Source organism: Nyctereutes procyonoides, unplaced genomic scaffold, assembly GCF_905146905.1.
Source record: "Nyctereutes procyonoides isolate TBG_1078 unplaced genomic scaffold, NYPRO_anot_genome, whole genome shotgun sequence".
NCBI lineage: Eukaryota > Metazoa > Chordata > Mammalia > Carnivora > Canidae > Nyctereutes > Nyctereutes procyonoides.
The window spans coordinates 81330067-82483499 of NW_026575140.1; the positions used below are offsets into that span (position 1 = coordinate 81330067).

General features: G+C 46.1%; 8 protein-coding genes and 1 long non-coding RNA gene across 23 annotated transcripts; 5 read left to right on the forward strand and 4 right to left on the reverse strand.

Moving 5' to 3' along the window:
- Nucleotides 1-11505: 11505 nt before the first annotated feature.
- Nucleotides 11506-25097, reverse strand: RPUSD4 (RNA pseudouridine synthase D4). 4 transcript variants are annotated; one of them, XR_008662000.1, is made up of 8 exons: nt 24906-25097; nt 24366-24531; nt 21388-21589; nt 16835-16928; nt 16614-16758; nt 14956-15053; nt 13920-14398; nt 11506-11745 (listed from the first exon to the last, which is right to left on the reverse strand). XR_008662000.1 is itself a non-coding variant. In XM_055307022.1 (7 exons), the coding sequence occupies exons 1-7, from the start codon at nt 25095-25097 to the stop codon at nt 14159-14161; spliced, it is 1137 nt and encodes a 378-aa protein (XP_055162997.1). In that variant the 3' UTR covers nt 11799-14158. The 4 variants fall into 4 exon arrangements, 2 of the variants coding, with proteins under 2 accessions (XP_055162998.1, XP_055162997.1); XR_008662001.1 differs by having other exon boundaries at nt 11506-11748; XM_055307022.1 differs by lacking the exon at nt 11506-11745 and having other exon boundaries at nt 11799-14398.
- Nucleotides 25098-25233: 136 nt separating this feature from the next.
- On the forward strand, nt 25234-71605 carry FAM118B (family with sequence similarity 118 member B). 2 transcript variants are annotated; one of them, XM_055306500.1, is made up of 8 exons: nt 25234-25297; nt 47152-47244; nt 51570-51822; nt 60248-60475; nt 63222-63350; nt 64972-65257; nt 70766-70825; nt 71079-71605. In XM_055306500.1, the coding sequence occupies exons 2-8, from the start codon at nt 47159-47161 to the stop codon at nt 71090-71092; spliced, it is 1056 nt and encodes a 351-aa protein (XP_055162475.1). In that variant the 5' UTR covers nt 25234-25297; nt 47152-47158; the 3' UTR covers nt 71093-71605. The 2 variants fall into 2 exon arrangements, with proteins under 2 accessions (XP_055162475.1, XP_055162476.1); XM_055306501.1 differs by having other exon boundaries at nt 70769-70825.
- Nucleotides 71606-71853: 248 nt separating this feature from the next.
- SRPRA (SRP receptor subunit alpha) lies at nt 71854-77603 on the reverse strand. Its single transcript, XM_055306498.1, has 14 exons — nt 77379-77603; nt 76754-76837; nt 76324-76487; nt 76004-76164; nt 75603-75762; nt 75345-75498; nt 75041-75132; nt 74822-74940; nt 74595-74681; nt 74132-74304; nt 73818-74031; nt 73257-73420; nt 73071-73169; nt 71854-72931 (listed from the first exon to the last, which is right to left on the reverse strand). The coding sequence occupies exons 1-14, from the start codon at nt 77493-77495 to the stop codon at nt 72803-72805; spliced, it is 1917 nt and encodes a 638-aa protein (XP_055162473.1). The 5' UTR covers nt 77496-77603; the 3' UTR covers nt 71854-72802.
- Nucleotides 77604-77895: 292 nt separating this feature from the next.
- FOXRED1 (FAD dependent oxidoreductase domain containing 1) lies at nt 77896-85528 on the forward strand. 2 transcript variants are annotated; one of them, XM_055305155.1, is made up of 11 exons: nt 77896-78012; nt 80215-80435; nt 81339-81449; nt 81725-81843; nt 82918-83012; nt 83281-83382; nt 83715-83791; nt 83976-84136; nt 84252-84381; nt 84567-84671; nt 84880-85528. In XM_055305155.1, exons 1-11 carry the CDS (start codon nt 77928-77930, stop codon nt 85132-85134), a joined length of 1461 nt encoding a protein of 486 aa, XP_055161130.1. In that variant the 5' UTR covers nt 77896-77927; the 3' UTR covers nt 85135-85528. The 2 variants fall into 2 exon arrangements, with proteins under 2 accessions (XP_055161130.1, XP_055161129.1); XM_055305154.1 differs by having other exon boundaries at nt 77901-78318.
- Nucleotides 85529-88713: 3185 nt separating this feature from the next.
- Nucleotides 88714-111543, forward strand: TIRAP (TIR domain containing adaptor protein). Of its 4 annotated transcripts, XR_008661854.1 has the most exons (5): nt 88770-89140; nt 100322-100480; nt 102341-102937; nt 103527-103652; nt 111352-111543. XR_008661854.1 is itself a non-coding variant. In XM_055305158.1 (4 exons), exons 2-4 carry the CDS (start codon nt 100414-100416, stop codon nt 103544-103546), a joined length of 684 nt encoding a protein of 227 aa, XP_055161133.1. In that variant the 5' UTR covers nt 88714-88730; nt 100322-100413; the 3' UTR covers nt 103547-103992. The 4 variants fall into 4 exon arrangements, 3 of the variants coding, with proteins under 3 accessions (XP_055161133.1, XP_055161131.1, XP_055161132.1); XM_055305158.1 differs by lacking the exons at nt 88770-89140; nt 111352-111543 and adding an exon at nt 88714-88730 and having other exon boundaries at nt 103527-103992; XM_055305156.1 differs by lacking the exon at nt 111352-111543 and having other exon boundaries at nt 103527-103992.
- On the reverse strand, nt 97601-100012 carry LOC129496816 (uncharacterized). Its single transcript, XR_008661855.1, has 2 exons — nt 99107-100012; nt 97601-99022 (listed from the first exon to the last, which is right to left on the reverse strand). It is a non-coding gene; the product is annotated as an uncharacterized LOC129496816 (long non-coding RNA).
- A 1781-nt stretch (nt 111544-113324) lies between the features above and the next one.
- On the forward strand, nt 113325-152928 carry DCPS (decapping enzyme, scavenger). Its single transcript, XM_055305913.1, has 6 exons — nt 113325-113548; nt 115018-115192; nt 139001-139146; nt 144712-144825; nt 150154-150264; nt 152516-152928. The coding sequence occupies exons 1-6, from the start codon at nt 113357-113359 to the stop codon at nt 152780-152782; spliced, it is 1005 nt and encodes a 334-aa protein (XP_055161888.1). The 5' UTR covers nt 113325-113356; the 3' UTR covers nt 152783-152928.
- Nucleotides 152929-160195: 7267 nt separating this feature from the next.
- On the forward strand, nt 160196-192389 carry ST3GAL4 (ST3 beta-galactoside alpha-2,3-sialyltransferase 4). Of its 6 annotated transcripts, none has more exons than XM_055305545.1 (11): nt 160196-160323; nt 183968-184043; nt 184322-184430; nt 184827-184907; nt 185514-185611; nt 185848-185908; nt 186428-186523; nt 186619-186808; nt 187486-187629; nt 191285-191428; nt 191718-192389. In XM_055305545.1, the coding sequence occupies exons 2-11, from the start codon at nt 184028-184030 to the stop codon at nt 191802-191804; spliced, it is 1026 nt and encodes a 341-aa protein (XP_055161520.1). In that variant the 5' UTR covers nt 160196-160323; nt 183968-184027; the 3' UTR covers nt 191805-192389. The 6 variants fall into 6 exon arrangements, with proteins under 6 accessions (XP_055161520.1, XP_055161521.1, XP_055161516.1 ...); XM_055305546.1 differs by having other exon boundaries at nt 184346-184430; XM_055305541.1 differs by lacking the exon at nt 160196-160323 and adding an exon at nt 164807-165206.
- Nucleotides 192390-201955: 9566 nt separating this feature from the next.
- On the reverse strand, nt 201956-746961 carry KIRREL3 (kirre like nephrin family adhesion molecule 3). Of its 2 annotated transcripts, XM_055304774.1 has the most exons (18): nt 746869-746961; nt 743900-744287; nt 325238-325315; nt 294810-294959; nt 289716-289865; nt 244660-244817; nt 234022-234172; nt 227924-228029; nt 222236-222384; nt 220891-221018; nt 219555-219681; nt 215690-215790; nt 213554-213752; nt 211978-212013; nt 208272-208379; nt 206280-206389; nt 203273-203359; nt 201956-202435 (listed from the first exon to the last, which is right to left on the reverse strand). In XM_055304774.1, exons 2-18 carry the CDS (start codon nt 743952-743954, stop codon nt 201989-201991), a joined length of 2340 nt encoding a protein of 779 aa, XP_055160749.1. In that variant the 5' UTR covers nt 743955-744287; nt 746869-746961; the 3' UTR covers nt 201956-201988. The 2 variants fall into 2 exon arrangements, with proteins under 2 accessions (XP_055160749.1, XP_055160751.1); XM_055304776.1 differs by lacking the exon at nt 211978-212013.
- Between the last annotated feature and the right edge of the window lie 406472 nt (nt 746962-1153433).

Here is a 1153433-nt window from a genome sequence, read left to right on the forward strand (position 1 = left end):
GCTCCGGGGGACCCGGAGGCTGAGGGAGGACAGGACGTGGACCAAGCTGCCACCCAGAGGATGGAAGGGCAGTAACACAAAGGACAGAGACCCAGGAGAGGGAAATGGGGCAGCAAGAGGCGGAGAGTGAGCCTCAGGGGGGAGGCCCCAGGTGTAAAGAGAAAGAAGGTACTACAGAGACAAAATAGCAGAGGATGGACACACACCTTTGCTGAGAGAGGGACAGACCGAGGAAGAGAGGGGGAGAGAGACCCCACAGAAGTAGGGCAGGGACAGAGCAACGGGGAGGGCAGCACCGGAGCCCCGAGCCTGGCTCTGCCCTGAGACTTGCCGACTGGGCCCCAGGGAGGGGGGGCTCCGGGCAGACTGTGCGCCCCTCCGGAGACGCCTCCCCTCCGTGTTTCCCACGGGAAGCCTCGAGCAGCTTCCAGCCGCCCCATCTGCTCTGTGAGGCTCCAGGTGCAGACGGAGGAGACCCCCCGGGAAAGGCCGGCTGGGCCCCCGGGTGTGGGAGCAGCCCACCCAAAGGCGGCCTCTAGGAATCAGGGCGAGAGCTCCTGGAAGTACCGGGACCCTGACCCTGCCTGTCACACAGACCCTTCCAGGCTCCTTCCAGGTGCACCTGGGACACAGCGGGGCTGACCGGGGACCTCGGATCCAAGAAGGGCATCATCGAGGGGCCTCAGCACCCCCACCCCGGGCTCCCACAGTGCTGACCCACGGCAGCCCCTGCCCCACCCACCACCAAGGCTTCCCTGGATCTGTCCCCTTGGCTCCCCCATCTACAGCTTGGAGACCCAGCTAGGGGACCCCGCCTGCCAGGCCCAAGCTTCCTCCCCAGCCCTGCCCCTTCCTGCCCCAGGCTCTGCACTCAGGCTGCACCAAACTGCCCGCAGACCCAGCTCTAAACCTGCCCTCTGTCCTCCAGATGCCCTTTCCCACCCTCCACCTGGCGACCCCGCTGCCCAGCCTGCACCTGCACCTGCTCGTGGGCTCCTAACCCCCCGTATGCATCGCCCACACAGTCAGGAATGTGGACTGGGCACGAGGCTGCAGCATGGTGTGTGCATCCAACAGTGCCCAGCGGAGCCCAGGCGCAGTGGGTGTCAGGTGGATGGATGTGGGGGGATGACTGGTTATAAGTCACCCTGGGAACTGGTTGCCACCTCACCTTTGGGTTTCCAGCTGGATGGAAGCCCTTGGGTGCAGGGCCTGTATCTCACCCTCCTCATGCCTCTGTCTGGCTTCAGACGCCTGTGGACTGGAAGAGGAGTAGACCCAGGGACCCACCTGAATTCAGGGCATTCACCCAGAGCTCACAGGTGCCAGCGAGGTTCCAGGTTCCACCTGGGGCTTCACCCCTTTCCAGGAACAGCAAGGTCAGAGATGCTCCCCGCCTTCCCAGGACCCCAAACCCCAGCCACTGAGCCCCTCCAGGTTGATCTTGGGACAGGCCAGAGGAGAGGGTGGAATTGGAGAGCTGGTCACGAGGGCACTGGTCCATGGAAAACTCTGAGGCAGTTCACGGAGGCAGAGAACAGTTCAGATGCACATTTCCTGCTGAGCCAGTGCCCGCATTTCCCCCACATGCCAGCAGGTCCAGAGAGAGGCTGTGTGCAGCTGCTGCCCAGGGTGCCTTTGGAAAGAGCTGGGCCGATGCCCCGGGCCCAGCACCTCGGTCCCCAGAAGCTTGAGGTCAATGATTGGGGAGTCAGGCCAGAAGGCCCAGGAGGACTCAGGGCCTGGGCAGGTCTGGCCCGAGGCTTTTCTGCTCCTCTCTGGTGGGGCTCAGCTCCCACAGAGGCTCAGATGCTCCTGGGACAGGCCTATGTGGGGTTCTGGGGGTCACCAAGGGGGCCAACCAAAAGAACACCTCCCATTGGTTTGCACACTTCCTAACTGGCCTCCAGCACCTGGCAGGCTGGTCAGCATCTGCCCAGCAGAAAACCGAGAGGGCAGGACAGGGGAGGGCAGACACTGAGCCAACGTCAAGATAGTCACTGTCATCAGGTTCACCTTGAAGCCCGTCCCTGTCCTTATCCCCCCCAGGACAAGCTCTCCAGAGCAGCCTAGTACCTGGCCCTGAGCAGATGCCATGCAAGTTCAGGGAGAGATAGTGTGCTGAGTCCGGGTGTGAGGAGGCAGGACAAAGACAGAGCCCCCTGACAGGAAGCAGCCCGTGACCAGCTGGTGAGGTGCACACAAAGGCTGCTGTGTCCCCAGCTGCCCCCTCCCCCCAGCAGGCCCTGGACCCTACCCTGCCAGGCCCGTCTTTCCCAGGTGTTCTGAGCTGCCTGGCCTTGTCAACAATTGCTAGGACAGGATACCAGCACTGACAGCTCTTATTCATGCTGCAGAGGTGAGGACAGCTTAATTCCCTGACCCAGACACAGGGCTGCTTGCCAATAGGTGTGGGGCCACCGCTGACCCCTGCCCTTCCCTCCTGAACGGTGGGCACAGGAACAAAGCCTCTGGTGTCCCTCATGCCCCAGGGCTCCCCCCTCTGCTCTCCCTCCTCCTCTGCCTCCGCTTACCCTCTCCCTGCACCAAATAGCAGGCACTGGTAGCAGCTAAATTGCCCAGGGATGAGTGATGTTGGGCGCTGGGCTCGGGAGGATTGGGGGGGGAGAAAGCAAGCTCAACACAGCAACCTCGACCCTCCCCCCACCCTGAGGTTGGGACAGAGAAAGGGCGTGGAGGGTTCCCTTAGCCCTGGTGTGCTGGGCTTTTTGCCGTAGGGTCAGGAGCCAAAGAGCCCTGGCTTCCTGTGAGCACCTTCAGGCCACCCCACGCTCCTCAGGGAATCCAGGGTTGACCTTGCGGCCCGGGCACTGGTGGGTTGTCTGCCGTGTTCTCTCCCTGCGTTTTGTCTCTAGCAGAATCTTCGGTGGACAACCCCATTAGGGGACACCTGCATTCTTCCCTGACCTCAGGAGCAGCTCCCGAGCTGCTCTGGAGGCTCCTCATATTGGTTCCTGGGACTCTGACCACTCAGGTGTTGCCTGGTGGCTCCCAAATCAAGGCCTCCCCACGTCCAGCCTGGACTTCCAACGTCTGTCCTGCCTCCTGCTCACTTCCTACTTCTCTCTAAACTGTAGTAAGGATGGCACAGTTGGGACACCTGGGTGGCTCCATGGTTGAGCATCTGCCTTTGGCTCAGGACATGATCCTGGTCTTGGGATCGAGTCCCACATCGAGCTCCCCACAGGGAACCTGCTTCTCCCTCTGCCTGTGTCTCTGCCTCTCTCTGTGTCTCTCATGAATAAATAAATAAAATATTAAAAAAAAAAAAGGATGGCACAGTTGAGGCTCTTGTCACACACACACACACACACACACACACACACACACACACCCCAACCCGGGGACTCTAAGAAAACATACAAATGGCCCAAAGAGCCCACCATGAGACCTGCTTCCTCTCCAGAACCACCACTGGAAATCTAAGGCTGCATCTGAAGTCGGGCAGCAATGAGAGGTAAGAAGGTGGGCCCAGGTCTCAGCCCCTCACTTCTGGGCCACAGGCAAGTTGCTTCCCTTGAATTCCTAGTCTCTAAAGTACCTACTTGGGGGAGCCATTCTGAGGATTTGGTAAGATCACATAGAATACATGGCACGGTTGGCTGAGGCCTCTAAGTGCTCGGGATAAGCCAGTGGCCGTGGCTCTACCTGGAATGGCTGGAGTGATCACTCACCACCCAGGAGAATGGCGGATGCCACCATCCTTCCAGAAGGCTCTGTCTCCAAAGACAGGTAAGACTCCTCAGTTGGATCCAAATACTGAGTTACTGAGGCACCTGGGTGGCTCAGTGGTTGAGTGTCTGCCTTTGGCTGAGGTCATGATCCCGGGTTCCTGGGATCAAGTCCCACATCAGGCTCCCCGCAGGGAGCCTGCTTCTCCCTCTGCCTATGTCTCTGCCTCTCTCTGTGTGTGTCTCATTAATAAATACATAAAAATCTAAAAACAAAAAACAAGTAGGTTTCTGGAACTCCTAAAAGAAGAAAAGAAAGAAGGATAAGCCTTCGGTCCAATCATCGGCCCTCTCCCTTGCTTTCTTTCCCTCTTTGGCTTTTCTTCCCTAGGCCAGAGAAGTCAGGGGATAGGGGAAGTCTGGTGTATAACTCCAGAAACACACACACACACACACACACACACACACACACACACACACACAGGGAAACTTCTGGAAAATTCTGTAACTTTAGACAGGAAAAAGGCCAGACTCCAGGGCTGGGCCAGGATGGGCTGGCAGCCTTTCAGGCCTGCCTGGAGGAGGCCCTGGCTTGTGTGTCTGTGTGTGTGCGTGTGTGTGTGTGTGCATGCACGCGTGTGTGTGTGTGTGCATGCATGCGTGCATGTGACTCGGAGTTGCTCAAAGAGCTCAAGGGGGGCCGGTGGCTCTCTCCTCCTGCCTGTCCTCCTCCTTCCTCCCTGTTCCTCTCCTCTCCCTTCCCCCTAGGGGGGGCGGGAACCCTCAGGAGTCCCTGAGCTACCTGCAGTGCAAGCCCACCACACTGTGACCCCAGAGGCCCCGCCAGCGCTGGGACTCCCAGGACTCAGGCAAATGCCCTTCTCGGAATTTGTTGCCTGGGGTCATCGCCACAGGCTCCGTAGAATCAACCACAGCCCAAGCGGGTGGGTTGAGCCCCCATCCTAGGTGTCCCCGCGGTGCCTCTTGTCCCCCCAGAGAGGGCATGCGAGCAGGCCCAGGGCACAGCGTGGAAGGCAGGCCACGGGGCCACATGCAGGCCGCAGGTGCAGGACAAGGGGTGTGGAGCAGCCCAGGGGCCCGGGCACAGACCTGGTGGCCCCAGAGACAAGGGACAGATGAAAGGGGCAACAAGACAAGCTGGTGTCTTCCAGTCTTCCCGCAGAAGCCTGAGATGGGAGAGGAGATTGTCTCCAGCAGGCCAACCCCCGCCCTCACCTCCTGCTCCCTGCCTGACCTCAGGGCTCACATCAAAGCGGGAGCCTCTTCCCCTCGCCCTCCTCCCTGAAGGGGTCCAGGCTGCCCTGCTGGGGCCCTGGGCACTGCTGATGGACAGGCCCTAATCTTAGCTCCCAGAATGCTGAAGGAAGGCTTGGGGCACACACCCCCACCGTCAGAGCTGGCCTTTGCTGGCTTTCTGTGCGGGGAGGCTGCCCCCCAACCCAGTGGCCCGCCGCCCACTCCCCACCCCCCTGCAGTTCTCCCTGGGCAGGCTGGGCTGGGCAAAGGGGGTGCCCCGTCGGCTCTGATGCTACAGCTCACAGGCCCACAGGTGCCAGCAGAAGGCACAGGGCAGAGCCAGGGGCTTGGGGACCCCGAATCAGGGTCAGAGAGGCAGTGGAGGAAGAAGGGGTGAGGCCCCTTCTGGAGGAGCTTATCACCCAGGAGGAACAGAGGAGGGAGGAGCTCGCATGATATATGAGCCTTAAAGCACATTATGGTAGCACAAGTTGCCAAACTCATTACCTCCCTTTTCCCTCCTCCCTTATTTATTAAATGATATTTCATCAACCTGTTTTTATTAGTCAGAATCATACTTAACTATCAGTCGATGCTTGTGATCAAAGAGATTGAGACTGTTTACTGCTTTGAGCCAGAATAAAATCAGCCAAGGCCCCAGAACTCTTGACGTGTCAGCGAGGCTATGTGACCACAACGTGGGTGAATGCGTGTTACCATTAGGCATTTTGGTGGCTGAGGACAGCTTGATGATACGTTGTTCTACATTTCTGTAACCATCCTGTAGTGCTCTTACAACTGGGTGTTTATGAATCTATTTCAAATTCACCAGGGGAGCCTAAACCCATGGTCTCCCTCTACTATCTCTCTCTACCGGAGAACAGAAAACTCCAGATTTTCTACTTTAAAAAAAAGCAGGGGACCGAGATTTACAAGATTGGGGTAACCAAAGCCAGTGTTCTCAGAAGGTTAAAGACAGCAAAAGTCTTCTAGAGGATGCTTGATTCTTGATTAAAACCTGTTCCTACTTTCAGAGTTAGCGCCGCTCGTGAGGAAGAAAGTCTGGGAGACTGTTCCCATCTGGTGGCCAAGTCAGAAACTGCAGTTATTGCTTTGCTCACATTAATACTGTAATAAAACTAAATTGTAACCTGTGAAATTATCAATATTCGACCCAGCACAACTTTCAAAAATGGAAATTGACCTCAACAGTTCCATGGGGGGAAAGAATAATCTTTCCAATAAACGGTGCTGGGGCAATGGGCTGCTGCCCCCATGCAAAATTGGACACCCTCCTTATATCATATATAAAAATTAACTTAAAATGGATCACAGACCTAAATGCAAGAGTTAAACTAGAAAAATATTAGAAGAAAACTGAATTTAAATTTTAAAAAGAAAGAAAAAAGTAAAAAAAATTAAAAAAGAAAGAAAACTATTAGAAGAAAATATAGGAGGAAGTTTCCATGACTTTGGACTAGACAATGTTTTCTTATATATAAAACCGAAATTACACCCAACAAAAGGAAAAATGAATTGGACTACATTTAAAAAAACTTCTGTGCTGCAGACGATGTATTCAAGAAAGTGAAAAGACAACAGAAGGCAAGTAGATACTTACAGTAATATATCTGATCAGAGATTGATATCCAGAATATACAAAGAACTCTTACAACTTAATAAAAAAGGACAACCTGATTTTTGAATGGGCAACATGTTGGAATAGATATTTCTTCAAACAAAATATATAAATGGCTGATAAACACAGGAGAAAATGCTCAGTACCATTAGCCATCATCAAAACGCAAATCAAAACCACAACGATAAAGCCAACATATGAAAACAACCTAAGTGTCTAAGGGTAGATGAATAGATACAGAAAATGTAGTGCATATAGGCAGTGGGATATTACCCAGCCATTAAAAAAAGAGAGAGAGAATCTTGCCATTTGCAACAACATGGTTGGATGTTCGGGGTATTATGCTAAGAAAACGAGTCAGACAGAAAAAGGCAAACACTGTATGATGTCACTTATTTGTGGACTCCAAAACAAAGCAAAATAGCTCATAGATACAGAGAACAGACTGGTGGTTGCCAGAGGCCAGGGTTGGGGGTGGGCGAAATAGGTGAAGGGGGCCAAAAGATACCAAACTTTCAGTGATAAAATAAGTAAGGCCTAGGGGTGTCATGTACAGCATGGTGACTGTAGTGAATGAAACCATGTTGCATATTTAAAAGTTGCTAAGAGGGATCCCTGGGTGGCGCAGTGGTTTGGCGCCTGCCTTTGGCCCAGGGCGTGATCCTGGAGACCCGGGATCGAATCCCATGTCCGGCTCCCGGTGCATGGAGCCTGCTTCTCCCTCTGCCTGTGTCTCTGCTTCTCCCTCTGTCTGTGTCTCTGCCTCTCTCTCTCTCTCTCTGTGTGACTACCATAAATAAATAAAAATTAAAAAATAAATAAATAAAAGTTGCTAAGAGAGGAGATTTTATTTAATTTTTTAAAAGATTTTATTTATTTGAGAGACAGAGAATACAAGCAGGCAGAGAGAGAGGAAGTAGCAGGCTCCACACTGAGCAAGGAGCCCCACACGGGGCTCGATCCCAGGACCCCGGGATCATGACCTGAGCTGAAGGCAGAGGCTCAACCCGTGACCCACCCAGATGTCCCAAACCATGGAATATTATTCATCAATAAAAAGAAATGATGTACTGATGTATGTTATAACATGGATGAGCCTTGAAAACATTGGTGAGTGGAAAGACACAAAAGATTACAAATCACCTGATTTTACTTATAGGAAGTATCCAAAATAGGCAAAGCTATAGAGACAGAAAATAAATTAGCAGTTGGTATGGCTGGGAATGAGTGGAAATGAGGAGTGACTGCTAAATGGGTATAAGGTTTCTTTTTGTAGAATGAATATTCTATTGGGACTTAATCAAGATAAGAAGCTTCTGCACAGCAAAAGAAACAGTCAGCCAAACTAAAAGACAACCTACAGAATGGGAGAAGATATTTGCAAATGACTTATCAGATAAAAGGCTAGTATCCAAGCTCTATAAAGAGCTCTATTAAACTCAACACCCAAGAAACAAAAAATCCAGTCATGAAACGGGCAGAAGACATGAAAAGATATTTCTCCAAAGAAGACATAGACATGGCCAACAAGCACGTGAGAAAATGCTCCACAACACTTGCCATCAGGGAAATACAAATCAAGACCACAATGAGATACCACCTCACACCAGTGAGAATGGGGAACATTAACAAGACAGGAAATAACAAACAAATGTTGGAGAGGATGTGGAGAAAGGGGAACCCTCTTGCATTGTTGGTGGGAATGTGAACTGGTGCAGCCTCTCTGGGAAACTGTGTGGAGGTTCCTCAAAGAGTTAAAAATAGAACTAAAAAAAAAAATTAAAAAATAAAAATAAAAATAGAACTACCCTATGACCCCGCAATTGCACTACTGGGTATTTACCCAAAGATACTGATGTAGTGAAATAGCAGGACACCTGCACCCCAGTGTTCATAGCAGCAATGTCCACAACAGCCAAACTCTGGAAGAAGCCACAATGTCCTTCAACAGATGAATGGGTAAAGAAGACGTGGTCTATAGATACAATGGAATATTACTCAGCCATTAGAAGCCATTTGCTTCGACGTGGGTGGAACTGGAGGGTATTATGCTGAGTGAAGTAAGTCAATTGGAGAAGGACAATCATCATATGGTCTCACTCATATGTGGAATATAAGAAATAGTGAAAGGGATTATAAAGAAAAGGAAGTGAACTGAATGGGAAAAATTAGGGAGACAAACCATGAGAGAATCCTAACTCTGGGAAACAAAGGGTTGCGGGAGGGGAGGTAGGTGGGGGGATGGGGTGACTGGGTGACAGACACTGAGGGGGGCACTTGATGGGATGAGCATTGCGTGTCATACTATATGTTGGCAAATTGAACTTCAATAAAAACAAATGAAAAAAAAGAAAATATTCTAAAATTAGGTTAGATGGTTGTCCAATTCTGTAACTATAAAACCATTGAATTATACACTTTAAATGGATGAAGTGTATAGTATGTGAACTTTTATCTCAAAAGAGATGTTTTTCAAATGGCAAATTTAATCTGTCTACTAATATATTACATTAATTGGGCTCTTACAATACGTCAGGAATTTAATACAAATTCATTTAATCCTTAAAATAACTAATTCAAGTACTATTATTATACCCATTTTGCAGGTGAGTGAACTGAGGCTCAGGTTAAGTTAAATAAATTACTCACTCACTGTCATAGCAAATGAATAGCAGAGTCAGAATTTGAACCCAAAGCCCATCTGGCTCTAGAGCCTGAGAACTACACCCCCAACCACTCCTACAGCTGCCTCTGGTTGGTGGTACTTCTGGAGGGTTTAGAGGTGTCGGGCTTGGGGGCTAGAGACACTAATTTGAAGGACTTGGTGCCTGCCCACAAGAAGGTCACAGATGGAAAGAGGCAGATACAATTAGAAGAAACGATTAAGATGCTCTGTAGTAAGTGCTCAATGATGAAGACAGGCAGAGGCTCAATTGGTGCTTTGGGAACACCAGGGTAATGACCATCCTCTACTCCTCCCTCTGTGGATGAGTGAAAGTATAAAGCGCTTACATGGGATTGGGAGGGCCACCCCAAAACCTGTTCCTTCCCTCTCTTGCCCACTCACCTCATCTAATTGGTCAAAGAGACTCCCTGGGTCATCCTAGATTCAACCTCTACCCCATATTTGATAAGTTCTACCCACTGGACTTTTTAAAAATTTTCATTTATTTATTCAAGAGAGACACACAGAGGCAGGCAGAGACACAGGCAGAGGGAGAAGCAGGTTCCCTACAGGGAGGCCCGATGCGGAACTCGATCCCAGGACCCTAGGATCATGCTCTGAGCAGACGCTCAACCACTGAGCCACGCAGGCATCCCCTAACCACTGGACTTCTGAGCTGCATTTTAAACCTGTCCCAGCTCATCTGGACTATTGCATGGGCCCCTCACCAGTCTCCCTTCTCTATGTCTGTCTCTGCACAAAACATTCTGCACATGCCCATTGAGGAGTCCCAGACAGTGAGCTGGGTACAGGCAAATAACGCCCTAGGGGTGAGAGTGGGAATTAGTCTGGGGGGCCCAGAGGGTTGTTAAAGAGGTGGTATGAATAACATGGGGCTTCTGACTTGTGCATATGGACATGCCGATGGGGGCTAGAAGGCATGGCTTACAGGTGCTTTTAGGATGTGGCTGGGTGCGAGTCACTGACTGCGTCTACACAGCGAGCGCAAAAGCCCATGGAAGAAGAGCTTCCCCTTACTGCGTGCTCACTCCTGATTAAGATCGGCCCTCACCGCTGTGGACTGTAGCAGATAGGACTGTGCTGAGTGGGATGCGAGGGAGGAAGTGAACAGAAATATCTCAAGGTCGCTTGCCTGAAGGACCCTGAGGCCCCAGCGGATGGGGGCATCTGTATAGACAGCCACCAAGGCTGTCACTCATTGGTGGGCAGGAAGGCAGGAAGGTGAAGGGATGGGAAGGGAGCTGGGGGTGGAGAGAGGAAACTGAATGTTGCAAGGAATTTGTTGGCCTTTGTCTCTGGTCTCTGGGAGGAAGCTTTGTTATTCATGATGGGTCCCCCATCATGGGGGACCATGGTGGTTGGTAGTAACAAGTGACTCCGTGACCTCCCTGGTAGTTTCAGGAAGGGAGCTGGCCTTGCCAAACTATCAACCATGTGATTGGAGGGTGAGGCTTTGAGACCGAGAGGGGAACTAGATTGAGTTCAATCATCTGGCCAGCGATTGATCATGCCGAAGGGATGAGCCCCAACAAAAACTCCACATGGAAGCTTAAGTGACCTTCCTGGTTGGTAATGCACGTCCATGTGTGAAGAGTGTGCTGTGTCCTGACTTCTCAGGTAGGGGACAGTAGCTTTAAGTTTGGGGCCTTTCCAGACCTCACCCTTTCTTCTTGGCTGGTCCTGAATCACATGCTTTCATTGCTATTAATAAAACAGCCAGTGTAGCACTTTCCTGAGCTCTGGGGGTCAATCCAGTGAATTACTGAGCCTGAGGAGGAGACCGGGCAACCCTGAATTCGTAGCTACTCGGCAATGGGGTTCAGGAAATGCTACCCCAAAATATGGCACCTTGGCACACTGAATATTTTAAGTTGAAGAAGTTTGAGAAAATGTCAGAAACAGGAAGGTCACTTTGATCCCTTCATCCCCATTCTTCTTCCCTGGAACAGGTCATACCCTCCACTGAGAGGAGCTCTCTCTACACCAAAGGAAAGGAGAATCCCCTTTGTCCAAAGACAATGAGACGCCAAGAAGAATCCCAACAAACAGGCTTTGCTAAGTTTCCCTCAGGGTACAGTTACCTCACACTCCTTAACCTACCATACATATTCTGTGACTGTCCACTCCTCAATCACACCCGGCAGAAAAATATACAAGGCTGGGGCACCTGGGTGGCTTGGTCAGTTAAGCATCCAACTTTTTTTTTTCTTTTTTAAGATTTTATTTATTTATTCATGAGAGACACAGAGAGAGAGGCAGAGACACAGGCAGAGGGAGAAGCAGGCTCCCTGAGGGGAGCCCAATGTGGGACTTGATCCCAGGATCCAGGATCATGACCTGAGCCGAAGGCAGAGTCTCAACCACTGAGCCACCCAGGGGCCCCAGCATCCAACTCTTGATCTCAGCTCAGATCTTTGATCTCAGGGTCAGGAGTCCAAGCCCCGTGTTGAACTCCCTGCTGGGTGTGCAGCCTGCTGGAAAAAAAAAAAAAAAAAAAAAAGAGTACACATCTTCATTTCCTTACGAAGACCTCTCCCGTGCCACATAAAACTTACATCACACACATTTATATGTTTATCTCCTATTATTTTATCAGTTTAATTTTTAGACCCAGTCGGGGACTGGGGTTTGAAAGAGGGCTGCTACCTCTATGTCGACCTCAACTGGTATTTCTTGATTTTTTCCAGCTTATCTCTGAACTCAGACAAAGGACCCCTGCGGGCAAAGCATCCCCTGATGGGAACCAAGAATACTCCCACGCCCAAGCAGTGACAAATGTCCTGACACCAGCAAGACCCCACGTGACTGACCCCAAATGATCCACCTGACCCTTCACTGCCCACCTGCACGTACCCACTGACCTCTGTCCCATATTTTCCTTATATAAACCTGAAAGTATTTTCGGCACTTCAGAGAGACAGGCTTTGTGACGTCAGCCCCGTCTTCCCGGGTGAATTCCTGTCTTGTCTCCCCACCGCTCTCTGCCTTTGGGCTGAACCTGGTCTGAACCTGGAGCCAGGTGGTCTTGTATCCCTTGAACGCCAGTACAGATTGAGGAAAACATTCCTCCCTTAGACTGGTCAGAAGGGTGGGGGGTCGTCTGGAATGCCTGAGCTTGCAGCTGGTGTCTGGAGAGGAGTCTTGTGAAGCACTGTGCCCTAAGCTGTGTGTGTGACCTGTCCCCGGGCCATTAATGTTGGAATTACACTGCACCAAGCAGCACTTTCCATCCCACTGGGATAGAGTGCGCATCCCCGTGGCATGCTCTGCAAGAACGGATATAAGGTTTGTCTTTGTATATCCTACAAGGCACTCTAGCTAAAAGCAGCCCGGAAGCCGGAGAGCCTAGGGGGGCGGACTGAGGAAACTTCAGGGTGTGTTTTGCAGTGTCCCTGTCCTAGTTAAGAACCAGCCTGCCCTGCTCTGAGGGACCTGGGGAAGGTCTCAACACTCCCTCTGTGTTTGGTCTCTGGGGGGAACTATCCTATCCTAGTTGAAGGGAGGGAGTGAAGCTGATTCTCAGGAAGAGGTAGTGAGGTTAAAGAGGAAAACATGTCCTCAGAGGGGTTCTAGAGGGAAACAGGGCAGACTTGGTAACCTCCTGAGTTTGGGGACAGCTATTTTTTACACATTTTAGTGAGCAATGTACTTGGAGCTTTCATGTAAGTACAGCTACTAGCTGATCCACCTACAACGTGGGTTTGAACTGTGCAGGTCACTTATACATGGATTTATACATGGATTTTCTTCAATAAATATAGTAGAGTAAATGTGTTCTCTCTTCCTTACGATTCTTTTTAAAAGATTTTATTTGAGAGAGAAAGATACCCAGAGAGAGCACAAGTGGGGTGAAGGGGTACAAGGAGAGGGAGAAGCAGACTCCCTGCTGAGCAGAGAGCCCGATGCAGGACTTGAATCCAGGACCCCAGATCACGACCTGTGCCAAACAACTGAGCCACCCAGGGGCCCCCTTATGATTTTAATAACATTTTCTTTTCTCTAGCTGACTTTACTGTGAGAATACAGCACATAATATATATATAACATACAAAATACATGCTAATCAACTGCTCATGTCATTGGCAAGGCTTTCGGTTGACAGTAGGCTCTTGGTAGTTAAGTTCTGGGAGAGTCAAAAGTTATACAAGGACTTGTGACTATGCAGGGGGGTCGGTGCGCCCAACCCCCTCAATGCTGTTCAGGGCTCAACTCTATCTGGGTTTCCTGACTGAAAAAAGAGAAAAGCTGCTTCCGCAGAGCCACACCCAGCTAGAGCTAACAACTGCCCTCTGTGGACACTGTGCTCCCCACCAGGGCCTCACACCGGCCTGCCATTTACACATCTCCTTTGCTTGCTTATCGAACACCTCTTGGCAGGCGTCCGTGCTGCAGCTGGAGAGAATCCTGCTTCTAGATAGGGGTCCACAAAATCCAAGACTGAACAGGAGCAGAGAGGTTGGCTAATAGGTCCTGAGTGTCCATAAGGACAGTGACGTACTGCTTCTGAATCTCTCTAGCAGTTAGATAACCATCGTGCCTCTCCAACCATAGGAACCTTCCTGAAAGATCAAGAGCTTTATTGTTGGATATAAATGGTTCTGAGCACAGACTCTGTGCTGTAGCTTCTCCTTTTCCAATCACTGACCCCATCTGCCTGGTCCTCGGCTCCCTTCCATCTGGGCGAGGAGACTCTGAGGCAGGGATACTTCCCGCAGGCTCTTCCAGAGTGTGGCCAAAGTCTCAGCAAATGGAATTTAGTGTCCAGAAGCAGCTAGGTTTCTTCCACTTGCCACACCTGGGTCTTCTGGAGTCTGTGCCAAGTCAGAAGTGAGCAAAGTTCATTAAACAAAGGGAAGGATTCACGGCCAAACTGCCCAGAGGTCTTCATTGTGCTCTCAGATGTCCAGCTTCATCGTCCCCATTTTGATCCTGACTTGGCATCTGTAAGTCCAGGCGTCTCAGGGAGAGTACAAAGAAGCGAGGAAGCTTGCAAACCAAGCTGAGTTCCTCCTTCCTGGACCCCAGGGCTGGCAGGATCAGCTGGCGGGCGTGCAGGTGAAGGGGGAGGTGGCGGGCCTTCGTCTGTTGCAGCCCTAGCTTCTTGAGGGTACCAAGAGACAGCTTCTGTACAAAGACAAGACAAGCCAACAGTTCAGCCTGGAGCAGCACACAGGGTCAGAGGTCTTCCACTTAAAGGAATCAGCGCTAACTCCCCTGGAAGAACAGAGGTGGACAGCCTGCTGCAGGGACAGTTCCAGGAAGAGTTCAGAACCCAGGGAAGACAAAAACCACCACACCAAGGAAGCTCTTATCAGCCAGTTCTCTGGCCGTCCTAGAGGATGGGCTGTAACATCATGAGATAAAAAAGTTCCCACCATGGATCTTCGGCAATAGCAGCTGCTTGAAGCCTGCAGAAAGTCCCCCCTACCAACCCACCCACAGCCTCCTATCAAAATCTGAGGCTAAGGACTGACACGTAAGAGTTCTGCTAATAGATCCTGCAGCTCCATGAGAATAGTAGCTGTTTCTCTCTAATCTAGGTAACTAGTAGAGATAACTAGTAGAGTACCAGGTCTAAAGACAATCAGTACAGCCTTGTGGTGACTCGCTTCAGGGTTCCACAAGGGGAAAACATAAGTCACCCCCCTTATCTGTTGCACATTGGGTCAAAACAATATCACCTGGGGGGCCAGCTTATTCCAGTCTGAGTATTTGTGATCACCAAGGATTGGGCAATTCAATCCAAAAGACAGATGAACTCGAAGCTGATGTTTTATTCCTTTACAAAAAAAGAGAGAAAACTTCAGTAGCTACAGAAACCATACTGTGGGTCACATCTCATGGTCACATCTCATGGTCACATCACATGGTTTCTCACCATATTAAATTGAAGCATATTAAAACTGGCAAAGCCCCACCCTGCCATAAAGTATAAAGAATAACAGAACAGGATCCCTGGGTGGCGCAGCGGTTTGGCACCTGCCTTTGGCCCAGGGCACGATCCTGGAGACCCAGGATCGAATCCCACGTCGGGCTCCCGGTGCATGGAGCCTGCTTCTCCCTCTGCCTGTGTCTCTGCCTCTCTCTCTCTATCATAAATAAATAAAAATTAAAAAAAAAAAAAAAGAATAACAGAACAAACTGTAAGCTATGAGGAAATAAACATTCTACATGCTGTTGAGCCTGTAAGTTCTCCTCCCCCTCACAGTCCCCTTTGCACCACAGATAACCAGTATCATCAACTTGGTATCTCTCTCTGCTTTGTTTTTGTTTTTTTTTTTTAGAGAGAGAGCAACCACGTGTGCAAGAGAGCAGGGGTGGGGGGGAGGGCAGAGGGAGAAGGAGAGAGAGAATCCCACGCAGGCTCCACGCCCAGTGCAGAGCCTGGGGAGGCTCAATCTCACAACCCTGAGATCGTGACCTGAGTCAAAATCAAGAGTTGGATGCTTAACCAACTGGGTCATCCAGGTGCCCCTTGTTTTATTTTGTTCCTTGAATAACACTATTAAATTATGCTAAATAGTAGCGCTTTGCACATTTTTTCATTGTAGGAAAACATTCGTGACATAAAATTTCTCATCTTAACCATTTTTAACTGTGCAGTTCTGTGGCATTAGGTACCTTTACATTGTGTGCAACCAATGCCGCCACCCATCTCCAGAACTTTTTCATCCTCCCAAACTGAAACCCTGACCTAATTAAACAATCACTCCCCATTCCTTCCCCCTTCTACTTTGTCTTTGAATCTGAGTACTCTAGGTATTTCATAAATGGAATCATGAGATATTCGTCCTTCTGTGTTGGCTTCTTTCACCTGGCATAAAGTCCATCCATGTTGTGGAAGGTGTCAGAATTTCCTTCCTTTTCAAGACTGAATAATAAGTGTAGGCCACATTTTGTTTATCCATTCATCTGGTGATGGACGTTTGGGTTGGCTTCACCTTTTGGCTACTGTGAGTGACGCTGCCATGAACACTGGTGTACACGTATCTTTCTGATCCCTGCTTTCAATTCTCTTGGGTAGATACTCTTGAGGATTGCTAAATTATATGGTAATGCTATGTTTAATTTTTTGAGGAATCGCTTTGCAAATTTTTAAATAAATGTAAGCAGATTATTTAGATCTTTCTGCTACTCCCTATTTTTCAACAGTCATCCCTCTTGGAGTTCCCAGCCTCAGACTGGCACCAGAAGTACACTCTGCAACATGTCAGCTGCAATCCTAGCCCTCTCACAACACCAGCTGCTCAGAAGAAGGGCAGAACCCAGTACAAGGCCCTGGATGAAGCTCAGTGGCCCTGGGAGTCCGCCGTCCCACAGCAGAAAGGTGGCCCCTCACCGGTAATAGGCTGGAGCTCCACGAGGGCGGAGGACAGAGTGCTGCTCAGCACATGGTACTGAGTCACGGCAATATGTGCGTTCCAGTTGCTGCGTACTCTCACCATCTTCCCATTGTCCATGCGGTAGTCTGGAGACAGCGTCATCTGAAGCCAAAGAAATCAAGATATGGTTGAAAAGGAAGCGCAGAAAACCCAAGCCTCTGGGTGATGGCTCACTCACCTTGTAGTGCTGCTGCTGACCCTGCACCGCTTTCTCGGTGATCGGGATATCCACGACTCCTGCTGAGGGCACCGGGACGCGCACAGTGATGGCCCTGGGGACGACACACAGACCCTTGTCTAAGCCACAGGTGAGGGGGGATCACCTCAGATTCGGCTACTTAGAGGCTTTAACACTGGACCTTCTGCACTACTGTGCGCAGTTCTTAAGACTGGAACATCCCAAGTGATCTCCTGTCACAGTGCATAGCCTGAGAGCTGGGTGCTCATCTTATAAGCTTATCTTTTTTACTACTAAGGTAACGTATGCTAATTATAGAATATTTGGGGGAAAAAAACAGAAAAACTAAAATAATTATATTAATAATATGGTCTTTCATTTCAGCCTTTAAAAAATGAATATGTATAGTTTTTTTTTAATTTTTAAAAAAGATTTATTTATTTGGGAGGAGAGGGGCAAAGGAAGAGAGAGAAAACCCCAAGAAGATTCTGAGCTGAGTGTGGGGCTTGATCTCACAACCCTGAGATCACGACCTGAGCTGAAACCAAGAGTCAGGTGCTTTACCCAACTGCACCACCCAGGCAATCCCAAAATGAGTATGTATAGTCTAAAATGAAGTTAGGGTAATATGGTTTTATATCCTGTTTTTTTTTAATTAAAGATTTTATTTATTTATTCATGAGAGACAGAGAGAGAGAGAGTCAGAGACACAGGCAGAGGGAGAAGCAGGCTCCATGCAGGGAGCCCGATGCGGGACTCGATCCCGGGACCCCAGGACTGAAGGTAGACGCTCAACCACTGAGCCACCCAGGGATCCCCATGTATCCTGTTTCTTTTTATTTTTTATATCCTGTTTTTTAAAAGATGGTCAATTTCTGACTGCACATGAAACAAATGAACAAGGAAACGAATGAACAGGATGAAAAATTCACAGGACCACTCCTGCCCAATTTGCCAGGTAGACAAACAGAGGGAAACTCTGCTCAAAGTCACAGAAACGACCACCATAACTCAATAACCATTCCAAATCACTTTTGTTGGAAGTCACCTTTTGTCATGTCAGAGATGGGTAGAGAAGACCCTTTAGTCTGTCCTTAACGCTTATGCCTCTTCTAGGTCAATCACAAAGGAGTCCTCCTGAGTACCTGGTGGACTATCAGAGAATCACTGACCAAGGCATCAAAAGCCCACTCGTACATTTCCCACCCTAGACACCTCACTTCAGGTTGGTAGCAGTTTGGGCTACTATTTGATATATTTTCTCATACTTAAATTGAGTTTTAACTGCTAGCTCATTCTTCTGAATTGACATTACACTACTGCCCCAAAACATTTACCCACTACATTCTCCACACATATAAGGAGACATTGACTTAAGTGGGTACTAGTTCTATATAGATAAAGAGGACAAACATCCCCACTCTCAAGGAATTCAAAGTCTAGTAAGAATCAAACTGGGCAGGTGGCTCAGCGGTTTAGTGCCGCCTTCAGCCCAGGGCCTGATCCTGGAGACCCGAGATTGAGTCCCACGTCGGGCTCCCTGCATGGAGCCTGCTTCTCCTTCTGCCTGTGCCTCTGTCTCTCTCTGTGTGTCTCTCATGATTAAATAAATAAAATATTAAAAAAAAAGATTCAAACAAATAACTATAACAAGTCATTATCATAGTAAGTCAGTAAATGCTAATCAGTTGCCAACTATGGTCTACTTCTGACTTCTACCTCCTGCACCTGGTATTTAAGGCCATCATTAACTAGGCTACAATATACCTTTCCAGCATTATCTGTCACCATTCCCCACTCCAAACTAGACCGCATGACTTATTCTTTTGTGTACGCCATTCTCACAATCTGTAACAGTTCTCCAGCTCATCTATCAAATCCTATTCATTCATCAAGACACAATTAATGGATTTCAATTCCTCCAAGAAGCATGATGAGAATGGTTATCAATTCTAAACTTTCATAAACAATTCTCACAAATAATATAATGCTTTTTAAAAAGATTTATTTTAGAGAGAGCATGCATGTGGGGAGAGGGGCAGAGGGAGAGAGAGAGAAACAGAAACCCGAAGCAGACACCCTGCTGAGCACGGAGCCCAATAAGGGGCTTGATCCCAGGACCCTGAGCCCAAATCAAGAGTCAGACACTCGGAACGCCTGGGTGGCTCAGCGGTTGAGCATCTGCCTTTGGATCAGGGAGTGATCCCGGAGTTCCGGGATCGAGCCCCATATCAGGCTCCTTGCACGGAGCCTGCTTCTCCCTCTGCCTCTCTGTGTCTCTCATGAATAAATAAATAAAATCTTAAAAAAAAAAATGAATCAGATAACTGACTGAGCCACCCAGGCTCCCCACCACTTCTGACAGCCTTACATTTGGGTTACTTGCATACATAACATAGTCTCAATTTTCTGTCTTTCAGCTTTTACTAGAAGCTATGCACTGTGTTAAACACTTTACATGCATTGTCTCATTTAACTCTCTCCTAAACTACATTATTCTCATTTTTCATATGAAGACAAAGCTTAGAGAAGTTTAATTAATAACTTGCCTTAGGACCCATGCTGTAAATGGCACGGCTAACAGTTCTACAAGATTTTTTTTTAAGATTTTAATTAATTAATTAATTTATTTATTTATTTATTTATTTATTTATGGTAGACGGGGGGGGGGAACTCCAGGATCGCGCCCTGGGCCAAAGGCAGGCGCTAAACCGCTGAGCCACCCAGGGATCCTTAGTTCTACAAGATCTTATTGAACTCTTAGATATTATGCTAAATCTCTTCCACTATCTATAATCTCTTATTACGGTGCTCCTTACACATTTGATTCCACAGCAGAGTCATTTGTGGAGCTTTTAAAAAATAGAGATGCCCACACCCATCAGACTTAAGAATCAGGACCTCTGTAGGTGGGTCTCAGCATAGAGATTGTTTTGAAGGCTCCCAAGATCACAAAGTAGCTACAAAATCTATAATACAAAAAGTACTGACATCCAAAAGATAAAAAAGAATACTTACAAATCAAATAGAAAATAAAAAATAACTGGGCAAAAGAAATAAAGTTTGTTCACAAAAAGGGAAACTCAAAAAACACGAGCCAAATAAGCACGCAAACAAATAACATCACTAGTACACAGGGAAATAGAAAACAGTTTTTTTTACTCATCATAGTGGCAAACCTTCGAAAAAAACCCATGGGGTCAACTACTCTATTGGGAGGAAAACTTGGCCTACCTAATAGTAATTACTTCAAATATTAAATGTGTGAGGGGAGCCTGGGTGGGTCAGTCGGTTAAGTGTTCAGCTCAGGTCATGATGTTGGGGTCCTGAGATTGAGTCCCACATCAGGCTCCCCACAGGGAGCCTGCTTATCCCTCTGCCTGTGTCTCTGCCTCTCTCTGTGCCTCTCATGAATAAATAAATAAAATCTTAAAAAAAAAAAAAAGGGGAAACCATCACCACCACCAACAAAAAAACAAGTATTAAAAGTGTGTACTCTTTAACCTAGCAATTCCATCTTTAGGAATCTGTCTTAAAAGATATGATCACATATTCTTTGCAATAGACTGAAAAATGGGAAGTTAAATAAATAACCAACAATAAGAAAATTATGAGATAGCCATACAGCAGAATACTATAGAGCTCTAAATGTACATACAAGGGGCTCTTCAAGATATATTGTCCAAGTAAAAAGCAGCAAGATGGAAAGCAGTGCAAAATATCTTGCCATATAATAATTTACCTACACATGCCTATATGAATCTTAAAGTTTACATAAGAAAGTAGAATAGTGATTACCTCGAGTAAGGTTTCACTTTTGTTCATCTATCTTTCTTCTATTTAAAAAAAAAAATGGAGATACACCTATATGAACTAATATGGAAAAATCTCCAAGACACAGTTAATGGGGGGGAAGAAGTACAATGTAATACACATACACACACACACACTCTATACATGAGACCTGTACATAAATACATTGGGTAAGGACCAGAGGAATAAAACCCAAACCATCCCAATGGAAGGGACTAGAATGACAGAGCGGGTAGATTCTCCAAGTTTTTGGCTTTATTTTTGTTGTTTGACTATTTTACCACAGGAATGAAATGTGTACTATTTGTATAATTAATTTCATTAATTTTCATGTACAATCATAATTAGGAACCACTATTTTATCAGATTCCAATGTTCTTTTTTTTTTTTTTTTTTTTTTTAAGATTTTATGTATTTATTTGAGAGTGAGAGCAAGAGAGCACAAGCAGGGCATGGGGCAGAAGAGGGAGAAGCAGACTCACCACTGAGCAGGGAGCACGATGTGGGGCTCGATCCCAGGACTCCAGGATCATGACTAGAGCCAAAGGCTGACACTTAACTGAGTCACCTAGGTACTCCAATATTTTAAGCACTCAGTCTGTTTCCTATACTTTTCATAGGCCCACATGTCTTATCATGGTACCTTCTCTTTAATAGGAGGTCCTTCCATATGAATGGACAAATAGATAAAAGGATGCCTTCATTTACATCAACTGTACTACTAGCGATAGGCTTCATACCAGTACTTCTTTGCCACCTGACGGGTTCTAAACAACTCTTGGACTTGATGTGCCACTTCCTTCTCCCTGGCCAACACCATTACACCTGTAGTCTCCTTGTCCAGCCGGTGGCACAGATGCAAGGGCTCTGCCTTGTGGCCATGAAGCATCTTTGCCAGGATAGGCAATACATCACTGATGCAGAGCTGGACCCCAGGGCCACCTAAAAAGGGAAGAGCCAGAGGTTTTAGTGGCTAGTAAAAGATCCCACCAAAGAATTCTACCTGGAAAAAAAAAGTCAATTATTTTCAAGAGCCTTATTTCTGAAATGTGGTCCAGGAACTGGCAACATCAGTATGCCCAGGGAGCTTGCTGGAAAAGAATTTCAGGCCCCCAATCCATACTACTAAATCAAACTCTGTATTTTAACAAGATACTCAAGGGACTCACATGCCGATTAAAGTTTGAGAAGCACAGTCCCAGCATGTGGCTTTTTCCTCAGGCATACACCTACTTATTTATCTACTTGAATACTCATAATAAAACCAGCAATCAAAATAAGGAGATCTGATATTTTACTATATAAACGAAGGCTTGAAAATTTATCAAGGGGGCACCTGCGTGGCTCAGTGGTTGAGCCTTCGGCTCAGGCCTTGCTCTTGGGGTTCTGGGATCGAGTCCCGCATGAGGCTCCCTGCATAGAGCCTGCTTCTCCCTCTGTCTCTTCTCTGCCTCTCTCTGTCTTTCATGAATAAATAAATTCATAAAAAAAAAGGAAAGAAAATTTACCAAGTAAACGTGAATGATAAATACAAAACTGTGAGGTTCTCCTGAGGCATTACAGAAGAGCTAAGAAGATGGACTTTAGGTGAGATGTTCCAGTTCTATTCTATGCCTACTAGCTATTGACCCTGTATAGATTATTTAATCTTTCCAACTTGTTTTTCATCTATAAATTGTACATATCTAGATAATTGTCTCATGGGGAATGGAAAGAGAAGGATTAAGAGAGAAAAAGAAAACACACAGAACACTTGGCAATGTCTGACTTAACTCGTCTTTATGCTTTTCTCCATACCTCCCCAAAAAGCATTCTTTTAGCTCAGTTATGTCTTTTCCCCCAGCAAATCTCTCTCCCAAATACATTTTTTTTTTTTTAAATTTATGATAGTCACAGAGAGAGAGAGGCAGAGAGGCAGAGACACAGGCAGAGGGAGAAGCAGGCTCCATGCACCGGGAGCCCGACGTGGGACTCGATCCCGGGTCTCCAGGATCGCGCCCTGGGCCAAAGGCAGGCGCCAAACCTTTGCGCCACCCAGGGATCCCCCCAAATACATTTTTTTCTGTCAATCTTTCCTTCTCATTTAGCTGTTTTAGACAACTACATTCAACATTTATTCAGAAACACTTCAGCGTCCATTAAGCTCTGGGTATTGTGGGTGTCCTATGTGCACACTCACACATATCCTTTCTTAGTATCGTATCACGAATACATAATTTGTTACATATTTTTTTGGCCCTTAGATTTTACAACATGAATATCTTCTGTATTTTGCAATTTCTATGAACTCTTTAAAAGAAGTTATCTTCTATACAAGTTTAAATGTTTCTGTGTGCATGGATCCTGCATATGTTTTCAGTACTGGACACCTCTCTACAGGGCAGTTTAATTATTGCTTTAACTGAAATTCCACTTTTATAAGAGTTTTCATGTTGGTCTCTGTAATTGGAGTTTCTGCATGCTTAGGTGGTCCTTATCTGATCCTTTGATCCCTGCTCATGTACAGGATAAGATATGATTTCTCTCAAATTATTCCGTCTCCACTCATGGCTTGAGGTGGCTGACCAATTTATACTGCAGTTTTGGGCTTGTGGGTTGAGATTTTCTGATCTTTGTTCAATGAAGACAGACTATTTTCGTTGGTCTGGACTTAATTGATGAAATTAGAGTCTGGATCATGTGAAGAAAATTGTGCAATAAATCACCATGTTAAAAAAAGACACTTGATGAAGCAAATTCGGAGCCATTACATGAAAATACTATTATTTATAGAAGTTAATTAACTATCAGAGCACATTAGCCACAGAAGATTGATAGGCTGAAAACATAACAGTGTATTGATGCAATTTAGTGAAAGTGGGAAAATTGCAAATAAAGGCTAAAATATAGGGATCCCTGGGTGGTGCAGCGGTTTAGCACCTGCCTTTGGCCCAGGGCGCGATCCTGGAGACCTGGGATCGAATTCCACATCAGGCTCCCGATGCATGGAGCCTGCTTCTCCCTCTGCCTATGTCTCTGCCTCTCTCTCTCTCTCTCACTGTGTGCGTATCATAAATTAAAAAAAAAAAAAAAAGGCTAAAATATAGTGGTGTCATTGCTGGAAGGGGAAATAACAGGAAGCTTAATATATTAAATACCATATATTTTTTTCTTACAATCATTTCTTCTTTCCCAGCCTTTTTTTTTTTTTTTAAGATTTTATTTATTTATTCATGAGAGAGACAGAGAGGCGGAGACACAGGCAGAGGGAGAAGCAGGCTCCCTGCGGGGGAGCCTGATGAGGGACTCGATCCCAGGACCCTGAGATCATGACCTGAGCCAAAGGCAAATGCTCAACCATTAAGCCAACCAGAAGCCCCATTCTTTCCCAGTCTTGATGGAAAATAATATGAAGACAAGAACCACACATTTAGTATTTCTCTGTAAAAATCTCTGTAGAGGTCTGGACGCAGGGCACTCCATAAATCACTGCTGACTGTCAAATGTTTGGGAATGCAGAGACCGTCTTTCCTATCTCTGCGTCTTCAGTAGTGCCTTATATACAGCTCCACAAAAGCTTAATTCTTTTTTTTTTTTTCAAAAGCTTAATTCTTTTGGGCGCAAGGCTTCGAGGAGCCCCACAAGTGATGTGTCAGAGTTGTCCCTAGTTGTACTGAAAACAGAAGCAGCTCCCCCACCCCACGCCCGCACCAAACTCCTTTTCCCGCGTGGTCCTTACCATGCACAGGGAGACCGTAGGGTTTATTGATGACCACGAGATCCTCGTCTTGGTGCAGAACGCCGCGGCTCAGCGCCTTGGCAAGCACGTTGGGGTGGACTCGCTGCAGCTGCTGTGTGAACCGCACCAGTTCGTGCACTCTCCGCTGAAGAGGGCTAGTGGGCGCCTAGGGAGAGAGAAGGAGCCACAGGGAAAGGCTGCTGAGAACCTTCGAGAAGTCCGGGTGACAACTGGGGTGGGGGTTGGGGATGACTGCCTCTGCACGGGCCCGGCGCCTTCCCCGAATGCTTCGGGAGCAGCGGTGCCCGTCTCACCTGCCTCCACGCAGAGGGCAGGGCCGTGGCAGAAGCCGAAGACCCCACCCGCGGAAAGACGCAGCGCCGTCCTCATCCCTTCCGGTCCCCTCTTCCCCCCGTTCTCCCGCAGGTCTTCCACGTCCACCTAACACCTGCCGGAGGACCCTCCTACCCGCCCCCCACCCCCAGGCTGGGAACCAGTGAACGCAATGCCTCTTGGGAGTTGTGGTCCTTTCGGACTCACCAGCTGCTTCTTCGTCTTCTGTTCCTGTTTCTGGGCTCGAAGCTTCTCCGCTAATCGCTGGGCACTCAGGGTCCCAGGCGCAGCAGCGGCCGAACAAAATGGCTTTGAGACGAGAGTAAAGAGACCGCCGACACGCCGCCGCCCGCGGCATCGCAGCCAGAGGCCCGGCGCATTACACATGGGCGCCGCCATCTTCTCCAAAAGGGGCGGGGCGAGTCGAGACCACGTGCCTCAGAAGGGGGGCTGAAGGGAGAATGGAGTGGGCGGGGCCTGAGGATCACGTGGGGCGGGCGGGGGCGGGGCCGGGGCCAGTCACGTGGGGCGGTGCGCGCTGAGTGCGGCTGCGCCGGCCGGTAGCTGCAGCTGGAGCGGTGGCGTTTGGAGGAGCCTCGGTGAGTGTGTTGGGAAGCCGGGCTGGGGCTGGGAAATGCCGGTTCTCCCAACGCTTTAACGTTTTCGCGTCTCCTGGGATTCCGTTCTCGGAGAGCATTGCACTGGGAGCCGTTTGTCCCTCTGGGAGAAGATCGCGCTCAAAACCACGTCCCCGCCCCCGCGCCCCGTGGAAGCGATGCCCCATAAACGCTCGTCCCGGAGCCTTCCCGGGCGCCTGCCTCGTCCCTCTTGGCAATCCCATCCCTGGTGCCCGGCCAGGCCCCCGGGGGACGCGTCGTGTCGCCTCTCATTTCCTCGCCGTTCGACCTTCGGAGATGCCCGGATCTCTGTAGGCTCTCCACCCCTCACCTCCTCTTTGTTTCAGGTTGCAACCTGTGCTCTCCCGGGGGTGATGGGGAACCCTTCCGTTGAGCCAGCCCCCCCCCCCCCCAGCCCGTATCCCGACCTGCGGCGTACCTTGAGTTTCTTCTGTTCTGCCTCAAGAATGCATTATCTGGAGTCTCCTCTCTCCCTACGTTCTCCTTGCTCCTTCCAAAGAAAACACTGACAATACGGAGCGCGGACCTCCTCTCCCCTCCCCTCCCCTCCCCTCCGTCCTTCATTTTCCCCCTCCCTACTTTGCAACCACCCCAAACCCCCCCCCCTCCCTCTCTTACGAGGTGCAGTGTTGGAACTCGCACGCCCCAGTGCTAGCAGTTGCCCTGTGATTTCACCGAGGGGTGCCTGGAAGGATGAACCTCTGTTTGGGGTGATAATGTGAAAAACACCTTGGGACCTACCTGCCATTTGTTAAGGAACCTAACGGCGAGCTCGGAGGGGGTGTTCAGAAAACTAATGGACCTGTATCGACACTAGAGGACACAATTTTTTTTTTTTTTTAACACCGCGGAGGATGGAGGCTCCTTGAGTTCCAGCAGGTGGTGGGACTAGGTTTGCGTGTCACCCCTCCGAAAGGGATTGGCAGAAGGGAACCATGTTGGGCAGCAAATAAAGTTGAACAGGTGAAGTGGAGCTGACCGGTAGGAGACTTCCTAAGTTGGAGAAGGGTTTGAGCTAGATGTTGGAAGTCATGGGGAGTGTCTGAAGCTTCTTGAGCAGCAGAGAGGCTCCTTGAATTCTAGAAATGAATCTGGCAGTTACTGAACGCAGGGCAGATTGAAGAGGGCTTTGAGAGCCGGTGGATGAGCGGGGATGCTGCAGTCTAGGGGATCGGGAAGGAGGTGATGCTTCATCCAGTGGTCTTATCCCCTCCAACACTGTACCGTTCTTGGAGTCTGAATTGATTTTTTTTTTAAGATTTTATTTATTTATTCATGAGAGATACAGAGAGAAGCAGGCTCCATGCAGGGAGCCCCACGTGGGACTCCATCCTGGGACTCCAGGATCACGCCCTGGGCCAAAGGCAGGCGCCAAAGGCTGAGCCACCCGGGCGTCCCTGAGTCTGAGTTGATTTTGAGCACAGGTCAGGTTGTATCGTTGAAGCTGCTGTTGAAGTCTCAGTCCTCATTCCCTTGAGGATTCGCTCCTGGTTTCTTTGTATTCCCCACCCACCTCAGGCACAGAGTAAACTCACAAATACTCATTCCTTAGATGGCCGCAGTGCATCACAGAGATATGTTAGATGGATCTGAACATTTGAATTGTCTTCTTTCTGTCAGTTTTTGACCTGAAGAATGGAGGAAAAGTGTTTGTAATCCGCAGGGAGGAAGGCTTGTGTATGTTTCTGTAATAAGACAGGTGATCAGGATATAAATTTCGAAGAATCCTGAGGGAGGTTGGGAAACTATGTATCTTTTTTTTTTTTTCTGCAAATTCACAGATAAAATACAGATCTATAATACTTGAGAATTGTTACCTTTTAATGATATGCTACAGACCCAGGTTCTGATTTTACTAATTTCGCTTAGGTCCGGGAAGCCTCCTTTTCCAAGGCTCTGAAATGTGAATGTGAGGGTCTAAAATTATATTGTTAATTACAAACTTGTTTTAGGTATAGGACTTTTATGTTTTTTGTGTAAGGGCTTTTTTTCCCCCCTTACCTTGTGCTTAGTGGCATTCAAGAAATGACACCTGTTCTTGCAAAATTGGCGTTCTCTGTCAGGAAACAAGTGAAGAACAACTCAGATGTCAATGCTGGTGACACAGAGCTTGTGTTCTTGGGTTTCAGGGTAACCAAGGTACACATTATAGTGCCTAAGAATAAAAACACTGGTCACTTTTTTTCTGGAGAAGGATCTTTCAGGTTTTTCTTTTTGAAACTGTAAAATATTTGAAGGATTCAAAGGTTTTGTTTGCTTGTTATCAGTACAGCTTTAGTCAAAATGGGTACAGAAGTTACATCTTAATGTTTTTAGCATATGGTTATTTAAAGTAGTGTTGCTCTCTGTCTATACAAGAAGTTATGCAAATATGCTGTCTTTTGTTTTAATGTTAGGTTACCTCCTTCCTCTTCTCGTTCAATTGATTTTATTTTAGGCAGTTCATTTTTCTACTTCACCAATGTCACAGTCTCTTTTTGGTTGGGGACTGCTCTTGTCTGTACTGTTGTCTTAGTACAAGGAAGAAAATTCTATAGTGATGTCTAGTGGTATCTTCTTTCTTAGAGAGTACAAACATGACTTATTTACATAGATTTTGACAAGTCATAATGTGTTCCCCCAACATAACTATTTAAAGAAGTATCTGAAGATTTGTTTTTGAGGCTATTTCCTGATCTGTGCAAGAACACAGTCGCCTTTTTTTTTTTTTTTTAAATTTTTATTTATTTATGATAGTCACAGAGAGAGAGAGAGAGGCAGAGACACAGGCAGAGGGAGAAGCAGGCTCCATGCACCGGGAGCCCGATGTGGGATTCGATCCCGGGTCTCCAGGATCGCGCCCTGGGCCAAAGGCAGGCGCCAAACCGCTGCGCCACCCAGGGATCCCCACAGTCGCCTTTTTATTTCAAAAACATCGAGTGACTAATAAAAGAACTCGTTTAAATATCACAGAGTTAAGATTAATTAGCAGCATGAGGTTGGTTTCTGGCTTCTCAAACATTGATTTGCGGGTTGCAGATTAACCAACAATTCAGTTAAGAGCAGGAAGTACTTGGATACCCTTTTATGGTTTAGATCCAAGCAATTAGCAGGAGAGCCTTGGAGGTGTCCTGGGAAGTGCAGTTACTGGCAGCTGCAATCTTGGGGACTAGTCCCAGCTCAGCTGCTTGTGAACCTGAGCAAGTAATTTGGACTCAGTTTTTTGTCTTTTAAAACGAAGATCCTTATAGCTCCAAGCTTCTATTCTTTGAAGATTTTCTAGTGACACTTAAGAACTTTCTTAAGTGGAATTTATTTCAGATTTATCTTGCATACATTTAGCATAACCACAGAGAATCAGGATTCTGCTCTTGTCCCCAGAATTTAACCTTATGCCACTGAGCTAACATTTATTATTTGGAGGTCACCTTTATTGAGTAGTGTTGGAATGTACCATGAGAGGGAGTGCAGATAAAAGAAAAAATACTAGAAAACAGTGGTTTTCTAAAACATTGTGTTATATACCCATAATATGGGTGTTAGTTCTTTTTTCCATGTCAGCATTTTACTTTTTTTTAAGATTTATTTATTTATTTATGAGAGAGAGAGAGAGAGAGAGAGAGAGAGAGAGAGAGAGAGAGAGAGGCAGAGACACAGGAGGAGGGAGAAGCAGGCTCCATGCTGGGAGCCCGACGTGGGACTTGATCCCGGGTCTCCAGGATCACACCCTGGGCCAAAGGCAGGCACTAAACCGCTGAGCCACCCAGGGATCCCCCCATGTCCACATTTTAAAGAGATTCCAGGGGATCCCTGGGTGGCACAGCGGTTTGGCGCTTGCCTTTGGCCCAGGGCGCGATCCTGGAGACCTGGGATCGAATCCCACATCGGGCTCCCGGTGCATGGAGCCTGCTTCTCCCTCTGCCTGTGTCCCTGCCTCTCTCTCTCTCTCTCTCTCTCTCTCTCTCTGTGACTATCATAAATAAATAAAAAAATTTAAAAAAAATAAAGAGATTCCATTATACTAATTTCCCTCCTTATATTTTTATTTGGCTTTTGAGTGATGCTCAAGACAGGTCTGGCTTAAACCAGTACTTCTCAACTTTTTAATGTCATGGTACCTGTGGAAATAATTATTTCGTGGAGGAAAACTGGAGTCTGCCCACGGAAGACAGCTGGCCTGGTCACTGAGCTGAGCCCGGTCCCCACCTGACCCTTCAGTAGTCTGAGGAGATCCCTAGCCCGTCGCTTGTTTGACCATTTAGGAAAGTCAGTATTACACAATGAAGGTCTTTACCCAGGCTCTAACTATCCAAGGAATTGTATTGTTAACTGTGTTTGTTAAATCTGCCTCTAATTTATTTCTTTTTTATGTGCCTTTGTGGTCTTGGCTAGTTTGTGTTTGAAGAGCATACCTATCCTTACAGAGTGATCTTTCTAAAAGTTTGTGAAAAGTCCTTAACTGATGAAGAGATGGGAAATGCTTTTGTCACAGTGCTTTGACCTCATTAGATTATGGGCAATCTTGCTCTGCCTATTTAGAGAAGACAGAAAATTTCTTTAGTTTGTTTTCCGTTAAAAAAGTAATACAGAAAATATGTAAGATAGAGTAGGGAAAAAAGTCATTCATAACTATTCCCCAAATACTGTTGTTGATACCATGTTTTTCCTCAGTTCTTTTATCATGCATTTTTTTCTTCATTGTAAATTTCAAACATTTATAGAAGTAGAGAAGATAATGAACCCTAGATTTCCATCAGCCAGCTTCTACCAACCAACTTGGGGCCACTCTTGTTGTACACTGCACCCTGACCGCCCAGACGGTGTTGAACCATCTGTAAACACTTTAGTATGTGTCTGTAAAAGATAAGGACTGATTTTTAACAAAAACTGCAATGCCCTTATCACACCACTTTCTTAGTATCACTGAGCAAATAGTCGACAAATTTTCCAGTTGGTCTCTCTTTTTAAGTAGTTGATTTGTTTGAATCGAGACTCAAGAAAAGTCCACACATCATGAATGCTCTTTTAATTAGAAGAATAAAACTGTGGGCATTCAGAAGAGATGTGCCGCCTGTACCTGAGGATGCTTAGAGCACACCGGCTTAGAGCTTGCACTTTGGAGACAGAAAGGTGGTTTCAGAATCCTGGCTCTGCTATTTGCTAGCTGTGTAACCTTGTGCAAGTTGCTTAACCTCTCTCACTTTAGCTTCTTTGTCCTGTGAAATGTGGATCATATCTGCCTTAGGAATACTGTAAGGATTGAGTGAGTTAATGCAGGTTAAAGCACTCGTGTAGAACTTAGCACAGTTAAGTCTCAAAAAATATCAGGTATGTCTTGCATACTAGTATAGCATGAGGTTCATAGATTTGTTAAGTAAATCTTAAATAGAGTAAGAATCAAGAGGTAGGGAATTTAGTCTGATTCTGCTACTTAGGTGATTAACTTCGGTGTTTTGGACCTTAAATTTCTCACCCCAAAAAGCAGGTGTGGTAAACAATTAGATGATTTCTGAAATTCCAGTGTTCGCTAGAAATAAGGCAGCATGGTATTTTTAGAGCATGAGCTTTGAAAACACTGAGGTTTGCATCAGGCTTTGCCATTTATAAGCATTTGTTCTCAGCCTCTGTTTTTTCATATGTATCACAGAATTAATAATACCTAATAAGGTTGTTGCGGTGAGAGACAAGATCAATGTGTATGATGCCTATCATGTAGAAGGTACTCAACTTATTAGTCAGCATTTTGTGATTATAAGTTAAAATAAGATCATTGCATTACAGCATTTTCAAGACTGAAGAACTATATATTTTGAGGGCATTTATGTAAATGAAGATGAGCAAAGTATCTTAAGGGAAAAGGAATATTCATTGGAAGGGTGAACATGGAAAACCATGTTTCTAGAACATGAACATTGGAAAATTGAGGGACTATTCAACCATGTGGTTGGATAAAAGCCAGAGGATATCAGGATCCCTAGAGAAATGCAAGAAGGTATTTGCAACAGATAGTTGCTTAAGTTGAATAAACCTGTTTTCTGCATTTGAAAATTTGAACAACAGTAAGTGAAAGATGTGGATTGTTGTGTGTGTTTCATTTGGTGGTGATTGGAATATGCTGTAAGCATTTTACTCTAATGAGATTGTTAGGTGAATGAAAATAACTTCCACTAGCTATTAGGAGAGCTGCACTGTTAGCTGAGTCGGAAAACCAAATCACGCTTGAGTTTACTGATCCCCATGTTCTAGGCAGCATTTCCCCAACTTGCTTGACTATAAGAATTGCCTTCGTACTTTTTTTTAATTATTATTATTCATGAGAGACACAGAGGCAGAGACGTAGACAAGGGTGGAGCAGGCTCCATGCAGACAGCCCTATGTGGGACTCAATCCCAGAACCCCAGGATCACGCCCTGATCACACCCCCAGAGGCAGATGCTCAACCGCTGAGCCACCTCCATAGTACTTTTAAATCTACAGATCCCTCCTCTAGAAATTTTGATTCAGGAAAATGCTGAATTAAAGCTCAGGAGTCTCTTGCCCTCCCTCCTCCCTGCTCCATAAGACCTTGAGCTAAAAGTTCTTCTGTTTATGAGTAGACTAGAAGAAGGTTAAGGTTACTAAAGAATAGAGAGAGAAGGGCAGCACAGGTGGCTCAGCGGTTTAGTGCCGCCTTTGGCCCCGGGCGTGATCCTCAAGACCCGGGATCGAATCCCACGAATCCCACGTCAGGCTCCCTGCATGGAGCCTGGTCCTCCCTCTGCCTCTCTCTCTCTCATGAATAAATAAAATATTTTTTAAAAAATTGTATTAAAAAATATAGAGAAAAATGGCAGATTTTAAATATTGTTATTTTTTTCCCTTTTTGTTTTTATTAAAGTAATTCACATGTATGGTGTAAAACAGTGCTAAAAGAAGTGTGTGTGTGGGGGAGGGGAGCCAGTCCCTCCATTCTCCCCATCTCATGATCTCATTCTTTAGAGGCAGCCTCTGTTATTTTGCTCTTTCCTCAGGCATTATCTTCATATTTCTAAATCATTTGATATGTTATTTCTTGTTTTTTTTTCTCCCCCCAGTGTTTGGCCTATTGAGCTAGTTGATCTGTCTCCGCTCCACTCTTGTGTTTAGCTTGACCCTTGCCTGTTTTTTTTTTCCACATACCTACATACCGTTAATTTTTTCTCAGATGCTCCAACATAATTGCCACATTCTTATGAGTAACATTTCCCATAAGCTCACATGTGTCACTTGATGTTTCCAATCGAGAACTACCACCCAGGTATCATTCAGGAACTGCCCTTCACTCTCCTCCTGGGTTGTCATCCGTGTCCCATTTCTTGGCTTACATCTCTATTTCCTGAGAACTATCTGAATGCCCAGAAACTTGTCTGACCGTTTGGAATTGTTACAGAATTCTAGGTTGGAAATAATTTTCCCTCAGAATTTTGAAGGCATGGTTGTACCAGGTTACTGGTATGTGTAATTGCTCTGGAGACCTAGCAATCAAATCCTTTTTTATGAGACCTTGTTTCGTTAGTTTTATTTTTCTCTTTCCTCTCTTACTGGTGCTTTTAGAATATTCTGACCCTGGCGTTTTGGACTTTCTTAATGATGTACTATAGTATATGGGTTCTCAGTGGACCCTTTCTTTTCTTTTTTTAAAGATTTATTTATTCCTGAGACATGAGACACACAGAGAGAGAGGCAGAGAGAGAAGCAGGCTCCATGCCGGGAGCCTGATGCGGGACTCGATCCCGGATCTCCAGGATCACGCTCCGGGCCGAAGGCAGGCACTAAACCGCTGAGCCACCCGGGCTGCCCTCAGTGGACCCTTTCATTCTAACTAATGTCCTTCCATTCTGAGACATTTTCTTCTAGTTCTCTGATTTCTACCTCCCTCCCCTCTTTTCTTTCTCTCTGATCCTATTTCATAATACCCATACTTGTTATATGGATATGATAGCTTCAAAGAGGACCCATTGAAGTTTTTTATTTTTTTTTATTTTTATTTTTTTTATTATTATTATTTATTTATGATAGTCACAGAGAGAGAGAGAGAGAGAGAGAGAGGCAGAGACACAGGCAGAGGGAGAAGCAGGCTCCATGCACCGGGAGCCCAACGTGGGATTCGATCCCGGGTCTCCAGGATTGCACCCTGGGCCAAAGGCAGACGCCAAACCGCTGCGCCACCCAGGGATCCCCAAATTTTTTTTTTTTTTATTACCATTGAAGTTTTTTAGTTCTTACTCTCTGCATTAGAGCAACTTTACAATCTATTGCTGGAATGAATATCAACCCCCAAATAATGGCAAGCCCCTGCATGTAATGAGAACTTAAGTGCTTCCCCCTGCAGTTTGATAGATCCCATTAAGCCATGTCCACCGGGACTGGGAGGGTCTAGCCTTCCGCTCAGGTCCTCGTTGTTCCCATTCTCCCTGTATTTCCTCACTTCGCTCAGGCACTAGAAATAAATGTACTACTACTTTATTTTACTATGGACACATATACTGCTGCTCTTTTGATGAATCTATGAGCTATCCGAGTACTGTTGAAAGTTAATTTTACTAAGAGAAATGAAGGAAGAAAAGTTGAAAGGAAAACGAAAAGAGGAGCTTATACGTAATATGGAAAATTTACAGGGTAAAGACAGGGGCAAACTAACAAATACGGTTTTCTGAATTGATGCGCAGAAGCCAGCATGCTTGCACTTCTTTCAAGAGTTTCTTGAAAACTGCTTTTCTCCACGGAAACCAAAGTATCAACGGTCGTTATCACCAGGTGGGATTACAGGGTGGTTTTCGTTTGCTCTTTGTACTTTTCTGTACTTGACATATTTCTGCAGCGCCTCCTGGGGACCTTTCCTTCGCTAGTCAAGGAGGAGAGGTGCTTGCTTTCCTCTGATCAAGTGTCCATGTCCCCTGGGCTCCAGCCGCTCAGCCCTCTGTTCTGCTCCCTCCAGTTCCTCCCTCCGTCTTGCACTGACCTCCTTCGCTTTTTAACAAAGTATGTTTTTAGGTCTTCCTAACCTGCTTTTCTCTCACCTATTTCTTTCCTCAGTTATTTTTACTGACCACTTTTTAAAACTGATGCTACCCGTTCAGCAAAAGCAGTGCCTTTAAACCGGTTTCTTCTAATTTAGCCTGATCTTTCTAGCTGGTGGGGTGGCCTCTGTGACAGATCCGGCCTCTTTTTGTTTGTTTAGCTCTCAGATTCTTGGTTCAGGTCGAAATAATGCTTTCATCTCTCAGTTCATTTCCAGATCAAAGAGAATATTTTTCAGTTAATTTTTATTAGAAAAAAAGAAACAAATATCCTGTAAAGAACATCAAGCTAGATTAAGGTTACGAAGCTTAAACCACTTTCCTGAGTTGCCTTTCATCCATCATTCTCTTGCTCTTAAGGATTATTGAAATTGACTTACAAGTACATTCCTAAAGTATATGACCCTTCTTTCAAAATCAGTAAATACTTGTGTTGGTGCTTAAAACCGAGAAAGGGAAATAATCATCTATAACCCTGTGACCCAGAGATTATTTCTGCCAGTCAAAAACCTCACAACAGATGATAAGGAACAGATTGTTGAACTGTTTTTTGACCTTTAAGTTTGAAGTATGTCTGAAAGTACCTTTGGGTTGTGAAGGGCTGTATAATCTAGGTATCTCCTGGGTCTGAAACACAGGAGAGCCTGGAGCTAAAAATTGAGATATGGGAGTCATTAGCATTTAGTTGGTATTTTAAGTCATTGGAGTAACTGGAGGGGGAGGAGAAGAAATATGTAAAGTGATTGGACGGAGAGCCTAAAGCTATTTGTTTAGTACTCTTAGTTTTGGGGGGCTGGACAAAGGAAAAAGAGCTTCCCCTAGAGGGACAGGAGGAAAATCAGAAAAATACGATATCCAGAAGAGAACAGAGTTCAGTGTCCGATGCTTCCAAGACCTAAAGGACGGTAAATACTCATTATTTTACTTAATTTTGCCATGGTGGTATCTATCTCCCATAAAGCTTTTCTTGATCTTCCTTGAGCATAATAATTCATCCTTCCTGTACCTTGTATGTTAAACTTAGCATAAATGAGTTATAAATATTTGTTTACGGTTCTATTTCACCTTATTTCCCCTAAAAGGTGGAGACCCTTCACGGGTATGGCCCTTCAGGGTATGATCTTAGTCATCTTTGGTGAGACACTATTGCATTGTTTCTTCACAACATGTACTCCAGAGTCAGCTTCCAAATGTGTTAATAGCTAGTGTGTTAATAGCTGTGTGACCTGTAGCAAATTATTTAACATCTCTGTGCCTCAATTCCATTATCTATGATATATGTGGTGTGTGATGATAATAGTGGCTACTTCATAGAAGAATAAACACTTGTAAAGTGTAGACGACGGTGCCTAGATCATAGATACGATATAGTGTTTGTTGGACATGAAGTGGCGTGGTAATAGGAATATTGTTACTGTAGTACCTGGCCCTTAATGGTCATTTTTTTTCTTAATGGTCATTTGAATGTGAAAATTCAACAATTTGGGACTAATACAATCTCTACCATTTTGTCTTATTTTATTTTATTAAAGATTTATTTATTCATTCATTCATTCATTCATTCATGAGAGACACACACACACAGAGGCAGAGACACAGGCAGAGGGAGAAGCAGGCTCCATGCGGGGAGCCCAATGTGGGACTTGATCCCATTAACCCGGATTACAACCTGAGCCAAAGGCAGGTGCTCAACCACTGAGCCACCCAGGCATCCCCAATCCCTATCATTTTAAACTCTGTAATAAGCATGTACAGAATGTAGTCATGATCAGGCCTTAGGAAAACTATGGAATAGAAGTGGACAGAATTAAGTGTATATAGCTTTGTTTTATAAAACAAATCTATAGGCTTTTCACAAAAGCACTATGTAATCTTAGTTTCTTTTCATGTGGTGAAGGAGAAAACCAAAAGATGAAGATTTCCAAATCAGGTGAGAATTTTTATTTGTAGTGCTGAGTAGTATAAGCAAGTGGGTAGTGGGGATGAGTCCCAGAATGCATTTGCTTGGCATGAAAGATACAAGACTACAACTTTGCCCATTCATCTTGTTTTTACAGCTTATAAAAAGGTATCAGTTGATCTTTTAGACCTCAGATTTTTTTTTAAGATTTTATTTATTTATTCATGAGAGACACAGAGAGGTAGAGAGGCAGAGACATAGGCAGAGGGAGAAGCAGGCTCCCTGCGGGGATCCCCATGGGGGACTGGATCCTGGAACTCCAGGATCACACCCAGAGCCCAAGGCAGACGCTTAACCACTGAGCCACCCAGGTGTCCCTCTTAGACCTCAAATTAACTCATAATGGGTACATACTCATTGAGCAAGTATTTGAGCATCCACTGTGCTGTATAGATGCTTAACTATATAACAGAGATTGTGCTAGGGGCTGGGGATAGGATGCTAAATAAGACTGTACTTGTCCTAAAAGAGCTTTTATTCTTATGGGAGAGGCCATTCATTGCAAGTGTAAGAGATGCAGATAAGGAGCTGAAGTATAAATGGGGTTGAGGCGGATGGATAACCAGAGTCCTTAAGGTAAATGTGTAAGCTGAGGCTTCAAGGATGGCAGGGAGGCAGAAATACTTGTAGAATATACCACCCTAAGCCATGTTCTGTGTGTGAACCATTAAGGTGTGTGTGTCCTGTGTGGCTCTAGAGCCTGGTGAATGAGGGCTGGTGGATGGGATGTTATAAAAAGGACTGCAGGTGTCAGATCAAGCTGAGTCTTGCAGCCATGATGTGAGGATTTTAATTTTATTAACCACAGTGAGAAGCCATTGAGTGGTTTTAAACTGTGACTTAATCCAATTTGTGTTTTGAAATCTCTTTTGCCACTACATAAGCTTTTCTTCTTCTCTAGTCATGTGTAAAGAAAATAGATTTAATATATAAAATACAGAAACGGATTTCTTAGCCTGAAATACTGATGTGTTTGAGTCATTTGCCAGAAAGAGTTCTTGCCTTTAGAATCCACTCTAAGAATCAATTTACATCTTAGATGTCAGAAATCCGAGTTACAAAAATAAAATTTATATATATGAATGTTCAATTAATGTCAGAGGATAGTCTTATTAAAGCATTAAGTCTGAAATCTTTCTTTTGCCTGCTAGAATCAGATTACCATCACTCACTGTTACGATCATTGCCATATCTGAAAAATAATAGTCTGAATATTGATTTACTGTGCACACAATGTTCACAGGAATGTGGCTTTTCCCATATGTTCCATTTAAAAAAGAAATGGTTTTTCGTGGGTTTTGCTACATTAAAAGCATTTAATGGGGTATTTCTTTTTAAATGCTTTGTCTGTAATACAGGAAATTCTTTCTTGTAATTCTAATCAGGAGCAGCATTTTGCATTTGAGTGAGTTCATTCAGTCAATATCTGAATGTCTACCATGTGCCAGGTACAGTTCTAGGATCTTGGGATATATTGGGAACTAAACAAAGATTCCTGTCTGTGAAGAGCTTACTTTCACAGTGGGAGGAGAGAGATGACAAATAATAAATATAAATACTGTATTTATACTAATGATAAATATAATTAGTATGTTAGAGAGTGGTGTGGGCTTTGAAATAAAAAGTAAAGCAGTTAGGGGAGCCTGGTGGCTCAGTCGGTTGAGCAGATGGCTCTTGGTTTTGGCTCAGGTTGTGATCGCAGGGTTATGGGATTGAGCCCTGCATCAGGCTCTGTGCTCAGTGCAGAGTCCGCTTGCAATTCTTTCATTCTCCCTCTGCCTCTCCCCCTGCTTGTGCACTCGCCTTGAATGAATGATTGAATGAATGAATGATGTATCTGTCTTTAAAAAGTAGAGCAGTTAATGAATTAAGTGGAGAGGTTGCAGATTTTAGTAGGGTGGTTGGGGTAGCATGATTGAGAATATATGATTTGAGCAAAAACTTGAACCTTGGGAAGAGAATACCAGATTAGAAGAACCAAGCAACACAAAGAAAAGCTCCTAGGCCAGAGTATACCAAGCCTATTTGAGTACCAGGAAGGAGGCTAGTGTGTCCAGAGGGAGGGACAGAGTTTCTTGGCTTTCTAGGTACGAGTTTCTCAATTTCAAAAAAGTTCATAAGCCAAAATACGTAAAAAATAGGGCAAGAATTTCCATCCTGTGAATGTTCTGTAGATGGTAATTGATGAACACCTAGACTCATGTCTTGAATTAGGTAATTCCAAAGTAACACAAAATTTAAGTTTATTTCATAGAGCAGCTAAACATTCAAAAATCTTTTTTCTATGAATAAGAAATTATGTTGGAGCACATGCTCTTGAGACCTAGCATTTAGTAAAACTGAAATTTTACCATTCCAGGTTACAGATCTCCAGGTTGAAAGCCAAAACCTTTGTTTTATAGCAAAAGATGGCAAGGGTGCCAAATGTACTGGTCTCTAAGAGGAGCAGTGATAGTGTTGAGGATCGGGCTTGGTCGGGGGAAATTGCCCTTTACGAGCAGGGTTGGTTTACTTCCCTTCCTTATTTCTTTCAAGCTCAGTGGTTCGAAGTCTTCAACATTTTTAATTAGGTAGTCTGATTTTCTAGGGTTTTTGTTTTTTGTGGTTTGTTTTTGGTTTTTGTTTGGCTCTGTGAAGTTTTCCTTGTGTTTCTTAAGTTTCCAGTCTAAACATCACACTATATTCATAAAGTCCTAATCAGTGACAGTCTAGGAGAGTGTTGCATATCAGATGTATTACATTGGTGTTTGATTCAGTGTCCTTTGTTTCAGATGCACAGAGTACTTTATAAAGAACCGATTTATCCAGTGTGATCCCTGGAGTTATTCCAGCCATACTTGCCATAATCTTTTCCTATGTTTCTGAATTTTATTTTTCATAGAGTATCTTTTTATAGTTTCTTAAACTTCTTTCTCATTGGTTTCTTTCCCAGTTTGTCGTGGTTGTTTTTTATATTTGAGTCCTATCTGTGAATTGCTGTCCATTGTTTCTAGCCTAGTTTTCCACGAGATTGAAGTTCCTTAAGAAGCATGGGTCTTTGAGTTTCGGAAGCAGGACATTCTGCAGTTGAACTTTGAATGATACAATTTTGAACTGCATGGGTAAACTTATATGCAGTTTTTTTTTCAGCATGTAAGTATACTCTTTAATCCTCATCCCCTATTTTACCTCCTCCCCCCACCCCCCCCATCAGCTCCCCTCTGCATGCCATCAGTTCTCTATAGTTAAGAGTCTGTTGGGGTGGGGCACCTGGGTGACTCATTCAGTTAAGTGTCTGCCTTCCGCTCAGGTCGAGTCCCATCGTCCTGAGATCTAGCCCCACATTGGGCTCCTTGCTCAGCAGGGAGTCTGCTTCTCCCTTCCCCTCTGGCTGCCACTACCCCTGCTTGTGCTCTTTCTCTCTCTGTCAAATAAATAAAATCTTTAAAAAAATATGTAAGAATCTTGTGGGGTGCCTGCCTGGTTGGCTCAGTTGGTTAAGCATCTGGCTTTTGATCTCAGCTCAGGTCTTAATCTCAGGGTTGTAAGTTCAAGCCCCCAGCTGGACTCCACATTGGGCATGAAGCTTACTTTAAAAAAAAAAAAAAAGTTTGCCTCTTGGTTTGTCTCCCCCCCCCCCCTTGCTTCTTTGTTTTGTTTTTTAAATTCCACATACGGGGACACCTGGGTAGCTCAGTGGTTGAGCACCTGCCTGCCTTTGACTCAGATTATGATCCTGGGATCGAGTCCCACATCAGGCTCCCTGCAGGGAACCTGTTTCTCCCTCTGCCTATGTCTCTGCCTCTCTCTGAATAAATAAATAAAAATAAAAAAAATAAATGTAGTTTCTCTTGTGATTTTCTTAATTTTATTTTCTTTAGCTTTTATTAAAAGAATATAGTACATAATACATATAACATAACATATGTGTTAAAAAAAAAGAAAATATGTGTTAAGTAAGGCTTATGGTCAATTGGGGGGGAGTCAAAAGTTATATGTGACTTTTTGACCTCATGGAGGGGGTTGGTGCCCCTAACTCCCATGTTGTTCAAGGGTCAACTGTACTTTCTTCTCTGAAAAAATTGCAGGGCTTTTTCTCTTCTTCCAGATAGGACTACATGTGAATCACCCAAAATTTAGTAGTTTACCTTTTTTTTTTTTTTAACCTTCTTTTAAAGGAAATACTGTCACACCTTTAAGCCTCTAGTTCCATTTTTTTTTTTTTTTTAAGATTTATTTATTAGAGAAAGAGCTCAAGCAAGAGAGTGGTTGGGAGGTGCAGAGGGGGAGAGAGAATCCCAGGAGGACTCTCCGTGGAGTGCAGAGCCCAGTGCAAGGCTCAATCCCACGACCCCAAGAACTCTACTTGAGCTGAAATCAGGAGTCAGACATTTAACTGACTGAGCCATGCAGGCACCCCTCCATTGCCATTCTCTAAGTGGGAAGTTTAAGAACCTTACGTTTAGTAGACATTATAGCTGTTATAGGACAAGATTAAAAGAAATTGAATACACTCAAAGCAAGTTTGTTATGTCACTCATTGGGTATTCTGATAACTGAGTTTTTTGTGTTTTTTTCTTAAGATTTTATTTATTTATTAATGAAAGAGAGAGGCAGAGACATAGAGGGAGAAACAGGCTCCCTATAGGGAGCCTGATGCAGGGCTCTGACCTGAGCCAAAAATAGATGCCACCCAGGTGTCCCTGATAACTGAGTTTTAAGCATAATGAAGAACCTAAGATGATGTCTATTGCCTTATTTTTTTTAAGATAACTATGTACCTGAACATGAACTTGAAAGCAATGGATAAATTGGACTTGAGTGATTTCTTTTTATCTTAATCTTGAAGAACATTTTATTTTCCTTTTAGTTAACTCTAAGAATAGTTGTAAAACAAATTTGCTTTGTAACTTATATTCTGTCCTGGTTTTGCTGTTTAATGCTGTTGGATTCCATGACCACAATGTCTGGACCTCTGAGGTGTTTCACCTCAGATTGACCGTGAATTCACTTAATCACTGTTTACATTCAGGTACACTTAGGATCTTTAATCATAACATTTGCCAAGCTTTATGCTGTCAAAATATAACTTTTTCAAAATTGTCAAACTCAGTACTGTTTGAGTCAGAAATCGTCAAGAAAGTGAAAAGGGGTGGAAACTAGGATATTCTTAATAACATTTTTATTTTTGTTATGGCAGAAAAGTCTGCCCTTCTTTAAGCCTTGTCAAATTTTAATTTATAGATTCTCCATAGTGATGAGATCTTTTGGGATTGCCCAAATTTGGATGAATCTGCATTTGTATGTAGCAGTATTGTGTGTACTCTTTTGGCATGAAAAGTAAGCCCTTGACAGTATTGCCATACATAACCCACACTGTCTTCCGAGGAGGGATTTAGTTTTCAAGGACTCCCTAGAACATAAAATCGTGCCCTTGAAGATGTATTTAATCTCATTTTCAGTGAATACCCTGTGTCATTTGGGATGAAATTGTATGATTGTACTACTTGATACATGGAAGATATTAAAAAGTGTCCCTCCAAAAAAGAAAAAAAGAAAAGAAAAAAAAAGTGTCCCTCCTTAGCAACATGTGTCATTGTTTTCAGGGTATACCTTTCTCAGAAGCTTCACAGGAGGGAAAGCAGGGACAAAGAAAGGAAGTTATTCTTTGCATGGTAACATCATCTTTAGTCACCAACTTCTAATTCAAATGAAATCATAATGTGGATGTATTGCTATTCCTTCTTTTTTTTTTTTTTAAGATTTTATTTATTTGATAGACTGAGACAGAGCCATAGACAGAGAAGCAGCCTTCCTTTGGAGCATGATATGGGACTCAGTCCCGGGACTCTGGGATCACACTCTGAGCCGAAGGCAGACACTCAACCACCCAGGCATCCTGCTTTTCCTTCTTAAATCAGTTTTGTTCCTACACATTATGTGTTACTTTGGTTTTATAATTGAAAATAACTGCTATAAACAACATCTGAGCTCTTTAGCCCAAAATACTGATGTGGTTGATCTTAGGACTTGAATTAAAATACTTTCTAGAATCTGGGGTAAACTTCTCATTCTTTAAAGTCTTTCAGAAACCTATCTCTGATGAGGTCATTCATATACTTCTTGTATATGCATCAGTGTTTGCTAATAAAATATCGAGTAGTATCAATGTGGCATTTTACCAGTGACTACGTTACAGCTGATTTTCAGGAAGTAAGTGTGATGCTGATGTTATCTGACAGAAGATAGAGGATGTCAGGCGCATAAAATTAAGATGTAGAAGAGCAAACTGAGTTAACCAAAGGTAGAGGAAATGCGTCAAGTCTTGGGTACTCAGAGGAATCCAGCCCTAGCAACATGTAGATGTAATTCCTGTATATCAGTTTCATTTGTGTGTGTGTGTGTGTGTGTGTGTGTAGGAAGAAAATGGAAAATTTGATTTATACACTGATCAGAAAGGGTGCAGTCTACATTATAGAACTGAATTCATCAACTATCTGAGTAAAATATTTGGTTTGTTAATTGTCAACAAGTTTGTTGAGTTTGCTTTTGTAGTATTTATGCTGGATATCTCTTCCTTTCTCCCTCCCCCATAGCTGCTGAAAACCAGATGTGTTGGAATTAGTCCAAAAGCCACAACTAGAGGGATTTTTGGTTTCTTCCAAGTCAGAGGATGACTCTCTTTTTTCTTTAAAAAATGAAGTTAACCCTTTGATGTGTTTATGCCAGAGAAATAAGCCAGTCTTTATTCCAGTCACAGTCTTCCCCCCGCCCCCATGTTGGGTACATTATGATATCATTTTGGATTTTTTTTAAGATATTTATTTATTTATTTGGGGGAGAGAGAGCAAGAGCAAAAGAGAGCACAAGCAAGGGGGAGGGTGCAGAGGGAGACAGATGCAGACTCCCCGCTGAAGAGGGAGCACAACCCTGGGCTTGATCCCAGGACCTTGAGATCATGACCTGAGCCACAGGCAGATGCTTAACTGACTGAGCCACCCCATTATTTATTTATTTATTTATTTTTAATAGAATAGGGGAAAGCTTGCTGTAAATACAACTGATCTTTTAAGTCAAGAAAGGCCTCCTCGAGCTAGTCATTTGTAGATTTTTTATTTCCAGGCGAAAATGCCATCATCAGAACTTTTCTCCTTTTGATTTATTCCATCTACCCGTATCCAAAATGTATTATCCTGAGTTCCTTGTGACCTGCAGTTGTTTGAGCTGAACACCACATACTGGAAGCACAGGGTGACCTCACTCTTGATACTTGAGTGGGAAAAGGAACTCGATTTTGCTATCATTGCAGCACCAAGATGCCAGGAAAGCAAGAGCTACTGCAATTTGTTAATGTTTTCAGAGGCATAAGTTCTCTGGTTTATGTGGATTTAATTTCAGTCCTATAACCACCCCCTTCCCGCTTGTCCTTTTTTCGTGTTTCTTAATGGATTTTTCCCAGAATGCTTGCCTTGATTTTTTTCCCTTTCATTCACCAGATGGAAGCATTCTATTTCCTGCCAGGCTGACAAGTTTCAAAGTATAAGTGTCCTATCTTATATGCAGACTTGGGCCTTAAAAAAATTTAATGAGGCTGCTCTTACTTTTCTCAGAACTTACCAAATATCTGACTTTTATTGTGCTGAATTCTCTTGGTCTTGAGGGATTTTTTTTTTTTTTTTTTTTTGGTTACTTTAGCAGTAACTGTAGTAACAAAGACACTGCCACAGATAATTGCTTTTGTCTTCTTGTGGCAGAAAAGTTTTTCCCACCTCTGCTATTCCCACAGAGCAAGTCCCACCGAAATGAAAACTTCGAATAGTGATCACATGAAGAAATTAACGTGTGAACTAGTTGATGCTTGTTAGGAATTCTTTGTAAGATTTTCACAATCGGTGTGGAAGTTTTTTATAAGTAACTGCATGTTGTTTAGGGTAAACACTAAAGTGGATTTTTTTTTCTGAAACAGTACTCTAGAAGAAATAAGATATGGTTTATGCTTTGATGCCACTGGGGTGTATATATAAGATTGTAGCATATGAGGCATCCATTAGCCTGAAGGAAAGATGTTATCCTGTTACAAAACAGGATGTGTATATAATCAAATATAACGTGGTGATACTGAATTTCTTATTCAGTCCCTAAATAAGAGGACTCAAAACATTGCCGTAACAACTTGTTGAGAGTTGTTGGCCATATTTAATTCTCTCAAGTTATGTAGAATGAACAGACCTTCAGAATAGTTGACTCTGTTAAAAAAAAAAAAAGCAGCTTATTAGTTAGTATTCAGGTGTAGACATTAAGAATTTACCATCTGTTAGAATCCAGCAAAAGTGGTCTGTCATATTTTCCAGGAGTGATAGGATCAGTCTAGGTAGATTAGTGGTTGGTAGGGGGTATAGAGCAAATAGCACTTGTCGCCAGAAAAAGCTGTTTTATTCAGTTTCTGAATTTAGGTGAGTGCCATGATTACATCAGCAGAGTGCCTGGTCATGTAGCAGCTGTTAAGCATTGCACAGAATTATTTCAAGTGCATCTGTCTGGAATGTGGGATCTTTTTTTGATAGTTTTGGCCTACAGATTAAAACAAACAGAAAGGTGAGATGCCAATACCTGGAGAACATTTTTAGGTTGTAATAAATAGAATGGTTCAGACTATGGTCTTGGGAGGCAGACTGCCTTGGTTTGAATTATGGCACCCAGCCTTTTGGTCCTTCAGTTTTCTCTTCCCTAAAGTAGGGTATAATGGTATTTCACAAGGTTATAGGGATTACATGAGATAGTATTGTAAATCGGGTTTGGCATGTGGTAAACACTAAGAGTTTGTTAAAACTCTGGTTTAGTAGCTGAACCGAGCATTGAATTCTGAAGATGTCCATCTTCAAAACTTGGTGAACATTAAATTACTTCCCTTTATACTTAAAGATTAATCTTTCTTAATATGGAGTATTTTTTTCATGGGTGGGTGTAATTTGTTCAGATGATGGCTTTATAGAACCGTATTTAAGGAAAGAATAGAAGCATGCACGATTTTTATTGCATATTTTTAAAAACTATTCCCAAGCTCAGGGCTTGTCCCATATATGGTAGAAGTAACCACTCCTCTACCACGCCAATCTAGAGCATAAACTAGACTTTAGGAAATGACTTCACATAGATTAAAACTTAATGGAAATATTTTAATATTTTAATGGATTAACTCTTAGCAAACTGGAATGGTGTTGACTGTAATAAATAATGTATAGACTTAAATGAAAGGAGGATGGCAGATGGTATGCCTATGTTAAATATTCTACATTTAACAGAATAACTGGATTGCAGAAAAATTGTATTTCATTTGGGTGTTTCTTTTTTGCCTCATCATGAGAATTTCCTGAAGGTTCTTGAGATTCTGCCTCAATAATTTGGGTTTAGAGCCCAAGAGTATATACTGTCTTTAAAGCTAATTAATAGACCGTATCTTTAAGAACATGTATGTGTAACTGAAATCTCCATTGGTTATTAAGGCACAACTTACCGAGTTAAGTAATTCATGTGCCTTCTCTGAGCCCCAGCTTTCTCACCAACGGAATCAAAGATTTGACCAGGTAGATGGCCTACTTCCTAACTTTATGATTTTTGAGATTCCTGTTTTCCTAATGATAATGATATCAAAGAATTCCATTAGGTGTGAAGCAGTAATTGGGGTCAGGAACTGAACCTATTTACCAGAAAAATTATTTTCAGCAAACTTTAGAAGATGTTTGCATAAAGAAAAAATATGTCTAATAAAATTGTAAACCTGAATAATCAGTAGTGATTCAGTTATTTCTAAAGATTTATTTATTTAGAGAGAGGGGATGTGTGAGGCAAGGGGCAGAGGGAGAGAACCTCAAGCAGACTCCCTGCTGAGCATAGAGCCGGACTCAGGACTCAGTCCCATGACCCATGAGATCAAGACTCTGAGATCACAACCTGAGCTGAAAACAAGAGTCAGATGCTTAACCAACTGAGCCACCTAGGCAACCCCAGTTATTTTTAAACATTGATGATGAAACGATAATAAAACACCCACGACTCTGGTACTATATATTGTCTTTTGTTGTATATGTGCTATTTTCGAATTAATGATCCTTAGAGTTAGCAAGTTCGCTAAAATTTTGAGCAATTAAAACTTCTCATTGGGATTTTCATTCTAATCCATGTAATTCTTTTACTTTTGCTAGTTATCCCACCACCTGAACAAAACTGGCCATTTTTCATGGATCTTTGCTTGATAATACCTTTCCCATTTATCACAGTGTCTCCAAGTCCACTCTGTTCAGCTAGGGACACATGCCTCACTGCCTGTGAGGACATAGTTGTTCAGCAACAAGGAGTATCTAACAATCAGCAAATTAGTATTGATTGTTCTGTTCGTGACTAAGTGATTTCTTTAGCTGATAGTAAATGGTAATTGGGGGCTATTAGCACACTTATCCACGGATTGTTTTTATCCTCTAGGTCTTCCCAAGCCTGTATCAAGGGAGAATAGCAGGTGTCTCTTAGGCTCCACAAAGTGATAGCCAGTAATTGACATGAATTGACCTTGATTTTTGTTTTGTTTTGAGGAGAGGTGATAGGGGGTAGGGAGAACCTTCAGGAACAGAAACCGGATGACAGTATGGAGCACCGAAGTCATAATTTCAAGGTTAATGTCTTTGAGATGAATTTAATTCTTTAAGTTCGGCATGCTCATTAATTAATGAATCTCTGTTGAGCAGGGAATACCTCTAGAACACCTTTAGGGTATACAGCTCGTGAAAACTGTTTAACGTGTGTGCTATTTTGAATCGTATATATTACAGATCTAATTGTGGTCTGTGGTGTTTAATCTATTTTAGAAACTGGATGGCTTCTACAGGGAGCCAGGCCTCTGATATAGACAAGATTCTTGGATTCTTCAGTGATGGCGCACCCCCCACCAAAAAGCCCAGGTAAACAAGGGAAGGGAATCCGAGGAACATTTAGTAAATTACCATTAATGGTAGATGACAAAAAATAACAAACTTGCCCTACATCCCAGTTGTTTTTACAAATTAATATTGACCTTCATATAAAAATTGTTTTTATTTTGGATTTAATTTTTATTTTTATCAAGATCATAAATGTACATAATTTAAAAGTCAGTACTTCAAAGCTTATAATGCCTTGTCCCTCTCTGGAGATAATCACTCTCAACTTTTTTATCTGTTTCTTCTAATACCTGCATTCATATTTTAAATGCTGTGTATATACTGCTATTCTTTAGTTTTTTGGTTTTATCTATTTTCCAGTTAAGGAAGATTAGGATTAGGCTTGCTCTCCTGAAACCTCTCCCTACATATTGCCCCCACCACGTACACAGCAAATACTCTTCCCCCATGTGTTTTATATCCCAATTTTGGTTGTCAGTTATTTAGTAGTTACATATATGACTGTATGAATTGTATTTATAGCAGAGCCTAACAGTGTCTTGTTTATACTTTTTTGTCCATTTTTCCCTCCAAGTTATTAAAGATTATCTCTTTCCTTTTTTGTTGTTTTTTTGTTTTTTGTTTGCTTTGTTTTGTGTGTACCTGTCAGTTTCTTCACACTCTGGAACAGAAGAGTACCTCTCTTAGATATGCTAACACCCATCAGTAATGTACTAGTTGACTTCTTTGATGGACTTTTCCTTCCGGAGTGTCCTCTCCTGGACTCCTGTTCTCCAGGCCTGCTACATTGCTGACAGTTGCCACTTTCCTTTCCCATGACCCCAAACATTCCTTGTACATGTCTCCTGTGTCGGATCCTCTCTTTCCTGGATACTGTCTTGTCCTTTTTTGGTGTGGTTCTTCGTTTTGCTGAAAAACACTCTCAGTATGCTTCCTTAGTAAGGATTCACCAGAGAAGTGTTTTTGGAGACATTTGAAAATGTCCTTATCATATCTGTCCATTTATTTGATGATTTGGCTGAGTGTAGAATTGGGATAGGAAATCATTTTCCTTAGAGTTAGGAGATTATTGCTCATTCTCTGCTAGCAGCTAAGTGTTGCTGCCAGAATAGTGACTCTTCTGATTCCAAATCTTTTGTGTTATATGACCTTTGCTTTTCTCAGTGGAAGCTCATAAGAATAGTTATTTTATTCTTAGCAACCTAAAAATCTCACAGTTGGTATACCTTCGTATGAGTCTAGATTATCAGCCTAGATATCAGCCACCCTTCCAAGCTGGCTACTGATAATTCACTTTGGAAAATTTTTTTCTTATTTGATAATTTCCTTTATACTTTTTCTGTATTGTGCCTTTGTAGAACTCTTGGTATTCAGATGTTGGACCTTCTGCAGTAAGACTCTAGTTTTTCTTTTTTTGAGAGACAGAGTGTGTATGAGAGCACGAGGGGTTGGGGGGTGAGAGAGAGAGAGAATGTTAAGCAGGCTCCATACCCAGCACAGAGCCCAGTGCGGGGCTTGATCTGATGACCTTGAGATCATGACCTGATCCGAAATCAAAAGTCCAGGGCTTAACTGAGCCACCCAGGTGCCCCAAGACTCCAGTTTTCTTATATTTTTCTATTGCTTTTGTTTTTATCCTTCTACTTTCTCAAAGATTTTTTGTTTTCTTCCAGTCTAACATTTTTTATTATGTTCTTAATTTCCAAGAAATCTTTCTGTTTGCCCATCTGTTTTTTTATAGCATTCTGTTCATGTTTCACAGATGCCTCTTTTTTAAAAATCTGTACGAGAGTCCGTTTTCTTTTCCGTTTTGCTTTCCCGTATTGTCACTTGTTTCCTGCAGGTTCCTTTCTATCTGCTAGTTTGTTTAAGTGTATCTTTCACATTGGAGGCTTTGTTCAAATGTAAGGTGACCTTTCTTTGCTCATATTTAAGAGACTAAAGAGACAAGTTGGAAAATCTGTATATGCATCAAGGACTTGGTCACTGATGGGCTTCACTGTGGGTGTCAAGTATGGGCCAGATTCTGTAGCTGAGGAATCCCCACCTATCAGAATTTATGGGTCTTTTCTCTCATGCTGGCCATTTTCCCTAAAAGAAGATGATGAGGAGTAAGGTACAGGTATAAGGTTGACTGCCAAGATCTGAGAGTCTTCCTCTGGGAAAAGGAGCCAGGCGAGAGTCTTAATATTTCACATACTGGCTTTCATTTACCTGCGATTCCCAAGCTGTGCACAGTGTTCTCAAATACAGGACCCTGTGGTTCAACCTCTCTGGAAAGCAAGCCTCCAGTCTAGAGTTCTAACTGCTTCTTAAACGGCCATGCAACAATTCTGTGTTTTGGCCCCACCCCCACCTGCCCTTCCACCTTCAGATATATTTGAACATTCCCAAAGTTCTATAAAGGGAATCAGCTCTTACTCTACAACTCCTCTAAAATTTTGTTGACCTGTGCTGTCTGTTGTCATCCTTTCCTGTTCTGATTTTTATGAATTTATGCCTTCTAAAAAATTACTTAGTGGTTTTAGGAAGAATCAAAAGTGAAACACAACTGTTATTTTTTTCCTTTTTAACTGGAAATTTTAAATTAGGCACATTACACCTTAAGCCTATAATGGATGAGGCAAAAATGTCAAATAATACAGCACAGTCAAGTGAAAAGTAAAAACCATTATTCTCTTCAATCCCCAGAGTTAGCCACTATTTACAGTTCTTTTGAATCCTTTTAGAAATTTTCTGTGAGTATGTATTTCTGTGTGTGTTTCAGTATCTTGATTGCCTTGAACTGAAACTCATTTTCATCATTTGCTTCTAATATCTATTATCAGTTTTTTCCAGTAGACCAAAGTTTTGAGATAGGAACTTCATTTTATTCATAGAAACATCCTTAGTGCCTACCACAGTGTCTGGTACTTTTATAAGTTTTTCATATTTGTCAAGTGACTGAAGGCAGGAGTTGGAAGTAGGGAAGGCAGTTCTAAAGTTTGTTTCCCCAAAACAGGTTTTCCAAGGCTTAAAGTACACTTCTTATGTTATGCCAAAATCCAAATCCTTTTTCTCTGATTTTGACAAAAAAAATGAGAAAGGCAATATCTGAGAAAACACCTGCTATTAGCAAAAACTAAAGTGAGTAAACATGTCAAGCAGATTTTAACATGTTTCCAGATTGAGGTGGGGGTCGGGGGGAGGATGGAGAACTGAAACACAGAACTTGTGCCATTGCTCTCTCTCCAAGACAGAGCTCTGTGCTTGCCATGGGAAGAAAGGACTATGTTCTGCTTCTGGTCATAGCTGTTGAATAGTTATTTCTTTGTTTATTTAGGTAATGTGAAACACTATGTTTTCAGAATTCTGTTTTTCTCGTTTTTCTTCTTTCTTCTTTCTTCTTCTTCTTCTTTTTTTTTTTTTTTTTTGCCTTGAAGGTATCTAGAACAAAAAGTGAAATGTGTTCCCATATTTGATTGTCTCATTCTCAGTTTTAGTCATGTTCAGTTTTATCTTATTAGTGTTTACAAAATTTGGGCTTAACTTTGGCTTTCTTTCATCTCTTGTTTTATATCTCTCAAAATAGGAATTTTTAAAAAAGATTTTATTTATTTATTCATGAGAGACACAGGGGAGGGGGCAGAGACACAGAGGGAGAAGCAGGCTCCATGCAGGGAGCCTGACATGGGACTTGATCCTGGGTCTCCAGGATCACAGCCTGGGTCGAAGGCGGCGCTAAACCACTGAGCCACTCAGGCTGCCCTCAAAATAGGAACTCAATTTGTATGTATTTCTTTTCTCTCTGGAATCCATGCTTTTTGAAATTTAACATTGGTTTAAAATATAATTTAGTTAGTAGAACTCAGCTGGGCTGCAATTTAATTGGATCTTTTCCTACTATTAGTGGGTTTTCTTAGGTTGAGAGAACTTTGAGGGAGAAAATTGACTTTAAGATTGCCTTTAAGGATTCCTGATATAGGTTTTTCTGCAAGCCCTGGTACAATATTCTGGTCTTCTTTTTTATTTTTTTCTAAGATTTTTATTTATTTATCCATGGGAGACACAGAGAGAGGCAGAGACATAGGCAGAGGGAGCAGCAGGCCCCCTTTGGGGAGCCCGTTGTGGGACTTGATCCCAGGACCCCAGGCTCATACCCTGAGGCGAAGGCAGATGCTCAACCATTGAGCCACCCAACCATTCCAATATTCTGGTCATCTTGCAGGAGAGGTCTCAGAAACTGGTACTTGTCCTCTTTGCAATGATGAAAATGATAGCTGAAAACCATGATTTTCGACAGCCTTTCCATGTCCCTCTTATCTGTTGGATGTTCCTAATCCTCTTCATTTGGTTGACTTTATCAGGAAGCTGCTTCCAAGCTTAAAAACTAAGAAGCCTCGAGAACTTGTGCTGGTGATCGGAACAGGCATTAGTGCTGCGGTTGCACCTCAGGTTCCAGCCCTGAAATCCTGGAAGGGCTTAATTCAGGCCTTACTGGATGCTGCCATTGATTTTGATCTTCTAGAAGATGAGGAGAGCAGAAAGTTTCAGAAATGTCTCCATGAAGACAAGAACCTTGTCCATGTTGCCCATGACCTTATCCAGAAACTCTCACCTGTGAGTATCCTCCTGTGTATCCTGGCATTTGATATTTTCAGGGAAACCATGACACACATGCTGAATGTAGTAAGGTTGTTCATTTTGAGCTTATAGATTTTGGCGGGGTTGCTGGGAGAATCTTAAGCAGGCTCCACACACATGGGGCTTGATCTCACGACCCCGAGATCCTGACCCAAACCGAAATCAAGAGTTGGCTTAACTAGTTGAGCCAGCCAGGTACCCCTCTGGTTTACTGATTTGCATGCATAACATTTGGTTCTTCTGCAAAAGGTCTGCTTATGGACCCTGTTCAGGGTAGTTATCTTGATCCATTTGTGTATATGTGTGTGTCTGTCTTTCTGCGTGAGATGATGGTGTTAATGGTGTTGTTGAGGCCTTATATATACCAAAATGAGACCACTGTCCCATTATTTGTGTTTTTGAATTTACTTTTTCTATACTCATTACTATAAAAGTATTGTTCCTTGGCATTCATGTCTTTTTAGGGAACCCCAAAAAGATTGGAGGTAAATCTTATCATTTTTTAAATGAAGCAATACTTTGTTTTGTTTTGTTTTGTTTTTTGTTTCTAAAGATTTTATTTATTTATTCATGAGAAACACAAAGAGAGGGAGAGAGGCAGAGACATAGGCAGAGGGAAAAGCAGGCTCCATGCAGGGAGCCGGACGTGGGACTCAATCCCAGGACTCCAGGATTACGCCCTGAGCTGAAGGCGGCGCTAAACCACTGAGCCACCCGGGTGTCCCAACACTGGTTTTTTAATGTTCCTTTTAAAGGTGATCACTCAAAATATTTATAAGGAATTTTGTCTTGTTTATCAAACTTAGTTGGATACCAATTCATGAATGATAAGGGCCTTCTTGCATTGTCTTCAGATTGCCTTCAAAAATCAGAGTTCAGGGGATCCTGGGTGGCTCAGCGGTTTAGCGCCTGGAGCCTGCTTCTCCCTCTGCCTCTCTCTCTCTCTCTCTCTCTCTCTCTCTGTGTGTCTCTCTACGCCTATCATGAATAAATAAATAAAATCTTTAAAAAAAAATCAGAGTTCATTTAAGATATATTTAAAATAATAGAGTAGCCAGAGCATATTCTAAATCTTAATAAATTGTATATTTTTTGGAAAAAATATAACTTTTTATAAAGTAATTATCAGTTGGTTCCCACTCCCTCCTCCTAGGCCCTAGGACCTATAGGGAAAACGTGTCATTAAGAATTAGCATAAAAGAGAGCCACTTAAAAGTAATTTCCTCTTGGTTCATGATTCATTTCAGAAACTTAGTGCCTTTTACTTCCTCTTTTCATTTCTTTGTCCTTAGTTGTGATAAATTGTTACTAATCTAGAATATTGTAAATAATTAGTAGGATTTTCTTTTTTTTAAGATTTTATTTATTCCTGAGAGAGACAAAGAGAGTGGCAGAGACACAGGCAGAGGGAGAGGCAGACTCCTCACAGTGAGCCTGATGCAGGAATCAATCCTGGGACCCCAGGATCATGCCCTGAGCCAAAGGCAGATGCTCAACCACTGAGCCACCAAGGTGTCCCTAATTAGTAGACTTTAAAGAGGTCATGGGACCTCTGTCTCATACCGTATACAAAAATTAACTCAAAATGGTTTAAAGACCTAAATATAAGAGCTGAAACTATAAAACTTGTGGAAGAAAATAGATTTCAGTCTTCATGACTTTGGATCTGGCAGCAGTTTTTAAAAATATGACACCAAAAGCACAACTAGCAAAAGAAACAATAGATATACTTCACTTTACCAAACGTAAAAGCTGTTAGGTTCAAAGTACACTATAAGGAAAATGAAAAGACAGTTCCCCCAGAACAGGAGGAAATATTAGCAATTCATATACCTTCTAAGGGTGTAGTATCCAGAGACTATAAAGAACTGTTATAAATTAATAATAAAAAGACAATTCAGTTTTTAAATAGCAAAGGATTTGAATAGACATTGTTCTAAGTAAAGTGGCTAATGAACACATGAAAAGATGCTCCACTTCAGTAGTCATTAGAAAAATGTAAATCAAAACCACCAACTTCACATGCACTTAAATGGCTCGAGTCAAGAAAGTCAGATAGTTCAGTGTTGACAAGGATGTGGAGAAATTAAAACCCTCATACACTCCTAGGATTGTGATATGGTGCAGACAATGCAGAGCACAGTCTGGCAGTTCCTCAATTAAATATAGAGTTACCATCTTACCCAGGAGTTCCATTTCTAGATGTGCCCTAGAGAAATGAAAACATATGTCCACACAGAAACTTACAAACAAATATTGATAGCAGTATTCATAATAGGCATAAGGTGGAAATAAACCAGGTGTCCATCAACTATCAAGTGGATAAACAAAACATGGCATATTCATACAATGGAATACTACTTGCCAGTAAAAGGGAATTCAGTGCTGATAACGTGCTGTGATATGAAAGACCCTTAGTATAATGGAAGCCAGTCACAAAAGACCACATACTAGATGATTCCATTCATACACAATGTCCAGAAGAGGGAAATCTGTTAGCGACAAAGTACATTAGTAGTTGCCAAGGACTGGAGCATGGATGGAGGGCAGGGTGATATTTAAAGAGTACGTGGCTTCTTTTTGATATGATGAAATGTTCTAAAATTGACTGTGGTGACAGTTGCAGTATCTGAATCTATAAATAATCATTGAATTTACACTTCAAATAGGTGAATTATATGTTATGAGAATTTTATCTCAGTAGAGCTGTTAAAAATAAAAGGATGAAAAACATTTTAATCTAAACCCTAATCAGAAAGTGAGAGTGGCTATATGAATATATGATGCACTTGAGAACAAAGAGGAAAGAAAACTTTTTATGTCTTAAAAAAACACAAAATTGTTGTCATAATATATCCTCAGAAATATAATAATATATATTATGTAATAATTTCCTCAGAAAGTTAAAAATAGAACTCTGCTAAAACCCAGCAATTGCAATACTAGGTATTATCCAAAGGATACAAAAATAGTGATTCAGAGGGGCACATGCACCCCAGTGTTTATAGCAGTAATGTCCAAAATAGCCAAACTACAGAAAGAGCCCAGATGTCCATTGACAGATAAATAGATATATAAATATGTCTTCTTTATCCATTCCATTATATATATATATATATATATCCATTCCATTACATATGGAATATTAGCCATCAAAACAAATGAAATCTTGCCTTTTGCAACGATCTGAATAGAACTAGAAGGTATTATGCTTTTTATTTATTTGAAAGAGAAAGTGTGCATGCATGCGAGAGACCACAAGCCAGGGGGGAGGGTCCAAGGGAGAGGAAGGAGCAGACTCCCCAGTAAGCAGGGAAGCCCGATGCAGGGCTTGATCCCAGGACCCCAGGATTACGTGACCTGAGCCAAAGGGAGCTATGTAACCAACTGAGCCATCCAGGCGCCCCGGAACTTAGAGGGTATTATGCTAAGTGAAATAAGTCAGAGAAAGACAAATACCATATGATCTCACTCATAGGTAGAATCTAAGAAACAAAACAATCATAGAAGTGAAGGAGGAGTAAAATAAGATAAAAACAGAGAGGGAGGTAAACCCTAAGAGACTCTTAACTAGAGGAAACAAATTGAGGGTTGCTGGAAGGGAGGTGGGTGAAGGGATGAGATAACTGGGTGATGGGCATTAAGGAGGGCATGTGATGTAATGGGCACTGGGTGTTATATGCAACTGATGAATCACTAAGTTCTACCCTTGAAACTAATAAAACACTATATGTTAAGTAAATTGAATTTAAATAAATTTTTTACTTCTGATTTTGCATGAAAGCTCAACTTTTGTCATTGGCAATCATGGCAGCAGTCCTCAGTTGTTTTCCTCAAAATGGCAGACTCCACTTTGTTTTTGCAAAAATGCCTGAGAATGCCCAAATCTGAATAACTATAGTTTGTCTATCATTTGTTCAAATAAAAATAGTGTTTGATGAAAAAAGGTGCATTGTTGAGCTTACAATTCAATCACACAAGTATTTTGCCTGGAGACAACCATCATATTTCAGTCTGTGGCAGAAGTGCTTTGTGCATATTTTAAAAGGACATATGCTCAAGGGTCAAGATTCACTTAAAGATTTTTTACTAAAAATTTTATTTTTTTTTTATTTTTAAAGATTTTATTTATTTATTCATGGGAGACACAGAGAGAGGCAGAGACATAGACAGAGGGAGAACCAGGCTCCCTACAGGGAGCCTGATGAGGGACTTGATCCCAGGACCCCAGCATCACGACCTAAGGTGAAGTTAGATGCCTAACCACTGAGCCACCCAGGCACCCAAGGGTCAAGATTTAACATAATAATTTTTACTACTTCATTAAGGACATTCTTAAGTGAAACTGGACTTTTTTTTCTTTCTGTATGGTTTTGGTGGTGAAGAATGCAGTGATTTTGGGCACAGCTTGGTTTCACTGTCTTGATTCACACCAAGTCACCAGCAGTTTTTACCCGCCATTGCTTTTGTACCATCAGTGCACATATCAGCACAGTTTAAAAAACAAAAATTACCTTAACATTATTATGAAAACAATTTTACTTTGCAGATTCCTTAAAGAATCTTAGAGATCCACAAGGTCCACAGGCCACATTTTGTAAACCACTTTAATAGAGGGTATGTAAGAAAAAAAAATTACAGGCAAACCAAGGCTTTGAAATACACACACGTTTGGGAAAATTTGAACACTGAGTATTTGATATTAAGGAATTAATATGAGATACCTGGATGGCTCAGTCGGTTAAGCATCTGCCTTCTCATTATATAATCCCAGAGCCTGCTTCCCCCTTCTTCCTTGGCTGGTCCCCCTGCTTGTGCACACTCTCTCTGTCAAGTAAATAAAATCTTTTTGAAATAAAAATAAAAGGAACGCCCGGGTGGCTCAGCGGTTTGGCGCCTTCCTTCGCCCCAGAGCGTGATCCTGGAGTCCCCGGGATGGAGTCCTACATCGGGCTCCCTGCATGGAGCCTGCTTCTCCCTCTGCCTGTGTCTCTGCCTCTCCCTCCTCTCTCTCTCTCTGTCTCTCGTGAATGAATAGGTAAAATCTTTAAAAAATAAACAAATAGGAATTAGTATTACTGCTTTTTTCTTTTAGGTGTAATAGGTAGTATCGCAGTTAACGTTTTATTTATAAATTCTATTGAAGTAGGTGCAAGAAGTATGATGCATGGGAATTGCTTCAGAAAAAATCCGTTCAAGGGGAGAGGGTGGCAGGGGTGTGTTGGAGGGAAATTTAGGTTAAATAAGATTGGCCCTGTGTGATAATGACTGAAAATGGATGATGGGTATATACACGGTTTTATAGTCTTTTTACTTTTACATATGTTTAAAACTGTCCTTTTATTGTCATTTAAAGAATAAAACAGCAGTAATATGGCAGGGTTATTAATAGGCCTATCTACTGAGCCAGTTTCTTCTAGTAGGGGGATGACATTGTGCATTCAGTCCAGAGAACTTGGGGTCCAGAATCAGACTCTGCCATTTAAATGCACTACAACCCTGGGAAAATCACTTAAGTTCTCAGAATCTTTTTGCACTTGCAAAATTGGTCTAACACCACTTAACTCAGGTGAAGAAAAAGTGAGCTAATGTGTATAAAGTATTTGGCACGTAGTGCACTATAAATGTGAATAACAATGGTGGGAAAGAGGATTTTGTTTTTACTGTATCTGGGGTCAGAAAGAAGAGAGTTAAGAGTAGAAGGAAATGAAGTAGCATTGGATTCAGTTCACTGTTATAAACGAATAAGAAAATGTCCGTAAAATTGTGTGGGAGTTTGGCATTTCCTTTTGACTATGGAACCTCCTTGTTTGTTTTCATTCCTTTGTCTTTGCTTAGGCTACTGGTGGGAAATTTAGTTCTAGCGTCACATATTTCAGGAGAGAGATGTTCGTTTTAAGCCTGAGGAAATCTGCACAGTTACAACTCTCTGTGTTGATATGCAAGATGTAATAACTCGAAGAAATAGAAAAACTAGAATAAGTGACTTAAAACATTTATTCCCAGGCTTTTTAACCTTTTGTATTTCTTCCCTTAGAAGCAAGAAAATATTCCACACCCATGATTACCTGATTGTATACTCAGGTATTTTTATCTGTGTGTGTAATGATTAAACTGGTGCTGGGATATGGTGTTGTATAACTCTGTGTATGAATCAGAGTACAAAAGGAAGACATAAAACACAACAGGGAAGTTCTTAAAAATCACCATAGTTATTATTTAACTTTAAGCTTAGTTTTGCTTTTTTTGAATAGTTATTTATGCACATTACAGAAATGAAAATGATGAAAAAAGGTTTACATACATTGCAACCTCTCACTCCTGCCATATCTTTGTCTACTTCCTCTGCCATACTCACCCCTCTCCCATAGATCGCCACTCGTACTAGCTTTTTTTTTTTTTTAACAATTTCTTTGTATTTTTATTGGTCGTACTAGCTTTCTGAGTATCCTTTCAGTGTTCCTTTTTTTGCAAAACAAGCAAATAGGACTAGATTTATTCTATCTCAATACCTCTTCCATCCCCCATGTCAAGAGGTAGCATTCTAAACATACTGTTCGGCACCTTGTTTCTTTTACTTAAGAGTATATCATAGAGATCTTTCCATACCAGCCTCCTTTATGTTGGTTCTTGGCCATTTCAGTCTCCACACACAGATACATGGCTTGTTTCCAGTCTTTTACTACTACAGATAACAGAGCAGTGATAACCTTGTATATGTCATTTCATTTGTTTGTAGTGTGTCTGTGCGATATAGTCCCAGAAATGGGATTGCAAGACTGTAGGGTAAATGAGTTATTTTGGTAGACATTAAAGGGGCATCATATTTTTGATGATTCATGTATGTGGTAAAATTCAGTAAGTATAGTTGTAAATTTTTCACTATTTCTGATCATTCATTTTGATTGAATGAACATTTGGTTGCCTGTGGGCTGCTAATATGTCATGTAATTACTTAATGCCATTATATAATGAAAATGGACAAGTTAAACATGACGCACATTCTTAGCCACATAAATATGAGCTATGCCACCTATTTAGCACTAGAAGAGAATCTTTGAGCCCACTGACAACAAGGTATAATGAGAAGCCTGTCTAGTTGTAGATGTTGCATGGAATAGTGATTGACAGACCAGATAAACTCCAAGCTATGTCACCACCAAACAGAGGTACTGTTTCACCTCTGTGTTCTAGTTTTCCAGTGTTTAAATATTTACCTTTTTATTTTGTAGGTATAATTTAAAGACTGGGTAGGTTTATAAAATACTTGAAAATTAGGAAAGGAATTTGGCAAATGGAAGTATATCTTATGAATCTGCTTATGCAGTTCCATGGAAACAGGACTTTCTCTGGGCATTGTGCCATTAAGATAGGGGAACATCTTTGAGGAAAAACAGAAGGAGCTCAGTATCCACATGTCTGGCAACTAAGTGTGGTTACTTGGAGTTTGGGAAGTATTGGGAGCTTTATGAACTGATCCTTGCTCTGATACTACTTAATGGGGTAGTATTTGCAGGAACAAGATAGGGATCAGAAATTTTTTACAGCACATTACACAGTTAGGTTCCCACTTGAAAATCCTGTGTCCCTGGGGCCACTTTGTTTTCTAAGTTATAAAACCGTCTTCCTACCTGAGGTTTGTATTCTGTTTCCTCATTAGTCCTTGTGATATTTACGTACACTCAGAATGAAACTGGGAAAGCACTTACTCATAAACTATATGTAAAGAAGGAGGAAGTCTGTTTAGAGCTGATTAGTGTTTGGTATTTTTAAAAACAGATACAAAATGCAAATTTTGGATAACCTTTGTTATATGCAAGTATTTTTCCTAGCATACCTGTGAACAAACTCCTGAATTATGCTAGGGGGAAAAAACAGGCAGGGAGAAGGTAAGCTGTTTTTCCTAAATCTATCAACAACTATAAAATATACCCAGAATTAGAAAAAGAGACATTAAGCACATTTTAGAGCTAGCTGTCTTTTATTGGTTATTCCCTGGGTGAGGAAAATTTAGCAGAAAATATTGTCTTTTTATCTGAGGCCTAATTAGAGGGTAGTAGGTGCTGTGCTTTCCACCCCAGTTCTTTAGTCCTGGTAGTAACTCACATCTCCTGACCAAGGCCATTTTCTTCAACCTATAAACTTGCTTATTTGGAGATCTTATGCTTATTTGCATATGATGTAATAGTACTGATCACTTACTATGTGCTAGGCATTGTGCTAATAAGCACTTGGCCATGTTTCATTCTGTTTTTCTTATTGTAACTCTCTGAAGTAGACAATATTTTATCCTTATTTTAAGTACAAGTGTTCTTCAAAATTTTGCTATATTATTGTAATTAAAACAAAAGGCCTACCAAAACACATGGAATTAATTTTTCTCTCTCCAATCCCTCCCCAGCGAACTAGTAATGTTCGATCCACATTTTTCAAGGACTGTTTATATGAAGTATTTGATGACTTGGAGTCAAAGATGGAAGATTCTGGAAAACAGCTCCTTCAGTCAGTTCTCCACCTGATGGAAAATGGAGCCCTGGTATTAACTACAAATTTTGATAATCTCCTGGAACTGTACGCAGCAGATCAGGGAAAGCAACTTGAATCCCTTGACCTTACTGATGAGAAAAAGGTAAAAAGTAAAGGAATAATCTCTTTTTTAGGCTAGTGAGTTGTATCTTCATCAGAAAAACTGTTTTCTAGTTGGTATATTGTGCACTGCTGGTTTGTATGTTGAGGTAGAAAGGAAGATTCTTGTCCCTAGTTGGATTTTTAGTTTTGGTTTTTGAGATAAAATACAGTCAAATTCACAGCTCTTAAAAGTGTTCTGTGAGTTTTGACAATTTCACGAATGTCAGAGCAAAGTTACAGGCAGTCGTTTGAGCCATAAGATCTCCTTAAGATTTGCTAATATCAGATAAGTATAATACTGATTTAGGGTTCTTTCTTACGATATATTCTTCGTGGCCTCTATTGGAAATGTATGAAAACTATTATGTCTGAAGAGCAACTTTCAAGCCAAGTGATAGCTGGGTTGAAGTTAATTAATGTCCAGTAGAAACCTCAAGAGAGTTTTGTTTTGTTATTTTTAATATAGCCTACGCTATACGTAAGCCATTTACCATAATATTGAATTATAGCTGTTGATCTTTGTCAACTAACAACATAAGGCTTTTTTTATTAAAATGGTCATTTGAGTTTGTAATTTGAACTTTAGCACCAATAGGGGATTCTTATAGAAATACTAACCTGTATTTAATTGACGAAATACAGTGAAGCCATGAAAGGGAAAATATTTTCATTGCCATAAAAAGATGTCAGAGACAATGTTTGAAGAAGAAAAAAACAGGTTGTAAAATGCCACTAAGTCTTGTTTGTCCTGCTTTGCATTTTTGCAATTTTCCTTCTCCACTTTGTTTTCAAAGAAGCCTGCCTTTGTGTTCAACTTAGAGCCCAGATAAATAGAGTTTGGATAGAAAACTGATTTACTCACTGGCATTTATTGTCACAGTGCTGCCTCTGCCAGAGTAGTAGCTACAATACTGTTCTTGTGATTTTGCTGACCTTGAAATCAAATTTTAAAAAGAAATCAAATTTAAAGAAATGGTGCCGTGAAGACCTGTTATCTCTGGTTGGCATGTTTTCTACTTACTAATAAGCCCATGATTTGTATGGTAAGCTCCTTCTTCACATGTAAGTCTCAAGTATCACTTGTAAGAGGGCCTCTCTGACCTGCCCTCATATTTTTTGAAGGGACCTGTCCTTATTTTTTTGCCCATTTGTTTCATGGCACTTACTGTAACTTTCAGTTTTTATCTTGGTTTGTTTTCTCGCTGTTTATTTCATGGAAATAGCTACTCCATTTTCACAGATACAATGTCAGCCCTTCTTACCCTAACATCTAATATAGTACTTGCCATGTAGCAGGTGTTCAGTAAATACTTTTCTGAATCCATAGATGATTGAATGAAATTCAGAAATTAATGGCAGGACACAACTTCTGTGATGTTTCTGATATAATCTCCTAAGATTATGAGCAGCAATAGAAGCTAAGGGCCTTTTCAAAGTTAAGGGTATTTCTCAGACTCGTTCCTTTCTTTTGCATTTTTTTTTTTTAAGATTTTACTTATTTAAAAGCGCACAAGCAGGGGGAGCAGGAGGGAGAAGCAGGCTCCCTGCTGAACAAGGAGCCCCATGCAGGGCTCCATTCCAGGACCCTGGGATCATGACCTGAGCCAAAGGCAGATGCTTAATCCACTGAGCCAACCAGGGTCCCTCTTTAGCATTTTCATCCTGGAACCTCGATTTGCTTTGTAGTTTTAGTCCACAAGAGGGCGGTATTGAGCTCTTGTAGATAGAGCCATTGACAGATGGTTAGAATGGGACCTAGTAACTAACATTCAGCATCTCTGTGCCTCCTCACTATTTTTCCTAACCCATACCTCATTTCCTTAGAATGTCATGAGAATGAAATTATGGTTTCTCAATTCCTTGAGAAAATGGAATGGTGGCATCCAGGTGGCCGTTTTTCCTCATTGTCATCTAAATGATTGTTCTTCGTTGGTAGCCTTTTAGGTAACTCAGGGAACTGAAGTGATTCTTCTGTTGTTTATCAACTGCATAAACAACCACCCCAAAACTTTGGGGCTTCAAACATTTTATTTGCACGTGATAATGTGAATGAGCAATTTGAGCTAAGCTTAGAAGTGAGGTGGGGGTTCTGCTGTTTTTGTTCTTTACCCACATGGCTGTTGTCATCTGGCGACTAGACCAAGGCTCGGTGGTATCAGATGACCCTGCTTCCATGTCTGTTGGTGCAGGCAGTTGTCGAGGCCACACACCTCTAGCAAGCTAGCCAAGGCTACTTACGTGGTGCCAGATTCCAAAAGCAACAAAAGAGAAATGAGGGTCATGGCAGCATTTTTTTCAGGCTGTTGCTTGCATCCTGTTTGCTAATGCCCCATTGACTGAAGCAAGCCAATGGCCAAGCCTGGAGTAAGTGTGGAAAGGGACTACACAGGGCCTGGATACAGGGAGGCTTGATTCCTTGGGGATCGTTACTGAAACAGTCGTAGTCATGCGTAGCTGTCATGTTTGTCACCCATGGTAAGAGCCCTAGCATTTCCACAAATAATAACAAGTAATTTCTAGGTTTTTGATGGTTACTTTCAAAGAGAAATCACCAGACATGCTGCCATCAGTCCCAGCAGCTGTGCCTGGAATGGAAATTGAGTCCACACTGGGTTTTGCATTCTTGCCTTACAGAATCATAAAGAGTTATACCAGCGGCCTAGTCTGTCAAGCAGCCTCACGCTCGTGGGGAGCTTTAAGCAACCTCAGCCCTGCCAACTTGGTTGAGCTGTATTTGTCTTATACAGGTTCTAGAGTGGGCTCAGGAGAAGCGGAAGCTGAGTGTCTTACACATCCATGGGGTCTACACCAATCCTAGTGGCATTGTCCTCCATCCAGCAGGGTATCAGAATGTGCTCAGGAACACTGAAGTGATGGTGAGTGCTGCTGGTCTCCACAAAGCTTTCCCAGGAAACCTCTGAATATACAGTTGGTCTTCACGGGATAACATTTTCCCCATGAGTTAAAATTGGAAGTTGAAACATTCTTTCTGTGCTGCTTAGCTTGTGGTCCTGCATGCTAGCTTAGGAAATGTAGAACATTTCTTCAGGGGTCAAGCTGGAGGGTTCTTGGTTGACCCTCTGTCCTTGGAATCATCCTTGCATTATTATCCTTCATTGTTTGGCTTATGATAGTATTAAACCCCTCTGCCAGTAACAACATATGCACCTTTCTACTGACCAGTCACTCGTAGAACATACATTCTAAAGACACTGTATATGAATGGTAATGGGCTTATATTAAATTATCACACTTGTGGCTCAGTGCAAAAATATTTTTTTTAATTTTAGGCAGGATAAAAAAAACCTTTGTGAAAAAGTTTGTTGCTTTTTGGGGATACAAGTTTTAGGCTTGTTCATACGTGTGTGTAGAGTGCTCTCTAGCACCAGAAGCACACTCTAGCGTTCCCCAATATGTGGGGAAAATTCACTGGCCCCCAACTCTGAGAACAGCGTATACTGGCTGTTTTCAGGATGGGGCCACTTAGAATGATAGTATCTTTACATAGTGCAGCAAAAGAAAGACGGGAAAATGTGATACTCTCTAAAGCATACAGAACATTTTTTCACCTATACTTTCCCTGACGTGTGTTTTAATTGCATCTATTGTTGACATTGAGTGATTGATCCCTTAAGCAGAATAATTTTTTTTAAGGTTTTATTTATTTATTTGTTTGTTTGTTTGTTTGTTTATTTATTTAAGACACACAGAGAGAGAGAGGCAGAGACATAGGCAGAGGGAGGAGCAGGCTTCATGCAGGGAGCCCAATATGGGACTCCATCCCAGGACCTTGGGATCACGCCCTGGGCTGAAGGCAGACATTCAACTGCTGAGCCACCCAGGCGTCCCCCTGCCTTTTTTTTTTTTTTTTTTAAGATTTTATTTATTCATGAGAGAAATGGAGAGGCAGGCTTCTCACAGGGAGCCTGATCAGGCCCTGAGCCAAAGGCATACACTCAACCACTGAGCCACCCAGGCGTCCGAAGCAGAATCATTTCTAATGTTTTTATGTATATGTATACGTATATATAGGTACAGATACACACATACATATTGATGTAAGTATGTAGACTTTTTTTGGGGGGGGGCGGGCAAATTGTCTTCTCTGGTGATCTGTAGTTCAGTGTGTAAATCAAAAAGGGAAAATATGATCCAGAAAATGGAAAGAGTAGAATATATTGAAAACTTCTCAATACCTTCTGGTCTCTGGATCTGACAAACTGTATAGCCGGTAACCAGGCCTGCCCAGTGATAGCCTGAAGAGAGACCGGTAGAATGCAGGTAAAGATAAAATTTTAGACCAGTCATCAAGTTCTAGCAATAAAAAAATAGGTCTGACTCCTTCGTGGGATGAATATACCCTCTTAAATGGTGGTGGTTAATTGGTCATCACAGTCTGTTAAATGTTGTAGTTAAGACCTGCTGACTTTTCGGTTTCGGACATGCCTTATGTGTGTCTTCATGGAGTCATTAACATGTTATTTCTTTTCCTGCAAGAGAGAAATTCAGAAACTCTACGAAAACAAGTCGTTTCTTTTCCTGGGCTGCGGCTGGACTGTGGATGATACCACTTTCCAAGCCCTTTTTCTGGAGGCTGTGAAGCATAAATCTGACTTAGAACATTTCATGTTGGTTCGGAGAGGAGACGTGGATGAGTTCAAGAAGCTCCGAGAGAACATGCTGGACAAAGGAATTAAAGTTATCTCTTATGGAAATGAATATGCTGATCTCCCAGAATATTTCAAGCGCCTGACATGTGAGATCTCCACGCGGGGGAGATCAGGTAAGTTGCATCTTGAGACTGAGTGCAGTAGCTCTTCAGCCCTTTATGTATTTGTGATGTGGAATATAATCCCAACCATATTATGAAGGGAGGTCACGGTCAGGCTTCCGGTTAGACTAAAATGCCATTTGGATAATAGGAAAGAGGACAGAAGCATATTCCAGCAGTTCAGTATAGAAATAGGAAGAAGGAAAAAATATTCAGTCTCAATAATGATCAGTGAAATGCAATAAAAACTTAGATTTCAAAATCATAAAGAAGGATTACCCAGTTGTGGCTATAGCTGTGAGGAAATAAATATATTCATGTAGTGTTGATGGGAAGGTAAAGTTAGTACAGCTTTTCTGAAGCAGAAGTTTGGAATATGTTCAAAACTTGAAAATTTTCAAAGAAAACTTTTGACCCAGAAATCCCACTTGCTACAATTTATCTTAGAAATTTCTCCTAAGGAGATAGACAATTGCACAATTATACTACACAATTGCATAGAGATACAGGTGTGAGACTATAATGGCAAAAAATATGGAAGCAACCTGAAGTATTCACGTTAATGGGGATTCTGTAAGTATATCAGCATTTATTTAATTGATGAAACACAGTAAAGCCTTAAGATGCCCAAAAAGACATCAGAGACATAATATTGTGAGTAAAGAACATGAGGTTGTAAAATGCCACATAATCCATCCTACTTGTACAAAATTTTAGATGTATTCTGTTTTTGTGTGTGCACAGATAGACATTTCTCAAAAATATCTAGAATGACAAGTTAACTATGGTTATCTTTCTGTGATAGGATTTAAGGCATTTTTTTTAAAGTAATTTGTTTCTGTGCTAGCATTTTTTTTAATAATTTTTTTTTAAGATTTATTTATTTATTCAGAGAGAGAGAGACAGACAGAGACACAGGCAGAGGGAGAAGCAGGCTCCATGCAGGAGGCCCGATATGGGACTTGATCCCGGGTCTCCAGGATCACACCCCAGGCTGCAGGAGGCGCTAAACCACTGCGCCACCGGGGCTGCCCTGTGCTGGCATTCTTGACAGTAATTATGTATTATCTTTATAACTAGGAAAAAAATTAAATACTATTTGGAAACTGTTAAAGATAGGGACTCCTGGGTGGCTCAGAAGTTGAGTGTGTCTGCCTTTGGCTCTGGGCGTGACCCCAGTGTCCTGGGATCAAATCCCGTATCGGGTTCCCTGCAGGGAACCTGTTTCTCCCTCTGCCTGTGTGTCTCTGCCTCTCTCTCTCTGTCTCTCATGAATAAATATGTAAAATAATTTTAAAAAAAGAAAAGAAAAGAAACTGTTATAGATGTAGGGGGGATCCCTGGGTGGCGCAGCGGTTTGGCGCCTGCCTTTGGCCCAGGGCGCGATCCTGGAGACCTGGGATCGAATCCCACGTCGGGCTCCCAGCATGGAGCCTGCTTCTCCCTCTGCCTGTGTCTCTGCCTCTCTGTCTCTCTCTGTCTCTCTCTCTCTCTCTCTCTCTCTCTGTGACTATCATAAATAAATAAAAATTAAAAAATAAATTTAAAAAAAAGATAGATGTAGGGGTAACAGTCCCGTATCATTTTAGCTCCAGGTTCTAACAAAGCCAAAGTTCGGTTTATTAATTGTTCCAGGCAAGTTCCCAATAACCCTACAAAATGTAAAACTTGGTATCAGCTTAAATTGAAGAATGCTTTTTAAAACTTTGCTGTTGTGTAGTATATATTCTTAAAGGTTGTATGTTAATATGTATTTTTATTGTCAATCCGAATGCATTGTAGGGAGCTAATAAAGTACAGTAATTTAATACAGAGAGAACTTTTCCTAAACCTAGTATTATTCCCTGATTTCTTTTCTGAGTCAGGTTGCTTCAAGAGGAATTCTCCTGTAATGAGAAATTCCACAAACTCTATCAATGGCTGTGCTTTGATGGAACAAGATATGTAAAAGTCATCACCATAACTGAACACTAAAAACTATATCAGCCCTTTCTCCAGAAAACTTTAGAAATGCCCTTTTTAAAAATGTGTTTAATTCCAGTTAGTTAACTTACAGTGTAGTATTAGTTTCAGGTATACAGTATGATTCACAACTTCCATACAATATCAGGTGCTTATCACAACAAGTGCACTTCTTAATCCCCATCACCTATTTTCACTATCCCCTCACCTACCTCTCTTCTGGTAACCTGCTTGGTTCTCTGTAGTTAAGCATCTGTTTCCTGGGATGGCTGGGTGGCTCAGTGATCGGGCGTCTGCCTTCAACTCAGGTCATGATGCCGGGGTCCTGGGATCGAGTCCCAGATCAGGCTCCCTGCAGGAAGCCTGCTTCTCCCTCTCCTTGTGTCTCTGCCCCTCTCTGTGTGTCTCTTATGAATAGATAAAATCTTAAAGAATCTGTTTCTTCATTTGTTTCTCCCCCTTCACCTTTGTTCATTTATTTTGTTTCTTAAATTATACATATGAGTGAGATCATATGATATTTGTCCTTCTCTGACTTATTTCACTTAGCATTTATACTCTCTGGCTCTATCTATATCGTTGCAAATGGCCAGATTTCATTCTTTTTTATAGCTGAGTAATATTCCATTGTGTATATATATATATATATATATATATATATATATATATATATATATACCACCTCTTCTTTTTCCATTCATCATCTATTGATAGACATGTAGGCTGCTTCCATATCTTGGCTATTTAAATAACGCTCCTATAAACATAAGGGCATCCCTTTGAAGTAGTGTTTCCTATTCCTTGGGTAAATACCCAGCAGTCCAATTGCTGGACCATAAGGTAGTTCTGTTTTTAACTTTTTAAAAAACTTTTTAAAAAACTTTTAAAACTTTTTAAGGAACCTCCATACTGTTCTCCACAGTGGCTGCAGCAGTTTGCATTCCCACCAACAGTGCATGAGGATTCCTTTTTCTCCATATCCTCGCCAACACCTGTTACTTTTATAGTTGATTTTAGCCATTCTGATAGGTGTGAGGTAATAACCTCATTATAGTTGTGATTTGCATTTGCCTTAGAGTAAGTGATGAACATGTTTTCATTTACCTGAATGGCCATCTGAATGTTTTCTTTGGGGAAATACCTGTTCATGTCTTTTGCCCATTTTTTAACGGGATTGTTTTTTGGGTCTTGAGTTTTATTCTTTATATATTTTGGATACTAATCCTTCATCAGATATGCTGTTTGCAAGTATCTTCTTTGGTTGTCTTTCAGTTTTGCTGATTGTTCTCTTCACTGTGCAGAAGCCTTTTATTTTCAGGTAGACCCAATTATATATTGATTTTGCTTTTGTTTTCCTTTGTCTCAGGAAACACGTCTAGAAAAAAGTTGCTACGGACAATGTCAGAGAGGTTACTGCCTGGGTTCTTTTCTAAGATCTTTATGGTTTTTATAAAACCCTTTCAAAAAAAACCTTTGGGTTTATCTCTTCTGTGAAAACAATTTGCTGTTCTTTCTTGGAGATACATTTTTTGCTGTCCTACAGGATCTCAGATTCTTCTGTCAGCCCATGCTTAGGACTTGCAGTAGGCTATTCCATTATATATACTCTGTTTTCATTAAATAAGAGGTACCCTACCCAAGCTTTGCATATTTCTTTTGATCTGTGTTCTGAGATCTTCTACCCAAGAAAGTTGCAAAAATGAAAAATAACAAAATCCCCTCGGACAGCTGTTGCTGTTAAATGAATTCTTTTCTTGACCAAAAGCATCAGAAGTATTGTAGAGTGGCACACATTCTTTTATTAGTTTCACGGGCTTCCTCCCAAAACAGTTTTCCCCAGAGTTATCTCTATCTCAGTTGGGTATTCTGAATTTTTAAAAATGAAAGATTTTTCAGTATGGCCAAGGAGCTTTATTAAAATGGTCAGCAGAGTTTGTGATTTGAAATCTAGCAGAGCAGTTTTAGGTTAAAAAGCATTTTGAGACAAGTCAAGCTTATTCTCTGTCCTTGGTTATGATTTGAGTCTCTGTAGATACATACCGGTAAGAGGTAAGAAATCTTTTCCTCTTAAACACTGAACACTTGCTATGCTCCTGGCATTGTACAGTGTACTCGCCGTTAAATAGTGAAAGTTACTTGGATTCAAAAGATTCTGTAGGTTCTAGTACATTTATTTCAGAGAAATCAAATAATGGGGAAAGGAAAAGTAATTTTTATAATTCATTATCATAATATAAGCAGTTATTTTGGTGTATTTCCAGTTAATTTTCCCTATGCATTTTTCATAGATGTAAACAAATTTTAAGAAGTGTTACTTTATTCAGTGGTACATATGCATTTTCCCACATGGCTAGCCTTCATAACCACTATTTTTAATGACTGTTACAATCCAATGTGGATGTTAGTTTACCCAGTATTTCCCATTTAGGCAAGTCCTAATTTTTGTTTCGTTTTTCTATTGTAAGTACTGTTGCAATGAATTATATCATCATCCCTACAGTTTTTCCTTTTGCCAGTAATTTCCTTTGCATGGGTTCTCAGTGTAATTACTAGGTCAAAGGGCATGAATATTTTAGTGGTTGATAACAATTGCTAAAGTTCTTTCCAAGACGGGGGGGAATACCAATACCAATCTGTATGTACGAATGTGGCCTTTTATTTATTTATACTCTAATTGGTCATATTTCTGATTCCTGTTTTCCATGTGTTCAGTTTTAAAGTTTTTTTTTTTTTTTCCTATGCTATTACCTATCCCAGGGCTATCCAATAGAATTTTCTGCAGTGATAGAAATATTATATTATCTTCCCTGTCCAGTACCACAACCAAATGCCACATGTGGCTGTTGGACATTTGAAATGTGGTTAGTGGGGATCCCTGGGTGGCGCAGCGGTGTGGCGCCTGCCTTTGGCCCAGGGTGCGATCCTGGAGTCCCGGGATCGAGTCCCACGTTGGGCTCCCGGCATGGAGCCTGCTTCTCCCTCCTCCTGTGTCTCTGCCTCTCTCTCTATGTCTATCACAAATAAATAAAAATAAATCTTTAAAAAAAAAAAAAGAAAGAAATGTAGTTAGTGTGACTGAGGAACAGAATTTTTAACATAAAACTATTTAGCCACATGTGGCTAATGACACCGTGTTGGGTAGCTCAGATTTAACTCATTTTGTGTTGTGAGAGCATCTGCTACTTTCCACTCTTCTCCTTGGTTGACTTTGCCCACTTTATGTTTTTTGCATGCTGCTCCCTGTCTCCATCCCTGGATTTTTACCTAAATGTGGCCTTTAAGGTGAGTTAGGGACAGCAGGCACACTTGCCCATTTAATGTTTTATTTACAATGTTGGTGTGCTCAGGGACCATCCTGCTTCCTTGTTACTTAATATAATCCGAAGACTAACCCAGTTCTTTCTGCTCACCTCCTTATCTTCTTTTCTGTGATGTCTTCATTACTAAATAATGCCATCCTTTCTAGACCATGTCATTTCATTACCCTTTAGTTGGTTGGTTTTCTGTTGTTTTGTCTTTCTGGTCTAATATCCGATGCTGACTGTGCATTCTGTTTAGCAGGGATGGTGAGAGAAGGTCAGCTAAATGGCTCATCGGCGGCACACAGTGAGATACGAGGTATACTATTTCCTGTTCTACTGTCTGGGTCAGTTTCATTGGCAGAAAATGTTTTCCAGGGATTTGGTTAGGACCCTTGGAGAAGTGACTTACCTCCTGCCTGTTAGGATTCTGTGTTTTCCTATTGAGTCTATCACAAGATTCCTAGTATCTGTGATATCTTGTCTTCTGAATAGTTAAGATTGACTTAAATATCTGTAGCTTCAGATGTGTGTTTTGTGAGCCTTCATCTTACTCTCTTTTCTCTCCACAGACTGTAGAACATGAGAGGGCTAGAGAAATCATCACCATTAGACCAAGCTGTCAGGCCCGACTGTGGAGAATATTTAGCAAGTAAACTTACAAGAGCCCAACACAGCTCCATGGAAGTACCAAAACCCAGAGGCTGAAGGTTGGCGGTAGAGTTGGGGGTCGGGGGGTGTTCCAGCTCAATACTTCATGCCCACTGGTTCTTGATCTTCTGCGGCCTATTCCAGTTCAAGGATCCCCCAGTGACAACGGGACCCAGTGCAGCCCCCCCATCCCTGGGTTGGACATGCCTGTGTCCACACAACATATCAGTGTGACACCTCCACTATGGCTACAGCCCTGCATGAAGGACTTGGGAGCTAGATGCCGCGGGATCACCATGGCCCTTGTTGCTGTTTTGTACTCTATACTTGGTTTTTCAATTAAGCTTAATGGCTTTTTTAAAACATGACTTGAAGCTCTAGTTTTCTAGACCTTTTACAGTGTACAGTATTTTACATAACTGAGCTGTATTAAAAGCTTGTTCATTTACTTCCCAGGGCCCTGGCTCTACTTTTAGAGTCCCTTTAGAAAACTTGCAAAGGCACAAAATGAGCTTAATTTTCGTAACTCAATTTAAAAGTTCTCTTTCACACTGAAGTGGGTGATCTTACTCTCTGGACAAACATTATCAATTCCTGTTTTATTTCCCTTCTTACCATAAGGCCTAGAAGCATAGTTAGTGTGATGGGGGAATCTTACTTTTTGAATCGTATATAAAATAACTCTGAGACGTAAAAGGCAATTTACTTATGAAATTTATTTTCTTATATAAATTATGTATTTCTCTGGGCAGACAGCCTTCACCTTATTGCACTAATAGCACATCTGTAATACCAAGCTACAGGACAAGTCTTAACAAGAGGTTTGTATTCTTCAACGTAGCACTTGTCTACCAGGCACTGTAGAGAGGAGGAGGAAAAGCCAGGATCCACTCAGGTGAAGAGTGGGGTGGGGGAGAGGGGCAACTTGTATACCCTTTTGACAGTTGGTTCTCTCCCAGGAAAGGGAACATGCAAAGCTTACATCTGGATTCTGGGAGCAGGGAAGAGTTGGAAGGCTGAGAAGCCCAATGCAACACTGCAGCTCAGCTCCCTCTATTTTTGAGGGAAGCAGGAACTCCTTTTGTTCATTTCTAACAAATCACTCTGGCCTAGCTAATGCTTTGAGGAAATAGTGGGGATGGGGTCATCATCAGAATTAGCAGCAATTAGAACAGGCCATACACTGCCACAGTGTGATGGGTATCATCCTGGCCCCAGGGGCCTGAAAGCTGTGGATCCAAGGGATAACCCAGAGAGCTGGCTCTGGAAGTCTCGACTGCTCATTGTGCTCAGACATCCCTGTGACCGTGCGAATTAGCAAAGCTCTGGTGTTGGATCTTCCAACCGTTGGTCAAAGCTGTAATGAGATTGAGTGTGTAGGCAGAGAGAAGGGAATGCCTGAGTAGGAAGGACGACTGTCAGGGAAGGGGGTGATGGGCAGTGGACTATAACATGATTAGGCCCTCGCAGGTGGAGGCTGGGCTGCCAAGGACTAGGGCAGGGGGAGCTGCAGGCCCCTAGAGCTCCCCTCACTCTGCCTCTGTACTACACTGAAGAGAAGTCACTCATGTATTCTAAGCACATTCTTGATACAGGAAGAGGGGCTTTGGGGGAAGCAGTGATTTGGTTTTGGGCAAGAGCCATGTTAAGCCTTCATGAGGGCAGCCACCACAGCCTTGGCATTGAGGCTGCGTAGGTCACAGTAGGTCTGGCCAGTGCCCACAAAGACGATGGGTTTGCTCGTGATGTAGGTCATAGAAATAGCAGCTCCCACCTGAAGTGGAGAAAGGGGATACCCAATCAACTCAGAGCCACTTCTTTCCATCCCCTCAGTAACAGGCAGCCTTGGAGCCCGCCCCCCTGAGCAGGATGCCCCTCCCCATCTCATGCTGTCCTGTACCATCCATATTTACCTTGTCATCAATGGTATCAAATTTGGTAAGGACAATGCCATCAATGAGCCGAGGTGTTTGAGCCATAGAATGGTCAGCCAAGGCTCTGTTGAACTTGACCTGTAAGGGAGAAACATGGTGTAAGTACAAGAAGTACCCAGCTGCCCAAAGCTGAAGCTGGGAAAAGAACTAGGCCCTAGCCCTCACCAGCTGGTCCACGGCCTCATTGCCTACTAAGGCCTCCCCCACAAACAGCACCAAGTCGGGTGTGTTGACAGTAATGAGCTTAGCCAGGGCAGTCATCAGAGGGGCATTGTCTTGCATGCGGCCAGCTGTGTCCACCAGCACCACATCAAAGCCTTGGTTACGTGCTAGAGAGAAAAAAAGTGGTCAACTCAGAACTTCTAGACTGTCTTGCTCATCCCAGCTTTCTCTCAAGAAGTGGTAACCTGACTATATATTAAAAGCCTGTGTGTTTACTTTCTCGGGCTCCGGATCTGGTTATAAGGTAGTGTGAGCAAAAACCTGTTCTGTGCTTTGCGGTCAAGAACGTCCTGCCCACAGGATAAAAGAGATGTGTAACAGACTTTCTTGATTGGAATATATTAGTTTTGCCTGCAGTTAGCCACTCCTGATGGCAAGTTTTCCAGCCTGACTTGCTACTGAGCAGTAAGTTGGTAGGAGGGGAACCCTGATCCTCTAAGAATCCCAAGGAGGAAAGGGGTCCACAGCAGCCCCCCACCCCTGCCCCTGTCCTGTGCGCCGTACCAAAGGCAATCGCTTCCATGGCAATGCCTGCAGCGTCCTTGCCGTAGCCCTTTTCAAACAACTGCACCATAGTGCGGCCAGCGTGCTTCTCTGGGGGGTGTAGGGCACTCAGGCGCCGGGTGTGTGTGCGCAGCTGCTCCACAGCCCCAGCACGAAATGTGTCACAGGCAGCAATGAGGACACTGAAGCCATTCTCTAGCAGCCAGAAGGAAATCTGTGCAAAAGAGCAAGGAGATCAGTCCCTTAGAATGAGAATGGCTAAGACTTAGAGCATGAAAAAAAGGACGTCAGAGGTGGTGGGCAGCTGTACCGACCTTGGCAAGATTAGTAGACTTCCCCACTCCGTTAACACCACAGAAGGTGACAACATAAGGGCGCTGATGACGCTGGGCATCCATAATATCCCGGAGCATGTCTACACGACGCTGTGGCTGCAGAATCTGCACCAGGGACTCTTGCAGGGCTTGCTTTACTGTGGAAGTCACCGCTAAAAGGGGGCAGTGGATCTGTGAAACGCAAGGAATGTACCCCAAGAACACCCAACACCTAAAGGAACTAGGATCTGGAGGATACAAGGAATCCACACCACATGTGACACTGTTCCAAGCACTTTACAAGTGTTAACTCAATAACTTCAAGTCTAAATTAGACAGTAGATGTTTAGAGGTGAAGGAACTTGCCAAAAGCCACACACCTAGTAAAAACGGACATCAATGTGCTTAACCTCCTAGTACACATTATGCCTTGAGCATTTTCTGGTTTAGGGGGGATACTTACTGCTGAATGTCCCCATCACCTTCCCCTCCAGCTTGTTGGCCACAGATTCACAGAGCTGGACTGCAATGTCTGCTGCCACATTCTTAGCTGGAAAGACAGGGACAGGTGTGAGGGCCAGCCACGTCAACAGTAAACAACCCTATGGTACAGATGAGAACTCTGCGTGGTTCTACTCTCCACCACCCCTCGCCCATAAACCTTAAGTCCACCTATTCTTCAGAACTTACCAATGAGATGATCACGCATCTTATCCAGCACCGATTCCATGTCTTCACGACTCAAGCTCTTGGAACCCACAAGGCCCTTCAGCATCCCAAACATGCCACCCAGAGTTCCCTTGGTAGCACTGCAGGGACAGGAGATCACAGATCCATAGAAAAGGGCGGGAGTCCAGGCTCATCCCTCCTGGAGCCACACATACCACCTGCCACCTGAAGTTCCCCTACCTGGGTTTGGTGGCATTTTGTGCGGTCTCTTCATCATCTGAGCTGCTGCAGTCTAGATCCTGAAGCTGCCCCCCAGGCCCAGTCCCTCGAATCTGGAGGGTACAGGGAAAGGAACAAGATGGGATCGGGAACACTGAGGGCAGAGCAGCCTGGGATTTGCCATGTCCTCACTACTCTGTTATTCAGAAAACTCCAAACATAACCCACCCCCTTTGTTCATAGACACTAAAGGGCCTGCCCTCCTGGTCTCTACCTCCTCCCGTTTCTTAATAAAGGTAATCCTTACTGGCCCGTTTTCTCTTACCAAGTTGATGTCCTCAGGTGGGGCAGTGTCAGGGGCTCCGTTGGTGGTGGGAGCGCTATAATCCAAGACTTCCTTGTTAGCACAGCCACCCAGTGCCCACACCCGGGGTGCTTTCTTGCCCTTCTCCTTCGGAGCATCTGATTTCGTGGACTTGCTGTAAAGGGTTACAGCACCAAAGTTTATAAGTGAATTAGAAACATCCACCCAGGAGCCCCTTTGCTCCCAGTGATGTGAGATTCATGGTGAAAGAATGCTCACCTGGACTTCTCCAGACCTCTCCCATGCTTCTGAATGAACTCCTCCCGCTTCCTGCGTATTAGCTCCTCTTTGGAAAGTTCTACCCCATTCTCTGGCCCCGCTGGGAGACCTGACTTTTCAGCAGGAACTGCTTTGCCCGTAGCCAAAGGGCCATCAGAGCCTGTTAGGAGAAAACTCTCTGGTGAAAGATGACCAATTGGAACAATGGGCAAGAGTCTTCCAAGTCCTTGAGAGGAAGCTAGGAACAAACATGCTGGGGATCACGAGGACCGGGGGTGATAGGGTGATGGGCACTGAGCAGGGGAGATAAGCAATGACAGAGAGAAAGACAGGGAACAACTTCAGTCCTTACTGTCATTAACTTTTCATGCCCCTCTTATGTCCAAGGAGCTCAAACTCACTTTCCTTCTTGGCCCCCTTTTTTTTGCTGTTCTTTGATTTTTCCTTGGGCTTTTCACCCCGTGTCTCAATCATGGACCTCACAGGTTTCTTGGCCTTTTCAGAATCTTCGAATTTCTTCATGGTAGTGGGAGCACGGATCTTACTGCTCTCCTCTGCTTCGCTAGAGAAAAGAGAAAGAACCCTCACACCAAGAGGTCAGTCAGATCTAGAAGTGTGTTTCAGTACAACGTGCTACCCTGAACCACCCTGAACCACCCTCGGGAAAGAAGGGAGCTCATCAGGGCGCAGACATCGACTCTGCAGAGGGGAGGCCTCTCACCGAAGGAGCCGCAGGAAGTCATTCTGGAAATCAAAAGTGCCATTCAATAGACTTAAGGCACTTTGCTGTTGGATCTCTGTGCGGTACTTGTCTCGAAACAGCCGATGCACATCATCTATCAACTTGTCTACGTACGTCAGCGTTAGGATCTTCTGAAAACCGACCTGTTCAGGGAGTAACGGAGCCAACAGATCTGCTTACAAGCCAACTCAACCCAGGCCTGCAGAGGCCGGCTCCGTGGCCTGGCAGGTTTCCCTGACCTGAGGGGCAGCCAAGCTGGCGGCAGCGCCTTCCCTCCCTCTCCCCCTCCCCGGCTTCTCAGTTATTTCATCATATACACTGGGTGCCATTAATTAGGATTCTCTTAGCAATCAGAATTGTGTTCAAAGTGTGACCGTGACCGCGACGTCTCGGGAGTACCTCCACTTACCACAAACACCAGCTCGAACTGGTTGTCCAGTTTATACTTGAGTGTGAGCGCCTCATGGGTGAAGGAGTTGTTACCTCCCCTTTCCTGGAAGGAAGAGGAGGTCGCAGACACGTCCAGACCACCCAGAAACCCCAGGCTTGCGCCCTTCGGGGACTACCGGGACTACCCGTGGGAAGGAACCAGGCGCCCCCCGGCCCCGGCCCCGGCCCCGCCCGGCCCCCGCCCGGCCCCCGCCCGGCCCCCGCCCGGCCCGGAGGATGCTGGGTCCTTGCTCTCCAGCATCCATCCCATCAGGGAGAGGCGGAGGCACCAAGTCGGGGGGAGGGAAACAGGTCAGGGGGAAGGCAAGACACGTGCAAGCCAGGGGGGACGTAGTCCTAGCATCACATTGACCAGCCGCTGTTCACTTATCTACGGTTTTCAAAGGCGTTTTTCCACTATCCCACCCAGCCTCCGAAACAGCAGGTCAGGCCGCTGGGGGAACCGTGGGAAAGCCGAGGGGGCGCCGCGGGGACTCGGCCCGAGGGCGGGGGCGGGCAGCCGAGTCCCGGGGCGAGCCGGGCGCCCGCCGGGGGGCGCGGGGGGCGGGGGAGGTGGGGCCGGCGGACCCCGCGGGGAGCGATACCTGCAGCAGCACAGATCGAATCAACGCATTAACGGGCCCGGTGCAGGAGTCGCTCACGCCCTGGAAGCACCAGAGCACAAGCCCGCCCTTGGAGAAAATGGTGAAGAAGTCGAGCATGGCGGCAGCGGGGAAGAAGCCGGGGCCGGCGCCGGGAGCTCAGGCCGCGATCGCCGCCGCTTCCTGCTGCGCCAGGCGCGGGACACGTCACACCAGCGGCCCCGGAAACCGGCTCAGCCGCACTTCCGCTCCGCGCGGCCGGGTCCGCCCCGCCGCCGCCTCCGCCCCCGCCCCCGCCCCCGCCCCCGCCCGAGGGCGCGCAGTGCTGACGCCGTCGCCAGGCTCGCCAATGGCGGGTGGGGGCGGGTGGGGGCGGGCCTGCGCGGGGCGCCGCGAGCCGCCGCCTCTAGCGCGGGGGGCGGGGCCCGGGGCGCCGCTGGCCAATGGGCGCGCTCGTCGGAACGGCCCGGGGCGCGGAGCAGTGACGGCGGAGGGGGCGGGGCGCGGGGAACGGGCAGGGTCCGGGGTGGAGCGGCGGCGCGCGCAGAGGCCATGCTGAGGACGGCGTCGCGGCCGCGCTGGGGCCGGGCCCTGCTGGCCCGGGGGCTGGGCTCACGCCGCGGAGGCTCCGCTCCGGGTAGAGTTGAGGGCAGCGGAGGGTATCGCGGTTGTCGGGTGGGCGCGGTCGCCGGCTGTGCGGCCTTCGGGACTCAGGACCCGGCCCCCAGTGCAAGGACAGCGGGTCGGCCGGGAGAAGGGGCTGAGCTTGCCGCGCCGGGCTCGTGAGGCCCGAGCGCTGCACGGATGCCGAGGGCGCCTTCTCAGGCGACAGCTGCCACATCGCTGCAAGCCTCGACTTCACCACCGAAGAGCAGAGCCAGGCTGGGGGGTCGCAGCGGTAGACGTGCAGGAGGCCCCGCTCGCGGGCAGGGTGCGGTGCCAGGTGTGCGGCTGCGGGGGGCGGGGGGAGGGAAGAGCAGAGCGTGCACGTCGGTGCAGGTGCCCAGGGAGCTGTAGACTCCCGCTGGGCCCCGCAGCCAGCGTGATTGCAGGAGCGCAGGGGGCAGATGCGTTCAAGGAAGATGTGTGTCCCACGTCCTGAGGAACCCGAGCCAAAGCTTAAGAGAAGCATTGGTTTTGTGCAAGGCGCAAGCAGAAGCCGTGTAGTTGGTGTAGACATGGGGAAGGCAGCGTGGACGGGGGAGGTAAGCCCAGGTCGGAGAAACATGCGAGTCCGTGGAAAGACTTGGAGATGCGTGAGTTAGGCGTGAAAGACAAAAGGATTCGTTGATTCAGGGCGCTTGACGGCGCGCCAGGTTGCCAGGTTCTGTGCCGGGTCAGAGATCGAGTGGCCAAGAAAGCAGGCATAGCGCAGCGTGACGCAGTCGCAGATAAATTCGGAGTTGCAGATGCGCTGCGTGAGGCGATGAGATGGCGCGACAGGAGATTCGGACAGTGTAGCGGGGCAGGAAAGCCTTTCCTGAGAAAATGATAACTGAGCTGAAGGGGAAGGGAAGCAGGGCCTTAACAGCAAAGAAGTGCACCCAGTTTCATTTTTGTTTAAAGATTTTTAAAAGGGGGGATCCCTGGGTGGCGCAGCGGTTTGGCGCCTGCCTTTGGCCCAGGGCGCGATCCCGGAGACCGGGGATCGAGTCCCACATCGGGCTCCCGGTGCATGGAGCCTGCTTCTCCCTCTGCCTGTGTCTCTGCCTTTCTCTCTCTCTCTCTCTCTGTGTGTGTGTGTGACTATCATAAATAAATAAAAATTTAAAAAAAACAAAGATTTTTAAAAACTTATTTATTCATGAGAGAGAGAGAGAGAGAGAGAGAGAGAGGCAGAGACACAGGCAGAGGGAGAAGCAGGCTCCATGCAGGGAGCCCAGCGCGGGACTCGATCCCGATCCCGGGGCTCCAGGATCACACCCTGGGCTGAAGGCGGCGCTAAACCACTGGGCCACTGGACACAGTTTCAAAGCAGAGAGAACCCCCATGTCGATCCCCTGTGGTGGGAAGAAAGAAAGAAAGCGCCATCAAGGTGTCAGAGGGCTGGAGTGGGGGAGGAGGGAGAGAACAAGGTAAACAGGAGCCGGGCTGTGCAGTGTCTCACAGGCCATGTTAAAAGACTTTGGACTTTTATCCTTGGAGTAATGGTCACTGGAAGGTTTTAAGCAACCGAATATGTGATTAAATTAGTGCTTAGAAAATATTTTAGCTAACACGCAGAAGAGAGTTGGGTGGGCAAGAGGAGAATTTCTGGGAACAATTAGGAAGCTTTTGCATTAGTCTAGGGGAGAGCTTAGGGTGGTGGTAGCAGAGATGGGGGGAATGGGAGGACAGATTGGGGAGATATTTAGGAAGCAAAGACATCAAGACTTGATGATAAATAGGACATGAATGTAGCTTTGCTGGTGGCGATGGATACCCAGGATAAGATGCCCCTCGGAGTATCATGCTTTAGAGGGCACTGCAGCTTGGGGTGTGCCAGGACCCATTGGCCCAGGAGCCTGGGACCTCCAAGACAAGAGGACCATGCAGTTGAATCTGTGAGCCTGGGGCCCAGAGGAGAGAGCAGCCTGCACAGGAGGTAAACCTGCCTAAGTCCCCTCGCCTAGGGAGAGAGGATAGAGTGTTCATTTTAAGAAGCTGACTCTTGCATTGCTGGGCACACCACATGAGAAGGCAGAGAGCCTAATGGCACGCAGACCACATAGTGAAGCTGACCTTATGAGACAGGCCAGCTGTGGGCACAGCCTGCTCAGGGTCCACTTAGCCCATCCTCTAACCCCTTACCACCTGGAAAGAAAACGTATCGCCTTCTGACCATAACTGCGTCCCACAGACCAGAACGGAAAGGTGTCTGAGATTAAGAAGAAGATCCAGTCAGTCCTTCCTGGAGGAGCTTGGAATCCACTGTACGACACCAGCTACCTGCCCCCTGAACACTCGGATGTGGTGATTGTGGGGGGTGGGGTGATTGGCCTGTCTGTGGCCTATTGGCTGAAGAGGTTGGAGAAGCCACGAGGTGCCATTCGGGTGCTGGTGGTGGAACGGGACCACACGGTGAGGTCTGGGGGAGGGTGGCGTCGTGAGTGGGGCACTGACTCCGATCTTACTCAGGGGCAAGTGGAGTGGAGGGAGGAAAGACGTCAGTCTTTGGGGGTCCAAAGGGCAAAAACTGTACTTTGGGTCTTGTTGAGGAATAGTCCCAGGCTTTCCCTCCCATGAATTAGAGACTTTGTATGGTTTTTGCTCTTAAAAGCAAATTTCACCATGTTGGATCTTCTGGGCGCAAAGAGAGCCTGTATTCCAGCTGTCATGAACAGACAGCTCTCCCATCCCCCTTTTGGTTCTGTGACTTCTCAGGTTTTGCACTTCAATTGTTCCTATTCTTTTTGTTTTGTTTTGTTTTCAAAGATTTTATTCATCTATCTGATTGAGAAAGAGAGAGACAGCATAATAGGGGGGAGAGGGAGAGGGAGAAGCAGACTCCCCACTGAGCGGGGAGCCTGATGCGGGCTCGATCCCAGGACCCTAAGATCATGACCTGAGCCGAAGGCAGACACTTAACCAACTGAGCCACGCAGGCGCCCCTGTTGTTGTTCCTAGTCAAGCCACTGCCAGTTAACTATGAATCTTGCTAGTTTGGTCACATCCTTCCATTTTCCAGTTAGTAGATGAAATGTTAATCTCCTGCCCTTGAGCTTCCAGACCATTCCCATGTGTGCCACGTGCCCAGCCCTTTAGATGCCTGACTCTGCTCGGCCCATCTGCTAAGAAGGATCTTAGTGGTTACTGTCCTCTTTGGGTGCTGGTTGGCCTGCATGTGGGTTTATCTGCCTCTGCTCCTCTTAGATTTTAAGCCCGCAGGTAGTACTGTGCTCTACTTGTAGGTGCTTCTGCTACAGGAGGGTGCTCACACGGACGGGGTGCTGGCCCCCCTCAGCCTCTCTTGTCTTCCCACAGTACTCCCGGGCGTCCACCGTGCTTTCTGTGGGCGGCATTCGCCAGCAGTTCTCCGTGCCCGAGAACATCCAGCTTTCCCTCTTTTCCATTGAGTTTCTACGCAACATCAATGTACGTGCAAAGAGACTTGGGCGTGGGGGTGGGGACCATGCCTTTAGCCCAGAGAGAGGAGTAGCCCCCTGGCCAGGGGATCAGGGAGCAGAAGCAGTTCGGGCACCTAGGAGTGGGAACCTCTAGTTTTCCCCCACACTTCGGTGGTAGAACCCAGAGGGGAACTCCTCTAAGTCTTGGGAGGTGTTGGTGAAGAAGCCAGGAGAGCTCTCCCTCCATTCTTTAAATCAGCCTCTCTACAGAGCCTTTTTTTTTTTTTCTTTCTTTGCACACAGGAGTACCTGGCTGTAGTCGATGACCCTCCCCTGGACATCCAGTTCAACCCCTCAGGTTATCTCTTGCTGGCTTCAGAAAAGGGTGCCGCACTCATGGAGAGCAACGTGAAGGTGCAGAGGTGGGTACCTGGCACACTAGCAGGCTGCTCCTCACTCAGCTGCGTACACCCGGCAAGCTCCGATTCGAAGTTAGGAACTGGGATGGGCGAGTTGCTAAGACAGGTCCCTACTGTGTGGAAGCGCAGCCTGTCGGGAACCACAGACACATGCAGACCCCAGGACCCTGTGCCAGGTGCTATAACAGATGTAGACCAACACGCTGCTGTGGTGGTTCCCAGATTTGCCAGATCATAGGAACCACCTGGAAAATCCCACACCTAATAAGCCACAACCTCTAGGGAAGGGCCCGGGAATCTGCACATTTTTCCTGTGAGGGCCAGGTAGTCGGTATTTTAGGCTTTTGGGGGCATAGGGTCTCTGTTGCAGTCACCCGGCTCTGCAGTTGAAAGAAACGCAGCCATAGACAAAACATGGGCAAAAATATAAACGACCGAGTGTGACTCACATTAAAAAATGCAGGCAGCAGGCCGGTTTGGGCAGCCCCTCTCCTGAGTGAGTCTCACGATTGGTCAGGAGTGCACGTGTTCAACAGATAGACTTGCAAGTCTCACTGGGGACATCGGGTGATGTCTCAGATGCAGCGTTTATTCATTTAGCCACCAAATAGCCACCATTTTATATGTGGGTAAACTGAGGCACGGGCGTTTAGTGGTGGCTCTGGGATTCAACACAGGCAGTCTGCTTGCGAATGTGTCCTCTTAGGATCTGTGTTGCTGTCTTTGGGGGGTTGTTGTGCTGGTGGATGGGACTGTACTAGAAAGTGGGCAGGAAGGCCTTTCCAGGCACAAGTGGAGAAAGTGACTTGCACTGTCGTGAAAGGATGTGGAATAATCGGGATGACGGGGTTCAGCCTGGCCGAAGGGTTATGAGGGTGTAGGCAAGGAAAGAGGGGTCAGGTGAAGAGCCGTGGCTGGGAGGCTTGGTCTCCACCCACTCAGCAAGGAGGAAAACTTGGGGAGTTTGGGGCAGAGAAGTGACACGAATGAGGCAGAACCCCCACTTGTGGAGTGGGGTCTATACTTCTCCGTCTGCTCACTCCCCCTCTGACACACGTGCACACGCGTTTCTCTCAGGCAGGAAGGAGCCAAAGTTTGCCTGATGTCTCCTGAGCAGCTTCGGAACAAATTTCCCTGGATAAACACAGAGGGCGTGGCTTTGGCATCTTACGGTGAGGCCTGCTTGCAGAGGGGCTCAGGGTTCATGGGGCGCCTTGGGTTGGGAGTCTCAGCACCCTGTAGCCACACCAAGAAGCAGTGCTGCCCCCCTGCCCCCTGGGCCGTGCTAGCTCTGTGTCCTTCCACAGGATTTGACTCTGGTGCATCGGGCAGCAGGACTTCCCCTGGCTTACAAGCCCTAAAGAAGGGTCAGGGGCACAGGAAATCCAGTAGGAGGAGAGGGTCCTGACCCCGCCTCATGAGTCCTCTTGCTCGTCACAGGGATGGAGCACGAAGGTTGGTTTGACCCCTGGTCTCTCCTCCAGGGGCTTCGGCGGAAGGTCCAGTCCATGGGGGTCCTCTTCTGCCATGGAGAGGTGACACGTGAGTCCGAGGTCCCTTCTTTGCTCTGCTTCCCGGGGTGCTGGCGTAGATGGGGTCTTAGCTTCACTCACAAGCTAAGCAAGAGTTAGGGGGCGAGGGAGTTCTCCCCGGGGGCTGGGCATCCCGACTCCGGCTCCTAACTAGCCTTCTGCATGACTTACTCGTGCTGGAAGGTTTCAGCACCCTCCTGTCCTGCGTGTGGCCAGGTTCATCCTGCTCCCCGCCATCTCTGTGGGAAAGCCCCAGCCTTCCAACCTGCTCCCCTCATGAAACCCCTGCTATCCCAATCTTGTCCTCTTCGGGCCTCAGGAGTTCCTCTCTTTTTTCTGCAGGTTTTATCTCTTCATCCGACCACATGGAGACCAGGAGCGGGGAAGAGGTGACTTTGAAAAGGATCCATGAAGTCCATGTAAGTTCCCAGCCTCTGCGTCCTCCTTACCAAGTGGAGGGGCACAAAAGGCAACAGCTGTTACTTTGATCTTTTTCTACCTACTTCCAGTCTGGGTAAACTAAGGCTCAGGAAGAAATGCACTTGTCATGGTGCCCGGCGTATGGCCCGGGCCCTGCCTCCCCTCCCCCTCTGGTGCCTGCAGGTGAAGGTAGACCACAGCCTGGAGTACCAGCCCGTGGAATGTGCCATCGTGATCAACGCAGCGGGGGCCTGGTCTGGCCAGATCGCACAGCTGGCTGGTATCGGGAAGGGGCCACCGGGCACCCTGCAGGGCACCAAGCTACCTGTGGAGCCAAGGAAAAGGTGACTCCCCTCAGGGCAGCTGAGGAGGTTGGTGGGAGAAGGGAAGAGGCAGTGTAAGGGGTTGTTACTCGTGGTGGGAAGGGGAGGGGCTCTTCTAACCTGCTGGTCATGGTAGGTACGTGTACGTGTGGCACTGCCCCCAGGGACCCGGCCTGGAGACCCCATTCGTCGTAGATCCTAGTGGGGTCTATTTCCGCCGGGAAGGACTGGGCAACAACTATCTGGGCGGCTGTAGCCCCACCGAGGTAAGCTAGGTGGGGTTGGGGTGCTGGGCAGCAGACACAGGCCAGTCATCATTAAAGAGCCAGGCTATTTGGGGGGGCCAGCACTCCTGCTGATGTGCCAGCCCTACTGAGGGGAGTAATGGGGTCACTGGGGCCCACCCTCGTGTCCCAGGCAGAATAAGCCACGTCCCCACCTCTCACCGCAGGAGGAGGAACCAGACCCAGGGAACCTGGAAGTGGACCATGATTTCTTCCAGGACAAGGTGTGGCCCCCTTTGGCCCAGAGGGTACCGGCTTTTGAGACTCTGAAGGTAAGTGGGAGGCCGGTGAGCCTGAGCACCTCGGTCCCCTTGGAGAGCCTATCCGCTGTTATGCGCCCTCCACCTCACAGCTGCTAAGGACCCATCCCATCGACCCCTCAGCAGCTGGGAGGTCAGACTGTGTCTGACTCTTGGGCAGGAGCGAGGGCGGCATGTGCCGGCACCTTCCCGGGCACCCCAGCATCTTGTCCACCCGCAGGCTCGGAGCTCTTGGGCTGGCTATTACGACTACAACACCTTTGACCAGAATGGTGTGGTGGGTCCCCACCCACTAGTCATCAACATGTACTTTGCCACGGGCTTCAGTGGCCATGGACTCCAGCAGGCCCCTGCCGTGGGCCGAGCCGTGGCGGAGATGGTGCTTCAAGGCCACTTCCAGACTATCGACCTGAGCCCCTTTCTCTTCAGCCGCTTTTACTTGGGAGAGAGGGTCCAGGAGCACAATATCGTCTGAGCCGTAAGCTCTCAGATGGGCCCTGCTGCCCCATCCGTCAGCCTTGGCCCACATGCACATCTTCCTCACCGTGGCTTTCCCCAGCACCAAGCCAGGCTCTCCTGTCCCCGCACCCTGCTCATCCGGAGGCGGGCCAGGCAGGCAGACGACGGGCTTTGAGGCACTGCACCTGAGGCCCAGGCCAACAGAGTGATGGGTGAGACTGCACGACCCATCTCTGGCCGGGGTGGAGGCCACCCACCGAAGTAGTACAGCTGGACTACTAGTATACCTGACCATGTGACCGAGACCGGCTCCTTCCTAGTACCCAGGCAGGGAGCATTTGGGCAGCCTGGCCCGGATGTAGTGACTGTCTACCTTAGTCATCAACCAATAAATGTGATTACTCTTCCCATCCAGTCCTCCATCCCTTCTGCCTCACGTCATGGCACCTGCTTCTGAAGCACCCACTGGCCCTTGACACCAGGCTGGGAGGGGCACGGCTGCCTCGCGGGACCATTCTTAAGTCCTGGGTGGAGGCATCTTGTTTGCAGACTAATGCCTCCTCTTCCTGAGTTCCTGCGGGGGTTTGGCCATGGAGGGAAGGGAAGGGTTCATTCGTGTATGGACTGTTTTTTCAGCTCCAACCCTTGGCCGGGCCCAGGGCTACATGTTAGGGGAACCAGGCAAGGCATCCTGTAGGTCCTCACTTGAGTGTTCTTATCTCCCCCCTGCCCCTCTGCCCAGGTCAGATGGAGTGCAGGCCCTGGATGGCCGGGAATAAGTGATTCCAGGCTGTGGGGAAACCCAGTACAAATGCCCAGGACCAAGAGTCAGTGAGGTTCAAGGGACAGTAAGTGATTTGTCCGAGCAAGGTTGCGGGGTGAAGGAAGAGGAGTGCTAAGAAGCAGGGCAGGGCCGGGGGCTGAAGAGCCATCTGTGGAGCTTGGGGCGTATTCTGTGCGCTTTCAACAGGGAAGCGACACACTCCAATTTTCCTTTTAGAAAAATCACCCTGGGGATCCCTGGGTGGCGCAGCGGTTTGGCACCTGCCTTTGGCCCAGGGCGCGATCCTGGAGACCCGGGATCGAATCCCACATCAGGCTCCCGGTGCTTGGAGCCTGCTTCTCCCTCTGCCTGTGTCTCTGACTCTCTCTCTCTCTCTCTCTGAGTATCATAAATAAATAAAAATTAAAAAAAAAAAAAGAAAAATCACCCTAACTGCCTTGTGGAGACTAGATTATGATGTCAGGCCAGGAGGGCAGATGCGAGCCGTCGCTTCAGTCCACATGGCAGGGACAAGGGGGCCTGCACCGTCCTGGCAAGAAGCATGTGCGTCTAAGAAGTGACAGCAGTGATGAGAGACGGCCAAGTAAGACTCAGGTTTTTGGCTCAGACACTAGCTATACGTCTTGCCTTTCACAGAGTAAGGAACACCAGGGAGGAGCAGCGCGAGAGACAAGGTGTCTGGGACACGCTGAGTCAAAGGTGCCCACAGGACACCTGGAGGAGATGTCTAACCGGGAGTAGAACTTACTGTGCGGCCTCCCAGGAGGATATGGGCTGTTGAGAGATGGACACTGTGGAAGAGAATGGCATCGCCCCACAGCGGGAGAAGAGTAGGGGGCCGGGGACCAAGGGGGGAAGCTGCAGGACCCCTCTGACATTTAGGGGTTGAACCAAAGGAAAGGAAGCCTAAGAGGTGGCCAGAGAGGCAGGAGAAAAGCCAGGAGCGTGAGGAGTCACAAGAACCCAGAAGGAGGGGTCAGCAGTAGCCACACATGCATACAGGCTGGGCCAGTACCAAGTGTGTCAGTGGGGACCCCAGGGACAGCACTTCTGGAAGAAACCCCCCCGTGGGATTTGAGGTGACAGTTGTTGGGAAGAAGTGAGTGGGAGTAGAGACCTCTAGTAAAATGCTCATTCCCCCTCATAAGCGGTCTTGGGGGAGAAGAATGAAACAGAAAGCGGGCCTGACTGATAGTGGACGTGAGGGAGGAGGACGTGCGGGGCCCTGCGAGGTGAGGGAACTGGAGAAGCCCGTGGGTGTGGCCAAGAGCCAGGAACCACAAGGTGAGCAAGAGGAAGAGCCTCCGGTGCTGAAAGACAGGAAGGAACTTGCCAGGGGCCTGGGTAGGGACAACTGCGGTGAAGGCTGTGAGCTAGCCTTGTGGGCTGCCCTGTGTGCACCCCCCTCTGTGGGGCAGGAGGAGAGGGGCCTTCACCTGGCCGCTCACCCTGAATCTACCTCAAGACGACACAGGGGACTGAGGAGGAATGCATTCGGGAAGCCTCGGCACCTGCACGGGGCTTTCCTGAAGCTTGAGGGAGAGCGCTGTCAGGCCGTCTGCCTCCCCCAGGAGACTGAGCGTTGGAGTCCGGCCTCCTCCACCTCTGCCCCAGCAACAGGCTGCAGCCTGCTGCGCGTCCCTTACCGCGCCAGCCAGTGTCTACCTGAGTCCCTGGGGCCCGAAGCAGACCCCTGGCTTCGGAGACTTCTGGGGTCAGTGGGAAGGCCAACCCTCCTAGGCTCAAGTCCCAGCAACACAAGGTGCTACCGGAATTGTGACAAAGCTGGGAAGGGCTTAAGAAACGCTTCTTCAGAAGCTGCAGAAGTGAGCCTTTCCAAAAGAGGGGTGCTTGAGGAGCCCAGGTGCCCACGGTGGGCGGAGGAACAGCAGAGGTCGGGCACCAGCAGGGAAAGCAGGGGTGTGTTTGATGAGGGGTAAGAGAACCCTCGGACGTGCTAATTCATCTCCTCTACGCTCACGGCAACACTGGGAACCAGACACGGAACTTGACGTTGAATAAAGTGGACGTAGGCAGGCTCCGCGCTTCCCCAAGGCCGGAGGGCTAGTAAGTGATGAGCTCTGCGCGTGGACCCCAGCGGCCTCCCTCCAGAGCCTTCGAGCACCGCCTCAGACCACGCTGCCTCCCGGGATTCGTCCCTCCTTAGCTCTGCCCGCTGCTGAGAAAAGTATGAACTCTGAAAGGGAGAGCGTGAGCCCGCCCTCGGGCCTATGAACTCCCGCGCCCCAGGATGCTGGGGCACATCGTCCGGGTTTCCACACGGCTGGGCCCTGGAACACTGCTCAGGGCCGCTGCCGTTCCTTCTGTGGTGAAACAAGTTTGGGAAATGCCCCATGTATTCCCTCCACCCCCCACCCCGCCCGCAGCACGTCAAGGGGCTGCCTCTGGGCTGCGCGCCGGCTCAGGCCCTGATCTCGGGCCTGGCCTGGGACGGAGCCCTGCGTCCGTCCGTCCGTCCGTCCGTCCGTCCGTCCGGCTGCTGCTGCTCCCCCGGCCTCTGCCCCTCCCCCGGGCATGCTCACTCTCTCAAGTAAATGAATAAAATCTTCGAAGAAAAAAATCCTGCACTTGAGCCCCTGGACTCAAGCCGGACGAGCCAGCGACTCGCTCCTCGCTCCTCGCATTTGTCAGCAGCTCTGCCACCCGCGGAAGGGGCCCCGCTGGCGCCTGCGGGAGTCGCGGCTTCCCGCACCTGAGGCCGCCACCCCCCGCCGCGCGGCCTTTGGACGAGGTCAAGCTCGAGTTTTTTCTTTTCTCTCTTTTCTTCTTTCTTGGAGAGCGAGCGAGCCAGCGCGCGTGGAGCCAGTGTGAGCGCAGGGCCGCGGCGGGGCGCTCAGGACCCCGGGTCCGCCCCGACGTGCGCGGAATCCGGAGCGGGCGGCCGGCGCCTCCGCCTTAACCGGGGGACGGAGAGGGGCGCCCGGCTGGCCTCGCAGGGCGGCAGGAGGAGGGAAGGACTGCGGCCCGGGGCTGCTTCCCTCCCCGACCCGGGACGGCGCCCGGGCTGCAGGCCGTGCCCGGGAGGAGGGGCCGGGGGCCGGGCCGCCTCGCCGCTTCCGGAGGAGCCGGGGAGCCGGGCGGCCGCCAGCCGGGCCTGCGCGCCGACTTCCCCTCGCCGCGGCGGCCGCAGCGCGGGAGCCCGAGCCCGAGCCCGAGCCCGAGCCCGAGCCCGAGCCCCCGGCCGCCCAGCGGAGGGGTCGCCGCCGCCCACGCGCAGGTGGGCCCGGGCGGGGGCGGGGTGTCTGCGGTGGGGGGGCGGGGGCAAGGGGGTGCCGGCGGTGGGGAGGGCGGGGGGAGGGGTGCCCACGGGGCGGGGGGCGGGGGGCGGGGTGCCCGCGGTGGGGGGGCGGACCCCCAGGGACCGCGGCACCCTGCGCCCCGGCCGTGCCTGCCCCGGGCCTGGGGAGGACCGCCGCCTCTCTGTGGCCCCCGTACCTGGCTGCCGCTGCGCCCGGAACAGGGAAACTGGGCGAACTGGCTCTCCTAGCCGGCTGCCCGCCTGTGGGTCGCCGAGGAGCGCGTGCAGGGAGCCCCCGGCCCTCGGTGCGGCGGGAGAGCCGCGCCCGGTGCGCCCATGTTCCCCGGCGGTGTTTCTGCCGCAGCCTCCTCACATCCCTTGCGCTTCCTGCCCAGCGAGGGCAGGGCTGTGGTCGGGCTCCCGACCCAGGGAGGGGTGTCTGGGCTGGCGCCGAGCGGTGCCGGGGTGACAGCGCCGTCCTCCCCCCGCCCCCCGCCCCCTCCCCCCGGGACGGGTGAATCAGGAATCCCAACAGCCCTGGTAAGTCGCGGGGAGGCAGCCCCGAGAACTACCGGGCCTGAGGGCACCTAGAGCCACGAATGTGGCTGTCAGAGAAGGTCCCGTCTAGTTATTTCTTCTTTTACCCTGTAAAAAAAATCTTGAAATACGATCTGCGCTCAGAATTGCACAATCGTGAGTGTGCAGCTTACCCGGCTTTCACACAGTGAACGTTTTCTGTGCAACCCGCGTCCAGGGTCAATAAGACAGCACGGGCCCCCCAGCAGCCCTGTGTCCACTTCCAGTGATGGCGTTCATCTAAGGGGAACTGTTATCCTGGCTTCTCACATCAAAGTGTACTTGGTTTTGGACTTTTGATAATATGGGCTCCTGTACCTGCTTTTGGTGTCGGGTACTTCAGTCTCAGCCTGTGAGATGCAGCCATACTGCACTTAGCAGTGGCTCATTTATCTCAACTGACCTGTAGTTTTGCACTGTGCAATTTATTTCTACTTTCTGCTGGACACTTGGGTTGATGGACGTGGGCTGTTTCCAGTTTGGGTTTTTGTTTTTTTTTTAAACAGTACTGGGAGGATTCTTGTGGCTGTCTCTTGGTGGACATATGTAGCAGCTCTGTTGGGTATATTCCTAACAGTGGAATTGCTGGGTGTGTTTCGGTTCAGCTTTAGCATACTTTAGTGCCAAACGGCTTTCCAAAGTGGTTGTACGAGTTTACACTCCCACCAGCAGTGAGTTCCTATTCCTCAACATCCTTAACAATACTTGATATTGTCTTTTTTCATTGTAGCCATTCTGTTCAGTGTAGGCAGTGCTGTTGCACTGAGGTTTTAATTTGCATTTCTCTTATGACTAATGAATCCGCATCTTTTCGTGCCTATTGGACATTTGGGTATCATTTTTGCCAAGTGTTCTTCTGCCCATTTTTTTCAGTAGATTGTCTCTTTCTTACTGGTTTGCAATAGTTCTTAAATATTCTGGTTATGAAACATTTATTGGATATGCATTTTTGAAATCTCTTCTCAGGAGATTGCATTTTCACTCTTTTGAAGATGTCTTTTGAGGAACAAAAGTACAAAAGTTCTTCATTTTCATCTTGCCCAATTTATCTTTCCCCCCCTCCTCCTTGTATGGTTGTGTTTTTTATGATCAGTTGAAAAAAAACCTTTGCTTACCCCACGGGGTAGTGGGTGGGCATGAGTGAAGGTGGTCAGATCAGAAGGTACAAACTCCCATTATAAAGTAAAGAAATCCTGGAGATGTAACTCTACAGCATGGTGACTAGAGTGCAAAACTGTATTGCATATTTGAAGGTTGCTAACAGAGTGGATTTATTCTCATCACAAGAAAAAAATGTGTAACTGTGTAGTGATGGATGTTAGCTAGACTTACTGTGGTGATCATCTCAGCATATATATATATTTATCAGATGATTGTATTGTGCACCTGAAACTGTTATATGTCAATTACATCTCAATTTTAAATAATCAGAAGGTAAAGTCAGGAAGATAATCTCCTGTATTTTCCTCAAAAGCTTTATTGTGATTCTCACTTGTATCTACCATCCATTTGAAATTAAGTTTTTTGTATGGTGTGAGATATGGGCTAAGATTTATTTTTTTCCACAAGCCTATCAAAATTGATGCAGCACCATTTTCCCCAATGCATGGCAGTGTCAGCCTTGTCATAAATCAGGAGACTATGGATGGGAGTCTGTTTTGGATACCCTGTCCTTCTGTCCACCCTGTGTACTTGTGCGCCAATATATGATAGGTGTTGATTATTCTGGTGGTGGAAGCTCTCAGCATTGTTTTTCTTTAAAATCTTAAGGTTTTTTTTTTTTTTTAAATCTAACTATGCCTCCCAAAGCCCTTTAGAAATATATATAAAAAGGAAAAAATGTATAAAAAGTAGTCATTTTGTAAGCTCAATAGGGCACTAATGTAAAGGTTATGCAGAATTTGTAAACCATATCCATCCATAAAGTTACTGCTGACGCAATCTATAGTACATCCAGTGCTGTGTATCTACATCAGATCTACTGCAAAGTAAATACAAATTTGCATCCTTTTAGTTAAAATGAGCTTTAGTACCTATAGGATTCTGTTTCAGAACAAAGAGAATTTTTTTAAAAAGATTTATTTATTTGACAGAGCGAGTGAGGGAGAGAGCACAAGTAGGAGGAACGGCAGAGGGAGGAGAAGCAGACTCCCTGCTCAGCATCCCAGGCCCCTGGGATTTGAGGCTCCAATTCGAGGCTCCATCCCAGGCCCCTGGGATCACGACCTGATCCAAAGGCAGATGCTCAACCAACCACTGAGCCATCCAGGCGTCCCTATAATTAAATTTTTAAAAATAGGTGCTGTTATACACACACATGCACATGTATATACTTTCTGACATTTTTAAAGTCTTCAAGATTTACAAAATATAGTGTTGAAAGCATGTGTGCCAGCGAACATGATTTATTTTAATGCAGGTCATAAGACTTTAGTTAATCAACCAGAATTCGGTGACTGTTTTCTGCCTGCTAGAGTCCCATCTTAAATTTCACTTTATAGTAGAGTCAGTCATTTGGAATTTATCTCATAAATTCAATCCCAAGATTTACTGGGCTGCTTTCAATCATTTCACTGCTTATAAATGTTAAGTAACAATATAAATTGAGACTAGTGGCTCCTTGTTTCAAAGTTTCCTAGACAGCTCTTCAAAAACAGATTCTCAGGCCCCATTTCTGAAATACTGAATAAGGTTTTCCAGGAGTATCTCTCCCTCCCTCTCTCTCTCTCTATATATATATATATATATATACACACACACACATATATATATATATATCTACATATATATATATATATATATCTTTTGAGTATCTGTATTTTTTTAAAAGCTCTCTAGGTGATAATGATATGCAGCTTGGTTTGAGAACCACAGACATAACCCATTAGACCAATCTTTTAGGTACATCAGAATCCTGGGGTGCGTGTTTAAAAATCAATTTCCCAAGCTTTACCCAGAGATTTACTTTAGTAAATTTGGGAACGGGGCACGGGAACTGGCATTTTATTTATTTATTTATTTTTCTGGAACTGGCATTTTAAACCATAACTGCAGTTAGTCCCTTCCCTGTATTTGTTTTCTGGGCTGCAAAACAAATTACCACAAATGCAGCAGTATACACCAACACCTATTTATTATCTCATAGTTTCTGTGGGTCAAGGGCCCAGGCAAAGCTTAGCTGAGTCGTCTGCTGGGGTCTGACCTGGCCTCAGTCCAGGTATTAGCAGTGGCTACAGTGCCACTGGGGATCCAAATGGGGAAGAATCTACTACCAAGCTTCCATAGGTTGTTTCTGTTGGCAGAATTAATCTCCGTGTTTTCTTGCTGGCTGTCAGCTGGAGATCACTTCTCCTCTAGAGGTTACTTCTAGAGATCATGCAGCTTCTAGAGGCTGCGCAATTTCTTGACACTGACCCTCTCACAACACAACTGGCAAACTGTTCAAAGTCAGTAAATGAATCTCTTTCTAGTCTGCTAAGATGAATTTAAACACACACCCACGTTCATATGTCAGTATGACACAATATTCATATATATGCTATATTCACATGTACACATCTTTTTTTTTTAATACATTTTTATTTTAAGTAATCTCTACACCCAATGTGTGGCTCAAATTCAGGACTCCAAGTTCAAGAATCATACGTTCGGTTCAACCGACTGAGCCAGCCAGGCACTCCACATGTTCACATCTTACTAGTAAATAAATACACACAGTGTATGTATATATACATATAAATGCATATACACACATACACCTCCTGTATACAGTAATGTAACCAGGTGAGAGACATTCCATAATCTTTGCCATATTCAATTGGTTACAAGTTATGAGTCTGGCCCACACTTGCAGGTGCGAACATGGGGGGCCACCCTAGGGCTTGTCTACTAGTCTGCAGACCACTCTTAAAACACAGTATTGTATCTATCAAGTTATTAACAATTAAACTGAGCATTGTAAGTGACACTGCTCTGCAAGTCCTAACAATCCTGCCCAAGAAGTATTTTAGCAAATGTTTGAGAAGCAAACTTAACCTTCTTTTTTTTTAAGATTTATTTATTTTATTCAGAGAGAGAGAGAGAGAGAGAGAGAGAGAGTCAGAGACACAGGTAGAGGGAGAAGCAGGCTCCATGCAGGGAGCCCGATGTGGGACTCGATCCCGGGTCTCCAGGGTCACACCCCAGGCTGCAGGCGGCGCTAAACCACTGTGCCACTGGGGCTGCCCCAAACTTAACCTTTTTTTTTTTTTTTAAGATTTTTTATTTTATTCATTCATGAGAGACACAGAGTGAGAGAGAGAGAGAGAGAGAGAGAGAGAGAGAGAGAGAGAGAGGCAGAGACACAGGCAGAGGAGAACCAGGCTCCATGCAGGGAGCCCGATGCGGGACTCAATCCTGAGTCTCCAGGATCACGCCCCGGGCTGCAGGCTGCACGAAACCGCTGCACCACCGGAGCTGCCCCAAACTTAACCTTCTTAAAGTCAAAATCAAGTGTAAGGATAATTTATTGATCAAAGAAGTGAAAAACTATTTCAAACAATTTTTAAATCTTTAAAGAGACCAGCCTTTAGCACTCAGATTCAATGCTTCTTCAGTTCACTAGCATGACCTACAAAGATAGTTTAATAGTTTACTACTGCTTCTGTAACAAATCACCAAAGACATAGTGGCTTAATATGACATTTATTAGTTTACAGTTGTGGCAGTCAGAAGTCTAAAATGGATCAGTAGGGCTATGTTCCTTCTGAATGCTCTAAAGAATCAATGTACTTGCCTTTTCCAGCTTCTAGAGGCTGTCTGCATTCCCTGCTCATGGCCCCACAACCTCTGTTGTCACTTCTCTCACCTTGACCCTCCTGCCTTCCTCTTAAAAGGAGGATTACATTGAGCCCTCTCTGATAATCCAGGATATTCTTCATATCTCAAGATCCTTAATCCTGGGGATCCCTGGGTGGCTCAGTGGTTTAGCACCTGCTGTTGGTTCAGGGCATGATTCTGGAGTCCCAGGATCGAGTCCCACATCGGGCTCCCTGCATGGAACCTTCTTCTCCCTCTGCCTGTGTCTCTGCCTCTCTCTCTGTGTCTCTCATGAATAAGTAAATACAGTATTTGGGGGGGGGGGGGGAGAGATCCTTAATCTCATCTGCAAAATCTATTTTTGCCATGGAAGGTAGCATATACACTGGTTCTAAGGATTAGGATGTGGACATCTTTATGGGACTGTTATCTTGTCCACCACAGACAGTGATTCCAGCTTAACAGAAATGTAATATGAATTATATAAGATACTTATTCTAAAATTGTATGTCTTCATAGGTTTCAGTACTTTCCCTGTAAAATAGATGTTGGAGACCTGTTAGGTATTGGATAATACTTAATACACTTTGTTTTGTACAGTGAAACTTTGTAATATTTCCCTCAAATAATATATTCCTACATATAATACTGCAAAAGCATGCTAAAAAACATTAAAGGTATCATGCTGTTGCTTTTTTTTTAAAGATGCTTTTACTAGTTTTCTTTTTATTATTTTTTTAAAGATTATTTATTTATTTATTCATGAGAGACATAGAAGGAGAGAAAGGCAGAGACACAGGCAGAGGGAGAAGCAGGCTCGATGGAGGCAGCCCGACGTGGGACTCGATCCCAGGTCTCCAGGACCACACCCCGGGCTGAAGGCGGCGCCAAACGGCTGAGCCACCAGGGCTTCCCTTTTACTAGTTTTCTATCAAGCCTTTGTAATTATCTACAAAGTAGGTGTTTATGGGGGATCCCTGGGTGGCTCAGCAGTTTGGCGCCTGCCTTTGGCCCGGGGCGTCGGTCCTGGAGTCCCGGGATCGAGTCCCACATCGGGCTCCCTGCATGGAGCCTGCTTCTCCCTCCTCCTGTGTCTCTGCCTCTCTCTCGCTCTCTCATAAATAAATCTAAAAAAAAAAAAAAAAAAGTAGGTGTTTAGGTATATGTCATTTTACTTTATGAAGTTTTTAAAGATTTTATTTATTCATGAGAGACAGAGAGAGAGAGAGAGAGAGAGAGAGAGAGAGGCAGAGACACAGGCAGAGGGAGAAGCAGGCTCCATGCAGGGAGCCCAGTGTGGGACTTGACCCTGGATCCCGGGTTCACCCCCCACCCTGTCCCCGCCCTTGGCCAAAGGCAGAGGCTCCACTGCTGAGCCACCCAGGGATCCCTTTATGAAGTTTTTAAAAACATAAGGAAAAGGGACTAGACCTAAGGCCACACAACGAATCCAAGGCTAAACAGAACTAGTGATTAGACCTTCCATTTGGAGATTCAGGATCAGTCTTCTGTTTGACAACGACACGTCCTCCATCCCAGTATATGACTAGTACTAAATCTTGTAAAGGTTAAAGCATATTTGGTGTGATAGCTCATAGTTTCAAGTAGACAGTGTAGAGGGTTAATGGAATTTATCTGCCATCTTGCTCAATTATCCTATGTCAAAGATGCTGTTTTTTCCTGTATTTAAACTTTTCCATAGCATTAGTCACAAGGGCTTATACCAACACACTTATAGTGGGATATGCCTTCAGGCAACTGGATTGCTTCTTAACCAAGCGATGAAAAAGGCAATTACCAAAAACCAGCATCTATGTATGGCCAAATGGGCAAGTCACACCATAAAATGAGAAACTGAAACTTTTAACCTACATCTGTTAAGAGTATGATGTTAACTTCTAATCTTTAAACTACATTAAGAGTATCAAACGATTCTCCAGTTTGTAAGTCTGTCAAAGCCAAATAATGAATTTTGAAAATTAAAGCAAAATTGACAAAATATTTAAAAAATATAAAAACCCAGAAACATTATGTCTATTGCTGGGGGATAAGAAAGGACATCTCGAATGGCTGAAATGAAGATGCTAAGGGACAGCCACCCTAGACCTGGAAAAGGATTTCAAAATCGATGGTTATCGGGCACTGCCTTAACTTCAGCGTACCACTCAGGCTGTCTGAAACCCAAAGAATAGGAGGTGGGAAAAGAAACACATACATGCCAATGTTCCCTGTTTCATGTCCCCTTGGCTGGCCTAGCAGCCAACTGCTCTTCTCTTTCAAGTTGTCTCTGGATCCTGTGCCCACTGCACTTCTTCTTTCTGTCCCCTTGCTGCAGTGGTTTAAGTTCTTTTTTTTTTTTTTTTTTGAACTTTGATACAGTTTCATGAATCATCAGTAACACATCTGATTGTCACAGGCTTGGCATAAAGGTGTATAGCATTTAGCAGTGAGTAGAGAATCATCCTCAACATTAAATAACATTCTTTCAATTTGAAAATTTATGTTTTTCACAAAATAAGTTGTTTTCCTGTGAGTTCCTGCGGTCTGTTTTGACCTCTGTGGATAGGTCAGAGTGAGAAAGCAACTCTCTGCCCACTGCTCCAGCTCTGGAGCCAAGTCTTGACCAGCTTTTCATGTCAGGAATGTTACTGAAACACTGAGACTCCAACCTCAGAGGAGGGAGGGCTCTGCTCCACATAGTGTCCTCTCAGAAACCTAAGCTGAAAGAGACTCCACCAACAGGGACATCTTGGTCATTGTGGGAAGGAAACATAATTTGCCCACTGAAGAGATGCTTGGTCCTCTCATTTCCATATAAATTTAGAAGCAGTTTGACGATCCCCACCCCCCTACAAAAAAAAAAATTCCATAATTTGGATAACACTGATCTTAAGATTAGTTTGGGCAAAATTACAATTCTGAGTCTTCTAAACCATGAACATAATATATCCCTCCAATCTCTCAATTATTTAAAATACATACTAACCCATACTATTTTCTGAACATTATATGCCATGAATCATTAGCATTTTACATAACTTATGTTCACAATAAAGCTGCAAAGTCCTAGTTTTATTTTTTATTTTATTCATGAGAGACACAGAAAAAGAGAGGCAGAGACACCGGCAGAGAGAGAAGCAGGCTCCATGCAGGGAGCCCAATGTGGATCTCGATCCTGCAATACCAGGATCATGCCCTGGGCTGAAGGTAGGCCTTCAACCGCTGAGCCATCCAGGTGTCCTGAGAAGTCTAGTTTTATTTCCATTTCAAGGACAGAGAAGCCAAAACTTAGCAAGATTAAGTAGCTTACCAAAGAACACAGTTAAGAGGTGAGAATCCAGGCATTCTGCTGGTAGTCTGTAGACTTCATTATGTGACACTACCTCCCTGAGCTGATGGGTAAGGGAGAAGGGAAAGGAGGGAGAGAGGGGTGTTTCAATGGGCCGATGGATAGGTGGATGGAGGAACTATTTAGGGGAAGGTAGACTAGAAGAAAAGTCTCCCAAGGTTTCTTGCATGTGCTATTACCCAGCATCTGTCTATCTGGGTACATAATTATTTGTCCTCCAATTTCAGCATTGACACAGGAAGTCCTTGTTTGTTTGTGAAACTATTTCTCCTTCTACTTTGAAGGATAGTTTTGTTATCCTGGATAGAGTATTTGTGACTGGAGATTTTTTTCCCTCCCAGCTCTTTGAATATATCATGCCTTCTGGCTTGGAGAGTTTGTGCTAAAAATCTGTGACTAGACTTACGGGTTTTCCCTTGTAAGTAACCATCTCCTTTTGTCTTGCTGCTTTTAAGATTTTTTTTCCCCCTTATTACCATATTTTGCCAGTTTAATGATAATACGTTGTGGTGTGGATCAGCCTTTGTTGGGGGTTCTCCGAGTCTTGGATCTGGATATCTGTTTCCTTCCTCAGATTAGGGAAGTTTTCAGCTATTATTTCTTCAAATTTTCTGCCACCTTTTCTCTCTCTTCTCCTTCTGGGATCCCTAGAATACGAATGTTTATCGTGTGTTATTTGATGGAGTTACTGAGTTCCCTAAGTCTACCCTTGTTTTGCGTAATCCTTTTTTTGTTGTTGTTGTTCAGTTTGCTTACCTTCTGTTACTTTATCTTCTGTGTCAATAATTTGTTCCTTTGCTTCTTTCATCCTGTTGTTCATTGCATTCCTCCTGTTTCCAACCTCATTTATTGGCAACTCTCTTACCTCTCAACAATCCTGTCTTATCTGTGCCACATTGGTCTCCGTGAAGCCTTCGACTGCCATCTCAAGTCCACACAGCATCCTTACGAGTGGTCCTCTAAATTCTCATTTAGATTCTATCAGACAGGGATCCCTGGGTGGCGCAGCGGTTTAGCGCCTGCCTTTGGCCCAGGGCGCGATCCTGGAGACCCGGGATCGAATCCCACGTCGGGCTTCCGGTGCATGGAGCCTGCTTCTCCCTCTGCCTGTGTCTCTGCCAATCTCTCTCTCTGTGTGACTATCATAAATAAAAAAAAAAAAAAAAAATTAAAAAAAAATATATCATTTAAAAAAAAAAAAAGATTCTATCAGACATCCTTACTTCTGTTTTTCTTATTCTGGCCATGGCCTTATTTTGTCCTTTCTCTTGGTATAAATTCCTCTGTGTTTGCATTTTTGTCTGAGTCTCCGCCTCCTTCTCCGTTGTTAGAAAAAGCCAGTTGTTTCCTGCTCCTGAAAGCGACGGCCTCGTGAAGGAGGGGTCGTGTAGGGCCCGCGCGCGGCCTGGCTTCTCGTTAGTGTGTCTGGTGTGTGCGGGGTGCACCGTGCGGCTGCGTTTGGGCTGCCGCTCCCTTCACACCAGGCGTCTGCAGAGGCTCCGTGGCGAGTTTTAAGCAGGTGTGCTCTGGTTCGCTTGTTAGAGACCTGATGCTCCTTCCACGAGCGCTGAAGGCCGCGGGGCATCACGTCGGTAGACGCGGCGAGGGCAGGGGTTGGTGCAGGTGTTCTGGCGGAGGGGCCGCCGTGTGTGGGGGGCGGGCGGGGGGTTAGCGGGCCGCAGCCTGGCCCCGCGGAGCTGCCGGGGCTGCTGGCCCTGCCGCGGCCGGCCTCTGTTCCCGGACGGGAGTCTCCGCTCGGCGAACGCGGCCACGCCCCAGGCGCCCCTCGCACGCCCGCGTCCCGTCCTCTGCCCTCTCTCCGGGAGCAGCGCCGCGCCCGCGGGGCTCTACCGCAGCCGAGTGCTCCGGCCTTCAGGCCTCCGGGCGGGCCGCAAAACCTCGCAGACCCCCGCCCCCCTCACCTCCACAGCCCGGCGCTCTGGGGCCGGTTCTCCGCGCGCTGAGCCTCGGCACTTCCCGCCGACCTCGGTGTGGCCGCTTCTCCCCCTGCAGGTGCGGGGTGTGTCCTCCCGGCGATTCCCGGGGGGGGGGTCCTCGGGGCGGCTCCAGAGCCCCCTCGCCGTGTGCCCGCGCCGGCCGCGAGCCGGGACGCTGCTGCGCGGCCGCCATCTTCCCCGCCCTCCCGCCCCGGAAGTGCGCGTCCAGAGCTTCCGGCCGGCTGCCCCGCCCCCGAGCCCCAGGTGCGCCGGCCAGGTGCGGCGGCGGCGGCGGCGGCGGCGCGTCCCTAGCGCAGCGTCCCTCGCGCAGCTGCCCTCCCTCGCGGAGCTCCCAGACCTGCCGCCGTGGCAGAGGTGGGACGGGGTAGGGAGGGAGGCCGAGCCTCTGTCCGGCACCGGGAGAGAACATCTCGGGCCCACGCGCTGGGACAGAGTAAGTTAAGGACACCTTTTGTGATCCCCTCTCTCCGTCTCTTCCAGGATGGCTGTTCCCTAAGGTCAAGACTGAGCCCCCTCCCTTCTCTCGCTTTACCAATGCCTGGTCTCATGGGGTCAGTTTTGAGCCCAACACTATGGCATCGTCAACCTCCTTCCCAGCTCCTCGCTCCCGGTCCAGGAAGCCTGTGGGCAAGGTGGCTGGTGAGTGGAAGCCGACTCCTCCTCCCTCCGCTCTTGTTCGTGGCGATGGGCGAACTCCTCCGTGTTCCTGTGGGCCACGTGGCAGGGCTGCCCGGCCCTAACGCGGCAGGAGGTGCAGGAAGGCCGACGATGGTGGGCGCTGGCCTTGACCTCAGAGCCCAGGTGTTCGTGGTGAGCGAGGGGAGAGGCACGCACCAGAACCTTCAGTCCTTTGGGCCCACAGCTCTTCCATGTGCGCTCCGCTAATTTTCCCAACATGGAAACCTGGGTGCTGAGCACGTGGCATTATGTTTCTTGTCATCTAAGTCCTTCAGAACCATTCAGAGGAGGGAGCGAAGCAGAGTGAGAAAAATCAACCTCCAGAACACTGAACTCTGTGACCTTACCAAAAGCTGGGGAAGCTGAGGGATACCGTATACCAGACACTGCATTGTTTCAGTTATCCTTCAACAACATTTTTTTTTTTAAGATTTTATTCATTTGTTCATGACAGACACACAGAGAGAGGCAGAGACACAGGCAGAGAGAGAAGCAGGCTCCATGCAGAGAGCGCGATGCAGGACTCGATCCCAGGACCCCGGGATCACAAGCTGAGCGGAAGGCAGATGCTCAACCGCTGAGCCACCCAGCTGCCCCCTCAACAATTAAAATGAATCTGTTACAGATGAGGAAATGGAAGATATAGAGCTGCAGGCTGCAGGTTCACAATGAGATCTATGCCTGGCTCTAAAGTACAGGCTGAATCACTAGGCTCTCTGCTCTTCGGGAGCTCTGAGCAGTAACCCTCTTCCTTGCTTTTGTTTTATCATTCAGAAACAATCTGAGATTTCTCAGGGCCAAATAGATGCCAGTCCCTCTCCTCTTTCCCTCCCATAACGGGTAGCCTACCTTAATCTAAATCCACCTCCCCTCACTGCAGAAAGTGGGTTTGGGAACTGATTGATCCTTACCAGCTTAACACGGCTCTACTTACCAACTAGCAGATGGCTGGTTAGCACTAGCTGGAAGTTCTGGGCAGAATAAGCCTCTGGAATAGGGCAAAGACATCTTTCCTAATCAGGCTGGTGAAAGTCAGACTTATTTCCTTTCCTCTCCGCCCCCCCCCCCCAATATTGTTGTTATACCAAAGGTGTTTTGTTTATTTAATTATTGAAGTATAATTGACATACAACATTATATTAGTTTCAGGGGTACAATATAATGATTCATTCAGTATTTGTAAATATTGTGAAATGATCACCACAAGATTTAGTTAACATCCATTACTATAGATAAAGAACTTTTTTTTTCTTGTAGTGAGAACTTTTAAGGTTTCCTCTCTTGACAGCTTTGTAATATGGAATACAGTATTATTAACTATAGCCAGTATGCTTATATATTGCATTCTCATGACTCATAAAACAGCCAGAGTTTTTATGACTTCTGCAAACCTTTAAAGATAATGGAGCCTTTTTTTTTTTTTTTTAAAGATTTTTTTTTTTTAATTTTTTTATTTATTTATGATAGTCACAGAGAGAGAGAGAGAGAGAGAGAGGCAGAGACACAGGCAGAGGGAGAAGCAGGCTCCATGCACCGGGAGCCTGACGTGGGATTCGATCCCGGGTCTCCAGGATCGCGCCCTGGGCCAAAGGCAGGCGCCAAACCGCTGCGCTACCCAGGGATCCCGATAATGGAGCCTTTAAGGCAAGTCTTGAAGCATGTACAAAATAGCAGAGCAGCAGGTCTCTGAGAGAGTAAGGTGGCATGGTTTGCCAGTGTGGGGAGATGGGTGGGCCTGCCTGGGTGGGGTCCTCTGTGCAAGGCCATGAGGACGCAATCTGGTAAGAATACCCGGCCCAAGCAGTGTTTCTGTCTCCACAGACTGGTTCAGGCAGGTCCTGTCGAAGACCTCCAAGAAGCTGTCTGACTCTGCAGAAAGTACCTCCAGTGATGTTTCACAGCCCAGGTCCAAGGACAACCCCCCACCCCTGGGCCTCAGCTCAGCCGTGTCTCCCAACTCCCCATCAACACATGTGGGTGCCAGCAGCAGCAGCAGCAGTGGCAGTAGTGGCCGCTGGAGCAAGGACTATGATGTGTGTGTGTGCCACAGTGAGGAGGACCTGGTGGCTGCCCAGGAGCTGGTCTCCTACCTGGAGGGCAGCACGGCCAGCCTGCGCTGCTTCCTACAGCTTCGGGATTCGACCCCAGGCGGTGCCATCGTGTCCGAGCTGTGCCACGCACTGAGCAGCAGTCACTGCCGTGTACTGCTCATCACCCCGGGCTTCCTGCAGGACCCATGGTGCAAGTACCAGATGCTACAGGCCCTGAGTGAGGCCCCTGGGGCAGAGGGCCGCACCATCCCCCTGATGTCAGGCCTCACCAGAGCTGCCTACCCTGCTGAGCTCCGGTTCATGTACTTTGTGGACGGCCGGGGACCCGATGGTGGCTTTCACCAAGTCAAGGAAGCTGTCATGCGCTGTAAGCTATTGGGGAGGAAAGAGAAAGGAAAGGTGGCTCGGCCACAGCAGCTGATCTACTTTGGCTTTAGGGACACAGCCACTGTAGCCCAGTAGCTCAGAATGCAGGCTCTGGAAAAGGCTGTTACTTGTGGAAGTCATTTGACCCCTTTGTATGTGGATTTCCCCATTGGTAAAATGAGAATGATACTAAGTACCTAAATAAGTATATTCACTATACAAGTGATCAGATCAGGCCCTGCACCTGTAAAGTACTCATAACAGGCAAAGCCTTCCACATACCAAGTTCTCAATAAATATCAGCTGTTATCATTATAAGTATCACTAGTATTAGGTTTCTCTCACGGAAGTCAGGTTGATGTCCACCCAGAGCCAGGAAAATGCCAGGAGGGACACTGGCTCTTAGTAAGGCAAAATGGTGCAAAATAATAGAAAAGAATTATGTATCTGGGGGTGGGGGTGGGCATTACATTACAATCGGTTTGGAAGTAGAATAGATGAAAAGGTAGAAGAGGCAAGGCCTACTGGGGGAAATAGATGCTGGGATTTGGGAAGGGTGACAAGCCCTGTGATTCTGTTTGCTCTTTCAGATCTGCAGACCATCAGCTGACATTTCTTACATCACCACGGAACCCAGAAAGTTGGAGTGAAGCTGGAAATCGAGTTAGAGAGCTCAGGGCCCACAGGGTCTTGGATTCCAGCAGATGTGACGAGGTGTAAGGAAACAGAGTTTGTAGCACTTTATATGTGATCCTGGGGTCAGATTGCCCATCAGACACCCCTTACTGTGGGCTCCCCAGGAAGGTCATGGGGAAGCTGGGGACTCCCCCAGGAAGGTCATGGGGAAGCTGGGGACTCCCCCAGGAAGGCATGAGGAAACTGGGGACTCCCCAGGAAGGCCATGGGGAAGCCAGAAATTGTAGGTGGCAGGAGGTCCAGATACCAAGATGATCACCAGTGTTTTGCCTCTTGTCTAACTGGACACATGACGCCTGGCATGTACCTACATCTTCTTCCCCTAGAGTTGGCTGCTATAAAGATACATCCCCCCCTGAAGAGGTGACTCACCTGGTTCTTTCATGACCTAGAAGCCTACACTGCATGCTTCAGCAGGGATGGTTTCACCAGTTGCTTGGCATTAGGAGAAAGCAACAGGTACCAAGTCCTTCACACACTACTGCCCTTCTCTTTCCCGGTGACATTGTTCACTTCACAAGGCTACATGAAAGATGCACTCAGCACCGTACTGTATTTATTTCTATTCCGTGTGTATCACAGACCTAGAAAGCATCCTGAATTAGGATGTGGGCAGGGAGCAGGTGGGGTGAAGAAAAGGAAAAGCTCAGCCCCTAGCCCTGGGTCAGGAGCCACCCACCGATGCTTTGACTCACGGGGGCCCCATCAAATGTCTGACTAGAACTCGGGCTTCTACAAGCTTCTTTACCTCTGTACTAAGGGAGCTCAGCAGCTTTCTTCTGGCCAATGATTGTGTACCTTGTAGGACAAAGTTTCATTCGTCTGCTCTCAATAAGTCTGTTGTTGAACCGAAATGAACTTTTTCCCCAATCTGTAGTTGTATGCCTCTTCTCTCACTTCCCCCTGCCATGTTCCCTCCTTTCACAGAGACATCTATTTGAGATATAATTAACATATTAACATTAGTTTCAGGTGTAAAACATGAGTTGGCATTTGTATATATAATGAAAAAAATTTGAATTATGGATTATTTCATTACATACAAAAAAGTTATAATGTTCACTCATGTATCTTCCACGCAGCTTAAGAAGCAAAACCTTGCAATCCTGATGGTGCTGCCTTTGTGTGCCCTTAATCCCCTTCTCTCCCTTCTCTTCTGAGATTTAGCATTCTGAATTTTTAATTTTATCACTGATAGCTTTTCATTTATACATCCCTGACAACATGTTTATCTTTACATGGTTTTGTGCTGTATGTAAATGGCATTATAATGTTTGTATTCTACAAATTTTTCATTTACGACATAACAAGATTTATCGATGTGGATGTATATAACGCCAGGAAATTCACTTTTGTTCCAGTATGTAAACAGACCACTATTTAGCCACATTCTTTTTTTTTTTTTTTTTTTAAGATTATTTATGAGAGAGAGAAAGAGAAGCGGGCTCCATGCAGGGAGCCCCACATGGGACTGGATCCCGGGACTCCAGGATCACGCCCCCCGGCCAAAGGCAGGCGCTAAATTGCTGAGCGACCCAGGCATCCCCTTAGCCACATTCTTTTGCAAACGGACATTTAATTGTTTCCCATTTGTTGCTATCAAAGTGAATGAGCTTATGAATAATTTGTACATGTTTCCATGAATATTTTTGTACATGTTTCCATGAGCGAGATTTTCTAGGATTTAGCCTAGATGAGGAACAGCTGGGTAGTAAATACACATCTTCAGTTTGGGTAGAAAATACCAACTTTGTTTCCAAACTGGTTTTGTCAATTTATATTCCTACCATTTGTGTATAGGATTTCCCACTTTTTCATGTTCTAACACTTAATCATCAGATTGTAAAATGTTTGCTGATCTGGCGGGTGAAAACTGGTATCTATTGCCATATTCTTTTTTTCTTTTTAGCCTTTTTTTTTTTTTAATTTGTTTTTTTTTTTTTTTTTAAAGTGTCCTTTTTTTTTTTTTTTTTTTTTTTTATTTATTTACGATAGTCACAGAGAGAGAGAGAGAGGCAGAGACACAGGCAGAGGGAGAAGCAGGCTCCATGCACCGGGAGCCCGATGTGGGATTCGATCCCGGGCCTCCAGGATCGCGCCCTGGGCCAAAGGCAGGCGCCAAACCGCTGCGCCACCCAGGGATCCCTTTTTTTAATTTGTGATAGTCAGAGAGAGAGAGAGAGAGGCAGAGACACAGGCAGAGGGAGAAGCAGGCTCCATGCACCGGGAGCCCGATGTGGGATTCGATCCCGGGTCTCCAGGATCGCGCCCTGGGCCAAAGGCAGGCGCCAAACCGCTGCGCCACCCAGGGATCCCCTTTTTAGCCTTTTTTATGAAAAATTCTATGTATATCATATACCAAAGGGGAATAGAAAAATCTGATGAATTCCTTGTATACCCATCACCCAGCTTCAACAGTTACCAACTCAGCTTTGAAGCAAATCCCAGGCATTATTCCTGCGTATTAAAGCTATGTATGGGGGATCCCTGGGTGGTTCAGCAGTTTAGCGCCTGCCTTCCGCCCAGGGCGTGATCCTACAGTCCCGCATCGGGCTCCCTGCATGGAGCCTGCTTCTCCCTCTGCCTGTGTCTCTGCCTCTCTCTGTCTCTCATGAATAAATAAATAAAATCTTTAAAAAATAAAACTGAGTATGTTTTTAGGAGTCTTAAAAAAAAAATATATATATATATATACATATTTTTTAAAAAATAGAAAGCTTTATTTTTTTAATATAGAAGCTTTTACTTTTACCTCTTACTGTAACCTGTGCTTTTGTCTTATTTAGGAAATCCTTCCCCATTCCTATAATTTCTTCTGGAGTTATTTCCCATTTAGGTCTTTAACCCACCAGGATGTTTTGCTTGGGTTTGATTATGTTGTTGTTCTTGGTTTCTAAGTCAAAGGTCCAATTTGTTTTCCCATTTGAATTGCCATTCTTTACTAACTACTAGTCGTCCATCCTTTCCTCCCACCAGTTGTGATGTCACTGCTGCCATTATATTGTCACACGTGGGGGTCTCTTCTGTTTGTGTATCCTTGCATCAGTGACACGCTGGCTCACTTAACTATGGTTTTTAAGAAGTTTTAATGCCTATTAGTATTTTCATTGGTGTTAGATGAGAGATTAATTTGGGAAGAATTGGGTCTTTTATACTGAATCTTTCCATAAAAATGCTGTCTTCATTATTGATATCTTTACTTTTTTGTTTTTTATTTTTTTTTTAGATTTTATTTATTCGTGACAGAGAGAGAGAGATAGGCAGAGACACAGGCAGAGGGAGAAGTAGGCTCCGTGCAGGGAGCCTGCCGTGGGACTCAATCCCCGGTCTCCAGGATCACACCCCGGGCTGAAGGTGACGCTAAACCGTTGAGCCACCGGGGCTGCCCTATTGATATCTTTAAATGTAAAGTTTTATAATTAGTAACTTGTATTAGATATATTCCTTAGTACTTCATATTTTCTGTTGCCACTGTAAAAGGTACTTTTTTTTTTAATCTATTACTGGTAGAAAGGATCATAATTACTTTACATATTGATCTAATATTTAGCAACCTGCTGAATTACTTAAAAAACCACAGACTTTGTTGGGTTTCTATAAAGACAATCATATAATTTGCAAAACAAAACAAAAAACTTTAGTTCCTTGTCTTTTTTTGCTTCCTAGTACCACCAGCCAGTATGTTGAAAGTGACTATAGCTACTATCTTTGTTTCATTTATGCTTTTAAAGGGAATGCTTCCAAGTTTTCTCCATTAAATGTGATATTTGTTATCAATTTTTGGTTTGGCACAAATTTTCTTTAACAAGTTGTAAGTTTTCTGTTTCTGGTTAAGAGTTTTACTTATCATGCATGCATTTTAAATTTAGTCTACAATGTCCCCATCTACTGAGATGGTATGTTTTTCCCCCCTTTTAAATCAGTTAATATAATGAATAACATTCTTTTTTTTTTTTTGTTTAAAGATTATTTATTTGTGGGGAGGTGCAAGCACACAAAGAGGGAAAAGGAGGCTCCCCGCTGAGCAGGGACCTCCCTCCACCAAGGGGCTCTGTCTCAGGACCCCAAGATCATGACCTGAGCTGAAGGCACATGCTTAAACTACTGAGCCACCCAGGCGTCCCAATATTTGACTTCCTAATTTTTTTTAAGATTTTATTTATTTATTCATGAGAGACACAGAGAGAGAGAGGCAGAGACATAGGCAGAGGGAGAAGCAGGCTCCCTGCGAGGAGCCCAATGTGGGACTCAATCCCAGGACCCCAGGATCACGACCTGAGCCAAAGGCAGGTGCTCAACCACTGAGCAACCCAGGTGCCCCAGCAAATAACCTTAAATATCTTAGTCTCCTTTAGTGGGAGAGCTTTTGTTTTGTTTTTAATAGTTGGCCCTTTCGTTGAGGTTGTGGACCTTAGAGATCTTGGCCCTAAGGGAAATCCTCTCTTCTAATCCCTCACCTTGCACAAGCCCCAAGGGCTTGTCTCCCGTGCCTTAAACATCACATTGAAAATCCAAGGCTCTAGAAACAAGCAATCACTCTTAGAACTTAAGCTTCAGTGTCCACTTAACCATTCTATAGATTCATGCTCCCACATTTTTCATTTCTGAAAATTTAATTCAGAGAGCAGCAGTATAACCAAATGGATATTTTTAATTTTGCAGCCAGAATGTCAGGTGTTCTTAGCTGACCTGTTTTTAGAATATCTCATCTATCATAAGGCCTGAAATTTGGGAGAAGTTTTGAGATTCTTCAAGAAGACTGAAAGATTAATCCTTATTGACAGATGAAGTCTTGCCAGTAATAACCTAGTTATCTAACATAGTTAAACTTTCTGTGATCATAGTAATGATCCACATGTCTGTGCTGTCCAGTGTGATAGCCAGTCGCCATATGAGGCTATCAAGCATTTGAAACATGGCCACACGACCGAGGAACTGAATTTTTATTTTATCTAATTCTAAGTAATTCAAATGTAAATATCTCCATATAGCTAGTGGCTATTAGATGGGACAGTGCAGGGCCTTCTAATGTTTCCAAACAAATGGAACTAAAAAATGATCAACAGACAAATGCCTATGAGCCGAGTGAAGCCCTGTGGTGTTGCTGTAAAGGTCCGCTGCACTCTGCTGTCTGGTATTCTAATAGGTCCTCTTGGAGGCTGAGGCTTCCTAGGAGTTCGTCCTTTCCTTGAACCAGGACTTCTTACAACTGCAATTCTGACCTTACAAATATATTTTTTAAAATATTTTATTTATTCATGAGAGACACAGCGAGAGGCAGAGACACAGGCAGAGGGAGAAGCAGGCTCCATGCAGGGACTCCTGCAACGCGGATCTTGATCCTGGGACCTCAGGAACCTGGGCTGAAGTTAGGCGCTCAACCGCTTACCTAAATATTTAATTTTTTAAATTTTTTTATTTTTTTGAATTTTATAAATTATTTTTTATTGGTGTTCAATTTGCCAACATATAGAATAACACCCAGTGCTCATCCCATCAAGTGCCCCCCTCAGTGGCACCCAGTCACCGCCCCCCCCCCCGCCCACCTCCCCTTCCACCACCCCTAGTTCGTTTCCCAGGGTTAGGAGTCTTTCATGTTCTGTCTCCCTTCCTGATATTTCCCACTCATTTTTTCTCCTTTCCCCTTTATTCCCTTTCACTATTTTATGGTCAACTAATATTCAACAAAGGAGGAAAGACTATCCACTGGAAAAAAGACAGTCTCTTCAATAAATGGTGCTGGGAAAATTGGACATCCACATGCAGAAGAATGAAACTAGACCACTCTTGCACCATACACAAAGATAAACTCAAAATGGATGAAAGATCTTAATGTGAGACAAGATTCCATCAAAATCCTAGAGGAGAACACAGGCAACATCCTTTTTGAACTTGGCCACAGTAACTTGCAAGATTCATCCATGAAGGCAAGAGAAACAAAAGCAAAAATGAACTATTGGGACTTCATCAAGATAAGAAGCTTCTACACAGCAAAAGAAACAGTCAACAAAACTAAAAGACAACCTACAGAATGGGAGAAGATATTTGCAAATGACCTATCAGATAAAGGGCTAGTTTCCAAGATCTATAAAGAACTTATTAAACTCCACAGCAAAGAAACAAACAATCCAATCATGAAATGGGCAAAAGACAAGAGAAATCTCACAGAGGAAGACACAGACATGGCCAACGTGCACATGAGGAAATGCTCTGCATCACTGGCCATCAGGGAAATACAAATCAAAACCACAATGAGATACCACCTCACACCGGTGAGAATGGGGAAAATTAACAAGGCAGGAAACAACAAATGTTGGAGAGGATGTGGAGAAAGGGGAACCCTCCTGCACTGTTGGTGGGAATGTGAACGGGTGCAGCCACCCTGGAAAACTGTGTGGAGGTTCCTCAAAGAGTTAAAAATAGACCTGCCCTACGACCCAGCAATTGCACTGTTAGGGATTTACCCCAAAGATTCAGATGCAATGAAACGCCGGGACACCTGCACCCCGATGTTTCTAGCAGCAATGTCCACAATAGCCAAACTGTGGAAGGAGCCTCGGTGTCCATCGAAAGATGATGGATAAAGAAGATGTGGTTTATGTATACAGTGGGATATTACTCAGCCATTAGAAACGACAAATACCCACCATTTGCTTCGACGTGGACGGAACTGGAGGGTATTATCCTGAGTGAAATAAGTCAATCGGAGAAGGACAAACATTATATGGTCCTACATATTTTAATCACAATTATACCGGGGCAGCCTGGGTGGCTCAGCAGTTTAGCGCCGCCTTCGGCCCAGGGTGTGATCCAGGAGTCCCGCATCCTGCTCCCTGCATGGAGCCTACTTCTCCCTCTGCCTGTGTCTCTACCTCTCTCGCTCTGTGTGTCTCATGAGTAAATAAAATCTTTTAAAAAAAATAATCACAATTATAGCTGTGTTGGTGAATTTGCCACTAATGAATTAAATCTTTTTTTTTTAAATTAAATCTCTTAATTTCATTTTCTATTTATTCTTCGCTCACTACATTCCAGGCACAAGGGCCATTTTTGTTTCCAAAATGTGTTTAGTTCATTACTGCATTAGAGTCGTCAACATTCTGACATCTCTGTCTCAAATACATGTTCCCTGGTCTCTTCACAGGCTGGTTCCTTCTCATTGTTCAAATCTCAGTTCACTGTCACCTCCATGAGAAGCCACCCATGACCACCTTATCTCCTCCCTACCCCCAGGCTCTATCACATTGTCCTGTTTTACTCTATCACTCATTCATTATCTAAAATTATCCTATTTAGGGATCCCTGGATGGCTCAGCAGTTTAGCGCCTGCCTTGGGCCCAGGGCGTGATCCTGGAGACCCGGGATCGAGTCCCACATCAGGCTCCCTGCATGGGGCCTGCTTCTCCCTCTGCCTGCGTCTCTGCCTCTCTCTCTCTTGGTCTCTCATGAATAAATAAATAAATAAATAAATAAATAAATAAATAAATAAATAAATCTTTAAAAAAATAAAATTATCCTATTTGTTTACCTCATCTCTATTTGAATATGAATTCTATAAAAGTAGAGATTCCCCCTTGGCTTGTTCAGGATGGACAGTGTTTGACACAAAGAAAATGGAAGCCTAGAGACTAGAGTGACTTCCCCAAAGCTGCACAGCTGGTCAGTGTTGGGGCCAGACTTCATGGCTCCTAATCCTGGGCTCTTTTTGTTAAAACACAGATACTCTGCTTGAAGTACGCCTGGGTGGCTCAGTGGTTAAGCATCTTCCTTCGGCTCAAGTCGTGATCCCGGGGTCCTTGGATGGAGTCCCGCATCAGGCTCCCTCCGAGGGAACCTGCTTCTGCATCTACCTATGTCTCTGCCTCTCTGTGTCTTTCATGAATAAATAAAAATCTTTAAAAAAATGATACTCTGCTCAAATTCTCTTTCAGAGAGAGAAGAGAAAGAGAAAGGGCAAGAAGGGTGTGGGGATATGGGGAGGGGAGCAGGAAGCTGCTTAAGGCGTGGGGAAGGGGAGAGGAAAAAAGGGAAAGAGAATGCATACTTAGAAATTTCCATAAGAGCTATGCCTTGAATTTTGCTATAGCCATTCAACCACAAAAGACATTTGTTCTAGTCTTGCACATAGTTTATGACCTCCTACAGTATACTCTCAGAAGGTGGGGGATGTTATCCAGGACACTTGTGGACAAGCAGCATATGTTTTTGGCTGAAGATAATCATTCCAGATCCTAAGTCTCCCTACTAATCCTCTCTACTTCACAAAACCACTGCCCTTTTATCCAATTCATTCTATTTCTGGTAGAAAGAACCCAAAAAACAAATGGTCACTGACATACAGCACACTTTGTTATTGATGGACTGAAAATCGCAAAAATTGCCTCCTTCGATAGTTTTGTCTACCCAAACTCAAAGCTAACATGGGGAAAAAAACAGCACAATTTTTGACTGACTAAATTTGGAAAAATTGGTATCTGTCCAAAAACACCCGGGACTAGTTAGAAATAATAGCCACAAAAGAAATTATAAGTAAAAATCTTATGTGGCAAAAAAAAAAAATAAAGCACAGAAACTCTGACAGATGGTTCCTATTCAAGCTGCAAATCACATTTCTGTGCAGCACAGCAGACACAAGAACAAACTAGGTTAGCAGAGGAGACAGAAGCCTCCAGCCTGGAAGAAGAGGAGGTGATGGAAATGTATTCTGGGCCTCTACGCTTACCTTTCTTTTCAGCACTGAACACTATGAAGATTTCTGTGAAAATGGGTGAAAAATGGAAATGGTTTAATGACCCTCATAAAAAATCGACCAAGAAATAAGACTGGCTCAACAGATTGTTTCATAAACACTCCTTCCATGCTACCTAAGCAATGTGGGCATAATTCTCATTAAAATGTCAGTATTTGGGGATCCCTGGGTGGCTCGGTGGTTTGGTGCAAACTTCAGCCCAGGGCGTGATCCTGGGGTCCCGGGATCGAGTCCCGTGTCGGGCTCCCTGCATGGGGCCTGCTTCTCCTCTGTGTCTCTGTCTCTCTCTGTGTGTCTCATGAATAAATGGGTAAAATCTTTAAAATAAAATAAAATAAAATGTCAGTATTCAACCCAGGGTGTCAGGGGTCAAAGCATCCGCGTAGTCCAAGGGTGTTTCCCAGCTCCTGCTCCCCGGGGAGGCGGGGGTGGGGGTGGGGGGAGGGTGGTGCCCCCCCCCCCCCCTGCACTGCAGCATCGTTATCCGGCCTGGTTAGGGACTCGCTGTCTTCTTTTCTCTTCCCTCAGCACCAGTCTCAACTCAGACCCGGCAGCGCAAGGGGATACGGGGTAGCAGCTTGAATTAAGAAATGCTCCTCGCAGGGCAGCCCGGGTGGCTTAGCGCTGCCTTCAGCTCAGGGCGTGATCCTGGAGACCTGGGATCGAGTCCCACGTCGGACTGCTTGCATGGAGCCTGCTTCTCCCTCTGCTTCTCTTTCTCTGTGTATGTCTCTAATAAATAAAATATTTAAACAAAGAAAGGAAAAAAGAACGCTCCGCGCAGACAGGCCACAGAAACCCAGCGCTGGGACCATCTCCCCCGGAGCATGTCGGGAGTTGTAGTCCCCGCGCCCTGGCCGAGCGGGGCGGGGCCGCGGCTGGTGTTGGCGCATGTCGGGAGTTGTAGTCCCCGCGCCCTGGCCGGGCGGGGCCGCGGCTGGGGTTGGCGCAGGCGCACTGCTCCGGCCGGGCAGCATGGCGGACCTAGCCCCTCAACCCGGCAAGCGAAAGCGCGAACAGGACGCCGAGGAGGCGGCCACCGACCAAGAGCAAGCGGGCGTCGGGAATGGTACCTCCGCCCCGGTGCAGTTACCGTTCTCCGGCTTCAGAGTGGAAAAAGTGCTGAGGGAGTCCGCGAGGGACAAAATCCTTTTCCTGCACGGGAAGGTAGCCTCGGGCAGCCCGGGGCGGGTATGGAGGCCGCGGTGAGCCAATCGCCGCGCGGGCGGCGGGGTTTTTTTTTTTTGTTTTGATTTTTTTTTTTTTTTAACCGGAGCTCCACCGGATCTACCAATCACACTACGGGGAGGGTGGGGGGGGGTGGGTAGTACCGCTGGGCCGAGGACGGGGCCCACGGGAGACAAGTTTACCCGCAGCCTCTGGGCGGGAGCAGCCGGGGGGCAGGTCAACCTCCCCAAGTCCTCCTTGGCTACAGGTAACTCGCATTTGCACCGAGTGTTGCAGATTGAAGATCACGTGTGGAATTCTCCCAGCCACTCGTTATGGCTTCGTTTTCTTTTCTTTTCTTTTTTTTTTTTTTTAAAGATTTTATTTATTTATTCATGAGAGACACACAGAAGGAGGGAGAGGCAGAGACACAGGCAGAGGGAGAAGCAGGCTCCAGGCAGGGAGCCCGACGTGGGACTCGATCCTGGGACCTCGGGGTCACGCCCCGGGCTGAAGGCAGGTGCAAGCCGCTGAGCCTCCCGGGCTGCCCCGAGACGGTTTATTTAAATCGCAAATTCAGTGGCGCGCATCCTGCACTGAGCTAGGTGCTCGGGATGTAGACATGAAAGCTACCGTCCTTGATTTTCAGGAACGCCAGAGTACCTTCTGGCAGACAGATGCCTACAGCTGGCTCTAATACCCTGTGCTCGGCTCTATAGAAGGGGCCGGGGAGAGACTGGAGCCCGTCCTGGGAACTAGTGAGGAGGCCCAGCCACAGAGAGGTATTAGGGTTCCTGAGAACTAGCAGGAGCTCTCATTTTGGGAGGATCCCGGGAACCTGGGCCTAGGCGACCGTGCCTCAGTGTCGCTTGTTCTGTTTGGAAGGTTCCCTGGAGTTCTTAGACCCCCCACCTGTCTTCTATCAGTAACACCTGTTGATTTTAGCTATGAGAACTTGTGAGTTAGGAGTTACTGGGGATACCCAGATTCTAGTTTTATTTTCTTTTAAAGATTTTATTTATTTATTCATGAGAGACAGAGAGAGGCAGAGACACAGGCAGAGGGAGAAGCAGGCTCCATGCAGGGAGCCGGATGTGGGACTGGATCCCGGGTCTCCAGGATCACATCCTGGGCTGAAGGTGGCGCTAAACTGCTGCGTCACCTGGGCTGCCTACAGATTCTAGTTTTCTTTCTCTCTCTCTCTCTTTTTTTTTCTTTTTCAACACTGACTGTTCATGTGACCTCGGGCAAGTGACTTAATTTCTCTAGACATGTTTCTTCATCTGTGCAGTGGGGAGAATTTGGCAGAGGCCCTGCAGGCCCAACATAGAAGTAAGTGGAGAAGCTTTACATCTGAATGCTGCCCTGAGGATTTGGGTTAATGAAACGGCTGCTCTGGAAGAAGAAACAGCAGGCCCCATAGCTTCTGCCTCTGCTCCTGGGCTCACCGGTGGTGCCTCTGCCTGCAGGTGAATGAAGCCTCTGGAGATGGCGGTGGAGAGGATGCCATTGTGATCCTGGAGAAGACACCGTTTCAGGTGGAGCAGGTGGCTCAGCTCCTGATGGGTCGCCCCGAGCTCCACTTGCAGTTCTCCAATGATATCTACAGCACCTATCACCTGTTTCCTCCACGGCAGCTGAGTGGTGAGCGAGTGGTGGCTGGGGTGGCTTTCTGTGGGGAGGGGGGGGGGAAGTGAGGGGGTGTGGTGGTTCCTCTGCAAAACTGATTTGTACATTCTAGTGCAGTACTTCTCAGTGGAAGCAGGAGGGGATTTTGCACTCTGCCTCCCCAGGAGACATTTGGCAATCTCTGAAGACAGTTTTGGTTGTCAGAACTGGGGAGATGGGGGTGCTGCTGGTACCTAGAAGGTAGAGGCCAGGGATGCTCCTGAATATTGGGAAGGGAGTGTGATTCATGGTATAGAACAGTTTCATAGGGACGTCTGGGTGGCTCAGCGGTTGGGCGTCTGCCTTTGGCTCAGGGTGTGATCCAGCAGTCCTGGGATCGAGTCCCACATCGGGCTCCCTGTGTGGAGCCTGCTTCTCTCTCCTCTTTCTCTGCCTGTGTCTCTCCCTCTCCCTCTCTCTGTGTCTCTCATGAATAAGTAAATAAAATCTTAAAAAAAAAAAAAAAGTTTCATCTACTAACCGAATAATAATAGTAATGGTTGTCAACACTAAACTCTTAATATTGTGCTAGTTACCATTCTAAATATCTTACATGTATTATCGTATATAATACTCAGAGTAGCCTGATAGTGACAGCACTTTATAGGTCAGGGAACTGAAATTTTCAAAGGTTAAGTAACTTCTCCAAGATCACACAGCCAGTAGGTGGCAGAAAAACTAAGATCTTTCAGTGGACAGAGGACTCAATATGCTGCTGTGGGATGAGCGGTGTGTGGGGTGCTGCAAAGATCAATTACTCCCCTTGAAGGAACTCACTTTTAGTCTGGGAGACAGTGAGTGGGATCCAGGGGAATAGACTTGGGAAAGGCAGGAATTCATGGGCTAAAAGGCAGAGATTTGTTTTGGATTGCCAGGATTTTTTTTATTTATTAAGAAGAGAATGAATTTGGGGCACCTGAGTGGCTCGGTTAAATGTCTGCCTTTGGCTCAGGTCATGGTCTTGGGGTTCTGGGATCCAGCCTCAGTTCAGGCTCTCTGCTCAGCAGGGAGTCGGCTTCTCTCCCCTCCCTCCATGTTCTCTCTCACTCTCACTCTAGCTCTCTCTCAAGGAGGTAAATAAAATTTTAAAAAGAAGGGGAAGAATTTATTATTTCCTTTATTTTGTTTTAGCTTCCATGTCAAAAGCTAGGCGTGATATGCGCTTTTTCCCTTTAGGTGGTTAGGTTTAAAAGGCAGCTTTGTTGGAAGCATGAAGGAGACTGATTGAAGGTTCCATCCAAGTAGGAAATTTGGGGATCGACTTTGTAGCACGTGGCAGTTTTGTAATACCCTTCTATCTTTTTATCCTCCGGCATTTAAGAATAATTTGGCTTTACGGATACCCCGCCACAGTCTTTTTGATAGGTTTAATCTTTTCTGCACCCTCAAGAAAGGGTGCCGGTATTTGTTGTCCTTTGGAAGTATGTGTGAACACTTGATGTGGAACAAACTAACCTTTCACAACTGAAGGCAAAATAGCTGGGTCCTCCACTGAAAGCGAGCCAGATTGATTGGTTCTAGTTGATGGAAATGGACAGCTGTATTTACTTTCTCAGGCGCTGACATTTAAGCAAACGTAGCCCCCAACCCGGAGCAGCAGAAGGCACGACAGAAGGCTCTGTAGCCAAACACCATTCGGGGCTGCCCCCCAACCATTGGCTCCAGGGTCATTATTCTGTTGCCACCTCTTCCTCTCGCCTTTCCCAACGCCTCTATCCACGCTCCTCACCCTCAGCCAAAATACAGAGGGTTCTGCTACACAAACCCTGTGGAATTCACAGCCTTTCCTTTTCATTTTATTTTCCCACTACTTCTGTGATATTGCACACAAGTGGTGGTGGCCACTTGCCCTGGCTTTCTATTTTTGTCTTTTTTTTTTTCTAAGCTAAGCCCTGAAAGAGGCGGTCAGGTTATCCATTCATTCCAGTTCTTCCTTCCCACTCAGAACCCAAAATGTTTTCTGCTTTTTTTTTTTTTAAGATTTTATTTATTTATTCATGAGAGACACAGAGGCAGAGACACAGAGAGAAGCAGGCTCCCTGCAGGGAGCCCGATGTGGGACTCCATCCAGGGACCCTGGGTTCACACCCTGAGCCAAAGCAGATGCTCAACTGCTGAGCCACCCAGGTGCCCCTGTTTTCTGTTTTCTTTTTTTTTTTTTTTAAGATTTTATTTACTTATTCATAAGAGAGAGAGAGAGAGGGGCAGAGACACAGAGGGAGAAGCAGGCTTCTTGTGGGGAGCTCGATGTGGGTCTTGATCCTCAGACCCAGGGATCCAACGGACCCGAGTAAGCTGACGGCAGACACTCAACCACTGAGCCACCCAGGTGTCCCTGTTTTCTACCCTTTCCCCAGTACTGCCCTCCACCCCACCCCCAGGGAGCCTCAGATGTGAACTTATCCTTTCTGGGGCTCCCTGTCTTTGCAGAAGCATTAGTATACCTGCAGCACATTATACTTTTATTTTCTCTCGCCAAACTAGGCACAGTGATTGGAAGTCCTAAAAATTTGTTTCAGGGCTTAGCCCTGCTCTCTGTCTCTCTTTCTCTCTCTTTCTCTCTCTTTCTCGTATGGGCTATACACCCTGTCCCTGGATGATAGTCTAGATCAGGGGTTGGCAAACTTTTATTGTAAAGGGCCAGAGAGGAAATATTTGAAGCTTTATGAACCACATCAGTGGTCTGTTTCACATGATCTTTTTTCCTTTTTTTTTTTTTTTTTTTAACTGCTTTAGAAATGAAAATGCCAGTCTGAAAAAAGAAAGAAAGAAAGAGCCACTCTTAGTTTGCTGGATGCAGAAAAACAGGCCATGGAGCTCATCTTCTGGCCATTGTTCATTAACCCCTGTTTCAGATTCTCTCCCACTCAAAGTGTGGCCTGTGGACCAGCTGAATTGCTGTCACCCAGGAGCTTATTAGACACATGGATCTTCAGACCCCACTCCAGAAGTCAGAATTAGTGTCTACATTTTAGCAAAACCCCTAGGCGAGTCACATACACATCAGACTTTGAGAGGTGCTGGTCTTTAAATACCACCTGTATGCAGGGATGCCCATGTTTATTTCTGCATCCCCTGACGTCTCCAAGAACTCCAGGCTCAATGGAATAAGCACCTACCTGACCTCTTTGGAGGTCCTAGGTACCTCCTAGGTAAAATGTGAGGCTCAGACACCGTAATGTCTTTAAAAATACTTAGCACATCTTGGGATGCCTGGGTGGCTCAGCGGTTTGGCGCCTGCCTTTGGCCCAGGGTGTGATCCTGGAGTCCCAGGGTCGGGTCCCACATCGGGCTCCCTGCATGGAGCCTGCTTCTCCCTCTGCCTGTGTCTCTGCTTCTCTCTGTGACTCTCATGAATAAATAAAATCTTTTAAAAAAAATACTTAGTACATCTTGAATAGTAGCAGCTATAATTATTCTCATGTGCTGAGCCCTGTGCTGGGTCCTGCAGCTTGAGATGAATAAGACACCTGCTCTGCCTGCAGTCTTGTTTGGGGAGGGATACCCCACAAGTTACTATGAAAGAGAGAAGTAAACTCAGTAGGGTTTGGTCGCTGCCTGGATGTGTGGAACAGGGATCCTGGAAATTGGGAGCCATGTCTGACCCGTTTCCGTTCCCCAGCAACCCGACCTATGGTAGGTGCTCACTAAATGCTGCTGGAAAATGAACCCACAAACTGACTCGGCTGTTTTTCCTGTGGGCCAAGTGTTCCTCAGCCACAAGGTGGCGGCGTTGCCCAAGTATTCCTGTGGCCAGCTCCTTTGGCCTCTGCCAGAGCCACCTGGGCCCCACCTCTCCAGTCTTAAGAGTCCATCACGGGCTCTTAATGCTGCCTGGAGAGGCCTTAAGGCATGGTTCCTGCAGCCTCAGCCACCCCCCCCCCCAGCACCCTGTACAGTTTTTGAGTTTTCCTGCCGTCTCTGACTGTTCCTCCAGACGTCCTTCCCATAATACTGCTTGCTGACGGAAGGCCCCCTGCCCCCTGTTTCTGAGCCAACTGCTCTCCCGATTTCTTCCGGTTATCTCTCTACTCACTGGCAGATTTCTTCTCTTCCGGCCTGAAGGTTTTGCATTCTCCTCCTTTATCCCTCCTAAATTCTCAGCTGACCACAAGAGGCTGCCCTTTGAAGCCACTCATGGCCCCCCACCCTGTTGACACAATAGAGACGGCAGGGAGTTGGAGTCATACAGGCTTAGGTCTTGTCCTGGTGCTAATACTTATTGGTAGTGTCAAGCTGTTTCTGAGTTTCAGTTTAGTGTAGAGGTGAAAAGCAAGCCATCATCTGTGCTGGACTCTGGCTTTGCCATTGCACCAGCTGTAAAGACTTAGTAAGTTTTTGTATTCTTTTAACAGAGACAAAGTGCCTCCTACATATTCGGTGCTGTGTGAGGTAGGTATCGGTGAGTGTATTAGGTATTCGCTGTGTCTTGGAGTTGTAGTTGCAGGACAACGGCAGACACCAGACAAGGAAACAGATGAGCAGGAGAGGGGTGCTTGGGCTGGGGGTCCAGCAGGGCTCTCTGTGGAGGTGACACTCCAGCCAAGACCAGCACGATGAAAAGGAACCAGCTGTGCAAAGAGCTGGTGAGGGGCGGTAAAAGAATGTTTGTGGCTGAGGGAATAGCATGTGTCTTGGAGGAGGAAAGAGGAACAGAAAAGAGGCCCTTTTGTCGGGAGCTTGAGGGGGCAGTTGATGGCTGTGGTGTGTGAAACACATGTTGGGGAAGTTGCTTCGGTTATGTTGTTAAATTAGGTTAGTAAGTGAACATATTTTGGGACAGTTGCGAAACAAATGGCATAAGGAAATGTTTAAAGGGTGCCTGAGTGGCTCAGTCGGTTAAGCATCCGTCTCTTGATTTGAGCTCGGGTCATGATCTCAGGGTCATGGGATGGAGCCTCATGTTCGGCTCCATGCTGGGCATGGAGCCTGCTTAAGATTCTCTCTTTCCATTCCCTCCCCCCTACCCCGCAAAAAAGAAGTTTTAGCATCTGCCCACAGTGAGAGATACATCTTACATTGTGACCCAGTACATGTGAATAAACATACATGGGGAAAAAGGAAACAAAAGATTTACAAAATAACACTTACCTTTACTTTACCAGACACTGGTTAATATTTTCATCTTAATTCTAGTCTTGTCTGTTTCCTTTTATTTATTTATTATTTAAAGATTTTATTTATTTATTTATTCATGAGAGACACAGAGAGAGAGGCAGAGACACAGGCAGAGGGAGAAGCAGGCTCCCTGCAGGGAGTCCAATGTGGGACCCTGGGATGACACCCTGAGCTGAAGAGTGTGTATGCTCAACCACTGAGCCACCCAGGCATTCCTTGTCTGTTTCCTTTTAAATGCTGGTCTTAACTTCCTAAATTAATTTCATCATGACTGTCATGGGTTATGACCCATGGAAATAAGGTATATAAAACACTTAGCACGGTGACTGGCATATGATGTGTATCTGGTAAGTGTTAGTTATTTTTTATTATTGTGTTTTTCCCATTAAGATTGCATGAACCTTAAGTGGAACAGTATAGATAACATGGGAAAATGCCTAGCACTGACCATGGGTAGGTTTCCTTTCTTCCCCCTGTGGCATGTGGCAAAAGTGAGGGCTGAGTGGGCCAGATGGCTGGCATCTCATTGCTGCCTCAGCCATCCATGCAGGGCAGAGCCTGGATCATCTGCTTCTTCAGCTCTCACGCTCTCACGCCCGTGGCCCATCAATGGAGCCCTTTCATTAAGATCTCTGTTCTCTCTTACCTGGGGGAGGAGGGGGGAGGGATAGTAGAGAGAGGGGTGTGACTCAGAAATCCAGACCATGCCTAAAAAGGCCAATTGTTTTCCCCAATATAGAGCAGGGGTGTGGAATCTCAGGTTCAGAGGAGGAGAAGGCGTCTGTGTGTGAGTGAGGCCAGGGCAGGGAGTAGAGGGAAGCTGGGAATCACATCTTCTTTTGGTCGCAGAGAACTCCAGGTGCTTTAGCTACAGGTGTGGTTTTCCTCCGTGTTCCTTGCAGAAGCAAATCTGGGACCTCTGCAATTTTGAGTGAGGGCTTGCTTGGAAGGAGCATTTTAAAAGCTAGCCATTCCCATAGGAGTTTCCTCTGGTAGCATTGTTCACGATAGAAAGAACTAGAAACAATCTAGAAACTAGATATCAACTAACAATAGAATAGATAAGTAAATCAAAGTGTTTTTCTGCACCGGACTACTTCTTTCAGGCAGTGAAAATGAATGAGCCACAGCTACACATGTCAAGAATCTCACCATATTGAGCAGGAAAAGCAAGACACAAAATACAGAGTGTGGTTCCAATTAGATAAAGTTGAAAAACAAGCAGAACTAAACAATATACTACTTAGTGATGCATGCATAAATAATAAAATAAGATGAAAAAAGAAATGATTAATGCCTGATTCAGCACAGTGATTATCCCTGGCAGGGGCAGAGAGGATGTCAAAATTCTGGTAATGCTCTATTCCTTGGGCTGCATACTCTTTGCATGGGTGTTCTTTTGTTTTATTTTAGGTCTTTAAATGGTGCCTATTTTATATACGTGTGTGTATGTGTATAAAAGTATGTATACATGTGTATATACACACAAGTTTTACATTGTACAATGTATTTCCCAATTAAAAGTTAAGAAAAACCAGCAGGTCCTTAGAAGAGCTAAGAATATTCTCCCACTAAATTCTAGGGTCCTGCCTTCATTCTCAAATTTGGTTTCCAGTCACTCTGACTGAAAGTGATTAAAGCCTCCTTCCTTTGGGTTTTAGGCATTAGCCGACTTCTGTTTCTGCATACCACCTTTTGTCTGGTGTAGAGAAGTGGTGGGGCCTGACTCTTTTCTGTCCAGTGGACAAGGGAGCCTGTGCTGTCCTGGAGCACTCTCCAGCATGGTGCCAGCCCTGGCCGAATAGAGCAGTGTGGGGAGGCCCTCCAGCAACTGGAGACAAGGGCTCGGTACCAGGCTCTGTGGGCTCCACTCCAGCATATACTGGCACGAGCCCATCACCCTGTTCCCTGTGGGTGTCCTCAGCAGGCCTCCCATGGCAGCTGAGCTGAAGGGCAAGAGTTCTCTGAACATTGACCCATAGGAAAAGTCTTGCCAGACAGGTTACCTCCTGAGCAGGATGTTGAAGAGCTCTATCATCTCACATGAGAAATACCCTAGGATTGCTGCCAGTGGGTGACACCTGGGCAAGTCGTGGAATTGCTCTGAGACTCAGTTTCTCTGGATGAAAAATGAGGAATCAGATATCTGGCTAGCCCACCTCACTGGGCTTCGGTATCATATTAGAGGATAGAACCACAGTATCTCAGGTTTGAATGGAACTCTAGAGGTTTATTTAGTAATGTGATTCTTAACTAGAACTATTCATCATGAATGCTTACAAAGCTCTCTCGAATACAGAATCTGGACCTCCTGAATAGGTCTCTGTGATAGGGGTAGGCCATTTATCAAAGTCATACAGTCACATGGTCAAGTCATCAAATAGCACTGAAGGGCTTACATACATAGCCAGGAATAGGCTTTTGTATCACTCTGCCCCACCCTGGTCCTTCTTTCTAGAAACAACTACCATGAAGAAAATTTCTGGGGTTAGTGCTTCTGGTAGTTGCCTCCAGACCCTTAACTGATAAAGAAGATAATGCAGCTTGTTCTTGATTTGTCACATTTTGACCTTCTCAGTCCCCCACAGTGGAAATGGAAAGATTTAGCTCCTTTATATATTTCTCACCCTCCCTCCCCTTCCTTCCAATTTTTTATGTTTATATTATTATTTTTAGGGTTTTTAACAATTGCCTTTGGAATCCTAAATATACTTACCTTTAGGCCTTGATCCCTCTCCTTGAGGTGTTGTCACTCTCGGTTAAAAACATCCATCCGTGCCTCTAGCCTTCTCTTGCTTTACTGTCTCCTGACTTCTCTGTCAGCCATGCTTATATTTTACATTGTCACGGTATGTTCTGTTGCATGATTGTAATCAAGTCTTGTGTGCTTTGTCTGTAAATAGATTCTGAGCTGCTCACCAGTAAACAGCGTTTACATTATGGTGGCCATAGTAATGTGCACTACACACTCAAGCACACTGCTGGAATTCTAGTTCCTCTTCCACCTGCCCAGTGCATGACACCCCTGTGTCCCTGTAAGAAGGATGCATCTGATGTCTAAATCAAATGGATTTTCTGTTCTCACAGCCCAGCAGTTCCTCCAAGTCATGCTGCTTTTTTAATTTATTTCCTATTTGAATCATTATTTTATGTTTTTCCTTTTTCATAAAGTTTCTAGTTGCCTTTTTTTTTCTTTTTTTTTAACTGTAGTTAAAAGAATCCGGTGAGCCTTTACTCTGTTTTTGAAATTATCCAGCCACTTAGTTTGATAATTCATTACATGATAAGTCCTTCCTTCCTGGAAATATTGTTTCCAGAACACTCTTTCCTGCTGCTCCAATCTAGACAGCTGATTCTTTAGGCATGCTGCATGGCTCTTAAGACTTCCTGTCACAGTGTTTCTAGGTTAGATGCACTCTTTTCTGGATTTGATGTCTTTTTTTTCTCTTGTCTTGGTCTCTTATTTAGCTGAAATACAGTCTTAAGTACTTCCTCAGAAAGAACACATGAAAGGTAAACCTTGAATCCTTTATTGTGCCCTTGCTTTTGATTGATGGTTTGACTGAATACAGAATTTAAATTTCTTTCCCCTCAAAACATTTAAGGCACTGATCTCTTGACTTCAAGCATCTATCGTTGTTAACAAGACTTCTGATGCCAGTTTGATTTTCATTTTCTTACAGTTAACTTGGTTTTTCATCTTCATTGCCCGCCCCCCCCCCCCCCCCCTGCTTTGTTAGTTTCCTTCTCTGGAAGCTTATCTTGGTATGCTCTTTATCTCAGGTGAACAGAAATAGTGTAAGGCTGTGTTGAGGTTGGATTTTTTTTTCATTCATTGTACCTGGTACTTTTAGATCCTTTTGATTTATAGTCTTTTTTTTTTTGATTTATAGTCTTATGTCATTTATTCACTCTATACATTTTTTTCTGTCACTTCTTTGATAATTTCCTTTCCTCTTTTTTTCTTTATTTCCTCTAACTGGAAATGTTATTAGGTGTTCGTCTCCTAAAGTGCTCCTGTTCTCCTGCTTTTTCCATTTATGTCTTTTCTTTTTATAGTCCAGTAGATTGTCTTAACTTTATCTTCCAGACCTTTCCAGTGAAGGTTTTAACTTGGCAATCATATTTTTAATTTTCTTCCCTCTGATTTTCTATTTCATTTTCTCTGACACACTAATTAGAATTATTTTAAAAATTATCTCCTGACCCTTCCATGATCTCATTTCCTCTGAGATCTGGTTCTGGTTGTTTATTTTGGTCATTCTTTTTCAGGCTGCTGGTTTTCTTTTAACATCTGGTGAATGTTAGCTCATTTGTGTTTAAAAATGAAGAAGCAGGCTGATAATCTACTATACTTTGGTGGACTTTGTCCACTATCTATTTGTAGGTCTGTTTCCACAACGGGTTTCCTGGATGAGTAGCTGGCCCAATCCTGTGTGGATTGGGAGCGGGCCTTGTTGGCTGGCTGGCTGGCCCTGCCTAAGGGTGCAGCTTGACTGGCACACTGGAGACACCAGCACCCACTCTGGAGCACTCACGCTCTCATCCACTATAGTTTGTGGGCTGCTTGGGGTCTGGGATCAAGCCTGCGGTGTTGGGCTCCCTGCTCAGTAGGGAGCCTACTTCTCCCTCTCCCTCTGCCTTTCCTCTCACCTTTGTGTGCGAGTGTGCACTCACTCGTGTTCTCTCTCCCTCTCTCTCCTGCCCCTCTCTCCCTCAAATAAATAAAGTCTTTAAAAAAAGACCTTTGTGTAGATATGTTCGTATATATGTAAACTCTTTAAAGACCAGGATAGTAAATAACCAACTTTGTTAATTAGTGTTTATTTCAATGACTTACGAGTTATTTGAGAATTTATTCACGTGATGCTTGGATAGATATTTCTTAGGATGTTAACCTCATCCCCAAATAAAACAAAGGAGCAGATGATAAAATTAGCCTGGATTGGAGTCTCTGCCTCCTTCCTTCACAGCCCAAATGATCCTCATTGTGTGGGACCTGCCACTTCATCAAGTACTGCATCACACCCCCAAGTACTGGACCTCAACTCAGGTGAATTACATCTCTCTATGGAGACACACCTGGAAGATGCTAATAAAGAGCTCACAGCTGCAGAGGAGCGCACCCTGGGAGCTGGTGGGTTAGGGTGTGCAGAAGTGGCTCCTGCAACAGCTGGGGACATGGCAGCTCCTGGGATGGCTGGACTTGATGATGGCGGGGTGGGAAGTAGAAGGGGTTTCTGGGTGAGGGCAACACTGTGGACAGAGCTATAGGGTGGGCTCCCAGCATTAGCTGGGCTTTGAGATGGGGCAGGGGAAAAGGTGAGTGAGCCCACAGGAATCTACTCCTTTGGCGTCATCACTTGCGGCCACCTAAAATGGCTGATTTCTGTCGACTTTTCTCTCTGGTTGCTTCAGACGCCAGTGAGCCAAGCCCCTTCTGGGGTTTGGAGGGACAGTAGAATAACAACAAGCAGACATTTCAAGATGGAAAGGGTCCTAATACCTGGGTAAAATTCTCGGTCCAGAATCTGGGTTCTGTCTTTCTCTTGGTGGTCTGATTGGCTGGTGCGCTCCTTCCCTGCCAACTTAGCTCAGGGAACCCTTGCACCCTGCCTTCTCTGTGTCCCCATCTCCTCCCTTCAGCTGAGAGCAGAGGCCCTCTGTTCGGTTCTCCATTTAGACTCATGGCTTCCACGGAGCTCAGAGAAGCCATTGCATTCAGAAGGAAGAAGTGAATAGCTACTGAGATGTAATCACCACCCCAAGACGAGTGTTCTTGCTCCTTCTCTCTCTCCCCCTCTCCCCCTCTCCCTCCACTCCCTCCCTCCCTCCCTCCTTCCCTCCTTCCCAGATGGGGCAAGGTCCCAAGGCTCTGTGGCAGTCTTGAGGCTCAAGTCAGCAGAAAAGTCAGCTTACTCATGACCAGTGGGTGAAGCAGATTACCCACAGGATAGCTGGTTCCACTTCACTGCTTGGCTCCGGCTGTGCCTGCCAGCCTGTGGCAGCCTGGTTCTGTTGTCCTCTTCTGATCCAGACTTCTTAGTGAGTGATAGTCTAGAATCCTGGTAGTCCTGGGCCCCTTTCAGTGGGGGATGTGTCCTTTACCTTTGATCTCTCCTATCCGACCAGCACACACAGTATGGCCATGTCCTTGGATGTTGCACTGACGCCATGTACCTGTGCTCCTCTCTGAGTGAATAAGGAAATACCTTTAGACAGGATGTTGAGAGCAGGGCCGTGTTTTAGAATTCCTGAGTATTCAATCCAATAGCTTTTGTAGACTGGTCTGCTTAACTTCAGAATAGCTTCTTCCTGTGTGTGGGGACATGGGGGTCTCTCAGCTCTAAGGGCAGGACTGTGTGTCAGTGGCTCCCTTGTCTCATTTAGTACCAGTCCTCAGTCCTTCTGTTTGGATAGAACTCTGGGAAGTGCTGAAAGCCCCACAGCCATCGTATAGCACCATTTCCCATTCCTAAAGGACCCCCTCTGCTACCATGTGACCAAAGGCCATCCTAACAGCCCTGGAGCAGCATTCAGAGTCACCGATTTTGCTCCTGGGTCATCGGGTCATATGCCCCGTCCTCTCCCTCCCAGGCCTCGGAGAAGGAGGAAAGGAGCCTGTCAGATCCAGGGCCTGGCTAAAATCAGCATCTGCCTCTCCTCTGCCTCGAATAGCATCTCTGTGCTGTCATTGAGACAGGTAATTAGCGGTGTGAAGGTTTGCTCTGGAGTGGCCAAAGCTTCCAATAGGATCCTGACCACACCCTTCATCCCTGTTTATTTGTGATCTCGAGGTCTCTTCAGGCCTCCCCTTGAGTACTTCCAGCATCCCTGCGGTGCAGGACGTGACCGCCTCCTCTCCAGTCTCTGGCCTGCTCTCTGGCCACCATGATGCTGGGCTGAGGAGAGGGTCCCCTCATCAGGGGAGATCCCCAGGAGGAGGGAAGATAATACAAGTCCTCAGGAGACCCTGCAGCCTCCCTCCCTTGCCAGCCCTTCTGTCAGGGCCCTTTGACGGAGTGCCCTTCCAGTCTGGGTCACCTGCTCCGTCACCTGACTGGCTCTGCTTGGCCCTTGTGGAAGGTGGGGGGGGGCGGGCTTCACCCACAGATCATGCTTTGCTCTTGTTTCTCCCCGGCTGCTGTGATCCTACACATCTGGGTCAAATAAGTTGAAACTGGCTCATCATAATGAAAGGAGAGCAAAAGCCACAGACTGAGCCATAGAAATTACTTCATCGTGTAGAAGTCATCAGTAACGGCTGGAAAGCAGTCTTGTTTGAACATGTGTATGAGAAGGAGAGCAGACTGTCTGTGGTTTGCATTTTCATGTTTCATGTGCAACAGCGTTTTCCTGGGGATTTGGCTAAGCTAGCCTTGGCAGAGAGCAAGAAAGGCAGCTGCTCTTTCCCTCCACACAGCCCAGCCTCCACCTCTGAAAGCAGTTGGGCTTTCGTGTCTGGGTGGAGAACAGGGGGTGGGTCTATTTATTGGAGAGAGCCTTTCTGGAGACTCTTAAGGGTCTTAGGAGGCAGAACAGAGCTGTCCCAGCCAGAGGCATGCAGGCCTGCCCGCCTGAGCTGCAGAGAGAAGGAGTGTGTGTGGATGGGACCAGTGTTCATCTGGGATGCATCGGTATGACCGCTCCTGCTGCCAGAACATCCCTGCTGCCCCAAGCCCCACCAGGGCTGCAAGACCACTGCAAGGCCTCTCTCCCTGGGCCCCACCATGGGCATCCCTCCCAGAGAGCCAGCGCTGGCATCTTTGGTGGGGAGCGGTGGGAGGTGATACAACGTTCATAAATCGAAACGACCATTGTCCCCTGTTGTGAACGGGATCATCTTCGGTCCCCGCATGCCCCATCAGAGCCTGCTGCAGCCCAGCATCTGGCTGCCGTGGACCCCCAGAGCTGCGGAACACATGCCTCTGCCCCCCTCCCTCCCGGGGAAGCATGGCAGAGTGTGGTGCTGATCTGTGCAGGTCCTGGTGCAGACCTCCCAGGGTGCAGCCCCAGTCTCTCTGGCACCTTATTATGCCCGTTGGTTTTGCTGACAGCTGTTTACATGTCTTGGGAGAGCTTGGAACTAATCATGTTTCTCCTATCTGATAAGGCTGCTTTTTGGAGAGCCTGGCCGTAGTACAGGTTTCTCAGGGAAACGTCTGAAAGAATGGCCCTGTGGCATTGGGAAAGCAATATTGCGTAAAGGAGTCAGACTGCTCACGTTCAAATCTCAGTTCCACCCCTTACTAGTAATTTGCCCAAGGCAAACCTCTCTCTGGCCCATTTATTTATTTTAATTAAATTAATTAATTAATTTGAGACATAGAGAGGCAGAGACACAGGCAGTGGGAGAAGCAGGCTCCCTGTGGGGAGCCCGATGGAGGACTCGATCCCAGGACCCCGGGATCACACCCTGAACCAAAGGCAAACATTTAATCACTGAGCAACCCAGGTGTCCCTCTGGGGCTTAAGGAACAGTGTATTTTTCAGTTTTTAATGTATTTGCTACATAAGTGATCCATATTTTTATTGGAAAATGTAATAAATGTCCCCCAAAAACTAACTCAAAAGGTTACAGTTTATAACTCCACCACCCAGAGATAGCCTTTCAACTTCTTGGGCTATGTTCTGAATTTTTTAGACTTTGCGCTTATGTGTATGCAGTTGTGCGTGCATATGCTCTTTAAAAACTAAAGTGGCATAATCTACTGTTCTGTAACTCTATTGTTAGGGCCTGATATGTGTCAGGTGCTGTCTTAGGCATTGCACACACAGTATATAAAACAAAGTCTCCGCTCTCAAGGAGCTTACATCCAGTTGGAGGAGATGAACCATAAATAAACAAATAGGTCAGGTGGCAGGCGCCTGGGTGGCTCAGTTGGTTAAACGTCTGCCTTTGACTCAGGACCAATGTCAGGGTCCTGGAATCGAGTTGTACATTGGGCTCTCTGCTCAGCTGGGAGCCTGCTTCTCTCTCTTCCTCTGCCTGCTGCTCCCCCTGCTTGTTCTCTCTCTCTCTCTCTCTCTCTCTCTCTCTCTCTCTCAAATAAAATCTTGAAAGAAAAAAAAAAAGGTCAGGTGGCAATAAACGGGTAAGAAGAAAAAGAAAGCATTATACAATGTTGTTACAGCGTTCCTGACTGTATTGCCTATGCTCTACCTTTCCTCTTCATGACTTCTTTATTTTATAACTGAAACAAACTTTTCTTTTTCTTGTTAGTTCCTTTTGTTTTTTAGATTGCACATATAAATGAAATCATATAGTATTTGTCTTTATGTGACTATCTTGTTTCACTTAGCACAGTAACCTCCAGGTCCATCGGTGTTGTCGTAAGTGACAAGATTTCATTCTTTTTGAAGGCTGAGTAATACTCTATCATATGCACACACATGCATCCACACACACGTCTTCTGTATCCTTCATCTGTCAATGGACACTTGGGCTGCTTTCATCTGTTGGCTATTGTAAATGATGCTGCTCTAAACGGAGGGGTGCATATGTCTTTTTGAATTAATGTTTTCATTTTCTTTGAGTAAATACCCAGTAGTAGGGAGGTCAGTAGGGGGATAGGGTAACTGAGTGATGGCCATTAGGGAGGGCACATCATAAGATGAGCACTGGGTGTTATACAATGTTAGTAAATTGTATTTAAATAAAAAAATTTAAAACACAGTATTGGAATTACTGGGTCACATGCTATGGTGATAGATGGTGACTACACTTATCTTACGGAGCATTGAGTAATGTATAGAATTGTCAAATTGGTACGTTGTACACTGAAACTAATACATTGTCAACTATACTTCAGTGATACATTTTTTCTTTTCTTTTCTTTTTTTTTTTTTTTTTAAAGAGTTTATCTACTTGAGAGAGGAAAAGAGAGCACAAGCAGAGAGAAGGCAGAGGGAGAGGGAGAAACAGACTCCCCACTGCATGGGGAGCCTGACATGCAGCTCAGCCCCAGGATCCTGGGATCATGACCTGAGCTGAAGTCAGATGCTTAACTGACTGAGTCACCCAGGCACCTCTCAGTAATACTTTTTTTTTTTTTCTTTTTAAATCATTATAAGGGAGACAGAAGGACAGGGACATGGGCTTCCAGTAAAAAAGGGAACATTTTGCCCATCCGCTTCCTCTGAAACCTTCACTAAAAATGACATTAAAGAAATTACCTTACAAAAAATGATGCCATGGAGACTAGAGAAGGAAGAAGAGACAAGCCTAGGAAATGATGGGGGTGGTGTGGGAGGGATGGAGTGATTGACCCAGCAAATATGTAGGAAGGAAGCCTGAGCCAGTAGGTCCCATAAATCCTGTCCCACTTCACATAACTAGGAGCTGCTCCTCCCAGAGATCCAGCCTCTGGAGAGGTTCAGACAGGATCTAGAGAGGTTAGGTACGGTGAGTGGGGCTCAGGGTACTGAAATATAGAGGGTTAAGGAGAAATTTTCATATTCAGTGTTAAGATCACCCTATGCTCTCTCCTGCTGCCCGCCAGCTCCTTCTCCTCATCTCTCAGGATGCTGTCAACCAGGCTTACACCTCCATGTGTGAAATCGGAAGTCATGCATGGAGAATCTGACCAGCCCAGGAGAGAAGGCGAACTCTTGGGGATTCTGTCCTGAAGGGCATACATAGCCTGATCATCCTAAAATGAAGATCCAGGTGAACACACCTATGTCCACAGAGCTTCCTATTGGCTTTGCCCTCAAATGTGAGTGAGTGGACAGGCAAGGGTGAACAGACTTGAGTAAAGCACCACTGATCAAAGAAAGGAAGGAAAAGAACCTGGAAGAAACAAACTATGCAGGGAGAAGAAATTTGCAAAAATGGTCATTAACATCTGAGACAAATGATCTATCAAATGCATAAGAACAAGATGGCATCATTGAGGAATTTTTTTAAAGCTCTTAGGAATTGAATATGTATCAGAACTGAAAACTTCAACAGAAGATAAGAAAAAGTTGAAGAAAACTTCCTCAGAGGCAGAGCGGCAAGACATGAGATACAGAGACAGAAAAGGAGGAGAGAAAAGTGGAAGATGAATATCCCCACAGGTGTTCCAGAAAGACAGGGCAGGGGAAGCAGGAAAGAAAATGACCAAAGAAATAAAATTGTTTCCCAGGATTGAAGAACGTGGTGTTTAAGATTGAAAAGGTCCATTACCGGGGATCCCTGGGTGGCTAAATAAAATCATTAAAAAGAAAAGAAAAGGGATCCCTGGGTGGCCCAGTGGTTTGGCACCTGCCTTTGGCCCGGGGCGCGATCCTGGAGACCCAGGATCGAATCCCACGTCGGGCTCCCTGCATGGAGCCTGCTTCTCCCTCTGCCTGTGTCTCTGCCTCTCTCTGTGTGTGTGTGACTACCATGAATAAATAAATAAAATCTTTAAAAAAAAAAAAAAAAAGAAAAGGTCCATTACCCAGTTTGGGGGATGAGTAGAAACTACTCCAAGACCCATCAACATGACTGGGATATTGAGGACAATAAGAAAACAGGTCAATACGAAGGACTGCAGATCAGAATGACCAGACTTCTCAACAGTAGCATCGCAATCTAGAAGATTGTGGAGCTCTCAGGTTCTGAGGGTCATTGCTTTCCATTGTAGAATTCTTTTGCCTAACTCTTAATTACGTGTGACATTTTCAGATGATCTAGGTCTCTAAATGTATCTCCCTTGTACCATAGTTCTGGAAGCAGCTTGACTTTGTGCTTAAGTGTTGTGGTCTTTGATGTGTTGGTGGACCAGCGACAACAGCTACGTATGGGAACTTTTTTTTTTTTTTTTTAAGATTTTATTTATTCGTGAGAGAGAGAGAGGCAGAGACACAGGCAAAGGGAGAAGCAGACTCCATGCAAGGAACCCGACATGGGACTCCATCTCGGGTCTCCAGGATCAGAAGTCGATCCTGGGTCTCCCAAGATCAGGCCCTGGGCTGAAGGCGGTGCTAAACCGCTGAGCCACCTGGGCTGCCCGATCTGGGAACTTCTTAAAAAGGCATACTGGTGGGCCTGACCCCAGATGTCCTTCGTCAGATGGTTCTGATGCACCGTGAAGTTTGAGAACCACTGCTTTAGTAAAATATAAATGCAAACAGGAAAGAGGAAGCTAGTGGTCCCAGGAAGCAAAGTACCCAGCAGTCAGAGAGAGGGAGAGGCACTGCCAGGAAGGATGCTGGTACACAGAGCTCCAGAGCACATCTCTACCTGCTGGAGCAAGTCAGTTTTAACATTAAAAGGAAGTTTTTAAAAGGGCACCTGGGTGGCTCAGTCGGTTAATAATCTGCCTGTGGTACCAGGACCAGGATCCTACCAGGACCAGGAACAAGTCGTGCATCAGGCTAGCTGCTCAGCCGGGAGTCTGCTTCCTCTGGCCCTCCCTATTCTTGTGCTCTCTCTCTTTCTCAAATAAACAAATGAAATCTTAAACAATTAAAAAAAAATTTCTATAAACAGACATGGATGTGGGGGTGAATTAGTGACAAGTTTATAGAAAAGTGAGCAAATAAAAGAATAATTACTAACTCCATATACCAAAAATTATACTAAAAAGGAAAAATAGTATTCAGCACTGCACAGCATTTATGTCATTTCATGGTAGTGTTGACATTGAATACTGACTTATCCACAACTGTAAATATAGTTGTATTGTGAGGACAGGGGACAGGGGGTTGTATGTGTGTGCATGTGTATGCACCCTGGTTAAAAAGCTAAATCCTATCTTCCATAATGGGAAGTCCATAAGTAAAAGTGAAAAGTCAAGGGGGAACAAGATAGAAAAATATTTGTAATTTAGAACTGTGAAAGTACACAAGCAAAGAAATGGCAAGAAGAATTGAAAGTGGTCTATGGGGAAGAGCAGGAAACTTAAAAACCAAACTTCATATGACTCTAACCTATGTACCAGCACACCTTCAATTACAAATAAAAGCAAAGTTTGAAAAAGCATGGTAGGTGGGGAAGTTTTATAAGGAGTATCAGGGAAGTCGTTTTAATGGATAATTGTCCCTTGAGCAGTAGTAGCGGTTGGGGGTGCCGATCCCCCCTGCAGTTGAAAATCCACTCCCCCCCCCAAACTAACTCCCCACTAAAACTCCCACAGAACTTTACTACTCACCCCAAACTTAACCACTCATGCAGTTGAAAATCCACATATAACTTCCAACTCCCCTAAAACTTGATAGCCTACTGTTGACTGGAAGCCTTGCTGATACAACCAGTTGATTAACACATATTTTGTATGTTGTACATATTCTATGCTGTGTTCTTGAAGTATTGAAATAAGGAATCCCTGGGTGGCTCAGTGGTTGAGCTCTGCTTTGGCTCAGGGCGTGATCCCAGGGTCCAGGGATTGAGTCTTGCATCAGGCTCCCTGCAAGGAGCCTGCTTCTCCCTCTACCTGTGTCTCTGCCTCTCTCTGTGTGTGTCATGAATAAATTTTAAAAAAAACTTAAAAAAAAAATTTTTTTAAATAAGCTTAAAAGAAAATGTTATCAAGAAAGTCATAAGGGGGTGCCTGGGTGGCTCAGTGGGTTGAATGTCTGCCTTTGGCTCAGGTCATGATCCCAGAGCCCCAGGATTAAGCCCAACATCGAGCTCACTGCTCATTGGGGAGCCTGCTTCTCCCTCTGCCCTTCTCTCTGCCCATACTTGCGCTCTCTCTCTCGCTCTCAAATAAAATCTTAAAAAATTCTAAGGTAATATACATTTACAGTCACCTATTTTGTTTATTGAAAAAAATCGCATGTAAGTGAACCCATGCAGTTCAAATCCATGTTGTTCAAGGATCAGCTGTATTGTAAATATTACCAAGAGAGGTTTTTGAGGGGTTTGAAATTGTTCCATGCTGGGCTTTTTTTTTTTTTTTTTTTTTGAGATTTTATTTATTTAAGAGAAAGAAAAAGAGTGAGAGAATGAGCAGAGAGCAAGAGGAAGAGGGAGGAGCAGGTTCCCCACTGAGCAGGGAACTCAATGCAGGGCTGCATCCCACAACCTACACAGATCATGACCCTAGCCAATGGTGCCCCCCACACTCACACTTTTCTTTTAAAAGAATGCTAATAGGAGGGCAGGATTGGGGCATTCCTTGTTGTTTCTCTACTACAGGGAAAAACTGGGTGAGGAAGTGCCAGGGACTGCTCACTCTGGACAGGTGGCCCCCTTAAGTCAGTTTGCCAAGTGGAGGCTGGCAGAGGGCACCAGGAAGGTCATCAAGCTTCATGTGCTGACATACGAGGTTGGCACCATGGTACCACCGCTGAAGCCCAGTCCTGAGCCAGACTGAGCTGTGGGAGCGCCACAGTTTCTGTGTGAAACGGGGATCATCATGATACCCACCTCACCTTGGTTGTGAGGAGTGAATGAATTCATGTATAGCCCGGACATGGAACAGTACCTGGTTTGTCTGTTAGCATTTAGCTCTGAGGGTCCAAAGAACAGAAACATTTGTTTTTGTTTTGTTTTTCACTTTTGAAAAAAAATTTTTTTCAACCCTACTAAAAAGTTGTAAGAATGGTACAAATAACTCCCTTATAAAAGCCCTGTTGTTAACATTTTGCCACATTTGCCTTTTCTCTCTCCACACACATGTATCATATTTTGTTGCTAATGTTACTACTGAAAAGTAAGTTGCAGACATCATAACCCTTCCTTGCTAAGCACTTTAGTTTCTGTTTCCTAGGAACCAGAGTAAAGTGATCAGTTTTAGGAAATTTCACATTTATACAAAGTTTGTTTGTAATACAGAGACAGTTATGAAATTTTATCAATTGTTCCAATACCATCTTTCCAGCAGGACTCCCCTCTCGTGTCCAGGATCCAGTCCAGTCAATAGCGTTTTGTAATCCAGAGCAGTCCTTCTGTTTTTCTTTGTTTTCTCTCACTTCGACCTTTTTGCAGGGTTATAAAGCCACTTGTTTTATAGGATGTCCCTAGATTGGGCTTGGCTGGTACTTCCTCATGATCAGATTCAGACCATGCATTTTTGGCCAGAATACCACAGCACATCCCTCCGGAGGCTTGATGGCCGTGTGTCCCATTAGGAATGAGGTTAACTCAGGTCACCTGGTCCCTTCGTCATTAATAAGTAATCTCTGGGGAGAGATTTTTGAGACTGTGTGTGGATATCCTGTTCCCCAACATATTTTCACCTGGTTAATTGAGCATTTATTGGGCACTGACACTTGACCAGAATTCTCGTGAGGTTCACTTGCAAGTCAACATCTTGATTTGGCATTTAGATAGACACCAAAGTTTGCTTTTGCCTGCCAATGAGAAACAGCATTGGGAAACATATTGATTTTTATCAGAGATTTTTTTTTTTCAAAATTGGCTCAGAATTACCCTTCCTAGGCTTAAAGTCAGATTCATTTATCCAGTTGTTCAGTAAGTATTTGTTGGGTGCCTACTGAACAAGTGCTAAGCCAAGTGCTATTGCAGGTGCTGGGGATAAAATCATTTTAAAACCTTTTTTTTTTTTTTTTTTTTTTTTTTTTTTTTTAAGATTTTTACTTATTTGAGAGAGAGAGCGAGCATGAGTAGGGCGGTGAGGGCAGAGGGCAGAGCAGCTCCCTGCTCAGCAGTGCAAGGCTCAATCCCAGGACCCTGAGATCATGACCTGAGCTGAGCCACCCAGGCGCCCCTAAAAAACTTTTTAAGGAGAAACCCCTTTCTTCCCGGAAGGTACATTCTAATGGGGAAATCAGACATTAAATCTATATTATATTGTCAGGTAGTGAGGAATGAGGAAAGTGAGTTGGCAAGACAGCGAAGCAGTAAGGGGAGCTTCTCAGCTGGGCTTTTGGAGGTCAGGAGGTTGGTTCAGGTCAGACACTGCCTGGCAGTGGGAGCAGCTGATCTTAGGTCTTGAGATGGGATATGAATTAGTGGGAGTGGGAGGAGGTCCTTGGGGGCTTAGGCAGAGATATCAAGATTGGAGAGAGGGCTGGGGCAGGATCATAATGGGAAGCCAGGGAGTGGTCCAGGTTTGAGGGGGGCAGCCCCTCAGGAGGAATGGAAACCAGCCTTCACCCCTGATGCCAGCATGTAAGGCCGCCCTGCCCCTGCCCTGGGCTTCTGGTGCTGGTCTAACAGAGACCAGACCCCGAGGTGATACTAGCTTTGAGGGGGCCTAGAGTCCACCAGTGGGGCTTCTGCGTCCAGGCAGGAGTTTCTCAGAAAAGGAAGAAAGGCGGCAGGAAGTGAGCATTTGGAAACTATGTTTTTGTGTTTTCCCTGCCGCTGAGAGGGAGGGCAGGAAGGGGCTGGCCTGGGGAGGCCCCTGCTTCCCAGCACCCTGGGTGGCTAGGCAGTCTTTGACAAGCCTTGGCAGACAGGGGTGTGCTCGCAGGCCCGGCACTTTCTGATCTGGAACAGCCAGGGAGCCCCAGGCTGAGCCCAGGGCTGTGTGTTCTTTGCCAGCAGGTCAGGCTGTTCTCCAACTTGAGTGCTGCCTTTGTCCCAGGCCATCTCCCCCATACTGAGGGGGCCATCATTTAGAGCTTTACCAACCCCAGGCTACCAAAGTAACAGCAAACACAACAAAAGTAAGAGCTAGCACCTGAAGGGCACTTCTCTGTGTGTGATAGGGGGTGGGGGCACTCTCTGAAGGCTTCCCACCTACTGCTCACTGACTTCCTTTAACAAGGTCCTGGTCACACAGCTGCTAAGTGCAGATCTGAACTCAGGCTGACTGGCGCCAGAATCTCTGTTCTTCTCTGCCGAGCTATACTCAGATACAGGATTTATCTAGAGCCCACTGCAAGAGTCAGGGTGATGCCATTCACTCTGTTTGTGGCATTTTCTTGCCTCTTGGGATCTTGGTGTATTCGACCACTAGCCTGTCACCCAGGGCTCTTAGTGTTGAGAGTGAGGAGTGGGGATCTGTTTGCTGCTGCCCAGAGGGTTGCGAGGAGGCCTTTGTGCCTCCCTTTCTGGGTCAGATCCAGAGATTCCCAGGAAGTGGGGTGACACGGTGCCTCCAGTGGTCCAGATGACATGTTTTGTTTAATGTTGAGTACAATTCCATGGGGCAGATTTTATGACCACTCTTTAACAGATGAGGAAACTAGGACTTTAAGAAGTTCAGTAACGCGCCCAAGATCACACAGGAGGGGGAGAGCGTTGTGTCAGTTCGGATCCAAGAGCCTTCTTTGTGCCATGCAGCTTCGCCTCCCAGGGCTGATGCGCCAGGGCCTCTGATCCTCACCAGAAGTCGTGGGCTGGGTGTAGCACCTCTGGCCTTCTCTACCTGGCCGCTGGAGTAATATGGGGCTGGTACGCAGGTGTTAGAAGAGCACCAGCTTCAGGGTAAGGAGACCCCAGGTCCAGTGTTGCCTCTGCCACACCTCATGGCGTGATACTGAGTGAGTCCTGACTCCTGTGAACCCTCTCACTCCCCTGTGAAATGAGGATCCTAGTTACCTACATTCTTAGACCAAGTAGGAAAGTATAGGCTGGTGGTTCTTAGCTGGGCCTGCAGGTATGTGGTGGGTGTGGGAATTTCCTGGGCTGTTAAAATATGCCTGCTGGGCCTTCCTCAGGTTTTCCTGGGAGAGTGCTCTACATGGAGGGTAGAGGAGTCTGGGAGGACGTGGGTCTTTGAGAAACGTGTCAACTGATTTCAGAATACCGTTTTCCTTTCCTGCCCTTAACATCTACGTTGAAGCACTGCATATGAATGATAACAGTTGTAGCAGATGTTATTAAAAATTGGGAAAAGCATTTAACCAAAACCAGGTGGTGTTGGACCAGGACCCTAGCCTAGAGTCTGTTTGGGAAAACCTCAAGATTTCCTGCTGATGAAAACAGTGGTTCTCACCTGGGGGTGATTTTGTTCCCCAGGAGACACTTTGCAACGTCTGGAGACATTTTAGGTTGTCACAGCTGGAAAGAGGGTTTTACTAACGTCCCAGTAGAAGGCTGCAGTTCTGCTAAACATCCTGCAATGCGCAGGACGGCCCCTCCAACAAAGAAGTATCTGAGCCAAAATGTCGATGGTGCCAGGCTGAGACAGGCTGATTAAAAATAGCCAGCACTGACATAGTGTTTACTCTGTGTCAGACATTGTTCTAAGTGCTTCACAGGTATTAACTTGTTTAATCCTCCCAACTCTGGGACATAGGAGCTATTATTATCCTCAGTGGACAGATGGAGAAGTCGGGGCTTGTAAAGGTTAAATAACCGGGCCGGGGTCAGGGTCCCGAGGAAGGGATGGGCAGAGCCAGGACTCGAACCCAGACTGTCCCGCTCCGGAGTCTGTGCCTGCAACCACGGTCCTATGCCGTGCTTTGTAGGAGGGGAGGCCGCTTACCTTTCATTTTCAGCTTTGGGTCCCGAAAGCCACATACCAATAAATTTGCTGCGTGACAAGAGTCAGAAACCTTTTGTTTCTGTGCCAAGAACATAGAGGGGGAAGGATGAGGAGGGGCCCAATGACCCATCAGCGAAAACCCTGTGATTTCCAGATGCTGAGTGTGATTCACCTCATGAGCTGACCGGCATGAGGCTCCTCATGGGGTGACTATAACCTCTTAGCCTTTGGCTCCTTGGGGAATCAAAGACGGGGTCTCAGTCCCTGCTCTGTGCTGGGGACCAGCGTGTGACAGGCCTGTGCAGAGAGCACACCTAACCTTGCAGTCCTGTGCCGTGTTTGTCATCTGCAGATGTAAAGGCAACCGTGGTTTACCCGGCCACAGAGAAGCATCTACAGAAGTACCTGCGCCAGGACCTCCGCCTGGTCCAAGAGACGGGAAGTGATTACAAGAACATCACCTTACCCTACCTGGAGTCCCAGAGCCTCAGCATCCAGGTGACTGGCCCAGGGGCGCAGTCACAGGGTACCTCCCTGTGGGCAGTGTCTCTCTCTCTCGAGGCCCTGTCAGGGGCCATCGCCTTCCCATAGGTTTGGGGTCAGGCAGAGAGCCCAGTGGAAAGCCCTATCCTCCGGGGGATTTCATACCTCCTAGCATGGGGGTCAGCACACAAATGTGGAAGGAGCTGCATGAGATAGGAGAGGATGAGTGGCATAGGACGCTCTGGGCTGATGTGGTCACTCTTTTATCCAGGGTGGCCAGAGAAGGCTTCCGTGAGACGGGAATTGCTCCTTGTCTTGGGTGTGCCACTGAGGCTCTGTGGGACTCTCAGTGCAGCCTCTGGGCTTTTGAAGAACCTGTGTCTCCAGTTGCACTGAGACCGTCTCGGGAGGGCCGTGCCCTCAGCTGGGTCTGTGAATGGATCAGGACTGAAGCCAGAGTCACTCCCCTACCCTGCTCCAGACTTTTGTTCCTGGTTCCACCTCTGGGAATGTAGGCCCAGAGTAAAAACTTCATCCACTTGTTCCCCTTGCCGTTCGCTCCCCAGAGGGCAGGGTCCTGATGGCCTCGGCAACTCAGTGCAAGACCTCTTCTCCCAGGAGCTGATGTGAGGTTTGGCAGCATCTTCAGCCACTAGACCAGACACAAGGCCATTTAGCTCAGAGATCACGACTTCTCCCTGGGCCGAGGCCCAGTGCCAGCCTGAGCCTATGCCTGAAATTGGCCCCGAGTGAATGCTCAGCATTAAATATGATGGATGAGGCATTTCCTCACTTACTCACTGGCTCTCACCATCTCTGTCTCTCCGTCACTCCCTGTTCTCTTTGAGCATGTCTCACCCGCTTTCCCCAAGATGCCGGTCGTGGCAGTGGCGGGCACTCACATGCAAGGCACTTGTGGCCATTTCACCCTGGCCAGAAGAAGGGAGGGGTCCCGGGTGTGGGGTCCCTGCCAGGTCAGTTGTACCTGCGAGAAGCAGGGGCAGGGTGGTAGGCAGTCATGTGGGAGGCCCTGTGCACCAACAGCTCGCTTTCCCATGGTGGACCCCGGGCTGTTAGCTCCGGCCCTGCTGTGCTGTGTTGGCACCAACTCCTCTGGCTTACGCTGGCATGAGATTTTTATTTTATTTTATTTTATTTTATTTTATTTTATTTTATTTTATTATTTTATTTTATTATTTTATTTTATTTTATTTTATTTTATTTTATTATTTATTTATTTACTTATTTATTTTTATTTTTATTTTTATTTTTTTTTTAAGGCCCTGCACTTGCTCTGTCCTCTAAGTGGAAAGGAGATGTGTCTCCATCTTCCTAGATAGCTGCTGCCCTCCAGGGTCTTAGAGGAATCTCCTGGAATAAATGTTCTGTGGCACCAATTGCATACATGTGGGATCCAAACAAGGAAGCTCTTAAAGTTGGTGTGAGTTATATATGTCCTTCCTTTTATACACCACCGCCTAGTTCCTCTTGGAAAATAATACAATAGAATTCCACTACTCTACCAAGTTCTGTTTGACTCAAGCACCGGGTGGCATCGGGCCATGGCCCGGTGATGACAACAGGTGCTCTGCTGGAGGCTGCGGTGTTTTTTTCCTTGACTGTATCTAGGAAGTTTACAAGCACTTAGCTCAACTGACAACAGTCATTATTTTTATTGAACATCTACTCTGTACCAGGCTGTGTGCTAGGCTCTGGAGGGTCACCAAGGTAAACACTTGTAATGCCCCCGGAGTCTTGTAGGGAAAACAGACATGGAGTCTGACCAGTAAAATTTAATGGGATAAGTATTATCCCATGGTGGTTTGTATCCGAGGTTCCGTGGTGACCTGAAGGGAAGTGATCAGCTCAGACAGTGGGGACGTCACAGAGGAAGGGATCCTCCCATTGTGTTTTAAGGGACAAATAGAAGTTTGCGAGGGGGACAAGGCAGAGAACGGCGTTTCAAGCAAAGGGAAGAGCAAGTAGAGAGGCTCAGTGGGCTGGAGGATCGGCAGGAGACAAGAGGAGCAGGTGGGCAGAGGCCAGTGTGTGTGCCTTCAGGAGACCAGGAGCTCCCAAGCCTTGCTGATCATCAGGATTGCTTGGGAAGATCATTAAAAATACAAAGCACAGGGTCCTATTCCAGATCTACTGGATCAGAATGTTCAGGGAGTGGAGCTGGAAAATCTGTATTTTTTTTAAAAAAAAAATTCTGTTTCTAGTGATCATCAGATTTCGGAACCATTGCCATAGGCAATGAGCATCCCCTAAACGATTTTAAGCCTATGGTTTCCATGAGATTTAAAAGAATCGCTGGAGTCCGGTGAGCATGAGTATGGGAGCAGGAAGGCTCTAAAGGCTGGTGTGAGGTCTGTACCAAGGCTGAGGCAGTGTAGAGGGCTCCGGCAATGATTGGAGAACCAGGGCGTGGAGGTGGCAGATTTGGAGAGGCAAGCCAGGTGGCTCCAGGTCCAGCGTGGGCCGTGTGTGCATAGGTGGTAGGATCTTTAACCAGGATGGGGGCATGGACAATGCACAGGGTTAATGTGACAAACCATCCGTTCAGTTTGGGACTTGTGAGTGCTCACCAGGTGCCAGGGACTGTTCCAGCATTCTCTGTGCATCACCTTCTTGAATCATCTCTGCAGCTTTTTGGAGATGGGATTCACAGCCAGCAGTGTCACTCTGGCACCTGTGCTGTCAGCTGACCTTTCTGGTTCCTCAAATTTGAGGTGCTTGTAACTCCTCAGTAAATAATGTCATCAGACCTCTGGGTCCCGAGCATTAAAGACCCTCAAGCTCAAACTGTTGGTCTGTGAATCATCAGGTTGAAGTTTAGTGTCATCCCAGGATTCGGATTCTTACTCTGCTGTCTCAGAGCAGTGTGAGTGCCCCGCACTTCTGACCCCAGCCCCTTGTCTGGAAAGTGTGACTAGAGACCCCGTGGGGATTGAGATTGGTGCCACAGATCAGGGGGCACCAGAATGGTAGCTGCAATTGGGCACCCGTAGGTCTCATTCCAGGGACAGGGTTGGGGGAGTGCTGAGCTGAGACAGCTGGAGGTGTGGGCAGGTGAAGGGTGGCCAGGAGGAGAGCAGCTAGCAGGTGGGTGAGCAGAAAAGCAAAAGGAGAGTGGACAGGGAGTGAGATATCCCAGGGGAGGAGAGTTGCCAGTATCACCTACTGCAGGGAAGCCATGCCAGATGCATTCCAGAAGCCAGGACTGGCTGAGTCTCCCGGGCTGGCTTTCTGATGGGCTCTCTGCCCGTTACATGCGCCCCCACCCTGTGATTCATGTGAATTCTGTTCTCTGGTCCCCTCCCTTATCTGGGCTGCTGGCCTGGAGCTTCACATAGATTCACATCCCTCCCGCTCTCCCAGAGGCCTTCCCCATGTGGCTCAGAGTGTGGGCTCTGGGGCCATACTCTGGGTTGGAATTGGGTGGACTCTTGTGCTTGCTTTTTCCTTACGTGGGGACACCAGTGCATGTGAGTGGTAGTCCCTCTGAGGCCCTGAGGACCGGGCCTGGCCTGTGGTAGGGCTGCTGGCCACCACCACACCTTCGCCCCCCTCCTCTCTCGATGCTGCAGCCTCCAGCAGAGCGCCTGTGGTCATCATGGGGCCACAGCCTGACACCACCTCACATGGGGACTTTCCAAGCACCTTCCTCTGCTTTTTGGGGCCTACGCGGTGCTGGGTGCTGACAGTCATTTACACCCCACTCCACCCTAACATAGAGGTATTGTCAGCCCCTCTCAGAGGGGGATCCTGAGGCTCAGATAGAGTGTACCACTTCCCAGGGTGTCAACTGGTTAGTGAGGAGGTGTGAGAGAAACCAAGCTTTGGGGGCCCCAGAACAGGTTTGTTCTCCTATCTACTACCACACAGCTTTCCAGTCCAAGTGGGGGCTGCCTATCGGTGGGCAAGAGATAGCCGGGGCCCCAGGGTTCTCCAACGAGTATCATCAATCCCCTCATCCTTCCCCTTTACTTTTTTTTTTTTTTTTAATTTTATTTATTGATGAGAAACACAGAGAGGTGGAGATACCGGCAGAGGGAGAAACAGGTTCCCCACTGGGAGTCCAGTGCAGGACCCATCCCTGGACCCCGGGATCATGACCTGAGCAGAAGGCAGATGCTCAACCACTGAGCCACCCAGGCGTCCCTCCTTTTTACTTTTGAAGTACTTTGGGTCAGGTTCCTGCTGACTTTTTTTTCCTGCAGCACATTCCCAGTGAGCTTTCCAGTGGAAAAGGAAATGCCTCTGTGGGAGAGTCTCCACTTGCTGGGCTGGGCATTGCTGTGGTCCTTGTGCTGCTCAAGGAAGCCGCTGTTGGCTATCCTCCAATCCACTCCCAGTGGCACAGCCAGCCTTCTTGGGAAGGCTCCTCTCTTGTAGTGGGTGGGCCACATTGTGACTGACCTGTGGGCCTTACCAGGGGGTCTGGGAGCCCTAGGTAGTCCCTGGCAGGTACCCTCTGCTCCCTCCTCTCTCTCACAAAAGCACATTTGACCTTAGCCACGCTGGCTGAGAGCCGAGGATGTGGATTTGGGATGAGGTGTGCAGACTCCAGAGCAGCCCCTCCTGCCCCTGGCCTTCGCAGATACCCCTCGTGCCAGAACTTCTGGGAGCGGCCAAAGGACCCTCCACTGGCCTGGTTGTGTCGGTTGTCCATGCCCTGGCCTCCTGATCCACCCCTTCGGTGACCCGGGAGGCCCTTCCTGAGCACGAGCCCAGCAACTGCCCCGTCTCTGGCTCTCCAGCAGACTCTTCTCTCGGGTTTCAAGCTGAGAGTTGACTCAGAGTTCTGGGGAAGTGAAGAGAGGAGGTCTGTGGGTTTGAGCCCTGTGAGAAGAGGGCCTTTCTTATCTTAACCTCCCCGTGGCTTCTTCAGAGAGGCCAGCAGGACCCTAATTGTAAAAGGACATCCTTGGGATCTGCACAGAACTCAAGGAGGGGTTCTCTGAAGACTGTCAGCAGCTGATAAAAAGGTCTCAGGGGGTGGGGACTCGGCTGGAGGCCCTGGGTTGGCAGGAGAGGTGTGTATAATTGCCATCTCCTGGTCACACGGGGGCCGTGTCAGCATCAGAGGTACTGATCCCAGCACGAGCAGGAGTCCCACCCAGACGGATGGGAAGCCACACAGTAATGTCTGGGCCTTCCCTGCCTTGCTGGGTAGAAGGAACCCCCACCCTGCCCATCTTGGCCTGTGGTCCAGAATAAAGTGGGAAGGGGCTTCTGGAGATGCTACTGCTGAGTCCTGGGGACGGGGACGGGTATAGACCGGCCCTGTGAGGCCAGAGCAGTGTGTGTCCACAGGAAGGACCTGAAGAGCCTCCCTGACCCAGCTCAGGGGGCCCTGAGGGGATGGCTATGGTGGGAGAGGGGAAGTCTCTTCTGGATGCCCAAGAGCAGAGCAGTGGGGACAAGGCAGCCCGAGTGTAGAACCCCCCCCTCTCTGCCCCGAGCTGAGTGGCCCTTTGTGGCTTGGCCCAAGAGAGCTTTCCTAGCCCGGTCGGTGGTGTTTCCCTGGAAGTCATGAGCAGCTATGTGAACACTGTCTCTCCCCCCTCCTTCCAGTGGGTGTACAACATTCTCGATAAGAAGGCGGAAACCGACCGGATTGTTTTTGAGAACCCAGATCCCTCCGATGGCTTTGTCCTCATCCCCGATCTCAAGTGGAACCAACAGCAGGTAAGAGCTTCCGTGCTGGGGCTCTCTGTCGCCCTGTACTGGCTGCAGGCTACCCTGCCCTTCTTTCTCACGCTGGTCTCCGAGCAGGTTTTAATGAACCAACAGTGGAGGCCTGAGCTGTGCACAAACATTTACACCATAATGGGCCTGCTTAGAGTTCTTCCTGGCACTCCTTCCACCCAGGGGTAAAGCATGGGGTAATGTTTGCATCCAAGTGGCTTGGCCTCCATCCTCCCTTTGAGGAGCCCCTGGAGCCCTGAGGACAGTTTACATTCCTCCTATGCCCCTGGAGAACAGCAGATCTGGGCAGGCCCATGGTCTGAAGCACCGATAGGAGCCATGGCAGCCAACCCAAAGGGTCCCCCTCCACTGCCCGGGGCTAAGAGCAGTGTCCCAGTGGCCCAGGCTTCCACCTTAGCCTCTCAGCTCTGTTTTCTGGTCTCCATACTCCTCACCTCCACCCTCCTAAGGAGCAGGTTTCCAGCAGAGCTGACCTCCCTCACCCTCTCTCTGGTTCTCTGCAGCCGCCTCACCCCCCCCCCCCCCCGCCATCACAGTAGCCCACCACCAAAGCCATCGTGGACCACCACCTCTTTGGGTGGACTTTTGTACCGACAGTATCAGCAACAGGCAGAGCACTGTGTTGCGGGAAGTGCTGTTCACCACACACACCACCACCACCACCCCACCACCCCACAAACTCAGCCTGTGGTGGGCCAGGGGCCACCGTGAGGGATTGCTGGGTAGGGAGTGAAGAGTAGGGAAACTCTGTCTCCCAATTCAGATCTTTGAGTCATCCGAGCTTGAGTTTGCAGTGCTGCCCTGGGGTGGATCCTTCTGGTTCCTGAGCTCCTCACACAGAGGCATTGTTCTAGAGCCCGGCTTGTCGCCTCTCCATGCACACCTTCCCTCCTGCTTTCTCAGTCATGGCCTGCACTGGGCTCATCAGCAGTTGACTTGGTTTTGATTTGGTGATTTCTAGACCTACCATACCACTCCTTCATGAATGGGGGAGGGCCTATGAGGGCCTATGGTTTGGGGTAAAGGGACAGGATTTCAGCTCAGAGGCACACAGGCAAGTGAGTGCCAGCTGCCTCTTAAGAGAGGCTCCTGGGAGTTACTGAAGTTGCCTTAAGGGATGGTAGCGAATCCGAAGGGGGTTTTCAGAAGTTGTAGCACTGTGTGATGATTCGTTCGAGCCAGAGAAGAGCAAAGGAGGTGACTGGCCACTGGTACGGTGTTGTAGTGGAGGGAGGCTGCCAGAGTACCTGGTGTCCACTCCCACCACCCCCAGCCCTGCAGCTTATCCCCACCACAGGCCCGGATGGAGGAAGCCAGGCCTGGCTCTGGAGTTGTCAGGGAGCTGGGACAAGACCACAGAATAGGTGTGCTGGTGACAGGTCTGGGCGATGCCTTTGTGCAGCTCTGCAAACCCCCTGTCTGTCCCCTCGGGTCATGAGAGATGGTATATGAGGTAGGAACAACTTCTAGACAAAGACAAAGAGCTCGTGACTTGCAGGGGCAGTGGTCTAAGGGCCACGCAGGGACGAAAAAGATTGACCTGCTACACACTTGAGCCCACGGCACTGAGAACGAAAATGCATCGTCCTTTTGACCTTGTGCTGGCAGGCATCCTGCTTGGCCTACCAGTTGGACTGCCTTGTCTGTCCCCTTTAAGACAGAAAAGTCTTCAGGAACTGCACTGGGCTCCCAGCCACAGGGCTGGGGCGGCTGGCCCTCGGGGCTTGTGAATAGGCAGCTTAAATGTCAGCCTTCTTTTGATGGCCATACAGGTGCAATTGTTCTTAACCTTTGCTTAATTAGCGCGAGTCTCTTGGTGGTGCCATATTTCATTGTCTCAAATCCTTGGCTTGTGACAGAACACTGAAATCGACAGCTCCCTTAGAATTTGGCAGCGCAGCCAGCAGGCGAGACAGAGCGAGCCTGGACTTCTCTTCTTTTTCCTTATACCAGGAGAGTACTGAAGGAAGAAGTGCTCCGATGTTTGCTTTATTTAAGGAGCCTTCTTTGCCACGTGGGAGTCTCTTCCTGCTGCCCTTTTCCCCAAAGGTCTAACCGTATTGCCTCCCACCTGCTGGCCCAGGATTAAAGAGACTGTCTGTCCATATGTCCAGCTGTCTACCCATCTATCCGTTCCACATATATTTATCAAATGCCTAATGTCTACTAGAGAATCTTGCCTCCCTAGAGCTTATAATATCCTTTCCCCAGTTGTTTTAAAAAATCGCCTGTATGTTCTCTTTTAGTTGCTTTTTTAACTTTTTTTTTTTTTAATTATTTTTTTTTTAATTTTTATTTATTTATGATAGTCACAGAGAGAGAGAGGCAGAGACACAGGCAGAGGGAGAAGCAGGCTCCATGCACCGGAAGCCCGATGTGGGATTCGATCCCGGGTCTCCAGGATCGCGTCCTGGGCCAAAGGCAGGCGCCAAACCGCTGCGCCACCCAGGGATCCCTAACTTTTTTTTTTTAATTTAAAAGTCCAGTTAATACATGTGATGTAGTTTGAGAATGTAGGTGAGGTCCGAACCTACACTAAGAAAGAATTCTTGAGACATCTTTGATGCAAAAAAGATGGTTTTATTAAAGCAGGGGGTAGGACCCGTGGGCAGAAAGAGCTGCTGCCCCCGGGTTATGAGGAGCGGCTGATTATATACTTGGGAGTTGGAGGCAAGGAAAAAGGAAGGTTTTCAAAAGGACTTTCATATGCTAAAGGGGACCTACGAGACTGGAGGCCTTGCCCTTATCTAAGGTTCCTTTTCCCTCTAGCAAGGCATTAACATTAAGACAGTTGGGAACTTCCACCTGGAAGTTAGGTTATTGATAAGAATGCTTTTTTCTTGTAATTCACAAAGACATTTATAAACTGAGGGAGAATGCTGTTTTTCAGGACTTGCTCTCTGTACCTTAACCATTTGTTTTCCCTTCCCTCAGCTTTAGGGCAGCCCAGAGAGGCTGAGGAATGTCACCCATGTTCCACCTGAGGGTGGGGGGGTCGTGGGGGTGCTCTGTCCTCAGCTTGCCTTCTGCTCTCTCATCCCAGGCACGTGGTAAAAGTGCAGGTAGTACGAATAGCGCAGTGAGAGGACTTCTCTCATGCCACATTCCTCCGTCTCTCCTTCCAGGTATAGTCCTTGCACATTGTGTACATAGGTACATTTGTACATGTGTCTATGGACACGATGCGCCTTTCAGGTCACCTAAGGTATGTTCTTTGATCTGAAGTGCCCAGACCAAGAAACTCTTCCTTTGGGTCACTCCAGAGGTGGAGAGATGGCCAAGGCTCCAGCCACTCCCCATCTCCCCCCCCCCCCCCCCCCGCCAGGAATCTGTTAACTTTTATTCTGTGGGCCTGTTTGTGTTTGTTTGTTTTTTTTTTTTTTTAAGATTTTATTTATTTATTCATGAGAGACACACACACAGAGGTAGAGACACAGGCAGAGGGAGAAGCAGGCTCCATGCAGGATGTGGGACTCGATCCCGGGTCTCCAGGATCAGGCCCTGGGCTGAAGGTGGCACTAAACCGCTGAGCCACCTGGGCTGCCCTAGCCTGTCTTTTAAAAAGAGATTGGGAGTGCCTACCTAGCCTGCCCAGAGTGAGCAGTGGGCCACCTTCTCGGATACCAGTCTGAGACCCTTGCCAGCTCCTTGTCTAGCTTTCTTCAGACCATTTCTCTGAGCCGGGGGTCCTAGAACTGCCTGCAGAAAATCTGGATTGATGTTTGCTATCAAAGAATGGGTTTCCTTTCCCTCTCTCACCCAGCACCAGGCTTCATGCCTCATTCGAGGCCTGTGGAGCAGAGAAGTGTGATTTAATGTCATGTTTGTGATTTTTCAGCAGGCATCATTTAAAACAAATGCTACTATTACCTGAGAGCCTGTGACAGTGACACGTAAGAACAGCTGAAGATACCAACAGGCACAAAGACATCCCAAGTTCAAGCAGTTGTATTTCCTGCTTCTCCTCTGGCTCCGAGAGAGAGAGAGAGAGAGGAGAGAGAGAGAATGTCCCAGGCACAGGCCCTGAGAAGGGAGAGTATAGAAGGGCCTTCCGAGCAAAACCGAGCCTTAGTTAGGCACAGCTTAGCTGTTTGCTGGGAGGTTCCCACGGGGCTCATCTGTAGCAGGTCTGAGGCAGAGAGCCCAGACCGTTGGAACTCCGGCAGAGAAGCATGTCTATGGGATGAAGAGACTATGTTGGCATGAAGAGGCACAGTTGGACAACAGGCACCATATGGGAAACCTCCTTCTTGGTTTTCAAACTGAGCCCCTTGGGGATTTGGTTAGGCGACTCGTCCCCAGATTATCCCTGGGAGGAACGTAGCAGCTCAGGCTGCCCGGCCGAGTGCTGCGGGGTCCCCTCCAAGCCTTGCTCTGTGGAGCCCTGGTGTCTGGGGCCCGCCTTGCTCATGGATGTGTGATCATCAGCCAGGCCAAGGGTTTGAGTGAGCAGGGAGGGGTGGGAAGGTTTTCTGGGCAGAGGAAGAGTTCGTTTGCCTTCTGGCACAAGATCTTGTTGACTTTGGTTCTTTGCACTGTTGTAACCTCCAGATTTTCAGCCAGGCGCTGTTTTCAGGAAGGACGGCAGGAAGGGTGCTCTGTGGGTCCTGTGCTACGGGAAGAGAGAAAAAGATTTGGCACTCTGCTCTGCTCGGTCCCTCTTCACCCTTCAGGTCATTCTACACCCCTTCCCCTGCTCTGGACGCCCAACAAATCAAGTTACTTGCTCTCTCCTTCACATGCTCTATACTTTCTTTCCTCTGAGCCTTTGCTTTCACTGTTCCTTCTCCCTGAATGCCCTTTCTCTAAACACTGTCTCTCCTTTAAGACTTGGATCCCCTGCCTCCTCTTCCAGGAAGCCTGTGTGGATCACCCTCGCTAGTCTTTCCTTTCTTTTTTCTGTACTTTTATCACTTTAGGTCTTATAGTAGCTACTTACATACATGCTTTTAGCCCATTGACTCTTGTGGGGGGGAAGAGTTGTCCTTGGCCCTTACTTGAACCCTCTCCTCCCACCACCGCATCAGCTCTGTGAGTATATAAATATTCCCATATGATATTCTTTAGTAGGGAGAATAAATAAAAGTTCTGCCTTAGACTGTCCCACTCACCCCAAGCTTGTGGAGGCACCCATGGCCTGGGGGTCGGGCCTGCCGCGGGCTTCCCAGGATTGCCTGTGGCTGGCACTGTGGCAGGCCTGGCGGCAGGCGCTTCTTGGCTTCCATGAGGGATTGACTCCAGGATCGGCTGCCTCCACTGGCTCTGCCCGTCGCTGAGCATAGTTTACCCCTGCCAATCTCTGCACAGCTCGATGACCTGTACCTGATTGCCATCTGCCATCGCCGGGGCATCAGATCGCTTCGGGACCTTACTCCAGAGCACCTGCCGCTGCTCAGGAACATCCTCCGGGAGGGCCAGGTGAGTTGCCCTTGCCAAATCCACACAGAAGCCCAGAGCATTTCTTTTTTAAAAGATTTTACTTATCGGGATCCCTGGGTGGCGCAGCGGTTTAGCGCCTGCCTTTGGCTCAGGGCGCGATCCTGGAGACCCGGGATCGAATCCCACGTCGGGCTCCCGGTGCATGGAGCCTGCTTCTCCCTCTGCCTGTGTCTCTGCCTCTCTCTCTCTCTCTCTCTGTGACTATCATAAATAAATAAATAGAAGTTTAAAAAAAAAAAAAGATTTTACTTATTTATTCATGAGACAGAGAGAGAAGAGACACAGGCAGAGGGAGAAGCAGGCTCCATGTGGGGAGCCCGATGTGGGACTCGATCCTGGGACCTGGGGTCGTGACCTCAGCCGAAGGCAGATGCTGAGCCATGCAGGTGCCCAAGCCCAGGATTTCTAGTCCCATTCCAGTGTGTTCTCTGGCCACTTTCTTCACCCTTCGCAGAAGTCCCTCTGTGGGAGGGCTTCTCTCTGGATGCCCGTCCCAGGACCCCGCGGAGGTCCTTAGGTGGACTCACAAGGCCTTTGTCTCCTGGTGCTGCCCTTCCCTCCAGCTATAACTTCCAGCCGCCTTTCCTCCGCCTGGGTTCCTGCTTTGCCTCCCTGCCTTCCTCCTGCACGTTTCTTCAGGGGCCCCCTCCCCTCCCAGGATCCCCTGTGTCTGCTCATGTCAGCCACATTGCACCAGACGTGTTTCTCGGGCATTTGGGTCCCCGACTCCGATGTGTGTACACATGTACCTCCTTATCTGCCCCGAGGCCAGGGCCTGAGTTCTGTAGCCCCTGGCCTTCTGGGGTACCTTGTATGGGAATATTTGTTGAATCGCGTGAAGGAGGCGAGGAAAGAGAGTCTAGAATCTTGGGTTGTGGTCTTGGTTCTGACTGTCTGACCCTCACCACCCGAGTGACTCCGGGCAGGACTCATCATCTCACCTCCCTGGTGAGATGGGCCTCGGTATGTGGATGAGACGCTGCCAAATCCCATTCTGGGGGGCGGTTCTCAGCCGTTTGTCCGCTCAGACATTCAGCGTTGCTGCCCCCGTGCCAGGGCCCAGCAGTCACCAGGGTGCCCAGCCAGGAGCGAAGCTTGCGGCTCTGCAGCAAGAGTTGCTCCATGGCTCTGCTGCCGGCCTGGGGGAAGGGCTTTCCTGGACCTGCTCTTTGCTGACCTCTGGACCCCAGCTGCCGCACCACTGCGCCCTCCCCGGCCTTCTCCCTCCTGCCTGCCCGCATCACTGCCTCTGCGGCCCCCTGTCTCTTTTTGGAGTCCTTTGTTTCTCTCCTGAAACAGCCTCTGGATGGCGGAGTGGCGTCTTTCTCTCAGGGAGATGCTGGGCCTCCACTTCACCTGCCCTGGCAGCTGGGGCAGCCTCGCCCAGACAGGCCAGCAGCACTTATCTCCAGAAGGCCTTTGGGCACCCTGGCCCTGGCCTCACACACCCCAGGCAGAGTTCCAAGTGCAGGATGTAATTGTGGGGTGTATCTTGAACCCAGTGGGGCCCTCGACTTTTTCTCTTAGCCTCTGACCACCTCAGGGATTCGCTGGAGTCTCCTGTTAAAGCCAAGCCTCCGAGGCTCCTGAAGGGGAATTTGGTTGAAAAGCCATAGCCCTGAGCAGGGTGGGGGGGTGGATGGAGGGAGCCGGGGTCAGAGTCAATGCTTTCCTCTTCCCCCAGGGGTCCCTGAGACCTTCCCTGGGTCTTGAAGGGGCGGCCCTTCCCGTGTGCCCTGCCCACCCTGTCTCTCCCACCAAGCCTCGGCTCAGCCCCATCCCTGTCACCCTTGCTCCCCAGCTCCTCTCTGTTCTGTGCCAAGAGGGGGTATAATCCTCCCTCCCAGCTGCTTACTGACTGCGGTCTGCATCAGTCAGCCAGGGGGAGGATAGTCACTGTGGTCTTGGACACCTGGGGCCTGTCCTTAGTAGGCACGGGGACTTCTGGACTCCCAGCAGCGACTGTGGGAGGAGCTTCAGTGTTTTATCCAGGTTGGAGCTCGGAGCCTTAAGGGAAGCCACCGTTCCCATCATTTGGGAGAAAAGCCTCTGCTCAGCCTTTCTCACCTGCTTTTGTTGATGCCCCAGAACAGAGGGCAGGGACCTGTAGCAAACAGTGGGGAGGGAGCTGTCCAGAGGCCAATCAGGGATCGGGGCCAGAGCAGGGGCCTGGGGCTGCGGGCCTGTGGGCAGCTCAGTGACCCCTCCTGCCACTCCCCTTCCTCATCAGGAAGCCATTCTGCAGCGCTACCAGGTGAGGGGAGACCGCATCCGTGTGTACCTGCACTACCTGCCCTCCTACTACCACCTGCACGTGCACTTCACAGCCCTGGGCTTCGAGGCCCCGGGCTCAGGGGTGGAGCGGGCTCATCTGTTAGTGGATGTGATCGAGAACCTGGAGTGTGACCCGGAGCACTACCAGAGGCGCACCCTCACCTTTGCCCTCAGGGCTGATGACCGCCTGCTCAGGCTCCTGCAGGAGGCCCAGAAGAGCTGAGTCCACCCAGGGGTTGTCGGCAGAAGAACGCCCAGGTGTGGGATCGGCGGGGGACCTCGGGGGTTTTTACCACTAAGTGAGTTTTTTAAAAAACGTATTTTGTACTGGCTCCTTCCTAGTATGTGAATAAAGCCCTGGTCTCCTTCCGTGTGGACTGATGGCCCTGGCTGGGGGAGGCAGGTAGAGTGAGCAGAACGGGGTCGGAAGATCCTGAGAAAGGAGCCGCGTCTGGGGCGGTGGCCCCCGCTGACCTGGGAGCGGCCACGGGCTTTCCACAGATCCCAGTAAGCACCGTCCCTGGTGGTTTCCGTGTCCTGGGTCCCTCAGGATCTCTCTCTGCCTCCCGCCCTTCGTACTCTGCTCTCACGTCCTCCTTCCTCCTTCCCCTTTTCCGCATCTTCCTAATGGTTTTCAAGGCCCACGTGTCCAGGAGTTCCCCAAAAAACCAAAGGCAAAAACTTTCTGGAAGGAATGTATAGTTTTTGACAGTGCTTCCTCTTCCCGTCCCCAGAATTGCGGTCGCACCTCCCATGCATGAGTCAGCGCTGCCCCTTAACTTCTCGTTGACAAGAATGAAGGATTGCCGCCTGGAAGTGGGAGGCTTTTAGTAGGAATCAGATGATGCAAGCCCCCAAAAGCTTGCCTTTGCCTCTGGTATTTGGTCAGCAAGCCCCTGGCCTTGAGTTTGTTATCTGGGCAGGAAGACAACACAGACTCACACAGCAGCCAGAAAGACCAAATGCAAAACAGCCTGTCAACGAGGGCAAACTGATAGGGTCAGGGCAAACTGATAGGGTCGTGGGGACCGGAGCTCCAGGGGGCTGGGATTTGAGGTGTGACCAGCGACTCGGGGCCCTGTTCACAGACTCTGGAGACCAGGAAGGGGCTCCCAAGCATCTGAGGCTGGTAGCTTATGGGGGGGCGGTGACACCTACCCCTGCTCCGCCTGCACAGGGACACAGGTGCACACGCGAGGGCACGCAGTTGAGCAAATAAGGCCCCTGTTTCAGCACAGAGGACAGATCTGTCCCAAGGCTGGAGGGAGGCTGGTTTTGCTGGTTTGTCCCTTGGCCCCGCTGGGTCATGCTTCCTGGAGCCGGGGTGGGGGTGGGGGGGGTGGACAAGATGTTGGGTTCTGCTAAGTGATAAGAGGGAAGACGCTGAAGGCCAGGCCGGGGTGGCTCTTGGCTCTTCCTCTGCAATCCCGGGGATGGAGAGGGGACCAGGGGACAGACAGTTCAGAGTCAAAGGTTTATTAAGCAGCATGTTGTGGGCCAAGGACTGCCCTAGAGGCCGCTGGTGAACAATCCCTCCTCCGTAACCTGGAACCAGACCCTGGGAGTCCCTGAGCCGTTTGTAAAAGGGCTCGGGGATCATCCGTGAAGCGTCCTGCTGCGTAAAGGGAACACGTGATAGTCTTGCTTTACGGTAAACTTGGACTTACTGAGGGACTCTTAAGCTAGACAGTGCTTTAAATGTTGGGAAAACAAAGCTCCTACCCTCCGGGCTACTGGGGCAGCCAGCCAGGTGAACGTAGGAGTAAGAGGGCTGCACCGGGAGCTGGGAGCTACCTTGGGAACAGATATGTGGGAGAGGCTGGTGCAAACGGCTCCCTAGGAGGACAGAGGAATGGGCCTGTGGGGCCACGGCTGCCCAGCTCCTGTCCTGGGAGAAGGCCGGCTCCCGGAGAGCTGCCTGTCTGCCCCCAAGGGGGAGAAGCCAGGGGAGAAGCTGAAGGCAGCTCATTGCAACTCAAGGGCCTCTCCTCTAAGACCCAAGCTTTCTGACCACACCTGGCACTTCCTGTCAGTTCTGCGGAGTCTCCGTTCCCAGGGGCCACGTGCAGCTCCCTCCACCTCAGACCTCGTGGGCCTGCAGCAGGGGGCAGCAACTGCCCCCCAACCAGGGCTCTCCCCTCAAGTAAAGGGACCCCACTCAGTCCCAGGTCTCCTGGTTCGCGGTCCAGGGGATGCAGAGTGAGAGCTACCCCTCTCTGCCCGAGCTTTCTTCTTTTCTTTTTTTTTTTAAGTTTTTATTTATACATGACAGACACAGGCAGAGGAGAAGCAGGCTCCCTGCAGAGAGCCCAGTGTGGGATCCCTGGATCATGCCCTGAGCTGAAGGCCAATGCTCAACCGCTGAGCCACCCAGGCGTCCCTTCTTTTCTTTTTGTTTAAGATTTTTATTTATTTTAGGGGATCCCTGGGTGGCTCAGCAGTTGAGCGCCTGTCTTCGGCCCAGGGCGTGATCCTAGAGTCCCAGAATCGAGTCCCACATCGGGCTCCCTGCATGGAGCCTGCTTCTCCCTCTGCCTGTCTCCACCTCTCCCTCCTCTCTCTGTGTATCTCATGAATAAATAAGTAAAGTCTTTAAAAAAAATAGAAGACTTTTATTTATTTTAGAGAGATGAGAGCGAGGGCATAAGTGGAGCAGAGGGAGAGGGAGTGAGAATCCCAAGCTGACTCGGAGCTGAGCTCAGAGCCCAATGTGGCGGGGCTCGATCCCATGACCCTGAGATCACGACCTGAACCCAAACCGAGTTGGACGCTTAGCTGACTGTGCCACCCAGGAGCCCCTGCCCTAGCTTTCCTCTTCTTTTTTTTTTTTTTTTTTTTAATATTTTATTTATTTACTCAAGAGAGACACAGAAAAAGAGAGGCAGAGACACAGGCAGAGGGAGAAGCAGGCTCCATGCAGGGAGCCTGGCGTGGGACTCAATCCCAGGTCTCCAGGACTGCACCCTGGGCTGAAGGCAGCGCTAAACTGCTGAGCCACCAGGTCTGCCCCCTAACTTTCCTCTTGATGCCACTTTGCAGAACCCCATATCCTGTCTCCCCCGAGAAAGCTTCCTGAGCAAGATCCAGTGTCCCTTGACCCCACCTTAACCAGCAAGCAAAGGCCAGCACCTCTGGCAGCATGATCCATCTGTCCTGCATGCGCAAAGAACGCCTCTGTGTCGTTCCCACCCCTGCCCCCCTGCGTGTGTGATGTGTCCCTGCCCTGCTGGAGCAGTGGTACAGGTCACCCTTCCCAGAAAAATCCTGGACGCGGCCACAACTGGCTGTCAGCCCCCAGTACTTGGCCTACTATCTCCTCGGCGTGGCCTGAGAAGGAAGGAAGCATTTTGGAGGCATGACTGCTATTGTTCCTTGGCTCCTCTCATTTTGCCCAAAAGTTTCCTCATAGAGCAAAACTGCCGAGTGTCCTGGATTTGTCAACATTCCTTCCTGAAGCCGAGAAAACATTTTGGAACAACTAAGCTCCGCTCTGCAGTGTCTCTGTTGAACACAGATCCCGGTACTGAGAAATCAAGAAACATTTATGTACAAAGTAATATTTGAAACTGTTTCTTCTGTAATACTTCCACCTCCAAAACATTTTAGCCTGTCTCTTCCTGAATACACTGGTGTAGGCCTGCCAATTCTTCCTTCTCAGAAAGGGCAAAAATCTTCATTCCAAACATGTATATATAATGTTAAAATGTCCCTTTTTAAAGAAGATGGTAGTAATGGATCGTGATTGTTTTTAAAATATCCTCACTCGGCAAAATAAATGTTGGCAACCCTGTGTTTGTTCAAGTGCTATTACTAGTGAGACAGTATTAGCTTCTGAAATCTAATCTAACTTCAAACTTGAAGTTACCATGTTTTAACCATTTAAAGAATAAGCAGGGACTGAATCAGGTATTTTTTTTTTCTTTATTCTTATTTATTTATTCATGAGAGACAGAGAGGCAGAGACAGGCAGAGGGAGAAGCGCGCTCCCTGTGGGGAGCCCGATGCGGGACAGGATCCCGGGACCCCAGGATCACAACCTAAGCCGAAGGCAGAGGCTCAACCACTGAGCCACCCAGGGGTCCCAACTGAATCAGTTTAAAGTGTTTCTGAATTCAATACACAGGGTTTGCACATCTACCCTACTTTTTTTAATAAGGGAGAATCTGGAGCTTATGATTTAGTGAGGACCACAGGCATTAATTACGCAGTCATTACAAGAGCGGTGAACGCCTTCAGAAAAGCAGAGGGGGCTGTGAGACCTTAGGCAAAGCGAAGCCAGATTTCTAGGCTAAACTTGATAGCCGAATGGCCTACACAGGCAGAGGCCCGGCAGTTAGGGAGACCATGGCCCGGCACGCTGGGACCTCGAGCCAAGCTTCTAGTGTGAGCACACGTGCCCTGGTCAGGGGGTGCCTGGCTGGCTCGGTCAATTGAGTGTCTGCCTTTTGGCTCAGGTCCTGATCCTGGGATGGAGCCCCCATGTTTGGCTCTCTGCTTGGCAGAGAGACTGCTGCTCCCTCTCTGCCTGCTGCTCCCCCACGTGTGCTGTTAAAAAAATAAATAAAATCTTAAAACAAAAGAAGAAGAAGAAAACTGGCCAGTTTGTCCCTTAGGACTACGATGAAGAAATGAAGGTCAAGGCTAAGGGCAAGCATCCGAGAGGCAGTGTGTTCGGATGGCTCTGCCATAGACTCTGCACCATCCCCCAGGGAGGAGTGTGGGCACGTTGCATAACTGGCTCCCAAATTATGTATGAAAAGAGTGTCCACCATGAGGGGTTTGTGGGGATTAAAGAACATTTTGTGGACAGAGTAGAGACTGGGTAAATGGTAGCTATTTTTCTACTGTGAGAAGGACCAGAGGATGTAACCAGAGATATTTAGGCTAGATATTAAAAAGAACTTCCTCCTTAGAAGGGCCCTAAAATCATAGAGTATGCGGTGGAGGCACAACAACCCAGTGACTTTTGGGCAAAAAGCAAACCATAAACTATCTGTGGTTAATTGATTGTGGCCCTATGCAGAGGCAAGGGCTGCGCACAATGACTTGGGATCTCTTCCAGCGTAAAAGTTCCTGGAATGCCTTGACCTACGGGCAGGTTTCTAAGACTACAACAGTGATGTCCTCTGCTATTGAGAACCCTGGGAACAGCTCAGCTCTGTGCTCCGGCCATATAAATCTGATAAAAATAGAGGCTGAAATACCCTCCCAGAGTTGCTATTTTTAAAAGCATCTGAGATGCTGGATTGGGTTTATTTCCTCCTCACACGGCATCTTGCTGTTCCCTCCTCCTGGTGGGCAGGATGCTAATGTGGCACATGTGAGGGACAGGAGCCAGAAGCCTGTGAGGCACATTTGTTGAGCGGCTCCATGCCTCCTACCCACACCCACTGCCTGCCAAGGAGGAGCCTCCGGGGGCCAGGGCTTCCCCGGCCCGACATGCACCTGCCCCTGCCGTGCCCCTCGCTCCGCTGCCTCTTCCCTCTGCTCCTGAGGCCCCTCTGGTTGCCCCACTTCCTCCACAGTGGAGATGGAGCCAGAGAGGTAGACGGAGGCAGAGGACTAAGGAATGGAAACAGCATGGCTCAAAAGGGGCCGCAAACGCAGACCGCTACTTGTCAGGTCGTCTTGACCTGTCCTTGGCGCAGGAAGGGCAGTCCCAAGGAGCCAAATCCCAGCTGGCTCCATCGCATTGCCTCTTGCTTCTTGCTCAGCGACTTGGAGTGTCTTGTGAGGGTGCAAGGAGCTGGGTGGTGCTCTGATGTTTCCAGAGCCCCCACCTGGGATCAAAAGGCACCAGAACTGCGTCCCTCCTGCTCCACTGATGATACGGCTTCTAGGCAGCTAGCTAAGCATCTGGTTGTGTCATTAAGAAACCGAAGGGGAAAGATTATGAGTAAGCACATTGTGACCTAAGGGGAGGAGTCAGAATAACAGCTTCTGGGCACCCAGTGACCAGGCCTGGGATAAGCTGGGGGAGGGCTGGGGAAGGGGGGGCCCTGAATACTCCTATAGGCTAGAGAAGGGATGCCACTTGCATAACGTAACACACGCTTACACAGCACGCTGTACTCTCAGAGCAAGTTCCTGTCCACTACCTAATTTAATACCAACAATACCCTTTGACTAAACATAAGTCATTTCCACTTTTTTTTAGTAAGAAAACTAAAGCAATTTAGGGACAGAGATAGATTTGGAAGTCGGGTCTCCAGGAGTGAGAGTTAGTCCTTCAGTTCTACTCGCTGGCCGATTGAAGTTTACGTGGGTCACAGCAAGAAATGCAAACTGTGTTTAGACCTTGTTCCTCAAAGAGTTAGCAAAGTTGAGGATTCTCAGGTTAGCTCAGCCAGACTCACCTACGTGCTTTGACTCTCTTTGGGCCAGTTTTCCTGGCTGTTAGACACGGAGGATATTCCCATTTCCCCTTGACTTGCTCAGGGCAAGGACTTGGGTTACTGGATTCTTTCCACTTAGCTTAGTTCAGGCCTGGAGCTGGCACGAGGTAAGTATTTGTTGACTGAATGCTTGACAGACCAAGCCAAAGGCACCATTCAAACATAACTGAGTCAGGCATTGGTGGAATGCACGAAGAACCTCTGTGCGAGGTGTGATCGAGAATGGAACAGTCACCTGTGGAAGAACCCAGAGGCCGACTCTGTTCACCCAAGCCCTCCCACAGAGCCTCCGGAGGTATCTGTTCTCAGCAAATCAGCCCCCCAGTTTCATCTGAAGTGAACCTGGAGCTGGCACTCCTCTGAAGCCCCTGTGCACTTGCTGTTACTCACGCCTCACGCTTAGTCACATCCTGTCTTGCCTTACCCTTGAGCAGAAGTCCACTGTGAGCATCCCCTCCGAGGCTGCACGGTAAGCTTCCTGGAGACAGGCACTGGGTCTCAGCCTTTGCTCCAGCGGCTGGAGCCACGAGTCGCCCGCCGGAGGGAGGAGCCGCTCACCTACCAAGGAGAGGGCCCGGGGGGCCGTGGACTTCTCCACTACTGTTTCTGGGCCTGCGCACTTCCCAGGCTTGCTCCGGGGTGCCCGAGCCCAAGGAAGTAGGGTCTGGAGCCCGGCTGGGTCGCCCCTGGCGACAGGATGCCTGGCGCCTTCTCTAAGGAACAGAAACCGAGCAGCTTTCTCCAGGCCAAAGGTGTGCAGAAGAGGGGTGCCGAGGGTGCAGCCTGGGAGCTGCAGGTGCAGACGAGGGCCGAGCAAGGGCCCAGGAGGGGCCCGGGGAGGGCGGGGGCTCCCGGCGCCCCCTCTTCGGTGCCTCACTTGGCCGAGTGATGGAGGGACGCGCTCACCACGTGGGAGAGCCGAGAACCCTTTGTCGGGGCTCATTGTTCCCAGGAGAGTGTGCGGGGCTGCGCCGGCCCCTCCACCGTGGCTCCCGCGCCCGCCCCGCCCCCCCGCCCCCGCGGCCCCCTCCCCGCCCAGGCCCGCGGGCGTCGCCCCCACCCCGCCCCGCGCCGCAGCGCCCCAGCTCTTCCTCCTCCGCCTCCGCCGCCGCCGCCGCCGCCGCCTCCCCGCCCTTCCTCCGCCCGCTCCCCGGAGTCGGCGCCCCGGCCGTGTGCGCAAGCGTGTCCGGCCCCTTCCCCGCCCCCGCCCGGGCCCGGCCCCCGCCTCCCCGCAGGCGGCCTCGCCCGCTGCCAGGCCGGCCCGCGCCCGGGACAGGGACCGGCCGAGCCGCGCCGCCGCCGCCAGCCCGCGCGCCTAGCGGATCCAGCCGCGCGCCGGGCCCCGCCACGCCCCGCTCCACCCGCGGGGGTGAGTACGCGGCGGCCCACGGGCCCGGGGGGGGGGGCGGGCGGGAGGGAGGGGGGAGGAGGGCGCCGCGCCGACCGGTCCCTGGGCCCCGCGCCCCCCGCCCCGCGCGCCCCCCGCGCCCTCCCCGCCGCGCCCTCCCCGCCGCGCCCCCCGCGCCCTCCCCGCCGCGCCCCCCGCGCCCTCCCCGCCGCGCCCCCCGCGCCTTCCCCGCCGCGCCCTCCCCGCGCCCCCCGCGCCCTCCCCGCCGCGCCCCCCACGCCCTCCCCGCCGCGCCCTCCCCGCGCCCCCCGCGCCCTCCCCGCCGCGGCGACGGGCACGGGGCGGCCGGCACGTGGGCGCAGCGCGGGGCGGGCCGGGCTGGGGCGGCCGCAGCCCCGGACCCCTTTCTCCGGAGGGTTTTCGCGGGAAGCCGGTGCTCTGCCCTGCCGCGCAGCGAGCGCCCCGGGATGGTCCTCCTCCCCGAAAGTTTGTCGCCCCCTCCCTGCGCCCCGCGTGCGGACGCGTCCCCGCCCTCAGCATCCTCCCAGCGCCGGCGCCGGGCGCAGCCGCCCCGTGGAGTGCGGGGGTCCGCGGGGGGCGCGGGGGGCGCGGGCGCTGGCTGGAGGTGACAGGCTGCGCCGGGCACCCATGTGCGGGAGTCGCAAGGTCGCGGGGCAGGCCCGGGGTGCAGGACAGCGCCCCGCGTAGTGGGGGCCTCCGGGCCCAGGCCGTGCCTCCCAGCCGCCTGGGGGGCGGGCGAGGGGCGGGGGGCGGCTGTGCCCCGGTGCCCCGGTGCCCTTGCCCGCAGCCACCTCCTGCCCGCCCGGAGTCGCCATGTCTGCCAGGACTGCCCACTCGGCTCGCAGTCTCGGGGGGAAGCTGGGTCCGGGCGATCCGAGGCCGCTCTGTGGCGCCCACCGGGTCCCCCGGGGGCCCGGCTTAGGGGGCTCCCGCTGCAAGGCTGGGGGCGCTTCTAGGCCGCGTGCAGGGGCTCAGCCGTGCTGGCCCGACCTCACGGCCACCCACAGGCTGGTACCCCTCGCCGCCCGGGGAAGCCTGTGCTTCCCACGGCTGGAGGCCGGCGCGCGTGGAAGCCAAGTTGAGGCTGAGTTAGTCCCCGCGGAGCCCCGGGAGCCCTGGGAGCCGGCCTGCTGCGGGCTAGCTGGTCGCTCGGGCACGGGCCACTGTTCCCCCGCCTGCTGTCCCCCGCCTTACGGGGTGATTTCAAATAACCTTCATCTGCATTAAGTGCTTTGAAAGGTGCCTGCCCAGAGGAGGAGGCATGTAAGTGCTGCTGGTAATGTCTCTCCCACACTCTGACCCTTCAGAGCTGCCCCCTAAGCCCAGACAGGGTGCCCGGGAGGCACCAGCTACTGGGGAGCCTAGAACGTCACCTTGTGGGGTTTTGTTTTGCTTCTCTTTGCCGGAGCCGGTGGGCGCGCTGACCTTGCTCTGCTGGAGCGCTCCCTGGGACCCGTCGCTTGGCATCATTGCCCCGCGTGGGCAAGCTCCGCTGCCCGGTGGGCCCTGGGTTTCATCACGCAGTTGCAGGAGAGTCGGGGCCAGCTGCCCCCTCGTCTCCCCAGGCCACGCTGAGGCGGATAGGAGGGGAGCATAGCTGGAAGAGTTTGGGAAGGCAAAGTACGAGAATCGCCTGTCTGGACGCGGAGGGCATGTGTCACTCAGGACAACAGGGACCCCCGTTCCTGCGGGCCGAGGCCCAGGCTGTGGAAGCCCACCGTGCCTTCTGGGCTGTTTTCCCTTCTCTCCCTCACCACCTTCCCCACCCAGAGCAGTGACTCGCGCCCCACTCCTCAGAAACAGACTTGTTTGGCTCCTCCACCCTTCTAGCCCTCTTAGGATCCAGTTTGCTAGGTAGAACCAAGAATTCGATCCTTTCTGAAACTGTAACAAATCCTGGAACCCTTCACCAGCAGGAGCAGAGAAGTGGGACCCCCTCTCTCTGTTCCAGCTTAACCTGTGGTCATTCTGTGATTATCCCACCCTGGCCTAGCATCTGCCTTCCATTTTGGGACACCTCTCGGACCTTCCTGGGCACATTCTCTGGGTCTCACCTCGGAGCGGCTATCCCGTGGACCCATGAATTCCTCCTCTCAGAATGGCTCAAAGGCTCACACCTTCTGTCTCCGGGAAGGAGTCACTCTACCTTGGAAAAATACAAAATGGTTCCAGCCCACAGGGGAGGGAGAGCTCCAGCCTCCTGAAAGGGACCCTCCGAAGCCGTGTCACAGAGCTTTCCAGGGGCTGAGGGCCAGCTCTGCAGCTGGAGAGCAAGGCAGGCACCAGAACTCGGCTGAGCTCCCGAGCCCCGGGAGATGGAGCCTGGGCCCTGGACAGCAGGGCCATCGGGTAGCCAGGGGGGGACATCCAGGACTTGGCCCTGCGTGCCCACTCCTCAGCTGCCCTGTGGTTAGACGTCTCCCTCTGCAGCAGCTAGCTGGTGCTTCCCTCACCCCTGGCCCCCCCACCCTTCCTTCTCAGGGTCTGGGACCTTGACCTGAAACTTCTGGTTTCCTTGAGAAAATGACGAGGGTAGGCTTTTTGGAGGTTGTGGTCATTTGCTGACATCTGTCCTTTACTTCCTTCCCAGAGGTGCTCAGCCCTTTGGCCTGAGTGTTCTGAGGGCCCCTGGGTGGGCTGCTGGCCATCCCTGGCCTCAGATTCACCCCCGACCTCTGCTACATTCCCACCGTGTGTGTGTGTTTGTGTGACATCATTTATGCTAACAGATGCAGGAAGTGGTTGAATGTCGCTGCAAGTGGGAGCAGCGATGTGTTGATGCCTGGGACCCAGCCAGGTGCCACGGGGCTTCCGATTGGTGCCCCTGAGCCCAGCAGGGGCTGAGCTCTGCCACCGGGTTGCGTGGGGTAGGTTGCTTTTCAGGATGAGAGGGGCCAGCAGCATCCAGAACTGCAGGTTTTCTTCTAGTTTTGGCCCCTTGCCTGGGACCCGGAGACATACAGGCAGCTCCTGACACTGTTTCTGCCCACCCCACCGCTGCTGTCCTGTGTGCAGGAAGATAATGTGACGACTCTAGAATCTGAGGCCGTTGCTCCTGCCCAGCGGGGCGGAGGTGCTGCTGCTAGAGCTGAGGGGAGGTGCGGGCCACCCAGAGCCGCCAGCATCCACCTGGGCCTTGAGTGTGGCAAGGCCCAGCTGCAGAAGCCCAGAAGCAGGTGTCCCTGTGTGGTAGGACGGTGTCTTCCTCCTGCCTGGAGTTTCCCGCTGCAGCCCAACCAAGGGGGCCAGGCACTCCGGGGTCTGGCTTTCCCGGGTCTGGTGGAGAGGACAGGACCCGTTTGCAGCGCGCTGGGCCCGCACACTCTTGTTTCTGCCTTGGATCCAACCCTCCTCCAGGGTGTGGGTTCCAGGGGCTGCCGCAGTGCTCCTCGTGTCCTCTGCACCATCTGCCCTGTGTCCTCTGCCGGTGTGGCCTCCGTAAACACCTGTCCTTTTTTTTGTTTTGTTTTTAAGATTTTATTTATTTATTCATGAGAGACCCAGAGAGAGGCAGAGACACAGGCAGAGGGAGAAGCAGGCTCCATGCAGGGAGCCCGATGCGGAACTCGATCCCAGAACTCCAGGGTCACACCCTGGGCTGAAGGCGGTGCTAAACCGCTGAGCCACCGGGGCTGCCCAACACCTGTGCTTATAGTTTAAAAAAAAAAGATTTAGCAAATAACTCAAGCAAGCACCTACCCTTTGTCGGTTAAGCACATACTAAAAGCCTGGGCCCATAAGCATAACGAGAAAAAAAAAGAAAAGGTGTGCCTTACACGTTTGTATGGCTTCACATAAACCTCCCACACCCATTCATTCAGCCCATTTATTTTATTTTATTTTATTATTTTTTTTAAGATTTTATTTATTTATTCATGGGAGGCACAGAGAGAGACAGAGACACAGGCAGAGGGAGGAGCAGGCTCCCTGCAGGGAGCCTGATGCGCCACTGGATCCCAGGACCTTGGGATCAAGGCAGATGCTCAACCACTGAGCCCCCCAGGTGCCCCCGTTCAGCCCACTTATAAATGAGTACGTGGAGGCTCTGCACGTTGGAACTTTGGCCAAGGTCATAGCTCATCAACAGGGATGGTTTGGAAACCTGCCCTTCCTGGCTGCGCTCTTCACTGCTCCCCTAAGCTCTCTGCACCCCTCCTGGGCCTTGGGCCCCTGAAGAGGCTCAGAGGTGTGAAGGGTTTCTCAAGGCCACAGTGTGCTGGTGACAAGGCCAACCACAACCTCAGCCTCCTGGTTCCCAGCCCGGAGCCCTTGGCGCTGGCCGAGCCCCACACGTCGCCCTGCCCGTCGGGGCTCCCTTCCCCCAGGGTGCGGGTCAGCACTTTGCTGGGGAGCCCTCTGTGGTCCTGCAGGGCAGGGCAGGCCTGGCGGGCTCTCTGCTCCCGCCCCCTCCCTCCCCGCCCTGGCCCTCCCAGCCCCTCTGGCCCCCACCTCTCCCCGCTTTCCCCCCTGTAATTGCTTCCATCTGGCCCGCCTAGCCACCGGCTCCTAGTCCTTTGGAAATGCGGCTCCCTGGCAGCCGCCCACAGGAGGCCTTGTCCACCGACTGTGGCGACCCGTGGGGAAGGGGAGGGGCCCTACAGGCCCGAGCTGCCGGGGTCGGGCCTCCCCGGGTACCCGCTCTCGGGTCCTCCTGGACACACCCGGCCTGGCCTGGCTCCCGGGGCAGCTCTCCCCTGCTAGCCGGGAGCCTCCCTCCGCCTCGCCCACGGGCGCCCCTCCCACCCAGTATCCTTGGCCTCTTGCAGGTGACTCAGGTCTGGGTGAGGGAGACCTGGTTGGGAGGGACAGCGGGAGAGATGTGGGGTCCGGCGAGGGCACGCTCTGGGGACAGGAGCGAGCGAGGGCCCGGGAGCCCTGGACAGGTGAGAATGGGGCCTGCCTGTTGCCACGGTCCCGGGCATTGACTCGGCGGCGGAGCCATCCTTCTATTTTGTGTCGATAGAAAATAAAACCCCCACGTTCTCGTTCTCACAGTGCATTGGATGCTCCGTTGACTGCCTTGCCTGGGGCTCTCTGGAGGCTGGTGGGGAGGGTGCCGGCTGGAGAGTCCCCGGAACCTGCTTCTGCCCTTGGAGGGGGCACGTTCCTTATCCTGAAAGATGCTTCCACGTAGACCGGGTGACCTTGATGGGATGGTCTGAGGGGTACGTTCGTGGTGTGGAGCGGGTTTGAAAACTTTTAAGGTATTTTCTTCACTGAGATCTTAGGATTTTAGTGTGACCTCCAGGAACCTGCCTGTCTTGTTCGCTGCTATACTCTTCATGCCTAGAATGATTTATAGCAAATAACAAGTGCCCGGTAAATATTTGATAAATGGATGGAAGATGTAGCTTGGGTTCTTGTGTGTGTGTGTGTTCACTGTGTTCCCTGCTCTTCTTCCTCCTTTTCTGGGGCCACGGAAGAAAGCTGACCTTTTGACAGGTGAGCTGTTTGTCAGAGGAGGGCCTGGCTTGGCAGCCAACTGTCTCGCTTCCCCCACCCCACCCCGGGGCCTGTCAGGGCGCTGTCTGCCCCCCCCAGGAGGGCATACCCGTTTTCCCACCCACCCCGGACCCATTCCTTGCTCCCCTCTCCCCTCCTCAGCCCAGTCTTTGCGCAGCCTGGTCCTAATCTCCCCTCCAGTCCTGACATCTGTCCTCTCCTCCACTCGGGCCCAAGAGAGGTGTCCGCAGACCTGGACCCCACCCCAATGGTCTCTCAGGAGGAGGGGTTCGCCCTTATTCTTGTTTCAACCGAACTATTGCACTTTGCTTTCCCATATTGGGTTTCCACATAAAATTTCATTTCAAAGTAGGACAGAGGGTTTCCCGGCCTTAAAGAGTTTTATTTGAAAACCCCCATTCAGCCCCATTAAGACTTTTATTTTCCCAGTAGCATGCCCCCTGGGTTCTCACCTCCTCCTCTCTGCTCCGTCTGTCCCCCCACTATGGCTTGGGTGCCATTGGTCACCACCTGCCTAAGTTGTGAGTGTCCTCCCGCCTCCAAGCTGAGGCTCTGCTCTGGGAAGCCTGCCGGGCCACCCGGTGCACGGCCACGTCCTCCCACACGCCCCACTGCCCTCGGGTCCCCACTCCTGCCACCTGCCGGGAGGGGTGTGGGGGGAGAGGTGCCACGTTCGTCTCCTTTCTCAGCTGCCTGGCCTTGGGCCCCCGGTTTCCTCCCCCGAGGAGCTCAGGCTTCTGGACAGGAGGGCATTTCCAGGGACACCCCAGTGCGTGCTGTCCAGTACTCTGCACGCCGGCCGCTTGTCTTCTGTGAGGTGGGGCCCAGACACTGAGGAGTGTCAGACGGCTGGCCCAGCAGCCAGGGGCAGGCTGCCCGGCAGGAGTCAGCGCTGATGGCACCCTTTGTCTCCTCTCCGTCAGCTCCCAGGCCTGTGAGGCCTGTGACCTCGGGCAGGAGTCAGGTTGTTAACAGTTCTCCATCAGCACGCCTGTGAATTGGGCTGTGGCATCTTTACAGGTTTAGGAGGCACAAGTGAGGTAAACATTTGCAGGTTGGGAGAAGCCTCAAATGTCACCCTAGGGCAGGACCCAAGATTGTGGGTGTTCCGGGCACCTGGCACTACCCTGGCACCTGGCACCGCGCTGGCACACAATAGCCGCTCAGCAACTGTTGTTTTGGCAAATGAGGTTGCTGAGACTCAACAGGTAACCTGCTGCCTAAGGTCCCCAAGCGTCTCTCTGCACAGGCAGGTGACGGTCTCAGGAGTGACCCTGGGTCTCTCTGCCCCTCTGTCCAGCCCCTACCCCCATCTCATTCCTTCCTCTGGGGTCCTGACATCATCTAGGCCAGATGTACTCCAGGCCCCAAGGACGGGGACGGGGATGGGCGAGGCTGGAGCCCCGGGGTCATGGCAGGTAGAGGACCGGGTGGCCTAGGACACGCTCTGGAAATGTCCCCTGCCATCCTGCTTCTCCTGGACTGGCCCTGTCCTCCGAGGGGATTCGCTGGGGCCTGGGCCGTCGGGGGGGGGGGGGGGAGTGTGTCCTCCTTGGCTGTGTGGGCCCTGCTCCCCACACCACTGTCCCACTTCTCCACTTGGCGGCTCCTTGCTCCTTTTCTTCCTTTTCCTTGTTCTGATCGTTTTCTGCCTCCCTTTCTTCCCTCTACCTCCCTCTCCCTTCGCATCTGACACCGCTTCTTTCCCCTGGTATCATTGGGGGTCCCCCACTCCCCTTGCCTCAACTTCCAGGACGCGGCCTGCTCGGGAGCGCCTGCTGTTGCTGGTGGCGCCAGCATTGTGGGAGGGGGGGCGGGGACAGGTTCTTCAGCAGGGCTTGGTGAGGGACGGTGCCAGCCCAGAGTAAGCTCAGAGGAAACGTAAACTCCGCCGCCTGGGCCCTCACCCACCTCCCTGGACCTCGTCCTGGCCCGGAAGGTGGGAACTGTCCCGGAGCCAGAGGGTCTTTGAAGAAGGCCTGGCTGGTGGAGCTTGTCCGCCCTCTGCCCTCCCCGCCTCTCCCCGCCTCTCCCCGCCTCTCCCCGGAGCCCCCCCCCTTTCCCCAGAGGTACCTGCTGGGATGCAGGAGGCTGGCCTGAGCGGGAAGAGCCTCCGTCCAGAAACCTCCACGGCATGTCATGCTTGGGCCCGTGTGTGTGCGCGTGGGCATGCAGGCTGTGTGTGGACGAGTGTGCACACGGGTGTGCGTGGGCATGCATCCCTGTGTGGGCCAGAGCACGGTGGGCCCGTGTGGGTGTGTGTCCCCCCTCCCGGGCCTGTCACCGCGCGGGCGGGCTGCTAGCCCGGAGCTCTGCTGTCTGCGGTCTTTGTGCCTCTGCTTTCTTTGCACGGGGCTCTGTTCTGTCTTGGGGGCCAGCTGGTCCCCTGCTGTGGTCCCACGCCATGATGACTGATCTCTGGCCACCCATTTAGCCGCCCAGGGCCAGCGTTTGCCCCCCACCTCCCCAAATGGAGGCGTGGGGGGGCTTCCTGCCCAGCCTCTCCACTCTGCCAAGGCGGAGGGAATGGGGAACAGCTGCGTTGGCCGATTCCGGCTCCGTATGGATTTGGTTTGACAACAAAGCTCCCTCTGTGTTGTTCTCAGGCCCCTTACATAACCCGAGGGTGGGGAGTGGGGGGAGGCAGGCCGGAGGAGGTGGAGATGGGGACAGGGAGACACCAGGACAGGATGGCGCGAAGGGGACCGGGACCAGGGAGGGAGAGGGAGAGAGCGAGACGGTTGGGAAGGAGAGAGAGGAGGACCCTACAGTGTACTTCCTGCCCGCAGGACTGGGAAGGAGCCGATCTCTAGGTCTTGGGACTCTCGCCCAGCCCAGTTGGTGCCTTGTCTTCCTCTCCTGGAGCCCCACCCACCAGCCGGACCACTGAGGAGGGGCTGGGGCTCTGTGGGGCGCAAGGGTTTGGGGCTGGACCCGAGGGGCCACCCTGGCCCCACCCTGTGACTGAGCACTTTGCATAACGAAGGGAGTCATTCTCTTCCTTTGCTCTTGGGCCTCCATTCACTGCCCCAGGCCCCAGGCGGGCCCCAGGGCCCCTCTGATTTGCCCTGTTGGTGGAGACAGCCACCCTGTCCCCTGTCCCCTGTCAGGGTGCTCGAGGCCCCACCCAGCCTCCCTGGCCTGCCCAGCTCCAGACCCTCTGCCCACCCCAGCAGGGCTCCGTGGCCTCGCACTGCCCCCTCCCTCAGTTCTCTTCTCACCATCGCTATCCCTGCAGCTGTCCAAATAGAGTGAGAAGAAAATGTTCTCTTACCGGAACAGCTGGACTGACAGGCTGGGAAGGCCAGGTGAGCTGGCCAGGCTTGGGGGCGGGAGGTGCCCGGTCCTGGTTGCCCTGATCCTGCCAGCTCCCCAGCAGGAGAAGATGGACACCTGGCAGAGGGCAGGACTAGGGCCTCCATGACCGAGTGGTCCCCTGGGTTTTCTCAGGGCCTGTGTCCTCCCCGGGCCTCAGTTTCCCCAAGTCCTTTCCTGGCACCCAGGCTTCCTTGAGAAAAGCTTCTGGATTCTCCATCTGGCCCTAGGGGTAGTGCTTGTCCCCCGGATCATCAGGGCTGCGTCCTTCTAACCTGAAGCCCAGGAGGACTCCTCGGAGGGCCGGGGGAGGAGCTGCTGGCGATGCCCCAGATTTTCCTCATTCTGGCATTTGGCTTGACCGCTGGCACTGCCCTCGGTTAGACTTAGGGGCCTGCCCCAGAGGTATCCTGGAGGACCTGAGCCCTAGCTCTGCGGCCCGGCGTGGGCGAAGCCCAAACCTGCTGAACAAGCCCTGCATTCTGGAATCCTCAGTCCCCAGGCCCCGACCAGTCTGTGCCTCTTCCTCCCACCTCCTCCCCCAGGTCTGGGCGCTGAGATGATCCTGAAATCACTAATGCCTCAGGGCCAGGGACAAGGAGGCCTGCGTGGGTCCGGGGATGGCTGGGGAGGGCCCAGGATTTCTGGTCTGTGTGTGGGTGGACCAGGAGGACGGTCCCTCTCCCACCATTCAGGGTCAGGGTTAGGTGACCCTGCAAAGAGCCCAGGCCGGAAGGATGGTGAGTGAGGCTGTGAGGGCGCCGGGTGGGGAGATGCCCTCCACCAGGGCAGCTCTTAGGCCCTAGGCTGCCCCGGGGCACCCCCCAGCCCTGCTGGGGACATCCTTATGGGGCCACATGTCTCCCTCCTGTTTCCTTTCCTGCATCCCTGGCCCCAGTGCCCACCTCCCCAAATACCTCTGGGCATGACAGGAGTGGGGCTCCCTTGCCAGGAGCTGGGCTTGGCCCTGGGCCCAGGGCCAGGAGTCCAGGGTTGCTCTTCACCCAACTTTCAGAGGTAAGGAGGTCCCCAGAGGGCTGGCTCAGCCACTCCTCGCTCCTCTGGAAGCTCGTGCTCCCTGGCTGAGGGCTCCAGGGACCTGCAGCCTGACAAACAAACTGGGCTGGAGCGGGCAGGAGCTGAAGCCCCGGGGGCAGAGCCCGCAGCCGCAGGATGGGGGACGAGAGCACCCTGGCAGAGGGGGCCCAGCAGGCCCCAGAAGCCGTATGTTGGTGGGGGGAGCGGGCTGGGATGGGCTGGGATGGGCAGGGAAGGAGAAGGAATGAGGGGTGCGTGCCGCAGTGGTCACGCGTGTGCAGGGGTCACTGCGGTTAGTGCTGGGGCTGGGGGTGCCTGTGTTCCAGCGGAGGTGGGTGCGCTTCTGTAGGGATGCGTTGTAGGTTTCCGAAGCAGGAGGGTCTGAGTGGACTGGAGCAGGGTGGGCTTGGGAAGGGGTTCCCAGTCTTTCTGGTGCCTCCCGGGGCTGGGTTGGAGAGGTGGCTTGGCCGCACTTTTCCCCTGTGGGGGAGCCCCGGGGGCGCAGGCGGCCCTGGCTCATTCTGATGACCTGGGCAGCCAGCATTCCCACCTGCTGAGCTCTGGGCCCGCCCCAGGGACCCGTGCTTACGGGGGGGTGGGGGGGTGGGGGGGGAGTTCCAGGGGGTGGTCTCCACCTTCCCCAGCAGCACCTAGCATGCTCGCCAGCCCTCCCTTTACCCCAGAGTTATTAACCTTTGCTGGAAGGGTCGGTTCCCCGAGAGTCTTACTGATGTGAAACAGTCTTAAAAGGGCTCGGCCTGCTGGCTTCGCCCTTCCCAGGGGACAGGCCACCGCAGGAAATGGAGGCTCGCTTTTCTTCCTTCGTGGTTTCCTTGGTCTTCTAGAGTCCCACCGGGTGCTGGCCTGCCCGTCTCGCACACGCAGCCCTCCCTCTTTTCCTCATAACCCCACCTTTGGCACCTCTAACTCCCCTGTGCTCCTACTAGAAATTCGGGGGTGGGTCCTCCCCTGTTGACACCCCGAAACCTCCACGTTCCCAAACCACCGTGGCAGCTCGTGCAGCCAGGGGAGAGAGGGTCCCCTGCTGTCCCCAGCCATGCTGAGAGCCACCGTTCTGGGGCCAAAGCGGGAAATTTATTCACCTCCCTGGAGGCCCCGGGACTGAACATTGCCCCGTACTGTCCCTGCTTGGGGACTTTAGGAGGACCTGCCCTGGAGAGGAGGGGACGGCCCGCAGAGGGACCATCAGGAGATGAGTGAGGAGGGCTACTGCTTCTGGAGCTGCTATGGACAGGGGATGCTGCCCGGGGGCCGGGGCCCACGTCGATGCCTTTGGGATGGCTACCCCGCGAGAGTCCAGCAGGGCCCCAAGCACCTTCTCAAGGACATGATGTACTCAGAGAGAGAGAGAGAGAGAGAGGGCGGCTCCTCCAGTGAGGCCTGCTCCCCGTCTCCCACCCGAAGCTCCCCGTCTCCCAGCAGTGCACCTAGAGTCTGGCTAGCACGTGGGCCTGAGTTTACTGAGGGGTGGAGTCGGGGTGGCAGTGTCTGCCCTCCCCCCCCCCGCCCCCAAGCAGCTACATGTGTCCTGTGTGGCGTGTGCCACGGACCGGCAGCCAGGAGGAGAGGTGAGCACGGTTGTGGTTATAGCAGCAGGTGGGAGCTGCGGCTGTGAGCCCTTCCCTCCGCTGGGATGGGACAGACCTTGAGTGGGATGGGACAGACCTTGAGTGGGATGGGACAGACCTTGAGTGGGATGGGACAGACCTTGAGTGGAGCCGAGCTCCCACGCCCTGGAGCTCCCATTGCCAGGTGCCTGGTGTCAGCCTGTCCTGTCTTAGGACTTCAGGCTCTCAATCTCAGGATGGCTTTCGAGGCTCATACACTTCCCAGAACTTGCCCTTGTGACCTGCATGTCACGGATGAGGAATCTGAGGCACTGACAGATGTAGGACCTTGCCTGGGGATGCCCGGCCTGTGACTGCAGAGGCAGGCTCGGAAGTCAGGTTTGTGTCCAGCTCCTTTTCCTCCGCCTGCAGATGCTAAAGGTGCTTGGAGGTCTGGGGAGGGGTGGCTGGGGTTTTGGCTCAGACCAGCCCTCTGGGGAAATGAATAAGGAGGACATCATGAGGTTTCCTGGGTAATAGGGCATCTTCCAGCCTGGAGCCTTCTGGAGGCCACACCAGCTTTGCTGGCTTACGATAGCAGCTCACGTTGTGTGGTCCAATAGCCCCGAAGCCAGTAGTGATTAAGGTGGGTCAAAGGTGGTAACAGCCGCCTCTGCCTTCGTGGTTGGTTGGTGATAAGGGTATGCTTGTGAGCGCAGCACGTGTGTTTGGCAAGAAGCATGGCACTTGGTGGGTCGGCATGCTCCCTAGCCCACCCTGGTGCCTTGGGGGCTCAGGTCTTTGCAAAATAAGGGTCTGAGATGCTTTAACTTGATGAAACTTTCGGTCCACACTTGTTCCGGCCCCCACTTGTTCTGCTCATTGGCTCATTCATTTAGACATCTGTTCATTTTGGGGCACCCGGGTGGCTTGATGACTGAGCGTCTGCCTTTGGCTCAGGGCGTGGTCCCAGGGTCCTGGGATCGAGTCCCACATCGGGCTCCCTCTGCCTATGTCTCTGTCTCTCTCTGTGTGTCTCTCATGAATCAAAAAGTAAAAGGTCTTTAAAAAAAAGAAAAAAGACATCTGTCCATTTCAGTACCTGTCAATTACCTACCATGCCACAGTATTACATTTGGAGATACTGGGCGCCCTACAAAGTCCTTTCTTAGGGTGTCCAGATTCATGAGTACAGGAGATAGCGTGGTGTCACTGCTACAAAGGAAAGAAGATGGGGTAAGGGGGGGGTGGGTGGAGAGGGGACTCTCCTGGACTGGGTAGTCAGGACCCTGGGTTGGGGGGAGCATGGATGGGAGAGTGGCCAGGACAAGGGCAAGCCAGGGAGGGGGGTCCGGGCTTGTGACTCCAGATCCCACACCATTTACACTGGAGTCACCCCCTCCCCAGACAAGGGCTCCGATGTGAAACTGTTGGCACTGACCGCCCCCCCCCACCCCTTGGGGTCCTGCCTCATTCTCTGATGGGGGTCAGGGTGTGTGTGGGGGGCATGCAAGCTAGAATGCTTACCTCTGGGGGGAGGAGGGTGTGTTTGGGAAGCACTGGGGAGGCCCCGGGCCCTCCGGGACTTTGTCAGTTCAGCAGATAGGCATTCGTGCATCCTGTAAGGCTCGGTGTTTATTTCTTTTGATCTCAGAACCGACTAAAAAAAAAAAATACTATTTCTATTTATGTGTTTGAGAGAGAGAGAACAAGCGAACACGAGTGGGGGGCTGAAGGAGAGGGAGAAGCAGACTCCCCGCTGAGCAGGGAGCCCAACTCGGGGCTTGGTCCCAGGACCCTGAAATCACGGCTGAGCCAAAGGCAGTCGCCCAACTGACGGAGCCCCCCAGGAGCCCCCCAAAATTATTCGTAAATGATGTTTTGGTCCACCCCACCTTCCGGACAGCCGCAACCTTGGGGTTCTGCTTCAGCGCAGGAAGGAGGGGGCCAGGTACATCCTAGCCTTGCCAGGCTCCTTCCAGATGTCTGCTAACCAGGCCAAGGATAGGGCGGCGGGCTCCGCCTCCACCCTGCAGGGGGTGACCCCGCCTTAGTGGCACTAAGTGGCCAAGGCCGGAGGCTGGAGGCAGGGCGGCCGGTGAGGTGTGGGCTGGGGCCTGGCCGGGCAGCGGGCCCTGCTCGGCGCGGTGGGGGGCAGACGCAGAGCCTGGGGGCTCGGGCCAGTGTCACCCTGAGTTGTGCCGCACACTCGGAGCCCTGACACAGCCAGGACGCAGGGGACAGACGGGGCCAGAGTGGAATCTGGTCAGCTGTGGCCCGCCCGCAGCCAGCCCCTGGCTGAGCCCCTCGGGATGGAGCGGGAAGCGCGGCCTAGTGTCTCCTGCTTCCAGTCTGATGGCAGAGGCTGCCTGGCTCAGCGCTGTTCCACCTCAGTGCCATGGGAGCTGCATGGGCAAGCCCCTTGTGTAATTTTAGAATCTTAAAAAATGGGGGACGGGATCCCTGGGTGGCGCAGCGGTTTGGCGCCTGCCTTTGACCCAGGGTGCGATCCTGAAGACCCGGGATCAAATCCCACGTCGGGCTCCCAGTGCATGGAGCCTGCTTCTCCCTCTGCCTGTGTCTCTGCCTCTCTCTCTCTGTGTGTGTGTGACTATCATAAATAAATAAAAATTAAAAAAAAAATGGGGGACGCCTGGGGGCTCAGTGGTTGAGCATCTGCCTTCAGCCCGGGGCGTGACCCCTGGTCTGGGATCAAGTCCTGCATCGGGCTCCCTGCATGGAGCCTGCTTCTCCCTCTGCCTGTGTCTCTCCTTCTCTTTTCTGTGTCTCTCATGAATAAATAAATATATTTTTAAAAAATCTTTAAAAAAATGTTCAGTTGGGGCACCTGGCTGGCTTAGTTGGAGGAACATGCCAGTTTTGATCTCAGGGTTATGAGTTTAAGCCCCACATTGGGTGCATGAAGTTACTTGCAGGGAGCCCAATGTGGGACTCGAACCCGGGTCTCCAGGATCACTCCCTGGGCTGAAGATGGTGCTAAACTGCTGAGCCACCCAGGCTGCCCTTAAATAACATTTTAAAAGATGTTAAATTAACCACATTTTTTAAAAAGTAAAAAGTAAAAAAAAAAAGAGAGAGAGATGAAATACATTTTAATTATTTTATTTAATTATTTAATTTTATTTCTTAAATTTAATTTTATTTTTTTTAGATTTATTTTTATTTGTTTATTTATGATAGACATAAAGAGAGAGAGAGAGGCAGAGACACAGGCAGAGGGAGAAACAGGCTCCATGCCAGGAGCCCGATGTGGGACTCAATCCCGGGACTCCAGGATCACGCCCTGGGCCAAAGGCAGGTGCGAAACTGCTGAGCCACCCAGGGATCCCCTAATTTTATTTATTTTAATACATAATTTATTTTAAGCCGGTATGGCCAAAATATTATTTCAGTGCGTGATCCATATAAATAATTATTTTTTTTAAGATTATGTATTTATTTATTCATGAGAGACAGAGAGAGAGAGGCAGAAACACAGGCAGAGGGGGAGCAGGCTCCACGCAGGGAGCCTGATGTGGGACTCGATCCCGGATCTCTAGGATCACACCCCTGGCTGAAGGCAGTGCTAAACTGTGAGCCACCTGGGCTGCCCTATATAAATAATTCTTGATGTAATAGTTCACTTTTTTTTTTGGTACCAAGTCTTTGAAAATCTGGTGTATAAAAAAAAATAGAAAGAAAATCTGCTGTACATTTTCCACCTACAAGAAACGTCAGTGTGGACCAGCCACACGCACGGCAAGTACTCCATAGCCACTTGTGGCTGGCACCGCCAGGGCGACGGGGCAGGGCTGCTGGTGCTCACTATTTTCAGAAGAGGCATCTGGAGGCCGTATTGGTAGTGACCTGAGTTCAAGCCCCAACTCCAATAGTGCCTTTAGCTTTGGCCTCTTGGGGCCAAATTCGTCGACTCCTGGGTGGGATGTCTGAGGAGGGAAACCTGCCCCAGAACCCCTGCCTGGGAACCTGGAGCAGATCCACAGCCACAGCAGATTTTTCCTTTTCCTATCCCAGCTATGAGTCTGTACTGTTGATTCTTGACTCTGTCACACAGCTTCAGCCTTCTTCCCAAAAGAATGGAATTCCAAGCCTCTACCCTACCCGGGCAGACACCAGAAATATGATTTTCAAGTGGTTCGCTCTGGTGTCTTGTGACTGTCAGCTGATAAAGTGGATGATACAGTGTTTCTGTACAGGAGGCTGCAGTGCTGTGCCGATCGGGGTGTCTGCTGGGTGTGGGGGCAGCCTGTGGACCCCAAGGGTAGGGAACAGAGAACGTTCTGTGCTTCAGTGGGAAGCCTATCAAGCCCCTCTCCCTCCAAGCCTGGATGGCCAGACACATGGTCCCATCTGCCCACTCATGGGCCTGGAGGCAGTTGGCCAATTACTCAGCCCTCTGCTGTCTCACGTGAGCTGAGCCCAAGGCAGACCTCACTCCCCACTGGGCGTGCCGTGCACTGATAGGGAGAAGGCAAAGTCTGCAGGCTGTGTGTCTAGCCAGGGGTCGGGCAAGAGGGGATGGAGCGAGTAGAGGACTCACTGTTGCTGCCTCTTCCTCTCTTGCTCCAGTGACGTCCCTGTTGAATAGATCCATTTATTAACTTGGTGGATTTGTATTGAGAGCCTACTGTGTGCCAGGAACTATTCTAGACATTGGTGATAGAGCAGGGAACAAAAAGGGGAGGGCGATCAGAAATGTTGGGTGTGTAGGGAATTTTTGATGGCAGGTAATGAAGGTGAATAAAGAGATCAATGAAGAGACGCCAAGGCCCTGTCTCTGTCCTGTCCAAGGAGCCCAGGGAGGGTTTTTGATGATGTAGGTGACTGACCTGCTCTGGAGAATTGCAATTAGTTGGCCATCTGCACCCAAGAGCGATTGATTGAAGTAGATTATAGCCCTACATACCCCCAGTGGCCTGTGTCATCATCTTGCCTTACCTAGTGATTGTATTAGTCACATTAACTTCACAGTCCAGCTCGAGACCCCTCTGGAAAATGAGCAGAGGACTCTGAGCTGGGAGGAAACGCTGTGGGCTCGCTGCCACCACGGAGATTCACTCACCTTGACCCTAGATTCCTAAGGGGAAATGTGTGTAAGCAGGTGTAGTACAGTCCTGCTTTTAGGTTCAAAAGGGTAGTCACACGAGTTCAGGGCCCAGGAGGCCTGGCTTACTAGCTGAAGGATTTTAGTCCCGTGCCAGGGGTGTGATGCGATGGCAGGAAAGTGAGCACAGCCTTAGCCAGCATTCATGGAAGTCTGGTGTCCAGATGGAGGGCAGTACTAATCCTGTGGATACAGTTGCATGCATTGGAAGCATGCTGGAGAGCTTCCAGAGGAGCCCCAGGCTGTAGCTGCGGATAGAGACTGTGTCTCATGAGGAAGCTGCCTGAGAAGGAGCACGGGAGGCTGCTTGTAGCTGTTGTAAGCATTCGAGGGACTTTGATCTGATAAAGGGCTGACTTCCTTTGCTTGCTCCGACTAAGGGCAGCAGGTGGACAGTTCCAGCGATCTTGGAGTCTAGGGAGCCAGTCCTTCACAGGAGGCTGTTGAGGCAGCAGGGGGTGGGGGTCAACCTTGTGGGCTCTGGAGCTAAGCAGCCCGGGTCCCAGTCCTCGTCCTCACTAGCTCTACACCCCTGGGCAAATTGCTGGCCCTTCTCGCACACTGGGTCCCCGCCTCTACGTCGAAGGTCGTGATTGTGTTTAACTCGTAGGGTTGAGATCATACTTTGGCAGTCCTTAAAAGTGTCTAGCAGAGCAGTTCTCAGGCATTTGGTAATGTCTAGAGACAACTTGGTTGTCACACTGGGGACTGGGATTCCTACTGGCATCTAGTGGTAGAGGTCAAAGATGCTGCTAACATCCCATGGTGCATGGACAGCCCCTCACCACAGTGACTTATCTGGTCCCTAAAGCAGTGGCCATGGGGTGGGGACCCTCCTGGTATCCCACATGGTCATTGCACTGTACCTTTTAGTAATTAATAAGGGATGTAATATGTGTTTAATCTCATTTTACTGCTTGTGTGTTGTATGTTTACAAAACATCGGCTACCTTCCGAACTCTATAATAGAGTCTGAAAATATAAAGACGTCTCCCAGACCACAGAGGTCATAGTCTCAGGGACAAGATACAAAACACATAATAATATAATATAAAATTATATTATGTGATAAAGCATCTTGTGTAATCCAGGTACTCTGATGGACTCTTGGTATAAACAAGCCTCCAATTTCAGAGGTTAGAAGATAGTGGGCAAGACATGAAAAGCAGTAATTACATCATCTGAAATGATATTACCTGTTAAGTGCCAGAAGCAAGTTATAAATGATATTTTGTGGGAAGACAAACATCGGTTGCTTAGAAATGTCTGAAAAGACTTCATAGAGGGGGAGCCCTTTGAGCTGATGCTGGAGTGAGGTGGTTCTTGTGAATGGGTTGCGGGGGCTTGGGATATAAAACTTGCTGCAGAGGTGGGAAGAGGGGAGGGGGAAAGGCAGCTCTCGTGCCGTGCTTGGGAAGAGGGTAGGAGGTGCATCTCCAGTGCATGTGGCTCGAGGGTGAAGGGTCCCGATTGCTGCTAAGGAGCTTTGGCTTGTCATTTAAGGGATGGAGAGCAATTGAGGCAGGAGGGTGGTTTGATCCAAATTATTTTTTAGAAGCCTTCCATGTTGGCAGTTCCAAAGAAGGGGGTTAAATGAGGAAAGACTTTTGACAAAGAGACCAATTAGGAAGCAGGTAAATTGGGATGGGATCTAGACTTGGGGTGTCTCAAGAAGAGGAGATGGAGGACTATATTCTAAAGTGTTTCTGAGGCTCTCGACCATGTGGTCTTTGTGCTATGTCTGGGTTTTATTTTATTTTATTTTATTTTATTATTTATTTTATTTTATTTTATTTTATTTTAATTATTTTATATTTTAAAAAAACAGCTACACCTAGCATGGGGCTAAAACTCACAACCCCGAGATAAAGAGTTACATGCTCCTCCAAATGAGCCCGCCAGGCACCCCTCAGCCGAATTTTGTAAAGCCTTACATCCCCAGTGCCTCCCACAATGCAGAGCATTCAATAGGAGCTCAGTGAGCACTGGTTGGAATGAGGAAATAGGATAGAATCGGTCATATTTAGTAACTGTTTAGTAGGGAGGGTGTGAGGGAAGACAGATGTTGGAAGACTGAGTTTCTGATAATGTGGGGCCCAGGAGAGGGGAAATGGGAAGAAACATATCCAGTTGGGTACTTGTTAAATTTGAAGTTAATGATCATCCAGGTAGGGACTGCAGCAGGTAACAGGAAATAACTGAGATGGGCTCTGGGGAGGAATCCAAAGGTCTGAATCATCAGGGTGGGAGTGATGGACAGACCTCTGAAAATGAATGAACCCTGGCCAGGGAGAGCAGGGGTTCAAGGACAGATCTCCGGTGACCGGTGACCAACAGCACTTAGAGCGAGTGAGGAGGGATTGTCGTCGAGAGGTAGGAGGGAAGCAGGGCAGAGTCCTGACACAGAAGCCAAGAAGTGGGCATCCGCCGACAGTATCAGGCTTCAGAGTTGGAAGAGTGAAAAGAGACCTTCTGCAGGTTTGAAGGTGAGGAGGCCCCTGATGGCTTCCACAGGAGGAGGCATTTCTGCCTAAAACTCAGGGTGAGAACGGTGGGGGTGGGGGGCCGCGGGGGCGGCGGGGAGGAGCGAGTGGGCATCACCTGGATGCAGAAGTCTGACCACTGGCGGGAAGGGTTGAGATGCAGGGATGGCTGGGGGAGGCCGTAGAGGCCGAGAGGGGCCTTGTTTCCTTTGGGGAGGTCAGAGATTTAAGTACCTTTGTTGGAGAGGAGTGAAGGAGAGAGTGGGAAGAAACCGGGCAAAGGGGGATCACCGATCTGAGCAGTACTGGGGAGGCAGCGGACCTTGGTGCCCAGGTAGAGGGGTTGCGGGGAGCAAGAGGGGCGGCCGAGCCCGAGGCGGCAGGCAGGCAGCGCCAGTGTCTCCCTACAGAACTGAGGGACGGTGACCTCGATGACACGACTTGTTCGGGGTCTCTGAACCAATCAGAACGGGGCCTCTGCTCCCCCCTCATTGGTCTTCCCAGACCCCTTCTCAGGGCCGTTCAAGCATAACCCTGTGATGGGCCCCAGGGCACAGAGAACCTGGCATCACGCCGTGGCCTCCGGGGGACAGGCATTCTGTTCCTTGTGCTTCAGCAGGTACCTGCTGTGTCTATGCAGCGTGAAGCATGGATGAGTGTCCACGCAGCATGAGGCATGGTGGGCCCTGGTTCTTCACCTCCGTGCCCCCGGGCTGCCCTTCGGCGAGGTCTGGGGTGGTGCTCGCAGGCTCACTTCAGCAAGGGACACTGGTGTTTGGCAGGCTTCCTGCCTTGGGGTCAGCCTTGCCTGGTGCGTTGGGGGAGCTGGTCTCCCCGGCGGCTGGTGGCAGGCTGGGGCTGCTGCTTGCAGGATGTGAGTGGATCCGATCCCTGCTGTCTAGCCAGGTACTGTCCGGTGACTTTTCTCGCGCCCTTTTGCACCCGGAGGCCCGATCAGTGATGTGGGACGGCCAGCTGCTGGGAGAAGGCTGTCGGTGGGCCCCAGGGAGCAGCCACCCAAGAAGCCCGTGCCCCGGGAATGTCAGCGGCTGCTGAGCTATGGTCTTGGCCGGGCCCAGCCAGGGGAGGGGGGCAGGCTGATGTAATCCCCGCCCGGGTGTCTCAGAGCAGGCGCTAAGCCCAGGCAGTCTGCTTCCCACAAACCAGCACAGTTTGGGAACAGAGACCTGCCAGTGCAGGCTTTCTGGGGAAGAGGGCAGAGAGGGCTCCTTGCCTTGTTGCTCGGGATCTGGACTAGTGAGCTGCGTTCACCTCCCACCGCCAAGGGTCTCCAGCGCCCAGGTGAGGCCTGGAGGGTGGCCAACCGTGTGTCTTTCAGTTACCCTGGAGCTGGCTCTACGTGGCATTTTCCACCCTGGCCTTGTGGAAGGGAGGTAGGGGTGGTGGTTTCGGGTTTGGTTTTCACTTAGGAATGCCTGGGTCCTGCCTTGAACCAATTAAGTAAAAATCTTGGAGAAGGGACCCTAGGCATCTATGTATTTTGAAAGTCTGTATTCTGAAGGGCACCAGTGTTGTGACCCTGCTGGTACAAAGGGAACTGCCACGAAATGAAGGAAATCCTGGTCCCAAAGACTGAGAAAGAGTGGAGGGTAGGGGAGGGTGTGGCTCATAAAGTCAGCAGATGTTAGGGCTGGAAGGATCCTGGTGTGGAGCTTTGCAACACAATAATGCGGTCGAAGTCTAGCAGCGGGGCACCACCTGGGAGTTGGTAAGAATTCACGTCCACCCACACCCACTGAGTCAGAATGCACACATCAGAGTGTGAGCACCCTGCTCTGGCCATCATCCAGACATCTGCATTGTCATCCTCCTCAGAGATTCTGAACCCAGGCTGCAGGTTAGAATCACCTGAGGTGCTCGAACAAACTCCAGGGCTGGGCCGGTCACTTCAGGTCAGAATTCCTAGGTGTGCGACCCAGACGCTCTTAATTATTTGTTATTTTTTAAATGTTTTAGCACCCCAGGTGAGTCTCCTGTTCTGTCAAGGTCAAAAACATCCACTTGAACCCGTGTTTCATTCATCAGGCGATCCTATTCAAATGTAGATCCCAATTTTGTAGGTCTGGAGGGACCTGAAATTGTGTGTGTGTCTTTTTTTTAATATTTTATTTATTTATTAATTAGATACACACACACACACACACACACTCTCTCTCTCTCTCTCTCTCTCTCTCACACAGAGAGAGGAGGCAGAGACACAGGCAGAGGGAGAAGCAGGCTCCGTGCAGGGAGCCCGATGTGGGTGAGCCATCCGGGCCACCCTCTCTCTCTCTTTTTTAAGATTTATTTATCAATTTGAGGGGTGCCTGGGTGGCTCAGTTGGTTCACGATCCTGGATCATGATCCCAGAGTCCTGGGATTGAACCCCGTCTCCCTCTGCCCCTTCCCTCGCTTGTGCATGCTCTCTCTCTCTCTCAAATGGATAAATCTTTTTTTCTTTTAAGATTTTATTTATTTATTTGAAAGACAGTGAGCGTGCACAAGCGAGGGGAGGGGCAGAGGGAGACGCTCTCCAGCAGACTCCCCGCTGACTGCGGAGCCAACATCTCATGACCCTGAGATCATGACCTGAGCAGAAATCTGGAGTCAGACACTCAACTGACAAAGCCATTCAGGCGCCCTGAGATTATGCATTTCCTTTTTTTTTTTATTTAAAGATTTTTATTTATTTATTCATGAGAGATACAGAGAGAGGCAGAGGGAGAAGCAGGCTCCCTGTGAGGGGAGTGGGACTCGATCCCAGGACCCCGGGATCACACCTTGAGCTGAAGGCAGATGCTCAACCCCTGAGCCCCCAGGTGCCCCGAGATTATGTGTTTCTAATAAGGTGGCTAGTGATGCCCTTGGTGCTGATCTGATAAATATACTTGGGGCTGCAGATGCCTCTTAGGCTAACTTCCCAGTTTTACAACCAGAGAAACTGAGGGTCAGAGAGGGAGAAGTTGCCCCGAGGCAACCCAACATGCAGTCAGTACTTCCTGAGCAAGGGCTACGCCTGGGCAGGGTGCTGGCTAGCAGGGTGCTGGCTACCGGAGCAAGACCCACTTCACCGCCACCCTTACAGGGTTCGAATTCCAGTGGGGAAGGCGGAGAGAAAGCAAGCCAGTGAGTAAGCTCATTGCAGATGGGAAGTACTTTGTCCCATGCCAGGGTAAGGAACCACTTGGCAGTGGCTTAGGTAGGTAGGTACCGAAGAAGGCAGGTGAGCCACTTGGGGAAGAGTGGTCAGGGAAGTTACTAGAACCCTGACTTGCGTTGGCATCTTCTAACTACAAATCCAGAACTCTACTGGACAGGGTCACCCTCCATCCCTCCTGGGGCTTGGGGATGGGTACTCCTGACCCTCCTGAGGGCGGCTGGCTCTGGCCCCCACTCTTCGTCCTGCCCCCTCCACGACTCATTCTTTGGTGTTTGGGGACTCAGAGCAGAGCCTGAGGGCAGGACATGGACTCCCTAATAGGACAACGGTCAGGATAATTGATTTATGACTTGTAACAAAAACCAGCCCTCATCCTGATGCTGTCTCCTGGCCTGCAGAAATAATTTGAGGTTTTCCAGGTAGCCCTAGACAGCAGGAGCACTAGAGCTTCCCCACCTCTCCAAGTGAATCGCAGGAATCGCAGGGTGGCTGGTGACAGTACAGGTGCCTGTCCCCGACCCGCCCTGGCCGATTTAGCCATCCTGGGAAGGGCCCTGCAGTCGCTGGTTTCAGTAGGCGGCCCAGACTAGTTCCTCAGATCCAGGGGACTGGGGGACACTGGGCGAGGACCAAATGGCACCTCCTCACGTGGCCGTGCGAGCTGCCGACGTTGCTTCCCGGTGACTGCAGCGTGGCCCTGGCTGAGTCTGTGCGTAGGGGCCTCTTTGCTCCTGTGCATGGAGCAGCTGCCCCCCTTGCAGAGCCCCGTCCTTGCCCTGCCGGCTTTGGCCCTGCCCCAGAGCGGCTCCATCTCCTGTGACCAGCCAGACATCCCCCTCCCCGCGCTCCCATTCATACTCTTGGCTTCTCGGAGCTCCCCCACCCCCCCACCCCCCAGCGCTGGGATGATGAGAGCTTGGACGCTGCATTTAGTCAGGGTGTGCAAGGGCCGGAGGACTGTCCCGCGGCCCACCCTCACCCCGGTGCCTGAACTGAGTGGATCTGTTTGGCTGGAGTAGTGAGAGACTGAGGATGGAGGGGTGAGTGGGAGCCAGAACCAAGGGAATGGTTTGGATGCCAGAGAATGGGTAAACCTCAGCTGCATAAGATACAAGTCACAACCCTTGTACAGGTCACTTCCATGTAAAAGGTGGGTCGAGGTTCCCATCCGCCTCCTGGAGCTGGCCCTTCCCAGGTCCAGGTGAGGAAGGGGACAGAGAAAGCACACCAGGGAAGCTGGGGTAGCCTGGCCGGCCTTGGGGCCTCATCTTTGAGGAGTGGGACCTGGGGTCCCGTTCTGTGGCTTAGGCCCCTCCTGGACCCTTGATTCTGCTTTGAAGGGTTAGCGGGATGTCCGCTGTCCGGATGGCCACCCAGGAAGCAGCTCTGTGCTTTCTGGAGAAGGGAAGGCCAGCTGTGCGGGTGTCCTGCTCTAGTATCCAGGTAGGAGGTTTGCAGAGCTGCCCACACACCTACCATTCCTCCCTCCTAGGTGGCCCGAGGCAGCCGGGATGACAGCTCTCCCCAGGAACCCTGCTACCCTCTGAGAAACATGATCAGCAAGTCCCGTGAGTGTTGTCCAAGGGCTCCCCCACCCTGAAGGCTGGGCCCCCAGGAGCAGTCTTCAGCACCATCCTGGGACCCCCTGCGGGTTGTAGAGGGACAGACAGATAGCCAGGGGGCCCCCTCTTCATCTTGAAGGACAGTAGAATCCCAGGCCCAAGCCCCGTGCTGGAAAACTATGGCCAGGTGAGGGCCAGGGACTTGGGCTGCTTAAGTTGAAGGTTGCAGGGCCCCAAAACAGGGTAGGTGGACTGGGGCTGTACCTGCCTGTCTCTGCCTCTAGCTCCTCTGTGCATGCGCCCTGCAGGCTGGAAGCTCCTGGCCATGTTGGCTCTGGTCCTGGTCGTCATGGTGTGGTATTCCATCTCCCGAGAAGACAGGTACATTGAGCTGTGAGTCCAGCTTCCATGTCCTTCCACTGGTTCTTCTCAGGAATGGGCTCAGGCACGGAGTGTCATGGGGTGGCGGACCTAGTAGGGCCTGGAGGGTTCAGAGGGCCAGGGCGTGACCCCTCCCTTCAGCTGCTAGCATGAAATCCTTCCAGGAGGGTAGATAGTGGGTTGGGGGCCAGGGTCTGGGATGAGTCCCCAGGGCCCTCACCCAGGGAGCTCAGGAGAAAAGAGTTGGTGTCAGAGCGAACTTGGGTTGAGATGATTCTATCCAGCACATCACTCCCTGGGACCTTGGGACCACTGCCGTGGGGGTAGGTGGAGGCGGCCTGGGCCGCTGGCCCCTGGGCCTGAGAGGTCTGACCGAAGCTCCTCTCTCCTCTCCTTTTCTGTCTCTAGTTTTTATTTTCCCATCCCAGAGAAGAAGGAACCATGCTTCCAGGGTGAGGCAGAGAGAAAGGCCTCTAAGCTCTTTGGCAAGTGAGTACTTGAGGGTGAGGTGGGGCGGGGCACGGGGTGAGGTGGATGGTGCCACAGGGTGGGGGCCCCAGTGCTGGCTAGATGGAGGGGAACGTGCCAGTGGGCATGGGGAGGTGAGGGGAGGAGAGGCCTCTGAATCTCTATATCTGTATTATAATATAACCATTATATACAATATTATATAATGTGTAAGTATAAATTATATATGGAGTTGGAGGTTGCAGGGGCCCCAAATATTATATCTTATACATTATTTACACGTTGTATATGTAACATGTAATACATTATATTATGTGTGTTATGTATAATATATATAACCTTAGTCAGAGGCCTGACCTGCCCCTGATTCTGGCTTCCTCAAGATCAGTCCCTTTCGGGGCATCCGGGTGGCTCAGTGGTTGAGCACCTGTCTTTGGCTCAGGTCATAACCCCAGGGTCCTGAGATCGAGTCCCGCATCGGACTCCCCGCAGGGAGCCTGCCTCTCTCTCCGCCTGTGTCTCTGCCTCTTTCTCTCTCTCTCTGTCTCTCATGAATAAATAAAATCTTTTTAAAAAACAAAAAATTAATCCCTTTCTCATCCCCACCCTGCTTTCACCTCTGTGCAGCTACTCCCGAGATCAGCCCATCTTCCTGCAGCTGAAGGATTATTTCTGGGTCAAGACACCGTCTGCCTACGAGCTGCCCTATGGGACCAAGGGGAGCGGTAAGCCGTGTCGGGTTCGTGGGGGCGGTGGGCTCCCCTCGGCCACGCTGCTGCTTGTTCTTTGCTGCCTGCAGTCCCCGGGCCCACATTCAGGGCCGGGCTGATGCTGGGGTGGGGTGAGGGGTGGCGGGGCGAGGGGGCAGCGGGGGGCCCAGAGGAGCAGTGGAGGGCGAGTTGGCAGCCTTTGGCAAGCTCACTGGTTGTCATGGGCCCCTCCCCTGTGTGTCTTTTTGCAGAAGACCTGCTCCTCCGGGTTCTAGCCATCACCAGCTACTCCATTCCAGAGAGCATCCAGAGGTGAGGACACACTCCCTGCACGGAGTCTGAGCACCCCCTATTTCCTGCCCCCGTGCGACAGTCATGGGCTAGCACCTCCCAGCGGGCCCTCCTGCCTCTGGTCCCCTGTGGCCAATTTGACCCATCTTCCTAGCCTGCCCGTCTCCAGAGAGGCAGGGACACCAGTGTCCCCGGCAACTGAGCCCGGACATCCGGGTGCCATAGTAGGCAGGGTCTCGCCGTGGCAACAGGCAGGCCTGGCAGCAGGCTGGGTTGGGGGGGTGCTGGGAAATGGGGATCTCCCTCCTCCCCTCCTCTGTCTGCCGTGCTCTGCTCAGTCTTCTCTCCCGTCAAAGCCCAGGGCTGCGGAGTCAGCAGGACCGTAAGCAGGACTGCCTGGAGATGCTGGTCCATGGGGATCAGGGGCGAGGCGGCCAGGGAAGGAGTCCTGAGCCGGGCCCCAGGCAGACCCAGGGCGGGAGTTCAGTGCAGCTGGAGCAGGGCTCACGCCTGGGGCTGATCACCCTCTTCCCACGGCAGTCTCAAGTGTCGCCGCTGCGTGGTGGTGGGCAACGGGCATCGGCTGCGCAACAGCTCGCTGGGAGATGCCATCAACAAGTACGACGTGGTCATCAGGTCTGTAGGCCTGGCCCTCGTCCCTTCTGTTAGGGGGTGACTGTCGACGGGCCCGTGGGTCTCTGGGTGACGGGCATCCCCTCCCCACCTCCCAGACTGAACAACGCCCCCGTGGCTGGCTACGAGGGTGACGTGGGCTCGAAGACCACCATGCGTCTCTTCTACCCGGAGTCAGCCCACTTCAACCCCAAAGTGGAGAACAACCCAGACACACTCCTCGTCCTGGTGGCCTTCAAGGCAATGGACTTCCACTGGATTGAGACCATCCTGAGTGATAAGAAGAGGGTAAGTGAAATCCTGAGTGCCAAGAGGTTGGCAACGGGTCAAGGCTCAGCGGTGGGCCACCGCCTGTCTCAGGGCCTCACACTCCACAACGTCCGCCCCATGGTTCCAAAGAGCCCACGTGGGGAAGGTGTCAACTCCGTGTCCTGCGGGGCTTCTGAGAAGCCATCGCGGCAGCCAGGGCCTCAGAGTTTCCCGGAGGCAGGTGGCACCCCAAGCGTGAGGCTGCTGGGACAGGGAAACTGCCAGGATACAGGTTTGCCGGGGAGAAACCCGTGAGCAGAGCGCTGGTCAGGAGTCCTCTGCAGGTGGGCGTGGGGTAGGAGTCTGTCCTTCTAGGTGGTATCCACTCTTGGTTTTCAACCAGTCAAATGCTGACTGGTCCCATCTAGCATTTTGCCAAACGTAAGCACGCCCCTTCCACCTGTTCCGATATCTTTGGGAGGGGACCACATGCCGTGTCACCTGGCCTCCCCCTGAACAGGGCCCTCAAACCTCTCTCTCCTTGCTCCTCTCCTCTGGTGGCCTTTCCCCTCTGTGTGGCTGGCCCCCACCTCCCTCCCCTCTCACCCTCACATTCCTGAGGGCCTCTGCCGACGCGGGGACCCCCACCAGGCTGGACTTGAGAAACAGGCCTGCGCACACCCTCATGTCTCCCTTCCAAATCCTGTGCCCCACAGGTACGAAAGGGCTTCTGGAAGCAGCCTCCCCTCATCTGGGACGTCAACCCCAGGCAGGTTCGGATTCTCAACCCTTTCTTTATGGAGATTGCAGCTGACAAACTGCTGAGCCTGCCAATGAAACAGCCACGCAAGATTAAGCAGGTGCAGGTGATGGGCAGGGAAGCCTGAGGGCTGGGTGGGAAGTTTCTAGAGGCTTGGGAAGCCCTGGAAGACTGGAGAGGGAAGTAATGAAAGAGACCTCCCTTTGCATTTGAACAGCACCTGGGACTGCTTCCTGACCTCACCTTCCCTGTATTCAGTTTCCCTGGCTGCAGGAAGGGGGGGTGCACGCTTTTGAGACCCACTGGGCCTCTGCCCAGCAGGGAGGTGGTAGGGACGGGTCTTTATAAGGTTTAGGGTTAGAGGCTTTGGCAGGTCTGGTAAGGATTTATAAACCAGGGAGTTGCTGGGACAGTCTGTGGCCTTGACTTTAGAGCTACTGGAGTCTGTGCAGTTGCTCTTAGGTCACTGTGTCTGTGATCTTATCTTGGAACAGATTGGTCAGGATGAGTTGAGCTCAGTGTGTCTTGTGTGTCCTGGTTTGGTGCAATGTGTCAGTTTTGGAGAGTTGTGGTACAGTTTTGCAAGTTCTGGTTTTTGCACCTTCCCAAGGACAGCCACACATGTCTCAGGGGCCCCCAGAGAGGCCGTATGGGATAGTTGTCAGAGGTGACCAGTAAACATAGATAGGTCTCGGCTGTCCTGCTTAACTCTGGGGCCTTGTGCTAATTGGCCACTTGGAGCCTTGCCTTTCTTATCTATGTGGTGGGGATAGGGTCAGTACTGAACTTTTAAGGCCATTGTAGAATTTAAAAACATAATTATATAACATGCCTATCGTGGAGATTGGTACATAGTGGATACTCATTGTATTTGCCAAATTTTGCATCAATAATTTTATTCCTCACCGAGGATGCACTGTGATTCAGCTTCATAGGTTGAATGCCTCCTTTTGTGGCTGCTCAGTCCGGGGCCGCAGATTTGCACGCTTGGGGAGTAAGACAGGCACCTTGCCCTAAGGACACTCAATCTAGCAAAATAAACATACAGGTTGCAACACGGAGTGGTACAATGCCTTAGTGGAGAGTTGTTCCAGATGCTATAGGATCTGAGAGGAGGGGCCGACCTCTGTGTGGGGCTGGCTTGGACGCCCCCGCCCAGAGGAGGTGGTCATGGAGTTGGGTCTTTGAGGGGTCATGGGGCCCATCAGGCAGAGACTTGGGGAAGAGGTATTTCCTTTGGCAAGACCAGCCAGCTTCTCCAGCACTGAGTTTAGCGCAAGTGATGTTGAGGGGGCAGCCAGGAGGTGTTTTATGGCCCTGATGGGATGTGAGGCAAAGGGGAAAGTGCTGGAGTGGGGAGACAAGAGAAGGAACCAGAACCCAGCTTTTGGCGGTGGGAGGGGAAGAGGAAGGGATGCACTTGACGTAATAGTTTCCCATTGCTGCCTAACAGATCACCAGACTTGAGTGGTTTAAAGGAATACCTATTGATGGACTCATAGTTCTGGAGGTCGGAAGTCCCGCATGGCTTGGCTGCGTTCTTAATCTGGAGGCTGGGGGCTGGGGGTATTGGGGGCGAGGGGGACGTGCTTCCAGGATCTTTCTTGTCAAAGGCATTCAGTTCCTTGTGGTTCAAGCCAGCAGCGGCATGATAAATCTTGCTTGCACTTCACACCCCTGACTTCCTCCATTGCCGATCTCAAGCCCCAGATGCAAAAGCTCAGGTAATTAGGTCAAGCCCACCCGGATTATCTATCTTATGGCCAGTGGCATCTGTAGAGCGATAGAATGTAATGTAATACGTCTCAGATTTGTGGGTTCCACGTGCACTCAAGGGTCATGGGATCCCAATTATCTTCGGGATCTCCTGCTACATGATTTATTTTACAGGTGAAGTGGAGAGATTTATAGCAATTCTAGGTTTCCGGCTTAGACAGCTGGCTGGATGGTAATGTGCTTAAGGAACACAGGGGATACAGGGGGAGAGGAGAGTCTGGTACGTTTCAGGAGCCTGTGACCAGGCACAGTTGGCCAGTGGCCATGGAAATGTGGTTTGGCATATGTGAACTAGATAAGGTAATGTAGTGGTGATCAAAGCAACAGGTGAGGGGCGCCTGGGTGGCTCCGTGGTTGAGCATCTGCCTTTGGCTCAGGTCGTAACCCCAGGGTCCTGGGATCGAGTCCTGCATCCAGCTCCCTGCAGGGAGCCTGCTTCTTCCTCTGCCTGTGTCTCTGCTTCTCTCTCTGTGTCTCTCATGAATAAATAAATAAAATCTAAAGAACAAATAAATAAATAAAGCAGCAGGTGAAAGAGAAGGCCCAGGCAGGAAGGGACAGATGAAATGACAGGAGAGCTCAGAGGGGACCTGACAAGGGCCAGGGAGTGGGCAGCTGAAGTGATCGGGAAGGCAGTTGTGGGAGCTGACAAAGGCAAGATTTGTGAGGTTAGAGTACCAGGTTGCCTGTCCCGTGGATAAAGTAGGGATGGAGAAAGGAGTCCCCCTCCTCCTCCCTCCATAGTAGCCCATAAGGTGGGTGGGAAAAGTATTGCTGTCCCCACTTTACAGAAGGGGAGAGCCCGCCCTCATTAAAGAGGCACACAGTCCGTGCGAGAGCCCCAGGTTTTCTGAAAGAGGTAAGGTTTTCCAAAGCAGAGAGCAGGACCTTTCCATTCCCTGAGCAAAGAGTCCTAAGCCTCAGTTTCCCCATCTGTAAAATGGGGCCCATGATAGTGTCTGCCTCAAAAGTGTTTTTATGAAGACTGGATGCACTCATGTATTATAGGGAGTAAAATGTTTAACATAGTGTCAGGCACATAGGAAGTGCTCAAAGCTAATAGCTGATGATGAGTATTCCCATGGTCATGGTCATACTGATTGCCATCATCACGCCTAAAGACCCAAACCCTCCTTGAGATATGTTGGGCTATCCTATCCAGCCTGATAGCCGCGAACTACCTGTGGCTATTTAAATTTAAATTAATTAAATTAGGGTCGCCTGGGTGGCTCAGTGGTTGAGCCTTTGGCTCGATCATGATCTGGAGTCCTGGGATCAAGTCCCACGGTGGCGGGCTCCCTGCATGGAGCCTGCTTCTCCCTCTGCCTGTGTCTCTGCTTCTCTCTCTCTCTCTCTGTGACTCTCATGAATAAATAAATAAAATCTTTTAAAAAATAATAAATTAAGTATAAAATTAAATCAAGTAAAAGATTCCGGGGCGCCTGGGTGGCTCAGTCGGTTAAGCGCCTGCCTTCGGCTCAGGTCATGATCCCAGGGTCCTGGGCTCGAGCCCCACATTGGGGTGGGGGCGCAGACTGATGGCTAGAGCCCCCCCCCATCAGAAGAACGTGAAGTTCTTTTTTTTTTTTCTTTCTTTCTTTCTTTTTTTTTTTTTTTAGAACATGAGGTTCTTGACTGCTCCAATCTCCAGCATCCATTGGAGCATCCCTGCATCCCTGCTCAGTGGGGACTCTGCTTCTCTCTCTCCCTCCGCCTCTCCCCCAGCTCATGCTCACTCTCGCTCTCTCTCAAATAAATAAATAAAGTCATTTTTTTTTTAAGGAAAAGATTCAGTTCTAGTGCAGCCATGCCAGCCCCACTCACAAGCCCAGTAGCCACATGTGCCTCGTGACTGCTGTGCAGGGCAGCACGGATGAAGAACGTTTCCGTGAAAAAGAAAGTCTGTGGCAGAGCAGGCCTAGAAGGCGGTGAAGGGAGCAGGGCTCCCTCTCATACCTCTCGCACCCCTTGTCCCCCAGAAGCCCACCACGGGCCTGCTGGCCATCACGCTGGCTCTCCACCTCTGCGACCTGGTGCACATCGCCGGCTTTGGCTACCCGGACGCCCACAACAGGAAGCAGACCATTCACTACTATGAACAGATCACGCTCAAGTCCATGGCGGTAAGTGGCCCCCGCTTCCAAGCTGGGTGGGACGGAGGTGGGGGACCCTGGGTGAGTGAAAGTGGGGCCCCGAGGCGGCTCGTGAGGGGGTCACTCAGAGGGTCAGAACCAGAACCTAGCCCCCTGGACTCGTGGGCCTGAGTCCCCCTGGATCTGGCCACACAGGTTCTGGCTTCCTCCTGAGGGCCAGCACAGGGACGTGGGGGCTGTGGGGGGGCGCAGGGAGGCCTTCTAGGGCCGAGGAGGTCCCTGAGAGGCCCTCACTTTGCTTCCTTGGCTGTCTCCGCAGGGGTCAGGCCACAACGTCTCCCAGGAGGCCCTGGCCATCAAGCGGATGCTGGAGATCGGAGCAGTCAAGAACCTCACGTTCTTCTGACGGGGCAGGAGCTCTAGCAGTCAGTCTGCCCGCCCTGCCGCCTGAGCGACCAACCACAGCTGTTAGGGCGCCGGCGTGACCTGCTTGGATTCCCCCTCCCCGTGTGGAGAGGGGGCCTGGTACAGGCCGGGCCTGAGATGGGGCCGCGCCCCTGGCTGCTCTTGGGGCAGCCGGATCCAGTCAGGGTGGAGGCCCCGGGTGGCGGGAGGCCGTCCGAGGCGCAGGGTGTGTGGCTGAGGCACCCCTTCCCACCAGCCCTGGGAGCTTATTTAATGGGCTATTTAATTAAAAGGGTAGGAATGTGCCTCGGGCTGGTCCCATGGCATCCGGAAACGGGGGCATAGCACAGTGGTCTGCCCACTGTGGATAAAAACACACAAGTGCTTGGCCCACTAGAGCCTAGAGCCAGAGCAGGCCTCCCAGGAGGGCAGGGGCGTCTGGAGCGGGTGGGTGCCCTCCAGAGAAGGGCTGCTACCTCCCAGCGGGCATGGGAAGAGCATTGGGATGGGGTCCCATGGAGAATGGGACCTCATGTAGAAAAGAGGTTTGAAACCTAACATTAAACTATTTTTTCCTAAAACGGAAGCGGTTGTGATACCCTGTGTCCTTCAGGTTGGGGAGGACATGGAGGGGGCGAGGGGGTCCCCTGTCCCAGCACTAGGCAGGCCTGTTAAAGACCGGCAGTGTCTCTGGGATCCAGTGGGACCCAGAAGAGACCACGGTCATTCAGGAAATGATTACTGGGTACAGCGCTTGGTGCCAAGTCATTCATTGTCACCCCGTGTGGCAGGCAGGTGGTGTCAGACTGCTGGACACCCAGCCTGGCACTCTCCATCCTGGTTGACTCGCAGAGGTAGAGAGAGGCAGGAGCATGTCAGATGGAAATGGCAGCACTCTCTTCCCCTCTCCCTGTTCCTCCTCCTTCCCTCTCCAGTCTCTCTTTTCTAAAACCTCCTGCTGGGAGGTGTGTGTTTGAGGACAGGGGTGGAGTCAGACAATGGAAGCCAAGTTTCCTTTCTCAGATTAAGTGGGAATCATAAAATGGAGTTTACAGAAGGTCCTGCCAGTGGCCCAGGCTGCCAGGATTGGGATGGGCAGGGCTTGGGCAATGTCTGAGGGATCTGGCAAGGCCTATCCAGCCAGTTGCCGGGCCAGGGGACAAAATGCCATTTTCCCCGGGTCTCTAGAGTTGTGAGCGCCCTGCCATTTGCCTGTATCTCCCCGCTTTGTTCTCCATCTTCCCAGGCCGTGTTTAGCTGCCAACTGGGCATCTTGCCACGCCCACAGCTGTTCCCTTACATCTGGAGCCAGGAGGGAGAGCTGGAACTCCCCCCTAGAGAATGGGACTCACAGCTGTGTTCCTGGCTTTCTCGGAAAGAGTTGCAGCCTTGAGGTTTTGAGACAGTTAGACTGGGACAGGACAGATAAAGAGGGGCAGAGATGCGGGAGAAGCAGAGGAAGATGACACACTTCTGGACTGGGTATTGGAGCAGCCTTGAGAACACCCGACCTCATGCCACGGAACGGTCCTGAGGACCATCCCTGGGAATAGCGTTGCCTGCTCTCCCAGAAGCCTGGTGACATTACTTTGCTAGCTGCCCTCCCCTCGGGAGAGGGGGGATTCTGCAATAGGGCCCCAGCACCTGCAGCCCCTAGCCCTCTCTCCTCTACAGAGGCAAGCCTTGTCTCCCAGCCTTTGCGGGGAGACTTGCTGACTCCAAAGGGTGTGAATGTGTGCAGGGATCTTAGCTCTGCTTATCCGTGATGCTTCCCCAGCAGCTTCTCGTGAGGGTATGCAAGGGAGTGTCCATTTCCCCATCCAGGCCATTGAAAGTGGCTGTCAGCACATATGATCCAGCTGTCCTGGACTGGGGCCACCGCCTGTTACTGAACACGCCTCAGCTTGAGCCAGAATCCAGCACACAGGGATGGGTCAGACCCTCTCCCTAAACTCCGCACACATGGGTGTAGACACGAGAGCAGTCCACATTCTTGCTGGGCTGTGCCCCTGATGCCATAGGCAGGAGGTCTCCCGACGCATACTGATAAGAGTGCGCACGAGGGGAGGGCATGTACACCTAACCTGGCCGCTGCTCCCTTGGGTGAGCTCAGCTCTTGCCAGGGTGCTGCAACCCCAACGCAGGTTGCAGACTGAGTCAGTGCTGGCACAAGGTCAGAGCCGGGAGTGGAGCTTTGATGTGGAGCCACTGGCTGGAGCCCTCTGGTGTCCTGAGGAAGGGACCCTCACTCATCAGGAACGAACTGCCTCCCAGTGGCCTGGTGCTGATTAAACATGTCTCGAAAGTGAGGCAGGAGGGGAAGCAGGGAAGGGCGCGGGGAAGCCCCCGAGCGCGAGCGCAGGTCTACGCATCTGGGCTCTGCGCAGGGCGCGGCCCCCGCACTCCGCACGGCCCGGGGCCACTCATTTCTGCGGGTCTGCGCTCCACCTCCTCGGTTCACGGAGACGAGGGCGCCCAAGGGGCCACTTGCACCAGAGCAATCAGGGGGTGCCTTAAAAATGGGTTCCTGGGTCTCATCCAGGGCGCCGGGGGGCAGGCCCGGGAACCGCGGCTCCAGCAGCCTGGACGCCACGACGGGCTCCCGGCCGCCGCCCGCCCCGGGGTCCGCGCGCACAGCCCCGCCCGCTCCCCGAGCCCCGGCCCGCTCCCCGGAGGCGCACGCGCGGTCCTTCCCCAGCCCCGCCCGGCTCGCCCGGCTCGCCCCGCCCCCAGCGACCGGGGGGCGGGGCCAGCTCCGGGGGCGGGGCCTGCGGCGCGCATGCGTCCTGGGCGCGGGCCGTCAGGGAACCGGGTGGGGAGCGGCCGCCCCCTCCCGCTGCCCGCCCGCCGGCAGCGCCTCCCGGCCGAGGGCTCAGGGCCCGGGCACCGCCGCAAGGGGAGGCCGCGGCGGGCTGGGCGGGGAGCGGAGGGGCCGCGCCCTTCCTCCCGGGGTCGCTCAGCGCCCCCGCTGGGCCTCCTCCCCGCCCCCTGCGGTGCCTTCCCCCCCCCCCCCCCGCCCCGTGCAAAAGTGACTCGGGCTGCGGGGGCGGGGGGGGGCGAGCCCCTCCAGTGTGGACTCTGGGGGGTCCAGCCCTGCTCCACAGAGGGGGACACCGAGGCCCGGGGAGGGGAGGGACGCCCGGCTGGACCGCCTGGCTGGGCGAGACCCTTTACCTAGCTCAGGAGCACGTTTAAATAAATATCCTATATTCACATCACGTGGTGTTGCCTTGATTTCGGACACTTCGGGTTTTTATTTACACTTTTCTGAGGACAGAAGTACATCCAGTTGCTTTACCCCAGAGGCTGTCTAGCTTACGAGAAGTCTGAGCTTGGAAACAGCTGTGTCCTGGAGACCCCAAGGCGTGGGGCCCTGGCAGGGCCGCTGGGCTCGGGGAGGTCCCTGCCCGCGGTGTGACCAGCCAAGCTCACCTGGGCTCCTGCATCCGCAGAAGAGCCACTGTGCATGCCTCTCTCACAATGAGGTTCTAAAGATCTAATGGGAATACGGTTGTGAAAACACTGTGTAGACTGTAAAGGAGGATATAAATATTAGATTGGAAAGCTGCCTCGCATAATAGAAAACACGGGAAAGCATGGGAAGCAGGGAAGGTACACATCTGGAGGGCCAAATATTTGCCCAGGTATGGGGGGGGGGACATGGCTGGTTCCAGAAAAGTCTTTGTCTTCACATCACCCACAAAGTCGGAGAAGGTAAGACATTGGCGGAATGACTCACACGCAGGCTTTGACATAATCAAACAATGAACGATGAGTTCAAACTGCTCTCTGGCAGTGGTTTTCTAAATTGAAGTCAGATGCCTTGAGGGGTTTTTGGAGAAAAGTGGTTTCTTGGGCAACATGATCCATTCTGAGGGCATGCAGGAGGAGGTTCCTAAAACTAAGGTTGACAAGGACAATCTCAGCGTCGGGATGCTCTCCTCTAGACCCTCTGACCTTTCGATGCCTTAATTATAGCTTTGGAAAACTATGTGTTAGTGTTGAGCGTTCCCATGGTTCTGCACCCAGACATGGTTCCAGGAAATGTTTCCAACTTAAGAGTTTAAGGATGGATATATGTGCGTCTGTGGTGAGAGCCTGTTTTCCTGGCCAGGTCTTTCGCTGTGAGTTTACCGCTCGTGAGAGATTTGGGGGATCCCGTGCCTGAGAAATGAAACTTGAATCTCATTAGGTGTCAGATTTGGCGAGGGCGAGGGGACCCCGAATGTATCAGAAGGCTCCACTTCATGAAAAGGGATTACAGAGAGCTGGGAGCAGGTGGGAGAGAGCACAGTTCTGTCTGGGGGAGGGGGGTGACAAAAGTTTTTAGGGAAAAATGAACTTTTGGGGGTTGATTTCAGGTTCGTGGGGAGACCAACAATTTAAAGCCCACCCACCCCTCAACAGAGGCACAGTTTCTCTCAAGAATATTGCAAGACTGGGAGGGTGGAGTTGGGCGGAGGGAATGAGAGAAGGCTCAGATGTGGAAATCACCCTAAGGGAATAGAAGTTGGAATTACAGAACTAAGCTATTCCAGAACCATCTATTATTCTGAGGCTTCCTAAAACACTATTTACATACATCACCAACGTTAACACTTAAGGAGTATCATCTCTTGCTTGTTTCTCTCCTGAGGAAAAAAATTCGCAAAAGTAGAAATTAGAGTCTGAGATTTCACTCCAGTTCTGTTCTTTTTCTCTTGAGGATTTCTGTCCCACTGCTGTAGCCTCTCATGGCAGGAGAGCTAGAGAGACTTTTAAATTAAGTCAGAGAGGAGGGGCCCTGGGTGGCTCAGCGGTTGAGCGTCTATCTTTGGCTCAGGTCGTGATGCTGGGGTCCTGGGATCGAGTCCTCACAGGGAGCCTGCTTCTCCCTCTGCCTGTGTCTCTGTCTCTCTCTCGAATAGACAAATAAAATCTCTTAAAAAAGAAGAAGAAGAAGAAGAAGAAGAAGAAGAAGAAGAAGAAGAAGAAGAAGAAAGCCAGAGAGGAGGTTCTTCTCTGAAAATTCCTTCTTCATTCAGTATTTCTCCCAAGTGCACTGTCCATCAGTGTCATGAATACACTGCCTACTGGTCAGGCAGCAAGGTTCTGGCCCTTGAAATTCTTTACAAAGGGGGTGGAAGTGGTATCTTTTAATGTAATCCCCCTGACAATGTCTTTGTCTAATTGAGGGTGACCTTCAAGGGGATGAATCCCCATTTTCAGCTCCTATCCCAAAGAGCACTTTTCCCCTTGCATTATTGGTAACAGATTTCCCAGAAGCCCCCAGTGAACGAAGACCCGAATTCTCCCAAAGGAGACCTGTTTCCTGAGACTTCATTTATCTTGGCTTTGAACATTAATATTTTAGATGCATGGCACAGAGGACAGTTAAAAGGGAGCATTATTTGAATGGTCTCCCAGCACTCCAAAATATTTCCAAGGGCCATAGGTTAAGAAGTAATGGAAAAAGATGTCTTTGCATAGCTTGGGCTCCCTGATTAGCAAGCTAGGGGGGTGAGGATGTCCTAGCCCTGGGGGTGGGCTGAGTGGACTGTCCCAGAGAGGAACGCTGGGAACATAGAGTGGTACTGGGGACGTAGACCACAGTTCAACGATGTAGCTTGTGAATGGCGCGTGTTCACAGAAGGCCTTTCAAAGATGACGGCTGTGTAGGAGTGAAAAACCCTACAGGGCCCATAATAATGAAAGCTTTTAGTGTATATCCAAGACTGAGCCGGCAGAGGGGAGGGGGAGAGGGACCCAGGAGGAAGAGCAGTTAGAGAGAGATGGAACGGATGGTCCTCCTCTCCTTACACCAAAAATGTATTCATCCAGGGAAACAAATCTTTATTTTTAGAAAGATGACTGGCTTGAAATTGTCTCATTTTCCCCAGTTTATGACCTAGTTACAAAGACTGGAACATAACGGGTTGGGGAAAAGATGATTGGATCCTTACTGCGAAGGAGAAGTAACCATCTCATCTCAACCAGTGAGAGTGAGAGCTCTTTATCAGTGATTCTCAAAGACTGCTGGTAATTTTGAGCTTAAGCTGCAAATAAATGGCTGGTATACGGTTATACCTCCCCCAAACAACTTTAGATAAGAGGTGTCTAAAAGACTTGTAAAAGGGAAGTAAAATGTAGGATTTAGCTGAGATGTCATTAGTCTAGGTCTACAGGGTTCTTCCAAATAGGCACAGCAAGTGGTATTTTAGATTAGAAAAATCTCTATGCAGATTAAGATCGTTTTTTATTTAAGTTACTCGTACTTTTAATTTTAATAAAGAGTTGATTTTGTAGGGAAACTTTCCTATAGTAGAGCATACACTAATGGCAGGACGCCCCTTGGTCTTTTCCTTCTGGTGCCCTCATAAAGCGCACCCAGGCTACCTGGGCGGGGGGCTGATGCAACTCAGGCTGTGCTGGCTGGGGTTTCGGTTCAGATTCTGTAGTGGCACATGCCTGGCCCCAAGGCCCGCCTGCCTGTCCCGCAGGTGGTGAGAAGCGGAATTCCCGGTGGCTCCTTTGCTCCCCTACTGAGAAGCCTCCCAGGGGTTGCGGCCTCCTGTTTGTTTTCTATCCACCCCCTCCCCGCCCTCCTCTCCGCTCTGGAAGCTCAAAGGCCTGCTTGGAGTTGGAGGCCTGTTCCTTTGGAGCACTTGCTTCAATCAGCTTCCCCAGAACCGGATCCGCTGTGGCATTCTTGCTCGTGATGTGAGAGCTCTTCCTGTTCCATGAAAGCTGAGGGGGTCCTGGCAATGACCCCGGCTTTCCAGACTGATAGCGAGCCTGAGAATCAGAAACCAGGCTCCCGTCCAGGGACTTGGAGCCAATAACGAATTTGAAAGCTATCAAAAAACTGGACACTGGTCTTGGTGGGGGAGGCGGTGGGGGGCTGGCTGCACAGAATGGCTTTGTTTCCCAGGAGTGCAGTCTTTCCAGGTCGCCTGGGGACTCGAGGTGGAGGATGCCAGTCCCACCCGCCTTCCGCCTTCCTCACGGAGCTGTGCTCCCTCCTTGCTTAGCCTGTCCCCGAGTAGGGAGTAGCAGGTGGCCTTCACCTCCGGCCGTTTTCATCATGTTCTAGGATGGCAGCGGCCTTGATGGCAGTGCTTTGGACAGAAACATTTTATAGGGGAAACCGTGTGTGTATCAATGTCACGTTTGCCACTTGTCAACCCCGTGACCTTGGGCAAGTCTTTTGGCTTCTTGAAGCTGCATTCCCTGGTCTGTAAGGTGGTGATCCTTTGTGAAGGTTAAATAAGACTACACACATAAGGTGCTCATTTCAGCTAATATGAAATCGCCTACAGGAGACATCAGGCCTTCCCTCTGCCTCAAAACTTTTTCTAACCCCTCCCTTTACCAGCTTTTTTGTGCCTCCCACCCTTCCGAGAGAAGGAAATAGGGTTGGGGACAACCGAGGGGGGCACAGAGTGCGGCCTAGCCTCCTTCTAAAGGCCCCTCCAGGTGTTACAAGTCCCCCTTCCCGGCCATCTTCTCTTCCGCCAAGGCCTTAACTATGACCTCCTGGCTCTTCAGGGATTCTTTCCTGTACTCGTGCAGTGGACAGAGCTCCAGGGGTTGGGTCAAATCTCTGCTTGCTGCCACACCTGTCCGTATTCTTACCCAGATTATCAACCACCTGACAGGGAGATTCCATGGAAGAACAGATTTCTCACTTGTTCTTCTGGTGATGGCGTCATAATCCGAGATTCCAGAAAAGAATGGGCACCTTCACCCTATAATGAGAACTGTACGTGTGTGGTGCTGGGCCAGGGGGCAATGGAGGTGTGGCGAAGGTTAGGAGGTAGTTGTGCCACCCACCTCCAAGGTAGGGAAGGCTGGGAGGAATCAGGAGACTAATCTTGAGTCATCCTCTTCTTATACACCATGGTACCTTGCATCTGGTCTTAGATCCTTGTTCCTTGTTGGCAAAGGCAAAACACGTACCGGAACAAAGCAGCCTTATCAAGATTAAACTAGTGTGTACAGGAGCCAATATCCTGGCATCCACGTGTGACCTGAATGGTACTAGGAGCAGGAAGTGGACTGGGATGTACACTTAAATTTCTTAACAGTTTCTACTCTTTTGGGCATGGGGGCTGTAAAGAAAATTATTGAGGGAACTGGGGAATTTTGAAGTACTAGGAAATATGGTAGAAGCAGGACATTCCTCTGGGTGGAGGCGTCGTGAAGGTTACGTACAGAATCTGTGGTTGGGGGATCCCTGGGTGGCTCAGTGGTTTGGTGCCTGCCTTTGGCCCAGGGCATGATCCTGGAGTCCCGGGATCGAGTCCCATGTCGGGCTCCTTGCTTAGGGCCTGCCTTCTGCCTGTGTCTCTGCCTCTCTCTCTTTCTCTCTCTGTGTGCGTCTCTCATGAATCAGTATATGGAAAGAAGCACAGACTTTGAGGTCCGGGTTCATATGATGGCTAAGGATTACTGGGGAAGGCTGGACAAGAAGGACTCTAACCTAAGAGGAACTTCCAACCTTAGGGACACTTCGGGCTTTCCAAAGTTTCATTTGGATCCCACTCCTCAGCCAGCACTCTAACTGGCCCCTATCTATCCTCTCTGGTCTTCCATCACTACCTAGAGTCTTTCATTCAAACAAGGTCATTCTTACATTATTTGAGGCTCAGAGGGTTAGGGTATTCAGTGGCATAGGCTCTTTGAAGACAGCCTCCTGCCCTGAACCCCTAACAGAGGGAGCTTCCCTTGCAGAACATTGCTGAGAGAAAGAAAGGCCTGGGATGATCTCTCCAAAGCCCAGCATGACCACATTGCCTCTGAGCTGTTTTTGGCATGGGTCCTGCTTTTGCCCACCCTCTGGGTTGAGCCCGTCCGCGCGGGGAGAGGAGCCTGCCTGCAGGTGCTCTTGCCACCACAGCCAGAGCCATCACCTGCTGTCCTTATCTAGGAAAATTCAATCAGAGAACAGCAAAGAACCTCATGTTTCCAGAGCATAGTCTGAGCTCTTGGCTCCTTCCTGTGGCTCTGCAGGAACAAAAGAACAGAACGGATATGTTGGAGTAACGGCCCTAACATTTATTTTCAGGTGGTGAGTAGGCGGGGTGATGTGTAGATACACTTTCTCTCTTGCCGGTCAAGTCTTACTGAAGGCAGGCCCGTTGTTCCTTGCGTGGATCTAGGCCCCTGGAGATTCATCAGCTGAGGAGGCAAGTCTCATCACTTTAAAGACCTGACATCTAGTCAAACCCTACATGCCCCCAGGAAACACTCTCTGCAATGACTATTTGAAGAACCCTGGCCAGAGAAGCTCTCACACTTCTTATATTAATTCCGATTGTGCTGTAGGAGAGGAGGGCAGTACACGAAGCAGGGGAGGGTGGGGAGACTCTGAATCACACAGCCTGGCAAGGGGAGGAATGTTGGGTGAGGTTCCCCAAGGGCTCCCATGTTCCCTCCTGCCCCTCCCTCGCCCTCCCAGGACACCAGTCTAGGACTGGGCCAGTCCCACCTCAGAGCTCAAAGGCCTCAAGTCCAAGGACAGAACCGCAAGAGTATGGACACAAAACACCGAACAAATTGGGGGTGGGCTCACGGCCAGTGTGGTGGGAGAGATGCTCCAGGGCCATTGCTGGCTTCTCAGCATCCAGGGTTTGGGCTCTGTGCAGCAGGGGGCGCTGGGGCCCTGGGGTGGGGGTGTGCAAGGTGGGGGGCAGCTCAGTGCCGGGAAGCGCTTCACCCCCTTCTCCCCAGGGTGGTGGAGGAGCACAGGCACAGGGGTAGGGCAGTGGGCAGCAAGGGGTGGGGCTCATGGGGAGGCCGGAGAGTGGTCGGCAGTTTGATTAAAGCAGAGTGATAGCTGCCTCGAGCGCCGCCGGGAGGGGCCTCCGGGAAAGGGCTGGGCCCGGCAGGGCACAGGGCACCGAGCTGCAGCCTCCCACGGCCTCCCCACCCGCCGCCTCCCGCTCCCTGCGGCCGGGCCCAGGTTTGTGCTTGATCGGGGGCTTCGGAGCAGCGTGGCTGCAGAGGCTGCTTCGGGGGTCAGGGGGTCATCCACAAGGTGTCCACGGTCTCTGCAGAGCCGGAAAGTGGCCCGGGCCCCCCTGCACCCCTGTACCCCTGCATCCCTGCACCCCCTGCATCCCCTGCACCCCCTGCACCCCTGCTCTCCCTGCACCCTTGCACCCCCTGCACCCCTTCCCCGCCCCAGCCCTGGCGTGGGAGTCCTCAGACGTGAGTCTGCATCCGCCGCTGCAGGGGCCGGCTGGGGTCGGAGTTCTGGGAAGAGGACTGGGAGTGGTGGGACGAGGAGGCCGAGGCCTTGCTGGCCTTGTCGAACTGCACGTAGCCGTCCTGCTTGCCGCTGCTGCTCACGCTGCTGTCGCACTGCGTGTCCAGGAAGGAGCTGCTGTCGCTGAGGGAGCCCCTCTGGAACTCGCGCTCACACAGCTCGATGGACGAGCTGCCCATGCCCAGCACGAACCTCTGCCCGTAGTCGTAGAGGCGGCCCTGGCCGCTCAGGGTGCTGTAGATGTTGGTGAAGGACATGCCTGTGGGCACCCGTTGCTTGCCCCCCGCGGGCCGCAGGTCCGGCTGGCAGCTGCTCAGCGAGATGGTGGGCGTCGAGTGGTGCTCCTTGAAGGTGTTGACGCTGTAGTAGCCATTGGTGGGGTCCTGGGGGGGCCGGGGCGAGGGCAGTGCCACTGGTCACTGGCCGCGGGCGACCAGGGATGCAGGGGTGGGGATGGGGAGCAGGGGGTTGGTGGGGGTGTGCATGTCCCATGTCCTGGGGTCGGGGCGCTGCAGAGCCAGCTGAGAACCACCCTCCAAGTATTCTCTCTTTCGGTCCCAGACATGGATACTTAATTTAAAAACTCTTATTTGGGATCCCTGGGTGGCTCAGTGGTTTGGCGCCTGCCTTTGGCCCAGGGCGGGATCCTGGAGACCCGGGATCGAATCCCACATCGGGCTTCCGGTGCATGGAGCCTGCTTCTCCCTCTGCCTGTGTCTCTGCCTCTCTCTCTCTCTGTGACCATCATAAATAAATAAAAATTTAAAAAAAATTTTTAAAAAAATAAATAAAAATAAAAACTCTTATTTGGGGGACGCCTGGGTGGCTCAGTGGTTGAGCATCTGCCTTTGGGTCGTGATCCCCAGGTCCTGGGATCGAGTCCTGCATCAGGCTCCCTGCAGGAAGCCTTCTCCTCCCTCTGCCTGTGTCTCTGCCTTTCTCTCTCTCTCTGTGTCTCTCACGAATGAATAAATAAAATCTTAAAAAAGAAATAACCCCAACAACTCTTGTTTGTGGGGAAACTGTGAAAGAGGAGAAGCGGGGGACCTCAGCCTTAACTCTCTGGCCTCATCGGGCAGGGGGGCGGCCCACCTTGGCGAGAGAACAGACACCTGTCCCCAAGGTGACCTCTGGCCTCCCTGTTTGTGTTATTGTTTGCTTGGGTCTAGGGGTGGGGCAGGATTTCCCAGCTGTGATTTAGAACCTGGGGCTGCTCTTACCTTCAGGTTCTGGAACTCCTTCTCCTCTTCTTTGAGAACCTCTAGCTGCTTCAGTACTGAATCTTGCTGAAATTCACCCCGGTCCATCTACAACCCCCCCAAAACAGCTGCTCAGTGGACTGGAGGTGGGCTAAGCATCCACTTCCCCCACAGGAAAGATCGAGGAATGAACTCAAAAGAAGGCTCCCATCTGTGCCTCCCCTTCGCCGCCTCCTCTCACTGCCCGGCCCATGGAAGGCAGGTAAAGAAGGCAGGAGGAGATTCCCCATGTCTTCATCGCTGTTCCTGGACCCCCGTCCTGAGAGACTGGGAGAGACAGGAGGAGCAGAGGGGGTGGGTGGAGAAGGGGCAGTTTGCTAAGACCACACTTTCTTCCCCTGGGCTCGTGCATCACCTCCAGAGATCTCACTTGGATGATTTAATTCAAATTCATTGAGCATTTACTGAATTTCAGGTCAGGCGTAGGCACATTGAAGTGCACTAAGATATAGTGTGCACCACAGGGAGCTAGATCTGTAGATAAATAATTACAGAATCACTGGGCATAGGCCGGGGTCCTAGCAGGCAGCTCATCACCCAGTGCCAGGCTCAGTGAAGGTCTCAGGAGAGAATCACAGTGCACGACTGCCTATGAGATGCTGGCAACGTGGGCCACGCTGTTACTTACAGCCACGACTTAGACGTACTAAAAGTTACCTTCTTACCAGAGGCCAAAGGGCCTTGGGGCCAGGATCACTTCTAGCTTCTCTCTGGGTCCCCAGCACACCTGGCACAGCCCCTTGTATATCATGGTCATTGACCAAAATGCTTTTGGGGTGGAATCACATGTACCTGTATTTTTTTTTTTTACATGTACCTGTTTTGATTTGTCATGCCTAGCACAGTGCCTGAGAGACAGCAGAGCCGTCACAAATGTTATGTTGGAAAAAAACAAAAAACAAATGTTACGTTGGCTGGATGAATGAAGCGGCATAACTCTAAATCACTGAAAATTAAGACAGTTAGATGGAAGGTGGAAAATAAAGTATGCTTGGCACACAGTGGGCACATGAATCTGAATAGCCACACGCAGATGCTTCCCGGGTGTCACTTCTGCACCTGACATGGCTGGGACGGGCTCCCAACCGCTCTCTGAGCTGGGATGTTTCTTCTCCCTTGTGACTCACTTTCTTGGTCTCTCTCTGGAGCCTCATGGAATCAGCCAGAGGGCTTCCATTCTGTTTCACCAATGCTGCTTTTTTTTTTTTTTTTCATTTTCTGGTAAATGCTCTGGTTCTGCCTGGATTGGAGTGCTTTCCTAGCAGATTGAACTTCTAAGCCTGCCTCTCATCAATGTTGGGCCGTACAGGGGCCGGGATGGGAGTTGGGGGGTGGGGGGAGGGAGACTTAGTGGTGGGAGCTCTCAGCAGGTCCCTTTGCCAGGGTCCCCCTCCCTCCACCCAACCATACACCCCCTCTTCACTGACTACTGAGTGACTCCCACTCGTTCTCCAGGGTTTGGACTGGAGAGTGTGGAGACAGTCTGGGGGCAGTCAGAATGTCCCAGTGGGAGGGGATTCAAGGTCCTATTTGGGAGGAAGGACAGGCCAGGATACTTCCACACTGGCCTCGATGAAGTTTATCTACAGACACATCCATTTCTTCTTGGATCTAGGTTCTGGCTTCCACCCTTGTAAGATTAATTGCTCAACCGTGTCAGGCACTGCGTTTGGCCTTGGGGGAACAGACACGCACAGATTTGGGAACGTGCCCTGGTGGAACTCTGAGATAATTGGGGAGTGGACATGTAATCCAAGCGATGCACTAAAAAAGAGGCGCATGCAAAGCGTGTGAGGCGAGCAGGAAGCGTGTAGCTCTGCCAGCAGCAGTGGGGACAAGCACGGACGGGGAGGAAGTGACATTTGAGCTGATTCTCAGAGGAGAATGTGAAATTTAACGGGCAAAATCAACAGGCAGAGGTAACGGCCTGTGTGAAGCCTCGGAGGTATCAGAGATTTTTTTTTTTGGGGGGGGGGTGTCTGGAGGGCCGGGTGCATTCAGTAGGAAGACCGAGCTGGAGACGCCAGCAGCATCAAGCCAGGCCTGATGACATGCCTGGTGGTTGGACTTTAGTAGACACGGGGAGCCGCTGAGGGATTTTAAGGAGGACAATCACAGGATCCAATCTGTGTTCTAGAAGGACCCTTCTTGTGGGTCTCTGGAGGGTGGTTAAAAAAAAAAATAATAATAAGGAGGTGATTTCAGAGCAATACAGCGGCTAACATTTCTTGAGCACTTACTGTGTCCCGCGGGCTGCAGCCCTTATGGGTTTACTCACTGAGCCGTGGCCACGGCCCCGTGTGCTATGGCTTTCAGCCCCACTCCACGGGTGAGGAGACTGAGGCACATGCTCTTCACCCCCGTGCTTGCTGCTGGGACTCCAGGGTATTTTCGCCAGGACACAGCACACACTAGAGTTCTCTAGCGCGGCTTTCCAGGCTCCCGCTTGTACGCTGGGTGGATTACGGGCTAGTAACAGTAATCAGGAAAAGGAGGGGCAGGCTTGGGTTTGCTGCAGAAGTTATGAGCTTGCTTCTGGTAAGCGCTCCGGGTCCTGAAGAGGAACCAATGTGTCTTGCAGACTTTTAGGGGTGGGGTGGGCTTGGGGGAGGGGCAGGGCGCGCTGACTAGCTGTAATACGTGTGCACACAGAGCTCTGTGTTAAGTAACAACGTATTACGGCGCCTTATGCATCTGGCTTGTCTCTCTTCTGAACAGTCGGGTTCTTTGAAAGCTGGGGCCACATCTTAGACGGCCCTGAGTCCCCCCAAACACCACGTGCGATGTGGGACACAGACAGTGACTCTTTGTGGGCTCAGAGTGGGCGCCTGACCGATTATGGGGGAGGGCACATTCTGACCAAGGCCCTGCTTCTTGGGAGCATCCGGGCCACCCAGAGGCCTCCAGAACCAGGACCTTCGGGGCACACAGGTCGGGGAGGGGTGGGGAGAAGACGTGGCACTCTCACCATCAGCTGCTTGATGGTGGGGTGTTCCTCAGCCTCTCGACCAGAGGCTGGCTCCTTGTGGACGATCTCCACTCGGATGTCATTCTTGGCTGACACAACCCCTTTGAGATCTGGACATAAAATTGGAAAAGTGTAGATGACAGGTTCAGTCCTCATCCTCGGGCATCAGGGCCTGAGATGTGAAGCCCCCACCACCCCGGCCGCCCCCCAGGTTTACCCTCCAGCCCCTGAACTCAGTAGCTTCTGCCCCCACCCACCTCCCATCCCACCAGTAGAACACCTGTCTGGATGTGCTGTGGGCTGCTGGGGCTTCACCTCACTTTCTCTAGGGCCAAGTTACATCTACCTCAGCCTTTCACTGCTGCCGCCCTGGCTTGAGGGGCCATCCTCATCCATCCATCTCCCTTACAGAGCTACGTCCTTTTTATCCTCCTTCTAGAAGTCTTCCTTGGCCTGCTCTACCAGGCCTGCTCTTGTCTCTCCATTCAGAGAATCACAAATCTTACTGTTAGAAAGGGCCTCAAGGTCCCATGGTCAACCCACCCCTGCCCAAGGTCCCATGGTCAACCCTCACAGCCCTGACACGTGGTGGTCTAGCTCCTGTGTCAATGTTTCCATGGTGGCGACTTTACGACTTCTGGGGGAGGCAGCCAATTTAGAGTTAGGAAACTCTGTTAGAAAACTCTTGCTTGTGGGGCACTTGGGTGGCTCAGTCGGTTAAGCATCTGCCTTTGGCTCGGTTCATGATCCCAGGGTCCTGGGGTCGGGCTCCCTGCTCAGTGGGGGTCTGCTTCTCCCTCTCCCTCTGTCATTCCCTTCGCTTGTGCTCTCTGGCTCTATCTCTCTGCCACAAAATCGTAAAAAAAACCCAATTCTCACTAAAACATGCTCCTCTATAATTTCCATTGAGAGGGTGGTGGGGGAGCTTCTAAGTCCACCTCACTGCGGGCAGGCAAGAGAGCTGAGGCTGGAGAGGGGGAAACCTAGTGGGGACACCCAGATTTCTTCTGATACATCGAAGTGGTGGAGGGAGTAGGCCTCCTCTGACTATTCATATTGTGCCTTAGGATCATTAAATGCGGGTCGCCTGGGTGGCTCGGCGGTTGAGCCTCTGCCTTCAGCCCAGGGCATGATCCTGGAGTCCCGGGATCGAGTCCCACATCAGACTCCCCGCAGGGAGCCTGCTTCTCCCTCGGCCTATGTCTCTGCCTCTCTCTCTCTCTCTCTCTCTGTGTGTGTCTCTCATGAATAAATAAAATCTTTAAAAAAGAAAAAAAAAAGATCATTGAACGTTAGAACCAGCGGAGTCCTAAAAGTCCCATCATGCAATCCCTTACTATCACACACAGGGAAACTGAGGCCGGGAGAAGCTGTGGCCTGGCCAGTCTCACACGGTAAGGAAAGGTCAGGCCAGAAGCCGGTGCCCAGGGTTTGCCTCCGCTCAGGCACCCCGCGCGTCTGTCTTTCACACATAACGTCAGAGCTGTGCCCAGGACGGAACCTGGGCACACGCGACCCTTCAGGAGTGCACAACTCCAGAACTTCAATGCTAGTGACTCAAGACCTCTTCAAGTCTTCAGAAAGGGATTCCTTGAATGTTTTGTCCCCACTGTGTGTGGGTGACCTACTCTTCTGGTTAGACTGGTAGAAACTGGAGGGCAGGGACCAGACCCCCCTCTCCCCCCAACCCCCTCTCAGATTTCTCTCCGGTTCCATCCAGCCCGAGGAGTTCCATCCAAAGTGCTGGCTGGGGCCTCGTCAGATGGAGCTCAGTTTAGTCCAGTTCCACGTGGGCTGAGTGCCCACTAGGGGCCAGACACCACGCAGTGCTCTGCCCGTAGGAGATGCCAAGTCCCCATCCCTACCCCAGCAGCTCACAGCACTGTTAGGGGCCCCTGCTCATTGCCCCCTGCTTACTTGCTCTCCGGGGCAGTCTAAGCCTGGTTTTTTTCTCTGTCCCCCTCCCTGAGATCCCGGGTCTCCCTCCCGTACTTCTCTGGGAGCGGGCACAGCAGAAGGCCACAATGGTTGCCATAAGGACGAGGAAGGCCACGCCGGCTCCTACGGCCACCCCGATGATGACGGCCATCGGCACAGACTCTGCGGGAGAGAAGCAGGCACCGCCCATGAGAAACCCGGGACCCCGACTCTCCCTATCAGGGCTTTTACCCAGGTTCCCTGGGTGCGGCCCCTGCCAGGCTGGGGCCAGAGCACTGCACTCAGGCCCTCCTGGGGGGTACCGTGGGGTGGGACTCCCCCAGGTGGAGTCCAACAGGGGTCAGCTCCAGCGGGGCTCAGAATGGAGAAGGGGGTGGGAGGAAGTGGGGACAAGGGAGCAGTGGTGGGTGGAGACGGAGGCAAGCGCACACGGGGTGGGGAGGGCCAGGGAGGGCCACCCGGAGATGAGAAGCAGCGCGGGGGTGCCGCGTGACTCCCTTCTGTACTAAACCAGGAATTTGCATCATGTGGTGGCTGGACGGTAGAAAGCCCTGGATTTTACTACAGTCACTTCCCTCCTTTGCCTGGCTTGAGCTCTCCTCCTCTCCCTGTTCCCAGGTACAGAGGATGGACATGGACAACCAGCTTCTAGAGAGTTCTCAGGCCGAGGCAGCTTCTCCTCACCGGCCTGCTGGGCATCAGGGTCGTTGCTGCCAGTGGCCCAATTCTTAAATGCGCAGGTGGGCTGGTGGGGGGCAGGTGTTGGGATGGCAGCTCCCTCCAGCTCTCTAAGGAGAAATGCTCCCTTCCTTGGGCCCTTCACCCCTAGTCTTGCTCCTTCCCCTCCGGGGCCAGACCTCAGGGGATCCTGGTAGCCCTCCCTGAGAGAGGCCCAGAACTCTAGCTAGGCAAGTCCTCGCTCCCTGCAGAATTTCTGTAGCTGTTTAGTGCCCTGGCCTAGCAGAGCTGCTAATGGGGTGCGTATGTGTGTAGGGAGTGGTCTTCAGATGGTCCTGGCCCTTCTGTGGCTGCAGATGGGTTGGAGCACAGGGTTTGGAACCCTGAACTGTCCACTGGGAATAGAATTAGAAAACACAGGGACACCTGTGCCTGGATGGCTCAGTGGTTGAGCATCTGCTTTCAGCTCAGGGTGTGATCCTGGGGTTCTGCATCGGGGCTCCCCACAGGGAGCCTGCTTCTCCCTCTGTCTGTGTCTCTGCCTCTCTCTCTCTCTCTCTCTGTCTCTCTGAATAAATAAATAAGATCTTAAAAAAATAAAAAAGAAAGAAAATTTAGGGGCAGGGAGACCTAATGGTCTGCTGAGTCCGAGCCTCCTGTTTATAGATGGAAACAGTGAGGTCCAGAGAGGTCGCATGACTGGGTCAAGGACACACAGCTGCAGAAGGCCAGGGCCAACCCAGGCCTCCGTTTGCTTCCCAGCTCCATCTGCTGCATCACACAGCATCCTCCGAAGTTCACATGCTCTGGACAGCACAGACTCCAGCACGTTTTCTGAGCAACTTACTTCACCTCTCTTATCTCTAAAGCGGGATAATTATAGTGCCCACCTCAGGGGGTTGGGACAGGGTTCAGATGAGTGAATGCACGAAAAAGCCTTGGAATTGAGCCTGGCACCAGCCCTAGTCAAGGATTTGCTCCTGGTTCTGTCTGGGTAGAAGTGTAGCGGGCAGGTCAGAACCTTCAGGAAGAAGAAAATTCATTCTAGAGCTCTCTGCCCCCTAACCTGCCCTGTATTGTCAGTGTGGACGACTGCAGGGCGTCGGGGGATTTGCCTTGGGCTCAGGGTTAGTCTCTCATTGCTGTTATTTGCTTTAAAAGGAGGAAGAGAGGAAGAAACCCTCAAGCCCTGGCCCCTGGAGATGTAGCTGGGAGGTGGCATGGTTTTACCCTTCCGGGAGGAGCAGGTGCCTGGGGCCTGCAGTGTTGGTGGTTGTGCCACTACTTTATTTTTTTGTGCCATTACTTTCTTTCCACCCCAGGACGTGCACAGCAGTGCATTCATCGCCTGCCTGTTGTGGCCGAAACCGAGACCGCGGTAAGAATGGCAGGGGAGGGGACAGGAGAAGGCGGGTGCCGACAATACTCCGGGATTCAACATGGGGGTGTCCGGGTTGGTCTCCACAGTCAGGAGTGAGAAAGGGGACCTGACCTCAGTCAGACCTGTGAGCTTGCTTTGGTAAATAGGTGATTTCTGTCTTTAGGTTTTAATAGCTTTGGAAATTCATTGGTTCTATACTTTTGAACTTTATTCATTTGGGTTCGATTCAGTTCCTCCTTGATTCCTCCTAAGTCTCCTTGGGAAAATCCCGAGTCTCGTCTCAGCTGAGCTCAAAGCCAAAGGATGACCATGGAAGGTTCCATAAGCCCTCCAGGCCTCGATGTCCCTCCCGCCAAACTAGAGGGCCAGGCAGCAGTACCTAAGGTGACTTCTGACCCTGGCATCTCGGGAGGCCACATTTCCTTCAGTTAACAGCCGGCAGGGCACCGTCCTCTCTGGGGAACTGTCTCTGAGGGGGCGGGCCAGGCGCAGAGAGCGAGGGTCTGCTGGGGGCAGGGGGACCTCTGGGGTGGTGGTCCCTCTGCAGCCCGCCTGTGTGTCTTTCCTCCTTGCCTGGCTACCTGAGGCCTGGCCGAGGCCGCCTGTTCGGGCTGACCCTCTTGGCGGTTGCCTGGAGAGGGGCTGGAGGAGGGGGCTGCCCACCTGCCCGGCCTCCCCTCCTTCCAAGGAGGGGACCTGGGCACAAGGAGTCTCAGCCACGAAGGAAGGTCAGGGAGCTGTGGATGAGTGTGAAGACAGGTGACATGGAGATAGGAGGGTGACACCACCTCCGGCGCCAGGAGGGGCTGAGGGAGGACAGAGCAGGAGCTGATAACCCCGTGCACAGCCTCTAGGAGCTCTCTGGGCGGACTGCTGCTCTCAAGGTGCATGTCTGCCCAGGAATGGGGCTGTGGACCCCACAGGGGCTTGATGGAGGAACTGGCAGGCCCTAGCTCCTGCAGGGTCATTGGGGTAGAGGACCCCCCCCCCCAACCCTAATCTTCTTCATGGCCCTTGTCGGCCCCATGGAGTCTGGCTTGCAATGTCCTGATTCTCCTTCTGGGTTTCTGCTTAGAGAGTGGAGGCGATTGTCTCCTGTGGGGTCAAGTCAACCCTGGGAGCCTGGAGACCACCTTGCTGCCAGGTGCCTGGGGAGGGAGGCCCTGCCCAGTAGCCTCAGCCCCACGGGGGGCGGGGGGGGGGGCTGGATGATGACTCAGTGGGGAGCGGCAGGAGGCGGGGGAGGAGGCAGGAGAGTGGAAAGCATGGATTGGCATGGATGATGCAGGCCCAGGGGCTGGGCGCCCTGGCGTCCTGGGAAGCATGGCCAAGCTGGTGATGATGTTGAGAAGCGGGAGGGAAAGTCCGGGAGAGCCTGGAACCAGAGGGAGGCCAGGCCAGGGGCGAGCTGACCCCAGAGGGGAGGAGCCCAGGGATTCGAAGAGAAGGGATGAGGGAGGAGCAGAGGGGGAGGAGCAAGGAGCTCAGGGGCTGCAGAGGAGACAGGTCTCTGGGGTCTGTAGCCCCCACTGGCCGGGAAGCCCTCTCTCTGCTCTGGCTGCACTAAAGCCTGGAGGTGGGGGGAGGGCAGAGAAGTTAGTGGCCTCCAGCGGCCTCCCTACCCCTTTCAGGGTCCCTCCCCCACTAGCCCAGAGGTCCCTTCCTCCCAGCCCGGGGGAGTTCTCATGTCTCCTTCCGTACCTGCTTCCAGCCCGGCTCCCGACTTCATTTCCGAACCTGTTTGGAAATAAAGCAAGCGTCCACAGCCAGGGCCTGGCCGGCCAGGGTGGGGTGGGCCTGGGGCCGGCCACCTGGTGGGGATCGGGACGAGGGGCTCCCTCCTCTCTCATGTTTCCGGGACCACCCAACGGACCCAGGCTAGCTGAACTGAACTTGGCGTTCTTTCAGGCTGACTTAGAAGAGACCCCAGAGGGGCGGGGACCAGAGAGAGAAGTGAGGGCTTGGGACGGGGTGCGGGTTGTCTGGGGAGGTTGGGGTGAAAACACTAAAGGGAGGGCATGGGGGTGGGGTACTTGGGGGGGGAAGACATGGAGGACAGCAACGGGGAGGGGGTGCTGGGAGGGTTTAGGATGATGTGTGGATGATAGTATGCAAATTATGTGCAAAGCATTATGCAAAGCAGCACCTATTAGTGAAGACGTGTAGGGAGACACGGATCCACAGGGTAGCGCTGAGGACCCATGGGTCCAGCTGAGACCACCTGCTTGGCCCAGAATCTCTTGCCAGGCCCTGACAGTCTGTGGGTGAGCCTTCATCTTAGAGGGGAGGGACACTGCCAGGGCCGCCCTGTCTGCCATAGACTGAACCCCCCGGCAAAGGGGCAAGATCTGGAGCCCATTTCAGGACCACTGTGCTGCCGGCTGTCTGCCAAGCTTCTCCAAAACCACCCTGCTGGGGGCCCCTCGGAGGGCCCCATCGCATGGTCCACGTGAGACCTTCAGGTGGGTTCTTGAGTTCTCAGCATCTCTCTGAGCAGGAGCTGAGCCTTCTGTACCTGGGGTCTCGGCGGGGATGGGCCTTCCTCCCTCCTCCTCCTCCCTCTCGCCTGCCCAGCAGCTCTGAGCCCTCCTGCCCAGCACTGCCCTCTGGCTGGAGCCCCCTGCAGAGCACAATGCTCCATATGTCCTCTGTGCTCCCGGAGGAACTGCCTGTGATCTGAACCTGACCTCCCCATGCGCCAGGATTGGGGGCAGCTGAAGCGTTACCCCTTAGCTTGGCATGAGCACCGGCTGGGGGACTTTCAGGTAACCTGATTGGCCTGTGGTCTTAATGGGCTGGTCCACATTCCCCAACATATCTGTCCTGGTGTATCCCTGCAGGGACACCCCTCAATGGGCTGTGCACACACCCTTAAGGACGCTAGGGAAATGCCCAGTGCCCAGAATCCAGGGCCCTTAGAAGCTTCTGGAAGGCTCATCATGGCACTCAGCTTGCCTTGTTCTGTGGTCACCTTTTCCTGAAACACTGCCCTGGAGAACCACTACCTAGCATGTTTCTCTCTCTCTCCTTTCCTGGTGTGGGCTAAGGTCTTCACCTCGGGGGACCTGGACCCAAGAGGGCCACTTTCGGTGACCCGACCAAGGCTGCATAGCACGTCAGGAAGAGCGCCGTGACTTGTCCCCAGGCTCACACTGCCTATAACTTCAGCTGGGCTCTGTAGGCTCAGGAGCCTGGAAGACCTTGCCTGGGGCCCTGCCCTGGGCTGGGAGGGGGCCTGCTGGTCCCCTCATCCCCTGGTGGCCCTGGCGGCCCCCACCTTGCTCCTTGAGCCGGATGATCTCCGTGTCGGAGCCAAAACTGTTCCAAGCGGTGCAGTTGTAGATGGTCTGGAAGTCGGCCCGCACGATGTTGCTGATGCTCAGGGTGGAGATGACCCCCTCTTCGGTGCTGACTGTCTCCACCGTGTAGCGCCCCGATGTCCCCGACTCCAGCACATTCTCCTTCCAGGACCAGGCCTGTCCGAGATGCGCAGAGTTAGGAGCAGACCCTCCCACCAGGGCTGCCGTTCCAGGGCCGGTGCCGCCGGGCTCACACCCGGGCATGTGTGCACACGGGCACATGCACACATAACACACCACACCGCAAATGTGTGTGAACACAGTACACACAAACACACGTCACTACACGCGTACACACACCGCGCCAACACACACGCACACACTCATACCCATGTACGCACACACGAAGGAGGTGGGGCCGCCCCAGAGGGCATTTCCATCGACGGGAGGCCTCATGTGGCTCTGCCCTGGGACATTTTCCGGGAGAAGAGGGAACTCCGTGCCAGCGATCGGAGCCCTTCCCTCGGCTGGCCTTTTGCTGCCCTGGCAGGTGGAGTCACTGAGCCTAGTTTTGTTACGCTGCTCATTTGGACAAAGATATGTTCCAAGACTTCTATTTGTGACCATCTTAACCTGTCTTAGCTGGCAGCTTAATTTTTCTCAGGACCGTTTCACAATTCTCAGTGTGTAAGCCCCTGGCACATACACCCTGGCTCGTGGCGTTTGTGAGAATGCGTCAATCAGCGCAGGTAAATGCTTGGAGGTCACGGGTGAGGCGCCGGTGCTTTCTCAGACTTGGCACTGGGGACACTCTAGACTGGATCATTCCTGGTGGGGGGACTGCAGCGGGGGAGGGGGGCTGTCCTGTGCATCGTAGGACGTTTAGCAGCATCCCCAGCCCCCACCCACTGGATGCTGGTGGCACCCCTCCAGTTGTGACAACCTAAACCATCTCCAGACAATGCCAAGTGTGCCCTGGGGGCCAAAGTCTTCTGGGTTGAGAACCGCTGGCCAAGCATGGATCTCTATGAAGAGAAGGATGGTGTGCATATGCTCAAGAGGCAGTGGATTATTCTGCGATGGGCGTGGGTTACAGTTATAACTTAAAAAAAAATTAAAGGGCAAAGGGAACGGGAGAGGAGACATAGGTATTAGTTCTCTGTATGACTTCTTGCAGTTGGTATTTGAATTTTTTTCAGACCGTGAGTGAGCCGAATGCCTGAGAAAGTGTGTAACACGAGTAATGCCCTAACAGTATCGGAGTTTACAGGACAACAGCCTTAGCGTTTACAGCTTCAGCGGCCCAGCCCCCCGCACGCACACGCCCCTGTTGCTCAGTGTGCGCTCCCTACGCCCTCCCTGGCACCACCGCAAAGGCTCTGCGGAGTTTACCCCGGGGAAGTCTTCTATCAGAACACTTCTAGGCATCAGGAGCTACTAAAAATAGCATCTGACTCCTGCTAATGCTAGAAGTGCTCACCCTTCTCCGTTTCTGTGCCTGGGTTTCCCCTGGTTTCAGATGGACTTGGGTGCAGACTCTGGCTTTTACAAATGCAAATTCCTGGCTGGGCCAGAACTCTTCAGGTTGCCTTAGGGCAGCTCGGGGATGACTTTTGCAGAAGGGAGGGCAAACAGAATGATACTTTTGGTGGGGTGGGGGTGAGGGGAGAACCTTGGTAAGTGGGGCAGGGCTCTCCATGGGCATTAGGGCCCTGAGGGCCAATAGAGGACGATGACCCTGGGGGGCAAATAGAGGGGATTGCTGACCACATACCACAAACTCTGTTTAAGATTTTGCCAAAGACTGGCCTTGACCCCGGGAAAGGAAAGCAATCACTTGTCATTCCTTTCTGCTCCCCTCGCCTGTGTGGCCCTCTGCTCCTAGGCCGCAGAATCTGGCCGGAAGCATTACATTGGGGGCACAGCTGGACAGCAGAGCAGAGTTAAGACATTTGCAGACCAACCCCGGGAGCACATTGTCTTCACGATGCCTTTCCTACAGCTTCCCCCCCACCTCAGGACAGGAAGCTCAGAAGTGTGCCCCCAGCTTGGTCCCAAGCTGCGGGCTGTGCTGGCGGTGCCCCCGCCTCCCCTCCTGGCCCCAGAGCACTCACGATTCGGTCGGGGGGCGGCGTGCTCCGGATGAAGCACTTGATCTGGCCCTTCTCCCCGTGGAGGGCATGCTGGGTCTGGGTGCTGGAGATGATGGGGGGTCCTGTTGGGGAGATAGCATCACATCAGGGATTCAGGAAAGGCGGGCCCCGGGCTGGAACCTCTCCATCAAGGCAGTGGTTCTGCAAACATTAACTGGAGGCCGGTATGTGCAAGGTAACGTGCAAGGCAGGGGACTCAGAGATAAATTAAGTGTTCAGTCATAAACCTCTCAAGGGATGGCGAGTCAGAAAGCCCAGGGGACATAAATAACCGTCATAAAATGTGAGTGTCGGGACCGGGGAGCAGGACAGACGAAGTGCTAACGGACTTCGGAGGAGAGAGGATAATTCAGCCGGGTGGATGGGGGAAAGCTTTATGAAGCAGGTGGGAAACCTAAAAAGGGAGTAAGGGAAGTGTGGGAGACGGAGGGACCTAAGCAATGTTACCTCTCTAACTAGTATCCCCTCGGCCTCCGGCGGCGGAGTCCCATTCGAGCCAGTCTCCCCCGTGTCCAGGAGAGGGCGCGCTTGCCTAACGAACCGGAGAGGAGGGGCCCTAACGCTGCTGCTGCTTCTCCACCCAGGGAGGGGGTCACCCCGGGTAGGGGGGTGCACTGGGCATGGTCACAGCCTTCATCGCACATGTCTTAGGAGATCCTGCAGGTCACGGACTTGCCTGCCTCCACATTTGTACCCAGACGGCCCAGGTGTCGTGACCATGGCTGCAAAGCTGACCTGCACCTGACCATGATCCCATCCAGGGTGTGTGTGTGTGTGTGTGTGTGTGTGTGTGTGTGTGTGATGGGGAAGCAAGAGAAAGGCATGGTTATGGATGTTCTCCAGGAGCACCTGTCTCATCCACCTCGTCCCACAGCCTAGAGAGCCTACAGGGAGCCTGACGTCCAGAAGCCCCCCAAAGTCCAGAAGAGCAGAAGAGTGCTTCCCGTCCAGTTCTCCCTTTCATCTAACCTAGGGCCTTCCCACGCAATGCCCACCTGGCACAGAGAGGAGGAGGGAGGAGAGGTGGACTCAGCTGTTGGCTCAGCCAACTTCCTGGCTGGACTGGGTGCCTGAAGCAAGGGGTGTGGGGATCGAGGCCCCTCCCAATCCCTGAGGGTCTTGGGTGGGAGGAGGGAAAACAGAGGAGAAAGCTGGAGCAAGGGATGGGGAGGAGAGGCAAAATTATGCGGGGGAACAAAACAAAAATTGCTGCAAACATAATTGCTGTTTATTAGCCACCTTAATTAAAACAGATTTGCATTTCTATGAGTAGCTCTCTGCCAAGGGTGGGGGGGGGCGTACTGGGAGACTTTCAGGTGACTGTCGTTGCATTTAGGATGGCTGACAGCTTGGAGCTGGTGCGGCTGATGGGGGGACCCTTCAGGTAAGGGCTTCCACCGAGGCGGCGCCCAGCGTGGGCCCAGCGAGTCTCTCTCTTACATATTCTTGCTCCAAGAAGCCTTTGGCCCAAAGGCAGGAGGGCTTGATGTTTTAGGCACTCGGAGGGCACTTTGTTTTGCTGCCGGATGAAAGGGATGATACCGGCACACCTTTCCCTTTCCCCCCTCACTTCCCAGGAGCTAGGGATTCTCTGGGGGGCTTCTCGGGCGATTGGACAAATGCATAAGCATTTAAGGGCATCTTAGAAGGAAAGCCAAATCAGAATAAAGGTGGAGCTGGCCAAAACACAGGGTAGTATGGTTCATCTCCCCCTTCCTGCAGACCAAGGTCGGAGCCAAACCAGCGATGAGGACCTGTGCCAGTTTACTCCCCAAAAGGCAAGGGGCCGCTGTCACCCACCAGCTGGGGTGTGTTGTGGGGAGAAGCCCATCTCATTGTGGATCCTTTCATAATGTCCCGTCCCGTCAGCCCAGTCCAGACCCCTTCCCATAGATCTTCCCTCCACGTGTTCTCTAGAAAATTCCTCTTCTTGCTAGCTCTTGCTCCTCGGCATTAATCCATCCCCCTGCATCAGGGCAAGATGACCCCAGTTCAGCAGAAATACACACACCGGCTCCTTGCTTCATTCCAATCCCTCGGGCGTTTCTCTTCCTTGTGCCCTAGGGGAGCCTGTGCCCGGAGGATTGGAGGCAGAGGAGGGGGATTTAAACACCATCCTTGAGGAAGGGGGTGCAGATCCAACCCTGCGTGGCCGCCAGGGCCCAGGCTGGGGTGTCCCTTCCAGGAGAACTGTCCTTCTGAGGTCTGCATTCCCTCCTGGAGAGACCACGTTGAATCCCTGCTGGGAAATGCCTGAACGTCTAAAGTGACAATGGAACGTCAGCCCCTCCTTTATCTGCCTTGTTTTCCCCTAAAATGAGGATGTTCCTTTAAAAGCTTCAGGCTTGGGGGCCCCTGGAGACCACGCGTGAGTCTGGGGGTCCCCAGCCCCGCCCGTCACGGGCCAGCCCCCAGAGCAGACAGCGGGGAGGCCACCGCTCTCACCAGGGCCTGGCGCCTGGGCCCAGTGTCAGACACCAGAGCAGCAGGAAAAGGCTGCAGCCTGCGTTGCCATGGATATACGGAGGCGCGATCAGATGATGTTATTTTTAGCCTTGCAGTGCCAATTTATTGGTGGCGTCCTGGGGACACAAGGGGGAAAGCACAAGACTCCTGACTCAGGAGGGGAGTCTGCCCAGGACAGGTGGCCTGCAGGTGCCCCCGGAGTCCGAGTACACTCACCCTCCCTCTGGGGCTGCCAGACACTGGGGGAGGAGGAGAGGAAAAGAAATAGGTGGAGGGGGGCTGGCTGATGGGGAAGCCAGAGGGGGGCGGCCAAGGAAGCACCAAGCTGGCTTTAGTTTCCTAGCAAAGGGGGAGAAGAGACAAGGCTGCCTGTGGGCAGCTTCCTGGGTCCAGATGAAGCCGGGAGGGCAGATTTCTAGAACACAGCTCAGCAACTTCCCTCAGGGCCCTGATCTGGGGCCAGCACCCAGGGGCCCTACAAATGTGAGTCTGGGGCTCGGGTCCCGCTGGGGCTCAGAGCCTCGGGGCTTTGACCAGAGGCCGACTCGGTGGGACCAGGGCCCCAGAAGAGGGAACCCAAAAATCCAGGGGAGTGAGGATGTTTGGAAAGACCAGAGGGACTTGGCCTGAGCTTTTCTCGCTCTCTCCAACCAGCAGCTCTGTTTGCCCAGCAAGGCCCGAGTGCTTAGCTTGGCAGGGACATCAGATTTCCATCCTGGTGCCCCAGCCTTCTTGGGGTCTGACCCAGCTTCTCCGAGACTCGTCTACATGCCATCATCCGGGCCCATCTGACACTCTGTCCCCTAAATGACTCATCTGACCGTCATCTGTGCTCTTGGAGAGATCTGAAACCCTCTCCTGCTATAATGGTTTTATGGTAGGTGATAAGACACGTTCTCTGCCCTCAAGAGGACCCCGCTGAATGCTTGGTCTTGTGGAAATTGTGACAGGTCTCTCTGACTGAGCAGCTGTCACGCAATGGGACGGGGCCAACCAGGAGTCCCAGAGATGCTCCCTTAAATTCCCTCCAGGCCCACAGTCGAGGTCAGAGGGTAGATAAGGGATAGTTGGCTGCCTAGTGATCCTCTGACCCTTTCCTCTTGGCCAGCGCCCACTCTCAAGGCTGGGGCCCCTTAGCAGAGAAGGAGGAGGGTGACCCAAGTAGCGAGGTCCTTCCTCACCTCAGAGCTGGGCTTTGACACAGACTCCAAGAGGTGGACAGAACTACTGGATGGACCCAGGTGGGAGGTGGAAGCAAGGCCCAGGACCATGGACAGTCCCTTTGAGGCCAGGCCCGGGACCGAGGTGCCTCGGGCCGCTCTGCTCCCTCCCAGCCTCTCCGCATGAGTAGGGGGCTTACCATTGACTGTCAGGGTCACCTCTCGCTCCCCGGCTCCCACCCGGGGCACCACGGCTCGGCACACGTACTTCCCAGCATCTTCCTGGCGGACGGTTTTGAGGGTCAGGGTCTTTTCGTTGCTCAGCACCTGCGAGAATTGCAGAGGATCAGACACGGACAGCAGAGCTGGGCTCTGTCTCCCAGAACCGGGAGGGCTGAGAGGCAGGCCTGCGTCAGTAAGGACCAGGGGTGGGGTGGGAGGCCGTGTGCCCAGTGAGCTGTTGGCGGCGGGTCTGCAGCTACACACCAGCTGGCAGCCCTAAGGGCCTGGCCCCTGGGGGAGAGGGGTGTGTGGAAGGAGGCGGGTTCCCCCTGGCTGGGGCCCGGAGCCTGTCTCACGCAGGCAGGGCTGCCCACCAGCCCGAACCAGGCTGGCCCCACTGAACTTGTTGGAGACTGCCTGCATCTGTCTTTTCTGAGTCATTTTCAGGATCTTTTTGGGAAAGAGTTTGGGGTGATCCAAAGACTTTGGCATTAGCTAGCTCTGAGTTCAAAACCCGACTTGGGCGTTGACTACCTGTGTGGCCCTGGGCCGATACTGATCTGCTCTGATGCTCTTGCCTTATTTCTACGAAGGGGCAGTCCCACTCATAGGGTGGTGTCGTGTCTGGCACATAGTAGGCCACATAGAGGTCTGTCCTGCCTTGACCTCCCTCCTCGAGGGTCTCGCTCGTCCTCCTGAGGGGAAGGATATCTGCTAAACTTACACACACTAAAAAACACATATATTTTAAAAGAGGAACACAGGAAGGCCACGGAGCTTAACTCGAAATTGGAAGGATAACTTGACTATTTGGGGAAAGTAGAAATGCCTTTCTAGAGACTTTTTACTCCCTGCATATAGGTGACCACCTGTTCTTCTTCTTCTTTTTTTTTAAAGATTTTATTTATTTATTCATGAGAGACTCAGAGAGAAGCAGGCAGAGACATAGGCAGAGGGAGAAGCAGGCTCCCTGTGGGGGACCTGATGTGGGACTCGATCCCGGGACCCTGGGGTCATGCCCTGAGCCAAAGGCAGAGGCTCACCCCCTGAGCCACCCAGACACCCCGACCACCTGTTCTTCTTCTTCTTTTTTTTTCCCACGTGTTCTTCTTATAAGGTTTGTGATAGGGCAAAACTGCAATGCTTGAATGTGTTTAGGACTGAGGGGGTATCTGGGGTTCCCCCCCTCTTTCTGGGGTCCTTCCCCCTTCAGCTTATCCTGGAGGCTGATGCCCCCAGTTGAAGAATGAGGGGGGCCCCAGCAGGCTGCTCCCATGGTCTGAAGCCCCTGTGGGGTCTGCGTTGAGCACTTACCACGCCCGAGCCCCGCTTCATCCAGACGATGGTCAGGGATGGGTTGCCTGTCCAGGCACAGCTGAAGACAGCATCGGAGCCCAGATCCACGAGCAGGGATTGGGGCTCTGTGGTCATCCTGGGCCCAACTGTGAGAGCAGGAAGGGGAGACAGGGCTCTTGGTGGGCTGGGAGCTCTGGGAGAGGGGTCGGGGAGAAGGAAAGACCCCTGCCCCCAGCCTGGCCTCCCTCGGGCCCGCCCACGGGCAGCAGTAGCCCTAGCCAAAAGGGCTCTGGCCCCAGTTCTGTTGGGACCGCCCCCAGGGCTCTCCCACTTCCACGCCTATGTCCTGGTTCCAGGAAGCCCCCGCCCTAGCCTGCAGGCAGAGAGGACTCCCTCCTGCCCCTCAAATCCTGGGGGTTGGGATCTTCGCGTGTCTGCCTTCAGGTCAATGGCCCACCTCCCCCAGGCTTCAGCTTTGTGACCTGGGGTCAAGTTACCCTGTGCCCCTGGCATCCCTGAGCCCTCCCCTGCCCCCCCAGGGTCCTCCAGGGGGCTCTGAGATAAGGCCTGAAGGAAGCCCTGCCTCTCCCCATGCTCTCCCCTCGGCTCCAGGCCCCAGGGTTATCTGCTAAGTGTGGGTGAGCATCCTCTCCGCCCTCCCCGCGGCCTGTAACCAGAGCACCTGCCAACCAAGGCTTGGTCCCCAGAGTGGGTGCCAAGGTGGAATTTCAGGCAGAGTGACAGGAGGGCATGCAGACAGCCCTTTAGCTGCTCTCCAGGAGCAGAAGAATGTGAAAACCAGGGTCAGGAGGCCCGGATTAGTCCCCCAAAAAAGGGGAGTCCCAGCACTTTCTATTGAGGCCGCTGGGGGCGTGGGGAGGGCTCAGGCAGAAAGTGCTTCTAAAAATGTAACCCCGCAGCAGATGAGCTGATGCTCATTGCTTGAATGTATCCAACTGGCTAGTCAGTGATGGGCTGGTTCACCAGGGAGGGGGTGCAGTCCCTGCCGGCCGCCAGAGGGAGGTGTCCTCGGGTCCCTACTGGGAGGCCGCATCCCATTCTGGGCTCCGGAATCACTTGAACCTGGCCTCCGTTCTCTCTCTGCCACTTAGTGAGTGACCTTGGGCCTCCATCCCCTCATCTGAGGGATGGGTATAACAATTCCTGCCTCCCTGGGTTACACCAGGGTCGGGGTAAGCCGGAGACCCCCCATGAAGGAGCTGGTCTTGAAGCGGGCAGCGCTGTGAGCTGGTGAGGCATTGCCTTGTTGTGTGCAATAGCCCAGCAGGTTTCCTGCGCCCCGAGCACGGCACAGACACCCCAGGGCCGCCGGCCCGCGACGCACCCCGACGGCTGCACTCACAGTAGACGTCCACCGTGCGGCTGATATTGGTGCTGCCCAGGGCATTGGTCACCTCGCAGGAGACAGGCTCCGAGAAGTACGTGTAGTCCACGGCGGTGCGATAGACCTCTCCAGATGCTTCCTTGATGATCTGGCCCCGCTTGGCCCACCTGTAACACAGACCCCCCGCGCGCACGTGAGGCTGTGGACCAGAGGGTGCTTCTGCTTGGGAGCTGGGTACTCCCATCCCACAGGAAAGCGAGGCATTGTGGCATGGGTGGCACAGGGCAGCCCCCCCAGGGGTCCCTCAGTGCTGAGGGGGGGTGCATCGCCACAGAGGGTAACTTCCAGGACTAGGGGAACAGTCGGTGTTGGAGGCAGTGGGCTTTGGTCCGTGGGCCACCAGGCAAGGCAGTTCGTGGCACTGGACAAGCAGGTGATCCTGGAGAGAGAGGGTGGGCTACTCAGAAGGTCCGCCCATCTGACTGGCTGGGAAATGACTAACGCACCGTCGTCCCTGGACACTCGGCCATCCTGCCCTGGGCTCTGCTGAGGGCCCTGTCTATTGGGATCCACGCTGGAAGAGAAGGAGGCCGACTGAGGCCTAACGGCATGCACCCATATATGCGTGCATATCCATGTGTACGCGCGCGCACACACACACATATAGGCGCGCACATATATACAGAAACTTAACTTCAGACAAGGTGGGGAGTTGTGGGAGGGTCTCAGCCAGGGGGTTCCGATGGCCCTTCCTCCCACTGGGCCTGTCCTGACTTCTGCCCCCAGGGTGGCTCCCTTCATGGTGCCCTCTCTCGCCTCCCAGGGATGGCATTTGCTCTTTTTGCTCTTTTTTCCTGCCCAGCGTCTACCCTCCCACCCAGGCTTCACTCTTCGGAGGCTTCGGCTTCATCAGTCCTGGTTTAGTCAGAGAGGCCAGAAGACGGCCGCACGGACATCTCTCATCCGCCAATCGGTACCCCGAGAGGGGAGAGACTGAGGGGCCCTGGGCTCACCCGGGTCTTGGTCCCGGGGCGGTGATCACTACACTGGACCAGTGACCGGGTCACTGCTATCTATGAGGCAGTGCTGGGAGCCCCCAGGGACACGCGTGTGTGTGCGTGTGTGCGTGTGCGCCCATGTGTGTGCAGGGGTGGGGCCTTTCCTTACAGGTCCCCAGGGAGAGAGTTAACAACTTCCCCCGGTTTAACCCCATTGTGGACAACACTTGCTTTTTAAATTATGAAACTTCCAACCAGACTCCTATTCCAAGCCTATTTTGGGGCGTTTGTGCTTAGTGTCACCCCTTGACCGTGACACCTGGAACCGCAGCTTCCCTGCTGCCGCTGCCTTCGCCTCCCCTGCCTCTCCTTCCTGAGCCTTCGCTGGTACCGCAGAGGACCATCTCCTGCCTTCCCTCCCTGGGCTTCACGCTCAGGCCGGCCCGTCCGGCCCCGAGAGACGGCCGAGTCTTGGCATCACTTGGAGAGCCCGGGCTGGCACCATGCAGTTATTATCGTGAGTTAATATCACATAATTATTAAGAACATGATTAATAATAACAATTATAGTTTAACAACAGAGAAAACCATAGCTCCCTGAGAGCTTAAGGAGCTTCCCAACAAACCATTATGAGTTATTCATGAATCATTTCAATTTCTAACTTTAATTTAATGACCAGACTTAACCGTCAGGCGTAGCCCCTGCCTGAGGCAGATGAATTCAGTCCCAGACACACGGTTGGGGATCTGCGTCCAGCCTCTGCTCCTTCCGCCCTGGGGTCAGGTGGTGGGAGGCTGGGGTGTGGGCTGCAGGGGGCAGGACCTCGAGGAGGGTGGGCTGAGCCCCTTCCTGCTCCCAGGCCTGCTCCTGGCTCGGGGTAGGGAGGCTAGGGAGACGGGGCCAGCTGGGCCTCATGGGGCGTCCTCTTTTGTTCTGAGCTCCCGGAGAAGGTGGGGCCTCCTCCTCTTCTCTGGGCCCTTCCTGGTGTAGGCCACTGAGGATGGAGCTCCGTTGGCTCCCCACTGAGGACTTCAGGACAGTGGCTGGGGAGCCCAAGGATGGCTTTTGTCCCCGGCAGGGAGGCACTGTCTGAGCCTGGCCCATTGACAGTGGTTGCCCCTGGCCCCCCAGGCCCATCCTTAGAGGCGGAATGGGGCGCAAGAGGAATTCCTCTCCTCGGGGTGGGCAGGAGCTGGCTGTGGGGGCTGGGCCCTCTGGTACCTCATGGGGCCCAGGCCTTTGTGGGACATCCCAAAGGTCCCGGCTCTTATCTTGCTCAGCCTTTTTCGTCCCTTTCTTTATATTCTGCTCCCACACCAATAAAACCCTCTGCAGGGACCCCTTCCAGAAGCTCAGATGTCTCCTCCAAGCCGTGGGCCACGGGGTCAAGGGTGACCTGGAGCAAGGCCACTGTGTCAGCCTTTCCCTCTCCTCTCCCTTCTCTGGCCTGGCTTTTGCCTCCTACTGCTTCTAGCTGGACCCTGCAAGGCGCCCTCCCCCCAGCCCTGCCTCCCTCCGCACCTCGCCTCCCCCAGCCCCGTCTGAAAAGGAGTCAGATTAAGCTTTTCCTAATCAATGTCTAATTTGGCAGGAGCAAATGTAAGAGGATTAATTATTTATATCACAGAATCAAGAGGCCTGGCTATCACAGCTGACAGGCTGTCCTTAAACAGCCCGGTTTCACACTGGACACTGGTCCCACCCGGGACCTTCGGATGGGGGGGCTGGGGGTGCAGGGGAGCCTCTGAGGACAGTGGGGAGAAGCAGGAGGGGAGAGACCCACTTCCCGGTCCCCCGGGACCGGGTCTGCCTGCCTCGGGCTCCCGGGCCTGGGGTTGGGGGTGGGGGCAGCTGAAGGGACAAGGGGGGTCGCCCACACCTGTTCCTGCGCCCACCCGGGGCCTCTTTCTGGGTGCTGGGGTGGAGGAAGTAGGTCTCTAATTTCTGAGATCACAGCCTGGTGGTGGCACAGGAGGAAGCAATCAAGACGAATATGAAAGTAAAGAAACACAGGTCCCTGCAATCCTGTCAAAGTCAGTTGGGAAAAATCAATGTACTTATGTGAGGAGATTTGTTTAAAGCTTTTGCTCTCAGAGCCCAACACCACATCTAGAACCCCGGGGGGTGGGGGCTGCTGGCTGACTGAGCCCTCCCTCAAAGGCAGGGTGGTGAGGATGGTCGCAGGGGCCAGCCACGTCTTCTCTCCAGCACCCCTCCCTTCCTTTCTCTCCCAGATTTTCCTCGTGGCCATAAGGGCCCCCCCACCTCCACACAAAGTCTCTGGAGTCCCGAAGGGAGTGTGCTCCATGCTGAAGTGCTTCAGGGCCTTCGGCTACTCAGAGGGCCTCGAGGGGAGGGGGTGAGCAACAAGAGTGAACACCTGCAGGGGGGCCCCGCCCCTCCCCTGCACCCCAAGGCTGTCCCTCTGTAACCAGGGGCTGACCTGGGACCCCGGGGGAGATGCAGGGCCAGGGTGGAGGGGGAGGGAAACTTGCATGCTCTGTGCTTGTGTGTTTATTCATTAACTTTTAGTTAAAAAAAAAAACCCTCTGAAATTATAGAAAAATTGCAAGAATAGGCCAATTAACTAATGCCATACTCCCTTTACCTAGATTCATTAGTTCTTAATATACTGTCACATTTCTTTTTTTTTTTTTAAGATTTTATTTATTTATTTGAGAAAGAGAGAGAGATTGAGCCGTGGGGAAGGGCAGAGAGGGAGAAGCAGACTCCCCGACTGAGCCACCCAGGCCCCCCTATTGTCACATTTCCTTACGATGACCTCTCCATAAGGAGATTTGAACCTCACCATCACCATCATCACTGGTGTTCTGCTATTAGAGGGTGGTGCCTCTAGAAGGCAGGCCCAGGGGCACCTGAGTGGCTCAGCGGTTGAGCGAGTGTCTGCCTTCTGCTCAGCAAGTGATGGGGGTCCCGGGATCGAGTCTGCCATCGGGCTCTCCAGAGGGAGCCTGCTTCTCTGCCTGTGTCTCTGCCTCTCTCTCTGTGTCTCTCATGGGCAAATAAATAATAAATAATAAATAAATAAATAAATAAAAATAAATAAATAAATAAATAAATAAATAAATGGCAGGCCCAGCAGCCTGGCTGCTTGGGCATTAGCTCACCATCCTGGTCAGAAGGCAAGGGTGGGGTGGGGGACATTGCTGGGTCCCAGAGCATGGCCCTGCCCTCTGCCCAGCCCTCCCATAACCAGGCCCTCAGATGACCTGGAGCCTGGCAGCGAAGAGAAATCAAAGTTGTACCCTCTGGTCTTGGGTCCAGGAGGCATTCCTAGGGCGACTGTGAGGGTGCCTGTGGGGTGTGTCTGCTTGGGGGCCTGTGGGCGTCCAGGGCTCCCAGGGAAATGGGCATTCGAGGTATCTCTGGGCACGTGAGGCCCAGTGTTTAGGGACCGTAAGCAGATCTCTGTGGAGAGGAGCACAGGCATCGCAGGTGCAGGGCAGAAGCCCAGAAAAAGCGATTCTCTCTGGGTGGTTGTTTTGCATCTTTAGTCACTTCCAGATGGACGCCAGATCCCAGCCAAACCAGAGCTGCCCCCGGGACCCACAGGGCCACAGTGCCGTGCCCCTGCAGCGATCTTTCTCCTGCCTCCAGCCCGGGGACCGGTCACACTGGACAGGACAAATGGGTTTCCATCCTCTTTTCAAACAGCCTCGAGGATAAAGACCCCGCGCCTTTCCTGGGTGTTGCTTCCAGCGTGCCAGTGTGGTTCAATCATCTGCACCGCAGGGAGCTCCTCCTGCTGTCCTACCTGCATCTCTGGCTTCCTCTTTGGCCCATTTCCTCTCAGTGCGCCCTCTGGGCTGTGCTGCCTCTTGCCGTCCCGTCCTCCACTCCCACTGGCCGGCTGATGGTCTGGTCTGGGACCATTAGCCTCCCTGGCACCAGCGATGCTGCGGCGTAATAACCCATCTCGATGGCAGAGGCGACGCCCTGGGCTCCACCATCAAGTCTGGCTGGTGCAGAAGGACCGGCGTGTCAGGGCCCCAGGACTTGCACGAGGCCTAGGAGGCGGGTCTGCCTGTGAGCACCGCCCAGGACACTCCATCTCTTGAGATCTTGTGCGGCCGAAGGAGCCAGGCCACGTTAGGAGCAGCCCCACGCTGAGCTCCACGCTGAGGCCCGGATGTGGCTACACAAGAAAAGCCCCTTGCCTTCGAGAAGCTCCATCAACACAGAAAGACAAGTGTGTAAAAGTGGTGCTTTTATCAGTGTTGTGAGCAAGAGATGCGCCGGGGCCGTGGGTAGGGATGATCCTAGGCACCTGCTGGCCAGGGCCATCTGTCCCAGAAATCCCCCCCCTACACAGGTGAACGGTTTAGTGAGCACGTGGCTCACGGCTAGAACCTACGTTCTGAACTTCCTGCTTCTCCTGCTTTCTCTCTCTCTTTTGTCCCCCTGAGCCTCTCTGCCTCTTTTTAGCAAGAAGGGATAAACAGTGTCTCCGAACAGAGGCTATACCTACTGCTTCCACGGGAAGGGGGCACCACGGGCATGAAGGAAAGGGACGAGTCAGCCTGGCCAGGGATGGATGGGTGTGTGGGGGCAGGAGGATCCTGGGCACCCGCCATGGACCAGTCCGTGCGCTGCGTGCCCAGGATCACAGCTGACACCCTGTGTGATAGGCGGGAGTGGGGGGGGGGGTCCAGCAGCCAGGCTGTGCCTCGCCAGCGGGTCGCTCACCTGTACTGGGTGACAGCTGGGTTGGCCTTCGCAGAGCAGTGGAACGTGACCACGTTGTCCTCCAGCACCGGCTGCGGTTCCACGGACAGATTGACAAGCGGGGGATCTGCAGAGAGAAGAGATTCCTTTGCAGACTGGGGAGCCGTGTCCACGGTTTTGGGAAAGAAATGGGGCAGGAAGGTCCCCTTCGTGACATGGGGGAGGTGAAGGCAGAGATTCTATCACCAAGGCTGCTGAGAGCAGCACCACCCGGAGGCCCCCAGAAAGTTGGGGCCTCAGCAGTGGGCGCCCTTGCTCCCTGGAGATGCCTGCTTTGCTGCCCTGGTAGTGGGGTCAGGGCTCACCCCTGTGGGTCCAAGGCCAGGAGGCAGGGCTTCCCGGGCCCCCCGCTGCCCACCTGCCAGCCTGTAGAGAGCATAGGACGCTTCAGACAAGAGAGCTGGGCAGAGGGGTGCAGGCTGCGTGGGGCAGCGGGGACACTGATCCTTAAACACACATTTTTTTTGTCTGAAATATCTGTTTCATATCTGGTTGTGTAACGGTTCTGGTGCATCTGTTAACTTGAATGTGGCGTTTACACCCCTTCATCAGTCTGATTGTCTCTGCTGCGCCCTGACTGGTGTCACCCAGCCCTCAGCCCCCCAGGCTGGGGGCGTCTTCCCCCCCTCAATAGGATGAGAAGCCCAGCTCTGAAGTGCTAAACAGTAGGTAGGAGGTGGAGGAGACAGGAGGGGGGAAGAGGGGGAGAGGGGAGAGAATGAGGAAGGGGAGGAGAGGGAAAGGGGAGGGAGAGAGAGAGGGAGGGGGAGAGAAGGGGAGAGGGAGAAAGGGGGAGAGGGGGAAAGGGGGAGGGGGAGAGAGAAGGGGAGGAGGAGGAGGGAGAGAAAGGGGGAGAGAGAGAAAGGGAGGGGGAGAGAGAGGGCAGGGGAGAAGGGGGAGGGGGAGGAGAGGGAGGGAGGGAGACAGAGAAGGGGAGGAGGGAAGAGAGGGGGACTGGAGACAGAGACAGAGACAGAGACAGAAGGATGGGAGCAGGCGGAGGACACCTACGTGGAAGAGGGGCGGAGGATGAGAGACACAGAGAGATTGAGAAATGCAGAGGAAGAGAAAGAAGCAGAGAGAAGCAGGGAGCAGAGAGCTGGAGAGGGACACAGGGAGATGGACACAGACACAGAAACACACAGACAGAACGTGACAGGGCGTCGGGGACAGAGGCCAGGTGGGAGGGAGGACGAGAGAAGAGACACGGGGGAGAGACGCGAAGAGCTAGGAGGGTGGGTGTAGGCCAGAGCCCCTCTACCCCCGTCAGGGTGTGCAGGGCTGGCAGGTCGACCCGGGGCTGAGCCATGAGGCAGCTGGTCCCTGCCCCCAGCCAGGGTCCTGGGCTGCTCTCTGGGCGGTCCTCACCCGGGATCACAGCAAACCGCAGGACGTTCTAGGGGGTCCGTCCAGCCCATTTTCAGCAAAAGAGGAAGCCAGTTTCTCGGAGACCATGGAGACAAATGCTGACCTCTCCGGGGAGCATGCAAAGGGCACCACCGGGGAGCAGGACCCCTCCCGCCGGCCAGAGTCTCAGACCCTCAGAGAGTCACACGCAGAGTGTCCCCGGGGTGAACTCAGTCCAGCCCACCAGGAGTTGGGATCCTTGGCCCATTCGGCTCCTCTCAGCCCCGCTGGTGCTCAAGCTGGGTCCTGCCCTCCTGCAAGCTATGCAGCCGACATAGCTTGCACAGTGCCAGGGCCCAGGGCTGGGGCCAGGGAGGGGGCCCATGGGGCTGCGCCCCTATCTGCACACAGCTTGAAAGACATGGGGGAGAGAATTCTGGTTCCCGGGCAGCAGGTAGCTGACTGTTCTGAGGACCCTGATCTCCCCACATGCGCCCCCAGACCCTGATCTCCCCACATGCGCCCCCAGTGCCAGATGCCGACCACGATCCTGAGAGCATCTGCTACGGCAGCAGTGGAGAATTTTCATGGAGAATTACAAGGGAAGTGACAGGTATTGCAATGATCTCAGCCTTTGTTTTTAAAGCGTGATTCAAGCAGTGATGAGCATGGCAAGGAGCGGCCGCGAGAGCTCTCCTCCCGCCTCCCAGGAAACCTAAGACGCCCAGAACCCTGTAGCTTCTACCCAGCTCCTGCCCATCAGCTGCCCCCACCCCGGCTGTCCCCCCCCCCCCGCCGCTGAGGGCCACCAGCTTCCAGGGCCAGTACTGTCAGGAGTCCCAGCCCTCTTTTCTCTGCAGGGCCAGCTGGCTAACCTGGGCATCTGAGGGACCCTAGGGCTCTGACGGCACCACCCCTAGAGATGTGGAGACCCAGGGAGGAGCTTGCATCTTGCTGCCTTGGAGAAGCATGTCCCGAGGCATGGGGATTTGGTGAGTGCCATCTGGAGCCAAACGCATGGCTGGCTCATGTCCTCCCATCATGAAATTCAGTACTGAGAGGCGAGCTGGAGTCCCTCAATCCAACTCTTGCTCAAGGCGGTGATGGTGCCAGTTGGAGAGAATCTAGACTCCACCTGCCCCAGAGCGTGGGGGGGGGCAGCCCCAGGAGGCCCCACCCCACCTGGGTGTCCTTCATTGAATAATGAGTCTTGGGGAGCAGGGCGATGGAGCATATACCTTTTGGGGGACCCTTCCTGCTGCCCGCTCCCCTTCTCCATGGTCTGCCCGCCATTCTGAGTTCATCCTGTGCCTGCCCCTCTCCTACAGCTTCCTTACCTCTGCAAAATCCTTGGTACCCCACCTTTCTTGAAGGGCCCCAAGAGAATGGGTCCCTGGGAGGCTGGGAGGCTTGTACAACTGCCGGTCTCATCTGTACCTCCACCCCGGACCCCGAGGTGCCCGTGTCCCTCTGTCCACCCCCCTCCTCTGCATGAGCAGGATATGAATTTTCAGGAGTCTACCAAGCTCCTGGGGTATAAATAGTTTATGTCACATCCAACTATTAGACATGATTTTAATCCCACTTGTGATGTCGGCTGCATAGCTTGCAGGAGGGCAGCTTTGATGTAGCTGGTGGAACTGAGATCATATTGAACAGATGTTACAGCTGAGAGTCTGTTAGTGTTTCCATCAGCAACCTGCGTGTGTGTGTGTGCATGCGTGTATTTTCGGGGGGAGGTATTACATCTAGGAGGGGTGGAAGAGAGAGAAACTCCATGACTCAGTGATTTTATAGCACATTCATTTGAAACTTGGCAGCTGGATGCAGCGTCCAGATGTAGCAAGACTTTGGGGGTGTTAAGCTTTCTCTCCCATTACTCAATCTGGGGGCTTTGTCTTCCGTTGGGTAACATATAAAGACCAAGGGAAACAAACAACAAATGTGCTTTTGCTGAGTTTGGATGCTTCTTGGTTGACTGAGAAAATGAGCAGGTTTGCAAAGGCAGCTCCGATCCGGCCCGTGGTGTCCACAGTAAACAGTTGGACGCTTATTGAATGAACGAATGGATAAACGGAGGAGGAAGGAGTTGGGGGGAGGTGGGGGGCAGAGCGTGTGCTTTGACTTGGCAGGCACATGCAAACACCTTCCGGAGAGGAGACAAGGGCGGGAGAGGGCTCCCCTCTCAGGGCTGAAAGCGCTCACCTTGTGCCAGGTCCTGTGCTAGAAACGCACCCCCCCCCGCCGCCCTCGCCCCCTGCCCTGACGATTTAATGTAATTCTCGCAGCCAGCATATGAAGGAAGCACTGTCATTTCCACAGATGGGGGAACCAAGGCACAGAGGTTAATTCTGAGCCAGAATTCCAACCAGGAGGAATGCAGTGGCCTTAACCGCCTCCCTGTCCTGTCTCAGATGGGGCTGGCTGGGGTGACGGGCCCCCGGGGACTGAGCCTCTCTCTGGTCTCCTTCCTGATGCCTTCCTCCTCGTGTCCTTGGGAGGAGAGCCAGCCGGGGCGCAGGGACCTGGCAAGGCTGGAGTCCTCCTCTGAGGTGCACTCTCATCTGTGTGCCCTGGTGAATTGATCATCTCATTAGAGTGCATTAGAGGAGCGCCTTTTAATAGTTGGGCCGTCGTTTGGATGAGGACTTTCTTGTTGACAGGAGAGCTTCTCCTGGTGTGATGGATAACGGCCTGGAGGGGAGCGTGGCTGCTGCGGGGTCTCCCCTGCCGGGGCCCAGGCTGCTGCTGCTGCTGCGGGGGGCTCCTTTTGTGCAGGGGATTCCTAGCTGGTGTCTGGTGTTGGCCTCCTGCCCAGATTGGGGATCGGCGGGGGCGCTGGCAGTGGAGGCTTGGATGTCTTGTGTACCCACCCCCCCAGTCATTCCTCCCCGATTTGGCTTGTGTTTGGAGACAACTCTGCTCACGGTCAGTCGAAGGGCAAGAAGAAACTCCAGACATCATTTGGTCAAAGGACAAGGAACTGGCATCCCTGGAGTAAAGTGACAAGCCTGGGCTCGCACAGCCCATGGGTGGTGGAGCCTTTTTGGGTGCTGGACTGCTTGATCCCTAGAGCATCTCGCTTCCTCTCCGGAGCTGGACCTGCAGATGCTGCTCCGAAGAAGTGGGTGGGTGTGGACAGCCAGGCAGAGGGGTCCCCCTCAGGGCTGCCCTGTATTCACAGGGCCCTCAGGTGAGCACCTCCCTCCCATCACCCTGGTCCTCGGTCTGCAAGAACCTGCTGTTCTCCGCTCTCTCGTTAAATGAGGAACAGAAGAAGAAGCCTCCAGTTGGTGGCGATGAGGGAGTAGGAGTTACTAGCCGGTGACGATGGTACAGATGCAGCCTTCTCCCAAGAACTCCGCTGCTGTGTCGGGGTGTCTAGAGCCCGTCTCAGGGTTACAGCAGTGCCTTCTGCCTTCTGGAATTGTGGTAGCTGCCAGGATTGTAGTTAGAGTAGGGACTTCTGCTCGCTAGGCTCTCGAGATGGGCCCTGGAAACGCCAGGACAGCCCCTCGGACTCCAGCTCCCTGCAGAACCTCGTGGAAGGAACACAGAGCCTGGAAGCCTGGCGTGAACCAGGCTGGTGGGCAGCGTTTGCAAATAAATTTGATTTAAAAATGAATAGAATAAGAAGAAGGAAATGAATGCCAGCCTTCAGCTCTAGCCTGCCACCCCAGCAGCCCCCAGCCCGTGGTGGCATCATGCTCCCCGGCAGGAGCGGGATTTAAGAGGAGAGTCCACTTTTGGGTGCTGATACTTCAGACCTGAGCTAGTCCAGTACTGGGAGCAAGGCCACACTAGACCACCTTTTGGAGCACTTTTTTTTCGTTCTTTGGGGCTGACAAGCACTTTAAGGAGATTTTAGGAGGCTGTTAGGAATCTTTTTAGGTTTCTGGAATATGATGCTGGTGGAACTTTAATGCATCGTGGCTGTTGACATTGACTGTGGAAATGACACCTGCTGAGGGCCCGCTGTGCACGGGGTAGGAGAGGGCTTAGCAGTGTGGACTCTGGAAAGCTCGGCTGTCTTATATTGGACAGTTATGTGGACCTGGGCAAGCTGGCTGGCCTTTGTGTGCCTCAGTTTCCCCACATAGGGACTGCCTGTATACCTACGCAAATGGTTGTGGTGAAGCTGAAATAATCCGTAGCAGGTATGGGCTGACTTGTGACTACTCTCCTTCCCCTTCTTCTCTCCATGAACCCTCCCATGAGAGGCGCCCCTCTCCCCAGGTATCTACCCTCTGTAGGGCATGCGCCCCCCAAGCCTCCGGAGCCCTGAGCACCCTGCTGCCCCCAGTATCTCTGCTCTGGCTTTCTCTCCGGGGTGGGGGTGTGCCATGGGACCACACTGGCCAGGGACTGACTCTATTTATCGAGGTGGAAGATGTACGGGATACAAGTTTGGAAATGTGGCTTGAACGTGTCGTCGTCCAAAGATCCTCATGTTGTTGCTTCTTGTGGCAGTAAGAAGGACCAGACCTTTGGGTGCCCATAAATCCCAACCTGGCCAGTCCAGGGAGCTGTCGGACCCATTTCCTGTCTTCAGACACCTCGCAGGGAGGGAGCATGAGGAAGCTGTGGTGTGGCTCCGCTGAGCTGGTCGTCCGGGCCTGGCTTTTTCCACCTAAGCCGGGCTCCAGCAGGGAGGGCCAGGGGGTTCCTCTTGCCCTGGGCTGGCCAGGCTGGGCGGGCGAGTTAGTACTCACGCTGGATGTCGATGGTGACCGATGTCTCCTTCCCTCCGGGGATGGCTTTGTTGGTGGCTCGGCACACGATACTCTGGCCATTTTCCACATCGCCAGGGGAGATGAAGAGGGTGCTCACGATGCTCTCACGCTTGCCATCTCGAAGCAGGGTCTGGGGGAGCAGGGAGAGAAGGCCCCATGTCACTTGGCTGGGACAAGACGGGGGTTAGGGAAGACATGCCCCGGCCTCCGAGAAGAAGCCCTCAGCTCAGGACACCCAGGGGTGCAAGTCTCTGCGGGGCGGGGGTGGGGGGGAGTCTCTCGTGGTTCCCTCACCTGGCTGAGCCCTGGGCTGCAGCAGGAAAAAGGAACTAGAAGGTCTTCCATCATGTGGGAAAACCAGCCTGGACTTGTATGCCCCAGAGGGAATCCGGCTGCAGGTCTCTTCTGGTGTCTGGGGTAGCCTCTGGGTCTGCAGGCAGCACTGAGATGCGTGCAGCCCCGGGGTGCTGGGGCCCCCAAGGCAGCGAAGGGCTGGGGATGCAGGCAGAGTCAACGCTCTCTGACCCTGTATTGCTTTATCTATGGAAACCCTTCCAACTTTTCAAGTCATTTCACTTTCTGACCCCATTAGAGCCTTGACCAATTGTAGGCAGAAGATGCCATTATCTTCCATGTGACAGATGAGAAAACGGGCAAGACCAGGAGAGGCTACGAGCTCTACCAAAGCTACGCTTCAGGTTGGAGGTGGGTTAAGTAAGAGGGTCCTACAGTGGACTGAAGAGCGACCCCCCAAACTTCATGTCCTCTTGGAGTCTCACAGTGTCACCTGATCTGGAAACAGGGTCTTCAGAGGTCGGCTAAGTAATTAGGAAGGAGTTAGGGTTGGCCAGACAAGACCATCCTGGATTAGGGGGGAGGGCAGTTCTGATGACTGGTGTCTCTAGAGGAAGAGGGGAGGACACACAAAGGAACAAGGAAGAGAGGGTCATGTGAAGACAAGCAGAGCCGGGAGCGATGTGGCCACAAGCCAAGGGACTCTGGGAGCCACCAGAAGGTGGAGGCCACAAGGAAGGACTCTCCCTGGAGGGAGCACAGCCCAATGACACGTGGACTTCAGACTTTTTGGCCTCCACAAAGGAGGACAATACATTTTGGTTGTTTTAGGGACTGGTTGCATGACTTCCTTAGGGCTGCCCTAGGGAGCAAAGGCAAGTCTGAAAGCCTTTGGTTTCCTGCCTTCCATTCCTTCCATTTCCAGTGGGGCCCATGAGGCCACGCTGCAGCCAGGTCCCCATCGTTACTGTGCCCCTTGCAGCTACCTCCCAGTCATTTTGGCGCCCAGCATCCTGAGCTCACCAGTAAGGTAGGTGCTGGGGAGGGGTGTCGGGGGGGGGGGCACTTCCAAGATGGGACTGGACTTGCTCAATACTCAGAGGCTTTTGATCCTGGGAAGCTAGGAACACCCTCCAGAGAAGGGTGCTGGACGCTTGCTCAGAGCCAGATGAATAGACTTCACTCCTCAAAACCTCCCTTAAGATAGTACTGGTACTGTTCGCAGCAGACCCTGACAGGAGGGGAGCATTAGCTCTATTTAGCAGAAAAGAAAACTTAGTTCAAAGTGAGTCAGGAACTTGCCAGGCAGGGCTGGGATTTGCACTTGAGAATGGTGACCCCAGAGGCCGTGACCCTCCCACCACTGCTCCCTGAGAGCTAGACGGTGGTTAGTATGATCTTCACTTAAAGGCGGGAATAGTTTGAGGGATTAAGCAGACTTTTAAGTTCACTGAGCTACTTAGCAGTGCAAAAAAAATGAGACAGCAGGCCCCAAAATGGAGTCACTTATGTTAAGGGCCCCACCTCAGCAAACCAAGACCTGATACCTTGCCTCATGCAGTTGCAAACCTCAGTCCCCCCTTAATGGGGCATTTAAGGGGCCCACCTGGAAGCTCCTGGTCCACACGAGGTCATCCTTCTGTTCCCCCTAAGCGTGACCTTGCCTGAAACAAGGCAAGGTTCTTTGCCAATCATTTCCTTTTCACTCCCCATCTCTGCCTTTTATTTTATTTTATTTTATTTTATTTTATTTTATTTTTGAAGATTTTATTTATTTATTCATGAGACACACAGAGAGGCAGAGACACAGGCAGAGGGAGAAGCAGGCTCCATGCGGGGAGCCTGATCTGGGACTTGATCCCAGGACCCCGGTGTCACGACCTGGGCCAAAGGCAGATGCTCAACCGCTGAGCCACCCAGGTGTCCCTTGCCCCCAACCCCCCGTCTCTGCCTTTAAAAACCTTCCACTTTGTACACCTCCTTGGAGCTCCTTTCTACCTACTAGATGAGATGTCACCTGATTCATGAATCGTTTGATAAAGACAATTAGATCTCCAAATTTACTTAGTGGAATTTTTGTTGCTGAACAGCAGCAACATGTCAGCTGCTGGAACCCTCTCTCCAGGTCCTCAGTTCTGTGTGGTCCTCCTCATCCTGGGCCAAAGCCTGTGGCCTCCGGCACCAGGAGACTGTGACCTGTGCCTCTGTCTAGAACAAGCGCTCCCTGCTGCAGACAAAGCTAGAATCAGAGATGCCAGGGAGAGCCACAGGGCAGAGCAGTAGTCTGGACTATTTCTGCCGCATGTTCTAGAACCACCTGGGCCTGGGCGCGTTCCCACGGCACATTCTTTCCTGGGATGTGGGGTGGTGGCCTCAGCCAGGGGCAGAGGGGTCCTGGAGCGGGCTGGGTGGGGGGTAGTGATGTCAATCCCACCAAGCCAAGTGTCGGGGCTGGGCCATCAGTGGGATGAAGGTCTTCAGATCAGCCTCAGGGCCAGGAGCTCAAGTGAGGGCCAGCCACACAGAGGTGCTGGGTGGGTGGGTGGGTGGGTGGGGTGAGTGTGGTTTAGCCCCAAGCCCAGCTTGAGCAAAGGGACGGACAGCCTAGCACGGAAATGGTTCCAGAGTCTTCAGCAGACTTCATGTGTCTATAAATAGCCAAGCGCTAATAAGAACAATTTCCTGGATGGAAATAAGACCTGGGGTAGGGTGGAGGGAGGGGGAGGTGGGGAGGGAGGTCGGTATCGTATCCTTCTTCCTCACCCCCTTTTCTTTACTTTTACATTGTGCTAACAAGAACATTTACATTAAGTTTGACTCTGCCAGGAACCTCTCCAATTGATCTGCTCTCTGCCTGGTGGAGGGAGCAGGGCTGCCGGGTGCTGGCGGGAGCGGAGGGGGAGGCCCGAGCCCCTAATTAGGCCCTCTGACGGCTTCCCTTCCTCCCGGCGCCCAGGGTGCTCCTGCATCTCCGAATGATGATTAATGACATATTTACTGTGTCCAGGCATGTGCTTTTTCTGGGAAATAAAAATTCTGGTTCAAGTTGTTTGTTCCACCTAATTAGAGAAAAGGGAGATGTGTTCATTAGCGGCGGCCACAGCAGCTGGCTGCCCCCGGGGGAGGCTGAGCGTGTCACGGGGCACCAGCTCCCAGGGATCAGACCCCAGGCGCGTCCCCAAGGAGAGGCCCGTGGGCAGGGACGCCACCTAGGATGTGGGATGTTCCTGGGAGGGACCGGGAGGCGGGCCCACCGGCAGGTGCACAGCTGGGCCCCCGGTGGCCTGAGGCCTGTCTGCGCAGCGGCCGGCGGGCTTGGCCTCCGTCTTCTTCTCAGCATCGGTTTTCTTCTTTCCTCCATCCCTCCTCATCCTCTCTCCTCTTCTCCCTGGTCTTTCCTTCACTCCCGCCTCACAATCTCCCAGTGTCCCCGCCTCTCCTTTGGACCCTGTGGCCTTGAAGGGACAGGCCAGGTGGAACATTCCATCATTCGCTGGTTCTCGTCACAGCCCGCCTCCCCTCCTCTCCCAGCTCCTTCCCCGGGCTTCCCTCCCCTGAACTTGGCTCTAGGGACCCGCCTTGGGCCCCGGCCTCCCTGCTCCTGCTCCGGAAACCTTCATTAGCATGCAAATCAGCTCGGGGAGGGTACTGCGGTGTTCCCGGCAGCCACTCCGTCTGTGGGGCCACCACCTCCAGCACTTGGGGCCGCCCGGGCGCTGCCGATCCCGGTCCGAGTCGCCCAGCCCGGCTCACGTGACCCCAGGGCGGCTCCTGCGGCCCTCCCGGGGCCCAGCCCAGCTGTGCACTTGGAAACGGAGCAGCGGGCAGGTGCACGGGAGTGAGTGTCAGAGCACGAGGCTTCGTGGGTGGGCTTCCACCCCCTGCCTGTGAGTGTGTGTGTGTGTGTGCATGTGTGTGCATGTGTGTGTCCCAGGGCCTCCATCCGCTAGCAGCCCTAAGGAGCTTTCCAGAAGATCCCAGCGGCTGTGTGAGGCGTCTCCAAACCCCTGCCACCGGGCAGCTTCCTGTGTCCCCGGCCCACTGAGCCATCCCTGAGGGCGGGCACTGGGCATTCAGTTGGCAGTGGCCTGGGGGCAGGGCTGGGGGGACGGAGTGTCCCCGGAACGTGGTTGTCCAGTGCGGGTAGCCGTGGCCACTCTGCATTTCCCAGAGCCCGCAGGGCCTCGGCTGGGCAGTGGAGAGGCAGGCTTCACCCCAAGAGGCAGGAGGCCTGGTGATGCCTGCGTGGGACCCACAGGTGAAGGGGTGGAGCAGGGCGTGTTGTGTGGAGGTTGGAGGGGGTGCAGTGGGGGGTGCCCCCACCCCAGTGCTAAATCTGGGAAGCTCATTGATATGCAAATAGCCAAGCAAGCCCTCAAGTGAGGCCTGATTGCCTGGCAACAAGGCCTCCCTCATCTCCCTCCCTTCCTCACCTCCCCCACCTGTGGTCCTTTTTTTTTTTTTTTTAAATCTTCTCTCTGCTTCCCCTTTTTATAGCTGCCTGGGGGGATCTGTTAGGACCTGCTGTCACGTGGCTTGAATGGGGGCTGTAAGGGAAGGTGGAGAAGCCCAATGCCATTTGCCTCCGACTCCACATCCTTGGGACCCCAGAATTGTGCTCTGGGTGAGGTTGGGTGCCCTTCATAAAGAAAGCCAGGATGGGTAGTGGCTGCCATGCTGGGTAGAGACCTAGGCCCTAAGATAAACAGATGAGATGGGGTGGGTGCTGGGGTGACTCATGGGGAGAGAAGACCCAGTGGAAGAGCCTCGTGGAGGGAGCTGGACTCCAGGGAGGGCCTCTAGGGGGTGTTGCTCCAGAGTTCCCCCTAGCATATGGGCCCTAATGAGGCTCCTGGTCCCGGAGAGGGGTGGGCGGGTGGCCCCGGGACTAGCAGCTTCCTGAAGCTGGAAGGAGCAGAGAGGTAGGGTGGAGAGTCAGGGGCTTGGGGGTAGATACACACAGGACTGGGCGGGGTGGGGGGGGCAGTTCTGAGACTCAGCAACCTTCCTACCCGGCCCCGCCCTCATCTGGGTCAAGGCCTCATCCTGCCACCTGGCAGCTGTCGGGAAGTAGCAGGTGGCGTGATGCTGGCTCCCCCGAGATTTCTCTCTGGGTGGGGCCCATCCCTCCCCGCTCTTCCCTCACCTGCCTGCCTCCCCCACTTTGTGTATCTGCTGGCTTTCCAGGTGAATGCCATGTGATCTCCAGGCAGGTGCGGGGCCCAGGGAAGGTGGCCTGAGGCCGGGCGTTCAGGAAGAGAGGACTTGGACGAGAGGCCTTGCTGCCAGTTCCTGTACTCCCGCAGCCAGACACCCGTCGGGTCACATCACCCCCTGCCCCAAAAGCTCCGGTGGCAGCGTGTTTAAGGAGAGGTGCCACAGCCTGTGCTGGGGGGCAGGCCAGAGGGGCTTCTTTTTTCTGATTTTCCTCCCAGGGCAAGGGGCCTGAGGTCATCCTCCATCCTGCTAGCTCCCCCATCCCCTGCTGGCCACATGCTGGAACCCCGGGCTGCTGGATGACCTCTCTGGCGAGGGACCCTGGGATGGGTGAGGCAGGGCTCCCAGAGGAGGGACTAATGTTCCTGACTGGCGCTCGGACTTTCTGCCAGGTGCTTTCGGTCGGTGCATGGCTTCTTTTCACTCTCATGTGACCCAGACGGGTGTCGGTGCCTAACAGCACCTTGCTTCGCAGCTGGGGAAACTGAGGCAGAGAGATTTAGTTGCCTCAATATGTGATGGAGCCCTACAGTGACACTGACATTCCCATCTAGGGAAGGGGAGAGCAAGGTGGCCCCGGGGCCCATGAGGATCAAGTGAGGGCCGGGCAGAGATCCTGCCAGCCAGGCACTCTTCTCGTTCAAGCCTTACAGCCATCCTTCGAGGCAGGTGCTATTCTTGCTCCCACTGTACAGCTGGGGATGCTGAGGCACCACAAGGCTAGGCAGCTTGCTTGCTCACCACCACAGAGCTGGGAGGGGGTGGAGCCTGGATTCGAAGTGAGGCTGCCCAGCTCCCGGGGCCGGGGACTTAACCGGCACCGGCACCGTGTGACAAATACTGAGTGCCTCGGACCTCCGTGCCCCTCAGGGCTGCCCTGGCCCATCTTTCCTGCGGACACTGGGTGCTGCTTGACTGTGTGCACTTGTGTGCTCTGTCAACTTGTCTCTCTTTCTGTGTCCGTGTGTCAGAGGCTCATGGCCCCCGGCCCCTCCTCCTGCAAAGCTGGTCTGGGGCTGCTCTGCCTTCGGGACATCGGAAAAGCCTGTGTTCATTAATAATGGTCCTTGTAGTCCCCGATTAGGAGTGGCGAGGCTGAGCTCTGACGGCCCCTAGAGGGGGTTTCACCGAGCACTGTTGGATCATGCACCCTTTCCTGTGTGCTCCACGTCCTAATTTTATAGCTCGTCAGAGATGGCAGGTGCCTGTTATGGACAGAACTGGGTCCCCCAGAATTCATATGGTGAAGCCTCGACTCCCAGTGTGACTATATATGGATATAGGCCCTATTAAGGGCCTATTAAGGAGATAGGTAAGGTTAAATGGGTAGAGGCAAAGATGTCAGAGATCTGTCTCTCTTTGCACACACAGAGGAAAGGCCATGTGTGGACACAGAGAGAAGGTGCCCTCTGCCAGGAGGAGAAGTCTCACCAGGAACCGGCCCTGTGGGCACCCTGATCTTGGATTTCAGCCTCCAGAACTGGGGGAAATAGATGTCTGTGGTTTAAGCCACTGGTCTGTAGTATTTTCTTATGGCAGTGCAAGCCTACTAATACAGAATGTCTCATCCAACCCCTCTGTTTTACAGAAGAGGAAACGGAGGCTCAAAGAATGACTCTCCTGAGATTCAGAGGGCAGGCTCTGGAACCTCGGCCTGTCGCTGCCCAGGGTTGTCACACTGGTCATAGGCCTGCAGGAGGGTGAGCCGGGCTGGGTGGGGCAGAGGGTGAGCATGGCTGCCCTGCTCTGGTCTGCTGGCTGCAGCACCATTCCAGGCTCTCGGAGGGGCCTTCTCCACATGGATGAAGGCAATGTGCTGGACAAAGTGACCTCTGGGCAGGCTCAGCAGGGGGACTCTGACCTTTGTCTTCACTAGATTGGGGAGTGTTCCTCTGCAGGACACAAACTTTGGCAAGGGCCCCGGCTGGCCCAGCTTCTGGGAGGGACTGGATAGACGCCCAGTTAGGAAGGAACACCCTTTGCCTTCCTTTTCATCCTTGTCTGGATGATACTCCCTGTGCCATATTTTTGTACTTCATAATACAACAGGGTGGCTCCAGCCCAGGATGTGAGTGAGGTTATTTATTTCTCAATGGGCAGCTTTCCCTTGGGTGGACTTGTGCCGGAGGGAAGGCATTTGTCCGGGGTTCTGGCATCAGGCTCTGGGTGGGGGTCGAGAGGCCGGTGGGGCCTTGATCAGCAGCCTTGGGGCTGACTCCTTGGTAGGGCGGTCAGCTTTGGACAGGAAGGACACTCCCTCAGAGAAGCATCAGTCCTGCCTCATATCCTCCACTGGTGATGAAAGCCTTGCTTATCTTTTCAAGACCCAGGAAGACTGGACACCTGGGTGGCTCATTGGAGCAGTTAAGCGTCTGCCTTTGGCTCAGGGTGTGATCCTGGGATCCGGGATCAAGTTCCTCATCAAGTTCACATTGGGCTCCCTACGGGGAGCCTGCTTCTCCCTCTGCCTGTGTCTCTGCTTCTCTCTCTCTCTCTCTGCGTCGCTCATGAATAAATAAATAAATAAATCTTAAAAAAAAAAAGACCCAGGAAGAGGAGCTGGTAGTGGGGTGGGAGCAGGTCATCCATCTCTCCACTTTCTGAAGTCAAGGAGAGCCACAGCGACAGGAGAGCTGGGGTCCTGGAGGTCTGGACCTCCAGTTTCAGAGCCTGGGTGTGCTAGTTGGCCCTGGGGCCGCACACAACCTCTCAGCAGCTGCCCATCTGTCTGAAGCTGTGCTGAGAGGAACAGAGGAAGGAGCACAGCCCTGGGCACTGCAGGGCTGTCATTTGGGCCACTCACCAACTGAGAAGGGCAGTCACTTCTCTTTCAGGCCTTGGTTTTCTATCTGTAGATGAAGGGAATTGGACCGGCTGTCCTCCACCGTCCTGCTCATCTTTAAAGGCTCTGTGGTATATAAACGCTGTCTGGGACTCTATTTACAATTTCCTTGAATGAAGTTTGGTGGGGGCTGCTTTAATTTTTTTTTTTATTTATTTATGATAGTCACACAGAGAGAGAGAGAGAGAGGCAGAGACACAGGCCGAGGGATAAGCAGGCTCCATGCACCGGGAGCCCGACGTGGGATTCGATCCCAGGTCTCCAGGATCGCGCCCTGGGCCAAAGGCAGGCGCCAAACTGCTGCGCCACCCAGGGATCCCTGGGGGCTGCTTTAAAATACACCTGGGATTTTATTTTTATTCAGATGGGGTGAGGCCAGCAGATGATGAGATGACTGCCATGAAGAAGGTTTGTTTGTTACATGAAGTTACAAGTTACATGAAGGTAACTTGTTTGTTACAGTTCCCAAGAGGAGGGAGCTCTCTGGTCCACATAGGTCCCAGAGGTATGCTTCAGAGTTGGTCAGGAGGCAGAGAGAGCAAGGGGAAAACATGGAGCAAGCCTTTATTGTGGTTTGGGGGACAGAATGGACAAAGCAGGGTGAGCAGCTAAAGGTTTTAGGATTGGGTAGTTTGAATAATTTCCACAAGCTCTAGGCTGTAGGGCTGATCTCCAGTTATCCAGTATCTGGCCCTGAGCATTTAGGGTAAGAGCATAGCACCTGGGACTGCTAGCTTGATAAAAGGAGGCGGTGAGGGTCTGGATGCAGGATTGTTTGCATATCAAAGGCATGTTCACAGCACGCTGTTTGCTGTCTCTAGAAATTAGCTAAGCCTGGGAGTGGCAGTCCCTCACAGGCAAGGTTTTGAGATGTCAAAGCATCATAAAATATAGAAAAATAAAAACCTAACTAATACAGGGGTCAGTTCAGGGCATTTCTGGCTTATGGTACCTTGTGTGAATTACAGAAAGGCACCCTCGCCCGCGGGTACAGCAGGGTGCCAGCATGGTAAGGGATTATGGGATATTCCCTGATTCAGGCATCTTGGACTGGGAAAAACTAAACTGCCTTACCTGGTAGCCCTCAAAAATTGGCCAAGATTTAGCAAATAAAAATACAGGACATTCAGTTAAATTTGAATTTCAGATACACAGTGAATAATTTTCTAGTGTAAGTATGACACATAATTATGCCCCATGCAATATTTGAGATGTACTGAAATTCAAATTTAACTGGTTGTCCTGTATTTTTATCAGGCAACCTTAGGCCTTGGCCACTTCTGTCCCTGAATCTCCTCCTCCCACCTCTCTCTCTATTCTTAGGGTCTTTTTTTTTTTTTTTTTTTTTAAGATTTAATTATTTATTTGTCAGAGAGCAAAAGCGCACAACAGGGGGAGCTGCAGAGGGAGAGAGACAAGCAGGCTCCCCCGCTGATGTCGGACTCAGTCCCAGGACCCCGGGACCATGGCCTGAGCTGAAGCCAGACTCATAACGACTGAGCCATCCAGGCGCCCCTATCCGTAGGGTCTTGACCAAGCCCAGCAATTACCCCAGGAAGAGAGGAAGACAGTTTACACAGTCCGCAAGACAGAAAAGGTCAGGTAAATAGAAACATAGGTCGAGAGGGAAAAAGTGGCATGGGGCGAGGGAGAAAAAGAGACAAAGGAAGGTAACGCAGAGAGAGAGATAAGCACACTGAGAGCAGGAGGGGCAGAGGAGGGGAAAGCTGGCCCGCCCCGGCCCCGCCCCGGCCCCGCCCCTCCGCCTAAGCCCCGCCCATCTCCCCGGGGACCCCGCCCCTCCACATAAGGCCTCGCCCCTCCTCGCAGGCCCCGCCCATCCCCGTGCGGGCCCCGCCCGTCTCCGCCCCTCCCCGCAAGCCCCTCCCTTCCCCTCGCGGGCCCCGCCCCTCCGTCTAAGGCCCCACCCTTCTCCGCGCGCGGCCCCGCCCCTCCCTGCGGACCCCGCCCCTCTCCTCCCGCGGGCCCCTCCCCTCCCCCACAGGCCACGCCCTCCCCACTCCCCGCAGGCCCCTCCCCTCCCCCACAGGCCACGCCCTCCCCGCAGGCCCCGCCCCTCCCCGCGCGGGGCCCGCCCCTCCGCCAGAGGCCCAGCTCCTCTCCCCCCGCGGGCCCCTCCCCGCGGATCCCGCCCCTCTCCCCGCAGGCCCCGCCCCTCCCCCCGCAGGCCACGCCCTCCCATCGCCCCGCAGGCCCCGCCCCTCCCCGCGCGGCCCCTCCCCTCCCCCTGCCCCAGGCCTCACCTTGGAGTAGGTGGCCCCATTGATGACCTCTCCCTTCCGCAACCAGATGATGGAGGCCGCGGGCTTGGCGTTGTCTGCGTGGCAGGTGAGGTTGAGGGGGTCCCCCGCACGCAGGCTGATCACAGGCCCCCCCAGGATGACCGGGTCATCAGGTGGCACTGCAGGGGGGAGAGGAGTAGAGAGGTCAGACTCAGGGCGCTGCTTCCCTCCGGCAGGGCTGGCAGGCTGGGCTGGGTGGATTTTATGGAGCTGATGACAAACAATAATTATCGTACTTTAATAAAATGTATAATCCCCTTGTATTATAACAATAATAGCAACAACAGCAATAATCCCTGACATATGCACTGCATGTTTATTTGCAGCCGATGTTCATGCCATCATCTCATCTGACGCTCGTGCCGAGCCTGAGTGGGGACAGGGCAGGCATCATTAGCTCTGATTCACTGATCGGGAAGCAGAGCTCCGCTGCCAGATAATATCTCTACTTTCTTTTCTTTTAACTTCTCTCTCTTTTTTTAACAAAGCACAGTCACATCTGTGGTCTGATTTAATCCTTACAACAGTCTTGCAAGGTAAACGTTGTTATTATCCCAATTATACAGGTCCGGAAATTGAGGCTCAGCAGGATTATATGACTTGCTCAAGGTCGCTGGGAATGGGCGCCAGAGCCAAGGCCTCTGACACCTGCAGCTCCCGGCCAGCCCCTGCCCCTGCACGGCAGGTGATGGGATAGGTGACCCGGCCGGCCGGCAAGGCTGAGGCAGTGTTTCAGAGGGCCCTGCCACGCCGGCACCTCCTTAGCACTTGATTCTTCCAGAGGGACTCCAACTGCCTCATCCCAGAGTTGGAATGCATCTCTGCTGTCCACTTGTCCCACTGCGTTTCATAGCAGGGTGGCCGGAGGTGGGAGGTGCTGCCCCAGTCCCTGGCGGACACTCCATAAACATCTGCCAAGTCCATTGGAGTCATCCCTTTGATCCCCTTGATGACCCCGGGATATAGGGTGAGCACTTACAATGATAGAGGACCATTACTTGAAGGAGGGACCAGAGAAGTTTAATGACTGGCCTCAGCTCACAGAGCCTCTTCTGATGTTGGTGCTTAGGGTCACTTGGAGGGCCTCAGGTCTCTGCGGCTCCCTGGACAAACCGCAGAAGGGGACAGGCTCCCTGGAGACCACCTGAGAAGTTCCTGGTCTTCTCCCACTCCACTCCGCTCCGAGGGAGGGGCTGGCTCAGTCAGTTCTGGGGGCTCCGGGAGGGCTGAGCGGCATGTTTGCTCAGCAGATAGATGAAGCGGAAATTGGGTGATGGTGGGTTGGGGTCCTAGCACAAAAGGCCTTCTTTGCCCAGTTGCCAGAGAAAGCGCATGCTCCCGTCCGGGCCCTGTGCAAGAATCTGCCCTGTGGGATCCGGGAAGACAGGTGTAGCAGCTGCAGACCGCAGTGCCAGGCCAGGCCTGTCCCAGCAGGCCATGCCTTCCCGCCTCTGCCCACAACCTGCCTGGCTCCCCCCTCTTTTCAGGGCCTCCCCTCCTCTGCCAATCTCCTAGTGCGCCCGGGAAACTCCAGGAGGCCCTGGGGCCAGGTAAACACCCGAGCAGCACCCTTGCAGCTGCCCATTCCTTCCTTCCTGGCCCGGAGGGGGCCCGGTTTAGAACTACAGCCCAGTGAGTGCCAAGCCCCAAGTTTCTCTTTTCTGAGGAAAAACAAATGCTCAGCGCTTCCGAGATGCCATCAGCAGCCCCAGAAGGCCCCCGGGGGTCCTGGCCTGGAGAGGCAGTTGGCCTCATCCGACCCTGCCCTGTCTCCCCAGGGGGCTCTGGGCTCAGGCAGATGTTGGTTGTGGGCTGGACGGTGGGGGACAACCCCCCCAGCCCCCGCCCACCCCCAACTCCCTCATTAGTGCCAGAGGCCTCCTTGGTGCTGCTGTGGCCAGAGAGCACGAGGGAGGCTAATGAAGGCTTTCCACACACGGGGTGGGGGTGTGTGTGTGACAGTTGCTGATGAGGGGAATTTTCTCTCTCTGCAATGCTGGGCCCCTTCCAGCAGGGAGGGCCGGGGCTGGGGCTCCTGCCCCCTTTCTTCTGGGCTGGCAGCTCTCTCTCCCGGAGGTGTCCAGGATGGAGACACTCCGGCTGGACTTGAGAGAGCCAGAGAAGTTGGATAGAACCATTTGGAGCTCCAGGAGTAGAAGAAACACTTGGCCATCCTTGTCTCTGGGACTCCCCAGCGAGGGGCCAGGGGATGTGGTCCCGTGGCAAGTGCCCTAAGTCAGAAGGTGAATCCGGCAAGGCCATCCCACCTCCTGGTTTTGTTGCACCAGACACAAACTATGAAAGGACAACAGGAGATCTGGAAAGTTCCTTCTGGCCCTGATTATTTCTTGGGTCTGACGCAGGCAGTGGTTCTCAACCTGCCTGCATAGTACAATACTCTGGGGGAGATTTTAGAAATCCTGTTGGCAGGCCACACCCTGACCCACTCAATTCCAGTCTCTGGAGGTGGACCCCAAGCCTCAGGAGGATTCCAGTGCGTGACCGGGTTTGAGAACCAGCTACCCCTGGGCCTTTGCTCAGGCACGTAGCCCCCTGTGATCACGGTGCAGAGCCTGAGGAGGTCTTTCTAAAAACCAAATACGGTGAGGGGCCAGGCTTCCTTCTTGCTGTTCTAGTCCTGTGTTTTGGAATATTGGATTAGAGGGAGCGCAGAGGAGGGGAGAGGGGAGTGGGACGCTGCTTCACGAGTACCCGGGCGCGCACACACGCTCACACACACAAACATCCATCCTCAGAATGGGTCCTGATTATATCTTCCTAAATAAGTGGTTATCATGCGGTTATTCATGTAGCTATGCATTATTGATTGGCCTTCGCCTCGCTGCACACCAGATGGGGTAGGAGGGGGTGCGGATGGGGCCGGGGTGTGCGGGGTGGGAGTGGGTGAGGAGGGGGGATGTTTGGGGGCCATGAGGCTGAATAGAAATCACAGTAGCTCTTGGCAGCTGTAGCTCCGATGGAAGGGGGCGACTCATTACCTCTCCATTCAGACCGGGCCCAGGGCTGGGGCTGCTGGGTGTGGGGTGGGGGAAGGCGCGCGCAGCCCGAGCCTGGAGATGCATTATTCATACATCGCCCTCCCAGGATTGGTTATTATCCTGAACCACTATAGAGTTTGGTCTCCTAATTTTTAATCACAGGGAAGGTGGAAGCGTTAGCCTTTTGTGATTAATCCGGAGATAAAAATAGTTGACTGTTTTGGTGTTTGTGCTGGTTGTCAGTCAAGAAGAAACGCATTAACTGTTGGGTGGCTGAGGCCTGCGGAAGCCCCCCGGGAGAGCTGGGCCCCAGAGCTGGATATCCGGCCCGGAGGGGGGAGCGGCTCAGAGGGGGGCCGGCTCCAGGGCACTGCCCCACACCTGTAGGGGTGCTTGGTCCTCGCAGTTTGCTCGCCTGTCATCCAGGGTTCCAGCAGGCAGCAGGGGGGGCTCCCCTCTTGCAGACTGGGCCATACACGCGGGGGTGCCACGGGGGGCACCTGCCTCTCCCTGCCTGGGAGGGGGCCCTTGAGGACTTTTCTCTGAGCTCTGCTCCCGGGGGCGACTTGAGTGGCGAGGTATGCTAGGGAGACACTGCCAAGTTCTGCATCAACAGAGAAGGAAACTGAGGCCAGAGAGCGCAAGTGCTGCCCAACGTTATGGGGGAGGGAGGGCAACGAAGGATGGGGATGGGCTCGGGACGCACGTTCCACGTACTAAGGTTCTTCACACCCTCTTAGGAAATAGGAGATTCTGTGGCGAAAAGCTGCTGAGGTGCCACCTGGCCCCAGCTGTCTGTGAGAAGGGGTCCCGTGATGAGGAGCCCTTGAGCTTCTGGGGTGACCGGCTGGCTGGACCGCGGCTGGGCGGAGGGCAAAGTGGAGCGGGTTCAGAGGGTTTCTGCCCTTTTCTGGAATTGCTCACTGCCTCTGCCCAGTGGCTTTACTATGTCACACTGGTTTGACTCATTGGTCTTGGTCCACCCGGTTGGCCAACCTTGCCAGAGCAGGCTGGGAAAAGTCCCCGGGTGCCAGGCCGAGGGCGGCACCTCGAGAACGTCCTTCAAAATCCAGCTGGTCCCCCCCCCCCCGCCCCCGAGTGGGCCCCCCGCTGGGCTTCCAGGCCTCCTCGGGGGCTCTGTTAGCCCAGATGACTGGTTTCCACAGATGGCCGATGGGGCGCATCAGCCCACAAAGACCTGCAGTGGGGACATGGAGGGTCAGGCCGCCTGGTGGCCCCTGGGGGAGAGTGGGAGGCCAGCCAGGCCACCTTCCTGCCCCCAACGGCACGGAGAACGCCCCCCACAGACACTAAGGCCTTCGGAGGGGACTTCTGGGCCTCGTCACCTCACACAGCACATCCTCCACAAGCGCTCTATTAAAAACATGAATCCAGGGGATCCCTGGGTGGCCCAGCGGTTTAGCACCTGCCTTCGGCCTAGGGCGTGATCCCGGGGTCCCCAGATCGAGTCCCACATCGGGCTCCCTGCATGGAGCCTGCCTGTGTCTCTGCCTCTCTCTCTGTGTATCTCTCATGAATAAATTAATAAAATCTTAAAAAAAAAACCCCAAAACCTGAATCCAGTTGTGTGCCCACTAGGTTTCAAACCTGCCAGGGGCTCACTGTCTTCCTAGAACATAGTTGGGAGCCCTCTCTGCTGCCTACAAGCCCCTGTACCTCCAGCCCTGGCCTCATCCACCCCCTCACACACCGAACCCTACCCGCCTCACAAGCCACGCTCAGCCCCAACCCAGGCCTTGCCCTGCTTCTTCTCTGTCTGGACTCTCTAGTCCGTCTCCTTGTCCCTCTGGCTTCTTCCTGTCGTCGAGGGTGCAGCCGGCCTGGCCACCCTGTGGAACAGCCCCCCTCAGTGACTCCCTGCTAGCTCCCCACACTTTATTTTCTTTATCTCCTAGTTCGCTTGTTGTTTGTCTCCCCTTATTACAAAGGAGGCTTCCTGACACAAAGAAAGACCTTGTCTGTCTTGGTCACTGCAGTATTTCCGTGTCTGGATCAGTGCCTGGCGTAGAGTAGGAGCTGAAGAATTTGTTGAGTAAATAAACAGGAGATTGCGGGGTGGGAGGTCTGTCTGGGGGTCAGCAGTGTGTGTGTGTGTGTGTGTGTGTGTGGTGGGGGTGTTGGGGGGTGGCCAAGAGGGGGATCCTGCTAGCCCTCCCTTGGACAGCAGTGCAGAAACTCTGTGGTGTGGCTCCGGGGGGCTGGCTGCTGCCTGCCATTTCTGGAGAGGGGAGCCTGGGCTGGGAGGGCGTGGGGGTGGGAGCAGGGGCAGCTCTCAGCCAGTTTTCGAGGTAGCACCGTTCCTTCTGGTGGAGGAAGGAGCCCGGCCCAGTTTGTCTGGATCATAGGCTGGGGAGAAGGCTGCAGGCTACGCATGGTGACAGGTCAGAGATACTCGGCTGACAGCAGGAGGAGGGGTGCTGCTGCTGGAACTGCTCTTCCTTGTTTTTAGGCATCGGTGTTCAGCCCCAGGCCCTGGAGACCTGGATGGGGTGCAGAGTGGGCTTAGCTCATACCAGGAACATCAACACTGACCCCATAGAGGGAGGACCCCTGAGGCCTCTAGGCTGGTCTTAGCCAGCACATCCCTGTCTCTAGCTTCAGGCCTGCAGGCCAGCCAGCATCCAGCATTCCCTCCTTCCCTCCCTTCTTCCTGCAGGCCTTCATCCTTCCCTTCCTTTCACTCGGCCTCTTCCGAGTCACAACCCCAGCATACTGCGGTTGAGTGATAGCAAACATGACCTGCCCTCTTGGGGCCGACGGGGAGGTCTTTATCACTCAGGGCACGTGCCCAGGGTGGATCTGCAGCATCCACATCCCCTGGGAGCTTGTTTGCGAATGCAGACACTTGGGACCACCCGAATCAGAATCGGCATGGAAAAAATTTGTAGGTACATCAGGGTCTGAGGAGCCCTGCTCTAGGGGGCTCCTAGGAGAATCACAAACTGATGAGTGCTTTGAAGGAAAAGCTCACTGGACAATGAGAGCGCATAGGGGGCCTTTGTCCCTTTGTTGGTGCCCCGCTCCCTCCGTGACTGCCTGGGACTGAAGTGGGAGGGTGGACACTGCTCCCTGGAAACTGGGCTTGACCTCAGAGCCCAGCGTCAACATGTTCCACAGCAGTTTCCTTTGCCCAGGGCATTTCCTGAACTTGGGATGCTGCAGTTCTCGGTCCCCTCTGACCCAGCCTTCAAGACGCCACTGAGGGGTCACCCGGTCCCTGAGGAATCTTCTGCTTGAGCCTTGTGACTTTTGTCTATGAGGCTGAAGCATCCTGGGCAGCCTTTTGTCTCAGTAGCTAACCTAGTCTATGGGAGGGATCTGCAGATCACTTGTCCTCCCCTAGACTGCAGCCCCATCCATCCTGGATCCCATCACCTGGCACAACACCTGCCTCCCACGGGATCCCCGAGATATGTTTGCCGAGCTGCACCTGGCTTGAGTCAAGGCTGTGTCACAGCCTTGACAGGCTCAAGCTGTGTGATGGCGGGCAAGGTACCTAATCTGACAACCCTGGTCCTCTTGGCTTAGTGGGGTAATAAAGATACCTGCAGGATGATCACGACGATTACTTGAATGATATGAAGAATGCAGAGAGACAGAGTTTTGTAAAGGCTTATGCAAATATTGGTTATTGTGTCTAAGTTTTAAGAATAATATTTAGTTGGGGAGTTATGTGAAAGACACTGTGCCAAGGGCCCTCTTGTTTTATACTCACTATCCTTGAAGACAGCTACTATTGGGATCTTCATATTGTAGAGCAGGGAACAGGCTCAGAGAGGACAAATCACTTGGCCGAGGTAACACAGCAGGTAAATTCCGCAGTGGTACTGTTGGAATTTAGATCCTGGTTTGTTTGACCCCATAACATTATCCACTGGAGTCAGAGCAGCCCACAGACCTGCCCGTGAAGCTGCAGTAACCCTTCAGAACCCTTACCACCAACCCTCCTGCCCTCATTATGGTCCTGTAACCCCATGTTGATGCCGGATGGGCTCTGTCTCTGCCTGTGGGCTCCCCTTCCCAACCCAGTTTCAAAGGGCCCCAGAAGCACGGGCCCGGCTTGCAGTCGGTGCTCGAGAGAGGTCCCTTATAGGGGTGGATGAATGATTTCTGCTGTTTGCTCACTGCTTACTTCTGTCATTGTGCCCTGTTGTCAGGTTCTGGGCCCCGGGTAGCCTCAGCCTCCCCTGTCCTCACCCACGTGGATGTGCCACCTCATGGCCAAAGCTCAGAAGAACCACAGAATGTCCACACAGGACTGGGGGTGGGGCACGGGGTTTTTGCAGGAACTGCTTCTCAGAGCTGGTTCAACTTTCATTCAGAAAATCTGCATTGAGCGCCCACTAGGTGCTGCGCAGTGTGAGGCCCTGGGATACAGAGCTCCTCCCTGGTGGAGAGAAGACCACACACGAATGAATACGTGATATAATGTTGGGTTGATGGAATATGATGCTGGCAAGTACTAAGCAGAGAAACAGAGCGGGTGGGGACTAGCGAGATCCTCAGTCGGCCTCCAGAAATCTCTTCTGCTTTCTCCTGTCCTTCCTGGATGTTACTTTGTCTTTTTTCCAGCCCTAACTGTTGGTCTTGCCAACAAGGGTTTGCTCTTGCCTGGCCCATGCCTTTCTAAACTGTTTATGGAGAAGCAGATCGCTTTCCTGAGGATGCAACCGACCTCTGTGTGTGGATAAATCCCCAAGTGCTTGGTCCCCATTTTGGGGAAGGGCACCATCACTTAAATAGAGAAGCCAGAAATCTGTAGGTCTTTCTGGATTCTACTGTCCTTCATCGCGCATTGCTAACCGTCCTGGTGAATTCTCTGAGACAGCTTTCACATCCGTTTCTCCCTTTTCATTCCTGGCCTTCTTCCTGGCTCAGGCCCTCAGCATTTCTTGCTTGGATTAGAACTCTCAGCCCTTCTCCCCCATGCTCCAGCCACATGGTCCCGGAGTGACCTTTACAAATGTCTGGTCACCCATCCATTTGCCCATCCGTTACTTGCCATTTGCTGAATAGTGTTCCTTTGTTTAAAATAATTCGAAGCCCCCCCCCCACCCCTGCCATCTGGACAACGTCTGAACTTCTTGGCTCCTGCCAACCTCCCCAGGCTCATTTTTCACTCCTTTTTAGCTCAAATTCCTCTCGTGGATAAGAATGACCCTCAATTCTGGGAATAAGCCGCTCTTCCCCAATTGTCCCTCTCCCTTTGTTTGGTTAACTTGAAGGTCGAGCAGCTTGGGTTCAAATCCTGGGCTTTTGGTCCTGGGAGAGTTGTTTAGCCTCTCTGGGCCTCAGTTTCCTCATCTGTAACATAGGGAATTTAATAAAACCAGATTCACTGTGTAGTTTCCAGGACCAAGTGAGATGCAGTGCAGGAGAGCACTGTGTAAATGGTCCAACGTTGTATGGATGTAGTACGTTATTGGTTCTCCAAGCAGACGGGGCTCATTCCCTTGGAAAGATCATGGGCAAAGTGCCTGGGGCTTAGAAGTCTGGTGCCAGGCATGGGGTGAAGACGCTGCTGCCCCCCTGCCCCTGCCCAGGGTAATCCCACGCTGCTCTTCCTGGCTTGGCTTCTCCTCCCTCCTGTCCCCCCACATTCTGTGCCACTACTGTGAGTTGGCTACAAAGGCATGTATGAGCCCAGCCGACCCCAGGTGGGGCAGAGATGAGCCATCTCAGCTCATCTTGGCCAAGCTGCTGACTCGCTAAATCCGGAAATTTGGGGTGCTTTGTTACACAGCGGAAGAAACTGATATACCCAGTAGTTACCTACTGTTTGACCTGTTCCTGCAAGATTGTCCAAATCAGACCTCGTCTCTCCAGCTCCTTCTCTCATGCTCTAGTTGGACTGGTCCATTCACCTCTCTGCAAGGACAGCCTGCCCTGTTAGAACTACATGCTTTTGCTTGTGAAGTTCCCTCTGCTGGAAATGTCCTTATTCTGAATCTTAACTGGCTGGAATCCCAACCTCTTTCCAATCAGTTCAAAGGCTACCTTTGGCTTGTTAACACTTGGTCATTCTTTAAGCCTCAGGTTCTTGCCACCTCCTCTAGGAAGCCCCCTCTGGCTTATCCCCCCCACCCCCATCTCACACTGCCCTAAGGCCATATGCCACCTCCATGAGCCATGGCTGTTGACTGCCCCAATAGCTGTGAGGTCCTTGAGGCCAGTCCTGGTTAGGTTCTTTTTTTCCATCTTTGTGTTTAGTGTCCAGCCCATAGTGAGAGCTCGATCACTATTTGTTGACTGGTGCCTTGCCTGACCTGGCTGAGTTAGAAGCAAATTTCCCCCTCTTCACTAGTCTGCATTACATCTATCTGTGGACCTGTTTCAGGTTCTCTACCCCTCCAGAGCAGGACTCCTGATGCCTTGTGCATTTTCCCCACCACCGAGCACATTACCTTGGACAATAAGAAGACAATAAAAAATAACGAGTAATAGCTAATGCTGGTTGACAGAGGGCTTACAGTCCTTCCAGAACTTACAATACTTCTAGAGTCCTTCTGGTACAGCCTCACAACAACCTTGCATAAGGTAGATACACTCAATATGCATATTTTAGAAAAGTGGAAACTGAGGCACCAGCTCATCTCTGAAGTCCCCTGACTCCAGTGATCTGTAAAGGCTCAGGACACTGGGGAGCCTCTCCTATGGAGCTCCTGACCCGCAGGTGTAAGAAGGGAGGCAGGGTGCTGGGCTTGGCTCCTGGCTCCCAGTTCTTGGCTGCATGATTGGGGGGCAAATTGCTTAATTCTCTTTGCAAGATACTGTCTCTGTCGTAGATATCATAGTATCTACTTCACTGGGCCATCCTGCTGATTCAGTGAGTTAATACAAGCACTTTGTTTCATTATTTTTTTAAAGAAGTTCTTTTTTAAAAAAATATTTTATTTGTGTATTTGTGAGAGACACAGAGAAAGAGGCAGAGACACAGGGAGAGGGAGAAGCAGGCTCCCTGCAGGGAGCCCAATGTGGGACTTGATCCCAGGACCCCGGGATCACACCCTGAGCTGAAGGCAGAGGTTCAACTGCTGAGCCACCCAGGCGTCCCAAGCACTTTGTTTCAAAGCGTGGTGCTGTGGTAAGAACACAGGAGGTGCTAGCTCTCGATACCATTGTCTGTTCACTAACTGCGTGGAGACAGAGAGCAGCCTACTGCACGGGAAACAGCTTGTGTGAACCCCTTGTTCTATACTCGTTCTGTGCCCCGGCCTCAGCCTCCCTAGATGTCACACTCAGCACCTTGCCTCCCCATGAAACCACAGCCATGAGGAGGAGGTTAGAGACAGATGGGCTGGGCAGGGGATCCTGTAGGGAGGAGGGGGCTACTGTAGTGGGGTGAGGGCAGCGAAGACAGATGCCGGCAGGGGCCAAGTCAAACCACGTCACGTGTTTCCCCCTTCAAATTAGGAAGGGTGAGCCTTCTGTTTATTTCCAATTAAACCCGGTAAGAAGGTCTGAGCCATCTCATCAGTGTGGAGACGGATGTTTCATTAATACTGAGCAGAAAAATAAGTCCCAGGATGTATGCAGAGTGGAGGGAGGGTAGACTGGGGGGCAGGGAGAGGACAGCAGGCGGCAGGCTCCCTGCAAACAGAGACGTGTGCGTGTGTGTGTGCATGCGCGTGTCTGTCCACAGGAGTGCCTGGCACTGGGTGATGGTGGATGATGGGTGACCGGCAAGTGGACAGCTTGGGGTAGCCCTTCTGGTGGCCAGAGGGAGAAGCCACCAGGGAAAGGGTGTCCCATGAGAGCAGCAGCAGAAGGAACTGTGTGCAGTGCGTGGGACCACTGGGTACAGGCAGGGCGGGAGGGGAAGGCCAGCCTCGGGTGCGGGTATCCTCTGTGGGCCACCTGGCATGCGGGCTGTCCCCCAAGGAAGGGACCTGCTCTTTCTCCAGCTCCGCTCCTGTGTGGATGGGTGGCCCCGGGGCAACATGAGAGCCCTTTTCGGTGTGTCTGCGGGAAACATGGACACGTGGCTGCCTCGTGGTGTCTGGCAAAGCTCTCCGGCTAGTTCTGACCTTGACTTGATTTTGGGGTTCACCATGGCTGGGTCGGGGGGACAAACCTATCATGGTGACATGGGCTGTGCCATTTACATGTTTGATGGGGAAACTGGGGCCCAGTGGCCAACCCACTTGAGACCAGTTACACAACTGACAAGTGGGGGAACCAGGAATCCTGCGGAGGCCCCTGCGAGGCCAGCAGCCCACTCCTAACCTCAGTGCTGTGTGGCTGCTGATGAACGAGAACCCTCTTGTGTGCTTTTCGTTGCTTTTGCAGCCTCAAGGCAGCCATCCTGACCCAGCAGAAGGCTGGTGGGCCTCAGGAGTGTCCAAGTTGGTCCCATAAATAGAAAGCGGCCCTGATACGGTTGGTCTTGCTACGGCTCCCACCTGGCAAATCGACCTCCTCAAGGAGCTGTATGCCTTTCGCTAAGGACAGAAAGGAAGACAGGAGGAAGCCTTCCCTCCCAGCACCTGGAGCCTCAGAACAGAGGGGCGTGGGAGACAGGGTCACCTCATTAAGGGACTTACAAACTCAACATAAGAAATTCCAATAATTGGGACGCCTGGGTGGCTCAGTGGTTCAGCATCTGCCTTTGACTCAGGGCATGACCCTGGGGTCCTGGGATCGAGTCTCGCATCAGGGTCCCCCATGGGGAGCCTGCTTCTCCTTCTGCCTGTGTCTCTGCCTCTCTCTGTGTCTCTCATGAATAAATAAAATCTTAAACAAAAAAAGAAATTCCAATAATTGGCTTTTAAAATGAGAGATTCGGAGCGCCACTTTTGCATTATGACAGCGTGCATGTGTTCCTTGTCGCCCTTGGTAGGAGCAGCGAGAGGAAGGCTGGGGGAGGAGACGAGAAGTGACAGGGACCGAGAAGTCCGGTGGTGGTGGTGGGGGATGCAAATAGGGAAAGACAGGCAAAAAGCGAAAGAGACAGGGCCGAGATGTGCAAGCCACCTGCTTGGGGAAGAGATAAATGCGAGGGAAGAAAATACGCGGGCCTTGCTGCAGAGAGCCGTGAAGCCAGGGGCAGCGTGCCAAGTAAGGAGAAAAGCGAAGTGCTTTCTCTAGGCCTCTTGCCACAAAAATTCATTTCAGGGAATCCCAGAAAACCACTAAATGTACCTTTCAACTTTATGCAAATTTACCAAATCCACTCTTTGCCAGAATCCTAAGAGGGAAAAGTCAAAGTCTTTTTCTGATCTGAGCCTGTTTTTGAAAAGGCACCAGCCTCTAAATCTGAGAAAGGGCAACGCTTTTAGAATTCATTATAAAAGAGCGTTTTAATGCTCATCTATAGTTTAGCCTCATAGATATTTTTGAAATCTCCTATCTTTCTCATTTTTTTTTCCGCCGAGACCACATTTCTCCTCAGAAGTTGGTGAACGTCGCATTTCATTTTCTGTAGAGAGGGTCCATTTTATGGGTGAGTGTTCACAATCTTTCAGGATGCTGCCATGGAAGACGTAAAAAGTCTGTTGCCCCTGCAAATCCAGGGCATCGCTGGGAGAAATGCAGGTATGTGCAGCCTGTGGAGGGCTCGGGTGGGGTCGCTGCAGGTTGGGGTCTTGCAAGTCCACCCTGAGATAGAGATCTGAGGGAGCTTAGTGCCTCTCTGGACCACCGCCTGAGGGGAGTGAAGAGGCAAGGTTGGCCAGAGGGGCCATCCGAACGGCGGTGGTGGCACCGTGAAGGTCTCAGCAGATCATACAGGGCTGTGGCTCTGGACGGCCCTTAGGGTCATGCTATTCTAGGACATGGGGCTGGCCTTATACTCTGTGGGGGCCAGTCATTGGAAGGGGGCTTCCTCCCTGTCGCCACAGGTAATCCCTAGAGAGGGACTCAGCAGAGCCGGCCGTCTCTGACACTCCGACAACTAGGGAATGGGTCCTCCTGTCCTCCTGTCCTGAAGGAGGAAGAGGAATCTGGGGGGGGGGTACATCATGGCATCTGCTGCAAGGATGGTACTCCCAGGAGGCGGGGGGCATGGACCCTTCTGCAAGTGTCACCTTTTTCCCATCAATGTTGAGATGGGGGTATGGGTGGTTTGGGCACCCGGGTGGTCTGTATCAGAATGCAGCCCCTCAGGAGAAGAGCTTTGGTAGCTGGCAAGGAGGACATGAGGACCTCTACTACATGCTCTGGTTTACCAGGGCGGGGGGGGGACTTCCCATCTGACTGGTCATCCCCACGACCAGTGTTTGCTAGTGGTCAGGGCCACCCAAGCCCTGCATCTCCAGCCCCAGGGGAGCAGTGTGAGTGGGATAAAGAAAGAGCACAGTCTTTGCTCTCAGACAGAGCTGGGAACTGGGTTACGGGGTGACCTTGGACAAGTTTCCAAGCCTGCCTGAGCTCCGGTTTCCTCATTTGTAAGGTGGAGCTGTATTATTCTGCCATGAGAAAGAAGAAATCCTGGCATTTTTGACAGGATGAAACTTGGGTGAAATGAGAGGGTATTATGCCAAAGTGAAATAAGTCAGAGAAAGACAAATCCCATGATATAACTTATATGTATAATCTAAAAAAAGCCAAACTCAGGGGCGCCTGGGTAGCTCAGTCAGTTAAACGTCTACCTTCAACTCAGGTCTTGATCTCGGGGTCCTGATATCAGGTCCCACATTGGGCTCCATGCTCAGCGGGGAGTCTGCTTCTCCCTCTCCCTCTGCCCCTCATGCTCTCTCTCTCGCTCTTAATAAGTAAATAAAATCATAAATAAATAAATAAATAAATAAGTAAGTAAGTAAGTAAATAAGCCAAACTCAGAGACAGTAGAGTGATTGTCATCAGGGACGGGAGGTGGGGGAAATGGGGAGATATGCATCAAAGGGACACACTTCCAGTTATCAACAGGTTGAGGATCTCACAGACAGGGTGGAGATTATAACCAATAATCCCGTATTATATATTTGAATGGCGCTAAAGGAGAAGATCTTATGTATTCTCGCCACAAAAAGGAAAATGGTATTACGGGATCAGTTGGAGGTGTCAGCTAATGCAGTGGTAATAATCATTTCCTAATATACTAAATGCACCAAATCAATACATTGTACATGTCAAACACACACAACGTTCTGTCAATTACAGCTCAATAAAGCTGGGGAAGGAAAAGCTCAAGTCAGAGGCTAATGTGCGATCCAGAAGAAACAACACAGAGAGAGCCCCGGTGTCTCCTGCTGGCAGCAGCCTTGAGTGGCCTTATGAGATCTGCCCCGAAGGCCATGCGGGGCATGCAAGTTGTGACAGGGTGCAAAACTCGGGGGGTGGGGGGACTGGAATGGAGAAGGATGCTCCTCAGACTTTCTTAATGTTCTTACAAACATCCCACTTAAGAGCAGAAGTGGTTACAAACCTCCAGGATGCCGGCCACCGGGCCGGGTTCTGTCCCCAGAGTTAACTCGCTGTGTAGTTACACTCACATTCCTAGACGGTGGTGGTGGTGGTGGTGGGGGCTGCTCTCCCTTCCTGGGGTGCCTGTCCCTCCCCTTCTGACTCGTGGACACCTGTGAGACCTTCAGGTTTTGCAGAAGTGCCTCCTCTGGACTCCACTGGACAGTGGCTGAACGTCTGCAGGGCAGGGACCAGTCTTGCGTCTGCGTGTCCCACTGTCCTGCACGATGCCTCAGCCAGGGCTGTGCGGCGGAGCCTCCCCTCCATTCCTGCTGCATGGGATTTGGGGGTGGCTGGGTGGAGGAGCCGCGCTGGGGGTGACTTCCTGAGGGGCACAGCCCTGTCCTAATTCCCTTCTGTCTCCTGAGAGCTTGCACAGAGCTGCTGCTCAACAGATGAGCGCTGAATAAATGAGAGGAGAGTAAGAGAGATGCCTACGTGAGGGGGGTTACAGGCGGGAAAAACTATGGGGATGCCTTGAGGGGGGACAGATCTAGAAAACACTACTAAACACCATGGTGTATTGAGTACCTATTATGTTCCAGAAGGTCCCGAGTGGTCTTACCGGCCCTTCACATTGATCTCATGGGCCAGTTTGGGGAGGTACTACGATTTGGGGCTTGTAAGAACTTGGCTTGTTTGGAGATGTTATAGGCATTTGAATCACTGAGTTTGGGACCCATGACAGCCGGGGTCCCAGGGCTTTGCCGAGACCTCGGACAAGTCTCTTACCCTGTGTGTTCCCCACTGTCCACCTCCCATCACCCCTTTTTCTCTAGGCTGGCGATGCTTGGATCCTTACTCACCTCCCTTCTTTTTGCTGTCACTCCTCCCAGGCTCCCCCTCTCCTGTGATGAGCAACCGACTCGCGGGGCAAAGTGATTGTAAAAAGAGATGGGGCCGCAAGTGCGGCGAGTGTCCTGGAGCAGCCCGAGTCAGAATATCTGGGTTTCAGCTCGCTCCGCCTCACCGCCACGTGCAGTAGTCTGGAGGGGCAAGGGCTGCATGGATGGTCCGGGTGCAAGCAGGCTGCTCAGGAACAGCCCATCGGCTGCTCCGAGGCTGGAGGGGGTAAGGTCCTCACTGCTCCTCGGGGGTGAAATGTGTTGGATGAGCCAGTCGGCGCCCGCGATGGGCGTTACTGTTCGTGGCCAGAGGCGTGGATCATCCAAACCCCATATGTGATTGAAAATACCATTTGCGTTTGACTTTGGAGTGCATCGTGGGCCAGTGTGTGCTGGGGGACAAGGGGAGGGGCAGCTGTACTTTTCGAGCATGTTTATTTTAGACCCCGTTAGGGCTCATTTGCATTTACTGGACGTGATCCCTGGGAGAGGTTGGCAGGCCTTACTCCGCATGGAATGTTCCTCAGCCTGCGCTCGTTGGAGAGGCAGGCCGCTGGGCCCCGGAGGACTGATGGGTGGCCTTGGTGGGCATGCCATCAAGCCAGGGTGCTGGGCTGTGTTTGCAGTCAGACCCGGGGCTGCTCTCTCTGTGGCCTGGGGTCATCGAATTAGTTCTCTGAGCCCGTGTCTTTATCATGAAGCAGGAGACGTCGTACCACTTCCTCTGAATGGCTGGTGGGCTGATTCTGTGACACGGAATTCTATGCGCCCTTTCTTCTCTCTCCCCTGACCTCATCCCCCAGAGAGTGGCTCTGCCCTCTCCATCACCCGCCAGGTGGTAGTTTGCGGGTTTCATTTTTTTTTTTAAATTTTATTTATTTATTCAAAAGACACACACACACACACACACACACACACACACAGAGAGAGAGAGAGAGAGAGAGAGAGGCAGAGACACAGGCAAAGGGAGAAGCAGGCTCCATGCAGGGAGCCCGACGTGGGACTCGATCTTGGGTCCCCAGGATCATGCCCTGGGCCAAAGGCGGTGCTAAGCTGCTGAGCCACCCGGGCTGCCCAGGTTGGGGGTTTCCAAGAGGCTGGGCAAAGTCAGGAATAGTCCTTGTGGTCAGACGGGAAGACCTCTGGAGTCAGAGGTGGGGCAGGGATGGTCACTTGCTTTTTAGGAAGCAGGGGGTGCAGAAGGCTGAATAATTCACAGCCCACCTTCCCAGGGAGGGGATTTAGGTAGGAAGAGGGGTAGGGGATGCCTGGGTGGCTCAGCTGGTTGGGTGTCTGCCTTCGGCCCAGGTCATGATCCCAGGGGTGGTGGGATCGAGACCGGCATTGTGCTCTCTCCTCCGAGGGGAGCCTGCATCTCCCTCCCCCTCTGCCTGCCGCTCTGTCTCCTTGTGGTCTCTCTCTCTCAAATAAATACATAAAATCTAAAAAAAAAAAAAAAAAAAAAAAAAAACCATAGGAGGAGGGTGTGGTCTGTCACAGAATGGGGATGGGGCTCTTTAAAAAAATTCTTTTTTTTAGATTTTTATTTATTTATTCATGAGAGACACACACACACAGAGGCAGAGACACAGGCAGAGGGAGAAGTAGGCTCCTGCAGGGAGCCCCATGAGGGACTTGATCCCAGGACCCTGGGATCACTCCCTGAGGTGAAGGCAGATGCTCAACCCCTGAGCCATCTAGGCGCCCCAGGGAATGGGGCTAAGTGTGGGTGCATGAGGGCACTTTGACACTTCTCTCATTTCTCTACGGGAGAAAAGAAAGGCCTCTCTTCCTACAAGGCCGCTGAGGACTAATTCGAGGCCATAGGACTCTGGCTAAAGGCTGCCACGTGGTTTCCTGCTCAGCTCAGCTGTTGGGCTCCTGTGTTGTTTGGCTCTCCAGTCAAGGTCTGCGGCAGGTACGGAGGAGGCCGTATCAGGAGCACCTGCTTACATCCATCCCCTGGGGAGCCAAGGCCCAGGTGTCTCAGGTGGGCCGGGAGGAGGCTGTCAGGGTGCGAGGCCCTCAGAGCTGTTGGATCCCACCCACCTCCCTTACTTGACTGATAATAGGAGCCAGCCCAGAGAAGGTGAGTGATGCGCTCCGGGCAAAACAGCAAGTTGTTGCCTCTGGGTGTGCGGCGGCACAGATTTTTTTTTTTTTTTTTCAGAAAGGATGATTTCAGAATCCAGACTTTTAATTTCTTGTCTTCAATGAGCCAAATGGCCCTCCCTACTTGCTCGCCTGTTTCCACAGGACTTACCAAGTACAGGAACAGCTTACAGATGGATATCCAGTAGCAGAGGCCATGATACATGGAGAGAGGTCATTGGAAGGGGAGAATGGGCTCACGCTGCAGCAGGAGGGACTGAGGTTAGATGTCAGGGAAAACTGGCATTAGAGACACAGCCAGGGGAGAGATTTGGTCTCTTCATCCAAAATGCCCCCTGTACCCCACCTCCCCAGGTCAGGGATGAGTTGAGTGTGACGTGGAGACATGACCCTGAGGCAGGACGTGACCCTGAGGCAGGGAGACAGGCCTGATGGCTTCTCAAAGCCCATCTCAGCTCACGTCCACTTACACACTTGCTTATTAGTTTCCCTGCAGTTTCTTCCCTGCTCCCAATTAGCCTCTGTCCATCCAGTTCTCCAAGAGGTGTTTCTACTTGGTGGGGGGAGGAGGGGAGTACAGGGGCAGGACGCAGGGGAGGGCGAGCCTACACATTTCCCATCAGGCAACCCACCTCTGCTCCCAGCCCGGCTCTTGCTGTTGGAGGGGAAGCAACCACCAGGCAATTTCTACAGCTTCCCATCAAACTTTGATCAATTGGCTCTGAAAGGGCCTTTTCTTTACAAATGGTTTGTGCCTCCGACAGCCGTTAATGGTGGAACATCCAGATGCTGCAGGGGGCTCGGAGGTGGGTGCCTCATGCCTGGTGGGTGCCGTGAACGGGGCCAGATTTGGTCTTCTCACCTGCTCCGAAACCCCAGCTCCTCCCTGCCTTTGTGACGCTCGGGGCGGGGTGGGGGGAGATGTCAAGATGTGGCCCCAGAGCCTTGGCGGGGAGCCAGCGGCCTAGCACTAAGGGAGAGGCCTGCGGGCAGGAGAAGCGGCTGGTCTTCCAGGAGGGAAGGACCAGGGAGAGGCCGTGCGGGAATCAAGCTCCACCTGAAGTGGCGCATTCTGATGCTTCACCAAGTGACCTGAAGGGCGGTGGCCTGTGGGGTACTCTGGGTGGCTGGCAGGGGTGGCTGCTCGCACCCACTGCTGCACAGCATCTCCCCCTGGGTTAGGTACCCTGCACCTCGCTGTAACTCGGCAAGGTGGGCAAGGCTGCGGGGACCCCGGGAGCCCTCTTGGACTCCGAAGGGAAGAGCCCCTCAGCGATCAGAGCTGCCCAACCTCACCCATCGGGAGTTTGTGTGATGAGGTTGAGCTCGATAGTTTCCCCTCAGCACCCTGGTGCAGCCATGCACACCGTGCACTCACCCAGCCCCAGCTGGCCCCACGGAGACAATCAGCGGGCGTCACTCCTGACCCAGAGCTGGCCTGCTCCTATGGCTCCGCCCTCCAGCCCTGGGTCCTGGGACCTTGTGGGGTTCCCACACCTCTCCTCCAAATCCGGACCGGGTACAAAACGTAAGGGCGTGCCTCCTGCCGCCGGCCCCCCACTCAAACCTGCATCATGGAGATAGATAATAGTTGAATAAAAATTTCTAAAAAATATCCGAATGAATGCAGAAACATCCATGGTGAGCCAACTATCACGATTTTAAGTAAAGACAGGATTATGAAGCTGAGATCCATTTAAAATGATTTAAGGTGGGAACCCTGGGTGGTGCAGCGGTTTAGCGCCTGCCTTTGGCCCAGGGCGCGATCCTGGAGACCCGGGATCGAGTCCCACGTCAGGCTCCCGGTGCATGGAGCCTGCTTCTCCCTCTGCCTGTCTCTGCCTCTCTCTCTCTCTGTGTGACTATCATAAATAAATTAAAAAAAATTAAAAAAAATAAAATGATTTAAGGTGATCAGCTGGTGGAGGGAGGTGATCAAACATGGCAATTCGCTCAAGTGAAAATGAAATAAGCAGAGAGGGGAAGACTATATTATCGATGCCTTTGCTCCCATCGAAGCCGGGAAAGGAGAACGACCAGCTCTGTTGTAAATGAAGTATTGAGGCTGAAAATAATATTGCGTGTTTTAAGAAGCCGACTTTTCAATGTTTCATTATTTTTTTCAAGCGCTGGAATGTTCTAATGAGAAAATTAACGATTAAAAAAATGACGTAAGATCATGTATATTGGGGCCTGCATTTCTCCTCTGGCCTCAGGCTGCAGGCTGGCTCTGCTGCTGCTGTTACTAGTCCTGCCTCTATGTGGTAATTTGATATTTTATTCAGAAATTAAGGATTTCTTTGGCATTGATGCTGATTTTGGACACTTTTACATTAAAATATTATCTAGATCCCTGAGTTTTTTGATGTCCCCTTAAATTTTGTGCCTCCCCCCAACCTCTGTTCTGCTTCAACTGCTTCTCCAGAGAGGGAAGCTGCCCCGCTTTCCTGTCCCTGGTAGGGACAAAATGTAGGCTGGCCCCTCAGGCTCTTGGCACCCACCTGGGGCACGTTCAGGCCTAGAAATGTCCTAGGGAACGTGAGCACTGGAGTGGGAGCAGGCTGCCAAGGGAAGATAAATGGGCTCCAGAGGCCCTATGGATAGAGATGGGCAGCCATTCCCGAGGCCATTCATCAAGTTCTTGGTGCGATGACACACGTTAATCAGGCCAGGGGCCCCCTGGGATGACGGGGCAGGGAGAAGCCAGGTGAGCAGAGGCTCCTGCAGGCTCTGAGCTAGTGCCTAGAAGGGGCAAGGCTCAGCCAGGGTGGCCAGGCTGTGCACTGACCAATTCGGGGGTGGGGGAGTGCTGTACCCTTGGTTGGTCCCCCTTAGCTTCTGTCCTCCAGGCAGGACTCAGCTCTGCGCTCAGACCCTGGGCTGGGCTGGGGGCTGGGGGCTGGGAGGGGCTGCAGCAAGGCAGAAGGGAATGAAGCAGGTGGAGGGGGACAGCTCAGGGGTGGGCCTGCACACGGGCTCTTCTCTGTCCTCACAGCAGCTTCCCCCTGTCTGCAGAATGGAGCCCGACTTCAAGGCCCTCTGTCACCTGGCGCAGCTTCTCTTGCCCTCTGACCCACCAGAGGTCCTCCCCATGAACCCCTCCTCCTGCCTCCAGGGCCCCTCTGCCTTCCCTGGGTGACCCAGAGTGGTTCATCCTCCAGACCCAAGTTCTGCTTCATCCCCAAAGCCTCCCCTGACTGACCACGGCCCTCCCCATCCCACTTACTCTTGCTGGCCAAGTCTCCTTATGGGATCATCTCGTATGTTTGTAGGTCACCTCCCAGAGCAGACTCGGTTCTCCAAGGGCCTGCACCACTGCTTCTGTCTGGCCTTTCCTCCTCGGAGCCTGGCGGCAGTGCCTCAGCAATGAGGTGACCCTCTGCGTGCCCTCAGACCTGTGGTTCCCAAAGTTGAGGGGTGGGCGGGAGGCAGTCAGGACCACGGGGCAGGAGGGGAGCTCGGAGAGCACACCCGCTCCCCCCCAGAACCCGTGTGGGTGCCCTCTGTTCAGGACACTGGGGTTCTGCTAGCCCTGACCTCTCATCAGCTCAGGCCGGACATGCAGGTGTGCCCTTGACTAGTTCTGCCTCTCACACCCCATTTGCCGTGGCTCCCCCTGTGTAAACACGCACAGATCTCAACGCTCCTCCTCGCTGCTACCCGGCAGGTCACCACGACCAAAAACCTGGACTTGTCAGCAGCTTCTGAACCTGTTTCCTGCAATCATCCTTGCCCCACCCCTCCCCCTGGGAAGTCCTTTTCATAGCCGCCTCCTCTGCTCAAAGCTTCTGGTAGTTTCCTATCTGAACCAAGCAAAATCTGAAGCCCTTACTGTGGTCTGCAAGATCCGATAAGGTCTTGGCCCCTTGTTCCCTCTGACCTAATTTTCATCAGTCTCTCCTCTATTTACTCTGCACCAGCCACACAGACCTCTTTGCTGTTTCTGGAGAATTACACAAACACTCCTGCCCCAGGGCCTTTGCATGTCCTATGCTCCACATCTGGAATGTTCCTTCTCTCAATGTTTGCTTGGTTCACTCTCTCTCTGTCTCTTCGGATCTTTGGCTATATGGTACTTACTCAAAGAGGCCCTCCCCAGGTATGCAGATAAAACTGCACCTCCGCAGCACCCCTCTCCACCTCCTCACCTTGCTATGTGTTGCTTTATGGCACCCACAACATTATAGAATTATTTGTTTGTTGTCTGTCTCCTTCCCCTGGTGGAGGCTCTGTGAGAACAGTGACTTTTCCTGTTTTGTTCATTGTTGTATCCTTAATGCCTAGGACAGCAAAGGCGCATGGTAGGTGCTTAATATGAATGCTCCCCACTGCGTGGTGGGGGACAGAGTTCTTCCATCTGCAGAGGGGCCTCCATCCCAGCAGGACACGTGCAGCTCTCAGGCTCTGGTTGGAGGTCCCCTCTGCGCCCCATGGTCCCTACTTGGCATTAGGTGAGCACTTCACACTCCCAATAGCTTTTGCGTACAGGGTCTTATTCCAGCTGCTTGGCAATCCCTGAGGGCTCCCAGGGAGAAGCCTGAGTTGACCTGTGAGTTACGGGGAGAGCCTGGGTCAGAGGTCAGGCCTCCTGGGGGCCCTGCCCTGTTGGTCCAGTTCTCCAGGGTGGCCCTGTGGCCTGATTCATGGGTGCCCTGGTGGAGGCCATGCCCTGGCCAGCTCCCTGGAGGCTGCTGGGCACAACCCTCATCTCTCCAGTCCAGGCACAGTTCCAGTTGTGAGTCACTGCTTAGTCACTACTCTGGCTTATTTTACAATGAAGGGTGATGATAATAAAGGCCATTAATCACCGGGAATGATGGCTCACACTCGGGAGTTCTCCAGCCTGGTTCTGCTAAAGAGCTCAGGGTGCTTCCATTCACTTCCAACAGCCTTTCTGAATAGTGGGGACAACAACCAGGGATACGTGTTCCTATTTTCTAGCTGGAAACGGGGACGCAGATGGGTACAACGACTTGCCTTGCTGAAGGACTCAGCTTAAGTCAGGGGAGGGTCTAGGGCAACGGCGTGCCAGCAAACCAGCTCTCCAAAGCCAACACACCACCAAACAAAACCCTGATTGGAGTGTTCAGCAATTTCTATGGTGTGAACCCTCCCATGACGGCGAATTTCAAGCTACCAACGTGCCGCCAATGGCAGAGTCGGGACGGGAAAGCACCGTCGGCTCTCACGGGCGGCTCAGGCCACCTCCAGCCCACCACTGGCTCAGGGAGGCGGCTTCTGACTTCCCTCCAGAAGTTCACCGCCTGGGAAACATGTTGACCCGCAGCCCCCACCCCCACCCCTCGGATTTTCATAACAGCCCGTTTACATAGGCAGTTACTATGTCCAATCATCAGATGAGAAACCATGAACTGACTTGTTGGCGGTGGGCGGGGAGGGCTCTGCTCCCTTGCTGGGAACGCGCGGGGCCAGGGAAGGAGCGCTGGATGGGAACCCTGCCTGGCAGGTCCTCCAGTGGCTCCTCTGTCCTTGGACCCCTGAGCACACTGGACGGTGGCCGCTGAAGGTAAAACTGCCTGAGCCTGTGGCGACTGCGATGCTCATTCATCTGTCGCACCAGCTTTACTGAGAGCTGCCCTCTGTTGGGCCCATGCTAGGTGCTGGGTGCAGACAGCAAGGGCACCCGGACCCTGACCGCAGGCGACATAGAGTCCAGGTGGGGGAGGGCCCCACACAACGCAGGTGCTGCCATGGGGAGATGCAGGGTGCCTGGGAACCCAGGAGGGACCTGGGGAGCCCTGGCAAGGCTGAGGCCCGGGGAGCGCTCATGGGCCTCTGCAGCATGCGCGGCGGGCATTGAGGGACAGGAATCTGCTGCAGCGGAAGGTGAGAGATGGTCATGTGTGCCCAGCGTTGGGAGAAGAGGAGTGAGCAGAGGGCATGCGGGGGGTCACTGAGGCCAGGGAGGGCATGTGGGGGTGGGGGTCACTGAGGCTGGAGGCCGGAGTGCGCTAAGTCACAGACTTCCTGCCCAGGGCCTCTGGTTCTGCATCAGTGGGTCCCCAAGGCCTTTCCAGCTCTGATGCCCCGTGGCCCAATGTTCGGAGTGTGCTCAGTCCCCATGAGTGTGCCAGAATCCGAGAATCCCGAGTGCCAAGAGGCAGACGCCAGCCCGGCCGGAGTCAGTCAAAGCCACATTTGGATTCCGGATCTTGGCAAACTGACCTCCTGTTTGCTGGTCTTAAATCCCTGGCTCCCCAGAGCTCGGCAGGGTCAGGAAAGATGTCTGCTGCCCTTGCCCTGCCCTCCGGCCCCCAGACAGGGAGCAACTCCCCACGGGGCGGGGGTGGAGTGGGCTCAGAGGATGCCACACGTGGATTCTGGCCACAAGACACCAGCGCTGGGGTGGGGGGTGGGGAGCTGGCAGGCAGGCTGTGTGTCGGGGGGGTTGAGGAAGGGTAGGGGCTCCCACACGCAGATGGCTAACAAAGGGGCAGATGGGCCGAGGCCTCACACTGCTCTGGGCACCCTGGGGGGCAGCAGTACACTTCCAGTGCGTTGGCCAGCGGGGGCTGGACATGCACTTTGGAATCCCAAGCATTTGTGCAAGACGTGCACCGTCCTGCAGCCACCATCCTGCTGAGCTGGTTTTAGCTCCTTGACCTGCAGACACTGTGAGAGCTAATAAATGATCCCCGATATCGAAAGCCCTTGCGTGCGGGGTGATTTGTTACCCAGCAATAGATGACGGGAACAGATTTTGCAGAAATGGCCAGCCACTTCTCCAAGGGGCCTGTGCACCGACCACGGTGAGGCACCGTGCTGTTCGCAACAGGCTTTCCCGTACACCTTCCTCCTCCTCGTGACGGTAGCCATGAAGCCTGGCAGGGCAGGTATTCTGAATTCTTAGAGAAGAAGACCCTGAGGGTCAGAGAGGCACATGGGGGTAGGGCCTAGGAATCTGACTAGGAGTCCAGTGTCTTCTCTGCCATCGTGGCTCCTGGCCAGCTCACTTCTCAAGTCTTTGGCCAAGTTCAGAGGGAGGGGTGGGTTTGATGGAGGCAACAGGAGGGAGGACCTCTAAGGAGGTTGGGTAGAGTGATGATTCCTGGACAAGGAGGTTAAATCCAGGGTTGGTTACAAAGCATTGAGGCTGGCCCCGGGCTTTCTTTCTTTTTTTTTATTTAAATTCAATTAGCCAACATAGAGTACATCATTAGTCCTGGCTTTCTCTTTCACCAGGTCAGAACCCTGAACAGAAGCCCCCAGAAAAGCTGGGGTGACATGAAGACTCATGAAGAACAGGAAGACTCCATGCCAGGTGTGCTAGGCTGGGAGTCGGGGCTTGTGAAGCAGGGCTCGGCTGACTGGGACAGACACAGATCCTAAGTCCCAGAAACTTATCTCTGGCCCCCCAGGAGCTGGGGCCAGCCCCCCCCCCACCAGCCGCCCCAGTCTCAGTGCTATGATCATCTTGAAGGGCTTCTTGGAGGTCCAGGAGGGTGGGTGGGACCTGCTGGGGAGGGAACCAAGCCGTAGGGGGAGCTGGGGGTACTCAAGCGGGGGCAATGGCAGAGGAAAATGTGCTCCTGGATCCCTCTGAGAATCCTTTCAGACAGCAGGTCAAATACTCAGCCAGAGCAGCTGCATAAATTAGCATACTTCATATAGGGGAACGTACTTTGCATGTGCCTGGGCTTAAGGACTTGTTTGGGGGGCGTGTGTGTGTGTGTGTGTGTGTGTGTGTGTGCGCGCGCGCGCGTGCATGTGAGTGTGCGGGTCCCCTCCTCCCCACTTCCGTTGCCCGGCATCTCTGCTGGCTCCCTCAGAGCATGTAGCATGTCAAAGGGGTGCAGGGGGGTTGAAACAAATCATTTGGGTCTCCTTAGAGCCCGAGCCCGCAGCCACCAGACCGATCTCATGCTGGCACCCATGTTACCTTTCTTCGGGTGGACCCCTCTGATGGGGACGTTACCCGAGGGCACCTGTGCGAGTGCCCAGGGACAGGGCGGCTGCACCTGGGGTGCATCTCTTCTCCATGAGGGGCCTGCCGTGCTTGGGGGCGGGGAGGGGGGGCTCCTGCACTGGTGCTGGATGGGGGTCTAGTGAAGCTCCTCCTGCAGTTACCAGCACTTTCTGTGAGCCAAGCCTGGGGCTGAGCCCAGAAGGTTCCAGATGACTAAGCCTGTGGTCTCTGGCTCCCAGAGCCTGTAGACCCCTGTTGTGCACGCAGCCCTCCCCAACCCCCAGAGGCCTGCCGGTACCCGGGGCGGGTGTCTGGCTCACAGGCAAGTGTTTTCCCCATTTTACAGACGAGGAAGCTGAGGCTCAGAGAGTTCAGGCTACTTGCCCCAAATCTCTTAATCAGACCCAGTCTGGACCGGGCTGGTGAGCAGAAGGGGGCAGGAGGTGGGGTGGCCATCTGGCCCCCAAAAGCCCGAGGTGGGGGGAAGATAGGGACCACAAAGGGGAGTTCAGCTTCTTCCCCCAAATGATGTCACCAGCTGAGACAAAAAAGGAGAGAGTTGAGGGAAAAAATGCACATTTCCACACTCTGAGTTTCCCCCTCATTAATTTTAATCTAATTTGATCACAACATTCCTTGGTAAACATCAGCCTCCCTTAATAAGCCAGGCTCTTCCCCCCGACCCTGCAATTGTGTTCCTAATCAGCCAGTGTATCCGGAAAGGCTCACTGCTAATTGTCGCCAGGCCTTGTGCTATCCTGTGTGTCAGGTAAGGGATGGCAGCGAGAGATAATTATAATCAGATCTAATTAGTAATTATAACAGATCCCAACTAGAAATTGTTTTCAGTTAAATATTCCCAGAGAGGTGCTAATAGTCTCCGGGGCACGCTGAGTGCCACCGACACAGGGGGAAGGGGCTGGCCCGGCGCAGGCAACCTCGCACCCGTGATTTTCATCCCTCCGACCCTCTCGTGAGTTCGTGATTTCGGAGACTTTGAGAAAATGCATGGCTCAGGGGCCGGAGGTGGGTGGCTCTGGGGGGGCAGAGCCGGCGCTCAGGTCACCGGGCTCCTGCGGCCTGCACTCTCCCACCTGGGTCCCAGGTGGAGGTCTCTGTCTCGCATGGCCGCCCCCGGTTGGGCCTTCAGCAAACACCAATTATCAGAAAGGTTTGGGACCCTGAGGGATGGAAACTTCTGGATTACTAAAGAACCTGTGCATTCTTAGGCATCACGCATCACGGGATCTTTGCTGCTAGAATCATTGTTGAACTGAATGGGGTGCGAGTCCCGTGGCTGAGCACCCCTGGAGATGCCTCTCCGCCCCAGCTCTTCCCCTTTCCTGTCTCCAGCAAGGGCTTCATCAAACTGGGGTTGTCCCACTAGCCTAACCGGCACTTTCCTCCTTCAGACCCACGCTCCACGCACCTGCTGCTCTCTTCCAGGGCCATCTGGTCAGGAGACCAACTTAGGCAAACACCTACAATGGTTTCCACTGCTCCTAACCAAAGTTCAAGTCCTTTGACGGGGAGCTCCGCCTCCCATTACACTTCCTCAGCCACTCCATCACTTCCACTCACCCACTTCATCACTTCCTCAGTCACTCCCACTTCCTCAGCGACTCCATCACTTCCACTCATGCACTCTCCATCACTTCCTCATTCACTCTATCACTTCTACTTGTCTTCTCCATCACTTCCATTCATGTACTCCATCACTTCCTCACCCACTCTGTCACTTCCTCATCCACTTCATTACTTCACTTCCTCATCCACCCCATCACTTCCTTATCCACTACATCACTTCTAATCCTCTTCTCCATCATTTCCTTTTTTCTCTTTTTTTCCTTTTTTTTCTCTTTTTTCTTTTTTTCTCCATCATTTCCACTCATGCACTCCCTCACTTCCATTCACGCACTCTATCACTTCCTCACCCACTCCATCACTTCCCCATCTATTCCATCACCTCCACTTATCCATTCCTTCCTCACCTACTCCCATCATCCCTGAACCCTGGCTCTTCATTCAGAGTGTGCTGTTCTTTGATGTCTCTGTGCTTTTGCTTGTGCCATGATGACTATTTTTTCATCCTCCTTCTATTAAAATCTTACTGATTGTTTCAAGGAAGAGTTCAGGAACCACTTCCCTTGTGAAGTCTTCCCAGATTTTCTCAGTTGAAATGAACACTTTCTCTGTATTTTGCTTATGTATTCAAACATTTCTTTCATTCTGCCTCATATGACAGTTAAGTGGTTTATATGTTTTCTCTTTCCTGTGGCCACAAACTCCTAGAGGGTACAGATGATGCTTTGCTATTTCTGCATCTCCCCTTTGTACCTGACACTTCTACACCGAGTAGGAATTGAATACAGATTTGCTGAATAAAGGAGTGAATGAATTACTGAGAAGCTTCCACTCAGTGACTGCATTATGATATTAATGCTAGTTCTTCTGGGAAACCAACCTCTACATTTCCAGGTCCAAGCCTTTGAACCTTGGATGCTGTTGGGTTGTCGGAGTATGAAAAGATGGGATTTGGTGAGAAGATCCAGGAATGCTTGAGTCCCACTTAAACCAGCTTTCCCAAAGCCGCATATGGTTATTGAGCACTTGAAGTGAGGCTAGTGTGACTGAGGAGCTATATTTTTAGTTTTATTTGAACTTAATTAACTTGAAATTAAAATCAAAAACCATTGTGGCTGGCGGCTGCTGTATCAGACAGTGTAGCTCTAGAGGCTCCGCTGGGAGTCCTCAGAGACCCTATTATACAGGGAAGCATGAAAAACCTAGAACCAAAGACTATTTTGGGTCAAATGAGGCTGGCCACAAGGTATTCCAGAGACTCATATTAGCTTCAGTTGGAAAATGGGATATGTTTTTAATGCATTCTTATATTTTTCAGTGCTGACATGGGTATGATGTTGATCTGATAACTCTATTAACCAAAATACAAGATTAATGAGGGAAACGCCACTCCCCAACCATGTCGGGAAATGTGAGTGTAATTTTACTTAATTCACTGCCTGCTGAGCAAATTCTCCAGCTCCAGCCGGTCACAGGTCCTATTTATGTGCCACGCTCCGTGCAGAGTGTTTTTACACCAGGTGGTGAGTGTCAGGAGAGAGCTCAGGCATAAGTCCTGGGCTCCTTACAATAGAGCAGCCATTAGCAGGGAAGGAACATGTGTCCACTCATCTATGACAAATTGATGAATTTGTCCAAATTCCATTCATGCTTCAAACTTCACCTAAAACCTTCCTTCCAGCATGCCTTGGTGACTTTGTTGGCAGATTGGGTACTGCTGGCCTTCAGCCTCCCTTCCTGTCCTTGTCCTGCTTCCATTTCTGCTTTTGGGCCAGGTGCACACTGCGAGTTCCCTCAAGGCAGGTCCACAGCAGATTTCAATGGGAACAGCAGATTTCAATGTAATGCGAATGCACCGAGTGGCTGAGGGAGGATCAGTGAGCCACATCACACTGATGGGAGCTTCCAATCCATTATTGCCACACCAGGCAAATGGGCCTGATATTGCCAGGTCTTTGCAAGAGAAGCCAGAAATCTGAATTTTTAATACAAAACCCTTCAGAATCTTAAAATGTTGGCAACAAATTTCAAAAACTCTACAGATACTCTGGGAGCTAAGCAGACACGTCTGTGTGTGTGACCTGGCCTGCCTATTGACAGCTGCCTCTTGAGAAGCTGGGTTGAGGGATTCATGGCACCCCCGTCCACTCTATCAGTCCCTCGTTCTTTGGTAGACCCTAGGGTGCCCCTAGCACTCGACACACATTGTGGGAGCAACACGATTATAGGGAAAACACAGTCTCAAGCTGGTCTTGTGTGTGAGGCCTAGACGCCTGTCCCGGGAGTGCTGCCCATAGCTCCTCTAGCCCACCTGTCTGGGCAGATAAGATGGGCCAACTCCCCTGTCCAGTGGCAATCAGAAGAAGCCGGTGGACACACCTTGGAGTAAAGCAATTCAATTAAGCACGGGTTCACAGAGAGTGCTGAAATCCTCTCTCCAGAGAGCCATCTCCTGCGATGGATTTTTAAGACCAGCAGTTGGAGAATCACTCTGTCTCTCTCTCTTTTTTCCTTTTGGTACTGTGTCTGTAGTCAATAAATAAGTGAGAAATAAAGGATTTGAGAGAAAATAGGATGCAGTCAAAAGGTAAATTGTGAGCTTAAGAGCCCCGGAGAGACTGCCACAGACTTGAAAATGTTGCCTGGTTTGGCGCCCGCCTCCTCTGAGCCCAGATTCAGGCTCTCAGATTTGCATCTCAGGAAGGTAATCTTGAAAAGTGATTTCCCTCAGTTGCATTTCATTGGTGTAGAAACTAAACAGGCTGTTGCTTTACAGTAATAACATCAACATTTCACCCACCTTCGCCTTAATTATTTTTCTGTCTTGCCAATGGAAGCCGTTGAATAAGATTTATAGGTGGCAGGGAGGTGGGGTGAGCGGGTGTGTGGCTCAGATAATGGGCTGAGCTGATTTCCCCTCACTGGGTGTCACTGGTATAAAAACAAGAACTAAAAGCTTTGCAGCACTTAAGTAATAATAATGTCAGCGTTTCACCTGCCTTTCCCTTAATTATTTTTCTCTCTCACTCTTGCTACCTGAGCCTGTTTAGATAAGATTCTGCACAGATAAAAGCCAAGGGCCCTCATTCTCCTCCACAGATAAGCTGCTGCTTTTCTACCATTCTGTGTGACAAAGGGAGCTGTAGATGGCAGCAAGGCTTCCTCCCACATCTGCCTGGGGAGGTTTCAGAGCCCATGGACTCCAGATGGACGAAGGGCAATGGGAAAGGTGGGGAGGTGAGTGTGAAGGCAGGCGTGCTCACGAGGAGGACCACCCAGGTCTGGGAGGGAGGTGGGCACTAGAAGCTAGAAATAGAGGAGAGGCCATCGGAGCACACCTGTCCTCTCACCCCAGGTGCTCGTAGTCAGGGGAGAGGGGGTCTCATTAGACTGGGTGGGGGGACCTGATCACACATTCTCCTATGCAAGGCAGTGAAAAAAGCACCTAGTTTTGCTGCTAGTTAGCTGAGTGGCCTTGGGGAAGTAACACAGCCCTTCTGGGCCATAGTTTCCTAAAAATAAATAAGTTGGTCTATATTAGTTATTAAGCTTTGGGGAGAGTAGTGACTGACTCCTGTGAGAATGTGAAACATCACACAGAAATGCACATCTACATTCAGATGTTTGCATCCAAGTTTATGGGGCTGAAGGACACCACACCAGAAACCTTGGCACTGCTAGACATCTCTCTTTTTCTCTCACCTGCTGCCCACTACCTCCACTACCACCATTCTGGTCTGAGTCCCCTCGGCTTTCACCTGTATTACTGCAAGAGCTTCTTAACAGGTTCCCCTACCACCGCCCCAGTCCTCTTGTAGTTTGTACTCAATCCAGCAGTCATTAAAAATAGAGCTTGGGGGGATCCCTGGGTGGCGCAGCGGTTTGGCGCCTGCCTTTGGCCCAGGGCGCGATCCTGGAGACCCAGGATCGAATCCCACATCGGGCTTCCGGTGCATGGAGCCTGCTTCTCCCTCTGCCTGTGATCTCTGCTTCTCTCTCTCTCTGTGACTATCATAAATAAATAAAAATTAAAAAAATAGAGCTTGGATCATCCACTCCTCTATTTAACCCAACCTTCAGTGACTGCTTTTGCACTTAATATGAGGATTTTTTTTTATAAGAGTCATAGCTAACCCCTTCACCTCTTCAAATCTTCAAAAAGTTACCTTCTAGAGGCACCTGGGTGAGTTAATCAATTAAGCATCTGACTTTAGCTCAGGTCATGATCTCAGGATCCTGGGATTGAGCCCTGCATTGGGCTTCCTGCTCAGCAGGGAGTCTGCTTCTTCTTCTCCCTCTCCCTCTATCCTTCCCCATCCCCGCTCATGTGCACACATACAGTCTTTTTCAAATGAATAAATCAAATCTTTAAAAATAAGCCACCTTCTACATGGAAAACCTAAGTAGTAAATCAAGTAAAGAAATGATAAATACTATCAAATGTTTAAAAAAGATACAATATCAATCCTTCACAAAACGTTCCAGAATACAGAGAAGGAAGGAACACTTCCCAATTCATTCTATAAGACCAGTATTGCCCTGACACTAAAGCCAGACAAAGACATCACAAGAAAACTGCAGACCATTGTCCATTATGAATACAGATGAAAAACCCTCAACTGAAAATTAGCAAACTGAAGGCAGCAATATATGAAAAAGATTATACAACATGAAATTTATCCTGGAAATGCAAGCTTGGTTTGAAAACTGAAAATCAATTAATGTAATATACTACATCGATAGAATAAAGAGCAAAAACCACACGATCATCACAATAGATGCAGTAAGAGCATTTTATAAAACATAGTATCATTCATGGTAAAAGCTCTCAACAAAGTAGGAAGAGATGGAAACTTCCTCAACTTGATATAGAGCATCTATGTAAAATTTACAAATAGGATATCTTATGGTGAAAGAGGCTGGAAGTAAAGCCAGGATGTCTACTCTCACCACTTCTATTCAACTTTGTACTGGAAGTTCTAGTCATACCAACAAGGGGAAAAAGGGGTCAGATTGGAAAAAAAATAAAACTATTTTTACTCTCAGACAAGATAATCCTATATGCAGAAAATCTTAAGGAATTCACAAAAACTATTAAAATCTAAAACTGTGGCTATAGGAAGGTTACAGGATCCAAGCTCCATATATAAATATCAGTTGTGTTTCTATATATTAGCAATGGATTGTCTGAAAAAGAAATTAAGGAAACCATTTCATTCATAGTAGCATCACAAAGAGTAAAATACTTAGGAATAAATTTTTAAAAAGTACAGAGCATGCACTGAAAACTACAAAAATTATTGGGAAAAATTAATGATCTAAATAAATGGAGAGGCATCCCATGTTCATAGATTAGGGGATTCAATATTATTAACGTGGCAGTTCTCCTCAAATTGGTCTATAGCTTCAACCCAATTTGTATCAAAATTTCAGCAATCATTTTGATAAATTGATCCTAGGATTTAAATGGACATGCAAGGGAGTCAAATTAGCTACAATCATTTTGAAAAAGAGTAAGATTGGAGCAGTTACTTTTCCTGATTTCAAAACTTGCTATAAAGCTATAGTAATTAAGTCAGTATAGTACTGTCTTGTACATGTAGTACTGGCATGAAGAAGAGACTTATAGGTCAATGTATCAGAATTGAGAGTTCAGAAATAAGCCCTTACAGTTTTGGTCAGTTGATATTTGATGAAGATGTTAAGGCAATTCAGTGGAAGAAAGGAAAATTTTTTCATCAAATGATTCTGAGATATAACCGGATAGCTGTATGAGAAAATGATGAATTTAGGTCCTTATGCCACAAATAACACAGAAATTAATTTAAAATGAATCACAGACTAAATGTTAGAGCTAAAACTGTAGAACTTACAGAAGAAAATAAAGGAATAAATCTTTGTGCCCTTGATTAGACAAAGTTCTTAGATATCTTAAAGACTTGTTTATTTATTTAAGAGAGAGAGAGAGAGAGAGAGAGAGAGATTGCACAAATTGAGGGGCAGAAGGAGAGAGAGTCATAAGAAGCAGACTCCCTGCTGAGCAAGGAGCCTGACACACAGGGATCAATCTCATGACCCTGAGATCACAAGCTGAGCCAAAACTAAGAATGGCCACTTAATTGACTGTGCCACCCAGGTGCCCTGAGATATAATATCAAAAGCACAATTCAAATAGAACAAAAACCCTAGGAAATTAGCCTTGATTACGATTAAAGGTTTTTGTGCTTCAAAAGGCATCCTTAAGAAAATGAAGAAAGAAGCCACAAACCGGAAGAAAATATGTGCAAATTATATATCTGATAAAAGACTTGTACCCAGAAGATATAAAGAACTCTTCTAACGCAATAAGACAAATGATCCAATTTAAGAATGGGCAAAAGGTCTGGATAGACATTTCACTGAAGAAGATAAAAATTGATAATTATTGGGTACCTGGATGGCTCAGTCAGTTAAGCGTCCATCTCTTGGTTTTGGCTCAGGTGGTGATGTCAGGATCCTGGAACTGAGCCCCACATCAGGCTCCATGCTGGGTGTGGAGCCTGCTTAAGATTTTCTCTCTCCTTCTCCCACTGCCCTTCCCCTGCTTGTGCATGTGCTCTCTCTCTCAAACAAACAAACAAACAAACAAATAAATCATAAAGAAATTGATAATTATCATATCAAAGGATGCTCAACATAATTAGTTACTAGGAGAAGGCAATCAAAACCACAATGGGATACCACTCGAAACTCACTAGGATTACCATAATAGAACAGCCAAACAGTAACAGGTGTTGGTGAGGATATAGAGAGACTGGAACTCTCATAAATTGTCGGTGAGAATGGAATAAGATGACACAGCCACTTTGGAAAAGAGTTTGGCACTTTCTTAAAAAGTTAAGCATAACCTTTCTACATGAGCCAGTTGTTCCACTCCTAGGAATCTACCCATAAAAAATGGCGCCTGCATGGCTCAGTCAGTTAAGTGGCCGACTCTTGATTTTGGCTCAGATTATGATCTCAGGGTCATGAGACTTCAGAGTATGATCTCAGGGTTGTGAGAGAGCCCCCCTGTTGGGCTCCACGCTCAGCAGGAAATCTGCTTGAAGTTTCTCTCCCTCTGTCTGTTTCCCCAACCCCTCTCTTTCATAAAAAGAAAAAAATGAAAACATATACCCACACATAGACTTGTATATGAATGTTCATAGCAGCATTATTCATGACAGCCTGACGACTGGAACCATCCAAAGGTCCATCAAGTGATGAATGAGTAAGCAGAATGTTTATCAATAAAAAGCAAGAAAAGGAGATGAACTACTGATACCTGCTACCGCATAGGCAAATCTCAAAAGTACCATGCTGAGTGAAAGGAGCCAGACGGAAAGACCACATATTGTATGATTCTGTTCATATGAAATGTCCAGAAAAGGCAAATCCATAGAGACAGAAGGAGGATCAGGGCTTCCTAAGGACTGAGGGTGGAACAGGGATTGACAAGGGATCTTTTTCGGCTGATTGAAATGGCCCAAGATTGTGGTGGTCCCACAACTCCATAAATTTACTAACCATCAATGAGCCGTACACTCAAAATGGTTGGAGCTTAATGATATGTAAGTTACACCTCAAGAAAGCAGTTAAAAAACAAAGGGAAAGATGAAAAAAAGTTCACTTCTTCTGGGAGGTCTACCCTCATGGCTCAACTTGTCCTCTCCTTAAGAAACTCAACTCCATACTCTCTGCTCTACCACCTTCTAAGGGACGATTGCATCGTTGAAATGTTTATTGTTTATTGTCTAATTCCCTCTGCTGGAACACGTGTCCCACGAAGGCAGGAGGTTTTATTCTGTTAGTCTATCGGGCCACACGCTGATGGATATTCAACAGCACTTGGCACACAGAAAGTGCACAGATCTGTGCTGCAAAATGGAACCAAGGAAGGACCCTCGATTGGTGGATTCCTTCCAGCTCTGGTTCTCTAAATCAAGGTTAGGTTTCCATCCTCCACAGAACCGTTGCCCAGACCAACTTGGTATTTGGGGGCTGGGGCTGGAGGAGGGCCAGGGTTGTCCCAGGTGACCCTTCATTAGAGCCCCACTTTCTGTCTTATAGACGCGGAGAAGACTCATCTTTCTTTCCATGCGTTGTGTAGCCTGTAACATGTTTCTTTTCCTTTTCTTTTTTGATGGCGGTTGAGCCATCTGCAAAATGAGGTCCATCATCCTAGGGAATGTGTGTCGACAGAGAGGAAGTGAGCAGAGTGGAGAGGAAGTGATGCATTTGGGTGGGGCCACCCTACCAGCTCTTCCGGCGAGATGGCTGTGTGGCCATTGGCTTGCTCCTCTGTTTCTTGCCTCGTATCACTGCGGCTGCAATGATGCTCACAGCAGGCACTGGGTGATTTTTCAGCTGCTAACACAGTTCCTGACATATTTACATATGGAAAGTTCCCCCTTTCTATAAACATTTACAAACACCTTGATCAACTTGTGAAAATGTGACACTCTTTTGGAAGCCAGCCTTCTTGGGTTGTGGGGCTCAGCTACTTACTTTTGTGAAATGGGAGCACAGGTGTAGGCTTCTGGGCGCCTATGATGCTCCCACCTAGAAAAACCTCCTCTGCGCAGACAGAGTAATGTCGAGGCCCAGAGCAGTGGGCCAAGAAGTGCTGGGCAGTCCTCTGATAATGAGACTTAATGGGATAGAAAATGGATGTTGGGGGTCTAGGGGTCCCGGCTTCCAAGGTGCATTTGTGGAGGTCAGGGTGGCGGTGCCAGGAAGTCTTCACCTCCTCGCTGAGTCAGAGGGCCCTAGGACGGTCTGATGGCTCACACAGGGCTCCTGGAGTTCCACGGGGCTGGAAAGAGACCTGTGTCCCAGAGGTCCATGATCTTAAGGTGAGGAGTCAGGCGGCAGGAAGTTGGAGCCAGACTTGGAAGAGGGGAAGGGCATGGCTTAGCAGAAAGGGCAAGAATTTTGGAGCTGGAGAGACTGGTGTCCAGATTCTAGCCCTTTTTCTTTCTTGTTGCATGACCTTGGGCAAGTTAATTGGGCTCTTTGTGCGTGAGCTTTCTCATCTATGAAAGGAGATTTAGGGCCTGCCTGGCAGGGATGGTGAGAGACGGTGAGCAGGTGCCTACAGGCCTGTGGGTGGGCTACCCAGGCAGTGGGTCAGGGCTCCCGAAATGCCCCTTGCCGGCTGGACCTACTGGCTGGGTCTCATCCCAGCACGGCCCCCAAATCACAAAGCTCTGGCTGTCCCCGCCTCCTGAGGCAGCTGTGCTTCTTTGCTCTGCAGAGAAGTGCTGGCAGCCGGGCCTCTGCCCTCGCGGGTCCTCATGCCCTGGATAGCAGGGGTCTCCCTGGGGCTCCTGCCTCTGCCCGCGCCCCCCGGGACCTCCTTTCTGGGCCTGCTCCTGTGAGTCTGCTTTGGGCCTGCAACTGGGGCTCTAAACGCCCTGCTCAAAGTACACCCCTCCCTTGGCCCGTTGGCTGCCCGGGAAGGCTTTCATTTAGTGGTGTTTTCCTTTCTCATTTCATGCTGTAATGGAGATTCATTGCTAGTTTTAAATCCATAATTTGCCATGAAACCCTCGTCTCAGGCCCGGCTGAGGTCGGAGCGGAGACGTGGTGAGCTATTTTTACCCTCGGAGGTCTCCCTGGCCAGCTCAGCCGGGCCGGGTTTTCCCAGGGCCAGCTTGGGCCACAGTCCTGGTGTGACCCCCACGTTGTCCCGGAGCCAGGAGTCAGGAGGGAGGTGAGTCCTTCCCGGTGGGACCCGCTGGTCCTGGCCCCCCCTCTCCTTCACTGTGACTCTCTTCCCCCTTGCATTTCATTTTTCATTAGGAGGAATCAATAGCGAAGCGGGGCCTCACGCTGTGGCTATCATGCTCCACCTACTACATTCATTCCTGGGCCTGACACGCAGGGAGGGTCAATACTTCTGAGTTACCAAGATTTGTCCACTTCCCAACAGTGACAGATTCTCTTGACTGAGTGCCCTCGTGCCTTTCCATCATGATTCGGCCGTGCTCTGAATAGTGTGTGTGCATGTGTGCGTGCGCACCGGTGCATTTGTCCTTGAGGTAAGGTGTCTGTGTGTGGATAAGATTGATGCGTGAACAGGGAGGGAGCCTTGTTCTTGGCCGGCCGGGCTCCCTGGCGGAGGACTCCGGCACCTGGACAGAAGTGGGCTCTTGCCCGAGCTTTTTCAGGCATGCAGGGCTGTTGGAAGCCGTGCCCAAGCCAGAGGACGTGGCCCCGTGATGGCAGAGGAGCCGAGGGCCCTCTCAAGGCAGTCAACCCTGAAAGCTACAGGAAAGTGGCTCTAGCGTCCCAGGCAGCCCCAGAGCTGCTGGTTCCACACCGAATGGCCCACGGTGGATTCCAGAGGATCAAGGGCCTGGCTTGTGCACATCTCCATGGGCTGGGCTCCTGCTCCAGTTTGCTGGCCAGTGGAGGCTGCTCAGCATCTCCCAGGGTTAAATCGGTGGAAGAACAGATTCTCTTTGCTCCGGGGGGGCCAGGGATCAATGGGGCAAGTGTCCCTCTGACGCGACCCCCAAACCACCATCAGATGAAGGGGGATCACAGTCAAACCGTGGTGTGGATCTGCACGTCCTTCCCGGAGAGGTCAGGGTCCAGAGATGGTTACACACCATCATCCCGGGCCTCATGGCCAGGATCCCAGCCTGCCCTGGGGGAGAACTGGGGCAATGATGCACGTCTTTCCACCTCAGGTGATGGCCCTGTCCTGCTTAGACCCGGAGAAGTGCCAGTGCCCTGAGTGTGATGGTGGCACCGTTCAGGGGTGCGGGGCTGCCTGGGGAGCCCCAGTCATGTAGTGATGGGGTCCCTGAGGGGTCAGCAGAACCACATATGGGGTGGTGGGGGCTGGGAACAGCAGACCCAGTGGGATCCTGCAGAATCTCCCTGCCTTCGCTTGTGCTGGTGTTGAAAGTAAGAGATGCTGGCAGCTGGCAGGGGGCTGCTGGCCCTGGGTTGGCCATTTGGGATGCTGCGTCCAGCCCAGGGCAGCGTTGGGCATCAGGGGCACCCCACCAAGGATGCTTGATTAGGCCAGTTAGCTCCCTTCTCATTGGCTGAGTCTGGGTAGGGTAAGGCAGAGCTGAGTGTCCCTTGCAGCAGGTCTCCCCACTTCCTGCCTACAGGCCGAGAGGGGAGCACTGAGTTTGCCTCCATCCCTGACGGACCCGCAAACGCTCTGGAGCCTTGCAAGTATTTCTGACACTGAGGTTGAAACGAAGAACAGGGAGATGGCAGGCGGGGGTGGGGGCGTTCCTTTCCGTGGCAGATTAGAGAACCAGGGAGAATGCTGGGGTCGGGGGGGATGGCAGGGGGGAGGGCCTAGCTCTGAAGTCAGGGTACTCGACCCGGTGGCCACAGGGACCTCCAGAGAGACCCTCCATCCCTGCCCCCCCTGCCAGCCTCCACTTGCCGCCGACAACAGCCACGGGCAGCTACTCAGGGGGGCATATGGCTAACGACCCTCAATACAATCTAGTATAATTGTATTATAATATAATCTAGAAGGCAGAGACTATTAGTCACCTTATGGTAGCTCGATGCCCTGCGGCTCACCTTGTCACCTGCCCAAGCAGGTAAGCACCCGGTTAGATCAGGAGGGGAGTGCAGTGGTCCAAGAGACACGGAGGAGGGGACTCTGCTTCCGGCCCCCAGGGAAATGCTGGCCTGGGTCCCCCCCAGAAGGGCGGAATGGTGGGGCGGGGGGAGCAGGAAGGAGCTGGCTGCAGGGGTGGGGGCTGGGGGTGGGCCCGAGGCGCACAATAGCTCAGACGCCGTTGCCCATCTGGAACCGCAGGAGATAAAGATGCTTGCTTTGCTCCTCTCTCCCATCTCTGGTTTGTTTGCTGCCCCTATTTGGGGGTGATTGCAGGGTAATGAATGTGGCAGGAAGCAGGCACACAGCACAAATGAGATACGGCACCTACGACCAGGCCGGGGCCCAGGCAAAACACGCTTAATAAGGAGATAAGGAAATCAATTCTACTCGTCTTCCCAGGCGTGCGAGCCGGAGGGGCCTGCAGGGATCGCGTCTTTCTGCCTCGCGTGCTGGATGGCAAGGCTTCCCCAGGACACAGGCCTGAGCCTCCAGGAAGGAACAGTTGCTTGTTTTTTTTTTTTTTTTTTTTGAACAGTTGCTTGTTGGTGCTGCCTAGCGCGGCAAAAATAACAGTAATCACCATCACAGGAGGAACCCTAGTAACAGCCGGAGCGTCTATGCCTTGCTGCTTACCGGGCGCTGTTTTGAGAAATGTCCTACATCAACTGTCCTGCTAAATCCTCCCTATAAGCCTAAGAGGGCAGGTAGGACTGCTCCCCCATTTTACATATGAGGAAACTGAGGCAGAGCGGTTAGGTGACTTGTTCGTCCAGGGTCATGTGCTTGTAAAGTGACACAGCCAGGTGTCCAGGGGAGGCAGTCTGGCTTTCGGAGCCTAGGCTCTTACCCTGATGCCGTGTTGCCCCTCTAGACACAACATAGTATGGCACAATATGACCCAGCTGTCGCCTGTCCTTGGGGTTTTGCTGCAGCCCTGCTGCTACAGTTACGTGACGAGCCCTACTGAGCACCGAGCATGTGCCCACAGGCTGTTCTAGGCTGGGTGCCCGGAGCCCCATGGGGGAGACAGACACACAAAGGGTTACTTTCAGTATAAAGTGTTGTGTGTGACTGTGGTGTGGACGGAAGCCTAAGGGAGCAGAGTGGGACAGCCAGGCTATGTGGGGTTCAGGGAGGGCTTCCTGGAGGCGGTGATGTCCAAGATGAACCCCGACAGGGGAGCCAGTGGCAGCAGCGCACAGGAGGGAAGGCACGGAGTGTGGGCAGTGGAGGGAGCCGCAACCGGTGCTCGGGGCTGACAGAGCCTCAGAGGCTCTGGAGTACCCCCCGCCCTGGCCCAGTGTTTGCCTCGTGGACGTGCCTTCCAGGCCCCTGAAGAGCAGCGTGGTCTGTCCCTTCCCAACGGGGTAACTGCCACCGGGTTTCTTGCCGCCTGTTTCTGGGAGGGCCCTTTTATTTTTTAAATTTTATTTTATTTTATTATTTTTATTTTTATTTTTTTTTTGGGCGGGGAGCTTTTAAAGGCTCTCAGGCTGCGTGTCGGCTGGACGACCCAGGTTATCCACTGTCTCTCTCTGGACCCACCTACCCGGAGGGTGAGGGGATAGGGCACTGGGGGGGGTGCTTCCAGTACGGGGGATTCGGGGGGCCTGTGCCGCTCAGCTGCCCCGGAGAAGAGATGCAGGGTGGGGGCTCTGAAGACTCAAGGACCCATCCGGACCTTCTCTGTTTTCCCCCTCAGTGTCTGGAGCTTGACATCACTTTAAAGATGCTCTTTTTATTTGAATTGACTTCGTCTCCATCATTAAATAATTCATGTTGATTTAGAAAGCTTTGTTTCTAATGGGAGCCACCAGACAGCAGAGTTAATATTAGAACGGGCCGGGAGGACGAGGGAGATGGGAGGAAGACTAGGAGAACACCCTTTTTAATAATTAAGCCGCCATCCACCATCCTCCCTGCCTCCTTCGAGCCCCCTCACTCTGCTCTGCTTTCTCTGTTTCACAGCGATCATTACCACCCGATGTCCTACGAACCCACACAATGCACCTGTTTAATCTGTGGATTACTTATTGGTTCTCATTCTCTCCCCCCCCCCCCCCCTCTCTCTGCTAGAACACAAACTCCACCAGGGCAGGGCTGCTTTTCTCTTTTGCTGACCAATAAATCCCATATGACTGGGTCAGTGCTTGGCACCTAATCAGTGCCCAGGAAATATTTGTGGATCAAAACCTTGCCTCCCATTGCCTTCCTGTCCTGGGTCCTCTGACTCCTCGCTTCTCAAATTTTCAGGCAGCTAGAAAGATCAAATGCAGACTCATCCTTACGGTATTGTCAACCCTGGGGTTCCTGCAGGTGGGAGAAGGAGTTGTCTGCAAGTGCATGGGTGTGCGTGCACGTAGCTTTAGAGTGTGTGGCACTTTAGTGTTGGGGTGTGTGTGTGTTAGTTTGGGGCTCACAGCAATTCTGGGAGATTTGTATTTTTATTGTCCTCATTTTATAGATGAGGGATGAGAAACTTCATTCACTCACTCATTCATTCATTTATTAAAAAAAAAAAAACCTCCAACTATTATTAAGGACCTACCCTATCCTAAGTGCTGGTTATAGAGAGTTGGACCAGAGGCCCCGTGGGAGCGCTAAGGACGTGGCCCAAGGTCACACAGCGAGTAAGCTGCATGTAGGTGTCCTGCTTCCAGCCCGTGCTCTTCCGCCTACAGCGCAGCTCTGCACATGTCCGTGGGGGTCCTATGACGTCCAGCTAGGCTGAGTCCCTGCCTGGAAGCTGCATACAGAGGGCGGGCTCTGGGGTTAAGACATACAGCCAAGTCCAGAGTCCCAGGGCTGGGCAGGACTTTGAGAGGTCCTCAGAGTGGGATGGTGCACAAAACACTCCGTTCCCTTCTGGGCCTCAGTCACCCCCATGAATTCTGGTTTCAGTGGTGGTGCGAGGGGAGGGCATTTTCCTAAACTAGTTGGTGCCACAAGCTGGACTCCTTATTGCAGAAGTCGTGGCTTCCTGGGAGCCCGGCGGTTCTTAGGGACCATCTTACTTATCACCACGTTCATGCTACAGATGAGGAACTGAGGCCCTGAGAGGTTGAGCAACTGGGCCAAGATCACACAGCTGGTTAATGGCAGGACCATGACAGTGGCCTCCAAGCCTGCCGTTCTTGAGAAGTTCTGCAGGTGGAAAGATGCCTGTTTCGACCTGGCCGGAGTTAAGGTGTGGGCCTCCGTGCCGCAGAGGGAATGCAGCCTGCCCGTTAACCTGGGCCGGGGCTGCGGTGTCTTTGCCTGGCTCTGCCCCTTCCCCCTCTTCCTCTCCTGGTCCCCTAGCTCCCTCCCGCTGCCTCCCAGGATAGCAAATGCTCAGCTCCAAGTTGCTCCTTGCCTGATTGCATCCGAGAGCTGGAAATACAAGGCTAATTAATGTGTCTGTGACTCTAGGCTTGGCCGCTGGGCCTGGGTCCCCATGTCTTCCCTGGAGCACCAGGGGCCCTGTGAGCTGGCCCTCTGGCTTCTCCAAGCAGGCTGCTGGCGGATGCATATTTTAACAATGCACATCTGTTGGCTCTATAATCTCTCATATTTGCCCTCCTCACTTGGTGCTTTGATGGAAGACCCCCAGGGGTCTCCCTCTGTTCCAGGCAAAGTGTTTGCTTTGCAATTTTGCTGGAATACCATCTGATTCTGCTCTCATATCTTCTGCAGGTTCTAATCAGGCTCTTACTTTATTTAATTAAAAATCTATCTCAGGCAAATACAGACTAAATTAGGAAGCTCTCTCATTCCTGGAACACAGGGAAGGCAGCCCCCCTCCTTGGGGAGCTGGCTGGGACATATTCCCGGGCTGAGATGTCACAGCAAAGCAGATGGGGTCTTGGTCGGGAAGCTGGCTGGCCAGGGTAGAAACACACCCCCTTCCCTCCACTGGAACAGCCGCTGTGTCTATTCAGCACCGTGAGCAGACCAGAGCTCCCTTTCCAGAAGGCTGGGTCAGCTTTAGCACGTAGGGCCTCTCTCCAAAAGCAGTAGGTGGGGCTGTACACCGCAAAGAAACTCAGCCAGGCTGGGTGCTCAGGCAGAGAGGCATGCCCTGCTGGACCAGCCAAGGGGCAGGGGGGTTACCTACAGGGCCAGGTCAGGGATGGGACCTGCTGGACCAGCCAAGGGGCAGGGGGGTTACCTACAGGGCCAGCTCAGGGGTGGGGACCTGCTGGACCAGCTCAGGGGTGGATGTAGGGTGATCAGAACCGGTGGGAGGCAGACCCTGGGGCAGTTCTTTCTTGCCGGGGTTAGTTTGTTAGGAGGAGTGGAGGCAGTGAAGTCTTCAGGGAAGGCTGCTGGACAAATGTCTGCTGAGGCTCCCTTTCCAGCTCTCAGGAATCCAGCAGGCTATCCTGCCGGGGTCACCTGGAAACACCCTCTTCCTGCTCCTCAACTGCCTTCCAGACTTGTAAAACATGTTCCCCATGCAAACCAGTGCTGTGCCCAGGAGGCAGTGCCAGGTGCGGCCCCAGGAGAGGGAGACGGGGGAGTGAATGCCTTCGAGACGTGACCTAAGACCAAATTGAGTCTGTTCAGATCAGATGCTGAGGCCCCGCTCTCAGAAGCCTGGTCCTTAAGTCACCAGACAAAGGAGATGCTGCTGGCATTTAGGAACGCAGATGGCACTGGTTTGGGGCTGGAAAAGCTGGGGTCTATTTTGAGTAGTAATGAAGCCCTGAGTGGTTTTGCACTCTGAGTCTCAAGTTCCTCACCCGTAAAACATTTGGACTCGGTTATCTCCCCGAGATAGGAGAGAGGAGGGGGCTGTGCATGGTCGGGTGCCCCCCGGGGTGAAGCTCTGACACCAGGACAAGAATTGGAGGATGAGATGCGTTCCCACGTTGTTTAGGTCTTGCGTGAAGTCAGGAGTGGGGAGGGCTTAAGCCCTTCTGAATTTAGCATTCTTCGGTACCCTCTAGAAGGGGAACAGGGCGGGGGGCAGCGGAAGGCAGATTATTTTGAGGACGGGGAACTGAATAATCTCCGGAGGTGCACAAATCTGTCCCGCATGGCCCCACACTCAAGACTCAGAAACCATATGAGACCCTTCCCCCTCCATCTCCACACCAAACTCTAGGCCCATTCCCACTTTAGCCATCATCTCCGGAGGGATGAGGATGTCTGTCCCCTTTCACATCCCTGATTACTTTCCTGCAGGCCCTTCTGGACGGAGCCGTCCCAGCTCATTGACCCTGCCCAACCCGGGTTCCTTTCTCTTTCCTTCATCGCAGGCTAGACGGGAATCAGAGATTGAGGGGGGCTTCTGGGGACGGCCCCGAGCCCTGCCTGCTGTCTCAAGAAGCCAAGCTCCGGGCTTGGGAAGCGTCCTGGTCCTTGCTGCCATGCGGGGGGCAATCTGCCTGCGTGTGGCCGTGTAAATGTGAAGACAACCTGACATGCTCTTCAGTGTTTCATCGGGGAGCAGCCAGGTTAGGACACAGCACCCCAACTGCTGACCTGTGCTCAGAGCTTCATGGCAGCTGCTGAGAGGAGGGCAGTGTGAAGCCCGGGCTCCCCTCTCCCACGGCCTGGGCCCCTGTCCCACATGGGCTGGAGGAGCCTCAGGGTGACGCAGGAGCCCGACTCGGGAGACCCCTCCCCCCAGGCCCGGGCCCTTGGCATCTCAGAGCCTCAGTTTCTCATCTGGGGCAACAACCCCTGTCCCACTGTCTTGCATCAGCACAGCTGAGCCAACCTAAGTGGAAGTGTGTGGAGAGGTGCCGTTAGCGTATGCCCGTGTCTGCTGTGCTGCCCCGTGGGCGCGGCTTGCTGCCCAGGGGCTGGGTCCTCAGCAGCATCTGGACGAAGTCAGAAGGAGGCAGTCTGGGAGGTGGCCCGGCTCACTCCCCGGCTTCAGGCAGGTCTGCCTGAGTGAAGGAGCAGGGACCTCTCAGGCTGGGTGTCCCAGGGGCGCTGGGCTCCTAGGAAGCCAAGAGGATGAAGAAAGGCCGAGGGGGCAAAGGTCTGATTTGGCGTGAGGGCCCGAAATGAATTATCCCTGGGGGTGATTGAGGCAGTCAGTCCTCCGCCTGAGAGCTAAGGTTCCCAGGGAGCAGGGGAAGGAGCAGGTGCAGGGATGGTCCTGGGTGGTCCCAGGTGGTCCCTAGGGCCCTAGGGATGCTGAAGTTAGGCCTTCCTGGCACCGCACAGGAGAAAGAGCGACTCCAGGATGTGTCGTGGTCTTCTCTGTATCCCCATCACCTAGCACAGGGCCTGACAACCATCACGTGTGCAGAACATGCTTCCCGATTGAATAAATAAGCATTCGGAGCCCCCTTTAGCCACTGGGGTCAGATAGGCCCATAGGTCGGTTAGTGGTGACCTTCCAATTTCCAGGGCGGGAACTTTCCCTTTCTCTCTTTCCCCCTCTTGGTGGGGAAGGTGACACCGACCACCAGACCAGACGTGGACTCGGCCCAGCGGGGAGCTCTTCTGAGACTGAGCCCGTGGTGCTTCCCACAGCATCCTCACCCCTGCGTTTCAACGCTTCTTACCCAGGACGGTGAGGCGTGCGGGGCGAGACCGGATGGCGGCCTGGATGGCCTGGCACTCGTACACGGCATCATCCTGCAGCTCTGCCCGCAGGATCTTCAGGTGATGTTCCCCTGACAGGTGGTTCCCTACCACCAGGTACTGGGGGTAACCTGTGGAGACAGGAGGCGGGTCAGGGAGGGCTGGGGCCGCGGTGGAGGCATGCGTGCCCCACAGGCACCGTTGGGGGACCCTGGGCTGGGGCTGGTCTTGGAGGCTGGTCTGGCAGGCAGCCACTCGGGACCCTCACCTTCATGTAAGGAGCACAAAAAATGAGACCTTTCCCTGGGTATTGGGCAGTGTGTGTGTTTGTGTGTGCGTGCATGTGTGCGTGTGTGCATGCGTGTGTGTGCATTGAGGTTTAGGAATGTTGGAGTAGTTACTAGCAGAGAGAAAAAGAGAGCGCAGAGATGGAAATGCTAAGTGTGGGCAGACACAGCAGGGCCAGTACTCTGGCAGGCGGTGTGCTCAGCGCCGTGGTTTACCAAGCAGACATGCATTTTGATAAGGAGACACACAGAGGGACAGAGACCCAGGCTTCGATTCACAGTAGACAGAGTGAGAGACAGAGGGCGGAAAACAGAAATCTCTGGAAAAAAATCAAGAATGACTCTGGGGGGGAAGTTTTGTTTGGGATGGACAAGAAGTAGGAATCTAGGCCACCCTATCAGTGCCCGGGAACGTGTGGCCACTTGGAACCATAAACTGGGCCCTTTCCTGGTCACTGCTACTCCCCCCTCAGACCCCAGGGCCTGATTAAGCACTTAGGAGGCTTGCAGGACGCTTAGGAATATGGGGTCCCTTATACTACTGGTGATGAATAATGGATAAATAAAAATTTGAGAATGATAAATCATTAATCAGCTTTCCTGCTGCTGCGGAATGTGAATGCCAGCATAATTCGCGGCTGGCCAGGTTGGGCAGATCCTCTGTCCTGGGCCTCGGGCCCTAGACCCCCTTTAGTCTCTCCTGGAAGGATCTTTTTTCCATCGTCCCCTTACCTGAGCTCTGCCCGCCCCTCCCTCAGCTTCTTAAAGGGAACGTCCTCCGTGTTCTCTTTCCTTCTCTCCTCAGAGGCCCACCCACCCTCTGGCAGCTCCAAACTGCTCTTTCTAGAAGACCTTCACCAGGACAGTGTGAGTTCTCAGAAATGTGCCGCAGGAGAAGAGGGTTGGCCTATGTGGCCTTTTAAGGAGAAGACTAGAGCTTAAGCAAGTGAGAGAGAGAGAGAGAGAGAGAGAGAGAGAGAGAAACAGAGACAGAGGCACATGCACTAGCTTTCCAAATATTTCAGTCTCTAGGTGTGGGTTGGATGTGTTCAAGTAGCTCCAAGGACAGCGCTAGCACCACTGGATAGAACTAATATGGGGAAATACTTTAGAATATTCTTCATTTGAAATGTTCAACAAGGGGCGCCTGGGGGGCTTCAGTGGTTGAGCGTCTGCCTTTGGCTCAGGTCGTGATCCCAGGGTCCTGGGATCGAGTCCATCTCTCAGGAATAAATAAACAAAATCTTAAAAAAAAATGAAATATTCAACAAGCATCTGGGCTGCCAGAGGTGGTAGTGAGGTCCCCATGGGGAGCTGTATTTTTTTTTGGGGGGGAGCTGTATTCAAGCAGAGGTTGGTGAGCACCTGTCAGGGACACCGCGGAGGAGGTTTCTACCCTAGAAGGGATCTTGGAGCTCTAAGGTCCCTCCTATCCTAAGCTAAGGGTCTTGCAGAGCTCCCCTGGGGTCTTGCAGGGCTCCCCTGGGGTGAGCTGTGCAGGGGCCACTGGCACCATTCCTTGGCAGGGAGGGAGCCGTGATCCTTCCCAGGATGTGTTTTGGGGGCTTCCTGTGTGCTGAGCCCTTTGGGCGGGTGTCCTCGTGGCTGGCGTCGTCCCTGTCGTGCAATCAAAGGGCCCCGCCCTGCGCAGCTGTTCCGACCCCACCAGAGATGCTCACAAGGCCGTCAGCTGTCCCCCCCCAAGAGCGCCACCTCCCCTCCTGCCCGCCCTTCCTGCCCTCTGCTGGGCTTTGGGAAGAAGCCCAGGTAAGTTAAGCGGGCTCTCCCCAGGGCCAGGACAAGGGGCTGGAAACGGGTTCCAATCCAGCCCTCTCCCCGCTGCTGCCCTCAATGTAGCTGGCTCACCGCCCCCAGCCCTTCCGGCCCAGCCTCTGGATCCCGCTGTCCTTGATTAGTCCCTGGTCTCCTGCAGGCATCTTGGCTGGAGCTTGTGTTTTTGTTGTCTTGCAAGCTATCAGCAGCAGGATTTCGCTCTCATGAGCTGCTGAAAACATCAGTGATGGGTTTGTTTGTATTTGCCTAATTAGGCAACGAGCTGCAATGCTATCCCAAGGACTGGCAGGATCTTTGGAAAAAACACAAGCCCAGAAGCATCGATTCTGAGCGAGTTCTAGCTCCTTCCATGGTATCATTACTCTCTCGCTACGCCCAGGGGAGGCAACACTATTGCGAGTCTGGGTTCTACCGTCAGAGTGCATGGGTTCGAGGGCCAGGTCTATCGTGCCCTAGCTCTGCTGTCTTGGGGGAGGTACTTTAGCTTCTCCGAGCTTCAGTCCCCACCTCAGCAAAATGGGGATGATATCGGTACCACCACGAGTCAAGGCGAAGAGAAGTGGGATCATCCATATTAAGTGTGTGGCACGTAGTCTCTAAATGATGGTTCGAAGAAAAATGACAGGGAGATGGGACAGCCAGAAAGGTCCTGGCTTTTTTTTTTTTTAAGATTTTATTTATTTATCTGAGAGACAAAGAGAGAGAGTGAGTGAGAGGAGAGCAGTGCTCTCTAGAGAGCACAGGCAGGGTGAGGGACCCAGGGAGAGAAGCAGGTTCCCCGCTGATTAGGGAGCCAGCTGCGGGGCTCCATCCTGGGACTCTGGGACCATGATCTGAGCCGAAGGCAGACGCCCAACCGATGGAACTACCCAGGAGCCCCTAAAGGTCCCCGTCTTTAGAAGCAAGAACATGCAGGGTGCCAGGCTTTTTGGGTGTTAGGAGCCCACACATTGGGTTTAGATCAATTTTTTTCTTGATGGTGACTTTATTTGCCTGTCAAATAAAGCGTGGGGGTGGTGGTGGAAGGGGGGGTGGGAGGGAATCCTTCTTTTTCTCCCTGTGGATCATTATAGATTTAGGACATAATGTCTGAAACTCATTTGAGCTTCTTCGAAGAAGAGTGTTCTATCTATAGGAGGCCATGTGTTTATAAATCATGTCCTTTGAATGTGTGTTCCAGCTTTGGTGACCAGAAAGACGGTTAGGTCTTCCGTTAGGGCGTGATTCCTGGTCGACTGGGCACGGCCACACAGAAAAGGATGAAGTTAAATCAGAGGAGGGTGATAGAACTGTGGCACGATTCTGGACCTTGGTTCCCCCACCGGAAAACCTGTGACCAAGTGCCCTGTGAATATGTGTAGAATTGAATCGAGATCCATTCCTGTCCTTTCCTTGTCAGGCTAGGAAACAGTATTTATTGAGCGTGTGAGTTTCTGTCATTGTCGCCATGATGCTTTTTTTGGGGATAGGTGATCAAATATAGAAAAGATTTTACCAGGAATTTGAATTTATTGGCTTTGCAAGGAGACAGGCAACCTTCTTTGTATGAGTGGAGTCAGGTCAGAGAGGAAGTAGACCTCAGCTCATCAGAACCCCATTGTACCTCACTTAGCGGGACCCAATCCTGATCCCAGAGAGCCATGCATGGAATTGGATGCCAGAGGGTCAGTTCTCCATGTGGTGTTGAATGGCCGTGGTGACCTGGGGCTTCCTCTTGGCCATCAGCCCAAAAAGACCCCAGTCCTTGACCAAAGGCTGCATACCATTGACCAGGAGCCCGGAGTCCCTCCTTCGCCTGCAAGGATGCTGGTCCAAGCTTAGAGCCACGCGGAGCATGAGTGATTCTAGTTTGGGAAGGTGATAGCATTCCCCCAGTTTCTCTAGGGTAAGGAAGTTCAGAGCCCCTGAAATTGGCTGGTTCCCATAATACTTAAATTTTATGGCAGCACAGTATATTTTGGAGATATTATTGTGTATTTTATCCATGCTCAGTTGGGCTGCAGCACTCAAACCCGGTGATGCTATTGACCATGGCTATAATGTTTCAATATACATTTTTGACAAGACATAACTCACATTTTAAAATATTAATTTCCCAACCATCATGTTCCTGAGTGCACTTCGATTTTTATTTTCCTGCAGCTGTACACCATGAGAGAAGCAAAGCTACCTCTCAGTTGAATACATATATATTTTTTTCTCCTCCTCTACCCTCAGCCATTCCCCCCAAGGGCGGGGACACCCGGATCCCTTGTTCTGGATTTTCCAGGTTATGCTAAGCCTAGCAAGCAGTCACCTGCCTACCCTCCCCAGGGGAAAATAATACTTGATGGTGGGTGAGTAACCAGGATGGGTTGGGAAGACATCTGTATGAGCTTAAAGGTTGACATTCACAATGGTTAGCAGATGACGGGGACCTCAGATGCCAGCTCCAGGAGCGTACCAGGACATCTTTGCTCAATACCAGCCTGGGTGGGCTCAGCGAGGTTTGGACTTTAAGCGCTCCTTTTCTTCCCATCACAGGATAACCCCTAAAACCAACTGGGTGGGTTCCTTTGTGAGTGTTCAATTTATTTGGCTCCCTTTAAAGGATGGGAGCCGAGAAAAGCCGGGCTGTGACTTAAGCGGGGCATACTTTTTTTTTGGGGGGGGGGCATACATTTTGGACCAAGAAACAGGAACACTTTACTTCTAGGGATCTGACTTTACATGAATTGTGTTTGACTTGAGAATAGACCCTCCAGGGCAACATCGTTTAGGGTTACTGGAATTGACGGTTTACTTATAATTCATTAGCAGTAGTCAGAAGGGCTCTCAAGTCCTATGGGTCCTGGACCCAGAGCCTGCCCAAGCGGCCTCTGCCCCAGGGGGAATATACAGTGAAAGCTGGGAATTGAATCTCCGAATGCCTACGAAGATGGGGTTCCCTAGGAATCAGGCGGGAACTGGTCTGGGAACCCCCGGGCCTTCCCAAGGAGGTCTGGGGGTACTTACTTGAGAGGTCCCGGCCCACACCCAGAGCCAAGCCATCTTTGATCCACAGAACGAAGCCATCGTATTCAGGGATGGCGCACAGCAGAGTCACCGGCTGGCCCGACACCACGGCCTGGTCCTGGGGTTGCTGGCTGAAGGAGTATACTTGGCCTGGGAAGGAGACAAGCACAGCGGTCAGCTTCTGGCAGGCAGCAAGGCCTAGAGGACTCCTCCAGTTAAGAAGCAGGGCAGAGGCTGCCCCAGGGGATACTTCCCCACCCCCGGGCCTTACCTCCTGCCTGGGGCTCAGCAGTGGCTTCCTACCTGCCCCCCACTTCATTCCTGCTTTTAGCAGCTGGCTCACTGCCCTGCTCCTCAGGCCTCCCACGTGGGCACGCTGCCCTCCGGCCTCCTCCTGCCCCCAAAGGGGCCTTGCCCGCTGCGCTTGGGACGAGCTCTGACACTTTCCTTTCTGCAAACTCCAAGTCAATGCCACCTGCTTGCACCTACTCCCACAATGGGGCAGAGGCTGGAGACAGCCCTCTAGCTGTAAGCACCCTGTGAGGGTGTACCCCTCGAGAAGGTGAGGGGGCCGAGAGTAGGGCGGTTTGGTCAAAAACCCGAGAATCCAGGGAAAATATGGTTATTTCAGTGGTTCCCAGGATGGGCCTAGGGCCAGATTCCACAGGATGCGGGGTGGCACAGAGTGGCACAGTGTGCTGGCAGGAGCAGGGAGGCCTCTGAGCTCACCTGCTTTGTCCCTCTCTTCCCAGGCGGCCGACCCAGCTCTGGCTTCCCTCTCACCTAGGAGAACGTCACCAGCGTGACCCCAAGCTCTGCATCTAAGCTGCCACTTCACGTCTCATTACCCGAACACACCCACCAGTGCCGGGCGCTCTTCTAAGATTTTAAAATATCAGCTCATGAGTATTTTCATCTTTATAGCAAGCTACGAGGTAGGTATGATTTTGCTCCTCATTTTCTGGGTGAGGAAATGAGGCCCAAGGGAGTGACAGATGACTCTGCGAGTACCGGGGATGCATTGCCTCTGGCTCGACAGGAGCTGTAGCACTTGGAGCTTGCCAACCCATCTGCAGAGCCCCGGAGGTTAACTACCGCCCCCCCCCCCCCCCGCCCCGGGAAGTGTCTGGTGGCAGGACAAGGGCTGCAATCCAAGACTTTCACCTCCTGACTAGTGCTGGACCCAGGTCCCTGAGCCGGTCCTGGTGGGGATGCTGACGAAGCGGGGCCGCGTGACCCGTGTTCCCGGGAGGCCTCCACTGCACGGACAACGGGACATTGAGCCCCCGGCCCACGGTGCAAGTGGTGCCTCATACACCCTCCCTCCCGTCACCCGTGCAATTACGGGTCAGGGCAGAAATATCCCGACGTTACAGCAAAGAAGGCAGGATCAGAGAGGCAAAGCCATCTGCTCAAGATCCCACGGCGATGAGTGGTGGAGTCGGGGTCTGACCGGGCTCCCTGTAACCTCCAAGGCCACGTTCTTTCCCACGCCCTGCCTGGCAGATACAGAACACGGCTTGGGAAGAGTGGCCTGGTGGGCAAGCTGCCGCCTCCGCTTCTTCTCCCCTATGCATGACAGTCAGGGCCACACGGAGTGGGGGACACCGGCTGCTGTGCACCCTGGGGCACAGGGCTGCAGGCCGCACCACCAGTAAGGCCCGGCTGTCAGCGGCAGGTGCCCCGAGAAGGGGTGCCGAAGTGGAGGCCCAGGTGGTGGCCGTGGTGGTGGCCGAGGTGGTGGCCATGGTGGTGGCCGTGGTGGTGGCCGAGGTGGTGGGGCTCCCCAAGAGCAGACGCAGCGGCGTCAGAGAGCCTGTGGCAGGTGGGAAGGTGGCTGTGCCTGCAACCTGATGAGATCTTGGCTGGGTCTCTGAGGAGTCTCATTAAAAATCAAATTGGCCCCGAATTGTGGGAGTAACACTTTTTATTCTGATTTGAGCTTTACAAATTAGATTTCATAGGACATTTTAATCAGCTATGTGTGGTGGGTTTATTTATTTTTTTTTCCTCTCAGTCTCTTCAAGTTCTCTGTTGTAATTAGACTGTTTCTGGCACCAAAACAAGAGGGAGAAAGAAGGAGGAAGAGAAGAGAGGAGAGAAAGGAGAAGTGTGTGTGTGTGTGGGGGGGGCCTGGAGAAGGAGCTAGAAGATGGGGTGATGTGAGGAGGGGGAGGGAGCTGGGAGGGAGCTGGAGAGGCTGGAGGAAGGGGACAGGAAGGGGAGGAGGGCAGGGAGGGAGGGGGAGGGGGAAGAGGAGAGGAGGAGGAGGGGTTGAAGGGAGGAAGGGGAGGAGGGGGGAGGGGGAGAGGGAGGAAGGATAGAGAGAAGAGGGGGAGAGGGAGGAGAGGAAGGGGAAGAGCAGAAAGGGGGGGTGTGGGCAGGAGGGGAGGGGAGGAGAAACGAGGGGAGGTGGGGAGGGGGAGAAGGAGGGGGAGAGGGAGGAAGGGAAGAAGGGGGAGGGGAAGAGAGGGGAGGGGAGGAGGGGAAGAGAGGGGAGGGGAAGAGAGGGGAGGGGAGGAGAAGGGCAGGAGTGAGAGAGGGAGGAAGGAAAGACGGAGGAGGGGCAGGAGGAGGAGGAGGGCTGTGGGGGGCCCTCCTTTCAGAGGCTCTTTCCTCCCGGCCCAGTGATGATTTCACGGCTCCTTTTATCTCAAAATCTTTCTTGCAAGAAGGACAGTGTCAAGACAGCAGGGACGCTGCCAGGGATGGCGTTATCAGAGGGAATTAGCGGGTTGTCAGCTGGGGGTGGCGGGCCTGTAATGAGGCCCTAAAGTAGTGGTGTGACCCTGGGCGAGAAGTGTCCCCTCCTCCCACCCCCGTCCTGCTCTGGCGGGTGAGGGTCAGGGTGACACAGAGCTGAGGTACAGGGGTCATCCCTGGGGGTGGGGGACAGGCGGGCAGGGGTGAGCCCTGCTGGGTGCAGGGGAGCCCAGGGTGGGTGGGCCTGTGCCCTGATGGAGAAGGGGGGCTGCCACCAGAGACAGGCCAGCCGTGGAGGAGGACGCTGGTGGTCACCAGCTCACTGTGGACGGGGTCTGAGCCAGGGGCTGGGGCAGCCACAAGCTCCCCCCAACAAGCCTGAGCACCCCGAGGTGCTGGGGGGAGCAGGGGAGGCCGGGGCGAGGGACAGTCTAATCCAGCCCCGCAGGCTTCAGAGAGCTTGGGTTCCCCATTGGGCCAAGGTTTGGATCCCTTAGGCTTTTCTCTTGGGGTGGGGGTGGGGGCGGGGGAGAGAGATACCCAGACGTCTCCACGAAAACCCCCACAGGACGTTAGTCACCCATTATGCTTTGGGAGGGAATGACTGGGGCGCCGGCGATTTTCGTTTCCAATCCCATTTTCATCTCTGTGTATTTAAAAAAAAATTTTTTTTTCATTTCTGTGTATTAAGTACCAGCCACTGGAAAGACTTTCTCTTTCAAATCAATGAGATGCTTTTTCAAACAGAATCATAAGCTGAGTGTCACTATGTAGCGTAGATAAAAGTCACGGTGCTGTGGGGGGAGGGGGGTGGGGGGACGGGGCGCGCGGGCTTCTCACCCACAGGACACCTTGAGGCTTTTCTTCCGGGCTTGGGGACTCCCAGGGACAGGGTGTGTAAGCCGTGGGTGCAGTTTCCTGGCCCCAAAATGTTCATTCCCCCCTTCCCTCACCCGCTGGTCTCTCTTCCCTGTCTTCCCTGCTCCCAGGCAGGGAACTGTGAGTGAGCCTGGGATCTCTTCTAGAACCTTCTGGGCATTAGGGTAAGCAGACAGGAAGCTCCTTGCGAACATTTGTCTGCTCAACACACGCTCATCAAGACCTGCTGTGAGGCCGGCATCGCACTATCTTGTGAGAAACAGATGGATCCGCCGTGGTCCTTTCCTCCAGGAGCTAACACGTGTGTGCGCCCGCTGCACCGGGACAGCGCTGCTCTGGCCACACAGTGTGTGCTTGCACCACTCCACCCGAGTTTTCTGCCTCAGTTTCCCATTGTGCTCACTGATGACTTCCTGCTGGGAAGCGTGGCCATTAGTGAGACCTCACTTTCTTTCTTTTTTCTTTCTTTCTTTTCTTTCTTTCTCTTTCTCTCTTTCTTTCTTCTTTCTTTCTTTCCTTCTTTCTTCTCTTTCTTTCTTTCTTTCTTTCAATATTTCATTTATTTATTCATGAGAGACACAGAGAGAGAGAGGGAGAGACACAGGCAGAGGGAGAAGCAGGGATCCCAATGCAGGACTCGATCCTGGCACCCCAGGATCACGCCCTGAGCTGAAGGCAGGTGCTCAGCCGCTGAGCCCCCCGGAATCCCCACGACCTCCCTTGCATTATTTGCAGTCTGTCACCATCACCAAGTGAGGCCCAGCCCCTCGCCCACAGCATCTCTCAGACCCCCCCGCTCCTCTCCGTCCCTGCCACTGCAACCCAAAGTCCAGGCCTCACCCCCTCCTCCTGGGTTCTCCCGACAGCCTGTGGACGCTGTTTGGTCCAACCCCGAGTCTTCCCCTCAACCCATCGCTTTTCTCGTGCTGTCTCCCTCTCCAGGGGCTGGAAGGTCTAATGGCCTCCGCTGCCTGCAGGACAGCACCTGACCAGCTTCTCCAAAAGCTGGCCTCCTTCTCCCGGGTGCTCAGTAGCAACCCGTACCGGCTGTCCACTCACGTCACCTGCCCCATGTCACGGATGTCCCACCGTTCTGGAATCCCCCTTCTCTCCGGGCCCCCCTAACCAGCCCTGCCCTCAAAGAGAAAACGCCAAGTTCTCCTCCACATGAGCTTTATCTGTTCCTCTAGGCGCATCCTGCCAGGAGGGGGAATCTTCTCGCTCCTCCCCTCCTCCCCACTTTTCTTCCTTCTCATCCCCCCTTAATGTCTTCAAACCTTCATTGAGCATTTACAAAACATCAGACACCAAAGGAACAAAGGTAAACGAGGAAAGGAGGGTAAACTGAGGGCAGGGCCTGTGGCCGTCGTGTTCACCTTGTGTTCTCCGCGCCTGGTCTAGCGTATAAGCCCTGGATGAACTGGACTTAGACCTCGAGGCCTACTTGCTCCAGTTTGTCCCCTGAGATCTGTGGTCATGGAGGAAAACTTTTTATGTTGTGCTGAGCACACCACACGGAAAGAATGAGGTGAGACATTAAGGGGAAGGGCCAGAGTCTCAAGGAGTCAGGCTTCACAGGACAAAAATAACCGAGTTATTCATGGAACACCTGCTTTAACCAAGTCTTTGAATATGAGACAAGGCTGGCCAGGTGTTACTACCCACTTTTCACGCATGAACTGGGGCTCCCAGAAATAAAGTGACACGCCCAAGGTCACTCAGCTGGCCCGGGGGGGAACTCAAGGTCACACAGTGGGCCCGGGTCCTGGAAAGAGCCAAATATCTCGGGTTGCAAACCCTGCTTTCTTGCCATTCTCCCACGTTGGTTGTTGAATTGAGGGTCTAGACTCGGTTGTTTATCTACAAACCAGTACTCCGTCCCCCTCCCGTCCCCGCCATCCAACCCCACCAACCACTGCCCTCAGACCATCTAAAGAGAGGTAAAGGATCTCTGGAGTGAAAAGCAGTTTCTTGGTTCTTCCCTAGGTTTACCTGGCCGCCTGCCAGCTACTGGTCAGCAATGCTGAGTTAGGGTTCAGGGTGCAGCCCAGGACTGGCCACCACGGGGCGGGGAGGTATGAGAGAAAGGAGCTGTGATAATTATTGGTACTTTGCATTATATAAATAGTCGTTATCTATATAACTGTGCTATTATATAAATATATAGAACTAGGTATATGTCATAAGCCTTTTATTGTTGTGGAATTAATAATAGCTAACTTTCATTGCATGTAGTGCGTGGATTAAGAGCTTTACGTGGGTTATTTCACTGAGAGCTCCTCACAGCCTGTCCTGTGTGGCAGGTGCTCTATCAGGCCCCCGTGAAGGTGAGGCCATCCAGGGGTCCCGGGCACTGAGTGGTGGAGGATAGACATCGGGCCTAGCAGTCTTGTTCCCGGGCTGCATCCTAAGGTCCTTGGCTGCAGGGTGCCCGGCCCCTGGGGGCTCACAGAACCCACCCGACACCCCACTCTCCTTGCCCTTGGCCAGCACTGCAAAGCCTAGGGAGACTCTCGGGAGGGCCTGGATGGAAACACTTGGTGGGTTAGATGGAGGACTAACCCAATGTTCCCATTGGTGGCTCCAGGCATCCTTTCCTGTTGGCTGTCTCAGGAAGGGAGGGGCCCTGCAGAGTCGGGGAGGGGGTGCCCAGGGGTCACTGTGGAGCCCCAGATGTGACCATCCACGGCCTGCATGCTCCCCGCATGCTCAGGCTTCTGTGGACTTCGCAGGCCAAGAGGGCGCCTTCCCAACTCCCCAAATAGACCTTTAGGACTCTGACGTTGGGGAGGGAGGTATTTCTCCCCACTGAGCTCAGAGAAGAGAGGTGCCAGCCTCGAGGCTCTACAGGGCTCAGTTGGATTTAGAGTCTGGCTCTGAAGGCTTAGCAAGTGGAGAGCAGGAGCCTGGGGGCAGACGTGCTCAGCCGGTGGGGCCTTTTGGGGCGTCCTCTTCAAACTGCAGGAAGCAGCAGCCCTATCTGACTGGGAAGGATAAGAGGAGGCTGGGCTCTGATGTGCCCCATCCTGATGAGTCAGGGCACACCCCACATGGTGGGCTCTGAGTCAAGAAGGCTGGTGATTGGCAGGTGAGGGGAGGTGTGGGGGCGGCATCGGCAGGTGGCAGGAGGGCTTTCAGCTCTTCAGTGCTGAAGAGGACAGGTGCAGATGCAGCCTGGCTTAGAGAGAGGGGTGGGGGAGGCAGCAGTGGGCCGCCCCTGGGCTCTGGTCCTGGGGCACAGCTTCCCTCCGCCCCCCTGTGCCACTGCAGCTGGGAGTCCTCCCCTCCTGCCACCCTGTCTGCCCTGCCCTCCTGCCAGCTGTTTCCCTCTGCTCTCTGCTCAGGAGCTGTGCAGCTCAGCTTCCTCTCTCCTGTTGACTTCTCCAGACTGCTTTCTGGGGATCCACCCCCTGCCTCCAGATGGGAGTGCTCATCTCCATCGTCCTCCCTCCTGCCTCTCCATCAGCCCAACAGGCAGGCTTCCTGAAGGGCCCCCTCCCTCCCAGCCCTGACCGCATGGCCCCCACCTTAGACTTTTTTTTTTTTAACCTTAGACTCTTTTTGGGGACTTGCAGGACACATTAGCATGGAGTGAACCATCACCATCTGTCTCTGGGAGGTCCCCACTGTCTTCCAGTAAAATATTTAAAATGCCGAAGAATCCATGATTCTCTATGAGCTCACACACCTCTCACCCCTGATCTGAGGTCACCCCTGCAACTCCTGATTATTTCTTGGAGTGGGAAGAGGCATTTTGTATGGAAGACTGAAGTTATTAGGGCCAAACCACCAAGAGGGGGGATGGTTTTAGAGCAATGCTCCAGGGACCTGGCCGCTGTGGTGTATGCGGACATGCGTGTGTGCATGTGCATGTGTGTGCACGTGTGCACATGCGTGAGTGAACTGGCTTCCAGGCCTCACCATCTTCTCCAGCCAGACCTCTTCTGCTTGTATTCCTCGTCAGCCACTTGAGATTTTGCTTGAATGGACTCTAATTATTCTTGCAAAATGTTTGAAAGTCCCTGCCTGGTTTAGAATTTTTGGAATGTCATTTTTTTTCTGGTCCTAAAATATGTTCAGAGAAGGCCAAGGCCCCGCTGCTGTCAGGGCCACCCTGGAGACCCTGGATGATCTTTAAGGTCCCAGGAGCCCATGGTGTTGTGGCCTGACCCTGACACTGTGAGTGTGTGTGTGTCAAACAAGCAGGAAGAGGGCCCAGTGGCCCCATGTGCATGGTGGTCAGGTCCTCAATGGCAGGCTCAGGTCACCCACCCCTGCCACCCATAATTGTCAGCCTCAGATATCTTGGGCACTAAATGTAGAATGTCATAGGATGACATACATTCTATGCTTTAGTGCCCCAAGCCTGTTGCCACCTCTATGAGCATATATGTTTGTGCCTCTCTCCCAGTCCCCAATCTAGTGCTTGGGTGGTTCCATGGCGGTGGCGAGAGGGAATATGCACAGGGTCAGCATGGACTGGTGCAAATGGCATGAGGTTTGGGGTTAGTTACTGTAGCGAAGAGAGAAAGTCTCAGTGCAAACTACACTGTAGCCTGATGCTGGGGGCAGGGTTCTGATCCCTTTCTCACGATCTGTGCTCAGAGTTCAGATCGGAGGCAGTCCGGGGATGGCATGGGGGTGTGCTCCCTCTCTCCCACCCCTCTTCCTCGGACTGGGCACTTTGGCCAAGCCTTTGCTCCAGCAGCAGGTTAAGGGTGATGTAGGAATGAGTTAGGGGCAGATGGGGTTAGGCAGGGAGAGATAAGGGAAAGGCCCAGAGTCAGGCTCCCAGGAATCCGTGCGCTCCCATAAACCCCAAGGACACCGAGAGGCCCCAGAGTCAGGCTCCTACCCATCCCAAGAAACAGAGATAAGACAGTAAAAACAGAAAAAAACAAAAACAAAAACAAAAAACAAAAAACAACAACAACCTGGCTCCCTAGCTCCAAAATGTTAGGGAGTATCTCCCTTCGATGGCTACTAAGTGATCCCACAAACTCATGAGACCAAAAGAAACACGTCATCGAGGTGTTATCAATAGTCCCTGCTCAAACCAAGACTGCACAAGAATCCCAAGGCCGTGGGCTCCCTGCCTAGGTTCGCAATAAAAGATCACCCCTGGAAGCCCTCAGGGGCCACCCTGCCGGGACCCCCTCACTGCTGAGAGCTTTCTCCATATCTCTGCTTAATAAACCTCTATGGCTTTGCTCACTCTCTGTTGTCCGCGAGATTCATTCTTCGACTCCGTGAGACAAGAACCAAGGTGTCCCGTGTCAAGGAGAGGTGACCACTGCCCTTAGGGTTAATCCCGGCCACACCTGGACAGGAACTAGGCTGCTTGGAACGCCTGCACTGGCTTCCAGGAGTCAGTGCTCTGCCAACACGTGCACACAGCCACCACTGTTGTCCTCGTCCTTCGGAGGCGGAGAGGGCTGGTACGGGAGCAGGGCCCTGAGAGGCGGAGGGATGCCCCGCGGATGCCCAGTGGTCCAAGAGCAGGTGGAGGAAGAACTCCGGTGCCCTGGGGAAGTAGCCACCACCACCCCTGTGCCTGAGCGTGGGGCGGCCCTGCCGAAATGCTGAAATGCTCCCTGCCTCCACTCTCAGGACGTGACCATGAGTCACTAGATTTTAAGAGAGAAAGTGCTCGGTCTCATCAAGAGGTCACATAAAGTTCTTTCTGGGCTCGATAAAGGCCTTTTGTAAGCAGGAGGGCTGAAGGGAGGAAACCCAGAGGCTTCCTGGAGGAGGAATCATGATGTGGGGAAAGTGGTGGCAGAGAAATGTCATTCTGGGTTAGGAAAAACATGCAGCAAAGGCATGGAGATGGGTGACCTCAGGTCCCTGCTTTGAGTACCCACCAGGGCCTGGGTCTTGGAGAGCAGAAGGGACACAGGGTCAGGCAGGCCTGGGAAGGAGCTCTGGCCCTGTCACCAGCAGAAGGATCTGGGGCACATTCCTCACCCTCGTCTGTAAAATCAGAGTGACACACCTACCTCGCTGTAGGGTAGAGGACTCGTGTGTCAATGATCCTGGCCCACGGGGTGCTTCGTAAAGGGTTGTCATCACCATCTCCGAGTCTTTCCTGAGCCCAGGACTGCTAAAAGTGGCCACACAATGGGGCGTCTGAGTGGTGCTGTCGGTGAAGCATCTGACTCTTGGTTTTGGCTCAGGTCATGATCTCAGGGTCGTGAGATCGAGCCATGCGTCTGGCTCCATGCGGGGGTGGAGTCTGCTCTAGATTCTCTCTCCCCCTGCCCCTTGCCCTGCGCTCACTCGCCCACTCTTGCTCTCTCTCTGTCAAATAAATAAATCTAAAAAAAAAGTGGGGCCACCCAGTACCTGGAATGAGGGATCCCAGGATGCTTTGCACATCTGAAGTTGCACTGATAAGAACCTGCCCCTCCCCCTGAGTCATGCAGGTGAGAGGGAGCGTGTGGGGGTCCCTGTAGCTGTGCCAGTGCCGTGGTTCCAGCGAACGTCCGCCTCAGGAAGCGGCCTGGTCAGCCACGCAGGAAAGGCTCGCAGGTCGGTGTCTGCTTTGCTATTAGGGACCAATTGGCGAGGGCTTCAAGAATACTTGTCCGGGAGATATTTATCGCCAGCTTTCTCCCAGCCTGGAGGACGCACACTGCCTCTTGTGAGATTAAGGGAAGCTGCCCTGCTCCTGAGAAGGGAACAGATGGGGAGGGGGGGCGGGGGGGCAGGTAGGAAGGAGCCAGCTCAGAGGCCCCTAGCGGACACCAGAACAACACAGGCGGTGGCAAGGGACCAGGGCAGGATGATGCAGGTCGTACCCGGGAGCCCAGGTCTTGACTCCTGCTGCTTTCCTGCGACTCAGCACAGGACCAGCTCCTAAGGCAGAAGAATGAGTTTTGGGAAGTTTCCAAAATGCCCTGTCATGACCTGCCCAGGGGAGTGGGACTGGGGGTGATGGGGTTAAGCCCCAGCCCACTGACTAGCAAAACAGGCTTACGGAGGGTGAAATGGTGCCAGTAAGGGCTCTAGCCACGGGCAGGAGCAGGGCTCACCCCAGCATCTCCAGGGCCTCTGGCTGGGTATGGGGACGCAGACGAGGAACTGAAATATTTCCTATGACAAGGAGGAGACAACTATGTACACAAAGAACTGGGGTCTCTGGCTTTACACAATCAGGCCCAAGAGTGAAGTATAACAAAGGTCCCAGGGAACACAGATTTTTTTTCCTTCTGAAGGAACGAGGGAAGGAGTCGTCAGAAGTGACCTCCAGGGTAAGGGACACGAGAGCAGGGAGGGGACATTCCCCGGGATGGGAAATGTCGTAAGTAGAACAAGGAGGTCAGAAGGAGCTCAGGGATTAAGAGCTGAGGCCGCACGATCTCGGCTTGATCTCTGGCTCTGTCATTATAGCCGTGTGTCCCCGGGCACGTTCCTCGGCCCCCGAACCTGGCTTTCCCCCCTGGGATGGTAGTCGGTGCTTATCAGGTTGTTTGTGAGAATTAATCAGGGCATTTAGTGCAAATGTGCAGAGCCCTGCCCGCCCGCCACACGGGAGCGGCTACTGCTTGTGGAGCATTCACGTGGCTCAGGTAGCAGGAGAAGTGGTTCTACGGTACGTCCTCTGGTGTTGACTTGGGAATTCATCTCCAAATATGGGAAGTTACTGATGTCGATGTGGCTAAGAGGGACACGGTGACTCCTGCTGGGTGGGTGGGGAGCAGCTGTCCTGGGTGGCATAGTTAACCCCTGTCAAGCTCTGCACAGGCTTAGAGCCCTGTCGAGATGGCCCGAGGTCATCTATCCCCATCCTTTGGTTTGGGACTGGAAATACCAACAGAGAAGCCAGAAGGACAAGACGGCGATGGAAGAGGGGCCGTCTCCCCATTTCTTCTAGACCTCTCTGCCAGAAGAGAGGCTTGAAAGCATTTTCACCCTCAACATTACCATCTGCAGCCACTAGCAACTTGATTCTGCTACACAGGTGAGGAGAAGCTTGCCAACATCACGAACATTCCAGAAGTTGCACTGGATTTTTGTTTGGGCTTACACAGGAGAGCCGGACGGCTCTTCCTGGGGCTGGATGTGCGGCAAGGAATTCGAGGGCACGTTTTCCCGCCCTTGCTCCCTGTCTGAGCTGGGGCCGCCCAGGTAGCCTGTGCTTCTCCTGGCCTCACTCGCCTCTCTCCGGGATGCACGATCCGCCAAGGTTGTCCTGGACAGCATGGGTCTGTAATGAAGAGCAATGGGGCTGGCCGAGGCAGGGTGACTCCAAAGTCACTATAAATCCTTCGCCTACTGATGATCGGCCTGTGGCCCCGGCCAGAGCCTGCGCTATCCTCATTAGTGGAAGGGGAGGTAATCCTCCATCCATTCAGCCAAGTTCTGGATGCCAACCGGATACTGATAAGAGCTTCTGGAAATAGTGGTGCATCTGAACCTGTGAAGGAGCCCATCCATCCCTGCCTGCGGTCATCCCAGGGTCTGATGGAGATGGGAAGGGCAGAGCGGTGTGGGCTTTGGGGGTGATGGTGGGGGAGGGTGTAGAGTGTAGAGGGGAGACCCTGGGGCAGCCAGCCCATGCAGGCTCGGAGCCTGGCCGCCGTCTCGGGCTTGCTGCAGGCTGGCCATGGGGGCCCAGGCTAAGCCCCTTTCTTTCTTTGAGCCTCGGGGTCTTGTGTGTTCCCTGAACTGCTGTTGGGGAACAGTGTGGAGAGGTATGAGGGGAAGAAGGTGACGCCGAAGAGCAGGATAGAGCTAAGTCACTAGCCTGGAAGCACGTGAAGGCACTGGCTGCGGGCAGACCCAGCTTATACAGTTGCCGTCTTGGAGTGCATCAGAGTGGGAGCCCCTGGGAGGACTGACTCCATGGTGTCCAGCATCGCTGTTCCCTTTTATGAGGGATACTGCAAGGCCACAGGAAGCAGCGTCCTCTCCCCGAGCCCAGGCCCAGAAGCTACCAATTTGATGCTGCCTTTTCCACCTCCTAGCAGGCTGCCCTCGGGCCTGACGCATCCCTTCTCCAAGACTCCCCGTGTGTAAAATGCAGGGTCTAGACAAAATCTACTAGGTCCCTCAGTTTCAGCCCTAAGGTTCTTTGTTCTGGTCTATCCGAAGTCTTATTTTTGGGTGGGGAGGACCCAAGGTTGTAAAGAACGAAGCCAAGGTACAAGGAAGTAAAAGCAAATCTCTCAAGGACGTTTGATCTGTTTGGGGGAAGATCCATGTCCTAACCCTCATTTTTCTTCTTCTTCTTCTTCTTCTTCTTCTTCTTCTTCTTCTTTCTTCTTCTTCTTCTTCTTCTTCTTCTTCTCCTTCTCCTTCTCCTTCTCCTTCTCCTTCTCCTTCTCCTTCTCCTTCTCCTTCTCCTTCTCCTTCTCCTTCTCCTTCTCCTCCTTCTTCTTCTTCTTCTTCTTCTTCTTCTTCTTCTTCTTCTTCTTCTTCTTCTTCTTCTTCTTCTATCTTAAAATAATCATCTTATCCTGGTATAGACCTTGCCAGCAGGAGATGGTTCTACAACTCTGAGAGGTATAAGAATCACCTGGGGACCTTGCCAGAAATACAGTTTCCTGGGCTCCAAGCCAGAAATTCCGAGTTAGTGGGTTGGAGGCAGGCCAAGGGGTCTGCATTTCCACAGCTGCGTGGGCAATCCTGCCGCCGGTGGGTGCTGGAACATGTTTGGGAGGCACTGTTGAATGCAAACAGCCCAGGTTCGGGGAAACTGAGTCCTTTCTGGTTTTGGCTATCACTGTGTGGCCTTGGTCCGGCTGCTGTTTCTCTCCGGGCGCACCACGGTTTCCCCGGCTGCTCAATGAGGGCATTGGATGAAGTCAGTGGTTTTTACTCCCCCCCTCCCCCGCCCCATTGCACGCAACACTTTGCTAGTGGAATCTCATATGAAATGCCAGAGTGTGAAGTGGGTGGAGGCAGACTAGGTGAGGCCTGAGGGAGTAAGTCCAGCCCCTGAGCTCCCATGCAGTGGACCCCAAGGTCCCTCTGTGAAATGCTCCAGGAATCAGAACGTCTTGCGCAGTTGTCGATGGTTTCCAGGTGTTGCATGAAGAGCAACGTGGCTGCTTCCCACCGACGGGTACAGAAGCGGGCCTGGGAGCCAGGGTGCCCGGTGTGGATAGTGCAGTCTGCTCTCGAAGCAGGAGCTACTTCTGTGCCACCCACTAGCCCTGCATGGGGGACCTCGACTTAGCCTTGGTGTTTATAGAGAAATCTCATGGCTTCTGGACTTGTTCCCGACAGGGAGTAGATCACAATGTCCTGAATTCCTCCCTTCTTGGAGCCCAAATACAATCAACTCTTAATTATCTTTGTTAATGGAGAAGAGCAAGGGTGTGAATAATCCAAAGTGATGGACATTCTGAAATAATGAATAATACTAAGTAACATTCATGTTCAACTTTGGAATGCATTTTCGTATTGCACGTTTGAATATGGAGGTGTTTGATGTTCTGGGAATTTTTAATACTCAACAAAACAAAACAAAACAAAACCCAATGATGGAGCTCCCTCCTGTCGTCCACTCAGCCAGTACCACCTCTGGTACTGACTCATGGCTAGAGTTGGGCCATACGCCACCCACACCAGCTCGCTTTTTTTATGGCTCAACACCTTCCCTAGGAGGGGACAGGAATATTAGCTGATTTTGCCTTTAAGGGACTTTTATTCCCTTTGGGTCTCATGCAAATAAGAGCAAAATAAGAAGCTGTGAAATGTTAACAGAGGACTTCATTAAGCAATCTTGGTGATAGAATTTGCCAGGAATGGGGACAATTTGCCAGCAGATAATTGAGAGCTGACTATATATGTGTCCTAATTAAAAAAGGGATTCTTCTCACTGCCCTGGGATTCTGGGTCTCATTCTTCTGGTTGGTTCAGGATATTAACCACAGCTAACTCTTGTGTACACTTTATCCTCCACAAAGAACTTTGCCTGTGCTATTTTACTTAATCTACCCTCCCGACACCCCGTGGAGAAAGTTACAACATCCGTCCTGATGTCGAGACTTGAATGCCAAGACTCACAGTCCCAGTTGGCTCAGTGTCCTACAGCAAGGGGACACCTCCTAACCCAGCCCGCTGTCAGTTCACCCGGCCTCTTCCGTCACCACCTAACTGTGGCCCTGGCAAGGGCTCAGATCATTTGCTTCAACCCTGAAAATGTGGCAGCAAACAAAAAACAAAAGACAAAACCAAACAAAACAAACTTGCAGTAACCGCACCAGCCTTTGACTGTCTGAAGTGGAAATGCTGGTAGAGGAGAGATTTTGTGCTATGATCACCTTGAGAGGAAGGAGAGGGGCCGTGCATGCTGCTCAGCCCACCTAGGAGGGGCCGAGGGGTTTTCTTAGCTTCTAGGAGGCCTCTGCTGGGTCACTGAGCCCATCTCAGAAGATGAGCCTATGGCGGGAGGGGGAGAACCGGCTCCTCGGAGGAGCTCCGTGGAAGCAGGGGCAACTCCAGGCTGGCCACTTTCACATCAACAGTCCGAGAGATAGAGAGCATCTCTCCTATTTTATGGATTAGGAGGCAGAAGCTCAGAGAGGTTAGGTAACCTGTCCAAGGTCAGCGTGTGCTGGAGTTGGCAGCCTTTGTTTACGAGACAGTGCCCAGCAAGCACAGAGAAGGTTCGAACTGTGTGTGATTTCCTCTTCAGAAAGCCGAGACTGACTACTGTGTCCCCCAGCTGTGCTTCAAACACAGATATGAATGTGACAGGACATCTGCTTCTTGCCTTGGGCACAGGCTCTGCTCCACCTGCAGACCACAGTCAGCCAGAGAAACCTCGGACGCTCCCAGGCCCTCCCGGGGCTGAGATCAAGTCCACGAACAATACTTTAGGGCAAGAGTTGTCCACAGCTCGGCAGAGGCACGAGCATTTTGTATCCTACTCTGCTGCAGCCCCATTCAGAAGCTTTTTGGCAAAGGCCCGTCCCCTGCAATAGCCTTCTTGCTCAGTCCTGGGCTGCGTGAGTAATGACTTCCATTCCCTGCACTGCTGGGGTCTTGGGCCTTTGCGACAGCCTCTTATCTGTGTGAGATGGCCCAACGAGGACCAGCTGGTGCCCGGAGAGGGACCTCTGCAGGGGCAGGGGACGGGGGCTTGGGGGCAGCGAATGGGTGCTTTTTCTGGCCCCATTCCGGCCCTGCCCCAAGATACCTCTTTTTTCCAAGATGCCACTGGGTGTGCCCATAGCTCCTCTAATAGAAGAGTTACTCCCGGCTTCACTGGAGGGAACAGAGCAGCTTTCAAGCCTCCTCCCCTAAAGGCAACAATATTTGGTAACACTTGGCGTCTTGGGGAGAGAATTCATGTCCGTAATTAGTTACTGTATATCACCGTTAGCACTCTGCTCAGGATTTACTGGGCAAATACCATTTAACTGCACAATAACTACAGGTCCTTGCTGCTTATTGGGTAATTTACTAAGGCTGGGGGAATGGGGCAGGAGGGACTCTGAATAGGAGGCATTGTAACCCCTTGAATCAAACTTTATGAGTTTGGGTTTGGCAGGGAGGTGGCTGCCCGTAGCCCAGCTCTCATTGCTTTGTTTTGCGGAGTTGGCTGGCACACTAGCTTCCTTCCCTTTATTTATTGCAGGCGAGGTCTGGGGACTGGGGTCTGAGGCTGCCCGGAGCTACGGAGGGCCTTTTGGTAGAGGTAGAGAGGGTCTTTGGCTGAGCACAAAGGCACCCAGCAGGAACTCAGGCTTGGTGTCCTGGGGGCTCCATCCATCCTTCCATTTACTCCTTCGTGGGCCTCTTTCTGCATCTGGGCCAGTGGGTGGGGAGTACGTGCAGGGAACTGTCCTTGGCTGGCAGCATCAAGATAATCCTACACCCTCTCTTCTTGCTCAAGTGCCATGTTGGTTGGGAAGCAGCCATTCCTGGACACTTGGCTCTAATTCCCAGCCTTAATCGGCTTGAGCAAAGTCTGTCTTTGTTTGGCCACGCACTGTCTAAACTCCTCTAACCTATTTAGACCACGGAGAGGGGAAGAGACACAATAATAAAAAACTCAACGTGCAACATTGCCTTACGCAATCTAATAAATTACTCGGTACCCGGCTGCCAGCTCAGACTAAGCCCAATATTGCCTGCAGTAATTATTTGGATCAAATGCAGTTTATCTGCTTCATATTTGTGCTTCTGTGCTCAGTGGTAACTTATAAATGTCATTGTGGTGTTTATTTGTTATAATGAAACTTAATGGCATTGGAAGCCAGGAGCAGAGCTGGTGGGGCGGCAGGTTTAAAACAATCTCTTCATCTCTGGAGAAGGAATGAGCCAAGATAACAGGAAACTGCCCTGTAGGGAAGAGATTTGCGGAGATGGTGGTGTCCTCATGCTGCGGGGTGGGTGGAGAGGGCCAGGGAAGGTCTGGCTGGGTTTAACCCTGGCACTGCCCCATCTGATGTCTTTGCTCCATCTTCTAAGGGTGTTGCAGGGGTGGGAGGCGTTCGATCTTCACACGCCCCGGTGGGCGGCTCAGATAAGAGATATAGGCTGACCAGGGTCTCGGAGGCCAAAGCCCTGTTCGTTGGGGATGGACATGAAAACCCCAGGGTGACTGTATTATGGAGGACAGAGGATCAGAAAGAGGTTGGGAGGGGAACGTGGGGTTAGGAAACAAAGGGAGGGTAACCCGGAGAGCCCAAAGAGGGAAGAGCAAGATGTTCTCCTTTGGGTGAGGAAGCAAGCACTGGTGGTAGGAAGCCCAGAGCATGAACAGAACGGGGAAGAGCTGGCAAGAGCTGGAGGCAGGGTGCCCCACTGGCTCTGCAGAAGTGCCACGGACAAGGAGGGGCCATTTCATGTAGAATTAAGGGTTTTGGCTTCATACAGCTCTGGACTCTGCCATTTACTAGCTATCTGGCTTTGGGCAAGTTATTCATCTTTCCTGAGTTTCCTTTCCTTATGCGGAAAACGGGAGTAATAACAGATGCCTCTCAGGGTGGTAGTGATGATTACAGGAGGTGATGTGCATATAACGACGAACATGGTGTTTGGCACCCAGTAAATAATAAATAAGTGGCTGTGGCAGTGACTGGCACTTCGTAGATGTTCAATAAATGTCTGCGGAGTGAATTAATGAGTAATAACACTTCCCACCTGTGTGCATTACAAAGCCCTCTTCCAAACAGCTGGGCTTGGATTGAGACCTCATAGCCGTGCAAGGCCGATCAGATCATCCCCATTTCAGAATGTGGACTTGGTTATGGTAACTTGCCCAAGGCTCCTCAGCTGGTCTATGTGTGGGCATTGGCTCTTCGGCCTCCCAGGGCAGGATCGTCTCCACCAGTCACGGGGGACAGACAGCTCTCCATCTCTGCTGGGAGGCTGAGCTGCCTTGCTCCCTGGAGCCCGATCACAGAGCCCGGGCTGACCTTCTTAGTTGAACCTGGTGGCAGAGGTAAGATGGGGGCCTTTCTGTCCATTTCATCTTAATACTACATTTTAGTGTTTACTCATGAAATATTCATTTTCTTCTCTCAGCGACATGCTCATACAAGGCTCCTAACATCATACATATGGATGAAAATTATTAGTCATTGTTATTTCTTCCAGTAGCCAGTCCCTTCCCCTCGTACACCTCCTGTTTTGATCTCAGCAAAATGGGATGGAATTGAAGGTTGTAGCCTGGAACACCAATAATAATGCCTTGAATTTTATGGTACTTTATGCTTTCTCCAAGTGCCAGCACAACCATCGTGCATATTTTATCTTTGCAGTATATGCATAGAAGACCGAGTGCTGGTGTCACAAGTCTACCCATTTTGCAGATGAGAAAACATAAGTAAAGAGACAGATCAAGGTCAGGAACTGAACTTATCATTTTTTAAGATTTTTATTTATTCACTCATGAGAGACACAGAGAGAGAGGCAGAGACATGGGCAGAGGGAGAAGCAGGCTCCATGCAGGGAGCCCAATGCAGGACTCAATCCTGGGACCCTGGGATCATGATCTGAGCCAAAGGCAGACGCTCAGCCACTGAGCCACCCAGGCATCCCTGAACTTATTTTTAAAGGCATTTATTTATGTATTTTTGTTTGACTTTTAATGAAAGTCTGGGAAACAGTGTGTTTGTCTCATGTAAATTAATAACCGCGCCATCTTATTTGTATTGTAATTTGTAGTTTATAAGGCATTTGCCCCCATGCTATCTTGCTGGTCCTCACAGGTGGGCTTTAGTTATTCTTATTTGACAAAACTCATGCAAATTGGTGGCAGATCTGGGCCTTAAACCATCATTTCTCAAAATGGATTCCTAGGAACATTAGTCCTAAAATGTGCTCTAAGGAAAGCTGTTCTGTAGTCAAGTAAGTTTGGGAAACTTTGCGAACCACAGACCCTCTTGGTGGTTCACCATGGCCTCTGGTGTACTGAAATCTCTGAGACATTCTGTAGGACAGACCTGTTTGGTGAGGGCTAACCCAGCGTCTCCCCACCGTATTTAACCATGGAAACTGTATTTCATGGAAAACCTATTATTATGCTATAGAAATTGCTGCTCAAGGGAAATGTGAATGCCTGGTCCCTCTCCCTCTTTCTGAAGCAATGGGCTTTGGAGCAGGGCTGGGAGAGCGGAGGCTGAAGACAGGGTAGAAAGCATGCTGGTGGGGCCACCAGAACTGAGGCACACCCTCCCCAGGCTTCCTCCCTTCCGTCCTATACCCCCAGGGCAGTGAATTCCAGATAATTCACTCAGTATTAGGTACAGTCAGCCCAGTCTACATGTGGGGCAGGATCAGAGGGGCACCTTGCTGGCTGACAGGGTGTCTGAGGGGAATCTGTGGGCAACGCGATGTTGGGGAGATATGGGAGATGGCGGATGGTGACCATGGGGGAGGAGTCTACAAGGACACACAACAGAAGTTCGGCCATGTCTTCCCTTGATGGTGATGGAGGGCATCACCCGACCCTCATCTCCCAAATACAGGCAGAGCAGAGATAAAAAGACCAGGGTTTGAGCCTGAGCTTTACCAGGTAATTGCTGGATGCCTTTAGATAGATGACCTAATCCTTCTGAGGCTCTTCAACCTCAAAATGGGGATAACATACCTACCTTGTGATGTGATGAGGATTATATGATGTAAGTGTGTGAAAACGCCTTGTGTCCCTGCTGATTTGCTCCCCACCCTTCTCCCAATTCCTTGGAGCCTCCTCCCCCATGGTCACCAGTATCACTCTGGTCAGAACAAATGGCTTGCCCCACCTCTGTGCTCCGAGAACACATCACCTACACGCTTCTGTAGCTCTCCCATCACCCCGCCTTCTGCTATTTTATTATTCGCCTATCTTCCTATTGGACTCAAAATTCTCTGAGAGCTTAGCCAAGTCTGTCAGGGGCCTCCCTCCCTCCCTGAATCCCTGGGGCCTGACCACTTCAGCGCCCAGAGGCCAAATCCTGACCACCCCCCCCCCCAGTATCTGCAACCTGAGGTATTTCTCTTGAGGCAAGGGTCACTCGGCCTCACAAAGAGTGGGCCAGGAGTGCCAGGGACTTGATACGGCACCCAAAGAGGCCATAACGAATTCCTGACGGAAGCTGGCAGGTCCATACGTACCCTCTCCTTGGGTGGTGTGAATTTGAGGTATGAATTCCACCCCACTTCTCAGAGTTTCCCACTGGGATTGGGCTCCAGGTAGCAGCCTTGATAATACCCCCTGTGCTAGATGCCCTCCCTTTCCTGTGTCAAGTCCCTGCCACCCTCCTGGCGTTCTCTGGATCTCCCAGATGGACCGTTCCGTGCAAGACCTTGCTGAGGGTTGGCTGTTGGTGGCACTCGAGCAAAGGTAAGGGCATCCGCCATGTGTTGTTCATGTCCATGTCTCTCATAGTACCAGGCACACAGTAGATGCCCGATAAATCTCTGAATTGGACAAGGACCGGCCCACATGAATAGATGAGGAGGAAATAGGCTGGCAGGTGGGGCAGGGGGCAGGGCCCGAGGGGCCCAGGGTGGGATGGCTACTCCCTACCTCTGTGCCTGCTCCAGCTGACTCTGGCCCAAGCCCTGGGCACAGAGGACCCATGGTCAACCAGTGTCCTTCCTCAGTGGTCAGAGAACAGCTTGGCGTAGTGTTTGAGATCCTTTCGTGAATAATGGTTGAGAAGTGCTGTTCTTTAGTATGAAGAATAGTAGTTATTCCTGGCACATTTGACTTAGAGGTGGGGAGTATTACATTGCTCTATTTATCCCACACTCTGTACGCAGTTACTGAAACTGTCACCGTGTCCTATATTCCATAGGCCATTATGTGTATTTCAAACCATTATATAAATGGACTTGATTTGGTACTTCTGAATGTCATTAAACTCCTCCCATACCAGTAACAACACAGTTTCCATAGAAACTAATACATTTGAGAAGGGAAGGCATAGGGAAGGAAGCAGATGGAACGGGCAGGAGGGGGGTGGAGGGAAACGCTTCCGTCCGATTATTATTTCCAGAACGCAGGACCCAGTGATGTGACATGGCCACTCTACGGAGATGGGGCAAGCTCCTTCAGGTTTTTATTGACTCTCCTTTGATAAAAGCCGTGGATAATTCATCTCAGCCTGAACCTGCTCATTCCAGCACACGGCTCTAAAAACTTTATGGCACCACAGGCCATTAAGCACGCTCATTTATTCAGACTCTTTCACCCTGGGGAGGGGCGAGGAGGGAGGGTCTCAGCATTCAGCGGTGAAGCTCAGGCTCACTGGAGGGGAGGGAGGCAGAGAGAAGAAAGGAAGCCTCCTCAGGACGCAGTAGGCGTAGGGTGTGACTCCAGGATCCTGCTGGTGGCTGCCACCTAAGTCCTATGGTCCTGTGGTCATCAGTGCAGTTAGGAGATAAAGCTGTAGACATGCGAGGTTGAAGGGGTGTTATATTGAAAACCTTTTTTGAGAGCCTGGCTGAGGAGTGGCCCACAACCTTCCTAGGCAGCAAGTCTTCTGTCTTTGGTGGGATGCAAGCACAGGTCGCAATGACCTCATATAAACAATTATGAGGACACTCCTGGGCACTACTCACTTGGTCTACAGTTTGATTGGATTCCCCTTATCTGCTCCCGTAGCTCTTGTGCATAGCTGGTTACAGCAATTATGACATTGTATTGGGTTGCTGTGATATCCCTGGGGGCAGGGACTGTGTCCCTGCAGGTCAAGGTGTCCTAGCACACCGTGAGGCTCAGCGTAGGTACTGGACCATTGGCTGGTATTCAAAAGTGTTTGTGTGCATTGGTACTCGGTGGGGAGACTGAGCCATCAGGAGAGGGTGTGACCTCAATGACTTTTGGTCCCTTTTGGCCTTGAGAACCTTTGATGCTATGGTTCTAAACCCGCTCTGACTATGCCTGGGATTTGAATCTAGGTTTCTCTGACTCCCCAGCAACGTGCTTGACCATTAAGCACGCTAACCACAGTGCTAAAAGGAAAAACAAAACCAAAACAACCACAAAATCAACCTGGTATGAAATATATCCAGTCTCTTCCACGGAGAAGGCAAAGTTCCTGAGGACAGAGCTGTGTCCAGCCTCCTCGAGGCTCCCGTGCCCGGCACCAGCGCTGGGCTCACAAAGGGTGATGGCTTTACTCCTTATGTGGCACATCCATATCAAAGAATCTACTCCCCTTCCTTTTCTATGTACTTTTGTCTGTTTCAAAACATAGACACAACACATTTTTAGTGGGCAGACTTCCCTGACTGATCCTCTCAACCCTGTCTGTCTCAGACTTCAAGGACTTAGCATGGTGAAGAGGAAAGATACCTGCACTTGGATCAGAAGTCCAGGTTCGAGTCTTGGCTCTAGGAGTCCATGGTTCTCAGATCACCCAGTCCCAGCATCTTGGGAGCCATAGACCAGAGGCAGACAAGGTCACTTTCCTTGCTCTTCTTTCAGGGTCTACTCTGTGTAAACATTACACTAGGGTGCTGGGATATACTGGAGACCCAACAGAGCTTACAGATTGGTAGGGAAGCCAAGTAGTTAAAAAATGGTAATAAGAAAATTATATGCATAGATGGAGCTAAGAGGGACCAGTATAGACAAAGGCCCTGTGGCAGATGGGAGCATTCTTGTTTGAGGAGCAAAAGAAGGCTGATGTGTCTGGGTCACAGTGTTAAGGGGGCAAGATGAGGCCAAAGAGGTAGGCAGGAACCAATCGATCATGTAAAGCCTCATAAAACATGCCAGGGATTTGGGTATTTTTCCTAAAAGCAACATAAAGCCATTGAAATATTCTCAAGAAGACTGTGACATTATCAGTTTTGCATTTTGAAATACTGCTCTGGCTGAAGTGTGGAAAAAGAACTGGGTAGGGAGGCAGGGGCGTGATGGGCGCAAGGAACCAGTTAGGAAGGCACTTCTATAATCCAGTGAGCAAGAGCGGTGGCCTCAGGGCAGTGGCCGTGAGGTGGACGAGGTGGATGGATTCAAGAGATATTTGGGAGGTGACATTTCTAGTTCTTGCTGAGGACTGCATATGGGTATGGGAAGAAAGGAGGTTTAAAAAGGAGCTTGGCAGGGTCTGTGGTCTCGGGGCCCCCAGCTTGACTGAGATAAGCAGGTTCCCCAGTAGGAATGCTGGCTGGAGGAATGGGGCCCGGGAAAGACTCCGGAATTCTCTATCAGATCGAGGAAGGAGAATGGAAATGGCGGGGCCCTTGTTCCAAGACGCCAAGTGAATTAAATAACAATCATAAAGTGCCCTGGAAATCTGCGTCTTGCCATAAATAATAAACAGGGACGTTATACAAATAACTAGCTTTGTAGCCCCAGTGGAAGAAAACACATCAGTAAGAAAAATGAAATAAGAAAAAAAATGCACCCAAAAGCCCCAACTAACAAAATGACAGTATTAGCTAACATCCTGGGGGCTCTTGCAGGCAGTGAAAGAATGGTCTCTGGAAATCATAAGCCCTTAGCGTAAGCCGGCCTGCACGGCTGCAGCAGTCAGGGGGCAGGGGCTCACGGTCATCAGGTCCATTCTCTGCTGCATCAGGTCCCCAGGCCAGGGTCGGCTGCCCCTCTGCTCTGAAAAAAGTGCAGCATGTCCCGTAGGCCTGCTCCACCCCCTCACGGCCACCCGGGGACAGCTGGCATGGGCCTGAATTCACTCCCAGGGGACAGATGAGGAAAAGAAACAGATCTGCCTTCTGAGGCTGCTGAGCAAAGCCAGTCAGTCAATTTCCTGGTACTGGTTCCTTTGGTGACCAAAGCATTTAAAATTATGGGATGAGTGGTGAGAATAGGGTGTGGGCAGGGTGTTGAAAGCCAAGATAGATTTTTTTTTTCTTAAAGATTTACCCATCCATTTATTTTAGAGAGCACACATGTGCATGAGCCCGGGTGGAGGGGGAGGGTGGAGACAGAGGGAGAGGAAGAGAAATCTTCAAGCAGGCTCCCCACTGAGCACAGAGCCCAACCAGGGCTCGATCCCAGGACCCTGAGATCATGACCTGAGCCGAAATCAAGAGCCAGACGTCCGACCGACTGCACCACCCAGGCATCCCGAGCCAAGATAGATTTTTGAGTCATCACAGATGATCATATCCAATATTATTCAAGGTCATACATGAGAAGGTTGACATCTGTCTGGTGTTCACTGACTGGCCCAAGGTCATACAGCTGGTTCCTTACTTTTAGGTGCTCCTGCTACACTGATGGGGCACCTCTCTTTCTTTTCTTTCTTTCTTTCTTTCTTTCTTTCTTTCTTTCTTTCTTTCTTTCTTTCTTTCTTCTTTCTTTTTTTTAAAGCTTTTGTCTATTTATCCATGAGAGACACACAGAGAGAGGCAGAGACACAGGCAGAGGGAGGAGCAGTCTCCTTGCAGGGAGCCCAATGTAGGACTTGATCCCAGGACCCCGGATCACACCCTGAGCCTAAGGCAGACGCTCAGCCAACCACTGAGCCACCCAGGTGTCCCAGAACATTTTTTCCTTATCGACTCTTTTAGGGAAGAGGCAAGAAACAGGGAGCGCTGGAGCTCATTTCTGTGGATTGGGGAGCAGGGGCGCAGAAAGAAGGGCCAGGCTCCATGCCATCACCAGGAGGTCAGAGCCGCTGCGGGTGCCTGGGTCCTGCATCCTGGCGGAGGTGTGTTTGCACAGAGTCTGGACTAGGTGGGTGGTGCAGGACACTGTACGGGGCCTGCCGGCGTGGATCCCACTTTCCCCTTCCTGGGCACCCAAGCCCTGCCCCAGGAGGCCCGGAGGCGTCCAGTGAACAGAAGCTGCCTCGACTAATCACTTGCATTTTGTTTCTTCCCGGGAAGACTTGAAAACCACAGCGCTGGAGGCATTTTTGCCTTCCCTTCTCTGAGCTGCGATGCAGAGGGTCTGGGAAAGCTGCTACCCTCCAGATGTGTGTCCTGAGAGTGAGCCCTGGGGGGTGGGGGGAGCCTCCCTGCAGGTGCGCCCTGGCAGCAGGGAGCTGGCAGGAAGGGAGGCGGGGCTGCAGGACCTCCTTTGGCTCCCTTCAACACCCTCTTCCTCATTTCCCCTTCTTAAGTCCTAGGGGCTGAGAGAATTTTCTGGTTGCTCAGAAATGATCTTCCCTGGCCCATGTGTCTGACTCCAGGCCTTTCTGGATTTTCTCCCAAGCACCGGGAGACTCCTGCGTTTCTGTCCCCTCGTCCCCCAGCCCCTTCCACTTCTGTATTAGCCCTGCCAAGCGAACCAAGCTGAAGTGTTACAGGCTTCCCTTCGGTTCCTGATCTGAGCCTCCTCTTTTGGATTTCACGGAGCAGCGGACTGGGTGCTCAGGAGACCTGGCAGGTGGTCCTGCACCTTCCTTCCAGCACCTTCCTACTGACCCTGGGCAAGTCATTCATGGATCCTGGGCCTCCCTGAGTTGGGGTGTGTGTGTGCTATAACTTCAAGGGTTGTTTAAGTTCTAACCTAGAGGAACCCGGAGCTTTTCAAGGCCGGGGGAGCCCCTCCCCAGACACCACGTGAGAGCTATCCATTCCACCTGTAGAGAGTATCAGCCCTGGGCAGGTGATGTGCGTGGAGAAGGTGAGTGGTTCTCAGATCTCCAGGAAAACTGGGTAATTGAGGAGAGTCAGGAAGAGGGAAGGGAATAGAGGGGCGTGTGTGTATGGCGGGGGGGGGGGCGGTGAGGATGGGAGGGGGATGAGGAAACAGGGGGAACAGTTCCCCTTGTACATCTAGTGGGACAGGTCTGTCTGGAGATGCCCGGGGAACGTGGCCCAGCAGGAGATGGGGTGAGGGGGGAGCGCTGCTGTGGAAGGAGGGAGACCCACCTGTGGGGTGCCCCCCCGCTGCTGACCCACCTGGGTCCTGGCCTCCAGGGGAGGAGACGCTGAGGTTAAGATGGAGCAATATTGCTGACGATGGGGACACTTGTTTGTGGGATGCTCCTCATCCGCGTGCACTGCCTGACGGTTCTTTCTCAAGACCCACCTTGCACCTGTGGATGACTTCGTGCATTCTGCTGTTGTCACTCAGGGCACTAATTAATTACTTCAATTAAGATTGATTGACTACTCCTTATGTATGAGACACCAGGCGAAGGCCCAGGGAGAGGCGAGGAAAGGAGGGAGCATCATCTCCGCCGTCCGGAGGCTCCCTCTCAGATGGGGCAGGCAGTCTAGTCTGTAATCACCAGTTAGAGGAAGCGCCCCGAAATGAATGGGCTGGGTGCCACGCTGGCGCATCCTGGTGCGGGAGGGGGGGCATCTAACGAGGTAGGGCGGGCGGGCAGGATTTCTCCCCGGAGGTGACAGTAGCACGGAGCCGTACCCGGGTGTTCTAACTGTGGGCTCCTCAAGGGTAGGGATTATGTCTTATTTACCCTGAAAGCTCCGGTGCTTAGAACCCTGTCTGGCATTCACTATGGAAACTGGTATTATTTTTACAGTAGGTGTTCAATGAACTTTTGATGAATAAATAAATAATCTCCTTCCAGCAGTTCCTATTTAAAGCACCGTGGACTTAATCACATGAAGACAATTATGTCAAACACGCCTGGTATTCTTCTGCCTGGTCTGTCTTTATTTCTTCCTCTCTCGTCTGCCCTTCATTGATTGTTGGTCGTGGCTCTATGTGATGCCTCGGATGTGTGGAGTCCGAACAGGAGAACACCCCCCCTACACCCCCCACACCCATTACCCACCAGCTCCATTCCTGCCAATGCTGCAGATTTTATCCGAGAAGCTATTAAGCCCTCCTGAATAGAGCAAACCTCTCATTGACTATCACGTGCCTCCTTAAACGACCTTTTGAATAGTGTTTTCTTTTTATTGCTTTGTGAAGTTTAACGGCTCCAATTGCGATTACTCTAGCTTATGATAAACCCCAGATCTATAAAACTCCTGTTCATTCATTATTTTTCTCCTGCTCCTTCTCGAGCTGTTATTTCGTTGGAATGTAACAAGGAGTAGGGGGAGGGAGGAGGAAGGAAGAAATAAAAATATCCCAAATTAACAAGGAAGCGGATGAAATAGGGGACCGCTTCTCCTCGGGTGACAGACACCCTATAAGATACTCTTAAACAGAACAAATACGCTTTAAAATGGAACAAGTAGGTCTTTTATATTTATTCTAAATTGGAGACATAATGATCACTGCCTTATCTTTAATGGAAGAAGCAGCTAATTGTTCCAATATCTCACTAATTCCAGCATCTGGGAGAAAATTATTTTTTTCCATTTTACCAATTGTTCGACATATGCCTAGGTGTATAGCGCAGCGTGGACAGAGACTTCAGTTTCTTGATCTATGCCATGGCTGCTACTCCAGTTCAATTATTAATATGTGGAAGTTATAATTATTTTGAATATGGGTACAAGATAATTATAAACCATAAAACAGCTCCCCATGCTGATGCCTTTTCTCAGCTTCAGACGTGCCGGAGTTTGGGCTTGTGCGTTTGAGAGAGAGCAGCACATGTATAATGTGGCATTTGGGGCTGCACGACTGGCTGGAGTGGGAGCCGGGGAACCCTCCCTGGGGTTCCTTTCCCTTTGCTTCCTGTGCTTTCCACCCTCCAGAGCTAAAGCCAACCCACCACACGCATCTCTCCTTCAGCCCCACTGTCTTGCTCTCCTCCTCTCTGGTCTCCTGTTTGCTAGTTGAGCTTCGTAACTCATCCAATGTGGTGGGTTAGCTTGCTTGCCGCCCCTGCGTCTCCTTGTTTACCCAGCAGCAGCTCCTGTGTGTGTGTATGTGCCAGAGTCTCTGCATTGGGGTGGTTGGGAGGGGTGAGAGCCACATGCAAAAGGGGGAGGGGAGGGGTGGGGAGTTCGCTGCTCTGTTACCCCATGGCTTATTGCCAATGCCTCCGTTCCCTACTTCTTTCTGAATACCTTGCTCTATTCCCAGTTAGTCTACACTAGGGGGGAGGATTCTAGAAGGGGTAAGGCAGCTGGGATCACTCATTCTTAACCACGTCGACCATAATCAGTTGGAAGGAATAACACATTTGTGTGGGTTGTATGTGTTTGGAGAAGGGGCTCAGAGAGAACAGGCATTGTTTTGGTATCTTTCCATTTTAGGAAGGAAAACCTCTTTAAAATGCTGTTTTAGCTTGGGACGCCTGGGGGGCTCAGTGGTTGAGCATCTGCTTTCAGCCCAGGTGTGATCCTGGGGTCCTGGAATCGAGTCCCACATCGGGCTCCCTGCATGGAGCCTGTTTCTCCCTCTGCCTGTGTCTTTGCCTCTCTCTGTGTGTCTCTCATGAATTAATATATAAAATCTTTAGAAGTAACCAGACCCTGGTCTTGGTTCTAAGAGCTCCTGTAGTTTCCCCTGACTCCCCTTCCTTCCCTCTTTAGTTAAACAATATCTCCTCTCCTCTTTTTCCTCCTGTGTTCTTAATCCCTGGTTCAGAATATCACCATCACAACTTTCTGTTATGTCAAATGCATTCAGACCCCATTTCTATATTAAACCCCCTAACACCCAATGTGACTATATTTTGAGATAAGGCCTTTACAAAAGGAATTAAGGTTAAAGGAGGTCATAAAAGGGTGGAGCCCTGATCTGATAGGGGGATCATCCTTATAAGAAGAGACACTAGAGAGCTTGCTTATTTTCTTTCTCCTCCAGGTGAGGACACAGTGAGAAGGTGGCCATCTGTAATGCGGAAAGAGAGTTCTCACCAGGACATCACCATGCTGGTGCCCTGACCTTGGACTTCCAGTCTCTAGAACTGTGAGGAAATAAATTCCTGTTGTGTAAGCCATCCAGTCTGAGGTATTTTGTTACGGCAGCCTGAGCTGACTAGGATACCCCTCCCTTAGCCATCTGTGAAAGGTTGGTGGGGGTGGTGGTGGTGTCAAATCATGTTCATCAGGCTTGTGATATGATTCTTTCCAGGCACCAGGATCCAGAGGCAGTATCCTTCTACTGGGGTCAGACCCTTGGAGCTTGAGGTTGCAAATCCAGGCCGGCTCCCGACTTTCTGGCCTTCCCAATCCCCATGAACCTCATTTTCAGCTTCTCTAATGAGCAATGCCCAGCGAGAGAATGTGTCTATTCAGCACTACGGACAGAGGGACCTGTCAGTTCCTACAAATTAGAAGTTACTGCCTAGCGCTCTCACAACGGTGGTGTTGGGGAAGGGAGGAGGTAGGCTGAGCAGAGACAAGTCAGGGAGGAAGGCCGCCTGGCAGGATGCAGTGAAGCCCCTAACCCTGGCTGTGCTCAGCCATGGGATCCCTACAAATGACCAATGCCTTTTGATGCTCCTGCCTCCTCATGCAGACGGGTTGCAAAATGCAGGAGGACATACTCCTTGTAGTTCATTGTGGTGATCTAACTCTTGTCAAATTGTCACCATGATCGGTGCTGGCAACAAACCTATAGCTGGCAAGGTGTTAGGTGTGGGGAGCCCAAGGGGTATCAGTGTCATGGACTGTGGGTTGGGAGAAGAGCCAGCTGAAGAGTGATGAGAAGAGGGCATCAGAACTTTAGTAGAACTTTGGGGATATTGGTGGTACAGGTGAGCTGCCTTCTCCATGCCTGGATGGAAGTGAGGGTACAGGGGCTCCGGGCCTTGGGAAGCAAGGAGCCCAGTTCATGGCAAGCCAGGCTGGTGGGGAGCCAGGGCTTCATTTAATGAATAAATGGCATCCCCAGCTATTGTTTATCTACTCTTGAATCCTGACAAACAGTCTGTGGCATCTGATGGAGAGGGTTATTAGCTGCACGGAGACAGATGATTGGGGATGAGGAGATTGGCTCTTTATTACAGCAGGCCCACAAGTGACAGTGCTCCTTTTACTTCTCTGCCTCCACATCAATGTCAACACCTTCCTGTAGCCTTCTGTGGCCCAGTCAAGCCTCAGAGGAAAGACCCAGAGCAAGAAGAAGGTATAATGGCCCAGGAGTGAGAGGGAGAGATAGGGTCGGTGGACTCAGCAGAGAGGGCAGGTTTCCCTCTATAAGTTCTTTGAAAATAAAAACTGCCTTATTCTTTAGTATTTCCCCAAGTGCCCTGTAAGGGGCTATTTATTCAATAGGCATTCAAAAACTGTGAAGGATTGAAGAGAAAGGTAAAGAGGTCTGGATTAAAAAAAGATAATAGAAGCAGATTTAATTGTGCTGGGTGAGTGGTTGGGGAACAAAGGTAGGGAAGAGAGAGGAAGAGAAGTAGAGGCCACGAAGGGAGCAGGGAAGATAGTGTGAGGAGACGTGCTTACGAATCGGCATACCGTGTTTCAGGCATTAGTTACTCTAGAGGCCCCACATTTCTATATAAATAGCTTCTGGAAATCAAACTTCTCTGTCCACTGGCCCAGGGTTTTTCTCTTGGTACCATAGTTGCAGGGCATAGCTTCCACCCTCCACATCACCCGCCCCTCCCTCGCCTCCCCAAGAGGGTGGGCAGGTTCTCACTGACCTTCATTCATTCTCCGAAACTTGTCCTTGGCCATGTAGCCCAGCACCAGACAGCATCCTCTCTTCTGGAGGCCCAGCTCTGGAAGAGAAGCACAGGCGGGTGAGCTGGGAATGGATCAGGTGTCAGTGAAGGTCCCTTTGCAGGGGATGTGAAGTTGCTGCTCTTCTACACAGGGCTACTTCTTCAACATTGACATAGCCCTTGCTATGGTCCGGGCATCATATTAAGCTGATAATATCTCATTTGATTCCCACAATAACCCTATGAGGTGCATACCAGTATTATCTCCATTTTATATCATCCCCATTTACAGAGGTATTAAGCAGGCGGCCTTAGATGGAAGAGCTAGCAGGGGGCAAACCAGAAGTTTGAACATAGGCAGTATGGCTCCAGAGCCCATGCTCATACCCATGACACTGTAGGTTGATGAGGCTCTATATACCCCAGGCTTGGGGACTAGATCCACATCACTCCGTGACCGTGGTCAGGTCTGCCAAAGCAGAGGCAGAGTCTGGCTCGTGGCATCCAGGATGGAGTGGGGCAACCAGACACAGTGGGTGATTCTGAGGAATGAGGAAGTGATTGGGTGAATCTGGGGGAAGACACAGGGGTGGAGGTAGAGGTAGATGCAGAGGCGTCTACCTTTTGGGAGACAGTGAGTTTTTGGGTCTGGGAATTCCTGTGAGTTTTCATATTCAGGCCCAGTGTAGCCCCACCCTCAAGCACTCAGGTGTGGACTCAAGGGTGGAGCAGGGGTTGGGATGGCTAAGAGACACAAGGTGTAGATTCTGGTCCCGCAAGACTTTGACGCGACTGGAAAAGCAAGGCGGAACAATTCTAGGTGGCATATGCAAGAGACTCATTGCACGGTATTTAGTAAATGAGTGCTCCTTGTGTGTGGGTGTCGGACTGGAGTTACATCTGCCTCAGAGGTTGTGAAGTCATTCTATACCAAATCCCTCTGCTGACCCCCACGGCAGCCCCTGAGGCCTGCAGACAGGTAACTGCTATTCATACTATGCAGATGAGAAATCCCAAATTCAAAGACACTAAATGACTTCCGGGGAATTTTTATAGACTCCCTGCCCCTACTTCGTTGCTTAGGACTCATACAAACCTGACAGCTGCTTTCACCTTGGTGAATAGACAAGGGGTTAGGATTTCGGGAAGAGGACATGTGACTGCATCCCCTCCCAGGGCTTGCCAGGCTATCTGGGCACCCAGGGGCTCCCTCCACGGGGTCCTCAGGGGAGAACCACCCTGGGTGGTGCATCCCAGCAACTCCTCCCGAGACACTGGGTGTTTTTCTCTGAGCCCTGGCCGGTGAGCATCTAGGCTGTCGGAGCTGAGGCAGCCCAGCGGGCTCATTTCTCCTCCCCACGTCTCTGTGCACCTCTTGTCACCCGGGTCCACCCTTCATGGATTGCAGGATGAAAGGGCCCATGAGAGGCAGATAAGTCAAGCTTAGGGGCTCTTGCCCTAGAGAAAAACAAAGCGTGGCGGCCGGTAGCAGAATGCCACGGCCTGGGAGGTTGCTAAGCTTTGATCTCCCGATTCTTTAAAGGGGTTTATTAACTATCAGTAAAGAGCAGAGAAGCAGATCTGAGCGTGCCTTTTCCAAAGGCGCTCACTTCTCTCCCGTCCTCTCTGTGCGCTCGTCTGAAGGCGCGGCCAAGCCAACCTCACTTCAAACAGCTTTACATCTCCGGCGCCCAAATTGATGATGTTAAGTTCCCTCATCCGAGGCCTTGGCCCCTTCTTCAAGGGCTCCTGCTCTGTCGAGGGCCCGGCGGATCAAAGCCCCTTTGATGTTTACTTACTGTATTTGTGGATTCTTTCTAACAACCACCTTCAAGAGGCAGGAATGCAGCCTGCTGGAGGGGGCTGGCAGAGGCGCAGGTGGTGAGGAGGCCCAGAGCTCCCCGGAACAATAGCCTCTTGCCTGAGACTCTGAGACTGTCCAGAAGCCTCCACACGCTGACACCCGGCAGAGCCAACCAGTCCATTATAATTGCACGAGCATTGTGCATCGCCAGAACCATACAACTGCTGACGGGTCTTATTTTATTTTCTGTTGACTCCTTATGCCCAGCACGTGGGCAGCGACTCCTGAGAAGAGGAGCCAGGGTTCCTGCACTGAGCCCAGGGAAGCACAGAGGAGTGGGGGGGGGGGGGGAGAGAAGATGCTGGATGGATTCAGGCCAGATGCTCCCGTTGGTTTTGTTGGACCCTCCCATAAGCCCTCAGGGAGGAGAATGGGGCATGATCCTCCTACGGGTTTAGAGAGCATTGTCAACCTGTTGCCAGCAGCTCATCTGCATCTCTGCCACCCCAACTCAACCCATCCTATGTCACATAATGGGTTGCCCCCGAGGCAACTGCCCTGAGGAAAGAGGCCAAATGCATCATCATTATAAGTAAAAGTCTCACTGACCATGTTTGATTTTTGCAAATGAGTAGGAAAAGAACTTTAAAAACCTGATTAATAAAAGGAATGGAGGACGAGGCAATTTCTCAATGTATTTGGCTCATTTAATTTGACACGTGTGGGTTAGTCTTAATTATTGAGGCAGCTATATTACAAGGCGCTAATAAGCACACTGCAGAAATGTATTGAGTGAGAGTGCTCTCCGGCTGAGTCCTCACCGAGAAGTGGGGAGAAGCCACTGGGATCTTTGCAAGAATGAGCAGGTTGGAGAAACAGTGAAGTGAGAATTAGATAGTTATCCACATATGAAAATTGGGGACGTTCTTCGGAGAGATTTGCAGAGCTAAATTAGAGGTCACTGGGTCCGCATGAGGAAGCAGGCCGGCAGGGATGAAGTGGGGGAGGTGGGGAGAATGTGGAAGCCCAGGTGGGGAGGTTGTCAGAGGTGTTGAGCAGGGGGAGGGCCGGGGGGAAGCAAGAAGTAAGCACTTGGTCTCGGGGCAACTCTAGACTAACCAGGCTCTTAGGGGGAAGATGATAGACTATGACCCAAAGAATAGGAATCCTTCACTTTGAGAGCTAGGCCAGCCCCCAGACCGTCCTCGTCCTTGTCACAGGGCACTGGGTCGGACGGTGGAGTCACATCACAGATGCCCATTTTAACAGTAAGATATCAGGGTCTTCTCCACATAGACCTTGGGGGTGCAGCCTTTGGCTGAGCACTTATCAGTAGCAGAACCCTGAGATGCACCAAAGGTGTCATTGGAAAATGATTAACGTGATGGAGCCCCCTGGGTGGCTCAGCAGGTTAAGCATCTGCCTTCAGCTCAGGCCATGATCTCAGGGTCCTGGAATCGAGCCCCATGTCTGGTTCCCTGCTCTGTGGGGGAGCCTGCTTCTCCCTCTCCCTCTACCTGCTGCTCCCTTTGCTTGTGCTCTATGTAAAATAAATAAATAAATAAATAAATAAAATCATAAAAAAAAAAGAAATTGATTAACATTACTCGAGTCATCCTAGCTTGACAGGAAAGTTCTCAGCAAAGAAGCCCAGGGTCACCTGCAGATGAGGACAGTGATGGCCTAAGAAATACAACCGTGCAAGGAAACAGTTATGGGGCAAGGGCATGTTTCTTGGGGCGAAGGGTATGCACCCTGAGAACTCCTGGCCTCTAGACCGTGAGCAACAGAAAGGTTAAGATGGTGCCATTTTGAGCCCTGAGCCTCTGGTACTGAGTCCAGAGCCTGGCACCTGGCAGGAGCTCAGGAACAGTCTTCTGATTCAATGAAAGGGCCAACCACAGCCTCCTGGGTAGTGACCCCATCTCCCCGCCAGGGGAGAATCAAATCAGGTGAGCTGAGACATCCCACGGAGGACCATGTTTGGTGAGGGTGGTTGCCGAGTGAATGAGGGCTGTAATTCATTGGAAGAGAAGTCTGGGAAACGTGAGATTTCCTCTGGGAGGAATAAAAAGGGACGACTTTATAAATGAAACCGTTTTCCTTCAGTTTCACAGGGTGAAGATGGGACTTGTTCTAGTCCTAGGATTTCTTTATTCTTAGTAGTAATAACAATGATACAGTGCTATTACTTCATATTTGCGGGGCTCTTGGTTTTTCACGCTGCTGTCATATTCACCACCTTTATTGGAGGCTCACAGCGGCTCCGTGAAGTAGGCGAGGAAGAATGGCCTATTTCCGCCATTTTGGAATCAGAGGCTCAGAAAAGTAAGAAAAGGAAGAGGACAGTTCAAGGCCAAAGCACTCAGGCTAGCTGACCACAGCGCTTGGGCTAGAATCCAGGTCTGATTTCCAGCTTAGCTCTCGGGGTAGGGCCTGGGATCCCGGGGCTGCCGATGCTGTGACTCAAGACAACAGGGAACACAGGTCGGTGCTTCTGGCTGGGACCGTGTTCCGGTTCCGACTACGTCCCTCCCCTGCCCCCTGCCCCACTAATCTACACCACAGAATGCGACTTTGTTTGAAGATAAGGACTTGACAGAGATAATCAAGTTAAAATGGCCATTAGGGGGCCCGAAGCCAAAGTGACTGGTGTCCTCATAAACAGGAGAAATTTGGAGGCAGACACACATGCAGGGAAGATGCCAGATGAACACGAAGACGGCCGTCTACAAGCCAAGAGAGAGGCCTGGAACGGATTCTTCTCTCCCAGGCCTCAGAAGGAACCAACGGGCCAGACTTGCATCTTATAAAGATCGTTTTAGCACTGGTGCAGACGACGGATGGGAGGGGGGTTGGTCCAGACAAGAGAGCACAGTTGTTCGGCTATTGCCATGCTCTTAGTGAGTGATGATGGGCTGACATCTGCTCCCTGTCCCTGTTCTCTGAAGACAGCCTAAGATCAGAAAGCAAGTGAAAGGAGCCTGAGCTTTCTCAGGGGGATGTTCAGAGGCTCTGTATCCCTGCCACCTTGACACAGGAGAGCAGTGGAGGGGCTGCACAGAGCTCACCAGATGGTTCTTGAGACCATATGGAGAAGGCGTCAGCTGGACCTGGCTGGAGTCATGGGGAGGCCATGTGTGCTTCGAAACCATCAGTCCTGGCTGGAGCCCTGCTCCAGTGAGTCAGATTGAGCAAAGCTCAGGGCTTCTCTGTACTTTAATGTTCTCATTTATAAAATGTGTATATTGACAGTAAGACCCTCCACTAGTGGTTAGTATGGAAATCAGAGGCACATGGTGAAGGGGGCCTAGGATCAAGCAGCTGAGAAGGCGAGCTCAACGAATAGAAATGAAATATCAGATTGGGGGTTAGAGACTGTCAAATTCATCCTCCCCCTTCTTTACAAGTGTGAAAGGGAAGACTCATCCAAGGCGATACAATGAACTTGCGGGCGGCATTCTCTGGAGCTACTGTGGTAGCCACCAGCAGAGGCACTAGAAGGGGAAGCCAGTCAGGAAGGCCAACCACGCAGGGTGTGGCAGCAAGGCCAAGGGCCCAGAGGTCAGGGCTGGAGAGAAAGTGGTGAATCTGAAAGACATTCAGGGAAGAGACAATGGGCTGAGTGAATGGCTCAAACAGAGGAAGGGGGCAGGTGACCATGGTGGGTTTGGTTGGACAGAAGGGGGGAGGGTGGCTTCTGGGACAGAAGTAATTGACGAAGGAAGCCAGTCTGCTCACGGGGTGATGATGGTGCATTTTTGGACTCCTTGTGTTTCAGGTGAGGGGGTTCCCAAGTGACGGGGTCCTAGATGGTTACACAAGCAGGAGTTTAGATCTGAAGAAATACATTTGTAATCAGCTTTATTGACCTCGGAGACCAGATATCTTGGTCTGTAGACCAATTTGTTACATAACGAATGACATAAAAAGCAGTGGGATGGTATGAGTAGACGACACCACTGTGTTAGTACCAGCCTTGCGCCACCAGCACGTATTAATAAGATGTGACAGGTATGATATCGGATCCACAAGATGCTCATCAAGAAGCTACTGAATGTGGGCACCTGAGTGGCTAAGGTGGTTAAGTGTCTACCTTTGGCTCATGGTCTCTGGGTCCTGGGATTGGGCTCCCTGCTCAGTGGAGAGTAGGCTTCTCCCTCTCCCTCTGCCTCTCCCCTCACTCATGCTCTCTCTCTCTCCCAAATGAATACATAAAATGTCAAAAGAAAAAAAGAAGCCATTAAGTGCATCCTGTGCAAGACAAAAACACTTAAGGCCAGCTTCCCTTCACAATGAGATTAAAGTCCAGTTGACTAGGCCAGGGATATACTTGCGAAGAGGTGAACAAAAATCAAATGTAAGAGTTCAGGAAAACATATCGTATTGGCAAATTGAACTTAAATAAAAACAAATGTAAAAAAAATAGTTTAGGAAAACAAAGTGTCACAAGCAACATGCAAGTTATTTCCACGTGCATGGCAATCGTTGTCGCAGGAGCCCCGAGGAGGAAAAGCAGCTGCAGGTCATGGGGTGGCCCTCCCTCAGGACCTTGAAGGCTGGAGATTTATCTGGAGGTCTGGCTTTGTTGGGTTCTGCATTGATGGCCTGACTCACAGGAGATGCCCCGTCAAAAGCCACTTTGCCGGGATGCCTGGATGATCACAGGATGCAGGAGTCTCATGTCTGGAAAGTTCTCACCTTGATTCTGCTAAACTCTTGCTTTCTGCTTCAGTTCTGCCTCACTCTGTTTTCAGCATTATTGCTCACATCCAAGGCAATACTTTTTTTTTAATTTTTATTTATTTATGATAGTCACACAGACACACACACACACAGAGAGAGAGAGAGAGAGAGGCAGAGACATAGGCAGAGGGAGAAGCAGGCTCCATGCACCGGGAGCCCGACATGGGATTTGATCCCGGGTCTCCAGGATCGCGCCCTGGGCCAAAGGCAGACGCCAAACCGCTGCGCCACCCAGGGATCCCCATCCCAGGCAATACTGATGCCCGTAAGTCATGCAGAGACCACAGATTTCTGATCAACCTCTCCAGTTAAGAGGTCTGAAGAGAGGAATAGCAAAGGTTTATTAATCCTGAGTAGTGTCTGCCTCTGGCCCTCGAGGACAAGTAATAAATGTTTAATAGCCCAATAATACCTGTTTCATAATTTTTGACTCTCATTGCTTGCTAACTCTAAGTTTATTAAAGAACTATAAACTTTACATTGTTGTAAAGACATAATGGCTATTTCATTACCTACTTAATATGAGTTAATTATATTAGAACTAAGTTTCCCCCCATTCATACTAAGTATCAATTAGTTGTTTTAAACTATTGATTTATATTTAATTAACTATGCTGTTAGGTCCCAATTAAATTCTTGTAGGAGAAACCTGAAACAGCTATCGTCTTAAGTTTTTAAGACAATGAATTACATCAAAAGCTCAAGTGGACTTACCCTCTTTTAGGAAGGCTTGACAATCATTGTGATAGCTCCAAAGAGTCTTTGTGACCACCAGCCCATCCTCGCTAGCTCCCGCGGGGAGCGGGGCTCCCCCAGACACCTGATGGCAAGGAGCATGCTGCTTCTGGCACCAATAGCAAGCACTAACATGGGGGAAGCCCTTCGCCCACCCCTGCCCTCCATTTACTGGCTGGCATGGCCCTCTCCACAGGGTGGCCAAGGCAGGCAGTCTATCAGCAACTCCTCACTACCAGCTGTGGGGCCCATGGTCCTCTGTGTTACTGCTGGCCCCAGGTCCCAAGTGCCTGCAGGAAGTGTGGTGCCCATGTGGTCATTGCTCCCTCTGGCTTCCCCAAATTCCCTCTCCATTGGCCTGACTCTATACACTGTGGTCAATACAAATCAGACATTTACTGAGCAGCAGTGGGCATTTTACTTTTCTCGTCTTGTTTCCCCTTCACACGGACCTTGGAAAGACACGTGCCATTATTCTTCCCTTTATTTATAAAGAAGTGGACATTTTAGAGGGGGTAAGGAGTATACCGAGGGTCCCTAAGCTATTGAGTGGCGAAGCTGGAGTCCACCTGTCTGCCTGACTGCATGCCTGGTGCACCTTGCCATGCTCTGGTCTCAGGTGCTCCTCACAGGTTGAGTCTCAGCCCACCAGGGACTGGTTCTCTGAGACATTGCCTGGCTCCTGTCATATTTCTTTTCATGGAAGGTTGGGCTCGTCTTCTACCCTCAGACACTGCCTGGAGTCTTTCTCCCAACAAATTCATCGCTTGGAATTCCAATGTGGCCACCAAATGACTTAGAATGTGGCTTTCCTCTGGGCCACTAGGGCATCAGTGCAGGCCTCACGGTTAGCAGAGTCTCCCACACTCCTGTGCACCCTGGAATTGGGACATAGGCTACCCCACCCCTCTGGGGGCTGGATGCAGCATAGCCTTGCCCCCTCTACTGGCTGGTATCGTCTGCGGCCAAGCTCACTTAATTCACTACCGTAATTAAAATTGCCATTTACTGATTGCTTATGATTGATTAGTCTCTGGGTTAGGTACTTTGTATGCATTATCTTCTTCAATCATAAAAATTCTACCAGTGTTATTATTATTTCTACCTGATAAAATGGGAAACTGATAATCCAAAAGATTCAATAACTCACTCAGGGTCATACAGCTAGTAAGTGTTGAAGCCAGCAAATGTGATTATAAGTGAGGTTCTTTGGATGATTGGTATAATATCTTTGTGAGGGGTGCACGGATCGGGAGAGTTTAATAATGCTGGTTGAAGAATTTTATGGAAACAGTTTTATCACATGTCCAAGATTACCTCAGCCATCTCTGTTTAAGATATCTGATCCCAGGGGGTTAATTGCTCTGTGAGGGAATACGACAGAGAAACAGGATCATGAAGGCCATTCCTCCCCCTGGCCTGTCATCACCCTACTTATCCTGTGAGGAACAGGGATTGCTGAAGGCCATATGCCTGCAAGGCTTTTAGACTTTACCTAAGAGAAAGTTGGAATTGGTGAGTAATGTTTGAATGGGACCAGATGCTTGACAGCTGTGTCCCCTGTCCTTGGGGAAGCTCAGCCTGGTCAATCACAGCTCGGAGGCCAGGCAGAAAGAGGGCATCTCTTCTCTCTTTTTCCTTTTAGGACCAACAGAGTCCCCAAAGGACTAAGATTGAGGGCCCTAAGGAAGCCTTCAAAGTCCCCCCTATCTCTGGGCACCACCACTCCATTCCCTGTACTCCTCTTGGGGTCCAGATCTTTGGGAAGGTAGAGGCCCAATAAAATGCTCTGAATATAAAATTCATACACGGATTTAATCTTCACATGGGTTCCTGATGATATGGTTAATAACCCCATCATAGAGGTGAGGCTCAGGGAAGTTGAGTAATCTAGCCAAAGTAACACAGGTGGGAAGTGTAGGAGCCAGGACCAAAACCTAGGCCCATTTGACCCCAGAGCCCAGCACGTGCCATTTTGCTGGGATGTAGTCTGGATGCTGAGCACACAGCCTAGATGACCAGCAGAGACCCCAGTGGGAAGAAGGGGACCCTGTGCATTCAGAGGGTGCTGGCCAGTGGAGTCACGGGCTTTCCTGCCAGGTGGTCAGGGGGCACTGAGAAGTCCTTGTGGGAGCCAGGGCCCTGGAGAGTCCATGCCTGGAGAAGGATGGGTTGCCTCCCGGGGAGACAGGGAGGTGAGGGCAGGGCAGGGCAGCACTAGAGCAGTTGCTGTTTACTTATGTGCTCGCAAACCTCTTCGTCACCCATTTATGGCCTCAAAAAAATCATAAATGCTGAGGATTAACCATGGGAGACCCATAGGGCTGCAAGCTGGCCTTAAGGAATTTATCAGTGGAGTTAGGTAGGAGTGGCCAGCCTCTGCCCTCAAGCCCATGTCCCGCTGAAAAGAGCGGGGGCGGAGGCAGACCCCTGCTCTCATCTGGCACAAGGGAAGAGGGCAGGAGAGGGACACAATGTCCTGGAGTTGGGGGGAGTGTACGGAGTGTAGGTCCATCCAACCTGGCAGTCCCACCAGAGCAGAAGATGAAGGAGGCTGGGTGATGTGAGGGGAGAGACATTGAGAGAGAGAGAGAGAAAGGGAGCACATGCTCACTGACTACAGGGTCCTGGGGCTGGAAGGAGACTGGCTAAGTCTCCGTGGGCTGGGAAGTGCCACCTCCACTTTCTGGGTAGAAAGCTGGACTGGTGTCATCATGATACCTATTTAGTCCTTGTTTTTGTGGATTGTTCCATTGAACTTCTTCTTAAAGGGGAATTTTAAGAGTCCCCCTTAAAATTTCTTGCAGAGCTGGTTTGGAGGTCACATATTCTTTCATGATGACACTAAACTCATATCTGTCAATAGTAACTCTGAACGTGAATGGGCTGAATGACCCCATCAAAAGGCGCAGGGTCTCAGACTGGATGAAAAAACGGGACCCATCTATTTGCTGTCTACAAGAGACTCATTTTAGACAGAAGGACACCTACAACCTGAAAATAAAAGGTTGGAGAACCATTTACCATTCAAATGGTGCTCAAAATATATCCTAAAAACTATAGAACACTTCTGAAAGAAATTGAGGAAGACACAAAGAGATGGAAAAATATTCCATGTTCATGGATTGGCAGAATTAATATTGTGAAAATGTCAATGTTTCCCAGGGCAATTTATACGTTCATTTCAATCCCTATCAAAATACCATGGGTTTTCTTCAGAGACTTAGAACAAATTATTTTAAGATTTGTGTGGAATCAGAAAAGACCCCGAACAGCCAGGGGAATTTTAAAAAAGAAAACCATATCTGGGGGCATCACAATGCCAGATTTCAGGTTGTACTACAAAGCTGTGGTCATCAAGACAGTGTGGTACTGGCACAAAAACAGACATATAGATCAATGGAACAGAACAGAGAACCCAGAAGTGGACCCTGAACTTTATGGTCAACTAATATTCGATAAAGGAGGAAAGACGATCCACTGGAAGAAAGACAGTCTCTTCAATAAATGGTGCTGGGAAAATTGGACATCCACATGCAGAAGAATGAAACTGGACCACTCTCTTGCACCATACACAAAGATAAACTCAAAATGGATGAAAGATCTAAATGTGAGACAAGATTCCATCAAAATCCTAGAGGAGAACTCAGGCAACACCCTTTTTGAACTTGGCCACAGTAACCGGAGAAGGACAAACAGTGTATGTTCTAATTCATTTGGGGAATATGAATAATAGTGAAAGGGAATATAAGGGAAGGGAGAAGAAATGTGTGGGAGATATCAGAAAGGGAGACAGAACATAAAGACTTCTAATTCTGGGAAATGAACTAGGGGTGGTGGAGGGGGAGGAGGGCGGGGGGTGGGGGTGAATGGGTGACGGGCACTGAGGGGGACACTTGACGGGATGAGCACTGGGTGTTATTCTGTATGTTGGTAAATTGAACACCAATAAAAATTAATTTATAAAAAAAAAAAAGAAAAAATAAATAAATAAATCATTCATCAAAAAAAAAAAAAAATAGAAAGCTGGACCGGAGGGAGGCCAGGTGATGGCATGCTTTTGCTTCTAGGCAAATAAACCGGAGCGGCTTATTCACAGGTCGGTAGAGATGCCTTGCCTTGCAGCAGGGGTCGTAACCCCCAGAAACCTCACCCCTTCACTGGGGGAGAAGAAGCCAGGAGCAGCGAGTGAGGAGCCCTTCCCTGCTCTGCCCCTCCTTGCGGGGCGTCCTGAGCGAGGCCCAGCCCGGGGCCTGGGAGCCTGGGGGTTCCTGGGAGCTGAGGCTAGAGAGGAGCCGAAACCCAGGGGTGGGCCAGGCCTGGTCCTCCGGGACAGTGCAGAGCTTCCCGCCGCTGCCCCAGCCCACAAGGCAAGGAAGCAAAGGAGGCGGTGCGGTTGGGAGGAGGCCAGCGGAGAAGGCAGGGAGCCCCTGCTGTCCTCCTATTACTGAAATCCTCCTTGAGCCTCACACACCCCATTACAACTCTGTATCTTATAATTAAATTGAATCTGCCAGTTACCTCTCAGCACGGCAGCAATTCAAGCTCATTGGAGGCTTTCTTTGTTTATTTTTATTTATTTATTTATTTAGTAATTATTTATCTAGCTATCCATGTAGCTATACGGCGGCCCTCGTACCACATTTCTTTTGCCCTCGAAAATAAGGGTGTGCAGATGCAGTCTTCTCCCACTTGGCGTGTGGGGCTAAAAGGGGCCTGGCCGGCGGGGTGGGCTGCTGCTGGGGGATGTCTCCTTGTTCTTGCTCAAGTCGCCTTACGGAAGGTCTGAGAATTCCAGAAAGCTCCATGGCAGCCCCTTGCCCCTGAGGGACTGGAACACGGTTGGGAGGACCTGGTCGTATCAGCAGCTGACAATGGCCATAGGACTCTGACGTCCTTCCAGGCCAGATACAAGTTCTCCTTGAGCCCTCACAGGACACCAGACATTCCTGGGAGTGGATGCCAAGGATCAGAGAGGTTCTGAGACCTGCTCAAAGTCACCTTGGTGGTCATGGCAGGGTTGGGATTTGAACACGAGGCTGGGGGTAAACCGAGCCCCCCATCTTCCCCAGAGCCCCCTGATCCAAGCTGGCAGCCCAGCAACAGAAATGATAGCCCCTTTCCTCTCTTTAATGCTAATCTTTCGGCAGTGAGGGAGCAAATGAGAGCCCGAGAGCTCTGATTAGGAATCAACCCCAAACAGATCCAGGGGGCTGATTCTGAACCACCAACCATCACTTAATAAGAACGTGAAAGTTTACTCACCACAAGGCCATCCCAGTGGGAGGCTGATTGCTATCAGGCATGCAGGGACAGCACAAACCCCGCACATCAATAGCTGAGTTCCAGAGAGGGGACCCCCATCCCGGGCCATGCAACCTGGCAGCCCCACTAGAGAGAGGATGAGGATGGTTTTGATAGTGGGAGAGACAGAGACAACGCACACGCTCCTGTAGTACAGTGAGAGAATGCAAAGGAATTCCAGACTCCAGCCGACTGCTTAGACAAATCTCCCCTGAAGAGAAAATGGGATTCACTACCATTCGCCGCCTTCACCTTGCCAACCTGCCCCCACCAACCTGCTGGGCGGTGCCCCCAGAAGACCTGCGTCCACACTGACCACTCCATGGTCTGTTCTGGAGCAAGGGAACTCACAGATTTTAGTGCATAGGGGCATTGGTGGACCATGTGTGTCTGTGACCTGGGTCCCCATAAGAAACCATGAGGGACCTTGACTCAAGCTCTGTCCTGATCACAGAGGATGTCACAGCCATGTGAAGGAGGCTGGTGGCCCAGGCCTAAGCTACAGAAGGATTTATATCTCTTGTTGGTCTGGAGAAGGTTCTCTGGTTGGAGGACACCATGAAACAAGGGGTCTAAGGCAAGGGGTCTGGAGGGTAGGATGCCCACAGCTCTCCTGGCTGACAGGGTTTGGATGGGACAGCCAGGTCCTCCCCAGCTCCTGAGGTTGAGAGAAGCCAGCGGAGAAAGCTTAGACCATAGGCCCCACCGCCCTGGGACTTCTCCCTCAGTAGGGTGGCCTTTTTAATGTTTTTAAGATTATTTATTTGTTTTAGAGAGAGAGAGAGCAGGGGCTGCAGCAAAGGGAGAGAGAGAGGAGAGAATTTCGAGCAGACTCAGGTGAACACGGAGCCTGACTCTGAGATCATGACCTGAGGTGAAACCAAGAGCTGGGCATTTAACTGACTAAGCCACCCAGGCACTCCTGGTAATGTGGCCTTTTGATCTGAGGTGTCCCTTCATTTCCTCAGTCTCTGAAATGGAGACTCCTGAGCTGCGGTGAGGACTGGGGATGATTTGTGCAGGAAGCTGGAGGTGAAGGTGAGGACAAGTGTGTCCCTATGACCCGTCCACACATATGGGACCAAGGCTGGACATATTGTAAGTGCCCCACAAACAGGAGTCAGGAAAATAACAACCTAATATATTATTATAACGAGCATGAGTGTGCTGAAAGTCAGACCAAGCATAAAATACTCCAGGCTTGCAGGTTAGCCTGAGGGCTCTGGTTCTGGTTTGAGCAGAGGCACCTATACTGCTGTAATGACAAATCCAGAGCCACTCAGTGGATGGTGACACCCCGCTCTTGAGAAAGGGGCTGGCTCGTGGTGGCCCGATGAGGGCCTCCCAGCCCTGGCTTGCACGGTAGTGTCGGTCTTGGGCTGGCGTTTTGTAGAATCAGAGGAGCTGAGAGGCCTGAAAATGGTCACTGTCAACGTGGCCAGTGGCTATGGAGTGAGCACAGGGCATTATTGGGTATTGGGACAGAAAGAAGGTTAAGGTTAAGGTTCACCTCTGGAATCTTAGAAACCAACCAAGGAATTAGATCCGGAGAAAGACCCAGACAGAGATCTTCTCGTTCAGTTCAAGCGGTGATGAAAGGGCCTACCTGGCCTTGCTCAGATCCACATGGAAGGTGGTGGCCAACTTTGTAAACCATTCTTTTTTTTTTTTTTAAGAGAGGGAGGGGGAGAGGCAAAGGGAGAGAGAAAGAGAGACTCTCAAGCAGACTCTTCGCCCAGCTCAGAGTCTGACGGGGGCTCCATCTCATGAGCCTGAGATCACAACCTGAGCCGAAACCAAGAGTCGGACGCTCAACTCACTGAGCCACCCAGGAGCCCAGCCATTCTTTAAGGGGCACCGGACAAACCCGGCAGCAACTGGAGGAGGGTGCCAGGCCAGCGGTGTCTATAAGCCTTGCCACGAGAGGCGCAGGGGGAAGAGCTGGGGTGTCCAGGTAGGAAAGAGAAAAGACTGACCCTGGGCCTGACAGGGGAATGAGTCTGGACAGGTGGTGGGGATTATATGGAGGTAGGTTTCATTTCAGTAGAAGAAATTGTCCTTAGTGCCAGGTACTAGTCCCTTCGCAAGGACTTGGGCCAGACTTGGAGCCCAAGGGACCGTAGGCCTTTGTCCTGTCTTGGCACCGAGGCTGCAGCCGTGGAGATCTGCTCTAGTTCCAGTTTGGAAGTGCAGTTTGGACTGTGCATTTCTTCCCAGCTCTGCATCCAGTGCTGTCTCATCGGCAGCCTCACGCTGGCCACGGTGGGAGGATTTACAGCAAGGAAAGTGACAACGTGGCCATCAAGGCTCTTCCTCCCCCACCCCCCCAAACACGCTCTCCTTCCCAAAGGCTGGTTGACCAGCACACCGCTGGCTGAGCTTTGAGATTTGAGGAGAGGCGGGTTTAGCCTGGTTCTGGCTTCTAGGTCTTTCAAACATGGACTGAGGGCCTCCACCTGTGGTTTCTGCTTCACATCTGATGGGTCATCATCCCTGCATGTCTCATCCTGCTTTTGCTGACCACTGACTGAGCTGAAGCTCCTGATGTCCGGCCAGAGAAGCATGCCCGGTGGATGGAGAGCTCCTGCGGTTCACTCCCTCGGCTCCTAGCAGGACTGCCACTCCACCATTCCAGAAAGGACAGAGAGGGCAAACTCACAACCTCTGCATGTGCAGCATCTGCTAATGGCAGCAAGTTCTTCTAGATGCTTCCGTGGAGGCCTTCTGCTGCGCTCTCAAGCAAATACTGGGAAGAGTGGGAAGAGGGACTTCTTTCTATCTATTGTGACCAGGGTATCAGTCAGTAGCTGGGAGTGAGATCCTGAAGATAAGGCTTTACCACCCTGGTGACTGCCCCCCCGCCCCCAGGCAGTGGGACAAGGCAGCTAACAGGTCTCATCGGCACTTCACAGAAATTCCCCCATTGCATTCTTAGCCCAGCCCTGCGGAGAGGCACTATGGTAATCCGACCCCTCCTCCACAGGGAAGGCTGGCTGCTGTGGAAGGGGAGGCAGGGTACCAGCCGCCAGAGCCCGGTTGCCCCTTCTCTGGGGTCCCCTGCCAGAGCTGAGCCATGGCATCTGCAGGGACCGAGCTCCGCGTCAGACACTAGGGATCCTGTGCCCTGCCGGAGGCCTCCCCGCTTATGGCAGATGCTGGCCTGGTTTTCCTGGGAATCTGCCTCTGCTCTAATTAACTGGGTGATCTTGGGTGAGTCACCCGCTCTTTCCGGGACTCAATTTCCTCATTTGCAAAATAGAGAGCTTGAACTATGCCAGGAGACTCAACGCAGTGTGTGTGTGTGTGGGGGGGGGCTTCTACGGGACCTCGATCAGGGGTTATTAAATTCTTCTGAATATGCATGCAGAACTGAGCAGGTATGCATTCTTCTAGGAGAGAACTGTGGCTTTCGTGTATTCTTGAAGGGCCCGATGCCCCCCAGCCCAAAACCTCTCACCAAAAGGATCGCTAAGATCGCACTACCTTTAGGACTTGCTGGGTCTGAGATGCCTCCTTGCTCCATGACCACAGCTCAGAAATGAAGCTGCCTGTAGGGGACGGAGGGCCACAGAGGGACTCCGACTACTTTTTGCCAAAGCCTTTTTCTTTTCTGCGTGTCGGGAGCTCTGTGGGGTGAGGTGTGACCCCAGTTTCGGCCTCTGGCACCACACAAAGGCCAGGCGGCTCTCCTGTGCTTCCTTCTGTACTGCCAACTGGGGAGCGCTCAGGTCATGCAGGGCCAGACCTCCCTGGGGCCCGGCTGGGAACGTTCCCATTCCTCGACAGCTGGGGACCAACACTGGAAGCCGGGACGTGCGGCCTGGAGGGACGAGTCCATAGGTATTTCGAGCGCTGCCTGTGTAGCCAGCCTATTCAGTTCTTCTCCTGTTTGCACTACATTAACCCACGTTTCTTTGTGTGTTTTCTTATGCCTCTGGTCTTGTGTACATATTTGATCTCGTGCGTCAGTCAGAAATGTCATAGAGTATTAGAACCGGAAAGGAACTTGGCACCTCATTCAACCTGGTACAGAGGAGGAAACTACCACTCAGAGGGGTGAAGTCATTTCCCCAGAGCCACTTGTTCCACCTGCCGCAGAGCTTCACCCTTCCCCTTCTTGTGTTGGGGGCGCCCTCTTTCCTCCCCAGTCTTGCTTCCTGATGGGCCCTCTCCCCTACCCACTGGGCTGGTCCTGGTGAGTAGGTCTGAGAACAGGCACTGCTGATCCCAGGTTTGTGCTTGTGACCTCGTCGTCCTTATCCCAGGGGGTCCTTGCACTGCCCTCAGACACCGCATCCCACCCCAAGTTCAAGAAGACCCCTTGGGAAGCTCCTACTCCCTGTGACCGTCTCCCCTCCTCCCTGCAGGTGGGCACCCCCTCCTCCGGACCTCCACGCCTCACACATCCCTTTGCTAGGAGACTCCCTATGAATGACACGATGGCTCATCATCCCCTGCTCCACCTTGTGCCTGTGAGACGGGGACAGGCTCAACTGATCCTCGCATCCCTACTACCTGGCACACAGCCTGGCGCACAGCAGGCACTCAATAAATGCTTATCCTGGATGAGTGACCGAACAGACTGGGGCGATCTAGCCTTCGGTCTGAAGGATCGCCAACTGATCTGGCACCTTAGTTCCCTTCCAAGCCCTGGGGGCCAAGGTGGGGGCTCAGGTCAGAGCGTATATCTGGTGGTTTGAGAACCAGACTCTGCACAGCTTCTGCTTTCATATGCCTTTTCCGTTTTCCAGAAACGCGTCGTACGTCAGCCTCGGATGTGGGTTACCCTTATGCGGTTAAGCTTCGAGTCATTCAGGTTTACATCTTTGATTTTTTTCTTCTATTCATCACTCACTCAGTCACTCATCCCGTAGTTGTTGAGCGCTCACGAGGCGTGGGTTCTGGTTGCTATGGCTACCGTGTGAACGAGACGGACGATTTTTGCTTTCCCGAGCTTCTGTTTTAGACAGCATCTATTTAGTTTCTTTCCCCTACACATCACTTAGCGGGGGAAAGTGTCACATCACTTGGACAAGTCACCGGGCCTCAGCATCTCCGTCTGCAACATGCTGTCGCTAGAGCCCAGCCGGAGCTGGCAACGCGAGTCAGGAGCCGCAGCCTGGCCCTGCGTGTGGCTGCTCCGAGTGTGGGGCTCCTTAATTTGCTCCCTCTCTTCCCCAGTGCTTTGCTCCTGGAGGCACATCGAGAGGGCTCTTTTTTATCACCTGAGCCGGAGAAGACTTCAGAGCCACAGATTAAGTTCTCGGTGTCGGGAAGTAAACCAAAGCACGGGGAGCCGGGTGGGTAGTGTTTGCTGAGCATCTAGCCTGCGCTGGGCCCTGTTCCACACAGGGATGCCATTCACTCCACTGGTGAGGGAGCTGCCGGTCTCCTATTTCTCAGATGAGAAGACTGAGGTGCAGAGAGGCTAACGGGCTGGGAACCCACAGCTTTTGGCCGACCGCCACTCAACCTCCGCGGGCCACTTGCCCATGTGGCGGGGAGGCTCTGCTGAAGTGGGAAGGAAGAGAGGACTAGAGTGTCACCAAGTCTTCTTTCAATAAAGGCCTCAGCATCATGTTTGTCTTGGCGGCGTTTCATATCGACCCGGTGCGTGGCACATGGATTAAGTATGCAGTTGGGTGGTCTTTAAAGGATGAACATTTTCTCTAGGATCAATAAGTCGAGTGATCCTGGGTCTAAATTCATCAAAATGTCACCTGAGAGGAATTCAGTCTCTGGACTTCTGCACTCAGTCGGGTCGATGGCAGAGGGCAGGGGCAGGATTCAGGGAACACAGGCTCTGGGAGGAGAAGATCGGGGCGTCCGTTGGACCACTGTGCATCCACTACCCTGGAGGGGGTGTCCTACTTGGAGATCAGCATCCTGGAGACCGGCCACCCCTCCTCTGTCTAGACTCCATCCCTGCCTTCAGCGAGAGCAGCAAAGTGGCATGACTGACTCAGACCACACGGCCAGAGAGCGGGAGAACTGGATCTGGGTCAAGCCTGAAGCCTGGGCCCTGTCCTCTGACACTGACTGCCTTGTGAAGCTGTAGCCAGGGAAGGTCTATGCCAGAGCTCACCAGTGTCCCTGAGAGGCCTCCCTCCCTGCCAGCCCTCCGTGGCTCCCGCAGACAACGGGTAGAGACTAAGCAGACGATGGCAGTGTGGCTTCTAGAGATTTCCACCAAGAGCCCTTGGGATTTATCACTTGGGAGGGTAGTTAGTTCCCAAACACAGGAGAGTATAAAATCCAATTTCTTAAATTCCACGCGGGGCCAGGGGAGCTCAGGCTGCTCTGTCAATTATAACCTCCTCAGGTACCCGGGACCGAAGATCCTCATTTCCTTAAACCCTCCTGCTTGTTGTCTGAGCTTTTATCCCTCTGATCAACTTACTAGATTTTTGCGGGGTCCTTGCTCAGCAGAGCACTCAGGTCCCCAGGACCCAGGCTCTCAGTGAACCAGTAGCTTCTCTCATGAACCGTATAGGGCGCAGGATGAAGCAGGAAGCAGGCAGGAGGGGGGAAGTGGAGAGAGACACAACAAGGTGGCCCGGTGGGGACGACTCTCTGAGCGGGATGGCATTTGTGTCTTTCTTAACACCTGGATTTGCACCTGGATCTGGAGGAGGTTCCCACCGCTGGTACCCTGGGTCCCCCAAACACCCTCTCTGCTCCCATGGCCCCTCCTACTTTCTCCCTCTGTGTTAAGGTTATCTGTCCAACTCGTCTGCCTTGGATCTTGAAGTCTTCAAAAACAGTACGGGCTGGGCGCCTGGGTGGCTCAGTTGGTTAAGCATCTGGCTTCGACTCAGGTCATGGTCTCAGGGTCCTGGGATTGAGTCCCACATCGGGGTTGACTCTCCCCAGGTTACTTCTCCCTCTACTCCACCCCCCTGCCCCTGCTCTCTCAGTCTCTCTCTAATAAATGAATAAATAAAATAAAAACGGTACATACTGATGGGCCAGGACATTGAATGAAAGTATAAAGTATACAGATGCACTGGACTCATTTCATCCCTCCAGGGGCCCCCACAGCTGGGATACAAGATGCACACCCAAAGGGCAACCAGCAGTCACTGGGCTGGGCTGGCCAGAGAGGGCTTCATGGAGGAGGTGGAGCTAGAGCTGGGTCACATAGGATGCTAGGAGAGGAGGGAGCACGTTCAAGGCAGGAGGAACGGCTCGGGTAAAGGTTCAGGGTGAGAATGGGCAAGGGGGAGCAAGGCAGGCTCTGTGCAGGGACATCTGGAAAGGGAGGTTGAGGCATACTGTGGAGGGCTGAGAATGCGGAGGGTGGAGCCAGAATTTCCCTTCTTCTTATGATGGAGAGTCTCCAGCTTGCCCAGACCACACCCTGCATGGTTCCAGGTGATCATGCACTGCCCCCCCACCCCGGGGAGTCTCCTGTGGACAAGGTGATTGGCATGGTGTCCGTGCACTGTGGACAAGTAGGGTCACATGAGACCTGGGACTGCTCTGCTCTGTCTTTCTCTCTGAGTCCAGCAAGGAAGAAACAGCCACGGGCTCTTCAGGTTTCAGGGACCCTCTGTCTGCCCTGGCCAGGGCCTAAGGCAGGAGTCTCTTCTTGAGCCAGGATTAGGTCTCAGAACCAGAGTAAGACACCTGTGCATGGACAGCCTCTGGAGTTCTGCTAAGGAAGGGAAAGATTCATCCAGAGGGAGATGGGGGATGGTGCTGGGAAGGGGACTGAGTGCTCACTGAGCACCTGTAACAACCAGACCCGGCCTCACGGCTCCCTGGCTGTACGGGGTAGGGGTTCCATCTCACTGCACAGAGGGGGAAACGGAGACTCTTGGGAATCAAGCACCTGCCCAAAGTCATACAGCTACGTGGCAGGGGGCTTGGAGCCCCCCTCTGCCTGATTCCAGAGCCAGACTCCTCCCCTTTATTTGGCCAGGTTGGCCTGTGTGGTTCCTCTTGGCCTTAACTGGGGGATCTTGAGCAAATCATCGACCCTCTCTGGACTTCAAGTTTCTCTTCTCTCCATTGGCCTCCTTGCTCAGAGCAGACTGGGGGCCCTCTCCCGTGACTGCCCCTCCGAGGACAGGCTGTTTGCCAGGCGGCCTGGGTTTCTCCAGCAGCGCCTGTGACCGCTCTTCTCAGCCTTTCTAAGCCCTGGTCTGTGCTTCTGCCTTCAGTGTTTTATGAGATTTGGTATCAGGACGCGCTCCCTTGATGCTGCCGGAAGCAATAATCCAGACACGGTTGGAGGCTTTAGGAGAAATCCCCCGCTACTGCGCTACAGCTGAGGAAAGTGAACTGGTAAAGCAAGGATTTTGGCAGATGCAACATCTGCCCATTTATGTTCCTATTCTAGGCTCAGCGGGAATGGCTAAGAGGCAGCGGGGCCCCCTCCACTCCAGGTCTCCCCAAGGGGTGAGGGCTGAATGCAGAGGTCTCCGGGCCTATAGTCCCGTGAGGACAGAGAGGGACTCTGCACTCACATGGGGACGCTACTGAGTGCTGGCCACACAAGGGCCGGTGCTCCCTGCAGTCACTCATTTTCCTATTAAGTCCTCACAACACTGACACAGAAGCAGGATTATCCTTAGTGTTGGTGTGAGGCTCAGATGGCTCATGGGGCTTCCTCAAAGTCACACAACCAGTAAATGACAGAGCAGAGGAGGGCTGCTCCTTGCTGACCAGGGATACAGCTCTCTGGTCTGGGGAGTCAGACTCTTGCATCTCTCCCCTGCCCGACACCAGCTCCTCACCATCAGGGAAAATTACCCTGACACGTCTAGCCTGGCCTCCCCTGCCCAGCACCTCCCGTGTGCGATCAGAGCCTCCTCCATCGGGCACACGGATCTGTGGTCACAGACCCTCCTGCTGTCCTCAGCTGGTGGTGGACTCCTTCAGAACCGAGGGGGTTGTGAGCCTCCTCGGGGAAAACAAGGTCCTGTTCTAGACTAGCCAGTAGCTCTAGGGCATGGAGTTATCTTTCCAAAATGAGGTTTTCCATTTCTGAGTCTCTGAATCCCCCAGAGCTGCAACACTGCAGGCCTTCCTCCTAGCATGGCCCAGGACAGCGGGGATCACGGCCAGTGTTGAGCTGCTTGCTGGCCACCCCCCACCAATCGGTGACGACGGTCCTGTCCGGAGCCCCAGGCCTTCATGCCCGGCCTGCTAGGAGCCGCGCTCTCACTCCCCATCTGTGTATCTACATCCATAGTAGTACAACAAATGCACAAGGGAGTCGAGTGTAATGAATGTAGCAGGTGCTACTGAGTTCGACGGACCTAGCCTCACGTCCCAGCTCTACCCTCGTCAGCTGTACAAACCTACGCAAGACGTTGAACTCCTCTCTGGGCCTGCTCCTTCTCTGTAAAATGGAACTATTGACACCACCCACCCCAAAGAGCTGCTCTGAGATGAAGCATTTAGCACAGTGCATGGCACACGGAGGAGGCCTCTGTGCAAGGAGGAAAGGCCTGTCTTCTCAGTCTGGAGGATGACAGCCCAGGCTGCCGGGTAGGGACGGGAAGCCGGTGAGCCGGGCCTCGGAGGAAGCTGCCGGTGACTAGAGCCTCTGAGAAGGCATTACCGGCCATTGTTTTAATCAATACTGTGTTATTTCCTCCGTGGCATCTATCCCCATGTTTATTATGTGTAAATAGGGTTTTTCAATGATGCGAATGTGTTAGCTTAATGTAGCTGACATTCAGCGTGTGCAGTCTGGTGGCTGCCCCTCAGGACCTCCAGGAAAATGAGATGATGTCTCCACCACAAAGCCTGTCCTCACGCACGAAATTTGCGAAATTCAAGTCAGCGGCCATCAGGGCCCCCGGTGCATGATTTGGGGTGTGGGCTGGGGGCTCAGGTGAGGAAAGTAAAACAATCCGCCCGGCTCCGGGAGCCCGGTCCAGCTCCTGGTGGCCCAGAAGTGGGGTGCTGGGGTTCCCATCCCTTGAGTGTCCAGATGTACGTTCTGTATAATACCCCTACATGGTCTGGCCTGCCCCTATTCATGTTCTCCATCACTGCCCGTCCCTGGCATTTGTCAAAGCTCACCCTCCGACAGCTGTTCCTCATGCTTCTGGATTCTTAGATGATCCCCTTCTTCCTTCCCATCCTATAGCTCGCAGTGGTCCGAAAATCCATATTCCACACATTGGAATATTCCACACACTGTGGCTCAGCCACAGTCCTGCGAGCTTGGCCCAGCCTTGCTGCCCAAGTGAGCTGAGTAGAGCAAAGGTGGCTTTTCCACATTTTCCATGTGCGCTCAACTGTCCCCTGGTACCAGGAGCTCAGAAAAATAGCTGTCGGCCCTACCAGCTCCTCTGCTCCTGTCTCCCTGGACTGGAACTGGATGAGGGGGGTGCGGGCGGGTTCATTCAGGCCTGGGAAGAGCGTCCTCACCCTGACACCATTAGAGTTGCAGGTCAGATGCCACCACCATGCGTGTCCCACAAGCAACGGGCCAGAACCCCAATCACCGCCACTTAGCTCAACAACATCAGCTACCAGACAACTTTGCATTCCTTTGTGTAGCTCTCTGGAAGGCACTGTAAAGGAATTAACCTTTACCAAGACAGTGTGTGGAATGTTATCGACAGGAGGTACTTTTATCTCCAGTTTTCTTAATGGTGTTTGGAAGCAGAGGCCTAGATAGGATTTTCCACCTTCATGCCAAATGGCAAAGGGGGCTCCAGGGAGGCTGCCTGTAAGAAATGTGGGAACGGAGGGATCTGTGTAGCCCTTCACGCCTGTCTGTTCATCTGTCCATGATGCCTGTTGAACTCTGGGGGTCCATCTAGCTAAGAGGGGCTACATAAATGTAAATGGCCGCCGTTATCATTAAGTCCCGTCTGTGGGTTTTAAACCTTCGGCGAAAAATGCGCTTGGGGTTGGGCTTTGGCTTCCCTTCACTGCCTGAGAGATATGAAGGAGGTGTTTTTCTTGGCAAATAAATATGATATCATAAACCCTGGCAGGATTCCAACCTGAGTAATGGTCGTCTGCCTACCTAATTCCCTCCGCAGCTTGGAACAGGAACATTATTCTTTACTTCCTCTCTTTAAAAACAAACTCTCTATTGGAGAGCATTACTCAGCCGCAGGATCCCTCCCCTGACGTGGCTGCATTTCCAAGACGGATGTGAAGGATGAACTCAGGTTACAGTACACGTTTGGGAAAACACAGCCAGACGCTTGGCCCTCCAAAGGCACCTGAGGATCCTGAATTATAGAGGCCTTTCTTCACGTGTCCTTGTTCATGAGGGACACAGAGCCAAAATCAATAAGAACCACATTGCTTAGTGCCGCCATGTTCCAGGTGTAAATCATCATGGAGTAATTAGGTAGCCAGGTAATCCAGCCGGAGCTGGGCGTTCGGTGTCAAGTACAAAGTAGTTGAGTTAAGTACAAAGTTGAGGACCACTCTTGTTGAGCATGCATCTGAGGAGGTGGTGGCAGGATGGGTGTGTGTGTGTGTGTGTGTGTGTGTGTGTGTTTTGTAGCTTCTCTGCTCAAATGGGTATGAGAATGTATAACTACGCTCATGCTTTGCTTATCATTCGGTCTTTATAACAACACTCTGAGATAGCCTTCATTTTATAAACCTATAACTAACCTGTAACTAAGAGATTAATTAGACAACCTGTTCAGAGTCACACAGCATATGCAGTGGACTTGAGACAGAACTTGGTTCTTTGGCTTCAGATCCAGTTTTGACGATGGCACATCAAGCCTCATCACCTTTTTCTGGGCCGTGAGCACTTTGGTGCACACAAGGTGGTGCATCACACGACAAGGGATGTGAAAGCTCGGCCCTGGTTTCCCATCACTGGGCCACTGATCTGCTGGAGGCTCACTGAGGTCACTTGGTTAGACAAGGGGAGACCTTGACGAGCTCACAGTGTGGTCTGGAAGCGGGTTTGCGGCAAAGGCTCTGAGAGTGTTGGGAGAAGGCCAAATCAGTGTGTGAATGCTCGGGGCTGCTGATTCATCCAATAAACGTTTATTGAGCACCTGCTATGGCTAGGTTGAGGGACACACCTGTAAGCAAGACAGAGTCCTTACCCTCAAGAAACGGGTAGGTTAGTGAGAGAGACAGGGCAGCAGATAATTACAATACAGTGTGAGTGTGATGAATGCCCTAATGAGTCTAGGGTGTCTTGATGACGTGCAGGGAGAGGGCTAACCAGACGTGGCACTTCTCAGGGAATATTCACAGGGGACGTGACATCCAAGCTGAAACCTGAAGGACGAATAGGAAACCAGCTAATGAAGATGGGGCTACAGAAGGTCCCAGGCCAGGGAGACAGTACGTGCAAATGCAGAAGTCAGAAATAGCACGTGATGGCCAGTGATGGCATGCTCCATCTGGGCTGGAGAGGAGTTGGAGGGGGAGTGGTGGGGTGGCAGGCTGAGAGGTCAGCCCAGAGCAGCTAGCAGACCCCAACTATTTGTCTTCTCCATCAGGTGTATGAGCCCATGGAGCCACCATGTCTCCCAAACCACTGCCACTCGTCACATCGACCCACAGTCTGGAGGGTCTTCATTTTGCTTTGGACTCCTCGGCCTTTAATTGTACACGGAGGAGGAGCCAGAAATGCACCAAAACCAGAGTAGGCAGCACCAATCCCTGAATCAAAAACCAAAAAACCAAAAACCAAAAGCAAAAACCAAAAAAACCCACAAAAACCCCCAAAACCCAGGGGAAAAAAAAAACCCTAAACCTCACCCCCCCCCCAGGGTTGTGCTTTATCTAACTGAAGGACGGTAATCTGGGAGTTGTTCATTTAACATACTTCTGCCTTCTGAATGGCTTTTACTTTTCCCTAAATTGGAACCGCAGTACAATATATGTGAATGATTAGACTGTGTAATACATTCCTGCAAATTTAGATTAGGAATGATTATGACTTAAGTAAAATAGTTGAACACAATCCTCATTGCCGTCTATCTTTTTCTGTTCATGTTCATGGGGGTGATTGCAAGGAATGGAGGAAGGAAGGAGAGCCAGGGTCTGGGTGTGGAGACGGGCTGAGGTCTGGCTTTGGAGGGCTTTGAGAAGGGGGGCGAAGTTGACCTGAGAAGATGTGGGATCTGGGGCACAGGGAGAGGCCACTGGCCCAGGAAGCACAGCTGAGAGAGGTCCAGGCTCTGCCATTTGCTAGCTCTGTGATTTCAGGCAAGTTACTTAAACTCTCTGAGTGGGATGCCTGGGTGGCTCACTCAGTGGTTGAGCATCTGCCTTTGGCTCAGGTCCTGATTCTGGGGTCGTGGGATTGAGTCTCCCATCGGGCTTCCTGCAGGGAGCCTGCTTCTCCCTCTGCCTCCCTCTCTGTGTCTCTCATGAATAAATAAACGCTTAAAAAAAAAAAACACCTCTCTGTGTCTTAGTTTTTCCAAGAGCAAAATGGGCTTTATCATTCCTGGCTCATGGGATGGTTTTGATGGAATGTGATCAGGGATGGGAGAGCAACATCACGTCATCGCCCAGAATGCAGATGGGGAACCAAAGTCCTGGTCAAGTTCCAGCTCAACCAGTCACTAGACTAGACTCTTACCACACTTACTAGAATTGTGTGACCTTGGCCTTCATTACTCAGCCTCCTAGAGTCCCAGTTTCATGGAAATAAGTGTACTTGGCCATGCGTATCCTTGGGCATAGGATGAAATGGAATTTTCCATGTTAAAGGTGACTTGCAGGAGCACCTGGGTAGCTCCGTCGGTTGGATGTCCCCAGATCTTGGTTTCAGCTAGGGTCATGATCTCAGGATCCTGGGATAGAGCCCCTCATAGCTCCCCGCTCAGCAGGGAGTCTGCTTTCCCTCTTCCTCTGCTCCTCCCCCTGCTCAGGTGCTCTCTCTCCCTAAACTAAGTGGATGGATCTTTGAAAGGAAAAGAAAAAAAAAAGTGACTTGCAAAATATTGGGCACCTGGAAGGGCTGCCATGGCTGGTAGGGGTGAGAATAGGAGTCTGGGGAAGGCTGGGGTTTCCTTCGCTGAAATAACAACCTCGAGTGGTTTGGGGGCCCTTTGCAGGGAGGGGTGGGTAGGAGAAGCCCTCCGGGGAGGTTTCCCTTGGAGTCCAAAGCCTCTCCTCCTCCATGAGGCACACTGTAGCATTCTACAAAACTAACCTTTAAAAATAATTAATTGATTGATTAATTAATTAGAGAGAGAGAGAGAGAGAGAACTAGCAGGGGAGCAGGAGAGGGAGAAGCAAGTAGCCTGACACTGGGCTGGATCCCAGGACCCTGAGATCATGACTTGAGCCAAAGTCGGCTGCTTAACCGTCTGAGCCACCCAGGGTCCGTCCCACCCCTATTATTCCCTGATAGATTCCCAAGTACCCAGAACACAGCTTGGCAGTTAGTAGGAACTCAGGAAATATGTCCAATGAATGAATTTATGAGCGAGGCTAGAATTCTGTCTCCTGAGAACAGCTGAGGCGAGGTTGGGGAGACGGTGGGAGAACCAGGGAAAATGGGAGAGCCTCAGTCACTCCAGCAGGACGCTTGCTGCAGGGAGAAAGAAATAAGAGCAATTTGGTGCCTGGCACCCGGCACCCATTCTTCAAGGGAGCTGTAAGCCCCCAGCATCTTCCCTGAATCCCTGGGCACCTGCCACTTGCTGCGCATCCCCGGTCCCTCCCAGCAACCTGACAAAATGCCTTCCTATCAGAGCAATTACTGCAGCCCTGAGCCGCTGCCTCTTGAGGTGTCTGCCTCCTGCGGCTCTGGCTGGAGACGATATTTCTCTCCTGTTCCTCATGACAACAGGGACAACAAATAACAGGATGGCAGATGAAGGGCCCTCCAAGCCCTCCAGAGCTGGAGGAGTCCGGGCTATCTCCGCGCCTGCATGGAGGGGAAGAAAAGGGACTCCCTCTGAATGTTCTAGGACTTGGGCTGTGGCCGCTTTGTCCGTGACCATTGTCACTCTGAGCCAAGGAAGCAGGGCCACGGCAGCCAGCCATCCGCCAACCCACCTGCAGGCCGGGCTGGCGCCAGCTGTACCACTGATGGCTCGGGGTCCTTGGGAAACTGCTAAGCGGCATGGAGAGGCAGCTGGCATTCCTTCAGGGTCTGGGGGTGCTGGTCTTGTTAAGTAAGTGCTCTCCCCTTCTTCCCGCCCTGCGAAGCACCCACTGCTGTTTCCAAATGAAGCCAATTCAGGGAAGTGGAGTAATGTGCGCTGGGTCACGAGGCTCCTTAAGTGGCAGTGTGGGGGCAGGAACTCCCGTGTTTCTGAACTCAAAGCACGTCCCAGGCACCCAGGGGCCCGCATGGTGCTAGCAGCCCCAGTTGGGGATGAGTGTGGCCCCAGGTTCCACTGCTGTAATAGCTACTGATACTTGGGAGAAGAGTCCTGAGCCTCAGCCTCTGGGGTCCTGCCCCCGGCCTAACCGTGCAAGCATCCTTGCCTGAGCCAGGGTGGTCTGGGCCAGTCCTGTCCCGGTGCACCTGCTGCTCGCTGAGGGCCTGTTTCAGTTAGCAGCTGGGCTCCCCTCCTTCTAGGGTGTCTCATCCTCAGGAATGGGAGCTCACCCTCTGAATACCAGCCAGGGCCCAGCTGCAGCAGAGCATGCCCTCTGGGTACCCATATTAATGCAAAAATGAATACGAATACAAATACCGCTTATTCGAGTCTCAAATGCGAACCCAGGAAGCCGATTCTTGGGATCTGTGTTCTCAAGCATTGTACGGCCCGCCTCTTCCTCACGTGGCATAGTTCTTTCCTTTTTTTTTTTTTAATGTTTTTAATTTTTATTTATTTATGTTAGTCACACACAGAGAGAGAGAGGCAGAGACACAGGCAGAGGGAGAAGCAGGCTCCATGCACCAGGAGCCCGACGTGGGATTCGATCCCGGGTCTCCAGGATCGCGCCCTGGGCCAAAGGCAGGCGCCAAACCACTGCGCCACCCAGGGATCCCCGACATAGTTCTTTCCTAAACCACCGTGGGGTTGTCTGTTTTGTCAATATCCCTTTTCAAACAGGCTTCTAGAACTACATGCCAAACTCCAGATGCGGCCTGACTCAGCTGAGCTCAGGGGCACGTCACCTCCCCATTTTGAACATCATTTTGCAAATAATGCAACCGAAGATTGCACTGACTTTTTTTTTTTTTTTTTTTTTTTTTTTTGGTCTGCATGTTCCAGGATTGGCCACTGTTAGGCTTTTCAGCCAGTCCTAAGGCTCCAAGTCTTCCAGAAATTAGCCACCATGGGCAGATGTGTTTTTGTTGCTGTCCTGTGTGGCCAAGGGCCCCCCTCTCACGCCCTGCGGGTTGCGTCTCCGATGGCTGCACTTGGCCCGGCGGAGGCATTCAGTGAAGGCTCCAGATGAAAGAGAACGTGGTCCCGGAAAGGAGGGGGCTGGATGGAGGTGAAATGGTCTGTGAAGGTCACTGCCACTGCTTGGTGAGTGATCTGTCCCCATTTCAGCCTCAGTGGGGAAGTGATGGAGGGTGTAATTAGGGCCCGAGCGGTGCCTGTAGGGCTGCCGTCCCCTGCTCAAGGAGGCTGGGGACACAGACAGTAGTCTCTGTCCTCCTGGGTGGAGGGAGGAGCGCGCCAGTCTGTCCAGCGCGAGGGGGAGCCGCACAGGAGGCTCTCTGACCGGGTAACTGCGAGCCCCTGACCATTCCCCGCAGTGTGAGGGTGGCAGTGGGGATGGGCAATAGGAAGAGAGATGAAGTGAGGTAGGAAATCGCCCCAGGAAAGCTGGAGGGGGAGCAAAGCTGTCTGTGTTACCGTCTCCTTTTCCCAGCTTGCTCTCTGCCTCTTCCCTCACCCCACCTTGGTGTCCAGGGCCTCAGAGCCAGGACCCCGCCTTGCTGGGCACCCCACCCAGGCCTTCCTTCCCTATTGTCTCCCTCCTTCCCTCACCACATTGATCTATCCTGCGAGTCTCATTTCACCCCATTCCCCTGAGAACTTGCCTTATTAGAAAGTGATCTAATGCACTAATGTGGTATTAAGGTGTTAAAGTCAAACAATTGGCTTAATGCTTGGAACCAGCCATAACCCAAGGGTATAAACACTTAAACAAAAGAAGCCTTTAACCTAAAGGCATAAATCCCAGGGTGAAATTGCACGAGTTCCGGCAGCGCAAACCCTAAGTGCCTCTGCCGTCCAGGGCATTGCTTCTCATGGAACCAGCTCTTGACTCTTGAAGATGCTCCCATTGCTCCGCACAGTAACGCCTGAGATGATAACGTCCCTTATGATGCGGAGATGGAAGCTCAGAGAGGTTTCGTGTCTTGCCCAAGGTCACACAGCTCATCATTTCTGAAGTCCAAGCAGTCCCGGGGCCTCTTGCTGGGCCCCTCAGGGCATGGACATTCTAGGGGCCTGCAGCGCTAGGCTGGGGGCTCTTTGTCCCTGGATCCTTCAGAGATGAGTCCCTGAGATAGAGCTAAGGGCTTGTTCACAGCCCCCGATGTGAACCATGAAATAAAATTCCAGAACCTTCCACTGGGCCCCTCAAATGGGGACTTAAATGCATTGGGTGCCTATGATGTCTCAGGCTCTGTTGTAGGTATTTTTCAAATGGTTATTGTAAACCTCATTTCCTTTATATGGATGAGAAAAACCAAGGCTGAACAAAGTCCAGAGTCACACAGTTAGGAAGTAGGCAGGGTGTGTGTGTGTATGTGTGTCAAGATTTGACAATGCCAACTAATTCCAAAGCTCTAGCTCCTTCTCCTACACCGTGTAGCCTCCCAAGGAAGAGAGCATTCTAGAGGAGGCAGTGTCCTTGAGGAGTCTGGTCCAGGGGGAGGACACAGACCCCATCAGGATAAAAAGGATCATGGCAAAGAAAACTCAGTACCTCCTGTAAGCCTCCTGCACAAGCGTGGCCAGGCTGGAAGTAGTCCTTTGGCTAAGGTGGGGGGCGGGCAGGGTTGAGAAAGCCCGGGGAATGGGCTCAGCAGGGCCACTGGGGAGGCCTTGGGGAGGCAGTGAGTCTGGAAGCAGTCCCGGGTTAGGCTGCGTGTGCTCTGGGAAGGGGAAGCTGCCGTACAGGGGGAGGGGGCCCCAAGAGAGAGGGAGAGAGAGAGAGAGAGAGAGAGAGAGAGAGAGAGAGAGAGAGAGAATATCCCGGCTGAGTGTGGGGAGGCCTGTTTCAGGGAAGCAGAGGGCACAGAGGCCAGGGGCACGCTGGGGCTGGGGGCGGCTAACGGGGAGGAGGCACCGGCTGCAGCCACGTAGGAGGCTGGACGAGGAGCTTCGCAGCCAGAGCGCTTGGGGCCCAGCCTTTCCGCAGATGTGTGGCTTATCCCGATGGTTCTTCAATAGGAAAAAAATGCCACGGCGCTGGAGAAGCAAATGTTGTGGGCTTCCGAGGTCATCCCTGTGTGCACGCGGACCGCGGGCCGGGCGGCTCCTCGAGCAGGTCCCTGAAGCTCGCCCGGTATGGACGGACCCTTCGGTCACCGCCTGCGCGCTCGGCTATTGTTAACCGGTAACTTGAAAATCACCTTTATTGCGCAGGGCTATCGGGAGGCTGCAGGGGCGCCGCATTTCCATGCCACTAACTCTCTGGCTGACGGCAGCAAGCAGGCCTGTCACACGGTCCCCAGCCCCCAGCCTCGTTCCTCCCTGCTCGCCGCGGGCACAGGGCGGGGTGCTAAGTGGGCACAGCAGGCAGGCCAGGCCTTGCCAGTGGGCCGCCTCCCCTCTGGGTTCAGGGGGGGTGATGGAAGGCCCTCCTGGCCCCACTGCCTGCTGACCCATCGGCCGACTGCCTGGCCTGCCGCTGGTTTGCTCAGGGCCATCTCACCCTGTATGGGTGATACAATCTAGAACAGTGTCCTCAACTCGGAGGCGGGGGAGATCTGCACATAGTAGGGTGGCTGCAGCAGGCGTGCAATGCCCTAATGTAGAGTGAGTGTGCGTGCTAACTTTGAGGAAGGAGAATGTTCAGAGCCCGTCGTAGCTTTGAGCAGATTCTCAAGAGGAATTGTCACTGCCCTCCCCTTGCCTCCGAGGCCGGAAGTCTGCAGGTTAGCCCACCGATTGTTGCTGTTACCTCCGTGGTCAGGGCGTCAGGCAATGCCGTCTGACTGTCCCCCCAGGTGGCAAGGCCAGGCCTGTGCTTTCCTCAGCCACGCTCCGGGATGGGTGGATGTTTGCTGACTGACAAACCGCAAGAAGAGGTGGAGGTTACTTTGCATTTGCAGAGCCCCTTGCCTCCTCTCCTTTCTGCTGGCTGACCCCCTTCTGTTGGCACAGGGTACCTCCCTTCCACTTCAAGACCTCATCCCCTACACTGGTCATGGGGCCTGTGTGATGCCAACCTGCAGGAGGACGCGGGGCTCATTCACCTGGAGGAGGAGGAAGGCAGAGGAGAGGGCTGGGAAGGATGGAGCACCTGCTAGAAACCGAGGAGGGAGGTGAAGGGCAGCCTTTGGTGTGTGTGTGTGGGGGGGGCGCACAGGCACTTGCTTTCTTCCCAAGCAGGGCGGCAAATGACTGCTGGAACTGCCAGGCCAGTCGTTTAACCCTCTGGGCCTCAGAGGCCTGATGAGTGGGACCCAAGGGTCCAAAGACACAGCAGCAGAAACTCTTGAAGACTTTGCCAACTCTAAAATTCTCTGATTTCTAATGCGCACTCCTGGCCAACTCCCTTCTCCCTCCAGCCGTGGGTGCTCTTCAAGAACAGAGAAGAAGCCATCGTCCCACAGAGCTAAAAAATTCCGGGGGGCTCAGAGAAGGAACTTGTGCTTAGGAGTGGCTGGGTGTTTGCTGCAAGCCTCTGGTCATGCGTTTCTCATCCTCTGTACCACTGGCACTTCCTGGCAACAGCCGCTTTGCAGCTGCCCGGGACCTCAGGTCTTCCTGGTTGTCGTGAATGAGGGACCCTTCCCAGGCAGGCACTGATGACGGGCGCAGAGTTGCCCTCCTAGCCACTGGTGGGGGGGTTTGGGGGGGCCGTGACAAGGTCCCTGGGCTGACAGCCGGCTGGAGAGCACTCAAGATCTACTTCATCAACCTCCTCTTCTCTTTCAGAGGCTCTTAACCCACTTAGCAGAGAGGAGGGTCCGGAAAGGGGTGAACGCCTACTTTGGGCAAAGGAGCTGGAGTCAGCTACCTCTCCAGACTGGCTCCAGAGACCCGAGGCGGGGAGCATGACACTCTTCCCAGCTAACCTACGCACCTTGGGCCCTGCTTCCTCCCACATTTTAAAAAAGGTTTTTACTTATTTATCCATGAGAGACACAGAGAGAGGCAGAGACACAGGCGGAGGGAGAAGCAGGTTCCTTGCAGGGATCCCAATGTGGGACTTGATCCTGGGACCCTGGTATCACGCCCTGAGCCAAAGGCAGATGCTCAGCCACTGAGCCCCCCAGAAGCCCCTCCTGCTTTCCTCTTTGGAGAAGGGGCACTAAAAGCCACTACTAACGAAGAACAGAAACAACCCTCCAGTTTAGTGTTGAGGAGGAGCTTGATGACCTCTGGTGATGGGGGCCGGGGGAGAGAGGCAGAGCCAGAAAAGGATCCTTAAAGCAGGAGGAGGGAGCAGGATGGAGTCATTATGTGGGCCCTGGTCCCTCTACTGAGTCACTCAGAGGGAGGAGAGGTCGTAGGAGAAATTCCCTTGCTCTAGACCGCCGTCACCAGAAAACCATGTGGTCCCCATTCTCTTCCGTGGAGGGCCTTCCCTGCACAGATGCCTCAGTCTCCCCGCAGGGCTCCTACACTCTCCACAGAGCCCCCGGGGCTTTCAGTAGCCAGGCCCCCGTCTCACTGAGAGCCCCGTCGGTGGTCCCGGGCCTGGGGCCAGCGCCCACCTGTCACTCTGTGGCTCGGCAGGGCCGGGACACCACAGGGCGGTGCCAGCAGCCTGCTTGCAGCCGCTGACAAGGCTAAGTTCACTTCAGTGCCGAGGACTCGACAGGATCCTCTGAATTAAGTGGCCAAGTTTAGTTTTTAATTAAGCCCCCGTGGTCTTTTAAAAAGGTCACTGATGACACCATCTTCTTTAAGGCCAATATGAAAAGACATTCAAAGTCAAAGTTCTGAGATGGGAGCCTTGTAACTTGAAATGTCAGAGGGAGAAATTTGGAAACGGGGCAACAGGAAGGCAGTGGGAAGGATGGCCCTGTCACACTGTTCCGCCCTCAGCTTCACACTTTCCATTCGCGCCCCAAACTATTTTGGTCTCAGAGGGCAAGTGCCCCACTCTGCTTTCTCCAGTGCCTCCCCCCACGATGGTCTTGGGGTTGTTTGCTGCACCAGAGAAAAACGGGGCCCTTGTGTTCCCTGACATGGAATAAAAGTTGTCATCAGTGGGGTAGAATGGGGCCACTTGTTTCTGATCTCTGGGGAATTAAAAAAAATTAATAAATGTGTAACTGACTTTGCTCTCACTCCTGCGTGCACTTTTTTTTTTTTGCTTTTAACATAACTCGGCCAAACACTGTATGACTGGGGAACACTGTTGTGTCTAAGAACGGAGCACGACAGGCACTGAATTCCCCTTCGACAGCCCATAATGATCCTGCAGTAAAAGCAAAGACCTAGGGCTGGTTTGACAAAGCCCTAAGCGAAGCTGAGGCTCGTGTGTCTTCAAGCAGGACAGCGTGGAGAGGCGAGATCGAGCAGGCACAAAAATGCATACTTGGGGCCCCGGACTCAGCCCCGATGCTGGGCAGTAGGATGCTGGATAATCCAGTGGATAATTCAGTGTAGACAGTGACTCTGTGCTAGGGTCAGGGCACATGGTAGTGCCCAGTGGTCTGGGCCATTCGGTTCATGCTTGCCATGGGCAGTCTAGACAGTGGAAAGATTTTGGGTTTCAATTCAAGAAATTCGAGTCTTGGGGCACCTGGGTGGCTCAGTGGTTAAGCGTCTGCCTTCAGCCCAGGGTGTGATCCTGGGGTCCTGGGATCGAGTTCCCCATGGGGCTCCCTGCATGGAGCCTGCTTCTCCTTCTGCCTATTTCTCTGCCTCTCTCTCTCTGTGTCTCTCATGAATAAATAAAATCTTAAAAAAAAAAGAAATTAGAGTCTTGTGGCAAAAAGGACTGTTTGCCTATGTAATTTACACTCTCCCATTTATGTGCCATCAGAATCCTTATATTGTTGAAGTGGGAATGTCACTGGGAATGTCACTAATACCAGAATCCGGATTCCTAGCCTCCCTTGAAAAGTGAAAGGTGGCTACTGAGCTACAACCAGAAACCACTGGGTGGTCAGCTCCCCGGGGGTGCACTGTGTTTGCTCTTTCCTCTTCTTCTTCCATCCTGAAATGTGAAGCTGATTCTTTGGGGCTTCAGCAGCCATTTTATGACCATGAGGAGCTACCCGAACCCAGAAGCCAGTGCTCAGGCTGGGCTGCCTGCCTGCTTCTAGACTTTGTGTTCTTTGAAAATAGAGTTAACCCCTCGCTTGTCTACGCCGTGGGCGCTCTGGATCCCTGCTGCTAACAACTGAATGCCCAACCATTGCCTAATGACCACCCACTCCTACCACCGTTTATTGGTGAGAGACTTTGGGTCAGTCATTAAATGTCTTTGAGCTTCGGTTTCCTTCCCTCTTCAATGGAAATCATAATTCTTGTTTGGCCCTCGGAAACATTATCTGTGACTTCGAGGGCCTCCTCCCAGGGCCTTGGAGTGTGGCCTCCACCTCAGCTACAGCCTGGCTTTCAGATGCGAGCTGGCCACTGCCCTGCCATGGTTGTGCGGGATCACTGCTCCTGGACTGAGGCCTGTGCCTGCCTTCCAGCTTCGGTGGCCGGCTCAGGCCTGTTAGACAGTCCCCTTGTGGGCTCCCATTTTCTAGAGACACAATAGCTTCCCCGGGCTCCTCCGGGCCTTGGCCCCCCTTGCCGGGTGCAGAGACGGCCGCTGTTTCAAGCTGCTGAAAGGGAGGCTTCAAAGAGCCCCGCGTGGGCCCCTCTTCGGCTCTGACTCATGGACACGTTTCTGGAAATCCTCAAAAGACTTATTAATCTGCAAAGATGCCCCAGAGCGGGAGTCTGGGCACCCTCTTTGCAGGGGCTTTCTGGCTGCTTCCGCCCCCTCAGCTGGATTGTTCGCGGCCCTAGCTTGGCCTCGGATGGACTGTCTCTCAGGCAGGCGTGCTCTAGGCCGCGCCTGTGATTTCATCCCCCGCCTCTTCCTCTTCTCTGTTGCCTTTACCCCTTGCAGTGACAAGGGACTGCTCTCCTTGGGCCGCTTGTCCCCCGGCCCCTGGGTGGCTCTCCGTTCGCCCTCTCTCCCGGCACCTGGCTGCAGCTTGGTCAGGCACGGGGACGCCTGCAGGGGGACCGGGGCCCCCTCGGCTTTTCCTTCAAATGAAAACCTCTGGGGGCCTGTCGTGCCTGGTGAGGAGTCCGGGGTCATCAGGAGCCTCTGCGAGGGACCTGCCGAAGCCCTTGGGTCCGTGAGCTCTGGGTCTGCTCCTCCGGGACACCTCCCCTGGCTCTGGCACCTCCATGGGCCGCCCTCCTGAGATGTGACCTTCTCTGGGCCCCAAGGGGGCTCTGCTCCTGGCTCCTGCTCTCTGCTGGGTTTCCACTGTCTTAGTCTGCACTCAGGGGACTCGTCCTGATGGCCAAGGTCGGGCGGGAGGCAGCTTTCCAATGAGCTCTCTCCTGGTTTTCAAACCCATGTGTGTGTGTGTGTGTGTGTGTGTGTGTGTGTGTTCCCTTCCTTTGGTGTGGCCTGGACCTCGAGGCTTGTTTCTAGCGAATACACTACAACCCCAGGGATGAGAGGTTACAACGGGAATGAGGTCACAAAAGACTGTGACTTCTGAATCCCGTCTTGTTGGCACCCACACTCTCTCCTGTCTCCTGGTTGCTCATTTTTTTTTTTAAAGATTGTATTTATTTTTTCATGAGAGACACACAGAGAGAGGCAGAGACACAGGCAGAGGGAAGAGCAGGCTCCCTGCAGGGAGCCTGACGCGGGACTTGATCCTAGGACCCCAGGATCATGACCTGAGGTGAAGGCAGACGCTCAACCGCTGAGCCACCCAGGTGTCCCAGGCTGCGCCTCCTTAAATGGTAAGTTCCTAAGATCAGGAACTCTGTTCCCTCCTTTATCCCCAGCGCACACAATAGATTAATAACATAAACGAATGATTGAATTTCCCTGGACTGCTTACTTTGAAGAAGAAAGTTGCCAGGTTAGAGAGACCCATGTGGCAACAATGTGGTGGGGGCATGGGGGGCTTCTGGTCAACACCCAGTGAGGGCCGAGACCATCAATCCAACAGCCTACAAGGAACCGAATCCAGCCAACCACCATGTGTGCGAGCTCCAGAGCAGATCCTTCCCCTGGGTGAGCCTTGAGAGGACTATAGCACCTTGGCTGCAGCCTTCAGAGCTGAGGACCCCACTGAGCCATGCCCAGATTCCTGACCTGCAGAGACTCTGAGATCATAAATGCACGTATGGTCTTAAGCTTCTAATTTTGGGGTAACTTGTTACACAGCAGTAGATAACTAATACAAGTCCTCCTTAGCTTTAAAAAAGTCTGTCTTTCAAACCATGAGAGACTCCTAACTCTGGGAAACAAAGAAAGGGTTAAGAGGGGGGATGGGGTAACTGGGTGACGAGCACTGAGTAGGGCACGTGATGGGATGAGCACTGGGTGTGATACTATATGTTGGCAAATTGAATTTAAATTAAAAAAAATTTAAAAGTCCGTCTTTGATTTGCTCCTTTATATTTAGACTCAAGGACATAAAACCTTTCATGTCTCTGAGCCACCAAGGCGGTACATTTGTGCGCGCGTGTGCGCGCGCGCGCGCACACACACACACACACACACACACACTCTCAAATCTAGGACTGCCTGAATCCCTTCACCCCTACCCCAAAAATACATTATCAGAATAAATGGAAGAAAGACATAGCTGAGATAAAGCTCTACTGAGGTGATTCTTGGTTTCTATTAGTAACCAAAGTAAAATTTGAATTTCCATCAGAACCCGAAGTGCCAGAAGGGGCTTGACCAAGGAGGCCGTGGGGGTCTCTGCGTTTCTCTGATAATTCACTCCCACACCTTGCCTTTCGAAGCTTGACCCAAACTTTCCTCCCCTGAAGAAAAAAATTACCTGACTTCTCCAGCGAGTTCTGAGTCCCACATCTGTTCGTATTTCTAGCCCTGCACATATCACATTATAGTTTAATTATTTGTGTGCTCCCTCTTCACTCTCCTTCCTCTCCACCCGCCCCCCCATCCCAGTCCAGGAAGCTCAGGATGCAGTGCCTTCTAGAGGAAATCATCCAGGATTTCACAACCTTAATCAGAAGCAAAATCTAAGCCCCTCTGCACCCCCCAACCCCACCCCGATGTTCGAGGAAGCCAAAGCAGAGCAATTTCTCCAATCTGGGAAGCAATAAAGAAATGTATTTATGAACCAGTTTCTATCTAAGGGAGGAAATTTATGTCTCTTCATGCTCTTGTTGACAATAATAACTGGCTGTTGCATCAATGCGATGCAGTATAATTTAAAAACTCTCTAAAACAAGGATCAGGAAACGAGTGGCAGGGACTGAGCTGTGCCTACCTTGGATTTGGTGGCTGCGCCCTGGGCCTGCTAATGCCCCGAGGCGATGGGAACACCGCTCCGGGGACACCTGCAATCTCATCTACTTTCTTCTCCAGCGCCGGGGAAGAAAAGCAATTTGTTTGCTCTCATACTCTAAAGATGAACTTCCTGTGCTCAATCAAACATTATTATCCCAATGTAAGTCAATTTACCTTTGAATTTGAAGGCTATTTTCTTCCTAAATGGCTAATTATGGGAGATAGATGGCTGTAAACAGAAGCCTTCCACTTCGCCAGTCTCTAGTCTTTCTCCCTGTGGCACCTGAGAGAACCTGGCATGTTCCCTGCCTCCCCACCTGGTCTGGGCTGCCGGCGCCCTGTCCAGTCTTCTCTGTCACCCGCGATGCCATGAGTCCTCCCACCTGTTTGCAGTTTCATTTGCCTCCTGCTTATCCCCACGCCACAGATTCCCCTGCTGCACTCCCTTTGGGGAGTTAGGTTCCCTTATGCCCCCTTCCCCTCCAAATGCAGCCCATCTTCTCAAATGGAGGCCCAGGCTTGCTTGTGGGATGGAGGAGGGAGGATGCAGGATCCCAGGGGGCAGAAAGGCCAGCTAGGCATACCCAGCCAGCGGCCCACACCCTCCCTGTCAGAGCCAGGCAGCTCCCTTTCTCTTTATCCCAGGCCCACCTGGGACTGGCACACAGTAGGTGCCCAATCAAATCCAGGGCCTTTCCTCCCAGGCCCCTTGGCATATGCCCCACCCTTCAGAACTCTGCATTTTAGAAGTGGACACCTTGGCCGGAGAGCATGCACGGGGGGCCAGCAGGAGTTTTAGGAGACAAGGGATTCTGGGAGCGGCTGAGATGAGACAAGGTCACCCAAGGCTGCCTCTTGGGTTCTTCGGCGCAGTCTGGAGGCAGCAGCGCAGGGCCGCGGCCTTTTCCTGTTGCAGCCTCAGCACCAGGCAGGAGCTAATTGAATGGCTGAGTTTGTTTACCGAGATGAGGAATGGCTCCCCTCCCTCTTCACAAAACAAAGTCTTTCCCCAAGAGCGGTGGGTAAGAGGTCAGGCCCAGCAGCATCTCTGTTTGCCTTTTGATGAATGCGCCCCGGCTGCTCTGAAGAAGAGCTCATTGTGTGCCGCCCTCAGAGGTGGCCCCAGCCGGGCGACCTTAGCCCTGGGAGCTTTCTAGGTTTACGGAGCTTGGGGTGCATGGGGTTATTCTGGCGGCAGCAGGTCCTCTCAACTCCTCTCCCCAGGCCCGGCCTCTGGCCCTCTGTACTTTCGGGCTGGGCCACAGATGCCACAGTACTAGCAACACTTGCCTCTGTCGAGTGCCATCGTGGATCCTGCAGCACATCCCGCCAACACATCCCCATCAGAGAGATGAGGGATAGGCTCAGGGAGGTCAAGCTCTTTGCCTGAGGTCACACAGCCTGTCAGTCTTTTGGCTTCGGTGCCTCTGATCTCCTCACTCCATCACAGTTGTCTTGCAGAAAGGAGGGAATGCTGGCTGCACCATCAGTGTGCAAGCTGTGTCTGTTTTGGGCCTGAATCACTGGGGCTGTGTTCCAAGTGGTGACCTTGGAACCATAGCCTTGATATGAACTCACTGACCCTGAGCTTTCTGTTCTGTCTGGGGGCAGTTCGTTGAGCTTTTCAGGGACCGCTCTGGGAATGTTCAAGGCCACGGTGAGGGTCAACGCGAGGAAGCTCCGCCAAGCGCAGGGCTGGCCTCTCTCAGCCACGTGTGCAGGGGTCTCAATAAAGGATCCCTGAAGGTCTGGCTGGGTGAGGGGCAGGGCCCAGCATGAGATGCTGTCCCTACTGGCTTTGATGCCAAGGAACCTACCTCGGGGTTCTCCATACCTACTCCTGGCCACTCAGCAGGGGAGGAGGTCTGGCTACACTCAGAGAGGAATCCTTTCTGCATTAGGTAGGCTGTCATTTTGAGAACCTTCCAGAGCTGCTGAGCCCCCATGCCAGGGTGAGGATACCGGGGCTCCCCGTTTAGCTCAGTGCTTTGATTAAAACAATAATTTCACGTTGGGTACCAGTGGGCAGGCAGGTGGGGGCTCCCGCCAGCTCCCGCTCCTTCGTGGCATCATCTCATAGCAGCTGGTTCGGAGGAGAAACATCTTCCTTGCCTGTGGCGAGAGCCCTAGCTCCTGATAAATAAGGGAGCAATGGCCACCCTGGAGCCTGGGGAAGGAGAGGTCGTGGTGATGTGGGAAACAAAGGCAGAAGAAAGATGATTGAATTTCCTTACTACCTACAGCCAGCCCATTGACAAGTCCTTGAAACAGGCAGAGTGACGTTCCCGTTCCCGTATGTTAATACTTTGCTAAGGACCCGACCCCCAGGATCCTGTGAGTTCACTTTGACATATAAAGATTCCTTTAGAAACTTCCTTTATCTCTACCCCCCAAGATACATGTTGGCCATCATCCCCCAAGCATGTGGCCCACCGATAGATACCCGAAGGGCCTCATGACTCAGGTTTTATTGGGCAGTAATACACGACCTTTCCCAACAACAGCTAGCCCCCTCAAGGTCCTGGACACCTTGCTTCCAAAGTTCCTTAGAGACTTAAGCTCTCCCTACCCCCCTCTCAACTTGAAAGTATATACTGAGCTGCTCCTCATGACCCCAGTGCAGCTCTTTCTGCCCACGGGTCCTGTCCCTGTGCTTTAATAAATTCACCTTTTTGCACCAAAGATGTCTCAAGAATTTTTTCTTGGCTGTTGGCTTTGAACCCTAACATCTTTTCCTACATCAATGGGAAGGGGTAGCACTAGGGCCAAGTGTTGAAGTGCACCGAGGGCAGGAGGCCTCGACAAAGCAGAGAGGGACGTAGAAAGGGAGAGGAAAGCACAGAAATCTCAGCAAATGGCCCCCATCCGAGTCCTGCCTCTGTTTCCTTCTCTCCACAGACACGATGGGAGGGAAGAACATGGGGTCTTGGCTGTCTGAGCCACTGGGCTGGAGCCACACTAACGTGGCAGCAGCATCTGCTGGGGGCAGCACAGGCCACATGGTCTCTGGGTTCTGCAGTCATCTGGTGGGTGATCTGGGGCTGTCACCTGTCCTGGCCCTGGAGGCCTGGCAGCTCTGGATCGGCCAGGCCTGCAGAAGACAAGAGAAAAGAGGTACAGGCCAGGGAGCAGGGATGGGCCCTGCCGTCCCCCAACACAGGGCTCCTGCCCATGCTTCCCCAGTGGATACCCCTCCTCCTGCTGGCCCAGAGACCAGCTGTTTGGTCTTGTCTTGCCAAGGAGCTTGAGTCTGTTGAGATGGCCAAGTGACCCCAAAGACTGTCATGATTTTTATCACCCCTCTGATTTTTGTTTCTATGGCCTTTGCCTCCCTCCTCCTGTCCATCTATTAACATTTATTGATAACCCATCACATCAGGCAAGATGCCAGGCAGTGGAAATAAGAGGTGAAGAAGCTACAGCCCCTGTCCTTGCTCTGTCTCCTCTTGGTGTCCGGGATTATAACGACTGTATTTCTGAACCGAAGAGGAGGACACAGAGGTGACAAGGGTGAGCACACATGAGGGAGCAAGTATGGAGGCTATCTGTGAAAGTACGGGGCATGCTAGTCCTCACCCGGGATGAAACCCGAGGACTCAATAAATCCTGGCCACACTGCACTCTTGTCCAGTGGTTTTGCTGTTCTTTAAGAAGAACATTACGAGCGCTTTTTGTTGAACACCTACTATGTGCCAGGCCTGCACCATTGTGTAGTCTCCACCCCCTCTGCCCCAACAGGTGCACAGAGAACCCACGGCACTGATAAGGAGGTGGTGTCCTGTGATCGGTCAGTGGTAGCACCATCCCCGCGGGCCAGCCGTGACCCCCGCACTCCTCTGTGCTACTTCTGTGGCCATGGGCGTCTGACCCGCGGCCTTAAGGGGCAGGTAGGCAGGTGTGCCCGGCACATGGCTGGGACCCGTAGCCACCAGGGCCTGGGTGCAAGGTTGCACAGAATGGTGCACTCCAAACGGGAGCATCTCAACCTCGCTGGGCAGCAGTGTGTGGAACTGAAGAAAAGACCCGCAAGATGAGGCGAAGCCTGGCAACAGCGCTGGGCGCAGGGTCAGAGGCTCAGGCACTTGGCTGGGAGCTGCCGCTTACAACTTTGCACCGTCACGGTCACTTGTGTTACTCAACCCCTCCGCGCCGCCTCTCATCACCGTACAGAAGGGAAAGCAGGCCGGTGCTAGCTCCCTCACGGCAGGGCTTGGGAGGCCCGAACCAGACGGTCTGTGAGGTGGCTGCGATTACTATTGCCACTTGTCCGACCTTGGCAAAGACCCGCAGTCACAGACACCAGGCAGGGGTGGCCCTGCCCCGCCAGCCCTGACTCCCACCCTTCCCAGGCTCACCCTTTCTAAGCCAGTTCCTCCCCTCCTCTTGCCTCGCCCTGCATCCCGGTCTCCCAACTGCCCCGATCGGGGTCCCCGTGGATAACTCTACCCTGTAACAGACTCCAGGGGCCCTGAAAGCTAGGACCCCACCAAGCCACATCTCCAGTGATGCCCCCTGAGCCACGGCCGGGATTCTGTTTAGGTTTAGAGTTCTGCATTTGATGGGGTCAATCAGAGAGCCGGGGGTGTGGTGGGGTGGTGGGTAGCCCCATCTCCAGGTGTGGGCAGTGGGAGTAATGGGGCGCCCCTGGGCTCCGGGCCTCCGGCCACCTGGGTCTGGGATTCCTGACACACGGGGATTCCAGAGGGAAAGAAGAAAGAAGACATGTGTCGAGCGCCATCCGGGGAGTAACGTGGGGGCTTCGGAGGGGGCCGGCTCCCTGGGAAATGATGGATGAGATGCAGGATGCCAGAGGGAGGCCCGGCCTGCACCCGGCAGCTTGCAGCAAACAAGTAGGGGCTGTGCTCCAGCCTGCGCCGGGCACTTCGTTTCCCAGAGACAACGAGCGCGTTTTAATAATGTCTCCTCGGGTTAATGAAAGTTGTCGCTTTCACTTAATAGATACATCACCATTCTTGGCCATACATATCTGTCACGCTGGGGCCGGAGTTGTGCATCCCCGCCCGGTTAAGCAGGCATGTTGGGAGCTGGAGGGAAGAATAGGGGAGAGGGTCGCAAACATGGGGTGCCTTAGTAGAGAGTAAAGGTGTGGGCCAGCAGGACAGGCTCTTTGGGCGTGAAGCAGGGTATTTCCTCTCCTTGCACCTTCCCTTCAGGGTCACATCAGAGGCACACGGGGAGCCCCAGAGAACCCTGCATTCATCCTTTGGCGCAGTGGAAGCAGGCACTCAGACGGTGTCCTTCCCAGGGGAGCACCCCAAATGGCCAGGTGGGCTCAGGTTCTGGACTCGGGGTGACTTGGGAAGGCACCCCAGTCGGCTACTCACCATCTCTGTGACTTTGGGCTAGCGGTTCCTCCTCTCGGAGCCTCCGCTGCCTTAGCTGTGGGCCCGAGGGCAACACCAGCATTTGCCCCGCAGGACTGTCGTGAGCATCCCCGGGCATGGCCACAGTGACCCGCATCTGAAGCACTCAAGGCAGAGCCAGCAAAATTAATTTTAAAATATTTTAAACATGGTATTTAGCATAATTAAATATTTAAAATGTTATTTTTATGAAGAAAGAACGTGGGCTCTGGAGCTGCACTCCCTGGGATTCAGATTTCGGCTTTACCACTTACTAGCTGTGTGATATTAGGCAGGTCACACTATGCTTCTGTGTCCCCGTTTCCTAGTCTGTACAATGCAGGGAAGAAACAACACCCATCTCCTAGGCTTATTGTGGGGATCAAATAAGTTAGATGTGTAAATCCTCTAGAACAGCCCTGGACATTGTAATGAAACTTTAGGAATAGTTTTTCTTTTTTTTTTTTAAGATTTTATTTATTTACTTGAGAGAGAGCACATGGGAGCAATTTAGGGAGGAGCAGAGGGAGGAGAGAGAGAATCTCAAGCAGGATCCACGTCCAGCACAGAGCCTGATGCGGGGCTCAATCCCACAACCCCGAGATCATGACCTGAGATGAAATCAAGAGTTGGATGCATCACCAATGGCGCCACCCAGGTGCCCTGACACTTGACGAGTGATTCCTATTGTTATTGCTGGTTTCGAGGGCCACGGGAAGGAGAGTCCTGGCTTCACCACCCTAGCGGTGGTCACCTGGCCCCATCCTAGGAGGCCCTACTCTTGGCAGAGCTGATCGAGGCCAAGACCCTAGACGTTGCCGTGAGGCTGCTGCACAGCAGGGCGAGACCTCCAGACCGAGTTCCCAAGCCCAGGGACTAAGTTCAAAGTTGGCAGCGATGGGGGGTGGGGGAGGGGAGCCCGGGGGCATGTTTAGCATTCTGGGGACATTTGCCTCTAGCTCTGCAGAGGCCTTAAAGCTTCCCTGAACTGCCACGCACCAACGGGCTTGCTTTCCTCCGCACTCTTCCCTCCTCACCTCCTAAATGCTTAGACCTTGCAAAGAAGGGAGGGATTTGGGGTGGGGGTGGGGAGACCCTGAGTGCGGGTGGGAGGAAGGAGCTCAGATCCACGCTGCGGGGTGATTTCCAGCAGAAGTAAGCAGTTTGAGCACCTGCGTGCCACACGGCCTGTCATTTCAGGGCTCTGTCATTGCCCACTGCAGGTTTACCCCTGTGAGCAGTTAGGGGCTTCCAAGGGGCTCTCCTGGGCGGCCGTGAAGCCAGCCGCGGGGCTGGGCCTTAGGGATAGCCGGCGCCTCCCAGGGGTCCATCGGAATGAGTGGGGGTCTAGGCCAAGGGGACAGGTGGGGGCTCTGGCTCCGTAGCCCAGGGGAACGATGGAGCAGCCTGAGACTAGCCCATCTCCTCCTTTTGCAGGAAAGGAAACCAAGGCTGGGGTGGCAAAGGGGAGGGTTCAGGTTGCTTTATCACATGCTGGTGTCAGACCCAGTGACCTTGCGATGGTCCGAGTGGTTTTCTGATGTGACCCTGAACACTGTTGCCTGGGAGAGAAGGCTCTAGAGGCCAGATGAGGAGGGGGAGGCCAGGAGGCTGGAGTTTGCTGACCATAACCTTCACCTTCCACTGGAGGGAGCAGCCTCTCCACAGGTGGGGCTGTCCCCGGGGAGCAGGAACTCGGCTCCTGCTCTAAGCCAGCAGATAGGCAGCCCTCTGTGTTCAAATAACTATTATTGTCCTTATTAATTGCTCACTGTTATTATCACGTAGGCATCGAGTGGCTTCCCCCCCCCCCCCCCCCGTCTTTAGAGGAGTAACCCTCAAGCAGCAAGGTCAGAACAAGGCTTCACCCTGCAAGAGTCTGAACTTATGTTCCTCCCTGCAGGCCTCCTGCAATGAGCCATTTTACAGATGGAGAAACTGAGTCTTCCATTCCTTGCTTAGTTAAGGACCAAATCCATCCGGATGGGCCATTCTTCCTTCACCTTTGGGACCTCTTCCTCTTTGAGTTCTAGGCCTGCTGGGCACACAGGGGAAGGGAGAGGGGAGCTGTCCTCCAGGGCTTGCAACCAACAGGGCCCTCGGACAGGACAGTCAAGGTCACCGCTGGGGAAAGGAACCCGGCCCCAGTGCAGCAACCAGGGCCAGGATGAGCCACGGAGATCTCCCGTGAGCCCTTCTTGCTGCCCCCTTTGCCAGCCAGGCCAGCGACTTAGCAACCAGGGGAGAAGGCTGGGTGGCTGTGCTCCGTCCACACCCTGCAGACCACCCCACGGGTGGAGCTGGGTGCTACTTCCAGGAAAACCGGTCGGGGTGGGAACGTGCAGATCCGGGCAGGTGGGAGAGAAAGGCTGGAGACAACTGAGTGGGGTGGGGGTCTCTGGAGCCCCCACCGGGAGCCTCCCCTCCACCGGGCAGGCTGGGTAACAGGCATTTGTGAAATCTCATAAGCACAGCCTTAACTTCTGACACCCCGTGCGGGGCTCCTCCTCTAGCTCAGGCTATCCAGCTGAATTAAGCTGCCTAAGATCACCTCATTAAATTCACTAACCTTGCTTTTTGACTGTGTTTAGCCCCCGGTGCCCTTCCTCCGTCTGTGGGCGGTGCACGCCTGGCTTTACTAGAGTGCGTTCCCAGGCAGGTGTTCTAGGAACACACCTCTCCCCTCCCCAAAATGGCTTTCTTAATCACAGCTTTTTTTTTTTTTTTTTTTTTTCTGAGCCAGTAATCATCCCGAACAATCCGTCCACACAGCCTCACCGGCTCCCTCCACCCCACTGCCCTACGGGGATGGTGGTCCTGGGTGGTGGAGGTAACTCAACCAGGAGGGAGGTGCTGGGCACCCTTGCAAGCTGGTTGCTGGGGCATGTGATTTGCAGTTTCCTGGGGGCCTAACGGCAGTGGTGCGTGGGGTGTGCTTCTGGTGCAGGCTTGGGCAGTGAGGATGCGCAGGGGAGAGACCGTCGCCTGGGGCGGGAGAGGGCGCAGGCCTACCAGCTCCTGAGCCAGGCTAAGGATGCTCTGAGCCCCGGATACACAAGTGATCACTGCTGGGGTTCACAGCAGAAATGCTCAGGCCAGCGGGTCAGTACAGGACGAGAAGTGCAATTAGTCTTATAGGAAAACTGGAAAAATCTCCCATGGAGACAGGCCGGGCTGAGCTACTGCCAACTCGAACTCCACGTTTAATTGTGCTAAATTGAGGATGGTCCACGTGCTTTGGTGCACATCACTCCTGCTGAGCCTGGGACCTCAGGCGGGGGTTGGGGGTGTGTGAAGGTGGGGGTGAGTACAAGGAAGAGGGCGGCTTCCTTCGCGTCGCGTCTCCGTTTAGCCTCCAGCCAGGAGGGCTAATGCGCTTCTTCCCCTGGGACTGGGGGCTGGGTTCATTGCATATTTATGTAGCATCAATTACTAATGATTTCCTATTGTCTTTCCTGAGCCTGACACCTGGGCTAGCTGACCAGAGTGATTCCCGCCTTGCCTGGGGACATGTGTGACCGAAGGTTTTCTTCTCACCCTACTTGAAGTGACTCTGAGGCCAAGAGTGGTTCCCTGAAAGGCAGATGCTGGGGCGCAGGCTGCAGAGAGGGGTGGGTGGAGGTGTCTGAATGTGCCTGCGATTGAGGGCACAGCCTCATGTTCAGCTCAGCTGAGGGAACCTCCCTGTAGGCTAACTCCTGTTTCGTTCAGCTGGGAGGAGCCGAGAAAGACCTGGAATCTGGGTTAGTCTGTTCCAGTGGTTCTCAACTTTGGCTGCCTGTTGGAATCATCTGAGAGCTTTGACACATACTGGCAACTGCTCCTCTCACCGAGATCTGATTTAATTGGCATGGGGTTAACTCCCAATGAGAATTTAGAAGCTCCGCAGGTGATTCTAAAACACAGCAAAGGTTGAGAATCACTGTTCCAACTCATTATTGTGACCATTTTTTTCCCTGTTAATCATTACTAATAATAGCAGCTAATATTCACTAAATATTACTACGTGAGAGGCATAGAGATAAGATTTTTTTATGTAGGTAGTTTTGACAAATCTTCAGACTCCAGTGTTGTTGGAAGATGCGATCATTTCCGTTTTACAGATGAAGAAGTCCCACTCTCTGGGAGGGAAGTAACCTGGCCCAAGGTCATGCATTTATTCAGTTGCAAAGCTAGGCTGCACTCTAAAACCCATACTCTCTCTTTTTTTTTAAATGTTTAAAATATTTTATTTATTTATTTGAGAGAGAGCGAGCCAGCACAAGTGGTGGGGAGGAGAAGCAGACCCCACTGAACAGGGAGCCTGTTGGATGTGGGGCTCGATCTCAATACCCGAGATCATGACCTGAGCTGAAATCAAGAGTTAGACTCTTAACCAACTGAGCCACCTGTGCTAAAACCTCTGCTTTTAAACCTTTCTATGACACCACATCCCACTTTAGAAGAGGATTCGAATGGTGGCAAGAGGCTGAGGGGCATTTTGATGTCCTGTCTGTAAGAGAATTTTGTTAAGCAGTTTCCTAGGTGACATCTCATATTAACAAATGAACCTTTGGGCTCCAGGACAAAAGGGACATGCTTTGGATTGCAGAGTAAGCCAGCGAGACGGGGTTACTGACGTGGGGGTCAGGGACAGGCTCCCAAAATGTTCCACTTTGGCTTATTGATTATTTTAAATGAAAGTTACTTAAGAGAACACTGGTGCAAGGACCCTCAGACCCTCCTCTGTCCCCCAGAAAGCAGGACACAAATCTCCCATATGAAAATATCCTCCCTATATTAAGAAGTAAAAAGATATCCAAATCACGAGATAATGACTTTAAAGTCAAAATACTGCAGAAATGACCCTTGTTACTCTTTTAAAAAACAGATTTATTTATTTATTTTGGAGAGTGGGGAGCGGCGGAGGGAGAGGGAGAGGGAGAGAAGACGACTCCCTGCTGAGCATGGAGCCCATGCGGGGACTCCATTCCAGGACCCCGAGATCACGACCTGGGTGGAAATCAAGAGTCAGATGCTTAACCAACTGAGCCACCCAAGCGCCCCAGCCTGGTTCCTTTTTACTAATCTACTACCTCAGGCCAAACACCTGTTTTCCTTATCCTGTAAATTCCTCATGAATTTATTTCCTCTCTGTCTAAAATGTATAAACACTGCCTGTCCTGGTCATTTCTTTGTCTTGATTTCATAACTGGCCTCCCTGTCCACATAATAAAACTGTTTTTTCCCCCTCCTGTTCACCTGTCTCATGCAGATTTGATTCTTAGTCCAGCTGGGAAACCTTGAGGGTAGAGAGGAATTTTTTCCTTCCCTTCCTTGACCACCTTCCACTCGCCAGGACAGAATATTTGCCATGTGGCTCTGTGGGCTCTAAAGCACCCGACAAATATAAGGCCCTGGGGCTATCATCAACCAGGGGATGAGGTAGCCCACAAGAGCCTGGAGGCGAATGGACTACAGACGGGGCAAAGGGGAAGAGGAAGCAGTTGTCCCTGTGGTCACCTGGCAGTGACCATTTCCTTCATGGCCATCTGAACCTGCCTGCGGGCTCCCTGGCTCTTGCAGGCATGGGCAGGAGCTTCACCCTGAGACTGCAATGAGTATCAGCTCCTCACAGAGCCTAAGATGCTTTGGGACTTCATGGCCTGACTCTGGCAAGGGATTTGAAGGTTGGGACTTTTGGCCCCAGAGCTCTAAGATTCAGGAGGAGCCCAGACACGTCTGGCAGCCTGCGATGGAGGTACTCAGAGGGAAAAGCTGGCTGCCTGGGGGCTGAGAGCAGGTGCAGGAGGGGCAGGGCGGTGGGTGGAGGGGACGCCCATGGGGAGGTCTGGCTCCTCTTCTTCGTAGCCTTGTGAACTTGGGAAAGGGCCTTAACCGATGTCCAAATGGCCTGGTCTGAGAGGTGACAATAACAATAGGGCCTCCCTCCAAGGGTCAGGGGAAAATTAAATGGGAGGGGGGTCCGCGTGGCATACTTAGCCCAAGTCTTCGCTCACAACGCTCAATGAACCCTGGCTCTTGTTATTAGCATCAAGGAAACCTTCTCCATTATCTTCCTTCTATAACCTGTTTACATGTTCAGCTTCTAACAACTTGGAGGGAGAGGGGCTTTTGTGGGTTTCGGCTTCTTGCAGACTTCAAGGCTTGTTCTCTATTTGATGGATTCCATAGCCCATCTTCGCTCTGTGCATCTCCTTGCTGAGCACCCAACATTTCTCTTGGGTGCTGCGCAGCACTCAGGAGTGGAATTGCTGGGTCTTCTAACCGGGCTCTGAGGACGGCAGGCTCAATGTGCATTTATTAAAATGTAAAGTAGCTCCATCAAGGCCCCACCTCACTGTCCTTATTCTCACTTTACCGTGCTCTGGCTCCCCTCTCTCTCCTGAAGCTGTGGCAGGCAGAATGACGTGGCTGAGTCCAGACATTGTTGTAACAGAATCAGCACAGATCTGCCTTCCTGGGTCCTCCTCCTAATTATCCCACAGTTGGCTGCTCTCCGGGCTGGGCTGTCTGCATGTGGGGTACACCTTGTCCCTGGACTACTTTTCTGACCACGGTAGCCTCCCATGCTCTGTGTGCACACGTCAGAGCTGCATCCCCCCCCACCCCCCCGTTCTCCAGACATCAGTCAGTCAGATGCTTTGGGGACAGATCACAGTCAGTGTGGGCTAAAGACCGAGTCCTTAAACCCAGCTACAGGCTCCTGTTGCCTCTCTAGAACTCACTACTCCCCTCTGTCCTCCTCTGGTGCTTGTGGCTGCAAGGCTCTTCAGTTCCTTAACATGCCTGTCCTACCCACTCAGAGCCACCTCCTCCAGGAAGGCTCCCCTGCCCCTGACCCCGTCATACATTCTCATTTCACCTGTGCTTTGCCTTTGCCTCTCGCATTGTTGTAACCACACAATAATTGTGTATTTGGTGAACTGTCTCCCCCACCCTCTCGGGATGTCAGTCTAAGAGAGCAAGGGTATGGCTGTGTGTTCACGACAGTGTCACAGGGGCCCAGGCATGCCAGGCATATAATAAGTGCTCCATCAAACTTTGTGTGAATAAATACATAGGACATTAATTTGGATTAATTTTCTCTATCGTATACTAGTTCTCATTCTCCTCCCCTATTACCTGGCTCTGCCACTGTCCCCTGAATGTGGGAGTAGATTATTGGAGCTAGTTCTTCTTGTTCTTTTTAGGATGCTCATTTTAAAAATGGGATATAGTTCGCATAACATAAAATTCGCCCTTTAAAAATGTATGGATCCATGGGTTTTAAGTATACTTCCAACATTTTGCAACCATCACCGTTAGCTAATTCCAGAATATTTTCCTCACCCTAAAAATAACCCTGTGCCCATTAGCAGTCACTCTCAGTCCCTACCCCTAGGTAGGTAACCACTAATCTCCTTTCTCTCTTTATGGGCTTGACTATTCTGGACATTTTGTAGAAATGGGATCATATAATATGTGGCCCTTTTATGACTGCCTTCTGATACTTAACATAATGGTTTCAAGACTCATTCATATTGGAGTATGCATCAACATCCCATTCCTTTTTATGGCTGAACAATATTCCATTATACGTGTAGACTGCATCTTGCTTATCTGCTCATCATGAGATAGACGTTCGAGTTCCTACTTTTTTGGCTATTATGAATAAAGTTGCTATGAACGTTTGTGTAAGGTTTTTCCACGAACATAGGTTTTCATTTCTCTTGGGTATATACTCAAGAGTGGCATTGCTGGGTCACTTGGTACTGCTATGTTTAATTTTCCGGCAGAAATGCCAAAGTGTTTTCTGGGAATAGTTTTCTTTATTTATTTTAATTTATTGAATGAAGGGGATGGGCCAGTTTACTGGTTCTTAATTTTTTATTTTTTTACTTATTTTTGATAAACAGCTCTTTTAGAAATATTTTAAAACCATAGGATCCCTTTTCATGTATATATGTGAAGATGTAATTCCGGAGGTTTAAGAAACATCAGAAATTGGCTATGGATCCCAATGTTCTGTGATTACAGGCTCACACACGGCAGCATTTTAAGGTTAGATTATTTTCACAGACAGAACTCTATCCGCATTTTTGGCTTTTCCACATGAATATAGGAAATGGATAATTTGACTAATGAGTTCCGATCCATGTTCTGATTTCCATCTGGGATCAGAACATTCAGCAGCCAATCAGTCCCCTTAATTTTTTCCACCCACTCTCTAATCATCTGATTGATGTGCAATTATCTCCCCTTGCTCCGATACTTGCTTCCCCTTCTCATGTTTGCAATCTCATGCCAGATAACCTTCATTTTTTTCCCATTTATTTTGTGTGTGTTGGCCACTGTTTGATATAATTATTTTTGCAATCATCTTCTATTAGGTGAAAGAATATTACAGTAGAGAAAGAAAGAAAAAGAAAATAAATGCCTTCCTGACAAGTTCTAATATTTTATGTTCACAAATAATCTCCCAATATCAGAGCAATAATATTATTTTCTCAATGTGCATTTATTAAAATGTAAAGTAGCTCCATCACATTGGGAACTAAAACCCTTGCATTACCTTGGCCGGAAAATATCACTTATTTATTTCACATTAGATTTCTGGGATTTTAATACCATTCCTCCCCTCACTCCCCACCCTCACTCTGCAACACCCCCCCCCCCATAGCTTTTATCTAGCTGGGGAGTGAACCTGAAGGCTTGATTTCCAAAGAGGCATTGCCGAATGCTCAGGATCTTAATTTGGTTTTAAGAATTGCTTTTGGTTCTTGATTCACAATGAGGTTCTTTCCTGTGTAGTTCTTTTGGCTGAAAACTGAAGAGAGCTCTCCCTTCTAGGATGGCATTTTGACAAGATGTTTTTTGTTTTTGTTTTTAAGATTTACTCTTATTTACTCAAGAAAGACACACAGAGAGAGGCAGAGATACAGGCAGGGGAGAAGCAGGCTCCATGCAGGAAGCCCGATACGAGACTTGATCCCAGGACCCTAGGATCATGACCTGAGCCAAAGGCAGAGGCTCAACCACTGAGCCACCCAGGCACCCCTTGACACCATGTTTTAAGACTGGGGTTCAGTGGTGAGGGAGAAGTAAAGCAGACCTAGAGAGAGGGGCTAACACAGAGGGATTAGGGGCTGGAAGAGCTAGCTAGAATGATCTATTTCTCTATGGCATCTGGTGGCACATCCCTGGGATTCTAGTTTGAGGGGTCAGGATGTTAACCTCTAGGTCACCTAGTGAAAAAGATGCCAGGTTGTAAGGCAGGAGCTAGGACTGCTAATCTCCCTTCCCCCTCTAACTAGCTTTGTGACCTTGGGCAGATCACTTCTGCTCATTGGATTATTTTTGCAAGTGCAAAAGCTGCCCTAGAGGAATGGGTTTTTAATCCTGGCTGTGCATGACAATACCCTGGGGAGCTCTGAAGACTATTTTCATGCTCAGTCCCTTAGATCAATTAAATCAGAATTTCTTTTTTTAATTTTACTTATTTATTCTCGCACAGAGAGAGACCCAGAGACACAGGCAGAGGGAGAAGCAGGCTTCCTGCAAGGAACCTGATGCAGGACTGGAGCCCAGAACCCCAGGATCATGACCTGAGTCGAAGGTAGATGCTCAACCACTGAGCCACCGAGGTATCCCTAAATCAGAATTTCTTGTGGGTGAGTGAATGGGCCTGGACATTGTTGTCTCTACTAAACACTTCTCAGGTGATTCTAACAGGAAGCCAAGGCTGAGAATCCTTGGTTCAGATGATCTCAAGGTTTCCCCTGGATTTCTGGTTGCCCGATGCTATGAGCTGGGTGGTGATGCCTCACCAGTCATGGTCGGTGAGGTGTGCTCACAGCCAGGTGGACCACAGTCATGCCCTTGAGGTTCTGAGCTGGGGGCCCCTGGAGGGATCCCAAGCAGAATTGAATTTCTCTCAGTATCAGGCCTGGGTTGGGGCAGGTAAATCTTCCTTTCTTTGTGGGCCCGTGGTGCTGAGCAGATGGATGAGCCAGGGCTGCTAAAACACCCTTTGTTCCTTGGAGAAAGGCATGTAGGAAGATAAAGCAGGCTTATTACTTTTAGAGTGGAACCGGGACTGTTTAGCCAGGAAAAGAGGGGACTTCGAGGACATGATTTGCCATCCTCAAGAAGCTAAAAGGCTGTCATGTAGAAGAGGGATTGGAGTGATTTTCGATGCTCCAGGGGGCTGAACTTGGGGCAGTGTGTGGAGGGCTGAGAAACAGATTCTGTTGCATTATAAGGAAGAATTGTTGTAATACAGAGCTGTGCTCCCATAGTCCCCATCACCTGCTTTTATGACCATCTTCTCCACCTTGAGACTCTATCTTTTTCATCTCTGTGTTCCCAGTACATAATCCAGTTCCTGGCCTGGTTCTCAACAGATGTTTATTGTCATGTCTACAATCGTCATTAATACCCATTATGCAAAGCACTTTTCTTGCTTATTTCCTTTGACCCTTCCAATGCTTTAAGAGATGGGTATATTTACTCCTCCACTCCACAGTTAAGGAAACGAGAGGTTCCTAACCAGGGAGGTTAAGTGATGTGCAAAATCGCAGCCAGTACGTAGCAGAGGTGGGATGTGAACTCAAGCCTGTCTGACTTAAAACACATGCTCCTAACTCTTGCACTACCCTCCCTGCCGGGACTCTGAGTGGGCTGTGTGTGGAGGTGGGGGGCTCCCCCAACCATGGAGGGATTCAGGTTGAAGGTAGACAACTATTCGGATGACTTCGTCTGCCATGGCTGAGCGTGGACTGAGTTAGAATGAGCCCAGATGATGTTAGCTCGAGGAGTGGGGCAGATTTCTAAAGTTACCAGGGTCTTCTGGTAACTTCTCCCATCAATCCCTACCCCAGCTCCAACAGTAAGCATGCTGTGGGCCTGGTCCAGAGGCAGTATCTCACTACCTGGCCCCATGGGCCCTGTGAGGAACTGCTCCCTTGGCAGCTGAGGTCATCTTTGGGGAACAGGTATTACGGCCCCCTCTAGCCACCTGCCTGCACTCATTAATAAGCCCCATGGTCACAAGCCAGGGGAGCAGACTCCTTTGCATGCCACTGGTGTTGGGGCAGAGTGGAGAGTGGAGTCGGGGTGTGTGGGGGAAGCCGCAGGACCGCTTGGGCTATGACACTCTGTGTTAGCATCTCTGTTCATTTCATAAAGGCACAGTGATTGCATCGCTGTGTGGCTTGGGGTGCAAGGCAGAGGGTGGAAGCAGCTGATGAAGGAGGGAGTGCTCCGAGGGAGTCTTCCATCAAAATGATGGCGTAGCTGGAGGTAGAGAAATAATATCCCGGAGAAGGCACTGCCAATTAGTGGGAAGCTACTGGAGATGGAGGCTTGGGAGGATGGGCGGGAGAGGGGCTAGCATGGGGCGAGGGGAGATGAGGGAGAGAAAGGGGGAGGAGGAGCTGGTGGGACAGGGGGACTCCTTCACATGATGTGTGTTGCTTTAAAGGTGGTGGCATTGCTGTCTCACATGGCCAACATCAAGCCTCACGTAGAGAGAAGGAATTTAGTTAGACACAGCGGTGCCCCTCCTCTTAGACTGGGTAGGCAGAGAGGTATCCCAGAAAACCCCTTCTCTGTATAGGGCCAACAGGGGTGTTGATGAGGTGGTAAGGACATGGAAAGCGGTGAACATGGGAGAATTGGGCACCTAAAATGCACTAGCCCATTTATTGCTGATCACAAATGGATGGGACAGGTGATAGGACTGCCATTTTATGGATGACAAAACTGAGGCTCAGAGTGGTTTGAAGATTAGATTAGAAACAAGAGTGAGAGTCTTATCTTAATGTGACTTAAACCCTGTGTTCATTTCACTATATCATACTCTCTTCCAGACGAGACCTACTCCAGGCAGCCTGGACTCTTGTTGGGGATTTGGGAGGATGCTTTCTGCAGAGGCTCTCACAGGCCAATAGCCCAGTGGATCTTCCATATGGGCTCTAGGGGGAGGTCCTCCCAGGCCAGCCAGGCTAAGGCCATACTCTCAACCCACAGGATGGGAGAATCTGGGACACCTGCAGGATGGGAAGGTGCCCTCATCACCAAACACATGTGGATTTTTGTTGGGAGGCGTGCCATGAAGTTAGATGGTGGGTCATTGAAGTAACACAGCCCCTTTTCTCATTTAACTCTGAGGGAGGGGATGAGGTAGGGGGAGGAGCTCCAGATTTACTGCAGAGAAGTCCAGAGCTTTGTCTAGGGCATGGGTAAGCTGATGTTTAGAACAGAAATACAAGGCTGGACACTCATTCTGATTTCTATTTTTCAGAATTTACACTTACCTGCTTTCAAAAAGAATCTGCAGAGGCATATTATTTTCTAGGGAAACTAAGGCACTCTCTAAAAGGTCTCCTAGCTTGAATATTGCCAACAAATTGGCCTGCTTATCAAATGTTTATGGATTGTTGAGCAAATGATGATGCACCACTAGCCCTGCCATTGTGAAGTCCCTACTAGATGTGTGGCACTGTATTAGGTACATTACATATAGTTTCTTCTTTGTTTCTTTAAAGATTTTATTTATTTATTCATGAGAGACACACAGAGAGAGAATGGGGCAGAGGCACAGGCAGGGGGAGAAGAAGGCTCCATGCAGAGGCAGACGGCAGATGCTCAACCACTGAGCCACCCAGATGCCCCACACATAGTATTTTCTTAAATGTGCCTCACAACCCAGCAAGATAGGTATTTTTATTCCCAGTTTTTAGTGAAGAGTTCTGAAATCCAGAGAGATGAACTGACCTGCCCAGAGCCCACCATGTATAAGCAATAAAACCTAGATTTAAACCCAAGCCTATCTGACTTAAAAACTCATGCTCTGGGTTGTCTGTGGCATGAGGCTATGAAATATGCAAACCTTAGAACTAAAAGCTAGAGTTCAGCTCGACTTACCAATCCAGTGCAAGGAACCCTCCCAGAGTATCCCCAAGAAGGGCTGTGTCTTGATCTGTCTGCCTCTCCTAGTGGAAGACTCATTAGTTATCTCCATGAGGTAGAAGTTCTACTCTACCTTTGATCCTTCATTTGACCACCCAAGGAATATGCCTACTATGTGTCAGACATGATTCTGGAAGCTAGCAAGCCAGATAAGGGCCTAGCTCTCACAGATCCTGATTTCTGCTTGGGGGAGCAAGTATTAGTTATTTTTTAAAAAAAGATTTTATTTATTTATTCATGAGTGACACAGAGAGAGGCAGAGACACAGGGAGAGGGAGAAGCAGGATCCTCGCAGGGAGCCTGATGCAGGACTCGATCCCAGGAGCCCGGGATCACGACCTGAGCCGAAGGTGGATGTTCAACCACTGACTCATCCAGGCACCCAAGTATCAGACATTTAAAAGGTAAATAAACAAGTGTTTCAGGTGATGATAAATGCGTTGGAAGTGATGGAACACAGCAGCAGAGGAAGCCCGGGCATGGCAACCACTTGAGATTGAACTGTTAGGGGAAGACTTTGTTGAAGAGGTGACACCTGAGCTGAGAGGGATCCATCCTCCAAATGCCTAGGGAAGAGGATCTGAAGCTGAGGAAACAGGAGATGGCAAGGCTTTGAGGTGAGCCTGAGTTCATCACATTAAAGAAGGCCAATGGCCTGGAGTTCAGTCAGCTAGGAGGAGGATGGGAGGAGCAGAGCTTGGAGAGGAAGGCTGAGGCCGGGCAGTCTAGGTCCTGCCCCCACCCCCATCATAGTGAGGACTTGGGCTTTTATCCTAAGTGGTGGGAAGCCACTGGATGGGTGCAAATGGGAAAGTGACATGATCTGATTCATAATTTAGAACGATGCTCTGGATTGCAAAGAGGCACTTCTAATTGTTGGGGAGATTATTCCTTCTACTGATCAAATGTGGTTTCTCTAGTAATGACTACTATACTAAACTAAAACAAAACCCCAAACGAGGCTCTTTAAATTTTTATCAGCCATCATATTTCCTCTCAGTTCTATACTTCCCCCATTATTTCAGTTGGTGCCTGGATTCTACACTCATCACTGTCGTGATCATTCCTCCTTCGCCAGCCTCTTGTTTGTCCACATCCTTTCAAGAATGTGGTACCCAGGGCGCCTGGAGGGCTCAGTCAGTTAAGTGTCATGGATATGCCTTCGTTTCTGGTCATGATCATGCGGTCCTGGGATTGAGCCCCCAGTCAGGCTCCTGGCTCAGTGGGGAGTCTGCTTCTCCCTCTCCCGCTGCCCCTCCTCCCTGCTCATGCGCTCTCTCTCTCAAACAAAAATAAAATCTTAAAAAAAAATATGGTATCCAAAATCAAACACATTTTTGGCCAGCTCAGGATTCAGAGGGACTGTTAATTCCAAGGGCATCCCTGATGAAGAGTAGTAGGCCAAATCTTTAATCTTTCTTCACATGGGGGTTCTGGGTTCGTGGAGGGGTCTACATGCCTCGTACACGATGCTGATGCATGTGCACGCACACGTGTGCTATGTATGCATTTCTGGCAAAAAAGAAGCCATAGCTTTCATTCAAGTCTCAAATTGTCATCACCCTAAAAAATAGAGAACCACTGCTTTAGAAAGTTAAATCAAGGGATTTTTTACACTAAGGAGAAGCTACAATTAGCCTCTTCTTTAGTCCCACACGCATTCCCTTCCCGCCTGTTCAAATGCCTTTACAACTCTCTTGATCTCTTCTTCCTGCCTCATACCCCACTTTAAATTCCTTCTCTAGCTTCTTATAAATCATCCAAACCCAGAGAAGACAAGCTCTGCTTTTTTTCTTAGAGAAGAGACTAGTGACGAAAGCTGTGTCCAAGGAACAGATTGAGAACATATAGAGAAATGGGCATAGAGTTGAGGGTTCTTCTTTCTTTCTTTCTTTCTTTCTTTCTTTCTTTCTTTCTTTTTTTTTTTTTTCTGGACTCATACATCTTTGGAGCTGACCTGTGTGCCTGGCTTGCAGATTTCTTAAGAGCAGAGCACAGAGTCTGGTAAAGGGCTTGAATGTGAGCTCATGCAAAGGGCAAAGTCATCTTGAAAGAATTATTATTCATTTCCCATTGCAGTTAATTTTGGCACCTTCATCAGGTTTTAAATTCTAGTACCATATCATATCAAAGGGAAAAAAAGTATTTGATGTACATGTTAATTACTGCCAAGATGTAGCTACTTAAATCAAGAGTTTAATCTTCATTTGACTATTCAGGATAGCTCTGAGTGGGGGAGGGGGAGAGCCCCTTTTGATTTGGGTTATTTAAAGAGGGGATGGGAACTTCAAGTAAAATGACTTCGTAGTTTCTAAACTAACTTTTGGAATTAGTATCCAGCTAGAGGAAAAAGAGGAAGATCATGTTCCTCTAGGAATTCCCAAGCCTGCCTGTTCTATGAAGTGGGAGAAGGTAGTGAATAATATAATTTCATGTGCTCAAAGACTTGAATCTGCAGAATGATAGCCTAATGGCAAGTGAAATCTTAAAAGCATGGGAGAGGCTTAAAAAGTAGATCTACGTAGAAAATAATATACTGTTATTTAAAAGCATAAATTGTCAAAATGAGGCTACTCTTGGATACACTCTTTGTAAGAACCATGCTGGATGAATCCCTAACATGCATTTTATTTATTTATTTATTTTTTACACCGTGAAACTATAAAACCCATCGAAATACCAAGTTATTTGCCAAGTGATTAAATCATAGTCATTTGTTATAGTTTTACTAGAACATTGTTTTCTTGCATTTCCAAGGCTTTATCGCTTCAGATATAACACTTTGCTCCTAATAATACCTATTGATTTTACTATATTACCTTATATTTTTAGATTTGTCTTACTGCCTTGCACTAAATTCTAACCTTAATGTGCTATATAAAATGAGATACATCATCATGTTTCTCAAAACTTATGGAGATAATTATCTTGTCCAACATGGGTGAAAAATGCAAATTTTTGGCTGCTGACAGACTTGAGGACTGAGGGGCGAGGGAAGTGGTTTGCAGTCCCTGGAACTGTGGGTTGTGTTATTTCTGGAGTGGACAGCTCAGAGTGCTGTCCATGTGCCGGCTGGGTGCTGGTGGGTGTGGGGATCGGGCCCCCGGTGCAGATTAGAGACGACACCTGGGATTGCATTTATGTCACAATTTTGCTACAGTTGCTAATCTCTCTTGGGGTTTGTGGCTCCTACTTGCATCTTCCAGGTACTTTGCAGACAGCAGTTGTTCACATGCTAAACCCTCCAGCAGAGAACTTGGTGTTCTTAAAGAAAGTTACCACCTGTGGGTGCTATTTTAATTACTCTTCTTAAAGTTGCCTTCTAAATGCTGTTAAAAATGGTGGCAAGTTTTATCACATGCTGATCTTTGAGTACCCATTCTCTGGATAAAGGTCTTGCTGCAGGTGAGAGGAGAGTAGCTGGTTCTGGTGGTTCTGGAGGGATGAAGACACTGATCTCCCTGGAGGGAGGGAAGCTACTGAAAAACCGTCTGCAGGGCAGCAATCAGGGGCTCCTGTGATCATAGCAAGATGTCACAGGCTTTCATTAGGTATCAATGCAATTAAGTTGGCACCATCATTACACTGGAGGGGAGACTAGTCCTTGACTCCCAGGACCTCAAATTCTGAAAGCAGGATATAATCACAACAGCCACACTCTTTATAGTGTTAATTACAGGCCAGACATTTTTCTAAGTATTTTATCTATATTCTTTCTTTTTTCATCCTTACACTGGGTCTCAGAAGGCAGAGGATATTCGGGTCTCATTTTATAAGGAGAAAACAGAGGCACCAAATATCTAAGCTAAGTATTTTGTACAAGTTCATACAACTAAGGGAGTGGTGGATCCAGAATTCAAACCCAGGCAATCAGATTTCAAGGGTCCAGGTTCTTAATTTTACATTTATATCACTTTTATAGTTTACGAAGTATTACCTGCCAATTATATCATTGATTTTCCCGACAACCTTTGGTTCCATTGTAGAGGCAAGATAACAGAAATAGGCAGTCATTTGTCTACAGGGACACAACCCAAACTGACTAGCAGGACAGCTTTCTTCCTTTCCTAAACATACCCATGGGGGAGGAAGGCACACCACCATGTCATTTAAAAGAGAAGCCAAGGGCCTCTACACATGCGCGGTCTGCCTCACTAGAAATCACGTCCCTCCTTAATGGTGTATGAGACAAGTCCCCTGGGGAGCAGCAAATGGTCTCAGTCTGGATGGTGCACAAATGGATCAAGGGGAAGGGGGGCTCTTAGTTCTCCTGCATCTCCATGGGCATTCCCTCCAATGTGCTTTTCTCAGCTTGTTGCTCCTTCACTATAATTCCAAGGTCTTTGAAGGAAGAGACTATGCTGGTATTTTTTGATGTTGACTGCTTGATGTGCTGATGAGATTTTTTGCAGCCACTAGAATAATCAGAAAAGCATCTGTGTGATTCTTGAATGATGAAGAAGGAAGAGAAATGAGCCAAGAGCAACAAGGAAGGTAAAAAGCACATCAGAAGATGGGCCAACAAGGAAGGAGAGGGTACCTGGGGTCAGGGATGGGCAGTGTGTGAGGCATCCCCTCTTTTTGTTTTAAAGCAACAGACCAGCCAATGGAGGTAAGGAGAAAGTCACTGACTAAACGCAAAGACAGGGTGAAATCCTAGGTCCTCAAGAAAATGAACAAACCAGTCAATAAAATCCTTCTCCATGTATTTGGGCCTATGTCGAATCCAGCAATACCAATTTTGCCTCCCTCTACCCCCTCCAACCCCATTCAGAAGAGCTGGCACGTAGATATTTCAGCCCATGCAGAAGTTAATAGTGAGAAGCTGTTTGAATCCAGTAAATAATGTTTGTACTAGTCAGAATCAAAGAGACAGAAGCTCACATGAGGAGGGAGGAGCTAGTTTCTGCTTTATCTGCAATGGCTGCTTTTTCACCTGTGGCCTGGTTGGAGGAAGGACCATCCTTGCTGGTGATGGACATTGATTTAGTGCTTTGAGATCCCTGGAGGACAGGTCAGGCTACTAACAAGGAAAATGGCATTTTGAGTCAAATCAATAGGCACGAAGGACCAGGACACGCAAAGGGAAAAAGCCAGAATGAAAGATAGGAGGGTCAGAGAATGGTGATAAGTTTGTGCAGCTGGGATCATCTGTTATTCTCACTAAAAAGATTATTCTTTTCTTCTTGTCTGATTTCCACGAGGAGAAAAACAAAACCCCAGGTCTGTCTTAGACCACGAAGCATGAATCACACCAGAACGATGATGAAAGCACCATCAGGTGCTGAAAAGGCAATTATAATTGGAAAGCCCAAGAATCTGTGGTTCATTTATAGCAGGTAAACAGTTGCATACTTATGCTGGTATAAAAATCCAGGTCTCCCCTTCCTGGTCCGGGTGCCTTCACAGTGATCTTGGAACACTCTCTCATGTTATTCACCTGACAGATTATGCTCCGCAGAGGCAGGCTGCCTGGGCATGTGGTGTAATTCAGCATTAAGTATCCTATTGATTCACTGAAGTGCTGCCATGGATGTTAATGGAGACAAATATTGTGGCTGTGATTTTTCAAAGGGCTGAGTAATTCCCAAGCATCAATAACACCTGTCATGATGTAATGTGGGGCGACCTCAAGATGCTTGACTTGAGGCCAAGTGTGAGGGCGGGGCTGCCGTAAGGGGCCCTTGGCTGCTGACCCCAGGCTTTGGGAGGTGGCTTGCACTCTTTCGAGACCTTACCAGGTAAGGAGGGTGGGCGCCGGGGTGGGGCAGGGTGGTGGCGGTCAAAGCAGAGGTGACTGTTGACAGCATTTCCTAGTGACTCATCACCAAGGTCACTGATTATTAGAAAGCATGGGCAACCTACACTCTTAGCTCATAAGCTTGCCAGGCCCTGGGAAGTCAGACCCTACCTCGCTGCAGAAGATAGGGTGAATCTCCTCTCCCTCCTTCAACTGGGAACACTATGTGTCCCCAATAATAATGAAGCGCAACTCCTCTGCTCCTGCAGGAGCGGGCCGTCGGATCACAGCTCCCACCCAGTGCCCTGCTTGATGTGAGCAAATGACTACTTTAGTGTGTGATTCCGGTGACTGCATTCAGAGAGGTTAATTTTCTTGCTCAAGGTCACACAGTGAGGCAGTCATGGACTGGGCTAGCATCCAGGTCTACTCCCAGTCACCTTTAGATAGGATCTCCGAAAACTATTTGAATATATGACCTGAAACAAGCAATATTTCCTTCTAAAACAGCTTGGCGAGAACCTCAGGGTTAATAATTGTAAGAAATCAATTACAGTCAAACCCCATTTCAGTTGAATTCTGCAGGTTGCCCCATCTTTCCCTATATTCCGATTCAGTCTCCGTACTGCCACTCACATTTTCTTGCTACAAGACAAATCTGATCTTGTCACTTCTGGCCTAAAGACCTCCGTCAGCCCCGCTCTGCTGACAGGGTAAACTCCTTGGCATGATCCTCACAACATCACCCTGTCTTCAGTGTGATGTCCTGTTCCTCCTGTTCTAGGTCACTCTGGAGACTGCCCGCCATTCTATGCCCTTTTAGCCACTGCATATTTTATATATGAAATTCCGTCTTCAGTGGCTTTCCCCCATCTGCTACCGAGGAAACTCCTACTCATCCTTAAGAAGAGCCAGTTCCATCCTGCCCCTGTGAACCACCCTGCCTCTTCTGTGTAGTGAGGAGCAGCTGCTCCTCTGAGATCCCACAGAACCTTGCACATCCTTTATCGTATCTTCATTATAACAGCCTTCCTGCTGTACTGTATTGGTTTTCTTTTCTTTTTTAAAAGATTTTAATTATTTATTTGACACAGATAGAGAGTAGGTACAAGCAGGGGGAGCTATAAGGAGAAGCAGGCTCCCTACTCAGCGGGGCTCCATCTCAGGACCCTGGGGTCATGACCTGAGCCAAAGGCAGATGCTTAACTGACTGAGCTACCCAGGCTTTCTCATTTCTACATTCTACTTCTTGGCACACAGTTGGTGTACTCTGTGTGCTTATTCAATGAATAGGAGAATGTATATTCAAATAGAAAGCTGCTGGGGCAAGAACTATCAGTAAGGTTTAGGGCGCATATGTTGGCCCTGGGAAACACACGTTTCTGTAGTCCTGGGGCCAGGATGGACCCACATGGGATTGAGACCTAGAGGCAGAAAAGCAGTGCCTCAACTCAGCATCATTTGGGGGTTTGAGGGGTGTGCCTTTTTATCCCTTGAAACAATGGGCCTTAGCTTAAAGTATGGGCCACCATTGAAAACAATGGGCCTTAGCTTAAAGTACAACCAAAGACCCCTTGGGGAACAGGGGCTGATATTCCAACAGAGGAATCAGCACACCCTACTTTGATAGACACCAGACCGATGAGCACAATTGATATTCAAATATTTATTCACTGGCATGGTATATGCATTGGCCAAAGAGAAGCCCTTCTGGCAAGCATAGCTCTTTAGGTCCTAGATAGTAAGGGATGTCTTCAAGGAAGGTCTGGGAACAGTAGAACCATGTTGGGTGAAGGGACTTGGAATAGTCACTCTTTACCAGTCAGTATAAAAATATCTCAGAATTGTAACAACTGGCCCTGTTACTGCCATACTGGTGCATACTAGCCTGTTGGTAAATACAATTAAAGAACAGCAAAATATTGAACCCACCCTCAAAGGAAGTTGTGTGAGTGTGTGTGTGTGTGTGTACATGTGTATAAAGGAATGAGACAAAGCTTTTATAAGAAGGAAGCATTTGAACTGAACTTTTGACTTATATATGTATTTCAATATAAGGAGAAGGAGGTGGAGAGAAAAAAATTTCAGGCCTAGGGAACGGAGTGAGTTCACTGAAGTGTGAATGAGCCTGTTTGGGAAAGACAGTTGGATGATGCTTGGAATCACTGGGGACTGTGGGGAGGGAGAAGTAGGTTGAGGCCAGGTTGCAGAGGACCTTGAAAGCCATGTAGAAGCATGGTTAGCTCACCTCTGTTCCCACAGGGAGCCCTCTAGCCAAATCTTCTTGTTGGGCAGGCTTCGGGCTGTCCCTTGCTGGGACAACCAGTGGTACTGTCTTCACCCAGGCTGAGGCTGTCACCTGGTGAGGAAGACAAGCTTCTCCTTAATTAGGAATGTCATGGCAGCCTCCTTGGCTCCATGGTGACTGACGCTGCCCATCCGGCTGCCATGTGGCCGATGTGTCCTACCACGGTACATCATCTCCTAATTAACATGTCTTGTCAGGTCCAGCGGTTGGTTTCAGTAAACATGCTCCTAGCAGCTGTCACTGGGACCCTGCATGGGGTCTGCTGCCTCATTAGCTCGAGAGAAGGGAGATGGCACGGGCAGCAGGGTGGAGGGAGAGGGATGTTCTTTGGTGGGGGGGGCAGGTGTTGGCAGGCTTAGAGGTATGTCAGATGTTCAGAGAGAACTCAGGGTGCAGTGGAAGTTACAACTCAGAGTGCTGTGGGTTTCTATTTTCCTTGGTGTATGACAGGATAGGAGGGAGGCAAAGTAGTTAGAATAGTAGGCCAGGAATTGGGAGGCCTGGATCCTCAGTCTATCTCTCTTACTAGCTAGCAGGGCTAGGTGTCCCCCTACTTCCATATGTTGAAGCTCTAACCCTCAATGTGGTGGTATTAGAGGTAGATGTTTGGGAAGTGAGTAGGTTTAGATGAGGTCACGAGGTGGAGCTCTATGTTGGAATTAAAGCCCTTATAAGAGGAAGAAACAATATCTCTCTCTACATGCATGAAGGAAAGACCACATGAAGCCATAACCAGGAAGAGGGACGGTTCTCACTGAGAATCCAACCATGCTAGTACACTAATCTTGGACTTCCAGCTGCCAGAGCCATGTCTGTTGCTTTAGCCACATAGTCTATGGTAAGCTGTTACAGCAGACAGAATAGACAAGACAAAGCCCAGTCTTCTCATTTGGAAAATGGGGATGATCGCAGCCCAACTTACCTTGCAGGCTTGCTGAGTGGCTCTAATGAGAAAACAGACATTCTGAAGGATAAAACCCCTAAATACTATGAAGTTATAAGTCCAAAGCATGGTTCTAATTTGGGGATATTGGGGAACATTCTTTGCTCCGGCAAGATCAGTACTATGGCATTTCTCTGAACATACTTTGCCTCTCTTTCCAGGGCCTCCTGCCTGTATCATCTCACCACTCATTGTAACAACCCTCTTAAATCCTGCCAAACTCTCTCCCTACTCACAGGCCTCATCCACCCTCACTGTCTCCCTGATAAGGAACATGAGAAGATCTCAGAAGGAAATGCTCTCCTTCTTCTGGCTGCTGGAGCACCACCCTGGGCTTTGGGGGCACATAGCCCACCTTTCCATGACTGTGGACATACTTAGCAACCCCCCACACTGGATTTTGAGCACATGTCTAGACTCTGTACCCTGGCAGCATATAGTAGGCAGTGGGAAAAGAGGTATATCTCATTCTTGCAGCTCTCACAGCAATGGTGGGTGATCTCACAATTTTTCTCAACAATTTTATCTATTGTTGACCTTTCTATAGAACTCCTTTTGAGGGCTAATCTATATCTCCCTTGGGGCAGTGTATATCTGTTTCTTCTTTGTCTGTCTCTACCAGAAGATAGAAACTGGATTGCCACCCTCTTCCCGTATAGTGGAAGGGTGATACTGAGCATCCCATCTTACCCTAGACTTTATATTCCCTGAGTCTAGCCTATAATCTGGTGCCAGTCCCCTGCTCCCAGCCTCAACTCTTTGCTCCTGTGCAGGGTCTATCTTGGGTAAAGTCTGAGCAACTGAGGATGTTGTGAAAGTGTCTGGTTATAGCAGGAAGGCAGATTTTCTCAACCCAGCAGAGCCACCCAACCTATACAATTTGTAAATCTTTGATAATGAGCATTTACAGGGCATATCCTAATGAATGGAGCTGGGAATGACCGGCCATGGAATGCAAGCTGAAGATTTTAATTAAAACTCCTCTGTCCTTTTAGTTTTCCCCCTTTCCTTCCCTTTGTCCCTAAACCCTGATAGTGCATAATTCTTGCTTCTGGACCAGGCCTGTGCAAAAGGAATGTGTCTCATTATTTCCTTTGACTAAGTTGCTCTCTGGGGCAACTTCTTTAACATGGGCCCATTGTGTAGGCTTGGTTTGACAGAGGCTATGCACAAGTGGGTGAAGGCAGACCAGGAGTTCACTGTGCTGCCCACAGCCAAGCAGATGTCTGTACCCCAGGAAGCACAGTGGGGATCCAAGCAGCTCATGAATAAGTGGCAGCTGCCAGCCTCGTGAGCTTCCTGCGGTGAAGCTCTGGGGACCAGCTGAGGGACTTCCGGGCCAAAGGGGTGTTTCTTGGGCCTCTCATGACACTTTTCTTTCCAAATGGCTAAATGGAGTGGGGAGCAAAAGCAGCTGTGAGAAAAAGGCATTGCATTGCTTTCTCTGGGGTGGAGGGCCTGCTGTGCTGCAAATACCTTCTGTTTGCTCTCCTGATTCACTCACTCTACCCTGTGCCCTGGGGATCCGAACCATGTGGACTCCATCAGTACAATTCCTTGCCAGAGTCTTTGGATTGGGTCTGGCCAATATGGAGGCCTTGGTAGGATATTGGAGGGAAGCAAGATAATGAAGCTGAACTATTGCTTCCCCTGGATCTTTCTCTGTGGGATCAGGGGCTTGTCCGTCTCTTGACTGAAGTTCACAATTTCTTGTTAAGGTGGTTACCCTAAGAGATGCTCTCCTTCCCTGGTTCTATTAACCACTCCCTCCCCCTCATCCTTATAGGCATGGGGTGGTAGGAGCTGCCTCTCTTCCTAGCCCCAGGGTCCTCTGTCACTCCTTGTGTACTCCCCGAGCATAACTTTGGAAACACTTCCTTTATTAAATGCCCTCCTTATTACCCAATTCACATATGTCATCTGTTTTTTTTGCCAGGATCCTGACAAAAATCTCTTCTCTTCCAGGCCCCTCTTTTTTACTGGACACATGGTTAGAGGTATCCCGTTGGCTTCAGCTTGTTCCTGGGATGCCAGCTTTGATGTGGAACAGAATGCAAAGGGTGATAAAGGAACCCATTTCCAAGTAGATAGACGAATTGGGTTTGGAAAAATGCTAGTGAGTTTGCCTCCCAGTGATAGTCCCCAAACTTATCCAAAGGTCTTTATAGTGTATGACATAAGCCCTGTGTGTGTGTGTGTGTGTGTGTGTGTGTGTGTAGGGTGAGGTGGGTGGGAATGGGGTTCATTCTTCCCCAGAATGTTTTATGCAGGCTATGGTTCTATTCTTATTTATAGACAAGGCCATTGCCATTGAGCGACTTGACAAGAATTTGAGGTCTGGCTTACTCATATATAGCAAAGAACTAAAGCAAGTATTCTGACAGTTGGTGGGAATCTCTCCCCTTTCCATTCCATTTTTCTTTTGTTAGCTCCCTGTCGACTATGAAGACTGATTTCAAGGATTTTGTGGGGAAGTGAATAAGGGCATTGATCTCAGGGTATGAAAGACTCTACTGAGATAGAGCCTCTCAGCCAGGCTTCCAGATTCTTCTCATCCAGCAATGGTTTACCTCCCTACCTTGCTCTGGAGCCAGCCCCTGTGTAGGGTTTCTGATCTTGGTTTAGCTGACTGATTGCTTCATTCCAGGGCCTTGACCTTTTAGAAGCATGCCTTCTAAAGGGCTCACCTTTGACTCCTGACTGAACCTTTTGGCCAGTGGTTTGGGTTAGTGTCCTCAACCCTACAGGTCCTGGACTCAAGTTTTGGTACCATCCACAGTGGCCCAACAAGGTGAGCCTGTCCCTAGCTTGACTCTGTGATAGGCTGTACTGTAGGTCTGCTTATCCCTCAACATACCTCTTTCCACTCCACTTCACCCACCTGGGGGTTCCCTGACCAACTGGGAGAAGGAGGCACTTCCTCCTGGATGTGTCCTGCCAAAAATGTGAGCTTCTACGCTGCCCAGCACTTGCCACACCAAATACAGAATGAACCTTTCTTCCTATCCACCACGCCACAGTAGCTACTTCATTTTACCCTACATTCAGCAGGCTGTACATTCGGTTAGTATTCACTCATCTGCTTATTCATTTATTCTTTTGCCATCGAGCAACCTCTAGGCACCTGGATTTGCAAACATTATCTCATCGCATCCTCACATATGTGTATCAGGTATGTTCTTTTCTTACTGCCATTTTACACAGGAGGAAATGGGAGTCAGGAGTGGCTTGCTGAGGGCCACAAATCTGTCAAGGATTGGACGGCAGGGTTTGAAGCCAGTAGTCCAACACTGGAACTTGTCCTCTCAAACCCTAGCATGATGTTTCTATTTGTAGACAACTTGATATTGCTCCTGTGTAGAAGTAAAAAGGGTCCTGGGCAGATTCCCTCTCTCCTTCTTCCCTGAGCCACATTGCCATAGGCTCTGTTCAGAGCAGGTGTAACTAGTGTGTGCACAAAGAGAGATGAGAGACATGAGGAGAGAAGCCTTGAGAGAGAGGTGGGGGGGGCAGGTGCAGGTGGAGCCACTTTCCCCTGAGATGATTTGCATCCATAGCTGAAGGGAGTAAATGTCACGCTGTCACAGGCTTTTCCTGTATTGACATAATAACAATCCCTTACTTTTGTGTAGCACTTTGTAGTTTTCACAGCACTTTCAAACCCATTAGCTCATTTTATCCCCACAACAGTCTTGCAAAGAGGCAAGAATTATTATCCTTATTTGCAGATGAACAGGCTCAGTGAGGTTATATAATTTTTCCCCAGTAGAGGATCCCGGGTGAAAACCTGGATCACTGACTCCTAGTTTTATGATCTGAGCCTTGATTTCTTCTTCATCACATTCTGATTTTGAACCATCTGGAGAAAGAATTGGCTTCCTAGACTCCCAGAAACCCTTTCTTCCTGGGTTCCAGGCCAACAAGACTATATAAAGCAGTGGTTCTCACATCCTAGTAGGCATCAGAATTACCTGGAAGGCTATCACAGATTTCTGGGCCCCACCCCAGAGTTTTTGATTCAGGAGGTCTTGGAAACCCTAGAATCTGCATTTCTTTTCTTTCATTTATTCTTTTTTTCTTTTTTTTGGGTGGGGGAGAGAGAGCGGGATGGAGGAGCAGAAGGAGAAGGGGAGAGAGAATCTTAAGCAGGCTTTGTGCCCAGTGTGGAGCCCAGTTCGGGGCTTGATCTCACAACCCTGAGATCATGACCTGAGTCAAAACCAAGAGTTGGATGCTTAAGGGACTGAGATATCTAGGTGGCCTTGAGAATCTGCATTTCTAAAAGTATCCAGGTGCTGCTGTTGGTTGGTGGACCACACACTTAGAGAACTACTGATATCAAGAAATGTCCTGTAGATATTTATCTGGATTTCTCTCACCTGGGCTTGTATTGTGGGGTAAGAAAATCCCTGACAAAGAAAGAATTGCCCCTATGGGTCTCCCCTGGAGGTGAGAAATTTGTGTGTGTCTTGCTTCAGTGACTGACTGCTGTGTAGCCCAGAGAATGGGAAGAAAACCTCAGGCTTTTTGATTCATACACACTAAAGGAAAATGTCCACACATGAGATTATTAATTCATTGTTCAATTAAGTTATGATCTCTAAAATTATCACAATATTTGGCTGGGAGGAAGGCAGCATTGAATAGCTTGTTGCACATAATGTGTGAATAATGTAACTTTATTACTTCTCTCGCTGGTGAGTAATTGTGACTGACACATTGGCAATAACACAGATTACCTTCTCTACCCTCCCATTTCCCGGCTCCCAGCGCGTTTACTTTCTTATCTGCATCCTTTCCTGCTCACCCCCTCCCTGCTGCCAGCCCCTTTCCCTGTGCTGCTTCTTTTCTGTTCTGCCTACAGAGTGGGCCTGTGGAGGAAGTAACGTAGTGAGTGAGTCCTGGGAGCCATGGGGGAGCACCTCATCCAGGCCCCTTGGTCAAACTGATGGGAGATCTCGGGAGGCCTCCTGACATACTTCTTCCTCACTTTCCATTTCTCCCAAGTCCCCTGTATGTCCACTCAGGGGCAGTGCACTACAGCTCAGCTGTTCACAAGAAGTGTGAGCTGACCTGGACACACACCCAATGCAAAGAGGCAGCAAGTGTGGTGTTGTGACAGGGTCGATACAACCTGCCAAAAGGTGGGGTTATCTGTGTTTTCTTATTTTGTATCCATTTTCAATACTTTTGAAGCTAGTTTCGGGCTCTCACTGGCCAGTTCTGGAAAAAAACATGTTACTCATCTGAGTTCCTCATTTCTGCTCCCAGGAGCTCTGGACACTCAGGCTACACAGGGATGTTGTCAGAATCTCGGACAGCTCCCAGTCTCCTCAACTGCATCAGTGGTAGGTGTGAGGAGTATACTTAGGACTCATTGGTCCTTCTTTCTCTACGCCACTGGGATCTAAATGTTTTGTTTTGAAAAATCACTCCTTAGCTGTTAAATTTCAATTTAAACACTACTTTGTCTTCTTTTTAAATCATCCATCAGTACATATTTTTGTACCAGCAAATATATTTATTTAGACAGATCATGGGTGCTGGCAACTTATCTGTAGTGTAGATGCAGAAAGGACAGAAAGGATGCATGTATCCTGTAGAGACTTTCTTTCACATGGTTCAGTCATGCTCATGCTGCAAGGTCCTTGTTAAGATACCATTTCTTGTATCCTCACCTTGTCAGGAAATACAGTCTACTCCATGTGAGTGAAACTTGACCACAGGAGAACCTTTCTCTCCTGCTCTGCAGAGGTCTGGTTTAGTGAACTGGAGCTTCCTCCAAAGCTCCTGTTCAAAGGGGAAACAGTCTCTTTTTCTGGAGTGATCCAGTGTAGAAGGTCAATTTGCATGCAGATTGTATGTGTGTGTTGCTTGTACTGATAGAGCAGTAGGACAGAATTGGACCTGACTTACTTCCCCTCACTGAGTGGTGAGAGCTAACACTTGAGCATGAACTTTGTGCCAGACTCTGTGATAAGCACTTGACATGAATTTTTCCATTTAGTCTTCACAATAATTAAATGAGGAAGGTGCATTTTTTCTCCCTTTTTAACAGCTGGCCAGGGACAGAGCCAGGGGCCTCCACTCCAAAGCCTGTGCTCTTCACGATAGTATAGTTGATGGCCTCTCTGGGTGAATATCTGCCCTCACTCATATGCCTGAGTGACCTAACCAAGGTGAAGCAGGTGATCATCTCAAAGGGTGAGTAAAATGGGTAGAGTACAACAACTGTGGAGTTGAGGGGAAGGACCACTTGAATGACAAAGGCTGGGTGGCTTCATGTAGGAAATGAGGCCTGACCTTTGGATCCCAAGGGTTTATGGTTTGCCTTTCTTCTCAAAAAAAGTATTACAGGGAAACAGGCATCTTTGGGTAGCCTTGCCCTCGGTACACCTGGTAGGCATCAAAGCTCCTGCCATTCAAAGTTGGCAGGTCAAAGTTCTCCCTCATTCAGTCCTCCTCATATCATATTTTGAGCCAGCTGTGACCACTTTCTCCTTGTTCAGGAAACAGATTTCCAGAAAGAAAAAGAAAACTACCCTCAGCACTGGGCTACAGGTTTGGCCCCTCTTGGTTATGGTGGGCCTTGAATGATGTTCTTCCTATTATGCCTCTTACCTCTCTAGTCTTCAAGAGGAGTTCATTTTTCTTTGAGGAGCAAAGAGGAGAGGGTCTATGCATCCAGGGAAGAAAGCCAGCACAGCCCTTCATGCAGTCCCTATAGCTGCTACACTTAGTTAGGAAGTAGGGACAGTTCCAGCTTTTGGACTACTTGTTCTGAAATACATCAGAAATAATGCTAGGTTTGAGAATGAGCACAAAGAATACTTTTCCTCACCTTAAAAGAAGTTCTAAATCTCAAAGACAAGCAGCATATCCCCTTCTAGTCCAGAGCAAATCACTATCTCCGTTTTTTTCCTTCCCTTCTTCTATAGAGGTTGGATTTGAGGATTACATTAGGGTTAGAGGGAACAGAGAATATTCTTTATTAAAAGGGATTGAGGACACCTGGGTGGCTCAGTGGTTGAGTGTCTGCCCTTGGCTCAGGCATGATCCTAAGGTCCAGGAATCGAGTCCCATATCGGGCTTCCTGTGTGGAGCCTGCTTCTCCCTCTGCCTGTGTCTCTGCCTCTCTCTCTGTCTCTCATGAATAAATAAATAAAAATTTTAAAATAAAATAAAAAAAAAACAGATTGGGGGGTACCTTGGTGACTCAGTTGGTTAAGTGTCTGCCTTTGGCTCAGGTCATGATCTCATGGTCCTGGAATTGAGCTGTGTCAGATTCTCTGCTCAATGGAGTGTCTGCTTCTCCCTCTTCCTCCACCCCTCTTCACCACTTGCACTCTCTCACTCTCTCTCTCTCAAATAGATAAATAAAATATTTTTTAAAAAAGGGATGGGGGGTTGGGTGGCTTCAAGTGCCACAGAAGAGTAAGGCTGGAGGGCTGAACAATAACCAAAGGCCTGGTGCAGGAGGTGGTTGGAGAAGAAGAGACTAGGAAGGGGTAGAGAAAGCTAGAGGCTGAAATACCTTCCAAGCTGGCCATTGTGTATCCCCAGGGATGGGCACCCCAGCCAGATGGTAGAGACAGCAGAGATTCTATGTAAAGAGTCAGATAGATCTAGGTTTTAAGACATGGCTTTGACACCAGCTGGATATTTGGTCAGGCTGTGAAATCTCTTGGGGCTTGAGTTTCCTCATCTGTAAAATGTGGGTGGATATACCCACTGCAGGAGGTTGTTGTGAGAGTCTGAAGAGCCAATGAATGCACAAAATACCTTGTAAAGAGCAGTGTGGCCAGGCATGAGGTGTGAAAGCAAGGTCCTGACTTCTCCTCTTAGATGTCCTCCTTTGTTTCTCATCTCCAATAAGAACAATAAAGAATGTGAAAACAATAAAGAATTCTGGGGAATAACTTGTATATTTTTAACTCACAGGAGGGGCCAGCAAGCCTGCAGGAGTGAGAGGAATCATTGTAGGAAGTGATGGGTCTCCTGTAACACTTGAATATGTCTGAGTCAAAGTCTGCTCTCAAAAGCCAGCTCCTATCATGTGGCAGACACGGGAATTGCAGTTCTGCTACTTATTATTTTTATGACCTTGGGAAAATCACATAAAACTCCAAATTCCAGTTTTCTCATTTGTAAAAATGGGAATAGCACTATCTTTATATATTCATGGAGTTGTGACAGGGATGTACAGGTAAACATGGGGCATGGCATTACTGAGTACTCAGTAAATGTGGACCATTATTGTTATTTTTGAGCTAATTATCTTTGCCTAATATGGAAAAAATACCCATTTCAGAGTTGGAAGATTAAAATGAGAATAAGTAGCACCTATGTGTCCTATAAATGGGTTGTCTTCTTTTTTCTTCTTTACTGCACTTGTTCTTTTGAGGGCTCAGTGCTGCCCAGACCTTGGAATTGGCCCTAATAAAAGAAATTGTATGAAGTCATGGGATATGTGAAAGCTCTGCCTTAATATTGGGCTCACGTTGGAGAATGCTGAGCATCTGCACCTCATCCCGACTCCTGGATCTCATTGCCTTCTGGTTCTTATATTGGCTTCTTGTCTTCTGTGTTGTCCTCTTGGACCAAGCATTTCTGTCCACTGTGCTTCTATACCCCTTACCAGTGCTCCCTTACCAGTACTCTCTTATCAGTGCTCTTTTGGTCTTAATACCTGCCTAGGATCCCTTTTTTGCTGCTGGTTATGGTCTTGGCCTAATCGCTGGTCTCTCTGTGCCTCCCAAGAGTGGGGGAGTATGAGGATAATACCATAGTGGGAATCCAGATAACCTGGGATTGGATTTAAATCATGGCTTAACCACTTATTGGATGACCTTAGGCAAGTTGCTCAATGTCATTGAGTCTGTATCCTCATCAGGACACTGAGAGTAATGTACACCACATGTACACTCTTCTCATTACATTACTGAAGGATAAAAGAGAAACATGAAAGAATCTAGGAGGGTAGGTAGGTAAATACTACCTTTCTCCTCCTCATTCCCCTCCTCAATACTTCTCTTCTCTTCTTATTCTTCCTGTCCAGAAGCCTGCTTAAGGGAGGGGTAAAGGGCAAGGTGGGGAGCTAGGATGACTCATGACCTACTTTTCATCCTTTACAGCATCACTCTCATCTCCTCATTATACTCTGGAAAACCTAGATCCAGCCTAAAGTAGGATTTTTAGCTGGACCTATTTTTAGGAGTGGAAAACAGAGCTTCCTCATGGATGTGCTGTGTTGATTTCCATATGGGCTGATTTCAGAGTAACTGGGAAATTTCAGTAATTAGCAGTAGCAACATTAGTGAATCATGTTGAACCACCCTCTCCTCCTCTCTTTTGCATGCTCCAAATGCCTTTGCTAAGACTGTCTTACCCTCCTCTGGCCTTTGGCCTCATGTTCCCACTGCAGATGCCATGTTTCCTGCTTAGCACAATGGGTCAGTTTCTGTCAGCCTCCTCCCATCTCTTCTCTAACCTCTTACCCAAGCCTCTGCCTACTTGTTTGCCCAGAACCCAGCAGGAACACTTAGTTAGTTTGTCCTCTTGCAAATTCCACCTATGGATTTATTTCAATTCTTAGTGCTAGAAGAAAGGAAAAAATGAATCATGTCTAAATCCTGATAAAAAAATATGGCTTACTCGTGTCTAGGTTAATAAAACCCTCCTTGGAGAATGGGGACCTATTTCTCTCCCTAAGGCTGGATGCCTCTGAATATTGGTCACTAAAAAAAGGATAAAAATGCAGAGAAAGATTCTCCTTAGCAAAAGCTAATAATCAGTAGTTCCAACATCTGTCCATCCATCCATCCATCCATCCATCCATCCATCCACTACCCATCCACCCTTCCATGTATTCAATAAATATTTACAGAGTGTCTACAATGTGCCAAGCTTAGCACTGGGCTTTGGGGACACACAGATGGTAGCTGGGAAGACTGACAAGTAAATCGATGATCACTGCACAGTGCGACACGTTATGAGTGCACTGGGAGCATGAGGAGAGACATCTGAGTTAGTGGGCAGAGAGGGATAGCTTCTCTCAGGAAGGGGACACTTGAAATAAAATTGGGGAATGAAGAGAATTTAGCTTGGCAGAGTCCCCATTCACTAGCATGTGTGTGGTCCCAGGATCAGTAAGGTCCAGAATCTTGATAATGCCTATACCTTCTCCAGTGTGTGGGGAGAATTATAATGTAGTGGGAATGGGGAGATCACAACAGGAATGATTACTGACTTTACTTTGGAATGCAACATTGACTCCTCAGAATCACAGAACCCAGAACATTGAGGTAATATCACTTCCCCTTGACAGGATTTTCCTAAAACATGCCAGAGACATTGGAATAGAAACATCTTGCTTACTCTCAAAGAATCCAAAGTTTCACCACTTTCCTCTTTTATTCCATCACCTCTTGTTGTTGGAAAAACTTGTCTGTCCTCTGGCTGCAACTAAAGTCAATCTCCTCAGGAGACCCAGAAACTCTTCATGTTTCACCAACCCTCTTTTTCAACTAAGCTTAAGACTCTGAGAGCTGATCTGTACAGCTATCGTGGGCTCACGGTGTCTACACAAGACAAATAATTGCTGTATGGATATAGGGCAACATTAGCAAAAAGTGGAGGCACTCAAATGAGGCGAAACCATTTTGCCTTCAGCCGTGGTGAGTGGAAGTCCAGGCTGAGGGCTTGGAATTCACTCAGTGTAGGAACCTCGAGGAGAAGGCTGTTGGTGTGTGTGTGGGGGGCACTGTGCAAAAGCAAGCTGGGTGGTGCTTGAAGCATCATCCAGTCTCCCACTGCCCCAGTGATAGAAGGCATAGTGTTTGGATATTGATTTGTTACCCATCTCCTTTCCTAGAATATATAAGCTCTGTTTTGCTCACTACTGTATCGCCAGGGCCCAGGACAATGCAGTTTAATGATTTTTCGTTGTTGTTGGTTGAATTAAGACTCTGAAGTAATATAAGAAGAATCTCCATTTGTCCTGCTGGTGTCTCTCAGTCCTAGGCTGTGTTGTTCAAATCTGCAGTTTCTTTATGACTTGGCCAGCCCCCAATCATCCCAAAGCCCAGTCAAATGCAACACTTCAGTGCTAATGGATCTGGAGACTAAAGCTCTGGAGGGCCACCTCTGTCAGATGAGATTTGCCTTCAAAGGCCACTGGCTCTGACCTTTTGATAACATTTAAAAAAAAGAAACCTTATGTATTGACTGAATCAGTTCTATCTCCAATGAAAGTCTAGATAGCTATTTGTATTTCTGTTTGAATTTTTTGGTCCTTTTCTTTTTCCACTTCTGGGTAAGCATGAAGGAAAAAATAATTCCTTTGCTTGACCAAACCTAATTTAAAAGTTGTTTGTATTTTTTTAAAAAATGGAGCCCAATCCCTTAAGCCTTGAAAAGTAACCTCCACTGAGCTCAATAAACCATTTCCAACATTGTAGCTTCTAATCCAGGAGAGTTCAGAAGGCAGATGCTAAACAACCACCAATTGCATCCCAGGACACTTGCTGGCAAGTCTCAGGGTTCTGCAAGCTGGAGATGTGATCAGCTAATCCTGACTCTATTCTCATGTCCGCTGTGCTAGCTGGCCTGCCTGGTGCAATTAGTATTCTCCGTGGTGTTGATTTTGTTCAAATATATTGGGCCCATCAATCACCCACTTTCCAACTCATCTGTCTGGATCAGTCAATTACAAAGTTATTTTTGAGCCACTAGGATTCTTGTGAAATAGACACAAGAAGGAGCTAAACTCATTTTAGGTTTGACCTCTGAGGCTGGGATCTGAGAAGGCTTAGTTTGCTTACACTTCATGGCCATCCAATCCAATCTGGCCTGTAGAATAGAAAGGCCGCTTGCTTAATTGGGAACACTTTAATATAGATATCCATTAACTTATGCTAAATTACAGTAAAACATCTATGGAGGAACTTGATGTGACATCTGCATGAATACTAAGTAAGTTCATTACGATCAGTACTGTGACAATGAATATGAAATGAACGTGCCCAGAGAAGACAATTAATCTCCCACCTTCCCAAGCCATTACTGTTTTATTTTCCCCTGCACTGTACTAAAAAAAATAAGGCATAGAAGCTCTATGATTTTTCTGAGGCCATAACTTCCCTTCAGCTGCGGAGTGGTCCCTGTGAGGGGACCTATCATTTGGAGAATGGAGATTGGCTTGGGCCACCCTGAGGAATAGACATGGACAGTGGAGAGGTGGCGGCTCTAGGGTCCTACTTTGGTGTGGGAAAGAAGGCTTTCAAGACTAACTGAACATTGCAAACACACACACACACACACACACACACACACACACACAAATTGAGAGTCGTCCTCATCTGGAACTAGCAAACAGGCTGTCAGTTCAGATTAGCAACATCAAAAGCATTCCAATCTGCTCCCTGCATACATTACATGCATAGATCTGAGGGAAGAATTTGGCCTCTGAATTAAGTCAGCTTTTCCTTCTGGGCTGTCTGCACCTGAAAAGTATGGCTAAGAAGGTCCAGCAGTCAGATAAATACACCTATAGCCCTTGGTCTGAACCATGCAATTTGGTCTTAAAGGTACACCCTCTCATGGTGCTATTTCACATAGGCTCTTCCTGAAGCTCAGTGTGCACCACGGGGACATTCTTATTTAGGACTATGCCTCACTACACGAGGAGTAGCCTCTCTTGAGAGAAGCAAGTATGAAAAAATACTTCTCAGTTCCCTACTCTGGACATTTTTCCTAAGTCACAGAACTCTCTCTTCCTTGCTAGCTTTTCCTCCTACCCTTGACCTTCACAGCACAGTCCTCAGGGCTCTGTCCTTAGATGTCTTCTCTTGGCCTTTACTCAATCTTATGGCTTTAAACATCAACTCTGCTCTGATGTCCCTCATATTTACATCCACAGCCTGGACCGCTCCCCTTAACTTGACTCATATCTCCAATTGCCTACTCCTCATCTCCACTTGGATATTTCTGTGGGCATCTCAAATTTGACATGCCCCAAGGAAAACTGACCTTTTCCCACAGACCTGCTCCTCTTACAGTTTTCCTCACCTTTTATTTATTTATTTATTTTTTCCTCACCTTTTAGATGGTGGTTTTATCCTTCTAGTTACTTAGGCCAGAAAACTTGGGATGATCCTCAACTCTTTTCTTTCATACCCATGCCCAATCTGTCGAATACATACATAGACGAACTACCTCTCACCACTTCCTCTACTACCACCTGGTCCAAGCCACCATCATTCTTGTCCAGATGACTGCTGTAGTCTCTTCATGGTTCTGGGTTGAGCAGGACATATCTACTCCAGATCTTGCCTCAGAGGAGCCTCTTAGGGGTCACAAAGTTATTCTCTGTCATTCTTATCAGATCAGGGTTCAGGGTCTCATGTGGAGTTTTACAGGTTTTGGTCACAAAAATCTGAGGTAAAAGGACACTTTTGATAGTAGTAACAGTTGGAAAGTAGGAAATTGCTATTCCCATCTAGATTGCAGGCAAAGAAAGTCCCAGCCAGTGGGATATATCTCACCAAGACTGTACTCAACAAGGGCTTCTTAAGGGGAGATTGGGACTATGTGATGAATCGCCTCATCCTAGCAGCTAGCTTCATTTCCCTAATTTATAACAAAGGTCTCTTTCTGTCATTTTTGACTTCTTTCTTCCCTCCTTCCTTCTCTCCCTTGTCCAATATCCAGAATGTTCACCATATTTAAATGGTAGATGCCATTTAAATATTAATTTACAGGATATTTTAGGACTCAGAGTAAGTCCAATTCTATATAGAACATACAATGCTTACTGAACTTCTCCCCTCCAGTTGTCTTGCTTGGATGTACATATCCTCAGCTTACACTCTTTTTTTAGGGCTAACATGCCAGTTCTGCAATTCTAAGTGGCATCCCTGAAAGGGCCCTCTCTCCATTATACAAAAGGCAGGTGTTCAGTGGGGGGGAGTCTCCCCGTGAAATATGCAGATGTCCTTAGATGCTTCATATAAAGCCTTGGTCTCAGCAGGCAGCTGTTGGGCCATTCATGGACAGTCAAAGGTCTTTCTGGAAAGGGAAGATCTCCATAGCCCATGGGAGCAGAGGGAGTGCCAGCAATCTTGTTAGCATGTCAAGGAACAAATTTTGACATATACTTTCTTGCTTTCTAGTACCAACTTCAAAATCCTCCCTGTGCCGATCTCCCTGGGGTTGGTGATTAGTTCTCACTGTTTCCTCTTCTGAGACCAGCAAGAAGCTCTATTTGTGCCAAGCCTCCCTGTAGATACTGTGGCTATGCCCATCCAGGCAAAGCATTCATGCATGGGAGACAACACTGAGTTTGCTTTAGGACTCCAACAGGGAACAGGGGGAGGATGAAATTGTCTCTCTGTGAGAGGAGATCACCCACCATGTGGCCCAGCTTGAGCTAAACTCACAGAATGTGAACTCTGTCCTCCTCTTTCTATTCTCTTCCTCTTCTCTGTCTTTTCCAAGCAAACTCTCAGTCTAAAAAGAAGAGGTCTGACTTGGGAATAGGCCAGAAGCAAACAAGAAACCTCAGAAAAGTCAAGAGCACCTGACAGGAAAAGTGGTTATGGACATATTGGAGTTTTAGGGAGTAATGACACAGAAGGCAGTAGATGGGATCAGAAAGCAGCATAGTTACAGTGTTTCTGAGGCAGTGGATGAATGACAGAGTGTCTTTATGTTCCTTCCAGGTTTATGATTTTGTATGTGAAAAATTCTGAACAGTACATGCATCATTTATTAGGTATCAAACATCTCCTCTGTGTCAGGCTCTAAGTGAAGAATTCAAAGGTGAACTAATTAAGTATGATTCTGAGTTCAAAGACCCTATACTCTAGAGGAGTAAAAAAAAGGCATTTGGGTATCCCTCACTCCCTTCCTCCTTACTTCCCTCCTTCCCTCCTTCCTTCCTTCCCTCTTTTCTTTCCATCCAAGGCAAGGCAGATTGTACAAAAAAAGGGGTAGCTCTGGGCTGATGTCAAGAGCACAGGAATTAAGCTTGCAAACTGGCTCTGCCACTTACTAACTCCATGATATTGGGTAGGAAATTTAAACTCACTTAACTTCAATTTTCTTACTTATATAACAAGAATATTCAGATACCTATGTTATAGGGCTAATGTGAGGATTAAATAAAAAAATAGATACTAAATTTCTTTACACATAGTAGATAATTAGTAAATATTCATTGAACAAATGAATTATAAATACAGAAATGTTAGGGAAACAGCAGAGAGGTCCACAGTTGAGATGGACAAAATTTGAGATAGCCTTGAAGGGTGAAGAAAATCCTGATAGGTGTAGATGAAAGCTATCTCAGACAGAGGGAACAGCATGAGCTTCGAAGCAGGAAAGAGTAGGTCACACCTCCAGGAGAGGCAAGCAGTGGGAAATAAAACTGAGATATGGGTTGAGGCTATACTGGGGCAAGCCTTGATTGCTATGCTAAAGAGTATATGCTTGATCCTCAGGCAACAGTGTATCATTAGTGAACGGAATGGCCATTTTTCAGGAAGTTCACTGTGGCAATTAAAGAGTAGGATTGTAACAGAGATTAATTGGAGACAGGGAAATGAGTTTGGAGGTAACAATAATCTCAGTGAGCTTAAATGAGGATCTTGACAAAACTGGTGATAGTAAAAATGAAGGGAAGGGAAATGGAGTCAATAGAAGCTGGTGACCAATGGGATGTAGTGAAGGAGAGATAGAATCAAAGCTGACCCTGAGCATTTAGGGAGAGATAAATTAGAAGACCATGAGGCCAACTATAGATCATAGAACACAGAAAAAGATAGTTTTTGGATGAAGATAAGCTATGCTCTAGATGGTGAGTTATGAATCTTGTAGAAAACCCATGTACAGGGCAGCCTGGGTGGCTCAGCAGTTTAGCGCCACCTTCAGCCCAGGGCATGATCCTGGAGACACAGGATCAAGTCCCATGTCAGGTTCCCTGCATGGAGCCTGCTTCTCCCTCTGCCTGTGTCTCTGCCTCTCTCTCTCTCTCTCTGTGTGTGTGTGTGTCTCTCATGAATAAATAAATAAAATCTTTAAGAAAAAAAAAAGGAAATTCATGTACAGATATTCAATATGTAGCTGGATTTCTTTCTTTCTCTCTCTCTCTCTTTCTCTCTCTCAAGTGCTTGAAGGCCAGGCCGTAGTCTACAAATGGAGATAAGAATGTGGAGCCATTTCAGCGGTGATGACTGGCAATGTGAGGGAAGGATATGGTTGAGAAATCACTAAAATAATGCTTAGTTTATGGGACTAACATGCTGGACTTGAAGTGGATCCAGAGGATCCTGAGAATAGGAGGCTGGAAAGCCAAGTAGGTAGGACAAAAAGATGAGGGATTCTAGAGTGTTCACAACAGTCCAGGTAAAATGTGTGGTCACAGGGCTTAGACTGAAGAAAGCAAGGGAGGGAAGTACGAAGGCCCAGGAAAAACCAGATAGCAGGTCAAGAGGGAGTGAGAAAATAGGTGAGGATAGAGGGTGATTTTGACAATTAAAAATCTGAATGTTTAGTAGCTCTGAGTTGTGTGTTTCAGGATGCAGAAGGGGTAGAGACAGAGGTCACTGCAGTGAAGAAGGCTTGAAACTGAAGGAGTCAGGAGTTTGGGAAGATTGGCAGTTCGCCGAAGGCAAAGGAAATGAGGCAAAAGCAAGGGGAGGGCTAAGGTGAGAAGGATGGAGAGATGGTACAATGGGATGGAATTACTGAGGCAAAAATCTTAAACTGAACTGATGCTGGGGAAAACAGTATCTAGGATGAAGTTTTTGGTTTCCTACTAAATGCTTCAAAGAATTAAAGCCTGAAGTTGAAGGAGGTCAAAGGATATCTATGCAACAAGTACTAATCAGTAAGCTATAAAAACATTAACTATGTTAAGTGCTACAATGTGCAGTACTGGCCACACGTAGAGTCTGGTGCCTTTGACCAGCCACTTGATAAACAGCAAACATTCCAAATCTCACAAGGCAGTTTCCAGCCCAGGAGAGTCAAGTGGGCTCATGGAAGAGGCCTCATGGAAGAGGCCGACTTCCGGTGAACCTTAGGGGAGGGGTAGGAAGTGAAGGGAGAGGAGCACTCCTAACAGTAGGAGACACAACCAATGAACTGAAGTGGAATGAACAAGGCATATTCTGAAACTAGTATAGGAGGGGTGTAGGCTGGGAGTTACGGAGGAAGGAAGAGTAAAGACAGTGGGACTGGAAGATGGAGGCAGGCATGCTGATGTTGTAAGAAGTCAACAATGAAAAAACTATCCCCAGCTGTGTCTTCCTGTGGTCATGCACTTGGGCCAACTGAAGTATTTCGTTTTAACATGGACCCTGAACATCCTCATCTATGATCTCCAGATCCTGAATACGTATCTGTCTCCAAGTATTTGCCACTTGGCGCGGCTGGTTGGTGAGCTGGTCCTTCTTGCTTTACTGTCAGTCATTGCAGGACAGAGACCACCAGGTGGGCAACCCCTTCAGTCTCCAGGGCTCCACGCATCCTACAGAGTGAGAGCTCTACCAATATTTGTGTCATGGAGGAGCCAATCAATGAGTAACTGTTGGGCATGACTCAGAGGCAATGCACTTAAACTGGGCTGCTGGGCTCAGCCAAGGGCCTCTCACACCCGAACAGAAAGCATCATGGCACAAGGTGAAATTCTGGGTTTCTAAAGAAAAGAATATAGGAAGGACTCTCAGAGCCTTTGTTAACTAAAAACACGAATAGCTCTTCAGGGAATATTCCCTGCCTCCCATTCTCTCTCCTTGGACTGAATGGCAGATAAGGTGGTATCTTTGCCTATGCTTTGGACCACATTTAATTAAATGCCTACATTGACTGCTTCCTCACATACCTTGTTTTATTTCCTTTCCTTCCTTCCATGCTAAAGAGGGCCAGGACTAATACTAATGCATATGCTGTTAAACCTTTTTAATTAACTTCAACTTCTTCCAGAGATTTATGTTTAAACAGTAAATTTTTTGTTGATACTCAAATACATAGGCGGCACTCAGAATGATGTACGAGTACTCTTGTCCTCAAAATGATTCCTCATGAGTTACCACCAGAGACATTTTCATGAGCCTCTTTTATTAAAATAATAATACTCAGCAAAGCAATAATGCTTTACAACCGGCAGCTAATTAACCTGCCCCCCCACTCCCACCTCCCCAGGTCAGCATTAGCATCTGCAGGTTAGCGATATGATCGCCCAGTGGGTCTCTATCGTACCTTAGAGTCAGCACTGAATCCATCTGGGTTTGTGCTCCAGCATCTGTGAGTAATGATTTTCATTTAAAACACATCTTTGTTCTTGGACTGTAGTTCCATCTATTATTTCCTTTATTTATTTTATTCTTGCTTAGGATCTTCCCTGTGCCCAGTATCAGGATGTGTGATCTGCAGTTGACCTCCCCAAACAGAATTTAGCCATGCCTTGAAAAATCCAATGGACTTAAAACTCTTGCTTAATTGCAAAATCCATTTATTTTCCTGTAACTCTAAATTTGTGCTCCAAGTATTTTTAATCATGATCTGTGCTGTCAATTGTGATTGCAACACAGCAACACCCTGCCAACAAAACCAATCTACCTACCCAAGTTCCTGTTCCATTCTTCATGTTGAAACACTTTTCCCACCAGCCGATGTAGTTATATTCCATGTTGTACCATCGACAAGCCAATTATTTCAATTTTGGCGTCAGATTCAGAAGAGGGTTTAATGATCCTCAATAGTATAAACTGAATTTTTATTCCTACAGCAATTTAGTAATGATGATGACATTTAAGCACTTAGAAAGTATTTCTCATCTTCCCACCACTGACAAACAGAGGCCAGATGATCATTTTAGACACTTTTCTGCGCAAGTCCAATGGGGATCTCAGCCTCGGCACCATTTCGCCATAATTATGGAACCCAGTCTTACCCTGAAACTCTGCCGAGGGCTATGGAAAAAGAAAATCCCCCAGACCCAGGGCCTATCTGCTGGGGTTTCAGTTGCAAGTCAGAACAAAGTCCCGGGTCTTGCACACCTATTTTAATTAACTCATTTATTCACTTATTCAACAAATATTTAATGAGTTTCTACTAGGTAAGGAAACTCAGCCCCGGGAGAGAGACTCAGTTGTATGAGGTGTGCTTTTTTCCTCTAATCAAATTCAACCCCAGCCCCTCTAAGTGAGGCCCAACTTATATGAATACTTCATTTATGCACATGTTTACTCCATTCATTCAGCAAACATTTATCAGGTACCTTCTAGGCTTAAGGGGCTCTTCTGGGAGCTGAAAAGTTTACAGAAAATATGTAATCTGTCAGCAAATCCTGTTGGCTCTTTCTTCAAAGTAAACTCAGAATCTGATCTTCTCACCCCCCTGCCCCCAACACCCCATTGCTACTATGTAGTAGGCCAAGTTACAACGATCCTGCATCTAAATTATTGCCAGAGTCTCCTACCTACCTGGTCTTCCTGGTTCTACCCATGCCTCCCAATACTCTCTTCCCAAAAAAGTAGTCTGAGTGATGCTTTAAAACTGAAGTCCAGGGGCACCTGGGTGGCTCAGTGGTTGAGTGTCTGCTGTCAGCTCAGGGCATGATCCTGGGGTACTGGGATCGAGTCTTGTATCGGGCTCCCCACGGGGAGCCTGCTTCTCCCTCTGCCTGTGTCTCTGTGTCTCTCATGAATAAATAAATAAAATCTTTTAAAAAAACCCCACAAAACAAAACTGAAGTCCAATGGTGTCATTTCTCTGTTCAAAAGCATCCAGAGGTTTCTCAGCTCAGGGTAAAGGCCAAAACCCTTTTCATGATTTACAGCACCTTACATGGTCTTGCCTCCTTGTTCCCTTCTTAACTTCATCCCCTACTATTCCTTTTGTGGCCTCTGCTCCAATCACTCTGACCTCTTTGTTGTTCCTCAAACATACCAGGCATGTTCTTGCCTCAGGGCCTTTGCACTTGCCCTTCCCTCTGTCTGAGATGGTCTGCCTTTAGTTATCCACCTGGTTCAATTCCTCACTTCCTCAGCACATTGCTCAGTTGTCAGCTTCTCAGGAACTGACTACCTTATTTAAAAATAACACCCCACTCCTCCACTGCATCCCTGTTTCCATATCACTTTACCTGCTTTATTTTTCTCTGACAGTGCTTATTCCCATCTGATATATTATTTATCTACCTATTTGCTATCTTTTTGTCTCCCCAACTAGAATGTCAGCTCCATGAAGACTTAGATACCTGTTTGTTTTATTTACTGATGTATTTAATAAATATTTGTTATATACAGATACATACATATGTATAATAAATATACGTAATAAATAGCACTGTCATAGTCTTCGAGAGACATCTGATCTGGGGCACCTGGGTGGCTCAGTGGTTGGGCGTCTGCCTTTGGGTCAGGACATGATTCTGGGGTCTTGGGATCGAGTTCTGCATTGGGCTCCCTGCATGGAGCCTGCTTCTCCCTCTGCCTGTGTCTCTGCTTCTCTCTCTGTGTGTCTCCCATGAATAAATAAATAAAACCTTAAAAAAAGAGAAACATCTGATCAAATAGGAGCTATATCTGAAAATAAATTGTGAGTTATATTTTAAGAGAGCTAGAAATAAAAAGCTATGGTAGCTCAGAGGGTAGAAAATTTCACTTGGCCTGGTTGAATGAGCTTGTGAAAATCATGGTCCTGATTTGACTACTATTGGAAAAGAGCTGGAATCCATGCAAATACTCCCTTGCTACAGGACCCTTCAACTAGACTAAGGATGGCTCTTGAGAATTTGGTGACTGTGTACGATGGGCAAGGTTTCCCTGGATATTGCCAGCTATTCCAACTGGGGATCCCTCTCTGTCCTTCCCCCAAATCTCACAAACAAATCCTAGGGAAAAGTCAACTCCATGTTTCAAGCAGGGAATGTTTTTTAGGCTCGTGCTGCTTTCTATAGGTTTCAGGGGAAGTATCAGGGGGATGCAAAGACAGTGTAATTTCTAATGGCTGATTCTGACAGGACATGTCAGGTTAGTGCTAGTTATCCTGGAGCCTAACTGGATCTTGAGGATAAATCTCTTATTTTGGTAGCACTTTAAAATAAGTGGCAGCAGTTCATGCATAATTACTTCTGAATTACCTAGGGGATTCATCAGGTTTGATTATAGATGCATAATGAATTTACCAAATTTGTGGGTATTAGGGAGATATTAATTCCATATGAAACTTCACAATTCATTCATGTGCCATTTGTTTTCATTCCTTTTTTATAATAAGCTAATTAGTTTAAATTATTTGTACTTGTACAAGGTCTTGAAACACATATAAGGAATGATTATACCAGAGAACCCAATAAATGGGAAGCTTTGGAGGCAGCATTAATTGTGATAAAGGGTTCATAAAGCAGTAGATGTTCAATTTCCCCATTTGGGGTGGTAATAATAGGTCTAATCATGACACCTCCATAAAGTCATGGGAAGTCCCTAATTAACATTTTTGAATTCAGATATTTCAAAGAAGGTGGAGGAAGTCATTGTGCCATGGGGAGAAAGAAGCGGAAAGGGAAAGTCGACCTTGTTCTAAGAGCAAGGCCATATTAGCTCTGGGTCAGGAGGAAGACAGGCATACATGTTGTCTGATCTGTCCGGAGAATTCCTATAAAAGAACCTAAGCTCCTGGGGATCACCGGCAAACTGGGATTTCAGTTCCTCAGAATGGAAGGATGGACTTCTTCAGATTGGGCCTCAGTATTTTTGATGACTTTTGGTTCCTTATGTGGAATTGACACCCTCTGGCCAATGAGCCTGGGCTGGAGTCCCTGGGGGTTGATGGGAAGTAAACTCCTTTCCTTAGGGCATGAGGAGGAACCAAGGCAGGAGAGAGGGCCCGGATCACGACTGCTCAGGGAGTCTATGGCAGTAGTCACAATCACTACCACACCTTGGGCACGATGTAAAGTCAGGCACAGTGTTAGGCACTTTACACGCAGTGTATCCTTTCATCCCCCCGCAGGCCCTGTGATGTGGATGCTCTCATTGCCTCTACTTCACAAGTCAGGGGAGTGTGGACAAGAGGTCATGTAACTCGCTCAAAGCCATCCATTCAATCAGGACACAGTGGGGCTGGAGCTCTGGGGATGTCTGACTCTGCAGCCCTGCACATAGTATTAGGCAATACAGCCTCCTCTATTTGTCCCAAACACCAAGGCTCTTCCTAAACCTCAACATGACTGCCTCTGTTATCACTTCTCCAAATGTGGAACTTTGAAGAGTTACTCTTTTTTGAAATCCTAATTTTCTCAAAAGTGACATTTCTCAAAAACCGAAATATTAGATTTTCACTCCATGGGCAGCCCACCAGGTCAGAGGCCTCTAGATTTTCCTCCCCTAGGGGTTCTTCTTTGCAACAGCAACGTAAGGACCAGCTACCTCACGGGTGTCCTCCTGCCATGAGCAAAAGCTCTACAGGGGTTAACGCAAAAAGAAGTTCCGCTTTGGATGAGGCGCCAGTTTAATTTATATTTGATTAAAAAAGTCATTCATTCATGCATCCAGCAGCGGCATTTGTTAAATGTCTCCTACATTCTTAATTGGGTTTTGTTGGGGGAGGGGATAAAGGTATAATAAAGCTCATGCCAGACACCTTGTTTATAATTTTCTTGGAAAGAATATATGTGCACACCTGAGAAGGTAAGTAAACAAGAGAGTGAGTGAATAATCGGGCAGCTGAGTGAATAATAATAATGTGCTGAGCTCTCTGTGGTCAAACGGAGGAGCCAGTCCTGGGACCTGGTCCAGGAAGACTGCCTAGAGGAAGTGGGATGTGAGGTGCTCAGGGAAGGGTGGGCAGGGACAGGGTGGCAGGAGGGGTACTCCAGGGGAGGCTCCTGGGCTCAATCAGTGAGAAGGTGTTTGACTGCGGGGGGTCAAACAGAGTCACTCTCTGATGCCTTGTTTTCTTCCTGGAAGATGGAGATAATGACACCTCACAGGGGCGGCCATGAAATCCAAGCAGGGCAATGGAGAGGAAACTGCTCTGGTGGATGCAAAATGTGCTGCCGCCTCTGGATCTCGGAGAAAACCATCCCAGGGGCAGGCATTTGACACAGAGACATCTCCAGGCGCCACACTGTAGTTCTTTGCAAGATCACTGGACACTGGGGCCCACCTCTGTCCCCGCAGCATGGAGGGTGCAACGTCGCCGGCCAGGGCAATGAGTGGAGCCCATCTGACGAGTGGGAGAAGCTGGGTGAGACGTGATGAGACCAGGGCCCGACCTTGCAGGTTCGCTGACTCAAAGAGGGGGTGCATGATGAGCCCTGGAGATGGAATTAGTCAGAGGCAGGGAGGCCCTTGACATTTCTGTCATCTCCTGTGCTATCAAATGGAAATGACACCTTTGTTCCACTCTAGCTGTATTCAGTCATACTGAAAAGGAGGGTTGAAAAGATATCTTGTAAATCCCCTATGGGGAGACATTGTGGGATCTCCGCCTGGGGTAAGGGCCCTGTGTCTTTATCACCTGTCCCACCAGGCCCAAAGCCCAGCACATATCTCAACCTCCGTCACAGTGAGGCCACAACCCTCCATTCTAGTGTTTAATGGCCTTGAGTCTTCCTACCGTGGGCCTCTGGTTCCCAGGGGGCCTGAACCATTCACTTCTCCTCCGAAAATCTCTTTGTCTTCACATCTCTGCATTCAGTTTCATTAGGCTCATGGTTAGGTCACCTGGCAGGGGTCGGGGGTGGGGTACATTCTCTACCGGGGACACTGTTTCTCTAAACGCTGCAAAGGATATTTTCTCCTGAGCATCCAAGATTTTTTACTACCTCAGAGCCAGGAGGAAGAATCAATCTCAGGTTGATGAATCCAGAATATGTAACCTGAAAGGAATTTTAAGGGAGTGACATGTCCTTTTTTTCCAACCTCTGCACATCTGCCTCTAAAATGTTAAAGATGGGCAGAGGATTAGATTAGTCTTTCTGGGGAGAACTCTGAGGAAGGAATTTCCACTGAGAAGAGACTATCTATGGTAACTTGAAGATGAAGAGGAGCTTGTATAATCTAGGAGGTTCCACTGTTTTGGAGGGATGCTCTTCTCTTGGCCCACTTAAGCACACGATGGCCCCCACTTCCCCTTCCACTCTGTCTGGAGGGGTTGTTTCGCTTGGACCATGTCCCTCCAACTGGACAGCCACAGAGCCTGATGTCGTGGGAGGTCAGAGCCCCTTTGAAGCACAGACTTTTGACTCTTGAACTTCAGTAGAATCTCTCTTCCCTCTGCCTTCCACACTGCTTCTGATTTTATTTCACATGTTGAGTGTCTTAAGGATTTGCTTTTCTGAAGTTTTTGCCTCCTCTCCCTACATATTATCGCTGACCTATTATGTAAAAGGACAGGGGTTTGCAGAAGGCTATTCATTTACCCCAGAGGTAACCCTTTGTTCTTTCCTGGCCTTTTGAAAATGGCAGCTAAATGGCTGGATTTTAATTGGGATGGGAGAAGGCCCTGCGAGACATTCCCAGCTCACCCACTGGCAAAGACTACGCTAAACATGGGTCCCACCCACAGTGGACAGGTGGTGATGGTGCACATCTGTCCTTCTCTTGGTGTTGATGGCTGGCGATCTGGCAACAATTCTGCCAAAGATTTGGGAAACGCAAGAGGGATAGAAGAGTGTCGGATTGGGGTGCAGGAGGAGGGCTAAAGGGGGATTAGTCACTAGAGTCAGGATAATTTTTCCTGATGTCAAAGCCTCATCTGGGAGAGCTTTTGCTGTTGCTTGCTTTTATCTGGAAAACAATAAGAGCAGCATCTCTCAAAATTAGGTCACAGCTTGCAAAGGCAGGGGCCCGCCAAGGTGCTAACTGTCTGAATTCTCGGTGGGTTTACACAGCTCTCTGCTCTGACAAATGCCTTCTTTGTTCCCCTGAAAAGTCTGACTTGCTGAAGCCTTCACGCCTGCCTCTTTTCTCCTTCACCCTTGCACTCCCCCCACAAACAACTGAATTTGGAAGGTTAAAAAATCACTTCACTTGTCAACTCAAATGCTTTCCCTCCTCCTATCAAGTTGTTTCATTTCCTACCCAGGGAAAGAAGCTACTGTGTTATCACTCTGGGGACTAGAAGCCACTCTGAGAAGAGAGTGGCTCTGCAATTTTCACAGCACTATTGTGGTCTCGGGAGCAGGGTGTGCTGGTCTACCCTGGAGAGTTCCATGAAGGCTGTGTTCTAGACGCGTCAGTGGGCTGCAGAATGAGGGGGAGAGTCCCGGTGGCCTGGTCTTCTTAGGCTTGTCTGGGCTCGGGTCTCTGTGTGGCAATAACATGGTAGGAATCCCACCCACCCAGAACAATAGCAGCGGCAGCAACAAACATTAGCCTTTGTGTGGATTTTGAGGACAAAATTAACTTTCTCTTATTCTTTTTGTTCCTGATACTGTTGGTGACTAGAGTATCTCCATAATAAAACACGGAGGCCCTTGAGGAGAGGTGGGGCCAGGGAAGGGGTGAGAGGAGATGTCAGAAGCTAATTAGAACTCTCCAGAGTGGGTGGAAATGAGAATCTGACCTGGGAAGGTGGGTTCCCTGGGCTGGGGAACTGTCCATTATTTATGCTCTGCCAAGAAGTCAAGAACTGGAGATGTCTCTGGAGTGGGAACATAGTAGGTTCCACTCTCATGGGAACGGTGTCTGAATGTGAGTGGGGTCAGGCAAGACTATGCTGTCTGGACTCTGAGGTCGGAAAGATGCCTGTGGCTTCTGTCATTCAGACCTGTAAGATCTTGGGCTAGTTTCTTAACCAGTCTCTGTGCATCTTCATTTGTAGAATAAAGTATCTTCCTTTGCAAAAAAAGGTTTCAATAAGACAATGTATTGAAAACTCTTAGCATACAAGAAGCCTTCAACAATTATCATTGTATCATTGCTGTTTTATTATGTTTGGGGAAGGAAATAGAATAAAAGATACTATCATTGAAATCTCTAGAAAACCTCTAGAAAAACTTGAATAAAGACCTCAAACCTTTTTATCTTAAGTAGTACATTATTTTTCAGATGATATTTTACATGGAATTTCAACATTTCACGTTGGCACAAGTGAGGTCTAAGCCAGTGGGTGGCAGGCAGTGTTTAGGTCCTGGGCATTGTCTATTCAGCCTCCCCACTCATTGTCTGTAGAGGCAGTTTGGACCTTTTGGGAACCCTAAGGCTCTGAGGGGCCCAGTCAGAAAACTGGAATATTATTAAATTTACTGGTGGATTATTTCCAAAAAAAAAGTAGAGCTCTGCCTAACACCCAGCTAGTTAGAATATTTTAGTAAAGCAAGCACAGCAACACATAGAGAAATGGATCAGAAGCCTCCAGGTGGAGGGATGCCTGGGTGGCTCAGTTGAGCATCTGTCTTCGGCTCAGCGCATGGTCCCAGGATCTGGGATTGAGTCCCACATCAGGCTCCTCACAGGGAGTCTCTTTTTCCCTCTGCCTGTGTCTCTGCTTCTCTCTCTGTGTCTCTCATGAATAGATAAATAAAATCTTAAAAACAACAACAACAACAACAACAACAACAACAAACAACAAACCAACCTCCAGGTGGGGCAGGAGACAGATTTGCCGGGTAATTGCTGGTGGAACTGATGCCCAAGGATGTACATTTTGGAAGAGAAAGAGCAGAATCTTTTTCCCTTTCCCAACCAGAGTGGGGACCAGGAATTGTGGAAACTCAGGGCCTACAGATGGGCTGGGGATGAGATGGAATAAGAGAATGGGACAATAATACAGGGACAATCTGTTTCCACTCCAGAGAGGACCCTGAGTGGGTTCTGGAGAGGAATGAGGGTCAGCTGGGGTTTGTGCACCTGGGGTCAGGTGGAGCTTGTGCGACTCTCTGTTGATGCAGCCACCTGTTTTAGTGATACTTTTGTAAATTTATTGCTTTTTTCCTTTTTTGCTCCCTCTTGGTTTTCAGCAAAGTTCCAATCTGGCTTTACATCTACCTACTGGAAAAGACAAGGAAATGGTCTGACTGGATCAAGGCCAACAACATCGGCAGAGCATAATTAACAATCAATCCACAAAGGTCTCCCCTTCATATCCACGATTTTGCAAAGAAGATGGGCATTGCCAAAGCCAAAGGGTTACCGGTCCCTCTGTGGCTCAGTCACAGCTCTCCCAGTTCAGGAGAAGTCTAGTAGGCTTCTTTTGCCATGGGGTCCCTTCTCAGGAAAGTATGTTTAAGAGTTGAGGCTTCAATCTCCCAACACAGTCATGTCTGTTATGATACAAATAAACAGAATAAGGAGGAACAAGAACAAGGGTACTTTCCATGGTCCTGAATAAGGCGGCCACCTGCTTCACTTTTGCACAACACTAGGTACACCCAGCTTCAAGGAGAACATTATTTTTATCCATTTCAAGACTTGGTACCTTAGTTCCCTGGGGAAACTCATCACCCCCAACTTTCCAAGTTACTCCTCAGGAAGAGCACAGATGCCACTTTAGTCCTGTGCAGGCTTTCTGGCCTCCTTGTTCCTCATCTTGGGGCTGGAGGTGACTCAGGATTGTACCTTGCTATTTTCATGATCCATTGGCATCTCTGTAATGAATGCTCACCATCACAGTGCCCTCATTTAGCCTAATAACCTCAATAAGGTAATATTTGATCTGTGCTAAGTATCTGATTAAACAACATAAAGTATTTAACCTATTGATCCCTTATACCCCGCCAGACCTACATTCCTGGATGTACTTTAATTACTGACTTGGAGAGCTTTCCTGAATGGGATTTGCATCTCGTTAAGATCTTTCTTTGTCTTTAGGGCTTCACTATCAACAGCTTTCTCTTCTAGGCTTTATTCCACTTGCTTCTCCTTCACTTAGACTCTGCTTGATTCTGCCTGAAGCCTGATAATATTTGGTTAATCTACCAGGAGTACGGTAGATGTGACCCTACTTTATGTGACCATGGATCTTACTGCTTATTTTTGAAAGTTGATGATCACATAAACAACTGGACTTACTATGACTTTATCCACTCTGATCTTTGGGGTGTGGGAAATTGTCTGGAGTAGCAACCTCATTTTAGGCAGTTGGTCACAGCTGCTGGATTTGACCTACCCTTATATCTCACAAGGAGAATAGGCCAGTGGGCAAAAATCAAGAGGATCACTGAAAACCTTTCAACTGGTCAATTAGCTAACTAATTGCTCTGGTCTGAACCACCTCTTTGAACACTGCAGAAAATCATTCTTTTTTCCTTTTGCCTGAAAGGATATAGTCATGAATGTTAATAATAATTAGTTGATTTACATGCTGTCTTTTCTTCAAGAATCTCAAACATGCTGGGTTTGTTTATTTTTTTTCTCTTATTTTAAAATTGGCTCTACAAAGACTGAGATAGCTTCTCCACAGGGCCTCCCAAAATGAGAACAACACCTCATAGGATTAAGAGAATTCAATCAGAAAATTCATGTGGAACACTTACAATAATGCTGGCCACCTAGTAAGTGTTCAACAAACAGTAGCTATTATTATTATTATTATTATTATTATTATTATTATTATATCATCTAAGAAAGCTCTGTGACTTATGGGTTGGCCATGCTTTTCTGGACACAGGCTGGGAAGACTGTATTCTGGCCCAAGTGTCTGTACACTTTGCCCAGCCCACCTGGTGAGGACTGTCCCACCCCCATATTTATAGTCCCTACAGGTTCATCATAAATTAGACTTTAACCAAAGCACAGTAGTTGGTGGAGGAGAAGGCCAATTCATCTACGCTCAAGCTACTGCCCAACATCAGATCAGCAGCAGTCAGAATGGTTCTCTAAACAGAGTTCTCAAAGAATATCTCTGACAGGGTGGCACACTTAACAACAGTACAAATTAGAGGGTCTACCCCAGACACCTGAACTAGAATTTCAGTGAGTAGGGTCCACGTATTTGCAACTAAAACAAACTCCTTATATGTTCAATAAAGTTTGAGAACCATTTTCCACCAAGTGTCTCCTTTCAAGTCCACCATCAAGAGCTTACAATAAACTTCCAAGAAAGGCTGGAGGTTGTGAGGTATTTACTCTGCAAGAGCACCAGGTGGCATTCCGGTGTTACAGGGGGGCAATACAAATTTAGTGTGCCAACAAGCAGGGGCAACTCTGCAGCCTGTAGAGAGACTATGGCTTGGAGTTCCTCCAGATAGCCCTGCCAGGATCTGGGGCACATAGTGGGCACTAGTCACCCCACAGGGGGCATGCAGGGCAAAATGGGGCCCCTGATGGGAAGGGATAAGCCTTGCAGTGTCCACCACAAAACTACTGAAACAGAGGCCCATGGCTATTTTCATTGCCTCTGTAAATACCATTTTTAACTCCATGTTAGTTTCCCTCTGTTATTCATTATGCAGCTGGGATGTTTACTACACTTTCCAATGATGCTACCTCAAGAACACAAACTCTGATACATATAAAACAGACAGTCCACAGAAAATGTGACACTGCTGGGACACACACTCATGCATACACACTTTCATGCACTGCATCACTACGTTTATTCCAAAGCCAGTAAAAGTGATTTCCAGATAATATGCTATTTTGGATTATCTGCACCATTGCTCATCTTCATTAGCATGGCTAATTGAGAACTGACTGTGTGTCTTGGACTGTTTCCAAGAAAGGAACCCATTGCCTGGATGATAAGAGTTCCTCGAGAGTGCCAAGTAAACATTTGGATATGTCAGGTTGTTGCTCATCGAAGGAGGAGCAAACTTTTAAGGATGAGCTGACCATTACCAGGCCAGAGGAAAGCAATCTTGTTCAGCATGTTACATTGATTGCCAAGGCAGTAAACCATAAAACTGTCCCACAGCTAGAACATGCAGTGACTCTGAGAAAGATGAGGCTTGGTTAGTAAAGGATGAAGCAATTCCAAGAACCAATAGAAGATGCAATATGGTTTTCCCCGGGCTGTGTATTAACACCATCCAGGAAGCTACAGGGGATGGGAATTTGGCAAACGACTCTGTTTTTGCTTTGACTTTTGCATAGCAAGGATGAGATAGGGGCCAGTGGGGAGAGCATCTAAGACCCGACAAAAGGCTTGGAAGGATTAAGTTTCTGTAGAAACCCAGACTCTGAAGAAACCACCAATGTTTACGTGCCATAAACACATTCTTCTGTCACTTAATATCTTGGTGAAATACCCCAAACAGATCTCAAAACCAAAACATACTAAGAAAAAAAAAAAAGAAAAAAGAGAAAAGACAGCACAAAGTTGTAACTGCCTTCTGGGTAACTGTGTTTTGGATGGTGTCATTTTTCTTATGACATAAACTCCCAAATGGCACAGACGCTGTCTCTTAGAATAAATAGCAACTAGCAGTAGGTCATGCCTCCTGTGGGTTTCTGATAAGTATTGTTTGGTTATATGCTGTTTATCACAAAGAGAACAGATATTATTGTCAGACAGGCTCATGAGCTGCTTTTTGCAAGAAGAAGGAGAGAAGTCCCCTACAACTTTTACAATTCTGTGTTCTGTCCTAACTAATGAGAGATGAATCACCTGGGCTGACAGGTAATTGAAAGAGGGGATACATTACTCAGGAGGGTCAGAAAGCCTATGTCTGGGGTTACTCTGGTCCCATAGGGTCTTTTCAGTAGGTCTCCTGGTAGCCTGGGGCTCTGCTGACTTGATTTCTTCTAGGTCACCCCCTCGCCCCGTTCCCTATTGGAACCAGAGGATGTGAGTTGGGAAGATTGCCAGGGAGGGTTCTGGGGGCAGCTGTCTCTTGGTAGCTGTGGGTATGGGACTAGACATAGTGGTTTTCACCACTAGCTACACAGGATCACCTAGAGGAGCATAAAAAATACAAATATCCAGGCTCTACCTCAAAAGATTCTGATTTAATTGGTCTGAGGTGGGCCCCGAATGCAGGTACTTTTAAAAAGTACCTAGAAGATTCTATGTGCAAGCAGGGTGAGAAAGTCTGAGGCAAGAGGCTCTACTGTGACAGGAGTGAACCGGAAGGCCCAGGCTTACTTCACAAAGCTGAGGATCAAACCCAGCCTTTGAAATAGCGCTCTTCATCTTTACATGATGCCAGGAAATAAATGGCAGTGGGGGGACAGAGGTGCGGGTGGGAAGGGAAGAGGGAAAGAGAGCAACAGAGAGAGAGAGCCAAAAGCCTATTGAGAGGAGAGAAAGAAGGTTGATTTCCCTGAAGAGATTTTTGCAACCAGGGTCTGCAAGGTGAAAGCTGTGTTCACCTCAGCCCCTGGAAAGAGTTACGCCCTCGTAGTGACTGAAGTGTTTCCATGCCGGTCACAGAGGAACCAGGCAGCTGGTGGACAGGAGCACTGGGGACTACTCAGACCAAAAACGCACGGCTCTGACCAAGAGCCCATTATCGTATCAGCTGTGAGTGACTTCTTGACCATCAAAGAAACCAGAAAATGGGACAGGCCCCTTAGAGAAAGGTGACAATAGAAATTAATTAATTATGTGTGACTTGACAGGAGGCACCGTAAGGGCCGGGGAGGAGGAGACCCTCCGCTTCACTCGGGTTCTTCAGCTGTCTAGAGTGCAGCGGTTGACTTTTTTCTGGTTCCTTCTTGCTTCTTTCTTTGTTTCGTCTCTCTAATTGCTCATTTATTTCTACTCAGAGCAGGAGCCGGGGATCTGCTCTCCCTTCACTGACCTCTCAGCAGAGATGCTTCAACGTGCAGGTGTCGGGGCGCCGCTCAGGCTTGGCTCAGGAAGAAGCGTCTGGAAGAGTGCCAGTGAGAGTCCACCTGCGAGATGGTTGAGGACCCAGAGACGGGAGGGTGCGGTGGTGGGGGGGAGGTTTCCATATCTGCTGGCTTTAACAAGATGAAGCCATCGACTGCTTCTCTCCTACAACTCCTGGTTCTCCCTAGGGGGGGTGCCGGTTTCTACTACAAGGGATAGACGGAGTTGCTTGTCATAATTAAAACATCTCAGGGGAGTGCATGCCTTTGTGTGTGTGTTGGTTTTCCTTTCTTTTCTTTTTATTTTTTTGGAAGCTACTCAATTAGCTGGGTCCCAAGGGAGTGGGGAGCACCAGGCTGCCCAGCTTAGGAGGGGACACAGCACCTAGCCTCTTGCATTTCCATTTCTGAAACACACTGATCCCTGTAGCCAGTTGGCGGATTCCATCTGAGCAGCTAGAGGAGGCCGAGAGAACTTGGACACTCCCTTTGGAGCTCTCTGGCAATTCCTAGCCTCTGAGCCTGCACCGATGAAAGCATGGGGGAGGCCCCACGGCCCCACGGCCCTGTATAAAACTCTAGGAGTAGGCCAGCAGAAGAAAACATGAGGGTCATTGGCCTGGAGATTGGAGGGAATTTGCTGAGAGATTTGTGTGTGCGTGTGCGTGTGCATTTGAGCCCATGCCCCTGGCACAAGGGAAATTAACCAGACTCTGCCTATGTGGGAATTCTGCATGGCAACCTAATCAAGGCTTAGTTTTTCATTAAAATTTCCATTAATACTAGAGCTGTTTAGAGCAAGTTGAGTGGGAATATCTGTAATGCACCTTCCCCCCCTGCCCCCGTTACCAATCTGAGGATCACAGAGAGGTCGTATACTTTTTCTGGGGCTAGTTCTAATCTCACCAACATTATAATCATTGTCCCCAGCACCCATGACACACAGCGGGTGAGGTCCAGAGAGGATCACACAGAGCCTGCCCTTGTTTGAGGTGCCGGACAGGAAATGAGTAAAAGAGGAGGCCTGTAGAAGTGTGAAGAACGGCGACATCTCATGGGGTGGACTTTGCTTTTCAGCACTGAGATGAACTGCTCCTTGCACCCCCTTCTCTGTCCCGACCAGGTACTCTACATATCACTGGGCTGCAGCCATCTCAGGGAGGGAAACCAGCAGGTGTTCTGCTGGGGCTGGGATGCTGGAAGGCATGAGGGAACTCAGGCCTCATCCTCTTGGGGTCATTTCTGTATCAGTGCTATTCTCCTCTGGAAGTTCTGCTGTGCCCTTTCTATAGCCCCAATACCACTTACCTCTTGGAGATGCCCGCTGTTGTTCTCTGAGTTGTGGGCTGTCTTGGAAACCTGTTTCAGGTCCCTGAAAGGTCGGTTCCGTGATACCTTGTGGAACTGCATCCCTTTCTACCCTTAGCTGCAGCCACACGAAACTGCTTCCTAGACATGAATACTCTCCTCTTAGGAAGGAATGCCTTCCCGGCTTCACCCACAGGTGCTGGAGCTCATCCCTCAGTGGCCAGCTGGAAAGCTGCCATCCCCTGCCCTGCAGGCAGATTCAGCTGAGATCTTACTCTAGGTTTCCATAACCTTCAACATATCATTTGTAATATCATGAAGATCTGAGCATGTGTCTCTCTTCCCTTCACTATGAGCGGAGACCATATTTTATGCAGCCTGTATCCTCCATGTTAACAGGCAGGGCTTATAAAACAACTGATAGCTGCTTAAATTTTGTTGAATTGTTGTAAACTACCCTGCCCCTATCTGCAGTGAACCTCATCGCTGTTTCTGACAAAGCAATTGCTGTACATTGACAAGAAAATCTGAACAAAGCCAATCCAGTCTGCAATCGGCGTTTGTGGGACAACACAGTGGATGCATTCTACTTGTGCCACTCGTGTGTCCTGCCATGTGGGGCTGCCAGCTTCGATGGAAAAATTCTACTATGGGACTATTTAAAATACATTTTAGGATGGTGGTTCTTGGGCAGGTATGTATTTCAGGAGATAGTTTAGTGATCAAGCCCTAGCAGTAGAGTTTGGGAACATACATGGGTTGGAGGCCCACCTCCAACACTAACCGGCTGTGTGACCCTGGGAAGATTCCTTAAATTCTACATGCATCCACTCCTTCATCTGCAAAATGGGATTATAACAGAACCTACTACCTAGGGTTATTGAAGATTACATGAGGTAATTTGCATGAATTTAGAATAGCCTCTACTTACTGCTATGTAAGTGTAAACCCCTATTGTCTCTACTGTTGTTATTACTGAATCAGAATCCCTGAGGGTATGATCTGGATGTTTCTGGTTTGGAAGAGCTGCTCAGGAGATTCCGATTTGCACGCTTGGTTCAGAACCAACTGTCTCTTGGATTGTCTGTTTCATAGATATGGAGAAAACGTGAAGTGCAGTGGGACCTGGTTAACCAGGAAGAGCACAGGTTCCTGGGATCCAATTCTCACTGGCAAACTCATTCAGCTTGGCTTGCCATCTTCCTCCTCCTCCTACCGCTAACAGTCTTGGGTCTCACTTCCTGTGAGGGCACCAGCTCCTCTTCTTGCAGGGGCTGAAAGTGAGCAAGGAAGAGCTCCAGGGATGAAGGAGACGAGGGAGGGAAGTGTGGGTGCAATCCACCCACCGCCTAACTAGCTACTGAGAAATAGTGAGCTGGCGGCCATGAGAGCTCTGGGGGCTGCTGAGCCTTCCAAGGGTTTACCAAGATGGGACAAATCTAATGAGAAGAAAGTTACAGCAAAGCTTATTGAACAATAACCCATTTCTTTCATTTAGAAACAATGAAGGCACATTTTTCTCACTTCCATAGCACAAGGAAGACAATATCAGTGATTTGTGCTGCCTGGTTATCCAGTCTCTTTACCAACTTGGCTTATTTGCTTGCTACGAGATATGAACACTTAGGGCTGAATGTGGCTCTCTTCTCTCTGGTGAGTTTTTGCTTTTCCCATTTTTATTTGTATTGACTGTGAAGTCTTTCATCAGAAGGATTAAAAAAAATAAGAACATGTTCTTGAGCTAGTCACTGAGCTTATGCGTTGATCAATGGGCAGTGCTGGGGTGACTATGTGAGTTCTGGGTCTGGAACACAAAAATATCTGCTGAAAGATTCCTGGGGAGGGAGAAGTCCTGATCAACAGCCTCAGGGCCAGGGTCCTCCCAGTCCTACAAGATTCAGATCCCCGACATCGATCCTAGGAAACGCTACTGCAGTCAGTAAGAAGCTTGTTGAACAAAGCACTTTCATTTGTCAATAGCTCTGTATCTTTTTGCTCAATTTATTTCACAGAAAGATATCACTTTGGATTAAAAAAAACAATGAGAAAAAAAAAAGCTCCAGCCACTCCAGGATGGAGCAGCTCAAGGAAATAACTTTTGAAAGTTGAGAGTTATAGGAAATTAAAAAAAAATCAGAGAATGTGCCTCTAATGAATTCAATCACAGCAAAAGTCCATTTCTATTCCCTTGAATTCTAGACAAACAATTTCCAGTTGCAAATATCTTTCAGAAGTACTGTATGCACAAGGCTGGATATTAAGTTGCTTGACAAACATTTCAGATCAAAACTGCCTGCCTTAGAAGTGGCTGCTGGAAAAGCAATAATGTGGCTGTGGAGAGAGCTGGGTTGTTTGCACACAGTTGTAGCTTATGTGTTTAACGGAGTTTTGCAGAAGGGAATTGCCTGGAAAGCAGCAGGTTTTTAAGGATGAATTTTCAACTCCGGAAGCAAGGTGGCGGGAAGTTTAGGTGAGAATAGAGGAGGGCGGCCTCTTCAGAACCTGCTTTCCCTTGAGGGTCATGGCTATAATGACTTCTTTGCTAGGACAGACTCAGCAAACAATTTGGTCCATGCTCCTGCTCCCAAACAAAATCTCAGCTCAAGCTGGCTCAGCTGGATGGCTAGTCATTCTACCAAATCCCGAGACCCCCTCCTGGGGGCCTCATTGAAGATATTCACAACTAACATTTCTGACAAGTGTGTGAGTGTGCGTGTGTGTGTGTGTGTGTGTGTGTGTGTGTGTATGTGATTTTCTCAGAGAACAAATCAGGTTGAGGATATTTAGGGAAGCCTCCTCACTGGGAGCAGATTCAGTAATCCTCCACATGTCGCACTGAAGTCCTGGATCTGTCTGGTCTGGGGATGTTGGTGTTTCCTGATCTGGGGACAAAGCTGTTAACATCCTAGAACCCCTGCATCTTGGACAGAAACCGTGTAGCTTCTGCTCTCCAGGACTGTTTGGTCACACTCTTTAGGGATCACGGATATCAGGAATCTTGTCTCTGAGCAACCTCAGCACCATAGCCAAGGAAAGGGGTTGAGCTTTCCTCTGCCCAGACTGCTTTTTCCTCCCCCATAGTCTGACCGGCTGCCCACGCTTGGGGAGCTTCCCCAGGGGTAGAAGAGCCTTATCAACTGGTAGCGTGGAAGCCTTTCTTCCTACTCTTCCTCATTAGTTTCCTCCCAACTCCCCAGTAGGACAGAAGGATCCCTTCTTGGGTTTTCATTATGGCTAAGAATCAGCCAGCAATGTGCCATTTGCAGTCTCAAATCTATAAAGAGCCTTTGGCAGGCCATTCATTTTTTAAAATTTAATTCCCCCAGGTGACTCACCTGGGTTTTTAATAACTTTCCGCTCCATTTTAAACCCCCTAGCCCTGAGAGTGCTGCTAAAAATCTATTCCTGTGTGCATCAGGTTATTGTAGAGTTAAAGAAAGGTTTTCCCTTCCCTTCTTGCCCATGGTTGAGGTTATGTACACCAAGAGCCAGAGCACCTAGGATGAAGTGGGGGTGAGGGTGGGGCAGTTGCCAGGGATATCTTGAGGTTTTATTCACATGTTAGGATTTTCCATCTCTCCTCCTGGCAAAAAGATTTCTGGTACCGAGCCACGTAGAGAATTTTTCATCACCCCAACTTGTGGACTCTTTGTTCTTTTACTTCTCCTACATGGCCACGTGGATCTTTCTTTTGTTTGTTTTGGCAGAATTTTCCTTTTTTGATGACTAGGGGAAGTTGATAGACCTATTATACAGATGAAAGTAAAAGGAGCTTCTAGATCTAGTGTCCTGACCCTGAGGCAAGCTCTCCCCCAGGTGATTTCAGACACTTATATGGTCTTTCCCCTCCTCAGGGCCTTGCCTCTACTTTAGCTTTTAGATCTTGGGCCACCTCCTCTGAAACCTTCCCCTACTGAACCCCATCTTATTTATTTATTTTAAAGATTTTATTTATTTATTCATGAGAGACAGAGAGAGAGAGAGAGAGGCAGAGATAAAGGCATAGGGAGAAGCAGGCTCCCTGCAGGGAGCCTGATGTGGGACTCTATCCCAGGATCCCAGGATCACGACCTGAGCTGAAGGCAGACGCTCAACCACTGAGCCACCCAGGTGCCCCTGAATCCCATCTGGTTTGACCCACTACCATATTCTCTCATCTTTCCATATCTTTAGTTAATTCTTGTATTAGCTATGTGTATCTAAGGACTCCTCTCTTAACTGTGGATGGTGAGATTTTTAACTCCTGGTTTGGAATTAATCCATCTTTTCTAGCACATGACTATAGGTCTCAGCAGCATACACTGAATACTTGCAAGCTCCGTGGTTGACTCATTCAACCCCTCCTGTGACTCAGACTACACAGCCAACAAGCCAACTTTGGAGGACTCCAGGGCTCAGCTGTGGGCTTTCCCTTCTTCTCCACTTAATTTTTTTCTTCCCAAGGTAACAGCATGAAATCCCCAGGTTTTATACATCATTAATATATACATGGTTTTTAAAATTATAAATCCAGCATGCACCTGTCTTCTGAGTTCCAAATTTGTATACTTAACTGCCATTTTGAATCTTTTTGGAGAGCTTTAATAGTTATTGAAAACTGTAACATGTCCAAAGTGACTTCTCACCTCCACCCTCCACCCCAGTCTTTGGCGTGTTGGTATATTTCAGTACCATTCATTCAACTGCTCAAGCCTCATATTTAAAAGTGTGTCTTGATTCCTCCCTTTCCTTCTCCCACCACATTCAACATGTCAGCAAGTCCTATTGGCTCTTGATCCAGGATGCATCTAGAATCTGTTCACTTCTCTCTGCTGCCAACATCCCACTTCAAACCACCAACTCTTGTGTGGGCCCTTGTGCTGGTTTTCCTAACTGATATCTCTGTTCCTTTTCTTGCCCCCTGAAATTTCATGTCTTGCACAGCAGGTACAGTGATCTTTTAAAAACAAAACGGTATTTGACCAAATTCAATGTCCATTCATAATAAAAGATATAAAAACCTAGGGATAGAAGAGACTATCATAATTTTAACAAAAGGAAAATAAGAAAAACCTGGAGCTCATATTACACTTGATAGTGAAAGACTGAATGCTTCTATCTATTCACCACTTCTATTCAACTTTGCATTGAAAGTCCTTGCTAGTGCAATAAGACAAGTAAAAGAAAAAAAGCATACACTTGAGAAGGAAGAGTTACATTGCCTTTATTTACAGAGGACATAATTGTCTTTGTTTAAAACCCCAAGGAATTTATAAAAAATATCCTGGAGTTAATAAGGAAGCATAGCAAGTTGCAGACTACAAGGTGAAAATACGAAAGTTAACTGTTTTCAATAGGAAGTCAGAACCATGGCATGCTGCCTACTTTGGCTCACTCTTGAAAACTACAGTTTAACTCTTATGGCATGTAATCCACAATTGAATGGCAGGAAATAAAATTTATACCTTTAATGAAAACAAAAAAAGTGCCGCTTCCCTATCTACCGGCAACAAACTATAAAAATTTGAAATGAAAACAACAGCAACTCATAATAGCAAAGAATGAGAGAGAAAGAAAGAAGGAAAAAAAGAAAGGAAGAAAAACAGGTTTAAGGATAAACCTAACAAAATAGGTACAAGATCTTTATGTGGAAAACTACAAAACTGATGAAAGAAATCAGAGAAGATCTAAATAATAAAGAGACATTCCATGTTTGTGGATTGGAAGATTCAGTATTATTAAGATGCCATTTCCTCCCAACTTAATCTATAAATTCAAAACAATTCTAATAAAAATCCCAGTAAGCTATTTTGTAGAGAGAGGCAAACTGAACATAAAATGTATATCAAAAGGCAAAGGACTGAGAATAGCCACCACAACACTAAAAAAGACGAACAAAGCTAGAAGACTCACGCTACTCTATTTCTAGACTTACTATAAAGCTGAGGTAATCAAGACAGCATAGTGTTGGTAAAAGAATAGAAAAATAGATGGGTGGAAAGAATAGACAAAATAGACCCACACAATTATATTCAACTGATTTTTTCACAAAGGCATAGCAACAATTCAACAAAGAAAGGACAGTCTTGTCAACAAACAGTGCTCGAACAACTGGCCATCTTTATACAAAAAAAAGAACCTAGACACAGGTCTTACATCCTACATAAAAATTAACTCAAAATGGGACAGACACCTAATGTAAAATACGAAACTGTAAAGCTTTTAGTAGAAAATATAGTAGGAAATCCATGTGACTTTGGGTTTCGTGATGAGTTTTTAGACACAACACCAAAGCAAGATTAAGCAAACAAACAAAAAGGGTAATTTAGATTTTATTAAAGTTAAAAATTTTTGCTTTGCTAAAGATACCCTTAAGAGATTGAAAAGACATATCACTGATTGGGAGAACATATTGGGAAATCACATATCGGATAAAGAACGTGTACCCAAAATATATAAAAACTTCTTAAAGCTTATTGGTAAGAAAACAAACAGTCCAATTAAAAAGATGGGCAAAAGATCTGAACAGACTTCAGTAAAGAATACATACAGATGGCAAGTAAGCATATGAAAAGATACTCAGTATCATCTGTCATTATGGAAATGCAAATTAAAAATACAATGAGATACTCTACACACTCATTGGAATGGTTACAATTGAAAAAGGTGACCACACCATGCAAAGACGTAGAGCAACAGGAACTCTCATTTGCTGGTGGACATGCAAAATGGCGCAGCCACTTTGGAAGATGGTCCAGAAGTTTCTTACAAAGCTAAATATACTTTTACCATAGGATCAAGTAATTTCACTTCTAGGTCTTTACCCAACGGATTTGAAAACTTCTCCGCACACAAAAACACGTGAATGCCTATAGCAACTTTATTCATAACCATCAAAAACTGGAACCAACCAAGATGTCCTCCAATAAGTGAATAGATGAACAAACTTGGGTAAATCAATCTAATGGAATACCATTTGGTGATACAAGACAATGAGCTACCAGGCCACAATATGGAAGAGTCTTAGATACATACTGCTAAGTGGAAAAAGCCAGTCTGAAAAATCTATAAACAATAGGATTTCATTTATATGGCCCTGGAGAAGGCAAATCTATATAGAAGGGAAATAGATAAGTGGCACCAAGGGCTTGGGTAGGGAAGAGGGTTGAAGAGATGAATGACAGGGAATTTGTTTTTCAAGGCAGTGGAACTATTCTGTATTATACTGTAATAGCAGTGTGGTATAATAACAAATATATAAATATTTATAAATATATAAAATATATAAAAATATAAATAAATGTGTATATATATCTATATATATCTTTATCCTTGGTTCCAGGCACAAAGCTAGGAGGACACAAAGATAATAAAAACAGCCCCAAGAGTACCTAGGGAATTTGTTATTTAGTTAGATGACTGGTACAGTATTTCTTTTCTTATATTTATAGCAATGAGTTCCTCCTTTACTTGTCACCTGACCAAATTAATAAACCGCTTGACTAACGGGCTAAGCAACTAACTCACTCCCCGTCTTATGTTTGAATTGTCTTATGTTAACCTTTTCTTAAGTCTCAAAAAATATTTTTAGTCGAATTTTAGTAATCTCCCATTCATCAAGTTATAGAACATAGAATATATAATAAAGAGGATTGGGTTTCCTCCTCTTCTGGACCTTGTCACTCTCTGGGGACAGCATTAAAGAAAAGAGGTCCCCCTGTGTAGAGCTGGAGCTGGGAAGGAGAAATGCAGCCGAGGGCTCGAACAGCCAAGGAGAAGCAGATCTGGACAATGGGTATTCGGTTGTGTTCAGCTAACCTGGACGGGCACACCTGCAAAGATGTGCAGGGAAGGAGATGACCCAGACAAATGAAGTTCAAGGAAATAAGGCCATATTTGGCTCAGAAGGGCAGAGAGAGAATTTGGTCAGCGAGAGAGCTGTGCTGCGTGTGCAGAATCTGAGCCAGTCCCATCTGTTATCTGGTCCGGACAGGCAGATTGCGGGCAGAGTTTGGGCTCAGGCAGGCAGCACCGGGAGGGAAATTTATGAATAGACCTTTAACTCTGGTCACTCTGTAGCCCGGCAGCTCTGGAAATTAGATCCAGATGGATAGTATTTTGATAGCTTCTCCTGACCAAGGAATTTATGTTAATTCTTGGGACCCAAGGGGAAAAGGGAAGCATCTAAAGGCAAGGAATTCATAATTGCTTCTTAATATGTTTCCAAAATTCATCTGTGTTTTCACTCGTTGCCACAGTCGGGGCTGGCACAGGGACTGGAGAAGGAAAAACGAAGAGGAGCCTAGGGCCTCACTCATCACACATGTGCCTTATATGAGATTCCTGGAGCAGAACGGTGAGGACTTTTTGGAATAGTCTCCTAACCCAGGAACAATTCTAGGTTGGGGTCTGTAGGCTTTTCCTCTGCTGGGAAATTTATCAAACCTTGCTCTGCTCATAGAAGCATTTAAAGAAGCTCTAAATACCAGGACAGATTTTTCTCCTTCCCTATTTAATTTTTTTTCACTAGTCAACAACGGGAAGGGTTGAGGGATACCGAACTTAGTTTATACCAGTAGGGCTCATCTATTTGAAGGCTTCTCTGAGAATGCAGCTAACTTTTGGTCATGACTCTGCCATTAATTGTGTGTTCTTGGGTGAACCCCTTAACTCTTTCTGGATCTCCATGTCCTCACCCACTGATGGAGAGGCATGCATGGCAGGACATGTAAGCCCCAATCTTCAGTGCTTGCCGGGTCTTCCCTGGAAATGGTCTGGCTCTTGTGGAATGTTACAGAAAAAAAAGGGGGGCAACTATTTTCTGAGCAATATATTTTTTTAAAGATTTCATTTTATTTGTTTGACATAAAAAGAGAGAAGGCACAAGCAGGGGGAGCAGCAGGCAGCAGGAGAGGGAGAAGCAGGTTCTCGTTGAGCAGAGGAGCCCGATGTGGGGCTCCATCCTAGGACCCCAGGATCATGACCTGAGCTGAAGGCAGATGCTTAGCTGACTCAGCCACGCAGGTCTCCCATTTCTGAGCAATATTTTGGGAATTGAAAGACTCTATCTTCATGTGAGATTTATCCCCAGTTTATATCTTGGGTGAAGGTGGGGGATTTCACAGGCAGACTAAGTAGTCTCTGCCCAGGATTTCACAGCCTTTACAAGTACTCACTGAGCATCTACTATGTGCCAGGCCCTGTGCTAGAAAGTTCTGATTCCATAATGAGGTGTCTGGACAACGCAGTGGCACCAAGGACAGGTTCAGATTGTCAACAGTAAAGAGGAGGGTGGGTGCTCAGTGTATTCAGTGAGGTAGAGCTCCCAACAGTCTGCCCCTTTGCTCTCAGAACCCAGATGCTATGGCTTAGAATCTATCTTCTTTCCTCGTCCCAGACAAGAAACTATCCCCAAATACTGACATTACCCAAGCCCTTGTACTATTTGGGATCCCACAGAAGGGAAATATTCTTTTTATTTTTGTTTCAAATTTTGCAGCAAGGGCATTCCAAGGGGCTAGCAGGGAAGGATGGCAGGGGCTTTGCTTGGGGGAGAAGAATTTGAACCTCTGTTTAAGCGACCATCACAGTCCATAGATTCTAAGAAACTGATTTGCTTTTTCTGAACCTTCCCTCTAGTTCCACAGCCATGAAATGATGTTATTCTTGTTTATACCATTGGGTGGCTTGTGGAGATGCCAGAGTGAGTTTTATTTCTACCTGAAAAAAAAAGTAGGGAATGGGTTTAAGTGCTGCACACGGTATATTAACCACAAAACACACGTAGGGGTCTACCTTGGGTCAAGAGGCTTTATTGGGTCATTTCCAAGTTCAGTGTTTATGGACGGCCCTCACCTCCAGGCTTGCTGTCTGCCCACTCCAGCTGGCCCCTTAGATCCTCTTAGGGAATGACACCAGCACCACCCCTCTCCTGCTGATTTCATTTATCTCTTAAACACACCATCCCAGTTTTGGGGCCTTTATCTACACACTAGTCTCATATAATCAAGTCCAACTGAGCCAATGATCTGACCTTTTATGTTTCCAGCTACTGTTCATGTCTTTAGAAATGGATTTCTGCTAGTCCACAGCACTCAGCATGTTTGACCTAATGGGCTGGGCCTTCCTTGCTTTGCTCTGTGATTATACACTTGGCATATCACTAATTATGGCTCAATTCTATATTTTAAAAGCCCACAATTTTGGACTGAGGCTTCAGTGAAAAACATTTAGCATTGCCTTACGTCTGCTTTCACATGGGGGCGAAGGATGGAGTAGTGTTTGTGGGGGGAGACACGTTTTGCTATCATAAGATTGAAGCCTGCAGGCAGTGGTACTTGACAATTTTTCTCTGGTTGGGGGTGGTGGGGATAAAGAGGTCACTCACCAGCATGTGGTGGGGGGCATCCTGATGCCTACTGTCTGCCTTTGTCACTCCCAGGAACAAAGAGCCTGCTTGCTGGCTGACTGGGAGCTGGTCATGGTGGAGGCAGGAAGTAAAAAGAGATGAGCGCACGGGGTCAGTTCATGAAAGGTTTAGTAAGCCATGCATAGGAGTTTGAACTTTATTCTGTAGGCAACGGGAAGCCATTTGAAGTGGGGGAAATGATCCCTCCAGCAGCTGTATGGGTAATGGATTAGTGAGGAGAGCTTTGCAGCCTGGAGGCCACAGCAGTAATCCAAGCAGAGAAGAGGAAGAGAGTTAGCAGGCTGAAGAGAACACACTTGTTGACCGAGAGACAGGAGACGAAGGTGCTGGCGATGACTCTGTGCTTTTAGTCTGAGAAACTGAATGCACCATGAGGTTAACACATGGGATGAGGAATGCATAGGATAAGGAAGTAGGAGAAAGGGAGACCATGATGAGTATGGTTTGGGGCACACTGGGTTTGAGATGGCTCTCTAGTAAGAGCTGATGGCTTTGTTTTATATATATATATATATATATATATATATATATATATATATATATATATATAATCTTATTTATTTATTCATGAGACACACACACACAGAAGTAGAGACACAGGCAGAGGGAGGAGCAGGCTCCCTGTGGGAAGCCCGATGTGGGACTCGATCCCTGGACCCTGGGATCATGACCTGAGCCAAAGGCAGACACTCAACCGCTGAGCCACCCGGGCATCCCTGGCTTTATTATTTTTTAAAATAGCTGCATTGAGATATAGTCCTCATACCATACAATTCATCCATTTAAAATGTACAAGTCTGCAGGTTTTGTGTATTTACAGATTTGTAGAACCACCACCACTGTCAATTTTAGAACATTTTCACCATCCCCCTGAAAAATGCTACTCTGTTTAGCTATTATCTTCCTATTCTTTTAATTAATTAATTAAAAAGATTTTATTTATTTGTTTTAGAGAGACAGAGCATGAGTGGGGGGAGAGGCAGAGGGAGACGGAGAATCTCAAGCAGACTCCACGCTGAGCATAGAGCCCACTGTGGAGCTTGATCCCAGTAGCTTCAGATCATGACCTGAGCCAAGATCAAGAGTCAGATGCTTCACCAACTGAGCCACCCTGGAACCCCTTTCCTATCCTTTTAGACTTAGCCTCCACCCCTGTGTCCGCAGCCCAGGCAGCCGCTATTCTACTTTCTGATTCTGTAGCCTTCCTCGTTCTGAACATTTATATGAACGGAACCAAACAATATGTGGTTTACTATAATTTTTAGAGATTTCACCATCCCATCTGATAACTTAATCTTCACTCTGGAGGAGAGTTATAGATATTAAGCACAGTGCTGAGAGCTTTTCTATGATCTCACTTAGTTCTTTCCCCCTCTCCGGAAAGGTAGACTTATCAACTCCATTTTACAGAGGAGAGAACCGAGGTTAACGAGATTAACTGCTTGGCCAAAGGCCCCCAGACAGTGAGCAGTAGTGTCAGATTGGCGCTCAGCCTAGTGCTGTAGGATGACAGAGTGGGAGACAGAAGACAAGCACCCCACAGCAGCCTGCACAAGTGGGCTCTCCCCTGCCTGGTCCCATGGAAGCTGCTGGACCAGAGCAGCAGGAGGATTCTAACAACAATTGGACGGTTACCCAGGGGTTGGAGTGAACTCCCCTCTTTTACTGCTTCTCCCTGACAGGGAGGGAGTGGTAGGAACCCTGGTGCCCTGGGAATATTCCGGACCAGATGACTCAGGCTGTTGTCACCACCAAGCCCTTGCCTTTCTTCGGCCTCGGTTGCCAGGCCCTGGGACACAGCTAGACACCCCATCTGCACGCTCCAGCTTCGTGGAGCTTCAGAATCAGAGCTCTGCTACACCCACCGCAGGGAACTTATCATCTCATTATAAGGGATAAGGCATATTTTTTCAGTATGGTTATATGTGGTAATGAAGCATGCAGAAAACCACACAAGATAGATGGCAGCTTTCACTAGTGAAGCCGAAAACTTGGTTAACTTAATAGTCTATTTATTACATTCACTCTCTGAGCTTACAGCACCTGATTAATATCTCCCATCTTCCCCCTTGCTAGACAATTAAAACTAGTAATGTGTGATTGCACAGGCTGACGCCAGCACGGATGGACATGGGTTCTGAGGCAAAGAGAATAAGTAGAGAAGGACTTTTCTTCCTGGGTCAGAGTGGTGGAGTCAGATCCCTTGAAGCTTATATGAGAACTGCTTCTAAGGAAGTAAATGAACTCGAGTAAATGAACTTCTAAGGAAGTAAAAGAAAAGGAGCCTGGTGCCCTTCCCCTGGTCTTACCCATCCCTGTGCTCCTGGCAGGAGAGTGGCAAAACCTGTTCGGAGAGTGCATATCTAAGGAAGTGGCCATGTACCCTTGAATCAGAAGAAAGATGTCTGGGCCTAACCTCACCTACTGAGACAAGGTGTGACAGCTGAATTAGATGATACGAATGATAGAGCTACTCAAAAGCCACTCCCAACTTCCTCTTCCCTACCAAATTCTGAGCAATGAGATAGGAGAAATCTGCTAAGGGATTTTTAGCAAAGATATTTTGCTTTCTTAAAAAATGGAAAGGCTTGCTCTGAGAGTTTGCTGGTGCTTCTTCCTCCTTCTTCCTGAACTGAATGTGGATATGATGCTTGGAAACTTTGGCAGCCACCTTGTAAGTATGAGGATGAAAAGGTAGCATGTGGATGTTGCTAATGGAAGAGGCAGTGCATGTTTGGAGTTTGGGGGTTACATGAGAAATGTCTGTATCTTCCACTTTGATTTTTTTTGTGATTCTAAAACTGCTCTAAAAATAAGGTTTATTAAAAAAATATAATGTCTTTAGAAAAAAATAGAGGAAGTGACAGGCCATGGATGGTACAATATGAAATAGAAGGAGACTGGGCCTGGATTACATTACTCAGCTGGTAGATCAACTGTGAGACCATCTACCTCTGGACTTTTTGTTAAGCAAACAATATATGTCCCTATGGTTTAAGCCATAGTCCGAAGGGCATTGTGTTCCTTTTAGTTGGAAAACATTCCTAAATAATATAAATGACTCTTATTGAGACCCACGTGGATGTCTTTGCTAAGTGCTTTATGTTCATTTTGAAGCTTTACAACATCCCTTCAAAGCAGGTGTTATTATTACCTCCATTTTGTAAATGAGCACACTTGGCTTTATGTGCAATAAGGTCACACAGCCAGGAGATAGCAGAGGCTGGATTTATACCCGAGTTAGCGCTATTAACTGTTGGACAGTTGACTCTTGAATGTCACAGGTTTGAACTGCGCGGGTCCACTTATACATGGATTGTTCTTATTGTTTGTTCTTTTTTTTTAAAGATTAAAAAGATATTTATTCATGAGAGACACACAGAGATTGGCAGAGACACAGGCAGAGGGAGAAGCAGACTCCTCACAGGGATCCTGAAGTGGGACTCAATTCCCCAGACTCTGGGATCATAACCTGAGCCAAAGGCAGATACTTGACCACTGAGCCACCCAGGCATCTCTCCCTATACATGGATTGTTTCAGTACAGCAATATAAATGTATTTTATTTTATGATTTTCTTAATAACATCTTCCTTTTCTAGATTACTCTAAGAATACAGTGTATAATACATATACCATACAAAATACATGTTAATTGACTGGGTTATCAGTAAGGCTTCTGACTGATAGTAGGCTACTAGTTGTTAAGTTTTAGGGGAGTCAAAAGTAATACACAGATTTTCAACTGCAGGGGGGCAGTTTGGCGTGCCTAACCCCTCCATCGTTGTTTAATAGTCAACTGTACTGTGTAACCTCACAGATCGTTCACCTGAGTACTGGTGCATGGAAATGAGCATTGCTTAGAGTCTGGCTGATGTAATAGCACTGAGCATAAATCAAAGAATTGGTCCACCTGACCTACTGAAATGAGGTGTACTTCAGGCTAACGGGTGATGTGACCTGTCCCAACCTACCACAAAGAGTCCAAGCAAGCCACATTTATTTACAGGCTGAAATGAACATATCCTGCCCCAACCAATGAGACAGTAGGAGAGTAACACAGATGCAAGGAGAAAAATGCCCTCGAGATGCCCTCGAGATACCCAGGGAGCCTGTGGAGCCCATCAGAGCCCACCTAGCGGGTTGCGAGTACAGAGCAAGAAGCAGCTCCTTCCATGGCATGAGCACTGAGGAAGATTGAGATGGCTTTGCAAACTGGGTCTGGTTCTCCCAGACACACTTCCATTGCCTCTCTTACTTTGGAGGAAACAATCCAAGTTTGCAATTGTTCTTTGACAAGAATTTCCCTGAAAAATGCATGAATTCCTTGAGACTGTTCCCAATTCCCTGAGGTGCCTACGACTCCAATGCCGGCTGTGTAGCAGATGCTCAGTGAAAATCTGCTGCCTTTGTGACCACTCAGGGTGATAGAAAAAAAATGTTCTCTTAATGAATAGGATTCATCCTTCTATTCCCCAACGAAAAGGCAAAACACAGGCTGCTCTCTCGGTAACATGTGTCAACCAATGATACTTAGCCTGCTAGGGACAACTTATCAATCCTTTCCTGTTAGCCTACTATGCATCAGCTCTTCTAGTAGATCTATATATACAGAGCCAGCAGCCAATGGAGGGTGTTGGCCACATAGCTAATTGTCTCCCCCTCTCAGCCATCAGACCATTATTCAGCAGAAGGTAAAGTTTTCCCCTCCCTCCTACCACCTCTAGGGCAGAAAGTGTCTAGAGAGGGGAAACAAATCCAAATAAACATATGCAAGATCTGGGGTTTAAACATCCCGTGCAGATTAACTTATCTGCAGTAATTGCCTTAACTAGGGGATTTTTAATGCTTTTCAAAGTTTCTTAGAGGAGGGAAAAATATGCAGAATGAGTCTTATAGCAGCCAACAGAGGAGATACTCAGAGCAAAAAAAAAAAAAAAAGGGTATCAACCATAAGAAGCCCATAGCTAGGAAATTTTAAGGCACTGATTCTAGGGGATTTAATAAGAATGTAATTTGTATAATTAACCATTCATCAATGTCAATTTCATTAAATGAATGCCAGAAATATTACCTTCAGCAGCACGACCTAACAGGATTGGAATATATTATATGAAAAATGAACACTTAGTGGTTCCCCCCTCGCTCTGTCTGTCACAGCAAGATTTGCAAGGCTGAGAAATAATTTAAAGGGTAGTAAATGAAATCGGCTAAGGCAAATGTGTGCATTTTGGTAACTAACCTCCGTCATGATGTATGAGAGTTCATGTCAAAACGTTTCCCTGCAGCAATGACTAAAGGGACTTGTAGCTCCCTCCTAGGTGGTAAAATGTGAGAAATGATGTCAGGAGCCTGCCAAAGGTACCCCATTGTCCCCAGCTTGGATACGGCTTCCTCTTTCTCCAGACTGACTCTCTAGGGTCCAGGCCCAAAAATCGTGGGGTTTTGCATTCAGAATTTGCAGACATTTCCTAACACCTTCAAGAGTAGCCTTGGCCTTTCTTATCTGCCCAGGAAAGTTATGATTGATGCCTAGCAGAAAGAACTCATTCTGAGTTTTATTCATGTTATTCTATAGTCATCAGGGGAACGTAGGGCTTGAGGTAGGTGGGCTGATGAAATATTTGTAAATAGGACTTATTTTCAAGGTAGCTCATGAGGGAGGCAGTTTATGGGGATTTCTTCATTTCAGTTCACCATGGGAAAAGTGGAGAACCGAGGGGGGCAATAACTTGCTTACGTGTGTGCCCACAGAAATGTATGTGCACGTGCACACACATACACACACTCCTGATCAGCCATATAACTTGGAGGTCAAAGCTTGAGCTTCGCAAATTATTGCCACCGGAGTTCTCATGGTGCCTCACACACAGTAGGTTGCTCAATCGACATTTGTTTATTGGGTTTCTTTTAGTGTTAATCCCACTTACATTCTCTTCTGTTTCAGGGCCCTGCAAAGCTAATAATATTGGATCAGTATTCCTGAGGAATCTGCCTTTCAGAATCCTGGGTCCTGAGAGACAAGAAATACATTGCAAGCAAATCAAATGTACCTTAAAAAAAATGAAATCATGCAACAGAAAGGTTTTTCAGAAGGTTTTTTTTCTTATACATTAGATTTCAAACGTCATACAACCTGGTAGGAAGAAAGAAAATATTAGTTTGGGAATCAGGAGATCAGATGTCGAGATGGGACTAAATCTTCACAGTCATTTCTGGATTTAAAGCTATGTGTTATCTATTATTTGATGCAAAGCAGTAAAATATTCCTCCCTCCTATAACCACAGGAAAAGTAATCTGTAGGATCTGTATGAAAGAAGAGTAGGTATGGAGTGGGTGCCAAATTATGTGCATTAGGTCGATGGGTCCTTAGGACTCAAAATTTTGTAGTCTATCCCTGAAGCCTTCCTTGAACATCTTCTCTCCTAACCAGCCCCACAGTCACTCTCTCTTCTTTCTAGCCCAGAATGGGTGACAATGAGAGGGTACTGCATCCTCTCTGAATTACACTGTCTTCATCTGTAAAATGGGATCATAATATTCCCTCCTAGGGCTGCCACCAAGATGAAATGAAATGGGCATGAGGCCCCTTTTCCACAGATGAGCAATCATCTTTGAGTAGTGAGCTCCTTGGTCAGCCTTCTCAGAGGGGATAGGAAATCCGGTCAATGATTCAGTCTAAGATGCTATGAAGCTACTCTGTTACCCTTTAGTGGTATTGGTATTTTAAGAAAATACTGCAGGAAGGATTAATGTTTAAGATTATAAAAAAAGATGAACTCATGACATAATTTCAGATACTTTTCTATGAGATATTTTTAGAGATAAGAATCTATGTCAAGCCCTTCGGTCTATATTGTATGGGTACCATGATGCAAACTTCCTGACCCCAACACTGGGACAGATGGTGTGACAAGAGTTCTTAGGAGCTACTTCCAAGGGCATAAACTGGATCCGGGAGGTGGAAATGGGATTCTGAAGCATGGGAATGTTTGAAGAGTGTGATGGTTTGTAAATAAGTGGAACAGACTATGTGACATCATGAGAATCTCCTCCAGATAGCTGTGATCCACAAGGGGAAACACTTCTGAGTCTCACTTGGAGCTGTGGGTTTGGAGCATCCAGTGCTTTTTACTTACAAGATCTCTGACTTTGGGTAGGTCACTGGACCTCTCAAGCCTCTGTCCGTTTTCTGCAAAATGGTAAGACCAGTGGTTCCCATCTTAAAGAGGCTTGGGAAGACAACACGTAATGCTCTTTGCACCTTGCCTGACACGCAGTCAGTGTTCAAACGTTAGTGATTAGCTGCTAGGGTCTCAGCTGCAGAGCACAAGGACCACAGAGACCTCAGGAATGTGGGTCTGAAGCACAGGAGCTGAAAATAAGTATGCTGATATCAGCCCCTTTTCCATTCTGTCTGCAAGCAGTGAAAGTAGCCAATTAGGCTCCATTCAGCGCGACGGGCAGCCTCCTTTCTCTCAGGAGGTAAACTTGCTTACAGAGTAGAAACAAGATGTATTCTTGAAACACAGGCCAGGCCCCGGACAAGTGGGTCAATCATCAGTCTATTGGGAGCAGGAGGTGATTGCTGCCCGGCCCCTTCAGGAGCTGCAGAGGGCTGAGCCCTGGGGGTGTGGGTCTGGGTCTTTGGGCCTCTGGGTCTCCCTTCTGAGGGCAGGTCCTGTGGAACAGCTCGATTGTTGACAGCCCAGGGCTGAGTTGAACCTCACACCTGGTCAGTGGGCTGCCTTCTTGGGAGAGCTGCTGAGAGCCCGGGAACAGGACACACATTCAGGCTGGAGGGGAGGGAGGGGCTGCAAGGTCCACTGATGTGGCCACTATGCCCACCTCTGCCACTGCCCAGCTATGGGGCCCCTGAGCCTGAGGACCTAATTCCCTTCTTCAAAAGGTGGAAAGGGACTAGATTAGGGGCTTCAGAGTGGCTGCTTTGAGAACTCTCTTCACAAACTAGGTCTAAACAAAGAACTGTTACATAAAACAGTGAAAGCAAGACTGGTTAAGCCAGTCTCCCCCGCCAGCCTCCCTCCCCCACTGCTGTGGTTCTAAGGCCCTTCCATGAAACCTCAGGGCTCTGAGGAACATTGGAGAAACCATCAGTGTAAATTGTATCCATTATTGTATGACTTCATCTGACTAGTTGTGTCCTTTCATTATTTTGATGAATATCCCTGTGAGATAATAGAAAAAAAAATATTGGTCTATGCCCTCAGTTCCTGGCACAGCAACTCCCCAGAGCTCCTGAAACCCTCATAATTTCGTTAAGTGATAAGAGTATCTTCTGCTCTAATGAGGAGGCTCTGGGTGGGCTCCTGGATGGGGGCTAGTCCCTGGGAAGGTCAAGCCATGGTCAGAAGCTTGATCTTTCCATCCACCCCAGCAGGTGATGCACCCCAATTCCATAGGCACAGAACCTTCTGTGCTTGGGACCCTCCTAGACTTTGCTCCACTCATCCAGCTTTCACCTATACCCTTTATCATATCCATTAATAAACAGGTAAACCTAAGTAAGCATTTCCCTGAGTTCGGTGAGCCATTCTAGCAAATTAATAGAACGCAAGGAGGGGTTCGTGGGGACCTCTGATTTATAACCACATGAGAGAGAGCTGTGGGTAACCTGGGGACCTGCTACTTGTGATTGGCATCTGAAGTGGGGCAGTCTCATGGGACCCAGTCCTTAACCTGCAGAATCTGAAGCTGTCTCCAGGTAGATAGTGTCAGAATTGAGTTGGAGCATAGGATAGATCGTTGTTGGTATGGGAGACCCCCTCCTTGCCACACATTGGAATTGGGTCTAGAACCCTTTAATCCAGGCAAGTCTCACTTGGCTCAAAAGATGATCCAGTTCGAAGAACACATTTTAGAATTAAGTTCATGTGCTTGCTTCGGCAGCACATATACTAAAATTAGAATTAAATTCATTTCTTTGGGTTGGTCTCCTCTTTTGTTTACATTTCCCAAGCAGGCATTTATGATGCCAGATTGACTTATAGTTATCTTGGTAGGTACTGAAGCTTGTAAAGGCCACCTAATCACTTTGCTTTGATATTCATTAGTCACTTACACCTATGAAGAATGGAAAGATACAGCAGGTTATGTGTGTGTGTACAGGAGCACGTGGGTATGTGTGTGGTGTGGGTGCTGGGCCCAGGGCGGACGGACCCTTGGGAAGATGGAGAGGCTGCTGGTCCAGGTCACCAATGGTCTTCAGCAGGGCAGGTTTCTTTGCCTTTAATCTTACAACTATCCTCCCACCTCATTTCTTCTTCTCCTTTCCTCCTCCTCCTTTCTTCTAATATTGAAGCAGTATTAGACAGTTTCCCTGCAGATATTGAGATGGTAAGAGATGTTGGCAGAGATGCCAAGAGGAAGGGCACAGTAAATCTCTTCAAGGAGCTCCCAGCCCGCTGTGGGAACAAGACCTGGAAGCAAGCCTGCTGTAGTAAGGTGGCTGCAGGAGACCCTGAGAGCAGAATGAGCGTCCAGCTCCACACTGGGGAGTGAAGGGCAGGGTGGTGGGTACACAACCAAACACAGAACTTCTCTCTCAGGCCCAGCACAGTGTGGATTTTGTGCAGAACTTCTCAAAGGAGATCTGGGGGGAGAAACCCCAGATCTGGGGGTAGCAGCTGTCTTGCCAAAGAAAGGCTCTCCCAGGCACTGCTGCACTCTACCTCTACCTGCGCACAAACAGATGAGACAGGTTCATGAAGGGGTCTGCCCCTGCTGCATAATAATAGCAACAATAATTAATAATCTGTACTTAATGAGATTAGATTAATAATTATTTTAATGATGACGTGTCTTCCTCCTCCCTTCTCCTTGCCAGGGCAGGCTTGGCACTTCTCAGGATTACAGTCATAATGGTAACAGATAAACCTTAATTAAAACATTCCAAAATACAAAGGCTGAATTAAAATGCTGTGACATGTTATTTCCATCTCATTTTGATCTCTTGCTTATGACGGTGAATGTTTCCCCACTGTTAGCAGCATCGTGGCTGTTCAGAGCCATTGCCCACACATCATTCAGTTTCCAGAGCCACTCTACACCCCTCAGGATGGGATGACGAGCTCACTGGAGTCAGAGGCCACAGGAGCCTCTTCCTTCATGCTGGCTCTTCACAGAGCAGCTTGTACCCGATGAGTGCTAAATCCAGTTCCCACAGGAAAGCCTCAGTCATTTGGTGTCACTCCATCTCTACCTCCCTTCTATGTGATAGCTCATTCTCAAACCTTCTAGACCTCAGGGAAAGGTTCTCTGCTCTGGCTCTGTGGGCACTATCCCAGCAGTTGGAGTAAAGCCCACCTCAGGCACCCCCGATTCCATGAACTTCTCCTTTCCCTCTGCATTCCTCCTCACTTTGAGCTTCTCCCTCACAACCCATCTATCTGCTCTTGTTTTCTGACTCATGTTCATGCCTAGAGGCAGCTTTCTGCATACTGTGTAGCTTCTCCAAGGTCATCTCGGGACTTCTTTCAGGGTCTAGCATTCTTTCATTAATTCATCCATGTATTTGTTTATTAGTAATCACTTATGGACCATTCTAGGCATTGTGCTTGGAGCAGGGCTACAGAGACAAGACATCAGCTTACTCTCATGAACCTTGCCAACCAACAGAATGGAAGGCATACAGACAAAGGGAGTCCTGTGTGCTGAGAGTTTGTGGGAAACCGTGCTGGTTGCTATGACAACAGTGGGGCGGTGGGTCATTGAAGAAAGAGGAGCGTGGGTGAGGGACAGTTTCCTGGGCTTGTGACCCTAAGCTAAATTTTGAGAGATAAGTACGAGCTATCATGGAGATGATAATAGCAGAATGGTCACATTGACAAAAGGAAGCACTGTATTCAAAAGCATGAAGGCCCAATAGGGCTTAGCATTCCTGGAGTTGTAAGTCACGAGTGTGTCTGGCCATTGGAGTCAAAGGCACAAGTGGCAAAGGACGAAGCTGCGGATGTAGTGAGAGCATGTCAAACTTCAGGACATGCCCAAGAGGGCTCAAGTTCATGAATGGGTACGTGCAAGGAGCATGCCACAGAAAGGGAGCTGATTAATTTATATGACATTATCTCAAACATTTGCTGGGTTTTGCTTCGTGCTAGGCAATGAGCTAGCCATTATTTTCTCTCCTAGCTTTCTAGCCAAACCTAATTGACAGAGTTTCCCTGATTTAGGTGCCATATTTAATAATAATAAAAAATCCCATTCAGACTGGCAGAGAGAGGAAAGAAGGCTCACTGCCTCCCAAACATAACAGCCCCCAATTCACCTGGCCCAGAGCTATTTTTAAAATATTTTAATTTTTGAACTTTTACACCTTAGAAACAAGGTGATTCCCCCCCCCCCCCCAGTGAAAGTTTTTGTGTGGGAAAACCACAAGAATACAGACCAAGGCCTCTAGGAATTCCTCCAACCCTTTGGAATTGCCAGTTCCAGAGACAATATGGTGGTGGAGGTACTGGGGGTGGTGGTGGTGGTGAGTGGGTGGAGGGTACACAATTGTCTATTAGCTCCAAGCAGATTTTACAATTAATCACAACATTCTCCTGCTACCATCTCTTACATGTTCACTTAATTGATTGATTCATTCATTCATTCATGCATTTTTTTTTCATTTCTTAATTCAACAAATTCACATTGTTCCTACATGTGAGGCATTGTTTTGGGTGTTGGAGATATGAAGAATTCCACAAGGCCTCTCTATTCCCAGGAGGCTCATAGTCTAGTGAAAAAAGTCCATGGATAATGGGGGCAGAGGGAGAAGCAGGGTAATCACTGGGTGAGCAGGACTTTAAGGAGACCTAGTCTTGAGCCACAGGTGCCACCAATGGCAGAGGAGAAGCCCTCCTACTTACCCAAAAAGAAAAAAAAATCTAATAAAATAAAGTAAAGGGTTCAATGCCTATAAAAGGTAACCTGGGCACTAGTTAGATTTGGGAGATAAATAATTATATTTATGAAAATGTCAAGGGGAAGGAGATGCATTAGTTTTTTGAGAACAACTCCTGCCTCTGCTAGTATGTCAATACCAAGAAACCTAAAATAATTTGGGCTTTAAAGATGGATGTAGCTGGAGAGCTCAGCAGGATTGCCAGCACCATAAATTAGTAACAGGGAGACCATTTTTCTCCCCGCTGTCCGGTTTCCACTGTCTGACTAGCTCCTCACGAAGCTCTGGCCACAGTCAGATGATCTCAACGAGTGCACTCAATAACCTTCATTCTCCATTTAGAACATGATTGCATGCATGCTGTACAGAAGAGATATTGATTGCAAATACATTGTTGACTGGAAGATATGCCTCCATGGAAATGTTGGGGAGGGAGGCGGTAAGGGAAATAAAATTAAAAACCCAGTGAGAAAAACCCATGGCCTCCGGTTGGAAACTGCTCAAATATTTGAAGCTAGCAATGTTTTGGTTGCCTTTTTCTTTCTTTCTTTCACTTTTTTTTTTTCTGGGGGTTCTAAATGTCAATATTGCATTTACAGCTGAACAAACTAAAATCATAACAAATATAATAAAAGGAGAGAGTAAACCTCAGCTTTCTTCAGAGGATGATTGGCATTTTGAGGCCTAGATTGGCTGGGCCTTTATCTTGGCTGCGTCAGCTCATAATTAAACAATACAGGAAGGAAGTGTTGTTACTTGCTTTCAATACAGTGCCAGTTTTCGGTAAGGAGGACGGTGTGTATTTTATGGAGCTCTCTTGCTGTCCCAGTTTCCTATAAGGAAGGAAACGTGTGTATTTTATAAGCTCTGTTCTTGTCTCCGCCAGTGCCAAAAGACCACAAGATGACATGGTGGCTGTCACAAGAAATTTCTGCTTAAGAAAATCGAATGCTAACTACCCAGAACTCTCTAGGCCCCAAACAAGAAAACAAGAGTGGGAAGATGATGAAGAAGGAAATAAAAGCCAAAAAAAAAAAAAAAAAAAGTTTGGACAGGGGAATTTTTTTTTTTTCTGTTTACAGTCTTGTGTTTGTTTGGCTGGCTATAAAGAAGCTATGTAGAAGTGGTGTGTGCGTGCGTGCGTGTGTGAGAGAGAGAGAGAGAGAGAGAGAATGAGTTGTAATGATGTATTGGAGATGAAGCGCCCTAGCTTCACCAGGTGAATAAACTGATCGGGGATCTTGCTGGAAATGTCAACAACCCGTGACTCGCTGTTTTAGCAGCTGGAAAGCATCCTGGAATAGTTAAGATGATTTTCAAATGAGCCAGACTGTTCTGCCGGCGGCCTCTGAGATGAACATGTGGTGCAGGTTTTGCTTGGTCTAGATGTGGGGGGAACGGGTCACCTGGAGGATGACCTGCATCAGCCAGCCTTGCACGTTGCACACAGGAATCCAGGGCCCCGCACGGGTGACATGTGCTTTAACCTGCCCCCCCCCTCCAGTGTGTGGGCGCTGGAGAGCCCGAGCTGGGCCACGCCAGCTCCTCCAAGCTCCAAAGACGATGTCTCCTCTGTTCTGAAGGAGAAGCCTTCAGACTCTCTAGCTGCCTGTCTTGTCACCCAGCTCCGTCTTACCTTGACACTCCCCAGGGTAGACATGTCTAATTATCCCATCCAGACCCAGCTGGGAGATTGGAAAGGATGTCTTGTTAGCCAGTTCTTCTGGTAGCTTCCATCGCAAGGGTCCAGCTTTTAGTTACAGCTCTGCTTCCAGTCAGTGCAACTAGCTAGCTGTCTGCCTGTCACTTTCCTGTGGCTGCCTGGGTCTCAGCGGAGGATATCCTGGGACTGACAGGTTAGCACCGAAGGCATAATCTGTGATTCAGATTTCACACGGCTGCACGGGGAATAGGTACCCCTGACAGGTAAGTGAATAAATATGGGAAGACACTTGCTATTAACCGCAAATGGCAAGCAAGGTGTTAGGAAGCTGGCTAGTGACACGGAAGCAGGGGCAGGAGAGCAGACTCTCATTTCACTCTCTTTACCTCTGTCCCTCCATGCTGTCCTAGAGCACCTTGGACCCTCCTTCTCCAAGTCCCTCCCGAGGCATGGGGGGACACCTGGTAAGGAAGCCATGGCTGCACCCCAGAGTGGAGCCCCGTGGCTTCTGTGGCGGTGCAGCCTATGTTGAAGATTATTGACAGCTAGTGCTTGTTGCCTTTAATTCATTTATTTGCTGACCTCTGATGGTCCTTCTCCTTACTCTTCACCAGAAACACACATCCAGGCAGGTTAAGTCCTTCAAAGCCTAAATATTTAACCATTTCTTTGGCTCCATGGCATGTTAGAAAGAAATTAGTTCTTTTTTTAAAAAAAAATATTTATTTATTCATGAGAGACTCAAAGAGAGAGAGAGAGAGGCAGGGTTCCTGAAGGAAGCCCAGTGTGGAACTCGATCCCAGGATCTTGGGATCACCTCCTGAGCTGAAGCCAGATGCTCAACCACTGAGCCACCCACATGTCCCAGAAATTAGTTCTATAGAGATGATGGTGATGATGATTATTATTTTTTGATGATCATTATTATTATCTTTTTTTTGGTCATTAGTCTGAGAGCAGTTTTAAAGCAAGAGAAATGGTCTCTCTTTCCTTGGCGCATGAAGAGTGAGGTAAAGATTCCCTCCCTTTCCTGGGGATACTCTGGAAGGTTGCCGATGGGGAAGTGTTAAGTAGTTCTCTTTGGGAAGGATGATAATTTCAGACCTTAATTTATAGGTTTTTCAAAGGCATGAGTGTCCCTAGGCAACCATGTGTGAGAGTATCTTGGCTTTGAGTTTTTGTACCTGTGAACACTTCTTCTGGACTCAGATGAATTCTCTAGCTGGCAAGGGAGAAAGTAGCAGGTTTTTCTGACTCATCTCTGAACTAGCTAAGGACAAGGCCTTAGAAAGTTGTGTCTACACTAAAGAAAGTTTCCATTGATGTGAGAAAACTCCACTCTATAACTAGCTGCTGGTATGGATCCAAATACATCTTTATAGTTAACAGTAATAACCAGGAGGATTTTCTGTGAATGCCTGTCATTTCTTTTGCCCATTTTCTTTTGAGTGAGTTGTCCTCTTCTTGTCTATATTCTTCACACTAAATCTTTGTCAGCTATGTGTGTGGCAAATAACTCGCCTCGCTTTGTAACTTGTTTTTCACTTTCTTCGCAGTGTCTTGATGAACAGAAGTTCTCAACTTGATTAAAGAAACACATATGGCCAATAAACATATGACGGGGTGTTCAGCCTCATTAATGATCAGGGAAATGCATATCAAGGGCAAATGAGATACCATCCTCACCCATTTGACTGTCAGAAATTAAGAAGTTCGACAATATCAAGTGTTGGTAGAGCGTGGATCTACAGAACCTTTTGCACGTTGCTGGTGGGAGTGTGAAATTGTGCAGTCACTTTGGGAACAGTTTGGCATCATCTTGTGAAGTTGAACATTCAAATACCTTACAACCCAGTGATCTTGCTCTGAGAAAAAATATGCAAGAGCAGCTTATGCACATGTCCATCAGTAGATATGGATGAAAATGTGCACAACAGCACTATTCATAAACTGCAAAACCCTAGAAACCATACAAATGTATTCTGACAGGAGAATGGATAAATGTATTGTGGTGTGGGTAATATAATACAATAATAAACCTCAGTCAGAACGAATGAGCAATTGCTACGTGCAACAATATGGATTAGTCTTAGTAATAGAATTTGAGTAAAAAAAAAGCAAGCCCCAAGATAATAAATATTGCACGTTACCCTTTATATAAAGTTAAAATCAATCCAGACCAAAATATTATTTTTTTAAAAGAAAATATGTAGCTATAATAAAACTTCATTTGAAAAAAAAGAAAAGAAAAGCGAGGCAATAACGAATATAAGATTCAAGATAGCACTTAGTTACTTCGGGCAGAGGAAGATAGGAGATCCAATACAGGTTGAGATCAATACTTTAGTTTTCTTGTTTGTTGATGATTGAAAGGACATTTCTGAAAGTATTTAAAAAATACATAAATGCAACCACAAAAACAAAACAAAAGAAGAATCAATTTAAAATATATGCAAACAACTTAAATATTTCTCCAATATCCAAATAGTTAACCAGCATGTGAAAAGCTGCTCAACATCACTAGTTATCAGAGAAATGCAAATCAAAACATAACGAGTTATCACCTCACACTCATTAGGATGGCTACTATTAAAAAAAATTAGAAAATACAAGTGTTGGCAAGGATGGGGAGAAATCGGAAATCTTGGGCACTGTTAGTGGGAATGTAAAATGGTGCAGCTGCTATGGAAAGCAATATGGAGTTCCCATAAAAGATTAAAAATAGAACTACCATATGATTCAACAATCCTACTTCTGGGTATTTATCCAAAACATCTGAAAGTAGGGGCACAGCACATTCATAGCAGCAGTATTCACAACAGCCAAGAGGTGGAGATACCCCAAATGTCCACCTATAGACGAATGAATAGACAAATGTGGGAGATACATACAATGGGATACCATTCTAAAAGAAAGGAAATTCTGACATAAGTTACACCATGATGAACCTGCAGGATGTTATGCTAAGTAAAATAAGCCAACCACCAAAAGACAAACACTGGATGATTCCATTTATATGAAATATCTAAAGTAGTCAGATTCATAGAAATAGAAAGTAGAATGGTGGTTAGCAGGGGTGGGGCTGGGAGAAATGAGGAGTTTGTTATTTATTGGGTATAAAGATGAAAAAGTTCTGGAGCTCTGTTTCCAGCAGTGGGAACAGACTTAACACTACTGAACTATGCACTTAAAAATGGCCAAGATGGTAAGTTTTACGTTATGCTTCTTTACTACAATCAAAAGAAAAGGCAAGAGCTATACTATAAGAACTCACTAAATCACTGCCAAAGGTTCAAGAGAAGGATCTCTGGCTCAGTTCAACATTTAAAAAAAATTTATTACACAAAATTCCAATATACCAATAAACCAAAATTCCTCCACCAAAACAAAATAAAAACAAAAACAAAAGAAATCCATAAGTGAACAAACACATAAATAAGAACAAACACATAAATTAAGAAAGAAATAAAATAAGACAAGCCATTCATGGACTAAAGATGAGAGTATGTGAGAGGTTGTATTTAGTTCATTTGTGTCTCAACGTGAGTCACTGGTACTGATGAAAGAGAGGGAGGCCACAAATGGAAACCACCCAGATGACCCTGATCTGGAGTGAGGAAAACCTTGGAGGGACACCTGGGTGGCTCAGTGGTCGAGGTTCTACCTTTGGCTCAGGTCGTGATCCCAGGATCCTGGAATTAAGTTCTGTATCGGGCTCCCTGCAGGGATCCTGCTTCTCCCTCTGCCTGTGTCTCTGCCTCTCTCTCTGTGTCTCTCATGAATAAATAAATAAATAAAATCTTTAAAATATAAAAAAGAAAGAAAACCTTGGAGCACATGATTACTTAGTCTGAGCATGCAGGAGACTGGCTAGAGGCCATAAGCTACAGTCCCATCTGTGTCTTTTCTCCTTGATCCTTGCGCTGTTCTCTGGGAAAGATTAGCCTAGAATTGGGGCACCTGGATGGCTCAGTTGGTTAAGTGTATGCTTTCAGTTCAGGTCATGATCCCCGTGAACCCTGCATTGGGTTCCCTGCTCAGCGGGGAGCCTGCTTCTCCCTCTCCCTCTGTTTCTCCCCCTGCTTGTATATGTGCAATCTCTTTCTCTGTCAAATAAATAAATAAAATCTTGTTTTTTTTTTAAAGATTAGGCTAGTATCTTTGACTGAAGAAGATTTGAATGCTTGTTTATTGCTTATTAAAAGAAGTAATGAAACTTATTGGATTCATATTTTATTTACTGTCATCCTATGTATTCACAAGTTGGCTTATCAAACAATAGATGATCCTATTCAATTGGATTACCTATTTGGCAGTAACAAAGACCTCCTCCCCCCCACCCCGCCCCCTGTGAGCTGGGTCCTGGGATGATTACAACATGGCTAAACTTGGAAGAGATCCGAGTTAGATACCAAGGATGATAACACATAAATGGGTATAGTTCTATCAGAACAAATTTTTGGAGTTGACCTGTAGTGGGCATGGCAGAAAATTCTCCCCTCTTCCTGTATCCCTTTGCAATGTGATTTGGATGCTTTTCCCATCAAGGGGCTGAGTCTATTTTCTCATTCCTTGGACTGAACTAGTCCTATGACTTGCTGTGGCCGATGGAACTGGGGGGTAGGTAAGGGTGCTCTCATTCTGAACAGAGGTCTCATGCTTCCCCACACTCCCTTGGAGCCCTGCTGGGACTATGTGTACAGGCCTGTGATAACCTGCTGGATGATGCCAGATATATGGCCCAGCGACCTCTATCACTGCTGCCAACAGCCGCACTATCACCAGACACCTAAGATGACCCTCTAGGTAACAACAGACAGGTGACTGAGTCCAGTTAAGTTTAGTTGATCTTGGCCCAGGTTAGCAAAACTACCCAGCTGACACACAGCTAGATGAGCAATAAGAAATACTTATTATTTTTCAGCCCTTATGTTTGGCATTATTTCTTACACAGCAATAGCTAACTGATACTGAGAGGATCATTGAGAAATGTGCGTATGAAGGTGTGTAGTTTTCGTATTCAGACAGCTTAGCAGACTAATACACATACAACAACGTGAGAATAATAACTGGTAATAGAAAATCAAATGTTAAGTTGTGTGACCCATGTGGAGTGTCGATCTGCAGCATGGCTGTTGAGGAGAGCTTGACCGAGCAGCCACTCTGCTGGGATTCCACACCCACTAAACAGTCCTGCGAGGGGCAGTCACTTCAGGGGAATGGAAAGAATGGCTTGATACCAGTAGAAAACTCAGATCTTGGTTAGAGCTGATTCTTTGGTTTTAAGCATGGCTGGGACTCAAGGTGAGGAGTAAAGGCAAAGGAGGTTGTCAGCAGGCTATGCTTGAAATATAGGGTAAGACTGGATGGATGGCAGGAAGTCATAAGATGGAAGCTTCCTATAGGGAGGGGAAGAATGCTTGAAAAGTCCACAAGGGAAGAGAGACGGTGCTGGAATGTTGTAGAAACATGTAGCTCATGGTAAGGGACATGGTTCCAAACAGACTGAACATGCCAGTGTGTTGAGCCACGGACACACACACACACACACACACACACACACGGGTGCATATGCCAACACACACACATGCCCCTAGCTAGAGTGTAGCATTTTAAGTCAGGGGAGCTTACCAAAGTAAAACTGTCCACCAGTGGATAAACTGAGGCAGAGTTCACTCCTAGCAAAGGAATCACATCTGATATCAGAGAAAAAGAGAAATGAAATGAAGACATTTCTGACCGTGCCCTGGCCTCAGCTGGACCCGTCCCCCTTTACCTTCTAGATACACCTTTATAAGACTCAGATTCTCCTGTCTCAGTCCCCTAATTCTTGCACCTCCTCGGGACCCCACCCTTGTTGGTGGAGGGAGGCAGGCTAAGGCAGCCACAGGTCAAAGAGGTGGAAGGACAGAGGTGTAGCTCACAAAGTAACCCTAGGACAGTTGGGAAGTTGACAGGCTGCAGCAGGAGATGGGCGCTCTGGCTCCATCCCTAAGGGGCCACATTCACTTTCCCCTTTTCAAAGTCATCAGGCAGTAAAGGGAAATTGCAGGGATGGGGAAATAATGAAAAAGACTCTGTTTTCCCCTTCGTCCGAACTCCTAGCTCATCAAACCCTGGAAATGCTCACTGCAAATGGCTGTTCCTGTTTTATTGCTTATTTATGGGAATCTATTTAGAGTGAATTGCACTTTCCCAGTGTATCCCAGCGCGTGTGTGCCGGAGTTGTGTCTCCCCTGGCTGTGGGGCTGTCTGAACTGGGGATTCTGAGTGATTGTGTCAGCATCACGCTCCACGCCATTCAGAAAAGGGGACGGAAAATACTGCAGAGGAAGCAAGGAAAGTGTGGAGAGCGACTGCTTGGGTCAAGTCAGCTCTGGGTGGGTGTGGAGAAGACTGGTCTGAGGGCAGGTTTGGGGGCCGTGACCAGGCCTTCACACAGAGAAGAGTCTGCTTCTTTGGATAACGAATGTGGTGTGCCTTTCCGAGTCTCTGAAGTTTTATATGGGTTCTACCCTAAGCAATGTGATCTTAGGACAGTTGCCTAATCTCTATGAGCCACACTTAAAAAAAAAATCTGTAAAAGAGGTTATGAATAGAGGGCTAGTTTTTAAAAAAAGATTTTATTTATTTATTTATTTATTTATTTATTTATTTATTTATTTATTTATTTATTTAAGAGAAAGAGAGAGCCAGTGAGTTGGGGGCGGAGTAGACCGGAAGGGAGAGGGAGGGATCAGCAGATTGCGTGCTGAGTGCGGAGCCCGACATAGGGCTCCTTAGATCTCACCACTCATGAGATCATGATCTGAGCTGAAACTGAGACTCAGGAGGCTTAACCAACTGAGCCACCCAGGTGCCCCTAGGCCTGCTGTTAATACTGAGGATGGAGAACTTTTGTATATGTGGAAGGACTTACCTAGGATAGGTAGGTGCTCACCAAATGTAAAGCCCCCATCTAAGGACAGCTAGAAGGGACAGGTTAGCTCCCCACCTAACCTCATCTGTTGGACTTGTGCAGCATGCCCAGAGGCTCTCCAAGGGATGAGGTCTCCCTCACTTCTTTGCTTTGATTGGAAGATGGCAAGGGTCCCTGCACCCTGAATGCTCTATGTCGGGGGGGTCAGCAAACAATGGCCAAATCTGGCCACTGTCTGTTTTTGTAAATAAAGCTGTATTGGAACACAGCCAAGCCCGTTTGTTTGTGTTCAGTCTGTGGCGGCTTTTGCACTAGGAAGGCAGAGACGACTAGCTGTGAACCAGCGTGTATAGCCCACAGAGCCAGAAATACTTCCTATCTAGCCCTGTATAGAGAAAGTGTGCCGACCCTTCCACTATTCGTGGGTATTTCTGGGGTTGCTCTCATCTGTGTGATCAGAGGAATCACAGATCTGTAAAATGCCAGCGGGATCTGAGAGCAAAAGTGACCTGTCCAAGATCACCAAGCCAGTGTCTTTGAGTTAGAAGTGCCATCAGCTTTCCTGAGTCCTGGCCTTGTGCTTGCTGTGGTCTCCATACTGTTGCAGAGACCTAAAAGCCACAGGGATCAGCTTTGCGGCCATCCACTGCCTACGTCTCTCAGTCACATGGCAGCCTAAATCCCACTGGCTGGCAAAGTTGGCCTCGTCCCTCCCACATTTTCCCAAGGCTTCACCTTCCATACCCCTTGTCAGTGCAACCCCCTTCTCTCCGGGTTCTGCAAACCCTTCCAGAACTATTAGGGTCCCCTTGTTCCTGAATTCTTCACCAGACAGTAGGGTTAGCCACCACTCATCCTCCAGAATTCTGAGAGGGCCAGGCCCTTTCCCCAGTGTGGGGCCTGCTGATTGATTTTGTCTATACGTGCCTGCCTATCTGGAGGCTTCTATGTCTCTGAGGCTCCACAACACTGCCCAGGGGAGCTGAGGTAGAGGTGCAAGAGGAGAAGAAAGTGGAGGAGGGTTCTCCTTCTCCCATGGAAACATGCAAGCAGGTGGCCAGATGTAGAGTCACCTGGAAAACTTTGTTTTTTAATTTAATTTTAGTAGGATGGCATGAGATTATCTACGATTCATGGGAACATTCCCAATTCTCTGGCACTGCTGTCTCCTCGGATGCCTTGACTAGGAAAGCCTTGATGGCTTAAAGCTTCCTTCTTGATTGATTCATTCTTCTCCCTTTTCTTCCCGAACCTTCTCTTCCTCCTTCCTCCTTGAATCCCTTGCTTGGTTAACGACAACATTGCCCACCCAGATTCTCAGGCTGTAACTTCTAGTTGTCCTCAGACTCGGCTACTCCCTCCCTCCCAACCTCCAATCAGATTCCAAATCCTGCCTCTGCTTCCACAGCCTTCCATCAGGCACATCCCCTCTTACCTTGACCCCTGGACCGCCTTCCAACTGATTTCCCCACCTCAGGGCTGGTTCTCCCTCCTGGCCATCCTCCATCAACTGCCAGCCAACCAACGTATCACACCACCAACACACCACACCCCATAATGGGGCCACATCGCCGCAGGGTGGGCCATCCATATGACTGTTGGTGAGTGGACATGTGGCTCCCTTCCTTCCTCAGAAGCATGCCATCCTCCCGCATGCACCATGTGTACTACGTGTTGGCTACACCAAATATACTCCCGTTATCCCAACATACTTCAGCTCTCTGGAGACAAAGGTCAGGAGCTAGACTAGAGTCTGACTGCCCAGGGTTCAGACTATGGGGCTGTTGTGCTACTTCCTCTCTAAGCAACTTACTGACCCGTCCTGAACCTCTGTTTCTTTATCTACATGAGCGGAGACAGTGATGGCTATCTGGGAGTTGCCTGAGGACAAAATGGTATAATGAATGGGAAGAGGCTGGATTAAAAAATGCATTCTAGAAAAGTGTTGTTGAGTCCTTCTCTTCAGTCATCTGCCTTACACACCTGCTGTCCACTTGGCCCACAATGCCCCTTCCTTGCTCCTCTCCCTCGCAAAATTTTCCTCACCCTTCAGGCTGCTGCTCTAACATGTTCCCCTCTGGCTCCCTTGTAAATGCTCAGTCACTTCGTCCTCCTGGCTTCTGCAGGCTGTTGCTCCCCTGGCTCATGGCCCTCCCTATTTACTATTGCAATCGTTTATGTGCTTGTTTATCCAGCCGATGACAGCGGTACTAGAAGGCAGGGACTTCACCTATTTATCTGGGACCAAACGTATACGGTAGAGAGCACTCAGTCTTGGAGTCAGAGATCTAGGCTGTGGCACTCTGTCTCTGACCTGGGCAAGTAACTCAACCTCTTAGAACCTCTTTTCCCATCTGGAATGTGAAGACAATAATTCCTACTCGTCCTGACTCAGAGCAGCCATGGAATACATGTTGGTTCTTTCTGACCCTCTCAGGATTAAGTCTCGAGACTGGGGCACAATAGATGCTCAATGCCTTTGTATTGAATGAATGAATGAATGAATGAATGAACAGGGATTATAATTGAGGGGCTGGAATTGAGAGCCATGTGCCCATGGAAGGGTCAGAAGATTCAATCCAATCCCAATAAACCAAACTCAAGTAAAACTAGATAGAAAGAGGACACTGGTTCTTTCCTCTGCATTCAAACCATGGGGTTCTGAATGTTGATCTGGTCTTGTTTTCCTGGGAGGCTCAGCGTCCCCTATGGCTCTGGGGTGGGACCCCAGGAGCTGAAGGCAGTGCCACAGACTGCATTGATCATCTTCTCTTATTTTACAGCAGATCACGTCCTGCCCAACCTCCAAAAAGCAGCCTTACTCTTTGTAGACATTTTCAAGTCTCCGTTGAGGGGCAAGAGAAGTAGGAAGAGGGGAAGGGGGAAGGGAAGAGACATCGGGAGGACGAGAAGGAGAGCGGGAGCAGGCTCCGCGAGCCAGCGTGTGCCAAGAAGAGGAGACGGGATACTGGGGAAGTCTGAACAAACGCAAAGTCAAGCACAATAATAATTTGGGCAAAATGGCAAATGGCACAGCTGAGGAGGAAATAGCATTGTGAATGTAAAAACTCCTAAATGGAGCGCAGATGGGAGGGAAAAGTGTAATCTTCTGGAAAAGCCTCTAATTGTCTGCCCACACTAATAATTTCAGCAAACGCTCCCTCTCTCCCTCCTGCGTATAATTACACCATTCCATCTGTCTATCAGCAGGTTTTTTACTGTGCCTTACTGCTACCACGTTCTCATCTCACGGAGAGATGAAGGTTTTTTGAAGATTTAAGAATCCTTCTGACACATATCCTGAAGAAAAGACACTCAGGAGAGACAAATCCCTCTCCCAGGCCTGCTAAGACTCTATTTTAAAAAGTCGTATAATCTCTTCAAATGCTATTACGGAGTCAGAAAGAGGCAGGGCCACACAGCGCCCCCACTTTGGGCGTTGTTGTCTGCAGGCTTGTCTTGGTGGGTCAGCCCTGAGTAGATGACAGGTCATCACTGGCTGCGGCTAGGAGGGGGCTGGCGGTGATGCTCTTGGGTGGAGACACTGGCCCATGTGTCCTGAAGGTGGCTGGCTGCCAAAGCATCTGCTCAGGGCTGTCCCTTTACTGTGTCTCCGGTGTCAAAGCCAAGGTTTTGCTGCCTGAGGAGCAAGAAGAACCCAAAGGAAGGGGAGAAGTGAGTAGGACGGGGCTGGGAGGGGCTGGGAGGGACTGGGAGGGCCCGTGGCCCCCGTCGGTGGCTCAGTAATGTGGACTGGGGAGTGCTGCCCAGGTTCCCGTCCAACGTCTGAGGGACTCCAACTGCCTTTGGCTTCTCTCCCTGCTCTGGCAGTGAGTCCCAGAGAAGACAGGTGGCCTCAACATGTACCCCAGTAGGAGAGGCTCCAGGTTTCCCGCCCAAGTCACTGCCTCTTTGCCTGCAGGGGGGTAAGTGCTTGCCATTCCCCATTGCCTAGAAAGCCAAGCCTGGGTGCTGTGATCTCAGGATGCTGCTCCTTGGGAGGTGCCTGCAGGTGATTCATCGGTGAGCTTTCATCCTAGCTGCACGTGAAAGATCCCACCGTCATTCACCTCCCCTCCTCTTCCAGTAAGTGGGTCCTAACCATGGAGAGGGAGGCCAGGGAAAAGGAGAAGTGAGGTCAGGTGCCTATGCTTCCTGAGGCCTGAGAGGTGCGGTGGTGGGGGCGGCGGGGTGGGCACCAGTGGGGCGTGACCTATCGCCACAGACAGACTGGACATTTCAGAGGAGGTGACGGCGGAGCCAGGGCCCCTCTGCCCAGCTTGTCCCCACTCAATCTAATCTGGAAGCCTCCACCAGAGCATCCCCGAGTGGATGAAGGGAAGAGGGCACTCACACCGTAATCCATCCGACAAATAGGGATGGTGTTCCCACAGGTGCTAGAGGACATGATACAGCACACCTCCAGTTCTCTAGGGCAGTGATGTCAGAGAGAAATCCAACCAGTATTACATACAGAATGTGAAATATTAAATGCAAAAAGAGACTGTGGCTTTTATTTCAATAATAGGTTTCACTTAATGTATCCAAAATATTAATTCAACTTGTGATCATTATAAAAGCTATTGATAAGATGATCAGTTAAAATATCAGTAAAAAATATCAAATATTTTACTTTTTTTCTGTAGTAAGTCTTGAAAATCTTGTAGGTGTATTTATATTTACAGCACATCTCACTTTGGCCTAGCCACATTTCAGGTGCTCACTGGCCACATGTGGCTGGTAGTTACTGTATTAATGCAAATCTTGAGCTTATCAGGGAGAGAAAAATGTATTTACACTAATCATTATAATATGTGCATAGTAATGATTATTGTTTAGCTCCAGATAATCATTTGCTAAATACTTTCACATACATGATCTCACTTGATCTTCCTGGCAATTTTCTGAGATAAGGGCAGTCAATATCATTTTTAAAAAATTTTAAACAGATGAATACAAATGAGATTGAGAGAACTAAAGTGACTTTGTGACCTGGGAAATAACATGCTTCTTTCCCTCTTTCTTAAACACATCTTTTAGGACTGACCTTATATGGCTGGCAGAGGAGCAGCTCACCGGGGTCTTGACAGATGGGACATGCTTGGCCACAGAGAAATGGGCAAGGGTAGTGGGGAGGGGATTTCTTATTGGAGGACCAGCCACGATCACAGTAGAGAAGAAAAGCACAAGCTCCTTATGGAGAAGGACAATGGCCCAATTATCCACAGGGAGGGCCAAGTGTGACTGAACAGTTTTAGATAAGGCTGAAAAGGTGAATTGAGACTGGGTTGTAAGCGGCTCTGCATGCAGATGGAGGGATATGCATGTTACTGCTCAGGGAGTGTAGACATGCTCAAGTATATTTCACTCACGCAGCATTTACAGAGCACTTACGACGTGCTACGATGGTTTTTTTTTTTTTTTAGATTTTATTTATTTGTTCATGAGAGACACACAGAGAGAGGCAGAGACACAGGCAGAGGGAGAAGCAGGCTCCATGCAGGAAGCCTGATATGGGTCTCGATCCCCCGTCCCCAGGGTCAGGCCCTGGGCTGAAGGCAGAGCTAAACCGCTGAGCCACGTCGGCTGCCCACTACGATGGTTTTAAAGAGGGAAGCGTGGTGGCCAAAGCTTTGCCTTGGATCACAATCCTGTGATCTCCTGATGTCACACCGGGTGGACTGCACTAGGGGAAGGGGACAGAAGTGGACACAGAGAAGTGGACAGTGTTGATGAATTAAAGGTCTAAAGCAGCATGGTAGTCATGGAATTGGAAAGGCATGGATGGAGGTAGGCGGTACTAAACATTCATTGTTGCGACTTGGAGGATGCAGGAGGAAGGCAGTGGTCACACCTGATTCCCAGGGTTTTGAGCTTGGATGACAGGAAGGACAGTGCTATCATGTCTAGAAGCAGGGATGATTGCTCTGTTGAGAGCGAACACTTCCCTGGGAGGCTCTAGGGTCTGTCCAAGGTGGTTCGAGGCAGAAGGGCAGGTGAAGGGACATCCTAACATTCCCTGTCTGCCTTACGGCTTCTAGGGTCTAGAGAACGTATAGATTATGTTTGGTAATTCGGAGCCACGGATCTTGGATAAGGTGGAGTTCGTTTCCTTTTGGGATTGATGAAAAGAATAGCTTGGCTAAATCCCTCCTCCCCCCCTGCTTCCCCCTGCCCTCCCACTCCCTCTGCAGCAACTCTGGTGGGAGAAGACTGGATGGATTGTACGCGGCTCCCTCCCCTCCGCCCTTCTCATTAGCACTGCAGCTAATGAGTTGTGTGCAACCCCAAGCTCATTACTCATCTGTAGAATGGGGCTAATACCCACAGGGCTGTTTGGAGAGCCAAATGAAATCTTGGATATGAAAGGCTCTGGAGCATCCCTCAAAGGCCGCTTGCTGGCTGCTGCCTTTCCTTCGTGGTGGGTGAACAGTGCCAGGAAGAAGGCCGCCTCTGGCATCTTGCTAGCGCCTCGCTCTTTCCTGCCTCCGATATTTCGTACGTGCTCCCTTTTGTCAGAATGACCTCGCCTTCCCCTCTTCCTCACTAGCTCCTGTGTATCCTTAAACACCAGCTCAAAAGTTTCTTCTTCTGTTAAAGCTTCCTAGATCTTGCCCCATGGGGTATCATCTAATGGAGTGTCACAGCACCCCATTCTGCCTTTTATGATAATTTGTTACAATTGGTTATGGAATTTTAATGACTCAAGTGTCCATATCTGTCCCCAGACTGGAAACTCCTCAAGGGCAGGGGAAATGTCTTGTTTATCACTGCTTATCACTGCATCACGCAGGCCCTGGCGCAGTGCCTGACGCACACAAGCTACTCAGGAGACATCAGCAGAATGAATGAGCGTTGTAAAAAGAACCACATGCCAAAGGCGCTGCTCCTGGAGACAGGGGCTCGGAGTTGACATGTCGAATCCGAGGTCCCACAGGTGTCCATGAAGGTCCCAAACCCATCCTTTTGTGGTTCTGATTAAGGAATATGGGTTACAGCCATGATCCCTTCCAATCATCCGCTTCCAGCTCCAGGGATGAGCAGTGTATCTCACAGGAGCTTGGAGATGCTTACACTCCTGAGAGGAAAACACCCTCCTGCCATTTGAGTAGAGCTGCCGTGAGGCCGCCTCCCACAGCAGGCTTACCTCCTTAGCTCCTAGACTCTTCCTTCGCTTGCTCTCCCTTCCTTTTGGCCCCTTCCTTCCTAAGCACCCAGCACAGGGCCTGTGAGCAGCGGGCCTGGAAAGCTAGTAGACATCACCGCACTGTGCTACATGTACCATGATGTCCTTCTACCAATTTCTGCCTCTGGGTGACACGGGGCTATGCTGGCCTTCTTGCCAGGATGAATTGCTCCCTGGCTGGATCCAGTCCCAGAGGGAATGTGGTGGGTACCATTCTCAAAGGGCTTCTTGGTCCCAAGAAGCAGCCGGGACCCTGGGGGTGGTGGGGCCAGGTATTGTCTGTCTGTCTGTCTTCATCCCACCATTCATCCCACATTCGATCTCTTCTCCTGCAACCGTGATGACCAATAGGCCCCATGATGACCAATAGGCCTAAATCTGTGGTGGGCTAATACTACCCTGAGACCTTCCTTACAGGCAGGGGATTCATGTGCACACCTCCTCTCCAGTGCCGGGCTAATGAGCTCCATCCCTTTAAATCCAGCTCTTGTCTCAGCCCTTCCAGCAACTACTTGCTTTGTGTGTCCGGCCGTGTAGACAAAGCCCAGAATTAAGGCCTCCAGCTTCATTTCATTTAACGAGAACCCACAAAAGCCAGCCCAGCAGTCCATTCATCCCAAAATAGCCTCTGAAAGCCTGGGCATGTGTCAGTGTCTCTTTGCAAAAACCACACTGTATTGTCATAAAAGGGCCATTTGAACAAAGTAGCTACAGAGAAATTATCTCAATGTATTTCAATCACTTCCCAACACCAAGGTTCATTTCTCAGTAACACAGCCCCTTTGACAATAAATGAGCTGCGCGGTAGGATCTGTGTGCGTGTATGTGTTTGCACGTGTGAGGACCCCCCTTCCTATGACGGATTCCTGGGTGAGCCGCTGTCACCCATGATTGGTCTGTGCACCCATCGCCACATAACATGACAGGCCGAAACACGGAACCCCCCCCCCTCCCCTGGGCTCTGTGTCATGGTGGGAGAGGCAGCGGGCTCTGTGTTCCCACTGCTACAGAAGGACATCCAAGAGAAGCAGCAGGGAGGCAGGACGCTCTGAATCAATGGCCCTTTCTCCTCGGTGGCTTTGAGCTTGCAACCTGTCATCCTACGGCCCGTTATGTTGAAACAGAGACTCCTCGGAAAGTCATTAGGTTGGGCACCTTTAAAAGTAGCTTCTCTCCTGTTGAGCTAGCGAGCAAAGGGGAGCAGGGGACCAGAGAACTCCCTTTGCGAGAGGAAGAGAGATGGGAAGACAGGAAAGGCAGAGGGGATGCGGGGGGACCCTGCCAGCCTCGCCTCCAGGAGTCCGCTCCCAGCCCCCTGAGCAGCCAAGTGCTATCCTTACTGGGAGAGTCTGGGCGAATCTTCTGGTCCTGCCCTATAAGGAGGGAAGGCAAGCATCCTAGAAGGTGCCATAAATGACCCCTTGGGTGTTTTGTTGTTGTTTTTAGTTTATTTTGTTAAGACCCTTAGCCTGGTCAGTGTTGGCCAGGTCCTGGGTTCTAGAGCCGTCATTAGCTTGCTGTGTCGTCCTGGGCCAGTTCGTCAACGTTTGTGAGGCCTCAATTCCTTCCTCCATAACAAAGTCATAACACACATCCCTACTGAACTTACAAATAAAGCGAGACGACTGCGAGTGTGGGCGTGGGGTCGCAGATACCCGCCTTTGACTCTGGGCTCTGTGCTAACCAGCCACACGGCCTGGGGAGGCCTCCTCAGGACCCTGTGCCCCATCGAGATCCGCATCTGTAAAAAGGGCGGGGGGACCAATATGTGCCTCCTAGATTTGCTGCGAGAACAAAATGTTAACAGACTCAGAGGAAGACGCCTGGCAGGAGGCTCGTCATGCACAGGGAGCCCATGGAGGGCCGGTAGCTGCAGGTATTTACACGAGCTTGTACTTGCACTGAAAACAAATGAAGGCAAGTGAGATCTCCTCGGAAAGGGCGCCGGAACTCACAGGCGTATGACAGTATGATTATTGTCATCATTATGGTGTATGTCACACCCTGTGAAGTCCGGGTGCGGTGGGCATCCCCACGTGACTCAGGGCCCGGGCAGCTGCTCAGCGGAGCCTCCTCTGATCGGCGGGTGCCAGGGAGCCAAGGCGAGCAGGAGCACGGCCACGGGCTCCTCTCTCAGTGCTTCCCTCTGCGGACGCTTTCCAGAACAAAGAGGGGCAAAACCAAACACCCGTGGGCTGCCGGGTGGAAGGTGCTCGGGCTCTAGGAGGCTAGCAGGCTCCCTGTGTCCTCCTGCTCAGGGAACAGCCACGGTCCTCCCTGCCAGGCCCCCTGGGGGTGCCCCCGTGTGTCTCTGTGTGTGCTGTGGATGCCTGCCCTAGAAGGCTCCATCGCACAGGGAGCATGTCATCCCCGGCCGGGGGCTAATGGATCGGGGTGCCACCCGTGTCCAGTCTGTCCCCCAGGAGGTGACAGCCTGCAGGAGGAATCAAGGCCCAGGTCCGCCTTGCTTACTGAAGGGTTGCACCAGCTGCAACCTCTCATTCTGGATGGAGCTCCTGTGGACAATTTCTGCTTTTCCCCTAGATAAGCCTCTTGATTTTCAGAGTGGCTTTGTGTGGTATCTGGTGAGTGTGGGCCGAAGGGAGGAGGGCTACGGATGGTAGAGTCTCCAAACTATGAATACCGATGGGGCCAGTGGTGGCTGGGGCAGAGGGGGAACCACTATAATGGGCTACGAAGCCTGAATTCTCTCCAGCTGCGCCACTTCCTGCCTGTTCACCTCGTCTGGCCTACCTCACAGGCCAGGCCACCATGGATGGTTGTGCAGGCTGTGTAAAGGTTGGCAGTTGCACAGACTGGATGAATGGAGCCTCAGAGGGCTGTACCATGCAACAGCTTTGCTCACAGGGCTCTGGTGAGGAACACATAAAATCATTGTGAGCAGCAGCAGCAACCTGAATGTCCTTTACCTGTTCTGTGTCAGGCTCTCCATTACATTTTACCTTCCCCCAGACTCCATAGGGTAGGTACTGTTATTACCTTACTCCCAAGTTATAGACCAGAACACTGAGGCCAGAGAGATTAGGCAACCTGCTCAGGCTAGTCAGACAAGGAGTGATGGAGCTGTGATCTGAACGCAAGGCCAGCGGATTCCCAAGTCTATGCTCCTGATCTTCCTCCACTATGCAAGAGACTGAGGGGTAGCATGAAGGCAGGACTCCAGAGTCTGGGCCCTTTGCCTGGTCCAGTGCCCTTACATCAGAACCCCATCTCTCCAAGGGAAGGAAGGAGGGAGGAGAGCCCTTCTCCCTGGGCCCTGTCATCCTTGTCTTGGGTTCCTCCAATAACACAGGTCATGAATCTTAACTCAGGAACCAGTGTTGGCAGTGGCTGTGCTGGGAGCATATGTATTCTTTGCTTCATTCCCCTTTCTCAAAAAGGAAGGAGAGATGGAGCTTTCAGATCGTTTGGACCAATTCTCCAAAATTGCCAGGCCTGTTATTCCAGAGAGATTGGCACCAGACTCATTCCTCCTTCTCTTTCTCTCTCTCTCTGTCTCTGTCTCTCTCTCCCATACACTCAATTAGATAAGACTCTCTAGTCACATATTTGCACACTTTACATGTGTCACTTAGCATCTGCTCCTTGATCCACAGGCCCAGTAAACTGAACATGTATGTCCATTTAACTGCAGAACCAAACGAGCACAGTGGCATAGAGCAACCGCTAGGAAGAGGTGCGTGTGAAGGGGGAAGTAGAGGGGGAAATGGGGGGCAGGAAGGAATGAGCACTATCAGGATGGAGGCCTGGAAAGGACCTCAGGGGTCAGCCCCAGAAGATGGGGGCTCATGGTCTTCCTTAGAGGGCCTGGCTGAGAGATCTCAGCAGAATACAGTCTCAGCTTTGGGACCACGGTTCTACCGCTGGAGGCCATCCCATCTGGCTGCAGGTGTAGACGCGTGTATCAGGCTTACTTTCCACACACTGACAGCACTTTATTTTAAGATGTCTTGGTTTCCACAAGCTGGAGCTAAGAAGGGAAGTCTGAGTCCCTCCTGACACCCGGGCTTCCATGACTGCTTGGATTTCTTCACCAGCAAGGTGCTTTTGGCCTCATCACCTACGCCAGTCCTGAAGCTTCCCACAGAAACCACATTGAAATTGGTGACAAAAATAGTCAGGGGTCCCTCAAAAAGCAGGCTCTAGGGGTTTACACTAGGCCATCACCCACAGGGAAACAATGTTCTCTTCCTCAAACCATGTCCCTGGGCCAAAGTCTCTATCCTCTGTGACAGGCCAGTATTCTGCCTCTGTAAATAATCACCCAACTCCTTGGAAGATAAAGCTGCACGATCAGAGTGGGAGGAACTCCAGGACCAAATTCAATAAGGGGGTAGTAAACTGATAGCTTTGCCACTGAGCATAGTTTGCTTTGGGTCAATAAATGGATTTGGTTTCCAAAAAAAAGTTATTATTATTATTTTTTAATCCAGAAAGATACAGGTTTATAGGAAGAATACAATAATATGAGGAGGTAAGTCCTTTTCCATGGATGCCAAAATTATAACCAGTTTCTTGTGCATCGTTCTAGAAATTTTACTTACATCTATGTATCTACAGGTACATATGGGTAGAGACAGATATGTGTGTATGTGTGTAACTGGAAAACACACCATGGAGGATTACAGATGGCCCCCAAAATTTTGCTACTTCCTCCACAGAAGGTGGAGAAAGCAATGTTGTGTCACATCTGAGACACAGACTTAAGATATCTGCTGTTTCTGCTTTCAGGTGCTCATAGTGCTTCCTATTGGAATCTGGCCAGCACGCTGTGAGAAGCCCACATCACACAGAGAGACTCAAGGAGAAGAAATGAGGCAGTCGGCTGATAGCGCAATTGAGCCATAGTGGGCTTTCCAGCCCGGTCAAGCCTTCAGATGATGGCAGCACCCCAGGTTATAGATACCAGACAGAGCAGATAAACCACTCGACTGAACCCAGCCATGCCACAGAACCACAAAAGATAGCAAATAGCAGCTTTGGTCTTCAGTGATTATGTTTGGGAGTGGCTTGTTGCACAGAAATAGAAAACTAAAACAATGTCAATTGATTTTATTCATTTTAATAATCACCTACTAATTCATCAAATAGCTAAAACTCATGTCATAAGAAAGGGGGCATTTATGTTATGTCTATATCCTTGTAGGGACAGAGTGATAGACGTCCTATATGCGTGTATCTGTGCACATGGGTAAACAGATATCTCTAGGTTAAATTCCTAAAATTAGAATTCTTATGAAATGATGTGTGAATTTAAAATTTGGGTAGATATTGCCAAATCATCCTCCAAAGGGGTCCTGCCACATTTTGTATTTCCACCAGAAATGTATGAAGGAGCCAGATTCTCTATACCCTTGCCTACAAGGGTATGGGGATATAATCAAACTTTTAATCTTTTCTTGTCTGACAGATTAAAAAAAATTCAACCGTGTTGTGTTTTAGTTTACTTTTCTTCAATGATGACTGAAGTGATACATCTTTTGATATGTTTATTAGCTTTTTTTTTTCCTTTTCTTTTTTGGTGAATGTCCTTTGCCCAGCTTTTCTACTGGCTCATAAGAACTTTCTCCTTTATTGAATTTTAAGAACTCTCAGATGACAAAATGAAAGAAATTAGCCAGCCTTCATCATTTCTGTTACAGATATTTTTTTCACAGATGATTTTTTTTAGCCTCTGACTGTGTACAAACACACACAAGCATGCACACACACACACACACACACACACACACACGATACATTTTCTCTTTCTCTTATGGTTTTATTTGTCTACCTTTCATCCAGGTGGAATTTATTTTGTTATAAGGAGTGAGGAAGGGATTCTATTTAACTTTTTTCTTCCAATTATCTAGCTAGTTGCCCAAGAGCACTTATTAATTGATTTCCCCCTACCCTCCACTGCTTTGCAATACCCCTTTCTCATCTGCTATCTGCCCACATAGACATTTGAGTCTATTTCCGTGCTCTGTTTTGTTCCTTTGATCTCTCTGCTGGCAGCCCGTACCTAATGTCTGCTTCTCAGCTCTTCCAGCCTGCATTTCCTCTGGGACTGCAGTTTCCTCTTGGAGCTAGCATCTAGGGTACTCGGCCTTTGTTGCCAGCTCCAAATATAATGCTTCCATTTCATTCTATTCTAACCCATTCTTTTCCTCCATAGCCTCCTTACAGCACTTCTTTAGAAAGTTTCCCTTTGCTGGAATCATTTCTCCCTGAGTAGAGAAATGCCTTTCAATAGTTGCTCTTAAGCTCTACCTCTTGGTTACTGTGATTAGCTTTTCTTGCTTTCCTGGAACCCCTCCACCCCGAGCCAACACCTCCCTCTCCTTGCCTCCTCTGGGAAAATAGTTCTCTTTTCATGAGACATCCATACTCATTCATTTTCTTGCCTGTTCACTCACCTGCAATATTACATGGGGTAGCTTGGCGGGGTAAGTGGAAAGTAAACCAGGAGATTGATGGACCTCGTGTAGGTGTTCCTGAGTAAGGTGATGATTGCCACAGGTCCTAAAGTACCCGTGAGTCATTGATGATCAAGAAATAAACTGTCTCGTTCTTCCACCTACTTTTCACATGGGAAAGAAATCCCTGGCCGGAGTCAGAAAATATTCATGTCTCCTGAAAACTCATCTGCCTACTACTTCCCTTTTCTTCCTGGCAGTTTACAATGTTAAATTGCCACTAATGCAGGCAAAATGAGATGTGAAGTCAAGCATCTGAGAAGGCCTGGAAAGTCTGAAATAAACAATATTGGAATAACAATGTCCTACTCACCAAGGGCATTTAGCTAGAAAGGCTCTCCTGCTTAGGAATTCTATTTGTTTTCCTCTTGGAAAATGGGAAATCAGGTTTGTAATTCGGCTGTGAATACCCTATTTTCTTTTTACAGGGAATCACTGGAGGGGAGGACTGGAAATGGAGTCCTTTATCTCAGGTCTCAAACCCTGGCCCAGGGCACACAAGACCACAGTCATGACCATCAGTAACAACAGCTTAATTCACAAGTTGCAGCTCCCAGTTGGGCCTTCTCTGGTTGGGAAAGGTATGTGGTTCAAGGTCTAGTAGAGGCCCCCAAGAGCAACAATCTCAGCGGATGGCTGCAAACCTCCTTCTCCGTTTCTTCAGTGTCTCCTGCATCTTATCCTCACATGCAGCATGACCTCTGTGGCTTTCATCAGCACCCTCTCTCTTGGTTCTCCAGCTTGCTGGCTAATGCACCATTCTCCACTAAGCCAGGCCTAAGACCCTGGGATCAGCTATGATCTCTCTTTTTCATTCTCCTCTCCTTTGTAACTAAATTGCCCCTATAGTCAGTGTTTCTCCTTCAGGTGTCTCTTGAATGTTTCTTCTTCTTTATCCCACGGTGATTGCCCTGATCCCTGTTAATCCAATAGTTTCTGCCCCCCAATCCCACCCCCATTACAGTTTTTGTCATCATGGTCAGATGGACCTCTCTTTAAGACTGTATTCAGCATATCCCTCCTGCCAAGAGAGAAGGACAGCAATGCTTGGATGCCTACATTACATTGAACACTGTGTTATACTATTCACTTATTTAATACTGTCAGCAACCTTATGAAATGTATTTTATTATCTTTGAGCAAAAAGACTAAGAAGTTATTGGAATAATTCTATGTCCATTCCTGGCATCTGAAACTCTCCCCATAGTATGGCTCTGATTTGACTATCTGGCTTTATCAATATTCTATCCCAAGTGGAACTTGGTTCCAATCAGACCTATCTCTTCTCTAGGGGAAGTAGGGGGGTTGGAGGTGCAGGGCCTATGGCAGAAGCACATCAAGCAGAAAAAGGCAGAGTTCATACCTAACTGGGTAAAGTCCAGACAATGAATGGCTATGGTGGTGGTAGGAGCTGTTATGGGCTGATTTGTGTCCCCCAGAATTGATGTGTTGATGTCCTAACCCTAGTGCCTAGTGTCACATTGGGAGGCACTAGAGACACAGACACATAAAGAGGAAAGACCGTGTGAAGACACAGGGAAATGATGGACGTCTTCAAGTCAAGGAGGGAGGCCTCAGAAGAAACCAACTTCAGACTTCTAGCCCCCAGAGCTGTGAGGGAATAAATTTCTCTTGTTGAAGCCACCCAGTCTGTGATGCTTTGTTATGGCAGCCCCAGAAAACTAATGCAGGAGCCTGTGCAGGTCCTGGCCAAAGAAAGGGAGGGGGGCAATGGGGTATGAAGCTAGGTGATGATAATAAGAAGTACTTTTATTGAGCATCTTCTATATGCCAAGTGTCACATGACTCTATGAGCATCTCACATTTGTTACCTTTAATCCTCACAAGAACCCTGCAAAGTAGTTACTGTCAAAAGTCATTTCAGAGCTGTGGGATCCAAAGCTCAGAATGAGAGTAAATCTCCCTAGGAGACACAGGTAGTGAGCATCGGCTCTAGGATTTGAACCCCAGGGCCCTCCCTATGAAGCCTGTGCTCATTCTACTGTGCTACGCTGTGTTAATCAGCAGGTGGACTGGCATCAGTGGATCCCAGACCCGTCCGCAGGCAGCAGAGCTCTGACCATCAGGTAGGCTTTGGGAGCAGTGCCTTGTCCAGGAGGGCGTGCCCACCAAGTTCACGGGGCAGAAACACAGGATTTCACAGGGTTGAGGAAAGGACAAGCAGCTCAGGGTTCGTTCCACCAAAACACGGAACCACCTCCCTTTTGTATTTACATTCAGCCTGGTCCCAGAAATACCAAATGGGGAGCCAGCCTTAGCTTCCTGAGACAGCTCAGTATCACTCAAGTACCCCTCCACGGCATGCTGACATTCTAATGAGATGAGAACACAGCTAACGTGTATGCAGATGGGAGCTTGGGGGGATATTTCTCTAAATGGCGCTCTCCTTGAATAACCATCACCCTTCCCATCTACCAGGGAGGGCGCCCTTCTCTGTCATCAGAGTGGGATTCCCCTATGCCAGTGTGGACTTAAGAGTCCCTGGCGCCCTGAGGGAAAGCACATTAGTTTCACTTATAATTAAGTGTCTCAAATAAAGGTTTGGTTGAGGTTTAATAAGAAAAGTGATTCCAAGTCAAACAGATCACAATCGATTATTAAGAACAGAATTACCAAAGTTCAACAAAGGACACAAATGTGAAATCTTATTTCAGAGTTGCTAAAACTCAATAAATACCATTTTAATAATTAACGAGGCCTTAATTAATGCCTGGCAACAGTCTCACCCGGCTGTATCTCTTCACAATGAGCGGGGCGCGAGGGGGAGATTCATGGGGGAGAACGGGCACGTTCTCCCTGGTTCCAGATGCCCCCTCCTTGGGATGGTGCCTCTTCTTGGCTGATGATGGCGAGACACTGGCCAAGTCCACTTTCCCTCAAGAGAAATCAGTGGTCTACACTAAACAAGTTAACTGTTTAATAGTCACACACACAGGTTTCTCACCTTCAAGTGTCAAACGCCAACCCCAAGAGACTCTGAAGTGCTTTTACATCCTTAGAGAAAAAGACCCTGCTCCATCTTTTCATGGACCAAGTGGGTGGCAGAGATGGGGAGTTTCTACAAAATCATCTCCATCCTGCCTGATGCATGAGCAAGTAACCACCCGATTTAAGACTTCTTGAACTAGTTTATTAAATCAACAGTTCCCACCTAGTTGGCAAAACTAGTATCGTGTTTGCTGTAAGGCGGGGGGGGGGGGGAAGGAAAACTTTAGTCCTGTCCCATAGAAAATCAGATCTAGAAGAGATGAGCTAAGAGGTCCGATTTAGTAAGGAGGGGATTTCAGTATAGGCCCCATTGCCTGATGATGCTTTGTTGGCAAAGTCCAGGAATTCTTTAAGCCACAGAGCCACCTCCCACCAGGTGCACCTCTCCAGGTGATCATGCCACATGGCCAGCAATGAAGCGCTTCACTGTAGAAAGCAATAACATTTCAAAGAGGGTGATATTCCAGGGACATGAAAGAGCTAATGTTCCACTGGAAATGCCTCCCTTGGGGTCCAGGAAAGCTGCTCCCTGGTGGTACTGACCTACTTCTCCTTAGTGCAGTGGTCGCTGGCTTTCACCATCGCTGGCCCGGCCCCTGTCCCAATGGTCCTCTTTGGATATGAAAGATGCCGGGGGGAAGGGGGAAGCAAACAGTGAGCTGTAATGTTCCTATTTCACGAGCATTTTCCTTTCTATGTCTCTGGTGAGTCAGAGTTTGTTTGAATGTGAATTATCTGCAATCATAAAAGTGACAGTACAGCTGGCTGCTGGGAGCCTGGAGGAGGAAATGTATGGTGCAGATAAGGGGGTGGGGAGTGTGTGTGAGTGTGTGTGTGTGCACACTGTGGGGCCAGGCTGTCCTCACCAAAGCAATTCCTGAGGGGAGCTTTCTGAGTAAGGAAAGGCCTGAGATGGACGAGTCCCTTAGAGTCTGCTCTGTCTGTCTGCTCTTAGGACAGCAGAAGGCCAGCACCTCTTCAAGCCAAGGAGCCCCTCCTGCTGCCTGTCCCAACTCTATTTCCTAAGGATGTAGGAGAAGGTAAAATGGAGGCCCATGGTTGCTACTCTTATTCTCCTGGCGCTGACACCTCCACCTCAGGAGCCAGGACACAGGTGAGGGCCCAGCCCCGATGCCCTGCTTCTGTCCAGTCACTGTTGGGGCTTGTGGGAAGGAGAGGAAGGCAGTAGGGGTCTTTCTGAGGTTTGTGACAACCCAAAATCTGGCCCCCCTCCAAACAGTAGAGAAAAGAAGCAGGAGGGGATAGTGCTCCGTTTCAGCCAAGGTCCCCTTTTTCCCAATCCTTATTCCTCCCACAAACTAACAGGTGGTCCAGAGGCCACTCAAATGCCCTGTCATCCATCTGTAGAGAAACCATAATTTAGGTGTTCCAAGGGTTTTTGGTCATTCGCCAGACACTTACTATCTCCTAAGCTCTGGCAGGGTGCTAGGTGCTGAGTGATGGGTGCTGGGTGCTAGATTCTTGGTTCCTGGCCTCAGGGAGTTCAGAGTCTGGTAAGGATGACAGTCAGATAAATCGTCCATTGTAATGCAGTGTAAGAAAGGGGAAATCGAGTAAGCACTAGGGGGTGTGGAGGTGCTGGGAGCTAACAGAGGCTGGGGTGTGGGGGTGGTGAGGACAAAGGGTCTGTTAGGGAAGCCCAGTGCCTGTACCAATGTCAGGAAACACAGAAAGGGAGGCATTCTCATGTAGGAAGTCTGGGACAACTGGTAAACCAGCATGGTGGAAGCAAGGGGAGTTGGCTGAGGTTGGCAGAGACACGAGGGTTGGATGGGTTCTTAGATGTGTGGACACTCTCACAAGGCACAAGGGAGCACTGGGTGCGTTCAAGCAGAGGAGCAACACATCCAGGAGTTGGTCAGGAAGCATCACAGGGGCCTGGAGAGATGTACTGAAGGCCTGGCCCAGGGCACCACGGGCAGAGGCAGTGAGGATGGGAAGGACTCCAGATGGGTGAGGACACACTTAACAGGCCTTGGGAAGTGACAGGGCTTACATTCTGGAGAGGGAGACAGACATTAGACAACTAATTACACAATTAATTATGCAATTACCACTGTGAGAAGTGTTCTGAAGAAGAGCATGTGGGCCATTAGTGGAGGATGGGCTCTGGCCAAGGGCGCAGGGGAGGCTTTCTTGAGGTGAGGTGACTGGTGGGACGCGGAGCCGCATATGGAAAGGGCAGGCAGGAGGAAGCGTGGTGCTTGGAGGACCTTAATGGCCAGTCTGGCTAGAGCAGGGGTGGGCCAACCTCGGCCTGTCAGCCCATTCAGCTGTCTGCCTCTTTTGTCAACGGACATTCAGCCGAACACAGCCATACCCATCCATGCACACATTTGGATGTGGCTTTTTCACACTGTCAGGCCAGGACTAGTATAAGGGAAGGGAGGTGTCCGGGGTGCAGGATTTAAGGAGGATCTCCCCTCACCCAGCCCCAACCTTGGCAGCCAGCATGTCCCTTCCTCGGTACACGAGGCACCTTACTTGCCTTATGTTACTCCCTCCCTACAGGCGCAGAACTGAGTATGGTCCACCCTCGAACAATGTTAGGTTTAGGGGTGCTGACCCCCACCATGTAGGAAAAACTCCACACACACCTTTTGACTCTCCCCAAACTTAACTACCAATAGATAGCCTACTGTTACCGATAACATAAACTAGGTTAACACATATTTTGTACGTGTTATTATATACTAGATTCTTACAACAGAGTCAGCTAGAGAAAAGAAAATGTTATTAAGAAAATCATAAGGAAAAGATAACACATTTATAAAATTGTACTCCTTTATAGAAAAAAAAAAAGCACCTGTGTATGTGTGGACCTCTGTGGTTCAAATCTGTGTTGTTCAAAGGTCAACTGAAATTGAAACAAAGAGCTTCTGGTGGGGAAGCCTAAAGTATTTGTTGTCTAGCTATTTATTTATTTATTTTTATTTATTTATTTTAGATTTTATTTATTTGAGAGAAACAGGCAGTGAGAGAGAGGACAAACAGAAGGGAGACGGAGAAGCAAGTTCTCTACTGAGCAGGGAGCCCGAAGTGGGGCTCTATCTCAGGATCCTGGGATTCTGACCTGAGCTGAAGGCAGATGCCGAACTGGCTGAGCCATCCAGATGCCCCTCTGGTCCTTTATAATAAGAAAAAGCTTGTTGTCCCCTTTGGCCTAGACCACAGGTTTGGGGGGGTCATGTGGTACCAGCCAAACTCTGATGCTGTTGGAGCGCAGCCCACCTCCCCTTTGCACTCAGCTCTACAGGCAGAGGGCACCTGTGCGAACACGTGTGACTCTGCAGGGGGCTGGCAGAGGGGGGCATAGTCCTCAGCTGCAGGAACATGCTCAGTTCATGTACAGGGCAGGTGGGAGGTGCTGGGCAGTTGCTGCCCTGGAAGCAGCCCTCAACAAATGATGGATAAGGGGCTTGTGGGGATAAATAGCCCAATTTCCTTGCTTCTCAGTGGGGAGAAGGCCATGCCCTAGAGCTGCCTGGTGGGACTGAATACAACTACGAGCAGAGGGGTCTAACTTGACAATGAACCCTCCTTTGGCCCCTTTCCTTCCCTTTCTTGCTCACCCCCCACCCCCTGCCATCAGTGTTTCCTGGCATTACTCCCCAAACAAACATTGGGAATTTTTAAAAAAGATTTTATTTATTTATTTGAGATAGGGAGTGAGAGAGAGCATGCATGAGTAGGGGGAGGGGTAGAGGGAGAGAGACAAGCAGAGTCCCTGCTGAGCTGGGACCCCCCAATGTGGGTCTTGATCCTGGACCCCGGGATCATGACCTGAGCCGAAGGCAGACACTTAACCGACTGAGCCACCCAGGTACCCCCAACTATGTGCACTTGAATCTTTGTTCCAGATTCTGCTTTCGGGGGACCCAAACGAGATTGTGGGATGTCCCTCAGTTGCCCCAAAGATATGTGGGAAGGGACATGTACTGAATCCCATTGTACAGAGAGGAGCCCTTCTGGATAATTAGCAGAGTTTTATTTGGATTTTTTTTTCCTACCCTAGGCCTTAAGCCACAGAATGAAGACCTGAGCTTAATGTGTTTTATTGAGTTTTTTTGGTTTGTTTTGAATTCTAAACTCAGATACCACCCTTCTGTGTGACTGCATTGCTGCGGACTCTACACTCCTAACAGTTGGTTCCATGTGCAAGCCTACTTCCCTTCCACCCCAGGAAAAAGGCTCAGACAACTGATACAGTTTCTGTTTCATCATCTGATAATTCTATTTCCTTCCTCCTTAAAGAAAACCGTGCAGAGGAAGAATCACTTGAGAAAAGCAATCTTGGCTTCCTTCCTTCCATCCATCTGTCTTGGAAAGAAACTCAACTCTTCTGTGTTTTTCAGTTTCCATCTCAAAGTTCTCCGTGCACATTTGGCCATTCTGGGCAACCACTAGGCTTCCATCCTACCCCGGCCAGCCCCTGATGGGTCCCCAAATTAAAATACGAGTTTTAAGTAAGTGCTCTCCTTTCCTGGGGATTGTTGACAGCTAAAGACCACATGGGCTCATCAGTGTGATCTCAAAGAGAGAAATGATCAAGGCAAATGGCTCCAAATGGAGATGAAAAAGCTTTTACAGTGACAGGGAAGAGAGATCGCAGGCAGCTTGAGAAAATGCAGTTTGGGGATCCAGGGGAACATGGGCCATTTTGCAAATTAAAAAAAAAAAAAACACAAGGAAAGGGACAGGGAGCAGGTGAAATGGTGCAAAAGAGGGAAGCGAGATGAGGTGAGAAACAGGGATGGAGCCGGCGGGCACAGGGAGGAGCGGAGGAGGAGGCCTGAGCAGCAGCCTTCAGAGAGCCTTTCGGGCAGAGGAGAGCAAGAGGGAAGCTGGAGCGTGTGCAGGCCTCATTGAAGATGAGCACGGCGGCTGAGGGGCTAGTGGTGCTGTGTGAAGTGTGCAAAAAAGCTCTTGTTGCCCCTCTGAAGACCCCAAGAGCAACCTGTGGTGTTCTTGACTAACAGAAAAATCGCTCCTCCTTGACTCAGCATAGGATGCGATTCACCTTTGGACAGGTCGGTGGCAGGCCCTGTGTTAGTTCTCAGGTGTCTGGGCGAGGGGTCGGGCATGAGAAGCATGCAAGGGAAGGTTGGGGGGGGACCAGGGATGGGAGGTGACGGGAGAGAAGCAGAGAGAACAAAGGAGATAGACAGAGGGAGGGAGACAGGAAGGAGAGAACAAGAGGACAGAGTGAGAACCTGGGAGTAAGAGGTAAGGAGAAGGAGAGGCAGGAGCTGAAAGGCAGACTTAGAAAATCTCGAGCTAGGAAGAAGGAAGCAGCTGACAACTACGGAGGCCCTGCCAGGTGCCACACGTGGAGCCAGGTGTCATTTCCTTACCTTACTGAGATGCTATCACCCTCCTTTTTAGATAAGTGAGGAATTGGGGGCTCCGAGAATTTAAGCTCACTTTGCCCCCAGGTCACTACATGGAGCAAGTAGGAAGCTTGGGATTCAAACCCGGGAAGGTTAAGACGATCCAGGATTGGGCCCATCCCTGGGGAAGAGGCTCCCTCCTGCTTTTCTGCATCTCTGGGTTCTGGACCAAAGCTCAGGACCCTCGTTCCTACGGTGCATGTAACAATTTAGGCCTCCACCCACCAGGGGGCACTATCTTCCCAGCAGAAATAGGAACCCACCGGCTCTAAGAAATAGCCAAATCAGGCAAAGAAGTTATTTGCTAGCTTGCCTTGGTGGGGGAGGAGATGGGGAGGTGCCAGCCGAGGAAGCTGAATCATAGCAGCTTTTACTTTATCCTGGACCCCGCCTAAATGGGATTCACCTGTTAATTCTCATTCAGTGTCTGTTTTGCATCCCCGGCTCAGTCTTGCACTCATGGGCTCGCTGGTGGGCTCTGGGCTCTGTCTGCCTCCCTGGGAAGGCGAGGGTGTGCCTGTTTCGTTCAGTTCTGTTGGCCCAGCGGTGGCATCCTAGCTGTGAGGTGCATTTTTAATCAATGAATGAGCAAGTGAGAGGATGGATGCACGCTTGAGCAGGAAGGGATCTTCAAGAAGCATTTAATCCTACCAAACCCCAGTCAGATGGGAGTCTCGAATGTTGCTTTTTTTTCTTTTTAATTTTATTTATTTATTCATGAGAGTCACAGAGAGAGGCAGAGACGCAGGCAGAGGGAGAAGCAGGCTCCTTGCAGGGAGCCCGATGTGGGGCTCGACCCCAAGACCCCGGGATCACGCCCTGAACCCAAGGCAGACGCTCAACCGCTGAACCTCCCAGGTGCCCCTCAAATGTTGCTTTTAGCAAAGAGCTTTCTTTGCTTACTGGGGATCTTCACGTTGGACATCGCCTTCAAGACGGCCTTCTTGGTGTTTTTAGTTGTTTAACTAAATGGTGTCCTTTTGTGGGGTGGGGCCCGGGTGGGGGTGGGAGTCAGGAGGAAGACCCCAGGTCTTGCTTTGTCCTGGTAATGATAATAATAAAAGCTCCCTTCTAAGGCTGTCACGATGTCCAGCAGAACAGTGGATGCGTGGACGCAGTCTGTAAACTAAGGCATCGTGAACGTGAACGTGGTGGCTGTCCTCTGGAGCACTGCTGTTCTTCACCCTTCTGTAAATTCTCTCACTGGGGCTCAAGAAGCTGTGTGAACCAGGGGCCACAGAATGTTCTGGTCATTGGCTACCTCTCACCCTAGACCTACTGAACCAGGATCTCTGGGAGTTCTCTCTGGAACCTTGGTCCTTTAAAAACCTCCCCCGGGCGGTCTGTGGTGAGGTCAGGCTTGGGACTCACTGTTCCAGCACAGCTCTCCTCCATCCCCACCCATCTCGGTCCTTGGGGTGGCCACCCACCCCACCCTCTGGCCCCTGCCTCTCTCGGTGACTTCAGGCTAATGGCGCAACTGAGAAATCAGCTTCCATCAATGCTGCTCTTCATTTTGAGCCACGATATAAAACACTTTATTGTGATTACAAATAGCAAAGTTATTTTCTGCCGAGCTTCAGCATCTGAACTTAATAGCATGCTGTAATGCCACCCTGTGCTGATGTGTGGCATATTTAATATCCATCTTTCTTAGAAATAACAGCGTTCAGAAATTAGAAGGGACTTTAGCAGCGAAATAATTAATGTGGATAACCGTCATAAACGCCTCAAATGGAACAAATACAGATGGTAGTGAGCCATGATTGCTAATATGCTAACCTGTTTTGACAGAACTTTACATTTTTTTCCCCTTGTGAAGTTCGTGGTTGGAAGTTAAAATGACTCTTTCCTTGTGACAAGGGCCCTGTCTCTCTGGGTCATGGATTCATGGATCTCCCACCCGGGCAGGGGAGCATTGCTCAGCGTAGGCAGAGAGAAGGGGAGCATCCTGGGGTCTGGGCCTCCCTTGCACTGGGGCTGCCCGAGTCTGTGTCAGGAGGGAGACTTCCGCCACCTGCATCTGTGTGTCTGTCCTCCGTCCTCTGTCCCCAGCTCGGGCAGGAGGGGCCAGCCTGGAACTGCAGCCGGACATCCACCTCTCCTGCACTGTGGCCCTGGCAGGAGGGCAGGGGCTCTTGGCTGGGCTCCACTCGGGGGGCAGTAGCTCTTTGAAGATCCCAGTGGCAGGCAGGTGCGGGTTACAGAGCCCAGCTGCCCAGAAATGAAAAATATCCATAGGAAAGTAACTCCTCAAACTCGCAGGTACAAATCTACTGAGAAATGTAGGGACGGGCTGTTTGGGGAGGAGCTACAGCTCATGGCTGCTCCTGATTTCAGCTCCACTGGCCTTCTAAGCAGCAATGGAAGCGGAAGGGCCATCCAGGTTCTCAGGATGACTCAGGTCCCCAGAGGAGGATTTGCTGGAGGGAAAATCAAGGGAGGGAGGGTAGAAGGAACCTAGCTTTTACTGAACCCCTACAATGGGATAAGCCCTGTGTTCTGCACTGTTCTATTTACCCTTCCCAACGATCATGGGAGGTGGGCTTGGTGAGCTGGTATTTAAGACAATGAAGGTGATAATTAGATAATAGGTGATTCATCAAGGTCACCAGAGGCTCTCACAGAGCTTCTGGGCTCTGGAAACACCAGCCTGGCCAGCCCACCCCCCCACCCCCCCCACCATAGGGTGAGCTCCTAGACATCACTCTGTTGTCATGTCCCCGAGGCCACACCCTCTTCTTTGGTGCTGAAACCCAGCCCCTCTCTCCCACCCAAGGACATTGATCCAAATATATGTCGCCTTTCCCTCCCGTGCCGTCATATCCCCCTTCTCTATTCAACCATCTTCTTACAAAAATGCTGTAATATCTCTAAGTTTTAAAAATGGAGACACCTCCCTTGACCCTGGTTTCCCTCCCGCGACAGCTTGTTCTCTGTGTTCTCTTTTATATAATTCAAAAGAGCTGTCTCTCCCTGCCTCGAATTCCCCTTCATCCATTCTCTCTTGAACCCACTCAGACTTTGCTCCCAGCACTCCATGGAGACAGCTCTTTTCAAGGTTACTGGCAGATCCAATGGTCAACTCTTGGTTGACATGGTTGATCAGCTCTTCCCACTTGAACGCTTTCTTTTTTTAGCCTCTGGGAGAGCAGTCTCTTTTGGGAGAGCGATTGCTTTTGGGTTCATTGCTATCTCACAGTAGGATTCTTGGTTCTTCCCCATCCCTCTTATTCCCAAGTGCTGGAGGAACTTTGAGCTTCTCTGCGTTGTCCCTGTGCACTCCCTCGATGATCTCATTCAGTTCTAAGGCTTTCGGCACCGTCCGCCTGCTGAAGACTCTCTCCTGGCTTGACATTTCCATCTGGATGTCTCATGGGCATGGAAAATGTAAGCCATCCAAAACCACCTGCTGCTTCCCAGCCTGCCCCCTCTCCCCCATGCCCCCTGCCCCATCCCTGTCGCAGTTGATGGCAACTTGGTCCTTCCTGTTGCTCAGCTGCAACCTCACAAGTCATCCTCGCGGGCTTTCTTTCTCTAACACTTCCCATTCCCTCTTTTATCCAGAAAATGACTCTTTCCCACCCTCCCCGCTGCTGCTATCCTGGTCCCAGACAATAGCATCTTGCACCTGGAACAGAGCATTAGCTCCTATGAGGTGACCTGCTTCTATTCTTGGCCTTACTGTCTCCTGGGCCCAGCGGCCAGAGCCATCCTTGTGCGGTGCACACGGAATTCTGTTGCTCCTCTGTTCAAAGCCTTCAATGGCTCAGGGTCAGTATTTGGCCCCCTTCCCTCTCTGGTCTCAGCCCTTGAGTCTCCCCTTTACATACTCTGCTTCAGCTGCCCTAACCTTCTCGATCTGTCTCAAACACCCCACGTGGGCTCTCATCTCAGGATCTCCATCCTCACTCTTTTTTTCCTGCCTGCCATCTCTTTTACGTTGCCTTATTTTTCTCCCTTGAACTTGCCATTACCCGGCATCATATATTTATTCGTGAATTTTCTCTCGCCTCCTGCTGCAATGTCAGCTCTTTGAGGCCAGGGCTCTATCTGTTTTGGCTACGACTGTGTCCCCAGGGCTCAGAATAGGAGGCGCCCAGGGAGTATCTGCTGAAGGGAGAAACTCAGGGTGACTCTGGAGTCTCGTCTCTTCCACCACCCTGCACAGCCCTGTTTGCGTGCAGAAGGGGGCGTGTCAGCGAGATGGGGCAAGATGCCTGGCTCCCTGCAGATACTGCCAATGAGGCCCCAAATCCTTCCAAGGAGGATGTCACCACAGTAGTAGCCTCAAGGAAATCAGACCCCAAGGAAATCGGCTAGATTTCAGGATGCATGTAAGGAAATAAGAGCATTAGATGGATAGAACATGGGATGATATGAAAATTATTTTCAGCTTAAATCCAAGGGGCTTAAATTCATGTTCCCTCTCCTGTCCAGTCCGGGTGGAGACATTCACTGTATAGACAGAGACACTTTGGGGAGTGAACGGGGAGTTATTAATAAGTATCCCAGGACAATAAGCACCAGCCAGGCCAGACCTGGGCACACCATGTATGATCACCTGAATTGAGGAGGAAGGGGCTGGCTTGTGGCCAGGGCTGCTAGGTATGGAGATGATGCTGGAGGGCTGGGGTTGGGGAAGACGCTCAGGAAAATGGGGTGGGGGAGTAGAGAGGGAACCAGGAGAGAGGGGGAGAATCTGGGAGAGGGCAGAGAAGTGCTGGGGCGTCTCTGGTCTGACACATCAGAAGGGTGAAGGGTGGAAGCAGTTCTGGGAGAGGGTCAGCTTCCCAGGCCTGACAGATGAGAGGGAAATGGGATTCCTAAGAAGCTCATCAGACACTAGCCGAGCTGGCAGGGGTGGGGCCATGAAACGAGAGCAGCTTTGGCAGGGAGCCCAAGTGCTTTCTGGGGCCAACTGAATGAGGAGCAGCACGGTGGTTTGGAAAGAACATGGAGTCCAGACAGACTTAGTCTCACATCCTGGCGCTCAGGAACTTGGACTGTGGGGGTGTCACTGACTCTGCTCTGCCGCGGTTCCCTCATCTGCAAAATGAGGGGTGATAGCGCCATCCTTAAGGAAATCTGGGGAATAAATAATGCCTGCCAGGCATCCAGCATGGTGCATGCACGGCACAGGACAAGTGCTTCTCTGACAACAGAGAAGGAACCTGCTCCTCAAGAAGATGGTGATAGGATTGCAGACTGAGACTTATGTTGGGAGAAGTGGGGGGGATGAGCCAGAGGGTCTGGTTGGGAGGCCTGAGCACGGAAGGAGGGCTGATGACAAGATGCTCTCAAGTAGCTTTCTATGGCTGCACATGGAATATGGTATTGAGTATTTGGCACATGGAAGACTTCTTCAGTTGACTGATGTCCTCATGAGCAGGGACTGTGGGTTTGTCATTCCTGTCCCAGGCATCCGGCTCAGAGCCTGCGGCACTGTCCGTGGTGGTGCTCAGCGAACACAGCGGGACTTGCTCACGGAAACCTTGGTAGCCATCCTATTTATTTATTCACTTATTTATAAAGATTTATTTATTTATTTGAGAGAGAGCGAGTGCGCATGAGCAGGCGGGGCAGAGGGAGAGGGAGAGAGAGACTCCCAAGCAGATTCTGCACTAAGCACAGAGCCCGATGTCAGGCTCGGTCTCACGACCCTGAGCTCATGACCTGAGCTGAAACCAAGAGTCAGATGTCTCACTGACTGTGCCCCCAGGCACCCCAAGAGGGCTCAGCCGTGTCTGTGGAACGGAATGAAGGAAGGCAAAGGAAACAGGGCTGAACCAGAGGCTGCTGCTCCAGTGGGGGCTACAGCGAGGGAACCAGAGATGGTTAAGCAGAGAAGGGAGGGGACATACTCTATTTTATCCCACTCCAGGATGAAGAAGTAACAATGTCCTAAAACCAGCTGTCCCTGGCCTCCTGCCTCACGTGCTCTGTGATCATGAGGCAGTTGGGGCAAGCCATCTCTGTGCCTCGCGGCTAAGCATTCCCTGGATGCTTCTTTTCCATGGTCTTAAAATAAAGGCCCTCGGAGAGCAACCAAAGAGAATATAATATTATCTACTCTGAATTTTTTGAGAGTCGTGAGCGCATCTTATTTATTTATAGTCTTAGTTCTGAGATCAGTGCCTGATTACATAGTAGATGCTCAATTAATTTTTTGCCGGATTACATGATAGTGTGGCACGAGCTGAGACAGGGAGGGAGAAGGGGAAGCAGGGAGGAAGGGACCAGCATGAACGCTTGCTGGGACCTGGAACTTGGCAAACAAGATGATAAAAACCATCACTGTTGTCTCCCCATCAAGGGTCCCTGGGAGTTTTCTTCTATTCTAGAACACGGCTGAAAAAAAAAAAAAGCAAAAAAAAAAAAAAAAACCTAGCCTGCTGATCTGATTGCTTTCACAAAGCTCCATGATGATGATGGGAGGTGGAGGCGGATCCGTGGCCACGCGTGATGGAAACAGAAATGCTGAAGCTCTCTTTTGAGCCTTTTGTGTCTTGCCTGGTTCTTTGTCAAAACCAAGGCCTTTGCCGAGGAAGAGAGAGACAGAGACAGAGACAGAGATTGCACCTACCCTGACTGGCCTCGGGGATAGACCTGAGAGAGAGTGAGGGGGAAGAAAGTCACCCCCACGTGACCTCTTGGAGGTTGGTGTCTTTTCTGCCGTGGCGGGGGTGGGGGGAAGACTGGCTCCCGTGTAAGATTTCCTGTTTCTCTCTCCTTGACGCTGGTTTGTCATACATGCACACGTACAGGCAGATGTACTGTCATCGCTCATTCCTCTCCTGGACAAGATGTGGAGTGAATGAGCTAGCAGATGGGCACCCCGGAGGCTCCGAGCCATGTCACTCCGGATCAGCCCTCTCCCAAAGATCCAGGCCCGATCTGGGAGGGGCTGCCGATGAGAGAGGTGGGCTCTATGCATTTCCAGCTGGAGCAAAACCTTTCTCTCCCTGAGGGCTGCCGAGGTCTCTTCGGCGGCTCAGTAGACATGTCAGGCCAAAATTGAATCCAGGTGTAGGTTTTACCTTCTGGAGGCTTTTCCCCTCTTGAATTCCAATGAGTCGTCTTTTGAATGCTGGGCTTGAAAAGCAAGACCAACACCTGCTTACGTACCCAGAGTTCTTACTAGACTCTGAATAACCGTAATAACAATGATCCTGCTTTCTTCTTTATCACAGATCAACCAGTCAATGAATCATTTATTTGATAAAGCTTTCCAATGCGTATAGTTTGCGTCAGGCAGTGTGCTCGGTGGTAGTGGTGATATTTTCGTTCTTGTCTTAACAGATGAAATCACTGAGCTTCAGAGAGGTGAGGGCTTGGGGGCAAGCCCTCCAAAGTGGACAGTGGCTGACTCAGGAATCAAAGGCCTGTCTCGTGGTGTCGGCCTCATGGGGTGAGTCCCTAAGGCCCTTCTTGGAACCCTCAGGCTCCCTGAACCCGACTTGATAGCCACAGATGCCGATTAACTTAGGTTTCTTCAAGCTCTGACATCCAGTGATCCCAGGGGATCCATGAAGCCTAAAGTCCCTCACAAATCTAGGAAAGACATCTGACACGTTTTCTAGAATTTTCCTTCAGAAATTTCCTTGTGTTTTCTTGATGACGTCTCTGGGGATCAATTTTGGCCTCACGGCAGAGTTCAAACTTCTCAGGATGCCTCTTTATGAATGTCCCCAGTCCACCTTTCCAGTCTCTTCCCATACCCCCTTCTCCCAGTGACACTTGCACGGGACTGCCCACCATTTCTGAACTTGCCATGTGTTCTGTGCCTCTGTGCCTTTGCTCACGCTACCCGTGTGCTAGGAACACCCCATTTCCACTTTCCTCCTGGAACACCGTACTCATCCTTCAAGGCCTGGCTCAGATGCCCCCTCTCTTCCTCCTCACCTCCCATCCCGCTAAGCAAGTGTTCTACTCCTCTTTGGTCGCCTCAGCCTGAGAACAAAGGCCACAGAGTTGACAGATCTTAAAGTCAAACAAGTGAATGGACAAGTAGTCCCTTGGCTTGGTGTTGAGTCTCAATTTGGAAGACCTGGCTTCTGTGTTGACTCGGAGGCCCGAAGGCCGAGAGCTCCCCAGCAGTGCCTGATGCTGCCTGGTTGGTGTTTCCCCTCTGCACTGCCCGTCCCGCTGCCCCTCCAGGTGCCTGGCCATCCACCCTGGGTAAGCTGTGTCTTTTTGGTCCTCCCTCTTCCCATCTCTCTCTGTCTGCCTCACAAAGGGGAGAATTTGATTTTCCTCCCAAAGAAAATCAGATTTGACTTAGCTCGATGCATTTCCACAATTGCTACTGAAACACGGTAAGGGTGAGGACAAAGGGCCAAACTTGTGACTTCCAATGGGAGGGGGGGAGGGACGTTGGGGGGGCGCGGCGGTGTCAGAGGGACTATTCCTTTTTTTTTTTTTTTTTTTTAGAGGGACTATTCCTATACAGACCCTGGTGTGAAGACATCTGCAGGCGGCACGAGGCTGGTTTGCTGCCTCGGGTCCTCCAAGTCCAGGGATGAGGAGACCCAGAGGGAAGAGAAGATTAACTTGGAGGTCAGCCACCCCAGGTGTGAGCATCCCCCCCACCCCACCCCTGCAGACCCCACATGCAGCAGCTCCGGAAGGAGCAGGACAGAGCTGCTGGGAGCCTCCCGTCACATCCCGCAGAGGCCGTCCATCACTGGGCACAGCAGAATCACAAAGGCCAAGGGCAGAATGAGAGGGGCTGGGGAGCGATGCTGCGGGGGAGTGACGCTGCGGGGCGGGGCCGCGCCCATAGGTTGTGGTCATCACAGCAGGGAAGCCAGCCCCAGTGAAACAAACACAGAGGGGCAGGGGCAGAGGACCTCTGAATAGCTACGTGACCTTGGGTGAGTCACTGGAAGCCTCCGAGCCTCAGTTTCCCCTCTACAGAATGGGTGTGGGGGTGTTACATGGATCGATGCGCTCCTGCAGCACCCCGTGCATGCCTCTACTCCACGGGTCCCACTGACCCCCATGCTGAAATGAGGTGTCCGTGGAGGTGTTTTCCCCACGGGAACGTGGGCCCCCATAGGGGCAAGTGTGTCTCCCTTACTGCTTTATTCCCGGTGCTGAGCACCCTGCCTGGCCCACTGGGGCACAGGGGCGCTCGCTGACCTGAGCTGACATGATCTATGTTAAATCGCTTGCCACCTGCTGACACAGTTATTAGCTTCCAGGATGAGTGATGCCAGTGTTGGATCCAAGAAGCCCTGCACCACACTGACTTTATAAGAGGGTGGGGAAGAGAGGCAGAGGAAGCCCCGAGGCCCTCAAAGGAGTGAGGGTCTGTAAGGGTTTAGGGGGCAGACCCGTCTAGTAAGTCACCTGGTCCCCTGGGATAACAGATTCTGTGCCCCAGGCCCTCCAGCCCTCTGTGCTAGTTCCACGGCCCCTCTCCTCTCCCGAGGCCACTGCCCTGAGCTCCACGCGTCTCACAGGGACCCCCCTGTTCCCTGGGTGCTGTCTCCAGGGCAGAACCCAGGTTCAGAGCAGGACAGATGGGAAGGGAGGTGCGGGGCCTGGGCTGCTCAGGGGGCGGCTTTGGAGCAAGCATACACCCTGGTACTCCCTGGTAGGCTTGCCCCGGGCTGAGGCGGGGGCCGCACGTCTTAGGCTAGGAGACCCGAGGGGCCCTCTCCCTGTGTCCCCCCTGGGCCCTGCTCAAGCTGCCAGTGGAGCAGAAGATGCCCACTGTTGAAGTCAGTTGAGGGACATATGGTGGGAGAGACGGTTGGAATGGGGAATGAGCCAGTCAGCAGGTGCTTCTTGCTACACCAGGGAGTGACTCACCTGAATCTGTCTGGGGATTTTCCCTGTAAGCCACAGGCAGGAAACAGGGAACAGCTCCCCGGGTTTGGCTGCAGGGATGGCAGGAAACACACAGGTGGTCGTGGGCCTGGGTGCCGCCGTGGACGCCGGGCCCAACAGAGTGTGCAGCGCAACCCCTAGGGGACACACCTGCTATTTGATGGGAGATCCCTGCGGCCGGGAGCCCAGGGAGCTCCTGGTTAGCGACGGAAACCTAATAATCACTGATCGCATGTCATGTTTGTCTAGTGCTTTTAACCTTTTCCAGGTCTTTCACATCCAAAAGCTCATCTGCTCCGAAAACAATCCTTTGAGGTATCCGACAGACATTTCTCTGCCCTTCCCTTCCTTGACATTTCTGTGACATTTGGCTCCGTGACGGCTCTCCTCTGAAAACACGCTTCTGTTGTCTTCTTTCTGGGAACTGTCCTCCTGATTTTCCATCAGCTGCTCTGACCATTTCTTCCCAGTGGCTTGTCCTTCCTTGGTCCAGCCACTGAAATGCTGACGTGCCCAGGTGCCATCACTGGCCCTCTTCCCCTTCAAATACCCCTCCCGGGGTAGTCTTGGCAGGCACCGAGACTTTCAGATCTGTCTCTCACCCACGCCCTGGCTCTGCACCCCAGCCCCGTGGAGCCAGCTGCCTCTGTATCTTTCCACCCAGGGGACCCACAGTCCTTCAAGAGTGATGAGCCTCAAATGACCAAATCACCTTCCCCACCAGGTGAGGTCCACCTCTGCTTCCCCCCGTCCCAGTGTATTGTCAGCATGCCCTAGTTGTCCACTCCAAACCTGGGGGTCCTCCTGGCCTCAGCCCTGCCTCCACCCTGCACATCTGGGCAGTCACCCTCCCAGCCGAACTCCCAAATGTGCCTTCAGTCTGTGCCTATCCATGCACCTGTGCTCATACCCTAGCTCAGGAGCCACCAAAGCCATCTTTGCTTTGGTGAATGAATCTTACTGCTCATTCTTGGGGATATTTAGCAACATTTGGAGACAGGTTTTTTTTTTTTTTAATAGAGGGAGGAGAGAGGCAGGGGGAGATGGAGAGAGAGAATCTGAAGCAGGCACCACAGCCAGCTTGGAGTCTGACTTGGGGCTTGATCTTATGACTCTGAGAACATGACAGGAGTTGAAATCGAGAGTCAGATGCCTAACTGACTGAGCCACCCAGGTGCCCTGACATTTTTTTAATTGGTAAGGAGCGTAGTTTTTATTCATATTAAGAACAGACTGAATAGCCAAAGAGGCTTGTGTTATTATCGTCCACATGAAAGAGTATGTGTTATCATTTCTAGGACAAAATTGGTTGTTTTGTGTAGACATGATACAACTACATTTGGTTTCTAAATTACCTCATCTATTTATCACAAGGTATATCCATTTATCTAGAAACCTGCATCTGTATACATAGTACCCTGCGACTGATATATTGGTCTATATTTTGTCTTGAGAGGGCATCTGAGTCCAATGGGTTTTTACTGCTTTAACATTCACATAAGATTTTGCTCAATTTCAGCTCTTCCAAGCCAATGGCCTTCAAACATTAGATAAGGTGTTTGTTTAAATGCAGATTTCTAGTCTTGGTACAAAACACAGTAAGAGAGACATTTTTAATTGTCATGACCGAGTGGCTCTACTCGCATCTATCCATCCGGTGGAGGCCGGAGATGCTGAGCATTTTACAGTGCACGGGATGGTCCCTGAAACCAAGAGCTCACAGTCCAAGATGTCAACGGTGCAGAGCTAAAGAACCCCCGGCTGGGACCATGCCCCACTTTCTACCTGGTCTCTCTGCCATCCGATCCCCCCTTCAAGCCACTCTCATCATTGCCTGCCAAGAGAATTCTTAATTGATCAACAAATCTGTCTGCATGGCTCCATTTCCCACCTTCTCAGCGTGGTGTGTCATCTCTCTGGTGCCTGGATCCTGCTGACCCCCTCTGGAGCCCTATCTTCCATTTCTCTCCCAACCCTGCTCTGGCAAAACTGGATAATGTGCAGTTCTCTGAGTAAATCGTGCTCTCTCTTGCCCCTAGGCCTTTGCTCAAGTCCCACAGGACCCTGTCCCAGTGTCTGCTCCACCTTGCCCACTGCTGGCATTTGCTGATGTATCCTTCAAGACTCAGCTGGATGTCATCTCCACCACATCTTGCATGAATTCTGAGGTCTACTTCTCACTTTTCTGCAGTCTTCTTGAGGTGACTTCATCAGCACTGCAGACCCGGTGCCCTGCACCGTGCCTGGTGAGTGAATGGGTACAGGAAGTGGGCTTGGCTCAACTTCACATACCTTGTTGCTGGAAAGACCACGCCTGGCATTCAGGTCTTTGGACTCCCAAGTGATGCTTTGCTCGTCAGACTCGATGGCTCCAAAGAGGCCACTGGTAGGTCCTTTGCTCCCTGACCCTCCCCTGCTGCCCAGCTCCCAGGCAGAGAAGAACAAGAAATGAATCATGTCTGGCTGCTGCTGCCTCCCTAAGCGCTTCCATTTATTCACAAGCTGAAAGACAAAAGCCTGGCCCCCCAGCATATGCCAGATCAAAAGCAAAGAACAAAAAGGCCTATGAAAGAAAGATGCTGGCAACAGTAGCTACTTTGATGCAGGCAAGTCTTTGAGGGAGCAACTGAGGACTGAGCCCCCAGCAGGGAGGAGAGAAAGAAGTGGCTGCCAGAAGGCTGAATGAAATCATGAAGAGAGAGGGCCTCACTAGCTGCTTGGTGGCGGCTTTCCAAGGAGCACCAGAAATGGGGGGATCTCATTAATCTCACCTCCTTGCCACCCTGTCCTGAAGCCTCAGCAATCTGTTCCATTAGGATACTGAGGATTCATTGCTACAGGAATGCTGATCAGAGGCGGAAATTTGGGAAGGAGGATTACAGGTAATGGCTAGAACCATACAGTAATTACTGTGAAACTCTTACTAACAATGAAATGATTTTATAGTTTATAATAATGCGATAATTTAAGACATTATCCTATTAAGCCCAGCAACACACGAATGCCCAACTGCTGAAGTAGCTCCTCCTCCCATGAGATCACACTGAGAAAATATAAGCACACAAAGGAAAGCAAAGCAATGCTTTAGGGTTAGCTGGGCTTGGCCTCAAAACTCTGGGGTTCTCTGGTCAGTCGGATGGGACTGTGTTTTCTACTAAGCAAGTCAGGCCTAAGCAGCTTCATGCCAATGGCCAATCCAATGCCCCACCAGCCCCTGGAAGGTTGGAGCCAGAGACAGAAAGACAATGAATAGTGAGCATTTCCCTCTGAGTCCTGGGCTGGAGTTGGCCTGGGAAGCTTGGCCTAGAACCAGGACACCACTTCTGGGTTGGCTGCCATCTGGGAGAACATAGGGAAGGAGAAGGGAGATACTTTTAGGAAGGTGACCTTTGAATGCTGGGATGCTGCCCGGCAGCAGATTTTGCCTACGGAGAATGCTCAGGAGAGCGTTGGGATCTGACCCCACAGGGCTCTAGGCCAGAAGAGGCAGCAGTGGGAGCTCCTAGTGTCACCAGAAAACCAACCAAACCAAGTTCAGCATGAGGTTGAACCTAAGGTCTACAGCCCTGCTTGAGTGTTTCAGTTCGGGCCCCCAAAACATTTTGGGGCATATTCCCCATATTCCCATTTTGGTGAAATCCAATGTCAAAGGGGGAGGACTGGAGCCCATCCTGAGTCATGAGGGAATCGGACCCTGGGCTCTGGTGGCTTTTGGAGACACATGGAGACACACTTGACCTTGGAGGTAGAAGTACAACCTTACCAGTCAGAGCTGCCCTTTCCAGGACCTCTGTTCTGGCCCTCGACAGTCTCACTTTTGGCTTTGGGCTGCTGAACTTCTCAGAAACTTTAAAGCCAGGTGGGGAAAGTACTTTTAGGGATGGTAAGGACCCAGGGGCCACGCACACAGCAGGAGCTCAGCAGGCATCGTGGACGAGAAGGAGGAGGACCAGGGTCATGGCCATAGCACCCCGTCCACGCAGCCTTCCATCCCTCAGACCTGCTGGAAAGCGGCGTCGTGAGCTCAGGACACCTTAATCCTCCTCCCTCTGTTCCCTGGAGGGACTTGATGTGCTGGGCAGATCAAACCTGCGGGTATCCTCTAAAGGATCCAGATTCTTTTCTTCTCCCTCTGAGCTGTCACTTGCTGTAAAAATGATCATTGATATTCAGCCATTATTCTTCCATAATCATTAATATTCCTAAAAGGCTCTTGGAAACACATTTATACAAGGCTACATGATCAGTTCCTACATTTACTTTCAATTTAAATAACGGCTTTAGCCGGAGTTTTGATGTGCTGTTTACTTTAATTACTGTTCTGCCCCTATCTGTGTCTTGACACAGTGTCATTTAATATTTTATGAATTTCCTTTAGCCCATTTTTCCCCTAATATGTGTGATTCTAGGGGCTGCTGATGCATTTTTTTTTTTAACTTGCTCTGTTAACTTTTCTGAGGCTCGCTGTAAACAAGATGTGGCATGTCTACGGATTCTCTTCCCCTGGTGATAATGGGAGGGAATAAATAAACCAGCAGACAGCTGCTTTCCCAAGCTGGCACAGGGATGCCAGGGTGTCCTGGCCCTGCTGGGGGCTCAGAGTGACAGGCCAGCAACTTCAGACGAGGTAGGACGCAGCCCATAAGAAATCAGAGTCTGCTTCTCGGAGTGTGGTCTTGCAGCTCGGGCTCACCTAGGAGCGCCCCCTGCCCCAGTGCCCCCAGAACCACTGCCTCAGAATCTGAATTTTAACAAGATCCCCGGGGATCGGTGTGCACAGTACAGTTGGCGAAGCATCGCACTGCACGAAATCAGGCAGCAGGTGGCGAGAGATTGGGTTCCTCTCTCTCAAAATTCCCAGGCTTTTATGGGAATAAAATCTACGCCCCCAGGACCTATGGCAGATTCTCAGGCCCATTTCTAAATGAACGCTTCCATCACCATCTTCCTTATTTGCTTCAAGACTGCCCCCATTTCCCTGTCCATCCATTCCTTCATTTAGGAAAACTTTATTGAGTGCTGCCACCTGCTAGGAGTTACAGGAGGTGACAGGTAAGACGCAGAGCGCCGCCTCTTGTAACAGCCACGTGTGCCAGGCACTAAGGCCACGCAGAGGTGGAGACTAATGGAGATGACAGGGAGGTTGTCAATGCAGAGGTGACTTCTGAACTGATTCTTGAAGATGAATAGGTGTTCACCAGGTGGAAGAGAAGGGTGGTTGGGGAGGATAGCGCTAATTGAAGCCAAGGGGCAATGGCTAAAAGACACAGATGTGTCAAGGTTCAGGTGGAGTTTATGGCTGGCTTGGCATTATCGTATGGTCCAGCCCTGCTTCTGGTGCTAGTCAAGCAAGGGCAGTGCTTGGAGCGATCAGAGCAGCTGTAGCATAGAGGCTCTTCAGGGGGTGCTTCCCCATCCTTGGGAAAAAAGGGTTTTCCCATTGGGACTATGGTTGTCTGCTTCCAGACAGAGGGATTGGTGCTGGAACTGGGGAGTTGGGAGGAACGAATCAACCCCTTTTCTACCAATTACTAGTGGCGGCCTATTGGCGAGTACCCTCTACCTGTCTGTAAAATCTGTAAAATGGGTTCCTGGGAAGGCTGGATGAGATTGAAGATGTGAAAGTAGCTGGCACTCAGTAGGCGAGTTGCAACGTGACTGCACCTGAGCTTGAATGTGAGGTCGATGCGCAGGGCAGGGAAGTGGATCAGAGCAAAGACGAGGAAAAGAACGGGCCAGGTAAGCATCACTGGGACACTGGAGCAAGGGGCACCTGCCGGATGACCAACCAGGGAGAAAGAAAGGGACAGCTTCCTCGGGGTCCCATTTCCAGCTGCCTCCACCCACTCTTTGTTGGTGCCCAGCGACAGAGCAACACTTGTGCAGAAGAGAAAAACCTCTCTGAGGGGCAGGCCAGCCCAGGGATGTGCTCTCAGCAATGTGGGCTTGCTGGAGAAGGTGCCTTTGGAGGCAACAGACAGGTGTAAGGACCCGGAAAATGGGAAAAGAGAGCAGAAGATAATCGAAACCTGTAACTCAGATTTAAGGACAGATATTACTTCCTCATCTCTTTCTGTATGAACAGAAGTAAATTGCCCTTTGGGCAGAACCAAACCAAAGAGAAGACATGAACTTGTTATGAGTCAATAAATCCAGCTAGAAATGACTTCTCCGTTTTGTCCCTTCTCATACATGGCATTTATCGTGGGTAACAGATGGGTAAGATAATCTTAATTTAATGGTGAGAGTGAAAGGAATTACTCCTGATGATGAAGGTACAAAATAAACAGCCCAATAGTTCCAGATCCTGACGGTGGGCACGAGCAATTGATAGCGCGGTGGGTATGTCCATTTATTGGATGTACTATCCTGCATTTATTAGCCCCCACTGCTGTCTCAATTCCTGATTTAGCTGGAGAAATTTGTAGGAAACTGCCTAGCACGGTGCCTACCATGTAGTAGATGTTCCATACATATATTAGTTTCTCCCATTGCATAGTTGCCACCGCTGGCTGGCTACCCTGCATCCGTGTGGATTTGGTCATTTAGGAGGGACTGTCTAGAAAAAGCAGATGGTCTGCTTTACTTTCAATCATAATCCCAACAATCTTATAGCACCATTTATTGGGCAATATACTAAGTGCCAGAAGTTTTACATACATTTTCTCATTTAATCATCTCATCAATCCTACGAAACAGGAACTGTATCATCTCCATTTTGCAGATAAGCACACTGAGGCTCAGAGAAGTGATCTGACCAGTTGTAAGAAGCTCAAATGTCAGTGCTAGAGCTGGGATTTGAATGGAGGTCCGTGTCTCGTCAACCAACCCAGCCCAAGCTCTTTTGAGTGTTTATGTCACCTTCTTTTTTTTTTTTTAAGATTTTATTTATTTATTCATGAAAGACATAGAGAGAGGCAGAGACACAGGCAGAGGGAGAAGCAGGCTCCCTGCAGGAAGCCCGATGTGGGACTCCATCCCGGGACCCCAGGATCATGCCCTGAGCTGAAGGCAGATGCTCAACTGCTGAGCCACCCAGGTCTCCCTTTTTATCACCTTCTAAAGAGAGAACTTGAGATTTGGAAGGACCCTGGGAGATCGTCTAGGGTAGTGTTCTCAGGTAAGACATGACTTTGTTCCCCAGGGGCCATCTGACATCCCCAGGGTGTCTGAAGGTATGTTTGGTCATCGGAGCAAGGTGGAGGGTGGGTGGGTGGTACATGCTACTGGCATCTAGTCAGTAGAGGCCAAGAGTGCTGCCAAACACCCTACAGAGCCCCCTGCCCCAACAATGGAGCAGCCTACTGGAAATGTCAGTAGTGCTGAGGCCGAGAAACCCAGATCCCGACCAATCTCCTGACTGACAGATAAGGAAGTTGAGGTGGGAGTTGGGGTGAGGGTAGGGCCAGAGGTCACGCTGACCTCACTGGGACAAGGCCCATAGGCATCCCCGGCTTTCTCCCATAGCCCTTCCCGCACACCTTGTGCTCTCCGGGAGCAGGGCTCCAAGGGTGTGTCCTACCCTGGCTGTCAGGCAGCGTGGCATGGAAAGGCATTATCTAGTTACCGAGGGAACCAGCGATTTGTTACATCAGAAAGCATTATCCTCAGGAGCAGTGCCCTTATTTAAAATTCAGGAAAAAAAAAAACAGAAAAAAGTTTTCTCAAGTAGTAAGATTCTTACTTTGCTCCGTTTAGCAATTGTCTAGTGCAGGTGCTTGCCAAGGGGAGGATGAGGGTGTCCTCCTCCCCGGAGGCTGCTTTAGAGGCGGTGGCGGCTGTCAGTGCACTGGGCTGGGGCCCGGGAACGCGGGAGGGAAGCAGGACACCTTCAGGGCAGGGTGCCCGCCGCCTGCTTTCGGCAGCAGGGCACTGAGGGCACAGTGGGCCAGGGGAAGGCGGAGGGGGGTCTGGGTGGCCCTGAGGTGCTCTCATGACCCTGTCCCCTGTGCACAGCCACCCAAGCAGCTCCCCCAGTCCCGTGGCTCTGCGGGGTGCAGCATGTGGAGAGGAAGCTTCTAGGTCACTCGTGGATGCTGGTGTAGGACTTGGGCAAATTGTCAGCATCTCGAAGCCTCAGTGTCTCTGCTGGTATAACCACGGCGATCACACCAGTGGCGGGCGGAGTGGGATCACCGACCTGAACACTTAGCACGGCCACCATGCAGGGAACCCATTGGTGCTCCCTCCTGCCCCCCGACCCAAACTCGAGTCTTCCAGCATATGAGGGCGTTTGTGGACACGGAGAGCTGCAGGAGGCTTCGGGATGCAGAACATCGGTCAGGGCAGGAGATTTAAAATGAACTAGCAGACTGACAGCGTCCTGCGTGCTAGTTAGAAAGTGTGCAAGGCCAACTGCAAGCCCAGGAACAAAACTCGGAATGTCTTTCATCCCCAGGTTTGAAGCTGTCAGCAGCCCCCAGGAGCCTATCCTACTCCCCCACCTCACCAGGTCCTTTGCCTATCCTCTGGGCACGGGGCTCTCTCTTACGCTCCTCACCCGGGGTCCCAGACACAAGCAGCAGATGGAAGTGGGTTTCCAGAAGGGCCGGGCCAGACCCAGCCTGCTGTGGCTGGGCTTACCGTGGTGGCCTCTGTGCCATGTGAGCGAGATGCGGGATTTGCACAGCGTGTTAATGGAACCCTGTAGTTAATATTCAGGCTGAGTGTCCTGTTTTTTTTTTTTTTTTCTAGGCATGCAACATTGTGGTTCAATATTTGCTGGGTGGTAATTAATAGCATTTAATCTGTGTATCTCGAGCTTGTTTCTCATTTGTTAAGAAATGAAATAACTGTGTTCACCCCATTTTTTGTCTCCTTCCCTCCTTTTTCCTTCCCAGAAATGTCCTTTCCTACTTCAGCCTTAACAGGTCTCAGGAACAGAAGGCCCAAACAAGACCAAGCAACAACAACAACAACAACAACAAAACCCAACCTAAAAACCACAACAAAAGCAGCAACCACCCCCAGAAAGTGGTTCATGGCTGCATTTGTGAAGTGGGTGCCCAAGAAAAAAGTTTATGAAAAAAGAAAAGAAATGAACTCCCTTACCTACCCCTCTCCGCCCTCCCCTAGGCCTGATCTGGGGTCAGACAAGAAGCCCCTAAAAGGGAGAGCAGCGTCTCCTGTTTCTTCTTTCTCCCAGACAGTGTCTGGTAGACTGGATCCTCTCGGTGATAAAACTATCATTTATTGAGTGCCTACTGTGTTCCGAGCACCTGAATATAGGTTTCGTTTGGCTCTCATGACACCCTGGTGACCTGGAACGGCAGGTGTGTATTATCTGCATTGTACAAAGGAAGTATGGCTCGGAAAGACCAAGTAGCTCCCAAGTAACTCACTCAAGGCCGCACAGCCAGCAAGCGGCAGAGTGGAAACCCAAATCCAGCCTGTCTGGCTCCGAAGCTGGGCTCTATCCGGTGTTTCATGTCCCCATCTGTCTGTGGATCCCACCCAGGTGAATTGCCCAACATGGGATTTGCCCACTTGAGAGCATCAGATGATGCAATAATATTGAATCCACCTTCTACTGGCACAGTTCCAGGTGTGTCCCTAAATCACTCTACTTTCCTCCGTTTCTGCAGCCTTGTGGGACAGGCAGAGTGGCATCTCGGCGTTACTCTCAATTTATGAACAAAGCAGCTGAGCAGCTCTAGAGTAGTATTCGGGCTGGCGGTCAGGGTGCCAAGCAGCACCATCAGGACCCCTCCCTGGGTCTTACGCCCGCTAACACTTTCTTCCCCAGGATTTGTCACCTGGCTCAGCTGCTTTGTATGACAGCATCCTTGTGATGTCTATGTGTCAAGTGGGGCTGAGAAGGAGAAACAAGAGGCAAGAGGCGTGGGGTGGTGGTGGGGTGGTGGTCGGTAGGCGGGGGGCCCACAACAACTATTCCTGCCACCGGTTCCTATGCTGGCGAACGCCTACAGTAGAAACATAGCAGAAAACCTGCAAATCAGGCACCGTGTGCCAGATTTGAAAAACCCCAGGGAGTTTAGGGCCAGCAAATAAAATGTGCTGGATTTTGCCAGAGCTGAGGGGATTGGGCAAGAAGGAGCACTTAGAATTCTGACACTGCCCTTTGATCAGCTTGATGGGTTTAATATCATGGAAATATTCCATTGTTTTGGTGCAGACAGAGAAATCTAATCATCCATCCAGCCGAACTCTACGTTTGTCATGATGCGCGAGAGGGGTGGGGGCAGAGAAGGAAGGAGAGAAAGAAGAAACCGATTTAAAATCCAACTTAATTTTGCCCATTAGTTCAAATTGTGTGAGTGTGTGTTTTCCTCCCTCCCTCCTATTTTATTTAAGTCATTGCTCTGTTTTCCAGGTATTATTTTTTAAAAAGTGGCATCTAATTATATTTTATCTCCACATTCATTTTGAGCAGGTAATGAAAGCTGCGGTGGGGAGTTCTATGGGATTAATGGGAGAAAATTCAGATGGCATTGAATTGAAGCAATGTTGTAAAATACGGTTTTATAAATAGGACTGAAAGAGACTCAAGTGGTCTATCTCTAGATTCAATGGAGATAGTAGTCGTTCTACTGTGGGTGCTGCAACCATCTGGAAATCGTCTGGAGAAGAGCCCCATCTGGACAACCCTGATGAGCCTTCAGCGGTCACTCCGCACTCTGTTGTGGGTGAGACATGAGAGCCCCTTGCTTATAAATCTCTCTCATACCTGGGAAGCCCTTTGCTTATATTGGCAATTTATTCCTATGGGCAAAGCATTGCTCTCTGCCAACATCCTCTTTTAATTTGGAAGAGAAGACTAATGAGACCTACTCTAAAGCTTGACTGAGACTCCTGAGATGGAGGACCAGTAGAGGGGCCCTTGGTGCCTCGATGGAGCTGGGAGGCAAAGAAGGGGTTCGGGGTAGGGAACAGAAACGAATGACCATTTGAGACACATCCCTAATTCCGCCTCACTGGGCTCAGATATATCCTTTTCTTGTTGGGAGCAGAGAAGGTAGCTCCGGCTAGATTTACATGAAAATGAGGTCATGCTCCTTGGAAAAAGCCAGACTCATTGAGCAGAAGATGTACATTGTTCCAGGAGAGTCCCCCACGGTATAACAAGTGACAAAGCTCTTGGAAATATTACCCGACAGTGCTCACTTTGGGGCTATGAGAAGAGGGGAAGTGGCAGGCCAGGGAGAAGGTTTCACCACGAGGAGCTCATTTCTGCAGGCGCTCAATGGCAAACCACCCCCGAGCATTATGTAACACAAGCCAACCTTGCTTCTCAAGGGTAGGAAGCAGCAATTTAGGTCAAAGACAAGGCGTTCTTTGCTATGCACAGGCTTCTTTTTTCTTCCCTAGTTTCTGACCTTGAGTTGTGCTTTCCCCCCATCTCCACTTTTGCCAGCCCTTTGGAGCACAGATCCAAGTTCTCATCCAGATCCCCCAAATGCTACTCAGCCAACGCCTACGTGTGCATATGGATGTTAATACGTATGTGATTGCACCGACGCGGTATTGTTTGTTCACCCGTGGGTCTGCTGCAAGTTTCCACAGGGCAAGTACGATGATTCTTTCAAGGGCCTATAATGCGGCCAGATACTGAGCTCGAAGCTTCCGGTTCCCTATCAGGGTGTGCTGAGGGGGATAAGTGATGGTTTCATACATCTAACTGAAATTCAGCAAATTCTTCAGAGCAAACACTTGAGAGTCCAAACAGGGGCCATATGAATGGGATGAATGGGAAGGGTATTTCAGCAACCAGTTGTGGAATCTTGTAGGTAGAGAGGAGAGATCAGATTATCAAATGCAGATTCTCCGGTCTGGTGGTTCTCATACTGGACACACATCAGAATTACTTGCGGAGCATGTGAAAAACCCAGACTCTTGGGTCTTTCTTCACTCTTGGAGACTCTAATGCAGTAGGTCGGGGTGAGAGGTCCAGCATCTGGTCCTCAGGGAATTCTAATGCTGCTGCTACCAGGGAACCAGGGAGTTCTTGTGTGGGTCCCAAATGACAAAATGGTAACTGAGAACATCTGGGTGATTCAGGCAAAGCCATAAGGCTAGTGAAGGGGGACGATGAGACTGCCATTCCCTTGTTCTTTCCATTTCTCCTAACTGCCCTCAATTAGCATTTCCCTCACAGAAAACCTCGGGTCACACGTGGGCTAAGAGGGGAGAATTATTTAGAACACATGTGAAACTCTATTTACACCAAGCCTTAAAATGAACTTCCCATTCTCCAGCTTCAGCTTCCAGAATGCAACCTTAATCTAGTTCATTTGCATAAGCTTTAAAATAAGCCTTTAGAACAAATGTAAATGGATCTTCAAAGAACAATATTATGATGGGTTCAGTGTAAATGACTTAAAAACATATGGACGACATTTCTTGAGGATTTCCCAGGGAGTCGTGCTGTCTGTCTGTACGCAAAGGAGTTTTATTATCAAGGCAATACTGGGAGTTGGGAGGAGGGTGGTATTCACAGAAGGATAATAAATCCGAGCCTCTTGATAGTTCTGATTTATTTTCATGCCTCAGTGGGCTGGACTGTTAACACTGAATGGCCAACATGAAACAGAACTGAATATCTTCATCAGGCTAAACTTGGATCATGGGAGCAGCTCATACCCCAGGTCATGGAACACAGAATGCAGATGTCAGAACTGGAAGGAGCCAGAGATTTTCCACTATTACTCCCCTTCACAACGGAGATAACGAAGCCAAGGATCAGAGAGGGCAAGTGATTTGTCAAGATCACACAGCCAGGGACACCTGGGTGGCTCAGCAGTTGGGCACCTGTCTTCAGCTCAGGTCGTGATCCCGGGATCCAGGATCGAGTCCCACATTGGGCTCCCTGCGGAGAGCCTGCTTCTCCCTCCGCCTATGTCTCTGCCTCTCTCTCTCTCTCTCTCTCTCTTTCTCTCTGTGTGTGTCTCTCATGAATAAATAAATAAATCTTTTTTTTTTTTTTAAAAAAAAAGGTCACACAGCCAGTGTGTGGTTGATTTGGGACATCAACACCAGGTATGCCTAATTTCAAACTTTCTTTCAGAAACAACACTCAGCTGCTCCAAAATGATCACACAGTGGTTTTTATTTATTTATTTATTTATTATTTTTATTTATTTATGAGAGGCAGAGACACAGGCAGAGGGAGAAGCAGGCTCCATGCACTGGGAGCCCGACGTGGGATTCGATCCCGGGTCTCCAGGATCGCGCCCTGGGCCAAAGGCAGGCGCCAAACCACTGCGCCACCCAGGGATCCCTACACAGTGGTTTTTAGAACCTGATAGGCCAAATGCAGCTTAGGGAGAGGTGACACGGCCAGAAGTTTATCGATCAATAGCTTGGCCACATCACTGCCACACTGGTTGCTGAGCAACATGGCTCCTCTCCGAAGAGGCAAGAAGGGGATCCCGACGATGATGGATCTGCATGAAGCAAAACCCAAAAGCGAAGCATTTTCAGGTCAAAGATTTGATTTACTGTGGTTTGGAGTTTCTAGGTCAGCTGCTCAGAGGCTGTCCCCCTGCTCAGCTTATCGAAGATGAGGTCCTCACTATGGACCTCCTCGGAGGGAAGAGGCAGGAAAACCAATTTAAGATCCCCTTTACGAGACAGAGCAGAAGGAGATATGCACTTGTTTTCTGCCCTATGTTAGTATCTTATCTTAGGGCTAAGATGACAATGAGAGGAGCTGGCTATAAAAGGTCCAGCCAGAGAGATGGCTTGGGGATGGGAGGCAGGCTGCTAATCTTGGGGAAGTCAGTTAAGTACTGTGGGCCTCAGTTTCCCTTTTCATGAAACAGGATGGCTGGATTCATTTTTAGAATATCATTCTGTAGACAGGCACTGGCCGGCTGCATAAGAACCACCCGGATTGTTTGGTACCCTAGAGCCTCTCAGGTCCCAACTTCAGCCATTCTGATTCAGTAGGTTTGTGGAGGTGCCCAGCAACTGTTCCGTTCACTCACTCACAGGTGTGCTGCACATGCAGGAGATGCTCTGGACCTCGCGTCAGGTCCCGGGGACAGGATCGTCAGTGCACACTACATGCAAAGCACTACACAAGGCAACCGGGGTCCATAATTCTTTAAAGAAGAATTCTCTCCTGGTGAATGGCAGTGTGGTATCACATGCCTGGGATTTAGTCAAAATTGGGTTTGAACCTTTGCTTTGCCACTTCCAAGTTGTGTGACCTTATTTATGTGATTCCTTGAACCTCTGATCGCATCTATAATGTGGGGGTGTTATTACAGGGCCCTCTGCATAAGAGGGTTGTAATGATTAATGAGATAATGAGATAATGTAATGAGATAATCTGGCTGAGTTGCTTATGCCAAGGCTCACCAATGGCAGGTACACAATGGATTTACACGCTCTCAGGAGCGTGTGCGGCACATACATGAGAGCATGTGACACACACAGGCATGCATATGCAGGCTCCGTGGGGGAGGTGGCATTTGATTGGGATCTTCATGACAGGTAGAATTTTGACATGGAGGGGGGCAGAGGGCCAAGGAAGGCAGAGGTTGTGCTGGGGGGAATGGCGAACAGGCCCCTTGTGAAGATGCACCTGGAAGCTGGCCTGGCGGGGACGGCTTTGGGTGCCAGGCTAAGGAGGCTGGCTTATCTTTAGTTAAGGGACATACCTGGCATCCATTTCTCTTTTGAAACACATAATCTGATTTTTTTGGGGGGGAGGGGTAGAGGTAAGCCTTTTGACAAATATTTGTTGAGTAAGTGATGGAGATGTTAAGCAGGGAGCAGCCTTTCTGGAAAGTGCATCTGGAGACAGGCAGACCAGAGAGGATAGAAAAGAGGCTGGAGGCAGGGAGGCCAGGGCTGTTGTAATATTCCAGGGATGGGTGACAGGCTACTGGACTAGGGTGGGGGGGAAGGTGACAGAAGCAGCCTTGGTGACACATTAGAGGGGAGGGTGTGAGAAGAAGCAGAAACCTCAGTGTCCAGTGTGTGTATCTAGAAGAATATCTGGGCCGGTGGGGTCACTAAACAGAGCTGAGGAAATGGACTCAGATACTTTCTTGACCTTCCAGACAATGCCAGGGCTCCTTGACCTATGTCCCATGGTACTGGCCACTGTGTTTGGTAGACGGTAAGGACTCCATAAACCTTCCTCTTACTACTATTATCTATGACACTCATGACCATGTCAGCATTTCAAATATGCTTTTTCTGCTGGAGTGTAGGCTTCAGGAGGCAGGTACCAGGTCTGTCTGTTGCCCACTGTGACCCCAACACTTAAAATCATGTCTGCTACATAGTGGACATGAAACAAAGGTTGAAAAAATAACTGTGAACTGGTTTCCTGAGGGAAGTAATTGAGTCTGTTCGAGACATACTAGGTCGAGGTGATGGAATTCATCCTGGTGGCAATGTCCATTGGGCAGTTGGATATTTGGACTAGAGGGAAACCCCTGGGAGCTAGTGGGCACCTCTGCCATCCCTGGCCACTCACCCTGCCTCTGGCCATCCCCCTGAGAGGCTCTCATGGAGCCTCCCCCAACATCACCCTCCCACTTTCCAAGCCCCGTATCCTACTTCATCCACTAGAGACTCTTTGAATTTGAGCTGTGGTGATATCTCTGTGATACACGATGGCCTCTTTTGCCTAAAGAAAAGCACTCTGAAATTGCAGGCTTCCAACTGAAGCTTTGAGGTACACCCTATAGCAATTCAAAAGAAAAAAAAAAAGAAAGAAAAGAAAGAGAGAGAGAGAAGCCTGAACAATTTCCTAGCTCATTAAAAACAGCATTTGGTTCACTTTTCAACATCTGAAAAAAAAGACAGAGTGGAATTTTACAGTGTGGTCACATGAGCGGAGACCAGTGAAACATGACCAACGTGAGAAAAGAGAAAAGAAAAATAAACAAAACAAGACAAAATAGAACACCCAGAGAACTGGTTGTATTACAGTAAATACTTGGTATACTTGCTATGGCCATTCCTGGTGGTTCTTTGTTTCTTCCCTCAAATCCCCAAGACCTGTATGAAAACAAGCTTACAAGGCCAAAACTGGATAAGAAAAGAAAAGCAGATAAGCAGATCAGAGAAAAGTATCCAGATAGTCTCAGGTGGTCTAAGCACTGAACTTCGCTGCCATGGGAGACTGGAGTGAAAGCTGAGCCCGTGGTGGGCCTCTGGATTCTTCTGGCCCCTAATTGCTTGACACAATGTCAAGGGGCAATGTCAAAAATGCCAAGCAGTTTTCCTGGCTTCACCACTCACTGTCATGATGCAAAGGTGGCTTGAATGTGCAAGCAAAGAACCATCCAGAAGTTCTGGAGGCCAGGCCTGGAGTTGTGTGTTTATCTTGGTACCAGCCCCAGCCTTACTCCTTTGTGGCCTGTCCTAATTCTCCTTTGCTTTTCCTCATCCCACTCCAGCCACTCTTTGTCAGGCTTCTTTGCAGTCTTATTTTCTTCTCCCACCCTGGAAACGTTGCTGGTCCCTGAGATTAGGTCCTCAGAACGGTTCTCACGTTTGCCTACATTCTCTGTTCTCTTAGACTTACTCGGCAATATTTTCACAGGGCCTTATATGTGCCAGGTGCGGTGCCGTGTATTTGGGGATATGAAACAAATGATGGGTCCTTGCCCTTAATCAGCCTGTGGTTTAGTGGAGGAGCAGATTCATAAAACACAGACAACGTGGTGTGATATGCTGTATGAGGCGTTATGGAAGAGGAGTAAGTGATTTGCCTGGTGCATCAGGACCGACTTTACGCAGCAGGTGGTGAGATGTCAAGACTCTCAAAGTCAGCTCTCCAGCCATGACCTACTTCCTGTCAGTGAGCTCCACACTTGAATTTCAAACGACCTAACAGATCTCTCCACTGGTGTATCTGGCCACTACATCAGACTTGACTTTTTAAAAACTGAACTCCATCTTCCGAGCATCACCACTACCAGCCACCTAACCACCCAAGGGGGAGCCTCTGAGTGATCTTGGACCTCTCTCTTTCTCCCTCACCCAACCACGTCCTGATGACTGTATCTCTGTGTAAGTTCTGATCTGCCTCCTTCCTATAGTGCCATGATTGGGCCCTTGCTATTTCTCACCTGGAGTATTTTGAGTGTCGTGACTGCTTCCTAGTGCATTGGCCTCAATCCCCTCTGTGCTTATGAACCACCTGGGAAACTTATTACAAGCATATTCTCCAGCCCCTCACCTGCGAGGCTGGATTGCTGGGTCTGGGAAAGGGCCTTAGATGGGTGGTTTGCACCACACCCTGGAGTGGTGGTGTCTCTCTGCCTTCAGCCCCGTTCTGCTTTCATGAGTCCACACTGCCGCCAGGGTGTATTCTGAAACCCAGTGTCGCTCATGTCCTGTGTTCATTTAAAAACCTCCAGTGATTCTGAACTACTTACCGTGGCACTAACTGCCTTTTATAACATGACCAGAATCCTTTCAGAAGTGAAACTAGCTTTCCTTCCCTCCCAATGAATGGTTCAGCTTCGGTGGCCTCCAAGTGCTTTGCAGCTCCATGCACCAGATTCTAAAACCTCAGGCCTCCTAGCCCTCCTGCCAGACTTCTAATGTACAACTTGGTGTGTGACTTCATCCCGGGCCAGCGGACCTCACCTCCCTGCTCCATCCTGACAAGCAGTGACTCTCAGTAAGTCATGCGATCGTTCTCCACTTTTGAGTGTTGCGAGGATTAACTAGAATAATGGCAGCAGAGCTCTTGGCTCAGTATCCAGCATGCAGTAAGACCTCGATCCTGAAAGCTTCGTGATCTCACACCCTTTCTCCGTTAGGCATTCTACATCACTGTAAATCCCATTTACTCTTCCTGGATTAAGTAATGCAACCTCAGCGCCACAATGTGGATTGCCCTTCTCTAACAGGAAAACTTCTCCTCAGCCTTCAAAGGCCCGTTCACATGTTACCTCTCTGCAAAGCAGTGCTTTCTGCAGTTGCCACTGTCTTCACCAAGAAGGCTTCAGATATCCTCTATTGTGGTATCAGTACCAGGTAAGACTGAGAGTGCATCTCCCTCAAGCTCCCTAAAACTAGAGGCTGTGTTATTTATTCTGGAATCTCTCTACCTGGTGAAGTATCTGGCACGGGAGAGGCACCCATTAAAAATGCATGGAATGAATGAGTGGGGAGAGGGAACAGCTATGTGCAGAGAGTAGAGAAAGGACCCTTGCACCCTGTTCCACGTGCTATGGAGCTGTTCTTTGCGGAAGGTTCCCTGAGTGGCCAGTGGTCAGCCCGAAGGCTATGCTAGAGAAGACACTGCCCTCTTGTCCTGTCCCTCTGGCCGTGGTTGCGGCCTGCCCAGATCACTTTCTTTTTTCCTATGTCTTAGTCTCCAACCAAACCATGCCTAGCACCGTGGCCCCTGTGAGGGGCTGCTCTGTTAATAATTGCCTCCCAATCAATCTATCAATCTTTCAGTCTGTTCCTCGAATCTGGTGAGGTGGAGCTTTCAAGGCAAAAACAGCAAGTCACTGCAACGCTGAACCGTTTTCTGCCAATCCAGGTCTGTTTTCTGCCAATCCAGGGGGTCCCAGAGCCCTCTCCTCCGGGGGCAAGGCACTGCCCGGGTACTTTCTGGTCTTCTGGGCCTGCACACAAGCTCCGGGCCTCACTGCCTGCCCCCATCACTTCCTCTTCTACTAAGCTGCCCTGCGTCTGAGGCAGAGGCAGCGTTAGCCAGGGAAGCTATGGAAGCAATAAAAGAACTAAATGTTTTCTAGGTCACCGCCTGATCAAGTCCCCACTTAAACAATAATCTTGCTATTGCATCTGCAAAACCCCGGACTCACGCCCCAAAAGGTTATTTCATCAATAATTCTTGAGCTCACCTCCAGGCAGAACTATTCCCAGCAGGCATTTCAGTCCTCCTCTAACCGGGCTCCGTGCGGGGAGAGGCCCCCAGGACTTAAGCAGGAGCCATTAATATTGCTGAAGGGACAGGGCTGGGCAGGAAGGGCGGGATGGAAGGAGAAGATTCTTCCAGAAGGGGGTTGGGGTGGGCAGGCTGCAGCGGTGTGGCCCTTGGCGGGGCACCTGCCATCTGACAAGGGAAGCTACTTCCCAGGTGAATAAACCTGGATTAAGCCGGGGCAGGTGTGCCATCCACCGTTAGGCTCAGAAGGTCCAGGGACGGACCCAGCTCTCCGCGGGATCTCTGCGGAGTCGCCGCTCAGTCCCGGCGACGCTGCTGTTGAGATGGGCTGCCTTGATTTACTCAGCGTATTTACCAAGCAATTTGCAAGAGCAAGTAATTACTCCTCCGTTCATTGAATCATAGGTGGGAGAGCCACTTAGGTCATCTTATTTGACCTCCATCTAGCCTCCCTGGGCCTCCTTGGACTTGCGTTCCGATTAGCATTTAATCTCCTCTGCCTCTAGTCCCCAGGCCTCTTGGAGCGCGGCCACCTCCCCTGGAGAGCCCGGGGCCTGTGCCCAATTGCTTCTCTAAGCTCTGAACTTTCTACGATTGTGCTTTCCATCTCCCGCGCCACGCTGAGGGCCATTGCACCTCTTCCTCCCGGCTTTGGAGACGGTGATTAATTCCCTTACTTCATTTATACTGTTTTCATGGAGGTATTTATAGACCATGATTGTGTTCCCTCGGAGCCAGATCCTTTCTCAACTATATAAATTTGGCTCTCTTGCTCTCTCCTGATACGACTTATCTGCTAATCCCTAGAACATTTGTTGGTATTTATGCTTGGCTGAGATTTTTCTACACCTTTGCTAAACAGCACCGAGCAGTCTTGCTCAAGTAGCCGATTCTTCGACGTGTCACAGGGAGGGCTCAGCACCCCCAGGTCCCCCAGCCCTGCCCGTTTTCTCTGAGGGACACCAGGGGCTGAAAACCAGGATGATGGTACAAGGGGAGAGGAGATGAGCAGATGGCTCATAATTATATTACAAGAGCATTTCCAAAGGCAATAGGATCATTTTTCAAGTGACTTCTTCACCAATGTACTGTTTCAATTCTTCTTGCCCCCTCTCTACTGAACAGTCTTTCTTTTTTTTTTTTTTTAAAAAAAAAAGAAAAGTCAAAAAAAGAAAGGAAAAGTCAACAAATTATTTCCCCAAGAAGGAAATAAAGGAGAACTCCCAAATAGTCTTTACAGGGGAAAGGAGAAAATCACAAGGTAGGAGAGATGGAAATTGTTGTGATTGTTTCCCTAACTGTATCCTTAATGTGCTTGGGCTGGCTGCCAAGGCCGGGAAGAAGTCCAGAACAATATCTATCAACTATCTGGGCTATATGAGACTTCAGAGATCTCAGTCCACCCTCATTTCCTACATGAGGAAACTGAGTCAGGGCTGCTTAGCCGAGTATGAGTGTATTTTGATGTCATGTGTCTTGCATGCTAGTGTCTACTCATCTATTGATGAGCTCTCAGAGGTCCTTCATTAAACTCCCCAACTTTGCTCAGTTTCTTTTTTGTAAAATGAAGGTCGAACTCTCCATCTTGGAGCTTACTGTGGATATTGAAAATAATGAATGTAATCAATCGGTCCTTGGCACACCATAGGCACGGAATACATGCTAATTGGTACTAAGGCACAGAGCAGGGGAATGATCTGCTCAAAGTCACCTTGGTCACCCTGGGGCCAGAACTGGGGTGTTTTATTATCTGGCTCAGCACTTCAACTTTGGCGCTATCTCCTCAATATCTGCCCCACTGAACACACATCTACTCCTTGAAGGTGCCATGAGAATGTTCTCTATTAGGACACACTGGCTGTATAAGTGCTTGATGCTCAAATGCAGAGGGGCTCCAAGTCCACTCTGGAGCTACAAGTGAGGTTAGCTAGAGGGATGTCCTCCTATCCCAGCCTCTTTGGAAACAAGGGCCTAGACTAGAGAGGTTTGGCTGAAAGAGCTTTAGGAATGTGGTATGAACTTGCCAGTGACTGTAGCAGCTAGGCCTTTGAGAGGGCTACTGGGCTGGACCAGGGTCATCAGAATAGAAAAAGTTCCATGGAACATTTTGTTGAGAAGGAACCACCTGTAGTGCCAAACATTCTGCTGGGTGATTGATTGATGACTTGTTTATTTTTAGAGAGACAGAGAAAGAGAGCATGAGCATGCACGAGTCAGGGGAGGGACAGACGGAAAGAATCCCACGTGGACTGCCACCTGAGCTCGGAGCATGATGCCAGGCTCGATCTCACGATCCATGAGACCTGGGCCTTAACCAAGAATTGGACGTTTAACTCACTGAGCCCCCCAGGAGCCCTTCTTCGGGGTGATTTACAAACACTGTCTAATTTAACCTCCCTCTCCTCATACCAGGCAGTAGGTGTAATGTTTTTCATCTTCTAGATAAGGAAGAGGAGGCTCAGATACATCATATGAAATGTATATGCAAGCAAATGGCAGTATAAGAATTAGAACCCAGGTCCTTAGTGAATGAGGCTTATCTCTTTCCATTTTCCTGAGTGTGCTAATAAAATACTCAGTGGCTATCACTCTAGAGACGGCTTTCATTTACATGGTGCCTATCTCTAAGGAGCTAAAAACATTTATAGATTTTTATAAATCCAATTAAGTTTGTTATCTTAATATGATCTTGTCTAGTTTCTCCACATGGAGGTGTATACATGTGATATGGACAGGGAAATCAATTTGGATCACTTAGACTAAGTGTATTTTATCTTACGTCGGTGCTGGAGACTTACCAAAATATTGATGAACTCCCACTTCATGCTGACAGTGTAGACATGCTGCCTGAAAGCATTCTGTAGAACCACGGGACTCAGAGTGGATGACCCTTCTACCCCGCTCATTCAGCCCACTCCCTAGAACTGAATGCTCCAGGAAGCAAACCATCTTATTCTTAAAGGTCTTCAAGGACAATCTTCCTCAGTAAACCACCTCCTTGTCTAACAATTCTTCACAGCCAGAAAGTTCTTATACATAATCGGAATGTCTATTGCTCTGAGCGAACCACTTTTCCTTCTGTTCTATTCTTGCTTGCAATGGAGAACAGCTGGGAAGTTTTCAATATCTCTGTTATGAACTTGAAAGCTGTTTTAAAAACACTCCTTGAGTCTCTATTCCGCTGGCTAAATAAACTTGATTCGTTTAGTATTTGTCACAGAGAGAGACCATTTTCTACGCAACCAGGCCTTTGATAAGAGGGTTACAATAATTTTGTAATGTGAGATCTTAGGGTGCAAGAGTGACCATTGGTTAAAAGCTGTGCACAGTAATTATTACAATACCCACTGCAAGTGGATTCTCACGAAACATTTCCATTGAGCGCAAAAGGGAAAAGAAAGAGCATGAACTTAGTGCTAAATCCCAGTGTTTGTCTGAATATAATAAGAAGAAAGCCAGAGAGGAAATAACTTGAAACTGTAAAGCGAAAGAGGATGAATAGAAAAAGAGAGACAAAAGGCCACCCTTGTCAATTAGCATTTCTCTGTAAGGCAGTGTGGGTGAGTGCTACGGTCAGTAAGAATGGGAGCCTGAGAGCAAGAAAGAATTAGTTTTAGATCCCAGCTCTGCCTAGACTGTGATGTGACCTTGATCAAGTTACTTCGCATCTCCTTCTGGTTCCGTTTCTTCTTTTGCAAAAAAAAAAAAAGAAAAAAGAAAAACAAAAAGAAGAAAACCAAACTCTATCAAGAAAACCAAACTCTATCACTGGGTTGTGAAGAAGAACATGGATACTATATTTAAACATTCTCCAGGCTCATGGTAGGGGTTCCAGACCTTGTAGCCGACTAGGGACATAGCCGGGTAACTGGTTAGATAGTCTTTAAAAGCCTCCTCACTTTGGGTTTCTGTGATTCCTCTCCTAAGAACTGAAACGATTAAAAACTGTGAGGATTAGTTAGGCATTTATGAGTTCAAGAGATCCTAGGTGCTAACTGGTTGGTGAGTTAATTATGTAGCTGTAGAATTAACATGATCATTACTGTCTAATAATAATGATAGCATAATAGCATTATCCTTACAGAAGAATAAGCCCACTGGGTGTTGTACCTGAAAACGGACACAGAACTATAGAATCCTGAACCCTTTCAAGTTTAGGTACAAATTATAAGCATCTATTGTGTAAAGTATCATCATTATTCTAATGATTAATATACTCCCCTGCCCCCCCAAAAAAGGTTCACATGTCAAAGGAATGCAAATTCCATTTCTTCTAACAAAGAAATCTAAAGCCATGGATTCTCCTAACTCTACCCCTGAAGGAGATCTCTTTCAAAGGGGAGAGTATGAAAGAGAATAATTGGTTCTACATGTTGCCTTGTGGGTCTTAGGAAATGGAGCTGGAATGTGTGGTGTTGGAGGTGGTGAGGAGATATCAGTAGAGATAAACCTTCTTTCTCTAAAATGTGAACATTTTGTTGAAGAAAGTAGCAATGAACTGCAGTAAATCTAACTCTCTGTGCTCTCCCAGAGTCTCTTGTGAGAATATTAAATTCTATGTTAGCAGACGTTTCCATGTGGCCAATGGGTATGGCAGCCTGTGGCAGAGATAAGTCCTCCGCCAAAGGTTCTTCCTTCATGTCAATATGGACATGAGGGTTTAAGGACAAGACAGAGGAACCAAGGGACAGTGTACATCCAACAAACAGAGAAGAAAACAGGCAAAACAGTTCCCCAAGGTATCACATGTTGGTAGATGTTTACTTGCCTACTGTCTACACCAGAGGAGGCCTCTCAAATTAAAGTGACCTAGCATCAGAGACCAAAGCATCACTTGCTGCTTCAGAGGGTTTGTGCCTTCTCCGGCTCTCAGCAAGCTAGACTTTCCAGAACCAGACAGGAAGGCCCTCTAGTTATCCCAGGGAGCGAAAACCTCCATCCTGTACCACGGGGACACAGGGCCTCCTTCCCGGCTACCCAAACTTGCAAATGAATGCTGCTAGCCTAGATTATGGGGGAGTGGGATGGGGAGGAAGGTAACTGGAAAAAAAAAGGCAATTCTACTGTATGGTCATTTTAAAGATAAAAGTAGATAAAAGGCAGCTGTGGGACATGAGTCTTCTCTCCAGCAGCCCAAATGGAATGTCTGTATTGATTCATTTACTCGGGAATGATTCCGATCTTCTGATTTCTTGGACGGCACAGACCTAGTTCAGATTATATGAAGACCTACTCCGGAGATACAGACTGAGAGCAAAGCCTGATAAAGGAGCAGGCTGAGAACCTGGGCACTGGATCTGAGCTCCTGCCTTTGGTCCTGGTTCCCCGTATGAGGCTGGGCCAATCCCCCCACCACCTGTCTCCTGGTCTATAAAATGGGAATCATCACATCTGTTCCTCTCAGGAGGCTCCCTGTATTTTCATTACGTGCACGGAAATGATTAGATAGCAGAGTCCACAGATAGTATTAGTCTTAACTATAATGGTCTTAATAAATATGTATGCTACCCAGTAAGGGAGTACATGGTGACGGAGGATTTGCTTGTGTGCTATTTAAGGCCGGGACTGAGAAATGAGGGTAAGAGCCTACCTTGTCACTATTTATCTTTCTTAGTTAACAATGTAAGATATATGATGGCTGCTAAACAATTTGGTGGCAGAGCATCATAAATGAAGTCTGTTTTCCCTGGAAACTGCATAACCATTTGAATTAATTTAATTTGAAATATCAAATTAAATTAAACTGTAGAATAATCCCCAAGGGAGAGCATATTTCATTTGCAATGTCTTTTGATAGAGTATTTCCTGCCAAAAGTTTTGCTTTGCATCTGGCTACAGATCTAAATTTATTGCATTAGCTTTGAGAAGACTTTTAATAGAAAGCAAGATTAAAAGAAAACTTGATGGGAAATAAAGATGTTCAGTGCTGAAAACAACATCCCTGAGACCTACCTCTACAGCTTTACACTCTCTGAACTGTCTGTCTCTGGTCTTCAACTCAGACCACGCAGTCAGTCGGGTTGGATGTTTACTTGGAGAGCTTTCTGATTCACATGCATGGAATATGTCAGAAGGGGAAGGGGGAAGTCTACTCGGTTTACGGGCTATATCAGGTAGGGAACGTCTTCACCGGATCCCGATGTAGGGGATCAAGATCCCTTAAGAAACAGAGCATGGGAATCAGAAATAAATGAAATGATCACCTTAAAAGTGAGTCTGGGCATCTAGTGGTGTCGGGTGACTCTGCTGTGTTCTTCCTGAATTATTGCCCCCTTTTCAATAATTTCTCCCCTCAACGTGGTTCTCTGTGCAAGGCATTGGGCCTACAGGTTGCCAGGAGTAGAGCTGATGGTGAATCCAACAGTTTCCTAAAATATAGGTCACCTCAAATCACCACTTAGGAAATGACTGGTCTCTTTTTCCATGGCAAGACATTGAAGAAAATTGCACTGAGCAGCTGCCTAAAAGTTGATGCAGTGGGAATAATCTATATTTTCTTCCTAGCGAGCAAATACACAGCAGGAGAGGCAGATGTGAAGGAAACGTGTTTGCTTGAAACAAACAAGCCTGGCCCTTTAAGGAAGGTTTGTGCCAAGTTTAAATTGGGCCCAAAGAACCCAGATAAGAGTATCTTAATCAAATAAAATTTAAAAAAAAAAGCATTAGGCTTTAATCTCTAGCACTTTGGTACCCTCCTAGTTTGTTTTAAATCTTGATTGGAAGAATTATCCTGACAAGAAAATTAGTAGTAAGTCAATAAGCCTGTGGCCCAAAGATATGGCCTTAAGTAACCAGTGGGGGGAAAAAATTTTCTGGCAGCACAGGCCTCCTATAGCCACAACCAGGGGCCTGCAGGCAGTTCCCTTTGGGTCCCTGCCGCTGTGGTGGGTGGGCATGCTCATTATGATTTTAGCCATGAAGCCCTAAAGTGCAGGTAATCATTTTTTAAAAGATAAGGAACACGGCAAGAAAAGAACCCAGCTTCATGAAGAAATTCTAATTTTCAGCAGTCATGGGTGGAAAAATCAATACTGCTCTCTGATGCAAAATGAGAACTCGGCTTGATAAAGCCACCTCCTATCCCAGCTCTCTTTAAAAGAGAAACATGCCAGAAAGTTTAAAAAAAGGAGAGAGAGAGAGGAGAGAGAGAGAGAGAGAGAGAGAGACCCAAACAAGACAAAAAACAGAAAAGGAGAACGAAATGGCCTGCATCAAAAATTCTGCATATTGAGCCCGCCTCCCCCCTGCCCTGAGCCCAGCTCACAGCTCCATCCCATCCCAGGGCTCCAGAGCTTCTCCTTGGCAGCCCCTCATCCCAGCTCTCCCGGTTCAAAAGTCTCTCCCTGACAGCTTGAAGGAACTCTTCTCCATGCCACTTATCTGCACTTTTTCCCACTCCCTTCACTCCTACCCTCCATGTGTGCTTGCCATCTGCCACTTGCAGAGAGACAGACAGATAGACAGATGGACAGACAGGGAGAGTGCGAGAGAGCTACCCACCAGCCTTAGTGACCCAGCCACCCAATCTGGGAGGCTCACCGAGGAATATTAAATCACGTCCGTTATCTTGATATATATATTGATATATATATATATATCAATATATATATATATATATATTCGTTAATTGAGTAGCAACGGAATTGGAGCTCTTTTATACCCTATCATTAATTTAGGGTAGCAGTTTTAGACATATCAGGAGATTTCTGTTTTAATCACAGATTATGTCTTTCGCCAATAAAGCTCATATTGTTAACATTAATATATACATATTTATAGCTCGATGGAGCTAGACATAATTAAGTAGAAATGTTCACAATAACAATGATGGTAATCATTCAAAATAAGATCCTCTTGATGTTTTCCAGCAGCCTATGCCACCCCCAGCCCTGCCACGTGAATTGCGCGCTGCTGAGATACTACTCTGCCCACCCCATAATTAAATGTGCACCCTTTGAAATGGTCTGTCAAATGCAGTAAATGGTCACTGGAACGATAGTGGATGTCTTAACTCGTTTGTATTAAAGGTCCACCAAGTTCTAAAAACCCCAGTTTGGGAGGAGTTGGTGAGGAGGAAAGGGGCTTCCTAGGAAAGGATGAAGAGCCCCCGGGAGGGAGGGGGGTGTCCTGCGGATGATCAGGTCAACAGCTGGCCAAGACCAGGACAGATGCAGCATGGGTGCAGGCCCGTGGGATGCCACTGGCATTATCTCACATCCCTGGAAGAGAGTGGAACCATCTGTCATCTTGGCTTCGGCAGTCCTATGCAACAGTGTCCCCAAGGAGGAGGGGGCTGCGGCTCTGTAGGTGGCAGGGGAGACAAAACAAAAATAAAACCTTTCCTTCGGGTCAGTGTGACATCTGCCTTCCGTTCCATCTCCATCCCCGATGTGTGCGTGTAGCTTTCCTGTTGCTTTGAGCAGCGTATACTCGGAATTCACTTTGGAATCCACATGTGCCTGCCAAATTCGCGGGTGGCATCCTGTGTGTTCTCTCCCCAGCTAGACCCTAAGCTTCTCAAGGTGTGTGCCACCCCTCTGTTTACTCCTAGGATGCCTAAGCAGTTCTGGGCAGGTGCTCAGGAAACACTCGCTGAGAGAAGGGATCAAAGAGTACATGTTCCAGAGCCTTCTGGCAGGGAAAGTTGGTGGTACGGTGGATGAGCTGACTTGGGACTGGAAGTCTGCTTCTTGAAGGTGTCACCTGTACTCGAGGCATTGGTTACTTTGAGCGTCTGGCCAGACGCCACTACGCAGACACAGGGGGGCTGTCTCCCAAAGAACGCAGCTCCAATTCTCACATTTTTATATGCCGTGTTACACACATCATTTCTGAACCTCTCAGAAGCCCATGCATTTCTGAGCATTGGCAATCAAGCATAAAGTTCTGGGGCAAGCTGTGAAATCTCTGAAATGAAAATCAATTCTATCTCCAGTTCATGGAGACTAATGTGGCATTTACAACATAAACAATCACTTCTGTTAGGGAGGAAAATTAAAAGCTGTGCTACATAAAGGCACAATGTTTAAAGTTCTGGTGGAAATGAGCACTTGGCTTTGAGATGATTACAAAGGAATTGGAAAAAGAAAAAAAAAAGGAAAGGAAAACAAAGGGAAGGAAAGGACAGCTCCAACAATTCAGAAGCTCAGAGACTTCAACGCACAAATTTGCTATGACTGAAGCCATTGGCCTCAGCTCAGGCCTTTAGAAGAAAAAGAGAAAAACCTCGGGGATTTCCTAGGTAACGTGGAGAAGGTGTTTCAAGGGCTCTTGAAAGTCACGTTCATGTCCTTTTCCATGGGGTTAAGGACACAGGAGTGTTCCCGTGGGAGAAGGCTTAAGATTCACATGATGGGGGATCCCTGGGTGGCGCAGCGGTTTGGTGCCTGCCTTTGGCCCAGGGCACGATCCTGGAGACCCGGGATCCAATCCCACGTCAGGCTCCCGGTGCATGGAGCCTGCTTCTCCCTCTTCCTGTGTCTCTGCCTCTCTCTCTCTGTGTGTGTGTGACTATCATAAATAAATAAAAAAAAAAAAAAAAGATTCACATGATGGGCAGTGAGTACAGGGGTCCCTGGGTTCCCTCAAAACTTGACCTGGTGACACTTCATTACACATCAACCTTAGTGTCTCTATCCTTATAATAGAATCTCATGGGTTTCTGTGTGCAAATCTCAAAGTTTACAAGATGAAATAAAAATTAAAGGAGGAGGGAAAAAGAGTCTACTGGAAATTAAAAAAAAAAAAAAAGCCTGGAATTAAGCTTGGCTTTATCACTAGCTAAGTAAGGAACTCTAGGCAAGAATCCTAATCTCTGAAGTCTCGGTTTCCTTATCTAATACGTCGGGAAGTTCGCCCATGTGATCTCTGAAGGAGACTGCTCTAAAATTTTATCCTTCTCTTATTCTGCGTTGGACTACAAACAACTGTTCTGTTGGCCTCATTTGCATGGGTGGTGGAGAAAGATATAAGCTGTTGCCAATCAGGACGTGCTCATTTGCATGATGGCTGCGATTCACTAATTAGCCAGAAAGACTTCTAGTACAGCCTTGCAGGAAGCCACCAGGGTTCCCGCTGTGACATTATTTAACTGGGCTCCTAGTTTGGGCTATTAAGACTCTCAAAGTACTAGCCACTAACTGACTTCTCTAGAAAGCTGCCCAGGCAATTAAGAGCATTAGCATAAAGAAATCTTTCTCAATTAGCTATTTTTAGAGTGGGCTGGAAATGCTGTCTTGCAGTCTTCTGAAGATTTTTATAACAGTACTATGCTTGTTGTATTACCAATGTCACATGTATATTTTTCATTCTATTTTTGTTCTGCTTCAAATAATTTGTAGTAATACTATTTTGAGGGGTAGTAATCTTCACACCATCTCAAGAGAACATGGGATAGCCCAGGGTATGGCTTGTATACATATGTCAGCCAATCATCCCATCAGACAGCTTGATTTGCCTTGATCAGAGAAGCAATTTGTTAGACATGCCGCCCCCCCGCCCCCAAAGTGCTAATCACCTTTTCGAGGTAGAAGATAGATGGGAAACACTGCACAAATTACTTGCCATCGCCCCAAAATGCTAATCACTTACGAACATCTAAATTATGACTTGAGACCTTGCATGATAAGGTAAGAAAACAGTGTCTCTGCATACAGAACTATTATTTACCAGTGTCAAAAATAACTATCACATTTGCATAACTGTGGGGCTGGATGACAATTTCTCCCTCAAAACTGCTTCTGTGGCAAAAAAGCTTTGACTGATATGAAGTGTGGCATGTTGTTATCTTTTTTAACCCTTACAAGATGGAATGGAACATCTCAGAGTGGGATGTTTGGGCAATGATTTGGAAAACAGGAGCTACCCAAGAAAACAAGAGCACTTCTTTGATTATATTTACTTTGGGTGCATTTGTGTAAGCAAGTGGCCTCCAAAGTGGGTTGCAGGCACCCCAGGAAGTCATTTGACCCTTTGGGGTGCAGGAAGAAACTATTTTCTCTCTTAATTCTTTATTGCCTGTGTTGCAGAAGTGTTTTATTTTATGCATATAATACACTGGGACTGGAATACACAGATATAATTTAAACGAAAATGCATACATTCTGGGTGAATACTGAAACTTTTTGTTCATGGAGGTGAATGATAAAAGAAAAATCTTTGGCGATCATTAGCAAACAACACATATTATGCTGGCCAAGAGGATGACCTACTGTTATGGAGGGTTTTCTAGAAGGAAAAGCTTATTAGCTGTATCTACAAAAATGCTGCCAGAGATGATACTTCTATACTATAAAGAAGCCAGACTATAAGCATTGGATGTAAACTATATCTAACATTTCACACATCTTTTTATTCAGACAATAAAGAAATATGCTTTTCTGAAAAACTACAGTTATCCATATAGTCTCTTCAAGTCAAGAATGATGGATTCAGTTCCCTTTGGAGGTAGGGCAATACATCCAGAATAAGATAGGATGAGGTGTTTTCAGAGAATGGTCAAGATGAGAATGTAGTGGGAAATAATACCTGATAAGCAAGCCCAAACACTTTGGCCTAGAGTCCAAAGGCACCCCACCCCCACCCCCAAACACTGCTTATGTAGACAGAAAGACCTCAGAGATTTCCCATGCGACTGATTTTTATCTAGTATAGTTCTCCTTATCCCCGTTAGCCTTTTGCTCTTGCTCCCCATTCACTGAATCACAAATGTTTACTGGGTGTTTAAGATGTGCCAGACATGGTCCTGACAATCCTGAGATTCTCTTTTCCTACTTATTCTCTGTCTGGGGGGGTCAGCCATAGGTCTCCACGCTGGAATTTTGGGAGGCTGCCAACTCGTGGCTGCTATTTATTGTTCACTGCTCCCCCACTGAGAAGTCTGGATCATCAAATCGGGTTCAGACAGAGAGCTAACAGCAGGAGGAGAGGTGAGACCTCTCATTGAGAGAGGGAGCCTTCTCTGCCCAGCCTATCTGCATTGTCCTCACTTGTCCCTGGTAGCTGGCTTGTTCAGAGTGTTATATTCTAGTGTGTTCTTATAGTTTACAATTCTATGGGCCATCAACAAGTATCTCATTTATTTTTGAAGACCTCCTTCTTGTTCAATCTTGGGCTTGATGCTGGAACAATCCAAAGAAGCACCTCTGAGTCACTGCCTAATCTCATTGAGTTTATACCATGGTTGGAAGAATTTGTGGTACATAGGAACACTATCACATGGCAGGACATGGGCAAGGGCTAGAGGGCTATTCAGGATCTGCTAAGGAGTTGGGAGGCCATTGTGAAATACTAGAGAAAGCCTAGGACTTGAAGCCAGATGCCATGATTCTGGTCTTGGCTCCATCATTTATTAGTGTTATGGCCTTGCGCAAACTACTTTTCTGAGTCTCAGTGTCTTCATCAATAGAGTAAAAATGGTAAAGGAGGGTGATCAGTCCACTTCAGGATGAGTAAGGAAGGCTCTGCTCTGTTGTCCAGTTCCACTCATCTAGGACCAATACTGCTTAATATAATTGCAAGTGCAAAGCTGAAGGTCACTTCCTCTGCACATTCCTTGATGCTGGACCATGGGAGACACAGGGATGGGCCTGGAAGTGGCTCACTTCACCCCATCCGTTCTTCTGGAGAGCTGGCTAGGGTTTGGAATCCCTGTCCTAACCCATTGGAAAAGAATGGAAGCTCTGGGTATCAATGAGGTTGACAGGAGCTTGGAGCCATGCATCCCAAAGGAAGAAGGATGGTAATCAGACTGTCAGGCCCTTGTGCTCTTTCCAGGCAAAGACTATTGAGAGACCTTTCAGGAGGATCACTTGAGGGGACTGTGGAAGATTATCCTTCAGGACTTCTTTTTACGCATTGAGGCCTGCGGTGTATGGTGACTTGCCTGCAGATCACCAGCAGAGGGCAGGGTCTAGAGTCCATTTCCTCTGCCTCCTCCTGGGCCCAACACAAGCCCCGTCCCATCTCCTGCTCTTTGTCCTTTAATGGGACATTTGCAGTTGATAGTTCAGTATAAATGCCCTGAGGTGTCAAGATTAGTAAATAGGAAGAGATTTAGCAAGTAAATGCAATCCTAACTCACAGAGCAGATTATTTGGTTATATCGTTATTACTTTGGGAAATAGTTGCTCTTAATGTGGACTAATCCTGTAGAAATGTAATTATGGTGTAGTTTCTGTATATCACTAGATCTTATAAGGTAGACCAGTGGGCTCCCCCACTCAGCCCCTGGGGGCTTGAGCAGAGTTATCATCTGCACTATTTCTTTTTGGTTTTATCTTCATTACTATAAAATCTCTTGGGGAGCCTCCCCAGGAGGTAGCTCCCTGCTTTCAATCTCATTTTCTGATACATAGTTCTGAATTTCCCATAACTGAATTTCGTCTGGGTCTCCTGGTGGTTCATCTTGGCTTTGCTCACCTTTCATTTTGTGGCTACCCTGGTGAGTGCTACATCCTGTGGCAGGACCCCTTGGCTGGGGAGCAGGGTTGTGCTGGTTGCTGAAGCAGACAGGCAACATTCATTAGAAACCGGGTCCATTGAAACAAAAGTTCCTAGCTGTCTTTTATTTTCCATTCTCCGACTCTTCTTCAGCTACGACCAAAGGACACTGTGTGTAGGCAAAAACACGGCTGCTCAGAAAAAGCTCCACATTTGGTAGCCTCCCTTGCAGCTATGTGATCAAGTCCTGGCAAATGGGGTGTGAGCGGAAGGGATGGGCACAAGTTCTGGACTGGGCTCCTGAATTAAAGAAAGATAGATGCTTTCCTTCAGTGTGTCCTCCTTCCATGGACTGAGATCTGGGCATGACAGTGGGAGCTGAAGCAATCTCTGTGGACTAGAGCTGGGAGTTGTGCTCGGTGGCCCACCGGCTGGCTGCCTGTGACAGAGGAATGAACTCTTACTTTGGTTTGTAACATTAAGTTGGGCCTTTGCCACCTGACCCTGACTGGGTCATCAGCAGAGGGCCTGGGAGTGGAGAACCCTGTCATGTTCTCCTTCATCAACCTGCTCTGCAGGCTCTTCTTGGCCAAAAGTCAAGTAGGACCAGGGACAAAAATGTGATTGAATTTTGGGGTCATCTTGCAACGGGCCCTTCCAACCCATGCCTGGTCCTGGATTTCTGCTTTGTTTCTCTGTCTCCTTTGGTCATGGCTGACAGCTCTGGAGACAGACTCTCAGAGGCCACTCCTACTCAGGGCTCTGGGGATTCAAGTTTGAAAGTTGTGACAGAGGCAGGAGCCCAGGAGGATCACCCCAACGTCTACACACACTCCTCTCAATGTGTGGCAGAGAGGAAAGAGGGGTGGGGTCCCATCAAGAGCTGATTCTGGCTCCGCCATGCACCTACTGTGTGATCTTGTGCAACTCCCCTCCACCTGGTGCTAAGGGAGCCAGTCAGGCTGGATGACGACTGGAATTCCTTCCAACTTCGGCATGCTGCAAAGTGACAATTCCACAACCAGGCTTGTGGCTGCAGCATCATCTTCAATACAAGAAGCAAATGACCCTAGGAATGTCCATGTCTGTGCTAAGGTCTCAGCAGTTCCCCTCACATCTCATCTTTTGCTCAGCATTGAACAGAGCCTGGTGTCAGGGAGAGAGAGGGCGGGAGGGTGGAGGGAGCGAGAGGCATTATGGAGGCAACAGACGAGGGGGTGATTCTCTTGAGGAGTCTAGTCTCTGTAGAGCCCCATGATGCCTGTAGAACAGCCTGGTAAGTCACTCAAGAAATGTGTCCCTACGGAGAGACCAAAGCACAGGTGGGGCTTGGCAGCAGGCGAGTGTGTCATGAAGCCCGCTCTCCCTCGTTCCTGCCATCTGACCTTGAGTGAGTTTCCGAGCTTGTGAACCTCAGTCTCCTCCCTTGTAAAATCAGGAGACTAGAAATAGTGCTTCCCATGTACAAACACGGGGAGGAGACGTGGTTACGCACCCAGCATACAGTAGGTGCGAGTGGATCCTAATGCCCCCCATCCCCCACCTGTTCTACCTGCTTAAATTTCCCACTTCGTTTCCAGCAGACGTTCCCAGCGTCTTGCCTTCTGCCTCTGGGACCTTTCCTCTCTTTTCCCGTACCTTCCTCCCTGCCACCCTGCTCTCCCCACCCCCGCTCCAGTACCGCTCTCCCATCATCCCGCCTTGTAGAGGCCGCGGCGAGGTGGGGTTCTACAGATGCCCAGTGATATTTCAGAAGCTTTAATTAAGGGGAAGATTATGCATGCCATTTGAGTTTTAAAAGGGATTCAGATCAGAATGAATAAAATGCTCACTTTCCCCCTGTCTAACCCATTCACCCATACACCCTGGGGCAAAATGAAACATAACTCAGTTTCTCCACGAAAGGCATCAGACAGCAGGTCATTCTGGTCAACGGGCCGCCAGCAGCAGTGCCGCCAACCCTGGCAAATATCGATTCTGTCGTGTGTCATGCCTCTCACCATCTCTTTCTTAGCTGGATGTAGATCTGAGACAGTGACTGTATTGAGCGCCGCTCTCTGCCTTCAACGAAACTTACAAAGTTCTGTCCTTCCTGGGGGGGTGGAGGGCGGTGGCATGTGGACACAGGGCCATGCTGCTCTCTGCAGACACATCTTTTCCAGAAGCACTGAAGACCTTCTTCTTTCCCATCCAGCTCTGATGCCCACCTCCTCCTCTGTGGCACCCCACTGCCTCATGAGGTTCCTCAGCTGCTCAGGGAACCGATGACAAGAGGATCTCAGTCCTTACAACAATTCCCCACTCGTCCTTGGCATCTCCATTTATGTGATCCTTCCTTACTCCTCTACTCTCTGGGAAGGCAGACTCTGAGTGCTGGTTTTCTTACATCACACTCAAGTGCAAACTACTACTCAGCTGCTTAGGGCTTGTGCTGGGACCCAAACACATGGCTACTCCCGGCCTGCATCAGTTTCCAAGGGGTAGCTCCCTTTTATTTATTTTTTAAAAAATATTGTATTTATTTATTCATGAGAGACACAGAGAGAAGCAGAAATACAGGCAGAGGGAGAAGCAGGCTCCCGGTGGGGAGCCCGATGCAGGACTTGATCCCAGGACCCTGGGATCATGCCCTGAGCCAAAGGTAGATGCTCAATAAATATAACACTCAATAAATATAACTCCAGGCACCCCGGGATAGCTCTCCTTTAGACAGGACCCTGGGTCCAAAGCCCCATACTCCAGGCCTGGGTCCTCTCCAACGAGTCATCCAATGTCCGTTCCCTCCATGGCTCAGCTTTTCTTGCCAAGCACAAGAGTTCCTTGCCACAGTTTGAAGAACTCAAGGGTACAAACAATACACAAAGTAAAGGAAAGTAAAAGGTTTCAGCTTGGAGACCCCTTGAGGGGGATGATCATGATCTGTCTAGACATAAAAGAAGGAAGCCATTCATTAAAAGTCAGAGGATGATAAAAGTATCTGGAATGCTCAAGCCTTTTGTGGCCACAGGTTGGTAATGGAGAAGCCCCTTGACCATCCCCACATACCCCCTGGCCCAATTATATTCCATGGTTTTACAAACTCATTTTAGTGACTAGTCATTTTAGTGACTACAGATGAGTGTTTCCCCATCCGTAGAATGGAGACCATGATGCAGCACAACCCTGCAGGGCTGGCATAAGGAGAATCTTGGGTTCAGGTTTATCTACAGATTTATCTCCTTGCTGCAATCCCACAAAGTGAAGCCCCTGCCCCTGCCCTTCCCCACTCCCTTCCTGGCATTTCTCCTCTGTGGGGAAGCTCCCAATGGTAGGCTGTGCAGCGCAGAGCAAAGGCTGGTGCCAACACCGCTCGAGTTCTCCTGAGGCCCAGGAGCAGCGTCAAAATGAGCAAACCCACGGCTGCAGCTGCTCAACCAGCCTTCATGGAGCACACGGCTTGTGAGCTTTCTGATCATAGGTGTTTGTGACACTGTGTCTCGGTGGGGTTGTGGCTCCGCATTTAGCCATGGAATAAACAATGTTCTGGTAATTGTCGGGTCATCACTGTTTACTTCTACTGTTATTTTTATTTAAGAAAGCCCTTTTATTCTTTGGGCTCCAGGAAGAGGGCACTCCTATAATTTTCTTCACTGTCTCCCTCTAATGAGGTCTAAGTTCAGGCAAAGGGAGTCAGGCAGTTTTGGAAGGAGTGACACAGCAACAAAGTTGACCTCAGCTGGGACAGTTAAACATAACTCTCTCCTCGGGGTGATGAATTAGTTCTGGATCCTGTAGCCTGGCTGAAATGTGAGAAACTGATTAGAGCTGGGTACTCCAGCTAGGTTTAAGTTAACCATTTCTTTTCCCAGTTAAGTGTTTTTTTTTTTTCTCCCTGAATAGGGAAGCATTCCTCTTGCCAAACCCCATAATCCAGTGCTCTGTAGTTTTCATTTTGTAGATTTTTTTAAAAAAAATATTTCATTTATTTATTCATGAGACACACAGAGAGAGTGAGAGACCCAGGCAGAGGGAGAAGCAGGCTCCCTGCAGGGAGCCCCATGTAGGACTCGATCCCAGGACCTCAGGATCTCAACCTGAGCCAAAGGCAATCACTCAACCACTGAGCCACCCAGGCATCCCCATGTTATAGATTTCTTTTTTAAGATTTATTTATTTATTTGAGAGAGAAAGAGAGAGTGTGCATGCATGTGTATGTGCACAAGCAGAGGGAGAGGGAGAGAGGACCTCAAGGAGACACCCCGCTGAGCATGGAGCCCAACACACGGCTCCATCTCACGACCCTGAGATCATGACCTGAGCCAAAGTCAAGAGTCAGATGCAAAAACTGACTGTGCCACCCAGGAGCCCCTGTGATTTCCTTTTTAACTTTATGTTACAGAATCCATTGCCAACAATCTGAGCTTGGCCACACCAGAAGATGTTCTCAGCCAAGCAAATTCACCCCTTTGTTTTAGTGTTTACTTCCAGTTCCCACATCCCAGCCCACCAGGGGTGGCATCTAGTATCATTTCATCTCTAATGTTGTGAGTGGGTTAAAAGGATCATGTCCTAGAATGCCTAAACTAACTGGAGCCTCTCTCCCCCACACCTCCCCCCTCCCCCTTCCTCCCCTATCTTCCTGGCCCTCGGTTGGCTGAGAACAGTAGGAACCCATAACAGACAGCGTGTCATCCATTGCTGACAGCCTCGGTGCTATAATATGGGCCTGCCAAGCCCATTACAGTAATGACAGCATTGCAGAATTAGAACACTCACTCCTACATAGAGAAGAAAAAATGGGGGAGAGAGGGGGCAGGGCTGGAATCTTGTGCTACTTTGCATTCTTCCTCATTTTCTCCTCTTGGGATATGGCATTATTCCTCTTTCATTTTCTCATGTTCCATTAAGAAGATAAGCAAGCGTGCAACCGTGTATCCCCGAACCAGCATATGTGTTTACAGGGAAGGAGGTGGCTTCACTTGGGTCTTGGGGAACCGTCCAAGAGATTATTGTGCCTCACGGTGGAGCTAGCAATGCTGCTCCATTATCATTTCCCCAACCGGGGCAGGCTCACGGACGTGCTTTGCTGGGGCTTTCATGATCTCAACAGGCACTTATGGAATTAACTTTCTGCCTTGGGCAGGGGGAGGGGGTGCTGCAAAATTTAATGATCATCTTTCTGACTGGGGATCATAAAGTGCTGTTGATAATTATGATAATTAAAGTGATTTGCTTACAGTAATTAGTCCCTAGGACTCCCTTGTGGAGGTAGGAGAAAGGGACTGTTCCATCTGGCATGTGGACAAACTGAGGCATAGAGGGCTGAGGTCAAAGACAAAGCACCGGTCCTGTCCGGCCACAGAGACTGGTCCAGGGGCACAGACTGAGGGTTCTTTTTTTTTTTTTTCTCAGACTGAGGGTTCTGCATGGAGGAGGGGGTGCAGAAGGGGCTGCTTCCTGGGTAAGGTGCACATTCAGCACGAGATACAGGGGGCTGGTTTAATGCAGCAAAGAGATGTGCTGCCCAGAGACCCCCGGAGCTCCTGCTGCATGTGGATGTTGAGGAACGATGCTGGATGCGTATCAGTGGAAGTGCTGGGCTTCCCCGGGGGTATCGGGTTCAAAAGGGGAGACAAAGGGACCAGTGGCACACACTAGGACACAGGAAGAGACAACAAGCCTAGGAATCAGCCTTGCTTTCTGTGCTTTTTTCTACTAGGCACCCAGCCCAAGGGTCAAAGGACCTCTTGGAAAGGACAAGGGCATTTTCTACCAAATCTGATGAGAAGGGGCTGGTGGCACCATGCTTGGGGCAAGGGGCAGCTCCTGCCATTAGTAATCAGGCTCCAGAGACTTGAGGGAGCCCCTCTGAGCTCTTGGTTTCTTTGTGGCCCGAGTCTGCTTTGGGGACAGACATTCCCAGGGCCTGCTGAAGCCAGAAACCTGGGCCGACAACTGACTATAGGGCAGCAAGGAATGACAGAGGGAGTCCTGAGCCTCAGGTCAGAATCGTGGCCTCATTGCTTGTCTAGGCGGCTTGTCCTCTAGAAGCACCGCTTTACCCATGAATGGGGAGAGTAACTCATGCTGCTCAGGGCAGCGGTGGGAACCGATGCTTCTGGAAGCACCCAGCCCAGTGCCCAGACATCGCAGTATCGTAGTGCTGGGGACATGTTCGTTTTCTTTCTTTCTTTCTTTCTTTCTTTCTTTCTTTCTTTCTTTCTTTCTTTCTTTCTTTCTTTCTTTCTTCTTTCTTTCCTTTTCTTTTCTTTTCTTTCACCAATCTAATTATATATATATAAATATGATTTTATATATATATATATATATGACATAAGACCTTATATTAGTCTCAGGCATACAATATAATGATTCAATATTGATGTACCTAGTGAAATGATCACCACAGTAAGTCTTAACCTTCATCATCATATTTAGTTACAGTGTGTGTTTTTTTCTTGTAATGAGAATTTTTAAGATCTACTCTTACCATATACAAATATACAATAAGTATTATTAATTATAGCCACCATTATATCCCCAGGATATAATTATATCTCCACATTATATCCCCAGGACTTATTCATTTTATAATTGGAACTTTGTACCTTTTGACCTCCTTCACCCATCTTGTGTCTCCCAACCCACCTCTGACAAGCAATCATCCCTCTGTTTTCTGTATCTATGAATTTGGCTTTTTAATTTTTTTTAAGATTCCACATATAAGTGAGATCATACGGTTTATGATCTCATAGTGTTTCTTTGTCAGACTTATCTCACTTAGCAGAATGCCCTCAAAGTCCATTCATGTTGTCACAAATGGCAAGATCTCCTTTGCTCGTGGCTGAGTAATATTCCATTGCATGTAGACACCACATTTCTTTATCTAGTCATCCATCTATGGACACTTGGATACTTCCATATCTTGACTATTATAAATACTGTTATAATGAACATGAGAGTGCATGCATTCTGCAAGTTAGTTTCCATTTCCTCAGATGAGTACTCAGAGGTGGTTTTGCTGGATCATATGGTTGTTCATTTTTAAATTTATTTTGAGGAATGTCTATACTGATCCCAAAGTGGCTGCACCAATTCCCACCCACAATGCACAAGGGTTCTCTTTTCTCCATATCTTCACCAACAATTGTTACTGACCTTCAGTTTCTTTCTTCTTACTGTTTTAAAGGACCACCTCAGACATTCCATCAACAGGTGTTTATTAGGAGGTTAAGAACCTCCTAAATGTTCAACCCAGTGCTAGAGAGGTGTAAGAAAGGAAACTTGCTAGTAAGAACCCAGTAAAGTCATGAATGTTAAAAGACTAAGTAGGATTTGCTGCAAAAATTGATCAATACTCTGTGGCTGGCAATTTAATTGGTGAGGTAAGGTTCAGACATAAGAAATGCTCAGAAGCCAGTGCAAGGCAAGGGGTAATCAAATGTTAAATTATCTAGTGATAATTTTCTAATGTCCCCATAAGCAATAAGATGAAGTCCAAATAATCTTCATGGGATCCACAGTTCCCTGAATATCTCTCCATCTTTAAAACTTAAAAACCCCCCAAAACTTTAAAACTTTATGGCTTCTTATATGAGCCTTGTCTAGTAACTATCACTCATTTAAAAAAATTTTATCCAACTACTCATCCATCCTTCCACCCATCCACCCATCCATCTATCCATCCACTCATCCATCCACCCACTTTTTCTACAAATATTGAGTGCTTACTATGTGTAGATACTGTATATCTCACATCTCTGAGAAGGCATGTGATTATTCAGGCAGGCTATAGGTCTTATAAACTTGGTTTAATGTGTTGAGAAGTGACAGACATAAATAAATAAGATAGATTAAAACAACAAAACGTGCAAAGGACAAAGTAAAACAGGGTAATTGGTGACTAGAGATAGGTTGGAGGTCTACTCTGGATGGGTTAGAGATAGGACATTTGAGCTGAGACCTGAATTGGGAGAGCCCTCTCCCCAAAATGGAGAGAGTAGAGCTGAGGACAGGTGGGTGGAAAAGCCAGCGTGAATGAAGGTCTGGAGGTGGGAATGGGCTGGGTGTCTTTCAGGGAGGCTGCCACAGCTGGAGCTTGATAAGCCTGGGGCAAAGGTGGCATGGTTTGATGTCTGAGCAGAAGGCAGTGGCTAGAATGTGGCGGGCCATGCCAACCATGGCAAGGTGTCGACACTGCTTTCTATGTGGGTGGGAGCCAGTGAAGTGTTTTAAGCAGAAAAGTAATGTGATATGCTTTGAGTTTCAAAATCTTTTAAAACAAGCAGTACTTATAGTTTCCAAAATACACATTTCCATGCCTCTGCATTGGCTGTCTCCTGGGATCTCCCTTCTGCATCTTGTTTACCTATCAGTCTCCTATGCAGACTTTTGAGATGTAACTCAGGCATCTCTTCCTCTGCGAAGCCTTCCCTGGCCTTCCTGTAGGCTCCAACTCCTGCCAATCCCTCCTCTTTCTTTCTCTTGTGCTTCGTACATGCCTCTAATATTGCACAAAGTCTAATACACTGCCATTACCAGCTTACATGTGTCTCCTCTAGCAAAGGGCCTGCAACATGGTAGGGGCTTAATAGATTTGATAAGGGCCAGCAGTCAGGGTAGACTCCATGGAAGTAAATCTTGAAGGATGGATAGAATTTTGATAGATGATAAAGAGAGGTCAGCATCATACAGATCTTGCAATATCTGCTCAAGTCAACATGAGACATGATTGGGAAGATACTGTCATCAAGAAGGGGAGCCCACCCCAGTGAAACCATGCAATCTTCCCCTCTCTCCACTATAACACCAACACAGGCAGTTAATGAGTGTGATAGATGCTGATTTGCATATGATCTTCATGCATTTTGCATATTTCCATTTAACACTGAAATGCACAAACTTCTCAGTCCCCTAGTTCCTTCCTTCATCTAGCAACTTTTAATTGTCTCCTGAATCTCCTGCAGAATGCTAGGCCCTGTGAGGATGAGGAAGTAGAAATTTGTCCTTGGTGAGTTCATATGCTATGGCTCCTAGGGAAGAGAAAGAAAGAATACAATCAGTTCCAGCCAGGGTTCTGGAATCAGAAGAGGTGGGTCTAGTATGGATTCTGATGAGTGGTAAGACCTTGGACAGTTGACTCCAACTTTCTGAGCCTTGAATTCCTCATTTATAAAATGAGGGTAGTAATACATACTTAGTAGGGTTGACTCAGCAGAGTGTTGGGCACACAGCTAGAGCTCTGTGAGTAACTGTGTTGATTGATATTGTTCTTTCTAGATCCCTCTATGGGAGGATTTGCAGATCCCATTAAAAACTCCTAGTGAGGGGATCCCTGAGTGGCTCAGTGGTTTAGCACCTGCCATAGGCCCAGGGCATGATCCTGGAGATCAAGTCCCATATCGGGCTCCCTGCATGGAACCTGCTTCTTCCTCTGCCTCTCTCTCTCTCTCTCTCTCTCTCTCTGTCTCTCTCTCTCTCTGTATCTCTCATGAATAAATAAATAAAATCTTAAAAAAAACCCCTCCTAGTTAGACTCCTTGCACATGCGTCCAGCTCCTTCCTTCCTTCTTTCTCCAGTTATGAACAGAATCCACTCATTTACTTCCCTTCTCTTCTCTTGCCTTCAGTGTGCGCCAGACAGATCATAAATTGATATTCCCCTTGACCTACAGACACCCGGAAGAGCCTTCTGGTTGCTTCCAAGACTTCTGCTCTGTCCCCGCCCGTCAGTCACTTCCACTCCTCCTTACTACAGCCTCAGCGGCACGTGGGGTCAGTGAGTGGGTTGAAAGAGCTCAGACACATGTATGGTGTGATTCATTTGCGCCAGGGGATTCTGAATAGATAATAATCGTCTGCAAGTGGCAATTAACAAAATCTTTTTAAAAATGCCTTGATGGTTATAAAATGGAAGGCGAAGCCCATCATGCCTCTTGTTGCAAGTAATTACGGAGGCGGCTGTTATGTACAGGTTTTGAACGACCTGATATTTCCACCTAATCATGCTGAACAAGAAGAGTCTCTCAACTCTCATCCTGGGATCTCCTCCTCAAAGATGATGCTGGAGGAAGACCCCCTTTGGCTTCTTCCCAAAGCCCGGGCCTTGGCTCCACCTGTCATCCTGGGCATGAAGGAGAAGGGCTGGTCAGCACCCTTCAAAGATGGAAGGAGCAGAGGCAGGAACTGACATTTTCCACAAAGGGTTATATGCTAAGTCTCAGGTGAGTGGCTTTCGCTCCTGTGATCGCCGTCATCCCTAACCAAACTGGCAAGCAAAGTTTTATCCTCCCGCTTTATTATTATTATTTTTTAACAGAGGCAGAAACAGAGGTTTAGAGAGGTTATATGATTTGCTTGAGGCCATTAGGCCCAAGTGAGGGTTATACTTTGAAGCGCCCAGAGAGCCCAGCACTCTACGGGGCTGCCTGCATTTCTCCCTCTCAGTGTTTAAAACTGTTATTCATTATCCCTTCATCTAGTACTTGTTTGCCTCTTTTCCTAGCTCCGTGGTTGACTTTACCAGGGTAGGGTGTCGCTGTCTTTCATAGTCAGTGCTGTATTGCCCGCGTCTGCCTTGATGCCTGCAAGTACCTGTGCTGAATGAATGACTGGCTTCCTCTGCGGCCATGAACATTAGGAGTGACCGACGTAAGATCATCTGGTGGTCAATCAACATCTTTATTCAAAGACATTGTCATGTGCAACAGCAGATTTGGTCCAGACTAATCTAGCTAGACATGGCTTTTGTCCTGCAGGAATCCACCCCTGAAACAAAGACCTGAGTCCCATCTCCACAATTTTTCAGTTGATGGGCTTAGTGTTGATTAAGAGAAAACAGCATCCTCTTGCCTCAGCTGTATCATAATATCCTCAGATGCAGTCCTGCCTCCTGAAAACCCTCTTCTGCACCTGCTTCCTGTCTAAGGTGGTGGGAGGGGCTACTTTCTGGAAAGCACAATCTCTCCACCTGCTTGGAGGGCAGGAAGACTCCAGAGGATTCCCTGGGCAGAGAGAACCAGCGCAGGCTCTCATCTGTCCTAGACTACTACACCTGCCGGGGCAGGTTTGACTAAATCTCCAAGTGTTAGTTGGGAGGAAAGATGTACTGCATATTAAAAACAAAAAACAACGGTAAGATTTTGGGTAGGGGGATTCAGGAAGAATACCAATTGTTCTTGGTCTTTTTTTTTTTCTTTTTGCAAGAGCAGACCGTCAAACTTGAGGCTGCTGTGACAGTTTTGAGATAGAGAACAAGTATGCGGGTGAAGCATCAAGCGCCATGCCTCACAGGGATGGCTTGTAATCGGAAGAGGTTTGGGAGTAGGAAGCTTCAGTCACAGGGTGGAAGGGGCAGCTCAGCAGTCAGGCAGGTAGGAAAGAGCAAAGGGGAAGGGCAAGCTGCTAACGGATTTTAATCATTTTCCAAAAGGTGCGTATCTTCTTTGTACTCACCCCCCCACCCCCAAAGCTTCCACTGGAGATACCTTAGAGTGTCCAGGCTGGCATTTCTTTCTTTCTTTCTTTCTTTCTTTCTTTCTTTCTTTCTTTCTTTCTTTCTTTCTTTCTTTCTTTCTTTTTTTTTTTTTATTGGAGTTCAATTTGCCAACATATAGCATCAGGCCAGCATTTCTAAGTGTCCCGACAGACCACTTGTGATGAAGTCACCTGGGGGTCCCTTAAAGGAACCCAGCTTCCTGGGGTACAGTCGTAGTGCCTCCTGCCACCTGCTCTGGGTGTGTTTCTTCCCAGGTTCCAAGTGGCTACTTCCTCGTTGGTCAGATTGCAGGGTCCAGGCCCCCAGTACTCATTCCACAGCTAATGAATCAGGATCAGGGCTGGGAGTCTGCCTGGTTGAAGACTCCCCAGGAGATTCTCACAAACATTAGAACTGGGCCACTGAGCTAAGTTACGTCCTGCGGCTTTGTCATGTGGAGTAAGCTAGGCAATTATTTGGTGGCATCAGTGATCTTGGGCAAACTGCTAAGGATAGTTTGGTTCTCTGCAAAGTTCCAACAGGGAAAGGACTCTCCGCATTTTATTTACCAGAGCTGTTAGACCCCTAAAGTCCTGAAAATGAAGTAATCTTTGAAATCACTGCCATTCAGGTTCCTGACGTTATAGGGCTGTGATGGTTCATTTCATGTGTCAACTTGGTGAGGCCATGGTGCCCAGAATTTTGGTCATACATATTCTTGATGTTTCTGTGAAGATGTTTTGGGATGAGATTAGCATTTAAGTAGGTGGACTTGGAATAAAGGGGAGTGGCCTCCTATATGCTCTACTTGTGATGGTCTTCATCCAATTTGTTGAAGGCTCAGGTTGAACAAAAACTGACCCCACCCTGAGCAAGAAGGAGTCCTGACAGCAGACCACTTTTGGACTTGAGCTGTAACTCTTCTGGGACCACCCTGAAGACTTTGGACTTCTCAGGCTCTGCAATCATGTAAGCCAATTCCTTAAAATAAATCTCTCTCTATATATATACACACTCATGTCCTGTCGATTCTTTCTTTGAAGAACCCTGACTCATTCAGGGTCCAATGAGATATGCAAATTAAAGCTGGGTTTAGAACCTAGGTCAGGGCAGAAATGCAAAAGGGATGGAAACAACTCACAGTTCTCCTTACAGGGAGAGCTCTAGCTTCTGTCACAGGAAGGGTGTCAGGCTTGTGCGTGTGTGTGTGTGTTTGTGTGTGTGTGTGTGTACACATGCACACGTGTGTGTTTCCCTGTGAGCTCTTTGGAGCCCAGGACCTGCATGCTTTGCTTGTCTCTATAGTCCTAGTCCTTAACAAGAAACCTGGCAGAGAGTATTTAGTGAGTGACAGATGAAAAACAAAAACTTTTGTGACTCTACATGAGGGCACTTTCCAAAGCTTCAGGCAGCAGGACTCATTCTAGTCCATTCCCTCCGCTCCCTGCCTCTTGTCCCCCTCAGGTATCTTGACAGATAGGAAAGAGGCCAGGGAAAGGGGTTGTAGGGCCTCTGACCAGACGCAGAAATGATGGGGGTCCTGGAGGTAACAGAGCAAACACAAAAGCCCCTTTTACCAAATGTTTTCTCTGTGGCTGGTGCTCTGCTAGGTACGTGTGTACAGGGTCTGACATGTCAAGATAATGAAGTAGACGTTAATACTTTCTCAAAAATAAATGAAGAAGGGGCAGGAAGCAGAGATGGGAGTTAGGGGCAAGGGCCCTTAAAGCCTAACCCAAACCCCTGCAGGAAATAAAGCCCTCAGAAGGAATACCTCATGTATACCAGGAGGGAGAAGGGGCTCGGGGTCCATGCTAGGTCACCTTAGTCGCCTCTAGCTGTGGTGCCCAAAGCCCATTCACTGGGTCCCCTGGGCAGCAGAGTGGGGCCTCTGGGGCCTTTGGGATGGGCATTGCCTTCAGATACACAGGCGGAGGGGGCCTCAGGAGGGGTTAGGATTGACTTATGAATTATGGCATTTTGCTTTGGTCTTCAGAGCTCTGGGATACTCATACCCAGGACACCATGCGTGCCCTCACCCAAACCAAGTGCAGCGTGCATGTTTGTAGTGTACAAACAGGGGAGGGCTGAGGGTGGATTTGGCCTCCTGTACCCCAATATTGCATCTGCATGACCTGCGTCTCCCCCAGAGGCAGACCGGGGCTCCCGTCAAGTTCTTTCAGCTCCAGCTGGAAAGATTCTCCTTTGGACAGCTGGGCCCTTGGGCTGGGTGGATTTCTCCAGGGCAGGGCTCTCTCTCCGAGACGCTGACCTATCTTCCGAGCCAATGGGATCTGCCATCCTCAATGGGAGGCGAGCTGACAGCCGGCTCCTGCTGCAACACAGCTTCACACTCTGCAAAGCTTCTATTTTTAAAGGTGCTGCTCTATTAACAAGGCCTGGACACGGTCTGTAAGCTTCCTGACCCCCACAGCACCCCGGGATGAGCCCCTTGTTGGGCCCCAGAACTCTGGCATGTGGTTCATCTTAAGAAAATAATGACCGAGCTTCTCAACGTGCTATTGACAACCAGCTGTCCAGTGCACTTGAGTATGTCTACGCAGCTGGGGCAAACAACAAATACCCAACTCCCAGGTCCCCGAACAGCTACTCGTTCTTAGAAATCACTGCCTCCACCTCCAGTAGTTCTGAAAAAAAAAAAAAAAAAAAAAAAAAAAGCAAAACCGTGGGAGGCGAGCAAAAGAAGCTGTTTGCCAGATGCACTCACTTAAGGAGTCTATTGATTTAAAAATTCAGATAGATTGGACGTTGGTGCCCGATGGCAAAATAGAATCTCCCCAGTCCCACTCAGCTAAGCACCAAGTCACATATCTCTCCCAGCAGCACAGACACATCTAATTAAGTTAACTTTGTCTAAGGTACACAGGCAGCAGTAACTCCTTCATCAAGGTGCCCATCTTAACTCCCTGGGAGATAAAGGAGTCCTGGGACAGTGTCACTTCCTTTTTCTTCCCAGGATGGCTGTGTCCCTCCTCTGAGCATCCCCTATCCATCCCTCAAGACTCATCTGAGCAGCCCAGCCAGGCTTGTCCAGTGTCCAGGCCTCGGGGGCAGCCCTGAGCCTGTCCCAGTCACTCTGCTGCATAGGAAGTGCTCAAGAAATATTTCCTAATAGAGATTGCTTTTTGTGTCCTAGAAAATGCCTTTTGTGGATGGAATTTTTAAATTTTTATTTTTCAGCCTGATATGGACCTTGGAGGGGCAAATGCTATAATTTGCTTCTTCTAGATGAGGGAGCCCAGCTGGGATTTGAATTGTCTTCTCTCAAGCAAAGTCTAGGGGCTCTCACACCACACTGGCAATGTCCCTGTTCTTTTTACCTGCAGGACTCGGACAAACAGGCTGCCTCAAGAACCCTGACTTCTGTAGCTTGGAGAACACCAGCGTTTCCTATGGGTCAGAGAGGCCCGGGGGTCTCTAGAGAAGTGCCCTTAGAGAGCAGTCAAGCTGGCTTGGGGGCCTGTGGAGCCCCCTTCACTTTGGGGACTTTCTGTGTCTCACCAGCTCTGCTGGGACCCTGGCCTCCAGAAGCTGACCCAGCCTATGTACAGGGGGTTTCTCTCCCTAGGCCCACTGCAAGAGGAGCTCCAGTCTCTCCGAGGCTCTGTTCATACTTCACACAGGGAGGGGTTAAGAGCCTGGGGAATGGACTGCAAGTTCCAGATGAAGTTTCCTGAGATACTGGGCAGCGGGCACGGGAAGAGTCAGAAGACCTGTGTTTGGGGTCTTGGCATCTGTGCCATCTTCAGCAGGTGATGAAGCCTCACAGAACCAATGGCTGAATGAAGACACTGCCACCTACTTCTCAGGGTGTTGGTGAGAATCAGATGAGAGGATGTGTAGGTGTCATAACAACATACCCTGCAGGACATAGGCTGCAAGACTGGGTCCACCTGGGGTTTCAGTACCAGGTGAGCAGACAATAGGGTAAATCCAGGTCCCTTAAGAGAGACTGAGTCTTCTAGTCATAGGGCCTCATCTGACCCAATGCACGGCATCCTTCCAAAGCTCGCATAAGCTGAACCAGTCTCTGGGACAAATCGAGGATTTTGGAGTTGCAGGAGTAAACAATTAAAATTTTGTAGTCATCTGACAAGAACACCAAGGCTCCTTAGTGGAATGCCCTTTTTTCGCTTCACCAAGTCTTCTGCCTAATGTTTCTCCCCATGGGAAGAATTTTTTAGTGGGCCCTTGGGGCTGGGGGCTCACACTCGGCTGGCAGCACCCTAGTCTTCCTGGCACTGCCTGGAACAGCCCAGATGAAGCCCAGGAGAGCAATGTCCATGTGAGGCCTTGGGGAGGTCTTAGAAATTTGGATTTGCAACCACAGGTGCCCCGTGTGGCTTCTTGAGAGATGCCGGCACTGCCATCTGTTGGGTGTGACCACACTTCAGATGTCAAGAGAGAAATTCACTGTCTCCTCTCGGCAGGACCCCGGAGCAGCATCACCAGCCAGACTGTAGTGCGGGAACACTCGAGGCCTCCGAGCCAGACTCCACGCCCACGCTGCAGTCTGCTGCTTGCAAATTGTTGGTAGGATCCCGATTTCTTCCAGTGCCCCCTTTATCCATAGCATGATGTTGAGCAGGTGAGAGGAGCCCAGTGAGCACAGAAAGAACCACGGACCCCCAGAGCCACAGGCATGCATGTAGCTGACGTCTAATTTTAAGGGCTGACTTTCTGGAGGGGGGCTCAGGACCAGAGATGGTCACTGACCTTTTCAAGGTCTCATGGTTAGTGACCGCAGTGCTTCTCAATCTGGGGCAATTTTGCTCCCCTGGGGACATCTGACGTGGTCTGGAGTCATTTTTGATCATCATGACTGGAGGGATGCTCCTGCTTCTAGTGAGTGCAGGCCAGGGAGGCTGCAAACAGTGCAGACCCCCAGAGTCAGGAACTGTCTGGCCCCAAATGCCCATGGTGTCGAGAGGTGGAAAACCCCTGGGGTAGAGGTGAAGAGGACAATATATTCAAAGGCATCAAGTCGTTCAAGGGTCTGGAAGGTCTACAGGACAGTGGCAGTTCAGGTGTGGAGCGGGAACATGGAGCCAACAAAGGCAATGGTGCAGGCAAGGCTGGAAATGGAGGTAGGGCCAGGAAAAGATCTCGTACAGCAACGACGAAGTTTTGTTCCACAGACAACAAAGACTTTCTGGGTGAGCGGAAGGGCCAGGCTAGAGCTGACTCCCAGCACAGTGCTCGCCCCACAAAACCTCCCTACCCTCAACACTACTCTTGAATCAGACCCGGGCAGAGGCTTGGAGAGTAGAATTTTAGCAACCCAATGCATGTCACTTCTTACCACCTACAAGATAAAAATCAGACTCATTTGTGAGTCCTTATATAAAGCCATGTAAGTGGTTTTTTTAAAAAACGATTTTATTTATTTATTTATTTGAGAGAGAGTGAGAGAGAGAGCGAAAGAGTGAGCAAGTGAGCACAGAGGGAGAGGGAGAAGCAGACTCCCCGCTGAGCAGGGAGCCCGATGCGGGGCTCCATCTTAGGAGCCTAAGATCATGACCTGAACCGAAGGCTCCATCCCAGGAGCCTGAGATCATGACCTGAGCTGAAGGCAGATGCTCAACCAACTGAGCCACCCAGGTGCCCCCATGCAAATGGTTCTATCACTGCTTTACCTACCAGGCCATTATAACATGTATAACGTCATAACAAGTTATAACGTCATAACTATTCATCTAGTAATCAATTTCCTCATTAGATTATGAATTCCCTGAGGCCAAGACCCATGCTTGTTTATCCATGTATCCCTGGCACATCCCTGGGTGCTTAGAAATAGCAGGCACATCAAGCAGGATGGCCAAATACACGAAGCAACCAGAGAGGGTAGACTAACGTGCTGCCCGGCTGTACAGACTGCGAGGGCTTCCTTCCCCCATTCGTTCTCCATTTTTTAAAAAAATATAAGAAATGCATGCTCATGGTATAAAAAGATTTTGTAAAAACCCTACAGACAACCCAAAAGATTAAATTAAAAGCACCCAACCTCTATGATTTTGCACAGTGATAAACACAGAGAACATTTCAGTAGATATCCTGCCGCCCTTTCTGGGGCTGTATATTCATGAGGTTCACATGCGCATATTTTTCTTTTTAATTAAAATGGTATCATACTATATATGTTGTTCGGTATCTTGCTTCTTCACTTAAAAATACATTGGAAACTAGTGCAAAGAGTTTGTCTTGAAGCCGTGTTTGCATAGCGATCACCCGTTTTTATTTAGACTGCATCTTTGAAGAGGGGCTAAGTCGACGTGAAGTTCTTTCCATGTCTATGAATATATTTCCACCCCATGGCATTTCGTGTCTGAGGACTATGCAGTTGGGCTACAGTGTAGGAAACCGTGCCTCGGACTGTTGCAATTTGTATTTTACTACAACAACATTGACAACAACAACGACAACAACGCTGCCATAAATAACCTTTTAGCTAAATCTTTGCGCTCCTCCCTAATTTTCCGTTAGTTTGAAGTTCTAGAATAGGAATCACTGGAACAAAAGTTGCATATTTTACAGCGTTTGCAAAGTATGGCCATCATGCTCTCCAGAAAGGTTGTGCCAACATAGATTCCCACAAGCCGCCCATGAAGAGTGCCACGTTAGCTCTTTTTTGAACAAAAGCTATCACTTAGGCTGTGTAAACACCAAGACAAGCTATTTCAATTCCATTAAAGGACCCATCTATATCATTTCAGCGGAGAAGAACTGTCATTCTTATTATTCGATAGTCTACCAGCTGTGTGTTCCCAGTGTTACTACGATAAGCTGTGCAGTTGTTTACGTGCTTCTGAACACACACACACACACACACACACACAGGAGGTAATGGGTATAAAAGCACCTAGCCCAGTGCCCAGCACTCCACAGATGCCCCTGCCGTCTGTGCCCGTCACTGCTGGTGTGGGTAGAGCCCTTATCATTCTCACCTGGACAGTTGTCTGCAGCCACCGACAAGCCAATCTATATACACCTGCCAGAGTGATTTATCAAAAATTGGAAGATGGACCATCTTCCCATGTCATTCCCTTGCTTCCATCTTTGTCTGCTTCCCACGGGCCATACAGTAAAGTCTGGGCTGCTTGGTAAGGCTTCTAAGGTCCCCTGATCTGGTCCTGAGACCTGCAGCTTCATCACCCATGCACCTGTGCCCCAGCCCTTCCCTACTAGTGGGTCTCTGAACAGAATTCAGCTCTTTAGTCCTCTGTGGCTTGGGACAGGGCTAGTTTCTCTTCCTGAAACACACTTGTTTCCTTTCCTACCTTGTTTGTCCACAGAAGTGTCTCCCGGGAAACCTATTTTCACGCTCTTTTCTACCTGCCCCGCCTGAGCAATATTATCTTCTCTTTCTGTAGACCCCGAATCTTGCACCATCACTGTTTGTAACAAATCTCCTCTTTTGTTGTAATGATTGTTTGCGTGTGTATCTCCCCAACTAGACTGTTGAGAAGCAGAACCTTGTTTTACTTTATGTCCATACTCTCAACACCTGCCATGAAGCTAAGCAGTACAGTAGGTGCTCAATAAGTGCTCTTTGAGGGGACACTGGGTGGCTCAGTTGGTTAAGTATCTGCCTTCAGCTCAGGTCATGATGCCGGGATCTTGAGAAGGAGCCCCATGTTGGGCTCCCTGCTCAGCGGGGAGCCTGCTTCTCCCTCTCTTTCTGCCTCTCTCCCACCGTGGGCTCATTCTCTCGAATAAATAGATAAAATAAAAAAAATAAATAAAATCTTTGTAAGATTTATTCTTAAATAAGATTTATCTTACAAAGATTTTATTTATTTATTCATGAGAGACACAGGAGAGGCAGACACAGGCAGAGGGAGAAGCAGGCTCCCTGCAGGGAGCCCAATGCAAGACTCGATCCCAGGACCCTGGGATCATTCCCTGAGCCAAAGGCAGATGCTCAACCACTGAGTCACCCAGGCATCCCTAAAATAAATGCTTTTTGAATGACTGTATGAATGGACCGATATCTTTACATCCTTTCTTCTTCCCTTCCTTCCATCTGTCCATCTACAGGGCTCCCTCCACAACAGTCATTAGGCTAGCAAGCTTGGACGGTCTTCCAGCTTCCAGGAACTAGTCACATGCCATGCCACTCCCTTCCCAGGATTAAGTAGAATCAATGGAAGCAAGGGATCTGCCACCATATGTACCTTCAGGAGGAGCCAGGGCTGGCGGGGCTGGAGAGAACAAGTTCTTGGTCAGGAGCAGCAGCAGCAGAGCTGGAGGGGGAGGCTGGGCTGGGCCCGGCTTCATCCACCAACAGGAGCCGGGCCTGTTCTGGTGGAAGGGAGGAATGCGCTTCGGGGCCCAGACACAGGAGTGGCAGGGAAGGGGAGAGAGGGAAAGGGATTAGGAGAGGGAAGACGGGCAGGAAGCACAGAGGGAGACAGGCAGCGAGGGATGCGGATTTAAATAGGAAAACTGGGACAGGCTGCAGACAAGAAGGAAGAGAAAGAGGAGGAGACACGGCCTCAAGTTAGTGTGGGCGTGTGTACGATTGTGTAAGCGCAGCATCTTCTGCTGAAAACACTGGAGAAGTGTCGTGCAGGAGAGCGCCTTAGCTTTTTACTCAATGTAATTAATTACTTTGTGGCTTTAAATAAAACCCAGCTATTTGGGGGAGGCCTGACAGGGTTTCTTTTAACTTAATGTTTGCTGAACCATCCCTTCTATCTCACTTACCTGATGTGGAACATATGCTGGGATCCAAATGACAGAGAATAAATCACTAGATTTGCTTGGCTTCTTTGAAAAATGAATTTGGGGGCTGAGATTTCTCATCAGTATATATCTTCCCCGAGCAGCCTTCTGACAGGGCCTCAAGCCTGGGGGATGTCCTGTGCAAAGGTAAACGGGTACCCAGAAGTGGCCAGATGTCCGCATCTGGCATCGTATCTATCACCTTGGGACGCAGGCCAGGCCTTCTGTGCTACGCTGACAGGTGTTTCCAGGGCGAGGTGTACTGAAATCCCAGGCATAGGATACAATCTGTGGTCTTCACATGCATCCCACTAATTTACATGAAGCTTTTAATATGCACCTGAAACATAGTACAGCAGTGAAATTCAGTGGTAATGATGTTCACACAAGGACCTTGGGCCAGAAAGCCTGGGATGAGTCTGCATCCTTGCTCTGCCACTCATAGCCTTGAGTGTGCCTCGGTTTCTTCATCTATAAAATGCGGATGAAGCAGCCGTATGGCTTGGTTTGTTGTAAATTCAAACGTTGGTCACCCTCTCCCTATCCTCCTTTCCCTGCTCTTGTTATTGGGTCTCAGCGAGTTATAAACTTCCAGTGCAGGGCCTGCCTATCTCAGATGCTAAAAGTTCCTTTCGCCTTATTAGAGACTGCAAGAGCTCCCAGGCCTCTGGACTACAATAGAGGGAGGGTTCAGAAACGTTTTTTAACTCTGGAAGTTAGGGATGGGAGTGAGAAGGGGTGTGTGTGGATGTGCATGTGGCGTGGGTGTGAGGGGGGGCGATGGTCCCCTGGGGCCGAGCCTACATTTGCTGTCCTCCTTAACGGGAGTTTTAGAGAAGAATAAAGTGCTATGCTAGCACTTTGCTTCGTGATCTTTTCATTTAGTATCTGTGTGATGTTGAACAAATCGTTTAATCTCTCTGTGTATTGGTTTCCCCACACCCATGATGGGGAAGTGAGCTGGACTGGGCATCTTTTAAATCTTTTTCTCAGTGTTCCTTTTCACATTATAAGGGTCATGTATATGCAGTGCAGAAAGCTTGGAAAATACGTAAAAGTCTAAATGAGATCGTTAAAAACACCTATGACCCCACCACCCAGTGAAAACCATATCGTTGATATTTTGGTATATTCCGCTTTCTCTGTACACAATAAGAAATCTTATTTTCTTCCCCTTAAGTTCTTTTTTTTTTAAAATTTATTTATTTATGATAGTCACAGAGAGAGAGAGAGAGGCAGAGACACAGGCAGAGGGAAAAGCAGGCTCCATGCACCGGGAGCCCGATGTGGGATTCGATCCCGGGTCTCCAGGATCGCGCCCTGGGCCAAAGGCAGGCGCCAAACCGCTGCGCGACTCAGGGATCCCCTCTTCCCCTTAAGTTCAATGACCATAAGCCTTCCATGTCCTTAAAAATTACTTAGACCTAATTTCTTTAAGGTTCCTTCTGGGACTAGAATTTTATGAAGAATGGGGCTTGCTTCCTTTCTGTTAAAAATCTTTATTCTCCCATGACACACCAGAAATCATGTGAAGGAAGGTGCCCTTGAGTGGCACCCCCAATTCCCTTTGGCTCGTGCTTCATACAAGGATATCAGATGGCTCCATGACCCACCTGGCCTACCCACTTTTCATTTGCCACCTGAGCTCTGGAGAATAAAAGCAGATTGTAGAACTGCTTTTGATGAGTCATGAACAAGTGATGGAGCTTTTTAATTTTTTTAAAAAAGATATTTATTTATTTATTTGTTTGTTTGTTTGTTTGTTTGAGAGAGAGACAAAACAAGTCAGGGGAGGGGCAGAGGGAGATGCAGGCTCCCTGCAGGGAGCTCGATGCAGGACTCGATCCCAGGACCCCGGGATCACGCCCCGAGTCAAAGGCAGATGCTCAACCGCTGAGCCACCCAGGTGCCCTGAAAGACTAGGTCTGATGTTAAAGAAGATAAGCGGGGTGGAGGGAGGGGAGTACAGAGGTTGCAGGGAGCAAACACAGTTTGGAGGGGATGCAGAGACGCTACCAGTCTATACAGCATCTTTTGCGTGAACTTAAAGAGGAACCCCCAGGTTAACAATTCTGATCTGCTTTATTTGTACCCTGGAGTCGAACAATTAGTTGGAAACAAGGTTTCTCACTTTTGGAGTAAAACTTACAGATAAGCAGAAGGAGGTGGCTAGAAAGTGGTAATGGATTAGAGCTAGAGACATCAGCATGAATGTATGTTGAGCTTCATAAAAATAGAGACGTTACATATTAAATATTTATAGATAATGTATATATGCGAGGGTTAGCTCACACGCATATTTCCTCTCTCTGTCTTTTGGGAAGGCCTAGAAGCAACAACACTCCAGTGGCAAAAAACACAGCTAGCATCCAGATTTTGGCTTCTAATACTGTTAACTAATAGAAGGAGCCAGAGATCCTTGGAAGAAGTGGCTGATTCTAGGACTGAGGGAAATCACATACAAGATGAGCCTAGAGCATCTTGTAGTGCTAGAAAATAAGGGAGTGCTCTGTGTTAGTCCCTAGAGCTACCATAATAACCGGGTGGCTTAAAACAGTAGGAGTTGATCGTTCCATAGTTCTAGAGGGCAGAAGTCCAAAATCAGGGTGTTAGCAGGGCCCTGCTTCCTCCGAAACCGGTAAGAGAGAATCCTTTCCTGCTTCTTCCTAGTTGCTGGTGTTTATGGACAATCTTTGGTGTTCCTTGGCTTGTAGACACATCACTCTCATCTCTGTCTCTGTCACCACATGTGCATCTTCTCCCTGTGTCTCTTTTTCTTTTCTTTTTTAAAAAAATATTTATTTATTTGAGACAGAGAGAAAGAGAGAGAGTATGTGTGTGTGAGGAGGAGCAGAGGGAGAGGGACAAGCAGGCTCCAAGCAAGCGCAGCAGAGAGCCCAATGCAGAGCTCCATCCCAGGACCTCGAGATCATGACCTGAGCTGAAACCAAAAGTCAGATGCTTAACAGACTGAGCTGCCCAGGTGCCCCTCTCTCCTCTTCTTATGAGTATACCAGTCACTTTGGATTAATTAGCTACCCTATCCCAATATAGCTTCAATTTAACTGGTTACATCTACAACAACCCTATTTCAAACCAAGGTTATACTCTGAGGCATTGGGGTTAGGACTTTAGCATATTTTGTTTGGGGGACACAATTCAATATAGTCCCAAAACCCTACAATGATGGGGCATATCCCAAAGGGACAGAGGCCAAGTGAAAGACTGCTTGATGTCCAAAGATTCAACAATGAGGAACAAAATAAATTAAGTCGTGTTGGATTATAACCCAAAGTATAAAATAAATATCCATAACTCCATACTGACCCGTGACTACAGTATGGACTCATATTGTAAATAAATGATTGGATAAATACACCAATAAGTACACAAATAGAGGAGAAGAGACAAATCTCTCTAGTGCAGAAAATTCCAAATATTTTTTATAGAAACTCTATCTTTGAGGAGGTGGAACAGAAAACCCTACTCCTCAAATGTGAGCTGCACAGAGTGATGCCCTTTTAAAGCAATAGGGAAAGGGGGGAAAAAGAGTCCTTCATGTGGAGAAACCCAACAAACATGGCCTCAGCCAGGTGATCAATTTTAGCCTCAACAGTGACAAATTACGGTGATAGAACACATCCAGGATAGGATGTGATCAAAATGGCACTTTACCTCTGTGGTCTCCCCCAAAACCCATTGGTAGCCTACGTCATGAGAAAACATCAGACCCAGTCAAGGGACTTTCTATCAGATACCTGACCAGTACTCTTCAAAGTGGTTAAGGTCATCAAAAACAAAATCTGAGAAACCTTCACGGTCAAGGAGAGCCCAAGGAGACAACGTGGTATCCTAGATGAATCCGGGGACAGAAAAAGGATTTTAGGTAAACACTAGGAAATCTAAAGGAAGTATGGACTTTAGTGAAGAATAATAATGTATCAACATTGATCCATTAATGGTAACAAGTGTATCATACTAATGTAAGATGTTGCCAATAGAGGAAGCCGGGTATGGGGTATATGGGGTATATGGGAACTCCTCAAACCATTCTGCAACTTTTATGTAATTTTAAAACTATTCTCAAATAAAAAATTCATTGTAAAAAATGATACTTCTAGAATAGTAGTAATACGTGGTTATCACCTCATGCTGATACATGAACTGAATAGTGATTGAGTATCAATTGTTTTAGTAGGTGGAGTATCAATCTCAACTTACTCTACATCCCATCCCCAACAACCAGTTGCTCTTGGCAGTGAACAGCCTCCATAACCTTATGTGGCAGCCCTAAAGTCAAAATTACCCTCTATCATCGTTCTGCCTTGAGCTTATCCTGCATCTGAACATACTACTAATTTGTGCTAAAAACAAAAGAATAGTCAGTTCCATCATAAATGGGTATACTAGAGGGATCACCTCTGAATTTCCGGGAGAAATATCATAAGCCACCAATGGTCAATGGATTCATCTTCAGGAAAGCACTGCTTTCCCAAACCTGGAGAATTATAGCTCTGGTTTTCTGCCTGTTTGGGAATAGACGAACCAGGTGTATCAAAAAGGTTGATGTTCTTATAGAAAAGGCATTCTTAACTTACATTTTACCCACCAAAATAAAGTAGGGAGAGACTCTTATACCAAACTCCACTAAACCCCCATGAGGGCAAAGAAGTGTGGGAGGCGGGATGGGGCGGTGGGTAGAGGTGGAGGGAAGTATCCCCCCAGAGCTCTGTCCTCAGATCATTGTTCTTTATTATTTCCATGTTGCCCCATGACAGCTAGCCAGGTGTCTCTCTGTAAGGAAACCTCTGAATATAGAAAAAACAATCTTTTGGAGCTACACATGACAAGTCCAACATTAATTTTCAGCTTTTCACCCTAACAAAGAAATGCACTGATATGTTTCTTTCCGAGGCTGTCTTCACCTCCAGCATGGCTAAGGAACCCATCTCTTCTGCTTGTCCATACACTGCCCAATGGTGTGAACCATTCTAGGGGAGTAAGAAGGGGCTTCTTCAGGGGCCTTTTCTGTAAGGGGCAAGATAGTCCAAACTGTCACCATATCAGTGCAATGCACAGGTCCTATGTCCCCCCAAATGTAATAGCAACAACGCTGACAAAAAAAGCAATTTGGGGATGTGTATCAGCACTCAAAAACATGTTCAGACCCTCTGACTCCAATAATCCCACCCTTGTCAATCTTTTCTAAGAAAATTATTCTACACACCAAAACATCTAGAAGCATAATAGCGGAAACAGCCTAAATATTCAACCGTTGAGAAATGGTTAAACAAATTATGGTTCATAGCACTTGATGGAATATTATGGAACCCTTAAAATGATTGTTTATGAGAATTATGTAATATGAAAATTGCATATGATAGCTATGCTAAGTGAAAAAAAGGGAAGATAAAAAATATAAGTAAAGATAATTACCATTATGTTAAAATATGCATAAGAAAAGGACTCAAAGGAAATTCACCAAAATGCTAACAGTGTTTGTATTAGACTGGTGGGATTTGAGCTGATTCTTTTTCCTTTTCTCTACTTTCCAAATTTTCTGTGATGTGGTAATATTACATCCTAATGGAAGAAATTATTTTAAAAATATGTCAAGTCCCGTCCCCCAATGCGTATGAAGAGCAGAAAGGGGTTCCATTGTATGCGTAGAAAAGCATAATAATGGCCATTGATAATAAAAGCACCTTCATAAAAATTAATAACTTCCAAAGAAACACAGCCTGAGCAAGAATGGCTTAATGCTTTCTTAACACGGATGTACTGACTTCCTCCAGGATTGGGTTTGGGTGGTTTTTCCTTATCAAAGTGATTGGAGTTTGGTCAAGCTGGGCTTGATTGGGGGAAGCTGGCCAACTGCAGGCTTGCATGCTGCTCACTGCTGGCAGCCAAGGAGCAGATGCCCTGCCTCACCCTGTGCCCATGAGCCCTCCTCCAGGCTTTTGGGCCTGAAGCAATGGAGCCCTAGCTGGGCTCATCCAGCTTTTGCAGGGGGCCATGGATGCGGCCCTCGCTTGATTCCCTAGTTGGGCTGCAGCTCCCAGACGGTGGCCAGTAGTCACAGGAGGCTAGTAGGAAAGGAGAGCAGGAAATGGTGTTGGTGGTTCTGAATGAGCAATCAGCATAGCAGGTGTTCTTGCAAGTGGGGGTCTGAAGGGGGAGGCAGTGGCTCTTTCTGTAACTCCTCATCTGCAGTTAGAGGAAATCTTGGCTGCTGGAGCATGTTGAGCTTTGGGCTTTTGTCCACATTAAAAGCAAGGAAAGGGCCAGCAAGGGGCTAGGGGTGGTGGTGTGTGCGGAGCGGGGAGGGGGGTTATGCTATCAGTAGGAGGATGGGCCAGATGCAATTTTACCTGAGCCAGGGGGCCATTCACAGGAGGGAACGGCTGATGTCACGAATGACAGAATGATGGAATAATGGAGCCAACCAACCCACGTTTTATCGCCCCCCGTGGTTCACGTTCTCAGGATTCTCTTTGATTTGCAATGTGTGGACCACAAGCAAACAGCTTGCTTAATGTGTGGGGAGTTGGCACAATTAGTAGTATCGCAAGGGCCAGTGGCCTTATGGTGTCTGCCACTCCCATCATTTCAATCTTGGCCAAATGCTGAGAACAATAAACCCACACCGAACCCAACCCCAAAGAACATAATAACACCCCAAACCCGCAACACAACTTTCCCCAGTGTTTTTCCTTCCCAAGCTGAAGGAGGGAGACCCAACTTTTTGTGCCAACTCCTGGAATCTTCTTTTCATGTTTTTCGTGAGAGGAAAAGAAGACTGGTCCTTTTCATCCCCCTGGAAAGATAAATTTTTAATAAATGTAAATGTTCTTTTAGGTCCTTACTTTTGGCAGAAGGGACCCATACAGCTTGGACAGCGGGTCTCAAGAATACAATCAACTTGCTTCTTGTTATTTCTTTTCCGTTTCACCGCCCAGTGAAGCACAAACGCTTTCGCCTGGGCCTTTGTTTCTGAGCCTGCCTTACCCTCAGCCAGCGGAGACAGTCTGCCTTGGGAGGGAGAACTCCCGATGAATTGGCCTCCCTGGATCGTCTCCTAACAATGGCAGCAGGTCGACTCTGACAAATCCTTCTCTTCTGCATTTATCCAGTTTTTATTCATTAAGTATCTACTAAGTGCCAGGAACTATTCTAGTTCCTCCTTTTAGCAGCCCTATGATGTAGCTTCTCTTATCATCATCACCATCCTCCTCCTCCTCCCCATTTTACAGATGGGACACAGAAACAAGGGGTCGAGAGCTGGCCACAGCTGATCTGTGACAAATTTGGCAGCCAGGACCCACAGCCCACGCTCTCAGCCTCGACCATACCCTGCCCCTCCTAGCACCTAACATCGGCTAGGCACTGTGGGTGCGGGGCAGTGGGGGATGGTGTTGGGGCTGGGAAAGGTGAGAAATTTCTTTTTCATTCTTTTCTTTAAAAAAAAAAAAGATTTTATGGCATGCCTGGGTGGCTCAGCGGTTAAGCGTCTGCCTTTGGCTCAGGTTGTCATCCTGGGGATCCAGAATTGAGTCCTGCATTGGGCTCCCTGCAGGGAGCCTGCTTCTCCCTCTGCCTGTGTCTCTGCCTCTCTCTTTCTGTCTCTCGTGAATAAACAAATAAAATCTTAAAAAAAAAGATTTAATTTATTCACTTGAGAGAGAGAGAGAGCACAAGAGCGGGGAGCTGCAGAGGGAGAGGGAAAAGCGGACTCCCCAGTGAGCTGGGAGCCCAACTCTGGGTCTTGATCCCAGGACTTCGATTTCATGACCTCAGCTGAAGGCAGATGCTTACCTGACTGAGCCACTCAGGTGTCCTTCTTTTCCATTCTCACGGACTTTAGCTCCCGGGGCTGCCTTCCAGATCCTAGCTCATTAGCATCCATTTCAGTCTCATTGGGCTTCCACTCCCACTGGCTGACGTATGATTGATTGTGCTCACTGCGTTGACTCACAGACAGTGTACAAATTGCAGTCCACATTGCTTCAGGGTCTGTGGCCCTTGGCTTTGAGGCTGAGGTGGGGCTGGGCTCCCTGTCTTGCCTCCCCTGACCTATGCCTAGCAGTAGCTCTGCAGAGTGCCAGCCCACTCATCGAGGAGATCCCAGGGGGCTGCATGGCCACTTCTTGGGGATGCTGCATTGGAGCGAGACATGGAGTTCAGCTCACCTGGAGAGGCCTGCTTTAAGGATGGAGGGAGGACTTCTGTTCTGCCCACATCACACTGTAGCTTCTATGATGTTTGGGTTAAAAGCTCGCTTCAGCCTTACTGGACTCACCATCACCAGGTCTGCAGCTTCTTGACCCCAAAGGATTTACAATCACTATCAGAGGAACTGATTGTTTTGATCTGGAGATAGTCAGAGTTCCATCTGAAGTACACTGTCAGGGTCATAGGATGAGGAGGGAGAAATAATGAGCTGTTTTGTAGATTTCAGTTCCCAAAATGTGACCTCTGTTCGTAAAAAATCAGAATTCTAAATAATCGTTATCAACAAAGACTGACATCTATCAAGCACCTATTAGTGTGTGAGACTGGGCACCCTGCCAAGCAAACCAAAAAGCTTCCTCTGACCCTATGATGGCCTGGGTTGTGCGGTTCCCCCGCATTCCACACCCTGTGATGACAAACTTAATCATGTAATGAGGTTGTAATATAGGTGTCTATCTCCCCCATGTGACCAGGAGCTCTTTCGGGGCAAAGACTACTCTTCATCTCCTTTTGCATCCCCAGGACTCAGTACGCCTTTCACATGGGTTTGTTAAATGTTGATGACTCTACTGCTTTATGGAAAAACTGGATATTTCTGCCACGAGATCTACAAACCTACACCTGCATTCATCTTTTTCTTCTGTCCACTTATATATAGTGTCTCACGGCAAAAGCCACCTCTTCACCACGTGCTCTGCATTCCTTCTCCTGCCTTCTCAAGGATTCCTTAAATTATCTCCTCTCTCTCTCTTGCGTCCCGAAACTCCTTCTCTCTTCCCCGCGTCATCCCCGTTAGGCAAAAAGCAAGCCAACCCATATTCAATGATCTTCCACTCTTGAAATCTCCCTGAAACCTCACACCATATTCTGGCCAGCATCCCGTTCCTCTGCATCTTTCTCAAGCAAACTTCTGGAAGAAGCTGTGTATACCCAATAGCTCCACTTTGCCTCCTCCCATTCACACATGAACCAACCTTTTCTGGTTTATACGCTATGGTTACAAAAAGGTGTTCTTGTCAAGACCAAGTTGCCAAATCTTGAGGTCTGTCTACCTCTGTCTCCATCTTGTGCAGCTCTAGGAAATGTTCCTCCTCCCAACTTCTCCGAATGTGTTTTTCGTCAGGGACAAGTGCACTCTCCTGCTTTCCACTCACACCTGTCTCTTGGCTTTTTCTCGGTCTCCCTGGTAGGGTCTCCCTTTTCCCACTCCCTAAAAACAGGACCCTTGCTTTGACCCTTCTCTTTCTATGCTGTGCTTTCTTTAAGAATCTCATCAATTCCATCAGACATGACTGATAATTCCCATATTTATATCTTCAGCCCAAACCATGCCATGATATCCAACTGCCTACTTGACACCCTCCTTTGAATGTCTCCCAGGCACCTCACATTGACCATCTTCCAAACCAACCTTTTTATTCTCATTGCTTTCCCCAGACCACATCCTGTTCTAGTCTTCTTAATCCTAGTAACTAAAAACTGTGTCCACCTAGCTGCTCAAGCCAGGAATCTGAGGGCCATCTTTGATTCCCCTCCTCGCCCACCCTGAGGGGGCCTCTCACTGACCCTCTCGCTTGTCTGCTTGTCTCTCTCCCCCCCATCTGAGATTGTCAGGCATTGTACCTGGTCCAAAGTAGATGCTGGTTAATGGAACAGACTTGGTCCATGTGCTCAGTAAATGTATGTTGGGTGATGAATGGATGAAAGAACAGGTGGATAATAGAAGGAAAGGCCCAGAGTCTTAGATTCCCTATCAGAAGTTGCAGCCTCAAAGTCATGGCCAGAGGCTCTCCCCTGATTGATCTGGTGCCCCTGATCACAGGACTTAATCTTAATCTCAGACTCAGTATCTTCCTCCATAGAAAGAGTCTGGTAACATCTAACTCATAGGATTATTATAAGGATCCAATAGCATGAGCACACGGTGCTCATTTCATGCTTAATTTAAAAAAAAAGAAAAAGAAAAACCTATACTACGAACAACCCAACCCTTTGATTATTTTTTTTCCTGTTGTTTTGGCATGTGTTACACTCAGCCCAAGATAAACCTAAACAGCATACAAACAAGTGAATAAATATAGAGTACTCATCATCACCAACGCATGAGAGGAAAGAGTGATTTGAGACCTGAGCCCAGAGGCGGTGGGAACCCTGGGGGCTCGGTGCAGGTAGGGGGCGCTCATCTGCCGTCCCTGTCTGTCTCTACCACCAGCTGGGCTTTGCCACTGTCTCTTGCTCCTGTTCCAGCTCCCAAAGGGGCAAGTGATGGATAGAAACATCATAAACAAGAACAATGCCTATTGTGCTCCGCTTAGAAACAGTCTGTGTTCTTTTAAAAATTGTGAATAAAATAGCACACTGGCTAAATCGGGTGGTGTGGAGGATTCACAAATGAGAATGCAAATGAAAATGAGCTAACTTGTTAGGTTTGGGGAGGCAAAAAAAAAAAAAAAAAAAAGAGGTCCTTGGAATGGCCTCTGTCTATTGCTAGGAGGGTGAGGGGAAAGCCATCTCTGTGAACAAAAGATCAGAAATTGCCTCCTGAGCACTGTCTGTCTGCTTCAGAAGAAAGGTCTGTGGTTAGGAAAGCCCTTACGGAAGGAAGAGCACACTTTGGTGGTGCTGGTGCAGCGGGGCGGGCGGGGGCGGGGGCTATACTGACAATTTTGTTGTTATTTGTTGACCTGATGAGACAGGAAAATAGTTCAGGTATTAAATCCTAAAGGGAGAGCAGACACTGTTATAATAAAAATTGCAATTCCTCATCTCTGGTCCAGGTCGAATGCGGCTAGCAACCAACTCACCAGGCTTTTCTGCTCACAGGAGTTTCATCTGGGCCTCAGCTCATGGGAAATGAAAGCCCAGCCACTCCTGACATTTACAGGATTTGCAGAAAATTGTATATATCATGCAAATCTATTTCCTTGTCGTAGTCTTCTCTCAAAAGGAATGAATTCTTAGGGCACTTAGGAAAAATGAGTGAGTGGCGACAGGAGACCCGGACCAAGCCTTTTGTAGGCAGAAGGATCTGACAGCAACGTCCCCCGCCCCTCCTGAGTGCCACCGCCAGATCCCAGGTCGGTTTGTGGGAGAACTGACTTTGGCTTTCAGGCCTCCCTGAATCCTCTTGGACAGGGACGCTGAGTCAAGGGTCTGCTGAGTTAGCCAGAGGGTGAGGGAGAAAGAGAAGGGGGCACAGATGACAGCGAGGTAGACCAGCCCCAGACGTCACCAGGGGGCTCAGCAGAAGGCTCACGTGGCACCAGGTGCAGGTCTTCGCTGACCTGCAGTGACCTCCCACCCCCTCGCCCAAGAATCAACACGAGTTTTTCCCAAGAAGGTGTGATAGGAGCTGCAGAAGAGGGCGCAATTTGAAAGACTAAACAATTTCACCCAAAGAGGCTGAGAATTAACTAAGGGAAATGTGTAAATTATTACATTGGACTGAGTGTACTGGAGTGGACCAGATGCCTGCTCGGGAGAAGTCCAGATAAGGAAGAGGCAGATACGAATAACTCCAGTTCCTCTGCATATCTGAGCTCTACTGTGAATAAATTTGCAATCCGAATGCACATGTTGCTTCTCTTCACTGTCAACCAGTACCTGTATTTTAATAGGTGCTTATTGAAAAATGTGGAGAGTTGCATAAAGGCCTAAATGAATGCATTTCTAATAACTGAGTTTCTGATGCTGGGTGGGGAGGCAGAGGGGTATCTGCCTACCTTATTTTAAAGTGCAAATAGTTTTAAGACATAAACCAGTGGCGAGGAAGTCCAATGACATTCTGAGGTTTGTCACGACGGCCAGAGTTATACCCGAAAGATGTTTTAGGTGCCTGTAGGACACGTTCAGTCTATGTCCTGGGTCATCTACCTCTGGTACAGCAGGTTGGCCCGGTTCCATAGTTCCCTCCTGGGTACCATCTCCTCCACTGGTTCGATGGGATAGGAGCAAGAGAACACGGACTTTGTGCCCAAAAGACCAGACCCCAGCCCCTGCCCTTGTCACTTAGCGTGTGTACAATCTTTCTGAGTCTCAGTTTTCTCATCTATAATATGGGGATAGCAGAAGCTTCCTCACAAGGTGGGAACAAAATCAAAAGAGGAATGCATGTGAACGTCACAGTATGTTGGTCTGTCTGAATACAAAAGTATTATCATATGGATGTTTCTGAAAATAAATTACAACCGAATGCTAGTGAGGATGAGCAACAGGAATTTCCACTTGTTGCTGGTGGGGATGCAAAATGGTGCACCCACTTTGGAAGACAGTTGTGGCAGGTTCTTACAAAGCTAAACACACACTTAACCATTTGATCCAACAATTGAACTCGTGACGTATTTACTGAAAGAAGTTGAAAAGTCAGGTCCACACAAAAACCTGCACACAAATGTTGACAGCTGCTTTGCCCCCCATAATTGCCAAACACTGGAATCAACTAAGATGTCCTCTGGTAGGTGAATGGGGAAACAGACTGTGGTATATCTAGACAATGGAATACGATTCAGCACTGAAAAGAAATGAGCTCTCAAGTCATGAAAGGACACGGAGGAGCTTAAATGTATATTGCTAAGTGAAAGAAGCCAATCTGAAAAGGTTATATATTGTATGATCCTAACTACACGACATTCTGGAAAAGGTAAAACTACAAAGATGGTACAAAGATTAGTACTTGGGGGGTTGGAGGGAGGAATGAACAGGTAGGGCACAGGGGATCTTTTTAGGGCAATGAAACTATTCTGTATGATACACTAATGGTGAATATATGACATTACACATTTGGCAAAACCCACAGAACTGTATGACACAAAGAGTAGACCCTAATGTAAACCCAGGGCTTTAATTAATAATAATGTATCAGTATTGGATTATCAGTAATAACAAATATATCCTACTAATGCAAGATGCTAAGAACAGGGGAAACAAGCTACAAGGGTGAGTAGTTGGGACTATCTGTACTTTCTGTTCAATTTTCCTGTAAACCTAAAACTGCTCTAAGGAACAAAGCCTATTAATTAAAAAAAATTAATTACAGAGCTTCTTGAACCACTGACTCTTCTTCTCTACCTTGTATCCCAAGAGAAACAACTCTTAGGAAGGAGTATGCTAGCTGTCCCACGGCAGCCCAGCCTCAGTGATGCCAGGCTCATCTCCACCCTGGGTAAAGACTCACACAGGCATCGGGAAAAGCATGAATCAAAAATGACAGCACATTTTTCATGCTGACCTATTACCTTGTCTGGTTATTTTGCTATTCATACAGCCAATAATAAGCCACTCTGCTATCATGTCTTCACTTAATTTGTTATTTAGAATAACCTTTCACTGGGACACCTTTGTTTCTGGGAGGAGGGGGCATAGGCTTTATTTTATTTTTGCTAATGCAATAAAGTTGAAATCTGGAACACATGCTTCTGTCCCTACAGGTGACCAGGGGAGCAGCTGGGGGAAGGAAAAAGATCAAAGGCAAGACACAAAATAAGACCTTCCTGTTTATATATTAAAATGGTGAACAAAACCCCAAAGACCTGGTTATTAGGACTAACAAGGAGGGGCTCCATCCCTCAGCTCCCTGGCTTCCTGGTCCCCGGCTGAAGACTGTCTTGGACAGAGAGATTTCATTCTGTTGCACTGGGTGTGGGCAGTGCTGCATTTCCAGGAAAGTAGGAAGCACAGGGACAGCCTGGTCAGAATGGCTGAAGGAGGGATCCCACAACCATGCTAGCATGGCTGGCCCTCGCCTTGAATACAGCAGGTTGCATAAGTGATGTGATCAGAAAGCCCTGGCATCTCTGCCACCGAAAACTAAATTCTCTTTCTCCCCGTGGGAAGCGTGAGCGGGTACCCAGTGGATAAGACATTGCCGACTAGAGAAGTTGCACGGGTTCCTTCCGTGTTAGGCACTGACCTCTCCCCTGCTCCTTTTATTTATTTTTTATTTTTTTTAATTTTTTTTAAAATTTTTTATTTATTTATGATAGTCACACACACAGAGAGAGAGAGAGAAGCAGAGACACAGGCAGAGGGAGAAGCAGGCTCCATGCACTGGGAGCCTGACGTGGGACTAGATCCGGGGTCCCCAGGAGGGGACCAAAGGCAGGCGCTAAACCGCTGCGCCACCCAGGGATCCCCCTCCCCTGCTCCTTTTAAAGGCTGCCGCTCCCAAGCAGACCTGTAGCTTAGAGCCCCCCAGGGTGTCTGATAGAGCGCTGGGACTCAGAGAAAGGCCTGCCTGATAGTGGGGGTGAGTAGTGCAGAACTGAGAGGGGACAGATACCAAAGGCACTGCTTTGATGCTTCCTATCAGGGCCAGGGTCAGAAAGGCTGATGCCCTGCAGCCTTTCTGCATCCTGTCTGGGGTAGGACTTGGTGCCTGTGAGAAAAGGGAAGGGCAAAGAGCCAGTCAGACTCCCTGAAGCCCACATTCAGGACGACCTGGAATCAGCAACCCAGAACTTTGGGGGTGTTACTGTAGCTTTCTGGACCTTGTGCCACCAGATTTGGGGAATGTGGCATCGTGCAGAAATCACCAGCCTGGGCTCTGAATATCTGACCCATTCACATTCAACCCCTGCCTCTGCCACTTATCCAACCTCTCTGAGACTCAGTTTCTCATCTATAAAATCAATTAATAATAATCTTATTTTAGAGAGCCTTTGTGAGCATAAAATATGTCAAGTTCTTAGCGCGACATTCGGCCCAGAGGAGGCCTCGATCTACTAGTTCTGATGGCATGGCTGTTGCAGGATGGAAGCCAGAATCTGCTTGTCAGGGTCCAGGGCCCTCCAACCTTTGGGTACAGAGGGGCCACATTCACCTGTTCCCCCAGGGAACTCAGCCACGCCCCTCTACCCCTGACCACGCCCTCCTCCCCGCTGACCCCGCCTCCTCCCCACTGACCACGCCCCTTCTCCCTGCTGACCCCGCCTCCTCCCCCGCTGACTACGCCCCCTTTCCCCACTGACCACGCCCTCTCCCCCGCTGACCCTGCCTCTTCCCAGATGACCACGCCTTTCTCCCTGCGGACCCCACCTCCTCCGCGCTGACCCCGCCCTTCTCCACACTGACCACGCCCCCCTGCACCCGCTGCTGGCCCCGCCCCGAAGATGAGCCCTCTTGGGCCCTCCCGTTTTATTACCCGCTGCCTGGGGAGCTCCGTGCTAATCCACCTGGTGGCCTGCGACAGCTGGGGCTGTATGACTCAGCTGCCAATGGCCCGTGGCAGCGACAGCCTCTGCCCCCACCCAGCGCAGCCAGCTCTGGGCTGATGTATATGAGGAAAGCACAGAATCATATGGTTGAAAAGAACTGTAATTGTAATGGAAATTCAAATCACTCCACTGAACCTGTTTTCTGCATTCGCATTTTGTCCTTGTAAATCAGAAGCACCGGGAGCAATTTATTTCTAAACATCAACAATTTGGAATGGGAAGGAAAATGAAATAATTGCATTCTGACTCACTTGAAACAATTCGTCTGCATGTACATGCAAATCCTGAGGGCATGTGGACACTGCAAAGTAATGCACTGCCTGGATTTTGTGTATTCCACCTCCCGTGTGTGCCTGGAAAGGAGGAGGAAGGCAGCTATCTTGGAGCTAGGTGGATTTCCACTCCCCACTGTGTGAATATGATGACTGTGGAAGCCATGGCTCATTGCACCCATCACAGCCAGGTGGAGAGGAAAAATCTCCCTGTGCTGGGGGCCCTGGGTAGTCATCTGTGCAGCCCCCTCTCCACTTCCCTAATTCATGCCCCTCCAAGAGGGGGCCTGGAGAGACGCCCAGAGGTCCCATTCTAAGGTTCCTGGCATGCAGCCCCTTTCTCTCTGAAAATCTATCATTCCTTCCTTCCCTGTCTCAGCTTTCTCCTTTGCCAGAACCTAAGTTTATTGCCCACTGGAATTCCCAACCTGCTGACTGGTGTCTAGGGAGCCTCCTGTGAGGACAGCCCGGGGCTGGGCATCCAGTGAGCCACAGAAACAGATGCACTGGGTCCCAGGAAAGCAGAGGTAACTAAAGAATTAGGAAACATCTTTTGGGGGAAAGAATTTGCCACTTGATATTTCATTAGAAGAACTGAAGAGATCACCATCAAGGAAAACAGAGCGTTGCAGGTCTTCCTTTTTATGCTCTTTATGGATCAGTGTTATTTAAACATCTGCACTGGCCTGGGGCTCAGGAAGGCATCATACAGCCCTCTCAACATGTAGAGTCTCTAAATATCTGGCTCTGGTCCTGCCTTTCCAGGATCCCATAGGGCCTTTTGGTTGCTGTTGTCCGAACTGGCTGGGCAGACGTGTGTTCAGGGTTAGCACGGGGCATCTCCTAAAGAGAAATGATGTGGAGTACCATTAGCTTAAGAAATGCTTTTTGATTGAGGAGGCAAATGCTCTAAGAGAAGGGAGTTTCGGTTTGAGGTCTAAAGCTGGGTTCAAATCTTCAATGGCTCTGTGGTTTTATCATCCTGCGCCTCAGTTTCTCTATCTGTAAAATGAAGATTACAGGAGAGCCTGCCACAGAAGGGTCCCTGTAAGGACTTACATGACAGTGTCCTGGGAACTGCAAAGAGGGGTGTGTGTGTGCATGTGTGTGTGTGTGTGTGTGTAAGAAGAAATGTTATTATAATAACAGGTGCCCTTAAGAGTTCTGTTGGGTGTGCATGAAAACCAGATGACAAGAGCTAGGGGAACCATGAGACTTCCATGAAGGTGAGCCTTCCAGTCAGCAGAGACCTAGGGGAGAAGCTGGTGCTGTTCTAAAGCAAGAGGGGAGCCAGGAGGAAGGATGGGTGTCAGACAGGAGGAAGGGGAAGAGCTGGTAAGAGGGCAGAAATTCTCCCCTGCTCCTGGAAAGCCCTCTTCCCTTAATTTTGATGAACTTCCAGGAGAATGCCAGAAGGCTTGCTGTGAGAGATTTCTTATGGGAACACCTAAAGGAGCTGAGTCTGCCCTGGGCAAGGGGGTGGCCTAGGGGCACTGAAGCCGAGCCTGAGAGACTGAACTGGGTCTTGGGGAAGGCTTCAGAGGACTGTCCCCGCTCTGTGCTGTCCTTTGAATCACAGGAGGAGTTAAAACAAGTAATCCCCAGGCCGGGTCCAGACTAGTTGGACAGAGTCTCTGTGGGAGGGACTCTAAGCTCTGGGAGCCGGGACTCAGGACCATTCTTTTTTTTTTCCCCAAAATGTTTCCACTTTATTTTTAAAAATTTAATTCAATTAATTAACACACCCTGTATTATTAGTTTCAGAGGCAGAGTCCAGTGATTCATCGGTTGCATATCACACTGAGTGCTCATTCCATCAACTGCCCTCCTTAATGCCCGTCACCCAGTGACCCGGTGCCCCACCCACGTCCCCTCCAGCAACCCTCAGTTTCTTTCCCATGATTAAGAGTCCCTTATGGTTTGTCTCCCTCTCTGACTTCGTCTTGTTTTATTTTTCCCTCCCTTCCCCTTTGCTCCTCTGTTTTCTTTCTTAAATCCCATTCTTTACATGGCCCCAGGTCACCCGTAACCAGATTTCCAAGGGCTGCAGGCAGGCCACATTCTATGGTGCCCACGGGCTTGGCTTCGTCAGGAATTTCCCGGGAGACTTCAGGGAAGTGGCCTAGGCTAACAGGAAACTAGGTCGGGCTATGTGGAATTTGACCCAGTGGGACCCAGAGCCTCTATCTCTGTCTGCCATCTCACTTGGCACGTCCCTGTGTCCCCACTGCCGAGCTCCTGCTCCACCTTCTAGTTTGGGGAAAGCCAGGTTTTCACAATGAAGCAGGGGCTTGTACAAGACAGGAACCTGGGCAGGAGGGGCTCGGGGCCCTATAGAAATCAAGCCTGACTAGGTATTCGTGTAAATGGCACACACGGCAGGTACAGAGGTCTCTGGGGAGGGATTTCTCCCTTGATTAAAATTCAGCTGCAGCAGAATATCAGAAACCTTATACCTCTTGTATGTGCAAAAAAAAAAAAAAGTGCTAGGATTCTCAAATATCTTAAATACGCTTCTCTCCTGCCTTTTCTGCCTGCAGACAGCATTTGTGGGAATGTGACCTTCAGGCTTACCTCAAGAATAATGAGCCCCAGGCACCTTTTCAGCTCCATTAGTGACTGAGATGCAACACTCAGGCCCCAACACATAAACGGGCCACACTCTGAGGGCCAGGTGTGAACCCCAGGCTTTCTGACCGAACAGACCTCTCCAAGCCCTGGACGACGAAGGAGCGAACAGGAAGCCAGGGATCATTATAGAGGAGATGCGGCTGAGACCAGGGATAATGGGATGACAGAGCACAGTGGCTGGGGTCTGAGCTGTGGCTTTAGGAAACTCTAGTTAATAGGATGTCTGCTGGCTGCCGGGGGTTGGTGAGGGACAGGCCCATTTAGGGCTGAGGACACGGTGCACATTGCTTTAACACCTCATATCTCTGGTGCATGCAGGCCCACGGACCTGACGTTTGCCAAACTTCCATCTTACTGCGCTTTCTGATTTTTAATAAAACTCTGATTCACTCACATGCTCGAAAAAGATACGGATTTCTGGTTAACAAGGTTTATTTGGCATAACCGAGGATTAACTAGAATCTGCACCCCTTCATAGTTTCCATTGTTTATAGACAAATGTCTTTTTAACAAAACATACTTGCTTTGCTTTATTTCCTATCCTAAGTATTAGCAGAGAGTTAATGATTTCAGAGTCTTTGGGGACTTCGGACAATACACCATTTCTCATCAAACATTTCTTGAGTTTCCACTCTAAGTCGGACACCATGCGAGGTACTGGGACGTCACTGCCATAGGCACCAGCACGGACGTGGATGATAGAACCCCTGAGCACACAGCCTCAGAGAGACTCCACGACTCATATGGAGTTTTCTGTGTAGGGTATCTCTCTCTAGATTTCTAACATGTGGAAATCAAATGAGAGAACAATTCTCTTCCAATATGACCCATGTGAGCCCTGGAATGCAATCCAAAGAGCTTAAGGCCCTGAGTCAGAAGCCCTGGATTCATATCCTCACGCTGCCACTCACCGAGCTGCAGGAGCTTGGCCAGGCACTTTACCTCCATTACCTGTTTGTCACCTACAAGATGGAATCAAAACACGGACCCTGCAACATGGGACAGGAAGAAGAGACACACGTGCCTGCATGGTGCCTGTCATGGGATACATTCTTAGGTAACAACAGTTTATTTTTTTTAAAGATTTTATTTATTTATTCATGAGAGGCACAGAGAGAGAGAGAGAGAGAGAGACAGGAAGAGAGACACAGGCAGAGGGAGAAGCAGGCTCAACGCAGGGAGCCCGACGTGGGACTCGATCCTGGGTCTCCAGGATCACGCCTGGGCCGAAGGTGGTGCTAAACCGCTGAGCTACCCGGGCTGCCCGGCAACATCAGTTTAAAATAAAAAGTTCAATCTCAAAGAAGTAAAAATAAAACAAGATTCCACTCTATTGGCTCCAGAACACCCCAAGTCCCCATCAGTTGGTCACAACCTGATGAACTGTTATTCGGCAGGCAAATGACACCACCAACCAGTAGTTTGTGGCCATGATGGAGAAGTACACAAAGCCAGAAGACATTCAGAAATTGTTTCCCTGTCACGGTTAAGACTCCCCTCTACCTCCTGCCTTAATCATCTGCTTGTGGTTTCTCTTGCTTTCTTTCTCAGTCCTACCTCAGCTGGAGGAGCTAACCAGTGAGAGGTTGAACGTCCTACACACGGAGTGGGCATGGTGCAGGCAGGTGGAAGCAGAAACAAAGGAGTATCAGCCAAGGGAGAGAGCATTAGTACTAGAGCTCATTGTTCAACACGGCACAGAGAAACAGTTCCTATACAGAAGGGAGCTGTACTCCCTGGGAGCTTCCTAAATGGCTATTACGGAGTTACCTCATTGATTCCTTCATTCATCAATTCCGAAACACTGAGCATGTGAAAATAAAGTGCTGGCCCAGACAGGGTGCCAGGTGCTATCCTATGGAGGGGAGCAGAGAGGAGCCTGAGGAGCACACCTGGCCCTCTGAAACACCCAGTCTGAGGAATCAGGGATTAGCTGATTAAATGTAGCGTAAGTTCCCATGGCGTCATGTTCTAGCGCAGTGGGACTGCAAAGAAATTGTGATGCATCCATCCTGTTTAGAGGGGTGTGGAAAGGCTTCACAGAGATGAACTCAATGGTGCTGGGCCCTGAAAATGAGAATCAGAGACCAGCCAGGGCGGATTTGAAGGAACAGCATTGCCAGCAGAGGGAAGAGCATATGCAAGGCACAGAATCTCTCTGGGAACAGCATCTAGTCCCATGAATGTTAACACAGGATTCAGTGGGGAAGCTTTTCCTCCTCCCAAGGGATTGGAAGAGCATATATTAAAAACTCACTGTTAGTTAAATTTATGATACATAAAAATTATAATGTTTGGCTACTATGAGATTCTCCTATAAGTCACTAAGTCCCCAGGATAAGATGGTCTCTTAATCAAAGGGGACCTTCCATCCCACTATGAGCAGGGCTAGCTTTCTATATATGTTCTTTGAGGAATTGCTAGCTGTCAACTGTGCTGTGGGGCTTTTACCTCTTTGCTAATCTGTTTGTTTTATGTTCATTTTGTCTCAGCTATCAGCTAGTTACTCTCAAGAGTCAGAGGCACATAAGAACTTGGGATCATATCACCCCACATACAACATCCGTATCTGCTGCTAAGGTGATGGCTAATAACAAGCTGGGACGGGGCCCTTTGCAGTAGGACACAGCTGAGGGGTACATTGAAAAGTTATAGGGACACATGGGTGGGTCAGTGGTTGAGCATCTGCCTTTGGCTCAGGTTGTGATCCTGGGGTCCTGGGATCAAGTCCCATGTCAGGCTCCCTGCATGGAGCCTGCTTCTCCCTCTGCCCGTGTCTCTGCCTCTCTCTCTCCATGTCTCTCATGAATAAATAAATAAAATCTTTAAAAAGTTATCAAAACTGAAAAGAACCACAAGTTTCACGTGAACTTGCATGTATGTCTGTGTTTCTGTGCACACATGCATGTGTCTATGTTTCTGAGTATGCATGTGTGTTTGCCTGGGAGCATACTTACATGTTTGAGTGTGTATGTGTGTGTGTGTGTACTTTTCAGATGCTCTGGCTGTATTTCATTAAGAGCACAGGCAGTACAATTTATCTCCCACTCAACAGCCAGCAATATGCTCAGAAATGAACTTGCTGATACCAAAAACCTGTGACCACTGAGGTCTTAATCCATGAAGGAAATTACAGTTTAGGAGTGTGTGATTTCTCTACTCGCTGTCAAGAATCTCTGAGTTCTGCAGAGTGCAAAAGTCTGAGGATGACCTTTTCCAGGCAGAGGAAAGAGTGGAGAAGCCTATTATGGAGCATAAGCCAATTTACTTTGTACAAATAAGTGGCAATTTTCTTCCTTAAATACATAAGGGTGGAAAGGAAATGTCTATAAACTGAAAGGTGCTCTCCTATGGCAAATCTTCCCTTGTTTGTGGAAAGCAGAAGATAGCCATTCATTTAGGGGCTTATGGGAAGATGTCAGAGGCAGTGAAGCTGAGTCTTCTGATGAACTTCACCTTGAGAAATAGATCTGACACTGGTTTCTGGTTGGGGACGAATGGGAGGAGGTGATATATGGGTAAATAATCTTTTGACAAAAAAAAGTTTTTAGTGAAAGAGAAACTGTGTAATATACCTCCCTGCTTAATCACTTCTTTTTGCTTTTTAAAAAAATACATGGGCATTTTAGACTGAACAAAACTAGACAGAGCACATTTACAACAGTAACAAACAGAAATGAGAAAGTCATTGGTGTACAACAGTCTCTTCTCCAAGCAGGGGTTCCCCGCCTGGGAATGTTCCATCTCTAAGAGTGGAGGAACTACTTGGAGCCATCAGCAAATGTTGGGTGCATTTTTCTAGGGAGTGAGCTCCAGGATTTAATTAGGTTTTCAAAGAGACTGCTAATACATAAAAGGTCAACGATCAGGGATCCCTGGGTGGCGCAGTGGTTTGGCGCCTGCCTTTGGCCCAGGGCGCGATCTTGGAGACCCGGGATTGAATCCCACATTGGGCTCCCGGTGCAGGGAGCCTGCTTCTCCCTCTGCCTGTGTCTCTGCCCCTCTCTCTCTCTCTGTGACTATCATAAATAAATAAATTAAAAAAAAAAAGGTCAACGATCACATTCTAGTGACTGACTGGACATTTCTTGGCTAAGGGTTGAGATCTGAGGGTGAGTGTGTTTGGATGGATGTGTGATTGTGGGTGGGGTTACAGGGGATTGAGATTTTTTTTTTTTAAGATGTTATTTATTTGAGAGAGAGAGAGCACAAGCAAGGTGGTAGGGATGGGTAGGGAAGAGGGCCAGAGAGAGAAAAAGACTCCCCTCCTGAGCAGGGGGCCAGACACAGGGATCCATCCCAGAACCCCGGGATCATGACCTGAGCGGAAGGCAGATGCTTAACTGACTGAGCCACCCAGGTGCCCCAAGGCATTGAGATTTTTAAAAGGTGAGCTTATTTCAAGAAGTGCAGTTCTCAAGGTCTGATGAGTTTTAGGAGATGATTCTTGAAATGAAAGAGTTGTGTATGTGCACATCAATGTACTAAAACAGCATCATTGCTTTCAGATTCTTTTGTAAATGAATATGTAAAAAAAATGTGGTGATGACAAGTGTTCTAAAAACCATCAAAAGACCTGTTTATAGATTTAGGTCTCATACTGCAGGTCTGAGGAAGGGCTACTTCTCCCTAATAAACAGGCCTGGTGGGGGGAAGACATTAACCCATCAGAAACCATACTGGATGGAGTGGCTTTAATGACTCAAATGTTCTGCTCATCTACTTCAAAGGTCCTGGTGCACGATTTGGACAACTTCCTACACCAGCCACCACCACCCACACCATTTTGGTTCCCTTTGAATTCCCATGTTTGGTGTGGTGTGGTTTCCCATCAAAAGAAGCCTTGACTGGATTGCAAACTGTCATCTCTAATCCACTAATTAGTGAATAAAGGAAACAGTAGTTCCTTGCTCTGTCATCTTGGCATCTAGAGCAGGTTTATTGTTGGGGTGATTGCTCATGTCCACACTACAAAGTATACAATAGCCATTAAATATCTATTTAGTATGTAAATGAAAGAAAGATGGAAAGAATGGAGGGAGGGAAGGAGGAGTTATTGGTATTCCTGAGCTTCTCAGCTCAGCTTCTTCCCTATGCCCCTACCCCACCTCAAGGAGACCAGAGGCTCCAACCCACCCCCTGGGCAGTGTGAGTTGAGTGGCCTGGGGATCTTAGCATCACCTGCCCCTTCCCTGTCCCCTTCACATGCCTGAGTCCCCAGCTTCCCCCTTCAACCATTTCAACACATTAAAAGAAATCCACACCCACCGTATCACCTGCCAAATTAAACGCCTGAACAGCCACCCGCCTAGCAGTTATGCAAACATTCAGGCCTTGACTCTCCCAATTTGACTTCAGACTTCCACAAGACAAAAAGACAGGCTGGGAAATAAGTAAGAGGAAAACCGACTAAGATCTTCGGGGAAAGCTATTGTCTTGATTCTTCAGCCTTGATAGGCCTCATGGAGGTAATAAAAACATGAATAATATTCTCCCTCATGTACTCACAACAACAATCTGAGTACTAATAGTGATGGTAATAAAAAAAAAAGGAATATATTGCCTCCAAATACAGTCCTTCGACTGGCACTGCCCCTGAGTAGCCCCGGGGCCCTGGGCAAGCAGTCACTCGTTCCTGCAGATCTCCGTGTAGACACAAGGGGGTTGGTTGGGGAGAGAAAGGTCCTTTACAGACCTCGGTGTCTGTGATCCCACGACAGGGAGCTCCGATAGTTTTTCTAATTAGAGAAGACTTTTATCAGCCAGAGATGGAGCTCTGGGTGCAGACACTTTCCGCGGGCCATGGAGCGTCTCTCTCGGGTTGAGCTCCCTGGTCTATGGTGTGAGTACCCTGCTGTGTATAACTTCCCGCAAGTCACTTGAGCTCCCTCATGCCTTGGGCTCCTAAACCTGTCCTTTAGGAATAATAACAGCATCATTAAGGAAGGATCACTGCCAAGGGGGTGTCCCTGACAGGAGACAGGAGTCCATCCCATCCATGGCAGGCCTGCGAGTAGGATCCAGGGAGGGCGAAAGGATGGAGAGCCCACCCCAGGCCCTGCTGGAGCTTTCCTCCCTCTGACCACACTGACTCCCACTGATAAACCTTCCACTCCTCATCTAACGAAGGAACTTCCCACGCTGAGATCGCAGAGGGCAGGGCCGGAAGCCGCCAGATGGCTCCGGTGAATGCTGGCTGCACTTCCACGCAGGGGGAGAGACACTGGGGGAAAGGATGCTGCTGGTGGATGAAGCTGCTGGGCCCTGCCTCCCCGTGCAGCCGGCAGGCAGCGCTCACGCTGACCCTTGGCCTCCGGGTCGGAGACCTTCTCCTTAGCACCAGGTCCAAGCACTCAAATGCATATATAACCATGAAAAATTTAAAAATGTCTTTCCCTGAGATCCCTGGGTGGTTCGGTGGTTTAGCGCCTGCCTTCAGCCTGGGGTGTGATGCCGGGGTCCTGGGATCGAGTCCCACATCAGGCTCCCTGCATGGAGCCTGCTTCTCCCCCTGCTTCTCCCTCTGCCTCTGTCTCTGCGTCTCTCTCTCTTTGTGTCTCTCATGAATAAATAAATAAAATCTTTAAAGAAAAAAAAGTCTTTCCCTGAGCCTGGGTGGCTCAGCCGGGAAAGTGTGTGCCTTCAGCTCAGGGCATGACCCTGGGGTCCTGGGATCGAGCCCCGCATTGGGCTCCCTGCTCAGTGGGGGATCCTGGCCCTCCCTCTCCCTCTCTGCCTCTGATGTGCTGGTGCACTCACACTCTCTGCATCTCAAATCAAGAAAATCGTTTTTAAAAAATGTGTTTCGATTAAAAAGTTGAAATGGTCACTCTGACCCCTGCCCCTTGTGATATGTCCACACCACACTAGAGAATAAAGGCACCCCCGTTTGTCATCCCATGAAACCCCTTTTGGGGACACAGGATACTGTGCTGTTTCCCCATCTTCGTGTCTTGAAACTTGTTGCTTCTCCTGCTTGAGTTGTCTTTTCCCCTCACCCATCACCTGGATTTTGCAAAACGGTCTTTCAAGCCATTTCCAGAAGGTGTTTGGGATTGTTCAACATGCCTATTCAGAGATGTGGGGATGGGCGGGGGGCCCTAGGATGAGGCCCTGCTATTCTTTATTGGTACAGACACGAGTACCCTTCTTTGTGGGCTTGCCGGGTGTCAGACACTGGGTCATCTGGTTCGTGTCTATTGTCTCCAGTGATGCTCATCACAGCTCTCAGAGGAAGACGATGGAAAGAAGCTCAAGTTAGGGATGGAACCTGCTCTCTGTGTGTCAGTCAGAATCTGAATCAATTTCTGATTCCAAGGATCCACTTCCCAGACTCTTAGCTTATTGTTACCAGTGCCTGTGTGTTTGCCAGTGTCTCACTGTAGAGCTTGAGGGCACGGTGTGTGCGTGTGTGTGTCCCTCTGTGCCTGGCCACACGGTGCCCCCAGTCAGCACCCAGCAGACACAATGAATGGAGGTCCTGACTTGGGGTCAGGAGGAAGGTGAGCAAGGAGGGCTCACGGCAAAGGGTGGGTGCCTCCAACCCTCTGCAAGCAGCAGGGATGCAGGTCCCACCCTGGGGGTGAGGGACAAGAGTGTGCAGTCTGGAGAAGGAGCTCCCTCCTGAACCTGGGAGGGCAAAGGAGGGAAGAGGAGGAGACACTGGCAAAGGAGACCAGGCACTGATTTAAAAATCAAATGTCCTGAGGGTGCCTGGTGGCTCAGCATTGAGCATCTGCCTTTGGCTCAGGGCATGATCCTGGGGGCCTGGGATCCAGTTCTGTATCGGACTCCCTGCAAGGAGGCTGCTTCTCCCTCTGCCTCTCTCTGTGTGTCTCTCATGAATAAATAAATAAAATCTTAAAAAAAAAAAGAGTCAAATATCCTAATTTCTTTTCCCTGATCTGCTTTTGGCAAGTTGTGATCAGGAGCAGCTTCCATGGGGTTACACTGGCAGCTTATCCTTGCCCCAGGCTGACTGGCCACCCTCTCTGCTGTGGGCGAGCCTTTGCCAGGCTGTAACTTGAGTTATTAAGGCCTTAAAATAAAGGTGGTTTCTCATGGGCTTTTATATATATATTATATATATATATATATTCCTAGTGACCTCCTGAGGCAGCCAACTCCCCAGGTTCACCACGGTGCAACTCAAGGAGGTATTTCATGTCCTTAGCGTTATAAATCAATTTTAATTGTAACAACAGAAATGCAGGCAGCAAACCTGAGCCAAACTGGCTGGGGGCCTTTCCTGCACTCCCTAACTAGCTCAAATTAAATGCTGAATTGTATTTTGGGGTTTGAGTTTTGTCATGCAAACGAAGAAAAACAACTTGCTTTCCAATTTCCACATGCAAATATAGAGTGAATTGTTGAGACAGAGAATATATTTTGCCATCTCAGTGGTTCTAGGAAAGATAAGGGGCTCTTGCACAAAGTTCTGCAATTTGTCAGCTGGCAGCTTATTAAATACTGAAAACAAATGTTTATATAGCATTAGAGGGACACTGTCAAGGTCGGGAGGTTCCAAAATGGACCAATTCTGCTTTTTTCATAACTGTTTGCAAAGTCTCTTGTTCTCTTTTCCCCTCAAAACAAATGCAACTATTTTGTTTTCAACTGCCTTAGGAAAGAAAAAAAAAAAAACACAACAACAGGCAAGGAGCCAGCCCTTGTGTACAGGACTCTAATAATAAACCCAAATGCATGGCTAGCTGCTCAGCAGTCCCGAGTAACACTACAATAACCGTTTCACAACACGGAGCCCTTGGCTTCAGCAGAACCTTCATTAAGGGGCAGCGGAGAAGAAGAGGATCATCTAGTCTTGAACACGAGCCCTGACTCACATGCCCTAAGAGCAAATGAAATTAAAGCAAGAAGCTGAGGGGAAAAGGCAATATTCTCAGTGCTCAAGAAGGAGCACCATAAAACCATCAGCCCTGTTCTCGGATGGGACCCTAATTCAACTAGATGCCATTTATCTAGTTGTGCACTCAGTGCACCATGTGCTGGGTGACACAGAGGACAAGTTAGGGTCCTGACCAAGCTCCCAGGGGATTTTATAATCCAGGGGGGCAGATGGCAGAGATAGACATGTCAGTACATGTCTATGCACTGGTTGGAATAACAAAGATTCTAAGTGCTATGCAGTTGAGAAGGAGGAGGAGGAGGAGAAGGAGGAGAAGGAGGAGAAGGAGGAGAAGGAGGAGAAGGAGGAGAAGGAGGAAGAGTAGAAAAAGAGAGGCAGGAGTAGAAAATTACATTTTCTCATTCCTTGTCTTTAGAAGGATGATTGAGTGGTAACCCTATTTGAGAAATTCGTTGCTACTTAATTAATTAGCTCAATAGCACTTTGATAGCTGGAGAAGCTAGAGGCTTCACAGATTCTCAGTTGCTCAGAGGTCAGAGACAAAGCACCTCAGGTCCTGGCCCATACAAGGCTCACATCCACTGTCTTCTTCCCAAGATCTAAGTGACCGGCCAAGGCATTATAGAGAAAAAACATCCCTGAAACTTCCTCTCATCTCACATCTCCCCCCACCCTTACCCGCCACTTCCCTTCCCCACCCAACCTCAGAATCCTTTCTCACATCCACTTAACTTGAGATGGTCTGAATTTTGGCAAAGAGGTTTCTCCTGGGGCTCTGGGGACCGAGGGTCAAAAAGTTCCCTTTCTGTGATGACATGTCAGTCTCCGCGGCTTGCTTCATGGCTAGAAATAGATTTCTGCCATTCTTAATAATGGCCCCATTGGGGTCTGGGAAGGGCAGCATGTTGAGTCACTGATCATATAAGGCACTGAGTGGCAAAGTGAAGGATGATGGGGTGAGGGAGAGCTGTCAGCCCCTAGCTCACACCGGACTAAAAGCATGTAATTCACAACTTCTGTAGCTTGGAAAGTTATCATTTGAAAGTTGTTGCTCCGGAGTGCCTTGACAGTCTAACAATACAGAATAAATCTTCTATTCACGCCTCTCCATCGAGCAAAGATTCCAGGAATATGCAGCAACAGCGGAAAACAGCGATAAGTTCCTTGTAATGTTGTCGAAACCCACAGCCGCGCCGCACTGCCCTGATTACCATGTATTAGCATTTTGCACACCCGCGAGGCCTTTCTGGGGGGGGGCTTCTTTCTGGACAGCACTGAAAAAATATGTTGTGCAAACCTCCAAGGCCCATAGGGTTTCCCTCCAGAAAGTCCAGTTTCCACACATTGTCATGCTGTAACTGGCTTTCTCTCGTTAGGTTGAGTGTCTCGCAAACATCCCATAGGCGGGAGTGGGGAACCCCAAGGAAGAATGATAAGCCCTGGGATCTTCTCTGGGCTCAGCCCTGCACCTGGACATCATCTCTAGCATTTTCGAGGCTGGAGGAAGCCAGAGAGGCATTAATGCGGAGGAGGGGAATTGGCTCCCAAGGAAAGGCTCCGGACTGGCTCATAACGCGGACATCTGTTTGGAGGAGTAACTGAGAGAGATGAAGACCGCATGGGCTACTGGGTCTGAAACACCAAATTAATCAGGGAGGCTGAGCAAGAGAGAGCAGTTTCCACCTTTTGTGGCCGTCCTGGCTGTGAACCCCAGAGCGTAATCGCTGTTCTGGAGGTTGTCTTAAGCATCCCCCAAGCCCCGAGCTCCAGCCCTGACAGCTGCAGGTGTCTGCACGTGCCCGGGAGCCTGTGCAGGAAAGGGGGGTGCACTAATGAGCCATGCAGCCCTTTGGACCAACTCCATCTGTTCCATTCTATTGGCCACCTAGGCTCTCCCCCTGCTCGGGCTGCACCCCTGGGCAAGGTACCGGTCCCTGGTGAGGGTCGAATGGGAGGGAATGTTCTAGGCTCCTGCTGTGGGCAGGCTCTGAGAAGCCAGCAAGGAATTCCATGCCTGGGGTACCACCAGGACCCCTTGGCACGATCACCTCTTTTGTCCTGCTCTGAGAAAGCTGCTTTTCTCAAGGAGGTGCTCCCTAACTCCTCTCGTCCCCTCTCTTCCATCATCCCTCTTCTCCAGGGAGAACTCTGATCGAGAAAGCAAATGACTTTCTTACGGAATCATGCAGTCCTTGTCTGGACTTCCCTCGGGGGGGTTGCTGGCTTGTAACCTCCAAAAGGGTGAAGGGATTGTGTCTGGATTGCTTATTGCCATGCCCCTAGAACCTTGCAAAGTGCCTGGTACATAGGGAATTCTCAATAAATAGTTGTTTTTGGGGGATCCCTGGGTGGCGCAGCGGTTTAGCGCCTGCCTTTGGCCCAGGGCGCGATCCTGGAGACCCGGGATCGAATCCCATGTCGGGCTCCTGGTGCATGGAGCCTGCTTCTCCCTCTGCCTATGTCTCTGCCCCCCCCCTCTCTGTGACTATCATAAATAAATAAAAAAATTTAAAAAAATTGTTTTTTTTAAATAAATAAATATATTTTTTAAATTTTTTATTTATTTATGATAGTAAAAACAACTATTTTTATGGTGGCATGGTGGAAAATGAATGAATAAGTGAATGGGAACCAGTGCTCATTGGACAGCAATGGGGCCAGCTACAACTAAGCCTTTTTTTAAAAACCATTCAGCATTAGCAATGAACTCCTTTAGGCCTAAAAGAAATCAGACCAAGCTGTCAAGACATTAATTAAAAGTCGAGACTATTTCTGAATCCAGTCCTCCCATTATCCCAGCATTGATATTGACACACTACAGACCTTCTATGGCCACTGGTAGAGATGAGGGTAAGGCACTTGCAGGACTGGAGAATTTTCAACCTCAACTGACGTGTGAATCCTTTATCCTGATGACCAGATATAATGGATTCTGCCTATTAAGCACACAGTTTGTCATTTTCTAGCACTTAACTTATTTTTTCTATTATGATCATAATAGAAGACCAAAGACCTTGGCTGTCCCAACTTTGGACCTTTGGGGCAATGATGATAAAGCTGTGTATCTAGTAGGCTCTCATTAATACATTATGCCTTGAAGATGCAGCTGATATTGATAGTGGCAACAAGTAGAGGGATGAGGTGTGCCCCCAGGCTATCTATTTCTGGGTGTGGTCTGTAGGACTCCCTTCAGAACTTCTTCACATTTCCTGATGGATTCTCATGGCACTCCATGATGAATACTGCCCAGGAAAGGGAATGAATGATATATCGCTAGTAAGAAGTGTCCTACCCGCTAGGAAGGTAGGACAGCACATCTACACAAGTCCATTCTGCATCCCCAGTTCTCAGCATCCAGCACATGGTAGACATTGCACAAATGGCCAGCAACTGTTTAATGACTAGATTCTAACCTGGCAGGTTTCAGGTTGAGAGGTCATGGTTAGTGATTAGGTATCTTAGTTTGCTCTCACTCTGTGCTGGGTGTTCAGGTCTTTTGGGTTGAGATGAACAGCTATGGCACTGCTTCCCTGAGACCTAGACTCAAGCAATCAGCCCATGCATTTTGGTCAACCTCTACCCTAATCCAGGTTCTAGGTGGAGCGCTGTCGCTCTGGTGCTATGTGAACAATCGCCATTCACCTGCCTGAGGACATGGAGTGTCCTATAGGAAGAGGGCTGGGGAGCCTGCTCACCTCTGCACTGACAGGAAGCGGGGCTCCCACTGGAGCTCATGGCCAGGTGGGATCACACTGTGCACATAATGAGCAGATCAAGGCAATAATGCCTCTTCTCCATTTCATTAGCCACAGCTCACTATGTGTCAGGGCCTGTTTTCCCCAGTTCAGACGCATTAACTGACTTCCATCATTGAAATAGGACTTGCCTTTCCTTGTAATAACTGCAAGACTTTAGGGAGGTGGTGGAAATTTAGATGAAATGATTCAGCAATGCATTCGAGCTGAAAATAACTTGATTCAAGGACTGTGCCTTCAGAGACGCAGGACTCAGGGAGATGAAGGCATTTTTAGCCTTATTTCCCTTTGTGACTGGAGTATTAACAAGGCATTGGGATTCACTTCAAAATCATTAAAACCATGTTCATTAGTCCAAAGCATCTCTCACCACCTGCGTATGAAGCAAATAAATTGGTGGGACCTCTGATTCCTGTTGCTTGCAGCTCCTCGGGTTGCTCCTCACTTATCCCCTGATCTTACATCCATGCTGCCAAGATGATATTTTTGGTTAAAAACTTATAAATATTCTGGACCAAAATATTACCTTGAGAGTTTGCCCACCTGACTCACACTGCAGTGTGTGGGAATTCTGCCCAGAGAATGACTGAAGAATGAATTTCCTAGCTCATTTAGAGCTTAGTATCTTTATAACCGTCTTGACTACCATTAACCCTTTTGCCATTAGGACCATAAGTACAGATAATTGACACTGATGTATACAGAGATGATGAACTTCAAGCAAAGAGGTCTCAATCATAAGCAAGTGAACAGGGTCATTAACTCAGAGCTTAATATTCGCAATCTATGAAGTGTTAAAAGAAAACCAAAGCCCAAACAAAACAAAAGAGTGGATTCTCTTAGGTTGCTTTCCTGCAACTATACTCTAAATCCAGAGGACTCATCAGTGACACGGAAGCATCTAAACCCGTTGACTCATTCTTTTGGCTCCAAAACCATATGGAAAAGTACGTCTACTCTCATGGTGTTGGCTTACTTGAAACAGACAACACAAGTCTCTGGACACTTTCATCATTCTCTAAGAACATAAGGAGCAAGTGGCCCTTAGGAGTTCATTTCCATAAGAACCCTTAGCACGCTATATATATCTCCTGATTGAGTCAAGTCTGGGTGCATCAAAATTCCACTTCAGCCACTGAGATGACTGGGTGTATTCTAGATTCCCACAGAAGGGGCAAGGCTATGGGAACCACATAGACCTTGCCTTGTTGTTGGCTTCCATCCCCATAACCATGTGACCCCAGGCACATCGCTAACTTCTCTGAATCCCTAGTCTACTTCTCTGTAACCTGGGGGAAGGATAGTGCCTATTTTGTAAAGATATCAAGGAAATGAAAAGAACAATTTCTGAAATCACACAATACCTGACACATACTAAGTATTCAATAAATGTGAGCTACTATTTTTATTATAAGATATATTCTTGTTCTACTTTCCCTTTGTTACAGCTTTTATCAACTCTCAATAAACAAAAGCCACAGGATCGCAGAGTTTTTAACTGACTTATGTAAAAGTTCTTACAAAACCCAAAGCTGAGCTCATCCACCACAGAAAAGGGAGAATTAGTGTGTGTTTTGAATATTAATGAATAAATGACCTCCTTCCTTATTATGTATCTGTATTCAAAATGCCACAGTGAGTTCTAGCAGTAATTATTGAATTTTCAACATTTACAGAAAAACAGCACATACAGTATGGAGATAATTGCCCCATTGGATTCTTAAGAAAGAGTCAGTTTTCTATAAATATAGACTTTGGTAATTATCACTAGTGCTATGTGTTAAAATGAGAAAGTAGATAAATAACAAATAAGAATAGTATTTATTCATTATCATTCAAATGAATGTCAGCTCGATTATCCTAAAATTGCAGAGACAATAGGCAAATTGTTTTTCTCCTCTTGGGGAAGACTTCTTTCTGAGTTTACAGTTTCCTGAGGTTGAATGAGGAATCCATTGTTTGACAAGCCAATGGCATTATAACAGCTGCTCTCTTCAGGAGTGGGCTCATGGCAGGTTTTCTCTCTCTTGCTCTGGGTTCTTTGCCTCAGTTCTGAATTAGCTGTGTTAGAACTGCTTTGAATTGTAGAGGTAGAGACCCACTCTTGAAAAAGACAATCCTGGCTACAGTTTTATTTATAATCCCCAAGGCTGAATGTTAAGGTCAGACATAGGTACAAATCTTGAAACCAGGGATCTGTCAAGTGTTCCCACACAAAGTTTCGGGGATGCTCATCAATCTTCTCCTTTTAAGCCCCACCTTCTGAGCTGGGAGGTCAGAGGCTCCAGGAAAGCAAAATCTAAGACTCTGCTCAGTCTTGCTCTCCAGACTGAGGCCTACAGACTGAAGCCACTCTAGGAGCTGTGGGAAGCTCACCACAATCAATAATTTTCCAGGAAACAAACTCAGAGAAGAGAAATAACTGATTTATTGAAAAGGCACCTGGAAATGGCATGAGCATGACATTCCTTCTAATCATAGGCTTAGCACCTAAGAGGAGTAGCTCAGCAGAGCCTCGTTAAACAAATGCAGATATACTGGGCACAATCAAAAGTAGTTACAGGGAACATGTTACTTGATGAAAGGTAGAACCCGCTGCATTAAAAATAGGTCTAAGGTAAGGAGCATGTAGTTGTGGGAGTGCAGGGGAAAAAAAGACCAAACAAGAAAAAACCAACGCTATTCAAATTAACAGGAAAGAGAAAAAAAAAAATAAATGGCTGGACCATAGATACATAGCAAAAGAGCCAAGAATATAAAGCAGCCCATCTGAGACCAGACAAGGTAGGAGAAATAAACAACTCACGCTATGTCTAAGATGTTTACTTTTGCATCTGTCAACTGAAAAAGGTAGGAAATGAGGATTTGTCTGAGTCACCATGGGTTTCCAAGGAGGGAGGATGTGACACGCTGAAGGTGGTGGCCAGTTAGCAAAAGCTGATGGTGACTTAGATGACAGTGTGTTGCCCAAGAATTGCAGGTGCCCAGGGGCTTCTGCCTCCTGGTCTCCAGAGGTAGAAGAGGATGGGGTAGCGATGCTGCTTGCTGGTTCTCTCAACAGAAGGGCCAGCGGGAGGAGAGATGGGCCAACTCTGCCCACACCTCTGACCAATCAGGCATCCACATCACCAAGCCTCTGATGCCCCATTGGTGGCACCCTTGCATTAGTTACCACCCATCCCCCAAACCAGGTGAAGATGCCTTGCCTTTTCATCCCTTCTAGTCCAAGAAGCAGCAAAATGACACTCATGAAATGACACACAGAAGTGCAAACAGATCCAATGTCAAATGTCAGCTCTCAAAGGGATCGGAAGGCTACATGGAGCTCTGAGCACAGAGTTTGTTCTCAGAGCTCCCCAAACTTGTTCATGTCCTTACACCCACAGAAAATAATAGTATGCTGGCACATGGAGTAGCAGGTGATGGACTCATACCTGGATTTAACTCTCTGGGGCTCTGGTTGCCCCAGCTCCACCCTGATCTGAGGGTTGCAAGGGTCATTATGTTGACCCACTGATAACCTATAGGGGAGAAGCTCTGACTTGTTCACCAGCAACAACCCAAGGGCACAGACTCTTGACCTCGGTGTCCCTTCTGCTTGGCTGTGGGATAGTTCTCCTCCCAAGTGCCTCTGGTGAGCCAGTCAGCTTTCTAATCACTGGCTTCAACAGAAGGAGGACCTTGGAAGAGCTCAAGCTGATTAGGTCACTGTGCTTTACACAAGTGTGGATCAATCTTGAGGAGGCGATCAGGAACCTTTAGAGGATGTGGAGACTCAGCAGGCAATGGGCACAGCCGCTCTCTCAGGTGGGCAAGAGCATCTGCCTAAGATCAGCTCGAGAGGTAAGTCTCAATGTCTAGGGCCAGACGCACCACACAGCCGGGAGGTAGGTGTGTGTGTGTGTGTGTGCGTGTGTGTGTGTGTGTGTGTGTGTGTGTGTGCAGTCAGCTAGGTGCCAGACAGAGTGTGTTCCTAGTTGGGGAGGTCAGGCAGGGGGTGACTCCAGTAGGAAGGAAAGGCACAGATTACAGGCCAGCTCTTTGCAGTTGCTTCTGACTCATTAAAAAGGCAAAAGATATCTTAGGAAGAGTGAATGGGGAAGAAAGTGTTTTCGGGAGGCAGTGTGGCAGAGCATGAGGGCCTCAACCGGCTCTGGAGGAAGGCAGAGGACACTTGAATCCTGCTTCTGCCATTTACTAGCTGTGTGGCTTTGGGCCAGTTCCCTAACCTCTCTGAGTCCCAGTTTCCTTACCCAATTAGGGTGACATCTGTCTCACAGAGTTGTTGCACATATTAAATAAAAGCACGTACACAAAGCACATAGAATGCTGTAGGGATCAATAAAAGATTAACCACTCTACTGTACCACGTGTGTGGTTTAAAGTAGAAATTGAAGTGTGTGTGTGTGTGTGGGGGGGGGTTTCTTCAGACTTACCTGGAGGCTTAAGAATTATTACGGAGAAGCAAGTCCCTGTTGACTGACAGGATCCCCCCATGCCCCAACCCTCGACCTCGTATAGATTTTACAAAGTTACTACGTTTCTTGATTCTAGGTCTGCCTCAACCTGGAGTCCATCCCTCCCTCCATCTCTGGTTCCAAATTCTGCAGGGATTTCACAGCCATTCAACTTCCTTAGATAGGAGATATTTATGAGAGGGTGAGTCCCCCAACGGCAGGGGATGTGTCCCCACATTCCTACCCTGGCCCAGAGTCTGGCCCATGGTGAACCCTCATTACATGTTGTTCACCTGAACTGAATCTACTTGACAGGCCTGGGAAAATGAGCCGGAGGATGGCCCAGTTCCTGGTGAAGAGGTGGGAGCATCTTGAGGTGTCTGGACTCCCACCAGCCCAGTGGGAGAGGAGAGGAAGGATGGGCAGGGAGAGGCAGGGAGGCTTCAGGAGATCACATCAACAGATGGGTGGCAAGGAAATCGGGGATCCTCTGCATGCCAGCAGCTTTCTGAGTACAGGTCCGGTCCCATGTGCCACCCAGGCAAGATGCAGAATGAGGACAAAGAAAGAGGAAGCATCTACCTGACACTGGCCCACCCTGCTTGTCAAGACAAAGCAACTCGAATGTTAATTTCTCAGGCATAATGAGGTGTGGACGTGCCAGAGTGGGCAGGCCCATTGTGTGGGAGGCTGCTCCTTCCTGCCATTTGTCACTCGCGGAATTGATAGATGGTTCTTCCACGCTGCCTCCCAATTAGACATGTGCAGCCGCCCCAATTAGGAGCCCTTCACGGGCACTCCTCTTGCAGCTACAACCGCGCCAGCTCTTTTGGGCAGGACTTGGGTCCAACTTCGGTGGGCTGCCCAGAGGATGCAGTCCCCCTCTCTGAGCATAAGGGTGCAAACGGGTCAGAGAGTCCGATCAGCCAACCCCGTCCAAAGGATTTTACCTGAAGACAAGTTATCAGTGTGACTTACAGCCTTTTGCCACGTTCAGAACCAACAACGAACAATCCCCTAATAAAGCAGCAATTCTTAAACTTCAGAGAATATCAGAATTATCCAGGAAGGGCACTCAGAATAGCATTTTCTAGACCCCACTCCAAGCACTCAGAATTGGATTCTACACTTGCGTGAAGTCCAGAACACCTGAATTGCATTTGATCAGGGATAATTATGTTAATTGACTAATTAATAGCTAATTAAAGGATTCATCTGGAGTTTGTATTCAAAACATTTTCAACAGTTTTCATTCATTCATGCAATATTTTTAGAGCTCCTCCCATAGGCTAGGCACTGTTCTGGGTGCAACCAACAAACAACACACACAACAATCCCTGTCTCATTATATCTGTGTAGTAATTATGTTTAAGAAAAAGATGAGGGCGCTGGGTGGCTCAGCGGTTGAGCATCTACCTTCAGCTCAGGGCATGATCCCATGGTCCCCGGATTGAGTCCCACATTGGGTCCCCACAGGGAGCCTGCTTCTCCCTCTGCCTGTGTCTCTGCCTCTCTTTTTGTATCACTCATAAATAAATAAATAAAATCTTTTAAAAAAAGGAAGAAAGAAAAAGGTGACAGCTAGCCTGTGGGGTAGAGAGAATGTTGCAGAGGGAGTTGGGATATGGAACATGTATAGTTTGTATAGTTCCAAGTTTGACCCAACAAAAAATGGGGCATGGATGCAAGATGTGCTTCTTAATTTTTTTGAATGACACTTCTTAGTAATCCTCTTTAAAATAATAATAAAAATATGCTGAAGATAAAGTCGGTCAATCAGCAGGTCAGGGTATCCTTATCAGACAACTGCAGCGAATCCTATGGTGGGTTCCATGATAGTCTCAAGCGAGATACTGTGTAAGGTATATATTGTGTTCCAGAGGAGTTCCCAATCTGTGCTGGGAAATGAATAAAACCCAGGGATACAGAAGAATAAAGACTCACATTGTTAAGAGGCACAGGATTTTGGTTAAAGCAGGGAGGAAGCAAATTTGGAGCATCCCGGGCAGGTTTCATGGGTGGGTGGGGCAGGGGTAGACAGGCCAGGAGTTCTGATAGATGACACATGTAGGGAGAGCCCTCTGAAAAGACAAGTGGAGAGTAGGCACAGAGCCTAGGCTATAGGCAGAATGGAAAGTTAGAGGCAGAAAGGAAAATTAGAGGCAGAATGGAAAGTGGCCCCGGCCAAACACCCACCTGGGTTCAAACCCTACCTTTGCCCTTTGTTGGCTGTTGACCAACAGCCTTGATAAGTAAGCCTTGAGCTTACTTATCCCCATTTTTCAGATGTGGAAACTAAGGGTGAGACAAGTTAACACCCACGTCGAGGGGTTTTGGTGAGGATTTAGGGTCCCACATATCAAGTGCCTGGCTCACTGCTAGTGGTCAGTGAGTGGCCTCCATTTCATGGCGTGCGCAGGAGGATGAGCAGAGCAGCTTGGCCAGAGTGAGGCCTTGTGTCTGGGGCAGGGCTAGCCAAGTACGGCGTAGGGCACATTTTGAGTTTTTATGTCTGTGATACCATGGGCACATAAAATGTTTCGAAAGAACTCCAAAACATTGCCTCTTTATCTCTTGGACTGAAAGGGTTGATGCACTGCAACGATTTGTGGCTTCACTATGAATGGAGGCTCCTTATCAGAGAGTTCATTATCAGAAGGCTTTACTGGATATGAGAAATGTTGTTTCTTCAATTCTCGGGGACAGATAAGCAAGCAATCTCAGAGGGGTTTTCCCAGACAAGCCTTCTGTCTCTTTTGTTAGGGCTGGATGAGCTGGTAGGGGGAAAAGCCCCAATCATGCTTCTCACCACTATAAAGCTGATAGAAAATTATATTTCCATGAGTTGGTGGAAAAGATCTTTTAGTTTACTTCCAAACAACATGCCTGCCTCTGGGAAGGGCTTATCTGGCCATTTTCCAGAATACTTTTTTGCTTGAGACCTGACAGTTTTTGGGGGAAGTGGCATCTCGTGTGTGCGACCTTTGAAAAATTCTTCAACTACCACAATCCTCAGCCTCCTCATTTATAACAGGAGAGATAAAATCATTCCCTTCTTATAGGGAATTGCAGGCAGACTAATGCCTCCCTCACAAAAGAGGTTTGTATCTTAATTTCCAGAACATGTGAATATGTTATGTTACATGGCAAGGAGGGGACTAAGGTTACAGATGGAATTAAGGTTGCTAGATCAGGTGGACAGGGAGATTATCCTATATCATCCAGGTAACCCAGTGTAATCACCACGGTCCTTATAAGTGAAAGGGGAAGGCAGGAGAGTTCTTTCAAGAATGGTGAAGCATGAGGAAGCCTTGACTGGTCGTTGTTGGCTTTGCAGGTGAAGTTGGGGAGTCACACACCAGGCATCAACATGCACAGCCCCTAGAAGCTGGAAGAGCTAAGAACTCTAATTCTCTCCTAGGGCCTCCAGAAGGATCACCGCCCTGCTGACACCTTGAATTTAGCCCAGTGAGATACATTTTAGGCTTCTGACCTCCAGAACTGTAAGATAATAAATTTGGATTGTTTGATTCAAGCCAATAAGCTACTGGCAATTTGTTACAGCAACCGTAGCAAAGTAATATGGCGAGTTAATGGAGGAATTAAATATTATAATGTACCTCTGGATCTATAACCTTGGACAAGGCTCTTAACTTCCCTGTTCCCCAGATTCTCAAGTGTAAAATGGGGATGATAATAATTGGTGAGACTGTTACCAGGAACCAGTGGCTAATATGTGCGAAGGATCAGAATACTTCCTGACACATAGGGAGGGCCACGTAAGTGTTGGCTAATGGCATTACTATTACATAAAGCACGTAGCCTGGTCATGGATCATGTTTTCAAATATAACAAAAATGACTATTTTTGTTTCGTGGGGACGAGAAGGGAGAAGGGACAAGGCTACTGCTCTAGGATCCTTTCTTCCCCTAAGTGCAGGGGGCCCCAGTTACAAGCTGGGCACAGATGGCTCTTTCAGAGGCTCTTGCACTTACGTACGTTATCCCGTTCCTGTCTTAATCTAATTTTAATATATGTCTCCTTAAGGAAGGTCGTCTGACCCTGGGTAATTCTGTGACTCATGTTAACATTGAGGTTTTTATTGTTGTACAACAAACCACACTTAAAATAACTATCACTTTGTTATAGCTCATGGTTCATGAGTCAGGAATTCAGACAGGGAGGGAGGGCTTGGTCAAGTGGTTCTTTTGCTCCATAGAGTCATTCAGCTGGTCCAAGTGGAAGGTCTCAGTCAGCTTCACTCATGTGCCTGGTGCCTGTGCTGGGCTGGCTGAATGAGCTGGGGGCTGCCGGCGTGGTTCTTTCTCCACGGCCTCTGCAGGTGGCTAACTTGGACTTCTTCAGAATAGGGCTTCTAGACGCAGTCTCTAAATGGTTGGGCCAGAAAATACAGAGCATTACATCCACCATTTCTTACTGGTCAAACCAGTCAGAGGTCCCACCCAGATTCAATGGGATCCAATGATGGCACCTCTAAATGGGAAGGATGTCAAGCACTTTGGGGCCCTCTCCAACTGGCCACAAGTCTCCAGGGTTCACTAGAGACTACCCAGAGAAAGAGACATGGGAGATGGTTGTATGGGACTAAGCTCTGTTCTCAGCAACACAACTGAACTTGTTGGATTGTACCACCCCAAACAAGCTGGATTCAACTAACATAGAGTATTTACTATTGGCAACTCATTGTGCTAGGCACTTGAATATTCATGATTTATTTTGATTCTCTGAAAAGAAAGCTTTATGCTTCAGCTAAGGCACAAACCAGAGCCTGGAGGCCATGGGGTGCCAATTAAAAGTTGCTCATCTAACCCCCAGGGCATTTGCTTTTCATTATAGGCTCATCAGCCCTGGGCTTTATGCCTCCATTTTTCTGACTCTAGGCCTGACAGAATGACCTCGGCTGGAATGCAGGAGGTCTTAGAGGATCCTGGGAGGATCCTGGAGCACTTTGAATCCAGGTTAGAACGGACCCCAAATGAACTCCTGTTTCTAAAGTGCTTTGAGTCCCTCAGAGAACAGAACCTATGTAACTCCTGAGCCCGGATGGTCTCGTTGGTGAGTCCCTGCAATGGGGAACAGGCTTTGTCATCTCTAGCACCAGGCTGGATAAATAGGGGGAAATCAGTCTCCAGGGTTCTCTGTCTGCTGTCTTTTCAGCCACGATAAACTATTTTTCAGAAAAATGGAACTTAACAAAAGAAGAGGGGGGGGGGAAACAAAAACAAAAACAAACAAAAAACAAAACAAAACAAAAAAACAACCGACCTGACAAGCCTGAAAGAGAAAACAGAATTTCTACTGCCATGCTGTCCCCAGGTGGAGGAGGATGACAACTGAGCCACAGAGGAGGATGCTAACAACTGAGTCTAGAAGAGCAATCCAGGCACCCCGGTGCCAAGTGGCCTTCAGGAGGGAAGGCAGGAACGGGAAGGGACCAGGTGGAGAGCTAGAGTGTCTGGCCAGAGCTACCTGTAGATATTCTGGACTCGTTAGCATCCCTCAAAATAAGATCAAGTTGATGCTGATGAAAGCTGAAAAACCCCACAAGCTTGGCATGCTGAGTGCCTGACTCTAGGGTCCCTGAACAAATTGTTTTCCCTTTTCATGCCGATCTTTGTGAACTCTTTGGCTCAGTGTGGTTCGCCCATGGGGACAGGGCTGGAAATGGAAGCATAGGTTTCCTCTGGGCACCTAGCTGTCAGAGCCATCCCCAAGCATCCCAGGGGGCCCCCAGTCCCAGCAGGAGGGAGACAGAAAAGCATTCTCAATTTACCAAGCTGATGTCTGGATATGCAAATGACCCAGAAACCCACAGCCTTGAATCCGATTCAAAGTGTGTTTACAGAGGGCCTAGCTTTGCCAATAGCTTTCACAGGAATACCCTCATTTCATACTCATGACAACTGGGTGAGGCAGAGAGTATATTATCTAAGATTTGTTATGAGGACACTTACATTTGGAGAGGGTCAATAACTTGCCCAAAGTCAGACATGTAGCCACAAGGAGTTTCCCTGATCTAAATCTGGGCCTTCTGCCTCTGAGTCTAGTCTGCTTTCCACCATCCAGTGGCTACCTTCACTGTGGTCTAGGTAGGACAATAAAGATGGGGCTTTTGGGGATGAAATACCCTCAACATTATGCTTAGGATCTGAACACTTGACCCAGGGTGGGAATTCTTAAATGACTAGCAGTCTGGTGACACTGTGGACCTCTTCTCGGAATAATGTTTTCAGATATAAAACAAAATATATAGGATTACCAAAGAAAGCAATTACACTGAAATACGATCATAAAAATACTAGGAAACAAATGCGTGGTATGGAAAAGTGCTTCTTTGTCAATAAAGTAAACAATAAGATCTAATAAAGGCCTAATATCTACTATGATTTCAAATAGTGACAAGCATAAGCAGTATTTTGAGATTTTGTGAAGACAATAGTGCGTCATGAAAATATCTGAGATTTTAATTGGTGACGATGTCACCAGTAAGTGCTGTTACTACTGTGACTTTTCTCTTTTTTTTTTTTTAAAGGGACGTGATAAGCTTCTGTTAGAAGTTAGTGAAAACAGAATGTGATTTCTTCCCCCATTCAAGTTCATTGGCTCCCTTGAAGTCCCCTGGCTCAGCATACCACATGTATTTACACATTTAATCCTCACAATAATTTAGTGAGGTAGGTACTCCTACCATCCCCATTTTACAGATAAAAAAATGGGCCACAGGGAGATTAAAATCTTGCCCAAGATCAGAGTTGACAAGAGACATCTCCTCTCTTCCTCTCTTTCTCTCTCCAATGGCGGACTCGGCAGCCCTCTTGGGAAATAGCATATGAAAAACAATCTTCCTTCTGGGTTCTTCCTAATTGGGCTCAGCGTCACAGGAGCTTTGCCAGTCTTCCTCTGGCCAGTTCACCCAGGTCAGAAACCACAAGGAGAATGGCGGGGTAGACCCCAATGGCCCTACCCCCTTTGAGGTGGATCTGCTTCCTATTCTTTCTTCCTCCCAAGGTCTTTTCTGTTCCTCATCTACTTTCCTAGTTACTCTGCCTCCTGCAGATTTTTTTGAGTGCTCTTCCCTCCCTAGGCCTGGTTAACTCCTAGTCATTCTTCAGATCTCCCCTCTTCAGAGAAGTCTTCCCTGAATAGACATGTGCCCCTTACATTTGTCCATAGCTCTGGATGTCTCTTCCTCCTAGTACTTACTCTATTTGTGAACTTCTAATTTTGTGATCATTCCATTAACATTGATTTCTCTTGCTAGATAGTGAGTGCCATGAAGTGGAGTCTCTACCTGGGTTTGATTACCCTTAACCTGTGTGCCCAGAACTGTGTGCAGAAGGAACAAATGGAGAGTGAATGAACCACTTGTCCTAGAGGTATCAGTCTTTCCTCGCTATGATTACGGACTCACTTGACCCTGCCCCCACATTGCCATGTAACCAATCAGAAGATTCTTTGATGGCTGTTTATGAAATGGGTCCTTTTGTCTCTCAGGGCTTTGGATCATCATTCTTTCTCTCCTCTGAATCTCCTCCAATTTTTTCAAACGCTATTTCTGCTTTGAACTTACAGGATTCGGATGTTCTGGGAAATATCTGTTTGAAGTGTCGGGAGACATGACTCAACGTGGATGCTGGCTCTCTTCCAAATGTATGTGTTCTGCTCTGCCGAAAGGCGGGAGCCTGTGAGGTTTCAACCTGATGCTACCATTTCTACTCCGCTCTAGGAATGTAGCTCTAAGATGGGAAGGCAACAAACAGGTATCTATCATCATGCCTAAGGCGCTGCCCCCCAAAACACAATGTCTGCAAGAGAGCATGTCATTTCTGACCCAGGGAGGGAGCGTTTCTGTCACAGCTTCTTTGCTGCTACATTGAACGAAGCAGCAAAAGCAGGGAACACCCTCTATCATGATTATGGTAGGGACGGGGGCTTTCCTGCATTGGTTTTGGGGTGCTCACTGTCCTAGCTGCCTTTGATTTAGTTTGAATTTTTCCTGTTTTACTGCTTGGTGCAGTGTTTAGAAAAATAACAGAGAAGAACCAAATGTCATCCACCTCTTTGTGCTCCTGAATATTAAGAACTGACTTGAGGAAACGGTCCATTGAAAGTCTTCCCAGATTCTGGTGCTCCATTAAATTTCTTACCTTGGACAGTCTGGACTGTTTTAAAGGTGGTAGCGTTGTCTCTTCTGGGGCTGACATAAACAGTAATGTACTTGAGAGGATATTCATTTGAACCAGTTTTTAAAATAATGCTAAAAGATTTCTGAAACCGTGTAAGGGTAGAGGCTGCACCGTTAAATAGGAAGTGATGGCTTTAGAGAGGACGCATACGTTCTGGTCCATGTCACCTTCTTTGACTTGCACCTGCATAAGTTAAAGGGGTGCCAAGAGTGGAAGGGGAGCCTCAAGTTACAGGTGGTAGAGGGGAGCACTTTTCTTCCTGCCTGGACCTGAACTACGCCGAGAGAGTAGCTGGCACCCTCTTGTCATGTGGTCTTCCCTGCATAAAATTCCAACAAATTATATTATGTTAAGAGCACTGGGCTTTTGAATCAGACTGATTCGGGTCCAATCTCAGCTGACATGTCACCTTGGCAGGGAAGTGTTACTTATTCTCTGATTTAGGTCCTCATCTGTACGATGAGGTTACTATTAATTACCTTAGAGGATTATTATAGGCACCAGGTGGAATAAAGTATGCAAAGTATTTAGTCAAGTGCACGATACCTGGTAAACATTCATCAAATGACAGCATTTTAAAAAATGAGTCATTCATCCAATGCCTCACCCTATATCTTTGTTTACCTCTTAGAGTTTCTGTATGCTTTACCTTATAGGCTCCCAGGTAATTCATATACCCACCCTATCGAATGGACATGGTTTTCCCATCTGGAATTGAGAACAGCCAGGTGGCATGATTGTTGGAGGCTGCATAGTTAGTGACTGGAGGGCACACCAGGAGGCAGCTCTCCTGGCCTCTGGCCTCTGGGACTCCTGTCCCCACATGTGCCCTTGCTCTCTGCTGAGAAGGCATCTTGGAGGTCCTTGCATAAAGGCTTGGGATTTCTTAGAGTGCAACGGTTTAAAATAAAAAGAGATCCTAAGAATAGGAATGGCTGTCCAATGTGCTATGTAAATGGCAAGGACAAGGGGAAGCACTGGAGTACCTAAGGAGAGCCCCCTGCCCCCGAGCGCCAATCTGCACTTACATCGGGTATTTTAGGTGCCTCACTGCTGCACCCTTGCCCAGCCCTGTAAAGAGGCTCTGCAGGTACTCTCAGGAATGCCTAGGCCAATGGCAGCTTGTGGAATGGATGAACAGCCTTTAAAGGTGCTGAATTTGAAGGGCATCCTCCTGTGGATGTCTAGGTTCTGGGACTTAATTAATTTATTTCTTTTCTTTCCTAGGTCAGAGATGAGCCACATTGAGTAGTTTAGTTCTTCTGGAAGTAGGTCTGTGACAAGGGCTTGAGTGTAGTAGTTTACTAAGAGGGGATCCCAAAAGCAGGTATAAAGGAGTGGGAACATGGGATGGCAAAGAAGAAAGCTAGTAGGGGAGCACATTATTGAGATTACTGCCATGAATGCTGATCTGGGACCTCCTAGGAAATGCCTCCCAGATTTGTCCTCAAAGGCAAGGAGGCTGGATGGTTTACCCACTTGTGCCCATATCCCATTGGTTGGGGGTATCCCCAGGAGTGGTGAATTCCTGACACTTCCAGGCCTACTTGTAGGCAGGCTGAGGAGGCTCCTGTGGTATTGGTAAAGGCTCTGAGGTCTCCTCTATTCTAAATAGCCATCTGGTAGGATGGAAGCAAGAGGGGAGTTTGAGCAGCCATGAAACTGTTAAGACCAGTTTGGGCTAAAAATCTGAGCTAGAACTATGGGATGGGTCACCAGGCACCAATGGCAAGCTAAGACACTTTTCCTCCACCCCAGAAAGGACAAAGACTAAAAGTCACAAGATGTAGAAATGGATGTGAAAAGAAATCAATTTGTGTGTAAGTCATTCATGAATTAATAGCCTTTGTTAATCACTCCTGGGTGATTAAAAAGATCTTGGTCAATCTTTTTGATGAAGAGTCACCCCTTAGATTCTACAGGCATTAAAATACAGGTCAGAAGTAAGCTATTTGCTTTTCAGGTGTGATTTCAAGGGCCTCGGAATTCAAACTACTTAAAAAAATTTATTATGAAAATGTAGTTGATATACAGTGGTATGTTAGTTTTAGGTATACAACATAGTGATTCAACAACAATCCTGTACATTACACTCACCACCATAGGTGTAGTCACCACCTGTCACCAACAACATTATTAGAGCATTATTGACTATATTCCTTAGCTGTCGAACCACTTTCTTGCCTATCCTGAAGTTACTTAAAATCCTTGGCTTGTAGGAGTGCATGGCTAGCTCGGTCAATAGAGCATGCAACTCTTGATCTTGTGAGTTCCAGCTCCATGTTGGGTATAGAATTTACTTAAAAATAAAATCTTTTAAAAAAACCTTTGCTCGTTGGTCAGCTTGGCTTGGGAAGACCATTCATGTGTTTATTACACATAGCTATTCATTTAAGAAATAGTTAATGAGGGGAGGTGGGTGGGGGATGGGGTGACTAGGTGATGGGCACTGAGGAGGGCACCTGATGGGATGAGCACTGGGTGTTATACTATATGTTGGCAAATAGAACTTCAATTAAAAAAAGAGAAATAGTTAATGAGAACTTCTAGGTGCCAGGGACCAAGCATGGGGCCTACAGTGGGTCAAGATGATTGTGGGAAGAGGTAAAAGAACCTCTCAAGGTAAGAGAACTTTAAGAACTTGCAGTATATATAGGAAGATAAGAACTGCACGAGTGAAAGACTTTACCATAAAAAGACAAAATATGATTACATGCTAAATGAATGGAACAGAGTCAGATGAGTTCAGGGGGATCATGCATGGAGGGTTCTATGAGGCTAAAGTTGCCGAAAGGGCTGCTGGGAAGAAACGAATTTTGACCTGAGCCTTGACATATGTGCACGGTCTCGCCACAGTCATTTTCTAAACACGCAGATGCTTCTGCATCTCTTATTTTCTTCTTCCAGGCTCAACCTCTCAAGGCACAAAAAAGAAAGCCAAGAGTGTGGCAATGGTGGCCGTGTTATGATCTTAAGCCCCTGGTTTGCCTCGCAAAGGAGAAAAAAATACATCCCATTGCTGGTGGCAATCAAATTGCTGGTTTGCTTGCAAGTCATTCATGAATGAACAACCTTTGCTAATCACTCCTAGTTGATATTTATCATAGGTACATTTCTGTCATCGATGCTGGCAGCTACTCACCAAGTCCCACCAGCAGCTGCAAATATTCATTAATAATATTTTGTTTGGGTTCCCACTTGCCACTTTCCATCCTCCTGCTTCATAAGTATGAACAGCATCATTACCAAGTGGCGCCCGCAGAATGGAACACAAAGGCAACTTGGAAATTTTAAATGAAAACAGATGTTGAGAAATGCCATTATCCCATGCATGCTACAATAAATAGCATTAACATTTCTAAGTGACGGCCCTCTGAATTGGACTGCAAGGAGCTCGCATTTACAATTAAATAAGGGGCTTATCCTTTTGCATCCCTGGATTCTACAGGTGGCTTGGTGACAGTCACCGCTTAGTGTTTCGATTTTAGTGAGGCTGTTAAGAGCCAGCGAGGCAGGGATTGGACAGGCAGGCATTTAGGAAGGTGTTGGTGCCAGATGCATTCATTGTCTAACTGCCTGGATGCAAAACTAACTTAGCAGAGCAGCTGAAGTGTGAGAGCTCTTGAAATGATTTCTTCCCAAACAGTACACCTCCTGTGCCAAGAAGTGGTATTATTGCTTGTCACCCATGACTGGATCCTGAAGCCCCCATCCATTTTGTCATTGGACAGTCCTTCATTAGAACAATCAGAAGGAAGATCACATTATAACTAGTGGAATGCTGCTTTATGGCCAAAGAACACATCCACACACATCTTTCCATAGGTGTGAAAATATTATTTTTAAAAAAGATTTTCTTTATTTATTCACGAGACACACACACACACACACACACACACAGAGGCAGAGACACAAGCAGAGGGAGAAGCAGGCTCCATGCAGGGAGCCCAACGTGGGACTTGATCCTGGAGACCCAGGATCCAGGATCACGCTCTGGGCCTAAGGTGGTGCTAAACCGCTGAGCCACCCCGGCTGCCCAGGTGTGAAAATATTAATTAAAATCTGGTATTAAAATCACAGACTGTATAGATGCTGACCTTTAGGAATAGGAATTAAGAGCATGGATTGTGGGATGCTTGGGTGGCTCAGTGGTTGAGTTTGGCTCAGGGTGTGATCCTGGGGGGTCCTGGGATCGAGTTCCACACTGGGCTCCCTGCAGGGATCCTGCTTCTCCCTCTGCCTATGTCTCTGCCTCTTTCTGGGTCTCTCATAAATAAATAAATAAATAAATAAATAAATAAATAAATAAATAAATAAAATCTTAAAAAAAAGATCATGGATCATGGAAAATTGGGGTTGAACACTGCTACTCAGTACCTCTCTGGTCATAAGCAAATTGTTCATTCTGTATGGGTCACTGTCTGCATCTGTAAAACATGGATAGTGATGTTTACTTTAGGGCTGCTGGGTAAGTATCAGATAAATGGTGTAAGGTACTATCTGATACCTATCAGGTAAGCTTAATTTTGAGATTGATGCAAGATCTATTTACTGATGCAAGATCACCTTCACCAAGATAATGTTCTAGGAGGGGAGTGAGGCTGGAGAAATGTTAGGTTCAATCAATTAAGTCAGGGTACAGCTTTCTCAGGGGTTATGCTCATTATTTGTTAAATCTCTCTCTCTCTCCATCCATCCATCCATCCATCCATCCATCCATCCAACCATCCATGTATCCACCCATTCTCTTCTATTCTGGTAACCATCTAGGCCATTGGGTGACCTCTACACAGCCTGAAAGCATTCTCTGGAACCATTGTTTTCTTCAAATTGGTTTCTGTAATTTTGAGGCTCTCAAGGCACTTCTGGAAGCAACAAAGGCAACCTTTCTTAATTGGCACAGCAATTCCTGAATAATTTGCACCCCAAACTTACAAGTTGGGTTTACACATGACAGAAAATATCTATTTTCTGTTTTGTTTTGGTTTTGGTCTTTGAAGTGTGCTGGAGCTGGAATATTTCCTGAGGGGATCCTAACACCCTGCCATGTAATCAACAACCTCAAGGTGTAAGTTTGTGAAAACTATTCAAGGTGATGGGTAGACACGGCAGGTGACCAAAGAACTCATGGTGTACTACCAGCCAGGCATTTGGAAAGTCTTATTATTTGTAGAAATTATATAGAAATTGCCTCCATGGCATAAAACTGGCAGACACGCAGATATTAATTCCTCTATCTATCTATGGAAACCGCACAAATAATATACTCCTTACATCTTGAAGTTTAATTGTTTTATACTATTTAAACCCGGGGAAAGATTAAATGCTATTTCTCCATCCAATATTTCTGCATTTTCTTTTTTATTTTTTAAGATTTTATTTATTTATTTATTCATGAGAGACACACAGAGAGAGACAGAGACACAGGCAGAGGGAGAAGCAGGCTCCATGCAGGGAGCCTGATGTGGGACTTGATCCTAGGACCCCGGGATCACACCCTCAGCTGAAGGCAGACGCTCAACCACTGAGCCACCCAGGCGTCCCTGCATTTTCTTTTAACATAAGGAAAAAGAGCCACTGTGTCCCAGATTCTACAGTAAATGAGGGTCCAAATGAAACAATAGGGTCAAGTTATTTACGTGCTTGATGGTATGTTCAGAATGAACGTAGGTATGTGCCCTGTGTGAATAAATGTTTCTCCCTTGGCTCAGTGCTGTATCAAATGAGAATGAGCAACATCTACTAATGTAAGGCCTAGGGGTCAGTGTATGTTTGTTTTCAAAGTGAAGCTCACACAATGATTACACGCTAGAGAGATAAATGTTATGGAGAAAATCAATAAATGAACATGTGAAACTTCTAATCACTTTAAAATAAACCTGTTCAGGGGCGCCTGAGTGGCTCAGTGGTTGAGCATCTGCTTTTGGCTCAGGTCGTGATCCTGGGGTCCTGGGATCAAGTCCCACATGGGGCTCCCCACAGGGAGCCTGCTTCTCCCTCTGCCTGTGTCTCTGCCTCTCTCTGTGTGTCTCTCATGAATAAATAAATAACATCTAAATAAATAAATAAATAAATAAATAAATAAATAAATAAATAAAATAAACCTGTTCCTATAAAGAGACCTCTGGAAGAGCATGTACATAATAAAGGCAACCCTCCTCCCCATCCCAGTAGCTGAAATTATCCTAGGGAAAGCTTGAGGCAAGAGTATATTTCAAGACAGCAGATCCCTTGCGCATTCAGAATTACTCAGAGCTGAGGCTGTGTATCTCATTAGGGTAGAACCGGATGGAGAGATGAACTCATGGTACTGCAGTCTTACCCTTGCAAATGTATGCTCGTAAAGGGTTTTCATTTTGAAGGGCCTTGCTCTCCGGGCCAGTGCTGGGCTTGCATGCTGGGAATGTCTTAATGAGCAGATGTGGGCTGTGAAAGGGTCAGCGTGGCCCAGAACTTAGCAATTGGGAAAACAGAAAACCTCTTCCCTTTAAGTCTGGACTCCTTCCCTGCACCCTCACTCTTCGAGGACCTAACAGTGCTTGATTTTGTGCTACTGTTCGGTGCACAGATGGCACATTCCTTTGAACGCGGATTTGCTCAAGTAGACTTCACCGTGGTGCTCAGATCAAGCTATGTTAAAATAATGTTAAAGGTCTGCATGGAAGCAACCCAAAGCAGACATTTCCACGTTTCGGGCTGCCATACCACCTTTAAATCAACCAAATGTGCCCATGTATGGCTGTCCGTAGACTCTTTTCGCTGCTGTTATCCTTATAATAGGATCATTCAAGTTCTCTTATCTAGTCTCCTAGATGCTCGGCTCTGACTACTTCGAACAGAAGTGATTTGTCACACAGTTCCACCCTTCTTCCTGAAAACAGCACAAGGATAAAGCAAACTAGCTTTAATGTGGGCCCCAATCTTCCTTTCTCTGTTAAGTATTTTACTTACAGACGTAACGAGCCCTTGAAAGCATGAAACAGGCAGACCTACATGTCACAAAAAGGCACACACGAATACCAGCTAAAATCCTGGGATTCGCTGGTGGTCCAGACGCCAACTTCTGCACCGCAGTTCCACACGGCCACCTCCCTCCTGACCAAGAAACACATCTGATCACGCTACCCGCACATTTGCTGTAGTCGCTAAATTTTGTCTTGTTAACCACTCGTCGGTGGCTCCCACTTATTAAGCAACCTTCCGCGTAGCAGCAGCGTTCCACGAGGAGACCCGTGGAATGGGTTGCGAAGTGTTTCCTTACATCAAAACATGCAAATTGGAATCCCTCCGTGAAGACAGGTGGTGACACACTCCCGTGTCTGAAGAATGTCCGCCCTCACACCTTCAGCCCCCCAAGCACGGCCTATCTCCACGTAGACGAACAACCTGCTGACACGTGGAGCTCTCAGCGTTGTTCCACAAACCCTGACTTGAAATCCTTACACAGATTGTGCCATCTTCCCGAGTTCCACATTTCTCTCTGGTTCCTTATTTTTTTTTACAGGTCTGATTAAGTCTTACACTTTTGAAAATGATGTTCAGCCTCCATCCGACTCCGGACTTGCGAGAAAGAACAAATTCCCTGTCGGTTCCTGGGGTGTTATTCCGGTGGAAATCCTCATTTTGTTTCAGTCCTCTAGGCCCACCTCATCTTTTCTTTCTAGTTCTATGATCTCAGCGTCTGCAACCCTGAACGCGTTTACCCAAATGTATGAGTGTTTGTGAGAGAGTTTGTCTTCCGTCTACTTAAGATTTTTTTTCTAGGTTATAATTTTGTACCAGGGGTAGCCCTAATGCATCTATCTATCTATCTATCTATCTATCTATCTATCTATCTATCATCTATCTATCTACCTATCTATGATCCTGGGGTCCTGGGATCGAGTCTCTCATATATATACACATATATATGGATTTTCAAGTTGTAGTTTGGCATTGTATCACCTTTAATTCCTGGAGCCACTCTTAGGATCCCATCATATCACCTCCTACTGCAGGCTGGGTGCTGAGGCTGACGCAGCTCACATGACCAAATTTGGGTGGGGAATGATATCTTTCAAGCGCTGACCTTCCAGATAACTGTAACCATCAGAGTAAGTCAAAACCACAGTGAAACTACTCATTGGTACAGCAGTTAACACCTTATCCAATTCGGGGCTAAGAGGAAAGCCCGAGTCACAGACATAATGTAGAAGTTACTTTCCTTTTAGAAGCCCCAAGAATCTCCTCTATCAGACTCTGGCTCTTGGCAGGAGAGAGAACAAACCAATGACACCGTAGATCATCTCAGCAGCTCACTATTGAGGAAAGATTAGAAATGAGATTACTCAGGGGCACTCTGAATGCCATTACCGAATATTATTTGGAGATGCTGTTGGTTTAAAATCCTGCCACTGAGAGTCTTGCCCTATCCCAATTTGTAAAGAAAAGCATTCTCATGACAGGAGTCTCGGCAGCCACTGACTCACAGTCCTTGCTCGCTGACACATGCCGCGAGAGGCTGCATGCCCTGCGCTGCCAGCAGTGCTCTTGGAGGCACAGCTGGCACGGTGGTCCCTGGTCCATGCTTCCTTCCAGACACGTTAGGAACACTCCACAGCTGGCACATAATTAGAAGCTCAGTGCAAGTAAATCATTGCTTTTTTTGTGAGCGTTCCTCCTACTGATCATGCTCAGAACAGAGCGACTCCACCCACATGACAACAAACATAGGACAACAAACAGATATCAGGGGGAAAAAAAACCCAGGTGCATCTAGCTGTGCATTTCTCAGAGGCTTCCCTGCCACTTCTCTACTTTTTACATTTTGTTTGCAATATTCCGTTTCTATCATCGTGGAATATTCTACCCAAGGTCCTGTGATTGATTCTCAGTGGGCTGAGTTCTCCTGCAGACTTATCTTTAATAATGTCACCCCATGAAGAAACAACACAAAGCGAGGAATAGCTGCTTTGGACTCTGTATCTCCCAGGGTTTGGAAATAATTTTCTCCCATAGACTTCACTGACATGCTCTGGAAACTCTATGGCACTTGCTCAGGCTTAAGAAAGTTCTGTGACTGTTAGTGGATGCTAAGAGGCAGCCACGGGTTTTACAGGCTGGTAGAAATTTAAAAAAAAAAATGTGTGATGTCCTGCACTTGGATGTAAGGAAAGAATTACATCTAACAAAAGTCAAATGTCGGCCAGAGAGCTAAAAAAGAAAAAATAAAAACCAGCCAGTAGGACCCAAACTCCTTACAAATCCATGCGAAGATGGGTTTGCTCATAAAATAGAAAAATTCAACCCAACTAAAATGTATTAAACACTCAGTTTGTGTTTGACCCTATAGGTAGGTTGTATGGCATCAGGGAACCCAGAGACTGAGATTAACCATGCGAATGATCAATCAATCAATCAATCAATCATGCCTATGTAATGGATCCCCGATAAAAGCCCTGGACACTGATGCTCAGGTGAGTTCCCCTGGCTGGTAATACTCCCCGTGTATTGTTAGGCCTGGAAGGTAATACACCCTGACTCCACAGGAAAAGGGCAACTGAAGGCAACTTAGCACTTGCCCAGATTCTGCCTTGAGCTCTTCTTCCATTGGTTGACTTGAATCTATTCCCTGCAGAAAACCTTAATTATGAGTATAATAGCTTCCAGTGAGAGCTGTACATTGCTTTAAGAAATTATCAAACCTGAGGATAGTTTTGGGGACACTCCTGAACTTGTATGTGATGTCAGAAGTGAAGTAGTCTCTCGGGGGAACTGGTTTCTTGAACTGTTCAGGTGGTCTAACTAGCCCAAGGGTGAGTACGAGTTTGGTAGGCAGAGGATAAAGGTGCCACCGAGTAACCATTACACCTGCTCTGTTTAGGGTTCTCGTCTGGCAGAAGTCTTGACTCCAGCAAAGCCTTGATAAATGGCCTTTGTTCTCCTTACCAGGATTCTAAGGTAAACGATAAGGATCTGAGCCAAGCAGATATAAGGAAGATGAACAGACTGTCTGAACTTAAGTTAAACCAAACGGTTCAAAAAGTCTTTACCCTATTGACAATTCGGTTAAAGATGCCTGACTCAGACTCCCAGAGGATGGAGCTGGGTTCTTTTTTTTTCTTTCCTTCTCTCCCTCCCTCCTTCCCTCCCTCCACTTCTTCCTCCCTTCCTCTCTCTCTCTCCTTGTGCCTCCCTCTCTCCTTCCCTACCTTTCTTTCCTTTTTTACCCCATGAAAGGACATGATAGCAGGAAAGCCAACTTCCTCTTTGTGTATACGACTTGTGTAGACAAGAGAAAACATGCAGAGATTTTTACCTGACTCCTCATCGCAGAACAAGTGAATAGTTCCCCTAGTTATGAACTATAACCTCCAAGGGCACAAGATGGACATTGTTCTGAGGGATGAAGCATGTGAGTGTTTCATGATGAGATTTCAGATAGGGTTCCCTCCTTCCAGAAGTTCTTCCCGACCCTAGTGATCATGAAGACCTCAGCTGCTAAGGACACACCAAACTTACCTGTGTACTACCCCCTGACAAAACCTGCAATCCCTAATAGCAGGATCAGTGGGCCCTTGCTTTGATCTTAGGCACCATGACTATCCATGTGCCTGACATATGGAAGGTATTGAGTATTTTGTTGTTATTATTGGTGTTGTTGTCAAAGTAAGGAATGGACAGGGACACTTGGGTGGCTCAGTTGGTTAAGCATCTGACTCTTGATTTTGGCTCAGGTCATGATCTCAGGGTTGTGGGATTGAACCCTATGCTGAGTGTGGAGCCTGCTTGATATTCTCTCCCTCTCCCTCTACCCCTCTCTACCTCCATTTGTGCACACTCTCTGTCTAACAAAATAAAACAAACAAACAAAAAAACTTTTAAAAATTAATCAAGGGCACCTAGGTGGCTCAGTGATTGAGCGTCTGCCTTTGATTCAGGGTGGGATCCCAGGGGCCTGGGATCGAGTCCCACATCGGGCTCCCTGCAGGGAGCCTGCTTCTCCCTTTGCCTATGTCTTTGCCTTTCTCTCTGTGTCTCTCATGAATAAATAAACAAAATGTCTTAAAAAAATAATGAACAAAACAACAGCTTCAGACGAGTGCAGTACAGAGGAAAGAAGAGAAGTTTTGTAAGATAAAACCACTTGGTTTAATTCCAATCTCATTGTTTTATAAGTGTGTGACTTTGGGTAAATGGCAATTGTCTAAAACTCAGTTTCTTCAGCTGAGTTTTAATGGGTTGAACCTACCCAGCCTTGTGAGACTGAGGGAGACAACATATGTGAAAACACTCAGTGTACAAAAAAGAAAACTTCCACTGAGATTGAAAAAAAAAAAAAAAAGAAAACTTCCAAGTTTAGCTCAGAAAACATTTCAAAACCTGGAATGGAAAATCTGCGGTCCTGATCTATAAGGATGCTCTGAGACTCAGAGTAAGAATAGAAGAAACCTAGTGAATTGGGGAGCTGGATTCTCTATCATTGGATTAGTTAGTAATAATTACAAAGGACCCAGATCTCATCTAAGATATAGGTCCAGAATTGAAAGCCCCCTCTCCACCCTTTCCAATCCTATGACCATCACAGAATCACTCTGGTATGAAAATATCAAAGCCACCTGGGGGATAATGGCTTGGTGTCCTCAGAACTGAAGTACGGGTAGTCCAGCTCAAAGTAATTTTACAAAAGATGTCAGCAGTCTGGAATTGAGATTAAAGGTGATTTTGTCAAAGCACAACACAACCTCTCACACTGGAAGCTTTGTCTATTTCACACAGGACAGCAACTTGCTATCCATTTCCAACAACTCACAGTCTATGGCCAGAATCACATCCTATCTTTCTACACTTCTGAAGCCTGAAAGAACTGCCATTTATAGAAACACATCTGGGATATAATCTATAGTTAAATGCGCAGTTGATTTATCATTACCTTGGGTTATTTGGAATTCACATTCTTTATGGTACTAATCCTGTCCCCAGACCTCTAAGTCATTGCCCATCATTCCTCTAACAAATAATAATAATAAAAAAAATCGTACTCAACATTATATTTGGACATCATCTGTCTGGAAGGTAATAAGATACAGCAACTACAATGATTGAAATGAAGGGAAAAGATTGTTAATATAATAGAGGTTTCTACTGGGCATGCTTTAAATCAATGTGCAGAAGCAATTTAAACAACCCATCCTGTCATCATGTTTAAAGCACATTGATTTCTCTCTTTTTCCCCCTTGTGGTTTTTTATCTCTTAGGCTGTTTCTCCCCTTCCTGTGGATCTGGATTGCGAGCCAAAGGAAAAGAAACTTCAAGGGGACTGGCTGAAATAACCCAAGTGACAGACTGCCCCTCTTAGAACATTTCTAATAAATCAAGGGGAAAAAACAAATCTCTGCCATAGTGCCATGTTTGACAAATTGAAATTAAATTGCACCAACTCTGGGAAACCAAGATGGCCTGTTCCGATATTTCTTCCCCAAGTTAATAGTTAACAGGTAAGAGAGTGTTGTTTCAGTGTTGTGTTTGAGCGTTGTGTTTTTAAAAGAATCCCCCTGAACTCTGATCAGCATGTGATTCTCAACCCCAAATCCATATCCCATATTTAGTTCAGGGACTAAATATAAACATGGAGATTTTAGCAGAGAGATGTATATGTATTTTTTTCTTTAATTTAAAAATTATTATCTTGGGGAGAGTGGTAAATGGGATTTTTTGCTAGCAGCGAATTTTTGGTGTTATCAGCTGTCAGGCTGGAAAAAATGTATGGCAGTAATAAAGGGGGAAAATATATGATCCATAAATAAAGAAAAACGGGACTTGTTTGGCATTATAAAGTTTTAATGCCTTTAGGTAGCAAAGACTCCAATCAAATCCCCTTCCTTTAAATCTTCTTACACTCTCTTCAGAATGTGTCTCTCCAATTCCTCCTTCAAAGCCTATAAATGGTGCTCCAGCTGAAGAGACCCTGCATACCAAGAAGGAAAGACCACACCCTTGGGTGGCTGTATGTTAGGACTGGGCTGTTCTTCTTCTGTAGGGTGAGGATGAAGGGCACATCAGGCTCACAGCCAACGGTTAGCCATGAGTAAGTTTTTCATGGAGAAAACTTCCGTGGCAAGTTCCTTATTCCCCCCCTCTGTTTCTAGGAATTTCCATATGCTGCTGAAAATAATGACCAAGATCACTGAACACATTTATGGATCACCTACAATATGCCAGGGTCAGGGTCAGCCGCTGTCATGCTGTCATACCTGGGTGAATGAGACACAGCACTTGCCTTGGGAGAGATCATTGTCTTGTGGTGAGCCCTGGCTGGTGAAGTGGTCTAGAATAGTCTTGGTATGCAACAAGTGAACAATGCATATTAGTAATGAATGGACAAGCGAATGTGAATGTAAAGTTGTCATTAGTTAACTGGAAATGTAGAGGGCATTCCAGTTTGTTGTTTTATTTTGGGGGGGGGGATTGTTGGAGGGGGAGGGGCTGGCTATACAACCCTGAAGGAAGTGACCCTTGACCAGGGAGAAAACAGTACAACACTGGTTCCTGAAAGCTGGTCTTCAACAACACACCATAGTATACACATTTTAGTTTTTAATGGGAAGTTTGCCTTGTGTAAAAGGATAGTGATGAGTCAGCATATTACCAGCAAACAATCCCAGGCCATTGTGTTAAGGTCTCTGCTCTGGTGGAAACGTGTTATCTCCCCAGAACATCCAGGCAGGTTCTGCTGCTGTCACTGTACTATTTGCATGCTTCGGTAATGTTTTATGTATTATGCCACTTACACGCTAAAATGTACATGCACGCTCCTGCAAATTTAGGTAAATTATGAATAAATTAAATCTTATCTAAATAAACAAGTGTCTTTTTGAACCAAAATGCAAGCTGTCATGAATGTTTAAGTGGACAAGGATGAATCCTCTTTCGGTTGGGTGTCTTACAGAATGCTTTCTACTGTCTTGATTTCAGGAAGGAAAATGCACACAGCTAGAGCAACAAAATCAACTTATCCCCAGGGACATTCCTACAGAGCAGTCTGGCCTGGAAGAGTGACACATCAAGAAATAAGATCCACTATGGGGATTAAATTATCTAGGTGTCTACTGACACTACTAATCAGTCCTTTTCATGCCATTTTTTGAGTGTAAGGAGAAAGTTATTATTTTATCCCTCTTATTAGCAGAAAGAGGCAACTCGTGCAAATCTCAAGTCTGGAACTTACCAAAATCCAGATGGGTTTCTTCTGTTTCTATAGGATTTCTGTAGGCATCTCATGGACATGAGGATTGGCTCATGCTAGTCAAAATTTTTCCAGAACATTCCAGTGCCAGGGTGAAGCCTAAGGATGTCAGTGAACATTTTCAGGCTGCATCTCAGCACACTGTCCTATTTCCCATGACTCAGAATCTGAGGGTCAAGTTGGAAGGGGTGAGGGTTGGGTGGGTGGGGTTACAAAATAATAGAGAAGGCCATGCCTTTGCATATTGTACAAGAGTACAATATGCTCTTGTACTTTCCATTCCTCTGTCTAGGCAGCCTTCATCCCCCTTGTCTGTCTGTGGTACAACTAAAACCCTCTTCTTCAAGACTCAGGCCCTCTCTCGTGGAGCTTTGTCTGAGCTCCTCAGGTAGAGTGAGGTGTATTCATCTGACCGTAAGCGCCCATGAAGGCAAGGCCTATATCTACATCTTTAGCACGCATCCCCATCATCCAAAACAGTGCCAGTCATGGAGAAGGCCTTACAGTATGAATCCTGCCTCTAGTGTCCTCAACTTACTATATAAATCTGTTCATAGCACTTGTAAGGTCACTATACTTCATTATTTGCTCCCATGTGAGTCTGGCTTGCTAGACGGCTGGGCCCTCAAAGGCACAAGTCCTATTCTACTGATCCTAGGACCAAGCACCATAAGTACTTGATAGATGTTTATTTCTTGGAAGAAAGTTATACCCATTACATTTCAATTAATTACAATAAATCTGAAAATGACTAGCTCCTTTGTATCCTACAGTATCGTCTCTGTTCCTAAGAGGCGTGCTTAGTGTCTAGGTACCCTTTTTAATTACTATTGACAACAGTCTTTCTGATTCTCTCCACTGGCCAGAAAGGTTTTACTCTTAGGTGTACCTACCCAACAATTGTCTTTTTTCTACTTAGGCTCTGCAGGAAAAGACAAAGGCCAGGGTCAAAGGCCTTTGGGTTAAAACAAGGAGGAATAAGGTATAGTCCTAGGGACCAACACTCCCTCTCTCTTTCCTCCCCCAGCTCTGGGTCTCCCTGGGGTTTGGGGGTGGAGGGGGGGCAGGACAAGAGAGAGGAGTGCACTTTCAGGACACGGTGGTGGGGAAGGGAGAGGAGTCATTGAGCTTGCCCTGATAGAGCTGCTGAGGGGAGGCTCAGGTCCATAAGGTATTGTATCCAGGCTATGCATCAAGGACAATGGACTAGAGGCCTAGACAGTGCATCCAACTGATGATATTGAGTCCAGTATGACCCTTGATACATGGATCCATCTGCTCAACTGTCTATGTGTGAACTTCTATAAACTTGGTTTGGGACCTAACTGTCAGTGATGAGAAGACTATCCCTTGTATCCAGTCTACATCTCTTAGGATGCTGTGATGCAAATTCCTTTCTATCTCCTCTGTTCCAAGTAGAGAGAGCCAACATCTGGGCACTTCTTCCTTGTAATAGGCACTGATCCCCTGGAAGACAGTAATTATATTATGGCTCACTCTTTTCTTTTTCAGATTAAGTCCCCTAATATCCACCATGGCCACCTTCCCTTGGGATCTAATTCTAGAAACAGTGCTAGAACAGGACTGGTGGTCCCTTCTCAGGCAGAAGAATCTGGGGAGCTTCATGGTCAGACCTGCCTCTGGCCCCACATGATGGTTTATGCAATGAAGTTAGGGAACTCATTCCTACAGAAGGTGTCACAGAGATGGTAGAGCCACAGCTAAGGGCCTGTGAAGGGCAAGTGACTGGTGAAGAGGATATAGATTTGTTCTCAGAAAGCAGACTACCACCCACCACAGAGCCTATGTCCTTTGAGCCCCTGCCACAGACACTGGGCTGACCATGAGTTTGACTCAGTATGACATCCTCTCAGTCCGATTGAGAGTTGGCCTCTCAGTTGGGAGAGAATATGGGTCAAGTTCAGAGGGACCAAGCATCACAGATAAATATATTTTTTTTCTGTCTGCAAAGGCAAAGCCTTTACTTGGTGCTCTGAAGAACTTGAGAGTTCTGAGTTCATCTGATCCACGGGCTCCCTGCCTAACTGCACAATCTAAAGCCAAACTGAGAGGCCGGTCCTGATTTCTGCAGCTTCCTTATTCTCTCCTGCCCTATAGGACAATGTCCTGTAAGATCAGACCAGGAAGAGATGACACAGAACAGCTCTCCAGGAGGAACACACAGTCTCTGAGCGAGACCAAAACAAGAAAAAAACACTAATGGAAAATCCACTGGTACAGATAAACTGTGTCCCTACCACATGAAAGGCAAGCATGCAGGTCTAGAGATAGGATTTGATCTTGCCTTGAAGCTACAGGGAATTTGGAAGATCTCCAAGTGTAGAGGTCTTGGTGAGATCCCTAGAGTGAGAGAGACTTCACGGTAGGTGTTGGAGAAGGTGGCTCACCCACTTTGTTATTTATTACAACAGGGACCAATTCTAGCTCCCAATTCCTGCATTTGGTTTGGATTTGCCCAGTCTCCTCCCTCAGAGACTCTTCACAACCCAACCAGTGGTACCATGAACTCCTAATGAGCCAAACTGATAAGCCGAGTACCGACTACTATGAGTAAGGCCATAAAGTCTGGCCAAGAAATGGGGTCTCAGGTTGAAGGGGAACCTCTTAGGTTGGGTCTTCTTAGTCACCCTGTCCCTCCTGACAGGTAACCAACAGATGAGGAAGAGACAGGGTTGGAACTCCCAGAGATGTCTCTAGTCACAAACTCTTGGCTGAAGGTAGAGGGGGTATGTGGGGGAGGGTGGGGGACACTGAAAAGAAGGGAAGATACCAGAGGCAGAGGGGCAAAAGGGAGTGGGCAGCAGCCACCACACCAGCGAGGCTGCCCTCATGTGTGTGTTGCCTTTTCCATGGCGGTCTCTCTTGAAGACAGAGAGGCTGGGCCGCAGCCTCATCACAGGCAGCCGTGAGGCCCATCCATTATCAGGAGACTGACAACACGCCAGCAGCCTGTCTCAGAACTTTACTTAATAAATCAAAACTGACAATTCCTCCCAAATTGATATGAAAAGGCTCTTTAGTGTCCATGACCTGCATACATTTTATGCATTTCGTTTTCTAAAGTAAGAGGTGAATAGTAATCACAAACAAGCTGGTTTTGTCAGGTAGTGGGAGTGGGTCTTCCTTCAGCCACCAGCAGAAGGCGAGGACCCTGCCACCTGGTCCAGTCTGGATTGCAGGAGTCAGAAGTAATAAGCTAATGACGGAGTTAGGACAGGACCCCGTAGGATTTCTGAAGAGATTTCACACATGCTACCCTGTGTGAGCTGCCTGGCCACCCTGTCAGGCCCCTGTACTCTCTCCACTTCTCAGAAGAGGAAGTGGAGGCAGACAGAGGACCTGGTAGGGGTCTTGCACCTGTGGCAGCCCTTCCCCGGGGTGGTACCCTACCTCTGGGGAGCCCGGCCTTCAGCACCTGCCCTGCTGACCAGACCCAACCACCAGAGGGAGGCTCCCCTTGGCTGGGGGTAGCAAAGCTAACCCAGGCCTGTCCCCTCCTCCCCTAAAACTACTGCTTCTTCTTGCATCTCACAGGGGCCATGTTCTCTGCACCTTCCACTGTGACCACAAACAAACCATCTCAACTAAGGGTGAAGTGGTGGGAGTGAGTGGACTGCCCCTGGTTGGCATCACTGCTGCCAACAGAGAATATTTCTGCCAGGAACTCCAGAAAACAGTATTTCAGCCAACGTTCATCACCAAAAACCAAGGGAGGACTCAAGTGGTAGAAATGTCAGACCTGGGAATCTGGCCTGTGAGAGGCCCCAGGGGTTTAGAGAAGCTAAGGCTGATAGACTAGGGCCCTGTAGGAGAGACCTCCATCTGGCTCACTGGGAGACCCCACATACACAGCCAGGCCAAAGAGGCAGTGAGAATGGAAGGCAAGGGGATAAGATACAGACTGAGTCAAACGCAGAGCAGAATTCACTCTTGGAAGTTCAGATAACTGATATGGCTGGTCCATGTAGGTCCCTGGTGCCCTTCTCTGAAGGTGGCAGGGCCCTGGGCTACCCTGGTGGGTGTTCCGAGGGTTGGGAAGAAGGAATCTGAACAGAGGAAACTTTGATCTCAGACCATTTGCCCAAGTGCAATTACACATAGGACCAGATTGCCTCTGTGTGTGTGTGTGTGTGTGTGTGTGTGTAGTGTTTTTACGTGACGTACTGAATGAAAGTGTCGTGTTTCAGATACCCGAGTGTGTGGGTCATGGGGCTGTGCTGCCCTCAAAGTCCTGGGCCAGGGATCAGGATGTGACTCCTACGCTTGGGGGAGGCACTGCTCTACGTGGTTTCATGGAAGCTTCCTCAGCAATATAGCATATAGATACTCGTGGCTAAAATGGAGAAAGGGAGTAATTATTGAAACTACTCTGCAGCACCCTATGGGAGTCATCTGGGTGCTATTTACCCTTTCCCCAGTCTTCCCATCCCACAGTTTGTCTCGGCCAGAGAAAGCAGACTCAACACCCCCTCCCTCTGGCCTGGGAACTGCATATGTAGCCCTGCCAAGCCCTAGGTGCCTGTATTCGTGCCACACCCCCCCCCCCCGCCCCCAATCTCCTAGAGTGTTTCTCTCTGTGTTCTGGCCCACAGGACACAAGTCGTAGACTCAGGTCCCCAGTGAGAGAGAGTGAGACATCCTGGCAGGGAAGCAAGCTCTTTATTTGCTCATTTTTGATGGGACAGCATAAAGCTGGACAGTTCTTCAGAGCTCCCTAGGGGCCCTCCAAGCCCACATAGGCAGGTGGCTGCAATAAACAGGCCGGGAGCCTGGTGAGCAGCTATAAAACAGGCCATGGCCACTCCGCCACCGTAAAGGTGGCTGCCAGAGTCCTCGGTGGCTGCCACCTCCTTGCCTGCCTGCGCTGGCTTTCCACTTGCCTTTCTTTCAGGAAGCATGACTTTATAGGATTGTAAGAGGAAAAGGCAGGAAAGAAGATGTGGAACAACCACTGGGCTTGGCTGGATTCAGAAGCTCGTGGTTCTAGTCTCAGCCCTGCTATTTGTTAGCTATCCAGCCTGAGACCAGTCATCTAATCTCCCTTACGCCCATCTGTAAAATCAAAGGATATTCAACTTGCATGGTTTGGAACACACTGACTACTCCTGAGTACCCACTATGGGCCAAACGTCATAATAGACATTTTCTCACTTCTCATTGCAACCAGGAAACTCATTCTTGAGATAGGAAGTCACCCAGCTCTGTGCTCCACAGCCTGAGCTCTGTCTACTATTAATATGACCAGTTGGGGACATCCATGACACGATGACATGGTGACAGCAGAGAAGGCACCTGGTGGATTCTAAATCCCTATACACATTTAAGACATTACATCTGAGGTCAAAATATCTGTTGTGCTTTTATTATATTAATTGTTGAAGAAGAAACTGATGATGGGGGTCAAAGCACTGTGCTAAAAATCCCACAGCAAAGCAGCGGCAGGCTCTGACCCTGGGTCCCCATGCCCTTAGCTTCCTTCCTGGTTCTGGAAGGGAAGCAGACTTCCTGAGCAGAAGCCTCATGTCCTTGGACTGGACTGGAACAAAGATGCCTTCAGACAAGGTCCAGGCAGTAACAGCCCTTTCCATGTCCTTTGCCAAATCACCTGTTGGATGGAAGAGGTAATTTCTGCTGGGCTAGGGGTGGGGGTGGGGGTGGGGGTGTTATTCCTTCTGGAAATGTGTTGTCTCCATTCTAGAGTCCATAAAAAGCTCACTGACAACAAAGACTTTATGTAACTCTGGCAAGGCTTTCGTGTTGTTGCTGGTTTTTTTTTTCTTCCTCGTGGAAAAATATTTCCTTTTCCTAAACACTATCAACTTCAATCAAATTACGTCTATTGCAAAACCATAAAAGGATGCTTAGATTGCAATGCATGGTGGTTTTTCTTTTTTCTTTTTTTTTCCCTTCACTTTCAATCCCTCCACTAAGCTTCTTGAAGAATTAAGGTTTGGTCCTTTCAAATGTAAATTAAGCAATTTGCAAAATATGTATTTTGGCATATGGACAAGTTGGCTTTCCAAACAAACTGGAGTTTTATTGATTCTGTGAACTGCCACCTCATGAAGTTATCTTGTGGCCATAATTTGAATCTTTAATATGAGGAGACAGGTCTACGTTTGTAATAAGCAGTACCTCTGCTTTCATCCTACCCCACTCCTATGTCTGGGGTTTTAAGTGGGGTAAGACAAGCAATGTCAGTCTTAATATGCTCTTTATGCATTTAGTTTCTCAAAATGTTATTGTTTTGTCAATTTTATTTATTATTACAACAATATTTGATACCACAAAAGAAATTAAGACATGGAAAACATCCACCCACAGTTCCGCCAGCCTAAGATAGCTCTTCATATTTACCAAATTTTTGTCACCATGCATATGCTTCCTAGGGAGTTGTAACAATACTGGAGCAATAATTATAAAAATAATTTTTACAAAGATTTTTAAAAACCCACTTTTTAGGATCTTTTAATATCTCTGGGCCAATTTTGCAGAAACCATGATTCTCTGTTTCATTCCATATACTTGATGGAGACTTTGCATGTCGGACATTAGCAATATGCTTCTCGGTCTTTCCTTAATGACATTGATAGTGGGGCAGAAAATAAATGCATGGCGATTGAACTCCGAGGTCAATTAGTTCAGTCCTCTGCATCAGCAAATAATGCACAGGAATTGTGTCACACAAGCCTATTCTGAAAACATGGAGGGAGAGAGGGCCCTCCAGTCTCAGAGGGGGGAGCTTCTTCTAAGAGGCAAAACTTCTCCCTACCTTTGGCTTCAACTCCTCATGCAGGTGTTTTTTAAAAAAACCTTTTTAGATTGCATTTTTCTCCTTGATGTTATTTCTCTTTCTTTTTTAAGTGTGGTAAACGTGCATAACATACCATTTACTATTTTAACTATTTTTAAGTGTGCAGTTCAGTGGCATTAAGTACATTCTCATTGCTGTGCAAACATGACTACCATCTATATGCATTTCTTTTCGTTTTCTAAAACTGAAACTCTGTACCGATTAAATAACAACTCCCTATTACCATTCCCTCCCAGCCCTAGCACTAGGCAACCACTAGTGTCCTTTCTGTCTCTATAAATATGTTTATTCCAGGGATCTCACATAAGTGAAACCATATAACATCTGTCCTTTGGTGTCTGCCTTATTTCACTTAGCATAATGACGACACGGTTCACTCATGTGGTAGCAGGTGTCAGAATTTCCTCTTTTTAAGGCTGGATAATATTCCATTGTAGGCATATAGAACATTTTGTTTATCCATTCACCTGTTGACAGGCACTTGGGCTGCTTCCACTTTGGGCTGTTGTGAAGAATGCTATGAATATGGGTGTGCAAATATCTGTTTGAGTTCCTGCTTTCCATTCGTTTGGGTAAATACCCAAATGTGACATTGTTAATCATATGGTAATTCCATGTTCATTTTTTAGAGGAACCATCATACTCTTTTCCACAATGGTTGCACCACGTACGTCCCCGCCGGCCATGCCCCAGGGTTCCATGTTGTTTCTTGTGATCATTTCAGCCCTCCTCCCTTTCCACATAGATAACTAGCCCTAATTAAAATAATCCTCCACAGACGTAGACTCATCTTTGTCCTTAACGGCCATGATACAGACGAGGAGCCCAAGGCAGAGAGGTGAATCAGTTCCTGCCTGGGAGTGTGGAGTTTGGTGTAGACAGAACTCATCTCGAGGCAGTCTGGCTCTAGAGATTGGGCACATCACCATTGTGTTACACTGGCTGTCAGACAAACTGATCTTAGGCCAGCCTCTCTGCAACCGGATTTTACAAATTCGCTATTTTACCACTAAGGATCGCTTTGTGAAGAAGCAGCATTATGTTCATAGTTTGCGGCCAGTCTCAGTGAGAGCCGGGGTTCTGTCTCTCTCCTTGGTCCTGTCCCCAGGCTTTCTGGTCCTGCAGGCTCCTTCCTCATGGTTCTGTGGCCCCATATGGGTGAGGTCTAGCCCGGGACACAATGAGCCCCATCTTGGAAGGATGGCCCATGTTTTCTTCCCTCCTTTCACCTTTGCTCGTGCCCCCCAAAATTTCCTGAAGGGACACTTGACAGCTCCACCTTTCCTTTGCCTCAAGCCTGGTATTCCAAAGTTGGTCCCAAGAATAAAACTGCCTCCACTGCTCCCCAGGGAATACTTCCAAGGCCCTCTATCCATCTATCCAGAAGAGTTTTAACGCACTTTCATACAGTGAAGTCTCGGGAAACAGTAAAGAAACCTGTTTAACTTCATTTAAGCCACAGTATCCACCAAGATCACCATTAAAATGCAAATACATAACTAGGGTAGGAGTTAAAAATCAAAGATAAAGATCTATCTACTTCACAACTTTGCCTCTGCATCTAAACGTAGGAGTTGGGAACAAGCAGAGACAAGATGGCCTTTAAATTTTTTCTCACAGTATTTAATTAAACTACTTGATCTTTCTAAGCCTCAGTGTTTTAAAGTATCTTTTTTTTAAAAAAAAATAACACTGGCTTGTGATAGAAAAGTCAGGAGAAGTATAAAGGTAAAATAAGTAACTCATAATTCCAGGACCCAGAGATAATTGCTATGGGCATGCCGAATTTATTCTAATACTATTTTCTAGGTACATATGTGTTTTTTATGTTTTATGAGACAGTGAGCATGTCAGGGACACAATTTTACATTCTGAAATTTTTTCCCACTGCACATCGTATCATGAGGATTCACTTTCCTAACTGCGTGCAACTGTCGGAGAGAGGTAGGAAACCTGAAAGGTGTGTGGAAAAGACAGGAGCTGGCATTTACGCTCACCTACAGGTGTGGGATCATTTACATAAACGACTGCTTGTTAGTCTCACATCAACTCTATGGTGTACCACTTGGTATTTTCCATTGACACCAAGGACCATGAAGCTAGTGAGCATCGGGCTGGAAGGGACACAGCTGCTGTTCCACCCAGATCCCTGTGTCCTTCAGCTGGCCCCTTGTGCCCATCTCTACCCACCTGCGTGCTTTGCTTCCCTGGCCCACACCTGCAACTCTCCATGCACTTCAGAGCATGTGTGTGTGTGTGTGTGTGTGTGTTTCTATATGTGCATGCATGTCCATGAGTCAGTGGAGTTGTCTGGCTTGTTTGCCCCAATTTGCAGAGAATGGGAAGTGCCTGAGATGCCCCTTGGGGCCCTCAGCCAACGACTGGTGTGAAGGATGAGTACTTGCTCAGAGTTAGATACACTCTAACGTGCATTTACATTCCAGAGCATCTCTCTGCAGGATCAGCTGAGACCAGGACTGTGCAGCTCTGCCTAAAATCCCACTCTTGCTTGGCTTCTTCCTGTCTCTATTCTGCTACCCTTTCTCCATATGGCTTCTCCTGGGAGCACTTAGTCAGGAATCCTTGTCCAGGGACTGCATCTAACTAAGCCTCTGATTTGAGACAGGTACTTCCTCCAAGGTTATATCTCTTAAGCAGGATATCTAGGATGTGAATGGTGATCCTCCAGACCCCAGAGTGGACACTGTTTCTATCACCATCCCTTGTCTGATTCCAAAGGCAGCAGCAGATGGATATGGAGGACAGCCTCTGAACAGCCCTGGTCATCGGCTGCAGGGGCAAGGCTGGGCCCTCTAGCTGGGCCTGGGATGTGGTGGAAGCATTGCAGGTGCCTAGAGGCAATGCGCTGCCCTTAGGTGGATGAGGGAAGCCCTCCTTCTCTGCTTCCCCTCCCCACCTCGAGAAAATGAACCTCCTCTAATCTAAGTGGGTGCCCCAGTCCTGCTCCAGACAGTAGAAGGGCACAGAGCTCGTGTTGAAGATGAAATAAGCAATAGCTTGCTACTCTATCACACAGGCAACCAGCCAAGGCCCCACTTATAGCCCAAACCGCCCCCGCCAAACAGGCCAGGAGGCTCATGTACCAAAGCCCAAGAAATATTACTGTGGGCTCATGCTGGGAAGCAATTTGGTCCATTTCAGCTATCATGTCATGGCAGCAAAATATACAAATATAGACCAGATTCATCCAACGGAGCTTTTCTCTCATTAACCTTGGAGAACAATTCACATCCTGTTGAAGGCTGCTGTAGAGTCGGCCATCATGAGAGACTGCCCGGCTGGATTCGATGAGGCCACAGGACTTGAACAGCACACATTAGCACCGCCAAATGCACTTTTCCTCTCAATGCACTAGAGAGCTGTCCTAAGTGCTGAGAAGGGTGCGTGCGAGGAAGGGGAAAGCTGGCATGATGTGGCAAGGTGCTGCTCGGTGTTGTTTGTCATCAGCTAGAGATTAATGTCCCAATTCTGGCTTCCTAAGAGGTTAGCATGATTCCCCCTCTCACCCCCCCAATCCCGACCTCTCTTTCACATACAGACACACACACACACACACACACACACACACACACACACAGGTGCTCAGCAACAGCATGAATCTTCACCCGCCATCCACAAGGCAGACACATTTTTGGAGATCATCTCCTATAAGGTCAGGTCAGTAGCAGTGTCTGTGTGTGTGTGTGTGTGTGTGTGTGTGTGTGTGGTTTTCTATTGGGTTCTGAGAAGGAGGAAGGGCAGGATTGCTGGTGGTGGAGGACATGCCAAAAAGGCCCGTAGAGAGGCAGCCAATATGCAGAATCTTCTGCAAAGTGATGCTGGCAGAAAGATTGTCTTCCAAGCCATGTCGGTCACAGTTCTTTTTATGGCTGGAAAAGCAGACCATTCTTTAGCTGGATGTCAGGCTGCTGGAAGGAGCTATGGTTTTTGCTGGGGAGAAGACTTGCAGTGGGAAGTAAGCCTCCTTTGAACAAGGCTGTTGCACTGGTCCGGCTGGGGCTCCTGGTTTGGGTTGAAGGGCTAGTGTCTTAGGACAGAGATCTCAGCCACTGAGAGATTCTGGTTTCCCTCAAATTCATTTGATCAGCTGCTGGGGCCCACATTTTTTATTAAAAGAAGTTAGACAAAGACAACAGTTAATGTGTGCTGAGTTACCCCCACAGGCAGAGCCTTGTAAAGGAGACTGCATATAGCATCAAAACCCTTGTCCTTGGCCTTTCCTCGAGTGGGAAGGGCAGAGGAAGACAGGCTGCCTGCAGGTGTAAAATAATAATTATGCTAAGAGCAAATATTTACACATGGCCATCCTGTGTTAGGTATTGTTCTCAGCACTTTACATATATTAGCTCATTCTAGTCTCATAAGGGACCCACGAAGGAGCTTCCACCATTATCTCCATTTTTACTCAGGAGGAAGCTGAGACATGGAGATTCACCCAAGACCTTGGAGGTCCATTTTGCCCAGACTGGAGCCAAGCAATCTGGTTCAGAAGTCTGTGCTTCTAGCCACAGTGCTATGTAACCTCTCTGGACACAGAGGCGATTGGACTGGACAGGGGAGAGTAGTCTCTAGGGGTCGGGAGGGAGCCATACGTAGGAAGGGACAAGGAAAGGGGGTGTAGTTCACTAATAATCTAACAGGGGAAACCACACACATAAATACACAGGGAACAGACTTAGAGCGCGGGCTAAAACATATAGAAGTCTAGTTGCCATTAGAGGTAAAACTACTACCCAACCGAGAAGAAACCCAGTTGTGGAAAGAAGTTTCTTCCCAAGGCATCACCAAGCTTTCTGGAAGAGGAAGCAACTTCCAAATGAGCCAGGGTGGAAGAGAGAAAGGCAGATGCCCTGAGAGGCCATGAGGTGTGAGATGCTTGTTGCAGCACCAACCTCACCCTGAGTCTTGCTACTCCTGTTTCACACATCACAGCACCTCTTGCCAGCTTTCCTGTCTTACTCCCCTCCTTTTTTTTTATCTGTACGTATCTCAGTTGAAAACAGATTTCTTCTTTTTTTAGAATTTTCTTCTTATTTTTGTTCTCCCCAGCTTAACCACAGAGCTGTATTTAATTCTGATAATGTGTGACTGTGTGGGAAAGCACAACCCCCAAAAGTTGTGTCTGGGCCACTGGTCGCTCAGCATTCTCATCTGACCACAGCCCCCAGATCCTGAGAGCCCATCACAGTCTGGAAGGAAGATGCTCTTGACCTGTGGCTGAAGTAGGAGGAGTTCAGGAAAGGAGTAGGGAGATAAGGAAGAGGAGGGATGACACTGGAATTAATTTCAAGGCAACAAACATTTGACAAGCATTTATTATGTGGCAGTTGCTTGGTGCTCAGTGCTGGGGAATGCAGAAGACAAGCTCTCCCTCACCAGGCTGTGAGCTCTATGGTGCAGGGACTGACACATAAATACACAATGATATGACAATTTGATAAAAAAAAAATAATGAAAGTGTGAGCAGTGGGTTCTGGGAGCACAGAGAAAGGTGTGCTTTATGTGTTTTAAGCAGAAGTTCCAGGGAGAGTTATAGAAGTGATATCATTTAAGAAACATTAAATGATGGGAAGGAAATTTGTTGAATGAAGAAGGGCAGTCCAGGCAGAGGGAAGAGTTTGAGCAAAGGGAGGGAAATGCATGACCTGCTCAAGAGTTGGCCATTGCTCCCAGTGTGGCCAGACAGCAGGCTGTGTAGAGACAGAAGAGCCAGATGGTCAAGGGACTTGGATTAAGGGCTCCAGAGTTGGGGCCAAATCCTATAAGCAACAGGGAGTTGCCAAAGGTTTCTTGACTGGAGACTGGTTTGGCAGGATGTGCGTTTTAGACAGACTCCTGACAGGCAGTCCAGTGAGGAGACCGCAGCCTTGGTCCAAGTGAGAAAGGATGAGCATCTTGGGAGCCCATGTTGGGAGTAAGAACGCAGGTTAACAGCCAGGGACACTTTGAAAGCAGAGTGAGCCTACACTTGATTTCCTCTGCAGTTCGGAAATAGTACCTTCCTCACACCAATTGCAGCATACTCACAGCCTACCAGGCTCGACGGACACCTCTTTCACTAAGTCTTTACCAATGCTCCCAGACGTAAACAAATTCTCCATCCCCTCTGCTCCCCAGTTCTGTGTTTGCTTTTCTCTGGGTTCCACAGATTTGTGTTAATTCAAGTACTCCTTGTCTTGGATTGCCCTCACATGGGTTGGGCCTGGAAGCATGAGAACTTGTTCGGCACTAGGGCCACGGCCCTTCATACCTAGATTGCCTTAGGGGCTTGGTGTAATCATTTCTGGGGACGTATCACTCAGGCTGCAGCCAGGGAAACAGAGCCCATGACAGCTAGTCCAAAAGGAGAGAGTGAGGACACTGAAAGGCGGCGTCCGGGCCGGGACTAGAGACACAAGAGAAAGAGTCCCCAAACTCAAGAGGTAAGGCCACCTGGTGGGAACCGGGACCATCAACGAGACACACCTGCCATCTTAGGGACCCCCACAGGCTGATACGGCAGGATGAAAAGAACCTGACTGCCCCTCCGCACCACGCTCAAACCCCCGCTAGAGCCTGCACTGCCTAAATCTGCATGGAAGTCGGTTGGAAGGAAGTCTGGAAAGTACAGTTTGCAGGCGAAGAGTGGGGAATCGAGCTGAGCTTGCAAACATCAGTTTGTAAGACCAGTGCAGGTTCCCCTTGTCGCCTGAAAGAGGAACAGAGCATTTCTAGGAAACCCTAAGAAGCCAAAATGACATAAAGCAAAGCAGCGATTACCATTAATTTGTACAGAAAAAAATTCGGAGCATTCATACACCCTCCCCTGCAATCTTCTCTTAGGCTTTTCTGATTCCTTAGGACACATCTTTCTAATGGATGCACAAAATAAACTGAGATGAATCACAGACACAGTTCTAAGCTTTGGTGGCTGGCTGCCGAGATGCTGAGCCTGTGGTTCCTGGGGATTGACCTGATGGGGCCACTCGTGCTGCTCGGGGTACCCGTGTGCCGCCTCCATGACCCTTAGCAAACAGACACTAATGTAGCTCTTTCGTAAAAGTAAAGTGGCACCCCACAAACTTTCAAAGGGCAGGGGGTACCCGTATAGCAGGCTCACACAAATCCTCCAGCTGGAACAACGGTCTATGTCAAGGCCCTTCATGCATTACAGCAAGCTTCCCAAATATAGCTCTGAACTTGGGTGTGCTGGTATGGTGGAGCGTTGTCTGGCAGTTAGAGAAATCCCACACTTAACTGTTCCATCATTAATTCTCCCCCTGCCCGGATCTGGAGTCTGGAAGGGCTCGCAGAGTTTGCCCGGTGCTCATCCGTGGGACAGGTCCATGCAGCAGGCGGCCACTCATGTCTGGGAGCCCTCTGCTCACGCCCAGGTGATGACAAGTCTTTCTGCACAAGATGAGACTCTAGTGATGTGTCTCTCTTTTTAAGAAATTTTTTTTTATCTATTTATTTGGGAGATGGTGGACAAGAGAGAGTATGAGGGAGGGGGAGACAATCCCAAGCAGATTCTGCACTGAGCGCGGAGCCAGATATGGGGCTCGATCTCACCATCCCGAGACCATGACCTGAGCCAGTACCAAGAGTCAGATGCTTAACTGATCAACCCACGCGGGTGCCTCATCTAGTCATGTGTTTCTAGACCTTTAGTGGTAGAAGTAGTTTAACCTGCATGGGCAGGTGGCATCAGGCTTGGAGAGGGTCCCTCTGCGGCGGCGGGCAGCCCCCATGAATAGAGCCTCAGCCAAGTGAAGAGGTTCAACATTATCCAGGTGATGTGGAGAGAGAGAGAGAAAGGAAAGTACCGGCGACTTTCTGGGCATGTCGCTAGGCTCCATCCCATGTCGTCTGATCCTGATGACAGAAGAGATGCCCAAGTAATCGGGCCAATTCAGTTGAAACCTTTAGGTTCTTCAGCCCCATTAACCCACATCCACCCGAATGGATTCTTAGCCAGTCCCATGGAGACATCCTGTCAGAACCGTCCCACGTCATTTGCGGAGTGAAGTGAATATCAATAAAATTGTAATGAGTCATTTTCCCAGCTTCACTGACTCTTACTGGAAATCCAGCCCGCTCTGCTGTGGGTATTGACAAAACCCCGTTCCTCCTGGGAGCTGCTGCTTTCTTCCACTGGGTAAATCTGAACCCATCCGAGCAGATACCAGGTGTGCCAGTTTAACGGGCATGGGCACGTGCATGGCAGGCTTGGAGAGGGGTCTCTGGCCCCCGCCCCCGATGGCAGCGAGAAGCCCTGGTGAATGAACAGGTTCGATGCTCTCCGTGCCGAGGCCCCAGAAAGAGCATTGCACCAGGAGGCAGACATCTGACCTCTGGCCTCTAGTTTCCATCAACCACCCCTACCGTCGACTCGAACCCCATTGGACCTCATTACTTCATCAGTGACACCACAGGGCCCTCCCAGTTCTGCGTTCTATGATCCTGAGACAGAGAGAAGGCACAGAGAAATCAGCTTGCCAGAGAGTGATGCATTTGACAGTGTAGACCCTGGAGGCTGAGTCTACACTGCCAGGCATTCAAGAAACAGACAAAGTGGGAGTTCTGCTGGCAGTTTCTCGCTGTGGCTCTCTGACCACAGAGAGCCTGGGCATCGCACCTGCTCCGTGGCCGTGACAGCCAGCACTGGGAGACGGAGCTGTGAGTGACAAGGCGTTAATTCAAGGCGTAGGAAGTGTGATGGTTAGGGACTGCCCTCACCCTTTCCTCTTCGCTCCCTTCCATGTGAAAGGCTGTCAGCAACTCCCGCTGATGCCTAGCGGTTGTGGCCTCACCGCCTTCCTCCTCAGCACAGAAGTGTGGAAGAAAGCACAGAGGTGTTTCTGCAGCACCTGGGCGGCTGGTTAGGAACGTGCTACCTGGGGAAAAGACGGCAGGATTGCTCAGCTACTGTTCTGCACTGGGAGCCAGCTGCCCAGGAAGACAGCGCAGCCCAAAGTCTGGGTCCCAGAAGGGTCAGTGGAGGTGGGGGGGGCGGTGCGTGTGCATGTGTGTGTGCCTGTGTGTGTGCGCATGCATTGTGGGGGGAACCGCATAGAGCCTGCGAGGCTCAGAAGTCACTCAAAACTTGATTTTCAGGGGAGATTTTGTGGCTTTTCCAAAACCCTACACAGCTGCCATTCCTCCATCCTGCATCTGTCCTTTGCCAAAGACCATACAACGAAGCGAAGCTGCAGGTGTGACTGGTCGCCAAAGCTGGAACCCCTGGGCCACGAGCAAGTTCTACGAGGACTGCTGCTACCTGGCTGTCCCACATGTCAGCCCACTGACTGCGGGCTGGGTTGGGATGACATAGGTTGTAAAGGGGGCACCGACTTGCCTTTCCCTCCTCCTTCCCTGAGCAGCCCGCTTGAAGTCAAACACTTGGCTGAGGGGAGCAGTCTGACCAGATAAAGTATATTATAAAGTACAGAGCACACTTCAGTTTGTAAAAGCCTCTCCCTACCTATTTCCCTTGGGATGTCAAGAAGATGGGGTTGTTATTCCCATTTCGAGTCCAGGAAGGAACCAGTTGCACCTAATTCAAACCCAGTCTCCCACTCCATCCCAGGATCTCTGTTCCCTGTGAGAGGATCTTGGGGCTTCGGCCCTCTCCTCTCCCCTGTGAAGTCTAGAGAAAGGTGGAAGTGGCCCTCGCATGGCTACTTATGGTTCTGATGACAACTGTCCGGCCGCCTCAACATGTTCGGCCACACGGTATCGGTGAGAGCAGTGGCGGAGTCGAACAATTCCTGACCTCGGAAAGTACGCAGCCCTGTTCGTGTTAAACACAATATGAGATTCAAGCTCGGTGTGAACTGGTCTCGCGTAGATTGCACTTGGCTCAGGATCAGCCCTGCTTGCTCTTCCCCCCATAAGAAGCAGCGACGTCTGTGTCACTGCAGGACGTGCTTTACGTATATTTGTCCCTCACAATAAACCCATGACTTTGGTACAGATTAATCCTGTCCTGTGGATCAGGAAACTGAAGGATGGAAGGGCAAGGTTGCCCAGGTATTGAACCCTAAAACTGGTGCATCCAGGATTCTAGTCCAGGCAATGTGCTTCCAGGGTGTGCACCCAGAGCCTTCTGGACCCTTCCTTCCTGTCACCGCACACCCACACCGTTCGCTGGTCACCCACCATCATCTACTCACCGGTTTCCCTCCCGGCCCGTAGGCATGGACAGACGCCGTGGTCTCGGTCCCACACCTGTCCCTGGCACAGAGCTCCTCCCTGCCCTCCTCACACATGCCCAGGGCCCGTTCAGAGAAAGCAGAGGCAACTAGGGGACTTGCCTCCGGGCACATAGCGGGTCCAGCTCCCACAGGTTTCCTGGATCCCAAGGCCTGTTTCTCTCCTGCCTCCAGGCCACGCTGCTAAATATATCCCAGGATGAACCCTTTTACCATCCATAGCTAAAATGCCTCTTGACTGTTCTGCGCCAAGATTAGAAGTCCGTCTAAACATCAATGATTATTTCATCGGCTAAAAGCAAATTGATCAAGCCTGCTCTCTCTGCAGACTCAGGAGGCTCTCAGCCTATTTGTAGCTCAGTCTGAGAGGCAAGAGGCTGTCTGCTGCTTTCTGCACTGACGGGGTTCAGGGCGTGGGTCATGGATGCGTTTAGCCTGGGATCTGCAGACCCTGAGGTAGAGGTCAGGCAGGCAATGCCCTCCCGGCTCTTCCAGGCAGACTCGGGTTGCTGTACCAACAACCATCCTGCACACCCTGCAGGGCCACACGGCACTATTCCTTGGGGAGGGGAGCCCATCTGAGCAAATCCTTTATGGATATCCCTCCCACTTGACCATCCAGGGCTGCTGGTGGGAGTCGAGAAAGGTCATTGAGAAATGAACAGAAATACTATCAATTGTAGGGGTGCCTGGGTGATGTGGCCGGTTAAGCATCCGACCCTTGATTTTAGCTAAGGTCGTGATCTCAGGGTCATGGGATCTAGCCTCACATGGGGCTGGGCTTGGTGCTCAGAGGACAGTCTACTTAGGACTCTCTCCCTCTGTCTCTGCCCCATTCCCCTCCTGCATGCATTCTCTCTCTAAAACAAATAAATCTTAAATAAATATATATGTAATTATTATATATTATATTAATATATAATTATATATTATGTTAATATATAATTAATATATTATATATTATATATTAATTAATATATATATAATCAATAATACAGGACTCGGAAGCTGTTAATAACTCGAAAGCTAAGGGACGAGCCAACAAGGAGGAGAAACACGTTCAAGGAAGTAGAGGAAAAGTTTCCCTGGCTAAAAAGCTTTAGCAGAAATAGTTAAGAAGGTGAAGGCCAAGGAGAAAGAAACTTGTATATGTTTCAGTAGATATTTTTCTTTTTTCTTTTTTTTTTTTTTTTTACATTTAAACTTTGTTTTTCTTTGTGATCCCAAGCTTCTCACCTCCGCTGAGTTTCTGGCTGCCTCTGAGCTGAATAATACAGTAGCCAGCCCAGCAGAGACAACCCACTGCTAGGCAGGAGGCTCCCAATACACAGGGAAGGGATTTTTCATTTCATACATCATTTAAAGCCTGCTGCAGTGATTTACCAATGTCAGGCCGTCTTTGGAACACAAAAAAAGAGAAGAAAGGGAAATATGTATGCTTCTGTTGTCTATCCGGACTGGGCTCGGAGGGCAGTGACTGAGGTATGGGGGCACGCAGGGGTTTCTCTCTCATCTGAGTACTAGGGAGAAACCACATTTCCCAGCAGCGAGGAGGAGGAAGAACGCGGGGAAAGTGGTTTGGGTCTCGCAGGGAGATTCCGCTTCCCTTTCCATCTACCCTGGCAGGGTGGGCTCTCCTTCACCACAGCCTGTGTGGTCTTCCCTGTTCCTAGGTTCCTGAACTTACAACCATCCTACACCCCTGTAAGAATTACCTTCTCGAAACCTGGCACCTATCATGCTATTCACCCGTCAAAGGGCCTAAAACCATTTTCCAGGTGAATCTTGTCAGGCGTGCGGGGCCTGTAGGACCGGCTCTCGTGCCTCTCTTCCCACGCACCCCGCAGCCCCATGGGTCCAGGCACCTCAAGGTGCCCGCACACTACCTGCCTTTGCCATGTAGCTTCTCCCTGCCTGCAATCGCTCCCGCTTCTAAAACTCTTTCAAGGGCCAAGCTCACACCCACTTCGTCCACTACTTTTCCCATGACGGAGCCGCTCTTTCTGCTTATTTGCTTCCCCAAACTTCCAAAGACTCTGAGTCAGCAGTGACTTGAATTAGATAAGAAATAATATGAACATTAGGTAACACAACTAAGAACTGTTGGGCAGCCCTGGTGGCTCAGCGGTTTAGCTCCACCTTCAGCCCAGGGCGTGATCCTGGAGTCCCTGCATCGAGTCCCACATCGGGCTCCCTGCATGGAGCCTGCTTCTCCCTCTGCCTGTGTCTCTGCCTCTCTCTCTCTCTCTCTCTCTCTCTCTCTCTCTCTAATAAGTGAATAAAAAGTTTTAAAAAAAGAAATTCTATCTTTAATAAAAAAAAAAAAAGAACTGTCATTGAGCAATTGCTGGCCGCCAGGTGGTTTCCAGGCAGCACCTCTATCTGCTCTCACAACCATGGCAGGATGTGCCGTGGATATTTCTGGGTGACAGAAAGGAGGTTCGGCCTATGTGAGGTCATTATCTAGGGCTAAGATTCAGCTGGGAGGTAAGTAAGGTGGCCAGAATCTGAACCCAGACTTTCTACCTTTTTTTTTTTAAGATTTTATTTACTTATTCATGAGACACACACACAGAGGCAGAGACACAGACAGAGGGAGAAGCAGGCTCCATGCAGGGAGCTCGATGTGGGACTCGATCCCGGGTCTCCAGGATCGCACCCTGGGCTGCAGGTGGCACTACACCACTGAGCCACCCGGGCTGCCCATCTACATTTTTTTTTAAATGAGTCTTTAACCACTACTTTTACTGCCTCTCAGTCCAATACGACTTCTGAGGTAACTGGTTTTTAGGTTTTAGTTTAGATCCACAATAAAACTGAATTCCCTAAGGAGGCCACACGTGCCTTATAGCTCTGAATCCCTCCAGCACCTAACCTTAGAGCTAGACACGTAATAGACTTTCAATAGAAACTTGATCATTCACCGATTGGCCAGATGGCTTCCAGACTTGGGCACTTTGCTCTCTCCTCATTATGGAAAGGCCTAAATAATGCAGAGCTCAAGGAAGACTGGTGGGTCCAGGTAGGAAGGCAGAACCAGTTTCTCTTCAGGGAAGTCTAATGCTGGACCACTTCAAACTAGTCAAGCAGACGTCCATTAAGCACGGACTATGACACAGCAGACATTTGGAGGGCAGGAGAGAATGGAAAACCTTCTTGTCATGGAGAGAGCAAGGCTGAGGCTGGAGGCAGTTGCAACCAGAAAGCAAAGAAGGCTGCCCTCGGTGAGGGCTTGGGGTTGTAAGGCATAGAACATGAGAAAAGGGAATGAAAAGACCCCACAGATCAATGTAGGTCATTGGTGTGGTGGGAGAGAGCTTCAAGAGAAGGTAGAGCCAGTGGGGACTTTGAGGATGGGCAACATTGCCTTGGGTGGGGAGACAAAGAGAAGAACGTGGTCACCAGAGAGAGACTGACCCTGATTCATCACCTTCACTCTTTAGTGAAACATAATGGTGGGATCAGGAGTTGTTTTCACTTTGCCACTACTCATGATGGCCACCAAGCTATCGTGCTTGCTCAGGCTTTCTTACAGTTGGTCGTAAGGGTAGAGCATGATAAAAAAACAGTAGCATCTGGGGTAAGCGTAGTTCCTGTATATATTTTGGGTTGCTAGTGCCCTGCTCTGTCCTCTTAGGAGCATTCAACTCTACATGCGGAAGGCTGTGGGTGGTGGCACCCTTGACCTAAGGGATTTTTTCCTACCAGGACAAGGAGGAAGCAGTCATCAACCGGTGACAGATGAGGGCAGGGGGATAAATACCTTGCTTCTCGGCCCCTTGGCTGGGATGATTTGGAGGTCTGTTCTCGCAGACTTGAGCTCTGGCTGCCCCCATGGTGACTTGCTGGATGTTGAATTCTCCTGGATGCCTTCCCTTCTCCTCTTCCTATCCACCCTCCTACAGTGGGACCACCTCCCAAATGAACTGCTTACTCTTGAATCTTGGGGTCTATTTCTGGGAGAACCAAAAGTAGGACACCATAGTCTTTTTTTTTTTTTGCAGATATATATATATATATATATATATATATATATATATATATATTCGCCAACAGATAAATTCCCCCAACTGTCCAAGTATAGTAAACCAGGTCAACTCATTCATAATATCTAGATTCTTAGCCCTGAGTGTTTTGCATCCTCAGAGGACATGGACTGTACCCCTCTCTGGTACACTCATCTGAGTATCTGATTAATCAGCCCCCTACCTCCTCTCACTCCCAACTAGAGTTGTCAAGTCTTTGAAAGCAGGGGCTGAGCCACATCACGTCTTTACTGTAAGTCCCTCTCACAGAATGGATGCTCCATGAATAGTCTTTAAATTGGATCATGTTAAGCAGAAAAAAATACCCTTCTGTCCAAAAGCAAGTTAATCCCTATGCCTTTCTCTGGCTTCCAAAGTGATAGAACTTCAGTTACCAAAGCCACAGTGGCTCACAAGTGCCTTATAATGAGTTCATTATTTTATTTATCCTGTTGTACCAACCCTGAGTGGCCTTTCAAATGGTCTCACCAGTGCCCTTTCCCCAATCAGTTTCAAATGGCCCATCTTGATAAAGCTCATCCAGCCCGTGTGCAGACTGGCACCTCCTTTGAAACTGGAGCCCAAGAGTACCATCATTAACGAGCAGGAGTGAGTACTGGTGGGTGTGTGGCCCTGGTGCTAACTGTCCTCAGCAGGGCTCCTGTCCACGGTCCAAAGCCAAGGCTGTGTCCTCTCTGCTCTAGCCTCATAGCCTGCCAGGGCACAGAGTGCATCCTTCTCCTTCCCCTGCAGCACAGCCCACACCACACGCCCTCCCTGAGATGCCAGGGTTGCCTGTGCCACACACTTGACAGCTGATCCATTAGATGGCTGGCTATTGCCGAGCATATAATTATCAAAGGTGGCAACCGAGCCGGGCTGGCTTCCGGTGCTGAGGGTGGCTGGAGGCCCCATCTAGTCAAGTGGATCGCTTCTCAGAGAAGGCTTGCCATGGCTGGGTCAGAGCCAGAGGGCTAAATCGGAGCTGGAGCGCTCTCCCCAAGGCTTCCGACCCCGACCCCTAGAGATGTTAAGTCTCTTGGAAAAGTGACTCCTTCGTGAAAAGTCAGACACTGTGTTGTGGGAGGCAAACAACTCACCAGGCCCAGCTGGCCCCTCCTGGCCCAGCCCACACCACCACCCCACGGTGAGCCCTTCTGGCTCCAACCACACCCTCATCGTGCCAGGCTTGGCAGGCCCCAAATTGGACAGACAGATGCTCCCTTAACCTCACTTCCAATTCCACTCATTGCAAAGGCAGCAGTAATAATGTGAGCATGAACTCCAAGAAGCCCGGGGCGTAGCCACCTCCTGCTATCACCGAGGGGGAAAACCATGCAGAGTAGTAGAAGCCGGTGCCCTCACCACAGCCAATGCTCAGTTCAGGCCTTGGAGCTCTGCTCATCAAATGTGAGACTGTGGTGCACGTAGTGCCAACTGGGACACTGTGATGTGTACTCTACACAGGGCAATGGGATGTTTTTTCCTCCCTGCCTCAGAGAGACATTGGATTCAAATTCTTCCACTTGCCCTCAAGAGGCATGGAGCACGTTTCTCTAGGTTAGCAGTTCTGCCTCTGACCTGGAAGCCAGCCTGGCGTGGGGTCTAGAGCCAGGGGCCGACATCAAGAGCCTTCTTTGGTAAAGATGATGTCGAATACAGTCCAAATAGGCTCTTTAGAAGCCATTTCCAGCCCTCAAACTGTTGTGGTCTGCCAGCCAGGGTACGCTGGGCATACCATAGTCTGTTCTGATGCCCAGGTTTGGGTTGCGTGTGTGAAGAATAAGCAAGAACAGGTGATCCCCCCCCCCCCGAACAACACCACCATTTATAAAAGACTTCTGAGTGAGAGGAGAACGTGTAGGGCCACCTTTGACAGTAAAGGAAATCCAGGGGGAGGCCCATGGCATGAATGGTAGGCAAGCTGGGTTGTTTAGGTCACGTCATGCTACATTATGCTGTGTGACTCTGGTCAGTCTCCTACTCTCTTTGAACCTTCAATTATCTCAGATACAGATACGCCTCACAGGGTTTGGGAGACCATGAAAAAGAAGGGAATAAAGCCTTACCCAAGTGAAGGGATAAGCGTTCTGAATGAAGCTTAAAATAGTCATTCTCCTGGCCTCTCATCAGAAGAGCTGAGCTCCCTTGCAGATCTACCTTGTAGACCTGCTATGGAAGGATGTAGATGACCTGAGGGGAAAAGGGCCTTTTTGTCATTTGCACCAGCCTCTCCCTGGAAGGAGGAGTCCCCTCTGTGGCATCCCCACGAGCGCATCCATGGTAATGAGCTTGTCTGTCAAGAGTGTGTGTGGGGGCATCCATCGGAGTGGGAGTGCTGTCCTCAGTAAGGGGAGGGAAGGCAGGCCATTGAGAGGAGACAGGACCTGAGCCGAGAATGGTCTGGAAGCCTTGTGCATCTGGAACTGAAAGTAGCTCTGCCTTCATTCAGCACATCTCAGCAAGGACCTGCTACATCCCCCGGGGTTTGCCCCCTTCTGGCCTCCTCAACGTCAGGGAGCAAGAAGGAGACATGACCTGGGCAATTCAGGACATCCCCCAATCTGATCGGGCTGCTCTTTGCCCTGCGTACAGAGAGGACAGCTACACAGGGACCCAAGCCACCACTTGGAGGGACCTCAGTCCCTCGTACCTTTGGAGAAGTTATCTGGAGCGTGTAGCCTTTCTTTCTCTGGCTCCACCCTACCGCACCCCACCTCAGACTTGTTTCCATCTCTGGGACTGTGGCCACCTTCCTGCTCCGTGCTGCAAAGAGCAAATCAGATACCTGTCAGCCCTGTATTTCCTTGATGTGCCGAATGATGCCCCTGCGACAAGAGTGGCCCAGGATGCCTGGCTCCGGGAGCAGGCCCTGAGGGCATCCAGGGGATGCCAGCATTCACCTGCTGGAGCGGAGTCGTCGGGCAGCTGGACATGACCTCCTCGGGCCACCACTCCCCAAGGCTGAGGGGGACGCACCCCCTTCCATAAGCACCTGGACAGGACATTAAAGCTGCCCTGCTCTGTCACAGGTGCCACATGCCAGCGTGTAAATGAACAAGTTCTCCCCAAATCCATAACAGATACATCTTGGCTCCGCCAAGGCACTTTGATATAAATTGTAGCTTTTTAGGACGGTTCTGTCAAAAGTGTAATATATCAAGGAACAGCGGATACAAGTTCAAAAGTACATATAATAATATAATTAAGATAGCTTGACAAGAATGTATTTTAAAAGTATAAAATACCTGCAGGTATAATAGCTTCATAAAGTCTGTCAGATTTACTTCTGCTGTGAAGAAATTTAAAATGTTTTACTCTAATGTGATGCAAATGAAGGCTGAGGTATGCATGGAGCACAGCCCTTAAAAAATAGGTAGAGGGAAAAGAATAAAAAGTCAGATTCAGGCCAAACAAGACATTCAACTTTGCAGGTGACTGCATAATAGATCAAGCAAACAGATCCGGGAACGGCGCTGGGCTGTTTGTAGAAAACACCAATTTCACGTTTCCCTCCCTTGTTGGCTACAGTAAAGTGTTTTTATTCAAAATTAATGATTCCCTCTGCACATTTTTCTTCTTGCTCAAAAGGTTCAAGCATAATTCTTGTTTAAAGCAAAAGTAATTTTTATATAATTACCAGCCCATAGAAAATTATTTTCCAATGCATTAAAAGCTAAGGAGAGGAGTAACTCACACCCAGAACAAACACACCTTTTGGAGACCTCCGTGCACTCAAGGACCTGCTGCCCCCAGGGGGGGGGGTGGTTCCAGGCACCTGCCCAGCCTCACTCCGCTACCTGTGTGCTAGACAGAAATTGTTTCCAGGCAAAGCAGCACGGTGTACTGAGTACAAAAAGATGCCAAGATCTGAAATTATAAGGTTAATCCAATCAGCCAGGCCGCAGATGGGGACACACAGCCCAGCTCTCACTCTGCCCTGGCCAGAAATCACTCCTAAGGAATCCCATCTCTCCAGCCTGGTGGTTTGTGTTACAGAGGTTAACCCAACAATGTCTGTAGCATTGCATCCTTCTGCACTGTGTTCCTGATGGACCGAGGTGACACAAGGGCACCCACTCCAACTATTTATTACTTAAACGAAACCTTCTGGCCTGGTGACATTTGTCAAACCTAATTTCCTCTCCACTTTCTTATTGTGATAGGCACCAGAGAGGGAGGACACTGAGACAAAGCAGCTACATGGCTCTCAGGAGCTCTCCTACCCTTCTAGGGCTCAGGTCATAGTTTATTGTTTTTATTATTCTTTTATTATTCTTTTTAAAAAGATTTTATTTATTTATTCATGGGAGACACAGAGAGAGAGCCAGAGACACAGGCAGAGGGAGAAGCAGGCTCCTCGCAGGGAGTCTGATGCGGGACTCGATCCTAGGACCCCGGGATCATGACCTGAGCTGAAGGCAGATGCTCAACCACTGAGCCACCCAGGCGCCCCAGGTCATAGTTCAGAATTGGAGCAAAGAAAAGCCTGTACTTCAGCTCTCTGACTGCTTACGAGCAAGGGTAAATGCTGGCTGAAGCAAAAAACCTGAAAGTGAAAAATAAATAATAAAAATTTAACAAGTCAAAAAAATAAGAGTGGGAGGAGGCGTTTGGTAAAAGACACCTCTTCTCCAAGGTAAAAATTACACGCTCGAATCGCAAAGCAGCGTAGTTTAAAAATCAACACTGGTGGCGCCTCTGCGGCTCATGACTGCACCCAAAAGAATTTTCAAAGTAAATGTACTTTTCACCATTATCCTCCTCATTTGCATTCCACTCCATTTGGATTCTGAAACTTGAGTAGACGCTTTATTTTCAGGGTAGGTCTGCATGATGGCAAATAAACAGTTGGATAGGAATTAGCCATATGGGCCTGGGCATTATTTTCTTAATGTGGGGATTGGGTCAACCTGGCAAAATGTTTCCTCAAATATTTAAACTCTTTGAGAGGGGAGGTTTTCGGAATGGGCTGGCTGTGCTTGGAGCCATGGCTGCAGAGCCCCCGGCCCTCAGAGGCTCTTGAAATGTTAAAAGCAAAGCAATCTCGGACAACATCCATCCAGGCTCCCTGTTCTGTAGCTAAGATACAGAGGAACAGAGAGGGAAAGTGACCTGGGCAAAGTCACACAGCTAACAGCCCAGTCTACATCGTGCCCTCCAGTGACCTTACAGCCTCTCCTGGTGGAGGTCTATGCCTGCTTTTTATTTTATTTATTTTATTTTATTTTATTTTATTTTATTTTATTTTATTTTATTTTATTTTATTTTATTTTATTTTATTTTCTGTGTCTTAGGAGCACCCATTGTCCTCTAGGCAACCCAATCTCAACTTTTGGCTCCTTTTCACATTCCCCCAGTCCCATGTGAAGCTACAAGATGTTGTGAATTCACATCAACCAATCAATCAATATATTCTTCAGCCCAGCTCCATGTGTGACCCTCGATTCAGGGCACAGGACCATCAGCTCACTTTGCCTTCATCCTCTCTCGGCTCTTCAGAATCAGAAGCAAGTGAAGAAGCACAGATGAGACCCCAAGAAATCACTGTTCTCCCCTGGCGACTAGCGGGTGATATAATATGGGGAATGGTGCTGTCAGAGGAGTCACGCGTGAAGGATAACAATACATGAAACAGACCTTTTAAGGGCAACCCATTATTTTTGTAATTTGTTTAAACAAAACCAAGTGACTCTTTAAACTCTAATTCATATCTCCGAAATCCGACGTTGCTATCTCTCGTTTCTCTCTCTGGAGTCGTGGCAATAATTTTAATGCCAGCAGAAGGCATTAGACATTAGAGGTGAGCCCAGCAGAGGGTTCTGGCTTTTATCAGATAATTAAGATGCTACCAAAGTCAAACCTTTATCAACGTTAGATTAAAATAAGCTACTTCCATCCAAAGGCCTTTCTACGGAGCATTCAAAGTGACAGTGCTCCGGATAAGGGTTAGCTTTTAAAAATGGCTCATTGTTTTTCAACTTTTATTGGCAATCCATTCTCATTATGCCCAATGCATTTGTCTTCATAATATGTACTTCACAATTACAATATCAAAGAGTTTGTATCTACATAATAAAAATGATCTATAGAATAGTACCGGTAAAGCATAATACCACAGTGTGATCATTAATGAAATGAAAACTTTGAGAGAAAACATGACATCTCATGGGAGAACTTGTCCCTATACCATAAGATGTTAGAAACAGGCAAAAGCTTGGAGGTGAAATGGAAATTAAATCTCCGATTCCCTGGAGGTGGAGAGCACAGCATGGCAGCCTGGCCTCTGCTTGACTTTGATGATGGGAGGGGCACACACGGGGGTGGGGCTTAGGGGACCTCCTGTGGCAAATAGTCACTTCTAATCGTACCTGTTCTAACCTTCAGAATTTTCTGGCCTAGATACTACTGGCTCAACAGACAATGGAGATAAGGCTTGAGTTTTTTTTTTTTTTTTCCCTCCCAAGAATAAGAATTGGCAAGTTCCATGGACCAGTCTTTATGTAGCTGGCCTGCTAGAGGCGCCGTCCAGGAAGGAACGTATCTGCCAGATGCAGGATCACTGAATCCGTTTCCCAGGCTAAAGGCATTGACTAGAGAAAAGAAAAATGTGAAATGGGGCATCAATGTAGTAAAAAGAAGCTTGGCGGCCATCTGGATGGTTTGCTCTCACACCACACTCAGGGAAAAATAGGCACAGAATTGGCTGGTTTGCACAGACTATGTTGCTCTGTTCTTTGCTAGAGTTCAGCATCTCTCATAGTGTTTGGTTCACAGTATCCACTCAGTAAGGAATTTTCTTTTAAAGATTTTATTTATTCATGAGAGACACACAGAGAGAGGCGGAGACACAGGGAGAGGGAGAAGCAGGCTCCTTGGGGAAGCCCGATGCAGGACTCAGACCCATGACCCAGGGATCACCCCCTAAGCCAAAGGCAGATGCTCCACCGCTGAGCCACTCAGGTGCCCCCACTCAGTCAGTATTTTTTGACGAATGAAAAATAATAATGACTTTGTCATTAAGCCGGAATATTTCATAACTGATAATTCGTACAGTAAATGACAGAAACCTTTAAGGCGGACTAACAGAAATGATGTCAAAGATTAAAAAAAAAAGATTAGAGAGCACAAAGAAAAAGGAACAACATATAAGAAATGGGCGGGAAGGCTGTTGGAGTTTGCATAAATGTGAAAGTTGGTTGTGGCAGTCGGCCAAGCAGGGCTGCTGACCCCTTGCTGGGCAGATAGGAGGCTTGGCAGCTGTTCCGAACGGGAAGGGGGAAGCCAAGCAGATGTCCAGCTCTGTTAAGAGAGAGGGAGCCCCATCATGTTTCTTAGCTGGATGCACTGGGGGGAAGAGTTCTCTTCGCGGAACGGACAGACAGCCGAGGGCTGAAATTACACCTGGAACTGGGCTCGGATCTGAACTTCGGATTGCATATATCATGTATTTTCCAAATCTTCCTGTGGTTTCAGGTCAAATGCAAGTCTGAACGGACAGCGCTTGGTTGGTAAAGGGCCAGAGAAAGCAGATCATCTGATCTATGAACCTCAAGCCGTCTGTTTCAAGTCTTCAATCCTACAATGGAAAGACTCTCTCTCCTTCACTCACCTTCCTCTTCAACTTCCCAGGCACTCTTATATGCGCACAAGGTCTAGCCCAGAGAAATAAAGGAAATTATACTGGGAGCGGAAATAATTTCAGCATCAATTGATTTAGATGAAAGCATTTTTGACTTGGGTATTTGGAAAATTACCCCTATTTATCAACTTGATTTGGCTGGTGTAACCCGTGTATATGCAAGTATAACTTCGAATAGGAGAGAGCTTGGGTGAATTATTGCCAAAATATCTCCCGGGTGCAGAATGCTGTACAAAAATGCAGGGATGATGGAAACAATATACATAAAAGAAGTAACATACAGTATGTAATAACAGAGGGATCTTGAATTCACCAATCACATTTTTTTCTTAGGCAAGAGAAAACAAAATATTAGCATGCTAGATGCTAAACCGTTGCAGTGTCAAGGCTGGATTCCTCCTTAGGAATATAGATATAGATACAGCCCAAGCTTTTCATTTCACAGATGATGGGTCCTGGGCTTCAAGAAGTGAAGGTGACTTGCTCAAGGTCTTAGAGCTGAGACTCAAACCTAGATGCCCTGGACTCTTAACCCAGTGCTTTTCTACTCTACGCACAATCTTTCAGTCACAGACAGAGAAGTAGGCATGTGGATGGGAGATGATGGATAAATACATGTTCTCTAGGTGGCGTAATTTTTAGACACAATTATTCTGTCTTCAGATCAAGTGTCCCATAGCTACATCAAAAACTCCCTGTAGGACATTTAAACTTCACTGCAGAGTTAAAAATGGTGGCAAGTCAGAAGTCCCCTGTAGCTATTTAAATAGTGTGTGGTGAGAAGAACGGTGTTACGTACAGGTGACTGATGGGGTTTCACCCCCCCCACACACCCTCAGAGGCGCAGACTGCTAAGAGAGATATACACTGTAGGCATTTCTAAGCAAGGTGTCCAGTATTTTTAGTCCTGGGGGAGGCAGCAACTGCTGACTATTTTTCTTTTCCCAAAACTGTATTAAAACTTTCTTTTGTAAGAAAAACGAGAGAAAAAAAAATCAATAGAGCATGAAAGGACATGAAAAATGCATTTGAACCCATATATATTTTTTCTAACCGTGCAATTTTTTAAAGTTCTCTCTAAAAAAAAGAGTCAATGTGATTCTCAAGGAAAAAAAAAATGCAACAAAACCCTGAATTTAGAAGCAGAGGCAAAACCAAAACACCCAAGAATAATGAAGATCTAAAGATCTGACCCAGTAATTTGAGGTACGAATGAAAAAATGGCGAAAAGGCCTCGGCCACCTCTGGGATTGGCAGGTCAAGGGCTACATTCCACGTGAAGGGGAACAGATTCACGTTTTGGGTAGTTCAGCATATATCCATATTAAAGCTTTTCAGCCCTCCGTCTCAGTGAAATGACTCCCAAGGTACCAAGTGTTCCCCTGTGGACTTCACCACACTTCTTTTTTCTCCATCAAAGAGAAGTGACACAGCAAAGAATGCCAGACATCCTTTACAGGGCTCAGGTGAGAAGCAAAGGGGGGAAAAAGTGTAGGTTAAATGCAATATTAAAAACGATCTCTCCTAATCGGTGTATCTTTCTTCCTTGTAGCTAAGCAATCTTTGTCAATTATAGGGCATTACTCCGCAGGCCAACTGGCAATTACAATGGCATCTTTCTTCCCATCACTGACAGCAGAAGGAGGGAATATTCTGAGTCCAGCTAAATGTAAAGAGGGAAAGGGGAGCTCATTTTAGAGGTAATGTAGAGGGAACCTATAACCAGGATGCAGATGCTATATGCAGCTGTTATGCAAAGAAGCTCCTGCTCTAAGAGCTGATGTGTTTATTTAGACTAGTGCTAAAGCCGAGTTAATGCCAATTTCCAGAGAGGATTAATATACACTAACGTGGAATTATTGAACCGTTACACACATCTGGAAATGGGTATTTTAACTGTTTCTTTTTTGTGGCTGCCAGCTGCACGGGAGAGGCAGCTGAGAACACTGCCATCGCTCTTTAGACCCAGCTGAGCAGATGTCATGCTATTGGGACAACCACAGGCCCTTCTGGTCCAGACCACGGTCCTCACCTCCTTCTGATCCCTTCACCGTTCCTCTTCGTCTTTGTCTTAAGGTAAGTTTCCCACCTTCATTTCTAAGATCAGGCTACGATCTTGTCCATTTCTCCCAATTCTCTCACTGCCAAACCACTTTCCACACCACCATGAGTTCTCCCGAAAGAATGGAGAAACAGCCAGAAAATCAAAAGGCTTTGGATTTTGCCCAGATTTTTGTGATTCAGTCATTTAATCTTGGCACTTTGGTCCTTGAGTGGATCCTCGGAGAGACTAGTCCTTTGGCAGGGAGATCACTTAGATTAATCACTTGAAGGCCACCTCAAGGACTCAACTGATCTCATGACCCAGAAGATTCTATTTCCAGAGACCTGCAACACCATGCCCCTTCCTGAGTGGTTGGCCCTCTCTTGGGGCTTCCATCGTAGAACAGGCCACTGCTCCTCACTCTCCATCTCAGTCATTCAAGAAGGAAGCCACGGTATTTGCTGGGGAGCATTGCGCCAGACAGGAACACTCGCGGGTACAAAACCTAAAGGTATGAGCTACTGCGAGAGTAATCTGGTGCATCCCATTCCTCTCTAACACTTCCCCACGCCTGTTCTTTCTTGGGTGGAGACTAACCCAGATGTGCACGTGATCATTACACATCCTAGAAAGGTTTTGCTTATTTGACCTTGGCTGTAGCTGTAAGGATTTACTCATCAATAATTACAAAGCACGTGACAACTCAAAGTGCCCTACCAATATCAGCCATAAAAGCAATTTATATTTTGAGATTCTGTTGGGGGTTTTCAACAACTGTTTGCTTCGATCTACTCATGCCCACCTTTTGCTCCCTAGACATCCAACTGTTCAGACAGATCCCACTAGCAACATCACTGAAACCATCCCTTCGTCTCGGTTTCCCAAGCACCCTGCAATAATTTGTGCTTTCCTCCAGCACACCTTTCAGTGCCACATCAGAAGAGCTCTTTAAATACTAACAAGAACCAATATTTTAGATTCTACTGCTAGGCGCTTCGGCTCAAGTCACTTTATTGTAAAATTAGATGTCATTGTGAAAAGCATGGATATAAATATAAGGGCAAAAGGCCCTTTTCCTAATGCAAAAACCAAGGTAACAATATTCTATTTTTCCTTGTCAGAAAGTTCTTCTTTTTTTTTTTTTGATAGCTCAGCCAATATAATGCACTGCATATTTACACTTAGCATTAAATAACTATTATGCAAAAGTACTTCACAGTAATATCTAAGTATATTTATGGAAAGCTAAATTATATTGCCAAGTTTATTTTAGACCACGGAAGCCCCTGGGAAGGGATATTGTGTATTTTAAAGAGTAAATGTAAACTATTAAATAGAGAGAACCTTGTGGAATGTAACACATTCTACCTAGGTAAATCACAGAGCAATTACACAGTAAACTTTTCTTTGATGAAGCACTGAAGTGATGACATGTAATTACTTTTCCAATGCTGCACCATGTGTTTATCAAAATGTTAATGCAAGCATAATAACAGGCTGTATGTTTGCGCCGAGAATGTCAGAGCCATCCAGCTGTCAATCACATCTGAAAATAAAATCGCAAATAAGCAGGCAGCTTGATAACAGGAGTGACAGCCAATACTCACTCAGCTGATAAGTACTTTGCTCCCTCCACCAATCACAGTGACAGTGTAATGTACCTAATAGGGGAGTATATCTTTTATTAGCCAGAATGGAACCAAGTGGCATAAATGGCCTGAACCTTGTGTGTGGCTCCCTCTCCCCCTCCCCGTATTCAGCTAATGGGGCCTCTCTCAGGTGCCAGCCGATCCCATTTTCTTTCTCTGGTCTCCTCCAGAGCAGTGCCCTTGTGTTAAAGGCTGCAGAGCCCAAAGACGGGCTGGCATTATGCAAACTCCATTCAGTCCAGGCTTCCCAGCCAAGGGGCCTGGTTCAATCCATTAAGAATAAGCCTTGCTGTACCTTTCTTGGTCATGAGATCACTGAGACAAGAAGTTCTAGGCTAGGACCTGCTTAGCAACTGGCTGCTTTTACCCAAAGCTCCTAATGCAACTTAAAGGGGGGTGGGGCGGGGGAAGGTGCCCTGTTTTGTAAAACAAGTGCCAAAATTGCTAAGGAATCAGGATGAGCTAAGCGGTGCCTGGAAGATAAGAAGCCCCTCACTTGGGAGCTTTCCTGGGGTCAAGTCCTAAATAGGCCCCTGATAAGGTCATCTTCTATATCATTTTCTCGTGCTGCGGAACATCTGGGAAATGAGCACTTTAGTTCTGGAAAACCTCATGTTCACCCTGACTCATGCCCTCTTGACATTCTCTGAGAACACTTTTCACTAAAGGATCCTTTCAAATGTATCTAAAAATTGCCAACCACTTGTTAAAGTATGAGCAGGTGCACACATCACCTTCTCATTTAGATTAGTAATTCCAGGCTTTCTCTGCAGTATGGGACACATTTTAGAATTTCATCCTGCTCATGCACAGTAGGGCTGTCTGGTGTGAATAAATTGAACCTTCTACTTTTGATATTTACGTCTCCACCTAACTGAACTCGAAATGCAAATCACAACTCCTTATTTGCATTTTGCTGTTATAAAATGCTGGGATGGCTTGTCCACTCTGCCCTTTATGTGAGTGTATGGCTGTAGCCAGAGGAAACGCTCTGGTTTCTCAATACAAAAGGAAACCAGAGAGACATCCCAGCAGAAAGCAGAATGAAAGGACAAACTATATCCCTAAACCCTCTGCTCTTAGCAATTTTCCTTCCATGATTTTTTATGCTTTCTGGTGATGCTGACAAATGTTGCAACGGCAACAGGCCATCTTTGACATTCCCGCCTGCCTGAAGTGCAACATCACCCCTCTTTTGTGACTACGGTGACTGTTGGGAACCTTTCTATCATGTGCTTAGACCAATAGGTGCTTTTTGAGCAGCAGTTTTCCCATTCCACAGAAACTTTAAAAGTCACCCAAACAAAGGAACCTTTGGAGTTTCTGGGGTTCAGAGACCCTCACCTGCCTTGATACGACCTGCAGAGATGCTCAGTGACCGCGCAGTGGAGACAAGAGGTAAGAGTTTGGGTAGACCTCAAAGGTCTGCTTGCTGAGCCCATCTGCTAAGAGCCTGGTTCCAGGGGATATGCATGATTCTCCCATGACAGCAAGTATCATTTCCATTAAAGGGGATGAATGTCCTTTGGTTCAAGTGAAAGCAAGTAGAATTTGTTACTGGAAGGTTCCTCACTCTACTCTTCTGAAAAAGGGACTGAATCAGATGGTGACTCGGGGGCCTAACTCCTGGCAGCTGAGCAGGAGACAGGAAGGTCACCACATGCTGTATGAGTCCTGGAGAATCCAGCAACAGTTAAGAGGAAAGTGCCAACAGGAAAGGCCAAGCAGATGACCAGAGGAGGCAGGAGAGGCATCTTCCAACAGGATAACGTTTAAAGCAATTTGCCTTTTCCTGAGCATCTCAGCTCTCTCTCCTGCATCCCTATCTTCCTGATCCTGTGCACACAGAGCTTTGTACTGGTCCCAAGCACATGGTCACTATCACAGTTTCCATGACTCCTCTCACGCTGCCACCTCGGCTTAGAATGTCCTTTACTCATTCTCTCCACCTCGAAAAAAATCCACCGCTCTTCAAGTTTTGGGAAGGGCACTTATTCCGTGGTGAGTATTCTAGAATGTCACAAATTCTGTGGCATTTATTCATTGCTCTCCACTTAGCACTCCCAAAGCACCTCTACATTGGCATTTTCTTCCCTAGGCATATAGCTTTCTCCTCCCTGCATCACACTATGAGGCTCTCATGGACAAGCATTAAGTCCAAAACTTAGGTTTGGAATTCCGAAGCCTACCATAGGTTGGTTTAGAGATTCATCAAAAGTGCTCAAAGATGCTTGATAATTTGAGTTTATGATCCAATATTAGAAAGCAAGTTGTATAAAAGGAGACATATTATGCATTTATTCGGAGTCAAAAACTGAGAGGCAAAGATATAGGTTTTTGAATCAGTACAAAGAAGCTTCTGGTTATTAGAGCAGCTCATGATGTCATGAGGTCCCTAGCTGTGCAGGTATTAAAGTGGAGAGTGTCTGGCCTCCTCGGGAGATTGCACAAATGGCCTCAATAATACTTATATACTTTTCGATTTTAAGATACCATGAAGTGTTAGGACTGTATAAATGAGTACATAATTGTTTGGGTCTACTAGTTAGAAAAAAAGTCCTGGAGTAGCATGGTTCTCAGGATGCATAAGATGCACTTGCAAAGCTTGTTAGAAATCCTGGACTCCATTCTGAACAACAGTTCTGCTCAGGAATGTGGAGGGGGTCACTGGAAGTCTGCATTTTAAACAATCACTTTAGATATTTTTGTTGAAAGCAGCTCCAAGACGACTGTTGGAGAAATGATAGAGTGTGCCAATCAATGGACTTAAGTCTTCTTATGAGACCAATTTTTCTTTATGTTGACATGAACTTAACTCAACCTGCAGGTATCCCGTGATATATGGGTGAGTAAAAAAAAATATAATTTGGGCTCAAGGTTCAAGTACAGAGAGAAGTGTAGGTCTACAAAGCCAAATTGCCAGGGATGAAAGGCTATCTCAGAAAAATGCTTGCGGAGCTCTGAGAAAGCCTGGGTGGGTTGATAATGACACACACACAAAAGTGATACAGAAGTCCACAGGGTAAAATGACAAATGAGCGAGCAAGCAAAGATCACAACCCAGAAAATTAATTAACTGATCAACTAGATGGCAGATTTTGAGGCGTATTCCCAGAGAAATGAGATAAAGAGATTTGCTGAGCTTGTGGAGAGCTCAGACGCCATGATGTCACCTCTCAGGAGAGGCTAACGAAGTGGAAAAGGTCAACCGGAAAAGCACAGCAACCGTACTCTGGCACAGAGGTGAGGTGGTCAGGAAGTATCTGAGAAATAACAAGAGGCAAAGTGGCTGCTTAGGAATAGGATGTCTTCAAATTAAACGAGCAATACGTGACAACGCCTGCAAAGTTTAATGTCTTTTGGAGTTGATAATTCAACCAACCCTATTTGTGAATAAATTTTGGGTGAAAGGACAATAAGTTAAGAGTACAGTATATTATTACCATTTTTAAAAGATTTTATTTATTTATTTGAGAGAGAGAGTGAGAGAGAACAAGAGTGGGGGCAGAGGAAGAGGGAGCAGCAGACTCCCCACTAAGCAGAGAGCCCACCATGGGGCTCGATCCCAGGACCTTGGGACCATGACGTGAGCCAAGGGCAGATGCTTAACTGACTGAGCCACCCAGAAGTCCCGTATTATTTTTAAATGTATAAACCCTTCCACAGACTCAAAATTAGTACAGAAGCTCCACATGGAGATTGGACCGTAGTCAGATAGGTCATTTCAAAGACTGCTAAGGCCTTGAATCTGAGAGAGGAATCGGACGTCCAGAGGAACTCTATTCTTCAGCCTTGGATGACAATCACTTCTTCATTTTTACATTTCAGTGGTGAGAAAGACTTCAAATGCAGAAGTGCATCAAGTCTGGAAAGATTCACCTTCAAGAGCACTGGGGTCCACAGTAGGAATATGGTGGGACACATAAGGAATCTCAGGGTGGTGACATCTTTTGCTATGTCCACTCTGCCTTCGGTATTATTTTTATTAAGTTTAAAAATTCTTAATTCCAGTGTAGTTAACATGCAGTGTTCTATTAGTTTCAGGTGTACGCTATAGTGATTCAACAGTTCTATCCATTACTCCATGCTCATCATGGTAAATGTACCCCTTACTCCCTATCACCTAGTTCACCCATCCCCCACACCACCCCTCTGAGGTGCTTCATCTTAAAGGAGTACCCTCAGTTAAAGTTATTTTTTTCTTTTTTCCATGAGATTTCTTAGGAAAGACTGCTGAAGTACAGACCACCCTAGGATCCCAGCAGACCTGAGATCTATTTAAGTTTTGTTTGTGTTGGTGGTGAATGCCCGTGATCATATTAATCATCTCCATTACTGCTGTCATCATCATTATCCTCATAACGCATTCTTCTTCCAACTGAGAACAAGCCAGCACTATTGAGTCTGCTCTTTAAAAATTATTTATTTGTTCATTCTTTCATGGTAACTGGGAGTCCCTTCTTTTCTGAACAGGACACCTTCCGTGATCGAGAGCAGAGAGCAGAGGGCGGTCAGCTGGGTCTCCGGCTACCTCGGGTTCTCGGCCCTGGGCATGGCCCCATTGTTTTGTGTAATTCCAGGGTATCTGGGGCTTTGACAAAAAAGTTTCATTTTTCTATTTGGCAACAAATGTTCCATCTAAAAAATTGTGAGGCTCACAGGGTAAGCGTGATTTTACCACCGTCTGAGTTCACTGATGATGGGTTATGGAAGCAAATCAGTAAAAATGAGGAATGGGACTAAGGGAGACTTCCTTTCCTTCCCCTGCTCAACTCATTTCTCACCCTGACTCTGCACTCTCTATTCTCCCTCGGCCCTTGCTCTTCTGCCCTTCTCCACCTCCAGATCCTGACTCTTTTAGACTCTGTCTTCCTCAGGGTGGTTTGAGATCCTTGCCCCCATTCCCCTCTACCTGGTCTTAAAAAAAATGCTAAGTGGTGTTAGCCCATCAAGAACCCTTCATTATTAGTACTTTCCATGGTGAGGCAAACCCTGTGTCCTGAGGGAGGGAGGAGCCAGATGCAAAGAGCCCAGAAATGCACCAACCCTGAGCTCTGCTTCCTTCGTGACATCAGTGTAGTCATTTTTTTTAAGATTTTATTTATTTATTTATTTATTTATTTATTTATTTATTTATTTATGAGACAAACAGAGCGAGGCAGAGACATAGGCAGAGGGAGAAGCAGGCTCCCTGCGGGGAGCCCAGGGTGGGACTCGATCCATCCCAGGACCCTGGGATCACACTCTGAGCCAAAGGCAGATGCTCAACCACTGAGCCACCCAGGTGCTCATCAATGTGGTCATTTACATCCATTTTAAGCATTCCCTTTCCTCCCCCTCAGAATCCCTCTCCTGAGGTCTAAGTGTATGGGTCCATTAATACCTTTGTGTGGACTCCCTTAGTCCTCACTTGATCACCTACAAGTGCCAATAATAGGGTCTGGTTCATCGGACAGTAGAGGGCTTCACTTTTCTCAGCAAACACAAACTTTTCACTTAAACTAAAGGTCTCGTGCCTGAAAACACAGCCATGTTTCCATGCTACATTCCCAAACAGGTGTTGGATAATTCAGTAATTAGTATGCATGTCTGACTCCATGCAGCCTCAACTGATCTCTCAATTATAGTTAGCTGGGTCCTCTGAAGTTTGCAGTAGTTAATTAGAGCATTATTGAGCAGTTGGGCTGGAGAGCCAAGCTCTGCCTTCGGTGGACACCTTGGTCCCATGCACTAAGCGTTGGCCCGGTCCTTGCCTGGGGAATGCCAGTCTGCAGGGTGACCCAGTGCCAGGAGGGCTTAGATTGGCTTTTGAATAACAGCTGGAGGGAGGCCTCTTTTATGAACAGAGAATAATGGTCACATTCTTTATTCTATCCCACCCTTGACAGGAAAATTCACATTCCAGTGGTGATCAGTTTTATAAATGTCTCCTTGTGGGGGGCGGGGGGAGCAGGAAGAAAGCTTCAACATTCAGAATAGAGGGTCATGGTTCTGAGTGGGCTCAGGAAAGTAAAAATCTGAGGTTAGCATGGGAATCAGAGATCTGTCTCCCTGCAGGAAGACACCACTTCACCTTGACTATCCTCCCAGAAGAATTTGGGAAAGGCAGGGGGCATTGGTGGAGGGGAGCATGCAGGCATCCACTCAAGGTAAACTGGGCACAAAATTAGAGAAGGCGGTTCGGAAATGGCTGCTTTGGAATAATTGAGGTATCATGTCATCTGCGACATCTGAGTCTGACTTTCCAAAACTCCAGACAATTGCTCAGGTTCAGTTTTGAATGTAGCCTATGAATATTAGAGCAAGCGTGCATTCATCATCCTAAGACTAGAAGACAAGCATGTCTTGTCAGTGGAACGGTGGGGGGATGCTTTGGGGACTGGAGGCTAAGGAGTAAGAAGCATTACTGATGATGGTCATGGTCAGCATGCCTTCCAAGGAGGATTCTCTTATCTGCCCAAATTTAGCTTCCATGCTGGTCTTTTTCCAAATTCAGGAAGTCAAAAGGGTCACTGCTTATTCCTCATCAACTTGTGAGGTATGTTATTCTACAGCTCATCCATCTTTGTAGGGAAGAAATGGGAGAGGCACAGATCTGGGCTGGCCTACGGAGTAGGCTTGCGTTTCTCACCCTCTCCTCCCCATCACCCCTGAACACCACAAGGTGTCCCCAACTGTGGCCCAGGATGTAGAGACAACAGAATGACACGCATGGTGGAAATGATGGTTGAATTGAACCAAATATTGGAGATGAAATTGGTACCGTGGCCAAAGGCTGCGTTTGGCAGGATCTAAATTTGACTCAGTCACTGCCTGACCCTATGTAAGTCACATGACTTCGTTCTGCCACATCTGAAAAATGGCAACAGGCATAATGTTACCTTCAGAATCAGTTAGCCAAGGGTGATGTCATTCAACTCCCTGGCGACGGGAGAAAGAGCACAGGAACAGACGAGAGATGGTAGAGACGGGACTCTTCTCTCTCCTGGCTTCACTGAGGGATCCTGAGCACATCTTGTAACTGACACTGGCATTGATGCTTCCGACTGTAAACAGGAATCCTGTAGGACCTGTTCTAGCTACCCCACTGAACAAAGGTGAGGACTAAATGTGATAACTTTGTGAAAGTATTTTGGAATCTGCAAAAGGCAACATAAACGAACAGAGTACAGGCCGGAGTGAGGCAGGTGTGTGATCAAGTGGGCTGAATTGATTGCCGGGAAGCTGGGGAGAAAATTCTGAGAGTTTGGGCTGCTAATCCAGACAGCAGCCACAAAAGCTGGCATCAGACAATTTACAATTCAGAGCTCACTGGGGCCTGGAAGAGTCTTTGAAGCAAGGGAGCTCAGTTCAGCCCTCACCTCAATTCCGCTTTGCTGTGCTGTGAATTTAAAGGGCTCTTACCAGGCTCTCTACAGATCAATTCCTACAATAGAGAAGTGTGAAGGAGAGCACAGCAGACGTTCCAGAACTTTCGTCTCCATCACCTATTCACCACTCTCTCCTTCATTGAGCATCCTTTGTAAAGGCAAGGCCAAGGCCCCCGAATCAGGTGCTAGACATTATTCCATCTCGTCTACCTGAAGCCAGATGTGGGGCGGGGGCTCTCCTGTCTCCCTCGTATCCTGCGATGTATCATTTCAGGATTCCATGATTTCCTATCAGATGTTCAATGATTAGATAATATTTAGACTCTGTGGTGCCAGTTGAGGTTTATTATGTGTTAGATGTCCTTCAGTTCAGTTAAACAAAGATGGGAGTACTGGCTCTCGGCAAGGTAATAGGCTAGGCCCTGGAGTAATCGCTTTGAATCCTTTTACTTCTACTGAGTTTCAAGCTGATGAAGGCCATTCATGAATTTATTAGTATATATGTATATACATACACACACACTATAATATGCTATATAATATACTAAATATATTATGCTAATATGTAATATATATACTAACATATGCTAATAAAACAATATATACTAATAATCTATACTAATATATATAATATATACTAATGTGTGTATATATATATAATGAATTACATATATATACTAATATATAATGTACAATACACTACTAAAATAAAACAACAATCCACGGATGTGGGTATACATATATACACACACATACCTGTGTATATACATATATATGTGTGTGTGTGTGTATATACACACACCTGGATTGTTGTTTTCTCATGTTGATGGTCCTAACACCCCTGTGGGGCAGGCCTTATCCTTCCTATTTTACTGGTGAGTAAACTATTGTCCAGAGAAGTTACGGTCACATACTTAGTAAACGGTGGAACCAGGACTTAATGAAGGGTATATGTTTGTTTTAACAGGTTTATTGAAGGATAATCAGCTTACAGTAAATTGTACATTGTCTAAGGTGCCCAATTTTAGAAGCTGTGACTTGAGTTCACCACAAAGCCATCACAGTCACCAGGATAACGAACATATCCATCCCTCGCAAAGTTTTCTTATGCACTCTTGTAATCTCTACCTTTTAAGCCTTCCTCCAGGCAAGCAACTTTCTGCCTTCTTTTTTAAAAAATATTTTATTTATTTATTAATGAAAGACAGACAGAGAGAGAGAGAGAGAGAGGCAGAGACACAGGCAGAGGGAGAAGCAGGCTCCATGCAGGGAGCCCGACATGGGACTCGATCCCAGGTCTCCAGGATCAGGTTCTGGGCCGAAGGCAGTGCTAAACCTCTGAGCCACCTGCGCCACCCCTCTGCCTTCTGTTTTAAAGAACAAGTTTGCTTCTTCAAGTACTTTATGTAAACAGAATCATATAGTAGAAACTCCTTTTGGGGGTTGGTTTCTTTCACTTGGCATAACTATGTTGAGATTCGTCTGCATTATTGTTTGTGTTAGGACTTCCTTGCTGCTGCTCAGGACCATGCCATTGTGTGGATGTACCACAACTTTTTCTGATTTGAGGTCCAATAAAGTTTTCCTCTTAGAACAAAGGAATTTTTTTTTAAATGGTCAATTCCTTCCATGCCTCCTACAACTGTAGATGATGACAATTCAAGTCTTAGGTTGCAAATATTTCCTGATTCAATGAGCTAACAAATTAGAAGCAGCATCAGGACTTCTGAGCACAGCATCGGCAGGAGTCATCTCGAGTAGGTTGCGTTGGGACCCGTGCAGTGAGACAGTAGCTTCACTGCTTGTAGACAAGGCGAAATCACAAAGGCATAAACAATAGAGAACTTTGGAAAAATTATGAAAGCAATTTAGAAGTGGATAATTAGATATCTTTTGCAGGGTGTTTGGGAAATTAACTTTTTTTTAAAATGAAGGTTTGGGGGGAACACTTTATAAAAAAATATTGCTGTGACTATTTTTCTAATATCCTTTGCCTTTCTTTTTTGCATATCCCAGGAAGTGGCCTTTTAGCCCTTAGCTGCGGCAGCCAATCGTAGCCTGTAATTGCATTCACTGCAATAAATTGTCAGTGTCATGAATAATAAAATTAGTTTAAATAAACCCCCAGCCGCAGTCACAAATAACTATCTGGTGGAGGATCCCACGTCGTTTCATTCTGTGGGGAAGGGTCAGTGTAATCTCTATAGTTAAATTCTTGAATTAAAACGGAGACATAGTTATTAGAGGCAGCTGGGGTGGGAACAGGAGGTGAATGATGTGGTGCTCAGCAGTCCACGAAAGAGAACCAGGCTCCTCATGGAGAAGCCTTCAGAGAGTGCCTTGTACCTAGGATGGGCAGCCCTGGGAACAGCGATGGCCAGGAAGGGTCTGCAGTGGCCATCCCAGTGGGCCAGCCCTGGCTGGGGCAGGGCCGTCTGCTTCTCTGCAGGAGGAGTCTAGAGGGAAAAGCATGGGGCCCAAACCCTGAGCAGCTTTTCTTCCTGCCTCTGCTGTGTCCTAATATAATCTCCCCTTATGTACCCAGCGGCCCCACAACCCACTGCTGAAAACCCACACACTGGTCTGGCGCTGTAACTGTCCAACATGCTGTGCTGATAGCTGTCGACGGAATCCCATGAAGAATTTTCCCATTTAGCAGTGATTGAGTCCCCAATGTGCCTACTCCCTGGCTGTGTGCAGAGGTCCCCTGAGAGGTGTAGAAGCCCCTGCTCCACTTCTGTGTGATGGAATGACCACATGTGCTGGCACAGGGCCTCAGGGAATTCATTCTGATGGCCGAGCAGTTTCTGTCAGCTTCTCTCCTCCTCTGGAGGCCTTGCTCAAATGCTCTGCCTTCTTGAGATGTTACTAAAGTAACTGAGGTGAGTAAAGGAGGGGCAACCAATGACCCCACTTTTGGACTCGGGGTGCTTGTCGGCCCACAGGTCCCTCTCCCGCCAGGAGGCCAGCCCCAGCCGGTCACCACGATGGCCTGCCTATGCCCTGTGGTCTCCCAGCACCCTCCTGACCACTTCCCTTAGCCCTGCTTCTACTTGTGTCCCAAACACAACCCCTCCTTCCAGCCCTCCCCCGCCCACAGCTCCTGGACACAGTCAATCGTCAGGCTATCACCTCTTCTGTCCCCCACTTACCTGATTACAGTTCTGAGCCCACTCTGCTGACTTTATTTAATGAGGTTTATTGTTTATGCTTAGTACTTTCCAAAGCCCCATCACCCTCTTTGAGTTTGCTCTTAGATCTTCAGTCTGCCAAAGAGGTGGGCTTTTGAAGCTGCCTTCATTAATTCAGTACCTAGCTTCTGCATTTAACGGCACATGGGTTTGAAGTGTATTGAAGCCACAGTGGAAACATCTGAGAAGCATCCCAAGATACTGCAAATTATAAAGGGCGATTAAGAAATAGCATGGCGCTCTGTCTCCTCATGCCTTAGAACTTTATTCCCTATGTCAAAAGATTCTAGAATATCAAAATATCACTGTCTGACTCTGATAATGACTTCCCAGAGTTTCATATATTGGTGGAATAAAGATAATTTTAATTATCAGCAGCTCCATTAAAAAAAATCTTCAGCTATTACAAAGGAACGGGGGGAGGGAGGAAAGACAGAGAGGAGGAGGAAGAGGAAGGTGAAGGGGCAATGCTACGGAAGTCTTGTGTCGGGGCTTCCGGGGATGATGTCCTGCCATCCGTGTACAGAGGCCCTCCGGGGCTGAGGGGGAAGCTGCTCATCTGTCCTGCTGGTACTAACACTGTCAGGCAGCACCTGACAGAAGCCTAGCTCAGAGAAGCCAGGTGGCCTAATAATCAAGGTAAATGCACCGACTCCAGAAATCACACTGAGCCTGTTGAGCTTCTAAAATCCAGCCCTGAGGGAACCCTGGGTGGTGCAGCGGTTTGGCGCCTGCCTTTGGCCCAGGGTGCGATCCTGGAGACCCGGGATCGAATCCCACGTCGGGCTCCCGGTGCATGGAGCCTGCTTCTCCCTCTGCCTGTGTCTCTGCCTTGCCTCTCTCTATCTCTGTGTGTGACTATCATAAATAAATAAAAATTAAAAAAAAAAAAATAAAATCCAGCCCTGAGGAGCTGCTTCAAAGAAGAAAGGCTACCCGGATCTGCTATCCCCAGAGCTAGGGCAGTGCTAGAAGTGATGTTGGGGCCACAGGACGCAAAATAGGACTCCCCGCCTCACCAAGTGAGGTCCCTGCCATCCTTGGCACATTGATCCCCATGAAAGGAAATCCTATTTAAGAATGGCCAAGACTGGGATTCCCTGGCTGGCTCAATGGTTTAACACCTGCCTTCAGCCCAGGGGGTGATCCTGGAGTCCTGAGATCGAGTCCCACATCAGGCTCCTTGCATGGAGCCTGCTTCTCTCTCTCTCTCTCTCTCTCTCTCTCTCTCTCTCTCTCTCTTTCTCTCTCTCTCTTTCATGAATAAATAAATAAAATCTTAAAAAAAAAAGAGTGCTCAAGACTATCTGTTAAAGTGAGGCTGGAGTGTGACGTCCTTTAGGAAGTCCATCACTGTGGATTCCAAGGCACCACCAACTTTGGGAGCAGCTGCTGCTCCTCGTGTTCCTCGAACCCCGACCTCTGAGACAGAACAGGGGACCCAGGAGGCCCGAATTCTGGTTCTGGCCCTGCCAGCATCCGGGTGCACCCGAGGGAGGTCACATAGCCTCCCTGGTGCTCCACGGCCTCTCAGAGATTTTCTAGCTATTTTTAGCAGTGGAAGTTCTGCTTCTCCAAATGAAATTGGACACGAAAACTCAATATTTAAAGTGGCTAAGAGGGGCTACACCAGGGAGGAAGGAGGCCTGACCTGCTCTGGTTTTGTCTCCCTCCTTCCCTCCTGCCCCAGCAGAGGCAGAGGGACCTCAGAGGACCCCCAGCCCTCCTCAGAACCTAGCATGAAAACAAAGCTCTAAACTCACTTTACGACTATGGCTGGCTGTAAAACTTTACGACTCGATTTTAATCTGTACCATTTAGGATACACTCAGGAGGGCCCCTGAGAGAGGCACGAGTGACAGACTTGTTTCTGGAAAAAAACCAGCTATCATTTCTTCCGAAGGAGGAAAGAAACCCTGCCAACCCTAGGAAAATAATTTCCCTCTCACAACCTTATTATGAATGTTGAACACAGCTGGAAGGCACAGCTATGTGTGTGTGTGTGTGTGTGTGTGTGTGTGTGCGCTTCTGGTGGGTGGGTGGGTGTGGCCAGAGGTTCAACCTTTCTGACTATTTTTGGTTTTGTTTGCAGCAGCAGGGTAAAGAGACACTAGGGCCTGACCCGAGTTTTGTGCCCCTGGCCGTAGGGCCACAAGGACCTTGAGCTGGGAAGGTGCTCTGAGTTTCTACAAGTGCATGGAGCTCCCTGAGCCGCCTCTGGGCTGAACAGAAGACTTAAATAGAGCTCGTCTAGCGGACAAATCCACCCCTGGACACAATGCGGCCTGACCTCCTGGCTGCAGGGCTGGGCTGGGAAAGGGCTGAATCTTCTGATTGCCTGTGAGATAGAACTTCACTGTATCCCCGCGCACCTGTTTTCATGCCGGGATGGATTCTGGTGCTGGAGTAATTTCCTCCTATTGTTTGGCGTCCCGGCATTCACATTAGAGAAGTGGAGGAGAAGAACAGTGTTCTCGGGAGAAAATTTCAGCATTTAGGATTCACACAAATAAATATACGGACTGCACAGGCTTCCCCCACTTCCCTCAAACCACCCACGACAATTCAGATAAACGTCTTTTCAGACGGCTCTTCTCCTATAATTTCACTTCCTTTAAAAATGGTGATGGGGTTATCTCTGATGTCCCCAAACGTCCATCATGAATTTATTTTATCTAGCTTAGTGCTAGGTGGCAATTAGCAAAGGTAACACTAATTAGGTTTTACAATGTAATATGTGTCCCTCTAAACTTAAGTCATAGCATTTTAAGCTTCTAATGATTGCAAGGTCATTTTGCTATTCTTCATAATAGCAGGGATGCTAATGAGTATATTTGGTATGCATGGGAATGCCCCTGTTTTCTCTTGGGGCTTATTAGCATTTATTGGGGACACTTTACTTAATTTGTTGCTGAGCTCATGCCTTAAATGGAACCAGTGAACCAGCCACCTGAAGGGCTAGGAGTGGGATTGACCCTCTCTAAGGCCAGGCTCTCTGGGTTATTGCTAGAAAATCATTTGTTTTTCCCTGGACTTGGAAGCCTCCCATCCTTTTTACCCAATTGCCTTGGCTGGCCAACTTTCTTTTTTTAATTTTTTTTTATTATTATTATTTTTTTGGCTGGCTGACTTTCATCTCCCACCTCCAAATGCACTTAAACTTGCTTCTTCTCGATTAGAAAAAGGTCATATTATTAAACTAGGTATGTTATAAGTACCTTCACGTCCATAGTTTCATGTTTCCATTATGCGATCAGCATATTTTGGGATGTATTTGCTGAAATGGAGTTTCTGCTTCTGAAACTGTAAGCTCTTGGGAGGCAGAATGTGAGCCCACAAGCTGGTGTCTGTAAGCTGCTACCCCCGGCCCACATGTGGCTCAGCCACATGTGGTTCTGGGTGGGCTTTTGGATACTGCTGTAGATAATGGGATGGTGGAGATGTCAATGATGAGGTACAAGCAGCCTGCTGAGCAGAAATCTCCCCAGGTTCAGTCAAAAGACATGACAAAACATATTTCATGCCCCAACCATCATGTTGGGGGTGACCTCAGGACGAGGTGGTTTTGAGAGACACTGGTGAGCATCAGCCTTCCTGTCTTCCTTCTATGGGAGTGAAGGGAGTGATGAAATGAGGGGTATATGCACAACCTGGAGAAAGCTAAGTTGTCTTAATTTCTTTAGTCACTTGGTAGGTGTCTATCCCGGTGTGGGAAGATCTCCATCTCCTGAGATTACTTTCCAGAATGGGGAGACCATAGCAAGCAGCCAATACCCCAACTGATTCTTTACTTTTTTTTTTCCTGAAGATTTTATTTATTTATTTGAGAGAGAGAGAGAGAGAGAGAGAGAGAGAGCAAGGGAGCACATGAGCAGGAGAGAGGGAGAAGCAGGTTCTCCACTGAGCAGGGAGCCTGATGTGGGGCTCGATCCCAGGACCCGGGGACCATGACCTGAGCCGAAGGCAGATGCTTAATTGACTGAGCCACTCAGGCGCACCTGATTCTTTACTTTTAATCATGTGAAGTCAAATTTAGGTTATAGCCTGACCTCCTCAGTGGGGTGCAGGGGACTCCTGCAGGGAGTGATGCTTCAGCTGAGCTCTGGGGGATGAGTCAGGATTCCAAGATGAACACGGAGGGAAGGGCAGTCTTGGTAGGGAGAGAGTAGCAGGGGTGACGGTCCCAGGACAGAAAGTAGCAAAGAGCTGAAAGAACAAGAGGACGGTGGCCCTGGGAGCTCCCATCCGGTCAGGCTGGGGTTGGACCATGCAGAGCTCTGCAGGCCATGCCACAGACCTCCATGTGTGTCCTTGGCCATGGGTGGCCCTGAAGGATTTCAACAGGACAGTGACATGATAACTTATGCCCTCCCCATAATATTTTCCTGACCAGTGATCACATGAGCTCTCGAGTGTTCTAGGTACTAACGTAGGAGTCATTTTACCCACCAAAAGTGTGAGATATATCAAGATTATTCATAATATGCTCCATTTTCTGGGAATGTGCAGGGTGCAAGACTCCAAGGCACTCTGTAAGAATCAACAGATCAGCACAGGAGGAAAAGGAGCTTTTTTTTTTTTTCTTTATAAAAAAATTATTTCTTTATTCATGAGAGACACAGAGAGAGGCAGACACACAGGCAGAGGGAGAAGAAGCAGGCTCCCTGTGGGGAGCTCGATGCGGGACTTGACCCCAGGATCCCGGGATCACAACCCGAGCCAAAGGCAGATGCTCAACCACTGAGCCACCCAAGGCATCCCCAAAAATAAGCTTCTGAAAAGTCATTCCCGGCAACAGACATTCTCACGTGTGGCAGCTTGTTCCTTGCAGACAGGCTGCTGGGAGAGAGGGAAGGAAGCAAGGACCGTCCAAAGCAATGCTGTCTCACAAGGCCCTGGGATTTTCTTGGTGTCCCTTTAAGGGTACTGAATGCCAGATCATGAAACGGAGAGATTAGTCCCAGGTCTCAGACGGAGGAAAGGACTGAGTTATGACTCTGCTAGTTACTGAAAACCTATGTGAGTAGAGCGCTGGGTTCTCCAGCCTCTGGAGCAGTTGGGGGTGGGGGTGGACATTTGTTCCTTCACTGTCCTAAGCCTCCTTTTTACTGCCATCCTGAGCCTGATACAGAGCTCATTCTGTCGGGAGTCTCGGCGGCCACATGGCCCCGCTGCCCGCGTTGGGCAGGCGGCCTCAGGCCCTAGGCACTAAACGCCCCTTGCAGTACACACTTAATATGACATAAAGAGAAGAAACTGCGGTGGCTTTGTCACTAGCGCGAATGGCACATTCTCATAGCCAGATAATGTAAAAATAAAGTGCATTTGTAATAGACAACAAAAGGATTATCCCCCATTCATTTCAAAGCACCCTTCATTCCACTCAGGGATTACATTTCTCTTTACTTATCTTGCAAATAGTTTTTTTCTATTCTTGTTTTCTCTGAAGAGCACATGCACGGCTTATGGCAAATAGAAAATGTAGCTGGGCTGTTTTCAAGGCAAGGCGACCATTAATCACGGAGAAGTCATTCTCCAGGACACTGCGAGCCCTCTAATCCACTGTCAGGTAGTTGCCTATCTGAGAAACCAACACGGCACCATCCAAGGCAGACCTGCCCCTTGGCTTGTCTGCAAGGAGGAGGCTGATCCCCCGGCAGGAGCAGCACATGCGAGCCAAGCTGAGCTGGTCAGGAGGCTTCTCACAGTCCCCTCAAGGTTAGGTTGGGGGCCCTGACGCAGGCTTCATGGCTCTCCTTCACCTTCGCTCCACGAACCCGTGTCTGTCACAGAACCTAGGCCAGGCACGCTTTTTAAAGACTTCTGCTGTTCACCTGGAATGGAGAAAACATCAAACATCCAGGAGGCAGAGCTGAGGGCCCTCCCAGGGGATGGGACCCCAGCCCCAAGGCCCTGGGGAAGCGGAGAGTGCAAGGCCTGGCCCCTCTGGGCTGCAGCACCCGCGTCCAGCGCAGGGAGACCGCATAGCTGGGGAGGCTCCAGGGCCTTCTCGGAGCCTGGGCGAGGGGCAGCGTGACCCCGCATTCACCCTGGCCACCTCTGACACCAAAGTTCTCATCTGTGTAACTGTTTGCCGCCTTAGGTCTTATCCAAACACATGTTGTCCTTTCTCATGGCTCGCACCCTTGGCTAACCCAATCACACCTGCACCCCGCGAGCGGAGGCTACTGGAACAGGCTCTGCCCGGCTTCGGCCTGACATTGCAGACCCTGCTGGTCAGCCCTCCACGCCCGCGGGGTCATGGGGCACCCGGGAGCAGGCGGTCAGGGAAGCAGCTGTTTCCCTGGATACAGCGCCCAAAGTGTCTGCCTGGATTTTTGTTTTGTAAAAATTTTATTTACTTATTTGAGAGAGAGAGAGAGAGAGAGAGAGAGAGAGAGAGAGAGAGAGAGAATGCGTAAGGGAAGCAGCAGAGGCAGAGGGAGAAGCAGGCTCCCTGCTGAGCACAGAGTCCAACCTGGGGTTTGATCCCAGGACCCTGAGATCATGACCTGAGTTGAAGGCAGACGCTCCACTGACTGAGCCCCCCCAGGTGCTCCCCAAGTGCCTGCCTTGTGCTGAACTCCCTCAAACAGGCTTCCCCAACCTTTTGGGTCTCAAGGTCTTTCTTCCCTGCTCTTGCAACTCCCCAAGTGACTGACGAAGAAAGAAAACGATCTCACGAATGTGGACTGCAAACACCACCACCGCCAAACCTACTCCTCCGTTTGGCCATAGTGGGTTTGCTGAGCGCAGGGCCCCGCTGGGAAGAACAGGGGCTTGGGCGCGGGCCCAGTGGGTGCAGGAGGGAGGCTGCTCAGTGCTCCCACCCAGGGTCCCATGGAATCCCTGTGAAAAGGCTCATGGTGGACCGTGGGTGGACCATGGGGGGAGATCACACAGTTCAGGAAGGACCAGCAACCCTCCAGCTATTGCAAGCCTCGGAGGAGATTAAAAGCCTCCCCCAAGTGTTCTCAGCTTCTGGAACAAAGACAACAAATGACCGTGCAAACCACCTGGACCTCAGTCCACCTGGAGCTTTAGAGCCGTGCCTTCATGCAGCCAAGTCCTCCCCACCCGACCCTCCCCCGGCTGCCAGTGGGAAGGAGAGGGAAACCCCGTGCAGCCACAGAGGGTTAAAGTCACAGCCTCCTCCCGTTTGTGTATAACAGGCCCATTAGGGTGTTTTTATTTCTCCTCTCTCCGTGCTGCACAATGCCACATCAAAAATACATTTGCAGTGGAGCTTATTTTCTGAAGATGGATAATTTGGTTAAATCTCTTCCACTGTGATTTCCTCTCTAGTTTCAGACGAGCAGCGGTACAACATGCAGCGGCAGAAGCCCATTTTATTCTCATGAAAAAGAATTTAATGACCCTCTGATATAAAATTGATCCTCTGATAAGATGGCACTTGTGGGCCACTTCGACAGAAACGTTAAACCAAGTGAGTGTGCCCATATCCACTGATGGATGACACCTCGAGATGCAGCTGGGATGGGCAGGCCGTGTCGTTGCCTCTGCTCAGGCAGAGGGAGGAGATGCTCGGGTTCTCAAGCCTCTCAGACACTACTGGGTTCCCCATGTCCTACAGAAGCTGAGCTGTCCTCAGGAGGCCCTGCAGTTCACACAGGTTGGGAAGCTCCAAGAGTTGCCTTATGAAGCCAAGCATTTTATTTGGGGGCATCCCTGGATGCTATTTGAGTAGTAATGAGGAAAATGAAAATAATGATGAAAGGCTGCTGTGTACCAATTAGGTTAGCAAGGATTACAGAAGTGGGGGATGGATGCCAAGGGTCCGTGAGCATGTGGGGAACCTGGCACCTTTGCGAACTGATGGCAAGGATGTAAACTGAGCAATTATTTTAGAATATACCTGGCAATTCCTAATGAAATCAGGTATCTGAAGATGCAAAAATCTTATCCAGTGGTATGAATGCCAGAATTGTCAAATAGTTTCATGGGAGTGGAAAATGAACTAGAAGCCACCTAGAGATCCAACAAAAGGGAATGGCTAAATAAAACTTTGTTAATACATCAATTAGAGACAATAACTGGGTAAAAATCTAAACATATGAACAATTCTTAAAAGCAGAGCTGGGTGGAAGAAGAAGCAATTATATATATATATATATATATATATATACACACACACACACTATATATATATATATCACTACATATATATATTGTATATATATATAGTGGAGTGTTATTTAGGGAAGTTAGTCATTCACATAGAAAATGCTACATATTTTGCATTTGTTCATATATTTACATGTATTCAAAGACATATGTCAAGCATAGAACAGTTGCCTGCAGGAAGGAGAAGGGACATAGGTATGAAGACCAGAGATAAAGGTAGAAAAATCTAGAGCAGAGAGTTCTTAGATGGGTGATAATGTGCCATAAGCTGAGAAATACGATTAACCCAAGTCTTTGCAGCTTACATTCAATTTAAAAATAGCACATACCCCCCCCAATAGCAGATACCTTACAACACAGAGTAAATACCAACATAAATGGTGGTTCTGACGGCTACAATCCAGGATCACTTTTTTCAACTGTCCTCTAAATCTATGTATCTGGTCCATCAGTGGGGATGCTAGGAGATGAGGGGATTCAAAAGCAGGTGTACATCCTCTCCCTTTCCCGAGCTCCCTGTGAGTGAGGTAATAAAGGCTAACAGTAGGTAAAAGGTCAACTAGAGACAATTAAAAACCAACTGACCCACCAAGATGGAAAAAAACCAACAGAAGCACTACACTCTTGTAGAACAGAGATTTCATATATATATATATATATATATATATATATATATATGGCTCTGATTTGGGAAGTGCACTGACTTTTTGACTTGGGTGTAATGATCACCTGGAAATACTGATAAAAACAGGAACCTGTCTGAATTCTTTATAGGCTTTCACTCTTTGCAGACATGAAGACAGCCGAGTAGAAGGAGGTCAGCAGTTATTTGCACTTGTGAAAATGTGACCCAGTAACCATTAAACACAAAATCTCTGATAATAACAGGGGGGAAAAGTGTCACTTATCCTGACAAAGGAAAGGAAGGAGTTAGAAGTCAGATGTGGAACAGTGATATGCTTCCTGTTCCTGGAAATATAATGGTGCCTACTTTTCTTCCCCCACTAACCAATTTGCAAGAATGCAGTGAAAGACGAAACTTCCTCAAAGCTGGATCACCTTCAACCTTTGGAAAACCATGACATTCTCACCAACTGGTGTATTCAAGCAGAAGAATCCTAGGGCTGAGGTTCCAGAAACAATGGTAGGGAAAGGTGCTACCAAGCAAAGGGTTGAGCAGGGATATTGATTAAGCCTAAGGCTAATGAAACAGCTGTCCCTGATCTATAACATTTAGATACATCATTTAGTTCACAGGTGATCCCCAAACCTGGCCCCAAATGTGTCATGGAGACCTGGTGGCAGAGTTTTACATACTAGAACAGAAAAAATGAGCAAGTAGGGGCCCCGGAAGTAGTCACAGACATATGGCATCTTCTTAGAGACACTCCCAGAGCACAAACCTCCTACAAAGTTATAACCACTCTTCAGTTTTTGCAGATTCACTGGTAGAGAGAAACAACAATGAGTCATATTAATTGCTTGGTGGCTGGTGCTTTGTAAAAGGAATAGTCGTTTGATAGATCATTTTCTCTACTCTTCAAACCAGTTGTTTTGCACAGTGGAGACACACTGCCAGAGTCAAGGGGCTAAATTCAAGTGTATCTGTTCCCATGTGTGCAAACACAGAGTTCTCATGCACTACCTGATGTATAGCAAGTAGCTAAATACCAGAACACCACTCCTTTGGTTACTCATCCCTGCATTCTTAAAACCCAAGAGCCCTCCATCACTGATGATTGGGGGACAGTGGACTCAGCTGGGGTCCAGAACTACACAAACGACTTGACTGCAGGGTCCTTATATGTGAAAAATGTACAGAAGCAGAGGAATAGAAATGAAAAAAAAAAAAAGGCATCCTGCAAGTCTGTCAATGGCGACCCGACAGGAATGCACATTCATCTTCCTATAACGCACTCCCACTCCCTTCTGCAAAGGGTTAAACAGAAAAGTAATTAAACAATGATTTCTTTATAAGTGCTGGACTTCTGAGGCCTGTTTTCTCTGTTGGAAAAAAAAATAGATTTAAGATAATGGCCCTATTCTCCTTAGAATAAATTAAGCTCAGAGATAAAGAATTCCATTACTAATGCCTTTCAGCAAAGCCCAGGCATCCTTTAAAGTCAAACTTTAAAGTATAATGTGCCGTGATCTTGTTGAAATCTTTCCTGTAATGATATTTAAGTGATGGGCAAGGGTATCAATGGTTCAGGAGAAGTATTGATTGTATATCTTCAGGGCTGTCTGAGCTCTTTCAGAGTATTCTGTTGGAGGGAGTGCACTGCACTTATTTAAAGGCGCTTTCAAAATAGTCACAGGGTAAGCGGAGCCACTGCTTTTACTTGGGAGCTGTAGGGAAAGAGGGCGGTTAGGAGAGGTAGAGGACAAGAAAGGAACCCGGAAGAGCCTCAATATAGAACTCAGGGACAGAGACCAAAATCTGGAACCAAGAACCGGGATCCGGATATTGGCTCAAACCAGGACACGGGACCTGCTTCTAGTTACAGAGACTTTTTAGTGTTTTGCTCTCATCATTTTTATCTTCTGTGGGAAGAGCTGACAAAGGACTCGTTGCCACCCTTGCGGCGAGAAGCTGTCCCCTTTCCCTTGGGGAGGAGTGGCTTCTTGAAGAGGAGACAGTTCAGTTGCTAGTCTGGAAAATGTGCAGTCTCAGCAAATGCAGCCCCATTCTCTTGGGAAGCAGCATGAAGAGTCAGGAGGATCCCAGGGACAATTCAATTAGTAATGAAATAGGATAGTGACCAGAGGAAGAATGGGGGATGGCTGGGGACAGTCATGACTCTGCAAGGGAACCTCTTCATGGGGCTAAAAGCCCTCAATACCACACCTGATCATGAGACCCACAGCCCTTCCTACTGAAGTCACAACCTGAGTGTCTGAAGCCACTGTCTATGATGCTCACAAGAGGATGACTGGCCCCAAACATGGATTTGTAATTTCAATTCATCTCCCTTACGGAACTGTAATCTTCTGATTACAGTGACCCTGTACCCCACCGTCCTCCGGGAACCAAAGAGACAACCAATGAGTTTACCTGGCCCTGGTGCCATCCTAGAGTTTATAGCTCAAGTGAACCCCACTGGTTGACAGCTGGTTTCTGGGACCCCTACTGCAGTGTGAAATATCTCATGAGTAGCAGAGCCTCTGCAGCCTTCTTTTCTTCCACAGCACAGTGAATAACACCCTCCAGTGGCCCAGCAGTCTGGCCTACAGTGCACATCCTGGACTCTGGGTATCACCCTTTGGTCAGGAACACCCACAGAACCTTGTTCTGGTGGCATGACCATGGTGGAACATGCAGAGGGCTTTGGGTCCTCTTGGCCAACCACCTATTCCACCTAAAGGTACGGTGGCTGACACTGGCTAGGGAACACCCCCTGTGTAGACGGGTCTAGATAATTGACGAAGAGACTCAATTCCTGGGCAGATGAAAGAGATTTTTGCGTCTTTACTAGAGTAGAAGGGGTTCCTTCCCATTGCTCAAAATTTTATGGCTCACTCTTAGTTGGATTCTTTGGATAGAATTATCCTATTTGAAATACGTACGCTCGCACAGACACACACACACACACAGTATTTACATAATGTGATTTGCTCATCAATTTTAAACTATGTATTTTTTATGCAATGGGTTTATAAAAGGGAATTTAAAAGAATGTGTTCATAACTATACCACCCCAAGGGGGCAAATTCTTTAAGCAAACATTTGTTTGGTCCTTGCTCAGTTGTCAGGTAAAGTGCTAATTCCTGTGGATACAGAAGGGAAAGGCATACTTTTCCTTATGAATCCACAATCTATTGGGGCAGGTGAGTGAGAAAACGGAAATGATGTAGTGTGGGAGGAAGTGGATGGAAAGCTGGGCAAGGACCAGCACACGGTTTCCTTCCAATATTCTGCACAGAAAAATCTAGTTCTAATTACGGAGGAGATGCAATTTAGTGTTATGTTTTCCTCCAACCTGTGTCTGAATCACATTTCTTTTGGAGGATATGCGGATGTGACTTCCTTCTCTCTTTGCATTAAATAAACAGAAATCTGGTTACCAAAATGCTACCATCCAACGTCTTTGCTATATTTACTTCATTCCTTCATTCGAATAATAATCTTTTAAAAAAGGAGCCCAGGATTCTTTGACCTTGTGAAATAAGCAAAAAATAGTACCAACATTCACCCAGCAACATATTTTACTTCTGCTCGTTGGCTTCTTGCTTGTCTAATTATTTGAAAAAGAATAGCTATGGTAAAGCACCCTCTTATCGGCAAATATGCTTTTGATTTAAGAAATTATTATAGAAAAATGCTGGAAGCCTTGTAGTCATCTTTGCTATATTCAGAGGGAAAATAACATCCCTCTACAATTACCATTTGGTATGAGGTTTATGCACTCATGTTTTTCTTTTCTTTCTTTCTTCTTCTTCTTTTTTTTTTTTTTTTAATAAACTTGTTTTTCTTTTTTCCCCCCTGGGTTAACAATGCAAGGATCATAGTTGCACAATTGTTAAGAGGCCACTCAAACTCCACCCTTGGTAGATACAGTGTCTGTGGCAATGTTTAATTACAGATTAAAATTGAGGAATTGAATAATTGAGGTTGCTAATGAATTTGAAAACTCAGCAAAGCAAGGAGAGCTGAGCATTTTTCTGGCCTTGCTTTTCTTTCTTTGTCCCTCTTCTCATTTCCCCCTATAATCACGTTTCTGACCTCGACTGCTGGGTTTATTACTACTCATAACCCTGGCCTCAGTGGAGACAAAAAAGCTGTAGCCTCTTTGCTGAGCTCCTGAAGTCATTCAGTCTATTGGATTTATGACATGTTCAAAAGGTTGCAACTGCAGGTGGCTGGCAATTATGAAAATGAGATACGTTGGACCACCAACGCTTCCCAGAGTCAACTTAATAGGTCGACATTACAATGGATGCTGCCGATTAAAGATAGAAGAGGATGGTCCCAAAGGAAAGAAAATTCAATATACCCCAAGTCATACTGCCATCTCCTCCAGAGACACTGGATTATTTGGGCATCTTGCTTGGTGGGCTTGCATTGGCTTTCGGTGCCCAACCATGAGCGCAGTCCCTTGGTTCACCCTGGAACAAAACGGATCCTCCCCAAGGTGATCCTATGACGCTGGCCTGGGTAGGCAGCATATTTCCAACCTGGCGTGGAGGTAATGTTCAAGCAGGGATTTTCACATTGTGAGAGGGCTGGATTATAAGACCCTGAAAGTCTTTTGCTATGATTTGATGAAGACAGCAGTGAGCAAACTGCCTGGCTTTAAGAGGTCCATACCTTTTGGAACCTCTTTTTAATACAAAGGTAAAAGCTTTTAGGACTATTTTTATCAAGTGGACATTGTACTTTGGATGATACATTTCAAGCTTCATTTGGCACAAAATCTAGGTGGTTTAAATCAACATTCGAGGTAAATGTCTGCTATCTTTATGGCCAAAAGCCCCCATGCTTGTGATTATTTGATATTTTGCTGTTGCTGGTTAAATTGTGCCTTGATATTTACTGCAGTTCCAACTCCAATCAGATTGGTTACTGGTAGGGATATTACAGCTGATAAAAGAGACCAGGTCTGGAGCAACATCAATGTAGCTGACTTTTGGTCACGAAACCTTTTATGAATAAGGGGTCATTCCTAATAACATGTCCTTAGAATTTCCTAACCACACTTCTTAGCTCAGCTGCTGACGGCTTTCTACTGATGACTTTAAATATATGTTTTTGACAGCAGGCAAAGAAATAATCTGTTTTAAGACTATTCCTACTTGGACCCAGAAAATCTGTCCCCTGCCACTGCTTAGCACATCTATAGCTTGGGGGGAACGGGGTAAAGAGAGGAGGCATGCATAATGTACATATTTAATCTTGCCTTATCTATTTTCATTCCATGTTCACTCAATATTTGTAACATTCTCTTTGCATCTGTAAGCATCAGTGCTATCCCTCTGAGACATTAAGACCCCAGAGAATAGAAACTATGAAATGTTCTTTGAAGATGTCTAAGACAGCTCCCAATATAGCTAGAATTACATAATAAATATTTGGCTATAGATGATGGTGATGATGCTATGATGATGAGAAATAGTAGGTAACCTAGAAACCCATCTTCAGATGGGTGTTTTTTTTTAATAAATTAATTTTTATTGGTGTTCAATTTACCAACATACAGAATAACACCCAGTGCTCATCCCGTCAAGTGTCCCCCTCCGTGCCCGTCACCCATTCACCCCCACCCCCCGCCCTCCTCCCCCTCCACCACCCCTAGTTCGTTTCCCAGAGTTAGGAGTCTTTATGTTCTGTCTCCCTTTCTGATATTTCCCACACATTTCTTCTCCCTTCCCTTATATTCCCTTTCACTATTATTCATATTCCCCAAATGAATGAGAACATACACTGTTTGTCTTTCTCCGATTGACTTACTTCACTCAGCATAATACCCTCCAGTTCCATCCACATTGAAGCAAATGGTGGGTATTTGTCGTTTCTAATGGCTGAGTAATATTCCATTGTATACATAAACCACATCTTCTTTATCCATTCATCTTTCGATGGGCACCGAGGCTCCTTCCACAGTTTGGTTATTGTGGACATGGCTGCTAGAAACATCGGGGTGCAGGTGTCCCGGCGTTTCATTGCATCTGAATCTTTGGGGTAAATCCCTAACAGTGCAATTGCTGGGTCGTAGGGCAGGTCTATTTTTAATTCTTTGAGGAACCTCCACACAGTTTTCCAGAGTGGCTGCACCAGTTCACATTCCCACCAACAGTGTAAGAGGGTTCCCTTTTCTCCGCATCCTCTCCAACATTTGTGGTTTCCTGCCTTGTTAATTTTCCCCATTCTCACTGGTGTGAGGTGGTATCTCATTGTGGTTTTGATTTGTATTTCCCTGATGGCAAGTGATGCAGAGCATTTTCTCATGTGCGTGTTGGCCATGTCTATGTCTTCCTCTGTGAGATTTCTCTTCATGTCCTTTGCCCATTTCATGATTGGGTTGTTTGTTTCTTTGCTGTTGAGTTTATCAGATGGGTGTTTGAGGCAATGCTTCAGGGAAGAAAATAACCTGGGGGAGTCTAGATCATTCCTTGGTTTGGCAAAAAGGACAGTATTAGGCTTCATGGCTATGAAGTGTCCTGAAGGCAGCAACCCTGTATCATTCATGGAAGGTTCTACTGATGCCACCCTTCTCAGCTTGCAGAAGAAGATGAAGGCTTGACTCAGAGTGCTTTCTCCTTGAAGGCAGGACTTGGCTTCCAGTAAACTGCCAAGAGCAGGAGGAGGGGGGAGGGCGGGGAGGTGTTAATGTTTTTACCTGAGACTCCAAACCAAGTATACTGGCTTCCTATAGACAAATGCAAAATCTCTAGCTTTCAACTGCCCTGTTTTCTCATTTTCAAAATAGCACCATGGGTTAAGTGGCCCTAGAGAACCGCAATTCATCAACTCAGTTGAGAGTCACATGCTAAGTAGGTGCTTCCATAATTCTCTTTTTCACGGAGATTCCAAAACCTAGGAAAGAATGTGTGGCATTTACTGTTCATTGCTCAGGGGCCAGATGGTAGGGAGAGTGTCTTTCTTTAGAGGCCTTATCAGACCCATCCCACGTATGACGTGCAAGCATATCGAAAGCCTCATCTCATACACTGGATTGGCATGTGCTTCAGTGTGCTGAAAGGCATCTCTCCATTGTCTAATCTGCCTGAATGTGAACCCATAACAAAACCCCAGAGAATGTACATGAAATGGAGTTGTCGCCCACCTCCTTGGTCTGACAGGGAGCCCTACCTGCCGACTGTCAGTCCAGGCTGGGTGGCTAAGGAGTGCACTGGTGAGTGGCTGCAGTGGGGTGTGTGACTCCCCAACGTGCTCTAGAGGGGCCCTTGTCCACACCTAACAGGTGCAAAATTCCTGGTACAACCGAGCAAGTGGGGAGACAAAACAGGCTGACAGGCAGAGCAACTCTGTTTAGGGCTTGTACACAAAGTTGTCAGTTCAGGTTTTCGGGTCAAAAATCATTTCATCTGCTAAACCAGATACTTTATAGAACAAAATGCCAGGCCAACTTCAAGGCTGGGAGGTGCGTAGAGCCCTGGGCTTCACTTACTCTGCTGTGGGCTCCTCCCTGATCCTCTCACTGCAGACCCTGGCCCTCTTTCTCCCCATGCTCTCTGTTTCCTTTAGAGACTGTTTGACAGACCCTATTTCTGCTGCTGACCACTGGAGAGGCAGGAGGTTCAAAGACGTGACTCCCAGGCTCTGAAATCAGTTATCCTGCCACGCATGCATGGCTGTAGAGGTGCTTTTCCTTGGTGGTGTTAATTTTGTTAAAGAGAAGCATGTGAAAAGGTAGGGAGGAGTGGGGAAAGAACCCATATACTTAAAAAAATTTTTTTTTAAATAAAGAAAGAGAACCCAGATCTTTAGTATTTTATCAATAGTGGGAAACTGAGGCCCAGAGAAGGAGATTACCTCCAAAGAGACGAGTTGTAGACCCTACGAGATGGCAAGGACCCGATTAATGATTTCTTTGCTGCCTTGACCAATAACTTGGATCTCCTTCCCGCAGATAAGTTTATGCAGATTCTCCTGCCCCAGGAATCAGGTGGTTTTTTTTTTGCGTGTTTTGTTTTTTGTTTTATTTGCTTCAAATACCATTTCCTTTCACTGTTTTGAGCACTTTGGGGAGCGTTCTATTCACTAATAATCAGGAAGAGTTTTAAAAAAAGAAGATGTGCGTCACACACATTACAAAACAAATGAGATCCTGAAGTTGACAATCCCTTCGGACCTTGAGGCTCTCGGGGCAGCCCCCCCAGATGAGGCAGCTCTTGGCTTCCTTCCGGTGGGTCTGCCTCACTGTGAATTGCTCTGCCCTTCTGAGATCCGCAGGAGGGAATCAGAGTGGTTTGGCTGAAACCCCCCCATCTTCTGCTTCTGAGTTATTCTGTTCGACAGAGGAAAAGCACAAAGGAAGGTTCATCACTTGGACACCCAAAGGGAAGAGGAAGCAAACCTAAGAAGGAATCTGGAGTTCCCTTGTCTTGTACAAACGCAGGTACCTGTCTCATGCATGAGTATCACTCCACGTGGTGCCTGGCACGCAACCAACAAACGAATGCATCAGGAAATGGTGTGACCATTGCTACTGCTTTGAGGGCACTTGACTGCGACCTGGTCAAAGTGTGAAACCACCTCTCTTCCAGCAAGAAATGTCCCTGAACTCTTTCCCCAGACATGGAAAGAGGGAGCCCGTGCTCCCCATGCCTCCCACGTCTGCCAAAGATGCCCTCAACACGGTGCTACCTCCTGGGGTGGGGGAGGAGGGCCTGTCTGCATTTTATCAAATCATTATCTGTGTCAAATATAGTTATGAGTCTTTTTACCAAAGAATATCAGAGTTTTCCCAGCACTCTGTGCCAGCTGCAATAGAGAGGAAATTGAAATGGAAGGTCATTTCCAATGGCACATAACACACTGAAATATAAGAAAAAGACATCTTGCAGACGCCAGGCCAGGTATTTCGCTGGAAGGACAGGTTGAAAAGCATAAGAGACCTTCAGCCAACAAAACTTTTTTATTTTCTCAAGATTTATTTATTTATTTTCGAGAGACAGAGAGAGATAGTTCGAGCATGTGGGTGCATGTGGATAGGGGTAAAGGGAGAGGGAGAGAAAGTCTTAAGCAGACTCCTTGCTGAGCACAGAGCCGGGCTTGGGGCTGGATCTCCCCACCCTGAGATCAGGACCTGAGCTGAAACCAAGAGTCAGATGCTTCATGACTGTGCCACCCAGGAGCCCCCAGCCCCATCCCTCTTGAAAGTGTCTGCACTGCTCCTCTCTCTGCCTGGGATGCTCTCCCCCCAAGTGTTCGCTGGGCTTGCTCACTCTGTGTCTTCAGACCTTTACTTAGACGGCACTTTTTCAACAGTCTTTGTTGAACCACCACATATGAAATAACACAACCACCTGCAAGACCCTCCAAGCCTCTTTCCAGCCTCCAAAGCACAGAGGATCTAACCTACCACATCTATTGTTTACTTTATCCCATTCTCCCCGTACCACCCCCTCTCCCACGACCATGTCCGTCTCATGACAGGAGGGAATCTTTGTTTCTACTGCATTTCCTTCAGTTCCCAGACACAGAATAGACATTTAAGAAATATTTACTAACTAAATGAATCTAGGTGGGCATTCCTTTTGGTTGCTTCTAAATTCCTAACCACCAAAAGCTAAGGAGATCTTCGTGCAACCAAAGCAGGGGCTCTGGAGCCAGACTGCCTTGATTCAAAGCTGGGCACAATGCTTTACTTGTGGTATGAACTTCAATAAATAACTTAACCTCTCTGCTCAGTTTTCTCATATGTAATATGGAGGAAATAACAGAGACCCTCCCATGGGATTCTTGTGAAGATTAATTATAATGATTAAGTTATGATAATTTTATTGTAACAATTTTATTATAAATTATAATAACTTGATAATTATAATTATTATAGAAGACTTACAAGAAGCATGGTGTAGGATAAGCATTTATAGAAACTGGCTATTATGAGAATTATTAAGAAAATCAAAGGCCATAAGAGAGAAGTAATTGGCTCAAAATCACTCACACATTCATTCATTCCTTCAGTAAGTTTTTTGTTTTGTTTTTTTTTTGTAAGTAAGTATTTTTAAGTGCCTCCTATATACCAGACACTGGGGATTATGCAACAGATTCAATAGGATAGTTCCTGCTTTTAGGGAACCTGTAATCCAAGTAGGGTAATGGATATGAAACAAAGAGTCAGGTTAAATATATAATCACAATCTAGATGAGAGCCATGAAGGGCACCATGACCTTGAAGGACAGGAAACCTAATCCATAATCTCAAGAGGCTGAGGAGAAGTGGGAAAGCATCCTTGGAGAAATGGCATGCCTATGGAGACTGGAAGGTCGAGCATACATTAGCCAAGTTTGGGCAGGGCAGGGGTGGGGCTGGAGAGGAAGGAGTTAATGGAATTCATGGAACCCAAACTTGGCTCTCAGTCTAGAGCTTTTTACATCCCAGGACCATAGCCATGGGATTGAATGTGGGCTTCTTCACTAGCCTGACATTTCTTCAAGGCAGGAGAGCAAGGACTCTTTCATGGAAGACTGTATTACAGAAATGTCTGGTAAGTGAACCCAAGAGATGCCCACAGGGTGAAGGTAGTACCAGCTCCTTCAGCACTTGCTAAGTGCCAACTCACAGGGTGTGGCTCTGCCAACGAGAGGGTGTTCTAAGTTCAGGTAAGCACCCCCCTCATACCGCATCCAGGGGTAGTTAACAACCGGAAATGGGCTGTGGGGACTGGGGTCACAATAGTACCTGTCTCTGCGGTGCCTTCCACTCTTCCAGCAGGTGAAGAGCCTCCTGGGAAGCCTGCCAGAGGAAGGAGAAATGTTCTTTGTTCTCCATAAACCTAGGAGAGGCAGTATCCAGACCTCAGAGATGACCTTTGGCTATTATCCTCTCGGCATTCACGGGAATAGTCGTGCATGGGCCGAAGCACCGTCATTATAAAACACTTGGTTAAAATATGGATTAATCCCTGGGAGGGTGTTATGCAAGATTCAGATATATGGTCTGTGATATGGATGGGATATATTTTTTTATTGCAATAATAAGTTTCTCAACTCTTAATGGAGCCTGTATTAACTGAATATGACAGGGAGCGAGGAACGGAAAGCCAGCAATTTGTTAAGGTTGCAGAGCAGCAGTTCCAGAGGTTGTAAAAGATAAAACATTTCAGAGTCCTTAAAACCATCCTAAATTGTCCATCTGAACTCAAAGCAACAAACCTAACTCAGTCCTGAGTCTGTCACCAGGCATCACTTTCTTTATAGTGTTTTGACTCCCCTACACCTGGCACACATTTCAATCGTCCACTCCCAGGAGCATCCAGGCTTTGAAAAGACCAATCTCGTGCCTTCCTGGAGGAGGTGAACTTTATGTGCTTCAGAAGGAGAAGGAGGCAGCTATTTGATGCATACACAGCCCCTGGTAGAGAGACTCTCATTTAAAAGAAGAGGAGGGGTCAACCCAGGAGCCACTCTGTCTGTTTCGAGAGAATGGATCATCTGGGAAATCTTTAGGCCTTTTTGGGGTTGGTGGCGAGCAAGTAGAAAAGGTCTTTAAATCCTTAATTGGGACTTTGCAGTGACAAGGGGCAGAACGAGGATTTGAGAAGAACTATGGTCAGATTCCTGAGACAGTGGATGGATTTATTTATTTATTTATTTATTTATTTATTTATTATTTTTATTTTTTAATTTAAAGTCAATTAGCCAACATATAGTACATCATTAGTTTCAGATGTAGTGTTCAATAACTCATCAGTTGTGTATAACAGCCAGTGCTCATCACATCACGTGCCCTCCTTAATGCCCATCACCCAGTTACCCCATCCCCCCACCCATCTCCTCTCCAAGCAGACCTCAGCTTGTTTCCGGATGGTTAAAAGTCTCTCATGGTTTTTCTCCCTCTCTGATAACTTCCCAGTTTTCCCCTCCCTTCCCCTACGATCCTCTGCAATGTTTCTTATATTCCTCATGAGTAAAACCACATAACTGTCTTTCTCTGATTGACTTATTTTATTCAGTGTAATACCCTCCAGTTCCATCTATGTTGATGTAAATGGTAAGTATTCATCCTTTCTGAGGACTGAGTGATGTTCCATTGTGTGTAGATGTAGACATCTGGGCTCTTCTCACAGTTTGGCTCTTGTGGACATTGGGGCCGTGGACACGAGTTCAGGTGCCCCTTCGGATCACTACATCTGTATCTTTGGGTAAATATCCAGTAGTGCAATTGCTGGGACATATTTTTAACTTCTTGAGGCACCTCCATACTGTTTTCCAGAGTGGCTGCACCAGCTTGCATTCTCAGCAACAATGTAAGAGGAATCCCTTTTCTCCTCATCCTTGTCAACATTCATTGCTTCCTGTCTTGTTAATTTTAGCCATTTTGCCTGGTGTGAGGTGGTATCTCATCAGTGGGTAATTTTAACAATAAATCTTCCTACTATTTACTAAGAACTTACTAAGGCCCAGATCCCATGTTGACAGATTTCCATAAACTAATCCATTCAATTCTTACATAATCCCATGAGGTAAATCACATCGATTCTCCCATTTTTGGAGGGAAAACTTGGACATGTTTCTCAGTGTCTCCAGGACTCCAAAATCAGATGGCTAATAGAACAGCTGTGTTAGGGCTCAAACCCCAACAAATCAATCTACATGAATGCATGAGCCAGAATATGCCTCTCTTCCCAAGAAACAGTACATTTACTCTGAGAGAATACAGTAAATTGTCAACCCTTTAGGTTACATTCAGTTGGCAGAAGCCAGCATGCCTGATGGAGGAGACCATTGGATATCCTCACCATCAGATGATGTCAATAGCAGAACAGACCCAACTGTGACTCTAGACCAGCCCCTTGGGCTTAACAGTGAGCAAGACAGGAAGATACATGTTCCAACTGCCAGGAGTAAAGAAGGGCAGGCTTTCTTTCTTTTTTTAAAAAATTATTTATTTATTTATTCATGAGAGACACAGGGAGAGAGAGAAAGGCAGAGACACGGGCAGAGGGAGAACCAGGCTTCATGCAGGGAGCCTGATGTGGGACTGGATCCCGGGTCTCCAGGATCACGCCCTGGGCCAAAGGCGGCACTAAACCACTGAGTGACTAAGACTGCCCAAGGGCAGGCTTTCTAATACCTCTCTGCCACTGCCCTGGGCCACAGTGATTCTCCCTGTATTTTATCTTTGGTGGGGGAGAAAGTTACTTTGTTCAGAAGGAGATGGGAAGCAGAGGAAGGAGCCCAAAGCATGAAACTCCAAGAGATGACAGAAAGAGAGGGTGTTGGTGCTGAGATTGTTCTTTGAAAATGGCATTGTTGTCAAACTCAGAAAACAATTTCTCACCTCGAATAAAAAACTGACATTTGCCTAATTAAAAAAACTTAATGGAGATTTTGCAGACAGAGGAAGCGGCCAATGCATCTGCTGATAAAGTCTCCATATGGCCCGATCCAATATGTATGCTGTTGTAGAGACAGAGAAGGGCACTCTGGTATTAAAGCTGCCCAGCCATTAAATTACCTCCATGGCCTTGCTGGCCACTGGCAGCCAGAAAAGGGAAGGCTCAGCCCAGATTTCTCCCCACAAGGGAAATAATTTGACATGTGGACAAACCCCCAGGAAGTGATAAGTGTAGGAGGTGGGGATGGGGGGTAGGGCGGCTATTATGAAGGAGTTTCCTCTTCCAGCCCCCTGGGGATGGTGGAATGTTTAATAGGGATGACATGTGGGACAACTCAGTAGAGATAGAGGAAGAACCCCACAGACCTTCTTCCAGCCCCAGGTGCTTCTGGAGAGGCCCAAATAATCTTTCAGACCACTGGCAAGAGTGAGGCTAAGTCTGGAGGCCCAGCAAAGTGAATCTAGACTTTTGGAAGGCGAGTCTGGGGACCAACTCTCCTTTCAGAAAGTCAAGATAGGGCAAAAGCACTAGTCTTAGATGCATGGACACACTCCCTGGAGATGAGCTCACAATCTGTACCCTCAAGCAAGTTCACCTGGCCCAGAGTGGCTCTATGGACCTAAAGGTGCTGCTCACACACTAGCCTTGAGCTAGTGTTCCCTCCTCAGACCCTCTGTGTCTTCAGTCTTCTGGATCTATGGTGCCTTCCAAAGTATCTCTTTACTTCCTTCCACATCAATCATGCCCTTGCATGTCACACAGCTTCAGTGAGTTTGTTTTAAGATTTTCAGTGGCTCCAGGCCTGGGCATCTCTCACATTAGGCATCAACCAAGAAGATATCTCACTCACCCCCCCCCCACACACACACCAAGCACCCCACCATGAGCTGTGAGATAGAAATAACTCATTTCGTCCATTAGTTTGGAATAAGATCCTGATAAGCAGAGGAAGGGAGAAGAACAGTGCCTTCCTCCATGAGGCCATGCTGTGTAGCTATGGGGCTCCTGCTACTGCCATTCATTATGTTTCCAGGGTTTTTGTTTTGAATCCGAGGCTCCACAAAGTATCCTGCTGTATCAACCTAATTACCAGCCTCTCTCTTCATTTCACTGGCTTGGCAGGTGAAGCGTAGCCAAAATGGACTTGATGGGATAATGGAAACTAGTGATGAACTTCATCCATTATTATAATTACCGATGCCAATTTATCAGGATGATCCACAAGAGGGTGCTGAGTGGTGACATCTAGGGTGTACCAGTCATCACAAGCAGGAGAGGCAATGCCTTTGGGAATCACTGGCTCTCCTGAAGAGGCTCTCAGCCAAGAGAATGTGGTTCATTGAAGTGGCTGGTAGGCAGGTGAAATTTCAAATGCACTTCTGGCCTTACCTAGCCAATGAGATCAGAATGTACAGTTCTTGAACACCTGTCACAGGAGCCGGGAAGTCTGGGCTCATAGTTCCCATCTTCCTATAATATCCCTTCTCCATGAGATACCTGGGGCCAACAGTGACTGCAGATGATACGAGATTTTCCAAATGTGGTTGAGGGATACAGTTTCTTCCCCCAAATTCATTCCATTTCTCCTTCATTGAATAGCAGCAATATTGCTTACAAAAATGGCCAGCTCCTTGAATGAGCCTGATTGGTTGAAGGGGTCTCCAATGTCCCTTCTCAACAATCAGTTCAAAACTGGGCTAGTGACCCTATTTAGATCAATAAGATGCAAGAGAGGGTTGCTGAAGGGTGTTTGCAGAGTGATGGATGTAAATCTAGCAGCATACCACCTAACTTGTTCTCAGTAGCTATCTTGTGACCATGAAGGAGGCCAGCATGGGGGAAAGGCACTCCACAAAGAAGGGCTAAGATAAAGACAGAAGAATGGGCCCAGTGCCTTCATTCAACAGTACCCAGGTCTGGATTTCTGGTTTGTTAGCCAACAAAGCTTCTTGTGGCTATAGGCAACAAGAGTTATTTAAATATTTTATTATTTGAAGCCCAAAGTATGCTTTCCTCTTCCCAAGAAAAAGGACCTCCTCCCAACTTGGCTTGGGAAAAAAACCATCATGTAGGAGCACTGGAAGTGTCTGGCAAAGCAGAGTGCACACAGATTGTGAGAACTTCTGAGAAGAAGAGGAAGGGTCTCTCTCTGTGATTAATACCTTTAGACATGCATCAGAGGGACTTCATGACTAAACAGCACGTTAATCCAGGCTCATGAAGAACAGGTCAGCCCTCTCCACCTCAAATACACTGATTCGGCAGGATTAGGGCAGACTGTATTCTCTTCCCAACTACTTGACCTCCCTCCCAACCATTGCCATTGCCATATGACTTGGTAGTGTTCCCTCTAGGCAAAGCTTTCTTCCTGGCCTGCTTGTCAGGTTTGCATTGGTGTTTGCTCTGCAGCTTGCTCCAGCTAATGGAATGTAAGTGAACATGATGCCTGCCACATGCCACCTATGAGCAGACACTCTGAAGACAGGTTGTCCAGTTTGGCTTGGCCAATTTCTGCCCTCCGTTGTAAGAAAAGAACATCTCAGGTAAGGTGCTACTCCTTCAACCATGGCCCTAAAATGAAGAGTCATGTGGTGGAGAGCCACAGCTGCCCCACAGCCCACTTGTGACATGACCCAGTAGGAGATCTTTCTTGCTGCAGGCCACTGGGATTCTGGAGTTGTTACGGCAGCCAAGCTAATGCAGGATATATTCTTAGGACCCTATGAAGTGATGTGGCAGATGCAGAATTAGGAAGCACAGCTTCTGTTCTCTCTGAGTTTACAAACACAGGAAGCACCAGAAAGGATTATAGAGTACAGAATTTGGGGACATCTCACACACAGAGCACGGGGGCTCCAGAATTCAGAGAGGAGACCAGAGGTGAGCACACTAGCTGGACAAGCTTCAAAAATGTATGAGCCTCAGAAAGTGGTGGGGTTGACAACAGGTGCCAAGGCCTGAGCACCTGCAGATTCCCCGCTCACCTCATCAGCCTCCCTCAGTGAGAGGAAGGGTGTTGCAAAAGCTGGGGGGAACCCCATGCCACCCTACTTTTTCTTCTGCCTGCTGGAGGCGAAGATGCTGAGACTTTCACTTTCATGTTTGAATGGAAATATCTTAGTGTACAAATTATAACTTTACAATTAATTATGCAGAGCAAGCAATACACATGAGACCTCAATATTATGACAGCTTGGAAATTTACTGTTTTCCAACTTAACATGCAACAAGTCTTGCCAAATGTATGTTGAAAAGTAGCACAAGATTAGACAATTAACATTTTAATTTTGTAGATTCACGGCACATCTGCGGGTCAGTGTAAACATCACAAGCAACTCAGCATGTGATAACTTGACACCCCCCGAAGACTCTGACCTTAAAAACCAACGTTCCTTAATTAGGCCTTTCCTTCCCCTTCTGCCTTTGGGGAGAAGTGATTGTTATGAAAAAGATAAGATTACATCATATTGGAGTTCACCAGGCATCTCAAATGGTTTGGGTTTGATAAAAAACAGCAGATTTCATTGCTGGAATCTTCCCTCCAGAATCTGTAAGCACCATGTGGATATCAAGGGAGGTTTCATCAGTATGTTTCTGATTCCTTTACAGTTAAATCATTAAAAGATTTTTGAGGGTTTTGAAGTCCAAAAACTCTCCTGAGCTGCTTTTTTCCCCCAAGCATATTTTTCATTTCTTTTCAGAAAATTTAGGAAATTGAATTTTAGCTCTGGATTTAAGAAGAGGAAGAAAAAAAGCTGCTTGTCAATGATAGTAGCCAAGGATTAAAACCCCAATTCTAAAAGTTTGTTTTGGGGTCCATCCATCAGGTGAACATTTGTCTATTCTCATTGGGCCCATAGCTCAGATGGTAGAGATCTGGCCAATTATGATTCTGGAAAAGAGCTCAGGAAATATCTATACACTTTGTTCTACACTTTGTAATATACAGTTTTGTGAAAGACAAGCCAGCATTGTTGACTCACATGGAGAGGGTAAAATGGCGGTATCACAAACTAGATGGAACCTAGAGTACCATCCATCCAAGTCTCCTGCGTCATCAAGGCAAGACCCAGCTTGACTAGTGTTAAATCACTCCCCGTGTTCCATCCCGGATGAGATTGCTTAAGTCATATTGTAGCCAACTCGTTCCTTGTTATACCTAACATAATCTGATCTTATTCTTCTTAGGTGAGTGCATTTCATGTTTTCTCATTCCCTTGAGAGCTCTGAACCTAATCTCAAAATGGATCATATAACTGTTTGCAGATATCAGAATGTTTCACAAAGGATCCATTCTAGAATGTAGGCCCCATGACAGCAAGGAGCTCATCCGTCTCCTTCATGGAGCGTCCTTCACACCTAGAACAGTGTCTGGCACAGATAGATGATGAATGATATTTTGTTAAATGAACGAACGAATGAAAGTATAATCATATGTAAAATATATTCAACCTTTCACTGCACTTCCACACCTACCGACGAGTTGTAGTCTGCTGATACTCTGAGTGGGTAACAAAGGCAAAGTCACCCTTAGTTTACTTACAAAGCAATTGAGGGCCAGGTATCGTAACTTAAGATCCTGTGGCTGTCAATGGGAAAACAGGTCACCTGATTCTCAATATATGCTGTTTTTTTTTTTTCAGATAAGTCACTGTTTCTGAAGGTTTGGCATGCCTTAAAATCACCTGGAAGATTTATGAAAACAAGGGCTGCCGAGTGCTCCCAGGATGTCAATTCACAGGTCTTGGGGGAGGCACCAAAATCTGAATTTCTAGTAAGTTCCCAGGTGATGTTGATCCTGCAGGTCCTGGGAGCATCCTATAGAAAAATGACTCATCAAGGTCATATCCTCTCAAGAGCAAAACAAAGGCCCGTGAGAGAGACAGACATTTCTGAACCTTCTCTGAGACTATGACTAAGTTATCACACTCAACTGACCAGTATGGAAAAACGGGTTGTGAAATTTAATTGCAGGAGGCATTTTCCTTCTTCATTAAAAAGTAAAACAAAGTTACTAACGTAGATCACAGAATGGGGGATTCCAACTTAGAATGAATGTTAGCTAAGACTTTTCCAAATACATATTTAGGTCTTGAATGGACATTCTGGAACTGGAAAGGATGTTAGTGGCCACCTGATCCAACCTTTTCAGTTTTACACCTGTAAAAAGGATGATGAAGGTTTAGACAAATGATTATGCCTGACTGGAAGTGCCAGGTTCTCCTGACGTCTGATGCTTCTGCTACAGGCCATGATGGAAGACAGCAGACGGGGCTGCGCTAGCAGCTGCTCTCACAGGGACGATGGATCACTACACAGATGGAAGTTTTGTGGTGATAAAAAAATGATGATCTGGAAAAATCCAGCTCCCACGATGAGATTTTTGGTGGCTTCCATGATCTCTGGTTGCAACAGATATTCACTTTGTGCCCTCCCCTAATTTCCTAAGCTTAGGCATGGTCTTCAGACTCAGAGTGAAGTTTCTGGAGAATGGGAAGACAGAAGCAGTGGAATATCTATTCCTCCTTCCAGCTGGGCTGTGCCTCTGGTAATGGCTGAACCCTCTATCTCATTTGGTGTGGGATTATGCAGCTTATGGGGCCAGGGAAGAATTTAGATTGTGTGACCCATCTCCTCAAGCCAGGCTTCCATAAGACTCCACATGGATCTCTGGCATGGCTGCCTGGGAAACTGATTTTGTGCATTCTCAGAAATATGAGGTTAGTGTACAATGATATACATGCCTCTCAGAGGAGAGACAGAGACCCACGGCCCAGCTGTTGAAGGGCACACAACTTGAGTGAGATGGATGGTACAGAAGCAAAAGGAATGTTTGTCATTCATTTGCTCTTAATGCTGCTCTCTCTCCTGCATGTGTCCAGCTGAGCCTCCGAAACATCACTGGAAGCTGGGGACATCCAGTGAATTGCAAGTAAGCAAATAAACATGATTTAATAGTAGAAGAGAAGAATTTGCCACACCACAAAACTTCCCCCTTCATTTATGTTGACAATTTGGTGTCTAATATTTATGACAGTGCTTAGGCTGTTGAAGTAGTTTTAGTGTAAGGAGTGACGTCTTTGTAAATGAACTTGCTTATTCTCTTATAAGATGTTGAACAAGCTCATGGTTTGAAGGGCAATCACCAGATTTTAGCTAACTAGTGAAATTACTGTACTTCTGCATACATGTTCTTCACCATCATCATCAGTAACTCATGACATATGTTAGGCACATTTCCACAGAGAACTAAGATGATCCATCCCCTGCCACCAAGGATTTTATAACCTAAGCTAAAGATTGCTCCTTCCTCTTTCCTGTGCCTGTGGCAGACATTACTAATCGAGTATAGAGTTCCTTATCAGCATCCTTTTCTACATTAACGCCAGGCAGGCACTACCGATTACTTTGTAGCAAGCATGTGCCAGCCCTTCCTGGTCTATTTTCAATAGAGAGAGTGGGAATTAGAACTGGAAGACATTCCTAGGACACCAGCCGGGGGGAAGAGGTATATTGTTACAGACCAAAGGAAATATGGTTTTATAGCAAGCACTAAGGTTTTCACATCTTCCAAATAATAAATAAACGTGGTGTAACTTACAGAATCGAGATACAAGAGCTTTGCGAAGTTTCCATAAGTTCCAATGCCTCGGTGAGGATGCTCACACACGGTGGGTGGGACCTAACACCACGGGCGGTGTAGCCATCATTAATGCCTTCACTCTCAAGATGGGAAACTCCAGGCCCTTTGGTTAAACACTGATCACAGCCACATATTCTCCTCACTTCCTCCTTTCTGTAGTTCCAGTTGAGTAATTAAAATCACTTCTGTTAAACTAGTATGGTTGGCTCAATAAGCCAAGGGCAAGTTTATGGATCTGGAGGATGGAAGCTACTTTAAACCTTGGCAGCTCTGGCCATGGTGTGGAATAACAATTAGAAAAATTGATACCCAGATCCTTGATGTAGAGCCACCACCCAAGGTCTCAACACAGCAGCAAGCCCGCTTCTCTGGCTGGAGCAGATAACAGAGCTGATATGGGGCTAGTTGGTTGTTCAACCTGTCGTGCCGAGCACAGGCTTCAGTTTTGCGAAGCCAGTTGTGCAGAAGCTCTTTGAACTCACACAGTTGGCTGTGGTCTGGAAGAGAAACAGTTGGCCCGATATGGACTAAACAGGAATACGTGACTTTTGGATCGGTTGCTGGGGAATGTAAGAGTTCCAGAAAGGGCAGGCAGAAGCTGCTGGAGCAGGCAGGAGTGGCATTGTAGACGACGTGTGGCCTGGCTTAGTTGGTGACAGTAAACGCAGGCATGATATTGACAGCTGGACTCTAACTTACCCTTCCTTCTGCCTTAAGCAGTGACAAAACTACCGCTATCACTGACTGTCATTTATTGAACAATTACTACATACCTGGCATGATGCTGAATGTGTTTAAAATTCTCTTATTTATTTTCATGATAATTATATCATTTGATCTTCCTATCAATCCCATAAAGCACTCTTTCTCCCTATTGTATAGAGGGAAGCTCTAAAAGGTTGAATCATTTCCTTGAAGTCAAAGTGACAATAAGTGGCCAGGTTAGGAATTTGACCCCCAAATTCCTGCTTGTAACTACCATGCTTAACTGGCTTTCCACAATCTTATATGATCTCCCACTGCTGGCCCTATCCATAAAATGTCTTTTTTTTTTTAAAATCAGTATAACATGTCTCTATAGATCCCAAGAAACCTATTGATTGGACAAAGATAAAAGCACAGCATTATAATGTTATGGAATCATTGCACTGATAAACAAAAAATGCAGTTAAATCTCTCTAAATGCAAAGATCCTCCTCACTTCACTGTGGAATTTAATCCATTTGCTATCTGGATTTGGGATTCCCATTAGAGAAGTCATCATGTGAGGATATACTATTGGGATTCATTTTTTTTTCTTGTGGGGCAGTGCCTTGGCCGTTTTTTCTGGAAGGATAAATGCAGACATTTTATTTCCTGTTCACACTTTCCTATTTTCCTGATCTCACTTGGTTATTTCCCAGAATAAGGTGTTTTGTTTGTTTGTTTGTTTTTTTTAAGATTTATTTATTTATTTTTAGAGAGAGAGAATGAGAAGGGGAAGGGGGAGGTCAGAGGAAGAGGGAGACATGCAGGGAGCCTAATGCGGGGCCTGATCCCAGGACAGGAGTTGAAGTCAAGAGTTGGATGCTTAGCCCGCTTAACCAACTGAGCTACCCAGGTGCCCCTCTCAGAATAAGTTTTAAGACAGATACGTTGTTGTCACCACTTCCTTCTGTGGCCTCCTTACTTTTTACCTTCCCTGCAGGCCTCTGTGCATTTTCTTTCTTCCCAATCCAGCTCAGATCCCTTGGTCTATCACTTTGCCCACTGCACTAGTGGCTTGTCCTTAATCTTACCTTCCTAGAAAATCCCAACTCCAGGTCACTTGATGATTTCCCTTCTCTGTGCCTAAGTCTGGATAGCTGAGAGGAACTGGACATAATCACCCTAACACTCAGATTGGCCCCTTTGTATGTACGATCTGCAACATCCACTGGTCCCTGCAACACTATCTCTAACATCTCTGTGCTTCTGTGGTCAGATCTGTCGCTGCCCACAAAGGCTCAATCAAACCTTCTCCACTCTTCTTAAACTTTGGGCCTCTCCTCACTTCCCAGGGGAAGCAGACATCAACAGATAAGTACTTTCTCAACATCTTGTATCCAAATCCATCATCTTGACTTTACCTGTACTCAACCTTCCCACATTCCCTCCCATTATATGAAAAAAAGTGTACCACTGTCTATATAAAGCTGATCCTTCCATCCAGGCTGTGGATTCTCTTTCCTCCAACTTCTAGGGAATTTGTCCTGTCAATTTTATTCTCTCTCCTTCTTCTCCATAGGATTAATATATGTGAAAAATCTCTCCCATCCAAGGAACAGGGCAGCGACAACTGTCCCTTCACACTGTACTCCTCTGCAGTCACTTCCCTATTTTCTCATCTCTATTTACTACTGGATGTCTTGAAAGAGTTGCATGTATTTATTATACCCATTTCTTACCACCACTCCTTCTTCAACCCACAATGTTCTGGTGTCCATATCCACCCTTCCTCCTATACATCTTTTCCTGAGGTTTAATGACCTCATTGCCCTGAATTCCAATGGCCACCAGTTATCTCAGTATCACTAGAGTTATTTCTCTTTCATTGAAACATTCTTGCCTTGGCTTCTGCGACAGCACACTCTCCTGGCTTTCCTCTTACTTTGTGGATGTTTCTTCCCAGTCCGCCTTGCAGGCCCCTATTTTTTTAACCTCTTTCTTAAATGTTTGCATTCACTGAGAATTCTGCTGAATTTCTTTCTATAAGCCCGGAGCAGGTTTCTTTCTTGAGCTCTAGCCCACAAAGGCAAATTTTTTCCTGGACACCTCTAGTAGAGGTCCCATAAGCAAATCCAGCTCAATGTGTTCAAAACGAAACTCAGAGCTTTGCCTCCAAACATTCTCCTCCTCACATGATCACAATCACCGTGGGTGGCTCTTCTGTCCACCCAGTGTCTATGCCTTCCTTTCCCTATGGCCAATCAATCACTACATTCTTCTTATTGTACTCATAAATACTGCTCCCTCTCTATTCCGAGCATTTGTCACAGTGCCTAATAGATAGTAGATAGTCATCAAATAGTTTGGTGGCTGGTGGATTAGACACCTCTTGACTCTACCCCTCTATTCTTTCCCCACTTTCCTAGCTCAGACCACCATCATCTCTCACTGGGATGAATCCACCGAAATGATTTCCTGCCTTAGTTTCCTCTCCTGGCTCATCTATTCTCCTCAGGGTAGAGAGAATGACCTTTCAAAACACAAATTAGGTCTTCTAACTCTCCAGCTTATATCCTTCAGAGAGTTTTCCCCTAGCACCCAAAAGAGTGCCAGATGCTTATCAAGTGCTCAAAAAATATTTGTTCAGTGAAAAAATGATCTGGATCTAAAATAAGAGAATTTCCAGAAACACAGGAAGTCCAATGCCCATTAATGTTATGTCATTATTGTATTTACTCCTCTGCCATAAGGAACATATTTGGCTTCACACGCCCGACCCACAGACTACTCCAGCTTCAGTTTACTCTCTTGCAGAAACTGGCCCAGAGCAGCATTTATTTAAAGGCAGGGTCATCTGAGGATTTGAAGAAGGGTTAAAGAAAAAAACAGAAGCTATGCTTCACTAAAATCCCCAAGCAAATGTGACTGCCCTTATGCTCCCCCTCACGCCTGCCATTGTTCGACTCTGGTGACTGACTAGATAACGGCTGTGTGCTCATCCCTGTACCACTGACATGCTCACCTCATTTCTCCACCCCTCCTGGTCTGCTTCTCTGGATGTTGAGAATGCAAGTGTTGTTAACAGGTTTCACTTCGCCACAGGAAGTCATTCATGGAGGCTATGGCTCTGCGTGCATGTGTGTGTTTGGTGTGGCATAGAAGACAGCAAAGGAATAACAGGAAATCCCTAGGGGTTATGCTCTAGGGGGAAGCAAAAGGGGGTGCACACAGTCTTGAAAGGCACTGTCCTAGAAAGAGCTGTGCAGCTTTACCGGGCTCCCTCCTTCCACAAGGAAGAGTGTGAGGGTTTATAGGATCACGTGGGCCCTTGCAAAGGTACTTTTGCCATCTCTCCCCCTGCCACACACCATTGCAACCCACTGATAACTGGAAGGTTCTCCTGCCCTTTCCCAAAGCTGTCAATGCTGCGGGATCTGCGGTGTATGTGCACATGTCCTGAGAGGTGAGTGGAGGCCACACGCTCATGACGTGTCTGCCGGGCAGCAGCAAGCATCTGCTTTTCTCCAGCATGCAAGTCAGTGATGGGAGCCTGGGAGTGAAAAAGGGATGGAGTGGGGAGCAGAAAAACTCAGGGGCTGCCCCATGATGCAGGCAAGAAGTCACAGAGGCCACTGAGGCATCAGGGGGACTTATGGATTAAACGCAAGAGGCCATCGGGCTGGACTGAGCTCAGCATAAGGGCTGAGCTGGAGAGCAGGTGCCGGTGGCTGGGAGCTTGCCCGGTCTGCCTTCTCCTCCCTGGCATTAAGTCCTTGGGCCGTCAATGACCGCCAGTCTCCCAGCTTCATTCTCCACAGTGCTCAGGATGGCCAACCTCCCAGAGTCTCCTCCACCAGGGACTTGGCTAAGGTAAGAGCATTACAGTCCTCTCAGCTCCCCCTCCTCCCTCCCATGTCTTCCACTGCTGCCTGGCCAAGGTCCCATGAGGGCAGACTCTGTCCTCTCCTCCCCCTTCCGCCGCTGTGTGTTTCCAGCACTTCCCCTCCTTGCTGTATCCACGGCAATCAGAGAACAGGGCTCTCTGCCAGGCGGAGGCTGACAGAAACAGACACGCCTGGAGCTGGGACATGCACTTCCAGAAGTGTAACCTGTCCTGTGCCGGGCAGTCATGGTGCTGAGATGCTTTGGCTCTCTTCCCTGGCATCCAGCCCTGCACGACCCTCCCCTTCTCCTACCTGAAACTCCCTGGCACACATCACAGGCCCCAGCCCACCGCCCCAGCAGCGGAGGAGATACTGCTTAGTAGAACAGTGGAGGCCCCACTGCCCCGCCCATAACAAAGGCCAGGTGCCTGGTGCAGCTGGGTTTGAAATCTGGATCAGTCACATGCTAGCTGTGCCACTGCAGCCAAGCAATTCGGTTTCCTCTTCTGGAAGACGGGGAGAAGAATGTCTAGCTCGTGGCTTTTGAGGATGCGTGTTAACATTAAGCATTCCTAGCACATACCCGGTATCGTTAGAGAGCCTCCTCTGTCAATCCAAGTTTTTTTTTTCCCTGTCATAGGTGATTGTGTGGTTCTCCGTGAAGCCACCCCAAACCTTGAGGGCTCACCTTCCAGGATCTGCCCAGACTGAGCCATGGCTCTGAGGGGCTGTTGAAAGACTCTCTCCGAGTAGCGTGTACAGTCAGGGACTGCCCTCTCCCCCCCACCGACTTCCTAACCCTACATGACTTCTTTGCCTCCACAGAAGGCCCTGGACCATTGTCATCACTACCCCAGTGACCTGCTGCCAGAACCTCACCTAGGAGTGTGCTGGAAGGCACCTGGCACCGGCCTGGAAGGAACTGCGAAATGTCCAGTGAGAATGTCTTTTCCCGCTCTGGTTGGGATGCCGAGCACAGCCCAGCATCGTGGAAACCTCTGATGTTTGGGAGGCTCCTGAATACTAACGAGGGCAGGAAGAAAAAAATGAAAGAGGAAGGAGAACGATGTCTCAGTCAGAAGTTTTTCTAATCGTTATGGATCACCCCCCCCCCCCGCTCCGTTTTAGTGGATTTGAGACAGGATGTAGGAAAAGGAAGGGAAAAAAAAAATCAAAAGCAGATTATTACCCTGAGCCGCTCCTGCTTTTCATTGGGAGCCGTGACAGCGACTTTCTGCCTGCCCGATCTGCATGTTAAAGGCCGACGGATGATGCGGGCAAAATATTGACAACTGAGCTGAGATTATAGGTTACTTGGATCTTGAGAGATAGGATCAATTAAAATGGAGCTTTCCACTCAGAAGGTGAATTAGCTTCTGAAAAAATAAAAATCTGCTCCCCCGTGCCCAGTGTCTAGAATGTGGCAGACAGATGAGATGGGGTCGTACAAATCACTGAAAGGAAGAGCACATGCGGACGTGTGCACACACATGGGCACACACGTACACACGTGTGCGTGCGCACACACTGCAGTTCTGGTTCATCGTGTGGTTATTCAATAAATATGGGGTGGATTTCTGATTGCGTGTGTACACACGGATATATTTCTATGTACTGTCCAATTACATACACCATTCTCTATTTGTTCCCACTCAGCAATGCCAGACATGAGATCCGTCCAACTTCTGTGAGTTTCTACCAGACTTACGTTTTTCTTGCTGCCTTTGTCATAAAAACAATGCATTATTTTAATAAATGAAAAATGAAAGTTCTCCTTTGACCACCCTCTCCTTGAGTGACTCTACAGAAAAATGTGGACATGCCTTTCACTACAGCCACTTAAGAACAGAATAGGAGAGAAGCCAGGATTTCAAGTGCTTTCTCCCCCTCGCTCCCTCACCCGCCAGACCCTGAACCTCCACCAAGAGTCACATAAGAGCCAAGCACGGGAACTGGCTTTGTCACCCATCTGGAGCTCTCACATGTTCTCAGAATCTCAGAGTATCCATTCTTAGAACATGTGACCTTAGAGAGAGACTGTTATCCAGAAGGAGACCACCCAAGCCATACTTCCAATCCTTCTGTCTCTCATTCCATTTTGGTCTTGCCACCTTTGGGATCAACAGTCTTAAGTAGGTTATGATAAAATCTCACAACTTTTCCATTATAAGCGGAGATCTTAGTTGAGGAAAAGAATAAGACATGAATAAAGAATAACTAAGAATTAAGTGTTCCCATTTGGGGTGAGGGTTCAAAGGCAGTGCTTCTCAAGGGGTTCACCATCTAATGGGGGAGCCAGAAATGTACACCCACACAAAGTATTGTGGTAAGTGCTATAGTGCAGGTATTTTGCAAGAGTCTGGAGAAGGGAGACTCAGTCTTCATAGGGGCTTCATGGAGTCTTGAGGATGAGTAAGAGTTTGCTAATTCTCTACGTACTCATCCTCGAGACAGGATGGATTCCATCAGAGGGAGGATGGGGATCCAGGGCTCAGACATATGCACACGCACAGGGCATTTAGGGAAGAGCAGGTGTGTGACTAGATCGTGTGGTGGGGACGAGTGGCCAGAAATGAGAATGGGGAGGTGGACGGGTGGAAGCCAGATTTCCCTGGGCCTGGCAATGCCTCCTACCTCATCTTTAGACAATGGGAAGCTATTCCAGGCTCACAGGCAGGGAATGCCCCAGTCAGGTCCAGGTTTTGGAAAAAACTCTGAAATTAGTGCTGAGAATGGCTCCAGGATGGGAGGCCCTGCAGACTGACTCTGTCTGAGAGAGAGGCTATAAATGGGCTGAGAGAGGGTGAGGACAGGAACCCAGACCTGACAGTGGCAGGTGGGGACCAGGGAGGGTGGTGGGTCACTTCAGAAACATTATCCATGTGCCCACAGAGCAGTGAAATCACAGCTAAACTCAAGGCCCGTCACTTGAGCAATGGGGTGGGAGAGGCTGTTTTTGAATGATGGTAAGAAATAAAAGAGAAGTCATTGTTTTTTTTTTTATATTGCTTTGTTTTATTTGTTTGCTGGGGGAGGATAAAATGAGGAGGAAGGCCATTGAGGAGAGGGGAAGCGAAGTTTAGTCTCAAAACAAATGGTTTCATAGTGGATGGTGGTACCTCATTGGTTCTTCTGAGTTTAGGTCAAAGGTTAAGGCCCAATCATGGGCTTGGGAGTCACAAGAATATCTTTGTCTGGTAAAGAGAGTGAATGAATACATGAAGGAGCAAACAGAGAAGGGGATGGGGGTTGGGAGGTTGGGGGTTGGGAGGCATTGAGTCCAGATTGCAGATCCCTTTTGGGGCTTTGAAGAGCTTGGACAGGGAGCAGGAGTCCAAGGGTGGGGAGGAAGCACAGTGTGGCCTGGGAGACTACAAAAGGCACATGAGAGGAAATTTCCTTATAGGTAGAGGAGAAGAGTCTTTGAAGTAGGACAGAGTCTTCAGTCTCCACGAGGTCAGGAGTGATGATTCAGCGCGGAGGCCTAGATTCTCCTCCCAAGCCTAACATGCACCCAAGGACCTGAAGGGCACCCATATGGGGAGCGAGGGGGGAGAGATGTGGGCACATGGGTGATGAGGACACACTCAGGAAGCAGGGTGCAGGGCTGGGGTGGGAGGAAGACCTTCCGTGTCTAGAATAAAAGATGTTGATTCCACACATGACGCCATCTGGAAGGAGGAGTTTCTGACTTGTCTCCAAAACTGAAAAGCAAAACCAATCGGGTAGAAAAGAGTCCACTGAGACAACAGCAGAAAAAGGAAGTCAATAAGACAGGACCAAACCACACAAGGCTGCCTCTCCAAGCTGGTGCAGTGCACGACCCAGTTTTGCAGCTGGGAGGCCCAGAGCAGAGCTCCATCAGGGGAGCAAGTCAGCCAAAAACCCTAGCTCACCCCAAATCCCCGTGGGCACCCAAGTTCCTGGAGAGTCTATGCACGGCTTCCAGTTTCCCTCATCAGACAGCACATTTGCCTGAGAGCCATCCCACTCAACATGACTCAGCCAAGAAGAATGCCCCTGTGCACTTGCTTTCCAGCCTGCATTTCTGCTGGGCTTGAGTAATGCCTGGCGACATCACACAAAGAAGGGAAATGAGTGCTCGTTGTCACTGCATTGGGAGGGGAAGGCTGTAGGAGAGTGGCTCACCTCCCGCACCGACTCCGAGCCACGCTTAGGGGAGGTGGGAGGAGGGGTGTACAATTTCTTTATTCCTTACATTTTATGGAACACTTCACTTGCTTGCAGCATAATTATTGTTGTACTTTTGGCTGTTTCCCATTTGCTGTGTCTGAAAAAAACACACACTTCACTCCCCCCTGTACCCTTTTCTTAATACATTAAAATTAATAACTCGTAACAGTGACCTAATTTGCTTTGAGTACTGTAACTCAGGGATTTTTTTTTTTTTTTATTCTCCTAGATCTGCAAAACCCTTGACATGTTACTGTGGTAACAGGAGCAACCTGGTAAGTTCATGAATGAAACCCATTGTGCTCTCCGAAGCCTTCTTTTCCTCCAGTCTTTGTAGTATCTGGATCCTACACTTGCCTGTTGAGCCCTGTGCTCGGTGCCTTGGAATTGGGCCACTCCCAACTGTCTCCAAGTCCATGCTGGGTGCCCATGACCTACTTGTTCTACTCCAGCATTTGGGGTGAGCCTCTCTTGACTTTCCTGAGCTCCCCAGAGCCCCGTGGCAGGGGTCTCCCCTTCCTCTCTCAAAGTTCCTCCAAGTATAAAAGCTGTCTCTGTCAGACACATCTAGTTGCTTGGTTTAAGTCTTCTGTTCTTCCCCACCTTGACTGTCTGGACCCCATGCCCAGGATCTCGCTGAGGATGAGGGCTGGGTCCCTGGATTCTCTTCATTCCCAGGCCACCACCCAGTCGAGGCCACTCTCCTCCTTCACACTAGCCTCCCACCTCTCTTCTCTCCACCCCACGCACCCACACCCAATGCAGTTGGAGGTCCTACTGCACAGTTATCTGGCCATGTCACTACTCCCCCTGTTATGAGCCTCCATGGCCCTTACTCTCAGGACTGTGTTCCAAATCCTTCACGTGGTATCTTAACCAGGCTTTTCATGATCTACAGACTGCGTATCATACTGGCCTCATGACCTGTCACTCTCTTCTCCATGCTCTTTCCCAGCCACACTGCACAACTCAAAATTGCCAGGGTATACCAATCATTTTTCTCCAGGCTTCTGTACACACTCATCTCCTACCCTCACACATGATGAGTGTAGATGTCACCTATCAGAAACCTTTGAGGGGCTGAATGCCCTCCCTTTGAGCACCCACAGCCCTCCATGGCTATCCCAGCACAGAGCTGAGGTGTACGACCTACGTTTGTCTGCTTGCCTCTGTTGTCCAGCACCTATCTATCAGTGCCTGGCACATGGTGTGTCCTACAATCAAGACTGAGTGAATGAATGGACAGGCTAGAATCTCTTACCCATCTTCCCTTCCTCCCTCCCTTCCTGTCAATCACTTTGCAACTTTCACTTTGTTCTGTGAACAGGAAAGGGGTTACAAAAAAGAACCTCCCTATTCTCCAGGAGCCCATGTCCCTGCGGGATCCAGGACGAGGACAACCTTCTAATAGGTTTCTTTCAAACGTACCCCTGCATAGACACCCTAGGATGGCTATCCTAGAGAATGAACCCATGTTATTGCTAAATCTGTTTTCTAGCAGAAAAGGATAAGAGTGAAGATCTTTGAGTAGAACCACTTGTCAAAATAACTCGAGTGTGGAATGGAAACAGCCATGTTCCTGTATTAATTCTTCCTCATGATATTTTAGGAAAGATGGTCACCGGTTTCCAGATGGAAGCAACGAGGAAGGCAAAGTGGAGTCAGCCCCTCCCAGCAAGGGGGAAAAATGATGACAAGTGGTGTGCCCAGCCAAGGCGTGCCACCACCTGGAGAGCTGTGAAAGTAGGTTTGCTCTCACCTCCATGGGTGTGGACACAGCACACTTGTCTCAAGGAGAGGAGAAGGATTTTATTTCCACAGCTACTTGGAAAAGGAAATCTATCATCACCCTCAGCAGACAGCAAGAAAAGAAGAAAAAGAATAAGAATGTATCAAGGAGGCTGGGTATTGATTTTAAAATCCTGGCTGACAAGAAAATGATTTGACTCCATTTCCATTTTGCGGCTGAAGCATGGTGCTTTCTCTGCCTCTGTCTGACCTCTCAGAGCAGAGTTCATCAAGAATCTTCCTGGCTGACACTCTAATCCTGATTTTCAAATGGCCTCTCCCTGGTTTGTCTAGAATAAGCACGGACATGTGTGTGAGTGAGGTCCTGGGTCTCATCTAGGAAGCAGTCAAGCGGGCCATTTTTGGGGGTCCTATTTCAAGGCTGATTTAGAAGAATACATTTTAAAAGCCCTGCCTGGTCTCACACATATATGACCACGACCATCAACATTCATGTCCTGATGGAGGTTTTTGGCCCACACAGAAGGGCAAGGCTCAATGCATGCAACCTAACAAGCATCAGGGCTTGCCTTGGGCAGTCCCTGCTCTGGCCTACTCCCCGCAGGTTCTCCCCACCAGGAACTGTGCATCTGCTGTGAGTTTCTTCTCTTTGCATGACCAGAATTCTAAGTAAGGGCAACAGGCTTCTGTATTTAATTTACTTGTAAGTGAACAGCTTCTGTGTGTTAGAAAAAAATTAACTCAACCTATGAATTTGTAATTGCCTGAGATTTCACCTCCTGGCCACGCTTCTCTTCCTATGGAGTTATTAAAACCCACACAATATGGTCTAATAATTTATTAATAGTCAACATAAATAGATAACAGCTCACATAGCAGTAATAGCCATTGCATGTTAAATAATGAGAGATTATTTAAAAGGCACTCCACTGGAGAGGAGGAAGCATGGCTGTTCTGAGTTTGGAATTACTGTTGTGGTGGCAGATAGACTCACATACACAAGGCCTTCTCGACTGTTCTTTGGCCACATTTGTGTCACTATTTTTCCATCTCTGTTTGTTTGTTTGTTTGTTTTTCTCCATCTCTATTTGGAAGAGATGGGGTACCAGCCAGCCCTTGCTTAGCAGAGAAGGAGATTCAGATTAATGGGGGAGAGGAATGAATCATTTCTTCATGGAACAAAGTAAAAAATCCTAGAGTAGTTTTATTTTGCTGAAAGGGCCTCGACAACAACGTGTCTTCTGTCTTTTCATCGAAGTCCCTATCGTCAAACCCTGGCATGCCTTGTGTGTGGCAGTTCCTTCATGCTAGCTCCTTGGGAAATGAGTAGGGATTCTAAACTCATTGCAGCCTAATGAGAAACTCCCTGTATCTTTTGCCACTCAGTTCCAATTTGCAGGCCCTGTCGCCCACCCTAGTCCTCACCTGGTCTTCCCTGGAGACCTCCTCTACACTTTCTTTGAATGTTTTATAAAATTCCAAATTGAATAGCAGATACTTGGCAACCAGACTGGAAGGAAGAAGGAAGGAAAACTTTTTACTTGTAGCTCATTCCACGGTGAGAAATCCTAGGAGTCTACAAAAAAAAATTGCTAGGATAAATGATTTCAATGAGCTCACAGGATGCAAGATCAAGACACAGGAATTAATTTTCTTTTTACATACTGGCAGTAATCCAAATCCAAAAATTAAGAAAATCTTTTCAATAGTATAAAAAACAATAAAGCACTTAGGAATACATCTAACAAAAGAAGTGAAAAATTCATACACTGTCAACCAGAAAACATCATTGAGAGAAATTAAAGAAGTTCTAGATAAGTGGAGAGACATTCCATGTTCATGGATAGGAAGATTCAAAAATATTAAGTGACAATTGTTCCCAAATCACTCTAATTAGAAACACAATCCCTATTAAAATTTCAGCAGGGTTGTTTGTTTGTTTTTCAGAAATATGACCTCCCAACTTCAAGATTTATACAGAAATGCAAGAAACCCACAAAAGTCAAAACAATTTTGAAAAAGAACAAAGTTGGAGTACTATGGAATGTACATTTCCTGATTTTGAAATGTATTATGGTAGCCCACGCAGTGTGATTCTTACATAAGGACAGACATTTAAATCAATGGAACAGAATTCAAAGTCCAGAAGTAAACCCATACATTTACAGCCAACTGACATTTTAAGGAAATGTCAAGGCAATTCAATGGGAGCATAGTTTTTTTTTTCAACAAATGGTGTTAGAATAGTTGGATAGTCACATGCAAAAGTATGAGTTTAGACCTCTGCCTCACACCACACAAATTTACCAAAAATTGATACAGACCTAAGTGCTATAGCTAAAACTATAAAACTTTTAAAAGAAAACATGGTAGAAAATGATTGTGACCTTGGGTGAGGCAGACTTTCTTGATAAACAGCAAAAGCATGATCCATAATGGAATACATTAAAGAACTGGATTCCATCAAAATTAAAAACATCTGCACTTCAAAAGATAACATTACAAAAATGAAAAGATAAGCCACACAATGGGAAGACATTTTGAAAATCATATACTTGATAAATAATATGTATCTAGAACATAGAAATAACTCTTTTAAAAAGTAATAAGAAAGCAAACAACCCAATTTAAAAATGGGCAAAAAGAGAACGAGAAGACAAGTCACAGACTGAAAGAACATACAGCAAGAGACATATTTGATAGAGGACTGTTATCCAAAACACAGTAAGAACTTTTGAAAATCAGCAATAAGAAAGTCAACACATGGTTAAAAAATGAGCAAAACACCTGAAGAGATACTTCACCTAAGAAGATACACACATGGTGAATACACTTATAAACAGATGTTCCATATCATATGTCATTAAGGAATTATAAATTAAAACAACAAAGAGATGCCACTATACAGCTATTCAAATGGTCAAAGTCCAAAACGCTAACAATAGCAAGTGTTGGCGAGGATGTGGAGACACAAGAACTCTCTTTCATTGCTCGTGGAAATACAAGATGGCACAACCATTTTGGAAGATTGTTTGGCAGTTTCTTATAAAACTAACCATACACTTATGATCCAATAAGCATACTCATATTTACCTAAAGGAATTGAAAACTTATGTCCACACAAAAACCTGCACCTAGATTATTTTATCGTAGCAACTGTCTTCATCACTGGCGATACTTGGAAGCAACCAAGATGTCCTCCAGTAGGAATGGATAAATGGATAAATAAATGTACATCCATAAAATGGAATATTATTCAGGGATCAAGAGATATGAGCTGAAAAAGCCATGGAAAGATATGGAGGAAACTTAAGTGCACATTGCTAAGTGAAAGAAGCCAATCTGAAAACGCTCCGTATTTTATGAATAACCACATGACATTCTGGAAGAGGCAAAACTGTGGAGACAGTAAAAAGATCAGTGGTGGCCAGGGGTTGAAAAGAAGGAAAGATAAATAGGTAGAACATAGAGGATTTTTGGAGCAGCAAAACTATTCTGTATAATTCCCTAATGGTGGATCCAAGTCATTATACGTTTCTCAAAACTCATAAACAAATAGGTAGAACATAGAGGATTTTTGGAGTAGTGAAACTATTCTGTATAATTCCCTAATGGTGGATCCATGTCATTATATGTTTCTCAAAACTCATAAATAGAGTGTACAACACCAAGAGTGAACCCTACAACATAAACTATGGATGTTAGGTAATAGTGTGTCCAGGAAGGTTCACTGATGGTAACAAATGCAGCAATCTGGTAAAACGTGGAAAACAGCTTGATAGTTTCTTAAAATGTTACACATAAAGTTATCATATGATGCAGCAACTCATCTCCTAGATATCTACTCAAGAGAAATGAAAATGTGTGTCCACAAAATGTCATATACGTGAATGTTCACAGCCTCATAGTCATAATTAGAAAAAAAAAATGGAAGGAACTGAAATGTTTATCACTGTTTATCCCTACAATGAAATGCTATTTGGCAACAAAAGGGGACTAACTACTGACACATGCTACAACTTCGTGGATGAACTTCAACAACATGCTGAGTGAAAGAAGCCAGATACAGAATAGTACATAGTTGTACTCCTTCCATTGACGTGAAATGTCCAGTGAAGGGAAATCCAGAGATGGAAAGTAGCTTGGTAGTTAACCTGGAGCAGGGTGGGAGTGGCTGGGGTCGTGGGGATTGTCTGCAAATGGGCAGGGGAACACCTTTCAGGGGAGGCTAAATTATTCTAAAACTGGATTGTAGGAATGGTTGCACAACTGTGTAAATTTACTAAAAATCATTCAATTGTACACATAGTGAATTTTATGGTATGTAAATTATGCCTCAATAAAGCTGTTAAAAATAGCAGATGCTTATTAAGGATGTCAAGAGGGTACGTGAATGGGAGGGCACACATTAAGGAGACTACCTATGATTAATTTAACATCACCCCATTACTGGCGAACGAGCCTTTCAGGAATACCTCCTGCTGGTACCAGAAAGTCGCTCTATTTATGTGGACAGAGCCTCCTACTTATGTCAAGCAGAGACAATTGAAGTCACCAAGCCCAATTCAAACATCATCTCACCAGCAGAGTGAGACAGGATAACCCCCAGCTTGGTCAGAAAGAGGATATGACCTATGGGCTAGTACTAAAACAACCATTGCCTTCCGAATGCCTTCCATTTATCTCAGTGGGGGTTAAAAGGCCTGAACAATATAGTTATCACTTACCAGTTGACTGGCCTCTCCTCTGTACAAGAGCCAGAGTAAGGATAATAACTTAGTTGTATAAAGCTCTTACAAAATGCTTGAACATACACGAGCCCATCTGTTCTCCCAGCAGCCCCATCAGTGGCTGTGCGGCAAACGCTGTTGGTGGACTGGCCCGACCCACCTCCTGTTGCAGGCAATGAGATGTGAGCATCTATTTGCTGGGTGGGCTCTGGGGAAAGCGTTGGCTCTTCTGACACAAGAGGCAGGTCCTCTGTCCCTTCCTCTTCCCCCCTCCCTGTGCCTGGAACAAGGATGGGACCTTTTCAGGACAGCAAGTCATATTGGGGCCATGGAGGGAGGAGCCCATACGAAAGGACCTAAGAGCCCCAGTGAGTCCCGAAGATGCTCGTCCTGACATGGTGAAGCTGCCAAACCCACTGCAGCAGCATCTCCCCCCAAGACTTGTTAAGTGAGATGAATGAGTCTCACTGCTTGTTTCAATCATTGCACGTGGGTCTGGTTTGTTGTTGCCAAACCTCTCACTACCTGGTAAGATAGAAATCATAAGGTGCACTTCGCAGATGCTCCATCTGAGGCTCTGGAAAACTATGCCACTCATCCAAGGTCAGACTGCCAGGAAGTGTGTCTACCCGGCTTTCTGAATCTAGTAACGTGGTAACCACCGGGGATGACAACAGGAACCACCCGTGGAGTGCTGAGTAGGTGCCAGGCCTCAGACTTCATTAGGTACTTGACTTTTCTCTAATTCCTATAACTCTACAAATTAGGTATGATGACACCCATTTTATGGATGAGCACACCGAGGTTGGGAAGCCCAGAACATTGCCCAAGTGAGTGCAACTGGCATGTGTCTTGTTGGGTATGAGCCTAGAGGAATAAAAGCACGCTCCCCAGGATTAAGTGAGCAGTGATAAAAAGCCTGATATGCCAGGAAATGGGGCCGGGCGATTCCTAGTGGGGTTCAGGTTGGCTAGCAAAACTCATTGTGCTTGCATGGGTGTGGCCAACGTCCTACTTTACACGATAACATAAACTTTCTGGACACGCTTGTCCATGGTGCTTTCACTGTGCGTGACCACTTCTGTACCCCAAAGTTCACCTCTTCCAGGAAACCCACAGCAATTGCAGGCATCAGAGGGCGTCACGGGAGTTCTCCCCAGGAGAGGTGACATTCTGCTTCTTTCTCCAGAGAGGGGTTCAAGTGAAAATGCCCCTCTTTTGGCAGCTCAGGCCTGAGGACAGCAGTGTGGAGCCTGGAGCGAGCAGGAGGAGAAAGGAATCTACGTGTTGGGGGGCTGAGAGCAGCCCGGGGGGCTACTGGGGCACAGGCTTCTGAGAGAGAAGCAGTTCTTGTGCAGCACCAGACACACGCCGTGCATCCCTAGTGGTGCTCGTCATTCTGAGGCCGGGAAGGGTAGCCTGCAGGGCTCTTGAGGGGCCACGGGGGTCTGTGCGTGGGGCTGGAATCGGGGCAGGCTCGTCTAAAGTAGTTCAGAGGGATTTAGACATGTTAACTGCTGCCTGCTGGCTCCATTCAGAAAGTCAGGTCCCCCTTCTGAGATGGGCTGCCCCACCATCCATCTCTATCACAGCTCAGATGGGTTACTCAGCCTTTAAGAGCTTCATTAGTTTTTCTTTGTGGGTTCCCTGCCTCCCCAACAATGGCTGAATAACCGAGTCCCTTAAACAAGGGGCACCCAAGGATTGATGCCCTTTTCAAGGGATCATGGAGTTCTGGGTCAAGGAGAAGCCAAGTCCTCAGGACTATTCAGCAAAGGGCTCAGGTGGTGCCGCCGGGGAGCTCGAGCGCCCACCCGGATGGCTGTCTCCTGGACACAGGTCCTCTGACCTGTCTGTGGGAGGACATAGCAGAGAGCTGAACTTGGGGAACCTCCCTGTGTTTTTTGTGAGCCTCCTCTCCCTCCCTCAGACACAGGTGAGTAGGCCCAAACTTGCTCTCTCTTCCCAGATGGTGCTCTTTTCCTATATGGGATCGATTCTACATTTCCACTGCACCAGAAACGAAGAGTGCAGCACATCTTAACTCCATGAGGACAGTGAATGTTCCTGGCCAAGTTCTCATCCTGTGTCCTTCAGAGGTGCATCTTTTTCCCCACGGTCACTGTGAGCGAGCCACAGGGTCCTCCAAGGCTCCTACGAGGGCCTTGGAAGATGATGAGCGGGAAACCCAGTGGAAAGAGTAAACTGATTGTGCTCCTGGGAGCTTCAGCTACTCAAACTTTTCACCTCTTCCCAGAGCACTGCACTGCCCCCCCTCCTGCCCCTTCAAGCTTGAAGCTTTTCGCAGAGTCTGCCTCTAGAGATAAAAAGGGACTCTTTTAGCTTATTGAACAGACCAGCAAATGCCCACTCCCTTAGGACAAGAAGCAGTTTGGACCACAGGCAGGTCAGAATGCCCTGGCACTTCTACAAACAGCCTTCCCCCAAAGGAGTATCAAATGTTGAAACAAACCAGTGTTCTCCCGTCAAAACCATTGTAACTCATTTAACATTAAGGGTATTTTTTAAAAAATTCTTTTTACTTTATATATATATATATATATATATATATATATATATATATATATATAACAATAGTTGTTTCTTTCCTTTTATTTCAGCAGGGTTCCAGATAATAAAAAGATTTATAATTAAGCCAGTAGATTTACTTTTGCTATGCTGCCCTAGATTATGAAAAAGTATAATTATATGCAATTAAAAAATGAACAGTATTTCTTACCCGAGTGAAGCTTTAAAAGTCATTATGAATCCATTAGCTCAGCAGACCTTACAAATGGCCTTCACTACTCCGGACTTCATTTAAATTTACAGCAGAGAGAAGTAACTTTTCCCCGTTTCCACAGAGAGTGTGTGTGTGCACGTGCGCACGTGTGCGTGTGCATGCGTGCATGTGCATGTTCATGCTCCTCTGCTTCACCAAGAGGAGCCAGACATTCATTCTACGTGCTAAGGCCATGTTCTTTAATATCGAGTTTGCCATATTCTTCTGGTCTCATGGTTCGTAATGCCTTCCTTACAGACATTGTCAGTCGGAGACCTGAGGGATGGTCTCACAATTCTTCTAACTCACCCTTGTCTCTACCTCTTTGCTTCCATAGGCAGTGACTTAGCCCTTTATTATGGCTGATGGCACCAAATGAGGCCATGATTGTCATGGAGCTATTTGGACTGTGCTCTGCCCTCGTCTCCTCCAGCTACATCAGCCTGAGTTGTCCCATGGAATTCACTCATGGCTGGGTTACTGCCGAATTGGTCTTTGCTATTATGCTATTATTAGCTGCCTCACTTATCCAGATAATTACCTCACATGATGGGTGCTTTATCTGTTGACAACCGGGGATAACACACACACAGGAGAATTGATCGAGACGATTCAGACACTGTCCATGATTTCCTTTCAATTGAGCCTTCATGTTTGACAAGAAGTTGTAATTATTGAAAATTTCATCTGCATTAAGATCATGGACCTTACTCATAAGTCCATTTTTTCTGGTTCCTCAACATCAGAACCATGCTCCGCATCATTGTTGGCAGGAGCTCAGAGGTTAGAGCAAAAAACAAAACCAAGAAAACCCCCCAAAACCCTCGGCCACCTTTTTGCATTTAGCTGGCCATCCTTGTTAGCTGATCTTTCTGCCTGCTGCTGTGTTCCTGCCCGATGGCATCAGAGTCTTCAGTAGTGGCTAAAACTCTGGCTGATAATCACAATCACCTGGGAGGCAATTTAAAAAATAGAGATGAATAGTAACCTAGACTTACTGAATCAGACGGTCTGGGAGTAGGGCTTAGGAATCTGCCTTTAAATTACTCTCCAGGGTGATCCTTAGGCAGCCAGGCCCGCGTGCTACATAAACTGGTGTTTACATCACTCCAGCCCAGAGTCTGGGCTGTGTGCACTCAGGTGGATAAGAGAGGAGGCCCATCTCTGGGCACTTCCCAGTTCTGTGGCCTTGGTCTTCTTTGAGTATTCAGGTACAAGCCTGGATGAACAAGGACCCCAGGACCAGACCCAAGTATCTCCATCTCTCACAGCCCCAAGGGGGCTGCTCCCATCTCAAGTGATGTGTCCCTGGGGAGACGGCAGGCATACCAGGTCTCTATCTCATGCCAACAATAGCTGCTCAATGGACATGAGCTGTTGCCTTGGTTATTTCCCAATTTTAGGTGTTTTAGTTCTGTCGTGCACTGAAATCACCACCAGCCATCAACTCGTTACCTAAAAACGAAAATCCCGCAACACGCCAAACTGAAAGAGAATGAATGTGTGAAAGTGAACAGAACAAAGCACCAGAATTCAGAAAAGTGGCCTTTAACACCCACTTTGCCACTTCCTGGTGGCTTCGCCTGGCAGAGATCACCTGTGTTTTCCAGGCTGCTGTTTTTTTCACCTGAGTAATGAGAAAGGTTGGGCCAGATGATGTCCAAATTCCTTCTAGTTTAAGTATTCTGTGATGTGACATATTCCAAGGGAGCTCCGTTCAGGCTCTTCCCATGAGGAATATGTTTGCATTCTATATCACAGAGGAGCTTTATAATTGTGATCAAGCTATTATTAATGTCTTCGAGCCTTAGTTTACTCATCATAAAAATGGAATAACTGTATTAACAAGCATTTTTTTTAACAAGCATTTTTAAAAATATTTTATTTACTTATGAGAGACAGAGAGAGAGAGAGAGGCAGAGACACAGGCAGATGGAGAAGCAGGCTCCATGCGGGGAGCCCGATGTGGGACTCGATCCTGAGACTCCAGGATCACAGTCCGAGCCTAAGGCAGATGCTTAACTGCTGAGCCACCCAGGCATCCCCAGTATTAACAAGTATTAAGCATAAGGACTAAATGATCCATGCATCTAAAACCCCCGGTGCCAAGCCCAGCACATGGCAAGCACTGAGTATGTATTATCACCATCATCATCATCACCATCATCATTGTCCTTATAACAAGATCTCTAGTGTTCCAAAGGCCCAATCCCACTGGCCACTGTATCACCCTATTGAGGTAACAAAGTGACCCCAAGAGAACCTATTAATAAGGGATCTGGACATAACCCTAAACCTGCTTTTGAACAGGGGCTGACCCCCTCTGTGAGAAGCCTAGGTCCCATTCCCTCCCTGGCTCTCCCAAGCTGGAGAGGGTCACTCAAGCACTGCAGAGTGGCAGCTGGCTGGCGACAGTGACCTGCATTCATCCTGGGAGCCTGGTGGCATGTGCTGGAGGGTGTTTTGCATATTATTTTAATGAATGGAGTCCTTCAGTGGAATGCAGTCTCAGAGTCTCAGAAGCCCTCCCTGGCCCTCGCCATGTGGCCACTCCAGGAGCAGAGACTCTCCTAGGGGGCTCTCTGTAAGTCCCAGGCATCACAAGGAGGCAGCCTCCTCTTCTAGGCCTGCTGCTCTCAATGCAATCTTATCTCCTCTCTCTTTCTCTCTCTCTCTCTCTCTCTCTCTCTCTCAATGCCAAGTTGTTTGTAACCTCCCCCTCTTCCCCCCAAATGGCTCTGTTACATGGGATTGGCTCATTAACATGCAGGCAGTAAAGTACGGCAGGAGCTCCGATTTGTCATATTACGGAGCCTATATTGCTGTGGAGAGGAACATTAAAAGATTTTATTCTAAGATATCCCCCAACCCCCACCCACTGTAGACAAAGTCTCTTGGGACGAGCCTCTGCTCCAGTGCTCTCATTTGCACAGATTTCTGATAAATGTTCCCATGAATGCCATAAGCCCTGGTGCTGCTCCACTGGGCCTTTCCCTTGGGGTTCTCAGAGATTGGCTTTTGAGATGGCTTTGGGCCTTGAGCAGCCGTCATGGTAAAACATTCATCTTCATCCTTTCTCTTCTTTTACCCACTCCCTGAGAGTGAAAGCCCTGTCCCAGGGAGGGATGGAGGGACATTCCATCTCTGCCACTGAATGCCTCACTCTTGGAACTAATCATGGCTTTTCTCTGCCCTTCTCGGTACAATCTGATATCATTATCACCAACATCATCAAAAGAAGGCGCCTTTAGAGATTGCATTGTACAAACAGAATTGCCTAGACACGGCTGACTTTGCCTATTAGGAACCTAAGATCCTATTTACACAATACCATGGCTCATGGGTGAAGGACGAGCCCAGGACAAGATTAAATCAACAGACTAAAAGATAAATGAATAATAATGCATTCATATCGAATACATTTCTGAGTGTAAGTGCCATGTGGGTTGGAAGGCGGGGGAAAGGGCATGACTGCAAGGTCAATGGGACCAGAATGACAGATGTGAGGGGTCAAGGGCAGGCATCTCCTCTAAGGGAAGCATTGCGGAGCAATCTCTATAAATGGAGGGAAGGCCATCCGTGGTCCCCTATGTCCTCTTAGTTTCATTAATATTCTGTTCTGTGGAAAACAAAGTGGGGGAATGGCTGCTCTCGAGGTTACCAGGGGAGGGTGATACACTATCACTGATTCAGGCAGGGTGGGGACTCCTTTTTTTTTTTTAAATATTTTTTTTATTTATGATAGTCACAGAGAGAGAGAGAGAGAGAGAGAGAGAGAGAGAGAGAGGCAGAGACACAGGCAGAGAGAGAAGCAGGCTCCATGCACCGGGAGCCCGATGTGGGATTCGATCCCGGGTCTCCAGGATCGCGCCCTGGGCCAAAGGCAGGCGTCCAAACCGCTGCGCCACCCAGGGATCCCAGGGTGGGGACTCCTTAATTTTGTTTGTTGTTAATTGCAGTAGAGTTGACACACAACATTACATTAGTTTCAGGCGTGCTAAGTAATGATGGGACGATCCTGTACCTTCTACGGTGCTCGCCACAAGTGTAGCTACCGTCAGGGGACTACTTGATTTAGATCTCAAGTGCCAGCCAGAGAGCTCTGTCCAGGGCTCACCGGCGGGAGAGTCATGCTCAAGGTTGGCAAGAGGAAGGTGAGAGGATGAATGACCAAATTCCCACAGAGGGGAAGGGCTCCCTTGCAGCTGAAACTTTCCAGAAGAGGTAGGGCTCACCTTGGGCCTTCTCGGAGCTGGCTGAGCCCAGGTAAGGCGTGATGGAGGCCTACACCCTTGAGATTTGAGCCGGGAAGCCCAAGTGGGGCACCTTGCACCCCGCCACCCCCTGCCAATACCTGCATGTCTTGAAGGAGCGAGAAGCCAGCCTCCCGTGGTTCCTCTCAGTCTAGACTAGAGCAGAGCTGGAGAGAATCAAATCCCCTCCTCCATTGCTCCTGGGGCTGCTAATTCATAGTTGCATTAGCTTTCATTTGGATAACAGCATGGGGGATTGTCAGATATTGGCTCTGACCAAATTTAATCTACAGGCTGTGCTCTGCCCTCTTTCCACTTGCCTTTTACTCAAGACCCTAATGAAGAGATTTATCCGATTGGTTTACCCGAGTCCTATCTGGAATGAATAGCTCCAGCCCTGCATGCTCCCACCTCTCTGCTGTCCACTCCAATCAAGAATGGGGGCTCTCGCAACTCTCTCAGTTCTGAAACAAATTAAATCTCACTGACAGACTCTATCTGCCTCGAGTTCTCCATTATGCTTCGCTTTGGGTTTGCTCTCACAATGACAAAACTGCTTTGACATGTTCGAAGATTCTCAGGGCCCTGTTCTCTGCTGCACCCCGCCCCCACCACCTTGCTGCTGTCCGGTGTGATTTCTGTAATGACAAGGCCACCACGATCCCTTCTTGGGCATCCCAGTGTCTGCAGCCTGCAGCTCCTCGGACACTATCAGCGACATTTTCAGGCCCAGGTGCGATGTGATGGGCTGCGTCGGGGCGGGAGAGGCCCTCCCTCACTTCCTGGAGGGACTGCAGACCCATCTCTGCTCCTGCTCCCTTCACCCTCCTTCCAGCCGGCACTTCTGGTCCTTTGGAAAGAAGTCACTGTCCCCCTAACCCTGCAAGTCCCCACAAGGTCCCTGGGGGAATGTGGCCTGGGGCTGTTCAGGATCTTTAGATCAGTATTCGAAATATAGCAGATCTTTAGATATACTCCCCTGGGCTGTGGGGAAACAGAGCTCAGGTTTTCCCCTGGTGCCGTCAGCGGAAGCTGCTGCCCTACTGCTGCCTAAGAGCCTCATGAGACTCACAACAGATGTCCCCGCATTGCACTGGGCTCCTACATTGAAGCCTTCCCATCAACTTGAAACACCTGGAAAAGAGGAGGAAAAGTCCCATGCAGGCCACCAGCATGACTGTGACAAGAAGCATGTTGATGATCATAAACTCTTCATTTTCAAGCTTTTGTTAGGTCTTGAGGAGTTGTTTTTTCAGAATTAATAATTGCAACGATATTGGTTATAATCATCACTCAAAGTTCATTAAGGTCCCTTCTAGCTCTAAAATCCTTTTCATGCATGGATTCATTCATTTATTCATCAGACACATATTGAGTACTGGTCATGTGTCAGGACTTTCTCTAAGAGGTCCTGGGATTGAAATCCTGAAGGAATGGGCGGGGGGGGAATGGCTACAAAACCAGGACCCAATGCTTCTTGGATGCAAGTCCTCACACACCCTTCTCCCTTTGTGCTCTGTGCACCAAATCTCTCCCCAGTTCCTGCTTCTAGGCAAACTTCCCTTTGATCAAGCCAGCACACCAGCCATAAAAAGTAGGGATGCACTGTCTAAGGAACATGACTACTACTTCCTTCCCCAAATGCCCTGACTTCTGATGGGGTTCAGCCCCCCACATGGAGTGTGTCACTTTGGCAAGTAGATTATTTTAAGCAGAAAGCAACTAGACCCTGAAGGCTCCGGAGAAACTTGGGTCCCTCCCGTAACCACACAGAAGAATCTAAATTGGGGGTCTCTCCCAGAATAAGAGCTATTAACAGATGTATTTTAGCTGAATGACCCATCTATACATCAGGCAAACATCTAATTACCAAACATCTGTTCTTCTTAGAGTCCCATGAAGTGCATTCCTTTTCTCTGAAGTCCCAGACCCTTCCCCCCACCCCCTTCTTAGTTCAGGATGACATGTATACTTCATTTTGCCTGATGGTCTTTGGAATTTCCATGTCTATGTGGATTCCCCATATATACACTTATTGTTTGATTTTCTCCTGTTAATCTGTCTCATGTAAATTTGATTCTTTTTTTAAAATATTTTATTTATTCATGAGGGACACAGAGCAGAGACACAGGCAGAAGGAGAAGCAGGTTCCTCTTGGGGAGCCCCCAGTGCGGGACTTGATCCCAGGACCCAGGATCACAACATGAGCCAAAGGCAGATGCTCAACCACTGAGCCACCCAGGTGTCCCTCAATTTGATTCTTAATCCTGCTACAAGGACCTTGTTACTTGACACCTTTTTTGGCTCACTCCTGGCACATGTCATGTGCCTTTCCCACAACCTATGGCAGCTGCTGCTAGACTGGGGCCTCTTCAGACCTCAGAGCCTGAGCTGGCATTTTAGAAATTCAGATGGGAGTCCAGAATCCTGCCAGAGCTGCCAAGAATTCGACACTGGAACCCAGTGCCCTAGTACCAGGGCTCAACCCCTTTGTGAGAAGAAGAACCTCAAACTTAGATACCAGGTCTCACGGGGGCTCTAAGTCATAGTTCTTCCTCTGAATTGAGGGTGAGGCCCCTGGCACTGTCACATCTCAGATAGTGGCCTCCAGGTTCTACAACTGGTGGCCACCTTTGCTCCTAGAAGGGAAGACTTGGTTGCTGCCACACTGGGAACTGCATGATCAGGGATATAATTCTGGTTTGATCCTCACAAACCAGGTCACCTAGCCCAAACCACCTAGCCTCCGTGGGCCTCAGGATCCTCATGAACCAAATGCTATTCTGCTAATAGGGATTTCTACCGTGGGAAGAAAAGGATTTACAGGCTGTGCCTATAAAATCTAGAGGCTAGACTCGATGTTCAGGAACGTGACCTCCCACTATATAGTTCTACAATTGATTACTTTAATTGACCTATCTTAAAACATGTTTTATGTCAGTCACTATGATAAGAACTCACAAAATAGGTCCCAATATTGATAACAGGAAGACACCATTTGCATAATAAGATGAGATGGCAACAGAAAATCGAGTGTTTGTATTTTTAAAAATAGGTACAATTATAATTCTCATTATTGTTATACTTACGTATGCTTATACATAACAATACTTATACATAAGCATAACAATAACTTATTTATTATGTACATTTAATGTAAATAATGTAAATAACTTATTTAAATATCCTACATTAAATGTCCTACCTGGGTTTTTGCAATTTATTTGGATAAAATGACCATAGAAAGTGACTGTACACACGTTGTTCAATATGTACTGAGTGACTAGAATGTGGCAGACATTGTACTAGGTATGTGGTATGACTGTCCAGGTTTTGCACCTCCAGACCCAGAGGGGTTAAAGGACTTCCTAGCCACGTAAGCTAGCAAGTGTCAGAAAGAACCAGAAATCTAGTCTGCTGGGCTCTAGAGCCTAAGCTCCTAATTGCTAACCTTCTACTTACCTCAGCTGAGTTTTCTGAGTCTCATAATGTTGGCCAAAGCCAGTGTTTTCTGAGTCAATAGCTTACACACTCCTACTGTCCTTTTCTCACTCAGCTTCTACTCATGAGCAAACCATCCCCATAGTGTTCTTCTACCCATGAAATAGCCATTTTGTATTCTCCCTGCCTCACTGGTTCTGGTTTTCAATTGCCACCTCAACACTGCTATTTCCTTCTTGTCTTCTACTCTTTGCTCTCTCCTTCACCTCTCCTGTAACTCTGCAAAACATCTGTGAATTGGCTAAACCGAAGGACACTACCATGGTCTGATTCCAGAGGCACAAACTGTGAACTCCTTTGAAAATGCTAGCTGCGCATTATAGAACCCAGAGCAGAAGTAAAGACAGGGAATTCCAGAACAATTTTCAATGAAGCCAGAGGTGTGGGTGGCTTGGCAGGTTTTGAAACTAGATGGCCCCTTCCTATCTTGAAATCATACTTGATTGGGCAGCGTAGTAAGAAGGAAAAGTATGAATAGCAACTGAATTGAATTAGTCATGAACACAGTCCAAGCAAATCTCATTTAAAAATAAACAGTTCTGGAGTACCTGGATGGCTCAGTCAGTTGAGCATCTGCCTTCGGCTCAGGTCATGATCTCAGGGTCCTGGGATTGAGTCCTGCATAGATAGGGCTCCCATCAGGGCTTCTGCTTTTCCCTGTCTCCTCATGCTCTCTCTCTCTTTCTCTGTCTCTCTCTTAAATAGATAAGATTTAAAAAAAAAAAAAAGAGTCCTGAGTCAGGTTCTCACCTACATGGGGCAGACAATATGGCAGACAACAGAGAGATGGGTCTCTATAGACTGGGACAGGAAGAAAAAAGGATCCTCTGACTCAATATTATCTAAAGAAATACAGAAATGTTAATTTCATAATGCATGGCATCACCTTAGTGAGCTCAAAATAATGACCTGCTCTTTTATACCAATCTGATGTCAGTGCAGTCTTGGATCTCAGTCTAGATGGGTGACTCTTAACAAGCTATGTGGTCATTTAAGCTTTTGGGAAGCAAGATGCTGGAGTGGGAAGTGAAACAGCCCTCATATACCATGATGCCACAAGATGCTATTTGATAAAACATGGTGTCAGGCTTCTCAAGAGTTAATTCCTCTAGCCCAGCTGCTCCTTGGCTACCCCAAAACTCCAACACAGTTCATTATTTCATAAGAGGTGTTAAATATGAATTGTTCATTAAAACACATATTATTGGATGTTTAACTACCGTGTAATTGATTTTCTATCCATTGTCTAGTGGTTAACCCTCAATAAATGCTTTTTTGTAATCAACTTAAAGTACAATACCTATCACGCTTGATATCTTTCTCCTTTGATTTAATAAGAAACCAACTCTATATTATTGAAATTATACTTTATCATAAAAAAACTGGTCAAGTTTCAAACAAGACATGAGAAAAACTCTCTGGCACCAATCTGGCCCCTTTAATCAAAGGTTCTCTGTGCAAACGAGAGCCTAGGGAGACCCAAAGCCTCTTCCAACCATTGTGATATTAGCTAAGGTCCAGGAAAATCATAGCTCATAGCTAGAAAGACAGTAGAGTCATTCTAGAACTGCCATGAGGAAGCCAGGTTCATGGTCCATTGTGACAGATAATGCAGCACTTCCCCAGGGGTGAGAGATCAAGAAAATTAGGAGAGTCTCAGGCTGCCCAAAGACCATCAGAAACAATTAAGCACTAGCATGCGTTTAGAAGACCCATCATCATTCAGTTTCCCTTCCTCAGAGCTTTACCCAATGATATTCCTGCTTTCTTCAAAGTCTTCCAAAAAATCCTAACTCTGCAGGGAACCTGTCTTGTCTGGGTGGGAGGAGAAAAGTGACTGCCCCCAACCAACCAGAGGATAAGAAGCAAAGTGGGGAAATGTCTTCTTCAATTCTAGTTCACACAGCTGGGGCAGGGATGGCAATTCAAAAGCTAGCCTAGGTGTTGGGGGAGACACCACCAGCTCGTCCTCATAAACTCTAAAGTGTTCACAGAATCCCTGACCTTCCCAACCTCCAAACACACACACACACACACACACACACACACACACACACACACACCACAAAACACCAAGGCTAAATGAGTAATAAGTAAAATAATACATGGAAAGCTCTCAGAAATGGCACAGAACGAGTACTTAAAATGATAGCTATTACCACTTTTGTATATTAATACTTATTATTCTACAACATGGTTTTTAATTCATTTAATCTCCTTACTACTGGACACAGAGAGGAACATTATATGCTGATTCATTCATTCATTCATTTATTTCCTTAGATACATTCCTAGGTATGAATTTGCAGGCTCTGCAGGGATGATTTCTGGTGTGCTTTTAACACGTATAACTCAATCTCTCGAAAAGTGCTTACAGAAACAGTGTATGAACTTCCTGGGGACCACGGGTTAGAAATCTTTTCAAGGTAGTGAGTTTTCTGTCACAAGAAGCTAGCAAGAAGAAGCAGGGTGACCCCTCACTAGGACTGCTGTAAAGGGACTTCATGTGATTTGTAGGCAGTTGGGACTCTTGGGTCCCTTCCAGTTTTTAAGCTTTATGATTCTGATTCTTCTGGAACACTGCAATAGTGATCCACATGCGTCTGCACGTGGAGCGACATAAAGATGTATTTCAGACTCAAACCATTCCGGGCTGCTAAACTTCTTCTCCAGATGCTCTCACCCTTGTAGATCAAAGGCTAAGCATTTTACCCATTCAGCTGTTGACAAAAGAGAGAAATCGCCCCAGCAGCAAGCTGTTGTTAGACAAATAGGAATCCTCTTCTCAAAGGCATTCTCTTCTGCATAGTGAGTGGGAAGCCTGCAGTATTGAGGACACGTTCCTAAAATAAAATTCAGTGGCCACCAAATGACTCAGCGTAGGAGCCTTCATTCTCCAAGAGAGAAGGAGGGCTGCTAAGAATGGCAGGAACCACCCACAGATGGTCTGCACCAGTTGCATCAACAGATGCATACACAACACAGCCCTTTTCTCTGAAGCATCCAGCCAAGCTCACATCGAGTTCTCCACTGTGTACATTAAAACCAAAATAAATAATCCAAGAAAATCTGCACATGTCTGTGTGTTTGGGGTCCAAGATAAATCAGGCAATAGGCCCAAGAGGAACTGAAGACATTTGGCCACTCTTTCCTTCTTCCTTTTGGTTGGTTATTTATGGAAACCTAAGCATTAGATCATTTTCCAGCTTTAAAAGAGACAAAGATCCCTAGTGTCCCTAACACCAAAGCTAATCTCTACCGGCTGGTGTTTAAGATCCTTTGGAATCTGAGCCTGGATACTCAACTAATTTCATGTCTTTTAAATGCTCCATCCAGCTCAACCAGGGTGGTCTCTTCACTGTGGCCCCTTTTCTCCCATCCTGCATTCTTATTTCTGCAGCTCTCTACTCTTGCTTGATGCATTACATAGGAAGCTTCCTCTTGCTTCCTCCATGTGGAAAGGTCTATCCTTTTCTGAGGTCCTGCTGGTGGTGCCTTTGCCAACTGGTGCTGATCTGGGCTGGCTTCTCTCTTTTCTCATCTCACCTTACACTGAAGGGTGGGGGAAGCCACCATCTGCATATTTATCTTTGGAATTCTGGGGTGCTAGGACTGGATACTAAGACATTCCATTTGCATAGGCACTAGACTTCTTGGTAGAAAAAAATGACGAACCAGACCTGTGCTGAAAGGCTTCTTGGGGAAGGAAAGATTGATCCTCCCAAATAAAGGGGAGTTCCCAAGGCTAGCCCAGTCTAGAGAGAGGGTTCCTGCCCCAAGAGGGCTTTCTTACTGGGAGGTATAAGAAAGCTCCAAGATATGTGTCCTGGTCTGAAAAACCAGTTTCTGGATGGCAGAGCAAACTATTCTCAAGTTCTATATAGTGTGTCAACACTCAAATCATCTTTGACAAAGCCCTAGAATCATGTTGCCAGATACCTGGGGCTGGGATGGGTGTGGACATAAATGCTTCTATATAGTCCCTGTCCTGAAAATCCCCAGTGCAGAAAAAGGGTAATTTCTTCTGTGTGAGCTTGGTCTAGGAGACCTCATGAGCATTTCATTTGAGCACTGAGGAAATTTTTACACAGAGAAATAAGTACTTCACCCAAGAAAAGCTGATATCTTCTCGTGGACAGCTCATGTTTGAGATGTACACACTTAAATATATTCACTCTTTGCTTTAGTAAGAAACATAAGCATGGTAATGGACTTAGACCCTCCGAGCCCCCTTGCCCTCCAAAAGAAGTGCCCTATATAAGCAGATTTTGAAAACTTGTCAGAAGAAGAATTGAGAATTCTGGTGAATGTTGAGGGTACATTTTGAATCTGGTTCACAGGGACATATGACCTCTGGACCTAGAAGCCAAGAAAGAATCTCCAGAAAGAAGATATTGGTACAGTTAAATGAAGCTGAGTATTGAAGTCTGCAGACTGAATTTGGTGCCAATATTTGGTGATTATGAAGATGGAGGGCAGGAGGAGAAACATTCCCTTTCTCATGAATTGTTTCACTGGTGTGGTAGGTGCCACAGTTCAGTGAGTGGATGGGGTGAGAGAGTTCCAATTCAGCAGGTCTGTGAAAGATCCTGGGCAGTTGCACTATTGAAAAACTCTTCAGGTGATTTTGGTGATAGAGTTGAGAATCATTGCCTCAGACTGTTTTTAAAGTAGCTTGGATGTAAAAGGTTGAAAAAGGATAGAAGGAAGAGGAACCATGAAAGTTTAAAAACAAATGGAACTGTGTTTATTTATAACCTACACTTGTTGGCCACCCACAGCCTGTGGAAAAGAAGGTGAAAGACCAAAGACGCAAATGTGGGTCAGGTAACCAGGGACGACTCAATCGGTATTATGAGTTTCCAACGGCTGCTACAACAAATGGCCACAAATTCAGTAGGTGAAAATGACACCAATTTATTATGTTACAATTCTGTTGGTCAAAAGTAAAAAAGTGGGTTGGTAGGTGGGTGAGGGGAAAGGGTAACTGAGTGATGGGCTTTAAGGCAGGCACTTGATGTGATGAGCACTGGGCATTATAGGCAACTGATAAATCACTAAATTCTACTCCTGAAATCCATAAACTAATAATATGTTAACCAAATTGAATTTACATAAAAATTTTTTTAAAAGGGGTTGGAAGGGCTGGGTGTCTTTTGGAAGCTCAAGGGGACAGTCTATTTCCTTGATTTTCCCAAGTTCTAGAGGCTGCCTGCATTCCTTGGCTCATGACGTCAGATCATTCCAAGCTCTGCTTCTGTTGCCATTTGCCCTTCCCTCTTTTATATTATGACGTTGTGATTACATTAATCCTACCCACATCATCTAGGATGATCTCTCCATTTTAAGATCCGTGACCAAAACTCACCTGCAAAGTCACTTTTGACATATAGGGTAATGTACTCACAGGCTCGAGAGACTAGGATGTGGACATGTTTGGGGTTATCATCTGTCTACTACAAGAGACAAAGCACATGTGCTAAGAATAACCTTGGAATAGAGGAGCACATATACCTTTTGCTACACAGGACAAAATAAAAAGAAACAGAAAAGGCCTAATAATCTGGAAACTTGAGGTTTAAAAGCAGAAATACTTTGGGTGGGATGCCTGGGTGGCTCAGTGGTTGCGCATCTGCTTTCGGCTCAGGATGTGATCTCGGGGTCCTGGGATCGAGTCCCACATCAGGATGCCTGCAATGAGCCTGCCTCTCCCTCTGCCTATGTCTCTGCCTCTTTCTCTGTGTCTCTCATGAATAAATAAGTAAAATCTTTTAAAAAATAGAAACACTTCAGGCATTTGATAATGGGCTTTCACATTTTTGGATTTTTTCTAATTAGAACATAAGCATCAAAAAAAGGGGGGGGGAACATAAGCATCAAAGGGGCAAAAAGCATGTCTTACAATTGTTAGTTTGTTGCCCATAACATCTGGCTCTCTGTAGAACACACAGCAGATGCTCAACAATGCCTTACTGACCAATGTGGGTGTTAGACATAACAAGGAAGCTACCGGGGGTATCTACTACTGGTAGATGGGTGCATCCTACTTAGGAATGGCTCAAACTAGTAGACAATCTTGAATGAAAAGACTGGATTATGTCAGGAGGAACACATGCCTACCTTCTCCTCCTTGTGGGAAGGACGAAATTGTACTCAAAGTGTCAAGACAGTTGTGCCAATCATTATGTTGGCATATGAGACACTGGAGACAAAGCAACCAGAAGGAAAACTAAGCCTCAGAGTGATGGAAGGAAAAGCAGGAACCACAGATCGACTGGTCCAATCAATCCTGCAGAAAAGCAGAGGAATTGGCCAAATGCTCCCTGGACAGCCTTTCTGCTTTATTGAAGTCTGTAGCGATGAGCTCTTCTTGAGGAAAAAAGCAATTGACCAAAGGAAAAGGGAATAAAGAACCAAAATTATGCTTTAAGAACAAAGTTTTCTAGAACAACTATCTATATATTTATCCTACACATTTGTCTTGTAAAAGGTGGAAAAAAGACAAGAGAGGAACAGTTATTTATTCATTCAAGACTTAAACACGATGACAATCCAAAGAGTAGAACCAAAGAGAAGACCAAAGATGCAAATGAGCTAAAAACACCCCCCTCCAGACACACACCACACACGTGCTCACGCGTATACACACATTTGAGAGCCAATCCACCAAGTATGATGACAAACAAAAAGGCTGATTGTTGGCAGAAAACAATCAAATCGGTGACCGATTTTTCACAAAAGAGTAATTCTTACACATTTAAGCCACAGGCTGGCAGGAAAGAGTTTTCATGATTTCTGCCTCTCAGAGGTCTCTCAAACAGCTTTTCTGATACACTTTTTTTTAAATATAAATTCTGCAGTGACTTCTCCCTGGTGTTATTAGTTGTTTGGGTTTTTCTCTGCCTGCCACAGGCTTATTTATGTTATCCTGATTTAGATCTTTTCTTTTCCCCTTTCCTTCTTTGCTGAGGCTAGGTTTCACAGCACAATCTACTAAGTGGCATACAGAGGAGATGCAGGTCTGCCAGACGTGTGTGTGCGTGTGCGTGTGTGCAAGTGTGCGTGTGCACACAGAGTCTGGATTCTCACCAGGGGTCGTGAACATCTCTTGTATCATATATAATTTCTCAAGGTTTCCAAATGAGAGGGATCGAGGTACCGAAGTCCTCCCCATAGGGCCCAGAGGATGGACAGTCAGCCACTGTTTGTACCCAAGTGAAGATTAGAGGGGAATTTGGGAAGTTCATATCAGATTTCTCTCTCTCTCTCTCTCTCTCTCAAAAAAAAAAGTGTGCCTCAATTTTGACATTTTATTTTATGGTCACATTAGAGTTGAGTTCAGACATATTTCGTGCTATTATAGCTGATTATTTATTACTTCAATGGAGAATTTATTGATTTACTTGATATTCATTGCTGATTACATGAATCCTGCAATTACAAATCGTCTGAGGGGCTCAGAAATGCTTGCTTCTGCCCTTTCTTGTGCTTTCTCTTGTCTATCTCCCACCCCACATCGCCCTGTCCCCCTCCAGCCCTTAATACAGGCCAGACAGAGCAGATGGCCCAGAAAGTGCAAAACCCTGTCTGCGGTCTAGGGAGGAGGGGAGATAGTCTTCCCAACTCCACGAAAACCTCCTGGAACAGCCTATAACAACATTATATTTCAACCCAGGAAGGGCCATTAAAGGTCATCTAGTTGAATCTCATGGGCAGTTCATTTTAACAGTCATTACTGAGGCCTTACCATGGTAGCCTTCATCTCTGTAGACGGCCTGGCTCTATCAAAGGGCTCTATCAGGAAGTTCTTCCTCGTACGAGGCAGAAATGTCCCTCTTGATGTGCTCACTGCCAGAGAGTAAGTAACTCTAATGGAGTGGGTGCAAAAAGGAAGGGTTGATGGAGACACATTATGGAGGAGACAACCCTGTCTCGGGCTTTCCCCCTTACTGGCATCCTAAACACGGTTGAAATGAAATGTCCCAAGTGCCTTAAGCCGGCTGACGGGGCTGAGGGATTGGTAGGAGCAGGGCCACTGACCTGCTCACTGCTCTGGCCTCTCTCTGATGACACTGGCACCCGGACAGCCATTTGTGTCCGAGCGGGGACTGCCACAGAGAGGTGCCACTTCCCTCCGGTCTTCCAGCTGCAGTGGTTTGCAGCAGGAATTAGGGAAAGGGGCTGGCAGGGTAACGAGGTAATGGAGGACATGGGAAAGAGAAAACAAATTGCTTTAACCCCTAAAGAAAGCATTTCTCTAGCAAATAGCAATCTCTTTGAAAGCAATTGACAGAAAGCTGGCTTAATCCTTGTTCTGGAGAGACTTACAGCTGCCTGCAGTTTTTAATTAATACACTGGGCTCCCTAACAAAGGGGAGGAAGTAGGAGAGCATTAACAGATTTACTTACCCACATCGAGGAAGGTGCTTTGCGGGAAGTGCCCTGGCTGCCGCCCCTAGACCTGAATCTGCCTCTGCCCTCCTTCCCTGCATGTGCCAGGCCCTAGGGTGGTCCCAGGGGGTCCCCCGGGGGAGGGCAGGTGGCTGTGCAGTGTGGGGAGGCCTGGGAGACCGTAGGCCAGGCTACATCTCATTCCACTATCCCTCACCACCCCCCGCCTCAGTCCATTCTATCCTCACGTAACACATTCACTCTTTGCACCAGGATTTATTGAGAGGCTACTACACACAGAGCCGGCACAGCGTCTACACCGAGGAACTCTATTCCTATCAAAGGCTGGAGCTAGGCATCGAGGCTTCATATGAAATATAAAAGTGAACGCAACACCCCCTCTCGGAAAGCGTAGGCCCAGTGAGAGAGACACCCCGAGGGCGTCTACTCTGGGATGGCCGTCTGTCCAGGTGTTGGGCTGCCCGCGTCCACTCCGATGATGATACCCACTCTGGTCGGTTGATGCCATCACTACTCTGGTCCTTCCTGAGTCTGAATATTACCCGGGAAACTCGAACTGATTCATTACACAACTAAATGCAAAATAATAATAAAAAAAAAGTTCTCTGAAGAAAGGGACAGGGAACTGCAGGTGCACATGGCACCGGAGGCCTATGGGAAAACTTCTGCACCGTGCTCTGGGTTGCCCATTGCTGTTGAAGCCACATATGCCCACTGCTTGTGGGTTGGGCTTCCCACTGTGACCAGCTTCCCAGACCCCTCCGGTCTGCCTCTCTGCTTCAGATGCTCATCTGTCTCGTTCACTCACTTATTCATTCATTCATTCACTCACTCAGCCCATGAGCACTGGCCAGAGGCCGGGTACTGAGCTGCGCCCTGGGAACAGAACACTTTCTGGACCCTTCCAGAGACACGCATGGCTCTCCTCCTCGCCCTCCCGTGGCGGCATCTTTCTCCTTTGCTTAGCGCATCTGCTGTCAGAGTCATTTCATCTGACAAAGTCTCTCCTTGTCTGAAACTCCCTGTCTCCTCATATCTTCATCAGTCCATTTCCACATGTCTAAGCATTTTAATGGCATATGGTTCCAGGGGGGAATCTCCAAATGAGAGAAAATTAGCAACTGTGCTTATTGGGCTAAAGGAAAGAACTGGAGGGGAAGTTTTCTTGAAAAATACCCACAAGAAGCGGTGGCCCAAGGAGATGTGACTGCAATAAAAATGATGGTTTTGGTTAAGGGTGGCAGTGGGGGCGGACTGTCAACAGCATTTTCTTTCCCCTGGAATGCGTCACAGTCATTAATTTGTTTAATTTATTTTTTTGCCTCTCCCCTAGTGAAGCAGCCCAATTCACTGTCGGCCTACCCATCAGAACAAATTACACTTTGGAAATATCCGAGTGCTTCAATTTTCCATTAAATATAATAAGAAAACACAATGCACTGTTCCGGGCTGCTGACTTCTCACCAAGGATCTACAAGCACTTTTTACAACGGCTGCCAGGCAGATTCCAGGTGTCATCCTTGGTGACACAGAGGCAAGAAAACAGGCCTTTGACCACCAGGTCAGGTATCAATTCATACTCATGTGTGTGCTAACTTGGGCAGTGGTTTTAACCCATCTCATATATGATCTGATTTTGCAACACAGTTTCAGCATTTTCATGGCAGGGGCCACATTTTCTGCTTCTTTGACATCCCTCTCTGGTAACCCCACTGTGACCAAGCCAATGGCTCACATGAATTTGCAGAGCTCAGGCCCACGAGGACAGAGTCAGCTCAGAGTTCAGCTGGCCTTCTACCTTCTGGCCTCTGGGACTGATCACAGGGCCCAAATACTCATCTCTCCTTTCTTCCTGCCACTGTTCTGCTCCTTGCTTATAATCAATTGGCCATTGCTCAGATCAGGAAATCTGCTCACTCCTGCAGATCTGTCTGTCCTCAGGAACATTGCTAATTGATGATTACATTCCATTTTCAGGACATTATCTCACTGTGCAGATTGGAAATTGAAATGTCCAGAGGTTACACATATGGTATATATGACTCTTTCAAGTCAGAGATTAATTGTCATGTATTAATATGTGATTTTGTTATGGCAGAGGCTTTTTAAAGGTTGCCAGAGGAAGGTGTAACCTCAGACCCACCTTCCTCGATGCTCAGGATATCTAAGGCTAGAGCGTCCAGCACTGCAGTTTCTGAGGCTGACAGCACGGGCTGCAGAGGAAGGCTGGACTGTGGCAGTCTAGTGAGTCCTTGGATGGGAGAAGTTTCTAAGAAGCAAGAGGAGAGGTTGGCTCTGTGGCAGGTCTCAGACTGCCTGCTGAGTCAGTGCTGACTTCTGCTTGGACAGAAGAGATTTGAGGCCAAGCCTTGGCCTCTTCCTATGTGAGCAACCTGAAGGACCATAGGGTCACTCGAAGGGCCAGGCTATATCAACAGTCCTAGCTGTCTAAAGACCTGGGTCTGGTGCCAGCTTAACACTCACTAGAGCTGATCAGTCTCAAGGAACTTTTGTTTCTTCTTCTATAAAATGGGCAGGGTGCCACCTCTGTCAAAGGCTGCTGTGTCTCCCTTGGTAATAATACTATTCAATTGTGTGCTGCTTTGCAGTTTACAAAGCACAACAAATAGAGGTCTCTGTTGTCTTTAAGCCCTAAAGCTTCTCATGATCCCAAGTGGATTGAGTTTTAGGTTTGCTGGACTATTTCAAAGGATGGCTCCAAGAGACAAAGGAGATCATGTACCTGGGACACAGCACCCGGCACCTAACAAATGTTAACTTACCTTAGTTTCTAGTAGTTATGGTTTTGAGTTTTAAAAAATAAAATAAAAAGGCTTCTGGGAATGTGAGTATGAAGGTGTGATCACGACCATTCATCAAGCGCAAAGACAGCATGTTAAAAACACTGGGATTGTCTCCAGAGGAGGCCAGATCCTAAATGAAGTTCACACGGACTGGTGTTCCCTGGAAATATCCTCCTTTTTACATTGGTTAAGAGTCTATGAGAAGTTCCCCCACATAAGCCTAGCTCTTGGCATCTCGCTCAGGGGTCCACTCCCCCACTGCTACATGGAGAGGTCAAGGAGGGACCCACAATCAAGAGCTTGACACCTGCTAGCCTGACATTCAGCCTCACTCAACAATTTTTGTTAAAGATTGTATTTATTTATTTATTCATGAGAGACACAGAGAGAGAGACAGAGACACAGGCAGAGGGAGAAGTAGGCTCCTTGTGGGGAGCACAATGCAGGACTCGATCCCAGGACCTCGGGATCACGCCCTGAGCCAAAGGCAGATGCTCAACCACTGAGCCACCTAGGTGCCCCTCACTCAGCACTTTAATCAATCCCATCCCTGCCCCATGGGCATGTTCATTCGCTTTTCCATTCTACCTATGGGTACACTCCTATCCCATTCACTAAATTGGGTGGCATGGAATCCTCTGGATCTATGAATTCTCCTACAATATCTAGATGGCCTACCAGTGCCTTTCACATTTTTTTTTTGGCTCAGTCATGATAATGTGTGCACATGAATGCAAATAGTCATGCAAAATCTGTCTAGCAGAAAGTGGTTTAAGGTATTTGGGGGATTATTCATAAAAATTAGAGCATTTCTTCTATTTCTCTTACCTTCTTTGTCTCTGCTGCCCCTTCTCCTCTGCATGGTTAACATGATGGTTAATTTTATGTGCCAACTTTACGAGTTCACATGGTGCCCCAATATTTGGTCAAACCCAGTATTCTGGGTGTGTCTGTGAGGGTACTGCTCAATGAGACTAATATTTTAATCAGTAGGGTGGGTAAAACAGACGGCCCCCCCCTCCTGTGGGTGGGCCTCTTCCAATCATTTGAAAGCTTGGCTAGAACAAAAAGATTGACCCTCTCAAGAGTACAAGGGAACTCTGCCTGCTGGACTGCTTGAATGGAACATCACCTTTCTCCTGCCTTTGGACTGCAGCTGAAACATTGTCTCTTCCTGGGTTTCTTCCCACTAGATTTTGAATAGGAACTGAGACCACTGGCTCTGCTGGTTCTCCAGCTTACAGATGGCTGATTGTGGGACTTCTCAGCCTCCATCATCAAGTGAGCCAATTCCTTGTAATAAATCCATCTTTCCCTCTCTTCCTCTCTCTCCCCTTCTCTCTCTATATATGTGGAGTTCTGTTTCTGTGGAGAACCCTACTATGCCCCTAAATGTTGGTTTTTACTGGGGCTTTGTCTTACCATTTTTTCTCCTCATTCCACATGCTGTACTCAGATAGTCTCACCCACTCCCAAGTCTCCAACCACCCACCACCCATATGCTGAAAAATTGCAAACCTTTCTCTTTAGTCCAGATCCCTCCCAAGCTCCAGCTCTAATATCATATATTCAATCATCACCCTAATCTCCTTCCTTGGAGGTCTCTACACACACTCCCCCACCCCAGCCAAAGGAGAGGGCAGCACTGTCTACACAGACTTAACCTTCACTGCACTGGTCCCTATTTCAGAGAGGCCCTGCCTCCCACTCTGGGGCCATCCATCTGACACTCCCTAAATCCAGCTAGTCAAGGACAGTACCCTTAACCTCTTGACTCCCCTCACATCTCAACTCTACCTCCAATGTCCATTAGTCCCTGTTCAGGTCATTCCTTATCATTTCTTCTATTGTGTCCTGCACATGTTTGCATAGACCTATCTTTCTATGCTAGATTCTTTTTTCCTTCTGGGCAGAAATCCTGATTGACTTTTTTCCCCCCTCAATTCCCAGAAAAGTACTCGACAATTATCAGATACTTAAAGAATGACTATTGTCTGAGGATGAATGATTGATTGAATGAATGAAAGACCTCCCTTGGAAGTCTATGGGAAGCAGGAAGGAAGGTAGAGCATGTGATAAGAGCTTGGCATGACTCAGGAAACAAGAAATGGAAAAAGAAGTTCATTTAACTTTCAAAAATAAATAAAAGGCAAATTCTCCTTGATTAAATGTGAAATGAGGAAAACAAAAACAAGTAGTTATCTTAAGAGCAAGGTAGCTAACATCCTGCTTACCCCCTGTGGGATAAGACAAGCTCTGCTCTCAGAGGTTATGTTTGTTTGGTTTTGGTTTTCTTTTTGCTTGCCATTTTCAGAAATGGAGTCTAGGACACCGAAGCAAACCCAATCTCTCTAAAGAGACCCTAGGGTATATTTAAAGTTCTCCCCACAGACGCCGCCTGGGATCTTAAGACTTCGATTCAAAGGACCAGTACAGAGCAAACTCCTGAAGTTCAATTAATCAAACTCATCAAGATGGATTTGATTTGAGTTGTGGTTCCAGGCAGCTGCTAACAGTCCAGAGGCCAGACTGCTGAGCTGGCTCCTGGAGAGACGGTGCAGCCAGTACACCAGTAAAGCATAGGATGGAAAGCTGCAAATAAAGGTAAAAAGGCAGATTACATAGAACCTACTTGTGAACAACTCCAGAGTCTCCTTCCCTTTCACCTCCTCACCAGTCGATTTTCCCCAACTATTTAGAAATGTCTAGGCAAATCCAAGAACTGACTTTGATAGATCGAGTTACTGAGAGCATCAACAGAATCATGGAGAACAGTTATAGAAGGGATCCAACGTTAGCTTTCTGATAGGAATGATCTGCTAGCCTCTCCCTTACTATCTCTCACCAAACACACACACACACCTCATCCCTGAAAGTTTGGAAGCACAGCTGTTTACAAATGGGCCCATTAAAAGCAGATAAATCAATGGGAAATGCATTAAAAAGTCTCATTTATCATAAGACACGTTGGACAGAATTTTGAGTTTTTTTACATACATTTATTTTGGAAATCTGTTTATCTGTGCAACATTTCTGAACAAAATACTCTGTGATGAACCATCCTCTCTGCTTGAAATCTACACGGAAAGCAATGAAATTCAAACCCCAAAGACAATACGTGATGAACACAGCAGCCACACTACTGACGTGGCATTTCACACTGCCCTTACCCCCTTCACAGGTCACCCACCTCCACAGGCCTTACAAGGCAGACAGACACCTCCTACTCTTAGAAAATGTGTTTCTCATGCTTCAGCTAAGGCAAATTCCCCAACCATTCCCTGAAGACTGAAGATGATGTGATGCTGGCAAAATGTCCGAAGCTGGTTAGAGGAGCGGTCCCTGGAGCGGTCCCTGGAGTGAATGGCCTTCCTCAGTCCTGTCAGCACATGACTCCAATGCTAAAGAGTTACACGTGCATCAGCTCCCCAGTCTGCATTCACAGTGGGAGAGGCACAGGGGGCGAGAATTCGCATGAGGTGAGCTATAGAAAAAATGAGGAAGCCATGTCCTAGAGAAAAATTCCCTCAGTGTGAGTGCCACGTGTCATGCATTTTTGTATTCTCAGCCCCTAGTAGGTAGTGGGTATGTGTGGAAGCTGAGAGGAGGCAAGAATTTTCTTTGTGCAAAGTAGTTCTTGAAAAATAGTCAACAAATTCAACTACTGAACGACAAATCTTCACTGTAAAAAAAAAAAAATAGACCTTAGTCCAGCCGAGAGATGACTCCAGCCATGCTCTTGGTTTTGGAGTGAGAGCTACATGGACTCTTTGGTCAAGAAGGCCATTATTGATTACAGTCAGCGTATCCAGATTAACATCCAAGGCCAGGTCGCATTTGCATAGCGCCCTCTACTCCCCAATACAGGGACAGGCTTCAGATATTCAGTGAATGGAACTATCCAATCTCATAGACTCTACTGTGAGCTTGTCTACGTCTGCACTTTATTGCATGTTAGGTACACCCTCCTGGAAAATCCGTTCCTGTGAGAAGAAGAGGATGAGCTCACAATCAGGAATTCTCTTAGAAGCACTCTGATAGCTTCACCTCAGCATTTCTACACTAGTGCCCAGAGATATACCAAACAGCTTTGCCCCTGAGGACATGCCAACAGCTTGAGTTATAAAGTCCTGCAAATAAAGATTTATTGGAACAGAGCCAAGTGACAGACTTGGAGCTAAGCATCACAGACCAAGAAGACCCTGAGGTTCTGGGGAGATGTTGACTTTTATCAAGGTCAACACTGAGATTTATTGACCCAGAAGGTAAATATTAATGGAGGCTCAGGAGGTCAATATTTGCCCCAAGGAAAGATAAATCTTCCCAGTGACCCCCAAACTAAGATCTGTATTCAGTAGACTCAGTTCCAAAATGAATTAGCTGTGGCATAGATTAAGACACCATTTCATTAGACTGTCTAGGGCACTGGAAAGCATTATTAATACTGAGCACTCATGTTCAAAGTACTTTCCAAACATTCATTAAAGTGCACCATCCTCTGCCAGATGTATAAGCATCTTGTTCTCCCAACTCAACAGATGGATCATTAAAGCCAAGAAAAGGTTAAATAATTTTACTTAGACTACAGAAAAAAAACAGCACAAGAATGGGAAGATCAATTGGGGAAGGGTTAGGAGTTGTGGGGGGACTAGCAAGATCTACAGGGCAGTGCTTCATTAAAGTTCCTGGTAAAATCAGAAATCCACATGATTTCATTACTTCAATTTGGGCAACTTATTTCCCACTGTAGACAAATCCACTTAGGATGATCCACTTTATTGCTTATTTACAAGAATGATTTTTGGTATTTACATATCATAAGCTCTACCCTTTGAACACTGGTACCCAACTCTCAAGAAAAAGCACATTGGTAGTCATTGGGAGGGAATGGATTCATGGACTATTCTTCTATTTGTACAGCAGTTATCATCAGATTCCAATTCTCCAGACTTCCTTGGCTTTCACAGTAGGGTCCTGGGATGCTGGTACTGAGAAACATCATAAAATAATAACATGCAAGTAACTGGCATTTGAACACACAGATCCAATTATCCTTTCTTTTGTACTCTCTCAAAACTGGGTTTTAAATATTATAAAGTTTTGATTATCCCTGCTACTGGAGAGGACAGAGACATGGATAATCTGAAACATCAGCCACTTCAACAATTTTATCTCATTTTGACATTGGAATGTATTATTTTCCCAAGTTGGCCTCATTATGCTTTTCTCTGGATATTTAAACAAAGGGAAATAAGGAGCAATTCCAGAGCCCAGGAAGGGAAATGAAATGAAAGACAGAGAAGCGACAGCATGTGACATGTTCTGGGTATCAAGACAGTAGCCTTGATGAGGTGCTCTGTGTAATCCACAGATAGGTACTTGAGTTGATGGGGCTCAACTTCTAGAATGTTGAATTTTCAAAGTTATTTCAATCGCCTTCAAATCAGTTGGAGGGAAAGAGTGGAGTCTTAATAGCATGTCCCTTCCATTCACTTGGAAAGGAAACAATTTGACTTGAAGAGCTATAAACCATTAGCTGATGCCAGGGTCTGAAAAGAGAACTTAGGATCCCTGACCCCCAGCAGTTAAGGCACATCATTGTTTCATCCTGCAAAAAGATTTTGGAATTACTCGGGGAAGTAAGTCATACCAATATGATTTGATACTGCTACGAGAGGGTAATTTGACTGACAGTGTGGTACAGACAAACGAAAGTGTTTACAGGGTTTAATATTTAATAATGTAAAATGAAAAAGTCGGCAAGAGCAGGCAGGAGATGAAAAGATCTGTAGCAAGTCGGAATTTCTGCCGATTGTCAGAGCTGCACGTGTCTCCTGGGGGTCTGGATAAGCAAGGCACTGTTCTGCAGAAATTGTTATCTTGGGTGTATTGATTGTGTGTGCTCCAGTCAAGCTGTCAGCTTCTCCCTCCTGTCTTTATTTTATTTTTTATTTTTAACATCACAGCATCCTGCTAAACCCTCACATTACCGCTTGGCCTTCAAACCTGAGGCCGTGGGGCCAAGGGGAGTGGTCAGTGGAGCAGACCTGGGTATGCCTGGGCATGCTGGTTTTGTCTGCGAGTGGCAGCTCGGTGATCCTCCTCTCGGGTACCCTCCTGGGGTCCTCCCCCAGGGAACTGTGTGCCTGGAGTCCAGAGGCACAGGCCCTTCTTGTAACGAGTTCAGATGAGATACTGACCAACATGCTCTTACACGCAGCACTTACACTCTGTGACCAGTTGCTTCACATGCCAACACCTCAGCTTTCTCATCGGTGAAGTGGGGACAATATCCACCTTATAGAACCATCTGGAAGATTAAATGAGACAATAAAGGAAAACACCTGGCATGCTGTCTGGCATTGAGCGATTCTCGGTGAGTGGAAGCCGCTACTATTAGTGCTCTCTACAGAAATCTGTGGGTTAACTAAGGGAGGGCCTGGATTCTAGAACACTGAGCCCTAAACCCAGAATTCTGGAGTTCCTGGGCTGGAAAGGCCCTCAAGAAGCAACCTCATCCATCCACCTGCCCTCCCATCAGCCCAGACAGCTGACAATCTATTTACTTTTAAGAGACCACTGAAAAGATTCTGACATTCTCTCTGACTTGAAGCCTAGAGTTTAACACAACCCCATGGATGCCTGAATAAGTCAAACATCCCCTGACCTGTTCTGGGGAGAAGAGTAGGTATAGAGGAGACTGGGGCACCTCATTCAATCCCTCCTGTGTACATAAAGTAATTCCACTGCTATGAGCTGGCCCTCAGCAATTTTATTTCCCTCAGGATCCTTCACCATGCCCACAGATGTCTGCACAGACCATTGCCACATTCCACCTGCCTCTCAAGCCTTGAAGGCAGAGGGCTCTGTCCTGATGAGGTCCAAGTCCTAAAAGGGTGTGGCTTCCCTTGGGGCAAACCTGTCTTAGGATCTCCCTCCAACCTTTCACTTCAGGGGCCACCTTGCAATAATAATGATGATAAAACTTATTTTCATAATGACCTTTTTTATATTTGAAAATGTGCCACATCTCATTTGATCTCCACGACAATCCACTTCCGAGATGAGGAAGCAGGTGTAGAGAAGTGCCAGCGGATCTGGTCAGGGGCACATCCTTAGAATTGGGAGATGGTGACTTCAATCTAAGTCTTTCAAGGCCAAGGCCTGGACTCCTTCCTTCATTATAGAGCAAATGCAAATGACCGCACTTCTCAACTGGGGGTGATAACTCTCTCCTTCTCCAGAGACATGGGTTCATGTCTGGAGACATATTTGTTGGTCAGAAGTTGGGGAGGTGGGCATCTATTGGCTACTGGCATCTAGTGAGTAGAGGCCAAAGACGCTGCAAAACATCTTACACCACACAAGACAGCCCATCACAATCAAGAATTACCCAGCCCAAAGTAAAAGCAGTGCCAAGGTGGAGAAACCCTACCCCAGACTAATCAGGAGGTCAGAAAGGGGCAAATAGCAAAATCCAATGGCCTGTCAGCCCCAGTCCTGTTCTCCTTGCTGCCCTGTTGGGCTCACCTGCCCTCCCCAAAGAAACTTTACAGACTTTGGCCAAGGACTTTGGGATGCTCAGAAGAAAGTTAATCTCGAAGCGTAGAGTTGCTGGATTTTATAAAGCCGCTGGTAAAGTTATTTTCATTTTGCTTTTCAAATTAGTTTGGGAGTTGGTGTTCTTCTTTACATAATTACAAGCTGACAAACATGGTTCTGTATTTTTTTTTAATTAACAGATATTTGTATTCAAGTTCTCCAAATTACATACCGCAGCTTGCACATTACAGGACAGCTGCCATGCTCCAGATGTGGGCAATAACCAGAACATGGTAATGGCAAAATGCAAAAAGGAAGAAAGGGAAAAAGAAGAAAAAGTTAATGTATCTGGATGGAGAAGAGCAATTTCGGTCGATGTATTTGGATTTTTTTTTTTTTTTAAGGAGATGAATACCTTTGATTCTCCCAAATTTTTAGCTCGGTTTTAACATTTGGGATGAAGCCGTCTGGGTCATTCGGTGCTGCCATCAAAGGCTCACCAGCGCCTTGTAAAAACAGATTACAGATGAAATGGGGCCCATATAAATGTTAACAGTGTGCCAGAGAAACTATTCAAATTGCTCCTGTTTACAAGCACCCTATTAAATGCGCTGAGCTCCTCATGAAGAAAGCTGCTCAAAGATGGGTAAGCTGCCATATTTATTATTTAGTCCATTTCTAAGACGGCACTCCTTTGCTCACTTTATCCTAAGGGAAGGCTCTTGGGAGCCCGTGAATCAGGAATTGGGCCCACCAGGACCTTGCAATAGAAATGAGACAAGGTGAAAAACGAAAATTCCTGTCACAGGCCTGCCAGGTAAGCTCGATGTGTGACTCTGGGACTTGGGTCCCTCCTCTGTAAAAGAAGAGGGTGTGACTGGACAACCTCTGTGGTCCCTCCAGCTCTAACAGGTGACGATTAGATGTGTTTTTGTGACAGTCTTATCAGGTACCAAAAAAAAAAAAAAAAAACTACCTTATCCTTGAATGGATGTCTGAAGGGAGGCAACAGCTTCAGGCTGCTTCTGAGGACCAGTGCTCCGTGACCCATGCATCAGAGAGCCAGGCTCACGGCACAGCAAACTTCTGCTTGGACAGCGGAGGGCTTGCAGGGGCCAAGTAAGCCACCTTGAAACGATGGAAAACAGGTTGGGAGCAAAAGGGTCAGGAGACATCGCTGTGGTCAAGGGAGATTCATTTCATTCACTTATTCAGTAAACACTTGCTGAGTGCCTCCCACAGGCACCAGGGATGGAGAGAGAAGAAGCTGTTTATCTTTAGAAACACTAGTCTTCCAGGGAGAGGAGGCTGTCCACTGGGGCTAACGTATTAGTACTTCCATGTGGTGTGGTGAGCACTAAGATGAAGGGAAGCATGGCTGCTCTGGGGACTCTCAGAAGGAGTAGAAGAAATCTACGGAGGAGGTACAGAGTCTGGGAGAATGATCTGAGGTGAATCAGGGCAGAGAGAGTAAGAACATCTTGTCAGGACTGGGGTGTTGTGAGTAGGGTGACAATGCAGCATGGCGCACATGGCAGTGCACCCAATCCCATAGTAGAATATAGAGATGTCCACCTAGGCAAATCCCACCTATGGGAATAAAGAGAAGAAATGTTTAAGTAGAGAAATAATCTTCAGTGAAGTGTCAGGGTGGCCTTGATGTTCTTCCCAACTATTGATGGTACAAGGCTAATTTGAGTTAACTGAGGAAGAGACATGACATCCTTGACTGTGGCTCACTTTGGCGGATCTACTCCAAGTTGGATATGAGTTCTTTCCAGGATTTCTCTTGTTGGGTGGAAAAAAGAGGCAGCAGGAGAGCCTTTCCAAGTCTTCTCCTGTTCTACCTTTTCCCTAGTATCGACATCCAGGGACTGCAAAAGGCTGGGGCCCCAACGCATATACAAAATAATTTTGGAGGGTTGGCATTTAATTCCAACAAAACCGATGAGGGGACACAAAGAGAGTTTTGTGTCAACATGATGAACGTAAGACTCTCCCTGAGTTAAGACAACACAATACAAAACAAAAGTTGTCTGAAAAGAGCCTCCTTCTACCCAAGTCACAGAAAGCCAAGATGCCCTAGGTTGACACTGTCAACTGGGGATGGGACACAAAAAACACCTTCTCTGCCATCACCCTTGTGTCCTCAGGGATACTGTGCACTTAACAAGTCCTCTCTTCTTCCTGGTTTTCACTCTTCACAGCTCAATTAATTCCACTCGGTCACTGTGTTTTCTGTAGTTATACACATTTCTCTTTAGCTCCCTTTTTGTTTTTCTTCATTTAATTCCCTGGAAAGTTCTCTTCTTTTTTCTTCTTTTCTTCCCCTTTCTTCTGTTCTCTCCCATTGTCTTTATTAAAAAGCATTCTAATAATTACAGACAGATACGTCCAAAGCTAAGGGATAGAGCTCTATCAATTAAGCAGAAAACCGTAGCTTTGGAGCAAAATCAGACAGAAAGAAACCATCACCATCAATCTTTAAAACCCTTAAAAGTGTGCCAGTCAACCTCTCAGAAGGTCCAGAAAAGTCATGAATATATTGCACCAATATATTATCATATAACAAATTCTGACTTTTATTAAATACCAAATCACACACTGTTTTTGAGTTCATTTTTGTTTATTCAATTACTAAACTGTGAATGAGTTTACTGAAAATGTGACAGGAGTGTTTTCTATTTTATTTAAAATTATGAACATACAGAATTTCAACCACATTCTTAGTTAGGTAAGAACCTGTGGACTGGCTAAGGAATCCAGTTTAATTTAGAACACTGCTTCCCTGCAAACAATGTTTGCTGATCTCCAAATGAGTGATATTTAAGGAACAGTAGAAATGTTTCTGCATTAGAATCTGAGGAGTATCTATTAGGTGTCTATCTACACAGTGACAGAAGGGCAGACAGACACTGTGGTGGTGCTGTGGTGGCCTTTACCTAGGTTTCGAGGGTCCCTTACCTCCTTCACTTAACAGTGGCTGTGAAAGGCTCAGGTAGTTTTAGGATGTGAAATATTAAACAGATAATGCTTTTCAATTTTTCTTTAATTTATTGTTTATCCCCCAAACACAACAGCCTTTGCCTTCCTTTGTATCTCTTCTTTGTCATGTCCCTCTAAGAAGCAGTTTCTTATTTACGTGGTATTTGACTATTTATGAGCTGAATGTATAATCTACATTTCTGGTGACATAAATCCCAGAAACAAAACTGAATAAACATCATGAAAAGTACACTGTTTGGGAGAGGTTAAACCATTAGTGAAAAATCATCAAGTTATGTTTCTGATTCTTGAATGAAAGGGGTTGCAGAGGCAACCCATTCAGCATCCCACTTTTCCCAGCTATACCTCAGAAATAATGATCTTTATCTAAAAGATTGTAATCATTACAAATTGCTTGGAAAGTCTCAAGAGAGCAGCTAGATGGGAAAGTGAGAGTCAGAAGCCACTGGGAGCCAGACAGGCTTTTTCTGTCCTGCTCTGGGTGTTGTCTCCCCAAGCTGTCATCTGACCTTTGGCATATCACTGAGACTCTTTCTCTTTTGCATCCATAAATATAGGATCACGTTGCCTCAACTCAGAAATCCTACAAGGGGGCGTTACTGTAGTAAAAGCTTTCAAGAGAACCATGGAAGTGAAAAAACATCATTCTGATTCTCTGCTTTGACCTCAGCTTGAAGGTGTTATAAAAGAAGGCACCTAACAATAAATGAACATCTCTAACCCAATTGAGCAAAGGGCACCAAGGAAGTCCTTCTGTGTTTTGCCCTACCCTCCATCCTGTAAGGCTTGTAGGTAAGAGGTAGGGAAATCTTGTGATTTATTTGAAAACGTTCTAAGGATACACTTGCAGTGATCCTTCCAAACATGCCTGTTCTGCATGACCTGGGCTTTGTACCTTGTACAGACAGGATGGCCAGAAATGGAGCCCACTGAGTAAGAGCAACTTATGAAAATTCAATCAATCAGTCTAGGATAGACAGAGTCCTGGTAGAGAATTCATACAACCCTTTCTCCAATTTATGATTATAAACCCGTGGCATGGAAGTGACACAGAAGCTAATCCGGTTTCTTTTGTTTGGAAAGTTCGGAACTCCAGATAAGTTAGAGTGTATGACACCCCATCTCCTTTCTCACTGAAATATATCACAGGGTTTTAATTAATTTGTATGCATCTCCTAAACCTAGGATTGGGTAGAAAAGGCCTAGTAGAGAGGATTGCGCTAACATATTCCTTCACACACTGTGTTTCGCCCAAAGGTAAGAGTAAAAGCCCCATCAGGTGTGTCTATGGTGGGTATTATTCTTTTTGTCTGCCCTTCTTATACTAGGGGAGCAATTCATGATTTGATGAGTCTCAGTGGGAAACAGGCTCCTTCCTGCTCCAGGTAATAGGTGCAAAATTGAAGGTCCTGATTTTCCCCGCCTCCCTTGCAGCTAGAGGGCAGGCCCAGGACCTAGTCACTGTTAATTTGACCCATTTCTGAAACTCAGCCTCCCTGGACACTTAGTGATGCTGAGAAAAGGTCAGGCAGAGAATCCCTCCCAGCAGAGCTGGCTGCTGCGGCAAGACCCATGCATGGGTCAGCCCTGTGTGCTGGCAGGATGATTTAGGGTCTTCCTTAGGCCACCTCAGGGCCCGATTTATCAGCTGTCCTGACAAGTACATGACCTGATTGATATTCTTGCTTGTTTCTACCAGCCAGATGGCTCCCGTGGTTTGCCGCTAAGGCCCCTGACCGATACACTGTGAACATATCCATGCATGTCTGCGCATGGGTACACACTCCACACCACCTGCACCTTCTCTTCCTTGCCTATTCTTAAGTTGAAAAAAACATTATGCTACAGCCAGCTGAAAACAACTGCACAGCAGCAGGGGAAAAAGGCTTTTCTTCATTTCCCCCCATCATCTACATATAAAGAGAAGAAGGAACAATATGCTACTGATTGAGTTGATAGCCTTAAATCTGCCCTCCCTTTCACTCAAGGAGGACGCTGGCCAAAGTCAATGGGAAATATGTTTATATAAGTAAGGGCGGAGCTGAACCCATAGAGACTGGAGAACAATTTAGCATACAAACTTATCCCACTGCTAACTCAAAGTTTTGAAAAAACGGAGGCAGAAATGGAGTCCCAAGGCCAATCTGCATGAGTGTGTTAGTCACAGTCTTCTGGGTAAAAAGCTGAACATCCCCAGCATAAAAAATCTGCTCATTTTTAGGGTGGGGGAGTCTTCTTAGAAATTCTACATTGCCATATTACTAGCCTCCCCCTGCCAAGTTCAAGCTGACCCAAGCAATGTGGAGGCAGCCTCGGGTGCACCTAGTCAGTCTGAAAGAGAGAGCTGGCTAAAGCACACAGTCCTCTATGAGAAGGCCAAGGGTCTGGAAGGTCAGTGGAAAAACATCAGTGGGTAGAGCAGGCTCAGCTGCTGCCATGTGATGAGCTCCTGCAGCTCCCGAAACCAATGGGCTTCGGGCCAGACCCACTTCTACTCCACACTATCAGGATAACCCCAAGGAAGTAATTTCATCTCTCTGAGCCTCAATTCTCTGGTCTAGAAGGAGTCTAGACTAGGATTGTGTAGGAGAATGGCACAAGTTTAGGAGGTAGACTGCTCAAGTTCAAGAACTTCAGCTGTCATTTAGAAGTCTCTGACCTTGGGCACATAACCCAACAGTGCTTCCCTCCTGACATCTGTAAAAGAAGGATAGTAATACTTTTTGCAGAGTTTGGAAGGCTTAAGAGCAATGATGCATACACAGTGTGCAACACGCTGTCTGACAAGGCGGGATTCAATAAACACTAGTGTCATTCACTCATTGATTCATTCGCTGGCTCATTGATTCAGTCAACAAATATTTATTCATGCCCCCAATATGCCAGGTACATTCTAAGTGTTGGGAGTGTGGCTATTTATAGGACAGATAATGACCTTCCCTTGTGGTACTCCCATTGTCTTTCCCTACTAGGAGACCTAGGTTCATGTTCTATGATCCTGGAGGCAGACCAGGGCTCACGATCTCTTCAGTTATCCTATGAGTTCCTTGAGGGTAGAGACCAACTCATTCTGCTTCCTACCTGTGCATCGTAGGTGCCTATTGAATGCCTGGAGTTGAACTAAGTTACGTATGATATAAAATACTGCAGGTGCCACATCCACAACTGAAACGATCAGTGCTTCTTCAGACGCCATCATCTCTTTGTATTTCTAATGTTTGCTTCTTACTCTTTTCTATCATGCATGTCACCGTGTTTTCTTTCCTATCTATACCTCTCTGACTCCATTATCCCTGTACCACCATGCCATCAAAGAGTTTTTCCAATCTGTTCTATTTCTTCTACTGAGTTTTAAGAGTGTGGCAAGTGCCAGTGGTCACCTTAGTGAACCCCTCTTCCAATAAAGTCAGCTCTTTTATGCTGTCTCTTTCCCATGATTATCCAGTCTCCCCAGAAAGATGGTTGTTGAGGGTAGGCTGGCTGCCAAGCAAGGCCACCTGCTTCATTTTCAATAAGCTTTCATTCTTGCAAGGTTCTTTCTCTGACCTTCTTAGAATTTCGAATAACAAGGATTTGCTGACCACCTATTGTAGTCCTGACACCACACTGGGAACTGGAGATACTGAAATGAAAGCACCATGTTCCTACCCCTCTGATGGCTGACAGTAGAGTCGACAACTTGTTGGTTAGGCTTCTGTCCTCCAAATACATCAGGGACTCTAACTTTTCTATCTGAGAATGGTTATTATATTCCTTCGAAGTCATGTTTCTTAAAATATGGTCCTTAGATCACTGGAATGAGAATCACCTGGAATGTTTATTCGATTGTAATTTCCTGGTCTCCTCCTGGGATTAATGAATCGGAATCTCTACAAATCTAGGGATTGGAGTCACTGGAATCTGCAATTTAAACAAACACCCCAGGTAATTCTCATGCACAATGAAACTGGAGAACCCCTAAGTCTTGCCTTCTCTGCAAATAATGCTAAATTCTTCTACCCTCCCTCAGATTACATAACTCCCAGGCTTTTCAGCATCTTGGCTCTCTATGCCTTCTTTATATCCCAGATGTGGTCAAATCAGCAGACAGCACCATAGGATTGCCAGTGTCCCCACTATGAACACAGCCCTTTCTATTGACAAAGCCAAAGCATCCATTATTTGTAACCATGTCACACTGCTGACTCATATTGAGATTTCAATAAATAAACCTTCTTCAATTAAGACTCCATAATACACCTGACAGAGAAAGATTTGTTTATCAAATCTGTGAATAATACAACATACAAAGGAGAGGCAGATTATGAAATTATAATGCCAACTCTTTTTTCATAAATGAGATGTTAGCATGATTTGCTCTGAGTAAGCCCAAGGTGGTTTCCAATGACCATGGGTGACATTCAGGGTTTTTATGAACCATGAAATTAGTCTCTTGCAGATTTTTTTTTCCTATGGAGGTCTAAATGAAGTCCACCTGTCCACTGTTTCTAGAACCTACTCCCATCGATACCACTATTTTAAAGGAAACTTTTGTATTTTTTTTCCAGATTCTCCTATTTTCCAGTATTTCTTGACGACTGCTCACTCAGAATGGTTCCTGGATCCTATCTTCAAATTATTTCAATATGTTGGGAGGTTAATTACACTGGACCTGGTAATCAGATTTGTTTTAAGCATCTCACCATCATCATCGTCAACAACATGATAGCTACCATTCATTGAATTTTTTAATATGTCAGACATAGAGTGTCTTACTTGCATCATATCTTTTAATCCACTCAACAAACATTTGACTTACGTATACTTGTTATCTCTGTTTACACTGAGCCAGGAGGGTTTACTACTGACACCTAACCATTGATCCAGGTGACCCATCCATTACCTTAAAGAGCCTCTTATTATCATATGCCCATCCTAGGTTTTTCCTTTTCTCCATGAAGGCATTCTCCCTCAAACATGAAAAGCATCATAGAGGTGTAGTACCACAGGAGAAGTTGAGAAGTTCCTTGCAACTGATTCATATTATGCTTCTTTCTTAGAGTCTAAAGAGCTCCATTTTGTCATTTCTTATGGTCATCTTCTTTCTTTCTTTCTTTTGCAACCTTGGTTCTTTATATCACCTGGCACCTTTGTTACAGACCCCTTTCTCCTCTTTTATCCCCACCCTGTGCTCGATGCCCCATCTTCCATCCTTTGTACATGTCTTTCTACAATCTGAGCTCCTTGGACAGTTGTCTGTGCCGCCATGCTGTCTTCCTCAGATGCTGCCTCCTTGCCTTCATCAGATAATGTACATTGTACTATCAAAGTCAGTTTTGTTGTTTGAAGCTCCCATCTTTCTGTAGCCACCTTTTCTTTTGATCACCCATCTTTTTAAATATCTTTCCTTTCTATGGATTTCAGCAATAGGCCTGCAGCCGAGGAAAGGTAGCTGATCATGCCCAGCGTCTGTATTTATTATAACTCCTAAGATTAGTGTTCATCTTCCTTCAAGTTCCCCAGGCTGGGAGGCTTCTTGACTTCTGGTTCTGTGTATGGTATATTAACTCACTGGTGCAACCAATGGCCCCAATGGCCCTGGTTGGGGCCACACTGAGATCCGTGCACATCCCTGAATGGGCTGCATTCTCATGCTTCCTGATTTAGCACATGCCATTCCCTCTGGCTGGAATGCTCTTTTCTTCCCCTAAGCAGCTTCTGCCTCCCTGACCTCCACCCCTCCCTCTGATCATTTTCTTAGCTACCTTCAACTCATACTTGGGGCTTTGCTTCATGGAAGACGTTTTCCCCACACCAGGCAGGTTAGCATCCCTCCTGCCTGCTCCCACAGAAACAACTGTGTGCAGACCTTCCCCTGCCCCCCTTCTTTTTGCACTCTAATTGTTTGTGTTCTTATCTGTCTTCCCTTCTGTGCCCTGCACCCCCGGATACATTGGGATGCACAAGCACACACGTGCCTTTCTGGAAGTTTGGCACACTTTCCAGCGGGCACGAGAAAACAACAGGAGCTTAGCAGAAGTGGGAGAGAAGATTTAAGGGAAAGAATGGCAAATGCACACCTCTCAGACAACACTGAACTCCCAAACACTGTCCAAAGCACAATGTCTCAGACAAGCAGCTATTAAGGACAGAAAGTCCAAATTCACCTGGAACAAAAGACCCGTCTATAACCATTATTTATCACCCAGAAAACACTCCCTTTTTGTTCCATTGTCAATGCTCCACAGACCACATCTGCTTTTGGACAGAGGGGGGATAGAGAAGGGCAGAGGAATGAATAGAAATGAGAGTATGAGTTTCCTTTATTTATTTATTTTACATATAAATCAGCTAATCTGTTTAACATTCATATTAAAGTTGTAATCACTTTTGCACACATTAAAATACAAACTAGCACAAGTAATAGGCCTTAAGAACAACATTACAATAGCTATTAACATATAACAGCTACCTTATCAACTTACAACATCCCTATAAAATAATAACTGCATCCAGGATTGATTTGAGGGAAACTCATTCTCCCAGAGCACTGAAGCCTGACACAGAGTCTGGGGAAGCAGAGAGCCTGGCTGCTCTCTGGCTGATGCCAGGCAGCTTCCAGGTGCCGGCAAGATGGGAAGACTTCCCGGAGATGGGGAGTCAGGAGGCCTGAGCTTTCTTTCCCTTTGGCTCTAGTACCCACTGTGACCTGGAGCAAATTTCTTAACCTCAGTAAGACTCCGTTTCCTCACCTGCAAAATGGAAAGAAGGGTCTCTGCACAGCATTTTTTTGTTTGTTTTGTTCTGTTTTTTTTTTTGTTTTGTTTTTTGTTTTTTGCGGTGAATCAAATGATCATAAGGGAAGCACCTGGTGTAATGTAGCAGGTGCTTAATAAATGTCAGTGTCGGGATGCCTGGGTGGCTCAGTGGTTGAGCATCTGCCTTTGGCTCAGGTCATGATCCCAGGATTCTGGGATTGAGTCCAGTATTGGGCTCCCTGCAAGGAGCCTGCTTCTTCTTCTGTCTATGTCTCTGCCCCTCTCTGTGTGTGTCTCTCATGAATAAAGAAATAAAATATTAAAAAATAAAAATAAATGTTAGTGTCTTTTCCAGATGGCTGGGCTCTAGAAGGGCAAGGGCTGAATTCACAGGATGTTGTGGAGACCTGGACATGCCCTAAGCAATACCGAAACTTTCCCACATGTTCATTTTATTTACTCATTAAACACTTGTTGAGGACCATGATAGATGATCATAAATGTATGGAAGGTGTTAAAACATTAGCTTCTTCTCTCCTTATGGTACTGGCAATTGAGTTGGTGAGCTATCAAGTAAACAACAAGCTGGACAGGACTGAACATGTGATACAACATAATACATATATCATGTCACAGGAAGACAAAGAAAAGAGTGACTCTGAGCTGGAAATAGGAAATAATTTCTTGGAAGAGGTGATGCTTGAGCCAAGCCTTGAAATATGAAGACTATTTCAATAAATGATGAGGAAAGAATATTCCTGGCCCAAAGAACAGCATAAACAAAGTCACGAATAGTACGTCCAGGGAATATCTTTTTCCTTTTCTTTTCTTTATTATTTTTTTTTTCTAAAGCTTGGAGAACAGGAGGAACAGAGAGGAGATGATGCTGGAAAGACAGTCGGTGCCAGATTATAGAGTACTTTAAATGTGGGGTGATGGTTAGACCTTAGATACCAGACGGAAGCTTTTGGGTCCTGGTTTATAGGCCAACACTAGGCCCATGGACCTGGCTGAGATGTGGAAGAGTGAATCTGACAGGTGACCTAGGAAGACACAAGTAGTGAGGAGTGACAGCGGTGAAGGATGACTCTGGGAAAAAGTGATGGACTCAATAGGAGGTTCTAATATTTTGGAAGAAAATGATGAGGATGAGTAGGGCAATAGAGAAAAATGCAGATGAAATATGTTGTGTAGGAACTGGTCAGATGTGGGAGGGGAGGGGCTGGTGATGTCTCAGGTTTCAGAACTAGTTATTGGGAATATGGGGCTCCCCTTGACTGAGATTATGACTACATTGGGGATAAAATGAGGAGTTTAGTTTTCAGATTGTTGAATTAGAAGTGACAATGAGTAGACACGAGAGCAGGAAACTAAATGACTCACAGGTGTATTTTCATTGTTCCTTGCTCTCTTAATTGGCCAGTAGAATGGGTACAAGGAGTGTAAACTTGGTACTAACCAAGATTCGACAGGGCAAGATAAAACAATTGGGGTCACTTAGAAATGCTGATCCCTAGTATTTTAGCAGTGAATGATGGTAGGTTTAGAGCTCTACACTTTGGACAACTGGTAACCCAACTGAAATTGCTACGAAGCGGTATTCTTACATGATGGGCCTACATATTTTCAGGCTAAGTAATCTGAAGTCTCACCATAGGCCCAGTTAAGAGGCCTTAAGAGGATGAACTATTACCCAAGTCTCTTGATAAAAAGAAAACGATGGCCAGTTGAATCTCAGTGGGTCTTTCTCATGTTTGCGAGTCATTCTATCTTATTTATTCTTAGAGTTTAGCCCAGGGCCTAGGCATGCTACAGATGTTAATATTGAGGGGCTGCAGTGACCAACATCAAGTGATTTCCTTACTAGGGCGTCAAGGACTGATGGCCTCCACGCCCACTGAGAGTAGGTTGACCAATTGCCATGATCCTGCAGAAAAACAACCAGGAGGTGTTAGGCATACTATAGCTATAGGACTCCAGGCAGAAAAGAGTCCAGCACCTTCCAAACCTGTACCCCTCTAGGTGAAACATGACTCTGCCCTTTTCTACCCAATGCTATGAGGGGAAGGCAATTAGGATCTTCTTAATATGGGAAAACATCTTACATTTTATGGCACTCTTAAAACCATACGTCTGAAAAGACCTCAAGCCACGTACACTTGGGGGGGGGGGCACTGTTTTCAACACATTCCTTTAGTGGAGTAGGCTCCGGGTTGGTGCCTGGGAGCTGTAGGGGAGACTTCTAACTCCACCCCAGAGGGTGTTCCGCCTCTAACGCCCTGGGCCCAGCTGGGCCTCTGGTGGCACTGCCTGGTGGTGCTGGTGCCTGAGGAGATTTCTGAGCTTCTGTGCCACACACTCCCTTGCAGGGACTTTGCCAGGGATGGCAGCCTTTAAACGCCTCATTAATATTCAAATCTATTCAAGTCATTTCAATTTGAATTCTATGCATATTATCAGATAGAACAAAATGCAAATATATACAAATTCATCCATATGAAGAAATAAATAGGGGGAGCTCTGCATAATGGGATTATAATCATTCTCAGGGCTTGTCTCTCTCCTTTAATTCCCCAGAGCCCTGAGGACCAGAGCTGGCTGTGATACTCTCCCTGGGACTGTTTAGCAGCAACATAACCTTTCCTGGACACAGGCTCTTTGAGGGTTGAACATTTATAAATCTATTTAAAGATGCTATCATCATCCACTGATTGTGTCTCTTCCCGGGCTTCCAAGGCACACTCTTGGGGAACTGGCAGGGTGAGTACGGGATGGGTGGGGCCAGACTCAGACACCTGTCTGGGGGCCTCACATTTTGCTACTTCTGGAGGCCCAAGAGCTGGCTTCCAGCAGGGTCAGTCAGTCTGGCCCTTCCCTTACACCAAGGGAGGGGGTCTCACTGTCCCAAACCTCCCACAGGATCCCGAGGCTTCTGGTGGTGGGGGGCACAGAAGGGCTATGCTTCCAAATTTCTTCAACCTGTAACCTGAGAGAGACCTCATAAAGCCTTGAAAGCATGTCAACCGAATCTTACGACCTAAATGATCCAAAGTAGTGTCCAATACTATCATAAGATACGCTCCTCTTTGCTTTGTCACATGGTAGGACACGCAAACTCATCCTTGAGCCTGCAGCCCTACATTCGCTGCCACACAGTTTATATCCACTCCCTTGTGCCTCCTTCTTAGCCAGATCCTCAGTCAGAAGGCAGAAACTCAACCACATACACAGTGCCTATTTCTTTGTCTTGCGCTATCGTTGTTGTTGTTTATCTCTGTTTCATTTCAATTACTCCAAAGACAGGAGGAGGCTAAGCTATATGGTATTTTAAAGGAGAGTTCCCATACTCCATGCTAATGAAGCCAAAGTAAATTGCTATTAAGAATCATTTAGTGAGGTTTAACTACAGAATCTAATAGATGCTCCCCTTAATGTCTCCCCCACGGGACCCAACAATAGTTGCATCTAGTAGTAGCTCCACTGATTAATGTACCCATAATGTACACCAAGTCATAGTATCATATCATAATAACCATCTCATACTATGCACCTTTTACTTGATAATCCCAAAGTGCTTTATAAATATAAGTGGGCAGAAAGAGCATCTTGTCTACAGAGAGGGAGATGGAGGCACAGATATCTCTTCTAGAGACATAGAATAAGAATGGCTACAACTGTCCTGAAAGGAAGGGGCCACTCAGCTCCACTGAGTTGTTGGTACCTTCCTGTGATGGACAGAATAATGAGCCCAGCAAGATGTCCATGTCCTAATCCGTGAAGATGTGACCTTACAAGGCAAAATAGACTGCATCTGTGGTCAAGTTAAAGGATCCTGAGATGGGGAGATTATCCGGGATTATACAGGTGGGCCAGTGTAATCACAAATCCATGGAAAGAGGCAGGAGGGCCAGCTCCAGTAGGAGATGTGGCATAAGCCAGAGGTCGCAGTGATGCAGGGAGGGAGTCACAAACCAAGGAATGCAGGTGGCCTCTGGAAGCCAGAGGAGGCAAGGACATCAATTTTCCCCTGGAGCAGCCAGAAAGAAAGAATTTAGGCTTCCGCCCAGTGAGACCCATTGGAGACTTCCGACCCCCGGATGACACATATGTCATCATAGGCCACTGCAGGTTTTCTTGTGGCCACAGCAGAGAAACTCAACTGGAATTTCTCTTCTGAACCACAGAACCCATAAAATAATACAAATAACTGTTGTTGCTTTTTTTCCTTCTCTCAAGGAGAGCACATAACTGGCACCAATTTAGATGCATAACCAACAGTTTATTTCATTAAAATGATGGCTGCCTTGAGGGCATTAGAGCTTCATCCTTTGAACCATGCTGAGAAAGGGTGCCTGGCCTCACCTGCTCCCCTGGAAAGCCACACAGTCTCTCACCTTGAAAAGACACTCTAGACGATGAATGGTTCTCTTCTGTCCTTGGGCACCAGCTCGCCACATCTGGAAGCACCTCACCTCCACAGAGTGTTTCGTAATGTTTCCTCCATGATGTTTCCAAGCACCTCTCAGTAAGTTAACTCCTTTGTGAGGCAGGTAGCGGACAAAGCCCGAGTCCCTTCAGCCCCTGGAGACCATGCCCAGGGCCATGCCACAGGTATGTGACAGGCCATGGCCTCCTGGCCTCCGGTGCAGGGCCTGTGTCATGGGCTTGGGATGAGGGGCTGTGGAGGGTGACTCAGCAGAGCTGACAGGCTGATACTTCATGGCAGGTGCACTTCATGGCAGGAGGGTCAGGGCCAAAGTGCCCAATGAAAGGTGGCCCTGGAAGAGGCTTCCAGGCTACTACCGGGCACTGGTAGAGTCCTTATTCTAGGGGAGCTTCTGTTCTTTTTATTATTCCTCATTTACAAGAGAGAACCTCAATCAAGGTCAGTTGGTTTTGCCAGGCTCTGCATAGAGACCTTTGTCCCTTAGGTGCCACTAGCCCTCACTACTTCACCAGCATCCCTGCCTGAGCTTCTCATAAATTGCTATCCTGCCTCTCAATAGAGTCACTCACCCCATCCCGCTCCATGGGGTGATGCAGGAAATACCCCTGGGGGCCCACTCCATGCCCTCTAAGCGTGTGCTCTTCAGAGGCAAGAACCCAGGGGGAGGAGGGATGGGGGAAAGGGCTAGGACAACCATCCAGGGCCTGGATTGGGAAATCCTGGGTTTTTGTCTAAACTTTGACACTTACCACCTCTGTGACCTAAGAGAAGCCACTTAACATCACTTGGTCTCATTTTTCTTATTTTTCAAAATCGGGATGAGAGTTGCCCAATAATAAATGTGAAAGGGCTTGGGAAGGGATAAAGTGCTATATAAATGCAAGGAGGGATTAAATTATTATCACCTTTTCCCCAAGGATTACTTTGTGCTCATAGGTACTGTAGTTGCAGAAGGCAATATTAATGGTAAGTAGGATGTATTCTCTGATAAAGCACTTTCACAGCTTGGCAAGTGAAATACCAGGCACAGAAGGTAGAAGCCACCAAGGATCACTGGTCACGTGCTGGCTGGGCACCCATGTCACACAGGTCCTGCACAAACTGAGCTCTACAGGACCCAGCCCTTGCCTCCCAGAAGCTCACAGTCTAGAAGGGAAGGGAGATAGGAAAAAGCCACTTTAATTTATTGTTACAAGCTCTACAAGGGGGTTTCCGGAGGGCTGTGGAAGGAAGGAGGCAGCCACTTAAGTTGGCTTCTGAGGAGAGACATGAGGAGTCTTCTCCAGGAGGCAAAGTGAGCTGATCCCCAGGGTAGAAGTCAGCCAGACCGACATGGCAGAGAGTGGAGATCCTTCCAGAGGGAAGAAGGACGGGTGAGAAAGCCAGGAGGCGTGAGGGAGCAGATCACACTCAAAGATGCCAGCAGCTTGGCTTGGCTGGAGCGAAGGGTGTGTGAGAAAGGAGGGGAAGAGAGAGCTTTCTCCTGAAGGTGCTGGGAGGCCGTCAAAGGAACAGGCAACCATCCAAAGACAGAGCCCTCTGTGTCCCTGAAATCTGGCACGCTGGCTATCTTCATGGTTAAGCTGATGAATGGAAACTTCAAAACCTTCTTGTGTACAAGAGTGTGCCTTCATGGTCCCCATCTGGATGGGGGAGAGTCGGAGCTCTGACCAAGACAGCCTTACAGTCTCCAGGAGACGAAAATGTCTGTCCTCTACACACATCTCAGCTTGCTCAATCTGTCTGTCTGTCCATCTGTCTCTCCTTGCTAGCCTGACAGCCACAGGCACCTCTGCTCCTCATCTTCTCTTCCTTCACTACACCATCCATCCGGGAATATGCACAATGTGTACACAGCAGCCAGGACGGGGGTCAAGGGTGGCTTCAAATCTGGTGCTGGCTCTGCCTCTCTCCTCTCCCTCGCTGGATTCGTCAGTTCCTGCATTTGGTTTCCCACAGGTGATCTGGGCTGAATAAAGAGGCCCAGAGGCCTAGTGATGAGAACATCTCTCTCTTTTTTTTTATGAATTGAAAAATAAAATGACAGTATGCAGCTAGTAGATCCCAGCTCACAACGAAGTGAACATCAATGTCTGTGGTTGTATTGACCTTGAAGATTTAAAAAAAAAAAAACAGAACAAGAATTCTCGGAGTGCATTATTATATATGTTCTGAATCTCTTCACTGTGCAAAGCAGAAAATCCATCCTTTATGGACATGAGCATCTCTGGGGTGCAGCGTTGACTGTAAAATAAACCTTCTGAAGTACAGATGCAAGAAAATCTATGGCCGCTCTTAGCCACATTCTCCCTGTCAGCACAGACGGTCACACTGCTTTCCCGGGCCCACCTAAGGTGGGACAAGCTGCTAGTCACACGGAGAGGAGTGACTCGCACTCTTGTCGGTCGTGAGTGAGGAAAGCGGTGACGTCAGTGAGAGACTGGCAAAGCCATCACGTTCCAAACGGTATGCTCCTGGCCTTATCATTTGTTTGGTTTCCTATGCTCAGGACCCACGGTGATTCCTGAGTCATCCTAAGGTAATGTGACATGAAAACTCTTCAAGGCACCTCCCATGAGCCACCTAACCTCCTCTGGTTAAAACTGCTTTCAAAAAAATAAAAAATAATAAATAAAATAATAAATAATAAAATAAAATAAATAAAAATAAAATAATAAATAAAATAAAATAAAATAAAACTGCTCTCAGGCATGCTTGTGCAGCCAAGTTAAATATAAGCAGTATGCACTGGCAGAGTAGGCCGGGTGGGATGGGGGGGGTAGTGGGGTGTAGAGGGGCTTCCAGTGATTCCTATGCCAGAAATGCACCCACCAGATACTCTTTCTTCCTTTCGCTGGACAAGTCTCTCCTAAGCAGTTGTTTTAAAGCATCTCAACATTTACTGCAAAGGAAGTCGTGACTTCCAAGCCCCACGCATCCGTGCCAGGTGAGCATTCAAATACTCCGAATACTATTCCGTAAAAAGGGGCAAACTGGCCTGCTGCAAAGGGTATTTCTATTTTGACTAAGAAAGATTTCTTTCGGTTCATATGACTGCAACAGCACTTAGAAATGATCTAAGCATCCCTGCCCTGACTGCACAAATACTTAAGGCAGACCATGCACCACAAGAAGTATTTAACTGAAAAAATACAGCAGATATATATATATAACGTGCATACAGCTTCACGTTCCTTGGCAAGAATTCGGTGGTATGGATCTTTGTTAATAAATATCTGCGGATAATGAGAGGTAAATGCAGATTTCCTATTATTATTAGCAGGAGCCCAGGGGAGGGGAGGAAGAAGGTTTTCTGGATGGCATTTCTCTGAGTCTGATCAGCTCAGCGTTCAGTTGTTTTCACTTATAAAAATATGGATTTCTATCTGTGAATCCCCCTGCCCTGGTTTGATGAAGAGAAAACCCAAAGCAAAGTTCATGCCCAGAGCAAGGGGCATCCACACGGATTCGGAGCCCTGGCAACAGCGGACAATGCACCTGCTGACATGATCCATGTGTTCTGCTGAAAGGCTCAGACTGTGGCATAAAAAGAAGGAACTTTATGTCTTCCATGCAGAGATCTATCTGCCTTGCATTCTTGCTCCGTGTTCCTCCGACTCAATCTAAAGGACCTTTGAAAATGTCAAGGAACTTTTCTGTTTTGCTGGTTTATCTTGTCTATCTTAAACTAATACTCTGATCCTGAGCATGGTCTAGGGTAGATACATGCCATCTTCAGTAATGATTCCTGTCGCCAGGTAAGATGTACCTGCTGGAGCGTAAGTGAGGAGAATCGAGCCTGAGCGGCACTCAGACTCTCCTACATTCCGAGAGTCCTTCCTACCTCTCCCTAAGGACCGTTGTTAATCACTTCAGAACCCTGTGGTCGCCTGACATTTTGACAATTCTAGATGTGACAAAAAGGAGGGTATTGATGTCCTGCAATGCCTTTTCATGTAGAGTAGCTCCATTCTTACACGGCAGAGCTAACACCAGGCTAACCTCTCCCTGGGCAAGATGGGGTTTCTTCTTCTTCTTCCTTCTTCCTTCTTTCTCCTCCTCCTCCTCCTCCTCCTCCTCCTCCTCCTCCTCCTCCTCCTCTGTCTCTTTCTCCTTCTTCTTCTTCTTTAAATCCCCCGCCGGAAAGTTAGGTGGCGATGGGTTCCTGTTAAGAAATCAGCCTTTGCCTTTCAAACCATTCAGCTAAACTGAGCTGGGTTAGGAAAGTAATGAGCACCCGCCGGCCACAGAGCAGGGCTTCATGAATCCTTACTCAGCTTCTGTCTTTGGGGAGACAGTTTCCCCCATTTTGCTCAGCTCTTCTTCCCAAGTCCTACAAGTCATGACAGAGGAGGATCATAGGCCAGGCCAAGGGGTCTGCGGCCCACTGCCTGTCACAGAGCTGTGGAGCCACCAGGGTGAGGGGAACTCCTCCCCAAGAGGGAAGCAGCAAGGGACGAGGGATGTACATACAGGTGTCCAAACGGCGGTCCCATCACTCCCCATGGGAGAGGCAACATTACGAATCTGTGGGCAAATTATAGAATCTCGGCCTCAGTAGTTTTCACTGGCAGGTGGGTTGACAATCCTGCTCTATTGGGTTGCTTGGAAGACGACCTAGGGAATGCACTTGAAGCTCTAGGTCTCAATGACACCTCCCCATGGCTGGCTTGACGTCAGCGACTGTGAGGCTTCAGTAGTGGTGACAGACCCACTGGGAAGTGGGCACCTGGAGACCAACACAGGGGTCCATTCTCTTCTAGTCTCACCATTTCCCCTCCTCCCCTGTTCAGCTGTCCATCCGGGGACTCCCAAAGCCCTAACACAGGTCACGCTTGTGAAGGAGGAATGGGGCGCAGGTGGCCAAGCCAAGGGGCCAGGAAATCAGCCGAAATGACAGCACGTACCTCGCTGGCATCACATCCTCTTCTACGGGGAGGAGATTAATCTCCATTACTTTTAGCAACTTCTCAAATCCTGCGGTTCTATTCTGCCTGGCTGACCTGCGCAGCATCAAATCTACAGTCTGAAATAAGGTTTTGCACAGTTGAGGCAAAAGAGTTTTCTTCTCTGACGTGAGATGCTCAAGAAGTCACCTGCCGCGTGCCAGTGGCGCTCCGTTAATAAAAGGGACAGAGCAGTCCTACTTGCTCTCCAACCCCACTGCGCACCCCTCCTCCACTCCCCCATCCCCAGGGAAGACAGACAGGGTGAGGATGGACAGACGGGCCAGCGGCAACTCACCTTGCTAGCGACACAGCAGCAAAGGGCTCTGGTAGAGAGTCAAGTGTGGGAGGCCTCTTGGGTTTAAGCAAGCCTTATCCAAAGTCCTACAGGCCACTTAGACCCAAAAGATATCAAGCAGCATCTGGTGATGTCGGGCAACATAAACGGCTATTCTACCGGCCACTTGAGCCACACAGAGAAGACAAAGAAAGGGGCAGCTTTGGTGATGGCCTCACCCTTCCCTTACCCCCTGACCCACTATCTTGGTCCATGCTGCACACAGATGGACGCCAGGGCCTGAGCCACATTTCACTTGCAACCTTCAAAGGGTGAAGAAGGCAGGCTGCCACCCCAGTGCGGCAAGCATGGGCTTCCAAGGCCTGCCATTAGGATCTGGTTACCTTGCCTGGTGTTGCGCTCTGTAACAAACCACCACGGCTGACGGTGATTTGTTGTAATGGTGTCTGTTTCTGTCCAGAGATGAAAACAGAGTAGCACCTCTTCAGCCTGCCCGGAGATCAGGAATAATGAGGACTAATTTTAGTATCTGTTTGTTTTGCTCTTGCAGCATGAGAGGGGTGCAGGCTGAAATACTGGCTCCCGGATCATGAAAGAGGCGACTCCGGGGGAGAGGGGGTAGTGGGCCCAGGTTGGAGGCTGGGAGAGGGAGCAGGGTCCTGGCTGCCCACCGCCCCTGCGGGATGAACGCGTTCATCACCCACGGGAGAGAGGCCAGCGTGGGAAAGCACCTGCCACATGGTAATGGACGGCTGGCTGGGGTCTCCCCTGCTCCCTCTCTTTGCAGCTCTTCACACCCCTGGGCATTTTAAATTGTATTCACCTACCTCTTCTGGGACATGCCCCCTAGCACTCTGCCCTCACGTCCATCAGAAAGAAGCAGAAAGCACCTGAGACTCCTGGGGGGCGGTTGGGGGGGGGTGCTGCCATCCGAAGGCTTGCTCTTTCCCTCCATGCCCTTTCCCTGCTCCAGGCTTAGCTGCCCCAGGCCCACCAGCCTCTGAGGAGGAGGAGGAGGAGGAGGAGGAGGAGGAGGAGGAGGAGGAGGAGGAGGAGGAGGAGGAGGAGGAGGAGGCTGCCTAGCTCAGCTCACGCTCCGGCTTTGCAAGCGCTGCTGCTGCCACCATCAGGCTGCTGCGGGAACTGCAGCGCTCGCAGGGTCTCGCATCCCCAAACACCTGCACCTGCTCCTGCCTGACGGGGACCCAAGGGAAGAGCAGGCCCTCTGGCTCCCGCGGCCCCTCACACAGGTGTAGCGTCCTCTGTAAGAAGCAGGCTTCCAAGACCCAGCTCTCTGATGAAATGGAGTCCCTGTGAACGTGGGGGTAGACCTCGCACCCCTCAGGGAGGAGCGGAAAAGTGCCAGTCCTACAATATAGGGGGTAAAGCCACTGGGAGGTTAACTGGCAATTTCCCCTTTGTCATGAAGTCAGGAAGGCAGGGAGGGTGGCGCTCCCTTCTCCCGTAGTACCCTGGAAGGGAGTCCAGGAGAAAGCTCTAAGTTTCTGTCCTCTGGTTGCCTGCATGATGAGCCAGCCGGGTCCCAGCATTACTCTGAAGCTGTCATAGCTCCCAGCATCGCCAAGGGTGACAGGTGGACTGTCACACTGCATCAGAACCGAGTCACCTGTGACACCTGCAGATGATTGACAGAGATGGGCACCGACATGCATTAAAGAACAGAAGGACAGGGCTGCCTTTTTGCTGAAACTGAGGAGTGGGTGGCTCGCCAGAGGACATTTCTCTTGGCAGAGTCCCTGGTGACCCACTGGTCATTCAAGGCCTCCCTCAGACAGGAACGACTTCCCACTCTGAATAGTTGGGATCTTTCCTCTGCCCTCCTGTGGGAGCCTGTCAGCCCCCACACGTGTGATATCAGAAACACTGCTTTCTCTTCCTTTCATTGTTTCTCACCATTCATTTCAATATTTCAACATTTACTCAGAGTCTTCTGTGTGCAGAGTAGCATGCCTGGCACCAGGGTGGTGGATAAAAGAAATGGATAGTTTAATCAACTAATTAAGAGAATAAAAGTTCCTGCCCTTGCCTTTCTTTTCTTTTCTTTCTTTTTTCTTTCTTTCTTTCTTTTTTCTTTTTTTTGTCAACACAGCCACAAAAATAACTACCCAAGCAACATCCTCTTGATTGCTATTCAGCCCAAGAGGCTGGCCTGTCATTCCCCCTGGAAACCTTGTGCCCTCAAGGTAGAGCTGAATGCCAAAAGATGAAGGAACCAACTCAGAAAGAGTCTGGAATCAAAAGATAGAGCTGCAAGGCTAGGTGGTGGTTTGAAGGTCAGCTCCCTGGTTTTCATGGGAAATCCTTAAAATCCCTTGCTATGCCTAGACATTGAGGATCCCCACAAGCTATCAGAACACGTTCCATCTTATGCCACAGCTTAGGATCCCTCTTATGTATTTTTCAGTGAGGATGATTTGGAGCAGCTGCATCTACCAGCATCTTGAGAAGCATCGAGGCACACGAAAAAGTGAACCAGATGAGAGTGACTTTGGTTGAGTGACATGACCTTCTGGAGGGCATGACAGTGATGATAGCTCCCTCGCACGCTATCAGAGTGATGAAATGAAGTAGTGCTTGTGCAGGGCATTCTACAGCTTGTGAAACTTTATCCCAGTGCTCATCATCATCATCATCATTATCATTATCATGATAAAAACATTACTATTGCCACCACTACCATAATCAACCACCGAAAGGATTTGCCCAGCACTTACAAGAGTATGTGCCGGACAAAGACATCTGTTTCACATCATCTGTGAATCTCCTAGGGATTTATTATCTAAAATCAATAGGTTGTTGCTAATAGATAATATTCAGCAAATTGTAGGCGTGGTGAGGATTTGGATCAAAGAGCAGACATCTAGTCTACTGTCTACTCTTTGATCCATCGCTTGGGAATTGACTCTTCCAATCTTGGTGGCCCAAATTCTACTCTTAGAGCACTTTCAGCAATGGGAGACTGTTCAGTGGGCTAGCCTCAGATGCTGGAATTAAATATCGGCGGTCTTAGACATGTCGCTGCCTATTTCTTGCAGAGCAGTGCAGGTTTTTGCTTCACTATTGAGCTTGTCCTGCCGGTCCTCACCAACTCCTGGGGAGAACAGGCCCAAGCGCGGAACACATTAAGTAGATCAGATGACGTTCTTTACTCTTGATGCTAGAGACTCATAAACATGTCTAACATCCTCTGAGTAGAGTCATGTAGCTGTAACCTTGTTTTCCCCAAAGCCAGCATACCTTAGCTTCCTCTTCAGAACAACAAAGAATCATCAGTGAAATGTCTCTAGGCATTTCTTACTTATCTCATCCTCGCTCTTGTCTCCCTTCCAGGTTTACCATTCGTCCTCAATGTCAGGCCAGCCTCCCTGCACCCCTGAAATGGGTAAATCCCATTCCTCAGCACACACCATCCAACTAACAACCCAGTGTGACCTCAGCCATCCTTGCTCCTGTGTGTTGGGTTCCTCTCCATATTCTTTATCCGGTGCATGGTCCTTTTTTTTTTAATTTATTTATGATCGTTACACACACACAGAGAGAGAGAGAGGCAGAGACATAGGCAGAGGGAGAAGCAGGCTCCATGCACCGGGAGCCCGATGTGGGATTCGATCCTGGGTCTCCAGGATCGCGCCCTGGGCCAAAGGCAGGCACCAAACCGCTGCGCCACCCAGGGATCCCCGGTGCATGGTCCTTAAGGATACATCTAACTGCTGTCCTCGTCTGTCTCCCTCTGGAGTGCAGACCAACAGTGAAGGTCAGTTTTTGCACATTTACTCTCTTGCTCACCTTCCCACCCCTTTACATACCAACTATGAAGGCAGATGGGCTGGAAGGAGGGGCATAGTTCCATCCATTTCTACACTTTTAAAGCCCCATATAAAAAACAAGGCAAACTAAAAAAAAAATGAGTAACATATGGATTCTTCCCTCTTTTTATCCAGAAGACCCAGGGCGGAGAGAGGAGTACAGGCCCATAAGCCACTAGCAATGTTTCTGAAGAACAGGCTTAACTCTGATAGTCCATAATCAAAACATTTGGCATGGTATTTATGACAAGCTGACCATCCCCTTCCCAAGCTTCTCACTATCCTCAACGCACTCATATTCCAGCCACCCACACCACCCATTGCTTCTGAACATATGGCTTTCTGTCCTGCCTTCTTTCCTTTGCATACACTCCAAGGCAAGCTGGGAACACTGCTCTTGTGCTTCCCCAGGAGGGCTCCCAGACATCCTGTGACATCAAGTCACTGCCTGTATGCAGCGTGTCCTGATGCCCTCCATCATTTTAGCTGCTCTCAGAATACTTTTGACAACTCTGAGCCCATCACGTTGGAACCATGAGTCAATGTGTCTGCTCCCTAAGCAGATGGAGAGCCCCCCACCCAGGGGCAGAAATATGGTCTTAGGGGTCTTTGCATCAGAAGCCCCTGGTGTGGTGCCCACCACACAGTAGGCCTATAGTGAGCACAGGCCGAAAGGCCAAGGGCTGAGCTTTGGTGTCCTCAAGTGCTATTTGATGACAAAGGACGGACAACGGACAAGAGAATGTGGCCCTCTGATGGAGCGCCTGAGGAGGACGTGTGGAATGATGAATGCCAGCCTTGGTTGCCACTGCCGCAAGTCAGGGTCAGATTTCAAATTCCCATCTTCTAGGCATACGTTAGAAAGCAACTGAACTTACAACAACCATCCAGGTAACACAAGGCCAAGTAAGTAGGCCGTCTTGATCATTCAGCCTGATAGTCACGCATCTTTTTAATACTAACCACCTGTGCCATTGCAGTTTTGGTTTCAATGTTCAAAAAAAAAAAAAAAAAAGAAAAGAAAAGAAAAGAAAACAAACAAAAAACGGTCTCAGGTAAATCTACCTCCTTCTGCCTAGGAGGATACCCACACCAGGTGAGCTCTCACCTGCTGTTTGAGGAAGATGGTGGATTTGTTCTAAGTTCTGGACAGGACTGCGCTTCAGCAGTAAGAGGGGTCACAGATGGGAAAGATTTGGAGAGGGCATGATAATGTGGAGGCGGGCAGGGAACCTTCCCATGGCCTGTGGCAGGCATCTACGTCTGGCTACTCCCTTGCCTCCTTGTCAAGGAATGGGATGGGATGGAGGAGCGTGCACCTCTCACCCTCCAAGCCCCAGCCAGGGCTGCAACAGAATAATTCTGCAGGGAGCAGGATTCACCCAGGCTGGCCACTACTTCCAGGGCTTTGACTTGTTACCAGTGTACCCGAGGAAAGCTGACATTTATTTAATCCTTGCAGTGGTGTTGACTGTGTACTCACGGAAACATTGTATGCTTACGGAAGACATTTGTTTCCAAGCAGCTTATGCTAAATTGCAGTGATATAAAGGAAACACTTATCCAATATTGACATTTACTGACTTCTAGAAATATACAGCCAGAGTACTCATTTTCACAATCAGAAGTGGAAGGGGGGGGGGCAGGAAAAGCACAATGTTTGATCCCTAGCTCAGAAGCAGCTCAGAAGCAGAAAGTTAATGCAAGTTCACGTTAAGTATGGTGGTGGAGATCCTCCCTCTATGGCAACGGTGTGGATGCGGAGAGAGCATCCTCAAACCCCGGCACCCTCAAGCCCGGGCGGAAAGCGGGACGCGGCATTCTTTGCAGTGAAGGTGAGAGAAGGATCCCAAATCATCCGCGGTAGCTACATTCATACTGGACGTGCACACCGAACTGTCCATTCTGGGTGTCCCCCTGGGAAAAGGAAACACTACGCAATGGATCCGTGCCTCCACAGATGGGGGGGGGTCCCCGTAACACTCCCCTCGCTGGAAATAAACCCTCCTCGATTTGGAATGCAGGACGAAGCTAGTGTGGCCGGACAGGGGATTCCCACATGGTTTTGCTACTCACTCCCTGCGGACAGCAGTGATGCGACGCGCAAGGGAACAGACGTCCCCCAGGGCAGCAGCCCCCACCAGACTCTGCTCCATGAACACCAGGGTGTCCACTGACCTTGCGGGAAGATGGGGGCCCCAATCGCTGTGCTGCAAGCACCACCATTAAAATCAGGATTGCTGCCCTCATGAGAGTCCAAGTGCAAGTGCAGGTTCGGGCCTGCTGTGATCTTCCTGCCCAACCAGAGGGCACATCAGAGGGTAGCGGTTCCCAGGCCGGAGAGGGGGCGGGTACCGGGCCTGGCTCCTTCTGGTGGGCCCCTATTAAAAATGCCTGTGCCGGTTTCTCACCTAAGAGTTATTTCATCATTTTAGAAGGATAAGGACTGTAGCTAAGGAAACGATGCCTATGCCCATATAACATCCCCCCTCCCCGCCCATCCCGGCCACCCCCGATTTACATGAGACCCTAAAATGAATGCTGTTGGCCCTCCTTCCCACTCCTCCATCACAAGCAATTTTCTTTTCCTTGTTCATGTTTCCAAAACAGTTTATCTTTTTATCTCCTTGGAAGAAAAGTACTCTGCGAATCAAAGGTATCATTAGTATTGTTATTATTTTGCTATTGAAATCTCTTGAATTCACTCTGGATTATTCATGTGCTTTTTTGGGTCTGCAATATAATGCCGCCTAAGTCACCCCCACTGGGCTGAACAAAAAAGAAAAATTGCATCTTCAGGCCTAATCCCCTGCTCCACCCCGTCTCCTGCTGGCCCTGGCTCCTACCAACACAGGCACACCAGGGAGACCTGCTCCTTGGTACCATGCCTAGCTCACTGCTGCCATGTTCCAAGTGAGATCCTCCTTTGTAACCCAAGAGGGAGGCCCCCACTGCATCCTCTAAGTGTAGGGTGCAGGCTTTGACCTCACCCTGCACCCCTCTCCCCCTGGGGAGTTTCTCTTCCCTCCTCAATAGGTCTGGCTGGCAAACAGAGAGCTCCCTGCTGGGCAGCAGACACAGAGACCACCCCCATGCCCAACAGACACATCCCAGTTCCCCTCACCCGGAGGATGTTGCTAAAGAAGTGGTCCCACACCCTTGGCAGTTGTGCACTGACCTTCTAGGACAAAAGAAACTATTCTTCCTCTCCTCTACAAGATGTCATACCACTTGGAGTGCCAGTGGGGGGAGCAACACCCTTATTACTTGCCTCATCTTTTGTTATAGGACAGTTCTGGGCAAGGTTAACTGTTTGCTAAGTTGCTGTTCACACCCAATTCCTTGTTCTCATGCCTTCCCAGCCTATACCCCCTATGATCCTTCCATTCTTTTAGCTGTCTCTTATGTGTTCATGGTATCTTCCGGTGCTCCGCTTCCTCTCCCTCTCCCTCCTTTCCCTCTCCAAAGGAGCTTCTTGCAAGTTCAGGCCATCTTGCAGTTGATCCTTCCTTTCCAAGCTCCCTGCCATCCCTGTGGCTTCCCTCGTCCTAGCTGGGTCTCTCCACTCACAAGCTATTTGCCCCGTGTCTGCCTCAGGTTCTTCTATTCCCTTGGAGAGTCATGTCAGCACGAACCTCTGCCCCTCTGGGAGCCATCTGACAGCCTTTCGGTGATTCCTGCCAGCAGGTCAGGAGAGCAAGTCACTCAGATTCTTCCCAATGGGGAGGTGACACCCCAGATTAATCCTCAACTCAGAGATGTCATTGACAGGTAAGTGTAAGTTTTTGTTTATCACCCCAACATGTTCGAGAGCAGCCTGGAGTACGTGTAAATCCCACAAGAGATCTGGGCTCACCGGAATTAGAGCTTTCAGACCCCACAAGGTTATGAGGCCAGACAGGCCAGGTCTGGGAGTGCTAGAGGAAAATGTTAGTGAGCCAGGAGGGGAACACCCTTCTGAGGAGTGTCTGAGCTCAAGGCACCAACTCTGTTATCACCACACACCCTCCAGACTGTCTCAACACTGAGATCTGCCAGGAAGCAGGGAACACTAGTCCTTCATAGCTACTTAAGATGTGGATGTGCAGGCTGGCTGGCATGGCTCTTGAAGATGAAGGAGGGCACAGAGGGAAATAGTTGTGGGCAAATGGAAATGATAAAGGGAAAAAAATATAGCAAGTTCTAAGTTTATGGATGACAAGAGAATCGATTCCTTTTCACCCAGGGGCAGAGAACATGCCTCTTCTCTGCAGGAGGCAAATTGTGCTGTGACATTATCCCTCTCTGTACAAAGCACACAGTCCTGCCAGCTGATGGAAGAGGCATCCCCAGCAAGAGAGAAACCCACGAGCAGTACACACTGGCAGCTCTCCATTTCTTTGTGGCCCAGGGACGCTGGCAGGGGCGGAAATGGAGGGATGCCATTTGGCCTTTCTACTGCCACCTTAGGAAAGATAAATAAATATTTCATCTCAGTCTACACGCAAAGACCAAACTTGAAAGGGAGAGGGGACACAGCATAGCACTGACATTACTTATACGTGCATTTCACTCTCTAAAGGGTTACAAGAAAAAGGGAACGTAAATAAACATTGGACATGTCAGGAGAGAAAGGACAACTGAAAGGGATTTTAAGAGTTCTTCCTTAAAGGTTTTGCCACGCAAGTCGTCAGAGCACTGTTTGGAGCTCACTCTCTGGAAGGCAACGAAGACAACGGGAGCAGGAAGCATGAGAATTGTGTTTCCAGAAACTCTAAAATGACACATAGGCTCCCACTGGGAGAGGTGCTGGGCAGCAGATGGATGTGTCACCGGAGTGCCAGATAAAGGCTTAAAAAGAACCCTGGACATTTGTTTTCTCTGAGAGGAGGGGCATCCCTGAGTCTCTGCACATTTCCTTGGAAAGTATCCCAGGAGGAAGCATTGTGGGATGTGAGGGTCAAACGGGTGGCTCGACGGGGCATTCCAGGCAGGGTGCCACTTCGGTGAGGGGGACGTGTGTGGGTGTCACCTAGAGCTTGCGGGCTGGTCCTCTCACGACCTCTCGGAAGTGGATGCGCCCTAACTGATGACTTGAGAAATGCATGGCGCTAGGCAGGGGCGGGCACAGCACGCGAACTGATCACATACATCTAGTATCAAACGGAATCATCCGGGGAATTCACGATACTCAAAACAACACCCACAGTAAAACACAGGTCTATGGATCAAGTCAAAAGGTAGCATATCACAAAAGTCCAGAAACATCATCCCACTTGGCCCTTAATTCCGGTCATCGGGGGCTGTCTATGCACGAAACCCGCAGCGTCCGGTGTTGTAGGGCATTTGGACCAGCTGCCTCCGCTTTGTCCCATCGTCTTTCTTTAGACCCTTTCTGGAGCCCCGTGGGCCATGACATCTGCCATTTGGTAAGTGCTGGCCAAGCTCAGAACACTCAGGAGTAACAGGCAAGTAGGCACTGCAGGACACGGTGGTTTCTTCCTAGGGCTCTCAGGGCTAAGGGCAGATGAAACGGAGCGTTTAACCTCCATAGGTAAATATTTAAAGACTCCTATGAGACAGTGAAAAAACAGCTCGGTACTGAGAAAGGGATAAGAAAAGCAGAAGATGCACACTGTGATGATTCAGACAGCCAGAGAGGCACTTAAGACACCAAAGGCTTCTTATGCCAATCTAGAGGAGAATCACAGCTCAAGCTTTCCAACCACACATGGGCTGATTAAAATGTGCATGGGTCCCATGAACATTTGTGGAGCGGGGCGGCGGCTGGTGGGGGGGGGGATGGCGGGCTCCTCCTTTTAAGGATTCTGCAGGCAACTTCCTGAGTAAATTGGAAAGAGGCAAAGGAGATCATGTGTGTGTGTGTGTGTGTGTGTGTGTGTGCGCGCGCGCGCGCGCGCGCACGCGGGTGCGCGCCCATAAGCAAGCATACAGGCATCCAAGGAGAGTGATCTCACAAAAATGGTAATATAACCCAAACTGTTTCTGTACCAGTGTTCTCAGATAGTTCTTATTCATTCAGCCTGAAAACTCTAGGGAAGGCAATTTATCTTCCTGCTGTTGTAGGGAGCCCTGGTGAGATGCACGCTACCCTATGAATACATGAGTGTGTGTGTGCACACATTATAATTACATACAGGCGTGGGTGTACACACACTGCTATGGGGGAAAGGCCCCTCCGGTTTCATCAGGGTGGCCCTGAGCAAAGTTTGACAAGGGGAAAATCTGCAGTGACCACAAGTACCAATGGCAGAGCAGAGGAAGGAGGCGTGGGTTTCTGCTTACATTTGGCTTCTCCCTGACAGGGAAAGAAAAGGAGACGTGCTGTTTGCTTGCAGAGCCAGCCACCCATGGCGGTGCTCTGCTTCCTTGAAAACTTTTACCCTTCATTTAATCAACAGATGGACATGCTCTGTTGTGGATTTTTCTGAGAGTCCTGTCCCTCTCAGAGCTGTGCTGGCTGGCACAAGTGCTGCCTCAGATGGCAGAGGCAGCTCGGGCATTCCAAAGGAGTGGGAAGGAGCCGATTTACTCATCCCCTTTCGAACTCAATTCCACAGGTGACTTTTGATGCCTTTGGCTAAGGAGGCACTCACGGTGCCTCCCCAGACTTCCCTCCCCACCCCTCCAGCATTGCCAGCGCCAGGGCTCCCGGAAGGGGGGCAGGGAGCCAGCCCAGAGGTAGCGAAGTTCTTTAGGGCAAGTCCCCCCAGCCGCTCTGCTCCCCTGCCAGGCTGCACAAAGTCAACAATTAGCACCAGCGGCCAAATGCTCACTTTAGGCTCTCAATCCAGGGCTGTGTAGGATTCAGAATGCAGCCTTATTCAGACAACCCCGGTTCAATTCAATGAAACTCTTTACACGCTTTTCCCAACCGCTGCAAACGACCCCCGCGGTGCATCCGCGAGTCGCGGCCCCTTCTGCAGCCGTGCAACCGCACACGCCGGCTCTCCGACTACACCCGTGCGTGCGAGGCGGACCTCGGTGGAGCTGGAGCAGCCGCCTAGACCCAGCTGTCTCTCCTCCTGCCACCCGAGTCCGAAGGCGAGGAGGCGCCCAGAAGTTGAGAGCGGCGTCCCCGCCGGGAGGCTTGCCTCCCGCACGCACCGGGAGCATCCGCACGCTCCGGGAGCATAAAGAACTCATTTGCATCGGAGAGTTTGAGCTGGATGTTGACAAGTGAGAGGAGCAAGCCACCCCTCCCGCACCCCAAGCTCCCGGAGGAGAAGACACGGGACCATTTTGTTGCATTCGCGAAGGCGCGCGGCCGGCGCATCCCGGGCGCAAAGGACCGGTCGCGGTTCCCCCAGCCTGCCCGCCCCCGGCTGCGCTCCCCGCCCGCGCCGGCCGCCCCGCCGCCCCGTGGACCGGTCCCGGCCACTCCGGCCCGCGCGGTGGGGGTGGGGGTTGGGGGGTCCTACCTTGACTGAAAAGGAAGAAGCACACGAAGAGCAGATCGAGCTGGAGAGGTCTCATTCCTCAGCGCAGCGAGGGGGGGCCGGCGGCGCAACTTGGGGTGGCCGTGAGTTTGTCCTCCCGGGGGCTGGCCGCGCTCAGCCTCGGCCGCGATGCTCCCGGGGTCGCGCCTCGGTGCTCCCGGGGCCCGGTCCCCGCAGCCCGCCCAGGCCAGTGGCCGGCTCCTAGCCGCCGCGGGAAGCCGGGCTGCTCAGCGACGTCCCCGCTCCGAGCAGATCCATTCTGTGCAGCCCCGGCGCACGGCTTCCTCCGGCGGGCTCCTCCCACGGCGGGCGGCGGGCGGGCGGGCGAGGGAGCCAGTGACGAGTGACAGAAGGGCTCCTTTCACTGACGCTGGGGTGGGGGGGAGAGGGAGGGGGAACAGGTCATAATTAAAGAGGAAACACTTGGAGAAAAGGAGATCTATGCAGCGCGGAGGGCGGGGAGGGGAGGGGGAGGCTGCGCGCTCCCTTCCCTGCTCCCTTTCCCCCCCAAAGAGGGGGAAATTCAGCTTTTGTCACCATGATGGACCCACAGGCATCTGGAACGGGGAGCCCACTGTGACTTTTTGTCCACAGCACACACTGTTGTGCAGCGGGAGTGAAGTTAAGGATGCATATTATAAATATGCACGCCCTGCCTTTGCACGGGGATGGGGTGGTGGTGAGGGTGGTGGATTGGAAACCGGCTGAAAGGGAAAAGCAGAGCGGCGAGTGTGGAGTGTGTGTGTGTGTGTAGGGTGGGGTGGGGGGTGGGATACATCCCTCTCAAGGAAGGACTTGGCCAATGTGTGCAGCTGGAGTCTCGGAGTTGGGGGAAGAGATAAGCACGTTTTTTTTTTTTGTTTGTTTGTTTTGTTTTTTTTACCTTTTTTGGAGACTTTCCTAGAAGGGGGAGAGGTAAGGGAATAAAGCTTGCACGTTTAGACCTTGGTTCGCCTTGCACCACTCCTCCCAAGCAAAATGAAGGAACTAGGAGGGAAATCGAGCAGGTTTGTGACACATGCCCATTTATTATTATTACCATCCTGGGTTGTGCATTTCCTAACAAGGAGAGGGGAGCAGTCTGTCTTTGCGTTTGCAGCCTCTCCTCTAATAAGCCCTCCATCACTCTCAGAGTGTCTTTTCTCCAAGAGGTGCTGTGAATCCTATTGCGAAGGAGAGGCCAAGGTCATAGGCAACTGCCTGGGAAGAAGCTTCAGGTCTGTCCCCTGTGGTGAAGCCCACACTCAAATCCAAGTCTGTTTCCCTAAAGGGTAACAAAGTGAATTTATCTACATCTATTTCCTTGATGGATGTTTAGATAGAGATACTTGAGCTAAGCAGGCACTGGGGGTAATGAAAATCACAGGGAACAGACCATGTCTTCAGGGGCTCACAGTTTGGTGTGGAAGCAGAGAATACACCTAAGATACAAACTATAAGGATAGTTACAACTGCATATAATAGGCAGCATTTTACAGAAGAAAGGGGTGGACTAAAGAGTAAGGGGAAAAAATGAAAGATGCCCTCTTGATGTGTGCCTTTCAACATAAAATCAGTCATTGCTTTCTTCACTCACTGGACCTTGGGGAGGTCTTTTGGGAAACTCTCAGCCTTCCTTCCATCCACTATTACATACTTTGGGGATTTTACTGACTTGGAGGCACATTCCAACTCCAAGTTTCCATGTGGATGTTAACTTTAAAAATGTATCCCTTGGTAGTGAGGAACAAGAAAAAGAGAAGTAGGGCCCCACGAGGAAAAGTGAGGAAAGCCGGCGCTGGTAGGAGCTTACATCTGGTAGTTGACATCAAAGATCTACAAATTAGTAGGTGTCTGCTTTGTTGACTTTTCTATTCTTAACTTAATAGTTTATTTAACTGCATCCCTTCGAGGCTGTTAAACATATCAAAGGGAAATGTGTACGCAAGCTTTGAGGGAGAAAAGAAATGCTGAGCAACAGAAACTAAAGAGGACCCCAAAGAGGCCCCCATCGGCTAAATGAGCAAACAAGGTACAGAAGCAAAGTGTCAGCACAGCCTCAGCCCCGCTCCTTCGATGACAGAGAATAGAGCGAAACAAAAGGGGCAGATCAGAAACACATGCACAAGACGGAGGATGATTCTTAACAACCTATGCCAGACAACATATTAAGAGTGAGAACATGGCATGCGGAGCGCTGTAACTTTAGTAGGAGCTCTCCGTGAAGTCTCCGGGTGCGGGGGGGGGAGGGGGAATGGAAGGTCTGGGCACCAGCCCTGAGGCAAGCCTTGCAGTGGGTGAGACTCATAATATTAGAATGTAGATTGTGCCTCGCAAAGCAACACCGGACGTTTTAAGTACCATTTATCTTTTAAGCTGCTGTTTCATTTTGCCTGTTAATTCCTAAGTGGCCTGGGGCCCAGATTTGCTTAATTCAGGCCCCAGGGAAATATTACAAAACCAGGGTCGTGAAGCTAGTGAACTGGGCAACACGCGGAAATCAGGCCCACGTAGGGGCGTGTGCGCATCACACACACACTCAGTCTCGGACAGGAGAGGGACGGTGGGAACCCGGGGTTGGCAGGACCTTGTTTGGCCCTCGCACGGGTCCCTGAGACTGGCCTCGCGACCCTGCAGCTGGCTCAAATCCCCACCAAGCCAGCTGGGCCTGTTCCCTCCACCCCTCCCAGCCCCCCCCCAACCCCCTTCCGCCCCCTCCCCGCAGCCTCCGGTCCCCGGCAGAAGGGGAAGAAAAAAAAAAAAAAGCTTGGATTAAGTGGTGAGCCGCCTGCCTCTAAAAGGACCGGGAGGCGTTTCAAGCCCGAGTGCCGGAAAAACCACGGCAACCCTCGGCAGCCACCACGTGGGGCGGCGAGCACGACAGCGGTACCTGCGGGACCCACAGCCGGCCGGGCCCTGGCGCCAGCCCCGACGGCCGCGGCCACCCCCGCCCCGCCGCTCCGGGGCCTCACCTCCTCCGGGGCCTCCGTTAACCTCCCGGCGCTGCAAGGTGCCTGCGCGCGGTTCGCGGGCGGGGCGGGCAGCAGGCGGCGGGCGGCGCGGACGGCTCCACCTGATGGAGAGGAGGGCAGAGTCCTAGACCTGCGGGCGCGCGGCGAGGCGAGGGGAGGGGAGCGGAGGGGAGGGGAGCGGAGGAAGGGGAGCCGAGGCAGGGGAGGGGAGAGAGGGGAGGAGAGGGGAGCGGAGGAAGGGGAGCCGAGGCAGGGGAGGGGAGAGAGGGGAGGGGAGGGGAGCGGAGAGAGGGGAGGGGAGTCGAGGGGAGGGGAGCGGAGCCGAGAGAGGGGAGGAGAGGGGAGGAAGGGGAGGGGAGGGGAGCGGAGGAAGAGGAGGGGAGCGGGAGGGAGGGGAGAGGAGGGGAGCGGAGGGAGGGGAGAGGAGCGGAGAAGTGGGGAGAGAGGGAGGGGGAGGGGAGAGAGGGGAGGGGTGGGGAGTGGAGGGAGGGGAAAGGAGGGGAGGGAAGGGAGGAGGAACACCTACCCCCCCCCCCCCGTGGGACCCTGCGCGTCCCGAACGCGGGACTCGAGGCTGCGGGGCTCGGGGCAGGGCCCGTGGAGGTGACAGCCCTAAAGGGACCGCAGAAAACCAAGCGCTTGGAAAACTGCCCAAATTCTGGCTCTGCACATCCCGGCGCCGGGCCTCCGCGGCGCCCACCGCGCGAGCCGAGGGCCCTCACCAGCAGGTGGCATCCTCTCCAGCGTTTCCGCTCCTGGACCGCAGCCCGGGAGGCCGAGTCCAGCAGCCCCAGCCCCCACCCACCTCCCTCCCGGCCTTCGGTGCCCAGTCCTGTGTCCTTTGAGCCGCCGGGCTCTGGCCGCCGAGAGCTAGCGGAGGCCGGAGCCTGTAGGGAACGGGGCTGGCTCCAGATTCTGCTGCTCGCCGGCCAAGAAGCTTCGGAAGGGCCAAGTCTCCGCAGGGCTGCTTCCAAGCCCTGCTCTCCTGGCAGCAGGCGTGCCCCCAGAGTTTTCTGCGGTCTGGGACAAAGAGAGGGAGGCAGGAGGGGGTCCAGATGCAGCAGTGCGGGGGTGGGAGGTGCTGCAGCTCGGTGCCCCGTGCCTGGAGGCCGGAGTTCATTACAGACCCTGCACACCCTAGCTGGTCACTACTTTCCAGGGACCTCTTTCCCTTGGATGTCTGTAGTATTTATTATTACTCCCATTTGGGCAAAGGCCTGCAGGGGTGGTGGGGGGGCGGGTGGGTACTTAATAAAGATGTGTGGAATAAATACACAGATGTCTTGTAGTTGGGAAGAAGTTTGTCTTCTAGCTGGAAGAAGTAAACACAGGTGGATAGTTTGGAGGAAAATTTATGAAACCTCTCATTGGCTTTTTAAAAGACAGAAATTGCCCTGGAGGTCATCTGTCAGGCGGGATCCTAGGCCCGCTTGCCTGAAGTCCTACAGGAAGCTGCAGGGCTGAGGTGCAGACAGCACCCCCAACCTTGGGTCCTGTATTTGTACTGCCCTGCCCTCCTCGCTCTCCCACCACTGCTCTTGATGGCAGGGCACCCTCTCTCTCTCTCTCTCTCTCTCTCTCTCTCTCTGTCTCCTTGTATTCTCGAGGTGCCTTTACCCTGAATAAAGAGGTGAAGAGGGGGAGGCTGTTGTACGAGACAGGCAATCATCATGAGGGGAGAATTTCCTGCTTAATGCCTCTTCACAATATTTGTTGCACAGATACATTATAAACCACATTTCCCTTTGTTTTTCATATATCCTGCCAGTACTGGCTAATACCTTCTTGTCTGGGGATTTAAACTCATCTTGAGCCGGCCTCTTCTGGGAGTTTAGGGTAATCTGACTCTCCGTCCTGGGTAAGTTAATAAGAGCTCAAAGCCGCATATACATCCAGAGACCAAGTGGTCTTCAGGAGTCCTTCCTGGGGGGCAGCCTGCCTGAGCTGGACAGTCACAATCTTCTAGCCGATTTCTTTTTCATTATCTAAGCCAGATTTCTTTACAATACCTGTGGAGGTGGATTATAAGAGGGTAAGCCCTGATTCCTGTGGTCAGTCTCTTCACAGGGATGCAGAAGGGCACAGAGGACCAGGTCAGCAGCTTTTGAAAACATCCCCCAAGGACACGATGAAACTGTCTCCCTTGATTCACCTAAGACCGAGACTAAGTGAGGGGATCCTAAGTGAGGCGGGCCTATTGACCGGGCTCTGTCTGGCCTGGACACACAGAACTGTTGCAGCCACTTAATGAATCTTGCCAGGTCTCTCTTCATCTATGAAAATGACGGATTTGAGACAGTGGCTCTCTAGGATCCTTCCCGGCCCTGAAACTCTGTTGCCTGTTCTCCAGAGGCTACCTCTCTCTGGCTGGAGAGATTTGGAGGCACTTGCACAGTGCCCTCAGTGTCGGGGCAAGTGATTGGGGGTGACTGATCCTCGCCCATGAGCAAACAAATGGCCACCGTGGAATCTACGGACAGCCCTCTGCTCCGGTTGGGTACAGCTTTTCCCCAGACTCTTCCATGTTCCTCTTACTCTGTCCTCAGGTCTTTCTGCAGCTTGCTCAACTGGTGTTTTCCTTCCTCCTCTTATTTTTCCCAGAACCATGCCCCACGTCCAGCCAGGATTCTGGGTCCCAGAATCAGCTTTTCTTCAACTTTCGTCTCCTAATTGCATTGGGTGTGAACCTTTTATCAAAGGAAGGGAATGCTGGTGCCAGGGTGGCTAGTTGTAAAGACTCCCCTTAAAGGAAGTAAGGACCATGACACCTTGAATTTTTAACTCGGTCTTAATACAAACCATACTTAACTAGAAAATGTGTCTGCTCATGGATCTTCCTGGATATCTTGGCAGGTCCAAGAGGGCAGGGGCGGGGCCTCCCCGGTTCACAACTGTGTACTAGCTCTTGCCCTGGCAGGTGGTAGGCACTCAACACATAATGGTGAATGAATGGCAAAGTTTTACCTAGTGCCCCACATCCTATTTCCTGTTTTCTGAATCCAATTTAACTTATTCTTTGCTGCGTTATTAAACCATTGTCAAACATCTGGCATGTGCCTGCCACTGCTCTGGCTGTATTTTATGGGGATGGGTAATGAATTGAGCCTATATATAGTTTGCAAAATGTGGAACACACTTTAAGATGCATAGCACTATAGAAATGAAAGATATTTTTATCTGCTCAGCATCATTCTGCACAAGGAGACAATTCTCTGGCAGCACTGTTTAAGAACAATAGACCTGGTTAGCCTTGACACACTCATGCATGCAGGGCACTGGGTATTCAATTCACATGGGAGCAGCATTATCTCTCCCAGCAAACGCCTAGAGAGTATAATTTACAGGGAAGAAAAGATATGAGAAACGTTATGAAAGGAGGTGGTGGTGCCCCCATGCCTTGTCTCGTCGCCGGCTGAGTGCAGAGGCCAGGACCTCTGCCCATGCTCCAGGGATGGCAGGGAAGGCGAGTCTCAGCATCCCTCTTCAGTGCCTGGAACAAGTCTTGTGTCATTTTGGAATGTGCCGTGTGCTCTTTTTGTGTACATGAATAGGCTAATTGTGGAAATATGGAAAGACAAAGTGAAATTCCACTTGATGACTCATTTGTGGTATTCAAAGTCTCAGAAATTATGCTGCTTTTTATTCTTTTCCCCCATTATTCTATCTCATGACCCCCTCCCCATACAAACATGCCCATACCCCCTGGGCCGATGTTAGAATTTAGTAAACCTTTACAGCAGCCGGGGGAACAGATGCACCTCACTAGGAAGGCCCGTCCAGCTTCCTTCCCTGGGGACAAACTTTCTTTTCTCTTGTTTGCTTATTGTGTACACTATTTTCCCTTCCTTCCTGGGTTTCTCTCTGCCTCCTCCCTGCCTTTTCTTCTTTCCTTCTGTCCATAAAAAAAAAATCTATCTATAGATAGATATAAAAGTCGCACATCCATCTTTATGAAGTTATGTATGTTTATGGATGTTCAGACCTTTACACAAACACACACACACACACACACACACACACACACACACCTTTCCTATTAACATGCTCACAATGGGTCTCCTACCCTAAATATTCTGAACTCTGGAGCCTGAGATCCAGTTTTCATCACCTCTGCCTGAATCCATAGCCCCCTCAGCTCGTTGCCTAGTCTCACCCACTGCTCTACCACATATGTCTGTTTGAAATTCAGTTCTGTAATATCTTCCCTGTGCTTAAAAATGTGCGTGCTCCCTATGGAAGGAGATAAAGTCTCCATCCCGTGATGTGGGGTTTGTCAAACAAACATACTGTTTCTGTCTCACTGCCAGCCCGTTCCTTCACCACCCACCCTTAAGTCAGACGATTCTTCATGAATTAGAGGCAGAAGCCACTTTAAACTTTTATCTACCTTTCTCATGCCATTTCTTCTCCTGGCATGCCTTTCCTCTTTCACTGGCCCCTTTGCCTAATAATAGGTGCCCATTGCTCGAGGATCAGTTGGACTCTCATCCCATGAGAAGTTTGCTCCCCTCCTCCTCCCCTCAGTCAAAAGTGAGCAGCTGATTCATCTGAGTTTCCACAGCATTTATGAGCTCTTATTATAGAACTATTAACAGAGTTACTTACTTAAATATCTACCTTGGACACTATACATCAGATCCTCAAGGTCAAGGACCACTTGGGGAGATTTATTTTTGCAGAGTATATTGCTCCATGCCTGGCACACAGCAATTGGTTCTAAACAAAATAAAGTTAGGCCAATGGGAGGCCTGGGTGGCTCAGTAGTTTATGCATCCGACTCTCGGTTTCAGTTCAGGTCATGCTTCTCAAGGTCATGAGATTGAGCCCCATGTCGAGCTCCATGCTCAGCACGGAGTCTGCTGGAGATTCTCCCTCTCTTCTCTCCCTACTAATCCCCCCACTTGCACTCTCTATTTCTCTCTAAAATAAAGAAATAAGATCTCAAAAAAAAATAAATAAAGGTAGGCTGAAAAAGTCCCAGTGTATTTCCTATGACTGTCCAATCTCAAGCTTGAGATTTTCTTTCTTCATCATCTGATGCTTTTAGACCCAGGGAGAGCTGGATTCCGTATCCATCATCTAGAACTATCTGGAACATACCAACATCTGAAAAACCGGAGGGAAAGATCCCTGATTATACATTTTAAACCCAAGTCTCGGGCAAATATGGGAAGTGGTGCCATCCTTCTGTATAAAACACAGTCCAACTCTAGCTCCTGTACTAAAAGAACAATTAGAATTCCTGGTTATTCAGACTGCTTAACTGCACGGTCCCAAACCAGTGGAGAGGTTAGCACATTCCATAACAATTATATGGACACAGATTCAAAGCATATGAAGAAAGCCAACATGGGTTTCTCCGAACTCAGTCCTGTTTGAACTGAGTTGATTGTTCAGTGTTTTTTTGTTTCCTGCTGTCTGTGTCTCTTTTCTGTCTCTTTTAGGCTGCCGTCTGTCTGAGAGTGAGAGCAGGAAAACGCAGAAAACTCCTTCTCAGGCTTTTTTGTTGTGCCAGCCCAGTTCAGTCCCCCTTAATTTTTTTTTTAAATTGTATAGAATTGGAAGGTATAGTATAATACAGGGGTTCTCAGTGTGAGTTTCCTGGGTGCTATAGTGGCATCGGCAGCCCCTTCAGAACTTGCTAGAAAGGCGAATCCTTAGGCCCCACCCCAAGCCTCTGGAATCAGAATGCCTGGGTGGGGGCCCAGCTATCCATGTTTTAACAGGCCTTCTGATAATTCAGATGCCTGCTAATGTTTGAGAACCACTGGTATTAGAATTCCCATGGACCATCACCCAGCCCCAACAATGATCAAGCCATGGCCAATTCTGTTTCATCTCTCCTCTCGTTGCTTCCTCCCATCTCACTGGATTATTTTGAAGCAAATTCAGACATCACATCCTTTCATCCATAAGTATTTCATAACGCGATAAGGGACTTTAATGTGGATGAAAATAATACTTTATAGTATACATTTGTTAGATATCTGAGCCAGACCATTCATCTTTAGACAATTCATCCTTGAAATACATTCCACAGCCTTTGTATGGTAGCTCTTGGCCAAAAAAGACAGCTCAACTAGATAAGACAGAGAAATATATATATTTTTTTCTTTTTGGGTTAAGAATTTATCATTCAGAAAAGGATGAGTCTGGTCATTATGATGGGAAAGAAAAATTATCATCAAAGAAGCAAACCCCAGTTGAGGCCCCTAATGAAATGATTCACGCCTTCACCTTGAAAGAGGCTGACTTCTACAGTTGGTAAAAGTTTCAGGCTATGTCCTATTCATAGCCTATGGGGTCTGATTGTTCTCCCAGAATTGTGATAGAGTCTCAATTTCTCTCCATATTCTTTTGCTGATCTTCCCCTATGGTTCCACTTGCATTTGCATGAAAATGGGCCAGAGTCCAGATGCAACCCATGCCCAGGGCCTGGTACTACCTGAGAAGTATGGGAGTATACCCATGACCTTGTTCTTATCAACTAAATGCTCTACCCTTCCATGGTTAACCACCCAGTCTCCTCATAGGGGGAATCTCATTGTCTGGTCCTTCCTCCACTTCTATCGTGACCCACGAGTACTTATTAGGCTCTGAGAAACTCAAGAGAATATTTGCTCCCCTTTTCAGATGTCTGTGGCAAAAACTGACACTTGCATGGAGCATGATTTGATAGCAATATCTGCAAAGTGTCAGAAAGGGGAGGGGATCGATACACTTAATTTACTTGGAATAATTCATCGCCTAACGGGAGTTTTCAGTGAGGGCAGACAAATTCCACACTAACTAACTCACCCACCTGGATCGAGAGTAGTACAGTGAATCCATCTTTTGAATGAGATGTAAAACTGAGTTTTTTGCTTTCATTAATGACTCCCTTGGCCCTTCCTTTCTTGAGGTGGGGTGTTCATTCAGACAGCCATTTTTCAAAGTGGGTGATGTATGCTATTGACTAAAATTTCCCTTGCTGTTCCCCCCTGAGCTGATTGTTTTCACTCTCTGCCCTTATATTTGGGTGTGTTGCTTGCTCAGAGGTTGTCAGTTTGGAGCTATATTCCAACCTCAAGAAGAAGGAAAAATGTAGATATTTTTCTTTGGTGGAGAGTGGTGGTGATTTTTTTTTTTCTTTTCTTTCAAAGCTAAACGGATAGGAAATCTGATTGTCAAGGGATTAGAAATCACAAATAAGGACAAATTGCATGTGGCAGTCCGGGGGTGCTCTTCAGGATGGTGTACCGAGGTCACAGAGTCCCTTTGAGATAATACTGAAGAAGCATCTAGATTTAATGGCTTCGCAATGATCTCTCAACCTCCCATCTCATTTATCTGGCGCCATGTGCAGAATGACTTGAAATGAAATTTTCCACATAGGAGCCATGATAGCCCATGAGTTCTGAGTTGTTGAGAGAATCCACTGGAGGGTTCCCCCTTTATTAAGATACAACCATCCCTGCTAAATGCTTACTGTTGGCCCAGTGGCATTGCACTGACACAGGACAGGAAGGGGACAGGAACCATGGATCCCAGTTGAAGTAGCTCAAGGAGCTTGGGGAGAAGGGATGTAATTATAAGGTACCTTCAGATAATTATGTCATTACTATATAATTATGAAGTGCCACTTTCTACTTTAACTACCTGAAATTCAGAGATCACTCAGCAACAGGCTCTCTACTGAGCTTTAGCATGCTTCCTGAAAGGGAGGAGAAAGTACACAGTAAGAAAACAGTAGCCTCTTCAGGGGAACAGGCAAGTCCTGAGACAATAGCCTGAAAAGGTCAGGAGGTGAATTTCCATTCTCTTCTTTTGTCAACATTTCCTACTCTTCAGTACCTCCTTTGAATTATCTACGATGAGGGAAAGAATACATCTCTTTTTCTCTTGCTTGTCAATAGGTTGGCCAAAAAATTTGAAATATAAATCACTGTGAATGTTTCTTATTGTGCTTTAAAACAGGAACGATTGGGACACCTGGGTGGCTCAGTCAATTAAGCATCTGATTCTTGGTTTCAGCTCAGGTCATGATCCCTGAATCATGAGATAAAGCCCCACATCAGGTTCTGTTTGCACTCAGCGTAGAGTCTGTTTGAGATTCTTTTCTCTCCCTTTACCACCCCCCTGCTTCCCCACCTGCTCTCTCTCTCTCTCTATGAATAAATAAAATCTTAAAATAAAGTAGGAGAGATTGATAAACAGATATTTGTTGAATGCTTACATTTTTTTAGGACACTATAGAGGACTTGGAAGATTGAAGACACTGGTCCTTGTCCACAAGTACCTTCCAATACAAGTGGAGACACAAATCAGACATATTGTTTTATTCATCCACCATTTACTTATTCAAATATTCAAGTGGCACATTTATTGAACACCTGATTTGCGTCAGGCCTTAGATGCAGGTGCTGGCAGCATAGAGATGATGAGGATTTGCATTCTGTCCTCAGAGTCTGTTCCAGTCTAGTAAGACATAGAGGCCAATAAGATGAGCTTTTGAGGTAAGCTGACAGTCATCCAGTGACACGGATGCTCTGAGAAGGGAGTGTCTATTGTGGGCAGGGTGGACAGGATGTGTCGCAAAGGCCTCAGCTGGAGCAGGAGGGGATGGGGTTCAAATGTGACCTGAATTCCAGTTAAAGTTAGAGACACTGATACCCACTGCCCCCTATTCCCCACTTCATGTTCCATCTCCCAGAACACAAGCCAGAAAACTTGGTAGGTGAAGCAAAATTGTAATAGAGAATGAGATTAATTCTTAATTTTGATTTCCTTTGAATCATTTTTACTTGACTGAGTCAAACTTGCTGTGGAAGATGATTCATTACTATCTATTTTAAATCATCACCAGGAAGCACGGTGACACCCCAACAAGATAGAGGATATATTTCAAGTGAAGAAATCTCAAATTTTTTTAACTTAAAAAAATTGATTTGGTTCTTCCTTGTAGAACATAAAAGAGAAAAGACCTAACTTTTTTTTTTTTAAAGGATGCACCACTGGTGATTGAAGTCATATATTACTTATGTAAGCAAAAGCTAAGAAAGACAATCTCATTTTAAGCAATCAAATATTACAGCATACAGAGTAAAATGTGAATAATTTCTTTCACCAATCCTCACCCCAAATTTACTCCCAGAGATAACCACTGTTTTGTGTAGTCTCTTCTAGTCTTTTGTTTTGTGCTTATATATGTATCTAAGAACAAGCGCTCGATATACACTTGCATAAATGACACCACTCATGATATACATTATTCTGCAATTATGTCTTCTTTGAATTTAACAATATATCTTTTAGATTCCAAAGATAGTAGTCTGCTTTAATATGCCTCAAGGAAACAGAAATGGAAGTGTTCATTTCCTTTTGTTCTCTGCTTTCCAAGGGAAGACTTGCTTCTTTCATTCATATCTGATCCAGGCTCCGAGTGAAGCAGCAATCGTTGTCCTGGTCAGGGAGAGGGGGCATAAGGGAAAGGATGAAGGCACGGGGGAAAATATGAGCCAGACTGAGACTCCAGGCTTTTAAATCTGGCCCAAAATATAGGAAATGAAAACGGGACCGAAAATTAACTCCTGAAACACACAGCCAAACAATGATCAGCAGGCCTCAGGGAGCGAGACAGCCTTCACCTCGAACTCATCACGATCAATCCCAGAATCATTAATCAGTTTCTATGAGCAAAAATGAACAAAGTTCTTTTTTTCTTTTCTTTTCTTTTCTTTTCTTTTCTTTTCTTTTCTTTCTTTTCTTTCTTTTCTTTTCTTTCTCTTCTTTCTTTCTTTCTTTTTTTTTCAAAGTTCTTTAGTTATATTATTTCTACCACTGCCCCTTTTCTGCAAAAAGAAAGAGTGGTGGGGGGGGGGAGGGAGGAGAGCAAGAGAAAGAAAGAGAGAAGGAGGGAGAGAGAGGCAAGAAAAAAAGACTGTCTCTACCCTCTACATGCCTGAGGTTGAGTTTCTCAGGTGCCCCTCGGGGGAGAATCTGGGGGCTTCCATTCTCTCAGCCCACCCAGGAGTGCACAAACAAAGCAGAAAAGGATTTTTCCTGAGTTCAGAGTGACCATCTGATGCTTATTAGATCAGCTCTCCACATTCAAACCTTTCGACTCTGGAGAGAGATGAAATCTTTGGGAAAACATTCTTTAATTCATTGGCTTTTAGATCCAATTAACCAAAGACTTTAATATCCATTAGGCACATATCTTCTGCTCCCCATCCTAGGACAGGTGCCTTTTTTTTTTTTATCAGAGAAGGAGGTTAATTCTTGGATATGCAAGTTATAGTGCAGTTGTAGAAACAAACATCTGATCCGAGTCTTTGGTGAAGCTTCACTCAGTCCTTGGAGAATGCAAGGAAAACACTGCCCAGGGCTTCTCTGGAGACTATCATTGAAAGCATGTTTGTGGAGCCAGTTCAAAATTCAGATTAGTCGAGGGGCACCTGGGTGGCTCGGTGGTTGAGTGTCTGCCTTTGGCTCAGGGCATGATCCTGGGGTCCTGGGATGGAGTCCCGCATTGGGCTCCCCGCAGGGAGCCTGCTTCTTCTCCCTCTGCCTGTGTCTCTGCCTCGGTCTCTGTGTCTCTCATGAATAAATAGTTAAAACCTTTATTATTTTTTTAAAAGATTTTATTTATTCACACACACACAGAGACACACACACACACACACACAGAGAGAGAGAGAGAGAGAGAGAGAGAGAGAGAGAGAGAGGCAGAGACACAGGCAGAGGGAGAAGCAGGCTCCATGCATCAGGGAGCCTGATGTGAGACTTGATCCTGGGACTCCAGGATCACGCCCTGGGCTGAAGGCAGGCACTAAACCGCTGCACCACCCAGGGATCCCTAATTAAAACCTTTAAAAAAATTCAGGTTAGTTGTTATGTTGAAGAAGTTTACTGCAGCTCATGGAGCAAAGGCCTAGGCAGTCATACTAGCCTGCAACCTGGCGTTAAATAGCTTGGTTGGGAATCTGAAGGAAATTTCATAGACTATGTGTAGAGGTGTGGGGAGGGTGAAGGGAGTCAGTAAGAGCTGGTATTAGGGCTCTCAGGGGTGAGGAATAGTGGTGAAGCCATTACTGCTCTAGCCCTGAAGTAGTGAATGGAGGAACCAGTGTCACTGGAGCCTCTGACAACCGAAGCATGGGGAGTGCCACTTGGCAGGAGCTCTAGTCCTAGAGGGACAGGCTGCCGCCAGTACCAGGACCTAGCCCTGAAGAAGAAAGCAAGCAGAGGAAGAAATACTGTCCCTTCTCTCTCCCCTCCTGTACTCTCATCTCTTTCTGGTGACTCTTGATGGCTGAATCCAACTGGACATCAGGAGGAAAAGGAATCTGGAGATAAATGCCACATAGTCAGCACCTCAGGGCACAGAGCAAAGTGAGGAAGGTCAGAGAATGAGTCCCGGGCGGTGTGATGGTGGGAAGGGGATGCAGGGAAGAGCCGTCACTTAGCTTAATAAAGATTCAGACTGGAAATGAAAGCAGGTCACCGCAGAAAAACCTGGCAGAGGTTCAAGGGCTCAGATCAAATCAAAAGGGCAAAGCCACGGTGGTCCATGTCACCATCACGAGCTTAGAGCCTGAAGAATGCAGAATAAGCCACCAGTCACTGAATTGTAGAGTCCTGATCTTTTGGGTGCCAACAGGATCGTAGAGTCCACAGGCTGGACAAGAATTCCAGAATTCATCCTTTCGCTTCCAAGGGGGCAGTGCTAGGCTATCCCAGGGGGACGAGAGGCCCCAGCCTTTCTATTTAGACAGTTTTTTTTTTATTTAGACAGTTTTATGAGCTGTTCATTTGCACCTGTCATTAGCTAAGCAAGCAAAATGGGGGGAAAACTATTTCAATTATAAACACGGAGGCATTTACTTTGGGACACAGTGTCTTAAAACTTTGTGCGGAAGATAAACAGGATACGATCCTGGTTCATCTGATCCTTACATTCTGCTGGACGAGGCAGATGTGCGCACGGCGAAGGATAGTTCCAAGTGGGATGTGGTTAGTGCTTTCATAGAGATAAATACAATAGGTTACGAAAGAATAGAAAAGTCGGAGGTTTCATCTGACTGTACCTGCGAGCATTAGGATGAATGGAGCGGCATCTCGGCTGGGCTTTAAAGGAGAGGTGAATTTAAAGAAGTGGTGGGCAACACAGTGAGAGAAAACTGAAAGGTGGGAAAGGCACGGCACCTGCCAGGGAAGGGCGGGGAAGACTTGGGGTGGCTGGGATATGGAGCGGGTGCCGAGGGATGGGAAGAAGTGGGACCAAGGAAGTCGGTGGGGGTGGAACCGGAGAATATCTGAGCGACAGCAGTAACGTACTTGGGGCTGGGATGGCCAGTTACCTGCTGAGCGGTCATTATCCTCCTACCCTGACTAACAGAACCCAATTTTGTTTTGTTTCCATTTAAAACCACGAAACTCCCCAGTTCCCTTGCAGCTAGAGGAGCATCATGTGACCTAAGTCTGCCAAACAACGGGCCAGTAGAAGCCCACTAGCTGGGCTTCCGGGAGAGCCAGCATAGGACTGGTCAAATGGGACTCATCTGGCTCATGCCTTTAGCCCTTTGCTTGCCTCTCCTTCTTCCCATCTAGACTGTGAACTTGAGGCCTGAAGGTGGACAGATATCTTGTCACCATAAAGCAAAGCCCATGCTTGGAGACAGCACGTGTGCGCATGGACACACACACAGTGGGGAGGGACAGAGAGAGAGAGAGAGAGAGAGAGAGAGAGAGAGAGAGAAACTCTAAGCAGGCTCCATACCCAGCACAGAGCCCAATGTGAGGCTTGATCTCACGACCCTGAGATCATGACCTGAGCTGAATTCAAGAGTCGGACGCTTTGCCGACTGAGCCATCCAAGGTACCCTGAAACTTCCTTTTATGTGAAAAAAGTGAACCTTGATTTTTAAGCCTCAATAGTCCTATTTCTGTTACATGAAGATGCATATGTACTAGTCCAGTGCCTGAGTGCTTGAGTTTATCCTCTGAGGTATGTGGCACCACCGAGGGCTGAGAAGAAGTGGTCTGGACCTGGTATTAGGGGGACTTTGCTTTTAGTACAGCCAGCTCTGACCCCTGGTTAGCAAGATGACTCAGGGTGACTCATGTAGCCTTTCTGGGAACAGTGTCCTCATTTTTAAAAATATACGGGTTTTCCTAGAAGCTCTCTGAAGGACCATTGAGCCCCACTGTTTCCCTACTAGAGCAATGTATTAGGAAGATGGCAGGAGGTAATGTGGACACTGCCACACAAGTAAGAGCCCAGAGCAGGAAAGCCAATTACGTGGTTTCTACACTCGGAGAGAAAGAAGGCAGTGAGGACTTGAACCAGGGGCATAGAGACACAGAACAAAGAGTTGGTTGTGCAATCAATAGGTCTCCCAGATTGATTGGATGGAGGCTGCGTGCCGGAGAGGGAGAAGCTGTAGCTGGCTGATCCGAAAGGTGAATAAAACACAAAGGATGTAAAAAGACTGAGTATTCTTCAATATTACAAAGGTTTCAAAATAGATTTTTTTGGAGATGTTGAAATAGTGTGACCTCATCTAACACTCTTAGGAAGTCATAGACACAGAAGCCAACAATAATAAAAATAACTTCGATTCATGCCACATGCTCCCCCTCAAGAACCCACAGCATGCCTGCACGGCTGTGAAAAGTTCATGGTTGTGATGTCCTTGCACAATGAGGTGGGAAGACCATGTCACCTCGCCCCAGTGGACGGGCAGAGAAACTACAGTCCGAGGGAGCAGGAATGTGGTTAAAGTGTCGCGACCAGCGAGAAAGGGAGAAAGGGGCCGGGCTGGCTCTCACAACTGCTAACCTGGCCCCCAGGGCCTGTGAGAAGTGAGAAAAGCTAGGATTTGGGTGCACCCGTCTCCAGCTCCGTACTAGCTCCAGAATATATGGGCTGATAAATGATCTCTTTACTCTTTTTATTTCTCATGACACAATTTTTTCCCTCTGGAGCCAGATCTGCAGCACAAGAGCACCAGGGTCTTACCCAAGGCTTAAAAATTCTACATGAACATGAGAGTAAGTTGTCCCTGCCTCAGTTTCCCCGCTGCTGGGGTGCTGAGAATGCCCTCTGACCCCCCCAGAAGGCGTGTGTCTTCCTCGGCTGGCTCTTCCAGTTTATTTACCTGTCGCCTTTGCCCATTCTGAGAAGCCGGGTCTCCATTCCCACTTTTCTAAACTGGCATTTCCGTGCGGTCCCATCCCAGACACAATGCTACGCACAGACCTCTCTTACAAACAATGGGGGCATAACTGGTATATTTTAATCCAAAAAAAAAAAAAAAACCGGCATCCAAAAGCGTTCTGCGATGCCGCCAAGCCAGCACTTTTAGAAGCATCTGACGATATTAATTTCAGGCTATTTCCTGAGGTTTGCAGGAAACTAAAACGCAGAAAGTGCTGTGGCAAAAAATTAAAGCTTCATGGGGAAAAAAAAGGAAGATTGACAGGAAACGGAGCTTCAATAGGACAGCTTGCACGGGAGTCGCAGGAGTTGCAGGAGTGACGCTGCCCTCCTTTCTGTATATCAACATATGAGCTGGGAAAAATAGCTCTCCTGGTTGCAGATCTGCAGTGGGGAGTGGGCTGGGCCCCTGTGAAGTAGGGTGTCATGATTGGGGTTACGATACACAGCACACAGGGCACCAGGTCCCTTGGACTGCCTTGTAAATCCTTGCTGCTGGCCAGACTTTTCCTTTTCCCATAAAGACAAAGTTGGACCCGATTTTTCTTCAATTAAAAAAACAAAAAAACAAAACAAAACAAAAAAACCTAAGGAGACAGTAAGGATCAGCTTGTCTACAACCCATAATTATTTTGTGCTGCTTGATTTTCCCACGTCCCCTCCGCCCCACACCTCCCCTTATTTCTAACATTTGAATCTGATGTCTTAAATTCAGGCCTCTCTGGAAAGAAACTCCTTCTACTTCTACACCTCCCATGTGCAATGATAATTGGAAGCGAATTTTACCCGTAAGCATCGCATCTCTCCTTTTAAAAGTGACTTTCTCTGTCTGGTTTTCTTTCTCGTCTGATGATCTGGGGCTGGTTTTCTTGGCTGTTTCCTGCACGGAATTGGCCTTGCTTTGAGGGTCTCTTCCTGCTTCTCACCAGTAGGTGGACGCGGCCCTGCTCAGCACAGATAGGATTTCTAGCATATTTACTAGGATGCCCTATGCAGTCTTAGGAAACTCCAGGAAGAATTACCAAGTGGACCGTTGATTGGTAACCCCCAAAGGCCATGATAGGAGGCCGGGAGGACACGTGCCAAGTCTTCTGAATTAAAAACAGTTTTGTTGCTCCCAGCTGCCTCTGCCTGTCGCTATGGGGTCAGCCAGGCATGGGGACAAAGCCTGGAAGTGCTCGTGGGAATGTGGTTCTGTGGGTAAGACAGGGACACCTTGGGTCTTAGGGCCAGGCTTAGGAGTCATTGCCAGCCACGAGGAGGCCTGGGGACCCCCAAGGCTGGACCCTCAGAGGCCCACACTGTTGTGCAGGTGAGTTTAAAAAGCAAGTTAGGGATCCCTGGGTGGCGCAGCAGTTTAGCGCCTGCCTTTGGCCCAGGGCGCTATCCTGGAGACCCGGGATCGAATCCCACGTCGGGCTCCCGGTGCATGGAGCCTGCTTCTCCCTCTGCCTGTGTCTCTGCCTCTCTCTCTCTCTCTCTCTGTGACTATCATAAATAAATAAAAATTAAAAAAAAATAAAAAGCAAGTTAATAAGGTGATGGGGAGCTGCAGAAGGCACCCAGACTGGGCTCGGCTGACAGACGGTGCCACCCTGAGCTCTTCTCCGCTCACTCCGTGGTTCAGCTCAAGTGAGGTTGTTGCTTTTCTTTCTTTCTTTCTTTCTTTCTTTCTTTCTTTCTTTCTTTCTTTCTTTCCTTTCTTTTTTTTTTTCTTCAAACTTACAGGTGCAAGACATGGCCAAATGCCACCATGGATAGTGTTAAACCCATCATGATTTGTTGTTATTGAGTCTAGGTGAGAGAAGAGGTGGTGAGAAACAGTGCTACCTCACCTTCTGGAAGTTTTAATATGGGCAGGGAATCACATTCAGTGCCTGCGCGTGCCTGTGGAGGCCCCTGGAAGGAGAACTCTCCCTCACATATCCCAATAACCATATGAGAGGGGTTACTTTTATGACTCCTGTCATAGGAGGCTGAGGCAGGTTAAGGAATGTTCCCAAGGCCCAGGTGGGGCTGGCTGGTGGGAGAGGGCACTTTCCATTCTCAGGAAAGCGTGTTATTAACTGTACATGGCTCTACAGATGTGGCTGGGCTGGTTATTCTTATTCTTGGGCGGGGGGGGCGGGCAGAACATATCATGAGGCATAACAACAGCGATCGGGGCTCACCAAGTCAATAGTAGGGTTAGAATAAGACTCTGGAAAAGTCACTGGGATTTCCCCAGGCTTTGTAACTCTCCAAAATGGCCCAGATCATGTCACTGTAGTAATCTGGATCCTGACACCTCCTTGGAGAGCCCCAGCCATGAGTGAGGGCACTCGGGCAAAGCCACCTGGTGGCCCTTGGAAATACCTGGAATGCAGGAGGGAGTGCGTGGGTGAATTCGTTAGGGAGTGGACACTTTGGAAGGGGAGATTTCCTCTGGGACCTCCGAACCTTTAAGTCTCTGGTGGCTTGTACGAAGGTGTACCTGCGGCTCCTGTTCCCACCTTCCTGCTCAATCTGTGGGACAGTTCATCCTGGCCTCCCGGTTATTGGCACAAATGTTCAAGGCTATTAGGGGAGCAAATGGAAAGCTTTTTCTGAGCTAAAAAAAAAAATAAGTGTAGGTTTTTCCTATTGATCTGAACACAATAGATAGTTCTCATAATTTGAACGCCTGTGTTGTCAGGCACACAAAGGCATTTGCCAAATCACGAACCCAGTAAATACAATTTGGGAGTGTGTGTCGGTGTGTGTGTGTGTGTGTGTGTGTGTGTGTGTGAGCCAAAGAGGAGATGGGGGGGCGGGGGTGGAGCTCAGGTTCCTCAGTGTTTGGAGAGGTAGGTTTCAAGATTCTAAACACTGTGTCAAAAAGCTGGTATTCTTTTTTGCTCTCCAAGACCAGATTTGGACCAGCCCATCTTCCATCTTGACTAACGATTTGGAATCACAACTTCCATAAATATCTAGGATATTGTTCTCTCTTACGAATGAGCCAAGGGGACCTTGCTCATTTGAACTGATTGCTCTTCGTTTCAGATACCTGGAGACTTGCACTTGTAAACCTTCCATGCGGCATCCTAACCAGAGCTGGGAGCAGCTATGGAGCCCGAGGTGGAAGGGACTGGGGATGGCAGGTCTGGTGACTGACTTGTCTCTGCTCTGTGTTCCTCTTCTGTTTGGGACCCAGGAAAAGCCATTTTATTTTATTAAAAGATTTTATTTACTTATTCATGATAGAGAGAGAGAAAGAGAGGCAGAGACACAGGCGGAGGGAGAAGCAGGCTTCACGCCGGGAGCCTCACATGGGACTCGATCCCGGGACTCCAGGATCGCGCCCTGGGCCAAAGGCACAGGCGCTAAACCACTGAGCCACCCAGGGATCCCCAGGAAAGCCATTTTAAAAGCTGAAAACTTTTGAAATAATGAGTGACTCTTTTTTTTTTTCTATTCTCATTTCAGGCGCATCAGATTTTTAGTCCTGAGTGGCTGCAAGGGGGCCTCTCCATTATGAATCTGGAAGCCCTCTATGGTTAAGGATTATTTCACAGATTCCCTGAAAGTAGAAGAAAAGTTGAGAAAGGTAAAAATTTGATGTTTAGCAAATGCTTGACCTTCAAGGCACACGTCAGTGTTATACTTTCTGGGGGGGACTGTTCCCCTTAGAATTTCTTCCTTCCTTCCTTCCGACTGCTCCTGACTTTCTAAGCCTCAGCCCTTGCACATCTGTACCTTAGTTTGGAATTCTGTGAGCCCCAAACTTCTGTTCTTGCTCCTTTAGGCCATCAGATATTCCTGTTAAATAACAGGGAGACACCAGGCACCATTTGGTACCAGATCCAGGATCTGAGAGCACGCGATAAGGGAGGAAAAGTCAGCTGCTGCAGTAGTCACTTGACGACGGGAGTACAAATGACGTAGATCCGCACTACCTACTGCAGTAGGCACTACCCATGTATGGCTTTTTACATTGAATTCATTCATTCACTTATTTTTAATGTTTTTATTTGAGTATAGTCAACACGCAGTGTTACATGAATTTCAGGTGTACATAGTGACTCAACACCTCTATACGTTATACTGTGCTCTGCACAAGTATAGCTACCATCTGTCGCCATACAACGCTATTACGAGAAAAATTGACTGTATTCCCTGTGCTGTGCCTTTTATTCCTGTGACTTATTCATCCCATAACTGGAAGCTGGCACCTCCCATTCCCCATCACCCTTTTTGCCCATCCCTTTATCCTTCTTCCCTCTGGCAACCATCAGGTTGTTCTCTGTATTTATTGGTCTGATTCTACTTTTAACTAAAATTTAATAAAATCAAAATTACAATTCTCCAGTGATTCTAGTCCCATGTGACATGCCCAGGATCCATGTGTGGCTAGTGGCTACTGTGTGAGTATAGATTTTATAGGCCCTTTCTAACATCACAGAAAGTTCTCTTGGAGAGTACTGATCTAGTCTTTTTACCCAATCACTTTTTAAAAAGTTTTTACTTATTTTAATTCCGTTAGTTAACATATAGTGTGATATTAGTTTCAGGTGTACAATATAATGATTAACACTTCCATACAATACCCGGTGCTCATCACAAGAACTCCACTCCTTACTCCTCATCACCTGTTTAACCCATCCCCCCTCCCGTCTGGTAACCGTCAATTTGTTCTTTAAGAGTTTGTTTCTTAGGTTTATTCTCTCTCATCCTTCCCCCTTTGCTTATTTGTTTTGTTTCTTAAATTCTACTTATGAGTGAAATCATATGGTATCTGTGTTTCTCTGTCTGACTTACTTTGCTTAGCATAATACACTCTAGCTCCATCAGTGTTGTTGCAAATGGCAAGATTTCATTACTTTTATGGCTAAATAATATTCCATTATATGTGTGTGCGTGTATACACACACACATACCACCTCTTCTTTATCCATTCCTCAATCGACAGACACTTGAACAGCTTCCATATCTTGGCTATTGTGAATAATGCTGCTCTGCTGTTTAGCCAACCACCTTTAAGCTGACAGGCATGGGTTGTCCCTTATGGACGACAGTCGCAGAAATGGCAAAACTTTGCTTTGATAACAGTAATGCTTTTGAATAGAGAAAGACAGAGGAAACTTCTTCACAAAATTAATGGTGTTCCCAACTAGTCCTGATGAAAAATTAAGAAACTTAGGTCCATCTGGAAATAAGTAAGTGTTATCAGTGTACCATGACTGCTATAGACTGAATTATGTCCTTAAAATTCTTATGCTAAAGCCCTAATCCTCAAGATGACTGTGTTTGGAGGAAATAGGGCCTATGAAGAGGAGATAAAGGTTAAATGAGGTCATAATGGTGGAGCCCTAATTTGATAGGACTGCTGCCCTTGTAAGAAGGAGATGAGACATCAGAGCTTGCACTCCTCCCTGTGTGATGATGCATCAAGAAGGCAGCCATCTGCAAGCCAGGAAGGGAGCTCTCACTAGAACTATATCATTCTGGCAGCCTGATCTGAGACCCCCTGCCTCTCAAGCTCTAGAGAAATAATTTCTATTATTTAAGTCACTCAGGCTATAGTATTCTACTATGGCAGCCTGCACAGACTAATACAATGACCTTGTATTTGAATGATTGCTACTAATAATGGCTAACATTTGTATTTTCAATTTTGCATATTTTATATTTTTTTCACAAAACTCCTTGAGGCTGGCATTAATATTATGATTTTATAGATGAAAAAAGTGGCTTGAAAACTCTCAGATTATCAAGGGTCAAACAGTCTAGAAAACCAGGGCTTCTGAGACCCAGTGCTATAGACACTCTGCCATATTGCTTTAGGGATCTCTTGTGATTATTCCATACGGACTGTACTTGGGTAACTGAACATGAGGGCTAATCCATGGCTGCTCTCACATTTGAGTCTTTGGGTCCAGCAGAAATAACAGAGAGTCCAGGAACATGAAATCATTATTGCATGACCAAGAAGGGATTATTTCCCAGAATATTGAAAATATCTTTCTACAAGCATATTTTTTAAAAAGAGAGAAATTGAAAGAAAATACAAACAAAAAATCTGCAGAGGAAGAAATTCAAATAGCTGATACACATTTTTGGATGTGTAAACTTGTTAGTAAAAAATAAAATACCTGTTAAAACAAAGAAAGTCATTTTTATGCCCATTTGATTAGGAAAAAAATTAAAGTTCTTGTAATATTGAGTACCAAAAAGAAAAGAGGAACTGTCATAAACTGGAGATGGGAGTATAAATTAGTGCAGCCTCTTTGGACAACAATTTGTCAATATCTAGTAAAGCTAAATATGAATGCCCTATGATCCAGGAATTGACTTCTGGATGTATATCCTAGGGAAAATCTTGCACATGTACACCAGCCGATATGATCAAGGATATTCATTTCAGCCTTATTAGTCATTGTAGAAATTGGAAACAAGCTAAATGTCCATCAATAATGTTATGGGTGAAGTGTAGTCTGTACATACAAAGAAATATTTTCTAGTAGCTGAAACAAAACGAATTAGATTCAAATGTGTCAACACATATAAATCTCCAGCACACGAGGCTGAGTGAAAAGGGCAAGTTACAAAAATATATGTGCAAATGATATCATTTATAGAAAATTTAAGAATAAATTAATACTTATATTGTTCGTATTAAAAACAATGAAAACAGTGAAAGTATAAACAATATAGAGCTGAATTTCAACTGCAAGATGATTATCTTCGGGGAGGGAGGGAGATGGGATGCGTGGGGGGTTCAGCGTTATCTAAATTTTTGCTTTCAATTATTTTTTTTCTAAAGTAGATAGAATAAAAAAATCCCTTACCATGTCAGGTCTGAGTGACACATGAGTATCTGTTAAATGAGTCTCTGTACTTTTCTGCATATATACATTTTTCGTAATTAAAAATCTCGGAACATTTTGCAAGATCAGAATTATCCTGATCGTTTAACATCAGCATTCACAAACTTTGGTCTAAGCCTGACAGTCTCCAGAGCAAACAGACAAGGGCACAAAGAGAAACAGGGAAACTGCTTTCCAAGGGCCTCTAGCAGGTCTAGGGTAGAGCTGGGTGTGACATCTCAGCCCCGGGACCAGACATGGCACTCACCAGTGCTGCACAGACCCCCAGGAAGGAGACAAGATCTTATATTCAGACAAGGTGACAGGATTCGGAAGAAGTCTCCACAATTTTGCCTCTCCTTCTTCTGGATTAGGTGTCATCACCTAACCCACAACTCGGTTCTAGTACTCATTTAACATCTTGAAAAATAAAGCCAAAACTAAAACTTAGAACTCATTTTTAAAGCAATTAATGTGAGACTCAGGCAATTATTTTCTTGGGTCTCCAGAAAGCTTGGCATTGCTAAAAGTGGTTTGTTTTGTTTTGCGGGATAAAAAGAAGCAAAAATTTAATTAGTGTTTCATGAGTCACCCAGCTGACACACACCTTTTCTTTAAAAAACAAACAGCCGAGACACCTTTACCATTTAACATACCCCTCTTCCCTCCCCTTCTCCCCACCCTGATCCCAAAGCTCTCTCAGCTTCTCAGAAACTTTGTGTGCTTAGATACCCAATCTTTCAGTTATTTCTTAGAATATGTCTTTTCTAGATTCTTCCTTCATATCAGCTGACTTAATCACTTGAGCAAATAAATGAACTTCTACTGAGCAATTGTTACGTGTTAGATTCTTTCCTACTACTTATTCCCATTTGACTTTGAGTTTTACAACAATCCTTCAAAATAGATGTAATCATTCCTGTTTTCTGCATTGAGGAATTAAGAACACAGAATCCCAGAAATAGTACGTGGCTAAACTATGTTTATAAGACTATAATCCCATTAAGTAGAAGTGGAATTTAAAAGCTACACTGGGGGATGCCTGGGTAGCTCAGTGGTTGAGCGTCTGCCTTTGGCTCAGGTCATGATCCCAAGGTCCTGGGATCAAGTCCTGCATCAGGCTCCTTGCAGGGAGCCTGCTTCTCCCTCTGCCTATGTCTCTGCCTCTCTTTTGGTGTCTCTCAGGAATAAATACATAAAATATTTAAAAATAAATAAATAAAATCTGCACTGGAACTCAAAGTCCCAGGTTTCAAAACCGATCTGCCACTGTGTGAATGTGTGTGTGTGACTCTGTGTGCATCACTTTCTTGCCAGAGCCTTCGTTTTGTTATCTCCGAAATGAATGTGTGGGACTAGATGATGTCTAAATTCCTTTCCAATTCTAAGAAATTTTTGTGTGTTTGTTTGCTTTTTGGTTTTTGCTGGCCTTTCATTATACAAAAAAGAACAGAAGAGACAGCTTGTCTTTATCAACTTTCTTTCTTTTCCTGCTCTCTGCAGAACACAGCAACTCAAGCTGACCAACTGAAGAAAGCTCAGTGAGCAGAAGATATCCTGATGGACCAAATGCTCAATAAGTCCATGATTTCTCTGGGCAGGACACATATCTGGACTCTTTGTTCTCTGAAACCCTGGCACATTTGGAAATCAGCCTGTTATTATAATTACTGAGTGTTTATTAAATACAAAGAATAGGGAGCCAACAAAGGTCCTGTGCACATAAAACACCGAAAAACAATGCGTTGGGGACGCCTAGGTGGCTCAGTGGTTGAGCTTCTGCCTTGGCTCAGGTCATGATCCTGGAGCCCGGGGATCAAGTCCCACATCGGGCTCCCCACAGGGAGCCTGCTTCTCCCTCTGCCTATGTCTCTGCCTCTCTCTCTCTCTCTGTCTCTCATGAATAAGTAAATAAAATCTTCAAAAAACAAGAAAAGAAAAACAATGCCTCGAACTGTGTCTGCTTGCATTACTTTGAAATATTCTCAAATCAGAGATGAAGGGACCTCCTGTTCATGGGATGGGGTGGGAGTGTTGGCTTTTTCCTTATGGCCATTTGCCCATAGTGCCAGTTAACATGGGCAATGGAACCGGACATTCAGATCCCAGGCAAAGGAGTTTTAGACCAGGAAGGACAGCCATCTATTTCTTTCAGTGATAATTCTGGCTTTAGTGACATGTATGGGGTTGAGTTTGAGTTGGGACCCAAATAACATGGAGGTACATTTGAATGTTGTGTCGGAAGGTGATGTGCACTGGTGGGGGGAGCAGTAGAAAGAATACCAAGGCCCAGGTGGGTCTTGATAAAGCCCTAATCTATGCAGGAATGAGGGGGAAAGGAAAGAGGACAGCGGACACCAAGCTGGTATATGATGAAATAATTTTAAATTTGCCAGCAGGCAATGTAGTGTGGTTGTTTAAAGCTACTCGCAGGAAGCTACTGGGGATGGAAGTCTTACCAGCTCTTGGTAAGTCATTTCCTTGTCCATAAGACCAACCTCATGGGGTTGTCAGGATTAAAAAAGAGCATTCTGATAAGGCTTTTAGCTCAGAAAACTAAGTAAATGCTAGTTGTTATTAACACGGGGTTACGGATCTTGGACATCGCCTTTGGGGGATGCTACCAAAGGTAGCGAATGTGGGAATGATGAATTTAGGGCACTGGCGGTGGACCAAAATTGAATTTACATGGACAGGAGACAAGTTTGGAGATCAGTGCAGTAATCTGGCTATGAGGTAATTGGGTCATGGCTTGGAATGATGTTAATGAAAATAAAAGAGAAAGGATAAACATGACAGTCACTTGAGGATCTTAAAATCTAGTGAATAAAGATAGAAATGATTGAAAAATAATGTCTAGTTATTGGGCTTGGCTCGCTGGAAGAGGGGGTATCATTGAAGAAGTAGGGGAACCGGTTTTAGGGAGAGATCCAGTTGAGGTTTATCTAGTGATTTTGAAGGCATGGTGGTTTTCTGCAAATGGAGCTCTCCAGGTGGAGAAGTGTTCATCCATGGGAGAGAACTGACTGCCTTTATTACTTGAGGATCCATACTGTGTTCTTTAAACTTCATGTGCATACATACAGCTCTCCCTACTTCATACCTCCTATAGTATTGTTTATTTAATATTTTACTTTAATTTGACTTGAGCTGAATTATTTGGCTTCAGCTGAGCAGTAATATCTGTGAAATCTCAGGCTTTATGTGCTTATTATATTTTGTCTAATACACATTAAAATAAACTAACTGTTAAAATAGAAATATTCATCCATATACTGCCTAAAATCATTCCCGGGACCATCATTGTTACACGTGGTTTGTACACTTTGTGAAACGTGGGTAAAAATAAAATTAAAGCCTTAAGAAGCTCTGATTTTCTCATAGAAATAGAGTAGTAGAAAGATCAAGAAGCTCAAGTAGGGGACAGATCATGGCTAGAGAACTACAAGGAAAGAAGTATAGGAGACCTAGAGAGTGTGATGTCATGGCAAATAGGTTGGGGACAGGGTGAGAGGGCGTGTTATGAGAAGTTTCAAAGGAAGGGGAGTAAAAATGCTAATATCCAGGAGAATGCAGTTTTGGAAAGGCCACGGTATCTAAATTATATAACCAAGGGAGGGTCAGATTCTGCATATATTTTGGTAGTGGAGTTAGCATGCATGATTTGTAGATGGAGTCAATGTGGGGTATAAGAGAAGAGACAAGAATATTCCCAAGGTTTTTGTCCCGACTTATGGAAATATTGTAGCTGCTATTCATGGTGATATGGAAGATTATGTGTGGTTCAGGCTGCGGGGAGAGTGGAGATCAGGCTTTCCACTTTGGACACATCTAATTTTGAGATATATATTAGTTTTCTAGGAGAGAATTTAGAAAAGATAGTAAGGTAAATGGGCTTGGAGTTGGGGCTTAGGATCAGTTAAGAGGTAAAATTTAGGAACTGTCAAGATATGTTATGACTAGATTTGCAAAACTAAATGTTCTCATTGTATCAGTTAGAATGGGTTTGGTTATGCTAGGTGACAAGTACTCCCTCTGCCACCTTCCCTAATCTTAGTGGCTTATAACTTCAACATCTTTCTTTCTTTTCTTTCTTTCTTTCTTTCTTTCTTTCTTTCTTTCTTTCTTTTCTTTCTTTCTTTCTTTCTTTCTTTTTCTTTCTTTCTCTCTCTCTCTCTTTCTTTCTTATTTTATTTATTTATTCATGAGAGACACACAGAGAATGGCAGAGACACAGGTAGAGGAAGAAGCAGGCTCCATGCAGGGAGCCCAATGGGGGACTCCATCCCCACACCAAGATTCAGGCCCTGAGCAAAAAGCAGATGCTCAACCACTGAGCCACCCAAGCATCCCATATTCTGGAATGTTAATGGCAGCAATACGGTTGACCCTTGGACAACAAAGGAGTTAGAGGTGTCAACCTCCCCCGCAGTTGAAAATCTGCATCTAATTTTTGACTCCCCCAAGACTTAACTACTAATAGCCCATTGCTGACCAGAGCCTACTGTCCATTAACACATGCTTTGTATATTATATGTATTTTATACTGTCTTCCTACAATCAAGTAAGGTAGAGAAAAGAAAATATTACTAAGAAAATCATAAGGTAAAGAAAATACACTTGTGGTGCTGTGCTGTATTTATCAATACTGTAAGTTTACGTCATTTGTTTACGAGATGAATCATCTGTCAGTACCTACATTAATACTAATGTGATACAAAGCCCTGCAAGATGTTACATGCATTACTAACACTAGACATCACAAATTAAAAGATGATGTGTGGTCTGTAAGTGTTTGTGTGTGTAAATCTTGATAAATGTTAACTTTTCATAATGCATTTGTGTATATCTTATGGTAATAAATGATAAAATAGACAATATCTGTATATAGCTTATGCACTCATGACATCTCTAACTTTTTCTTTATTTTTTCAGTATTTCTAGGCTATGTGGTTCACCTGGGAGGTTTTTTTTTTCAAATTGTCTCAAATTGCAAAAATATTTTCCAGTGTATTTATTGAAAAATATCTGCATGGACTTGGACCGCGCAGTTCAAATCCGTGTTGTACAAGGGTCAACTTGTAGGTATAATAGCTCCAAACAGGAAGCAACTCAAATACTGGGAGCAGACTGGATCAGGGAATTGTGGTTCAGTCCCACAATCAACCCACCTAGCAATAGGAGTGAACAATGTGACCACAGCCTGTTGGGTGGCTCTCACAACATCCTGCTAAGGGACGAAGGCAGGCACTTAAAGAGTATATTCTCTATGATTCCATTTACACAGAGGACACAAACAGGCAAAACTAAGCTCTGTGAGTGAGGATAGTGGCTACTTCTGGGGGGAAGATGAGAGTTACAGGAAGAGGAAAGTGGTAGACTTTGGGGGTGCTGGACATGTTCTCTGATTGGTGTGAAGAAATGTTATGTGTTTGATCTGGGGACATTGGGCAAACTACACACATGATGTTCACATTTTCAATAAAAAGATCTTTCTAGAGGAATAAAAAGGAATCTGATGTATTTGAGCCTCTAAGGAAAGCTGAGTTACTTTTCTTCGTTGGTGGAGATGCTGGCTCTTGCTTATCTTTTTAATCATTAACTGGTTGCCGCCTCCTCTATCAAAAGGACTGGTTCAAGTCACGGGAGTAAACATTTGTATAAATAGGATACGTATAATTTTGGCTTGATTGGCAGTTTAATTAGGCACATGTCCTTTCATGGCCATTGTAATTAGATTGGTAGAGAATCCAGAAATTCCACATTGTTACATTTGTCTCCTGAGTGCTGATTTATTTTATTTAAAGGATTTAATGTATTTATGAACTCGATTGTGTCCTTGGCATGGAGGAAGCTATGTGTACTGTGGGGAGAGACTAATTGTGTGTTAACAAGGAAATTATGATGTGAACAAAGAGGTAAAATGGAGATGGGGATGGGGGTGATGGTGGATGTCCTCCCCTCTCCCCACCAGCCCCAGTTCCCTATCTTTTCAGCTGAGTGTAGGTCCTTAACAAAACAGAATATGAAAACTAGCCTGACTTTAAAAGCTCCAGCAAAAAGCAAGTGAAAGTCTTCGCCAATTTTACAAGGCAATCTCTGGCTCCCTCTTGCTTGCTTTTTTTTTCCCCTTCTTCTTTTACTGCAGCTAGTTTGAAGTGATGTTGTAACTCTAATGGTTACTAGGAATATACACAACCCACATCCAGCAAGGCTTCTCCAGGAAGGGTGAATGCAGACTCAGAAAAACAAATTGAGGGGCCATCTGGTTCATGCCCCTGGCTCTGGGCCAGGTTGTTTGGAAATCATTGCTCAGGGACCCAGTCGCCTGAGTCAGGATGGCAGGCTGGTGGTGGGGATTTGCCCTCTCTCTGCCGACTCTGACCCTCTGGGATTCAGCCTAGATTGCTCAACTATTTAATTTTAGTTTTGCATATTTAGGAATTAGGGAATGTCTTTTTTTTTTTTTTTTAAGAATTCCTTCTTCTCCTAGACATTTTTACTTAGTTCAGGGTAGGTAATTAGAATCCCATTTTCTCCCAGAGTGAAGTAGAAGGTGTTTGGGTATAAGTATTTGTGTTTGAGATTTCTATGGAGATTTCAACTCAAACCTACACACTTTATAAATATATGTTCTTTCAATATTAGTCACAATATATTACTTTGAATGCAAAAGACAACTATGGCAAGTTTTACATATTAAATTGGATAATGCTTAAGAAAAGATATTGACATTATCTCTTAGCTATTACCTATCACATCTTAACCTAATTTGGATATTATCCTTGGTTATCAGGATGCTTCTTTCTAAATTACCCTCAACACTGACTTGACGGTAAAGGCAATCAGTTTAATTCATTGAACATTTATTGAGTGCTTACTATCTGGCAGGCATTGTCCTGGATAGTAGAGATAGGGAAATGAATAAAATACTGGTCCTATGTTAAAGGGGCTCAAATTTAGACAGAAGTATAATAGAACATTAGAGGATAAAAGTAATTAGAAATTAGTATAGAGGATGGAAGAATTGGCTTTAAAGGTTAGAGGATTCTAAGAAATGCTTCCTGAAGAAGGAACTGGTTTTGAAGGATGAAGAAGAGTTTTCCAAGTAGGTTTGAAGAGAGGATGAATGTGAAGGACTTAGGTATAAATACTTAAAACAGCCCAGCACATGCTGGGAACTAAATGGAGAGGCTTGATAGGCAGGTAGAGACAAAATATACCTTGGCAGGGATCTTGGACCTTATTCTGTAGGTAATGGGACAAGCATGGAGGTTCCTAAGTAGGTAGTGTGATTGGATGGCTCTGGCAGCAGGGTGAAGGATGGACATGGGCTGTGCTATGGAAGACAGGAAGAACAATTAAGAGATGGTTGTATTTGTCTAGGCTAATGATGATGAGAATTTGGACAAAATGTTAGTATGTTTGGAATCAAGACTGTAATTTTAGAGAATTTAGAAGGACCAGTAGTACTCGGTGAAGAGATAAACTTAGTCCAGCAATCTAGCCTCCAGCTCATCTCACAATCTTTGCAACCTTCATGGGGACCACTGTGTACTTTGGGGCTCAGGACATCCTGACCCTTTATGAGCTGAGCACACCCTCTGCTGGGATTCCAAGTGGATTGGATTGGCCATAGGACCTTGGTACTCTCCAGCTCCTTTTCCTCTGTGATTCCAATCTCACAGCAATGCTATCCAGACAGTAAAAACCCCTTCAACCAAGGTTTCTCAGGTACTTGTTAGAAGATGAATAGAACAACCTGAAGTTTTTCTCTCCATCTGCTCTTTTGAGACTTGAGTTGGCAGCCACTGACTAGGTATAGCATCATTTAAATACTTTCAGAAGAACATCTTGAGCTCATGATCTGACTTACTTTACAGAGTTCCATTTATACTCCTAAATACATATTAGAATAGAATCTCTAAAAAACACATTTTCACAAAACAGGAAACTGAGCAATTCATGAACAGATAGTAATGGGTTTGTTTATTTTTTTTAATCACAAATGGAAATGTTTCTGAAAAAAATCCATTTTAGCTGTAGCAGCTAGGACACTTTAGGTGGCAAATAACAGAAAAACGAACTCAAACTGGATTAGGCCCCAGAGGGAATTTATGAGCATATGTAGCAGGGATAAAGGCATGGCTCTATGCAGGCAAACAGTGTAGTCAGATGCAGTCTCTACTTCCTGGCTCTCTTCACCAGGTTGGCTTCATCCTCAGCTTCTATCCCTTCATTGCAAGATGGAGGCCAATAGCTTCATGTCTATATACACACCTGGTTTAAGTCCAAGGAGAAAATCAGAGCCAGGGAGAGTTGATGCTCCACAGAAAGGAGAGGATCTCTCCCAGATAACGTGGACTGAGAATAGTGGAGCAGTCATTCCTCAGAGGAAGTTCTGAGTGCTGGTAGTTGAAAGAAGAATGGATGGCAAGCAGGTAAAGGCAAGAGATACCTGCCCTTCTATGAAATCCAGAAATTCTGAGAGGAGCATGAGATTCTGTGCTTGTTGAGTCTATTACTTCATTTATCATCTCCTGAGCAACTACTCCCAAGAAAGGTACATGATAGGTGCTCACTAAATATTGGTTGCATGAATGAATGTAGCAGGCTCTTCCCATCAGAACTGCTACCTGGTTGCCTGAACCTGAGAGAGGTAATTGCACAAGAGACATCGCTCTGTGTCATAGGTGCCCATCTCTCAGATATTCCGCAGCCCTGGTGTAAATATCTCACTTTGTATCTGGTTGTCTGTTTACTCATCTACTTCTCCCACCTTGACTCTCAACCCTTCAAGGGCAGGGGCTATGTGCTTTCTCTTTGAATCTTAAGGACCCAGCGTAGCACTGATGCAAAGTCTGTTCTCACTAATTAGTTTTTGCATATAGGCCTGCATGCATGTATGAATGAATGCATGAATGAATGAACAATTCAGTGGCAGCTGTCTTGAATCTTTCAGAAAACTAATTTCTCTCTCACTTCAATCCTTGCACTCAATCAGTATACTCTTCTTTTTAAATTTAAATTTTTTTTGAATTTTATTGTATTTAAATTTAATTAACATAGTGTATTACTAGTTTCAGAGGTAGAGTTCAGTGATTCATCAGTTGCATATAACACCCAGTGCTCATTCCATCACATGCCCCCCTTAATGCTTATCCCCCAGTTACCCCTCCCCCCCATCCTACAGCAACCCTTAGTTTGTTCCCTGTAGTTGAGAATTTCTTATAGTTTGTCTCTTTCTCTGATTTCATCATATTTTGTTTTTACCTCCATTCTCCTATGATCCTGTTTTGTTTCTTAAATTCCACATATGAGTGAAATAAGTCAATCAAAGAAAAATAATTATCATTGGATATCAAATCAATATACTCATAGCAGTGATTCTCAAACTTGTTTGCACATTTGAATCACCGTGGGGTTGGGGCTGGGATCTTTTAAAAAATTCTTTTTTTCTTTAAAAAAGTGCTAAGGCCCAGGACACACTCCAGACCAATTAAATCACAATATTTTGGGGTTATACCAGATAATAGCAATATTTGAATATCCCCAGGTAACCCCAATGTACGGACAACTTTCGAAAACTGCTCTATGGGTTTACTAAGAAACCCGGTAAATTACAAAGGGCATCTATGATTGCCTTTTCTTGTGGGTACCTCTAGTTATGGCAGTGTACATGTTTACCCTCTGGGATCAGGTGAGAAATCTCCTGAGCTTTTATAACCAGGCGTCGGGTGTGTCTCCAAGGACAAGGAAAGGTAGGGAAGGATGTTTATTAGGTTCTAAAACTAAAATTTATGGTTGCCTTTATCATCTGTTTCCCTTTTATTCATGTCAGTGCAGAAGCATGAGCTGGGACAGACCACTTATCATAATAGCCACCAAACAGGATGCTTTCTTTCAGTCTCACTGGCCTCTTAAAAGCTCAGGTGATATCAAGAACCTGAGATGATGGAGTCAGGGTTTTGTGTCTCTAAACACCCACGTCTATCAAGGTAAGGTGGCAATACTCATTGGAAGAAAATCCTAGAATTTAAACTTCAGCTGTCAATGAATCTGCAAAAACCATGGATCCAATCTTGTTGCCATGAGGTCTTTGCTATTCAACGTATAATCAATGGACTAGCAGTGTGGGCTTCCATCAGGAGCTTCTTGGAAATTTAGATTTTCAGACCCCAGATCTACTGAACAAGACCCTCAGATGGCCATGCACATTTACATTTGAGAAGCACAGCTCTAGACTATCTTGATGGGAAAACAAAAAAACAAAATGTTTTGACAATTTTCCCCACTGCTAAGAAAAGGACTAAACATTTTTGTTTCTGTGGGACTTGGACTATTTTGTGTCTACTGAAAGATGTCCAGGGTACCTACATATTTTGCTTATGAAAAATAGCCTTATGGTTAGGGCTCTCAAAACAATGGCAATTCTTCTATTAATGTTTTGATGCCTCGTCTTTGCATTTGAGTAGAAAAATTCTAGAATCCCTATTTCTAACTGCATTATTCTAGGAACTAAAATGAAGTGGAGCCTGACACTGGAGGGTTCATGTCCTCATCATATTTCTCATTTCTATGTACACTGTAAGAATACCTTGGTTTAGCAGAGAAACAAGTGATCTGAATGAAAATGCAATAAATATCAATCTGTTTTTGGGTAAAAGTGTGATGAAACAGCCAGGATTAGGGCTTAGTAGTGTCATTTGCTTGATTTATGAAAAGACGAGTTTAAGGAGATCAGAGGTCAGAGATCAAAGTGTAAAGCTAACTCCAGGCAGAGTAGGAAGGGCTGGTGGGAGCAGGTGTGGTAGTGAGAAGTAGATCAGGGAAAGTGGGATGAGCGTTCAGTGTTAATGGGGTCCCATCATTCTTGAATATGGAATCCAAGGAAATGAATTTCCACCAGTGTTGGTGTTGCTTTGAAAACCTGAGGGATTGCATATGGAAAGCCCTGGCATTCTTAGAGAACCTGCCTACAGAAGCTCATCAGTTTGATGGGAAAATGAGCTGTAATAAGAAACTGGATTTCAGTATTTAGAATCTAATCTGGATTTAGTTACAAAGCTCAATATGTGTGTATTCGTCAGCCAGAGCTGCTGTAACAAAGGACCACAGATCAGGTGGCTTAAACAAAAGACATTTATCTCTTCACCATTTTGGAGGCTAAAAGTCTAAGATCAAGGTCTCAGCCAGGGCTGGTTTCCTCTGAGGTTTCTCTCCTTGGCTTATATATGGCTAACTTCTGACTGTGTTCTCACATGATGTTCCCTCTGTACATATCTGCCCTAATTGCCTCTTCTTGTAAGGAGATCCATCATATCAGATTGCAGCCTTGCTTAAGGACTTCTATTTAACCTTAATTACCTCTTTAAAGACCCTATGTCCAAATATGGTCATAATCTGAGGTACTGCGGGTTATGACCTATGTATTTGGGAGTAGACAATTCCATCCATAACAATGGGTAAATTACTAAATTAGAATCATAGGGGAAGAGGGAAGGAATCTAAAGGATCACTTAGCCCCATATGTCCATTTTATTTATAAGGAATTAGAAACCATTAGAGATAGAGTGATTTGTTTTGGAACCAGAACCTAGGTCTGTCCTGCAGCTTTCTACTCCCTCAGACCTCCTCTCCCTTGGACAGTATCCAAGGCAATAGAAGTAAGACTTACAGGGAATCACTTTCCAAACTTTGATAAGCTCACAGATCACTGGGGGATCCTGTTAGATGTAGATTCGGATTCATTAGCTCTGGGGAGGGGCTTATGATTCTGCATTTCCAGCAAGCTCCCAAGTGTGGCTGGTGCTGGTGCTGCTGCCATGGCAGTGGTCCTCAAGCTGTGGCTCTGGACCAGCATCACCTGGAAGCTTGTCAGAAATGCAAATTCTCAGGCCCAGTGCAGGTTTACCAAATCAGAAGCTATTGTGGTGGGGCCTAGCAATCTGGGTTTTTATAACCACTCCCTGAGTGATTCTGATTATAGTTAAGTTTAAGAAGCTCTGCTCCAGAAAAATTGTCCTCACCTTTGCTCTGCTTCAGAATTAACTGATGGGTAGGTCAAAAGGGCAAGCCAACTGAATCAGAATCCATGAGGACTGTGTATGTGTTTGGGGTTGATGGTAAGAAAGATGAAATATCGATATTTTTCTAAAAGATACTCTAGGTAATATTGCTAGGCAGCTAGGTTTGGGAACCACTATTCTTGACTGCACTGTGGAATTGTCCAAGTTGAAATAAATTATTATAAAGTGTTCCATTTATAGTCAGCTGTCCAGTGAGCACTTTGATTAACTGAGAGAACTTCGTTTTTCCTCTCCCCTCATTTCGTAAGCCCCCAACCTTCTTCTTCCAACTGGGTCATTCTGGACCTCTGATAGCACCTGCCATTAGCAGAATGTCATTGAGCTGAATTTCATTATGTTCTGACACATTTGCTCTGCAAATCTGTGATGTTCTGTGGCTCACCTTTATGTTAAATTAGTTCTTCCCCTCCTTAAGTTATTAATAGCTTGCACTTTTGTGTTATCTTTGTCCTTTACCATTCTGAATGCCCTCTCCCTATTTCTGCATGCACCTCAGCCCCTCAAATTTGCAGGTTTGGACAAGACACGTTTTTGGGATAGCTTGCTTATTCTGTATATGGCCAGGGCACATTCTAACAAAGGCAGACACAATATTAGAATGGCAGAGATGAAGAAGTTTGATAATACTCAGTGTTGGTGAGGTTACAGGGAAACAGATACTCTTATTCATCATCAGAAGAAGTCTAAATTGGCACAGCCTATTTGGAGAGCAATTTGGTAGTATCTACCAAAACATTTTTTTTTTTTAGATCACATACTCTTTGGTTCTGCAACTCTATTTCTCGGAGTTTATCCTGCAGAAACACCCATATGATGCACAAAGATATATGGATAAGAGTGTTCATTGTCAGATTTTTTTTTGTAATGCCAAGAAACTAGAAGCTACTACAACATTATCCTTAAAAGTGAAATTAAATTGTGGTTTACTTGTGCAATGGTGTGCATTAACTAAGAGACATAGCTGTGTAAGTACTGGAGAAAGCTGAGAGATTGGCCAACCCAGCTGAGAGTATTGCTTGTGTCCAATGTAGTGTCCAAATGTAGCCTCTCTATCAGGGCTACTTCAGGGAAGTCGAGATTCTTAGGGGGCAGCTCATGGCTCTAAGAGACTGTTGGATGAACAAGGAGGATGCCCCATGGCTTTTATGCCTTAGCCTTGGGAGACACACCCTGTCACTTCTGTTCTTCTCTATGGGTGGAAATCATTGTAAGCCAACTCCTGAGGTGGGAACCAAACTCTCCCTTTCAGAGGGAGAAGTATCAAGAATTCTTGGCCACATTTCATAACCATCACACCATTGTTACCTCTAGGGAGTAGGGGGTAGAGGAAGATTCTGCTTTTCATTTTATGGCCTTTATGTTATTTGATATATTTGAAAATTGTTTGTATTACTTTTGAGGTTAAAAGAGAGATAAAATAAGGAGAAAGCATTTGGAGAAAAAAAAACAGGCCAGTGGTAGACATTCTGCAAGGGGAGAGAGGGCTTGAATAAGAGAAAGAAAGGAAGGTAGACTTGGGGAAACAAAGCACACAAGAGAGACAAATAGTGGATCAGTGAACACAGAGGGTAGCAATTTGGCTTTGCGCTGGTGCCAGGTGTGTGGGATAGCCTTCTGCCAACTGCTCCACAGTAAGTGCCCTTGGAAATACTACTGATTCCGTCAAGAACGATTTGAATATCATCTCGTCTTGTGTGACCTTCTTGGTCCCCCCAGGTACAGTGGTCCCACCCTCCACTGTATGTCCCCATCACCTTTGTGTGCAAAAAGAGTGTCTCAGCCCTACTATCTTGGTTTTTTGAGTATACTTCTATGCCCCTCCCCAAATTGTCCTTAGAGGCTAACATATTTTGTTCATTTTCTACCTTTCTTCACTGCTTCACTCCGTATTATATAGGGGTATTCCATAAATATTTCTTAAATTAAAAAGTCTCTTATTTAGCCAACACTTACCCAGCATTTACTATGTGCTAGGTAATGCCTTCAAATATTAGCTCATTTACTCTCTCATAACAACCCTTTGAGACAGGTACCATTATTACTTTCATTTTACGGAAGACAAAAATTGATGCAAAGAGAAGGTAAAGAACAAGGTCACAAACCCCAGAAATGGTCGAGCTTGGAGATAAGTCAAACAACTTGGCTCTAGGTTCTATCCTCTTCCCATTGCACTTTCCTGCATCTATGCATAATATAACACATTTCTAGGTTTCTCCATTCGGGAGTCAAGAAGAGCGTCTCATTATATTTTGTAAAATGTGCCAGCAACCTGGCGGAATTGAAATTCCAGATACAAACTCTCTGGATGGCCGTGCAGTAAAAGTAGAATGATACTCAGGGTAGTGATTAGAGTCTTAGTCATTTAACCTTCTCCGTGTCATCATTGACTTCAGCCTCGACTAGACAAGGCCTCCTAGGAAGTGTGCAAAGCTCCAAGAACCATGATCGATGGCCCAGAAGGGCCTACAGGGAGGACCTTATAGAAACGTCTGCAGAAGTAGCTGAAAAGAAGGCAACAGAGTCTCAGAAAAGTGCTGGGATGTGGGTAAGAGATAATTTGAAAGAACTAATTATGGATGGAGTGTGGAACAGTTCTGTGGTTGAAAACTCCCAAATAATGAGGTCACAAATTTATTTTTACCAACTTATCCTCCCAATGATTTCAGAGCTACTATTATATGAAAAAAGAGCAAAAGTAATTCATTTCAGTGCTTATCATGGCCCATATTAGAACAGATCAGGACCTTGGGCAGGCTACCCATTGCCAAAATGTTAGGAAGTCAGAAGGAAACAGGGTAGTCAGTTTCATGGAGACTAACTCAGTTTCACTGGAAGGGGACTTCACTTAGAGGTAGGGACTGGTACAAAGGTTCATAAAATACAGAAATGCTTTGTAGGAAGTTCTAGTTGTTCCACTTTGCCACGAGTTTCCATAGACAGACAATAAAAATATAGGAGTGTTGAATATTAGCCCTCTTGCTTGCTTGTTGCTTTTTATCATCTAAGCAACTCAGTGCTAATTTTTAACATTCAACATTTATGGACTTCCAGGAACTCATAAATGTCACATCAGGCTGCCTCTTGGTGAATTTTTAATCAAGGGGGAGAATTTCAGCTACAAATAGACCAAGAATCAAGAGGCCCAATATTGATCGGTCAAAGTGGCACTTACGAACTTGAGGTTGAAGTAGTTTGGATAAAAGGATGCTGGGCTTTCGATGGCCCCAGAGCCATCTTTTTCCATCAAATCCAGGTGAATATCAGATCCCCCAAGAGTAACTGAATAGCAGCAAATACTATGAGGTCTACTGAATGCCTGTACTAATAGCTGTGATTTGAGAAAGAAAAGAGAAACTCTGGCCCAGGCCAAGGATCATGTCGGCCAGAATCCTATAGATGTTACTTACACTCCAATACCAAAGCAGATTATATCATTCTTCCCCACTTAAGGCAGACGTTCTCCATGGGTAGAATGGTTCAAGGCCAAGATGCTCCGGTTATTCTGCTCTGTGCAAGGTCTGGCCTCTGAGTCCGAGGCCTTGAATTGTCCCTGCAGAGACACAGAGCAGTGCTTGTGATGTCAGAGATCACTCAGCCCAGTGAATGATGTCTCTCACGAATGCCAAGCCATGAATCATTGGTCTGTGGTGCTGTAAAATTAACATGCGCTGCTATAAATAACTCATCTATAATGGGCTGTCATTGATGGCTTTTTGGAAGGTTTGACTCAGGAGTAAGGGTTTTAATGACTGTAATTGAAATTAGATGAAAAGCATCAGTATTGGACTTTTTTCTGACCCATGCGAGGACAAATTCCATCATATGTCAAAACAATTATGCCGTGTCAAAGCTGAGGAACACAAGGCCTCGGTGCCTCTCCTCCAGCAGCAGTCCCTTGGTGAGTGACGGGCACACGCGTGGCTCCTCAGTGCTGTTCCTCCACAAAGGGACTCAATTGAGCCAGATAGCACTGGAGGAGCAACTGCCTCCCCAGCTCCCAGGTTAGAGCTATCACCAGCGGGAAGAGTCACCGTTATTAATAACAAGGCGTTCCCTTTGTGCAGCACAATATGGTTTACCAAGCTCTTTCATGGCCACTTTCTCATTTCATTCTCACCAAGGCCCTGGGAGGGAGGGCAGATTACTGCTATCATCGCCCTCAGGTATCTGAGAAGATGGAGGCTCAGAGATGCTCAATGACTTGACCAAGGTCACACATCTAGTATGTGATGAAGCAGGAACCAGGAACCTCTGGTCCAAAGCATCCCCATGCTCTAGGACTTCCTAGCCATGAGTCTGGTGGTTGGCGGCAACTAACTCCCTCCTTCCATCCGACCAGCATGCTTCTGGCTTCTGTGAAATACTTGGCCTTAAGTCATTCCAACAGGTCTTGCTTCCCCATTATTAACAGAAAAAAAAAAAAGATAGCTGAGGACAAATGCAAATGTGGTATGTTTTTTTTCCCGACTGACTTGGATTCTGAACAGCTTTTCCTAGTACAATTTATGAGTGGAAGTTCCAAGCAAGTTAGTGAAGAATTTTTGAAACAGTGCTTGCTTTCTTTTTATTTTGCTTCTGGTATAAGGCAGAGCTTTGAGAGTTTCATTTCAGGTGATCCCAGGAATTATGAATTTCAGGCTTTCTCAAGGAAAAGCCCCAAGATCAGGGCTCCAGACCCTGAAGGACACTCATTCTCTGAAGCCCAGCCACCTCTTGGTTCCCTAAAAGCCAATGGAGCTCTGCGTAGGGATTTCCTTGTCCCCAGCCTGTGTCCAACAAAGGAGAGGCTCTGAAGTCACTGCCAGGCCTTTCAGCCTTGAGGTGGCTATTGCCGGCCGGGCTCCCAGGAGGCAGTAAACCTTAGAAGCAGTGGAAACCATATGCTTCAGCCATTATCTTCTGAACCTCCAGGCCCCAGATAATTAGTCAGAGTTGCTAAGCTCACGTGTGCCTCCAGCCCTAACATCTTCCCACTCTAGCCTGCGCCAAGCCAGAGGAGGTTTGCAAATGAACACGCAGCATACCTTTGTTCATACAGCGTGTCACCATTCCCCACCTGGAGACAGCTCTGTAATCCTCCTGTGCCAAAATAACAGGTCCCACGTAGGATTGCGTACATGGTCTAATTACACGTAACAAAACATCTCCTCTCAGGAGAGAAGGAGTGTTTGGTAGTAAATTAAGAGATGCAAAAACCATTGTGCCTGTGCTGATTAATCCTGGTCTCTAGCAATGCAAAAGGATCCTTGAGAAATGGGTGTGCAGTTTGATGGTAGATATATGCCCACCATGGGGGCTCTTCTTGTGCACTGGCTTTTGCGTTCGGGGAGGGAGTATGCCTGGGATGTTAGAGCTGAGTCATCCTAAGCTGTGTTGACGGAATGGAGATTGCTTTGAAAAAAAAAATGCTAATACTTATTAAATGGGTAAAACACCAGGGAGCCCACCTGGATGGACTTTTGGTGCCTCTAGCTGCAATTTCAGATGGGACAGCATCTGTGAAGTCGAAACCTTTATCCAGCTTTGCTCTTAAGTATTGGGGATTTATGTGACTTTTCCTACCCCTTTCAGCACCAGGCTCAGAGAGCCACTCTGGGCTACAGTCTGTGGGGACCTTATTGATTAAAGGGAAGACAGAACAAACACATTAGAAAAAGAAAAACAGAAAAACATGCTTAAGCAAATTGGAGCTACAAAGATAGACTCTGTGTGTGTTTGTGTGTGCGGGCTTTGGGGAGGGATGTGTGAATGGCCATGGTTAATACAAAGCACCTAAGCTTTTGAACAAAATCTGTGTTGGAAATTTTGGATTTGTCACTTTGTAGTGTCCACCTGACCTCTCTAGGCCTTAGTTTTCTGATCTGCAGTATGGGATTAGTAACTAAGTCTGCCCTTCCTACTTTAGGGGTTATTGTGGAGATCCTATAGGAAAACAGATGTGAGACTGCCTTGAAAACTGTAAAGCATTATACAAATGTAGTTTTCCATCATATTAGCAATGTCTAGTGCATAGCAAGTGTCTAATAAATGCACTAGTTGATGGATGGATAGACAGATGCTAAAGGGTAAGAATGGAGTTATTTGAAACATTTTGAAAAACTCAGAAAAAAAACCCTCAGAGGATGTTTGTTATAAATCATGGATTTTAAGGAGAATTTTTAAATGGGAAGGGATGTGGAGACCTGCTAGGAAGAGCAGAGGAATATTCCTGACTATAGAGATGAGTGGGAACAGCACATTTTCTTGGCTAGAATCTGAGTCAAGTAGAGTACAAGTTGAAGGGAATTAGGTAAAGGATGGAGAAAAGGAGGAGAATTAATGCAAAGCTGGGAGATCAGAGGTTAGATTCTAGAGTGAAACTTGTCCTCAAGCAAACAGCTAATTGTATGAACGTTTATCCAAAGATGAGCATTCATGCAAGAATGGGCATCTATGCATGGGCATGTGTACAAGAATGGGTATCCATGCAAGAATGGGCATCCAAGCAAGGCCTACATTGTTCTTGCAAGAGAAGTGCAGGTATGCTGTTAGTGATCAAAAAGTAGATAAAATATACATATGTCTAGCTCAAGTACAGAATCCAGAGTCCTAGTACCTCCAATTTTTTTTTTTTTTTGGTGGGGACAATTGCGGGTAGTGGAAAGGAGATGGGATGGGATGAGGTGGGACTGATCGTGAACTAGAACTCTACCGTGTACTAATAAGTGCCTATCAGAGAGCCCCATCCCAATCAATACTGCAGTATCTCAAGGAATGGAGCAGCTCAAGAGTCTTAGTCCAGAAGTGGTAAAATCCCCAGGGAAATGGAAAACAGCTTGTGCACTTTCCAGGAGAGCTGTTCCCCCAGCCCCCCAGCCCCTTTTAGCGTGTTCACGTCTACAGAGTTGTAATCCATAAAGATGAGAAAAAAATACATTTCTGCTACAATAGAGGGAACTTTTGTGAGAATGGAGTTGTGTTTTGAATGTTTTAATATACAGAAATTGACACCCATCTACTTCGGTATTCAAAAGCACTCTCTCTGGAATAGAATAACAATGCTTTCTCCTCTATATTTTCCTTGCATGCTGCCACGGAACTGCTGTTGAGAAGCAAATCCTTCTGTTGCAGTCCTTTATTTTTACCTCCCCCCACTTTGCAAATCACTTTCTTTCTCTAAAAGATTAAAGTGTGGTAAAAGCTGCTAAGTGACTAAGAAATGGACCCTCTGAGTCAACAGATCTGCCCCCCATGTATCTTTGAGTCATAGCTACTAACGTTTCTTGACACGATCCAGTTTTATTTTGACTTTTTTTTTTCTTTCCTGATAGCAGAGCTTACAGAAAAATTTCAGTGTTTGGGGATGAGAGATTTTGCTATGATACATGAACCACCCTTAGCGTCAATGGGAAGCTCCCACCCAGTCAAGGAGCATGTGAATATGACATGACATGTTCATTTCTTAGTGTAATCGTTGCTCCTACTGCCAAGTCATTGTTGAGGGCTGTGAATGCTACTGAGAGTGCCACTATGAGCTCCAAGCAGACATTTACCTATGGTGACCACCCCTTCCCTGCATATGCACATCATAGTACAGAGAGGACAGTGGAAGTTCAAACCCAGCTCCTCCCCACTAGCTCTTTGGACAGGTACTCTGAACCTCAACTTCTTCTCTGCAAAGTGGAATGAAAATATACAACTGTTGGGATGCCTAGCTGGCTCAGTGGTTGAGCATCTACCTTTGATCCCGGGGTCCTGGGATTGAGTCCCACATCAGGCTCCCCGCAGGGGTCCTGCTTCTCCCTCTGCCTATATCTTTACCTCTCTCTGTGTCTCTCATGAATAAATAAATAAAATCTCTGACAACAACAAAAAGAAAATACACAACTGTTGGAAGGTATGGATTGCTGATAAAGAGTTATAACTTGTCCATGCTTGACACTTAAGAGTCTTTCAATAGATATGAGCTCACCTTCCTCGTCTTTCATTAAAAGCATCTCTCTCTCTCACTCTCATTTTCTTTGCCTGCACAGGCATATACTATGTGGATGGATATGTAGGAAATTGGCAGCCCTCATGACTTCTAAAGAGATCTGATATAAGAGGGTGATTTTACTTTCCATGTACAACTTTTGTTCAACTTGAAATTTTTGTCATTAGCATATGTTTCTCAAAAATATTAAGCAAAATATATAATTTAGAAACTCTTGAGTTCCTAACCCTCAGTTTTTTCCCCATCCCCAGCATCTTCCTTTCCTTTCAAGGTTTGGCACTATCACACTGAATAGACACAGAAAGAAAATTCTCTAACTGTTGATTTCTATTATTTTTTTTAAGATTTATTTATTCATTTTAAAGCGAGAAAGAGAAAAGATAGAGAGTGCACACGATAGGAGGGGCACAGGGAGAGGGAGAGAGAGAATCCTAAGCAGATTCCCCTCTGACTATAGAGTCTGTCATAGTCTGTGCTGTCATCTCAGCACCCTGAGTTCATGGCCCTGAGATCACAACTCTGAGATCAGGACCTGAACTGAAACTGAAAGCCCAAGGCTTAATCAACTGTGCCACCCAGGAGCCCCTCAATTTCTGTTTTGATATGCCTAGTTTTTGATATGCCTAGTATTGGCTGTGGGACTTCTTGGATGCAGAAGGCCTCTAGATTCAAGAAACTCTGGGAGATAGATGGACTTCTTAATAAGGGATTGGACAATTGGATAGCCATTTGGGAAAACATAAAAATAGATCTGTATCTCACACCATCTTCTAAAATATCCTCCACATGGATCAGAGATTTAAATGTGGGGGAAAAGAAAGAAAAGACACCATACAAGTGAATGAATTTCTTTATAATCTGAGTGTGGAGCAAGTACTTCCAATCATGAATAAAAATCAATATTTCATATGAAAAAAGATTGATAAAAGTCACATATTTTTAAAAATATTTAAATATTTTAAAAAACCCAGATTTTGCATAGCAGGAAAAAAAAAACCAAAACAAAACCACACAAACAAAGCCAAAAGAACAAACCACAAGCTTGGAGAAAGTATATGCAATATATATCATAGTGAAAGAGCTAATACCTCCGTAATATTAAAGAATATTTGAAAATCAAGAAATGAAAGTCCAAAAACTAGAAAGAACATGAGCAAAAGAAGCAGATACTTCAGAGGACAATATACACAAAGGGTCTTTAAACATATTTTTAAAAACTGCTCAAACTTACTGTTAATAAGAGAAATGCAAAATAAAAGTACACTTTGATGCCATTTTTTATCTGTCAGATTGACAGAATTCAAAAGGTTGACAATGCACACTTTGACGAGGCTTCAGGGAAACGGGAACTCTCATAAATTGCAGATGGGAAAATAAAATGATCAATCTCCATGGAGGAAAATCTGGCATACTGAACAAAACTCTGCATTTGCTTTTTGAGCTAGCAATTATTCTTGTTGGGATTTACCCTGAGATCCATTTCCACAAATATGAACCACTTGTGATAAGGTTATTTATTGTGATGCTGTTTGTTGTAAGAAGACATTGGAGTCAGCTTAAATGCTCTTTTCTAGAAGATATGGTGAATAATCTATGGTATATCCACACTAGAGAATACGCACAATGTAAAAGAGAATGAAAAAGCTCTCTACGAAATGATAGGGAATGATTTCCAGGATATGTGAAGAGCAAAAGGTTAGGCGTGGAAGAGTAAATAGAGTATGTTACCTTTTATGTAAGAGGGAAACAAGAAAACATGTACTTATTTCCTTGTTTTTTCCAGAAAGTAATGCAGGAGTGGTGCCTGGGTGCTGCAGTAGAGTCTTGGTTTCAGCTCAGTTCGTGATCTCAGGATCATGAGATTGAGCCCCGTGTCAGGTACGCGCTCAATGGGGAGTCGGCTTAAGACTACCCCTCTGCCCCTCCCTCCTCTCTAAAATAAATGAATATATGAATATATGAATATATATAATATATATATATATATATATATATATATATATATATATATATATATAAAATCATGCAGGAAGCATGAGCCAGAAACTAATGAAAACGTGAGGTATGTGGGAATAAGGGAGCAGGGATTATTAGGGGCAATAGTGAGACTTCCTGGAATACATCTTTTCATACAATTTTGACTTATAAATCACAAAGATGTTTCCTATATTTTAAAATAAAATCAAATCAGTAGAGATAAATACAAAGCAAGTCTTAAAACAGAGTACATAATGACACGAAGGAAGCCAACCACATATCAAATTGATAGCAAAAACTTACAGAAAATAAATCATTAATTCAAAACACTCAAGCACAGTGTTTCAACTGTATATTCTGAGTAGGTTGTTTAAAAAGAGATCCATAAGGACACCTCGAATTTACTTAGTAGGTCTGCTTTCGGTGATATATTAGTACAGTAAGTCCAGTAATTTCGAGTATATTGTAAGACTGAATGAATGATTTAAACATACTGATGGTGATAAGAACCAGGCCAAAGAGGGTATACAAATATAGCATGGAGAGAGAAAGAGGAGGAATCAGTGTGAACTTGGGTTTACCCATCGAAGACCAAAGTCCAGTAGCAATTAGCTCACCTGGCACCCAGATCTTACTACCTAAATATCATTTCCCCATGAAAGAAATCCAGGCTTGGAATAAGGACCAAGTTTCTGAGAAAAAAAAAAAAAGAAAGGAATAACAAAGGCTTCTTAGAGAAATGGCTAATTACAAGTCTGGAGCTTGAGACATCTTATACCAGAAACCAAAGAATATAGTTCAAAGACTGAGGTCACGATAAGATGTATGAACTGGCTCCAAGGGGTTCTTGCAGGTCAAACTTGAGACAGTCTGAATGTCGAAAAGAATAACAATGGTAATAGATTATAATACCTTGAAAAGAATGAGTCCAAAGTGATGGTGCATAATTCAGATAAAATTAAAAAAAAATAGAATATAGTAGCATGATCCATGTGACATCTGTAATGCTAGTCACATGGCACCAACGTCAACTTCCTGGTTTTTTTTAAGGTTTTATTTATTTATTCATGACACACACACACACACACACACACACACACACACGGAGGTAGAAACATAGGCAGAGGGAGAAGCAGGCTCCCTTCAGGGAGCCCAATGCAGGACTCAATCCCAGGACCCTGGATCATGACCTGAGCCAAAGGCAGATGCTCAACCACTGAGTCACCCAGGCATCCCCACTTCCTGGTTTTGATAATATACTATGTGGAATGTTATCATTGGGGGACACTAGGTGTTGGGTACATGGGGCCTCCGTAATGTTTTTGTAACTTCTCATAGGTTTGTCATTATTTTGAGATCAAAAGTTAGCAGATAAGCATGTCTGTGAGTGGATGGTGGGATGGTGTTCTTTACAGAAAAATGCTAGCCTGTCTAAATAGAAGAAGTGATAGGCTTTGAAGACTCAACACTTGGAATCACTAGTGCAAATCACCAGACCACTAATGAATGAATGATAAATCCATTGGGGGCACGCTGTTAAGAGAATATGTTATTCACATGGTCTTACCCCATAGATTACTCACTATCTACAAAGAATAGAGGATCTTTTGTTGTGGAAAAATCTGGCAGACATCACCTTAACCAAATGACAGAAAAAGAATAGCTTGACTGGTGCCTCTCTCATTCTTGCTCTGGAGGCTTTCATGCCTTGTGGGATCATTATCAACACTGAAGCAAAATGATATTATGAGCTTCCGGATACAGAGACGACGAGAAGGCTACAATATTACCTATGTAGTACTTACACCACAGATATCTGCTTCAAATTTGATAGTGAAGAAAGAGGCACCCAGATCTAGTCTACAAGGTCTTCTACAAGACACTATCCTGGATGCCAAAACTGCCCATCATAAAACAACAATAACAAAATAGTGGGAGACTGTCCTAGATCAAAAGACTAACCAGACTAAAGAGAATGACAATGACATGGAACAGATGGTTCTGGATTTGATCCTGGATCAGAAAAAACTGTTATAAAGACTGTTACTAACTAAGGCGAGTGGGAACATTTTTATATGGGCAATCTATTAGATGATTTTATTGGATCAGTGTCTTAGAGGTAAATGTCTTGGGAGTGAAAAAAAAACACATTGTGTTTATGTAAGATAATGGCTAGTTTTTAGGAGGTACGTGCTAACGTGTTTCCGGGGTCAAATCTCAAAACATCTAATTTAACTAATTATCAAATGGTTTAGCAAAAACATTAAGAGCCATCTTGAGCAAATACAGGAAAATGTTGGCAATTAGTGAATGGAGTGGAAAGAAAGTATATGCATTTTCATTTCTGTTATACTTTCAACCTTCTAGAGGTTTGAAAATTTTAAAAATTAAAACTTGGGGATGATACGCTTAGCTGAAGTTAGTTCATCCATAAATCCTCTTTTTCCTGTATCCAAATTGAAATTCCTCCCCTTGCAGCTCATCCCTTCCCCCAATTCTTGGCATGATGTAGCAAGAGTTGCTTGGAGCCTCATGGCCCACTGGGGACAAGGCTTCCAACAAGTCAACGGAGAGGGCTGGCCACCGGCTGCCACCCCAGGCGTGTGCCGCCACATCAGCAGGGACCATTATGAAGGCTGTTTGGGCTCATCACTGAACCTAACACAGTGTCTGGGGAGTTATAGGGCCTCGGTGGCCCAAGGTTTGCTGAGCCCGTCAGCCTCAGAGAGCTGGTCCCTAAGACTATGAGCTGGTGTAACACATATTTCTGCTCAACAGCAAAAGCTGCCTCAGACTTCCATTTAAAATGGACGATGGCAGGTAGAGTTGATTGTTTCCAGGAAGATCTACACTAGTCACGGTAGGATGGATCCACTGGTTTCTGTGGAGTATTCAAATCATGAGTCACAATCATCTAACCCTCCAATAAGCCAACCAATAAACTCATCCACTCAACAAACAGGCACTGGATGGTCTGTATGGCGCTGTATTTTAAGGCTGCAAGAATAAATGGGCACGTTCCATGCCAGCAAGGAGTTTCTGATATTTTGGGCAAACGTAGACAGCAGATCACCACCACATAATAGCCAGTAAATGCATGATAGCCGTTTTCCTATAAGAGTGTTGAGGTGGTGCCCATGCTTCAGGAGGGGAAGGTGTGAAAGTTTCCTGGAGAGAGTAAAACATTTCCCTTCAATTGTAAAACCATTTCCCTTTGTCTTCAGGGGAGAAAATGAACCGGGAGCTAGGATCCACAGTAGGGGGAGAGGCGCAGAGAGGTTCTAAGAGCTTCATGTGGCTCCCAGTTACCTCTGTTTCTTCATCAGGGCTGGGGTGATCACCTCATCCCTCTTTGCCTGAGACTTTTCCAGCTTCAGCACTGGAGGTCCTGAGTCCTAGAAAGCCACAAATCCCAGACAAATAGGACAGATGGATGGTCACCCTATGACCCTCCCGACCCCACACGCCAGGAACTTCAGTTAAGCAGGATCAAGTGTGAAGAGCAAATCAGGTAACATGCTAGCTCAGAAGCACATACAGAGGCATAGCCAACAACGGAAATGTTTCTCCAGTTTCCACACAGGTGGGACACAGAAAACAAACCCAGTGGCTACTGGGATTGTTCTTTCTCCACTCAGCATCCTTGCTCCTGCTCTTCCTCCCTCCTGGAAGGTTCCCCCCTCTCATACCCCGTCGACACACCCAGATCTTATGCAACCTCCAGCCCCAGCTGGAATCTCATTTTCTCTTTGAGATCTTCTGCGATCGTTCTAGCTAAAAGTGATCTTCTCCTCCTGAGAAGTGTAATAGTGCTTCTTGTCTGTGCAAACATGTGGTACACATCAACTCGTATTCTAGAATTAGGAAGAGCCACGGAGAAATCATAATCTGGAGATTTGTTCATTCATGTGTAATTCATTCATTTGTCCATTTGTTTGTAATGAGGCACAAAGCCTTGTGTTAGGTGCTGGGGTTTCCACGATGAATGTGGATCTGTCCTGACTGTCCTTACAGGGCCCACAGGGGGCAAGGTGAGACAGCCAGCTACGTAACTGTGACACAGTGAAGCATGCCATGACAGAGGCAAGCAGGCATCACTGGAGCATCCGTTGAGTGGCAGACGCTGTGTTAGACCCTAAAGAGTTACAAAGCCCTTCCAGAGGTTGTGATCAGGTTAGTGTCAGAGGCGGATCCAAAAGCACTGTATTTTAATATCATGTGGTAAGTGCTACCAAAAATGTAAACTCAAGGTCTCTGAGGACTCACACGAGGAGCATTGAACAAAGCCAGGGGTTGGGTTGGGGAAGGTTCCTTGGAGGACCTGGCAACTGAGCTGAGCAGTTGGAGGTCTGGGAGGAAGATGAGGGTGGTGGGAACAGGGAGGAACTGGCAGGTCAGAGATACATTTAGAGCAGATTAGGAGAGCTTTGTGATTGATCATAGCTACAGAGAAAATACTCTCAGACCTTCTTGTATCTTCTGGAAGTTCTTGTATAGGACACTACTCTTGGTGGGCATTCAATGTCTCTCTGTTGATTGAGTTGGGGGGGGGGACAGCGGAGTCTAGGAAGGGGTGCGGTCTGATTATCCAGGATGACCTTACAGCCAAAGTTTCTTAAAATATACTTCTGTGACAAGTTCTTTTTTTTTAAAGATTTTTAAAACATTTTATTTATTTGAGAGAAAGGGAAAGTATGAAGGCGGAGGAGGGGCAGAGGGAGAGGGAGAGGGAGAGGGAGAAGCAGGCTTCCCACTGAGCAAAGAGCCCCATACGGGGCAGATCCCAGGACCCTGGATCCTATGACCTGAGCCAAAGGCAGATGCTTAACTGGTTGAGCCACATAGGTGCCCCTCTGTGACAAGTTCTAAGACCAAAGTTTAAACAGTGTGTCCCAAACTGAGAAATGTTCCTTAAATCTTGTATGTGTGCTCCTACGTCTGTGTGAGTTATAACAGGGAATAATTTTAGGAAATGCCGTGATAGACTCCCCTTGAGAGGTAGCTATGGCCTGAGGGAAAATGAGAGGGTCCCACAGGAAAAAATTCTTCTCTTTATGCCTTTGACCTATTTCCTTATTCTCTCCAAGTCCCGTCCTCATCCTCATAATGGTGATTAAGAATTAAGTCAAATTAAAATATGCAAATGTCCTATCTTCTCATCCTCTCTATCCCAGTACATGCTCACACTCACACACTCACTCATACACACAGATTACCTGTTTGTCATCTGTGCTTTCTGTAGTCAGATTATAAATCCCTGTGGTTGAGAATAGTGTGGACCTCCACGCGTGGGCTTTGACACACGTGCTTTGACACTGGCCTCCAGGGTCACAGCCTCTGCTGCCCGGGATTTGAAGAGAAGCCACCAGACATTGCTGAATCCAAAGGTACAGCTCCAATCTCAAATTCCTTGCACCCCGTGCCCGAATTGCTGGGAGGGGCAGGCCGATGGAGCATAGGAAAGAGTTTCCCTTCTGCCTTGGCATCTGTGCCAGAGACTTCCCGAAGCCCTTCTCAATCTGTTCCCTCCTGCGAGCGCCTCCCACCAGCGCACCTGCCTGCTGGGCACTGGTTGCAGCGTCAGCAGCCCTGGAAGCCGGTCTTCCAAAGCCAGATGGGCCAAACAGCTTTGGGCCTCTCAGAGGCCTGGATGGGTGGGGAGACAAGACCAGGTCTGGGTGCTCCAGAGGAAGCCAGGTCAGTAGGGGCACCTGCTTTTGTCTGATCCTGTTGCCTTGCACTTGAGGAATACAGAACCTTTGCTTGTTACTGTAACCTCTGCATCTTAGGATACCGTGGCTAGGCCCCGAGCGAGGTTCCTAAATGATCTTTGGGACTTGATGAAGAGCATGGTGCTGATCTAAGCATCAGACAAGGCCTAGTATTCCCTTCTGTGCGGTCTCTGGCTCCCTGCTTGGCTTTCCATTACATCAGTAGAGTAGTAACAACCCAGGACACACATGGAATGTTAATTGAGCCCTTCCAGTGAGGCGGGCGCTGGGTATGCACCCTCCACGACCATGTTATTTAATTCCACCAACACTGCAGGACAAGGCCTTGCTCTCTGTGCTTCACAGCAGATGATATCAAGGTTCGGAGAGGTTAAGGCAACTCATCCAAGGCCTCAAGGCCAGTGTGCAGCAGTCAGGATGTAATTGCAGGTTTGCCTGGCTTTGGAGCCTCTGCTCTCCTGTCTGCCACCGCATGTACAACACCTTGTTAGCACTGGGCCATGGAGGGTAGTTATTTGTATCAGACCCCTATCGTATGGACCCTATTAGATTGTCAACTGGTTGAGAGTAGAGACCTTGCCTTATAATTGTTTTAAGACATAGGCTCATTACCTGTGAAACGGGGATAATCTTTCCATTTCTTCTTAAATGTGGCATTTCAAATAAAGTCCATGTGAGCCTTTGGAATTTGGCAGGGGGAATGGATCTGGGGCCCCAGGTTGGGAAGATGAACCCATGTGGTCCTCCTCAAAGCACACCCTCTGTCTTCTGAATGCCCTATTAGAGCTTATTCAGTTCTCCTGCAGATTCCGCCCAGAGCTCAGTGCCACATAAACAGTCTCTCAAATTTCTTACATGTTATGAGGCATTGCAGATGACTCCGTATAATCAAATATGCCATCCCGCATCTCATTTGTAATTTCGCAATTTAGCTCTCTGCGCCATTTAAGCACATATAGAGCCTCTCGAGAAATCCTTATTTTTTCCTAAAGCTTGTATATGTGAGCTTTGTGCTGATTTCGGTCTTTGCTGTGTCTAATAAGATTCTCGCAAAGTTTTCTCATTACGAAAGGCTTTATAAAATTTAAAGAACGATGGAAATAAGCCCTGGCCTAATACAAGTCAAGGTAGGCCAGGCAAGCATCAGGAAGGAGGCCCAGATGAGGAGCTGAATGTTCTTTTCTTCTCCTGTCTATCCTGTTTGTGTTTGGTTGATGTGGGTCTCTGGAGAATGCTGTGGCTGCTTTACAACTACCCAGTGCTTGGCAACTTACAAAGCAGTTCTCATGTGTCACATTTGAGTCGTGTGTCACAACTACGCAACAAACGAGGCAGGGCCTGCATGATTATCCCCATTTTACAGATGGGAACACTGAGGCTTGTTACTGGATCGCCCAAATTCCCAAAGTGGATGCTAATTATTAATTAACTAATGACCTGCAAGTCTAGGGATCCAACATAGATCTTTTGATTAGAAGTCCAGTGTCTTCCTTCCTAGAGGCAGCCCTTTGTAGCTGCTGAGCTGAAATTTCAGATGAGCTCATGATGTGTGGATGATACTGCCCATCAGGTCTTCTTCTTCTTCTTCTTCTTCTTCTTCTTCTTCTTCTTCTTCTTCTTCTTCTTCTTCTTCTTCTTCTTCTTCTTTTTTTAAGATAGTTGTTTAAAAAAAATCATGAGAGACACAGAGAAAGGCAGAGACACAGGCAGAGGAAGAAGCTGGTTCCATGCAGGGAGCTTAATGTGGGACTCAATCCCAGGACCTGGGACCATGCCCTGAGCCAAAGGCAGATGCTCAGCCACCCAGGCGTCCCACTGCCCATCAGTTCTCGAATCCATCCATCCCTCCCCAACCCCACTGCTACTCTCCAAGCCCTGATAGTGCCGCCTCTCACTTGGGTCACTGCCAGAGTCCCGAGGTTGGTTTTCCTACTTTCAGTGTTGACCCACCCACGTCCAATATCCACAGCGCAGCACAAAAGACTTTATTAAATAAAAACTTCCTCGTGATGCTCTGCTCCTTAAAACACTTTTATCACTCCCTGACTCTCCAGAAAAACATCTCAACTCCATAATGTGGCTTCCATAGGTCTGCAAGAACCCCCACACCTACCTCCGGCCACCGTCAATTTCCAGAATCTAAGTGCTGGCCCCTTCCCATCACCAAACTCTCTGTTTATGATTTATTTTCATCCTCCCTCTGCTTTATCTTCTTCTCTTCGAAATGTTTAATGCTTTCGGAGCAGTTTGTAACCACCTCCACAAATAAAAACCTGTTTATAACTTATGACTGTCATCAGTGGTAGTAACATTTATTTTTGCAGCATGCGCTAGAATTTGTGAAATGCTGATAATACTTGTGATAATTAGCATAGTAACTGAGGTGGGCAGGGATCTGTTTTATAAATGAAGACACTGAGGCCTGGAGATGTTAGGTGACCCTGCCCTCCTGTGTGTCACAAGCAAGTGACAGACCCGGAGCTTTGAAATCATTTTGAGATTCTAGTTCGCACAAAATTATGTAACTTGTCTGCATCGTTCAGCAGCTTTTGTAAAGCATTTGGGGAATGGAGTGAAGGAGGCATTGGAGAAAGCTGAGAGCCTAGGAGGACCCTTTTGTGAGAAGCTCTAGACAGAAGAAGAGGCAAAAAGAAGGGGAGGAAGACGATGCTCCTGGAACAGCCAGCACGTGGACTCATTAACCTCTTCCAAACAGCCTCTAATCTCCCCTAGCTCTCTGTGGACAAGAAATAAGTCAGAGGGGAATTTGTGCAATAAACTTTTACCTGCTGGGACATGCTCTCTGGAGACAAAAAAAAAAAAAAGCATCACGAGTGGACAAGAGTTTGCTGTTCTATGCTGAGTCACGGGGGTGATTTCTTCTCTCTTGGAATAATTGGGAATAATTCTCCTGCGGGAAATACAGTGTCCTTGACAGCACTGGTGAGATGACACGAATCCCAAGGACAATATCGCTCCAGGTAAAAATCCTGACATCCCAAGAGCCTTTCCTAGCTCAGTCGCTCATGCCTCGTGTTCTCATGCCATTCTTTCTGTAACAGACAGTAAAGCACTCCAGGTGAGTCGAAGATGATGGGGTTATAGTCCTCCAGGTGGCTAACGATAAGCCATTTAAGACAAGGATGAAAAGTACCCGAACAGAGAGAAAAGGTTGTGTGAAGACACTAGAATTATAAAAAAAACATGGCAGGTTCTACAGCAATGTGGAGGAAAGAAGTTCCAGAGCTTAACCATTGATTGAGCTGTGTGGGAGGCTGAGAAAGAAAAGGGGTGAGGGGGGCCTCCCAGGCGTCCAGAGCAGGTGGGATGGTGACAGTGTCACTTCAGGAGACAGAAGATTAAAAGAGCAGATTCCTTCCCTGCTTCTTTCTTTTATTCTTTCAGACCTAAAGATCAGCACAGTTCAGAACACTTTGAACTTGATGTGCCCGTGGGTATGTGTGTCTGAGACGCTGACAATAGCTTTGGTCTGGAGATGGAGATTTGGGGTGTCTCAGCACACGGACAGGAACTGAAACCATGGATGGAGGGGATCACCTGGGAGAGAGTCTGGAGGGGGAAGAGTCCGACCTGACACTGCCAAAGGACATATTTCCCACCCCAAAGTCAGCAATGGAGACAAGAGAAATGGAAGCTGCACGGTTGTAATTGGAAAGGCACTAGCTTTTATCCTATTCAAAGAGCAAAGCAAAGGACATCATAAAGCACAGTTGGAAGAACCTAGGAGAGACAGAGGTAGTTATGTGGCCAGGAGAAGAGAAAGAAGGTCAGGTGAGGGGCAAAGAGCTAGGTGGACAAAGCGGTTCAGTTTATCATTGTGGATTCTCTAGACTTGAGAGACCCTCCCATGTGGTGCCCGGTGTATGCTTGGAAGACGGTCACGGACACTCTGGGAAGCAGTGCCGAGCTGGGCACTATTATTGCTCACACTGTCAGGTGGTCACTAGGAGGCTAGTTTAAAAGGAAATCACCTCCAGATGAATACTTTGAGTCCTGCCTTAGTTTCCCCAAAATTATCAGTCTTTGGGGTGCTATTGACCAAGTCATTTGTTGATCTCAAAGTAGAGGAGGAAGCGTAAGGTTCTTTGGCCCCTCTGCTTGGGAGGCTACTTATAAGCCAAACTCTCCAGCGTGCTCCACCATACAACGAAGAGTCACCTGCTCATAGTCTATGTAAAGTCAGTTGGTGCCTCTTGGAAACAATGAATCTGTCTGCTATGTACCTTGGTATTGTGAACGGTTCTTTGTCAGAGTGCTCTGACTTCAAATATGCCTCAAAGTCTTAGACTCGTGACTTTTTGAGGTGTAGGGATCAGCAATTCTAAAAGTCATAGGGTCTTCACAAACTGATGGTTACCGGAAGGGAGGTGAGTGGAGAGATAGGGGAGATAGGTGATGGAGACTAAGGAGGGCACTTGTGATGAGCACAGGCTGATGTATGGAAGTGTTGAATCACTGTATTTTATTTTACACCCGGCACTAATATTGCACTGTATGTTAACTAAGTAGAATTTAAATAAAAACTTAAAAACACAGAGTCTTCTATCCAAGGTTCTGATTGTGCTCTAGACCATGCTCTAACACACATACCTCTAATATCTCAGTTGCTTAACCCAGTCAAAGTTTCTTTGTCAGTGATGCCAAAGCAAAGTATGGTCCCTGGACCTGCAGCATTGCATTCTGGGGGCCCGTCAGAATTCAGAATCTCAGATCTACCCCAAGCTCTACATCTTAACAAGATCTCCTATGTGATGTATATGCACATTCACATTTGAGGAGCACCATCCCGGATTACCAAGGTCTCCTTGATGGGTGAAAGGGGGTATTCCTCAGAGAAGAGGGAGAGAAAAGAATTAGAATCAACGAAATAGATGTAGGGGAAATAAGAGGCATTAATTTTTTTTTTTTTTGAAATCATGGAACTATACCAAACTATGTAAAGTCTGTTTCTAAAATCCCAGCACATTGGTACCAGAGCCCAGGCTACGGGGGTCAGCCTTGGTCCATGACCTGCTGCACGGGGAGTCAGGTGGCCCCTCTCCTATGCCTGCTTCCTGGGCAACAGACGCCAGGGCAGGTTACTTCCATTTCTCCAGGTTTCCTCTTGGCTCTTGCTGCTCGGGCACACCGGTGGGAAGGAGAGGGACTAATCAACCCCAGTAAGTCCTATTATAAAATTCGAAAATCCAGCATGATTTTTTTTCCATGCGGCACCCCAAAGCACTAACGTTAAAGGGGTGATTACTGGCCCTTTATTATCCACCTCTTGGTAAAGCTGTATTTTCTCCCCCACACCTATGTTCAAGGCTAATTCTGTGTTATTTTCTCCCTGCAGGCCTGTGCCGAGTGCCACAGGGAACAGCGTTTAGCAACACCGAGCGGGAGAGGCAGAGAGCAGCGTTAACTTCGCATAGGACTTGGAAATTGGCTTCGTCTGATGGCAGGAGATTGTGTGTTTTTATGGTGTTAACTGTGAAGGGGTGAAAAGCAGCCAGTGCTCAGGAGCGCCAACGCGGCTGCTTCCCAAGAGCCCCTGTGCTCTGCGCTATGAGAGAATCTGCTGGCAGGGGTGCCGAGAGGCAGGACGGGCTCCCAGGGGTGTGGGCCGAGTGCAAAGGGCTGAGCGGGGAAAGCAACCTGTCGCAGAGGCAGTCACGGAAGGGAGGTGAGGGTGGGCCTTTCCAGAGCAGAGCCAGTTTAGACACCCACACGTTTACCCCACAGGCCACTGACACCAGAGACGGCCCAGTGCGGAGGGGGAGGCCAGCAGTCACGTAGCCAGCCTGGGCAGAAACTTCTGGTTCAAAACCACTATTCTCTTATTTATTCATTCATTCATTCATTCATTCATTCATAAAAGAGTTATTTGAGAGAGAGAGAGCAGGAGCCAGAGGGAAGCGTGGGGAGGTGAGGGGAGGGGAAGAACCTCAAGCAAACCCTGTGTGGAGCTCAGAGCTGGACGTGGGGCTTGGTGCCACGATGCTGAGATTGTGACCTGAGCTGAAACCAAGAGTCAGAGGCCTACCTGCCTTTGCTCCCCGGACGCCCCTCTGCCTTCTTTTAATAAAGCCTCTTAGTTTCCCACACAGTAAACATTCCCCTTATTCCTTCAGAAACTCTGATTTCATCCTGGGTGACACGACACCAGGTGACAAGATGCCTCCTTTGCAAGGAGGCCTGGCTCGTCGGGCCTGAGCAGAAGCCCTTAGGTGGGGCTGTGAGGTGAGCCCTTTGATGGGGCTCTGACTCAGCTGGGGGTGACACCTGTGTGCTCTTCTTCCTTCTTTCTGCCTGACATGTGACATCTGTTTGGATCTGGAGGCCTGTATGAACACAGAATAACATCCCTGGAGATAGTGAGGCAGACGTTTAGGAGAACGCTGATTTCCTTTTTTTTTTTTAAATATTTTATTTATTTACTCATGAGAAACAGAGAGACAGAGAGGCAGAGACACAGGCAGAGGGAGAAGCAGGCTCCATGCAGGGAGCCCGACGTGGAACTCGATCCCGGGTCCCCAGGACCATGCCCTGAGCCACCCAGGCTGCCGGAGAACGCTGATTTCCGGGTGGCCATTACAACTGCCCATACTACCTTTGGGACTTCTGCCTAAGAAGCCACTTGTTTGAATTTTCTGTGTATGCGGGAAACTCAGTTCTAGGTTATTTACCTCCCCTCCCGCCCATGCTCCCTGAATTAGGTGGGGCAGGTAAATCCAACTACATGACAAGCACACTTCCAAATCTTACTGGCTTCACCCAATATATGCGTCATTCACGCCAGGCCTAATGCAGCAAATTAGGGATTGGCAAGCAGGCCTCCCCAGACTTCCTTTTCTGCCGAACTATATATGCTCCGTGTCCTCTCTATGCAGGCAGCGGGTGGGGAGATTGAGCAGGAATAGCATGTGGGTGATCTTTCTGGGCTGTGTCAGTAGTACTACGATACTTCCACATAGGTCTCGTTGGCTGGGATTCTATCGCACGGCTTCAAAGGCAGCTGGGAAATGTCATTTGGTGGTGTGCTCAGGAGGAAACAGAAATGAATTTTAGTGAATATTCATAGTTTGCCAAGCACATCCTTTCAACACAGAGAAGGGAAGGGAGGGAGGGAGGAAAAGATCAGCAAATCCCCAATTGTTCTCTAGAAATAATCAAAGCACTTTTCCAGGGACCCACAAAATATGCCAATGAGTAGAAAGAATGGAAGCATGCCACATGTTTCCCAAGGAGATTTACATATTACCCAGGGTCCCCCTTCCTTCAGAAGGATTTTATGCAGCACCGGCTGTGTTCAGAGCACTGTGGGCGCAGCCCTCGGGTGGGAGCAGCTGTCCACGGAGTAGCCAGAGTGGATTCCTGACGCTGCCCTAGGTCAGCTGGGAAGAGGCTGTTTGTCCCAGTGGAACCCTGTTTGTCCCTGGCTCTGGAACTGATGGATCTCACTCACATTGGGATCATCTGTTGTCACTATCTCTGAGCAAGTGGTTTCCCCTTTATGAGCTTTGGTTTCCCTGTTTCCTCACCTGTAAAGTAGAGAGAATAATGACTGTTCTCTGGGTCTCTCTCTCTCTCTCTCTCTCTCTCTCTCTCTCTCTCTCTCTCTCTCATCAGAGGTAATGCAGTAAAGCACCTGGCCCAGAGCACAGGCTCAGTAACTAGCAGCTGTGATTTTTATGTCTTTCAGACTTCTCTTTCATTGGCTCTTTATTGTCTACAGAGTGAAACTTCATAGTTTGGCATATGAGGCCTTCCTTCCTCTGGCTCAACCTACATCTCTGGCATCATGTCCTGCCACCGCCTTCACTTGCTCTGTATTTCTCATGGCGATCCCTTTGCTTCTACTAGGGGATCTCTCAACCTCGGTGCTACTGACATTTGGGGAAGGGTATTTTTTTGCTGGGGGGACTGCTCTGTACCTCGATAGAAGCCAGAGGCATTGCCCCGCCGCCCAGCCACGACAACCATAAATGTCTCCAGACCTCACCAAATGCCCTATGGAGATAAAATCACCCCTGGTTGAGAACGCCTGTTCTAACACCTTTCCTTCCTTTTTCTCTCTGAAACACTGCCTCACCCTTCAGGGCCTGCCAATACGGTCTCCCCACTGTAAAGACTTCCCTGTCTTCTCCACGAAGAATTAAAAACTAGTTTCTTTCTCCTCTGGGCTCTCAGGGCCTTTATTTTGTGTGTGTGTTTTTTTTTTTTTGTTTTGTTGTTGTTGTTAGTGTTTACTTCTTTAATTTATGACTCATGTGTCCACTAGGCTTGGTGCTTACTGAGCAAACCTCATCTTTTCATCCCCAGCATCTAACACAGTATCTAGCATGCAGATAAAAAAAAAAAAAGCTAATGGAGTATTCGGATGGGTTCCTGGAAACATACAACTGATGACATGAGGTTCTTTCACAACATCTGGTTTCAAGAGGGCGATGGGAAGATGCTTGGGATGTTAGAAAGGAAGAATGGCTAGGCTGACTGTGGGGCTTGGGGAAGACACAGGAGTCTGGAAGGAAATCTGGAGAACCTCCGTGTGCTTTGGAGGTACAGAAAACACAAGTGCATAAGACAGTGATGCTATAAAACAGGTGTTGATGAGGTCCAAAAGAGCCACTTCAGGCAAGGCCAACATAGAATTCCCAAAAATGGTGAGCCAGTGGGGCTGGACTGAGTGCAGAAGACAGAGCTTCTGATCAGAGCCAGGCTCCGTCCCCGACTGTGTACATTACCATGACAACCCAGGCCTCGTCCTGGCTCCAGTCCAACCTAATTGGCCTCCTTGCTGTTTCTCAACACTCATTGTGTCCCCGCCTCAGAGCCTTTGCACCTGCTGGCTCCTCTGCCTATAATGCTGTTCCCTGAATGCCTGACTTACTCCCTCATTTAATCCAGATTCCTGCTCAGATGCCAGGCCGCTGGATCACTAGATCTGTGACAATATCCTTCCCAATCAGTCTCTACCCCTCACTAAATACTTACCTGCTTGTTGTCTATCTACCTGCTGTCTGGATGTTAAGTCACACAAGGACAGGCTTATTTTGCCTTCCTTTCATTCACTGCTGTACCTTTAGGGCCTAAAACAATGCCGGGTGCACAGTAGGTGCTCAGCAAATATTCGCAGAATGAGGAGGTGGATGAATGAATGGATCCATGGAGTTGGCCTTGAGTTGGACTTGAAATGAGGACGGAGGAGTGGAAGAAGTGAGTGTGGAGTCAGCAAGCGGGTGTGGACGGAAAGGGCTGCAAACTGGGGGATTTGGCAGGACCCACGAATCTCCTCTCAAGGTGTATGAGCGAACTGGGACCACTTCCCCCAAACTGGCAGGCGCCAGGGAGGGCAGAAGGATTTACATTTGGCCGGCGACTTCTGCTAAGGCAGACGTGTCAGCAAAGATAATTGTAAAATATCAAGTGCCATGGAAACACTTATTAATACCAGGGGCTGGTGCTCCGATGGAGCCGGAGGCTCACTCTGGCTCCGATTAACAGCCAGCAGTTTGCAAGCGCGTCCAAAGCACTTGGTTTCTTGGACCGAAAATCACAATCCTCAGTACACAATGATTTAGTGCCTTCTGTCAGAGTGTCTCAAAGCATGTCACCAGCAGTCACCCTGCCCACGTCCTTGGGAGGAGGTGGCACTGAGCAGCAGGTGCTCAGTCCAGTTTGTTTTTGACTAATATGCTTTGGAAGCTTGTGTCCTGTTTTCCACGATCACAGGTCCCGTTTTCCTTTCACTCCAGCCCATCTCTGGGTGGTTCCTTTGCTCTTCCCCCGCAGCATCCAAACTGACTCCCACCTGGCCGTTCTGGATTTCCGAGGCCCCATGAGGATACGGAAGGAGGTGCCAGGATGCAGCCGGTGGTGATACTTTGGCCCCTTTACTGCTGGTGGGAGAGGTCAGAGCAGTGTCCTCCCTGCCATGACTCAGGTAGGGGTGGAAGAAGGAGAGGGGGCCACGGACACCCCCCGGGGGGTGGGGTTGCTCCCGTGTGGTGCTCACTTTGTTTCCCAGCCAGGCTGCCTTTCTGTTAGCGGAGCGACGGGAGAGCTGGTGGGTGGGAGACAGAGGTGATGCCACGAGATGCCAGAAATAGGAGCCACTGAGGACAGCAGTGAGTCGTATGGGCTTCTCACATATGTCCCTGAGCATGGAAGGAAGGGAGGGCGGGAAGGAGGGAGGGAGGGAGGGAAGAAGGAAGGAAGGAAGACAGACAAGTTCACAGAGGTATTCAGAAATCGGAAATCTCGAACTCTTGAAGCCTTTCCCTGTAGATGCTGGTTTCTCTTAAGGACATTCCTGTCTTCTCTTGCTTTGATGGTTTGAGAGCAAACAAATCTGTTGCCTTTCACCAAAATACTTGAGAGACCCAGATCAGGTAAATCCCTCCTCCCTCATATCCGTTCTAAGCAAACATGGTTTGCTGAGGATCGGTTTCTCGGATGCTCCCGGGCTGGGTGGCTGTGTGTCCACAGGGCTTGGCAAAGGTCCTTCACCACTACTCCCGGGTTCGGGTGGTCCCCGAATGGGTGATAGAATTCTCGAGGCACCAGCCAGACCTTCTCCGGGTCTGGCCTGCCCCTCAGCCCAGCTCAGGAGCTGGGCTCACTGGCAGTGGGATCGGTGCAGGGGCCCCAGGCCTCTTGCCGGCCAGGAGTGACTTGGGTGAGCGGCCCACACGTCAGTGCCACTGGGCGTGCTTCCCATGGGCCAGGCCTGGGGGACACCCTACAATTCCTGTCATCATCTTACTTTGGGTTTTCGAGACCTCAGGTGGAAGGTGGAGGGAAGAGAGACTGGGGACTCTGGGAGAACATGCTGGAAAATCTTGGGAGAGAGGAAGGGGGGCGGCTTCTCTGAGTTGCCCTGTGCACCCCAATTCCACACCTGCCCCCTGCTGCCTCCTTCACCCTCGGGCTGGTCCCTGTCAGCCTGGAACCAGCTCCTGGGCCTGCCAGCCTCACCCTATTTACCTGCTCGGAAACCCATCTCCTGCTACTCCTTTTGATGACTTCTCCTTAGTTGCCACGAAGAAGTGCTCATATCAGCAAACAGATGGCGGCTGAGGCATGTAGCATAAAATATATTTATCAAGGCAAACAGCTGTAGCCCATTTCACTCGGCAGATTTCTATTAAAAGTTCTCCAGAGCTACAAGCCGCTCTGAGGCGGCAATCCGAAGGCAGCCCAGGGAGCACGGCTTTGTGCTGCTCTCTCCCCACCGCCTTTCTTCATCGGGCAAAGAGAAGAGGCCCAGGCCCCAGACTCCTCCTTTGCCAGCTTCAATTAAAGTGCATCCTGGCCTCTCCTGCTTCGCTGGATGGAGGGGCCCTCCCCAGTGCTCCCACCTTCCTGGGGCTGTGATAAACAATGGGGTGGTGATGTGGGGGAGACATGCCACCACTGGTGCTGTGAGGGCACAGTGGCCTCTCTGGGCACCTGTCCTGTCCTCACCCCTCCCCGCCCCTGCCAGGACAAGTCCACTCAGAGGGGAGCCGGGCAGTCCTGGAAACCATTACGTGGCTTCTGTTCCCTCCAGCCATCCTCACACTCTTTCTCACTGTGCTTCATGCTTCCCTTATTTTGTTGTGTTTTCTGATGGCCAGGACGTTGCTGTGGTCTCTCCTTTGCTGTGGTTTGGAACTGGGAGAGCTGGGATCTATTCCAGACGCTGCTGTTAATTTGCTTTGAACTTGGGCAATCCATTTCATTTGTCTGGGCTCTTAGTTTCCCCCTTGGAGGGATGTGATTGGATTAAAGGAGCAAACTCAAGTGCCTTCAGGGGCTAGGCGGGTGGGTAACGCAGGTGTGCATGGCCACGTGTGGCCAATGCCCAAGCGCATAGTGCGTGTCGTCCTGAAAGGCATTTCTGAACTCGAGAGCACTTCAGAGTTGTGGGGACACATCTGGTACGCGAGCCTCTAGTCTGAGACCCCCCGCCCTCCGCCCCAGATTCAATGTCTGCCAACATGCCATCAGATGCTAATATTCCATAATGACTCTTGGCCGATGGAGTGGAGTGGTCTGTAGGAAAACTACGACTTTTTTGCATTTTATTTTAATAGACTTACTTTTTTTTTTTTCCAGAGCCATTCACAGCGAAATCAAGAAGAAGGGACAGAGAGTTGCCCTATGTCCTCTGCCCTGACGCAGGCATCACTTCCTCCACAACCAGCATCTCCCACCGAGTGAGACTTAGTTACAATCTATGAACCGACATTGGCACATCATTAGTATCTTCGGTTTATAGTTCCCAATGGCGTTCACTCACAGTGTTGTGCGTTCTATGTTTGGACACATGAGTAATGACATGTATCTACCGCCACTGTGTCCTAGAGAGTATGTCACTGCCCCCCAAAGCTTCTGTGTTCTGCCCAATTATCTCTTTCCTTGATCCCTTTTGCATTTCTTTTAAAGGAGAAATAATGAAGTAAATTCATGGAGACCTTGGATGTTCTGGGTATCAATATGGGGATCACCTGTCGTCTGAGAAGCCATGTGGTTTAGTGGGTCAGGGACTATAGAGTCACAATGTCTGCATTCAAAGCCCAGCTCTGCTTCTTAATAGCTGCGTCACCTCTCACCCATTATTTAACTATACCCCAATTATACCTTGGGTAGATTATTTAAATATACCTCAGTACATCTCTGTTTCTTCAACTAAAAAAAAATGGCAATAAAAATAGCACCTATTTCACAGAGTTGTAAGGATTAAATTGATCAGTCTGAATAATTCATCTAGGATTATGCCTGACATGGAGTAAGTGCTCAATAAATGCTAATTGTTATTTATTGAAATGACCTTCCGGCTTTGGTGTGTTGGCACCAAACAAGCATGCAATGAGTGCTTTTGTGGAGCTAATATTTACAGATAACTGGAGAATGGGGCAAGCGTTATCTCCTCCATCAGACAGATCATCCTTTGGCTTTTGTCTCCAGTCAAGACATAAAACTAAAAATTCTTCTTGTACATGATACACTTTTACATGCATCATGTAATTAGATTGCTTGGCAGGGAGAGGCAAGTAGCGCCTTCCTTATTTTACAAAGGCAGAAGCACACACTTAAAGAGGCTACATAATTTGTTCAAAGTTCACCCAACTAGCAAGTGTCAGCTTTGGGATTGGAGTCCAAGATATTGGATTCCCTTGATAGTGGTCTCTCTACTTCACAGGACTGCTTTCCTACATGCTAACTAGTTGCTGTGATTATGGTTAGTTAACAGAGCCAGGAGAGCTCTGTTGATTTGCAGGGTTCCCCAAAATTGCCAAAAGCATCTTTCAGGTGCTTGTCCAGAACCCTGATTTCTGGACCCCAATCCAGGCCTATGAACCTGCATTCCCAGAGAAGAGACCCAATAATCCGTGTGTTTAACAAGCACCTCAGCTGATTCTCGTGATCAGAATAGTTTGGGAAATAAATGTTGGGCCAGAAAATTCTGCCAAGAAACCTCACTAGTCAGCTCTGCCCCCAATATCAGAATAGCTGTTTTCAGAAGATGTGATAAGGTCATGAGGGGGAAGGCGAAGAGTGTAGCTAGCTGGAGGGACCAGATGAACAAACAAAGTCTGGGACTTATTAATTCAATTTTCCAAATAGTTATTGAGTTCTTATTTATGAGCAAGGTGCCTTGTTAGGTCCCACATGTCAGGTCGAGAATGTCATGGAAAGCAAAAGAGCCAGTTATCAGAGTTGCAGAGCATTTAGTGGTTTAAAACAATGAATGCACTCACTTGCCTGACCTACTTCCAAGGAAGGGTACTGACACCAGGTGAGGATGTTATCTCTCAATGTCTAATAGATTATGTTCAATCGAACATTGCAATTAGCTTTAAGCTATTTTTTGGTCAATGAGTCTTTCGGGAATAAGTGCAGTACAATGGGGCAATATGCTAAGAGCTTGGTGTACAGAAGAAAGGCTGTGCCCAGCCTCAAGTAGCCTTCAGTTCAGTGGGTGAAAAAACATTTGGAATATATCATTGCAAGATGTAATTCAGGGTAATTATCATTCATAATTATAGCACTACAAGTAATGGTTAGCTCCCTCTTCAGTTAATGGCGTATTAACTTCAGGAAGTACGGACAAATCTCCAAACTCACCATCACCCTACCATGAACGCTTTCCTGCTTCTGACCTTCTGCCCATGCTGTTTTAATTGGGTGTGTTATTTCCTCATTCTCAAGCTCCACCCATGAAAATTCTACCAATGTCCCAAGGCTCAAGTTAAATCCCATCAAAACAAAATGATTTCTATTCCTTTTGGTAAGGCATGACCTACACATCCTCTGAACTCCCCAGTGGTTCCTCCCTCATGATTCTATCTCCTGCCCTGTAGTTTGTTGTAAGCCTGGAGCTGGTCATACTGGAGTTTTGCCAGTGAATATTAGCATACAGCTCCACCCACAGCAGGCGTTAGATAATCATATAGTTCGCCAGTGAGGGTATTAGCAGAGGACATAAGTATGATGAACCCAAGGCTCTAAGTTTGATTCCCCAAAGATGGCCTTTGCTAGCTGGACATTTTAGGTTGTACCTGATGGAAACCTAGTCGACATCATTTTAAGTATCAAAGGGACTTTTTGACTCACAGAACTGAAAAATCTGTGGCATCAATTTCCTCAGCTTTAGGCACAGGTAGATCAGAATTTGTAAATGTTGTCAGGAATCTTTTTTTTTTTTCCATCTCTGTTTTTTTTTTTTTTCCTATGCCAACTTGATACTTGGGTGGACCATTCCCATGGTAGGGCAAAGATGAGTCCTAGCATCTTTGGGATTATATATTCCACCCACTAATCAAACTCAGAGGAAAGAGAGAACTTTTGATGAAAGCCTAAGACCTGCCCCTCATTGCAAGTCTGACTGGCCACTGCTGAATCCAAAAGTGATTGGTCCTTAGCTCCACTGGAGCCACAAGAATGGAGACTGGAGACAACTGTACATAGATTCCTTTTTTTTTTAAATATTTTTTTATTTATTTATGATAGGCACACAGTGAGAGAGAGAGAGAGAGAGAGAGAGAGAGAGAGAGAGAGGCAGAGACACAGGCAGAAGGAGAAGCAGGCTCCATGCACCGGGAGCCCGACGTGGGATTCGATCCCGGGTCTCCAGGATCGCGCCCTGGGCCAAAGGCAGGTGCCAAAACACTGCGCCACCCAGGGATCCCCGGTACATACATTCCTTATGTAGAAAAAGGAGGGGAGAGGGTGGATGCTGAACAGGCAAAAACAACAGATGTCCCATCCAGAGTTATTTAGCTTTCCATAGGAAAACACTCGAAACAAATTACTTTCTTAAACACTGATTTCATTTCTGATGCTAAACAGGCATTGTAAAAAAAATGCATGCATTAATCATAAGATGAACCAGTCCCAAAGCACGTGAAAAGCTCAGTACAACTTGTCTTCACTATGGAATAGACACCTGGAATCACAACCCATGTAAATTTATCCTAGGTAAGTAGTCGGAGGTGCATACAAAGTCAAGGCTGCTAATTGCAGCAAAATTTGTAGAAGGATGATTTCCAAAGTGGGAAATGATATCAATATCCAAAACAGAGATGGTACGTCCATTAAAAGTGATGCTGTGTCCTAGAAATGTACAACGTAACACAAAAGTGCAGAGATACAAAAGGATTTGTATATTGGAATCTCTAGTTTGTATGATTAAACACAGTTGTAGCAAAGGCTGGAAGGAAGTAGACTTCAACGTTAACAGAGTTTCATCTTTGAAAAGTAAAAGCACCAATGTGTTTTCTTCTCCTTTATATTTTTCCATTTCCCAATTTTTTTTTTTTTTTTGCCCAAGAATGCTATTATTAAAGGATGGGGAAAAAATACCCATGTTTTATATTTTTAAATTCATGCCTCAGCGTCAGTGCAATTGAAAACACATTTCATTGAATTTATGGTGACTGCAAAGTGGGACAACCCATTCTCTCTGGGACAGAGCCCAGATGACACACAGAGAAGAGCCTTGCAGCCTGCCCTGCCCTGGGCTAGGCAGGAGGGCACCACTTGCTTCTTTTACTCCTGGGCCAGGTTTCTGTTATTTCCATATGGGTTGCATCCTCATTTGCTGCTCACTTAGCCTTGGGGTCAGATAACCACGCCCTCCTTAATTTATTAATTGATGGAAGGAGAAGGGGAGGAAGGAAGAGGGAAGAGAGAGAACCAAAATCTTTCCCCCCATAGGACTGCAATAAAGGAGCATATGTATCAACTAAAAAAATTTCTTGGCAACAAAAGCTTTTTAATTGAACACAGTCTCTTCAGCCAACTTATGTAAATTCTATCCCAATTTTGGGCATCTATTTTGAGCACAGAGAGAAGCGGTATGAATCTTGCCCTAAAATTGTGCTCAACAGAAGGGGTGACACCATATGGATGCCATGTTATCGGAGCCTGTCACCTGCTAACCGAGATGAGAAATTACAGGTTCTAATCGCCTTCCCGCTGCTTGAGCAGCCCTGGTAGGTGGGGAGCACTTTGGGCATCAAGGTTTGGTGTGACAACCTAACACTTGCCACGGGCTTTGTAGCCACAGGTGGCTGGGAGGGTGCAAGGTGAAGGATAAAGTGAGCCGCAGTCTCTGCATGGGAGACAGTGCTTGTTTCTACCTCAAAGGAGCTGGATTTCCTCCTCCTCAGCTTATGTGGGAATCTAGCTCATCCTTCAAACTATTACCACCTGAGAGGCAGTGGGTGACAATCTAGACTGACCTTGAGTGACTCTCTCATGGAAGTCGGAAAAGTGAAGAAGATAGGAAAAGAGATCAAGGAGGATGGTGGACTACTCTGAGCATCCCCATCCATGAGAATTCTTCACACAAACAACACCCCGCCCCATCTCAGGAGAAGGAAGAGTTTTGGCATGTGACCATGAGCTGTACCTGCAAGTCAGATAACAGAATAGAGGGGGTGGGGGGTGGGGGGAAGGAGGGCAGGTTGCCTGCCTTTAGTCCACAGGTGGCTTCAAATGAATTTGGAGGTATTTCTTCTGGAGAGGTATTTTTCACAGATAATTATTTTTCCATTACTCATTTATTTTAATTTTATTCTTTTAAACCATCTGAATAATTGTTAGATATGATGCAGGAAAAGAATAAAGTGGGCACATTTTACATTTTAATTTTACATACAAAATTATGCTATACATAATTTTTCTCCCCAAGTCATTCCGATTCTTAGGCTAAAGTCAGAGGCCAACGCAGTGTCAGATATTTATTATTTCTGTCTCTTACCCATTAAGGAGGCCTAAACTTTGTATCGGCCAGTTGAGTACACAGATGTTGACATGTTGGGGTGCTAACTTTAGATGATTTGAGTTGAGTAGTAAGTAGCATGCATGAAATGGTGGTATGGTTGCCGGGTCTAGAAATAGGAGCCCTCAGAGGACAGGCTCTGTGTCACTGGTGCCCGGAAGACAACTGGGCACAGAATGGGTGGACAAAAATGTTATTAAAGACCTGGATGTACAATTTCCAATTCTTTCTCACTTTTGCTTGTGGAGCTAAAGCATGCAAGAAGCCAATGGGTCTGTCTTTGAAAACTGTTGCATCCCATAGTTAAAGCAACAGGCTAGAAGTTAAAGATTCCAAAGTCCATTGAGGATTTGAAGGCCTTTTACTTCACCAGCATTCTCTTTATAAAATGAGGGCACTATAAGGAGTGACCTGTATCAAGTGGTTGGTCAACTCAGTAATTCCAGACTCCAGTGTGCTCACTGATCTTGATTCTCCTTTGCCTAGATGAAGAGTGTTTGGATTTTATGAGAAATAGTATTTTCTACCTAAGTAACTCGTCTGATCTGTGTCAGATATTGATTTTCCTCCCTCCCTCTCTCCTTCCCTCCCTCCTTGCCTCCTATCTTTCATCCCTTTCTCCATCCCTTCCTTCATTCCTTTCTTTAACCATAAATACTCACTGAACACTTACTGTTTTCTAGTAACCATGATGTTTATTTGGGATTAAAAAAAAAAGAATGAGGCATGCCTGACTTCAAAGAATTTATAATTTAAAGAAGGACTTGCAAACAACCAAATCCATAGTTGTACTAGCTTAATATGTGTTATATGGACATAGGAAGGGCACTATCGGAATACAGAAATGAGATCTCCAAGTCACATATCAACTCCAAAATAGTATAAGATTATCAGATTGTGTGTGTGTGTGTGTGTGTGTGTGTGTGTGTGTGAGAGAGAGAGAGAGAGAGAGAGAGAGAGGAAGAGAGAGACAGAGAGGGAGAGAGGGGAATAATGAAGGAAAAGTAACAAATCATACAATGAACTCTTGGTGTTAGGTGTGGCTTATTGGAGAAACCATCTGTGATACTTCCTACTATCAAAGTTGTTTTGAGGAAAAATTGAGGAATGTATGGAAAGGATTTATCATAATGTCTGATTCATAAAAATACTCAAAATAGGAGTTAGGATGTTGGTCATTGTATTAATATCATTATACTGTTATACACAGTTCAGCTCAACGAACATTTAAGAATATCTAGTACAGGCTAGGCACTGTATTAAAGTCCTGAAGAAACATAGGTTCCAGTAAAGAATAAGTATGTGCAAATGATTAATTATATTCTAAAATAATATGTGCAAAAAAGAGAAATATGAAAAAATGTAGAGAAGTGGTATTGGGAAGGGGATGCTTAAAACGTGTGTGATAGTCTGAAGAAAGTTTTAAAGGATGAATAGGAGTTTGTCCTATGAACCAGGAGTGGGAGGGAAGGGCATGGCAGGTGAAGGAATTAATCAACATGGCATACCCAAGGCATTTCTAGAGGATAGATGAGAATAGTTGTTGGGGATGGAAAGCCTGTTAGCAATAGAATAACATTTTTAACAAATTACTCTGCAGTAAGTAGCCACCATGTGCATATTTCTATCATCAGACTCATCCATCTGTATTGTAGCTTTCCCATATTTGTGTCTCCTATAGGATTGTGAACTCCTTGAATGAAGAGTTTCTTGTTAACCTTTTTACCTCTATCTGGTATATACTATGTGGTCGATATTTGTTGAATAATGGATCAATTAAAATTAATTCCTAAGAGGAATCTTAGGTGTTCCTCTATACGTCCTTGGCATTTCAGAGAGTTGGATACCTCCACCGCCCCCAGGGTTATCCAATGAGGACACTGGTGGCTACTTTCCATGTCTGCAGAGAAGACCAGGCCGAAATATTTTAGCTACCGTAGGGAGATTGGCCATTTAACATCACATCATCACCTAACAATAAGATTTTATGCTGTACCAAAAATTAGATGATTAAAGCAGCCTATGGGAGAATTCTTCAGTGTTAATTTTTTTTTTTGGCCTGTTTCTTATAGACAAAGGACAACTGACAGGGATGGGCTGGGGATTAATTCTAACTAGAATGGATTTGCTAGGAAATGAAATCTGAAAGCCTTGACGAAATGTAGTTTTTCAGTAGATAAATACAGGGTTGAGACAAAATGGGATAGGATTTAGGTCTAAGGGACCAGCTTTGACAATTGGTGCCTTAGAGGGCCCCGGGGAGGGGAGGCTCAGAAGGTGGGAATCTCCTCTGCCTGCGAAGGCAGATGTCAGTGTGAGTGACTTTTCTCACATATGACCTTGGAAAGCAGGAGCTTGAATGACGGCTCTTCCCTCCCTATAGGGCAGGTTTCTGTGCTCTGGAGGAGGTTCTTGAGGATGCTGCCCATTGAATTTAAGCATCTCGAGGGCAGGAAGGAAATAGGTCTTCATTTCCCACTTTCTATCTCCAGTACCTGACTCGGTCGGTACCTGGCACATAGTAGGTGTTCCCTAAATATTCACTGGGCTGAAGGAATGAAAATAAGAATTAATACTTGCATAGAACATACTCTGTGCTGGTCATCGTTTTAAGGGCTTTGAATGTACTAATTCCTTTTTTAAAAAAATATTTATTTATTTATTTATTTATTTATTTATTTATTTATTTATTTTGTTTATTTATTTATTTATTTATTTAGAGAGGGATTATGAGCAGGGGAAGGGGCCCAGGGAGAGGGAGAGAGAGACTCTAGCAGACTCCACACTGAGCATGGAGCCTGACACAGGGCTCCTTCCCATGACCCTGAGATCACGACCTGAGCCAAAATCAAGAGTGGGAAGTTTAACTGTCTGAGCCACCTGGGAACCTCTGTGTTAATTCCTTTTACCTCTGCAACAAACTTATGAGGTAGGTTCTATTGGGGATAAAATGGCAATGAAATGATGGTAGATGAAGCCAGCTGAGCACCATCTGCCTGCAGCTCCAAGGGCAGGGCCCATACTCAGGGGCTTTCTCTTTGGGTCAATCAAGAGCAGCCTATGGTGGAGATGACATCTTTATGGTTGCTCCCTGACCCTAACCATTTGCTAAGTAGGGAGGGTCATCTAATAGCTCTAGGTGATCTGGGCCAGACAAAGCAAACTTTATGATAGCCATTGCACAGCTGCAGCAAGAGCCAGGCAGGTCTCAGGCTCCCTGTTGCGTGATCACATCGATGGTAAACATGCGCCTTTCCTTGAAAGCAAAGCCTTCTCTGAGCTGAGCCGTGGGGCTGAGTGTGCGAGGGAGCCTCTGGGGAAGGCAGGTCACCCTAGACAGTTAATGTAAACACAGCTGCGATCCTCAGTGGAGAACGGTCTCTTAGTAGCAACTGCTCGGCCAGCAGCTCATCAATCTCTTGCATACAGCTGATGGGAGAGTGTCAATTTTCTGAAGTGTCTTCTCCAGGATAAGCCCCTCCCTGGATCAGAGGGGCAGATATGGACTGGCCTCTGAGCAGGGTGCTGGGAGACAATACAGGCCCTGGAGCTGGCACTTGCTTCCCTCTCCTCAAGAGACTGATGGAACTCAGGGAGGCTTGAACCATCTTTGTTTGACACGAACGTTTTTCTCCCGGTGGCACACTCACTGCCATGACCTCACCTTGGTGGACAGCAGAAATGCGCTGCCAGCTTTTGATTATCCGAACTCAAGGACGGAAGCAGTGTATTATTCAAGAGTGGGCAACCCAAGGCCAATTTTGACTTTGGGATGCTTTAGCTCTTTTATTTCACTTATATGGCACAGAAAATTAGAGCTGGGTGGGACGATAGAGGTAATTTATTCCAAAATCCTTATTTTCTTTTTAGAAAGATTTTGTTTATTTATTCATGAGAGAGACACAGAGAGGCAGGGACACAGGCAGAGGGAGAAGCAGGCTCCCTGTGGGAGCCTGATGTGGGGCTCAATCCCAAGACCCCGGGATCATGCCCTGAGCTGAAGGCAGACGCTTAACCACTGAGCCACCCAGGCATCCCTCAAAATCCTTATTTCACAATGAAGAAAAGAAGGGCTAGAAAGGAACAAATATGATAACTCTGTTCAATGGATAGCAGCTGACCTGGGTCCATTGCTCATTGCATTAAACTATCATGTTTTCCAGATATACACAAATAAGTGTACAGCCAACTTAACTCAGAATCACTGCTCTAGATGATTAGGATGAAGAAGTTTCCATGAATTCTTCAGCCTGAAGAACCCAGAAGTCTGCATTTCCTTTGTCAGTGAGATGGGTTTGTCATCTGGGTGGAGACTGGTCACAGGGTGGTATCTCCGGTCTACAGAGAAGGGGGTCGGGTGGGGTGGGAGGGTGATGCAAAGTTTGGGCAGGGTCTTGGAAGTTAGCTAAGCCTAGGTTTGTATTCCAGTTTTGCCACCTCCTTACCTTCCTTGTGACTTTAGGCAAGTAAGTTCTCTTTTCTGAGCCTTCATCTCCTATTTTGAAAATGTTAAGGACATAAACTATGGCTCTGTTACCTTTGTCTGTCAACGCTGGTCATGGATGGTGATGGTACAAGACTTGGAGCTGGGTTGTCCTATGACAACTATGAAGTAGTGTCTTACTTCATCCTCACAATTTATTTTTTAAAATGTGGTAAAAACTATTATCACCTCCATTTCATAGAAGAAGGCCTCATGTTTAGAGATTTCAAGGGTCAGAGGCAGGCCTCGATTTTCACTTGGATGTTCAACTGGGAGATGCCAAATATTGGGACACCTGAGATGGAAGACAAGGTGAGTGACATCTTGAGATGGATCTTCTCTTTGAGTAATTCATACCCAGGCCAGAGGGAAAGAGACTGGTAAGCAAAGAGTCCCAATATGGTGTGATGCAGGCTCTTCAGGGTGTGGGAAGGAGCTCCTATCCCAGAAGGGAAGACCAGGGAGGGCTTCCCGGAGCACATGTCTCCACTGACTTGAAGGATGGAGAGAAATCACCGGGCTGCAGAAGTATAACATTCACATCCCAGATATTAGAGAGATGTGAGAGTTTCAGTAACCTGGAGGTGCAGACAAGCTGAATATAGTTTGAGGATCTATAAAGAGCTGTGAAAGACTGGGAGTGGGGGCGTGAGGGGCGTCAGCCAGCAGTCAGATCATAAAGTACTGCATATACTGCATTAGGGACCCTAACGCATTGGGGACCTATGGAGATTCTTAGGGACATTATCATCTTCGAGTTTTAGAAAGATTACTTCCTATCTCACAAGATTTCTGCAGGAATGGCCACAGCCTTTCCACAAACCTGGTTCAGATTATGGCTGAGCAGGAAGGCTAAAATAATATACAGGCAGTGGACAGACAGTATTTTCCAAATCCCATCCCTAGACATTTCTATCTGAGCTCCCTGAGACCTCCCATCCCTTCTCCGCCTTAAAGACACTAGATCTGGGCTGAGAAGCACTGCAGAAGCCCCAGGTTGGAATGGGGAAGAGCAGAAGGTGATAAACCACCTGCGGGGCCTTTACATCTGCATGGCTGTTCCCCTTGTGGTGGCTCAGGGAGCCTCAGTATACTGAGGATGTCTCACCTCTGGGCTGCCATCCATCTGAGGTGGGGGACAGCCTCATTGGCCTTCTTGCTGGAGGATGCATTTGCATCCCTGCTTAATTGAATCCTCATCCTTTTAAAGATTTTTTTTGTTCTATTGCCTGGAGGCATTCAGGTAATGGGTGCATTTTTAATAAACCCAGAAGTAAATAACTATTTTCTCCCAGAAAATCCAGAGGGACCACAGTCCTATTGCAGCTTTGAAAACATTGATACTGAGACTGGGAGCAGGGGACGTGCATACTCTGACTGTCCTGGGTGGTTCTCATCCTCGCTTTCAGGTGGACGAGACCCAGCTGGGCCCTGGAGAGAGCAGTGCTGGAGAGGCTCTTCAGGGACACCTGCGGGTTCTCACGCTGCCAGCTAACCCCCTCTAGTGTTGATGAAAACAGACTATTTGCAGCTGTGAAAACACAACCTGCCTGCTGGGGTGATGGGACTTCTGGTGGGTTCCCCACCTGCTCCCTTGTCCTCAGTGTCTCGGGCGCACAGGAGTGAGGCCAGCAGTTCGGGGAGTCGGAATTCAGTGTCCCGCGCTGACCCATCCCGCTTCTGCTGACCTGCCCCTGATTGCTTCCCCCTACGCAGGGTCTTCACCAGCCCCCCTTGCTCTGCAGCCTCGCCTCTGCTGCTTCCTCAGGCCTCACCTTCCACCCCTGTTGCCCTGCCCCTGATGCTCATGTATCACCACACTTTTGCTCCTGCCACTCGTTTGGCCCAGAATGTTCTCCACTACCGTGCCAGGTCTGTATGCTCCAGATTGAGTTTCTTCATCTCTTTGCCCACACTGTGATAAGTTCTTCTTCCCTCGAAATCCTACAGCATTTAAGGATCTTACATTTGGGATATGCCACCTTGTGCTTTCATTTAGCTTTTTATGGCTATGTAAACTCTTTGAGGGTGGATGGTTGCCTGGCGTCCTGCATGGAGCAGATGCCCCAGGCTTGTTTATCCCACAGAGCTGACATCCTCCAGCAACTTTCAATTTAATCCTAGAGATAGGAACATCCTAGATATAAAGTGGCCCCTCGTACCCGCTGCCACCCCCAGCTTACCATACTCTGGTCCCCAAACTTACACCTCCTCTGCAACTTTCTAGAAAATTCTCAGTTGCCAGCATTGCCAAAATCAGTGTGAACTCTATGGCTTGGTATAAAGAATTGTAGCTTAGTCCTAAACTTGTTTTCAATTATGATGAGCTTGCACATTAAGTGACAAGGAAAGGGCAGCGGTTGTCTTTAGAGCTATGGCCCGTGGTCAGGTACTGTTTTCTACTGTACCCACATAATTTCTGAGAACAAGAGAGGAAGTGAGCTCGGCCCTCCTAATCTGCATGGTTCTCATCAGAGAGAGACCCTTCAGCCTGGGACCTCAATAGATGGTTTGTACCCATTTCACGGATGTACCATCTGGGGCAGCCAAGCCCTGACGGCATTTCAGGGATGCTCAGCTTTGGAACGAGCCAGGCTATCTCTATCACTTGCTGGACCTGAGCTGTCACTCTCCTGTTTGGCTAATGGAAGTAGGTTAATTCAAAATCACAAGAGCAACTCTTTGAAGTGGAAGGTTGTCTGGGGTGGGGATTATAAACTTTAGTTTCTAATGAACTCTAATGGCACCATGTCTTCTTGGTAGGATATAGAGCAGCCCTTTCAGAATGCTCTATGCGAAACCTCTGAAAAAGCTGCTGACCACAGCTCTAGAAGCAGAGCTAAGCACGAGTCTGAATCCTTTTGCCTAATAAACACCTTCCTCCTTGCTCCCTCCTTCTGCCAAAGACCTCTCCTCCACTGTAACCTCCTCTAATCCCTTCTTGCCAGATGTAACAATGTCCCTCTGGATCCTTCTCTCTGAGAACAGAAGTCGGGAGAGGGGATGTCACAGGGTCCCATTGCCCGCCACACCTCCTCCTCTGGATCCCAAAAGAAAGCTCAGCAGCTGATGGGGAAGTGATTTATAATCCCAAACACAGTGTCTTTTGCTGTTGGTTCCGGTTTCCTGCACCACAAATCGTTTTGCATATTAGCATTGCATTGATGACATTCAAAACAGGTGCACTGCCTATAGAACAGCTGCTGAGGCCCACTGAAAGCTTCCAGCCGAGACCCCGGGTGCGTGAACCCTCCTTCTGATAAGCTTCAGAGCAGGTAAAATCATCATTAAAGGAAAATTGACTTGTAAGTACGTGCAAGATTCTAGTCATTGCATCCTAACCACAAAGAAAAGCGAGGCGGCGGCGGCCAAGGGAATCTTTTTTAAAAAATGTATTCAACAGAACAACAGAAAAGAAATTGCCATCTCAGAAGAGGGGCATGACACAGCTTGAAGATGCCAAGAAATCAAACTGTTTGCATTCTCCCCTGGAATTGGGGGTTGCCGCCGGGAGCTGGTACCTCCGAGGCAGGATGGCTCAGAAGACTGGGAAGAGGCAGGGCTTAAGGTGCCACGGTAGAAAAAAAAATAGGGTAAGAACTTGTGTGAGGGGGAAAAAAATCACAAAGAAGCCCTAGGATATCAGATAGAAGCCAGCCTCGCTAACACTGGACCCCAATATGTCACGTCTCATAATGTTGGATCCTGAAGAGTAATTTTGAAGATTTCTTCCAGTTAAAAAAAATGACCTAAAAAATTTCACAGTAACAGGCTGGAACTCGGAAGCAGGGTGTGACTTTCCCATGCAGACCCTGGCTTTGCCCCCGGAACTACTGCTCGAGTACCAACAATATGCCAGGCACCAAGGGCATGACTTCCTCATTAGCATAGGAACATTTGACAGCATACCTCTCATCCATTCTACAGATGAGTAAACTGAGGATCAGGGCAGGTGTCACTGGGCCCAAATCACACAGCTCGTAAGAGACAAAGTTAGGATTTGAATGCAAGCTGCCAACTTTTGGGGTTTAGAAGGCTGGTTAGGCTTAATGTTCTTTTTTTTTCACCCCTAGAATAACACGCACTGTATTCCAGAACTACAGCACAGCAAGAAAACAGGACCCAGACAAAGCCTCCTGCGCAATCCTCTCTTTTTTCTTTCCTGTAGAGAAACAGCAAAATGTTATTGCAAAGGTGGTGAGAGAGAAGTAGATGTTCTCGGATAAGCCGAGAATTTTTTTTTTCAAATTTTACCAATTTTATTGAGGTACAATTGACACAATATAGGGCGTGTGTGTGTAGGTCAATGTGTAAGGCATGGGCTGATGTAATCCTTCTACATAAAAGCACATTCACCCTTTAAGCTTAGATCCAGATACTCAGCCGTTGTCAAGTAGTTGCTTATTTCTTTTTCTTGTCTGTGGTTAGGAAAGAGAGTAGGATGGAGAACTCTCCAGAACTGAAGCGCCTGTTTGGGGAACAGACTCTGGGCTTAAGCCTCTTTCATATAAATCCTGGCTGCCTTCCTGTCCTCTAGCTGGGCCCTAGTGTCTTAGAGGTGGGAGGGACTGCAGGGCCACCTGGTCCAGGTCCTTTACCTTACAGATGCGGAAATCAAGGCCAGGACAGATAAAAAAAAATAGTAGCTAATGATAAAGAGAATTCTAATCTAGTTCTGCTGACTTGAGGATGCCGCATTTTATGACAGCTTCTTCTCATGTCTGCACCACAAAGCTTTGTCCTGGTTCTTTCCCTGCTGGGTGTGGACAGTTGGGGAAAGGTGCCACTTCTCTTCAGGAGGAGAGGATGTGTGGGGGGCCCTTCGGCCTTCCAGCCTGGCCCTACGGTGATGGAGCACAGGCATCCCGACCGCGGAGGGGCTCTGGGCCTCAGCAAGGCTCCTGCAGCCAGAGAAGAGCCTGACTCCTGAAACAAAGAAGTCAAGGGGGTCCTCACAAAGCCAGGCATTGAGATCGCTGGGGAAGAACTCAGCTCTATCGGTCAATTATCCGCTTTTGAGCCGATAAATGCACCAGGCCAAGGGCACCGAGCCATGAGGGCACGCAGTTGCCAAGGGTACTGCAGACAGAGTCTCGAAGACCTTTCTGTGCGGTGAAGAGGCAAGACGTCCACATGAAGAAAGTGAAGGGACAGTCCATTGGTGGGGAGTCAGTTCTGGGAGCACTGGAGCTCCCTGGGCCCTGAGGTCCTCGGGGCTGCATCTCAGAGGTGCAGGGCTTAGGGGGATCTCTCAGGGGCAGCATCCTCAGTCAGAAGAGGGATCTGAGGGGCCTGGAGCCCTTTCTTAGGCCACACCTGTACAGCTGTTGCCAGAGAAATTAATGGTGAACCCGACTGGCCCGCTAGCCGGGGACACTCCCACCCCAAGTGTGCTGTCCTGAGACTTACACTGCACATGATGGTGGCTCTGGATGGATTTTCCACTCCTCCTGGGTCTCTGAGTACCATCCTGAGCATCACTCTGTGCCAGGCTTTGGGGTTTAGAAGGCTGGTTAGGACCCATCACCCCCAGCAGAAGGGAGGACAGTGCCCAGCATCACCACCGTGGAGGACATGAAGGTTCGGGAGCCTGACCAGTGAAACACAAACTGGCTTTAAACTTGGGTCTTCTGGGTCCTTGCATGAGATCCCACAGCCTCTTTGCCACCATCCTCCATGCCGATCACACCCTCCTTCTCATGAGGCCAGATGAAACCTGAGCCAGGCTCTCAGGTGACAGACTAGCCCCAGCTGCAGACCTGGGCAGGAGACCCGGGATCACACAGCGCACCTCCCTCCGCAGGCAGCGGCCTCAGCACAAGTGCTGCCAAAGCCCATTGGACAGACGGGGGTCACTGGAGAGCACAGAGGGTTTTAATCAAGGAGCAGAAGTAGATTTGCTCTTCCAATAATCCCATATTAATTAGTGTCATTTGAAGAATGGCCCGTTGCACACTTGCTTCTGCTGGAGCCCCAGTTGGCAATCCGGGAGGCCGCCGCGCTCGTTCCTGCAGGCTGAGTCTGCCCTGCGGTAGGAGAAAAATGTAATTTTGTTTCAAAACCTTGGGGAGGTCTCAAGGTCTCTCTGATGGAGAGGAAAACAAAAAGAGAAGATGGTCTACAAGGTTCCTCCTCTCTTGTGCCTTGGCCCAGTGGCAGTAATTACACAGATTAGAAGTAATTACACAGATTAGAAGTCGTGTTTAAAAAAAAAAATCATCTTTCTCATGGGCCCCTGCCTCACTTGCTAGGAACTCGTTGGGCTCCTGGTCACCCTCCTGAGCAACTAAATACACCTCGGGTACGGGTGAGGGGTCAGCCCTCACTCTGGCAGGAGTCCGGACTCAAATTCAACTTCCACATCTCCCCTGGGATAGTTTCCTGACTCCCTTTCCCAGGGGCTGAAAGGAGCATTTGCAGGACTTGTAAATGAGAAGAGCAAGATAACGGCAATTTGTGGGGGGGCACGTGAGGGGTCCAGTGCTAACAGTAGCCACATGGAAGTAATCACACGGATGGGGTCGCGTTGGGTAGTCAAGGCCAAGCCACGAGCCACATGCTGTTTGAAGCACGTTGCCTTGTACTTACGTATTTGGTTCTATTTTCTTAGGTTCCATTATGGTTTCCACTTTAGAAACGAGGAAACTCAGTCTCAGGGAAGTTAGGTCATCTGCCCTGAAGCACGGGTCATAATCCCAGATCCCAGGTCCGCCTCTGAAGTCCAGATCTACAGGCTGTATTGGTCCCTTGGTGTGACTTGTCCCTTCCCAGGATGCACCTACCTTATCCCTGGTCCCATTTCTGCTCCTTTTCTGGCCCAATGCCATTTCTCCCCTGGGTCTCGTACCCTCCTCATCCTGGCCAAGGCCAAGGCCAAGGCCAAGACCTTTGACCTCCCCTTGGACCTCTTACCTGGACAGAATCGGCTTTTTCAACCTTTCTCTTTCCCAGTCTCTGGATATCATCACCCCCTCAGGACCCTGCTAGAAGTTTTAGCAGAGTGATGGCTGTCAAGGTGGGAACCCATCACCCTTCCTCATAGATGAGAGGCCCCTGGGGGTGGAGGGCTGAGGGGACAGACGTCTCTCCGCAGCACCGTAGAGCCACCGCTTTCAACTCTATGGTTCACGTAAAATGTTTATCTCACGACTGGAAGCCGTGTGTAAAAAAAAAAAAAAAAAAAATTGCTGTAGAGTATCCATGAATTAATCTAGGCTGAACTATTAATGTTAATAATGGGGCCCCTCCTGAATAACATTTCCCTCTTTGCAGAGGCCTTTTGTTTAAGGAGTTAGGCCAAACGGAAATTTCATTTGTAAATTTTAGATAGCCTGGTGCGTCCCATAGGGCGTGATATCCATGCTTATGGGGGATTTGGGGATCCTATAAAGTGTGCTTCCCTCCATGAGGCCAGGGTTGTGGGTCTCCCATTTCCATCTGGATAGGCAGAAGGCACATGGTGGGGGGGGGCAGGAACAGCTTTCTCCCCATCATGGGGGTTCCCTGCCCTCGGGCCTCCTGGGGGCCTCGGCAAACACAGGTGTTTATCCCCTCCTTCTCTCTTCTACCCCAAGCAACCTCCCCTAGGCCACCTGAGCTCCTCCCCTCCACCTTGTCAAAGAAGAAAGCTGCAACCATGTAATTATGATATCCTGGGGGTAATTTTAACTATAAGTCATTATTCTAAAACAACCGATGCAATCCCCATTTGCCAGCACAAAGAGATGATTCTCACTAGCCTGAACTCACTGTCAAACATGCCAGGAGAAATAAAAAGGTGCTAATGCAATATAGCCCAGAAATAGAAAATAAGATTAGAGGCGATGCTTGAGATTTCAGGCTGCAGGGTGGGGGGAAAATAGCACAGGGTTTAGTTACCAGCAGAACTGTCAGACAGAAAGCCTCCGAGGTCATTAATACCGGAACCTTCATTAAGCCAAGTGGATAAAATTAAAGGGTGTTTGGTGAGGATTTAATTTTTCCTGGAGGTTTGCTGTCTCTGAAGGGCATTTGGGGCTGGTGATGAGGCCAAGGCAGGAGGCCCGAGAGTGGGGAATCAAGATATTGGAGTTCTCCTTCTTTGTCATCTTCTCAGCGAGCCTGCTGAGAGTGCACCAGGCCACCAGGGCCTGCTTGGCTGGAGCTGCTGCAAAATCAGTGAACCCAGTCTTCCCGACCCAAAACGCCGCCGTGGAGCAACAGTCTCTCCCCCACCCGCAGCGTGGAGGCCCCAGGGCCCTGCAGCCTGAAGCCATCCTAGCTCAGGCCCAGCGTGGGTGCAGTGGGGGGGTAGGGGGTGAGGACCGCATCTGGCTGGGGAGACATCCATGGTCAGTCCGGGCACCCAGAGCTGGGCCCACGTGGTCCTGGGGGCAGGCAAGGCTGGATCCTGTTTGCCCGGCTTTCTGCAAGGCTGGGAGGCGGGCAATGGTAGCCTTTGGTGGCTTCTCAGCACAGCTTGTGGTGCTGCTCCCTTACCCCAGGATGCCTCTCCCACATCTCATTCTAGTAGGACCTTAGTGCCTGCTGCTTGTCGCAAGGAATCCAACATATGAATCCTACCAGTGTTGTCAAATGATTAGCGTTTGGAGGTGTTAAACATTCCTCCCAGAAATGTTTATGGTTTCAGAAAAAAATGCTCCCCCCCTTTTTTTTTTACTGTGATAAAATACACATTACATAAAATTTACTATCTTAACTATTTTGAAGTGTACAATTCAGGAGCATTAAGCACATCCATGCTGTTGTGCAACCATCCCCACCATCTGCCCACAGAACTCTTTTCTTCTTGTAAAACTGAGACTCTGTATCCATTAAACACTAACTCCCCTTCCCTCCCTCTCTCAGCCCCTGACAACCACCATTCTGCTTGCTGTCTCTACAAATTTGAGGATTCTCCATACCTCATGGAAGTGAATCGTATGGTATGTGTCTTTTTTGTGTGTCTGGCTTATTTCACTCAGCATAGTGTCCTGAAGGTTCATCCATGCGGCAGCATGTGACACAATTTCCTTCCTTTTTAAGGCTAAGTAATATTCCACTGTGTGTCACAAATGGCCGTGAAAAATGATCAATATCATTTGGCATCAGGGAAATACAAATCAAAGCCATAAAGAGACCCCACTTCATATTGGTCAGAATGGCTAAAATTTACAACACAGGAAACAGCAGATGTTGGTGGGGATGCTGAAAAAGGGAACCCTCTTGCACTGTTGGTGGGAATGCAAAGTGGTGAAGTCACCTGGAAAATGGTATGGAGGTTCGTCAAAAATTTGAAAATAGAAGGTACGACCCAGGAATTGCACTAGTAGGTATTTTCCAAAGGATATAAACATAGTGATTTGTAGGGGCACCTGCACCCCAATGTTGGGAACAGCCATGTCCACAATAGCCAATCTATGGAAAGAGTCCAGAGGTCTATCAACAGATGAATGGATAAAGAAGATGTGGCATGTGTATATATATATATATACACACACACAATGGAATATCAAAAAGAATGAAATCTTGCCATTTACAATGATGTGGATGGAACTAGAGGGCATTACACTAAGTGACATAAGATAGTCAGAAAAAGACAAATACCATAGGATCTCACTCATATGTGGAATTTAAGAAACAAAACGGATGAACATAGGGGAAGGGAATAAAAATAAGATGGTGACAGAGAGGGAGACAAACCATAAGAGACTCTTAACTGTAGGAAACAGACTGAGGGCAAACAAACTGAGGGCTGCTGGAAGGGAGGTGGGTGGGGTGACAGGGTAACTGGGTGATGAGCATGAAGGAGGGCATGAAATGTAATGAGCACCCGGTGTTCTATGCAACTAATGAATCACTAAATTCCACCCCTGAAACTAATAATAGAGTATATATTAACTAAATAGAGTTTAAATTTAAAAAATTAAAAAAAAACATTCTATTGTATATCTATACCATATTCTGAAGCTCAAAAAAAAACAAAAAACTCACACAACAAAAACAAAACAAAACAAAACAAAAACAAAAAAACCCAACCCTTACAATCCCAAAAGAATATGTTTTAAATGATGGAATGCAGGTATGGTGCTTGGTCAGTAAGGAAAGGTGAGGGAACTGGCCTTTCCTCTGTTCTTTGATCTAAAAGCACAGGATTAGAAATCAGGGCATCAGAGTTCTAGCCTGACCCTGCTCCAGGGGACTCCCTCCTTGTGCTCTTCTTCAGGAAAGGGGAAAGGAGTAATGATACCTGCCTGCTTTCACCCTACAAGGAGCATGAAGATGGTGATGAAGTGTTGAGATTCTTGAAGGAAAACAGGATCAGGGACACCTGGGTGGCTCAGCAGTTGAGCGACTCAGGTCATGATCCCGGGGTCCCGGGATCGAGTCCCACATCGGGCTCCCCACAGGGTGCCTGCTTCTCCCTCTGCCTGTGTCTCTGCCTCTCTCTCTCTGGGTCTCTCATGAATAAACAAATAAAATCTTAAAAAAACAAAAAAAAAAGGAAGCAGGATCAAATGTGCTTTGTGTCATGGTGCCCCGAGGTTCCTTTGGAGTCACAGTGTTGGTGGGACATCTTGAGGGCTTCTCAAGAGCCAACTCAATCAGAACAGGGAGTCTTCTCTGGGCTCCTTCTGCCGAGTGATCACTGAGGTACAGCAGACGATGTGCTTTGGTTTTGTTCACATGGAGAACAGACACCTAGAGAGGGCCTATGACCTTTGTAGAGTCCCCAGTCTGGCAGGGGAGGGCATCTTCTCCAGCTGATGATGCACGTCAGAGCTGAAGGCCACGCAGTCCTCACTCGGAGCTATTTGTGACATCCGTGCTAGGAATTCAGTAGTGTGAATTAAGTGATATCCTACCAAATGAAGAGCCGATACTTGGACTTCTCCTGAGACAAGTCTTTCAAGTCCCCCTGATAGGACATCCAAAGCCAAGCTATTGGAAGTGTGATCCCGAACGAACAGACTCGGTCTCACCCGGGAGTGTGATAAGGTGCAGAGTCTCAGGCCTCACCTCAGACTCGTGGAGTTAGAATCTGAATTTCAATTCATTCTCCAGGTGATGTTTACATTAAAGCCTTAGAAATACCAGCCAAAGCCCCGGATTCGGCCCAAAGGAGACGGATGCCAGTCTGGGGGATTTCTGGGGCTCGGTTAACTTTTTCCATAGGGTGGGAGGCTGGATAATAGCACCCGTGCTGCTGTTCACTGCGGCTCTTGGGAGATCAAATGACACAATAAATGGGAAAGTGCTCTGAAGAGTACAAAATGCTTGGGAAATGTATGGTATTTCTATGCTCATTGGCGGCTGGCCTGGCCCCACCCCTTACTGGGGAGTCCTCTTCATCTATGTGGCCAAATTAATCTATTTCTCTGCTCTTGCTCCTATACCCTCTTTGAAACAACATCAATTTTGGTTGCTTTTATCCAGACTGCAAAGAGTATTTGAATTCACATTATTGCCTTTAGTGAGATTCTCTTTTTTGCCTCCATTTTTTTTCTCTTTTTTTTTCTTTCACTTTCTCTCTCTCTCTCTCTCTCTCTCTCTCTCGACACACATTTGCCGTGGTGCCTGGGACCTGGTGCAGAGGAGATTAGCGTGGTGTTCAGTCACTGGCCATGACTCCGAGGAGCAGAGCTTTCTGTTTATCTCTTAGAAGCAGACATTTGGATTTTATCCCAGGGGGATTTTATCAGGGTGCCCTGAATTCATTCATTCATTCATTCCCGTATCCCTCCCCAGCCCATCCACACACCCACATGCAGCTACATGTCAGCCATGTCAATGTGGTCTGCTGTGTATCTGGGAGGCTGTGTGTCACATGGAGCCATCTGGGGACTGTCTGCAGAATTCAGCTTTCTTTCCCTAATCTCATTCTTGTGCTGGGGTTCTTCACCCCATCGTCGGCAGCTTGGGTTGGCCCCAGTCCTGGCTCGCAGATCTATCCAGTGTGTGTGGAGTTGTTCCCTTCCCAGGCTCTCGCTCACCTGGTCTGGCATTTCCAGAGCAACACCAGTGTTTTCCTTTTCTTTTGCACAGGTGCTCATGCTAGGATGACTTGCAGTACTCGGAGAAAGAGTCATTGCTCATTTGTTCGAAGTATTCGTTTTTCTGTCTTTTTAAGCATGAGTGCATGGGGGCATGGAATTATATACACATGGCAGAAATGTTGTAAATTTGTGGCTAAGCGATTGATTTGTGCTGTGATTGATTCATATTTTTGTCGCCATGAATGGCTGCATGTTTAGTGAGCATTTATACATCTGTATTTATTTGTACATGTATGCATTAATTTAGTGCCTATTAAGCACTCATTGTGTAGAAGGCAGAGGTAAGTGTTGAGCGATAAACAACTGCTGTGTGGGTAAACATGTCCGCTCTACTTTCAAGAGATTCAGTTTTCTTTTTTTTTTTTTAATTTCTATTTATTTATGATAGTCACAGAGAGAGAGAGAGAGAGAGAGAGAGAGAGAGGCAGAGACACAGGCAGAGGGAGAAGCAGGCTCCATGTACCGGGAGCCCGACGTGGGATTCGATCCCGGGTCTCCAGGATCGTGCCCTGGGCCAAAGGCAGGCGCCAAACCACTGCACCACCCAGGGATCCCGAGATTCAGTTTTCTAAAAGAGATAAAGAGAGAGAGAGAGAGAGAGAGAGAGAGAGAGAGAGAGATGAGATACAATTTTGCAACTTTAATACCAAGTCTATACGGGGGGCGTGGCAAAACAGATGAGATCAGATGAATAGAACACGCTTTCAGCCAGAGACCAAGAACAGCTTCTATCTAGGAGGAGATGGCACTTGAGTAGGAGATTCATATCTGTAGAAATGGGCACCAGCTCCCCAGCCAAGTGAGCCCCAGGAAGGCAGGCACAGGCCTAGAAATGGTAGTGGGTAATGAATAGTAAGTGGTTCCGTCAGGTTGAAATGCTCAGGGTGGGTGAAGGGATCCCTGGGAAATGTGGTCAGCTTGTGCTAGATCTTGAGGACCTGAGGGGAGGGCTGAGGATGCAGATTAGGGAGTTTGTTTCTGGACTGAGCGAGAATCAGAAGACGTGGAACGTTTTCAGGCAGGTAAGTGAGGTGATCACAGTAGGGCTTTAGGAACATCATTCTGGCAGGGATTTGTAAAATGAATTAAAGATTTGGAAGACTAGAATCATCGAAAGCAGTTAAGAGGCTATTATAGGAACTTGAGGGCAGATTATGAGTGTCTGAATAGGGTGGTGGCAGAGGCAGATAAAAGAAATATCATGAAGCCAACTCCGACAAAGCTCAAAGTTGGACCTGCTGCAGAGTGGAGGAGAAAGGAGGATGATGAGGGCCTGGGACCTGAGATGGTGGGGGTGTCACAACAGACACAGGCAAGATACTCAGAATCTGCTTTCCCTTTTAAGGTGATACAGGAGGAATAGTGAACTTAGGTTGGGGTGCATTGAGCGTGAAGTCCTGGTGGGGACAGGCCGATGGCAAAGTCCTGCAAACCACTGAGTATTTGGAAGCGGTTCTCAGGATGATTTCAGGACGGAAGTTAAGTTTGACAATCATATTTATAGAGGTAATAGTTGAATCCTTGCAAATGAATGCAATTGTTAGGAGAGGACACACAAGAGAGAATTCAAGCACCTGTAGAAGTAAATACTTATATTCAAGCAAAAGGCAGAGAAAGAGGATGAGGAGTATCCCTAGGTCACATGAACACACGTACAGAGTTGAGTTTGAAATGCACGCACACCTGGGTCACTGGTATATTCAACTCCATGGAGTTTAAAGAAAACAGGAAAGGCAGTGAGCCAGTAATCAAGGGAAAAGGGATGATCAACAGTGTGAAATGCAGGAGAAAACACATGAGGATGAGTAAACAGCAGGTTTCACAGGTGGAGGTGGTGTGCTCAGAGGGGTGCAGCCACATGCACGGGTGTGGGTGTGCATCCAGGCATCTGGACGGGGGACAATTATATAAGCAAGGAATAGGAAAGAAATGGGGTGAGATTGGTAATGGGGGGCGTGGAGAGCACTCAGTGGAATCATCACATATCAGAACAAATGTATATCCAACTGAATGTTTTCTTGTTATGTTGATTCCCCAAACCCTTAACTGGGTTCCCAACCTTGATTATGTTCTGTCTGCTTGACTCAGCTCTGTTTGTTTCATTTTCAGCTCCTCGTCTTTTATTAGGTACAAAATTGTCAGGTCACTTGCTTTGCCCCAGTTCTCGTCTCATGTCAACGAGAGCCTTTCAGTAATTAGCCTCTTGATTATGCAATTCGCTTTAAATAGAAAGCTGGTCAGAATCTTTCGCCAGTTCCAGCCTAGACGCTGAATGGTGGGGATGATGCTCTACTGGCAATTTGAATTATTCCCTTTTTTAAAACATTTTTAAACAATTTTTTTAAAAAGATTGTATTTATTTACTTATAAGAGACACACATAGAGAGAGAGGCAGAGACGCAGGCAGAAGGAGAAGCAGGCTCCATGCAGGGAGCCTGACTTGAGACTCAATCCTGGGTCTCCAGGATCACACCCTGGGCTAAAGGTGGCGCTAAACCGCTGAGCCACTGGGGCTGCCTGAATTATTCCTTTTAAAGAGGGGTGGCTGTGCTCCACCTCCTTTCTTGGGCCTGGGAATCTCCTTCCCTAAATTTAGTCAAATGCACAACTCATAGTGAATGTGGGGGGCGGGGTGAGAGGGTCTATTTTTGAAAGAGGCAGCTAAGGCAAAGGATTATTAGGAGCAGCAAATAGGATAATAGACTTCATCCTCGGTGATGTCCTATTGTTTTTTTTTCCTATTATATTCCATCTGATTTCTCTTTAATACTCTCATTTTCTTAAAGTTTAGTTAACATTACACTCTCAGAGCCAAATCCCAGTGAGCAATGGCCCAGGGGATGCAACTCCAGTCAATACTTAAATGCTACTTCTCCAAAGCTGACGAGGGATGGAAAGAGGATGAGGGGATCTGACCTCTATTGGTCAGATGCACTTTATTCCCATAATTATTGTTTCAATTTAGCAGCTTCTTATTGAGCTCTCACTCCTCTGTGTCTGTGAGAGTGCCATTCCTCCCTTCTTCTTTCTCTCTTCTCTCTCTCCTTCCCTCCTGCCCTTCCTTCCTCCCTCCCTTGATCCCTCCCTCCCTTCCTTCCCTCATTATAAAACAGCATGTTAAAGATTCTGGTCCTGAAATCTCATTCCAGTTCATAGAAAAACTAAATTCAAAGAACCTTGATTTTTTTTTTCCCTTTCATGGACTTTTTCATGAATTCTTGACTGATTTCCCTTGTGGCATGTCAGGATAACGTGGGGTATGTGTGTGTGTGTGTGTGTATGTGTGTGTGTGCAGGAGATGAAAACAGGCCTTTCTTTATAAGGTATGGAACAGGTACAGTATTTCACAGCCGGCTGACTAGTAATGGAATTCTTCTATCAGAAGCTACTTTTCTGGATCCTGAACTGATTAGCAGATGCAAATCCTACACTGCATGTGGGTGAAACTAACCCACTTAGTGTGTATCTCTAGATGGTATGCACACGCACATACACACACCCAATTTTCATTAAGATCCCATACATCCACATTTCTGATATATTCACTTCTACATAGTTGAAAATCCTCTTTGCAGTTTCAAAAAAAAAAAAGGCAGAAGTGATTTAATAGGATGATGAAAGGGGTTTCTAAGAGATGGAGCAATAAGAGGGAGAATTGGAAGTCTAAGGTTCTCTTCCACTGGAAAAGACATTGGATCAGACATGGAGGGGAATGATGGCTCTTTATTGGGCATGTGCATGTGTTTCTCCAGGCCAGGAAGGGGGCTTTCTTTGAGGACTTTCCCTCAACCCCTTATCCAACACAATTTTTCTTTTTTATTTATTTATTTATTTATTTATTTATTTATTTATTTATTTATTTATTTATTTCAGAAAGGGGAAGGGGCAGAGGGAAAGAGAGAATCTCCAGCAGACTCCCCACTGAGCATGGAGCCAGACACGGGCTCCATCCCATGTGACCCATGAGACCATAACCTGAGTGGAGACCAAGAGTCTGATGCTCAACTGACTGAGCCACCTAGGCGCGCCCCCCCCAATACAATTCTTTTTTTTTTTTTAAGATTCTATTCATTTATTCATGAGAGACACACACACACACACACAGAGGGGCAGAGACACAGGCAGAGGGAGAAGCAGGCTCCACACAGGGAGCCTGACGTGGGACTCGATCCTGGGACTCTAGGATCATGCCCTGGGCCAAAGGCAGGCACCAAACCACTGAGCCACCCAGGGATCCCCTACCTGACACAATTGTTTTAGCAATTCAAACCCCAATCATAATTCTGTCATAATTTCGTTGTGTGGTTATTTCCACCACATCTTGCCCTCCGCAAAAAGGTGAATTGCCAGACGTCAGATCCTGACAGCAGCTGCCGCAGACCCTCTTTGCTCAGCGGTGAGGACTGATGCAACATTCTCTCTTTTGGACAGCTCAGGGCCGAACCCTCTGACCTAGCCTTTCCCGAGCTTCAGCTCCCTTCCTGCGGCCAGGCTCCAGTGGGAGGTGCAAGGGCCCAATGCCTCCCCAGGCCAGTGAATGAGCAATGAGCCAGTTGTGTAGCCTCAGCTTCTCATTTTGTCCCCATCCAGAACAATTAGTGAAAAAAAAAAAAAGACACACCCCATCATGGTCTTATGGGGCCGCCCCTCAGTGTAGGATGGAAGTGTATTTGGGACTTCACCTCTTATCAGGGTCATGTACTTCTCACAGACATTCAACACAAGGCTTCCCAGAAGGCATATCCCCCTCCTCCAGCCATCCTATCCCTTCCTACTTCAGCTGCTGCTCCCCTACCTCATCCTCCTTCTTTCCAGGACGGAGGGGAGGATGAGGTGCAGAATGATGAGGATTCCAAGGGCAAATCTGCTGCCAAAATAATGCACTGTGAGTGTAGGCCTGCTTGCCTGCCTCATCCTACATGTTTTGTCTCCCTTGGTGACCTCTCACCTACTTTGGTCTCCGCCAGTCTGATGTAAAACATGGTTTGTATGAAAAGGTGCAATGAGACAAACTTCTTTTCTATGGTTGATGCCGGGGCTCGGCTTTCCAAACCTCTTCTGTGACTGGGAGCCTCTTTCACGCTTTGACCTCGCCAGTATTCGTAACAGTCCTCAGAAACACTCAGGACACTACTCTTGCTCTTAGCAGGGCCAACAACTCAAATGGGTCATTATTTTATGTGGCCAACCCAAGCTAAGTCCCTCATTAATAGAAGTACAGAATCTTGACTGAGAGAGGTCATTTCCATTTTCCATTGTAAGCATCAGACCATAGCCATTTGCATATTTTAGGGGAGATGAAAAGAGGCTAGACCTCCTTTGGTCCACAGGATCCTGCAGGGTTATAAACACAGTCTACATGAGAATGGTTGAATGAATTGGAGTATCTGGTGCTGTCATGTTAACTGTCAAGCATCAGATGGGCTGACCTCTGAAACAGATTGAATTTACTCTCTATGACCTGTGGGTTGAATAGTTGGGGGTCAGGGGGTAGTCAGGGAAGAAGATACTTTCCAAGTAACAGATTTGAGGTCAGTGTGAGGAAGAATTTCTAATAGCTAGAGCTGTCCAGAAACAGAAGAGTGGGGAGAGTGCCCCCTCAGAAGAACTGTCCACACAGGCGATATGGCCAATTGATAGAGACATGTGAGCATCGGCCGAGTGGCTGGATGGGGAGCAGGTGCTTGTGCTGTACTTCTGGTCCTGGGAGACTCGCCAACACAGCTAATAGCCACTCAATCCAAAGAACAGACTCATGCCTGCCTTGGCTCTGTAGGGTCATCCTACTCATGTCAACATGAGGCCCAGGGATGGGATTTTCATTCCCTGGCATTCCAGTTCCCTGGGGAACATTTGCACATCATTTTGGTCTTTTCTGAGGAGAACTCATGGGGAATGTGGCTGGACAGCTGGACCGCAAGTTAGGAGAACAGAGGTGAGGCTTCATCTGGTAGGGGGAGGCCACAAGCCTCACTTTCCATTAGCTCCACATTCCAAAGGAAGAAATCAATGTGCTTTGCTGCAATTCAAAGCAATTAGTCTTTGCTCCCACATGTTCTCAAAGAAATGACTTAAAGAAGCCCAAACTAAATATTTTCAGAAAAGAGCAAATTTGTATTACTTAACCCAAGGAATGCAAACAAATGTAATTAAAGTGAATACCCCATAAATAAAGTAAATACATTAGTTGGGAAATGAATTAATTAGTGTTTAATTACTATCAATTACTAAAATCACTACAGAATTACTTGTAGAATGGATTGAATCTCTTGCTCCTATTAATAATTTCCATTGCTAATTGTATGCAATTGTATTTTCTTTTCTTTGGGTGCATCTCAGCAGAGCTAATAGGAGGAAGGAACAGCACAGTGAACAATGACAGGAACATTTTTTTTCTTTGTTCAGTAAAAAACAAAAGTGGTTTGAAAAATATCTGCCTGATTGTCAAAAAGCCAACTCGGGTGAGGAAGGTGCACGGGAGGGAGGCTGTCCCCATGACACACGGCAACAGCTCCACTCCCTGTGAAGGTGAGCCGCTGACACCTGTGGCGAGGCTTAAGGTAGAAGTGTTTGCATGTGTGCATGTGCGTGTGTGTGTGTATGCACATGTGTGCACGGGCATGAGTGTGTGTGTAGGAGGAAGAAGAGTGGGTGTTGGGAGGCTCAGTGTCTCAGCTCACTTACATCATCTTTGAAGAACCCTGGACCAACTGGCCGAGGGGTGTCTCTATACCCTGGGTCTGCCAGGGGAGGGGACAGGTTCGACACTTACCTGGAGGACAGAGTATACCACCGGCTGCCTTCCAGGTGAAAAGCACGTTTCTGACATCATGCTCCCTCACCACCGTAACACCCTGGTAGTGGGTGGGAGACACAAGTGCACATCCCTTTAAAGACCCATGCTGCCCGCCCAGGGACGTCTTCATTTACTTGTTTATACATAATCTCCTCTCTCCTTTCCTGTGCCCTCTTCCTCTATCTTCTGGGAGCATAGACTCTCAAGCCAGACTGTTTGGGCTTGATTTCAGGTTTCTCCACCTGTGTGACCTTGGGCAAGCTACTTAATTAACTTCTCAGTGCCTCAGTTTTCTGCTCATCTGTAAAAATGGGGAGAATAAGAGTACCTACCTCAGAGAGTTATTGTGGGAGCTCAGATCAGGACCTGGCACATTATGTTCTCTTCTCTATGTTAGCTTTTATTGTTTTTGCTACCACATAGCGCTTTGTGGAGGCAAGAGCCTGATGGGTAGCATATGATGTGGAGGTGAGCTAATTGGGGGTTGGAGAGGCAATTTGGGAAGGAAAGGAAGGTGGAGAAGAGGGATTGGTCCTTATGAGGTTGCTCTGCCTGCGTGGAGGCAGCATGGGCTCTTGCAGGATGGGCCTGTTTGGCCCTGACCCTCTCTCCTATCCACCTGCCCCACACACCTTCCTAGGGTGCTACCTGTAGGTTCTTCCTTTTCAGGTACAGAAAGTGTCAAGGTCTGGTCGACTGTGTGTGTCAGACCCTTCCCACCAACTCACCTGTATCCACTTCCACAGAGACCCCCTTGCTCCCTGGGCTGTGCTTATTCCTTCACACATGAGCTGTGGCCTGTCAACTCTGAACCATGTAGACTCCTCTCTGTGGCCTCAGGATGAGGTTAGCATCCTGGTAACCACACACACCAAGGGAGGGATGTCACCTCAGTCAACTCAACATTCATGGAATGATTGGTCAAGGGCAAGACTGAAGAAGACACTGGTGGCGCCAAGAAACTCCACTCTCTGAGTACCACATCGCCACTGTGCCGGACACATCTGCCCCAGTCCCAGAACCAGAATTTCCAACACTGGGAAATGTCAAAAATGAAAGTCTCTTTGTCCTAATGGCTGTCCCCTTGCCACACTATTTCTCAGCCTTGACATTGAAGTTGAAGGCAAAATTGCCAAGGGGCAGGTGGAGCTAATCTCCTGAATGTCTTCTGTGTTTCAGGTTATTTTATTCCCCATTGCTTGTTTGTTGGTTCGTTCATTCATTCATTCATTCATTCATTCATTCATTCATTCTACCCTCTACTGAGGGTAGAACAGTGAACAGGATCCACTCCCTGTCTTCACAGACTATGCTTGAGGAAGCGTGATGTGTCTACTGCATGGATCATATATTCAGAGGAGGGTAAAATGGGTGTTGGGTGAAAGGTCAGGGAAGCTTCCAAGAGCAAGAAACCCCTAAGCAGAGACCTGAGAATAGGTGGGTGGAAGGCGGCATCAATATCCCTGTCTACCAGGTAGGGAACTGACAATAGAGACAAGCCAGTCACCTAAGATCACACAAAGCAGGAACGAGGATGTCAGAATTGAGATTCGAATCAGGGTCTGTGCCACCCTGAGCGCATTAACTGCTCCATCACATCACGCTCTCTTTTGTTCCTTTCCTTGTCTCCTTGCGGCAAAATTTCCCCAATTCTGGTGTTCCCCCCCCCCACTTTTTTTTTTTTGCAACCCTCAGCACCTGTGGCAAAGGGCAAGATAGACTACCTAAGTCTCGATCCTGATTCCAACTTATTTGGTGTGTGAGCCCAGATGTCCTGCAGAACCTTTCCCAGTATAAAATGCAGTACCGGCCTTAGAGCTGTGGTGAGGGTAAAAAAAAAAAAAAAAAAAAGAGGAAAGGAAAAAAGGAAGGGAAGAAGGAAGAAAGATACTGTCGTGGAAAGCTTAGCATAGTGCCTGGCACATGATAATTATTCGATGCATAATATCATTATTGTGGATGCTAAGCCTCATTTTTAATATCAGTTGATTGTTATTAGCCAAGCTAGTGTGTTGCCTGCTGAGGCATTGGCCTAAGCTACATTTGGGTTTGAGATGGAGATCCTTGAAGACAGAAAATTGATACTGCCCCTATACTAGGGCAGCCGTCTTCTGCTCTTCTGGGAGAGGGGGACCCCATGCCCTTGCCCTTGTGGTGGTGCTGTGGGGTGGATCTGCTGCTGGGGGGCTTGGAGGGGGTAGACATATTTTCAGGCTTTCCAAAACGAAGCTCGATGAGGTGACACCAATGCACACGGCCAGAGTTAACAGATTTGCCACTTGTGCCAAAGCCTGCACAAGACACCCCTTGGGGAGCAGTTCCAGAAACTTGGGCTCACATCTTTACCCTCTCTCTTCCCTCTGTGCCGACTCAGAAAGAAAATAAGCCCCAGCAAGAAACCTGTCCTTTGAAATGTCAGAGTCCAAGAGGTAAGGCTGAATTGCCCTGAAGCATCACCACCCCCAGAAGCTCAGCCAGACCCTCATCCCGCTCAAACCCCCCTCACTGGGGAGGCTCCCCACCCGCAAATGAGAGACCAGTATTGGTCTTTAGTTTTCATTTGCTGAAATCAGCAATTTCATCCTAACTTAACAAGAGCCTGGTTCCCCCCACCCCCACCCCCAACCTTTCCTGGGCAAAGGCCTGTCCCGGGAATGATTGAATTTCACTGGGTGCAATCAAACAAAGAGCTTCTGCTGATTCAGGTACCAGACTCTGGGGCCTGTAAATCATCCTCTTTGCTCTTCTGGGTGGAGATGTTATCTCCACCACCTCTGTCCCTTCCACATTCCCTGCTATTGTCACAACCTCTCCCACTGAGGACGAGACCCTAGGTAATAATACATCCTTTCCAAACTCAAAATCCAGCATGACCCTGGGTCCCCATTCATAAAACCTATGGCTGCAGGAGTTAATTTTACACACACACACACACACACACACACACACACTCCAGACTGCCAGATTTGGTGGGTCTCAAAGCATCCTCAAGTGGCTCATCCCTACACATTCATTGATGGGGTTGACAAGAGGGAGTGTGGAAACCAGACCATAGAGAGAAATTCCAGTCCAGGTGTTCCCAAAGACTCATTCCCTTGAACGGGAGAGCAAGGACTGTACAATCAATTCTCCAGAGACCTTTAGCTTAGCAGGGTGTGTTCAATAAAGGCTGTTGGTTAGGATAAAGCACAGCGCTAATCAGCCGAGAGAGATTTCCTTTAAATGGGAGTTTTCAGAATCTGATGTTCGGCGAGTGTCAGGCTTGGGAAAAAGGTGAGATTGACAGAAGCTAAGACTACCAAATCACTGCTTCTCTATTTATCCCCGGTTTGACCTACTAGATGGCACGTGCTAAAGCCAGCCAGTCTCCGTAAGAAGTCTGACTTTGTGTTTCCCTGGTTTAGCTCCAGTGGGGAAATGGCAGGGAGCTGGAACACAGAGGGCTGGGCTGGGGTTCCTGCTTTGCCTTTGACCGTGACCGTGAGAAGTTGAGCTGAGCCTCAGTTTCCTTCCTTGTAAACTTGGGGGCGGGAGTGGTCGCGTTGACTAGTCCATCTCTAAGGCCCATTCTAAGTTTATATATTTGTCTTACTTCTAGGAGGCAGAGAACCTGGGATGCTCCTCCCGGGAAGGAGAGGAGGGACAACCTCCTCTCCCAGGAGACTGGGGAGTGAGAAATAGTTCCGGTTCCTGAACACCACGATGCTCTCTTGACGCTCCCACCCCACTGCATGGCCTGGTTGCCTGTGTGCAGTGTGGTGGCTAAAGGCACAGGCTCTGCCAGCAGAGAACCAGCTTTGCATCACCGCTCGGGCACATCGTGTGACCTCGTGGGCTTGCGCTGAGTTAGGACGTGACATCTGTGAAACACGACGGTCTGTGATGGGAGCTTGCTCCCAAAAGATTAGCTCCCGGAGAGAGAGGGAGGTGACGCCATCACCTCTGCTGGGTGGTAAGTTCCTGGTGGGCTGGGTCTGCTCCCATTCATTTCTAGGTTCCCCACAAGGCCCCCATGGTGGCCCCCAGCTGTCCTCGGCCCCAGAGTGCTCAAAAATGAACGTATGGATAACCAATACAGTTGGCTTGGCGGCCGTGAGTTTCTGGCACCTGTCTTAAGCTAGAGATCATTTGTAAGAAGAGAAACAACTGTGAAAAATGTCTTTTTTGGTTCCCAAGAGGAGCGTTGCAGAAGCTCTGTCGCGGCTCTTCAGTTGAGGATGCCTGCTTCCCCGCAGAGCCTCCACAGACTGCATCCCAATGAGAGCGAGTAGCACGCTGCAGGTCCAAGAGAGCAGGACCTCGGGGGGGGGGGGGCTTCCTCCTCCCCAGAAACCGAGCGTGGCTGTTCAGCGGCCCTGGCTCCTCTGTCCTGAACTTCTTCATCATCTAAGCCCTAAACAGGCAAGGGCTTCATAGGATCCCAGTCCTGGGGGTTGGTGGAAGACTTGGATTCTAGCCCCCTCTTCCACCCGGAGAGGCCTTGGGAAAATCATGTAGTTGCTTGGGATCTTACATAACTCAGCCATAAAAGAAAAATAATCATAATAAAGCTCTTTCCTGCTTGAACGCAGGCCCGATCAACGTCATCAGGCTATGAGGTGTGCTTTGGCCTAGATGTTGATCCACATGACCATCAGCCTGGACCCTGGAAATTCTAGTCATCTATCTGGCCAATCCCAACTTCTTACAATGGCCTACCAGATGGCGAGGGGCAAGGATGGCGACCCTCTTGGGTGGTTCTGAATGGACTCCTGTCCCCAACACTCCAGCAGCCCCTGGGCAGCTGCCTTTACCCATGCATGACTCTGTAATATGCCTCTAACTGTTCCCCAGGCCTGAGTAGCAAAGCCAGAGCTCAGAATTCCTTCCTCGGGAGGAAAGAATGGAATAAAGATCTTTTCTAGGGGCAAATGAGAAGCCCGGCCTGTTGAAAGGTAGTTTCTGTGCTGAATTTTCCAGGCCGTTAGTCATGTGCCACCATCCCCACCACCCCCTCCTCAGAGAGCCCTGACTCATCTATTCTGGAAGCCAAGGATGTGGTGCTTGCCTGGGCTCCCCTACTCACCCTGCCCTCACGCTGGCACCGCACAGTGCATGCCCCTCCACACAGCCCTCCACCCACCGCTGCCTCCTGTGTCACCAGCAGTCGCTCCGAGGCCTTTGCGGGACCTCCCGGGCCCACAGGCACTGCAGGTGTGTGAAGTGCCAGCTCCAAAAGTAATTAACGAGAGCGATGGTGGCAGGAGGACATCCGTCAGTGCTGGACAGAGGCGTCTGTCCCCATGACCCACCCGGGGGCCTGTCAGAAATAGAAATAATCTTAATGAAAAGGCACATTCCTTGGTCCTTCACGTGCTGACCAAGCAAACTGGAGGGGAGATTTTAATAAGAGGACAGGACTCTCTCTTGTTGGGCAGCGAATTGGCCCTTAGGGTGGGGGAAGGGAGGAGACGTTGAAAGAAAATCCTAGTTTATGGGAATAGCTCCTGTCCCTCCCTCCTTGCTCTCCTTTCAGGGATAGCAGGGTAAGGACAGGTGCCTTATTTCCCCAGAAGTCGGGAGGGGAGCCATCTATCAGAGACAACACTAGCCCATGCCAAAAATGGAAAAATCATAAAAATCTCATAAACGTGTGTCTTCACTGCTCCCCAGATCCCCTTTCCTGCTCCCCGTTTCCTGCCATGGAGCTGAGACTCCCTTTCTCACCTTACCCTGAGCAGCAAAGCCCACCACCTGGCTGTGGGCCTGCCTTGCTCACCTCGGTATTCTCAGCAACTAGCACAACGCCTGCCTGGCTGAGCTGCTTCTCACACATTTGTGAAAGGAACGAAAACCTTTTCTGGAAGCTGCCCCCCCCACCCCCATCATACCTAGATGTAAATGGTTGATAACAGGTTAGAGTTTTACCCCTTCTGGAACATCTGCTCTTTAAAACCAGATCAAAACAACATAGGTTTTTAATTAAATTTAAATTAAATTAAATGGTGGGATTCCAGACAGCATTCGATTTTTTTTTCCTTTGACCAAAGGACCTTTTCCATCCCCAAAACCAAATCACAACAGCCTGTGGTCGGTCAGGGCCACTGGAAATGGGTGAGTGTTGCCCTCCGTTTGCAAAGAGCAGCTGTCAATTTTAATGCGACTAAGGCCCTTTCCTGAAGGGGCGGGTGAAAAGCCTACACTCTATTCTGTGCTTCCTGAAATCATTCCATTTAAATGCAGATTGGGAGCCTTCCTCCCTCTAAATGGTCACAGAGAAGACAGAGCAAAGTTGAAATGATAATTTCCTTAAGAAGAAAGGGAACAATTTGGTTCTTTTACCTGTGGCAAGACCTGTCATCTCTCTTTACTGCCGCAGTCTCTTACCCGCCCACCCCCACCCCTTAGGTAGACTTCCTCATCCCTGGTCACCCTGGTCACCCCAGTTTTTTGCATCCATAAGCTCCTTTAATTATACAAGTCTCCCAAGCCACCAGGATCTTCGTAGTTTAAATGGAAAGAATCCAGCTCCTGGTCCTGTGGTTTATCTTCTTCCTATCTATTTCTCCATCCATCCGAACCCCCTTTATATTGAACCTGAGTTAAGATGAAAGACCACATTGCCTGGAAATTAACAGGAGGGGGCTGAGATCATTAAAAAGGAGACCTTTCCCAACTTTTGATTTTTAAGAGACATTCGAAAAATCTCTCCACTGACCAAGACAAAGCAGACCTCTCCCTAACAAAGCCCTCCTTGCTCTGGTTGCCTGGGAATCTGGACCTTGGAGTTGTATTCCTGCCTCTCTCAGGATCTTGTACCAAAAAAGGAACCAGCTGGTTCCCACTGGATAGTTTTCATAGTATTTAGAGGCTAGTTGTGTGGGCAGTTTGGCAGCATGTCAGTCTGTCAGGGCCTGATAAAGATTTGATGTAAATTGGGTCCCCAGCTGAGGCAACCATTGACCAGCCACTGTGACCCTAAGCTTGCTGATGGTTATAATGTAAGAACCAGACAGGGTGCCAAGAGCAGAGTCAGACCAGATTACCCCTTGTATCACTATCTGCTGCCAACCTCTACCTGCAGGATGAATGGTAACTCATTTCCTGGGAAATTCTAACAGCTTGCACTGAGCCCCCCCGCCCCCCCAAAACAAAGTGCTTCACCTCTAGATCTGTCTCCTAAGTTGCAAGGCCTCTGACTCTCTCAGAAGGAAAGAGGCCATGGATCTGAGAGAGTATGAAAATAAAACCCTTCATATTCCCTTCTTCCTCTGTCCCAGTGGCTTTAGGCTCTTGCTCGGGAGCATGACACTGAAAACAGAAATAGCTTCAAGAAGACTTCAGACAAGTTCATGGATAATAGAGCCAAAAATGATTACTGAAGGGAAAGTCAGAAGGATTCCGAGCTCCATCTCTAGATGGGTCAGTCAGTGGAAAGAACACTGAACAACGGGAGGCAGAGTGCTCGGATTCCAGTACCAGTGTGAACATAAGCTGGTTGTGTGATCTCCCACAAGTCACTTTGCTTCTCTGGGTCTCAGTTTCTGCAGCTCTGAAATGAAAGGGCTGATCCACGTGATTCTGTACATTTCTAACTCTGACATGTTCAGACTCCGTGGAGTATGTGTGCGTGCATGTGCACATACACATGCACAGCTGCTGTAGGGGAGGAAGAGAATTTCCCTCTACCCTCTTCATCCCGTGGCTGGGGCCTGTGGATTGAACTGACAACAGACACGTTAAGAGCAGAAAAACACACACATTTTATTAAATACTTTTACATGCACCTGGAAACCTTCATGGGAAGAATGAAGACTGGTAAGAGCAGTTAGGACTGAGAGTGTTTATATACCTTTTTAACAAAAAAAGATAAATTTGTGAAGAAGTGGCAAGGCAAAGGAAAAGGGATTTAAGCCTTTAGGGGTGGAAAATTGTGGCACAGTGACTAGGAAATATGTGGGAGAAACTAATGGGAGATCAGGGTTATTCTGATAGGTCTGTTTGGGCAGATCCAGTTTGTTGCTGACTCCCTGTCTCTGGCGATAAGAATGTTCTTCTTTTCTTGGAACAGGGAGGGCATCTGTCTCATGGGAAATTTTACAACCTGCTTTTAGGTAGAAAAGGGGAGGGCAGAGAGCCCTTCCTGTACTTGCAGTTTCTCAAGTGTCTTCAGCTCAAAGTAATCAATATACTAAAGTGCCATATTTTGGGGTGGCATGTCTTGACCTTCTTCCCTACCCACCTGCCCACCCAAAGGAATACAAAGGCCTGGATAGCCTGGGGAATACAAGGGCCTGCTCTCTGAATGGGCTGGCCTTTCTGTAAATCTTTTTCTCTCTTTCCTTTCTTCTCTTCTCTCTAGCTGGAAGCCTAACCATCGGACTTGTGACAGAGAGAAAAGGGGGATGAAGATGCTCTGAAATGCTCATTGAGACAGTGCTAACATATCAAAAGAACATTTGACACAAATGGGGTATCTAGTTACCATAGATCTTATGAAGCTCATTCAAAGAATGTAATAAAAAACCTCAAACAATGAATCATTCAGGGAGATGCAAAGGCTCGCTCCCATTCTCATTCTTTTGTTCTTTTGCTATCTTAGGAGAGAAAAATGGATGGGAAATGAGAGCAAGAAGTAAGGGAATATTACAGAATGGAGAAGGAGCAATAGTTAGAAGACCCAAAGTTAGGAGAAGAGCATAAACAAAAGCCATGCACATCTAAGAAATTCAATCTGGAGAGAAAGAAGTTAGGGGAAGAGTTTGAAATCCATATTGGGAGAGGAAGTAAAGGTGGAGAGGAAAGTGAAGTGGATGGAAGGACACACCAAGGCCAGTTTCCGGCTCTGCTATTTTGCAGAAGATCTAAGGGACTGGGTCTTTGGCCAGGTGGCATCGATGGGACCCAACAAGGCACTGTATGGTTCCTGGCACCAGTCTCACCACTCTGTCCCCTCCAACAACTCAGCGGCCCGTTCTGCTCCCACAATGTGGATCAACCTATCCTAAATGCTTGACTCCTCAAACCTGTGCTTTCTGGACATCCCTTTATCCAATGGGCCTTCTAAAGAGGAGGCACCTGTTTATGCTGTCTGTGTTCTCGTCTTTGCAGCATCTTGTGGTGGGGAATCTGGGGTGTGGGTCAGAGCCATCTGCCCTTGAATCAAACTCCTGTGGGCTGTTTTGACTTTAGGTACCCTCATTTCCTCCTTGGTAAAGTAATGACAGTAGTACCGTGTCCCCTGAAGGCAGATTGTAGCTGTGGGAGGGGTTTAATGGAGAGGCACTCAGTGAACCTGGGTAGAATTCTCCCCCCAAGCCAGATCTGGCTACTGAAATGAGAAAGCAGCAAGAAGCAATGTGGAGATAACAACTTTCTAAATATCCTGGTATCCAGAACTCCCCAATCTGGTCACCAGTGTCCCAGGATTTGGGTCTCTAATCTCTAAGTGCTTCTGTCTGTATATATGATATGAAAAGATTAAAGGCAACTTCCCCAAAGTGGTAGGAGGCTTCTCGATGAAAGTTTTAGAGCGTGCTAGCCCTCGGGTATAGTTTCTGATCATAAAATCATGCTCATTGTAAGATCATGTTGTTCTCAGGAGAGTGAAAAAAGCTATCTCAAAGTTGCAGGGGCTCGAGTCCTTCCAGGGAGCTCAGGCAGCAGGGTCACACCCTGCTGCTCTCAGAAGGCAGAGCCAAACCAGCACCCACTCCCTTCCAAAAGGCTGCTTGCTGCCTGTTTTCACTTCCTTCAGAGGTGTCAGGGGGAGCAGGAGCGGGATGGAGGCACGTGCAGACATTATGCCTCCTCTTGTGTTCACCTTTACCCTTTTCCAAGTAGGAGGGGCACATCTGTGACTTCCAAAGCGATGTTAGATCAAAAATCGTGCGCCCTGCTGGCCTTCCCTGGGATGACCTGGGCTCAGAAAAAGATGGAACAGGAAGCTAAGGAAGGGCGAAAGCCCAGCCTTCCTTCTGGGGCCTTTTGCCCCCCCATCCCTCACCCCCATCGAGTAGCCTTTCCCCTGGGAGGTGGTCAGAAAGAAAAAGGTCATGGAGAGAACAAAACTTAGGGGCATTTTATAGGATTCCTTATATTATTTCCTTTAATTTTTCTTCTATTAATGTGGATTATTTGTCCTCAGCTAAAACATAAACTTATCAAAACTCATGTTCTGGGGCACCTGGGTGTCTCAGTCTGTTAAGTGTTTGCCTACGGCTCAGGTCATGATCCCAGGGTCCTGGGATCCAGCCCCGAGTCTGGCTCTCTGCTCATTGGGGGGTCTGCTTCTCTATCCCTCTCCCCATTCTCATCACTCTCTCTTTTTCTCTCTCAAACATAGAAATAAAATTAAAAACAAAAAACAAAACTCATGTTCTACATTCTCCCTGAATCGCTACGTGATTACTTTTACTTGTGAGAGTGTTCATTTTATCTTCTCTTTTCCATTCAAAATCTGCTCGTAACTCATTTCCTTCCATAAGTAAAACCTCTTTGAGTAACTTCATGTGGCTTCCATTCCTCTATTTGCCCCATACTCTTAGTCATGTAATTCTGTACATTTTTATGCTATAGTAATTAGTACTATTAATATATATGTATGTGTGTGCTTATATCATATATGGTTTATATGTTTCTATTTATTCACACATCTATATGTTTATAAATTCCTTATACGCACTGATTTTACGTGTGTGCACTTTACGTGTTTACCTGTCCACCAGACTGGACACAGAGCCATTCCTAGCAGATTGAGGAGCCTGAGAAATCACCCTATGATTTTCTGATCATAAAACCAGAAGAAACTACAGCAACTGTCTTAATCAAGGAAGGCTGGTGAGTAAATGGCAGGAAAGCAGTTGTCTGGAACACATGTTGGAAGAAGAGGATATTACAAAAGGGTAAGGAGCTTGAGGGGATGCCAGGAGGGATGGAGGTTGCTGCTACATCTTGTAGCCTACTTGCTAGTTGACGCTCTTTCTCTCTTCTATTCAGCGGTGTCGTGGGAGCGAGAGTGTGTGAAGCCTTGCCCATTGCTCATGTTTGCTTTCCTCAGGATTTTTTTTTCTGATAGCAGTCCTTTGCAATGAGGAATGACAGCCTCTGGGGCTGCAGAGAGATTGCTAAGGGCCATGAAGGTGAATGCATACCAAGTATTGCCTGCAGACTGTATGCTTGAAAGTGCAACTACTTTTCTGTAAAATTTCTAGAATTGGTTTTGGAGGTGGTTAGAGAAAGAGATGTTTACATTTTAAAAGAGGTGGGCATTATTCAGTAAGGAAAAGAGCAAAGCCTTTGTAATGATGCAGATCTGCGGTGGATTCCAGGTCTTGCTTTTCCTAGCTATGACTTAGATCATTCAAGTAATTTAAACTTTTTGATTCTGGGCAAAATGAGTTAAAGGGTATTTACTTTGGGAGGTTGTTGGCAGAATCAGATGTGATGTACAGAAGTGCTGAGGTCATGCTCGGCGCAACGTAAATGCTCGATGCTTGGTATAGTTCCCCCTTGTACAACCGTCCCTCGTACACTTCACTTTGTACTAATGGCCTTCGATCACGCTGACATATTAATAATGGTAACAAATCCACACATCACTGCATTAACATCTTGGCCTACCCTAAATCCTTGATCTTGTCCTCGTGGAGGTGTTTCCACCCCTGGTTGCTCCATAGGCTTTCTCTGTGCTTCTGTATCCCACTGTCCAGACTGGGTCTTCTGTGAGGCTGACCCTGGTCTGGTCCTAAAGGTGAAGCCCTGAACCTTGGGGCCTCTCTAGGGGCCAGCAGGATGGGCCCCCACATCCTTCTGAGACCTTGCTTACGCTTTCCATGGAGCCTACTCATTGGTAGCTTGTGGAATGTCTCTATTATCTTTCCCTCTTTTAAAGAATTATGTATAAAATGAATCAAAATAGGGAAAGGGGGACAGTTGATAATGAACCATGTGGAGAACAAGAGCCTGGTGAGAGCATCTCAGTTTTCCAGGCTGTCTGGCTGGCCATGCTATTTAAGTCCTATCTCGTCCCCACTGTAGTGAGTAAATTGGATTGCTGAGTGAGAAAAAAAAATGACATATTTCCCTCTTCATGGAGGAACCTAAAAGGCTCTTTTCTGATTTTTTAGATTCTGGTCATGCAGCCAAAACCTCTTCTTATCTGCTTTTGTATATTTTTTTAACATCTCATGATTAGGTTTGATCTTCTTAAAGGCTTTGATTAAATACTCTTTGCACTTCCCGATGTGCAAGTTCATCATTTTCTGCGGGAAGATGTCTTGATGCCTCATATAGACTTTAGAATGAAAATGTTATTTTCACCCTCAAGCCATAATGGGCTTTTCATCATCAACATTATTATTATTATTATTATTTTATTTTTGACAGAGAGACAGGGGGGGAACACCTCTCCCCGCCCAGCTGGGCCCTTGGGGCTCCCCTCCGCACCCCTAAGGCGAGAGGCCAGGGCGGTGCAGAGTCGTGCTCCACCTTTGCCTCCCGGTTTGACCCACGGGCTCGTTAATGGAAGAACCGCGGCGTGCAAGTTCACGGGAAGACGTGCGCCCTCCCAACCGGAGGCCATCAGCTGCCCACCCGGAACATTTGGAGCTCCAACTGCATCTCTGAGGGGCCATAAGCAGTTTCCAGGACGTGCATTTGTCCTTGTGGTAGCTGGGCTGGAGGACTTCAAGGGAGACCAAGTCTTGAGAGCAGTTTCGGAGTCTCAAAAACAAAACCACACAAGTCTTACTCTAGTCAAAGTCATGATAGCAGTTCTACACGGGAGCCCACAGGTCCCGCATGGCTTATTTGTAACATTCAAACAAGAAACCCAACAGTCTCCTACCAAGGCCGCCCTTGAAGCCCAAAGCATGAGGATTTCAGAGGCAATTATAGCCCATACCCCAGCTCTCCTACATGGGGCCATGTTGTCTTCTTTTCTTCCCTAGATGCTTGACTGCTTTCTTTCCTGACCTCAAAGAGTTGGATTATCAAGAAGAAGGGCTATATCTCCCATTTTCCCAGTGTGTCTATTTCGCTCAGAGCAATTTGAGGCACAGAGCAGAGATTTAATCCGTGTTTGTTAATTAGATCTTGGTGTTGCTGAGGGAAACAGCTCGCTTGGCACTGGTGACTTTCTCTGAGGTTTTCCACTTTGGTTGTTGATGTTCAATGCATGTGGAAGAGGCATCAGAACTTTTCACCTGCTGCACTAGGGGAACGAGGAGGCTGCATGAGCTAATGTCTAAGAAGCACTCAGCACATTTGGCACACACATGCACACACACAGAGCCGTGAGCTATTATTATCCTACCTCTTGGGCTTGCTAAAACGGAAGCTTCACAAGCTCTCCCTGGCACTTCCTCCTAGAAATAGTCTGAGGATATGTACCCCTGCCTTTCATCCAGCTTTCAGCTTCCAATTCCATTGTCCGAAGTCAGCAAGCTGGGGTCAGAAATAATGAAGGGAGGGTTAACCAGATCTGATTGAGCCTCAGATAATTAAGAATCCCAAATAGGGGGAATTATCCATCTCTCTGGTCTCCATCTAATGTCAGACTATGTATTTTTTTCTATAGACCTTTTACTGCATTAGATAAATAAGCCCTATTGTTCTCTTCTTAACCTGTGACAACTGCCCCTGAACAGAGCTGATTCTGTTGTGGTGACGGGAGTAAGCTGATGACCAGGTAAGTCTATTCATCTGAGGCCATGAGCTCCTAGGGCATCTGAATCTTAGCTCTCATCTTCTTTCACAGGCTCACACTGGGGTGAAGCTCTAGACCTGCAGCTTGATTTTCCAAACCATGAGTGTGCACAATCCCAGGGCTGCTATGGGACACACAAAGTAGTGATCGGCCTCTAGTTTTCCAAGGTTTTGCCTGGCTTCAGATTCAGGTCTGACTTGAGATTCAGAGAAGGCCAAGGGCATGGGCCTGCCAACGCACATGCTTATAAAGCACATATCATCCAGCATCATGACAGATTCTGGGATAGTTCAATTCCTAATCTGTGTGTGTACTCTGTGTGTGTGTGTGTGTGTGTGTGTGTGTGTGTGTGTGAGAGAGAGAGAGAGAGAGAGGAGAGAGAGAGAGAGTGGGAGACACAGATTGCTAGTTTTGAAGCCAGGCAATACCATGGCCTTTCTTCTAGTTTGTGTCTCATAGCACAGTCCAGCTGTGTAGAGCCAGGATTTGAAACGATGGACTGGTTGAAATGTTTATTGTACACTAGACAGGCAGTCAGTCCCATACAATTAACAAAGGAAAGGGCCCCTCCCTGATTTTCCTACTGTTCTTATTTTCCCCCAAACTATTTCTTTCCTTCCAGAGAAAGAGGAAATGAGCAGAGAAGCAATTAATTATAATTATATATGTGCTGGAGTATGGGAGAACTAGTCACAAAGAATTTTCAAGTCCCCAAAATTGTCTAATAAAAACTACCCAACAACGTCATAATTTTTGGGAGGAAGTTAAATTTTTATAGAGTTTGGTGATAGGAAAAATTTTTCTAAAAGTGAGTGTTCTTAATCACTACACTGTCACTTTGCAAAGTAACTGTGGAATTAGGAATAATTACACTCTAAAGAAGGAAAATGAAACAATCTGCCTTATGATATTTTAAAATAGAATTATGATTCTGGTTTGTCCCATAAATAAAAAAGAGGCAAAGTATGAACTTGTAGATGAGGTAATAACCCAGGGTCTTAGAAACTTAGGTTTTATGCTTAATGTGTCTGATGATGGGACCTAACCTGGTAAGTTATGGGTAGCTGTGCCCCCTGAGACAGCAGGGGGATCTTGGTATAGCAGTGTCAGGGACGTGAAGTCTTCACATGGGGTGCCTGGTCTTCCTCAAGGTGCTGTCGTATCCACAGAGCATCGTGATTGTGAACTGCATGGTGAGTCACCCTCTATTTGCACACTCCACTGGTAAAGCTTCCATAGCTTTGCCAAGTAAATCACACTATCACCAATCCCAGCCAATCCAAGGTAATGAGTATATTAGTCATAATTCTTCAGAGAAATAAAACCAATAGTATGCATGTAGATATACACTGGAGGAGATTTATTAAAGAGATTGGCTCATGTGGTTACTGAGGCCAAGAAGTCCCACAGTCTGCCTTCTGCAAGCTGGAGACCAAGAGAGCTGATCATATGATTCAGTCTGAGGCTTCAGCCTGAGAGCTGAAAGGCCACAGTGTCAAGTCTCCAAGTCCAAAGACTTGAGAACCTCTGATGTCTGAGGGCAGGATAAGATGGTTGCCCTGGCCCAAGTGCTCCTCCTCTGCCTTTTTTTGTTCTGTTTGAGCCCTCAAGGGATTAGATGATGCCCACTTCCATTGATGAGGGAGATCTTTACTAAGTCTACTGATTCAAATGGTAATCTCTTCCAGAGACCCTCACAGACATAACCAGAAATAACGTTCACCAGGCACCTATCCTTTAGCCCAGTCAGACTGACACATAAAATGAACCATCACAATGAGTTATAGTCAGAACAGAGCTGGAAGTCATTCTGAGGGTTTCTGTGTATAGACACAAGAAGTTCAATTTGTTCTATACTGTGAAAATGACATAGCAAATATGGAGATTATGTCTGAAAATAATCAGACACCTGTCCCTAATAATTCCCACCATGATGGGGTGAAAATCAGGGCAATTTTGAAACCTGGGTCTGCTCCACCCCTCCTTTGGATAATGTTTCTAGAAATCTCCCCAAATTTGGTATTGACTCTTGGTAGTAAAAGTGGAGAGGCTTAGAACTACAATCTGACCAGCAGTGGACTAAGGGTAAATGTGGACAGTTGGCCTATTGAACGAAGACCTGAAATAGAAAAACAGAAACACACACACACACACACACACACACACACACACACACACAAATATAGGCATTTAAGGGAATAATAGCAGAATAGTAATAATAATACATTATGTCAACAGCAGTGACAAAAGAAACAATGTATTTATAGAGCTAAATAAAAGACAGATCCAGGTCCCACGTTTTGACTCTGAACAACCTTCTCAGTTGGATTTTGCTTCTGTCTAAGGATTATTTTGGAAAGAGCTATTATTATCCAAGATTTATCATGCTGCACTAGGGGGAACTCGTACTTTCCACAGAGACAATTATTGAATTCTCACTGGAGGCTCTTAAAGGAACAGAGACCTGTTCCAAGGGTTCAAGTAGAAAGAGGCTCCAGTAGAGGGCTGTGATCTAGTCCCATCAGATCTAGCGTCATGTGTTTGAAGGGCCCTTTTCTCTGCTGTGATAGCACAGGTTCTTTCTCATTAAATGTGCCCTTCAACCCCCTCATCACAATAAGAGGACAGAAGAGGAATTCACATTCATGGTGAGCATCATGCAGGAAGTCCTTTCAAGAGGCGCCTATCTCCAGAAGGAGACGCAGGTTGCAGTAAATCCTGAAGCATCATTGAAATGGAAACCAAGTCAAAACCATGACCTAGAAAGATAAGAGTCTGATAGAATTCTGGAAGCAGATTCTTCACTTGAGTAGGTAGGTACGTGAACAAGTCCGGTGGTATAGCTGTGTTTGGGTGGCGGTCATCAGAGGTTTAGGAAAAGAGAGAAGTCATTGTTAATATTAGAAGAGAACTCTGAAAATCTGGAGGATAGAAATGCAGTATTAGGTGTAAGCAATAACTGTGAAAGTAAACAGTGATAAATGCCGTATTAAATCTAAAGCGCTATGAGACCAGATAATAACAAATAACAGAGCTAATAGCCAGCCGTTAATACGGGCCAATTTATTATTTAAAACATTTATTAAGATTTAACAATAACCAAATAATTTTTTGTTAAACTGTTATTAAACCGAAGTCCTATATACATTAATCAACTGATATTTATCATTCAGATTGTATCTCATTAGATCCAAAGGGGTGTATATATTTTCAAATCAAACTTGGAAATTGAAAATGAACTGTAGCTCATTTTTGCCAAGTGTGGATGCATAAAGATTATTGTGTCTGCCAGCTGGGTAGCCAGACAGTGGAGTGGACTTGTCTAATTAGGAACAATTGCTGATAAATCAATTCTTTCCTTTTATAGGACAATTAGAATTTGTGTGTATGTGTGTGTGTTTTAAATTTTAATTTGATTTTGCACATTGTTCTGCAAGCAAGTTAACTCTTTGAAGTGTTTTTAGATCATGCACATTTTCCACAAAATATAAAAAGGGTTATTGCTGTTCTATCAGTCATGCAAACAATCCAAGATTTATCTATTCATCTATTCACATAATTCAGGCATAAACTGCATGTAATTGCTCATGTGATGCTCCCAATCTGGCTTACCATACTGGGCCCCAAATATGACTTGTAATTATTTGCCTGACATTTTTTTAAGTAGACTATTTCTCCACCAAAGAGTGTCCTCTTTTTCATCTTTGCCTGTTAAAATCCTTCCTAGTCTTGAAATGCAGCTCAAAGTTGACTTCCCTGATTCCTCTCATTTAGAAGTGATCTAACAGTTGAATCTCCACTTTTATCCATCATTGTGTCTAACACGGTGCTTACCACTGGGACATTGGAATGATATAGGTTTTTTGACTACATGAGGGAGTGAAAAAACACACATTCCCTGAGGACAGAGTCGCCAGCCTCCCTGGCTGTTTTGGAAGAGATAAAGGGATAACAAGGTGCTGAAGGAAGCGCAAACGCACGATAGACAGGTGAACTCAGGGGAGGGCTACTGACTCGCAAGGAAATGTGAGGTTATACATGTATATGCATCATCTTTCCAAGGCCTGTGATTTGATTGGCTATAATTGCCTGGGGGAAGTGTTTTTATTTTTTGGTTAGCAAACCTTAATCTTCAACAATTAAAGAGGAAAACAGCTGCCTCCCATAGCACGGGGCGGCAAGGTCTCCACCTGACCGATGAAGTACAGGACCTCTCCGGGGTGACGTGCTCACCAGAGATGGTGGTGGGTGAGCAATCTCCATGCGGTGGATCTAGGTCAGGAGGCCTAAAGAGCCTGCTGCCCCTGGAGCAATTAGACTCACAACACCACATGCTGCACGTTGGCCAATTAGTCTGCAAGAGAACAGAGGCCCAGGACTTTAATCGCTCTAAGGGCCTGTTTGTGTACTATGTGGGAGCAATTTCAAATATGGTTTCGGGTTTGCAGATGGTTGAATTCCAAGTGAGTGGTGGTTCACGGAGCCTCACAGATACCAGCAACCATAAGTGTCAAGGAAGAGGAATATGCATGGGATTTCCGCTCTACCTCCCGGTCAGTTTCACCTAGGGATCACCTTTTGGGGAATCAGAAGCCTGTCATTAAGTGGTCACCTACTGTGTCACTGGTTCTGTGGGTGCAAACTTCTTTGGGGAGAATTTATATACCTGTCCATTAGCAACTTGCTTATGTTCTCTTACCTCGCACCACGCTGAGAATAACATGGACTGAGTTCTACCTGGTAAGCGCCATGTACACATCTCAACCACTTAAGACTGTCAGAAGATGTCACTCAATATGGTGAAACATACAGAGGCTGTCAAAGCTCCTAGGTTTGATCTCTTCATCTAGTTGTTATCTAATTGTTGTCTGCTTGGTTCAGGACATACCACTTCCTGCTAAGATCAGTGAGATAACCTTGCCTGGCCTCCCCCCCACCTCCACACTGTCTCCACATAGATCCGGTCTTCACATTTTGTCCAAATTTTCTTCTTGGAGTGCAGATCTTCTGTTCAATCACCTCCAATGATTCTTTGCTGTGATTTTCGGGCTCCTCCACAACACGGCACCACCCGATCTCTCTGACTTTGTTTCCCTTGCATGACCTGCAAGCATTTTATGAGCTATTTCAGTCCAGCTAATCTTTGTCCCAAGCTTCTGGCTTCAGTCCTTTCTTGATTTGTAGTAGTCTTGCCACTTGGAATTCTCTTACTTGTGTACCAGTCACACAACATTTGATCCATCCCTTCAGGTCCATCCCAAACCAGACCTCCCCTGGATGCCTTTCCAGAACCTATTGCCATGGTTAGTGATGCCCATGCGCCAAGCAAGAGGCCCATCTCAGGACCCTCCAATTCCCATTTTGAGAACTAAGCTTCCAGCAGCAGCTTCTACTGGGGATGTCTCAACAGCACGCTATCTCCCCAGATTACTTTTGTCCAGTCCTATTGTAAATCTCTATGACCTTTCTAAAAGCCACAGAAATTTTACAGAAGATGGATCAGGGGTAGCCAGAGGACAAAAACAACTTTTTCTACTCTGGGTGGTTTCATTGCATTTTTGTCGTACCTCTTTCATTTCACTCCTACCACCCTAGTTTTGTTTTGTCTTGTTTTGTTTTGTTTTACTTTATTTTATTTCATTTTATCTTATTTTTTAAGCAATCAGACCTACAGGCTTGACATGGATTCTGTGGAGTTTTATTCATGTTTGTAGGATGGCTTTAATATTAAAAGAGGAGAGACAGAAAGATTGACATCAAGATTGTAGGCTCATAAAACATTCAAGGGAACTTAGCAATTGTTTGGTTCAGCCTTAATTTTACCTTATTTTTAAAATTTTTATTTGATTGCTTTTAGGCTAAAATATATAAGTTCAATCTGGCCGTGTTACAGAACTCCAGGAAATGGGGAAAATAAAAAGAAAATCATTCATCATCCTAATGTCCTATTATTGCCAACTCTATCAATTGCCATATGCATATTTTACCAGCCTATAATAGTGGTGTACAGAAAAAGTTGTTTCTTTTTCTTTTTAAAGCTGAACAAGACAGATGAGGTCACTGAGGCCCTAGATTCCACTATTAGATAATATCCACCATTTACAGTATTTGATTTTGTACTGACCAAGAATAAACATTTCAGTTTCTTTTATTTTTCTCCAGAAGCTTCATCTACTGTAGTTGCTGAATGGACAGGCTCCAAAAGAAGATTGTCTCGCTTTGACTACCCAGCCACTTCCAAATCGTGTGACACTGGTCAAGTTACTTAACACTAGCTTGACTCTGTTTCCTCATCTGTCAAACGGGCAGAAAATAGGGCTGGCAGGAGGATTAAATGATATAATACATGCCAACACATGTTTGCTGGATTCCTTTAGTTCCCATGGCCTCCAGCTTGCAGTTGAGTTTGGTTTCTGTTGGACTGAACAGAGTCCACCTTTGCACTTAGTTGGGAGTTCTGCCAGGTGTTGGAGGGAGGGAGGAGAGTGAATATTAATTCTCTGGGCTCTCTTCCTGCTGGGCAGTCTACTGATTGTATTCCTTGATCCAAGATCACTGCTTTCAAGCAGCATACTCTAAAGAGCTCTTTCACACCATGGCTCCAATAACTGCTTCTTCCCTCCTTATTCCTTCTGGCTTTGGAGTGATATCAGCTTACCTACTATTAAGCTCCAGGTTACTGTACTATCCCTTGTGGTTCCCCAACACCCACACATTAGAAACAGCCCCTTTGTAAATAAACCCTCCTGGAGCTTTCCTATTTTGAGTCTACCATCTGTTTCTTGCTGAGACCCTGACTGATACAACATGGTAATATTACTTCATCCCCCTTTCAATGAAAAATGAAATTACAGATCTTAAAAGGCAAAACTACAATGGTCTATTTAATTAACTCTTTCAGGATTTCATGGTTAAATTCCGCAAAGAATACAAAGCTGGGCCCCCATGCACAACAGCCACCATGATGCTTCCTAAACTCTAGATCTGAGTCTAACGGTGTCATATGCTTTCTACCCTCACCCTTATCTCACTACTAAGGTAAATATTAGTTTTCTTCACATTTTGTAGAAGAGAAGATCGAGACTCAGAAAACTGCAGTCAGCAAGGAGCAAAATGGACTCCTGGTCCCAAGAACTATGTTCTAAACCACTACGCCAGTGGTGCCCAAAGTGGAGTCCTGGTCGGCAACATCAGTTCCATCTGGGAATTTGTGAGAAATACAAATTCTTGGGCCCCACTTCAGACTTACCAAAGTAGAGACTTTGGGCTTGGGGCCCAATCACTTATATTTTAGGAACCCCTCCACGTGATTCTTTGGAAGTATGCTAAAGTTTAAGAAGCACCACATTACACAAAATCACTTGCCAGGGCTTCATGGCTCTTCCTGCCTTGCTGGGTTTCATCTGAGGTCACTTCAAGAGTCTGGAATTCTACTCAGGATGCCACCTATTGAAAAATAATGGTTTTGTGCAGCCTTCTAGAATGTCCAAGACACTCTCCTATTCGTTACCTCAGAAGGCTGCATGTTTCATGGCGAAGTGAATGGGCTCAACTGCACTATTCTGGAAAGGCTCTCTGTTCTCTTGGGCAAACAGTTCTTTCTGTGAACTTCTTCTTCAGCTGGAAAGCGAGGATAATGACAGTGTGTGCCTCTTAGGATTGTTGGAGGGTTAAATAAAAACAGCAAAAAACCCCCCACAGTGCTCGGCACACAGTAGTCACTCGATAAACACCAACTATTACCAATTTCATAAAAACCTTATTATACCCTTTTTATAGGTAAGGAAATACCAGCTCAGGAGTGTTGATTTGCCTGAAACTGGAGCTGGGTTTCAAAGGCAGGTCTTCTGACTGAAAGTCCCTATTGTTTTCCACATGCCTTCCAGAGTAGCCTTGGAAAGTCTGGTTTAGTAATATCCTTAGGAACAGTTGGATGATGAAGCTGAAGGGAAATGTGCCCAAAGATATTTAAGGCCTAATCACGCTCCTCAGCCTCCATGAGTAGAAGTGTCCTGAGACCCACCTGCTATGCGTCTCATCCGGGAAGGCTGGCCAGCCCTGGAAGGTCCTTTCTGAAGCTTGTCCTCTTCCTGGCCTGCCCTGTGCCCTGCGGTGACTTCTCCTGCCAGGACGCCTTCTCTCCTAATGGAGAAAGTAGAGAGCAAAGAGCAGGTGGTCATAGAGGGAAAAGCTTTTTGCAACTGCCTCAGTTCAGGAGCTTCTGGGATATTTAGTCCCCAAGAGATTTCTAGAACCATTGAGAAGGCGCCAAACAGGAATGTAAAAGTTAATAACTTCCTTATTTGAAAGCTAAACCTTTCCAAACCGATCACATGCACTTTTCCTCATGGAGGATTAACGGCCTGACAAGGTTGAACTTTGAAAGAAAAGCTATTTGTGACTTATGGGGAGCTGGGGGAAAAAAGGTCTTGACTTTTTAAAAACAAAACAAAACAAGCAAACCTAAACACGTTAATTTTTCTCAAGCCTATAACTCACAAAGGGCACCACCGCTTTGGCTGGAACTTTCCAAAATGACTCTCCTCTGAGTCAAAGGGAGGTGGGAGCAAGCGGCATCCCCACAGAATTGATCTGGTAATATTTATAAGAGTTGAAAACAAAGGTGCACAGAGGAATTGTTTTCAAAGCCTGAAAGGATGGAGTTGTTTTAGCAATTCAGTCCCTCATTTCCTAGATCCCAAGGTGGTTACAGAAACCTGTCACCAACTGTGACCACTCTCCTCCCAAAGTCTTCATGATTTAGATAAAGCTTTGGAACTTGGCCTATTTGTACAGGGGTTTCAAAGAAATTTAATAGAATAAATAAAGTTTTAGGAAGTAGATTAAGAGCAAGGGCTCTGAAATTAGGGTTTGTGTCCCAGGATGTCTTAGCGGATGTCTTAGCTGTGCACTGCTGGGCAAGTTAAAAATTTTTTAAGAGATGTATTTATTTATTTTGAGAGAGAGAGAGAGAGAACAATAGAGGAGCAGAGGGAGAAAGGAGAGAGAATCCCAGAGTCCGTGCCTAGTGCACAGCCCAACATGGGGCTCGATCCCATGACCCTGAGATCATGACTTGAGCTGAAACCAAGAGTCCAACACTCAACCAACTGTGCCACCTAGGTGTCCTGGGCTGGTTACATTTTAACATCTCAGTCTTGAGTCTGTAAGTGGGTATAATTGTAGTGCACTGTAGACAGGCTTAAATAAAGCAATTCGCAATGAGCATCTGCTAACAGCTATTTCCATTACTACTTATGAAAACTGGCACTTAACATTGGTTTAAGATCAAATGTGAAATGCCAAGCATATAGCATTTACTTATGTTAAAGCGAGTCCCTTAGGATTTATATTCAACAATAATTTTCAACCTGGTTTTGTTATTAATTGTATTAAAAATTAAGCTGAATTTCTTTGTTGTATGTATTTAATTCAGATTTTATTTAATTAATTTACTTTAAAGATTTTATTTATCCATGAGAGACACAGAAAGAGAGAAGCAGAGACACGGGCTGAGGGACAAGCAGGCTCCCTGTGGGGAGCCTGATGCAGGACTCAATCCCAGAACCCTGGGATCATGATCTGAGCCAAAGGCAGATGCTCAACCAAACACCGAGCCACCCAGGTGTCCCTTTAATTCAGATTTTTAAAGAATGCTTCCTTTCTCCCCTATTTCCTCTAGTCTAAAATAACGAATCTCTGTGTATAGTATTTTTGCAAGCTTGAGATGTCCCAAGGTGCTGGAGGAGGGATTGAAATAAATATACTGTATCATCATCAGTATTAGCATCTCTGATATTACTAGTCCGCAAGGTGAAGTGATTGTCCCTGATGCCATGAACTTTGCAGCGTGAAGGGCAGGTTGAAGAATCAAGGGTCAGCAGGCAGATGAGCATAGTTAGTAGCATTCAGGAGCACAAGACAGTGTTCGAACAGAAAATGAGGAGATTTGTGGCCAGGGTAGTTGCTTAGGACAGAGCTTGTTTGATTAACTGTGCAGAGAAGGCAGGAATTCAGCGGAGTTCTGGAGCAGATAGGTGACGTCAAAAGGGATATTGCTGCCTGTTTCACAGAAATGAGTCACCAACAAGAAAGCACAAGGTGCAATGGACATCGGCAGAGAACAGTTTATGACAGCGTGTGTCTACGACGTAGGGCTGAAGTCACTTCTACTCTGGTCTCTATGGAGTAAATGATACCTGAAAACTGAGAGTCCAAACTGAGGGAGGAAATGTAATAAGTAGTAGAAAAACCATGACGGGAAATGAGAGAACTCTAAGTGAGTTTTTAGAGTTAAAAAGGTAAGAGTATTTTGAACAAACATCATAACAGGTGTGTTTCTCTTTATCAAAAGTGCTTGAAGTAGTTTCATAAATCCAAGACCACCCCAGAATTTGAGCTTGTTTTCCAAATTTTAAATTTATTTACATGCAGTTTTGATGTCTGTAAGTACTTTGTAATGCCTGGAATAATATACAGGGATGCTGGGGATACAGATTACAGGGATACAGAATACAGGGATACAGATTAGTTCAGTGTTTTTTCTTTTAAAAAAAAACCCAAACTTTATTTATTTGATTTTTTAAAAATACTTTTTTTTTTATTTGAGAGAAACTAAAAGAGAGAGAGAGAGAGCATGATAGAGGATGAACAGGGGGGAAGGACAGAAAAGGAGGGAAAAACAGGCTCCCTGCTCATCAGGTAGCCCAACATCACAAGAGGCTTAATCTCAGGACCCCGAGATCATGACCTGAGCTAAAGGCCCATGCTTAGCTGACTGACCCACCCAGGTGCCCTTTATTTATTTATTTCAGAGCAAGAGAGCGAGAGAGAGCATAAGTGGGGTGAGGGACAGAGGGAGAGAATCCCAAGCCAACTTCCTGCTGGGCATGGAGCCTGATGTATCATGACCTGAGCCAAGACCAAGAGTGGGATGCTTAACTGACTGAGCCACACAGGTACCTCTAGTTCAGTGTTTTTCAAACCACAGAATCAATCTCCTTAGTGGGTAACAAAATCAGTATTTATGTTTTTTTTTTTAACTAGAATATTCTTATATTGTTTATTTGGGATTATTTCTGTATTTTATTTGACACTTGAAATTTGATCACATCAAAATCATAATTAGCATTAATCACATTTTTGCTCTATATTATTTTGTGAATTTTCTAATGGTCTATATACATGCTTACACATGCGTGTATGTGTGTGCATAGTGGAACACAATGTGAAATATATTTCTTCCTGTAGGTCATAGTAAAAAATCAATTTGGCTTCCTTTATTTAACAACAATATTTAAAAGTTAATTAATTAGAGGTTCGAAGAAACACAATTTCATTTCTTGAAAACAGGCTGTATTATTTAGTTTAAGCAGTACTATTACAAACTCATTTATAGTATTATTAATTGTAGTTGGCCCAGCCTATGTCTGGGCTGCCGGCATAGGAATCACCGAAGGGAGTGGGTTTAAAGCCTCTATTCTGAGGCTGAATCTCTGCAGAGTCTGCCTCATTCGGTCTGGGGTGATAACCAGGAATCTGTATTTTAGTGAGTATCTCAGGTGACCCTGAAGCATGAGCAGAAAACAATTTTTCCAAAGAGTGGTAAACGTTTTCTTGGCATGTTTCCAAAATTTCCTAAAGTTGATTTAAAAATGTCCAGTTTAATAAGCTTCAACTCTAAAAGTGAGTTCATTTGCAGATCAAGGACTTGGGAGTAGAACCCAGGATTGAAGTCATCAGCGGGGGACATCTGCAAGCCTGACCACCATTGCCACCCTGGGCAAATCTTTTCTTGTTTTACTTCAGCCAACACATGTCCAGTTAGTTTGTGTTTTGAATGATTTATATTTTTTCATAAGTTTCGCAAGTTTTGTGAGAGGGAAAGATGGATGATGAAGGGGAAATGGGAAAGAGCATAAACCAGCAGTTTGCACAATGTTGTACAAATAAATATGAAGAGCATTACAGAAAAATGTCAGAAAACCCCAACCCGGCTGTAAACGGCTTGAACTTTGACCTCTAAAACCTGCAATCTGTAAAAAGTTATTTTCTTATTGAAGCCTACATTGGCTCTTAAGGGCTTTTGTTTATTTTTCTTTTCTTCTGTTTTATTTTATTTTATCTTCCTTTGTTTAGGTCTTTTTTGTTGTTGTTTGTATGATACGTGGCTGTATGCTATAAGGTCACCAAAACAGTTTTCAAAAATAACAATACTAACCACATCTGGTGAATATCTGCATTGATATAATTTAAGAAAACCAATAATCTTACTAACATTCCTACTTACTGCTAATAATGCAGTTTTTTCATGATTCAGCAATTGTTCATTTATTTTATTATTTTATTTTTATTTTTTAAAAGATTTTATTTATCCATGAGAGACACAGAGAAAGAGGCAGAGACATAAGCAGAGAGAGAAGCAGCCCCCCACACACACACACACGGAGCCTGTTGCGGGACTCAATCCCAGGACCCCAGGATCACGACCTGAGCCAAAGGCAGATGCTCAGCCACTGAGCCACCCAGGTATCCCAAATTCAGCAATTTTTTTAAAATGAAGAATCTGCTTTGGATCATGTACTGTTCTAGGATATAAAGGTAAATAAGACAGGCAAGGTCTCTGCCTATGAGGAGCTTAGTTTCTAGTAGGGGGAGACAGAAAACAATCGAGGTAATGGAGATAATTGCTCTGCAGATGGGAAAATGGTAATGTGATCCAGTGAAGTGTGGTCACGAATCCTTCCATCTATACAATGGGACTATAGCCCAGGAGGACCTGTGTAAAGGCAACCATCACCTTAGGCTTCTTACCTTGCTCTTTCATTCATTTAGTAAACTCTTGCACAGAGCAAGTCAGCATGGTCCTGCCATTGAGGTAACTCATTGTGGCAGGGAGGCAGATGTCAAAGAAGGAGTCACTCTGTGCCACGTATTATGAGTAAGATATGAATGGCATGCTGAGAGGTTATACGTAGGAACCCAACTGAGGGGGAAGGATTAGAGCGACTTAAAATGAGGTTAAGAGTTAGACAAATAAGTTAATGGATTTTAGATAATGAGAGTAACCGTTGGAGAAACACGTTTCCAACAAGTCAGGGTGGAAGGCTAGAACAAATCCCGTGGTGCTGGGCTCATGCCAGAGGCATCAATATTAACTCATGTTTGTCTGCATACACACGTGTAAATACAGACAGATCTATGTGTGCATGGATACATGCATTAGTGTGCGTACGTATATTTCCAGGCTCAGTTTGCAGAGATGGTCCAAAGGCAATGACATCCCAGTGGCAAGGAGCACACTCAGGACAAGATTTGGTTTCTATATACCATTCTCCAGTATGAGGAACTAGGGTTCCTTGGACAAATGCTTGCTGATAGTGCAAGGTGAGCTTGGAGCATGTTCTAGTGCCAGCTAGGAAATGCTGAAAATATTCAATGGAGAGAAAGAGAGAGAGACAGAAGGAGGGAAGGAGGGATCAAGGGGAGTGGAAGGCAGGAAGAAAGGAAGAAAAATGGAGGCATTATCAAAAGGACACAGGAGTCATCCCGAAAGCACTCCCAATGGCCAAAGCTGGAATATTTTGAGCAAGAAAATAAATAACAAAGGATTGAATTATAACCCAAAGGCTAAAACAAATGTAGTTCATACTAATATAAATAAATGAATGGTGCCAAAGGGACAGATCTTTCTTACCAAAGAATTTTGAATAGTATATGTAAATTAGGAAGTGGAGGTGGAGCTTAATTCCCTTCTTGAGTGCAGACTGAACCTCCAAAGAATAGAGCAGACAACTATGCAGAAACGGAACAATTATAACTTTAGAGCGGAGAAACTGGACCACCTAAACCATTACCATATAAAGCACGTGATCAATGTTCACATGATCAGCGATAGGTCATGTTAATACCATGTATCCCCCTGACACGTGATGGGAGGGCACTTAACGTGTAGTGCTATTCGTCATGAAAACCCATCATTCCAATCAAATCATGAGAAAACTTCGGATAAATCCAAACTGAGGGCCGTTCCATAGAACCCTCCGCTAGTGCTCTTTAAAACTGCCACAGTTGTGAAAAACAAGAAAGACCGAGAAATTATCACAGGTTGGAGGAGACAAAGGAGACACGACAACTAAATGCAGTGAGGTATCTTTGAATGGAAAAAAATGATGTGAATGGAAAAACCGGTGAAGGAAAGCAGATTAAGAAAAGCAGCATCCCAGGAAGGCATCGTGATGCCCATACTTCCTTTCAAGGGGAGGCTGGCCTCCAAATGATAGGCCCCGAGGGGACTTGAGCAAACTTGCGGTCTCTTTGCCCACGAAATATGCCCCTGGCACAGGGAAGGGGGGAGAGGCCCACAGCTCATCAGAGTGCTCTGAGGCCATGGAGCCTGCCTCGAGCAGGTGTAAGTCCTGGGCCAAGCGCGCTCGGTTAACAAGCTGCCTCGGGAAGGCCGTGAAGTGTTAATGTGTCCTCTGATGTGTGGGAGTTTGTAGCCCGAGATGAGGAGTTCCAGGCTGGTGAACTACTGCGGCCAGCCCTGCTGTGTCTTTCCCATCCAACGTGCTCCCGCATAGCACACACCACAGGACTGTTCATATTTGCAAATAAATAGCCAAATGCTATTTAGCCATTTCCTACTTGCCCGTTCACTTCTCTCCTTCCAAATAAGCAAACAGCTCCCCCAGGGCAGGGCGAGCATACTCTGCCTCACATCTTCCACTAACTAGGGTGATCGGAGCCCGTGATGTCACTCCCCGCACCCGTACACTTGGCCTTGGCAAGTTGACCACAATGGGGATTTTTCTTAGGCCAAAGTTGACCTCTCTGGGTTCATTGAAATACAGGAGTGCCTTGTGTGCATCGACGTGTTCTTTATTTTTAATAGCAGAGTAGACAAATAGAACTCTAAAAAAGAGAAGAGCCTTGTTTAGATCACAGAGGTTAGTCTACAAATGAGTGAGGAATGGATTTCCTGAATGCCTGCTCCACCCCTTCCCCACAGCCCTACTGTCTCTCTGTGCACTTAGGAGTGAGGAATACCCATTTTTCTTGGGGTTTGGATGACTTGCTTAGCCCGGTGGCTTCTTAAAGATGCACGTGCGGTGGGAAAAGATTGTATGTTTCCAGTCCCCCAGCCCAGTGGGTGTGCTCCCTGAGTGTCAACTGCATTAGAGGCGACAATAATGATGATGATGGTGCTGGTGGTGGCGGCGGTGATGGTGGTAATGGATCGCACGCAACTTTGCATCAAAACCATTGCCATCATCATCATCTGATTTGCTGTAGCGCAAAAACGATTTCAATTGCTCTGGCCTGGGAAACAGCCCCAGTGTCTCCTGCTTCGAGGAGCCCGCGAGGAATCTCACAAAAAAGCTGCCGAGAGGAAGGCCTCTGTGTGGCGCCACCACAGCATGAAGCTGCAGGGCTCTGAGAGGCATGCATCTCGGCTGACTGCCAGTCACTGTGTCTCCGTGGCTCCTGGGGCCCTCGGTCACCTGGGGAGCTCTGAAGGCTGCAGCGCAGAAGTGAAGGAAGGAGCCAAGGAAAGGATCCACATCGGGACAAGCTGCAGATGCTGGGCTTTAGACGGGGACCTGACAGCAGTTGTGGAATTTTCGAGAATAAGCATGTCTTCCCTGCCTAGCTGTTGGAGTCGGGACACCTAAGTTGTGCTACGATAACTAGCAGGTCCTTGAGTTGCACTCCTACTGCGCGTCCCATGTGTGCCCTCAGAGGCTCTGCTCCATTTCACTGTCGCCTCAGACCCAGGCCGAAGGAGCCCCTGCCATCTGGAAAGTCTTTAGATGTAGGGGTAGGGAGGTGAGGGGCAACTAAGAAGGCACCCTGGCTCACAAGTGCTTCCGTCCGGAATGGACGCATGTCCTGTCTGCATGCATGCTATTGGCCAGAGCAAGTTACCTGGCTGCACCTGTCTCTGATGTGGCCCGAAAGGGAGAAGACTCAGGAATGTTTCTGAGCAGTAACAATGCTTACTCACTCCCTACTCCATGTGTCTGAGACAGGCAAAGTGATGGGCAAGCTGGGGTGGGGTGGCACCTTCCAAGCTCATGGCAGATACTACAGGTTGAGTAGCACCCATCTCAACACCCTTCTACTTTGCCTCTTTTTCTGCAGAGACTGGAAAATGGAATATTTCCTAGCTTCTCTTGTACCTAGGGGTGGCCAGGCGCGTGTTCTAGGGAAACCAGATATAGGTGGAAATCTGCTGGGAGAGCATCTGTTTCCTAAAAAACACAGAGCCTCAGGAAGAAGAGGTTCCTTGCTTGTTCGCTTCTTCTTGTGTGGAGCCTGGATGTCACAGCTGAAAGGCGGCAGCCACCTGGGTGACCATCAGGTGGCCAGATGACAAAAAGCCCCAAAACACAGAGGTGCTGAACTTGGTAAACTACAAACCGCCAAACTAATGTCAAGAGCCACTTATCTCTAGATTTCTTATGATGTGAAACAAAGCAACCTATTTGTTCTATAACTTGTGGTAAAACGCATTCCTAATGGTTGCAGATTCAGTAGGAACTTTCGAGATCATAAGCGTTTCATTTAACAGATAAGAAAACAGATAACTTCTTGGGTCCAAGAAGTTAAATGACATATCCAAGGCTCACAGCAAAATTAGCAGCAAGGTTGGCCCAGGGATTCGAGACCTCATGAAACTTTGGTGACACTTGCTTCTTGTTTTTCCTTTGTGCCCTGTGTCCTCACCAACTCTGCCGCCACCCAGCAGACATGTCTCCTCACACCGCACCTGACTTTTGCATTTCTTCTCCCATCCCTAGTCTCCAGCTGTCATAACCCTCTCCCCAACCCCTGAACCTTTCCACTCTGGTTCCAAGTCTCCAGCCTCTCATAACCGTCTCCCCAACCCCTGAAACTTTCCAACCTTGTTCCATCCATCTGCAGCAGAAACACCACCTTCCCAGTCAGAGACAAAGCCGTGTACGGCTACATTCCCATCGGGCAAATGTAATCAGTCTGAGACAGGATGTGTCGTAATGGTCTGAGAAGTTTTCCACTTTCAAATTACTCCTCGAATGTCAAGGGCAAGAAGAAAAGGCAGCTGAAGGCAGTATGCTGAGATGTAGCTCATGCCACAACAGCATATGCAATATAGCAGGGAATCATAATTGATTTCTAATGGCAGAGAACATTTAACCTGGCTGTGTGCAGAGGAGGAACGGGGGAAGGAGGAGAATAGAAGTCGAGCTCCAGCTCCCACTTAAAAACTTCTTGAAGTCTAAATTAATTTGGTACTATCTCACTTACAAGGAAAGTATCTATTCCACTTGCAGCCAAAGTGAGCGTTTGTTTAACCTCTTGGGGGATAGGCTATAGCTGCACGTAGACCTTTGCAAGAAGCGGCATGGTTATCCAATTTCCCTCTAATTGCTCTAACAAGGATGAATTAGGACTTTCATCAGCAGGCCTGAGTGATCAGTTTGGAGTCAGCCATGGGCGGTGAAGCCAGTTATTAAACAAAACTACAGTGTTAACTCCTAATAATACACAGTGAGGGCAAATTAAGCAGAAGACAAATATGCCGTGGTGGTGACACTGGAGACTATGTTCTCTCGACTTTATGTTTTAAAGTGATGCTATTATTAGTGACGTTTAAGTTCATTTCTAAGGCATAACAGGGAAGTAAATGTTCACTTGGGCTTTCCACGCCGTTAAAAGTAAACCGTCTGACAAGGGAACATGGTGTACTGTTTAAATATCCACTTGGGCCGGGCTCCACTTTGATCCCCATTAATTATTCCAATAACATCACATCGGGAGATCTCGCAGAAAGCCCAAGCAACACCTTGCTCCCCAGGTAATTGTTCCTGGCTGCGGAGGACCGTGGCTGCCACTGACATTCTTGTTTGTGCTCAAAGTGTCACTGTGCTTCTCCAAGGCAGCATACGGGAAAACACTCCTATTTTCTACTCGGCTTCTCTCCAGCCACACCACCCTGTCACTCCCTTCCTCAAGTCTAAGTTACAGCAGACGTGCTGACTCTGGGAAGAGAGGGCTATTGAAAATGCAATTTGAGTTAAATAAATTGATCATATATCATGGGAGCGGAGGAGGGCAGGGAGAACCATTCTCATGTCTCATCAAAACCTCAAGAAGCCCATTCTGGTAGTTGCTCATTAATTTACACTAAGGGCTGGGACCGCCTTGACTAATTGCTGAGCGGTGAGCAGCGTGCATTAGAGTGTACAGGAGCACACACAATTTAGAAAGCGGAGATCGCGGGTTGAACAAATGGACTTTATCGTACAGTCAACAACCTGCTTGAACACTGGCTGGAATGACACCCAATAGCAAAATAAGTGCCTTAATAATAAGGGTTTTCAGAGTGCGGTCTGGCGACAAGCACAGCACCTTTGGGATCCACCATCTCGACATGCTAGACCTTTGCCCAGCCACTGAATCCCCCTGACCTCCCGAAGTGACTTGGCCTCTTCTGGGGCCTTGTTCTTTATCCTTTGAGGAAGAGCAGATGTGTGTGAACTTTCTTTCCATTCTACTTCCTCTTCAGTATTCATGAATTAATGTAGGGAGAACACTTTGAACTTGGCTAAGTCAAGTATATGCAAGAGGCTCTTCCCTAGAGAAGAGTCTTTCCCTCTTTTTATTTTATTATTTTTTTTTACAGTCCTAGAGATTTTGGGATTATAGTTGTTTGTCTGTTTCAAACACCCCTGCTGGTCATTCACCACCTGAACCCACAATCGAGTATTTGGACACCGCAGCGAGTCTTGCTACAGAGATGGTGACGACTAGGCCAGCAGAGGATTAACGCTTCAGGTGGGGGAGAAGCAGCAGGAGCATATGAAAGTCTTAAATAGCAAAGGTCTTGTTTTCATCTCCTGAATTCTGGCCACAGGGGCCAGTGGCAATATTTTTGCTGGTACTTGTATCTTACAATGGATTACTTTCTCCCCAAAACTTTTCCACCATTACTTAGGAATGGCTCTTCTGCTTTCTCCTGCCACCCCTTTACCTATTTGTGTATACACGTAGGGCTAGGAGGTCACCAAGGGCTAGTCTGTGTCACATACAAAGCCACTTTCTAGGTCCTACTCGCATGCTTATGTGTTGAACTCCCAAACAACTTGCAGGTTTGTGGAGAGCCAAGTACAGGCAGTGGGTAAAAGCTTCCTAGGAATAGGTGGGACATACCCTGGGCTTCCCAGGTACTCAGACAAGCATCACGAGAAGCTGGCGGGCTGTGGCAGTGAGGTAAATGGGGTAGATTTACGCATCCGTGTGACTTTGCAGCGCAGAGTATACTACATTCCCTTGCCGCTGCCTTTAGGTTTGGCTACATGACGTGCTTTGACCAATGGTGCGGGAGCCGATGTGACATGAGTGGAGGCTTTAAATATACTTGCGTGGCTTCTCCTGACCCTTTGCTCCCCTGCTATTCACCAAAGGAAAAGCTTGCCCCAGGTACCTGCTGCTTCGCCTGCCTGGGTCCCAGATTGAGAGACCTTTGGTGCAGACCTCAACTCGGTCTCGAGAAAAGTTGGCCCAGCTGATTGTTGGACTCACAAGTGAGGAAAATCCATGTTTGCTGTAAGCCAGTGAAACTTTGGGCATATTTGCTATACATCATCAGAACAGCAAACTAACAGCCTGGAAACCTAATACAGGAGGATACAAAAGTAAATCAAATCTATAAATCCTGCCCTCAGGGAGCTTACAGCTGACCTTGGAAAATAAAAAAATATATATATATTTAATAGAGAAAGTGTAAGATACAGCATGAGTAAGTGCCCAAGAGGCAATGCTCATGGGAGGTTTCTTCCAGCATGGGAGTGAGGATGAGGGCGAGGGAGGAGGCCAAGGGAAAGTTCGAGGTGGGTGTGGCATTTGAGCTGGATCATGAAGCATGGAAGGATGAGAACTTACAGAAAGGGAAGGAATGGCATCCTGGACAGAAGGAACAGCATCAATTCAGGGAAAGGTACAAGGCTGAGAAATCCCTGAGAAAAACGGTGACTACTAGTTCCCTTTTGGCAAACTCTAAGGACAGTGGCCAGTCCGAAACTTTCTATGGATACATCATGCATGCGCCCTTTGCCATTCAGATTCCCTGCATAACCTCCTAAGTCTGACCAGGGTCTTGATGAATTGGAGAAGTGGGACCAACACGGAACACCTTAGAAACTTAAGTCGTTATATCTTTAAAGAGAAGTGTGGTTTTCCCTTTCGTTTCGTTCAGCGTATGGGATATGAAATTCATCTCAGGAAGCCCCAGAGATGACTCTATCGACTGTCCTTTAAATAGAATTAAAATTGACTCGAGACGTATCTGTGAATCTATTGAATTACATGGTCCACAACTGAGCTGCAGCTGGTCTTGTAGGAGGAAATGAAACAGACGAGGAGACACAGAGCAGACAGGCGGCCCCAGGATGCTGAGCTTTCTTGTAACAGGATGGAGGGAATGGCAGGGTCCAATGGGCAAGGCATGTTACATCAGGACACTTCACTCGTTTTGCTGAGCTGATGGACCAGGTAATTTTCCTTGAAGAAACAAAGCATTCATCACTTTGGATTCTTCTCTTCAGATTTCAGGAAGCTGTGCTTGAGCTTAAAATGGAAATCTCCCCTACTCTCCCTTTCTATCATTGCGAACTTCCCAGTTCTCCGGTAGAAATGGAGACCCAAAGTAAGCAAGACATCGTCCCTGTCATCATTCGCTTTCTTCCTTCAATTAATACCTTTCCTTCCCCCCTCCCACTCTCCACCAGCAAACATTCTTGAACTCCTACCCAGTGCTGGTGCTCTTCAAATGCCCTGAGAAGAGCTCAGCCTGGCGTTGCCCACCACCCCTTTAATAGGTGGGCAGTGATAGATTTAACTTCCCTGAAATATGTCCAGCCTATCCCTTCCAATGACTAATGGCACAGTGGAGGGTGACAAAGCCTTCCTCAAATATCCTGCATCATGAGAATGGTGGTTCTGCCCTGAGATAGGATGAAACTTGTACCTTATACTTAACTGATATGTAGAAAACACTCAACCTTCTTGCTATGTTATTATTAGTACTATTAGCTGTAATAGTGTGATTCATAGCAATCATAGATTAAGTTCAGGGCTGCAGGATGAGATGAGGCCATTTTTGCCTGTGAAAGAGCAACTGCATATTCTCTGGGTTTCTCATTTGTAAAGAAAAGAAATACATTGTTGGGATTGCCCAGTGTAAGCACCCCTCATGACCCTACAACAACCCCCACTGATTTTTCTTAATTTGTTCATTTTCGTGCAACAAATATTTATAGAATGCCTATCATGGCTCGGAGACTGTTCTAGGCATTGGGCGTAAGATAGTAGACAAACACTTTGTCCTCGTGAACTTACAGCAGCAAGTGGCAGATATTAAACAAGCTTCTGTGCAGTAGATCATTAATTACAATTGTAGTAAGTGCTCTGAGTTATGTGACGATAGGTAGAAACCCGGATAGTGTCTCTGCATTTCGTGCTTTTGGCTCCCAGAGGGACCCAACCTGGGGAATTGGGTTAGGTTTCCCATGAAGAGAATTTTGTTGGCATGATACCTCTTTGGGAGTCTCTGACAGTACTCAGATTTTTAAGCTTTTTTACATTAGACAGGGCTCATTAGAGAGGTGTGTTGCAGTAAACAAGTGTCCCAGTTTGCCCAGATCTGAGAGGCATATGGAACTGTGAATGCAGAACCTTGGATAGTCCTGGGACCAAATGAGACCATTAGTCACCCTCATGTGTGTGTGAGTGTGTGTGTATACGTGTCTATATATATGCATGTGTATGTATATACACACGTATGTATACAAACGTATAAATTTGGAAGTCTCATTGTCTTCCTTATTTGTAAAATGAAGGGTAGGGAAACTAGATTTGCTGTCAGCTTGGCATGTCTATGCTACTTTATGAGTACCTGAAGATCGTGCTTATGAGTCTATATGTTCCAGAAGATGTTTAGGAGAGCATCTATCTCTGTAGCTTCTGGCGTGCTCCAGTTGGGGTTGCTGATGGTCTGCTTCCACATGGGTAAGTGTAGGACCCAAAGTTTTCGACATCAAACACAATCCCTCCCATCATTTTCTATGAATTGCAATTGAATATAATTTACATGGTCCATGGGAGCTTTGTGCTCAATGCTAAACAGTTTAGCTCTCTTAGTGCCATACTAATCTACTGTACTCAATTGCAAATGGGCTGCCATTAGCCTTGTTGTTAGAGCTGGAAAATCTGTGTAATTGCTTAGTAATTTTTTAAAAAACTTTTGAATGGTGGGTATACACACGGGGTTGTGCAGAGCTCATCTATCTGTAGGCCATCTAATGGGTTCCAATGGGAGCGTGCGCAGCATACCTCAAGCCTGGCAACTCGCAAACTCATCAGTGCTTCGGGCATGAGTGGCATTTTAAAGGACCTTTACCATGAGTGGAATTAGCATGCACTGTCCCTCTGGAGCCTGTTAGCTTTTTCGATTCTGACCCCCATGGTGAAAAATAAATGCATGTAATTTAGCTGGAAAAATGTCTTTAGGGCATTTGTGCTACTCTTGGTTCTGCTCTATAGGACAGATACTTTTTTTTTTTTTAATCAAGTCCCCAAATGGCAGTAGACAAAATTAATATAGGTCACCATCCAGGGTAACAGTTTATGGCAGTGCTGACCTGCTACTCTCTGTTGGGGCACTTACAATGGCCCTCGGGCTTCTGTCACCCAGCTTCCACAGATTTGGGCCTCTGCTGGTGTCCTTGTGTGTGGTCATGAATCTATAGCTGATTCCAACTCATGGGCCATGAATACAATTCATCAGGATTCAACGGTGCAGAAAGATGCTTAGTTCTAAAAACAAATTAGATCCAAGAATGCTCTGTTCTGATGAAGGGGCTAGGTCTCGTGGAACTGGCAGATTCTGGTACCATTTAGGACGCAGCTTGAGATGTCCTTGTCTGAATTTTTATGGTGATTATGCTACTTATTTAGCACATTTTCAGAGATTGCCTTGTGATAACTCTAAGTTGTTGTTATTTTTTTCCTGAGCACTAATATTTAGTTGCTGAAATCCATGTCACATCGCAGAGCCAGTGATTCTCGAACTGTCTTCCACCTGCCTCACTCCCAGCCTTCTTGAGACTGAGGGCCATCCCATCAATTGCAGACTGGGCACCAAGTATGTTATTCCTCACTTTTCATTCTCTTATTAATACTTTCTTGAATGATGAAATGATTGAGGAGAGAGGAAATATCAGATGGCAGATGTTAAACAGTTTTGGAATCTCTTCCCTACCCTGGGACAAATTCTTTACTGAATACATTTTCCTTACAACTTTCGATGACATTAAGGGAAAAAAAAATGTTACCCACCAAGCTGTGATTGTATAGAATCCTTGTTATCCCAGACTTCATTAGCATAGTCACTAAGATGGTACTTGCGCATGATATCTCTGAGAATTTTGCACAGATTATACCGAAATGGCCTTCTCTGGCTTAGTATTTTATTCTTATGCATTTTATCAATAATTTTATTACTTTCCCCCTCCAAACCCCTTTGCCCCATCTGGCCTTTAATGGAGGGAAACAGGGCTAAGATTACAATGCATCTAGATTTATATCCAAATACAATCTAGTTGCATTTGGAGCCCTAGAGAGTCAGTCAAGGCTATTATTGGCTGCCAGGATTTTTAGAAAATACATAAATCTCCCTTTGTGCCATAAATACATTTCTGCATTCAGAGCTCAGAGAGAGACCTCATTATACCACATCCTGAGAGAGGGAGAAGCACATCTCATTCCGAGTGACAGGTGACATGTTCTCCAGAAACATGTAAAAAGATTGCAAGCTAATTTAATTCCCTTCTCATTTTTAACCACGGTTGAAATAATTGTAGCTGTGCAAATGATGCTCGGTAGCCTGGAATAGAGGAGTTTTGAGCGAGGTATATCTAAAGCCCAGGTGGACTTTGTGATCATACCTTGGTGGCATAGGTCTTTTATAATATGCCCCTGTTTGTAAATGGCCTGCCAATTCTTAGTTGAAAGTTTGCTTAGAAGTACATGTTAGTTAGGTCTATCAAACTAAAATTATCCAGCACAGGGATTCTCAGCCATTGGCTGCATGCCAGAACCATCTGGGGAGCTAAAAAGCTACCAAAAAGCTTGGGCTTCACCCCATGTATCTTAATTGATCTAAGGTGGGCCCTGCATTGGTACTTTTTAAGTGCCTCCTAAGTAATCCTAATAAGCATCCACGATTGACAGCCAGTGATCCAGTACAGTGAAATTTATTGTTCATCAGAATCGCCTTGTAAAAACACAAATTGTCAGGCTCTGTGGCCAGAGATTTTGATCCTGTTTGAGGTGGGGTCTGAGAATTTGTGTTTCTGACAATTTCTCAGTAAGTGGTATCAGTGCTGCTGGTCTGGGGTCCATACTTTGAAAACCAGTGATGTAGTGGATTGGGATTTTAAGGCAGACATTCTAGCTCACATTTGGGCTGAATTATAAATTATCTTGATAATTCCCTGCTTTCCACTTTGAGTTATGTCAACCTGTTCTATTAGTAATGACTCTAATCAATTAGTCATTTTCCTAAAAATGGACTTTCTGGAACATCTCTTCCCACTTTAAATATCAGAACAAAAATCCCATCCTCCAAATGTCTCTATTTGGTTATAAGTTGGAAAATGCAGATGACAAATCCTGAATTTGGGGGAACATATATAAAGTCCTTATAAAGATAAAACTGCAAAAGTGTCAAAAACAGCCTTGTTGCCTTACCTAGATCAGAAGAGGTATTCCCAGCAGACAAAGAAATTTTCCTAAGACCTGAGGTCAATTCCTTTTAATCCTTCTTTAAACCGAACATTGAGAATTCAACAGGTTGGAGGAAACTACCTGAAATAGGGGAACTCCCAAGTTAGTGTCTTCATTTTCTTTTTCTTTTTAAATATTTTATTTATTTATGAGAGAGAGAGAGAGAGCACAAAAGCATGAACAGGGGAAAGGGCAGGGGGAGAAGCAGACTCCCCACTGAGCAGGAATCCTGACTCTGAGCTCCATCCTAGGACCCTGAGCTCATGGCCCCAGCAAAAGGCAGATGCTTAACCAGCTGAGCCACCCAAGTGCCCTGTGTCTTCATTTTCTTACATTTTTGTTTCTCTCTCTGCCTTTCCTCACTCAGGGATCTATCTCTTGGAATCATGACAGTCAGGGGAACCGTTTCCTGTCTTAGGGCCTCTTAATGTCCTTCTAAAGTCCCTCTAGCACTCTTAATGTTGCCTAGCAGCAGGGCCCTCCAATAATAGACACCTTTTAGCTCCGAATCATAGCTCTGATCAATGTTGTAATGTTTGCGGTAACTGGAGTCCAGAGGCTTTGGCTCAAGAATGTTTTGGAATAAAGGAGACTCTCGCTACCTGCACCCACTAAAAGGAATTAAACAGGAAAGAGACAAGCCTGCATTTGCAAACCATTATGGGGTATCTGGGAGCTGATTTCCAATTTAAAATGTGTTGATTATCTTTGAGTTTCTTGACTTACTTTGCATTGGGGTCACAAAGGAAGCCACTTTCTTTGATATTGAAGTTGTGTTTCTGGTGACAATCTCCGAGGCTCTCCCACATGCATTTGAGGGTCAGGAAAGTGGACTTGAAATAAGTGGGCAGCCTCATTTGTGGCTGAATGCTTCATAGCTGAGATCAAGATTTACCATTAGCCATTATCCAGTATGGGGAGGTGGTCAGGCGATGAGAGTAGAAGCCCAGACCATTGATTCTGTACTCTGTGTATATCTTCGGGGTGGGAGAGTAAGAGAGGAACAGACACTGCTTATGGTCAGTGCTGACCTGAGGTTCAAGGCAAGATAGGCTGCCTTGGGGCTCTACAAGTTAAGACAGCACTTTTTAAGCCTCACTGTTCATTAGGTTCATCTGATGGTCTCATGAAAATGCAGTGTGAATCTCCCAGGTGATGAGGACTCTGGGGGGTAAAGGAGTTGTACGTATTCTAAGCCTTTGTCCCCTTTGAAGATCATTGTTTGGCTACCCATGAGATCATGACCTTTTTCAAGAGATCACTGTTACCTAAATGACTTCTTCTTTGACTTCTGAGCCAAGGTTTCACACCAGAGTCAGATTTCTGCTATCTAGTACTGCAGATGGGAAGATGTGAAACCAGCAAGAGACCAGGAGGTCATTTTCTTGTCCCTGGGAAGAAGGTCCAGCGTGTCCTCAAGTTGAGGTTTAAACCACACCGATAAGGCTTTAGGGAACCACTTGCCATTTTATCAATTATTTTATTACTTTTCCCCCTCCAAACCCTTTTGCCCCATTTGGCTTCTTTTAATGGAGGGAAACAGGGCTAAGATTACAATGCATTCAGGTTTATATCCAAATACAATCTAGTTGCTACTCAGCATCCCCAGATTCTCCACCAAAAGGATCTTAGCTCACTTACTGCATCTGAATGGAGCCTCTTTCCTGCTCTGTCCTTCTGAGGGTGGACTCTGCCACTGATGTGCACATACTAGGCATGGGTCGGGGGAACCAAGGGAGGCTGTTGGAAGTGGGTAGGGATGATGCTTGGGTGTATAGCCTGGGGTCCACAGACTCATGTGTGAGGCCCTTCATGTTGTGGATCAGAGCCAGAGGTGAGAAGAGAAGGGGTACAGTCTAGGCATGGGGTCTCTCCTTGCTGCCAGGTTGCACGTAGGACTCTGAGGAGTGCCACAATTTGAAATTCAAATCGGATCTTTCAGGTCATTATGAATTACGGTAGGAAAATGGCACAGATTTTACTCAGATTATTATTTCGCTTAAAGCTTTTCAATATTTAGACATGTACTGGGTCTCCTCTCACATAAACCCCACTATGCAGAGAGGCAGGAGTACTTTCAGCTGATAGAATTTGTATCTTGCACGTGTAAGTATATGTGAATGTGGGTGTGCATGTGAAGTTGACATAGATCTAATTATCTGACTAGTGTTTTTTTTTTAGATTTTATTTATTTTAAATTTTATTTTTTTATTTTGAGAGGGAGAGAGTGAGCACTAGCAGGGAGAGGAAAAGGGAGAAGCAGACTCCCCGCTGAGCAGGGAGCCTGATGCAGGGCTTGATCCCAGGGCCCTAATGATCCCAGGACCATGACCTGAGCCAAAGGCAGATGCTTAACTGACTGAACCACACAGGCACCCCTGACTAGTGTTTTCTGACCTGCACATACATTTTACACTCATTGGTAGAAAGTAAGTTGTCATTTTTTCCCCCTTTCCAAATCATTCTCTTAATTGGTCCATAAGCCTCTTCTCCAATGCACTTTTCCAGTCTGACAGGTCTTTTTTGTTCTACTGAAGCTTTATTAGCTTTATTTATTTAGGAAATTTGATTCATATGTAGATACAACACAAACCAGAGTTAAAACAGGTGCAAAGGAAAGAGCAACTCTGATCTTTCTGCCCTTTCCAAGAAAAACAAAAAAGAGAGAAGCCAATGAGAAAAGCAGTGTTCAGGGACCACAGTGAGATGGTTATCGGCTTGCAATGCTAAGCAAGGGTGCATAATATACAAAAGGGAGCTGATAAATTATCTACTCCCTCCAGAGTAGAGGGAGGATGTAGGTAGAGAGAGCTGGAAAGTATCAATGGCTCATGGTGAGATATGCCCCAAACGCTTACAGGGATGTGCCAATGTGGGCAAAGGCTTGGAAAACATGGTGGGCAAGTGTGTAAGGAGCTCATCCAGTGGATCAACTGGGAGCAGAAAACTTGTTTGGGGGGCAACATAGGTTCACTCTGTAGGAAACAGGCTCAAGGAGGTTGAGTAGGGATCATCCTCCCTACCCCCTCCCCTAAGATGGTAAACTCCTTGAGGTCAAGTACTGCCTTCTACTTTCACATCCTGAAGACTATGTTAGGCTCAATAAACACTTGCTGAATTGAATTGAATTGAAAGTAGAATTTGTCTCTACTTTTCCCCTCTGGGCTCACTGACAGAGCTAATGCTTCTTCTAAGTTCCTCTGAGATCATTCTTTCTAAAGGCAGTTCCCAGGAGGGAACCAATGACTCCAGTCTCTGTGGGGAATTGATGATTTCCTAAGGATTTCTAGGACTGAGAACTATCCATGCTTCATTGGCATTCTGCTGTATATTATGCAAGACTATGCTAAGAGAGAGGTCTTGTCAAAGGCAAGTAAAACCTAAGTGGAAGATAAGCAGATTAAAAAAACACATTTCTCCTACTATGACTATACAATAGGTTATAATTGCCCCTAGTATGAAATACCTACTGCCACTCCCCTCCATCTAAATATAGCTGACTTCTGCTTTTCTTGGTGTGTGTCCCTATAGCTACAGACTGCATGAGTTACAGAACATTATCATCACAAATTTTGCAATTTAAGATGTACCCCCCCCCCAAAAAAAAGAGGAACAAAAACATTAGGCTGATGCTTATCACAGAGTGGTGTTGTAAGTGTTCTAGGAGCCATAATTTCAAAACACAACTTAGAGTCAGGCTTATATAAAGCACTTAGGATTTAATTGCATGTACTCATTAATCAGAAAGGATGCTAGTCATTAAGAACTAGCCTAGCTGTACCAACATGTACCCATTATTATCAGCTCTGGATATTAATTGAGTCTCAGGTCTTTGTTAGTTTATCCACATTGCACGGTTTTAGTGGTTAGGGAGACAGGACTAGTTAGCAATTTGATTTAAGTCTTTATTGATGTGGTTCAGCTTAGCATCAAGGGATGTAAAAAGGTCACTATTAATCTAGAATATTTGTAATGCATATACTGTCATTCTGGGTAATTTAGATTCCTTTTACCATCACCATTACTCTCCCTATACTGTTTGATATAAAACCATCTGAAAATTTCAGGCCCAAACAGCTTAGGATAGATTCCAATATATTAAAATAAAATCTGGCTTCAAGATCTTGTTCCTTTATGTTTTAGCTGTGCAATTCTTGTCGAGCTCAATCTTTAGTTTTCTGATCGTAAAATGAGATGAATAATAAGATTACACTTATGGAATTGTTTAAAGAGGGTATGCATAAAATACTGGGTGAAAAAACATTTTGTAAACTTTGGTAAGGTGCTAAAAAAGTGTCAGGTTCTTATTGTTATAAATGACTTTTGCCAGAAACTAGCATGTCTTTAAAAGACCTTGATATGGCTGCAGATGAGGTTTTACAAACACACAAACTCCTACTACCATTTCTTGAGTTTGGGTCAGAAATTCATCTGATCCAAAGTTTATTTGGGGGATTTGAACACCCCGCCAATTTCTGTCACTAATTGGTTGATATCGCTGTGCTATGAAGTTTCACACTTTCACAGCACTCCTGGCAGGATAAATTCCCTGAATCTGATCAGCATCATTTAGTGAATGTGCACACAAAAATTTAAATTGCTTGCAGTGCTTAAAAAAAAAAACACATTTACTCAAACCTTTGAAGTGACTATTTCTAATAAAAGATGATTCCCTTGGGAAAGCATGAAGTTTGAAAGTTTAGTTTTGTTTGAATTATTTGTATGCAAAGATCCCTATGGGCGAAACAGAAACTAGCTATTTCTCTGCTTGTTATGAGAAGGGAAGAGAGAATATTTTCCACAAATCCAAAATAACTGATTATACATGAGAATGTGTTTGGCTTTTTTTTTTTTCAAGTTTGGTTAGCTCCATAGCTTCTCAACAACTGTCTGCCATTAATTAGCTAATCTGTTTAACATCTACTGCTTTAAGCTTCTAGACAGCAGGGACTGCACATCCTCTGGGTTATAAAATCCTTAAGGGTTTTGGTTTAGTACAAGATACCCAGTGGTTGCTCCATAAATATTTATTGATGACAATGACAGTGGCAATGATGACACTAATTAAATGGGCATTATTAGGGATGAGAAACCTGAAATTAGGCTGAATGTGTGATAATTATTGGAAGTAGAGCTGGCCTTAGGAGTCTACATTTCTCTAAAAATGAAGACAAAATGTTCAAGAAAAGAGAGGACAGAGTTGGCTTAGCTGACATTGTCAATCAGTGAGGCTTGATTTCATTAGATAATTGGTTCTGCTGAACTCTGTGTAGAAGCAAGTTCGTTGAGGAACAAGGGTGTACAAATGAATATTTAAAGTTTACAAACTCAAGAAATTTTTGTTGAATGAATTAATTAGTGAGCAAATCAGTGTTGCTTGTGCCTTGATTTCTTCTTTATTCTTCTTCCACGTTCAAAATAATCCATCAACATCCACATGGAAAATGGAAAAACTCCATTGGAAAAACACCAATGTTGAGTTGTACTGTGTGTGTGTATGTATGTGTGTGTCTCCCAACAAAAAATAAAAAATAGGTGACTTTGTGGATTTCTAGTGACAGGTCTCTTAGCAACCTGCAGGGATATATGAGCATAAATGCTACATTCTCCTATATAGGTTACTTTTGGAGACACAGATAGAATGTAATTGGCTGAGACAAGGTCAAGAGACTACAGCTGAAATGAACTCTTTCAGCCTAGGATAACAAGGTGAAGGGCAGTCTAGGTGAAAATGGTTGTTTAAGGAGCACAGGGAAAGCTGGGCAAAAATATGAGCCAGATGGGAAAATAATTGCCCCCTAACTAGAAAAATGGTCATGAGATAATGGCCTTTTTCAAGAGATCACTATTACCTCGATGACTTCTTCTCTGACTTTTGAGCCATGGTTTCACACCAGGGTCAGACTTCTGCTACCTTGTACCTAAATGTGAAACTGAAAGAGGCTAGTCGGTCATTTTCTTGTTCCTGGGGAAGGAGGCCCAGCGTGTCCTCAAGTTGAGGTTTAAACCACACCAACGGTGGAGATTGCTTTAGGGAACCACATGCCATTTACAGGACATCCAAGGTCATGTGTGTATATCCAGCTGGATGCTGTGAGTTTCCAACAGCAGTTTTCATCCTTCTGACTTTGAGTCTCACTGATCAATCCCTCCCCTCCTGGCGTTGGTACCTTGGCATGTCTCAGATACTCACATGCAGGTTGTCACACATACATCCCTTCTTTTACTCTCCCCTTGGAAGCTAGCTCCTCAGCTGGTGATGAATGTAGAGAACAGGGCATTCTCTGAGGACTGGCAGAAGGACCTGGGGCCAAGTCATAGCTTGTATCTCAGTTACTCCAACTGGGTAGAAGCCCTATTGATTTTTTTTCCTTATAAAGCACTTCGCAATCACCGAGTGAAACAAAACAAAAGAAAACAAAACCCAACAACAACAATGACCAAAGTTCCAAATAGCTTCCTCTCTGCCACAGCTATTATGGAGACACTTAAAGGAGAAGGTACCTGAACCCTGATGACTATTTACCCTTTGAAGTTTCTATGCTTAGAAGAACGTTTTCCTCCAATATTAATGATTAAAGTAAATTCCAAGTGCATAATACAGGCTCTTCAAATAAGCATATGCAGAGAAGGTTTTTAGAAGCTTTCTTGATGACTTAGTTTTTTTCCCTCTTTTTCTTTTTAGTATTCTATGGAGCACTCTAATCTTTGTACTACAAAACCGTTCTCTTTAAGATTCAGAACTTGCCAACAGTTGGATAAAATGTAATAAAGTCCCTTGTAATAGTACCCTGCTGACAGAGTACTCCTCTGAAGGAATGGGAGAGAATTAAAGTCTTCTGGCTCAAAGTTTATATTCTTTACCGGAAGTCGAATCCAGGACTAGGGACCCATTGCAGCTTGTGAGTGTCCCTGAAAGAAGAGAAAATTCTAAGGCTCATTGTTTGGAGGGAGCGGGGGCTAAGATCACATCACACTGAACGCCACTTCAGATATGCGAACAAAACATCTGATCTCAAAAAAAAAATAATAATCTGATCTCGTTGTGCATTACTATCTGTTGATGTAACATATATTGGAAGAGAAAAAAGGGTATGAAGGAAAGCAACCAAAGCCCACCCCAGGTCTTCCTCCACAAAAGGTTGACTAAGAGGGAATGCTTGTGGCCAGCCCTCTTAGAGCTGGGGTATCTGTGAATTCCCTGTGCTGACTGGATTTTGAATGCAGAATTAGCTTGCTTCCACGAGGTCTTCCTTCTTGTCCTGTGAGCCTCGGGTTGGGCAACAGAAGGGACAACCACCAAGTTTCCAAGGGTCTGTCGGGAAGCACACACATGGATTTTGCTCCATGTTTTCACCCAAACCAGCTCAGGTCTTCCTCATCATACTTTTTTGTCATACTACTTCCATCAGCAGAATTCTTTTCCTCCAAGGACTCACATTTGAAATCTTGGCATCAGCCTTGAGACTTTCATCTTCTTCCATGCGGGAAAAGCCTATCTTTCCTCCTGCATGGCGACCCCCAGGCCCTCCCCTTCCTGTCCCACATCGCCACTCTTGTCCTGTCCTGAGGCTCAGGTAGTATTATTAAAATAGGTTCCTAACTTTTTTCTAATTCCTGTTTTGAGTTTTTCCTGCTCTAGTTGGTCCTGAACACCACCACCAGCCTCTGCTTCTTTCTGCTTTGTAGCTGCCTTCCCCAGGTACAGGCCAACAATGGCTTTCTGTAGGCCAGGGCACTGGTTTTCAGTTTTCATTTTGTGGTAGTATCCTTAAAAAGAAATATATGAGTGCAGAACTTGAATTTTTAAAAATACAGAGCTGTTCCACTTAGGGGATTTTGAGGGAGAAATCTGGAGTATTTCCTGTTTGGTAGCCTTCCCTATCTACTGCCTTGGTAGTGCTCACTGAGATCCTAGCAGAACCCCAAACTCAGCACGATACATGTGAGAACCATTGTCTAGCCATGGCTCAGTGAACCTTTCCTGAAGGGACAGATAGTCAGTATTCTATGTTTTGCCGGCTAATAACCATACTATCTGTCACTCTGTCACATATTCTTGTTGTTATTATTATTGGAGTTGCTTTTCACAATCCCTTAACAATATAAAGATCCGTTATCAGTTCATGGCCTGTACAAAAATAGTCCATCATCTGCCAACACCTACAGAGGATAACTCTAAACATCTTACACACAAGCGGCATTCCGCACACCTTGTCTGCCTCTGAATTCCCACTACTTTATCTATGAGAGGCAAATGAGTGAACCTCTTCCAAGAATGGGTTTTGGAGCCAGCCCTGGCCTGTTCTCCACTTACTCTCTGTGTGACTTGGGGCAAGTTAGGTAGAATCTGTTCCTCAGTGTTCTCATCTGCACAATGGAGTTAGTAGTAGAGACCTCCAAGGAGTGGACAAAGAGATAAAGAAATCAAAGCACGTAGAGTGCCCAGAACAATATCTGGCAAACAAATATTTGATTAAAGTCAGTTATTATGGTCATTTTGCTCTATGATTCCTCTATCAAACTTCCTCCCCTAGTTATTTTGGCCTTCTTAGCCGAGATACTTGTTCATTGTGTTTTCTTTCTTTCTCATGTCTGTCCACCTGCTAGATTCCAGAATTATAAACTGGTAACCCCTACCTCACTCACCTGGTTGGTGGTTAGAAGCATGGACTTCCAGCACCCATGTGAAGACAATCAGCCTCTTCTGGAGAGCCCTCCAGAGTTGGTTCTTAGCATGATATTATTAGGGCATGGAGGACACATTTGGCATGCTGGAATGACCTTTGTGACCTGTAGAAACTGGCTTGAGAAAAAAATATCAAGAATCTGGACCATGGTAGTGCAAGGGCTATAATCACTATTTGTAAAAGTGAGACAGTTTTGCTACCTGTGCTTAGATATCTTTGTATGGGGGTGGGGTGGAGGGTCTTACATGCAAATGAGTGACAAGATGGTAAAGTGATTCTTTCTGGTTCAATTTTTCCTGATGCCCTATAGTCTGAGAATCATACCATAAGGGCCAGTTCTACTTCCAGAAGGGAGTGCTAGATCACCTATGTAGGCCCTGCTAGGAGGTTCTAAAGCTGCTTCCTCATTAGTAGGGGGCCACCTCATCCAGCACGTAGGAGCAATAATGGTTGGAGAGGCTGGGAGGGAGTTTTGGAATATTCTTCCTTCTTATCTCAAGGCAAATGAGAAAAACTTCAAAGGGGCTACTCAGAAAGCCTGTCAGGAGCCCTCTGGAGCTTGGAAAATCTAAGGACTGGTCTTTAGTTTCTGGCCAAGGAAGACTATCCTTGGCCAGCGATCTGGCTGGTGGCCTGGTGCCAGCACAGCAGGCTCTTGGGAGTGACTTCTTTTCTCCCAGTACAAAGAGATGTGTCCCAGTGTCTGGATGTGGACTCCACAGAGATGAGGGCAGGGGGCTGCCCTGGGAATGTTTCAATGGGATTTTGCTTAAAAGGGGCACCCCCCCCCCGCCCACAGTTAGAGTTGGTGAACTGGATTTCTGGAAGGGACTTCCTATATGGTCCCCAGAGGAGAGACTTTGCTCATATCAAGGAGATGTAGTGATAAGTCCCAGTAGGAGGCTTTTAAAAACAAAAGAAAACAAATACAGCAAAAAAGACTACCCATGGTACCTCTGATACCCAGAGGGTGCCTTTCTCCAGATTATAGCTGTGTCTTCCTCTTCTGTAAAAACTGGCACTATTTCCTGCTAATTCCCTCTTGTCTTGCAGGATCTGGGGCTGGGAAAGGAGGAGGACAGCAGTGAGACAGCAGTGGGGATAGGGTGTAGAGAAATGCACACCCACTGCCTCGCTTCAGGCTGCCAGCTGTAAAGGACTCAGACTGGGGCTTAAGGAGAATCCCAAAGTTGAATGAAGTTGGGCATTTTGATGAGTACAATGCACTGGATGTTTGGGGACTCAGTTACTGGATTGAGACTACTTTTGTGATTAAAAGGAGCTTGGACAGCTTTAAGACTTCCCTGAAATTTTATCCCAGGGATAGAGAAGACTAATCCAGAGTGATTTTGTAGGGACTATGGAAGAAAGAATAAATTTGCTCTTTTGGATGTACTTTATTAAGTCCAGTTCATTTAATAAAATAGTTCCACATGTGTGACTGGTTTTCAAGTAATAGAGAAGTTATTGTCACTAAAATATAAATTCACCCCCAAATGTGTATGTGGTGTATGTGTGTCTGAGAGAGACAGAGAGAAAGAGAGAGAGAGAGAGAGATTGGTTCTACAATCAGAAAGGTCTTCCTGGCTCTTTTGCCTTGCCCTTTACTTAAACATTTTGGGTGACCCTGGTTTAGTTTCTTTATCTGTAAAATGGGCATAATAATAATGCCTATGTCATGAAGGTGTTGTAAAGGATTGAGGAAATTATTGTAAAGCATTTCGCAAGGTACTTGTGAATCAGTAAACATAATTATCGGTTTTTCATCCATTTCTACCCATTCCCTGTATCTTTCAACTCAGGCATACCTCCTTTCCCTCTAGTACCTCCAACCAACATCCATGCTGGAGAAAATAATACAGACCTATTTCATCTCTTTATTCTCTAGAACTCTTAGAATACTTAGTATTCAACAAACATGTGTCGAATGCATGATATAAGATGAAGCAAGCCCAGATTTTGCTCTAAAGAGCTCATTACTAAGTTAAAAATAACTTGCCATAATAAATCAGAGTGGCAGCTGCCCTATAAAGGATAGACGAAGTGAGGGTTCAGAGGGGTGATGTTCCATCCAGACCCAGTTGAATTGTGAGATAGTAAATTCAAGACTTCTGGACCGTCTTGCAGTTGACTGTCACAGACATTTTTACTCATTCCGTCATTCATTCAAGAAATATTTGAGTATCTGGCCTGTGTTTACAGTCTTTTAACCACAGTTATAACCGAACACGGCAAGTACAGACTGCCTCTTGGGATTGTGAGGGTTCCTGGCTCAGGGAGCAGAATTATGAGCCACAGGCTGAAGGAACACGGCTCAGTAGTCCGGACCGTAAGATCGTGTGAAGATCGTGCTTTGGGGCATGCCTGGGTCAGCTGGGAGAAGGGAGGAAGCGGTGAAGACTCGAGCCACCCACAGGATGACTGGTTGGATGAGGAAGCGGCCCATGCTGGCCTGCAGACTGTAAAACAGCCCTTGGTCAAGGTCATGCTAGCAGGAGGGCCTAAATCTAACTGGCATTAAAAGGGAAGGGAAGGGTAGGGCTCAAACCAGAGCAAATTCTATGACTGTTTTTTTATTTTTTATTTTTTATTTTTTTTAAGAGATGTGTTCTTCCCTCTTTTCTTTCCTTTGTTTCCTTTAAGAGACATTCTGCATCCTTTCTAAGAGTGCTGACGGCTGACCAGTGAGGCGGCAGGGCCTGGTGTCTGTGCTGTCACTATGTGAGCCATCTGTCTGTCAAGCTGTCAGTTCTGGTGAAGGTGTGGTGGAGCTGGCCGAGGCTGATCGAAGGCCTCTGAGTGCACAGCGGCCTTACTGGAGTTGGTGGGCGGCGAATAGGATTTGCCCACAACAATCAGTGGACCAGATGCCCTCAATAATTTTAACTTTCCTTCCTGATCTGTCAAGTGGCCAATCACCTTTCCCTGCTTTCCTCCATCCCTCAGTCTCAGGAACACGTGTGGCTCAAATCACATCGCTGTTCTCTGCACCTTGCCATCAGTCCTCTGGTTTGAACAGTATTTTTTTTTTCTTCCAGGAACACAGTGTTTAGGTCCAAGTTTAAGATTTTTGATGACTTCGGCTATTGACCGTTAGGCTTAATGTAAACCTTTCTTCTTGATGTCAACCCAGTTTGATAGATAATCATTTTTTTTCTTTGCCATTTAAATGTGTTTTAGAGAAATGTGTATTTATTGACTGTTCTCCGAGAATATAGTGTCAGGCAAAATTTGTGTTTAAAAGGTGCATTATCCCTCGTGGATTGGCATCCACATTAGGAAACAAAAATACACGAGTACTTAAAAAAAAAAGCTGTAAGGTAGCTTCTGGAACGCCTTACACTGCTATATTCAAAAATTCCCGGACACCTTTCTAACTGGGGAGAGTGGTGGTGGTGAATGCATTGGACCTGGGTGCTTTCCTTGTTTTCTGTCTTGTCTGGGTGACTTTAATTTAGAGCACTAGAAAACATCAAGTGACATGATGCTACAGAGAAGAGAATGACTTAAATTCTAAGTTTTCTTCCTGAAATAAAGTTATTTCTTCCTGAAATAAACTATCCCAAGCAATACGCAACCCCTTTCTTCTCTAAACTGTAAGAGTATAGAATTGAGAATTTTTAAAAGATTTATTTATTTATTTTAGAGAAAGAGAGGGTGAGCGCCTGTGTGCATGAATGGGGGAGGGGCAGAGGGAAAGAGAGGGACTCTCAAGCAGACTCCCCGCTGAGCTCAGAGCCCAGCATGGTGCTGGATCCCAGGACCCTGAGATCATGACCTAAGCCAAAACCGAGTCAGACACTTAACTGACTGAACCATCCAGACGCCCCCAGAATTGACAGTTTGAACAATTCAAATGCTTCTAGTCTAATCCACTTTGTTTGCTATTTCCATTTGTTTATGTATTCATGTATGTGCTCCTTCACTCACTCACTCAGCCTATTACACATTCATTTTTGTAAAAAAGATGTCATTTGATAGCGTTTGTGTTTGATCAAATAATGGAGGCACCCATAGAAGAATCTGGAAGATCAGAAATTCAGGCAAATTTCCTGCCATTCTCTGAAAGCTTCCATGATTGAGTGTGGCCCTTAGGACTGGTGGACACATGTCTGAAGGCCTTTAAGGAAGCCCCATTTTTATAACATTTGGTCCAAGTAACCTTCAATTTTGAGTGGTAAAGGGTGCCAAGGTAACAACTGTCTAATTAACAGCAACAAAAAAATGAACTCTTGACAAATTGACAGTAATTTAGTTGCCATGATAGGTATTTAGCAGGTAATACTAGAGATTAAGCCAGTTAAGTTGCAAAGCCTAAATAAGAGCATTTGCTTCAACTTAGATTTGACAAAAGGAAAATAATTCCTCATGATCTTTTCAAAGGTAATAGACTTGAACTGAGGATACAGTGATGAATTGGGAGAACAGAAGAGAGAAAAGGCGCTATTACCTTTCTTACCACCTGGTGGAACTGGATGAATACAGGAAAGGTCAGAAGGCCTCAGATGGAAAAGTTCATTCAGGTCTGGGCCATTCACCAAGGGCTCCGTCTACAAGGAAACAGTGTCATCCCAAAGGTGGCGGGGGGGGGGGGGGGGCGGGTGACTGGGTGACGGGCACTGAGGGGGCACTTGATGGGATTAGCACTGGGTGTTATACTATATGTTGGCAAATTGAACACCAATAAAAAATAAATTTATAAAAAAATTTACTTATTAAATAGACACTCATGTTTGTGTACTTTCCAGCGTTAGAAATCTACTTAATTCGCCTGAATTCAATAAGGTGTGGCTTGTCACCACATTGTTGAAAAAAATCTACTGAACAGAGTCAAATTTTATGGCCTTTAAAAAGCTTCCCTATAGTATCTTTCCTCTGGAAAAGATCATTCTAAATCCCCAATCCCTTCATTTCCCTTGCCAGTTTGATCTGGAGGAAGGTTCCAGGTGAGGTACTGAGCTCACTCTACATGGGTGTTTGGTTGCCAAGAATTATCCAAGAGCTTCTGGTCTGAGCTGTATCCTGGAGACCCAGTCTGTGGCTCCTCTCTTTACTGCAGCAACCCCACTGCCAGCTATCATCTGAATGGAGTCCCTCTCTCCCCGATCCTCCAGGGCAATGGCTTAGTTTCCACTACTGCTGCCATCCCCATTCCAGATTAATTTGTGACTTTGTATTCTAGCCCTATAAAACTTTCTGGGAGCCCAGGAGCTACATGGCCTGTCTGGAATCCCCTTCAGTGTGGACTCACCTTTGCTGTCATGGTCAGGGCTTTGCCATTCATCCAAGGATTGCAGCAAGACTTTCTCCTCTCCCAAGGTCCCCAGTTTTTTTCCTTGTGGAGGTGCTCCTCACATACTTCATGATAGGGGCCCAAAGCTCCATGCCCACAGCACTCAGGAGCCATTTCTTATTGCCATTTCTGGAAGGCACAGGCAAGGAAGGGGGTGTTTCCTACTTACAGCACCTCCATGTTTATATTCTCTAAATAATCCAGAACAGCCAATGGGAGGTCTGTGAGCTAGTTTCTTCCACTTAAGAAGCCCAGAGGCCTGGGCATCTTCCAGGGTTTTCCTTAGGGTCTATTGGCAAGCAGAAATGCCTCATTATTCACCTCTGGATATAAGACACCTTTTTCTTTACTCTCCTGAGCAGGGCCTCAGATCTTTTCCTGGCTTGGATGTCAGCCAAAACATCTCCCCTTTACCCTTTCTTTCCACTTGAAAAGCTAAATGAAAAGAGAGGAAAGGTTGACACTTTGACCTTCTCCCTACCCCCAATTCCTTTCCTTAAGTTTGGAGGTATGGAAACTGCATGATTGAAAATATCTACTGAGCACCTTCATCTTCCCAACGGTTAGAACAAAGAAGGAGGGCTCAGCCTGGAGCAGTGCTGTTGGTCCTCACCAGCTGGAATGGGCAAGCAGAAGTCTGGATACCATCAGTGAAGCCACGCACGATGTTATATACGAGGTCTCATTTGCATCTTTAGATGTAACACCAGGGATTTTTTTTTTTAATCTTTCCTATTCAGAGGATTTCTGGCCTTTATGGTTGAACTGCTCTTTGGGGAGTGTGCAATATTTTATAGTTCAGTTTAAGTTTTCTCTTGAGTTAGGATTGATGGGAATGTAGGCTCTGATTAGTTTTATGTTGGCCCTGTAATCTCTACTCCTTAAAAATATGTACTTCAGGGGCACCTGGGTGGCTCAGTCAGTTGAGCCTCTGCCTTTGGTTCAGGTCATGATCTCAAGGTTCTGGAATCGAGCCCCACAACAAGCTCCCTTCTCAACAAGCAATCTACTCCCTCTCCCTCTGCCTCCCCACTGACCTGCATTTGTGTGTTCTCTCTTTCAATAAATAAATAAATAAATAAATAAATAAATAAATAAATAAACAAATAAAATCTTAAAAAAAAGAAAATATGTATTTCATTCCCAAGATGTTACTGAGTGCTTCTTGTGGAAAGCCTACTCCTAAGAGTGTAAGGACCCATTCACAGGTATGTAACTAGTATCTTCAGGATTGGCCCTTGGGGAAATGTTTGGGTAGGACTCTGTAGATAATTTTCTCTATCTGTAAAATGGGCATAATGTATCATGTCTTCATAAAGCTATGTTTGGAAATACATTCTTAGGTAGCATTGTTCTGCATGTGCCATGCCTGTCTGCATTCATGCATGCATGCATGTGCACACGTATATAACCAGTGCAGGAGCAAAGTCATATTGTATTGAAGAACTTGCCTACAGAGAACTCCAAAGAACAGATGCGCAGAGGTTTGCAGGTGATTGACTATAATAGTAGTAGTTATGCTTTGAATTTCTAGTGTGGGGCTCTTGCTGAGACTGGGAACAGCTCTGTCCTTCTTCATTGTGACTCATACTGTAAGAGAGGCTCCCTGTCATTCTGCTCAACCCATTTTAAAGATAAAAAAAAAAGGAAGCCCCTTCAGGCTAGCTTCTGAAGGAAAGCCAGGAGAGCTGGATTTTATCCTAACTGGCAAGTCTGAGGGTAGAAGAAATTTTAAGTTCAACCAGGTTAGCTGATTAAATGAGCTTATGGCTTATTAGAAATTAAAGCACATTAGAAATCTTGTAGGTCAGGCACTTTTATAAATGAAAAAAAATTGAACCCCAGAGAAGTTTGTCTTTCTTCTTCTTTTGCACTCGTGGTTTCTATCTTTGTATTGCTCCCTGGCCCCTTCCAAGATTCTCAGCGCTTCCATTCTGCCTGGGGAAAAACCGTATTAAAAACTCAAACTTGGAGCTTAAGGTGTTTTTCCAGAAGTTTTATGTTCAAAAAGATCAGTAAGTAAAGGAGAAACTTTTTTTTCATATAAAAGACATATAATCTTTATATATGGAATCTTCATATATGAATCTTTATATGTGGAATTTTTATTTCAGTAAGGAAAATATACCAAAATGGGAGGTCTTTTTAGGTCACTTGTAATGATTCAATTTAATGTTATGATAACAAGTATTATAATGATGAATAGCACTTATTGGATATTTACTATGGACCAGCATTGGTTTAATGTTTTAAATGTTTAAATTCATTTAATATCTCATAACAATGAGATACTGTGGGTTAAGTATTTTAATTATCCCTATTTAAAGATGAGGAAACAAGGCACAAAGCTAGCAAGAGGTATGTATTGTGTGCTATGTGCCAAGCTCAGTATTCCTAAACATGAGGGTTGCAAGAATGACTTGGGTGTCATCTCTATCATCACGGGGCTCATAATCCAGTAACAGAGTGAGACTAGGAAATAAATTACATCCCTGACCCAGGCCAGGGTCGGGTCATGGAGGCTTCGGGGATGTTAAGATACAGGGGATTCAGAAGCACCTGTGCCACTGCAGGGCTATTTAATAAAGAATGGATACAGGGCTCATGAGTCAAATTCCAGGAGAGGCTGAAGGGCCCATTATGCTGCATTGTCACCTGTAAACCCAGGAGAGGTGTGGAAAGCAGAGCTGTGGTGATAAAGGCAGGGGAGTGGGCAGTAACTAGCTTCTGTTCTGGTCTGTTCTACTTCTACTCTGGTCCTACTTTATCTCTGTTTTGGCTCCTAAATCTCATCCTTCTAATATGGAAGTTTCCAAACAATTCATTCTCTTCAATCAGACCAATCTTGGCACTGTAGAGATAAAGTGAATAAGGTTTGGAGACTTTTCTGTATCTCAGGACTTGCCTCTTTCCATTCATTACAGGAGGGGTGAAGTGCGTGTGTGCGTGCGTGCATGGTGCGTGAGTGCATGTGTGTGTGTAGTTTTAAAACAGGCTCCATCAAATTGTCAGCTAGTCATGGGCTTCTCTCATACGAGATTCCATCTGCTCTCTCCATTGGCCTTGCTAGGGCTCTTGAGGGCTTTGTGACCCAAGGCACCTTGGCTCTCCTTTCTGTTACTATTGCTTTGGGGTTTGTGCTGTTTCAGTTTGCCACCCTCTGGGAACTTTCTAGAAGTACAGGACCTCTATTTATTTTAATTTTGCATTTGTTATTTATACTGAGACGCCTTTGGGTGAGCAGCTGCATATTAACATTTATTATGCCTACAACGTAATGCATCAACATTTTTAAGAGTTGGAATTTCTTTGCACTGGTATCAACAGGTAAAGGCCAACGGGAGTGCCCTGTGGCTACAGACCATGTTTTCCTTGTGTTCCTTTTCTTTCTGATCAAAGACAATCATAGCACTGCTAGAGTCATTCTACAGGGACATATTTACCAGCCTAGTATATTTCCTCAGGTCTTTAGCTACTCAAAAAGAATAGTTTCCTCTTCTCAGTGCAGTATTTCTTCTGTCCTTTTAAAATGGGCATGGTACTATAAAGTGATGAGCAAATCTGATAGCAAGAGTAGCGATTCCTTCTGAGAGGAGGTTTAGCAAGTATTAAGAAGTCATGATGAGGATTAAAGATGCTTAGGAGCTATTTCTCTATTATCAGGGACACTGTGAGGTGAGATTAGTGGGAGAATCAATTAATCAAAAGGTATTTATGGAGAACCTATTCTGTGATAGGCCTTATGACTATACAGTGATGAATAAAGCATTTTTTTTAATTTCAAAGAGCTTGAAATCCCCTTGGATAGTGTGAGGTATATACCACACAGAGCTCTACACAATCTAAGGCCCCCTTGATGTCTTGTGGAAATAAGTGATGGTGGATGAGGCATGGCGGGTTGAGCTGTGCCTAGAAGGATGGATTGGCTTTTGATGTGTGCAGAAGGACAGGAAGGCTTTCTAGGCAAGAGAAGCTGTGTGCATTGTGCATATCTTTGATTTCTACCGCACTTCCTTATTGCTAATTAGATGATAGGTTTTTTCAATTTAATTTTTGCAATGTTATGCAATCCATTCTCAAATGACTTTTTTTTTTACACTTGTTTGTTTTTTCTAAGCACAGACCCAAGTACATACTATGTAAAGTGAGAGAAGCTTAGAAAGAAGACTATAATCATGCTGTCTTAAAGAATCAGAGGATGGGGTTTAGGGCATTTGTAGCTGGTAGAAAGAAAGAAAGGGAGGAATCCTTGGAAGGATAGTTCAGGAGAGAGGGACCCCCACATTCTATGTGTAAACGAGCTTTGCCCAAATCCATGAGTAACCTCTTAAAATTGCATGCACAGGGCAGACATCAACCATCCCAGTTAAGAAATGAAGAATGGACAGAGATTTCAGGCCCTTCCCACTAAAAGATAGATTGAACTTTGAATTTATGTCTACCTATTTGGCCAATAAAACAAAAACTATAAAGACTTTGGAGGGATGTGTCTGGGTCCATTTTCTATACTGTGTCACATATAATGTTTAGAAGACAATTCAAATTTATTAGGCATAGACCAAAATGGAGGTATAGGAGACCCCTGTTTCTGTACCCCTATGACGATCAGTAATTAGATAGTTATCCATGAAAAAAAAAAAAAGCTCTGGGAGACCTCTGGAGCGTACTTTAAGAAACTTCAGTGACATAGGGAAGCAACAAAACTGATAATAACTGCACAAGGAAGGAAGGAAGATAACTTCACTTTGCCGGCATCATCCCACCCCTCAAGCCAGTATTGCTCAGTGCCAAGAGGGAACTTCCCAGCTAGAAAGGGTTCCACTTGCTAGAGTTGGGTGAGCAACTGGCTTGGCTTCCTCAGCCTTTCTTGGCACTGCACAAAGGCCCCGCTTTGGTTTCACCTAACCCAGACCATCAAAGCTGGGATGTATAGACATGACTAGGAGCAAGGAAGGAGAGCAGGGCTACCAGTAACAACCATAATCGCAGCAATTGCAGTTTCCAGTGACCTGTTTTGCAGACAAACCCAGCATATTTCACCACCAAAGAAGTCAGTGGCCATCCAAGCTGCTGTGGACTCCCTGTTGATTTCACCAGATTTTACCCCATAGATATTTGCATGTGCTAATGCCATCCATCTGAGTCCCTGCTCCCCTCTACCTTAGCCCTAGAATTGCCTTAGCAGGCAGCTCAGACCTCTGCAGCTGTGCCAATGTAAGGCATCAATCTAGATCCCCACTGCCAGGTGTGCACTTGGGGCTGGCCTCTTAAATTCTCTTGTATGCTGCTGGCCTGGATACCTGTTATCAGCCTCCACTGTAGTATGCATGGGAGTGGGGGAAGGGGAAGCAGGAGGGGAAGAATATGTGGTCATGGGAGAGCACACCAATAGCCAGGGCTTCCAGAGAAGCTTGTAGGCTCTGATCAGACCCTGTCTCCTGTCATTGGCCTACACTATTTTGTTCATCTGCAGTTAGCACCCCATGCAAAACTATACATCAGCACACTCCAGGCTTGGCCTCTGTTACAGACCTCCACTACCATGTGCTCACAGTGAGACCTAGCAGCCATGATAAAGCACCCTGATAGCAGAGGCCCCCACAGCTACCAATGAGCCTGTAGATAGCCACCTGCTCTTGCTGCCCACCTTGACCCTTACCATTACATGGTTATTTGCAACTAAACCTTGGAACTACATAGCCACCTGCAGCTGGACCCTGCATCTGAATGTATGTGCACCAGTAACTCTGACCATCACTATTGCCTTCCCTTGCACCTGTGCCAGGACTTGGGGTTGCCATTGAAGATCCCAACACTCATTGCAGGTACTGCAGAACCCTGCAATGCTTGCTAATTACTACACAGTTGTTGATGCTATGGACCACAATGTCCTGAGCCAAAGAGTATCATCCACACTGCCCCTCTCATCCACTGCCGGCACTCATTTCTGCACTTGGTGCCCTGCACTGCTAAACTTAGGACAACAACATGCTTTACAATACTACAACCCACAGGTTGTGGGGTCTTGCCTTACTGACATCAGTCCATGAAGTCTGGAAAAGGTGACTTCTTCTTCAAATATGCATATCCCTACACAAGGCTACAGAGGTGATGAAGAATCAGGGAAACTTGACTCTGTCAAAGGAATATAGTGACTTCAAGTAACTGGCCCCAAGTAAATGGAGGTCCAGAAATTGATTGACAAAGAATTCAAAATAATTGTTTAAAGATGCTCAGAGAGCTACAAGAGAACACAGATAAATAATTTATCTATATCAGGAAAAGAATTCAAGAACAAAATGAGACATTCAACAAAGTAAAAAGAACCAAGCAAATTTTGGAGCTGAAAAATACAATGCCTCCATTGAAGAATTCAATGGAGAGGTTCAACAACAGACTTGACCAAGCAGAAGAAAGAATCAATGAGCTAGCAGACACATCAATTGAAATTTTCCAGAGGAGGGAAAAAAAAAAAAAAAGAATGAAAAAGAATGAAGAAAGCCTATGGGACTTAAAGACACTACTAAAAGAAACAAAGGGCATCCCAGCAGGAAAGAATGGAGAAAAGGGTAGAAAGGTTATTTATTTATTTATTTATTTATTTATTTATTTATTTATTTATTATTTTATTTTATTTTATTTTATTTTATTTTATTTTATTTTTTTAGAAAGGTTATTTAAAAAAAAATGGTTGAGAACTTACCAAACCCAGGAATAGATTTGAACATCTAAGTTCATGAAATTAATAGTTCTCCCCAAAAGTTTAATCCCAAATAATCTTCTCTAGGATACATTATAACAAAACTGTCCAAAATCAAGACAAAATGAGACTTTTAAAAGCAACAAGTAAACAAAAATATATCATGCAAGAGAATCCCCATAGGTCTATTAGCAAATTTCTCAGCAGAGACTTGAAGGTCAGGAGAGAATGGGATGGCATATTCAAAGTGCTAAAAGAAAGTAACTGCCAGACAAGAATACTTTATCCAGTAAAGTTACATTCATAAATGAAGGAGACATAAAGACTTTCCCTAACAAACAAAAGCTAAGACAGTTAATCACCACTAGATCTGCCTTACAAGAAATGTTGAAAGAAATTCTTTGAGCTGATATGAAAGGACACTAATTAGTAACATGAAAACATATGAAAATATACAATGTGAAGGTAAAGGTAAGGATATAGTCAGATTCAGAATTCTCAAATAATGTAATATTTATAATAATGTAGCATGGTGGTGTGTTAACCACTTATATCTAGTATAAAGGTTACAGGACAAAAGTATTACAAATAGCCATAGCTATAATAATTTGTTAATGGGCATATTGTACAAAAAGACATAAATTGTGATATCAACAACATAAAAGAGAGAGGAGAGAGAAAAGTTTTTATATGTGATCACAATTAAGTATGTCAGTGTAAAATAAACTGTTATATTGGTCGGGTGTTTTGTGCAAGCCTCACAGAAACCACAAAGCAAAAACCTATAGTAAATACTCTCAAGACAAAGAGAAGCACATCAAAGCATAGCACTATGGAAAATCATGAATTCACAAAGGAAGGCAGTAAAAGAGAAAGAAAGAAAGAAAAAAACTACAAAGCAGCCAGAAAACAATTAGTAAGATGGTGTATTAACATCTCACCTATCAATAATTATGCCAAATGTAGATGGATTGAATTCTCCAATCGAAACACAGAGTGACTAGATGTCTAAAAACAAAACAAAACAAACAAAACAAAACAAAAACAAAAAACAAAAAAAAACCACCAAAAAAAAAAAAAAAGAAAGAAAGAAAAAAAAGAAAACCAAGATCTAACTGCTGCCTAAAAGAAACTCACTTCAGCATTAAGGACACATATAGGATCAAATTGAAGAGATTGAAAAATATACTCCATGTAAGTGGAGACCAAAAGAGAGCAGGGGTAGCTATATTTATATTTATATCAGATGAAACAGATCTTAAGCCAAAAATGCTTAAAAGAGACAAAGAAATCAGTATATAGTAATAAAACATTCAGTTCATCAAGAAGATACAATTGTAATTATAAATGCACCCAACATCAGAGCACTTAAATATATCAAGCAAATACTAAAAGATCTGAAGAAGAAACAGACAATAGTACAATAATAGTAAAAACTTTAATACTCGACTTTCAATGACAGATCATCCAGACAGACAATTAATGAGAAAGTGTTGAACTTAAACAATATCTTAGGCCAAATAAGCCTAACTGGAATACACAGAACATTTCATCCAACAGCAGCAAAATACATTCTTCTCAAGTGCACATGGGACATTCTCCAAGATAGACCATAAGATAAGCCCCAAAACAACTCTTGGCAAATTTGAGATTAAAATGATACCAGATATCTTTTATGACCCTAATAGTATGAAACTGGAAATCATAACAAGAGTAGGTCAAAAAAAGAAATCAAAAGGGTAATAAAAAATACCAGAAACAAATGAAAATGGAAAGACAACATATCAAAACCTATGGGATGCTGAAAAAGCAGCTTTAAGAGGGAAGTTTATAGTGATAAATGCTTACGTTACAAAAAAGATGGCAAATTAAAAAAAACCCAAGTTTACACCTTGAGGAAGTAGAAGAGGAAGAAGCTAAGGCCAAAATCAAAAGAAGGAAGGAAATAACAAATATCAAAGCTGGGATAGGTGAAATACAGACCAGAAATTCAGTAGAAATAAATAACAAAAATATGAGTTATTTTTTGAAACGATAAACAACATTGGCAAAACTTTTGCTAGACTAAGAAAGAGAAGATTCAAATAATTAAAATCAGAAATGACACCAGAGGCGTTACAAGTGATATTATAGAAATACAAAAGATTGTTAGACACTGCTATGAATAATTATTTGTCAACTAATTGGATGATCTAGAAGGAATAGATAAATCCAACCTACCAAGACTGAATCATGGAAAAATAGAAAATCTGAACAGATCAATAATTAGTAAGAAGATTGAATCTGTAAACAAAACCCTCCAACACAGAAAACCCTACAACCAGATGGTTTCACTGGTGACTTCTACCAAACATTTAAAAAATTAATGCCAATCCTCAAACTTCAGAAAGATTGAATAGAAGAGAACATTTCCAAACTTATTTTAAAGGGCCAGTTTTACCCAAATACCAAAGCAAGATAAAGACACAAGAGAGGAAAATTATAGACCCATAGCCCTGATGAAAATTTCCCCAGTAGGGGGGCCTGGGTGGTTTGGTGGTTGAGCATCTGCCTTTGGCTCAAGTCGTGATCCCTGGGTCTGGAATCAAGTCCCACATTGGGCTGCCTCTGGGGATCCTGCTTCTCCCTCCACCTATGTCTCTGCCTCTCTGTGTCTCTCATGAATAGATAAATAAAATCTTAAAAAAAGATAAAGTGGATGTAAAAACTCTCAACAAAATTTAACAATCCGAATTTAACAGTTAATTTTAAAAAAAAATCATACACCACAGTCAAGAGGAGCTTATCTTTGAAATGCAACGGTAGTTCAACATATGCAAATCAATAAATGTAGTTTACCACATTAATAGAATAAAATATAAAAATCATATGATCATCTTAATAGATGAAAAAGTATTTGACAAGACACACTATGGAAAACTGTATGGTGGTTTCTCAAAAAATTGAAAACAGAACTATCATAAGATCCAGCAATCCTCCTTCTGGGTATATATCCAAAGGAAATGAAAAGACCCTAGAAGAGGATCTGTACCTTCATGATCACTGCAGCATTATTCACAGTGGCTAAAATATGGAAAAAAAAAAAAACATGTGTTCGCCAACAGATGAATGAATAAAGTAGATGTGGTATAAATGTACAATGGAATATTATTCAGCTTGAGAAAGAAGGAAATTCTGCTATTTGCAACAACATGGATAAACCTCCAGGGCATTATGTTAAGTAAAACAAGTCAGACAGAGAAAGAACAGATATTGTATGATATGACTTAAATGCAAAATCTACAGAAGCTGAATTCAGAAATAGTAGATTGGTAGTTATAACCAGGAGATGGTGGGTAGGGGAAATGGGAAGATGTTGGTGAAAGCATATAAACTTCCTATTATAAGATGAATAACTTCTGAGTATCTAATGTACAACATGGTGATTATAGTTAATAATATTGTATTATATATTTGAAAGAAAATCTTAAATGCAATCAACACAAAAAGGAAATGGCAATTAAGTGACACGATGAAGGTGTTAACTGATGCTATGGTGGTGATTATTTTATATGTAAGTTTATCAGTTCACCATGGTGTATGCCTTAAACTTACGTAATATTATATGCCAATCATAACTCAGTAAGCCTGGAGCAAAATAAAAATCAAATTTGTTGGACATAGGACAAAACAAAAAAATGTAGCAACTTATATTAAAAGAGATGGATCCAGATATTTTATTTAGCAGATACAGAGTTCAGGGTGTAAAAAAATGATAATGAATGAATAAGTAGGATGTTTCAGGAGAGGGACCATAAGTATAAAAAATAAGAAAATGAAAATTCTAGAATTAAAAAATACAGTAAGATAAAATTTTACAGTAAAAAAGTTAATTTAATGAGCCTAAGAGCATACCGGCAATGACAAAAGAAAAACAGAATAAAGAGTTAGTATACTTAAAAATATGTCGGTAGAAATTATCTAATTTGAAGTACAAAATATTTTTTATTTTTTTTATTTTTTTATAAATTAATTTTTATTGGTGTTCAATTTACCAACATACAGAATAACACCCAGTGCTCATCCCGTCAAGTGTACCCCTCAGTGCCCGTCACCCATTCACCCCCACCCCCCGCCCTCCTCCCCCTCCACCACCCCTAGTTCATTTCCCAGAGTTAGAAGTCTTTATGTTCTGTCTCCCTTTCTGATATTTCTCACACATTTCTTCTCCCTTCCCTTATATTCCCTTTCGCTATTATTCATATTCCCCAAATGAATGAGAACATACACTGTTTGTCCCTCTCTGGTTACTGTGGTCAAGTTCAAAAAGGGTGTTGTCTGAGTTCTCCTCTGGGATTTTGATGGAATCTTGTCTCACATTTAGATCTTTCATCTATTTTGAGTTTATCTTTGTGTATGGTGCAAGAGAGTGGTCCAGTTTCATTCTTCTGCATGTGGATGTCCAATTTTCCCAGCACCATTTATTGAAGAGACTGTCTTTCTTCCAGTGGATCGTCTTTCCTCCTTTATCGTATATTAGTTGAGCATAAAGTTCAGGGTCCACTTCTGGGTTCTCTGTTCTGTTCCATTGATCTATATGTCTGTTTTTGTGCCAGTACCACACTGTCTTGATGAACACAGCTTTGTAGTACAACCTGAAATCTGGCATTGTGATGCCCCCAGATATGGTTTTCTTTTTTTAAAATTCCCCTGGCTGTTTGGGGTCTTTTCTGATTCCACACAAATCTTAAAATAATTTGTTCTAAGTCTCTGAAGAAAGTCCATGGTATTTTGATAGGGATTGCATTATACGTGTAAATTGCCCTGGGTAACATTGACATTTTCACAATATTAATTCTGCCAATCCATGAGCATGGAATATTTTTCCATCTCTTTGTGTCTTCCTCAATTTCTTTCAGAAGTGTTCTGTAGTTTTTAGGGTATATTTTGAGAACCATTTGAATGGTAAATGGTTCTCCAACCTTTTATTTTCAGGTTGTAGGTGTCCTTCTGTCTAAAATGAGTCTCTTGTAGACAGCAAATAGATGGGTCCTGTTTTTTTATCCAGTCTGAAACTCTGCGCCTTTTGATGGGGTCATTAAGTCCATTCACGTTCAGAGTTACTTGAACTTCTTCTTAAAGGGGAGTTTTAAGAGTCCCCCTTAAAATTTCTTGCAGAGCTGGTTTGGAGGTCACATATTCTTTCAGTTCCTGCCTGTCTTGGAAGCTCTTTATCTCTCCTTCCATTTTGAATGAGAGCCTTGCTGGATAAAGTATTCTTGGTTGCATGTTCTTCTCATTTAGGACCCTGAATATATCCTGCCAGCCCTTTCTGGCCTGCCAGGTCTCTGTGGAGAGGTCTGCTGTTACCCTAATATTCCTCCCCATGAAAGTCAGGGACTTCTTGTCTCTTGCTGCTTTAAGGATCTTCTCTTTATCTTTGGAATTTGCAAGCTTCACTATTAGATGTCGAGGTGTTGAACGGTTTTTATTGATTTTAGGGGGGGATCTCTCTATTTCCTGGATCTGAATGCCTGTTTCCCTTCCCAGATTGGGAAAGTTTTCAGCTAGGATTTGTTCAAATACATATTCTGGCCCTCTGTCCCTTTCGGCGCCCTCGGGAACCCCAATTAAACGTAGGTTTTTCTTCCTCAGACTGTCATTTATTTGCCTTAATCTGTCTTCATGGTCCCTTAATTGATTGTCTCTTTTTTCCTCAGTTTCCCTCTTTGCCATTAACTTGTCTTCTATGTCACTCACTCGTTCTTCCACCTCGTTAACCCTCGTCGTTAGGACTTCTAGTTTGGATTGCATCTCATTCAATTGATTTTTAATTTCTGCCTGATTGGATCTAAATTCTGCAGTCATGAAGTCTCGTGAGGCCTTAATGCTTTTTTCTAGAGCCACCAGTAGCTGTAGAATAGTGCTTCTGAATTGGCTTTCTGACATTGAAGTGTAATCCAGATTTTGTAACTCTGTGGGAGAGAGGGCTGTTTCTGATTCTTTCTTTTGAAGTGAGGTTTTCCTTCTAGTCATTTTGCTCAGTGCAGAGTGGCCAAAAACAAGTTGTATTGGAACACGGGGGAGTATCACTGGTCCGTCTAGCTGGTCTTCTGGGGGAGGGGCCTGCTGTGCTGATTTTCAGGTGTCAGCACTTGGGGGAGCTGCTCTGCCCCTGCCTGCTGCCGGGCTCAGCGGGGGTTGTTTACCCCGTGGGGCCCCAGGAGGAGCAGCCGCAGTTGCTATGGCAACTCTGGAAGCCTGGATTCAGCCTCCGCAGGAACTACGGGGCTCGGGGCTCTCGGCTCTCCGTCCGCAGGGCCTGGAGGCTCCGGGGCGGGGCCGCTGATCTGCTCAGCTCGGGGCAGGAGCGTCCTCGCTGTCCTGGGCCCTCCCGGCCTCTGCCTGTCCCGGGGGAGGCCGGATCCTGGGCTGTGTCCCGGCGCCCTGTGCTCCGGGGCCTGCGCTGGTGGATTCGCGCTCCCGCCCCGCAGCCCCCTCCGCGGAGCCGCCGCCCGAGCCCCTCCGAGCTGCTCCGGCCCCGCCGTGCGCGCTGCAGCCCTTAGGGAGCTCGGAGCACTCTCCCGGGGCGCAGGTGTCTGTTAGTGTCCCCGGGAGCCCGAGGGCATCCCCGCCCTCCTGGGTCCTGCTCCAACTCCCTGTGAGCCCCTTTCCGCCCGCCCGGGAAGGTTGGTGCAGCTCCTGCTCCTCCGGGACGGGGCTCTCCTGTCCTGGGGACACTTGCCCCGGCCTCAGCCCGGCTCCTCGCGGGGCCCCTCCCCCTCGGAGGCCTTTTGTTTCTTTATTTCTTTTTCCCCGTCTTCCTACCTTGATAGAAGCGCGAACTCTTCTCACTGTAGCGTTCCAGCTGGTCTCTCTTTACATCTCAGGCCGAATTCGTAGATTTTCAGGATGGTTTGAAGGTTATCTAGGTAATTTGGTGGGGACAGGCGATTTGGGGACCCTGCTCTTCCGCCATCTTGCCCCTCCTCCAAAATATTTTTTAAAAGAAAAAAAAAAGAAAAACTATTTGCATAAACAAAGACTGAAAAAAAATCAAGTTTGGTAAAAACATATATTACAGATTCAAGAAGCTCTAAAAACTCTGATGATAAAGACCAAGAAAATCACACCTCTATAATAACAAGACAAACTATTAAAAACCAAAAGTTGAAAGAAAATCTTGAAAGCAACCAGAGAAAGAGGTCATAGTACTCAGAGAGAATAACAATTAAGACCACAATGGAAGCCAGAGGGCAGATAAATGACATCCTTAAAGTGCAAAAGGCAAAACCTGCCAACTCAGAATTCTACCTTCAGTATAAACATCCTTCTAAAATGAAGACAATAATAATATAAATAAATAAATAAATAAATAAAATAAAATGAAGACAAAGATTATTTTCAGATGAACAAAAACTAAGAATTTATTACCAGTAGATTTGCATGACAAAAAAATACTAAATGAAATTACTCAGGCTGAGAGAAAATTATATCTTATGGAAAACTTGACTGTCAGGAAGAATTGAAGGGTATAGAGATGCTAAATACATGATAAATATAAAAGTTTCATCTATAGTTATAAAAAGTTCATGTCACTAAGCAAAAATTACATTGTAGGGTTAATGACATATGTAGTTATAATATATATGACAATTAAAGCAAAAAGGACCAGTCCTTTAGCACAGCAAAAAGGACTGCGCTATAACCTGTATTTATAGCACAGGTTATAAATACATCCATATAGTTGCAAGATTATTATTTTTTATACGATGAAAAGAGGCATAATTTAAAGAACCAGTAGACAAATTAAGTTGAGTCTAAAACAAAAATAATAAAAAGTTTGGGGAGAAGTAAGTGAGAAACAGGAAATAAATGTATCAACAGAAAGAAATATATAATATAATAATATTGTGAATTTAAATCCAACTTAATATATACATTAAGTGTAAGTGGACTATAAACATTCCAGTTTAAAGGCAGAGAGTAGCAGAATGGATTAAAAAAAAAAGCAGGGTGCAGTTATATGCTATTTGCTAGGTAATGCATTTAAATGTAGAGATACAGATGGATTGGAAGAAAATGGATGGGTAAAGATATAACATAGAGGAGGCATAAGACAGTTGGAGTGGCCATATTAATATCAAATAAAGTAGATTTCAAAACAAGGAGTATTACCAGAGATAAAACAACATATTTCATAACGATAAAAGGATCAATTCATATAGGACCACATATGGTCCACGTAAAGGACCACAACCTATAACAATTTTAAAGGGTTATGCACCTAATAATAGAGCTTTAAAAGGCATGAATACAATACTGACAGAATTTGAAGGAGATACAGAAAAATCCAGAATATCAGATGATGATTTTAACATCTTTTCCTCAGTATTGGCAAAACAATTGAAACCTGCCCCCCACCACTGCCCAATTACTGAAGATATAGAATATCTGAACAGCATGATCAACAACCTTAATCTAATTAATATTCATCAACTCCTGTACCCAGTAACTGCAGATAACATTCATTTCAAATGCATATGATGTGTTCCCCAAGATAGACTATATTTTGGGCCATAAATCAAGCCTCGATAATTTAAAGATAGGAATCATACGGAACATGTTCTTTGCAATGGAATTGAATTCTAAACCAGTAATAAGGTAGCTAGAAAACTTGAATCTTTGTTAAACAACTAATTTCTAAATAATAAATGAGTCAAGGAAGAAATCATCTAGAACATTAGAAAATACAACTAAATGACCATGAAAATACAACATATTAGAATTTATTTCTAAAACAGTGCCTAGAAGTCAATTTATAACACTAAGATGCTTCCACTAGCAAAAAAAATAAAGAGGTATAATATCAATAGTCTAAGATTAATCTTGAGAAAATAGAAAAAGATCAAAATAAGTGTAAGAAAAGAAATAATAGATAAGAGCAGAAATCAATGAAATAGGAAAATCACAGATAGAGAAAAACAAAGCCAAAAGTTGATTCTACGAAGAAAAGCAACAAAACTAATAAACTTCTAGCTGGACTCACCAAGAAAAAAAACAACAGGAATACACGGATATATATGCATATACACATGTATACACACAAACATATAATATATGGTATATAATAATATATAATGTATAATATTATAATAGATATTATATATGTTTCATATGTAAAACATGTCATATATATAATAAGGGAATATTAAAAAACAACTAATGTCATTAAACTCACAACTTAGTTGAAGGAAACAAAGATTTTATTTTATTTTAAAGAGTTAGAGACAGAGAGAGTGTGCAAATGAGTGTACAGGGGCAGAGGGAGAGAGAATCTTAAGCAGGCTTCATGATCACCACAGAGCCCGACTTACTCTCATGACCTTGGGATCATGACCTGAGCCAATATCAAGATTCAGATGCTTCACTTACTGAGCAACCCAGGTGTCCCAAAGAAAAAAATATTTTTAAAAATACAATTACCAGTTGATGCAACACAATATAGAAAATTTTAATAGCCCTGTACCTATTAAAGGAATTCAATTTATTATCCCATGAAGAAAACTCCAGGCCAAGATTGGCTATTTCTCTGAACATTTACAGAAAAAAAAATACCATTCTTCATACACTCAGGAAATAAATAAAAGGTAACTTTTACTGAATGCTTATTTCCCAGACACTGTGCTAAGACTTTCATATATATTCTCGTTTTACTCCGTAAATATTCCTAGGAGGTGGGTCATATATCATCACCACTTTACAAATGAGGCTTTTAAAGAGGCTAAGTAAATTACCTCAGTTCTTATAGTTAATCAAAGGAATAGCCCAGAACTGACCTTGAGGGATCTTGCCTTGAAACTTGTACCCAGCAAACATGCCACTTTGTTTCCCCCATGGGGCACCATTATGCTTTCCATAATCTATTGTTCGACACGTAGTAGGGCCACAGTGTATATTTGTTATGTGAATGAACAATGGACAGAGTTGAAATCTTTTGGTAAGGATCTATTTATCTTATGATTTAAAAAACAAGAATGTAATATACAAGGACCATAATACCCAACGATAACCTTGGATTCTCTTTCACGACTAACTCTTGTTTCTTGACTTTTAAAGTAATCTCTAGCCTCCAGATTCTTTTGTTCCATGTACCTTAAAAGCCTTTCGCCCTTCCATCACATTATCCCCAGGGCATAAGGCTATCTATGCTTCCAGGATAGCTTGATGTCATGTGCTTCCGACACTCTCACTTCTCCTTACTTAAGTCTGGAAAGCTGCATTTAGGAAACTTTTGTCTAGTTATTTAGAGTTTGATCCTGGAGAGGGGTGGAGAGTTGTGTGTTAACAGAGGATGTGCTTCCTCTAAAATTTATCTTTGTTATTTAAGGTAAAAAAAAAAGGCAATAAAATATAGCTCTTTACCAATTTGGTAAGTATAAGATTAGAAAAGTGCCATTTATGAGTGAGATATTTTTACATGTTATTGCTTAAAATCTCTGTTTCTGGGAATCTCTTGCTCCTCCTGTGGGCCTTATAAATTGCAACTACAACTCATTACTCCGTGTTTATGTTACAGCAATAGAGGTGCCAAGTGTCAGTGAAAGAAAAGAGCTGAAAAAAAGTTGATGAGCTAAGCATGATGCCACTGTAAATGGGAAAAACTGTAGATTTCTGACTGAAAAAAAAATCAATTTAGTTAGTTAAAAATAGGAAAGAATCTATATCCCCAAACAGGCAATACTTGGGAATGGTTTTTCAAATGCTTTCACTGGGGTTTTTCTGGGGGAGGAAGAGGGATCCGGAGGGAGTGAAGGGATGAGTGGCAAGTAGTTCTTTTTATTCTTTTAAAATTTTACTGAGGAGCAAAATTCATTCATGTTAAGTGCACAGTTAAATGATTTCTTTTGTAAGTTTACCAAGTTGTAGAAGCATCAATGTAACCCAGTTTTAGAATAGTTTTATTACCCTGATAAGAATGCTCATGCCCATTGATAGTTAATTCCCATTTTTATTACAGCCCCAGGCAACCACTAATCTACTCTTTGTCTCTATAGATTTGCCTGTACATTTGGTAGAAATGGAATTATGTAGTATGTGGCACTTTGTAACTAGTTTCATGTTTAAACTTAGCTTCATGTTTCAAGCTTAGCATTGTATGTTTGAGCTTCATCCATGTTGTAGCATGTTTTAGTATCTCATTCCTTTTTATTGTTGAATAATTTTTCATTCCATGGATATGTTACATTTGGTTTATCCACTTACCAGTTGGTAGATTCATAGGTTGCTTCCATGTTTGACTTTTATGATTAACATCTTACACTGGAATTTAACCTATTGCTTTGTTCCTAGGTTAGAAGGCCAATGAAATTCAAATAAACTTTTAAGTATAAGTGGATGTCTTACTCCATTTGGACAACTGGTTTACTAGAAATGACAATGCCATATACAATCAACATTCAACACATATATATCGAGTGCTTACTATGTGCTAAGTACTGTTTAATATTGTGGAGAATACACCTAAGATAAAAATGGTCTTTATTCATTACAGAGCTTCATTCTACTTGGGAAGATAGATAATAAGAAAAGAGAAAAAGAAAGAAAGAGAGTGAAGAAAGGGAAGGAAGGAGATGAGGAAAAATATTATGGAGACAATGAAATTAATTAAGACTAATGAGTAAGTCAGTGGCTACTTTAGATTGAGTGGTCAAGGAAGGCCTCTTTGAGGAAGTAATATTTGAGCCAAAGTCTGAGTCACTTAAAGGAGTCAGCATGGAATAATCACAGGGAAGATTAGTATGAGTAGAGGGAACAGTTGGCTATAAAACAAGAATAAGCTTATCTTATTTGAAGAATAATAAGAAGGCCAGCTAGGCTGCGGTGTAATTGGCAAGTAGAAAAGTGATAAGAAGTGAAGTATGAGCTGTTGGTGGGGGCCGAATTACATGGGGTTTTGTAAGGCAGCATTAGGAATTTGGATTATATTCTAAATTCAAATGGAGATGGTTGGACGATTTTAGGCATGAGACTGCCATGGTATTCTTTAAGTTGTTTAAAATTACATTTCTGGCTTCTTTGTGTACGCAATGATCCGCAGGGGCCCAGAGTGGAGGCGAGACCAGTTAGGAGTTACTGCAGTAGCGTGGGGGAGAAACAGGAGGTGAATTGGATAAAGGTGATAATAGTAGAGTTTTGGATAATTTTGGAAGTAGGGAGAACTTGGATACAATATAGGAGCAAGTAGATTCAGTGAATAAAAGAGTTTAGAATAACTTCTAGTTTTAAAGGTTGAGCAATTGTTTAGGGAGTGACGGCATTTGTGTTAATGGGAGGATTGGGGTGAGGAGCAGACTGCCACAGGGGGAAGGATACAGGGGCAGAACTGAATTCTGTTTGGTCACTTTGTGACCAAAACAGGTAGGTATTAAGATGTCTATGTGGAGATGTCAAGTAAGCAGTTGAAATCTGAATCTGAACTAGGGAGAAGTCAAGGTTGAAGATATAGATTTGAGAATCCCTGGCAGGTAGAGGGTAGTTAACACTCTGGGAGAGAATGTAAATAACAAGAGAAGGAGAAGGAAGGTGGGACCTGGACTTCCATTATGTAGAGTTGGTGGTTTCCCTTTTTCTAAGGGAACCTATTCATGATGATCCTAGTCATAAGACAATTTTCCTAGAAAAATCTGATATAATTAGTTCTTTCACAGTTTAGGACAATTAACCATTTTCTTAATTGGTTAGGGGTGAATGGTGGGGATCACCCTTAGGCTATGTGATTTTGTGATTATTTTTAGGGTCCCCAAATGATAAACGTTAGTGCTTATATGGAAACCTAACCCAGAGCAATGTTGACCCTGGATTCTGGGATGAGACTGGATGCAGAGAGATGGTCTTAACTCACCTTCTCAGGCTTGCTGCTGTCTACTCCACAAGCTACCTCATTACTAATTAATTAGTTGGTCTGTTAATTGACTCATGTATTCCTTCCACTCACTTTTTAAAATTAATTCACTAATTAATTAATAATCATGGTAAACTATAACATAGCATCACATTCACCACTTTAACCATTTTTAAGAATACAGTTCCATGGCATTAAGTACATTTCCTTTATTGTGCAACCACCACCACCACCACCACCGTCTCTAGGATGTTCCACCTTTCCAAACTGAAACTCCATACCCACTAAGTGATAAATCCCCTTTCCTCTCTCCTCACAGCCCCTAGACACCACCCATTCCATTTTCTTTCCCTATGATTTTGATCTCATGTAACTGAAATCCTATTTGCCATTTTGTGAATCCTTTATCTCACTAGCATAATGTCTGCAATGCTCATCCATGTTGTCATGTGTGTCAGAATTTCTTTCCTTCTTGTTTCTGCTCATTTGAATGAAGGCTGTATTCCTGTGGTTAAAAGTATATGCTAGGCTTGAAGCTGTCCTGCTATTGACTGGCTATATGACCTTGAGCAAGTTGCTCAAGCCTCAGTTCCTACTCTAAAAAATGGACATTATAACAGTAGTCACTTCTAGAGTTTGTTGGAGGATGACATCAGTTAATATATCCAAGGGGCATCAAACAGTGCCTGAAACACAGAAATAATTAGATAAGGTTGTTATTATTTATCAGCAGCTCGACAAGGCCAATTAAGGATAAAATCAAGAATTAAACATGAATACTGCCTGCAGGAAGCTTATTGATGGAGAAAGGAACTACGTCATGTTCAGAAATAGCAACGGTGCAAAGAAGAAATTGCTAAGAAACATCAAAGAGGTATATAGGAAGACAAATACGGTTTCAGGGAGGAATAAATCAGTAGCACTTTCAGGAAGGCATCATATCAAAACTGATTTTTAAGTTGGGCTTTGGAGGATGAGTAGGCAGAAATTCTGAGCAGAGGCGATGGCATGAATAAGAAGTACCGTGGCAAGAAAGCATGAAACCAGAAAGTGGATCAGCCAGGGTCCTGGCAGGAATCAGCCCACTTGGCCAGGGTAATTAAGGGAAGTTCAGTGTCGTGGGCAGAACTAAGTGAAGTCAAAGAGGTGGTAAAGCAGGCCCTTGGGGCTGGCAACAATGGGGAGCCATTACAACCACTGAGCCTGAAGGGGAAGAGGAGGAAGTGGTTATACTGAAACCCAGGGAAGGGAGCTGGGGGGAGAGGTTCTTCTGACAGGAGCTCTTACTTTCTGTAGATGGATGGCGTTACCCATGGCAACCTTGACCTAATATCCTTAGAGCCTGCCGTCTTAGATTTCTATACCGTGTGCACTACAAGCAGGCAAAGTCCTCAACTCTTCTTTCTGCACAGGCCATACCTTCCTGAATTGGGCCTTGTGCTTCTCCTTCTGATCTCTGATTCTCTGTATGGTCCTGGAGGCAATTCAGGTGGTGGTGATGGGAGAATTGTTTTCTGAAGTAGTGGCCTCATGTAAGTCATTACAATTTTGTATGCAGGGAAAGGTGGATTCTATCAGACAAGATGGGAATGAGGGGTAGCAGCCTCTACTGATGAGGGAGGTACAGGGGATTTACCTGGTTGAGTTCTCAGGTTCTTCTGATTCATCTGCCTAAATGTCCTCAACTTATTTCACAGGATTCAAATCCTCCACTGGCGCCCTTAACTTTTTTTTTTTTTTTAACAGGAGATACCTGGCAAATTTTGATGTTTAATTGTCACTGTGACCCTGCTCAGCCATATCTGCCCTGCAACTAAAGGGATAAGGGCCTCCTTCAAAGCTGTCTGGAGTCTTTCTAATTTTCTATTCAAGGACTAAGCTGGAAATCAGACTGCAATATGTCTTTTTTCCCAGAGAACTTTCTCTATGGCTGGCAGGAGTGGTGTCATCTGATCTCACAACTTTAGAATGCTATTGTCTGCCATACTTTCCTGATTGTTACCTGTCCTATGCTATCGTGGTTATTAACTTGAGAAATTTTAATGTCACTGATATCAAGATAACCAGTGTCCCCTTTCCTGGTTCCAGGTTATCCATGTGCCCCTCAAATCTATCCCCTGAATCACACTTGAGGCTTGATTTCTTGGAGTCATTCCTGGTCCCTGTTACTGTATCACCCAGGGTGCCAGCAGGAAACAGATGGATGCAAATACTGAAATGTGTAGTTGAAGAGAGTTTAATAAAGGGATTGTCTACAAAAGTGTGAACAGGCTTTAGAGAGACCAACAAAGGCTAGTCTAGTTATCTAGAGTCTTGCCTAGAGAGCAAGGAGAGGGAACTTACTAGAATACCAATAGAGAAAGCCATATGGGGAAAGCTTCCTGACAGCACCTCTGGCTTTTAGAGGGACTTTATACTAATTTTCCCCTAACTCTCTGATCTCTTGTTTGTGCTTCTAATGCCAAACCCAGTTAGAAACTACAGAGCAAGAAAGCCACCATTGGTTAGCTTCCTGGTGCACAGAGCAGGGCATAAAGGTAGAGAGTGAATTTGGAAATATTGAACAAATATGCAAAGTGAAAATGTTCAGCATAGCTTAAAAACCCAGTTGGGCTATCAAAGAAAGTGAAGAGAGTATATGAGGTTGGAAAAGTAATTTAAGACCAGAATGTGGAGTGCTTGAAATGCTAAGAATGTGTCCTACTGCTTCCATTGGTAGGTAATGGGGTATCACAGAAGACTTTTGAACAGGGAAATGACATAATCAGTGATATGTCTAGATAATTAATATGGCAACACTGTGGAAGATTGATTTGAGCATTAAAAGACCAGGTAGGGACCATTGTTAGAGGCTCTGGTAGTCACCTAGATAAGATTTAGTGGGGGCCTATGCAGCTGTCCAAAGAAAGAGAATGGGAAGTTGGCATAAAGGCAGAATTGACAAACATTGGAAACTCATCAGTTGTAAACGGCAACAAAGAAGAAAAATTCCAAGATGGCTCTGATACATTCTCCAAAAAAGAGGGGTTGGGAGCTTGTCCAATCCATGCAATGTGCAGACTAAGCTGGCTGTTAGCATTTTCATTAGGAAGAAAACTGAAGTCTTTAGTAGACAGTTAATATGATTTGATGGGAAATTTCTACCAGCCTAATATGATTTTCCTATCACATTATTAAGATATTAAAGAAAATGATTAATAATAGAGAATCCTATAATGTGCAAGAATTCTCAGCTTAGAGGAAACATTCACACAATGATTTTAATCCCTTGATATGGAGATGACATCTTTCTAGAACTGAATGAACATATTCAAACATGGGCTGTTAATATTTGACATACCAATTGAAATATTTGCAACCTATGCTCTGAATATGCTCTGAATATGATAGGTTCTAGACATTTTTCTATTTAGGAGGGCCATATGTTCACTGACATTTACTGGGTCCCTAGCTAGGTCTTTCAGTTTTAAAAGTTAATGGGCCTTTGAGAGCAGAACTTCCTTCTTCTTTTCCACACTGTTGATGTTGAAAAATAATAACAGCAACAACAATTAAAATGATTAAAAATGACCTAATGCTTATCCAATATTTACTAAATGCCAGGCACTGTGGTAAGGACTCTGTTATTTAGTTTTCACACATCCTTCTAAGGTAGTTTTTTTTTTTAATATTTTATTTATTTATTTATTTGAGAAAGAGAGAGAGAGAGCACACAAGAGACAGCACAAGCAGTGGGGAGGGGCAGAAGGAGAGGGAGAAACAGACTTCCTGTTGAGCAGGGAGCCCGATGCTGGGCTTGATCTCAGGACCCTGAAATCATGACCTAAGCCAAAGGCAGACACTTAACTAACTGAGCCATCCAGGCACCCACACCCTGAAGTATCTTTAGCCTAATTTCACACATAAAGAAGTCAGGCACAGAGAAATTACTTGCCCAGAGTTACACAGGGAGCAAGTACTGAAGCTTAATTAAGAACACAAGAATTGGCCCCTTACTCTATCATGATGACACCTGGACTTTCTTTGAGATCAAGATTTGAAGCTAGAGAGAGTAGGTGTCTGGAGAGGATGGCCTGATGAGAACTGTGAACTTAGGTAGAGGGAGATAGTCAACCGTGGAAGGAGCTGGAGAAATTAATACTCTAATGACAGTTTCTTCTTGCACTCTGGATCTTTGGTTGCTTCATCCCATTTGCTGAACCCAACTAGAAGCTGGAATGTATGGGAGACAATTGATGTAGGCCATACAGGTTTACTTTTTGTAGCACAAAGCATCTCTGGAAACATTGTGAGCCTTCCTGAGACTTTGGAAAATTTCTGGAGTGGAGATCTTTTGGTTCCCTTCCCTTCAGAACCCTTTCATTGACACTGTCTCTAAACCATGGAGACCCAGAAATGAAACTCAGAAGTGCTGAGCATCCCAAAGACGCTACTCCTATAACAGCATTAGGGTGCAATGTAAGCATGAACTTCCTATTAGATAAATATGGTTTCTTAAGTTATCTGCCCTTGCTCCATTTAACCCTCAGGCTCTGTGGGTATTCTCTCTCCCATGTTAGACCACCTCCTCCCACTTCAATGTCTGTTTACCCTTTAATTCAATGCAATGTCCTTCTCTCTGGCTCCAAATCTTAGACTTACACTTTTGACAAGTAGCTCAAAGGATCAAAAGTCCATCTGTTTCTATCTTTATTTTCTTTGGAGTTATATTTTTCTGCTACATATAGGGTGTAGAATATATGTATGGGAAGGGGATGTTAGGTATTTCCACTACACCAGGACTGAAGACCTTTTGGTTGACCAAAAGGTATGATTTAACACATGTAGAGATAATCATTGTCCCCAAATATTGCCTTATCCTGGACAGGCAGCAGAGAACAATAGAATATGGAACTCAGAGTGAAAAGACATAGGTTGAAATCCTATGCCACTCAACCACTTACCAGTTTCTGTCACTTGGAATAGGCTGCTTAAACTGGAACCAACCATAATTCCTGCACAACTTAGTATTGTGAGATAATTTTTTTCAGTCTCTTATATTCCCACACAACTTGCATGAATAGGTTCTGGATACCTTTGTTCTAGACTCTTTTTAGAAGAATGTATGTATAACAAACATCCATCTGAAGGGAAGGGGAGGTTTCTTACTGTCTAGTATAATGGAGACAATGTTTCCTTCTAGAGCAAAGGTCAAACATGCTTAATGCATGTTATAAAAGCCTTGGGTTCCCAACAGTTAGGGTTAATATCCTATAATGGAGCTTTCTGCATGATCAGGAGTCATCTGGCCCAGTACATGGAGGGAACTGGGTTATGGCAACTGAGGATAAAATGCTGTTATTCTCACTGTGATGATTGGTGTGAGTAGTAGTCCTTTGTTTCCGAACCAGGAGTTTCATATTTTCTGCCACCATCCATGAAACTGTGGCAATCTAATCTGTCAGTTTACAAATAGTGTAAAATCTGTCTCATTTAATTTCTCCATTCTTGACATCTGGAATCTAAGAATGTCACAAGAAATTGCAGCAAAGAGAGCATTGGACCAGAAGTCAGAATAGCTAGTTTTGATACTTTCTAGAAATGTGCCTTTAGACAAGTCACATAAGCATACTAATCCTCAGTTTCTTTGCCAGGAATATGAGAATAATAAAACATGCTTTGTCTACCTCGGAATATCTCTGTAAGAATCAAAAATGAGAATGTGTGTGCAAGTACTTTGAATAGTCATGAAGGTACTTTATTATACTGAAAAATATCAGTCTTCCTGAAATACTCTTCAAATAAACAGCTTCCTTCCTATGTCTCTGCTCTTTCTTTCTTGAAAAGTTAAATTCAATTAGCCAACATATAAAACATCATTAGTACCAGATGTAGAGTTAAACATGCTTTTTCTCATGTAGATTTTGGGAAGGACCACACTAGCTGCATTTTGGGCACTAATGATCATGGAAATTTCTCAATATTGCATTTGATTTGCTTCCTATTAGACTGAATAATAATGTCCAATAAATTTCATGTCCATTTAAAATTCTGAAGTAGTAATTTTAAAGAATGAATATAAGTGAACTGAAAAGGACATTTCAAAAATGAGCAGAAGAGATTTTTATGAGTTAATTTGTTATAGTTTCTAGTGAGAAAGGTACATGAGTATATATATATATATATATATATATATATATATATATATCAGATTATAAGAGTAAAATGACACCATGCTAAGGATCAAGGGGCATCTGTGTTGCTAGAAGCTCAAAACACATTTATTTTTGAGTGAAGATGATCTGTATGGAATATCATGGTGACCAAGCCATTTGCTAAAGAAAGATTCTAGAAAAATATGTTTAAAAAAACCCTGTTTTATTATTTTATTTAATAAAGGATTTTACTTAGTTATTCATGAGACACACACACACACACACACACACACAGAGAGAGGCAGAGACATAGGCAGAAGGAGAAGCAGGTTCTCTGAACAGATCCCAATGCGGGACTTGATCCCAAGAACCCAGGATCATGACCTGAGCCAAAGGGAGACACTCAATGTCTGAGCCACCCAGAAGCCCCAAAACCCCCTGTTTTAGAATGGAGGCAAAATCCAGGTCTACACACTGAATTAGTGGGATAGTAAAGATGATCAAACCACATCTCTGCTATCCCAATTAATTTTCCAATGTCTAGATATGTCCATTAACAAATTAACTAGATTCAAAATCAGCTTTTGTGTTCCCTGAGCCAAAAAGAGAGTGCACGTTTCCTTTTCCACCTGGGAATAACAATAACATTAGCTTGGGGTCCCTTGTTTTTGTACTTTCTTGTGTTTTCTTTTGCTCTCTGATTATTTTTTTTGGTTTGGATTTTGTTCACACAAATAGACTAAACTTCTTCATCACATATATTGTGCCTTACACTTTGCTTGTAACTCCCAGAATGACTTGAACGGCATGGGGAATATCACAGGCTCTGTGTTGTTTAGCTGAAGTGAATTGTTTCATAGAAAAGCTGCTGGGGAAGCACTGAAGTTCTTCTTAAGCTCAGATGGGAGAACTGCAATGAGCTGTGCTAGAGAAGGTGCTAGAGAAATACAAAGGAATCAGAGTGATCACAGGAGTGTTGGCTCTGGCTGAAATCCAAGTTGGGTAATTGCATCCTGTCTACCGAAAGCCCCCTGCAGTTCCAATCAGATATGGTACTCAGCTTCATTTCTTTTCTAAAGTCTGCGCTATCATAAATAGAGGCTACATGCAAAGAGTGAGTGAAAAGGCCAGGAAGCTGAGTATGTGTGACCAAGAGCCTCAGTATACCCCTGCTTCCCCATACTTGAATGGCATGACTTAACTTCTTTATTCTTATCTTCAGGGAGGTGGTTTGCATCATCCTCTGAAGAGATGGAATAAAAACAGGTAAAAATTATGGAAGAAACCCAATTTTGATTAAACAGTCCCCCTCCCTGCAAGAGAGAATAATATGATTATCTGATGAACTGTGAGCCATGCATGCAGGTAGATGTTAGATTTTGGAAATTTAGGGCCTCCTGCCACTTGACTTTTGCCTAAATTATTTAGATACTCCACATAGTTCTGATTACAATGTTACTTTCAAGGAGACGGACTAGAAGAGGTGGGGAGATGGACACTCCCACCCCCATAATACCCCGCATTATACTTAGGTCCATTAAGAACAAGCTCCTAATGATTTCCTCTTCTTGGCCCATAATGAAGTCAAATTGACTCTGATTGTCATCAATAATTAATGAGTCCAGTGGTTCTCTGCATCTCCAGGCCATTTGGCAGATGGCACTGTCGATTTACTATTGTGCTTGCCATTCTGGAAGCTTCTCAAAGTGGTTTATATTGTGAAATCTAGTTATAAAAGGCTTTGCACTTCAGGCATTCTCCAGGTTTTGACATTCTCTGTGTTACTTTTTCTTCCTGTGACTGTGGCAGAAGAGGAATAACCACATTATATTGTCAGAGTTCATTTTTTCCCCCTCTACTGCAAGGTGAATAAAACAAGAAAACATATATGTATTTATACAGCCAATGAGAAAATATGTTGGTTAAGATAAATGGCTTTGTAGGAAGGTATGAAGCACCCAGTGACCCAATATCAAAAAGAAAGATTTATTATGAAGGTTGAGAAGTGTCCAAGGAGCAGTATTCAACCAAAGTTTGAAAGCTTTATAAGCTTAAAAAAATTTTTTTAGAGTCCATGCTAAGATAAATGACTCAGGTATTAGTGAGAGCTGAGTTAACTCAGGTAAAAGTTTGAAGTAAAAAATAACATACTGGGAGTAGTGTGTAGATATATGGTATCAGATTAACCTAAGGGAAAATGATCACCATATCTTTTATCGTCATGGGGGCTGGGATTTTGGCATAAGATATTTATTTGATTTCCCATACATCAATTCAGTGTAAGAAAAGGATCAGGTGAGGTGGGATGTCCAGTGAAATGCAGCCATATCAGACGAAAATGTGCTCTGTAAATATAAAGAAGACCTAGGATAAGTTCTAGGTTCATATTATAAATTTATATCCTCTTTATAAAATTCTTTTAGGAAACTAAAATTTGTGAAATGTCTGCATACACGGGAGAATGTTACCTGAGATGCTTTCATTTGGAGGTTTTTTTCCAGTTAGAAGACATGAGTCCAGGGCTAATAGAATTGATAAGCACATTTTTGTTTAGATGCTTTAAAAAACTGTCTTCCAGGGATAGAGTTCCAAAAAAGTCTGCTCCAGGAATGGAACTTTCTCTGCACAGATTCTACCTCTGGGGAACAGTTTCAGTCCTGGAGCCCAAGAAATTTCCCTTTATCTTCCGAGTCCTTGCTTAACTTTGCCAATCATTAGTTTCCCATTAGGTAGTTGTATTAAATTTCAAGTCATAGCTTCATAGAAGACCTAGTTTTTGACCTTGATTTTGCATTATGTAATTCCTTCTGATTCATACTACAATATCTGGAAGGTTGAAATGTTTAACTTTTCTCTTTAAGGTGATACCTTTGTTTAGTTTTCTTGAAGCAGAAATTTTTGGTATGCCTCACTTAACACAGGGAAGGTTCCAGACAAGCAGATACAAGCCCTCTCCAACAAATAATAGGACCAAGATGGTTAGATTAAGAGGAGTAAAGCCTTTAGTATATAAAAATATAAAACAATTGTGAGGAAACACTCCACACTGCCTTTGGGAAGGTTGGGAGCTTGGTATTGGATACATGGGTATTTGGATAGATGTTATATCTTTTAGAAGAGGAGTGAGCACATCAAGATACAGATTTTTCACAGAAACGTGGTGCTTTTCATAAATCTTACCTCCTCTTTGTCCATTATCAAGTACCCTATTATACCTAAGTTACCTTAGGTGGCACACCACCAACAAAGCCTTGATATGTTAGCCCCATGGATTCTGCACTGGTTAAAACAACTGGCTAACCCTCCCTCAGTGATCAGAAGCACATCTCCAAGGATAAGTAGAAATGAATGACCTCAGATGATTGAGAGAAGACCTCAAGACGTTCACAGGCATTATGACTATGGACACCTACTTCCTTTGCCTTTTACTTCATGGTAAGTCATCTTTGGACTCACCAACATGAAACTCCAGTTCAAACTTTCTACAAAGAGAGATGAAGTTCTTGGTAATTGAGACAATGAAATTTCTAAGTATGATATCCCCAAAATTAAGTAACTCATCTGTTCATTAGGGTCTTATGAATTTTCTGACCCTACATTCTTTCATCATCTTGGGAGAACCTAGAACTATGAAGAAGGTGAGAGTGGGCAAAGGTACATACAGTTGTTCTTGGCCATTGTAATCTTTGATGAAAATAGCATTTTATGTTTTTTTTTAAATATGAAAATATGACTTAATCATTGTTGAAAACTGATAAAGGGTGAAAAGTTACCCAAAACAACTATAACCTGGCAATCCAGAAATAGCTGCTATCAATATTTTAGAGTAATTCCATTTTAGCATATTAATATTTTGGATATTAATAGTAATATTTGGAGTATATGCATATGTGACACAAATAATTGATGTACAGTTGTCATATGTACAGTTTTGTATCTTATTTTTAAAACTTAACAAAATAACAGGAGCATTTTGTGAGACTATTCAAACTCATTAAAACAGGTAATTTTTAATGGCTGCATAGAAGCTATTTAATGATAGCGCAATAACGTGTTTTATTTAGTCTTGGTAATTTTTAGAAGTAGAAAAAAGTGGCTATTGTTGAAATAAACATTAAGGGAGTTTCCAGAGTATGTGAGAAGAATGGGAATTCAATTTGATTGTATTCCACAATTCACTGTCTACCATGGGCAAGGTTGTCTGTTAATTCTGGGGCCACAAGGATAAATAAACACACATCTTGTCCTCAGAAGAGATTCCCATGTAATAATAAGAACCACCCCATTTTGTAGAGCAGTTTGTAGTTATACTAATTTCTTCTACATACCATTCATTTGATCTTCACAAAGGCTAAGAGGTAGGTTAAGTTCATGAGGCCCATTTTACAGGTGAGGCTCACAAGTTTAATCACCTGTATATAGTTAACCAAACAACTCAGTGGCAGAGCCTGTCTTCTCTCCTGGTCCAAATTTTATTCTATACAACTTGCTGCTTCAGAGCCCTGTGATCTTTGCACTCCCCAGCAGGGTCCCCAGTTCTGCTTTTTACCTGTCTTTCATCATCTGCTGCTAATGGGTTGCTGTGAGGTGGAATAGCTAGTCTTCTGCATCCTTTGGTTTTCCTTCACCCCCATCCTCACTGTGTCCTCGGGATGTTGCTCTTGTGAGAATAGCACAGGGACCCTGTAACAATAGCTTCTGAATGGCTGAAGAAAGAGGCTGAGACTGTAAAGGGAAATCTTCCAGGGAAGGAGGGAAGGAGAAAAGTAGGATGGGACAATGGAAGGGAAGAAATGAGAATGTGGGAGATTCAGAGGCCAAATGTGGAAAATAAAAACATTAGGGGAGATTGAGAAGGGAGGGCCTTGATTTGGGGGGAAGGTGGCTGAATTAGAGAGATAATGAGAAAGGAAAGGAGGACTCCTTGAAGCCACCTCAGCATTCTGAGCCTTAGGTTATTTTGTTGTTATATTTTAATGGGCTTTGGCTCTTTTTCTTTTTCTCTCTCACTGCATTAGTGGAACCATTCAGATAGGAAAGAAAAAAAAATAGGAAAATGGTAATAGTCAATTTAGAGGAAAAAAAGAAACCACACACACAGGGAAAAATCACCAGACGCTAGCACAAAGATGCACTCACCTTTTCCTGTGGGTCTCTCTGCCAGCTGGTACAGAGCTGACACAGCTCTCCTCAAGAAATGCTAGAGAGGGGCCCAATGGGAGGACTTGGGGAAGGAGCAGAAATGGGGATGTCAGAACTCAGAGGGAGCAGGAAGGTAGCATGAGGGACTTGAAAGGTTCAGTTGAAGATTGTCATGAATGTCTGACTGCCTTCTGTTCAAGAGGCAGGGCTGCAGAGTTGAGAGTTGGCAGAAGAAAAGTCAGGGAGACAGAATGCCCATGGACGGATGTGCTCAGGATAGATTTCCTGTCCGAATTCTTGGGGATTGTCACTGACTTTCTCTACCTCACTGGCTTTGTTATTAGTGTCATCACCTTTTTGTCTCCACTAGAAATTTTCATTGCCAGCTGAGCAATCTTATTTATCCCCATGCCTAAGAGGGCTTATGATGTGTTTGATGTTAAGTCTGGCTCTTTAGAATACTTGAACAGAAAGTAGAACAGAATTCTTAGTTTTATCTTTAACTCTTTTTTTTTTAAAGATTTTATTTATTTATTCATGAGAAACACAGAAAGAGAGAAGCAGAGACACAGGCAGAGGGAGAAACAGGCTCCACACAGGGAAGCCTGATGTGGGACTCGATCCCAGGACTCCAGGATCATGACCTGAGTCAAAGGCAGATGCTCAACTGCTGAGTCACTCAGGCGTCCGGTATCTTTAAATCTTATTATATTTTGTAGACATATGATACTATTGAGTCTATTATCAGTGTATATGCATACATATATGATGATGATGATGATGATGATGATAGTGTATATTTGGAGGCTTTTAGAACATTCTAGGAACTATCCTAAGCAAGCTACAAACATCATTGTATTCACTTTTCACAATTATCCTGTTAAGGTAGGTAGCATTCTGGTCATGATTTCATAAGTGCATAAATGCAATACTAAAAATGATAACTTGACTTAGCCATTAAGCAAGATTTGAAGCCATTAGAAGGTGGGCAGAATAGTCACATGATTTAATTTATTTTAAAAGTGACATCTATTAATATATTTTAATGTGTTTTGCTGCTATATGGACTGTAGGGAATGGGAACAGAAACTAGAGGCTGCAAAAAAAAAAAAAAAGAAACAAAAGAAACTAGAGGCTGCTTAGGAAGTGAGAAATAGTAGTGGCTTGAACCAAGGTTGGAACAGATGGTTGATAAGAAGTTGTCATGTTCTCAATGGCTTGATGGTAAAACACAACAAAATAAAACAAAAGTTCTGATGAGTTGGCTGTGGGATATGAGAGAAGGAAAGAAATCATGGATGAAAACATGGTTTTGGCCTGAACAAACAAAAAAGGAGTTGCCTTTAACTGACATGGGAACAGTTGAGGGAGGAGTGGCTTAAAAGGCAAACATAAGGATATCAGTTTGGGACATGCTAAGTTTGAGACGTCTATTAGACGGCCAATATTTGGAGTTAAAAGTAGATGTCATGTTTGGGTATATAAACTTGGTTGTCATCTACATGAACATGACATTTAAAGCCCTTGTGCAGATAGGATCACCCAAGGAATGAATGTAGACAGAGAATGCGGAGGACTAAAGCTCCAGCCAATGGACACTCAAATGTTTAAAAATCAGGGAGCTGAGGAGGAACAGAGAAGGGGAACAGGAAGGATCTACCAGTGAGGTAAAAAGAAAATCCAAAATGTTTGTTTGAATCCTGGAAGTCAAGTGAAGAGAATATATCAAGGAGGAAGTGATCAATCCTATCAAATGCTGCTATTAGATCAAATGAAATAAGGACTGAAAATTCGAAGTTGATGTAACTTTATTTTGCTCACTGTTGACCTTGATAAGAGCAGTTTTATTGGAAATAGGCAGAGGGTGTGAAAGCCATACTGGAAAATATTCAATAAGGCATAGAAAAAAAATAAATCAAAGACAGTGAATACAGACAATACTTACAGGGAGTTTTGTTTAATGGAGTAGTAAAAAAAGGGGGGATAGACCAGTAAGTTGAAGAAGACATAGGTGTAATTTAAAAAGTCTTTTTTTTAAAATGTAAAATAATATAGTATGCTTGGATGTTCATGGGAATAGTTCAGTAGTTGAGAGGAAACAGGGGTATTGAATGAGAGAGAAGAGAATTTATGTAGGGATATTCGAGAGTGCGGGAGGTGAGGAGATCTGGTACCCAGGGTTAGGAGCTGGTTTGAGCTAGTAGTAAACTCTGTTCCTCAATGATTAACATAAGGGAAGTCAGAATAAGGGCTCAGATGTGAGTAGATACAGCTTTATGGAAGGTCTTCACTAGCTCTCAGAGAAAGAAGGAAAGTCATTAAGAGTAAGGAAGGAAGAAGTTGTTGGAAGTTTGAGAAGACAGTAGAAGATATGAAGAGTTAACTTATTTCTGTTGATTATTTTTTCATTTTCTATATTTGACACTGATTAATTTATGGCATGACATATACCTTAGAAAAAAAGCATGAAAATCCTTCTCTTTTGAGTCAGATGCATTTGGATTTTTTTCCCAGTGGTAAACATATGTAGTTGACATATTGTGTTTCCTTTCGCTGCATGCCACTAGCTTCTTATAGGACCCAAGTGTGAAGCCTGTGGATTTGACTGCATCACAAGGAGACCCCATTAAGCTTCTGCTACAAAATGCTCTTATGGCAAAGGGTCAAAGGGTCTTCAGGGTCCAGGTATAGCATTCTCTTGAGCCTTGAGCTCTTTTTTGGTTTTGGATTGAATCGGGCATTTCATGTTTGGGATTCCTGTGGATTTTACAATGGTGAGTGTGAAGCACAGCTTAAACAAAGATGTAAAAGGCTGTAGGGAAAAGCAAAAACTGAGAACCCAAATGCTTTGCAAGGAGACACTGCTGGGAGCAGCTGTTACTGCATTTTTAAGTGCCACTTATTTTAATTGAGGGGCAATAGGATAATAATACTGTTCAATAATGGTACATCATTGTGTGGGACCCTTGGAGACCTCCCTATGCATGATGTAATATGTCCCCACATCTCCAAGGGAAAGAGTCAGGTATAGCTGCCTTATTTTTGCAAAACAAATGAAAATGGGTCATGGACTAAGAATGCCTCTCCCAAGAATATTATGAGAAAACTATTCCTCTGGACCCCAGAAGTAACAGTTCTACTACTGACCACGTAGAGACAATTACTATTGGGTGACACTCCGGGTAAGATAGGCCTGAAGTAGTTAGGAGAGCAGTCAGCAATGCAAGTCAATTTATTTCCAGGTAAATAGGTTAAAAGGGCAGGGAAATGTCTGATATCAGGGCAAGCAAAAGTTCTGAAACCTACATAGAACAAGGAGCTTAAACCAAGAATTCGATATAGAAACACTGACTGTGGGATTTTAGGGATTTTAGGAATGCAAGAGACTTTTGAGATGATCTAGGTTAGGTCAAGTTCACTCCCTTTCCTGCTCTATGAAGTCTGTTTCTGAAGCAAAAATTTCCCCCAACTATGGTCTCTTTGGATACATTCTGTCAAGGAAAGAGCCAATTGGGATTGAGATAAGACAAATTGATGTAGGCAATTGGATGGATGTGCTCAGGGAGGTAGTGAAGGCAGGCAATTAGGTTCGTAGATCCTAAAAGTGTTCTTGGTCCAGCAGTGCAAAACAGAGCTCATCCCTGACAAGGTGAATTCAGGACTCTATCATCAGCAAAATGATTTCCTGTCTGAATTACTCTATATCAGTGCTTCTCAAATGATAATCTGCATATGAATCACCTGGGAATCTTGTTAAAATGCAGATTCTGATTTGATGGGTCTACAGTGGATCCCCAGATTCTGAATTTTTTTAAAAACTTTCTTTTCTTTCTTTCTTTTTTCTTCTTCTTCTTCTTTTTTTAATTGAGGTATAATTGACACATAATTCTACATTTCTTACAAGCAAACAAGTGACACTGGGCTGTCTGGTTTGAAGAAAGGCCTTTGAGTGGGAAAGGGAGAGCCAATTTCCTGGTCTCCATTTTCATGTTAACTGCATTTACTCCCTTACTGATTGTTTGGTTGTGTATTCTCTTCCCTCGAGGAGGAGAATTCATTTGCATGAGGTATTTTTAGCTAAGAGGGCCCTCTTGATGCAGCCTAAGTAGCAATGTTTCTCTTTTCAGAAGGATGGGGCTGGCGAAGGCTGGGAGCAAGCATCATTGTGCGGCTGGAGCCATTAACTAGCTGCCACCTACTGGTTGCATTACCTTGCATGACCTTGGGTGGGTCACCATCTTTCCAGGCCTCTGTTCCTCATTGTGAGAACGAGATGGATAGTCCCTGGCCCATTTGCTTTTACAGAGTGGAGGTGATCATGTTAGATTATGGATGTGAAACTACTTCACAAAGTCAAAAATGTGTTTTATAAAGAGAGTAAGTAGGCTTTACCATCCTGTCATTTCTGCCCAGGACCCAAATTTAAGCCCCTTCCAGAGGGAAAGCACTTGATAAACCTGTAATGTGTGATACAGCTGTTCAATATATTGGTTATCACTGTGTTCTGGATGTTTCATATTTCCTTAATTTGACTCATTCCTGCTCTCACAGATGAGATGCCGAAGCTTCCAATTCTCATCTCCACCATCTCCAGGCTTTTCTGTGGTGACCAGGTTTCAGTCCATCTGGACCCAGATCCCATAAGCAGGTAGGGATGATGGTGATTGTGATGAATTGTAATTATTCCACAAGCTACTGATGTTGAGTCCTAGAGCACTAGATACTTTATGTAAAATACATGCTTGTCTCTATCCCTAAATATTAAGCATTATTTCTATTTTGCAGAGGAGGCAACAGGGGCTTAAGAGACTTTAACTCATTAGCCCATGCCACAGAGCGGATCTACTCTCCCGTACAATTTCAAGTCTTAGTCTGATTCCAAAGTCTGCCTCGATTTCATCACAAGAAACAATCTTGTCCAAGGATTTTCACAGTAGAATCGGGTGATGAGTCTAAATCCAAAACCCTGATCCTGACAGCCCTCTGGGAAGGCAGTCAGAGAGTTTTTGGGAAAAGGTGAGCAAATTGTGGGATGACAAATGCCATCTTTGGTCATTGACGTCCATGTGACAATGCCTGGATCTGGGAATCAGAGAACAGTGTTCTGGCTTTTTCCCAAGGGAGAGGTTGTCAGCGGTGGAGGAGCACATCATCTCTCTTAAGACACAGTTAAGACTGAGTCCAGCTGTCACTTAACAAAGTAAATGGGAGCCACTAGCAGGTAAGGAGAGGTGACCTCCACTCCCGCCCTGAAAAGACAGAGACTGAAGAAGAACCCAAGAGAAGTTTAGGGAAATGCCTACAAGTTGTCACTTAACAAAGTAAATGGGAGCCACTAGCAGGTAAGGAGAGGTGACCTCCACTCCCGCCCTGAAAAGACAGAGACTGAAGAAGAACCCAAGAGAAGGAGTTTAGGGAAATGCCTACAAGTTGGATTCCCCATGGATGGCCAGGGCGGTCAGTGTTAAACTCGGGGCATTTATCTTCCCAACAGTGGTTTTCATCCTTGTCATGATATCTGTATCTGTGAGTCACATTGCATTTGTCTTACTCTCCCCGACTTACTTTGTGGGATCCGTTGTCTTCAGAATAATTCTCAGAAGTGTTATTTCTATGATTTATTGCCCTTTGGTGTTTATCTTACTCTCCCAGTTTTACCTTTTCTTCTCTCATTGTTTAACATTTTAGAGTGTTACTTTCTATATGGCCCAAATTTGTCTCCTTTTCATATTTATTTCAACATTTGTCTTGTTCTCCCGACATGTTTCCCTCTTAGAATTTATCTTTCTTATTTTAAAAATATGTCTCAGAATATGATCTCTCTCTTTTCCCTACTTGGTCTTTATTTGTTTAATATTTTACATCTTTTCTGTGGTTTGTCCTTTGCCTGAAGCTTGGGTTCTCTGCAGGGGCTATTTTCTCAGAGAGGAAAGACCTGGACAAAGTCCAACAGACATGGATTTGGTGCGAGCTGTCTTGTATTTCTATGTGCCTCAACTTTTCAATCCATACAAATGGGGGTTAAAGACCAAGAGAGAAACTGATCTTTGCTTTGTCTCAGAATAGCTTTGAGAATTGGCACAAATGAATATGTAGTTGGAGACGGTGAAAGGGACATTCTTGCTAAGGATATGGTCCGGTTTTCATTTTCCTTATCAGCATTTGAGGGAGGGCCAGTCTTCTTCAGTCATGTTTCTATAATTTTCTTTTTGATAGATCTAGATGATCATAGAGTCCTCGACAGTGACTACAGCTATAACATCAGCATTTTTGTAGCTTTTAATGAATATGCAAATTTACATACCAGAATCCCCGTTTTATCAAACAGGAGGATAATGCCCATTATGGACATTAACATTTGAATAGCTACATTTATAGCTTGGGAGGCACCTTCCTGGGTCTTCTCTCCATGATGCTCCCCCAAATCACTTGAGTTAGGATTACTCTCCCTTTCACTAGGGAGAAACTGAGACTGGAGGAGATAAAGTGACAGCCAGTAAGTGGCTGAGACAGCAGCTAAACCAATTTCTTCAAATTTCCAGTTTTGTGCTCTTTCCGCAGAATCATCTTGGATTCACATTTATTTTGATCTGTGGTATTGGATATCATTTTAAAAATTACTTTTCATTCTTTGGACATTCTTTCATAAACTTCCTTATCTGATTTCACTTAGCAGAGTCTCCTTTCTTCTGCATGTCCCCAGTCAGACCCTTTCCTTCTACCCTAGCCACTTCCTTTGATGGATGTGACTAGCAAAGATGCTGGAACAGATAGATTGTGGCTGTTCCTGCCTTCTGCTATCATTTATTCTGTTCTCTTTTTATACTCTGCACTGGAGAAAGTACTCCAGCCTTTCCTGATCATCTAGGGTTTTCTCTGATGGCTGACTGTCAAAAAGTTTCCAAGAGGGAGAAGATTAATAAAACATCTCATGCTAAAAGCAGACTCGTTCCCTCTCACAGTGGCTAGATTATAAAAGTTCAGCCTGAGTCTATGGTCATGGTGACTGCCCAGACCCGGCCTCTCTTTTCCTCTATGCCTTTAAAATTCCTCTGAGCTGGGACCTGAGCTTCCACAGGGTTTGGTACTCGACTCGAGACCCCGCTGATGTTTAATAAATATCAAACTGCTGCCCCGATATCCCTGAGCAGTTGAAAAGGTCTGCTTGCTGTGATCAGACCGTTCAATCCTGGGTATGTTTTTAACACTTGACCTTACTCCAGGGACAGCTGTGAGGGGAGTTCTGTCATTGTGCCAACAGGGACAGTGATGTTCAAACTCTTAGCACATCTGCCTAAATCTCTTGTCTTTTCGCAGTGAAGCCTGACTGTAAATGTCTCAGGGCTGCTTTTGTTTTCCTAGTCTTGCCAGGCCAAGCTCGCAGGTTCACTGGAGCTCCGATGTTGAGTACCACCTGCATAGATCATGGCAACAGGCCCGCTCCATCTCCAGCCTCCCTAATGCACCTTGGAAGTAATTTGCAGAGGAGCCTTTACATGTCTTTCCCTCTCTTTCCTCTCCTGCACTCTTTCTCAGGGCCCCTTTCTTCCCCTGCCACTGCTTAGCTTTTCTAAGAGAGGGAAGGTAGTCCAAAGAAGTGTGCTTCAAACAAACAAAAACATATCCACATTTAATATACTTTTGTTTACACCTCGGAAGACTTTCTTCTCTAAATTCATCTTTCAAAGATATTGTTTTGCTCTCTTGCTCCCGGAGTTGGTGCCATATATCCCTCCTAATATCATCTGTCATCTTGGTTGACTCACTATCCATCTCCAAATCTAATTCAGAATTGTCCCTTAGGTTCCAGAAACTCCCCCCCAGAAGTACTCTGTGTTGCATTTGTCTTGAGGCAAAAATGCCTTGAAGCTCCAACTCCCTTCTTTCTTCACTCCTTCCTCTCCTTTTTGCTTTATTTTTTTAAATTCCATTTATACCCTTAGCATTTCGCAAGTCTTATGAATCCAAACTGATGCTGAATGTAACAATGTTTTGTAAGTTGTTGAGTGCTGTATATACAGAACTATAAAGTCTGTGGATTATTATGTTCGGGATAGTTTGATCTAACTGCACTTACTCCTTTTAACTTCCAGGCTGCTTGGGCAAATATTAAGAAAAACCTAGAGGATAGCCACATTTCTGAAATAAACTAGAGAGAGTTAGTAGTCATCAAGGTAGGTCATGAGTCATAGTTGCATCACCATGAAGACTTGGTAGACCTGTTTTCTAAGAATGTTGAGTTGATGACATCAATGGCTCCAACTAGTGGCTTCCCTGGATCCACATCTATTACGATTGACTTTGCCTCTCTTCCAACCAAGGTGAACAGTCTATAGTCTCAACCCCTGAATTCATACTGGCTTTGTGACTTGTGTTGACCAATAGAATGCAATTGAGGTGCTCATTCTAAGTCTAGGCCTTAGAAGGTCCTCCATTCTCTCTTTTACTTCTTTACCTTCCCTGTGCAGGATATGCCTGCACAACCCTGAGAACAAGTCCGGGCTCGTCTGCCAGAACAGGAAAGAAAAGCCTGCAGGTATTGGACACCCACACATGTGAGAGAACCCAGTGGAGGTGCGGACCCAAAGAATTGCCCACCTATCCAGTTATGTGTATTAGTTAGGACTCTATGGAAAGATAGAGTATCCATCTTTTTGTCTATCTATCTATCTATCTATCTATCTATCTATCTATCTATCTATCTATCATCTATCTATCCATCTGTGGAGAGAGAGAGATTTTAAGGAATTGGCTCATGAGATTGTGGCAGCTGGCAAGTCTGAAATCTGTGTGGCAGGCCTGCTGACTGGAAATGCAAATAAGAGATGATAATGTGGTCTTGAGTCTAAAAATCTATGAGGTGGGGCAGAAGATGAGGAAACTCAAGCAGAGTTAGTATGTTGTAGTCTTGAGACAGAATTTCCTCTTCCTCAGGGGACCTCAGTCTTTGCTCTTAAGGTCTTCAACTGCTTAGATGAGGCCCACCCATATTATGGAGCGTAACCTACTTTATTTAAAGCCTAGAGACTATAAATATCTGGACTGGGGTTTAATCAACAATTGGCCACCACAGCCTAGCCAGGTTGGCAAATAAAATTAACCATCATATCATGTCCTGTAAGCATTGATTGAAGTTTATTCTTAAGTTCCTGAATTTGGTATTAAGACGTTGACCAATATAGCTGATATACTATACCAAAATTCTTCCTTGCTTTTTTAGAAAAAGATATTTATTTATTTATTTATTTATTTATTTATTTATTTATTTATTTATGAGAAAGTGCATGCTCACAGGTGACCAGGGGGAGGATGGAAGAGGGAGTGACAGAGGGAGAGGGGGATATCAAGCAACCTCAGTGGGGAATGCAGAGGCCAACTCAAGGCTTGATCTCACGATCCTGAGATCATGACCTGAGCTAAAACTGAGTCAGATGCTTAACTGACTCTGCGCTCCTCTTCCTTACTTTTTATGGGCTGATTCAATTCTCATTAAAAGGCTGATTCCCACTGACATGGTGCAGCAGAGTCTAGTGGTGAGCCAAGCTCCTATCCGTTTTATCTACTAAAGTTCAGACATTCTAAAACAAAGCCAGTGATTGCTTGTTTTACTTCCTAGCAGAAGGTCAAGCATCAGAAGAATGCCACTGTGCATTTCCAGCCCAATATGCAATGCAGGAATTGCCCACCTGGGCAATCTATCTTCTTTTTCTTCTCCTTTCACTCAGCAATGTCTTTTTGATCTGTAGAGCCTTGGGTGTCCATTTTATCCTTTTGGTACAGTTTAGCTTCTAAGAAAGCCTGAGCTATCAGTCATTTACTCCTTACCATAAACAACTCTTGCTTATGGGCCAAGGAATATTTGCATTTTAAAATCATATCACTCTTTTCCCCTTTATTCCCTTTCACTATTTTTTATATTCCCCAAATGAATGAGACCATATAATGTTTGTCCTTCTCTGATTGACTCCCTTCACTCAGCATAATACCCTCCAGTTCCATCCACGTTGAAGTAAATGGTGGGTATTTGTCATTTCTAATGGCTGAGTAATATGAGTGGGAAATATCAGTGAGGGAGACAGCACATGAGAGACTCCTAACTCTGGGAAACGAATGAGGGGTAGTGGAAGGGGAGGTAGGTGGGGGGTTGGGGTGAGTGGATGATGGGCACTGAGGGGGACACTTGACGGGATGAGCACTGGGTGTTATGCTATATGTTGGCAAATCAAACTCGAATAAAAAAATAAAATAAAATTGTATCCCTAGTTATGGAGGGAAAGGCTTTGTTCCTTACAAAAATAATTCTTAGGCAATATGACTAGTTGAAAGTGATCTTTTAATGAAGATATGGGGAAAAGATCTTCCTTGGACCTCAGAAGTCCCTCTATGTATGTATAAGGCAAAAAAAAGACAGCTGTCTGTAGCAATATAGGGCTGCAATGCAGTGTCTCCATGAGTTGTTTATGACTTGAACACATCTCCTCTTTTGGGTCACTAAATTGAATTTTTCTGGGAATACTCAAAAGTTAACTTCCTTATGAATTTTTATCTGGGTTTCCTCAGAATATTAAATCATTTCTTCTGAATTACCGAGTGATGCCTTTGAAATTCTACTTAGTATTAATTATTCTGTCTTGGGTGGTAGTTGCTTGCATCATGTCTAATCTTCCAGTGGGTGGTGGGCAACTTGAATAAAGAATCCCTTCTCTCCCTCTCCTCCTTTTTTCTTCCATGCTATATATCTGCCAAAAATTCTCCACCATATTCCGGTGCTAAGTTTGGTCTTAGGAATAATGATATAATAGGGTCTTGAGTATAAGGAGCTCAATTGTCATTGGGAAAACGATGTTGTACAGGAAATTATAATGTAATGTGATGGGGGCTCTGGTAGATATTGATTTCAGCTTTTTCTTTGATTATAGCAAAGTACTTCTCTCTGTATTGGGGCTCACCAGAGGAAATAATTCACATTATCAAACTTTTTTTTTCTTTCATTCCAACCAAAAATTGTTGTGGATTTAATTTTTTTTTCTCTTTAAGCATACAGTAGAGACCAATTTTTTTTTTCTGAGCATTTTGCTTCTCCTCTCCTGAGAAGCTTCTTTGAAATTCCATCCACGGACAACTATACTCTTGAGTCTTACTGGCCATAGGGCTGATCATGTGACCACCAGGCCAATCAGAATCTCTCTGGGATCATCTATTGAAATGAATCCAAAGAAAGAGCCTTACACACCTGTGAGTAAAGGTGAAAAGACATGAGTCCTAGAACTGACAATGGCCATGGGTCCAGCCTCATGGAGAAGTCTAGCATGAAAAATTGAAGGTGATATTCACAGTGAAATAAGGTGAGAGCAAGAGCCCAGTCAGCATCTAGGCTTTATATGAGTTTACTTAGATCAGCTGCCAAACATACTCTATCTATATGGTCTTATAATGGGCCAATGGCTTTCTCATTCTGCCTAAGCTTGTTTGCACTGAGTTCATTGGAAAACAAAAACTGACTCGTAAAGTTCTGAACCATCAGTTTTTCTCCCAATCTGTGAATGCCTCACTTTCCAATTGCTTACTTCACACCATGAGTGTCAAAGGACATGCGCTCATTTTTTATTATTATTTGATAGAGATGAATATATCTTCTTTTCTCACAGACTTTAATTGTGTCAGGGCGTAGATTAAACGGAATATTACATTATCTCTGACAGAGCATCATTTAGCTCTTAAACTGGTTGTGGAACAATGGGATGTGAGCAGGAGAATTCTTGGATTTGATTTGTGGATCTTGAAAGAATTAGGCTTCTCAATTTAGAAGACGGGTTCCTCCTGAAAGCAGAGAAATGGATACATCAATATGTTTGATTGTCCAGCCACAGAGACAGGAGAGCACAGAACATCCTCAGTTGACACTGAGGAGAACAGAAAGGGGAATGTGGAACTTAAGAAAGCCAAAACTAACAAACATGTATATTTAAACAATGAGCAGAACTATAAGTTACTTTCTCTGGTCTAACTGCTAGTCCTTCTTCAGAACCATGGGGTAATTTTCAGTCACTTAGGTGTCCTTATTTATACATTAGACACAATACGTTCTGAATTTATGATTACATAAATATAGTTGTATTATTATCATTTTCAACCCTACAGCATTATTGAGTCCTTACTGTTTGCTTAGTTCTATTATTTCAGGTATGGTTATGTATAAAGAAATATAAGACATGGTTTTTGCCTCCGTATTTCTTCCCATTAGCATTGAGAAGACCCGAGTGCTATAAAGGCTGAAGAAATTTTCAAATCAGGTTAAAGTAAGTGGCAAAGACAGCTCAGCTGCAAAGTCATGTTGAAAAGAGTGGTCCATGGAAGCCTATGGAAGTAGAACTCAAAGAGCAGAGTGTTGCTGGACAGAATGTAAGGGAAATGGCCCCTTACCTTGGAGTATAACGCTTGTGAATACGTGATATCCTTGGGGGCTAAGTATACATCATATACTAACACTACTTTGGGTGGAGGACAATGCAGTACTTGGGTCATGGATTAGTGAGCAATTATGTTAGCAAGGCTGGATTAGGTCAGATTGTTGAGTATCATGAATGCCAGACTCAGTCACTGGGGGTTTAGCACATAAGACAAATAGTTTTTATAATAGATAGTAACTCTGGCTGGCTCTGGGGAGGTAAACCCAATAGGACATGGGCCCTCACTTTGTGAAGCTTACAGCCTGGTGGTATATAGACAGGAAGATAATTAGATCAACAACATGATTACTAATACATAGCTTAAAGCATGATGCATGTGTTAATCTACACACTCACTGGGTGATTGCTGCGTGCCAGGCATGTTGTGGTGTTGTGAGCACTCTAGATCCGGGCTCTCTCTTAGTCCCAGGGACATGGTAGGCACCGAGGGACACCCACGTATGTCAGAACAGAATAACTGTGTAAATCAAAATCTTCAGTTACTTGCCTAGAACTAATAATTTTAAAAAGAATATTTGAATAATTATGACACTGAATGCACAATATTTGAGAATCTGTCTCACTGAAATAGGTTAAGAAGTTACTCCTGATTTCCTGCTTTTTCATCACCCCATCTATGATATGATGGGACTCTAATGTGGGCCCTTTTACTCCTCCAGTCCATTCTGGCCGCTTCCAGATTGCCCTTCCCTGGTAAAACAGGCTGAGTGTCCCCCAGGCCCTCCTGCCCGCCTTCCTTTGATTCCCTTGGTATCATTCATTTGCTTAATAGTCTTTTCTTCAAATGTGGTATCAAGGAAATTTGTAGGGCTGTCAACAATGGAATAATGACACATTCTTTTTGTTTTCAGTTGGAAGTCTCTCTCCCCTCCCGGCCAGTTTTATTGAGAAATAATTGACATACATCACTGTATAAGTTTAAGGCAAACAGCATGATGGTTTGACTTACATATACAGTGAAATGAGTACCTTAATAGGATTAGTTAACATCCATCATCTCATATAGTTACAATATAAAAAGGAAAGGAAAATTTCTCTTCGTGGTAAGAACTCTTAGGATGCACTCTGTTAACGCCTTGCTACGTATCTATAGCCATGTTAGCTACAGTCATGATGTGGTATCTGCTACCCCAGGACTTACTTGTTTTGTGACTGCAAATTTGTCCCTTTTTACTGCTTTCCTCCAATTCCCCTTTTCCTCCCACCTGCCTCTGGTAACCACAAGTCTGATCCCTTTTTCTATGAGTTTGGTGGTTTTTATTTGTTTGTTGATTGTTTTTTTAGACTCCACATATAAGTGAGATACAGTAGTCGTCTTTCTCTTTCTGACTTACTTGCCTTTAATATCATGCCTTCAAGGTCCATCTCTGTTGTCACAAATGGTAAGATTTCCTCACTTTTTACGGCTGAATACTACTCTATTTTATATAGAGTAGTAATATATATATATACCACAACCTCTTTATCCATTCATGTCTCAATGGATACCTAGGTTACTTCCATGTCTTGGCTGTTGCAAATACTGGTGCCATGTTCACGGGGGTGAAAATATCTTTTTGAGTTAGTGTTCTCATTTCCTTTGGATATATTCCCAGAAATGGAATTGGTGGATCATATGGTAATTCTATTTTTAATCTTTTTAGGACACTCCACACTGTTTTCCATCGTGGCTGCATCAATTTACATGTCCAGCAACAGGACAGAAGGGTTCCCTTTTCCATACATCCATGCCCCCATTTGTTATCCCTTGTCTTCTTGACGATGACCATTCTAAGGGGAATGCAAGGTCACATTCTTAATCGATGGAGTCCAGATTTAAGGTCTCAATACTTCATTAGAATCTATAGCCTGTGTGATTTCCTTGCCATTATGGCATCACTTTCTCTGTGTCCAGAAACAAAGTCTTCTGTATGAAGAAGCTTTGCGGTGTAGGAGGATGAGCCTGGGCTTGGAGTTAGACATCTGGATTTCAATCCTAGTTCTTCTGTAGTTAGGGGGAGGCAGCCTAACCTCCATTTGGCTGATACAGAAGCACAGAGAAACCACAGTGGCCCACCCAAGATCACACAGTCTTCAGAAAGGTCCCATCTTCCAACTTGAGTGAGGCCACAGCAGCCCTTTAAAAAGCTGTCTCTGTTTATAGAGCAATCAAGTTACCTCTCTGGCGCCTCTTCCTACTCAGCCTCTGAACCTCCCAGCCCTGCATGTTTGCTCTCATCTTCACTTGGGACCCAGGTGCATCTGCTGGCCCCCAAGAGATGTATCATTTCAGTCCCCTCCTTTGATTCAAAGGCCATTTTAACTTATGATGTGCCTTCAATCCCTTCTGGTTCTCACTATAATAGCCCTGAACCCATGTACCTGGCAACTTTGCCTATCCTCGACTCCCAGAGTGCCAGCCAAGAGAGCACATGTTCCTCCCCCACAGACACAGATGAAGTTATCTAGCACACAGTAGGTATTAAAATAAATACACTTCGTCAAGCAATTCTACATGACTCTTCTTTGCTCATTTGAGAAGCTTCTGGCACACACAGCAAGCTGGTGAGAGTTTCAGTGAAAATCCCTAGAGAGGCTCAGAACTTCATAAGGGCCGAATCTGCTCACTGCCATTGCTGATACGTTTCAACTAGCTGGGCACAGGTTCCTGCTCCAAGTGTCTTCTGTGCTTTCAAGACTTTCCTTTTATATTTCTTTCTTAAACTTTTCACCCTCATTAAATTAAGCTCCAGTTTTTGGCGAAACCCTGTTCCCAGGGGAATTCTTAAAAAGTCCCACGTTGAGTTGAAATAAAATATTTCTTCTGTAAGTGCTATGGTAGCAGATCTTGTCTGTATTGAAAGACCTGGAGTCCACACCGCCTTACATGCCCTAGGATGCTTCGGTTTGATATTCGAAATTATCCTTTTACTGAAAACACCGGGGAGGCCGGATTGTAACTAGTAGGTCCTTTTAAATTTGCTTTACTTCTTGGATAGGAGCAGCTCATTATAAATCCATCCTTTATGGTATATTTGAAGGCAAGAGGGGGAGATCATGCCTCCCAAACCAAAGCTTCGGCTTTCCTTTCTGTTATTTGAGTTTTCTGATGTTCTGTCCTGAATTCCGCCTGCTGGAGCTGAGAGAAAGGGCTGTCTCTTAAAGGCGCAGATCCATTAGGATAACAATGTTACAGGCTTTCAAACAAGGGCGTCCTAATATCTGCCTCTTTGGGTTTCTTTTTTTCCCCCAGTAACCATGATTAAACCGTTGTATTGGCTAAGCTTATCTTTTGCTATTTATTGTATTTTTGGAACTCCCACACATCTTGTGGCAAGTGGACATTACCAATGAATTGTTACTATAACAATGTGTTACTGGGTCATAAAGCCAGTGGCAATTTATACAACTGCTAAGGGTTGCGAGGAAACTAAAAACTAGTTATCTTCAGTGTGCGCTGGAGCAATGTTGGGTTAGAGGCTGGATGTCTACACGCTGGAACTTCTCTTCCTACCAACTCCTTTGTTCCCTGCTGGTGAGATGCCCCATGTCTGCTCAAATCTAAGTTACCTCTGGTTTCTTCCAAGACTCCAGCAGTATATTCCTGGAAACTTAAATATATAGCACAGGGGGTGACAACACCGAGCTGCATCGATTCATTTACATATTTATTCATTCATACTCTCAAAAAGTTCCCTAAAACTAGCATTTACCTGACTCAGGGCTGAGGATACACAAAGAATAAGTATTTTATTGTAATAGGAAAATTAAACTGAATTCCAATGTAACATGGAAAATGGGGAGACAATAAACAATGTCCTTAGAAAGCACTGAATGCAGCACAGTATCTTAGAAGGGAGTTGTAGACAAAGGGAAAAAAATTTCATACAGAAGATGATTTCTGAACTGTTGTGAGGGATGAATAGGAGTTTGGGATATAGCTTAGAGGTAATTTGTGATTGAGATATCTGACAGCCAGGACCAGGTGGCCAGTCTGGGATGTAAAAGGATGAAGATTCCCAAACTTGTCTGTGGATATAAATCACATGGGGATTTTGTTAAAATGGAGATTCTAATTCTGTGGGTCCCCTATGGGGCCTGAGAGTCTGTCATTCTAATAAATTGCTGGTTGAAGACCCATTCTTTCTTCTTCTATCTCAGGCTTTCTTTCTTTCTTTCTTTCTTTCTTTCTTTCTTTCTTTCTTTCTTTCTTTCTTTCTTTCTTTCTTCTTTCTTTTTTTCTTTCTTCCTTGAACTTAAAACAATTGATATTAATTTCAAATTTATAGAAGTTGCAAGAATGGTGCAAAGAACACTATATACTTTTACCCAAATTAAAATTCAACAATTTTGCCCTATGTCCTTTCTCATCACATATTTATATCATCATATATTTCTGAACTATAGGGAAGGAAGCTGCTGACATTGTGCCCCTCTGCCTCTAAAATCTTCAGGTATATTTCCTAAGAATGAGAGTATTTTCTTATATTTATCAAAATCAGGAAACTTAAGGTTGATCAATATTATTATCTAACACAGACCATATTCTTTCATTGTTTCAAGAATGTTCTTTACAAAGATGTTTCCCCCTTTGGTCCAGGATACAATTCAAGATCACATGTTGCATCGGTGGTTGTGTCTCCTGAGTCTCCTATAATCTGGAACAAGTGTTCAGCTGTTTTTGTCTTTCTTGACCTTGATGATTTTGAATAGTATAGGCCACTTATTTTGTAGAATCCCTCTAAATTTGAGATTGACTGATGTTCCGTAATTAGATTCAGGTTACGTATTTTTGGCAAAAATATCACAGAGGTGATATTGTGTCCCCCACCATGTTTTGAGTAGCAAAAATCTAGTGAATGCAGGCCTGGACACCGAGGCTGACTTCCAGAAGCTCAACTAACAATTGCCTTCCTGGCAGGTGGACGTGCTACCTAGCACCTTGTTTGGCTGATGCTGGCAAGGACAGACACGCTGTGTTTTGGATTCACTTTGGACCTTTGGACTCTAGTTCTTATGTGAAGCCCATTCCATTCATGTCTAGATTGGCCATGCAATTTTCCCTGCAGGGTTATGTACGCTTCTCAGGTAACCCACATCTGGTTTCTTTTCATGTCACCTGCAGTCCTGGTGGTAAGTCCCCGTCTGTATCTCTTGCCTCATCTGGACAGTCTGGTCCTGGCAACCTAGGATGTCATTAGGATGGAAACTTCCAGGGAGACTGACTCAATGCCAGATGGGCTGGGCTACTTGTAGGTCTCCCAATGGCATTGCTCTTATCTATAATTCTTTATTTCTGCTGTTCTCTCTGTCTAGAATGCCCTTCCTCCTTCTCTGTGAAGCCCTCCCCTTCCCCAGGTCACTCACAGGTAGTTGACATGCACATTCAAGTTGGAGAAGCTCTGTCTAGAGGTCAAGATCAAGAAGCCTCGTCCTGAAGAAGACTGCAGTATCGGGTAGATGAGGCCTCAGGACAAGGAGAGGCAGAGCTGGAAGATAGTAGTGTGTAAGTAGTTAAAAACAAAGCTCCCCCATGTCCTACCAGTTGGCTCCAATACTTCCTGGCTCTTGGACCTGGACAAGAGATTTAACCTCTCTGCACTTCTGTTTCTTCATAAGTAAGAAGGGAATCACAGTAGTACTTGCCTTACAGGGCTGTTGAGAAAAATGAATGAGATAATGCAGCCTGTCTGATTTCATAAATATTGGTAGAAAGGGAATTGCAGGGCAGCCCTGGTGGCCCAGTGGTTTAGCACCGCCTTTAGCCTGGGGTGTGATCCTGGAGACCCAGGATTGAGTCCCACATCAGGCTCCCTGCATGGAGCCTCCTCCCTCTGCCTGTGTCTCTCTCTCTCTGTCTGTCATGAATAAATAAATAAAATCTTTTAAAAAAAAGAATAGGAATTGCAGAAACTCTGATTCTGGGGACTCGCACTGTCCCTGCCTGGGGACAGGATCAATCTTACAGGCTGGGGTTGGACTGAACCTGCAAATGGTGGCACAATGATCCTACCTTCCCAGATAAGGGGTATTCAGGTCCTGGTACGTACAACAGCCCTTAGTAAACTGTCAAAGCCTCAGCTGCAAGGTGGTCAGAGCTGGACCACACATGTGCCAGGACACAGGCTCTTGTGGAGCTTGCTGGTCTCAAGAACAGTGTTTTGGACCAGGGACAACAGAAGTGATATTTCACCTTGATTTTCATGAGAACCACTGATAATTGTATCAATCTGTTGCAAGTGGAAACTCTGCAGTGCCCCAAAATCAGAGAAGTGCAAAGGAAAACAATTCTGATCAAAGCCCAGATTCCTTTGTCACAGGCGTTTTCTCTGCAACGCACCCAAAGGCATTTTGTAAAATAGCAGCAGCTTCCGAAAGGAAGATGTGTTAATAGGATACGGGTTGGGTGTCATCAGCTCATTCCCAGAGTGTGTTTTGCATTAAGACAGACATCAAAATGGAGAGTCAGGATGAATTCACTCACATGTTGGCACTTGATGGAGACAGGAAGAAAATCAAATGTTTTAGTGGCCTGGCTACTACAACTCTTGACGTGAACATTTTTAGCTCCATTCCGCTGTCTCGGACTAATGGGGTTATAAAATCATTCTGCAAGAATAACACCATTAGTGGATACTGTTCTGTTCTGTCTTGAAGCCTGAAAGTATAGCAATTAGCAGATATTTACTGAATGTCTACGTACTCTGTGCCAACCCTGTGTATGAGGCATGGAAGGGGAGCGAACGTTCCCCTAAAATGCATTCCTGGACAGCAGTTAGTAACAGCAGTAGTAGCCGCGACTGATGGAGTGAGTACCCAAGTTAAGCTATTTCACATCTTTATCTCATCTCACCATGAGTAGACCCCGTTCATCCTCGATTTATGAATGAGAAAGTTGAATCAGAGATGTTAAGCAACTTACCCAACGTCAGAAAACAAAGAGCTGAGCTGGTATTCTTTTGTAACCTTTCTGCTTCTTCACTGTACCATGTTGCCTTGGAAGAGAAGATATGGCACACATTCAAAGGGGCCAAAGGATTTAAAAAATAGTGTACGAGAAATGTGGAAAAAAAAAGAACATTATTCTTTCAGCTAGGAGTCATCCCATTGAACAGATGGAAGAACTAAGGCTGATAAAAGTGTACAGTGAATGAAGAGTGTTTATTCTTGAGACAGGGTTGGGGTAAGGGGTGGGGGTTCAGGTGCTTTCATGGCCAGCACTGCCTTATGCAGAGTAACCCTTGCAAAACTGCGAAGGCTGCTTAGCAGGATGAGCTGCCTGCGTTCTGCATGTCTGTGTTCTGCACAGATGGCTCCTGGAGTAGTTCATGCGACTTTCTCCAGCTACAGCTCGGTGGAGGCCAACATCATCACTCATTCTAGGTGACCCACATCCTGCCAGGGTTCCTTGAGGTGCTGGAAGCCAAGCAGCTTAAACGTTGCCAGAGAAAGACCGTCCGCATCACTGTACAGTGAATGGAAACCCTCTAAGGATGGGAAGCCGACCGCTGGGAGATTGATGTGTGCCCTCCAGCCCCGCACAGAGAGGAATAGCCACCCTGCCCCTCTCCCCTCTCCCTTCTCCCTGACAAGTGCAGCTGGGCTGTTTGGGGCGGCCTTGAAGGAATGTGTCTGCTTTGATTCAGTGGGTCCATGGCTCTGAGATGGAGCATCTCTGTCCAGAAGGGACGAGAGAGGCATGTCGAGAGGGCGCGGTGGAGACATTCTGCTGTCCCATGGATTTATCACTGAGCCTCATGTTCCCCATCCCCTAGAAGAAAGAAGAGGAGAAAAGAGCCAAACACCGGGCAAAGAGAGTTAATCTGTGTCCAGAGCATTTCGAAATAATAAAATCAGAGCAGGTTCCCTGGATACCATCCATTTCCATTTCACACTCTCAGATCCCGAAGACAGGCCGATGAGTTTGGCTGGCAGAGGTCTGTCTTTCTCTGGCTAGCTGCTTAACTTAGCTCGTCCTCCTGGCTGGTGGGAAGAAGTGAGGGGCCTGGGAGTGTGTCGCAGGAAAACAGCGTGCCAGGCGTCCACATTCTTCCTCTGGCCTTGCACAAAGCTGCTCAGGAGGCTTCAGCCTCTCATCTTGACTACCCCTCCAGGTGGGCCAGAAGGATGCCATCTCCAAGGGCACTGCCAGGTGAGCTCCTTGGGATCACCCCTGTGAGTCATGACAGACTGACGGGCATGGGGAAGCGTGACTTGTGTGCAAGGGGCTCAAGGGCCTCAAAGGCACAGCTTTCCGCTGGGGCCCGGCCCTGCATGGAGTCCAGGAGTCTGCCCCTTGGCGCACTCGAGTTCTCTGATCTCCTGGGACCGAGGGGAAAGGCAGGTCGGTGATAACCTTGGTGATTCACAGGATCCAGCCAACTTTGGTTCCACAGCCCAAGGAGACGTGGAATAATACGAAAAATAATGACATCCAAATCCCCCTTCATCAAAGCATTTGAAAGGACCTGGCAGGCAGCCATTGTACTCCAAATTTATTACTAATCAGAACTTGGGTAATACTAATGAAATGGCAAGTGGCAGGGACACACCACACTGTATGGAAATGCAGCTCTGCGCCGCCAAGCCAGGAGAGTACACCAGGGTCCAGGAGAGTGAGGACTAGGGTAGGAGCTTTAGGGTTTGCTACTGTCCCATCATCATCATCAACGTCACTAGGCCCAGAGAAAGAGCAGTAAGAGTAGGCTTGGGGGAAGGACCCTCCTTCCAGACTTTGAGGAAAGCCTGGCCTTCCTTCAAGCATGCTTTGCCGTCAGTAGCTGCTGTCTCTGTCTGGCTCCTGAAGGCATCTGTGCATTTAAGAGAAGGATGGAGGTGGCATTCATATAATTACCAATAATTGAGGGACTACCATGGACCAAGATGGATGCTCTTGTTTTATTTGATCCTCACAACATTTCTACCACCTCAATTTTGCACATGACACAATTCGAGCTCATAGATGTTAACTGATTTTCACCCAAAGTCACAGAATGTGCAGCTAGACATAAATTGAATGGTGACCTATCTAACTTCAAAGCTTATGCATTTATCTTCCCCCCACAGATCATACAACAATTTCTATTCAACAGTTTTGGAGATGCTTTCAATAAGTGGCTGGAGCAGTTCCTGTAAAGTCTCCTGTCTCCTACTTATGGTGTAGGCTGAAACTGGATATCCTGTCCTTTAAATCCCCATACACACTGGGTTTCTTTCTATGTGAACAACAGGGTTAATTAATTAATTAAATACTTAATCAAATATTTATTTATTTATCTATTTTTAAAAGGTTTTTAAAAATTTATTCATGAGAGACACACACACAGAGAGAGAGAGAGAGAGAAAGAGAGACGCAGAGACACAGGCAGAGGGAGAAGCAGGCTCCATGCAGGGAGCCTGACATGGGACTCGATCCCGGGTCTCCAGGATGACACTCCGGGCTGAAGGCGGCGCTAAACCACTGAGGCACCCGGACTGCCCTACCCAGTATCCTTCTAATGGGTGTTGGGTATAACATAGGGTTAAGGACAGACTGGAGCCAGACCCCCTGAGTCTAAGCCCTCTGGATGACCTCGGGCAGCTTGCTTAACCTCTCATTACTTTGACTGACTTGACTCATTTAATAAATGGATATAATGAGAGTACCCAGCTCATAGGACTATTATCAGGATTAAATGAGTTAATACACATAAAGCCTCCGGAACAAGAAGTGCACATGTTGTTAGGGACGTGCCATCCCTTTGTTGGTGGTCATGTTAGGTCATTTCCAGTGTTTTCTCTGATAAAGGGGACAATGAATATCCCTGTATGTATGTCATTTCACTCATGGGTTAATATCTGTATAATAAATATGCAGGAATAAAACTGTTTGGTCAAGGAGAGGTATCTTTGTAATTTTGATAGATATTGTCAAATTCCCCTTCACAGATTTTTCAATTTACAATTTTACCGACAATGTATATCATCAAACTTTTTGATATTTGCCAACTAGATAGGTAAATAATAAGGGTTTCTGATTGTAATTTAGTTTCTATTTCCCTTAATTTGATTGAGACTGCGCATCCTTTTTTGTATTAAGGGTTATTGCATTTCTTTTTTGTAAACTCTCTGCTCAGGTTCTTTGCCCATTTCCTTTTGTGTTATTGATCTTTTCCTATTCAACTGAATTAGCATAGTGGGCGCAGGTACAGCTTCTGGAGGAAACTGGTTAGAATTGTGCTTTTGCCTCTTACTAGTTATGTGATTCTGGGCAGGTTAACTAATCTGTGCCTCAGTTTCTTCTGGCCTCAGTTTCTTCTGGCCAACACAGTGTCTATGTCCCATGATTGTTGTGAGCTTTAAGTGAATCAGGCTGAATAGAGAAGCAGACAATGATCAGACCATTTATAAAAATAGAACACTCCACAATCTCCAGTGACTAGTTCAGGAAATTAAACCATCAGCCCCTAATGGTCAAGAGTTATCAATAATTACCAGCTTCCCTGATTTTTGCTCACACTTCCAACCTAGGACCAAATGGAGAAAACCAAATATGCTCCCCTCCCACGTCATATAAGGTGTCCTACTTCTAATTCACCAATCTCCAGCTTCCCACACTAACAACTTCTGGTTGGGGAGCACCTGCAGCGTTCCTTCCTGTCCTCTATAAAGCTGTCCTGCTCCTCTGCCTGCAGTGGAGGCTCTGACAAGTAGGTGATGACGCCTGACTCTCTTTACTATAGTAAGCTCTGAATAAATTACCTTTCCTCATTTGGATGGTCTTCATTTATTTCCAGAACTAGTACATGCAAACTGCACAGAAGTTTGGTGTATACTGAACATAGTAAATAATCAATACCATTGGTTGTCGTCATCTGTCTCTGATATGTGCTATTATGAATCCTTTTTCCTGGTTTGTCTCTCTTTCTAGAGTGCAAGCTCCATGAAGGAGGAAACTGCCACTAAAACATTTTAAAACCTTCCATAAAACCTAAAATAATGCTTTACACAAGGTTTGATTGTGTGGATTGTGTGAGTGAATCTCACACCTGAATCTGGAGGCTTAGAGGATAGTAACTATACTGCACTATAAAGCTTCAAGCCCAGGGGCACCTGGGTGGCTCAGTGGTTGAGTCTCTGCCTTTGACTGAGGTTGTGATCCCCGGGGTCCTGGGATCAGTCTTGCATCTGGCTCCCTGCAGGGAGCCTGAATCTCCCTCTGCCTATCTTTCTGCCTCTCTTTGTGTGTCTCTCATGAATAAATAAATAAATAAATAAATAAATAAATAAATAAATAAAATCTTTGAAATAAAAAATAAAGTTTTAAGCCCAGACCTGAGCCACAGGGGAATTAAAGTCAAGGTCAGTGGCACTACTTATGTGGAAGTAGGGACAGATGAAAAGAGTTAGTGGGTTGAAAGGGATTGTGAATCCAGATGTGCGAACTCTGACTTCTGGCAAATATAAAAATTATCCTTAGTTTCCTCCCATGCAAACTGAGGGCAGTATGACTACATAAGAGTGTTGTTGAAAGTAGATGAGATTTTTGAGCAGAAAAGTTCCTAATAGGGCAATAGGCCACGGTCCCTTGTTTGGTAAGTGTTAATTCATTTGCATTGATATGATGCTTTTTACTTATCACTTGCTATAAATGAACTCATGGGAGGTGGGCAGGACCAGAATTGTCATTCCCATTTAGCAGTGTAGAAAACTAAGTCTCTAAGCCTGGAAGGGAGTTGCTTAATGACAGGAGGCTAACATCTTCAGATGGAGTCAAGTGTTAAACACAGTCTTTTGATTCCAAATTCTATGTTTAGTCCACTAATCTATGCTGCTTCATAGCTTCTCTTGGTATATTTGCATGAGAATAAAAAAGGTGAAAGGCTACTGGGCCCCCAAGAGCCCTCCTGGAGAAATTGAGAGGCCAGTGTGCCAGGAGCTATGTGTCTCTGCATCTCTGATGGCACTGCCATCGGGTCAAAATCAGTGGAGTAGGAAGAGGTCTGCAGAGCCCATCTGTGCCCACTCTTTCCTCCCTGCCCATTTGATTCATTTTGCACTCATTGCTGCTATTCCCCCTCCAGGCCCTTGGCCACCACAAGAAACAGCAGCTGTGGGTACCTAGTTCATGTCACTAATTAAATGGAATTTATGCTTCAAATTTGGAAATGGATACCTTCTTGCCAAGGCACAACAGCTATCCGAAATCAGGCAACTGAGCTCATTGAGCTTCAAAAGACCCTTCTTTGGCCACACACCCCTCATTCCATGCCAGCCAGCACTTATTGATCAGGTGCTAAGTGCCAAAGATAAAAAGATTAGACTAACTCTGTAAAATAACCCCCCCACACACATAAAAGTTTTTTGAATATCCATAAAGTGTAAGGCCATTGCTGTGATTGTGTATGGAGGGTGTAAGCAGAAATGGCTGAGGAAATTCAGAATACAGAGAAAATGGTGCCCTGGACTAGACGGAGAGCCCAGTGCAAAGTAAAATGATGGGCTATGGCTATTCAAGAGTGGGGGTGAAATCGAGAAATGACTGAGATCCTTATTCTCCATCCATGTGTTAAGAGCTTTAGTAGCGATGAAGCCCACACCGACTTTAATGAACCCCCAACTTGGTACTGCTTCCGCTTGCCTTTGAACCCCTGAAGATGATTCAGGAGGGAAAGATGAACTGTAGAGAATCCAGATATTCTGGGATCCCATCACCTGCTTCTCTCGCTGTCACACATTACACTTGTTCCAGACCCCAGGATATTTTTTATTATTTTTCTCCCCTTCTCCAGTTATTCTGCGTGAAGCATATGGCAGTCACACATTTGAGCCCTTGATCATATGTAACCACGTATCTCCTCATTAGAGTGCTAACTGGTGAAGATAGACACACTTCTTTAGGGCATGCACACTCTGCAAGAAGACTCACCACCTCAACTTGACCTGTGGGATGAGGGAGGAACTTGGGGATCCAACCCCCCACCCCGTTCTCTCACCATTCTCAATGGATGTAGTGCTCCTCCATGCTGTCTGCTTTTGTTAATATCTACAGGGCTTTAAATAGACTCCTGTGGGAATAACTCCTTTTAAAAAGAAGTTGAAAGCACTTGATTCAGCTGGGACTCAGTATGCATCAAAGGTTCGTGTCTGTTCAGTGGGGGGTGTCCTTTCAGTTCTGCTCTGGTCAGAATAAACCACAGATATCCTTTCACTAAGTGGTTGTTAAAAGCCTCATTTTTTGAAAGAGAGGGGGAAAAAGAATGTAAAGAAGGAATGAGTCTGAAAGTTTTCTTCAGAAGCTACATAATTCTAAAATTACAGGGATGCTTTCCTAAAATTATGAGAACATAAGAACAAGGGAGGAGGTGAGCCAGGTAATTATATTTGTCAGGGTTCTCCAGCAATAGAGAACCAGAACCAATAGGATATCTATCTATCTATCTATCTATCTATCTATCTATCTATCTATCTATCCATCATCTATCTTTATCTCTATCTGTATCTAAATCTATTCATATCATCTATTTATCTATGTTTCTATATCTAGTCATACCATCAACTATTATGTATATCTATATAATTTATTATGAGGAATTGACTCCTGCAATTGTCCAGGTTAAGAAGCCCCATAATTTTCCATTTGCAAGCCAGAGATCCAGGAAAACTATAATTCTAGTCCAAGTCTATAGATCTGAGAACGAGGGGAGCCAATGGTGTAAACTCCGGTCCAAGGGCAGTAGAACATGAGATGAGATGTTTCTCATCTCTTACCTTACCTTCTGATTCTCTTCATGCCCTTCAGGGATTGGAGGATGCCCACAAGGAAGACCATCTACTTCACTGAGTGCATAGATTCAAATGCTTACTCATCCGAAAACACCCTCATAGACACATACACGGAAGCAATATTGAATCTGGACACCCTGTGGCTCAATGAAGTTGACATATAAAATTAACTATCATAGTAATTATTATAGTTCTTAATACTATTTCTGAAGGAGGAGAATTTGGTTAATCCTATTTCTTTTTGCTCCAAGCTTTGGATTTTCAGTAGATGACTCAGTATCTCTGATCCTCAATTCTGCAGTTGTGGCAGTCATAACTATAGACACTACATAGGTTTAGCAAATGGATTCAATGAGATAGGACATATAAAGAACCCAAGAAGAAGGCCTGACACAAAGTGACCTTTAATTAGTGTTAGTTGCTCCTCATTAGCATCATCATTGTCATCATCGTCATCATCATCATCATCATCATCATCATCATCATTGCTGCCATTATTTTCACTCATTTCAGAGTATTTGTTTAGCCTACATTATATGACAGTCACTGTGTTTTGTTCCATCAGGATATAAAGCGGAATCCAATGTGGTTCCCATCTCAGAGAAGCTCAGGTCTTGAAGGGATGATGAGACACACACACAGAAATAACAATAATGCAAGATAGAAAGTGAGAGTACAGCAAGAAATAGATATGAAGTACATGAGAGACCAGACAGACAGTTTAATTTCAGATGGCAGTGGGACAGGAGGTGGGTAGTTCAGGGAAAGCTTGATGGAAAAGGAATGTTTGGCCTGGGTCTTCTTGGATAGATAAGATTTGAAGTCTCAAAGGGGAAAACGTCATTCCATGGGGAAGAAAACGGCATGATCCAAGTCATAAAAACTCAGAACAAATGGAAGGAAAATCAAATATTTCAGCTTAGATTAAGTGCCTGGTGTTTAAGGAGGAATGAATAGTGGAACAGAATAGAAAGGCATATTGGAAACAAATCACAGAAGCAACATAATAGTTTTTAATAATCACGTTTTCATCAAAGATGCTCAGTGTTTTATATAGGCACCCAGAATGCTTGGAGCCAGAAATCCATGGTGAGTGCCCACTTCACTCATTGGTTTCTTGTGAGAGCCATTCTTAAGGCTCTTATATATGCAATCATGGCTGCCCCTGTGCTAAAGCTCTTGCAGGGAGATAAGCCACATGTTCAGTGGCTCTGAGGCACCTATTTGGATATTTTAGGGACTGCTAGTAAGATCTCATCCAGTCTCTTGCTAAAACGTGGAGTCCAGTTAGGCAATTGAAATTCTGCTTAGGTATCCAATCACTGTTTCTTCTTTCTATTCCTCTTTTGTTTGCTTTTCATAGGACTTTATGTCTGTGAAGAAAAACAGGGTGCTTGCCATTGACTTTTAGGATAGGAAATAAAAAAGAGGAGGACAATGAAGTTTTATGAGCTCCTCTTATAGGATAGGGCCTACCACCCAGGCTTCCTTGCATTATAGTTCACTTAATTCTCATGACTTCTTTAAATGTGCATTATATCCCAATTTTTGCAGGTGACAAAGCTGATGTTTAGAAAAGTGAACCTTCCAACATGTGTTCAGCCAACAAGCAGTAAAAGACAGATTTACATGGATATCTCCGTGGTCGCAAAGCCTTTTTATTTGAAAGTCTATTATCAGGTCATTTGAGAGGTTATAGGTTTTTCAAAATATTTAAAATGGGTTACCTAATTGCCAAAGGATAGTCCTGGTGGGGGATGGGCAATATATCTTTGTCCTTTACCAGCCTAGGTAGCTCCCGACCATATTATCTGAGGTGGTGATTATGCTTGATTTGTTTATCATTATATATTTATTTGATATCCAGCATGTTTGAATGATCCTGGTCCCAATCCAGCTTCTGTAGCCACAGAAAGGTAGTGTGGTGTCCTGGTAGTGCATTGACTTTGGGGCAATGGTCAGTGGTTCAAGATCTAACTTTACTACTGTTTACCAAGTGCACTTGAGCGTTTTTTCACCCCTCAAAGCCTTGATATCTTATTCCATAAAGTAAAAATACCCAAACCTGTTCTATCTACTGTCAAGAATTATAGTTGTGAGGGTTAATTCCATTCAAGAAATATTTTCCAAGCTCCTGCCCTGATGGGATCAGGTTCCAAGCAAGGACAATGATTACAAATGCTTGAACCCGTGAAGAAAACTATTTTTATACAAATAAAAGTCAAGAGGTTGAAATTATACACAGGGCATCATCAGCTTAATATCAAGAAAATCTCACCCCCAAGACCTGACAGAGTTCCCTACTGGATTTTTTTTTTCCCCTGTTGAAAAATTGAGCACATTCTTTTTCTCATGACATTTCATCTAAATCAAGTTGTCAGAAAGGTGTAATTTCTTCTAGGTGTGCGTATGAAAATAGATAGGCTGCTTTTTCCTTGGGGTCATTAGCACTTACCTATTTTCTGGATCCCTGGTTTGCTGAAAGCAACAATGGATGACATTCACAACCAGAATGACTGGCTGAACGTGTTCCCTGGGATATCACAGTTTTGTCCCCTGGCTTCCTCTAGCATGCTTAGTAACTTTATCCTTGGCCATAGCAAAGTTTTTCTCCTGAACATGCCCACATTTTTGCTTTTAAGATTGGAATTTATCTGGAAATCAGTGCTAAATACAAATTTAGGGATTATGTATAATATCTGTCAAAAATTCAAAATTAGAAGAGAACTTGGTAATTACTTAGTGAAATTTTCTCATTTTGCAGTTTAGGAAATCTAGACCCATCTATCCATTCATCCATCTATTATTTATTTGGTCATTAATTCAACCCATATTTAATGAACCTGTATGAGGCACTGGAGATAATGTATTGGATGACTTTGAGGGAGGGTCTCAATCTTTGGAAACTTGATAATATTTGATTATCACTATAACAACAACAAAACAACTATTTGTTGTGTACTCCATATGGTCCAGAAGATGCTTTTTTTTTCATGCCTTATTTTATTTGATTCTCATAAGTGCATATGAGACATTTTACAAATGATAAATCTGAAACTGAGGGAAATTAAGCAACATGCCAAAGATCACATAATTAGTAATAGAGTTAGTATTGCAACCCGACTCTCAGTCCAAACCCACACGTCCTACATTACACAGTGAATGAAGTCTGATGGTCCAGAGAAGTGGAACAATTGCCCATGAGATCATAGACCAGCTTATTTGAAGAGCCAGTGTCTTCAGAGCCAAATTACTGTGTGTAAATGCGAGTATGCGCATTTATGTTTACATTTTCCTTCAAAACATTGCATTTTTAATCAGTTAAGAATGTAGCACTTGGTACCTGCTATGAAAGCCAGTAATCTTATTTTTTCTTTATATAAACTGTTCAACCATTCAAAGTGTTCCTTTGAGTGTGAGAGGAGTGGGAAAGAGCAAAGTTTGAAATACATTGAGGTGGTAATGCAATTTCTAAATATTTCTATAAAGCAATCATCTAGGTAGAAATTCTTTGAGGACTGCTAGAGGGCACATGTGATGCCATCCTTGAAAAATGATTACCCTGAAAATTGCAGCCCCATCCATATCTAGGCAATCATAAGGCAAATCATTAACCTATCAATTTACAATCACCTAAGAAAACATGGGATACTTTATCAAAAAAAATAAATCATCTTGAGCACTGGTTCTCAAACTTGAATATGCATATGCATCACCAAGATTTTGTTAAATTCAGATTTTTATTCAGAGCTCTCAAGTAGGGCTTACAATGCTGCATTTCTAAGAAGTTACCAGATGCTGCCAAGGATGCTTGTCCATGGACCACACTTTGACAAGTGAGGCTTCTAGACCAATATGGCTTCCTGTTTTGATTCTCAGATGAAATAGACAATGATGTCTCTTAATCTCAATAATGGTTTCTTATTGTGTAAAAACTATGATCTTGTTAGTTGGATGAATGGTCCTTTTCAGCACCATTCCAAAAAGGTAGTTGTTGCCAATTTGTAAGCAAACCAGAGGTGCATTTCAAGTGGCATTTCAAAGAGAGGTCCTAGACGATAGTCAAACCATTGCAGGTTCCAAGTACAGAATGAGAAAATGTAAAAACAAGCCTAACATGTACTTTATGGCAAAGAGAGAGAAAATTCAAAATGACCTTGACAAGTCATTCACATAACCTTGACAAGCTGTGTAAAACTCAAACTGAAGAGGTACAAAATAGTACGCTTGAAGCCAGAAAACCCAAACAGCCTAGATGTGGTAAAACGGGGAAGTATCAAAGGAAAGATCCGAAGTACACACTGAATCACAAGGTGCAGATGAAGCAGCAAGAAGACACCACCGTGAGATGGAAATAAAAGTACTAGGATATTGTAAAATCTTAAGGAAATCTATTCACAAGAGCTTGCCCTATGTTATTAGGATTTTACATATTGCATTTTAAATCAGAGACAGAAAAATTGGAGAAGATTTTAAAAGTCGCAACCTCGCAAGTCTTTGGAAGTCAGAGGGGTTTCCTCCACCCTGGAGAGTCCTCAACTCAACCCTCTTGCTCAGATCATTTATTCCCTTTCTCTTGTCATTTACAAGAGTACATGCAAATCTGAGTTGCAGAATGCTAACCCAACATGGGCCACTGTTGAACTTATTGGCTCAGCTGTAGATTACACACCTCTGAAACCCAAGTTAAATAAACTAATAAGTTTTCTACTGCGACAATGCAAAGTTGTAATATGTTGAGTCTACAAAAAAATAACATTGGTATTTGTAGAATTGCCTCATTAAACAGAGACTCATAAAATTGGCTCCAAGTCTCCAACAGAACAAGCCTGGGAGCAAATCTTTTTCTATCAGCTGATACGATGCTTGACATTCATTTAGGACCTGGAGGCAGAAATGCAAGAGTGAATAGACGTCCATTGGACATCTGGGAATTTATGTGGAAAATCAAAACTCATGAAAGATGTTAGAGCCTCTTATAATACTTCTTGTTTTCAATTTATGTTAATTTGGTTTTGGGCTTATCAATAGGATGCTATCTTCTCACAGCGAATGACCTTATAGTTCTATAGTTAAGAACTTAATGGTTAAGTTGGTTTGAGCTGATATTAGACAACGGGTGTTGATTTCTTTGTGCTCCTTCCTGTAGCATTGGGGGTTCCTGTGGGTTCTGCACTGGTTTAAAATGTCTCTCCGGGAGTAAAATTAGCTGGGTAGCAGGGACACCAGTCATGCAAGTAGCATAGTCACTTACTGAAGAAAATCCATTCATCCAGCGATCCATTTAGTCAGTCATTCAGTCATCTGAAGAAAAAAAAATCTGCTAGGTTTTTGTTCTTCACCCTGAAGAACACATGTTTCCATCCACAGGTCTTTAACAATTTACTTTCTTCCTTCCTACTCAGCCAAGCAGCATTTTTCGTGCCTAGGAGGAAGTACAGGCACCCACGGATGGATCTGTCCATGGGGCACATACTTATTCCATTAGGCTCAGGAGTAGATCTAGAAACCTGGCTGGATCAGAGTTTCAAGTGTTTTCATTTCCTGAAAGACAGTGGGTAAGTGGAGACAGTGGTTGAATAGTTGAATATTCTTCCTTGTTTTCAGTAAGTCAGGCGCTTGCACTTATCTTTCCTCATGTAGTGTTCTCAGGATCTGTGAGGACCTTGGTATTAGTCTCTTCATTTTATTGATAAGAATGTTGAGACCAATAAAGAAGCCCAAGATCATATATTGATAAAACTCAGATGCTCATGTGGTCTTATATAATGCATCCTTTCCTCCCTTCCTCCCTTCCCCCCTCCTTCCCTCCCTCCTTTCTTTCCTCCCTCCTTCCTTCCCTCCCTTCCTCCCTTCCTTCCTTCCTTCCTTCCTTCCTTCCTTCCTTCCTTCCTTCCTTCCTTCCTTCCTTCCTTCCTAGTAGTTACTGAGTTCTGTTTTATGACAGACTCTTTTAATGGCTGAAAGATAAGACCCATACCTTGCTCCTTATGAACATAGAGTCTATGCTAACGAGAACCATTATTGTGCTATCTCAAAGGCTGCTGTACAAGGATGCAGACGCTGGACTAAGAGTCCAGAGGAGTGATAGGTAATTGTTTCATCTGTGATAAAGGGAGTCAGGAAGGGCTTTATTGAAAGATCGACATGTGTGCTAAATCTCACAAATTGAGTTGCTGTTTTCAGATTGAAGGTAAAGAAGCAGGTGGGATGAAGATATGGCAGGGAATTTAATGCTAGAGAAGGAATGGAGGCTTGAAACATGGTTGAAGTTGGTTGGGATTGCTGATTTCACGTGGCTAGGGATTAGGATGGAGAGGTGGGCAAAGTTCAGGCGAGGGAGTGTCTTGGCAGTAACCTTGTGGATGTCAACTTTCAGGACAGTGTCTCTAAACTTGAATAGTGTATGTTCCACTTCTAAAAGGAAGAAATTCAAATCCCTATTATTCTGGTTATTCTTTACCTCCCCACATTGCATCTCTACCCTTCTTTGCCTTTTCCCTATGGACTGAAGGCTGTCCTCTGTGGATTGCACCATCCAGGTTCCTCTGCTTCTAGGTGGTTGGGACAGTGGGAGGCACTGGGGTGATCCGAGAGTGGTGGGAAGAGAGAACAGATACTTATTCTTCTATTCCCTCCCTGCTTCCAAGCCACGTTCCGGAAGCAGTTCAGCCTCTCTAGGTGATAGCTCCCATCAAGCATCCCCTCTTCCAGATGTTCTGTCTCCTTCTGCATTCCAGTAGACCTGTGTTTGCTCCTCAGCCCACCATTGCTAATTCTTCGATTCCTTAACTGATCTTTGTTCGTTCCCTTAACCCTGTTCACACCCCTTCACTAAATTCTTTTCATTTAAATCCTTCTTCAGTTAAGTACCATCTCTTCCCTGTAGGGCCCCTGACCAATATACCCATCAATCCTCAATGTTGATTGAAATATATTTATTATACCATAACTTTATATGTGCAGATGTATGGAATGCAGTCTTTGTAGTTCTAATAAAACTCAAAAAAAAATAAAAAGAAACGATAACTAAATACGCACGAAACTAAAAGCCAATAAAATACGAATTAACAAGAGTTTGATGTGATACACTGGGTTGTGTGTCTATGTAGTCATGTGTCACTGACCGCCACCACATAGACTTTTTATGTTTGTCATAGTTCTGTTGCCGGGCACCGTGCGATGACTGAGCTCTTCCGGTACACCTTCTGTGCCAGTGACTGGGAAATCTTCATTCATACAGTGAACGTTGAGGTCATTTGACCTTCACTTTGAAAGAAAGCATGATGTATGTATTTGGTTGGCCTGTGCTCTTTTCTCATTAGCTTCCAGTATTAAACAAGTATAGCTTGTCACCACCACTGTCGTAAACACAAACACAAACACTTAATTGCTTGGCAGTATTCTGTTAGGAGGTGAGCATCCTAGTGACCCAGAAAATGCGTCTGTTAATTTTTATATTATCAGAGATGAAAACTTACCTTAGAAACATCCCTCATTACTGAATTATGTCTAAAGACCCAACCCCCCACTCCCAAGAGTCAGGTACCCAGGATCAAAGGGGGGGTGCCATGAAAGGTCAATGAACAGGGGACCAGCAGGATCAGATCTGCATGGGCTGTGGGGATGGGGTACTGGAGGCACGGAGGAGGCTGGAAACTATCCAGTCCGTGGCTCCTTCTAGTACATCCCTGCTATCATCCTAAAATGTGATTGAGTGCAAACAGTAATCCTCTCTCCCCAAGACCCCACCCCACGTTAATCCAGCTACACCCCTCCCCGCCTTTCCATGTGAGGAGGATTACTGCCAAGTAGGGGGCAGGAACTTGAGGGTGGATGATTGGGAAACATCCTGGAATAAGCAAGACTTAATCTCTCAAGAATGGGAAATTACAGACTGAAAGGTAATAATGAGAAAGAGAGAGGTACAGAGATTGACAAGGCAGGAGGGAAAACACTCCACAGCCTTTAGAGAGCCTGCATCTTGGAGGATTCATTCATTTCTCTTCTATATAAAATAAGGGAGGAGGATTGAACCAGAAGATCTTTAAGATGTGGCTGTAGCCCTATCACCCAATTTCAAGTTAAAACATAAAAGATAGTGCACGCTTTGTGTGTGAGCAGGTGTGCCTACCAGGAGGCTCTCTCTAAATTAACCTTTGAATTGGTTCCCAAACAAACCAGAGCTACTTTAAAATTTCAGTCTTCTCAGCGCTGCTGCCGCCGCCGGGTATGTTGCAGACTCCTCTCCCTGCACTCACCTTTTCTTGGCTGCACAATGAAAGCACTTCAGAAGGAGGTGAGGGGTTCAGGCTTGCAGAGGAGGTCAGAATGCACAGAGTCCTGAAATAGCTCTATGAGCAGCAAAGCCACCCTCGGCATCCCATTCCTGGGGAGGCCCAAGACGAAAGGAAGACTTAGTGAACCCCTATCATTTTCACCCACTTGTTGGGGTGACCATGTCTCATTTTCCTGCCTTCCATTTCTAGAAAGGAGAAAACATTTCCCGCCTCCTCCCACCCCAGAGAAATGTTGGAGAAGTTACTTCCAATCCCCCTGTCTATTCCCTCCCCCTGTGCAGGAGAAGTGGTCAAGCCAAATGTTTAGTGCTGGAGGTCATCTTTGCCAGTGGATGGAGTTCTATACCTTGATGTCAGGAATCAGTCCAGCAGCATCTTTTTCCCTGAGGGTGGTCTTCTGGGCTTAGGTCCAGTGAGTGCTCTCATTTCCTCCCTCTTCAAGGTAGTCACACCTGGACAAGGGATAGACATTGGGTGGGAAGCAGGATGCCACATTTTGACCTCAACAGAAAGAAAAAAGCTGTGTTGTACTTTTGGGTGGGGTTTACCCAAAGCCTGACTTTGTGGGAGCTATGGGATAATTTCCCAGATTGCCAAAGGGGCTATTGAGTTAGTTCTCAGTTGTCTGGTGATCTGTGGTATCTCCAGAGGGAACAAGGTGAAGGGTAAGTAGGAGACACCTAAGCGCTAGCACACATCACTTCCCCCTCTTCCTGGATTGGTCCCTGCCCTTACCCCTCATCTGTCAGACGATACCAAACAGGGCTGAGTACACCTCCAAACCCTCCATGCATTGCCTCAGGTGCATTGATTGCCAGAGAGGCATCTCAGCCCCCTGTGCCTGGGCAGTCGGTGCTCCTCTGGGCTCACAGGTGCCTCAGAGCCCTGTACTAAGCAGAGCTTGGATTGGCCAAACATTGCTGGCTGTCCACTACTATCTCTTCTAAGAAAAAAGAAATCTATTATTGCTAGGCCTGATCTGCTCCCGGATGGAGAGCTAGCAATTACCATTCACCAGGTGGCCCTAAGCTTTTTCTTTGCTTTTAGGGGCAAGAAGCAACTGACTGAAGTGTTAAGCTCATTAAATCTACCCCATGTGGTACAGGCATGTTATGGGGCTTTTTCTACCTGCTTTCTGGGGGCAGCCATCTCCCCCCTCCGCAGTGCTCAGATAGGATTAACTAGCTCCTTGGCTCTGCACACAGGTGTTTTCCTGGACTCTTGCGCGTTCTGACTACTGCTGCTGCTGTGGGCTGTGCAGACAGTCTCCCAGCCGCTCTCGTGGTGCCCTGCGCCTGTCAGTAGGAGGGGATTAACTTGTGCTTTTTTCAAATTATCAAACCCCCCTGAGGAGCAGGTGAGGCAAGTGGTGAATTCTGTTTCCCACATTTCATAACTATTTTATTTTAACCTAACCCGGCTTGCATCTATGCAAATAAACCCAGGGCATTCTACAATAGCTCCCTGTGCTGTCTGTCGGCCAGGAGCTGAGGACCCCCCTTGGTTACATTCATCTTTGTTGACCTCCTAATGCTTCAGAACACAGTCTCTAAGGTCTTCATAAACAGCCCCTGGTTTGGTTATTGTTATTGTTTTGTTTGTTTTTCTAAACTTTCTCCTTTCTCGGACTCTCTAATCACACTATCAGAGAAAATTGTTATTAGAATGATAAATATGGTCCCCGATTTTTCCTGTGTTCCCCATGTCTGTCATCGCTCTCTCTCCCATCTATCTCTGCACACACGATTAAAAATAGCTATCTCAGTTTTAAAGCTTCTAGTTTATCCTTATAAGACTCTATCCCTCTGAAGAGTGAGGACCAGATCTACTCCCAACTATTATTTTTTAAGATTTTATTTATTTAGTTGAGAGAGAGATAACAAGAGATAGCATGAGCAGGGGAGGGAGGTCAGAAGGAGAGCAAGGAGCCCGACGTGAGGCTTGGTCTCAAGACACTGGGATAGCGACCTGAGTCGAAGGCAGACGGCCAACTAACTGAACTACTCAGTTGTCCTCCTCCCAGCTATAGTCTATAAAGTGTCAAGCCTTAGGGCACCTGGGTGGCTCAGTGGGTTAAATGTCCGACTTGGTTTCAGCTCAGGTCATGATCTCGGGGGTTGTGAGATTGAGCCCCATATCAGGCTCCTTACTCAGCAAGGAGTTTGCTTGGGATTCTCTGTCCCTCGCCTGCCACTTCCCCTGCTCTCTCTCTCTCAAAAAAAAAAAAACAAAGTCAAGCCTCCTCCCACCTGAAGTTTAAGGGACACTGAGGACCAGGACAATCCACCTGTGTGCCTTGTGCCCTGTACCCTCCCTGCGTACCAGGCACTGGGCTGATGGCTCTGTGTGCTTCTCTCCTTACTCCTTCTACTCTATTATTTCCATCATGCAGAGACAGCAAGATTTAGAGCAACCTGCTTGAGGCCACAGAGTGGACAAGCGATTGAGCAAAGGTTCAGCCCTAGAGATCAGATTGCGTGGCCCATGCTCTGCAGTACGGTTGTTTACTGTGCCCTGACTTGATTGTAATTCCTGGGAGTAACCTAGTTCTCATTTCATTTCATTTTTTATTCTTGGGCAGGGAGCTTGTTGTCTCTTATTGTTGGTCACTCTAAGCTCAATGGCTGAGCCTAGAACACAAACTTACCTGTGGCAAACAGTTTCTCAAGTTTAGGAGGAAGAACAAAACAAAAATCAAGAAAGCCCTCAAATACATGCTTCCTTGCACACAGAGCATTTACTTGAACCTAAATCACAAAAATCCCATTTTTCCTTTTACAGATGTAATTGTCACATATGTTCATTATGAATTTGTAATGAGGGCCCAGAACAGATGGCGCAGACTTACAGTGACATACACTGCAAGCAAGTGATGCTTGCCTATGACGGGGTTGTTGCTGTCCTTGACGGCACTATGGGGCCAGGTTCTGGAGCTGGAGGGCGGCCCTGAGGCTGGGCCTGGCTCGCCTGGGCACAGGGCCATATTTAGCTGTGTCTGAGACTTGGGTTTGGAACTGGTCATTATACCTTTCACAGCCTTCTTGGGCATCCTAAGAAAAGACCTAGTGGCCAGAGGGGTAGGAATCCATTTATAGGTCAGAATTCGTGTAGGCAGAGTCTTGAAAGAGACGGGTAGGGCTTGGACTTCCTATCAGAAAGCCCTCACCAGGGGCTCTCTCCTATTTGTCCCACTGAGAGCTCCTCCAACTTGTCCTGTGGGCTTGACCCTTCTGCTTTTTTTTTTTTTTTAATCTAGGACCAGAGAAAGATGGGGCACTGACCCTAGTGACCTAATGTATCCGTTCACTCTGATGTTCTGGAGTGGAGAGTCACATGTCGCCACAATCCCTACTTTTTTCAAGCTGTGTGCAATTTGATGTTCATTCAAAGTGGGAGACACCAGATTTGAATTGAGGTCTCTTTGATTGAAAAGCCTGTGAGTTGTCTAATATAGACGATCGTGAGTGTTAGGTTCTGTTGAACGTTAAATTGGTGACCCTCTTCTCTGAAAAGAGTGATGATTTTTTTCAGGAGCTTCTTAAAAGTGAAAATCTGAGATGAGACAGGTGACAAAGTGGTACGGGAACTAGAGTCTTGAGGAAGGAGAGTTCTCTCTGGTTGGAGACCATCCCCAGGGCAGATCTTCCAACCACAGGTGCACAGGTGCACATTGCACTTCCACTTCCAGGTGAGCTCTGTGGGTCCCTCCATGCTCCCCTTCTCCCCTTGGGATGCCTCTGCATGGCTGTCTCATGGGCTGTGAGAAGTATGACAATTATGGAACCCTTTCAGAAAAGCCCTGTTCTGCTGAGGGTAAGTGAGGCGATATCATGATTCTCTCTCCATGTTGTCACCCACCTATTCAGGTAGGATGTGTGCAGGCTGACTAAAGAATCTGGAGAGTGGGCTGTCATCACAAAAGTCACTTACTTGGGTTTCTTTTAAAACTAAAAGTCCTTTTGCAGATAGGTATTTTTAAAAATCCGATGAACAGATGACTCTCCTTTCTTCCACCTGCCAGTACTGAGCACTCCCAAAAGAAGAAAGGAAGTAGGAAATGGTGTGTGCTTTACTGCTCAGGCTGTAGTCATCGATAAATTGTAGGTCTTTTATTTCTGTAAGATGTGCTTCACAAACTTCAAATTATCTATTACAGCAATGAGAGGGAAATAAACCTTTGGTCCCTGTGATTTTCATAGGCTATCGGAAGAGTTTGTAACGACATAAACTGTCCTGGGAAGAGGCAGCTTTATCACATGTAATGTGTCTGACAGCCTGGCTCCTCACCAGATGCCATGGGCTGGATGTTAGGATCCATGGGTTGTTGTGTTGGCATCCCATCTGCACCACCTCACGCAAGTCGCCACCACTTGAGAGTCATTCTGTGTCTGTAGAACAAACACGGCGCAATGTGTTCTACTGCAGAGAAATGTTGTAAGATCAAATGAGAAAACATGGTCAAAAGCCTTTTGTAAATTTTGAAGTGCTTTACAAATATCTGAGGTTTCTAGAATAACATATTAGTAGAGGGCTTCAAAACGTGAGCACTGTTGGTACCTTGGGACGAATGATTCTGTTTGGGGAAAGAAGGCTGTCTGTGCATTAGAGGATTTTGAGCATCCCTGTGCTCACCCTTGGATGCCAGGAGTGCCCTCCCCCCTGTGTTACACCTCCTTCACCCAGTCACAAGAAAAGATGTCTCAGGACATTGCCAAATGTTTCCTGGGGGCAAACGTTCCTCTTCGCAGACTAAGTGTAGGCCTTGAATAGGTTGCTTAAACTCTCCAGGCCTTGGTCTCCTCACCTGTGGACTGGGCATAATAGTAATAATCATACCTAGGTCATAGATATTATTTAATTCAATGTGAGGATGAGATGAGCGAATGCACATAAAGCAGTAAACGGTGTGTGGTACACGTAGTAGATGGTCAGTAATTATTTGCAAAGCGTGGACTTAATGCTACTTTTGAATGTAGAGATGAACCTGCTGAGCCATCATCCCTACGGTAGGCACCCCAGGCATCTAGTTAAGAAGTAGTGATGGATTCTCTCCGGAGCATTCACAGACACGTGATCAGGAATGGGCATTGGCTTGTGGCTTGCCTGGGTCAACGACCTCTTTTGAGTGCTCTTGTCTCTGTCCCCTTGCTGAGGAGTGTTATCGATGCCAGTCCCCCCAGAATCCCACCATCCAAACCTCTGCTTAGGGCTTCATGGCTTTTCTCCTCTTGCCCTAGACCTGCTTCTAAGATGGGATCTGATCAGCTCATTCACGGCAAGGACGTCTGTGCAACTTAATATGTACTCTTCACAGGTGCATTTGAAAGTGTTTAAAGGGCTTTAAGTCAAATAATTCACTTGAAGCATTAACAGGCCACTGTGCTGGTCTTGACAGTATTCCGTGGACTGGAAAAGAAACCATGTGAACGGTGCACCAGTGACGTGAGCTCAGTTCTGTAGTATCAATTTACTGAGCATAGTAGGTGGAAAAGCCCTTTTGTTACTAGTTAAATTTAGGGAGAGTCAATAAAGTACCTTTCCATTCTCCCAACTTCAGGACCATTTGAACAATAGATACAGGAGTCGGAGATGAAGTTCCAAGACTTCGTGTTTGGAGATGGAACAGTTTGGAGGCTGTAACTTTAGACTTATTGCCAAGGACAATTGCTGAAACTTTCTTCATAGAACTAGACAGACGTAATTCCCCTTCCCTCCAGTCTTCACCCCCAGTAGAAGTATGAAAGAGAGCAGATCCAGTGAGGGGAGAGTAGGGGCCAGATGCGTCTCTCTTGTGCAAGAACTTCCGCCTAGAAACACGAGCCTGGGACGTGGATACGGCCTCCTCGACCCTCAGCCCGTCCTGGTGACCGTGGCCTCTAATCTATGTCATACTCTCTATAGGACGCACACTGACTTTGTGTCAGAATCGGCCAGTGTGTTCCTACAGATAGTCGTCGTGTTAGGAAAATAATTAAGGTCAGCAGGGGGAATATTTAATATTAAATACTATGGGGAAATCGGTTCGGGAAAATCTGTGGGGATTTTTTTTTTTTTTTTTACCAGATATCTCAGCGTTCAAATACACAGGCTTCTCCACACCAGTGTGCCTTTCCCAGCCCCGGGGGTGGGCATCAAACACACCTTGATCCATTCTGTCTTAAGTTAAATGTGGAGGAAGGGTTTTTGTTATTAAACCAGCAAACCGGTCCAAGAGGGTTAAAACTACTAACAGAATGAAAGTCCAGCTAAATCAGCTAGATTGCCCCCATTTCACGGGAGGGAAAGAGAGACTCACAGCTTGTGATGCAGTGTTCTGTTGTATCACAAGGATATTTATATAGGCTGATGCGCATAAAAACTTGCTTATAGCTTCAAACCATATATACATGATGTATGTGTGTGCACCCATGTGGCTTTCTGATGAGGAGTGGGCGATTTTTAATTTTATGCTAGGTGGGTTTCTCTTTTCTTTTCTTTTCTTTTCTTCTTTTCTTTCTTTTTCTTTTTCTTTTCTCTCTTTCTTCTTTCTTTCTTCTTTCTTTCTTTCTTTCTTTCTTTCTTTCTTTCTTTCTTTCTTTTCTTTCTTCTCTCTTTCTTTTGATGTCCTATGTGAATTTCAACTTCTCCCTTCTGTGTCTTGGGACATTTTTAATAATCTGATGATGCTCTGTATGAGCTCAGCATGTGGAAGCAGATCGATGGACTAGTTTATATGACTGTTGATGGAAGAACCTCTTTTTGTGTTCATATTGGTTACGGCTTCTTTGCAAAGAGCTGCAGTGTATGCTGTGCTAATGGAGCCCAATCCCATCACCTTGATTCTACACGCGAATGGAATGCTAAGGTAACGGGCTCTGGGACGATACCTGGGAATTGCCCAGAGAGGCTCCGGGCAGTCCGGGAGGGAATTGAACTCTGGTGAACTCTCCCAGAGCCCTGCGGTTATCACAGCTTCCTTGTGACAACTGCCTCAAGTCAGAGACCAGAATCCTTCATAATTGATTTTTCTCCGGTTACCAAACTTCCTGTTCTTGCACCAAGTTTGTTTTATTTTTTATTTTTTCCCCCCTGTGAAACCTGTATGTCTTTTTAGCTGGAAATGGAAAAGATTAGGAGTGGTGATGATCTAGAAAAGATGAGCACCTATCCTGTCCATCCTTCCAAGCACCATTTAAATGCTGCTTCTTATTACAGTGCTTCTACTTGAGGACAGGTAGTCACAGTTGCAATGTCACTTCCATTATAAACCCCTGTTTTCAGGTGCTCATGACAGCCTGGAGGGAAAAAAAATCACTCTTTGGGCTGAAATTTCTCATATCCGTTCTCACCTCCAAGGTGAAAGTCTTGTTCTAAAGTCTGGCAGAAAGCTCTGCATCTGTCAGTGTGTGAGGCCTCTCACACGACCTGTCGGTGTGGGCATGGGGGGTCGGGGTGGAAATTTCACAGTAGTGACATCTGGGAAACCGAGGACCCTCCCTCATCTGTCTGACATTTGGGAGTCAGAACCCCATGGTCGCTTTGTGGACTCTGCCCTTCTGGGAGAAGGTGATTTTTGCAAGCCACCTGGTTTATCTGATTCCTGGGTATTGAAGAACATTCCTTAATTCTAGAAGCAGGCAAGTGAAGTAATTCTGCAAGGAAACTTGAATTTCAGCTCACCACATTGGTCCGGCACCGTTGTGGAGGCAGAGGTTAATATGCCAGCATGGTTGGGCCTCACCATCGCTTTGATCCGAGCTGGGGCTCATCCAGCTTCTCAGCCTCAAGCTCCTTTCCTGCCCTTTTCTACCCAATCCTAATTTTCTAAGAAACCTGATTGATGTGTCACCTTCTCTGTGAGGCCTCTCACCTGGTCATCTCAGGCAGATCCCTTCTTGCTCTGTATCTTTACAGTGTACTATTTGTGCCCATTTTATTCTACCTCAGTTATACGTATTCAAGTGTCTTCTGCTTATGGCTCTCCCTCCTGTTAGCTTGCAAACTGCCCGAGGGGAAGGACTCTTGAGGCTTTGCAGACATTGCCATGCCTCATGCATATTCGGTACTCAATAAGGGCGTCTTGGATCACCATTTATTGAACATCAGCCATACTGCAGCTCTTTGCAAAATGATAGTATTTGAGGTTTCCAACAGCGAAAACCGAAATGGATGTAATTCTTGCCCTGTGCAATCATGTGATTTCGGACATTTAGTGAAGTGACAGCAAAATGACAAAAAAAACTTAAAATATAAAGCTAACCTTTTAATGTGGGATCTAATGGTAGAGTTTTAGCACCAGCCCTCCCACCGGCGATGCCTTCATGAGAGGAGGGCGTAGGATGGATCTGTGGTCCTGAAACAGTTTGTGGGAAGCTATGTTCTGGATCCGTCTGCTCCACTAAGGGCGTGGAAAGATGATTTTAAAAAGCGATCAGGGGAGGGCAATCCAAACCGTTTTCCGTGTTCTCAAAATAAACCAACTTGCTGTTAGACGGAGGGGAATAAATTCGTGTTTTTTAGTGACAGTTTACCTCCAGAGGGCTTGTGTTCTTCTTTGCAACGAAGAAACCGCGGCACCACCCGCATCCCTGCAAGATTACTGAAAAGTAAAGATAACTGAAACTACAATGGGGGTCTAAAAAGCAAAGTTTAAAGGATCTCCCCTCCCTCATCCTCCATGTCTCTATTATTAATATCTCTCCACCTATTGATTGCAGACGTTCCTTGTCTTTTTCTGTGTGTCTCTGTTGGATTGAATTTGAGGTTTGTTCTGCTGAGGAGACCCAGCCTGACAGGGAGGATGTGGAAAAATGATCAGAGCCAGGCCTCACTCCTTAATCCCATCTGCTGCGCTGCTCCTTTGAATGACACCAGGAGCCAGCACACAGATGAGCCATTGGAGGCTCCTGTCTCCCTGCGATTGTTACGTTTGTGACACTATTACTGAACAAGCTCTCTCCTTGGGTAGAGTGCCCCCCTGGTCAATTTTCAAATGCGTTTGGATGTTGGGCGATCTTCTGAGCTTCTGTGATGAAATCCAACTCAGGATTTAAAAGCAGGCATTCTGCACATTGGGATAATTAAGTAAAGCTTATCCCACTTTATCCCAAATCCCCGTCGACCTATTTTTAGGTGTAAGGTTTGAAGAGCTGTGATACAAAGGTGGAAACAGAGTGGGTCAGCGGCGTCTTGCCACCCACTCCCTCCCTGCTCCTCCTCCCCAGATTTCCCTCCTTCAGGGCTCAACCATCCCACCTGGAAGTTTAACTGAGTTCAATGCTCTTTTTTTAGAAAGCCCGCCAGATGCAAGCTTGGCACTAGGACTCCAGTGTAGAGAGCACTCAGACCCAGGGAATCAGAGAGCTTCGGGCTCACCTTGAAGGCAGGGAACGTGCTATCTGCATGACCTTGAAAATGTTAGGTGTGCACACTCAAAGGAGAACAAGGGAAAACGTCCCCGTCTCCAATGGTGCTGTTACTATGCTGAAAGCCTGCTCTCTGCTTCTTTCTCTGCCCTTCCCCACCAGTCCCTCTCTCTCTCTCTCTCTCTCTCTCTCTCTCTCTAAGAGGAAGGAGAGGAGAAGGAGTAATAAATAAATGCAACAAAATATCTGGACGCTCAGATAAAACAAAGCCCTCCCACTCTGCCCTCTATTCCATCCCTAACTCCAAAAGGGAAAAGAAAAAGAAAAAAAAAATCCAGTGACCTGACCAATTACACAATTAAGAAATAAGGTGCAGTGGCACCTAAATGGCCATTAGAGAGTTGCTCTTTAAGAGACCTGCTCTGTACGTAAGAAAGTTTCACCGTCCTATGGCAAGCACACCTTCTTTTCCCTCCTTCCCACTTTTTTGACCTCTGCCGTTATCTCTAGATTTATCAGCAATACGAGATGGCTTTTTCACATCAGTAAGCACCAGCCAAAATATAACAATCAGAAAGAATCAGAGAAAATAAATCAATGTCCACAAACAACCGACCAATTTTGGCAAGTACAATTTATTCATAAAAGCTACAGTTCACTGGGGATTCTCTTGTCTTGCATCCACAATGCCCTTGATTCAGAGGCCAGCTTGGCGAGCGCCAGGTGGCAGCCAAGATGGGAAGACACGCATTGTTCTATCCGGGTTGCTTTGTTCCCCCTCATGCCTCTGGTCTCCCTCTTTTTAATCTCAGAGGCGCGTTTTATTTTAGAAATTCTATAGGATTGTTATCCTAACTAATTGAAGATAGAAATTAAAGTTGAGCCAGCCGTGGCTTTTTTGCGGGTGGGGAGGGTGTTGGGGTTCGGAGGGGAAGGGAGTTGTAGAAAGGAGGCCTCCTGGTCCTGCCGATAGGCTCACTGCTCTGAGAATTTCCGATGCCTTCTTCTGATCATGCGTATCATTGCCCCTCAGAGGTCATAATCATGCACCAGCAGAAACCATCTTAGCAGAAAGACCTCCATATTTCAGCTCTATATTCTGTCTGGGATTAATTGCATATTTTTCCCAGAGGGACTCTGTGTTTCCCCGCCGAGGCTACGCATATTTTGCCTTAGATCCCTTCTTATGTTTGAGTTTACAGTTTACATTTTTATCCCTAAGGATTTCTCGCCCTCTCATTATGAAAGGCTGCTATGTCCAGGGTGCAAGGGGGAAGCCACGTACCTTGCTCCTCAGCCAGGGCCAGGAGAGAAGAGAAGGGGGGAAAAAAAGAGGAGAACTGGAGGGATCATAGGCTGCAGATGTGGGTGAGAGAGGAGGATGGAAAATATTACAACAAAAGCACTCTTTTAGCAGTAAACAAGGGCTCCTGGACCAGAAAACACAGAGTAAATAATTCTGCTGACAATAATTAATTAACAATAATAGTTTGCACTCAGAGCTCGGCTTTCATCCGGCAACCTCAGAGCACTTCACAAACCACACTTAATTAAGGCTCCCGGCCCCCTGTGGAAGGTGAGCAGGTATTAATAGCACCCTTTGTCTGGCACAGAAACAAAGGCTCGTCCAGTGGCTTGCTCCTCTGGAACCACTGGTCATTGGGGAAGAAGGGGGCCCTCAGTTGGGTTATCCGGGTCCGGGTCTGTGTCACCTGACGTGGCAGGCAGCCACCTGCCTGGGTGACCCATGTGTACTGCTGGTAATTAGTCGCCAACCTGACACACACCTGCTATGTGTGTAGTTCCCCCTTCGGTTCCCTCCTAGGCTGGCTAGCTGGCCTGCAGCCTCTTATCTGGTCGGAGCACAGAAAATCTCAGCTTCCTGTTCCCAGAGCAAGCTGGGAGGTGAACTCTCCTGCACAGACAGTATTTAATTTGTGATGGCTTGATGAGGTTAGTCACCTTGCTCTTTACCTCCGTGTTCTCCCGGCCACGTGTTGGCCGACTTACTTTCTGCTGCTACTTTGTCAGGGGGTTTGCTGGAGAGGGATCCGGGAGGAACAGAGGAGAGATGCTCCTCTGCCTGGGTGGTGCTGGGTTGCCCTTTCCCCGCTCGTGTTCCTGTTGGCCCTCGGCTGGCAGCTGCTGCTGTGCTACCCCCCGGGCCCCCCAGATGGAAGGAGGAAAGATTAGCTCTCCCTGCATCTCGTGCCAGGGCTGCGTGGTGGATTAGGTTGGCAGAGAGACCCGAATAGCTCCATCTTCGGGAGCAGATAGATCTTTCTCAAGGTCACTGCAACATACAGATGTCTGAGTTGCTTGGGAAAGCTGCCTTCCAGGTCCACTTGGATCCTGGATTCTGACTTCTAAGAGCGATTCCTAGACACTTCTGGCACTGCCATTGCCTTTTATGTCAAGCCTTTTGCAAAACACACCCTTTGCCAATTCCTCCACAATAAGATTTGAAGTTATTATTAATCCTTTTAATACTTATTTCGTAGGGAAATGCACAATGACAAACAGCTCTTATAAATTCAGAAATGGCCTTATGTGGATATATATTTATTTATAATGTTAAAAAATACCTTTGAAAATTTTAAAAAGTGTGATTCATTTGCAACACACTAATCTTTTGTAGGTGAGAGAGGACACTTAATGCACGCTCAGATTTGGAACTGCCTACAGTTACCTCCACACATCCTTCAAGGATTGGCACATCAGTTGGAAATTTTTGTATTTTAATATGAGGCATGTAAAAGTTGGGGTGACTAAACCTGTGGGAATCCCAAGAAATAGGCCTAACATGTTCCTGGATGCTTAGACCATTTGGCTGGCTTTCTAATACCAGCAGTGGACTGGCCCTTTCTTTAAGAGAAGCATGATAATCATGGAATGCACATGGGTCCATTTGGGGAAATGCCTTGAACCCTCCAGGAACCTTCTTCTGTAGGTTTCTTTTACCCATCGTTACTCTGGGATTTCTCTGCATATTTTTCCCCCTCTGAGTTTATCAAAGGCATCTTGCAAAAAATGACCTCAATATGGATCGCAAAAGCTACGCAAAACACGACCATGGTGGTTCTACAGTGTATCGGAGGAGATTCTAATTCTTTCCTTTATTTGGATTTGAATTCTTCTTCCATGCACTGTCAAGGTCTAGGAGGCCAACCTAGGGAGCTAAGGAGGATTCAGGGCTCAGAAAAAATTATTGAAAACAGAACAGATTGTTGTACAGACCAAGCATAGCTTGGTGCCGCTCGTGGTGAGCATTTGTTTGGCTCCTGCTATCAGGCATAAACAAGATTCAATAACAAGGTATATGAAAAATGTATCTATCACTGATACTGTTACCTGTCTTCTGCACAATTGTGATGGGTAGTCATGTTTCTTCTTGTCATTGGGGAAATACAAGTGTAATGTGTGATCTGCTCAAAATCACAAAGCTGGTGAAGGGCGGAGCTGGAGTCAAACGTTTGGTTTCAACTCAGTATCAGAAGCCCAGGCTGTGGCTCCGTGTATCTGTTAGGAGGCTCACCATTTCCTAATAGGAACTTGGAAAACTTGTCCCACAACTCTGAAGGCTGTCACTAGCAGGTGCCCCAGGCTGCAGATGGTTGGCTGCCCTGTGTGCCATTGGAGAGTCTGCCACTGAAGGAAAAAGAGTAATGCCTTGTGGAGAGGCTTTGCAGAGCTGGCGCTGCGTGATGGGATCAGGGAAGGGATGCTAGTTTGGGATTTCAAGGAAAAAAAAAATCTATGAACCCAGAGCCAAGAGTTTTAGGCCCAGATTTACCAGTGTTTGGCTTTTCACGAGATGCTCAACTTCTCCAAACCCTGAAGTTCCTTCCTGTAACATCAGATAATGTCTGAGTCTCAACTTTGAACCAGTGACAGTGTGGGAGGCTGTTCTCTACCCCTTTGGAACTCTGGTGGTAGATGAATTTAAAAAAAAAGGTAATAATAATGCAGTGTAACAAGTTAAATAATACAGACCTGAAAATAAAAATCCTGGACGCCTGATGGAATAAGGAAGTCTTCACAGAAGATGTGACATTTGAAAAAGGTCTTATATGTCTACAACTTGATAGGAGGAATGATTTAATCCAAATTAACTGGTGTGTACGGTGTGCGTATGTGCATGCACACACATGCATGCTCGTGCGCTGCGAGTGCACGCATAATACTTCCATGTACAGTTTCTGTGCTAGGCTTTGAGTATACGGGTGTGAATAAGACAAATATCCCATCCCTAAGATTAGAGAGAGAGGCCACCACCACGTGGAACCTGAAAAGCTGCAACGAGCTCATATAAGACAACCTCACCTCAGTCTGAGGCAGGGGAAGAATTTCCAGCAGAGAAGACAAGTTGGATCAAGGTAACAGATTGAAAGGGCACCGCATGCCCAGTGCTGTGTCTCTGGGTGAAATGTAGATGGTAAGGCTGGAGAATGTCAGGGGCGCCCGGGGGGCTCAGTCGGTTAACTGTCTGCCTTCAGCTCAGGTCATGATATCAGGGTCCTGGGGTCAAGCCCCAGGTCAGGCTCCCTGTTCATCAGGGAGTCTGCTTCTCCCTCTGCCCTTGCTTGTGTTCTCTCTCTCTCTCTCTCTCTCTCTTTCTCTCTCAAATAAATAAATAAATAAATAAATAAATAAATAAATAAAAATTTAAAAAAGGGGGGTGGTGGTGGGCTACAGAATGGTATAAGGGGCAGATGGTAAAGGGTCATGCATGCCTGGCCTAAAGTTTGGATTTTATCCCAGAACAATGGAGAACTTTAATCAGAAGAAGAGACCAAATGAGAGCTTTTAGGGGGAAGGAAGATGGATTTTCCTGTGAAACTGGAAAAAAGAGCCTGGGGGAGAAAATGTGGGTGGTGGCCATCCTTACAAGAAGTTCTTGTGATGGGGCAGCCGGTGGGCGGGCAGAGGGAGAGGAGTTGATCTAGGAGACGACCCTGAGTCAGAAAAGACAGTTTGTAGATTAATGAGGTTTGAGGGCAAAAGAAGGCTTCAGGGGTAAGGAAAGGTAAGAATGGATCTAGTTCTCCAAAGACCAAAACTGCAGCTGGAAGAGAAAGTTCTGGTGGAAAGATGGTGAGCTTGCCTGTGGACACATGTGGTGAGGTGCCTGCTTGGGCAGCTGGGGGTTCATGAGCACACCTCGGGAGAAAGGCAGGAGCTGTCTGGGTTTGGGAATCATGGAGACGTGTGATGCCGGGAATGGGGAGAATGGAGGGCCCCGGGTAAATCCCCGGGGAAGGAACCACTTGGGGCTGACACTGAAGCAGATTAGCTGCTGAGGAGCTCGAAAGGAAAAGCCAGAGAGCCATGAGGAGGGCAGGAATGAACGGGATCCTGGGGCGTGAGAGAAGAGCAGTGGAGGCCAGCAGCCTGGTCATTGGCCTGGTAATGAGGGCACCACGGGGGATTCACATGGGACTGGTGTCCCCCTGTAAGCTTCATGAGGCTGCTCAGTGCATGTAAAGCAAGACTGTGAGCTGCTAGACAAATGTCAACTATGTGTCCTCTGCCTACACCTCTTCCCCTTCCTTTTCTCCGCCCCAAACACTCCAAATACTATTTCCAGCTGACAACCCCTTCTTGAAAATGAAGCCACCTGCTCCTGTGTGTCTTACTCACTCCTATGCTGCTGTCCTTCTTCGTCTCTTTGTTCATGCTGCTTCCTCTGCCAAGAAGGCTTTGCCAACCCCATCTTGTGCCTCAGTAACTTCTCTGTATCATCTGGGACTTGTTTGCACATCTCCTCCTCCAGGAAGCCTTCCCAGATTCTCAGCAATGGAAACCACTCCCTGGCCTCCCTCCCACCACAAACCCAAGGCCGGATTAAATGCTCGTCTTCTGGTCTCTCCTCACACCCTGTGCACATCTGTATCATCAAATATCCGCGCTTAGCCTCCGTTATCCGCCTATAACATGTCCACTTAACGTCCCTTATGTGTGTTCTCTTTGTGAGCGGGAGTTTTGTCTTATTCTCTTAGAATCCCCACATTCCATCTCAAGGCCTGATACTTAATAGAGTCTTGATAAAACATTGTCGAACATGAATGAACAAATAAGATGCAGACACCCAGGGGTTGTTTCCTTTTTCTAGAAATCGGAGCACCCAACCTCATAACACAACAGCTTTCGACCACTCACCTAAGAAGCAACGCCGTTGGCGGGGAGCTGTGACCAGACCAGTTGACAGTGCTAATTAAAACATCCAGCCCACGTGTATGCAAATCCAGAAACAACGTGTCAGGGAAGATAACTCCTGATCCGAACCCATCCCCAGAGCTTTTCCTGAGCCCAGCTGTTTAGAGGCAATCTGCAGCCTGGCCACTTGATAAAATTATTTCTGTTTGGTGAGTGTGGGTGGGCATGCGGGTGCGTGAAACCAGGACAGTCAGGGCAGGAGCTGATGGGAAATCAAATTGTGAAGGGTTCAAGAATGAAAGAAAAGTGAAAAAAAAAATCCCCAGGGACCTCATCAAGTTTGGGGTTAGAGACCATGAACAAGGGAAGAAATACCTGATTGTTATACTTCCTTAGACTACGTGACTTTCATGTTCAATGCAGCATCGAGCCACAAACAAATCCACAGGCACAAACCTTAGACGTATGATCTCGGCAGCCCTCGGCCTCCTAGAGCTGTTGCTTGACTCCTTGTCACCAGGCTCAACACAGCGAGACGCCGTACACTGGGTGTGGAGGGTTGTCTTCGAAAAATCTGAAAGGCTGAAGCGTGGTACTTGCGACATGCGGAGGAGGTGTGGGGTCTCTTCCCAGCTCCGTCACAAACTGGCTGTGCGATCCCAAGCGAATCGCTTGACCTCTCTGAGACTTTGTCGCCTCAAAATTAGGGGTTTCAGACCAACAGATCCGGAGTTTCTGCTTACACTATGATGATGTAGTTCTACTCTCTGATTTTGTAGATAAGGATCCCACTAAGTTCAAGTTCGTTCAGAAGGGGTGACCCAGTTCCTGGCGTGTCCACAGGGATGCCATCTCCCAGGCTACCAGTTTAGATGACTCAGCCCCGGTTTTGTCAGGTCCATACACCTGCGATGTGTTGTTTACAGGGCGGACTCTCCTCACTCTCCCTCCGCCTGGCCTTAGAAGAGTCCCTCTTTTCTTGGCCTGGCCTTTGGCAACGCTGCTGGGCAGTTGTGAGCATCTAGTCAGGTGACTGGCTGGCCCTGTCCTAGAATATGTACAGAGAAGAAAAAAAGAAAAATGGCAATTGGGTGCATTTCTGCCAGTGCCCCCTCCCGGAACTCACACAGCTCTCTGCAGCTGCACACAGCCTGGGCCAGGACTACCATCCAAGTGCCTCCTGGAAGTGCCTGCAATAATATTCGATCACCGTGTCAGGCCTGGAAGAGCTCACCTCTCCGTGCGCGGGCCCTGTATTGCTGACTTCGGGCTCACTTGGCCAACGGGGATGCCGCACACTGCCCTGTGTGCTCTTGGCCCGGGTGACACTCCATTCTTTTCTGCTCCAGAGGGGTGGCCAGGGTTTTCTGGGAGCTGGAAAGAATTGAAATCCCTCCTGCTCATGGAGGGACAATGCACTGAATTGGTAACTCTCTAGGCAGGGCCTTAATTTTACTCGTGCTTCTTTCCAGGTTCTCAATTGCTATCACTCCGACAGTTCGGTCTTCTTTGTCCATGTTCGAGGGAGGCAGCAGGGAACCAGTAAATAATGGGAGTCCACGGTTTTGTTCAAGGACTTCGATTCCCTTAAATATTTAGTAAATGCCTACTACGTGTGGCCCTTCTGCTAGATGCCAGGAATACAAAAATGAATAAGCCATAAACTCCGGCACTGGAGATTTTGCATCTAGTAGAAGAGAGAGGGACAAATAAAGAGAGAGTTTGTAATCAGAGATAGGAGGTAGCCAGTTGCTGTTGGAGCAGAGGAAGGTAATGACCAGCCCTTCTAGGGAGATGGGGAGAGTTTCTTATCAGAGGAGTTGTTAGAAAATAGCATGTGGGGAAGGTTGCCAAGAGGGGAAAGGGGTTGCCCCAACAAAGTGTGCGCAGCTGCAAAAGGGCATCACTTGGACACAGGCGACACACTCCCTGTGGCTGCAGCAAGGGGAGTAAGGAGTGTGGGGCGGGAGATGAGGCAGGCAAGATTTTGGCAGGACCGCTTCCCCACAGTGAGCTGCCACCTGAGAGGTGACAAGGGGAAGGGAAAGGGGATTACGAGATGGCACCTGTCAGCATCGTGCTGGGCATTCCGCATGCTTCATCTCCTCTGACCTGCTGCTGTGGTGACCTGCACCCCAGGACAAGTTGCTGAGCCAGACCAAGCTTTTAGAAATCATAGTAAAAAGATAAAAATAAAATAAAAATTATACCGAGAGAGACATGATAGCATCTTCCTCATAGGGCTGTTGAAAAAGTTAAACACGGGGACAGGAGAGACTTCTGTATCTATTAGTGTGGGAATCGCTCAGGCTGGAAAAATAGGGCCTGGGGGGTTCTGTGTGGTCCTGACCGACCGTCTCCTGTCCTTGGAGGTCTGTTTGGTGAGAGGCGGACAGAGACAGAAGCCGAGGAGAGAAATTAAAATAATGCCCCTGGTAGTACATCCTAAGAGATGCCAAAGGAGTCTGAGCGGGGGTGGTGGGTGAGGCTCTGAGATTCGGGTGCTCGCTCCCCAGGTGAGGGTGTGCTGCTGGGGGGCAAGACTGGCCCCCTTGAGGGAGCCAGGAGGGCAGCCAACCTGAGAAGAGCAGCTGACGGATTTGTTGAATATTGCTTCAGATGTAATAAAACCGGTGACTTTCAAGTGTCATAACAAAACCACAATAGAAAGTAATAATAATGATAATGATATAATAATAATAATAATAATAATAAAGCAACTTCTGCCATTTTCTGAGCTACAACAAGACTTGAGATGCTATACTAAATCAAATTTTGCTAGGATGCCTGGGTGGCTCAGTGGTTGAGCATCTGCCTTTGGCTCAGGGCACGATCCCGGGGTCCGGGGATCGAGTCCCGCATCGGGCTCCCTGCAGGGAGTCTGCTTCTCTCTCTCTATGTCTCTTCTCTCATGAATAAATAAATAAAATCTTTTAAGAAATCAAATTTTACTCTAGAACCTCTTTATTTTCTACTTGTTATCTACTTTTTTAATCCTCCCCAAAGCGCTGCGAGGCTGGTATTACTGCTTCCCACTTTACGGAAGAGGAAGTTGAGGCTCAGTGATGAGTTTAGTCTCAGGCTCATTCAGCTCATAAGTGAAAGGGTAAGGACTCGGGCTCCACAGGCTGGTGCATCTGGGAGGAGAAATCAGGAGCCAAGGACTCACTCCAGAAATGTGCCACAGGCCTCCGTGTTTGCTCCTCTAGGGGAGAGTGGGCTCTTGTGGATTCCTCCTGCTTGGAGGGGCTGGTGTGGGGAGGAAGGGGAAATGGTCCCTAATCAGGACTGGGAATAGCAGGACAGTCATGCTGAGAGGAGATAACTCTAGAAACAGCCACAGGGCAAAGTAACTCAGCAAAAACATAATGAAGCCTCTTCTCTGCGGCTGCGGTGGGGAGCCCCTCGGCTAACCTCTGTGATGAGCGCTCGCTGATAACTATGTATTACCGCTCAGAATCACAGGCAGTAATTACTAGACAGGAATTTAGTCTGAAAGGTGAGATGAGAGAGATTGGAGCTGGCGGGCCTCGGTTCACTGTCCCAGGGTTAATGTCCGTGGACCGGGGAAGAGTGGACCCCTTTGGACCTAGAGGATAGGACTTAATTTGGGGTTCTAGATGCCCTGTGTCCTGATGGTCAAAAAATCCCAAACGCAAACATCAAATCCACCCCACACGGAAATGGACGTATTCAGAATGCTTTTGCAAAATGACTACAGCAGGATATTAGAAAAAAATTCAATCTAATTTCTCTGCTGCCTCATGAGAAGACAGGGCCCCAGGTCCAGAGCGTCACCCCACCCTGGGGCAGCCCCCCGAGAAGACTCCGTCCCCACCTTGAATGTCTGATGGGAAATATTTATTTTGACTTTTGTATTCATTTCTCCATTTGGCTCTTAGTGCCTGAACCTCATGACCCCAATGTGTTTTGTGTCTTGGCTACTGCTATTTTGGGTTGGTGAAGTCATGTCTTAAGTGAGGACGTGTGGTCAGACAGTGAGATCCCACATTTCCGGGCCCCAGCATCTGTCCCGGAGAATGAAACACCCGAGCTGCTTCTTTCTCCCCACTCTGCTTTCCAGGAGGCCGCTGGACCGATTGCAAGTGCGGAAGGTGGAACAGGGTAGAGTGAGGCCTCTGTGCTGGGCTGTGGGGCCATGTAGCAGAACTTCTGACTAGGCAGGATGGGTCCCTTCTGAAGCATCCTGAAGATTCATAAAGATGGTCACAGAAAGGAATGACGTGGGACCCCAGGGAGGGAGTGGATGGAGTGGGTGCAAAGATGCACCCGGGTGGCCCGGAACGCAAAGCCTGGGGGTGGAGGCACTTTGAGTCTCAACATCTCTGCTGCAACACAGCCCAAGTGGGCTTATGAACCTCTAGAGCTTCCTTCCTGGGCAGGCACTGGTCTTGCCTGGAGTGGACCAAGTATCCACTAGACCCTGAAGACAAAAGACAAGGCTCAGCTAGGCTTCCCCCCACTGGACATCACATCCATTCTGACCTCGGGCCCTGAGGACACAAGCAAGGCATCCAGCAAGCCAGTTCCCCTCGCTCCCCTCCTTCCTGCTCCAGCTATAATTGGGAAAATGCTTTCCTGTCTTAAAAATGCATGGGCACAGAAGATGAATGGGGATGGAGGGCTAAATCCACTATTACTATTCTACTCGACCCTGTTGTTTATTTTCCACGGAAACTAAATAATGGATCTAAACTGTTTGCTGTTACTTTAAGGAGCTGCTCATTCATGCATCGTAGAAATCTTTGAAAACATTCTCTTTAGATTCATGATTCTACTTCAAATAAAGCTATTTCTCCCCATTTCCCCCTCCCTGATTTTTTTCTTTTTCTTTCTTTCTTTCTTTCTTTCTTTCTTTCTTTCTTTCTTTCTTTCCTTTTCTTTTTCTTCTTCTTCTTCTTCTTCTTCTTCTTCTTCTTCTTCTTCTTCTTTCTTCTTCTTTCTTCTTCTTTCTTTCTTCTTTCTTTCTTTCTTTTTTTTTTTTTCAAAATCTTCCAGAGGAAAAAGAATCTCACTGGGCCAGGAGTTTCAGCAACAGGTTTTGTTTATCCCAGAGCTGGGGTCCTCAGGTTTGGGACTGGCCTTATTGAGAATGTCAGGGCATGGGCTTCCCAACTGCAGGCCTCAGGACTAACTCTGGGGACTTGGGCTCTCTGTCGACACTTCCTGTTTCCCTCAATATTGGCTTTACATGGGAGCTGCAAGGATGGAAGATAACTAGCTAAGGCTGTATAGGAATCTGATGGTAGTTAAAATTCTCAGGGCTTCATTCAATTCTTAGGATTCTTGATTTTATCTCTTAGACCACGAAACCAAGAGCTGATATTCCAAAGGGAAAAAAAATTCTGAATTCCTTAATGGTGCATTACATAATTGTCTAATCATATAGTATCCCCATATCCCGATATTTGTAGGGGACTTAGTGAGCATGTGTTCTGACTCCATCTCATTACTGGTGAAGAAGTCGATTTTAGGAAAGGATTCACCTGCTTGGCTGGCTCAAGGTCATCAGAGCAGGTGGTGATGGGACCGAGCTGGAGACTCAGGCATCCTGGTCCAGGCGCTCTTGCCTCCCTCTCCCCAGACTCATGATTTCCATGGGAAATGGGGATTTGGAAGACACATTTGGTGATTTGGGTTTCACATCTGTTGGACAGTTGCTATGCAAAGAGCAGTCTCTTGAAAGCATACTGCACAAGGTTCTACTGACCACAGCGGATCTAGAAGACATGGTTCCCCTATCTCCCAGAGCTCATGAAGTGAGAGGCCCCGGGCCTCACTTGGCTTCTTCTCCATTCACTGAAGCAGTGATTCTTAGCCAGGAGCTCCTGTTCTAGCCACCAGAGCACATTTTGAAAAGCATGCACCTGCAACTACTGAATGAGACTTTCTGTAGGAAGGTGGGATGCATGTGCACTTTGCAGAGCCTCCAGAGGGGGATTTGAGGAAACCCAATGTGTCAATAGTGAGAACTCACAGGGAATCCAGCTCTGAAGCACCTTGAGGGTTGACAAGGGCAGTCATGGAAAGGAATGAAGTCTGACCCCAGGGAGGGAGGGGATAGAGTGGGTTTCTGTTGGCAGTCTGGAGGAAATCCCCAGAGCAGAAGGACTCATCCTATTCTTTTCCCTAATCTCACCTAGGAAATACCCTGGATGAGATGTGTGTGTAGAGGATGTGGGGCCACCAAATTGATATGAAAACAGACAAACAAACAAAACCCATCCATTTCAGCCAGGCCCATCTTGTGGCCCTTAGTGCTTCTGGGAGAAATAGCAAGCAGAGACCAGGTACAAGATGCTTGTCTCTCTCCCAAACCATGCAGAACAATGCTGGGATTGATATCACAGGGTGAAACCTAAAACATCCCCTTTAGTCTCTCTCTCTCTCTCTCTCTCTCTCTCTTTTACCTACAGTCCTAACACTAGAAAAGAAATCAGAGTGAGAGGGAGCCCTTGGCTGCAGGGAGAATCAGCCTGAGCCAATGGCTATTTTCAGCTTATAACCTCTAGGATAAAAGCTTCCCCACAGAGATGGGAGAAATGTCACCTAATTTGCTCCTGATCTGGCCCACAGGTCATCAGTCTGCTGTTCCAAGACCCCAGTCCTGCTTCTGAATAACTAGGACTTAGGAGGGGTAAGCTTCTCTCCTGAAAACCTAATCGTACCATGTGGCCAGGAGCGCAGGTGGGAGGAGACCAAAGGGGACAGAGCAGACACTTGGCTCACAGCTACTGCGATGTCAGCCAAGCCGCCTTGCCAGCCCTCCTGTCCATCCCTGGATTTGGGCTGGCAGCAGAAGTGAGAGGGAGGAGGCAGGCAGAAGGGGCATTACAGCAAAAGGAGACTATAGAAGCATCTGGAAATAGAGATTGTTTCCAGCCAAGAATCATCAGTTCTTCCATGAGGGAGGGCCTCTAGCTCTCCTGGAGACACGAGCAGGCAGGTTTCTGAGCAGGCTCTGGCTGAGGCCAGGTATCTTCAGATGAGTCTGCAATGCCCGGAGGAAAGAATAATAACAAAATGACCACAGCCTCATTTTCAGGGCCATTTTCCCATGGAATCAAAGCTGGGGGGCAGTGAGCCATATTTGGCTACAAGATGTACATTGATCAACTTGTTTTAAATTGAATTTAAAATGCTTTAGTTGGGGAATGCACTTCCTAATTTGCCCCACTCCTGGGTTTCCTGTTATATCACGCCATGGTGGTTTAACTTTTATATTGTTGTTTTATATAATGGGCCCTATTGCCCTCTGAGTTTTCTGACGTCCCTACTATATTTGTGAAACCGCACAATCATCATAGGGGAGCACGCTATTACTATTCCCCTTCTTACAGGTAAAGAAGTTTTGAATAAGAGACAGCTCAGATTTTGGCTGAGCTCTTGTGGCCTGTGAGTGTCCGAGGCAGGACTCAAAACTCTCGACTTGCAGGCTAAAAGCATTTACTCCCTGGCCACACATACCCAATCTCTGGGAGCCCTTGGCCCAGGCCCACACCAAAATCCCACTATCTCCCACTATCTCCCTCCCCTAACCACCCCCCACCCTGACATGTGTGCATGTGTGCTCATATGTGTGCACACGCACGCTTTTATGGCATCATTGGTCCCTGAGATACCCTGGTATGTTTTTCTCTTCCTCCTCCTTTGGCTTCTAGATGACTCTGAAACTCAGGGGCAAGATCTTCATCTCCCCCATGACTAGTGATGCTGAGCATCTTTTCATGCATTTTTTTGGCCAGTTGTATGTCATTTTTGGAGAAATATCTGCTCAATTATCCCATTTTTAAATTGTGTCTTTTGGTTTTTCTTTGTTGTTATTTTGTTTTTGTTTGATTTTTTTTTTTTTTTGCTACTGAGTCTTGGAAATTTCTTCAAATTCAAGAAACAGAGTAGGATGGCGATCATCGGGGGCTGAGAGTGTGGAAATGAGGGGTTGCTGTTCAGTAGATGTAAAGTTCCAGTTAAGAAAGATGGATACGCTGTAGAGATTGCTGTACAACACCGTGCCTGTGGTTCACAAAACTGAATCATGCACTTAAGAATGTGTTAAGATGGAGATCTCAAATTAAGTGTTATTGTCCTAATAAAACAGAAGAAGGACGAAGAGGAGGAGGAAGAGAAAAAACTTCGGAGGGAGAAGGTGGGCACCACAGGAGGGTGATGGAATTCGCACTACATCCTCAGACAAGGCAGCAGAAGCCTGGAATTGTAGGATCAAAATCTATATTCCCTTTACCCTTCTCAGTCTTGTTACCAAAGATTGAAAGGGCCCTGAGGTTGAAAACCGTCCTGAAAGAGACCAGATTTGCAAATACAGGATTTGCATTTAACTTCCTCCAATGGCAAAAGCCTGCACCTGCATGTTGAGGCCGAAATTCTGGGGTTGTTGCTTATGGTTTAAAAATTCTCCTCAGTTTTCAAAATACACATGCGTCTTCCCTTGGGAATCCGCCTCAGTGGGATCGGTGACAACCAGAGTAAGTCATCTGGCGGCAGGTAGCGTGCAGTCCCGGCTGATGGAAATTGCTGGGTCTGCTCTCTACTGAGCAGAAAGCTGTTGGGCCCAAATTACTTTCTGCACAAGTATGAAGGAGTGGTTCTGTCATCCTGACCCTTCAGGCTAACGGAGCTCAAAGGTCTAACCTTTCTTATCACCCCTGCAAAGTGTTTTCTGTGATGAAAAAAGAAAGTGTGTTTACTTCCCTTTGAGAATCGTTCCTTTCCCATCGTGAAGGCCGGGTCATTTTCAGGATGGCAGTGAAGCATGGGAAGGCTTAATGGCAACTGGGATGAGGTCTGCCGGGGTGCTGGGGCTGATTTCCCGTGTAACTGGGGCAGATGCAGAAGAGGGTAGGGCCCTCTCTTGTGGTCCTGTGGGTGAATCCATTTGGAGGGGCTTATGCACAGTGATGTTAGGTAGGGACATCAATTCACGACAAAGTCAGGCTCAGGACAGATTTGCCTATCCAAATCACCCTGATTTTCTCTTGTCTTGACTTTGATGTTGGACCACTCCTTCCCACCTTCTCGGTTTGGTGATTCATGCAGGTAAGAGGGAAAGCAGCAGGGTGCCCACCTTAAACACCTGCTAGCTTCCCAGGTGCTCCAGCATCACCCTGGCTGTCCTAGGCCTCACTGCTGACTCCTTCCAGGAACTCTGAGCGGGTCCAGCAGAGGAGCTAAATAAACCACGGTGTGGATTGAGGGCCAAGAAACAGGGGTGGGAGGAGAATGGTTTTGGAAATAGTACTGAAAAATGGTCATGTGAAAGGATTGAATTTTCTTGGAAGTAAAAGGGAAGACCAGGACCCAGAAACAGTTTGACATCAAGGGGTTGATGTGAGCAGGGGCGGGGTGAGGTGGGGTTGATTTGGAAGATAAGCCAGGGTGGAGAATAAAAAGGTATATTTTGGGGAATTGGAAATAAAAAAAAATAAACTCTGATTAGACACGTGGGGATCAGACAGGAGATTCCCAAAGAATGTGCTCATTGGGAGCCTTGACTGGAATCTGATGGTCAGTGGGACTTGGCCTCATTTGCCATTCCTGTGACATGGTCCCTGCCTCTGCTCTTCCCATGCCTTTCTCTTCTGCTCCAACCACACAGAACATCTTTCAGCTTCTCAACCACCCCTCATCCTCTCCACCATCAGCTGTTCTCTCTTCCTCGAACATTCTAACCCTTACCTCATCACTTGGCTAATAAATGTCTCTTCATTTTAGGCACTGGCCTAAAAGTCACAACCTCTAGGAAGCCTTCCCTGACCACCACTCCCTCTTCAGTTTTGGCTCAATGCTTCCTCTCTGTGCCCTCATTGCTCCTGTACTTTATCTATCTCAGTATTTGGCACAGCTCCTTGAGATTGCTTATTCATTGTTATTCTCCCCCAACAGACTCTAAGGGTCAAGAAAGCAAGGGACCACATCTATATTGATTCTGGCCATTCCAATACTTAGCAAAGTGCTTACCATCAGTAAATTGCAAATAAATTTATTCTTTTTTTAAAAAAGATTTATTTATTTATTTGAGAGCGAGAGAGATGAGTGGGAGGGGCAGAGAAGAGAAAGAATCTCAAGCCAATGCTGCGTTGAGCATGGAGCCTGATGCAGGGCTCAATCTCTCAACCTTCAGATCATGACCTGAACTCAAATCAAGAGTCAGATGCATACCTGACTGTGCCACCCAGGTGCCCCTATTGATTTGTGAAAGTGATCCAGTTAGTTTCTTTTCCCTCCCTTGAAGAGAGGGTCAAACATAGTTTCTGACAAGAAAGACCAAGTTTAGCATCAGATGTGATTATTTTATTGTCCAAAGTATTTGGTCTTGTCTCCTCCAACCACAGGCCCCTTGAGGATAGAATCTGGGTGTTCTCCTTCACCTTCCACTCTCCCACTGTAGGCCATCTCCTTCCACAAAGTCCAGTGCTGGACCTACAGTAGATGTTCAATTAAGAAAAAAAAGTGTTAGTTGATTGCAGTGGTTAGCTATCAGAAAAAGGGTATTATCTCTGCTTTAAGAGATAAAACAGTTTGCTTCAAACTTGCCAGAGTGTTTGGAATCAGACAAGAGTTCTTTTTAAAATGGGAAAACGGGACTTTAATAGGTCTTGCCCTCCTTCTTCCCTTACAGAAGATAGAACAGGCATTTCATTCAGTTGGAGATGCCGTCTGCAGCAAATAACCCTTGGGATTTGAGAGGGATTATTTGGCCACTGGAGGGCTCTTGCATTTTTCCATGTAATGCAATTGAAACCTATTCAGAATGACTAAATAATTAATGCCACATTGTACGAAGTGTGCTCCCCAGTTTCTATCACAATTTTTTTTAACAATGCAGAATTTCAAGAAGACTAGACTTAATTTACTGTGTGTTTTGCTTCTTCAACAAAAACATGAGATAAATAATTTCCCCACATCATGGTTTTACGTTTCCCCATAAATAGGGCATCTGTTAACATGGATTATTATGTATGCGATACTAACGTGATTAGGCTCAAACAGTCACCCAAAAAGCTAATTTTTTTTTAGAGGAATGACTCATGAAAAAATGAGAACAAGAATCAAGAGAGGAAAAAATATTAAAGAAACATCTATAAAGGCAAGAAGTTAGGAGTAAGCTTGGCATTTTGGAGTAAGAGACTGAGAATTATTTTTCACTATATTTATCGTGGACCTACTATGTGTTGAGCACTGTGCTAGCTAGCAGACATACAAATAACAGTTCTAATAATAACAATAGCAGCCTAGTGCACTAAGGCCCAGGATTTCCCCCTGTTTACCGCTAATTCTAGAACCCTACATCAGAGCCTGACTTGTAGTAGGTATGAAATAACATGAAGTACCTATGTAATGTTTACTGGGTGGTTTCTTTATGTCTTGGATTATTTTAATAATTTTATATGTGTCATTAATCCTCACAGTAGTAGTACTACCTCAGTACTCAATAGTAGTACTACCCTTATTTTATAGGTGGGAGCTAAAGCTAAGTGGAGGATCACTAGAGATGGAATTCAAATCTGTCTGACATCAAGTCTGATATTAAAAAAGTGCTCCCAATCATTATACTCTATAAAGATGATATGCCTACAATCTGGGTGTTCATACATAGTGCCAGAAATAAATGTGCAAGCAAGTAGCCAAAATAAAAGTAATGCAATTGGAGAAAGGCTTATGTTGTATTACGTGTCTGCCTGGAACATTCTTGACAAGCCTCAGGAAGGAGTTAAAATTTGATCTCGTTCATGTAGATGATGTGACACAGCTGATCCCTAGAAGACATGCTGCTTGGGTGAGATACAGACCTTCCAGGCTGTGAGTCCATTGGGAGTATTTGTTACTGGACAGCAACCTGTCTTATGCGGACTGCTGCACCGTGTGGTATGAAGGGTTCTTTCGAAGTGTAATAAAAAGTAATTATATATACTTTTAACTTTTTGAAGTATAATATACATATTGAAAAGTGCACACTGATAAAGTGTACGGATCAATGGATTTTCATAAACTGAACAAAGAACAAGGAACAGAATTCTGGCTGCATCCCAGTAACCCGTGTAATGCTCGCCCTACTTGGGGTTCTCAGGGTTGGTGTAACAAACTGCCAAAACCTAAGTGGCTTAAAACAACAGAAATGTGTTCCCTTACAGTTCCAGAGTTCAGAAATCTGAAGTTAAGGTGTTGGCATGGTTAGCTTCTTCTGGAGGCTTTGAGGGATAATCTGCTCCATGCTTTCCTTCTGGCTTCTGGGGTCTACCAACAAACCTTTGCCCTACTTAGTGTGTAGAAGCACTGCTCCAACCTCTGTCTCTGCCTTCGCACGGCCTTCCCTTCTGTGTGTGTCCCACATCTCCCTCTCCTTTCTCCTCTGAGGACACCATCCATTGGACTTTTAGGGCCACCCTAATCCAACATGATCTCATCTTGAGATCTTTAACTAATTACAATTCCAGGAACTCTATTTCCAAAGAAGCTCACATTTACAAGTATCAGGGGAAAGGAGCCAGATGTATCTTTCTGGGAGGCATTGGTTAACTCATGACAATCCCTTGCAGTCACGACTTCCCCAAGGGAAATACTGCCCTGGCTTTTAACAGTTGCACCTGTTTTTCTACTTCGCATGAAAGGAATCATACAGTTCATATTATTTATGTTCAGCCTCTTCTCCTCAAAATTGTATTTGTGAGATTTATTTATATTGCTGCATGTAACTTTAGAACATTTCTATCTATCATCTATCTATCTATCTATCTATCTATCTATCTATCTATCTATCTATCTATCGAGAGAGGAGGGAAGAGCAGAAAGAGAGGAGAGAGAGAGAATCCTTAAGCAGCCTCCCTGCTGAGCACAGAGCCTGATGTGGGACTTGATCTCAGGGCCCTGAGATCATGACTTGGGCCTAAATTGAGAGTCAGACACCTTAACTGACTGAGCCACACAGTTGCTCCAGCTCTAGAAATTCCTTATCATTGATTTCATTATGTGAATATAACTTATCCATTATACTACTAAGGGCATTTAGATATACCTCACTTTGATGGTGTTACAAATAATGCTCCTCTGAACATCTTTGTACACTTCTTTTAGTTGAGTCTGCACATGGATTCATCTTGGGTATGTATATATAGGGAGAGAAGTGCTAGGTCATAGCATGTACGCATGATCAGTTTTCCCAGGACTTCCAGATCATTTTCCAATATGGTTATATAAAAACTGATATAAACAGAGGAGTAGCAGGACTTGATTTTCACATTTAAAAGATCACTGGCTTAGGAATACAATGGCACAGAGGTTTAGCTTCAAGACAACACTCACAAAAGAAAGCTGTAGGAAGCAAATCTAAAAGAAAGCTAGGATCAGAGTACAGAGGGTTCTCACTCTTAGCTTAGAACTTCGGCTCCTTTTGTCAGGAAAAATGCCTTTTTTTAAAAAAGAAACAAGATAATATTATTAGATTTATTCCTCAGGAAGATGGACAGGGGCCAGGTGGGAACAGGCCCCTCCCCTGAACTTCAAGGTTCAAATCTGGACCTTGAAGGGAGATCCTGAGTATATGAGCTCAGGGATGTGGTAAGAGGGATACAGAGGGGGTGAATGAGATAATCCTGCTTGGAGCCTAGAGATGATCCTTGCCATGTCCAGAATGTGGTGTGCAAGAGAAAAGGAGGAGTCAGTGATGCCTTCTAGGTTTCCAATATTTCCAGAACCCTTTGTCCAGGGCAGTAGAATGGGGGTGGACCTAACTTACCGTTTTCATACCAACACTCTGTATGGGTGTGGTTGGGTTAGAATTTATGCCGTCTTGGCAGCATCTATCAAAGGGCTTTTCTCCAAAGCAATAAAGACCCCTTATCAACAACATGTGCATCTGTCAGCATTGGACAGAAAGCCCTGAGGCCACATGGAAATGTGCCATCACCTCTATTTCTAAACATTGGAAAGGAGAGAAAAGGGAATGTAGACTCATTCAACCAACATTCAAGGACTCATTGCAAAACACAGTCTCTCAGCAAAGTGGGGTTTTGATCACAAAAGCCTGTTGAGGGAATTAGGGAAGTCTGGAAAAGTAAACACTTGATCTCCCTAAGGGTATCCAGGAGGAAGATGGTGGAGAACATTTCACCTGGGTTTTGAAAGATGAATAAAAGTTTTCAGAAGGAGAAAGGGCTGAGGAATTGAAGCTACAGAGCAGACTTGGGTGAAGGCCATTCCTAGTAGAGGAAATTGCATGTACCAAGATGCCAAGAAATGAAAAAGAATTGCTACAGGTATTGTGTCCTTACTGTATACCAAGTACCAGGCTGATAATTTGATCGAGGGCTACTCACTAGGTCCTCTCCATACCCATCAAAGCAGGTATACTTCGTATCTCTCATTTTATAGATGAAAAAACATGGAGGTTAAAGAGGCCAAGCTGCTCAACCCAAGGACATGCAGCTCCTAGGAGACAGAGCTGTAATTCTGACCCCAGGGCTCAGACTTCTAATTACCATGAGCTCCCCTACTCCCCAAGAAGTTGGGAAAGGTGTGGGCATTAATGCAGGCGCTTGCATCTTGCTCACAATGAAGTCATGGCAGGTAAACTCTTCATCCGAAGCCACGATGGCTGGTGGCAGATGATTTCCCCAAATTCTCTTCCAGGCAATGCTCAGAGAAACAGGAGTGCCACATTAAGACTTTGAAAAAAATGCTGGTGACATTTACCTATGTTGGTACATCAGAATAAAAATATCCCCTCCTGACCCTTCTTTTAACCCCTTCTTTTCAGCTCAGCACTCCTGTTTTGCCTCTGCTCCAGTTTCTTTCCCTCTTTGAAGATGCATCAGGTCTCAAGTTCAGCTTAATCCAACTGCTAGATGTATTATTCATTTCTATGCTTTAATGATGTGATAAGGTTTCTGGAAATAGGAAAAGGCTCATTAAACTGTCATTTGAATATAGATCACACCTAAATTCTAAGGAAGACAAAGTCTGCCAGCCGGGGATGCATTTGCCTTCCCAACACAGCTCTCTACAAACTGGGAAGGCACAAAGTAGCATTTCAAAGACAAGATCCTCCAGATTAGCATGTATTCTTGATTTATTCTGTAATTAACTATAACTCACAAACAGAATGAGGGGTTCAGAGAGACAGCGAGTGAATATGAGCCAAATGAAAAAGGATTCTGGGATGTCAAACACGGTGAGATGTGTGTTTTGTCCCTGTCTGTGAGCAGTGGTTTGATCGGGCAGGCTCTATTTGAGGTAGGGGAATATGTAGGGATTTTAATTTGACTTGCATGGCTTAGAACACAACATCATCCCTGGCTGCAGAAATTGATTTGAGAATACAACTTGCCTGTCACTTTCCTTCTGTGTTTGCCTTCACATTTGAGAAGGTGCTAGAAAATGCAGGAGCGGGAATATGCCCAGTTTTTTATCTACCTATTGATCCATAGAGAATCTGAAAATAATAAGAGGTAACCCGTATTAAAATCTTACGTCACAACCGACACTGGTCTAAGCGGTAAGTGCATGTGGTCTCTTATTTTTCTCATCCAACCTCATGAGACAAGCCAGTTTTGCCCTCAGACTCAGAAAAGAATGGTCTCTACCTGGACCTTGTTTTAGTGGGTCTATTTTGGCTCTTCTCCAGATGTGTGCCTCCCCAGAGGTTAAGAAGTAGCTCCATGGGGGCTAAAGGACATACCCACCAGACACCTGGGACAAAGCAGTTTCCTTCTCTAATGTCCCTGGATCGAATCGAGGTTCTGAGCAGGCCTCCTACCTGTGTCTGTCTTTGATGCAGACTCTGTTCATAATATGAGCCCACGTCTCCAAGCCAACCGTATGGCCTACGGACACGCAGAGTGTTTTGTGTGAGCTGAACCACTAGCAAATTTACTTGTATGGGACTTGGAATGTCTGTAAGAGTCAGATGTGGGGAGAGGAGGGTGACCCTGGGGTGTGTTATCTCCTACACCAGCAAGAGTTCTAAACCCAAACTTTGTGCTTCCAGGTGATTATAAATGTGTCTGTCATGGTAGGAGACATGTTTAATTTGTTTGCTTAACTTTAACTTTTGATATAGGCTGACATTTGTACTCTTGTTCTGGGCCCAATAACATTAGGGGGTGGGCTCAATGTAGGGATATTAATGTCTAAATTATATATAGATAGAAAAATGGAAAACTTAGTCACTGGTTGTTAAGTGCTGAATTCAGGCAGTCTTACTGCAGGATCTCTGCTCTCAGCTAGTCCCTGATACTTGCTCTTATGGGGACATCCTGGGAAGATGTTCATTCAAGTCAGATAATATCCTGACAGGATCAGAGCCTTTACACAAACATGGACAATTTTCCTCTTCCACCATGTTTTAGGATAAGAGGTGGAACTCTTGGAACCTCTGATGGGGTAAGTAGAGCGTGTGTCAGGGTGGAAAGGGATCAAGGGAGAACCAGAGATATGGAGACAGGGAAACCTGTTTGAGCCACCTTATCAGTGTCCTTTCCAAAAGTCCATAACCTGAATTTAACAATGAGCAAATAAACATATCTTGCAAGTCCAGAATGGAGCATGTGATAGATTTCTAAGATGGACCCCCAGACTCCTGCCTTTGGTTGCGCATGTCCTGTGTCACCCCCACTGTGGATGATAGGATTGACAGTCTCTTGATTATGGTATGTACCTGGCAAAGGTGAAAGGATCTTTCCAATGTAATTAAAGTCCCCAATCAGTTGACTTTCAGACTATTAGCTGGAAGGAGATTACCCAGGTAGAATTGACTTCATTAGTAGGATGGCCTTAAACCAGGGCTCGGCCCTTTCCCCTCTGAAAGAAGCAGCAACACACATTCTCCTTTCAGTCTTGAGGAAGGAAGCTGCTGTGTTGTGGGGAGGGTCAACTGGGAGATGGTGGCCTTGGGTAATGGAGGGTCTCAGACCTATGACTGCAACAAACCGAACTCTTCTAACACCAGTGAGCTTGGAAGGGAACCCCAAATGTCAGATGAGATCACAGCTCCCAGCACTTTGAGTTCAGTCTGACGAGACTCTGAGCAGAAGACCTGTGTGACTCAGGTGCAGGCTTCTGATCCACAGAAACTGGGAAATAGCAAAGGTGTGTTGTTTCAAGCTGCTAAATTTATGGTAATTTGTTTCACAACAGGAGACTAATGGAAGGGGGATTTTACAAGACAACTGGTTTGTACTTTCCAAAAATCATGACCACACACACACAAGACATCTAAAGGTAAGGGGAAGATTTTGGTTTAAGAGCAACTAGAGAGTAAGTAACGATACAGAACACCAACAATTGCAGAACCCCTTCGGGCCAGCAGCGATTTATGAAAGTTGGTTCACACCGAGTTTCAACAACTCAATTTTTGTTTTCTTGCCTCTTGAACATCCTTTTCTCTGTGTTTCCAGCAGAGGGTAGGCCTTATGGCTTTGTTCTTTGCAATGTCCCATTGTGGATAGGGCTGGCTACCTGAGGCTAATTACACTGTCCCTTTGCTATGAAGAAGTGACCCCAGTCTCCAGCAGCTACTGGAAGGCCAGGACTTAATGGCAGTGGTGGAGCCATACAGATAAACCTTAACGGTCCACACACATCTTCCTTCCATAGCTCTGAAGATTTGGGAGGTGGGGTTATGAGCCCCTTTGGCAAATTTATATTGGGATAAGGACAATACTTCTGCAACAAGGAATGTGTGCTTGGGAGGCCCTGATAACGTTTGCCTGCAGTACCCCACTTGTCATTTCCACGCTTAGAGGTGTACTCCCCACTTAGACTGCTGCCTTTGTCAGGAAGGAGAAAGTACCTGAAAATGGAATTTACATTAAGATGTGAATGATCTTTCTACGGCCTGAATGGTTCCTCTGACCACCACCAACAAACTCACATGTTGACCCCTTAACTCGCAATGTGATTATACTTTGGGAGGTAAGCTAGGTTAGATGAAGTTATAAAAGTGGCATCCTCATCTGATAGGTCGGGGGCCTTATAAGATGAGGAATACAGAATGCATGCACCAAGGAAAGGCCACATAAAGGCACAGTGAGAAGGTAGGTGACTGCCGCTAAGGAGAGGACTCCACCAAACATCAACCCCACCAGCACCTTGATCTTGGACTTTCTAGCCTCTAGAAATGTAAGAAAGTAAATTTCTGTTGTCTCATCATCCCAGTCTGTGCATTTTATTATGGCAGCCCAAGATGATGGGTATAGATCTTGACAAAAGGCTTTGTATTACCTGAAAGACTGCTGGGTGAGTCCAATGCTTAACCCAGAGGACAAGCTCTCTGATGGTGGAACTGCAGTTTTTGTGAAACTTTGATATTGGAATTCAACATGAAGATCTCTAGATGGTTCTAATAATTTTATATATGGAGATGGGACTAGATGGGGCTATTAGAGGAATTGCAAAACAAGCGTGCGTGTGCACACATGTGCACAACCCCTCCCCCCACACACTGAGCACCAGAATTTGCTGGATGGCAAACACATTAATTGAGCCAGGAAAAGATTTGTGGGTAGAAATATATTTTATTCATTCATTCATTCATTCATTCATTCCACAAATAGGTATTAATCATTATAAACTAAGAGTATATAGCAGGAATGACATATTTCTAGGCAATGTGGAGCATGTGAAGAAATATCAAGCCCTTTCCTTAGAGGGGTCCCAGATATACACAAACATAGGACAATGCACATACATTTTTTTTAAATTCCTAAAATGAACTTTCCCTGTGCTACAAGCCTTGCCTTAGATTACTTCATTTCTATACAGCCAAAGTGTATATAATTACTTCTATTTTATATGTGTTCTGTTGAATCCCAGAGAGTTTAAATAACTCTCCAAAGTCACACAAACAAAACCAAACCATTGTTTGCTCTCCAATATAGCATCCTACATTAATTATGAATAAGGTGATGTCTGATTAACCATGTCCCTGAAATACAGAAATAGGCTCTAAAGTGTTAGAGAAATCAGGTTTTGACATCAGAGCTAAGAGTCAAGGAAAGCTTCATGGAGAAGGTGGCATTAAACTGTATTTATATAGAGGACACAGAAATGTGAGGGAGGACAGTCTAGGTAGTGATGGGCATGAGCTAAGTGGGAGCAGTGAGAGATCTATACTGGCCATGGCAGTAAGGACTGATTTAGTATCATGGTCAGAAAAAAGAAGAGAGAAAAAGGAAGTGGTGAGGAGGAGGAATCTGGGGTGGAGAGCTTCTGGAACCCAAGTGGCCAGGCTCAGAGCTAGGGCCATAGCTGGAGAGAGCCTAAATCAGGGTAGGGGAGGGAAGAGCCATGGAATGAGTCCTCACATTTGTTCTGGGTACAATGGTGGTCCAGATGTGCCACCCTGTGGTGCTGGGAAGGGAGAGGCCAGGTGTGTGTCCCACTGAGGAGGAGGATGAAGGTGAAGATGATGACAAGAGGGTTGGCTTTAGTAAGTAGTTACTATGTGCTGTGCCCTGTAGCCAGTATTGTTATGGGTAAATGCGTACCAACAGGGCTGTACAACAATAGACACGGTTCACACCTCCACTGGGCAGAGGAGAAACACGTTGGGAGAGGTTAAGTAACTTGTCTAAGTTCCCCCCACCTTGCAAGAGGCAGGGACAGGGTCTGCACCCAGGCTGTTGAGCACACTCCTGGAGCTGAAAGCACAGGGAGGGTCCCCCAGCTGAGAGGTGGCACATGCGGGAGGGTCTGCAAGGATCCCCCCTGCATTTGCTGTCCTGCAGCCCACACCAGACGGGCAGTGGGGAACATGCAGAAAATACCACACCATCTAATTGATGACAAGAGTTTTGAAAATGTCTCTGTGTTCCTTAAAATAAGGAGTGCTGGCTCTTCATGCTGCCTCAGAACTTCTTTATCTTTTAACCATTTTTCCCTTCAAATTTAACTCTGCTGCCTTCTGCACTGAGGATTACCTAAAGGCCAAGTTTGACATTCTTAATCCAACCATTTCTGAGTTATCTGAGAACAGAGAAGGTACAGGGATAAATGCTTGAAGCATTAACTCTGGAAGTGCCAGAGGGAACAGATGGGCAAGTTTGCTTCCCTGAGGACCCTGCAAGGCTCAGACCTACGGGGTACCCCTGTGAGCTGGGCAGAAATAGACTATCCTTTTAGGTCCCAGAGCCTCTAGTTTGTTTGGGCTATTTTTACAAACAGCCTACAGATAAACTACGTGGCCACTGAAATTGCTGGGAAGGTATTATTTCCCCAAAAGAGCTTAACCGGAGGAATTGGAGCCATACGAAGGCATTGACAAGCTCAGCTGTCAAGGAAAGTCAGCAGGTGTTTATTTTGCAGGTACCTGCCATGAACCCTGGGAAGCATTGGGCCAGGAGGAAGATAGGCAGAGGAAATGTCCTATGAAAATAATCGAAACCTATAGGAATTTTTATTGCAATTCAGTCATTATTGGGCATCTGCCACACAGCAGACACGGTGTTCTGTGCTGTCTGGTGAGTCAGTGACAAACAAAGCAGACCTTGTCTCATGCCCTCACAGAACTCCTATTTTACAGTATTTATATGGAATTAAACCACTCCCCCCCAATTATATTCTGAATAGAAACAAAATAACAGGGAGGCACAGCAGAAATGTATTCTTCATCTGAATTGAAAGATAGTAGGAGATTCTAACACATTATTCATTGCAATGATAGGGACAGTGACAGCGAGCCCACACGATCTTACACACACACCCCCACATGCATCTACATACATGCACCTGTGTATGCGCACACAGCACACACACATCCTTTATCTCATGCGTGAAGGATATATTCTTTGTTAATAATTAGCTGAGAGAAAAGTTTGTGGTTTTTAGGTTTTAATAAAGAGAGAAAGTACAGGGCAAAAATCCTCCCTATTAAGTGTCTTACAATTGGTTTCAAAAGACCTTCATATAGGAAATAACGAAAAAACAATTTAAGACGATACAGTCCAGTTCTGCTGTTATCCAGGCCACTTCCATCAAATTTAAACACAAATTCTTCCTCCTTAAGGGAACAGACTGCTTCTAAGAACTTGGCATTAATTACTGGGATGCAGATGGGTACAAATAGATGCTGCCAGCTACAAATGAGTCTTATCCATCCAATAAATTAGGCCTCCTCAGGAATACGTTATACGTCCTGAAAGTCATAAAAGTGCATTTCTTAATAATTGTACCACTTCCCTAGTTTATTTCTAAATTCATCTGAATTGCTGGAGTTCACTCAGCTAACCAAAAGCTGATATATATGCTCAAGACATGATAATGTATTCTGAGGTAACCCAGTGAATAAAACCGTCCCATAGGATACCTGCCCTCATGGAGCTTACACGCTACCAAGTGACCCAGGAACCCAGGTAAATAAACACATAAATTAAATCATTGTAGGTAAAAGGTCTATGAAAAACAATAAGGCAATGATAAGGGGGAGAATTATGGTAGGGGTATATATACATTTTTTTTGCTTAAAGGTTTTATTTATTTATTTGAGAGAGAGGGAGAGCACAGAGGGACAGAGAGGGGGAGAAGTAGACTCCACACTGAGTAGAAAGCTCGACTTGGGGCTCGATCCCAGGACCCTGAGATCATGACCTGAGCTGAAAGCAGACACTTAACCAACTAAGCCAATCAGGTGCCCTGTAGGGGTCTACTTTAGAGGGCTCAGAAAAGGCTTAAGGATGAGTAAGGATTAGCAAAGTGACTAGCAGAGGAGAGTATTTCTGCTGTCAGTAGAATGAATACAAGGGCCTGGTGTCTTCCAAGACTGTGCAAGTCCATTGTGGCCACTGGCTAGTGAACAGGGAAAAGTATGGCCAGAATCTAGAGAGAGGGACAAGGAGGCCAGATCCTACAGGACTTAAAAGATCACAGTAAGAAGCTTGGACTTTCTAAGTAGGATAGGATATCATCTGAGGGTTCTGAGCAGAATAGGAACATGATACAATTTGGAAATGGACAAGATTATTCCACTTTTGTGTGGAGAAGAGATTAGAAGCCTGGGATGGAAACCAGACCTGGGATGGAAACCAGATGGAGACCTGGGTGAGGAAGCTATTTCACTGGTCCTGGTAGGAGAGGAGTGCTGACCTGTTAGGGTTAGGACCGTGGAGATGGGTGGGGCAAGTGGACACATCTAAGAGATATTGAGAATTTGCTGCTGCCTCACTTGAGGGGGATGATGGAATGTGCAGAATCAAGGATTTTTTTCTCTTTTACTTGAGTAAATGAGTGGCTAGAGTGCCCATTGGTAACAGAAGGGAAAAAAAGGGAATGTGAAGGAGAAACAGATTTGTGGATTTGGTGTTTGGAGGATGAGAGACTTTATGTGTGATGGTTTTTATTTTCCCAAAAGATGAGATTCCTGATCAAATTTTTGTTGCAGAAAAATTATTTTTGAAAAACACTAGCTCCCCTGCAAAGCCCCCAGATATTTTTTGGTCTACAAATTTCCATTGCCCATTTTTCCAATATCCCCTCTTAGCATTTTCCAATATCCCCTCTTAGCATTTTTATGGCCTCCTCCCCCCCCTTCGCACATCTACCTTCACTTAGCTCCAAGAGTACAGGCATCTGTGTGCAGCAGACATACTCAGAGCCTTCCCAGATACAGGTTCTACTGAAACCCAGACCCAGGGGGAACTATAAAAGGGAGGTGGAGAATGTTCAGTTTTTTTTAAATTATGATCATTGCCAGTCTCCCATTTTAGGGTACCCTGATTGCTCTGGGGGACTATAGAGCAGTGCTTTCTTCCATTGTCAGTTTAATGACCCTATTATACTAATTGTCTCTTTCGCTATAATATCAACTCTTCTTTCCACATCTCTCAGACAAATGACCTATCTCTCTAAATACAGTCCATGGAGGGCTTTGCCACCCACCTAGGTAGACCACAACTATAGTGTGCTGGTGTTTTGTACACGTATATGCACAATGTAATGTTACAAGAGGAAATGATATTCTAAAAATACATGTCACCATATTATTATACTGTAATTTCCTACCATTATTTGCAGAATCTGAGATGCACCAGGTAGAAGGATGAGGGACCTGCAGTTCAGCAGTTTGTATTTAGGGTGGAAACATATGGAAGAATGACAAGTGGAGGTAATCCTGGCTGAGGGGACAAGGACTTGCCAATCTGATTCATTCAGTCATTTATTAATTCTTTCACATCTTAAATGTTCGCTGAGTATGCACTCAATGACCTCTCCTTATGTTCTTGGCATTAGAAATTTGAAAAATGAATATGAGCTAATTACATTGGGAAAAGAGCAAGTAAAGCTAAGCTCCAAGTGTCCTGGGGACTCTGATTTAGGAGAGACAGCTGTGCAGCTGGAGTAAGGCTGGAGAAGATGTGGGCAGGGCTGCTCATGGCCAGGGAAGACTTTTAGAAAGAGGTGATATTTATATCTAGTCTCAGTGATATTAAGTCGCCATGGCATAGGGTATGTGAGTGAGGGGGAGGATGAAGGTTGGGAAAAAGAGGTAAATAGAGGATATGAAACAGAAAAAAACATGCAGGAGCTATCTGTATGTCCATCTATCTGGACAGGTGTTCTGCTTTGCATTTCATAAACAGCTTCTATATACATCTTGCAAACCTATGTTTGCAAGTGTTTGACTGCTCTGCTTTTCTATCTTTATGCATCTGACTCCTCAGTCTTTATCTGCTTGAGTGTTCTTTTCCAGAAAGATTTTCTATACTGTTTAATTGGACCTATGATCACTGCCTCAGACAAAAAGCAGTTCTCTTTGCCAAGGCTGACTTCTGACCCTGGTCCTTGTCTCCTAATCAGTCAGCACCAGGTACTGTGCCGATGTCAATGAATAGATTTTCAGGAGGTGTGGTGGTGATGCAGCATCGAGAGAGAGAGAGAGAGAGAGAGAGAGAGAGAGAGAGAGGCAGAGACGGAGAAACAGAGACAGAGAGATGCAAGAACTCAGAATAAAGGAACGGAAATCTGCCTTTGTCCTCAGATTCCTTAAAATATAACTGACAGGGACCCCTGGGTGGCTTAGTGGTTGAGTGTCTGCCTTTGGCTCAGGACATGATCCTGGAGTCCTGGGATCGAGTTCCACATAGGGCTCCCCGCAGGGAACCCGTTTCTCCCTCTGACCATGTCTCTTCCTCTCTCTCTGTCTCCCATGATTAAATAAATAAAATCTTTAAAAAATCAAATTGACAGGAAAAAAAATATTAGCTTGAGGTGACTTAAAAGCACTTGCAAAACCACCTTCAGACAACTACGAGTTCTTACCCTCCAAGCTGAGTACCTGAATGCTGAGTAGAAGAGGAAGAAACTAGCTGACTTCCTTTATTTTGGTTGCTTGGGGAAAGCTTGCCCAGATAGCTTTTAGCAAATCTGTGTTTTGGGGTGCTGCAAAGAAGGGAAGTTGGGGACAGAGAGGAGGACCAAAGGAAGAAGGCAATGGTTAGAGACTCAGTGTTGTTGGTGAAGCCTACTTGGGAACTCCTCACATGGTGAATGACTGGCACAGCTGAGAAACTGCCCATTGATTTGCTTGACTCAGAATCAACATTTAGAGAAAGATTAAAAAAAAAAGTCTTAGTTTCTTTGGCAAACCAATAACCGGCTTTAGGATTTTACTTTAAACATTTTGAATAATCCTATTAGCAGCTTAGAAAAATGGGGTTATTTTAATGACAGAGTATATATATATATATATATATATATATATATATATATCCCATCCACCGGTGTCTGAAGGAGATTATCCACACTCGTTGAAGCCTACTCTTTTTGTGGGGTTTATCCCTGTCACCAGGTATGGAGAGGCAGGAGAGGGGAAGAATCACTCAGCTGCTCTTCTGGAGCTGAGTCAGCCAGATAATGTCTTCTTTGCCCAAGGTGCCATAGGGCAAATGGACTGGTTATCTTGGGTGTCAAGAGAGCCCAAGCACAGCAGGGGGGCAGAACCGGGGGCGGGGTGGGGTGAGGCAGACTCAAACTGCAGAGTCAGATGACCCAAATGTGACCCATTCTGGCTATGATATTTCACTTACAAAATAGGAATGACAGCAATCAAATCATGGCCTGTCTTGACAATTAAACACCAGGTCAAGTGCCCAGACTGCCAATTCTGGTTGTTATTTATGGATGCCTTTGATGACTGAGAGCCTGTTTTGTAGGTTTGTTTTTTGTTTTTGTTTTTCCCCCAAATCAGTTATCTTGACTTGGGGCAGGTGGGGCTTATCTTCTAGTTGACGTGTAGTCTTGCTGGAGGTAGAGTGTAAATGATCTTGTGTTTGCTTCCAGCCTTAGGATCTGACCAATGAAGCTTATGGAGTTAATCTCTTTGTTCAGCAATATCAGGTCTATATGAGAATAGTATACATGTTTTTGTGAACGTGAACTGTATGATTTTTTAAGGAAAGAATATTGCTATGTGGTTGGGTTTTCTTAGCAATCCTCTTTAGGTTACCTGTCCATCTTTTCTGCCCAGCTCAAGAGTTGCATGATTTCTGGACAAGAGAAACATCATAGATGTTTACATGAGAAATAAGACTGAATTTCTTCCAAAGCCTTCCTATTTCTCTGATGTTGTTACTCGCAGGGATCAGATGTGCATGCTGCCAGAAACATTTCTTCTATATGTTGTAATGACTCACGCCCCCAGGATAATGAACAAGAGTTGGCAAACGCCAGTCCCTGGTATGAGAGCCAACTGGAGACGTCCACATCAGAGAAGCTAATAGAAGGCCCAAGGAGAAACTCCATTAGGAATTTGCAGAGAGAAAAAAGACATTAGTCATCACAGTCTTCTTTGATTCTAACAAAAGATAGTTCCTATATGTGTTTCTTAGATGTATTTTCCACGCTGATCATTTGAATTTCCCATTATAAATCTTTATTTCAGCTAGTAAAACAGGCAAGGAGAGCTTTGGGAGATATTAATTCATAGTCAAAGAAATCTATTGAGAGACATAGATAGATAACTCTGTTCTGGGAAAAATCAGAGTACAGTGAAGGAAAAAGTATAATTTCTCTTACACTTAACAATCAAGTAAGGTTAGTTTATGCTGTGAGGGTCCAGAGGAAGAAAAGAGGTGTGAAGACAGGGCTGTGCCCACAGTAGGTGTTGGTCAAGTGAACAGAGGGGGGTAGGAAGATAAGAAGGCTTTGATGGAGGAAGCAGAAAGGAGTGACAGGAAGAATGGAAAGAAGGAGAGCATGGGAGGAAAGGGAGAAGGAAGACACACAATGAGACCCTGGATGAATCTTGAGGAAAGTGCTGGAAGTTGTACACAGCTTCTCCTCTTATAGTTTCAGAGACCTGCTGCCTGCTAACGTGTTAACTGATTAGCTTTTTTTTTTCATGCTCTTCCAATGTTTTCATCTTGAAACCAAATTCTCTGTAAATTGGAGAACCATAGCAACCCAATACATTATAAATTGGTCCTGTTGGGCACAGCCAGTGGTGGTGGCAGAGGGCCAAGGAAATCAATGTAAAGGTCAGAGGAAGCACTTGAGGTAGAGGTCCCTGGTACCCTCAAGGCACTAGAGTCTAAATCTGTGATCTGGCCAGAGAAGGACCATGGAGAGAAGTGTGCAGAGAGAGGGACTACTCCAAGGAAGGGGCTCTTCCTGCTTCTGTGGGTCCCACATCTGGTTGGCCTCAGGGTTCAGCCATGCTCCAGTGCACAGGACAACGTAACGGAAGAGTAAGCAAGAACATTTGTTATTTCTGCCCAGGCAGAAAACAAACAGCATCGAGAACAGCAGAAGGTTCAATGTAGAACAGCCTACAAACTGCAGGCTGTAACCTCCGTGGTATTGATTGAGTGCACCTGTCCATCTTCATTTTTAACCGTGAGCTTGATTGCTGGCAAGTTTATAGGATTAGGGGTTTAATTGGATGCCTGTGTTTTACTAGATGTAAGTGAAATTTATGGCTGTGGGGTTTGTGGTGCCAAGGTTTACCTCAGTCACTGCCTCTCAGCTGAGAGGTCTGAGACCTGGGAGCCAATCCGAGTGAGCTCTGGGCCTCGCGTGCGAGGGAGGCGCTTCTGGAGGCTGCCTGCAGGCTGGGGTCACACGGAGAGCAGACAGACCAGGACAGGAGCCAGGAGCTCGTGCTGCACCCAGGAGCCTTCCCAGCTCTCAGGCCTCATCTGATGCTAAAAGGAACTGGTGACAGGCATCCTGGAGAAATTATTGATATTTAGTTAGGTCCCCAAGTGCTGGCATTACACAGGCAACTGCTCAGAAAGATGGCTGCTGGGCTTTTCCTCATGCACAGTGCTGATGTAAAGGTTTCTAGAAGAGTCAGCAGGTTTGGGAAGCGAGAGAGGTGTACAGGGAAGCTCTTTCAGCCTTGAGCCTAAGCAGTTGGTGTATTCATCATGTGCTATTTAATAACTTGTTATGTAAATTTAAATTATTATTTCATTTGTCAAAGTGTGATTGCTCCTAATAACTCATTTGGACTGCAGAGCAGCTATTCATTCACTTATTAATTTATTCATTCAGCAAATTATTTATTGAGCGCCTAGTATGTGCCATTTGCTGGGCTTTCAGGTGAGAGCAGGGACAGTTCTGATTTTCTTCATTTTGAGGCTGAGAAAATTAAAGCCCAGAACTCAGGTACCATGCATACAATGGAATATTCCTCAGCCATTAGAAACGACAAATACCCACGATATGCTTCGACATGGATGGAACTGGAGGGTATCATGCTGAGTGAAATAAGTCAAAGAAAATAGAAAAAATAGTTCCTTGAACAACATATTCACCATCTGTATTTGACAGTTGCCAATGTTTTTGTGTATTTGCTTGATCTACCTTGCTGTCTTAGCACACATTTTGTGGGGACCATTTAAAAGTAAGCTAAAGATATCATGGCACTTTATCCTTAAATTCTTTAAAGCAGGAGTCTTCAAAATATATCAAAGTCCGTTCAGTTATTGTTTCTGTTTAACCAACCCGTCCAAACTTAGTAGCACAGAGTAGCAAATGTTTTATTATACTCAGGGATTCTGTGGGTCATCTGGGATTTCAGCTGGGAATATTCAAATGTCTGGAGGCTGGAATTATCTGGAGGATTCTGCAGATAAATCTAAGGAATGACTCCAACCAAGTCTGGTCTCATTTGGGCCGGTGGAATGGGGCATCCACATGTGGCCCCTCCACGTGACTTGGGCATCTCACAGCATGGCAGGTGGGTTCTGAGAAGGAGCATCTTGGGAAAGGAATGGCCATTCCAGGAGAACTAGGAAGAACCTGCATAGGGTTTCCTGGTCTAGCTTTGGAAACCTTCCAGCTTCATTTCTACCAAACTCTGTTGGCCGCAGAAGGTATAAACATGCCTATATTCAAGAAAGGGGATGTCGATTCTCCTCCTCTGCATGGAGTGGCTGTGAAAGATTTTGTAGCTATTTTTAAAAGCCACCACAAAGACAAACTAATATATGACAAGGCTGTTATCATACAACAAAAATAGTTTCTGAATGTCATCTATACCAACTATCCCCCAATTATCTAAAAAACATCCTTAGTAGCTGATTCCGTATTTTTTTTCAAAACTAGGATCCAATCAAAGACAGTGCATTAACTTTCTTATTCTATATCTTTTTTTTAAATTATTTATTTATTTAAGAGAGGGAGAATACAAGCGGGGTGGGGAGGAAACACAAAGGGAGAGGGAGAAGCAGACTCTCCACTGAGTAGGGAACCCATCGCAAGGCTCCAACCCAGGACCCCAAGGATCATGACCTAAGCTGAAGGCAGATGCTTAACTGACTGAGCCACCCAGGTACCACTCTTATTCTATATCTTAAAGAGAATTTTAAATAAATCTTATGGTATAATATGCAATATAACATCATTTTTCAATTGCCCAAGTAACTGACTTTTAGTAAAATCTGAAACAGCCCTCTAATGCTTTCAGGGACAAATCTTCAGTCTGTCTTTGTTTGGATGCAGTAAGTATGCTGAGACTGACCTGAGATCAGACTGATTACATTTGGACCATTCATTCATTCATTCAATAACTTATTGAGGGCATACTATATTTTGGGCACTGTGGTAGATGCTAGGCATATAAATATGAATATGACAAAAATAATATGGGAAGAAAAACCCATTCAATCAACTTTCTAAATCAATTCAATCAATTAGGCAAAGTAGACAGAAACTCAATAGGCAATTATAATCTAGTAGGATATCTGGTACAGATAGGGAGGAAGTTTGGTAGGAATCATGGAAGCAAAGAGATAGGATGTCCTAACTATTGAGGGGTCAGTTCAGAGTCAAATAGGGATATAGATATGTCTGCAGATAAATCACAAAACAGTGCTATAACAGATATAAGAATAGAGCACAGTGAAGAAAGTGCATACAAAAAACATTTAATGACCCATTTCGCATAAAATAAAATCCAGATGTCCCAGCACATTTTTTACCTCTCCTTCCTTCACTCTTCTCTGATTCACCTTCCTATGTCCAAAAGTGTCTTCCTAAGAGTCTTGGTCTTGTTGGGTTGCCCTCTGGCCTCGCCCACTGACCCATTGGGTCCTCAGCACATTTTATTTCATAAAGTTTAGACTTACCCTATTATACATTTAGATAATTTATGGGCCCAGACACAAAGTCTGCAAATTCTAGTCCCCACCCTCTGTGTGCTTCCCCTTGGGTTTTTTCCTGTAGAAGTTGGAAAGCTGATGGGCTCCCACAGACTCTGCCATTTTGGACAACATCACTGCTGCTCACTAGGGAAGCCATAAAGCCTGGCTCATTTGCATGAATCTCTGCAGTGGCTCTTCTGACCCCAGGGCTGTTAGAAGTACTCATTAGATCCTCTTTAATTAAATATGTAACACACATCATGCCATCAAGCATAGGGAAAAAAAGAAGGAAAGAAAAATACAAATCTAACAACGGCTACTGCTCCTAATTAAAAGCAGGCTGTCTTTGCCTGAGAGCAAGCTGGGGACGGCGCTTTTATCCTGGGCACAGCCGTGGAACCCCTGGTGCCAAAGCCAGGGGGCAGGGATATGAGGCTTTGGATGTGCCAAGGGGGCTGAGCTTTGTTGGGTGACACAGACCCTCTCCCTTCCCAGTAGGTGGGATCTAATTTCAGCTCCTGATATGTGATTCAAGGTAAGGACAAGCTTTCATTTCCTTTCATCCCACTTTCAAATGCTCTTCAATTCAGTACCATATAGTAGTATTGTAGGTAAACAAAATATGAACACAGTGGGATGGTCTCACCAAGCTAAACCTCATGAAAGCTCAAAGAAAAGGAACTGCATGCAACAGTTGCTCATATGTGATGTCAGTGGGAAGTGAGGAGCAGATCGGCATGGGGGCATCAGGTGTAGGCTCTTAGAGAGTCTTTATTGTATGCAGAGCAGAAGGTTGAAAACAGCATCCATAAGTAGGAGACCTCTACACTCACCATCTCATAATCTTGGTTCTTAGGTACCCCTTGAATTGTCCTCCTCCTCTCTCCAAATCTCTTCTCGTCTGTACTCCACTCTTGCCAGCTCTCTTTTCTTCTAGTGACACTCAGCAGAGCCTCTCCACCCCTGCCCTTGAGTAGCCTTTCCTATTGTGTCCAAATCTTGAAGCAGCTTCCCCATGCTCCGTGGAATCAAAATACATCTTACTCATCTTTTCAGTAGGAGTAGCTCCTGAATTCTTATATTGGAGGGATAATCTGGTTGGAAGGGATGCAGGGCAGGAAAAGGTGACCAGGAAGGAATTTATCCTGATGCTATATGCTTTGTCAGCTCAGTTTTTCTTGAATGGGCCTGTTTGTTTGTTTGTTGTAGCCTTAAAAGAGGTTAGAGATACTCCCACCTTAGGAGCTGCTCTCAGATTAACCAGGAATTCTGGATCCTTTATAAAAATTACTTGATGCAGAAAGAATGATTGTTTTTAAACCCTGCTGTTCTCTTTATTTTTTCATTCCAGTGACAAATAGTGTAATGTCCAATACTGTAGTGTAGTGTCCAATGTAGTGTCCTAGTGGTCATCAGGGAGAGTAGGAAAGGAGGATGGATATTCATGCTATTTATTTGTCCACGTTTGCTGCCAGCTCTTTGGGCATAAGAGCCATTGAATCTATCAAGATCCTTTAAGCACAAGGACATTCATTTAGCAAATAATTATTAGAACTTATTATGTGCCAGGCCTTTTTTCAAATACTAGGGAAACTGCAGCAAACATAGGAAAGAATGCCCTTCCTCTAACAGAGTTTACATTTCAGCGTGCGAGTCAGATAAGACAAATAAGCACCTAAATATATGAAATGTTAGGTAGTAAAAATGTCAGTGAAGGAAAAAGACAGGTAAAGCAACAGGAAGTGACGGAGGTACTAGTTTAGAAGGGTGGTGGTTAAGGACTCTCTGGTGTGTGCATATGTGAGCAAAGGCCTGTGTGAACTGAGGGAGTGAACTATGTGAGTGTCTGGGGGAAGATGAGTGCCAAGATAGCATATTCAAAGGCACTGAGGCCAAATCTTGGAGTATTTGAAAACTAGCAAGGAGGTGACTGGGCTGGAACAATGTGAGCCAATAAGAGAGATATTAAGATTCCTTCAGTTGATTCTAAGATGTTGAAGCCTAATTTTGAATATTGGTACTGCTTTAGACCACACCTACGTCTTCCTCTTAATGTATGAGGACTGGAGAAAGGAGATAACTGGCTGCTGTTTGTCATATTCCCAATTTGATCTTGGTTACAGAAAAGTCATGGTGAGAAATGGACATCTTGGAGTACAGGAAGGCCTCCAGGGGGGCGATGCTATGAAATGCAATCAGCAAATTAGAGATGCCAGTTAGAGACAGCTCTTTCAAGGCTTTGGACCTTGAAAGATGGAAGAAAGGCAAGAGGGTGAAGCAAGAAAGAGAGAGGTCTAAAAACTTTCTATTTACATGAGTAAAGAGGTGTGGATTTGGATAGAAAGGGCTCTAGTTGATTTGGAGAATGGAGGGGGGGAGAGGTAAAGTAGAATGAGACCCTTGTGATTCAAAAGAAAGAAAGAGATTGTGAAAAGGAAGAAATTGTAGAGGACATGTGAAAGGTGGAATCAAGGGCATAGGTTACATGGTAGGTTTGGGACAAGGGACTCATGGATAAAGATTTAGAGAGATATGGAAGTTGTATCTCCAGTCCAGAATTGTCTCCCAAATTCAAGATTTGTATATCTAGATTCATATTTCTAGTTTAATAAGATGTATAAATATCTATTGTATTCAATACAGTCGTTTTTGTATACACATTGTACATTTGTTGTATACAATTATTTATTGAATATAGACTCCTCTATTATACTGTATAATAGTTATTATTTTATAATAATACATTTATTATGTTATTTAATAGATCCCTCAAGCTCACTGTGTCCATAACTTAACTACTGACATATTCCACCCACCTCTGCATCTGTTCCACCCTGGTCTTCCCAGATTTGATGAAAATAACTCTTTCTCATTGCTCAAGCCATTCAGAACCCTTCTTTTTCTAGCACTTTATCAACGACTTCTGTTGTCTCTATTCAAAATATATCTTACACCCAGCTATTTCTCACCACCTTTATAGCTATGACCCAAGTCTGAATCATGATCAGCTATCACCAAATTTACTGTAACTGCATCCTAACCAAGCTCTCTGCTTCTGTGCCTGTCTCCCCTCTACCCTCGAAGTGTCTACGCTAACTCAGAAGCCAGAGGGGCTCATTAAAATTCAATGTCAGATCATATCACTCCTTTTTTTTTTACAATTCTGGAGTGTCTTTCCATTTTTGTCACAGTAATATCCCAAGTCCTTTCAATTGGTGAGACTTTGCACGATCTCCCTTCTTTCATCCCCTTACCTTCTGGACTACATCACTACCACTCTTCACCTTGCTTACTCTGCTTCAGCTATGTTGGCCTCTTCTTTGGTTCTTTAAGACACCAGGCATTCTTCCATCATAGGCTTTTGCTCTGTCTCTTCCCTGGATCTGAGTGCTTTTGCTTCATCTTTGCCAGCTAAGTCCATCACCTCCTTCAAGTCTGCTCAGATTTTACATTCACAGCAAGGCCTAACCTAACTCCAAGTTTAATATCTGCTCTTTATTACGGCTTTTGCTTTTTTCCATAGTACAGTTGACCTATGAGCAATGTGGGTCAGTTAGGGACACCGACCTCTGTACTATTGAAAATCCATGTAAGACTTTTGACTCCCCTCAAGGTACTAATAACCCACAATTGATCCCAAGCCTTATTGATAACATAAATAGGTGATTGCCACATATTTTGTTATATGTATTATATACGGTATTCTTATAATAAAGTGAGCTAGAGAAAGGAAAATGCTATTAAGAAAATCATAAGGAAGAGAAAATACATTTACCCTACTGTTTTGTATTTATTGGGAAATACAATACATATAAGTGGACCCACACAGTTCAGATCCATGTTGTTCAAGGGTTGTCTGTACTTATCATCAGATAACATATGTTGTTATCATATTTAGTTTTTATCCTCCTGCCAGAATGCGCCTTATGTAATTTTTTCTTTTTTTTTTGTTGTTGTTTTAATTCACAGATGTATCCCAAATACTTAGACGAGTTTGGATGCTTTGTTTAATGAAGCAGAATGGTGTAGGTAATAGAGAATTTTAAGGAACTTATTTATACTGGGAAAACTTGGTTTTCCTTGTAAACTATGAGGCAAAGTCATCTGCTGAAAATAATATAGAAAGTTGAGGAATTGAGATTTGAAAATACTTTGGAATTCCCTCTGATGAAAGGAAGTAAAGAATTATCCAGATAGAAATAAAAAAAAATATTACTGTCATTTAAGGGTCAAGCTTTTATTTAAAAAAATGCAAATTATATTGTTATCTTCAGAAATCCTTACCATTCAGTCTGTGGCCTCCAAAGCTGAACAGTGGCCTCCAAAAAGAATGCCCACATTCTATTCCCCAGAATAGATCAATATTACTTTATATGGCAGAAGAGTGAATGTTACCTTTTATTCAGAGAAGGTTGCATACAGAGAAGACCATGTGAAGATGGAGCCAGAGATTGGAGTGACCCAGCCACAGCCAGGGAATATCAGGGATTGCCAGTAGCTACCAGGAGTTAAGAGAGAGCCCTGAACCAGCTCCCTTCACCCCTCCTCACCTTCCTTTCCAGTTTCACCTGTTCACATATTCAAAACAATGTGTTATTAATTTTTGACATTTAGATAGATAGAGAGACTGATACACTCTGTGGAGTTGTTTCCTCAATAAGTATCATGTTTACTATTCATCCCTGCTAGTTCTGTGTAATAGTACATCATTTTTTCTAGGCCCACAATAAGCACCATCTCTTCCATGAGGCCTTTCTAATCCCTTATCTGATCCAATATGCCTTTTGACAGGACACTTAATTTTTCCTTTTTTCCCAAGAGTTTCTATATTCTGCCTTGTGAGATAGTTTTGCATCTCTCTCATATTTACTCCCGGTCTATTAAGTCTTTAAAGGCAGAGTGTTTGCCTCAGATTCCTCTGTATCCTCGATAGCATTAGGCCTAGTGATTATGCATCATTTATGCTTATAATATGCTTATTAAATGCATGATGTTGATACCTACTGCATATATTTGGATGGAAACCCTTAATTACATATTCTCTAAGTTCTGGACAGCTCAATAATAAATACATCTTATTGATTCCTCATCTTACTAAACTATTGTGCACAATATGCTTAGTGTTTGACTTCAATTACCCCTCACTAACCTTCTTTCATCTCTCAGAAGCTGTGTGTTGTATCTGTTAACCTGCATCTGGCTAATATTTGATTCTTTTTCTCAAATGAAAACAATTGAGTAAACAAAATGTAAGTGGGTAAAGGATTAATCAGAGTCAGGGTTCTTAATTCTATGCTTCTTGGACTGAACAAATGTAATGAGGGGGAATCCAATAATAAAAGCATGAAGAGTGAAAAACAGCCCCTGAGAGCATGTACAGAGGTACCATCTGCTTACTGGGATCCCTGCTGGGGGGAGCACAGTGGTTTCCGGGGCTTGCAGTCCTAGAGCTCCTGGACGGTAGCCTTTCTGAGCCAAAGAACAAGTGTGTTTGGGAGAACTAAAGTGAATTCCCCTAAGCTCAAAGCATACAGAGCAAAATACAACTTCCTTCTGAAAAGGAAATGAAGTGTTTTATTTCTTTATTTATTAGATTTGTTACTAACTGTACCCTGTGCCAGAGGCCCCAAGGCAGAAAAGCTTATTGTAAAATAATAGAGATAATTAAATTTTGTATTATGAAACAGCAATCAATGCAGCAAAACTAGTATCTAGTCCACTGGGGATATCAAAACTAAAGAGGTGGGTTCTGCATGATGTCCCAAGGCCAAACACCATTGTTGTCTCCATTCCTCTCTCCCCTCCTCATCCATTAATATTTATTAAAAATTGTGGTTGCTGGGTACTTCACTTTTTCTCCCCTACAAAGGAAAATTGGAGCTTAATTATATAAATGACAGACAGAAATATCTCCTGGAAAATGTTTTGGGTATTGACCCAAAAAGAACTTTAAGAACTATCGTCACTTTAAGACAGATTTGTAAAATTGATTGATTTTGTCCTCAGAGAGCTTGCCCCTGTTTCATGCTGTTGTTCTTCCCTTGTGATCTTCTTCCTTAGAACTCCAAGATCTACATCATCCTACCTGCAACTCTGTGCAAAGTTCCATGTAGATTGTCCCAAATCTTATTCCAGTATTCTCCTAAAACCCTGATTTTCCTCTAAACTTTATCTGCTTTGCAGTATGCCATTTGCATTTTAAAAAATAAACATATTTGCAAATATATATTTACCACAGGAATAACAGTGTAGAGGTTAAAAACAGATTATTTAGTGGGTAGAACACTTGAGTTTGCCTGGCTTTCTTACGTGGGTCACTATATGACCTTAGGAAATTTTCTTAGTCTCTTTCAGATATATTTTCCAGTTTTACCTAGAAAACAAAAATTTAACTTCACTTTTCTTTGGAAAGAAAAGTAAACCAATAACTTGTTTATTGGCTGTCAAGAATTTGCTCTCACAAGACAAAGAAGGCAGATCCTGCAAAAGACAATAAGCAAACATCTCAGAGACAGAAGGACCAAGGTCTGGGGCCATATAGATACTTGCCCAAAACAAGTAATTGCCCAGTGGAGCATTTCACCATCATACTGGCAATGCAGCAAGAGATATGAAGTTTACAGAGATTTTTGGAGCATCACTGAAATCTTCACAGATTTGCAAACAACACAATTCATTGACATTTGAGACTCTAAGGAGGCTGTGGACTTACATGGTAGCTGTGGACATTAAAGTCCAGCTCTGTAGAAGGTAAAGAAGTTGAGGCACAGAAAGTCTAAGTAATTTTCTGAAGAACATGGAACTAGTAACCAGTGAAACTTAGAATCACATGGAAATCCCTTTAAATCTGTTCCACAGAAAAAAGGAGATGAGTGGGGAATGGGGTGAATAGTTGATGGGGATTAAGAAGTGCGTTTGTGATGAGCACAGACTGGTGTATGGGAGTATTGAATCGCTATATTGTACACCTGAAACTAATATTACACTATGTTAACTAACTGGAATTTTAATATAAACTTAAAAGTCTCTGGAAACATAGAGTGGGTTGGGAATAACTGTCTCTTTAGATGAAAAAGAACATGAAAACTTGTTCTGATCTAAGCATGAGCCATATTTTATCCTGGAAGAATTATTAGAAAGAAAGGGACATAAAAAAATCATATGTGGTTATATTTTGAAGGTGAGATTGCAAGGGTTTTATTTTTTTTCGCATAAACTGATGTACCTTTAACTGATGACAAAATAGTCTACAGTGGGGGGTACATAATTGTAAAATAAAACTAAACATTATTTAAAAGAAAAAAATCTGTTCCATAAGAAGAATCAAGGTTCTTTGACTTTTGGTATCAACTTGACAAGAGGGCTCATTTTAACAGTGTAGACATCATTCAGTGTCAGACTCTGGACTCCTGGAAAAATGAGGTCAATGAATTTTGAAGTAATAATGACACTCATTTAGGTAAGAGTACAATTCTCCATCACTTCCTCAACTTTCAAGTAGGTAGGAAGAATAAAACTATAAGATCTTCTTCTTCTCTTTTCTTCTTCTTCTTCTTCTTCTTCTTCTTCTTCTTCTTCTTCTTCTTCCTTCTTCTTCTTCTTCTTCTTCTTCTTCTTCTTCTTCTTCTTCTTCTTCTTCTTCTTCTTTCTTCTTTTTTAGAGAGGAAGGGAGAAGGAAAGGAACAAAGAGTGAGGGAAAGAATCTAAAACAGGTTCTATGCCCAGCTCAGAGCTCAACATGGGGATGGATCTCACAACCTGAGATCATGACCTGAGTCGAAATCAAGAGTCGGACACTTAACCAACTGAGCCATCCAAGCACTTCAGTTCTTCTATTTAAACATCATTTCATAATATTCAACTATTTTTCCTCTTAATTAACTCATTTGTGGTGTATCTTTGTCTATACTTCCACCACGGGGCACTAAATATACAAAAGAGCTCCCTAAGAGTTTTGGGAAGCTTCTTATAGAGTACCAAGGCATGATGCATGCAGAAACAGCAATCCTATGCTGCTGAGGGCAATCCCACTATGGGTCCAAGAGGACAAGACGTATAATGGTGAGCACCACAGGAATGGCCAATGTACATAGAACATGGCAAAGTACAAAGTGTGCTGCTTTCCTGTGCACTTACATCACCAAATTCTCAGAGTACTACTTATTTCATCTGTTTCATGATGGAAAAAAGTAGAGTTAAAAGAAAAATAGAAAATGTCTTTGAATTCAGGTATTGAATCTGAATACCTGATGAGATACTGAACAACTAGGCTTTAATTTTTTTTTCTTTTCTCTCTTCCTAGTGATAATAGCAACCAAGGGACAATACAACAACTTTAGAAGCATAATCTGCACATACATTGCAGTCGCGAGAAGAGAAAAAGATTTGGAATCAGACTAACTTAGGGTGAATAGTGGATCCACCACACACTAGTTAGGAAAACTCAGTCTTCTTAGCTGGGAAAAGGGGTCAGGGGTCCTCATCTATCATGGTTGTTATGAGGATTAGATACAATGTACATAAAAAAACATTAAGTCTGGTGCATCAAAGAAATTCAATTACTTATAACTGTAGTTGTTATTTTTAGTATTACTAGAAGGAGGATATGAGAAATAATCTACTGACTACACTAATAATAAGGAAAAAAATTGGTTTTCTGAATCATGGCTCATTATAAAAGAATAATGTTCCCTTGAGGAAATGATGGAGAACTTTACTCAAACACCTGGAAGAGACTGGAAACATATTCGCCAATGTGATCAAAATTTTAAAAAATAATATTTTATGAAAAAAGCAGAGGAAGGCCCAGATTCAACTGATTAATACCATGGAAAAGAAAATGTGTGCCTCAGGGGGAAAAACAATGAGAAAATAGTAAATATAAGAGGAATAATATCAATGGACCTCAGGTATCTACATGTCAGACTCTGAACATTGTCAATAAGAAAATATGGCTATTTCAGTAAAAAGCAATATACATACAAGGTTTTATATATATATATATATAAACATGAATAATTTGCACATAATGCATATACAAAGTTATATATATGGATACACCCATATATATGATCTCATTAAAGTAGTACTGAGATTGAGAGGGATTTAAGATGGCTACAGTGTAATAATAGAGGGGGAACACCTTGCAGAAAAGAAAATTAATCTAATAGAAATTGCAGAAGAAGAGCACCATGGAAAGAAAGATACGCATATCGGTAGCAATCTTCAACCTACAATTGGAGCATAATGACACATATTTGAATGTGGACTAAAAGCTGAAATGGATAGAAGTGTTTTAATGGCAGAGGAGTGTTATACACGCTCTAAACTCACCATATAGAGGTACCTTAAACGTAGTACAGAACTCCCAGGGGAAAGATACTGACCTAATGGGCTATTGTGACTATTCAGGCAGTGCTTGAGAGTCTGAATCTCTCACAAGTGGAGCAACTTGTTAAAGACATGACATGACTTACTTCTATTTTGTATTTTAAATGGTAAAGAAAGTCACAAGGAGAAAATGGTTGCATTGATTTAATTCTGTCCACTGAGGCAAAACTGGTACTGTTGTGAAAGGAGCAAGGACCTTGGAGAAAGTAATCTTGTGATATTCATGAAAGCCTGGAAAGACACAGAGGTAACTTCAGAACAGGGAAGTTAAAAATAATCAGATCATATGTGTGGGTGTGTGATCCCAGGAAAAGAGACTTGAAAGATAACAAAGCTTGGGAGAGATAAGATGGTCTGAGCACTTGGAAACTAAGCCCCACATAATCAGAAATTATTCTAATGATAAAGGAAAAAAAGGATATGAATATAAAGGAACTAATATAGCTGAAAGTCAAGTTCATATTTTAAAAGGACATATATTAAATATTGAAGGAGGAGAATAAACATCAAGAGAATACAAAAGAACAGCACCAGGCTATAGGAATAATGTTAGGTAGCCTAAATGTTAAAATAAGACAAAGCTGTGAGAAAGATACTTTAAAAAAAACATAATGAAATTTAAAAGCTGTGTGTAGAGCAAGGTGAGCAAGAAAGGTGTTTGAGTCCTCAGCCTAGGTTTTCCAAAAAACAATGCTGGAAACAAAGGCTTGGGGACAGGTAGCACATTTAGAAGCTATCCCTACGAGCAAGCTTGGGGCAGAGGGATTCAAACAGGGAAGGAGGGAAAAGTCCATACAGGGACACATTAGAGTTGGTCATGATGCTAGAGCCCATGGAAGCTTCTGAGGAGACTTTTGAGGTGGGTCTCATATCTGTCTGACCTCGAGATGAAAGGTGAACATATTTTCTTTCCATCAGTTCCCACCCTTTGGGTTTGGAGGGTGGTGTCCTGGGTGTTCATTCTCTGCACTTCTGGGTTGTGCCTGGGCGAGAACCAAGCCAGCTAGAACAGCCATCGCTGTAGATGCAGGACAGAGGGGAGGGAGCACAGCATCGCGGTGCACCTTCTTAGGACTGACTGGTGGCTGGAGCCTTGACTGGAGTAAGAGCTGGAGCCTCGAGGACCTGCAGTTTGTGCAAGAGGTGTTTGAGGAAGATGGTGTAAGGTATACAGGCAGTGGGGGGGGGGAAGCAAAATGTCTCACCTACAACTTCTCTGTTAAGGGAAAAAAATCATAAAACTATAAAAGGGTAAGCCACACATAATTAAGGGAGAGCTGAAGTCATTTAAAAATGTCTGGATGATGGTGCCAGTTTTTTCCACTCAAGGTTCATGAAGACACAATAAAATAAGATGTACTAAAACTAAAATTAAAAAAATGATGGGGTGCCTGGGTGGCTCAGTTGGTTAAGCATCTGCCTTCTTTGGTTCAGGTCATGATCCTAGACTCCGAGGATGGAGTCCCACATCAGGCTCTCCACTCAGTGGGAGTCTTCTTCTCCCTCTACCCTCCTCCTTCTCATGCTCTCTTTCTCTCTCTCAAATAAATAAAAAAAAATCTTTAAAAAAGTAAAAATGATAAAGTATAAATCAGGGTGTACAGAAATCACAGTATTTATGGAAGCACTACCACGTACATTTAAGAAGTGGGGCATATATATGTATATGTTTGCATAGAAAGGACTCCTGTATCTCTTACCGTACAACCTTGGATTATTCATTTAGCTTCCTCAGTGCCTCAGTGTTTAGCTCCTGCCCTTAGAAGTGCTCCCACAGTGTGTCACTACTGTGTCCTTAGTACCTAGAAGTGAACCTGGCACTGAAAAGGTGCCAGGCTCACTTGTTAAATGAATAAATAAGAAGTTAAATGGATAAATAAGAAGTTGATGAGAATATGATTGTTACAGGAAACACTCAACTATTTCTTGAAAACCTAGATAATTTTAATATAATAAATTTTAACTCATGGATAGATTGAACTTTGCATGCGACACTCAGAGCATATATTTCATTTTCAAATCTCAATGAACAATAAAAATTGATTAAGTTCCAGGTCATAAATAAAACTCTTAAATCAGAAATTGAGCAGGAAAATGTCATGTCACAATATAACATACTGTAGGGGCACCCAGGTGGCTCAGTGGTTGAGCTTCTGCTTTCGGCTCAGGACGTGATCCCAGGGTCCTGGGATCGAGTCTCGCATTGGGCCCCTTGAGGGGAGCCTGCTTCTCCCTCTGCCTATGTCTCTGCCTCTCTCTTTCTGTGTTTCTCATGAATAAATAAATAAAATCTTTAAAAAAATATATAACAAACTGCAAATTAATAACCAAAGTTTAAAAAACAAAAATAAGACCCAATTTGATAATTTAAAACATTCTTTAGGAAACATTAGGATAAAAAAGAAATTAAAATTACGATAATAGATTATTTAGAAAATAATGGAAATTTAAAAATCGCTTATTATTGTAGTGTGAGGAAGCAAAAGTTAATTCTCAGAGGCAATCATCTTAAATACTTTCGTTATTAAAATAATAATAAAATAAAGGAATTTAACAACCAACTCAATATGTTAGAAAATAACCACAAAATAAACCTAAAAAAATGGAGATCATGTAATAAATATAAAGAGATTTTTAATGAGTTAAAAACAAAAAATATATTTTATTAGTAAATCTGAGAATTGTTTATTTAAACACAACATTGCAATATGAATGAAAATGACAAAAAGCTAATCTCATCATTACAAAAGACAGAAAATTTTTTAAAAAATGTTTTAAATAGGGACATAATAAGAGATTTATTTTTAATTCTAGGAAATATTATATACACATTACACTAACTTAAAAACTACATTAAATTGGGATCCCTGGGTGGTTCAGCAGTTTAGTGCCTGCCTTCAGCCCAGGGTGTGATCCTGGAGTCCTAGGATCGAGTCCCACATGGGGCTTTTTGCGTGGACCCTGCTTCTCCCTCTGCCTGTGTCTCTGCTGGTCTCTCTGTCTCTCATGAATAAATAAATAATAAAAACATTTTAAAAACTACATTAAATAGATGAGTGTATAGGAAAAAGATCAATGGCCAACATTAAATTAAGGAAAAGCAGAAAATTTGATTAGAGCAATCATATAAAACAAATTATCAAAAGTCCTCAATAACAGATTCATGATCAAATGATTTTGCTGCTGGAATTTCAAAGAAAAGGCAATTCCCATGCTACATAAACTGTTCTAAAGCATTGAAAATGACAGATTGTTATCCACTTCATTTTCTTAAGCTTGAATATCACAAAAAGACCAGTACAAGAAAGCTCCCACCTATCAGGAAGGAAAAAAAAACAAAAAAGCAAAAAACAAATAAAGCCCCCAAATTCTATAAACGAGTTCACTGACAAATATTGATGCAAAATTCTCGAACTATTAGCAAATCAAATTGAAGTTATCTTCAAATAATCATCCATGACTAAGTAGGATTTGTACTAAGATTGAAAGGCTGATATATTACCAGGAGAGATGTGATTATAATATGCCATATCTCTAAGTCCAATATGACAAAAACTAATCTCAAAATATGTTGTAAAATGTTTGATGACAATCAATATGCCTTAATATTATTATTATTTTTTATAAAAGCATAAACACATTAAAGAAACTAGGTTTAGAAGATTAAGCCCTTAGCTGCAAAATGATACCTATACAGAATCAACAGCTAAAATAATACTTGATAGCAAAATTTGAGAGCCCACCCAATTATAGTCCACTATATTCTTTACTATTTAACTGTATTCTTGGGCAGCCCGGGTGGTTCAGCAGTTTAGCACCGCCTTCCGCCCAGGGCCTAATCCTGGAGACTCAGGATCGAGTCCCACGTCGGGCTCCCTGCATGGAGCCTGCTTCTCCCTCTGCTTGTGTCTCTACCTCTCTGTCCCTCCCTGTGTCTCTCATGAATAAATAAATAAAATATTTAAAAAAAACTCTATTATTTTATAATTAGAAAATAAAACCTAAACCAAAAGAGGAACAGAGGCAAAGAAATGAGAGGAAAACCATAATGCCAATAGAACAACTGGCTGCATAATTGTGTTCAAGTTGCTTGGTATAAACAACTTACATCCTAGGGTATAGAAAAAAAATGGTAGAAACAATTCAGGCTTCAGTCATGATGTATTTTGAAGAATGGAACCATGCCAGAAACTGCTTGAGATAAACAAAACTTTTCCTATTTTTTACAGAAAAAGGTGGATATTAAACTACAGACTAGAACCATTGGCAACTATCCCTGGAAACTCAAATATATATATATATATATATATATATATACAGATATATATATATACAGATATATAGATATATATATAGATAGATATAGATATAGATATAGATAGATGATATAGGTGTTTAGCAGAGGAGACAATTTGAATTAAAATTTGAATAAAGCTTGAACTGGTTACTAAGAATTCTTCGTCATTAAAAAAATTAGTTATGCCAATTTTAGTCGCTTTTCAAAAAGTTAGGAATTAAAAGAGAAGGTGATAAAGTAGGGCTTTACGTCTGGTGCATTTTTACTTGCAAATAGATTTTTGGTAAAATGTATTTTGATATCCTTTTGGATAATATGGCAAATATGGGCTAGGCATCACGTTATCAGATTTATGTTGGTTGAGTAACTGCATCCAGACCAGACTGTGCATGGTTGAGGCCGTTCAAAAGAAGGAGTTTGGGTTTGTGAGCCAGATGGGTTTGGATTCCACTATTACATTTGTGGGTCTTGAACAAGTTTCTTTATTTTTGTCCATCTTTAATTGAAGAACCTTACCTTATGTGGAAATAATGAAGATTAAAGCTAGTTTATAGCAAGTCCCTGAGACAGTGCCTGGTGGTGTACAGCACAGTGTGAGGGAAGCTTCTGTTTTCCCAGTGGCTATTTTAGATGGCTCAAATATAAGTCCTTAGTGGCATGTGGATTAACTGTATTTTCTCATTTTCTACATTCTTAACGCTCTGGCATCTGAGACCTCACCAACTGGGAGGAGACTACCCTAGCTAATTTCTTGAGATACCAAACACTTTCAAGAGAGTGGCCTCTCCAAATGCAAACCAGTGGATTCAGAGCCTATATCCCCACCTGCCTTCTTCTATCAGGGGCCTTCAGTCTGGGACACCATCCACTTGCCGGTGTCACCACAGGGCTAAGTACTAGACAGACCACCCCTTTTTCCCAGAACACATGGTAATTATTCCAACTAGACAATCCTAAGCCTGCCTACCCTGTTTACCCTGCCTTGCTTGCTTATTATTTCCCACAATAAGCTCACTAAAGGCTCACCTCCATGCTTTCCCCTCCCTCCTGAGTGATTCTGGTGCTTCTCTGTGTGGCTCTGCCTGACATGCTGTGCCTCTTACTTTCGGAGATCTGTGAGTATCAACTTCTTCCTTCATGACAGTCATTTCCATGTCTGTGAGTCTTACTCTACATGATTAAAACAAATCCTGGTATATTTTAAGACAGCATGTCATAAAACTGCTGTTGACCATCTTGCTCATTATGATATTTTTAATATCCTATAGGCATGTTAAGAAAAAGGCATAGATTTGGGTAAATTAGAGCTGAAATAACTCAAAATCTGGGTAATAAAAGTCTAAAAGATCTTGACAGGTTGGACTTATGAGGGCAAACTTCACAGTATATATATTACTTAAAAATATATATATATATTTATATATAATATATACATACGTATGTTCATTCCTGTACTTCAAAGAAGTGGTGCATTAAACACAGAATGGAGGAAATACGGCCTGACCACAATCCATCAAAAAAAAGAATTTATACATACCTCTACATTTGGTTGGCTTCAATTTTTGGGATTAGGCTAACAATGCGACATGGTTACTAAAGAAGCAAGAACAAGATGGGGGGCAGCATGCTAATTGATTGTCAACACAAAGCAGAGGCTATCCTCACTGTACTGTGTGCTGGTCAGAAAAAGTGTAAATATTTTTTCTTTGTGAGTCCTAGGATCCAAGAAACACAGAGTTGAAAAATTAGGAGAGTCAAGGGAGTGAAACAATGTTGAAGGAACCCTACAGGGGACACAGTTGTCTTTTAAGCATCTTAAGTGTTCTTGTGTCGAAGAGGAAATATACATTCTCTTTTTTCTTTATTTGATAGAACTGTGTTTAATGAATGGAAGTTCAAAAGAGGAATGTTCATCTCAGTATGAGGTAAGGGAAAAGGTGGGAAGAAATTAACATTTAATTTGCTGCACTCGTATAATATGTGCAAGACATTGTACTGTCTTATACTCACATATATCTTACTTTCTAATATCTAATATTTCCCAAATATCCTACTGCTATTTTTCTAATAAGAGTCTATAAAATATTTTGTAAGAAATCCCATAAAAGATAAGATTTGGTATCCTGTAAGCTCTCTTCAAATACTAAGAATTTGCAAAGCAGTCATGCTGTAGGGAAAGGGGCTGAGGAAGGACCTGGACTATTTCTCAAGGCTCTTTGTCCCAATATAACCATAATCATAGAGAACTGAAGACAGAGTGAGAAATATTCCTTTTTTCCAGCAAATAAAAACTCTACTCCCAGGCAGCCCAGATGGCTCAGCGGTTTAGCACTGCCTTCAGCCCAGGGTGTGATCCTGGAGACCTGGGATCGAGTCCCACGTCATGCTCCCTGCATGGAGCCTGCTTCTCCCTCTACCTGTGTCTCTGCCTCTCTCTCTCTCTCTCTCATGAATACATAAATAAAATCTTAAAAAAAAACTCTACTCCCTGTTATATACCTCATATAAATAGATTTTTATCTGCTTATTTTTTTCAGAAAAGATCACATGTTTAATAATTTGTATTTAATAGGAGCTCACATGAACTTCAATATCATTTTCATGGGCCAAGTGACCACAGTTGGCTGTTGAAGGTTGGCCATCAGCATAAAATATTCAAGGAAGAGTTAGAAGCATCATTGGGTAAATTGACACTACTGTAAGGGTCTAAAATATGTAGACATTGAGGTATTCTTGACTTTGTGGTTTGCTTGGTTATATGTAGCATAGAAAAAAATTAAAAATCACAAGAGATAACTGATATTTTGTCTCCTAGGGGACTGACATGAATTTTTCCTAAAAGGGAATACCTTGCTCATATGCATGAAAGATGAAGCTCTAAGAAACTCTGTAAAGGGCCATGGAATGAAGAGACAGTTAATTTTTTGGCATGAAAGCTAATGCTTATTTGAAGAAACAAAAAGTAAGGGGTAGGGGATAGTCCTGATACCTGGAGACAGGGCCATGCAAATGGAGAGAAGTTCAGATGTATATAGGAAGAATTTTATGAAGAAAAGTTGGACAATGAAGGCAACCTACTGAATGAGAAAAGATATTTGCAAATGAAAAAAAAATGTGATAAGGGGATTATATACAAAATACCTAAAGAACTCATACAACTCAACACCAAAAAACTCAAATAATCTGATTAAAAATAGGCAGAGGACCTGAACAGACATACAGATGGCTAACAGCTACACGAAAAGATGCTCAACATCACTCATCATCAGGGAAATGCAAATCAAAATGACAATAAGATATCACTTCACACCAGCCAGAATGGCTTATATAAAAAAGACAAGGAATAACAAGTGTTGGCAAGGACATGGAGAAAGGGAACCCTTGTGCCCTGTTGGTGGGAATATAAATTGGGGTAGCCACTGTGGAAAACAATATAGTGATCCTCAAAAAGTTAAAAATAAAAATAACATACAACCCAGTAATTTCACTTCTGGGTATTTACCTGAAGAAAATGAAGACATCAATTCAAAAAGATATATATGTACCCCTATGTTTATTGTAGTGTTATTTACAGTAGCCAAGATATGGAAGTAACTCAAGTGTCCAAGATGTAGATGAATGGATAAAGAAGCATAAAGAAGATATATACACAAACATGATGGGATATTATTCAGCCATAAAAAAGAATGGAATCTTGCCATTCATGATAACATGGATGGATCTAGAGGGTATTAAGTGAAATGAAATAAGTCAGACAGAAAGAGATAAATACTGTATGATTTTACTTATATGTAGAATCTAAAGGAAAAAAAATAAAAGATCAAACAAACAATAGAGCCAGACTAAAAAATACAGAGAATAAACTGGTGGTTGACAGAGGGGACATGAGTAGGGAGTGGGATAAATAGGTTATGGGGATCAAGAGAAACAAACTTTTTGTTGAAAGAAAGAAAAAGGAGAGAAAGAAAGAAAGAAAGAAAGAAAGAAAGAAAGAAAGAAAGAAAGAAGAAAGAAAGAAAGAAAAGGAGGTAGGTTGGACAATGAACATTTACTGGTGGTAGGGATGACTGGAAGAATTTTAAATTTAATTTTGTAAATTGCTGCAATTCAATAGCCATTTGTTCCACAGAAACATCTTTTTTTAAAGTAGATTTGTATGTATTTATTTGAGAGAGAGAAAAAGAGAGAGAGAGTCCACATGAGTGGGAGGGAGGGGCAGAGGGAGAGGGAGAAGCAGACTGCCTGCTGAACATGGACTCGAGCATGCAGCCAGGACCCTGGGATTACGACCTGAGTCGAAAGCGGATGCTTAACTGACTGAGCCACCAGGCGCTCCAGCAATGTCTTTTAAGGAGAGAGATTTAGGAAATAAAGGGACTGGGCTGGTATATGAGGTAGCATTGGACAATAAGAAAAGAATAGTTGTGTCGGGTCGGAAGGGGAGACAGAAGTTCAATGCAAACAATTAATTAAAAATACAGATAACCATGAGATGGTACATTTAAGATTTGTGTCAAAATCTTAGAGTGGATATTGAGCTTCTCATTTAAGATTGGCATAGTGGTGATATTAATTTCATGTAAGTCTCAAAGGACAGGATGACTTCAGCTGACATCCAGATTGAATGCATAATTGCTTCAACTCTCTTTTTCACTGAGCTTCTGTAGAAACATCTTGAAAGCCAAGCTTGTGAAACAATTACAAACATGTTCCTATTATTCATACAGCTCAGGCTTTTAATTCTTTTTTTTTTTCACTGAAAAGCCTGAATCTATTTCATGTTGAAAGTAGAAAAGGTGATATATCTTTTGGACAATTTTTTTCCCCATCCAAATGAACTCATTGGATTTGACCCTTACACAGCACAAGACAGTTGAAGGTAGTTGAATAAATTTGAAAGACTTCAATTTTTAATACAGTCCCTTTAGTAAAAAGTTAGAGGGATTCAAAGCTCCCTGTTACAAAATACTAAAGCAAAATCCATGCCATGTCACCCCTCTGAGACTTCCTGGAGGTTTCTAATTGGTAGTTAAAGGCACATGTTCTAAACCAAAAATCCTATAGACAAGTGGCTTAAGAATTTCCCATAGGCCAGGCTTTCTGAATCCTCCTTTGCTTAATCTTCTATCTGGCAAACTACAACTTCAGCAGCTAGAATATATATTGATAAGTTTTCTTCCCATATTTTCTTTATTGATCTAGTACAACCACATAGAAATACATTTCCAAATTAAAGGAAGTATAGAATTGACACCTAACAGCCTTAGAATAATTTCTGTTTTACTAGATTCTGAACTCTTTTCTCCCTCAAGTTATTTGAATGTGAGCCGAGGTGTGAACAAGGCAGGAATGAGAATCAATAATTAAGCCTGTTCTCTCTATATCTACTATGCTGGGAAAATCCGTTTCTTTTTCTTGGCCTGATTATTATTTAGCATTTTTTCAATACCCTCAAGTCAGGTCTCCATAGCAGTAGAATAAAACTTCGCTAAAATGAAACGAAAACACACATCAGGACAATCCACTTAGCTTGTTTCCATGAGGGTATTTTATTGTCTTGGAATGGTCAAGTCCTGGGGGAAGAGGCTGGTGTAGCATAAGAGGGGAACTAATTTTGTTATCTGTTTTCTTGGGTGTGAAATGTCATCCACCATCCCATGGGGCCACTATCATGTGTGACCACTGGAAAAAAAAATGGAACAAGGGCCCTTGGAGAGATGCCTATTCCAATTTCTCCAGTCTGCCTTACTCACCTATAATTCCCCGCAGAAACTGTGAGTATTTCTACCCCTAGTGACTAGGGAATAGGTCATAGCAAATAAGAAAAGCTTTGTGAGAATAGGTCCAGAATCCTGCACCTTAAGAATACTCTACAAAATCTTGCAGTCAGATTTTCAAAGGAATCAGTTATGGATGGTATAGCAATGTGCCCTAAAAGATCGAGAGAGAGAGAAGAAAAAAGGAAAGAAAAAAAAAAGCATGACATGAGAGATAGGTGTTTACACTTCTTTATTGTTTATTCCCTCATGCCTGGGCAATGAGTTCTACTGGGAGCTCAAGTCATCTGAGTTTGCCGGTTCCAAGCTGATTGTCTGAATGCAGGGTGGGGAAATTGGTCACAGCTGGAGAGAAGCCCTACTTACATTTCTCCTCTCATTATTTTCCCCAGAAGACTGCAAATCATCTTAAAAATAATGCTTCTCCCAATGTCTTCCTGGGCTCTGATGTTGTCCAGACACAGTTACAGGTATCAATTTAATGACTTTATACTGGGGCAATGCGTGGACAGATATTTTATTCAAGAACAACTGGGGCAATTCTTTATGTAATTTAGATGTCTGTTGAGGTCATACCATCGTTTGAGACCAAGTAATATCCTAGAGAATCAGGCTTGCGTAGTTTTTCACACTTGATGTTTAATATCCTAAAACATCTTTACTTTGTGTTCCTAATTTCTAGACTCTTATTCTATCTTCATTTATCTAAAAAAATTGGCTTCCATTGATGGCAGCCTATGAAGAGGAATTCATTAGCATTCTTTGGGGATTCATATCAGTTTTCCCTTCTACCTCTAATGAGCTTCCCTAGTTCTCCTACTTTACTGGCCATTGCTCAGCCCATAATCTCAACTTCTCCTAAAACCAGTATGATTTAGGTGTTTGTTCACAGTCCTTTTTTCTCATCTATCCATTTTCTTGGTGAGCTCATATATTTCTATGTTATGCTAATTAGCCTCTGTGCACTTTGCTCTTCATCCTCTGAGTTCAGTCCTGAGCTTCCAACCGGCATTTCTGTGTGATTCATGCCTCAAACCCAACCTCTCCCAACTATATTTCTCATTTTCTTCAGCATCTGTTTCATACATCACCCAGCTCAGTTACAGACCCCGCAAGTGTATGTTGTGCAGCCTTGACATGCCCTCACTTCTAGCTTATTCAACTCAATGAACAAGGTCCTAGGTCTTTTTGGTTACAAATAATTTTTCCCTCTATAAAAACCTATAGAATTTTGTAATTAATTCCTTTTAAAAAGATTTATTCATTTATTATCTAAGAGAGAGAGAGAGAGAGAGAAAGTGAGCACGTGGGAGGAGCTGAGGGAGAGGGAGAGAGAATCTGAAGCAGACTCCCTGCTGAGCACAGAGCTGGTGTTGGGGCTCCATGTCAGAACCCTGAGATCATGACCCAAGCTGAAATCAGGAGTTGGATGCTTAACCACTTGAGCTGCCCAGGTGCCCCTGATTGTGTAATTATTTCCATTGTCATATATATAGAACCTGCTTTGTATTTCAGATAACACTTTACAACTCACACAATTTGCATCTACCATCACATGGACTCCGTTTTTCTCACTCTTCTGTGAATTTCTTTGAGAATCTGAGATCTTGGATTATTTGTAATCATACCTGTTAAAATTTCTAACACACTACACTGTAAGCAATAGGTGTGCAATAAATCATTGTGGGCTAGTAGATGTCTTAAGTTTTAACTCTTTTTTCTACTCAATCCAACATTTCTCTTAAATGACTCAATGCTTCAATTATGCTACTTCCAAGGAATTCTTTCTCTTTTTACCCAGGCCGCTAAGCATGAGAGACGAATAGGAGTTTTACACATGATGAGCAACAGGATTTAAAAACATTAACAATGGTTGCAGATACTGGTGAAATTTTCTAAATGAGTAGACCATAAAAGTCTTACTAATTAGAGTCATTTAAATGGACTGTGTACGATGCAACCCAAAAGATAATGATTCATAACAGTAATACATATTAAATTAACTTTGTTATAAATTTTACCTGATATGATCTTCTTGATTATACTGCTAAAATATTCATGTGTATTTAATTGCTGTAAGTTGTTTCAATTTTCACATGGTTGTCTATTGAGAATTCAAAAAGAAATCGATGAAACTGTGCTTAGCATGATCTTTAGTGTTGTTGGTTCTACCAAAGGTATAAATAAGAGTTTCAGTCATTAAAGAGATTGTAATGTCACTTAAAAAATAAACATACTCTAAAATCAACATTTCTGTGTGTGAGTGGATCTATGAGTTTTAATACATGTATAGATTCATGTAGCCATCACCACAATCAGGAAGCAAAACAGATCTATTGATAAGAAAAAATTTCATTAGTCACCATTTTCTTATGATTGAATCCACTTCCACTAATGCAGTTTCAGTCCTTCAGTTTTACATTTTCCAAAATGCTGTATAAAGAGTCATGCAACCTTTTGAGACAGTATTTTTCACTTAGATTCATCAGGTTGTGTGAGCATCAATACTTGCTCCCTTTTTCTTCCAAGTAGCAAGGCAGTCCCCCTTATCCATGGGGAATCCCTCCCAAGACCCCCAGTGGATGCCTGAAACTGCATATGGTCTGTACCTATTATGTTTTTCCTATACAAACATAACTATAATAACATTTAATTTATAAATTAGGCATAATAAGAGATTTACAACCATCGCTAAGAATAAATAGAACAATTATAACATTATGCAAGCACTACGATGTAGTATTATGCTGCCATTGACCTTCCAAGGATGCATCAGGATGTTTTAATTTTTCTAGAGTAGTACACAGGAATGCAACTTCTGGGTCATAAAGTAATTGTATGCTTAACTTTACAAGAAACTGTCAAAACCGTTTTTCTAGAGAGGCTGTACCATTTTGCACACCCACCGGCAATCAATGAGAATTCTAATTATTTCATATCCACGAGTACCTGATATTGTAAGTTTTTCTTTTACTTCATCTATTTTAATAAGTGTGCATTAGCATTTCCCTGGTGTCTAATGATGTTGAGTACCACTCAAATGCTTATTTGCTATCCATAAGTCTTTGGTGAAGTGTCTGATCAAATCTTCTACCCATTGTTGTTGTTGTTGTTGTTGTTGTTGTTGTTTTAATAGGCCGTTTGCTATTGTTGAGTCTTGAGAGTTCATTATATATCCAACAAATACTTGGTCAAGTATGAGAATTACATATGGGTTTTTTATTTTGATTTTCTTAACAGTGTCTTTTGAAGAAGTAAAGAGTTTTTATTTTGCTGAAATTTCATTCATTTTTTTCCCATTTATAGATTGTACCCTTGGGTCACATTTTAAAATTATTTGCCAAACGCAAAAAGCATGAAGATTCTCTCTTGCATTTCCTCTAAAAGTTTTATAGTTCTACATTTTACAAATAAATGTATGGTTTATTTTAAGTTACTTTTTGTAAGAGATGTAAGGTATAGGTTTAGGTGCTTTTTCTTTTTTAACACATAGATCCTCTGTCCCAATGCCACTGCTTGGGAAAACTAACCTATTTTTTCCCTCACCGACTTGCCTTTGTGTCTCTCAAAAATTAACTTGTTTTGTTTGTGTGAGTATATCTGGACTTTAGCCTGTTAAGTGGTCTGTGTCTATCGATACCACACAGTCTTGACTATTGTAGCTTTATAGAAAGTCCTAAAATTGGATAGCCTTTATCCTCTACCTTTGCTCCTTTTTTTCAAAGTTGTCTTGGTTATTTTGGTTTATTTGCCTTAAAAAAAAGATTTTATTTTATTCATTTATTCATGAGAGATACACAAAGAGAGGGAGAGACACAGGCAGAGGGAGAAGCAGGCTCCATATGCAGGGAGCCTGATACAAGACTCGATCCCAGGACCCTGGGATCACACCCTGAGCCAAAGGCAGACGCTCAACTGCTGAGCCACCTGGGTGTTCCTATTTGCCTTTTTAAATATGATTTTAAGAGTATGCTTGCTTCTACAAAAAAAAAATTCTGCTGATATTTTGATTACAATTGTATTGAATCAATAGACCAATTTGAGGAGACTATACATATTTACTATTTTAGATTCTTTAATCCATGAACACGGTGCACTTTTGTTTATGTTTTTTTAATCTAAAGTTAAGAACTTTACCTCTTTATGCATGTTTTCCCAGTGGTCGCTCAAAGGACACAATATTCATATTTAACTGTTCACAGCCTACTTAGAATTAATATTTTACCACTTCAAATGGAATGTAAAAAGCTTGCTAGCACATAGGTCCTTTTACTCTTCCCCTTTCATGTCGTACTTATCAACATAAATTGGAAATCTCTTCAGAAAATGTTATATATATTTTATATTTTAAGATAAATATTTTAAAGAATTTAAGAAGGTAAAATTAGTCAATTATATATATTCAGAATTGAAATTTCTATTGCTTTTCCTTATTCCTAAAATGCCAATTTTTCTTATAGTAACAGATCTCTTTCTGGTGAACTTTCTTTAGCATTGCTTTCAGAGCTTATCAGTTGGTGATGAAGCCTCTTAGCTTCTTTCATTCTAGAGCATCTTTATTTTGCCTTTGTTTCTGAATATAGGTATAAAATAAGTAGATATGGAATTGTAGGTCTACAGTTCTTTGCCTCTAACACTTTAAAAATGTAGTTTTTTTTTTTTATTTTCTGACCACCATGTTTTTTTTTTTTTTTTTTACCGATGCAAGTGCACAGGGGTTTATTTACAGGCTCGAGCTTGGGTCCAAGTATACCCGACACAGCGGAGCAGGTACTTGGACCCCGAGGTAGGTTTCAGCTTAGCTGGTCTAGGGGACCTCCAGAAGGGGTGGAGCAATTTCTCAAGTTCTGTTTACATTCTGATATGGGGCTTTCAAGGGCATTGAGCTCTGTTCTTACTCTAATAGGGGCTTCCTGCCCTTGACTTGGACCACCATGCTTTTCAATAAGAAATCTGTAGTCATTTGAATTGACTGCAATCAATTCAAGTGTTCCCCTATGTGCAATGTGCAGCTTTCTTTGGTTGCTTTTAGGATTTTTTCCCCCAATTTGGATTATGATGTCTGGGCATGCATTTCTCTAAATGTATCCTGTTTGGGGTACACTGAACCTGTTAATCTGCCAGTTTATATCTTTCAACAACTTTGAAAAGTTTTTGATAATTTTTTCTTTAAAATATATTTTCTTCACCAAATCTTTTCTCCTCTTCTTCTGGAGCTCTGATAACATGTGTCTTAGGCCTTCTTATATTGTCTTATAGGTACCCGAGACTTTGTTCTTTTTTTTTTTTTTAACTTTGTTCTTTTATTTATTTTTAATACCAATTTTCTAATTCTTGTTCAGATTAGATAATTTCTACTGGCCTATTGCCAAGGTCACTGCCTCTTACCTCTGTCATCTCTATTCTGTTATGGAACCTATCCATAGAATTTTATATTAGTTATTGTATTTTTCAACTCTAAAATGTCCATTTGGTTCTATTTTATAGCTTCTATTTCTCTGCTGAGACTTTCTGTCTTTTGGTTTGTTTCAAGAGTGTTCATTTTTACTTCATGATGGTGATAATAGATAGTTGAAAGTCCTTGTCAGATAATTCTGACAAATTATCTGATTATTTTGTATCATCTCAAGGCTTCTGTTATTGTCTTGTCCTTTGAGAATTTGTAAAATTTTCTTATTCTTTTATATGTTGTATAGTTTCAAATTGGGTCCTAGACATTTTTAAAATTATGTTATGAGACTCTAAGTCTTTAAAAAATCTTACAGAGAGATTGTGTTTTTATTTTTGCTTTTTTAGCCATCAATCAATCTAGTTATGTTCAGGCCACAAATTCTGATTCATCTTCCGTGGGCTATGTTGCTAAAGTCAGTTCTGTTTTCTAAGGTTTTCCCCAAGAACTATCTGCAACCTGACAGTGGCCACAGCCATAGCTCAATTCCCACAGCTTTTGAGAGTCTAGCAGGCACATTTAGGGACATACCCCTCTATGAGAAGCTTGGGCTGAGCTCAGTTTTCTTTCTCAAAGCCTGTCCTCTGTGCTATCTCACTCACAGTCTTTGGAATCCAGAGGTCTCCCTTTCTTGTTCTTTGGGGAAAAAATCCTGAGACTTCAGTCTGTCTGTGTTTTGTTGCTTACTTCTAACAGTTGGGTCAGCCTTCAGGGCCAAGTGGCAGGAGAATAGCAGGAAAGAAAAGAGCAACATGGATTCCCTACATACTCTTTAGACCATAGTTCCTCAGTCAAAGAGGATGATTTTCCTCCTTTGGCGTTTCATATTCACGTTTGGCCTCTGTAACAACTACCATAGAATAGTTGGAGCTTTGGGAGTTGCGCTGCCTGAGTGCCTGGTTGGAAGAAAGTAGAGACAGTTTATCATACTTCTCTGTCCTGTAGGGGGCCCTCCCTCCCACCTCAGGGATCTGAATGAGAAGGCTTCTTTCTCTTAGAGATCTTTGTGCCCACAAAGGGTGCACATCTCCAACATTTATGCTGCGTTTGAACCCAGGATGAGAGATGTGGAAGGAAAAACAAACCAAGAAACTCACTGCCAAATCTACTGAAACTTAAGTTCTGTTTTTCATTCCCCAACACATGTACTACAACTTACTTTCCAGAGTCTTTAGATAATTGTTCTCCATTCATTGTGTCCAGGAATTTTAATTGCATTTAAAGAGAGAGACAGGATGAAACATGCTCATCCATAGCTAGAACTGGAACTTGTCTATAAAGTAGCTTTGGTGATAATAATACCTTGGTGGAACCTATTACTGGTGAGACTGTACATTTTTTCAGAACTTAATTTTGTGGTACAAACTGGGAAGCCAGTTTGTAAACAAACTAGTAAACAGACTCATAAGACAAAATGGAAAACAAAGTATAAAGAAGTATATTTTCTCAAGGTTTTTTTTTTTTTTTTTTTTTTTTTTAGACATCTTGAAGGAGACCAAACATTTGTACATCCTTGATAGGTTTTGGTGAAATGAAAAGAGCAACACATTCTGGATGACACACCAGAGTATGGGCACAAAGAAAGAATGGAAATGTCCCACTAATTCTAGATGACTTGGGAGATTTTCTAAGACTCAATCTACTATTACCTTTCAGCATGCTAGTCTACAGTTTCCTGAGAAAGATTTATTTATCTTCCAAGTTCAAAGTCCTCTAGCTGCTTACACATAGGTAGTATCTAATAACCCACTAAAATATCAACTTGCAAAGAAGATGTGGAACTGCAATTTTCTCACTTAAAGTAGTTCAGTGGAATTAATTTGAACTTCAAACCAAGACATCAGACTCATAAAATGGTATATGACCGAACTGTTATGCATACTTTTCAAAAACCCCAAAGCTACACTCTGTAGTAATATGCAGAAAATGTAGCAGCAAGCCAAAGGGTTAGACCAGGCCACGTTAAGTCACCAGGCCACCTGTTTATTAAACTATGGGAGGTCTTTTCTACCTTCTAGAGTTTTCTACCCTTTTCCTTCGTGCTTTGACAGACATACACCTTTGCCCTCATGCCTAAATGCCTTCTTTAGTGTTTAAGTCATCACTAAGGATAATCTCTCCTTATGAAAGGAAAGACTACGTAAGTGTTGGCAGGTTGAAAATCTGTAGTTAGAAAGATACTTCATGAAATCTGTCATTTCTGCTACCTTCTTTCTAATCAACCCAACCAAGCTTTTAAGATAATCTTTTCTGAAGAAAAATGATAGAAGTTAGTGAAATTAGTAACAACTGTTATTATCTGTGAGGCAGTCAAGACTGTTACCAAGTATTGGTGTAGAAGTAGAGTAAGAAATATTGTGTTACTGTTATCACAGGGTTCTAATTATATATCTGCCTCAAGGTGTCATCTCCTTAGAGTTCATGAGTTCTTCACTTTTTGAGGGATCCATGTGTTGGCTAGATCAATCTGGACAAGACATTATGAAAAGAATTCACTTTGTGGTTGAAGAGTTGAACAAAATGAACCTTAATCTCATATTCAACCCTGTTATTACTTAAATAACTGTGTAACCTTAGCCACATGGCTTTGCTATATTTAAATCCTTGAAAGGATATTCTATAACATGAGGGTAAAGTTTATTTTGTAACAACCCAAAAGACAGAGCAAAATTAATAAAGCTGTAAAAGATATGTTTTAGTTCATTATATGGACATTTTTTATTTTAAATAATCTTTAATGTAAAATATGACATAAAGAAAATACACAAGGCAAAGATTTAGTCTTTCCAGTTTATTAAAAAGAAATTATGCTTGGTGAGAAATAGAACCTGCTAGCACTCCAGAAACACCAAATGCCCCTCCCATCATTGTCTTTCCAAGATAAGAACTATTATGGTTTTCAGTAATTACTTCCTACCTTGTTTATAGACTTACCATCTAATATGAACCTATGTTTTTGAATTTATGTAAATAGAATCACATGGTATATATATATATATATATATTGAGTTTGCCTGCTCCGAAAATTATTTTATAAAATTTATGGGTTCTATGAATTGCAGTTAAGGCATTTTCATTGCTGCATAATATTCCATTATATACAAACAACACAATTTATTCTTTCTACACTTGATAGACATTTGGGTTGTATCCATTTGGAATTATTACAAATAAAACTGCTGTGAATATTCCTGTATTTGTCTTTTTGTTACACATAAGTAATAGTATAAGACTTAGTGCCAAATTGTTGAAAATAATCATGCCAGTGTATACTCCCATTTGGGATAGATGAGAGTTCCAGTTGGTCTCTATCCTTGTCAGTGCTAACACTGGCAATATGTTGTCTTCAAAACATTTTTAATGCTTATGGGAGGTCTTTTAGTAGTATCTCATTGTTATTTTAATTCATATTTCTCTACTTACTAATGAGATTTTATACTTCTACATAATTTTGAGCGATTTTAATAACTTATTCTATGAAGTAGTTATTCAAATCTTTAATTCTTTTCTACTGGGTGTTTTTCTTTTTCTTATTGATATATGTGAGTTTTTTGTTTATAAAATATGGCCATAGTTAATATTGTCTTTTACTTTTTACTGTGTTGACTTTTCACTTACTTAATGGTGTTTCCTGAAGAACAGAACTTCTTTATTGTAATCAGTATAATTTCTCAACCTTTCACTTGTGACTACCGATTTTGTGTCTTGCTTAAGAAAAGTTTCTGTATCCTGAGTCCTATATTAATTTAGAGAAAACACATATCTACAAACTGTTTGGAATTTATTTTTGCAGATAAAGTGATATGAGAGTCAGTTTTCATTTTTTTCCACACAGATCTGATTGGATAGTACATTTCCTATTTAGTCAGTTATTTTCCAATGGTCTGTAGTACTACCCTTATCATAAATCAGGTGTGGGTCTGAAGTCAGACACTATTCTGTTCAACTTATCTATTAATCTATACTTGTGCCAATATCGCACTTCAAAAAAATTACAACAGTTTTGATATCTGGTAAAGTAAGACTCACCTATGTCCTCTTCAGGCTTACTACTGTGACCGAATGTTTGTGACCCCCCCAAATTTGCATGTTAAATTCTAAACAGTATGATTATTCTATATCAATATGATGGTATTAGAATGTGAAACCCTTAGGAGGTGATTACATCATAAAGGTAGAACCTTGTGAATGATTTTAGTATCCTTATAAAAGAGACCTCAGAGAACACTCTTGACCCTTCTGCCATGTGAGGCCACAGCAAAAAGACAATTATTTATAAGTCATAAAGCAGGTCTTCATTAGACACCAAATCTGCTGTCACCTTGACCTTGGACTTCCCAGCCTTCAGAACTAGGAGAAAGAAATTTGTGATTTTTATAAGCTATCCAGTCTATGGTATTTTGTTATGACAGTCTGAACAGACTAAGACAATAATCTTTGTTCTTATTGTGCATTTCAAGTTAATTCTAGAATCAGCTTATATATTTCTATAACATAACCTCTGGAGATTTGTATATTAGAATTGCATTTAATGTATAGATCAATTTGATAGAATTGATATCTTTATAATATTAAATAAGTCAAAACTTGGGCATAGAATATACCTGTATTTATTTAAGTATTCCTTAATTTCTCTCAATAATATTTTATATTTTTCTGTGAAAGGATATTGAATATCTGTTATTACATGTGTTCTATGTTTTCTAATGTTACAGTAAATATTTTTAAGAGCTAATATATTATTCAAAAGAAGTACATTTAAAATAGACTAATAAGTGTTGAAAATAAGTGGATAAGAAAGGTACAGTAGGAAAAATGAGTCATAAAAATGCTATAAGATGAATCTTGATATTTGAAAAACTAGAATTAAGGCAATAATATTAGAAAGCACAAAGAATGACATCACATGCTGCTAAAATTGACTATAAAAAAGTAAGGAATGTTTATCATAAGTACACATGGACTTATCCATATAGTCCCTAAATATATTAAGCAATAGCTACCAGACCTGAAATAGGAAATCGATGAAACAAAACTTTTAGATTGAGTTTGAAAACATTCTTTTCAGGAACTGATAGAACAAAGGGATAAAACATGAGCAGCTACATTAAGCACTTAAACATAATAAATTTATTAAGCTCATGCAACTGTATATGGAATTCTATACTCAATAAACAAAAAAGGATACATTTTTTCAAGGATACATGTAATATTTATAAACATTGATCATGTAGTAGGCCTTAAAAATGTCTCAAAAATTTCAAAAGTTCAATGCATACCCATGATCTTCTCCAATCATTATGTAATAAAATTTAAAACCAGTAATAAAAAGGAGAGCCTTAAAAACCTACAAGTATGAACTTCAGCTTCTAGGAAAAATGGAGAAATAGGATTGAACTTACCCTCCCACCTGGAATCACTGGATATCAGGTGATGAAGGACAGTGATTCTTCAGAGATGGAAAACAAATGAGGTGAGTACTATGATTGTTCCAGTTTACTGCCTGGAGAAAGTTTCCAGGATGGTACAGGGAGAGGGAACTCTGAAAAAAGCTCAGGAATCTCCCCAAGTTGAGGAGATGGGACTAGGAGTTCAGAGAAGCCAAGGAAGCTAGAGAAACTATTATTTTTTTTTCTCCAGATTCAATGGAACTATAAACTCACAGATCCAAGAAGCTCAATGAATCCCAAGCCCAAGACACATGAACGAAACATAAAACACATAAGAATCACTTTGCATCCCAGAGTTAGGAGTCTCTCATGGTTTGTCTCTCTCTCTCTCTCTCTCTCTCTCTCTCTCTCTCTCTAATTTTTTTACTCATTTCCCCTGGGAAGCAAACAAAGGGTTGCAGAAGGGGAGGAGGGAGAGAGGATGGGGTAACTAATGAGGGGCAACGAGGAGGGCACTTGATGGGATAAGCACTGGGTGTTATACTATATGTTGGTAAATTGAATTTAAATAAAAAATGTAAAAAAAAAGAATCATTTTGCATAAAATCAGTGATAATTAGAAAACCTAGACACTTTTCCCCAAAAAGACATCTAGATGACTAATAGATACATGAAAAGGTCCTCAACATCACTCATCATCAGGGAAATGCAAATCAAAATCAGTGAGATACCATCTCACACCTGTCAGGATAGCTAAAAGTAACAACACAAGAAACAACAGGTGTTGGTGAGGATGCAGAGAAAGGGGAACCCTCTTACACTGTTGGTGGGAATGAAAACTGGTGCAGTCACTCTGCAGAACATTATGGAGGTTCTTCCAAATGTTAAAAATAGAACTACTCTAATGATGCTGTTATTGCACTACTAGGTATTTACCCAAAGGATATAAAAATACAAATTCAAGGGATACATGCACCTCAATGTTTATAGCAGCATTATCAACAGTAGCCAAACTATGTAGAGAGCCCAAATGTCTGTCGACTGATGAATGGATAAAGGTGTGGCATACACACACACACACACGCACACATACACACACACACACACATATATAACTCAGCCATCAAAAAGAGTGAAATTTTGCCATTTGCCATTTGCAAATACATGGATGGAACTAGAGTGTATTATGCTAAGTAGAGTGAGTCAATCGGAGAAAAACAAACCACATATGATCTCACTCATATGTGGAATTTAAGAAAGAAAACGATGAACATATGGGAAGGGGAAAAAGAAAAAAAGGAATGATAGAAACAAGTCATAAGGGAATCTTAATGATAGAGAGCAACCTGAGGGTTGGTAGAGGGAGGTGAGTAGAGATGAGGAGTAAGGAGGGCCCTTGTTTTGTTGAGCACTGAATATTGTATGTAAGCGATAAGTCACTGAATTCTACTCCAGAAACCAATATTGCACTGTATGTTAACTATCTAAAATTTAAATTAAAAAAAAGGTCAGACAAAAAAAGGACACGTTACATAAAAAGTAATGAGTAAGATAGCAGATTCTTGAGGAACAGCCAAGCCAGTGAAATGTCTTTAAGACAATAAAAAGAAAAACAACATTCAAAAAACTTTCAACTTAGAATTCTTTACCTTATGCTATTACCTTTCAAAAATTAAAGGTAAGATAATGACATTTCCAGACATGCAAAAGCTAAAAAATTTCATTACTATCAGACTTGTATTATAAGAAACGTTATAGGAAGGAAAAAGGTGGTGGGTGGAAATCTGTAAGAAAAACAGTGAGGATTACTGAAAATGCTAATTATATGGGTAAATATAAAGACCTTTTTTGTTCAAATTTATATAAAAGATAATTGGGTACTTATAACAAATAGAGCAGTGATGTCTTGTGAGTTTATAATATACATATGGCAAGACTAACATCAAGGTAGAGTGAGTACAAATGGAAGTAAATTGTTGTAGGCTCACATGAAAGGTAGTATCACTTGAAGGTAGACCCTCATAATTTAAAAATGTGTATCAGAGGGGGCGCCTGGGTAGCTCAGCGGTTAAGTGTCTGCCTTTGGCTCTGGCATGATCCTGGAGTCCCGGAATCGAGTCCCACGTCGGGACCCTTACATGGATCCTGCTTCTCCCTCTGCCAATGTCTCTGTCTCTCATGAATAAATAAATAAAATCTCTTAAAAAATGTGTATCAGAAACAGTAAGTATAATATAATGGAAAATTATAACTAAAAATCAGACAAAAATGGCATCATAAAAAGATATTTAATACAAAACTAAATGGGGGAAAAGAAAAAAAAAACAAGAAAGAACAGATTAGATAAATAGAAAACAAGCATCAAAGTAGGAGAGTTAAATACAACTCTCCATAACACATTAAATGTAAATGTTCTCAGCACCCCAATTAAAAGATAAACATTGTCCTACTAGGTAAAAAGCAAGATCCAAATATATATTGCCAATAAGAAATCCACTTGAAATCAAAAGACACAGTAAGTTAAAAGTAAAAGCATGGAAGAGGTAATCATGTTAAGAGTGATTAGAAGACAGCAAGTGGCTGTATTAATGTCCAATGAAGTAGATTTTAGAACAGGGATTATTAGCCGGGATTAAGGGGATCATTTCATAATGATGAAGATGTTGATTCAGCAGAGAACATTCTCTTAAACAGGTTTTCACCCATAACAGTTATAAAATATAGACTTGCTTCATTTATTATCTTTTCCTGTATTGCACTTCAGATACTGCTTTTTTTTAAAAAAACAAATTGAAGTTTTGTGGCAAGCCTGTGGCAAACAAGTCTATTGGCATCATTTTTTTCAAGTGCATTTGCTCACTTGGTGCCTCTGTGTCACATTTTGGTAGTTCTCACAATATTCCAGACTTTTTCCATTATTCCTATATTTGTTATGGTGATCAGTGATAAGCATTTTATTAGAATAGAATCTACTCTGGGTGAAGCTGTGAGGATTGTCGAAATGACACCAAAAATCGGGAATATTACATGCATGTACTTGATAAAGCAGTGGCAAAGTCTGAGAGAATTGACTCCTGTTTTGAAAGAAGTTCTAACTGGGGTTAAAATGTCGTCAAACAACATCCCATGTTACAGGGAAATCGTTCGTGAAAAAAAAAAAGAGTCAATCTATGTGGCAAAATTCATTGTTGTCTTATTTTAGGAAATGATCATGGCTGCCTAACCTACAGCAGCCACCACCCTGATCTGTCATTAGCTGTCGACACAGAGGCAAGACTCTCCCTCCACCAGCTTATAACTCATTGGAAGCTCAGATGATGGTTAGCCTCTTCTGGAAGTAAAGCTATTTATTTATTTATTTATTTATTTATTTATTTATTTATTTATTTATTGAGATGAGAGAGAGAGAGAGAGAGAGAGAGAGCATGAGCTGGGGAAAGGGACAGAGGGAGAGAGAGAGAGAGAGAATCTTAAGCAGGCTCCATGCTCAGTGCAGAGCCCAAGGCGAGGATCAATCTCACATCCCTGAGATCATGACCTGAGGTGAAATCAAGATGTGGACGCTTAACCACCTGAGTCACTCAGGAGTAACTCCTGTTTCCAGGAGTAAAACATTTTAAAATTAAGGTATGTGCATCATCTTTATAGACATAATACCATTGCACACTTAATAGACTATAGTATAGTGTACACATAACTTTTTTATGTGCTGGGAAACAGAAAATTTTACTTGGCTTATTTTATTGTGATATTTATTTTATTGCAGTGGTCTGGAGCTGAACCTGTCATATCTCCAAGGTATTCCTCTACTTGAAACAAAACTGATAAAAGAAATGGACAAATTAACAGTTATAGTTGGGGATTTCAATACTCTTCTTCTCATAATTGATAGAACAAGCACACAGCAAATAAGAAAGACTGTCTGGCTGTCGAAGATTTAACACTATCAAATAACTTGATCTTATTGCATCTATAGAATAATTCTCACAACAGGATATACATTCTTTTAACTGTTCATGGAACTTTTACCCAGACAGACCATCCTCTGGGCTGAGAGCCAGCAAACTGTGGCTCACAGGCTAAATATATCCCATTCTATATTTTTCTAGGTAAAGTTTCATGATAACACAGCCATGTCAATTTATATGACAACTGTAGAGCTATGTATGTATGACAGACACTGGGTGGCCTGGAAATTTAAGTAATTTGCTATTTGAAAATTTGTAGAAAAAGTTTATTGACTCCTGGTTTAGACCATATAACACATCTTAACACAAAGAACAAAATCCATGAAAGAACAAATTAACACACTAAACTTCATTAAAATCAAGAACTTCTGCCCTTAAGTGACATTGTAGGGAAAATGAGAAGATGAGTCACAGACTAGGAGAAAATTCTGCAAACCACATGATTGAGAAAGGAACTGTATCCTTTATAATAGGTAAAGAACTCTCAAACTTGATAAGAAAACTCAGCAACAATGCAATAATAAAATAGGTAAAAGACATACAAATGACAAATAAGCACATGAAAACATGACCAACCTCATTAGTCATCAGGGAAAAGCAAATCAAAATCATGGCATGTCATTGCATATGTAGGAGAATATCTCACAATTGAAGACTGTGGCAAATATTTGATGTGAAACACTGGAACATTCATACGTTATTGGCAGGTATATAAAATTGTATAAATAAGTGTTTTGGAAAGAATTAGAATTTTCTTTAAAAAGGTAAATGTACATCCAGTATTCAACTCAGCTTTTCCCCTCCTACTGATACATGAAACAGAAATAAAAATATATATCTATACAAAGACTGGTACAGAGTTTGCTATAGCAACTATATTTGTAATTGCCCTAACGGGAGATAACCCAAACGTCCATCAATAGCTGAATGGGCAAACAAATTGTGGTATATCCGTGTAATGGAATACTATTCAGCAATAAAACAGAATAAACTACTGATGCATGCAGCTGCACAGATAAATCTCAATATAATGATGCTGAGTGAAAGAATTCAGGCCAAATCAGAGCACATGCTGTATGATTCCACATACATAAAATTTTAGAAAACGTAAAGATGTATGACTGAATGCAGATCAGTGGTTTCCTAGTGTTACTTGTTGGGGGAGGAGGGAGGAGTTACAGACGAGCACAAGAAAAACACTCGGGGTCTATGGATACATTCATTATCTTGGTTGAAAGGAAATAAATAGAGAATTTAATAAAGAAGACATTACATCAATCCCAGCCTGATGTAGGGGTTCTAATAACATTTGGTGCCTGTATACCTACATGTTTCTATTAACATTAGTTCTTTTACCTAGAATATTTTCCTTCTCTATCCCAAACATTGCACATGAAAAAGGAACATATTTGTATAAAGTTGAGATTGAATTCCGAATCTCTAATTTTTAACTGATTTGAAGTTCCATAGTATTTAATGTTTTTCCTATTGAACCATATGTTAGGCATGAGGCATGACATCATTGTTATCATGATCCCTTATTAAATTGTGAGTTGTTTGAGGGCTTACAAGACCCTGTTTTCTCAGGTTTTATAATGATCTCTAGCACAACAAAAGTAGTCCATTAATACCTACTGAATAAACAAATGAAGGAATGAATTTATTTGGGAAAATTTCAAGGCCAGCATTACATGAATGTTGGCTAAGAATTATGTCCAATGTCATCATTTCTATAGATCTAGTTAGATTCCCTTTATATTTTATTTTTTAAAAAGATTTTATTTATTTGAGAGAGAGAGAGAACACAAGCAGTGGGGGGAAGGCAGAGTGAGAGGGAGAAGCAGCTCCCCACTGAGCAGGAAGCCTGATGCAGGGTTTGATCCCAGGACCCCACGACCATGACCTGAATCAAAGGCCGGTGTTTGACTGAGCCACCCAAGTGCCCCTCCTTTATGATATTTTAAGTCTCCAACGTACTGCAGTTTTCTGAAAACATTGAATTTCCTTTTTTTTTTGAATTTCCTTTTTTATAGTATTATTATTTTAGCTAAAATTATCTCTCAGGTCTATTTCTATTCTTAACTTTCTACTACCTTGCTATTCTATAAAGAGTTAAAATACCTTCCTCCAGAGATTTCCCCATTGGTACTGAAACAGCGTTCAAAAAAGAAAATACTTGGGTAAGAGGGGGTACTCATGGAAAAGATAGTGATGCATGGAATAGATTTTCTTAAAAAAAGTGTTCAATATGTATGTATATGTTTGGAAAAGTGTTAAGGACATTTCTATCTCTGTTTGTTTTACTGTGTTATCGTCTGCCTTTTAAGAATTGGGGTGCAGCCATGAAGAATGCCAAGATGTCGCATGATTGATCACCTGATGCATGTATAAATGACATTCAGTTTGTGCACTGATGCATAGGCAGCATTTACAAACTATCATATTGATGTATGTGGTCTATTTTGTTTTTGCTGGTCTATCTTGTATATCTTGTCTTATTTTCTTACATGTATTGTGATATTTTATTATCTTGTTTATTCTTGTTTTTAATAAAATATTTTTTCTCTATAATTTGGATTTTTTCTATTATAGAATAAAAAAGCCCACATGAATCAAATTTTTATCACTCCTCACAGTAATTAAGTAATCTGTGATACCGCTTCCTGCTGTCTACTTTCATTCATTTGCACATTATATCTTATGATCTTTTATTGGTGTTGCATCAATACATTTTCATTTTTAATAAATTCTGTGTTCCAAAGTTTGGGAAATGCTGACTTAGTCAAATAATTATTTATGTGACTATATGATTAATGTTTCTATTTCTCTCAAGAAAATAAGTTTCAGAACAGATCCTATGTCTATTTCTTGCTCACTATTGTATCTCTAGCACCTTGCTCAGTGCCCTATACATGTAAATACTAAAACAAAATAAAACAAAAACCTGTGTGTTAATATCCATACAATCAGGAACTAGTGATTTATGCCACTAAGTGAACAAGGATTTGGATAAGACATCCAGCCTCATGATTGGTGGTGAACCAAGTTTTGTTACTTCCACTGGCATGTTTTTACCATTTGGTCTGGGTTGTTCCAGTTTCAGCCAGCAATCTATCAGTCTGTTCTTGATGGAATCGCATATTCCATTAATTGAATATGTTATTTTTACCTTGTCCTTTATGGCAATTTTGCTTTGCTGGAAAAGAAAATTTAACTCACCCGATTGCATAAAAGCTACCTTTAGTAGCTCGTGTAATTTAAACTCACAATCAGTGTAGCTTGGTCCTCTACTTTTAAATGTCATCTTTCTAAAATATTTCATCTGGTATTTGAATTGGAAATGTTCTCCAGCATTGTTATTGGGAAGTTATTCCGCAGCTTACTAGGCTCATCAATGAGATAGGAGGACATATACATTGGTACTTCTAGATCAGAAATTGCTTATATGTATGTGTGTATTTATTTATTTTAAAGATTGTATTTATTTATTTGAGAGAGAGAGAGAGAGAGAGACAAAGAAAGTGACAGAGATAGCATGACCAGGGAGGAGAGGGAGAAGCAGGCTTTCTGTTGAATGGGAAGCCCCACACAGGGCTCGATCCCAGGACCTTGGGATCATGACCTGAGCCAAAGGCAGATGCTAAACCAACTGAGCCACCCCAGGTGCCCCAACTGTAAATTGTTTAAATAGGCCTTTTACTGGTGACAACTTCAATCATATTCACTTCACTAGAAGGGAGTCACTAAATTCAGCCCACACTCAAGAGAGAAGGGAGTTAGTCTCCACCTTTTGAAGAAGGACTGGAAAAGATTTTGTAGGCATATTTTTAAAACATCAAACAGAGATACATACAAAAGGCAATATTCTTGGGTAAAAGAAGTTACTTCATTTCTAAAATAAGCACATAATTCTACAAGACTGGAATAGCGAGATAACAAGGAGAAACTACACAAAATTATGAGAAAAAACACTAATATGATTGCTGAAATACATACATGCAAATATAACAGAAAGGATAAAACTTAGAAGTTGAGACCATTGCTTGCATTTTATTATAAGAACCCATAAACATGTGAAAAGCACCATAAGAATATAGATCAATGATAATGACCTTCCAACATCCAAAAGATAGTAAATGCATCATGGAGAAACAGAAGGGAAATACTTATCAACGAAGGAGAAGATAGAAGGAATGGAAGGAGAGGAGGAAGAGAATAAAATGTGGAAAAGGAGAAGGAAGGAGAGAAGGATGCAAAGAGGCAAAGGAAGAAGAAGCAGAGAAAGAAGAAAATTTTTTCAGATCTAATGAAGCCATGTTTTCTCATTGGCAACTCTGAGTGCTGGAAGATACTATGGCAAATTATTTGAAAAATCTGAATGAAAATGGTGGTCACGCTAAGCGACCATAGCCAGAAAAAATTCCAATCACATAGGGTACAAATATGTGCCTCAAGACAGGCAAAGACAAAGAATTTTGATCTTTCAAAAGGGAAAAGATCAGTAGTAAAAATTTTATATTGAAGAGGAAGAATTAATGGCCTAGGTGAAAGTCTCCAGACAAAAAGTAGGGTAAGTTATATAAAAGTCAATGTAAAAAGGCAATTGAGACTTCCTCTTCCACTGAACATTTCCAACAACAAAAATTCGAAAATCTGGAGAAAAGAATCTGTTTGAAGCACTGAGAATTAACAAGGCAGTGAAGATGTAGGAAGCCAAAATTTTCTGAGAAGAAAGCCTGGAGAGGTAAGCTTTTAACCAGGGGAACGTGTATGGATTTACAAGGCAGAGCTGGGCAGAGTTTTAGTAGCCTCGAATGTCTTGGGAACAAATCTTGGGGTTCACAGTCTGCAGAAGCAGGGACTTTGGTGAGTCTCCTATGCCTGGGTGAGGGTACAGAAGAGAAATATGCTAGGATCAAGGGTAAACCCTCAATGAGTCAAATCTTGCATGGACTGAAGCCTAGCTTTAATCATATTTGCTGGGCTATGGCGGTTTGGGAGTGCTACTTCCCTAGTTACCTGTCAGAAGAAAATGTTCTAAGGGAAGATAATATTCTAGACAACAAATATCTATTTTTTCTAATAGAGGATGTTTGATATCCTTAACTTCTGGCAACTCCTAATATGTTCTCCATGTGTAATTTTTTTTCCCCAAAAGTGTTATATAAATGGAGTTATAAAGTATGTAGCTTTTGGCTTTTTCTGATCAGTAAAATCCCAAGCATTCATCAAGTTGCTGTGTATATTAATAGTTGGTTAATTTTCACTCCTGGATAGTATTGCATGCTAGGTTTGTGTCACAGTTTAACCATTTGTAACCAAACGAACGTGAGTTTGCCCCTTGGTGAGCCAGAAACTGCACCAGATTGAGTTGTCACACATAACTTTAATTTGCAGAAAATAAGGAGGTCATGGGGAATGGCTTCCAGAGCCATGACTCCCCAGGTGAGGGTGAATGGGTTCCTTTTGTTTAGAGTTAGGATGACTATTTAGATAGAGAGGCCTTGTCAATGTGTGTCGAGGTGGACATAAGGTCTCCCGTGGGTCTTAAGAAAACTTGTCTATAGGGGCGCCTGGGTAGCTCAGTCAGTTAAACATCTGCCTTCGGCTCTGGTCATGATCTCAGGGTCCTGGGATCGAGCCCCATGTTGGGCTTCCAGCTCAGCGAAGAGCCTGCTTCTCTGTCTCCTTCTGCCCCCTCCCTCTCTGCTCATGATCTCACATTCTCTCTCAAATAAATAAAATCTTTTTTAAACAAAGAAAACTTACTTCTACTTAGGTACATTGTATGTTATATAAATGGGACTGAGGCTCCTTCTTGAGCAGAGATTTTAATATTAAAATGAGGAAAAGGTAATGGAAGGCCATTCCAGAGGTTATGCCAAGGACCATCTACACAGGTTTGAGGCAGGAGTTTAGCTCAAAAGGTCTGCATAGTTGGGGCCAGTGGGAGGTCTTATCAGGGCAGCTGCCATCACCTGAGAGGTGGTTTCTGGTTTCATTTGCCTGAGTTGAGAGGTAATCCAGAAAGAAGAGCTTAAGGAATGACGTAAGACAGAGGTTAGTGAGTACAAGCAGGTGGGTCTTGGAATCTGGCTGGTAACACACCCACTGGTCGAAGGACATCTAGGGTGTTTCCAGTTTGGGGATATTACAAATAAAACTGGTATGAACGGTCATGCATAGGTTTTTGTGTGAATATGTTTTTATTTCTCTGGGATAAATTCTCAAGAAGGCCGTTGCTAGGTCATGTAATAATTGAACATGTAATTTTATAAAAAGTACCAAATTATTTCCTAAGATGGCTGTACCATTTTAGGATGGTGTAGGAGCGATCCCATTTCTCCACATCCTCGCCTGCATTTGGTGGTGTTGCTTTCTTGTTTAAGGCATTCTGGTAGGTGTAGGGTGATATCTCATCAAGGTTTTTCATTTGCATTTTCTCCCTGGCTGATATGTAAAGCATCCTTTCATGTGCTTATTTGCTGTATGCATATCCTCTTCAGCGAAATGTCTCTTCCTGTCTTTTGCTCATTTTCTAATTGCATTTTTTTAACTGTTGAATTTTGAGAGTTCTTTACATATTCTAGATACAAGTCCTTTGTTAGATATTTGGTTTGCAAATATGTTCTCTCAGTCTCTAGCTTGTCTTTTCATACTTTTCACAGGGGCTTTTGCAGACAAAAATTTTAATTTTGATGAGGTTCAATTTATCAAAGTTGTTTTTTTTTTTTTTTTTTTTAACAGACTGTGCTTTTGGTGTCAAGTTTAAGAACTCTTTTTGCCTAGCCCTAAATCCTGAAAATCTTCTTTTTTTTTTTTTTTGGCAAATTTTATAGTTTTACCTTTTATACATATCTTAGGTTCCTCTATATATGAATTCCATTTTAAAATATGGCAACACATTTTTTTGACTTTCAAATAAATCAGGTCACATATACATGAATTGAAAGAATGTCAATATAAAGGAAATGACATGTTTTATGCTTTCGTACTTTCATACCTTTGTTTTTGCTGTGCCAGCTGCCAGAAATATATAGTATTTTCCTTTCTAAAATCTTCACTTTCTTAGAAGTTTAGCTCCAAGTTCCATTTTGCCTAGAAAGCTTTCCCTGACCACCCCTCCTAAATGGAGACACTCTTCCTCTCATGTTCTATGGCATTCATTGTACTGTTTGTGCTACATGCAACTAGATTCCCGTCATGGTTCACTTCTTTTAATACACTGGGCTCTTTTTTACCCCAGGGCATTTGTGCATGCTGTTCTCTGTGATTGCAATCCTTCACCGTAGCCTTCACCCAGGTGCCTCTTCCTTATTTTTCAGTTCTCAGGTGAAATGTCACTTTCATAGAATATGTAAAATCTCTCCAATCATAAGCTTTCGTAGAACTGGTCCTTAATACAGTTGTTCAGTAGGATTTATTTGTTTGATTATTTGACTTTTTGTCTTTCCCACTGAACTATTTGGTTCTGGTCACTCTTGTGCCTGGAAAGATACTGATGCTTATTAGGTGTCTCCTGAAAAAGAAAAGAAAGATGAATGAATGAATGAATGAATGAATTATTGGTTTGCAAATATGTAAAGGCAAGGTGGAATGATTTACAACTTCCAAGTCATCATAGAATCTAGGTGCTAAAAAGATTTAAAAGTTAATGTCCCACTGAGAAAACTGAGGACTTAGTTTATGTACCCAAAAAGTGTTTAGAAGAATAGCAATGTTTACCCAGATAATTTTTATTGGGAGCAGAGGGCAAAGTAGGACATAGAACCTTTCCTGAAATACCCATGTAATTAGAGCTAAATAGCCATAATAATTTAAACGATTCAAGTAATTATTTACATTCTTTAATTCCTTTTGATTGTAGAGTCATTAGCTAACAAAGCCTCCTATTATTTTCTTCATGCAGTGAAATAAAATGACTTAAGAAATACAGGATATATGGGAGATCCCTGGGTGACTCAGCGGTTTAGTGCCTGCCTTCGGCCCAGGGCATAATCCTGGAGACCTGGGATCGAGTCCCACATCAGGTTCTAGGCATAGAGCCTGCTTCTCCCTCTGCCTGTGTCTCTGCCTCTCTCTCTCTCTCTGTGTCTCTCATGAATAAATAAATAAAATCTTTAAAAAAAAAAAGAAATACCAGTTGGGGAGTGCCTGGTTTGCTCCGTCACTTAAGCATCTACCGTAGGCTTAGGTCATGATCTCAGGGTCCTAGGATGGAGCCCCATGTTGGGCTCTGTGCTCAAAGGCGAGTCTGCTTCTCCCTCTCCCTCTGCCCTCTGCCCCCCACCCCACCCCTGCTCATGATCTCTCTCTTAAATAAATAGAATCTTAAAAAAGAAAGAAAGAAAGAAAGAAAGGAAGGAAGGAAGAAAGAAAGAAAGAAAGAAAGAAAGAAGAAAGAAAGAAAGAAAGAAAGAAAGAAAGAAAGAAAGAAAGAAAAAGAAAGAAAGAAAGAAAGAAAAGAGAAAGGTGGGATGGTCAGGCAGGGGAGAGTATTAGTGGCCAAATTTGTATCAGAACACTTTATAAAGACTGAATATAATTTTGATGGCCTATTTATGAGTTAAAAATATACATTATTTTGTTTGGCCCATTTTCCATTTTAGGCTCTCCTAGGAGCCCAGTTGAACTGTGGTTCATTTTTAACTCCCTCCCGTAGTTCTGTAGTTCCCATTCACCTTGGCTGGATGGGGCTGAGAATCACTTTGCTATGCTGGAGTACACCGAATCTCTCCTGGATGCAGGAAAGGTACAAATCCCATGTAGACGACTTTCCATTCTTAGCCTAACCTCACTGCTGTGGCCTGAGGGGCTAATCAAGTATTATAAGCACTGATTAAATAAGGTAGGTCATTTCCATCACGGTTTTCCAAGAGGTGGGGGGATGGAGACACGTCACATGGGAATGGTATTTGCAGACTCAGGAAGACAGTTTACCATCACCTACTTTCTTCCCACTTGCAAAATGCCAGCAGAGATCACTGGAGGCATTAGACAGAGTTTGAATGTATTCAAACAGGTCACATTTGGGGGCTGAGATGTCTCATTAAAAACTTCCTGTTTCACGGCTGTATATCCATATGCTGTGTACCCAAATCCATGACAGAGGCACACTGTACATCTCCCTGTCTTAACGGCTAATAGTCTTTGCCAGACAGAATGAAAAAGTTGATTACACACAGCTTCGCCAACATCTCTTGACAGGAAAGAGCAAAAAAAAATCCTCTTGAACAAATGAAATGTCAGTCAAAACTCAAACATATTAAAGCAAGATATGCTATATTATTTTCTTAGATTAGAGATTAACTGGTTTCTAATTAATTCTTTGGATGTGTAATAGGCTTGCATGACTGGATTTATCATGCAGGAATATTCTTTAATCAAGTTTTTTTTCCCTATTGTTTTTTTCTTTTTCTTTTTTTTTCTCTTCTTCTTTTTTTTTAATTCCTGTGCTTACCTTTTTCTAAAGTTGGTGTTACTATGCCATTCTGAAAGCCACTGTTTTGGGAACCAGGAGTGTAGTGCTCAGAAGTTCTTTCTTAATAAGGTATAGTCTATAAAATGTTACACCAGGCCAAGATCTTTGAGGGGAAAGAAAAAAAGACAACAATAACGAGTTTTAAGCAATTTGCATTTTGACAGTCTCCTACCCCCAACCTTGCTCTGAGCTCTGGTTTGCCTCACAGGATGTTTCCAAAAAATTGGGTTGTGTGGCAGCGTGGGCAGGAGGCAGGAAGGAAAAGGAGGATTTTAGAATTAAATAGGGCTTTTGAAATGTGTTGCAAATTTTCATGGCAGGGAATGTGGCGTGGGGAATCAGTGGAATTGGTGCGGGGTCTGTGATACTTACATTCCTGTTTTCTCTCTGATGGCTTTTCTTCTTGAAGGTTGGATAGGAACAAATCTCTGCATCTCAACTCAAGGGGTCCTGAAGGAGAGACATGCACAATTCATAGCTCCTGCTGCGGGTAGAATTTATGAAACTGTAATTCAGAGACCTCTATATGGCCCCCAGATGATGCCTTCCTTGGTTTAGAATTTTGGAGCTTAACATGACCTCACAGGTTATCTAGATTCTTGCTAGTGAAACTGTGGTCCAAGGAACAGCGGCCTTGCCATCACTGGAAGAGATGTAGAATGTCTACCCCAGACCTTCTGAATAAGAGTATGCCTTTGAACAAGATTCCCAAGTGATTCATGTACACATTCAGGTTTGAGCACTGTTCTAGATCAAAGCCCTCATTTTATAAATTAGGACACTGTGGCTCAGATGCTGAAAGTTATCAGATAATGTCATCCAACCAATCAGAGCCTGCTATTCTACTTTCTCCGTGCATATTGCTTCCCTTCCCTGAGATACAGCTTCTCCTGAACCTTGAATGAAAAATTACTCATGTAGGGGCACCTAGGTGTCTCAGTTGTTTAAGCGATTGCCTCTTGGTTTCTGCTCAAGTCATGATCTCAGGGTCCTGAGATTGAACCCTGCCTTGGTTTTAACGCTCAGTGGAGAGTCAGCTTGTATTCTTCTCCCTCTGCTCGAGCTCTCCCTGTCTTTCTCTCAAATAAATAAAACAAAATCTTAAAAAAAATAAAACCTTAAAAAAATACTTGTGTATTCGGGGCACCTGGGTGGCTCAGTCAGTTAAACATCTGACTCTCAATCGCAGCTCAGGTCTTGATGTCAGAGTTCTGAGTTCAAGCTCCACACTAGGCTCCATGCTGGGCATGAAGCCTATATAAAAATAAAATGTTAAGAATTACTCAAGTTTGTGTTCACTAGTAAAAAAGAAAATGACTCTTCATTCATGTAAATATGAATAGTTCTGGATTTTCCTTATCCCTTGATTAACTTATGTGCTGTGCTTATGCATATAGTAGGTGCACAATGAATAGTACTGTTGTATCAACGGATATCAATACTAATAGTTATTGTCATTAATTTTGTGTATGAAAAGGAATAACAGAACATACTGAAATTTTCCCATAAATGTTGTATTATCCACCCAATTAGCTTGCAGACCAGGAAATCAGAGAGGCTGATACAGTGTCACATGGATTTATTTTCACTTAAATTCCTTCCAGAAGCGAGATGAAACATCTACTGGCACCTTCTAGCTCCTTGTGATCATACAAAGGTTATCCCTGCCCGCTTCCCTGGCATTGATAAAATAGAAGATGCAGAGTTAGACACAACCGAGGACTTCTGGGGGAATCTGTCCTGCTAATTGAAAGCTCAGTGTTTCTGCATTAATGGGAGAAAACTCACCTCCTGGCTAGTGATCTCTTTTCTCTTGATTCTTTCCTTCCTCTTCTCCTACTCTTGCTTCCTTTTCTTCACTCAATATTTATTGAGCAGCTACTACATGCTAGGATCAACAATCAACACCGTCCAAATAAATCATGCTTCCTTTCTTTCTTCAGAAAAATCTTACTTCAGCAAAGGAAACAGCTACTATGATACAGGAGATAAGCTATAAGAAAATACGAAGAAATACTATGAGAGAGCAAGAGATGGTTTGATTAACAGTAACTAGGATTTATTGAGTGCCTATACTAGTTATAAGTACGCTGTGATGGACGCATTCCGTACTTGTGTTACTCGATTCTTTCCAACAGTAGCTGATGAGAAAGTCTATTAAAGGAGTAATAGTTGAGTCAGTTGTTGAAACCAAGCAGTGTTTCACCAGGTTCTTTTTGGCAGAAGGAATAGCATAAGCAAAGATGGTGATGAAACAGGAATATGTTTGGAATAACAAATAGGTTTGTTAAATCATTGGTGTATAGAGATGAATAGCAGTAAATGATATCGGAAAGGTAGATTGAGTTTTAATTTTAAAGGGTCCTGAATGTTCTGCTGAATAAGGTGGCTCCTATCTTATCCACTGAAAAATTTTGAGTAATGAAGTAACATAAATCAAGTTGAGTTTTAGAAAATACATGTGGTATTCTGGCTGTGAGGAGAATTAAGACACAAGATGACCAGTTTATAATGCTATTAAAATAGTTCAGGCAAGAGTTGCTAAGCCCTGGAGCCAAAGCAGGTACAGAGGACAGGGAAGTAGATTAAAATAACCACATGATGCAAAAACAGTTCCATGTCCCCATAAGACTCCCTTGTGCAACCTCTTTGTAGACTCTCCATACCCCTGGCTCTTGGCAAACACCAATAAATGCTCAATTACTGTAGATTTGTCCTTTTGAGAATTTCATATAAATGGGATTATGCATTGTGTGATCTTTTGAGCCTGGCTTCTTTCACTCCTCATAATACCTTTGAGATTCACTTAAGTCATTCTGGGTATCAGTGGTGTGTTCCTTTTTATTGCTGACTGGTCCTCTGTTACAGGGATGTCTCACAGTCTGTTTATCACTCACTCATGGAAAGACACTTGGGGTGGGACGCCTGGGTGGCTCAGCGGGTTAAGTCATCTGCCTTCAACTCAAATCATGACCAGCGAGTCCTGGGAGGGAGCCCCCTGTTCGGCTTCTTCCTCGGCAGGGAGTCTGCGAGTCTTCTTGTCACCTCTCCCTCTTCACCTCCCCCCACCCCCCGCAACCGACTCATGCTCACGTTCTATCTCAAATAAAAAAATAAATAAATAAAATATTTTTTTAAATAAGACACTTGGATTGGTTCCAGATTTTGCAATTATGAATACACCTGCTGTAGACATTGTATGCATAGCTCTTTGTTTGAACACAAATTTTTGTATCTTGTAAGGTAAAACACCCAGGAGTAGGATTCCTGGGTCCTATGGTAATCGTATGTGTAACTTTATAAAAGCTGCCAACTATTTTCTAAAGTGGCTGTACTATTTAGCACCATCTCCAGCAATAGGTGAGAGTTCCAGCTGCTTGGTGTCTTCACCAGCACTTGGCATTATCAGCATGTTATATATTAGCCATTCTTACAGGTGTGCAGGAGTATCACATGTAGTTTTGATTTGCATTTCCTCACTAGCCCATGGCTAGTGATGTGATGTGGATTATCTGTGTAGGTGTGTGTGTGTGTGTGTGTGTGTGTGTGTGTGTGTGTTTTACTACACATCCACACATCCACATCCCACACATACCTCCTGGGTAAAGTATTTAAGTCTTTTGTCTATTTTTAGTTGGGTTGTTTGTTTTTCACTGTTGGAATTGTGATGCCTGGGGGGTCCCTGGGTGGCTCAGTGGTTTGGTACCTGCCTTCGGCCCAGGGCATGATCCTGGAGTCCTGGGATTGAGTCCCCCATCGGGCTCCCTGCATGGAGCCTGCTTCTCCCTCTGCCTGTGTCTCTGCCTCTCTCTCTCTCTCTCTCTCTCTCTCTCTCATGAATAAATAAATAAAATCTTTTTTAAAAGGAATTGTGATGCCTATAGATGAATTTGGGAATGGGCATCTTTACCGTATTGTCCTCTAATACATGAGCACTGTATGTCCCTCCATTCACTTAGGCCTCCTTTGATTTCTTTCATGTGCGTTCTACAGTGTTGAGAAGAGAGATCCAGCATAGGTTTTGTGAGATTTACATCTAAGTATTTTATGTTCTTTGAAGCTATTGTAGGCAGGGCCTTTTTTTAAATTTCTGTTTTCAACTGCTCGTTGCCACTGTATATAAATACAATTGATTTCTGTGTGTTGCCTTATTATATCCCGTGACTTTGCTAAACTCCAATATTATTTCCAGGAGCATTTTTTGTAGGTTCCTTGAGATTTTCTACATAGCGAATCATGTTATCTGTGAATAGGGACAGTTTTGTTTATTGCTCAGGCTTCTGAAGTACTCTCTATGCACAGGTCAGTGCACATCTCCAGGTTTATGCTACTATGCTTTCACCTTCCTATAGAGGAAGAAAAATGCGAAACTCTCCAACAACTTGAGTTTTAGTCTTCTTCCCCAACCCTTCTGCTACTATTTTCCTATTTAGAGTCCTGAGAAGGAGAGAAAGAGAGAGAGATATCAAGTCCATGAACTCTGCAGCTGTGTTCAGTGGGAGAGACAGTGTGAGTTGTGCTAACTCTATGATACTTTGAACCAAAATCAGAGATTGGGTATGAGGTCCTCTCTCTCTCCCGCAGTAATTAGAGCATATTTGTATTTCTCCATTCACACTCTTTTTCTTTTCCCACTCCCTAACTTTATTCTGACCTTAATCCCAGACCAAATAGCTAGGAGTGGGAGCAAGAAGTCTGTCAATGGAACATAGTAAAATCAAGTGGATATTGAACATTGAGCTTTGGCCTTCTTAGCAGTGTGCTCCAAGAAATTGAGTTAAATGAATCTGGACAGAGGGCAAGAGAAAACTTTAGCTCAGTTTATGTTCAGATTATTTCAAATTAGTGAGTTAATGAGCCCCTTAAGCTACAGAAATTATCTGGATCAATTTACAACACAGGAAATCAATGAGAGCTTTCTTTGGTTGACCAGTGTGGTTATTGGTAATTCTGCAACAGTTACATTCTAAAATGTGAGTGTGTTCCTGAGTTGCCAGAGTCGCCGATAGGTTGCAATGAGATGTGACTGGGTGACCAAGTCAAATCGGTGGACAGAATAAAAGAGAAGAAAGCCGTGACGTAAAGATTTTGACTGATTTCACTGGTTTCATTGAGTTTGTCTCTTGATCTGGGGTCATCAAGTATTCTTGGGCTCCCTGAAAACATCTTTCCTTTTACTGGTGACCTGCCTGGCAAGTTTAGACTGATCAAACCCCACAGAAGTGGCTTTGTAGCTTCCTGCCGTGTCAGAATGAACTTTGGAAGGACAGTTGTCAGCTTTAAGATGCTCTTGCTCTTTGCGCTGCATTTGCTTTTTCAGTTCGAAGCACACACCCAACACACTGTGGGGTTCACTTTAACGTATCCTGTCTTTTCTCACTCCCACTGCATCAGGAAGCTCCAACGGCTGGTCTGCAACATTGCCATCTGGTGGCTCTAAAGCTACATGGATAAGGGAAAAAAAGACTTGGTTGTTTCCTAGTGTTTTGGGAAGACATTTCTTCTGCTGCTCCCAGTTGATTTAGGATGAGCTTGTGGCAAAGATGTGCCCCATGTAGGCCTCTGTCCAAGCTGTTTCTCTCTTTGTGTGTATACATGCTTGGAGGTGTCGAGGTCAAGAAGAGGGGAAGTGGAGAGATTTGGAAAATGAGAGTTTGACAAGAAACTCCTAGAATTACACAGAGAAATGGTGCTTCAGGAAATGCAGCTAATCTGAGTGGAGGGATATCCAGCTTCCTTTTCTCAGCATGGGTAATCTTAGGGCTATTTAGTCTCTTTAGCACAGACAACATAATTGGACTGAGATATCTTTTTACAGCCATGGTTCTGGATTTTGGGTCTGAGACGGAGAGTGCCTTCCCCACTAAACTCCCTCCTCCCAGTCCCCTCCTTCAGCTTCTGCTCCTGCCTCAGCCTTGAAAAGGCGCTCTGTTATGTCATGGGTTATGTTTTGCTTGTTTTTCTTAAATAAATCTGGAGAGGTTTTCTGTTCTCTGAAATTTTTAGTATTCTAGTTGAAAATGCTTCAGTAACCCTGATGGAAACATAAGCTCATAAGGAATAGGAATCTGTGCTGTGTATTTATTTCACACTGTTGGCACCTCATCTCTCTTCTCCAAATTGCTCACCTTAGGAATTTCTCTTTCATTTTTCTTTTCCAATTTCTCCTTAATGTGATATGTATATATGTGTGCCTGTACATGAGCATCTATTTCTGGTGTGTGTGTGTGTGTGTGTGTGTGTGTGTGTTATAGGAAACATACAGTGAAAATGAAAAGACACCAAATTAGCTTTGTGTTGGATTTTCTAGAAGCTCAGGCCCAGCTGCATGAATATGTGCCACGTTGGCCCTTCCAATGACCAAGCTCTGAACTGCTGAATATCTAAGTGGCTTAGTACACATGAATTTAGAAACATTCTAAAGGAAGGGACTAAAGCTATTTCATTTTTCTAAAAAAAACTGCAAACATGTCAAAAAGGTGGAAATGGTGGACTATTCTGCTTGAAAACATGTACAGAGACCTGGACAGCTGGAACCCAACTGTAAATCAAAATCGGGGACTTTATTGTCAAAATTCATGAAAACACTATAACAATCTGAATCACTGATTGTTTCACCAAGAATACAGGAATAAAAAATTTAAAAAGATTCCTGACTATCCTTGGGATGCCTGGGTGGCTCAGTGGTTGAGCATCTGCCTTTGGTTCAGGTCATGATCCCAGGGTCCTGGGATTGAGTCCTGCATCAGGTTCCCCACAGGGAGTCTGCTTCTTCCTCTGCCTGTGTCTCTGCCTCTCTCTCTGTGTCTCTCATGAATAAAAAAATAAAATCTTCAAAAAAAAAAAAAAAAAGATACCTGGACTATCCAGAATCAATGTTATAGAATCCATGTACCAAACCTTAAAGTTCAATTCTTTATTCATTCCCTATATGAATTCCTTATATCCATAGTTGTCAACATAAATGACTAATTTGCCACAGACTTATCATAATAAATTTAACTACATGACCTTTCAAAACTGCATTTAAAAAATGCAAAGTTTGGGTCTCCTGGGTGGCTCAGTGGTTGAGTGTCTGCCTTCAGCGCAGGTCATCATCCCGGAGTACTGGGATTGAGTCCCATATCGGGCTTTCTGCGGGGAGCCTGCCTCTCCCTCTTCCTGTGTCTCTGACTCTGTGAGTCTCTCATGAACAAATAAATAAAATCTTAAAAATATATAAATAAAACATGCAAAGTTTCACATTGAAAGTTCTGTATTAGGCAAACTGATAATACTAAGAAGTTATAGGTGACCATTTGGTAAGGATTTTTACAAACAGGAAAAAAAATAAAAGCAAGAAGTCAATGTTTCAGAAACCTGGATCATTTTAGGAAGGAGCAAGTAGCTTTACCAACCACCGTACTTGTAAGGGCTCCACCATATCTCACACTAGCTTCTTCGTCTTTTGTTTGAAAGACACTCTCTATGTATAATGTATTTTAGAAATATTTCCACAACAAAATGGTTGAAAAATCAAGGATACTTAAAAGTGAAACCCTCTGCTCTCGAAATTAGATCATTCACCTCCTTCTGTTACCAGAGTAACCCACTGAGGTGCCACCATCACACACAGGTATGGAGAAAAAGTGTCCCAACAATAGTCTTTATTTCCTGGAAAAATGAATATGAGTGGAACTGAGGGTAGAGGAAAAATAAATTCTTAGGCAAATGATTCAAAGTCCAGAATTGGAGATAGAAAGGAAGTGATGGTAAGGAAGAAAGAAGGAATGGAAGGAGAGAAAGAGGGATGTAGGGGAGGAAACAACTTTTTCACTACCTTTCTAGGTTTTTGGTTAAGACACCTCTGCCACCCACCCTATGTAATATAAGGCAGACTAGCAGGAGAAAAAACAAAATAATTTTAATGACATATATACTAGGATCACATAAAGATATGGGGGAGGTAAGTCATTGGAAAGTGAGAAGAGGAGATGTTTTATAAACAAAATTGCCCTATTATGTAGATAAGTTTCTTAGGTAAAAAGTTATCTCTGGTAGTAACTCTCTTCCTGGTATAGGCCTCTTTTGTAATGTAAATTTTCCTTACAAAAGGGAACCTTCCTTTCTGTTTTCAGAGCTTCTCCTGTGCCTGTAGTATCTCTAAATAATCAGCTCAAAATCATTCTTATGCCAAAGAGGCATAGTTTGGGGTTGCATACTCTGCTACCCTTCAAGAGAAAATAAGAACAAATCTTTTATATGACCATGTACCATATTATTGACTAATTTATCAAATATTTATTGAATATCCTACGGCAAAAAAACAAAAACAAACATTTGTCTCTGAGATAATCCTAGCATTCAAATTTCTTGGTTAATTTACCAAATAAATATCTTATTTTAAGGAAAATCAAAAGTCAATAAACTACCAGAATTATAAATCCAATACGGAAGGCAGGCAATTTAGAACATTTAGATTTTTTTTTGTTGTTTTTTGTTTTTTGTTTTCTTCAGGGAGCAAGAGTTCCTGTCCCTTTCAAGGGTCCTTCCAGCTGAACTAAGAATCAAATTGACAAGAGACAGATTCACAGGAGAAAATTAAATTTAGTTGCGTATGTATCCACACAGAGGTAGGAATTCCAAAGATAGGCAGAATGAGGTATATATGTCATCCTGAATTAAGGAGAAGCAGGTAGGGGTCTGGGACCTCAGAGGAAAGGAATGCACTTCATAGGGCAATAAGAAAAGCAGACATCTGGTAATTAGATGTTTGTCATGCCATAATGATGGGTCACTCAGATAAGTTTATCTCTGCTAACGATCCTTATTCTAGGAAAGATTACCCAATTTAGATTCTTCTGCATAGTTCAGGGAGGGGCAAGAGTTTCTCTTGAGCCCAAAGGGTCTTAGTTACCTGCAGCTCAAGATAACCTGCATGCCAAAGTGGCACATTCTGGGAGGACTTGTCCCTAATACCATTCAAATTGTTTATACTCTAGTTATGGGCCATGGGTCATTAGCGTTAGCCTCACCTGGGGGCTTGTTACAAATGAATAGCCAGAGGGGCACAGGGGTGGCTCAGTCACTTAAGCATCTGCCTTCTGCTCAGGTCATGATCCCAAGGGTCCTAGGATCAAGGCTCACATTTGGTTCCCTGCTCAGCAGGGCATCTGCTTCTCCCTCTCCCTCTGCCTGCCACTCCCCCTGCTTGTTCTCTTTCTCTCTCTCTACTCTCTCTCAAATAAATAAATAAAATCTTAAAAAAAAAAAAGCATAAGCCAAGGACCATCAACATGTATCCTGTGTTTACAAGGACTCTGGGTTTGGTTTAACAAACTGCTGTCACCATCTTGAAATTCTTAATTTTTCAACAAGGGGCCCTGAATTCCTACTTTGCACTGGATTTCACACATTACATAAGTGGTCTTGTGCATACTCAGTTCTCAGAAGTACTAAATAAGAATCTGCATATTAACAAGATCCATATTAACAAGATGATTTGCAAGTGCCCTAAAATTGCAGAAATATTTTCAAAGAAACTTTTTAATAAGTAGCATTTTTTTCTCTTTCATTGCATGTCTGACTTTTATCTTTCATTGCTCCTGCCCTTAGTTACCAGAGGTTTCATATATATATAACCTTCTCTTACAGATAACCTCAATTGTTGGTGTTTGGTACAGTCCCTATAAACGTGTCATCTTACAAATCACTCCATCAGACAAAACATAGGCAACACTTTCAGTTTAAAATTTGAGTGACGGGACACAGTCAGAGGAATAGTTGAAAAGAGGGCTAAGGAAAGGAAGGAAAGTGATTTAAGGAAGACAACATGGAAAGTGGAAAACAGATATGGAAAGAGGAAGGTTGTCACAGAATGAAGAACTAATCTTTGTCCCAGGTTCTAGCAATGGAGGTTTCAAAACCTGGAATTTCCTGAGTGATGGAAATCTTTTGGTTATTCATCAGCAACTCAAATCAAACCTGAGTTTAACTAATGAGGTGACTTATGATGGGCCTCCACATAAGGATGGAGGCCAATCACCAGAAAGACCAACCATGTAATTAGAGAGTTGGGTCTTTGAGCCAACCTAACTCCCAAAGGGGGAAGACAAGGAGATTGAGTTAAATCACATGACTGGTGATTCAATCATTCAAATCTATGCAATGAGGCCTCAGTAAAATTTATAGACACTGAGTGGAGTTTGGTGAATACATTGAGGTAAGGCTGGGGGAGTGGGTGCACCCTGATTCCACATGGAGAGGGCTTGGAAGCTTTGTATTTGAGGACCCCCAATAGGCCTTGCTTCTTGTGTCCCTTCATTGGGCTGTTAATTATTTCCATTTTTTATAATACAAATGTAATTATGATTGTAACACTTTCCTGAGCTCTGGAAGTCATTCTAGCAAATTCTCAAACCTTACAGGGTCACAGGAAACCCCTGAATTTGTAACTAGTTGTTCAGGAGTGCAGGTGTCTTGAGAACCCTCAAAATGTGGCTGGCATCTGAAATGGGGGAAGTTTTATTGGTAATGTGACCTTCAACCTGTGGGGTCTGCACTAACTTCTGGTGGTCAGATCTAGGATTTAATTGTAGTGTTCGAGTGGATGGCCAGATGGTTGATGTCAGAAAGGTAAAAATGCAGCTGTAGAGAGGTTTTGGCCTTATTTGATATTCTCCATTAAGGTACTGGTCATACAGACACACACTGGACTGCAGTATGTTGTCCCAGGGTAGCCTAGCCTGGACTTTGCCATATACACATGAAGTTGCTGACCAGCACAGTCATGGGAAGGAGCCTCACAGAGCAGCGGACTCCTTATTCTCCAAGAAAGCCGTCACTATGAATATGTACATCAAATCACCATGTTGTAGAGCTTCAATATATACAGTCTTTACTTAAATAAATGTACAAATACAATTCTTAAAAAGAGAAAAAGCTTCTGAAACTCATACCGACAAGAGGCGGGAGGTGGCAAGCAGGGAAATGGGGAAACATATTGCTTTCTTCAGTTTAGCACCATAAAAAAGGTTTAATGATTTTACTGAATCCATGTTCCCTCAAAGGGATGGATCCTTAATCGTTTGAGACCTTACAACATAACTTTATGATAAATGATGTAGACTCGGGATCCCTGGGTGGCGCAGCGGTTTGGCGCCTGCCTTTGGCCCAGGGCGTGATTCTGGAGACCCCAGATCGAATCCCACGTCGGGCTCCCGGTGCATGGAGCCTGCTTCTCCCTCTGCCTATGTCTCTGCCTGTTTCTCTCTCTCTCTCTCTCTCTCTGTGTGTGACTATCATAAAATAAAATAAAAAATAAAAATAAAAATAAATGATGTAGACTCTACCCTAAAATACATGCAAATGGAATTTTGCTTATGATTTCAGCAGGTTCACAAACCCTCTGAAACCTGTCCATGGTGATCTGGTTCACTGATTCAAGATTAGGAGATGCTGGTTTATGCAAAGCACGAATTAGAGAAAGCCTGAGGTCCTTGAATTAAAAATAATGACTGAGCCACTCCTTTGCTACTTGAACTGTTACTTACTCTCCGAGCCACCTCTCTCAAAGTTTTTGGAAATTCACATTTGGCATAAAATGGATATCCAGTAAATGGTAGCTATTATACTCTTGAAAACACATTTGCTAATAATATGCATGTGTGTTAGAGGATTTATTTTCTCTCTTTTTCTTATTTTTATTTATTTTGTTTACTTATATAGAGAGATGCTTATTGTGAAATAAATTCGTAGAGAAAAAAATGAAAATTCTGGAAATTTCCATCATCCAGAGAATGCAGTGCAAGTTCTATAATCCATTTTCAACCAGCCATCAGACACTTTCTATGTCAATATATTGATTAATACGATCACTTCAACATTTGCATAATATTCCATTTATATAATCCCACAATTCATTAAACAATAATGATAAATATTATTTCAAATTTTAATTATTGCAAGTAATACTGTGATAAATCATCAAATACATATGCCTTTGAAAAGCTTTGTTTTTACTTAGAAAACGTTTCTAGAACCATAATTGCTTAGTCAAGAGAGGTGCACATTTTGTCTTTTGAAACATTGCCAAATGTCCTCTTGAAAAGCGAAACCAAGTTACTTTAGTGTCAGAAGAGCATAAAAATAGAAGTGTGGCCAAACCCTAGCAACTTTTTATCTTGCCAATCTTGACAAATTGTTGCAAACTGAGAGGTTAAATAATAATAATAATAATAATGATAATAATAACAATAATAATAGCTCCTCTTTGTTTATGTTCCTTTGGTTAATTAGTTTTTTAGTATTTTTGGATTTTTATCATTAATTATTTGAAATGTTGTTTGTGGGGCAGCCCGGGTGGCTCAGCAGTTTAGCACCACCTTCAGTCCAGGTCGTGACCCTGGAGACCTGGTATTGAGTCCCACATCTGGCTGCAGGCATGGAGCCTGCTTCTCCCTCTGCCTGTGTCTCTGCCTCTCTCTCTCTCTCTCTCTCTCTCTCTCTCTCTCTCTCATAAATAAATAAAATGTTAAAAAAAAAAAGAAGTGTTGCTTGGATCTTTTGCTCCATTTTTGTTTTGGATTTTTTTGAGGGAGTTTTGTTTCTTTGTTATTGTTTATTCCCTACCCTCTACCCCACCCAGAGATCGTTATATATTGGGAATATAAATTTTTGCCTGATATAAAGAGTTTTGTTTTCCAAATTTCCATTTGGTTTTCAAATTTGTTTATAGTGATTTTTTTTCACATAGAAATTTAAAAAATAGATGTAGTCAAATGAATCAAATATTTAAATTATAGTGCTTGTGTTTTATATTATTCTTAGAAAGTAATCTAATTTTTTAAGAGAGCGCTGTAGACTGTTTACAAAGTAAACTAAACTTACAAAGTAAAAAAAAAATTCATAATGCTCATAATAACCTAATAACCATTTTTTAAAGCCTCATCTTGATAAGAGACATCCTCATAATGGAGGATCCTGATTAATGTTAAAAACTCCCAAACTTCCAAACTTTGGCTTACATTTTCCTAGAAAGTAGACTAAAATCAAAGAAATAGAATAAAATCTGAAATTAAGAAAAAACTGGCTTAGGGGCGCCTGGGTGGCTTAGTTGGATAAGCATCCCCTCAGTTTCAGCTCAGGTAATGATTTCAGGGGTGTGAGAGCAAGGCTTTATGCTCAGTGCAGAGTCTGCTTGTCCCTCTCCCCTTGCTCCTCCCCAGGCTCCTGCATGCGTTCACTCTCTTTCTCTCAAATAAATAAAAGAAAAGAAAAAAAAATCGTAAGTCTTTTTCTTCTGGAACATATTAGCTACCCAACAAATATTTATTTAAAGTGACTAGTTTGTTGTTTTTGAAAATTTTATAACCTCTATAATTGTCTTCCTTCCTTCCTTCTTTTCTTCCTTGCCTTCTTTCTGTAATCCTATTGCACTCTTTATGCTCTGATTTGAAACAAAATTTTCTGAAATATTTAATCTGTACAAAAATTCTGTAATAAACATTCAGGCTTAAAAAACAACAAAACAATGACTCACATATAAAAATTAAATTATCAGTACTTTGAAGGCCTGAATATATTTCCTATCCATTTACGTTATTCCCCATACTTCTCCCCTTCAAATAATTACGTTATATCTTGGAATCTGTTTTATATTTCTTCAGTTTTATTTATTGTTAACCACATGTACATTTTTGTGAACTTTGTATATGTAACGATATTGACTATATTCTTCTGTACCTGTTTTTTTTTTCTTTTCATTTAATCTTGCCTTATATTCCTGAGATTCATCATATAAATGGAGTTCATTTATATTGATTGCTTGTATAGTACTTCATTATATGGATGTACTACAAGTCATTTATACATTTCCTTAAAAATTTCTGTCATTCATATGGCACACACGTACCAGAATATGCCTCAAATTAGAATTCCTGGAACATAGACAAAGCTAAATTGTTTTCCAGAATGATCAATGATCAAAGTTACCTCGCCAGTAGTGTATTATTGTTATTATATCCTATTCTCTTCAGCACTTAAAATTGTCAGACTTTCTAATTTTTGATGAACGCAAAATGCCATCATATTATGGTTTTAGTTTGCATGTGTCTCATTAATAATGTTGAGCATATTTCCTTATACTCATGGCAATTTTTCTTTCCTGGGAAATGATTATTTAAGCCCTTTGCCAACTTTTAATTTGCTTATCTTTTTCTTATTGATTTATAGTCATTCTTTGCATATTCTCTATGCTGATTCTATGTCAAATATTGCAAACGTTTGCAAATACCAGTGCCCTATTTCTGGCTTGTCTATTCATTTTCTTTATAGACTATCTTGTCTTTTAAAAATTGTATGTTATAGAATCCAACTGTAATAAAATTTTGCATATGATGAAACTTGATGGAAATCAATTTTCATTTCCTTCAAATGAAAAACTAATTGCTTTAAAATAATTGATTTTAAAGTCTATCCTTCCTTTACTAATTGGCAATGCCAGCTCTGGAAGAAGATGAGAGTCCAATTTTCCATTTATGTGGAGGTCACTTTCTAGACTCTCATTCTGTTCCATTTGTCAATTGACCTATTACTGTATAGTTTTACCATAGTTTATGTCTTAATATCTGATAGGAAAGGCCCTCATAAACTATTTGATTAATTCAGAATTATCTCACTCTATCAAAAAATTTACACATACCTTTGCTTAAAAAGAAAAAAAAAAAGACCTGTTGGGATTTTGATCTGAGTCTATTTTTTTGTGATCAGTGAAGGGAGATCTGATGGTTTTGTAATTCCATATACCAAATCATTATGTTGTACACATAAAACTAATATGGTGTTATATGTCTATTCTATCTCAATATAAAAAAAACAAATAAGTAAGACTACTATGAAGTATGAGAAACACAAAGCAAACAAGAGGTTATCACAAGTAGCAAACACTAAGAAAAGAACTTAATTATCAACTGTACAACATATCCTTATATACCTATTGTGGGCATAACTCTAGGTAGAATAACAGGTGGCAAGGCATGTTGTTTTATATGAATGAAATGATAGTTGGCAACATTATTCTTTAAAAAGAGAAACTGTTTGGAATATAAACACTTAGCTGAAGTTAATAATTAAGGGCTATTGTATAATAGATTTGCAAGTGAGTTAAAGCATTAATTACACTCTGAATAAACAATATTGATCTCAAACAATGTAACTTGAATATTCAAAAGATTATTATTTCATGATCAGTTTATGCTCTTGTGTCAACAGTGTTTAGATCCTTTATTTAGCAAATAGATATGTTGATGTATTAGGAGCCAGAATTTTTAGTGGGAGAGAGAAAAATGCAGGTATAAAATTAGAGAAGTTAAGTAAATTCCTATAATCATAAAATTGAATTGGAAATGTCAGCTTGAACTCATAATTTTTTTCATTAAAAAGAAGTACTTCATAGCTCTTTCCATTGAAAAGTTCTCAAAACAATGATTAATCCACTAGTAATGCCCATACTATGGTACAATTTCTTCCTGAAACACACTAAGACTGTCTTTGGTTGGGTTAGTTACGCAGAGCCAGAAAGTGAGATTTCTATGAATTTGATTTATTGAAAGACAGTTCTCAGGAGAGGAGCTGAGGAAAGCAGGATAGGATAGGGTCAGAAGTTAATAAGGAAGGACATAAGTTTGACTGGAAACTAGTGTAAACCTGGTCTTATATTGGGCTCCGGTACACAGATTATCTATAGAGTTACTCTCAATTTAAAGTATTGTTCTTCACCTCAGTTCATCAGTGGCCATGAGATGCTTGAGATAAGGGTGTGAGAAAGCTTGGCAATAGCCCAGGGTTGTTATTTGAAGAAGTTATTAAGTGATTGTGAGTTATTAGCAGTCAACACTCAAAGCAGATAGGAGTGTCTTGGCTGCGCGGAGAGCAGCCATCACAGATTCCTTGAGAAAATGACTGATTCCATATCCAGAACAAGAAATTTACAATGAGTTTGATACATTAAAAAAAAGAAAAGAAAAAAGAAAGAAGGGAGGGAGGGAGAGAGGAAGGAAGGAAGGAAGGAAGGAAGGAAGGAAGGAAGGAAGGAAGGAGGAGAAGGAAGGAAGAAGGAAGGAAGGAAGAAAGAAAGAAAAAAGAAAAGAAAAATGGAAGGGAGGAAGGCAAAAAGAGATGTTTTCATAAAAGTATTTGGTGTAGCATTTACTTTTCTTTGGTATAAACTGAGTAAAATTGGGATTTTTTTCCCTGACCTTTTAATAAAATATACTTGTAAAACTATCTGACCTTGGGATTTCTTTGGGAGAAAATTTTGAACTATTGACTCAATATTTTAAATTATTTTAGACTTACTCTGAGTTATCTGAGTGATTTATGTAGTTTTTTTTAAAGTATTTGTCCATTTTATCAAAGTTTTCAAATTTATCAACAGAAGTATAGTGATAATATATTTTTTAACATTTTCAGTTTCTTCTATATTCACATTTACATTCCCCTCCCACATCTTTCTCTTCTTAATATTGTTTATTTGTGCCATCCTTTTTTTTTCTTGGACAATCTAGCCATGATTAGTCTCTTTTTTTCATTTTTTAAATGAGCTCACCTTTAGTGTTTGTGTATTTTTCCTTCTCACTTACTAATGTCCTCTCTGATATTTTTCTTTTCATTTTTTTCTTTCATTATGGTATTCTTTATCTGATTTCTTAATTTGAATATTTGACTCCTCTTAAAAATTATTTTTTCTCCTCTAATAATTTAAGATTGTATGTTTTGAGTCTGTAAATTTATAAGCATTTTAGATATAGTGTCCTATTAAATATTATCTTAATGCCATTATGACAGTATCTTGATGTCTGAGTTATTTAGAAGTGTTTTAAATTTTCCAAGTGAATATTTCTTCCTATTTCTGGTTGTTGTTAACTTCTATTTTTATCATATTAAATGGTTTCCTAGCTTTTGAACACTTGTTGAGGTTTGGTTTATGGCTCACTATGCAGTCAATATTTGTAAATGTTTCATGTGTACTTAAAAAGGAAATATATTCTCCAATTATTGGCTGATACTTTATAAGTGTCCATTAGACCAGATTGATGATTTTATTGCTCAGAATTTTTTAGCCTTACTGGTTTTTGTCTATCAATTACTGAGAGGGGCAATAAAATCTCCCACAACAATGTATGATGCATCAATTTTCCTCTGGAGTTTCCTTAATATTTGCTTCATGTGGTAAGGAACCAAGTCCCTTGTCCAACAGCCAGCAAGGAATCACGACTATTTGCCAAGAGCCACATTAGTGATGTTGGAAGTGTGTCTCTCAACCCTCGTCAGATCTTCAGATTATTATAATCCTGAAAAACATCTTGTCTGCAGTCTCACGAAAGATAGACAGAACTACTTGGCTAAGCCACTCCTGAGTTCTTGATCTGTAGAAATTGTAAGATAATAAATGATTTTTTAAAATCTTAGTTTGGGGAGTAATTTGTTACAATAATAGATAACTAATACTGTGGTGTGTGTGTGTGTGTGTGTGTAAATATATATTTTTCCTTCTTGACTTCAAGATTGTTTTTACTCCATCTACTAGTTTGGAAATAATATAAACTATTGCTACTCTTTTAGTGATTACCCAATAAGTTATATCACATATAAAGATTAAAATCACTAAATTGGTATATATAACTCTCTTCCTGATCAATAGAAGACATTTTGAACACATTTTTGGTTAACTTATATTTTTATCCTGTACTTTATTCTCTTTTTGATATAATTCTTTTTGATTTATTCTACTTGTAAAAAGACTTCCCCCATTACATTCATTAACTCACACACCCATCACCTATATATTTGCCTTTTAGGAGGTGGGATGGGGATGGGTAGGGACAGTCTTAACAATACCCTATATTCCTAAAGCATAGATTAGCTTTGCCTTTTGTGAACTTTAATGCAATAGAACTATACAGTGTCTTATGCTTGACCTCTTTTGCTCAAGGATATGTTTGTAGGATTCATCATGTTGTTACATCTAAGTGTAGTTCATTTTCATGGGTGTAAGAGTATTCTATTGCTTTTATCCATTCAACCTTCAGTAGATATCTTGGTTAATTTTAGTGTTTGTCCATTACAAAGCATGTTGCTGTGAACTTCCTCATATATACTTTTGGTATACATAAGTATGTGTTTCTTTGTAATCAAATAGAAATGCTGGTTTATAGGTATTCATATATTCAGCTTTAATAGATATTGTTAAGACTGTTCCAAAGTTCTTGTACCAATTTATACTTCCATGAACAATGTATCACATTTCCAGTTGTTCCACATCTTTGGATTTGGAATTATCCACATTTCATATTTTAGTCATTCTGGAAAGTGTCCAGTCATATTGTGGTTGTAATTGACATTTCTTTGGCAAAAGAAGTTTGGTTTTATATTTTCATTGGCCATTTGGATATCATCTTTTGGGAAATGCCTATTCAAGACTGACTTTTTTTTCTTTTTAGTAGTTTGCATTTTCATATTAACAAGTAGAACTTCCTAAATATGCTACAATGCAAATTTTTTATTGGCTACTACACATATCTTTTCCTACTCTATGGCATATTTTACACTCCTAATGATGTCTTTTGATAAATAAAATGTCTTTGTTTTAATGTAGTATATGAATTATATTCTTTATGGATGGTGGTTGTATGCCTTAAGGACATTTTTGCTTACCACAATGTCATGAAAATCTCCTCTTATGTTTCTTCCAAAGCCTTTATCATTCTCTTACTTTTACAGGCATGGTCCAACTGGAATTAATTTTTACATATAGTGTGAGGTAGGAATAAAGATTTTTTTTCACATGAGTATCCAATTGACCTAACACCTTTTTTTTTGAAAATTTTTATTGTATTTCCATATAAATTTTAATGTGTCCATTTCTACAAGAAATATTCTGCTGGAGTTTTTATCAAAATTCTATACAATTCGATAGATGAGTTTGGAAAGAATATCTTTATAATTTTGAGTCTTTCAATTTTGAACATGGCTTATTTATCTATTTATTTAGGTCTTTTAAATGTTCTCTTAGTAATGTGTTTTTTTTTCCCTTGGTAATGTTTTATAGCTTGTATCGTAGAGTCTTATACATCTAAATTATTTATTTGAATTTTTGCTATTATAAATGGTAGCATTTATACCAATGGTATAAATACCAATGGTATTATAAATGGTAGCATATAAATTCTACCATTTATAATTCTAGTAGATTATCTAGTCAATTATCTATCTCTTTGTACAGAATCATGTTATATCTAAATTATTACAGAATTATTACAATCATTTCTTCTTTCTGATTTTTATGCTCTTTCCCCCTTATTGCACTTAAGTTTAACCAACATACCTGGAATAAATTCCACTTAGTCCATGATCTAGTATATTTTTCTTTTATTACTGGATTCTGTTTGGTAACATTTTATTACTAATTTTTGCATGTATTTCATAAGAGAGAATAGTTTTAATTTCCTTTATAATCTCCTTGTCAGGATTTGTAATCCAGGCAGTGTTGGCTTTTACAGTGGGTTATAAAATGTTCACTCTTCTTATATTCTGGGGAAGAAGTTTTGCTATATTGATAATATTTCTTGTTTAAATTAGGATACTTTTCCAGTGAAATTATCAAGACCTGAGGAAGTTTGCTTTTAATTGATTAATTGTATTTAAGTCATACTCTTTTTTAGTATATATAGGAATATTTAGATTTCTTACTTCTTCTACCTTTAAAACTGGTAATTTTTTTTCAAGTACATATTTGTCAAAATTGACTGCCATAATGCTAAACAACTATAAAAATGAGTGACTTGCCACAAGCTTTTGTTTTCTAGTTGTTGATTTTCACAAATCTGTAGGTCAAGTGTGATTTTCCTGAATTCAGCTGGGGAGGCTGTAAGTAAAGCTTAGGTCAGTTCCACAAGCTTTTTCAGAGTCTACATAGGTCCTGTTCCAGTGGCTAGAAAGGGGATATCCGACAAAACCAAACCATGGGAACATGTTGAAAGCTTTTGCTCAGAGGTACCTGGGTGGTGAAGTCCATTAGCGCTTGGTTTGGGCTCAGGTCATGATTTCAGGGTCTTGAGATTTTGTCTGCCCGTCTGGCTCATGCCCTCTCTTTCTTTCTCTCTAAAACAAATAAGTCTTAAAAAAAAAAAAGAATAAATAAAGCTTCCTCTCGCTAATTGTCAGTTCCTATTTCATTGGCTGAATCAAGGCAGACGTCAAACCCCAAATCCATATGTGGGATGCATACATCAAGGGAGTAAACTACGTCAAGAGTGAGAAGGAAAAAAAAAAGATTCATCTACCACCAACAAATTATTCTTTTCATCAGAAATTTCTAACTTATTATCCTAACATATTTAACTATTAATCTACTATTTTGTATTCACTATCTTAAAATTGGATGATGATATCTTCCTTTTCATTTCTGATCTTGTTATTCTATCTTCCCTCTTTTGTTTGCTTCTCATACTTTTTTTCTCTTTTACCTTTTCAGTCTTGTAAAAGTTCTGTCAATTCCATTGTTCTTTTCGAATACTGCTAGTTTGTTAATTTTCTCTGTTGTATGCTTTTTAAATATTTCATTAATTTATACATTTATCCTTAATATTTGTCTCCTCTTTCTATGAATTTAACTTACTGCTCTTTTTCTTTCCAGTTTTGTTGAGATAAAGTTGACATACAGCATTGTATATGTTTAAGGTGTACAGCATAGTGACTTGACTTACACAGAGTGATGTGATTAGTTAACATCCACCATCTCAAAAAGGAAAGAAAAAAGTGGTTCTTTTTCCTGTTATAAGAACTTTTTGGAGCTACTCTAACTATAGTTGACATGTACATGACATCCCCAGTACTTATTTATCTGATAACTGCAAGCTTGTATCTTTCAACCACCTTCGTCCAATTTTGTCCAATTCTCCAACGTTTACATTTGTTCTCTAGTAACCATAAGTCTGATCTCTTTTTCTATGAGGATTTTTTTGTTTCTGTTTTTACTAAATTCCACACATAGATGCAATCATACAATATTTATCTTTTCTTTCTGACTTATATTACTTAACATAATGCTCTCAAGGTCCATCCCTGTTGTCATAAATGGCAAGATTTCCTTTTTTATGGATGAATAATATTCTATTATATATTTTATTTCATATATATATACATATATAAAGAAGCTATGGGATAAAGATATGTTCACTCATCAACAGACATTTAATCCGTTTCCATAGCTTGGCTATTAGAAATAATATTGCAATGTACATGGTGGTACAGATATTTTTTACACGGTGTTTTCATTTCCTTTAAATATAATCCTCCAGTAAGAATTGATGGATCATATGGGAGTTCTAGTTGTAATATTTTGAGACTCTTTCTTACCGTACCAATTTATATTCCTACTGGGATGCACAAAATTTCCCTTTCCTTCAAATGCGCACCAGCATTTGTTATCTCTTATCTTTTTGATGCTGGCCATTCTAACAAGCATGAAGTGATATCTCCTTGTGGTTTTGATTTGCATTTCCCTAATGATTACTAATGTTGAGGAGCTTTCCATGTATCTCTTGTACATTTGTATATCTTCTTTTGTAAAATTCTATTCAGTTCCTCTGCTGGTTTTTAAATTGGGTTATTATTTCTTTTTCTGTTGAGTTGCATGAATTCTTTATATACAGTTGGCTCTTGAAGAACTCAAGAATTAGGGGTGCCAACTCCCACCTCCTTCATGGAGTCAAAAATCCGTATATAACTTTTGACTCCCCCAGAACTTAACTACTAATAGTTTACTGTTGACTAGAAGCTTTGATGATAACTATAAATAGCCACCAACACATATTTTGTGTATGTATTCTACACTGTATTATAATAAACTAGAAGAAAGAAAATATTATTAATAAAGTTATAAGGAAGACAAAATACATTTACAGTACTGGCTCTATTTCTTGAAAAAAAATCCACGTGTAAGTGGACTTGCACAGTTTAAAGCTGTGTCATTCAAGGGTCAACTGTATTTTAGAAACTAACCCTTAATCAGATAAACTGTTTGCAAATATTTTTCTGCATTCTGTAGGTTGTTTAATCATTTTATTGTTTCTTTTGCTGTGCAGAAGCTTTTTAGTGTGATGTGGTCTCATTTGCTGATTTTTTATTTTTGTTGCTTGCGTGTTAGATGTTTTCTGCTTTTTTCCTAAATCTTTGACATAGATTCCTAGATAATTGTATTTTTTTGTTTTTGTTTTTGTTTTGTTTTTTAGCTATAAATATCCCTCTAAGTACAGCTTTAGGATATCCCATAAATTTTGGTATGTGATTTCTTAATTTATTTTAAAATATTTCTAATTTGTTTTGTGATTTTTCTTTGAGCTAGAGTTTAAAGTGTACCCTTTCCATTTTTTTCATGGGAATTTTTAAATCTGTCTTCATTCTCTTATTTCTATTTAAATTCACTGTGGTCAGACGATGTGTTCTGAGTCATCTCAAGTCCTTGAAACATGTTAAGCATTTGTAAATAAAGTTTAATTGGAGCACAGCTATGTCCATTCATTTCTATACTATGTCCGCATTCACCTTCAATGGCAGCTTTGAGTAGTTGCTACAGAGACCACATGGCCTGTAAGTCTAAAATATTTACTATCTGGATGTTTAAGGAAAAGCTTGCCAACTCCTGTAGCTTATTGGATTAACATTCTATAAACATCCATTAGGCTGTCTAGATCTTCTATATTTTTACAATTTTTTATCCTTATTTTAGCTTTCAGTAAGAGAGCAGTCTTGGAGTCTCCCTCTATGATTGTGAGTTTGTCCATTTCTCCTTTTAGTTCCATCAATCTTTGCTTTATCTATTTTGAAGCTATGCTACTGAATGCATAGAGATGAAGGTTTGTGATATCTTTCTAGTGGATTGACCCTATTATTTAAAAATGTCTTCTATACTTCTTATATTGCTTGTTTTTTAAAAAAGCCTAAATTGTCATATGTTTTAAAACTATGTACATTTCCTGGTGGTGTTTTGGGAAGGGGGGAATATTAGTGTTTACTTAGGAACACAGTTTTCTATCTTTATATGCTCAGTTTTTCTCTGTCTTCAGATTTAAGTAACATCTTTTGTAAGTGACTTATATTTGCTTGCTCCAGTCTGGCGTTCTTAGTCTTTTAATTGGATTTAGTCTAATTTACATTTAATGAACTTGCTAACTTAGTTAATTGTGTATCTACCATTTTGTTATTTTATCTTTGTTGCATGTTACTTTTACTCTTCTTTTTAGCCTGCTTTTGCAGTAATCAATTTTCTTGTTTTTTCCCCTACTTGATTATGTATATATTTTATTACTTTTTCAATGGAAAATGTAGGGATTACAACATGCTTTCCTAACTGTTTAGTTGAATTTTTAAAAAATCATTTGAGAGAGCATAAACCACACATTTTAATCCCATTAAACTCTTCCTGTGTTGTATATTATTGCTACCTTGCATTTTAATTCTCTATTTTTAAATGATTCAAGAAATATTACTATTATTTTGTGCCATCTGCTTTCATCTGTCTCTGGTTTGTCCCCTTCCTAAATGACAGCCTGGAATATTTTCCAGAGCCTTTTCTGGCAGATTCTAGAATCTCATCTTTTCCTTCCTGGCAGTGTGAGATTACCTGTGCTTTTACAGTGGGTTTTTGCTTGGCCTCTTGGCCTCCGGCCCCAAGAAGCTTCAGAATTTCTTACATGTCTTGAAGGAAGAAATGGTAGCATTAGGTTGAGATCTTCATCTCTCCCTTCTCACGTAAGCATCTGGCCCCTTGAGTTTGTACTTTTTTCTTCTGTAAACCATCAGACTGTCAAAGTGGTTCTGTTTCCGCTGCCTGATGACAGGTGTCCCTCTGCCTAAGCTCTTTGCTTGGCACATCAGATTGTCGTCGGGTAACACAAACTGGCCAGTACAGGGAGGAAAAATCTGCTGCAGAATGTTGGTTTCATTTTTTCTCCTCAAAATCTGATTATCTTACTAGTTTTACAATTTCCTCAGATAGGTGTTTCTATGTATTTTATTCTGCTTTTCCAATTTTTCTTGGCAAGAACATTGCTCTGCCACGGGCTGTTTCATCATACTTGAAGTTGGATGTCCCTTCCTGGTGTCATAAATTTTGATTTTATTTTTCCCCCCACTTATAGAATTACACTTGATGTTTAAAAAAAATCTACTTTGTCGCTTTGAAGACTGTCCTCTTAAAACATACTAAGCATATTTGTTATTTTCTAGTATTTTCTTTCAGTTGCATTTTCTGAATTCTTTATGGGTCTGACTCTGCTGTCCATCATTTCCATTGTTTCATCCCCCACCCCGGTTCCTTGTTTCCTCATGAGTTTTGGCATTTTTACTATGAGCTCACACCTCTGGAACTTTATTTGTGGGAATCTGTTATGCTTGACCCAAAGCTGTGCTTTTTCAGAGAGGATTTTAATTCGCTTTCTGACAGGGACCCTGGGATACCATAAACCAATGCTTTGTGTTTCCCTTGAAACAGAGAGGCTCAAATACTTCAAGATGCAGCATTTGCCCTCCAGTTGAGAGACCTCTATGAATTCACCTTTTTGCTCCAGTTTTGGACTTCTAGAATTTTCTTTGTTTCATTGCCCACTCAATGATGCATTGAATATATTTTAACATTTTATTGTAAATTCAAAAGCAAATACAGAACACTGCACAGAAATACATAGCTTAATGTAAAGATGTTTGTTTGTTTAGACTGCAAGAGAGTGGGGGCTGGGGACAAGGGAGAGAGAATCTTAAGCAGACTCCAGGCTCAGTGTGGGCTTGATCTCAGGACCCTGAGATCATGATCTTAGCCAACATCAAGGGTCTGTTCCTTTATCCATTCATCTTTCGATGGACACCGAGGCTCCTTCCACAGTTTGGCTATTGTGGACATGGCTGCTAGAAACATCGGGGTGCAGGTGTCCCGGCGTTTCATTGCATCTGAATCTTTGGGGTAAATCCCTAAAAGAAGATGTGGTTTATGTATACAATGGAATATTACTCAGCCATTAGAAACGACAAATACCCACCATTTGCTTCAACGTGGATGGAACTGGAGGGTACTATGCTGAGTGAAGTAAGTCAATCGGAGAAGGACAAACAGTGTATGGTCTCATTCATTTGGGGGATATGAATAATAGTGAAAGGGAATATAAGGGAAGGGAGAAGAAATGTGTGGTAATATCAGAAAGGGAGACAGAACATAAGGACTCCTAACTCTGGGAAATGAACTAGGGGTGGTGGAAGGGGAGGAGGGCGGGGGGTGGGGGTGAATGGGTGACGGGCACTAAGGGGGACACTTGACGGGATGAGCAGTGGGTGTTATTCTGTATGTTGGTAAATTGAACACCAATAAAAATTAATTTATTAAAAAAAAGGGTCTGTTCCTCAAACTACTGAGCCACCAAGGTGCCTTGAAGATATTTGCTTTTATACCCTAATCCCAATGCTCAAGTCTAGAAATAGGACTTCACCACCATCTCCTTCTGTTCTGTATCACTCACAAATCCTTCTTCGCCTCCAAAAATAACCACTATCTTGACTTTTATAGTAATTACTTTCTTGTATTTCTATATAATTTAATCATCCAAAAGTGAATTCATAGACTTTAAAACTTAATCTATTTTTTGTTTGGTGTGTCTTTGAAGTCCTTTGTAACTTACAGATGCCCCAGCTATAACCCTTTTTTTCTCCTTAAAATTTACTTATTGAAAACAAAAGTCTACAGAGTGGATTTTGCTCATTTAATATTCCTAGTGCTCTTCAACATATTTTTCTGTTCTCTGTATTTCCTGCAAATCGTGAGCTAGATCCAGAGGCTGCATCAGGTTTGGGTTCACACAACCCACTTTACATGATGGTGTACACTTTTAGCAAGAGACACATCATCTCTGGTTGTCTCTATCTGATTTGAGCATCTGTTTATGCTCAGTGCATTGATCTATTCATTAATTAGGGGTTGTCAATGGTGATATTTTTATCATTTCTTTTGCATTTATTAATTAGAATCTTTTTATAAACAGATACTTCTCATCAACCAGCTGGTTATCCAGTGATACGATTCACATGGGAAAAGGAAAAGCAGAATAATGCTTGATTTGTTTATATACCAGTTTTTACTATAGTGAATCAATTTCCTATTCATGGAAGGTAATTAATTTGTGTCTGTTTGCATATACATGTTTTTGTATATTATATTTATTATATTTCATACCACAAAATAGGCAGTATATATGTTGTTAGTGTGTATGTAATTAAGAACTCATACATTTAAATATATTTGATAAATTTAAATCCATTGAAAGTATTATCCCTTGTAAATAAGACTTGCTCAACCCTTGGCCATTGACAGTTTCTTTCTTTATTTCTAAAAATAATTTTAATTCAAGTATAGTTAACACACAGTGTTATGTTAGTTTCAGGTGTACAATATGGTGATTAAATTATTCTATACATTACTCGGTGCTCATCTTGATAAGTGTACTCTTAACATCCTTTATCTATCTCACTTATCCCCCACCTTTTGGTAACCATCAATGTGTTTTCTGTAGTTAAGAGTCTGTTTTTGGTTTGTCTCTTTCATTCTTTGTTTGTTTTGTTTCTTAAATCCCACATATAAGAAATTCATATGGTATTTGTCTTTCTCTGGCTGACTTATTTCACTTAGCATTATACCCCCAGATTCACCTATGTTGCTGCAAATGGCAAGATTTCATTCTTTTTTATAGCTGAGTAATATTTCATTATATGTATTATATGTATAAATGCCATATATATATATATATATATATATATATATATATTTATCTGTTCATCTATCCATGGACACCTGGATAGTTTTCACAGTTTGGCTATTTTTTTTTTGAGATTTTTGTTTATTTATTTATTTATTCAAGAGAGAGAAAAGCAGAGACATAAGCAGAGGGAGAAACGGGTTCTCCTGAGGGGAGCTCAGTGTGGGACTCAATCCCAGGATCCTGGGATCATGACCTGAGCCGATGGCAAATGCTCAACCACTGAACCACCCAGGGGCCCCCATAGTTTGGCTATTGTAAATAATGCTGAAATAAACGCAGGGGTGCATATATCTTTTTGAATTAGTTTTTTTGTATTCTTTTTGTAAATACCCAGTAGTGGAATTACTGGATCATATAGTAGTTCTAATTTTAATTTTTTTAGCAACCTCCATACTGTTTTCCACAGTGACTGCACCAGTCTGCATTCCCACCAACAGTGCAAGAGGGTTCATTTTTTTCACATCCTCATCAACACTTTTTTGTTTGTTTTATTTTAGTTATTCTGAGAGGTGTCAGGTGTTAGCTCATTGTGGTTTCGATTTGCATTTTCCTGATAGTGATGTTGAGCATCTTTTCATGTGTCTGTTTTCCATCTGGATATCTTCTTTGGAAAAATGTTCATGTCTTCTGCTCGTTTTTAATTGGATTATTTGGTTTTGGGGTGTTGAGTTATGTAAGTTCTTTATATATTTTGGATACTAACCCTTTATCAGATAGGTCATTTGCAAATATCTTCTTGCATTCAGTAGATTGTCTTTTGTTGGTTGTTTGCTTTGCTGCGTAGAAGGCTTTTATTTTGATGTAGTCCCAATAACTTATTTTTTGTTTGGTTTCCCTTGCCTCAGGAGATGTATTTAGAAAAATGTTGCTATGGCCAATGTACTGTGCTCTCTTTTAGGTCCTGAATCCATTTTATGTTTATTTTTGTGTATGGTGTAAAAAAGTGGCCCAGTTTCATTCTTTTGCATGTAGCTGTCCAGTTTTCCCGGAACCATTTGTTGAAGAGATTTTTTTCCCCCTTTGCACATTCTTGCTTCCTTTGTTGTGATTAACTGACCATGTAATCATGGATTTCTGTGCTCTCAGAAATCATGGATTCTGTTCTATTGAACTATGCATTTTTGTTTGTTTTGTTTTGCAGTATCACACTTTTTTGATTACAACAGCTTGGTAGTATATCTTGAAATCTGGAATTATGATATCTCCAAATTTGTTTATCTTTTTCAAGATTGCTTTGTCTATTTGGGGCCTTTTGTGATTCCATACAAATTTTAGGATTATTTTAGTTCTGCAAAAAACACCATTGATATTTTGGTAGGAATGGCATGAAATCTGTAGGTTGTTTTGGGTAGCATGGACATTTTAACAATATTTATTCTTCCAATTCATGAACATGGAGTATCTCCATTTCTTTGTGTTGTCTTCAATTTCTTTCATCAATATTTTATAGTTTTCAGAGTACAGATCTTTTAGCTCTTTGGTTAAGTTTATTCCTAAGTATCTTAGTATTTTTGATGCAATTATAAATGGGATTGTTTTCTTCATTTCTCTTTCTGCTGCTTCATTATTAATGTATAGAAATGCAATGGATTTCTTTATATTGATTTTGTATTCTGTAACCTTACTGAATTCATTTATCAGTTCTAGTAGCTTTTTGGTGGTGTTTTCAAGGTTTTCTATATATAGTATCACATCATCTGCAAATAGAGTCTTACTTCTTCCTTACTGGTTAAGACCCCTCTCGCTCTTTTTTTTCTTTCTTTCTTTCTGTTATCTGATTGCTGTGGTTAAGATTTCTAGTACTATGTTGAATAGAAGTGGTGAGAGTGGACATCCTTATTTTTTTTCCTGATCTTGTGGGAAAAGATTTCAGTATTTTACCATTGAATATGCTCCTTGTGGATTTTTCATAAATTGCCTTTATTATGTTGAGATATGTTCCCTCTAAACAAACTTTGTTGAGGGTTTTTATCATGAATGGATGTTGTATGCTGTCAATTGCTTTTTCTGCATCTACAGAAAAAATCATATGGTTTTTATCCTTTTTCTTATTAATGTGATGTATCTTCTTGATTACTTTGTGAACATTGAACCACCCTTGCAACCCAAGAATAAATCCCACTTTATTGTGATGAATGGTTTCCGGGGAGTCAGACAGACAGGTAGGGTGGGTGGTGATCTTCATCAGCACAGGGAGACTGGTAGTCAGCAGAAGAGAACCAGTTTGTTTGGGGCCTGTTGTTGCCTTGGGATGCCCAGTGGACACCAAACAGACATGGTACACAGGCTAAAAATGTATTATTGGATTTGATTTGCTAAGTATTTTGTTGAGGATTTTTGCATCTATATTCATCAAATATATTGGACTGCAGTTCTCAGTTAAAGTGGTATCTTTAACTGGTTTTAGTATCTGGGTAATGAATTTGGAAATTATCCCTCCTCTTCTATTTTTTTGAAATAGTTTGAGAAGAATAGGGATTAATTCTTCCTTAAAAGTTTGATAGAATTCTCCTGTAATGCCATCTCGTCCTGGACTTTAGTTTGTTAGGAATTTTTTGGCTACTGATTCAATTTCATTGCTGATAATTAGTCTGTTCAAATTTTCTATTTCTTCCTGATTTAATTTTGAAAGATTTTATGTTTCTAGAAATGTGCCCATTTCTTCCAGGTTGTCCTATTTGCTGACGTATAAGTTTTCATATTATATTATGATCCTTTGTATTTCTGTGGTGTCAGTTGTTACTTCTCCTGTTTCATTTTTTTTTATTTTGCTTGAGTCCTCCTGCTCCTCCTCCCCTTCCCCCTCCCCCTCCCCTCCTCCTCCTTCTTTTTCTTCTTCTTCTTTTTCTTCTTTTTCTTCTTCTTCTTCTTCTTCTTCTTCTTCTTCTTCTTCTTTCTTCTTCTTTCTTTCTCTCTCTCTCTCTCTCTCTCTCTCTCTCTCTCTCTCTCTCTCTCTCTCCCCCTCTGATCCTGGATCAAGGTTTATCAATTTCATTTATTTTTTTCAAGAACTAGCTCCTAGTTTCATTGATCTGCTCTATTGTTTTTTTAAGTTTCTATTTCAATTGAACTGATTGAATTTCAATTGAACTGTTCTAATCCTTATTATTTCCTTCTTCTGGTTTTGGGTTTTGCTTGTACTTCTTTTCTTAGTTCCTTTAGGTATATGGTTAGGTTGTTTATTTGAGATTTTTCTTGTTTCTTGAGGTAGGCCTATACTGTTGTAAGCTTCCCTCTTAAAACAGCTTTTGCTGCATCCCAAAGACTTTGGACCATTGCATTTTCATTTCATTTGTTTCTAAATATTTGTTTGATTTCCTTTTTGATTTCTCAGTGGCTAGTAGTATGTTATTTAATCTTCATGTGTTTGTATTCTTTCCTGATTTTTGGGGGGGATTGATTTCTAGTTGCATAGCATTGTGGTTGGAAAAGATGCATGGTATGACTTCAATCTTTCTGAATTTGTTGAGATTTGTTTTGTGGCCTAATCTATGATCTAGTCTGGAGAATGTCCCATGTGCACTTGAAAAGAATGGGTATTCTGCTATTATTTTTTTTTAAGTAAGCTCAATGTGGGGCTTGAACTCACAACCCTAAGATCAAGACCTAAGCTGAGATCAAAAGTCAGATGCTTAAGTGACTGAGCCACCCAGGTGTCCCTGTATTCTGCTATTTTAAAATGGAATGTTCTAAATATATCTGTTAGATCCAACTGGTCCAATGAGCCATTCAAAGCCACTGTTTCCTTGTTGACTCTCTGTTTGAATGACCTATTCATTGATGTAAGTAGGGATACTAGAGTCCCCTACTGTATTGTATTACTTTGTAATGTAATACTTTGCATCAATATAATACTTCCTATTGTACTATTTTGTCCAACATAAATATTGTTACTTAGTCTTCTTTTTACTTACATTGGCATGATAAATATTTTCTATCCTCTCACTTTCAATCTGCAGGTGTCTTTTGATCTGAAATGAGTCTCCTATAGGCAGCATATAGACGGGTCTGCTCTTTATACATTCCATCACCCTGTTTGACAGTTTCTTCAAGTTCCCTCCAAAGCTCTTCTGACAGGACCTTACACATTCCAGGCTCATCTTGTACTTCTTCTGTCCCAGACTTAGACTCAGCTATTTTCCCAATAAGTTCTGCTTTCTTTTGGTGGGAAATAATAGTCTAAAACTACTATCAAAGCAATATAAATGCTCATTTTTATTTGGTTGTTCATTTTTTATAGACCTTCAAGAGATATTTAATATATATAATTCATCCAAAGATTTTTTTATGCGGAGGGTTTTTCAGGTTGTTTATCTTATTTATCACAAGAAAATGAAGTGTACCACCCACCGTTGAACTTAGAGTGTCATACTATATTCCTAAGCATTAATCCTCATCTAAATTTTAATATGCATGGCTAAATCAATTTTTAAAGTCAATCTTCTATTTGTGGACATTTGGATTTTTTCAAAAGATAAGATTTGTACTAGCAGCACTTCTTATAACTAAACCTTTGTGTATAATCTTGATGATTTTCTTAGTTCAAGTTTCTTTTTAGTGGAATTGCAGGTTCAAATTTTCTGTATACTTTAATGGCTTCAAAATACATTTCAAGTCTCTTTCTGTTTGTTGTTGTTTTTCTACTTTGCTTAAGGGTTCAGAAGAGAGAAGACACTGACAATGGGACATGAGTATTCTAATATTTTTTGCTGCAAATTCATGTATTGGCAGAGCCTAGCTTATCAGTATATCTGATAGGATTTCGGTCAGATGCCCCTAGAAACTAATCATCACTGAGCAAACCCATAAAATTCTGTTCCTGAATCTTTCACGGAAAGATGCATGCCTTGGATCTGGCTTGATCCAGTTATATGAGGTTCAGCTGAACAGCCAGACATTATCCAAGACATGGACTTCCCTTAGCTGGGGAACAAATTAGATAAATATGCTAAAATAGCTCCTTCAGTGTAGAGGCTGCAGACAGCTGTGACCAAAGGGAGACCAAAGCTACTCTCTCCTTCTTCATTTGCTTCCTCCCTCCACCACCAAGAAGCAGCCTAGACTGAGCATCACCTCTTCCCTCTACCTCCCCACCTCCTTCCCTCCACCCCACCCCACTCGACCCCACTGCCCACCATTTGTAACCTTTTTTCTTCAGTAACCAATGAACTGTGATGAGAGCACAGACTTGGTGCACTTAGCTGCACCACCCCAGAGACTTAGCTCTTCCCAAAGGAGCCCAGACAGTGTGCACTGGCCTGTGTGCCAGCTGCAACTGGGATGAGAATCTTTGTCCTTTGCATGGATCCCTGGCCCTGGATGTTAAAAGAGGCATGGTTTTCTTGGGCAAAAGGGGCCACGGACTCTATATCTGATGGCCTTTTCACAAGGCAGACGTCATAGGGAAGGGGGTCCAGCATTAACACAGCTGGCAACCCACAGTGTTAAATTGTCCATAAAAGCGGTTGTTAAAGCCAGGGGGAAAAAAAAACTGCAGCCCTTCTGCAGACGCTCTCTGGGCTGCTTATTCAGGAATTTCACAAAAGCTTAAGGCCAGTAATGAGGCCTCCGCTACTCCTCTGCACCCGGCTCAGCGTGACCGGCAGGCCACGTGGTCCCTGTACACTGAGGCCTAATTGATGAGGCTCTGATGCCTAAATGGAGCTCTGATTGCCGAGTTTTAAGGAACTGCTGCCAGTCAGGGCTCCGGAGGTGAGGAGACATTTTTACACTTCATTCCCAGAGCTCAGCTAATGACCGTTATGAAATGAAAACTAACTTAGGCAGAAATGGAGAGGAGAGGGGAGGGGGCGAAGGCCCCCTAGGCCAGGTTCTGTAATCCAATCGACGCTTTGCAGCAGGAGACCAGAGAACAAAATGCCCCCGGAATACCTTTTGCTCACTCAAGGCTTGAAGATTAGTCAGCTTGTTTCAATTCAGATTGTGGATGGTGCATCTAGTTCTGGAAGGTTACATTAATCGGAAAAGCAAATGCCTTAAAAATGAGGTGCTGTGGTCGCATCTCGATCAATTGTAAAATGCTTCCCTCCCCGGCGTGGAAGCAGACAGACTGGTCCCAGTCTTGGCTCAGCCACTTTATAGCTCTGGGCAAGTTTGTTTCTTCTCTAAGCCTTGTAATCATCTGTAAAAGTTAGGGTGGATTGGTGCCTTGCAGCGTTATTAGGAAGATTACAGGAAATAATGAACATGGCAAGTTGGCATGGCATGCAGCTGGGTGTTCAGAGCCCTCCCTTTGCCCTCTTCACGACTGCTTCCAGGCAGGTAATGGCAGGTAAGCTGGTTGTTCTGGCTGGATAACAACAGCAACCACCGAAACAGCTTGAGGTCCAGTAGGTGCTGTGCGGGGCTTGGGCGGTCTCAGTTACCGGCTTAGCACCTGGGACACACATGCGCTAGTTCCCCTCCTTTTTTTTTTTTGGAAGATTTTATTTATTTATTCATGAAAGACAGAAAAAGAGGCAGAGACACAGGCAGAGGGAGAAGCAGGCTTTCTGTGGTGAGCCTGATGTGGGACTCGATCCCAGGACCCCAAGATCCACCTGAGCCAAAGGCAGATGCTTAACCACTGAGCCACCCAGGGATTCCCAGGCATCACAATTCCAACAGTGAAAAACAAACAGGGTGGGTTGGGACTTGCTCTACGCCTGGATTCTTGGTTGCCAGGATGGATGTGGGGGTGGGTGCACTCCTGCTGGTGTGGCCCTGAGACACAGGGCTGCTCATCTCTAGGTGACAAAGGAGGGTGAGTCAAGGAAGCAAGTGAAGGTCTGAAATGAAAAAGTATAAGAAGATCCAGATCTGAGGTTAAAAGTCTACAGATCTGAGATAGCCTGAAGGAGACTCAAGGGGAAGATCCTAGAAATATTCCAAAAGCCAGTGGTGTATTCAGGCACAAGTATTTATGGTATGTCTATGAGCCTGGGAGGGGAAGGTTCTGACAGAGGCGTTTCTGGCAAAGGTAAGCTGTCAGACTCCCTCCCCTGGTGGGATGTGACTGTCCTTCCCTGTGCTTCTGTTCTCTTTGTTTGCTTCGTTTTTTAGAAAATTTTTGTTGACTTAGGTGTGGGAGGTGAGTTTCTTGAATCTTTCCTCCAGGCAAAACTTCAGTAGTCACTTGTGCATTGTGGCTGACATGAAGTCCACCGCCCATCTGCATGGCACGCTCCTATTCACACCTACATCCTTAAAAATAAAAATGTAAAATGCAGCCAATAGTCACTTTCTCACATTCTCATTTATCAACCAGGACTCAGTAAAGTGCCATCTGGATTCTGCCCCTGTATCTGCTATGGAGCCTTGCTTGCCAAGGTCCTAATGACCATGGCCTGTTGATTATGAAATACAGTGATTGCTTTTCCATCTGTATTTTTTTTATTTTTTTAAGATTTAAAAAATGTATTTATTTGAGAGACAGCAAGAGAGAGCAAGCAAGCTGGGGGAAGAGCAGAAGGGGAGGGACAAGCGACTCCAGCATGAGCCTGAGGAAGAACTGGATTCCAGGTCTCTGAGATCATGACCTGAGCAGAAATCAAGAGTCGGTGGCTGAACTGGCTGAACGGACTGAGCCACCCAGGCTCCCGGCCACCTTTATTCTGTTCGCCCTGTCTGCAGCATTACAGCCCATTAACTCACGGGAAATCTCTCTTTTGTGTTTTCTTTGCTAATTTTTTCTCCCAGCGCTCCGACCTTTCAACTCACTTGCTCAAATACCACACACAGTTCCAATCCTTGATGGCAGGAGGACTTGCAATCCAATGACCAGAGTGGGGTTACTGGTACCCCCACCCCGGTCCCTCTGATTTCTTCATCTTTGCTTTCCTGTTTTCCATCTCATTTTTTTATCTTTTTACTAGATATTGTGGGAGAGTTCCTCAATGCCATCTTCTAAACTTCTCCACAGTTTATAAATCTCTATCATCTGTATGTATCTATCTATATGTCTGCATATCTATATATCTTTTCTAATTTCCAGGGAGCTCCCAGGCTTCCTGTACTTGGCTATCTCTTTCTGTTTCATGGTTGTAATTTTTCTTATTTGAAAGCCGAGAGAGCAGATCGCTTTCTTCCTGCTCAGTCTCTGTTTTTGCTGGATTGTGTTCACTTAGATGTCCTGGTTTCTCATTTTCATATTATAAACTATCTTCAGATGCTGGGTGGTCCTTGATTTCAGCTCTTGTAGCGGGGTCATCTTTACAAAGCTTATTGAGTGCAAGGCTGTGGTTTATAGACTTTGGGGGATCTGGCTGGGCCAGCGAGCAATGTCTAGGGTCAGTTTATTTAGGTCTCTCCTCTGGGCACGGTCAGATTTCCCAGAGAAGCTTCTCTGAGTCTCTTGTTTAGTGGGTGAAGAGCTGATTGCCATCATTCTTGGAGCTGAATAGAAAAAATAGGACGGGGGTTGTCAGTATCCATTGTCTACACATGCACTTAAGTCCCCTGCTTTTAGTGTACTGACTCCTGTCCTACCTGTGCCCTGGGCCCACCCCTACGGACCACACTTCTGCTGTGTTCTCTCAAAATACAAATCTCCACTCTTGTACCAGGGTGAGGGAAAGAGGGGCATCACACTCTCCCGGGTTGGTGAGTGGATCTGACTGCTTCTTAAACCAATTTTCAACCAGTCCTTACTAATTTAGGTCCTTTCCTTCAAACTGGATCCCAGGGTGCTTCGTTTCCTCAATTCCTGAGTTTTTTGGAGATTCTGGTATAAACTGGGTTTGCTCTTCAATTTCTCTGCTTCTTTGGGATTTGGTTGTCTCAAGCCACAAAAATATTTTACTCATTATCTAGTTGATTTACACCATTCAGAATTTTACTGTTTTTTTTTTTTCTTTGCTATCTTTAGAAGGTTTCGCTTTTAAAATACCTTTACGGGGGATCCCTGGGTGGCTTAGTGGTTTGGCACCTGCCTTTGGCCCAGGGCACAGTCCTGGAGTCCCAGGATCGAGTCCCACGTTGGGCTCCTGGCATGGAGCCTGCTTCTCCCTCTGCCTGTGTCTCTCCCTGACACACTCTCTCTCTATCATAAATAAATAAATAAATAAATAAATAAATAAATAAATAAATAAACAAACAAATGAATAAATAAATAAATCTTTAAAAATAAAAAATAAAAAAAATAAAATACCTTTACAGTTATTCTAGTGAGAGTTCAGGAGGGAATGGAAGTAGCTGTAGGTGATCTATGTAACTTCTCTTACCCTATCTTCTTTGATTTTTTTTTTTATTCACCAGAACCAGTGACACGTGTACAGAGCAGCAACATTTCTAAGATTCTTCATTTCTGAAGATACTTTTGTTTACTTTTCATACTTGAACCATACTACGGCTGGGAAGAGTGTGTTTCCATTGTTCAAAAATTATTTTTCACCATTCCTTTAAAGGTTATCTCTATTATCTTCTTGAAAGAAATAACATTAGTCATAAATCTTATTCCATCTTATTTCCATCTCTTTGGAGGTCATCTTCTCGACAACTCCATAAGCTGGCATGATTTTCTTTACTCTTCAGTATCCTGAAATTTCTCTTCTTTCTCCTCAATTTGCTGCAAACTGTATGATGAAATCTATCCCTGTGTCTCCAACTTTCCTGACATTTGGGGGGGTGGATTTCCTTGAGGGATGTTCTACCTCAGTAGTTGGCTCCACAGCTCTGTCCACTCTGTTCATTTATTTAGTGTGTTAGCTACGCCTTTTCATTCAGATACCCTACCTGGTGCCTCATGTCATGAGTCCTCTCTTATCACACTGATATATTAAAAATCTCTCTCTCTACTGATGTCTGTGGAAATGCCTCTTTCTGGTGTTATTCTTCCAGATATTGATGTTTCATCATGAATTTATCATCTTATCTTAAAATGTCGGCCTTCTGTAACAATGGGAAGGCACTGCTATGGGTTTGGATGTTCTAGTAACTAGTCTGTGGTGAGTTGACACCGTTTTCTCTTTTGTGTCACCAGACACATGTCACTCTTTCTCCTCACCAGCCCAGCCTTTAGATGGAGGCAGGGGTTGAACTGCTGGGTTGTTACTTTTGTTCTCCAACCAGATGCCACTGGTCCCCCTGCCTCTGCTGGTTATATTCACCATCTTAGAACAACAACTCCAGATCTCCTCCCAACAGCCTGTCAACCCTCTGCAAGTGAGGCTTTGTATCTGCATCCAGTCTGATCCATCTGCATTCCCTGTTTGTGAGATTCTTCATAATATCTGGCCCACTGATGGGTCCCCTTCTCATTTTCCATTACTTTTATGGGTTGTTTAAATAAATATTCAAAAGTAAAACTTGTTTATAATTTCTATGAATTTGAGGTGAAAACATAGCCCACAGTTTACTCATGTCAACGTTTTTTGTTTTTTTTTTTGTTTTTTTTTTTTTTTTTTTTTTTTTTACCAAATCCAATGTTTTTATTCAAAAATATCGGCCACACTTCTGTCTGCTTCAATTTGGCCCCCATTTCATTACCCTCCCAAACTGCCCTAACTAATGTTACCCTATCCTTCATATTGACAAAGGCAATAGAATTTTTAGTTCTCAACTTATTATATTCTTCACTAGGCTTTAACTTAATCAACAATAGTCTCCCTCAGCTCTCATGAAATCAGTGACCTAATTTTGTCCTGTCTTTCTGGCTGCTCCTTCTCAGCCAGTTGCATTGCTCTTACCAGATCTGTGAACATTGGAATGCTTTTTTAATTTAAAAATATATATATATATATATATTATTTTTTATTTTTTTTTTTAAATTTTTATTTATTTATGATAGGCACACAGTGAGAGAGAGAGGCAGAGACACAGGCAGAGGGAGAAGGGGAGAAGCAGGCTCCATGCACCGGAGCCCGACGTGGGATCCGATCCCGGGTCTCCAGGATCACGCCCCGGGCCAAAGGCAGGCGCCAATCCGCTGTGCTACCCAGGGATCCCTATGTACTTATTTATTATTAATGCGAGACACACAGAGAGAGTCAGAGACACAGGCAGAGGGAGAAGCAGGCTCCCTGGGGGGAACCTGATGTGGGACTTGAACCCAGGACCCTGGAATCACAACCTGAGCCAAAGGCAGATACTCAACCACTGAGCCACCCAGGTGTCCCAGCATTGGAATTCTTTAGTGTTTAGCTCTAAAACCTTGTTCTTCTCTTTCTTGGTGACTTCATCTGCTTAAATAGCTCTTAATCCCATCAAAAATCTGAAATGATGTCTCTAAAGCGAAATGCCTTCTATCTATCTACCTATGTATCTATCATCTATCAGCTATTACACTTGATCTTAGCCAAAAAGCCAATAAGTGGTATCATCTTTCAACTATTATCTATCTAATATATATATATAAATATAATCTATTATATATATTTATATGAGTGTTTCAGATCTTTTGTGGTTCTAGTATTCAATTGTCTATGTGATGTCACTCTTCACTGTTACAGGTTTCTCACAGTGAGATCATTCAGTCAATAATCCACATCAGAAAAGTGTTCCTCTTTTTTGTACCCCATTGTCCTTAATACTGTCAGTTGTGTGTATACATATGCCCCCCACATATATATCATGTGTATATATATACATATATATAGCATATATATGTATATATATACAAATTAGTTCTGTGCTTCCTCCCATTTCTTTTTTTTATTTTATCAATTTGAGAGAGAGAGCATAAGTAGGGAGTGGGGAGAGGCAGAGGGAGAGGGAGAAGCGGGGTCCCTGCTGTGCAGGGAGCCAGATACCGGGCTTCATCCAGGACCCTGGGATCATGACCTGAGCTGAAGGCAGATGCTTAATGAACTGAGCCACACAGGTGCCCCCCTTCCCACTTCTTAACATCAGTACCCTTGTACATACTTTCAACCTTTTTATCCTAGGCTGATTTTCCTGGATCTGGATGGCAATTAGCAATTAGTGGGCAGGTAATTTACCGGGGAGTGCTTTGGGGATCAACACTTTGGGATGGAGTGGATGGAAGCAGGACTGGGCAGGAGAAGCAAGGCCACATTGAAGTCCCAATGAAGGCTTAACCTGAGCCCAGAGGGAGATCTGTAGCTGGCTAGTCCTTTGGAGTTGTCTCAAGGTAGGATGAGGAAGCCAGGCTTTTGTACCTCATGCTGAACAATCATTAGAAGTGAGTTGCTCCTGGAAGAGGATGTGACCTTGGCCACAACAGTTTTCCCAGCCAAAGCAATCCTCAATGAAGGCTGACGGCTGAAGTCCATCTTCTGGCAGTACGCCCAGCTGCTGAGGGCATAAGCTCTTTGTCCCTGAAGAAGGGATCTGGTGGACATAGAGTCCACCACACTTATTTTTTGGGTCACTGAAATAACATCCTAAAGTGATCTCCCCACCCCCAACCCCACTTAATGCTTTTTCTCACAGCTATTAGAATGAACATTTTTTTTAAAAGATATTTTGTTAAATCATTTCCATGGCTTCCCATTGCCTTCCAATTACTGCTGAAGCCTATTAACAGCATGCTGTAAAGCTCCTTCCTATTTTGTCACTTGTATATTTCACAAGCCTCAGCTTTCACCACATCCATATTCCTGCCATGTGCAAATACTCGTTTTCCTGAACATTGCACTGTTCTTCGCATTCCTGTGCAGCTAAAGCATTCTGTTGACTCTGGTACTAATGATATCCTCCTTCGTCACCTGTTGATCATCTATCCCTCTTTTAAAACTCAGCTTGGACCTCATCTCCCCTGGTAAATCTTACCTAACTTCCACTGCTGACCAAACACTCACCCTCTATGTTCTTACAGCCCTCTTTGGTTACCTCTTTCATAGCAACTGTCACATGGGTCCCCCACCACCACCACCACCATTTGTTTGATTCCTTCATTGTACTGAAATTTCTTCAGGGCCAAGGACTAAGCCTTTCTCGGCTTTGTATCCTCAAACCTAGTGTGGTAACTGTACAAGATTCTGGTCACCAATTGCAGTGTGGGTCCTTGGAAAGGGCTTTTCCATCCAGCCAGCAGTTCTCTGGATACCAGCTGCGTGTCTTACTCAGACACTACCTGTCCAGAAATAGTATCAGAATATAGTCTGAGGGGTAAGTCCTATAAGACTGCCCACCATCCCTGTCTACTTCGGATGCCAATCACAAGCCCAGGTTGTTACCTGTGTTTCTGACTAACTGGTTATCAATCAGAGGTTTCCACAACGCCTACCTGGAGTTTAATTAATTTGCTAGAGTGGCTCATAGAACACAGGAAACCCATGTGCTCACTAGATTCCAGATTTATCACAAAAGATATTAAAGGAGCTTCTGTCCTTGTGGAGTTTGGGACCCAGCACAGTGGCACATGGAAGCATTCTGGTTCTCCAGGCTGGAAACTCTCCAAAGCCCTTCCTATTTTTAAATTTTTTTGGTTAAATTTTTTTAAATGAAGATTTCATTACATAGGCATGAGTGATTAAATCACTGGCCATTGGTAATTTATTCAACCTGCAGCTCCCCTAACCTTCCTGGAGGTGTGTGTTGGGAATAGGGAGGCCTGAAAATTCCACCCTTCTATTTGTGGTTGGTCCCTCTGGCAACCAGCCCCCATCCTTAGGTATTTCCAAAAGTCACTGCATTCACATAAACTCAGTTGTGGAAAGGGGTTTTGTATGAATAACAGGACAGTCATTTCATTTTTATGGCTCAGAAGCTTTTCAGAAACTATGGACAAGAGACAAAATATCATAACAAAAGATGCTCCCATTGCTTTTATTGCTCAGGACATTTCAAGGGTTTGGGTAGCTGTGAGCCAGAAATCATGAACAAAGACTTAATCAATAAGCAAAATATACTTTGGTGTCATCTGAATTCCCAAATATATATTTCCCGTAAATTTCAGTGTGTCACAAACTGATGCAAAGCATGTATCCCAGAAATATTTGTTGCGTTAATCAGCATGTGACTAAAGATGTCATAAAAATAGTGAGCCCAGGGTTGGTTTAGCAGGGCAATGCACAACCCGGTGTTTCTCTCAAAATGGTTCAACTGTGCTTGGCCAAACTGTACCAAACAGATCAGACAATCTTTCATAAAGCCAGACCCCGGCAGGGAATTCAGGATCCCCCATAGGCAGCCTATTATTGCGAAGAAAGACATTAGACTTTGAGTTAGAAGTTCCAGTATCAATTTCTTCCTTTTCATTTATTAGCAATGTGACTTGGCTGGTCAGTTAGCTTCCCTGTGCCCTTGTAACCTAATCTGTAGCGATACAGGATTAGATTACATCATCCCTAAAGGCTCTATGAAATTAGATTATTGAATTGCTTGTCAAGCAAATGTCTGATTGTCCTCTAGAAAGTTCCACTCTGAATTCAACTCTAACTTGGAGATTCCTGCCTAATCTTGACCTACAGAATTAGTGCTTCTGTCGTATCCGATGACTCCAGAGCACTTTTCTCTCCGCCTGACCAGTCTCTCCCAGGGTGAGACCAAGCAGATATCTGAATCTCAGGTAGGCTCTGCATGAGTGTAAAAGACCTGGGACCTGTCCTGTGATGCCTGAAACACCTCAGGCCCAGGAAGGATAGGCAGAAAGTTTGTAGACCTGTCTTATTGCTGAAGGAGAGCAGAATACATGACCCCCAAATCTGTCACTGTGACCTGTGGATTATTTTGAGCTGACGGCCATCAAGACCCAGCCGACTCAAGAAAAACTTTATCTTCCCCTTAACTACCTGAAAGAATTTTGACAGGGGGCCAGTCTTAGGGAGAGCTCATTTTTATCTGAATGACCTACCTCTATGGCAGGGCAAACATCTAATTACCAAACATCTGTTTTTATTTTTATTAATTTTTTTTTAATCCTACAAATTACCCTCTTCCCCTTTGAAGCCCCAGGTTCCATCCTTTTTGGCTCAGGATGGCAACATTATGCATCTTGCCTGGTGTCAATTGCTTCACTTGTCCTTGGGTATCAAATTTTTATAGGTCTTCCATACATACATAATTAAATTTGTTTTCCTCCTGTTAATCTGTTTTATGTCAATTTACTAGCCAAAGAACATAAAAGGGTAAAGAAAAAAATTTGTCCTCCCAAACACCACCAGGAATATTTTGGATGACTCTGGGTGTTGAAGACTCTCTCTGTCTTCCCCAAGGGAATCTTATAACTATTAGATTTCCACAGCATCTAGGTGGAAACTGGCAGGCACTGGGGACTTAGCAAAATATTATTCCTTTCCATAATTAGTGGAAGAAGGGAGATTCACAAATCTGTGCTATATAAATGTTTATTGTTTTTTTTCTTATTTAAAAAATACCTTGGTTTTTTAAAATAAATACAGCATACATTCCCTACTTGATGTGCAAATTATATCACATTATATAGAAAGTGTATGATACATGATCACCTTTCCCTTAAATGGTAATTTCTGCTGTATTATACAGATGGAAAAACAGAGGCACAAAAAAAGTTATGTGTCTTGCCTAGTGTTCCAATGTTTGTTATGATGGTGATGAGAACATTTCAATTTATTGAAATTAACTGTGCTCACGGGTATGCATCCTTTCCTTAGAATTTTTCTCTTTCTCGGGAAAAACAATCCTTAAATAGCTTTGGTCCAGCAGATTGCAAAACATGTTTTTGGCTGCATATTTTGAATATCACATCAGAACACAATTCTGGTAAAAAGAAAAGTTATAGGAAATAAAATTCTGCGTCTGATTCATTTGACACTTCAAGAGCAATGTGTTGTGGGGCTTCTGATCACCCACAAGTGTCATTGCTTGAGTTTAAGAGCATCTGTGTCTAATGAAGGGACCGCCCACCATGTGGCTGTGCTTAGGACTGAGGTTCACTGTGTCTCTCCCCTTAACCCGCAAAGTATCTCTTTATTGATTGTGTGCCTGGTTCTGCCAAGTGTGCAATGGTGGCCTATGGAAGCATAAATTGTACTTGAAGAGATGAGTTTCTGATTATGGGTCAAGAACATGGCCATGGACCAAATATAGAAAACTGGGAGTTTCAAATCTGAGATTTTGTCCTATCATCTATTTATATCATCTATCTATCTATCTATCTATCTATCTATCTATCTATTATCTATCTATCTATCTATCTATCTATCTATCTATCTATCTATCTATCATTTATCTATCTTCTATCATCACACACACACACACACACACACACACAACACACACACGCAGCCATAGTTAGGACCATTGGCATCCAAAAAGGCAAATAATGAAGACTGTAGATGCTATATGCTCACAGTAGGCAATATTATTAAACTGATGTTCATGAGAGGAGACCATAAACCCCAGGTTAATAACAGTGCCCAGAAAAGACACAGTTATTAAACTGGAGTGTTAGGGAGAAGGGACCAGGAAGGTGATCCTTCTATAAGAAAAAGAAAGCCTCATATAACCTTGATCAGGGTACAGTGACAGTATTAGCTTTTGAAAATGTCCTCTGGGATCACGAATAAAAGGTCTGAGATAAGTAGCAATTACAAAAATAAGAGTGTGTCCTCGGTGTAATACATCTCATGTAGTAGAGTTGTTTAATAATCCTTTACTGTGTCTCTCTAGTACACAAAGTCTAGAATTCCCAAATTAGCCATTGAGGATTTCAAAGAGTTTTCCCAGGCACCTTTATTTTCCTTTATTAGTATGCTAGCTAGATTATTCTTTTGTGCTATCCATTTTGTAGAAAGAAAATGCTCCTGTACTGTATGGCTAAGAGACCAATCTGTTACATGAGGTGAAATTACCCACCGTATGCCTCAGCCCTGCACACCTAACCCTTCCTAGGATATTGATTTGATGTGTTCCTAATAACACAATCCACTTAGGGAATATTCCATCCAGCGGGTTGTGGGAAAGAGACACCCAGAAAAAAGGCCCCTGGTCCACCTCATACCCCACAGTGGGAATCAGAATACTTTGTTTCAATTACATTTAATACCTATTGCTTCAACAGCCCTTAGCCTGCTGTGATTAAATATTGATGCTGCTCTTTCAATTTGGGCTTCTGTTTTGCCTTTTTTTTTTTTTTTTTTTTTTACCTTTGCTACTAGTCGTCTTGTCTCTGGGGAGAGAACGTTCCTAACTTTCTCCAAAGAAATGTATATAAATGCACCAGAACCCAAATATTTTGTTCTTTTAAACAAATTGATCAAGACATCCTTATAACAGCTAATTAAGGATTCTCATTCTCTACCATGCTAACCAAGGTCTGTGTTTAAAAGGGAGTCACACTCTGCCCATCTCTATATCTATGCCAGCACAGTCCCTGCACATAATAGGTAATTAGTAACACTTTAGTTAATGTAATTATTTTTAAGAGGTTTTGAATTTTTTTAATTTTTATTTATTTATGATAGTCACACACACACACAGAGAGAGAGAAAGAGAGAGAGAGAGAGAGAGAGAGAGAGAGAGGCAGAGACACAGGCAGAGGGAGAAGCAGGCTCCATGCACCGGGAGCCCGACGTGGGATTCGATCCCGGGTCTCCAGGATCGCACCCCGGGCCAAAGGCAGGCGCCAAACCACTGCGCCACCCAGGGATCCCTAGTTAATGTAATTAAATGAAAAATGCCCAGTGTATCTCTTCTGTCTTCATTTGTCGTTATTCAGATAGAGATTCCACATCATGTAAATCATGGCCAGTCTAATACTTCCTATCCTTTTAGATATAAGATAAATAACTCTTCCAAACTTCATATAAATATGGCTTATGGTGGTGCTGGGGCTAAAACCCAGGTGTCCTGCAGCCTTAGATCCAGACAGCTGAACTCTAAGCTATTTATTTACTGACTCATTCAGCATCTTGTTTTCCTTCAAAAATTTTTTAATGATTTTATTTATTTGAGACAGAGAGAGAGAGAGAGAAAGTGAGGATGAGCAGGGGGCGAGACACACACCCCACTGAACTGGGAGCCCCAAGTGGGACTCGATCCTAAGACCTGGTCATGACCTCAGCCAAAGGCAGACAACCATCTGAGCCACTCAGGCACCCTTACATTTCTTTTGTTTTCCTGGCTAGATATGGCCTATAAGGGGAGGTGCCTATATGCCTATGCCTATTTCTCTAAAGAAAGAAAAGGGGAAAAAGAGGAAACACCTGAAGCTGGCCTATTTGAAGCATAGATTAAACCTAATTTATAGGGAAAGACGTGCCTACAAATAATTCACAGGCACTGTCTGTTCCTAGCGAGTGTAAACAAACCAGAGCAGTAATGAATTCTTGGTGGTTACTGAAGTCAGCCTGCTGTGGAGAGGCAAAATGATTTGCTTTACTGGATTCCTGATGGGTTGACCAGCTGCCCAGAATTGAGATCCAGTAGCCAGAGGGGTGCAGGGAATGGAGAATTAAATCTCAGCCTCCCATGGTCCATAAATGTCCTGTGCAAAGACAGAGCAGAACGATTTGCTGCCCTAGGGAGATGGTAGGAGATGAAGGTTTGAGAAGGTTGTGCCTACAGCCTGCAATGCAGGACTTGGTTATTAGAAACTGGCCACCACCTCCCTTGCAGATGTCAGGAGGAGTGGAGGAGGAAAAGACTCTTCTCCACCAGACCATGCATAATTGATGTGCTTCTGCTGAGCCAGGCTCCCTGTCTCCATCATCCTGCATAGGTAAGGGTGCCATCAGATTCCTCCCTTACTCACTCATCTTCCTGAGAAGAGAAGCACCTTGTGCAGTCGGCAATACTGGGAGAAAGACATGCATATGTACCTCGACCTAGCTCCTTCCTCTCAGCCTCTTTTGAGTGAATCTGGTGGATCTCAATGTTGAGTGTACACCATCATCATCTAGTGGGCTTCCAGAAAATGCTCATGTCTTTGCTCCAGCCCCAGAGATGAGGCTTTAGTTAACCTGGGAAAGAGCTCTAGGCATTGATGGTTTTAAACATCCCCTGGCTGGCTCTAAGGCACACCTGGTACTGAGAAGCAATGAGCTAAACCATCCCCAGGAAAAAGTATTTCCTCTGCTCTTCCTTGTAGTGAGCAGTCTGCATTCATGGAGGGCTGTTGTAGGCTGAATTTCATTTCTTCAAAATTTGGAAGTACCTATCACCACTACTTCAGAATGGGACTATATTTGGAGACAGGGCTTTTAGAGAAGTGATTCACTTAAAATGGGGGTCATAGGGTCACCTTACTCCAATCTGATTTCCTTATAAAAAGGGAGGATTTAGGACATGCAGAGAAAGGACCATGTGAGGACACTGAGAAAAGATGACCAAGGAGACAGACCTCAGAAGAAACCGAACCTTCTGACACCTTGTCCTGGCACTTCCAGCCTCCAGAACTATGAGAAAGGTAATGTCTGTTGTTTGAGCCAGCCAGCTCGTGGCATTTTGTTATGGCAGCCCCAGCCGACTAATTCCAGGGCTGTCTGTGATGTCTTACAACAACAGGGTTGAGGCTGTCATTATAGGGAAGGTGTTAGCAAACCCAGTAGCAGTGAAACATTTAAGAAGTGTTCTTAAGCATGTTTTACCAGTAATAAAGCTGACTTTTTTTTCCAATCTCTCTAGTATACTATATATATTTAAGTTTTTATTTTAATTACAGTTTAGTGTACTATTATGAAATATATTTCATTTTGTTCCAAACTAGAAATGTGATAAGTGCAATTAGCATTCAGTTTAAACCCTGGGTCATGGATATTTGCCATCTTTGGCCTAACTCCTTGGGATGCTATTAGTTATTTTTGCACTTGAAGCTCCTTCACATTGTGCTTTGCACATCCCAGAGAGGGCCAAAGAAGGCAACACCAGGGAAGGTTTGGAAATAGGCTCAGCCTTTGTGCCAAGAGCATTTCTTCCTTATATTTAAGATGTGTAGTGAAAATGGAAGTAAGCTTCTGCACGGTTGTACTCCATTTATCCTAAAATCTTTAAAACGTTTATACATAGATGTCTATAAAATATTTGTATGAAAGGAGAATGTGTTTCTCAGGATAAAATAAAATCAAAGAGCCTGATAGCACATGCCATAATGTTAAATGCTACAGAAGGAGAATCACACAAAGCTCTTGTCCTATAGATGCCCAATCACAAGCCCTGAATTTATGAAGCCATAGTTGAATTGAGGAAGTTATTAGTCTCTTTTCTTGGGACAGTTGATGAACTATCTTTTTTTTTTTTTCTCAATGGAGAACCCCAATGGAGAGCACAATGAGCATCAGTTAGGCTCTTTTTTTTTCCCCCACTCTAAAGCTATATGGAAAGTATCAGCTTGGTGGGAGATGTTTTCAGCCACCCAACCCACACAGAAAACCAAGAATGTGTTGTCTGTATTGGGAATGATTGTAAACAGCGCACCAGCTCATTGCAGCAGCGCCATTCCCTAATTCTGTAAGTGGTTGTGGATGCTTTAACCAGGCAGCACAGCATAAAGTGACTAATCTGCTATGCAGCTGCAATGTTAATGGGCCAACTGTGTTATTGCACATTTGCCTGGAAGGAACAGCGGTGCCTAAATGGATTGCTATGATTTTTAATACAGATTGAAGGGCCAACCACCACGAACCCATGTTGGCAACTGACAGACCATACACTAGGATGGGCCTCTTAGTTATCTTACCCCTCTGAGCTCCTGGAGGCTGGCAGATTTGGTGCAAAGAGATAAATGAGGAAGAGAGCTACTTGAAAGGGAGAAGGTTTTAGCCTTTCCTCGGGCACTCACATGAGGCAACAGGGTTCCAGTGTGTACTGACTTTGCTATAGGACAAGGCAATGATCTGTAGCTGATGGTCAGCAAGTATGATGGGTCAGATCATCTGATGGAAAAATGAAAAGAGATTTGGAGTCAGGACTTGGAATTTGCTGCTGATTCTTAATGGTAACTTAGGTTATTACCCTTGTCTCTTTTTCCATCTTTGAAGACAATAATTGTCTCTCATTAACTTCCGGAGAAAGACTACTTATGCTTAGAAATTAATGTTCTTTGTCAAAGCTCAACAGAGGATGAATGTCAGGTTTGTTCAACACCGTCACCTGTATACATGGTGATTTCTGTGGTTGCAGTTGCTGGGGGGATGGGGGTGGTACTGGGGTGTAAATGCAGAGCCCGGGTTGATCCTAAAGGGGAGAATTAATTGAAGGAGATTTTTCACTTCCTTACCTCATTTTACCTCATTCTCACATTCTCATCATTTGTTTCAGAAAAAAATAGAGGAAAGTAAACAATTGTCTAGGGAAGCCCTCAACACAAAAATAAGTCACAGATGGCAGGATGCTGAGAAGTTTGTATGAGAGGAGTGGAGGCTAAGCCATCTATATTTCCTTAGTGATGGGAGTCAGATTTGCTGACTTTAAGTATAAAATGTTAATCGAAGTTGACCATCATTGCTTTACTAATCAAAAGCCTTCACTCTATTCCTTGGGCCCTCGATGAGGGAACAGTTAGGATCGCTACTACATGTTCTGATAGTGCACTGAACTTCTCCTTCATAGTAACTAGCAAAATTAACATTTAAATTATTCATTTGGCCAGATATTCCTTGAGAAGTATTAGCCAACCTTGTTTTTCCTTCCAGGCATTTCTCTTCTTTTCTCTTCCCACATGTAAGCATGGCCTCAAGAGGATTTATGGGACAGTTGAAATAAAGGAATCTTCCTGGTTTTGACTTTCAAAAGACTAAGCCTCTTAGGAGAATGAATGGTTAAAAGGGGGAGGGGGGATAGAGTTTAAGGACATTGGTAAGATGCCTTTATTGAAAAGATGGACTATGTAACCTAAAATGGATAATAAGAGAGTATTCTGAGATGGAGAAAAAGAGAGGAATGAAGAATTAGGTGAAAGTAGGTGGTTAACAGATGGAAATTCTCTGGCTTTGAAAATGAATAGCAAGAGAATGATAGGAGGTTTTGAGATAGAGAAATTATGAGTGATGACAAGGTCTAGAACGTAACTATGGGAATGAGTAGCACAAGTGGAATGGAAAGGGTCATTGGAGATAATGTTTGAGGAACTAAAAATGATATTGAAGAGGTGGCCAGATCAGTATTCATGTCTCCTGAGATACTGGTATTGCCTGAGGTGAATATGAAGACCATTGGCCAGGCTCCTGATCCCTCAAGACTGGGGAGACACAAGTAAATTAATGTGCTGTATGAATGGATCTAGTATTTCCTTAAGAGATATAGTTATTTAAAACTCTCTCCACCAGTTTTCATCACAGTTCCAGACTTTTTTGAAAGCTGTATATCCAACCTTCTTGCTTTCATAAACTGAAGAGTATACACACAAATCTCAAGCCTTTTTAAGCAACAAGCTGTGAAGCTATCTCTATCTTTCAGTAGTTTGGTCTTTAACAAGAGACCAATGGTGTAGTATGATGGGGGTCCCCAAATTAGAGAATTACAGATGATGACTCTAACTTACTGAAATAGTCTCTCAAATTCTGCTGGATGAGAATTTTAAATCTATCCCATTATTAGCCCACTATTGATAATTTTTTGAAGGTCAAATTATTCTACTCTATTCTTAGTAAATTATTGGTATCTTTCTACTGATTTACTGGTGTGGCAGTTTGTATTTTCAAAAGATCACCATGACAATATTTTGTATCCCACATGCTTTTCTTCCAATAGGACCTTAAGATTCCTCTCATCAAGTGGTGGTATCTATGCCCCTTTGTTTAAACCTGAAAAGAACTTTTTTAACTGCAACACCGATAAAGAATATATTTCAGAAGGGAGAGTATGTGATTTGTGAAGCTATATCATAAACATTTTATGCACCTCCACCTTGTTCTCCTGGAGCACATTTTGTCAGAGCCCAGCATCCAGGCTGGGAAGAAGCCTAAACTTGTCCATGTGTAGAGACCACTTGGAAAGGCTAGGTTGAGTTTACCCGAGGTCCCAGCAAGCAGCCAGAATTAACTGCCAGACATGCTTGAAAGCCCTCCAGATCATTCCAAGCCCTAGCAACAGCTCACCCAAAGTCTTTGAATTTTTCCAGTTGAGGTCCCAGATATCATGCAATTATAAAAGTCATTTGTGCTATGTCTTGTCCACATTCCTTATTCCCAAGTTCCATAGGTATATGTAATTTTAGAAGTTTAGAGTTTGTTGCTCAGGAATAGGTTACCAGAGCAGCAGGGAAGTAATACAAATTATTTGAATTAAAGTGCTTGGAATTCAGTGTGTGTGAGTGTGTGTGTGTGTTCACTGAAAAGTAAACCTTCCTTGATTTAACCAAACTTATATCAAACCAGCAATTAACTCAGTTAACTTTTAACCTTCATAACTGTCAGGGTATAGGTAACGCCATTAGGATGCCATGGACCAGAGTTAACATGAGACCAGTTCTACAATAGAGAATAAAATTCAGGAAGATTATGCTGAATTGAACCAAAATATTGTTTGCTACTTCTCTTCAGATTCTTCTGATACTTTCCTTAGTCATTTACGCTCAGTTTATTTTTGTAGCAAAAGACCTCTTGCTTGACTCTTGTCAGTTCCTAGGAAACTTTTAGGATTTGTCTTCCTCTGCCAACTCCGCCTTCTACCTCAGCATACATCTGATATTGGACCACAGGTTGGATATCATGCTTAATATTGGCTTTCTCAGAAACAACAAACCCTAACCCTTTCTGGCCTTTATCATATCAAACTTCTATCATATCATACACAACTAAAACACATTTGGTCATAAAAATCTCAAATATTGCACCAGGCCCAGATAGGCTCACTAGTAATTTCTACCAAAAATTAAAGAAAGAATTTAAACTGATTCTCTACAGAGGAAAGGGGCACAGAGAATACTTCCTAACTCATTTTATAAGACACCAGACAAAGACATTACAAGAAAATAAAATTAAAGACATGGACATAGATGCAAAACTCCTTAATGAAATATTAGCAAATTGAATTTTAAAATGTCTAAAAATTATATACCACAATTGAGTAAGATTTATACAGGTCTGCAAGGTACAAGGCTGTTTCAACATTTGAAAATCAATTAATATAAACCATCTCATCAACAGCTAAAAAAGAAAAAAAAACATGATATTTGAACAGATACAGAAAAAGTATTTGACAAAATCCAATATCCATTCATGATAAGAACTCTTATAAACTAGGAATAGAGGGGAACTTCCTTAACTTGATAAAGAATATCTACAAAAAACTTGTAGTTAACATCCTACTTAATAGTGAGAATAATAATGGTACTTCTTCCCACTACAATCAGGTTCAAAGTGAGAATGTCCCCTCTTGCCACTCCTTTCCAACATTGAGTTGGAAATTCTAGCTAATGCAATAAGGCAAGGAAAGAAAAGGAAAGGAAAGGCATACAGATTGGGAAGGAAGACATAAAACTCTTAATTCACAGATGACATGATTGTATATGCAAGAAATCCAAAAGAATCAATTTTAAAAACCTAGAACTAATAAACAATTATGACAAGGTTGTAGAATTCAAGGTCAATATACAAAAGTTAATCATTTTCCCATATACCTTCAAGTAAAATTTGAAATTAAAAAAAGAATACCATTTATATTACTTCTAAAAATGAAATACTTCTGTGTACTTCTAACAAAATATATACAAAATTAATATGAGGAAAACTAAAACTAATATACAAAATCAAAGAACTAAGCAAATGGAGATATATTCCATGCTTCACACAATGGAGCAAAGGTAGTCTTTTCAACAAATGATGCCAGAACAACTGGACATCTACATGCAATACAATGAATCTAGACATAGATCTTATAACCTTCATAAAAAATTAACTCAGGATGGATCATAGACCTAAACAAATAAAATCATAAAATCCTTAGAAGACAACATGAGAGGAAACATGATCCATGAGTGAATAACTAATAATCTGGACTTCATTAAAATTAAAATTAAAATTAAAATTAAAATCTTCTGCTCTGTGAAAAACAACGTTGAAAGAATGAGAAGACAAGCCACAGACTGGGAGAAAGTATTTGCAAGACACATCTGATAAAGGACTGTTATTCAAAATATACAATGAAGTCTTAACACTTAATAAGAAAACAAAAAATCCAATCAAAAATGGGCCAAATAAGATTCATCCATGAAGGCAAGAGAAACAAAAGCAAAAATGAACTATTGGGACTTCATCAAGATAAGAAGCTTTTGCAAAGCAAAAGATACCATCAACAAAACTCAAAGACAACCTACAGAATGGGAGAAGATATTTGCAAATGACGTATCAGATAAAGGGCTAGTTTCCATGATCTATAAAGAACTTATTAAACTCAAAAGCAAAGAAACAAACAATCCAATCATGAAATGGGCAAAAGACATGAACAGAAATCTCACAGAGGAAGACCTAGACATGGCCAACAAGCACATGAGGAAATGCTCCGCATCACTTGCCATCAGGGAAATACAAATCAAAACCACAATGAGATCCCACCTCACCCCAGTGAGAATGGGGAAAATTAACAAGGCAAGAAACCACAAATGTTGGAGAGGATGTGGAGAAAGGGGAACCCTCTGCACTGTTGGTGGGAATGTGAACTGGTGCAGCCACTCTGGGAAACTGTGTGGAGGTTCCTCAAAGAGATAAAAATAGATCTGCCCTACGACCCAGCAATTGCACTGCTGGGGATTTACCCCAAAGATACAGATGCAGTGAAACCCCGGGACAGCTGCACCATGATGTTTCTAGCAGCAATGTCCACAATAGCCAAACTGTGGAAGGAGCCTCGGTGTCCATCAAAAGATGAATGGATAAAGAAGATGTGGTTTATGTATACAATGGAATATTCCTCAGCCATTAGAAACGACAAATACCCACCATTTGCTTTGATGTGGATGGAACTGGAGGGTATTATGCTGAGTGAAATAAGTCAATTGGAGAAGGACAAACATTATATGGTCTCAATCATTTGGGAAATATAAAAAATAGTGAAAGGGAATAAAGGGGAAAGGAGAAAAAATGAGTGGGAAATATCAGAAAGGGAGACAGAACATGAGAGACTCCTAACCATGGGAAACGAACTAGGGGTGGTGGAAGGGGAGGTGGGCGGGCAGTGGTGGTGACTGGGTGACGGGCACTGAGGGGGACACTTGACAGGATGAGCATTGGGTGTTATTCTATATGTTGGCAAATTGAACACCAATAAAAAATAAATTTATAAAAAAAATTGGCCAAAGACCTTAACAGATACTTCACCAAAGAAGATATACAAATGGCAAATAGCATATGAAAAGATGCCTCACATTATGTATCATCAGGGAAAAGAAAATTAAAATGGCAATGAGATACCACTCTAAACCTGTTAGAATGGCCAAAAGCTGAACACTGACGACATCCAAAGCCAGTGAAGATGTGGAGCAACAAAAACATACATTCATTGCTAGTTAGAATGAAAACTGATCCAGCTACTTTGGAAAAACGTTCTGGCAGTTTACTATATGATCCAACAGTCATGCCCCTTGGTATTTACCAAAAGGAGTTGAAAACTTATGTCCACACAAAAGCTTTCACATAGATATTTGCAGCAGCTTTATTCATAATTGCAAAACTTGGAAGCAACCAAGATGTCCACCAGTAGGTGGGTTGATAAATAAACTGTGGTACATCCAGACAGTGGATTATGATTCATCACCAAAAGAAATGCTCTATGAAGCCATGCAAAGACATGGAGGAAAGTTAAATGTATATTACTAAATGGAAGAAAGCACTCTGAAAAGGCTACACTGCTGTATGATTCCAACTATATGGCATTCTGGAAAGTACTAAGCTGAGGAGACAGCAGAAAGATCAGTAGTTTCGGGAGGCTGAGGGGAAAGGGAGAAGGATGAAGAGGCAAAACAGGATTTTTAGGACAGTGAAAATATTCCATGTAATGCTATAATGGTGCATACATGTACACATGTATAGTGATACACTTGTGCAACCCATAGAATGAATGACACCAAGGAGCTGTAATGTAATATGAACTATGGACTTTGGGTGATTATGATGTGTCAGTGTAGGTTCATCAGTTATAACAAAATGTAGCATCTTGGTGGAGGATGTTGTTAATAGAGGAGGCTAGGAATGTGTGTGGGGCAGGAGATACATGGAAAATCTCTGGACCTTTCCCCTAATTTTTTCTGTGAATCTGAAATTGCTCTAAACAATAAAGGCATAAAAATTAAATATCTCTATCCATTCTGACCATTTATTAGAAGTATCTTTACTACTTATGTGTGTGTGTGTTTCAGTGCAACTTGTATGTGAATGTAGAGATCACACACAGAGTCATGTGGATTTACTTGTTTTATATCTGCCCTGGAGTATGTCATTGAATATATAACACAAAACTAAAATTATTTGGAATGGATTATAATATCAAGACTCTCTTAGGAACACGGTCTCATATCTTATTATCCTCAGAGCTTAAATGACTTTCCAATTGTCTGGTTTAAAGATTTTATACTAACATTTAAATATATATCCTCTTGACTTGCCCTGAATGGATACAGAGAAAATGACACAGAGAAAATGATCACAAAACCTACTCATTTATTCAAGCATTATTCTCTTACAGGCTTGAATGCTGCCTTGAAATGTTGTTTCAGAATGCAGAGCATATGCAAACCGAATTGAAGAATTCTTTCCTATACAGTGTTCCTACCTTGGGTACATATAATGCTTTGGATATATTTCCCAGTTGTATTTTCCTCCTTACAGAATCTGTGCAAAATATACTTGGTCATTCACATTTTGTTTTACAAACACAACCTAAGAGAAGTCATCTTTTTTTCTCGTCAGACAGAAGTGTATCACTACAGTTATTAACGAGCTGCAAAGACCAGACCAGGCGACAGAGCTTTGTATTTTGACCAATATCATTTTGAGAAAATCCGTAAGAGTTTTTGTTTGCCTTTTTTTTTTTTTGAGGGTAGTTGTGTCTGTTTGTTTTTTAAGGGTAGACGACTGTCACTAAAAGGAATAAACCCTGGCAGGAGAAATAGATGAATATTTCAACCTGGTGCTATTTTGCTTTCGGCCCAGAAAGGCAAAACACATTTTTGCTAATAGATTTTTTTTCCCTCCTGTCACATGTACTGCAGGTTATAGAACGCAAATTATGGTAAATCTCCTGCTCTTTGCATTAGACACAAATAAACAAAAAAATGCCAACCAAACAAAAGAATATGATTTATAATTCTCTACAATTGCATCTCTTTTCAGCAATATATAATCATACTGCCTCTCTCATTTTACAGCTTAGGAGGGATGGGTGAAATCACTTTTTTTTTTACTTTTGCTGATAAAAAATAATAAGTAGAATAATAAAATCCATCCATTTTCCTGAGTGTATTGTAGAGAAAGAGCAAAATTCTGTGGCTGTTTATTAATCAGTTGGGTTTGTAAATGCAGGGTATTTGACTTAAGCTCAATCTGCTCCCAAACAAATATCCCCACAGCATGTTATGTATTAAACCATTTTTCTCAGATTAAAATCTTCCAAGTGGAGCCTCCAGGGCTGTGATGATTCAGGATCCTGAAGGCTGACTGGAGACTTTTTTTCTGATGGAAAGGGCATTTTCTTCTTACTGCCATTCTCCATGGCCGCCTCAGGCTCATCAGATGTCCAGAGTCTCTTTGTGCCTCCACTCCGGAACCTACCTTGAGAGGGAGTGTTGTGATTTCAACTTCCACGGGAGGCTCAGCTATCTGCAGCAAAGTTGGGGGTGACTTGAAAACAAGATCAACTTTTTCACTTCACATTTTATGGGCTATTCATTGGACAGATTTTACTCAGGGATTTGATACATTGTCTACCATGCAGAGTATTCAATCTATCAACCTATCACGATTCATCCTTTCATCCCTCCAATCATCCACTCATTCATTCATTCATTTTATTCATCCAGTCAAAAATATTTGTGTACATACAGTATGAAAAGTTACATGGGGGTTACCTGGGTGGTTCTGTGGTTGAGCATCTGCCTTTGACTCAAGTCATGATCCCAGGGTCCAGGAATCGAGTCCCACATCAGGTTCCCCACAGGGAGTCTGCTTCTCCTTCTGCATAAGTCTCTGCCTCTCTCTGTGTCTCTCATGAATAAATAAATAAAATCCTTAAGAAAAGTTACATGAGCATAGCAAGGAAACACATAAAGTTTATATTCCCCTGAAGTTTAGTTATCAGTGTGGGAGACCAACAAACAAACACATGGACAAATAATATTTTGTCTCTTTATAGATTATGCTGATATTATGAAGGCTATAAAGAGAGGGTGAGATAGAGAATAACTGGAGAAAACCATTTGAAATGAAATGGTCAGCAATGGGCTTTTCAAGAAGGTGCTGTCCAAGTTGATTTTTGAAGGAGGTATCAGAACTGCATGAAAGCAGGAGGAGTGTTTCAATGACACTATGTCACTAACGTCAATTTCTAAGGGTGGGAAATAGTCTTCATGCTCAGAAATAAAGGGTAGGTGGTGGAATTCAAACATAGTCAGTAAAGAGTAAAGCATAGTTAGATAGGAAGGAAAAAGAAGTAGGCTATGGAACCAAGTTTGGATTTTATTTGAATGGAGTAAGGTTGAGAAGCTTTAATTAAAAGAGTGATGCAATCATATGTATAGTTCTGAGTGATCACCTTGACTGCCTTGTAAATTGATGTAATAACACAAAAGTAGATCAAGGAGATTATCTGGAATCTATCATAGTAATCTGGAGAAAAGGAGATTAATGAAATGATCATAAAATTGTAGAGGATTGAAATTCATTTTGAAAGTAAAACCAAAAGGGGTGTCTGGTGCCTCAGTTCATTAAGCATTAGATTCTTGGTTTCAGCCCAGGTCATGATCTCAGGGTCTTGAGATCAACCCCCCCTCCCCATCAGGCTCCATGCTCAGCCCATAGTCTGCTTGGGATTCTCTCTCTCTCTCTCTCTCTTATCTCTATCTCTCTCTCTCTCTCTCTCTCTATCTATCTCTATCTCCTCTATCATCTCTATCTCAATCTCTATCTCTTCCTCTACCTCTCCCCCTGCTCACAAACTCTTTTTATTTTTGAAATAAGTAAGTAAATAAAAACCCTTTTAAAAAATGAAGTAAAACCAATGGAATTTGATGATGGAGGAAAGGTAGAAAATAATTGTATAGTATATTTATGAATGACATAACAGTGGTATTTGGGTTGAAGCACTGTGGTGCTATTTTTTTGATGATAAAAACTGGATGAGGGGCAGGAGGAAGATATTTGGATAGGGGTAGGTTATCAAAAGTTACATATTGGACAAATTCTGCTAAATTTACCTTTTATGATGTCCAAGTGAAAATGTACAAATCTAGTACTTGTAGAGGCCAGCATGGAAATTTGTATAAAGAAGTCATCAGCATAGACATAGATATAAAGATATCATGCTGAGCACCAAGGGAGAGAATGTAAATAAAGAAGGGAAGAGGGTGCATCATGCAGATCTAGGTCGACCTATAAAGGCTAGATGGAGAAGTAGCAAAGGGACAACTGAGAAGAGGCACCAGTGATGTGGGAAATCAGAATAGTATGTGATCACAAAATCCTGGAAAATAAAGTATTTCAAGAAGGTAGAAGTGGTCAACTACATCAAATCCTAAGATCTGGCAACAAGTGCTCAAGGGCTTTCAAAAAAGTCATTTTTCTGAGGTTGGGTAGGATAAACGTCAGATGGGAAAAACTTCAGAGTAAAATAGTAGAGACAGCAAATGTAGACCAATTAGGGGCGGTCCAGGTCCTTTGTTTAAAATGAGTAAGAGCTCATACTTTATACTGAACTATATTTGGAATCTAAGTTATAGTCTTTAAAATATGGATATTGGTATTTCTTACTTTATATAATTATTTTTAAACTTAATTTAGGTAATATATCTGGGTTACTTATAATACTGCTTGGCATAAATAAGTACCCAATAATGATGCTGAATTGGGACTTTTGACTGAGCACCTAGAAACAATAGAAATTCCAAAATGAGAGGCCAGTGCAGTATGAGGCATGAGCAAAGCAGGATTTCTCTGAAAGTGTGTTATAAATCTTCAATCCCCTTCGCCCACAGAGCCATTTAAGAGGAGTCAATATTTGGGAGGTTTTGGTGAAGAGAATTTTTGAGAGAACCATGAGAATGCTATGAAAGCTCCTGTTGGCCCATATGTAGAGGCCTCCTTGAGAAAAGGCACCGGTGTGTCTTTAGCAGTGGTGGTGAGCCAATATCTGACTCGCATGTAGAATCTGCAGAGTAAGAGAGGAGGGCTAGTGAGTTGCTTTGGATAAATGAGAGCTGCGGGTGCCACATGAGGTCCTGAACTATATGCTGTAGGCCCTGCAGATTGAGAGGCAGTCTGCAGCTGTTAAAACTCCAAAAGACTGTAGAGTCCAAAGAAAAGGTCTGTGGAAAGGACTGATGAAGACACCTGTGCTTAGCAGAAAGCAGCAGCTGGAGAAGTAGAATGCATCACTGGCATCCTGGGAATCATAGTGTAGGAGCCCAGCAGGAGAGACTCTTAGAACTCAGGGAAACAGCTACAGTCCATAGATGCAACTCACACATCTACCACCTTAAGACTGTTGAGTGAGATGATAACTTTTCTATGCTTGTAAGTTTATGATTCCTCTCCTCTCCCCATTTCCTCACCTGATCCCCTTGCAGGGTCAGTTGGACACCAAGCAAAAGGACAGAAGCAGTGGGCTACTCTGCTTTCCCAAATGGCAGGCTGGTCACCTGCCAGAGATAGCAGTGGGTCAGGGGGCAGAAGGGAGAGAAGTCTGACCTTGGGGAGAAGATTGAAATGTTGATTATCATACTGAATTGGATTTCTTTGAGTAAACTGGCCAGTCTCTGTCTCAGAGAGCCTGATGTGAATGCATCTTCCTCAGGAACTATGGCATCTTCTGGAGGTCCTGGCGTTAGCAACTGTGTGCCATACAGCTGAAGTGTGTTGGATCTTGAGTAGACTGCCTGAATTAGGATCTCCCCATTTACCAACTAGAGGCCTCAACTGGTTATCTCTCTTTTCTGTGTCTGTTTTTTTCACCTGTAAAATGGGAGATAATCGTATTTTCTACATCCTGGCATCTTTATGAGGATAAAACAAATTAATACATGTGGAAAGTTTAGAACAACGCTCATTAAAAGGAAATAGCTGATAAACAGTACCTATTATTTTTACTTTTGCCAACAGCGTTTGACAGAGACATGTTAGTAAAGCATCCTGTCATGTCTCATCACACTAATAGGCTAAGGAGGATTAGGCAGAGATTTCAGTGAATTAAAGTCACAATGCTGGATAATACAGAGCTAGGGACCAATCTAGGAATAGGTCACTTTTATTAGGTGTGCACAGTGGGCAGATAGTAGCTCATGGCAGTTCCAGAGCTCTCATATCTCCCATTGAGCCCAAAATATCCCTACCTTCAAACTCCAGTCTAGATCACATAGATCAATTCCAATTTCCCTTCCCTTCCAGTGCATTTCCACATTCACTCAGATTTTGTTCTTCTACTCACCACTTCAGTCCCTGATCCAGAGGACCCTCTTTCTCTCTCTCTCTCTCTTTCTCTCTCTCTCTCGTGCATCTGAGCAGGGGACCAGAGAGTGGCAGAGGCAGAGGGAGAGAGAGAGAGAATCTCAAGCAGGTTCCATGCCCAGCATAGAGCCCCACACTGGGCTGGATCTCATGACCTTGAGATCATGACCTGGGCCAAAACCAAGAGTGGGACACTTAACTGACTTAAGCCACCCAGGTGCCCCCAGAGAACAGTCTACCTACAGATAGAGACCTGAGACCATGGCTGTTTACCAGCAGTACTTCACGCTATTACATGCAATTCTCTGACTCACTGTGCTTGTTGACTCACCATACATTTCCACCAAACACTTGAAGCTTCAGAAGAGAGGCCAATGTCTAGAGTAGTGGTTTGGGAATTCAATTCCCCTTCCATCTCTATAAATAGCAGCTTTAATTTGAGGCTAGGACCCTTTTCTGTGGAAACCCAGCACTCTCATTGCCTATAAATCAAGGCTGTCAATCTTCCCCGCTGTCAACCTTTAACCAGAGCCAATTGCACAGGGGTTTGTGTTGCCCACTTCAGTGTCCTTGGGCTATTTCCTTTCTGGTTTGTCTGGCCTTGGCTAAAAGTTCTGGACTCACAGTCCAGGCAACATTAAACTTCCTTCCCCATACACGTTCATGCTCACAAACCCTTGGAATTTGACAAATTGTTTCAGTTCCCACCAAAGCCAGCTAGCTTGGCAAATCCATCAGACCTGCCAGCATTTCACAGAGTGAGTTTAGAGGGGAGGATATCTTGTCTCAACTGGTAGCTTCTTTATAGGCAGAATGCCCATAAATTTGTAATGTTTTAAGTCCAATGAGTGCTAGCACACTGTAAGTGATAACTTTATTATTATTATTATTATTTGTTGTTGTTGTTGTTGTTATATTTTGGGATCCTATCAAGAAATGCTCTGAAATACATTTTAGAGGCATCATCCTTCACTGTATGCTATACTTTGCCATTTTACTCATGGCCCAGGCATGTTGTATTTAGTACCTACCAGTTGACGTAAATGCATTTGGTAAAATAATTCAACAAACTCATTAAGTATTTAGAAAGATATTATGTGAAGACATTGTGCTAAGCCAAGAGGGGATACTAGCATGAACAACCTAAGATTCCTGTCCTGCAGAAATGTATAATCTAAAAGATGAGACAAGTATACAAGTAGTTAGGAACAAGACTTGAGTAGAACCAGAATCATCAAAGTTATAGGTGGAAAGCTCTGTCAGTTCAGAGGAGGCATGAGGCACCATGACTGGTCCTGAGAATCAGTAGAGCCTCTTTAAAGAGGGGACATTGGAGCTAGATCTTAGAATATGTAATGATCTTAACCTGGGATGGAAGAGGACCTCAGGGGAAGGAACAGCCTTGGTAAAGGATTATTAATAAATTTTCCTTTTTAAGGGGGAGTAGAATGAGTTGGAGTGAGTCAAGGGTGGTTAGGAGAGAAAAAAAATAAAGACCCGCCCCCCCCCCCCAGACTTAGAGAAAACAGTTCTCAGCCACTGACACTATGTGACTGTAAGTCACCAAAGGACACAGGCCCAACCTCATCTATAAAAATAAAAATTGAGGTTCAGCATCTTGTCTAACATTTTGTTTTGTTTTGTTTTGTCTTGTTAAACAGTGTTCTTTGTGCTCTCTAGTTGTGAGGTGTGCCTATACAGTGGTAACTGGAATATCTTCTTTATTTAATAAAGTAACTTCTCATCCTTCTCCTTTAAATTGCAATATTTGTCTTGGGCCAAGGTTACAGGTTTGAAAGAGCATGAGCACTGTTAAACTTGGCTTCAGCAAATCCACCCAACACTGGACTCTTCAATGAGACCTTTATCACAAAGCAGGCTGACCTCACTGGTTTGTGAAGAACTTCTCTCTTCTCACCTACTCACTAGTTCCCATGCTGGTAGGATGCTCATAACATCCACCCCACTCCACCGCCCTGCCCCAACCAGGATTTTTCAGATACAACTCAAATTTCATCTTCCTTGTGAATCCTCATTTATTTCTCTAGACCCAGGATCCCTTTCATGTCTGATTATGTGGATAAGCTATTTTCAATCCCAGACTATTGAGCTTTGGGAATTGTCATTGTTATATTGCAGTCTAGGAGCACAAGACTTGCATGCTTCTTAGTGGGCCATACTCCATGCTTGCTTCGTCGTGTCAACAGTGACTTATTGATTCTGGAGCATCATTGTAAAAATGCTTACAAATAAATTATTGCATCATAGAAATAGTAAGATTTTCCCAAATTTAAGTGCAGATTCAATAAGCAAGGAAATTTTTGTTTGTTTGTTTGTTTTGTTTTTTGTTTTTTATCCAGACTTGTTACTCTGGAGAGTCATCAGCCATTTTTTTCCAGATACGACTTGGCACATTTCAATCTATGGGAGGAGAGGAAGAAAAGGAGGGATCAGACAAATTTCCCAGGAAGTTCCTCTTGGTGTCCTAATGTCATGTGCCCTTACTATGTGGAGATACTACTGACCCTCCTTCCTGGGATGCTCTACTCTGAGGATTTAAGTCCACTGAAAAGAAGCAATCAATACTCCAGTACTTTTGCAGATTTTTAATTAACGAGACTCAACCTTATCAAGTTTATTAAATGAGTTGTGGATAAGAGGAAGACAATAGACAATTAAACAAAATAGTGGGGTATGTTAATTGAACCCTGTATACAAAGTTCAGAAACTCTGAATCTGGAAGTTTCAGGGCTCTTCTGAAAATTTATCTTTCTCATGGGGTGGAAAGACAGAGTGGCTGCTAACAATCCCTGCATGAGTTTTGTGCCTGGGGGAAACAGCAGAACTGTATCCCTGAAAACACCTAGTGCTAAAAAAAATACCTTTAAGAATTTTTAATACATATTTAAGAAAGGAATTAGTTCCCCTGAATGAGGCATAATAAGCGGTGAAATTTAGCCATGGAGTCTTGGCCCTAATTTATGGTAAGTGGACAATGATTGATGTCAAATTGCAGAGGAATACCTAAGAAATTACCTACCACAGTCACAAAAATATCAGAAGAATTTATCATAATTAATGGTATTGCTCTGAGAACCAAAGGAAGGGTGAGGAGTTTGCATTTCTTATAAAGTGCTGATTGTATTATTTGCTTCAGGTAATAATTACAGCACCCAGGCTTGCTAAATGGCAACAGTTAACATGCAGAGGTGGTAAACAAGGCTCTGGCAATAGGCAGGCTCAGTTTAATCTTCAACCTGAATGTGAGCTGCCTGTTTCTATAACATATAATGTGTCAGTTAGCTCAGCCCTCTTGTTTTAGAGGACCAGAGGTTAGCAGGAGCAAAATAATGCAAATCCCTAATTCCATCCCAGTCACGAGTTGGGGCTGTTCTAAAGAGATCTTTCAAATATCAGAATAAAGTGACAACTTAAATAATGACTTTGGATTTCTAGAAGATCGATCACTCAGGACCTCAGAGCTTTGCATATCTGGGAGGTGGCACACATTTTTCATATGCAAACAAAATGGGAGAGGGCCACTGCCATATTCTGATTTCTTCTACATGTCATCTGAAGTGCTTTGCATTCAATCTCTTATTTTAAACTCATAACCATCCTGTGGCAATGTGGCAATGGAATTATTATTTCTATTGTACAAATAAAGAACTGAGGCAAGGGGACATTCAGTAAACGTGTGCTAGGTTACACAGCTGAACAGTGACAGCTAAGATTAGATCCAAAGACTGTCGGGATCCAGATCCCAGGATCCTTCCATCCTCCCATTCTAGAGAGATTAGCTGACTGCCAAGCACAGGGCTATTGTTTCCTTACTCTCAGAACAATCTCTTCATTGGCACTATTTCTGCCTTACTCTTGAATTATGACAGAGCCTGTGGAAGTCTTCCTTATGCTACATGACTCAGAGCCCTTATTTGTTAAATGTGATAAACACCCTCATTCCAAATATCAGAAAAATCAGCAGAGTAAGTATGCCAGAGCAATGTGATAAGATTAATACTGTATTACTGCATTGCCTTGTGTATCTAATATTTGCGTGATAGGCAATTTGAGATTTCTTTCTTTAGGAGTGGTTGATTTGCATTGATTCAGTCATATTTTACCACTTTATAGACATTGGTCAGATAGACACTGCTGGCTGTGTTCCTCCATTGTTATGGGTGGAAGGGCATATTTTGCTATGGCCGTGGTGCACCTAGGGATCAAGTTGGGGAGAGGCACTGACCCTCACTAACCTCATTAACTCACTAACTCACCAGGTCTTTGGAAGAGGAGCTGATGGCTTAGGCCAAAATCTATCTTGGGACTTTTTTACTCCAAGTGCATGGGGCCTACTCACCCGGTGCTGATGTTATTTGGAATTATCCACAGCCCTTCCAGGATGTTCATATATCGTTCACAGGCAGAGCTGTGTCATACTTAGTAACAAACATCTCTGTACATGTGTGCATGACCTGAAAGGCTGGTGAGGCCCATTGTTTCTTCACTGTACAGTGCGTTTATTCTACAAGGATGCTACTATTTCCTGATGACTGCCAAGGCTCTGGGATTGCTTCTCCATCTGCCATCAGAGTACTTAGATCATTTGTCCACTGATGACTTATTCTGTCTGTGTTACTTTATTGTCATTTTCCAATAGACTGTGAGTTCCTTCAGAATAAGAATAGGCCCCTTTTCACTGAGTTTATTGCCTTCCACATGATCTGGCACCTAGTAAACATTCAATAAATAGCTGTAGAATGAATGGAAAGGGACAAGGCATGGTTGACTGGATGTCACTGGCATCAAATCCATGAGCCTGGCCTTATTATCTTAGTGCCCTAACCATCAGAGCTAACCAGCCATGGCCAAGAGACATCAGTCTAATTCCCAAGAAGAACAAGTTCTGAGAGCAACTCCACAGATGTCAGAAAATTGGCATCCTGTATAAAGTTAGAATTCATTCACTGCAGTAAAGGGCTGCCTTGCGTGTTTCCTTTGCTAAGTGTACTTTGGTGTGAATAATGAGTAGAGATAACTAAATGACAAAGTAACTTCACTTTTAAGGTTTTCGCCCCTAAGGAAGTGGTTCTATTATTTTAAGAGCTGCTACTACTGTCATTCTGACTGTTGTTTTGTTTCTCTTGTAGATGTCACACAGCTCCTTTAATGGAGCGTACACTAGATGCAGAGAGTTGATAAACCTAATGACCAGGAAAAGCACTGTTGGCTTTCTTGACTTTGGACTGACTTCCAGAGCCTCGAACCTGAAGAAAGTCAGGCAGAGTTTAACTTTATTCTTAGCATAACTTTGCCAGCAGTCTCCCTAAAAGTTTAGAATACTGGTCGGGGGAAACACAGACCTCCACAGGGGATGATACCCCACCAGAAAGGTGACTTGGCTTGCTGAGCTCCCAGAGCTTACATGTGGAGTAGTCAGTCCCAAAAAGAAATTGCACTTGATGTTCTGTTATCTGATGACAGGAATAGAAGTATGTGTTTGGTAATGGGGCAGAGAGAGAGAGAGAGAGAGCACAGGAGAATGTTTGCCTACCAACCTTGCCAATTCTGTTTCCCATGAAGGAGGATCAGCTGAGAAAATCCAACAAAATATAGTGGAAGGACTAGATAGACTTTGGATGTGGTTTCTAATTCTGTCCCTACTGCTAACTGTGTGGCTTTAGGTCATTTACTTACACTCTCTAAGCTTCAGCTTCTTCACTTATAAGATAGAAAAAACATTATCTGTGGCACTAGGTTGCAGTAGGAATAAATAAAACAATGTATGTAAATTCATATTAAATGTCTATCAAATAACAGGTACTCAATAAATCTTTAGTTTTTTATACCTACCTAGAGTTGTGAATACTCAATTTTGTATCTTTGAAGCCTTGAATAATTTCTCCTGCTTTTGTATTTGATTGGCTCCTATCAAACTCTACAAAGGAAGAGTCTCTTCTGGGGAGCTTTCTTCACCCTTCAGACCAACTTCCTCTCCTTCCTCAGTTTTGTCATACAGATATCATATTTTATCATACAGATATCATATGCATGTCTGTGTCTTAAATTTGTTTTGTTAGCACACTAATATTATCATATGCATGGCCGTGTATTAAAATTATTTTTGCATCTGCCTTTATTTATTGTGTGTTTTTTGAAACAATACCCTGGGGATCCCTGGGTGGCGCAGCGGTTTGGCGCCTGCCTTTGGCCTGGGGCGCGATCCTGGGGACCCGGGATCGAGTCCCACGTCGGGCTCCCGGTGCATGGAGCCTGCTTCTCCCTCTGCCTATGTCTCTGCCTCTCTCTCTCTCTCTGTGACTATCATGAGTAAATAAAAATTAAAAAAAAATTGAAACAATAGCCTGTCATATTCCTCTCTGTGACCTAAGGTAAATAGTTAGGGGGTTGGGTTCTGAATATTCTGAATCATAAATAAAGATACATAAAAAGGCAACTTTGTACTCGTTATTTAATTTAATATGGAAAAATTTGAGAACGTGGAACTCTTTTGATAGAGCCTGGGATGGTATATTGTTGGGGGAAGTATTATTAGAGGATAATGTGATGGTCAGGACCAAGGGCAGCCAAACCAAAGACAGTATTTCCATGAAACTGAAACTCTACAGAGCAGATGGTATTTTCACTACTGAAGGGAGATATTAATTCATATCAGACATTAGATTATTTTTTTAAATGTATGCCCATTGGTAAACTAAGAGATATAATTTAAAAAGTGTCCTTGAAAAATAACTCAGCAATAGCTCTGGATAATTAAGTGAGCCGAATAGAGGAGTAGGAGGCATAAGGAATGAGTTAAGAGGATTCCATCTGTGATTCAGGTGATGAGGCTATGTGGAGAGAAATAGGGGGTCCATCTGGGGTCCTGGGGCTTTGTATAGGAGTACCATTGTTTTATGAAGAAATAAACACACCTGTGCTCTGAGTTTGCCAGCAAAGCCAATCTGTTTCACATTTTAAACTCAGCTCAATTATAAAATCAACGGATCCCTCTGGAATAAAAGTGTGTCAGGACCACATCCCCCTTCTCTAAATTACTGTAAATAATCCAATACCAATGCGCAAGCTAGAGCTTTCCTCAAATGCATGTGGCTGCAGAGCCTGCCAGCCTGGATGGTGGCATCATGATCTTTACCTGGTTCCCATCTCATCCCATTGGTCAATACCTAGTATACTTAAGAATCTAAATTCTGTAGCAAAACTAAAATGAATTAATAAAAAGTTCTAGAAATTTTTAATTGTGTTATCTTTGATACCCTGAAAAAGGCAAAGACAGGCAAAAGTCATTATATGAATAACTTCTGTAAAAATAAACAAAGAAGAAAAAGCCTGTCACATAATTTTTCTGAACTTTTCAGAGTATGGAAAAGTTATTGTGTATGTAGGTGCTTGTGGACGTGTAAAAGCAGTGAACCTGGTGGTGGTGGTCTCTGGGCCTGGAACTATGTACAAACACCATGCATTTATTCCAGCTTTCATTTAGCGGTGGCTCAAAATTTTTGACATTAGTTTTTCAGTGAGTTTTTAAAGGCAAAGGCAACTTGATACTGTGTACTTGTTTGTTTCCCCCCAACATAAGGTGACTTTTGAAAGGTTAATTCTAGGTCTAGTTCAGTGGTGTGTGCCTAATGCTTCATAAAGAACCTGGAACATTTTAGATTGCCAATAAGTGATTGGTAAGTAAGAGATGAGAGGAGGGGAATGAGAAAGACAAAGGAAACATAGATAATTAAAATCTTCTGATAATTCCTAAAGTTTATTTGTACTCTTAGGAGCAATTATTTGCTGAAAATAATTCCTTTGTGCCTCATAATCCAGAATAAGTATTGATAGTCTAAAGAACTAAGGGTGGCATTCAGACTAAATTTCACTGGTAGATAGTCTGGTAACCTCTGCTGAGCCTTTGTAAGAATAAACACCCACTGCGTGTCCATCTCCTGATTTTGTAAGATTCAGAATATGAACTAACTAGTCAACTTCTCTCAGTTGAGCCTCTCAAATTTCCACTGATCTTTCCTCCCCAAGACCATCTTCCATACTTGGTACTACCTAGACCCACCAGGGCAGGGCATAGAGTTGCATGTTTCTTTCCACAGATAGACAATGTCTTTCCATGATAGACAATGCTCCCATCCTTTGTTATTGTATAAGCCACAAAGGTCCAGATATATTAGTTTCAATCAAAATTATGGAAAGGTAGGGTTAATATTTATTTGTGTAGTTATATATGATTGGCTGATCAATTGAAGTATAGTCAGGTATTGCTGGAAGTACCTATTCAGACTATTTTGGGAATCAGAAAGTCAAAGAGTATGAGATCAAGGCCAGACTTCCTCATTAACCAAATTATTTCGATGTTATTAGGAGTCGTCCCACACAGTAACCGGTAACCACATAGAGATATTAAAATTTCAATGTAAATGAGTTAAAATTAAATAAAATTAAGAATTTAATTTTGCAGTCTCATCAGCCACATTTCAAGTACTCTATAACCACATGCGGCTAGAATCTACCGTATTAGAGATGGCACCAATAAAGAACATCATCATTGTAGAAAGTACTATTGCCCAGTACTGTAGAACCTATGTTCTTTGGAAAATTTGAAAGAGAGAGATAGATATTTCCTCTAGGAGGCCGCCACTAGGATTTTTTGTTTGTTTGTTTGTTTGGTGTGTGTGTACGTGTGTGCGTGTCTGTGTGTATTGTGTTTTGTACTTGTAACATCACTGGAATTAAGAAACAATTATTCTGCTACTTGCAGATGATTGTTTTATGATGTTTAAGACTTCTTGTGAATGGGGCTTCTTTTGAACTGGTGTATAAATTTTGGAACTACCCAACATAAAGGTAGAGACCTATGGTTAAACAAAATTATTCTTACTATTTTTTTCTCTTTCAGATCACTCTGCTGTGCTTTTCTTTTCTTTCTGTTCAAATATTTGCATTGTTGAGCCTTGAGACTGAAATTCCACAGAATGTAGAGCTGCTTTTGCCTTCAATGTTTACAGTAATGGACAAAGAAATGGCAGGTCAGTAGCAGGCATATACTGGGGCAAGTGGAACCTAGATCATAAATTATAAGATCTCTTATGTATGAGTAAAACTCTAGTGGGGTCCTGTGGCCCAAGCCCAAATGCTTATTAAATACATAGAAGCACAACACCTGAGAAATATTTAGCTATATGGTCAGGTCATGAGTAACCAAGAGTTCCCATTTCTTCTTTTCTCACCTATTCCCTTTCTTCCTTTTTCATTTGTCCCTCTTCCAACCCTATCTTCTTCCTTCTACCCCTAAACACATATCAACTGAGTGTGCATGAGATTCTGGGAAGAGATCAGTGGACGAACACAGTCCCTATTCTAATGGAGCTCTTGGTCATGGAAACAGACAACAAAAATACTTACACAATGAATTATTCAAGAACATGTTGATAAGTACAATAAAGGAGGAGTGCAGGATGATAGGCAAACACAAAACACTCATAACCAGGAGACCCTTCTTGGACTCGTAGAACAGAGATGGAAAAATAATGAATCTGATATTTGGTCCACTCTTTGTTAATTAATTCTTCGCACATGGCAGGCGAGGTAAAGTGTGCCATATTAACCGTATAAACATATGGCATTGCTGATTCTTTTATGGTGACTATGCCTCTCTGAGCCTTCTGGCCCCAATTTCAAAGCTGGTCTCATGAAGCTGTTCTCAGAGCAAGAGTTAAGAATTACTGCAGGTGAGAAGAATAGAAGACAGTTGGGAATGGATGAGGAGTGTGTGTGGGGGTGCTACTGTGAGCAATTTTCTATAACACAAAAATAAATTTGTTCTACCAAGGGCTCAGGAGGGGAAAGGTGAGGGCACACACATATTTCTTTGTTGGCATTAATGTTTTCTTGGCAGCTTTGTTACTCTGGACCTATCAGTGTCAACTCATTGATCCCGACTTAGCTTGTTGGCTCTCTCCACTGGATAAAAAAAAAGTTGCTAAATTATATCAGATCCCTTGATAAAATATATTCAGCTGTCCCCATTGCTGTGAGCTTCTCCTGGCTTCTGTGGTTACATTATAAGTTGTGCATTTTTTCTCTATTCATCTCTTTTATCTTCCTCTGTTATTGCATCCCTGTCTTCTATCTCCATCTTGCTCAAATTCTGATGATAAGGTATGGGCTGTTAATTGCTGATGCCTATGAAATTCTGAACGCTTCCTTATTATAGAGTTCAGGGTCTTTGATGACATTTAAGAAATATGATAATGTGCTAAAATATATGTAACATCTTTCTGATTTTGTGTGTGTGTGCACATATGGTTAGTCTTTTCTCAAATGTGCTCATGCAGTGTTACTTTTGGAATGCAGTTGTCTCCTCAAAGTGGCTATCAAGGGAATTAGGACTCAAATTAAGGATTATTAAAAAGACATTCACACTGAAATATGTTATTACTGCAAAAGCTGTTCTTGCATTAGCAGAATGAAGTTAGTGAAACAACTGGCATTTACAGCAGAGGCTCTAAATCAAAATTCTGCAAAGCATTCCTTTTTTCCACTCCAATAACATCTTCTCCTCCACAGTCCTGTCACCATGAACTTTGGCAGGCACCTCATTTTATAGAACACCAGGCAGGCTTAGAAACCAGTAGAATGTTTGACTGTTTCCCACATTTGCCCCAAATGCTGGCTATTTCCTTTTAAGCTTTTGGGGGAATTGGCTCAGCAGGGACTTGAGCTCTTGCACACTTGATCTGTTGCAGAATGTCCAGGCAGGTATTCGATTTGCAGTGTGGTATATGTTGGATCTACTAGATGAAAAAGACAAACACCTGATCTTTAAGAGCAAAAATTTTGCAGCTTTTTCTTTCTTTCTTTTTTTAAAGATTTATTTATTTTGAGAGAGAGCTGGCAAGAGGGGCAGAGAGAGACAAAGACAGAGAGAGAGAGAGAGAGAGAGAGAGAGAGAGAGAAAGCTCAAGCAGACTCCCTGCCGAGTATGGAGCCCAATGTGGGGCTGGATCCCAGGACCCTGAGATCATGACCTGAGCTGAAACCAAGAGTGGGATGCTAAACTGACTGTGCTACCCTGTAGCTTTTTCTAAACTCAGTCTTCTTCCTGTATCTCTAACCTACTTGTTGGTTCAAATATCACTAGATCTTTCTGCTGGCAATCTGGACCCAGACCTGGCTCTTCTCTCTTCTCACTTTTCCCTTCGCAAGCAATATCACAAACCTAGCAGACAGAATGACTTCTGTTAACCTACTAAGTCTTTTTTGAATTTGCTCCCTCCTCCACTGTTCTTCACCTGCATGCTCCTTGGTCTGTGTCATGCAGTCATTATTTCTTGCCTATGTCTCAACCATTCTCATCACCTTCAGTTTCAGCCTTCCCACTCTGCTGCTTCTTTTTTCAAAGAACCTATCCACCACAATGCAGAAGATGCAAATATCATCATCATCATCATCATCATCATCATCATCATCTGTCTTTTATCAGGAATCCATTACTAATTTGGGGCACCTGGGTGGCACAAGCGGTTAAGTGTTCAACTCTTGGTTTCTGCTCAGGTCATGATATCGTGGTCATGAGCCCCTCCTCAGGCTCCATGCTCAGTGTGGAATCTGCTTAACATTCTCTTTCCATCTCCCTTTGTCCTTTCTGCTTGTGCTCTCTCTCAAATAAATAAAATTTTTTTAAAGGTCCATTAATAGTTTTACCATGGGCATGGAATTAAGCTTAAACATCTTAACTTGGCATTAAAAAACCTCCTGTGTGATGATCTTTGCTTACTTTTCAGGCATCATCTGAGTACATCTTACCTCTGAATTATATGTAGTTTTTCTGTGGAATACTCTATCACAACATAATCTCTCTCTCTCTTTTATATTTGCACACACATACACTCTATCTCTGGCTGGCCAGATGACTCCTTTTAAAACTCAAGAATTGTTGCCCAGAGGAAGTCTTCCCCCAAATCCTGGGTCTCCAGACTGAGTTGGGGGTCCCTTATCTATGCTCTCACAAAACTACATTCTTATAAAAATAACACTCCCCGAGCAGTTTTTTTTTAACAGCTTTATTGAGATAGAATTCATATCATAGGATTCATCAATTTAAAGTGCATGATACAATGGTTTTTGGCATTTATGCTGAATTGGACAACCACTACAATCAGTTTTAGACCATTTTCATAAACCTGGAAAGGAACCTTATACTTGTTCATTAATAGTCATCTCCTATTTCCCACCATACTACCCAGCTCCAGGCAACTACTTTCTATTCTATTTCTTGTCTCCATAAATTTGCCTATTCTGGATTTTTCATATAAATAGAATTATACAATATATGCCCTCTTGTGGCTAACTTCTTTCACTTAGCATGAGGTTTTAAAGGTTCATCCATGGTCAGTCATAGGCTATATCTTATTATTTTTGATTCCTTTAAACTTTAAATATTATACTGTATTGATACCCACATTTAATTTATCCATTCATTAGTTGGTTATTTGGGATACCTTCATTTTTTTAAATATTATGAATGGCTCTTCTGCTTTTCTGTGCACATAGGCTCTTAGTTCTCCTGGGATATACTCAGAAACGAACATATTGGTTCATGTAGCAATTCTGTGTTTAATATTTTGAAGACCTGCCAGCCTGTTTTCCAAAGGACTGCACTACTTTATGCTTTCACCAGCTGTATATGAAGGTTCCAATTCCCCCTCCCCCTGACAACACTTTTTATTACTCCTGTTTTTGATGATAAAAGAAGTAGTGAAGTGGTATTTCATGATGGTTTTGATTTGCATTTCTCTAAGGGCAAACAGTGTTGATAATTTTTTGTGTGTGCCTATTGGTTATTTGTATATCTTCTTTGTACAAATAGCCATTTGGATTTTTTGCTCACTTTCAATTGAGTTGTCTTTTTATTATTGAATTATACAAATTCTTTATTCATTCTGGATACTAGATCCTTGTAGTATACATGACTTACAAATATTTTCTCTCATTTTTTCTGTTACCTTCACTTTCTTAATAACATCTTTTTAAGTTCTTTTTAATTGTGCTGAAGTCTGGGGATCCCTGTGTGGCTCAGTGGTTTAGCTCCTGCCTTTGGCCCACGGCATGATTCTGGGGTCCCGGGATCAAGTCCCATGTTGGGCTCCTGGCATGGAGCTTGCTTCTCCTTCCTCCTCTCTCTCTCTCATGAATAAATAAAAAATAAAAAAAATAATTGTGCTGAAGTCTAAATAATCTAATTTTTCCTTTTGTTGCCTTTAATTCCTTTAATGTCCTACCCAAAAATTTATTGCCTTATTCAAGATCAAAAAAGAATATTGAGAAATAAGTAGAGATTCCTCATATACTCCTTGCCCTACACATGAAGTCTCCTCCATTATCAACATTATTCACCAGAATGATGTATTTTTTTGTCAAGGATGGTACTACAGTGACACATCATAATCACCCAAAGGCTATAGTTTTTAAAAATATTTTATATATTTTTTAAAAGATTCTGTTTATTTATTTGAGAGAGAGAGAGAGAGAGAGAGAAGTAGAGAGAGTTAGCATCAGGGGAGAGGAGGGAGAAGCAGACTCCCTACTGAGCAGGGAGCCTGTCACAGGGCTCAATCCCAGACTCTGGGGTCATGACCTAAACCGAAGGCAGGCACTTCACTGACTGAGACACCCAGGTGCCCCAAAGTCTATAGTTTACCTTAGGAATAATTTTTGGTGGGCTCCTGGGTGGCTCATTGGTGGAGCATCTGCCTTCAGCCCAGGTCATGATCCCAGGATCCTAAGATCAAGTCCCGCATTGGACTCTCTACTCAGTGGTGAGTCTGCTTCTCCCTCTGTCACTCCCCACTGTTCCTACTCTCTCTCAAAAAAAAAAAAAAATCTTAAAAAAAAGGAACCACTCTTGGTGTTGTGCATTCTGCAGATTTGGATAAACATAAAGATATACACTCATTATCATAACATCATACAGAGTATTTTTACAGCTCTAAGTAACCCCTACACTCTGTTCATTTCCTCACACCAACCCCAGCAACCATTAAGCTATTTATTTTCTCCATAATTTTTGCCTTTTCCAGAATGTCTCAAAATTGCAATATGTAGCCTCCTGAGTTTCACTTCTTTCATTAAGTAATATTCATTTAAGATTCCTTCATCTCTTTTTATGGTTTGATAGCTCATTTCTTTTTAGTGCTGACTAATATTCCAGTGTCTGGATGTACCACTGTTTATGTATCAATTCACCTACTTAGGGACTTTTTGGTTGCTTCCAAGTTTTGGTAATTATGAATAAAGCTGTTAAAACTATCTGTATGTATGTTTTTGTGGCAGCAGAAGCTTTAGCTCCTTTACGTAAATACCAAGGGGCACAGTTTCTGGCTCATATAAAGAATCAGGTTAATTTTGTAAGAAACTGCCAAATTGCCTTCCAAAGTAGTGAATATTTTGCATTCCCACAGCAATGAATGAGAGTTCTTGTTACACCACATCTTCACCATCATTTAGTGTTGTCAGTGTTCTGCCTTTAGGCTTAGGCTATCCCAAAAGGTGCATGGTGGTATCTCATGGTTGCTTTAATTTCCCTGAAATATGATGCAGAGCATCTTTCCTTATGCTTATGCGTATGCTTATGCTTATTTGTCATATGTATATCTTCTTTGGTGAAGTGTCTCTTAATATCTTTGGTTTACTTTTTATTTGGATTACATTCCCTTATCAGATGTGTCTTTTGCAAATACTTTCTCCTAGTCTGTGCCTTGTCTTTTCATTCTCTTAACATTATCTTTCATAAAGAAGTTTTTAATTTTAATGAAGTCTAGCTTATCAATTATTTCTTTCATGAATGGTGCTTTCAGTGTTTTATCTAAAAAGTCATTGTCATACCCAAGGTCATCTAGGTTTTCCCCTATGTTATCTTCTAGAAGTTTCATAGTATATTTTACATTTAGGACCGTGATCCATTTTGAATTAATTTTGTGAAGAATGTAGAGTATCTAGATTCTTTTTTTTTTTTAACAAGTAAATGTCCAGGTTTTTTAGCACCATTTGTTGAAAAGACTATCTTACTCTATTGTATTCTCTTTGCTCCTTTATCAAAGATCGGTTGACTATATTTATGTGAGTTTATTTCTGGGCTCTTTATTCTGTCCCATTGATATGTCTTTTCTTTTGCCAGTACCACACTGTCTTGATAAATATAGCTTTAAAATAAGTCTTGAAGACAGTGAGTATCAGTCTTCCAACTTTCTTCTTCTATTTCGATATTGTGTTGGCCCTTCTGGGTCTTTCAATTCTTCATATAAATTTTAGAATCAGCTTGTTGATATTCACAAAAATAACTTGTTGGGATTTTGGCCAGGATTGTAATGAATCCATAGATGAAGTTGGGAAGAACTGACATCTGAGCATATTGAGTCTTCTTCTTCATGACATGAAAAGTCTTTCCATTTATTTAGTTCTTCCTTGATTTTGTTTATCAGACTTTTACTGTTTTCCTCATTAACCACATACACACATTGCCAGATTTTTACCTAAGTATACTAATATAAAAGGTATTGTGGGGATGCCTGGGTAGCTCAGCAATTGAACATCTGCCTTCAGCTCAGAACGTGATCCCACATTTGGGGATTGAGTCCACATTGGGTCCCCCTGGGGGAGCCTGCCTCTCCCTCTACCTAGGTCTCTGCCTCTCTCTCTCTGTGTCTCTCGTGAATAAATAAATAAAGTCTTTAAAAAAATAAAACGTATTGTGTTTTTAATTTCAAGTTCCACTTGTCCATTGTTAGTTTATGTGAAAGTGATTGGCTTTTGCATGTTAACCTCGAATCCTATAACCTAATATAATTGTTTATTGGTTCCAGCAGGTTTTTTTGTTGATTCTATCACATTTTATACACCGGTGATTATGTATTCTGCAAACAAAAACAATTTTATTTATTTCTTCCCATCTGTATACCTTTTATTTCCTTCTTCGCTTACTGCATTAGCTAGAACTTCCAGTATGATGTTGAAACAGAGTGGTATAGTGGGATATCCTTGCATTGTACCCTTTAAGAAGGAAAGCCTTGAGTTTTTCTCCATTAAGTATGCTGAATACAGCCTTTTTGTAGATGTTCTATATAAATTTGAGGAAATTTCTCACTATTTTTAGTATACTAAGACATTTTTTAAATATCTTGAGGTGTTGGATTTTGTGGAATGCTTTTTCCACATCTATTGATATAATATTGTGATTTCTTTTATTTATTTATTTTTTATTTTTTTTGTGTGTGTGATTTCTTTTTTTATCCTGTTAATGTAACAGATTGTATTAATTGATTTTTGAATGTTGAATCAGCCTTACATACCTAAGCTAAATTCCATTTGGCTATGTATATTATCCTTTTTATTCATTTTTTTAAAGATTTTTATTTATTTACTCATGACAGACAGAGAGAGAGGCAGAGACATAGGCAGAGGGAGAAGCAGGCTCCATGCAGGGAGCCTGATGTGGGACTCGATCCCAGGACCCCAGGATCACAACCTGAGCCAAAGGCAGATGCTCAGCCACTGAGCCACCCAGGTGCTCCCACATTGTTGGTTTTGATTTGCTAATATTTTATTGAGAATTTTACATCTATGTTTGTGAGGGATATTAGTCCACAGTTTTCTTTTATTAATAATGTCTTTGTCTGATTTTGGTGTTAGGATAATGCTGGCTTCTTAAAATGAATTAGGAAATATTCTATCTGCTCTGTCCTCTTACTGCTCTGTCCTCTTAAAGAGATTGTGGAGAATTGGTATAATATCTTTCTTCATTGTGTGATAGAATTCACTGTGAATTCATGTGAGCTTGCTGCTTTCTGTTTTGGGAATTTCTGTTATGAATTATTGATCCAAGTTTTTAAATATATATAGGCCTACTCAGATTGCCAATTTTTGTGTGTGTGTTATTTATTTATTTATTTATTTATTTATTTATTTATTTATTTATTTATTTATGATAGTCATACAGAGAGAGCGAGAGAGGCAGAGTCACAGGCAGAGGGAGAAGCAGGCTCCATGCACCGGAGCCCGACGTGGGATTCGATCCCGGGTCTCCAGGATCGCGCCCTGGGCCAAAGGCAGGCGCCAAACCACTGCGCCACCCAGGGATCCCTGTGTGTGTGTTTTGACAAGTTGTATCTTTCTAGAATTGTCCATGTCATCTGGATTATCAAATTTGTGAGCATAGGTAAGTTTGTGGTTACATTTGTGGGTTTTCATGTGGGCTCAAATTACTTTCTTAGATGTGTTCTTCTTAGCACAATTGTGCTTTCAGCCTTAAAAACTGCAGTATTTCTTATAAATGGGTCTACTAGCAGTATATTCTATCATTTTTTTTATATAGGAATGCCTTTATCTTGTTTTTCCTTCTAAGGATTGTTTTTCTGGATATAAAATTCTTAGTTGACAGCACTTTGAATATGTCATTAACTGCCTCCTACCCTCCATTGCTTCTGGTAGGAAGTAAGATCTTAATCTTTTTGGGGGGTCTCTTGTGCATGCTAAGATGTTTCTCTCTTGCTGTTTTGAAGATTTTTGTCTTTTTGTTTCAGTATTTTTTATTAAGCACTGGGGCATGGATCTCTGCATTTAATCTATCTAAATTAATTGAGCTTCTTGGATGTGTAGATTAACACCTTTCATTAAATTTGAGCTATGTTTGGCATTGTTTTTAAAATACATTTTGAACATTTCTTTTTCTGCAACATTTTCCTGTACTTCTTCTGATGTCATAACAAATATCTTATTGTACTTTATAATATCATATATTTCTTTGAGTCTGTTGATTTTTCTTCTTTTTCTCTCAATGTTTCAGGTTGCATATGATCTATTAATCTATCTTCAAGTTTACTGATTTTAAGTTTTTGTTTGTCAAATCCAACATCTGAGTCCCTTTCTGCATCAAGGGCAATTTTTGTTGCCCGCTTTTTTTTTAAATGTGTCATCATAATTTTTTAATTTGTTTGCATGTCTTATAATTATTTTGTTGAAAACTGGACATTTTGAATAATTTAGAAACTCTAGATAAGAGATTTCTGTTGTTGTTTGCTTATTTATTTTCTTAGAGACCTGACTGGACAATTTTACTGAAGTATATTTCTTCCACAGTGTGAAGCCTCTCTCACTCCACAGAGAGCACTGTCTTGGGCATATGCACAGTCACCTTTGGATGACAGTGGTTTTAGTAGCACTCCCTTTGTCACTTTTCATGATGTGCTTTCTGTCTCTGTTGGCATCACATCCAGCTTTAAACTGCCCTATTTGCTAGTTAATTGTTCTATTGTTTTTGACAATACTCAAGGGCATAAATTGCTTCACTATCTTTTTCAATTAAATTTGAGACCCTGAGCAGGAATAGTTCTTGTAGTCAATCTTTGAGTTTAGTTCTAACTTTGAGAGAACTCTTCTTAGCTTTTTCTTTCTCTGGTTCTCTCTAGTAAACTAGCTACCATGATTTATCTTATTGCTCTCATGAAGCTACCAACTTCTTTTTAATTGCTTGACACCAAAATCTCCACTATTTTTAAGGCTTGAATTCCCCTACACAGTACTCTGTTTCAAATAACATTTGTTCCTTTGAGAAGAGTTTCAGAATTCTCTGTATTTTTTTATTTGAATTCAATTAGCCAACATATAGTACATCATTAGTTTCAAATGTAGTGTCCAATAGTTCATCAGTTACATATAACACCCAGTGCTCATCACATCACGTGCTCTCTCAAATGCCCATAACCCAGTTACCCCATCCCCCGACCCCGCAACAAAACTCAGAATTCTCTGTATTTTTGATCTGACTCTCCCTTGGGTAAAACTTTAGGCCACTGATTTAGAAGCAGGACAAGGACAGTGGCCTGCTTCTTTCAGAGAGATATCCTGTTTTACACTCAAGATGCTAGGTGCAAGCAATAACCTCTAGGTCTTCTCTGCTTTTCTTTCCTGCAAAGGATTTTCTCCTCATAAGTAAGCTGAGGTTAGGATGGACAGGGCCCTATTATTCTCAGGTGGCCACACTGATAAAGGTGGCCCCCTTTATCAGTGGGGCTAGGTAAAGAAAAGGAGTTATTGACCTCTCAGCTATACTTACCTGGAAGGTAACTTCTGCAACACAAAGCTGTAGGAAATGAGAAATTCCTATTACCTACCCCTTCTGGGAAGTACTGTAGCATTGCCTGGGATTGAATAGGAAGTTCCATCTTCTTGGTCACTTCCACATAAGTGGGACTTCCATCATATTAAGCTGGGGAGAGGGAGCAGAGTGAACATGTCATGGCTCAGCTGCCATTAAATCTCACTCTTTTTACCAAGATTTAGTAGATTTTCTTAAATAAATGATTCTTCATTTGCTGCATAACCTTACAATTTCCAGAGACTTTAAGTGGTTGTTTTTTAAATAATTTCAAGCAATTACAGTCATTTCATTGGAAAGTGGGTCCTCAAAGATCTTCAAAACATTATTGCTCACATTGTATTTTTGATTGATTGATTTTGTGTGTGTGTGTGTGTGTGTGTGTGCGCACACTGAAGGGTGCATTGCTGGACTCTTATTTTTAGGATTTTTTTTTACATATGGCAAATTATACTTGTAATGATTTAATGTACTGATATAAAGTTTCCTTTTTAAAAGTAAAATAATTAAAAAAAAGTAAAATAATTTAAACTATTTGTTTCTACAGTAGAAAGACTTAGTAGTAATGAAAATTATAATCTTTACCAAAGTAGGGAACATTAACACACCATGTTAAATTGGGGAAAAGAAGTAAAGTAAATGAATGCTTTCAATTCTGACTCAAAACATGGACAAATAGCAGCCACAACACTTTTGTCCACCCCAATATTCATGTCCATTTCTAATATTCATATTTGGTCTCCAATATTCTCCACTAAAAAAGAACCAATATTTCCAAGAAAAATCATTTGAGTCAAGAAAAAAAATCAGTATAGCTTTAGAAAAGACTATTATTGACAGAAAGCAAGGACATTTTTAAGACTGTTAAGGGCAGTAATAAAAAAACAAAAAAGCTGGCTCAAAGGAGCTCTCCTGGGAAGGTTATAGTCATTTGAATATTAAATCAGATGAAAGTTATGGTTAATTACAAAAGTTTTGAAAGGTTAGGAAGTTTTCACACAAAAGAAGGCTAAAATGGAAAAATTTTAATTTTACTGATTTAATTAGTGAACTGTTATGTGGGTATTTTATATATTTTAAGTACATATTTGCAAAGCATATATGTTTGCTTGCTTTTATCTGTGTAAACAAATTTTGATAAATACAGAATACTTGGAGTAACTCAAAGAGTTCTAGACAAATTTGGAACTGTACCAAGGACTCATTGAGAACTTATCCATAAAATTGGTTATACCCATCCTGGTAGCTTATCAGTTAGAAAAGGGTCTGATGGTTAATAATCACATTACCATTTACTGCCAAAGTTTAATTTGTTTCAAGATAATACCCTCATACCCCTTAAAAGGAGGCTAAGTATGCAACTGATTCTGTTTCTCCTAGGACATATACCTCCAACTGACACTTCTAATTAAAAAAAAAAAGATGCTTGTAGAGCCTATTTTTTAATAATGGTAGAAAAATTGGTAAACAAATTATGATGATGAATATAATATAGTAGCAAGACAGCGAGATAACGCCAGGTAAACGTGACTCTAAGAGACTATTATTCTAGGAAAAGGTCCCAATTGACAATATACTTAAAGATAATTGAAAGGCATGGATCCCAAAAGCTTTATCAATATACCTAATGAAGTTAAGACATGAAAAGGACTCTCGATCTAGTGTTACATAACCCAAGTATGAGTTATCTTTGGAAAAAGCAATTACATGTTGCACCTGACCAAGAATCCATAAATTTATATCCCAGATCATATAACCTTGGATGGTCTGAGATACTATCATTTGTTCTTTTTGTTTGATAAAATAATTACAACTTTGATAAAATATCTAAATAAGGTTAAGAATAGCCTTAGATTGCTATCATCTGTGTGTAAGTATAGGTGAGTATAAAAACAAGTGTAAAATTTTGACAGAATGAACCAAATCCATGGTGTATACAACTTAAAACAGGTTTTAGAGTGACCATAGTGCTCTTCACAGATAATACAGATTGTAACTGTATTTGTGTTACACTACTATTAAGGTATTTGAAGCATTTAAAAGAAGCAGATATACTAACTTTGTAAATGCAGCTTTAGTTGTTTAAGGAAACTTTATTAATATGTATCCATCCATGTCTAAATGAACTTGTTTAACATTTATTAAATATGCATGTAATAAATTGAGTATTTAATAAAATATAACTGGTGTTTTTCTTTATGAAAAATAAAACCCTTGGATTTGAATCTAATCAATGGTAGAAATTTATTAAGATATTAGATAAATAATTATAAAGATGGTACATGGTGGAATGTTTAAGGCAAAAATAGTGAAGGAGATATAGAGATAACTGATATTTGGGAAAACCTGTTTTAAGTTTTAAAAAAATATAGCTATTGATGTTATGGAGATCTGGGTTTGAGTCCCCATCCCCTCATTTATTAGTGTGTGATTTGAAAGATTGTTACCTAAACTTTTTTTTTTAAGACTTTATTTATTTATTCATGAGAGACACACAGAGAGAGGCAGAGACACAGGCAGAGGGAGAAGCAGGTTCCCTGCAGGGAGCCCGATGTGGGGCTCCATCCCAGGACCCCAAGATAAAGCTGTGAGCCAAAGGCAAACGCTCAACCACTGAGCCACCCAGGCGTCCCAGTTAATCTAAACTTTCAAACTCTTCTTGTGCTTAACTGAAAATGTAGGAAAACAATACCTCCCTCAGAAAGCTCCAGACAATATATTTAACTCAGTACATGATACATGGTGACATTTTCAATAAATGATTAGTTTTATTTTCACCATCCTTTGGAAATGAACATACTTTTGAGAAAGAGAGTCTAACAAATAAGCCCATCCATGTTTATCCTCATTCTACTATACCTTTCTTTTTTCCCACAGTCAAATCCTTTCAAATGCTCCTGTACATAGTCTTCTACTTTAAATATCTCATTCATTTCTCAGCCTAATGCAATCTGATTTCTATTCTTACCATTTTACTGAACTATCTCTCATACTTCTGAGGCTTTATTAAAAATCATTTGTACCATTTCACAATATTGATGTACCCTTCTTTAACCTCGTACATTTTCTTTTGCCATCATCTTGCTAACATCCTCCACTACTTCTTCTCTTCCTCTCTTTGCTCCTCAGTCCTCTGAATGGGGCATCTATATCTGCAGTTCTGAGAAGGGGACTCATCAGGGTTCTAACCTCTAACTTTCCTCTCATTCAGTCCATTATTGGGAATCTCACCCAATGCAAGACAGTGATGATTCTAAAATCTCTATGGACTTGACCCCCCCCCCCAGTTCCAACACTACATAGCCAAAAAATAAATAATCCAACATATAAGCACTTCTAACTTGAAAAATTAAACATAAGACACATTATATTGTCTATTTTCCTTAGCTTAATTTGAGATAGCACCATTCATCTTATTCAAGAATAAAACCTGAGAATTTTTTTTCTCTTTTTCCCCTCACATTATAAGTGCTGGGGAACTTTGGCCCACTCTGTGCCAACCGCTCTGCTAACTGCTTAGGTTGCACGTGTGTATATAAGAGAGAAAGACAAAGAGATATAACATTTCTGTCCTCATGGAGTTTACAATCCCTATGGAGGAAGCATGTAATAACAAAGAAATTCCAAAAATAAATGTGCACCATGAAAACATTTAATATTGGTTGACTTAAGAAAGTCAAGGAAGTTTGAAGAAATGATTGATTGAATTCTACAAGATGTGTAGAAATTAGCTAGTCAAAATGAATGGCATCCAAGCAGAGGGAACAGCATGTGCAAAGGCTCTAGGGAATAAGAGATCATGGTGCAGTTCAGAAACTGAATGAAGGTCACTCATAGCAAGGCTGGATAGAGTACTATATGAGATCAAATGGCAAGTTGAATGTAATATTTTGGTCTTTATCTAAAGGTTAATTTTAAGCAGGATTTTCATTTAGTTTTTTCTTCTTGAATTTATTGAGTTGGACTGGGTTTCAGACACTTCACTAGGCTTTTGTGTTAAAATCAGAGAATAAGATAGACAAACTATGACTACCATCCTGTAGCTTATATTTTTACAAGAGGGAATAGACAATACAAAATAATACAATAAATAAGTAAATCATACAGTATTCTGGAAAGAGAAAGCCATGGACATAGAAGTAAAAGAACTTAAGGGTGATCGAGACTGTCAAAGTATGGAGGATGCTATTTTAAATAGCATGTTTACTGCAGTGTTCATTGATAAAGTAACACTTGAACAAAGACCTGAAAGAGGTGACCTAGTCAGTCATGTAAGTATCTAGGAGTGGAGTATTCAGATAGAGGGAATAGCCAGGCCAAAGACCCTGGAGCCGAGCCCGCTTGGCATGCTCATATCCAAGGAATAGCTAAGAGGCCATACAACTTGCGTGGAGTGAATGAGCAGAGAAAAGTAAGAATCTTACCTAAAATTGCTGAATGTGTGTGTATATTATATAGGGTTTTGTGGATCATTGTAAGGACTTTAGTTTTTTTTTTTTTTTTAAAGATTATTTATTGGGACGCCTGGGTGACTCAGTGGTTAACGCCTGCCTTTGGCCCAGGGTGTGATCCTGGAGTCCCAGGATCAAGTCCCACATCAGGCTCCCTGCATGGAGTCTGCTTCTCCCTCTGCCTGTGTCTCTGCCTCTCTCTCCCTCTTTCTCTCTCATAAATTAAATAAATAAATAAATAATAAATAATAAATAAATAAATAAATAAATAAATCTTTTAAAAAATAAAGATTATTTATTTATTTATTCATGAGAGACACACAGAGGTATGCAGAGACATAGGCAGAGGGAGAAGCATGCTTGCACCAAGGAGCCTGATGAGGGACTCAATCCCAGCACTCTGAGATCATGACCTGAGCCGAAGGCAGATTCTCAACCCCTGAGCCTCCCAGGTGCCCCAGGACTTTAGTTTTAATCATAACATTTGTTGAGTCTGCAGTTCATTTTAATTTTCCAGTGCAAGTGTCAAATGTCATTTGAAACTTTGAAGGAAGATCATGGATACATAGAAGTTTTTGATTCATCTCTAAGTAGCAGTTAAAACCAAGGATATGGAAGAGATTATCTAGATCTGAGACTGACAAATTCCATGGAACAAATCCATCCCAGTGGCTGGTTTGTAAATATAGTTTTATTGGAACACAGCCATGCTTACTAATTTATGTATTGTCTACGTCTGCTTTCAGTTTACAATAAAAGAGTTGAGTAGTTACAACAGTAAATATGGTCCATAAATCTTGAAATAAGTTTGCTGATCCTTTGTCTAGAGACATAAAACACCTTGAGAGAAATAGGACTATAACTGAGTCTTGGACAACTCTAACATTTCCTGTCCTGGAAGAGTAGGTTGAGTATGCACAGGAGAGGAAATTGACCAGCTATAGTGAAAATCTAGCATAGACTTCACAGAAGTTCTAGAAGAGGGTATTTCAGGTATTAAATCCATCATTGAGTAAATGTCTGAGAGCCACTCTTTAGATAGGCAATTTAAAGGTCACCAGGTGTCCTAGTAAGAGCTGTTTTTGTGGAGGGTTGGGTGTTACAATTAGAGTCAAAAGGAAGTGGTTTGAGGATCGAATGATACATGAAATATGATACAGGGAATATAGGCATCTCTTTGATGTTTCTCAAGAGGAAGATAAAGATAGCAATTTAGCTGGAAGTAGTTGTTGGGGGTCAAGAGAGGGTTTTGTTTTCTGTCATATTGTTTCTAGTTGTTCAGATTAAATTTAACTCAATTAAAAGTTTGTTGAAGAATTTAATTGAGGGGGAGAGAGATGTTAACTATTATAGAAAGAAGGGTTAAAATAGTGTTAAATTCTTCAGAAAATCAGAAGAAATGGAATGGGAAACACATTTTACAGGAACATGCCCTTTAGTGTAACAGAAGAGGAAGAAAGGGAGGGTGTAAATGACGGAAGATGTTTATGTCTGGGAAGAGGAATATGAAATAGTTTCTATATGATGACTTCTATTTCTCTTTAAAATAAGGGGAGGAAATATTTGGAGAGTATGAGAAGGAGCTGAATAGACAAACAGTACACTTGCCAGTTAACATAGTAAACTCATCATAGTTTGAAGACCATGGAGTTGTCTCCTCAGGTGTTTTGTTTTGGACATAAATCTGTGCTCAGTAACTCAGGTGCAGGTATGGAAAACACATTTGTTCGGGTTCATTCAGTACGGGAGATTGAAAGTGGGATGAGGCAAAGCATTGAGGAAAACTGAGGTTATGTTTAATAGATTTTTATTTAAAAGATGGATTCTGGATTCTAAAGATTAGAAGACAAGAGTGAGTGGAGGCAACTGGAAGGTTAAAGCAAGAATAATTGGATAAACAAGGTGGAAGAAAAAAAGTTTTGTTCAGAAGATGGGATGATCGACAGGGATTTTGTAATGTGGAACAATCTACCATATTGGTTATATGGGATAAACTTGAATAGCATAGAGAGGGCCATTTGGAGATGAAGAACCTAAGGAAATGAACCAAAGTTGTTCCATGAATCATCTTTGTAGAATTTGAGGTAATGGGAGTTGATGCTAGAATTTTGAGAGATTGGTGACAAAGAGCATGGGGAAGAAAATTTAATGACTGAAAATTCTTGGGACAGACTATTTGAAGACTGAAAAGAGAGAAATTGGAAGACAACAGGTAATAATAGTATTTAGAGAATACTGTAGTCAGGGGCAGAAACCTCAAAGGAGATAGTTTAATTTTAACAGGAAGAGCAATAAGAAGCCACAGAGAACCAGAAGGACAGCACCACCACTTCTTTCCCTAGGGTTAAAACATATGTGAGGAAATAATTATCTACCACTCAAGATAAGAATTTTAAAAAGTGCATAAATAATGTGATGAGCAGTGGGTGTTATACTATATGTTGAAAAATCGAATTTAAATTTTAAAAAGTGCATAGTGACAAAATGAACTAAACCATGATACCTATAATTTAGAATGGATTTTTGAGTGAGCATTATATACATTTTATTTTATATATAACACACACACACACAGAGACACACCATATATATGTATATATTACCCACCTATATCATAAAGAGTAGGATTGACAATTCCAGAGAATATTGAAGAATGGTTTGGAATAGCAGAGCAAGAAAGGAATAGAAGACTACACAGAATTGTGATGATGATGCACTGGAGGACAGACAGACAAGAGCATACAGTGGACAGACATTCAGAGGGGCATACAGTAGGCATGGTTGATTTGGACTAGGGATCACTTTCAAATAGTCTGGTATCAGGTCTACATCCAATGGATCACATATCCTATATCAAAACAATACTGAGATCTAGAAATTCTAGACAAAATCTTTCTCCAACCTGTATCATTAGTTTAATCCTTGATTTTGCCTCTACCACCTTAATGTAAAACATCACATCTCTCGATTTTAGATTATACCACGCTTTCCTAACATCTCCACATCTCCATTCTTGGTCCCATTTAAACCAATCTTGACAGTTTCCAGAACAATCTTCCTATAATGCAGTTTGATCGTATACTTATTTTTCAAAATACCCATCAGTGGCCTCCCAACATCAGGTTGTTTCATAGGGTTCTGCTTATCTTCTAAATCTCTTCTCCTAGGAACATTATGCTCCATTCATACAAAGCCATGTTTTCTAGAATTTTCCGTGGTATTTGACACCTCCAAGCTTTTGTCCATGTATGTTCTCTGCCTGGAGCTTCTCATCCAACTTTTGTGTCAGGCATTTTGTCACCCACAGCCACACTTCTAACACAAGGCTTTCCCTGGATTTAGTCTTCCAGGAAGTATTAATCAATCTCCTTTGTGTCTCCTCTTTATGTCTATTCAAATTTCTGTGACAAATGTTTGTTGATTTTGGTTTTTCCTTAACAGTTTTCTCTAGTAGACAATGAACTCCTTGAACAATGATGTCTGTAACCTAAAAAAATGCTTAATAAAAGCTTGCTAAATTGAAGTAGACTTCACACACCTGTTCTTGACATAAGCACATTGCTCTCAAGGAAGTGTTCTCTCTTTTGGCTCCACTCTTGAAATACAAATTGACCTCTCAGAATTTTTCCTCTAATGCCCTTGTTGGAAAATGTTAATAACTGGTCAGTGACAGGCGTGATTAAGCCTTCTCTTCTTTATTTAGACTGGTGTCACTGCATTGGCTCTGAGAGAGCCATAAAGAACATTAACACTGCATCCACTGTGACAGAACAAACCATTCCCTAGAAATTGATAAGGACCTTTTTTTCTGGAAATGAATTTGGTTGTGGCAAAACAAGTGGTTGTCTCAATTCCTCTCCATATCCTTTTCTTTAATAACTTTATCTTTTTATTTTTTTAACCACAACCCTTTCTCCGATTAGTATAATGAATGCATTTGTCTTTGAGGGATGGAGATGGGCAGAATTTTCCGACACAGAGGAAAACTAAATGACCTTTAACAAAGCTCCTTTACATGTGTTAAGCTATCATTTGTTAGGGAGTTTGGGTTAATGATTTTGAATTCTGGGTCTTATTTCTCAAATAGAATCAATGTTCCTGAAAAGAAATTTATTTACTTATTTTGTTTGTTAACTTGTTTATTTGTTTATTTATAAGATTTTATTTATTCATAATAGACACAGAGAGACAGAGAGGCAGAGACATAGGCAGAGGGAGAAGCAGGCTCCCTGCAGGGAGCCTGATGTGGGACTCGATCCCAGGACCCCAGAATCACCACCTGAGTCAAAGGCAGACACTCAACCACTGAGCCACCCAGGCATCCCCCTGAAAAGAAATTTAAAGGCAAATTTTAATTCGCTGAGTGGGATAAAATATTCAAAATAGTAGTATATTAAGGAAACTTTCAAGATGATTTCATGTGAGCATTACTGGGTGATATGATTATACAATAAAATAAAATTTCCCTTCTGGGGTTCTGGGGAAAAAATAGAATTCAACTAGTTGGCATTTTAAAACTAAATTTTCTGGCAAATGCATATCAGACAGGCATCAGTAAACTTTTACTATGTCTTAGAAAATGTGGATCTTCTGTTTCCTTAGATTTCATTTGCCAACAAGGAGTTAAGATAAAGAACAAACTAGCACACCTTTTTGGAGTGACAAGTTTGTCCATTTTTCCCTTGATTTAAAAATCTGTTTCTGTTTTTTTTGTTTGAACAAAACTTTCTGGTCAATAGGCCTCAATCATCTCCTTTTCTCTAGAAAATGAGAAGACATAGATCTCAGAAAAAAATAGGTTTAAATATATTGCTCATTTTCTAAAAACTCTGCCTTATTTAGATTCCTTTCAAGCCATTGACTTGAAGAAATATTGACTCAGGGAAAGCACACACACACACACACACACACACACACACCATAAAAGCCAAGGAAAAAAGCAGACAAACAACTAATAACAACAACAAATAACTATTTTTATTCACATCTCCCCAAATTAACCCAACTCTGAAAATCTTCCATAAAACTTGTCACTGGAATGATTGCTATAGAATTTCTATGTTCAGTGATAAGTAATCATGCACGTTTTCTGGATCACCTACCAGCTCTGGCAATCAGATATTTCCATGAAAAAACTGTTTCATGCCTTTTAATAATATTATCTTACATCTAGAGACTAGGAATGCCCAAAGAGTTCAGTTTTCTGAGATATGCTCCACTACTCTTATGCTACACCTTTTGATACACACCCAGTAGGACGTCTAATCCCCTACTGAATATGAGGAAGCTTATAATAAGTGAAGGGATGTTTTTGCCTAAGGTCACTCATTTGAACTAGGAACAGAGGCCAGGAACATAAATATTCTGGCCATCTGTTACATTGGAGTCATATTCGTTTAAGAGATAAGCCCTGTATCCCCTCTTCTAGCTAGCAAATAGAATATAGTGATGCCTTATTAACCTGGAACCATGGGGGAATAAACTCTGTATGGGGATTTTTCAGATGCTCATAATACCTAACATCCATACAGTGTTTTGCCATATATACAGGGCTTTCACGGTTATTATTTAATTTTATCCTCACAGCTTAGGGCATATCACAATGGTGAGGAAACTGAAGTTAAGAAAATAAAGGGAGGCATCTGGATGATTCAGCTGGTTGAACATCTGGCTCAATTTTTGGCTTAGGTCATGATCTCAAGGTCATAAGATCTAGCCCTGTAAGGGCCTCCATGCTGGGTGTAGAGCCTGCTTAAGATTCTCTCTCTCCCTCTCCCTCTGGCCTGAAAAGAAAAGAAAATAGAGGTTAAAAAGTTTGTTCATGTTACAAAATTAGCTGTTGTCAGGGTAGAATGTGAACTCTGGTATTTTAACTTACAGTAAAATGTTCTTACTCCAGGGAGCTCTTAAAGATAAATGTTATCTCTACAAGTATTAAAAGGAGTTTTTGTTTAAAGTTCTGTCACAAAAAATTTTAAACATTTATGATGTCTTTCCTGGTATTTTTCCTCCTTGAGTCAGGATGGGCATAATTAACTTTCATTATTGTGCTTTACTGTCATAAATATAGGCCTGTGCCTACATTTTTGTGTTTCTTTCTTATTTCTCAGTGGGAGTTTGTCAGGTATCACCTCTCCTGATATGTGTGCTCACCTCAAAAAGCCTTTCTTTTTCTTTTCTGTTCCATTTTCTAATGTTATCCTTCCAAAGCACTCTAGTCTGAGAGAGTAGGTCATTAATCTTATTAAATGTGTTGGCTATGGTAATGGGTAAAGCGATCAGTGAGGGATTAAAACTCTCAAATGTTAGTGTGCATAAACACTGCTTGAGGAGTGTATAAAATATAGACTCATGGGCCCCACCCTCAAATCTGGTAAATCTGGAATGGAGATCAGGAATTTTAACCCAATGCCTCATGTATTTCTAAAAGAGGTTTTCTCCTGTCTATCATTCAATAGCACCAATGTAGGGGCATAATATGTGTTTCATGGGTGAAGCATATGGGATATCAATTCCGTATCTCTTAAGATGTTTAGGAGAGGCAGCATGGTTCGGTAAATAGGATTTGGAGTCAGTCACACCTGGATTAAAATCCAGTTCTTTGACTTTTAAGTTCAGTGACCTTGGAAAAAATTCTTAGCCTCCCTCACCATCATCACATCATGTGGGAAATCCTTCCTCACCTCATGTCACAGGGTTGCTGTTTCTGATTAAATGAGATCGTGCCTGTGAAAATATCTTCATATGCTATATAATTCTACACAGTTATTTAGAATTTTACAGTTTGTTGTTGCCAGAGCACTTACTGATAAATCAATAATTACTTTTCCGAAGCCCAATGGCTTTCCAATTGGTGTAACCAAAATGCTGCTATACTAGTATTCCTATCTGCATCAGCAACCAAGATAGAACATTCAAGACCAGGACACCCTGACTATCAGCACTTCATAGTACACCAAGAGCCAAGTTGTTCAAGATCCTGCCAGAAAAGCACACGCATACCACAGAAGTGAAGAGGGACCAAGGAAGAGCCTGCTCCCAGTGAAATCAAAATTGTGAGGTTTCATTGCAGCAGATTCTCTTCCAGGTTTAACACCTGCTCAGTCACCCAACCCTCCCGATTTGAATAAGTGATTAACAACTCATTAACAGATCATTAGCTAAATCAGCCCAGTGCAGTGAAGAGGACCCAGATTCAGTAATTCCCTTGGATTATCACCAAATGCAGACCCAAAAGGAAATTAAATATGTCTGATAAAAATGCTAGCAATTATGCTATTTTTATATCAGGGTGGGTAAAGTGGCTTGTAGAAAATGACTCTTCCTCTTTTATGTCTAGGGAGATGGGAGCTCTACTCTATCCTTGTTACCTTCCTGAGTATAATTCAGGAACAGTGTAACTACTTAACCCCTCATCCCCACCCCAGCTCTGATTTTCCCAAGTGGCTGAGTGGATGCCTGATTACTGCTGGACTGTTGGATATTTCATGTTTTAAAATAATTAATTAATTAATTTCTAAAATTATATAGTTTTTCTAAAATGTAGTTTAATATACAGTGTTATATTAGTTTCAGGTGTACACTACAGTGATTCAACACTTCTATACAACAATTCATTCAACAATTTTATTTATGGACACTTGTATTGTTTCCATATCTTGGCTTCTATAAATAATGCTGCAATAAACATAGGGGTGTGGGGCACCTGGGTGGCTCATTGTTGAGTGTCTGCCTTTGGCTCAGGTCATGATCGCAGGGTCCTGGGATCCAGTCCCTCATCAGGCTCCCCACAGGGAGCCTGCTGCTCCCTCTGCCTATGTCTCTGCCTCTCTCTGTGTGTCTCTCATGAATAAATAAATAAAACCTTTATTAAAACACACACACACACACACACAAAACAAAAACAAAAAACCACATAGGGGTGTATATATATCTTTTTGAATTGATGCTTTCATTTTCATTGGAAAAACATTCAGTAGTGGAATTGCTGCATCATAGGATTGTTCTATTTTTAGGTTTTTTTTTTTTTTTTTTTTTTTTTTTGAGGAAACTTCATACTGTTTTCCACAGCGATGGCACCAGTTTGCATTCCCACCAACAGCGCATGGGGATTTCTTTTTCCCCACATTCAGTCTTCTCTCAAGAGCTTCCTGTGCACATGCCAGATGTTGGTTTGGCTGTCCAATGACTGTTTTCTGCGTTTCATCTGGGAATTTAACTTTTCCTCTTGGTTATAATCTGGTGAAGGGATGGACACATGACACAAACTAACCCAGTCAGATACTCTCTTCGTGGACACAATTTCTTGCACAGAGGTTCAAAAACAGCTGAAAGTGGTTGTCATTCTATTTCATTCTGGTGGTGACTCCAATGAGTCACATGTGGTTTCTGCCTCTGCAAGTACCTTGGTTTCTGCTTGTTTCCAAACCTGAATCTTCAGATTCTCCTTGACTTTGAGTCCCCATTAGCCATCCCATTGGCTATTCACCCATTGGCTCATGCCAGACAACAGGAAGTCATTTTTAATAATTTTCTCTATCACCCCCTACATTTGGCCATCAGCATATCTGATTTTTTTAAATCTTCAGATTATATATAGGTTCTGTTCATTTGTCTTCATCTTCACTGCCACTTTTGCCCTCCTGCTAAATACTTTCACACAGCCGCAACTCCCTCTCACCCCACACATTCTAACATATTGGATGATTTCACTGGATTTTCAATCATCTTCAATGGCTTCTTATTGCACTTAAAATCTTAAAGTAAAAATCCTGCTTGACCTACTGGCTGTTTCTTTATTCCAGCCTTCTCTCATGCCTTTCCCTCAGTGGGGCAGTCCAGAGACACAGAACCCTTTGGGACTCCTTGGGCAGGCAGTGTTACTTCCCAGTTCAGGTCTTATAAAAATGTGATGCTATTTCCTCTTCTCATGAATCTTCCCTTTTTATCCTTAGTTTAATGTCACCTCCAAAGAGAATCCTTCCCTGATCATCCTGTGCAAGTCAATTTTGTCTCTTTTAAAGCTCTCATAAACTTGTAATTACACATTCATTTCTTTTGTTTGATTATTGACTATTTTCTTTATTATGGAGATGAACAAAAATTACAGTTTGTTTTCAACAGCCTTAGTCTATGCTGGTTGTCCCAGCAAATTATTACAAGTCACTCAAAACATTCAGGTTTAAAAGGTCATCCTAAACTTTAGATTATAAGCATCATGAGAGCAAAACCAGTGTGTGTGTTTTGTTTTGTTGTTGTTATTTCACCAAGACATGTTGAGTTCCTAGAACAAAAGTTTTCTTGAGGACCTTTCTAGCTCATCATGAAATTATCACCATGAAAAAATATCACAAAATGGATTTTCTAGAATATTATAACACTGTAGTCTCCATCCTTAATTTAGTATGGCCTGCAAGATTTTTTTTCCTCTGTCCTCTGATAAAAACCTGCATTTTCTCATCCTTGGTATGCTGTTAAAATTAGATTAAATTGCCAAAAAATAATGCCACCATCCTCCTCTGTTTCATATTGACCATCATCTTTCTCTTCCTCTTCTTTTTTAAAACCAATACAGTCATTTATCAGACTATCAGAGCTTTACCTCTCTTTGTCTTCCAAAATGTATGCATCTTTCCATATCATCCCTTTAAAACTATACCTTTCGGGATCCCTGAGTGGCTCAGCGGTTTGGTGCCTGCCTTTGGCCCAGGGCATGATCCAGTCCCGCATCGGGCTCCCTGCATGGAACCTGCTTCTCCCTCTGCCTCTCTCTCTCTCTCTCTCCCTCTGTGTGTGTGTGTGTGTCTCATGAATAAATACATAAAACCTTTTAAAAATAAAATAAATAAAATAAAATAAAATAAAATAAAATAAAATAATAAAATTATACCTTTCTAGGTTCACACACTTACTTCCTTACTGGCTTCAGTCTTCCCACCTTATCTCCAACAATGTGGGGTTTGTGGCAAGGCAATTAAAGCTACAAACAGGATCCCTAGTACCCCTATCCAGATTATTACCATTATCCATTATTTCTGGGCTGCTTGTTAGCTTTGTGACCTTGGGCAGGTTACTTCAATTTTCAATTTTTTAATTTCTAATATGTTAAGCAAACATAATATTACCTTATAATTATTGTGAGAGTGAATTGAGATATTTATGTAAAGCATTTAGTCCAGAGCCTGAATAAACTAATATGATTGACGAATGGCAGCAGCACCATCATCATTATCATCATCATTGTCATCATCATTGTAATTGTTATAATGAAGTACTTAGTATGGTCCCTGGGAAAAGTAGATCCTTTATGCATGTCATTGTAGTCAATGACACTAGCATCCATCCTGATCCCCAGGATGACATCCAAGAACTCCAGCATTCCCAGCTTCCTGGGTCTTCATTCACATAACTGCTACCTGAGACAGCAGCAACATTAGCAGACTCTAAATCTCATTTTCTCCTGCAGTGGTTCAATTTTATTTTTTTTTCCTTCCTTTCTCCCTTGCTTTTTCCTCTTCCTGTTTATTCATCTTTCTTCACTCCTAATATTTACATCAGTACCAGCCTAGTTTCAAAGATACTTTTTTTAATCCCTGGAGACTTAATTTGTTTTAAATTCTTAGCAGAAGCATAATTAAAAAAAAAACAGAATTAGAGACTATTAAGAAATCAACTTGGATATTTTAAAAATACTCATTATGTTATATCTAGTGTAATCTTGACCTGATAACCAGACACTAAGGCGGCCCCAAGTGAATCCTGTCTCCTGGTATTCACACCTTTGTCTAATGTCCATTTTTGACTGTGGGATGGACCTAGTCACTCATTTTAATTGATGGAATAACAGAAATTTGGTGGAATGTCACTTCTGTGGCCAGACAGCAAAAGATTTTGACTTCTGTCTTGCTACCAAAATGCCTTTTATTGTCTTTGTAGATGGTACAGTTTGATGAAACAAACTGTCACACTATTGATACCAGCATGCTGAGGAACTGAGGGCAGTCTAGCTAGCACCCAGCAAAGAACAGAGGATCTTAGAAGAGCCAGGAAGGAACTAAATCTTACAAACAACGACAAAAATCTGGAAGTAAAACCTTCTAGATCAAGTCTTGAGAGGACTGCAGCCCAGCCAACATCTTGATTGTGGCCTCTGAGACAGTCTAGTGGAAGATCTAATTAAGCCGTGCCAATAGAGAAGGACTTTTGAGGCTGCTAAGCCTTGGGATAATTTGTTACACAGAAATAGCAAGATTAATGGAGCTGGGTAGCCTTTTGTATCTAGTCTTTCTCATCTCAAATTCAGAGTGTTGAACACAGGTGTTTTAAAATCTTTCTGCCTGGATGTCCCATGTCTTCATACTATCAACCTTAATTTTATCTTCACTGCTGCCTGGAAAGAGTTTGACTTCTTCATGATTTTCTTTTTGTGGCTCTATACAAATTTCAAACTCAGTCTTACACCAGCGTTCTCAGCTGATAACCCATCCTGCAATTTAAGTGGGAAGTTTAACCTTCAGCATTCCTGACTTCCCCATGTTTCTTCTTTTTTTTTTTCCATGTCTCTTCTTTTAACTTCAATGTCTCCCTTTATTCCGAACCATTCCCCACCTTTACTTCTCTCTCACAGGATGCGATGGCTCTCCTTTCTGATGACAACTCGTTTACTTCTCCTCATTATTCTATTCCCTCCTGCCTTCTCCCAGGAATTCTTATAGCAATTAAACTCTCCTTCCTCTGTTCATTTTTCCTGCCCTATCTAGTAACAACTACCCTTTTGACACAAATGTTGTTATATCTCCCAATTCTTTAAAAAGTAATAATATTGACCCCCAAACAAAAGAAGACAACAACAGATACAAATTTTCTTTCTACCCTAACTTCTTCTATTCTTTAGCAGGAATGGCTGACACTAATTCCTCCAAGTTTCCTTACTTGTTTCTGCAACCATTTAAAAACCATTAGCCTACTTTCCTGAGAGAGCTGCTGTCCCAGCAAAATATAATTTATAATTGTCTCTCTTCAACTTCCATCATGTCAATACTCTATCCCTCACAGTCTTTTTGAAACTAATATTATATATTTGTGTCCTCTGATCATTCCATTTTTATCTCCAGTTCTGGCTTTTCCTGCTCCCTGAAAAGAGACCCTAGAAAATATTCTATCCTCAGCTCCCCTTTTCTTTATGTATTCTTTGAACAAATACATAGTAAGCACTTTCTATGTACTGGAATCATGCTATACTATATTTGCTTGTTATCCTAGATTTTTTTCCCTCTCCCTTGCCCCCACCATTATTTTGCTTTTCACTGTTGCCCGGAAATCCTCATATAACTCCCTTGTAAACACTTCATGGAAGTTCTTGTAGTCACTCATTTTCACAGTTCATCTCCTTCAAACCTCGAACTTTACTCCTACTTTCATCTCTCTCAGCTTCTGGCTAAATAAGTGTGTTATGTGTGTTATTTCTTGCACCTTTTTCCTACATTCCATCCCTCTGCCATCACCTTTCCATTACAGTTCCTTATTTTTCCCATCCCAAACTTCTGTGATATTCTAACAATTTCTCCTTCCTTTAGCTTACTTCTGATCCATTCTGTTCCATTCTAGTCTGTTCTAGCCCATTCTGGTTCTTTCTGTTTCTTCTCTCCCTCCCCTGCCCTCTCCTTTCTCTTCATTTCCTTCTCTTCTTTTTCTTCCTACTACTGCCATTAGGTGAGTTTCTTTCTTCTTTTTTAAAGATTTTATTTATTTGAGGGCGAGCGAGCATGAGAGCATACCCACACAGAGGGGGAGCAGAGGAGGAGGAAGACAGAAAGGGAAAGAATCTCAAGCAGACTCCATGTTGAGCGTGGAGCCTGACTCTCGCTGAATCTCATGACTCTGAGATCATGACCTGTACTGAAACTAAGAGCCAAATGCTTAACCTGGGTTAAGCTGTGCCACCCAGACATCCCATGTGAGTTTCATTTTTCCTACAGTATCTCTTAAAGGATTTGTTCTCAGTCTTAATTTACCAATGCATATCTGAAGACTCTGACTTAACTGGTCCAGGATGGGGCCCAAGTGTTGGCATTTTTAATATGCAGCCAGAGTTTAAAAACACTGACTCAGGTCATAGAGGAAGGATTCATGTTTCCCACTGATCATGGAATGAAGTCCCACTTTCTTATTCTGGCATTTGAAAAGGTCCACACTATGGTTGCAAAGTTTTAAAAATCTTAATTCTTAGTACATTCTCATATGGATACTTATCTCACTAAACTGCCTGCTACATTACTTGAGATCATACATTACTTGAGATCTCCTGTAACTATATTTCTGCTCGTAAAATTTCCATCACTTAGAATTTGCAATTATAGCAAACTTGATATCACTGCCTCATTTCTCCACTTGTCAAAATTCTAGTTGATGCATTCAAAGCTCTTGCAAGGTGTTAAGAAACAAACTAAAACTCCAGCACTTAAAAATCTGGGCAAAGGACATGAACAGATCTTCATAAAAGATAAATTGCTCATGGCTAGCCAACATAAGAAAAAGATTACTGAATCAAGTACAGATTTAAATGGCAATAAGGTACCTGCTTATTTCAAATAAAATAATAGTGCTTTTAAAAAATAATATTTAGTTCTGGCCAGGAGCTCTTGAGAATAGCAATTTCATTTATTATTATTAAGAATGTAGCTTGTATTTTCTTTTTTGCCATACATGGCAAAATGTAATGAGAATCCTAAAATCATTTTTGATCTAGTAATTTCACTCATATAAATTTATCCTAAGGAAATGATCAGAAATTCAGACAAAGATTTATATGTTAAGTTAGTTACCAAAGTGTTATTTATCATAGCAAAACAGTGGGAAAAAAATGAAATGTCCAATAATAGGGGTATGGCAACATAAATCATTTACATGTTGGAATGTTTCCATTAGAAATAATGTTTACAAAAGACCCAATGGTGTAGAAAAATATGTTTGATTTAAGTGAAAGTCATCTAACAACTTCTGTACATTATTGTCTGAGAAGGGAACTTATTCCTTGCAGGGAGTGAGATATACATCTATCAGGTATACTTCTTATAAAACACGCAGTTCTTCCTTTGTTTTTCTATTTTCTTATCTTTTTTTTTCTTTTTTGACTCCGAGAACTCACATTCTGGATTTTCCTGATATAAAAGTTTTATAAGCTCAGCCCCTAAAATAAGAAGTCTCACAGCTGTGTGGGTAAATTACCCACAGCATTGCCTGTGTGGGTAAATATCCCAAATTTTATGTTCAGATATTCTGAGTGGTTTACATATATCACTTCATTTAATCCTCACAAAAGTTCAGAGTATGTCACTATTCCCATATTGCAGACGGGAAAATTAAGGCTAAGTAACTCATGTATCTACCTAGCATCCTGTAATCAGAAAGCTGAATGAGAAACTAGTAGACTAGTTCTGAATGACCACAGGGCTTGTGCTTTTAACTATTAGTATCACCATCTCCCAGGTAGAAGAAGTGCTTCCCACTTAAAAACAAGCAAACAATAACAACAACAATGAAACTACTAATTTGGATTGTGGGAAAGGAATTGGTTTTCAAACACTTGTATTTCTGGGATTTCTAGCAACCCTCAGGTAGAACTTAAAGTGTGGAAAAATCACATAGCAAACACTCAACCTTCAGGCAGTGGTTGTGCAGGAATGAGAAGCCTGAGATAAGAGGGTGATGGTGGGAAGCACTGCTCTTCCCCCTTTCTCCCTGAATGATGAGTGCCCAGACTCGAGAAGAACAAGGCTCCGGCAGTTCCTTCTGCAACTCGGCACTCTTGGTTAAGATGCTGCCTTCAGAACTCCAGTAATTGCTTGTAAATCCTACTAAGCCCTGGAAGCTCTTGGTCCATTTGTTCGGCCCCGATGTGCTGTGAACTAGCAAACCAGAACGAGAAGCCAGTTCTTGGAATCATCTCGTGAGAATTAAACTCCCTAGTAAAATGCAAGTTTGTTCCCTTCAGACACGATGACTTAGAGAAAACATCCATTGTATGGTGGACCAATACACAAATGTGTGCGCAGCATGCTTTCATTTCTGTGGAACCGAGAGGAACCTGGAGCCTTGCTTAGTCACAGTGTCAGTGGGGGTCAGCAGTACACAGATCAGAGACTTAGTCCAGGCATAATCATGCCTCCTTTCATTGTCAAAAGGCATTTGAAAACAGCTTGCTTGCCGGTAGCACTGAGCTATATGCAGAACCTCAAGAACTGCACAATATACTTACCATTTAGAGTTGGGGGGCGGGGGAAGGTATCTTCATTCTCCTATTGAGAAAATAGAGGGCAAGCTCTGGAGTAAAACAGAAGCAACACTTCCTACCCCCTTTTTCTCTGTTTATATTTGGTACTAGAAGTAACAAGTACCAATCCACACCCTTGTCAGCTTGCATTTTCTCTGGATACCCACCATGTATCTCCCCCATGCTAGAAGCAAAGTCTCCCTGAAGGGGCTTCCTAGTTCTTTTTATTCCTTTGCATTTATTCCCTAGACTTGTAACCTAAACTCTATATAACCCTTGAGAGGAATCTTTTAGAAACAGTGCTTTCATCAAGCAAGTCTCCTACTTATAAGCTATCGAACACTCTCTTCAGTTATTTGCAAAGTTCACACATACCAACCTAGCATGCAAGCTTGAAAAATCATCTCAGGGTATACTGTATCATCAATCCTTCATTTCTTTCTATTGTTCAACAGAAAGCTTTCCAGCAAGGCTAGATTTTTGATTGTCTCCCAAGCATACCAGGTTGTGTTGTCTCATATATACATATATATTTTACTGTTCTATCATATTTTATGTATCAGAGCTTGGTATATTTTCATCAGTCTGGACTTCCTTGTCCCATCTTCTCTGCCCATCCATAACCTTCCTGCTTAGTATCTCAAACCTGAGTAGGAAGCACCATTTCATGGAATAAAATAGTAGGTACTTGGATCTTTCCCAGTATGGCAGTATTGGATCTTGGGGAAGGAATGTCTTCTGTTTCACAGGATATTTTATATTACATGCAAATATTAATGCAAGCTGCTGTTTTTCATCGTCTTCCAAAAGGAAAAGAAGAATTTTAATGCTCAATTACTTTCTTTTGCAGGAGAGACAGACGAAGAAAGTAAGGCTGACACAGGAGACTCCTTATGATCCCTGGGGTAGGTATCCAAGGGGATACAGAAATAGAATGTTTCCTAAAACACATCAAACACATTGACTTAACTTTTCTGCTGACTAACGTGAGACCTGATGATGTATGTAATCAGAGCAAAACGGATAGGTGTTCTTAATGATTTTGAAGTTCTGGATATAAGATTAAAAAAAAAGAAAAAGAAAATAGTGGAAATAACAAGTGTTGCTTTTTCAGCTCCTTTTTTTCCGATTGAAAGTTCTAAGTTTGGCAAGGAAAGTAAGATATGAGTAAGAAACAGCTGGCTGTAGAGATGGTGTCAAAGCAGGATTTGTTTTCCTGGACCATGGCTTTCCAGAACAAAGAGTTCCTGGCAAGTGATGATGTTCATCTCACAGGGAATGTAGGAGAAGAGTTGTTGACCTGACCAAAGAGCTTGAAAATGAAATTTGTAGAAGAAAGTGAAAAATGTCCAAATAAAACTGCAAAACCTGACGCTCTTGAGAATAACAATGACCCAGAGAGGACCATCAAGATGCAGGTTCTACTCTGTTATTTTCAGGAGAAAATGAGAGGGCAGAAGCTCAAGAGGCTTCAGCCCTAAATGTCTATATTCCAGGGCAGGTCAGCCCCTGCCTTGTTCCCACAGGTTTGCTCTTTGCCAGCTCCCTGCAAAGGAGCTGTTAGTGTGTGCTTTGGCTACAGACCCAGACTCTTTGGACTTCTGATTGAATTTGATTGCGGTGAAATGCAAGTAATATGCCTAAACATCTCAATCTCAACCAGAGGCATGCTGCGCCTGGTGGCCCACCCTCACCGCCAGGCTTCTAAGTGTCTCTGCCCCCCAGGCCTTTTCTGCTATCAACGAGACAGATCTAAAGGGCCCAATGGTGAGCTCAGGGCATCTGCAGAGCTCTCAGCTCTGCCTGTGTCCACCTGCTACTTTGAGCCAAGTTTCTTCCTTGATATCCTTCGGTAAAATATCCTTAGTTGAATCACCTGATATTTAGCCTTCCTTTTTTTTTTTTTAATTTAATAATCAGGGACATGTTCTGAGTTCTAGAAAGTGACTAAACCAGTGTGTGCAAACATTAAGATTAAAAGATTTTGGGTCAGACAAACTGGCATGGAATCCACTCATGCCATTTACTAATCTCTGTGTCAATATCCTTATTTATAGAATGTGGATTATTGTAATATTATAAGTCCTAAAGTGTTAGCACATGTGACAACTTAGTTTGGTGTTTAACTGATCATAATGACCTAATACTTTAGCTCCTATTCACTATATTATTATTTGCATCATTATCAGTTTCAACACAGAATTCTCTCTGGAAGCTTCTTCCCAAGTTGGTCAGATGCTAGAAATCCAGACACCTATGTATGGATCTCTCATTGCTTCTCAAAGCCCCACCAACTGGCACATTTATTCACCACGTGGTAATTTGTTCATTGGTGTATTTGTGTCATACTGGACACTTAATATTGCTCTCCATCAGATTCATTCCTATTTTCACATTGTGTAGAAAAATGTGGCCCAAACTCTACAACAAGGGTAAGAGCCACACATAAATGAGTCTCTACCTATACCAAACATTTTACTCTACTCTGCTGGGCTCATTATGTCAGCTCACAAGCATGAGAAAAAAACATGCCCAATTGTGTTTTTTTCACAAGAAAAAGGATACCATTTCATATTCATCCCTAAGATTTTAATTGGGTGATATTAATGACTGGAATGTGGCAAGAAAAAGAAATACTTATTTGAAACGAAAAAAAAAAAGATCATGTTAAGCATATCAGAGCTTTATCTTCAAGTTCTCAAAGACTTGTCATGGACACTTTGCAGCATTTTTGCTTTGTTTTAGTTTAACCAGCAGATCTTGTACCAGTGAGTAGAAATTATAAGGAGGCTAAAGTCAACTAATAAAAAGATGAGCTTTCTAATCAAGCTGGTGAAGAATAGTAGGAGATGGCTTACAATCTTTGCCTTTCTTCAGGATTCAAGCAACAATGGCAACTACATTAAATAGTTATCATGATAAAATTCATTATTCCCCCTTGAGTTTAGGGTCAGTCTTACTGTGTGAGCTCCATGTTCTGTCATCTGAATCTAAACCTGGGCCTTTCAGACTCCAAAAGTAAAGTTATTTCTAAAGTCAAAAGTTCTCCTAATGCAAATGAAAGCTACAGATATAGAAATAAAAGTAGATCCTGACAAAGGGCTTTAACACATGGGGAAAAATTAGCCGAATATCCCAAACCCCTAACAGAAATCAAGATTTCTTTGAAACCTCCAGAAAGTATCCATATCCCTCTCATTACTTTGCGTGTTGAATTCCTTCATTCTACTTAATCTCAAGACATGACTGAGATTGGTCTAGTTAAAGGAAGAGTTAACAGATGTTTGGAGACTGAAAGCCAGATCTGCTCCACTCAGTGATACAGCTGCTGAGGGCAGAAGGTCAGTTCAGCACGCAGAGCACTGTGTCCTATGTGGAGCAGAGCTTTCTTCCAGCCTGGGTCACGTGTGACAAGCCCAGCACAGAGCTAAGTTGCCAGGCCGAGGACTGAATGTGTCTGAAAGCAACAATAAGGAAATCTTGACATGGATGGCATTCAGAAGTCAGAGTGGGCAAAAATCTGTTACCAGCTATTGTTCTACTCTACGTCTCCAGCCTCCAGCCTGGGGTCCCCAGAAAAGACTATGGAAATAAATCAAGACTGACAAGGCAGGGAAGTTAGTGAGGTGATGATAACACACAGTCTGTAAGAGTGCCCCCCAAAATGAAAAGCCTTTATTGCTAGACACAAGGTGGGGGATGGGATGGGGTGGAGATTTGGTTTGAAAAACCAGGCGAAATCCCAGGTACCAGAGTCTGGAGCTGACCACAGATATCTGTGTAATTCCCTGAGTCTCAGTCTCTCCCTATCTCAGCTCGTGGTCCTGATCTTGGGACTTGTGAAGAAGCTCAGCCCATACTTCCATTCCACATAAATGGGTGGCCTTAGATGCTATTTTGCCATAGTTAAGAGCACAGACTCTGAAGCCAATTGCCTGGTTCAAATTCTAACTCTGTGGTTGGGTGGTCTCAGGAAAGCTGCTTAACCTCTCTGTAGTCCATTTTCCTCGACTACAAAATAGTAATAATAATAGCATCTATGCCATACAGTTGCTTGTGGGGTAAATGAGTCAATATAAGTAAAGCTGTAAGAATTGGGTCCAACACGTAGTTATAAGTGCTCTCTAACAAATGCAACAATGGAGAAAGGCTCCTATTGAGACAAGTTATGGTGCACATGTCCATATCCTAAATGGGGCTGTGATATAGATGCAACACTTTGCCATTAACAACTACCTCTCTGAACTTTATTGCCTCTTAGGATCTTCTTCATTTTCCCCTAGGTGTCTGTCCACTGCCCCTTCTTTGTAATTTTACTTAATCGAGGAAAGCTTGACTATAATGTTTTAAGAGGTTCTTGCCTGGGTGGCTCAGTGGTTGAGCATCTGTCTTTGGCTCAGGTTGTGATCCCAATGTGTCCCGCATCAGGCCGCCCACAGGGAGCCTCCTTCTCTCTCTGCCTATGTCTCTGCTCTCTCTGGGTGTTTCTTATGTATCAATAAATAAAATCTTTAAAAAAGGGGTTCTTGGCCAAGTAATATTCTCCTCTGAAGGAGGCCAAAAAGGTGAGAGCCACTGATTAATGGGTGGAGGAGGGTGGGTCTTGGAGGATACCCCAAACTCTTGATTGTGCAAATGGTACACAATCCCTTCCAATCATCTTTGATGTTTCAATCCCTTAACATAGAATAGAAATAATAAAAATATATTTCTTCTCTTCATGGTTTCATGGTCCTTGTATTAGGGTTATCCAGAGAAGCAGAACCAAAAAGAGGTCTGTATCCATATCCATATTCATATGCATACCTATAATCTATCAAGAAAGAGATTTCTAGATATCTATCTATCTGTGTATATATATATATATATATATATATATATATATATATAGAGAGAGAGAGAGAGAGAGAGAGAGAGGTTTATTTTAAGGTATTGGCTCACACAATTATGGAATTCCCTCTATCTGCCATCTGCAAGTCAGAGACCCAGAAAAGCCAGTAGTGTAGCTTGAATGCTGGGAGTTAGAGAGCTAATGGTGTAGACTCCAGTTCAAGGCTGAAGGTCTCAGAAGAAGGAGTATCAAGGGCAGGAGAAGATCAATGATCCAGCTCAACAGTCAGGCAGAGAGTGAATTCAGTCCTCCTTCATCTTTTCCTTCTATTCATTCCCTTTGTAGATTGGAGAATGCTCACTCACATTGGGGAGGGCCACCTGCTTTACTTAGTCCTTCAATTTCAATGCTGATATCTTTCAGGAATAACCTCATAGACACATTCATAAATCTAGTTTAACCAGATATGTGGACACCCTTTGGTCTGGTCAAGTTGACACATAAAATTAACCATCACAGTCCTCAATGGTCATGACTAAGCCAATGTAGTTTAGAAAGAAGGAACAGTGGCCCAGCTTAAATCCTGAGCCAATCTTAATTGACCATCTTTGGGTCAGTCACTCATCTTTCTGAATCTCCATTTCTTTATCTATTATGTGAATTTCATTAACCATTCTCTGGAGTTGTGTCTGTTAAATTATATCAGGTATCTAGGGCTAAAAGTAAAGTACCTTCTTATAGACAATCTTCCATCTCCTTCTTCAACTATTATAGATATAGATATGGATATAGATGTAGATACAGATAGAGATATAGATAGATATAGGAGCATATGCAATTCTTCTAAGTGTTTATGACTCCAAGCATCCCTATACCAGGTGTGAGCAAAAACATCCTGAAGAGCAGCAGATTTGATTAAGCGGAGGCAGTTGCTGTCTAGGATGCTCAGTGACTGAATACTCCATATTCCTATGGGTCTTCAGGCATTTTCTGAAATGGAACGGAATATAATCGGAAAAGGGCCACTTCAGTGATCAAGGAGGTAGATAGATTGACAAAGAGAAGAAACTTGTTATATATGAAGGGTACAGAAACAGGTGTATAGGAATGGTTGGCAAGGCTTTACTGTAGAACAAGGGGTCCCCTCTGAAGCAATGAAGGGGCAATTTAGTAGTCAAAAGATTTTAGCATGCACTAGGAGGGGAAATTGTAGAATTCAGTCCCACAAAATGTGGAACACATTAGAAATGCTAAAAGTTCATTTAGGGTGAAATGGATTCATTGGTTCATTATGGAGGGAAACGAGCCCTGGAGGATTCAAATTTAGTCACGTGTTCCTGCCAGACAGAGTTCCAGGGCTGATCCAGATCCAGTCTTTAAGGGATTTTATCATTGGCATAGAAAGGTACAAATATCTCCATGAATTTCCAGGCCATATCCAGAGCTGTTCTGTCCAAGGAACAACCTGGGATCATATCTAACAACAGGGATTCTGGAATCTGGTTGCACCTATTCATACTGAGGCTTCATCTCTCATGATAAATGTGATCATGGTAAGTTTTTTTTAACCTCTCTGCTTCAGTTTGCCCACATGTAAAACAAGCATGACGGTGGTACTTACCTCACAGATTTGTTGTGAAGATTAAGTGAGCTGTCCCACATAAAGGCTTTATCACTGTATCCAGTACGTACTAAGCATTCCATCAGTGTTGACAGTTGTTATTGTCGTGGTTGTTATAATTAAGATTGAATCAGATACTAGAAGTCAGGCTAAGTCAGGGAAAGAGAGAGCCGCATGTTGCCCCTCCCAAATCGTTTTTAGCAACCCTCCCACCTACTTTGTTAGGATCATTCTAAGTCCCACACAGTGTGTAGAAAACTCAGATTGAAAGCACTTTGCTAACAAAGATTCTAGGAGCAATGCTGCTTACATGGTTTGTCCTGTCTGAGCACCAAAATTTTTATTATAAGAGTCAGGTGAGGTCAACCTATTTCAGAGAATTACCTTTAAAACTACCTAGAACTTTATGAACACACACAAAAAGATTTTTATGAGATTGTATGAGCCACCCCTGGGGCCTAAGGACAATATACATTTTACTATACCCTTAATGTAGGCATAAACCTATACATAAAGTGTAAGTTTTCAGAGGGGACATTGACAATTTCCAATTCTTCTCCCTGGTTACACCCTCAGCTCAGACTAAGAGAATAGCCTTTATATAGTGTATCTGGATTCTGCTTCTTCTGGATTTTTCCACCTAGTGTTCTTGTATTGGTTATTTTCTAAGGCCATCATCTTTATAACCATCAAGAAGTCGTTCTCAGTTTATAGCAGAGGTTCTCAGCCTCAGCACTGTTGACATTTGGGGTCTGATATATTTTTGTTTTGGAAAACTGTCCTGTGCATCATTGGATGTTTAGCAACATCTCTGGTCTCTGCTCACTAGACGCTGCTAGTATGTGTCCCTCACCCCCAGAGGTGACAGCCAAAAATGTCTCCAGACTCTTCCAAATATTTTCCCCCACTCAGCTCCCTGGGTGGGGTGCAAATTATGTCTGAATGGGAATCACTGGCCCTGGTCTCAGGGCATTATCTAGAGACCCCTTGAAGAAAATAGAAAGATAGATGATATTCAGAGAAAGGGTATTAACAGCATCAGCTAGTGCTATGTGGGCCCATGTTTAACAAGCAGCCTTCATAAAGGTTCAGGGTTACAAGCGTCAGCGTTGGCAGAGTGGGTGCATAGCATGAGGCGTGGAATCTGGCTCCTTGGGCATGACAATCTGTATGCCAGTTTTCTCATTTTTAACATCGGGGTAAGAATCCCCCAGGGAAGGTATGTGTATTTATGTGTGTGTTAGTGCTTAAAACATGGCACATAAAATACGTTATATGTTTGCTGTTATTACCTTATTTTGTTAGAGAAAACTTATGGCATAGGCGTTATTATTATTTCTGTTCTATGGATGAAGATACAGAAGTTCAGAGAGGAAAAGTAATAAGTGACCTGCCCATAGAACTACATGACACAATTGCAATTATAACCCAGGGCTGTCTAAATTCAAATTCCATACTCCTACCACCCCCTTTCCCTGGCACTTAAGTATTTAGAAGGCTTGTTAATGTCAATATACCCTGCCTACTTTCTCCTTTTATTACAAAATAGTGTTTATTTTTAAATGTTATTTTAGGAGTGCCTGGGTGGCTCAGTGGGTTAAAAAGCCGACTCTTGATTTTGACTTGGGTCATGATCTCAGGGTCCTGGGACTGAGCCCTGCATCAGATTCACACTCAGCAAGGAGTCTGCTTGGGATTCTCTCTCTCCCTCTCCCTCTGCATCTCCCTGTTTCACTCTCTTGCTCTCTGTCAAATAAATAAATAATTCTTTAAAAAAATAAAATCTTATTTTAGTTTAACTTTTTCAAGGTATAACTGGCACATATGAATTGTACATCCCTATGATGTACAAATTCATATTTTGATATATGTATTCATTGTGACATGATTACCACAATCAATCTAAACATTTTTTTTATTTATTTATGATAGTCACAGAGAGAGAGAGAGAGAGAGAGAGAGAGAGAGAGAGAGAGAGAGAAGCAGAGACACAGGCAGAGGGAGAAGCAGGCTCCATGCACTGGGAGCCCGACGTGGGATTCGATTCTGGGTCTCCAGGATCGCGCCCTGGGCCAAAGGCAGGCGCCAAACCGCTGCGCCACCCAGGGATCCCTACCACAATCAATCTAATGAACATATCCATCACCTCATAGTTTACCGCATTTCCTTCCTTCCTTCCTTCCTTCCTTCCTTCCTTCCTTCCTTCCTTCCTTCTTCTTCCTTCTTCCTTCCTCATTTCCTTCCTTCTAGTTTTTCTTCCATCTTTTCTTCTGTGTGAGCACTTAAGATTTGGTCTCAGAAAATTGCCAGTATTCAATCCAGCACTGTTCAGTGTAGTCCCTGTGGGGTACATTAGATCCCTAGAACCCATTTGTCTGGTGTAACTGGAACTCTGGATCCTTTGTCCAACATTTCTACAGATCTTTTTAACCCACACTCTGTGTTATCTCTCAGTGGGGCTACATTTTAAATTACATCAGATGGATAACTACACCAATCTCCAAGTTTGGGGGAATTAAGTAAAACAACATACCAACACTAAGCACAGTAACTTGCATGTAGTCAAAATGCAATAAATGGTGGCTATTGTTACTGAAACAACCCTCCCGTGGGAGTGAGCTCTGAAGCAGATGACTCTTCCTGCTTCATATTATTAACCTCTATTCTTGGCTGTAGCTGCTCCTTCCATGACCAATCATAATATTCACTACAGCTAGATTCCAGGAAGCTTCCCAGTCTCCTGTACGTGTGTCTTTGTATTTAGCTATAACAAATGCAGGTACCAGAAAGAAAGGTGACCTTTGTTGCTGTTGGGCATTGTGGCAGACCCTGTTCATTGGCTGACACTGAATTCCTAACCTCCTTCTCCCCTTGCCTCCTCCAATATATAAAGAGGGAAAATTAATACAGTTTTCCCCGGACTCCTTTGCAGCTTGAGGTGGTGTGGTCCTTTAACATAGCTCTGACCTGGAAGATGCTACTCAAAGTTCCGTGGGAGCTCTGGAAAGGCTTTTAGTTCTCCTGCTTAAAGAACAGGCACAGCTCTCAGCTCTGCTTCTGTAGTGGTTGAATGTGTCTGCTATATTTGAAGATGCAACAACAGTCTTGCTCCATGAAGGAGAGACTGAGGGAACCAGACAATACCAGGCATGTTCAGGGTGATATGGCCATAGACAAGATCAAGGAAATAGAAGCAACAGCTCTGACTCATGGTGCTACTGATCCAATGCCAGAAAAGCCTTCAACCAGATTATTAAATGATAAAATTAAATCCCTACTTGCTAAGACACTAAATCAGAGTCTTTGTTATTTGCAGTCAAATGCATTTGTAATAGATACAGACATGCATTATGCATGTTCATAGTGCAGAAAGCAGTGGGTTGGGAAGTATATATACGGGGGGTGAATTCCTCTCCTGTGAATGAAGAGGCAGAGGATGGCAGGAGGGATTCAACAGTTTTTAAGTTCCTTGCAGACACATAGTGATGTTATAATTTTGGCCTTATTTACTCCTCAACAAATCTCTGGCGTTAAGTATCACTTCTCCCTTTTACAGATGAGAAAAGTGAGGCACAGTGAGATTGCATAGCTTTCTTGAAATCACACAACTAGTGAGAGGAGGAACCAGGATCAGAGCTGAGAACTAAATAATAATGGAGGGATACTTGGGTGGGTTTCTCAGTTAAGCATCTGACTCTTGGTTTCAGCTCAGGTCATGATCTCAGGATCATGAGACTGAACCCCATGTTGGGCTCCACATTCAGCAGAGAGTCTGCTTAAGGCTCCCCCTCCCCCATTCTCTCTGAAAGAAAGGAAGGAAGGAAGAACTTGTACATAAAACATACCTTTTTCCAGCGTATCAAAAAAAATGCCTTAAACTTAACAGATGTGAAAGAACTAGATTGAGGAATGTCTGAACCCTGAAGGACTGCCATTATCAGGAATGAGGATCATCTCATCTCAGGCACATATTTTTCTTCCCTCTTTCCTCCAATAAGCTCTATGAAATCTGGGGATCTGTGTCCGTCTGAATAGAAGGCAATCTTCCTTGGCTTCTTTGCCCACCTCCCTCCCTACTACATTCTGGCTGGAGGCCATGCTTTCCCTGGTCCCTCCAGTAGATATACTCTTCTCTGGTGAAGAGAATTTACAAACGTGGAAGCTTCATATCCAGATTCCCTAGCAGTCTCAAGGAAATGATTTTGACAGCTGAGTGATGTCAACCAACTGAGAAATGCAAAATAGAACACAAAGAAAAAACCCAAGGGATGATGTGCCTGAAGGATCACAGCAGTTTTATTAAACCCCAGCAAGCCTCTCAGGAGGATGCACATGGGGCTGGCATGAAGATAAGTCTCGCTGCCTTTCCCTGATGGTCATCATGATCCTCTTCAGGGCAGCAGGTGCTCAGGAGAAAAAAATGATATTAGCACCCTGAGGTTCTAGTCTAGGGGAGAGGTGACCATTCTGTTGGAGCTCTATAGAATTGCAATGGGGTGTACATTGCTTTGGCTTGGTAGGGGATGGGGTTGGAGGTGGGGGATGTTGGTGGGAGTGGGTTCTCTTGGCAAGCCAAAATCCAAGCAGAGTCTGTCAGAATCTAATTAGAAGCTGACAGCTTTCTAATGTCATGTCAAGCCCAGACTCAGCTCCATAACTGTACTTGCCATAATGCCGGAATGCACCCTTTAGAAAGGCAGCTGGCCACCAGCTCTGCTGCTTCCCTTTTTTAAGTGCCTAGGTCCTCTCTCAGTCCTCATGTCTGCAGGACAGCCATGCTTTTCTCTGCTTCCATCTGGTACCACCAGGTTTCCAGTAGATTGGGCTTGGCGGGATCCCAGTTTGGCTTTGGGACTCACTTCTCACCCAGTAGTCCCAGGGCGAGTCTCCAATGCGTGGTTGGGGGAAACACAAACCCCAGAGGGAGGACGACTGTGAAAGCTGCCATGTCATACAGGATTTTAAAATAATTTTGACTGTTCCACACCCAGTAGTCACCTCTGTGATATTCCGAATTTCTGTCCTGGTATGGAGGCAAATAACAACATTGGAAAGGCCCTAGAAACTGTCTCTCATCCAATCTGAGAAACAAAGCTCATAACAAGACACCCAGCTGTAGCTGGAATACTTCCAATGGTAAGAGATTTTAAAGAAGGATTGAGGACTGCTGGGCAGTAGTAATAAGATGGCATTTAGGGATGTAGCAGGGATGCATTGAACTTTTGTTTTGTTTTGTCTTAGTGTAAGAACGGGGAGAAACCCTTCAGGCATTAGGTGTGGGGACCAGGCATACTTACTTGGTTGTAGAATTTACAAGGCTGCAAGTCTTTCTTTCTTTCTTTCTTTCTTTCTTTCTTTCTTTCTTTCTTTCTTTCTTTCTTTCTTTCTTTCTTAGAAGCATGTCCCTGGACTTGCAGTAGCTATCAAAGAAACTGGAATTCCTTCTTTTACTTGTGTAGGGCTGCGTCCTGCCCACATTTCAGACTTAATGCACCAGCAGACCTAGCTCCCTCCTTCCCCAGGTCCTGGCATTGGCCTCCATGTCGGCTATTTGGGGATTCTAGGTTTAGAGCTTGGAGACATTGAAAGGACGTAATACCCCTGAAGGAAAGAACAGAGGAAATATCATGGGAGGAAGAAAAGTAGGGGAGGAAAATCTTTTTCTATAGAGCTGCCGCTCTGCTAGACCATCAGCCCATGCTTCAAGTCAGTAATTCTTGGGTGTGGTCCCTGGACCAGCACTAGCAGTATCACCTGAAAACTTGTTAGGAATGCAAGTTTTCAGACCC

What these genes read in the sequence shown, in the direction of transcription:
- RPUSD4 (XM_055307022.1), bottom strand. Translation starts at nt 25,097, where the DNA reads ATGGCGGCGCCCATGTGTAATGCGCCGGGCCTCTGGCTGCGATGCCGC. An exon ending in AGAAGACGAAGAAGCAGCTG is followed by an intron (nt 24,532 to 24,905) that starts GTGAGTCCGAAA and finishes CTCTCTCCCTAG; the next exon opens with GCGCCCACTAGCCCTCTTCA. An exon ending in CTACGGTCTCCCTGTGCATG is followed by an intron (nt 21,590 to 24,365) that starts GTAAGGACCACG and finishes TTCCCTTTTTAG; the next exon opens with GTGGCCCTGGGGTCCAGCTC.
- FAM118B (XM_055306500.1), top strand. Translation starts at nt 47,159, where the DNA reads ATGGCTTCTACAGGGAGCCAGGCCTCTGATATAGACAAGATTCTTGGA. An exon ending in CCCCCCACCAAAAAGCCCAG is followed by an intron (nt 47,245 to 51,569) that starts GTAAACAAGGGA and finishes TGACTTTATCAG; the next exon opens with GAAGCTGCTTCCAAGCTTAA. An exon ending in ACCTTACTGATGAGAAAAAG is followed by an intron (nt 60,476 to 63,221) that starts GTAAAAAGTAAA and finishes TGTCTTATACAG; the next exon opens with GTTCTAGAGTGGGCTCAGGA.
- SRPRA (XM_055306498.1), bottom strand. Translation starts at nt 77,495, where the DNA reads ATGCTCGACTTCTTCACCATTTTCTCCAAGGGCGGGCTTGTGCTCTGG. An exon ending in GACTTCCTGCGGCTCCTTCG is followed by an intron (nt 76,165 to 76,323) that starts GTGAGAGGCCTC and finishes TCTTTTCTCTAG; the next exon opens with CGAAGCAGAGGAGAGCAGTA. An exon ending in CATGGAAGCGATTGCCTTTG is followed by an intron (nt 73,421 to 73,817) that starts GTACGGCGCACA and finishes TTTTCTCTCTAG; the next exon opens with CACGTAACCAAGGCTTTGAT.
- FOXRED1 (XM_055305154.1), top strand. Translation starts at nt 78,180, where the DNA reads ATGCCGAGGGCGCCTTCTCAGGCGACAGCTGCCACATCGCTGCAAGCC. An exon ending in CTGCCATGGAGAGGTGACAC is followed by an intron (nt 83,383 to 83,714) that starts GTGAGTCCGAGG and finishes TTTTTTCTGCAG; the next exon opens with GTTTTATCTCTTCATCCGAC. An exon ending in CCTGTGGAGCCAAGGAAAAG is followed by an intron (nt 84,137 to 84,251) that starts GTGACTCCCCTC and finishes TGGTCATGGTAG; the next exon opens with GTACGTGTACGTGTGGCACT.
- TIRAP (XM_055305158.1), top strand. Translation starts at nt 100,414, where the DNA reads ATGGCATCGTCAACCTCCTTCCCAGCTCCTCGCTCCCGGTCCAGGAAG. An exon ending in GCCTGTGGGCAAGGTGGCTG is followed by an intron (nt 100,481 to 102,340) that starts GTGAGTGGAAGC and finishes CTGTCTCCACAG; the next exon opens with ACTGGTTCAGGCAGGTCCTG. An exon ending in CAAGGAAGCTGTCATGCGCT is followed by an intron (nt 102,938 to 103,526) that starts GTAAGCTATTGG and finishes TTGCTCTTTCAG; the next exon opens with ATCTGCAGACCATCAGCTGA.
- DCPS (XM_055305913.1), top strand. Translation starts at nt 113,357, where the DNA reads ATGGCGGACCTAGCCCCTCAACCCGGCAAGCGAAAGCGCGAACAGGAC. An exon ending in TCCTTTTCCTGCACGGGAAG is followed by an intron (nt 113,549 to 115,017) that starts GTAGCCTCGGGC and finishes CTCTGCCTGCAG; the next exon opens with GTGAATGAAGCCTCTGGAGA. An exon ending in TCCTCCACGGCAGCTGAGTG is followed by an intron (nt 115,193 to 139,000) that starts GTGAGCGAGTGG and finishes TGTCATCTGCAG; the next exon opens with ATGTAAAGGCAACCGTGGTT.
- ST3GAL4 (XM_055305541.1), top strand. Translation starts at nt 164,844, where the DNA reads ATGCGGCTCCCTGGCAGCCGCCCACAGGAGGCCTTGTCCACCGACTGT. An exon ending in GCCTCTAAGCTCTTTGGCAA is followed by an intron (nt 184,908 to 185,513) that starts GTGAGTACTTGA and finishes ACCTCTGTGCAG; the next exon opens with CTACTCCCGAGATCAGCCCA. An exon ending in CTATGGGACCAAGGGGAGCG is followed by an intron (nt 185,612 to 185,847) that starts GTAAGCCGTGTC and finishes GTCTTTTTGCAG; the next exon opens with AAGACCTGCTCCTCCGGGTT.
- KIRREL3 (XM_055304774.1), bottom strand. Translation starts at nt 743,954, where the DNA reads ATGAGACCTCTCCAGCTCGATCTGCTCTTCGTGTGCTTCTTCCTTTTC. An exon ending in GTTTCGGAGAATGAATGAAG is followed by an intron (nt 294,960 to 325,237) that starts GTCAGTGAGAAC and finishes TCTCCTTCCCAG; the next exon opens with GCCAAGTATACTCCTTCAGC. An exon ending in ATGGGGCCACCTACTCCAAG is followed by an intron (nt 234,173 to 244,659) that starts GTGAGGCCTGGG and finishes CTGCTCCCCCAG; the next exon opens with ACCCTGCTTCGAGATGGCAA.